General features: G+C 39.0%; 8 protein-coding genes, 1 long non-coding RNA gene, 2 other non-coding genes and 2 pseudogenes across 21 annotated transcripts; 5 read left to right on the forward strand and 8 right to left on the reverse strand.

Annotated features, from left to right (window-relative positions):
- The first annotated feature begins 184,356 nt into the window (after nucleotides 1-184,356).
- Nucleotides 184,357-184,946, forward strand: LOC132530383 (ferritin heavy chain-like; annotated as a pseudogene).
- A 439-nt stretch (nucleotides 184,947-185,385) lies between these two features.
- On the reverse strand, nucleotides 185,386-685,249 carry UTRN (utrophin). Its single transcript, XM_060168281.1, has 76 exons — nucleotides 685,082-685,249; nucleotides 684,798-684,946; nucleotides 679,774-679,938; nucleotides 589,836-589,897; nucleotides 575,026-575,118; nucleotides 573,713-573,790; nucleotides 573,277-573,369; nucleotides 570,610-570,782; nucleotides 567,895-568,010; nucleotides 567,038-567,204; nucleotides 561,631-561,834; nucleotides 560,540-560,721; nucleotides 559,418-559,568; nucleotides 558,130-558,249; nucleotides 555,888-555,989; nucleotides 552,099-552,206; nucleotides 551,640-551,819; nucleotides 548,951-549,120; nucleotides 544,296-544,419; nucleotides 532,516-532,603; nucleotides 527,618-527,859; nucleotides 527,274-527,454; nucleotides 525,179-525,324; nucleotides 524,304-524,516; nucleotides 515,012-515,125; nucleotides 513,866-514,021; nucleotides 510,020-510,190; nucleotides 508,088-508,267; nucleotides 504,113-504,247; nucleotides 502,061-502,210; nucleotides 500,759-500,920; nucleotides 500,179-500,307; nucleotides 499,336-499,509; nucleotides 497,467-497,622; nucleotides 492,649-492,819; nucleotides 488,368-488,547; nucleotides 486,054-486,182; nucleotides 483,674-483,844; nucleotides 481,209-481,370; nucleotides 480,634-480,771; nucleotides 474,648-474,836; nucleotides 473,361-473,533; nucleotides 465,333-465,483; nucleotides 463,934-464,109; nucleotides 459,915-460,050; nucleotides 457,937-458,086; nucleotides 454,584-454,659; nucleotides 448,446-448,660; nucleotides 446,317-446,434; nucleotides 442,979-443,184; nucleotides 440,104-440,258; nucleotides 424,102-424,291; nucleotides 341,229-341,401; nucleotides 328,199-328,355; nucleotides 306,108-306,237; nucleotides 291,507-291,775; nucleotides 285,047-285,193; nucleotides 282,500-282,578; nucleotides 278,840-278,900; nucleotides 263,760-263,821; nucleotides 262,023-262,097; nucleotides 253,939-254,140; nucleotides 247,802-247,887; nucleotides 243,201-243,358; nucleotides 241,237-241,403; nucleotides 240,196-240,307; nucleotides 223,677-223,813; nucleotides 214,858-214,896; nucleotides 214,567-214,632; nucleotides 213,414-213,479; nucleotides 206,571-206,729; nucleotides 205,946-206,186; nucleotides 202,674-202,782; nucleotides 201,236-201,328; nucleotides 189,732-189,754; nucleotides 185,386-187,386 (listed from the first exon to the last, which is right to left on the reverse strand). The coding sequence occupies exons 3-76, from the start codon at nucleotides 679,850-679,852 to the stop codon at nucleotides 187,378-187,380; spliced, it is 10,305 nt and encodes a 3,434-aa protein (XP_060024264.1). The 5' UTR covers nucleotides 679,853-679,938; nucleotides 684,798-684,946; nucleotides 685,082-685,249; the 3' UTR covers nucleotides 185,386-187,377.
- LOC132530950 (U6 spliceosomal RNA) lies at nucleotides 601,437-601,543 on the reverse strand. The gene has a single exon (XR_009543956.1). It is a non-coding gene; the product is annotated as a U6 spliceosomal RNA (small nuclear RNA).
- LOC132530819 (uncharacterized) lies at nucleotides 627,389-629,239 on the forward strand. Its single transcript, XR_009543901.1, has 3 exons — nucleotides 627,389-627,941; nucleotides 628,433-628,696; nucleotides 629,130-629,239. It is a non-coding gene; the product is annotated as an uncharacterized LOC132530819 (long non-coding RNA).
- A 20,627-nt stretch (nucleotides 685,250-705,876) lies between the features above and the next one.
- Nucleotides 705,877-743,066, forward strand: LOC132530913 (single-stranded DNA-binding protein, mitochondrial-like; annotated as a pseudogene).
- Nucleotides 743,067-743,248: 182 nt separating this feature from the next.
- On the reverse strand, nucleotides 743,249-743,331 carry TRNAL-UAA (transfer RNA leucine (anticodon UAA)). Its single transcript has one exon. It is a non-coding gene; the product is annotated as a tRNA-Leu (tRNA).
- Nucleotides 743,332-754,731: 11,400 nt separating this feature from the next.
- Nucleotides 754,732-776,923, reverse strand: STX11 (syntaxin 11). The gene is made up of 2 exons (XM_060167371.1): nucleotides 776,717-776,923; nucleotides 754,732-757,055 (listed from the first exon to the last, which is right to left on the reverse strand). The coding sequence occupies exon 2, from the start codon at nucleotides 757,048-757,050 to the stop codon at nucleotides 756,187-756,189; it is 864 nt and encodes a 287-aa protein (XP_060023354.1). The 5' UTR covers nucleotides 757,051-757,055; nucleotides 776,717-776,923; the 3' UTR covers nucleotides 754,732-756,186.
- Nucleotides 776,924-805,145: 28,222 nt separating this feature from the next.
- On the reverse strand, nucleotides 805,146-805,847 carry LOC132530525 (large ribosomal subunit protein uL4-like). The gene has a single exon (XM_060167713.1). It carries the CDS (start codon nucleotides 805,813-805,815, stop codon nucleotides 805,252-805,254), a length of 564 nt encoding a protein of 187 aa, XP_060023696.1. The 5' UTR covers nucleotides 805,816-805,847; the 3' UTR covers nucleotides 805,146-805,251.
- Nucleotides 805,848-814,239: 8,392 nt separating this feature from the next.
- SF3B5 (splicing factor 3b subunit 5) lies at nucleotides 814,240-815,008 on the forward strand. Its single transcript, XM_060167523.1, has 2 exons — nucleotides 814,240-814,659; nucleotides 814,771-815,008. The coding sequence occupies exon 1, from the start codon at nucleotides 814,379-814,381 to the stop codon at nucleotides 814,637-814,639; it is 261 nt and encodes an 86-aa protein (XP_060023506.1). The 5' UTR covers nucleotides 814,240-814,378; the 3' UTR covers nucleotides 814,640-814,659; nucleotides 814,771-815,008.
- Nucleotides 815,009-879,804: 64,796 nt separating this feature from the next.
- On the forward strand, nucleotides 879,805-945,504 carry PLAGL1 (PLAG1 like zinc finger 1). 10 transcript variants are annotated; one of them, XM_060167465.1, is made up of 8 exons: nucleotides 879,805-879,970; nucleotides 884,237-884,306; nucleotides 899,918-899,959; nucleotides 914,862-914,926; nucleotides 919,019-919,050; nucleotides 923,483-923,552; nucleotides 938,886-939,150; nucleotides 943,153-945,504. In XM_060167465.1, the coding sequence occupies exons 7-8, from the start codon at nucleotides 939,125-939,127 to the stop codon at nucleotides 944,390-944,392; spliced, it is 1,266 nt and encodes a 421-aa protein (XP_060023448.1). In that variant the 5' UTR covers nucleotides 879,805-879,970; nucleotides 884,237-884,306; nucleotides 899,918-899,959; nucleotides 914,862-914,926; nucleotides 919,019-919,050; nucleotides 923,483-923,552; nucleotides 938,886-939,124; the 3' UTR covers nucleotides 944,393-945,504. The 10 variants fall into 10 exon arrangements, with proteins under 10 accessions (XP_060023448.1, XP_060023449.1, XP_060023451.1 ...); XM_060167466.1 differs by having other exon boundaries at nucleotides 938,886-939,031; XM_060167460.1 differs by having other exon boundaries at nucleotides 879,806-879,970; nucleotides 938,886-939,365.
- Nucleotides 945,505-945,943: 439 nt separating this feature from the next.
- Nucleotides 945,944-980,963, reverse strand: ZC2HC1B (zinc finger C2HC-type containing 1B). Its single transcript, XM_060167472.1, has 9 exons — nucleotides 980,936-980,963; nucleotides 972,054-972,115; nucleotides 969,650-969,769; nucleotides 968,983-969,121; nucleotides 958,776-958,915; nucleotides 955,235-955,340; nucleotides 947,832-947,914; nucleotides 947,257-947,378; nucleotides 945,944-946,458 (listed from the first exon to the last, which is right to left on the reverse strand). Exons 1-8 carry the CDS (start codon nucleotides 980,961-980,963, stop codon nucleotides 947,322-947,324), a joined length of 735 nt encoding a protein of 244 aa, XP_060023455.1. The 3' UTR covers nucleotides 945,944-946,458; nucleotides 947,257-947,321.
- A 213-nt stretch (nucleotides 980,964-981,176) lies between these two features.
- Nucleotides 981,177-995,134, reverse strand: LTV1 (LTV1 ribosome biogenesis factor). Its single transcript, XM_060168101.1, has 11 exons — nucleotides 994,965-995,134; nucleotides 993,832-993,963; nucleotides 992,456-992,629; nucleotides 988,444-988,531; nucleotides 986,818-986,959; nucleotides 986,197-986,452; nucleotides 983,985-984,112; nucleotides 982,930-983,069; nucleotides 982,589-982,641; nucleotides 982,197-982,397; nucleotides 981,177-982,074 (listed from the first exon to the last, which is right to left on the reverse strand). Exons 1-11 carry the CDS (start codon nucleotides 994,965-994,967, stop codon nucleotides 981,964-981,966), a joined length of 1,428 nt encoding a protein of 475 aa, XP_060024084.1. The 5' UTR covers nucleotides 994,968-995,134; the 3' UTR covers nucleotides 981,177-981,963.
- A 4,348-nt stretch (nucleotides 995,135-999,482) lies between these two features.
- Nucleotides 999,483-1,131,306, reverse strand: PHACTR2 (phosphatase and actin regulator 2). 2 transcript variants are annotated; one of them, XM_060167708.1, is made up of 15 exons: nucleotides 1,131,081-1,131,306; nucleotides 1,094,852-1,095,019; nucleotides 1,057,246-1,057,326; nucleotides 1,052,346-1,052,504; nucleotides 1,045,961-1,046,200; nucleotides 1,045,743-1,045,857; nucleotides 1,043,356-1,043,453; nucleotides 1,041,775-1,042,300; nucleotides 1,035,912-1,036,117; nucleotides 1,034,216-1,034,372; nucleotides 1,030,488-1,030,543; nucleotides 1,024,788-1,024,849; nucleotides 1,021,969-1,022,106; nucleotides 1,014,168-1,014,244; nucleotides 999,483-1,006,259 (listed from the first exon to the last, which is right to left on the reverse strand). In XM_060167708.1, exons 1-15 carry the CDS (start codon nucleotides 1,131,124-1,131,126, stop codon nucleotides 1,006,244-1,006,246), a joined length of 2,145 nt encoding a protein of 714 aa, XP_060023691.1. In that variant the 5' UTR covers nucleotides 1,131,127-1,131,306; the 3' UTR covers nucleotides 999,483-1,006,243. The 2 variants fall into 2 exon arrangements, with proteins under 2 accessions (XP_060023691.1, XP_060023692.1); XM_060167709.1 differs by lacking the exons at nucleotides 1,043,356-1,043,453; nucleotides 1,045,743-1,045,857; nucleotides 1,045,961-1,046,200 and having other exon boundaries at nucleotides 1,131,081-1,131,304.
- Nucleotides 1,131,307-1,153,433: the final 22,127 nt, after the last annotated feature.

Genomic DNA, 1,153,433 nt, shown 5'->3' on the forward strand with positions numbered 1-1,153,433 from the left:
ACAGGACAAGTGATACTTAAAGTTATCAAAAGCCATGATGTTATTTAAGGCAGATCATCACACAGGTGAGAATATAAATAAGAATAACTCTTTACATTTCCAGAGCAGCACAGTTCTTAGCTTTTCCCAAAATGTTTTCACAAATACCATCTCAGTTGAGACACACAGCTGTTTTGTAGAGGTTGCATGCTCAGAGAAACTAGCAGCCAGGTGTTTGAATAATTACCCAACGTCATGTGACCCATAAGTGATAAAGCCCGGATAGAACACACACCTTCTGCCTCATGGTCAGCATTCTTGTGATAAGCTGAATTTGATCCCCCCACCCCACCCCCTGGAAGAAGCTTCTATTATTCCACAAACATATGTTAGTGCTGATTATGTGCCAGTCAATATTCTAAGTGTTTAGGGATATTGACACATTTTACCCTGATAATAACCCTGAGGCCCAGAGAGATTCAGTAACTTGTTCAAGCTGCCATAGCAGAGCCAGGACTTGAACCCCTGTGGTTGGATCCCAGAAACCATGAGGTTATGCTGCTTCTCTGAGCTCATATTCATAATTTTTAAACAAAGAAAATGGTTCATCTCTAACTTATTATCTACTAACTTTCTAAAGGCTGACGGACTTTTTAGAGGTTCACTCTTTTTTTTTTTAATTTATTTATTTTATCTTTGACCACATTGGGTTTTCATTCTTGTGCATGGTCTTTCTCTAGTTGCAGCGAGCGGAGGCTACTCTTTGCTGCAGTGCGTGAGCTTCTCATTGCGGTGACTTCTGGTTGTGGAGCATGGACTCTAGGCACGCGGGCTCAGTAGTTGTGGCTAGCAGGCTCAGTTGCTCCGCAGCAGGTGGGATCTCCCCAGACCAGGGCTGGAACCTGTGTCCCCTGCACTAGCAGGCGGATTCTTACAGAGCTTCACTCTTGAAAGTTCTTCAAAGTCAGTGCATTTTAATGTCTTAGATCAGGAGTCTCAAAGCCCTTTCATGGGATCTGTGAGGTTAAAGTTATTTTTATAATAATACCAAACATTATTTGCCTTTTCACTCTCATTCTGTAGACAAGTGTACAGTGGAGTGTTCCAGAGGTTACCTAATGTGTGACATTGCAGTAAGTGGCATGCAGAAGCAGATATGATAATGTAACTCTCATCTATTAAGCCAGACATTAAAGTAATCGGTAAAAATGTAAAACAATTCCACTCTTCTCACTAAATTGTCTTACTTAAGAAAACAATGATTTTTCATTAAAAAAATATATGGTAACATGTGATGGATTTATTATTTTTCAAATAAGTTTATTGAAAATTTTTCATTTTTAATTTTTAATAAGGTAAATATTAAAAGATAACTCACATAAACAAAAACTTTTTGGGGTCCTCAATGATTGAAAAAGTATAAATGGCTCCTGAGACCAAAAAGTGAGAATTCCTGTCCTAGATTATTTAAAATCTACCATCATAGAACCTAGTAATGAAGAGCTTTAAGGTAAAGTTCAAGAGGTGTTAAATACTGTAACATTTGGAAGTGACATCTTCAATGTCATATTTACTTCTACTCATTCCTTTATTAATAAGTAAGGAAACCAAGGCCCAAATTGATTAAGGGCTTGTACATTTAGTACAAAACTGGTACTACAAACCACATTTTCATCATAAACTAATTCTTTTGAAACTTTTGTTGAATAATAAGTTTGAAGGCAGAGTGGGAAATTGGAAAATAATAGTGGGTAAAATGAAGCATATGGATAGTATTTTAGAGTTTTCAAAGTGCTTCCATTCTCATACACTCCAGCATACACTCACAATGTGGTTCCTAGGCAGGACAGATAGCCCCATTTTTGGGTTGATTTTTAATTTTATTTTATTTTCCTCAGATAAAAAAAACTTATTTAGGTTTAAAAGTGAAACAGCACTATAAGACCTTCAACTATTAACAGTGGCCCCTGTCTCACCTATCCCTACCCTTCATATCTTGTTCTCTGGAAGCAAATACTTTTATCTCTTTGGGTTGTTTCTTGTCATATTTACAACCATGTGTCTAAACTCTATACTTACACTTCTATTTCTTGGCTAGTTTATACTCTGTTATTTGACTTCCAACTAGAAAACTGAGGATTTAGCCCTTGTTTGGCTCACCTACTGCTTTATTAAAATCTACCCTCAAAACATAAAACCTTAATGCAGTCATCTATTATAATCTCTTCTCACAGTTGTGCGGTTCCACTAGACTCAGGTGGGCTCGTCTAGGTGTCTCAGGGTCCTTCATGTGGCTGCAGTCAGATGGTGGCTGAGGCTGGATTCATCTTGAGGGAGTCGTCTTCTGCACTCACGTATCTAATTGTTGCTGCCGTGGCTAACATGGCTGAGGACTGCTCCAGCTGAGGCTTGTGGGCCTCTACATGGTCTCTTCAGCATTGTGATCTCAGGGTAAGCAGACTTCTTAGACGGCAGATGAAGGTTCTAAAAGCAGGAATTCCAAGAGAACAAGATCAAAGTCATGATCTTTTCTGACCTGGTTTTGGAAGTCACTCAGCATCACTTCCACTGCATTTTGATGGTAACAAATGGGTCATGAGGCCAGAGGGGAATAAGACTCCATCTCTGCATGGGAGATTGGCAAGACCACATAGTAGCAGAGCACATGGATGGGAAGCATTGACAGGGGCTTCTTTGGAAAATGCAATCGGCCACAGCACTCTCATTCCAACTTCCACATCCCTCCTTCCCTCCTCCATCTTTTCAACATTCAGTGTTTACATTATTATTTAATCCATGTAAGTATTTTCCACAGCTGAGCCACATAGTATATAATGATTATGTCACTTTTCTTTTACATGATTTTATTTTTCTGGACGTTAATAATATGTAATTTTTCCTTTTTAAAATTTTTTCTTAATTTCTGTGTTCCTATGACTAATTCTTTCCCAAATCTTCAACAGAACTAAAATTCACCACTCAGTGCAGTCATACACCTCAAGGAATCTAACACGTCCATTTTTTTTTTCCTTTTAGAGATTCTTCCTAGAGGCTTGGCCCTTCTGATCCAAGATGTGCTATGTGAGCCAGTCACTCTCTCTCTCCCTGATATGCAGTAGGCTACATGGGGACTTCCACTAATCACTAACCCCTTTCCTTTCTCCTGTGTTGAATCATCTGTTTCATGGATGATGTGTCTTCTTTGTTGATTTATCGAGTAATTGTTCTATTAACTTGACAAGAAGGGCTGTATGAGAGGTAAAATTTTTGAGAACTTGCCTATATGACAATGAATTTATGTGACATTTACACTAGTTTTTCTGGATATAAAATTCTAGGTCAGAATTTTCACTTGGTGTCTATAAAGTCATTGTTCCATTACCATCTAGCTTCAGTGTATTGTTGAAAAGTCCGGTGTCAATCTGCTGCTCAATCCTTTTTGTGAGACCTAGTTTCCTCCTTCTCTTAAGCTGTATTCAGATATTGTACGATGATGGAAGTCCTTTGTTATTCATTGTGCTGGGCGCACAGTGGGTCCTTCCAATGTGAAATCATATTCTGTATTATTTCTTTGACAATCACCCCCAACCACCACTATCATTTTATTTATGATTTATTTTTGAAATTTCTGCTAATCAGATATTGTGCCTTCTTGACAGCTCCTGTAAATTCTTTCTTTCCTTAATTTCCATCTCTATATTTTAGCTCTACTTTCTGGAAGATCTCATCAACTTTTGCATTCCATTCTTCTATGGATCTCTTTGAAATTTCTACCATCATGTTTTTATTTTCTAAAAGCGCTTTCTTGTTTCCATTTTTTTTTTAAACAGTATTCTCTTTTCAATTAATGGAAGCAATATCTTCTGTGAAGATTATCAAATACAGGTTTTTAGGTGACAGTAGTTTCCTATTCTTCTGAAATTTCTTTTTGTTTATTTTAGTTTCATTCATGTTGGAAGCTTTCCTCAAGAGTCTGGTGCACTTGGTGTTTCATTCATATTTAAGAATGGGGTACTACAGATTTAACAACTGCTTTTCTGATTGAGAAGGAATGAGGTGCTTTTCCAGGGGTGCTACCAAAGTGATCATATCTATTGGTCTTTTCTCCATAGCTAGTAAAGAAAAGCTGAAGGTCATAAGTCTGGTGGTCAGCACTTTGGGAACAGGGTAGAAAGAAGATGAGATAGAGGAATTAACATCTCTATTGTAGACTTTTATTTTTTTAATTTATTTTTTTAAAAAGGGCTTGTAAATGAACCTTTAATTTGTTAAATAATAAAAATATAATCATCAGTAACGAAACAATTATGAAATTACTATCAAAGTACAAATTCAGCAAGTAAAAAATGTGTTTTAATATCAATCAATAGTTTGATTTTCTTTTACGTTTGAATCAAGATGTATGACTAGGAGTAATCATTCTTTTTTTTTTTTTAACACTGATACAATAGAGTTTAATATAGAATCCATATTCAAATTTCCACATTTGCCCCCAAATATTTTTTTTTAACATCTTTATTGGAGTATAATCGCTTTACAATGGTGTGTTAGTTTCTGCTTTACAATAACACGAATCAGTTATATATATACATATGTTCCCATACCTCTTCCCTCTTGCATCTCCCTCCCTCCCACCCTCCCTATCCCACCCCTCCAGGCTGTCACAAAGCACCGAGCTGATCTCCCTGTGCTATGCGGCTGCTTCCCACTAGCTATCTACCTTATGTTTGGTAGTGTATATATGTCCATGCCTCTCTCTTGCTTTGTCACACCTTACCCTTCCCCCTCCCCATATCCTCAAGTCCATTCTCTAGTAGGTCTGTGTCTTTATTCTTTTCTTACCCCTAGGTTCTTCATGACCTTTTTTTTTTCTTAGATTCCATATATATGTGTTAGCATACAGTATTTGTTTTTCTCTTTCTGAATTACTTCACTCTGTATGACAGACTCTAGGTCCATCCACCTCAATACAAATAACTCAATTTCATTTCTTTTTATGGCTGAGTAATATTCCATTGTATATATGTGCCACATCTTCTTTAGCCATTCATCTGTTGGTAGACACTTAGGTTGCTTCCATGTCCTGGCTATTGTAAATAGAGCTGCAATGAACATTTTGGTACATGACTCTTTTCAAATTATGGTTTTCTCAGGGTATATGCCCAGTAGTGGGATTGCTGGCTCTTTTGGGAGTTATATTTTTAGTTTTTTAAGGAACCTCCATACTGTTCTCCATAGTGGCTGCATCAGTTTACATTCCCACCAACAGTGCAGGAGGGTTCCCTTTTCTCTACACCCTCTCCAGCCTTTACTGTTTGTAGATTTTTTGATGATGGCCATTCTGACCGGTGTGAGATGATATCTCATTGTAGTTTTGATTTGCATTTCTCTAATGATTAATGATGTTGAACATTCATGTAAAAGCATGAAATTAGAACACTCCCTAACACCATACACAAAAATAAACTCAAAATGGATTAAAGACCTAAATATAAGGCCAGACACTATCAAACTCTTAGAGGAAAACATAGGCAGAACACTCTATGACGTAAATCACAGCAAAATCCTTTTTGACCCACCACCTAGAGAAATGGAAATAAAAACAAAAATAAACAAATGGGACCTAATGAAACTTAAAAGCTTTTGCACAGCAAAGGAAACCATAAACAAGACCAAAAGACAACCCTCAGAATGGGAAAAAATATTTGCAAATGAAGCAACTGACAAAGGATTAATCTCCAAAATTTACAAGCAGCTCACGCAGCTCAATAACAAAAAAACAAACAACCCAATCCAAAGGTGGGCAGAAGACCTAAATAGACATTTCTCCAAAGAAGATATACAGATTGCCAACAAACACATGTAGACTTTTATTTAGTCCCTTGTTTTTTAACACTTTACTCCTGATTTTCAGTTTTCCAGGAGCTACATGCTATTGTTTTGTTTAGTTTGGAGCCTTTTTTCTCCTTTGTTTTTATTTGTTTGGTTTTTGGTTTTGCTTTATTTTTTAGATCAAATACATAGCTTGTTTTTTAATGCAACTGGAAAATGTTTAAAGTTATGCCAGCTCAATGCACAGTAGTTGTAGAGACAAGAATATGGTTGAATGGACAAATCCACTGATCCTGCACCTGAGTGACGCTCTCATGAATCTATGATGATATCAAATCAAACTAATAAGAAAAATATTTTTTTTGGAAAAAGGTACTTATTGTTTTTCACTATGATAAATGCCACAGAGGAGGAGGTGGATGATATAACATGAAAGGCTTCTGATGGCACTCGTTTTAAGAAATGAGAAATATAGTAGTCACAAGGGATTTTCCCAACAAAGACTTACAACAATCCAGCAGCTGAACTGTGGCTAAAGAGCCAGTTGGCCTTTGGCTCTATTTAATAATGTCTATTTGATAATGCAATTATTTCCTCACTAAGCTGAAAGTATCTAGTTGAGAAGTGGGAGAAAAAAAGAGAGGTACAATCAAATATTATTTTCTCCTCTGAATACTGACTTTATGATGAATTTTTTTTTTATTGTTTGGTTTTGTTTTTGTTTTGGCCACGCCCGGGGGCTTGTGGGAATTTATTTCCCTGACCAAGGATCGAACCGGAGCCCTCAGCAGTGAAAGCGCCAAGCCCTAACCACTGGACCAAGGAATTCCCTTTAAATTTGTTTTATTGCACTAATTAGATTAGACTTAGATTACACTAAGTGTACAACTCAACGAACTTTTCATGTGTGTATACCTGTGCAACCACTATCTAGTCAAGAGAGAGAATATTCCCAGAGCCCAGCAATTTGCCATGTGCCCCTTCCTAGTCACATCTTCACTTAGAGGTAATCACTATGCTGACTTCTAAATCTATAGCTTAGCTTTGCTTATTCTTGGACTTCATAAAAATATAATCACACAGTTTGGACTCTTTTGTTTCTGGCTTCTTTCACTCTTACATTATATCTATGAAATTTATCTATGTTATTATGTGCATCTGGAGTTTCTTCTTATTTTTTTTCTTTCTGTCTAGTGTTCCATTATATGAATATTCCACAATTTATTTCCATTCCCATTGATGGAGATTTTGGTTGTTGTTTCCAGTTAGGTTATTATGAAAAAAGCTGCTATGAACATTGTTGCACATGTGTTTTTGTGGGTACATGCATTCATTCTCTTGAGCATATCTATAAGAGTAGCATTGCTGAGTCATAGGTTAGGCATATGTTAATTTTGGTAGGTACTGCCAAATCATATTCCAAATGCAACTGCTGTGTTCTTTACTCTCATCAGCAATGTAAGAGAGTTTCAGGTACTCCACACCTTCTCTAATACCTTTAAAAAATATTTATTTATTCATATGTTCCAAAATTAGTCTATCAATTGATTTTGTTCCATCAAATTTAAATTAAGACCAGTTGACTGAAATGTCCTGCTTTTAATGATTATTATAGGACAAGTCTGCCATAATAGTACCTACCATCCACACTCTGATAGCTAGGGTTGTTTACAATACTTCCTACATGACTTCTGGGGCTTTCCTAGGTCTGGCACTTTCTGCCTCCTCCCATTTTCAATGTTACTGTTAATTCCCTGAAGTGTCCTTGAACACTTTCACTTTGTGCTTTTCATAGAAGAACCTTTTGAGACTGAATCACAATCATTAAATCTAAATCACTATTGCTCAACAAGCAGCTTATTTCTTGGCCACAAGCCAATTTTTTAAGTTGATTCGATTACTTGAAAGAATATGGAAGAAATTGTGATCTACTGACCAAATGAGAGAATGTAGTTGGAGTACAAAGAGCCTCATAACATTCAATAGGCTTTTTTTAATGTTAAAGGGGAATTATTCCTGTAAAAAGAGTTCAGCAGAGTGAGGATCTGTCCCATTATCTGGGGGAGATTATCTATTCCATGTTCAAATTGACTTCTTTCCATTGTTCCTCTTTTCCACTTTACATGTAAAACTGTAAACCTGAATTTAATTCCAATAAAGAGTCTCTTTATTTTTTTATTTAGGTTGAATGAGCTCATGAAGAGGGGGCAGCTAATTGGATCAAAGTAAATTAAAACATTATTTAGAAAAAACTCTGTTATAGGTGAGCTGCTCTATCTTTTAAAAGTATATTTTATTAATATATTTGACATGTCCAAAAAGGGTCACACAGGTTATTCTTGAACCTATATGAATAACTGTAAATATTAAAAGGAAAATCTCACAGCAATATCAAAGTGTCACCAAGAAATGTGCTTGGTTATGTCTTTACAAGAGGTCAACTAACTCAAAAATTATGTAACAATACCCAGTTTGTGATTCTAGCTTTTAAGTTTAGCAATTTGATTTTGTCAGCACAGAGAGAGTAAATTCATCTCTTAGGACTAATTCATACTAAAGCAAGCTCGCAAAAGACTTGTGCAAAAAACAGAATTATAGTTTATGAATTAAAAATGAGAAGCATAACTGTTTTAGTGCTTAGAACACATCAGCATTTTCAGTGCATTTTCTCCCAGTAGACACAAATGATAATCATGAAGCTGTCTCATGAGCAAGGGAGTTATAGTTAAACGTTTCAATGGCATCAGACTCTGGTAAGTCAATGCATACATTTCCACGGGGAGAAGAGTGAAGGATACTTTGTCCAGGGCATCCCCTACTCTAGTTGTGCAAATAAAAATATCTACTCTAGCTAGCGTAGGCAGAAAAGCTATTTATTAAAGAGCACTAGTTAGTTTATGGAATCTTGAAAGGGCCAGAGACTTGGAGGCTATGAGCCAGGGGCAATACCAATCACACCACGCAAAAGCTCTGATGATGTCATGGCTTCTGGCCTCGCTGAGCACAGACACCACTGCTCACACTGCGGATGCTGGGTGTGAGAATCTCACCCACTGATTCCCGAGAAAGCAAAACAACTCCACTGCTTCTCACACCAGAAAATGGAACCTGCTTTTAGCACCTGCTTCGTCATGTTACATTCTTCCGATGCAAGCTTTCACACAGATGCATTTAATTGGTGAAGCCAAGGTCACATGACTGCTGCAAGGAAGGCTAGGAAAGTGAAACATGGCTTATGTCTCAGGTAGATGGGGATCATAATGTGGGACGTTCCCAAAGATCAGCAGATGTTCAAAAGAAGTTGAGTAGCCATAAAGCATGACAAGTAGGGACTTCCCTGGCAGTCCAGTGGTTAAGACTCCATGCTTCCAGTGCAGGGGGCACGGGTTCAATCCCTGGTGGGGCAACTAAGATCCTGCATGCCACACAGTGAGGCCAAAAAATAAATAAAATAAAAAACCATGACAAGTGCCCTGTAGAGGACACTGCCAAAGTTTGTTTAATCCTGTGACTCCTTCCTCTGATATGCCAGAAATGCACCTACTATTGCAGTCAGGGAGGGGGTTATGGATGTGGCTGTATAAACATAAAATTTGTTGAATTTTTGGATTAAGATTGGTGCACTTTATATATGTTATAGCTCAATTTCAAATTATAAATGATAAGCAAGGAAAAATACGCTTTAATATTTAAGGACTGGATATCATTTTACCATAACCCTTTATTAATTTATTCCTTAAGCATTTAATGTTTATTTGCCCATATTTTTCTAATATTATATGAGGAAAGTAAGTTCTGGTACATCTTTGGGCACAAGGCTTATTCCATGGGAGACATTATTAGAAGTGAAATTACTGGTGAGACATAATGAACATTTTTAAATCTCTTAGTGCATATTGCTGAATTACCAGAAAAGTTGTACCGATATATATGCCCACCATCAGTACCTGGGTGTGATTTTTTCATCCCCCTCAGCAGCTTAATGAGTTACCATCTATCCTATCTTTATAAAATTGATTGACAAAAAAAGTTCTCTCCTTGTTTTAACCTGCACTTCTTTGATAACCAGTGCTGTAAACATCTGTGAATGAATATGAAATATGAATGTGAAAGTGCTTTCTTTACTGTCAATACATGCCACCCAGAGAGCAGAGCACAGCCACACTTAGGTCACTCATTCTATTCTTGTGAGATGGTTTATATAAATCTTAGTAAGAGAAAGAGAAGAATGGTATAATCTGTTCTTTAGGCTTCATTGTGTCGTAAAAATTTTCAAGTATGTGCAATTTCATATCACTGTTGGAGGACTGAGGAAACCTAACTCTAGTGCCAAAAAAACCCAACCAATGAACCAAACAAACAAAAAAAGGAAAGTTGTATTTGATGACATCGTTGTTTTTTTTGGTCCCTAAAGAGGGAAGCAGGTTCCTTTGGAAGAGAAGCTGAGACCACAGTTTCACATGAGATGCAGGAATAAATCCCTAGATTTCCTTAGACATTTAATAGAATTCCAGGAAAAAGTTGCCATCAGCAGAGGGCTCTGAAATCGATTCAGGTGATAGTTTATTTTAACTTAATATCATATTGGGGAGAAAACCAAATAGCCATCGAATAACCCTTCAAACTGATGTCTGTCTCGTAGCCCTTACACTTTCATCTACTTCCCTGTAAAAAGACTCTATTAATTAGGGGCTTGGCAAGGAAAAGAGACACTCTTTGCTATTTAAACAAAAATAAAAATTCCCAAAACAGTTATTCTCACCTATAAATTTTTCCTAAAACGTTACTTTCATTTGTCAAGTTCAAAAAAAAAAGCTATACGAATTTAAATTGTAGTAGTAATTATAACATTAATTCAAGGATTTATACCTTTAAAATAGTGAGTCCTTCCATCTAGCTAAAAAGCCAATCTTCTTTCATATCTTTCTTCAGCTTTTGTAATTTTCTTCATATGAGACCTACACATTTCTATTAGTTAATGGGTTTGGGGTGCTATAGTAAATGGAATTTTTTTTTCCATTATGTTTGCTTACCAGTTGTTGCTGGTATAGAGAAGTATTGACTTTTGTGCATTTCTCCTGGTTCAGACGCTTTCTGAACTCCCATTAATTTAAAATCTTTCAGTTGATTCACTTGGATTTTCCAAGAAATTTTCGATGTATTGATGCTGAAGGCAGGCCATTCTACTGCTATAAGATGACTTTGCCTCACCCTGTTCTGAGCCTTTCCATGCTCATTTTTACAACAGTTTCATTTCAAACTTGGTTGTCCCTCGTGCCTACTCACAATGAATGCACATGTGCGTGTACACACACACACACACACACACACACACAATCTTGCCCAAACAATACTGAAGAGATTTATAACATGACATCATCAGGAATATTCTTTATCCCCATAGGGCCCAGCTTTAGGTAAAGCTTGATCCAATAGCCCTGACACTTTCACCAAGGCCCTAGTTTCTCTGTCTCCCTGCTCTGCATAGTGTCTGGTTTACCCCCCGCACCGAGACACCCACTCCACCTTCCAAGAGCTCCAAGTTTTCTTCCTTCGGCCAAAGCCGAAAGCAAAGTGAAACAAATTAAAATTTAAAAACAAAAAAATACCAATAATAAAAGACAGACACAGTATCAGTTCTGGAACTTACTTTCTTACATTATCCAAAGGAGAGAGAAAGAGAAGGAGTTTCTTTCTTATAGAAACTTCTCCCTCATGGCTGCCTCAACAAACATCTCACATCTAATTCTGTCCACGGGTATGACATGAATACCCCTGATCCAGTCACTCTGCTGAGGGAAAGAGACACACTGGTAGATTCAAGACAGTCAAGACCCATCCCTGGAGTCAGCAGTGAGGTCAAAACCAACCCCTGATGGCTAAGAATGGGGAGTGGCGGCCAATGGAAAAATAAGAGCGAGGACGAATGCTGGGCAGCAGACAACAGATATTCACCACAGATGGTAGGTGCTAGCTACAGGTTCTTTTGGTTCCTATACCCTACAAATCTATACTTACCTAGTGCATGCTGTCTTAAGGCAGCGTCCCTCGCAAAAAATAAAGCTCCCAGTCAGTGCCCAACCAGCATTAATCCACAGCTCCTATGATTTTACCCCGAACAGAACCACAGTGTCAGGATGTGTGCGTGACTTCCCAACTCCTGTCTCCCCTCTTCTGAGGAAGTGAAGACAGGCTTTATAATCAGAGGGTCTTTGTTTTTTTTTGTTTTTGTTTTTGTTTTTGCGGTACGCGGGCCTCTCACTGTTGTGGCCTCTCCTGTTGCAGAGCACAGGCTCCGGACGCGCAGGCTCAGCGGCCATGTGGGCGCAGGCTCAGTGGGCCCAGCCACTCCGCAGCATGTGGGATACTCCTGGACCGGGGCACGAACCCGTGTCCCCTGCATGGGCAGGCGGATTCTCAACCACTGCGCAACCAGGGAAGCCCACCAGAGGGTCTTCGGATTAGCTCCCTACTAAAGCCTCAGTCTGAAGCACTATCCCTGGTTTGCCACAGTTCCCAAAGAACCCAGGAGGGAGAGCACCAATAACTCAATGAAAAGTCACCACCTGCCACTGAAAACCCAACTCACAAACAAATAATCACCCTCTTCCCTGCTCCCCATGGAATACCTTTCATTGTAAAGAATAAATTTGCTCTTAAATAAGAGTGCAGTCTTGCTCATCATACTCATGCTCAATTGCTACCTTTGCCCTGGAAGATGCCACCCATTCATTCCAGAAGGAGCTATTTCCCCTGTGATACAGGACTCCACTCCTCTAGACTCTGCACCTTGCTTTCAGATCTGATCATTTCCCACCAAGTTGCGCAGCTGATTCTAGACAGGCCTTATCTCAGGATGCTTGCCTGATTCGTCTGTCTTCTCTATAATACTTTTGACAATGCTATAAACATTCTATGCGCTCAATAAATATCTTTAATGACTTGAGAATTTTATTCCCTTGGAAGAACTATATATCCCTTGAAGTGGAACAAAGCAAGCTGAGACTGTACACATTTCCATGGAATAAAACCCATATTAGTCATTTCTCAGTAAACTTCCTCTTAGATTTTAACATGCAACCTTCATAAAACACATGTATCTTTAAATACCATGTTCTCCTGTCAATAACGATAAAGGAAAAAATGTATGTCACCAAACTTCAGTGCAACATTATTACGAACATGTCATGCAGGTAAAAGTCTTAAGTTACATACAAAATACAACATCACACAGAGTATAAAGAGTGTGGGAATATCCCAGCTGTTGCTGGTATAAGAAAGTGGATCCTAAGAGAGGATCATAGCACCAGGGGTCATGAAGATGCGATGACAAAGATTATGCTGGAACACACTGGCGATATGACAAGAATCTGGTAAAAACCTTTTTAAGAAAAAATTAAGCAAAGTTGCATGTTTTTAGTGTTTCTGCATCCTAAAGCCTCAACCAGCTCCTTGAAGACTAATCACAGTCTTCTGCTTAGGAGCCTTTAGAAAAGCCTCGGAAATGTGGCGTCCCTCTACAGTTCCTCTCATTCTGATAGTCTGCCTGAGGTTGCCCTTCTTTCACCCAGTCAACGCCAACTCCTTACAGCACCTCCTTTCATAACCCTTGACAAACAATAGCTTCAACCCTTCTCCCCAATTCCATTCTCAACTTTTTTCAACCTGCAGATGACAAAGAATTCACTACAAGAAATGAACTTTTTCTTGTAACTTTTTATTAGCTTTTTCCCTAACAACTATATTTATTGCTGTGTATCCATTTCTATGCCCTATCACAAACATAATATTTAGGACATGGAGTAAAAACTGTACATGTTACTGCATAAAAAGCATTATTAATAGTCTTACTAAGTGTTTGCTGATCAGAAAGGGATGGTTAATTTTTTACTTCCTAACATGGTAGTTACTTCTACCTAGACCTTTTACTGGGTTTTAGTTACATTTAGGAAATTGGCTGGTTGTTTTGTGTTGACATGTAACGGATTATAATTTTTCTCCTTTTAAATGATGAGCAATAGGATTTGGTTAGCGTTTTCATGCAAAATGCCTGATTTTCAGGAACAGATTCTTATAATTACCATTTTGTTATATTAGCCTGGACAAAATAATTTTTCAGCACTTTTGAAGTTTCTACTATACTCAAAGCACTGGGCTGGGTGATACAGAGAAATCAAGGCGATCACTCCATGATTCCCCCACCGTCAAACAGCCTCAGAATAGTAGGGGAGATAAACATCTATTCATCAAACTACAATACAGGTCTAATTGTGGAAAGCAACAAAACTGAAGCAGAAACAAAGCTCTGTGTGAGCAGAGAGATGCATTAATTCCAACTGGAACAAAGGATGGAGATTTGACAATGAAGCTTAAAACTATCAAGTTAAAAATGAGAGTTTACAAGCATTAACAAATGTGTTTGTGCATATTAATCACAGCATTAGGGCTCTAAAGAGAATGGCAAATACGTCAAATTCTGACTTATCCCCTCAGTAGTAGGGATGAGGTACAATTTTGCATTGTTGGTGAAAAGGAAAGTCTATTAAGAAAACAAATAGGGTAAGCAAGAATATGAACGAAACATCTACTTCCTAAGCAAATAAGTGCTTGGATTATTTTAAAATTATACATTAGTCATATGACCTTGAGCAAGAACTTAACTCTGTTGGCTTCATTTTTCTCATATGTAAAACTGGGACATGAATTAAATGATTTCTGAATGTCTCATAAAGTCAAAAATGCTATAATTATATAATTTGCATACAATTCAAATTATTCAGTGCCTGCCATGTATACGATGCCATATGCACTGGAAAGTATTAAATAAACATAATGCACAACCTCTGACTTCAGAAACATCATCTTTTTGGAGAGGTCCATCAATGTCAGGATCTGTGTGCCCAAGTGCCAAAAGGCAAGCCCCAAATAATAAGCAACTTGGGAACTGAGAGAGCAAGAGGGTCTTGGAGCCAAGGGAAGCAGCCGGCGGGGGCAGGGAAGGACTTAAAATATGCCACAAAAGAAGTTTGGATTTGAGGAGAAAATTAAGAGGAAGAAGCCACCAAACTTCTCTACCTACCTCCCACCCCTGACTAAAGGCAACCCCAAAGGGGGTGTACAGGAATCATTAGAGCTCCAGATCACTGTTTGGAAAATACTACTTTATCATTCAGCAGTTAGCTACTAAATGCAAATATCTAGGCCATGCATTAGAGCAATTGGTAACGGCTGGTTTTCAAGGCTTCTATAGTATGTTAACTTACATTTTGTTATTTCTGTGAGTACTGTTCTTAGTTTTATGTGGTCATCAATTCAAACTGTGAAAATAAATCTACAGTCTGAGCAATAGCAGTAATGATGAAAACCGTAATACCTTATTCCTAGTGTTTATTATTAATAACGGTTGGGTCTGGACCTAAATGTAAGGCCAGACACTATAAAACTCTTAGAGAAAAACATGGGCAAAACACTCTATGACATAAGTCACAGAAAAATCCTTTTTGACCCACCTCCTAGAGAAATGGAAATAAAAACAAAAATAAACAAATGGGACCTAATGAAACTTAAAAGTTTTTACACAGCAAAGGAAACCATAAACAAGATGAAAAGACAACCCTCAGAATGGGAGAAAATATTTGCAAATGAAGCAACTGACAAAGGATTAATCTCCAAAATTTACAAGCAGCTCATGCAGGTCAATATCAAAAAAACAAAAAACCCAAACCAAAAATGGGCAGAAGACCTAAATAGACATTTCTCCAAAGAAGATATACAGATTGCCAACAAACACATGAAAGGATGCTCAACATAACTAATCATTAGAGAAATGCAAATCAAAACTACAATGAAGTATCACCTCACACCAGTCAGAATGGCCATCACCAAAAAATCTACAAACAATAAATGCTGGAGAGGGTGTGGAGAGAAGAGAACCCTCTTGCACTGTTGGTGGGAATGTAAACTGATGCAGCCACTATGGAGAACAGTATGGAGGTTCCTTAAAAAACTACAAATAGAACTCCCACACGACCCAGCAATCCCACTACTGGACATATACCCTAAGAAAACCATAATTCAAAAAGAGTCATGTACCACAACGTTCATTGCAGCTCTATTTACAATAGTCAGTACATGGAAGTGTTCATCGACAGATGAATGGATAAAGATGTGGCACATATATACAACGGAGTATTACTCAGCCATAAAAAGAAACAAAATTGAGTTATTTGTATTGAGGTGGATGGACCTAGAGTCTGTCATACAGATTGAAGTAAGTCAGAAAGAGAAAAACCAATACCGTATGCTAACACATATATATGGAATCTAAAAAAAAAAAATGGTTATGAAGAACCTAGGGGCAGGACAGGAATAAAGACGTAGAGAATGGACTTGAGGACAAAGGGAGGGGGAAGGGTAAGCTGGGACAAAGTGAGAGAGTGGCATGGACATATATACACTACCAAACGTAAAATAGATAGCTAGTGGGAAGCAGCCGCATAGCACAGGGAGATCAGCTTGGTGCTTTGTGACCACCTAGAGGGGTGGGAAAGGGAGGGGGGGGAGGGAGGGAGACGCAAGAGGGAAGGGATATGGGGATATATGTATATGTATAGCTGATTCAATTTGTTATAAAGCATAAACTAACACACCATTGTAAAGCAATTATACTCCAATAAAGATGTTTAAAAAAAAGAAGGAAAATTAGGCACATAGAAAAATATAAGGTGATAATTAACTCAAGGAAAAACCAAAAGCTGTACCACAAAGTAAACTTTATTATAGTATATCTAGCTCTAAAGTGATTGGTATTTAAACAATCATAATGATATAAACACTGATTACTGATTTATCTAAGATCATGATACAACTATTTGAAAGGATGGGAAAGAGGAATCAGGTGGCGGGTGTCCATTAAATCCTTATCTATCATAAAGGGAAGGCAATTAGGACTCAAAGTCACTCATGTGGAATATAAAAAACTGATAAACAATAAATAAATGAATAAACCAAACAAAACAAACACATAGATACAGAGAACAGAGAAGTGTTTACCAGATGGGAAGGAGCTGGGGTGGAGGAGGAAGAAATGGGTAAAAGGGATCAACTGTATGGTAACAAACAGAAACTAAATCTTTGGTGGCAGCATGTTGTAGGGTATACAGAAGTAGAAATATAATGTTGTACACATGAAACTTATATAATGTTATAAATCAGTGTAACCTCAATAAAATAATTTTTAAATTAAAAAAAATAAAAAATAAAAAAATAATGGTTGCGTCTGTTCAATGATTCATACACCTTCCTCCCTGAGCGCTCAAGGCTGCTATTAGCTCATTATCACAGGTATTGTCACTGGGCATAGTATTCTATGAAGTGTAATGGTGTTCTGATTATTACATTGTGGCATGTGAATAATGCACTCCATCATTTCATAGGCTATCTTGTATAAGGGTAACTTACTTTAAGCTATCTTAGGAAATGAGAATGAAATTTTAACATCAGAGATGCTTTCAGTTAAACACAGTGACTTGTTCCCAACACAGTAATCATACACATTCATTGTACTTAACAAGTTGGGAAAACCGAAAAAAAAAAGTAAAGTACCTGCATTATTTTTTTCTGTAAAAATGCATTTTAAACCTTCACCAAAAAAAGGAAACCAAATTATACAAAGGTTTTGTAGCCTTTATACAGTTACAAAGATAGTCTATTTCATAACATACATACTCAATACTATATTTTTTTAACTAACTGCCTTCATGGCCAGACACTCTGTCAACCTTTCTCATGTACCATGTGAACTTATGACTAATTAGTTCCTGTCAGTCTGTCTTTTCTTCTAACTTCATAAATCAGCATCATGACAAACACCTCTGGACACTGTAAAATAGGGTAGGTTTTTACCCGTTTAAAAGGGGTCTGAGAGCACTCAGCTGTTCATATAAACATATCATCACGCACTGTGTAGATGCAGTGATCAAATTCTACCTTGAGGGAATATGTACCATGAGGACAGGTCTGGCTAATGGCTGGATCACACTAAATATCATGAGTTTCCCTTCGAGCTCTGAATTTAAATCAAGACTTGCTCCTGATTTTTAATCTCCAAACCATAAATCCACCTTCGAAAAGCCAAGTGGAAACGGAAGACCAAGATTTCAAGGGGAGCAACGGCTATGGTCCTATTTGTGACAAAGACATTTAAAACCTCAATACAGCAAGTCCTTGATATCATCCTTTGCCATCACATCTAAGGAATCTTTGTCTCATAATTTCTAATTTGACAGAAAGCACCAAAACCCCTTTCCCTGGACAAAGGGACAAGCTCAAGGATAGAAAGAAATTTGGGAACAAGGTACCATTTATCTGAAGAGTAGCATTGTCAATTAATGTGTAGCTCCACTGAGATGTAAGGTGGAGGGACGCCTGAAAAACAAGGGAACCGTGTGCTTTTGTACATTAAAAAGGCCAGGTTCTTTATTTCATAAAAAGTATGACTAAGATTTGTTAAAAGGAGGAATATGCATGTCTCATGAAAACTAGACTTGGGTGATTTTTGAAAGAAAACAAATTAATTCTCATGGTCACCATATTGTTTATGTCAAAAACTTGACGAGAAAATCAAATTACAGCTCTGCTATTGGGCAAAGACAGAACAAGAGTTGAAGCGTCTTCCATTCTCTCAACCCCAACTCCCTAGGACCAGGGCACCCCCTCAGCCATTAGCAGACTTTTAGAGCAGACGAAACTCCACTGACATCCAGCCAAGATAACTGAGGACACAACTGGAAAGGCACATGGTACTGAACAAGGTCTCCCAACACTTTGGTGTGTCCTGAGAGAGAATGTGGAGACCCTGAGTAGGAAAGGGTTAAAGAGAGTTGCATGGGAGGGGTTAGAACATAATAAGGACTGTCAAGGAGAAGGCTTAGCATTATGGAAGTAAGGAGCGTCTCTATGAGTCACCCTCTGATGGAAGACTTACCAAAGGAGCCCCTATGTTATACCAGGACGTAATTCCAAATACTCACACTCTGCTCTGGTTCAGGACACTTACAAAGGAATCAATGAATGGGCAACTCAAACCTCCTTTGGAAACCAGTGTGTATTCATTTGAGGAAAATAGGCAAGGAGGTAGCACCTGGAGGGCTCTGGCCAACTCCAAGATGTGTGCAAACCTGTATTCATCTACCCAGCCTGGGGGATTTTACCTATGATTTCCCAGACTCTTCACCATTCCCCTGCACAGAGGATCCCTAGGAACCATTTTCCAAATCTCAAAAGCCCTCTGCAGGAACATAAATTTCAGTCTATCTGGTGGTGCTTAAGCAAATCATGTCTTTTAGAATAAATTCACACATGGTAGGAGTTTGAACTGGATAACATCTTTGTTTGCATAACTATTCTATAACTTTACTGGTAACTATTCCATAACTCACTGGGTAAAATCAGGGTCCTCAAGATCTTATTTTCTATAGGCACAGAGAAGAAGTGGGAGGAGGGAGAGGAACAGAATGACGGGGAGGAGAGGCGAGAGGAAAACACAGCACAACCACATCAGAGTACTTTATTTAGCCTTAAAAATCCCAGTGTTCAAAGTCTATAAAAATTAGGTTGCTTTCCTTCTCTAGGCAAGATGGTACTTCGACCCTTACTTATCGCACTGGGCTTGAAAACTCAGACCACCATGAGACAGCCAAGAGGGTTCCGCTGAACATTTATATCCTAACAAATGTAGAACCAAGTAATATCCAGAGGGCTTCCCTGGTGGCGCAGTGGTTGAGAGTCCGCCTGCCGACGCAGGGGACACAGGTTCGTGCCCCAGTCCGGGAAGATCCCACATGCTACGGAGCGGCTAGGCCCGTGAGCCATGGCCGCTGAGCCTGCACGTCCGGAGCCTGTGCTCCGCAACGGGAGAGGCCACAACAGTGAGCGGCCCGCGTACCGCAAAAAAAAAAACAAAAAAAAAGTTATATCCAGAAATAACTTTCACTGCTTCCCCCTGCCTGAAGATTGAATTTTCTAATTGTCCAAACCATCTTGAACCCACATAGAGAGATTTTCCAATGAACTACTTGATTCCAGGGATAGCAAAACTGTCAGTAGTTTCTTTCCAGAAACCTTTGCTAAATCCAGCTTGTTCTCTCTCAACTGGCTTTGGTGGCTAGGAGGGGACTGTAGTGGTTCTTTTTTCTTCTCTCAGCCACCCTTCACTGAGGTCCCGGACATTAATGAGTCACTTTTGAAAGAACTGCCACATCTGGGTGCTGATAGGCTTCCAGAAAATGGGAACAATAAGATGTGGAACTGTCTACACCATTGCACCCCCGTCCCATGCATTTGGAAATAATGTCTTTCTTAAGGTAAGTAGCACTGCTACTCAGCTTCCTGTGCATCCCATTGTCTAACACTCTTACATCAATGAATTAAGTGCATGTTTTCGTACTCAAGTCTCCATGCAGTTTTCCTGTGCTGCCTCCCTTTAGGGTCATGATTCTTAACCTTGTTATGAATTTGATTAAATGATCAATCTCTCTGTATAGAAAAAAAAAACAGATGCACAAATGCACAACATTTCAGAGGGTTTCTGGGTTCCCTGAAGCCCATGAGCTGATTCCCTAGGGGCCCATGGACATTTAGTTACTAAATCCTATGCAACCACATTGCTTCTGGAAATACTTACATTAAGTTTTCTGCGGTTGAATTTTGAAAAATCAGCAGCTCTAACTCATTTTAAAAGGCTCAGTCACTTACTTTCATTCAAATGTATCTTTAAGATGAGGAGATGACGTTCTCCCAGAGGATGGAGGGAAATTGCCCTAAATGCCAGTAACCAGACTTTAAGCATTACACATAATATCACAAGAAATTGGGCAATAGGACTGCAAAAGGACAGGACACATGTCACAGATACTTGGGAATACATTTAGACAAAGTCTATTGCCTACATTTGGACTGAGACTTTCCATACACTTGACATCATTGGAATACTCAAGAATTACAAATATTTGTCATATTTTATACGCTGCAAATCTGTCTTATTATACAGCCAATGTAGATAAGATCTTGCTAGAACTTTTTCACTTTAGTACTAAATCTCACTTTATAATAAAAACATGCAGCTCAACCCCAATGGCAGAGTTTTAACTAAAATGTTGTATTAGGTTGACATGAAGCAGTGAAGTCAGTAACAATAGCTTCAGACACCAAAGAGCAAAAATACACACAGTCAGCAGGAAAAGAAAGGACAGTGAGCCCAGAAAGAGCAAAACCCTGGAGGCAGAGAAATGTGAGACTCTAATCCTTTAGACATAAACTCTAATCCTAGAAAAATACAGAAAATAAGACATGAAGGAAGATTTAATATATAGATTTACATAATATAAAAGATAGAAACATTTTAAAGGGAGCATGGACTTATTGCAAAGCTAGGAAGGTATGACATACATACAAGGACAACACCAGCTTAATCCCCTAAAACAAACCTCAAAATCATCATAAAGCACTTAGAATTTTCTTGGAGAATCAATTTAACTTGTAATTTAAGGTGAAGTTTAGAACTGAAGAAAAGCTGACAAACAAAATTCTCTCTGCATGTTGGTATCAGATTTCCTATCTTTCTAATGAAGAAGACCATCTGGCTTTCTTTATTCATGTATGCAGTCTTCTCAGATGTGGCACTATTCGCTTCTGCTTAATTTTGTAATATTCTCTTTTCTTCCTTTACAGCTTTCTTCTCAAGCATGCCTTAGAGAACAACATTCTCTAGAATTCTGCTGAACTGCATGACTTCTGAGATTCTTAGGGAAACCTTTCATTGTTTTTGCTATGGGAAAAATCTTTGAGGAAAGTTATTAGTATAGTACATTAAAAACAAGAAATATTTATTAGCCCAAGCGAGTAGGAAGCTGGACTAGATTTTTATACAAGAATATTTTATACAAGACTCTATGGCTCTATTGCATGTAGGTTACAAAAGACTGTTCCTATGCTCAGAGGGCTTGCAATCTAGCCTTCAGACAGAATAAACATATGAAATTTCAGGCACTGTGTCAAATAAGTGGTACATACAAGTGTGTAGAGAAAGCAGAGGATCATGCAGGGTTGGGGTAATCATGAAGTTTCACGGATCAGTTTCAAGGAACTGGCTGCTCTCCACATGGATGCCTGAACAAGATGGAGCTGCATGAAATATACTGATTACGATTTCAGAGACCTCGAACCTCATTTCTTACTTATTTCCCTAGTCAAACCAGCTTGTACTCTTGGTGGCAAGTTCTACGTATCTACCCAGAGAAACAAATTCTAATAAAATTCCAGGAATTGAGAAATCAAATTTAGATTCAAATCAATCTTACACTTGTTCACTCACTTGGTATAATAAACACCACATGAAAGAAGAAAAAAAATTAAGTGGGAAAAACATAAAGTAGTAAATGGTGTATATTTAACTGTATTCCATTAGCCATTTTTCCCTTCTCAGGTGAAGCTAAAAGTGGTTCTGGGAAGAGAAGATTATAGTGACTTCGGTTTTTTTAAAAGCTTAGTAAATTTGGTGATTTATTAACATGCTATCTTACTATTAGTGTACTAGTATTTTCAGACTCAATGAAAAATGGTTTCACAACTTATTTTATGATAACAGATGCTAGCATTTCAATGCCAATCTTTCTCACACAGTGTTGGATCATCATCTAATAGATGTGTAATAACTAGAAATGACTCTGGATAGAGGAATTTAAGAAAAACCAAAAATGCTCGTGAATACTTGAAGAAGATGATGAATAAAAATACACAACTTCTGTGTCCTGCTACTCCCTTTTGAATTTAAGTTCAGTTTGGCGATTTTTGTTTTTGACCCAGATTGAATGGAGCTGGTCTAATGAGTAGAAGAAAATGGATTCAGTCATCTCAGTTAGTCAGGAAGATATATGTAGACTCCTTGTACTGGGTGTATATTCTAGTTAATTTCTAATAGGAAAGTGTTTCGAAAATAAATTTGGTTAAAAGAACATGTAGTTATATACTTAAAATATTTGTCCTAGAAAGGTCTTTTACTATCATCAAGTAAAATTTACCAGGTTTCAAGGGGATGCACAGATAAACTAGAAGCAATAGTGTAAAGTTTAGAGTCTCACTCAGGTTTTCAATGCTGTTTTCTCCTTTCCTCCTTCTCATCTCCTACCATCTGGCCCTCGGGCGGTAACCCGGCAGTGTAAACCTCAGTTGCCACCATAAACTACAAACTACCTGCTGCTGAGGCATTGAGGCTCCAGTGCCCTGGAATCCACAGGCACCGAATTTATAATCTCTATTCCTAAAATCTGAGGCAAATAGTAGCTCTTCTCACAAAGCTACATCAGTCTGGGAAAAGAAAACCAAATCACCTTGGCGTCTGATATTCAAAGTCAGTGGGATTCATAGGATACTATTTTCAGCAGGTTAGGATTTAGGGCATCCCCCCAGAGTAGGGATGGGGTGGTGGGCGTTTCCAGCAAGTTCCCAGGTGATGCTACTGCTGCTGCTCCGGAGACCTCACTTTGAAAACCACCGGCCCATCCGTAGACTCCGTTCTTCCCGTCATCCCTACCCACACGGCCGTTTGTTTCCAGGCATGCTGAAATTATGCAGAATGCCAGGGCTTCATGTCTGCAGGGACAGACTCTTAACACCGTGGCACAGCACCTAAAATAACTTGCCATATTTATTTTGATAATATTACAGTATCATTCCTCAAATGTCACTAATTTTTTTCTATGAAGATTAATTTTTGAAATTAGAGGTGACAAACTAAACAGAATTATAAATTTATTCTTATTAATGATGATATTTCACTCTTGTTTTCTCTCTGCCCCTCACTCCTAATTCCGCCCCTTTGTAAAATGTCTCAGTGGGAATAATGGAGCAGCTTTTCCATTCTCATGGACTTCCCCTTGCTCCAAAGACATCTGAATAAAGAAGAGCAACGTGAATGGTAATTCTGTCCTAGCTCTACCTCATATGCTTGGCCAAGAATTCACACACCGCAATACTGGAATGTTCTCTATAGGGCACTGTCTGACTAATACAAATTTCCATTCGTTTCCATTCTGTGCATCTAAAACATTAGCTCAGATTCCTAATTTTTATATTAATTCAAGAACATATGTAAAAACAGTTTTGAAAATTAATGATATTATGTAATGGTTCTGGTCAAGACTCTTGGTTGCAAGGAGAGCAACCAACTCAAGCTAACTCAGATAGAGCCATTTGTATACATCTGGAGTTTCAGGAGAAGTGGGTCTCTGATTCAGGGGAATGTCAGGGAAGCACAGTTGGGCCCTAATTAACTACAGCTGGGAAATGGTACGGAGAGCGGCCAGGGACTCTCTCCACCCTCTTTCTCCCCGCCCCCAACATGACTTCTCTCATAAATGATGCATTTTCCCTCAATTTCTCTAACTCCACAAACTTGATTCCCTCCCCCGTCCCACCCCATTCCAGCCAAACACACACTCTACACGGCCTTTTGTCTTGACTCCCCACACCTTAACTGTTCCAGTTTCTCAAGGTCCAACCCATAACTTTACAGGAGAAAAAAATGGCCCCAGTAATTTCAGCTCCCCCCGCCCCCAGTCTGGATTTTTCTTCCTCAGCAGTGAGGGCTGGTCACCCACCCATAACAAGCCTGTTAGCCTAGGCCTACTCTTTCACAGGAAAAGTGGGAGCAAAACCAATGAAGGAGGAGAAAGGAAGCAGGATCGTGTAGAGAGATAAGTAAAACCTGACTCAAGGCTAGCAACAGCCTCGGTCAGCTCATGGCAACCATCCAGAGTTGATCCAAGCTGAGGCAAGATCCAGGGCCAATATGCCCCTTCACTGACAGTCACTGGATACGGGCTACCCCTGCAAAGAGGCGTGACCTTGGGTGAGTCACTTTACTTCAGCTGAAGCAACTCTCAAAGAGGGCTGACAGCCGAGGACTGTCTTCCAGCAGCACTCCCAGCAGCTGGAGACTGTCCTTCATTCCTGAAAGACATCTGGGCAGCACATCACACCATACACTGCAGCCTACCCTTGCACCATATGAATCCGCTTCTTTCTCTAGGTTCTGGGAGCAACTCCTCCAGGATTCTGGTAGACTTCTCTTCCTGGCAGAAGCTTAGAAGAAGACTAGTGAGAAGAACCAGATCCTCATCTGCTGGAGCTGGTCTTAGTGCCACAACTGATGTTCACTGTCTCCCTCCTCTACCACCCAGTATAGATTCCTCTCACCTGCAGCCAACACATCCTCTGGTCACCATTATTTTCCTGATGGTGTAATTCAGAGCCTCCCTGGAATCTCATCACTATGACCTTCTCTGATCGGGGTTGCTGTACTTGTCTATTTACGGTCAATGTAGGGCAAAGGAGCACCAAGACGTATCCAAGTGAATCACGCCGGTGCCAGATGTATTCCTCCGTGTTCCCACGTGTTCCAGCAGCCCTACACCCTCCTGATCGGGATCAGTGATCTCTGCCAAAAAGGAAATTCATCTTCTTGCCTCTGCTGTTCTTTGGCACAAGGAGCCCAAAGTACCTAGAGAGCAGCTTTAGCTTGTAGTTCAAGGGGAGTTTTGCTGTGTCCCCTGATGAAAGTGATTCCTCTTTGAGAAAAACACTCTCTAAACTCAGAGGAATGAGAAGCACAAATTTCCTAAGTGGGCCGATGGGAGTTATGGCTAGTGGGATCACTCCTGTTTCCCCCACACCTGGTTCCTGAACTATATGTTCCACCTATTGGAGACATAGCACCATTGAAAGGTCTTTGATTTAAGGTATTTTGCATCCTAGAGGATGGAGTCTCATCCTGGCAAAGTATTATTTTTGAGTTAGCTATTCAGCTGGGCCTTCAACAGTCTGCTCCTTTATTCTATCAAGCTGGCAACTACTGGATGATGCAGTATGCATTACACAGTGAATTCTATGGTCATTGACGCCCACCTGTACCTCCTGTTCAGGTGTCTGTGTGTCTGTTGGCCTGATGTATAGGGATCCCTGCTTAGGGACTGAACACTCTGTAAGCCCCATGAGAGTGGTGTTGGCTGAAGCCCTCCAGGCAAGAAGAGCAAACCACCCATACCTGGGATATGTGTCCTTCCTGCAAAATTGAATTACTGCTCCTTCCAGGATAGAAGGGCTCAAATGTAGTCAACATGCCTCCAAGTAGACGCTGGTCTTCCCAAGGGATGGTGCTGTATTTGTGGCTCATTCTTTGTCTCTGCCACTGGTATTGTGGACATGAATTGTCAGCTCAATTAGCCTTCTTAAGTGCTGTTGCGCTCATGTAGACCTCCATCTCTGAAATCATGGCTACTCATTTCATGCATGTATGTCAGCACTGGAGTAAATGAAGAGAGAATTTGGCTGATTTTAACAATCTATTTTGTTGTTCAGTGCCTCTTCCATGGTGGGTATTAATATGCAATAGAAAGATCTTCACACTTTGTTTTCATGCTATATGCCCACCCATGTGCCTCTCCCCCAGATCTCCATGTCCCCAGTCTTCTAATCTTACTTCCTCTAGACCAGCCAACCAAGACATTCACTACTGCCCATGTGTTTTATGTTTCATCCTTGAGCCACAAAGTAAAAGACCAGATGCACTGCCTGAAGCTCTACCCATTGGGAGGGCTTTTTTTGTGTGTTACGCGGGACTCTCACTGTTGTGGCCTCTCCCGTTGCGGAGCACAGGCTCTGGACGCACAGGCTCAGTGGCCATGGCTCACGGGCCCAGCCGCTCCGCAGCATGTGGGATATTCCCGGACCGGAGCACGAACCTCTGTCCCCTGCATCAGCAGGCAGACTCTCAACCACTGTGCCACCAGGGAAGCCCCAGGAGGGCTTTTTATCACCACCTTTTTTCAAGAATATGCCTGAATGGTACTATAGTGCAACCACTGTTCATTTTCAGCTACTCCTCTTATTAACAACGCTTAGACTTTTTCCTCTTCCACCAGCTGTTATAAAGGATGACCCATGTTACCACAGATGCACACTGAAAGGGAGCCACTAGGACAACAGTGGTAGAGAAAGTGAGTATCTGCCCTACATGCTGGTTCAGATTGCTTGTGCCCCTAGTTCTGCTTATGATCCCAGATGAATATCTTCCATCCTATGAATGGTTAGTTGATGTACCTGACCTTACCATATACTGGGTCTGATAAAATCCAGCTCATAATGGACAGTTCTGCCCAAATGAGCACTTGGTGTCCCATGGTCAGGTGTTCTGTCTCTCCTAAGGCCGGTAATATGCCAGGAGCTATCTTTTAAAAGATGTATAATTCTCTGCTTCAAATGGCATAGTCTTTCTCCAATACCCTGTGGACCTGTGTTGTGGTTTTTCCCAGTAAGGACTTACCATAAATTCCACATGATGCGTTTTTCCACCACAACTATCTATTACACCACTATATGACCTGATAGATCACATACCTCAAGTGGCAAGGCACTCGCACTGCAGCTGGGACTTGCTGAAAGACTTTCTTGCCCTGGGCCTAACTCAAAGCTGTCAGCCTTTTGTGTCACCCAATACATCGGTCAGAGTATTATTCCCAAGTGTGGAATATGCTGCGTCTAAAACTTAAAAAGGCCACCAAACATTGCATTTTCTTCTTTATGGTAGAAGTTGCAAAATAAATAATCTGTCGTTTACTTTGGAGGAGGTGCACTGATGTGGAGGATGTGAAGAGTCCCTGAATGTTTAGCCCCCATTCTCTACAGCACATGTGCCCTTACCACGTTCTCCAACATACTAGCCATTTCTTGCTTATCCATGCTGTTTCACATGATATTATCAACACAGCAGACCAGTGTAATGTTCTATAGGATGCTCATCTGGTCCATATTAGGACAGCTGAAGAGAGAGTTGACATAACACTGGAAAAAAATGGTAAATACTACTGTCCCAAGTGAATACAAACTTTGTTTCTCTTTTTGAAAAGAGATAGAAAATAATGCTAAGGAAGTATTCCTAAGGAAAACTGCTGGCTAAGGGTCATTTTCTGTTAGCCCTTCCATCATCCGGGAATAAGTACTCTAGTTCTAGAGAAGGATTCTGGGCAGGACCACAAGACATGTGTACTACACAGAAAACCAATATTCTAAGAACTAGTATTATTAAAACTAATTTTTAATAAAATAATGTGACTATAGGATACTTTACTATTCGTGAAGTATTTTGAAAAATTACATTTTTCTTTACAACAACTCTGTGAGGTTATCAGGTTGGGTATTATTATCTTTAATTTATACACTGTTAAAACCCTGAGGCTCAGAGAATTTAAATTAATTCCTTATGTTAGAAAAACTATCACTCACTTGATCTTTGATGTTTCCACAAATATCAAACATTTGATATTAGTATAATTATCAAATGATTAAAAAAAACCCACACAACCTGACATCAGATTAAGAGGCTTTCCACTCTCCCACTGAGGATTTCTGTATGATAAATAAGACCAAAGATTCAATAATAAGAGTATAACATCAAGCTTCCCCTCTAGAATAGTGAATTTTTAAAAACTTTTCATTACAGCTCTGCTCTTTTACACTAAGAAATAATTATAAGGATTGACACTCAAGAAACAGGTCAATCAGTGAATTAAAAAAAGGATTATTTTGGGGCTTCCCTGGTGGCACAGTGGTTTAGAGTCCGCCTGCCGATGCGGGGGACACGGGTTCATGCCCCGGTCTGGGAAGATCCCACATGCCGCGGAGCGGCTGGGCCCGTGAGCCACGGCCGCTGAGCCTGTGCGTCCGGAGCCTGTGCTCCGCAACAGGAGAGGCCACAACAGTGAGAGGCCCGCGTACCGCAAAAAAAAAAAAAAAAAAAAAAAAAAGGACTATTTTTTAAAGTAAGAGTGCTTGACAGTTCTCGTGGGCTGGAGGGAGGCATCTCTTCAGACTCTGAAATAAAATAAATATCTTCTCTGAGAGTTAAAAAAAGTCAATGCTTAAAGGATTAGAAAAGAATTAAGCAAATTTCATCTTTGAAAGAAAGACATAGCTAGACCCACAAATTTCAACTATAATCAGAATGAAAATACAGTTAAATCTAAAGAACTATAGTAAGCCATATTAAAGGGGCTTAGTTATCCATGGAGGGAGAAAACGAGTAGCTCCAGTGGCAATACTGGCATTATCCAGTCAACCCTATCCCAAGAACTGACGGCCCAGGCCCAGTGGGAGGCAGATTCAAAAGATGAAGATGGATGTATAAGGCCATCTTCACTTGAACTCACGAAACATCTTTATGAAAATAAACCCTATGCTGATGTTGGCAATGATGGTGTTAAAAACCAAGTGCTAGTAAAATTCCACTACTGTAATTCTACTGTCAGGGCTCCTTGTGCCCATCTTCCCCATCATCCAAAAAAAAAGGTCATCAAGCCTTCATGCCTTTCTTGCGTGGCAGCCAGAACATTTGGTGGAAACTCCCCAGCCACTGACATGTTTACTCTCCTAATTTTTCACTCAGTTTGTTCTTGGCACCTAGAGAGGACAAGCAATAACTATCATAAGACACATATGGCAGGAGAAGGCCATTGGCTTTGCACAGACTGATGGATGTGCTTATTCCAGAAAGCTTCAATTTCCAAGAGGAATGACAAGCCAAAATCTGTATGTTTTCTCTTCTGAGGCAGCCAGGATTTCTTCAGCAGTGCCCAACCATCACAAAAACACTATAGTAGCAAGATCATGTGCTCGCCATGGGACTGGACTTAGGAAGAGTACGTTCGCAGAAAAGCCTCTCCCTCAGAAGGTTCTCCTTTCATTGCAGCCCTGCCAATGACGCTCCTAAGTAGCATCATAACGGTACAACATCCTAACTACACAGTTCCTCCTCGAGCTCAGCCTCCAGTCACAGATCACGCTCTATAATCAGCCAGGGGCTGGCAAGGAGTACTCTCTCTACAAGCTACTTCAGTGTCATGTGGTGATAGACATCCTGGTGGCTATAATGTTCTTTCCTGCTTTGTAGATGTAGGCTAAAGAGTATCAGGGGCTGTGCTCCAGAAGCAGCAGCTCCATCTAATGATGATTGAACGCCATCTACATTCCTTGGTTTCCTCAGCTACAACTGAACACAAGTCTCCCAAAGAATCCTCAGGCTACTCCAACTTTCTTCACCAAAAGTGAAGCAAAGTGATACAATAAAATAAGCCACTCAAGGAAATAAAGGAAATATCTATCACTCCCTTTTTTCTGCATTAGATGGCTTTGCATATATTAGTGTATGATAATTATATGTTTAATACTGTCTCTCCCCACAAGGCTGTGAGTTCCTTGAGGAGCTGTGGAAATAAACAATTCCATCCAAATGAAAAAAAAGCAAAGGTTATACCCATTCAGAGCTCGCTAGAGCAAGGGAGTCGGCAGCCATCACTTGTATTTGGTAGAAACTCAAATGCAGGCAAGGGAAGAGGGAAAGCTTTATAATGCCAAAAATGGAAGGGTTCAGGTAGGCTCTGATTGGAGCTTGTTGGCATGAGGAAGCAGAGGTGGGCAAAACAGAAGCAGTGCATCTTATGTGATGAGCCTGGAGAACATGTTTGGCTTTCTGGTTGGTCCTGGTTTGGAAACAGAGGCAAAACATAGGGACGCTGGCACTCATAGGCTAAGTCCTGACCATTCTTGGCTGATGGTTACAGACCGTGGGCCAGAAATCTTTCGTCATATGTAGTCTGATCATTGTTCGTTTGTGTATCAGTCTCTCAGTCTCCCCATTTTATCACTGACTCTCTTGCAGAAAGTTGACCAATTTAGGAAAGGTAGATATCAAGATCTTTACCTTCACTGCCTGAGGAGTCTTCAGTTGTCTCCATGGTCAACAGTATTACAAAATCTCTTTACCTTTTTGTTGTTATATCATCATGACAATCATATGAGTAGGCTGTACAGAAGCATTTAAGACTCTGGATAAATTACAACAAACCAGCATCATAACCACTATGACAAAAACAAGAATAATGAATAGTCCCTGTAAGATGATTCAGAATCAGGAACCCTAGTTGCCTAACCAAGGTCAGGAGAATAAATCCTATACGCTATGAAGATCAGCCTTAGAGAGCCAAGATGTTTCCTTAAGGCTTTTTCCTTAAGCCTGTTCTACCTTCCTTGTACCCATTTCATTGATCCAAATATAGCAAGAAATATTAGCAGTGCCACAGATGCCACCAGAACTAGCCAACAAGAAACAGCAATAGAAACGTGCATCACTACGCATGCCAACTGATCTGTTTTCCATTTAAGGCAGAGGTGGTGGTGTTAATAACATCTGACTATTGGTCTATTTGTCTGGTTTCCACTACTGTGAATACTGCTCTGTTTGCATAAACAATGAGTCAGTAATTGTTCCAGGTAGAGTATTTGAATAATTACGAGTACCGTCATTTAGGAACTCACATCTGATTTATGGAATTGTAAATAATATAAGATTTTATTATTTATAGATTTGTAATAATAATATATCTTCTCTCCAGCCTTGGTGACTTAGAGAATTAAGTTCTCTATGTACAGAAGATTCTCAGAATACCTTTCCTGAGGTAAATGAGATGTTAATGTGAAGCAAACAGGACCAGTGTGTCGGCCACAAAGGAAGTAGTATCCTATAGGGGCACATGGCGATCCAGGGAAAAAGGAGTCATTTATGACATAAAATTGGAACCAAGCCATTACATTATCTGGTTACATATTTGGATCTCTATTATTCTTTTCCAAATAATAAGTGTTTGGTCATTGCCCTTCAAAGGTTGTTGAATTAAAATTTAGAATTATCTAGGATCTGATCAAGAGATTATAATAATTGGTCCTTTTCCTGGAAAAAAAGGACACTAGCAAAGTCACAGGTTGATTTTTTTTAAGGTCATCTGTTCATGTAGATGCAAGTGGAAATATCACCAGCTGTAATTCCCTATGGTCTCATTTGATGAGACCAGAATTGCCCAGAGGTTTTTATGATAGGGATCTGGTAATAGCTGGCATTTCTAGCAATCAGTGAGATTGAGGGGAGTGGATAGCATTTAGGATAATCTAAGAATAGCATTAGAGTATACACTGACTAACAACTATTATTATGAAGGAATAAAAAAGAAAAAGAGCTGCAGGTAGTCAGAAAACAGTGATCTTTAGAAACTGAGAAAAAGAGTGAATATACACAAGCAAATCAAAAACAAAGCAAGAATTAGGCAGGTGTTTTGGTCCAATGTCTTGGGGGAATCTATACATTATCTGAGGTCATCTGTTTGTTTTACAGTTCTTGAGCTAGTGCCTACTTCTGAAAATAGAGCTGTTCTGAAGGATTTCTGAGAATCCTCAGTCTGAGGTCCCCTATTCGAGTAGTCTTCCAATTATGTGGAATTCTGAATTGCCTCTTTAGTTGTGAAATGTGAACGCAAAGATTGACTCCCTGGAGGTTCACTGCTGTGTTTATTGTTAAAACTACCAGATAAGGTTACTTCCAGGGAGGTTCAAGGGCAGTTTTTCTTTGATATCTCTTCCAATGTATGAAACCTCCTGGTTGAATATCATACAGAGGCTCTTTGGGAAGATGTTGTAGGAAGGTGGCTTTCATCTGTTGGTGATAGGGAATGGGTATAGTACCTGAGCCCCTTGCAATATTTTGTCCTATCTGCATGCAGTCGGGAAGAGTTTAGTATTGAAGATGAAATCACTAAATGCATGAGACTTCCAGTTAACAATGTGTCCCTCAGGGAGTGGACCGTATGACCATAAGAACTAATGAGAATACTTTGGCCAAGGGAGCTCAAGTGTTTCTAAAGTTTCTCCTAATTTTAATTTAAGGAAGCCTTTTGTTCTTTTAACCTTTCCAGAAGATTATATGTGGTAAGGACAGTAAAGGTTTTGGGAAAGGGGTAACACTTTACAGAGTTCTTTTTTTTTTTTTTTCCCCACATAGTGTGTGCCTTGGCCACTGACATAAAAGTTGATATGCTACAGGCTGGAAACATAAATTCAAGCAGATTTTTAGCAACTGTAGGGGCTATAGTTTTTCAGCAAGGAAATGCTCCAACCTGTTCTGAAAATAGATGTGCAATAACTAAAACACAGTCAAATCCCATAGAGGTGGAAGCAGGATAAAGTGCATTTGAGGGTGTTCAAAAAGCCCTTGAGGCTTTGGTTTCTGGCCATGTCCTACCTTTATAATTTTTCCAGCATTATGTTGTTAACATGTGGCATATGACCCCAAAATAACCTCAGCTGTGTTTTTTAAATTTCCCCACCAATGTTGATTTAAGATAGTAACCAATCTGTCTGTACAATGACGAATAGTTTCAGGCCAATGAATAGTTTCAGCATCTGAGGGAAGCGTGCAACCAGATTTTTCCCATGCTTCCCTTTACAAACCAGGGGCTAAATGTTGGTAATTTACAATGGCCTCTTTGAATCCCTCCAGGACTTATCCTTTCAGGGATCAGACAGGAAAATAACCTGCTTGTTTGACATACTGATCTGCTAGAGCATTTCCTTTAGTTTCCATGCTATGTCTTTTTGCATAAGCCTCAACTTTTATAGTAGCCATCTCTCTAGGAAAGTAGGAGTGTGTCTGAAAGTTCCTTAACTTGCTTTTCATTTCTAATGGGGGTTCTAGCAGAAGTGAGAGTCTCCTTTTGTTTCCAAAGCACACCAAAGCCATTACTATGTCAAAAGCATATCTGCTAGATGTATATATGTATATCTGCTATATGTATATATGTTTACTCTCTGGTCTTTGGTTAATTGACAAGGTCTAGTAAGTGCAGTAAGTTCTCCATTTAGGCTTGTTTTACATACGGTAGAGGACTATATCTACCTATGAAAGAGGACTATATTCTAAAGGGGAGCTTAAATTAGTGATATCATATCCTGTTTGATAACCTTCAGCTTCTGTTTTGAGGTATGATCCATCAATAAATAATCAGGTCAGAGTTCTCAACGGGAGTCTCCAGGAAACCCGGGCAGAGTACAGTGACAATCACGAGGCTCCCCTTCCAGCAAGAATGGGGGAGTGGTAGGATTCAGGGTGTTGCAATGGAGAATAATAATGTGAGAGGGAGAGTGAAAGAATTTCATAAAAAGTTAACTGGCTGGCTGAAAAGTGTTGTGTGTTCTCCGCCAGCAGTAATATCTATACTGCATGAGAAGCCATGAGGTCAAGCAGGGAACCCAGATCTAGTTCAACAGAAGCACCGACAAGTTTTACGGCAACAGCTGTCATATCAGGAGTAAGGTTATAGTAAGCAAATAGTTTTTGGTGGTTCCCCTGAAATTGAGTTACAACGGCAAAATCTTGTCCGGATGGCACAAATAGACAGAAGGGTTTTGTGTAGTTAGTGGTGTCGAAGTAAGGTTGCTGAAGAGCCCTCTTCAGGTTATGGAAGGCCTGTTAATGCTTGGGCTCTCTGAAGAGAGAGTTTCGTACCGTAGGCTCAGCCAACTCCTAAAAAGGCATCGCGATTTCGGTAAAATTTGGCACCCATTGACTATAGTATCCAGTTAAACTTAGAGAGTCTCTTAATAGTTATTTTTTGAAGTGTCTAGGATAAGTCTAGATTGTTTTTAGTCTATCCAGAGAGAGTGCTTTTCCCTCATTTATGTAGGTCATACCCTAAATAATGAACCATATTTTACCAAAAGTTGTCTTTTGAAACTGTATGTCCCTTTTCTGCTAAGGCTGAGAGAATGTAAACTGAACACTTTTTTATGAGTTTCCTTGTTCTCTGAACAAAGCAGGAGATCATCCACATATTTTTCACAATTGAATCACAAGGGAAATTTAATCTTTAAGTATTGATGTGAGGAAAAAACCCTGTGGTGTGATTGTCCAGGTGTATTGTTGTCTTATTCAGGTAATGGCAACAAGATATTGCCTATTCTGTTCTAAAGCCACACTGAAAAAGACGGAGCAACGATCCAATACAGTAAAGCAAGTGGCTTCAGGCAGAGTTAATGACAGGATGGTATTTACATTAGGTACTATCCGGAACCAAAGGATAACAATTTTGCTGATGGCGCTAAGGTCTGAACAAATTGGTATCTTCCTCTGTCTAGTCTCTTTACTGGCAGGACAGAACTGTTACAAAGGCTATTGCGTTGTATAAGACCTCTGTATACAAAGCTCTTGACTATAGGTTTGATCCCTTCTTTTGCTTCTGGCTTCAAGAGATACTGGGGAAGTTTGGATAATGGTTCGGTAGGATCCATCTGAATTTTGCTAGGTTCTGCTTCTATTATTTTTCCTATGTCAGCTGAAATTTTAGCTCATAGTGTCAGGTATGACGTAAAGACCTTTAACTGGGCCACATATCAAATATAATGGAGAAGACAAAGGAGACACAACTTGATTACAAATAAGGGTATCCTCAGGAAATAGTCCTTCTGGTGTGTATTTCATATTACAGTCTCATTTGCAAAGTAAATCCTTCCCTATTAAGTTTGCAGGGGTGGTATCACAGAACAGGAAGGAATGTTTTTAGTTAAGGGCCCAAGGGTTACAGTTAAGGGCTGGGAGACAGGGAACATCTGTGATTATTTGAAATACCTACCATCTGAGTGCTGTGTTTACTCTTGGGAAGAGGTTGAACAAATATGGCAAAGCCTAATGTAGAAAGAGGATTGTCTATGTCTACCAGTAATTGATGAGGTTGACCAGCTATATTTATATTTAATTCACCCTGAACGTTTAAACTTAAGGAAAATATTGAGCTCTTTTTCCTTCCCTGAAGCATCCCTCATTCATCCGAACTAAAGAATTTTTCTTTGCCTTGGTTTTTCTTTGGTTAGATGGGACTGCCTTTTTTTCCAGTGTCATTTCAATTTATAAATATCTACAAGTGTCCTTGTCAATAGGTGGTTAGTTGGGAAGTGTGCCACCTATTTGATCTATAGGACCTTAAGGTTATTTGGGGTTTCATCTTGGTTTTGGTTCTAAAGCCCTTTCAAAATGTTCTGTCAGGTGTAATTCAGGTAAAGGAACTATTTACCATTCCAATTTCATCTTTGAATTAGATCTCCAATTTCATGTTTAACTCCATTGTCAAAATGAGAGGAAAGGACTGCCCCTTCTTTAACTCCCAAATAATTTTGGAAGGATTTTCTAATCTTCCTAAAAATCTCTTATTATTTTATTACTTTTCTGTTTGCATGATTAAACTATGGTTCAACCAAATTTTAAAATGTTTAAAAATTTTTTTTAATTTTAAATTGTGGTTAAGAAACACATAACATAAAACTTAATCTCCTTATCATTTTTAAGTGTTCAGTTTAGTAGTGTTACCTACATTCACATTATTATGCAACAGTTCTTCAACTGATTTTTATTGGAAATATTTTGGGTATGACTTTTAGGGGACTGCTCTATTGCAGGGGGGTACATTATTTGACTCTCAGGTTTACTGTGGAAGGAAGGATCCTTATAGTTGCCTTTCTGGGTCAGTCCAATCACCTTTTGCAACTCAGAATTTAGCAACTGAGGTTTCAACCAACATGTGTACAACTTAATACAGATCAGGTAACCATGGGTCTAATGCACCCCAAGGAATTTTAAATTTTTCTATGAATATCTGCTGGTCTCTCTGGGTTTAAGGAAATCCTAGTTATAGCTCTTGATTTAATTTGGTTCCAAAGTTTAAATTCTACAGTTGCTTACACACTGGACTCATGGGAGGGATGGATTTTAGAGGAAATTGGAGTTTGGATTCTTAAAAGAATTAGGTGATTTGGACAAGAGCAAGAAAGGGAGGAGTCAAAAGAGGTATAAAAGGAGAGATCAGAAGGGAAAAAAGAAGAACATTTGGTTAGTGGGAGGCAACTGGAGGACAAGGATGGGGAGGATTTACCTGGGAAATGAGTCTTATGTTTTGTTATATGAGTTTGTCAAATTGCTCGTTAGCATTGGCAAAAAAATCTTCTAGTAAAGAAACTGTTGATGAGAATTTTGTTTGGAGGCCTCTGCTACCAATAAAAATGCTGCCCAATGGGCCTGAAAAATATTATTCTCTTTCTTTCTAAGGTGTCTCTCAAATGAACAATTGGAGATTGGAGACAAGATGGCGGAGTAGAAGGACCTTGAGCTCACCTCTCATGAGAACACCAAAATCACAACTAACCGCCACACAACCATCTATAAAAAAGACTGGAAGCTAAGAAAAAATATATTCCACATCCAAAGACATAAAGAAGAAACCCAGCGAGAAAGCAGGAGGGGCACACTTGCGATATAATAAAATCCCAGACACCCTGGTGGGCAACCCACAAACTGAAGAATAATTATATCGCACAAGTTCTCCCACAGGAGTGAGAGTTCTGAGCCCCATGTCAGGTCCCCCAGCCTGAGGGTCTGGAGGAGGAGCCCCCAGAGCATTTGGCTCTGAAGGCCAGTGGAGCTTGATTGCAGGAGTTCCACAGGACTGGGGGAAACAGAGACTCCACTCTTGGAGGGTACATACAAGGTCTCGTGTGCACCAGGACCCAGGGCAAAAGCAATGACTTCATAGGACCTTGGGCCAGACTTACCTGCTGGTCCTGGAGGGTCTTCTGGAGAGGGATGAGGTGGGGGTGTGTGGCTGTGGCTCTCTCTGGGTCATAAAAGTTGGTGGCATAAATATCAAATGAACAATTGTGTTCAAGTCAAATGTTCCCCCAGAGTGGCCACTGAAAGCCAAATCATCTTCAGTGATTATGCCATTAGAAAAATAGGTACAAGACTTGAGAGCACCTAAAAGAAGCGGAAATGTTTCCAACAAAACGAGACGATTTAGTCTTAGGCAACCCCATAGCAATGGTCCCTAAAAAGTGATGATTGTGCACCTCATGCCTTGGGCCTCAACTAATACTTATCTGCCTCCAACCACAGACCGGACAGTCTGCACCTCCAACAGGCAGAAAACTCTCAGAACTTTCAAAGCCAAGCTCTCAAATCAGAAATTAAAGACGGAAGGAGAACCTTATCTAGTTTTGTTGCTGACACACAACAACATTTTTCCAAATGGATACTAGCTTGATAAGAAACCATAAACTCAATGGTCGGTGAAGCTGGCTTTTGAACAACAGGCTTATTATACCCGGTAACGCTCTATGACTATGATCTGTTTGGTGAGTCTCCTTCTGATTACAACACTTTTAGACGCACAACAAAAAATGGAAGCACAAAAGAGAACAAAAGAGGATGAAAAGGAATGGCTTGATTCCACCAAGGATGCCAAACAAACGGGCACCAATAACAAAACCCTGGTACCAAACTGAGAATAAATAGCCAAGTTATACAAAAAGGGCCCAGTTTAGGCCTAGTTCTGACTTACCCCAGGGGCAGGGATTCAACAAGCCTCAAGCACCAAAACACAGGGGCCTCCACTGAGTATCACACGTCTAAGTGACAGGCTGTGCAGAGTGGATCTCAGTGAAACCTCCAGGAGAACTGTGGAAATAAACAAAGACCATCCAAATGAGAACCAACAGGCCCACTTATTCAGAGCTTTCTGTAACAAGGGAGTCAGTCACCATCACTTGCGCTTGACAGAAACTCAAAGGCAGACAAGGGAGTGGAAAATTTTACAGTGCAAAGAAGGAAGCCTCTAAGTCTGCTGTGACTGGAGGTTTGTTGACACGGGGAAGCAGGAGCTAACTGGAAGCAAGATACCTTACGTGATTGGTTTAGGGAGCATATTTGGCTTTCTCTCTCTCATTGGTCCTGAGTTGGAAGCAGGGACAAAAAAATAGAGAAGCTGGCACTCATAGACCAAGTCCTGACTGTTCCTGCCTGATTGCTGCAGAAGTGTTGGTTTGACTTTCCAGGCTGGTTGCTGCAGAGACTATGGGTCAGAGTTCCACTGTTATATACAGGTAATCCATTGCCCATTTGCATATTTAGTGTCTCAAGGAAAACCCTGTGACTTGTTTAAATTTTTCTCAAGGGTTCTAGTCCCAACCCTGGTAAAGAATAGAAGCTCAATAAATATTTGAGAAGAAGAAAGAGAATGAGGGAGAGAAATAAAAGGCCCAAACAGCAGTGAACCCTAATTAAGTATGATAAGCTAAAGGAAGTGTCCATGCGATGAAGCCATTCGAGAGGTCATAGGAGGCATGCCTTCAGGTGGCATTGCTTAGCTGTGACCCACAGGAACAGCAGGACATAACCTTTCAACATGTATGCAACAGTCCAAAAAGAGGTCACTTAATCAGAGAAAAGCTATAGGACACCATGCGAAAATGAAAAGAGTCACAATGACTCGCAAAAAATATTATCCTCCCAGGCAAAAGGGACGGTCTTTGAGGTAGTGTCTTGTGGGAATACCTATTCAAGTGTCTTTTCAATCACTTGCTTCTGAGGAGTGAGCACTGTCAGAAACTTCTGAAATTTAGTAATAAATAAGAAGTGGCTGTTTACTTCCAGATGAAACTTTATATTGCTCTCATAGGTACCTGAGCTAGACAGGACATTAGTCCAATGCCTCTTCTTTGCACATACACCTGCATACGTGTACACTGCCCAGCCCCCCACCCCCTCATACACACAAGAGACAGAGAAAATTTAAATAGATTCCAACATTACCTGGAGAAAAATAGTCACGGGCTTTTTAAAAAGGAAGTAAATCAGTGCCTAAGGTGTTTGTGAGAGGCCAAGTTAAGAAGCTGGAAGTAAACCAGGGGAGGTGAGCAAAAAATGAATTGTATGTTAATTTCAAATTAGCATTTACACTGGTTCCAGGCTTCAAAGGGCAAGGATCTGAGGAAGTATTCAGAGGAGGAGAATTATTCATCCTAATTGAAAAAGGACAGTCTTGAGGGATTTACACTAGGGAGGCAGGCTCTTGGGATTATTGTAATCTGTACCCTGTTTTTAGCTGAGCTGTGTGGAGCAAAAAGCCAGCTCCCCTGGGCAAAAAACTGAAAAGCTGGGTAGCCCTTCAAAACAAGTGATGGTCAAGGGCATCAAGAGATATTAGGTTTTAACTCAGAGCTAAAAGAAAAACAAGGAAATTTTAATAGCTTGAATAGCCAAGAGCTATCTTAAGGTGTTGGAGCTATAGAGGTACATATAAAAGTCTAAAATGATACGGGGAGAAGAGGAAAAATAATTTTCCCTCTACTCTTCTAAATTCTTGGCTGAGACCCATTTAATAATAGAGGTTAGCAAGAGAAAAACAAGCAAGTTCATTCACATGTATATCTAATGTATGCATGGGAGATACCCAAGGAAAACTGAGTAACTCAAAAGTGAAGGCTTACATCTCCAGCTGATACATAGCATCTTCAACAAAGAACAATAAATTCATGGAGAAATGAAGAGAAAAGAAAGCAGTTTTTGACTTCCGAGAGTGGCAAACTGTGAGAAGGTAGTTCTATGGGAGAAAACTAGGAGTAGATGAAGGCTAGTTAGTAAAGTTTGTTATGTAGATTCCTCTGGCGCCTTCTACAGGCTGATAAGGTCTAAAGTTGTTTCTGGGGATTAACTTTTGTCCTTTCTGGTAGACAGGAGAAGAGGGACACATTTACATGCTACAAAATTTATTTAGGCAAATAGGGGGAGGGCAGGGAGCTTTCCTTGTATCTGCTTCTTCTCAGTTGCCTCAGCTCAAAACAATTCTTATGCTAAAGTGGCATATTTGAGGTGGCATATTCTACTACCCTTCTGGGGTGAAGGATTCTTTATGCCTTATACTGGGTTAAATAGTGACCCCCCAAATTCATGTCTACCCAGGACCTCTGAATGTGACCTTATTTGAAAATAGGTTCTTTGCAGATATAATCGAGTTAAGATAAAGTCATACTGAATAAGGGTGGGCCTTAATCCAATGACTGGTATCCTACCAAGAAGGAATCTGACACAGACATAGGGGAGTAGGACAGAGGCAGAGAGACTCTCGTGATGCAAGCCAAGGAATAACAAGGATTGCCAGCAAGCACCAGAAGCTAGGAACTCTCTGAGACAGTATGGCCCCCACCAACAATTTGATTTTGGACAGCTAGCCTCCAGAACTATGAGAAAATAATTTTCTGTTGTTTTAAGCCACCCAGTCTGTAGTAACTTGTTACAGCAGCCCTAGAAAACTAACATAGGCCAGAGGAAAAAATTGGATGAAAAGTTCAAAAATGGATGTTACATAAATTCAATACATATTTATTGTGCATTAACTATGCCCCAAATTGCGGCTGTAGAGAATACAAAGATACTTGTGAACAGATCCTGCACTGGAGGAGCTTAGCATCGAAACTGCCACTGATTTTCACAGGAAAAAACAAAAGCTTTTCTTTTCCTTTCAGTGACGCTGTCAGGTTAGCAACATAGTGGAAGACTGATATAAGAGAATCAAAGTTGTGAGTACTCAGCAGGTGGGCCATATTGTGAAATGGCTTGCAAACCACTACAGAGAAAAAAAATTGTAACTTCAGGACAAAAAGGTACAATGCAAATCAACTGGTTTCTTAAGCAGCTCTACAGAGAAAAGTAAACTTTCTGAACTACTTTTTCTCCCCCTTCCCCCAGGATTCCTTTCTGGAAGCAAAGTGTTGGTGGGGAGGTAATTACTAATAGCAACATTAGTGCTGACACTTGCTGGAAAAAAACCTTTGGCATTTTTACCTATAACAAACCTGTCACCAGTGAAGGCACTTAAGAAACGTGCCTTGCTAGTCTTCTGAACACTAGAAAAAGAATTATGGTAATGTAAGCCATTTAACAAACACTTCATGAGTGAAAAAGGAGTGATTCTTCTTTTGCCCAATTTCTTCCCAAATTATTAGTTCATAGGGATAGAAATTGACTTCTCTTTTCCCCCAAATGATCAAATTAGAACAATTCTATCTAGTTTTAATCCCTGCAATTAAAAAAAAATTAATTTATAAAGCCTGGAACTGACTATTCCTGGGGTTAATTCCTCATGTGACCCTCCACGTCTTATGTACATCTCTTTCCAACGTCATGTGGGTTTGGGATACATCAAAGAAAAATCACACTGCATGGAGTTAAACAGGTAAGGGGGACTTTATTCAAGACCATCTCAGTAGAGGTCAAGACTACTGCAATAGGGGATGGAGACTGAATGTAACTCTGAATACCACCAATGGCAGCTGGGTATTTGTAGCCAATGGGCAGGGTGAGGGAGTAGATAGAAAGTTATTAAGAGGAACTTGGTTTGGTATCAAGGATAGAGGGACTCCTGCTAAACTGGCTTGGCAGGATTCTTGCTGAACTAGACTGGCAGGCCAAGGGTAAGACCTAATAGAGAAGAGGGCTCAGAGCAACCTGACTAATGTTCAGTCAAAGAGCGAGAGCCCTTATCAGATGATACACCCAAGTAGCCTTTGCATTAACAGAGGTGTGTTAGTCCAAGGTCCAAGAAACAGACCAGATTTACCCACATGTTTGATTGTCTTTGTTTTATTTTCTTTTGGTTTATTGGCCAACTATTCAAATAATTTAGAAATCACCCAAGTAATTTTTACTAATTGGTATGTGTGAATTTATAGAATGGCTACAATTCAAATAACTCGTATGCTTACATCAATAAAAACAAAACTATTCAAAATTGCTTTCATGGTAAGTTTCCTTTGTTTCTTATTGTTCAATGGTTGCGACACATAAAGGAGAAAAGGAAGACAAAGAGTAGACATGAATCAGGAACAGGGCCTCACCAGATGCACAGCTACGTCCTGAGGGTCTCCCAATTCCTCCCATTAGGAGAGCTTCAGACCCATTGGCTGACTCGCTCAAAGTCAAATGGAGAAGTCAGGATTTGAAGCCAGATCTGTCTGACTCCAAGATAAGATTCTTTCCATTATACCAGCAGTTCCCAAACACCAGCTCTTGGACCTGGACCAGCTCAAAATTAAGTTATAAGCTGTCAGAGCAAAATGAAAAATGCAAGGACAATGTAGTGAGCTTTTTTTAAAACAAAATGAATTCAATTTAAAGCATTGTTCTTTTTCTGAGATTACGGCCCACTTCTGGTGTTTAAAATGTTCTTTCTCTTGTGAAACGATAGTGGTTATGATGGTAATTATTTGTTTTTGTTTTTGTTTTTCAATGTCCTTACCAGACAAAATTTAAAATTTGGCCAAGCTATAAATGACACCTGAATGTTTTTGATATTTTGGTCACTCATGGAATTCCAGAACCCAGAAATCAGAACTGCCAAAAGTTCCCATGAAACATAGAGGAAACAGGCAGCTTGGCATGTCATTCAGTGATTTCCTCACCTCCGTGTTCATTTCAACCTCTGAAATTTAGAGAAAAGTCACTCTGATTAGAAGAAAAGTTAACATCTCTAATTGTATTAGAGAACAAGGACAGACACCAAGGCACAGCTAGAGACGATGAGACTCGAGGTGATTCTAAGGAGTAGAAGAAAATCAGCCACTGGAGGGTCTAATGGCAGGAGAAGAAAACAAAAGATATTGTTCAGACTGAGAAGAAATATGCACACTATTGATGCTGCAGGCAGGACAGACAGAACCATTATCCTCTGTGGAGCCATCTTGTTTTTTTACCTCTCCAGGGTTTTACCCACTGGAGGGATGCTTGCTTTCACCAAAGAGGGTGCATCTTCCTTAGTGAACAGGCAGGAGAAGTACAGGCAGATCAGCATTCCTGTATGTGCAGGAAGGTTTCTCATTTTCAAACGTTACTATTTTTAAGTGACCATTTTTAAAGATGACCAGACATCTCTGACATAACAGGAGGTGTTCTATTTTTCACTTCTGTCCACTTGCTTACTTGAAGTAATAGGAAAAAAAAAAAAAAAGAAGAAGAAAAAGGTCTTGTTTCCTACCTAACCAAAAGAGACAGTGTGTCATGTTCAAGAGCCTTACAGTCAAGAAAAACAGGTGTGTAATGGCCCACGTTCAGTGGGTAAATCAGGATGGCTCTCTAAACTTGTGGTGCCTCTGTTTCCTTGCTAATAAAATGTGACTAATAATATTCCCCACTCAATAGAGTTGCTGTGAGAATTAAAAAATGTATGTTCAATACTACATGTACCTCCAGGTATATACAATAACGTTAGCTAACGTTATGTGGACTATATTTACTGTAAGTAGGATAGCTGAGCATGTCCCAACTCAGAATAAATAATAAGCATATACTACTAAAGAGAGCCTATTGACTAAACTTGAAGTAAAAAATTAAAAATTATTGTTCACTACATCAGCAACGTACCGAGGGCCTGACAAGCACTTCTAGCTGTTGTTCTGACTCTCCCACTGACTGGCAGCTACAGATAACTAGGAAGGATGCCCACCCCACCCCCATTCCTCCTCATTCCAGAGACTCGGCCTTTAACACAGTCCCCTAGGTTTCCGCATTGGAATGGGCAGGGTTACCTGTCTGCCTCAAGAACTCTAAGGATGTTGGTCCACTCTAGTCAGTAAAAAGCACTGTCCTAAAGTCAATAACTCTGTCCTTAGATTGACTCAGACTCTGAGAGAGGCAATACCATGACAGGGCTAGGGCACAGGTATTATCCCTGAGACTGGTTAGCTACTTCAATCCTTGTCCTAAGTTTTGGTTGGACTCTTTTGAGGGAATCCATTTTCCAAAGCTCTTTCAAATTCTGGATAGCTCTTCCAAGTTTATTTCTAAGTATCAGTGTCCTTTCTTATTACTTCTGGATTATCTCATACACAACCTTTATTTTTTTAAGAAGTCATCAGAGTTCATTTTAAGCCAAGATTTCTTTTTCTTATTAATTTTTTTTCTCTCATTGTAAAGTTGATAATCTTTGTGCTAAGAGACTTATGAAACAAAGTTGGATTACTCCTGGAGGCCATCTAAAGCCAGATTCCTGAAGTCAGGGGTCGCTAAAGTACGACCAGCTGGCCAAATGGGCCCACAGCCTGATTTTGTAAATACACTTTTATCGGAACACAGTCACACCCATTCATTTACATATTCTCTATTGCTGCTTTCACGCTACAAGGGCAGAGTTAAGTAACTGGGACAGAGATTGTACAGCCTGCAAAGCTGAAAATATTTACCATCTGGTCCTGAACAGAAAGATTTACCATTTCCCTGCCTTATGAAGTCAGAACGCTATAAGAAAAGCTGGTCAACTCTGAGAAAAGTTAGTTGGCTACCATCCTGATAATTAAGTAGCCACTTTTGCCCAAAATTTTCCAAGATCACAACATGTCATAAGGAGATCTGACACTTGAAAACATTTTCTATTTTGATGGTTCAAAATGGGACCAAAATTACCATCTTCCAATGGGAATTATCCAGGTTCCTCTATATGAAGCATCCTCTCCCAGAAACTACTTCCAATTAATTAGAGTTGAATACCTAAAAAGCCACGCTGGGGGTAATTTTGGTGGGAAGATGAGAGGATGTGACAGTCATTAGTCTAGATTACATTTAGTGAATGGGAAAAAAAACCCTCCAAATTTGAAAATCTTTGGAAGAAAATTTAAAGAACAGTTTAGTTTAAAAATTAGTAAAGTTCCTATCTCTTTTCTCCTCACAAGAAGCCAACTGTACATCACAGGGGCACCAACACCAATATTTCTGAGCCAAATCTGAAAAGAAATAACAAGCACTGGGTATTAATTTGCATTAATAAAGGAAGCATATTCTTGATGGGTGCTCCCTTTGCTGAATAAGAGACAAAGTTTGGGAAAATGAGAACATGAGATGGAAGGCCAGAGGAGCTACTTCTGGCTCCTTATGCAAAGACATGCTTTTAAACTTTAAAATAAGTAAGATATCCTTCAATTAAAGAACAAGAGACAACCATATTCTATTAAAAATGAAGCTAATACAATTTTTATTTGTTTATTTGGCCACATGTTGCACGCATTTCTCCTTTTTTGTGTGTGGGCTGTGTACAGCTGGGTCACATACATTCTGGATGATGTTTAGCTTCACTGACTTTCCTTAATTCAGTCACCAATGAAATCTGCCACCCATTTAAAATTGTCACATCCCTGGTGGAAAGCAATTTGGAAAAACATTTTAAGAGACACAGAATGTTCACAGCCTTTGACCTAGTTATCCCACTGCTTGGAATTTATCTTTAACTAAACAATTGTTTATAATGGCACACACAAAAAAACTTTTACATCCAAAAATAAGAGAATAATTGAATTAAGATACATCAACTAGAAGAACTGTTAGTTACACAGCCATTAAAATAATTATGGAAATCATGTAACAATACAGAAAGTATTTATGGAATAATGTTAAGGGAGAAAAGTAGAATGTAAAATTGTATCTGCATTATGATTACAATATGAAAAATGATGTCTGCATAAGAACTAGGACTGGAAGGAACACAAAAACGATTTTTTGATGAATTGAAATATAGGATTACTTAGGGTGGTGGTATTATTTCTTTAATAAATGTTTATTCTTATGATGCTGTTTATAAGCTTAAAAACAGAGAAGAACATCTCACTTTTCCCCCTTCTCTTTAATACTTAAAATAATTTAAGAACTATATCAGTCATGGTCCAGTTACGAAGAAAAGAAACCATTCCAACTAGATTAAGCCGGATGGCGTTTATTCCCGGATCAAGGCAATGGCTGAGGAAACAGACTCTAGGTTGAGTTTCCAGAAATAATTCTCAAGGCTCTAACTGGGCACCCCAAAGAGCTGCTTCTCCTGCCATGACCAGGAAGCAGCTTGCAAAACTAGAAAGCTCTGTTTACATCTGTTAGCTCCCAGAGAACATTGCCTCTGTAAGATCTGCACCAAGGCGACTGAGCTTCACGCTTTCTTCTCTTACTGTGTAACCCAGTTCTGAATTTAAGTTTTGGACAAGTGCAACAGATCGACAATACCTAAATCACATGCAAAATGCTTTACAGCTTCCACGGTACAGTGAGGCACTAAAAGGAGGCACTAAAAGACTAGGTGGTAAACAAGCCAGTTTCTAGTATCTGCCACAAAGAATTGCCAGATAAAATACAAGGCACCCAGTTAAATGAGAACTTCAGATAAACAACACATAATTCTCAGAATTTCCCAAATATTGCACGGGACAGACTGATACTAAAAAAGTATTCATTGCTTACCTGAAATTCAGACTTCTTTGGGCATCCTGCATTTTTATTTTTTAAATATTGCAATCCTACTGTCATGGAAACCAACAGAAATTGAAGTCATTCCCAATTCATACAAAGCTTTGGTGATATTTATTCTCAGATACGGATTCTTGCAATAGAGTAGCCACAAATTTCTAATGGAAGCATTTTCTTTTTTTAAACTAATAAACATTCTCTCGATTCTTTATAATTTCTCCAAAAGCAGGGAGCAAAGAGGTGTTTACATGTTGGTTAGACTCTCATAACCGATCAGAAGGTATCAGTGCTGCATGGCCCCCCTAGAGAGAATGTATTCCTTAGAGGTAATTTTTTCTCTACTGCTTTCTTTTAACAGACAAGAAGTTAAGTTAGAACAGAGTCAGAGTTAGCGCCCAGGACTCCCAGACTTGACTCTTTCAGTCAGGTGCCTCTGAAAAGAATAAACGTTCCTTTATCAGTTGTGATATATTCAAACATAAGTGTCTAAGACAAAAACACGGAGTCCTGATTAACCTCTCATAATCACTGAATGCCAGGGAAAGCATGAGCTGCCACTCAAGAACTGTGGTAGGAAAATCTCTGGACCAGGATGGCCTGGATTTTAGCCCTGAATATATTACCGCCCTGCTTGGTAAGTTTGAGAATGTGATAATTCTTCTGAGTCACAGTTACTTCATCCTTGAAATGAGGTCATTAATACTTTTCCTGTTTCCTTTACACGTTGTCATAAGGATCAAGTAAGTTCACATCCGTAAAATTTTATGAAATGTAGGAAGTGCCATATAAGAAACTTTACAGTCTCATGATTGAAAATTACTAAAGTTTAAAATATTCAATATCCCAAAGATTATCCATCTGTGGTGGGCTTGTTATATGCAACACTTTCAATTCTTGCTTATTTTACCCTTGAGCAAAGTAGGTTTAAGTAGTGACAGAAGTCCCAAAGTAGAAATGGTCTAAACAAGATAAACAATTATTTCTTGCTGAAGTAAATGAACTCTGAAGGTAAATGGGACTTAATTATCCTTAGGGACTCTGGTTTCTTCTATTTTGTTCTTCTGTCATTCTCATCATACAGATTCCACCTAATTGCCCAAGATGCTGATCAACTCCAGCCATCACATTTGCATTACAGCCATGAGAAGGGGAAAAGTTTTGAAGAAAGCATACACCTTCCCTTTGTGTTGAACATGCTTCCTTGAGTGTAAACACCATTTTCACTTATATTCTGTTGCCATAATTTCATCAAGTGGTCACACCTAATTATAGCAAGCTGTAATTTCAGACAGCCACATGCTCATCTATAAATCAAGACCTCTATAGCTAAGTCAGACAATATTCTTTGCCACTGCAGGTAAAAACCAAATATCTTTCCACATGAATTAGAGAGAGTCTTAGTTTGGGCTGTTATAACAAAGTACCATAGACTGGGTGGTAACAAAAATTTATTTCTCACAGTTCTGGAGGCCAAAGCCCAAGATCAGGGTGCCATCATGGTCTGGTTCTGGTAAGTGTCCTCTTTCAGGTTGCAGACTGCCTTCTTTGTGTTGTATTCTTCCACAATGGAAAGAAACTGAAAGAGTTCTCTGGGGTCCCTTTTATAAGGGCACTAATCCCATTCATGAGGGCTCCACCCTTATGACCTAATTACTTCCCAAAGGCCCCACCTCCTAATGGCACTGCACTGGGAGTTAGGATTTCAACAAATGAATTTGGGTGTTTGGGGTGGGGGTGGGGGGCAGACACTGACATTCAATTCATTGCAGAGAGGAATTCAATTAAAGATTAGAATCTTTTTTTTTTAATGCAGACATAGAGTGGAAAAGCCAAACAACAGTTGCTTTAATCATATAATTAAATTACTGTCTAAATAGATTATAAGCTCCATGTAACAACAGTACAGTGTCTGACACATATCTGATCATTTGTAAATACTTGAAGAAAAAAACAGCTCTTAGAGGCAAAGAGGAAGGAATTGCAAATTTTATCTCTGCAGAATCAAGGCTGCCAAATATGAAATTATTAAATTATTGAGAAAGTGAAACAGAACAACAACTTGCAAAACTGTCTTCTAACTCACAAAACAGGTAAACTATAACAAACTGTGACATGAAAGCAAATTATTGAAGATCAAATTTCTCACTTCATTCAGACCCATATGTTCCAAGACAAAACTACTTAACTTTGCCTGAATTCATAAAATCTCTAACTGGAACTCACCAGTTTACAAATTCTGACCAGTTCCTGAGAAGCCCAGCCATACGATCAACTCCAGCCTGCAAGTACATTTCCCTGACTCCCTCTTTTTCAAAACATTCTATAGTTACCTTGGTATGTATCAATAATAATATTAATGAATTTAACTTTGATACAGGTTGTACTTCTAATGTTCTTTGCTCAGTAGTGATAGACCACGTTTTATTAAATGTCACACTTATTGTTAATGTCTCACAGATTTTTCTTGAGCAGTAGACATGTCAGTGTATTAATATGGATAGATAACCAGTGTGAGAACTAAAGAAATTTTTTCTAACACAAATTGTATGTTATTTAAATTCTCCCTGGTAAAAGAGAGAAGAAATAAGCTGAGACATGGGACCTGTTCACATAGACAAGGTCAGGATAGGGAGCAGGTACAGGGAAGAGATATTTTGGAATCACTAAATGAGTCAACAAATATCAGTACAGAAGTAAGATAATATATCAAATATCAAACAATAAATATCAGTACAGAAGTGAGATTTATCTTTTTGAAAAGTATTGTACTCCAATGAATTTGGTCTTTTCTGCAAGCCTTAAAGTCTCATAACTTTAACACCAGGTTTACACTCAGAATAAATACATGAGCACACAATTTAACTTTGTTTCTTATAATATATGACTTGGGGCATATATTATCTGAGTTTTAATTATCTTGTTTGTAAAGTAGAGATATTATACTACATTTAACTTAGGATATTCAACCAAATGGCCCTCTTTTACATAATTAAAAACACTATAAAATTATATGTTATGTCTGCATACTTCATTATATATAATCATACTGCAGGCACTATATACTGGTGATATTCTCTTTACTATGTATTATTGTATACACAAAATCATGTTTATTATACTTTATGAGCAATTCAAACAATTTTTCTCATATAGTTTTGACTATATACAGTATTTGTCTGATGTGCTGATTCTAGAAATGAATCATCAAGTAATTTTTTATTCCACTGCAATACCTACAACACAGATGGGTTGATATGAACACATCAAAAGAAAAAGATGGTAAAACTGTCAGCATGCAGTCAGTTCTCCATTTTGTTGGCCAAATATGAATTTTTATTCCTGAAGCCTAAGACAAGCATATTTAAATGATATAAACGGTAATAGAGTAATCTCTATAGCAAAGAAAATGACTATGTTAATCACAGTCACATAACTACACTGAAGGCCACCAGAAGATGGCAGTCTTATTTCTTTAAGGAATAGGATGACTCTGAGACAAATGGCTGGGATATGAGATGACAGATAGCGTGGAAGATGAAATCGTTCAGGTCACTGCTGGCTACTGCCTGTTGGCGTAATTCCTTCCCCAGGTAAGGCCAATGAACTCTTTCTGCAGGAAGTGCCGGAAACTAAAAAGCCTGACTTTTAATGCTATGGATTACACCACGAACGATTACATAAGGAGAGAAAGAAAGAGTTCACAAGTCATGGGAAACTTTTTCACCACTGTTTTTTTCTCATCTTTCTTGGCATGCTCCTCTTTCATGCTGTGTCAGCACACGTGAATGCTGCGATAAAACCTAGGGTATTCCTCTGATGTTTTCTCTAGACTCACTGATGGAAAGAGAAAACAGATTTACTGTGGTCAGGAAGAGACACTGAGGCCGATTATCTAGTCATATCCACATCCTTCAAAGAAGGTATCCAAACCTGAAATACATCTAAATCCTATATATATATATATATAGATTAATCTCCTTCTCAGCCTCAAGGAATTAGGCATTAAGGCAGCAGATTGGGTCTTCATGCTGTGTGTCTTCAAAAACCCTCTCACTGATTTTTGTGACTTTCCGATGTACCACCATGAACAATAGGCTGAGCACAAAGAAATCAACAATTCTAAATTGAAGTTCTATAATAGTCACCCTGCTGTTTTATTTCCTGCCTTTTTGATAAGTTGCTTCTCCCCAGCCTATGCATATAGAACAGGAACAATTTGGTTTGCCCTTGAAGAATCCCTCCCCCACCAAAAAAGAACACTGGCATTATTCACATTTTCCCAATATGGATTCATGTAATGCCATTTTTTCAGTGCTGTTTTGAAGGCTTGGAGAATGGTGAAAACTCACATTAATAAGCATAACCATTTAATTTCCAAAATTAATGAGGAGAACTCAACAGATTGAGTGCATTGTATTGGAATATCTGATTTCTTTGGAATTGCTCTGAAACTCAGAGGGTATGATGACCAAATGGTGCTAGACTAATGATCTTTTCATATTATGATATGAAAAGAGAGAAACAAGTATTGTAGCATGCATAGCAATTTTGTTTCAATTTGTTGATGACAAAACACATTTCATCTCAATTAACAAGTAGACTTTGTTATGAAGCCAGATTGCTAATAATTAAAGACTTAATGTGTCTTCCGTCATTATAATAGGACAGTGATGAGAGGCTGTAAAAAGTGTTTGAATTCTGTTTGCTCTATTTATTTGGGGAAAGGGAAAAAATCCCTATCTTCACAAAGATGAATTAAGAAATAATGCATATGATTATTCTGGGTCTTTGGGAAAAGTTAAGATATCATCTCTCAGTGCTTGCCAATGATGATACCCCAGTATAGAAATGGTCCCCAGAGGATCCCAGGCCAGTTCAGATACCCTTCCCCAAACAAGTAACTCCCTGGCCCTTGTTCCAAGTTCCTGTCTCCCCCATATCTTTATAATAGACTCACTTTTTAAAAAATTAATAATTGAGAGCTTAATATTATGTATGCTTTCCCATACTTGTTATACTCTTGGATAACTGGCCTAAATGACCAGTTTTAATGTTTGTTTTGATTTGGGCAATCTAATTGTTCTAGCATCTTGTATTGAGATTACGTTAGTCACTCATTTCTTTCTTTTCCTGCAGCTTAGGCATGTGGGCATGGTTCCATGCATTCGAATTATCATCAGCATCAATTTTTTAAACCCAAATCAGTTTAAGATGTCTGTTTCCAATATATTTTATGCTGAAGCCAATTGGTAATGATCCTCAGTATTTACTGAGGACCTTCTTCCCCCTAAGATTTTTAAATGATGAGCGTTTGCCCTACAGCAATATTTGCCGCTTCAAAGTCCATGTTGTGGTGTGGCTTCTTCATATCTTCTGAATGGGCTTTTATTCACCATTATCACTGTAACAAAGAAAATGGATCGACCTACACATGTTGCCTACCATGCCCGGTGCTGTACACAAAAAGTCAAAAGAAGTGCTCTCTGGCCCTTCAGGGCTTTCTTTTAGAGATGAATTAGATCCCAAGTAGGATTATGATATGACCATTCCTGACTGAAAAATGCAGACTGAATTTTCTGGCACAGATACTCCTGAAATTTACTCTGTTTCATGCTGATCCAGAGCTCGTTCTCTGATCAAAAAAAATGCAGAGATCAGCAACGTTAAGTATACTTTTTTACCAGAGTTAGACAGCCATTGTATTTAATCTTCTTTCACATATACACACTGCGTTTCCCATTTAATCCCAAACACACAGAAAATTTGCCCACGTGTGACAAGTACGGCAAGACTGGGTTTTCTATACTCATGCTGGTATTTAATACAATTGGGTAAAGAAACTATTCAGATCATAAAATTTAAAACTATGATAATCACAGTTCAATTCATATGGAGTTTCATTTAAAGGGTCAAAAGTATATTCCTATGTTCTAGTTTATTTATTTTTTCCAATCTCCTAGAATTGTAGAAAGGAAAATGTAATTGATTTTGATTTGAGTTTTTCTCACTGGCCTTGTGTGGTGTAATTTAGTTTAGTTGACTTGCAAAGGTCATTCATTCACAACAGAGATTCGATCAATATTTATTGAGCACTTACTTCATGCCAGGGACTGTGCTACATGCTAGGGATAGAACACGAAACAGAATAGTCCCTACTCCTGAGGCGCTTTCAGATACTTTTATAGCCAACTAGAAATAAACTCTAGATATTCAATTCCTTAATTTTCTGATCATTTCTTTATCCAGTAAGATCTGATTACCCAATAGATTTAATTATTGAATATCTGATATTTCCTCAACTCTCAGTAGGGTGTTTAGGCAGAAATTTTTCAGGTATCATTAATTCAGTAGCAAAAATGCTATGAACTATGATCATGTTCTGAAAGTAGAATTCTTAATCTTAGTTACAGAGCTTTGTGATTTTTTATTGTATCTTAACAAATAAAAATGAGAATTTTTTAATTTTCTTACAGGAAAATTAAGAAACTATCTTTGGCTCAAAAACATTTTTTTAACGTGGAGATAGATGTCTTTTAAGAAGTATCTTGCACATTATAGTCAGTTAGTGAATGGCTTTTTGAATGAATGTAAGATCTTTGACAACAGAGACTTTGCCACCTTCCTTTACTTATCTGTTTCCAGCACATAAAACTGAGTGTCTACTATGTGCTGGAAATAAAGAAGTGAATTTATTTATATTTAATGAATGAATGTGGCCTCACTGATAGCAAAAGACTAATTCTTACTATTTAACTGGAAAAGGAAAAAAAAAAATCACATGAAATTCCTCAGTGAGGAAAATTGTTGTGATAGCTTTAGTCTACTAAATTTTATTATAAATACTGGTTTATTTGGATTTATTTCAACCAGTTAATTTGAGCTCTCTATTCTGTTTTTAGGTTCCAAGCATTTTTCCCACTTTTATTGTTGTTGAGAAATCTGTTGTCAGTACAAGAGTAGCTTCATTGTAAGTAATCTGTCTTATCTTTCTGGCAGCTTTTAAGGTCTTTGGTATTCTAAGTTTCATTACAATGTGTTTACGTGGGGATTTCTTTTTAAAAAAAAATGTATCCTGCTTAGGACTATCTTTATTTTGTAGATTCATATCCCTCCTCAATTCTGGAAAATTCTCACTCATTATCTCATTGAATATTGCTTCTCATTTTTTCTATTTTCTCTATCTGGATGCAAGTTAAATGTATGTGAGAGCTTCTCATTCTCTTCTCCGTCTTTTAATCTCCCTCTCAGTTTATCTTTTTATCTCTTTTTGCTGTTTCCTGATGAATTTCACTATGCCTAGCTTTTAGTTCACAAATTCTTTCTTCACTGTGTCTAATCTACTCTTCAGCCTATTAAATGATTCATCAAAACAGTTGTATTTTTCATTATCAGAAATTGTATTTTGGTTCTTTTCTAAACCTGCCTGCTTTATTCTAACAGCCTATTATCACATTTTTATTTCATCTCTTCTTTTTATAGCAATTTGCAGTACACCTTTAAAGAAAATACTATGAATCTCGATTTCCCATTATTTTAAGTTCTTGGGGGTCCTAAATTTGCTTTGTGTTACTTCCAATGACACTTGCTCTTAGCCTGTGCAGAGAGCATGGTCCTACAGAAAGGATTCACACATTAGTTGAGTGTGTCCTGGGGACTATGCTAATATGCATTATCACTGCAAGTGTTCAAGAGGTAAACGTTATCTTTTCAAAACTGAATGAAATGTGGCCAGACCTAGGTTACGAATTCTCAGTGGTGACATTTTTTTTTCCTTCTATCTACCACCAAGGCCAACACAGACACTTTTTCTCAAAGTCTACCTCTGCTGATACATATATACTTTTTCTTAACCCATTCTTTCACCCACTGTTAGGATACTGGTTTTATATGAAGTTAAAGTTAATTGATTTCCCATCTTACAGAGCACAAGTCTGTCTCCCACTCCAAGGGGCAATTAAAACCTGGTCACTAAATCCAGCAAGTGCCCCTAAGACAGCTCACCTCCTTGATTTTCACCTTCCTCTCATGGGGGTTTTCTCTTTCTATCTTTAACACTCAGCCATGCAATCAAAATGTCTTGTTAAATTTTGCCTAGCAACATTTTGGGGGTAGTGAAATACCTGGTGGGTCATACTGCTAGAAAGAAAAGTTTTACAAGTTATTTTTAACTCTCCTTTGTTATTTTACTTTTGGTCCCGACACACATTAATTGAAAGCGACCATTTTCATCTGCGTCAAGGTAAAGAGAAGATGATAGGTAAACTTTTCCCAGGTGCTGGGACATCCATACTCCTGCCAGAAAAGATGTCAACTTCCAGACTCCCCTCCTAATGGCACTGCCTGTATTGCAGGGTATGAAGGAAGCGAAGACTGTATGCACGTATTGATTAACACTGCTGATCAGTCCTTGTGAATGTTACTGAATCTTTATTTCTTCTCTTGTTAACATTTCTGTCTTCCGTTCTGGTATCCCCTTGACTTGCAATCCTCTTTGAATCGAGGACTTTTTTCTTGAGAAAAAGAATCAGATCTCATCCAATCTGAGTAGCACAGAAACACACATTACAGGACCATCCATACCCACAGACTAGGAGGACAGACTCCTAAGTCATTCAAAGAGAGATAATACGTTCCTGTTTTCAAGCACCTATTTTTCCTCCAACCAATTTCCAGTTAAAGAGCATGTTTTTGTTGTTTAAAAGGAAGCTATGTGCTTTAAAGATAGGAATAGCAGTGAAAAGTAGAAAAAACAGTCCTTAAAAACACCTTCCTCAATGGAAGGCACTGAGGAAGTCATTCAGTGATCCTGACAAGCTAAATCAGTGGCCTAATTATTTTTGCAGAGGAAAGGTGACTCAGAAAGAATATGAAGAATGCTTACAGGAATCTGCATATTTATCTTCTTAAACATACTCTTTTCAACTCCTACTCTCACATACACGGACAAAGGAAAGGGTGAAAAAATAATTTAAAAGCTCACATGATGTGCAGGCTGATTAAAAGTGAAAGCCAGATCTGCTGACAATTGACAAAAAATCAGGTAGTCATTTATTTAATTGGACACCAAGTGACAAGAAGGTGAGATGATTACCAAAGAGATGAACCCTTTGTTCCAGCCTCACGGTTTAAGTCATTTCAAATGGAAAGGGAACTTCAATTTCTCTAGGACACCAGCCTGAGGAGGTTTTTCAATATTAATCCAGGTAATCAGGATCAAGAATACTATTTGCCTCTCTCACAGAAAGAAAAGATTATGAGCCACTGAAACAGATGGGCTAGGAACGCTGCAGGTATTACCTCAGCTGCATGTCAGTGAGATACAGGGAAGTCTGTGCAGTTTGGTTCTTACAGTTTTGTTCAGTGGCATAAAAATATGGTTCAAAAGAGAAACCCCCAACTTCCTCCCTAGCTTCAGTGACCTACAGAATAATTTAATTTCCACTTTACAACTGCTAGAATTCTGACCCAGGAGCATTAAGGTTCTGATACAGAAAAACTGGATACTGGAAGCAAGAATACAAATACATTTTCATCTTCTTTGTACTGGATTTATGAGAGAGAAAAGAATTAAAACTTACTGAGTACCCACTATGTACCCAAGATGTGCCAAGTAATGTGCAACGCACATTACATATTTTATTACGTTCTCACAATAACCCTATCATAAGAAGAAAATATCCCAATACTTCATAGGGCTAAAAATACTTTGAAAACACTATTATTCATGTCTCCAATACTTCGGGGTTCAATTTAAAGGTAAAAAATAGAGTCAACTCCCACTCAGAGCGATGCAATGGTCTCTGTTTAAAGCTCAAGTACTGGTCACTCTGAGCAAAAACAGCTGCCCTCAAGAGAATGTTGAACATCTACAAGACAGACTGCATCCCCAGCAATTCTTAGCAGCTAAGGGCCACCTTCAGGAAAGGGGAAGCAGTGACCCATACTGTAATCCTCTCATGACAGATGACATGGTAGCATCCCACCATGCCAGATGAATTCATTTCCACAATACAGGGTTGGAATACATCTGGATAGGTTAGATCAGAATGGAAGCAAAAAAGATTTGGAAGAGTGTTGCTACTGTCAAATTAAATTTTAGTTATCAGTAACACATGAATACAGGCCACTCTAGAAAGCTGGGTGAGGATGTTATCGTCAGTCTTTGGGAGATAAGAGTAGCATTGCACAGGCTGAATGGAAGTGGCTGGAGCCGGGAAGGCTCCCTTCCATTCACCAGCTCTTCTGTTCCAGATAAACATAGCTCTGGGAAGATATGGGTCCCACAAGGTTAACCCAGGGGACCCATGTCACCAGGAGAGGGGAAATTACTAGATGGTGGCCACAATGAGGCAAAGGCAGGAAGGACCTCTTTTTCCTCTTCTTTATAAGTTGCCTACTGGACCATGTGCAGAAGGAGAGGGTCAGATGACCCTCACCAGAGGTCTGTATCTCTATCACTGCAGAGGGTCTTACGTTTAGACCTATAAAGTGAGATCATCCAGTGGACAGGGACATAAACTCTGAGCATGAATTGTCTAGATGGTGGGAGAACATCTTTCCCTCTTGATCTTAAAATATCTCTTGCTATGCAGTGTATTAATACAGGATTCCTGTAGGGCAGGGATAAGACCAGTAAGCTACTTTCAAGAAAAAAAAAATAGCAAGTGTGGTGTAAGGATTTTTGAGGAGATAAAATTCTCAACAGGCTGAATAGTAAAGAACACAGACAACAGCCTTAGGGGTACAGCATGGGCAACAGCTCAACAAAGATCAGGGTAGGAAGTTGACTGATCATTTCTCTATTCCCTCCCAGGGTGCAGAAGTCTTTGCTGTGACTACGAAGTAGCTTTACATAAAAGTCTACCAGTCCCGGGCTTCCCTGGTGGCGCAGTGGTTGAGAGTCCGCCTGCCGATGCAGGGGACGCGGGTTCATGCCCCGGTCCGGGAAGATCCCACATGCCGCAGAGCGGCTGGGCCCGTGAGCCATGGCCGCTGAGCCTGTGCGTCCGGAGCCTGTGCTCCGCAATGGGAGAGGCCACAACAGTGAGAGGCCCACGTACCGCAAAAAAAAAAAAAAAAAGTCTACCAGTCCCAAAAGGATGGAGGCACAACCTATCTAGTCAACTCATGTCCCCGTGTCTTCCTGAGGCCATCTTTGAATCAGACCCAGCCATGTTCACTGCTAAACTAGGTTGCAAAGCTCTGTGATCTGTCACCTAATAGGTCCCAACTCCTAACAGAGTAAGCAAGCATTTCTCAAACTATACTCCATGGAGATACAGATACAGTTATTGATATATAGATATACTGAGAATTCCAAGGGACTCAGGTTAAGTTTATTTAAGTCAATGATTGCCAAACTTATTCAATCATAGGACTCTTTAAAAAAACAACAAATAAATCTCTTGGGACTTCACTGATCATATTTAATAGACTGGTCAAGTGGGTAAGAGTATCATTTATATTCTCTAGGACAACTGGAAATTCAACCTTACCTCATTGTCTTATGAGTTTTGCTCATCCATTTTTCATTGAAAATTTATTCAGAGCAAACTCTATGTCCACATAATAATAGTTGCTACCTAATACATAGGGAAATAAAACAGACATGGGTCCTGTCATTTGGGAATAAAAAACAGGCAATAAAAAATAACAAATGATTAGTAATAGTATCTAGTGCTATGATGAAAATAATCAGGACATAAAGAAATATGGTCAGAAAAGGACTGGAATAGGCCAGATCCTTAAAGAATGAGATGGAGCCAACCATGAGAAAGCTAGGAGCAAAGGTATACAGCAAAACAACTAAAACCAGATGAGCCTGAGTGAGATGCTCTTTTTATTTTCCATACTGAAATAATACAATTATATTTCTGTATATTGCAAAGAACTTCCATCAATGAAAGCAACTTCCAAATTCTAGAAATTGCCTTCTTGTTATTCTATAATTCTGGAAGTAAAAGTTGGGATATTACCTTTAAGTTTCTTACACCATCTTGTGTTTCTTTTCAAATTAGTCATCAAATTTATTTCTTGTTCCATATCCACCTACCTTGATGGATTCTATGTTAAAGAGAGTAAAGATCATGTCTGTCTTATCACTTGCTATATCATAGATGTTCAAATATCATTTGTTAGGTGGTTAAAACAATTTATTTTTATGAATAAGTATCTTGGTCCTCAGGAGTCTGGGAAAAACACTATAGCATCTGCTACAAATATCGTCTTTTTGGTTGATGTAATCTTCATATCCAGGGTATTTGTTTTACATTGTTTTTAACTATGAACCATTTATATGTCATTGATTTGGGACACATAGGTTAAATAGATACAAACACAATTTTTAAATTATTCAATATCTAACAATATTCTTTAAAACTGAAGTAATAAAGCCCACGGGTATATTCCTTTCTTCAATTAGAAAAATATTTAAAGTGATTAATGTGCCTCAACGATCTTAAGTGTAGGATTATAGTGGCATATGTGTTATGAGCTGTGTTTTCTATAAAAATATATAATTTTTCAAAGAATGACCAATGACTGAATAAACATCACTTACATTTCAGAGTGAAAGGATGGATGACATAAAAATATCATAAGTCTGGCTGATTTAAAAATTACTATTTCAAGGGAAACTAAGAAAAAGACAAAAAAGAGCAATAGAGGAGGAAATTTAATAATGATAGATAACTTTAAGCCAGGAGAGCTCCAACTGGACTCTTTGTTCAATGGATCCCTGTTAGAATAAGTGCTCTGAGCCACGGTCAAACTATGCAGTACCATTGCTGAACAAAACATTTTTAAAGACACATTTGCTTGATCTACAGTTCATAGAGAGTAGTCCTCTCAGATCCTCTGGATGAAAGAAACCTGAGAAAGTCTTTTTGATTCCCTTAAACAGAGTGCCATCTCCCCAGAATGGTGTTCTGTAACACAACTGTCGCCTCCAAATCTTCAACAGCCTCTTGGGTGAGACAGCTTTGGGAAAACCAGGCCAACAAGCAATGCATTTAAGGATGGTTCCAACTGGACTCTTAACAGGAGAGGCTGAGGACGTTTGGTGCATTTGGTGTTTTTGTCATTGTTGCCTTCTTTTCAGATTTCCACAGAATTCACTGTAACTCACAAGGCAGGAAAGCAAACAGGGATTTGGGGCCATGAATAAAGTATATGCAAACGGCTACACCTAAGCATGAGCAGATGGCAGGATGCGACAGAGACATGGTCAAGGGAGAGGGAAACGACAGTGTTCATGTTGCCTTAAAAACTAAGCTAAGAAATTCACAGCCAATTATTGTGACATTATTTCTCAGCCAAGTAACCAAGTGAATAATAAGAGAATGAATGAACACTTAGGGGGAAAGATTTCTAATAATTAACAAGCCAATCTGCCATATCAGAAATAAACTGTATCAACTGATTAAAAATACTGTCATTTTGTAAAATCAAATAAAAGTAAAGCAAATATATTGGGGATTTTCAAAATTGCCATAAAATAAACAGAAATAATTCTGACGAATATCCTAGGTCTGGAGCTTACTTTTTTGATGATGTGTGTGTGTGCCTGCATGTGAATGTATGTATGTGTACATGAACGTACATATGTGCGTGTGTGTGTACATACATATATACAAACTATATATGTGTGTGTTTTATGTGTATGTGTGTATATATATATATTTTGTACAATCTCTCAGTTGCTGTCGTGGTATTCCATGTGGCCAAATGAACATATGATCTGTATACACTTTTGCCACCACTTTATCCCTTAATCTTATGAGATGCACAGTGTTAGTTAGAATTCAGAGGTGGAATTTCAAATGCATTTATGTCCTGGGAACACAGAAATGCCTGAGTACTTGCTTAACAGTGATGTGTCCTCCCTACATACCTCTTTAGAAGGATATATATAAGAAAGTGAATCTGACTCACAGTATGACTCATCCATTCCAGCAGTTAAGTTTAAAACTCCCAGTAGTTGAATAATATCCCCACAGCAAGCTGCCTGTTTAAAACGCTGTGTTGAGCACAAAGCTCAGGCTTGAGGACCAAGTGTGATCTTTTACTCTCTCCAAATGTGACTCTTAAAGACACCAAGTTCATTTATTTCTAGAAAGAGAGAGAATAGCCAGCCTACCCATGGTGACCCTGGCCCTGAATAGTCCTCTAACCTCTTGAAGAGAGGAAGCAGGAGGTACAGGCCCTGGAGAGAACCAGAAAACCTTCACGTATTTTTTTAACACATAATCACTCTGATTGCTAGTTAAAAGGTGGTTTAGAATGCTAGCCTTTGGCATACCTAATGCTTTTCTCCATTAGGAAAGATGGTAAAATGCATGTGCTTACACAGAAAAAGAACAGAAAAGATTTACGAATAAAATATTAAAAGTGGTTCTCTCTTGGTGGTGAGAGAACCACTCTCACCACCAAGAATTATATTTCCATTTTATATTTTTTGTGCTCTTCTGTATTTTTCCCGGTGGAACTATATCATTTCTATAATCAGGAAAAAATATTTTTAATTATGCTTTTTCATATTAGCTTTGACTTTTAGTTTATGGTCATGTTAGAATGACATTCTATGCATCTTATGAAAGGCATTATGGCTTTTTAATTGCAGGTTTTATTTTTAATGGGGCAGGGAAACAAAGACATGAATTTTTTAGTTCCATTTTGTTTTTGTTTTTTAAAGTCTCTACTGAATTTGTTATAATATTGCTTCTGTTTTTTTATGTTTTGGTTTTTTGGCTGCAAGGCATGTAGGATCTTAGCTCCCCGCCCAGGGATCGAACCCGCACCCCCTGCATTGGAAGGCAAAGTCTTAGCCACTGGACCACCAGGGAAGTCCCTAATTCCATGTTGTTAATATAAATCTTCCATAGGTGCAGGAGTTCTGATTTTTCAGTATTGTCAGCAGTCTCTGGTTACATTAACCAAAAATAGTCTATTTAAAAAAAATTTATTGGAAAGAAGGAAGAGTATTCAAAATTCATTATTTCATTTATTCCATTATTGAATTCAGTTATTGACTGCTACACACTGGGTTTATAGAAATGAACAAAATATAGCCCCCGACCTCAAGGAATTCACAATCTAGTGGGAGAGGCTAATAAATTGACAATCATAAACAATTATATACATATACATATGCTACTGAAGCAGGTTCATCTTGCCCAACACACAGCAAGCCAAAAGGCTGAGACATCGAGGTTTGTAGCAAAGAGAAGTTTTCTTCGCAATATAGCCAAGCAAGAAGACAGGAGAACAAATCTCAAATCCACCTCCCTGAAGGCAAGGGGCTCAGGATATTTATGTGATGAATAAAGAAGCAGGGCGGTCTGAGGTGTGGGAGGTGTGGGGAGCCTGGGGAAAAATGAGTGGAAAAAGGTGTGCAGGCATAACTAAACTACAGGTCTCTGCATATTGGAAAAGCCACAGAGTGGACCCTTGCACAGGCCCAGTTGAAGGGTAGGTGGCCCCACCCAGTCTTAACCAGCTCAGCTGGAACTAGAAGCTGCTGACTCCAGGTTTCTGGAAAACGACTCAGGCAAACATCTTATTGCTTAGACTGCATGCCACTTGGAGGACATGCAAGTCCTAAGACAACCTTGGTTAGTAAGGCAGGTGAAATGGATTTGACTAATTACCCATGGTTTCATATACAATACACCTATATACATATATAGATGTATATGTATGTGTGTATGTATGTACACACACACACACTATACATACACACACACACACACACACACACACACATCTATATAGTTAGGGACAAGCTAAAAGCAACTCTTTCTAGAGAAGATGATGCTTAAGCTGAGCATTAAAGAACTCTAAGAGTTAACTTGGCATTCTAGAAGGGAGTAGAGGGAAAGATCTGTGCAGCAAAAATAACAGTATTTGCAAAGCTATCAATCTATGAAATACTTTGGGGCATTCAGGAAATTTCCACAAATTCAGAATGGTTGAAACAAGGAGCATATGTGAATATGATGGAAGATGAGCCTGGAATTAGATCACAAAGATTTTATAAATCCATTTTGAAGAAATTTGATTAAGCTCTTTGGCAATGGAAGGCCATTAAACACTTTTAAACTTAGAAATCTCTATATCACTTTAAATTCAATGCACTCAAACTCAATACATCTAGTTTGCCTCCAAGACTAGCTCTCATCTGGTATTCCATTTTCCAGTGAAAGTCACCATCATCTGTGCCGTTTCATAAGCCAGAGAAATATGCAGCATCCTTCATACTAAACCTCTTCATCCCCATTTTCATCCTGTCACCAAACCACTACTAAAATGTCTCTCTAATCCATCAATTTATCTCCTCATCCACTGTTGCCACCCTAATCAAAGTTACCACTATCTCTCATCTGGACTATGGTGGTACAGAACTATCCAGTCTCCCCAGTTGATTTTCCTGCAATCTGATACTCACATCAAAGCCAGATCTGTTCAAAATGCAAATCTAATCCCATCTTTACCACGTTTAAAACCTTCATAAAGCTCTTATGATGAAAAGGGCCTATAAGAACCTGCATGGTTAAGCTCTTGCTACCTTTCCCAACTCATCTCACCTCACTCTCTCTGACCTCCAGCCATTCCGGCTTCCCTCAGTTCTTCAAACAGAGCATGTTCCCCCTCCCCCGACTCCTGCTGCAAGCGCTGTTTCCTTGCTCTAGACTAACCTCCTTTTCCTCCTCTCTGCTTCACACGTCTCTCCCTCATTTCAGGATGTCACTCACTTTCCTGACATCCCTGTGTAGGTCATATGTTCTTTAGTGTGATTACTTCATTATATGTCTTTCCCATTGAACTTTTCAGTCAGTATTGTATTTCTGGCATCTAATATAGGGTCTGACAAATAGTCGATGCTCAACAAATCTTTTTTAACAAACGAATGGATAACATTAACAATTTGTGAGTTTAAAGTTTATTCTGATAGCAATACAAAAAAATTTGCATGAATAAGATTAAAGGTAAGGATAGGGTTAAGAAATAAGTTTCATAATCAGACTAGAGATGGTAGTTGTTTGAGCCACACGCGGCAGTGAGAATGGAGATGAGAGGGCAAATTAGAGCCCTATCAGGAAGTTAGCATCATCCTATGTGGCTAAGATTTCACTTTGAAACCAGGAAATACCTGTGAGCTTCCAGGAATTGCTAGATGGCTGTCACAGAAATATTTAGATGCTTCTAGGTCTTTGGATCAGGAATATTTCCTCAAAGCAGAAAGCATGATTCACTATTAACGCATAAATTTCTTTTAACAATGACAAGAATTATCCTAAAGTAAGTTTAAGTTGGTGGTATTTGGGGAGGGATGCAGTGGGGAAAGAAGAGAGATTTCAGAGCATGTGTATTTCAAAGGGTTTCTCATGTGATATTGATATAACCCCGCCCCTACTTCCACTTCTATTTATTGGCCTCTGATAAGCAATTTGGCTTGAATCCATTGGGGGTCAGAGATGACTATTACCAGAATGCTACCTGTAGCTTCACGAACATGTCAACTCTGAGGAACTAGCGTTTTTTTTAATATTGTAAAGAGCTTATTTTAAATGAATAGAATAATATCCTGTTTAATCTATGTTTCAGATGTCTTAGGCAAGACTAAGCCACCATAGTGTAGTCTTAGGCCACAATGGATTCCTGAGAAAACCTGGGACTGTAGTCATCTATTTCAAAGGACTTAGAACAAATCTAAAGACCTGACTGTGACAGCTCCATGTTCTTGCTCTCAACTACTAAAACACAAAATTCAGCCAAGTAAATTTGAAGACAGGATTGGCTTCGTTCAGTGATTCATGAATCAGGCAGCAACCCATTTAGCAACTAGAAGGGTGCTCCCAGGGGATGTATTGATACAAATGGGAAGGTTTTTAGGAAGAAGAGTGGAGCAAGGGAGCAATTAGCAAAGAAAAAAAGGATTATTTTTAGGCCCAGACATCTTTTGGGGTGGGGGGGGTGGGAATGGCAAGGGTTATATCATGCAGATTACCTCTTCTTCCTCTGGAGGAGCGGGGAATGGAGAGGATCCACATGACATTACTTTATTGGTGCTTACCAGAAAATTCCAGACTAGTTGATTAATATTACATTTCTGGTGAAGGTCAAAACTGCAGTCAGGTCAGTTTTTACACCTAGCTTTGGTATCATGAGCTTTAGCACAAGTGACGTCATTTTGAGCCTGTGGTTTTTTTCCCTTAACACAACCAACCACAAGCATCAATTCAGCTCCTATACATACATCTCTAGGAATTTTCAGTGTGCTTTGAAACCCATGAATGTGCCTATTACGAACCATTAGCAAAAATTTCTCTTTCAGTTAGAGTGCTTCTCTGTGAATGGGCTCATCTTCTTAAACATGGAAAAAGATTAAGAGCCATTCAAAGAGATCTGCAAGATGTCTAGTAGGGATGCAAATGTGCAGGATATGGACAAAACGAGTAGCTCCACTTGTGAAACATTTGGATTACGGGAATTTAACTTAGAAAGCACTGCTACTTTCCACTTGAGAAAAGGTTTTTAATTTTCATTTCTTCATATCCTGACTCCATTTCCTCTCTTACAGATGTGGTGATGCATTTAGTTCTTGGCATTCTAATTTTCTTGTTCTACACTGTGTATCTCAGAGCTCTCAATTCACAATTCACTTTCTTAGCCTCACTCTCAACTCTTTCCTTTTGACTTCAAATTTACATCTGCTTCTCAGAGATTTAGTCCAACATCTCCAAAAGCACACTGGACATTTTCAACTCAAACTTAAGATGTCATGTATACACCAAGCACATCATTTTTCACCTACTCCCATCCAGAGAAACATATTCTATCAGTGGTAGTAAACTTGGTGTCAGCCTTCACTTAACACTTTCTATGTTGCCTCATTCAGATGGGTAATCAAGTGCTACTGACTTTCCCACCGCATCCTACTACTTCTCAAACCTACCCTACCCACCAGCATTCCCTTAACCTTGCCCACCAATCACTTTCTCTGCTGACACCCTGATCATGGATTTCTTGCTCCCTAACCTTCATCAGTCTCTCAGAAATGTTTATCAATATCCCACCTCCCTCACTCTCAACAGATGTCCAGGCTGTCTATCACAAGCTCCTTAAGTTTCTCTATTCTCCATCTCCAAATCTGTTTCTCTACCTGAGCAAAAAATAAGTATTGTACATTTTCACTAGTGTATCCACTTCCTTGTGTCCTGAACCTTGTTTTTGCTCACTTTTCTCAGCATTTAATTCTATCATTTATCTTCTGTAGTTCCTTCATTTTCATTCATTCAATGTCCATTGGTATTTTTTCCTTCATTTACAAATTTGCTTAGGTTTTAAATTTCCTAAAAAAAAAAAGAAAAACCTATTATACCCCTTCTAGCTACTGCTCTAGTTCTGTCTTTCATTTCTGAAAAAAGTTCTACAATCAAATTATCTCTATACTTTAACCTCAATTTTTTCTTCACCTAAATAACCATTTGTCAATACGTGATCAGCCATTACATTACTAATGAAACCACACCTTCAAAATCATTAATAACCTCCTAATCACCAAATTCAATAAACTTTTTCAGTCTCCCTTTTCCCTGACTACCCTGTATTATGTACCATTTAACTATTTTTTCCTTCTTTATCTCTTTTACCTGGTTTCCATGACATCACTGTCACTGCTAAGCAGATCTTTCCCTAACTTTGACTAATCTTTCTAATCCTTTATTGGTTCCCTAAAGTCTGTCTCCATAGCTACTTAAGTTTTTCTCCATGACCTTTTATTTTCCTTCATCTTCTCCATATTCTCGCTTTTTTTTTTTTTTTCCTATTGCTTCTACTTCAGGACTCATTTCTATGGAAACAGATCCCAAGTTTTATGTACCCAGTCCCAACCCTCTTCCCATACTACAGCCAATGATTCGTTACCACCACATTTTCCCAAATTCTACATGCCTAAACTCAAATTTACTCTCTTCACCAAATGTCTCCATGTTTGTAGTGGACCCAGGATGTTTCCAGTTCCTCATTACTAAGTGTATTTATTCAACAAACATTTACTAAGCTCATACTCTGTCATTTGAAGATCCAAACAGAAAACCAGAAACCACTCAAAATGTTCTATACAGAGAGAACTTAATACAGAAGATTTGTTACACAAGTGATGGAAGCCAAACAGGGGATGATGAAGTAACGCATAGATTAGCAAAAGCTAATCTTGACTAGAATAACGAGAGGAGGTTTTGGTACAAGGTTCAAGATTTAAGATCACCCAGAAGAAGCTGCATCCACGGCAGAAGCTACAGCAATAACAACAAAAAAGGTGCAGCTGTTGCCAAAGACGCTGCTCAAGCAGGAAGAGAGTGAGAAATACCCTGGATTCTCACTTTCTTGTCCTCCAGTGTCCACTAGTGCCTCTTTCTGGACAAACCAATCCAGAAGCCAGTGGTCATTATAACCTGGAAAATGCAATCCACAGAAGTTACCCCTCTCCCCATGACTCCAGGGGAGGTTACACAGAGCAGAGTCAAAGAAGAGTGAAGAATGGATCTGAGAGCAAAACAAGCCAATAGATTCAAGCCACATTGAATCTATTCTTGCCTTTCTGCCATATTGTATTCTCATATACCACCAGCAAGCTTCCACCTAATATGGTGCAACTCTTCTTTACAGAAAGTTGTTCTCATGCTCTCCTCACAGAAAGGAGACACAAAGATCCATCAGTCATTATTTTTATCTCAATAATTCATGAACTTCAGGTGATATGCAGTCATTCACATCTATTTCGGATGTGGCTTCTTATTGGTCTAGTGACTTGTGCACTAAATTGTGAAGTTTAGCACCACCAAATTCCCTTTACAAAAAGAGTATAGAAAGGAAAAGGGAAAGGGGAGAGAGGATATCCATAGCTCCTGCAGTCCCCATTTCAGTAACTGGTGCCAAGACCGTAGCTGATTTTTTTAAATAGCAGTTTTATTGAGATATAATTCACATACTATACAATTCACCCATTAGAAATGTATAATTAAATGGCTTTTAATATAGTCACAGATAACATGCAACTGTCAGCACAATCAATTTTAGAACATTTGCACCCTCCCCCCAAAAGAAACCCTATATTCATTAACAATCACTCCCTATCTCCTCCCACCCATTGTTGAAGATCCCTCCATTTCTTTGAAGATCAGTTTAAAATCCAGTCACCCCAGCTTTCAGGCCCTACTCCAGACTCTGAAATTGGAAACATTTACTGTCTGGCCTATTCATTTGGATTCCCCATAGTGCTAATCATCTTTTTTATGTATATGCTCTGTTTCCCCAATTAGATTATAAGTCTCTTAAGAACAAGACTCTTGTCTCGATGGAAGAGATGGAAAACATATTGAAATGTAGCTGCCTCACTGAATTGAATCCTCTTTTATTTGTTTTTTGATTAACTCGTATTACTGAGAACTTTTCCCCTAAGAGAGATTTTCTTCCTTAATCATTTCCCCCAAGAAAATAATTCAAAACTGATGGAATAGATTTAACCAGCAAATTTAAGGAGTGTGTTAAAACATGAAAATGGAACAGTTAAGAAAAACACATCAGAAATTATTTGTGATTCTAATCTATTGCCAATATGCATTTAAGATGTGCTGGAAATGCTGATGTTTCTTTTGTTCCAGCATTACAACAGTGTCCCTTCACTGCGGTATATAACAAAGTGTGATACTAACACAAGGCGGGGAATACAACAGTTTCATTTCCTCTAATATATGTTGAATTTACAACTTAAATATGGTGTTAGATGTAGTACACTTTTAATCAATTCTTTCAAATGTATAAATATTTATATGTGGTTTTAAATATGTAAAGACATCTTTCAGTCTGTTTCCTGAAATGAAACACTTGAATAATTAACACTTTTTTTAAATTTCTTTTTTTTAAAAAATAAATATCAGGGTATTGGATAAGTAAACTTTCCTTTCTATACTTATCTTTTCCTTTCTCTTCCTCCCCCTTCCTTCATTCTTTCCTTTTTTTTTTTTTTTTTTTTTTTTTTTTTTTTTCCACACCGCAAGGCATATGGGATCTTAGTTCCCCAACCTGGGATCAAACCCACACCCCCTGCACTGGAAGCACGGAGGCTTAACCACTGGACCACCAGAGAAGTCCCTTCTCTCGTCTGTTCTTACTTTCCTCTCACTCCTTTCATTCCCCTTAGGAAGACATTAGGACAACTTCTTATATTTGTTAGGAACAATCTTGAAAAGCTAAGAGAATTAAATTAACTGTGGAAGAAGAAGAAAGTTCATATAAAATTAGTGTCAGGTTCTCCCCATCTCTACATCTTACGGTCATCATGAAAATAATAACAGGTCATATATCCTGCTTTATATGAAGCTCTGAAATAAATCCTTACCTTGAACACTATTTTGAAGTATATAATAACTTCCAAATTAGGCAACATCAGGTAATGTTTCTATGGTACTTATTTTGTGGCTAGAATTGTGTAAATGTTGGGGATGTTTCACTGTCTGGTAGAGAAAGAAACATAAATGAAATAATGGCAACACGATGATAAAAGTGCTGTTTAAAGTACCATGGGAGCACTGAGCACAGTCATTCGTTTCACCAGTATTTCTGAATGCCATGTTTGTGCCAGGTACTATTCTAGATGCTGGGAATACAAAGTTATTTTCCCTCAAGCAAATCATGGTTAATACAAAATTACCCTACAGTGTAATAATCAATTGCCAAGTTAAAGCTGAATACAGAATGTCGTGGAAACCAGAGGATGGAACTAGAACAGAGGGGGAGATCTCGGGAATGTCACAAAAACTCTGGAGAAGAGTTCACTGCAGAGTGGAATCTTAAATGATGAGTAGGAGTAGAATGTACTTGATCTCATAAGAAAAAGGGTGTGTGGAAATAGGAAGGATAAGAAAAGACCATGCCATGCAGAAAAGATCTTTATAGAGAAGTAAACAATGTGCTGCCTTAAAGGACCAAAAATTGGCATCTCTGAATTTCAAGGGGCTCCTGAAGAATCTACAAAAGATAAGACTGCAAGCAAGACGGAGAAGCAAGGAAGGATCGGGTCATGAAAACCTTCTGTGCTGTGCTTAAGGACCATAGACTTTATCTTGAAGACAACAGGGAGGCGCTGAAGAATTAAAAGAGGAATAACATGATCAGCTTTATTTTTTAGAAGAATCAGTCTACGTCTGCAGTGACAGGCTGTATTGGTGGATTGATGGTTGTGGGAAAGGTAAGGGAGATAGAGGGAGACCCACAAAGAGTCTTTCTTGCTGCTCCCCAGGTGAGAAATGTTAAGTGCCTGAATTAAGGCAGTGACAATGGGTATCGAGAAGAAAGTAAGAAGGCTAGAGCGAATTTAGAAACAATTGTGCTTGTTTCTAATTGTGTAAAAAGGGTATAGAAGAGGGAAAACTTAAGGATAATTAGATGCCTGGCTTGTGCAACATGTAAGGAATTGGGCAGAGGAATAATTGGGGTAGGAGGGAGAGAAATGACTTAAGTTTTTATTTTATATTTTTATATCTTTGGTGGAGTGTAATTGCTTTACAATGTTGATAGTTTCTGTTGTACAACAAAGTGAATCAGCTATAAGTATACATATATCCCCATATCCCCTCCCTCTTGAGCCTCACTCCCACCCTTCCCATCCCACCCCTCTAGGTCGCCACAAAGCATTGAGCTGATCTCCCTGAGCCATGCAGCAGCTTCCCACTAGCTATCCCTTTTACATCTGGTAGTGTATATATGAGAAATGCCTTAAATTTTGCCCATACTATGCTTAACATTAAGAAAGGGTTGGTGCTGGATATGTGTGTGATAAGGTATGGATGAGACCACTAAGACCAGCAGAGAGGATCTAGAGAGTAAGAGAAGAGGAGACTTGAACCGAAACAAGAGCCCAAGATTCCTGCAGAGGAAGAAAGAACTGATAAAGGGCAGATAAGCAGTTAGACAGAAAACTAGAGAGGGTGTTAGAGCCACATGAGTAGTCTCAAGAAGAAGTAACTGAACATGGCAAATTCCGCAAGGAGATATGTATTTATTCCTTTTTACTTTTCGGTTTTCTACATTTTTTTCTACCTCCAGCTTATATTTTAATATATAAAAACTGTCATATATAACCACCAGCACTCCATCTTTATCCTATCCTGCAAATTATTTTATTAGAAAAAAATCTATTTTTAAAGCCATGTGGGATGACAAAACTTGTGCTTTAGAAGGTCAGTCTGAGAGCAGTTTGCAGGCTCTAATAATAGTCCCAGAGACGATAGAGAGAAGGGAATGGATTCAGTAAATATCATGCTTATTGAACTGATAGAATTTTATATTTAAATTAGAGGTAAATAGAGAAGGAAATGAAAGAGCCACAGATATTTAGAGACATCAGGCTTGAGTATCTGGAAAAGTGAGATCTGAGAAACAATGCAGGCATTGGGCTGGGGAGGGGAAAGGCAGACGACAGTGAAAGGCAATCCAGTCTGTTCTCCTAAGTGTATTCTATTTGCTTTTCACCCCAGACATAGTCTGGTAGTAATGGGTGCTACTCATCAACTATTCCTGGCTCTCCACCTCCATGGCATATGGTAGAAATGCGCTTCTTTCCTGTACTTATGGATGAGTGTACCTCGTGATAAGATTTACCCCATCAGTTGTGAGCAAAAGGAACCAGAGCACTTTCTTGCTTCTGTGAGACTCTCCAGAGCTCCTTTCCTTCTCTCACTACAACTGTCCACGTTTGAGTTGGCAACTATTCAGGCAGTCTGAGTACTTGAATAATAACAATGAGCTTCTAACCACAATGGACACATATCATGAATGAGAACTAAAATTTGTTGCTTAAAGCCACTAAGTCTTGGGGATACCTCAGCATAACCTAGCCTATCCTGACAGACACATACTCCTTGGGTGATTTCATAAACTCCCATATCTTCAGCTGTCACTGTGCACTGATGAAATCCGGTCCACAACTTTAGCTTTCAGTCTTGAAATCCAGACCCTTATTTCTAGCTGCCTGTAGGATGTGACAATCATTTCAAACTGACCATTCTAAAACCGAACTCATTAATAGTGACTATATTTTTTTTCCAAGCACTTACTCTGTCCCAAGTGCTTGCCATTCCTTTTACATAAATTATACCATTTCATTCATATAATAAATCCAAGGGCAACATACCATTATATCCCAGCTTTAGAATATAAATCCTAAGAAGAACAGGAAGTGGTAAAGGAGATGAAGTAGATGCTCTTAGAGCAGAAGAAGAACCAAGAGAGTCAAAAGAAAAGGGAGTGATAGCTAACGTGAAATATCACAGATAAGTCAAAGGAGATAGAAATAAAGTGATTCCAATGCTTTGCAATTAGGAACTCACTGGTAACTTTCAAAGGAACACTGACGTAAGGAGTACAGGAGATACGAGGTGGTGGAGAGTGAATACAGAAAACTCAAGAATTTTGATGATATCTAAGGGAACAGAGTAGATAAGGTATCAGCTGGAAAAGGTTGGAAGGTTTAATTTGGGGATTGTTTATAAGAGCTGCAGGCATGTTTACAGGCTAAGATGAAAATTTAAACATATAGGAGAGAGAATGAGAGAATAGTTGATGATGCAAACTTCACGAAGAACTAGACAGAAATGGTACCATGAGCACAGATGAAGAATTTAGAGTTAGGCAGAAAGAGGAATTTCTATTCTTCTGAAGTTAAGTAAGAAACGGTACAGGCAGGTTTGAGGGGAGGAGTCAGGGTTTAAAACAGTTCGTGCTGATGGTCTCCAGAATCCTTGTTAATGTGGCACGGCCAGCTGCTCAGAGATCTAGGAGGAACGAGCAGAGGGTTCACTTAAAATATTTATTTGAACTTAGAAAAATAATGAGGTTAAAAATAAAACATTAAAGATGTTTTGGAAACATCTTTAAAAAAATTGGAAAACACTTTTTTAGAAAATAGTAAACCCCATAATGAGTGAAGAGTGAGTGCTGATTCTTTGTTATAACCACCTTCTATTTAATCATTCATGAAGCTATGTATCGCAGGATGATTGGAGCTTACAAGTAATCCTGAACTTCACTGTTGCCAATAGTTTTAATTTCCTCTAGGAATAAGCTTTTTGTTAGAGCTTACTGATTTGTCCCTGATGTGTGATTTAAGTGGTTTCTCAAAGTGGGAAGAAGACCAGTCAGGTAGAAAGATCATTGAACAGAGACTTAGCAGATCTCACCTCCAAGCCTAGTTCTACCATCAGCTAGTCATCGTCTCCTGAAAACTGACTCACTTCTCCATCCACAAGACCGTTCCAGTTCTAACTACTTACTTCTACTTTACCACCTCACCTACGCATCTCCATGTATAGCAAAAGGGCTCTTGACCTTTTAAAAAATATGACTCAAGAGAGCAAAGCATTTCTGGATAAATTCCAAACTGCAACATCGGTCTTTGCTAATCAAGAACTTCTTCTCCTAACTGTAAATAAGCCCTCAATGGTCCAAAGAGGTCATGGACCCAGTGACTTTCTGGCATATGTGCTGGCATAGCACAGAAGTCAAAGAGTTTCCCAATAAAGTGTAAGAAAGTGTGTATGATCCTGTCAGAATGGCTATCATCAAAAAGAACACAAATAACAAATGTGGAGAAAAGGGAACCCTCGAACACTGTTAGTGTAAATGTAAACTGGTGCAGCCATTGTGGACAACGGTATGGAGGTTCCTCAAAAAACTAAAAACAGAGCTACCATATGACCCAGCAATTCCACTCCTGGGTATATATCTGAAAAAAACCAAAAACATTAATTCAAAGAGATACATGCACCCCAATGTTCTTAGCAGAATTATTTACAGATGCCAAGATGTGGAAGCCACCTAAGTGTCCATAAACAGATGAATGGATAAAGAAGATGTGGTCTAGGAATAAACCTACCTAAGGAGACAAAAGACCTGTATGCAGAAAATTATAAGACACTGATGAAAGAAATTAAAGATGATATAAATAGATGGAGAGATATACCATGTTCTTGGATTGGAAGAATCAACATTGTGAAAATGACTCTACTACCCAAAGCAATCTATAGATTCAATGCAATCCCTATCAAACTACCACTGGCATTTTTCACAGAACTAGAACAAAAAATTTTGCAATTTGTATGGAAACACAAAAGACCCCGAATAGCCAAAGCAATTTTGAGAACGAAAGAAGGAACTGGAGGAATCAGGCTCCCTGACTTCAGACTATACTACAAAGCTACAGTCATCAAGACGGTATGGTACTGGCACAAAAACAGAAAGATAGATCAATGGAACAGGATAGAAAGCCCAGAGATAAACCCATGCACATATGGACACCTTATCTTTGATAAAGGTGGCAGTAATGTACAATGGAGAAAGGACAGCCTCTTCAATAAGTGGTGCTGGGAAAACTGGACAGGTACATGTAAAAGTATGAGATTAGATCACTCCCTAACACCATACACAAAAATAAGCTCAAAATGGATTAAAGACCTAAATGTAAGGCCAGAAACTATCAAACTCTTAGAGGAAAACATAGGCAGAACACTCTATGACATAAATCAAAGCAAGATCCTTTCTGACCCACCTCCTAGAGTAATGGGAATAAAAACAAAAATAAACAAATGGGACCTAATGAAACTTCAAAGCTTTTGCACAGCAAAGGAAACCATAAACAAGACAAAAAGACAACCCTCAGAATGGGAGAAAATATTTGCAAATGAAGCAACCGACAAAGGATTAATCTCCAAAATTTACAAGCAGCTCATGCAGCTCAATAACAAGAAAACAAACAACCCAATCCAAAAATGGGCAGAAGACCTAAATAGACATTTCTCCAAAGAAGATATACAGACTGCCAACAAACACATGAAAGAATGCTCAACATCACTAATCATTAGAGAAATGCAAATCAAAACTACAATGAGATATCATCTCACACCAGTCAGAAAGGCCATCATCAAAAAATCTAGAAACAATAAATGCTGGAGAGGGTGTGGAGAAAAGGGAACCCTCTTACACTGTTGGTGGGAATGTAAATTGATACAGCCACTGTGGAGAACAGTATGGAGGTTCCTTAAAAAGCTACAAATAGAACTACCATATGACCCAGCAATCCCACTACTGGGCATATACCCTGAGAAAACCATAATTCAAAAAGAGACATGTACCAAAATGTTCATTGCAGCTCTATTTACAATAGCCCAGAGATGGAAACAACCTAAATGCCCGTCATCTGATGAATGGATAAAGAAGATGTGGCACATATATACAATGGAATATTACTCAGCCATAAAAAGAAATGAAATTGAGCTATTTGTAATGAGGTGGATAGACCTAGAGTCTGTCATACAGAGTGAAGTAAGTCAGAAAGAGAGAGACAAATACCGTATGCTAACACATATATATGGAATATAAGAAAAAAATGTCATGAAAAACCTAGGGGTAAAGCAGGAATAAATACGCAGACCTCTTAGAGAACGGACTTGAGGTTATGGGGAGGGGGAAGGGTGAGCTGTGACAGGGCGAGAGAGAGTCATGGGCATATACACACTAACAAACGCAGTAAGGTAGATAGCTAGTGGGAAGCAGCTGCATGGCACAGGGATATTGGCTCGGTGCTCTGTGACAGCCTGGAGGGGTGGGATGGGGAGGGTGGGAGGGAGGGAGACGCAACAGGGAAGACATATGGGAACATATGTTTATGTATGACTGATTCACTTTGTTATAAAACAGAAACTAACACACCATTGTAAAGCAATTATACCCCAATAAAGATGTAAAAAAATAAAAAAAATAAAAAAATAAAATAAAGAAGATGTGGTATATATATACAATGGAATACTACTCAGCCATAAAAAAGAATGAAATTTTGCCATTTGCAGCAACATGGATAGACTCGGAGGGCATTATGCTAAGTGAAATAAGTCAGACAGAGAAAGACAAATACTGTGATATCATACAGTGGAATGATATGTGGAATCTAAAAAATACAACAGACTAGTGAATATAGTAAAAAAGAAGTCTCATAGATATAGAGAACAAACTAGTAGTTACCAGTGGGGAGAGAGAAGGGTAGAAGGGCAATATAGGGGTAGGGGATTAGAAGTGCAAACTATTAGGTATAAAATAAGCTACAAGGATATATTGTACAACATGGGGAATATAGCCAATATTTTAATAACTATAAATGGAATATAACATTTATAATAGCTATAAAATTGTGAATCACTATATTATACACCTGTAACTTATATAAAATTGTACAGCAACTATACTTCAATAAAAGAAAAAAGGTAAGTGTGTGTGTATGCGGCTGTGAGTAGTATGTGTTTGTGCATGTGTGTATATGTGATATATACATTAGTATGATACAAAATGCTATAATAAATAAATCCTACTATATAGTAGTTTAACGTAAAAGTCATTTCTTCTCTCTCATGTAACAACCCAATGCAGGTGTTCCTGGTTGGTGAACATTCTTCCCTTGTGGAGTAGGTGGTCCAGAGACCCTCAGACCTAACATCTTGTGGCTCTACCATACCCTAAGTTCTCAGAGTTCACTGCATCCAGGAAGAAGGGGAAAGAGAGGGTAGAGAAGGCATTTCTTAAATGAGGAATGATACACATCACTTCCTTGCTGAAGTACTGATCATACAGCCTCACCTTGAAGGAAGTGAGGCTGGTAACGGTGGCTCTTAGCGAGGCACCCTTTCCCACCAACAATATGCAAGGTGAAGCATAAATATTTATGAACAGTGAGCCACCTCTGCAGAGCCAGTCCCTCTACTACACCCTTCTTCCCACACATAAAACACACTCACTGCCTCCCCAAAGAAGTCAACCCAAAGTCCCATCCAGTCACTGTATCTGGGACAACGTCCGAATCCCTTTATGGTGTATGGTGTTTTCCATCAGAGACAGGTGTGTCTCCTTGTGGGCCGTGACCCACAGTCCAATTAAGGTTTCCTTTGTGTAAAGGGGAGAATGGTGATACTTAGCAGCCATGGTCCACAGCAATAAGGAATCTTCCCAGGAAGAAATAATAAAGACCCTCTGCCTTCGCAAAGGAAGACGTTACACGCTTTGACTCTGCTTCTGCTTTTTCTGAGAAACTTCCTTGTCCATAGATCTCCACAGCCCCTGGTTCTGTTCCCTGGGAGTTTCTTTTTGTCTATTGTCCTCCATGGTCACCTTTGAACTGGGCATTGGGAAGTGTTCCCTCCTTGGAGGCTATGGATTCTTCAGCGCATATCCTGATGGTACCTTCAGGCTGACTGATAAGCACAGGACTTCTTTAGTCCAGGCTTGTAATGACTTTGACATTTCAATTCTCTTAGGCTTCTGATACAATTGTTTCTATTCAGCTCCATGTGCCAAGAGCCTGTTACATTATTACACAACATTGCTTAATTTTATGGTTTTCTTGCTCCCAAGTCTTTCATCTTAATGGTAGTTTCTTTGAGGCCACCTAAAAACTAGACTTGGGTGAGAAAGAAACATCCTTAAGTTCTTTGTTGCAAGAGGAAGGTTTCTGTTTAACTACAAAAATCCTAATATGTCTTCATTCAAACTTCTATTCATTCTTATTATTTAGTGTTTCAAGTCCAAAACCATTAGATTTTCCAATCCTGAATGTCCCAAATTTTGAGAAACTTCCCTATTATTTCTGCTCAAAGTCTCCAATTCTTGCCTATGCTCATCTTCTAGCTTTTGATGGCTGGGGCATTCCTTGGCTTGTGGCCACAGCACTCCAGTCTCAGTCTCTCTAGTCACGTTGCTTCCTCCTTTACTGTGTGTGTGTGTGTGTGTGTGTGTGTGTGTGTGTGTGTGTGTGTGTGTGTGTGTGTGTGTGTGTGTGTGTGTGTGTGTGTGTGTGTGTGTGTGTGTGTGTGTAAGAGTTCTTGTAGCCTCCCCTCAGCATTTCTTTCACTTTCATCATGACAAATATTAGACAACAAAACCCTACCCAATCCAGATTTGGTCACAACTGAAACTCACAACTTAATAAAAGGAGGAGCATATTCAGGGCTTCCAGCTATGAGGCTCTCAATCCCAGAATCCTTATTAATTAAGCACAGTTTCCTATTTTCTTAAGCTGCAGACGAGATCTTTCTACCCCTCCATGCCTCGATGTCTCCTTGAGGGCTTGGGAATTTATCAGATAAAATTGCTCAGCCTGGCTTCCTACTAAGAACTCAGAGTGAGAGGAGTTTTAAGGGCAGAACTCTGAGCCATGTCCTTGAGTGAAACAGTCAATGTCATCTCAACCCTACAGCTGCCTTATTAAGGAGGTAAACAAAGTGAAGGAGTGGGTTGGGGCTCTGAGAGGAGGAGGAATGAAGAGGACACCTGCTTCGTGCTCTGCTGTCTCTGGTAAAACAAACAAAAGCCCAAGATTTTCATAAACATGAGGTTGTCTTTGTTGCAATATGTTGTCAAATAAACTGAGTCTTTAATGTGCAGTATGTTTCCCGCCCCCTCCCAAACTTTCACTATCAAGAAGATGCAGTATCAAAGGACTGCACACACTCAATTTCACGAACCAATAAGCACAGCTTTTGCATCAGTTGCCATTTCGGCTCCCTGGAAAAGAATGACAGAAGTAATCAGGAAGATGCTCATTACTGCCAGGCTTTATCTGATGGTAATGGAAACCTGGCCAGTCACAAACTGAAGCTTCCCAAATGAGGACCAGCTCTCAACTGAGAGAACAGGACTGGCTGCTCCCGGATAGTTCCTTGCACATTTTATTAGCAAGAACAGCCACAGGTAAAATTTCTCCTTCGTGCAGCTTTCCCTCCATTGGCTTCCTGGCTCAGCAGAATGCCAGTATTTCTGGTTCTGACGCCGATACCCAGTTCAGATATCTTGTGGTCGTGACCATACTCTGTGACCTGTGCCCTGGGCCATCACTGGAAGATCCAGGCAAGGGCTCAGTCTTGCCCAGACTGAATCAGTCATTAGGCTGTCCTCTATGCCTAATAGTGAGGCCTGGGGGCTGACATTTACTGGAGCTGAGTTGAGGTGACAGCAAGAGTTGAAGATAGAAAGGACATTAATTTCTGCTTCTGAGACTCCAGAATTGCACTAAGATCTTCTCTTGCAAACTCCAGGATGTTCAACTTTTTCTTTAATTTCATAAGCTTCCCTAATATCTCTCCAATGAATTCCTTTCTTTCTTCAAGCTAGAAAGGATTGGTTTCTGTTTCTTGCAACTTAAAGGAATCAAATTAATATTTCCTTTGGGGTGTAGCTTAGAAACCACGAAGCTCATTATATTTTCAGCATATTGCTGAAAATGAGATCTAAATCCTCCTGGAGAAGGGCCTCAACATTTTCAGTATATATATTACCTTCCTTACACTCTCCTCACTTCCCCTGAATCTTAAAAACACATTTCAGGAGACTTGAAAATTTATCACTCTTCCTAAAGACTGGACCTGTTCCATATCAGAGTGCAGTTGGAGTCGGGGATACCCAGCAGAAGACAGAATATTAACTGGAGCACAGGTTTAGAGAGAATCCTGTGTTCTGGATGCTTACCCAGAAATTTCTCCTGACACCCGCACCCCACCCCCACGTACCGCCCCAGGCAGCTTCACAACAAATTCCCCTTGAACCGCAGACGGTGGATTTCCAGCAAAAGCCACAAGCACGGCACCACAGTGACTTCTATGCCATCCAGTGAGCCACAGTCATGCCCTCTCCAATGAGGTCTGGATCTCAGTTCTGGAAGGGTCCTTTTCCTGGGGCTCTCAGCCGATCCTTACCTTTACTATTCTTGTACTCTAAGGTTTACTTCCCTCCTATTAATCAATCTCTCATTATATCCATCTTCTGTTATAGTTTACAATTTTTATACTAAACTTCTCTTTTAATAATCTCTGTGTAGTTTTTGTCTCCTAGTTGGAAACTGACTGGCTGATATAGTTAATATCATATATTAATATGATGGTTAATATCATGTGTCAACTTGACTGAGCCGCAAGATTCCCAGATATTTAGTTAAACATTATTTCTGAGTGTGTCCACGAGGATGTTTCCAAAAGAGATTAGCTTTTACATTGCTAAACTGATTAAAGCAGATGGCGCTCCCCAGTGTCGGTAGGCACCACCAAATCTGTTGAGGGCTTGAACAAATCAAAAAGGCAAAGGAAGCTTGAATTTACTCTATATCTACCCTTGGCACTCCTGTCTCAGACTTTCAGACTCAAGCTGGAATCTACATCATTCGCTGGATCTCAGGCCTTCCAACTACACCATCGGATTCCTGGGACTCCAGCTTGTAGATGGCAGACCATGGGACCTATCAGCCTGCATAATCATGTGAGCCAATTCCTCATAATAAATTTCATTATATCTAGATATACATATAAACCTCTATCTTAAATAGAGAGATATATATATAATAAATATCATAATAAAAATAAATATATCTGTTGCTTTTGTATCTCGGGAGGACATTGACTAATATACCCCATTTTAGAGATGAAGAACTGAGGCTCAAATAAGGTAAATAAGACACCTATGGTCACACAACTAATAAGTGGAAGAGACAGAATTACAATACCAGTTCTGTCTGACTACCAAGGCTGTCCTCCATGACCTGGAAATTCCCACAGCCCACATAATTCTGTACACATCCAGTAGTTTAATGGAGCAACTGCAGATAATGCCTTTAGGCTTACTGTCTTCTAAACCGGTGCTCCTCAGGGTTGCTTACGGACCTATGCCAGTTTACAAACTGTTTGCTACCAATGTGCAATGAGATAAGTACAAAAATTGAGTCCAAGCATGTAGAACATTTCATACTGCTACAACATCCAAGTCCATTTGTATTGTATTTTACAAAAGTATTAGGTCCACAACAAAGTAATAATTTAAAAAAATAGCTAAGTCCTTTCCCGTAGATAGCTTTCTAAACCTTGGGCTCAATGTTAAGTCTAAATGTACTTTTGTAGTTGTTGCTGCTCTTTGAATCATATATTGAAAACCTCTTATCAGGGTGGGGATACAAGATGATTATAGCTGGTGTAACTGTTACAGAATATAGATGTGTAATAAAGCACATATGAGATTAATCATCTTTGCACAGTGTTTAAAAGTGGACAGATCTACAGAGGACTTACAGAACTTTTTTTGGACTTCACAATGTTTATCCATATTAGTATAAGCTCCAATGTATTCCCTGACTTCTCTATCAATAATCAGTTAAGGAAATTTCAAGTAAACAGTCTAGATAAAACATTAAGTAGATATATTAAGCCATATTAAATTATTTTGATTCAAGGTGTGGTATAAATATATAAATATATTCAAATATAATAATCTGAATATTATGTATGCCCCTAATTCTCAATATATTTCCTCTTAAAATTAGATTTTAATATATTAACTGGTCATCATATATTTACTGAGTGACAGCTTATATGCACGGACTGAGCTAGTCTTTGTATTGACACAGAAGTGATATGAGATAGCCTTGTGTAGTTTCTAATCTGACCCAAACTCAGAGAGTAAAATGGAAAAGCAGCAATGGAAGTTAGCAGTTAACATAGAGATTAAGTTCTGTGGAATAAATGACAAATACTCCAGAAGGTCAGAAAATAAAGGAATCAGTAAGTGCTGAGATGATGAGGCCATGGAAAAGGAGGCTTTGAGTTAGTCCCTGACCATATGCTGTGGCTAAAATGACCTGACCTGATTTGAGAAATAGCAAAAGCAGCACAAAGATGCCCAGACGTAGAAATACTGTAAACCCATACAATGTCGCAGGAATTACCATAGGGCAGCTCATGCAGAGTGCAATTTGGAAAATGAATACTAGAGTCCAGTTGATCACCACCCATAGCACAGAGATCTTACCTTTCCTTTAGATTCTAATGGATATCACCATGGAAAGGAGAATGAGTGTTCTAGGTTTTCTTCTGCAGAAAATATAAAAGGCTTATGGCTTCAGTTTGGTAACTTTTTCTCTGGCTGATTCTCCTTGACTACTAAATAGAGGCATGATTTTAAGGGGGCAGGAAAAGATTTTTTTGGAGAGAGTTGGGATAAATTCACTTGTAATTCTATCTCTCTTACAAACATGTTGCATTTAACAGAATTCCCTGGCTGAAGGAATGAACTACCCCTATAATGACAGCTTCCCCTTAAATTTCTTCTTAAACATACTTAAAAGAAAAAAAATATCTAAACACATTACATATAATCTGTCGTCTTAATTAAAAGGCATTAGGGCTTCCCTGGTGGCGCAGTGGTTGAGAGTCCGCCTGCCGATGCAGGGGACACGGGTTCGTGCCCCGGTCTGGGAAGATCCCACATGCCGCGGAGCGGCTGGGCCCGTGAGCCATGGCCGCTGGGCCTGCGCGTCCGGAGCCTGTGCTCCGCAACGGGGGAGGCCACAGCGGTGAGAGGCCCGCGTATCGCCAAAAAAAAAAAAACAAAAAAACTTTTTCATGTTTAGATTTAGAATATTTGCCATTCTTGCTGTCAAGTTCTATTTTTTTTCTTAACTTATAATTAGTGCCTTTGCTTTTGCAACTGCAAGTTCTTTGCCCTTTGTTATTTACTCCTTTTCCACTGAAACAACCTAATAAAAACAAGTAACCAAACACATTAGAATTGTGCCCAGAATAAGGGTAAACAGGTTTTGAATGAAAATTTGAATTACTCCTCAAGAAGTTTAGGTCTTTGACATACATTACTTGACTTTTTATTTGGAAAAACATACTAACACTCTCTCAGAGATTATTTAAAAAATTGTTTTTTATCACAGAAAATTGAAAACATCAAAATAGAAAGTTTAAATGGTCATAATGCCACTTCCTGGAGACAATTTCATTTCTATATCCCAAAGAAGCTGAGCTGGACTTCCGGGGTGGTATCATCATTCAGAGTCTGTCTGTTACTGCTCACCCGAGATAGGCCTTAAGAACACTCTGATTCCCAGGAAATGTGACTCTTCATTCCTGCCATCTATAATTTGATGTCTTCAAAAAAATTCTACCCCACTGATCAGTCTCCCAACCCCAGAGAGTCCGAGTTTATAAAAACAATCATAAAGTAGAAAGGTACACCCTTTCAATCTGCTGTTCCCATACTGATTTGCTGTCCTTCAAATGCTGGCACTTTTCAAAACTACAAAATCATCCTCATTTTAGATAAATGTATCACATTCTATAAAAAGAAATGTTGTTACTTTCAATCTTAAGAAATCAGGTGGATTTTAGCCACTTTTTGATCAGTGGTTCCTGTAGAAATAAAACCATTAAGAAAAAAAATTGTTCAGCCTTCGTGAAAATTAAGAGAAAATGTAGCACCCAATCGTATTTAATAAGCCTTAGGAGAAAGCACCCGGCTGACATAAGTCTATTATAGTTGTGTGTTGGAAAGATAAAGTATAAAAGTTAAAAAAAATAGTAACATTCCTTGAAAAGAGGATCATAGTGAACAAAGGGCACTGATAAAAGATGATCCTGGTGAATAAAAGGTCTCTCAATTTATACCCTTACAGGTCCTGTCTCGTTATCTCTACTGAGAGCCAGAAGAGTGCTTCTAAGATATTTAACTGTTAACCATGAAGTTTCTGCTTAAACTCTCAGTAGTATAACCTTCAACCACAAAGCATATAAATATCACAAAGCTCATAAAAAATTCTGATTTATGAAATAAAATTCATTCCCATAATTTACAGAAGAGCACTCCAAGCGTTGTTCTTATTAACGCTTTTTATTTGAATATCGTTCCCTACCTTCTGCTAATCAGATACATCTTTGCATCTAATTTTCTCTGCAGATTCTAATCTAAGTGCACAACCAGAAGGCCGTTTTCTTCCACATTCCTTAAAACTAGTCTGCAGTTTCACTGGTCTGCATATTCATTAAGCAAATAATTATCGAACACCTATTTTGTGCCAGGTAAACACAGTCAGCTCTCTTCCCCAACACTAAATTTATTTAAATTTATAGACTATCTATCCTGATATTATGTTCTTCCTCCTGTTTTGGGATTGAAATATGGTGATACAAAATTAAATTGCCTCTTTTTAACATCCTTACTCGGCAAAATAAAATGCTAACAACCCAGTGCCACTCTCCAAATTTGTATTTGCAATATTATTGCTCCATGAAATCCAAAACAGCTACACGACTGATCTCGCTGCTTCCCATCATCCCCAGACTATGTCAATTTATTGCTATATTTTCAGCATCTAAACCTGTGACTTCCAATTTATGTTTATTGAATACATGATTACTGGATGGAAGGATGGACGTATCCATCTCTTTGAGCCAGACAAATTACTGATTGAAAAGACCCAGAGTTGGACTAAACCAGGGAACCAAGATGTGCCAGATGTGTCTAAATGGACCACCATCCATTAATAATAATAATAATAGTTATCATCATTATTATTAACTGCTTAGCATATGCTGTACTGCTCTCAGTACTTTGTGTATGCTAACTCATTTAGACTCCAAAATGAATCTAAAGAAAATAGTTTTATAACCCCATTTCACAGAGAAGAAATTGAATTCAAGGAGAAGATAAGAAACATGTTTAAGTGGAGGAGTCCCAGATTCCACTCTTAATGGCTACACTATGCTGCCTCCCTTTAACAAGAAAACAGTAAGAAAATAAAACAGAAAAGAGTACAGAAAATTCACCAGCGACCTCCATCCAGTCTTCATCAAGCTCACTCTCATGTGGCATGAGCTGCAAATTCTAACTCATGGCAATGCTACTCTATATTAAGCATAACATCAAGCAGCATTTTTATTTATTTGCAAATGTTATGAGTCATAACATGAAGCAACACTTATTTCCAAATTTTCTGCTGTGTTTTTTTAGATACATCCCTCAGAATCCATTCTATCCTTCACAGGGCCTAGCATTATGTCATGTTCATAGTAGGCACTCAAAAATCCTTTTTGGATTTGACTAAATTATTTTGGAGTTGCTAAGGTTCGAATCTCACAGGTGCATTCTGCAAACCCACACAACTGAAGGAATAAGATTAAAGCACAAAGAAGCAGAGGGACAATTCCTGACATAATGGAACAACTTGAGGGATTAAAACAAACATGTACAGAAATCACCTGAGGCTCTGAAAACTTGATTAATTATTTCAGGAAAATACACCAACCCCGACAAAGCTTTGAGCAAAAGCTTCATTATGCGGTACTTGGTACATTGAAAGTACACCATTAACAGTACTTCTTAACCAACGGCTGCTCAATGTTACATAAATTATTGTCATGACAACTATTCCTTCAACAATAAAACTATGAAAACCACAAGACAGATTAACAAAGCCTTATCATTTGCTATTCACAATGAGTTTAATGTTTACCCCTCAGCAGTCATCACAGACAAGGCATCTGTGTAGCAGTGCAGATGCTCCCCAACTTAGAAACGAGGTGCTCCAAAAGAACACGGGAAGTGGGCTGTTTGAACTCCAGGAGGCTTTGTCCCCTAGAGGCAAACACATAAATGTGGGCTGGAGTTCTACACGTGTCCACAAACACCTAAATTACTCATGATTTGGTTAAAATGCACAACATTGGGAGAGGGGGGAGAAAATATCATGTCTGTATTCCTAAGTAAACAACAGGAAAGGTAGTAAGACTGAGGAAAGAAACTCAGTCTGAAAAAGAACCCGTGGACAGTGTCAAGGGTTTCAAGGCTGAACACACTGCTTTCTTACTTCACTCTGTTAATGAACTTCATTTCCAGCCCTCTCTGCTCCTGTCTCACAGACTTTTCTCTCTTCCTCAATCTTTCCAGGCTCCTCTGAGCCCAGGATCTCTGACCTGCTGCTGCTTCTGTCTCTGAAGCTCTTCTCCTCCACCCACCTTCCCCACATCACCTGACTACCCCTTACTCATCTTCAGATCTCAGACTAAGGGGCCATCCAGCTGAGATCTGACCCTTCTAAGAACACAGCATAGCATCCTGGGCTGAGAATTCATGCATTTAATCTCTATCATAATTATTAGGAATTAGTACAGTTACTTGTTCTGAGTATTTCTTTAACCCTGTCTCCCCAACTAGAGACAAGCTCCATGATATCAGGGACACTGCCTGTCCTTGTCACCTCTATGCCCACATTACTTAGCACAGGCCATGCTCAATAAATATTATTTGTTGTGTTCATGTATTTTTTAAAGCAATCCTCCCTTTTCTTGATAAAAATGTAATATTCACATGATTCTTACACCATGATATAGTGTGAGGATTTTGTCTTAGAAATGCAACACAGGAATCTTCCTTAGAGGGCTGCAAGGAAGGAAGATTAGATTTTTTTTACAGTGGAATAAACATTGGAGAAAACAGTCAAAAGAAATCAGCTAATACATCCTCTGAATGCTCTCATTTCAGAGAGAGGAAGCAATCGGTAGGGAAGAAATCGTTGCACTATACAGTTTCTAGAACTGACCAGAAGAAGTATCATGCAGATAGCCTAAGGCTGTCTGAATCAGGGAGAGCGTTTACAGGGTAGAATGAAGGCAAGACACATCTGGCAATTCTTGTGTTTAGTACAAACACAAATTAAAGGTTTGTAGCTCAGGAAATGGCTTTTCAGGGAAGTATTCTTTTGACTTGGAAAATATAGTTTCGCTTAGCTATTTTTTTTTTTAACATCTTTACTGGAGTGTAATTTCTTTACATTGTTGTGTTAGTATCTGCTGTATAACAAAGTGAATCAGCTATATGTATACCTATATCCCCATATCCCCTCCCTCTGCGTCTCCCTCCCACCCTTCTTATCCCACCCCTCTAGGTGGTCACAAAGCACCGAGCTGATCTCCCTGTGCTATGCAGCTGCTTCCCACTAGCTATCTATTTTACATTTGGTAGTGTATATATGTCAAGGCTACCCTCTCACTTCGTCCCAGCTTACCCTTCCCCCTCCCCGTTTCCTCAAGTCCATTCTCCATATCTGTGTCTTTATTCCTGCCCTGCCCCTAGGTTCATCAGAACCTTTTTTTAGATTCCATATATATGTGTTAGCATACGGTATTGGTTTTTCTCCTTCTGACTTACTTCACTCTGTATGACAGACTCTAGGTCCATCCACCTCAACACAAATAACTCAATTTCATTTCTTTTTATGGCCGAGTAATATTCCATTATATATATGTGCCACATCTTCTTTATCCATTCATCTGTCGATGGACACCTAGGTTGCTTCCATATCCTGCCTATTGTAAATAGTGCTGCAATAAACATTGTGGTACATGACTCCTTTTGAATTATGGTTTTCTCAGGGTATATGCCCAGTAGTGGGATTGCTGGGTCATATGGTAATTCTATTTTGTTTTTTAAGGAACCTCCATACTGTTCTCCATAGTGGCTGTATCAATTTACATTCCCACCAACACTGCAAGAGGGTTCCCTTTTCTCCACACCCTCTCCAGTCTTTATTGTTTGTAGATTTTTTGATGATGGCCATTCTGACCAGTGTGAGGTGATACCTCACTGTAGTTTTGATTTGCATTTGTTTAATGATTAGTGATGTTGAGCGTCCTTTCATGTGTTTGTTGGCGATCTGTAAATCTTCTTTGGAGAAAGGTCTATTTAGATCTTCTGCCAATTTTTGGATTGGTTGTTTTTTTTTTGATATTGAGCTTTAACTTATTTTTTAACTTTTCTTCATTCATTTAATAATTTTTTTTCCCGAGCACCTGCTATATTACCAAATCCTGAGTTAGGTCTCAAAGGTACAAGATTTTGGGCTTCCCTGGTGGCGCAGTGGTTGAGAGTCTGCCTGCCAATGCAGGGGACACGGGTTTGTGCCCCGGTCCGGGAAGATCCCACGTGCCGCGAAGCGGCTGGGCCCGTGAGCCATGGCCACTGAGCCTGCCCGTCCGGAGCCTGTGCTCTGCAACGGGAGAGGCCAACAGTGGGAGCCCCGCGTACCACAAAAAAAAAAAAAAAAAAAAAGGTACAAGATTTCCCTTGCCAGAAAGAAAGGGAAAATGTGAACCGGGTCAAGAGAGCTGCCACTGGGCAGAGGTGACTTTTAAGCTGAGGCTGAGTGAAAGGAGTTTGTCTCTCCAACAGAGAAGGAAAGGTGTTCCTGGATGAGGGAGAGAAGAGCGCGTGCAAGGCACGGAGAGAGCCTTTGGCATGTTTGAGAAAAGAGCAGCGGTTCTCCATGGCTGGAATAGAGAATGCATATTGTGGGGAAGCAATGAGCTTAGATAAGAAGGGCTAGATCTCGAGGAGTCTTGTAAGTCATGAGCTTAAAATTCCCTCACGACTAATGATATTCAAAATCCTTCTAAACACAGACATATTCTTTGAGAAAATCTTATACCAAAGTCCAACCTATAAAGTAGAAAAGAACATAGCTGTCCTGGGCTGCTGAGTGGCCACCTGACCCCTCACCCCCAACCTCCACACACAGCCTAAGGTCCTTCCTGGAAGACCCCAGACATCTGAACACTCCTGCTGTGGACAGTGCAGAGTTGTTTGGGCAGGGCAGGTGCTCAGTAAATAAATCAGCTAGAGTCACATGATCAAATGAGGCTTTCACTTGTCACTCTAATTTTTGCTTTTGAGATTACTCTGACTGCAGTGGGGAATGAACAGGAGATGAGAGCCTGGCACAGCAAGGGGCAGGCATGTCAATTAGCAATCCAAGTGTGGCAGGATAAGAGACGGTGGTAGAGTCTTGTTTCAGCCTCACAATATTTTCCCCACCCTCCCTGACATTACCCCTCTCTGTGGGGCTCTAGGGTTGCAAGGGAGAAATATGTGATTGCTCCTAAAGCAGAAGTTGCCTTCTGACTTCCTCAGCTAAAGTGTAAACCACAGCTGGTTCCAGGAAGAAGAGAGGTCTGAAGAGGCAGAAAGAAGAGACCTTCCCAAACTGGAAGGAAGCCTAAGATGAGTATAGACCAAAGGTTTCATGGGTCTGAAGCTTGAACAATTGGAGAGATCTTCTAAAAAAATGAAGTTATGAATACAAACTTAGATTTTAAAATAAATTAAGGAGAAATCACACAAATTACAGATTTTAAAGGCATTTAAAAACAGAAAACATCACAAATCCATTAATATAATACTTTTATTGATGAACTGCCCTACACACCCATCTGACACTGCTTTTGCTTACACTTCCCAGCTGCACACTCTTCAATGATTTCTTCATATAACAATAGTGTATTTTCTACAGAAAAGGTAGATAATTCAGCATTTCTTCTAGCATAGTCAGTTGCCTTTTGGTGTATTATTATCTTTGGTTATTTATTTAAATTTTAGAAAATTTTCTTTCCGTTTACTCTTTTTGGTAATATTATGTAAATTTTGAGAATTGTTGTCAAATTCAGGAAACCTCTATCAAGTCTTATGCGTGAGCTGGAAGACTTCAGGTCATTTCAAGGTTTCTTTTGCTGTGACAAATCTTACTCTTTTGATTGATGACACCCAGTGACCAGTTTGTCATGCTGCTGTCTTCATTGTAGTGCTGCATTATGCATTTATAATATGATCAATGAAGTCACTATTTTATGTCAAAACAGCAAGAAATTTAGATTGTTTTCCAGTGTGTTCGTATGAGTCACTCCTCTTCATTAACTGGATTATTAAGCAATCCAAAGGCATATTCATTATCTCTGTGTATCACTTCCTCTCACACAGAGAAAATTTTTGGCTGGCAAAAGAATTAAAAGTTATTCATAGGGTTTCAGTGTGAAGAGTAGCATACATAATAGCCAACCAATAACATCTGGTGAAGACATGACAATAAAGAAGTAATATTTGGCATCTGTTTTACTTACCTAACGCTTCATTTTTACACATTTTCCCATTATTTGATTCTGAGAAAATGATTTGGGATAATTGAGTCACATTTACTTTTTCATTTTGACTTTTTTCAATGTGCTCATACAAAACTGAATCAAATCTAGTGATTTGTTCAATAATTCTCATGATTTCAGAAATTATCATTATTTAAAGAACACCACTTTTCACTGTACCCTCTAAAGAGCAAATCCCATTCACTTAAACATTAATAGGCATAAGTACTCTTTTAAATGCTTAAAAATAATACTAAACATTGTCAATAAAATGGTTCTCTCTTCTCGGTTCTTCAAGGTGTTCATCTACTGCACTTGTATTTGACTGACGTGTAATTCAAGTACCTTCTTGTCTGTGGAGTCCTCCTGACTTTCAGGAAGTTAAGTCTAACTTATTGGAAACACTTCATAAATTATACAATATATTCAATGTCTTACCTTGGACTCACTAGCTGGAATCTTATAACAGTTGGAATATTGTTCTTTTTGTTGTTGTTGTTCATAATATCTACTTGAAAAATATTTCTAGTGTCTGTTGTATGTTCTGTTTAATTCTCTGTAAATATTACCGGCATCATGATTTGGGGAAAAACAACAACAACAACAACAGCTTTCTTTTATTAAACAGTGCTATCAGGACAAACATGATACATAACAAAGTCAATGAACTTTCCCAATAAAGATGCTATTGAAAACCCTGCATGCTCCGGTGATCATACAAATTTTTAGTTTCAGTTGCAATAAGAGCGTTTTTGGCGTGCCAAATTTTGTCTTTTTGTGTCAAATTATCTTTTGCCAAAACAGTCCGTTACATTTTTTGGCTTCCACTAGAATACTCTCTTCCCATAGTACCTGAATTTATGTGTAATTAATAATTCTGAGTAACAACGTATTTAATTTACCTGAAATTAAGGCATATAAAAGATTCAAATTTATCTTTAGCCTGCTGCCACACTGTAGGGACCTACGTCGTTGTATAATATTTCTCTAATATAAAATACATTAACATATCAATGAATACGTGTAGGAGCTCTGTCACTGGACCACTTGTTTCCTGAGGATGTTTGGCTATGTTGGTGGCAATTTTGCAAGCCAATTCATCTGCAACCCCCAGATGACTTCAGGGCAACATGCCTCAAATACACTAAGATGTGAGCTAATGTGTTGGGATGAAAACAACGTGATTTCACACGTAGAATACTTAATATTTAAAGTACTGCTATAGATTTATGTTCTACAAATACAGAAATTTTGACAAATAATGTTTTTTATGATTTTCATTTGAAAAAGAAAATGAATGTCACATTTATAATGGTATATAATGTATCAACAAGTATATTTCCTTATGGAGAATTCTAACTAGGCATTAGTAGGAATTGCTTCAACACCAGCATCTGATGACTGGGAGAATTTCCCATAAAATAACTGCTGGCTCCCAACTTTTCAAACCTCGTTTCTTCTCCACTGCCCACATATTTCCAGTGCCTTAGGATATATTTATATCCCAACCAACCTGTGGTCCTGCACCATTGTTTCACGAAGCTGAATGAGTCCTGGGAGGATTCCTCGAAGCCAGTCCTATACTACACCTACCGCTAGCAATAACATAATCACACACAGAAGGCCCTAAACATGATCTAAACAAATTAAACATTTCCTCCACTCAACTTCCATATAGTGTGATTTCCAAAATGCCAGTAAACACCAAAGCCACCGAACATGAGACGGAATCAGAGTGGAGACAGTAGTCCTCACTGATCATGGTTAAAATACATGATCATATGAATACACTGCCAGGGTCCTTCTGATAACCTCAGAAGGGCCCCTTGAGAGTGAGGCTCCTTGAAGCAAGTTTTAATTAGCTTTATAGTAAATCCACCTCCTGTCACAGGAATAGAACATCAGGGTCAGAAAGCAAAGGGAGCATGCCCTTGAGCACCTCCAAGGAGAAGGACTAAGAAGTGTTCCTGACGAGGCTGCATTCTTGGCATCAAAACATTCCCTTGCCAAAATGAGACATGGAAGCCACACAGTCACTGACTTTTAAGGACCTCAGAAGCTTGAAGAGCTGCATTCTTACAAAAAACCAGAGGGGACACTTCGAAGTTAGGTTTTTTGCTGTTGTTATTCTTGTCATCTCTATTGCCACTGTTGCTGTTTTCTAATAAACTGGAAACTCCCTAGTCCCCAGTAATGACCAGCTTCTCACCAGCCTAACAGGACAGGGGCTCAGAATATACTTTATTTGACAATAAAGAAATATAACACATCTTGCATGCCCAAGTTGAGATTATGGTTGCAAATCCATGCCCATTATTGTCTCATTATTTCATGTGAGATACTTATTATTTCTACCATCTCAGTAATCAGAGAGGTTAAAACAAACGTATATCATTATAGATAGAGGTATGACAGTAGCTGAGGAAAGTATTAAGGCATTATTTTCATTGACAATAATTTCAAAGGACAGTCCATGACACCCTAAAGATATTTATTCATATTCTCATTTTCAGAAGCAGTGTAAAAAGTGACTGCCTTTCAATTCCGTAGTTATATATTTTCTTGTTTAGGACAAAAATTAAGGTAAAAATATTTCACTGAAAACAAACAAACAGTGTCCTGCCTTGCACTTGGGTTTTTCCACAATCCCCTGCTGCACGGTAATCAGAGACCCTAATGTGGTCTTGCACCTCCATGAAAATTTCTGGATAGAATCGCCATGTGTACAAAGCTCCCCTGGTTTCCAATCAACATTCAGAAAACAGTGAGCACTGCATGCATGGCTTCTGCAAAGAATACTGTGAACTACTGTTACAGAAACTGATGCCTGACAAATAATCAGTTCCCTGAAAATGACCTAATTTAGTTGAGTTCCTAGCACTGAATAAAATGAGATTATGTGTTTGCTGGCCAATCTGAAATGTGAAATATGTTGAGTTATTCCAGCGTGTGACATGCAAAATCCTTTCAATCTGTGACTGGTATGATGCTGTGAATGTGTAAGATTGGGTGAGAACTCACAGAAGGAAAAAGGGGGCGACATATACACTGCCACTCCAACTTCCTGGAGGGAAAATAAATTGCAAGTGTCAGAATCAAAATAAACTGGGCATAGAACAGGACGTCAGATATGTTTATTTTGAAATATAAGTCCCAGTTCTATTCTGCCACAGGGTACAAATGTGTTGATTTTTCATTCAAATTAAAAGGAATTGAGCACCACTTCTGTGCCAAGTGCTATCCTGGGCACTGGGGATGCAGCAATGGGCAAGAAAGACACAGCCCTCGCTCTCTGTCCTGCCACGAAGAGCCAACTCAGGGCTTGTCTGAGAAGGACAAGCTCTTGACGTGGTGTGTGTTCTTTTCCTAGTCACAGAGAAATCCGCAGGGAGACCAAAACGGCAATCATCAGAAACAAAGCCTCCACCTGAAATTATTTAGAACCAAATAGAGCGAACAGCTCTATGGATTTTTTAACACTGAAACCCATAATTCAAATAAATAAATAAATTCGGCTTCTGAGGTCTTGAGACATTTCTTCAGGAGTCCGCATTACAAGGTAAGGTCCCTGTGTCCACGTACTCCTCTCCCACACACTTCAGAAGCCCCGCTAACATGCGTCAGACCAGGATGCCTTTAAACATCCCGTTCATTAAAACTCCAGATTCTGGGTCCATGCTCTTCATTGTCGCTCACTTTCCCATGAGGCTTCGCTACAGATGGAGAATTCACTCCTCACACAGACCTGAATGCAGCGGGCAGCACAAGCAAATGAAATTCTCATCGCAAATTAATAAATTACCATTTTATTTCTTAAATGTGGACATCACTCCCTCATTCAACAAATTTTACTGAGTTCCTACAATGTACCAGGTGATGCCATAGATGTTGAAGCTGTGAGAGTGAACAAAGCAGATGAATTTTAAGTCCTCTAACAGCCTACATTTTCAGCATCAGAAATAGGAGTTTCTTCACTCTTCAAGGCATTATGGGACTCAGACAATGGTATGAAAAAATCCACATTGGAACAATGAATTGTCCTATTTCATCAATTCTAAGATGCACATTTTTTCACCTGTTAACATCTCTGAAACCAAAGTGCGTCCTACAGTGAGCAGATTCTCAGTCACTGCCATTATGGTGACATAGTTTGTGAGGGAATAAAAAGATCCCTTGATTATTCTGATAAGATCAAGAAAGCACCAGTACACAAACAATAACTAATAATAATAGTAGGCAAACCTCACATTTCACTGACTAAAGATAATAAAAGATTACTTCTCTCTCAGTGCAATGCTAGCATCCCATTTTGGATAGCTCTCTTCCAAGCACTAATTTAGAAACCAGATTCACAGTGAGCGCTCTCCAGTCCAGGACTCTCAGTGTTTCCCTGTGGGTCTTTACCATCTGGCTGGGCAGAAGGGAAAGAGTATGGAAGACCACATGTGGGAGATCATGTGTGGGCCAGGAAACAGCCTGCGTCACATCTGCCAGTATTCCATTGGGCAGAACCCAATCACATGGACTCGCTAACCTGCCTTCTCACTGAGTCGCCTGGGCCCTGATAGAAAGTACAGCGACCGCGCCCAAGAGCAAAAATCAGACTCAGCCATGGGAATCTACAGATCCTGGATCTTGCTAAGCCCAGGGCAGAAGTACGAAAAACAAGAAGCTCATCAAATATGTTTCACTTGCTGGGCTTCCCTGGTGGCGCAGTGGTTGAGAGTCCGCCTGCCGATGCAGGGGACACGGGTTCGTGCCCCGGTCTGGGAGGATCCCACATGCCGCAGAGCGGCTGGGCCCGTGAGCCATGGCTGCTGAGCCTGCGCTTCCGGAGCCTGTGCTCCGCAACGGGAGAGGCCACAACAGTGAGAGGCCCGCGTACCACAAAAAAAAAAAAAAAAAAAATATGTTTCACTTGCTTAGTATATTGAGGTTGTAAAAGCTCTCTCGTGTTTTCACTCTCACTCCTCAAAATAAATTTTTGGGATTGGTATTTTTAGGCAAATGAAGGATGAAGACACAAAAGGGTTACTTATTTGCCTGATTCTACATGGTATAAGTAGAGTGAACATATCATTTATCTTTTAAACCAGGACACGTTTGAGAAGGAAAGGGAACACTCTTAATAACTGCATCGGAGAGCAGATATAAATTGGGACAATCCTGGGCAAACTGAGATGTATTGTCCTCTACTTACCAGGGGCAGAGTAAGGACTTAAGCATAGAGCTCCAGACCCTGAGTCTGATGTTCTTTCCTCTACACTCTATCTGGTCTTTCAGTCTAATTGAATCGAAGAAATTCTTATGGAAAACAGTACTTAGTCCATTCTAGGGAACTGTGTTATAATTGAGCCTTTAATGATTGCAAATAATATGTTTGCAAGATTTAAACCAAGCCTGAAAGGTGCAGTAAAAGTCACAGGTGTTTAATCCATACAAATTAAACAAACTGGGCTTTAATTGGTTTTACGGTAAAAACCAAGGGGAATATAGATTTAATGGATTCTGTTTTATGCATGATGAAAGAAATTGGACACAAGAATCCATGCTGTGGCCAGTGATTCATGTGCACAAAGGGAATCTGCCAGCAAGTGTACGTGTGTGTGGTAGAGAGATTTTCCCCTGGACTTGTGAGCAGAGTGATCATATAATTTATCATCCAAATCACAACACTTTTAAGAGTGAAATGGGATTCTAATAATAATTATGTCAGGGGAACAGACATAAATTTGGGCTGGCCAGGGCAAACCGGGATACATGGTCATCCCGTAAAAGAGGAGGGGGCTTTCTCCTCTCAGGGATTTTCTCCCTCATCCAGCCTGGACAGGCTCTAAATGGGGCTGCAGGGGAGACTAAAAGTCATGGCTACTTCACTGGTCCACCTTTCTTTTTAGAAAAAAAAAATTGTAGTTAATGAGGGTTTCCCCAGAAAATGCAATATTTCCTCTTCCTTAATTAACATACTGACCAGAAACCTCTGATTTCTGTAACCATAGGAAGAACTCTAGATGGTAAGGCAATCACAGTTCCTGAAAATGCTTTTGCTTGCAGATAGTGCTTATTTATTGTTTAATGTTTGTTTACTTGTACTATTAATAATATGTCTGCACTAAATTATAACAATGTTACATAAAAATAACTATTTCATCCAATAACGGTGCCTGAATGATTCTTAGGAAATAAGCTACCAAATATTGAGGGAAATGACCAATTGTTGGATTGAACACGTAGGCCTATTTAACCCAAAGATTAATCCAAACAACTTACTTGCATATAACAATGTCCAGATCAGTACCTACTTTCTTTGCCTTTTAGTTCTTAAATAAGTAATATTTCACCCAGAAGCCATTCAATGAAATATCAACAGGAAATTTTATGTAAAAAAGACAATTAATTTTGATATTGATACAACTGCAGAAACTGGGCATTCTTTCCACATTTTTTTTCAATGTGCAGCTCACTTGGAAGTCTGTAAATAGAAGCCCCCTACGCCCAGAACAATTTTCAGTCATAGCTTGCCTGGGTCTGATCATGCCAGGAACCAGAGCAAGGGTCCTTGGGGTCTTACCAACTGCACTCCTAGCGGCCTCTGGGGAGAAACCAGAGATGTGAGCCATTTGACCCTGTATTTGATTTGGGCCAGGGTACGATCATCACCTGTGCTTCATGCTGCCACTGGGCACACAGATGCTACAACCATTATGCACCCAAAACACTCATGGACTCAAGTGTAAATAGAATAAGATATAGAAGCAGCCCCCAAACACTATGTACCCGAAACACTCAAAGATTCTAATGCAAATAGAATAGGATATGCACTGCAGTGAAAACAGATGTCTAACATCATTATTATAGGGATTACAATAATAATAGGGACCGTCCTTATTCCTCGGTTGTGCTGATGTTTCTTCTATCAACTTTAACTTTAAATGTTAGGCCACTGCTGGTTCCTTAGAAGCTAATGAAAGGACTTGCACTCATGGAACCTCCACTTCTTCAGGAGCCAAAGACCTAGGGAACTCTTCCCTCTGAATGCACACAGCAGCGATGTGGTAGTGATTTTTGCACGTGCCAGATGCACACTAAAGTTTATGTTTATGTTTGTGGAGATGCTTCTTTGGTATGTGTTCCAGTTATCCTTGCAGTGAAACAGACGGTCATTAATTTAGTAACATAAAACAATGACCATTTTATTATGCTTACAGATTCTGTAGGTCAAGAATTAGGAAAGGGCACAGTTGGGACAGTTTTTCTCTGCCCAACAATGTCTGGGGACTCAATCTGAAAGACCTGCATGGCTGAAGGGAGGCATCACTGGGGCAAGAGGATGCTTCCAAGGTGGATTCTTCACTCACATGTTTGGTGCCTGGGCTGAGCTGACTTAAAGACTGGTTCAACTAGAACTGTTGAACAGAGCATCTACAAGTCGTTCTCCATATGGTTTGAGCTTCTGGTAGGACGGAGACTGGGTTCTGAGTGGAATTTCCTAGAAAGAGAGAGTTCTAAGCCCAGGCAGAAACTGCACCAGCCTCAGATATCACCACCAAACCTGTAACTGTTGTGATAAATGCACCCAAATTTACATGGAAAGGACCCAGACTACACCTCAGAATTTAGAGACCATGTTTTAAAACTGCAATGTATGATACAGCAAGTGTGTCCCTTTTTCCTTCATTATTATGAGACTTGCATCTGGGGCTAGCCAATAAAACCACCGCAGTAACAGCTACAAATTAAGCTTTATTTTTAAATATTAAGCAAGCTAAGAGATGACTCACGTAGTAGAAAAAATATTGTTGCCAGTAGTTTTGCCGCTTTGAAGATGGTAAGTAGAGCTGAGTATACACAGAGTCGAGAAAATACTGAATCCAAATCACCCACTCAGGACAATGATGGGGCAGACCCACGCAAGACCTGCCATGGGCCATTGGTAGACGAATGTTTTGCCCACTTTCTCCTGTCTACTCCACTAATAGCAGAAATTCAGTTGCAGCCCAGCCCAGTGAGACATGACTCCATAACCAAAGATGGATACCACCACTGCTTCTTAATTAACCCCTACCCCTATCTTCAGTCTGACAGTCTCAGCACTCATTTGCCTCTGTTCTTAGACTAGTTTTGGGGTAAAAATAACGTTCTATGATGACAAATAGTTAAGTGGTAACAGGAGCTTAAAATGAGGGAACTATTATTACAGTCTTCATTCTTGGTGTCTAGGATGCTAGTGCTTGGTGTCTAGAATTTGATAATCCTTTGGTTATTCATAGTACTTTATTATTACTGGTGGTGGTGATGGTGGTATTTGACCGGGGTTTTAATGGTGACCGAAATAACTGGGTTGGTCCCCTTTTTCATTCTGGTCATAGAAAAGTATTCCAGAGAACAGAGAACAGCACTCTTCCTCTCCTCTCCCTCGCTTTTCTATCCCATCTAACAAGTAAAACACAACCCTGTTCTTCTTGGTCCCAATCCATGGGAAACCGATGGAGAAATTCAAAGGACTGTGAACGTTCATGATTCAAAGGTTTGTGTTTTCTGTGAGTTCCAGCTCTGCCCTTTACTATCTGTATTACCTTATGCAACTATCTCAACCAGTTTCCCCGTCTGAAAAAACGATGAGAAAAGTAATATGTACTTTATATGGTTGTGGTGAGGTTATGCATGTAAAGCGCTTAGCATATCATAAATGTGCAGTAACCCAGGCAGTGTAACTGTTCTTAGCTACTATGTCTCTAGTCCCAGCTGGAGCTGATGATTCTGTTTCCTCCTCCAGTCTGCATGATCACAACTTTGAAACTTCATTTCTCTCTAAAACTTTATCATTTCCATGCTTACTCTCAGCTAATTACTTCTGAATGTACAGAGGAAATCTTCCTCCTGGGGGGACCCAGACATTCCCAAAGGCCCAGGCTGCCCTAGGGTTTAGAGTCCTGGGTGGGAGATGCAAATTCCTAACATCTCCCTTTTTCTCTGCCCCGCCTTCCCCACACACACATGTACATGACACGGAGTATGGCAAAGAGACACAGAAGTTGGCCTGGCCCTCGTCAAGAGCTGCCATTCCCCTGCCAAGCTTCCCCTTGAAAAGGGCCAGCTTATGCTAGAGATGCTTTCAGTGATTCAAACTGCCAGGAATGTGGGAACCAGATCAGAACTTACTCTGCTGATAGTTTCCTACACAAACCACAACATGTCTGAGTTCACACTTACCAGGGACAATGGACAGGCTGCATTCCAGCTCTAATTTCCCATCATTATAATGTTTTAATACTTCTGAGCTGTGGCCAGGGGTGTTTTGGAGCTCACTTATGCCAGCTCACAAGCTCTGATTAATAACTTTGCAGGAATTTTGTGAGCAGTTGTCATACATAGGCATTATTGAAAATTACTTTATGTAAACTTACATATTAAAGGAGTCATATTAAAAATAAAGACAACAAATACTCAAAATGCAACACATCCTAATTATTAAACTACATTTTTCTATTATCTATGCCTTTGAGGTTATTTATGCCTATTCTATCTGTATGTTAGGAAAAATTTATGACGCTGTGCTAGTGCATATCATTTGTAGCTTTAAATTGATCATGGTGGCTACCAATCACAGCTTGATATTTTTTGGTGTTGTTGATTGTCTTGACATGAGAAGTAATGGAGAAAATGTTAATAATGCAGATTAAACTCATAAGTGTCTGTAGCCATTACAATGTGAGTAGCACAAAAAATTGAGGACTATTGTCCCAGTATTTGGAGCAAAGAAGTTGCTCAATCACTGACACACTAATGAAGTTCTGATAAACAACTTCACTGTTTCACTTTCATTTCAGTCTTACTTATTAATATAAATAAAAATATCATTCATATCAGAACTGTACTCATTCATCAATTACAACCTTAGGTTGGCTATTTACAAATAGAGTTCAGCAAAAATCAACTACAGCACTGCTGTTAATGCTATATGGCATTAACAATAAAGAGTATTTTATATTTTATTATTATTTGTCAATTGTGTGCTACACATCCTTTATATCAGTAAAATTTATAATGTACTTACGTACATATATATGTACAAATATTTTTTTTCCAAAAGACTGTTGTTAAACATTTACTAGCACACTACTGGTGCTGTGACTGTTTCTATTAATTCCTTATAGAAGGGTCAGACAGAGCTCAGAGAATTTGAATCTGTTTTCACATGCCACATGTAGGGGTTTCCAGGATTCTCACAGTATTGATCTTTATTTCTTCAAATATTCAGGATGGCATCTTTGCCTTATTCACAGCATGAGGAACTTTCAAGATGAATGATGTTTTCACATGAGTATGTTTATTATAATTTTATGCCAATAGATTATATAAATATGTAGGCTAATATTGAAACTTTAACTTTCTTTCATAGATTTATTGCATCTGTGATCATATTTTTCCTAAGAAGTTTGCTTGCATAACAGTAACAGAAACTTGCATTTCTCTGCTTTGTATTTCTCATGATAACAAGCTCATCATGTATGATTTCACTAAGTCACTTAACTGGGAGTACAGATTACATTTCACTATAGTTGTTTGAGTTACAGAGTGTTAGGTTTTTACCTACTAACCACACAACTTAATAGGAACACCCTATTTAATGACACTCCAGGGGAATCTGAAAAGGGCATGCCTCTCTCTAAGCTTTTTTTTTGCAAATAGGTCCGTTGTTCCCAAATGGAAATGAGCAAAATGTTTGATGGTTTTTAAATAGTTGGTTATAAATAAGCCTCTTGATTTTAATTTTGAATGTCAAAGTTATCATAAAATTCTTTAGGAAAAGGAGTTCAGTTTGAAAACATTTAAACCTAGGATCTAATTTAAATTAAAGTGAAAGATTTGTCTGATGCTCTGGAATCCTACAAGTGGAAGGCAAAGTAAGAGGAGGCCAGCACTTCCCAGACATCTGTACACCCCAAATTGAAATGTTTGGTGAAATATGGGAATATGGGGAATACAGTTAAGAGTGCTGAATGGATTTCTAGAGCCCAGTCATTTTCCCTCTGTGACATATATCCCAACATCAAAATCGGGGTACTGCCTTTGCTATATAACTAGTCCAAGAGACTCCACACTCTCAGCAGTCCTTATTTAAATGTTTTATTTGGTCCAATCTAAATTTTAGGTGCTACATATATTTTATACTTAATCTTTTGGCTTTACCCATATGAGATATGAAAAGAAAGAAGACACAAATTCCCTTTCACTTACACTTTTCTTCCTATATTTGGAGATCACCAATCTAATCTCTTCTGGAGAGGAAAATCATCTAATTCTTGGCAATTGCATGGGATAAGCCTAATATTCTCAGAGTGTGCACTTCATGACATTTCCATTGGTTTTACAGAGGTCCTAAGGTTTCGCTGCTTGGGGGCTTAATTTAGCACACGTGTAAATACATTATGTCTCTATAGGCTAGAGCTATGGACCATCTGAGAACCAGTCCCCAGACAGCAAATACCAAAATTCTTTTATAACTGTAAGAAACTGAATATCCATCCCCAGGAAATTATCCAACTCATCACAGTAAAATTTTCTCTATGCCCATGTGCATTACCTACACTCGGGCACATGGCCAGGCCAAAGTTTAGCTAGATTAAGAGACCACTGCACATGATCTAAGGTAACACTTGAAATAAATAGTTCTCCTGAATTCCTGTTCAAAGGAAGATAATGAACTTCTTCATAGTTCCCAATAAGGCATAATAGTACATAAAGTACGATTCTAGCAAGGACCAAGGCCGTGAGCCAAGATCTAAATTGCTCCAAGCTATACTTCCAGTCTCAGAGAGCATTTGTATTTGAAATACTGCCTAACCAAAAGGAGCTCATGAACATCTTGAGCAAATGCTAGAAAAGCTTGTAGTGGGTTTTCAAATCTTTATTATACAACAATCCCTTCCCACCCAAGTCATTTAGAATCCCTTTTGTTCATTTTAGCTTAATGTGCTAAAGGGAGTCTGGCCACAGGGGCTTCTCATCAGAAGGGAAATAAATCGATGTCGAGTTTTGCCAAACATTTATTGATAGAACATATAACTGATCTATTGAACAAGTCGGGCACAGTAGAGTATGAAGATAAAGAAAGAAATCTTTATTTTTTCTCGTGTATACCTTTGCTTTTCTTCTCTGGGCAATTTCTTACACCTCATAGCTTTTCCAGTGCCTTTCAGATAATAATAAACGGTACCATCTTTAGGTATAAAAAAGTCTAGCCCTGTCTAATATCAAGTTTCACTCTCGCAATTGATTTAAAGTTTTTCTGACTCCTCTGACCTGAGCCTAACTCAGGCTCAAAACCCAAAGAAGGGCAGGAGCAGGCTCTGCCTGGTCCCTATTTCTTCATCTTCCTCATTCACTCTTCCTCCCTCTCACTGTTCTGCACTTGATTTGGGGAAGTGCAGTGGCAGAGGGGCTTCAGAAGGGAAAGGGTAAAACGGCTCCTGACTGAGAGTGGCAATCTGTCACCTCAGTCCTCTCTTCTAATGTTGCTTCGTTCTTTCACGGGGCAGCTCTGAAGAACCTTTCTCCCCCTTCCCCACAGAGATTACCCCCACAAACAGTCCCTTTTCTGGCCTATGAAACCTCTGGCTGGACACTGAGAACCACCCCTCGGTCTCGCCCGCAGTGCTGCTGTCTCTGTTGGGTTCTTTCTGGTGACAGGCAGCCCTCCGGAGTGGGACCCTTTTCAAGATGAAAAGCCTGGCCCTTGCTTCCTGCTTGTTCTGGCTCTCAGCAAAATACTCAGCACCTTTCCCTGCCAAACCTGGAAGTGTAGGTGGCCCTTCCTCTTTGTGTTGCCATCAGGGCAACGTCAGCCAGCTTCTTGCCTTTGGACCTTCCAGCTGAGGACCAGACGCAGTCTCTGAAACTCTAAAGCCTAGGGGGCACAGGTCAAGTTCTCCAAGAACTTTCTGTCCATCTTTGCTCCCATCCAGGGTCGTCCCTCAACGACACGGGACCACAGATTTCCTTAATGTACATGTCACGAGAACGGGATTGAAATGGCAGTCTCCTTCCTGACAGACATCCCTGCCAACTTCGGGTTCTCCTTGATATACTGGGAAGTAATCCTCTCCTCTCCCCAGCAGAAAGAGAAGGCCCCTGCACAGTCATCCATTTATTTACCTCAAGGAAACCCTCATCTTCTGGGAATGATAGAGCATCCTTTTCAGAATGTGGGGAACTTGCCACCGACTGTTCTTAGCTCTGAGGCCTCAGCTATGAGTAAAACAGCAAGAATCTTACCTAATATCCTGTTACACACATATGCTCTATTCAGGACCCATTCTATAAAGGTCTCTGTGGGCTTATCTGCCTTCCCTTGTCCAACCCATCCAGGTATCTACTCAGGGTCTGCAGTCTTGCAATGCTGCTCACCTTGCTCTACAATTACTTGGACTGAAACTAATACCTCTGAATGCCAGTCTCTCGTGGCTACTGGAAAGACCATGTGTCATACCTAGCCTGCGGCACACCCACCAATCTTTAAAAAGGAGCCCATTACGCTTAGTGTGAAAACAGGGCTTCTTTCCTTGAAAATCTGGAAATATGTCCCAGGGATGCTTAGGCTGCTAGCAGAGGTGAGAAAACAAATTCCCAGCACATAAAATGGTTGTTAAGACAAATATAATCAGCATTTACCACGGGAAAGTCCACTTTCTGCGGGTGTATATTAAATACAGGAGAGAGATATCGAGAGAGAGCACAATTTGTCGGGGGACTGCGGTGTGGCAGACTGTGTAATGGTGAAATGAGAGGAAGGGAGGTAAAGTGAGGAAGAGTTTGTTTTGGTTCGGTTTGGGTTTGGGGGTTGTTTGTTTTTGAAACTCAGTGGTCTTTAGGATTGACCAGAAAAGCTCAGCGAGGAAGGGAGATGTACATCTCCTCAGACGAGGCACTGCTTAGAAAATAATGAGCCAGAATTTTTTTCTGCCACGATTGGAACTCCTCAAAAGTAAAGAGGAAAATAGGGGTTTCCCTGGTGGTCCAGTGGTTAAGACTCCACACTTCCACTTCAGGGGGTGCGGGTTGCATCCCTGGTAACTAAGATCCCACATGCCGTACAGTGCAACCAAAAATATAAATAAAGAGAAAAATGTTTTCTAGACCTTTCCATTTTGGTAAACACATTAACTTTCACATAATTTTATTTAAAAAAATAATAATCTCAATGGCAGAGCAGAATTGGTTGGTAGAGAAGTCACCCAGCATGAATATTACTGGCAAGGGACCAGCTTCTGGGATGATGTTATTTCAACATTCTCAATAATATCATACTTAGAATTTTAACAGAGATTTTGTTGAATTCCTACTATGTGCAAGGCATAGTGTTGGTAGAAGAGATAATCATATAGAATATATATGCTATGAGCATTCACTCTGGGGGAGCTATAAAGAAGTAATTGCATAAAGAAAACTTACCCTTTACCTTAGTATCTTCAGAAATTTCCACTTTGCCAACTTAAGAGACAAAACTTTACCTCTTGATCACTCTAAATCAAGAGTTTTGAATATATTTAACACTTTTTTTTAAGAGGGTGCTGGAAAGGAAAAGAAGGAAATGTAGAAAAGGAGATCAACAAATAGATTCAATAATTTACCACCAGAAGTTTCCTCAGAGCCACCAGCAAATCTCTTACAGAGTACATGATTAATATTTATGAGTGAGACGCTGTAGGGCCTACATCTGCCATTGCTTGGTAATTCACTTAATTTCTCTAAGGTTCCATTTTCTTAGCACTGTGGTAGAATCAACTGACCCCAGTCCCTTGGGCAAGAGGGACTGGGTTTGGTGTGGAAGAAGAAAAAATTTGAAACTTTAGACAATTAATGAGAGGCGGGTCATCTTTCTTGGATGGCAAAACGCAACAGGTTTGTACCTAGTAGAAGCTCTGGTAACTTGATCCAAGTCCAGGAAAGAGTCAAAGGCCCTCACAATAAGGCCAGAGTTTATTGTTCTCAAGAGGCAGGGTGACTGTTTTTTCTGCCTCAGATATTTGACTGTATTATCGCAGAGAAAGTAATCTGGACTGTGATAACACGCGCCAGCATCCCAGGTAAACTTGTGAGGAAATTTACTTGGTTCATCTCTGGTGAGGAGACTGAAGTGATCTGAAGTTCCTATCTCCATCAGCACTGGCAGGACCACGGCCCACAGTCTTGCCTCTGAATAATTCATGACTGTGCAGACAAGAGCCTCTTGAATTAATAATTGGGCTAAGGTTTAGGAAGGTCGAAAAGGTGGTGGAGGGTAATGGAGATTCTCAAGGAAAGGTGTAGGAGACTGGAGAAAGGACTGATGTGGGGAGGCAACAGAGATGAAAGAGATCAGGAAAGACAGAGCTTTGCATGGTTCACCCTTCTTTTGAAGGCCAAGTCCTTAGACAGAGATACACTCTCCTCTGTTAGAAATCTTCAACCTCCATGAGAGCTGGGTGTGTGATGGGTTGGAGAAGACGGGTGCGGGTTGCACCAGTCAGGATGGTGGCAAGAAGGAAGGTGATGCCCAGGGGGAAATGACCACCTGCCCCCTCATTTGCAAAGGCTTGATCACAGATGGAACTGAGGAGGAACTCCTCCATCCCCACCCAATCCCACCCACATCCTGGCGTTTTCTAAACAGGGCCACCAGTGACCCACAGAGTGGAGAGTCCCACGGAACTGCAGCAGCAGAGAAGGTACGATTGGCCCACGTGGCTGCCTGCCACAGTTTAGTAAGGAGCACTATTCAAGACCAGAATAATAAATTGTTGAAGGTATACTGTGAGTATCAAGTGAGACCATTTAGGTGAAAACGCTTGTCACTCCATAAAGTGCTACACAAAGATATTATTTTCAATTATGTACTAGTCACTCAATCACATACATCTTGCTACAAAGTTACTGGTTTGACCTTCTGTCTCTAATTCCAAAGGAATCTTTTTTAATGCCTACATATTATGATTTTGAGTTGAAAGCCACCTGGATTAGGTACATATTCTTTTTCTTCTCTTCCTTTTTTCTTAGGTATATATTCTTTATTAACCAGACATCTGAAGCCCAGAGCATAAATAAGAAGGAACTGTGTTCCTTTACGGAGCTGCTTTGGAGCATCTACTTTGTCCCAGACAGCGTGAGAAGTACCAGAGACAAAAAAATAAATGAACAATTTGTACTCTCAGGAGACCTCAGTCTGGGGGAGGAGACACAACAATTCTGCTGGGCTTAGGACAGGCTGTGTTAGGACAGAGGATCACTTTTCTTAGGAACAGGCCACAGACAAACACTGTATTCCAAGGAGGTGGCCTGCTTATGTGGACAGCAGGGTCAGCATAACACCCATGCCTATGAAAAGGGAATGAAAACTGGTTGCCTAGTGATTGAGACTGGCAGGTCTGCTGTTGCCAAGAACTAGATTACATAATTAGGAACTCTGGGTTCAAGAAACAGAAACCTTGTGTAGAATACGGTGTGTGGGGAGTGAGCAGCAAAATATTAATAAACGTTGAGAATAAAGAAAACAAATCTCAACCATGCAGAGTGGTACTGTGTGGTCGATTCGAGTTTGGGCTTTAAATCAGGCCGCCGACATCTGAATTCCAAGTTCTGCTCCTACTCACTGTGTGACGTTGGGCAAGCTATTTAACCTTTCCAGCCTCGCTTTTCTCATGTTTAAAATGGGGTTAACGAAAGTACCTACTTCGAAGAATTGTTTTGTGGATTAAAGAGAAAATCCTTGAAAAAGTTTTAAAACAGTTTGGGCAAAAAGTGGGAGCTCAGTAAATGTTATCATTCATCAGTGTTATGTTTCCATGCTTCAGGGAAAGCTGAATGGTAAGAATTCTTGGGAAGGAAAATCAATCTCAGGCAAGCAGCCCTCATGCAGTTTGGAATATTATGAACCAGTAAGTCACGGAGAACCTGAGTAGTGCTAAAGACCAAGTTACTTTGTTTCCCCCCCACCTAACCCCACCTCAGCTATGGATCTATCTGTTTTCACCCGTCTTCACCACTAACATGACTCAACTTTCCTCCCTGAACCTGCAGCTACTGCTTCTTTCCTTGACTTTATGGCTCCTGCCTTACCAGCTTCTGCTTGTTTATGACGTCCCCATGCTGCTTTCTCTCTGTGTGACACTTCTGCGCCCAATACCCACTCCCAGTTCTCTCTGTATTTTACGTACAGATTTCCTAAGAGAGGGTCAAATTAGTCACTAATATCCCTGTCAGGCAAGACAGTCCTATGAGCCACTTAATAGGTGTCTGGCAAGTCAAATGGGCTCACGTGAGTTGGGCATATGCTCCTGGTGCATTCAGTAGTGGCCAGGATGAGGGCACTGGGTAGAGCAGAGTATGTTCACCTCAGTATAAGGATACACTTAGGTCTGCTTCCCACTGGACGGCTTATGCCAGAACCTCCCGGAAGTAGGCACTGGCTCCCTTAAGGAATGTGAGGCTGAACTCTAGTTCACCAGTACCTCCAACCACCGTCTGTCAGGAAAAGGTAACCAAACACTTTTTTAAGTGCATAAAACACCAGTATCTTCTGAATTTCAAACACAATAATTAATACAGTTGAAGTCATTCTTAGCCATCATATCTCCTGTATTATAGAACCTGTGTCCTCTTTTATCCAAGAACCCAAAACGCTGTTAAATTTTTGTCTAAATTTTAGTCTCTAAAGGGTGTAATTTTCCTTCTCTGTAAAATGAGATGATTGCACAATATTGATCTTGACAATGACGCTCTGACAGTCTATAGTCTATGACTCTCTGTAACATGTCCTGCGCTGCAGCCTGCATCTGACATCTGTGGGGTCCAGAGCGAGAGTACAAATGGAATTCCACATGCATAACACAGCGTAATATCATAGCACAAAGTTCTATAAATAAAGGGAAAAAAGCAGCTAAATGAAATATGTTTGATAACATACCTTTAAAAGACCTGGGAGGCTAAATTTGAATTTAGAATTCCTGGACTGCTTAGAGTCCCAGAATGTGGCAGCACTGGGAGAGCCAGCCCCTCCCTGCCCAGGCGCCCAGCTTACAGCCTGTTTCCCAGGCTCTATCCTGCATGATGAGGGGTCTGGTGCACACACGTAGACCCCATTAATCCATATATGCAGCTCCCTCACCCCATCCCCCATCCCCCAAACCACTGCTCCTTGGCCATGCCTGGGGCCTAGAGGTATACACGCTGTCAGTGGTCTGGTTAAAATGGACAGACATGGGGGCTTGGCTCTAGGCCATTTGAGCAGAGAATTTGGGGATCCTAGGGATTTCACATGTAGTATAGAAAGGAGGGCGGGGGCTCTAGGCAGGCACATCCTCTTGGCCTCCCAAACTCCTCTGGCTTAACCAGAGTAGGGCCAGAGCAGGACCCTCTAAAGGATGGCTCCCCAAGCAAGGGCCACTCTTACCTATGTCTCCGAGGGGTACTACACTGCCCACGACTCCCTGGCCCACACTTATCAAATTAAGCTACCAGGTAACTGTTTTGTCCCTAATTCATTTTTCTGACCGTGAAATTCTACACAACTAACCTAATAAAGGGATAAATAGAAACATTTTAGGGAATAATGGGTTTATTTGGTAAACTTGTTTGCATTCTACTGTGTTCAAAGCTGCCAGAAAGAAACTTCCTTTGTCTCTACAGTGATAAGGGCTCTTCCCAATTCAATTCCCCTGAAGTGTGACCTTCTAGATTTCATGAGGAATCCTGATTTTATAAATTTCTGAATTACAAATTTCAGAAATTCAGAACAATGAGACAAAAAGAGGTGACATGGTTTGACCACAGTAGTTTGGAAATGCTCACACAGGATTCAAGCCAACTCTGACCAACTCCAAAGTCCAGATCCATAACTATTCTCAATTCTCATGAGATGAAATATGTTCAAACGACCCCTGGCCACATTTCACCTTACCGGCATAAGTCAAATCATCTGAAAACATTTTGATTTTGCAAAGTAATATGTTTTATGCACAACTGAATTCCTGTGTCATGCATGAATGCAAAATGAAAAGAAGTATGTCTTTAAATTCAAATCAGTGGGTTTTCTGCAGTGACAGCAACCAAAACGAGATTATGGAGTAGACTGGACATAAGCAACACACTTCGGGTGTCACTGTCTCCTGTCACCCCCAGATGGGACCATCTAGTTTCAGGAAAACAAGCTCAGGGCTCCCCCTGATTCTGCATTATGGTGAGTTGTATAATTATTTCATTATATATTACAATGTAATAATAAGAGAAATAAAGTTCACAATAAATGTAATGTGCTTGAATCACCCTGAAACCATCCCCCCCCCACCAATTCATGGAAAAATTGTCTTCCATGAAACCAGTCCCTGGTGCCAAAAATGTTGGGGACCGCTGTTCTGAGATACTGTGGGTTAGGACTGCAACATAAGAATTTGAAGAGGTGGAAGACACAATTCAGTCTGACTCGTCTCACTCTTTCTTTCTCTCTTTTATCCTCCTTACATCTCTTCTTTCAAATCTTTTTTTTTTCTTCATTTCTCACTCCTATTTATTCTCTACTAGTTTGCAAATTATACTCTCTATACACTAGGTCTTTTAACATGACTACTCACTACTTTTAAGGTCAAGGTTTTCCAGTTTCCTGGAGAATACCAGGTTCTTTGAACACTTGAACTCTAGTCATCTCTTCCCAATTTATATGTTGTTTCTGTCCAACATTTTAGCTTCATCTTGTTTTATAACCCCAGTTAGAAGTTATTAACATTGTTTCTTGAAGTCAGAGTTTGTTAGACTCACCCTATATTTACTACTTTCATGTATAGAGTCAGACCTCCCATCTGGGATTATTTGTTTTTCTACCTAAAGTACATCCTTTAGAAATGCCCTCGGTGAAAGTCTACTGTAATTAACACTTTCAATTTTCAACTTGACTGAAAACATCTGTATTACTCCCTTGTTATTGAAAGGTAGTTTCTTTGAGTGTAGAATTCTAAGTTTACAGGGTTTGGTTTTTTTATTCTCAGCATGTTGAAGATAATATTCCTCTGTATTTTAACCTTTTTATTGCTATTGAGATATTAACCTTCTGTCTAACTGTTTTCATATGCGGTGATTGATCTTTTCTCTCTCCATGTATTTAAGAACTAGAGTATCATTGATACTCTCCACTATGATGTGTCTTTTTATTTGCCCCACTGGTAATTATGGATTTGAGGTTTGAGGTCTTTTAACAGTTCTTAAAATTCTCAGTCATCATCCCTTCAAATATTTCTTCTTCTTTATTCCTCTCTATTTATTCCTCTCTATTATCTCCTTCTGGGATTAGGTACATAATAGAAATTCTCACTGTATGTTCCAAATTCATTAACTGCTTTTGTTTTCTCTCTGGGTTGACATATGGAAAATTTCTTCAAGACCACATTCTATTTTCTTGATTCTATCTTTAGCTGTTTCTAAACTTCTAATTAACTCACCAACTCTTTAAGTTCAGTTATAATGTTTTTAATTTGTAGAAATTTGTTGTTTGACAAAACTTTTTAGTCATTTTTATAGTTTCTTGATACTTGCTGATATTTTAAGAGTATATTTTAAATCTCAAATAATGTTAAATATATTTAATTTATATTATCAGTCTGATAATTGCAATACCTGAAATTTTCATGTTTGTTCTACTGTTGGTTGTCCTTGTTCTCACTGATGGTGAATTGCTTCTTTGTATATTTTGTGATTTTTTTAAAGTTTATTTACTTATTTATTTTTGTCTAAGGGTCAAATCTAAGACTACTTTAAATAAAATTTTTGATTTGAGGTTTTCAAACACATCTATGGGCAGACTTGTGATTATGAATTCTCAGGAGGGGGTTATATTTTTTCTTCACCCTGAATCAAGATTTAGGCAGACACTTTCCCTTGCTGTTTTATGCCTGAATATACTCAAAATCTAATTATTTTTATGTGATGTGTGACGATTACCATAGGAAGATCATAAATTTGGAGTGTGAGAGATCTGATGTGAATTACCTACTAATTAGGTATGCTGTGACTAGTAACCTAACATCTGTGAATGTGGATAATAACATTTACCTCACAAGTCTACTTTCAAGACTGAATGAAGTACATGTGTGTGTAATATCAGGCATAGAGTAGATCCACAATGTTAGCTTCCTTATTTAGGGAATGCTCATGTTTCACACATGTCATTATTTTTGCAAATGTCACCTGCAAACAAATCTTCCTTTGCCAGTTGGGAAACAGGAAAAACAATCTCAGTCCCTCTTCTCTTTTTCAATCTTTATTCATGCAACTTCCCATCTGCTGACAATGCTCTAGTTACAAGCTACAATAGAACAGCTTTATCTTCCTAGAAGTACGATTCCTACATCAGGGTAGGTAGCCAATAAAATTAAAGTATTACTAAAATAAAAGTTATTCTTCCATAGGGAGCTGTTTGAGATGAGAGAATAACACACACACACACACACACACACACACACACACACACACACATCTATTTCAACTTGCCTCTCAAACTCTGTAAAAACTCTTGATTCCTAGACATCAAAAAATCAGGTGAATTTAGTTTGGGGGTTTTTGTCTCCTATCTAAGTTTACACCAAACAAACTTCATCTCTGTGGAATACTGTAGGAGACATGGTTAAAGATTTAGAAATTATTACATCTCTTAAATTTATGACAAGTATTCCAACAAATAGAACTCCTCAAATTGGATAACTTACTCAGTTGGAATTTTTTTGGCATTTAACTTTAGAGGGAAGATACAAGAGAAAATTAACTCATACTAGTAATTAAGGGTACAAAAAAACGAAATTTTCAGATAATGTCCTTGGGTTTGTAAAACTTTATTCCAGTCTTTCACAGTTTTTGTATTTGTGACTATAATTCTAGAAAATAAGAACTAATATTCATGGCATAAAGGCATGGGAAAATCCCCCAATGTTTAAAGGAAATAGGGTTAATGTTTACACAGTATTAAATTTACTAAATATGTAGAATGTATATGTTCACATTAGAAAGAGCTCACCTAACGTTGATACATTAACAAACACCAATATGTATATATTTATAAGCATATATCATAATCTGTATCATGTCTCTTCATTCAAACTCAAGTCTAAGAAGACCTATTCTTAAATATTGTAGACGTCCTGAATTCTAAGATGGTAAGAGAGTTCTCTCCCTCTTGATTAAAAGGAATCTTGAATCTCTGAGCAGTGAGATAGCCAAACATCTCTGAGACCTTCTCTTTCTGGAGTTGGAACAGTTCTGTCTTTATTGAATTTAGTAACAGATGCTCTTCTACTCAGAATTCTAAAAGGCTAGGCAACCATAGCACTAGGTATGAACCTAAACAAATTAACCTTGCCACAAGCACCCTTCAACTATCAGGAGTACTAGGCCCAAACCTTTGAGAAAGTGGTACCTCTTAGACATTTGTCTTTCATACTGTATTGTGGACACAGAACAGCCCTGCTTTGGGAATATTCTGATGCTCTGCCCTTTGTAGTGTCACTGAGCAATGTACCAGACCACATCCAAGATCATTCAGAGGAAGAAAAGTGAAATCATAAAGAAGTCTGCCAACTGCAATACTCTGATGGATAAGGCAAGAGGGAAACATCTTTCAACTTACCCTGAAATGGTGATTGGTTTACTCTCTGAAGCATGAGGACTGAATTCCTTACAATATTATTTCCGCTAGAATTCTGCTGTTGCCTTTTTACATCAAAAAAAAAAAAAGTTCCCTTTGTTAAGCTTAAAATATTTGTCTTAAAAGAGTCTTCCAGCAATGCAGGTTCATTATACAAGAATCCCAGCGTGAGGCTAAAATGATTAAGGTCATGGTTATAAATTATTCAATCTTCAGAAAGTATTTCTTGACCACTTACTTTGTGCCAGACCCTGCACAAGGAAATGAATACAGCAGTGTCTGGGGTGGAAACAGCTCCTAACGTCATGGAGTCTGCAGTCTAATAAAGAGGGAGATAGCTGAATAATTACAAGTAAAATGATGGTTATAAAAAAAGTATAAGGTACAATAATAACAAAATCTCAGGCACCCTGTCTTTGGAGATATCAGGCAAGATGTTTACTCCCAAAGTGACATTTAAGCTGAAATCTGAAGAAGGAGTGGAAACTGGTCACATGAGTATGCAGGGAGGGGTGTTTCAGGGAGAGAAATTCCAGAAAGAGGGATGACTAGCTTGTGCAATTCAAAGACCATTGAGAAGGTCACTATGCCTGGAGCACTATGAGCAAAGTGTGGTGGCAGAAAATGACCAGTGAACATAAGTCAGACTCTTTATGACCTTGGAGGCTCTTAAAATGTTGATCATTACTTTAGGGGCACTGTGAAGCTTTGGAGGTTTTAAGCAGGAGAATTAAATGACCAGATTTTAAAAGAGTGCTCTGTGTTCAGTCTGAGGTTTGTCCTCAATGTGTAGAAAGAACACACAAGTCTCTTCTCTGGGCAGAAAATGCAGGACAAATGCCAGCCTACAAGGATAGATTGGGCAAATGTGCTTATCGCAGGGCAACCCATCCTCACTATTAGGAACAACATCCAAACACGTTCTTCTATGACCGCACACAGACCCATAGCCTGCCACATCTCAGTTTCTCACAAGAACAGAAATATTACTTGCCCTTCATTGACACTGACCAGCACTATGATATAATAATATTCTCCTTGGAGGTTTTAATGGCCTGTTCTGTAACTCAGGTCATAGCCCAACTTGCAGATAACTTTCTGTCAAAAATCAGACACCAATATATCATCAAAGAGACTGTATTCCTCTGCCTCAATATTTTTGCCTGGAAATCAGTTGATCTTTGGTTTATAGCCCAATCTAGGGTTGCTGATTTCTTCCAACTTCAGAGGTTGGTATTTGGTTCCCGCATTAATTACAAAGTGTATTTGGGAAGATCATGTTGGGCTACTTAGTACACTATCTAAGGAAGGAGATGATATTCTTTTCCTTCCTTTGACCCCCAGCATCCTCTCTCACCCTTTCTTCTGGATTCAGTAGTTTAGGAAACGGTCTCAGGCTATTCCAGGTTTGGTAGCTATCCCCATGCTCAATCACAATCATCAGTCTCAAATGTGTGGCTGTCAATTTACATTGGCCACATTTGAGCATCTTGGATTCCATCTGCAACCAACCAGCACATCTTCCAAAACACCTGAGAACAAAGGGCTGTGCTGTGTCTTCAGAAGCATAAATGTCCTAAAAGAGTTGTTCACCAAGCATGAGTTCTATGTGTTCTCTTGGATCCTGAGATCAGGACGATGAGACAGAGGTTGGCTGAGCTCTGAGTTCAAGGAGTCTGCCTCTGTATTATCAAGGCCCATCAGGAGACCAAGTCTAAAGTCTTTTCTTGCTCCAGGATTCAGCTAGCCTCCTACTTAATACATTTTTATGTTATCAGATAAGAGAGAACTTTGAGTGGTTGGTTTTTGAGACATCAGAGCTTCCAAACTGATCTTCATCAGAGTTTCACATGTTTGAACAGTGAGAAGGCCAATGCATGTGAAGAGGAGTGATCATAGAGAAGAATAGTAGGATTTGAAGAGAAATTTAGTGAGAAGCCAGATTATCCAGACCTTGGAGGCCACTGTAAGGACTTCAGCTATTACTGGAAATACAATAAGGAGTCATTGCAGGCACTTGAGCAAAGGAGGGACATGATCAGGATTATGTTAAAATCTGCCACTTGTGGAGGATAGACTGAAAGGGGCAAAGGAAAGAGGTAAAAACCAATTAGAAACAATTGAAATAATCATGGCGAGAATGGATGGTGACATAGCTCAGAGAAATGGTTGTGAAGGTAATGAGAAATGGCTGATTACTTTTCAGTAATTCTGTGTCTGTGATTCCAGTGTAGCTATTACCTCATGTTAACAAATAATAAAATTATAAAATAAAATAAAACAAAATAAAATAGAATACCAAAAAATTTTCTGATAGCCCTAGGCCATGATGATGTACAAATTCTGGATAACATAGTCAAAGGCTCACTTCAGAGGGTATCTAAGATTCCAAACTCAATAGCGTGATCACATGACAGATCCTTTGACCCTCTCAGTTGGGGAAGCAAGAGTTTGGGGAGATTGGGTTTGACCTCAAACGGCAACAGAGAAAGAGAGAGACGGATATACAAACAGACAGGCAGGCACAAAGACTGTGGAAATTGTGAGACTTCAGTGCAAGTATGTATATGGCCATTTGCTTCCCACAATTTGATTGTCTTTTGGGGTCACCAGAGCTCTCTTGCTCCACAGTGATGTTATTGCTCTACATGTAAGTCAGAGACAGGGCAAAGGATAGAGACACAATGTAGGTACCATTAATTTGGACCTAGACATCCTCCACGTGGGGTCTGGAATCCTGGGAGAAAATGTAAGATTGGGAAAACCCAGCACCTTATTCTACTCCCTAGAAGAGTGCATTCTCTGGCTGCCTAGAAGAGCCAGGCACATTGTTTTTCAATTCTTTCTCCTTAGTATGACAAAGGCCTCTGCTCTCTGTGGAGTCAATTTTCTGTATGCTTCATTTTCCTGGAAAACATAATACTTTAATCATTCCCCCTTTCAAAATGTCTCTTCTAAAAGTCAAAAGGGTGTTTTTCTTGTCTAGCTCAGACACAGAGTTTACACACTGCAGCTCTGACAAGATGGGAGGACTTTCTCCCATGTGCTGGGTCACCGAACACCCTCCCTGGTGGACTTAATCTAATCCAGTCCACCGAGGCCCCTAAACTGGCCAATTGGTTGTCATCACTAATTAAAGAGAACATTTTAAAGTCATTTCATGAACGATTCACAGACATATCTCAGTGTCCTTTGTATTTGCGATGGCATTCACAGAAGTGAATGTACTTGAAAAATGTCCCACAGCTCCCAGGAACTACTTCAATCAATATTTGCTTTTTTTGCTTGTCCTTGGCCCTATCAGATCACCTTATCCTTGAATTCTGGAAGATTTTTGCTCTCATTTCTCACAATTTACTTCTAAGTTAATCCTCTCTTCACCAGTTTTTCCCTAAATCCCATGATTTCTGTTCTATTATTTTTATGTTCCTGAGCCCTATGGCACATCATTCTAAACCATTTACCTGAGGTAACCATGTCATAACTCACCATCATCAATGACTTTTACAAAATGATCTCCAAAAGTATTTTTAAATTCCCATCACCAACTCTAATGGCAATGAACCAAGCCCATGAGAAGTTATTAAGCAACTGAAGAGACATTCCTGAAAACCATTACCAACTGGGGTCCCACACATTTTTCATAGCCATAGTTCAGAAGGCAAAACATTTGGCATCACTTGGCATCAAGGTTAACATTTTATTACCGCACTTTCTCCTAAGGATTGTCTCAAGATTCCAGCTCGCTCATTTTAGATGCTGGAAGACAGTAGCTGTTAGAAAGAAGCTTGCATTGCTTGCTTAGCACGCCTCCCAATAGGCAGCTCTACAATGTGAAGAGTGCCATCAGCTCCTTTTGTGATATTTCCTCTTGACTCACCCCTGCTTGGGCTGACAGAGGGATCAGTGCCTTTTTCACTGACCTGGTTTTCCCTGCTGCTGCAAAGAAACAGCACAGGGCTTTGGTACCCCAACTGTACCTCAAATAAAGGGAAATATGTGCTTCAAGAATTAAGTCTTTCTGGTTTGCCTCTTGATGTCTGGGGTAGATGCCAAGGCCCAGTACAGAACAGTCCATGCAAGGGAAGCTCAAATACTTTGCTAAGCAGCCGTACCTTATCAGCATCATGTGTGTTGTGGTTATAGAATGTGTGTCTTGACAGTTTCAAAAGCATGGTGGGACAAGCAAGAAAGCAATGAACACGTGGAAAGGACTTTACCTTTAGAAGGCTGTTTTATTAATGTGTATTAAATACAGAAACTGTCTTGAATTGTCTGTTCTTAAACAGAGTATCTGACATCCCTACTTTAGGTTATACTTATGACAAATGTACAAAGTCAGTAAGATAGAACAGAATAATAATAAATGGCTTTTTCCCTGTGTCAGCCAGGGATTTTCTGTCCCAGAATTAGATCTTTAGAATTCTAGAGCTTTGGGCTATGGCTTTATCAACGATACCAATGAGATTTCCAGGTTCTAAAGAAGGAGCAGGTAGAAAATAAGCCTACTAATAGTTTGTGAAAAATAGGCACCAGATAAAAGGCATGGGTTACAGGAGGACAGCCACTAGAGAAAGAGGCAATGGAGGCAAACAAGTGAAGATGGGAAGAATGTAATTAAGGAAGGCAACTTCTTCTTCCACCACTGAGCCAAGAAGACACTTCAAGTTTATTTAAAAAAAAAAAAGGAAAATCAATGGATCCTTGTCCACAAATTACACATCTTTTGGCCTTGCTCACCATTCTGACCAATCCCCTTTTCCTGCACTCTACTGCATGTGGAACTGAAGTCCGGAAACTATTTCTTTATGCTGTGGCACCACTGGTCTATGGATTACAGTGCACATGTGTCCAGTTAAAGAACGAATCTTTAGGGCAAGAATCAATCATTTCTCCCCTCCAAGTGCATTCTACTGCTGAGAAACTTAAGGGGGTTTAGTAATTGGTCCAAGATCACACAGCTGCTAGGCAAAAGGGTGAGATGTAAGACCAGCTCTAGATGGTTGCAAGTCTCAAATGCAGCACCATGTCTCATGTAAAAGGTGATCAGCCAGTATCCTTTGATGGACTGCATGGTTAGAGAGTAAATAAAGTTAAAAAAAGAAAAAAAGAATTTGGGGGGACCTCCCTCGTGATGCAGTGGATACGAACCCGCCTGCCAATGCAGGGAACACGGGTTTGATCCCTGGTCTGCCAAGATCCCATATGCCACGGAGCAACTAAGCCCATGCGCCACAACTACTGAGCCTGCGCTCTAGAGCCCACGAGCCACAACTACTGAAGCCCACGTGCCTAGAGCCCATCCTCCGCAAGAAGAGAAGCCACCGCAATGAGAAGTCCGCACACGGCAACGAAGAGTAGCCCCCACTCACCACAACTAGAGAAAGCCCGCGCACAGCAACAAAGACACAATGCAGCCAAAAAAATTAAAATTGAATTTAAAAATAAAGAATTTAAATCTAAAACACTAGCAATTTGAGAAGAGTATTTCCGTAACATCCAATTTCATTTTCTAGTTTCCTTAAAAGGACATAGGAAGGGGTCCAGGACTGGATATAAGAGGAGCATTTCTTTCTAATTCATCAAAAACTTAGAAATCTCCTTTAGTAAGTCATTGAAACTCACATGCTTTTCTCTGAAAAAAATGAAGATACAATACTAAACATTAGTTTACGTTTCCCAATTAGTTTAGAACCTTAGATGATTACACTGTACCAAACATGAGAATAGTAACTAGAATTTTAGGGCATGTATTCCAAAATTCTTGACTATTTATTTTAAAAATCGACAAATAAATAGGAAAAACAACCATGGGTGTAACCCCTCCCACCTGACCTGACTGCCTTGGGATTCACTGAAGGGTCTCAGCACAAAGATCCAGAGAAAGATCTAAGAGCCCACCTACAGCCTGCTTCTCCCTCAGTTTCCTCAAGAGATGACATCAGGGCTTATTTAAGTGTGAGCTGACAATCCTGACCCCCACACAAAACCTGAAAGACTAAGGCTGGTAAAAGGAAGAAGTGTGCTCTCTGGACACCGGGCAATTTATTATCGTTAAGTCAATCATACTGAAGAAACACTGATTGATTGCCAACTATGTTCCAGGCACTCTGCTCTGTGTTGTGTATACAATCATGAAAACGATGAGGTTCTGTCCTCAAGAACCTTTCAGAAATCCTAACTGAATCCCAAGCTGACACAATGGTGTTTTTATAGAATAGAGTGAGGGCAGAAATAAGGGAGGAATCAACGCTGCTAGAGAAAAAGAGAGAGTTCTGAGACTTGAAAGGTGAGTAGCAAGTAGGAAAAAGGCATAGAAGCAGTGGGGAGAGCATGCACAAAAGAACAGTGGCATGAAACACACAGTAGATGTGAATAAGAACAAATAATTTAGGGAAGATAAAAAGAGCTGGGTAGTGCTGGAGAGGAAGGGAACATGGTAGTGTCTGGGAAGGAGGCAGAGGTTATATCATAAGAGACCTATAAACCTGATAAGAAATTTAGGTTTTAACTTGAAAGCTATGGGGATTAAAGAGAGTTAAGCAGGCAAGTGCATTTTAAAACACTTAGTCTGGTGGAGCTGTAGAAACAAAGAGAGTATAGGAATAATCCATGAGAGTTTTCAGGGCCTAGACTGAGACTTTAACAGAAGAGGTTGAAAAGTATAGGGTAGATATCACGGTGGCAAAATCTACATGATTTGAAAATCAATTCAATGTTTGTAGATAGGGACTTCCCTGGTGGTCCAGTGGTTAAGACTCTGCACTTCCAAGCAGGGATGCAGGGGACGCAGGTTTGATCCCTGGTCGGGGAATTAAATCCCATGCGGCGTGGCCAAAAAATATATCTATCTATGTGTGTGTGTGTGTGTGTGTGTGTGTGTGTGTGTGTGTGTGTGTGTGTGTGTGTGTGTGTGTGTGTGTGTGTGTGTTATGTGTGTGTGTGTAGATAGAAGTAAATTAAATAGGTGAGAATTTAACTCAGATGTCTCGTTTGGATAGCAAAATGATAGGTGATGCCATTCACCATGGTAGGCAAGACATGTGTGCTGGGATAAGGTTAATAAAATGAGTGTTCCATACGTTAAGTTTATGGTATCTGGGGAATGGAAATCTGAGCGAAGTTGTCCAAGGTCTTGAATAGATAGAGATTCAAACCAGGGATCCAGATTATCATGGGTACACAGTTAAAACTTTGAGATCAGATGTCATCATTTAGGGACAAAAGTATAAAGTAAAAGAATAAGAATCTGAGGACAGAACTCTCAGAAATAGAGAAGGAAAGGGCAGAGGGAATGAAGCATCAGCGAGGAAGGAAGATAACCATGGGAGAGTGATGTCCTAGAAGTCAAGGAAGGAGAGGGGTCTGCAGGAGGAGGGGGGGTCATCGACAGTATCAAATCTCACAGGGCAGATGAGAAAATAGCATTATATTTGTCAGACAGAAGATATAAATACCCATTTCTAGGAGCAGAGTGAATGGGTTCTGAAAAAGTGAAGATAGAAAATAGAGACTACTTTTCAGTATGCCTGGTTGTAAAGGGTGCCCTGATATAGGGCTCTAAGAAAAGGAATACAAGGGGCTGACAGCGGGGTTAATTTCTAAGTGAGAATAACTTTAGCATGTTTCCAAGTTGTTGAGAAGCTAGTGAAGAGGATAAGTTTAAAAATACAGAAGAGGGGTAAATATAGAAGAGATGAGAGAGGATGAATGAGCTTAAGATCAGCTGTAAATAGAAGCTTCTTTCCGTAAGGCTGGAGAGGAAGAAGTGAAGATACGAGTGAGCATGAAGTTTATCCCACTTCAACTTCAATTATCTTTCGGATGCAGACAGCAGCTTTACCAGCTAGAAGGGAAAAGGGCAAGTGAAGAAAAAGGGGCTTGAGAGTAGTTAAAATCTGTGATAAACATGTGGTGACTGGGAGAGGAAACTGACCAGAGGCAGACAAAAATTTTGATGAGTAGTGTAAATGGTCCATCTGAGGCTGGAGACCATTAAATGATCCTGGTACCAAGAACTCAGATGTGTGATTTTCTCTAAAGGTTAGAATGATTACAAGATTTGTATGATGGAAAAACAGAGGTAATCATTAAACACACGGGGAAGAATTTGGTTAAAGCAACAAATTGTGGGGTCTGTTCAGAATGGATAAGAATGCTAAATCATAAGAATGAACAGGGAGGAAAAAACTGAAAGGGCTGAGGGACTAGAAATCTCAGTGCTGGTAAAGAACAAGCAAGCGGGGACTTCCCTGGTGGTGCAGTGGTTAAGAATCCACCTGCCAATGCAGGGGACACGGGTTCGAGCCCTGGTCCAGGAAGATCCCACATGCCATGGAGCAACTAAGCCCGTGCGCCACAACTACTGAGCCCACGTGCCACAACTATTGAAGCCCGTGCATCTAGAGCCTGTGCTCTGCAAAAAGAGAAGCCACCACAATGAGAAGCCCGTGCACCGCAACAAAGAGTAGCCCCTGCTCTTCACAACTAGAGAAAGCCCACGTGCAGCAACGAAGACCCAAAGCAGCCAAAAATAAATAAATTTATATTAAAAAAAAAAGAACAAGCAAGTGTACTAGATATTTAACATGCAGGAAGGATGGGATGAATTCATAAAGGAATGTTACTTTTGGCCTCCACTTCTCCTTTAAACCTGTCAGGTAGGGGTATGGGGTAGAATGTCCTCTGCTCCTAGAAAAGCAGGCTCTCAACTCTACTGGCCTCTCTTAGGTAGTGAAAAGTTCTACAGATCCTTTAATTCACAAACATTCCAGTAATCAAAAATGTCCATTTCAATATCAATCCACAATTCAATTCTCATTGAAAGATGAGGCTTATCCCCTTCCTCACCTTGAATTAGGGTTAGTTATAGGTGAGCTGTCTACCACTTGGGAAGGTAAGTTTGTGGTTGGCTTCTTCTCTCTTTCTCCCCACTGGCTAAGCTATTTCAACTCTTGCCAGAATGGAAGCAGAGCCAGGCTGAGGGCGAGTAAGGGGGACTGGAAAGACCTTATTTGACTATGTCTGTTTAAAGAAAGCTTCATGCTCTCTGAATCCAGCAAGTATTTAAAGCTTATTCTTCTCCCAAGTCATGTTTGTGCCTTCACAGATGTCCCTCCTGGGCCTCCCTGACAGCAATTATCAACATGGACATAATCCTCTCCTTCAGCCAACTACTTCTGATTCCCTCTGAATTTCTGTCCTGGCTTTTTACTGCTTGATGCCTCACCTAGCAAGGCAACATCTTTATAGAAGAAGAGAGGGAGTAATAAATAAATAAATAAATAAACACACACACACACACACACACACACACACACACACACACACAATCTTATATATACTCACATATTTATTTCATTTCTTCCTGTGAATTTAAATTACTGTCTGATGTTATTTCATTTCAACCTGAAGGAGCTCCTTTAGTATTTTTAGCAGGACAGGTCTGCCAGCAACAAATTCCCCCAGTTTTTGTTTATCTGGGAATATCTTTATTTCATCTTCACTTTTGAAAGAGAAGTTCACTGTATATAAGACTCTTGATGAACAGTTATTTCTTTTTTTGTGTGCTTTCTACAAATGTAATTTTTTTAATTTATTAGTTTTTTAATACACAAAATCAGTTGGAATGGTAAATTTTCACAAACTATGTAAATTAATTATAATCGTCAATAATTAAAATAACACAAGTTCACAGACATATACATGGACACTCACACTTGTTCTAGATTGGATTCCTCAATACATAGGGTTCTCCTGAACCCAAACTTTTCTTGCCAAATTCCAGGTTGAGAGTTCACCTTTTCCAATCTCACATTTTCTCAATTCTTCTTGGAATCCTGTGGGTATTATTTTCCCCTTAGACCAGGATTGTGGGGTCTTTAAAAACTAGAAACCCTAAGAGATTTCTTACTGCTGAAGCACCAGCAGATTGTGTGGTGTGATGTGATGGACACAGAAGAAACCCAGGAGGGTTCTTGATAATGTAGACAGACTGGAAAAGTTTTTTAAAAAAGATGAGAAATAAGAGACCTGTTTCTTCTCACCTTCCTCCCTGAGTGGAAACCAAGAGCCAGGAATAAGCGCATTTGAGGAATAAGCGCATTTGAGGCTTTTTTTAAATTAATTTTTATTAGAGTATAGTTGATTTACAATGTTGTGTTAGTTTCAGGTATACAGCAAAGTGAATCAGTTATACATATATGTATATCCACTCTTTTTTAGATTGTATTCCCACATAGGTCATTACAGAGTATTGAGTAGAGTTCTCTGTGCTATACAGTAGGTTCTTATTAGTTATCTACTTTATATATAGTAGTATGTATATGTCAATCCCAATCTCCAATTTATCCCTGCTAGCCCCCCCCTTCTCCCTTGGTAACCATAAATTTTTGTTTTCTACACCTGTGACTCTATTTCTGTTTTGTAAATAGGTTCATTTGTACCATTTTTTTAAGATGATGGAGAGTTATTTCTTTCTTTCAACACTTTGAGTATATCATTCCAGTGCCTTCTGGACTCCATTGTTTTGGGTGAGAAGTCAACCATTCATTGTACTGACATTCCCCTATTGTAAATCAGTCACTTTTTTCCTGCTGCCTTCAATATTTTCTCTTTGTTTTTGGATTTCATCAGTTTCACTATGATGGCCTAGAAGGGTGTCTTTTATTTTTATCATAATTGGTGTCTATTGAGCTTCTTGGATTTGTAAATTAATGTTTTCATCAAATTTGGGAATTTTTCAGCCATTATTTTCTTAAGCATTTTTTCTGCCCTTTTTCCTCTTTCCTCTCCTTCTGGGAGTTCCATTACATGTATATTGTTACATTGATGTTATCCCACAGGACTCTGAGACTCTGCTTATTTTTCTTCTATCTTTTTTCTCTATGTTCTTAAGACTTCTCTAACTTCAAGTTCACTGATTATTTCTTTTGCCATCTCAAATCTGTTTTGAGCCCATCTATAGAATTTCTCATTACAGTTTTGGAATTTTTAATTCAAGAATTTTATTTGGTTCTTTCTTAGAGTCTATTCTCTCTTAAGTTTCCCTATTTGTTGAGTCATTGTCATAATATTTTTCTTTACTTTTTTGAACACATTTATAACAGCTACTTTAAGTCTTAGTCTACTAAAGCCTACACTTGAACCTACTCAGAGTCAGTTTCTATTAATTGGTTTCTCCCTTGAGTATAGTGTAATACTTTCCTATTTCTGTGCATGTCTCATAATTTTTAGTTGAAAAACTGACATTTTAGATAACTTATTATAGCAACTATGAATTCTGTTTTATTTTTCTGAGAGTTGCTTTCATTTGCCTGGACATAAACTGCAATGCTTATCTGCCCACAATGTGCACTGAACAGAACAGACGTCTCTGTTCCGTTTTCTTATTTTATTATTATATTATAGTCTGTCTTTTTAGGGGTCATCCTTGTGGCTACATAGCTTTGTGGTCAGTCAATAATTTGTGTTGAGACCTTCTGCCTATTGATCTGTACTTACAGGAAGTACATTCCAAGTTGCAGCAAATTCTCAAGTCTCCCTTGACTTATAATTTATGCTGCAAAAAAAACTGGGATAAATGTAGTTTCCCAGTAGGCCAAGGGTTATGGAGAGCTTATCTACGCAGCCGTTTTAGAGTTCTCTCTTTTCCAGGACCACCTCCTCATTAAATTTCTTGCTAGTCCACTGCTCACCCTAACCAGGACCACAAACTTGGGCAAGCAAAACTACAAGTTTTCCCCATTTATTTCCTACCAAGTTCTTTACTTTTATTTGACAGGGTTATAGATTTTTGCCTCCTTCCCCAAATTGATTCTGCCCACTCTGACAATAATGCTACTAAATTTTGCAGCCAGCTCTAAGCTGGTAAAACTATACTTCTTTCCAGTTGTGCTGGGGTGGGAGAGAGGCTGAGAGCAGTCTAAGCAAAAAGGTGTTAGACTCCTGCTGTTCTTACCCAAAGCACTCCAGTTTTTTAAAGAATATATGCTTCTCCAAATGTAAGGTAGATAGCTAGTGGGAAGCAGCCGCATAGCACAGGGATATCAGCTCGGTGCTTTGTGACCGTCTGGAGGAGTGGGATAGGGAGGGTGGGAGGGAGGGAGACGCAAGAGGGAAGAGATATGGGAACATATGTATATGTATAACTGATTCACTTTGTTATAAAGCAGAAACTAACACGCCATTGTAAAGCAATTATACCCCAATAAAGATGTTAAAAAAAAAAAAGAAAAGAAAAAAGTATTATAGCATTTGTGGCAATGGATGTTAGCTAGACTTATTGTGATTATCAATTCACAAATATATGCATATATCAGATTATTATTTTGTACACCTGAAAGTAATATTATATGTCAGTTGTATCTCAATTTTTAAAATAACAGAAAATAAATTAATAAATAAATTATTTTTATAATATATATAAATATTTTATTTATTTATAAATATTGTATTTATTTATAAATATTATATTTTATAAATATTATATTTATTTATAACTATTATAAATATTTTATTTATAAAATATATATAAATAACAAAATATTATAATTCAGAATCAAAAACTGCTAGTCTATGGCTAACAATAAGAAGAATAAAAGGTAAAGAACTTATGCTTTATAACATGATATTAATCAATTATGATAAATAAAGGCAATATAATGGGATGGATAATTCTATACTCTTGCCTCTCAAGAACACTGAAGATTAATGAGATGATAACACAGTGCCATTCGACACAAAAGGTGATGAAGCTTCAACGAAAATGTGTCTTTATTAATGAGGAAACATGTTTTGTTTGGACATTAAAAATTCTAAGCTTGGAATTCCCAAAAAAAAAAAAAAAGAATATATGCTTCTCAAATTGTGGTCTACACAATATGGACTCTGTGGTGCAGAGTCCTGAAATATTTTTTCATTTTAAAATTTTGCCAGTTTGTCAGAAGATTCACCAACTTCTTCATACTACCCTAATGGAAGTCACTCTAGGCTGGTCTCTTAAAATTACATCAAGCTGATATTACCTGTTTGGTTATGACATTTGTTCCCTACAGTTTATGCCCTGTGATCTGCAGCTGGAAGGGAGGCAGTACTTTTCCAGATACAGCCCACTTCCATGCCCCAAGATGCTTTAGCTTTCTCAAGCATGAATCAAGCCTCACTAATCTGTGTTCTATATCTGTAGAGATTCCATAGCAAGCTCTTAATGTGGTCTCATTGGAGTTCCTCTTATTAGACTTGGAATTAGGAAGCACTTTCCTCCTGTAAATAGACACTTCTCTCTTTTGATGGGGTGGACTCAATAGGGTAGCTTTCTCCAAAGAAATCCTCTCCTAAATTCTCTTTAGGCCCAACAACTGAATACTTTTTAGACCTTTAATGTGGTTTATGTGTGAATTAAACTATGGTGACTTGACTTAGAATTCACTTTAGAAGGAAGCCTCTACTGTATATGGCCTCAACTAAAGTTGAGATAGGAAGAGTCCCATCTTAACATCCTGTGTCAAGAATAATCTGATGAAAGATTTGCAAATTCATAGGTGAGGTTAGATGGCACAAAAAAAAATACTGTAACATGGGGGCTTGTGTGTTGAGGGCTTACTCAAAACCCCAAAAGTGATTATTTTTCTAATTTAGGAACCTTCAGTTTAGTCCATCTTTAGAAATGGATGACATTCCCTTTTTTGTGGAAGGAGGCAACTCTCTTCATGTACTGCTCATGCAGACAACTAATTAAATGAAACAAAACGGTCCACAAACACAGAAAGTCTCATCAAGAGGTCCCTGTGGATGGTTCAAGTAATTATGCCTGTCAAGGGAAGATACTGTAGGAAGGATATTATGTTCAGAGAGCACACAGTGTTTTTAGTGTTAAATTTTGGCAGCCTGAGACATGATAGCATCCCTTAATGTATCACTGCCCTTAAGAAGATCAAAGGAGAAGAAACCTCTCTGCCTGCCTTTTTCAGAAGTTAAAAGAGATTTAAGAATGGAAGAGCTCAGTTGTAATGCAGTAAGTTAACAATGGATTACAAGGATCCAATAATTCCTGTCTTACTTTTATTTTACTCAATTAAGTAGGCAAAAGGCAAGAGTCTATCTCTTAGAAAGCAGTACTTCAATACTGCTAATGTTGGTCCAGAAAGATTTGTTGAATGAATGACATCTCCAGCTTCCCTAGGGATATCTTCAATCAGAAAAGAAGACTTCAAATGAACAGTCACCTATATCGGGGGAGTAGGCGGATGTTGAGGATATGGCACGCACATTCATAATAAGCACACTTATTTTACACATATAGGAATACAGCGCTCTGCTTAGATAGTTTTGGCATCTACTAAAAACATTAAGCACACTGTTAGACTAATTTTCAGGTCTCAGTTTCTCCATCTGTATAATGAGAGGATTTAACTAAAATCACAGATAGGGAATAAAATTTGTCCACTAAAACTGAGTGGTAGTTGTTATATGATTACCATAAAGAAAAGGATTTTTGAGCTCTACAAAGACCTAGGGGAAAAGTACACTATGATGGATAAGAAATGTTTTCCACGGTCAAAGGATAGAAGAGTAGTGATTTAAGTTGCAATTCTGCCATCCTTGGAAATATATCTAAGGACTCTTACTTTAACATCCTATGATTTTATAACTGTATGATATAGTCTGTATTATACCTTCTAGAACAAGGCAGTCTGCTTTGTAAACAGAAATAGATCCATTCCACAGAGAACTGAGGATGAAACTGGTTTCATCTGTAGGTAGATCAGTTACTCATTTATCTGATGAGATTTGGGGAAGAAGAGTGGACACAAGTCCTCTTGCATCATTAATTCCAGACATGTTTTTCATGGGTCAAATTCTTCTTTTCTACAGGTTATATGTAATCACCCATAGGAAATTAACTTGCCACACTAAAACGTAACTGAATGATACCCATGAACCCATATACTTTAATTGAAATTTTAACTTTATAAAATGCTTTCACATTTATTTTTATCCTGCATCACTGTTACTTCACAGCAATCCTCTAAGACAAATATCCTTACTCTTAGTTCAGGGGAGGAGCTTGATGCCAAGGGAGGTTAAGTGCATTGGTTGCCAAGCCTCCCTGGCTAGAGATGGTAAGTGTTAGAGATGGCATATGAATGCAGTGTATTTAACACCATGCCCAGAGATTTTTATACCACAGCTAATCCTTTTCAGAAAGTAGTTTTCAGTAGGAAGATGAGAAATGGCATAAAAGCAGGAGGTACTGGAGAAGGCGGGAAGGGAGGCTGGTGGTGACGGTGGTCAGATGTTTAGGGAAGAAAAGGGAAATCAAAATCTCTGAGCCACACATTACTGACTCCCACATTTGTATCTCAACATCCTTTACTATATACCAACCACCACCTCCACATCTCCATGAAGAGAACTCTTGATTTTCAGCCCACCCTTCCACCCCATCAAATCTACTCCTTCCACAGTTCTCTATACACCATTATATGGTGTATTAGCCTGTTCAGGCTGCCATAACAGAATACCAGGCTGAGAGGCTTAAACAACAGAGATTTATATGCTTACAGTTCCGGAGGCCAGAGTCATGATCAAGGTGCCAGCAGGGCTGGTTTTGGTGAGAGTTCTCTTCTCAGTTTGCAAACGGTGGCCTCCTTGCTGTGTCTTCACATGGCCTTTCCCCTGTGGGTGCAGAAAGAGATCTCAGGTGAACACCAGTCCTATCAGATTAGGTCCCTGCTTTTATGGCCTCATTTAACTTTAATTACCACCCCAAAGGCACTGTCTCCAAATACAGTCACATTGGGAGTAAGGACTTCAACATATGAATTTTGGGGGAACACAGTTCAGACTATAGCAACAGCACACAACATTTCATCTACTGCTCAAGTCAAAAATACTAGGAGTTATTCTTGATCCCTCTTTTTCTCTCATATCCCACATCCAATCAATGTACCTTTTTTTTAACATCTTTATTGGAGTATAATTGCTTTACATTGTTGTGTTAGTTTCTGCATATAACAAAGTGAATCAGCTATACGTATACATATATCCCCATATCCCCTCCCTCTTGCGTCAATCTACCTTTAAAACATACCTCTACATCTGTGACATCTCAACACCTCCACAGCTACTACTGAAGACCAAGCCCCTCAATCTCTCACCTGGACCACTGCAATAGCTTCCTAACTAGTCTCCCTGCAAAGCTGTCCTTTAACCCTATAAATCAGATTATTCCTCTTTCGAAAATCATTAATGCTTCCCATATCACTTAGAATTCAATCCAACCCCTTCCTTAGTGTTAGGAAGGTCCTCAACAACCTGGCTCCTGACTATATCTCCAAAGTTACTTCCCCCTTGTTCACTAGGCTCCCCAGCCACCCTGGTTCTCTTGCTGGCCCTTGAACACTCAAAATTATTCCCATCCCAGGGGCTTGGCCCTTTCTCTTCCTCCTACCTGGAATGCTCTTTTGCAGAACTGCCAGTGACTCGCCCTTCATATCAGTCAGGTCTTACTCAACGGTCATCAACTAGGGAGGTCTTCCCTGACCAAACTAACTGAAATACCCCCCAGCCCTCAAACTGTTAAAACCATATAGCTCACTGTTTGCAGTAACAGGACTCCACCATCCTAGGAAACTCTTGCCCAGGAAAATTGATTTGCAGACAATAGTATTGCTTATTTCAGGAACTTCTCAATATTCATTTATCCAAACAACACTAGACTTCATTCAAGTAAATTAGCTGGGCTCATCAAACAGTTTCCTCTTAAATTCCAAATCTAAGCCTCTGGTGTGTTCAACAATCCCAATCTGGACTGACAATGAAAAGCCTGCCTTAAACTAGACTTCCCAAAACTCATCAATATCCCACCTTTTCCCTCCCTATCCAAGGCACATCTAAGACTGTCGTGGCAGTGCTCTTCCTTTCAGCACTGAAATCACAGTAGTGACTCATCTTTGCTTTATCAGCAGGTTATTTTGATGATTCGGGAGAGGAGCTGGCACTTGACTCTGCCCACCTTCCTTCTCCTTATCCTGTTTCATTTGTATTCATATCATTTATTACTAACAGGTACATATACAATCATTTATTTGTTGCTGATTTATTACCTTTTTCCTGGAATAGAACATAAGATCCATAATGGCAGGGATATTTTTTGCCTTATCCTTGGCAAAATTCCTGGAAACTAGGACACTGCCTGGCACATAGTAGGTTCTCATTAAAATTGTTAATAAATGAGTGAGCTCTGTAGGTTGGCAGAGTCAGGATTAAGAAGACAAGGCAGATACAGAAGCCTCTTCATATTCAGTGAGATGAACTGCATTTCTGGTCCCCTGGAAAGATCATAGAGGCTAGAGACTCTCCCTTTGATCCTGCACAGCACTGAATCACCAGGGCACAGATGCCATGGGTTCCACAAGGCTGGTCTCCTCGGGATTCTGTCCATTCTAGTACCCCTGCCCCACCTGAGAAAATACAATCATCACCATTGTTCTGCTCTGCTTTCCTCTATTATCTTTATTCTAACTCCTTCCTTCCATCCAAGGAAAGAGGGACATGACAAAATAGAATATCTAGAAATATTTCTGGTGCTCTTTCTCCTGAAGTTTGAGCCCTATATAAAACCTGGCCAGAGTGAGGCTGTGTAAGAAACATATTTACATATTGGGAGAAGCATATATACGAGGACTGCTGGATAAAATTCAGGATGCCAACTTGATTTTGAATTTCAGGTAAACGATGAATCACATTTTAGCATATGAAAACCAATATTGCATGGGATATACTTACACAAAAAATTAATTTGTTGGACTTCCCTGGTGGCACAGTGGTTAAGAATCCGCCCGCCAATGCAGGGCCCATGGGTTCAAGCCCTGGTCCGGGAAGATCCCACATGCCGCGGAGCAACTAAGCCCGTGCGCCACAACTACTGAGCCTGTGCTCTAGAGCTCGCGAGCCACGTCTACTGAGTCTGCATGCCACAACTACTGAGCCCGCGTGCCCAGAGCCCATGCTCCACCACAAGAGAAGCCACCGCAATGAGAAGCCTGCGCACCACAGCGAAGAGTAGCCCCTGCTTGCTGCAACTAGAGAAAGCCCACGTACAGCAAAAGACCCAATGCAGCCATAAATAAATAAATAAATAAATGTATTAGGAAAAAAATTAATTTGTTGTTTATCTGAAATTCAAATTTAACTGGCTGTCCTATGTTTTTGTTTGCTAACTCTGGCAACCCTAATCTATTCACTTATAAATGGGCACAGGTAATAAATATAAGCGGACAATTGAATGCATGTCCCCATATGCTAAGGATGATTGGGGCTTTTGTCAATTATTTTGTAAAATATAAATCCCTAGGAAACAGTGATCTCCCATTAAAATACCATGCAAGTATAGCACTAAGGAACACAGGCCAAGCCAATTAAGGCATGGTCGTCTCTAACCCTTTAGCTTTTCTTGATGTTCATACAGGAATAAATTAAGACACATATATAAATGCTATGGAGAAATAAAGACCACCAAATGAGAACAAGGAAAGCCTATATTCAGAGTTTCTATAGCACAGGAGTCAGCCACCATCACTTACATTTTGGCAGAGACTCAAACGCAGGCAGCGGAGTGGGAAAGCTTTATAGTGGAAGAAAGGGAAGGCTTCGGGTATGCCCTGATTGTAGGCTGTTGGCACAAAGAAGCTGTAGGAGGCTAACCAGAAGCCGGGCATCCTACGTTATTCGCTAGGAATATACGTTTGGCTTTCTCCGGTTGGTCCTTAGTTGGAGACAGGGACAAAGGTTAGCGAAGCTGTCAGTTATTAATCAAGTCCTGGCCATTTGAGGCTGAATGTTAGGGGTGATTGTTTGGCTTCCTAGTTGTTACCAGACATAGTAGTCTGGCTTCCTACAAATCTGAGGTATCGTAGGCTTAAAACATAAAATTTTAAATTCAGTTGCTCAGTCACATTAGCTACATTCCAAGCTTTCCATAGCATATGTGGCTGATGGACTACCAAATTGGACTGTGCAGATATAGAACGTTTCTGTCACTGCAGAAAGTTTAACAGAATAGATGACAAAACACTTTTATAACTTTGTTCATTAGACTTCCAAACCCCTCTAGGAAAATGCAAGCACCATTATCATCCTACTGGAAAATTTCCACCTTCTCCCTTCTCCCTCTGAGTCTCATTTATTCTGGCTTTCCACAATTTCACATTCTCCATTCTGTTTCTTAATTACCAGACTGTGCCTCTGCCCTCTTTTATGCTTTCCCAGTTTGCTGGGTTGATGCTTTCCTTTATTCACAAATCGTTTTAAAAGTTACTCTAGTGAGTACTTACTGAATTACCTCACTAACTCTACTTTTCTAGAAATTTACCTCCTTCTTCACTAGCCACAAGGTTATTCCAGAAGCTGACATGTTCCTACAGCATGTCACCCCACAGCCATAGCCTCTGGTCTCATTGATTGGGTACCTGACACAGCTGGGCAATCAGTCTCTTCCCTGGGAATTGGAAAGCAATTCCTTAGCCAGAGCGAGCAAGAGATCTGTTTTCTACTGGGTTATCAGTCTGCAATAAGTAACTGTTACTTGGGAGCAGGTGGTACCAGCCATTTTCTACCAGGCCATGCAGCTAATAAGAAAACAGTAAGAGACAGTAATGAAACAGATGTACACAGAGAGAGAGGCAGAAAGAAGAGATGGAGAGAGGGCTTTCTGGGTTCCCTGCAGCATGGCAATCTATTGTTCCTAAGGTTCGGCTGCTTCATTGCCCTCAAATTCAATGACATAGTCCATTATCCCTCCAACAAATTTTCTTTTTTGCTTAGAGTAGTCTGGATTGATTTTCTGTTATTTGCAAGCAAAGAGTCCTAATCAATATAAACTGTAATCAAGGGAATTTGGAACTTGCCTATTTAGAGTCTTTTTCCTTCTCAAAGCATCACACATGATCATCAAGCCCTCCTTTACTGCAAGCTGGTACAGGATGTGTATGGCTAATCTCTTGAGAAGAAATAAAGGAACACAGGCCCTAAAGTGCAAAGTAGGATAGGTTTATTTTTAGAATAAAGTAGCTCAATTAATAATGCTTACTTTACAAGTCCTACCAGTAAAAAAATGGAAAAGGGAAGGAAGAGATAGGCATTTTCTATAATTTTATTTAAATCATTAAAATTCCATAATCATTTTTTGAAAATAGAAAGAAATTAAATTCTTACCTTTTATTAATTTATTATTTATTTATTCAATAAATATTTATTGAATATCTTTTATGTAGTGGGTACTATGAATGACACTGGGATTCCTAAAGTATAATTTTCAAAAAGCTAAAGTTCTTACTTTGCATAATTATAAAATGAATGCATGTCAAAGATTTTACTCAACTCATTAATGAAGGAACTGTTGGAAGGCAATCCTTCCCCTATTACTCTGTGTTCCTACACAGGGTGTGCCGCTGGAGCACTGAAACTGACTCGCTAGGATGACAGGCAATGTCTCCTTCCCCCCCAGGACCATCTGCTCTTCACATTTAAGGGTATTCCGCATGAAGCTGCTTGCCTCCTTCATGGCAGAGGCATCTGCTCCCGTTCAATGATTAATAATATCATTCCTATCTCTCCCAGGACCAAATGTGTACTTTCCAGGGTAGAGATCTTCCCCTCCTTCCAGAGAGGATTTGTTTACATTCTGAGTAAAAAATAATCTCTCTCTCCCTGAAAGGGGGAGGGGCGGGTGTTCCAGCTCCTATGTCAGTTCTGAGATTCATAATTTGGGGTTTCTCTCCTGCGGTACAGCCTCCTATATGCACAGGTGTAACCATCTGGCTCTCATCACATCACCTAGTAAGGTGTTGGGCTTGAGGAACCAGTGCTACACTGTTATTGCCATGAATAATAAAGGTGTAACATCCTATTCAGAGTCTGGTGTTTCTGCAAGCAAAGGAATATCTCAGATACTTCACAGTTTCTGAATTAATAGGAAGTAGTAAAATGTTAAAAATGGTTCAAAGAAGAATTTGAAGAATGAATATATATTCATTAGGTATATTATTATTCATTGTATGTATACAATAAGAATCAAGAATGCTGAAATTAATTGACTAATAGATGTAAAACTGGTTAATATCCTATATGGCAATAAAACGTAATGTCTGAGGTATTATCATTTCAATAAGGCATAAGCTATCAGACAAATTCTTTGCATTCCTATAGATGAGAATCATTTGCATAACTATCAGTCATCTGTAACTTCTACGTACAGAGTTCTAAAACAACTTAGTCAATAGAAAGATGAAGATGTAGACCCTTAGAGAGTCAGATAATCTTTGGAGGGTCCATCTAGACAACAAAAGGACATCCAGCAACCTCTTTGCCCATGTTTAAGTCTTAGACAATTTTCCCGATCGTTTAAAAGAGCAAAAACAGAAATGGTCCTCACTTTCTGAAGCTTAGTCTTGTGAAAGATTGACATTAATCAACTAATGACAAAACAGTTGAATAACTGAAAATTGATGAATAAATTAAAGATATAGAGTGACATGAGAACATATCATGGGGAACCTGAGATGGTTGAGGGTCAGAAAATGGACCTTAGTAAAAAATACTGTCATGGACCAAGGTTTTATAGAAAACAATTACTTTTTAATTGTGGTTAAATTCAGGTGGCACAAATCAAATGTACTGGGGATATAAGATGAAGAATAATTCTCTCTCACTCCTAATCCCCAATCACCCTGTCTCTCTCTGGAAAGAACTAGTGTCAACAGTTTCTGGTACATTCTTCCACTGTACTCTAAACATATACATATATATAAATGTATGCAAGTATATTTACATACATTTTTACACTAAGAACTATATACCAGATGTTCTGTCTTGCTTTTTTTTACTTAACAATTAAGTTATTTTTTATCAGTACATATAGAGTGTCTTATTCTTTTTAACAACTGTAAAACTGTCCATTGAAAGGCTGCACCATCATTTGTTTAACCAATTGGACAAGTTTTTAGTTGAAGAAAAATATTTATGAGTATGATCATTTTGACTAAAATGTATGCAGTGTAACTCATTTCATATGTAAGTTTCATTTTTTGCCAGGTTTTAATTGCCCACCACGTTTGTGAAAAGATTACTGCGTTCCTTTGAATAGATATCCCCAGTCTTGGCTCTGTTAATTGCTAGGTGCAAGATCTTGGGCAAATTGCTTAAATTCATTTACCCAGAAAATGTGAATTAAAAACGCCTGCGCAAAATCTGGTTTGAAGCGTTGAGGTAACAATATGCGCCAGTGGTTCTGAAATTTGACCCTTGCAGCCCTAGAGGGCAGAAATCTTCCTACTCTGAGACACACCTTCCCTCCCACGCCCTCCACCACACATGCGTTAACCAGAGCATCTGAGCCGTTTAATCTGTTTATTTATTTTAAGCTTCTAAGTAAGATTTTATTTGAAGACAGAAGGGAAAAAAATTTTTTTTAATTTGAAAAAACCCTGGAAAATTATTAAATATAAAACAATGCATAAACATAAGGTATTATTGTTATTATCTTTTCAGGATTGAAAAGGAATCTTAAAGGAAATGGGCAATGCAATTAGGACACCAGCAAATCCACAGGTGCCGCAGGGATAGGGCAAGTGGTGCAGCAAAACCAGCTCTCCCGCAGTATCCCTCCCTGAGATTAAGTCAGCCTGTCAAAGGCAATCTTCCGAAAATGATAATTTACGGAAGAAAGCAGGAGTAGGAAACTCAATGCTGGCTTGATTACTTGAGAACAAAAGCTTGAGAGCAGAAGGCTCCAAATGAATAAGTACGCAATTCACGACCAAAGTGTTGAGGGCCTACAGAATCCTGAATGGATGTATTTTCAGTAGCTTGGGGGCCTGATGTTATTTTGAAGTACCACCCTACTCAGCCTTTTCCTGAGAAAAGCGCATTTCATCACAAACATGAACACAGTGTGCTTGGCTTAAAGCTTCTGTAGTCTCTTTCGAGCGCTATAAATTATCTTATTTTTAAGATACAATGTTATTATATGCTATAAATATTATAATATCAACCTTCCATATATGTTTCCACCACACACACACACCACTTTCAATCTTTAGTGTCAGGTGACCAAGGACATTAAAAAATTATATAAAAACATATACATGGCAAGTCTTTCTCTTCCAAGTGGCAGCCATTCAACACAGAAAGATGTGCTGTGCCCTCTCCTTCATGGCAAACACTGCATTAGGCACCAAAGATACAGAGGTGAATAAGACACAGACCTGAAGGGAGCTCAGTGTTCGGCAGAGTAACCCAGCAGATGACTAGGAAGGGCATTCCAATCAGAAGGATCTTCCGGTGAGAATTATTAGAATTAACAGGACTAAACTGCTTCAAAAGCAAGAGTCTAGAACATAGACTAACAGCTAAATAAGTAATTGAAAATATTAGTGTTTGACTCCACTCTCCTCTGGTTCCACTTTCCTCTTATGGTGAAGTTCATCTTTTTAAATGCTCAGCCTAGCCAATACTTTAGCTCCTGAAAAGGACTTACATATTTTTTATAGTTTTAAAAGTGTTACTTTTCCTCATACATTTTTCATTTATTAATGGTGTAGTGAAACGTTATTGAATTTTGTATAACGTTGAGCTCTCTTTTAGCCTAAAGAGTTTGCCCATTTAGCCTCTCAATCTGTTTAAGAGATGATAATATTCTCAAGCAATGACAGTTCTACCTTTTTCTTTCTGATCTTTATACCTTTCATTTCTTTTTCTTATTAGAAGGACCAGGACCTACACTTTGATGGTAATCAATAGTAGGAAGAGCAGGCATCCTGTTTTATTCATGAATTTAACGGGAAAACATTCTAACAGCTGATCATTAAACATCATGTCTACTTCTGATATATCCTTTACTGAGTTAAGAAAAGTCCCTTCTGCTCTTAGTTTGCTAAGAGTTTTTATTGCTAAGATTTATCATTAGTTGATGTTGAATTTTATCAAATGATTTTTTTCTGCATATGGTTCTTCTTTATTAACCTCCAAGTAATGTGGAGCTTTATATTGGTAGATATTCTAATGTTGAACTGTCATTTCATCCTGCAATAGACCAACTTGGTTATTATGGTTATTTGTAATATGCTGTTAGATTCAATTTCCTGGCCTACGATTTTATTTTCTTGTACTGTCTTTTTCCAGTTTTTATATCAAGGTAATAAAAATGAGTCAGATAGCTTTAGCTCTTTTTATATTTTCAGATATATTTTTATAAGATATTGCTTAACTACTCTTAGAAAATTTGCAAAACTTTGCCTATAAACTTGGCCTCGTGTATTTTTTGGTTGAATAGGTAAGAAAAGAATTTTTATTAGAATTTTATTTCTCTAATGGTTATTAGTTTATGCAAGTTTTTTCTTTTAAGTGTGCTAATTTCTCATTTTCCTTAAAAGATGTCCAGTCATTTCATCTGTTTTCAATTTTTTTCATAAACAACATTCTTCCTCTTGACCATAATAAATCTGATGCTTTCTTAATGTTTTGCTCTCAAGCTCTTAGCAGATATTAAACTTTGACAACTAACCTGTCCAGTTTTCTCCTTGCCTAGGCCCAATATTAATCAGTCTGTGTTTACTGCCCCCCACGGGTGCTATGACACACTGGCTCCTTCCAAGACTATCAGTGAATGTTGCATGACCCAACTGTTGTCCCGTGACTTATGACTATAAAACAGAGCTTCTTTAAGGAGATTGTTAGTGTCCCAACTACTTAAAGAAGTAATGCAGCTTCAGCCCAAAGAAAAAATTATTTCTCCCTACTTCAACGTTTTGCATTTGCAATGGCTTATTCATTCTTACGAAGCAGGTCAAAGTCACACACTTTACAAATAACAGAAACATATGCATCTAGACTATGCCATATATGCCTTATTTTGAATTTCAGTTTGAATTTTATGAAGAACAGGGAGCTCTTAACTACTTTTCAGGAGCTATTTGGGTCACAAGAAGAGCACTCCTTTGTATGACACAGTTAAAAGAATTGTGACCCTAAAGAAAATGTAATCAACAAGGAGACAGTGTAAAAGTTCTAAATGGACCCAGAGAGATGCATTTCATTTATTTATTTTTTAATTGAGGTATAGTTGTTTTACAATGTTGTGTTAGTTTCTACTCTACAGCGAAGTGGAGTACCCTGAGATGCATTTCACTTACAATGTTTAGTTCATGGAAGCATTCGACCAAGAACAAACAATAAATGTTTGTTGTCTAGATGTTTTCAGGCAACAATTTCTTTTTTCTTCTTGGAAACAAAAAACAAAATACAAAACTCCACCTGCTTCCTTGAACTGCATGTCAACTGACTTCAAAATCCTTGATTACTCCCATTTGCTTCAAATATGGTCCCTTAATCATTCTCCCTTACTCACCAATGGCTTCAGCAACTGCTTTGCTGTCTAACTGTCCACCATACGCCCTGACATAATTTATTGTGATTTCAACATCCACTTTTGACACTTCTCAGGTTCTTGATGTTTTTAGCTCCAATTATTCTTAAGCTCTCAACCCCACCTGAGCCATGCAACTGATGGCCATACCTGTCAAGATGAAAGACCGCACTGAACTACTGAAACAGGAGGGAAGGGGGCAGGACACAACTTTTTTTTTTTTTTTTGCGGTACGCAGGCCTCTCACTGCTGCGGCCTCTCCCGCTGCGGAGCACAGGCTCCAGACGCGCAGGCCCAGCGGCCACGGCTCACGGGCCCAGCCGCTCCACTGTATGTGGGATCTTCCCAGACCGGGGCACGAACCCACGTCCCCTGCATCGGCAGGCGGACTCCCAACCACTGTGCCACCAGGGAAGCCCCAGGACACAACTTTTGAAAGAATGACATAGCTTAAGGACATGACATAAACTGAGTAGAACCAAATGGGTCCAAGATGGCAGACAACTCAACTTCCACTAGACCTTGAGCTTCAGTATACGCTCACTGTAACACATCAGCAAGATAAATGACACACCCACAGGTGCCATGACAGTTCCAAGACAGACCATAAGGATCAAAAAGTGGGTGGTGGCCCAATTCCTGGAAACCCCCGCCCCTTCCCAAAATAGCTAGAATACTCCTCCCACTCATTAGCCTAGGGTATTACCCACCCCTATAAAAACTGACAACCCCCATACCCTGGGACATTTCTCACCTTCTGAGATGGCCCACACTCTGTGGAGTGTGTTACTCCTAAGGCCGTTCTTGCCTTCTGAGACAGCCCACAATCTGTGGAGTATGTTTCTCTCAAAATAAATCCACTTCTTACCTATCACTTTGTCTCTCACTGAATTCTTTCTGCGATGAGACATCAAGAACCTGAGCTTCATTAAGTCCTGAAACCAGGTATGTGATCTCAGTTGGAAGACCGTGGGTTTTGGCTGGGTTCGAGGCCCAGCTGTGTGGGTTTGAGTCCCAGCCACATGAGTTCGAGTCACAATCTGAGTTTTGGCTGGGTTCGAAAGTCCCAATCTGGGTTTAGGCTGGGTTCCAGTCCCGGCACGTGGGCTCAAGTCCAAATCTGAGGTGCATGGTTTCACTATCATTTTTTAACTTCCCTCTTTCTGATTCTCAGGTTTTGTGTTCCAGTGTACTCTAAAAACTCCATTCCAGTAATATTCTGACCCTTGCTGAGACCTCCAATAATACTACATTTTCAGTAAATAATATGACATTAATGTCCTCACTTCTCCTTGTATCTGTTTAGGATTCAATGTAGAGCAAACACTTTTAATGTCCTTTCCTCTCCCTCCCTCCATGGAATTCCTTCAGCAACACTTAACTCTGGTAGTTCGCCTTACTCCTCACCTGCACCAAATCAGCTGAATGAGCCTGGCAAAAACCACACAGCTGTGCTGAATGGACTCACCTTAATTAGGTGAGTTAATTTAATTTAAATTTAAAATAATTTTAAGTTTAATTTAATTTTGTTTATTTTACTACAATTTACAAGTGGACAATTAATTTGGCAAAATAGTGCTACTATATATCCTTAGTAAATTTTCTCTCCCCAACTTTAAAATAATTAGAAAGACCCTGTGGGGCCTTCCCAGGTACAAATCCTTTCCATGTCCCCCATTTCTTGTTCATAGGAAACAGGCTTCATTTAGCCTCCTTGACCTTCCCTGAGGTCCTAAGGACAGAGTCAAACAGCTGCTTATCAGGGAAGGGAGGGAATGCAGAAACTAAGGAGGAGCAGTCAAGAAACAGTAGTGCAGCAATGGGGCAGGGTCCGGGTTCCTCCTCGAGGAATACACAGAAGCATACTTTTGAGTTCTGTAGAAATTAAGGCCCTCACCCAGGTGGAGGATGGTAACTTCAGACTGAGCACAAGATTCCTGGAACACTTCCCTGTTACCTCACCACCAACCAGTCATAAGAAAGTCTGCACAGAGTGGAAGATAATGAAGAGTCTGCCCCCCTCTCCAAATGATTCTCCCTTTGAAGCATTTCATGGTCAAGCAGAATCTTTGCTGTTGGATTTTGGACACAATTCTGACTTCTCCCCAGGTTGCTGGCCTTCCGGCCTCTATTTTGAGAGAATTACCCCTCCTCTAGCTAACACTATCCCTCCACTTAGCGTATACACTCACACCTTCTCAGGGATGTCACTTGTCAATTTACTTTTTTCCTTTATTGTTAATATTCAGTATATTCTTCTCCACTGTATTATTCCAATTGACATATAAACACACTTTAATATCACCCAATTTAAAAAAAAAGAAAACCTCCATGACTTGAGGTCCCCCTCCAGCTACTATTTATCTCTCTGCTCCTCTTCATGGCAAAATTCTCAAAAGGGTTTCTGACCTCACTGTTTCCAACTCCTCCTTTTCACTCTTCCATCTACTCCAGCAAAGGCTTCTATCTTCATCACTCTCCTCAAGCAGCCCTTCTTAAAGTCAGCAATGACTTACCTCTTGCCAAAGCCAAGGCAAGGTCTGCACTTTGCTCCCACTGAAGTGTCATCCATCAAAACATAAATTTCTGTTTTGCATATTATTCTGTTCTGTGGCCAGTTGGGGCTTGCCATAGCAACAATGCTTCATCAATATTTACATTTGAAAAATGAAATAGAAATTAGGGAATGAATTTAATGTCCTTTATTAAGAATGGCATATGGAATATTATAAAATTTCTTGAGTGTGATAAAAGTTATGTTACGGAACTGAGGTTTGGCTGCTCACCATTCAAAAGCCAATACTTGAGAGACAAGTGTTGGTTGGAAAGGAAAGTTTGCTTTATTCAGGAGGCCAGCAATCTGGGGAAAAGGTGGACTTGTGTCCAAAATCCAACTGCAAAGATTCTGCTTCATCAAGAAAGTTTTTAAAGGGTGAATCATTTGGAGATGGGGGCAGAGTCTTCTCATCTTCCACTGTGTGCAGACCTTCTTCTGATTGGTTGGTGGTGAGGTTAACAGGGTGGTGTTCCAGGAATCCTGTGCTAAGCCTGAAGTTACCATCCTCCACTTGGGTGGGGGCCTTAGTTCCTGCAGAAGAACTCAAGACTATTGTTTGGTATATTCCTTGAGGAGGAATTAGGACCCTGCTCCACTGCTGCACTGTTGTTTCTTGACTGCTCTTTCTTAGTTTCTGTATTTTTCTCTGATAAGCAGCTGTTTGAATCTGCCCTTAGGAACTCAGGGAAGGTCAAGGAGGCTGAATGAAGCCTATTTCCTGTAAACAAGACACAGAGGACACGGAAAAGACTTGTACCTGGGAGGGCCCCATAGGCTCCTGTTCTGTTTCAGTTATATCAGAGAATATCCCTTTTTTTAGGAGATACGTGCTAAAGTATTTAGAAATTACTTTCAAATAGCTCATTAAAATACACCCTGTGTGTGTGTGTGTGTGTGTGTGTGTGTGTGTGTGTGTGTGTGTATGTAGGGGAGAGAAAAAAAATCTTTTGCCTCTTCTATGAAATAATAGAAAATAAATATATATGGGTCTCTACCCCAGTTCCTGGCACAAAGGTCCTAAACCTCTTGGAATTTTCGAAGTGATAAGAGCACCAGGAGCATCTTTTGTCTAAAATTTGGTCTTTGACCCTGGTTCCTGACACAAGCTCCTTAAGTCCCTTGGAATTTCCTGGGTAATAGAGTGTCTTTTGTTCTAATGAGGTGACTCTTGGTGGGCTCCTTGATAAAGGCTGGTCACCAGAAAGACCAAGCCATGATTAGAAGCTTGGAACTTTCAGCCCCACCCCACTCTCCTATTCTCCAGAGAAAAGAGAAGAGCTAGAAAAGGAGTTAATGGTTGATCACACCCATGTGATGAAGCCTCCATAAGAATCCCAAATACAGCATTCAGAGAGCTTCTGATAGGGATAGAATAGGATAGTTATATAGGTAGTTGTAGCAGTCCCAGTAGGGGATTATAGATAGAGATGGAAACCCAGGGAACTTTGGGAGACCACTTCAAGTTAATGATCACTCAAGAAACGTGGAATGAAACAGGCTTACTTAACTATAAAGCATGAGATATGCCCCAGGTCATTAAGTGAAAGAAAAATGTTACCACCGTTCTGTTGATTTGAATAAGCGCTATGACAGTCCTAGTTTGACCTCATTCGGTCAGACACTGTCCTGCCAGATACGAAGGAGAAGCTAGTGATGTAAGCCTGAGGTCTACTCAAAGAATGAGGTCTTTTCTCTCTCCCCCACTTTCCTTTGATTATAAAAATGTAGCCCACTTAATCCTCAGGGCAGAGCCCCCTTGCCTGCCTGCCTGCATCTCTCACAAGGGTCCTATGTTAATAAATCTACTTCTTGCCTATCACTTTGCCTCTCGCTGAATTCCTTCTGCACTGAGACACAAAGAACCTGAGCCTCAGTAAATGCAGACACAACGTGAGTGATTCTAATTAAAAGACCATGGGTTCAAGTTGCAATCTGGGTTTAGGCCGGGTTCGAGTCCAGGCACATGGGTTTAAGTCCCAATCAGAGGTGAGCGGTTTCACTTGCAGGTTGCTGAACATGGGAGATGCTGGGAGAGTGGGGCACCCACAGAGAACGCAGGAGTTCCATGCCCCTTCCCACATACCTTGCCTATACATCTCTTCCATCTGGATGTTCATCTGTACTCTCTATCATATCCTTTCATTTTTATTATTATATAAATTTCAGGTGTACAGCATTATAGTCCAACATCTGTATATATCACATCCTTTTATAATAAATTGGTTCACTGTAAGTAAACTGTTTTCCTGAGTTCTGTGAGCCACTCTAGCAAATTAATTGTATCTGAGAAAGGGGGTTGTGGAACCTCCTATTTATAACCCATTGGTCAGAAGCACAGGTAACAACCTGGACTAACAACTGGCAACTGAAGTGGGGGATTGGAGGCAGTCTTGTGGGACTGAGCCCTTAACCTCTGAGGTCAGAACTGAGTTAAATTGTAGGACATCCAGTGTTGCAGAATTACTTGCTGTTGGAAAAAAACCCTACACATCTAGTGTCAGAAGTGTTGTGACTCCTGTGAGTGTGAGAGTAAAAGAGAAACACACAGGAGAAGTGTAGGTTTTCTTTAAGGTAAGTTTTCTTTAAACCTACCCATCTTGTGTTCTCTGGCTAGGGCCTTGTGAATTAAACTAACAAACTAAAGATTAACAAGAGAAAAACAAACAGAAGTTTATTAACATGTGCATCATCAAGGCACATAGGAGCCCTCAGCAATGAGTAACTCAAAGGGGTGGTTAGAACTTGGGCTTATATAGCATCTTAACAAAAGAACAATAAATTTTTAAAAAAATGACAAGACAAAGGAAAAGGACTCTGGGCTTCTAGCAGTGGCAAATTGTAGGATGGCAAATATATGAGGAAACTAACAGTAGATAAGGGCTATGTGATATTGTGATTTATAATAAGGAATATATATTTGGTCTTTGTCCACCTTTCTGGAAAAGTGCGCCCAAAACCCTTGGAATTTCCTTAGCAATAAGAGCAATGGGAGCATTTTTTGTTATATTGTTTGGTTTCTTGTCCTCAGTTCCTGAAATCACTTCAGAGCCATAAAGGTAAAATGCGTGTCTTGTTATTCACTACAAGTCCCTTCCAAACACAACTCAGTTTATATTAATGAGGTGACTTTTGGAAATTCCCTAAAGATGGAGGTGGGGTTTGGGAAGTGCGGCGCGGTGGGGGGGGGGGGAGAGGGGGGAATGCTGGTTGCCAGGGGAGCCAACCATGTGACTAGAGGGTTGGGACTTTTAGTTTCCCCTCCCAATTCCAGGGAGGGGAAGGGGCTGGAGGTTGAATCAATCAGCAATGGCCAATGATTTAATCAATCCTGGCTATGTAATGAAGCCTCCATAAAAACCCAAAAGAAAAGGTTCAGAAAGCTTTCAGGTTGGTGAACACATGGAGATTGGGGGAGAATGGCATGCTTGAAGATGGCATGGAAGACCTATGCCCTTTCCCCATATCTTACCCTATGCATTTCTTCCATCTGACTGCTCCTGAGTTACATTCTTTTATAATAAGCCAAAGATGTAGTAAGTAAAATCTTCTCCAAGTTTTATGAACTGCTCTAACAAATTAATGGAACCCAAAGTGAAGGTGATTGGAATCTTGAATCTATAGCCAGTTGGTCAGAAGTACAGGTGATAACCTGGGCTTGCAAATGGTGTCTGAAGTTGGGGGAGGAGGGGGAGGTCAGCCTTGCAGGGTTGAATCCTTAACCTGTGGGATCTGATGCCATCTCCAGGTAGACAGTGTCAGAATTGAGTTAAATTGTAGGACACCCAGCTAGTGTCTACAGCATTGCTTTGTGGCGCTGGGAAAACCCAGCTCCCCACATGCTGGAATTGGGTACCCAGAACCCTTAGGCTAGTTTAAGAAAGGTTTGTTATGTAGATTCCTCTGGTGCTCTCTCTGGACTAATCAGAGTCTAGAATTATCTCCAGTGATTAACTTCTCTCTTTCCTAATAGACAGAGGAGAGGGAACCACCTTTAAAATTTTATGTCTTGCTTGTAGGCAAATAGGAAGAAGGGCAGAAAGCTTTTCTTGAATCTGCTTATTCTCAAATACCTTCAGCTCAAAATAATCCTGTGCTAAAGTACAGTATTTGGGGATGACATACTCTGCTACCCATCACTCGTGCATGTATGTGTCTGTGTGTCTGTGTGTGTGCACAAAGGGAAATGTACAGACATCAAATATGGCAAAAAGTTAACAAATGTGGTTGGAAGATATATGGTTGCTCACTGAACTATTTCTTTTTACTAGAAGGTTTAAAATTTTTCAGAATAAAAAGTTGGGGGAATATATCATGATCGGTTTAGATGTATCCCAGAAATAAAAATATAGTTCAACTTCAGAAAAACTGTCAACGTGAGTCCCAAAATCCAGAGATTAAAGGAGGAAAAAAAATAATGATTTTACCACATGCAGGAAGAGCAAGTAATAAATTCAAATCCATTTATGAGTAAAATCAAAAAACTCTTAAGAAATTGGTGTTAGAAGAGAACTTTCTTCATTTGATTAAAGATCTCTACCTGAAATCTATAGCCAGTATCATTCTGAATATTGAAATTACCAAGACTGAAGGTCCTGGCAAATGAAACAAGGAGAAAAAAAATACATATTCTTAAAAGGAACAAATAAAATGGTCACTTGATGCAGAATATGACTATCTACATAGAAAACCCAATAGACATATCAGTTTCTGGCAATGCAGTGTGCTACCAATAACTAGAAACACTCTCTTCTTTAAAAAAAAAAACTAGAAATTCTTGAAAATATAATAAATATCTCTCAAGACCTATAAATTCCTAAGGGTCAAAACAAAGAGGAGAATTAAAGACAAGCAACAGCAGAAGTTGATGCGGTAGCTGTATGGCGTGGAGGTGCATTTCCTGACTATCAAGCAGCTTGGGTTCTAACAGGGAAAAGATTCGAGGCCTTGAGCTCATATGAGGGAAAAGGTTAGAACTAACAACCTTCCCTTACTGAGCTATAACCTCCATAAAAGGGAGAATTAGAAAAACATCATCGATCACCCCAGGGAGACGACAGGTCTCTTGTCTTCTTAAGGCTAGCATGTAGGTGAAAAAATAATTCTCCCCAGAGAGCTCAGGTCTGTGTTCACACAAGTATGGTGTTTGAATTTACACTATCTATGTCATCTGAGAACCACTAGGGTGAGAAACCAACATAAAAATTGTCCCAAGATGGTGGCAGTCCTTACATAAAGAAATGCATATATTGTCTGGAAGAAAATACCTTCTTCAAAATACACAGGGTTCTACAAATCATGCCCCGCCAAACAGGAGCTCACCCACAGGAAAAGAATTCTTCATAAGAAGCAGCCAGCAGGCACAACCAAAATCAAACTTAATGCCCTAAAAACTTGAGATAATAGAATTATCAAATATAGGTTCAAAATTAAAATGATTCAATACTTATAGGAGGAATTTATATTGATTTATAAAATTAAAATCTCAGTTGACAAATTAACAGTAATTAGGCACCAATAAAGAGATCATTAATAAAACAGAAGATTGAGCTCAAGAAATTAACCCAAATTCATCAAAAGAATTAAGTAGTTAGAAAAGAAAGAGAAGTAATGAGACAGAAAAGATAGAACAAGAAGATGCAACATACATCTTTTTCATTTAAACATTGTTTTGAAAAGGCAGATCAGAGTGATTGGGAAGAGCTGAGAATTTTCCAGAATTGATAAAAGATATGAGTCACCAGAATATAGATCTTTGGATTCATCAATCCAAGGCAAGATAAGTAAAAAGAAATCCACAACTAGCATAATAAATATGTGGAATACCAAAAACCTTAAAAGAAAACAGAAGGAAAATACTGTGTTTTAACACAGAATTAATTAGAGTAACTACAGATATATCAATGTCAACAATTGAAAGCAGAAAAGAATTGAATAATATCTTCAGATCCAGCAAAAAATGAAGGTGAACAAAAAATCATTCAGATAGACATAATCTAAATGAGTTTACTATTAACACTCCAGGAAAAAATAAATAAAAAGCAAACCTAGGAGCAAGTCTGGAGATACACAAAAGAATTATGAGCAAAATCTCAGACAGGGCTTCCCTGGTGGCGCAGTGGTTGAGAGTCCACCTGCCGATGCAGGGGACACAGGTTCGTGCCCCGGTCCGGGAAGATCCCACATGCCGCGGAGGGGCTAGGCCCGTGAGCCTGCGCGTCCGGAGCCTGTGCTCCCCAACGGGAGAGGCCACAACAGTGAGAGGCCTGCGTACCGCAAAAAAAAAAAAAAAAAAAAAAAAAATCTCAGGCAAATGCAGACAAATCTACATAAAGATTAACTACATAAACTAATACTATTAATTTGGCAATGATGAATTTTAATGGTAGACTTAAAATTGTGAAAAATGACATGTAAGACAGAAAAGAAAATTATCAGAATTAAAAAGCTCTATCACTTATAATTCACAGGAGAGTTAATAATATTAACTTTAGACTCAGTAAATATACACATAAAATTTTTGAAGGAAACATCAAAAATAACTTCTAGTAAACCGATTTCTGAAGCACATTTTTTAATGGTTTTAGCCTAAGCCTAATGATGGTTCAACATTAGAAAAAATTATTTTTATAGCTCTCCATCTTAGCAGATTTAAGGAAAACAATGTCATTTCAATAGATGCAAAAAATATTCACTAGCCGCTCATCATTTTTTAAAAAACAGAACAAATTATACCTTTCAGTAAATTCAGAAGTTCCTCAAGCACCTAAAAGGGCATCTACCAAAAACCTGCATAAACATAATTAATGGTGAGATGACATAAGAATTCTTATTAAAGTCAAGAAAAAAATAAATAATTTCTACTATTACTGCTTCATTCAACATCGGCCTAAAAATTCTAATCAGCTCAGGAAGGCAATTTTTTAAAAAAGCAAATACAGAGTAAAAAGGACACAAAAGTATCATTATTTATAGATAATGTAAATAAATCTCAAGATAAGGATAATTAAAATACAGAAAACACAATGAAAGAAAAAGTTAATGAAATAAACACATCAAAATTTAAAACTTTTATACAGTAAAAATGTAAAAGGAAGGAAGGAAGGCAGGAAGGGAGGAAGGGGAAGGGGAAGGGGGAGGGAGGGAGGGAGGAAGGAAAGAAGGAAGAGAGAGAAAGTTAAAAGGCAAGTGGGAGAAGCTTCTTCAAACATATACATCAAATAATTAAGACTCAGAATACATAAATCCTACAACCACTCTACCAATCTAATTTTTTAAATGAGTAACAACTGTGATCAAATTACAATAGAATAATTTCAAACAGATCATAAACAAAAGAAATGATGCTGAATTTCATTAGTAATCAAAGGAATTCAGATGAAAACAACAGGATTCCGTTTCAGAGTCACCAGAATACAAAATTTCAACAGTCTGACACTTTCAAAGGTGGGAAAGACATGGAGATAAAGGAAATATTTGGAAAGCAACTTACTAGTATGTAATAAAATAGAAAATGAACATAACCTGTGATGAGCAATTCTACTTCTGGTATATAATCGGGAGAAACTTTTATGAATGTGCACAAGGATAGCTGCAAGGGTGTATAGTATAGAATTGCTTGTACAAGCCAAAATTTGAAAACAACACAAATGAGAATGGTGTTGGAACTCCATACAATGGAGAACTATAGAGACACTAATTAGATAGCAATAGACATGTGACATATTCTCACAGATAAATCTCAGAATACTATGTTGAGTAATAAAATCAACATATGGGTCAACACATACCATATTATGGCATTTATCCAAATTAAAATAAAGATTAAATGCTGTTGAAAATATCAGTGACTTGAAAACAGCAATAGAGATTGTGCAAACTAAAGCACAGAGAGAAAAAAGACAAAATAATTTTCAAAGACAGCTTCTTAGTGACTTCTGAGACAATGTCTTAGTCTGATATATTGTAATTGAGGTCCCAGAGGAAGGAAATGGCTACAGAAAAACATATGAATAAATGATGGACAAAAACTTTCCATTTATAATGGAAATTGTAAATTCACAAATTCAAGAAAATTAACAAACCTCAAGAAGAAGAAAGAGAAACTACATCAAGGCACATCATAATAAAACTGCTAAAAGTCAGTGATAAAGAAAAATTTAAAACAACCAGAGAAAAAGGAATTAGTAAAGACCTCATGTCAGAAAAAGGAAGGAAGCTAGAAAATAATGTATAAACTTTTCAATTTCGGAAAGAAAACACTGCCAATCTAGAATACTATATTCAACAAGAATATCCTTCAAAAGTGACAGTGAATTATGTGGGATTTATCTCAGAAATGCAAGAGTGGTTCCGTATACAAAATAAATCAATGTAATACATTACACATTAACAAAATGAAGGGGGATAAAACCACATGATCATCTCAAGTGATGCACAAAAAGCACTGACACATGATAAAAACACTAAACAAACTGAGAATAAAAGGGAACCTCCTCAACTTGATAAAAGACATCTGGGAAAAACCCATAGATGACATCACACCCAATGTTGAAAAACTGAAAGCTTTCTTCCTAAGATCAGGAACAGGACAAGCATGCCCACTTTCACCACTTATGTTCAACATTTTACTAGAAGTTTTATAAAACTACAAAAATTTTTGAAAGAAATTAAGGAATACCTAGGTAAATGGAAAGACGTCTGGATTGAAATACTTAATACTGTTAAGATGACAATACTCCCCAAAGCGATCTATAGATTTAATCAGTGCAATCCCCATCAAAATGCCAGTGGCTTTTTTTAGCCATTTTAAGTACAAATCAAAAATACAATGAGATACCACTTCATACCCACTAGAATGGCTATAATTTTTTTTAAAAAAGGAAACAGGTAGCAAGGCTATGGAAAAATTAGAACCCTTCTGCATTCCTAGTGGGAATATAAAATTGTGCAACCACTACGGAAAACAGTTTGGTGGTCCCTCAAAAGATTAAACATAGTAATAGCATACGATCCAGCAATTCACTCATAGGTATATATTCAAAAGAATTGAAAATAGGGACTCAGTCAAATACTTGGACATGAATGTTCACAGCAGCACTATTTACAGTAGCCAAAAGGTGGAAACAACCCAAGTTTTCATCAATGGATGCATGAATAAATAAATTCTGATATATCCATACAATAGAATAGTATTCAGCTATAAAAAAGAATGATGTACTGATGTTTGCCACAACATGATTAGCCTCAAAAATGTCATGCTAAGTGGAAGAAGTCAAATACAGAAGGTCACATATTATATGATTCCATTTATATGAAGTATCCAGAATAGGTAAGTCTGTGGACACAGACTAGTGGTTGCTAGGGGCTAGGGCAATAGGGAATGAGGAGTTACTGCTTAACGGGTACAGAGTCTCCTCTGGGGGAGATGAAAATGTTTTGGAACCAGACAGAGGAGATGGTTGGATAACACTGTGACTATACTAAATGCTACTGAACTGTATACTTTTAAACGGTTAATTTTATGTTATGTGAGTTTTACCTCAATAAAGACAAATAAATAAAACTGATTTTCTCCAATTGCAAAAAAAGGTGAGGATTTTATCAAACAAAAGCTGAGAGAATTTACATCATAAAAACTCGAAGTAACTAGTAATGGAAAACCTGCTCAACCTGATGAAGAGTGTGTGTTTGTGTGTGTGTGTGTGTGTGTGTGAAAAAACCCTACAACTAGTGTCATACTTAAGAGAAAAAGCTTAAACCCTTTCCACTTAAAATCAGAAATGAAGTAAGGCTTCTACTCTCCCCACTTTTAATTCAACATAGTTCTGAAGGGCCTACTAAGTGGAATAAGATAAAAACAATAAGTATATAAAAGAAATAAAAAGCATATGCATTGGAAAAAGAAACTGTCTTTATTTGCAGATATGTAATCATGTATGTAGAAAATCTTAAAGAAACCACAAGTTACAAAAACTAGTAAGTGAATTGAGGAAGGTCCTAGGATATAGGATAAATCAACTATATTTATAAATACTAACAAACTACAAAAAATTAATTATATTTCTAAATACTAACAAAAAACAACTGGGAAATGAAACTTTTTAAATATCAAAGTTTATTTCAGAAAAGTATCAGTAACATGAAATAGTTGTGAATAAATTTAACCAACTATGTGCAAGTCCTGTACAATAAAATATCAGAACACTGCTGAGAAAAAAATAATGAAAGAGAGATATATCATGCTTCTGAATTGGAAGACTCAATATTAAGATATCCATTCTCCCCAAATTAATCTTCAGTATATCACAACCTCATTCAAAACCCCAGCAACCTTTTTGTAGAAATTGAAAAATGTATTCTAAAGTTTTATAGAAATGTAAAAGGATTAAGCAAAATAATTCTAAAATGTAAGAACAAAGTTATAGGATTTACCCTACTTGGTTTTTAAGACATTGTAATACAAAAGTCAGCAAGACAATATTGGTGTAAGGATAGAAATATAAATCAAAGTAATTACAGAGAGCAGATTAGTTTCTTGAGGCTACTGCTGGGTATGGAGATTAATTACAAAGGCCAAGAAGAAATCTGGGAGATAACGGAAGGACTACCTAATTTTACTTTCATGAAGGTTACACAGGTCTACACATTTGTTGAAACTCATTAAACTCTTCCCTTAAAATTGTGTATTTTACCTTATGTAAAGTATGCTTCCACAAAGTTGTTTATAGAAAATAAGAAAAACAAAAGGACATACATATTTAACACTATTTATGGAGTTAGGGCCCCCAAGAATGAGTGAGTACTTAACAAAACTGTAGGGGATTTTTTTTTTCCATCCAGTTTTTGCCATTTCAGAAAATCCAGGGCACACTTCCTCCTGACAGACAATCAGGAGCAAGAGAGAGGGTGGCATTCCTTGTCATAAAACCTGACATCACCTGACTCCCAATTACCTCATGGATTAGGAGGAACTTTCAGGAAACCCCCAAGAGCAGAGATCAAAATCAAATCCAAGAGAAACTCCTAATGCATCATGAAAGAAAACCTCAAAATCGATTTGGATGTGAACAAAACAAGGTGCACAGGGCCCTACACCTTTTAATAATCAGGCATACTCAGAGTATCTTTTTTGAACATTACAAATCAAAGGCGAGGGCTGTGGCATTTCAGAAAGAAAACCTCTGAATCACCTATGGAAATAAGACTCTTACAACAAGCTTTGACTTTTACCAAGCCTCAGAAACCTCAATGACTGAACCCCAAGGGGCTTAAAGGACACCACTGGGTCAACAGAATCATAACTATATCAGGATAAAAAAAGAATTCCTCCCTTCCACTTCTTCTTGAAGGAGGTGAGGAGTTTTTGTCACCAGAAAAGTTAGAAATTATTCGGTCACCAATTGACAAATTAGTTGATTTAACAGACTTAGGGTAATGCGCCTACTTATTTAGAGTATGTTTTTTAAGGTCTGATGAAAGTTTTGAGGATTCTAAACAGAGATGCCAGTCATTTCAATTGGTTCCACTCACTGACTGGGGTCCGCATGGGGTGAAAAAGGGCAGGACTGGGCTTGGGTCAGAGGTCAGAATGATGGCTCTGTTGCTGGAGCATGACCTTGAGGGAGGCGCTTGACCTCCTGTATTTCATTTTTCTCATTTGCAAAGCAAGTCTTATTGGACCAGGATCTGTAGAAAAGGAACTAGAACCTGCAGGCCTCAGAATGCACAGCATATAGGAAGGTTGGGTGTGTGGAACCTGAGGTCATGGATGAAAGTTAGAGCTGCAGTACCCGAGGGGAGAAGTAAGGGGTGTAGCTCAGAAACAAAGTCCATTGCCAGGAAATTTCCATAGACAATCCTGTGAGTAATCTATAGATGGGTGTGGCTGGCTTAAGGATCTGACCAGGTAGACAATACAACTATTCAAGATCATGGTGGGGATTAAACAAGAGCATAAGTGCCTACCACAGTGGCTGGCACAAAAGAGCACTCAGATAAAAACCTTAGGTGTTTGTTACGGGTTGAACTGTGTCCTTCCACCCTCACTCCCAGAATTCATACGTTGAAGCCCTAACCCTCGTACCTCAGAATATGACTGCTTTTGGCGATTAGGCCTTTAAAGGGGTATTTAAGTTAAAATGAGACCATTAGGGTCTAATTAGGTCTCTAATTCTAATCTGAATGTGTCTTGATAAGAAAAGAGAATTTGGACACACAGAAACACCAAGGATTTGCATCCACAAAGGCAAGGCCACATAAGGACACCAGGAGAAGGCAGCTGTACACAAGCCAAGGAGAGAGGCTTCAGAAGAACCAAACCTGCTGAAACCTTGATCTTGGACTTCTCAGCCTCTAGAACTATGAGAAAGTTAATTTCTTTGTTTAAGCCATCCAGTTTGTGGTATTTTGTTATGAGAGCTCTAGCAAACTAATGCAGTATTCAATACGAATTGAGTCATAAAAGATGAGCTACATGTTCAAGTAATGGGGAATATGTATTTGGAAGAAATGTGAGGCACCAAAAAAGCCACCTTGTCATTGGCATTGTGGATTCTGTAACAACAACCAAAAAAAAAGAATGCTTGCTGATTTTCCTACCAATAATATGCTAAATGACACATAAAATATCATTCTTTAGAGTGTTTAAAATAATACTTTAAAGTTTGCCTTCTAGGGAGTAGTCTAAGGCACAGAAGAATAGAGGATGAAATCCAAATATTTCTTCATGAAAAACTCATGATGTTCTAGAACTCTCTAGGAGTCAGGGTGCGAGCACATCCCAAGCCAAACCCCTATGTCCCCCCACTGTGCCCCCACTGCTCTGAGCAGGTTTGTCTAGTAGCCCAAAGATACATGCTAGATGGCTTTAGGGGGTAATCTGAATGTCCTTTTCAGCTTAATCAATGGAACAATGAATACAGGCTGTTCTGCCTGACAAATCAAGAAAAAAGAAGGTGGTATCAGAAGAACACAAACCAACGAATGTCCTGCTTTTATTTAGAAGAAAAAGGTGAATTTTGGAATTCAAAAGTGGGTAGATTTCATGTTGGCAGCATCCTAAACAGAATTCTTTCTGCTTTGAATGACAGGCTTTTAAAAGGGAACAGGAAGAAAATGGGACAATTAGGCAGAGAAAGACCCCACTGAGAAAAGTGAAGATAGCCAGCTGGCAGCCTCCTTGCTCCAAGGTTGCAACTCCATCAGGTTTCTCTCCAGGGAGGGTGGGGAGTGGAAAGGACGTCACAGACTGTCCCAGTGCAGTGGCAGTCCTGGGTCGCCTGAGACGGCTCTCCTGGGGGAGGAATGTCCGCTTCTCGTGCTCCTGCTCTGACTGTGGCCCGGCTCTCTAATCATGCACATCAATAGCACAGGCGGAACAGCAAACGCATCTGGCATTTTCCAAACCAAGTGGGGCCAGTGAAGAAGCCACCTATCCATCATCCGTCCAGCCTGCGGAATAACTAATTTCTGTGAACCTGAGGGATGTTCCTTCAGAGTAACGCAGGTGACAGAAGAATACAAATGACCTGTTTACAGATGTCAGTGCCAAGCCGAGCAGCCGGCTCAGTGGACAGCAAGAAACGTTGGCGGATTTTAATATCTTGCTGTCTAGCCATGGGAGTGTGTATATTGACTCACAGACTCACCCACAACCTTGGAGGGGTATCTTCTTTGTTTCTCAGTCTTTAAACAAAATAAACTTTAGTCTAGCTATGTAGAATAGCATTTATCTATCATTTATTTTTGCATTCTTCCCTTCAATAAATGTTTGTGGAGAGGCAACCATGCCAAGCACTGGGCTAGGTGCAAAGGAGTCAATCATGAATAATTCCAGCTACTCCCCTTACTCTCCCCCTTGAGGTGGCTAAGAAACAAGGCAACATACTTGATGACCATAGGGTCTTAGAGATACAGTAGGAGCATCTTCCCTTGTCTAGGAGGAGAGTGGGGCAGGTTTAATGGACGAGACATTCTAGAAAGGGAGAAATTGTATAATCTTTAAGAATACTACAAAAGTCACATCGTCTGGGAGGAGTAATACATTTCCTTTCATTGTCTTTTCAGTGGAGCAATCCTCAGATTCAAAAACATCCTGTCATTTCTTGTACCTTGTAACGGGCACTGTATTTCCCTTACTGGTAAACCAATGCATCTTTCTTCTCACCTCATCCACCAGAATAGTCCCCGGGCAAGGAGGAGCCCAAGGGCGGGGGATCAGGCTGATATAGGGGGAGGCTCATCATTTCTAGCCCTACAGGACAGCACGGGGACAGTGGTGAAACAGAAGAATGTCCCTGCTCCAGGCTCTGTCCGAGAGAGTAGAAGTTGATACAGATAAACTGAGGGGAATGATGTGAGCCACAGGCTTTTGCATTGGTTCACATTTGGATTCTGGAACAGACCATTTTGGGGCTGCCCTCACCTCATGGACAGGTAGCAGATATTCCCCCCCCCCCCCGCTTTACTGAAGTATAATTGACAAATAAAATTGTATATATTTAAAGTGTAATACATGGTGATTTGACATATATATCTTTTATGAAATGATTGCTACAAGCTGGTTAATTAACACATCTATTACCTCACATAGTTATATCTATAGGGCAGTGAGAATGCTTAAGATCTACTCTCTTAGAAAATTTGAAGTATACAATATTATTAAATATAGTCACCATGCTGTATTAGATCCCCAGAACTTATTGCTGTCCTCAAGTGGCCTATGAAAATAGCTCAGCTGGGTATCAGTGGGCCTGCCACAGGCAGGGAGCAAGGGAGACAAACAGAGGATATGCCAGAGGCTCAGAGGGGTCCACAGTCCCAGCAGGAGCTGAGGTGAAACCAGTTAAAGCAAGGGCCCCGACCAAACCATGGAAGATGGAGCCATGAATTACATCAGCCTCCAACTTCAAACTACAAATGGCAGCAGAGACTGTGGGCAAAAAATAGTGCTATAGAGACCAGAGGAGCCAGAAATAAAGAGCCTTTCACTCTGCTGGTGGGAAGTTACAGGGAGCCTCTTACCCAGATGCCATCCTGGGAAAGAGGAGGGAAGCGAGGAGATCTGAAAGACCAAGCACTCGACCCAAAGGGACTGCTTAAATTACTGAATCAGCAAAAGGATGGTCACCAACATGTTTAGGGTTGGCAGAATTTCAAGATTTTCCCTTCCTTCTTTACTTTTATATTCTGTTTGGATTTTCTACAATGGGCTTGAATTAATTATCTAATCAGAAAAATGTGCTCTGTTTATCATCCTAAAATTACTGGGCTGGACTAATCAATTCTCTCCCCTCACACATACACACAGCTTATCTCTCCTGCTATCTCAAAATGATCAGTAACACAGGGAGAATAAAAGTTACATTTTCCTTGAAGTCTCAATTTAGGGTGAATAACTTTGCCACAACCGTCTGCATCCCAGAGCCACACCTGGAACTCCAGACCCTGTGCTGTTTCTTTATTGAGTCACCACACCCCTTGTCCCTCAGAGACAAACTAAAGAGGTGGAGCAAATTAAACAAAGAGGGTCCAATTTAACGGTCTCTCCATAGACGCAATGGCAGTAAGTCAACCCCCTAAATTGAGTGAAATCATCAGGAGAAAGGAACAAAAATTAAATAGATCAAAGAGAGTTCTCAAAGTACAAGTAACAAAAGAAGAAATGGAAGAAAAAGATGAACTTCTCCCCCGGGGAGGTGCGGTGGAGTGGGGGGATTAGCTCCTGAAAGCTAATCTTCATTCTTCAGGCAGACTTCTGAATTATATTTTTGAATTATTTGATGTCTATATCTTCCTATACTATAGAAAACACTATTGTTATCCCTTGTATACCTTCATTTAATTGTGTATTACCTTCCAAAGCAACATTTCCACTGGACTGATTCTTGCACGCTAAGACATCCAGCGAGGTGGTGTTAGCACCGTACTTTGAGCTTCAGTTCTGGAGTGACACAAATTTGGATTCAGCATTTTGCCAGTCAATCTCTTCAGTTGTGGTGATAGAAACTCAGACTATCTTAAACCTAAAAAGGGAATTGTCTGGCTTCTTTATTTGGGAAGTCCAAGATTATTACTGGCTTCAGAAATGGCTGGATCTGAGGATTCAAACAATGTCTCCGTTTATTTTCCCTTTCCCTGCTTTCTTCTGTGGACTTTGTTTAAACCAAGACACTCTCTCCATGTGGCAAAGACGACCCTCCAAACCTCTGCACCAGGCAGTCGTGGTCCATACCTGTGGCCTCTTTGTTCCAGCATCGGAAACACTAGGAAAGTCTCTATTTAGCCTCAGCTGGCAGAGGAGCTGGGTGCTCCGTCATGTCATTCGTTAGGCTTTTCACAATCACATGGAGTGGGGAAAGCGGAACTTAACCAAAGGAAGCATTCGGAAGCAGAGCAAATATTAACAATCCATCCAATTGGATAAGTTTTGACATACATGTCTCTATTTATATTTATACACACACACACACACACACACACACACATACAGTGAAACTATCACTACAATCAAGATAATGAACATATCCTTTCTCTCCAAAAAAGTTTCCTGGTGTAACTTTGTAACCTTCTGTCTCACCTCTTCCCACTTGACTTCATCCCTCTCCCCAGGCAAGAAATAATCAGATTTCTGTCACTATAGCTTAGTTCCCAATTTCTAAATTTTAAATAAATTGAATTATACAGTATGTCTTCTCTTCTGTCTGGCTTCCTTCAGCATAACTATTTTGAAATGCATCCATATCACGGTGTGCATGAATAGTTCATTCCTTTTTATAACTAAGTGGTATTCCACTGGAAGGATATCCTATGATTTGTTTATCCATTCCCTTTTGATAGAAAATTTGTCTTTGTTTTTTTTAGTTTGGGGCTGTAGTGAATTGTGTCCCCCCCAAAGGTGTGCTCAGGTCCTAAGCCCCAGTACATGTGAATGTGACCTTATTTGGAAATAGGGTCTTTGCAGATGTAATCAAGCTAAGGATTTTGGAATGTCATCTTCCTGAATTTAGAGTGGATCGTAAATCCAATGACTAGTGTCGTAAGAGAAAAGATATTTGAGATATACAGAAATACAGGGAAGAACGTCATATAAAGACAGAAGTAGAGAAGGGAGTTATGCAGCTACCAGTCAAGGAATGTCAGGAGCCACCAGAAGCTGGAAAAGGCAAGAAAGGATTCTCCTCTAGAGCCTTTAGGGGAAGTGCAGCACTGCTGACACCTTGATTTCAGACTTCTGGCCTCCAGGACTGCGAGATAATGCATTTCTGTTGTTTTTAGCCACGAAGTTTGTTGTAATTTGTTGTGGCAGCCCTAGGAAACTAATATGGGGCTATTACAAAGAAAGCTGCTAAAACTCTTGTACAATTTTTTTGTCATTACATGCTTTCATTTCTCTTGGATAAACACCTAGGAGTTGAATGCTAGGCGATATGGTAAGTCTATGTTTAATATTCTAGGAAACGGCCAAGCTCTTTTCCAAAGTGGGTACATCATTCTACATTGTCCTCAACAGCATGTAAGAGTTTCAGTTGCTCCATAGCACTAAAGATACTTGGTATGGTTAGTCTTCTTAATTTTAGTCATTTGAATAGGTTCATAATGTTACTGTGGTTTTGATTTGCATTGCCCTAATAATTAATGATATCTAGTGTCTTCTCATGGACTTTTATCCATGCCACACTTTTTTTGATGAAGCGCTGTTTCAAATCTGCCCATTTTTATTGGAAGTTTTTATGTTCTTAGGGTTCTTTATATATCTATGTACAAGTCCTTTACCAGATAGGTGACTTACAAATATTGTGTTCCACTTTGTGGCTACTCTTTTTATCCTCCACAGTGTGTTTATATGAGCAGTAGGTCCTAAATTTGATAAACTTTAAATTCCCAATATTTTCTTTTATGGATTGTGTTATTGGTGTCATGTCTAAAAGAAATTTCCCTAACTCAATGTTGCAAATATTCCTTTCTTGCATGCTTTCTTCTAGAAGTTTTCTAGTTTATGGTTTTAGATTCAGAACTATAACTCATTACGTGCTAATTTTTTAATACAGTTCAGGGTTCATTTGTTTTGCATATGTATATCCAATTTTTCCCACACCAGGTGTTGCAAAGCCTATCCTTTCACCAGTGAATTTTAAATTGACCACATATGTAGGAGTCTATTTCTAGATTCTATACAGTTTCATTGATCTATTGGTCTATCATTATGTAATATCACACTGTCTTGATTATTATACATTTTAATAAGATTTGGAGTCAAGAAGAAGCTCTCTTTCTTTTTCATAGTGAATTTTACAATAGAATCAGCTTGTCAATTTCTACAGAAAAATTGTGCTGATATTGTGATTGAGATTGCACTGAGCCTATAGATTAATTTAAGGAGGATGGCCACCTAAAATATTTGCATCTTTTGATTCACAAACATGGTATATCTCCCGATTTGTTTAGATCTTCTTTAATTTCTCTCAGTGATGTCTTGTAGTTTCCCGTGCACAGATCTTACACAACCTTAGTCAATTTGATCCCTAAGCATTTTATATTTGTTATGCAATGTTGAATGGTAATTTTTAAATTTTAATTTCCAATTTTTTGTTATTTAGTGATAGAAATACAATTGATTTCTGTAAACTGATCTTAGATTGTACAACCTTGCTAAACTCACTATTTCTAGTAGCTTTTTTGTAGATTTCATATTTTCCTTATAGAAGATCATGCCAGCTGTGAATAAAGACAGTTCTCATCTGGTGGTTCAACTGGGAAAGAATTTGTTTTCAAGCACACTCAGGCTGTTGGAAGAACTCATTTAGAGGTCACCTTCAGCTGCAAGAGATCACTTCTAATTCTTTACTTCATGGGCTCCCTCTCACTTCACCAGTCCCAAAACGAGAACATCTAGAGTGAGTCTTCTTGGAAAAGAGGCTTATATAATGTAACATAACCACAAGAGTGACATCCTGCAACCTCTGTTAAAGTCAAGTAGTTAGAAACAAGTCACAGGTCCTGCCACACTCAGGGGGAGAAGACTACACAAAAATGTAAATACTAGAAAGTGGGGATCATTGAGGATCACTTAGGGTCCATCTACCACAGATTGTGACATGGGGCAGCAGTTTCCTGGTTCTAAGTGTTTTGTGCTTAGGCATAGGAGCAGGTGTGTGTGTGTCTGTGTATATTTGTTCCTTTCTTTCTTAAGTATAGGGAGAATGATCAGGCCCTCTGGGCTATAGTCATTTCCTTTACAATTTTCCCCTCCCTGCTTCGTCAGTCAACATATGCAATGGTCAGTTTTATGGGTCAACTTGGCTAGGCTATCATACTCAGTTATTTAATCAAACACTAGTCTCAGTGATGCTGAGAAAGTACTTTGTAGATGTGGTTAACATCTACAAATCAGTTGACTTTAAATAAATGAGGTTACCCTCCATAACATGGGTGAACTTCATCCAAGCAGTAGTAGGGCTTGAGAACAAAAACATATTTCCCAAAGGAGAAACTCTGCCTCAAAACGGCAACGTCAACTCCTGCCTGATTTGCAGCCTGCTGCTCTTCTCTATAGATTTCAAACCTGCCAGACCCCACAATTACATAAACCAATCCATTAAAATAATCTCTTAATATACACATATATACGCTATTGGTTGTTTCTCTGGAGAACTCTAATACACCATACATTGGTTGACAATTTTCATCTACTGTTAGCTTCCTTTTCATTCTTTTCACTTTTGTGGGTTTGTAACTCCCCTTTAGTAAAAGGCGTTTGTAATACCCCTTTACTATTATTTTAATGGAGTCTTTCAAGGAAAACTATAATACAACTCTGTGCTCAACTTTAAAGTGGATGTCAAGGGCTTCCCTGGTGGCACAGTGATTAAGAATCCACTTGCCAATGCAGGGGACACGGGTTCGAGCCCTGGTCCAGGAAGATCCCACATGCCGTGGAGCAACTAAGCCCGTGCACCACAACTACTGAGCCTGCGCTCTAGAGACCACAAGCCACAACTACTGAAGCCCGTGTGTGCTCTGCAACAAGAGAAGCCACCACAATGAGAAACCCACATGCCGCAACAAAGAGTAACCCTCGCTCACTGCAACTAGAGAAAGTCCGCACGCAGTAACAAAGACCCAACGTAGCCAAACATAAATAAGTAAAATTAATTAATTTAAAAAATAATAATAATAAATAAAGTGGATGTCAAGATATATTTTACTTCATTAGGTAAGATTTGAACCTCTAATGCAATATTTCATAAGTCTCTTTAGAATTTTCTTAAAATAATGCTATTTATATGGAAAACGTAAAAGAAAAAGGAAAAGGAAAAGATTCATACAAGATATGGTATTCCAATTTCCAAATAAATTTCTTTAATATTTATGAAGGAAAACTGAGAGAGACACACGTAGTTCTTAGGTACCATAATTCATTCAGAGTGGTCAGCTATAATCAGGCAGAACCAGAGGGCAGCTTTGGGCTGTTCTGAAGGGATGCCCTCAGGAAATTTCATTTTCTTGGCTTTTTATACAAAAAGCCAAGAAATTTGCAGCAGTTCTTCTACATATACAATGCATTCATAAGTGAGCATAAAAGTGTTAAAAAGCAAGGCGTCAACTAGACTAGGCAATTAACCCAGCCACTGCTGCTAGTGAGCAAGCCGGGACAGGAAACCATTTGATGGTCCACATAGAAAAGTGAACATTCCTGAATAATGGCAAGATGACTTTAATATTTTACGCAGGTATGGTTTTTCTCTACCTGTTGAAACATAAAAATTAATATATATAAGCCCTTTCACTGCATTAACACAGAAAAAAGAAAGCTGGGCATCTATAACAGCTGTGACAGGCATGTTTCAGGCATAGAAGACAGTCACACATCTGTCTATTTCAGTATTACATGGATCTGGGTAGTAACCAATAGGAAAAGAAGCAGCTACCTAAGTACATGGGTATACATTCATAAAAATTTAAAGTCTGAAAATCCAGCAATTACTGAGATACTGACAATTTTGAGCAATACGGATAACACTAATATTAAGTTCTTCCAATATAGAAGGCATGGTTCTAAGTGATTTTCACATACTATCATGGCACCTTATCATCTGTAATCTCTCTTGCTGCAGACTCTTCGGAGCCACGGAGGAGAGTGCAGCAACTGGGCTGCAGAGGGCAAAGCGGAGAGACTCCTGCACAGAGGATCAGTGCCCACCAGCACTCACCAGCCCGAGAGGCTTGTCTCCTCACCCGTTGGGGTGGGTGGAGGCTGGGAGCTGAGGCTCAGGCTTCAGAGGTCAGATCCAAGGGAGAGAACTGGAGTTGGCTGCATGAACACAGCCTGAAGCGGGCTAGTGCGCCACAGCTAGCCAGGAGGGAGTCTGGGAAAAGGTCTGGACCTGCTTAAGAGGAAGAGACCATTGTTTCAGGGTGCACAAGGAGAGGGGATTCAGAGCACTACCTAAACGACCGCCAGAGATGGGCGCGAGCCGCGACTATCAGCGCAGACCCCAGAGACGGGAATGAGACGCTAAGGCTGCTGCTGCCGCCACCAAGAAGCCTGTGTGCCAAGAAGCCTGTGTGCAAGCACAGGTCACTATCCACACCTCCCCTCCTGGGAGCCTGTGCAGCCCGCCACTGCCAGGGTCCCGTGATCCAGGGACAACTTCCGTGGGAGAACACACGGCGTGCCTCAGGCTGGTGCAACGTCACACTGGCCTCTGCCGCCGCAGGCTCACCCTGCATTCCGTACCCCTCCTTCCCCCTGGCCTGAGTGAGCCAGAGCTCCCTAATCAGCTGCTATTACCCCATCCTCTCTGGGCTAAGAACCCTCAGGTGACCTACATGCAGAGGCGGGGTCAAATCAGAAGCTGAACCCCAGGAGCTGTGTGAACAAAGAAGAGAAAGGGAAATCTCTCCCTGCAGCCTCAGGAGCAGCAGATTAAATCTCCACAATCAACCTGATGTACGCTGCTTCTCTGGAATACCTGAACAGACAACAAATCATCCCAAATTTGAGGCAGTGGACTCTGGGAGCAACTGTAGACTTGGGGTTTGCTTTCTGCATCTAATTTGTTTCTGGTTTTATGTTTATCTTAGTTTAGTATTTAGAGTTTATTATCATTGGTAGATCTGTTTATTGATTTGGTTGCTCTCTTCTTTTTTTTATGTATATAGATATATTTTTTTTTTCCATTTTCTCGTTTTGTGAGTGTGTATGTGTATGCTTCTTTCTGTGATTTTGTCTGTATAGCTTTGCACTTACCATTTGTCCTAGGGTTCTACCAGTCCGTTCTTTTGTTTTTTTGTTTAGTATAGGTTTTAGCACTTGTTATCATTGGTGGATTTGTTTGTTGGTTTGGTTGCTCTCTTCTTTCTTTCTCTTTTTTATGGCTTTTTAATTTTTTCAATTTTAGTAATATTTTATTTTATTTTAATAACTTTATTTTATTGTATTTTTCTTTCTTTCTTTCTTTTCTTCCTTTTTCTTTTGAGCTGTGTGAGTGACAGGGTCTTGGTGCTCCAGCCTGTGCCTCTTAGGTGGGAGAGGCGATTTCAGGACGTTGGTCCACCAGAGATGTCCCGGCTCCATGTAGTACCAAACAGCGACAGCTCTCCCAGAGATCTCCACCTCAACGCTAAGACCCAACTCCACTCAACGAACAGCAAGTTACAGTGCTGTACACCTTATGCCAAACAACTAGCAAGACAGGAACATAACCCCACCCATTAGCAGAGAGGCTGCCTAAGATCATAATAAGGTCACAGACACACCAAAACACACCATCAGACACAGTCCTGCCCACCAGAAAGACAAGATTCAGCCTCATCAACCATAACACAGGCACCAGTCCCCTCCACCAGGAAGCCTACACAACCCACTGAACCAAACTTAGCCACTGGGGGCAGACACCAAAAATAATGGGAACTATGAACCTGCAGTCTGCAAAAAGGAGACCCAAAACACAGTAAGTTAAACAAAATGAGAAGACAAAAACCCACCAGACCAAATAAATGAAGAGGAAATAGACAGTCTACCTGAAAAAGAATTCAAAGTAATGATAGTAAAGATGATCCAAAATACTGGAAACAAAATGGAGAAAATACAAGAAATGTTTAACAAGGACCTAGAAGAACTAAAGAGCAAACAAACGATGAACAACACAATAAATGAAATTAAAAATTCTCTAGAAGGAATCAATAGGAGAATAACTGAGGCAGAAGAATGGATAAGTGACCTGGAAGATAAAATAGTGGAAACAACTACTACAAAGCAGAATAAAGAAAAAAGAATGAAAAGAATTGAGGACACTCTCAGAGACCTCTGGGACAACATTAAACGTGCCAACATTCGAATTATAGAAGTCCCAGAAGAAGAAGAGAAAAAGAAAGCGTCTGAAAAAATATTTGAAGGAATTACAGTTGAAAGCTTCCCTGATATGGGAAAGGAAATAGTCAATCAAGTCCTGAAAGCACAGAGAGTCCCATAGAGGATAAATCTAAGGAGAAAAATGCCAAGGCACATATTAATCAAACTATCAAAAATTAAATTCAAAGAAAAAAATATTAAAAGCAGCAAGGGAAAAGCAACAAATAACATACAAGGGAATCCCCATAAGGTTAACAGCTGATCTTTCAGCAGAAACTCTGCAAGCCAGAAGGGAGTGGCAGGACATATTTAAAGTGATGAAAGGGAAAAACCTACAACCAAAATTACTCTACCCAGCAAGGATCTCATTCAGATTCGATGGAGAAATTAAAATATTTACAGAGAAGCAAAAGGTGAGAATTCAGCACCACCAAACTAGCTCTACAACAAATGCTAAAGGAACTTCTCTAGGCAGGAAACACAAGAGAAGGAAAAGACCTACAATAACAAACCCAAAACAATTAAGAAAATGGTAATAGGAACATATATATTGATAATTAACTTAAATGTAAATGGATTAAATGCTCCAACCACAAGACACAGACTGGCTGAAGGGATACAAAGACAAGACCCGTACATATTCTGTCTATAAGAGACCCACTTCAGACCTAGGGACACATACAGACACAAAGTGAAGGGAAGGAAAAAGATATTCCATGCAAACAGAAATCAAAAGAAAGCTAGAGTAGCAATTCTCATATCAGACAAAATAGACTTTAAAATAAAGACTACTATAACAGACAAAGAAGGACACTACATAATGATCAAGGGATCAATCCAAGAAGATATAACAACTGTGTAAATATTTATCACCCAACATGGGAGCACCTCAATACATAAGGCGAATGCTAACAGCCATAAAAGGGAAAACTGACAGTAACACAATCATACTAAGGGACTTTAACACCCCACTTTCACCAATGGACAGATCATCCAAAATGATAATAAATAAGGAAACACAAGCTTTAAATGATACATTAAACAACAGGAACTTAATTGATATTTATAGGACATTCCATCCAAAAACAACAGAATACACTTTTTTCTCAAGTGCTCATGGAACCTTCTCCAGGATAGATCATATCATGGGTCACAAATCAAGCCTTGGTAAATTTAAGAAAACTGAAATTGTATCAAGTATTTTTTCCAACCACAATGCTATGAGACTAGATATCAATTTCAGGAAAAAAAATGTAAAAAATACAAACATATGGAGGCTACACAATACACTACTAAATAACCAAGAGATCACTGAAGAAATCAAAGAGGAAATCAAAAAATACCTAGAAACAAATGACAATGAAAACACGATGATCGAAAAACTTTTGGGACACAGCAGAAGTGGTTCTAAGAGGGAAGTTTATAGCAATACAATCCTACCTCAAGAAACAAGAAACATCTCAAATAAACAACCTGACCTTACACCTAAAGCAATTAGAGAAAGAGGAAAAAAAGACCCCCAGTTAGCAGAAGGAAAGAAATCATAAAGATTAGATCGGAAATAAATGAAAAAGAAATGAAGGAAACAATAGCAAAGATCAATAAAACTAAAAGCTGGTTCTTTGAGAAGATAAGCAAAACTGATAAACCATTAGCCAGACTCATCAAGAAAAAAAGGGAGAAGATTCAAATCAACAGAATTAGAAATGAAAAAGGAGAAGTAAGAACTGACACTGCAGAAATACAAAGGAACATGAGAGATTAGTACAAGCAACTCTATGTCAATAACATGGACAACCTGGAAGAAATGGACAAATTCTTAGAAAAGCACAACCTTCTGAGACTGAACCAGGAAGAAATAGAAAATATAAATAGACCAATCACAAGCACTGAAATTGAGACTGGGATTAAAAATCTTCCAAGAAACAAAAGCCCAGGACTAGATGGCTTCACAGGCGAATTCTATCAAACATTTAGAGAAGAGCTAATACCTATCCTTCTCAAACTCTCCCAAAATATAGCAGAGGGAGGAACACTCCCAAACTCATTCTAGGAGGCCACCATCAACCCGATACCACAACCAGATAAAGATGTCACAAAGAAAAATACAGGCCAATATCACTGATGAACACTGATGCAAAAATCCTCAACAAAATACTAGCAAACAGAACCCAACAGCACATTAAACAGATCATACACCATGATCAAGTGGGGTTTATCCCAGGAATACAAGGATTCTTCAATATACACAAATCAATCAATGTGATAAACCATATTAACAAATGGAAGGAGAAAAACCATATGATCATCTCAATAGATGCAGAAAAAGCTTTCGACAAAATTCAATGCCAATTTATGATAAAAGCCCTCCAGAAAGTAGGCATAGAGAGAACTTAACTCAACATAATAAAGGCCAAATATGACAAACCCACCGCAAACATCATTCTCAATGGTGAAAAACTGAAACCATTTCCTCTAAGATCAGGAACAAGACAAGGTTGTCCACTCTCACCACTATTATTCAACATAGTTTTGGAAGTTTTAGCCACAGCAGTCAGAGAAGAAAAAGAAATAAAAGGAATCCAAATCAGAAAAGAAGAAGTAAAGAGTCCCTGTTTGCAGATGACATGATACTATACAAAGAGAATCCTAAAAATGCTACCAAAAACTTCCAGAGCTAATCAATGAACTTGGTAAAGTAGCAGGATACAAACTTAATGCACAGAAATCTCGTGCATTCTTATACACAATGATGAAAAATCTGAACGAGAAACTAAGAAAACGCTCCCATTTACCACTGCAACAGAAAGAATAAAATACCTAGGAATAAACCTACCTAAGGAGACAAAAGACCTGTATGCAGAAAACTATAAGACACTGATGAAAGAAATTAACAGATGGAGAGATATACCATGTTCTTGGATTGGAAGAATCAACCCTGTGAAAATGACTATACTACCCAAAGCAATCTACAGATTCAATGCAATCCCTATCAAACTAACAATAGCATTTTTCACAGAACTAGAACAAAAAATTTCACAATTTGTATGGAAACACAAAAGACCCTGAATAGCCAAAGCAATCTTGAGAAAGAAAAACGGAGCTGGAGGAATCGGGCTCCCTGACTTCAGACTATACTACAAAGCTATAGTAATTAAGAAAATATGGTACTGGCACAAAAACAGAAATATAGATCAGTGGAATAGGATAGAAATCCCAGAGATAAACCCACACACATATGGTCACCTTATCTTTGACAAAGGAGGCAAGAATATACAATGGAAAAAAGACAGCCTCTTCAATAAGTGGTGTTGGGAAAACTGGACAGCTACATGTAAAAGAATGAAATTAGAACACTTCCTAACACCATACACAAAAATAAACTCAAAATGGATTAAAGACCTAAATGTAAGGCCAGACACTATAAAATTCTTATTTTGAGTTGGGTTCCTATTACCATATAAAAAAGATTTCTTAAAAATAAGCTTTCTTATTTCCTTATAAGAAAGAGAGCCAGTGGGTAGGTACTGAACAGAACAGAAATAAAATATAAAAAGACAAGCGGAGGGGCTTCCCTGGTGGCTCAGTGCTTGAGAGTCCGCCTGCTGATGCAGGGGACGTGGGTTCATGCCCCGGTCCGGAAGGATCCCACATGCCGCGGAGGGGCTGGGCCCGTGGGCCATGGCCGCTGGGCCTGCGCGTCCGGAGCCTGTACTCCACGGCAGGAGAGGCCACAGCGGTGAGGGGCCCGCGTACCGCAAAAAAAAAAAAAAAAAAAACGCGGAGACCAAAATAAGTAGCATAGTCACAGGGGTTAGCTGGGTTATGAGTGGCTGTGAATCTTCAAGCACAGCTGTTCTGTGTTCCTTGGATAGTTCAATCTCTCTTCATGCCACTGATCTCATCATAGCTCCACTGCTGGAGGTGGCTGTAATATCCTGATCAGCACAGAGCTTACACCAATACACCCGGTCTATTACCATTCATTGTGCTTGACTCTCAGTCTGATAAAAACTTAGAAGCAGAGTGCAGTGCAGTGGATATTGTTAGTCACTACTTGACATCTATTCCCACTTGCAGCCTTCTTTATTTATAGAAAACCAAAATTTGAAAGGAAATTGTCCAGGGAGGCTCCTGAGGAGTTTTCTGGTTCCTAAGAAAAAGCTAAAGGAAAATACACTCTTCTTTTCTTCTGGTTGCTGGCATGTCTGAGAATGAAGTTGACGCTGAGGGAAGTAAAGAGAGCGGGAGGACAGACTGGGTCCCTGGGGACACACCTAAGCCATTAAATCAACATGAAGCCAACTCTCCTCCTGGACTTGCCAATACTCAAGACAAGAAAGTCTTTTATGTTTAAAACCCTTTTGAGTTGGGTTCCTATTACCATATAAAACCTGTAGCTGGAGTTTGGCATTTCTCCTTTTCAGTTGAAGATTTCTTAAAAATAAGATGATGGGAAAATTGGGGGGGGCAGGGAGGGCAACACTGGAGTTTTCCTATGATGGGGGAAAATTTCCAACAGGTACCCTGGCATCCTACCTCTGGGCCTGGCACTTTATCCCCACTGTGCCAAGAAACAAAAGTCAGCTTTCTGGTCCATATCTTGTCCTTTGGCCTGAGGCTCCAGGGCAAGCACCAGAGTTGGAGGCCTAATGCACAGGGACTCCTCAGGGAGGACCAATGTACACCCACATCCCTCCTGGTACCTGGCCATCTACCTAGATCTCCAATCCTGAGACTTACGGTAGGGACCATGTTAAATTCAAATGACATGAGAGCCCAGAGAAAGGGAACATTTCAAGGTCTCTTTGTCCTTTACACTTTAGTTTGAATGATTTTGAGATGTCTTCTTTAAATTCAGCTTTCATATGGGAGAGAGAAAAATCAAAAGGGAGAAGGGGAAGGAAACAGTTTCTGATAAAGGGAATGTATTAGTCTACTAGGGCTGCCATAACAAAATACCCAGATTGAGCGGCTTAAACATCTTAAATTTAATTTCTCACAGTTCTAGAGGCCAGAAGTCCAAGATCAAGGTTCTGTCAGGGTTGGTTTCTGGTGAGCCCTCTCCTCCCAGCTTCTCTCTCTATCCTTACATGGCCTCTTCTCTGTGCATGCGTGGGGAAAGAGAGCTCTCTAGTGTCTCTTACTCTTCTTATGAGGACAGGAGTCCTAGCGGATTGAAGCCCCACCCTCATGACCTCATTTAATTTTATTATCTTCTTATAGGCCCTATCTCCAAATATAGTCACATTGGAAGTTAGGGCTTCAACATATGAATTTTGAGAGAACACAGTTCCGTTCATAACAGCTTGGAATCAGATTTCTCCTACATGAGGCAACTTCAAAAAGTGGCCTTATCAAAACAGCCACAACTTTTCATAGCACAGATGATTTCTGAGATAAAACCATACATGTGAGCTTTATAGCTTAAAAATGTCTTTAGAATCATTATTTTATTAGGTTCCTAAAACCCTGAGAAAGAGGTAAGTCAGGTAGCCTCATCCTCACTTCGAGCTGAAGGAACAGGCTCGCAGAGAAGAGCTGGCCTTGGAAATGTCTTTGGCGGGCGAGGGGCAGAGTTGGGACTGGAGTCTGCAGTCTCTGCCTTAGTGGTAGGGGGAGTAGAAAGGGGGGTGGATAACGGTGATAAAAGGGAATAATCAGAGAGATAAAAACAGGAGAGGGATCTGGCACCAAGCAGGGCAACAGTGTGACTTGAACTAGAGGCTATGATTAGCTCAGCCCTCTGCACCTGTCAAACAAAAGAAAGAAGTGGCTCAAGGCCCAGAATATCTCTGATGTAAGGGAGATGCGGACAGCACTAGAAACACCGGAGCTGGCTTATCTAAGGTATCACCTTGTAATACACATGAAGGAAAACTTGGAGTTCTACTAAAAAAAAGTTGTCATTCCCAAACCTTACTTCATGACATTCTTTTTTTTTTTTTTTTTTTGCAGTACGCGAGCCTCTCACTGCTGTGGCCCCTCCCGTTGCGGAGCACAGGCTCTGGACGCGCAGGCTCAGCAGCCATGGCTCACGGGCCCAGCTGCTCTGCAGCATGTGTGTTCCTCCCAGACTGGGGCACAAACTCGTGTCCCCTGCATCGGCAGGCAGACTCTCAACCACTGCGCCACCAGGGAAGCCCCTTCATGACATTCTTGCCTCACTGGAGGCAAGAACACCCTCTGAAACGGAGATCCCATCTTAAAGAAAAGTTATATGTCTCTGTTGCTACTCTATGCTTCATGTTATATTTCTCGTCCCCTTTTACAGTTACACTTCTTAAATGAGTTAATACAGATCATTTCCGATGATCCCCTTATTCAGTTAGTCATAATTGGATGACCCCCCTGTGATTTGCATATACCTTCAGTACCCTACTAAAAATGTACTCTTAAAGTTTCTAATGATCTCCTAATCAACTGTCACATCTTTTCTTGATCTATAAGTTCTTTAAATGTATTGGATATCTACTCTTTCATATCTATACTTTCTCCTTCAAAAAATTTGTGTACTGGGCTGCCCTGGTGGCGCAGTGGTTGAGAGTCCGCCTGCTGATGCAGGGGACACTGGTTCATGCCCCAGCCCCGGAAGATCCCACATGCCGCGGAGCGGCTGGGCCCGTGAGCCACGTCCGCTGAGCCTGCGCGTCCAGAGCCTGTGCTCCGCAACGGGAGAGGCCACAACAGTGAGAGGCCCGCGTACCACCAAAAAAAAAAAAAAAAAAAAAAAAATTTGTGTACCCACGTATTTCTCAACTACAAATCCCTAGTCTTAACCTTGTTGCTTTTGCTTCAGTTTGAAATATTCAACTGCATGGTTTTAATATCTTTGGTTCTCTTGTTGATTTGGTGAGTTACATAGAATTTTTGAAATGTTTTCATTTTATTTTTGTATGAGAGTCATGATTTTAACTTTTTAATAAAATTAAAACAATTGTTTTCTAACTCTATGGGCCCTCAGAGAGCTCTAAAAACATCTATAAACTATAACTTGTTAATATTACTATATTTGTTATAATTTGTTAATATAACTCTCACAGCCTCAGTTGACTTTACTAAAGAAGTTCCAAGGTAGTATCTGGGGCCCCAAACGTTCAGAAGAAATGTGGTGATCTGTGTTTCAGTGCAATTTGACTCTCTCCTACAGTAGGGGCTGTCAAACTGGAACCTGTATCAGAATCATTATTAGGGCTTGTTGAAACAAGGTTTCCAGGCCCAATCCCAGAGCTTTGAGTCATTAGGTCTGAAGTGGGGCCCAAGAATTTGTGTTCTAACAAGTTCCCAGGGACAGTGATGCTGACGGTCCGGGGACAACACCTGGAGACCCACTATCTGAAAGCAAGCCTAAATTTATTGATTGCATTGCTTAGAAAGAAGATCTAATATTGGTCTAAAGAGTCCACTTAATCAATAATAGCTCTTTTCTTTCCCATAAATTTGACAACCATTTTCTCCTTTAATTAAAGTTTACTGGGACTTCTCTTAAATATCCCACCTGTTTCACTAAAATTTTTTATATCCAAAAGTAAGTCAAACATATTTGTGCATTTTGTTTTTAGTTTGATTTGGTAAAATAAGACTACCCTTCCTACCCCTCACCCCACCTCTCACCCCTGGCAAAATAAATTACCTATTCTGTTCCCTTCCCTTAACATGAGGCTTTCTTGGACTCAAAATATAAAAATCACAGCGTAATTTTCAATAAATGTTTGTATGATGTGTAAGATAAAGATAGAATGAAGATGTTTACTTAAACCCGATGAACTGTATGCTTACTGGTTGATTTTAATATTGATATTGCTAAGTATGCAGTCCATTTTTATCAATAATATGACAATTGCATATGCAATTGGGGTATTGACATTTTGTGTATATGCAATATTCTGAGAAGTATGAAAATATATCTACATAATCTATGCCTGCACAGCTGTTTCTGTTAATGTTATTTTACTGTTAGGCCATCTTCACTAACATAACTTTAGCATTTCACTGTTTTTATCAACATGGTTTTGCTATTCTAAGAATCTCTTGCCCAGGAAGATAAAAGTTGCAAATAACTTCATTGTTTATTCCAGGAACTTCCCAAACACCATTTAAATGAATATCAAATTGTTCAACTCTTCAATAAATAGCATCAAACATGTTTACTCCTCACAGCTCTTTAAAACCCTTGCCTAAAAACCCTTTTCTTGCTGGGTCTACAAATCCTAAACTATTATATCATGATATTGATACTTATCCAATCCTAATCAAACACCTGTATTAAAAGATCTACCTTAAACTTGACTCCAAACGTTCATATATATCCCCATCCAAGACTCTATTAAGCAGTGCTCTCTTTCACCATAGTAAAAATAAACTCAGCTTTGTCTTATCAGTAGATTATTTTAGTGTGTGTGTGTTTGTTTTTTCCAGGGAGCCAGTGTTTGACAGTCTTGGAGTTCCTACCAACAGCCATTCTAGATCTCCTTACTGTAGTAGTCCAAGACCCTTGACTAGGGCACTGCTACTCCGAGTCCCCTTGACCTCCTGCCAGGGAAACTTGTTAGAAATGCACATTCTTAACCCTGCCCCACCCCCAAAACTACTCAGTCAAAACACTCTGGTGGTCAGCCTCCAAAATGCTGAGATTAACTTCTAGGAAAAAGGAACCCATTTTAGGAATTCTTTACTGTCTGCTCATATTTGAAAAATATATATATATTCTTGGCGCAAACTGCCTTATTACAACTACTTGTTTCTATCTGTCCTTGTAATTTTGGTTGTACATCTATAAGAGGAAAGTTCATAGAAAAAAGGAGGAACATACGGTATTTGTCTTTCTCTTTCTGACTTACTTCACTCTGTATGACAGACTCTAGGTCCATCCACCTCATTACAAATAGCTCAATTTCGTTTCTTTTTATGGCTGAGTAATATTCCATTGTATACATGTGCCACATCTTCTTTATCCATTTAAGAAAAAAAAAATGTCATGAAGAACCTAGGGGTAAGACAGGAATAAAGACACAGACCTACTAGAGAATGGACTTTAGGATATGGGGAGGGGGAAGGGTAAGCTGTGACAAAGTGAGAGAGTGGCATGGACATATATACACTACCAAACATAAAATAGATAGCTAGTGGGAAGCAGCCGCATAGCACAGGGAAATCAGCTCGGTGCTTTGTGACCACCTAGAGGGGTGGGATAGGGAGGGTGGGAGGGAGGGAGACGCAAGAGGGAAGAGATATGGGAACATATGTATATGTATAACTGATTCACTTTGTTATAAAGCAGAAACTAACACACCATTGTAAAGCAATTATACTCCAATAAAGATGTAAAAAAAAAAGGAGGAACAGAGGTCCCAATAACTCCCTTCATCAAACTGGCCCTAAGAAACTGAGAATTTCAGTGGTTTCTTACCAGAACTCATCCTTTGAACAAAGTGTCCTGGTTCCTTACCAAATCTAGGAGGACTTTCCTCAGTCTTCACTTGTTTTGCCCATGGGAGTCCAGTTTGGGAAAGATTTCTCCAAGCTCTTCCACCCTCTGTGATTAATCAGAGATGGCCTGGCCATTAGGCTGTGGGGCTAGAGTCATGAGGTTCACAAACCACCCTCTCTGACTAACCGTTCCCAGACTCTCTGGGTTTATCTCCATCCATATATATAACTGCATTCCCTCTGGGTCAGTTATCTAGTTCTCATATTTTTACCACTACAACTGCAAATCAGGAGCTTAGCTTTCTAAATGACATAATTCACCAAGGATAATTTAGAATTACAGTAATCACTCCAGAGAAACTTTCTGATATAATCGAAAGCGTTCATTTGAGAATCACCTTCGAACCAAAAAGGGAACAAAATTTCAAATATCCAATTTTTGCAAATTTTGATTAGCATAAGGAAGTGGTTAAAAGAAATTCAGATCCAAAGTTGTTTCCTTAAAAAAATTCTCCACCAGGGTTTCCCTGGTGGCGCAGTGGTTAAAGAGTCCGCCTGCCGATGCAGGGGACACGGGTTCGTGCCCCGGTCCGGGAAGATCCCACATGCCGCGGAGCGGCTGGGCCCATGAGCCATGGCCACTGAGCCTGCGCGTCTGGAGCCTGTGCTCCGCAACGGGAGAGGCCACAACAGTGCGAGGCCTGCGTACCGCAAAAAAAAAAAAAAAAAAAATTCTCCACCAAAGCAAATGTGAAAAACATAAAACTATCTCCCTTTTTGATTCCCTCAAATTACAAAATGAACCTACTAGTCTTTATCCTATGATTCTTTTCTACCATACTATACACCTTCACTTCTCTCTACTCCTGCTCGCTCTCTGGCACTCTCCCCTTCCGGCCTAGCTGGACAGAAACCCCCAAAGCTCAATTAACTCTTTAAACTGCCCTCAGAACAGGAAAAACCTCTTGTGGTTGGTTTTAAGCTAAGGTCTCACTATGAGTTGAAAACCACTGTCAAATAGTTTCCAAAGTCTATATAAGATAGAACCAAATTTGCAGAGAAATGTAGGATAACTTTAGAAACCAATAATCCAGGGCTTCCAGATATACAACAATTAATTAATACATTATGGAAACTCAGGTGCAGAAAATTAAGAGAATGAGGCAGAATGGGAAGATCACAAGGGTAACTGAATAGAGTTCTAATTAAAAAGGGATCTAGAGAGGTTTAGAAGAGCTTGAAATATTGAGCACAGTCTTTTGGTGGCTATCCCCACAGACTTTCCTATGAAAACAGAATGGACTATGATATAGTCTTGTAGCAAAGCACGGATAAGTTCATTTGATATTTCAAGGACAGGCTCTCTACTATTTAAGCAGAATTTAGGAGTAGATCCTGAGGCAGATGTGACCCCAGCTTTCTTCTCACCTTTTATCAATAGTCTTAAGCTACAAAGAGGGAATTTAATATGAAAGCAAAAACTAGAATGGGAAATAGCCTTTTACCAGGCCTCAAATACCTTGCTGAATATTTTGAAAAAGGCTTGAAACAGAAACAGAGTAAGCCTCAGGATACATTTATTCTTTTACAGAAAACAAAACAAAACAAAACCCAGCTAGATACTTCTGCCTCAGTCATTCTATATGGCAAAAGCCCATCTTCTGATGAACTCATGAGTAGTTACTGTAAACAAAAATGCATTGGAAAAAAAAGTTATCTTGTGTTAGCCAAGAAACTACAGGAACAAAATGAAGTGAAAAGTCAGTAAAGGTGCTCCAAGGGGGAACTGAGCACCCAATTTCCTGCTTTACTTCTAAACTTACAAATAGAAATTTCTCTAAATATTACCCACATTTTTTTTTTTTTAAAGGTTGGGTTTGTTTTTTTGTGGGTTTTTTTTTTTGCCGTACGTGGGCCTCTCACTGTTGTGGTCTCTCCCATTGCGGAGCACAGGCTCCGGACGCGCAGGCTCAATGGCCATGGCTCACAGGCCCAGCCACTCCGCGGCATGCGGGATCTTCCCGGACCGGGGCACGAACCTGTTTCCCCTGCATCGGCAGGCGGATTCTCAACCCCTGTGCCACCAGGGAAGCCCCTTCTCTAAATATTAAAGGGAAAACTTGCAAAATTTTTATTGATACAGGTAATGCAATATCCACCTGAAATCCTACCACTGTTATACAACCTCACTTCTGGAGTGAACTTTTAGAATATATTAAAACGCAGCACAGAACTATTAGAATACTCAGTGGTGGGTGTCTCTAACAATCCTGGCACGCCTTGTGTCCCAGCCATAACCATCACCCTCGGGTCTTTAACCGAGTAACATGTTTTCCTCCTTAATGATCACACACCTGGTAACTGATATGCAGTGGTTTACTGTGCAAATTGAATTGCCAAACTAAATATGCTAATAGTTCCTTTCTTGAAGTCCCTGAGGGCCTTCTATTCATCATAATGGCATAGCTAATTTGGACAGTGACTTGCCAATGTCAGTATACCTAAACCAAGCTCACATTGCAAATCTCAGAGGCGCCAGACTTCTCGTGGGCAACATATTCTAGTAAGCTTACCGGGGCTGGGCCCATCAAGGTTAACACTGCCCCACCTAACCGTCAATTCAAATTTTCACAACAGCCTCTGAGAGTTAAAGGCAGACTACAAACAACAGCCAAAATAGAGAAAGGACTCATCTTACCTTGCAGCACGCCGAAGAACACTCGTATCGTTCCCGTTAATGATCCACCGGAAACGATACGGGTCCCGCCTAGGCCAGTTCCGCCTAGCTCGGCTCCGCCAAGCGCGGGTTCCGCCTAGCCAAGGTTCCGCCTAGCCCTGGTCAAAAATATTTTGGGGCTTCCCTGGTGGCGCAGCGGCTGGGGGTCTGCCTGCCGATGCGGGGGACGCGGGTTCGTGCCCCGGTCTGGGAGGATCCCACGTGCCGCGGAGCGGCTGGGCCCGTGAGCCATGGCCGCTGAGCCTGAGCGTCCAGAGCCTGTGCTCCGCAGCGGGAGAGGCCGCAACGGTGGGAGGCCCGCGTACCGCAAAAAAAAAAAAAAATATATATATATATATATATATATATTTTTTTTTTTTTTTTGAAAAAAAAAGTCCATAAAGCTCCAAAATCTGAAACTTGAATTTATCACGTACTGGCAACTATTTATACAGCATTTACATTGCGTTAAGTATTGTCATAATCTAAAGATGATTTAAAGTATGCAGGAGTATAGTATTTGCAAGCACTATACCATTTTGTGTAAGACACTTGAGCATCCCTGGATTTTGGTATCCACGGGGTCCCGCAGGATTACCCAGTGACAACTGTACGTACTTGTCCAGGACACGAGGATAGCTATTCCCTGCTTCCCTGTAGTGCCAAGGCCAAATATTATTTTCTTTTTGGTGGCTCCTGAAGCTAAAATTCTACAGTAGTAAATCCGTGTTCTGCTTCTTTCAGTGGTCCTTTAGGTCAAAATAATCAATATTTGTTTACGTTCTCCTGGAAAAATCAAAAATATACTGGGACTACTATGGCCAAAAGTGTTATTGAAGTACCCTCCTATTCTTCATAAGTTTTCAACCACAACCTCAAGGATCTAAACTTCCTTGTGATTCTATTCTTATCTAGTATGTGGATGACCTTTTGTTGTGTTCTTAAGATGGGGCATACACCCTGAGAAAACCATAATTCAAAAAGAGACATGTACCATAATGTTCATTGCAGCACTATGTACAATAGCCAGGACATGGAAGCAAGCTAAATGTCCATCGACAGATGAATGGATAAAGAAGATGTGGCACATATATACAATGGAATATTACTCAGCCATAAAAAGAAATGAAACTGAGTTATTTGTGTTGAGGTGGATGGACCTAGAGTCTGTCATACAGAGTGAAGTAAGTCAGAAGGAGAAAAACCAATACCGTATGCTAACACATATATATGGAATCTAAAAAAAGGTTCTGATGAACCTAGGGGCAGGACAGGAATAAAGACACAGATATAGAGAATGGACTTGAGGACACGGGGAGGGGGAAGGGTAAGCTGGGACAAAGTGAGAGGGTAGCCTTGACATATATACACTACCAAATGTAAAATGGATAGCTAGTGGGAAACAGCAGCATAGCACAGGGAGATCAGCTCAGTGCTTTGCAAAGACCTAGAGGGGTGGGATGGGGAGGGTGGGAGGGAGGTTCAAGAGGGAGGGGATATGGGGCCATATGTATGCATATGGCTGATTCACTTTGTCATACAACAGAAACTAACAGAGTATTATGATGCAATTATATACCAATAAAGATCCATAAAAAAAAATAGATGGGGTGAGCTCTAAGATTGATTCCATCTATCTGCTTACTGTTTTAGCTCAGAGAGGGCACGAGGTCTTCAAGAAGTTACAATTTTGTCAAAGTAGCATACTAGGTTTCATGTAGATAACAAACCTAGAACATGACTTATCCCAAGGAGGTAAATTTCTTTCACTTATCAGATTTGGCTTTTCAAAACTCTATCAGGCCATTAGTTGAGAGACATATAAGAGAATTCCTGGATCTGACTAGCACTGCAGTTCCTACTTTTTCGCAGTCTCCATGTGACTGTACGACTGTGCTCTACAGCAGGTTCCCACTAGCTATCTCTTTTACACGCGGTAGTATAATGTATGTCAATCTCAATCTCCCAATTCACCCCACCTCCCCTCCCCCCACGGTGTCCACACGTCCATTCTCTACGTCTGTATCTCTATTCCTGCCCTGCAAATAGGTTCATCTGTACCATTTTTCTAGATTCCACGTATATGCGTTAATATACAATATTTGTTTTTCTCTTTCTGACTTACTTCACTCTGTATGACAGACTCTAGGTCCATCCACGTCTCTACAGATGACCCAATTTCGTTCCTTTTATGGTGGAGTAATATTTTATTATATATATGTACCACAACTTCTTTATCCATTCCTCTGTTGATGGACACTTAGGCTGCCTCCATGTCTTGGCTATTGTAAATAGTGCAGCAATGGACATTGGGGTGCATGTATCTTTTTGAATTATGGTTTTCTCTCGGTTAACTTGTTTTTTAGGGTCTCATTTAAACTTGACAGCCCCTCATGTTGCACATTCTTTGTTTTGAAAACAAAAAGTACCTCTCTGCAAGTAGACTTACCTTCTAGGAAATCCTATATTTTTCTCTCTCACATATTTCTGTACATCACTGTAATGCTTTGAATACCGCTACTCTTCTTCCGTCATCTTTAAGAAGGAGGCACTTATGACTGTCTAACCTTTGTAAACTATCGAGGCCCTTCAATAGATAGGCTAGAAACTAGTTTAGAAAATCAAGACTTAGTTTTGATTGTTGATACTACATATCTTAACACTGAAACAGGAAAATATCAGGTGGCTCAAAATAGAGCTGCCATGTAATATGGTCCTCTAAAAGGAACAGGGGCTATTTTAGAAAAAGGGTGCTGCAATTACATCTCTCTAGACCTCTCTGGTATCTAAAATATTACTGAGATCCAGTATGCAAGGAAATTATGAATTTGAAGACTTTTGCTAATAACCCCATAGCTAGTTCTGCAGGCTCTTCAAATGGGTGATTGTATTTATTCTCTCGGCTTAGTTTGGGTACTTGTGGCTCCTGAGAAGTGGAACGAACGCAAACTCTGATTTGTCTGCGTTGCGGTGTTCAGATCTGTGATCCCCAGAGTTTTGCATACTGTGTGTAGCTGCTGTCACATTTAATGATCCAACAAATGTCTCCAACAAAAAGAACAGGAAAGCCTGACACTCATGGCAGTTGAAAAACCACCCCAGAAACCTGATACTTGATTGCAATAAATTGATGTGAAGCTGTGGCTTGATCATGCTTCCAGATATTAATGGTCTATCCTTCAGCTCAGGCTGAAGAAGCTGAGAACAGAGAGCATATACACTCACTCAACTTTGTCTACAATGTCATGAATTGAGAATTCTATTGTCCTCACTAACATAGCTTTGGTATTCCTCTGTCTTCATCATCATTACTTTATTATAACTTCATTGTTCCAGAAACTTCCTGAAAAACCCATGTATATGCACATGATACTGTTCAGTTCTTTCTTCAACAGATCGTATCAGACAACTCCCATTCACATTCACAGTGCTCATTTCCAAAAATTGCTATCTACAACTCCTTTGTTTGTTATCAATAGTATGTGGGAAATGAATTTAATAATCAGTACATGTCTCAAAGCACTGAAGAAATAGATTAGACAATAAGCCAAACAGATTGTGACAATCTAGAACATTGTTTTGCTACTTAAAAAAATATGAATAGGGCTTCCCTGGTGGCGCAGTGGTTGGGAGTCCGCCTGCCGATGCAGAGGACACGGGTTCGTGCCCCGGTCCGGGAGGATCCCACGTGCCGCGGAGCGGCTGGGCCCGTGAGCCATGGACGCTGAGCCTGCGCGTCCGGAGCCTGTGCTCTGCAACGGGAGAGGCCACAGCAGTGAGAGGCCCGCGTAGCGAAAAAAAAGAAAAAGAATAGATCCGGAGGAAAATATGACAGAATTTTTACCTGCGTGCAAAAGAGCCAGATTGCAAAAGAAACGGGCTTTTGGAAGAGAGAAAATATATGGTATTTATAGCTCCATTTAACACGGCAATCATATTGTTTTGTTTTTGGTCACGTGGCATATGGGATCTTAGTTCCCCAGCCAGGGATTGAACCCGTGCCCCCTGCAATGGAATCACGGAGTCTTAACCACTGGACCACCAGGGAAGTCCCAGCAATCATATTATGATTGAGTAATGTTTGGGTCAGTTTTAGCAGACACCAGGAATTCCCATTATTAATTAAGCAAAGAAATAAACAAAAAATGGGATCTCAGGAACAATTTTTGGATACCCCAGCCATTCCTAGATCCTGTGGTTTTGTAATACATGCCTGGTTTAGTAATGCCTGCTATGCATGGCTTGTTTAGGAAGACACGGATTTTAGAAATAGAAATTACTTTCTTCTGGAAATATAAATGTTTCCTGAATGGAGAACAGAGGGCAAACTGTCTTGACTCTTACCCATGCTTTAGCATATCTCTTTAATGATAGAAATATATTGGTTGTCACATAAGATTACTTCCTGTTTTAAAATCCTGAATTAATACTGATAATTGTTTTACTTTTCACTTGTCACTTTTCTAGACTACATGGGCTCACCACCTATATATATTTGCAAGATTAAAACCAATGACTAATTCAGCACCTCAAGTGTACATTACAGAATGTTTACAGGTAAGTGGCAAAAGAGTTCTGTTGCTAAATGCTTTAGAAATGCAGAGTGATACACAGGTAGGTTTCTTTACTTCAGGATTTCTCAAAGCTTTTATTATGTTCATGTGCATTGCGCATCTCCAAAGGGCCTTAGAGCATGCACTGTTTCTCAAAACTATTTAGTCAGGGAATCCTTTTAGTGGCGAAATCCTGCTACATCCATTGCATTTTTAGTGATCATCATGATGTCTTCTTTGGATTCTGACATCACAAACAGGCACATTGAAACATCACAGTGAAATTATTGGGATATGGTTCTATAGGTGGTGGTTAATTCTCACATTTTTTTCCTTGAGCTGTATCCCTATATTTGGATACACATCCTGTGGGGATCTAGAGCGCACTACAAGTTCTTTTTTTAATAAATTTATTTATTTGTTTATTTATTTATTTTTGGCTGCATTGGGTCTTCGTTACTGCGCTTGGGCTTTTCTCTAGTTGCAGCGAGTGGCGGCTACTCTTCGTTGCGGTACACGGGCTTATTGCTGTGGCTTCTCTTGTTGCAGAGCATGGGCTCTAGGCGGACGGACTTCAGTAATTGAGGCACGTGGGCTCAGTAGTTGCGGCCTGTGGACTCTAGAGCGCAGGCTCAGTACTTGTGGCACACAGGCTTAGTTGCTCTGCAGCATGTGGGATCTTCCTGGACCAGGGCTCGAACCCGTGTCTCCTGCATTGGCAGGCAGATTCTTAACCACTGCGCCACCAGGGAAGCCCTACAAGTTCTTATAAGGACCTGCTAATCTTCCTTCCAGCTCCCATTACTATTATCATACCCTCTTGCTTATCATTGTGCTGAACCATTAGATTAGGCAGGTAGGGATTTGTTCCCTAACTAACTCTGTTTTCTGCAACTTGAACAATACCTTGCCTGCCACTTGGATATTTTGTTTCCAATTCAGTTATAGCCACTAAATTTCAAGTCAAGGCAGAATTTTGATCTGTGGTTAACATCCTCCAGTTAATCACAAGATTCCTATTTACTTTAAAAATTTTATTATTTCATTAATGACATTTTGGGGATATAGTATCCAGCATGCGTTTTCTTTTGTACTAAGCAGCCTCTTATATTGGACATTATTACCAATATTAACCTGCATGGTCGGGGTGGGAGTGGGGAGAGAACAGGATACATGAGGATTATTTGGGGAAGGGTTGAGCTTTTGAAACTGCCCTCGCAGACATCCCAAGCAGCATAAATAGTTGTCCTCAGTTTGCTAAGGGGTAAACATGGCTCATGAGATTCGTGGAGTGTAATGAACAAGACTATTCTAGATTTTGATACGCTCACTGGAGTCAGATTTATGCTAGAATGGCTAAAATCTTTCCAAAAGTTTTATAATGTCATTTTATTTTACTTTATCTAAATTAAAAGAAAAAAATTGATTCGAAGTAAAAAGTTAAAAATCAGTATTTTAATACTTTCAAAAAAATGTTTCTTAAGAAAGTATAATCAGGAACGAATTGTAATTACATCCCATGGCAGCCTGGGACCTCTTCTCATTTAATCACAAATTCAACATTTGTGGTTTCTGGACTGACAACAGAGCAAGATGTGGGCAAATTGTCAATTAACTTTTTCTAATTACTCACGTACAAAATTCAAAACAGTACCAAAAAAGTAAGCTATCTGTAAAGGAATAGCTGAACCCAAGCATACACTGCAAATATTCCCAAATTATGAAAACTATGTCACCAACTGGAATGCCTTCAAAATGCAAGATTAGTGCCAAGTCGGTAAGTTTAAACAAAGTGCAAATAAATTGCGTGTTTCTAGACAAATGCTTGCCAGGGTATGATATCATATGTATCTACTCATTTGGTCAATGTGAAGAACCTCCTGTGTATTGTGTATTCTTCCAGCTAACAATTTAAACAAAACTTCTGAGCAGTTTATAATAATATCCCTTTTATTGTATTTCTCACCTATGCTTTTTTCTTTCTTTATTCTTTGTTTTTATTTTTTCTAATTTTTATTGTTTTATTTTAATAATTGTTTTATTTTTTCTAATTTTAGTACCAGTCCTTTTCTATCAGGAGGTCTTCTGCTTCTCCTAGGATTTGGGGCAAAGACATGCTAAGTTTTCCTACTTGTGTTTCCTTCTGAAACTGGATTGATAGCCTGGGGAGGAGAGGCTGACCTTCTTGATCTTTGTTTTAAAAGAAGGCCTCGTAAAAAGGCTGCTTCCTTCCCATTCCATTGAGGCAGTGGACATCATGGCCAAGGAAATGGACATGTTAGTATTCTGGCCCATGTCCTCTGCTTTGCCTCCCTCTAAATTTATAAGGTGAAACCTGATGACTTCTCCCCTTAGCTACACCCTTTGTCCTGTGACTCCGCAGTCTGTCTCACAAAAGAGGTGGAATCTACTCCCCATTCCTAGCCTTATAACTTGCTTTGACCAACAGAATTCAGTAGAAGTGATGACGCACCAGTTCTCAGCAAAGCCCATCTGCAGTCCCACAAGTCTGTCATTGCACAAAAACACACCCAGTTAGTTGGATTGCTAGTGGATGAAAGAACCCCGCCTAGGTGCCACAGTCATCTGAGTCTAGCCATCCCAACAGCCGGTCAACTCCAGACATGTGAGCAAGTCCATCTGGGATCAGAAGAGTCCTGCCCAGATCAGCTGAACCTCACATCCCATGAGCTACATAAATGATTACGAGGTTTTATGGCTGCTGTGTCACATTATAGTGGCAATAAATAATACCACAGGTAGTGAATGTAATGTGATTGTGATTGGCTCCTGGCCTCCATCAAAGTCTCACTCTTGTTACTTAATTAACCTCACAAAAACACAAGCTGGTATCATATGTCAATGAAGTGTGGGGAGCCTACTTACAGTGTTAGGTGGTGTGGTATTAGTGGTTTCAACAAATTCTCAACGAGTGAACAAATTCTCAACAAGTTGGTCTACTGAAACAGTTGAATGGTGGCGGTCCAGAGGGGTGGGGGAATATCCAAAAGCAAACTACATTGTTTAAATATATATATATATATATATATACACATTCTCAATGATACTTAGAAGTAACAAGCTGAAGGCTTACGCTTAGTATAAAAACAAAACTTTTTCATTTGTTCTCAGCTCCATTTTCAATTACCTACTCAACAGGTTTGCTGGAAACCAACAATTGGTTCTTTAGGAATGTGTAATGTGGATATTACTTTGAGGTAGACAGGATGTTTTAAATGTATGTTTATTGAAATGGATGGATTTTAAAAAAATTTTATTTATTTACTTTGGCTGCATTGGGCCTTCGTTGCTGCGCGGGGGTCCTTCTCAAGTTGAGGCCAGAGGGGGTTACTCTTCGTTGCGGTGCACGGGCTTCTCATTGCGGTGGCTTCTTTTGCTGTGCAGCACGGGCTCTAGGCCCGCAGGCTTCAGTAGTCGTGGCGCACAAGCTCAGTAGTTGTGGCTCACGGGCTCTAGAGCACAGGTTTAATAGTTGCAGCACACAGGTTTAGTTGCTCCGCAGCATGTGGGATCCTTCCGGACCAGGGCTTGAACCCAAGTCCCCTGCATTGGCAGGCGATTCTTAACCACTGCACCACCAGGGAAGCCCGATCGATTTTCTTTAACAAATTATATGTTTGGGGTTTTTTCTGTTTCCCAGATAGCTTTGACTTTTAGAATCAAGTAACATGATTCTCAGTGCTATTTCCCCTGGGGTAGCTTCCGAAATGCACTAAATCTCCTACCAGAGTGGTAAAATCCAGTGCATATACAAAAAGTGCATTATTTAAGAGCATGAGGCTAAAAGTGGATTTGGAAGGGTAACCAACTAAATACCAATAGCACCTAAGCTATTAAAACAAAAGCTCAGACAGTCCTTGCGGAGAGTCACCGCGGTTTCCTGCTTCAACAGTGCTGGGACGGAAGCAGCGCTCACCCGCCGCTCCAGCCGCCCCAAGGTCCCCGCCGCCTCTCCTCGGCCGCCCGCCATGACGACCGTGTTCCCCTCCCAGGTGCGCCAGCACTACCACCAGGGCTCGGAGGCCGCCATCAGCCGCCAGATCGACCTGGAGGCTCCACGCCTCCTGCGTCCACCTGTCCGTGTCACACTATTTGGACCGCGATGACGTGGCTTTGAAGAACTTTGCCAAATACTTTCTTCACCAATCTCGTGAGGAGAGGGAACATGCTGAGAAACTGATGAAGCTGCAGAACCAACGGGGTGGCCGAATCTTCCTTCGGGATATCAAGAAGCCAGACCGTGATGACTGGGAGAATGGGCTGAATGCAATGGAATGTGTGCTACACTTGGAAAAAAGTGTGAATCCGTCACTACTGGAACTGCACAAACTGGCCACTGACAAAAAGGACCCCTATTTGTGTAACTTCATTGAGACTCATTACCTGAATGAGCAGGTGAAATCCACTAAAGAACTGGGTGGCCACATAAACCAACTTGCGCAAGATGGGGGCCCCCGAATCTGGCATGGCAGAGTAACTCTTTGACAAGCACACCCTGGGAAACAGTGATACTGAGAGCTAAGCCTTAGGCTGGCTTCCCGTAGCCACAGGGATGACTTCCCTGCATCAAGGCAGTGCACGCGTGTTTGCGTTACCTTTACCTTTTCTATAAGTTGTACCAAAACATCTACAAGTTCTTTCCTTAGTACCATTCCTTCAAATAAAGTAATTTGGTACCCCCCCAAAAAATGAAAAACAAAAGTTCAATAGGTTTCATGTACATGTTTTTAACATCCAACATTATTTATTCCCTATCAATAAGCCTTCTATCTGTAAAGGAAATTGAGAATTATATATATAAGAGGCAAGAGAGGAACACAGAGAAAGAGAGAGACAGTGAGAGTAAGAAAGAGAATGTATTAGTGTGTATGAGAGAAACATCAGGAACACATGTAGATTTATCAGGATATAGGCTCTCTTTATATTTTATTTTCATAAATGTACATTCGAAGTTCAAAGTCTACCAGTGAACACCGCTGAAGAATATCAAAGTCATCTTGTGTTAAAATTACTTTTATTCAGGATGAAAAATACAGATATAACCAGATTAGATGATAGTCTATGATTAGTTCTTTACCACATATTTCAAAAGAACTACATACTTATTTCCCCTTGTTGTTACTGCAATATATTTCTTTACATTTATTATTCCTTAGAAGGTTACAATGTAGTGTTTTATGTAGCTTTTCCTTAATAGCAGATAGAGAACATGTTGCACACAATTACAGGCAGAAAAAAATTAATACGTAACTTTTCAAAGTAAGGACAAGGAAGACACCAAATCTACGACTTGTAGTTCAGAGTTCAGGGAATTCTTTTTCTTTAAATAGGTGCTTTTACTGGGTATGATGTGGTCTGATAAAAGCTTTAGATTTTCCACACTGCAGTAGCATAAAGCTATTTCCAACACGATGGATGAAGACGGATCTGAGGTAGAAAGGTGGTCATGGCTTTCCTCTTATATAAAACAATTTTCTTCTTCTCAAAATATCTCTGCTGCAAATAGACACCCTTGCCCCCCAACCCACCCAACCTATTCTAAAAGAGTAGGAATTTCTAACTTTAAGCCTCCTTCTGGCCAGATCCCAGTTAAAGAGAACTCAAAGTTAAAATGTCCTGATGTTTTAAAAGCATATATGCTTGAATCAAAACACATTATTTTCACTTTTTTTGGTTTCTCTACATTTGGTAAATCACATAACATGTTTAAACTGAATCAAATACATGTTAAATCGGAAGCCGAACCAAATACCCAACTGAACGCGCTCAAAGGTATAAGCCAGGGTGCCAGCACCTAAGCATTGATTTCATTCTTCTATAGAAGCAGTGATGTAGGCTCTTGATGAACATTGTTCCCAAATGTATTGATCAAATGAAGGGTAATTAAATGGCTGTTCATTCACTCAAAAGGTTAAAATGAGACATTCATTAAACTTGTGTCTGCTTTCAGAAGGAAAATAACCGGGGGCTTCAAGAGTCATAGAGGGTTTGAGTATACATAAACAACTGTAAAACTTTCTTCAAAGGGAACCAAAGACAGCCATGTGTTTTGGTATCACAATTAGGTAAATGTCTGCTGTGTACTGAATGATGAAAACCAAGACCTGGGAACTAGGAAAAGTGGGACCAAGTTTTGTTTCTGCGTCAAAATGAAAATATGCTTAAATGGGCAACCTTTGGTAAAATGATCTTTGAGATTATTATAATCCTGTCATATAGATTGGAACATGAAATAAATAAAGAAATCAAGACCAACTGATACAGAGCAGGGAAATAAAATGCAGGAAAAAAAATCCCAATAGAAATGCCATTTAGGCCCACAGGATTTTTATTGTGGCTATCCAAGTGATCGCTAAAGAAATAAGTGTACGACGTCAAATAAAGTTAAACAGTATACACAGAGCTGTAGTCTAATCCATAAACATATAATATTTGATTGAAATATATGAACTTATTAATTTGGCCATATCATGGAAACAAATAAAGAAAATCTATTTGGTCATGTGGTTGATGAATTATAAATAACCAAAACATAATGGTAAAAGAGTCAAAGAAACAAATGAAGTTATTGTACAAGGTTAATATGAAGGAATGTAAAAATGTAAAATTGTCTTCTAATTCTTATGCAATTTTTATGGTTATTAAAAAGAAGGTATCATATTAGAAAGCTCCCACCCACTTTCCCAATACTGTATACAGTATACAAATCAGTGACAAGTGTATTACCACTTCCAAATACCACTCTGTTCATTAATTTACAGTTGCATAGAAAGGGAAGAAGAAAACAATAATATGATTATTATAAAAACAAAATATCCTTTTCTCTTTGGATAGTCAGTGTTTTACTCCTTCAGTAGAACACACAGTCAGCGCTCAACAGCATGATTCAAAGAGCCATGGAGCTTCTGATTAAATGGAACTTGAAATTGGCATTTGCTGAAAAGGGCAATACTGTAAGTTAAGAAATGTTGGTTGGCTAGATGAATACTTCACATTGCCTGTGGGAAGGGAAAACAGCACTGTCAGAACAACATTTACAGAAAACATTACAGGTAGCAGAGATGTCAACTCTTAAAAAAAAATTAAAGTGCTTTTTCTCAGAACTAGACAAGCCCTAGTTTGCTTTGTTCAATGGGGACTCTTTACTCCCATGTGACTTTTGTTCCTGGGATGAGGTCCTTTGCTCTCATCCTGAAGTTACTTAGTCTGCTTTTTTATCCACTCAGCTGATATAGGGGAAGTCTGGAAGACTTTTATTTTGCCCAGGCTGGAAACCAAGTGAAAATTGAGAAGACTTGTCTTTGTTTTTGCAGGAAGGTACCAGTGTTCAGTGAATTAGGCTGGTGTAAGCACCCTGTCTCTCCCTGAGGGTCTGTGGGAGGTCTCCTGCAGAGGCGGTACCCTTGACAAGTCCAACTGGTCTCAGTCCCCAGCTGGGGTCCAGACAACAAGAACTCAAGGCAGGAATTACAGTCCAAGGCTGTGCAGTGGTTCCAGTTAAAGGCTCAGGGCCAACGTACATAGGCAAGGGAGGACAGAAATCCAGGCCACACTCAGGGTAGTGGCATCAACCTTTTGAAGAGAAGTCAAACAGTTTGGTCCATCATCCTTAAAACCCATGTCCTCAAATTCTTCTCTGAATGCATCTTTCACTTGCTCTCATGGATATCTGGATCTGCCCTGAAGACACAGCTTCAACCCAGGACTGTTTTTCATCCCTCACACTCCTCAGATACTGGATAGGTCCATACTGTGTTCTCCACAGCACTTTCTCCCTCTCCTCCCTAAAAATACCCAGCTTTGACTCTCTTGTCATCAGACTATACCACCCACTATGCAGTCATATTCTGGTCCCTTGGTTCACGTCCCCTTACCTCTTGAAGAAAAAATGGCTCACTGTCCACTCACTATTTTTAAATGTTCATGATTTCAGTGCTCACATAGATGATGCTTCCAAAATTCTGGCCTCTTAGTTCCTTGAGCTCCTCTCCTCTGAGAATCCGTCCTCACCCTTCTCAGCCACTCATTCAAAGTTGCAAATCTGGACCATCACCAATACCTGTGTCCCCTCCAACATTTCAATTTCAATCATCCCACTTTCTGACAACCCACCTGTACCTTTCCAGCTGACTTCCACTAGGACCCCAACTTCACCCATCCTTTGGTGCTACAACCCATTGATATTTGGTCTCCCATACCTAACGCATCCTTACTTCTCTTCCTACCAAACTCAGGTGCTTGTTCAATCATTATCGTCAACCCTTTGCCTCTTCCCTTGAACTGCTGTACTCTCTTGGCCAAACCACAACTTCAACTTTGGTTAAATGCAATACTTGGCCTACTCTGGTACTGTGCTCATGAACTTGAATGTTGCTGAAGGGCCACACATAGTCCTGCAGACAGGCCTCAGGTTAAATTCATGAGCGAGAAAGTGGTGGCCATTAATGCTGCCTGGCAGTCAGTCTATTTCTCTATCCATGTGCTCTCCTGAGCTCCAAGCAGCTACTACACATCCTCCAGTCTCTCCTCACACCTCCGATGCTTCCTCGCCGTCCGCACTCTCTGCTGAAGTCCCTGCTTCTGACTCACTAAGACAACAGAAGCAGTCAGAAGGCTTTTACCCTCTGGGATGAGGTTCTTCCTTCTCACGAGCTCTCACACCGCATCCGGTAATCTACTTCATATGCCTTTGTTGTCCCTCCAGTTACTGAAGATGAACCACCTGTGCTTCTCCTTAAGCTCTCAGCCCCTCTTGCCATTAAGGCGGTAACACAATCAGAGGGTTCACTGTTTCGAAAAGATTCATAAACAAGTTCATGAGAGAAAGTGTTCTCCAAAGATTTACTGTGGTCTTGGGACACCTTGTTTCTAAGAGCACCTGGTGAAGAACATACTGACAGGCACATGGCTATAGCTGCCAATAGTTCTCAGCAGAATTTTAAATGAAAAATCAAAACCTTTTCCCCTCAAAGTAACAAAACCACCTTTGTGTACCGCTCCAGTCATTGCTTTTAAGTCTGTGATAGCTACCTTAAGTAGATACCTGGGAGAACAATGTCAGTCAAATCTCTCCAGGGTAACTTTATATAGTACACATGAGGCCTTTAAAAAGCTGTTTGAATGCAAAAGGTCAAGCACTTGGCATTTTGGGCATTTGGAAGGACTGGCTTGGGAGGGGTCCCCCTCCCTGGACTGACAAACTGTTGTATTCAATCAACGAACATGTCAAGCAAGTTTACTTATTTACATGGGGAATAAAGTAGCACTAAAATCGATGGCAGCTAATCACTTACTCTAGGTTATCATCTCTAACACCTAAACCAATCAACCCATTAACTCTTACCTGTGGCCTGCCGGGGAGATTTGCTGAAAGAGAAAACAAAAGTAATCAACTGAAGTTGGTACTGTGGTTCCCCCTGTCAGGCATGCAAAAGTGTGGACTGTACCATTCCCAGCTGTTAAGTGGATGTTAATAAGAAAAGAAGAACAGGGATTTTTTTTTCCTTTTTTTCCCTAGATGCTTTAACAGGGCTAGTTTCCCTAGTTAGCTTCTCATATCTCATGTGCTGTAAGATACAAAAATTCCACCCAAATATGCAAAAGATATGCCAGCTCTCTCAAATAAGTACACACTAAAGCATTCAGTGAGTAATTAGTTTTGCAAAAGAAATCTTAAAATTTCCTGCTGAAATCACGCCACATATTTAGTTTATGTATTAGAACAGAGCAACTTCTGTACATTCTACTGAACAGTACAGGTTCTGACCAAGAGGTCATTGGGAAAATGAAGGCGCGCAAGTCTTTAGTTTCCGCCACCCTTACCCCAAAGGCTAGGAAGATGGTGGCGATGTGTTTGCAGGAAAGGTCTGGCCTAGTCCTCAGCACTCAGAAGTCTTCTAGGAACTTGGGCTAATTGTGCCTTCCATGCGCTCAGTTAAGAGCATCAGAGAACTTAGAATATGGTGTCTAATTTGCCTTTGCATCTGAGCAGCTCAATTCCTTCTCGGTTACAGAGGCCATGGGACAGTGTAGCTGATCCGGTGGGACCTGGGAGGGCAGGCACTAGTGAGTCTCTTCTTTAACACCTCTGCTTTTTCATCTCTCCCTTTTACTGTGCCATCTCAAAATTACTGGACTGGTACTCAACCCTGGGGGACAGAGGGAGCTCCACCCCCGGTGATGGTAACATCTTTTCTGGGTCAAATAAGAATTGTCCCTAATCAAACAGCATGTTACTCCTTTCATCTCTCATTTTTCTTTGCTGAGGGAAATAAAAGACATCTGCGACCACATACTGGGTGCTCTTTGAGAAAGAAAGCAAGAAGGGCAACTTTCTTATGATGCCTGGAGCGAAAGTGTGAGTCCCAGCAGTACTGGGGGAATGATCAAGTTAAAAAAGCCTAGTCCTACCAGGTACGTAAATTATATCAGGGGAAAAAGAGTGGATCTCCTTACACATACGGGAACTACACCTGTATGGGAACCACACCATCCTGAGGGGAAGCTTAGTTGCATTAGCATGAAGTACGCCATAGGCAGAGTTACGCGTCTCTTCTAAGTAACGAATACCCAAATCCAAACAGAAATCAAATCCATTTTGCTCCAAATCAACACTTTAACCCTATAGTCTTATAAATCATACTGAAAACAATCATACAAGTATATTTTTTAAAGAAATCAGGAAAACATTGCATTGTAGTAGGTCTTCAGATTTTGATGAACATCAGTCAAGCTCAATAAATATAGACAGAAGGAGGCCTTCAAGATGGCAGAGGAGTAAGACGTGGAGATCACCTTCCTCCACACAAATACATCAGAAATACATCTACATGTGGAACAGCTCCTAGAGAACACCTACTGAATGCTGGCAGAAGACCTCAGACTTCCCAAAAGGCTTTTTTCTTTTGCCCTACTCTCCACGCACATGGGTAGGGCAAAAGAGAAGAGATAAAACAAAGACAAAAGAATAGGGACAGGACCTGCACCGCTGGGAGGGAGCTGTGAAGGAGGAAAAGTTTCAACACACTAGGAAGCCCCTTCACTGGCAGAGAACGGGGTGGGCTCGGGGGAAGCTTCGGAGCCATGGAGGAGAGCACAGCAACAGGGGTGCGGAGGGCAAAGCGGAGAGATTCCCGCACAGAGGATCAGTGCCAACCAGCACTCACCAGCCCGAGAGGCTTGTCTGCTCACCCGCCGGGGTGTGCGGGGGCTGGGAGCTGAGGCTCGGGCTTTGGAGGTCGGATCCCCCGGAGAGGACTGGGGTTGGCTGTGTGAACACAGCTTGAAGGGGGCTAGGGCGCCACAGCCAGCCGGGAGGGAGTCTGGGGAAAAGTCTGGAACTGCTGAAGAGGCAAGAGACCTTCGTTTCGGGGTGTGCGAGGAGAGGGGATTCCTTCCCAGTGTGCCCACAGAAGACAGAGCACTGCCTAAGTGAGCTCCGGAGACGGGTGCGAGCCACGGCTATCAGCTCGGAACACAGAGACGGGCATGAACGGCTAATGCTGCTGCCGCTGCCACCAAGAAGCCTGTGTGCGAGCACAGGTCACTATCCACACCTCCCCTCCCGGGAGCCGGTGCAGCCCGCCACTGCCAGGGTCCCGGGATCCAAGGACAACTTCCCCGGAAGAACACATGGTGCGCCTCAGGCTGCTGCAACGTCACACTGGCCTCTGCTGCTGCAGGCTCGCCCTGCATTCCAGTTATGACTATCATACCCCCCTCCCCCCTCCCCCCGCCCCCGCCCCGGCCTGAGTATGGAAGAGAGCCCTAATCAGCTGCTGCTTTAACCCCCTCCTGTCTGGGCAGGTAACAGACTCCTGAGGGCAGTCTACACACAGAGGCGGGGCCAAAAGCAAAGCTGAACCCTAGGAGCTGTGGGAACAAGCAAAGAAAGGAAAATTTCTCTGTGCAGTCTCAGGAGCAGCTGATTAAATCCTCACAGTCAATTTGACGTACCCTGCAACTGTGGAATACCTGAAGAGACAACAAATGTTCCCAAAATTGAGGTGGTGGACTTTGGGAGCAACTGTAGACTTGGGGTTGGTTTTCTGTGTCTGATTTGATGTTTATCTTAGTTTAGTATTTACTGCTTATTATCATTGGTGGATTTGATTATTGCTTTGGTTGCTCTCTTCCTTTTTTTTATATATATATATATATATTTTTTTTTTTTCCTTTTTCTCTTTTTGTGAGTGTGTATGTCTATGCTTCTTTGTGTGATTTTCTCTGTATAGGTTTGCTTTTACCATTTGTCCTGGGGTTCTGTCTGTTGTTTTTTTTGTTTTTGTTTTTGCTTTTCTCTCTTCCTTTTCTTCTGAGCCATGTGGCTGACAGGGTCACGGTGCTCCGGCCGGGTGTCAGGCCTGAGCCTCCGAGATGGGAGGGCCGAGGCCAGGACACTGGACTACCAGAAACCTCCCAGCCGCACTTAAGAGATCTCCCAGAGATCTTTGTCTCAACCCAGCTCCACCTAACGGCCAGCATGCTCCAGTGCAGCACACCCCATGCCAAATGACTAGCAAGACAGGAACACAACCCCACCCATTAGCAGAGAGGCTGCCTAAAGTCATACTAAGTTCACAGACACTCCAAAACACTCCACCAGACACGGCCCTGCCTACCAGAAGGACAAGATACAGCCCCACCTACCAGAATACAGGCACCAGTCCCTGCCACCAGGAGGCCTACACAAGCCACTGAAACAACTGCACCCACTGGGGGCAGACACCAAAAAACCCCGGGAACTACGAACCTGCAGCCTGCAAAAAGAAGACCCCAAACACAGTAAGTTAAACAAAATGAGAAGACAGAGAAATATGCAGCAGATGAAAGAGCAAGGTAAAAACCCACCAGACCAAACAAATGAAGAGGAAATAGGCAGTCTACCTGAAAAAGAATGCAGAGTAATGATAGTAAAGATGTTTCAAAGTCTCGGAAATAGAATGGAGAAAATACAAGAAATGTTTAACAAGGACCTAGAAGAACTAAAGAGCAAACAAACAATGATGAACAACACAATAAATGAAATTAAAAATATTCTAGAAGGAATCAATAGCAGAATAACTGAGGCAGAAGAACAGACAAGTGACCTGGAATATAAAATAGTGGAAATGACTACCACAGAGCAGAATAAAGAAAAAAGAATGAAAAGAATTGAGGACACTCTCAGAGACCTCTGGGACAGCATTAAATTCATCAACATTCAAATTATAGGGGTCCCAGAAGAAGAAGAGAAAAAGAAGAGTCTGAGAAAATATGTGAAGAGATTGTAGTTGAAAACTTCCATAACATGGGAAAGGAAATAGTTAATAAAGTCCAGGAAGCAGAGAGTCCCATACATTATTTACAGGATAAATCCAAGTAGAAACACTCCAAGACACATATTAATCAAACTATCAAAAATTAAATACAAAGAAAAAATATTAAAAGAAGCAAGGGAAAAACAACAAATAACATACAAAGGAATCCCCATGAGGTTAACAGCTGATCTTTCAGCAGAAACTCTGCAAGCCAGAAGGGACTGGCAGGACATATTTAAAGTGATGAAAGGGAAAAACCTACAACCAAAATTACTCTACCCAGCAAGGATGTCATTCAGATTCGACGGAGAAATTAAAACATTTACAGAGAAGCAAAAGGTGAGAGAATTCAGCACCACCAAACCAGCTTTACAACAAATGCTAAAGGAACTTCTCTAGGCAGGAAACACAAGAGAAGGAAAAGACCTACAATAACAAACCCAAAACAATTAATAAAATGGTAATAGGAATGTACATATGGTTAATTACCTTAAAAGTAAATGGATTAAATGCTCCAACCAAAAGACACAAACTGGCTGAAGGGATACAAAGACAAGACCCATACATATGCTGTCTACAAGAGACCCACATCAGACGTAGGGACATATACAGACACAAAGTGAGGGGATGGAAAAAGATATTCCATGCAAATGGAAATCAAAAGAAAGCTGGATTAGCAATACTCCTATCAGAAAAAATAGACTTTAAAATAAAGACTATTAGAAGAGACAAAGAATGACACTACGTAATGATCAAGGGATCAATCCAAGAAGAAGATATAACAATTGTAATTATTTATGCACCCAACATAGGAGCACCTCAATATATAAGACAAATGCTAACAGCTATAAAAGGGGAAATCAACGGTAACACAATCATAGTAGGGGGCTTTTACACCCCACTTTCACCCATGCACAGATCATCCAAAAAGAAAATAAATAAGGAAACACAAGCTTTAAAAGACACATTAGACCAGACAGACTTAATTGATATTTATAGAACATTCCATCCAAAAATAACAGAATACACTTTCTTCTCAAGTGCTCATGGAACATTCTCCAGGATAGATCATATCTTGGGTCACAAATCAAGCCTCGGTAAGTTTAAGAAAACTGAAATCATATCAAGTATCTTTTCCAACCACAATGCTATGAGACTAGATATCAATTACAGGAAAAAAAATGTAAAAAATACAAACACATGGAGGCTAAACAATATGCTACTAAATGACCAAGAGATCCCTGAAGATATCAAAGACAAAATCAAAAAATACCTAGAAACAAATGACAGTGAAAACACGATGACCCAAAACCTATGGGATGCAGCAAAAACAGTTCTAAGAGGGAAGTTTACTGCCATACAATCCTACCTCAAGAAACAAGAAACATCTCAAATAAACAACCTAACCTTGTACCTAAAGCAATTAGAGAAAGAAAAACAAAGGAACCTCCAAGGTTAGCAGAACCATAAAGATCAGATCAGAAATAAATGAAACTGAAAGAGAAATTGAGGAAGCAATCCCACTTACCATAGCAACAAAAAGAATAAAATACCTAGGAGTAAAGCTTCCTAAGGAGACAAAAGACCTGTATGCAGAAGACTATAAGACACTGATGAAAGAAATTAAAGATGACACAAACAGATGGAGAGATATAACATGTCCTTGGATTGGAAGAATCAACATTGTGAAAATGACTATACTACCCAAAGCAATCTATAGATTCAATGCAATCCCTATCAAATTATAAAGGCATTTTTTACAGAACTAGAATGAAAAATTTTACAATTTGTATGGAAACGCAAAAGACCCTGAATAGCCAAAGCAACCTTGAGAAAGAAAAACGGAGTTGGAGGAATCAGGATCCCAGACTTCAGACTATACTACAAAGCTACAGTAATCAAGACAATATGGTACTGGCACAAAAACAGAAATATAGATCAATGGAACAGGATAGAAAGCCCAGAGATAAACCCATGCACATATGGTCACCTTATCTTTGACAAAGGAGGCAAGAATATACAATGGAGAAAAGGCAGCCTCTTCAATAAGTTGTGCTGGGAAACTGGACAGCTACATGTAAAAGAACAAAAATACGGGCTTCCCTGGTGGTGCTGTGGTTGAGAGTCCACCTGCTGATGCAGGGGACACGGGTTCGTGCCCCAGTCCGGGAAGATCCCACATGCCGTGGAGCAGCTGGGCCCGTGAGCCATGGCTGCTGAGCCTGCGCGTCCGGAGCCTGTGCTCCGCAACAGGAGAGGCCACAACAGTGAGAGGCCCGCGTATCGCAAAAAAAAAAAAAAAAAAAGAACGAAATTAGAACATTTCTTAACACCATACACAAAAATAAACTCAAAATGCATTAAAGACCTAAATGTAAGGCCAGACACTATAAAACTCTTAGAGGAAAACATAGGCAGAACACTCTATGACATAAATCACAGCAAGATCCTTTTTGACCCACCTCCCAGAGGAATGGAAAAAAACCCAAAAATAAACAAATGGGACCTAATGAAGTTTAAACGCTTTTGCACAGCAAAGGAAACCATAAACAAGACGAAAAGACAACCCTCAGAATGGGAGAAAATATTTGCAAATGAAGAAACTGACAAAGCATTCATCTCCAAAACATACAAACAGCTCATGCAGCTCAATATCAAAAAAACAAACAACCCAATCCAAAAATGGGCAGAAGACTTAAATAGACATTTCTCCAAAGAAGACATACAGATGGCCAAGAGGCACATGAAAAGTTGTTCAACATCACTAATTGTTAGAGAAATGCAAATCAAAACTACAATGAGGTACCACCTCACACCAGTTAGAATGGGCATCATCAGAAAATCTACAAACAAGAAATCCTGGAGAGGGTGTGGAGAAAAGGGAACCCTCTTGCACTGTTGGTGGGAATGTAAATTGATACAGCCACTATGGAGAACAGTATGGAGGTTCCTTAAAAAACTAAAACTAGAGCTACCACATGACCCAGCAATCCCACTACTGGGTATATACTGTGCAAAAACCATAATTCAAAAAGAGTCATGTACCACAATGTTCACTGCAGCACTATTTACAATAGCCAGGACATGGAAGCAGCCTAAGTGTCCGTCAACAGTTGAATAGATAAAGAAGACGTGGCACATATATATAATGGAATATTACTCAGCCATAAAAAGAAACGAAATTGAGTTATTTGTGGTGAGGTGGATGGACCTAGAGTCTGCCATACAGAGTGAAGTAAGTCAGAAAGAGAAAAACAAATATTGTATATTAATGCATATATGTGGAATCTAAAAAAATAAATAAATGGTTATGAAGAACCTAGGCGCAGGACAGGAATAAAGATGCAGACGTAGAGAATGGACTTGAGGACACAGGGTGGGAGAAGGGTAAGCTGGGACGAAGTAAGAGAGTGGCATGGACATATATACACTACCAAATGTAAAACAGCTATTGGGAAGCAGCCACATAGCACAGGGATATCAGCTTGGTGCTTTGTGACCAGCTAGAGGGGTGGGATAGGGAGGGTGAGAGGGAGGGAGACACAAGAGGGAGGGGATATGGGGATATATGTATACATATAGCTTATTCACTTTGTTATACAGCAGAAACTAACACAACACGGTAAAGCAATTATACTCCAATAAAGATGTTAAAAATAAATAAAAATTAAAAATATAAAAACCATTAAGCACTATAAAAAAAAACATAGCTAGTGGGAAGTAGCTGCATAGCACAGGGAGATCAGCTCGGTGCTTTGTGACCACCTCAAGGGGTGGCATAGGGAGGTTGGGAGGGAGGCACAAGAGGGAGTGGATGTGGGGATATATGTATACATATAGCTGATTCACTTTGTTATACAGCAGAAACTAACACAACATGGTAAAGCAATTATACTCTAATAAAGATGTTATAAATAAATAAATAAATAAATATAGGCAATTCACAGTGAAAGTATGCTTGTAGATAAAAAAGTGAAAAAGCATTTATTGGTCTATTAGTAAAAAAAAATATTCAGCTTACTACTAGTATCATATATATTTGGATGATACAAATGAAAAAAACCAACAAAAGATTTTACACTAAAAAAATTAGTTACAGCAGTCAGTGGAAATTTTAGTATGTTGGATATAGGCAACAGATTTAAATTCCCTTCATTAACTCCTTGCCAGGAAGAGACGGAAATGCTTGCCTCTCTGCTCTGAAATTCAATGTAAATAATTAAAAGAAAATTTTAAAAGGCCATAATTCAAGGATGCTATCAGGACCAAGTGGGATATTAATCCAAGATAGAGGAATTCTAAAGTGTTATGTGCAACAATATACAGACACAGTAAGAAAGAAAAAGTCATGTTTAAGTAGGCAATTCATGCAATTAGGATTTAAGAATACAATTTCATTTTAATTCCTAGACTTCCAGGAGTGGAAATTCACTTGTGACCATGCTAATTTTTAATTCACAAAGGATCAAAAGTCAAGGTTAACATGCAGATCTCAATTCATTGTATGCTGGTGACAAGCAATTTTAAAGTTCTTGTTAGTTACAGGGGCTCAAGGGATTGGTTTGCCATTAGGAGGATGCCAATCTGATTTGCTTTCAAAAAATCCTCCAAAGGTGGTCAGTTAAGTTTCAGGAATGCGAAGGCTTATTAAAATATTTGCTAGCTTGAGCAACTTAAAAGGGGCAACAAAGCTAAGGAATCCTACAGAATCTTCTAAGTACTATCTGGGGGAAACTTCAACAACTAAACCTTCCTTCCCAGTGGGAATATGTAATCATTCATTCATTCATTCATTCACTCATTCCATTCAGAAATGTATTGAGCACCAAATCTATGGCAGGTGCTTATTTCTATTCTGCATCCATTTTCTTAAAGAGTTTAATAACTTTAGGCAGAACTTTAAAAATATATATCAATTTTACCAATAAATCAGTTACACCTTTATTTTTCTGGAAAGCTGTCCCTATCTTGGAGATTTTTATATTATCAAAGCAAAGTACAATATATAAATACCAAGAAGAGCAATCTAAACCCAAATTAATAGAAGAACCTCGGAAACAAAAAATAATAAGATCTAAATTTAAAAGGATTTCTAAAATAATACTATCGTCATTTCGTATATGGGATGTACTTGAGCTCTTCAAAATAACATATGACTAGTAATACTCATCCACAGAAAACTATAAATATTACAAATATTTGTGAATGTGCAAACTTTGACTGTAAGAACACAGAGCCACATCCTGTTAAGGAATCTTGGGTTTCTGCAACTCACCCTCACAATAGAGAATTGCACAGGTGAGAAGGCGCCAATGCAAAGTGGGAGTTTAACCTGTCATGTGGATCCCATTGAAGATATATACTGTTCTCAGGAACCCATAATAGCAATTAATGGCTAATAAGATACCAACCAATGGGAATTTTACACTTGCCTTTACGGGAAGCCAAAAAATGAAATGAATGCACCCCTCTCTTAAGATTTATTTTTGCCCTATAGTTATGTTACTATTTATTTTTAATTATATTCTCTTATAAAATATGACATAGATCAGCCTTATACAATATCTCCATATAAGAATATACTGTGAAAAAGATTTAAGAGTAACTGCTTAAAAAAAATTAAACTTTTAAAACATATCATGAATTCTTGTAGAAAAATTTTAATATGGAAATTATACATTTTATATCCACTAGAAAGAATATATTTAAATATATTTCCCATGCTAGCTCTCACTGCCAATTGACTTTTAACTTGAAAATATCCATTATGATAGTTGAATAAAAACTTCTAAACAGGTTTGACTTACAGAATTTGTTCTTAACTAATTATTAACGTATTTGGATTTAAGCTGAACTAAAAAGTAATTTAATTTTGAAACTCTGGCTTATAAAGACTATGATGAGGTTTCATGTAGCCATTAAGTAAAATATAATGTGGAACCAACATCTCTATTAAATTTAACCTTGAATTATAATTAATACAAAGATTTAATCTGTTCATCTATTATGGCTGTTATAGCAAATAAGTAACAATCTGATAGCATATGGGCTTCACCTGACCCTCTGAAGCTTCTGTGATACTCTACAGGGCCAAAAACCTCTGTGTGTGTGTGTGTGTGTGTGTGTGTGTGTGTGTGTGTGTGTGTGTGTGTGTGTGTGCGTGCGTGTGTGCGTGTGTGTGCGCGCACATGCTTTTTGGGGGGGAGCACGAAGATTGATATATGGTACATGGGATTCTGCAAACTTTGAGAAATGAAATTACAAATAATAACCTGGGAAATTATATGCTCCCAAGTATAAATATATTTATGGACTTGTGGAAACTGCCATATGTCCTTTAGGCAATTACTTCTGAAAATTCAGAGATTATATTTCAAATAGCTGTTTCCACTTCCCACTAAGGCTGGCATTTTGTAAACTGTAGAGTGGTATAAATTGAAGCATACTTTTTAAACGAAGTCAATATATCATGTTTACCTACACTCCTGATAATGTCTTTTCCCTCATTTAAAATGATATTTTCTGAGAGGATGGAAAAGGGTGCGATGAGAAGCTGTTTTATATATATATATATATATATATATATATATATATATACACACTACATATACAGGATATATAACAGTATATGTATATACTAAAATCTTAGTCTAATAGCTGACTAGATTTAATCACCCTGAAAATTATAAATGTATTTATAAATAATCATATTTATTTAAAAGATTATTTAAAATATAATTGTAGCACTATATACTATGTATATACAGTAAACTGTTTGAAACAGCAGAAATGCTTTCTGTGAGAGCTCGGCAGAAACTGCAAGGCGGCAAGGTACTGAAAACAAAATGTTTGGGAAAAAAATCAATAAATAGCAATCATTATATAATTTCCTCTGGGATTTGAACTGTTTTTATTTGGCTATTTTCTGGCTCTTAGTTTTCATATGGAAAATTCACAGGGTCATAATCTGTGATGCCTTAAATAGTTTGGCCTTTATACAGTGACTATTTTATTCCATGAGAAAAGAACTCCAAAACCAAAAAAAACCCCAAACCAAAACGAAAAAAAAAAGGAAAATTTGAAAATAATCCCTTTCTACACCTGAATTTGATGACATCAGAAGACAAGGTCTGAAGAGAAGAGAGGGAATTACATTAGAAAAAGCCATTTTCAGACCTTGCTTGGTATGTCACTAAAAGCTCTCTTTTGAAGTAATACATATTTCTTACTATAGCCTGCATTGCAGAGGATAATTTCTCCTTAAAGAGAGGCTTGTTTTATTTGCCTCATGTTATCACTCAGAAGGAAGACCAAAGAATCCCAAAGAGCAGCTCTCACTGGCCCTGCGCCCAGTGATGTGATGGTACCTAGGCTGGGCTTCATTTGCTTTGCCGACACACGGAACGTTTGATTTGTCTTCAAATAAGTTACAGTCTTGTTTCTAATATTGGTTTTTGTTATCTTACCAAAGAAGACAAAGGGCCCCACTCAGGAAAAAAGAAATGGAAGGAAAAAGCGTAGCAGTCGCGTTATGATCTTTCATACTCACAGCAGCAAGATGGAAATGTACTGTTGATCTGCTCCATAACCTCTGTGAGGTCTGTGCTGGTGTCATGAGGTGGGGCCAGCAGGTCCTCTGCCGCTGTGACAGCAGATAGAAAGAACAAGAGACACTCTGAAATTAATGTCTGGTCTTCCACCAAAACACAACTTCAGGGAGAAAATACTAGCACTGCCTCTAAATATCAAGGTGAAAGTAGTTCTTCTTATAAAGGATAATTTTAGGGGAAAATTCCAAAACCATTTTTATATTTTTTTGTGGTAACAGAATTTTACATAATTAAAACTTATTAGATGTTTCTAAAGGAAGAATCCACATGTCAGGGGAAAATTCACGAGTGACAAATAATAGTCATATTATTGCAATTTATTAGTCAGAATTCCACTACTGGGCATTACAAGTATTTTTTCATATGAGAAAGATATTCCATTAATTTCTTTTTCCTTCCTTCCTTTTGGAGACGTCACATAGGCTAGCTTATACTGCCACAAAACTACAGGTAGTTTTTTTTTTTGGCCATGCTGCGGGGCATGTGGGATCTCAGTTCCCCGACCAGGGATTGAACCCATGCCTGCTGCAGTGGAAGTGCAGAGTCCTAACCACTGGACCGCCAGGGAACTCCCACTAGAGGTATTTTATAAGATACTTTTTACTTTGATGTTTTTTAGTCTGTAATCGATAGCAAAATAGTCCTCTTATTTAAAAATTAAAATAATATTAATATTTTAGGTTTTCTACAGATTAATGCAGCAAAAGATAAACAAATTAATTTGCTTAAAGTATGTGGTCCTCAGTAGAATTTTAGAACTTAATTTCATCAGTAACAAAATGTCATTCCAGAATGCCTGGTTGACAGGGCCCTTCCTAGCAGCAGTGACAGGTCCCCATTGTGACCAGTGACAGGCTGGGTGGGACTCCAGCCTCAGATGGGGGTGGGAGGGGTGGAAATGTCTGTAGGAGCTAGGATGGAGAAAGCAGAACGCTGAGTCTCCAGCCCTAGGCAAAGAAAACTATGTTTGGTGTAATATTCTTTAGTACTTGAGTGTGTACAAGTATGAAATTTTAGAGACGGGAAATTTACTGAAAAAAAGAAAAAGAATTGTTCCTAAGGCAAAGAAAAAAAATAAATTGTGCTCATCCCAAAAGCAAGAGCAAAGAGCTCCTTTTCATCTTTCATCAGAATTCAGAATTCAGTCCACTACTACACCTTATATAAACAAGCGCATTATAGTTCACTATTCTAAAATGTTTGCTTTTTTGGTATAGTTAAAATGGCTTTGTACTCAGCTGAGACCACAGAGGATACAAATTCCTTTATGCCCTAAGGCACCCATGTGTGAGAATGTTATTTAAAATGAAAAGCAAACAAATGGCAAAGCCCAGAGTAGACCAGGGGAGGGAGTAGCCAAGTCTTGGGGACACGGACCTGCTTGATGGAACTGTGGGCCGGGGTCCGGATCCAGCGAGTAGTTCAGTGCGGATTGCTGAGGTGAAGCCCAGGGGGAGACGCCATTGATTTGGGAATCAGATTCAGGCTGGAATCACATTCAGAGGTTAGAACGGAGGAAAGATTCAAATAACGATTAAAGAAAACATTTCCGTTTCTAACTTCCCCTCCCCAATGACAGATAATTAAATCACATAACATTCTTCACCCTCAGTCATTTTCAAATACATTTTAGCATCAGTTGGTGGGCTCACCAGTATTCACCTGAGGACCAAGTGGTCCTTCCCTTTTGATTTGGGCACCTTGAAGAACTCACTTGGTTATATGGCAAGATTTACCTATCACTGTCAGTGTCATTCCTCAATTGTTCCATTATTTTTATGTCAACCAAACATGTTTCATTCATCTTTTAAAAAAATTAACACTGTTTCTCATACAGTAAATTTATCTAATTTCAAAATTAGCTCATTTTTTATTCAATCAACATTTAACAGCAATATTGGAGAGTGGTGAAGAGCACGATTTTGGATTTAGCTGCTTGGATACAAACTCAGTCACTCAGAGCTGAGTAATTCTGAGGAAATTTTTTTTTCTTTTTTTTTTTTGTGGCTGCACTGCACTGTGGCATGTGGGATCTTTGTTCCCCAACTAGGGATAGAACCCACACCCCAAGCAGTGGAAGCATGGAGTCTTCCCCACCAGGGAAGTCCCTCTGAGGAAATTTTATAATTGTCTGCTTTTTATTTATAAAAATTGGATTTTTTATTTATAAACTAGTGGTAAGAGTGCCTGTGTCAGAGGGTTTTGTGAAGGAGGTGATCAATTAGTATTTCTAAAGCGATTAGAACAGAATCTGACACCTAATAAATACTTCACAAAGGCAGAAAGTTTGAAATTGACAAGTACATGGTCAAACTAGAAAAGTGTGATCCACTGTAAAGGGAATGCAGAAGTTACAATGTTTTTGTTTTGTTTTTTGAAAATATATTTTTAATAAATTTATTTATTCATTTATTTATGGCTGCATAGGGTCTTCATCGTTGGGTCTTCATTGCTGTGTGCGGGCTCTCTCTAGCTGTGGTGAGCGGGGGCTACTCTTCGTTGCAGTGCGTGGGCTTCTCATTGCAGTGGCTTTTCTTGTTTCAGAGCTCAGGCTCTAGGCACGTAGGCTTCAGTACTTGCGGCACACGGGCTCAGTAGTTGTGGCTTGCGGGCTCTAGAGCACAAGCTCAGTAGTTGTGGCACACAGGCTTAGTTGCTCCGTGGCATGTGGGATCTTCCTGGACCAGGGCTCGAACCCATGTCCTCTGCATTGGCAGGCAGATTCTCAACCACTGAGCCACCAGGGAAGTCCCAGTTACAGGGTTTTTGATGCTGATTTTTCCATTACATCTATATAAGCTGAAGTCTGGTAGTTTCGCTAGTTTTTACTATCAGAGTTGAATTTTCCATCAACTTCTGGCATTCATGCTAAGTCATTAAGAAGGGATGAGAGCTCCACAGTCTGGAATATGCAGAGCCATTTAGATATCCGATTTCTCGAAAAGCATTACTGTGCAATTCTGAAGGCTCATGAGCCATTAGGCAGCTCTGTCTAACAGGAGGAAGCTAGTAGGGGGAGGTGAAGGTGAGCAGAAGAGCCTTCGGCTCTCTTAAGAGCATCAACAGACTATAGCAAACAAAGCTTTCAAGCACAGCTTCCTTCCACAACAATTCTACCTATGCAGTAAGTCCTTAATACTCACACTTCATATTCTAAAAGAGTTCCAGAGAAAAGTCATCCCTTACCCAGGCGCCATTCAGAAACATCAAATTCACATTACTAACAATGTAGCTTTTCCAATGTACAGGAGTGGCACCAAGATAAGCTTCAAACATCTCAAAGCACTTAGAGAACACCAGCCAGGCCTTGGGGAAGGTCTAATGATGCACAATTCCAAAGTAAACCTTCCCCCAAGCAGTCTCACAAAAAGTCTGGAACAGTGACAGACATTCAGAAAGTATAAGGGGTATTCTGTGGGCCACTGTGCAGGTAATGCAAAAATTACACTGTTTTGAATGATTCTGACATGTTAAAAGATACCGATAGCAACTGCGAAAAGATGGTTTTCTAAAACTTGAGAAAATCACTGGAGAGAGAGTTGTTTCTGCCTTTGACTCAATAAATCATTTCTGGAGAAAGTCATTCCTATTCACTGTGTAGGGGCCCCATACTGCATAGGCCAGAGAAAGAGGCAAAAGATGACATGAATTCTCATGTCAGGGATTCTTCAAGAGAGAAAAGTTCCAGGTCCATTTGCTGGGATTCTATACAACAGACACCTGCTGCAAAGACATCTTCACTACCAGTTCTGTGACATGATGCCTATGCTTTAACTGCTAGATGTAATCAGGTACTTAATTCTCTATAGTGTGTTGTGTCTTTATAGATGATACTGCCTTATATATAATACTATTTTGTTATGGTCTCTAACAAGATTGAAGGCAAAAAGGCAGAAGCTGTATCTGATGCTTCTTTTATATCCCAAAGAACAGTGTTTTTCAAAATTGCAGGCTATTACCCGTTGATGAGTTATAAAACCAGCACTAAGAAAGAAAGACAGAAGAAAAATAAGAGGGAGGGAGGGAGGAAGGAAGGAAGGAAGGGAAGAAGGAAAGAAGGAAGGAAAAAAATAGCAAGTAAGAGCATTTTTTAGTAACAGCAATTAGCATTCTGTATTCATCATACATGCATGCATTCATCATAATGCAAGTTGTATTTTTTATTGTCAAGAAAGTCTGCAAACAACCGCCATAAAACACGTTATAGCGGGAAATAGTGGCTATGTTAGGAAATAAAAACTGCAAATTAATAAACATGTTACCTAATTTCCTGAAAATAGCTCATTGAAAGGAGGTTTTACCATGAAGAGTTCCTTTCCCTTAATGCCCACAGATGTTTCTTTCCCAAATGTAATTTATGCAGATATACGTTATAGGATCTTTTGCCTTAAACTATTCAGAGCTGAGACAGATTTCAGTGTTAAAGAAGAATGGGCAATTCCATCTTAAGCTGGGAAAACGCATTTTTTGGTGCCACTGAGCCTTTAATGCTTATGTTTGAAGAGGGATTTCTAAGCCAGTCTAAATCCACTATGGAGAGGAGAAACCGGAAGTGAACCTCTCTACCAACTCTGGGACTGAGTCCCATGGGATATGGGACTGGGGCAGATGGGGTGGGGACAGGTGACATCAAGTTCCGCACACTCTACCTGCTCTAGCAGCTGCCGAAGTCGGTGGAGCTGAGACTCCAGCTGCTTGTTGTGATTTTCCAAAATTTGCATCCTAGCCTCCAGCCGACCTTTATGCTGCCTGAGGAGTTTTGCTTCTGCTATAAGTTCTGAATCCTCCGACGTGTGATGAGGAGACACAACAGAGTCTGGAGGGGAGCCAACAGGGAGGCCCCTTCTCAAGTGTTGCTCCTTCAGCTGCTCGTATTCCACTTGCAGATTTCTAGTGCAGAGAAGGGAAAATTGGCATTAGTATTGTATACCTCACCTTCTCACCAAAATCGTCTATGAGCTCGTGCCCGTGCTACTTACTTCCTCATAGGTAAAAACACGTACAACCATGATATAAGCAAGCATGAATAAAACTGTGCTTTTAAATAAACGAGTGCTCTAACAGACACCATCCCTGAACCCTGAAATGCAGCTGTAATCTGCAGCCAGCTGCCCAGTGTGTTAATGTCCTCTTAAAAGTTTGCCTCCACTGTACTTCCTTGACAATAGTCCTGAAAAAAGAATGGGTAAGGGTCATGTTGAAGTGAACATGAAAGAATTCCCCATCAGAAGTTTTCCCAGGGTGACACATCTTCTCCTCCTAGGTCTAGCACACCTTTGTTCTTCCTCAAGGTCAGCAATGATCCGCTCCAGTTCTCCGCGTTCTTCCCTCTCTACCGACTTCAGGATCTGAGCGGGACTCTGGGGCTGGCTCACAGGGGACTCCCCTCCGAGCGTCTGGCAGTACTGCTGGATGAGGGCATGCTCGTCCTCCCTATGGAGACAAAGGAGACACACACAAAGGCTCACAGCTGGACATGGATGTCTCTGGAGGTAAAGGAAGGAGAAACGACGATGGTCAGGATGGCTACTGACCCATGGCTGCCTTAAAGCTCAGTGCCCCAATGACCTCATTTTAAAACTCTGGGAAGATGTTTTACCTAATAGTGTATGTACACTATACACACACACCAACATTCCATGCTTTGCCTTTGGTCTAACATGTATATCTCACAAACCTTAGAAGAGATATTTTACTCAGCAGAGGATATAAAGTGCAACACTTAAATAGTTAATGTAAAAGACTTTACAGGGAAAATCAATAACTGAATGCCAGAAGAGTAGGTTAAAAGACTGCTAATTAAAAATAAACTGCTATAGACTGTTTCCCCTCCCCGAAATTATGTTGAAACCTAATCCCCAGTGTAAAGGTGTGTGGCGGTAGGGTCTTTGGGAGGTGATTAGGTCATGAGGGTGGGGCCTCTACGATTAGGATTAGTATCCTTATGAAAGAGACCCCAGAGAGCTCCCTTCCTGCTTCTGCCATGCGAGGGAACTACAAAATGACAGCTATGAACCAGGAAGGGGGTCCTCATCAGGTACTAAATCTGCTGGCTCCTTGATCTTGGACTTCCCCGTCTCCAGAACTATGAGAAAAAAATGTTAGTCATTTATAAGCCACCCAGTTTGTAGTCTTTTGCTGTAGCAGTCCCAATCAACTAGTTGATTTCACTGTCTTTAGCATGTGGTTAAAAGCAATTTTATAATGCTTTGTAACCCAAAGCGTGGGAGAAGCAAATCCTTATATTCTTTCATTTAAATAACTTAGCATAAATTATAATTGTAGATATTTATAAAATAGCTACAGATATCTTCCTTGATATTATCAGCATGTCACTTCTAGGATCAATCATTCTGCATTAAACAAGGAACTCCATTTAACTGACTTGGGTTCTCCCACTTTTCTAACTACTTGTCTAATGAACTAGACATATTAATAATGTGGTCAAATCTAATGATTGACAGAAACAGAAGTATAACAAAGTAGACAAAGTTGATATGTTTATGTGAAGGAAATGCTTATCAGCAAGACTGGAATCCTTCCCTTCTTTTACCAGAGATCCAGTCAGATCTCCTTGTAAATGTGCGAATGACAGACTTCCTGGCTAATACTAGCAGGAGAGTCCTGCTATAGAATACCTTTGGCAGATTGTACCTGATCTGTTTTGATGGCTTTTGGTAAACAAATCCTGGAATCTATGGATTTATAGGATAGGGCTTCAGAAAAACATCTTGCAAGTTATGTAGCTATCAGAGTATAAAATGGAGCTATTCCATGACTGAACCAGCTCCCTACTGTGTAAGTGATGTGACTGCAAATATCCCTTAAAGACCTCATCTGTTACCCTGTGGTCAGAGCACATCCTAACGCAGCCAGAAGTAACCTGGTGAGTGGCATGGGCAGTCCTGGACCTTTTGCTTATGAGTACTGCTTGATACTAGGTGAGATCTTTGATTCTGTGAGTCTAATTTGAAAATCCAACCCTGTGTTATCACACTTTACTCTGATAAAGAAGGGACATGAAATTGCATCTGAGGTAGTGAGTTCTTAGAAAAGGTATCTCCTGAGCACTGAGATCAGAGCGATATAAAGAAGGAACTGAAAATAATGACTGTTAGGCCTGCAAAACAGCCAAAGCACAGGTTCAAATGAGCCACTTGCTGATTTACTTTGCTTCCTTTATCAGTAAACCTCCCTAATCTCACCACCTTTCTACTATCAAATGAATGAAAAAGGAGTAAGGGGCTTCCCTGGTGGCGCAGTGGTTGAGAGTCCGCCTGCCGATGCGGGGGATGCGGGTTCGTGCCCCGGTCCGGGAAGATTCCACATGCCGTGGAGCGGCTGGGCCCGTGAGCCATGGCCGCTGAGCCTGCGTGTCCGGAGCCTGTGCTCCGTGACCGGAGAGGCCACAGCAGTGAGAGGCCCGCGTACCACAAAAAAAAAAAAAAAAAAGAAAAAAAAGGAGTGGGACTCTTTCAACACAGTTAGAAACTGGAAATAAGAAACATAGATGGGAAGGACTGAAATAAGCTATGGCATCGTCCTTTGATTACCTGTCCTGCGAAAACACCATGTGGCTGTGAAATAAATAAGGGAGCCTCTCAGAAGAATCTCATGCTTGCTTCTAAATTTAGAAGGGTGAGGATAAGACGAGAGAATGGGTTCTGCACCAATGCAGTGCAGCAGTGTTTGAAAGCAGACTCCAGGGACTTCCCTGGAGGTACAGTGGTTAAGACTCCGCACTTGCACTGCAGGGGCATGGGTTTGATCCCTGGTCGGGGAACTAAGATCCCACAAGCTATGCAATGAGGTCAAAAAAATAAATGAAAAAAGAAAGAAAGAAAGCAGAACCCAAAGCTCCTAGGAGGCCCATGTAGCAAAATCAAACAGAAACTTGGCAAGGAGGTATGTGCGTGTGTGTTTGGAGGTGGGGGAGGGTATTTTCCTAGAGGCAGTAAATGGGTAATTTATTATTATACCCTAAACATAACTGTATTATGAAGGAGCAGAGAAGGCTGTGAGGCTAATGTATCAACACCACAGGGATACCAATTAGCTGCTAAGGATAACAAGACTCTAAGTCAGTGATGCTTGGAGGCACTCCACTCAATTTAAGTGAAGAGAGAGGCCATAAGAGAGGATTAAAAAGTACAGATCTAATAAATGGACAGGACAAATGGACAAAGCATAAAAATACAGTGCATATAAACTAAATAATAAAATGAAATAATAAAGCAATAAAAAGGTAAGAGTAGAGGAGAACATTTGCAAATATTTCTCAGGCAAAAAAGAGTATAGAAACTAAAAAGACTGAGTATGCAAAAAAGAAATAATAACAAAAGAAAAATGATCATATATATTCCAGTGAAAATGTTATCTATTCAGGATAAAGCATCTCAAGAAATCAGCCAGAAATCAAAACAAAACAGGAAATCATTTGTAAAGAAAGAAAAATGTTTAGCTTCCAACTCTCATAATATTCAATGTCCAAAGTCAATGGACGAGGTCTAGAGTCCTAACCTAGCCATTCATATGACCAACCAGGTCAAGTAAATGTACAGCAAAGCGCTTTGTCCGCAATTTCCTTCCTTTAAAGATTTTTTCTGTTCCAGGCTTCAGAGTTGCAAACAGCAATGCCAGTGCCAATCAGGCCAGCCCCCCAATTTGATCCTTCCACATACAACAGTGTTGCTCAAGGGCAGACGGCAGATGGAGTGAGACATCCTGATGGCAATGGCCTAAGGAGATGTCCTTAAGTTCCAGCTACTCAGATTCCCCAGGACTATCCTGAGTCCTGTCTCTTTTTGAGACATGGTTGCTCAATTCCTCCTTGAAAGAAAATTAGGATCCTTAAAATTAATGCCTTTAAATTGTCCACAGTCAGACTTTCAGGAGAAAAGGGAATATTGGGAATTGGGTTTATGTGGGCCCACATAAACCACAAGATTGATTCAGGTCTAGGCTGGGGAGGTAGCAACCCATGATGCATGGAGGTACAACGACTAATTAACCAGCTTCATAGAAGATGAACATTGTTAGGAGCCAGGGAGCTGGTTTCATTGACCAGTTTGAAGGACAGAGAAAGGCTCAAACTGCAGATACAAATGACTAAAGGGCCTTGCGTAACTTAGAGAGAATTACAAGTTCAAGTCTCAAAATTCACATCTCAAAGGCATAGGGCTTTCTTTTATTGCCTATGGCTGAGATCACCCAAAACCAAATTTGGGAGATTGGGCCCAGCAGATGTTGAATTACAAATTTATTATTGTAATACTTATTCATCTTGTCAAGTCAATAGTACTGATTGGGGCTTCCCTGGTGGCGCAGCGGTTGAGAGTCCGTCTGCCGATGCAGGGGACACGGGTTCGTGCCCCGGTCCGGGAGGATCCCATGTGCTGCAGAGCGGCTGGGCCCGTGGGCCATGGCCGCTGAGCCTGCGCATCCGGAGCCTGTGCTCCGCAACGGGAGAGGCCACAACAGTGAGAGGCCCGTGTACCGCCAAAAAAAAAAAAAAGTACTGATTAAAATGAAAATATTTTAAAGGTAAATATTATACATTTAAGGGAGAAAGAATGACCATTCTATGTCAAACCACTGGATTTTAGGTCCAGAGTAGAGTTTCGAGGGTTAAGTCCTTGTTAGCGTTCTCACTTGATGGAACCCCTGCATGTTCACAGGAAAAGAACCCCAGAATACTCAGTAGTTCAAACTGTGAAGGAGCAAAGAAATTCCAGATTGGCTTTATCAAAGTAAGATTTATTAACATATTCATTAAGAAAATATTAATGTACCAGTAACTGGAAAACAATTTCTCTTTAGTGATTTATACATTCTTACACTATTAATCTCCCATAGAAGGGAGAATTTGGTTCCTTGCCTTTTCCAGCACCTCGAGGCCACCACATTCCTCCATTTTCAAAGCCAGCAGTGTAGCACCTGTAAAATCTCTGTATCTTACCTCTGCTTCTACGGTTACCTCCCCTTCCCTAACTGACTCTCCTCCATCTTTCAAAGACCCCTGCAACTACACTGGACCCACCTAGATAATCCAGGATAATCTCCCCATCTCAAGGTCCTTAATTTAATCACTTGTGCAAAGTCCCTTTTGCCATGTAAAGTGACACATTCATAGGTTTCAGGGATTAGGATGTCGACTTCTTTGGGGGCCCATTATTTTGTCTACTTCAAATGCCCTCACCATGTTCCTCCCCTGTGGGAACACTTATCCATCTCCCCTCTAGTCTGTAAGATTCCTGAAGACAGATCGACCTTTATCTATACAGTATTGGACACATGGCAGTGGTGTGCTGCTAAGCGTTTACCAGCAGGTTCTCTACAAGATAAATATATAAAAAGGCCCTGATTTGTAGCATTTTTAATTCTATGGTTTAAATACCTTCCTCACGGCCAATTTAAGCTAATGACTTCACAGAATGTAGAGCTGCGAAAAGATACACAGTTGCAGCACACCACCTGACACCCCAAGAGCACAGATAATAGTAAAGTGAAGTAAAATAATTAGGATGTGATGAGTTTTGAGTATTACTTTTGTTTTTATTTTAACCGAATCTATTGAACTGCAGGTGTATACAAATGAACTTGAATAACGGCTCTGTTTAACAAGAAGCTTACAAACTTCTTGAAAATTTAACAACCAGCTCTCACAATTGCCTCCAGCACGCTACTGCAGGGTAGGGTTACAATAAATATTTGCTGGATGGAAGAATGAGTTAAGATATCTGCTGATAGTATATTAAAATGTATTCAGCTGTTAGTCATCTGATTACTGTCTTTTCTCAGGCACTGGTGCTAAATTTAAAAATAAATAGTGCTTATTCTAATTTGAAAATAGGAGAAACTAAATTTGAGCATTGCCTTTACTCTGTTCACAAGATGCAAAAAACACATTTTAAAGAATTTAAGTTTGGTTTTAATTATTTTGGTTTTAATGATTATTTTTAAATTTTGTTTAATTCTTTAGCTATCTGTCAAACGTGGTGGAAGTCATGTGGATTTAGGATATTCAAGATACTAACTACTTTATAAGAAATACATACTAGGAGGTTAAACATGAAACAAGCATTATGAATATGCTATTATCTTGCTTTGGGAATTGTTCCAAACTCACAGTACATTAATAATAAGGTAAATCACTACTGCATTATTATATAGTATTAACTTGCTAATCTTTGAAATTTAAAATTGAACAATCTCCTGAGAGCTTTTATTTATAAGCTTAATGACAGTAAAACAATTTTTTAAAAATACTGACAAGAAGACATTCCATGTTAAGAGTGCCCTAAGGTATTTCACCTTGGCTCTCTCCATGATCTTTTTAGTATAAAACACCTAAGAACCATGTTCTACAACTTTCCTGGTTACCTTACAGCTTCCCACCAGATCCAGACCACAATGAATCTGTGCGAGTCAAGTAGACTTGACACTCTTGAAATCTTTTAGATATCACTCAGAATTTAAAATGTTAATTCCAAGGTGGTGGAGGGCGGGAAAAGTTCTAAAAGCAAGATGGCACACAACAGTGGGATAATCAGAGGGAAAATATCTGTCTAGAAAGGTTTTTGAAAAGTATTCTTAAGTTAAGGAGGCTTTTCCTAGTTGCTAATAAAATCAGATATTGGCAGAGGAGTTAACACTTTTCAATGAAGAGTGGGGAAGAGATGTCCAAGCCTGTGTGGGTTATAATTATTAAATGGCAGAGACTATGGAGAAAATGTGAGCACACAGAAGGAAGAGAATTTTGCAGAATAGCACATATTCTGTAGAATTACATTTGTTAAATTAACAAGAAATATCAGACAAATGGAATGAATATCTATACCTGTATTTATAAATCAAACAATCTGATTTTCCTGAGACAGATGAGTGGCCAAATGTAGGATTTTTTTCAGCAACTTATACGAAACTAACTAAATAAACATATCCAATTTATACTATCATGGCTTGAAAGCATAAAATCTATGTCGACATTTTTATAACCACACTTATCAATTTTGATTGGGATCAAAATTCAGGGCTGTAATCAATGAAGATTATATCCGACAGCCATAATACAAGAACTAGCTTTCCCAGGCAGCACTAATTTCATGATTTACTTACACACTTCCTGTGGTAGAGCTGCTATCAGTGAGGAAAGACCCGTTAGTCCTTTCCATCTGGGCCAGTCTGAAAAATGAAAATAAGGAGGTTAGAGAATGTGGCCATATAGGGCATAGTCGACTGGTACATCCTCAGTGTTCCTTAAACTGTCCTAATTCTCACAAAATACAGAACGGCCCAAATCCCCCAGCAAGACTTTGAAATTAAAACATCTAATGTTGAGCTATATTTCTATCACCACTGCCTTAAGGCCTGGAGACCTTTATTTTATACCATGTTACTTAGTCTCCTAATAGACCTAGTCTCAGAATTGACCTCCGAGACCCTTAGGTCAGTCTTCATTCTCACACAAATCTGATTATGTTCCTCTCGTGTTTAAAGACTCTCCATGACTCCCCTTTACCAAAGGACAGAATCCTACTCCTTAGCAGGTGGGCCCCCCATTATTGGACTTCAGCTTCTGTTCCTTCATTCCTTCTCATCCTTTCCCCTTTCTCTACCTGCAATCCTTTAAATAAACCATGTTCTTTCCTAGCTCAATGCTTTTGAGTATGTCTTTCCAATGGTCCAAGCCTGACTTTCTACCTAAATTTCTACTTGGCCTAGACTCAGTTCAAATGTTACTATTTTATGGTGCTTGAACTAACCTTTTAAGGCATAGGGAGTAACTAGCACTGCCGATGCTTAGTGTATATTTCTTTCCTGAAAGTTTGTACATACCATCAAGACCAGCCTATACTCTATATTGTTTGGGGACTCTAAAATAAACCCCTATAATAAAGCTTTAGCATACATTTAATTACATATTTTAATTCATATGTGCACCCTCTCCTGAGAACACTTTCAATCCCTACTTTCATTCACTGAAAACTGGGTTACATTATCTAAACCCTGCTTGTACGGTGTTTGGATTCTCATGAGCTCAGTAATCACATCCCATGGAGATTTAGTCCACAGAATGTATAGCACGTGTTTGGTAAAGTGCAAATTACAACATGGAGAGATGAAAGCCCAGCTTTCAAATATAATGGAATCACGACTTCTGCCAAACTACCTCCCTTAAATCAAGGCACGTTAATGATATAAGATTAATACAGAAAGAGATACATTCTGGGTGGCAGTGCAGTGGAGGGCTCCTATCAGAGTTTCTTACCGTGTAGCATACTGTTCTATTCTTGAATGGGTATCATCATGAAACAGCTGAGGAGACTGTGAAGGGCTATAAGAGAGAAAGCAGATAAACAGTTTTACACACAAATGTTGACAGATGTTACTTTAGGAATGTTAGCTTAGTTAAATGATGAATTTGACATGCAAACAAACCACTAGGATTGTTACCCAGGGGGCAGAAGTATTATTTTAGAACAAGAGCTTAGTAATCACCCCATGCTGAGAAAGCTGATCAGAACATCAGTCTTGTGCATATGGAGCTGTGAATACTCACTCATAGTGCTCTGGCCACATACTGATGAGTGTGATAGGACTGCAAAGAGGGCAGAGGGAGACAAAAGTCATAGAACAAACACTTTAGAGCAATTTAAGACAAAAGCAGTGGGCGTAGGGGTGGGGGACATTCTCAACTGTCTTCCACTCCCATGTTTGGTTGCCCTGAGGTCCACTGTGACAAAATCAAAACTAACAGAAATGACTGTTTATTCTAGAAAAGATACTGTGTATTCAAGTGCCTGCAGGGGCCTTTTCACAGATACTACAGGATATTTGTTATAGACAGCAAACACATCTTTAAGTAATCTGATTGAAAAAAGAAACAGAATGCTCTAAAATACCTCAAAGTTATATAAACAATAATGTTCCATAACACACCGAAGGGAGATGCAATCATATTTTTGTTTTTCCTGGAGAAGAAACTTGATCAGAATGGTAAAGTTAAATACCAAAGACTACATTGTATATTGATGGCAGAGTTGCGATGAGAATGTTCTGAATCTTTGCTCAATTTTAAACGTAAAAATCCAAATCCAGGTGTACACAAAGTATCTCAACCTCACAGATTCACTGAAAACAGATGCGACGCTTTCCTCTATACCCGGCCAAAATTCTCAATTATCCATAAAACTGAAAGCACCTTTTCTAGATCATGATACACTCACTGTCTTCAAACAAAATTTTATCCAGAAGTTCTATCTAAGAAACTGACAAAAGGAACATTGCTTGAATCAGGGCTTGAGACTTGGAACCTGATGATTCAGTATCCCTCCTAGCCCCGGGGGTACACTCCAACCTCCCAGCACTGCCTAGAAATCCCGAAGTCTCCATGTATCCTTTGAAAACAAATGATCCTAATTAAAAGCGAGTTCAAACCCTAACCTTTTTTACTGGAGGGGAAGGAAGAGGAGGGAATACTGATGAATGTGGAAATTTAAAATTCTAAAGAAAATTAGTTTTCTAATTAAGTAAAATCTCCTGCAAAAGCTAATGCTGATTGAAACAAAGAGGAAGGAAAGTTTAAATTATTCTAGATCTACTTGATTCTCCTATTTCTATTACAGATACATACTCAAGAAAAAGTTAATGATCTCATTATCTCCTACTGGGAAGCAAAAGTTGATGTCTGCATAGCAAAGGTTAAAAGAAGATGGAAGGTCATCTTATTGGGATGGAAAACTGAGACTCTTTGGACCTACTTTCAGAAACAGGTATTTATTCAGTCTGTGTTTGTCAGAACATCTATACTGTAAATAGACTTAATTACCCATGTATAAAATAGATACAACAACAATGAAACAAAACAGTATTATTCAATAGTCTTTTTACATCACTTTTCATTAACTCTGAAATATGTATGGTAAGTGTCAGGTAAATGATTTGCTATACACTTTCTAAAAAATAGGAACTGCTTGAGAGACCATTTCTAAAATTCAAGTGTACTACAACATTCGCTGTGAGCTTTAAATGTAAGAAACATATGTACTTTTTGATCTTAATTGAACTCAGAAAAGCTTTGTGAAACTGCTTGACTGGTTCCTGTAAGGTTAATTCAGTTAGCACAATAGTGATTCACTGAACTAAGATAAGAATGGCAGAGGCAGAAAGCTGAATTGAAGTTTCTCAAGAGAAAGTTTTTTATATATTGTGAAAATTTCTAAGAAAAGAAATAAAGATTACAAAAACCCAAAAGTTTAGGCTTTATTGACTTCAAAGTACCTTGATTTGCAGAAAAAAAATGTTAAGTGATAAGCTTTTTCATTTAATTCTAGAAGAGGAAAACTGGGCAATATTCTCCCTACATTGTTAGAATCTATGATTAAAGGGGGTTAAAAATAAGACCAATCTATGTGTTAGCCAAGACTTCATAATGCGGCCTATCCCTGCTTTCCAGAGTAGTGTTTGAACAGAGTTTGGTTAATCACACACTAATATGGAAGGAATCTGACTCTACTAATGTTATATGAAATATAACCCAGACTTTCTTTGAAGAACTTCGTGACTCCTTTGGTGCCTTAAATTCTCAGCAGACTGTTCCTCATGCTTCCAACATTTTTGCCTTCTGAAGTCCATTTCTCCCCAGGCAGAGTAAGTGCAGTCTCAGTGTGCTCTAACATACAAATCTTCAATGGCTCCCCACGGCTCTCAAGTAACCTACAAACACCGTGGCATGGCCTACAAGGTCCTTCATTATCTGGTTCTTGCTTTTCTCTCCATTTTCATTACTTCCCATCCCAGTTTCTGAAACAATCTTGTCTTCAGGCTTTTGAAAATGTTTGCCTTGGCTTGAAACTCTCCCTCTCCTCCCCAGGCACCAAACACTGAGCGCTTGGCCCTATTACTCTTTCAGTTCTCCAGGTTAGCTGTCACTTCCTGCCAGTGCAATGCCCCCACAACCATAATTCTACTTACTATGAATTGGTTCTTGCTACAGTAAGAACTTAAAAAAACATGAAACTCATCTACTCCACCTTAACCAATACCAGGGAGAGGTGTCTATTTTACTCCTTTTAATCTTCAGGGAAACCTTTTTGGCCAGTAAATCTCACTCAATTCTCAAATTTCTTTGTCACTCTTTGAGCCTGTTTCTCAGGTTTATTTTCAACGGTAACTCTTTCATCAAGCTCTACTCATTTATTTTGATTTATTTTTTGAAAAAAAAATCTTGCATAGTTATAAAATTAATCGAATAAGCCTAATCATGGATTTGTTTACCTTCTTTTACTAATTTTCCCATAAATCCCCTCCACGCACGCATGTATAATTACTGGATAGGGGATAAGACCTTACATTTTGCAGAGATGAAAGAGAAAGAAGCAAAAGAAAATTCTAATCAGCTTCATATATAACTTCAACACATTTACCACTTTGCTGGTTTTTCTCCAATGTTCTCTTCCCACAAATAGGAGAATAAATGAAATCAAATTTTTTACTACCCACTCATGTAAATTGTTACACCAGAAGATTAAGTGGCCCTGTACTGGAAAGGGCTCAGTAGAAAAATGAACTATACTGACTCCAAGAATGCGTCCTAGGAGTGAAAAAAGAAGAAAACCTGCCCAATGTATCCAGTAGCTCATAAATCTTTTGCAGAAACGATCTTGTGACATCTGACTTAATCTTACACTCCTTCTTTTCTTTCTCTTGTTTTCCTCTCACTGACAATGCTGGTAAATTTATGTTAGCTAAAATGAAGCATCTTCAGAGTTACAGCCAAAAATCATAGCACAAAATTATTTGGCACACTTTTCTTTTCTTTTTTACTTTCACTGAGTCACCCAGAATAGAATGATTGATGTCAGTGATTACTTTGACAGTGAAAGGCAAATTATCAAAATTGCTTAAAAGGAGTTTAAAAGATCTATCTATCTGTATGATTCATATGAAGGATGCAGATATCTGGGACATAAATGGTCCCAAATGGTTTATCCAAAGAGTGAAAGGCACATCACTATTTCAAACCTATCAAAGTATCCTATAAATAAAAGCACTGTGTGATAATTCTATGCTTCAGGCAACTACTCCAAAGGTTATTTAGATCTGATACCAAGATAAGTAAAATTTTGTCTTTATTAGAAGGTGTTCAGCATAGTTAAGCTATATATTGGATACTAAAACAAATAAGAATGTATTATCATACACTTTTGAAAAAAAGAAAAAAAATCTACCCACAAAACAGAGGACCAAAAATATACCTTTCCTTATGGATTTTAAGTATTTGAGTAGTGTCCTTTAAATTGAAATTGTTTCAATAAAATTTCTTCTAAAATGTACTGTGGAAAAAATGACTGGGCGGCATATATCCTAATTGTACAGAATCTGAAATCAAGCAAGGTTATCAAAAAGTTTGAATTTCTTGGTAGGCTTTAAATGAGTATGTGGTATTTTTATCTACATATACAGCTGCTTTGTATTTCTTTCTGCTGCACACCCATAATGTTACCTATAGAGGGATAAAAATACCTACTATGCTTTGGCTGTGGTCTTTCTTCTACTTCTTAGCAGTTCAACAAATTAAAAAAAAAAACCTGCACATAAATGTAGCAAAGCCCCTGGTCTATAGGGTTTTATATGGAAAAAAAAATTGGACTAAATAGTCTATCCCTCTATTTTGACATCTTTGAGACATGGACTGTCATAATACACTGGACGATTACTATTCTCTGATTATCTCTCATATACACAATAAAATGAATTATGAGTTTTGAAGGTTAAATGTCAACACATTTTTATACTTATTACAATTTTCTCTACTATATAATGTAGGAAACTCCATACTTCACACTTCGGAGCTTCTCTTCTGTAGTTATTTGAGAGGGCATATTTCTGTAACTAGAACTTCACTATTCTTTACGACTAGGCACTCTGCTATGATTAGCAATAAAAGTTAATTCCCCCCAAGATTCAAGCACAAGAAAATTGCCTTGGCAGGCATATTTATGCTGATATTTTTAAAAAGTGATTCAGCACCCAACATAGGAGCACCTCAATACATAAGGCAAATACTAACAGCCATAAAAGGGGAAATCGACAGTAACACATTCATAGTAGGGGACTTAAACACCCCACTTTCACCCATGGACAGATCATCCAAAATGAAAATAAATAAGGAAACACAAGCTTTAAATGATACATTAAACAAGATGGACTTAATTGATATTTATAGGACACTCCATCCAAAAACAACAGAATACACATTTTTCTCAAGTGCTCATGGAACATTCTCCAGGATAGATCATATCTTGGGGCACAAATCAAGCCTTGGTAAATTTAAGAAAATTGAAATTGTATCAAGTATCTTTTCTGACCACAACGCCATGAGACTAGATATCAATTACAGGAAAAGATCTGTAAAAAATACAAACACATGGAGACTAAACAATACAGTACTTAATAACGAAGTGATCACTGAAGAAATCAAAGAGGAAATCAAAAAATACCTAGAAACAAATGACAATGGAGACACAATGACCCAAAACCTGTGGGATGCAGCAAAAGCAGTTCTAAGGGGGAAGTTTATAGCAATACAAGCCCACCTTAAGAAGCAGGAAACATCTCGAATAAACAACCTAACCTTGCACCTCAAGCAATTAGAGAAAGAAGAACAAAAAAACCCCAAAGCTAGCAGAAGGAAAGAAATCATAAAAATCAGATCAGAAATAAATGAAAAAGAAATGAAGGAAACAATAGCAAAGATCAATAAAACTAAAAGCTGGTTCTTTGAGAAGATAAACAAAATAGATAAACCACTAGCCAGACTCATCAAGAAAAAAAGGGAGAAGACTCAAATCAATAGAATTAGAAATGAAAAAGGAGAGGTAACAACTGACACTGCAGAGATAAAAGAGATCATGAGAGATTACTACAAGCAACTCTATGCCAATAAAATGGACAATCTGGAAGAAATGGACAAATTCTTAGAAATGCACAACCTGCCAAGACTGAATCAGGAAGAAATAGAAAATATGAACAAACCAATCACAAGCACGGAAATTGAAACTGTGATTAAAAATCTTCCAACAAAGAAAAGCCCAGGACCAGATGGCTTCACAGGCGAATTCTATCAAACATTTAGAGAAGAGCTAACACCTATCCTTCTCAAACTCTTCCAAAATATAGCAGAGGGAGGACCACTCCCTAACTCCTTCTACGAGGCCACCATCACCTTGATACCAAAACCAGACAAGGATGTCACAAAGAAAGAAAACTACAGGCCAATATCACTGATGAACATAGATGCAAAAATCCTCAACAAAATACTAGCAAACAGAATCCAACAGCACATTAAAAGGATCATACACCATGATCAAGTGGGATTTATTCCAGGAATGCAAGGATTCTTCAATATACGCAAATCTATCAATGTGATAAACCATATTAACAAATTGAAGGAGAAAAACCATATGATCATCTCAATAGATGCAGAGAAAGCTTTTGACAAAATTCAACACCCATTTATGATAAAAACCCTGCAGAAAGTAGGCATAGAGGGAACTTTCCTCAACATAATAAAGGCCATATATGACAAGCCCACAGCAAACATCATCCTCAATGGTGAAAAACTGAAAGCATTTCCACTAAGATCAGGAACAAGACAAGGTTGCCCACTCTCACCACTATTATTCAACATTGTTTTGGAAGTTTTAGCCACAGCAATCAGAGAAGAAAAGGAAATAAAAGGAATCCAAATTGGAAAAGAAGAAGTAAAGCTGTCACTGTTTGCAGATGACATGATCCTATACATAGAGAACCCTAAAGATGCTACCAGAAAACTACTAGAGCTAATCAATGAATTTGGTAAAGTGGCAGGATACAAAATTAATGCACAGAAATCTCTGGCATTCCTATATACTAATGATGAAAAATCTGAAAGTGAAATCAAGAAAACACTCCCATTTACCATTGCAACAAAAAGAATAAAATATCTAGGAATAAACCTACCTAAGGAGACAAAAGACCTGTATGCAGAAAATTATAAGACACTGATGAAAGAAATTAAAGATGATATAAATAGATGGAGAGATATACCATGTTCTTGGATTGGAAGAATCAACATTGTGAAAATGACTCTACTACCCAAAGCAATCTATAGATTCAATGCAATCCCTATCAAACTACCACTGGCATTTTTCACAGAACTAGAACAAAAAATTTCACAATTTGTATGGAAACACAAAAGACCCCGAATAGCCAAAGCAATCTTGAGAACGAAAGAAGGAACTGGAGGAATCAGGCTCCCTGACTTCAGACTATACTACAAAGCTACAGTTATCAAGACGGTATGGTACTGGCACAAAAACAGAAAGATAGATCAATGGAACAGGATAGAAAGCCCAGAGATAAACCCATGCACATATGGACACCTTATCTTTGATAAAGGTGGCAGTAATGTACAATGGAGAAAGGACAGCCTCTTCAATAAGTGGTGCTGGGAAAACTGGACAGGTACATGTAAAAGTATGAGATTAGATCACTCCCTAACACCATACACAAAAATGAGCTCAAAATGGATTAAAGACCTAAATGTAAGGCCAGAAACTATCAAACTCTTAGAGGAAAACATAGGCAGAACACTCTATGACATAAATCAAAGCAAGATCCTTTCTGACCCACCTCCTAGAGTAATGGGAATAAAAACAAAAATAAACAAATGGGACCTAATGAAACTTCAAAGCTTTTGCACAGCAAAGGAAACCATAAACAAGACCAAAAGACAACCCTCAGAATGGGAGAAAATATTTGCAAATGAAGCAACCGACAAAGGATTAATCTCCAAAATTTACAAGCAGCTCATGCAGCTCAATAACAAGAAAACAAACAACCCAATCCAAAAATGGGCAGAAGACCTAAATAGACATTTCTCCAAAGAAGATATACAGACTGCCAACAAACACATGAAAGAATGCTCAACATCACTAATCATTAGAGAAATGCAAATCAAAACTACAATGAGATATCATCTCACACCAGTCAGAATGGCCATCATCAAAAAATCTAGAAACAATAAATGCTGGAGAGGGTGTGGAGAAAAGGGAACCCTCTTACACTGTTGGTGGGAATGTAAATTGATACAGCCACTGTGGAGAACAGTATGGAGGTTCCTTAAAAAGCTACAAATAGAACTACCATATGACCCAGCAATCCCACTACTGGGCATATACCCTGAGAAAACCATAATTCAAAAAGAGACATGTACCAAAATGTTCATTGCAGCTCTATTTACAATAGCCCGGAGATGGAAACAACCTAAGTGCCCGTCATCGGATGAATGGATAAAGAAGATGTGGCACATATATACAATGGAATATTACTCAGCCATAAAAAGAAACGAAATTGAGCTATTTGTAATGAGGTGGATAGACCTAGAGTCTGTCATACAGAGTGAAGTAAGTCAGAAAGAGAGAGACAAATACCGTATGCTAACACATATATATGGAATTTAAGAAAAAAAAATGTCATGAAAAACCTAGGGGTAAAGCAGGAATAAGACGCAGACCTCTTAGAGAACGGACTTGAGGTTATGGGGGGGGGAAGGGTGAGCTGTGACAGGGCGAGAGAGAGTCATGGGCATATACACACTAACAACGCAGTAAGGTAGATAGCTAGTGGGAAGCAGCCGCATGGCACAGGGATATTGGCTCGGTGCTTTGTGACAGCCTGGAGGGGTGGGATGGGGAGGGTGGGAGGGAGGGAGACGCAATAGGGAAGACATATGGGAACATATGTTTATGTATGACTGATTCACTTTGTTATAAAGCAGAAACTAACACACCATTGTAAAGCAATTATACCCCAATAAAGATGTAAATAAATAAATAAATAAATAAAATTAAAAAAAAAAAGTGATTCAAAGATTTAAAATCATATTTATTTTGATCTTGATGTATAATTGTTTAGTAATTTAAAATTTGCTCTTGCATTTCTTCTGGCTCACTTTAAAATTTCTTTTTCTTTTCATTTCAGGCTATAAATTGCTATTCTCTGCTTTATAATCCCAAAGTAATTTTGTTACTTGAAGCTTTGTTTCATTTATGTTTGTAAACTCAAATTATACACTTTTAAGAAATTTTGTCTATTTCATGTTTAGGAACACAGGCAAAATTAAACCTGGAAGTTTTGCTGTACCATCAAAAGCAAACAGTCAAAATTCATGTTGTGAAGACTGATTCCAAGTTTATTTTACCTCTTTTAAAATGAAACATTTTACCAAAACACAAATTCTTTTTTGGTATCAGATTTCTCTTTTGTCACTAACATAAAAGTAGCAGATATAAGAGCATATACAAATACAAGTTTTACTAGTAAAATTAAACTTACGTCTCTAAGTTGTCACCTTCAAGAACTGTCTGGACAGGCAGGTAGCCAAGCCGAGGATGTTTGGCAAAGTATTTCTTCGATCTGAACTTATTCTTCAGCACCTTTGTGAAGTCCCGTACATCTTCCCCAGATGTTGTCTATGAGGTTGAAAAAATTACACTTTTCTCATTAAAATGGAAGGAAGGAGACAACTATCTACAATCAAATTAGAGTAGATGTAAACTGATGCAATTACATGACCACAGTTTCAGTAGCTTTATGTATTTTTGGAATAGCGCACAAGGTCATAACACATGGCACTCAGGACTCATCATTAAATATATCCAGCAATTAGTTTACAATTTTAAATTTTCTGTTGAGCATAAACCATAAGTAGATAATTTCCCCAATATGTTACAAATCGGGCCTAAAAGTAAAATTAGTTTTGGCAATCTTATTGGTTGATTCCTTTCACTAAAAAAGCTGCAATATGTTACTAAACATTTGGTGATGATGAAGTATTCTGGATATTATATGGTTTTAACTAAGGTGAATAAATCAGGCTGAGCTATATATACAGCCTGTACAAGTCAACATACATTGTAATCTAGAAAAGAGAAATACACAAGAGAGAAAGTGCAGGGCCACACTGGTTCTCTGTATTGCAAGAAATAGTCAGATTCTTGTTTTTTCCAACCATACAAATATATAATTATTCGACATGGACTAAATTACTAATGGCCATATAAAATGTGACTTTTTAAAGAAGCATTTCAAGATGACTAGTTACTAATCATTTAGGGTGAGGTGGGCTGAAATCTACCCCAACTCCCAAGCCCTCATCCACTCAATGAACTGTTCTCTGAGCCCCAGCTTTCTACTCTGTATCATCAATTCTAGTTTTTTTTTGGAATATGTTAAACAGACATCAACTTTAGTCCTTCTGAAAGTGTATTTAAAATATGGATGTGTGCAGAACTGAACTGAAACCTTGGTCATCTGACTCCTAGCTGGCTATCCCTTCTACAGCTGGACAGACCTCACGCCAACCTCTTTACAAAGCAAAACCAGAGGACTTTTCTATGATAACAAACTGAGTACTAAATATATTGACTTACCTGCCACCTGCTTCCCTCCAGGCCTTGCACCCTCCCCAGTCTGTCTTTTCCCTCATGACAAGCATGCCCAAGACTCATGCAAACTTGTTTTGCAAAAAGAAGTTTAACAAACTTGTTTTGCAAATAGAAGTTTTAATTATTTTTTAAAACAACTGAATTGAGTCAACGCTTATGTGGTTTTGTTACTTTCTATTTGCTCCCATTCCACCTAAATATGTCTTCTTCTAGTAAACAGTTAAGGAAACTTTTGATTCTCTAAGCTTGCAGAGCAGAGAGAAAACATAAATCAGCCCAAGCTATTTATATGTCTATCTTTGCTTTATTTAAAAGGATATGTATAGCAAGCAAAGCCCACAGTATCAGTAGGCCTTGCTATTAGACCCACAATGTCAAATCTTTTCCTGAATAACAAAGAAAAAACTATATAATACCTGCAGTTATATAGATACAGACCCTCCCAAATATAAAGTGTAGAAAATGAGCTATTAACGGGGGAAAAAAAAAATCCAAGGCACTCTGTAGAGGAAAAAGGGTTGCTATAAGAGGATGGTTTGGGGGTATTAAAATCTAACCAGGCAGAACAGGAGAAAGAAGCAGAACACAGTTGGGAGTAAAGAAGGCAATATTTAGAGACACAATGCCTGCTACAGAGAATAAAGCCAAAAGGATATATCACTACTATAAAGGACATTTGGACTTTTAGTAATGGGTATCACAACCACAGATCATTAAGTTTATACATATGTTTATCCTGAATGTTTTGGTAAAGAGACAAAAAAAGGAAGAAGCTTTCCATGACAGAAATACAAAAAGAAGGCCCCATGCAATAATAAGCATTTATGACCCAATTTATTTCTATGTCTGTCCTTAACACACTGATAATATACAAGGAGATAAAGAAGTAACGGCCTCCAGCTTTTACTTGGTCCATTTCCATCTGGCAATAAGAAGGTTTTTATTGCTCGGGCCAGTGATTTTCAAGCCATATCCAGGTCTTTAACTCAGGCAGCCCTGAGTGGGGTGGGTGGGAGAAAAGGCCAGGTGGGCAAGGCACCCGGCCACTTCCCCAGTCTGCCTCAGCCAGGACAGCGTACAATACAGTGGCCTTTAGTATACTCATGGCGTTGTGCAACCATCACCACGATCTAATTCCAGAACATCATCATCACCTCAAAACGAAAGAAAGCCTGTACCGATTAGCAATCATTCCCACCCCTCTCCCCACCCCCATCTCCTCCCCTCAGCCTCTGGCAACCACTAATCTACTTTCTGTTTCTGTGGATTTGTCCATTCTGGACATTTCTTATAAATGGGATCAAATAACATGTGGCCTTTTGTGACTGGCTTCTTTTACTTAGTATAATGTTCTTCTAGCTTATCTCTATTTTGGTTTCAATGTGAACTCTTGCTTGGGAAAAAAATGACACATCATTAAAAGTACAAGTCCAATTCCGCATTCTTTAGCTAAATACATTCAGGACAAGGAAGAACAAAGCAAAACCAACCGACCAACAAAAAACAAACAAAAAACACCTACCTGCCTCCCAAAAAGTTATAGCAAGGGTTTCAGATAATGCTCAAATTTGATATTTAGAAAAAATGAGTGCATTCCCATATACAGTGCTAATGAGGAAAAAAAACTACCACCAGCAGTTGTAATCTAAGGGCACTAAATTCACTAATGCCATAAACTTTATGCAATATTAAAATGAAAAGTGAAAAGTAATTCATCCCACAGGAATGTGATTCTTTAGCTGGGATAGAGCCAAGAAAGTGAATTATGCCTATTTTCTCACCAAAAAAGGTTAAAATAGGATATTCCCTGGCAGTCCAGCAGTGAGGACACTGCACTTCCAATGTTGGAGGTGCAGGTTCAATTCCTGGTCAGGGAAATAAGATCCTGCATGCCGTGTGGCGTGGCCAAAAAAAATGGCTTAAATATATTTGTACATATTTGATCTAATTTCCTATCTAATAACAGTACCTAATATTTCTCTGAAGGTGCTAGAGCAACAGTTTGGTAAAAAGCTAAACAGAGGACCACCCACCTAGCATAATGAATATCATCAAACTCAACTCTGTCTCCATGCTAGTATGGAGACAGAGTTAGTCTTGTTCTTTTTAAAGCAAACAACTATTGATATTATGATATGAAGATGAAATCGAAAGGATCATTCATTACTACAGAAATTATCCAGCATGTTAAGTTATCCATGCATTTCTCAAAAGACTAGGTTTTCACTTATTGCTGTAAGAAAAGAAATAAAAAGAACAAAAGACTTTGTAGATCTCATTAGATGTAACGAGGGTAATATATTAGCACAGAAGTCTCACCTTATAAATAGCTTTCCTTCAATCTTTTTTTTTTTTACTATCAAGGGCAGTGAGAGTACCATCTCTATTTTGACCCAAAAGGAAACTGACACTAAGGCTTTCAGGGATTCAGATTGACAAGGTCAGTAAGGCAAGAGCTGCTCTTGCAAACCTGGGTCTTTTCACCATATCAGAGCTATATACCTCTCCATGAAAAACGGAACAGTCCTAAGTTTTGTAAGAAAAAGAAGCCATAGCCATTGACTAAACTATTATTATAGTCTGAATTTTGCCTTTATTTTAAATAAAGTACTACTAAGATACCCTGTGGCTGAGTTTTACAAAATTTATATTGAAATGTCATTTTATAACTTTCAAATTGCATATATAAGAAATGTTCAGTGCAAGTACAATTAGAAAAAAAAATACACATGGAAGAGAAAGAGGAGAAAAATTAAAATTGCCAGCTCTTCTGTCACCCAGAGATAACCACTCTTCAAATGGTTGTAATTGGACTGTTTTATTTTTTAATCCTTTTTATTGCAAAATAAAACACAGATATATAAAACTATATACAACAGGCACCTGGCTTAATAAAATAAATTATATGGTGAATACCATCCAGTCAGGAAATTGAACTTTTTTTTTTGTGGTACGCGGGCCTCTCACTGCTGTGGCCTCTCCCGTTGCGGAGCACAGGCTCCGGACACGCAGGCTCAGCGGCCATGGCTCATGGGTCCAGCCACTCTGCGGCATGTGGGATCTTCCCGGACCGGGGCACGAACCCATGTCCCCTGCATCGGCAGGCAGACTCCCAACCACTGTACCACCAGGGAAGCCCAGGAAATTGAACTTTGTTGGACATTTGAGAAGCCTCATTCCAGTCATAACTGCTTCCCACCTCTCTAAAACCAGCATCCTCATTTTTACAATAACTTCCTTGTGTTTTAAAAATAGTTTCATCACTCCAATGTTTGTCTCTAGATAGTATAGTTTAGTCTAGCTCATTTTTAAAAATCTGATATATTTTAAGTCACTTTTAGTCTACCAGATTTCTTCTTCATACTTGCCATTTCATTACAATTTTTCTGTTGGAAACTCAGGCAATTCAACCTGTGAAGTTTTCAAGAGTAGAATTTTGCTGGTTGCATAGTTTTGGTGCAGTTTAGCATGTTCCTTTGGATATCCTGCAAATTGGCAGCTGGATCCAGAGAATGCATGAGACTCAGTGAGACTCACGTTTGCTCTTCTGGCAAGATTATCAGTGGTGTTTGGTAGGATTATAGGAGACACATGATGTGTGGTCATCTCTCTTACATAATCCTAGTAGCTTTCATGCTAAATGCCTATATCCATCCAATGAGGGCTTTAAAATGGTGATATTCTAATTCTACCATTCATTTTTAGTTGAAAAAAATTTTTAAGGACATCCCCCTCATCCATTTAGTCACTCAATAGTAAAGTTGATTCAGGAAAGGCAGGATTACATGTTTGATTTTTCACTTTTATTGACCAATTTTCCCTGTAATGAATTGGTTTCCTACCATCTTCCAAAGAAGACCAATTTTAAATTATTTTAAAATATCATTATGAATTCATACATTAACATATTTGATGAGTTTTGATCTATTGCAATTACTGTTGACCCTTGAGCAACACGGGTTTGAATGACGCGGGTCCACTCATACACAGATTGTTTTCACTAAATATGTACTATAGCACTACACAAACCGTGGATGTGAAGGGCCCACTGTAAAGGTTACGTGGATTTTCCACTCTCCAGGAGGTTGTTGCGTTCAAGGGTCAACTATATTATCATTATTGAAGCTCAAACTGTCCCATCTTTGGCCAGTAGGAGCCTCTTCCTTGTTGTCCCATTTAGTTTAAGTTCTACTGGTAACAATATAGTTAATGCTCTCCGTCAGTCAGTCCTCCAACATCTCCAACATCAGTCCGTAGGATGTTATGCTCTCCGTCAGTCAGTCCTCCAACATCTCCAACATCAGTCCGTTGGATGTTATGTCTCTAGTTACTTTGGTCTCTAACAAATTCCCCAAGAAGTGCTCATAGGACCAATATTACCTGAGCTCTTACATGTTGATGATGCATTTCCTGTGTCCTTTGCTAGTTACTAGAAAGTTGGTTTTTCTGGACATGAAATCCTTAGCTCATATATTTTTCCCTTGAGTTTCTTAAGTATGTTCCTCCATTTTCTTTTGGTATAAAGTATTGCAGTTAAAAAGTCTGATGGTTATTTAATTTTCTTTCCTTTTTAAGTCATTTTTTCCTTTTGTTTAAATGACCAAAGGATTTTTTTAAATTTTAAAGTCCATTAATTTTACCAGAATATGTCATAGTGCTGATCATTCTGAGTTAGTGTTCTCAGGCATAATATACTCTTTCAGTATACAGATTCACTTTTTCTTGTTCTTCTGGGTTTTTTTTTTTTTTGAGGGAGGAAAGATTTTCTTCAAAAAGATTTTTTTGGAAGTAGAATTGATTAGTTTTCCTTCTTTTTAAATTTTATTTTATTGTTTTATTTTTTATCTTTGGCCCCCCCATGAGGCATGCAGGATCTTAGTTCCCCAATCAGAGATCAAACCCACGCCCCCTGCAGTGGAAGCATGGAGTCTTAGCCACTGGACCGCCAGGGAAATCCCTTTAATTTTTATTTTTAGAATTTGTTCTACCTTATCTTGGGTTTCTTCTTCAGGGACTCATATTATCCATACTTCCAGTCCTTTTTTTTTGGCCTGTCTTCAGTATTTGTCATTTTCTCTTGAATCCCTTATCTTGCTTTCTTCACTTCTTTTTAAGTTTTAAGGTTTGCCTCTTATTCACCTTCTATTTCTTTTATGGTATTTATCTGCTCTGTTTATTAAGACTAAAATTAATTAGTCTTAATTTCTGAAATTATTTTTCTTTTATTTCTAACTCTTTCCTATGTTCTGTTACCCCAAAATATGCCAAAGGGGGCATATTGATTAGTTTAAATTAATTGAGAAACAGCCAGGGCAAGAACAGTCTGACCCTACGCTTTGTCCCCCTGAAAGCAGGAAATAATCTCCCACGTAAAAGGTACCCTCCCTGCGCCACGACACAGAGAAACATCCTTATGGCTAGAAATAGGGAATTCAAGGCTGAGAAACCTGTGGGAACCACAGGCCCCAAACCTGTGGGATTCTTCTGTAATTGGCAGCCAAGCCTAAGTTTCTTTGTCTTGTCAGTTCTTCACAAAGTTATTGGGTTTTTTTGCCTAAAAGGTACAAAACTGCCTGCTTTAGTCACTTCTTTGAGTCTCTCATATGCACAAAATTAAACTTTGATTTTTCTCTTGTTAGTCTGTCTCACGTCAATTTAATTATTAGACCAGTCAGAAGAACCTAGACGGGTAGAGGTAAATTTTTTCCTCCCCAACAATATGTAGCAAATTTTGTGACTGGTGGTGGTTTGTTACCATCTAGATTTATTTGGGGGATATCCCATTACCTAGTTTTGTTGTAAATATTATCCAGAGGTTTGGTTTTGCTGTCTGGATCTCTGTCTCTTTTTATGTAACTACTTTACAAATGGGAAGAAAATGGCAAAGGCAAAAGAGATTGAAAACTCTGAAGCCACTGCTACCACCATCTCCCCCAAATCCTTCTGGACTCATTTTTAACAAGCACATAAGAACTCTCACATCCAAATGAGGACTGTCCTTCAAATTGTCATTTTTGGAAATCTAATGAAGGTGACTCACTGTGAAAAACATTTAAAAACTGAACCTACACAGACAAGTGGGTATGTGAATACTTTAAAATATACTTTCCTCTGTTATGCTGCTATTAAGAAGCAGTGAGATAATAAAGAAAACTTATCTGGATAATGCTAAGTAGTTAGTTCTTGACTGGCTCCCCACCAACTTAGTACAAATCAATCATTTAAAAAGTGTTGCTGAATTATAAAATGTAGCCTGGCGTAAGTCTGTCCATGTAACTCTCTACCCAAATCCCAAAAAATCCTGTGTAAGCTGGTATGAGATGATTTTTCACTCTTGAGTTCTATTTTGCCAACCAAAGCTGGGGGTATTTTAAATTTTCCTCTGTTTTACTCCTTGATTGGGAACAAATACAGACTTCATATAGAGCAAAATTTAGAGTTAGAGGACTACAAATAAAAAAACAAAACCATATTCATTTTAAATCTCCTCAAAATTTCTTTGGTCAATTCATGACTTGGGATGGCACTATTACCTAATTCCTTAACAAATACTCCCAACATTAGAGTTTTAACTTAACTACAAATATGCATAAATTATAGACAGAGGAAAACAAGGAAGAACAAGGAGGAAAACCAAGATTACATAAGAAACAACACAGTCTTTGGCACATGAGCAGAATAATTATTATTTGTATCATGCGCAAATGCAAAAATCACTGTTGAACAATACCCTCATTAGCAGGAATTACGTCTTACATATAGAAGTCAATAGTCCCAAATGATAGATGCATACTTCTAAAAGAACATTTCATTATCACAGGGCTTATCTTAAAGACGTTCCAATAGTTTTTTAAAAATTGCAAAACAACCTCTCAGTTTTGCTTTAAGTTTCCTAGATTTCAACAAGTTGAAATTCAGACACACTGAATTCTATAGGTAGGATGAAATTAGTAAGATAAGCTCAGAGTCTTACCAGTTCTAATGGAAAAATATGAAACTAAAAAATTAGCATTAACAGAATCATCAAAGGGTCAAGAATAAGTAGTGAGTCATCCAAAGTAAAATGGATTTTGCTCAAATGTCACCTTAAAAGCTAACAACAGGGTTTCCCTGGTGGCACAGTGGTTAAGAATCCACCTGCCAATGCCGGGGACACGGGTTCGAGCCCTGGTCTGGGAAGATCCCGCATGCCACAGAGCAACTAGGCCCGTGCACCACAACTACTGAGCCTGCACTCTAGAGTCCGTGAGCCACGACTACTGAGCCTGTGTGCCACAACTACTAAAGCCCGCGTGCCCAGAGCCCATGCTCCACAACAAGAGAAGCCACCGCAATGAGAAGCCTGCGCACCGCAATGAAGAGTAGCCCCCACTCGCCGCAACCAGAGGAAAAAGACCCCGTGCAGCATCGAAGACCCAATACAGCCAAAAATAATAAAATAAAATAAAAAGATTTTAAAAAAAGCTAACAACAATGTAAATGCACTCAACTTACTGGGAAAATAATGTAAGTGGGCAAGAACCGAAAACCCACCTTAGGATGCTGAGATCAGAGAAAGAGCAATGAGGTTGCGCTTTCAGCATACTGGCAAACATCTCAAGTCTCATCTGAAGAAGTAAGACTGCCAGAAACAAACTACACTAACTCAATGGAGAGCTTTCCAAAGAATGAATCAGCATTTTCTATATTTGATGTTTATAGTCTTATTAATACATTGATGTTGGCAGGAGTGGAGAGGGGTGGACAAAACAACTATTTCTAGTATTTTCTTTTTGTTTTTGTTTGTTTCTTGCCAACCATATACAGTTGTAAAGAAGTTATTTCACTTTTAACTTTAAAAAGAAAACTTTTTCTATTTTTCCAGTAGAAAAATGATTTTCTACATTTTCTAAAAATACTGAAAGTATTAAATCTTGGGGTTTTTCTATTTTATTTCTTTTTTTATACAGCAGGTTCTTATTCGTTATCTACTTTATACATATTAGTGGATATATACCAATCCCAATCTCCCAATTCATCCTACCACCTCCCGCCCCGGCTTTCCCCCATTGGTGTCCATATGTTTGTTCTCTACAACTGTGTCTCTCTCTCTGCATTACAAACCGGTTCATCTGTACCATTTTTCTAAATTCCACATACATGCTTTAATGTACGACATTTGTTTTTCTCTTTCCGGCTTACTTCGCTCTGTGTGACAGTCTCTAGGTCCATCCACATCTCTGCAAATGACCTAATTTCGTTCCTTTTTATGGCTGAGTAATATTCCATTGGGTATATGTATGTATGTATGTGTGTGTGTGTGTATATATATATATATATATATATATATATATATATATATATACACACAACCCACATCTTCTTTATCCATTTGTCTCTCCATGGGCATTTAGGTTGCTTCCATGACCTGGCTATTGTAAATAGTGCTGCAATGAACATTGGGGTACATGTGTCTTTGAATTATGGTTTTCTCAGGGTATACACCCAATAGTGGGATTGCTGGGTCATGCGGTAATTCTATTTTTAGTTTTTTAAGGAACCTCCATACTGTTCTCCATAGTGGCTGTATCAATTTACATTCCCACCAACAGTGCAAGAGGGTTCCCTTTTCTCCACACCCTCTCCAGGATTTCTTGTTTGTAGATTTTCTGATGATGCCCATTCTAGCCTGTGTGAGGTGATACCTCATTGTAGTTTTGATTTCTCTAATGATTAGTGATGTTGAGCAGCTTTTCAGGTGCCTCTTGGCCATCTGTAAGTCTTCTTTGCAGAAATGTCTGTTTAGGTCTTCTGCCCATTTTTTGATTGGGTTGTTTGTTTTTAAAATATTAAGCTGCATGAGTTGTTTATATATTTTGGAGATTAATCCTTTGTCCATTGATTCCTTTGCAAATATTTTCTCCCATTCTGAGGGTTGTATTTTCATCTTGTTTATAGTTTCCTCTGTTGTGCAAAAGCTTTTAAGTTTCATTAGGTCTCATTTGTTTATTTTTGTTTTTATTTCCATTACTCTAGGAGGTGGCTCAGAAAAGATCTTGCTGTGATTTATGTCACAGAGTGTTCTTCCTATGTTTTCCTCTAAGAGTTTTATAGTGTCTGGCCTTACATTTAGGTCTTTAATACATTTTGAGTTTACTTTTGTGTATGGTGTAGGGAGTGTTCTAATTTCATTCTTTTACATGTAGCTGCCCAGTTTTCCCAGCACCACTTATTGAAGAGACTGTCTTTTCTCCATATATCCTCTCCTCCTTTGTCATAGATTAGTTGACCATAGGTGTGTGCATTTATCTCTGGGCTTTCTATCCTGTTCCATTGATCTATATTTCTGTGTTTGTGCCAGTACCATATTGTCTTGATTATTGTAGCTTTGTAGTATAGTCTGAAGTCAGGGAGTTTGACTCCTCCAGCTCCATTTTTTTCCCTCAAGATTGTTTTGGCTATTTGGGGTCTTTTGTGTCTCCATACAAATTTTAAGATTTTTTGTTCTAGTTCTGTAAAAAATGCCTTTGGTAATTTGATAGGGATTGCATTGAATCTGTAGATTGCTTTGGGTAGTACAGCCATTTTCACAATATTGATTGTTCCAATCCAAGAGCATGGTATATCCCCCCATCTGTTTGTGTCGTCTTTGATTTCTTTCATCCGTGTCTTATAGTTTTCTGGTCTTTTACCTCCTTAGGTAGGTTTATTCCTAGGTATTTTATTCTTTTTGTTGCCGTGGTGAATGGGATTGTTTCCTTAATTTCTCCTTCTGATCTATCGTTGTTAGTGTAGAGGAATGCAAGAGATTTCTGTACATTAATTCTGTATCCTGCAACTTTACCAAATTCACTGATTAGCTCTAGTAGTTTTCTGGTGGCATCTTTAGGATTATCTATGTATAGTATCATGTCATCCACAAACAGTGAGTTTTACTTCTTCTTTTCCAATCTGTATTCCTTTTATCTCTTTTCCTTCTCTTATTGCTGTGGCTAGGACTTCCAAAACTATGTTGAATAATAGTGGTGAGAGTGGACACCCTTGTTGTGTTCCTGATCTTAGAGGAAATGCTTTCAGTTTTTCACCACTGAGAATGTTGTTTGCTGTGGTTTGTCATATATGGCCTTTATTATGTTGAGGTAGGTTCCCTCTATGCCCACTTTCTGGAGAGTTTTTATCATAAGTCAGTGTTGAATTTTGTCAAAAGACTTTTCTGCATCTATTGAGATGATCATATGGTTTTTATTCTTTAATTTGTTAATATGGTGTATCACATTGATTGACTTGTATATATTCAAGAATCCTTGCATCCCTGGGATAAATCCCACTTGATCATGGTGTATGATCCTTTCAATGTGTTTGCTAATATTTTCTTGAGGATTTTTGCATCTATATTCATTAGTGATATTGGTCTGTAATTTTCCTTTTTTGTAGTATCTTTGGTTCTGTATCAGGGTGATTGTAGCCTCGTAGAATGAGTTTGGGAGTGTTCCTTCCTCTGCAATTTTTGGGAAGAGTTTGAGAAGGATGGGTGTTAGCTCTTCTCTAAATGTTTGATAGAATTCAACTGTGAAGCCATCTGGTCCTGGACTCTTGTTTGTTGGAAGATATTTAATCAGTTTCAATTTCATTACTTGTGATTGGTCTGTTCATATTTTCTATTTCTTCCTGGTTCAGTCTTGGAAGGTTGTACCTTTCTAAGAGTTCGTCCATTTCTTCCAGGTTGTCCATTTTTTTGGCACAGAGTTGCTTGTAGTAGTCTCTTATGATGCTTTGTATTTCTGCGGTATCCATTGTAACTTCTCCTTTTTCATTTTTAATTTTAGTTTTATTGCTCTTTGCTATTGTTTTCTTTGTTTCTGTTTCATTTATTTCTGCTCTGATCTTTATGATTTCTTTCCTTCTACTATGGGTTTTGTTTATTCTTCTTTCTCTAGTTCCTTTAGGTGTAAGGTTAGATTGTTTGAGATTTTTCTTGCTTCTTGAGGGAGGATTGTATTGCTATAAACCTCCCTCCTAAAACTGCTTTTGCTGCATCCCATAGGTTTTGGATTATCGTGTTTCTGTTGTCATTTGTCTGTAGGTATTTTCTGATTTCCTTTTTGATTTCTTCAGTGATCTCTTGGTTATTTAGTAACGTATTGTTTAGCCTCCATGTGTTTATGTTTTTTACTTTTTTTTTCCTTGTAATTGATTTCTAATCTCATGTTGTGGTCAGAAAAGATGCTTGATATGATTTCAATTTTCTTAAATTTACTGAGGCTTGATTTGTGACCCAAGATGTGATCTATCCTGGAGAGTGTTCCATGTGCACTTGAGAAGAAAGTGTAATCTCCTGTTTTAGGATGGAATGCCCTACAAATATCAATTAAATCTATCTGGTCTATTGTGTCATTTAAAGTTTGTGTTTCCTTATTAATTTCCTGTCTGGATGATCTGTCCATTGGTGTAACTGAGGTGTTAAAGTCTCCCACTATTATTGTGTTACTGTCGATTTTCTCTTTTATAGCTGTTAGCAGTTGCCTTATGTATTGAGGTGCTCCTATGTTGGGTGCACGTATGTTTATAATCGTTATATCTCCTTCTAGAATTGATCCCTTGATCATTATGTAGTGTCCTTCCTTGTCTCTTGTAACATTCTTTATTTTAAAGTCTATTTTATCTGATATGAGTATTGCTACTCCAGCTTTCTTTTGATTTCCATTTGCATGGAATATCTTTTTCTATCCCCTCACTTTCAGTCTGTATGTGTCCCTAGGTCTGAAGTGGGGCTCTTGTAGACAGCATATATATGGGTGTTGTTTTTGTATCCATTCAGCAAGCCTGTGTCTTTTGGATGGAGCATTTAATCCATTTACATTTAAGGTAATTACCAATATGTATGTTCCTATTACCATTTTCTTAATTGTTTTGGGTTTGTTATTGTAGGTCTTTTCCTTCTCTTGTGTTTCCTGCCTAGGGAAGTTCCTTTAGCATTTGTAAAGCTGGTTTGGTGGTGCTGAATCCTCTTAGCTTTTGCTTGTCTCTAAAGGTTTTAATTTCTCCATTGAATCTCAGTGAGATCCTTGCTGGGTAGAGTAATCTTGGTTGTAGGTTTTTCCGTTTCATCATTTTAAATATGTCTTGCCACTCCCTTCCGGCTTGCAGAGTTTCTGCTGAAAGATCAGCTGTTAACCTTATGGGGATTCTCTTGTATGTTATTTGTTGTTTTTCCCTTACTGCTTTTAGTATTTTTTCTTTGTATTTAATTTTTGATAGTTTGATTAATATGTGTCTTGGCGTATTTCTCCTTGGATTTATCCTGCCTGGGACTCTCTGCGTTTCCTGGACTTGGATGGCTATTTCCTTTCCCATGTTAAGGAAGTTTTCGACTATAATCTCTTCAAGTATTTTCTTGGGTCCTTTCTCTCTCTCTTCTCCTTCTGGGACCCCTATAATGCGAATGTTTATGCATTTAATTTCCCAGAAGTTGAAATTTTGTTTTATATCCCTATATATTAACCAATATTGACAAGAAGATACTTGAACCTGATACTTTAAAAGTAACATGCGGGCTTCCCTGGTGGCGCAGTGGTTGGGGGACCGCCTGCCGATGCAGGGCGCACGGCTTCGTGCCCCGGTCCGGGAGGATCCCACATGCCGCGGAGCGGCTGGGCCCGTGAGCCATGGCCGCTGAGCCTGCGCGTCCGGAGCCTGTGCTCCACAACGGAAGAGGCCACAGCAGTGAGAGGCCCGCATACCGCAAAAAAAAAAAAAAAAAAAAGTAACATGCACTTGTTTAAAAACTGCAAAAATGCAATACAAACTGTTTTAAGTGTTGTTAACTTTTAATAAGCTTTTCCCGTCCTCCTCTCTTCTCACCAAAATCTCAACGAAACTCTGAGAACAAACTAGTCCTGTCTAAACTCAGTTCATAAGCAGAGAATTTTGCAATGATTCCATCCCTAACAATTTGAATGCTGGGAGTAGCTGACGTTGCTGACCTTTCTAGCAATAAAATTTTACAAATATCTCATCCCTTCTACATGAGCTAACATGACTCTCAAACCATCTTCTTATCTGGGCTAATGCTTCAGTTCCTGATAGCTATATTTACCAATGGGTAAGTATTCTCTCTATTGACTTTCCCCACTTCCCCACTTTTCCTACATGTATTGGGCCACTGCCCCTCAGCAGATGCATAGAGCCTCTAATTACTTTTCTTTCCTGTTAGCTGTTAGCATGACTCTGTGTCTACTTATGAACACATTCCCCTACATGTTGTTCATAACTGCAATTTCATATTGCAGTTATGCACGAGATGAGTACTGTTGCTCCCATGACAACACTATCTCCCCTACAATCCTCTCCATCATGGGCTGTAAAATCAAAGGCCAAGAATAGAGGAGGTTTACACTATTTCCCCCTTAGCCTCAGCTTTAACATCTACTAAAATCGATATGCCTATCCGTTCCCCTTTGACAGCACTTGGCCAGACGCCGCTATCATCTGTCACTTCTAAAGACAAACTGATGATCTTCTAAACACCATCTCATCTCCAAAACCTCCTATGTCCCACTTCTATCACATACTGGGGTCTGCCCACACATCAGGCTTCATCATAACTCAAAACATCTTTCAATCCCAAATCTTTAACTTGGAAAAAACTTTCACTAACTCAAACCTTCTGCCTCTTACTCCTAATTCTTGCCCCCATCATCTTGATCTCTAGCCCCTCAACCCCCTTTGGTTTCTTCAACGTGAGGATAGCCCAAATAAATCCCAGTACCATTAACACCTTTGAATCGTGAAGCCCGTGGCCTTCAATCGTACCTACCATCTTTTAATTTCAAAGCCATTGAGCAATGATGGAGTCACGGACTGCAAATCCTTGCCAACCAACCTCAGCTGCACTCTTGTGGCAATGGAGCAGTCAATTTACTCACCTCTTGGTGACTCATGCCTCCCCCCAGTAGCATTCCCTTTTCATTCATATTTAACCCTATCCAGCTCTCTCTCACTGCCAGCAATTGCATGAACTCTTATAAGTCATATGTGAAATTCATCACCCTCCCTCTCTAATTTAAAGAACTATCTACTTTATGCCCTACCATATAAAAACGCTTCTAATTTGAATTAAATTTGGTTATTTAAAACAGAGAATATAGACTTAAAAAAGATCCAATTATGGTAATTTTCACTGTGAAATTAAATGATCATAAACTCTTATTCCAATAAAAAAGAAACTTAAAATTTGAATATCTTTAATATAAAATGTAACTATTTTTAGAATAAATGTTAATCCCAGAATTCAAACATACAGTGCACAGGTAACAAGAAAAAAATTTAAATATTATCTTGCTCCATAAGCTTACTTATTCTTCAAAAAAAATATATAGTCCTGTTGAATCTGTCCACATAAAGACCTCTTTTTCTCTTTCATTATATGTTTTCTGTATCTCTAGTCCCCAGCAAAATGCCTGGTATATAACAGGTACTCAACAAATATAATATTCCAGAAGCATACAGAAAATTCCCCAAATGGAGTTAAACCGCTAAATCCAAGCCACTAACTTTGAACAAATCCTTACCTTCTCTAAGACTTAGTCTTTTTAAAAAAAAATAAGGATGAGTTAATTTCTTAGATTCTTTCCAGCTTTAATATTCTATAAATAGTATTTATAATGTCAGATATGAGCACATTATGTACCAGAATTAACTAAGCATAGTAAGAAAAGTATGAGTCATCCTTGTCCCAAGGAATTAAAAAGATAGTTGAGGAGGCAAAAACACCAACACAGAAAACAATACAAGATAACACGGAATCAAATACTAACTGGTAAAGTAGGGGCTACTGTTAGAGGCCACAGAATGATGTGTTTTGGTGAGGGGAAGCTAGAAGAATTTGGGAAGATTTCACACACAAAGTAAGAGTTAAGCTGTTTTTGTGAAAAAGTGGGATTTGGGGCTTCCCTGGTGGCGCAGTGGTTAAGCGTCCGCCTGCCGATGCAGGGGACGCGGGTTCGTGCCCCGGTCCGGGAAGATCCCACATGCCGCGGAGCGGCTGGGCCCGTGAGCCACAGCCGCTGAGCCTGCGCGTCTGGAGCCTGTGCTCCGCAACGGGAGAGGCCACGACAGTGAGAGGCCCACGTACCACAAGAGTTTGCTACCAAGAATGCTACGTTTAATATTAAAACACAGATGAAAATAAAATTTAATAAATTAATTTTTCTGAAAGAAGTATAGTTGTCTGTGCTAAGAAATTCAACATAATGTATTTGCTTAAAAGAAAACAAAGCAACAAAAAATATATGGTTAAGTGATCTTGAAAGGGATTTTTTTCCAAATAAAGTTAAGTCTAAATAAACTGAATACTTTTAGACACTAGCTAATTCAAAAGCAATATGTTAAAGCAAAACCAAATAAACAAACACTGGCTCAGTACTCACAGGTATACAATATTCCACCATTGGGTAATGTAATTTGTGACCTTTTGCTGTTCGACCCGAAAAAAAGCAACTCTGGCAGACATCATAGTTAAAATGCTTTAGGCTTCTATACCTAGAGAGAAGAAAGGAAAATTCATTGGCTTGAAAGCCTATTATATAGTCCAAAACACTCACTTGTGGTAAGGAATTTCATTCATCCAAATCACCATCAAAATAAAAGTTATATTGGCTACAAATGTGGAATTTGCTTATTTAGTATTTTAGCTCCAAATCAGAACAAAGAGAATCTTAAATTTCACAAAGGAAATTAAGGAAACCACCTCCCAAGTGAGAAAAAAAGCAAATTTTTGTAGTTGAAGTCTCTAAAACATGTTTTCATCTGTTTCAACATAATGAGAAGACAAATATCCATGTTAGAAGATTTTCTGTAATGTTTGAATATGAATGCAAAATGAAAGAAGAAAAAAGAGTTATGTTTATTAGCTTGACATCAAAATTTAAATTTTGACATCAAAATTTAAAATATCACTTATAACATCAATAAAAAATGAGTTTCAAAATTCCCTGACAAAGGCTTCTTGTGTGAAAGTCGGGTTAATGTACTTCACGCCAAACTTGGCCGAAGAAACAGGAAGTCATTTGATTACTTCTCAGTTAGTATTTAAATGCTAAACTCCTGCTTACCAAGTTTGACCCCAAAGTCTTAGAAAATCACCAAATTCCATCAGGGTCATATATGTATAATGAGTCATGCAATTATTATGCATGAACACTTCTGTAACCTATGTAAATAGAAACTCAGAAAGATCTCTGGTTCTGGAGCAAAACAGTATAAACAGCAATAATAAAATAAGCTTCACGTATTGGCTTTTTGAGGGAATGCCATTTTCAGATGGACTGAATGTGCTAAAAGCATCCCATTTCTTCAGGAGGCAAACCCCCAAATGGGTATAAGTGGGAAGGAATGATGGGCATACACTGAAACTATACAAACAGAAGAGAAAATAGCCTCCTACCACCACTGGTAGTAAATCAGCCTACCTGAATCCAACAATTGGACATTCTTTACAGATGTTGCATTTGGCCTGATGCTTTGCAGTCTCAGCTGCTGCCACTCGATGTAGAACCGGCAGCCAAACCATGGACTGTGGTTCCAGATGCATCCAGTCTACAAACTCTTTCACACTTATCTCTGGCTTGTTGTTATTCTGGCGAAGAAACAAAAATGTTAAAAGTGAAGAAAATGTCTTCATTTAAATTGCAACAGGTGTTGTTGCTTCAAAATCTTCTGAAAATCTGTATAAAAGTAAAAACAGAGTTTATATAACTCTTTCTAGGTCAGTTAACTCACTAAATATTTAAGGTTCTTCAAGGAAAAAAAAATTCTAAAAAAAGAGAAAAAGAAGAAATTGTCATTACGAAGAAGAAAAATAATCCCAATACCTTAATAGACTTAGATTTAAAAAACAAAACCAAAACCCACACAGCTCTAGGTACTCTTCACATAGATATTTTAAAACTATAAAACTCATTCATCTAAAACAGTAAACATTTGAGAAAGTAAAGACTCACTAAAAAAAAAAAAAAAAAGACTCACTGATAACTTCCTAAACTTGAAGGCCATTATAAATGCCAATAAAAACTGTTATCTCTTTGTCCTGCTCCAGTCCTGTTACATCCTAGCAGGAGCACATTACAATGAATATACTTTGCAGGATTTCCAAATGTATCAATGATAAATTGTATGAAATGTCTTGGTCTCTCTTTAAATCTTAATACTAAGTAATTTTCACTTGTGCAAAGTTAAATTCATACCAATGTCCTTCTCCTGCTGTTGTCAAGGTCATTCTATGAACCAGAACATATGAGAATCATATTTAGAATTTTCACTTGGTATTTTTGTATCTCTAAAACAAGAAAAAGGGCCATTATAAAATGTAATAAACCATAACATCAATTCTTCTTAAAGAGATGGTGTGTGTGAGCATTTTTCTCCTCAGCAATGATAAATCACTAGACATGCCTTGGCAAAATATCTGTAGGCTTGTACTTTATGCATACTTATAACATCGGTAGAAGCATTTCTAAAATGCTTTTCTATACGGTAAGCATCAAAAAAGAAACTAACGTGCTTTTCCAGTTTAATATCAGTAACTTAGATCAGTATAAAACTTGTGTACATCATTCTCCTTTTGTACATATGTTCTCAAAGAAAAGAGTACAATTTCAATAACGTCTTTAATTTACATTTAAAAAAAATCTTGCCTACAAGGAGATCAGGGCATTTTTATTCATTTATTTAGCAAACATCTATTAAGTAGCTATGATGTCCAAGGCACTGTACATAGGGATACAATAGTAAAAAGAAAGAAACAGCCCTTGTTCATGGAGCTTAGGTTTATATAAAAGAAAAAAACCACTAAACAAGTCATTATATAATTCAGTATGTTTTTATTATCAATTTTAATGAGCATGATAAGAAGGCAGAGGAGATTCAGGTGAATATAGTAGGGACACATAACCTCATCTGAAGGAGTCAGTGAAGGATTTTCAGCGGATGTGAGATTTAAGGGAAGATCTAAAGAATGAATAAGGATTAGCAATGTCAAGGGAGTTTGTGTGTGGAGGGTAAGAAAGAACATCCTAAACAGAGGGCACATGTCCAAAGGCACTAGGGCCGGAATGAAGGAACAGCACGGCTGGAAAGCTCAAGGGGACCAGTGGTACAAGATGAGGCTGCGGCAAAAGTAGGGCCAAATCATAGCAATCTAACGGCACATGTTAAAGATTTGCGGTTTTAACCCTTGAGGAACAGTAAGTCTCCTTGAGGTGGCTGCTGTTCCTTGAATCAAATGTGCCTTAAGAAATAAAATAAACTTACTGGGATGGTACCAGCGTCTTCCACCACCTGGTTCCAGCCCAAGTCCCCTGTTCCATTTCTCAGAATATCCTCAATACCATTCCCCACACATTCTATACACCAGTGAGCCTTCATGAGCGTTTACCTGTTGGAAGCAGCTGCGAACACTGGGTTCAATATTACTGCCCCCAAAAGCTGCTACTTCCCCCAGTTGCCGAGGGATCTGGATGGCATCATGAAGTAACAGGCCAAGCTGTCTCTGGTCACACATTTCTGTGGGCCCAGCCACTTCCTGAAAGAGATCTACAAGGAGGAGAGGCAAGAGGTTAACTTCCATCTGCCTATTCTGGAATTTTAAGTAAAATATACCTTTGGTTATGTGGAATGAACGACGTAGATTTAAAAAAAAACTTATGGGGACGTGAATTACATTAGTTGTCGCCTGAATTCTGACAACCTTAACATTCTGCATATTTGTAATCAGGAACTGGTTAACTACATGTTTCCTAAAACGATCTACTGCAGTATGTAAATACATATAAACAGACCAATAAATACAAATTTCATTTTTAAATGGTCCAGTGTATGCATGTGGGTTCATTCAGTGGTCTCTATAAGGTTTCCCTTCTGATTGAAAAAGACAGCTAAAAAGAAGCTTTCTTTATGACTTGTTAAAGGAATGAATGTATCTTAAGTAGCAAATTTTAAAAGATTTGTTTATCAACTTTTTGTATTCACTCCTAAATTCAATATTCATTGAACATATATATTTTAATTTCTTTTAAAGATTTCTATACTCAAATCTATTTTGCATAAGAAACATTAAACAGTATAAGGAGGTGTCTTTAATTTTAGGGGTTATTTTTTTAGGCCCAATCAGTCTCTTGTTCCTTATTAGCGATAAAAATTATTTTTTTACATCATTTCATGTAATAAAATACATTAATTCAAATGTAAAGGACTTAATGAAAACTCATGCATACTTTCACACAGTTCTTAGGCTTTTCTATTCATTAAAAAAAAGATGTTTTAAAAGTTTTTTGATTCAGTAAAATAAAAACTCTTTTCTTCCTTCTAGAATTGGCTTATCTTCTTTTCATCACTTGCAGTATTTTGAAGATGAAAATTATTACCATATTTCCAGCAACAAAGCTAATATATTCAAATAAGTTACTTTTGGAGTAGGGAGAAATTTCATGTAAAAACAATTCACTTCATTATAGAAACTAATACTTTTTGGAAAGAAATTTCCAAGTTCTAAAAATTCAAAATCACACAAATTCTAAATGGTTTTCATGTGAAGTTTTCCAAGAAAAAAAGAATGGGGAGTAAATATTTATTGGATACTAAAAACCATTTTCAAACAATACCTGATAAATGAATATCAGATCAAAAGGTATCATTCCTTTTTTTTTTTAAGGAAATAAGGCTAGATCTAACACTGTCAACTTTCAAACGACTAAACCAAGCTCAGTGATACTGACACAGTAATTATAATGAAATATGACTTTAATTATAAGCATACATTGGGAAAGCAAATTCAATAAAAATACATTTAATTTTTATTATCATTTGTTCTCTAAGATGGTTAGAGTTCTACTTGCTTCTTTTCATTTGTCAAAAATAAGACTATCATAGCCAGAAAGTATTTATCCAGGATTCTTATTATGATTCTCATTGTAAACCCGTTCCTGAGAAGAGGCCTCCTAAGTCAATACAAAGTTGATGCATATGAATAATAATAATCTGTAGAGAGAAGTGCACATATTCAGCAACATCAATCATGCCCAGCTTTCCTCTTTTGAGGAAGACAGCTATACTACTATGCCACTATTTAGGTAAAACTACACACGAAACGTAAGAGAAAAGACTCCTTAACATGCTGACATATTTCTGAATTCTTCTGAAAGTTCACATGTTGATGTTACAGTCAGATACGAAAAGGAGTATCATGATGTGTGGATGGATCAGAGGAATGTTCCAATCTAAAACCCAAGTTCCAATAAGTAATCACAGAAGAGATGCAAAAGGCCGTTCAAAAGGATCTTTGTAAATGTGTTGCTGATGAGGCAAGGAAGCCACTGAGTTACCAGCAGGAAGGCCAGCGTGTTGTTAGAACCTAATCAAGGGACATTCTCAAAAAGGCACGAAGAGAAAAGAAGGTGTCACGGGGTAAAGACACTGACGTAAGCCATTGCAAAATCAGCGTTCAGTTGGATACCAACTGACCCAGAATAGCACCTCTGCCATTGAGTTTGGAGAGCAAAGTGTCTTGAATATTAATTCCGACAAAGAAAGTAATAATGAGGAAGTGTTCTGATACCATTAGGGAAATCAAAACTGGAATCAGAGTTGCTAAGGACCTCAAAGTAAAAAGAAAAACAAAACCCCAGAATATTTCCAGAGTCTCAGTACTCTGAGGAAAGATTTAAAGATTTCAACCCAAAGATTTCTTATTTAATTAAGTTCTAAATGGCATACTTCATGGATTAAATTAAATATCAGAAATTTTCATTGCAGGGCTTCTGCTTCCCCTGCTATAATCTGAAAGTTCAATGTGGAATTATACAGAGTATTGTTTCCCGACATTTGTAGAAAGAGTGTCCACCGTAGTACGAGTGTATGAGTACATGTATGCTGAAATACCTCTTCATTTGAAAAATTATATGCTTCAGAAATACGTGTGAAGGTATGTGTGTAGATAAAAGACATTTTTTTGTATATTGCATAGAATTTGGTTTTTGCTCTAAAACTATAGCCATCATGTTGTAACTCTTTCTTCTGGCCTCAGATTACTCCAATAATCAGCTTGAAAAACACAGGCAGGAGGCATCGTTGATCTAGAAAAACAGATCACCCTTGCATTTTAATAAGATTCATGATAAACTTTGAGGCTGGATTTGCACTCTTTTCAGAGTAAGCTGAGCAGCGTAACATAATTGTTACTTTCAGAGAACCCTAAATTCTTTTAGGAACACATGAAAACCCCAAATCACAGTTGATTTTTTTTAAAGTCCTTTTCTAATTTGAAACACTGATGTTTTCATTAACATTTTTCTTTCCCACTCATTATAGAAATAACTTTTTTGCTTTGAAAATTATATCTTTTGACAATTATAATGCTGAAGACAATTTAAATTCTAGATAAAGTGCCACCAGGCAGAAGCCTGTGCAAAGCTTTTTTCTGCATATGGCTTACTAGGTTCTGACTCCATCAAGGCACCTCGCCTTCTGATCCTACAATCAGCTTTTCGTTTCATTTTCGCTGACATTCTTGTCAAACTATCTAAAAAAAACAAGCCGCCACGATCTAGCCCTGGAATTCAAAAACAAATTGCTTCACAGTCATCCCAGAAAATAAAAGTATTTTAAAATGTATGTATGTTCACAGAAGATGAAGAACCTAAAATTTATAGGACCTGGGATCAAATATTTTCCTGGTTTTGGTATCTCTCTATTCATGAAATATCCCTCTCCCTCTCCCTCAAAGGTATGGATATATCTGTACAGAATCATATGAGGCTATGCATGGCAGGATCAATTTACTCACATTTTATGGATAAAATTAAATCAAAAAAATTTACAGTGGGGCTTCCCTGGTGGCGCAGCGGTTGGGAGTCCGCCTGCGGATGCAGGGGATGCGGGTTCGTGCCCCGGTGCGGGAGGATCCCACGTGCTGCCGAGCAGCTTGGCCCGTGAGCCATGGCTGCTGAGCCTGAGCGTCTGGAGCCTGTGCTCCGCAGGGAGAGAGGCCACAGCAGTGAGGGGCCCGCGTATCGCAAAAAAAAAAAAAAAAAAAGATAAAAAAAAATTTACAGTAATTAAGAGTTTGGAGACATAGCAGCAATTGCTACCATTTATTCAACAACTGCTATCTCTAGGTATTTTTCACATATGATCTCTAGTTGCTTTCAAAGCAAGAATTAGTAGCTTCATTCTTTGTTGAAGAAAATTCACTAAACTTCAGCTCCCTGGAATGTGAAATGGGAATCTTATTACTACCTCTTAGCTGTCGGTATTTAGTGGAATCGTGTAACCTGCCCAGAGTCATCCAGCAGCCACTAAGTGGTAGAGCTGAGATTCGAAGGCAGGTCTCCCTGGCTCCCGAACCTGTCCCTTTCCAAATGTCAAGATGCCCTTCATTAACTGACAGCTAAAAGGTCACCACTGATTTATTTGGTGAATAAAAACAAATATAACGAGACTAAAAAATATATCACTTTATTTTCTTATACTATAAAATATAATTATTTGTCTCACTGCGACTGTAACAGTTCTAGTCCATGCTGATTTTCTTAAGCATTGGAAATATACGGAAATAGAAAAGGTTTGGGCTTTAGAGTCAGAAATATCTACGATCTAATTCTAGCCCCACGATTCACTGTCTCTACAGCCTTGACGAGATTTCTAACCTATCCCAAGAATTATTTTTTTCAGCTGGAAAATGGAAATCACAATGCCTACATTATGGGGCAATTATGAATTAAATGAGATACAATCTGCAGTCAGTTCTTACTCCATCAATGCACCTCACATCTTGATCCTATAATCAGCTTTCCATTTCACACAAATTCACATCACTTTGCACTGACACCCTTTGTCTAGCCTCGTACATGTATGATCGAGGTTAAAAAAAAAAAAAGGAGCTATTATTACTAGCAAATCATAGAAAGTAAGTCTCTAATAAGTTGTTATTATCATTATTATTACTAAAAACATTATTGGTATAAGAAAGGTCTTACATACATCTGTATTTTTCTTCTAAGAGACCTTTGGAGAGAGAGATCAACCCAATCTTCAGACTCTGCACTCTTATTTTTCCAGTCCGACCCCTGAAATTATAAGAATCTCAGTGTGTTAGATGCATTTAAAACTGTATACAGTATGCTAATTATTTCTGAATATCTATTTCCTTGAGGCTAAATGGAAAAAAAATTGCATCTTAAAAATGCAACTTTCTTTTCACTTTTATTAATTAATGTTAAACCCATACTGTAAGTTCATGACATATTTTAATAGTATATTTGACTTAGTCTGGAAGAATATACAGCCTGAAGTCACTTTATGTACAACATATGAACTTGGAAGAACAAAAGAACGTAAAATGAAAATGCTAACTATAAAGCTAAAATATTTCATTTTTATAAACACTATGAATTAAAATCTGTTAATAATTATAAATGCAAGATTCAAACTAATAGCTAGAGATATATATAATATGCATGTGACAATACAGCAAGAAAGGTATAATGATACATCTAAAAACAGATGTAAGAAAACTGACTGGAAAATTAACTATATGTTGAGGGCTATAACTTGTTGAATACTTAAAAACTTCTCGTCTTCATTGATTTTGATCTCTGTCAATGCAGTTTCTATAAATTACTACTGCAATTATAATAGTCAATGATCTTAAATACACAGGTGTGTGATATTTATTTGGGGAAGTATCAAATTATAATTAAATACAAAATTTATTAATTAATTAACACTAGAAAATAGCTTCATATTATGCCAATGAGAGACCATTTCAATTTCACTTATAATTTGACTGGAAGAATAATTTTATCTTTAAAAGCATAGAGTTATATTTACTCTGTCTTTTATCAAAGAATAGATGAGTTGTTTACCAAATGTCACACTGTACTAGATCCTGGGGCTGGGGAAAGGGAAATGCAGAAGCTACAAAAATTAATCCATGATCCTTGCTATGAAATAACACAGTCCAGAAAAAAGTCAAGATATAAAGATTTCTATCTTTATTATTTCATATAAACAGGATCAGTTTTCAGTTTGTTTTTACTGTTAATTTTCTTATGATATGTTTTCAATACACACAAGTACAACACATTCAAAACCTATAACTAAATGTTTACATAATTACATGAATACTTAAAATTTAGTAATTCATACTATTTAAAAGCATATAAATATTTGTACCATCTAACTTTAATTTTAAGCATCCTTATTGTCAAACTGTATTTAAGTCTGGCTCGTTGATATTTTTACTATTACTACTAATTGATATCTTTCATTCTCAAATTATAAATACTCAAGTTTCTGTAAACATACAATGACATATAAAGTATGAAATAAATAAAAAAGGAAAACATGCTTAGGGATTGGTAAAATGTATTTTCAAAATAGTCCCTCAGGGCTTCCCTGGTGGCGCAGTGGTTGACAATCCACCTGCCGATGCAGGGGAGGCGGGTTCGTGCCCCGGCCCGGGAAGATCCCACATGCCGCGGAGCGGCTGGGCCCGTGAGCCATGGCCGCTGAGCCTGCGCGTCCAGAGCCTGTGCTCCGCAACGGGAGAGGCCACAACAGTGAGAGGCCCGCGTACCGCAAAAAAAAAAAAAAAAGTCCCTCAATAGCCTAGAGTTTATAATCTATACTAAATCATACCCAACAAACATATTGAACCCTTGCTATGTATGTATACAACATTCAGAATTGACCTATAAAATAACTAATACTTAAATTTTAAAATAAATATAGCCATTATAAGCAGAAACCATTTCAGTTTCCCACAATTATAGAAATACTAGTTCCAAATTAACCTTAAACTGAGCCATGCTATGAAGTGTGTTTCTATTTCATATTTTTTAGGTGTTTCCTAATTATCACATGAAAATAGACTATGTCTGTTTTCTTCCCTCCAAAAATCGGGAAATTTTATTCTCTGTACACAATCAGACAATAGACTTGAAGAAAATAACAAAAGGCTGTGCAAATAGACTGGTACATGACTGTGGCTAAGGACAAAGTAATCCCTTAAGGGAAAAAAAGATCAAACTGGTACGTTTTGGAGGCTGATCTCCAGTCTTTGGTGACAACACCAGAAGGGAACATCATCAGGAAGACTACTGAAAATGTCAACCGTCCATTCAGGGCACCACCAACGATGATAAAGGCTTACTGTGATCCCAGCATTGTTCTATGTTCCACAGGACCAAGAGAAAAGTGTTAGGACATGATTCCTACCCATGACTAGCTGGAGAGGTGAGACAAGGAAACAACTAGAGAATCATAAGAAAATATTAGACCAATCTTACGCATGGAAATAAACGAGATAATTGTGGCTGACTAGTCATTAATGATTGGTGGTTCATCTGAGTAGTTATTAGTCTCACAACATTCGATAGAGAAGGTAAGTCTAAAATCAGACACTGAAGGCACGACACAGCTGGACTGTCCTGACGAGGAGAAAGTAGATTATCATAGGAAAAGCCCAGACAAGGGGACAGAGGAAGCGGATGTGAGCACCAGAGGCAGTATTCATCAGGTACAGCGAGAACTTGCATCAAGAGTAAACGGTTGATAAAGTTGTCCAGGTTATAGGGAGCCAGAGGATAGAGGGCTTTGACGTTAAATAAGATATCAGAATTTGAAAGGTAACAGGGAGTCAATGAAATTTACTGTGAGTGACATAACACAATATTTAAGTATTTGATTCCCTGATAGTTTTCATAAGTAACTTCTGAAATTAATTCAACCAGAAAGATAGGTACCTTATAAATAAAATTATATCTGCCTTGGAATAGTGGGAAAAATGACTTAACACTGCATCAAATGAGGTTAATATTCTCTGCAGGGACAAAAATATTTAAACCAAGAAATCCAGACTACTGATTCAAATCTTGATTTAAACAAATTTAATTTCCACTAAATTTAGAAGGAAGATTGTGGAATTAAGACTTTTTAGCCCAGGAAGATGAAGACTGAGAGAGGCTGTGAACTCATAAATGGAATCAGTTTTATCTTTATAGTTTATAAAGTCCTTTCTATATATATATTAGTTCATTTGCCCTTCACAATCACTTGTGTACGTGAAGCAGAGCAGATATTTTTATCTCAATTTTTCAGATGAGAAATTGAGATGCCAAAAGTTAAGCAGCTGTCAAGTTTTAAAGCAAACCAGAACCAAAAATTTGGATTCTTGTCCTCTACAACAGAAGAAAATAGATTCTTTTTTCAGACAATTCAGAATATTAGGAGTTGGGTACATGTTAAAAGCTGAAAGAAACAGTAAACAATATAATTTATAAAGTACTATCTTTCTTAGATATGGCAGTATGGTAGGAATAATCAAGTGATTATCAAAAAAGCTGAATATAGTTCCATATCTACTACTAATATGCAGTAGGTGGCTATGGATAAACTGTCTTATCTCACTTGGTCAGTTTCTCAATCAGTAAAATGAGGAGGGCAGAATGGAAGATCCTCAAAGTCCTTCTGCTTCTAGAATTCTAGGATCTCCTGTGTGTGCATCACTCATTATTTCAAGAGCTGGCTGAATATATTTCAAGGGCTGAAAATACCAGGTCTGGCTGCAACCAAAGCAGTGTAGTGAAAAATACTGCACAAAGCAATGCAGTAAAAAATATATGGTTAATAGATGAATGTCAGATTAACTGAATGAATGGACGGGTTAGATCATGGTACCATTTCCAAGGTTCAGAGACTTCTTAGGGGTCCATAACGTCCTGGTGCATTGGATGGAGTAGATCAAAATTCCATCAGATTCTCAAAGGAAACTAATGACTTGAAAACAGTTAATAACTCTTGTTTGGATAAAGGAATAAGTCTTAGTTGCTAGAGGAATTTAGGTAATCAACTCTGGCCATCTGAGACTACCATCATATGAGTAACTATACTTTTTCCTTAGGTTAATTCATGATATTCCTCTCCAAGGTGGAAAACTCGACTGAATGGACACTGTTCTAACCTAGCATGGTCTTTGCTATATTTCTTTGGCATGGAAGGGAGATAAATCCTAAAAGCTTTTTGTCCTTTGAAAAGGAAAATTTCAAGATACTGTCTTCCTAAAAATAAGAAACAATATCTCTGTGTTGCGTTTCTCATGTGTTCACATTTGATGGTAGAAAGTGAAAATATGCCAACATTTAACTGCCTAGAATATGACTTACGATGTTTCACATACTGCTTCCTTCCCAACTAAGTGGCACTATTCCCTTTGGGCTGTCCAGTGAAAACAGCATATATATGCGTTATGGGCTGAGTTACATCCACCTAAAATTCATGTGTTGAAGTCCTAACTCCCAGTACCTCAGGATGCAACTATATGTGGAGAAAGTCTTTAAATAGGTAATTAAGTTGAAATGAAGTCATGAGGGTGGCGACTAATCCAATATGACTGGTGTTCTTATAGAACATTAGGACACAGACACACACAGAAGAAAGACCATGTAGGAACACAGGGAGAGGACAGCCATCTATAAGCCAAGGAGAGAGGCCTCAGAAGAAACCAACCCTGCTGACATCTTCACTTTGGACTTCCAGTCTCCAGGACTATGAGAAATAAATTTCTGTTGTTTAAGCCAACTAGTCTGTGATACTTTGTTAAGGCAGCCCAAGTAGAGTGTTAGAGCCACAGATAATGCCGAAGCAGGGTGATTTAACATCTTCTCCAGTTCTTCCCTAAAACATGTCTCAAAATACACACCTCTGGCTCTACCATACTCCATAGAGCTTAATGAAGTCCTTAACTAAGTATCCCATGACTTTAGCATTCTTCCTGGGACATAAAATTAAGTTATAGGCTTTGTAGTTAAAACACCTAATTGACTAGTTATTTTAGTGAATTTACTATAGAAAATGTCTCTTAGAGGTTTAAAAAATTGAATATCAACTTAACGGTGAATTAATGTTAACAGTCATATTTTACCCTAGGAGTATAAAAATTTGCATTAAAATGAAATGTACTGAAAGATATCACACAGGGAGGTAGTAAAGCCCACATTCATCATGGTAACAGAGATCCATGCTATCTCTTCTTCAGTGAGTTTATTAAGAGCCTCAAGCACACAATGGCTATTTGATTATTTTTAAAAAAGACATTGTTATGATATTTGTCAGTACTGAAAGATAAAAGATTTTTCTAATCAAAAGAATAAATGAAATTTTAATTAACTGAAAGCTCTTGAAAGTTCTTGCATCTATCATTTACTTCTTATACAGAATCAATCAGCTGCTAAACCATACGTGCATTTATGAACTATCGTCTATCTTCTTTCTCTCTAAATCAAATAAAAAACTGATAAGCACAAATTTTCATACAGCTAATTAACAGAAAATAAAATTTAGAGTTCTAATTTTCTTATTTCATCTTTGCATACTTTAACCCCCTACCAGAAGAATGAATAATTCTTAATGTTTCAGAAATATCAGCCCACAGCAGGTCTTTCTAGAATTGATTATTTTACAAACGCATTGTCACATTTCAAAAAGCCAAATTAATGGCAAATGAGTTATGCTGGAAGCTGGGAGTGCTCTTTATGTAACAGTGAGCATCTAATTAAATTACAGATATTGGAGTGTCCTACAGTATAAATTATTTAAAACACCATATATACACATAACCACCACTGCAATAAAAAAAGCTAATACCAAAAGAGAAATTAAATCCTTTTAATTGCCAAATTGCTCTTAAGTTGTCATACAAGAAATGCAGAGTGGATTATTATGAGCCAACAAATTTTAAAATTCATAACAATAACTACAAAATTTTGTCTTTTGAAAAAAGAAATACTATAAAACATTATGGAGGAAGGAAATCGGACTTCTTTCCATTAGGTTTCCCCTAGCATGGTGACTAAAAAGACTACAAATTTGACAGCCTTTATAAATTGAAGCAAAATCTTAAAAATCATAGATGGACATTCTTTTTTGTTCTATTGTTGGTTAAGAGCTCAATTTTTGGAAAGCCGTTCCTTTTCAACAATTAACATAAATATTTCCACTGGGAAAAGGACTTTGAAAGAAAGTATTTTCTTAAAAATTCACTTAAAAAATGTAGACATTTTGCACTATCAACATATTTCACCCAATGACTGTATTTTAATGGGAAAAAATGCACTTACGTATCATATACATTGAGTAGCCAGTTGAGACACATATCCACACAGAGAGGAACGTTGACCAGATTTTTATGCATTTGTTCAAGGCCATCATAAATTGTTGTCAGACAGTTGATGACATCTGGAACACTAAGAAGCTGATCGTTTTGGTTCAGCTTGTGCTGTTTGAAAACTTCATTTGTTGTATTCAACTCTAAGAGATCCACTAATCAGGTAAGAAAAAGGAATATGCACAGTCATTACATTATAGAACAACACTGAAACAAAACCACTGCCAGTCTTGAGTTTTTAGCTTGATTCTTCAATTTAAGAATCTATCCTTTTCAGCTAATTTCAATTTTTAAAGAAATAAACAGCATTTCCATTCTTACATCTCTAAACTCTTCTTTTATCCACATCTCTTATGTTTATGCTTTTGAACCTAAACTCTGCCACTTTTCAATATGACCTCGCTTTTCACTCTTTGGAATGTAAATTTTTCCACCTTTACTTTTGTGGCTTTCCTCTCTTCAGCTTCTTTGTACTTTTAAATGTAGGAAAGCATAAATCTCTAAGTCTAATCCTAACGGTAGAACAGCTAAAATACGACACTGCTCTTTCTCCTCACTTTTGAGAACAGCCAGCTCACCTCTCATTCATCCTTTATATCACTGTGTAACTCATCATTCTTAAACAGTTTCTCCACATTCACATCATGAGATACAAAGTTCACTGAAGATATTCTGTTAATAAAACAGGTTTGGAGAAAAATAATAGTTCTCCGCCACCTACTGAATCAAGCCTGATCTGTAAGGCCCTCAAAATCTGGCTCTAACCTGGGTTGCTTCCCATGATCCTTTGGCACATAGGCAACTTGTAGCTAGGTAGGATTAGAGGAGGTTCACAGTACAGGTCCACCCATCCATGGCTCTTCGTGTATTTGCTCCCATTCCTTGCCCTTCATGGACAGAACCTCTACAATGGGCATGGCTGGTGCTAGACTATGTAGGGTGGCCACATAAGGATAAAGGGGAGCCCTGCTCTCGAAGATGGCCAGTCTGAGAAGGAGGATAAGCATACTGATAACTTCACTAAAAGGGGTGGAAATGCCCTAAAAGAAGAAGACGTAAGTTTCTATGAGAGCTATTACCACTCGGGGAGTGGAAGCAGCCTGGAAAAAGCTCCCTGGAAAGGTGGGATTTGAAATGGACCTTAAAAAATAGCTAAGATAGGGCTTCCCTGGTGGCGCAGTGGTTGAGAGTCCACCTGCCGATGCAGGGGACACGGGTTCATGCCCCAGTCCAGGAAGATCCCACATGCTGCGGAGCGGCCGGGCCCATGAGCCATGGTCGCTGAGCCTGCGCTCTGCAATGGGAGAGGCCACAGCAGTGAGAGGCCCATGTACCGCAAAAAAAAAAAAAAAAAAAAAAAAAAGCTAAGATACAAGAGATCCATATAAAGCAAGGAAAGAATTCCAGGAAGAGAGAACTGCTCGAAAAAAGACAAGAATTCAAGGAAGTCTGGGCAGCTCTGGGAACCGATGATGGCAGTGTGGATGGTGTGTGGTCACACATGGGTGGCACATAGCTACCGTGAGATAGACGCACCGAGCTCAGGGGGCAGGCCATGTTGGCCTAGGGGGCGCCCTCGAAGGCCAGGAGGAAGAGTTTAGACAAAGAGAAGAACATTACATAATCTTTCCCTTCAATCAACTTTGAGTCATTCATTAGCTAACTGAAAACAGGAAAACATACTAGATTAGCAAACTGCCATGTATCTATACATTTACTGAGTGTGGAGATGACTCTTCTAAATCTAAACACGTAGGTTTGGAAAATTACAGAACCACATGAACTTTAGGTCTGCTCATGGAAATTACTGCTTTATAAAATTCTTCCCCATCTTCATACTTAACTTTTTAACGTTAAAAAAATAAACTTGGGAAAACATTTTTTTATATATAAACAACTACTTTCTCTTTGCATGATACACAAATGTTCCCTCAAAAGCATGACATATTTTGACAGTTAAGTAAAATGAACAAACAGCTTCCTATGTATTTTTCTATTTTTAACCATTGAATAACCACTAATTTTGAATTTTTTTTTAAATAAATTTATTTATTTATTTTTGGCTGCATTGGGTCTTTGTTGTGTGCGGGCTTTCTCTAGTTGCAATGTGCGGGCTTCTCATTGCAGTGGCTTCTCTTGTTGAGGAGCATGGGCTCTAGTCATGTGTGCTTCAGTAGTTGTGGCACGCAGGCTCAGTAGTTGTGGCTCGCGGGCTCTAGAGTGCAGGCTCAGTAGTTGTGGTGCACGGGCTTAGTTGCTCCATGGCATGTGGGATATTCCCGGACCAGGGCTTGAACCTGTGTCCCTTGCATTGGCAGGCAGATTCTTAACCACTGCGCCACCAGGGAAGCCCTAATTTTGAATTTTTTAAAGACATTTATGAAATGTGTCTACTCTAGCTGCTTAAATACCATAGAATGATTTTTCCCCCCAAATTATCTACAATGGAAAAGAACTGCTTTAAAATTATGCAGATTAAAATTATTTTTAAAACAACTCAACAGAGAGGTCATTTTTTTTAAAAGAGAGAAAGACACAAATATAGAACACACACGTCTGGACAAAAGATCAGTCCGTTTCCTCTAGATGTCAAATACGTCACTGGTAAAATTTCAGCTAATTACAAAAGTAACCTGTGTATGCTTCACATGAGTTTGAGATGGTGTCAGAAAAAAAAAAAAAAAGAACCATCTGGAATTTTCATTGTCATTTTTACCTCACTTCTTGGCACTGTACACTATTTTCAATTATAAACTTCCAGAGGGCAGGAGTAAAATTCAAATTCATTCTTCACAGTACTTGCAAAGAGAAGTGCTTAATAAATGACAGTGGCCACAGAGCTATAATTCCTCACAGGTATAAAGAAACATATTCAAATACCGCCAAAGTGCTCTAAGTTTTCTGAATTTCAACACTAATTATGCCAGCAACACAGCACTGCTATTACATCCCTACATGGCCTAAAGGTGACAAAAGACCAAATTCCAAAAAGACCACTTCCTGAATCAGGCTGTCCTTGTATTTCTTCTGGAAAAGCCTCCTTTGTGATACACTTTGTAGCTGTGACAGTAATTTGCCACATCCCACAGACTATTATGTCTTCAATTTTTAGTGATTTACTCTGACACTTTGCCTTCGTGCTTAAGCCAGGAATACATCTCCCTGAAGTGTGTCACGTTTAGGTACCTTTAAAGACTGACTACATTTAAGTCACAGAAAATTATGATTATCTCTTTTCAAAGGGAGACAAATGACAGCTCAGTCATGCAGCAAATGAAACAAATAGCAGAATCACTTTCTACCAACTTTCAGGCTTTTCTTTAAGCCCCCAATGAGGCAAAGGGGGTTGAATGGAATTGGATCTTCATTCTCCTGTTCTGCAAAAACACACGCTGTTTAGCATCCGACCTTGGGCTTCTATGACTCTCCTCCTCTCTGTTTGACTGTCCCTTCTTAGCACCTTTCCTATCTCCTCTTCCCCGGACAGCTCAGAAATGTCAGTGGCACTCAAGGTCTCATGTCTGCCCTTTCCCTCTATAAACCTGATGCTCTCATTCACTTTCATTACTACAGTTATTACTTCTCTCTGGATGACTCCAGGTTCTGTTTTCTCCTCCTGATCTCCTGCTTGAATACCTGATCCACATTCCCGCTGCTTTGTTCCCAACCAGAGCTATAGTATCGTCTTCCAGGAATCTCCACCTTAATATGTACAAATAAAGGTCTTGCCTTTTTGTTATGCAGAAATCCAGTAATGCTGTTACTACACAGACCATTAGTCTGCAAATCCCAAGATATCCTACCACTCTCCTTCTTGCACACTCTGCAATCTATCAAGTACCAAATCCTCCCAATTATTAGCTCTCCTTCCTCCTTACAAATCCATGCCCTCATCTCCCCTCCTATGCTCAGCCTCCATCACCTTTCACCTGAACTCTACTTGTCCTCTCTTCCCTTGGTCCTTTGATCTTAGATATTGTCTAACTCATTACATCCACGACTGGCCCTATGTCCTAACTTACACAAAACAGAAAACTGTTCTATAGCACCCCAGTCTGTAAAGAAAATATCCAAACATTAAACACAACATTGTGAGAGCTTGAGGAACAAAAAACTAAGGGAATCAGAGAAGATTTCGTTAAAAATGACCTTGAAACTGGACCTAAACTGATGTTAAGGACATTTCAGAATACTGGACAAACTAGCTCATAAGCGACTCCATTTAGACTCCATTATTACATGATGTTCCCTGAACTCCATCCAAGCCTTTGATTCTTATGAATATAACTCCCTTCCTTCTCACCCTTGATTACAGCCATGTGCCTAAATCCTATGTGGCTTTTAGATCCTGGCTGACATACTTCCTACTCAAGGAAGCTTTGCCTTACTCTTCACAATGAAGGGAATCTCTGTCAGTATTTCCCTTTGGCTTCTCTGTTGCTGCCTAGCACATAAAGTTTTTAAATCAAAACACAAAAGAATATGTATAATACATATGTGTGGTCTAAACAAAAATAATAGAACAGGCTCCCATTAATTCATTACACAGCTCTAGAAATAGGCTATCACTGTATGTTGGAAGCTCGTTGGAAAAATCTCCTTAATTACATCCCCTCACAATCACAGGGAGAACCACTAATCATTGTATTTCACTTTAAATTTCTGAAAGTATATATGTGTCCCTAAATAACAGAGCACTTAGTTCTGCCTGGTTTTGAACTATATAAATAAATGGAATCAAACTGTACAAATTTCTTCTGCTACTTGATTTTTTTCATGCAACTTTATAATTCTAAGATTCAACCATGTTGATGCTGATTACTAGTTTATTTTTGCTGCTGTATATCATATTTATGAATATGCCAAAATGAAACAAATGTTACTATTAATAAGTGCTGCTATAAATCCTATACATATTTCCTGGAGTACTCCGATAATTTTCAAACTCAAAGCATTCACCCATGGGGACTTCCCTGGTGGCGCAGTGGTTAAGAATCCACCTGCCAATGCAGGGGACATGGGTTTGATCCCTGGTCCAGAAGGATCCCACATGCTGCAGGGCAACTAAGCCCGTGAGCCACAACTATTGAGCCTGTGCTCTAAAGGCCGCGAGCCACAACTACTGAGCCTGCGTGCCACAACTACTGAAGCCCGTGCACCTAGAGCCCATGCTCCACAACAAAGAGAAGCCACCGTAATGAGAAGCCCGTGCACTGCAACAAAGAGTAGCCCCCACTTGCTGCAACTAGAAAGAGCCCGCGCGTAGCAACGAGACCCAACGCAGCCAAAAGATAAATAATGAATCAATAAATTTATAAAAAAAAAATCATTCACTTGTGTCCTAGGAGACTGCTCTGTGCCAGAGATTGTATGAGGCCTGAAGTGGAGAAGAAAGCAGACTCACCCTTCACATAAAAGATTAGTTCATTTGGAGAGACAGACGGTAAGTAAGTAAATACATAGAATATCAAATATCATGACAAGTGCCACATAAGAAAAGAACGGAACCTATGACATGGAAAATCAGGAGTGACCTAGTTTGGAGCAGAGTAGCCAAGAAAGACTCATTAGAGACGGGTGAGTTAAACTAGGACCTAAAAAGGAAAAGAACGCACCAGCACAAAGAGCTAAGACAGGAGCTCTTCAGGCAAGAGGAACAAAATACAGAGGTCACCATTTCAATGTCCACTAGAACTGTGAGAGCCCCCCGTGGCCCGTGGTGAATGGAGAGACCGGCCAAGGCAAAGGCCGTTCTGTGCTGAGGGCAGCAGGATCTGTTGTAAGCAGGGGGGTTGTGTCCACGTGTAACGTGCTATCTCCAAATTTACGTTCCTTGAGTGTGGGAACCAAGTCTTTTTATGTTGTTTTATCTCTTGCACAGTCTTGGAGGCCGATAAATGAATGAACAATGACAGTAACAACAGTGTGCCCTCTTTGTTAGGACACTGTGCTGGGTGGAGAGTCACGTGAAGTGAGAGGCAACCGTTGACCTAAAGCAGGTGTCGACACAGATGGGGCAATTTTCCTCACATTATCTGTCACACAAAGCCACGTAAGAGGTGCTGATGGGAGAAAAAGTCATTACAGGCCATCATAAAGTTCTGGAAAAACTGGAGGCAGGTGGGATTAGCTTGTAAATGTTTCCAAAAGAAGTAAATTTTTAACAGAATTTGGAAGGACTAAAGGGTTACAGACGATTGCAGAAGAAGAAGGGTCAGGGCATTTCGAGTAAACAGAAAGGATGGGAGAGGAAGAAGCAGATTAATCATAAACAGGTAGCTGGGTCAGTGGTGCCAAGGCCCCACTAGGAGAGCACTGGGGTCAGGAGGCAGCGGGGAAAGTGGCAGCCAGGTGGTCCTAAGGACATCACCTCGAACGTTTACAATCGAACACAACCCAGCATGTTTCTAAGTGTGCGTTACTAAATGTCGTTTAGTTTAGAGGTGGGAGGCATCTCTCTTCTGCTCCTCTCTGGTTTGGAGGGATGAGCTGAAGGATGGAGTTTTTTCTTTAGGACTCAGAAGAACCCACAGAAGAAAACAGCACATGCGTTAATATGTTTATCTGCCCAGAAGTATTACTAAAAACTGGGCCCATGTTCACAGTGATACAAAGCAGTCTCCCATCAATGGAGATTTTGTGGCTGAGTCATTTGTCCTCATTTTTAGCTCATCAGGCCTGAGAAGCCCTTCCAGGTCTGTCAGCTAGATTCTGGACATGCAGCTGAGCCTCTTTCAAAACTGCTGTCACCCTGGCCCGACTGAGCTCACTGAAATCCCTTCTGAGTGCTCCTAATTCACTTCCTATTCCCTTACGGCTCAACGTACAGACCACGAGCCAGAGTGTGCTGGCTTTGTATTTTGAGACTGGTCATTCCGCCATACTTGCTGTGACCACTACAACCTGCCAATGATTTCTGGGGCTCCAAGGATTACGGGCTTCCACGCCATCTCAGCCTCTCGTCCATCGCCTCATCTGGAGGTGTTTTTCAGCCCTTCAGACAGCTCTTCCACACGTAGCTTGTTTCTCTTATTCTAAAGCTTTGCGTTCCTATATTTTCTCGGAATGATTCTACGCTTCTCTTTCCTCAGCTCTCTTCATGTAACCAGCTTAAAATGTATTTCTAATTTCTACTGACTTACAGAGCAGGTTTTTAACCTTAATATATCATTTTTCTAAGGGTATTCTGCAAAGCTTCACTGAAGAGCCTAGACGTACAACTGTTAACAAGAGGCAGCAAACAGGACTATTTGGAATTATTCAAATGATGCTGTTGTAAACGTATAGGCAAATGTTACTTTCCATATTAACTACTGACAAAGCCTAAACGTTCTTTGAGTAGACTCAATCATTAAAACTGCAAGCACAAATAGAATCCAGACAGCCGAAATCTATACTCTATTACAAGCATTCATATATATACTTAAATTTAGGTTATGGGGAAAGGAATAATCCTTTAGTAAAACTATCACAGACTATCACTCTGAACATACTCTCTACAGGTTAAAGTTCATGTTGATAACATTCAATGTCTCAAGACATGTTTAAATGAACACAGAGCCCTTTATCTAATATTCTAGGTACCAGTTCAAATTTGGGTCAGGAATGCCATTTTTCAGTGTTCCTTTATTATATGATTGCACTGAATCGAACTGTTTGGAATCCTACACTTGCAAATGAATCCAAAGTACTAAAAAGGCAACGATCTACTACTTTGATTCCTTGATTTAATCCTTTTAAATTGGGCGGCAGCATAATTTTTGAAAAAGCTTTTCATGTGACTCCTGTATTTTGGTTAATTTCGTTCTCCAACTGAGAATGGCATCTGCTCATTGGTTTTACTACTGCACCCATGCTGCTGGTGCGAATAATGAAGCATTCACAGAAACACAGCCAACTCCTTGAGCGAGGTGCACTGAAAAGCAGATTAACTCCACACACACATCACCCTCTTCATTTATCTTGGTCTTAAAACAAAACAAAGCAAGAAAGGCAATCCAAATAACAGAGTGATTAACTTTGGCAGGATAAACTCACAACATAGTGCTTTTTGTAGTCTTCGGATTTTGATGGCTGTACGGTAGGCAGAGAAACGTACATTATTCAGGTCAGCTGAAATGGGAAACAGAACACATTCAAAACATGCTTATGATTTAACTTACATTGAATGGCAAGAATATATTTGTTTACTTCAGTGATGGAAAAGTATTATGTCTGTTCACATGAAAAGGTCTATTCCTAAAATCTACAACATTGAAGAAAATAATTAAATGTTCATGAGCACCAGGGTGAGATACTTTCCAAAGCAGTGCTACACAGATTTCAAGAGAGCATTTTCAAAAAGGAAATGGAGGGAAATGAGGAAAAGGAAACACAGCCTGTTGACTTTCCATGGCCTAATAAATACATCGCACTGTAGGCCGAGGGCCCTGCCTTCTCTACTGCTAAGAGGGATCCTCCTCCAGGGCATTTTCCCCAAGGACAATCAGTTTTCTGTCAACTAGGCTGTCCATCTCACTACTCACAAAGCTAGTCTTATTTCTATGCTCCTTCTGTCCTGATTGATTTGCTTCCTCTGCCCTTTTATCAATCTGGTTAAAATTATACTATAATCAATACTCAAATCTTTAGAAACAATAGATTAACTCCAGTTAATAATATTGTATATATAAAAGTTGCTAAAAGAGTAGATCTTAAAAGTTCTCATCACAAGAAAAAAAACTATGTAACTATGTTTGATGATGGATGTTAATTAGACTTAACTGTGGTGATCATTTCACATATATACAAATATCGAATAATTACGTTGTACACCTGAAACTAATATATTGTTATATGTCAATTTTATCCTAATTTTTAAAAAATCTTAAAGATTTAGCATCAAGTTGAGAAAGAGAAGACACTGGAATTTCTTTCTCTGTCCCCTTAAAGAGAGAGTATCCGTATGAGAGCCTAGAAGAGTTAGAAGAAAACTCAGAAATCATCAACATTGGCCTCTTCGTTTTACCAACTAAACAATCCAGTGGCTTTTCTCTTGCTTGATCAACCTTTGCAGCTGTCCTCACCTACCCGAACAGAAGCTCACACAGAAGCCTGATATTTAAAGAGATAAAAAGGAGTGCCCCCTCCTTGCTGAAATGGGAGTGGGCATGAGAGCTTTGGGGTGCCACTCTCCCTCTCCAGCAGCACCTTAGCTCCCCCCAAAAGAAAACTCTTTCAAAGCCACTGAATGACCTAAGGGAAGCAGCTAAATAATCAGTTCAAAGTCACATTCTACTAGAAATCTACAAGGTCATAATTCTCATCTCACGTGTTTTCATGCATTCTTATATTAAAATGAATTTAGCTTTTAATGACAACTTAGACAAAATGAAACTAGGCAAGCTAATTTAATAATATTTACTAAATAAAAAGTGAGTGAAAAGCAAATTTAAAGCACTGGATTAGAGGCTGCTGTACTCTAATTGTTTTTGTTTTCACTCAAAGCTGAAGTTTAAGATGACTCAATATGAGAGACGTAAAACAAATTACACTCCTTTTAAAATCAACCTTCTTTGGCTCACACCATTTCAAACCCTGCATTCTCTTAAGAAGAAAGGTAAAATCTGTTTATTGCATTGTCCTTAGAAATTCAATGGCTTTCACATGCCCATGACATGATCCTTTAAACATAACATGCCATGTAAGGAAAGATGGCGACTAGTGTCCATTTAAGAATACACAACTCTCAGTTGTTTAGGTTAATTCATTACTATTAACTAAAATAACACTCACCAAGAGATTGAAAGAGTTCAGTCATTTTAGGATGATCCCAAGAGGTTGTCTGTGTTTGATGACTGGAAAAAAATAGTAATATATTTAAATAAAAGAATGTATAAAATAATAACTGTCACACAGAAAATATGCAAATAGGATTTTTATTCAAATTTTTAAGAATACATGCAAAATTATCCCCCGATGGATCACTCAGAAACCTGATGCCCAGTTATTACTTAATACATGAAACAACAGATTTTTCTTTGAGCAATTATATCATGAAACTATGCATGAAATAATTTGCTTTATCTATTTCAAACAGCATTACAACTAAAGATGAAAACCTAGACATAAAATGTGACTGTCATGGACCCTGGCGCCTCAGCCTTGATGTAGCCAGATCAGCGTAGGCTCCAGAATAATTCTACTCAAGTTCGGCAGACACAGATTCTCACTCAGAATAAATCCTGAGAGCAGAAGTGCTCTGAAGACTTGCTAAACTTTAGAAGTCCTAATCAGATTTCTAAAGAACAGAGAAATAGTTTAACCGTGAGTAACGTCTCCACCTCACAATTTACTGAGTCTTCCCCCTCTTTAACCTTGAGTCCTTCTCTCTTCAGTGTAAATGTGCCCTTTTTCCCTGTGGGGACTCACTCAGAAACCTAGAGCTGGTACAAAGCTTATCTTAAGTGAGTCAACAAATGCAGAAAGAAGCCTTGTCAGAGCTTCCTTTATCTGACTTAAAAGTAGCATCTTCTTGGAAATGAGGCTACCGTAAAAATCCCCTCAGGAGAGTTTCAGGGCTATGGAGAAGACAAAAAACCACTAGCACCTGCACAAACAAACATTATCACAAACTTTCTTATCTCATGTTTGTTCTCCTAAAGAAACACATATCTTTCCTAAAGAAACCTACTGGTTCTTCTCATAGGAGCCTTTTCTCCCCAGTTCCTTTCCCCTACTACATTGAATATATAAGCCCCAAATTCCAACCTCCTTTTTGAGTTACTCATCGCTGTATGCAGATTGCACCCATAAATAAACTCTTTTCTCTTGCTAATTTGCCTTTTGTCAGTTTAATTCAGAGGTCACCAGAAATTGAACCTAAGAGGATAGAGAAAAAAAATTGTTTCTCCTCCCTGATATGCTCTTCGTGAGTATCTGGATTCTCCACTCCCCTTATATATGTGTTTCTCTTTTGTCATTTTAACTTCACACTCCTCGCTCAGCTCTCAGACTCTCCTGGTTAACCAGTATTCTTTATAGGTATTGGAACAGTTTTCTTCACGATCCTTATTCTTCACTTTAGAAGCAAGATTTTATACTTTCTCTTTTTCTGTAAATTCCAAAACTAATTAGAAGTTTTGGGGAATAAGGTAAGGGTAATAATACAGATGAATGTGGTGCTTACATTAGGTTCCTTCTTTGTGTGTGTGTGTGTGTGTGTGTGTGTGTGTGTGTGAACAGCTCTTCAGTGGGTCAGTGGCCTTAGTTAAAAATAGTTTACTGTCCATTATCTAGGTCAGAATAGAGTAATAACACTTAATAGTACTCCAAAGACTTCTTGGATGACACTCAGTTTTTATAAAACTGTTTAGTAAGCTAAGTGAAATTGCACAGTACACAAGAGACAGTGATATTAAAATATTCATACAAGCAAATTTCAGGGAAATTAATGTTTAAAACCTATGCAATATATCAAGAAGTGGGGCATGTAACTGCGAAAAGAACATAATCGATGTTATTGTACACAGGTAACAGAACCCCCAAACAACTCATGATTTGCTTTGAAAAATACTTCAAGTTTAGATTTGAAATTAGGTATGTAAAATGTCCTGGAAATTCCAAAATCTCAAACAAAATAACATATGGTCAATGTGAAGGTCTGTCTCTGCAAGAGTTGGAAAGTTGTCTGATTCCTCTACCGGGTTCCTGACACCAATGGGAAGGCAAATATTTCCAAATATTTTGCTACCAAACACCAACCAAATCATCATTCTACGCTTTGACTAAATATCTAAATTGCTCCAAAGACCACAGAGAAAGCACCAAAGCTGTGTGCCCTGATATTTTTACTGTTCATAGTGTGGCCCAAAGCTTGACAGAAATGCAGAATCTCAGAGCCCTAACTGTATGGAACCAGAATCTTCATCTCATCAAAATCTCAAGTGATTCATATGCACATTCAAGTTTGAGAAGTACTGACGTAAAGGGCTCCTAATACATGAACGAAAGTACAAAATAAAAATAGAAAAGACATCTCCAAATTTTGCTAATAAAACAACCTCCTCCCTACTATTAATAAGAATTAAAGAAGAAAAAAAAAGAATTAAAGAAGGATTTGCTGAAAATACAGTATAATCGAAAGAAATTCATCACTGGCTCCCAGTATTCACTTGATCTCTTGTCTCTTCTCTGGAGTAATTTCAATCCCCATAGCAACACTACTGCTCAGAGATGGACATCCCATCGTGAAGGACCAAACCAGGCTCGAGGACCAAACCAAGGCTCAAGAACCAAACTAAAACTAGGAGTAATGCAGAGCCAACTTTATACTGAAACAACAAATATAAGTACACTTTCTCTAGAATCGCAAGTGTTGTGCTTTGGCAAACAACCTCTATGGTACCACAAGGGACAAACACCACGAAGCAGTCAGACAGAGGATTGAGAATTCACTGAGAACACCCGCTTGCTAATGGCTCTTTTTACTGAAACCACCACTAGGAGCTAAGGGAACACACACATTTGGCAAACAGATGGAAGGAGGGAAACGGCACCTCCCTTTGTGAATTCAATACCAGTTGATTCATTAGGCAGAACTGCCAACGCTGAAAATAAACACAGCCTCTCGTTACGAAAGTACAACTGCAGCTTACCAAACAGCAGTTAAAAAGAAAAAAAAAGTAGTAGATGCAGTTGGCAGTTGGATTTTCTTTCTTTCATTCTTTCTCTTTTGTAAGTTGCGGGGAGTGTTTTAAAGCAAAATCCACACTCAAGCCAAAGGCTCAAAGTATTTGAACAGCTGCAGATCGGTCAGCTCATCCTGCCAAAATGCTTTCACTCCTCCCAGAGGAGGCAACCAAAACAGAATAAAAGAAGCATTTTCCCCCCAAAATAACAACAGGTTAGGTTCTGGCCAATCTCAAATATACTCAAAGAGGAGTAGAACTTAATACTGTACAGCTTGATAAGCTATAAAGTAAAGTTGCAATTTTGTTCCTAAAGATCCTCTTTGTAAGAGGGAACAGACACAGGAATCTGTCCAAGAATAAAACGAAAAATTAAAAATCTAACCAAGCATCAATTAGGAGTTAAGTCCAAATCATATGAGGCAAACAACAGAGAGAATATGTAACATATAACTAACTAGGGTGCCCAGCCAGACCAGTTTTGCTTGCGTGGGGAAAAATGGTGACGCCTTTGATGTGGGCCAGAAATTAGTGAGTGATACACCTGCGTAGCTGAGATTATCTTTGGGCTATTTTAAACTCTGCAAAATGAAGAAAACTGATAGTAATGCAAATGGTATTTTGTCCACAAAAAATGCAAATTGTGTCCACTCAAATGCAACTGATTATTGTCCTGATGGATACTGACCAATTTGTCAGCTTTGCATCCATCCTTAATTAATTTTAGCATCCCTAACTTGACTATGAAGACTAGTACTTAGTATTCTCCTTGGAACCTGTTACAACTTCTTACCCATACCCTTATTAATTAGTGAGTTGAATGAAATCTTTGACACATGCTCTCTTTATATTTGTACAAGTCAAGATTTTACCTACTTTAAATTTTATTAAAATTAAAAATTTTTTAATTTTTAATTGAGATACAATTGGCATATAACATTGTGTAAGTTTAAGGCGTACAACATGTTGGTTTGATATATTTGTATATTGCAATACGATCACTACTGCAGCATTAGCTAACACCTCTATCACATCACATAATCATCATTTCCTTTTTTGTGGTAAGAACATTTAAGGTCTAGTCTCTTAGCAACTTTGAAGTTTATCATACAGCACTGGTGTCTATAAATCACTGTGCTGTGCATTAGATCTCCATTACCTAATTTTTAAAATTATCCTTCAACACCTAGGACAGTTCTGGTTTATACCTGCTGTCACATATGATTATTAAAGTGCCCCTGTACTCTTAACTGTCCCAGTTGGGATAACACATGACCCTAGAGTGTATGGACTTCGAGGAAATATTAAACCAGTAAGGTTAGTAAGTAGCATATGCTTCTACCTATTATTATTCATAATGTATTCTCACAAGCCACAGAAAGTTAAACACAAATAAGATTGTACACCAATGAATAGAACACAAAGAATGTTGTGTCACAACACTGCCCAGTATATAAGACAATGAACCAACAGCAATTTACATGTAACGTTGATAAGATACTAATGTCTGGGCAAAGACTTCTCTGGGGAAGGTACTTTTTAAACGCATTTGTTCTCATTAGAGTGGTCTCATTTTTTCCATTAAAAGATTTTGAGATGGGATCCTGGTTATCCAAAAACGGACACTTTGCCAAACACACTTACTTGTTACTTATCGATCCAATTTTATGTTTGAAACTGGATTTTGTGGGTTTCTCCATTTATCATTCCATTCCAATTTTAAAGGTGTATAAGAGAAAAAAATTGTAGGTGAGTGAGTTAATTAAAAATACAGGTGTGAGAAAAAGAATAGGTATAATGCTCTGGATAAGACAATCACAGAAAGAGAAATATTTCTTCTTTGCTGTACATAGTGAAAGAGAACACACTAGGTGAGGATGTATAACATTAATTACAGTAATAGTCTATTATTTGAGTGCTCAATTTGCACCAGGTACTCTTCTAAACTCTTTCCATGTGTAACCTCAAATCCAAACAATAATTCTGAGTTTGGTGCCAATATTATCCCCACTTTACAAATGAAGGAAACTAGGACAAACTTAGATAACCTGCTCAAGGTCACAGTTAGTAAACAGTGGAAATGGAATCTGAACACAGATGGTCTGATTTAAAGCCTGAGTTCTTAATATGGAAGTGTACTTGCACGATTGGGGTTTTAAAATATTTCTCATCAATCTGTCTAAATTTGAGTCTGAGGTCCATCATTATAATCATTACAAACAACCTCATCTCTCTTGCTTCTCTCACTCATGGCAAAACCCAAGCATGGATCAGCTCAATTACTTGCCTTCTCTGGACGGGAGCAGCTGTGCATGAATACAGCTGGAGAAAATCACTCAACAGACAGACTGATTCTACTTTAAGTATTTGACTTCAAACCTCAAATGTCCAAGTGCTGGCAAATGAACTACATTCCCTAATAAATGTGCCTCTAGAGACCAAAACAACAATCTACTACAGCCATTTCTTTCCCCAAACCTAAGTACGTTTCCCGGCCTGCCTAAGTATCATTTAACTGGATCTCACACTTCATTGTAAAAACTAAAAACCATCAGACTAGAATTCCTTCATCTTCCCACCACTAAATCAATAAACTTCCCTCCATCTGCCAGATTGTCTTTTTTCCCCCTTTTTAAAATGAGGAGTGATCCCCTCTCCTATGAAAGGTTCTTCCCCAAAATTTCTAAACAACTCTTGTGCAGTTAATCCACTAGTCTCAATAAGACTAGTCTCAGAATGTAAATGTTGAAGGGTCTGCCATCCTTAATATCTCTCTCTCTCTCCACCCCCCGACAACCACATACCCCCTGTCTTGCATCTATATTTCCTGCTAGCTAGCACCCCTTTTCTCTTCTTTGCAGACAAAATTCTCAAATGAAGAGTCCACAGCCTCATGTCCCATTTAGGACTCAACCCACTTCTATTTGATTTCTAACCTCATTCCTCCACCCAAACTGGTCCTGTCAAAATTATCAGTAAACTCCATGTTGTCAAGTGGAATGCCTGCTTTTCTGTCTTCAGCTCGCTAGACCTCTCCTCACAAGTCGGGGGGAATAAGGAAGAGACAATAAACTTCACAAGTAAATTACACAGTATAGTAGAAGCTGAGAGGTGCTGTGTAAAAAACAGAATCTCCGGAATGAAGTTGACACAGGTGAAATGTAGGCTCTTCGAACACCCTCTTTACATATACTTATACAAGTTATATATAGGAATCAAGCAGGGCTCCCAAGTAATCAAATTTGCATTCAGGTGACTAAAGCATAAAGACAGAAAACACATTCTGGCAACCTGATGTGATGTCATAATCTTTTTTTGTGAGTAATATCTTTTTAAAGATATTACTGATGTGAGTAATATCTTTTTAAAGACCTAAGAGGTAACATTTTGGAATTTTTAATCCCCCCAATCTTGGTTTCATCATGCATGAATATACGAAGAATATGGAATACTCCTATCAGTAATATCGATTCTTTCTCTGTGTGTGTGCTTGTGTGTTTGTGTGTGCTTGTGTGTGTGACTAGGGTTGAGGGGCCTCTGGGGAGGGGACAGGGGTAGCATATGAGAATGCTGTGTGAGGGTAAACGTGTATGTTCCTCAGGTTTTATGTAACTTCTTGAACCCTCACAAACACTTCCTACCATTCTCTAGTCTTTTAAAGGCAGAAAATCCAAGGTTATACTTTTGGAAACATAAGAATAAATCTAAGGGAAAACTTAAAGTTTGACTGTCAACACTTCAAGAAAAAAAAAAAAACCCTTCTGTTGAAGATCCAAATAAGATAGATGATCCCACTTGGCAACGGATATCATAAAAGCACAACGTCTTCCTTAAGAAAATGCCATTGGTTTGTCATCAAAATGAAGACACAAATCAGGAAGACTAAATTGTAAACAATGGATAATTCCAAATCTGTTGGATTCAATTATAAAACTGCTGTTAAAAAGAAACAATAAGCCCAAAATGGAGTCACTTGTGCTACACCCCACCGAGACTTAATACCTAACCTCACTGCAGTTTCAGCCTCTCCCAGGAGTGGAATAAACCAATCAGTCAGGAATGTCCTGGTCAGCACTAGTGAGGGAATCTATATAATAAGACTACTGCATTCCCTTTCCCACAAAAGAAGATGTCCTGGCCTGAACCAGTCCTTTCTTTTATTTTGCTAATAACTTTCTTGTGATCAGCCTCAGCCCCCAGTTTCTACAAGAGCCTTCCATTTTGTACAATTCCTTGAAGCTCCTTGCTCTTTACTAGATGAGCTTCTGTCCTATTCATAGATCATTGAATAAAGCCAATGAGATCTTTAAATTTACTCAGTTGAATTTTGCTTTTTAACAATGTGCTTAAAAGTATTTCCCATGTAGGATACAAAATAGAAATTGTATCTATTTCAAAGATACAATCATACAATCATATAAAGAAACACAGGCTACAGCACACCCCAAAATACAAGTGTCAATACCCCAGGCATGAATGATAGAACAAGACAAGGTTTGTTTGAGTTTGTTCTTAAGTAGAGTAGTAGGATTAACGACCAAAATGGATAAGCCTGGGTGTGAGAGGAGATTCAGGTGACACTTGTTTTGAAGGCACTGGAAGACTGTCTGGAAGAATAAACACTTAATAAATGCTGGGGAGCCTCTCATCTGGTAATATCTCTACATGGACCCAGAACTCAGAGGGAGTCCCAATCCCACCCAACTCTACCCTCCTGTCTCTTTAAACCCTCAAACTAGGGAGAATCAGACCATCAACCAACACTCCTGCAGGTCGTCTGTTGTTGCACTGGGGAGCCCTGTACACTCCTGCTTGGGGGTGTTAACCGCAGAATTATGTTCCCACCAGAGTTCAGTTTATCATTATATCCTTAGAGTTTGTTTTCAAAGCTGAATTTATATCATTTGTTTTTTAAATTTAACTACTTTATCTCTTTCACATATATTTTTAAATGAGAAATTAATTCTAATTTTTTCTATAGAGTTGTATTGAATCTTCTACTGTATCATTTCAGCTAATAATCAGTACAGAAAAAGATATTCTATTTATTTCACAATTTTCATATTATTACTTCTGTACTGTTGCTAACTGTAATGACTATTTAAAAATTTAATCAGTACAAATTCAAGTACAGATATCTTTTATTTTTCCTTCCCTTAATGACCCCTCAGTGATCTTCCCTGTACCGTATGGTAGACCTTTATTAATTGCATCCCTGACTCTAAAAATCACACTGTGTAGTAAGGCTGATGGTGCTGTTATAATTCAATGTAACTGAGTAATCTAGAAGATTCCAAGCCAAAACTCCACTTCATAGTTATAATAACTCCGGCACCAGCAACGTATGGATGAATGGCAGGAAAGATGGTATCTTCTTAAGTCCTGAACTAGTCAATGTATTTCTAAGACAGTGTCAACTCCACCTAAATTACCTCAACAAACTAGGACACTGGTAGATAATCTAGTAGTTGCCCATTTGGGGCTGCTGTGCAGCAGGCGGTCTCCTGCTTAGTTTTCTAGTTAGCCAAGGTATGCTCCTCGTTTGTCTAAAGCTGCCTCCAGCTCCAGAAGGTTGAGCGATCCTAAGGTGCTTACATTCTTTCATAAAGCAATTTTATTCTTACCTCCTCATCAGCGGAGTTGGCCCAGTGAGGTTTTTTTTTGCGGTACGCGGGCCTCTCACTGTTGTGGCCTCTCCCGTTGCGGACCACAGGCTCCGGACGCGCAGGCTCAGCGGCCACAGCTCACGGGCCCAGCCGCTCCACGGTATGTGGGATCTTCCCAGACCGGGGCACGAACCCGTGTCCCCTGCATCGACAGGCGGGCTCTCAACCACTGCGCCACCAGGCGAAGCCCAAGGCCCAGTGAGTTTTAAACATTTATTTTCAAGAAAAATAGTCACAGACCATTTCTTGGAAAAACAGACTCTCCAGTACATTCTCTTATGTTTCTATTTCATTTATTTATTTATCACTAAAACCAAAAACACAAGCCCCATTTCTGGAAAGAGACTCAAAGTGTGTCCCAAGACTTCTCCACTTAAAATTCTGGAACCGAAAAAGATGCCCTCTCCCATCATGATTAAGGAAGAGGAGAGGGATGAAGGCTGCTCTAGGAAGCCTTTCAGAGAGAACTAGCTTCCATTACTAGAAATATCTTTGTTATGGATTTATTTTGTTCTGGGATGAGTTTCCTTAACATTTAAAGATAAAATGCTTTATGTTAATTTCTCTTTTTCTGTTGTTATACCTATACATTTGTTAGCTTTGATTTTCCAGTGAGGCTGGATATTTGAATTTCCCATTGCTGCCACTCCTCTCTGCTCTTATTTAGGAAGAAATGTTTCACCTACATCATCTAAGCAGGGTTCGCAATTCCTCTAAAGAAATAAGCATTAATTCTCTCCTTTAGGCTGTGCATACGTGAGACAAGTATATGCAGTTTATGCAAATAAATTGCATGACTGCTATAAAGAACAACTACTTGCTCTCCACGATTTCATTTGTAACTATAAACTACATTTTTTTTTCTAGCAACTGATGGATTAGGGCAATAGAGGGTACCCTTGGGAGGCAAGACAGGGGTCTAAAACAGTACTGCAGGATTATCCATAATGAACACAAGGACAGAAAAGGAAATATAAAAGAGATGTAATAAATTGAGGGAAATCTTGATTTAGACCTATTCATAAGGGGGAGTTAGAACAAGGTAGAGACTGCAAGGTAGCGGTATTTGTAGATACAGATTAGTTTATTCTGGTTAATGCATTGTAATATTGAGGAATGTCAGTTGTAGAGAATGTGAGAGGTATTATCTATATAATCAGAGATGACGAAAGTGTTCATGTTAAAGCTGGGTGTGTGTGACTACATTATAAAGAATTAAGCTTTGTACTTCAGATTCTAGTGGGAAAAACAAAGCTATAGAACTGGTGAGCTGTGAGCGAGACCAGAATCATCATTTGTACCAAGACAAAGTCACGCACTTGGGGTTTAGAGGAGACGCTGTAGAGGGAGAGAGGAAAACCATATTTCCTCATTATCCTTTACTAAATTCTATGAAGCAGGATGGCTTACTAACAGGCTGAATAAGGTAGAGAGTCACCTATGCTAAAAGCCCCTATAAGGGGACCTATAAGAAAGCTTTGTTGGCCAGGCTCCTCTCAGATGGAAATCTCCCCAGTGCCAGAAAACTCCAGACCTTGTGAATGAGCAAAGGTAGAGGAGGACCAGACAGTTTGCTCTCCCACCCCAGAACGCCTGTCATGATCCCACTGGCAGGACTGTGGAGAATGACATTTGCTATCGATAGAAAAGCACCTTTGTCCATCATCAGACCACAGTGTGAACCTTCCTTAATCATATATTTGGCCTACAGGAATTAGCTTATCGTGAATCCTACAGAAAAGGCAGTGTGCAGCGTTGGAGAAAGCATGGTCTTGCTCTTAGACAGCTCTGCACTTAAGTGTTGGCACATAGCAGATGCACAGTAAATGGTAACCAGTCTAGAGTGTGAAAGAAAGGATGTCTGCTCATACTTTCTCCACCTGACTGCACTTCCCTAAATATAATCCTTTACCCCACCCAAATTTTCCATGGGACTAAAAATTTCTGTCCTCTCCCTCCTCTAACACAGAGAACAGGAGGCAGCAGGTGCATAGTGGTCAAGGGCTCAGGCACTGGAGTCGGTCCCTGGGTTTGAATGCCAGCTCTTAGATTTCCTGGCTGTGTAATCTCAAGCAAGCTGTGTGTGTTCTTATTACCTAAGCCTTGCCTATAAATGGGGGTAATATAGTACCTATACTTCACTGGGCTACTGTGAGAATTAAAAGAGATAACCCCTGCACAGGATTAGCACAGTGGCTGGCAAATGAATATTCAAAACATATAATTTATGACAATGACCATTATTATCACCCACTATGACTATTTATTAGTATTTTTTATTATTATTATTTTTGGATCAAAAAGAGAAGCAATGAGTTTTATATGACTAATATGACATGTTAAGAAAATTCAGCCCGACTTCCCTGGTGGCACAGTGGTTAAGAATCCACCTGCCAATGCAGGGGACACGGGTTCAAGCCCTGGTCCGGGAAGATCCCACATGCCGCGGAGCAACTAAGCCTGTGAGCCACAACTACTGAGCCTGTGCTCTAGAGCCCGCGTGCCACAACCACCGACCTGCGCTCTAGAGCCCGTGTGCCACAACTACTGCAGCCCACGCACCTAGAGCCTGTGCTCCGCAACAAGAGAAGCCACCGCAATGAGAAACCCACGCACCACAACAAAGAGTAGCCCCCGCTCGCCGCAACTAGAAAGCCTGCGCGCAGCAATGAAGACCCACACAGCCAAAAAATAAATGAAATTTAAAAAAAAGAAAAGAAAAGAGAAGAAAACTCAACCCAAGGCTTTTACTCATCATACCCTTTACACCTGAAACTCGCTGGATGTTAAGTTTTAGTTGAGGAAACGAACAACCTGTAGAAAGCACAACGCATGACCCAAAATGTACAGAGAAAGAGATCGTGCTTTTACGGTAGATCTTTGTACATTGTGAGGGCAGCAAGAGCCATTTCAAATTTTCTTAAATTGATGGAACAATGAGCTGTCATTAGACTATACTAGAAAAGAAAAATAATTAGATCAGCTTTGGAAAGTCTACCTTAGACGCAGCAAATATCATTTAAAGATATGAGTTTCAACTTAAGATATTAACATAGAGGGATTTACACTACATAGACCCTTAACGGTTCAGATCTATATTGTATCATTTTCTAGAAACAAATGAGTCATGGAGCCACGGCTGTACACCTCAAAATATTAATAATGAATTACCTAGAGACAAAGAAGTACATTGGGGAGCCATCCAAGTATGTCTTAACTATCCTATAAAATTAAAATACAAAATAAAAACAATTTGTCCTTCCCATTCTCTGCCATCTTTCTTGCTATATTCTGGCATTAGAGTATATAAAACTATACACTTAAATATTGAAAATATCTAATATTTCTACCTGAAGATTATTTTTTTGTTGGCCAAATTAATACATCCAAATATGCTCCAGGAAACTCCAGTTGCATGACAATCATGCGATATTTGTTTCTAACATTTTTCTTCTACTTACTTGTGCAGCCATGCAAAGGGAAGTGTATATTAAAAGCTTTTTCATTCATCATTTACTTGCTTATTATTTGGGAATTAAATTTTGTTTTCATAATGATTTTTCATCTGGAAATACTGGCCTGTATAATCTTATCTCTAGTGACTGATGTTCCTTCTTTATAAGGAAATAAACTGTTAGGTTACACAACAGAGCAAATAATGAAAGAATCTGGTTAAACAAGTTTTCTAAAAATAAGAGAATTCACTCTATATACATGGGCAGATTTCTAAATATTTGACAATCCTAAGGCACTTAACACTAAAATTTTAGAATATTTAAGAAAATCCAATCTTTCACTAATGATGCTGAAAATATTTCAGGATGCTACAATCCTATAGGTCACATTAACAATATTGGTCATCAATGTATTATATATATTTTGAAATGCTGATTATAGTGCTCTAGCCAGTAAGATGCCCGATAAACCAGCTTTCACTCTACCTGTCTGCCCCATAAGAACCTTGTAGACTGAGCAAGGATACAATTCTGCTAGATCCTCTCAAAATTATAAAAACACTGAATTAGTGAAATTCGAACTTAGACAATGTAATTCTCAGTCACGTATAACCGACCTGGACATACAGAAATTCCTTTTAATAGTAATGTTGAAATGACAAATGGATTTTTTAAAGTGCCAAATCAAATAGATAACCATTGCATTAACATAAACAAGCAACAGATATAAAATTTGTTTTTCTTTTATTTTGGCCGTACCACACAGCTTGTGGGATTTTAGTTCCCCAACCAGGGATCAAACCCACACCCTCCACAGTGATGGCAAGGAGTCCTAAGCACTGGAACGCCAGGGAATTCCCGAATTTAGTATTTTCTTTACCTAGTAAGGACAAAAATATGCCTCCTGGATCCAATTTACATTTTTTAAAAATCAGATGATACAGAAGTCTAGGTCAATTCAGTAAATTAATTAACTTGATTAATTTGCACGGACTTCTAGATTTTGTATAATACATATATCAGTTTTCTATTGCTGCTGTAACAAATTACCACAAAATAAATGTCTCCCTGAGCTAAAAACAATTTGCTCTGTTGTGTAACCTAACAGTTTATTTCCTTATAAAGAAGGAACATCAGTCACTAGATCTAAGATTATACAGGCCAGTATTTCCAGATGAAAAATCATTATGAAAACAAAATTTAATTCCCAAATAATAAGCAAGTAAATGATGAACAAGGTTTTCAAGGGCTGTGTTTCTTTCTGGAGATTCCAAGAGCACATCCCTTTTCCTTGCTTTCTCCAGCTTCTAGAGGCTGTCTGCATTCCCTGGCTCATATCCCTGCCTACGACTTCATATAACCTAACCTATCCATATCCAAGGGTCAGGATATGGGCATCTTTGTATGGCCAGATTCTGCCCATTGCAGCACATCAGATTTATACTAAAACCTGTAATATTCAAGTCAATATTCACCCAGCAAATTGAAACTCTCTAATACTATAAATATTATTATTATGTAGAATATAAAGTAGAATGTTTTAAATTTGGATCAGATGATCGCATCTTTTCTTAATAAAGACGTCAATTTGCTGAGCCTTTGACTTCTTTCCCTTCATGCCTGCACGAATTTGATACTAATCAACTGCTTTCCTACCTTATACCTAAATTTATCACAACTCAGTACATGGTAGATTATACACTGATAAAAGTATTAAATTCTCTTAAGACAATGTAACATATATTGCTTATTATATTTATTATGTATTATGGAAAAATTATTATTATTTTTTTAATCTGAGGATACATTTCAGACCACAATAAAACCTTCATAGGAAAATACTATTTCTAAACATTTTGATTTCACACACAAAGAGGGATACTGGAAGAGCAGATTATTAGTGTTGGTATGGATTTTGTAGATACCACATGCCATTTTAGGAAGGACATAAAGGAAACTTGGCCCAGAGATCTTCACTTGACTCGTGTGAGGTCACAGGACTAATCTGAAACAGCGCTGACTCCTCATAACAGCGAACATTCTTCTCATAACTAGGCCACCGTTCAACTTATACATAAAATAGATCCAACTACAACTCTTATCACCTTTATCACATTGTAAATCAATAATTTATATCTTGGGCTTCCCTGGTGGCACAGTGGTTGAGAGTCCGCCTGCCGATGCAGGGGACTCGGGTTCGTGCCCCGGTCCGGGAAGATCCCACATGCCGCGGAGCGGCTGGGCCCGTGAGCCATGGCCGCTGAGCCTGCGCGTCCGGAGCCTGTGCTCCGCAACGGGAGAGGCCACAACAGTGAGAGGCCCGCGTACCGAAAAAAAAAAAAAAAAAAAAAAAAAAATTTACATCTCAAGGGATTTCACAAGATGAATTTTATCATTCTGCCAGCGACAACACACAGACTAAGCCAAGGATCAAATCCTACGCAGACCTTATGTAAATTATACAAAATTTATAAAATGTTACATAATAGGGAGAAACTTACTATGTAAAAAAGGAGAAACTATCAAGTTGACAACAAAGATGCTGGATAATAAACCTAATGTTGCAGGTAATTTCCATAAGTCTAAAAGAAGTTGAAAATATTGAACTTTTTAATGATAAAATACTTTCTTTTTGGTGAAATAAAATGAGAAGAGTCCAAGTACTTTTTAAATGCATTTTCTGGGAGACACAAAAATGGCTTAGAATCAATACAGCTTGATAAACATCATTATGTCAAGAATATTTAGGAATTTTGTCATTTTCCCCAAATATTTTAATACCTGCTTTATAAAAATAGCAGCTAAATATACCTATAGCCTCATCTAATGAATTACAAATATCACTCCGAGTTTTAAACTAATTTCTTTCAAATATTAAATATATATTCTTTATATCTTTATAAACATAGATATATAATTTCCTTCATATAATAGGACTGAAATCCATTTTTTAAAGTTACTTCATAACTTTGATACTTAACAACTGTTGATAACTTAAAGCCTCTTAAGTTATCAACATAACTTTATTTTCTTGGTATCGTAAAGGAGAATGAAAATCAACTTACTTTATGTAATAGGGCACTTTATTTTGTGAAATGGATCTTTGCCATGGCAGCTGGACTGAAGCTGAAGAAACAAAGGGAGGTTATTGGAAACACTGCTAACCCAAAAGCCTTATGCCTTAATGCAAAACAACTGAACACTTTTTGCAGCAAATTCAATGAGAACTGCTGGATTCCTATAATTATGAAATCTGCTAGGCCAAACAAAGAGTGGCTTTAAAGATTCATTTGAAGCAAGGAAAGAAACAATACAGTCTCAATTTCTAATGTCAACTCTAATTGAACCTGTTGATACAAATATTTTTAAATATCAAGTTTTATTGTTTACAACAATCAAAAATTAAAATTTAGTGCTATCTGGAAACTGTACTCTGTATATACTTGGATTAAGCTAAAACCAAAATTAATTTTACCTGGTATACCCAGATTGTAAACTAGATTTCTTAAGACTGAATTTTCCAGATCATTAATAGCACTCTTCACTTTGCTTCATAGTCACAGGAATAACTATTTAGGACAAACAGCATTTAAAGAAACTCAATTATATGAATTTTAAAAAGGGAAAATTAAAATAAATATAGCCAAAGCACTGTAAAGAACCAAGGCAATTATCTAGATAGAAGAATTCCAAATATTTATTTTCACCTGAAATGCACAGAAAATATAGTTCCCTACTTTTACACTAGACATCACTATGATTGAGATTTTATGTTTTGTTTTATTGAGGTACTAACTTTCTACAAATCCATTTACTCCTTTTTTATAAAAATATTCTTTTCCTACATTAAACCAATTATTCTAAGACTTATTAAGAAGAATTGTACATATGTATCTAGAACTATTAAGGAATTTTGGTAAATGAAATAATAAACAAGCAAATTCAAATAAAACTTTGCAAATATCACTAGATTCCCATGTAACCAGTTGTCACCAATTTTTCTTTTCTGAATATGGTATCATTATACTATCTTACTAATGTGTAGCATTCTAAACTTTGCAAAGCATCTTCAAATACATCTATTGATAAGGAAGTCAACTATGAGGAACTAAATATTAGAGGTGAAATTACTTGCCCAATAAATGAATGGCTGAGCCAAGACATGATTTCAGGATTTCTGAGCACTAGTTCAGCAATATTTCTATTCAACAATTCTTTCTCTCTTTATAAAGTATGAGCATTCCCTTCTCCAACTATGTCCATGAAAGTATAAAAGACGGATGAAAATGGAGAACTAGGTATATTAAATTTCTCATTAGAGCCAACCTCGTTTCAGCACTGGCACCAGGCTAATAGGTCAGTTTTTATTTTGTGCCTAACTAAACAGCCTCCTTTTATAACCATGGCTAAAATCCAAGAAATATAATAAAGCCAAAGATTCTGAGCAGCAATGGATAACAATTATTAAATTTATTAATTGGGATTTTGTTTACACTTCTCCATTCATTTTAATAATTGTTTTGATTTGAATAACTTTGACCTCCTTGGACTGCCAGTGCTAGGCAATGAAAGGCAATGTGCTTGAGTTTCACAATTTTTACAACTTTCATTTCCTAATGAACAAGAGTTTGATTTTTATTATGAAAGAATGGTTGTTAGGTGAAAGTGTTCAGTTTCATCAATACTAATAAACACATATGCCTCAGAACTATAGAATCTTAATTATTTGTTAAATTTCTCTTTAATTTGGTCTTAGCATATAGCTTTACATTCTATAAACTTAAGTGTAAGCAATCTGGAGTTAATTCATACCTAATGAGTATTCTGCAGGCCAGAATACTATTCTGCAATACCAGAATACTGTTATTTCATCAACATTGATAGTATCCAAACGGAAATGCATCCTGGCACCCAGGTAGACAGTACATTCCAGGAAGGACTAAACATCACTCAAAGATAGGCTACCTAAGAGCTCAGGGTTGTGAAACAGGTGTGTGTGTGTGTGTGAGCGGGACGGGGTGGGGGGCGCGGGTGGGGTGGCAGGTGGAGTAAGGGAGGGTGGAGGGGAGAGAGAGACAGAGAGACAGAGAGAGAGAGAGAAACACTAACGGGAGCTAGTTTGAGCACTAGAGAGGCATAGGACAGAAAAGTCAGGAAATGACTGATAAGGCTTCTTGAAATTGTGAGAGTAAGAAAAGCCTGACCTTGAATTGAGGGAAAGCAGATTACCAACCATGACAAGGTTAAGAGAAAATATAAATGTAAGCAATTTAGTTAGAAGACACGATATTATTACTTCAGTTTTCTCTATGGCTATAGATACAAAGGTACCTAATTGGAAAAATAAGCTTTGCATTAAGTTTCAACCTTCACTTAAATTGAATTAAACAAAGTGCTTGCTTACATATGTTTGCCAGAGAAAAGGAAAGGAAAGGAATTAACATTTAGTGAAAGCATTTGTGCGAAGAACTGTGTTAGGTGCTTTGTGTAACTTGATCTGTTTTCTTATTTAAACCTCAAGGCAATCAGAGAAAATAAGCATTATTATAGTAATTTTAAGATAAATTAACTTTCAGGGATTCACAGGCCTGGTAAAAGGCAGAATTAATATTTTTAATCTTGGGCTTCCCTGGTGGCGCAGTGATTGAGAGTCCGCCTGCCGATGCAGGGGACACGGGTTCGTGCCCTGGTCCAGGAAGATCCCACATGCCGCGGAGAAGCTGGGCCCGTGAGCCACGGCCACTGAGCCTGCGCGTCCAGAGCCTGTGCTCCGCAACGGGAGAGGCCACAGCAGTCAGAGGCCCGCGTACCACACACACAAAAAAATCAGCAATATTTTAATCTCAATCTGGGTGACTCTGAATTTTACATTCTTTAGTTTCCTTAGCAGTGAGTGATAAACAAAGTAGGAGCTCAAATTACTTATTTAAGATCTCATGAACAGTCCAAAAAATGAAACATTTCAGCTGGAGACTACTGCCTAAAGCTCTACATATGTGGGTTTGGCTAAATCTGCAATACCTAGCCAGAAGAAAGGCCAAGTATGATTGCAGTCAGCCTAATAAACCAAAATCTTCTCAAAGATTTGTGGGAAGTAATTTTTTTTTTTAACTTTTTAAAGCTCCAGGTGCATTTTAAACAAATACGCACTTTTTGAGGAGGAAAATTAATTTTAAAATATAAAAATGATTTCTTTACTGTGAAAAAGTTCATAATCTTTGCATATGGCATAGCAATGATATGATACTATATTAGTTATTATAACAGATGGTCCAGTGAAAAACCCTAGCTAAGATGAGTTAATTTTTTTTTTTCCTTGCGGTACGCGGGCCTCTCACTGCTGTGGCCTCTCCCGTTGCGGAGCACAGGCTCCGGACGCGCAGGCTCAGTGGCCATGGCTCACGGGCCCAGCCGCTCCGCGGCATGTGGGATACTCCCGGACCAGGGCATGAACCCGCGTCCCTTGCATTGGCAGGCGGACTCCCAACCACTGCGCCACCAGGGAAGCCCAGATGAGTTAATTTTTGCTTCACTTCAAAGACTTACCACGACCAGATTATAGAAACAATAACCAATAAGCAATCTTGTCATTGATGTTGATATCTTCTTTTATATACTCATCTGATAAATATATTTATAGCAAAGAATATAGCTTCTTGAGTGAGAGTGAAATAATATGCTGATTCATTCAATTAATGAGATCAGTCAAATTTATTGGTACTTACTAGAGAGAAAATGCTGGGAGGATGGTCCAAAATCCCTATGGGCTTCCTGAAGCTGTTTAAGGCGATCGTCCACAGAAACCTGCACATACACACACAAGAAATAATTTGATTTCAAAACAATAACCTTAATAACATCATTGATTTAAGTATTATAATAAATGATGCTACTACCCAAGATACGATTGCTGGTACAGACTCCTTTGTATCTGGAATCAAAATATTGTATGAAAATAGACTCCTTCTGACATCAAGTAACAGTAAATAGTGCCAGGTACTCTTCCAAGTAGTTTAAATGAATTAATTCTTTTAACCCTCACAAAAATCATATTGGGTATTACTCATTATTATCATTGTTTTATAGATGAAGATATTGAGATAGAAAGAGGTGTCCAAGGACATAAAGTTAGTATGTGGCAATGCTAGTATTCATATCCAGCCCATCTGATGCCAGAATCTATGCCTTAGTCAAGGCATAGATTGTTATTAGTCAAGGCAAGTTAAGTTATTCTACACTTAACTCAAAAGCAGTAACATTCTAAAGTATCTAAAGTCAGGATGTGGTCATGGGGTCAGTGGCTACTCACCTCTCTTTTGTAAGGAAGGTGGTAAAAAAGGGTTATGGGGAGCAAATGAAAAAGAAGTCTAAAGTATTCCAGGGGAGAAAACAGACAGAAGAATAGATAGATGATGATGATGATGATGATGAAGATAGATAGATAGATAGATAAAGAGATAGAGATGGAAAGTGAAAGGACATATGAATATGGAATGTCTTATTTTCCTCCAAATTCATGTCCATCATCTTGATTTGGAAGTATTCAAGGAGATACCAGCTGAATAATATACTCTATATATTTTTTAACCACGTTCTTAGCTCTCTATATTTTGAAAATGCAGAGTTGGTACCCTGAGAAACTAATTGCAAATCAATAACAATTGCACACAGCCTTACTGACATTTCTGTTTCCTTTTCCTGGTCTCTGTCTAGTAATGCTAGTCAGGTGTTTCACTTAGATTGTCAATCTTATTTTCAGCTGCCTTTAAATGGAACGTGTGTCTCTGGCTCACTGGGCACCTCTAGTTTCTCCTGGTTAGCTATTTAAATTACATTAGCAGGTACTTTGTTTGTTATGGCCAAAAAGCATTCAAACACCACACTTTTACATTCCAGAGGAGAACACAAGATGCTGCTCTTGAAATTTAACACTGCTGTCTGCCAGCATAAATTGTGCTCCTCTTGTTCAATCAGCAGCTAACATCTGAGCTCGAGTGGTTACCAGGCTCAGAGATCAGGATGAAAGAATACACATCCTTTTTCATGCATAACATATTCCCTGACTTCCAATCTTTGCAGATAGTAGTAACAGAAGCAGAGTGGGAAGGGAATCAAGATGGACCACAGGAATACGTACATGAAGATAATGAATTAGAGAAAGGGAGCAGAAGAAATAAGGAGTACAAATTAAATGCTTTTGTGTTCTACTCACTAGAAAAGCATGTATGAGTTTAACAGATCCTGCTTTACTAATTCCAGATTATTAATATTCTTTTCAAAGACAGAAAAGACTGTCTAATACTATATACTCATTTATTACCTCTTCAATTTCATGAAGAAAATATATAAACCATTCAATTTCATGAAGAAAATATATAAACCATTTGAATTAATTCAGGACCTATCAGGCTATAAAATATTATACCTTTAAAATAAACTGATTTTATGTGCTACCTCAAAATTACATATTTATCTTATTATATATCACATCATTTTAGGTACAAAATATAGAGAAAGATTAGTAAGAATTATTTTTTCAATCTTCCACTTAAACTATCCCACCACTTTTCAGGGGGGAAAAATTATTATTATGACTCCTAGAAACTGGCCACTAAATGTGACAAAGCTCCACAAAGACTGAGCCAAAAACTACTGACTGGCACATGTGGTGACTTGCAAATGCTGATACTTAGTAACACTCAGGAGGACTCTTCTTGGTTTGGCTTTTTTAAAATCTGAGATGCACAAGTCAGGCCTAGTCATCAGAACAACTGCATTAGAGCAACTAAGATCTAAGGGCTAAAGGAAAATACCCCTGCAGTAAAGTATGCTAGCTGGAAAAAATGAGCGAGATACCTAAACAGCAGCCAGAGGAAGAAGAAGGATGGGGACTTCCTTAACTTTTCAAAAGAAAAAAAAAAAAAATACATGATTAAAGTAAGAAAAATGACTCCTTTATGAGCCATTATGGAAAAAATGTTTCTGTGACCTACTATAGGCTTCAATTACTGTGATTTATTTGACCTTTTGCAATTTTCTAAAAATATCATATGAAGAGAACATCATAAAATTACATTAAAGTCTATATTCATAAATAAATGAGGCCTTTGGGTTCAAGATACTGAAAGACAACTGATGTCATCACAGGCTAGAAATCCATTATCAAATACAACCCATAAAGAAAGAGAAAAGGATCACAGGTGGTAGAACAGAGAGGTAGGGCTTAAAGACCAAAGTGTAAGCCTGCATTATGAAGAGGAATCAGCTGACACCTGCAAAAGTTTCCATCTCATATTAAGGTCATCCAACTGGCGAGACATCTTTAGAGATGGGTGCAGGTCAAGTGGAGACAACTGACTGGATAAATCATTCACTGTTTTAACTTTTAAGTTGATTGGTGCAATTTCTTCTCTAAATGCCTGGAAGAAAAGGACAAGAATAATGTCATCAGAAAAGAATATAACAAAAGCTAGTATTCCATATTTCCTTAAAAAAAACACAAAAAACACCAAGACCAGCTAAGAGGCCATCAACTATAGCTGCCCACTCAATAACAGCTGACTCAACTCAGGTCTTGAGCAACCAGGACCACCAGCCAAAGAATCACTCTTTATAAGCTAGAGAATCTAAATAGATGCACGAAGAGAAAAATTATAATGCCAACTCATTTAAATGATTATGTATTTCCTTCAAATTTTTCATGATATGCAATTTAATCTGGAAAATGTACGCCACTTTTATCCATTTTACTAATTTCTAGTCTTGATTTTATCTTTAATTCTCTATTTTCCTTTTTTAATATGGATACCTTAATATTTTTTCATCTGAAGCAACAACTTGATTTGAACTCTTTCCATTTAAAATTAAGTTAGAAAGTGGCCAGTAAAACAAATCTTTCCTAACCACAAAATCTATGCACATTATATACTCATAGATTTATATATTTATATATCTCTTTCAAAGTCATTTATGACCTTGCAGTTAAAGGTAGGCCAGGAAGAGCAGGGTCTATCAGAAAAGAGGTAAATGAAGCTTACAACTGACAAATTACGGTTCTGAGCACAGTAAGAGAGCTGTTGTAAGTGGGGATTGAAGGGGTATATGTGAAGAGGGGGAAAAAAAAACAAAAAATATTTCCGGTCAATGACAGTGATATGACCTGTGAGAATGAACAACAAAATAATGAAAACACTAAGTTTTCTCCTTTCTCCACATAATTCCAACCCCCTCTATTTTCATGTATCCTTTTCCCCACAAAGTCTTTGCTTAGATCCGACCCATCCCTTAAAAAACTGACTGGAGTGCCCGACCCATTGGGAAGATTTCCCAGAGGTCTTTCCCTCCCCAGCCCTAGCTGCAGGCCCCGCCCATGTGCTCCCCAGCATTCCACCTGCCATCTCCAACCTAGCCAGGATTTCCAGGCTGCACATCTCTGGACACACAAATCAGGTTTTATAGTGGGAGACATTCTTGATTGTTTGGTGCCATATGAACCACTTGTTATAGATTTTAAACATTTCTTATCAGAGCTCTTAGTTCTTGGTATTGTAAGCATTCATATTTTAATGCCCCCCCACCCCCCATAGAATGGAAGCTTCTTGAGAATGGACAGTCTCCAGTACTAAGCACAAAGTTTGCAATACAAGAGGGGCAGAGTTCATTTCTAATGATGAAGGCTCAAAAAATGGTACTTGAGGCAAGATTAAGCCAATATGGAATTGGGAATAGAACTGGGATATTAAAAGAGAACAGCATAGTTTTAACTCTTTGGTGTGTCAAAAATTAATCATGTACCATACTTATAGGTATTAGGTGTTATCAACATACTATTAGCATCAGCTCTCAAATTTCATCATTTCTATAATCTCCACCCCTTAAGAGACTAGGCCTATGTCTATGAGCTCCCTTTCTTCTCCTCTTTCATCACTCCAAGTTTAGCTAATGAATAATAGGTATCAAAGTGATTTGAAGGCTATAAAGTTTTATTAAAACACTACAATATTAATTTGACTTCCTTCTTATGCTTATAAAAAGAACACCTCTCTAACCACTTCCCAGTTCCCCCTTTTATAACATGTAAAGGCTAGAAATAATCATTATGGTTGGTAAACATCAAAATAATATTAAGAATATGACCTTATTTTTAAAAAGAAAATTAATTTTAGGTAAATCTGAGAATACGTTTCAGCATTTCAAAATTCTTGAATATGTCCAAAAACCACAAGGAAGGTCAAGCTGGAGATCAGAAGAACAGATCTGGAGCCCAGGGACAGAGTGAAAGATACGGACTTTGAGGGTAACTGTGTAAATGACACCCAAAACAGTGAGCATGGAAGTCAATGTACAGAAAGAAATATCACTAGAACCCTGAAGACAGCAGCATTTCAAAGTCAGGCCTGGAGATGGACATTTGGGATTCAGCTGTAAATAAATGATGCCTGAGGTTGCGGGGTTAGGTAAATGACTCTGTAATATAGCATAAAGAAAAAAGAAATTAAGAATCAGGTAGAAGAAGGGAAGCCCATGAAGACGTGAAAATTGCTGCAGCATGGAAGGAATTCAGAGCTGTGATAGTTTTTCTCCATGACTGCAGATGCTGGTCTTTCATGGATGACAGAATGTGTACAAATAAACGGATTCACAAATACAGTTCAATGAGAAAAGCAGATATATGATAACAGAGACATTATAGGTCTAAAGAATTCATAATTAATATAGAAGCATGGGACAGAGAGAGGGGTGGGAAAAGAGAATTTTTCAGTCTGGACTTTGAAAAGACCTGAATGCCCTCAGATTCAGTTTGAGAACAATTACAGAACTCAAATCTTTCAAGGTTTCTTCAGTTATGACTTTACATCATACACTAATAATCAGCTTTTAAAATCAATATCTTTGTATTTTGAAGGTATTAACGATTAAAAATGAAATGCTAGCGGTTTCCCTGGTGGCGCAGTGGTTGAGAGTCCACCTGCTGATGCAGGGGACACGGGTTCGTGCCCCAGTCTGGGAAGATCCCACATGCCGCGGAGCGGCTGGGCCCATGAGCCATGGCTGCTGAGCCTACGCGTCCAGAGCCTATGCTCCGCAACGGGAGACGCCACAACAGTGAGAGGCCCGTGTACCGCAAAATTAAATAAATTTTAAAAAATGAAATGCTAGAAAATATTCTCAGATTTATATAATTTTAAATAATAACCAGTTTTATTTCAAAATATGGTGACAGTTTTTTAAAAATTGTAACTTCAAGACAGATTATTTTTTTAATCTTATAGAAGAAACTTTTTTTTCTCTCTATAAAAATAATACTTTTTCTCTTACAAGCCACAGGTAAAACCATTAAACGTCCTTAGACAGGGCTTCCCTGGTGGTTCAGTGGTTAAGAATCTGCCTGCCAATGCAGGGGACACGGGATAGAGCCCTGGTCCGGGAAGATCCCACATGCCGCGGAGCAACTAAGCCCGTGCGCCACAACTAGTGAGCCTGTGCTCTAGAGCCCAAGAGCCACAACTACTGAAGCCCGCACGCCCAGAGCCCGTGCTCCGCAACAAGAGAAGCAACCACCATGAGAAGCCCACGCACGGCAACGAAGAGCAGCCCTCGCTCATTGCAACCAGAGAAAAGGCCGTACGCAGCAACGAAGACCCAACGCAGGCAAAAATAAAATAAATAAATAAATAATAAAATAAAAGTCCTTAGACAAAAAATGCATTTTAGGTTTAATTTTGTTTTTGTGGTCCAGTGTTTTATGGTAAAAAGGAATCTTTCTATTAAGAAAGTTTATCTTTTGGTTTTTAAGAGCTCCAAATTAAGGGGCTTTCTAAAATAAAGCAAATTTTTAAATGGTTTCAGATCTGCTGTATGTTCTTGTATAAAGAACCAATTTATCATGTTTTGGCTGTACTTTCCTATAAGAGAATAAAAATATATGTGGTTTTCTTTGCTATAGAAACAGAAGCATCTGTTAGTGTTAAAGGTGCTGACTGGCAGCCCGTTGGCAGATGTGAATCCCAGCCCTTCTCCTGTCAGAGGTGTGTATTCTGCAAATAAGAATGATTAAGGATAATTTTAGGAAGTTAAAATTATTCAATTACCCTAAAAGATTTTGTTTTCCAGTTGCTTTGGCATATTTAATAATATTTGGCAATAATCAGAACTTATTTTTACCTGCCTATAGCTTCACTGGGATTGGGGTATACTTTAGAGCACATGCAAAACACCCCGGACTTTGCATCAATTTTACTTGGTTTAAAGAGACTTGGGTTTTATTTTCTTTTTTCCTAATAAGATGTTAAAATATCTTAATCCACAGTTTATCACTTTGTCTTAAATATTGGCTGTATTTTTCCTAGCTTTCCCACATAAGCAGAAATTTAAACAGAAGGATTTGGATGCAGAGACGGGTAATTTCTTCAATCAAATGGGATTAACAACTCTCAAAGTTTTAGTCCAGATATAACTTCATTTTTCCCTCAACACTAGTCATCCTGTATTAAAAACTGATGCTTTCAAATTCAAATGGGTAAATTCTTGCTCCAACCAAGAGGTTTTGCAAACCAATAGAACATACTTTTTGTAAACCATTGGCTTAAAGATTTTCAGTGTTTAAAAATCATCTTTTAAAATACAAGAAGTGTGCAACTTCCAAAGAACCTATCCAAAAAGGTTTTATTTTTAGTTTGTTATTTTAACTCAGATTCAATTATGGAAAAGTGTTTTGGATACTACAGTCGAGGACGAAGCCTACTTCATTCACAGGGTCATTGGAAACATGTATATTTGCAGTGAAAGATGGCACCCCAATACTCTTTCAGTAATAAAAATTTTGGGTTGAAAATTTAATACGTAGTTTTTAAAGATTCAACTTCAAGTAGTTGATCAAAGTTAAGCTTAATTACATTATTATGAATGAGGTCTCTACAATGAAAGAGAAGAGCAAGAAAGAAATCAAGAAAACTCCACCACTTCCTAGCTGTGTGGGCTTGAGCAATATCTGCAATGTCATCATTTGTAAAATGGACATAATAATAATACTTATCTTGTTCTCGGCACATAGTAAGCATCAGTAAATGCTACCTATTATTATTATTCCTATGTCTACACATATATTTATTTACTCATGTAATTTGCCTGAGTAGGATTCAGTTAATTTCCTAGACCTTGCTTCTCTTTCCTATTCAGCCACATGTGAAACAAAGGGATAGTATTATCCAATATCTGTGCACAAAAGATGTGTATCTTTTGCAATAAAAATTCCATTCATGATATTGTCAGTCTGATTTTTCATCCGTTTATCCTTTGATTTGATTCATGACTACCTAGTACATAGTTTACTATGCTACTAAAAACCTAATACACTCTAAATCTGTTATTCGTGTCTTTTATTGCCTAAATTCCATTAACTGCTTTTCTGGATATGTTCTACAATACGGGAGCCAAAGGGAATCTAGACCAGAGGTCTAACATCCTTAACTTTGGGCAGTACCTGATTACAAACAGAATTTAGAGCTAAACGAATTCTTCATTACATACTCAGACAATAAGATATAATTAGTAGATAAGAACTCCCAGGAAAACAGTATACTTTTGATTAAACTTCTAAATCCAACCACCGATTTAAAAAGGAGCCTGCTAGACTACACCATGTGGATGCCATTCTGTAAGATCCAGACTGTGAGAAACACTGTCAAAGAAACAATTCAGTTTCTTCAACAAATACATTGCAAAGAAAACAAACAAAAGATAAATGGGAAATCTGGAGATTAAAAGGGACTTTAAAATATTCTTACAGGGACTTCCCTGGCGGCGCAGTGATTAAGAATCTGCCTGCCAGGGCTTCCCTAGTGGCGCACTGGTTGAGAGTCCACCTGCCGATGAAGGGGACACAGGTTCATGACCCGGTCTGGGAAGATCCCACATGCCGCGGAGTGGCTGGGCCCATGAGCCATGGCCGCTGAGCCTGCACGTCCGTAGCCTGTGCTCCGCAACGGGAGAGGCCACAACGGTGAGACGCCCGCGTACCGCAAAAAAAAAATAAAAAAAAAAAAAGAAAAGAAAAGTGAAGAATCTGCCTGCCAGTGCAGGGGACACGGGTTCAAGCCCTGGTCCAGAAGATCCCACATGCCACGGAGCAACTAAGCCCCTGTGCAACAACTACTGGGCCTGCGTTCTAGAGCCCACGAGCCACAACTACTGAGCCCATGCGCCACAACTACTGAAGCCCACGCTCCCAGAGCCCGTGCTCCGCAGCAAGAGAAGCCCTTGCAACGAGAAGTGCGCGCACCACAAGGAAGAGTAGCCCCCCCCTTGCCATAACTAGAGAAAGCCCGCGAGCAGCAACAAAAAAACCAACGCAGCCAAAAAAAAAAGACCCAACCTCAGTAATATAATTAAAGGTCCTCTGCTGTATTATTAAAAAAACAAAAAATACTCAACAAAAACAGGTAAAACTAACCTATATTGTTTAGGGATGCACAGCTGGGTGAAAACGTATAAAGAAAAGTAAATTATTGTAAAAGTCACCTTAGTCGTTATTTTGGCAGGGAGGGGGGTTCTGATGGTGAGGGGCATATGGAAAACATCTATTATGTCTGGAAAAGTTCTATATTCTAATGCCAACAGTGTTGACATTATAACAATCCCTCATAACGGTTTATATATGTGGCTCTCCTTATTTGTGTTATATTTAACAATAAAGTATTTCTTAAATCCTTTATCTGAGGCAGGGATGCTGACCATGGTTTTCTCAATATGGTCTTGCAGTGAGTCGATGAGCAAGTCTCCCACAGGCTTCCAGCCATTCCGCACGGCCTCCGCCTCCTTCAGGTCAGCATCCAGGTCATCCATCGCTCCCTGCAGGTCTCTGAGCTTCTCCAACGCCTTGTCCACTTGCTTTTGCCAATTGCTAGTAACAGCGTTTAGACTTTCCCACTTCTCTTTGACTTCAGAAGACTGCTTACGCATGGCTTTGGCAATCTTTTGGGCTCTCTCCTCAGGAGTCAGTTCTGTGATTTAAAAAAAAGAAAGAATATTTGGATGCTTGATCAACTCTACATTATTAGAGCCAAGTGTGAATCACCTTCGGAAGGGTTGCTACCAGCGTACACTAGCCAGGGTAAGAAAAACTGTTTCCACACTTCCTCCACTAATCCCTAACTACTTCTCCAAAGAAGAAAAGAGCTACTCAGAGTAAAAGCAGCCCAGTGGTTTTGGTGACTTCTGAATTTTAATGTATTTGCAAACCTTGAAATGTAACAAGATAACTCAAGAAATAAAACAATTTTTCTTTAACATAAATTAATTACATAAAATCCAAAGACAGCTTTTCATTAGTTTTTCTTTGTCCTCAGAGAAATGGGAATGATAATTGGGAGAGAAATAGCTTTAAGTCGTGAGGAAAAACTCTGAAAAAGTAAGATTAATTTATCGTGTCAAAAAAAATACAACTGAAGACAAATAACATATCTTAGATACTTCATCATCGCTGAATCTTTAATACAAGGCATTCTTTGTAGCCCAGAAGTGTAGCACATCCACAAATATTTCAACAAGAAGACAGCAAGGCTTCAAAGACTACCCTAAATATTTCATAGAGCAAGATGGCTTCCAGAATGTCTGAAATAAGGTAGACTTTTCAGACAGGAAAGGGCAGGCATAATGCAAGATGCTGCCACAGCACAGGGGCAGGAAGAAAGAGTAAGAGTCTAGAAAACAAGCAAAGGGAACAGTCAGAAGTCAAAGTCAAGTTGAAAGCCAAGGGTCAGAAATATAGTGATGAGAAGCTGGCAAGTCAAGGGCAGGGGAACTTGATGGTCACAGAGCACACACTCTCAAAACAGCTTAAATGGATCCCCAGCTAAATACTCCTGGGCCTCACTACCCTCAACACCCCAGGATGCCTCCTTTCCTCTCTAGCTGGTTTGATGGTTGTCCTAAGTGTCCCCTGGACAACAGAGAGGCAAGTCAGAAACATACAATCGAGGTAAACTGTACATTAATTTAAGATAGAAGTGCATATTCTTCTTTGAGATAACATCCCATCTTTCAGTATCAATCACATTAGCAACATCCACTTCCCCTCAAAATATTCCAAACCATTCATAAAATGCACTGAAGTTCATCAAACCTCTGGTAAGATGCACCGAAGCAAGCTCTCCTAAACTGTAACTTTCCTACGCAACATAAATTTGTCTGCCTGTCTTTATTTAAATATTATTCAACAGTCAAAGGGACAGAACATTTATTTTTATCTAAGTTTCCAGAAATTTCGAGACCTCAGTATTTAGATGAAAGCAGCTATGATAAATCCCTGGGAACTACATGGATGATGGAGAGTTTAGCAACCACAGAACTCTGAGTGTGCTGCTCAAAGGCTGTGAGGCTACACAGAAACATGACCAGTCTCCTGTCAGCTGAACTGATTACAAGAAGAGACAATGTTATGATAAGTAGATAGGTTGAGCATACCAGTAAAAGATAAATAAGGAAAATAAGTGAGTTAGAGACCCAGCTTCAAGGAATGTTTAGGCTCAGATACAGTCCAGTACAACGGTGATGGGAGGCAGTTGGGAATCCTGGAAAAAAGCCCTAAAACTTATACTATGCCAGGATTTCAAGTTTAGGAAACTTAGAAAAAGCTTTGTAAGGAAAGGTACATCATCAAAAGGGCAGCTTTATTTAAATCCTTAAGCCTTCAAGGTATTTTTATAAAATGAAAAATATGTAATATTAATACGATCCATATTTTATATACATATACCATGCTCTGTGTAAGGTGAAAAAAATCATTCTTAACCTGATGAGAAAGGGAGTTGATAATTTTTATGACGGTAACACCTGTGTTTGTTAATAAGTCACTTCGGCTTTTTCAAAGATATATTTTGAGCACTCATGTTTTACTGACTTTTGTAAAAAAAAAAATACAGTGCCAATTTCAGAAGAGACAACTTAATTATGATGATTTTCCTCTGGATAAAGTAAAAATTGTTTCTAAGTCAGTCAATGAATAACCTGGCAGGGAGACATACGGCTTCTTTGTCCTGTGATAAAATACCCAACACTGGCTGTGACTTTTTGTCTTCACTTAATGTAAAATCTTTTGATTGAGCAGTCTTTTTGTACTATTTATAATATAATCCCCACTCAAGCAGCTACTCAGAAGAAAAGTTCTACGTTCAATTCGCCATCTGTTTGCCAGAAAGGAAGCATATTAACTAATCACTGAGTCAGAATAAAAGTGCTTCCTGTTGCAGCAGCAATCTCAGTTTAATGCATACTTTAAACCAAGAACAGAGCGAAGTAAAAAGGCAAACAAAAACTTTCCAGGATGTTTGTGAAACAGGTAATAAGAAGCAACATGTGAAATCCCAAGTTATGACAGTTTGGGGTAAGAAAATAGAAAAAACAAATTAAAACAGCAAGACAGCATGAAAGATGAAAATAATAAAGGGATATCCCAACATTTAAAAATCCTTAAAAATCCTTGTGTTACTTGAAAATCAAAGGACAAAGTTTGCTTCAAATTTTCTGAATGGATACTTTGCAGTAAATTTTAAGACCCTCATGCAAAAGTGGAGAATCTTCTGGACCAGTGGTTCTGAATTCTGGTGACATATTAGAAACCACCTTGACAGTTTGTCTGTTTGCTTGCTTGTTTGTTTTTAAACGCTGATCCCCAAGGACGAAGTATTAAAAGATTCTGATTTAGTTGGTCAAGGGTGAAGGGCAGCATGGATAAATTTTAAAAAGCTCCCCAGGTGACTGTAACGTGTTGCCAGAACAGAACACCGTCAGCCTACTGGCTTATAAATTGATTTCTCTGGTCACTGCTGTTGAAGCTGTACAGTGTTTCCAATCCAGTGAGCTGCTCTGTCATTCTCACGCAGAGCAGGGCACTAACTACTGAAGGTGGGAGAGCAAATGAAGCTCAGTGATAAGAGGGTAATCTAATTTGCATTTGAAAAGGCAGTAATAGAGGCTAATCAGGAAACAGCAGGATAAAACCAAGTAAATTTAGTGACAGTTCACAGACCAGAAGCACTTTTCCTAGGTCACTTTCCTACTCCGTGTGTGTGTGTGTGTGTGTGTGTGTGTGTGTGTGTGTGTGTGTGTGTGTGTCTGGGGATGTTTTTGAGAGAGAGTACTTTGTTTCACTCTTCATTCTCCCATTCTTCTCCCTTCACACCTTATCATTTATCTGGACAAAATCTGAGGATGGAATTGTATTTAATTTTTATATTTATATTTATATTACATAGTATATATAGTATAATGTGATATGATGTATTATAAATATTAACATTTACTTTATATATATATAATTAAAATAGCAATAGTTTTATTGTGTTACAAAACATTTAAGGAAGAGTAGATAATTATCTTTAGGAAGAAGGAAGAAGAGAGAGGAAAAAGGAATGACCAATCCTGAAGTTTTCTTTCTTGTCCAGTGGTTTTTATTCTTCAAATATGCAAATTAACTGCACCGCATTTACACCACTCTCTCCTTTCTACCCTGGGGAGAAAGACTCACATGCTTCACTGGAATACAGGTGGAACACGAACCTGGACCAGAAGCAGAGACTAAGACTTGCAATCCGCACTGCTCCCATCCTGCCCTTGGCTCCTAGGTGAGCTAGATGACCTGCTCATCCCAGCTTTATCAAGTGGGAACCCTATTTTCTCATCTGGGGAAACATTTTACACGAAGGGCCTCTTTTACCTCTGAAATTCAATTATATAAGAAAGGCAAAGCCGCTGTATGTCTCCAAGAAATCTTACAGTAGAGAAAAAAAAAACCCTCCTTTTGTGTGCCTATAATTTTTTTTTACATTTAAAAACGTTAAAGTATATGTTCCTCCTATGAAATAATGTACAAATCGATTGTGAATCAGCCCAGTTATTTTAAATAAAGATTTTCCATATTTATCGTATTTCCTTTATCAATTACAGAATAGACACATAATCTCCATACTGACTTCTTAGAGTCTAAAGCCTTATGTCATGCATGTTTGTTCTTTTCATCTTGGTTTTGCAGTATTCAGTCTAGAGACTAGTATGTCCTCAATATATATAATTACTGAATTGAAATTTTCAATTTTCTGAATGGAATTTCCAGCTTTAATCTTTATTGAGAATATTCAACTTCATAATTTTAAGTGGAAATTTTCCCACTTATTTTTTCTTCCTCCTTCCCAAACCCATGACAGCATTTATATTTAAAAAAAAGAAAAAAAAACAACGATTTTTTTTTTTTTACTGTGAAAGAAAAGGATAAACCTTACAAAGTCATTTCAAGTATGGTAATTCCATCTTATTTGTACTGTTTGCTTATTTTTTACATGTATCTATAATCTTATTGTATTTCACCAAGAGAGGAAGAGGAGATATTAAGACAAACAAGTATAGGAAAAAATTCTCCAGAGTAGCATTTTCACCCCATGGACAACTTGGTGCAAGGAAAGGTTTGTTCATAGGCCAATTTCAATACTAACTAATTATATAATCATAGATATATTGCTTATCTCCTTGAACTTCAGTTAATACCTATAAAGCTACCGATACATGCCTGGCACACAGAAAAGCTTCAACAGAGGTTAAGTTCTTTCATTTTTAAAATGATTTTGTTACTAAGTCTGGGAGGTTTAGATATCTCTAGAGATTTTCACATAAGCAAACCAAGTTGATTAGCCAACAAGAATTCACAGAAAAAAACAAAGCATTCCTGTAGATCTAGAGACTAGACCTGACTTACTCTCACTCTTCGTCTTCATCCCCACTCCATTTTCCTCTCTCTTCTTCATGACCAAATGATGCTCCTGATTCAGACAACGCAAAACATATTCTCCTCAAATTTTCTGATTACATGGTTAAGATCAACTTAATCTGTCTGAAATGATCAGTGTTGAAGAGGACCCTGCCCACTTCCTATACTGTAAGAAAACTGGTGACAATTCATTAGGAACCAGATTAAAAGTACAACATCAAGTGCCATCAGCTGATTACTACAATATTTCTAATTATTTTCATCTAATAAATTATAAAGATGACAATAGTAACAGGCTACCCAAAGTAGATTAACCTGATAATGTGTAGCCTAAATCTTTCAGTAGGAATATGATAAAGACAGTAAGGATCCAGCCATGCTGCCAACGAACTTGTCAAACCCTTAAGGGAAAAAAAAAGATCGTGGACAGATACATTTAGGGAAAAGCAAGAACTCCAAAGTAAAGAGATTTAGGGAACATCTTCCACAAATACCAAAATATACGGTATTAATGGGGGTTATGGGTGGAGGTGGGACGGATGGAGAGAACAGGAATATACACCACACCATGGAGAGAGATAACCAGCACTTCTGACCAGAAGTCAATCAAGGTTGAGCTAGAGTCTGAATCCTTTCATGTTTTACTCTTCCTATAAAGTGGGCCAAAGTAAAAAAACCCAGCATTGAGCTAAGGATGAAGCATGAAGAGACCATGAAGAAGGTCAACCTCCAAGGAAAAAGGGAGGAACAGCAGAAAGGCCATGGAACAGAACTAGCTAAGCCACATGAGATCCATTTTCTGTAGTGGAATATTCCCTGAATTTCCTCACACTAATGGCAGTTTTATAATTTATTCAAGTCAGTTTTGAGTGCTGGACAGCAGCAGACAGGTCACTGGTGGTTCTGAGAGGGGAGAATAGAAGTTGGGAATGTAAGTGCCAGGTGGGCAAGGGTATGTTTTGTTCACTGCTGTCTCCCCATATCTATAATACTACCTGGCACATGGTAGACATTCAATAAGTACTGGTCAAATGAATAAATAGATCTATGTTCAATATCTTTGTTTTGATAAAAAAAAATTCACCTTTAAGATCAAAGGACAGGGCTCTTCAATTAAAAGTCTCACATTTCTGGCCACACCACTGCCCATCCCTCCCCAGGCTGCTTCCCTGAGGAACATAGCCGCTAATGATCCATCAACGTACAAAAGAAGTCCTGGGGGCTTCCCTGGTGGCGCAGTGGTTGAGAGTCCGCCTGCCGATGCAGGGGACACCGGTTCGTGCCCCGGTCCAGGAAGATCCCACATGCCGCGGAGCGGCTGGGCCCGTGAGCCATGGCCACTGAGGCTGTGCGTCCGGAGCCTGTGCTCCGCAATGGGAGAGGCCACAGCGGTGAGAGGCCCGCGTACCGCAAAAAAAAAAAAAAAAAAGTCCTGGGCTTTCTATTCAAGCTTAGCCATTCTTACGAAAGAAGTTAGGCATGTCTTAGGTTTATGTACTGCCAAAATAAGTGAGAAGTTTAAAGTGGAGAATTTATGCCTTGGCTAGGATTATACTTTTTAAAAGATAGCAAACCCTCCAATTCACTTGTGAAGACTCCAGCTCTCAAGAGGAAAAGCAACAACAGGAAAAGAGGAACACATCACACTGAAAGCGTTTAGTCTCCTCCTGTGCTTTATGTTTAAATCAGAGTGACACTCCAGATGTTGATTTCAATAAAATACATACATGTAAATTATTGTCATCTTTTCTTACGAGGCACATGTGATTTATGGATGGCTGTAATGGTGATTAGAGACCATAACAGATGGTAAACAATTAATTTAAAATGCTGTGTCCATCAAACTAACTTTTATTATCATATAATTCTTCATCAAGAATGTTGATTTATTTAAATTGAATTTCACTATGATGGTATTCATTAGCATGCAAACAAGTTTTTGAAATTTTTATCCAATCAATACGCTTACTCAGCCGGCTCATTATATTTTAGGAAAGTTGAAGACTGGATTCATTACATCCATTCATACATTATGGAGCCTTAAAATGGGAAGGATCACACTGGATCTCTGTAGTTAACACTGGAAATGAAAGTAACATATTTTTCTGTGTCTTTTCATGCATTATAACTTTACTAATCTAACTTGGACTTACGAAACTAATTAAATTATTGCCTTGGTCTATAGGTCTGAAAGCAATTATTATTCCTTCAAGTATTTTTATGAAAATTTTTTAGACAAAGTCTAATATTGCCTAAACACCTTCTCCCTTGGTGCTAGGAAATCAGTGAACTGGTATGTCATTCTATTAAGCAGCCTAATATTTCAGAAGAGGAAAAGTAAGAATGAAGGGAAAAGCATATTAATTATTGCATGAAATTTTTATAAGTAGAAGAATATAGAAAGCAAAATCTTCTTTTTACTGATTATCTAGAAGTGCTTTGATTATTGGGGGAGTTAAGATAGTATGCTGTGATGGTTCAGGGCATCAAGGGTTGTGACAAGCCTGAGTTGGTGTTTCAGCTCTGTCACATGGGTGACAGTAAGCATCCAAACATCTCAAAGTCTCAGTTTCTTCATCTGTCAAATGGGTGGTAACAGTACTCATACCTCAAAGAGTTGTTATGAGAATTAAAGGAAACGGTGCCTGGAACACTGTAGGACCCTGATAAATGTTGATTTGTTGTGAACATCTATGTTGACTAACATTTCTCTCTTTTCCCTTCCTTTTTGGGCATTGATTCCTCCTCCATCTAACATGATGCTTATAAAGGCGTCTGCCAATCCCAGAAGACCCTGAGCTCCATGTTACTCAAGCTGAGTGAGTTGTTGCTCTCTTTTGGAATGTGCTGGATCTAAAGAAGGGTTTTCCCTCCCTGGTATGTGGTTGTGAGGTATAAGGTCATAGGAAAGCAAAGAAAATGAAAACTTGTGGAGAGAGGCAGAAAGGAAGACATGGAGAAAGTCTCTGACTGCCATTTAGATTCCTGTGGCCAGCTGTGTCCTTGCCCTCACTGTAATTTGGTTATGGGCGCCAATACATGCGCCCATGTGCCTACACTTACGGAAGCTGGCTGTCTGTCATTTACAATGAATGGGGTTCTAATTAATAAAGCAGTTATTAGGAAAACAAAAAATGCCCTGGGGAAAAACACCTATGAGTTTTACTACCTAATTACTTAGGTTAGGTTATGTGTAATTTGGCCTCATTTTATGAGATGCAAAGAAATAATTATTGCCATCTTTTTTATGTAACCTTACGTTATACTGAGAATCAATATAAAAGTAATTTCTAAAGTCTATGATAATTTCACCTTTTCACTCATTTAATGACCATGAAATTTTATTTGCACAAGTTTGCTAATACTGGCACAAAGGGACTGACATAGTAGACTGAAAAATGTCATTTATTACTTCTTTGTTGTATCATAAAATATATGAGATTTCACATAGATGAAAAATACTACCTGGCTTTCTAAAATATTATGGAGCATTTAATAATTAAAAGAAAACAGTATATTCTGAGTTAAAATATTAACTACCACTAAATACACACACAGCTGTCAAAGACCAAAGAGGAAGAACACTAATCCATACATACTTTTTTATCTGAAATGTTTATTATTAGCCATTAATCACAGGTGCAATCGTATACAACCATAAAAAGCTGTGTATGAATAAACAATACACATACACAACTATAGACACTACACACAACTATGAACACACTAAAGCAATAGCTGCTTTATTCTTCCTCTGTCATTTAAATGAAACAAAATAAATTAAGTAACTTCACCAGGCTGAAAAAGAAATAATGTTCAGACAGCCTGCAGTAAACTAATAGTTGTAGTAATAGTAATGCCTTGACTGGAATAAATTTTAAAGAAGACTCAAGAGGAAATTTATGAACAAAAAAAATGCAATCTTTTTTTGTCTTAAAATTAAAACCTGAGCAAAGGAAAATAGCTTTTCTATATCCACATATACAATCATTTGTATAATTTTCTAAACACTGTTAGAGGTGAAATGTCTTATTAAAGTGTTAATTTAGTAATCGATACCATAGCCTCAACTCATAAAATGTGTGTGTGCATGCACATCTGCATACACACCTGCCTGCATCTGTGTGTGTAGTAGAGAGGGGGACGTAGACATAAGGCTCTAACTCCCCCGTGCAATTTTGACTTTTAACCTAAGCTGCAGGTAACGAACATGTGAGAAGGCACATGTATTCCCTGACTACCTCAAGACGTGTTCGGGCTGTCTTGCACATCTACTTTCACTATGCAGCTGTGTGGTTTTCAAAGGAATTCAAATCTGGGACTGAGAACAGCAGGGAGGTTGGGTGAACAAGGAAGAAGCCAAGAAACATTTATGCAGGGTTAAGAGGCTCTAGACACTGAAAGTCAAGAAGGAGCTAGGAGGTCAGTGGCCAGTGAGCAGAGAGAAAGAGAGAGGAGATAAAAATGAAGGGATGAGTTGAAAGCCAGCCAAAAAACCAGGGGTTAAGGAGAGTCACCACCATAGAAGCTTAGTGCTCTGTCCCTTGATCTACCCTACATTAGCTGATAACCTTGGTCGGCACCACAATATTTTCTTAGCCTTTGTATTTTTATTTAAATTTTTTTAAAAAAGGCACACTGTATGATCTGCTCAACTCATTGAGATAGGAGAATACAAAGTGGTTTGAGAAGTACAAATACAAAGAACAACGTGAATAATGATGAGACATTTGTTGTTCCACTATTCTACTTCTTAACAGATATAAACCACGTGGTTAAAATCAAATGAGAAACAATTCAACTTCACTAAGAGGAAAATTTTTTTTTTTTGCGGTACGCGGGCCTCTCACTGTTGTGGCCTCTCCCGTTGCGGAGCACAGGCTCCGGACGCGCAGGCTCAGCGGCCATGGCTCATGGGCCCAGCCGCTCCGCGGCATGTGGGATCTTCCCGGACCGGGGCATGAACCCGTGTCCCCTGCATCGGCAGGCAGACTCTCAACAACTGCGCCACCAGGGAAGCCCAAGAGGAAATATTATACACTGACATGACACAACTGAAATCCAATTAAGTAGTTCCATATCACTCAAGATAAGGGAACTACTGACAAAGTTGTGAACTTTGTAAAATTTCTGTAATGATTCAGGTAATTTTAGTCCGATTAAAAATTATACTGACTTAATAACCATTTATAAGCTGAGTGAGTAATTCTGGGTAGCTGAGTGGTCCAGACAGCTACATTTATTCATTTAACCTGATTTTTTTTTTTATGGTTGCCATTTTGGAAGGGAATTCACTAAAATATAGTATAAACTCCTACGTCTTCTCTTAACTGAATTATATTCTGTCTTCAAAAATAAACAAACTACAATTCATAGCTTCAGCTTTTCTTTTATTGTAAAAGGCCCCAAAGACTATTCTGTTTTATTTTAGAATCTCCAAGTATCCTTTTTATAATTTTCTTTCTCCTCATTGCTGTCAGACTTCTTGAAGTCATTTCTCACTGTCATCCTTTTCCCCTGTCCTGTCATTTCCATCTTGCTACATACCCATAATTCACTGGAAAACAAGTTAAACTACTTACAACAGTATCTAAAGTAAGAGTTAATACCCCGGAGAGGGTGGTTTTTCTAAGAGCTAATAAGATCTTCACTATATTTTCTACATAATATCTATCTTGGCTGCTCAGATAATTGTTCACATTCTTTCAGATTCTCAGTAACTGAGAAAGGTCAGTAAGCAAGGGCAGGGCTGAGCTTCAGATACAGATATTAATAATATAGTCAGAGAGATGACAGGGTACCAGGGAGGCAAGGAGGAGAGCTGGGAGAGGAATCGGTCCAGGAAGAAACAAAGCCTGCAGTGAGTGGGACAGAATGAGCAAGGGCTGGGCAGGCAAAGGAGGAAGGAGTTGGAGATCAGGTAGGAGGGACCTATGGGCAGAAAAGACAACAGAATAAGGTTAAGAAGACCATTACCTGCAGAACATCACGAGAAGCTGGTGGGTGTCAAACGGACATTAGTTTGGAGCAGAGAGAAGCATGAGATGCTGCCGCACTGGAAAGCTGAGGCCAAATCACTGTGCAGCCTCGTATGACAGGTAAAGGAGCTCAGATCCCATTTCAGTGACTACCAGTGGTTTTCAGATGCCAGCTCTGTGTTTTAGATGTATCACCGTAGCATCTATTTATGTTGATGCAGGGATACCAATTAAGAAAGTACTGCGAAGCAACCTAAATACCCATCGACAGATGAATGGATAAAGAAGATGTGGCACATATATGCAATGGAATATTACTCAGCCATAACAAGGAATGAAATTGGGTCATTTGTAGAGACGTGGATGGATCTAGAGACTGTCATACAGAGTGAAGTAAGTCAGAAAGAGAAAAACAAATATCGTATATTAACGCATATATGTGGAACCTAAAAAGATGGTACAGATGAACCGGTTTGCAGGGCAGAAATAGAGACACAGATGTAGAGAACAAATGTATGGACACCAAGGGGGGAAAGTCGGGGGGATGAATTGGGAGATTGGGATTGACATGTATACATTACTATGTATAAAATGGATAACTAATAACCTGCTGTATAAAAAAATTAAATTAAATTAAATTTAAAAAGATGTACACACACACACACACAAGTACTGAGGGAATTCCCTGACGGTCCAGTGGTTAGGACTCCACACTTTCACTGCCAAGGGCGTGAGTTCAATCATTAGTCAGGGAACTAAGACCCCACAAGTCACACGGAGTGGCCAAAAAAAAAAAAAAGAAAGTACTGAAAAGTCCTAGCAAAAGATGGTAAGGGGCTGAAATAGGGCAGTTAATATTAGTAATGATTTTTAAATGTTTAAAATATACATACTTGAAAGTTGCTAGGAGAGTAGATCTTAAAAGTTCTCATCACAAGGGAAAAGAATTGTAATTATGTGAGGTGATAGATGTTAACTGGACTTACTGTGGTGATCATTTCACAATATATACAAATATCAAATTATTATGCTGTACACCTTAAACTTGTACAATGTTATGTCAATTATATCTCAATAAAACTGGGGGGAAAAAAGAAAATATCTAGCAGAGCATACCTGATAAAATTCTTTGTCAGCAACTGATCACTCGGTTGAAATAATTAGTTTGCTTGTTTTCAACAGCATTTATCAATTAAAAGATGCCTGAGAGCAACTCATCCTGTGCTATGCAGTAATAAAATAAAACTCCATAAGCTATCATAAAATGCATATATACACATATGACACTATAAGATAATTGATAACAGAAAAAAAAAGGAGCCAGGAGAAAAGGCTTTGGGAGAGAAAAATCATGGCAAGAAGTATTTTCTGGAACAGTTACTTAAAAACAAAGATGGATTCACCTTGGTGTGTCCTTTGGCACATTACGCATAGCATACTCAATAAATCCTTATTAAATAGAACCAAAAAATCATTATACAATTTCTCCCTGCTCTAGTCCCTCCAACACTGAGTACTTTGAGTAGCATCACACAAGATAACTAATGTTCAAACACTATTACTGATAGCAGTTGTTCGTAAGTCATGGTAAACAACAAAGTATAAAAGCTATTACAGATAATTTTCTTTTATTTACTTTTAACAACAGCTAAAGTCAGCCAACATTACACAAAATAATATCAGGAAAGGAGAAAGTGTGAAAATGGCTAATTGTAAAAAAACAAACAAACAAAAAACACTCCAAAACAAAAAAATCATAAAGTTAAACTGACGTGACTTTTTTTCTTGCCTCACAAATATAGTATGTGAAAATAGGTCTTAAAAATGTCCTGATGTAACAGCAAAATAAGGACTCAAAAGCCATATGTTTTTACCCCTTAAACTGACTAACCACTAAGGAAGAAAATTTATAGCAAAGTGAAACTCTAGTGATATAACACTTTTTTACTGCTATGAAATAGCTTACGTTTCCTCTATTCTCTGAAAAGCAAGGACATGAGACAAGCAGTTTAAAGTAGACTTTAAATTGGATAAGGCGAGACAAGTGAACTTATTTTTCTTCCAAGCTTAAAAGAAAAAAACCCCAGTGAAATAGCGCCTTTTTCTTGCTGTATTTAAGTCGAAATGCTCTGTCCAACTTTCCAGGGCCTTGTAATCTGCACCAGACAGCGCGTACAAGCCCCTCACTCCTACCCCCTGTCCAGGCACAGCCCCTGCCCCCACCTCCCCTGTCCCCAGCTCTGCTGACTTCCCCTGACACACTGCCGTTCTGCCCCTCTCTCTGGGCTGCTGCTTCCAGTGATCCTGTCCCAGCTAATGACCTCCTACCCACACCCGAGTGTGCTCAGCGTACAAGTCATTCAACAACTTACTATGTAGCTGTGTGCATGTTGTGTGCATACGTATGTCCGTGTGTATATATATATAATACATGTATAATTCAGGAGGCATAAGTCTCCAAAGATAGAAGTAACAATCATGAGTGATTTGCAGACTGAGAGGGGCGGAGACTCAACAATGACTTAGGTCCCCGGAAGGCTGACTGGAAAAACAGTGATACTGCCAGCAGAAAATAAAAACCAACGCTGGAAGAGATGATAAGTATGCTGTGTCTCTGTATACACACACACACACACACAAAGGGTCAAGAAAATCATGATCCTGATGGGCAATTTACTCCGATTGAAGTAGAGCTTCCCTGAGAAAGGTTGAGGAGGAAAATGGCTACTTTCCAAATGTCTGATCCAGTTCCAGCTACAGTCAAAGCATTTTCCAACCGTACTTCCCTTACAAGTAATAAATGCTCATGAATTACACTGCAGGACATAGCATGAGGCAGTCTTTCAGGTCTGGTTTTACTATGGAAAGTGAATGATGAGAAAATATTTTGAATGGCATGTTTATTTTTTAAAATGCATCAGAATGCTTTTATGCCATAAGTGAAAAATCAAAATAAAGATATATGTTGGCCCCCAAATTCATCTCTTAAATCTACCATGTGATTTATTGCTATCTGCTAGTAAGGTAGATACTGTTTCAGCTTTAAGCCAAAGTACATAAATATTATAGGTTGTTATGTTTAAATTAAAGAAATTCTGTTGTCTGCTTGTAAAAGAAAGGGGCTTTGGTGTCTTATTTAAAAAAGTAATCTTGAAAAAGAGAAGTTAAATAATCTTAGCTTCTAGATATTTAAATAATTTATGTTTACTCTTGTATTTTAAATATCATTCTTCTACTTACAATTATTTATCATGTAGTTTAAATATAAGAAATATAAATTTTTATTTCTTAAAGAAATTTTTAGTCACACTATGCTTTTTAACAAAGTATTTTTCTGCAGTTAATTCTCCTTTAAAGTAATGATACTGAAGTATACAGCCATTTTATTTTTTAATTTAAGAATCTAAATATTTGTTCAAAATGACATATTTGACTAAAGTAATACTTAGAAGAAAAATTTTAATACTAGATCCTGAAATTCTGTAAGACATTTTAAAATATCAGGTCCTGATATGCTGTAAGAAAATTCTCTTGTCGATTCTGGTGTTTTGTTCTCCTCACATGTGTTTTTATGATGTAGAAAGAAATCAGTCTCACCTGTTTTTGATTGTAGGTTTCTTCTTGGTTCTTCAGGGGCCTCAATTGGTTGATCAGCCAGGAAAACTCGAGCTTGGTCTATAGCATTCAGGACAGAATACTCTTTCTCCTTTAACTCACGTCTCAGTGCCTTTGCAAAGAGAAGCAAAAGTTGAATTTGTAACCTAATGTGTTCAAGTCATGGAACATCTTCAGTTAGACCACTTCTGATCACATTTGTCAAGGGAATGTCTCATCACCAGCATGTTAGCGAGGTTAGCAGTAAAAATGTAAATTTTACACATATGAATGATGAAACATGAATAAAAGCAAAAAGATGATTCCTGTAGAACTTATATGGAAAAAAAACATCAGAACCTCCAAAATTTACAATATTCACCTAAGGGAAATTGCTACAGTATATTTGATCTTACACAAAATGTACTTTTAGGGTTATCACTACCGTCAGACTGCTAAATCTAAGACACTTTTTTCTTATAAGACTGACCAAAAAAATTACATCCAGTGGTAGAGCTAGAGGCGATTTCACAAGTAGTAATGAGATCCTCAGAAGTGTTTTACATTCTTTGGAATATATTAAGAAAAAAATTAAGAGATAGAAACAAATTAAAGTACATGAAATCAAAACTAAACCAAAGAGAACACATAAAAGACAGTCTCCAATTATCTTAAAATATATACCATCTCTCATGCTGAGGCAATTACAGTTTTCCCCTTGTGACTTTTTCATGCAAATCTGTAAGTCTCAGAATAGTTTGTCTTTAGTACTTCTGTGGTTTTAAGTAGGGTCAAACTTTCACCTCTGCTCCTATAAAATGTTTGGTGATTAAGACTTAATTGACTAGGGTTTAAAAACAACAAAACTCGTCTAGTGACTACTGCAAGGTAAGAGTAAATGAAGACTTTCTCATGTGCTATTTTAATACTGTAGCTAAATCAAAATTGCTCTTAATATTGTTACCTCTTAAATTATGTACATAAACACCTACTGGCTCTAATATTTTGCTTTTAATACAGTTCCTCGGCAATGCATTATGAAAACTCAACTTTTCATTTTCTAAAACATTACACTCTGATAGTATTTTAGAATCAACAAAGTCCTTCTGAACATAAGTACTTTTTTAACAGCATTTGATATATGTTGGGATGACAGGGTATTTGGAGGCTATATCTCATCTTCCACAGTAAATAAAAAGCAAAAATTTTTAATTTCTAGAAATATCAGAATAATCTTACATAAAAAAACTGAAACTGAACAACAGAAAAACACTGGTAATGAAGTTGAAAGAGACCATCACAGGTGGGGAGGGATGAGAAGAGCAGGCAAGGAGTAGAGAGAAATGGCATGACAGTGACTGTGTCCTGCACACCTGAGACTTAACAAATACTGGGTGCTGTAAAGTCACCGAAGAGCTGGACAAGACGGTGGTGATGGGGGCTGTCAGACATATATTTTTGTTTGTTTATAGTATCATTGTCAGGTCTCTGATAGTCATTAAAAAACAAGTCTGGGGACTTCCCCAGCGGTCCACTGATTGGAACTCAGAGTGTCCACTGCAGGGGTCACGGGTTCAAACCCTGGCCAGGGAACTAAGATCCTGCATGCCATGTGGCATGGCCACAAAAAAAGTCTGAGTCTGAGAGAAAGCCCCACAGGTCTGGAGAACCTATTTTCCTTCCTGACCACACTGAACCCCAGCGCTTCATAAAACAATCCTCTCTGCACAGCGTGTTGGCGGGGGAATGTCTCCTAAACTCCTTGGAGACGCTGAGGTAGGGAAGTAGAGGAGGCAAGTGTGGGCAGGTGGGAACTACGCAGAGGAAGTAAAAATATGGGGCTCGAGCTCTAATGCCAACTCACCACCCAAATATCCCAGAGGACAGCATACATTTAATATCTGTTCATACTCTACTTTGCAAATTTAATTTTGTTATTCAATTTGTTCTATTTCAATTATATTTAATTGCATGTCAGAAATGGGTTTAACTTTCAACAGCACTACACATATAATCATTTCACTGTCCTTTACCTCTCAATTAGATATAAAAGAAAATCAGCATTTCCTAACCACCTGGTGAACATTAATGATAAGATAATTAGACTCCAACAGAGTTGTTTTGTACACAGAGCTATAAAGTGTCATTCAGATTTAGGTTCTAATATCACATGACTTATATTTGGGCGGTCTTAAATGAGTATAACATGATCTAATTGGAATTTTTTCTATTTTAGTGACTTTATATTTTCATTCAAAACAATTCTGTTCTCAGGCAATAACAAGTATTGGCAAGGATGTGAAGAAGTTGGAACCTTCATACACCGTTGTTGGAATGCTTAAAATGGTGCATCCACTTTGAAAAACAACTTGGAAATGCCTAAAACTGTTAAACATAGTTATCATATTACCCAGCAATACCCCTCTTAGGTATATACCTAAGAGAACTAACAGCATATGTTCACATAAAAACTTGTACATGAATGTTCATAGCAATATTATTCATAACAGCCAAAATGTGGACACAACCCAAACACATCCATCAGCTGGTCAATGGGGACTTCCCTGGTGGTCCAGTGGTTAAGACTCCACGCTTCCATTGCTGGGGGCATGGGTTCCATCCCTGATCAGGGAACTAAGATCCCGCATGCCACACGGTGCGGCCAAAAAAAAAAAAGTCACCATCAACTGGTGAATGGATAAACATAATGTTGTATATCCACACAATGGGATCTTACTCAGCAACAAAAATGAATGAAATAGTGATACATGTTACAACATGGTTGAATCTCAAAAACAGTATGCTAAGTGAAAGAAGCCACACACAAAAACCCACTACTATGAAATGTCCAAATAGGTGAGTGTCTAGAGACAGAAAGTAGATTGGTGACTGCTCAGGGATGGGAGGTTGAGGGAAGAATGGGTACGTGCTCATGGGTCAGGCTTCTCTGGGGGGTGATGAAAATGTTCCAAAACTATCATAGATAGTGATGACGGTGGTACAACTCTGAATATACTAAAAGCCACTGGACTGATCACTTTAATAGAGTGAATTTCATGTTATGTGAGTAATATCTCAATAAAGTTATTAAAATAAAATAATTCTGCTCTTTTTCCCAAAAATGTCCTCTAGGCACTCTTTATTTACTAACCTCTAGGCACTCTTTATTTACTAACCTCTATCCCCCCTCATCTGCAAGGTAAAAGCTCATCTTGTATATTTAGTATGTTCCCACCTCAGTGTTCCCAGAGCACATCCTATTTCTTTAACACAGCTCATCCTAATATATTTTGAGACCATGCCTCTGTCCCCTCCATTATACTGTCAGTTCTTCCAGGGGAGGCTCACCTCTTAATCATTCAAAATTCTCAGTGCCTGTCTAGACATATACAGAAAGTACTCAATAAACGCTTGAGGAACAGTGAATAAAAGAAGACGTGCTTTCAGAATTAAATACTATTTATGATTTTAAATTATAACCAAGCAAAATATACCAAAGTCCCCCAAATCTGATTATCCTAAAATGGAATAATTATTGGATTCCAGTTAGCTCTGGATTATTTGAACTAGTTTGAAAATTATTGGTAAATAATTTTTGATGCAAAGTTAATTTTCTCCTATCATCTAATTCAGCTAGTAAGTACTAAGTATTTCAGTTTGCTGTGGGTCATTATTTTATTAATAGCAAATATCCTTTTCTCTCCCTAAACAAGGAACTGATCTCACTGAAAGGGGTGATACTTCATCTTCCCTCGTTTTTCCATATCCTAATTCATGAGGTAACTGCACAGGGCATAGTTTCAAAATGAATGCAGTCATTAGATTGAAGGTGGTAACTGTTATTACTATTGTGTCAAATCCATCTAAAACATATTGGCTTAAAACAATGACAATTTATTTTCCATGATTCTGTGGCCTGGCAATTTGACCAGCTCTTCTGCCACTGCCATGGGGGATTACTCCTAAGGCTGTAATCATCTGTGACTTGAATGGGAATAGAAGTCCAAGATGGTCTCACTCACATGTCTGGAAATTACTGCTGGCTATTAGCTAGAGCACCTCGGTTTCCCTCTATATGGTCTCAAATTGTCCAATAGGCTGGACTGGGCTTCTTCAACATGATGATTGGTGTTCTCAGAGGGCAGAGTGAAAACTGCAAGATCTTTTAAGGCATTAGCTCTACAACAGCTCTGTCCAAAAAAAAAAACTTTCTAAGGATGGAAATGTTCTACAACTGTGCAGGTCAATATGGCAACACTAGTTGTGTGTGACTATTTGGTATGTACCTGAAATATGACTGGTACAACTAAGGAACTGAATTTTAAATTTTATCTAATTGTAACTGATTAAGTAGAAATGGTCACATGTGGCAAGGGTTCCCGTATTAGACAGCACAGCTCTAGAATCTGCACATCACTTCCATCACATTCCATCACTTGAAGCAAGTCATAAGGCCAGCACAGATTCAAGCGAATGGAAAAACATAGTTCATCTCTTGATGAAGGGAACCACAATGTCCCTTTGCATGGAGTTTTGGACATAGAGAGCAAGTTTCATTATTTTAGCAATCGGCCACACAGGATACGTGGGAAAGAGAGGGTTGGGTGGGTAATATTGCCCCATGGACTTAGTAATATTTTAGATAAGTTCTCATGAAGTATCTCAAAACAGTGCTCTTTGAAGAAAGATCTGAAGGAAGTGAGGGAGCCAGCCATAAGAGGGAGGATGGCAACAGAGCACGTCCAGGCAAAGGGAGCTACAATTGCAAAGGTCCTGACGGAAGTGTTTGCCAGGCTTAGCAGGCTGGCACTGTCAGAGCTGAATGAGTGGATGACAAGGGTAACTACTTCTGTAAAAATATTTTATATCATGAAAGTCAGAGGGGAAAAAACGCTTTATGGTTGTTAGGAGAGGTATCTGGTAACCACATACTTCTTCATACAGCAGATATCTGGCTATCTTGCTGACTCAAGTTTGGCCATCAACCTAAAAGTTCTCCGTGTGGCAACCTGTCACAAAGCTTATGCACTTTCTATTCTACTACATAGGTGGAAAGATCCTAATGCCCCTCCCAGACAAACACACATAAATGAAGCTTGGGCCTAAAAGACCCACGATCAGCTGTAACAAGAAACAGATACAGAATAATTTCAAAAAATAAAATTGAAAATTGTATTTTAAAAGTTGCGTGCTCTAAGGTGTTTAATATAAAGGGACAGAGACTCAGCTACCTCTAGAGTCAAGAATAATAAATGGAGGGAACAATGACTGTCCCATGGCCATAATATTCGACTTCCCTGCCATCCCAAGGTGGCATGAGAGTGTATAATAGAATTTTCCAACAAACGTTTCCACCAAAATGAGAATTTCAAAACTCATATTAAATTCATACAGTCTATAAAGAAATAGGCCAGGCACAAGAGAAGACAGCAATCAATAAGCCTATGATTCGAACTCTTAAGGAACTTATAAAGAGAGAGAATGGTGCTAGTGAGAACGTGGTGCCACCCGTCTTTGAGAGCCGCATAAATAGGGCACTGAGGAAACACACAGAGGAGGGAGGGAGGTGGAGGGGACAGCAAGCAACCCTCTCAAAAATGTGTAAAGTGTGTTTTGAAAAAGAACTTGGAATCAGATTAAAGGTAATTAGGGGAAGAGCAATTCAAGAAAACAGAATAACAGGTAAGGTAATTTAGTCCCTCATTGTTTTCCCTATTAGGTAGCTTCTGCATGCTCTTTTTTTTTTTTGGCGGTACGTGGGCCTCTCACTGTTGTGGCCTCTCCCGTTGCGGAGCACAGGCTCCGGACGCGCAGGCTCAGCGGCCATGGCTCACGGGCCCAGCCGCTCTGCGGCATGTGGGATCCTCCCGGACCGGGGCACGAACCCATGTCCCCCGCATCGGCAGGTGGACTCTGAACCACTGCGCCACCAGGGAAGCCCTGCATGCTCATTTAAATGAAATGAAGCCCCGAAATGTCAGACTGATGAAGACCTGATGTGCATATCAGAATTTAACTAGTAAAATCACAGAGTTCTCATTCTCAATCGTTTCTAGGAACCCAACAAGCCCTTCAGCAGAGCCCGCCTTCCCTCCACTTCTCTTCAGTGGCTCCTGATTTCCCATGAGTGCCAGGCAGCAGAGTAAACTGCTTCTTAGTCAACTTCAAATGCCTAAAGGGAGATTCTCAGTGATCCTCCTGAGGTCGGGGAACATTTCTCCCCACCCGCTATTAGTTCATGGGAAAGCAGGGGATTAAGGGATGAGGCGGTATAAAGAAGTGACCGGCATGGCTTAAGTAAGAAAGTCTTACAAGTCAATCAGCTCCCCTTCATTTGCATCATGAACGTGACATCGCTCACTGTGACGGCTGAATTGCTGCCAAGGAGACAGCAGGACTACTGGCTGCTCCTCGCAGCACTGACATGGAGACGCACAGGATCCTGCAAGCCCCTTAGCATGAACACAGGGTCTGAGAGAACCTGGAGGGAGCGGGGGAATCCCTGCCGTCCCCTCTGTCCTCAGCTGGCAACCTGTCACACTGGACTGAGGTGGGGGAGAAGAACGACCAACACGTGGGTGTGCACTAAATCCCGGTGTCATCCCCTCTTCTTTAAATCACAACTGTCCCCCCTCCTCTCTTTAATCTAAAGCCCTTATCCGCATTGTCTGTACATCAAGTGGCAAAGGTCAGTGGGATGCACTTTTCTTTAAACTTTCTAGATCATATTAAAATTATATGATCTTTTTGTTAAATTAGATCTTTTTGCTCTTCTGCTAAAAACCCTCCAATGGCTTCCTGCTGCACTTAGAAAAAATTCTCAACTTCCTACCAAGATCCAGAGCTTCCCTACTCTCTGAACCTCAACTACTAACACACCCTAATTTCCAGTCTCAAAGTCTTTATTTCTTTTCCTAGAATATGTCAAGCTTTTCCTGCCTCGTGGCCTTTGCAATCCAGAAAGCTTTTGCTTCACATCTCCAAAGACTGGCTCCTTCTCATTATTTAGTCTCCGCATTCGGTATGTCTGTTGGGTGAATGAATAAAGAAATGAGTAAACTGACATGAAAGAAAATGTGGGATTCAAGGAAGGGAAACTCCTGGGAAATGGGAGTAGCACATACAAAGTTGGTCTGCAGAAATAAAAAGCAGAGCAGTGGGGGAGGAAAGCAGTCATCTCCTTAGAGCTCTTCACAGAAAAAGTTATTTCTCAAGACATAATATCTGTGGGCTTTCTTAGCAATCTCACTGATCCTCACTGGTCAAAGTCAAAGAGATCCACAAGGGTCACCCTTCCTGACCCTTTAGGGACCCAGCTCTAATACCAAACTCACCATCAGTATAAGCATCGCCAGCCCAGCAGAGCCAGCCCACTTTCTTCTTTGCCACTACAGCGCTTGGCATCCACTTTGCTGGAGCGTTCACCATGCATTTCTGTCCTGACTTCTTTGCAGACCTGACTTCTACACCAGAATGTTCTGAAGGTTCACATCTATGTCCCAGAGGACAGAGTAGAAACTCAATGAATTTGTGTATGAAAGAATCAGGAGGCATTTTTAAAAAGTGTTTTGTGGTGTAGTAAAACCAGATAGAGATTTGCAGCCAACAGCCTTGTGTCAACAGTCCAGTGCACACCATCTAGGCACACCTTTACCCACCACAAGCCCTTGAATTTGTCCCGTAACTTCTCTGCAGGTTAATAACAAAATCATTCTACTAACTTCACAGGTGAGATACTGAATGCGAACATACCTTGAAACTATTCAGTGCTGTAGAATAACTAGTTACTACAAAAATGATGCTAATCAAAAGTCTTACCATCAGTCTCAGCTCTTCTCCGAGACCGAGTTTCTTTCCTCGGACTTTATTCACTGTTATTTGTGGGGGGAAGTTCTAGCTGTTTTATCTACAGCTTTGGATGAACAAAACCAGTACCCAAACCTCCATTAGCAGGAACAATTGAATTTAACTTTTCTAAGGGGTAAATTATTTAATTATGAGCAAAGCAGAATTATGCAGTCTTCCAAGATTAAGTCAAAATGTTTGGTAAGCATAAAACTGTGTTGTAAGACTATTAAGTCACTTCAGATTCTTAGAAGGCAAACAAATAAATGTAGTGTCTTTTCGTGAACCACTTTGTTCCAGAATAAAACGTCAATGTAAACCTCTGTGGTGGCAAAAATGGTTAGCCAGATTACATCACTCACAGTAATTTGGTATAAATATCAAATTTCTTCAACTGATCAGTCCAACAAACGGACTTTTTTCCAATCCTTCTAGGCACAACTAAATCAAACACAGCCACCCATTTTCCCTCTTTCTTCTTTTTGGGAGAGAACTTAAACTGGGCATCCTAAAACTGTTTTCTAAACTCCCATGCTGACATGGAATACTGGCATTTTAATGCTAACAATACAAGGTCCACAGGAAAAAGGGACAAAAATGAGAAATCGTAAGCAAGGTTGCAGTGAAACTTTACTTTCATGCGTTGGTGGAAGCAGAAAACTGGTTCAATCATTTGGGAAAGTAAGTTGGCAATATACCAAGAATCATTACTATGTTCATATTGTGTGAAACAAGAATTTTGCCTTTGGGATTATGTCCTAAGAAAGTGATCCAAAAAGAGCTACAAACACAAAAGTTTTCATTATAACATTACTTATGATTAAAAAAAGGAAAGCAACTTAAACATCTAACACCTGGAAAATATTTAGGTTCACTACAATACAGTTACACTAGGGATCATTAAATAACCTTGCAAAATTATTGTGAAAATGACTGCATAGCAACATGAAGAAATAGATATGACATGTATCTAAGTAGAAAAGACAGGAAAAAAACTATGTACCCTATTAAAACTGTGTGAAAGGTGAATATGCAAAAAGAAAATAACCCAAAATGAAAATGGATGTTTTAGAGTGGTAAAATTATGGCTAATATTTTGCTCTTTATTTTATAAAATCTGTAATAAATTATGTTCACAATTAAAAATTATGCTTTTAAGAAAAGAATGCCAAATGGAATCAAGTTCATTTATAATTGAACAAGTTACTACTTTTAAAGAACAGCATTATTAAGAATTACAAATGTGTTTTAGAAGCATGCTTTTTATAACAATCATAAAACTCTTGCATTATGTTTTACTTCAATGACCTCTCTGAAGTTAGATTTATTTATAAATGTAATACATGACAACGTAGTTACTAAATGAGAGGCTCCATATGTTTAAGTCACTCCCTAGGTTTGTTAGGGATCTTAACTCATCTAGCTTTTAAGGTGTCAAATTTAGACACAAGAGGGAATCTCAAACACTGGGAGAATCTGGTGATACTCAGCACAAGAGGGTAAAATAATAAGCTATATTTTAAAACCTACCTCAACAATAAAAAATATGCCAATTCTTTTCCCGCATAAAAAAATCCTTCCAACTCTAGTTTTGAATAATTTAGGCAGTATTAAGACAGGAAAAAGGTAACCTCTTGGGTAACCTCTTGGGTAACCTCTTACCTGACTACAATATTAAGGCATAAAGTATAATGGTGTTGATAAATTTTCTTACAACTTCAAGTACGTTATTTCTAGCTCTTGGGGAAAGATTGTTGCTTACATTTCTGCCAGCTATTATCTTTATTAAAGATTCAGCTATTTAAAAGTAGAAATATTTTCAAAATGTAATATGTTTTCGTACAAATAAAAAAGGATTATAGAGAGACAAAGAGGAAAAAGGAACATTCATACGAAAGGACCTGTTATTTCTGGGTATATTTCATTCACTCAATGTTCAACAAATATTAACTGAGCATCTAGAATGCCAGAAGTAGACAAAGATACGATAGAAAATAATTATCTTAGATGATGATAAATGCTATGGAAGAAAGAGAACAGCAGAAGAAAATAAGAGAGCTTAGGAGTACTGGGATGGGAATTACAATTCAAGTAGAGAAGTCTAGGTAGGCTTCACTAGGAAGGTATCACAGAGCAAACATTTGAAAGCAATGGATAGTCATTCTTGTGGATACCAGGGAAAGAGCATTCCAGGCATAGAAGACAGCATGGTACTGTGACTGAAGGCACAGTGTGGCTGAAACCAGCATATAAGAGAGAAAATAGTAAGAATAAGATGAGCAAGGTGTCAGTGGGAGGTAGGTCACATGATGTAGGTTTTGCAGACCCTTGTGAGAACTGTAACCTCTATTCTGAATTACACAGGAAGTCAGTACAAGCTTCTGATTTATCTGAATAGGAACACTCTGGCTGTTGTGCCGAGAATAACAGAGATGTAATTGTAGCTCTGAACATCTGGTAAGAGGTAGACAGATTCAAATTCTATGTTCTGAATGTAGAACCAACAAGATTTCCTAACAGACTGAATACGCGAGAAAGACAAGAGTGAAGGTGATTATCTTTTACCCAGCAATCAGAATAGGATTCTATCAGTTGAAATGAGAGAGACTGGGGAGAACAAGTTTGAGGGGCAGGTTCAGGAATTTAGTTCAGACGTATACTAAGCTGGAGATTCCCAGGTGGAGATGGTATGTAAACATATAAATTTGGGAGTGATTGACATTTAGATGACATGTAAAACTCATCAGGAGGTCAGATGAGTTCAGGAAGGAATAAGTACAATATAGAGAATTTGGCATGGCCTGACCCCTGAGGCATCCCAATTTCAGGAGGCTGAGGAAAGAAGGAGGAACTAACAAAGGAAACCGAGAAGGAGCTACCAGTGAGGTGAGAAGAAAATTGGGATGGAGCAGTATCCCAGAAGTCAGGTAAAAAGACAGAGCAGGAGTACACTTAGTGAGTCAACAGGAAAGGGAGGACAAATAATGGTCACAACTCAGCCAACATCAACAAACAGAGACATGACAAGTTACAATGAGGGACATATAACTCAGAGTGGGGACTCAGGACAGCTTACTTACTTGAGGAGAAAAGAGATGCTTGCAGTAAGTTTTAAGAGGCTTTTGCTATTGTAAAAGTGTTGCTTTATGTATGTCAAAACATATATTAATGTTTTTCTCTTTGATGCAAGCAGCTCTGGCTATATAATTTGCAGAATGCTGTGCAAAGTGAAATTGCAGGGCCCCTTGTCCAAATATTACTAAGAATTTCAAGATGGCGGCAGTAGAGCATTAAATCAAGTGCAGGGCCCTTCAAAGAACAGAACCTTGTGTGATCGTGACTGCATGGGACGCACACCCATTATGTAAGGCATCTGAACTGTAACAAATAGGTATTGCTGGTACGGCAGGATTTCTTAGCTTCTGGTTTCAAAAAGGCACTTATCTGATTATTGGAGAATGCAAGCAGAAAAAAAAATGATACAAACATAAGGGGAATATGTCAGAATGTAATTTACTTTTTTTCCCAACTTGCCTGTAAGGCTAAATCAGCATATACAGATCTGAAGTCATTACAGTATGACAGCAAAAAAGGGCAGCAGAGTCGTTAAATTTGATAGCACTAATAAAGCTACATGTAAAAAGGGAAAGAAAACAGGCTTACTTTTCATTGGTATGCAGACAAAATTTTTTAAATCTCCATAGTGTTTTAAAAGTTTTGGTTAATGCCCCTGAATGAACATTTAATATATAAATTCATTTTGGTTCCACCCCATTGACATAAAAAATGATGCCTGAATCAGAATACTAAGTATGAATGCTAAAACTAAGATAGGAATCCTCTAGCTTCTCACAGTAATAAAATGGTATTCTTCCCTACACTTTAAAAAATATGTGCACACACAAATGTATTCCTTCATCTAGCAAATATATTCAGTGTTTACTATCATCAGGCACTGTATTAGCTCCTGAACTTGTATTTTCTTTCTCTTTCAGCCTTGTTCTACATATAAACAAAGAGGGAGGGAAGAAACATCTCTTGCTCTACTGCATACTCCAAGTCACGCCATGGCTAATTTGGAGTATTTTCCCTCCAGGAGTTTTTGCGGTACACGGGCCTCTCACTGTTGTGGCCTCTCCCGTTGCGGAGCACAGGCTCCGGAGGCGAAGGCTCAGCGGCCATGGCTCACGGGCCCAGCCGCTCCGCGGCATGTGGGATCCTCCCGGACCGGGGCACGAAGCCGTGTTCCCTGCATCGGCAGGCGGGCTCTCAACCACTGCGCCACCAGGGAAGCCCCCTCCAGGAGTTTTGATAACACTCTTTAGTCAATTCTTATTCCAAGGTCTCTTCCCAGCTAGAAGGCTACATACTTGCACTATGGAGCTTTTCTAACCTTCCCAAGTACAAACAATCATGATTTATCTGTGTCTCCCTGGCTGTGTGTTCATACTCACATTACAGTGCTTTTGATATCTACTTTAGTCACTTGTTTTCGAGCCTGTCTCTGCCATTAGATGGTGAAATCTGTGACAACAAAAACAATCTTAGGAACTGATGTATGCTCAGCCCCTAGGAAAGTATGTAGCAAACATCAGGTGCAACTCAAAAGTTTCCTGAATGAATAAATGAACTGTTAGATAAATGAAACTGTCTCTGGGCTAAATATGTCCAGAGGCAGTTCATTAGCAAGGGGCTGTATTGCTTGGTTTTACAGACCTCTACTTGCCTATATCTGTTGTCTACTCTTTAATTTCACCACTAGGGACCAACAATTATTAGGATGCCTTGCCTCTCCCTCTAAACTCGGATATTCTATGACCCTTTGGGGTGAGGTTCCAGTTACCCACATCAGGCTTGGGAGACAAATGCAGTTAACTGAATGAGGTGTGGCAGGTAGGTGCAGGCTCACATAGAGAACTGCTGCTTCAGGTCTTCACACAGACTTTGCTAACAGACCTTAGGGGGCTCTGCTTTTAGTAAGAAGGCAGTCAACATAGGTGGCAGAGGCTGAAGGGGAACTTGGGAAATAATTTAATCAATTTTAGAAGAAGGCCAATTTTTCATTAGGTAATTTCATAACACAGCAAGACACTGAAATTTCAGGTTTGCAGACAGAGTGTCAGATTACTTTAGTAGGGAGAAAACACACACACACACACACACACACACACACACACACACACACACACAGAAACTAAATTTAATGGTGGAGTGTTGCTGTTTTAAAGACAATGTTATTCTAATGAGTAAGCTTGCAAATGTATCTTGGCAATTCAGTTTAAGGCCCAAATGTCCTGATTCTTATATAATGAGGTTTGAATATAGGAATTAAATTGGGTTTAATTTAAAGCAAAGGACAGAATAGCCCTGAAGGAATGGAAAAGCCCCTAAGATATTGTACCTGAATCATACACTTTCAATTATTCTTGATGATTTCCTTTTCTAAAGTCAAACATGTATTATACAGCAGAAAGGGTGTTAGAGCTCTGATAACTGCTCCTACCTAAGTTAATAGGTACATTGTTATGAAAATGAAGTGCAAATTGAATAGCAAAAACTGAATCTGCAATTTTATCCAATGTACAAGTATCTGACAAGTAAATTCATAACATTACAAATGAACGCTACATGCATTATAGGTGCTTTCTAAGTAATCGTTGATTGAATGATAATCTCACACTTTTGAAAGTGAAGCTACATATAAGTGACCTCACTTTCCAAAACACTTTTTAAATGATACTACAAATTTAAGTCATTAAGTGGGAAAATTCAACTATCAATTTATTCTAGAAGTCATTAGAAATATTATATATTTTAAAGTAGTAATTTATTTTGACATTTGACGGGATGAAATTTGTACCTATGTGAGAAAAAAAATATGATTGTGTTGTTTACCAGATACCTAAAAAGTTTGGAAGGTGATTCCTGTTTAATTTAACAGGTTGACCCTAGATTGTAATGGGGGGGCTAGTTTTGCTGGACAGTAAATAGCAGACATTAATATGGTTTTGTTTAATTAAAACAACCCATATAGCCTAGACAGTTTTAAACAAAACAAAAATGATCAAAACTTCAAGACAAATTCTCAGCAATTATGTGAGATGAGATTAGCCACCATTTACTGAGTATTTACTGTGGACCAGGTCTCACGCCAAACAACCATCAAGGCACTTTGACTTATGATTATGATTATGTTTTAACAAGTCTGCCTATGTGATGGGTTGTTAAAACATTGAACAAAGTATTCATTATGGTTGTTGCTGAAAATCTATTAATGTTCTGAGTCACTGGTTTAAACATCCAAGAAAATAGAGGTATTTAATTAAGGGTCCAAAACATATTGATGTTTCATAATATCAGTTCCTGGAACATTTACATAACAGAAGGGAAAGATGCCAATCCGTGAGTCACCCACTTCACTGTATGAGGTGGATTTTTGAGCTGAGCCTTTGCTGTGGGGCTTTCTGCGTGCTCATTGCCTAGGACTGCTACATTTTTCAAGAAGCATCAACCCTACTAACTACTTAGCTTTTCTGATTTGTTTCTGGTCTATGGAATGTTTGTTGTATTTTGGAGCCCAATTTTGCCATGCTTGATTTTCTGTTTTTTACATTTTATTTATAATTCTTAGGTGTTTGAGCAGATGAGGTGCTTTGAAGTATGACCTTACAGTACCTCTGACCTTGAAGTCTCAGAGCCATCACCTAAACATTTAAATATATAATATTCCTTCTAGATACAGTCACAAGCATAGAGCGTTTAGGTATAGGAATGACTAAAATACGTCACTGGAGTGGAGGCTGTGCCTTATTGCCCTCTGTATATTCAGCATCAATGCAACATATACGTCATTCCATGAATAGTGGGGGTGGACGGATGGATGGATGATGAAGTGACTTGCACTGCCATTATCAAAGAAAGGTTGTGAAAAGTGTCATTAAATCACTGATGTACATATAAAGGACTAGAGTATAGAAATATATGTGGGACTCAGAAAACTTTGAGAATATATGAGTTCCCATAAACCAACCCCTTTGTATCTGAGGTGACTGAACACCGATATCTGAGATACCAGAGTCTCTTAACCATCTGCAGATGGTGCAAGCAGACTGGATCCAGGGTAAAGAGATGCAAATGTAAGATAATATATACTATTTGTGTTCTTTTACTTATAAACACTCAAATATTGCCTTTCAAGGTAATTAGATTCATGGTTAAACATATATAATTTGCCTATTAGCCATTAATAAGTTAACTAAAGGCAGTGCATGCAGAAGTGTCTCATGGGTTTGGCCTTTCCATGATAAGCTGTTTTCTTTTATTAAGAACAAGAAATAAATCACCTTCCAGTCTCTAGGCTCATATCTTATCCCATATAAATTCTCAAAAATATTGTTGCTTCAATGGCTTCATCCAATTATTCGAGGAGTCTAAGTTTTTTTAAGGCACCAATAGGCTAACACAACAAGTGTATGTTATGATGTCAAAACTTATAGTGCCCAAACATAGTGAATCTAAGGAAAAATACAAAATGCAGACACAGAGCAACTAAAATTTAAAATATACTATAAAATAAGTCCTAGTTTAAAGAATAACCCCAAATAGCTATTGCTTATTGAACACTTACTATTTGTACTCTGCTAAGTGGTTTATACATAGTGATGGTCAGAAACAGGATAGCAGAGATTGGAGAATATGCCCCAACACCTAGTTTATAGGGCTAGTGTGTGGAGGCGGGGTGGGAATTGAAATCAGATCTACCTAAGCCCATGTGCTAGGTTCAATCACTCTGTACAGACAAGGCCAACATAAGGTGCCTAGAATAGAGAATAATACACCACTATCCAAGTGAGAAGAGCCAAAGAAAAGTTTTCAGTCAACTTGAAAACAAACACTGCTGAGGATATGCGTTAAGTAGTCAGATATCTACTTATAATTATTTTCTTCATATGACTCCTTGACAACAGATTTTGATATCACTGGAAGCGACTTTTGAGTCGCCTAACAGTTTTCCAGCATGTAGTAACCCCACATCCACCTAAGGTTCTGAGACATAGACTTGTTTTTTAGTTTGTATATAACAACATCACTGAAAATTTTAATGTAAAACTTAAGTGTTAATTAAGTGTAACATCAGCACAGGTGGTTTTCAGATGTATCTGGCAGATGTGTATTTGTCTTGTCCATAGCAGAAGAACATATGGTATCTCTTTCTAAATTGATCTTTACAAGACTTGTATACAACGATATTCAAGACTTGCATTTATGTGATCATATCTCCTGGAATAATTAACAAATCAGAGTTAAACTTCTTTGCCTCGTATTTAAAAAGAAATCCATCTAGTAATCTCAAGATATTCTAATTGAGCTTGGAGAGATTATGTCAAATTAATTCAACTTCCTTAAATAGTAGTGTGTGGTTCAAAATAAAGTAAGTCAGATAGCCACCTGTAAAATGAGAGAATGAGTTTGAAATCAAATACAAGGTCCCCTCTTTCTATGGGAAAATTTTAGAGAACAAAATATCTTGCCTAATATCAGTATCAAACCACTTAAGGGTTGATTTTGATTGTTCTAACTACGTATATACTTTGAAGTCGTAAGGCAAGCGTTCTTTGAAGTTAAAAAGATTTTTTAAAATTTATGACAGAGACTTAAATACCAAGAAGTCAGAAAAAAATTACAAAGTTTGTAATAAAAGAAAAAATGAAAAGAAAAAGACTAAATGCTACATTTAATGCTAAACATATCTGTGAAAAAATTAGTTTAAAATTATTTTATGTTCTGTTTAAAGCTACAACATAATGTTATAATTGAAGAGAATTCTACAATCCCTTAAGGAAAAAAGATTGGTAATAAATGTGCACACGAACTGAAAACATGCCTGAATTATAACCAAGGGACCAAAGTAGGGGATTAGAGAAATGGGTGGTTAGGCAGACAACCAGAGATTTGGGACAGCAATGTGCAGTTCACAGCTCAGCCACAAACCTTGTTGGCAATGACTCCTCATAGCACAGAGAAGACATAGGAACTGTAAGTTTGAGAGCTACAAACATAGGATCTCCCTGACTGGAAGCTCCATGCGGACAGGGACTGTGTCTGTTTTCTGTACCTGTGTCCTTCTGGTGTCTTAGAAACTGCCAGACACTAAGTAAATGATAAGTATTTGCTGGAAGTGAAGGAAGGAGGAAGGAAAACTCAGATATCATTAAATCATATGCCTCTCATTTGCTTCCACTGTAAATAAGGGGATTGGACTGAATTATTTCTTGGGTTCCTTTCAATCCTAATAATTGACAATTCTAAGTTGTACACACACACAGACACACATAAGATTTTCCCTGATAAAAAAAATCAGAAGACCAGGGGAAAAGATATCTCTAAGGACATGGGAAAGAAAAATCTTGCCTGAAACATAGAGCTACCACATGTACACCCAAATGGATTTTGATTTTAAGAAAAGATTGAGGATAAATTAGAGAATTAGGTTAGAACATAAGCAAGGTTGAGGTTCCACTACAGTTAGACTATACAACGCCTATAGCTGGCAAAGTTCAGTAAGAAAGCTAAACTACTACAGGTAGGTGTCACATCTTTAAATATTACCCTGATTGTACTAACTATAGTGATTTGCCCTCCTTGTAATAATTTATAGCAATTAGAAACATTACTTTTGGCAGTTGGGAAAGAAGGTTACTTATGATAGAATGTGACTGTATTTGGAGATAGGGTTTTTCAAGAGGTAATCAAGTTAAAAGGAGGACATTCATTAGGGTGGGCCCTAATCCGATATGACTGGGGTCCTAATAAAAAGAGGGTATTTTGAGCAGTTTTAAGACTTCACCATGTGAAGACTCAGGGAGAAGACGGCCATCTACAAGCCAAGGAGAGGGCCCTTATAGGAAACCAGCTCTGCTTACATCTTGATTTCAAACTTCTAGCCTCCAGAATTATGAGAAAATAAATTTCTGTTGTTTGAACCACCTGTTTATGAGCTTTATTATGGTGGCCTTAGGAAACTAACACACGTCTCCACAAACTTCCTCTGAACACTATTCCATAATTTATATCTCCTAGCATCTTAGCCTGCTTAGTTCTCAGAGTTAAATATGAAGCTTTTGACAAACGTTAATAATATATAATATTAAGAACACTTATAGTTCTGGATCATTGATAAATTGGAAGGCAGACTATGATAAAATATGTTCTAGAATCTAGAATCAACACAAACCTCTACAAAGGACTATTTCCAGTGAGGATATAACAGTGAGTGAGAACACATACTCAGAAAATCTGGGCTATTCATATAAATCACCTAATACATAACTCAGAAAGTTAAAGAAGTACAGACTGTTAAATGGAAACTCTTGACTTACTGATAAGAAAAATCCCTCAGCGGTAGTCTGGATCATGCACAATGTGCTAAATGATAGCTATTGTGATAAAGAAGTAACCTGAGAAAGTCTAGAACGAGGCGCCAAGAAATCTAGAAAGCAGGGATAATCTATATCCAACTTACACTACTCCCCTCCTCCATCCCCAACCAACGGGATTTTGAGTAGTTTTAAGACTCAAAGGATTAATGGAATATGAAAACATCATCTTTATATTAGAATTCTAAACTATATCACCATTACCCTTCCTTCTTTCATCATCATTTTGACATCTGGCTCTCTCTCATGGTCCTGGTGATTTTATTATCCACACAGACAATCCTTCCACTACCCAGCCTCTCAGCTCCTCAACCTGCTCTCCTCTAAGACCTTATTCTCCACCCAACTCGCACAGCTCATTTTAGCAAAAAGACACTGGATGTTGTCATAAACCATAAATGCACCCCTCCAAAAATTCGACTTTAGCGTCCCTTCTCTGACCACCACCTGTTTTCTTTATAGAACGTGCTCCCAGTTTCCCAATTTGAACAATTCTTCAGCCCCCCCGAAGCGCTGACTTTGAACACTGCTTTACTGCCCCTCACATCTCCCATATACTCACATCTCCCCTTAGCCAGCCTCAATTCCATGAGCACCCATTATACAACTCCCTTGTATTTCTGTAACTCCCTGGCCCCTCTCTTACTCCATCACATTTGCTTGTTCCAGTTCAGCTCTCCAATTAATTCCTCACCTTCACTGGAGCAACTAAACATGGATGAAGAAAAACATTCACACTGGCTGTTCTCACCTTAAGTTCATGAGCACTGACTCCAGGTCGGCCTGTTATGCTGCCCTGCGGTCTTGGAATATTTCCTAGTTTATTGATGCACCCACTTTTACACTACATTTTCTACCTCCCCTCTCCTCAGATGTCCACATCTTCTTCCCTCTTCTTATATTCAGATGTTGACCTTTCATCTTATTTCACTGAGAAAACAGAGACAATAGAAAGAGAACATCTATATGTTCCCACACCCACATGTACCAATCTACCTTCATCTGTACCCATATATTCCACATTTCTTCCTGTTAGACTGGATGAGCTCTTCTACCTAATATAAATGGTTCCACTTGTGCACTAGATCCCACCCTATCACTGTTCCTATGTGGTACCCTCCCTCCTGCGTCACTGATTTTTCCTGCTTTACAGGATCACTCCCATCGTTGTAGAAACATGCTGAATTATTCTCCATCTTTACAAAACCATTACTTGACCTCACGTTCTCCCTCCAGCTACTGTTTCATTTCTTTGTTTCCTTTGTTGTAAAAATCCTTGAAAGGGCTCTCTATACTTCTTCTGCTCATATTCTTTCTTGAATCTACACCAGTCAGGTTTCCAACTTCACCACACCATTGAAATGACTCTTGTCAAGGTCAACAAGACTGTCTACAGATGGTCACTTTTCTGTTCTCATCTTATTCTGCCTCTCAGCAATCTTTGATCCCCGTGATTACACCCTCCTTTATGAAACACTTTCTGCCTCTGGTGTCCTAGACTCTGTTCTCTCTTGACTCTTCTACCCTCTGGCTCTGCCTTCTCAGTCTCCTCATCTTCCCAACCTTTAAAGGCAGGGTGTCTCAGGGCTCATGTCTTGGAATTCTTGACTCCCTGGATCATCTCATCCATTTCCACGGCTAATATATATGCCGATAATTTTGATTTGTTGACTTTTCCCTCAATATCAGACTTGTATATCTAACTGCCTAATAAGCATCTTAAGCTTAAAATGTCAAAAAACAAACTCTTAAATTTCCTCCCCAGACTGCTCATCCAGCAGTCTCCCACATCTCTCTGAATGATACTTCCATTCTTCCATTTGCTTTGTCCAAAAATCTTTGACTCCTGACACTACATCTCTTCTCTTTTTCTCCCAGCCCATGCATCTAATCCATAAGCAAATCCTGTTGTTATTTCCAAATATATTCAGGAACCAGTTACTTCTTACTGTCTCCACCGGGATATCCTTGTCCAAGTCATTGCCATCCCCCACTTGGATTACTGAAATACGTTCCTGAACTCCTGAACTTCAGGTCTCTATTTGAAAATCACCCCACTCACGGCACTTTCCTAAGCTTCTCCACATAAAATAACACTTCTGCTGCCTATACTATCCCCTCCTGCTCTCTTTCCTTGACCTTGCTTTACTTTTTTCATGGCACTTACTACCATGGGATATATTATATATTTATTGCTTATTGGTCTGATGTCTGTATCGCTCAGAACCAGGCAAGAACTTATGTTCATTTGTTGATTCACCAGTGCCTAGAATAGTGCCTGATGCATATTAGGCACTCAGATACTTGCTGAATGAACGAACTGACACTATCATCAGCATCATTATCAATATTATCTTTATTATCTAACTGCCTGGGTCCAGAGGGCTGAAGCAGAGCAACTGCACCCTAAGACAGAACAAAACACAATCTAAAACAGGGTAACCTTGGTGGGAGCAGGAGTTAGAACATGGCCAGCACATGCTGGAAATGTCGATGTGCACTTCACTTGTTAAAGCTAGAAGTGGACGATCATTTCCTACCTCAAGATTTCAGTTTTAATCAAAATGGTAGCATATGGTCACAAGCACATTTTATTCCTTAACAAAGCACTTCTATTAGAAGAGCTTTGTATTATTCTACTTCATCACTAATACCTGAATCCTCCAAAAGGGTATATAATAATTAATAGAAGGGAAAACTGAAAAAAGTAAGGAGAAATTGATTTCCTTAAATCAGTAATTTTAAATCTTCTATCATCATTTTTTGCATATTACATACCAACAGTGTCTTCCTTTTTTATTTTAATCTTAGAGCTATTTCTCTATCATATTCTCTTTTCAAGTACAAAGAGAAAATTTATCCAAATGGTAACTTGAATAACCTGGTCACAAGCCTTAAAAATAAGATAAATTTCAAGGTCTTATCATTCTGTATTGAAGGAACTTATAATATAGAGGATGTCTTCCTTTAGAAGAAGCATGTGTTAGCATTTGTCATTTTTTAAATGAGAACAGAGTTCTAACAATACATTAAAATGTACAGATTTAGAATAAGAACTTGCGTTGCATGTGAAGAGGAAAAAATATAACAAAATAAGGTGATATATGAGAAAATGGGTATGAAGATACATTATATAAATGAATGCAAAGTTAATGAGGCAAAGAATTTAAATACTACAAGGTTATAAGAATTAACATGTCAGTTGATAACTTCAGTATATCTGCTTTTCAGAGTAAAAGTACAAATTTGCATAGAGATAGATATTTGAGCAGAATAAAAATGTGACAAAAAAGGGTCTAAGTTCAGACAAAAACCCCCCAAAACCCATAGAATGATCTTAAATACAACGGTCTTCATTTGCTTTCAGATTACTATCTATTCTATTTTCTTACTACTACAAGTCCTTATTTTTTCTACTTTCATTTAATAAAACAAGATAGTATATAATTCTTTATGACTCTATAACTTCTGAATTTAAGATTAACTTACAGTAAAATTTCCCCCAATATATTATTTTAAAATCTATTAGAAATAGATAAATTTCATGATCAGCTAAAAGCAATATAGTGCTTTAGATACCTGCAACGTTTGAAAAAACCTTCAGTTAAATATGAAGAGAAAACTTAATTTGAATAAAAAGGGAGCGATGCATGCGATTTGAATAAAATGCCTAAATACTGATAATTAGGAACAGAGGAGGAAAAAAACCTGTCATAATTGGTTCCACTCACATATTTATTTTATTTTGAGTACTTACTTCACCAAAATCAAAATGAATGAAAAAAAGGAACCCACCGTATGTGATCAACTTACTTTACAATGATCATACTGGAGTTGTAAGGCTGGGACATCCCCTCCAATAGGCATTTGTTTTCTAAGCTCTTCATCTTTCATATTCAGCCATTTGATCAGTTCTTCTAAAGACGTCAGCAACCTGTTCCACTTCTCAGCACTGGCCTCCAAATGAGCCCTGTGAAAAGATAATGCTGACCACATTTAGACATTTGAAACGGATCCAAAAAACTATGTACCTTCCTTTAGCCTAATAATCATGTACAACCAACTAATGCTCACGTCTAAGAAGGAGGCTGAAACTTTGTAAAAAGAATATATACTTCCTGTAAGAAACAGTTATTTCGAATAAGCTAGAATATTAAGGATATGTTGGTAATATCTGGCAAAAGTTAAAACATACACCTCCACACCACAAAGGCATCAATATGAGGCTCTCAAGAAGAATGTCCATGATATAATGCAAAATTATTTAAGCAAGTTTCAGTAGTTTATGTATAGTATATATGCACATTCAAATGTAACTTTTTTCTCATTTCATCTATATATACAAAGAGACGGATAGAGAAGAAATCATACGCATATAAAATTTTTAGAAAGATACACACCAGATGCAGTTACTACTGAGAACACCATAAACGCTTAATTTTCATATATTTTTGTACTAATTGAGTATATGCAACAGGCTCGTATGATTTTTCCTTCCAAAAAAGCTAATTTGAGGGGGGAAAATTACTAATGTCTTGATTTCTCTTGTATTCAAATAAATTACTGAAAGCAGAACATCACCAACATTTATCTCAAAAAGTTGAAAAACAATAAAGGATTACTTGGACAGAACACTATTTGGCTTATGGCTGACTGATGTCCAGTGACAAATGTTATGAATAGAAAACAACTGAGCAGAAATCACTGCAGTACTTTATACTCGGATTCAAAGATGAGGTCTTTGTTTCAATAATAATTTCTGTTTTTAGCACAGAAAAGTACCTTCAGGTTCTTAAATTATGAACTTCATAATTAGGGAACTATGTTTAGGAAAAATATTTTTTATGTGATGAAGCCTTCAATAAGAATAAAGCCTTTGAAAACAGAAAAGTAAATAAGAGACAAATTTGCTAGTTGCTCCTGCTAGATCCTTGGAGAAAGCCCAAAGCCATGGAGAAAGCCCTGCCTCAAGCCCACACCACATGAGTTGGATTTAAGAAGATAAGTAAGTCAAAAACAACTCGAGAGACTCAAGGAATCAGTGTTTCCTCAATCTTGCATCACCCCAGTGGACAGACCATAAATGTGGACTTACATGCTAAACTGCATGAAATGGAATTGTCTTGACTATCCATAATCTTTCAGAATGAAAGGGGCAAGGCTGATGGAGACAGACATAAGCCTTGTTACACAACAGCTTCCAAAGACTAAAGATTTATGATAGCAAAAGATGACTCATTTGGGGCAACCCCAGGTACAAGAAATCTCTGTTGACCATGTTTCACATCCTCTCATACCACAACGTTCACCTTAACATTGGCTTATGATCCCCACTTCCACAAAATTGCTCCTTTACTGAGTGATATGAAACAAATCAACCAAGCACAGCGACTACTGCCCCTCAGACCTATCAGTAATTTCCTTTTTCGACATCTGACCTACTTGAATCTTTGTCTCAAAGCTAATAGCTCTGCTATAGTTCATTCAAACAAATATTTCCCCACTGATCACATTAGGTGGTATTCCCAGCAGTGGATATTCAACAATATCATAAGTCTTGTTTAAAAGTTCATAATGTTTCCCAGAAGAACAACTATGTATCTCTGATCTTTAGTTCATCTCTAATTCCTAAAACAATGACCATAGTCTATCAGCCAATATTCCTGGCTAAAAGAAAAAAATGGGAGTTCTGCATATCAATAAAATACACCATGTGGGCTTCCCTAGTGGCGCAGTGGTTGAGAGTCCGCCTGCCGATGCAGGAGTTATGGGTTCGTGCCCTGGTTCGGGAAGATCCCACATGCCGTGGAGCGGCTAGGCCCGTGAGCCATGGCTGCTGAGCCTAAGCGTCCGGAGCCTCTGCTCCGCAACGGGAGAGGCCACAACAGTGAGAGGCCCGCGTACCGCAAATAAAAAAAGTTAGGAGTACAGGGGCTTCCCTGGTGGCGCAGTGGTTGAGAGTCCGCCTGCTGATGCAGGGGACACGGGTTCGTGCCCCGGTCCGGGAAGATCACACATGCCGCGGAGCGGCTGGGCCCGTGAGCCATGGCCGCTGAGCCTGCGCGTCCAGAGCCTGTGCTCCGCAACAGAAGAGGCCACAACAGTGAGAGGCCCGCGTACCACAAGAAAAGAAAAGAAAAAGAAAAAGGAGTACAGAAAAAAGTTTGAGGTATCATAATTATAATTTGAAATTCTATTTTATTCTCTTGTACTTACAGTCTTTTCTGTTCATTCTACAGGTGCTATGATTAACCTCACATTACAAATGCTTTAATGAGATCCTGATTCTGTTTGAGGGCCAGCTTTTCTGTGTTCATACTGATTAATTTTAGGCCAAATATGTCCCTGATAAACAATACTTTTACTTGGCAAAGAACAGAACTAAATAATTTCAAGTATATTAACTGAAAATTCTCTCTTCCAGTTACAAAGCATTTTGTCCTCAGTATAGTTGACTGAGTTGGTGCAATTTCTTTCCAGTATTTTTAAATCCAAAAAATAAATACTGGGCTTCCCAGGTGGCGCAGTGGTTAAGAATCCACCTGCCAATGCAGGGGACATGGGTTCGACCCCTGGTCTGGGAAGATCCCGCATGCCGTGCAGCAACTAAGCCTGTGCACCACAACTACTGAGCCTGCGGTCTAGAGCCCGCGAGCACAACTACTGAGCCCGTGCGCCACAACTACTGAAGCCTGCACCCCTAGAGCCTGTGCTCTGCAACAAGAGAAGCCACCACAATGAAAAGCCTGCACACCGCAATGAAGAGTAGACCCCACTCGCCGCAACTAGAGAAAAGTACACGCGCAGCAACAAAGACCCAACGCAGCCAATAAATAAATAAATAAATAAAATATTTAAAAATAATGAATATTGATAAATAAATAACAGCTAGAAATCAGAAGTCTTTAGTCAATCAAGAAGTGCTTGAGTGTCTTTGTGTGCAAAACACTTATGCACACACCCTGACCTCTTATTTCAGATTATTTGATCCTGCATCTTCAATGTCTATAGTTTAACTCTTTAATCAATAACCAAACCAGACATTACATTCCTATGACATCTATTTACACACTCATTGTATTGAAGAACATGATAATGTCTTTTCCAATGCAGTTTACTTTTTGACTCCACAGAAATAATGAAATTGATCATTGAAATCTATGGCATTCAGCATTGAAGAACTATTTATAAAGATGAAGGCAATACTCTTTTCAGCGAGATACTAAAGGGACTTCGAAATAAAAAAGATAACATTGGTCTATGTGCTTCTCTATATCTTTCTTTTTCCATAGTAAAAAGCAAACTGATGTGACAGAATCTCTGGGAAAATCTGTTCTGGTTATTCTCTGATAGATTATAAATATGTGTTTGGTGGATTACTACCATATGCCCAAATAAAAGCATGCTTCTGTAGTAGCCTTCAGTGTCCTAGTTTCAATTTAATTCTTTCATCTTTCAAGATGAAAGCCTTTTCTTGGGCACTGGGTTGAATGCTTTGCAAAAAGAAACCTTACATTTGTGTTTGGTATAGTTGTACTTTTTCAGTTTTACTTGAAACATTCTGAGGCTTATATTTCCCCAAGATTACAGTTAAGCAGTCATCAATCATGCTTTCAGAATCTTCACTTAAAACGTTTCTTTATCTAACACATATCTGTGGGCACTCACATTTTGGATAAGAGACTTTATTATCCTCTCATCTGCTTCAGTTCATTCTTTGGGTACCTGACATGTGCAAAGCAATAGATACTTTCATTGCATGTATTAGCAACTCAGGGTGATGTCTACTTCAGAAAATGCTTCACACAAGTTAATTCTTTTTAGATTGAGTCATCTATTTTACAACTCTCTAAACATTTTTAAATGACCAGTTATTTTTAAAACTATAATATGAAAACTTTTTGAACATAAACATCCATAAAAATGGCACCTCATCATTTAAATATTGTAGAAAAGCAACTACGGAGAAAACTATGTATTAATATTAATATCTATTTTAAATCACCAAAAGCCTCTACCTTTCATGTTTCTTCAAAGAAGTTTTTATCCCTTCTCCCAAAGTACAGATACAAAAAAAGAGAGCAAATAGTGTGAATGAGTAAGAGGAACACTTATTAAAATAAAATACAGTTTTTCAATAAAGTCAAACATCGATGGAGCACCCACTCTGATATCAGGCATTACACTGGTTCAGAAATAGAAGGTTCTAGGGTCAAGTTAGGGGGAAGACAAGTAAACCAAATATACTCTGAGATAGGAAACCTCACAACAACTCTCTGAGGCAACCACAGCTCAGAGAAGGAAGAACTTGCTCAGGAAGCCATGGTGAGAATCTGGAATCCACACTAAATTCTAATCTCTTTCCACTATGTTGCTCTCATCATGGACAGCACTTAAGAGGGCAGATAGAAACTGCCAGGTATATTTGTAGACAAGTAAAGATACATTTGAAAAGTGGTATGTCTGCCGAAGAATTTGATGACTCAAATTAAGAGGAGTAAAGATATACTATCCCCTATTGTGTAAGGAAGAAATGCACAGAATTAAATACCCATGTTGGCATTCTTACTACAAAGAAACTTTTATTTTTATGGTAATACCCATAGGTTACAAATTGAGTTATAGTGAAAGAAAATACCTTCATTAGTGCAAGAATAACCAGTAACATTAAAAGGGGATTATTTCTGCTCCCAGAAAAGGAATTAAGACTGACTAGGAGAAAAAAGTAGAGTCCTCAGAATTCAGTCTGTTCTGAAAAGAACACCAAAGCTGTGCTTCCAATATTGTAGCCACCAGCAATATGTGCCTATTTCAATTTAAAGCTTCAGTTAACTAAAATAAGTAAAATAGGAAATTCAGTTCACCAGTTGCACTAGCCACATTTCAACTGCTCAACATGCCACATATGGCTAGTGGTTACTGTACCGAACAGTGCAGATACGGAACATTTCCATCATTGTAGAAAGTTCTACTGAAAAGCACTGAGCCAGAGGAAAACAAGAAGGAAAGCTGCAGAATTTTCCTCTATGAGATCTGAGAAAAAAAATTTTAGAAGTTTTACAATATGGTTAGCAAAATCAACTACCTAAAGTTAAAAGTGGTGTCAATGACATTGTAAAAGTGTGATAACGTTAGATGTAATGATGATGTTAAAGGTTAATCTCCTCTAAGGGCCTCTAAAAAGGTGCTCTGAATCTTCAAGAGGCTCATAAAAGAAAGGGAAGATAGAATTTTATCTTTGAACCCTGTTTTCATTAGATTTGAGAATTTCACTGGCCTTTGAAACCGTAAGTTAATAAGGATCCATATTAAACATTAACATATTAAACATTAAGCTGATAAGTGGATATTTAATTAACATAATCCTAAATTATACAAATTTAACATATAAGTTTAAGCCATGGCCTTCACATTACTGAATTTATTAGTAATTTCCAATTCACATTTTTCCAGGGAGTAAAAAACATTGTTAAAAGTTCCTAAGAACCTATCTTCTAGCTCAGGTTTCAAATCACTATCTTTGCGTATATCGATCTAAGTGGAATACAGACTTGTATGTATTGTTTTTTGATTGCAAAAGAATAGCTGGTAAATTAGATTTCTGTATTTTAAAAGTGTGATCAAAGTTATCCAAAAAGGGACTTCCCTGGTGGTCCAGCAGTAAAGAATCGGCCTTCCAATGCAGGGGACAGAGGTTCGATCCCTGGTCAGGGAACTGGGATCCCACATGCCGCGGGGCAACTAAGCCCGTGCGCCACAGCTACTGAGCTCACGCACCTTAACGAGACAGCCTGTGTGCTCTGGAACCCTTGCGCCACAACTACAGAGCCTGCACGCCACAACTAGAGAGAAGCCCACGTGCCACAGCGAAAGATCCCACAAGCCTCAACGAAAATCCTGCGTGCTGCAACTAAGACCCAACACACACCAAAATATAGATAAATAAAAAATAAAAAAGTTAACCGAAAAGACTGGAAAATAGTACTTAAGATATTAACCCAAGGCTCTGAGTCACATGTAATTCCGTAGTTCCAATGATCATGCCGTGGTCAATGGAGGTAACATCAAGCATTTCACGTAGACACAGTGAATGTTCAGTAAATATTAGCTGTTATTATGATCTTTGACAGATAGATAGTCTCTTTTCTAAAAATGATGATAAATTGCAGCAAATATTCCCGGCCATGACAATACTGATTTTAGCACAATGAAAGCACAATTTGAAATACAGAATGCACAGAAGGGACATCTATCTGATGGCCTTATTCTCAGAAAAGAATGAAGCAAGGCTGCATGCAGAAAAGGAGATTTTGAGAGGTTTTGGGAGCCAATGAGGAATCGAAATCTTTAAAAATTAGGGATAGTGGTGATTATGATAGAAAATCATTCAGAATTGCAATAGCAATTCTAAGTAGAAACTGTCAAGTCTCAGTTGAAGAAATGTTATCATTTTTCACTTTCCAGTGCAACACTAGGAAGCCCAGAATTTAGATCAGGGGATAGGGAGGGTATGATTATCAGAGCATCAGCAATTGGAAAAGCAGACAGGAATTTCAAGGGGGAGAGGAATTTCAAGGTCCTGACATTACTGAAATGGTTTATAATGAAATCCAAGCTGGGTAGATGGGGTTGATGAAGTCTGAAAAGTGGAAGGGTTTAAGCAACTAAAGATAAGGAGAAAGGTGTGTAGGTTCGGGAAGATGAAGGAAAAATAAAAAGAAAGCTAGGAATTCCTCAGTTGAAAATATTAGAGCATGTGCATTTTTAAACAATCTAGTTAGAATATTGTAGACAAATTATATATACAGAATAAAACTGCAAAGTTAGGGGATAGTATATAGGTGGTCCTGGTACATATGAAGCTAATGAAAGAAGGTCCTCTTCATAAAATCCATAACTTTAATGTGAAGGAGAGTTGTTTTACTGATGATGTTCTAAACAATCCTGATTTGCTAAAACAGAGGGCTCTTCTTCAACTAACATGGCAAAATCAATGGCACTCAGATGTGCATGGCCAGGTGGGATGTAAAAAAATAAAATGTGTGCTCTGAAAACAATTTGCCCCTGGTCTCCTGAGATTGCTCATCCCAGAGATGCCAAGATAACATGGGATGTCAACTAAGTCCTAGGCCTGGGCAGATCTATGGGGCTTAGAAACAAAATAGGGATAAAAGCATTTAGAGATAAAGTAAGAAGAAACTGAGAAGTCAAAATATACAGAGTTATCAGTAGAAATGTCGACACCAAGGATGATAAGTGAGGAAAAGATGCAGAGTAAAAAGGAAGTCAGAAGCTCAAATCAATGAGTAAAGTAGAAGAGTGTCCTATACATCAGGAGGAAGCAGGAATAAGATGATGAGAGGGTAAAATAATAGATGTATCCACTTCTAACGACAAGCTGTTGAGAGATGGAGAAGCAATGCTTAAGAAATAGCAGTGAGGCTGCCAACTTTCCCTGTGCGCAGGGCTGCTGTTCAGCCACTGTCTGCTGGCGCCATACTGGGAGTTTATGGCTAGCATTCTACTTGGTGTCCATAGTAGTTGTTAAATATTCAGAATGTTCCTGTTGACTGCCAGGTGAGGAAAATGGGAAAACTGAACTCTATTAAAGAGTGTTTCAAGTAAAGCAGGCAATTAAGGGGACAGTCAACTTTCAATTATAAAGAAGAGTGATGGGAGAGAGTTTAAACAAATATTAAAGACATAGGAGAATTTTTTCACAATAGAAGCCAGTGCAAGTGTAGACTATACTTTAAAGGAATGAGAGGAAAGAACAGAGGAACAGGAATTCATAGTGCACTCAGCAAGCAACATTTTCAGTAAGGACTGAAGGAGGCAGCTGGCTGTGGGGGAAGTTACTTCACGTTTTTGTTAATGAGAACACCTCCACACCCCAGCTCCTTGGGAAGGGGTTTTCTCACTAAGTACATTCCTGGCCTCTTCTCCACCCTTTCACTCTCTCTGTCCCTGTAGAGGTAGAGTGAGGAATCTGATTTGTAGATTTGGGGAATAACTTGATCTACTTACCTCAGCTCACTCTTGCCTTCTGAGAACAAGTCTGCAGAGACTGAGTTCTTTTCTACTCTTCCATGCAGGGTTTCCCACATGGGAGGCCACATTGTCCAGTGACTGCTGGGAATTCTGCCTACTTCTGGAGTCCGGTTAAGAGCCCCATTTAGCTCTTACTCTAAGCACCTCCTCCAGCCTAGCCTCTGTCAGTAATTAACATGACACTGTTGTTCTCACTTGTCCTTACTTTTGTTTCCTATTTCTTCTGAATCCAGCCAAGAAAGAGGGATGCTACTTGTTGGGGACCTTCTCAGAAATTCCCAATATTAGTGACTAAGAAACAAGACGGGGCAGGGAGAATTTCTATGTCTTCTGAACTAATTAGTTCCAAACATAATGGTAATCAATGAGAGTAATAATAATAGTTAACAATTATTTAGTGCTTACCATGTGCCACTGTTTTAGGTACTTTATAAAGGCTAATTAAATCAACTATTCATGATGACTCTATGAGGAAGTTACTCCTATTATCCCTGTTTTGCACAGGAGGAAATACATATTGGCCAAGTAACCTCCCCGCAGTGTCACAGCTGCCAAGGAACAAAACTAGTGTTTAAACTTACTAGGCAGTCTAGCTCCAGAGTATTAAATGCATCCTGTACCACTTCTCTCTGAGGTGTGCTTACTATATGAGGGTCCACTACTAAGAATAATAAACCATTTTATCATTTTTTTAATTGCGATATGATTGACATATAACATTAGTGTCGGGTGTACAACATAGTAATTCAATATTTTTATTGATTACACTCCATACAGTTATTATAAAATATTGACTATATTCCCTGTTCTGTACATTGCATCCTTGAAACTTATTTGTTTTATACCTTAATTCCCTTCACCTATGTTGCCCCTCCCCCACTCCCCTCTGGTAACCGCTAGTTTGTTCTCTGTATCTGTGAGTCTGTTTCTGTTTTGTTATATTTGCTTAATTGTTTAATTTTCTAGATTCCACATGTAAGTGAAAACATACAGTATTTGTCTTTGTCTTACTTATTTCAGTAAGTATAATACCCTCCAGGTCCATCCATGCTGTCACAAATGGTAAAATGTCATTCTTTTTTTTATGGCTAATATTCCATTTTTTATATATATATATATATGTATATATATGTATATACACACACATATATATACACATATATATGCATATATATAAATATTCCATTGTATGTGTGTGTATGTATATATATATATATATATATATAAAAATCTTCTTTATGCATTCAACTGTTGATGAACAGTTGCAGACTGTTTCCATGTCATGGCTATTGTAAATAATGGTGCTATGAACACTGGGGTGCATATATCTTTTCAAAGCAGCGTTTTCATTTTCTTTGTCTCAATACCCAAAGTGACTGTAATCAAAATAGTATGGTGCTGGCACAGAAACAGAAGCATAGATGAATGGAACAGGATAGACAGCCCAGAGATAAGCCCATGCACATATGGTCAATTAAATCTACAACAAAAGAGGGAAGACTACACAATGGGGAAAAGACAGTCTCTTCAATAAGTAGTGTTGGGAAAACTGGACAGCTACAAGTGAAAAAATGAAACTAGACCATTTTCTCACACCGTATACAAAAATAAACTCAAAATGGATTAAAGACTTAAATGTAAGACCTGAAAACATAAAACTCCTAGAAGAAAACATCTATGCAGTACACTCTTTGTTGGTCTTAGCAATATATATATATATATATATATATATATATATATATATATATATATATATATATATTGCATTTGTCTCCTTAGGCAAAGGCAACAAAAGCAAAAATAAAGGAATGGGATCTAATCAAACTAAAAAATTTTTGCACAGAGAAGGAAACCATCAACAAAATGGAAAGGTAATCTACTGAATGGGAAAAGATATTTGCCTATGATATGTCCCATAAGGGGTTAATACCCCAAATATATAAAGAACTCACACAACTCAATACAAAAACAAACAATCTGATTTAAAAATAGGCAGAGAACCTGATAGGCATTTTTTGAAAGAAGACATACAGATGTCCAACAGACACATGAAAATATGCTCAACATAGAGGAAAATCATCAGGAAAATGCAAATCAAATCCACAATGAGACATCACCTCACAACTTTCAGAATAGCTATGGTCAAAAAGACAAGAAATAACAAGTGTTGGTGAGGACATGGAGAAAAGGGAACCCTTGTGCACTGTTGGTGGGAATGTAAAACGGTGCAGCGACTATGGAAAACAGTTTAACGGTACCTCAAAAAATTAAAAATAGAACTATCATACGATCCAGCAATTCCACTCTTGGGTATTTCTCTGAAAGGGTCTCTTCACAGCTCTCCTTGTCTTTAGAACTTTTCTCATCTAATAATGCACTCTCCATAATTGTGTGGGAGGGATATTTCCAAAGCTTAAGTCTAATCATGCCACCTAAAACTTTTCAAATTCCATTACCAGTGGAATGGAGCATGGTACACACAGGTGTTCCATGATTTGTGTCTTACCTCCCTCCTCACCTTTTTCTCTAGTCACAGTCTTTCCCCTCTACATCATCAGCAAATTCTATTCTCAGTCAGACTGAACTTCTTAACTGCTCCATGAACACACAGTGTTATTTCTGGCCTCCTGCTTAGATATCTTTCTCCAATCCTCATCCAGTCCATCTGGGGAAAACTATACACCTTTCAAGGCTCAGCTTAGTTATCATCTCTTTCATGAAGCCTTTGATGATCATCTGAAGTGAAAGTTACCACTTCCTCCTTTGGACCCATCTTAGCCTGAAGAGAACTGTGAACCCCCTAGGGGTAGGGGCCATATCTTATTTATGATTCACAATGCCTTAAACCTAGAAGTAAGTTCTTATTAAATGCTTGAATCTCCAGAAATGAGTAATGAGGCTAAAAATTATTTTAATTTGTTATCACATTACTAACACATTTTACTGGAATGTATGATTTGTCTTGATCCAGAAGCCCATTGGCAAAAGCTTATTCCCCCATCTTCTAAAAATAACATTATTTATTAGATAATATTCCAACTATAGCTTATGAGTTCTTTCTTTCCAGGTTAGAAAAAAAAAAATGTGACTTGACAGGCTTAGGCAATAAAGGCCAGGAAAGGTCAAAGATTTTTTTTGTCTTCATTAAATTCTCCTTCCTGAAGAACTCATCCTCCAGACTCTCAAAATTCCAGCACCATGTACACAGTCTTCACCAGGGCCAGGCCTGTGGCTTTTAGCTTGTTACACTAGTTGGGTTTGTTAGAACCTCAGTGAATGTTTTCTACTATGTTAACACTTTAAATCTTTTTATCTATTTATATTTATGGGGAACAGAAAGGTGAAACCCAATGGGGTCTGGCCAATTGAAAATTCAATTTTAAGCAATCACAAGTATATTCTCTCACTATACAATACTCCCTAATTTTCCTCTCTAACTAAAAAAGAGTAGTTGCTTGATAATGTCCAACAGGATCTTTACACAGAGGTTTCCATAGTCATGCTACATTACCCCCTTCTTTACGTGTAAAAAGAAGTGCAAATATCCCTTTATGAGCCCCAGAAGAATAAAAGCCTTTCAGGATTTCTCTTCAGAAGGAAAATTTTTTTAACATTCATTCACAGTAAATAATCCGCAAAAGATTTCTGCTCTCCATGAAGTAGTCTATAAAATGCAGAAACCAGTTGAAGCAGATCCACTGAACCCCTTTATGTAAGATAAAATAAACTAGATGCTACATTAGACAGAAATTACATAGACTAAGGAACTATCAGATTACCCCATTCAATCTTCACAGCAATCATGTGGGTTAAATATTTATATTTTGATTTTGTAAATGAGAAAACCAAGGCTCAGAGAGACTAAGTGACTTGCCCAAGTCAAATTCAAGTCAAATTCAAGACCATTTGGTTTAAGGCTGTACATTTTTCAATACATCATACTGTTTCTGAACTTTAAGATTTAAGAAACTGACCTAGGTGCAAGATCCAAGTCTTTCTACCAACATTCATGTTCTTAGTCAGTTTCCACTAAACTCATATCCATTACGTATTATCCACCATCTAGTAAACATAATTCTAAAATGTTCTTAACTCCCACTAATAATATTAATAGCTGTCACAGTAGGTCTTTTTTCAATGTCCTTTCTTAGTCAAATTCTGGTCCTCAAATTCATCCTTATTTACTTTTTACTTTCTCCAAATGGAGACATGAGTCATCAGTTATCCATTTTAGTGTCCATAAGTGATATCTAATTTCTAAAAGTACATCTTCAAATTGGACATACAAATTGCTTGACGAAGCAAAACATGTTCATTGCCAAGAGTCAGAAAGATCTAGATTCAAATCCTTGTGTGGTACTTGTTAGCTCAATATCTTGTCAAGTTCTTTATATTCATTAAGCCTCTGTCACCTCATGTAAGAAAGGATTTTACTATTCACCTCACTAGGATTTTTTGAATACTAAATAAAGAAATGTTTGTAGAGATCCTAACACAATACTTGGTTAAGGTAAACACTCAACAACTAGCAGGTATTGGTAAAATCATTAGTATTATTAGGTTTAAAATATGATATGCAAATTTGTGACTAGTCAGGAACAGTTGACAGAGGGCACTGCACATAAATGGAGCTAAAACTGTAACTTTAAAAAAAAGTATCTTTGCATTTAAATCTTAAACTATTTCTGAAGAAGTAGCATGCTGGTAAGGCTTCCTGTTCTCTTCCTGATATACAAAAATCATGAAAATCCTCCTCCCCCATTATTTTTATTTTGATACTGACAATGCTGACCTGATACTGGCAGATTTTGCTTTTAAGTCGTTCCATCTTTGGTTCATATCATCCAGTCGATGCTGAAGCATAGTAGCCTCTTCAGAATTTCCCAAAGCTTTTACCATCTTCTGCCTGTTTCCATCAAGGCTTTTAAATATGTCACTGTGGGCATCAATTTCTGCCTGGATGTCCTGAACAGAAAAAGGCAAAGAGATAACGCAAATATTAGGTATTAGTGTCAACATTACTTGGGATTGCTATACAAACTTTGCTTTTTTCATATTCCACAAATGAGTTTTTTAAAAGCAAAATAGTTAATTTTAGCTTAAATGATAACAAATTTAAGTGTTTTCACAATTTCTACATTGAAAATAATAGTTTTTAAATCTTTAATAAGACACTGATTTCCCCCATTCTTAAAAACAGAATGTATCAATATTATAATCTAAATTTCATGTATCAGCTAGTTAGATGTTCAATGAGAAATTTTTGAAATTTTGTACGACTGTGGCTGCCAGATCACTCAACTTTGCTTAATACCCAAATAAATCCTTTCTCCCCTTTCCACATAGGCAAAACTTCCCTCAAAATATGAAGTTTTACAGAGGTCACTAAGATATTACATAATTAAACTTTCTTTTTACATTTAGACAAACTTACTAATAGTTCGGCCTTTTAATCTAATAAAATTTATTTCTAAAATTTAAAAAAGCATTCTCATAAAAATGTTTATCCTCATTAACAAATAAAAAATAATGACAAAATAATATTTCTCCTGTTGAAAAGGAAAATATTTTGTTCACTTCTATAAAGTAAATTTGAGGGCTTCCCTGGCGGCACAGTGGTTGAGAGTCCGCCTGTCGATGCAGGGCACATGGGTTTGTGTCCGCTCTAGGAAGATCCCACATGGCGCGGAGCAGCTGGGCCTGTGAGCCATGGCTGCTGAGTCTGCGCGTCTGGAGCCTGTGCTCCGCAACGGGAGAGGTCACAACAGTGAGAGGCCCGTGTACCGCAAAAAAAAAAAAAAAAAAAAAAAAGTAAATTTGAGTGTAGTTTAAGTAAAATAAGAATTATTATAAATTAATAATAAAAATTGGTTCAGACTCTGAGGAAGCATTTTGGCAATTTGTATCAAAAGCCTTAAAACTGTTGAAATTACCTATCCCACGAAGATTTATGTATAAACACATTTATCACATTGATTGTTTTTAAAATAAAAAAGTAAAAACTTTCGTAATATACATTAATGTTAGCTTATTATTAGGTTTTAAAATGGAGGATAAAAAACTATATATTGTGATGTTAATTTAATTTTTAAAGTAGGTGTTTAAATTAGCCTATGTATTTGTAAATCATTGCACACACATACATTAGAAGACTATAAGAAATAAATCAAAATAGTGCGATCTCCGTATAAGAGGATTAAAGGTGATTTTAGTTTTCTTCTTTACACTTCTCTGAGTTTCCAAGTTTCTATAAAAAACAGGGTCTCTTTTTGTAATTAAACAAATACAACAAATTTAAACTTTAAAATACAGAGGGTCTTATCAATTGTTTAGTTCTCTCCTGTTATAAGGTTGTTAACACAATTTTCTATATTAATTTGGCAATCACCTTTTCTTCATGAATAAATGGGATGTGTAGCTAACTCTAGTGTGACAGCCACTATCATCCAACAACTGAGTATGAACTTACAAACAGAAAAGCAGACACCAGAAGGGGCCATGAAGGTGTCGGGTGAGTCTCCATGGCATTAATTGGTAAGGAATATTAAGGCAACATATTGCAGAAATAAAAATTATATTTCTGGTAATGAATCAGAATTAGTAAAAGAAGAGCAAACCCAAACAGTATAATTTTGTTACACTTCTCATCTTCAATTTTCCTTTATAATCATCATTCTTCTTTAGTTTCTCCAACTCTAAATGGGCAGGGTAAAAATTTAAACAGAAATTCTTCGAATACTCAGAATGCTATTATTAATTTAGAACTTACTCCTGATAAGCAATCCATGTATTCCATTAAGAACCAAGGCTTAGTGGCCAGCGTTGAAGTGACTGTTCTTCAAGTATCTACAGACCTACACAAACCACGACACATGGAAAAGCCTTGTACAACTCACTACTCCAACCAGCATGGTAAAAAGGTATCACACGAGGTTATGGGGCAGAACTGCTGTATTATAATTTCTGGGAAGATTTGTGACATCTAAGATGACATTAATAGGGTCATATTTGAGAGATGGGAGAGGTGAACACAAAGTCTGATGGACGGCTTCTGCAAAATTTATGCTCTAAATTTGCAAGCCCATTGGTCTCTGGGTTATCTAACAACAAAGCCAAATCAGGTCTCCCTGCAAAGTGTAATCTGAGTACACCCAGAATTAGGGTTAACCACTGAACAAAAACTCAACATTGTTGACTCTTCTGCACTTTACTAGCACCTCCATCTCAGAGAGTACACAGCAGACACTGATGGGGAAGCAGGGAAACACAGCCAGATACCAATTCAAGGTTCTCAGGCTGGGCAACAGTAGGCATATAAATGGCAATCTGGTTATAAATTGAACTTGCGAGGTTTCAAATAGAAATTCTCAGTAAAAAAGAAAAAGAAAAGGAAACTTTTGCTGAAAGATTCTTTGATGACATCTCCTGAACAACACAGTCCTATTCTTTAGAATAGAACTGTTTTATTTTTGTGTCCTGAGATGCATTTTAAGACCTCCAAAGACATATATCAAAAGCCCCGTTTTAAACTTTGGCTGTAAAGATGTATGATAGCCATCTTTCTCAAAAAGCTCAGTGACAGAGTAAATAAGCAAGGCCTCCCTTTGCTCTGTATTGTCAAGGAGAATTTGGCCTCTAATTTCCTGTGCAGGTTCCTAAACATCATTACCAGTGGACCACACCTAAAATCACAAGGCAACTTCAAACCACAACTTCCTGTAGCAGCCTGACGTATTTGCTTCTTTTCATATTCAAGAGACATAGAAAGACAGAAGCACATCAAGATTCATAAATAGTTTCCTCAGTTTCACAGGAGCATTCCACAGCATGAAGAAATTTGGATACCAAAAGCACGAAGCACATTTGCCTCTTCACTTCAGATCAGGTGATGCCTGTTCCAATCCGGCCACAATGACAGATGGAGTAAAACAGAACTGCATCACTGGCCCAGTCAATGATCGTAAGTACTTCCATAACATTTTGGTTAAGAGCACCACCAGAATCATATATTCATGTTGCAACATAAGTTTCAATATGTGGAAAACCCTTCCACACAGGAGCCTCATCAAAAATTAGGAAGAAAATCAACAACCAGAAAACGATCAAAGAAAAGGAAATCAGCATACGTTGTTCTTTTAATTTAACATTTGGTGGCATATTTATTTGGCCAAATATATCAAGAGCTCCTAAAGACAGAAAATCATCTTAATATTTCTTCTGTATCCTTCAGAGTCTCTGTTACACAGAGTAAGTCTAATGAAAAATAGATGTATATGGATAGACAGATACATAGATGGATGCAAAATTGCATAAATGAGTGTATGAATAAGTTCATCTTGACAGACTGGCATATTAGCCACTGTAATGCCAAGAGAAATCAGACAAATAATTAGAAGGAAATGTAGTAATCATTTTGTTTAATCTCTTCGTTCAAAAAATTTAACAGGGAGAAATTATTATTTAGAAGCCTGCACTGCAAAGCCTTGCCTAAGCTCTTTGCTGGAAATTTAGAATTACCCGCAGTTAATGAATCATGCTCCTTCATAGATCCCTGTGGAACGACGCACTGGTTTTAAAATCAAGATGCCAGCATGGAAGTCTGTCAGATCCTGACCCTGATGTAACATCAAATGCTAAAATAAATTAAAGTTCTATGAAAGAAGGTTAACTCCCATTGCCCAGCTGGGAGACTTGCCCTACTAATGCTTACCTCTGTCACCTGGAAGACTTTCTGACCATTAAATAAACATTAAAGCACAAAACGGTTATTGATAATTAGTTATGGGAATGTAATCCATCTAGAAGCACAAAGAAATGCTCTTCCAACCATTTAACATAAGGCAGTCATGTGCAAAGAGGGATCCCAGCAAAGTATTCAAGCAGCTAAACTAACATTTGAAAACAGAAGAAATACTTTAAGAATTCACTCGAAAGCCTTGCAGTGTACTTTCAAACAATGTAAGCATAATGTAGAAGGTTAAGAAAAGCTAGGGGTTAGAATAAAGAGACTACGTATTTTTCTCTAAGTAAAATACCATCAAAAGCCTAAGATGCACACTTTCAGAAGAACCTTGCAGAAGACAGCTACAAAAGCTCACAGAGGTTCACTGATCAACAATTAGTCTTTTTTTATACAACACCCACTACCCAGGTCAAAATAAACTGCAAATAAAGCAAATAAAGCAAATAAAGCAAATAAAGCAAAACATTTATTCATTTACTTATTTAATAATTGATATTTTAATACCAGTTTTGCCCTAACTGGACATTTCTTCAATGATACAACCCATAGAGATATTATATGCAAATGCTTTATAATGTAAATCACATACATTTTATTTCTTTATAATGTTCTATAATCAAGTAGTGGCTGCAGCTGTGTAAGCAAAAATAATTCCTTAGGGCTTCCCTGGTGGCGCAGTGGCTGAGAGTCCGCCTGCCGATGCAGGGGACACGGGTTCGTGCCCCGGTCCGGGAAGATCCCACATGCCGCAGAGCGGCTGGGCCCGTGAGCCATGGCCGCTGAGCCTGCACATCCGGAGCCTGTGCTCCGCAGCGGGAGAGGCCACAACAGTGAGAGGCCCGCGAACCACCCCCCCAAAAAAAATTTCCTTAGATTATTATAAACAGAACTGTTTGAACTCTCCTATAAGAAACAGAGATTTAGAATAGTACCACTAAGAAGTCTTCAACAACTAAGTTGGTATTAGAATAGATTCATCCTCTTTGGGCCTTGCTGACATCGTTTTGGTTTATTTTTGCACGGCATATTTACCTAACCCTACATGGCCACAGAAGTGTTTTCTCTGAAGGAATCCTGACCCCTTTTCTGAAGGTGAAGAAGTGAGGTTAGCAACAACTTCCCAACTATATCCCAAGGCTCAGGCTAAATCAACAAAGTTAACCATTAGGGGAAAAGAAATCCACTGTTCCTTTCAAAAGTGAAACCGGAATTCAGAGACAGTTTAGGATTGATTGTCAAGAGCTCAGTAGGATCACTGCCTGAGTTTCAGGTTTAGAAAATGAGGGATCATACCTTTTAAAAAATAGTTAGGTATCACCTAAAAAAAATACAACCTAATAATATCCTCAAAGGTCATTACGTGCTATGTAAATATGCTTTGAGACAGTTTGTGAGACTTCTGGGACAGTGAGTGATTGCAATTAACTAATCAATTATTACAATTAACTTGCTGATGTCAACAAATTATTCAATTAATTATTTATAAATTATATTTTCTTTCAACAACTAATCTCATAAATTTTAACCACTCTATTAATAATTATGGAATCACATTTTGACAGATAAAAGAGTGGTATCACCTGGTCGACAGCAGCATTTAAAAAGTAAGAAATCGGACTTCCCTGGTGGTGCAGTGGTTAAGAATCCTCCTGCCAATGCAGGGAACACGGGTTCGAGCCCTGGTCCGGGAAGATCCCACATGCTCCAGAGTAACTAAGCCCGTGCGCCACAACTACTGATTCTGCGCTCTAGAGCCCACGAGCCACAACTACTGAGCCCGCATGCCACAACTACTGAAGCTCACGTGCCTAGAGCCCGTGCTCTGCAACAAGAGAAGCCACTGCAATGAGAAGCCCGCGCACCGCAACGAAGAGTAGCTTCCGCTCGCTGCAACTAGAGAGAGCCCGTGCGCAGCAACCAAGACTCAACGCAACCAAAAAAAAAAACCAAAAACCAAAAAAAAGTAAGAAATCAATGCCAGTAATGTTCTTTTCCCATTATCTGTGATTATAAATATATGTTAGACAACAGAGTAGAAAAAAAGTTAAATTACTAAGTGGAACAAATTTACAATTAACTGCACTTTCAAGATAATTTGAACAAGCCAACTTGAAATGATAAAAAATAAAGAAACAAAGTACATTTTCAATTCCAACATAGCAAACACTGCTATTAAGAAAAATATTTTTCACAACAAAGTAAAATGTTCAAAATCCTTGACTCTATACCAGTTGTTAATAAAACATACTAACATCCTAGTGAGTTAAAATACAGTGGCTTTCCTTCTGAGGTGCACTTTATATAAGCAGGTTTGATCTGCACATGAACATGAGTTTAAGAACAGTTATTAACAAATATTTTCAAGTCATCAAACTATTGCCCCACCCTAATTCCTAAAATCAGATTGTATAAATGAAACTGAACAAGTTTGAAAACCCAGTCAAAGGTTTTTGTATTTTAAATGTTTTAAACAACAGTTCTGGGGCACCCAACTCTTCAACTTCTGACCTGTGAAAAAGCAGTTCCTATTGCCCAGAAAGCTCTCATTTTCTTCCCCAACGCACATCTCCCACATGTAAGCCCACAATCTCAGTTCCTTCCTTAATTTTAAAGTCATCTTAAGTCCCAGTTTAAATATCATTTCTCCAGGAGAAACTTCACTGCACTCAGGTTAGATTATGTCTACCTGTCGCTCTTACAGCTACCTCCTTTTGCTCAGTCACAGGCTTACAGAATACAGACTTGTTTAAGGTCTGTATCCTCCTACTAGGCTGTAAACTCAAAGAGTGGAGGTCTACCCTATTATCCACGCCATCCTTGAATTCAGCCCAGTGTCTGGTACATACTGTGTACTTCATAAATATTTACTAAATATTAAAGCAAGAGTAGACCTTGAAATTGGAAGTTGACTGTGTCTTTCCAGGATAAAATTTTTAAAAATTAGATATTGCAAATTGAGCAGCAAAATATAGCTTCAAATTATAATTTTAAATATTGGTCATCCTAAAGGATGTCAATATCATAAAGGAAATTTAGCATTGAGTGGTTTCTCTCTGTGTTGTCACTATGGGAAGCATCTTTCCCAAAGGATTCACCAAGAGAGTGGTGCTACTCAGACTCCGTCTTTCTCTCTCTCTCTGTCTCTCTGTCTCTCTGTCTCTCTCTCTCACACACACACACACACACACACACACACCCTTAGAGAACTACCATTACCATTAATCATCTAGTAGCAGAACTGCATAAATTAATAAAAGGCAACAGTCACTCAAAATGTCACTAAGCTAAAATTGTCCATTATTCTATCCTCCGTGACTACTAAATAAATGGAACAGACAGTACACGGTGCAGATGGCCAAGTATACCAATATATTAACAGCCACTGAGTCCATCAGATACTTCCACTATGAAGTACTTTCAAGGAGAAAATCAATTCATTAAAATCAAGGTGGCATTAAAACCAACTCATAGGCTGCATTTCAGAAAGGCATTTTGGTGGCAGCTTTCTGTGTCAAGTCAACTGTGAGTCTGAAGACCGCTCTCCCCTCATCACCTGGTCGGGTAACTAGGATCTGCTTGCTGCCTGGCACCTTTTGCCGTAAGGTCATCCTCTCTTGGCGAGAAGTTCCTGTTTCAATCTCCTCTTTAAGACCACTCTGGGGAACATGTGGTTCCCTTCAATCAGGGCTTCCTGATCCTTGGTGAGCTGTCACCTTGAGGAAACAGTAGAGAATGTTTCCGGCCCCCTGGATCCCCAGGAACTCTGAGTCCCAGGTGCAATTTGCCCATCCTGCTAATGCTGGAAAACCACAACTCTAGCATCACACATGTTGGGACTAGATAACCAGATTACAGACCCCAACGATATGCCAAACATCCCTGTACGAACAGATACCCAAATATAAGTCACAAACCACTAGATTTCTTTAAAATTCAAAAACTATCAACTAGATATCCCCTTTCAATTTATCTCACAAACAAACTTCTGTCTTGAAGTTATGCTGAAGGTCTGCTGTCATCTGGAAATTTCAGTTATCTGACCAGTCTTCAACTTTTCAGATTAACATTATTGGAAGACCCACGACTATCCCAACCTTGTACGCTAGTTTTCTTAAAGCCTGAAATGGTTTCAGTAATCCAGCAAAACACCTTTTGCTCTGGGAACTTAAACATCAGCTTGAACTATTATAATTACTGATAAGAAAAGTGTTAAATCACCAAGTGTTAAATCACCGTGTGATCTGCTCTAGAAGCAGATCACTAATATTGAGGAAAAGATAAGACTAAGGAAACTGAAGATAAAGGGACTATGGGAAGACCGTTAGCTTCCAAATGTATCATGTGGCTTTTGCATCGGAGCAGTAAGCCTTGGTCATTCCCTAGAACCGGCATTTTTGCTTTCAGAGTTGGGGGAAGGTAGTTGTATTTGAGGTGTGAGGTAGTGGTACCTTTCCATAATACAGTTTTCCTGGCAATGAATCATATATTTAGCATAGGCTAAATATATGAGACAGCTTTTGTGAAAATACACAAAGGATTTTTTTTTAAATTGAGTTGGAGAAAAATACATTCATGTATGACAACTTCCTACAAATGAAATATGGCAAGGAGATTAACTTTCACATTGATTTTTATAAAGGCGTCTAACACAAAAATAAACATGTATGGAGAACTTCAGACTGTGAATGGCAGCAAGATTGTTTCTCTGAATTTGCCCTTTGTCTCAAAAAAAAAAAAATCCCAAATCAAGCTTTTGACAGGACTAGGCCTGTAGGCTTCTTTTACTGTCAATTTAACTACTAAAAGAAAAAATAAGAAATATGCTGATACTAAGGTTTAGGAAATAAAGGAGGAAACTAATATGACCAGAACTGGTAACTTCGTCAAGAAAATAGCCAAAAAGCTGAGGCAGGTTACTAACCTCTGGTATCTGACCTAGGCTTTCAAGACTAATAGCAGCAATTACAATACAAAAGGCCAGATATTGACCACAATTACGGCCTCTCAGGGGGTCTAAGTAATGAATTATTCATGTAACGTATGCCCTATATACCTTTTTAGGAAGAAACAGACAAATCTATACAAACCAAGCTAACAGACCGGTCATAAAGTTTGTCACCTGCTGTTACCAGCTGCCATAAAGAAAGTTTCTCTAACCTCCTCCACCCCTTCTAAACGGTGAGCAAGTTGACCAGGAACCACCCTTTACCCTCAGGAATGTAGGTGCTTAATAACATATTAAAGGGAGAGGTCAAAGTGAACCCTGTGTTACAGTCCTTACTATGACAGTTGGGGTGCGGGGAGAGAACCGGGTAGCAGGGAGCATTCAACCAGGAGAAGCGAATTCTTCTTTCTCCACCCTCTTCCCACTGCACTGTTTCTACCATCAGGAGGCAAGCAATCACTGCAATTGTTTTGGAAAAGCTTTCAAACTTTTCAAGTGACACGGTTTACGCCTTTTTCCCCGGGGCAATTGTGGTTTTGTAAGAAAAAGCGCATTATTCTGTAAATGACTCAGTACAGTCTTGCTTATATTTATACTTGCAATGAACCACAGGGTATTCGTGGTGACAGCCACAGAGTACATCTTTAACAATAATGATAAGTAACTGATTTATGCACAGAGAGTACTTCATCCCTTTCCTTTTCTTTAAAGATGGGAAGTTGAAAGAATATAGGTGTTTGGCATCCAAAGGCTATGGAAGGCAGAAGCCCATGAGCAGCACATGGAGGTTTTGTTTTGTTTAACTGTAAATGTAAGGTAGCCTTTGGCGGGCTAGACTCAGTCCTGGAGTGTGCCAAGAACTTTCCCATGGAAAAAAGAACTAAATGCAAAAATAATGATCCAAGCATTAAAACTCCACAGTGCACACAAGCACTCTACATCTAAGACAGACAGAACCAGAAAGAAAGAGGAGAAGTCTGAGGTCAGATGTGCCATTGTCACTATGAGGCATCCTCTGCTGACTCTCAGAACTGAATCTTCAGAAAGGAGGCTGGGAGAGTCAGTGCTCGGCCACTGCAGGGAGATAAACCTGAGGGGTATGGAAAACAGAACCCAGGCCTGATGAAGTCAGACTTTGGCATGAAAACCCAGTGTTGTTGCTGGTTGTTTTTATGTTTTTTGTTTTTTTCCAAAATAACTTTCAATTAAATTACCAGCCGACTTGAGTACAAAGGATCTCTTCTGATGTGAAATTCTAAAACTGACAGGCATCATGAGAAGCCCTCCTGACCAAAGGAAAGATTGCTAACTTGATCTTTAGTTGAAACAAAATTTTTTTAAGAGGATATCAAATCAAATGCCTTAGAAGTTATATTAAATAATCAGAATCAATAGACTATCCGCCATCTAAATGCATAGTAAAAAAAAAAAAAGACAAGAAAAGGAAGAAAGAAAAAAGTACATTGATGAAGTCTGCTTTCTGCATACCTTTTCAAATTTTGTCAGCAATTCCCGTAAGCTGAAGTTCAGACCAATCATCGTCCAGTAGCCCTTGAAGCCTACATCTTTCCGGCAAACTTCCTTCAGACAACAGCGTTTAACTTCTAAAAACCGTATCTTTTCTGGCTATACTTTAAAATCCTTTGTAAAATCCTTTACAAGCCTTGCCCTTGAGCTATGGTCCATGAGCAGCAGCAGCTTGTGCTGGGACATTTTAGCCACCCCACCGTGGGTCCAGGATTTCATGGACTTCAGAGTTCGCAAGGAATAGACCTGCTTGTATGTTCTCTGGTAGCCGCGTTCCACGAGGCTGGCATGGTCTCCTTTTTCTCTGGAAAGCCCAGGATTCCCCTCTGTTCACCTCACTAATGACCTGCAGCCCACAACTGTTCTCTCCTGGGCCCCAAGCTTAGAGTTTGTTCTCAATTACACAAAGCAAAAAAGAAGCTATATCCTGGAAACTTGCATGAGAGAAGGCAAAAAAAAAAAAAAAAGAAGAAAAAAAAAGAGCCAAGTATTACCAACTTCCTCCATTCAGACTAGTTTCAAGAAGAAAAAGAAAAAAAAAATCCTGGGTAAGGAGCCAGTTTTCAAAAAGCATGACTTATGTAGAGTTCGAACAGCAAGGAGGGCACTCTTGTCTGAAGAAACACCCAAACATGGGACAAGAGACCACCGGCTTGCACTCTCCCAGACACTGGCAGCCTGCGTTGCTATGGTAACCACCAAGCTAGTTTCAATCCATTTCCCTAAATCAAGCTATGCCTAAGGGATGCTGTGTCAGTGCAACAGAGCTAAGTTATTTAAAAAGCTGTTCTAGCCACCGGGAGAAAAGTTTAAGCAGTAGGTCTCATGGTCCCCTTTGCAGAGTTTGCGGCAGGGAGGGCGCCTCATCAGCTTTGGCTCGCCGATCTGACAGGAGTGTGGTAATCCACTTCTCTTTCCAACAGTTGTTTATTATTTTAATCAGCATCCTCCCTTCCACCACCCCTCACACACAGTTTAAAGTGAAGCTCACTCCCACTTCCTGGAGGCCTCCCCGCCCCAAACTGCAGTACAGTATCTCTCAAATTATCTCAATCCTGAATGATCACAGGATCCATATTCCACTTTGGAGCCCACCCAAGAAAATAAAAAGGGCTGGGTCCACAGAACAATACAAATCATCAAACAAAACATGTGTGGTCAATTGTATTATTTCTAAAAAGGTTTTGACAGTAAAGTGGATGGGGAAAATCCTTTTGAAGGAAAGTTGCTTTTTTCTTAATCTCATTGACTGTTTTCATGTGGGGAATATACTTGTTTCCAAAATAAAACTTAATAAGAGAAACTACTCAAAATGTGAGTAATAACCAGTTATTTTTAAATGTGCCCTCCATTTTGATATTAAATTATTACTGGCACCGAGAGAAACACTATCTTCTACAAAGTGTTAAGAGCTTAAATGCTTTCAAAGAAAATGTTGAATCCACTGCTATTATGGACATTTGCACTGCTACTATGGACATCATTCCAAGGCAAAAATGTGATTTTCTTTTTGCATTATATAGTTATTTAGTATAACAATAAAAGTATGACAGATATGTTCATATGAAACATATTTCTCTAGTTGTGTGCAGAATTTCATCATAAATATGTAATGCTCATAAAAGTGACACTCTCACAAATGGAATGATGTTAATCTTAATATAACTAAGTTTGTTTTTTGCATCAGGGCATAGAGGAAAGGAAAAAATAACCCTGATATTAGAATGTGTATCTCCTAAAAGGCTATTTGAATTACTTAAATATCAAAATTGTTAGCACTCATAAGGAGAAAGAGATTCTATTAACAACAGAAAAAACCAAAATGCTATCAGGTAACAGTATACAATGTAGTTACTATTTTTTGGATTTGCAAACCATTTTTCTTTCCATGTCATTCTCAACTTATTCATATCAGTATTTAAATAGCATGTGTTTTACATATGCGGATCTGTACAAAATTTAACAAGCTTTCATAAATATTTTCATCATTTATTCATAAAAACCAAGATGTCTCCAGAGGCAAGCTGGCTTTATGAGATTTTTACCAGAATGTGTTTCACCTCTAAGTGCCCAATTCAGATTTATAGACAGACACTACTAATTTCAAAAACAAGTTTGGTAAACTGATTGTCCAGAAATTTATAAATAAAATTAATCTGTGCAGTTTGTATCCAGAAAGAAAGCACTGACATCAGCATGATGACGAATCATCAGAAACAGAGAGAAGAAACTCTACAGAAATTGACCAGGCCAGCCCAGATCTGCAAGGCTCTGGGGCCACATGCTGAGATCTTTCAGCAGCAACAAATAAACTTTTTACATAAATACAAGACAAAAGGAACCACCAGCACCAATACCACCTCCAGCACCACCATCACAACAAAATAAATAAAGGAGAGAGAGAAAAAGAACAATCTTTCTCAGCTGGGCAAACTTCCAACTACCACCCAGGGTGCTGGATGACTGTGATCAGAGACATGTGCAAACATGCCACCCCCCCATGCACATATCAGAAGAGTGAATTAAATAAAAACTCTCTGTAACAACAGAGAATACCACAGTCTTTCTCTTAAAAACAGTCTTATGTTTAGAGGGTTTTTATACCAAGACAAGAAGGGTATCATTAGAGCCCCAGATATCTTGTATCCTTAGACAAGGCGAATCTATCAGAGAAAAGAAGCAGTGTATTAGGGAATCTTCCCAAAAGACAAGAGCAGGGGAAACTTTATTAGCATGATTGGCACTTCAGTCTTAGAAGAGATCAAGACAGCATAAGGAAAGAGAGGAAAAGCATGTTCTCACATGAATTCTAGAGTGGAGTGTCCAGAAGCCAGAGCCTCTGCCAGCCACTCGCCTCCCTGCAAATGCTCGATACCCATTCTCAGAACTGACATCCTCTGCTTGGGGAGAAAAGGGAATACTTAAATAAAGCTCCCTACTCACAGTTATAAAATATCAAACACTAGGAAGATACAGATGAACCTAGCTATGATGATGCCCTTTTCAGGAGGAAAATACTCAGTGGATACACATGGAACCATTCCAAAGAAAAAATTTTTAAATGCTCACCTAATTTTAATAAGAGGGTAACTATATCCTCACTAAAACACTGGAAAGCAACTAAAAGTGTTATTTTTTAAAATTGAGGTATAACTGACATTAACAATAGACAACTTATTTATGTAAAAGTCCAAAGATATTCCATAAAATTCAAATAGCTAAACATTTAATATATTATTCAAAAGTACTGTGCTCTTTGATAACTGAGTGACACATTAGAAGAAAGACTTGTAAAATGTAAATGTGAATTGTTTTGATAACTGTGAGCACATTTTATTATGTATTTGTGTTTGCTATCTATAAATAGGAATACTTTCTCAGTTTAAACTCTGTATACAAAATAACCTCTTGGTAATATTCCTTACATCTCCATAGCCTTTTCTTTTTCTTAAACCAAGTACCTCTTCGATAAATTATCTCCTGTAATCCTGTAATCATTAAAACAAGAAATACAGGCCCCCAATGAAAGCAGTGCATCACTAGAGAGACTTAGTAAATTGGATGATGAAATTTGAAGTAGTTGACATTTTGCCAGTCTAAACTAGTGTGCAAATAAATTGTGCACTAAACCTTCGAGAAGTGGAATAAACATAATATAATACTATCAATCTGTTTGTAGCAGATCAACAAACACTGACTATCCTAAGATTCTCCAGTTAAATAAGCCATGCCTCAAACATAGACAACACAGTTCCATGAGAAAGAGGTTACCGAACCAGAGAGAAGCACAGGAAAACTCAATAAAGGAATCAGTAAAATCTAAACCTAAATTACTTAATAAAAACCACATTCCACTGCCAAAATGAAGAGACCTAAATGTACATACGGCTTTGGCAAAAACTTTCAAAGGCTAGGCTAATTTAAAATCTTTTTACACTTAAAAGCTATATTTCATTTAATTTGTTAAAAGATGACTTACTATTTAGCAATTTCATCAAGGCAAGAAGACATTCTTTAGGGTTCAGTCAAATATAAGCAAAAAGAGAAGTCTAAATGCTTTGCTGGAAAACAATGTATGCCTTACCCATATAGTGGATCCTAAAGTACCCCTCTCACTAAACATAAACTTCACATTTATAAACACTGTAACGACAAAGTATGTTTTCTATGCAAAACCTAACAGGTTTCTCTTTATATTGGTCAAGATAAAGAACAAAAAGAAAAGAAAAGAAAGTCTTCTTGGGAGCCTCTAAAACAAAGCATATGGAGGTCAATAGGTGACTACAAATAAATCAGTACATCATGGCTTTATTCAAAATGAAGAGCTTCAGGCATGGGTAGAAAAGTTTACTTATTATAAACCCATTCAGACTTAAGGAAAGATCCAGATTATAATGGCTTTGAAAGGAATATACACAATTATCTTTTTCATAACTTTCCTAACTTGGGGTTTATTTTCAAACCAACATAGACTCTACACCCCAATCATGATCTGAGATTTCAATTCATTGTCTACTGCCACTGTGGTTCTATTAAGGGGAGACTACATTACAGCTTTCTAGTTAACATCAGCCAGCAACCAAGTCTGTCAGCTGGTAGCTATTTAAAGTAATATACAGCCCTAAAGGGCAGAAGGTTCAATCTAAAATGGAGGCCTGAGCCCCCTGATGAAAGGCGGAACTCTCCTTTTATCCCAGGAAGTTCAGGCAATATGCTTTGTACCCAAGGAGTTATTTTTAATGTTCATCTCTTCAATAATGTCATCTCTTCTGATAATTATGCAGGTAGCAATTGGGAAATAAAAATTATAACTCATAAGAAAAAGATTCTATAAGTATTTCCATAACCTACAGCCAGAAGACTCTACTAGACATTTTTAAAGGCACAAAGAGCTTTTTTTTCTTAAGGGGAGTGGATGGGTGCAGTGGGGATTGAGGAAGAAAAATGCCAGCTGATCTGCTTCTGAATTAGCCAAGCAGGTGCAGGGGTCAGCCTTGAGCAACGTTCTAAATATTTAATGATTCAGACAGCACTTTATTAGGTGACTAAAAATAATGCCAAGATATGTTAATGTTTCAAAACCATATCCTTCCTAAAAATATGCAGCATCAGACAAGACTGAAACCATCTCATACAGCCGAACCTCACAATTCCAGATGTGTACTGACGGCACAAGCCTGTGGGATACGCAATCAAATTGCACAGGGCTTTGGAGAACGCCCTTAAAGATTTTCTAAGGGTTTTCCAACTTTCCTCAGCTCCCCAGATTGAGAAAATTAAAGCCAAAATTGAAATACAAATTTTATTAATAACAACGAATGTGTCAAGATAAATCAAAATTGAAGGTGCTGTTTTCACTCCTAAGTAACACATTGGTACTCTTCCCAGGAGGGAGTGTTTCTACAATCTGAATATGTATTTAAAAAACTGGACATTCAGTGAACCCCGAAGAAGTTCAGACTTACTCAGTGAGGTCAGCTATGCTTATGTGTATAATAAAAGAAGCAGGGCTTTTGTGATGCTTGCAGGCCAATCCACTCAGAGCTGAGTTACTGCTTCAACTCTGATCCATGTTCCTGCCATCTTCCCTCTTAGCATCCCATTTGGAATTCTCTGCAAAATCACACCCCAAACCTACTTCGACTCCTTAACCATGATTCACCCTCACTAGTCTCAACAATAACCAGTCAATAACACTTATCCCATGAACCATTTATACTTACAAATATGGCTCCTCTCAAAGTCATAGAGTATAATCATCCTTTGTTCCCCCCCGAGAATCTTTAATTTTATTTACTTTCTGTACCTTTATCTCCATTCCCTCATATATTTACACTAAGCAACAGAGTTCTCCATTATGTCTTTGTTTCTGTCCCAAAAAGTTTCAGAAAAGTACTCTATAGACAGTGAACCCAGACAATGCATTATGCAGCTCATAATAAAATCTGTAGGCTGACTAGAGAATGAGGAATTCCTATGTTTGATAGCATTAACTTAAGCCATTACATTTCCTGGAGATTATTAACAGCAGCAGAGTTGACTTTTAAAAATCCGCCTAACTTGGGGCTGGGGATCATTTAGCAATATTCATCAAACAGTAAAATGCATATAAACTTTGAGTCAGAAATTCTATCTCTAGGAAGTTAATTTGCAAGCATGCGTACACACATATGTACAAGGATGCTCAGTAAGTCATATCTGACGTAGCAAAAAGTTGAAAACAATCTAAATGTCCATCAGTAGGTAACCATGTAAATAAATTATGATGGAGTCCCACAAAGGAATGCTGTACAGCTATGGGAAAGAGGGTGATGGTAGTTATGTGCTGATAAGAAGTAATCTCTAATATATATGTGTGTGTGTGTGTGTGTGTGTGTGTGTGTGTGTGTATCTGTGTATACATATATATATATATATTGAGATTGATGTAGTTATGTAAAGGTACAATATATGACATACAGACAATATTTCTGGACTGAGATAAGAAAATAGCAATGACGGTTACCTCTGAGAGAAGGATTGGAAATACCAGTGCCTAGAATGGGACCCTTTCTTTTGTCTTTTCTACTGTGTGAACATTTTACCATGGGCACATGGTACGTTTTCCACACAAAAATAAGTCAAGAAATAGACGGAAAATTCCCAAGGAAAACACATTTATCTTTCTAGGTAGATAGCTATTAAAAAATGGTGGCCTCATTAGATCTGAAAGTAAACGCCACCGGAGACAATCATTTTTGTCTCTGAAAGCTTCAGAAGCTTTGAGGTGCCAGATGGTCTGACATTCTAGCAAATCAGCCCTCAATAGAAACAAGCCTTCAGCAGCAGTGGGCTGGTCAATGGTAAACTTTTCTAAAAGAGACAGAGACAAAGCCTTTTTGTTCTCATAAGTTACTCTATAACTAGTAACTCCAGCTTATTTAAGTAATAACTTTGTGTCTAAATAAGCATTATACAATTCAAGCTATTCTCTTCCTAAGGAAACCAGTACTCCTATTGTCATCTAATACTGTGATATTCTAATGGTACAAAAAATTGGGGAAGGCTTATAAAACCCATTGATATACACCCAAAAAAGATCTAGCCTGATTTGTTCAAGGCAATTGAAGTATGGCTTCATCTTTCAAACTGGGCTAAGTGATCCTACCTAGTAGGTTGGCAGAGAGATTTGAGCATCAGGGTTCACTAATGGTTTAAGAGATGCTGCAACTACAAACAGCAATTTCTTTCATGGATCTAAGTCACAGTAGTGAGAGAGAAAAGACCGTGGACCCTGCCCTGCTTATTGTGTCTGGAGAAGGCAACCTTGATGTTCTAACAAAATACTGCAGGAAATGGACCAGTACAGGTGAAGCAACATTGGGATACCAAGCTCTGGCAACTTCTTGTTTAAGGCTATATCAAATAGTTGAAGGAGGTTTATAAGCTCTAGCTCCATATTAAATACTGTCAAACCAAGGGTTTAGAGCACAATTTAAACCCAAAATTTGATCTGGCAGGTGTTTTAACTTTAAAATAAAACTACGAGACGATTGTAGTAATAGAGCCTTTGAGAGCACAACACCGAATCAAGTATTTATGTTTATAAAAGGAGTCCTGCCATCAAAATTATAACCCTGGGAGGCTAAACTAATACCCAAGCGATGTTGCTACTGCACGATGCCTTTATAATTAACAAGAAAGCCAAATAATAAGATTGATCTCATTTTTTAAAAACATACTGCCACTTTTACCAAAAGTTCTTGATACTATCGTATCAGCCCTTCTATCTTTATTTAATGGCTCTCCAAATCCCAACCCCAAAATATCTAAACTGTAATGTAGCCCTGTTCAATAGAACTTTCTGCAATGGTGGAAACATTCTCTATCTTTGATGTCCAAAAGAGTAGTATGGCTATCGAATACTTGAAATGTGGCTAGTGTGACTGAGGAACTACATTTTGATTTTGTTTAATTTTAGTTAATTTTGATTTGACTGTAAATAGTCACATGTGGCTAGTGGCCTTGCTATACATTCCAGGTGTTATTTCCTCACAATATTCTCAAGGATGTGCTTTTCTAACTTTCTCTAATACATACTTGCCTTTTTCTCTGTTGATAGGATTCTTTTCTCTTAAATAATAGCCTCCTTTTTTTCTATCTGTCCAAATTTTATTCAGCCATCAAGTTCCAATTCAATTTCCACCCTCTACTCAAAGGCCTGTACTATAGTTTTAACTCAATAACTTTCTTTCCACATTGGCTATCTCCATTATGCTGCACTATTATCCTGTATTTTACTTACACATAACTTGTTTTGTTTAGAGGTTATTTTGTGAATTTGTTTTACCTTTCCTTTCACCTCATTAGGGAGTAAGCTCTTTGAGAGAAGGAGAAAAAGTTAATTTGTGCCTCAAGTGACCTGTAGACTGCTTAACATACCGCCATTGTTCAATAAATAGTTTTTAATTGACAAGAGTAAAACAATTAGAATCTACTAAAATGATACACCCTTAATGTGATTTTATAATTGAAGAGAAAGTCATGATCTTGGTAGACTCTTATACAATTACAAAGTTACTAAAGGAGTTCATCTAATTCAACTTCCAAGTAAAAAATTCTAGGGGTTGCTTTAATCCCTCTTTCCATTTTCAGAAAGGATCCGAAGTTACTCCAAAATTTTGTACTTATCTGACTCATAAATTTCCCCAAAGAAAGAGAGGTGCTAGTCCTTCTGTAAACCACTCAAGTTTAACTTCAAGATAGAAAAAGTTAATTTGACTTTATTTCTTAAGTCATACTTTAAATTTTAAAAGAAAGTGCTGCCCTCTTGTGAAATGAGGTAGAAGATTTATCATTTTACTGACAGTTGAGTAAATACTGCAACGGGATAAAAAGTTAAATTTTAACATTAAAACAAAATAGAGCTTATCTCTAAATTGTATGTATTTGCCCCTCTGAAGTCTCTCCCTCCTGGTCTTGGTGAATTTTCCAAACAAATGAGGAATGGATCATCATAGTGAACTACTTACACTTGTACTATAACTGCAAAATAATGAATGAATGAATGACTAGTATAGTTTCACAATAATTAGAATAAAAGACTGTAGTTTTTTAATTTGTACTACTGAGGGGAGAATGGGAAGAAGAGCCAGTGAATGGTACATGAGTCAATGACAACATGGCAAGTCTAAAGTCAACTCACTGTATGACACTGGGCAACAGTTGTCTTCAAGTCCACTTATTTCCATATAAGGTGAATATTCTAATAATAACCCAACTGCATAGATTTGTGTTGAGATTAAGTGAAACAGCAGAGGTAAAATAAAGTCTAACAACTGCAATATATTTTGTCCTTTATTCAGGCAACTATCATGTGGTACTAGGTACAAGGTACCAGGTACAGGTAATAGGTACCATTAAAAAAAAAAATCCATGAAAGTATTACTTTGAAGGAGCTCACATTCAGAGCTATCCATGAAAATACATGGAAAATCCTTCTACAATTTCACGAAAAACAAATGTGAGCAGATTCACAATTCACAGAAATGACTGCTATGAATCCTATGGGCTTTAAGGATCCAATTAAATAGATCAATTTACTAAAAACTTCCTTGAGTAACAAAAATAGATTATTTCAATCTAAGGGTACTAAGAACTAGCATAGGAAGAAAAAAAAAACAAATTTAGTGTTATTTAATAGTCTCCTCTCTTTCCAGAGTATGCTTCTTAGAGTGAGATTTCACTTCCCATCCCACCCACTCCTCTGGAAGTGAGATGAAAGGATGAGAGGTTAGCTGCACAAAGAGTAAAATAGTATATAGCAGGAGTAGACTAAACCATCTTGACTATTTTTCCAACATTAGCAATTCACCAGTTTTCACTTACCCCTCACACTGGGACACACATGTAAATAGCTTCCATTTACGCATGAATATTAGGAACAGGTGTGCCCATAAAAGAACATGTTTAAAACTTGGAACGTTCTTTGATTTGATTCTCAGCACTCCAAGGGAGTTGTCTATTTAACGTAATCTTCAGGAAATTCTTTTGTAATGTAGAAGATCTTCTGTCAAATTAAAAGCCACCCCCTGATATATTTGTTTTAGCAGTTTGAATTTTTATGCATGAGTTTTTTCTTTTAACTTGGTAAAACAACTGACTTCTTGACTCGTATTATGATAGAGAATGAAGGAGTGTCTGGATAACGAGGTGAAAAAGTGCCTTAAGGAAGAGTATGGATCTTATATTTAGTAATGTAATACATTTTTGGCACAGATTCCTTTAAAAACTCCCTTTAAAAAAACCTATAAAAATGCAGGAATGACAATCATGCTGTTCTATTATTCTAATTAGTTGCCTCTCTGTTCAAATACCAGAGAGCCACAGAGGAACTTAGAAACATTTTGGTGAGCTAACTGAGAAAAAAGATCTCCAGTTAAATGTTAAGAAGAGAACATTAACATGCACATGATTTATAACATTTTAAATTAAATAATGCTTTGATTTTACTGGACTTAGGCCAAAAAAAAAATGTTGACTCATCATACACTTCAGGGAATGCTTCTAACAAATAAATGATGGTTAAGAAGGTGGGAAAATATATGCCTCAGTAACTTTTCAAGCTGAATAAATTACATTTCACTAATTTTCTTAATCTTGTAGAGGGGGTAGAAATTTGACAAAGTGAACTGTTAAGTATGTACGGTAAAACAGAAGTGGACCTAAGTCTTGTTACCATTTATTTAATCAGGTAAAACAGAATCTGTTCAATGAGCCATATTAAAGATCAACAAGAAAAGGTTTTCAAGTTCAAAGAATAAGAGAAATGTGCCCCCCTAGCGTGTGCTAAATAATGTTTTCAATAAAGGTGTGTTGATTCAATGTGATGGACCAATGAACACCAGTTTGACATACATTTTTTTAAAGAGGTGCTTTCTCCCTCCTCCCCTCTCTAGCAGTCAACCTATGGGCATCTCCCACTTGCTGCCAGTCAGGACCATGCTCCCAGCAGCTCAGAACACTGACCAACACAGCTTTCTACATGTCTCCCTCCCCCCCATTTTTTTCCCCCTTAATCCCCAACATCCCCTCTATTCAGCACGAATTTGTTAATTACCAATTTTAAGGCTGCTTTCTCTGGTTCATTTTATTTTCTTCAGATTCATACTTATTTGCTCTAACCCTTAATATTTTGTCTCCTGTTATTAATCAAAGAGCGAGGGTCAACCTACCTTGTTGACTTGTATTAACTACCTTGTTAATACTGCCAAGCACCATCTACCACGTGGATCATATTTGCGTCATGTACATAAATCCTCGTGTTTTCTCTATTTTCAAATTGAGCTAGGTGCAAGGTCTAAGTTGGAATACAAAAGTTGTCTTTGGAGCCATTAAATTTAAACACATCTTCAAACCAAATGTTTTACAATTAAACAGTATCTAAGTTCTATAACTACTTATTTAAGTTAAACTACAATTCTATTGCACTAGATGAATAAAATTATGCATAATAATTAGGACAAACAAAATGATTCTTTATAGTGCCCTCAAGAAAAAAAATTACATGAGAATAAGAATTCAGTTTAATCACTGGTATGGATATATTTCCAAGACTTCAGAGAATCTATGTCAACTAGATTTGAATTCATTATCACTATTTACTAGAAATGAGATAAAACTGTTTTGTCTGATAAACTAAGAGTTATGAAACGCTAGTTATTTTTTTAAAAAACACTATGGAAAAATATAACTAAAAAACTGCTAGGGAAAAAAATAAATTAGGCCTCTAAAAATAAATGTATGATCAAATATATAATTAAACATGTACCTAGCTATCATAATTTTCTCTTTATTTTAAAGCTCTTAGAATTATTATTAGGATATTAACAGTTTATAAAACTAAATCATATCACATGTGTTATGAATTTTCTTCTTTTAATTCTAAATCACTCAGATGAGCGGTCATTATACCCTGAATACTCTGGTATTTTATACCAAAAGCCTAATTCAGTTTAGAACATTATTGTACCTATGTATGAAACTCTGTATTTTGGATCTCTGGATCGAAAATGACATAAACATCAGCCATTGGAACTAGTCAGAGAGACTTTTTCAATACTAATTTTAGAGTTCATTTAAAACAGCATAAGAGGATGATAGAGATAATACGTATATTGGGACCCGCAAAATGGAGGCCACTCCAGTGGCCCTACCCAGGTCACAAATCTGAACCTAAGTCAGCTGCACTTACGGGAAACACCTCATGTAAAGGAAACAGCATACACCAATCACCATCAGCCACAGCTAGCTTACCTTACTCTAGAAAACGGGACCTTTTAGCCTTATAAGAAAATCCCGACCTCCTAGCTAACCATGCCCTTGTTTCCACACTGCCTCTTCTAAATGCAATACAACTCACTTTTGCCACCAATCCCTGAGGAAGAGCGCCCCATTGCTTGTGAGGCACTGTATTCCCCTAATCCATGGACTGCTTCCCTTGAATAAAGGACATCAAACTTACTACATGGTATTATTTTTGTCATTTGACAAGGATGAAGATTAGGAATTTTTTCTTAATAAACGCTGAGCTTTGTACATGGTTCTATAGGGTTTTGCTTTTCCTACATGGGACTGATTTACTTCAGCAATTATGGAGCCGTGCATTTATTCACATATATCCCTCTTATGCAAATGTAAAAGTAAATTACAGTCATATGTGACACCATATTAAAGAGAAAAGTTTCCTACTGATTTTTCTCTTTTCAGGAAGATGATGAAAATAATTAACTAAACCACAAACACGGCAAGCCATAGATACTAGAAACTCAATGGGACATGCAAAACGTAATTTTGAAAAGTATACACATGCATGTATGTATAAGTATACAGTAGTACAATTTCTGATCCAGTCTCAGGACAGCTTCAGCAAAATTAACATAAATCTTTAATAAAACCCAGTTATTTATACAATAAATGGAAACTTGTATATTTCCAAGAAAACTATCCAATTCAACCTACTCGTCACTGGACAAAGTTAAACTCATTTTCTTCCTGTTTTTCCTGCATGCAATACTTTAACTTGAACCTAGACCTTGGGTAGTTCCCTTAAAACACATTATTTTCCAGTTCTTTCTGATAAATCAAAATTTAAACTTCCACTTTTAAAGTCCCCTCCCCATTTCTTCCATGAAACTCTCTAACTCTAAAATGGTGACAACTCATTTTACTTTCTAGACCTCATCATTCTCTGAGAGAAACAAGAGTCTTTGATGACACAGTGCCTTTAACTTCTGCCTTATACTTTGCCTCCATGCATCAACAAATTTTCCAGGACAATGTGCTATGATCTTCACTAAAGCTGTATGATTATGTTGGATGGAAGAGCTACTGAAAAAGAGTGCTTTGGGTTCTGACAGACTCCATGGGGAAATCAAAAGTTAGTCTATGTAAATTGAGGAGCAAAAATTATCAAATTAGGCTCAGAGTCAAAATTTTCCTGATTATAGAACATCTATTTAAGAAGCACATCCCATAATACATCACACAGTTGTCAATGTAATTTATGCAGGGAAGTCAGTATCATAAAATCATACCAATATTTATTCCCCTAATTCTAAAGGTGACTACCCTTTATACTCAGAATAAACAACTGCCCTATTAGAAAAAGATCTCCTTCTTTATGGGTTGGGGATATTGTATCAGTATCTTTAAATTTTTCTAAAAACAAAGAAATAATTTCCAGTTAAAAGATAAGAAAATGGGAAGTTCTGGAGTTCCTTGAGAGGGTGGAAGAAATGGGTAGATTTGTGACATTTTATCTCTAAACTGACCTTCTGTCACTACTTCATAAAACAGTTGGGATTGAGCCATAAGCACTGCAACTTGTCTGAGAGGGAGGAAAGCAAACACAGAACACAGACATTTAAAACCATTCCTCCCACATACCTCAAAATATATTTTACCTCCTGGGATTAGGGTTAAAAAAACAAAAGATCGCATGAAAAAAAGAAATTGATTATGGCGAAAATGATATCAGATTAGCAGGAAGTTAAAGAGAAATGACTAGAAGGAAGCTCTAAACATGACTAGGCCAACTAAGAAAAAAAAGAACTGAAGCTTTATACAATATTTAAACCTCTGTGAACCCACACTACAAATTAAATCCACACCTGTGAAATTTCCTGTCTCCTAATACAGGGTATTTGTACAAGTAGTATAAATTTAAAGGAAAATTAGCTGTGATTAAAAAAGAAGTTCAAACCATGCTTTTGCAGGTTTTTAACTAAGTCAAAATTGGCTAACCCACACACAGACACTCATTAAGAAAATATCATCTTTTCAAAAAGGGACATACACTCTATGCCTTGTTTGAGATCTCATTAACTTGGAATAAGTTCCAGTCAAAGGCAAACAGGTTTTACATACCGTACTAGATTTTAATTACAGCTAAGTACAGTAGCTAATTTTGTATTCATGTAAACACCTGCATTGCCTGTGTCAAGATTCCTGAGCAATAAGATTTCTGTGAACCTAAAAGCATAAAATGGACCAATCACAAATTAATTACCTTATTCATGGAAATATTATTCAGATCTTGAGTATTTTTTCCTTATGAACTGAGTTCTGCTTAATGAATTTACTGAAGGCAAGACAAACTCAAACTCTAAAATTAGTATTTTGTTATATCACTTAGTATAATATCCAGAAGCTAGGACTACCTTAGGACCAAAGAATAATTTCAATAATGCGTTATTATCATTGGTGAGAATGTGTTAGGATCACTAAGATACTAACATTTAAGGATGTAATTTTTATTAATTCACCCTCCTCTGTTCCAGAAAAAAAATTCTCTTATTTTACTTTACTTACTTATTAGTCTGAAATAGAAAGTCTTTGTCCAAGAACTTTTGGTCTTTAAATAAAAAAGGGAAAAAAAAAAACTGGCAATACAAACGACTTCAACTGCATTAAATGAAAATAACTCCAGTACATTTTGGACTGCAAAAACAACAAAGATCACAGTTGAGAAGCAGCTCTTTTAAAAACATTTTGATCTATAATATAAATATTGGGACCATGTTGGCAGACTTTCATACAAACCCCTAATAATAACAGTTGTTAAAACAAGTATTCATATAGCAATTTTCATGAGACCAGAGCTTTGAACAAATAAATATAAACTGTGCTCTTGATTATATGTCTCCCTGCCTCAAATCTGGATGTTGCAAGATGCTCTTTAAGGAATATAAAAATAAAGTAAGTCATTCTTTTTCTGGCAATTTCTCAGGAAATCGTAAGCTAATCATCTTAGTTGAGAATAAATATATAAATTTCATTTATGATACCTGTTCAGAAAATAGGTGTAAAAGAAAGTTTAGACTTTGTCTATTAAGTAGTCTATTCTTGCAAATACTTTCAAGCTTAACGGTAAACCATAAAGTTTCTGAGGTTCTTTAGTAATATAGCAAAGGATGTTTGCAGGGGACTTCAGAGGGCTCTCTCATCTACGTTTATATGATTCAGTTAATACAATGATTTACCATAATTATATTATTAGTAGTGTGATCGTTATAATAATCAGTATTATGATTCCACCTAAAATAAACTTGGTAAGTATTTCCCAATTTCTATACGAACCTCTGACACAATGAAGAACTGCCTCTCAATGCGTCAGATTCCAAAATTTCTTCTTTACATTAAAGAGGGGGAAAAAAGGTGCCTTGTGATATGTCTTACCTTCCCCTTCTGCTGATATCACAGAACAGACTCACATTTTCAAAAGATGATCCTTCCTCTGTTTGAATGTAATGATCATGACTCTTTTAGTTTTCTCTTCTTTTTTTTTAACCTAAAATAGTTTCTTTGCTAAACCGCTTTTCCTAAACTCCTTTTTAGTGTTAGATTTTATAGCTTTATCTTAATGTTGCCCACATAATTTCTGGCTCATGCTGGAGTCTTTCCTGGAAATAGCCCCTCTTTCTCATTCCCCTGATAATGTCTCATGCCACTTTGGCCAGGTTAATGCCAACACATTTTTCTTTCTACAGATGGTAACTTCTAGAAAGTATGCTTTGACATCTCAAGACTTGGTTAAGTGCCCCCTCCCTCTACCTAGCAACTCCCATAGCGGCTTCCTGCAGACAGCCCTAATACAACACCTGCCACCATACCTTGCCTGTTTATATGGCTTTGTGATTCAAGAAATACTGGCAGTAAAAGCAATAAGACAAGAAAAAAAAAGTAAGAAGCAATAGGACTTGGTATTGGATTGCCTGCATGTGGCAAATGATGGAGAGGAAGTCTTCAAGAAGGATGCCTAAATTTGTCTTGGGTAACCGGGCAAGATTAAGCAAACAAAGGAATACAGTAAGAGACATGCATCTGGGTTTTTAAAGGGTCTGTGAAATTACCAACTGAAATATCTAGTAAGCAGTTAGACATAAGAATTTAGAGCTAAAGAAAGACAAATGCTGGAGATAAAGATTTGGGAGTCATCAGCAAACAGACAGTTATAGAGGCCAGGGAAGAGTGCATCAAATGAAAATGAAGTAAGTTTGAGGACAGAACTCTGAAAAATTAGCTCAATACTGAACAAAGGAAAGAAAGCCAGCAAAGATTAAAGAGAAGAGACAGCCAAATACAGTAATAAAATTAAGAATATGTGATATGGGGGCTTCCCTGGTGGCACAGGGGTTGAGAGTCCGCCTGCTGATGCAGGGGACATGGGTTCGTGCCCCGGTCTGGGAGGATCCCACATGCCGCGGAGCAGCTGAGCCCGTGAGCCATGGCCGCTGGGCCTGCACTCTGCAACGGGAGAGGCCACAGCAGTGAGAGGCCCGTGTACCGCAAAAAAAAAAAAAAGAATATGTGATACGCCAAGAGATGAGAACACTTGGTGACTACTGTCAGTATAAAATGGTACAGAAAGACAAAATTAGGTAAGACCTGGGAAGATGTAAGCAAAAAAGTCATTGATGATCCTGGCAACGGCAACACTGTGCTTGAAGTGAAAGCTAGATTGCATTATATTGAGGGCAAATGGAAATGAAGATGTCAAAACAATGTGAGTCAAAACTGTTTTAAGATGTCTGTGAAAGAAATGACGAATGAATGAATGTTACAGAACAGCTTACCCTGACGATTCATTAAACACTGAAAAACAAGGTTGGCTGAACTAACCACTAACAGATGCAAGAATGTATGAAGAGTAATAAGTCTAGTCCTAGTTCTTTTAATTAAATAACTGGAATCCTAGCACTAAAGTCACTTGATAGTGATTGTCCAGTTCATCTTGCTGCCCTCTAGAAAAGGATCACAACCAACAGCCACAGTTTAATACATGGACATTCAATCAGACAAGAAAAAGACAATAAACAACATACACACAACTTCCAAAAATAATTTTGAATACTACTGTTAATCCGAAGCATGAATTAGTAACTCCGATTAATTGAAAATCAATTATAATCTAATTTTCCAAACATATATCCTAGGCCTAACTTCCTTGCTAAGAAAATGGATACTGTGTTACTAAGAATTCTACATACAAAGGCAAACAAGGATAGACCTATGTGAAATGACTTCTCTCATTGCTAAGCAAAAATTCTAGTGATTTACCACCTGTGAATCCACGCTCAAGGGCAGCATCTAGGGTCCAGAGATAAGTAGTCCCAAAGGGTATAAAATCAATATTTACCACATTCAAAATATAACACTGCAGACTCAGAGAACAGCAAAAATCCATGAAATATATTTTCTATTTAAATATGTTGTCAAAGAATAAAAACAGTGTAACTATATCAACAAGGATGATAACAGATGCACAAGAGCTTATCTTAAGCTTTCATCTGAAGGATGAAATGGTCACTACGTTTAAAAAAAATTACCCTGCATTTCAAATTTGTTTAAAATGTTTCAACTAGAAAATCATTAGTGTTTTTAAAATAGTGCTCTCATTTGATGAAAAGCTTTCCTGAGTTTGTGAACGACATTAACCATGTGGAGTACTTCAGCACCAACATCTATATTAAAAAAGCAATTTCCTGAATGTTTTCTTGATGCTTAGAGCTTCCAAAGTCCTAAAATTATACAGAGTGGCATCTAACAATAACTGGTGCATAAGGTCAAATAGATCTCTTTTATGAATAATAATTTTCCAAATCTCCTAATTTACTAAAGTTGTTTAAATGGCTCATGTAACGAAGACATAATAACTCTCCCCCCTCAAAAAAAGATTTTAAAAAGAGAGAAGACAAATTAAACCAGAAAACTGGGGCTATAGTAGGCAACTGTACTTGAACAGAGGGCTCCTGGCAATTGTGAATCCAGAGCTCCCTGACTGCCAAGGCAAACATAAGAGCAGAGATCAGTTATATCACTCCCCAATATGAATTATAGATGGGGGGGAAGCAAGATGTTGAAACATATGTAATGTATAGAATAACACCATTTCTTTTTCAGAAAAACATGTATGTGAATATAAGTGCGTGTATGTATATTAACATTTTCTAGAAGGTCACGTACAAAACTGGTTGTTCTGGTTTTGTAGTACTTGGGAGATAAAAAATCACAGTGTGGGAGATATTTATAATTTATATGCTACTATATTCATGTTTTTCTTAAAAGAAATGCATTATTTTATAATTTCAAAATCTAATATAAATAAATGCAAAATAATAAAGAAGATAGTGGATATCAGTATAACCTAAGGACCAATGACTGCTTTAGATTCTAAACATGAGAATATGATAAAAATAAAGAAGCATGATTTCAACCACATGATTACAAAACAATTACCAATAAAAAACTCAATGTTATTCTATTACAGTGTGGAATCAAATTTAAAGATAGCTCAAAGCAGAAATCCAATCATGTTATTTCACAAAACCAGTGAGAGATGGAGTGAAAGAGAGTATGAGAGAGGAAGAGAGAGAATGAATAAATAGAAAAAAAAAAGCAAGGAAGAGTTATTCTCAGAATGACTCACAAGAAAAAAATAAAAATTTAGATACATAAAATTCTATACTGTAGAGGGCTTCCCTGGTGGCGCAGTGGTTGAGAGTCCACCTGCTCATGCAGGGGACACGGGTTCGTGCCCCGGTCCGGGAAGATCACACATGCCGCGGAGCGGCTGGGCCCGTGAGCCATGGCCGCTGAGCCTGCGTGTCCGGAGCCTGTGCTCCACAACGGAAGAGGCCACGACAGTGAGAGGCCCACATACCACAAAAAAAAAAAAAAAAAAAATTCTATACTGTAAACAATTATAATCCCAAGTTATGGTCCTGGAGTAAACTATAAAGATGACTATGAAAATGTCTGGAAAAACTGAGAAAAGAATATTTCTGTTGCTCTAGTCTATCTTTATTGTCCTCATCATTAAAGGAAAACTTTGCTCGAGAATCCAGTTAAAAATGACTAATCTCATTACAAGCATAATGAAGTCACAAATCAGATCATGAAAATTTCCATTTCAATGCAAGGGAACTATTGATTAACAACTTGCAATGTATTATATCTTAGAATTTTCTATTTTAAAAATACCATCATACATATATTATAATTTTTAAGATACTTAAAATTCATACATGTAAATTATAAGCAAGAACCCCTATATGGTGCCAAAAGTCATCACATTCTTATAACAAAGTAACAAAATAATTGTCTAAGAGATCACAAGCCAAAGAAATTGAGAATAAGCTTAAATAGTTTAAAAATGTGGATAGAAAAAAAGGGCTGGCTACTGTCAATTCAGAAAACACGATTGTACTAAAAGGAAAATATAAAAAGCTTTTTAATGGCAACCACGAATAACTGGAGGTTTTATGTTGTTGATAAAACATTTCACACTAGCTTATAATGACCCCAAATACATATAAAAAATTAAAAACATATTAAGCAGACTAGCAATTCTACTCATACATGGAATGCTCAAAATAAATTAAAACATATGTTCACACAAAAAAAATAGTGCAGGAATGTTCACAGCAGCATTGTCCATAATAACCAAAAAGAGGAAATAATGCAAATATTCATCAACTGATTAATGAATGAATAAGATGTGGTATATGCATACACTGGAATATTATTTCTCAATAAAAAGGAAAATACCGATAATAGCTACACCATGGACAATTCTTGAAAATATGATGCTTAGTGAAAAAAGCCAGTTGTAAAGTTTCACAAATTGTATGATTCCATTTGTATGAAATATGCAGAATGGCAAATCTATAGAAATGGAAAGTAGATTTGAGATTGCCAGGGGCTGGTGAAATGTGGAGATCAGAAAATACTGGCAAGGGGGTATGGGATTTCCTTTTGGAGTGATAAAAATGGTTTAAAATAGACTGTGGTGATGGGTGTGCAACTTCATGAATACACTAAATACCACTGACTTGCATAATTTAAAAGGGTTAAGTTACATTGTATGAGAATTACATCTCAATAAAGGTGTTAAAAATTTTTTTAAAAAACCTCCCCCATTGTACTCATTGATCTCAACCGTATAAACCCTATTTCTGAGACAACCCTGCCAGAGGCAGAAGGAATCTAAACCATCCCTGCCATGCATCTGTGCAGAATTACTGTAAAGCCTTCTAGTTGTCACCCACGTGGTAGCTCTAACCAAGGATGACCAGCAGACTCCTTCAACGGACACTCAGAAATTGGAAGCACCTGTTATCAGGCTCCCAACATATAACAGGACTTCTATGCCCAAATTCCTCAAACTTCCTGGTGCCCTAGCTGTCAGGATTTTTCTAAACCCTAGTTCTCATGGCCTATTTACCCTACTTAAGAGCTCTAAATTCCAGAGTTCTTGACCACTGGAAAGACAGCACATCCACAAATCCCATGCCTGGATCTGTCCTCCTTGTGCTTCACTCACCAGCTTGCACACTGGGCTACTGGAGCATGATCCTATCTGGATGTGGCTGACAGTGAGAATTCCCTTGTGCAGCCTGATCTGACTGCCAGGTTGTACAGCTGGACATCTATGGCTAACAGAATACCTATCATTGCTCATCAAACCCCAGAACCTTACACCTCCTAAGCAGGTACTATACAGACAACATGTGAGATTACAAGGAAGTCAAGGAATGATGAAACGTTTTCTGAGAAAGTGCAAAATAAGATTTTTTTCATTTATTTTCAGCTTCCTGGGGTTGAATAAAACCATTTGGAAAGAATGTATCATACTGAAGGGAAGAAAAAGAGTGAAAATTATCCTAACAGATCACTAAAAATATCGTCTATTTCTCAAACGGAACTCAATAGAATATTTGTGTAGTACAGCACATTAAATGATATGGCTTTTCCTTTTGATAATTATTCCAGTGACTATCTGAAAGAAATTGTGTGTTCACTGAGATAATGTCCTCACTACAAAACAATGGATAATTCAATACCACACTTCTGAGGAAAAAATATTTTTGTTTTCAAAATGGAGAACCAGGAGATTGTATTTCAAGTTTCTTTACTCCTTAAGAAATACATTATCTGACTGAATAGGTGAAGAATTATAAATATACACTCCCAATTCATTCTGTCAAATGCCTTTTTTTTTTTTACATCTTTATTGGAGTAAAATTGCTTTACAAGGTTGTGTTACTTTCTGCTGTATAACAAAGTGAATCAGCTATACGTATACAAATATCCCCATATTCCCTCCCTCTTGCATATCCCTCCCTCCCTCCCTATCCCACCCCTCCAGGCGGTCACAAAGCACCGAGCTGATCTCCCTGTGCTACGCGGCTGCTTCCCACTAGCTATCTATTTTATATTTGGTAGTATATATATGTCCATGCCACTCTCTCACTTTGTCCCAGCTTACCCTTCCCCTTCCCCATGTGCTCAAGTCCATTCTCTATGTCTGCGTCTTTATTCCTGCCCCTAGGTTCTTCAGAACCATTTTTTTTAACATTCCATATATATGTGTTAGCATATGGTATTTGTTTTTCCCTTTCTGACATACTTCATTCTGTATGACAGACTCTGGGTCCATCCAATTCAATACAAATAACTCAATTTCGTTTCTTTTTATGGCTGAGTAATACTGCATTGTATATATGTGCCACATCTTCTTTATTCATTCACCTGTCGATGGACACTTAGGTTGCTTCCATATACTGGCTATTGTAAATAGTGCTGCAATGAACATTGTGGTACATGACTCGTCTTGAATTATGGTTTTCTCCAGGTATATGCCCAACAGTGGGATTGCTAGGTCGTATGGTAGTTCTATTTTTAGTTTTTTAAGGAACCTCCATACTGTTCTCCATAATGGCTGTATCAATTTACATTCCCACCAACAGTGCAACAGGGTTCCCTTTTCTCCACACCCTCTCCAGCACTTATTGTATGTAGACATTTAATCATGGCCATTCTGAACAGTGTGAGGTGATAGCTCATTGTAGTTTTGATTTGCATTTCTCTAATGATCAGTGATCTTGAGTTTCCTTCCATGTGGTTGTTGGCAATCTGTATATATTCTTTGGAGAAACGTGAATTTAGGTCTTCTGCCCATGCTTGGATTGGGTTGTTTGGTTTTTTGATATTGAGCTGCATGAGCTGTTTGTATATTTTGCAGATTAATCTTCTGTCAGTTGCTTTGTTTGCAAATATCTTTTCCCATTTCAGAGCGTTGTCTTTTCATCTTGTTTATGGTTTCCTTTGCTATGCAAAAGCTTTTAAGTTTCATTAGGTCTCATTTGTTTGTTTTTGTTTTTATTTCCATTTCTCTAGGAGGTGGGTCGAAAAGGATCTTACTATGATTTATGTCATGGAGTGTTCTGCCTATGTTTTCCTCTAAGAGTTTTCTAGTGTCCGGTCTTATATTTAGGTCTTTAATGCATTTTGAGTTTACGTTTGTGTATGGTGTTAGGGAGTGTTCTAATTTCATTCTTTTACATGTAGCTGTCCAGTTTTCCCAGCACAACTTATTGAAGAGGCTGTCTTTTCTCCATTGTACATTCTTGCCTCCTTTACAGAAGATAAGGTGACTATATGTGCATGGGTTTATCTCTGGGCTTTCTAACCTGTTCCATTGATCTATATTTATGTTTTTGTGCTAGGACTATAGTCTCTTGATTACTGTAGCTTTGTAGTATAGTCTGAAGTCAGGGAGCCTGATTCCTCCAGCTCTGTTTTTCTTTCTCAAGATTGCTTTGGCTATATGGGGTCTTTTGTGTTTCTTTACAAATTGTAAAATTTTTTGTTTTAGTCTGTGAAAAATGCTATTAGTAGTTTGACAGAGCTTGCACTGAATCTGTAGATTGCTTTGGGTAGTAGAGTCATTTTCACAATGTTGATTCTTCCAATCCAAGAATATGGTATATCTCTCCAATTGTTTGTATCATCTTTAATTTCTTTCAGCAGTGTCTTATAGTTTTTTGCATACAGATCTTTTGTCTCCTTAGGTAGGCTTATTCCTAGGTATTTTATTCTTTTTATTGCAATGGTAAGTGCAAGTGTTTCCTTAATTTCTCTTTCAGATTTTTCATCATTAGTGAATAGAAATGCAAGAGATTCCTTTGCATTAATTTTGTACCCTGCTACTTTACCAAATTCACTGATTAGCTCTAGAAGTTTTCTGGTAGCATCTTTAGGATTCTCTATGTAGAGTATCATGTCATCTGCAAACAGTGACAGTTTTACTTCTTCTTTTCCAAGTTGGATTCCTTTTATTTCTTTTTCTTCTCTTATTGCTGTGGCTAAAACTTCCAAAAATATGTTGAATAATAGTGGTGAGAGGGGGAAACCTTGTCTTTTTCCTGATCTTAGTGGAAATGGTTTCAGTTTTTCATTATTGAGAATGATGTTGGCTGTGGGTTTGTCATATATGGCATAACATATATGTTATGTTGAGGTAAGTTTCCTCTATGCCTACTTTCTGGAGGGTTTTTATCATAAATGTGTGTTGAATTCTGTTAAAAGCTTTTTCTGAATGCATTGAGATGATCATATGGTCTTTCTCCTTCAATCTGTTAATATGGTGTATCACATTGATTGATTTGCGTATATTGAAGAACGCTTGCATTTTTGGGATAAACCCCACTTGATCATGGTGTGTGATGCTTTTAATGTGCTGTTGGAGTCTATTTGCTAGTATTTTGTTGAGGATTTTTGCATCTATGTTCATCAGTAATATTGGCTGGTAGCTTTCTTTTTTTGTGACATCTTTGTCTGGTTTTGGTATCATGGTGATGGTGGCCTCATAGAATGAGCTTGGGAGTGTTCTTCCCTCTGTTATATTTTGGAAGAATTTGAGGATAGGTGTTAGCTCTTCTCTAAATGTTTGATAGAATTCGCCTGTGAAGCCATCTGGTACTGGGCTTCTGTTTGTGATTTTTAATCACACTTTCAATTTCAGCGCTTGTGATTGGTCTGTTTATATTTTCTGTTTCTTCCTGGTTCAGTCTCAGAAGGTTGTGCTTTTCTAAGAATTCGTCCATTTCTTCCAGGTTGTCCATTTTATTGGCATAGAGTTGCTTGTAGTAATATCTCATGATCCTTTGTATTTCTGCAGTGTCAGTTGTTACTTTTCCTTTTGCATTTCTAATTCTACTGATTTGAGTCTTTTCCCTTTTTTTCTTGATGAGTCTGGCTAATGGTTTATCTATTTTGTTTATCTTCTCAAAGAACCAGCTTTTAGTTTTATTGATCTTTGCTATTGTGTCCTTCATTTCTTTTTCATTTACTTCTGATCTGATTTTTATGATTTCTTTCCTTCTGCTAACTTTGTGTTTTTTTTGTTCTTCTTTCTCTAATTGCTTTAGGTGCAAGGTTAGGTTGTTTATTTGAGATTTTTCTTGTTTCTTGACGTAGGATTGTATTGCTATAAACTTCCCTCTTAGAACTGTTTTTGCTGCATCCCACAGGTTTTGGGTTGTCAGGTTTTCATTGTCATTTGTTTCTAGGTATTTTTTGATTTCCTCCTTAAGTTCTTAAGTGATCTCTTGGTTATTTAGTAGTGTATTGTTTATCCTACCTGTGCTTGGATTTTTTTACAGTTTTTTTCCCTGTAATTGATATCTAGTCTCATAGCACTGTGGTCAGAAAAGATACTTGATACAATTTCAGTTTTCTTAAATTTACCAAGGCTTGATTTGTGACCCAAGATATGATCTATCCTGGAGAATGTTCCATGAGCACTTGAGAAGAAAGTGTATTCTGTTGTCTTCGGATGGAATGTCCTATAAATATAAACTAATCTATCTTGTTTAATGTGTCATTTAAAGCTTGTGTTTCCTTATTTATTTTCATTTTGGATGATCTGTCCATGGGTGAAAGTGAGGTGTTAAAATTCCCTACTATGATTTTATTACTGTCAATTTTCCCTTTTATGGCTGTTAGCATTTGCCTTATGTATTGAGGTGCTCCTATGTTGGGTGCATAAATATTTACAATTGTTATATCTTCTTCTTGGATTGATCCCTTGATCATTATGTATTGTCCTTCTGTGCCTCTTGTAATAGTCTTATTTTAAAGTCTGTTTTGTCTGATATAAGAATTGCTACTCCAGGGCTTCCCTGGTGTCACAGTGGTTGAGAGTCCGCCTGCCGATGCAGGGGACATGGGTTCGTGCCCCGGTCCTGGAAGATCCCACATGCCACGGAGAGGCTGGGCCCGTGAGCCATGGCCGCTGAGCCTGTGTGCCCAGAGCCTGTGCTCCGCAACGGGAGAGGCCACAACAGTGAGAGGCCCGTGTACTGCAAAAAAAAAAAAAAAAAGAATTGCTACTCCAGCTTTCTTTTGATTTCCATTTGCATGGAATATCTTTTTCCATCCCCTTGCTTTCAGTCTGTATGTGTCCCTAGGTCTGAAGTGGGTCTCCTGTATACAGCATATATATGGGTCTTGTTTTTGTATCCATTTAGCGAGCCTGTGTCTTTTGGTTGGAGCACTTAATCCATTTACATTTAAGGTAATTATCCATATGTCCGTTCCTATTACCATTTTCTTAATTGTTTTGGGTTTGTTATTGTAGGTCTTTTCCTTCTCTTGTGTTTCCTGCCTAGAGAAATTCCTTTAGCATTTGTTGTAAAGCTTGTTTGGTGGTTTGGAATTCTCTTAACTTTTGCTTGTCTGTAAAGGTTTTAATTTTTCTGTCAAATCTGAATGAGATTCTTGCTGGGTAGAGTAATCGTGGTTGTAGGTTCTTCCCTTTCATCACTTTAAATATGTCTTGCCACACCCTTCTGCCTTGCAGCGTTTCTGCTGAAAGATCACCTGTTAACCTTATGGGGATTCCCGTGTATGTTATTTGTTGCTTTTCCTTTGCTGCTTTTAATATTTTTTCTTTGTATTTAATTCTTGATAGTTTGATTGATATGTGTCTTGGTGTGTTTCTCCTTGGATTTATCCTGTATGCGATTCTCTGTGCTTCCTGGACTCGATTGACTATTTCCTTTCCCATATTAGGGAAGTTTTCAACTATAATCTCTTCAAATATTTCCTCAGTCCCTTTCTTTTTCTCTTCTTCTTCTGGGACCCCTATAATTTGAACGTTGGTGCGTTTAATGTTGTCCCAGAGGTCTCTGAGCCTGTCCTCAATTCTTTTCTTTCTTTTTTCTTTATTCTGCTCTGCAGTAGTTATTTCCACTATTTTATCTCCCAGGTCACTTATCCGTTCCTCTGCCTCAGTTATTCTGCTATTGATTCCTTCTAGAGAATTTTTAATTTTCTGTATTGTGTTGTTTGTCATTGTTTGTTTACTCTTTAATTCTTCTAGGTCCTTGTTAAATGTTTCTTGTATTTTCTTCAATCCATTTCCAAGATTTTGGATCATCTTTACCATCATTACTCTGAATTCTTTTTCAGGTAGACTGCCTATTTCCTCTTCATTTGTTTGGTCTGGTGGGTTTTTACCTTGCTCCTTCATCTGCTGTGTATTTCTATGTCTTCTCATTTTGCTTAACTTACTGTGTTTGGGGTCTCCTTTTCACAGGCTGCAGGTTCATAGTTCCTGTTGTTTTTGGTGTCTACCCCCAGTGGGTAAGGTCGGTTCAGTGGATTGTGTAGGCTTCCTGGTGGAGGCGACTGGTGCCTGTGTTCTGGTGGATGAGGCTGGACTTTGTCTTTCTGGTGGGCAGGACCGCGTCTGGTGGTATATTTTGGAGTGTCTGTGAACTTATGATTTTAGGCAGCCTCTCTGCTAATGGGTGGGGTTGTGTTCCTGTCTTGCTAGTTGTTTGGCATGGGGTTTCCAGCACTGGAGCTTGCTGGTTGTTGAGTGGAGCTGGGTCTTAGTGTTGAGTTGGAGATATCTGGGAAAGCTCTCACTGATTGATATTACGAGGGGCCAAAAGGTCTCAGGTGGACCAATGTCCTGGACTCGGCTCTCCCACCTCAGAGGCTCAGGCCTGACACCCGGCCGGAGCACCAAGACCCTGTCAGCCACACGGCTCTGTTAGAGGGCTTCCTTGGCAGCAGTTGGATGAGGGAGGCTCATGGTGAGAGGAGAAGCAGGAGAAGCGATAAGAAGGCACTTTCAGCAGTTCCCAGAGAAGCGACGGATGCGTGTTCTACGGTAAATGCAACGGCTCCAATGGCATAGCTGCTTAGAAATGAGCTTTAAAGGAATTCGTCTTTGAACCTCCAGGCTACCCGACGATCCAGAACTCTGAGTGCGTGGTAGCCCATTGTCATCATCATTGGGATCCGTGTTTGGCTATCTCAAATGCCCCTTTGCAAATATGCAATGAAGTATTGACAAAGTACTATATTATGCCATATATTGTTTAAAAGCACACTGTAAAACGGAAAAGTTTAGAATATAAAATGATGTATATTCTTATACAGCATCTCAAACATTTGTGAAAGCTAGTCATTGGTATGTTCTCATTATTATCATAGGGTGAAAATAAACACGTAAATCCAAATATTAGCTACCATTAGAGAAGTGCGTTTCTGTGGCTCAATACTGAAAACAATATTTTATAAAACTGCATATCCCTGCTGTTAAGAAAGACCATTTAAAGGTCTGAGGACATGGAAGCCATGTTTTCTATTATTTCAGTCCTCATATTTCTGGAATTTCCCAGGGAAAAAGTAGTTAAGATAAAAACCATACCTTAAACTGTCTATAAGTTTCTCTTACAGTCAGCCCTCCATATCCGTGGGTTCTGCATCCTCAGATTCAACCAACCTCAAATCAAAAATACTAAAAAAAAAAAAAAAAATTCCACAAAGCATTTACATGGTATTAGGTATTATAAGTAATCTAGAGTTGACTTAATGTATACAGGAGGATGTGCATAGGTCATATGCAAATACTAAGCTATTTTATATATAAGCATCCTTGGGTTTTGGTATTTACAGGAAGTCCTGGAGACAGTCCTCTGCAGACACCTAGGGACAACTGTACTTCCTGGATCTTGTATTTGGGGAGATGTCCATCTCTTACTGAGACTCTGTAACTGTATCCATAAATGTTTCTCAACTCGATTTCCCTTTCTGTTTCAGTATATTTAGAAAAGATTTCTTTAACTGATGGATACAGCTGTCATGTAGAGTACAGACAGCATGAATAACCAAAAAACCAAATTAAAAAGAAAAAAAGATTTTTCATATCCTTTAGAGAGGCTGAGACTTAAGTTTTCTGACAGGACTGAGTTAAGAGGAAATTGAATTTTCTCACTACAACTTTCTCTCTCAAGATACTCTGAAGGCTGGATGATCCTCAGGGAACTCAGAAAGCTTACAAAGATACAGGTTCTAATAAATTTATTTTCGTTTTGATGTACCCTGTAGCTTCCTCAGGTCCCTCAGAAGCCAAGGCATCTGAAAGACTTTTCCTTTAACATCTGAATGTCAGTCCTCCAGGATTACTCAGAAAAGTTCAGAATTACTTCACCATGGAAAATTTAGCTTTTGTTCCTTCTAAATTCTTTTCCTTCCTTTTCTTTTTTTTCAAAGTATTAGTATGCCATAGTGAAGCACAAGACATTATTGCCTTCCCAATGACAACTGGAATATAATTTTCAACAAAATAAATGACTTTTTTATAAAAGGAAAAAAGATAGAGCTCAAAGCTCTCACCAACAAGAAATGGGAGAGGAAGCAAACTGGAGAACTGACCCACAGTCGACAAAATGAAAGAAAATAGTCTATATTTCCTTGAAATCATTACAAGCACTGTTCTCAACTCTTTGATTACCTGCTAAATTACCATGGATTTCCAATACCTACGCCAAGCTCTCTGTTCTGCCTGCTCCTCCTTTCCATCACAAAACCTTTTTTTTCCTTAATTACTTGTTTCCACAAATTACCCTGTCATTTCTGAAACTTAAAGAATGACGAATCGTGAACCATGAATATTTTACAAGTTCTGTGAAAGGAAAGTTTTTTACAAGCTTCCTCTCTTTGCTCCAACCTTTGGAATACGAGCTGTGTGGTAAAATATCCAAGGATCAGCATAGCTGGAGTTTGCCACGTGAAATGAGTTAATTCTAGACAGGAAGTTACTCAGGAATAGTTCCTGGACATCTTAAAATGAATAGTTATAAATGCACAAATACACTTTGGTTTTTACTTCTAGTAAAGCAATCTTGAAAACGTGCCCTAGGGCTTCCCGGGTGGCGCAGTGGTTGAGAGTCCACCTGCCGATGCAGGGGACACGGGTTCGTGCCTCGGTCTGGGAAGATTCCACATGCCGCGGAGCGTCTGGGCCCGTGGGCCATGGCCGCTGAGCCTGCGCGTCTGGAGCCTGTGCTCCGCAACAGGAGAGGCCACAGCAGTGAGAGGCCCGTGTACCGCAAAAAAACCAAACCAAACCAAAACAAAAAAGTGCCCTACATTCTCATCTTGGGAGAGGGTGTTAGTTATCAGGCTCAGCAACAGACCAGGATTGAGAAGAGTCTTTTCGGTGTAGCTGATCTGACAGCCTCTGCTCCATCACAACCAGTGTCAGGGGACATCACTGCTAATACAACTACAAAGGGAAGAGAGAACCAAAGTTGAAATAATAAAAGTATCTTCTTTTCTTCTTTCTTTTCTCACTCAGATCAAAAGAAACCTGAAAATTCTCCTTAGGATGCTATTGTAAAAGATGGGGAGCTGAGTGAGGGACAAGGAAGGGTGACAACTGCAGCACAGGACAGAGTCAGGTAGATAAATACTGACCTCGAGCCATCAAACCGAGGAAAAAGTATTAGTGGAATGCAGAAAGACTTAGGAATACACACGACAAATGAACAGTTCAGGTCAGTACTATTCAATAAACATTTATTAATAAGCTGTTATGTATAAGCACCCTGAAGGTCATCAAAATGAACAAGACTCAGCTCTCTTTTTGAATGTTAATCCTTCCCACAATACAAATTTACTAATTCCCGGATGTCATTTTTGAATACTCTAAAATTTTAAAAATTATCTTCCATTTTCCAAATCTCCATTCTGCATTAGCCGGTGTGCAATATGCCTAAAATAACGTGAATATATTAAATCTTGAAGTGCTCTTATAGGTGGAATTACTTTTCAAATATCTAAATCATCATGGCTAAAGGAACAGCAGAGTTTCAGCTCAGATGAGGAACACTGTGATTACATGGAAACATCTGCAATTTAGTTTAAAAATATGATGAAGAATTCATCAGTGCTTTAAAGACTCAGTCTCTACATTTAAATGATGTATGTAACAAGGGCATTTATGATTCAGTGTCCCTGCTTCCTTGCTGGACACAGAGAATGGTTATCATGAAAGTCAGAATTATGGTTACTTCTTGAGAGAAGAGAGGAGGGTCCAACCAGGGAGGCACACAGACAGCTTTGAAGAACCAGCAACAACTTTTTCCTAAGGGCTTTTATTCTAATTCTTTATACTGTACATATATGTTTTATATACCATTCTGTATATATGCTGTATTGTACAATAAAAGGACTACATCAAGTATCCCTAGAACACACTAGAACACACAAGAAATGGGAGGAAAATGTTCACTATACATCCTTTCCACTTTTTAAAAAAACTAAATATATGCAGCACTTTTTGAAAAATTAGTAAAAGCCAACAAATAAGTAAATATGTTAAAACTTCACCTATACAGGGCTTCCCTGGTGGTGCAGTGGTTGAGAGTCCGCCTGCCGACGCAGGGGACGCGGGTTCATGCCCCGTTGGGAGCAGACCACATGCCACGGAGCGGCTGGGCCCATGAGCCATGGCCGCTGAGCCTGCACGTCCAGAGCCTGTGCTCCGCAACGGGAGAGGCCACAACAGTGAGAGGCCCGTGTACCGCAAAAAAAACAAAAAAAAACAAAACCAAAAAAACTTCACCTATACATCATAATAAAATTGAGGGTAGGTAATGAAGATTTGCCCTCACAGTTAAAGGGAAAGATCTCAAATATAGGAGTAAGTGTTCCTAGTGCCCACACTCAGCATAAAAGAAAATTTCAAAAAAAAAAAAAAAGAGCTGCAAATGTAGTAACCAATTTTCGATACACATGGTAATCATTCATCAAATTTAACAGTTGTAGAGCCTTATTTCTACAGCCCCAAAATTCATGATATATTACAGGTACAGGTTAAGTGGCCTGATTAGTTAAACCAGTCTTACCCCAGATCCTCCTGTCTCCCAGGGCAGGTTGCTCTTCTCTACAATGACAGGTGATGTACCCCAAGAAGGTAAGTGTTGTGAATTATCCAATCTATAACCCTTGGCCTCAGAGTGCTCAAAGTGGGAAATTAGATTCATAGAATTAGAAACCCTCTGTCTCAACACACCAACAAAAATAAAATCAACTGAATGTTTCCATGTCCTCTAATTAGATGACTCAATTTAGATAATGAGTAAGCTAGAAAATCCAGTTCAGACAGCAATCAATAAATGAATGAGCTTAACCTAAGGAACATCTACTAGAGAAAAAGTCAAAGAAAAGCTACAAATATTAGAAGTTCTAAAGAAGCATGGTTTCAGCAGAGCTTCCAAAGAGCAGAGCTTCAGTGCAATTCCTGTGGGATAGGAACCAATGGTTTCAGATGGAAGTTTCAAGCACTGGAGTTCTGTACACATTTCAAAGAAAGGGGCTACCACACGCCTCCCAGGAATACAATAATGAAAGAATAGTATATGCATTTAGATATCAATGGAAATATACACTGGGACAAGAACTATGAGAGATGAATAAAATGCCTGATTAAAAAGTCATGTTTATATATACCCAAAAGAATTGAAAATAGGGACTCAAGTACTGTACACCCATGTTCACAGCAGCATTACTCATAAAACCAAATGCTGGAAGCAACCCAAGTGTTGACCAGCAGAAAAATGGATAAGCAAAATGTGTTATCCAACATACAATGGAATAGGATTCACCCTTAAAGAGGAAGGAAACTCTGACACATGCTACAGCATAGATGAATCTTGAGGACATTATGCTAAGCAAAATAAGTTAGTCATCAAAATAAATATACAGTATGATTCTACTTTTATGAGGAACCCAGAATATTCAAAATCAGAGACACAAAGTAGAACAGTGGTTGCCAGGGTCTGAGGGAAAGAGGGACTGAAAGTTATTGCCTAATAGGTAGAGTTTCAGTTTTGCAAAAAGGAGAAGAGTTCTGGAGATGGATGGCAATTATGATTGCACAACAATGGAAATGTACTTAACATTGAACTGTATATTTAAAAACCGTTAAGATGGTATTACATGTATTATACCACAACTTTTAAAAAAGAAAAAAATCAGTCAATATGTTGCCAAGACAATTACTGTATAGCATACCTGTTACTAAAATTATATCTGTATATAATTTCATACATTTATATACATATAAAATCTATAATGGTTCAAAATAGGCTTATTTTCTCTGGTGGCTATGTGCAAAATAAATATTAATATATACTGTGTTTATGTAAAAAAAAGGAATGAAATTTTGATGCATGATAAAACATTGATGAGCCTTGAAAACGTTATGCTAAGTGAAATAAGTCAGACGCAGAGAGACAAGCATTGTGTAATTCCATTTATAGGAGTTGCCTAGAGAGTCAAATTCACAGAGACAAGAGTAGAACTATCAGGGTGCAGGGAATGGGGAGTTATTGATTCATGGCACAGAGATTCAGCTTGAGATAGTGCAAGGGTTCTGGAGATGGATAATGGTGATGGTTGCACGACACTGTGAATGTACTTAATGCTAGTGAGCTGTACGCTTAAAAATGGTGAAAATGGTTACCAAAAGAGGCCTGATCTGCTCAGACATAAGCTATTCACCAGAGCTGCAAACTGAAATACAGGTACCATAAATGCACGAAGTGAACTGTGTGTAAGGAAAATGATGGCACAAACTTGACGTCAGACAGGTGACAACCTCAACGTTGGAGAAAACACAGCGGCGGTAGGGCTACTGGGTAGAAACAGAGCAGGGGAACATCTGCTCACTTCCAGACAGTTGCTGTCTTGTACAAGTCCACTGCTATCACAACGACCAATTCTCCAAGAGAAATTATTTTGAACTAATGGAAATGAAGCTTCTCATAAATTATAGCTCTGGGGTTGTGTCTTGAAGGTGGAGTAGAATTGTAAAATGAGAGCCAATGACATGTTTGAAGGGAAACCATATCAGGTATTTATAAAACCTGGTCCTTAACCTAGTAGAAGATCTAGCGTTCGAAAAAAGGTACTTTAAACTCACTGTGCAATTTTTGCAACTTGTCTGTAAGTCTAAAATCATCTCAAAATAAAAAGTTTTTTTAAATTAAAAAAAAAAAGGAAAGGAAAAGAGGTACTTTGTGAACAGAAAATCTGCAGATGTTTCTGAAAGCCATGCTAAGAATTATGGACTGTTTATTACTGATGCATAAGCAAGAGTTTTTCAGATTTATTGAAATAATTTTTGTAGTAACATGGAAAACAAATGGAAAAGGCGAGAGATAATAGGAAGACTGGTTTAAAAATGTAAATCAGGGGTCTCACTAATTCTCTAAATAAACACCCATTACTTAACATATTTTTTTTCATTGAGGTATAGCTGATTTACAACATTGTATTAGTTTCAGGTGTACAGCATACTAATTTGTTTTTGGTTTTTTGCAGATTATATTCCACAGTCGGTTATTACAAGATATTGGATCTAATCCCCTGTGCTATACAGTAAATTCTTGTTGCTTATCTACATATATTTTAATCAAGATCTTTCCAAATCCGCATTTGCAGAGACAAAAGTAGAACTATCAGGGTGCAGGGAATGAATTATTTGCTGGCCACTGTCAGGCTTTAATATCTGTGAAGCAGCTACTGAAATATTGTCTCAAAAGAAAACTATTTACTTGACCCAGGGTCAACAGAAAGATTTTTAGCTGGAAATTGACTTTTTTCCCCGTTTCAGTTTCAGAATTAAGCTTTATAAGTCTCTAATTTTGTTTCTACTTTCAAAATAATTAAGCATCATTCAATGTTTCCCAATCATTTTTGTCATATATACATGCATAAAAGGAAGGTGAAATATATTCAACTGATCCAAAGAAATAATTTATGTTTTGTTCCAGGTTGCATAGAATTGATTCTAGTAAGTAACAGAAGACTAAAGGGCTCTAGGGAAAATATTCAGAGCAAATCATTTCATAAGCATTTTTATTATTACATTTCCTCATAAATTTGGTAGCTTTTGACTGAACAAAGTACACCAATTTTTTCTCTTGAATCCTCAAGCTTTTCAACCACCTCCTTTGAAAAATCTAAGTGAATTCTAATGATAGTGACTTTATGTCAGGTATTATTTACAAGCCAAAAATAGACAAAATGCTTTCATAACAAAATTCAAGTTTTTAATTCTGAAAACTAACGAAGTTGATAAGTCACAGGTATCAAATATACACAGGAATTAAATATACAAATAAACACCTTACCAACAAATGATCCTATCAAATTTCTCCATGGAAAGCAAACACCATAAAAACACAACTCAAAATGGGTAAGAACATAGTTTTTCATACTCCAGGTAGCCTGTATGGGTATCAAATATTTGATGAAAGCAGAAGAGAAATTTTGGTAAGAAATCTATCCGGTATTAATTAATTCATCGTTGACCTAGTATTATGGAAGTTCACTGTGTCTGCTCTGCATCTGAAACTCAGTCTGCTTGTGTGCTCAAGCTCAGTTATATCCACTGGCTTCTTTCCAGTAGCATCTCATCAGTTCTTCCATGTTTATCATCTAACTGCATACAAACCTCTCAGCCCCATTACTCCCTCAACCTAACTGATGGCATTTGGCTTGTTTCCACTGCCAAAAAAATAACTATACTCATTGCCTCATGAAGCATATACTTCTAACCTAAGTTCCTAGAGCTACTTACTCAAATACTTTCCTAAAGGTCTGACTTCCTACAGTAAATTAGTACTGTATGGCCAGCAGTCTGCTGGACATCTCTAGCTGGAGAGCTGAAATGTATGTCAAAATCTCAATGAATTTAGAGCCTAACTCTTCATCCCTTCCCATTGTCCCCTCTGCCCAGCCTCAATCAACCTTAGCCTCGTTTCACTCTTCCTGGTAATGGTCCTACCAACCACGCCTTCTGGTCCTCTCAGCTGAAATCTTGGGAAACATCTCCAACTCTCCTCTCCCTCTCTCATACACCCCTGATAACCAGATACTGGTGACTACTTCCTACTAATTCTTACTGCCCAAATCAACTATTGCTTGTTGATTTTCACTGACATTTCTATTCTTCAGTTGTTATTGTTTTGCTAAAGTATTAATAACATCAACATACCCGGTTCTCCCCTTTCCTTCCATCTATTACCTCTCTATGTTATACACTGTAGCCAGATTAATCTTTCTAACACACACTCATGCACTCCCTTGTTCAAAAACCTTTAATAACTTCCTTGAATCTAGAAAGCATCAAGTTCAAAATTTTTACAAGAAATCCAAATTCTCTGTAATCTGACCTAATTCTACCTTTCTCCTTTTAGTAAGTACTACTTGGTAATACTGGCTTAATCCCATTCCCAAACTGCTACTCAAACTGTCTCTTCTGCCCCCAGGGCCCTTGTCCCCTCTTCCACCACTCTCACCTTGAGAAACATTGACCAGTTTGCCAGTTTTCCCAACTAGAAGTAATGTCTCCCAAGTCTGAATTACTGTAACACTTTGTGCCTCTCTTTCAACAATAACTTCATTCTACTTGTTTTCTTTTATTGCTACAGTGATATAGTTTTATCTGCCCTCCAAAATTCCAGAGTTTTTTTTTAAAGGCATCGCTATCTTTCATCTTTATATCTTGCCTTCCCCTACCAATGTAGGTTAATTTCCCTAAGATGTGCACTGTAACCAGTTGTTGAATGAAGGGAACACATTTCATAAATATTCATTAAAAAAGAAAAAAGCCTTGAAATCTGTAAGGCACTGACATAGCAAAGAATGAATTGGGAATATTGAAGCAAATATGTTTCTATAGCTTGCAGGGCCCTAGGACCTTTTACACCAAGAATTTCAAACAGCTGACTTAGTAATCTACCCCAAAGGGGGCTATCCTTTTTCTTCACTAAATTCTGTGTGCCATAATGAAATTAAAAGAAAACTTCCCCAGTGTCCTAAACGGGATCCATTTCCATTTATGAATGAAATAAAAATACAACACTCTGTAAGGAATTTCAAAGGTGCATTTTATATCTAAGTTCCTTAAATGATTGAAATGACTTCATAGGCTCAAGCTTTACTGATGTCACTAGTGTTTCTATTAAGATTGAGAAAATGTAGTGCTAAGTCAGTTATTTCCACCTTTCTCATCTTACAGACAAAGAAACAGAAGGTCAGAGAATTTAAATGACTCAACTCATGCTGCTAATAAAGTTGCAGAGTCAGGACCCACACTGCGTTCAGACCTCAAGTCAACAGAGCTACTCCTTTGAGTGATAAAATATGACCAGTAAGAAAGTAAGTTTATATGAGAGATTCTTCTATAATTTTCTGGGGAAAAAAACCTGGTCGACTGGGAGCACTGTCATGGCATTTCTTTATAATGCCTCTCATACAGTCAGCTCTCTGCAGCCACAGTTTCCATATCCACTGATTCAACCAACCTCAGATCAAAAGTATTCAAGAAAAAGAAAATTCCAGAAAGTTCCAAAAAGCAAAACTTGAATTTTCCACACACCCAACAATTATTTACATAGCATTTACACTGTATTTACAATGACTTACATAGTATTTACATTGTATTGGGTATTATAATTCATCTAGAGATGATTTAAAGTATACTGGAGGATGTGCATCGGTTACTATATGCAAATACTAAGCCATTTTATATGGGACTTGAGCATCTTCAGATTTTGGTATCCTGGGGGGGGCGCGGGGGAGGGCAGATTTGAAACCAATCCCCCATGGATACCAGGGGACACCTCTTACTTTGTGTTCCAAACATAACTCACCAGTACTGTCTTTATACTAGTATTTATGAAGTTGCTAATAATCTCACCCTTATATTAATTAGTCTTCTCTAATTTTTAAACAGAAGTGATTCAGAATGAAATAGATATCATTTGCAACAATCATTCACCCAATATGAGAAGAAAAGGCACTTTCCAAAGCAGATGGGAGTTTCTACAATCCTTTCCTGTTTTCTAGAGTGAAATTTCCTCTTTGTGAGGAAACATATTTAAAAGATGCATTTATAAATAAAATCCTATAAATGTTCATGCTTTATTTCCCCTTGGATTAGATGATACAGCATTATAATACAGATGATTTCTAAAATAACTGTAAAGATATCAGAACAAAACACCTATTATTAATCCATTTAAGAATAATAAACCAGTATATCTCTCTTATCAGCTGATCCCACAAATTTGTATATGGCTATTGTTCTTAAATTTGGTGTCATAACTGTACTATTTTTTTTCTTAATTATAGAACACCACCTGTTGTAAGATAAAACAATTAACAGATTGGGGGTGGATATTGTGTTTATATAAATAGTTTATACACAGAAAATATTCAACTGGTTATTAATTAAAATTTCATGAAAATGTGATAAAATACTTCATAAATATGATGAAAATCTATTCATACCAAGACTAAGTAAATCTCTAAATGGATGAGCAAAAATAAACAGGAGCTTTAAATAAATTAACTGTACCCATAAAAAGAAGTAGGGGTAAAGAAGGAAGAGGAAAAAGGGGGAAAAAGAAAAGAAGATGGAAACGGAGAAAAGGAGGAGGAAGAAACAAAATGAACATTTCTTTTCCATAACCATCCAGATCAGCTTACCAGTCCCCTTGAGCATTTCCTGGGAAATGAAGCAGATGTTTATTACACTCTCAAAATGGGATCTCATATGCAGGGTAAAAGGCATGGCAATGTCTCAGGTATGAAGAGACCTTCACACAGGTATGAAGTGTTACCTGTGAACACTAGAAGACTCTTATACCTTTCCTAATCAAGTAGCAGTGACATCCACCTGTTTCATATACACAGACTGTACATGTTGATTATTAAAATTATAAGACTGCATTTTCCAGTAAGAAGGGAACACACAAATGTACGAAGATAGCCTCATTATAATAAGTGCCATATTAAAGATATTAAATTTATAGGCACTATGGGAGCCCCTGGGAGGAGGTAAACTAATTCTCCCTGAAGGCATTCAGAGAGAATTCCCTGAGAAGATGGCATCTGAGATGAGCCCTGAATGATCAGTAAATGTTTCTAGAAAGAAGGCACTGCAGACAAAAGGAGAGGCACAAAATCAGAAAAATGCATGATTCCTTTGAAGACCCATGAAAAATTTGATGTACAGTATGGTCTATCCATATTTGCAATAAAAAAACTATTTCTCTCTAAAATGGAACTCAGATTGCTATTCCCACTCCTACTACTAATAATTATTAAATAAGACTATTACAATTAAATAAACATTTTCTATGCACTTTGTCTATAATAGCTCATTTAATCCTCACAATAACCCTAAGAGGAAAACACTACTATTACTATCCCCATTTTACAGATGAAGATACTGAGGCCCAGAGAGGTTAACTAATTTGCTCAAAGCCACACAGTATGACTTCAGGATGACCTTAGAGCCATGCTCTAACCCATGTACTGAAACATCAACCCTAATTATAATGCACCACGGCAGCCCTAACTATACAAGCGTCTCGTCAGGCCAGTCTCATTTAATATACTCTGTACAAAAAGCAGGGCGATCCCAGACCTCAGACTCACCTCCTGCCTCTAGTTAGAATCCTTTTCCACTCCTCTCCTCTTCCTTCTTTCCTCTCATTGCTTCAGACCGCAAAACTGCCATTTCACTCTCTGTGAATCCCTTATTCCCTCTTCATTCTCATGGTAATGTCACCAACAGGGCAGTAGGATTAAAAGAAGAGTACAGAGTCTGTGTGAGACAGACAGGGAAATCCCCAGAGCTGTTTGTCCCCAGCTCACCAAGCCTCTACTAGAGAAGGCAGATTTTCATGAAATACAGAAACAAGGATGCACAATGGATGAAAAAAAGTAGTGAAAAAAAATAGGAAAATATTGTTTTGGATGCAATTTCTCATTCATTACAATTCAGCAGATCAACAGCAGAAATTGAATATCTCCCAAATGTTACATTTCAAAGTGTCATGGTTCTTCTTGCCCTTTACAAACTATGCTTTTTCAAGTCGATTTTTAAAATAAGAAAGGGCTATATGTCTACCAATTAAGCAGATAGTACCTTTATTAGAACAAGAACAGAAGTTAAAAGGGCAACAGCACAGACACCCAGATTAATTTACCTACAGATAAGAGTTAAAGGAACCAAAATTGGACCAAAAACATATTAGCCAATAAAATTCAAATGGAGAGTTTAGCAGCACAGGTGGGCACTTAAAAATGGTTTAAATGAACTGGCACGTACATAGTAGTGACATTTTCCATTCTGCAGTCATGGCCATCACAATGTGTTATGATCTCATTAAATTCACAAGCTAACCCCAAATAAGCCAGGCTCAAGAGAAGCAGACGGTAAGCAAAGTAAACTAATGATACAAAAGGAATATAATATATTACATTCCTTTTGCCTTCTCAGCAAAAAGGAGAAAGAAAGGGAGACAGACAGACGAGACGCATTCTTATGTGCATACAGGATATCTGGCTTGGGGTGCTGGCTCAAGAGAAGTCCACACTTAAACAATACATATTGTGAGATATTCCAGGGTTAAAGACTTTTTTTTGTTTGTTTTAAGACACCAAGTGCCCTTTCTGGGTCGTCTAGGCTTTAATCACCCACATGGTTTTAAAATACTTATTACTAACTCAATTGTAATATAAACATTAATTCACAAAAATCACACGCTCAGAATTGGGAGAGATATTAAGAGGTCACTTAAATTCTCTTCTTTCCTATGGAGTCAGTCTAACTTTGTCTTCTCCTGATTATGTGCTACAAGTCATAGAGGTAGGATACTTTATGTTTTCGGTACACTGACAAACTCAACCAAATTCCAGGGCAACTTCACACAGATTAAAGGAACTCTCCAGAAATAAATCATGTAGAACAACAAATGTATTCACCATCGTGTACTTCTTGAAAAATTTCACAAGGCACATTAACACCTTCTTCCATGCAGACACCAAAAGGTTTTAAGAGTAAACTAGACTTCTTTCATATTCGGGTTTAAGAGGTTGTAAAGCTGTATTCTGCTTCATTAGCTAATTATTCTACTTCATCCCATAATGGGTTGCATTTCTAGACTGGCCAAATTGATAGGCAGAGTTCTCAAATGATAACAGCATCATTTAAATTAGAAAGCACTGCTTAAGTGCCAAATATTCCTAATGGCTTAAAAAGCAGTTGTGCTTGACTAATGAGTATGAAATAGTGGTCATACTTCTACTTACTGATTGAAAAAATTAATAATAACTTAAAAGCCAACTAGTCTACGGGCACAATAATAAAACATGTATTGACCAATTTGATATGAATTTGCTGTGCTCATTTAGCCACACAGATAGCAAATTCATAATATGCTACTAAAACTTTGAGGGGTCATTTATGATTTTAAACTTACTATGACCACAAAGCAATTATATCTAATATAATGGGCTATTTGCTAAGTGTCACAATGAAATGGTTCCGTTTTAAAAGACTAAATAGTTTAATTTCATCAAGAATTGCACGTGGTCAATTTAATTCTCCTCTTACAAATAGTTCTTCTTGAAAAAATACAATTCTGATGGAACATGAAACTTATTAAACATTACATCCAAATATGTCCTATTACATCTTTGAGTATAAATAAAACATATTTCGTGCAGCCTGACTGTTTTCGTCTGTTATTATTGTGTTTGGTGACACAGCATCATGCAGAGCTCTAACTAATAAAGCGTGTAACCATAAAGTATCTTAACCTCCAAAAATTAATTATGACAAAGAAAAAGAAGTGAGCAAATGTTTTCATAGTGCCAGCTACATAGTAAGCACAAATAAGTATGTGTCAAACAAATGAATGAATAGCTGGACAGATAAATAAAATTGGAATGGACTTCATTTTTTAAAATTTCATGGTTAACTACTGAGTACTAAAATTATTTGAAGCAAATACATTTTGAAAATCAACTCTAACATTTTTTAGTCTGTAACTAAAATGCAGTTATCAACTTCCTATTTTGTACTTACCTAATTTATACTGAGGTATAAATTCAAATTTCAAATAGAAGATTGGCTGTGGCAGAGTATTCATATAAATTGAAGAAATATTTATTAAGGAATATCATATTCAAGAAGACATTGTGCCCAGGAGTATCAAGAATTAAAAAATAAGTGTAATTTAAAAATTAAAAAGAAATTTAACCAAATATATTTTCAAATTTTGAAGTAGTGTGACATTACAGAGAAGGGGGGAGGAGCTCAAATTTATGCCCCAACACTTCTTTTCCAACATATGACAGTGACATTAAAATTATTATCCTAATTATAACTTTCAAATAGTGACAGATGACTTCTCTGAATGGTCGCTATACCTTTTAATTTAGTTTGCAAAAAAATCCATCTTCTGAATTACAATGTAAGTGCATTAACACTCACATGTATTCTCTTTTTAAAACACCAAGGTGCAACTTAATCAAAGCAAGCTTTTAGAGAACCAACACAATACAAAGTAAGGGACTTCCCAAAGGCCTGCTAAATCTGGGGATAGATTTTGATGATCTGGAGGAATGACTGGACAGCATATTTCAGGTAATCCTTCCTAAATTCTCAGGCAAGTGCTGAATGATACTGAGTGGGTGGCAATAAATTTGAGATTATGCTCCCTGCAAGTATACTTCCCAGTAGAATAGTAACTCTATCTATGTAGCTTATTAAATGCAAAGTTATTATGCTTCAACAATCTGGCCATGTAGAGCAGGGCTGATGGACATTTATAAGGAGCCAAATAAAAAGAACACATTTCTAAAGAGAAGTCCAACTCAACTCTCCTAAGATGACCTGAAGAAATGCAGGGGGCTAAGATCACTCTAATGCAAACCCAAGGGCAATCAAACTCCTACAGTTCATCCCCAGAGAATGGTCACAGTGACTTTAAACTGGAGTATGTTCAAAGCAAATATTACTCAACACTCACAGCCTTAGCCTTCATAAACATAACTTCAGCAGGTCTAGCTTTAAAACATGTGCTCTCCTGATGCTGTTAGAAGGAATTAGTTGCCAAATACAAGCCTGGGTACCAAATTGATGCAACTTGCTTTTTCAGACTTCCAATCATACTATTTTAAATTCAGGGAGTATCAAATGAGAACACAATGATGGTTTTAGAATAATGACCTGATGGAAAGGATTAGATAGCTGAATCAATGGGTGATTTAAAATATTCTTAGTTCCTGTTACTAAACACGTTATCTGCATTCTAGAGAATGCTTCTCTTTCTATTCACCAGAGTAAGGTTGTAGTGAATCTAACTCATCCAAAACTGGTATTAAATCATTAAGAAATGTGTGGACAGATGGAAGACAAGAACACGCTCCTAATATCAATGAAAACTGCCCTCTAATTTCTCAAGAGATCATTTCTATTGACCCTGAATGTAACCAACAGCATAACAATATTATGACACTAGTTTTGCTTGAAAATCAATAATGCAGGGTCTGAACTGAATTCATGGTGCTTTATTCAATAGTGGATTTCTGCCCACAGATTCAAAGGCAAAGGAATAGTCAATAAAAGTCACAAACAGTCCCCTAATACTCCTGACAGATTTCTTCACCAGGTGGTAGAGTGCCATGGCAGGTTGCCTGTGTTGCAGCCCACCTGCGCCTGGAGCACAACCTGGCACAAGAAACGAAGGCTCGCAATTCACAAGAGAATTGGCACAGATTTCAGAGAGACCATCCAATGAACCAGTGGGTATATGATCTGGGGAGACGAAAGAATTCTTTTCAAACACTCGAAAAACATTCTGGGTCTTTTTAGAAAATACTGAGTAACTGTAGTAATATAGAAGAAAAGCAGTGTTTAAAGTCTATCAAAGATGTTCACTTTGGTCAATTTTATGTTATGCAAAATTCACCTCAATTTTTCAAATCCAAAAATAAAAAGGCTATCAAAGAAAAATCTGTTAGAGAAAATGCAAAGTTCCAAAGCAACCACTGATCCATGACTGAATAAAAACAAATAGAACTGATTCACAATTGTGATCAGTATCACAAGGCTTGCTCCTGCAAATTATTATGGCTTGTGGTTTAATCCAAAGAGATTTGCTAACAGCTATTTCCTCTCATCTGTGTGAGTCATTTTTATTATTTGAAGATAACTAATAAATTCTCTTCAAATTCCAAGCACAAGCCTCGCTTTATTAAGTAGTTCTTAAGTAACAAGGCTAATTATAGTTAACTGTGAGAATTATTTAAGTGATAGTCCAGAGTCAGTAATTTCTTAAATGGTTCAAGATTTCACCTTGATATGCTGTATGGTCCACTATTTATCTAGTTCAGAATAACTGAATAAACACAGGATTAAATGGTGTATATCCTTAGGGCCAAATGCTGCTACAAATGAGGAATTACCACATGGAGATCCATGAAAACTGTTTCAGGATAGGGGAACAGTGGTGCAAAGGTCTTGTGGTAGGAATGAGTTTGGTGTGCAAGAAAAGAGGTCAATGTGGCTCAAATGTATTGGGTTGGCCGGGGGACAGGAGTGATTTTTTAAAAAAAAATAATAAGGCCAGAAAGACAAATGGAAGCCTGATCATGCAGGACCTCGTAGGGCAGGTTAAAGGGTTTGAATTTTACTCTAAGTGTGAAGGGTAGCCTTTAGTGTTTTAAGCAGAGACCTGACATGACTTGATTTATATTGCTAAAAGATCACTGGGGCTGCTTATGTTACTGCAGGAGAGTATGACAGAAGCAGAAAGAACACTTAGATGGCCACTACATTCGTCCAGTTAAAATGGCGTGGCTTTGACTGATTAACTGCGAAGATGGAGAGAAATGGTCTGATTGAGAATAATGCTTTGGAGACAGACAAATGTGCTCCCTGATGTGGACCAGGTAGGGATGGAGCATGAGACAGGTGAAAAATGAGCAATTAAGCATTATTTACAGGGTTTTATTTTGAGCTAAAAAATTCAGAAACTAATCAGGATGAAGATAACAAGGTGGGAAAGGGTACCACATGAGTACAGAGAAACTCCTAGGCCAGGTGTCTGAAAGGGGAAGCAGTCGGATGGGCCTTCCAGAAGTAATATCTGATTCAACACCGGAAGGAATTTGATAGGAGACTCCTAAAGAGAATACGCTACATAGTCAGAAAGAATAATACTTATGAAGGCTCAGAATGAAAAGATTAGGTCCATACATTTCAGAAACTGAATAACAGACCAATAATAAAGGAAAGGACTTTTGGAAGTGAGCCGTTGAGAAGTGTGCAATTTTATATGATATACATACTGATTCTTCCCTGAAACTATAGATATACCAGTTTGGGACATTGTGTCGATAAAAGTATTTCTGAACAATCATAAGTTTTTCATACACTAAAATACTATGATCGATTTGTAACAATATTTTAAACAATGTAGTACATTTTTTCTGATCTTCAATTCTCTATCAATATTTTAACACCCTGTAAATGAACACCAGGAAAGAGGCACCTCCTATGTATACTACCCAAGGTGAAGCTTCTGATAAAGGAAATGAAGTGCTCTAATTTGGAACGCCTTTGGAATACTTAGGGTTTCTTAGAGACTCATACATTGAAAGATAGAAGTCATTTTTGTTTAATATCAGAATTGCTTCTAAACTCTTGTAATTATCATGTAAATTCTTCACTGGGAAGGAAACAATTTAGCAAAAGGTTATATTTCTAACCTTATACAGAATCCATAGCTCAAAGTATGAAAGGAATTTATCCTTCCTCACATTTCACACCACTGTGCACAACATTCAACTACTTCTTTTACAAGTTAAATGTAACTAACTAACTAACCTGCTGCTGGTAACGGAAGCACCACAGGTCAAAGGAAGCTGACAACCAGGCTCCTTTTAGTCAGTCATTTGTTCATTCTGCTTGCAGAATATGCAACTGACACAGAACTCATATTATATACCTGAGAAAATAATATAATGTTTCTTACGTAATTTGTATTTTTTCACTCATTTTTCTCCTTCAGCTGCTCTTCCTAGAATCTGCTGAATCTTTCCTCCGTGCTTTACTGTTTTTGTTTTAAGGTAACATTTGAATTTATGTTCTTGTTTACCACCAAGAATCTCACTCGACACATTTGAAAACAGCACGTTTTGGAAGCAGGCAGAAAGTATTAAACACCAGCATTGTACTGCATAATCTATTATATATATTCTATTCCATTAAAAAATTAATGATGGACAAACCAGATTGCCGAGAGCACTTCTAGTGCTAAGAATTTATTGAAAATTCGGAAAAAAGAAAAAGGCTATGGTTCCTAATAAGAGAATCCATCCATTCCTTCCTACAGTAACGAGGTGAGGGAAAGGCAGGAGAAGCTAGTAACAGTCTGATAGATGCTTTTAATAGCAGTGGTCAGAATAAAGAAAACAGTATTTTTAAAAAATATATATGTATGTATATACATACATTTTAATATGTATGTATGTATATATACTTTGTATTTTACAAAATATAGTTAAATCTTAGCACAATTTTTTAAAGTTCCTTTCTCAGTTTTCTGCCTCTTATGCTCCATCAAGGACCCCAAAGCTCATAAGTAACCCATAAACTCAAACGCACTATCATATCAACATATACAATGTTTAGGTGAAAAAACATAGCTATGTTTAACTGTGGAAAATATGTTATCCTCATTTATTCTTTAAACATTTCAAAAGTGTCACTAATGGTGGTGTTACTCTGTTATTTTTTTTAGCTTAAATTTACTCTCTATGCTTTCCATAGAGACCTTTCAATCCATTTACTGCCCACTAGGGAAAAGGATAGTATATAAAGCAGAAGGAAGTCAATCTTGGTACTATTTTGACTACGAAAATGTCATTTCTAAACATTCAAGACTGCCCTCACAACTTTAAAGGAGCTCTCATCTTATGAATTTTTTTTGTAAGGTTCCAATGATACTTTGATGAAAATTCTCTTCAAACCTACATCCTTTATTCAGTATTCATAATACATGGGAAACTGATGTGGCTGTAGCCCACATGGAGGGCAAAGATAGTTCCCAAAGCAGTTGTTGCTCTTTTTGCAAACATAGCTGAGGTTAACCAGAATGAACTAATGGTGAACAACGCAAGAATGAAAGATCTGTCCTCCCAGGACTCATGAATGGAGCTCCCCTGCCCATCACAGCCCTAACTTCCCCACTAGAATGTGAGGACCAGAAGGGCAGGTTGAATTGTCCATTGCCATATCCCCAGCCACAAAACGTTGCCTGCCCATAGCAGGTACCTGATCGATGGTTTGCGAATGAGTCTGGGAATGGATGAATAAATAATTGAAAGAAAAAATGCATCTGCCACCCTCATGTGGATCAACGCAGAGACACCTTAATAGATTAGGGCTGTTTACTAATATTAACTTTTCAAAACCATTTTTATTTTCTTTTCCTACAAATAATCCAGCCTAATTGCCCTGCAGTGTTGTTATGAAACATAAAAGAGAGTCATGTCAAGGGCCACCCTAGTAACATCATTCTCAAATTCTTCTCTCCCTCAAAAAATGTGTATATGTCTGTCTGTTTACCGACCTGTCTTTCCTAGAGGGCGAGGAAACCCAATTTTGACCTTTAGAAACACAGTAATATTCCTCTCCTTGGATGTGGGGAGGGAAGAGAAAAGGATGAGGCTCCATTGAAAAGGCAGCATCATCTTCATTTCCCCTCAATAAAGCCAAAATAGAAAAAGTTAAATATTTTCTCAAAACTTCTGTATTACAGTATGTTCTATGGTCATTTCAATTTCAAATGAAATGACCAACAATGAATGAGTTTCTACTATCCCATAATTCTGCACTTCATTTTTTTTTTTTAAAGAGTGCAGGAATTTACTTAAATCTTTGCTGACCTGAATCTCATTGGGATTGAATAAGATTTGGAATTCCAGCAGACCACTGCTATCTTTGACTGTTGTCTTCCGCATGCAATGTAATTGCCCTTTTCAGCTTCATGTCCTTCGGAACTGAAATAGCTTGGATATTTGGGCTTATTAGTTACAAAAGAAAAAGAGATCTTTAAGCAAAAAAATAATGAGTTCAATTACAAGATGGCTTGGATTCTGACAAAGAAAATATTTGAGAGTAAAACTGATTAAACACCAGGACAGGATGTCAAACAGAGCTGCAGAATCATTCTCCCTGAACATTGTTTTAAAAAAAACAAAATAAAACTTTAAAAGTTACTGTCTTCCTTCTTTGTGAGACCCTGACCTTGTAGGATGTCTCCTAAAGCTAGAGTCTATAACAACATTATTGAGTATCATGATGGATAACAATTAAACATCACAAATCCTTCTCTGTAGGCAAAATCTGGTTACTTTCACTGTTGTGGACTTTCAGTATTAAAAAACTGGTACACATTTGTGACAAAAGAGATTGTTCCCAGGAAAACTGCCCTCAAAGTAAAATTAATTAAATTGGTACCGTAATAAGAAGAAAGTGAGTTCCTGTCCTTGGGTCTGGTGGAAGTGAGGGTAGCTTAATCAAGTTTACTAATATGTCTAAGAAAACAAAATGTCTCAGGAAAAAAATGGTGGACAACATAGAAAAGCACAGAGCAGAAGAACAAAATCTCGTAATGTAACAAATCCTTAACAAGGTTCTCCAGAAAAAACAGAAATATATATATATATACACACATCGAGAGAGAGAGATGATTGAGAGGCTTAGCAAGTCAAAACTCCACAGGGTAGGGCTTCCCTGGTGGCGCAGTGGTTGGGAGTCCGCCTGCCAATGCGGGGGACGTGGGTTCGTGCCCCGGTCTGGGAGGATCCCCCATGCGGCGGAGCGGCTGGACCCGTGAGCCATGGCCGCTGGGCTTGCGCGTCTGGAGCCTGTGGTCTCAATGGGGGAGGCTGCAACAGTGAGAGGCCCGCGTACCGCAAAAAAAATAAAATAAAAAATAGATTTAAAAATCCACAGGGTAAGCCATCAGGCTGGAACCCAGGGAAGTGTTGCTGTTCAAGTCTGAAGGCAGTCTGCTGGCCTTCAACTGATTAAATGAGGCCCACCCACATTATGGAAGGTAATCTGCTTTACTAAAAGTCTACTGTTCAATGGTAATCTCATTTTAAAAAGAACACTTCATAGAAACATATAGAATAATGTTTGACCAAATATCTGGGTACTATGGCCTAGCCAAGTTGACACATAAAACTAACCATCACATCTTGTGAGAGAAGAGAAAAATGAACTGTGGGGAAAACAAGAAGCCACTGCAAATGTGTTTTGGGCTACAAATCATCCTTGTTTGTCAGGGACTGACAGGCATATCGGGCAAATGGACTTCAGTGCTAAAACTGGGAAAGTCCAAAGCAAGACCAGACAAGGTCATCCTACAGGGAAAGATATTTCATCAGCCTTTATCCTCATCTAAATCTTACCAATAATTCTTCCAGGCTCTGACCTTCTCCGTTACATTTATATAGGTTCATGGGCGCACCAGTCCTTGGAAAAGACATCCTCCAATATAAATAAATAAATTCATTGTGGTTTATACAGCTGCTTCTTGTGACTTTTGATATTGAGTATTCATCTCTAAGTGTATGGATAAAATCCAGGAGCCAATCCAGCCATGAAAATGTTATCAGAATCACAAACAGCCAGAAAGCCTGTTATAAGTCAGACAACCAGCCTTTACCTAGAAGCCCTTTCTGCAACCTTCAACAAACATGAATGGCAGTGAAACTTTGGAATGACTGAAACAGTATTTCCTAAACTGGTTTCCATGATAAGAACTGGCTCAAGGGGGGAAAAAAATGTTTGAAAAACACTGAGATGAACAAAATAAAATATGTTCTTTACTACAGGACTTTTCATTGCCTTGAATATATAATGTGCATTGCGTGGCACCAAAGGAAGACATAATTTGCAGAATTTTCCAAACTAATTGGACCACAGAAAGCATGTTCATGGTAGACATTTTAATATCTTCCAGAACAGGGTTTAACAGACAGTCAGTTTGTTAAACACAGGCCTAACAAGATATATCAATACATGGGAAACACTTCAGTACATCAAAATATTTCCAGAAACATAACTTCTGGGTCTTCTTCTGCTTATTAATGCTCATAAGTAATTACACAGACTCCAAATTTGTTTTGTATCTTAGTATATGATTCAAATGTTGATTCACTGATGAGTTTCACCTTTAAAGAGAGCATAGATTATTTTTCTTTTTTCACTTTGCCATACTCCCAAACCAGCAAACAAGTATTCAGCAAAGACTGTACAAGGAGATCAAGGACACCATGTGCTGCAGCAGAAGCCCCTCACTTTCTGCTTCCTTAAGGGGCTCACCTGAGGCTTGGTGGGCAACACATCCCTCTACCAGTCAAAATTCACAGGTCGGGAGTCAATGGGATACCTGTCAAATTAATCTGATTGACTTAATCAGCTCCACTAAATTTTTAAAGTTTATATTGACACTTAAACCTCAAAGAGGAACTGAAGGATGAAGTATCAAGGTAAGAGAAAAAGATTTGGGGGAAATTGTGTGTTGCAGGTTTGCGGGGGGGATTTCTAACTGGGGGGGGATCTAAATCGAGTAGGATCAAACACACAGAGGTCGAATTCAAGGATGCTGGATAACGTATGTTTATGACAATTTGGATCGATGCTAGTTTGACCCACTGGATATACAAGCTTTAGCACCAGATCAATTTGGAGAGAAGGTCTGAAGACTACTTTAAATATAATACAAGGTATTCATACAAACTCAAAAACACATATTTACTGAAACGAGAAAATAGAAAACTAGTAAAAATATTGAAAATGTCACTACATTGCATGGCACTTAAACTGAGCATTAGCTAATTTTAAATGATTGCTTTCTCCTCCAATGCTGCCAATATTGCCAGCAACAGATGTTGTTACTGCAAATGCTAATTATTATATGCCCTAGCCACCCTCTAGCTCTTGCGCGTGCTCTCTCTCTCTCTCTCTCTTTTGGTTTGTATTAGCAACTACATCTGTGCATGTATAAACTGCATATGATTTGAAATTGTGTTTTGTGTAGGATGATGTCACCATACCAAAATAACAAAGAGATCACTTATTTTATTCCCCAATGTTAAACACTGTTTTATAAATAGTACTGAATAAAATGAAGTTCATCTATGATCTCTGACCATTGTCACATTTCAGCTTGATGGGGTACAATCAGAATTTATTTCCGTTAGGTTCTAATAAACAAATACCCTCAAAATAAAATGTTAAGACATGGAGAAAAGTCACAGAATATATTCCATGTTAACTTTCCAAGAAAGAGTCACTGCAGTGTGAACTTAAATACTATTAAAACAGGTATACAACTTGAAAATTATTCCTTTTAGCAACTCACAAAGGTAAACATTTACAAAGAAAAGGGAGATCCAAAAGGAGAACAGAAAGCTGTCTGAAATCCTCAAAATAATTTCTTCTGATTAATTTCTAAATATCCTAGATATCAGAAAACTTACTTTACCTCCATTTATACTAATGAAATCTGAAAATAAAAATTTATTACTTCATACCTAGTATTAAGTTCAGTTGTCAGATATAGAAGATGAAGGTTAAAAAAAAATGGTGCACACATTAAAGTTAAAGAATTCTGAGATTAGTTGCAAGAAACATGCGCCTGTAGCCTTTTAAAGTAGACGTGACACAATAAATAGAATATTCATTTCTAAGTAACTTTCTACAAGTAATTGACAGGTCATCTCTTGCCGAAGTTATGCTAAGACAAAAGTTATTCAGTCATAATGAAAGAAGAGTGGGAACAGATCTGGAATTGAAGTTTAACAATGAAATTGCAGGGGAAGTTCTATTATTAATGCCCTGCCTAGCAACTGATATTCTATCCTAATTCATTTCATCAAATGCTTTTGAACATCTGTTATGTGTCAATGCTGGATATCAAGGCTGTGATTTTCATTATATAGCAAACCTTTGACAGATGTGATACAGAATTTTGACACATAGAAAAATCTATTTTTGTTACAAATTTTGTACCTTGCTGTTTTGAATATAACTGTCAGAAATAAGTGATGAATTGAGTAGGTCCTGTGAGGTGGTACAAAAGCAATACAAGCAAGTCTAAGACCCAAGAGGTAATATCAAGCTAGTGCCAGAGAGAGATCTTGTGTTCACTGGGAACCTGGAAAAACTTTTTCAGGGCAGTAGAATTTTACTCAATAGCAACAGAGCTGTAGGGGAGCCAAGGATAGACAATGATGAGTGTATCCTTCCATAAACACTATAAGAGACTAGGCTCAGATCAAATATTGGCAGACTTTTTTTTTTTTTTTTTTTTGCTGCACTGTGCGGCTTGTGGGATCTTAGTTTCCTGAGCAGCGACTGAACCTGGGCCCTCAGCAGTGAAAGCACGGAGTCCTAACCACTGGATCTCCAGGGAATTCCCCAGTTTTCATTTTTTAAAGACTTCAAACATCCTACCAGACTGCAATATTTAGAATCAAGCAACAATTACAAAATGTCCTATCCCTTATACTAAGGAGACAGATGATGGAAGAAGGACGGGTCCTTATAAAGAACCTATCTTTAGTGGAATAATAAGAAGTCACTTGTAATACAGTATGATCTCACTTATCTGTGGAATCTAAAAATACTGAGCTCTTAGAAACAGAAAGTACAGTGGTGGTTGCCAGGGGCTAAGGAGTACGGGTATGGGGAGATGTTGGTCAGAGGGTATAAGCTTTCAGTTACAAGAGGAATAAATTCCAGGATCTACGGTACAGCGCAGTGACTAAAGTTAACAATACCTTATTAATGTTATATGTCAATCATACCCGCACATCAGCCTATAATTTTATGAAGTGTTAAAATAACATTCAATTTTTAATTATTAAAACCTTAAAATCAGGTCATTGATTTCTTAAGACTAGATCATTCATAATTAGGTAGAAGTTACACCTACTTCCCAGTCTTTTTTTCTCTCATAATCCCGTTTGGCTTTTCTGAAGACCATTAGGGGAGGTACAGCTACAACATTTTTGGGAGACGTGCTACATTTGTGTGTTATGTAGGTCCTTGCCATGCAGAGTCTGCCTCATGGACAACTCTCAGAGATATGAATTACCACAACTACCACATAGATGTGGAAACAGAGTTCATACAGCTTGAAAGTGACAAAACAGTGTGATCAAAAATCAAAGGCTCTGGAATTATATGGAAACAGAACTAGAGATAAAGATGCAGGGGTAGACATAATTCATATTCTGGAAGGTCTTACATTTCAACTATATCTAAAATCATTTAATTCAAACATTTTATTTATTTAAATCTTAGGAGAATATGAATATTGATACACTACTCCTGTGTCAGGAGTGGACTAGACCCTTTTAGAATTAATTAAAAATATATGTGGGGCTTCCCTGGTGGCGCAGTGGTTGAGAGTCCGCCTGCCGATGCAGGGGACACAGGTTCGTGCCCCGGTCCGGGAAGATCCCACATGCAGCGGAGTGGCTGGGCCCGTGAGACATGGCCGCTGGGCCTGCGCGTCCAGAGCCTGTGCTCCGCAATGGGAGAGGCCACAGCGGTGAGAGGCCTGCGTACCGCAAAAAAAAAAAAAAAAAAAAAAAAAAAAAAAAATATATATATATATATATATGTGAATTCCCAAGAAAATATTAATTGTTTAAATAATGCTACCACTATGCTCACAACTTCTACTTTTATTTTGAGGACTAACAGATATATCTGTGAATCCACATCTTTTAGAAATCACTGGAATATCTGATTTTTTTCATAAGATGTCAGAACCTTTTACTGTAGGAACTGAGATTTGCTATTTTGCTCTCAAATACTTAGGAAACTATTTACTTCATAACTTCAATGATGGAACTGCTTCCTAAGAAACTTGAATTCCGTAACATCAAATAGATGTTGACCAAGGGTGGAAATATCAAACAGTTGTGAAACAACTCAAAGGAAATTGAAATTTTGTCATAGACAAAGGGCCAATAAATATAAGGAAAAATTGTTACAAGTAATCAGTGATTGCAGTGTAAAACTATTTATCAAATTGGCAAATATTTAAAAATTATAAAAGTCTTGGCTAACAACAGTATGATGAAACCAATATTCTCATACACTATAGGAGTATATTTGTGGACAGCCACCTGACAGTGTACAGCTTTTGATCCAGCAGAGCCACTTATATGAACTCATCCTAACAAAAAAATCACAATCCATTACAGTCAAAGGTTTATACAGAAAGAATCCATTGCAGCATTGTAAGGTCAAAATTAGAAAAAAGTCATTTGTCCAGTTCACATAGTACAATGGAATATCTAACACTACCATAAAAAAAATCATGATTTTTCAATATAAAGAAATATAAAAATGCTTATAAAATACTATTATGAAAGGAAAAAAATCAATATTCAAAAAGGCAAAAGCCATGATATAAATATGATTCCAAATTTGTATACATATGCTTTATACAAATACATTTATACAAAGAAAAGAAAAGTAAAATGAAATAGAGGAAGATGTTAATAACATTCCCTCCTGAGCAGCTGAATTAACTGGTAAGTTTTATTTTCTTCCTCCTTTCTTTCTGCATTTTACAAGAAGAGCACTTTCTTTTTAATATATCCAGGAGTAAAAATATAAATGCTATCTTTAAAACTAATGAAATCTTCTTCAATTTGCCAAACAAAATTAAAGGTGGTTTGCTATACGTGCACATGCATGTTTAAAAGCTGACTATCATTACTGTCTTTGACAACAGTATAATTCACAGCTTTTTCTAAAAAACAATTTTTATATCAACTTCCAGATGAAAAACCAAGGCTCAGCAAGGTAAGTGACATACCCATTTCATTCAATACAGCTTTTATGTACAGAAAGATAACTCCCTCACTCCCCCTCCAGGGTTCCCTCCACTATCCCTCACTGTTTCAGAAGTAAAGTCGTTGCTCAGTACCGGGCGGGTGATTGGTTCCAGGACCATCAGAGATAGCAAAATCCATGGATGCTCAAGTCCCTTATATAAAATAGCACAGTATTTGCATATAACCTATGCACATTCTCCCATCGTCCCGCATACTTCAAATCATCTCTAGATTACTTATAATATCTAATACCATGTAAATGCTATGTAAATACTTGTAAATACACTCTAAGTACTATGTCAATAGTTGCTGCGTGCACCACAAATTCAAGTTTTGCTTTCTGGAAATTTCTGGAATTTCTCTTTTCAAAGATTTTTGAGCTTTGGCTACATGGATACAGAACCCGTGGGTAATGAGGGTCAACTATATCTTAATTCTTTATTTAATCTCCCAAAAGATAATATAACATGGAGAAATATTTAAATGAGTCCCCTTCCTCAATTCCTTCCAGCCCTAGCCTACCACCCCATTTCCTGATACACACTTGTCCTGCATAGGTATATATCAGGAAATGGGGTGGTGGCTTCCCAGTCTTCAATTCTTGGCTTTTATTAAAGGAAACATTCTACTGTTTTACACAGTGCTTTGAGCCTCAAATGAGGTTTCTCCCAGATTGCAATAAATATTTGTTAATTTTGATTTAATTTAAAGAGCAGGGAGGTTAATCAAGAGCAATTAAGAGCACAAACATGTTATAAATAAATAAATACATTTTGAAATCTCCCAACTCTTCCAGTTATTTATAGTCTCAGAATATGCCATTCCAATTCAGACTTACAACACAGTATAAAATGTGTTCCACACAATTTTCAGTAAATAAGGAGCAACTCTAGGTTTCAAATATTACAATTTCTATCATTCTTTCACCAGATGAGAAACTTCAGTTATCTGGCAATGGGAAAAGTGTTATGTATATTGACGTATCAAACACAAAAAGCTTAAAGATAATAGCATGTGTCCTGAAAGAACCACACCACGTGTGATTAAGTCAAATTATAAAGCAGCACCTTTAAACAGCAACTCAGAAGAAATGCGAAAATTAAAACAAAAAGATGCAAATATGAATGGTCTTTGTAATAACCTGTTAGGAGTAAATCGCTTTTGTGATAAAAGTTTATGCGTCTTTCCCGAGCAGGATTAAGAAATTAAGAATTTCGTCTTCATAAACTTCTACCAACCTCGACAAATGTGAAAGTCAAAGACATTATGTCAACACCCAAAATGAAAAGGCCCCATTCATTTCAACAAAAGTTACCAGTTCCAAATAGGATTTGGAAAATCTTGTTAAGTAGGGGTGCAAACCAAACTCTCCTATTAGACTGAATTTTAAAGAATGAATGCTTTCATAGAGGACAATTTTCTTTCTAATCTCTACAGGAATTAGTAAACTGTAAAAAATGAGGGTATCAAGACTTTCCCGCCTTGTGAAGTCACAAACTTTTGCAGTAGGCATGTGCAGCTTTTGTAAAAGGAAAAATGAGAGTTTTAAAATGCCTTTCATTCAAATTGAAATGAGCTAAAAGAATGAAAAGCTACAGAGCAAATATTTATCATCAGGTAAATTAAGACACTTTTAAGCTATTTTGTATTTGTCACAGTCTTAAGTTAACAAAATGTGAAAAATGCACAGAGAGCAACTGATTTTTTTAAAAGCTCAACAGTTAAGTCTGCAGAGCTTCAAGTAATCTTTTCAACCATTATCATAGTAGAGCTGCTGCTGCTTTTGAAACATTTTATCATGATATATTAAAGCACAGATGATAGCTGAAAGAATAGTAAGTAGAATAAACACTCATATACTGACTACCAGATTTAATAACTGGTTAGATGTTACCATATATGTTTTACCTAAAGAGATATATTTTTTTTATTTATTTATTGGGAATCATCTTCAGGTAAATCATTCATACCAGCTACTTGATTCATTTGCTGTCAGTCCATCTCAAGAACCTATAAAATATACTTTTATAATATAGGCCCATAAAATCCAAAAATAGAATATACCCTTATCAAAACAATTCAACCATCGCCACTATTAATAGGTCCTAAGACAAATCACTTAACCTCTCTAAGCCTGTCTTCTCACCTTTAAAAAATGAGGGCACTCAACTTGAAAATATCCACTGTCACCACTGGTTACAAGGCTTTATCATTCAAATACCCACAAGAAAACTTCTCTCACTGGCTTATTCAATCTGCATATGAAATTCAGAGAAACATTAAAACCCCTAAAAGGTGCAAGACAACTGGTCAGAAGCAGCCCCCTACCCCAACGCTCAGTCCTATGGATGCACTTCTAGAAATCACTCCAAATTTAAAGCGAGGGTGACATTTGGCACAAGTAAATTATTGAACTATTTAATTGTCATAAAGTGTTGATCCTCAACCACATGAGACTTCCTGAGATTTGGGGTTACATTATAATTTCTCCAATCTTTCAATAGCTTCCTATCAAGATTTGCTGCTCAGCTTTTATAAATAAGCATAATAGGTCATTAGGCTTCCATTAGAAACAATTACTTCAAAAAGAGCAAATGTTGCCCTTTGTTTACCACCACACCACGTATCTCCCACAATGACAGGCTATGTAATGAAGCAACCCAAGATTTGCTTCAAATATTAATGCAAAATAGCACTCAGTCATTACAGTCATTAATTCAAGTTATTCAGTACCTATCAAAACCTCACTCTCAAAACAGAGATTAGGCAAAAATCATCTGAGAATCATCAGAAAGTTTAATTATTGAAATTCAAGAAAGATCTTCCTCAAGCCTCCCCAAATCCTCCCTGTGCCCACCAGCATCTGAGATAATGTGTAGATTATAAAAATTATGGCTGCCCTAATTCTGGATTAAATAGAAATTTCAGAATATTTCTTATGACTAGATAACTACTGCCTCAGGGGCCACTAGGCTTGCTCAGAAGACATGGTCCCTTTCATGTAGCTCCAATGTGAATCTAAGTTGTTTGGAAATTGTATGATTTTGCTGGCAGAGAATGTATCTTAATATGGAAGCTGGCTTGGTGCCCTAGAAAGGAAGAAGAATGAAACGACCCTGCAGTGCAGAAAGATATGTGGTGGTTGGTATTCAACATTCTGCCACCTGAGTTGAGACTAACGGAAGCTTTTTTTTTTTTTTTTTTACATGTTACCAAGATTTTATGTAATGCAGAAAAGTACAAAAATGAAAGTGAAAAACAATCATCAGATTCTTTCATTAAGAAATAACGCAGTAGTAAACATTACTTAAAACATTTTTCAGTTAAAATAAGGAGGAAGAGTGAAAGATAAACTTCTCTACAAGTGAGGTAATATAACCCTATTTCTAAATACAATTTTTTTTAACATCTTAATTGGAGTAAAATTGCTTTACAATGGTGTGTTAGTTTCTGCTCTATAGCAAAGCGAATCAGTTATACATATACATATGTTCCCATATCTTTTCCCTCTTGCATCTCCCTCCCTCCCACCCTCCCTATCCCACCCCTCTAGGTGGTCACAAAGCACCGAGCTGATCTCCCTGTGCTATGCGGCTGCTTCCCACTAGCTATCTATTTTACGTTTGGTAGTGTATATATGTCCACGCCACTTTCTCACTTTGTCACAGCTTACCCTTTCCCCTCCCCACATCCTTAAGTCCATTCTCTAGTAGGTCTGTGTCTTTATTCCCGTCTTACTCCTAGGTTCTTCATGACCTTTTTTTTTTCTTAGATTCCATATATATGTGTTAGCATACGGTATTTGTTTTTCTCTTTCTGACTTACTTCACTCTGTATGACAGACTCTAGGTTCATCCACCTCACTACAAATATCTCAATTTCGTTTCTTTTTATGGGTGAGTAATATTCCATTGTATATATGTGCCACATCTTCTTTATCCATTCATCCGACGATGGACACTTAGGTTGCTTCCATGTCCTTGCTATTGTAAATAGAGCTGCAATGAACATTTTGGTACATGACTCTTTTTGAATTATGGTTTTCTCAGGGTATATGCCCAGTAGTGGGATTGCTGGGTCATATGGTAGTTCTATTTGTAGTTTTTCAAGGAACCTCCATACTGTTCTCCATAGTGGCTGTATCAATTTACATTCCCACCAACAGTGCAAGAGTGTTCCCTTTTCTCCACACCCTCTCCAGCATTTATTGTTTCCAGATTTTTTGATGATGGCCATTCTGACTGGTGTGAGGTGATACCTCATTGTAGTTTTGATTTGCATTTCTCTAATGATTAGTAATGTTGAGCATCCGTTCATGTGTTTGTTGGCAATCTGTATATCTTCTTTGGAGAAATGTCTATTTAGGTCTTCGGCCCATTTTTTGATTGGGTTGTTTGTTTATTTGTTATTGAGCTGCATGAGCTGCTTGTAAATCTTGGAGATTAATCCTTTGTCAGTTGCTTCATTAGCAAATGTTTTCTCCCATTCTGAGGGTTGTCTTTTGGTCTTGTTTATGGTTTCCTTTGCTGTGCAAAAGCTTTTAAGTTTCATTAGGTCCCATTTGTTTTTATTTCCATTTCTCTAGAAGGTGGGTCAAAAAGGATCTTGCTGTGATTTATGTCATAGAATGTTCTGCCTATGTTTTCTTCTAAGAGTTTGATAGTGTCTGGCCTTACATTTAGGTCTTTAATCCATTTTGAGTTTATTTTTGTGTATGGTGTTAGGGAGTGTTCTAATTTCATTCTTTTACATGTACCTGTCCAGTTTTCCCAGCACCACTTATTGAAGAGGCTGTCTTTTCTCCACTGTATATTCTTGCCTCCCTTATCAAAGATAAGGTGACCATATGTACGTGGGTTTATCTCTGGGCTTTCTATCCTGTTGCATTGATCTATATTTCTGTTTTTGTGCCAGTACCATACTGCCTTGATTACTGTAGCTTTGTAGTATAGTCTGAAGTCAGGGAACCTGATTCCTCCAGCTCCATTTTTCGTTCTCAAGATTGCTCTGGCTATTCGGGGTCTTTTGTGTCTCCATACAAATTGTAAAATTTTTTGTTCTAGTTCTGTGAAAAATGCCAGTGGTAGTTTGATAGGGATTGCATTGAACCTGTAGATTGCTTTGGGTAGTAGAGTCATTTTCACAATGTTGATTTTTCCAATCCAAGATCTTGGTATATCTCTCCATCTATTTGTATCATCTTTAATTTCTTACATCAGTGTCTTATAATTTTCTGCATACAGGTCTTTTGTCTCCTTAGGTAGGTTTATTCCTAGATATTTTATTCTTTTTGTTGCAATCGTAAATGGGAGTGTTTTCTTAATTTCACTTTCACATTTTTCTTCATTAGTGTATAGGAATGCCAGAGATTTCTGTGCCTGAATTTTGTATCCTGCTACATTACCAAATTCATTGATTAGCTCTAGTGGTTTTCTGGCAGCATCTTTAGGATTCTCTATGTAGAGTATCATGTCATCTGCAAACAGTGACAGATTTACTTCTTCTTTTCCAAGTTGGATTCCTTTTATTTCTTTTTCTTCTCTGATTGCTGTAGCTAAAACTTGCAAAACTATGTTAAATAATAGTGGTGAGAGTGGGCAACCTTGTCTTGTTCCTGATCTTAGTGGAAATGCTTTCAGTTTTTCACCATTGAGGATGATGTTGGCTGTGGGTTTGTCATATATGGCCTTTATTATGTTGAGGAAAGTTCCCTCTTTGCCTACTTTCTGCAGGGTTTTTATCATAAATGGGTTTTGAATTTTGTCAAAAGCTTTCTCTGCACCTATAGAGATGATCATATGGTTTTTCTCCTTCAATTTGTTAATATGGTGTATCACATTGATTGATTTGCGTATATTGAAGAATCCTTGCATTCCTGGAATAAACCCCACTTGATCATGGTGTATGATCCTTTTAATGTGCTGTTGGATTCTGTTTGCTAGTATTTTGTTCAGGATTTTTGCATCTATTTTCATCAGTGATATTGGCCTGTAGTTTTCTTTCTTTGTGACATCTTTGTCTGCTTTTGGTATCAGGGTGATGGTGGCTCGTAGAATGAGTTTGCGAGTGTTCCTCCCTCTGCTATATTTTGGAAGAGTTCGAGAAGGATAGGTGTTAGCTCTTCTCTAAGTGTTTCATAGAATTCACCTGTGAAGCCATCTGGTCCTGGGCTTTTGTTTGTTGGAAGATTTTTAATCACAGTTTCAATTTCAGTGCTTGTGATTGGTCTGTTCATATTTTCTATTTCTTCCTGGTTCAGTCTCGGCAGGTTGTGCATTTCTAAGAATTTGTCCATTTCTTCCAGGTTGTCCATTTTATTGGCATAGAGTTGTTTGTAGTAATCTATCATGATCCTTTGTATTTCTGCAGTGTCAGTTGTTACTTCTTTTTCATTTCTAATTTTATTGATTTGAGTCTTCTCCCTTTTTTTCTTGATGAGTCTGGCTAATGGTTTATCTATTTTGTTTATCTTCTAAAGAACCGGCTTTTAGTTTTATTGATCTTTACTATCATTTCCTTCATTTCTTTTTCATTTATTTCTGATCTGATCTTTATAATTTCTTTCCTTCTGCTAACTTTGGGGTTTTTTGTTTTTCTTTCTCTAATTGCTTTAGGTGCAAGGTCAGGATGTTTATTTGAGATGTTTCCTGTTTCTTAAGGTCGGATTGTATTGCTATAAACTTCCCTCTTAGAACTGCTTTTGCTGCATCCCACTGGTTTTGGTTCGTCGTGTCTCCATTGCCATTTGTTTCTAGGTATTTTTTGATTTCCTCTTTGATTTCTTCAGTGAGCACTTGCTTATTAAGTAGTGTATTGTTTAGCCTCCATGTGTTTGTATATTTTACAGATCTTCTCCTGTAATTGATATCTAGTCTCATAGCATTGTGGTTGGAAAAGATACTTGATATGATTTCAATTTTCTTAAATTTACCAAGGCTTGATTTGTGACCCAAGATATGATCTATCCTGGAGAATGTTCCATCAGCACTTGAGAAAAATGTGTATTCTGTTGTTCTTGGATGGAATGTCCTATAAATATCAATTAAGTCCATCCTGTTTAATGTATCATTTAAAGCTTCTGTTTCCTTATTTATTTTCTTTTGGATGATCTGTCCATTGGTGAAAGTGGGGTGTTAAAGTCCCCTACTATGGGAGCTTCCTTGGTGGTGCAGTGGTTGAGAGTCTGCCTGCTGATGCAGGGGACACGGGTTCATGCCCTGCTCTGGGAAGATCCCACATGCCGTGGAGCGGCTGGGCCCATAAGCCATGGCCGCTGAGCCTGCGCGTCCAGAGCCTGTGCTCTGCAACGGGAGAGGCCACAACAGTGAGAGGCCCGCATACCGCAAAAAAAAGAAAAAAGAAAAAAAAAAAGCTATTTAAAATGCAATCCTGTAGAATGGTTTCAATTTTTTTTAGTTAATTGGAAAACCATTACATCATATCTGATGATACTGCTTTTAGCTAAAAGTCACTGATAGCATAAGTTTTCTGATTAACAAAATGTTAATTTGATAACTTTTAAAAAATAATTTTAAGATACACATTGACTTGGGGAGTTGTGGCAAAACAGAGATCAGGTAGTCATGTAAAGAGTGGTGCTGCTTTTGGAAGCCACAGGAAAACATCTGATGACAAGTAGGGATGTAGGTACTGTCTCTCTTGACCTGCCTCACTTTCAGCTGTAATCTCAACCCGTTGAAAAAGCACAGAACAGAGCGAAAGTAAGGGAAGTAATCTGCCCAGGTGTCCATACAGCGCTGAGGCAACATACCCAGGACATCGATGGAGGTGGATGAGATGTAGGCAAATCCTTCCACATTTGGCACTTTTTTCCCTAAATACCTCAGGCTTCACAAATGTTTTGAACTAACCAAACCGTGTTTCTCACACAACCGAGAAGAGACAGTGCTCATGTGATCAACTGGAGTTCTACCTCCAGGCGAGAGACCTCTGACCTTTCCTATGGTTCAAACAAAATGTGTGTGATTTGAGTACGGAAAGAAACTGAGGGAATCTGAGAGTTGACCTTCAAATATATATATCTCAATACTCAGAACATGACAAAGTAAAGTTCCATTGCCCTAGAACACTCGAGGATTGAATTATTCAAGGAATGCAGAATTTTCCAAGAAAAAAAAAGGGAGGGAAAGGCAGGGAGGAAGCATAAAATTTAACTATATGGGGTATAAATCATTTGAAGAACACCATTCCACTCTGTGTCTTCTTTAAAAACACATAATCATCCTTAACTACCTCTAAATAAAGGGGACCCCCACACGTAGATGAAAAGTGGTATGTAAACATACTTCTTCAGTGAATCTGAAAATCTGTTCAGAGATGATTTGCCTTTGTCATCATATACCTTTGCTTTTCGGCACCATAAGCCTCCACATAGCTCTCTGTTGTCTACATGCGAACACGAACACACACACACACACACACACACACAGCAAGACTTTTGTAGACATCACCCATCAATCAGATTGCTAGGTAGAATCTTCTGGTCTCTGTTCACAGAGTGCTCAGAGGCAGCTGCTCTGATACCACAGGAGACATGGTTTTTCGGGGATGACTTTGAGATCAGCACTGCTCTGAAAGCCTGAGTGCTCCAGAAGACTAGGTTAAGAATAGTCAGAGTTTCACTGTACGGATGAATCAGTAGCACCAAAATGTGTGTATATACCACATAGAGAGAAAAAGACTACCAACTAGGGTGCAAGAAGAGAACAGCAGAAAATAAGAACAAAATTACACTTTACTAATATTTAACGTGGAATCTTACCATGGCATATACGTATAATTTTTATATGAATATATATAATATATATATATATATATATACACACACACACATATATTTAAAGTATTTTTACTGATAGGACTACTTGATCAAAAGGTTTGGAGGTGATCAAAACCATGTAAGCTAAAGTGAGTTATGTATATATATATATATATATATATGCAGGCAAATAGAAGTTATATTACTTAAATCAAAAATTTTTAAATGCTTAAATAATGAGGAATTCAATTTATAACTCTAGTTTTATATTTTTCTTATTTTTCTATAATGGCTCATATCTCAATCTACTTTACAAAAAGCTGCTTTTACCACATCCTCAATTAATAAATATTTTATGAAAATTGGCACTAAGGAAAAGAATGGTACTTATAAAACAAATTTATTCAGCTTTTACTGCAAAGATTTAGTGATGAAATATCCCAAAATAATCAGATAACAGTGAAAACAAATTAAAAGTCAACTTTATTTTTTAATCATTTACATTCACCTTTGCTTTTACTGTGCTCTAGAAGAAAAATTATTTTTATAGAATTAATATTTTAAAGGAACTAAGCAATCAACACCATATCTGGAAAAATTAGCATCCAACATAAGGTGATTAGGGCAATTTCAATGCTGCTAATTATATCTTCAAGTAAGCAGGACTTATGTTTCAGTACCCTGTCAAATTTTATGGGATGTATGACCAGGAAGAAATAGTTTTAAACGTAAAAAATACAAGTGAAAGTGTAAATAGGTTAAGAGAAGGGGAAAAGGATATTTTAACTCCAAGAGCTATAAATTCCAAGTGTCTCTTTTCATTCCTCCTTAATCTTCAAAACGTACAGGAAAAAAACACAAAATGAGAATATTCAACACAGATTTCCAAATGTGTCATACATAAGCTATTTTCCTATAGACGAAAGATGCATGAACATAAGCAAAGAAAGATAAGGTATCACAGAGGAAAAAGTCTGATGAAAGACTGAATTTCCATATAATATGTAAAAGCAGAGATCCTATAAGAGGAATAAAAAAGGGGATAAAATATTAACAGACACTGGATTTCAAAACACAAATATGAATTTAAAATAGTCATGTCTCCTAACACTTTTCCCCATTCATTTCAGTCTGTAAATATATTTACAATAGACTGCCTCTACCTTTTTATGAAGAAACACTGAACCTTTAGCATTTCCTTTCTAAGAAACTAAATTTAGAGAATGTAGAAGGTATAAGAAGAGATAGTCATGATAGCATTTAAAATTTAAGGGGAAAAGAATTTATAGTGTCTTAAAGTAAATGAATAGCAAACTTATCTAAACTTTTAAGTATTATACATAGACTACTGATAATTAAAATACAGTTAAATACTTTCTATTGGTATACTTTACCCATGTCAGTATTTGAGATGGCAACTGTTAATATGCAATTCTGCAACTAAAACTTTTATTCATGTTATATGACCTAATATAGTTCAGTAATTAAGATCAGTTTTCAAAATATAACCAATCAAATAAAATATATTTATTTCATAGTAATTTTGTCACTTCCTATTTTAAATTTCTGGTTCTTGAGCCAAATTTCATGTATCACTGCCTTATATTGACACCTGCTGGAAAGTACTGGAATTGTAGATCTCTCATTTCGTTATCTGTATAGTTGTAAATCTTGCTTTTGAGAAAAGAAATGTGAAAGATAACATCTTAACTGAGGATAATACAAATTTTAATATTCTAAGAAAAAAAAGTAACACTTAATTCCAAACATTTAAATTTAATGGTTTCTGTAGAAAATTAGAAATCTCAAGAAGTCTGCCCAAAGAGTATTTCTGTTGGGAATTAACTTATCCAATGACTTCATTAACTTAACTTGTGCTAATTTGGGGTATGATTATGAAACTAATTAAGCAACCTTCTCCAGTATTTGAACTTCCACTTTTCACCTTAAACTATCTTAATACCTTGGTCACATGACTTGAGGAAAATACCTGATTTTGTGAAAGTATGCATACAAATGGATCAGAAAAATGATCCAGCTAATAAAACAATATTCATACCTGTAGAGTAAAAGGATAAAATAACATGCATTAGTGAATGAACTTTTCTTCTCTATTTTCAAAACTGCTTGTTCATGAACTACATAAACATTTTACCAGAATAAATTTATTCTCTGAAGTGCACCAAAACACAACATATTAAAATAAATAATTTATGAATTCTTACAAATGAATAAATTAAGTTGTATTAAGTTTTAATTAACTGCTTATGCAAATGAAAACACTTCTAAGTATCTCTGCAAAGAATGCTCACTACCTTAATCTGTCTCCTAAAACTTTTCAGAAAAAAAAAGATTCCAGACAGAAATACATTTAATTGACCAAACTGTCAGAAATAAGAATATATGATAGAGTTAATAAAATTCTGCTTTTCCCCTCTAATCCACTACCATATAATAAGCAGGACCTAGGTGCTCAGACATGTCCTATTTTATAACATCAGAAAAATAACATTGTCCTAGAGACAGTTGTTACAATTACAAATGAGTTTGGGCAGCTAATAGGGCAACAAGATACATTCTTGCGAATGGCACTAAGAACATGAAATAAAGGAAGAATATTGTACTGCAGTGCTGGATAAATTGCTTTAGCATTCCGGTTATAATTCCTCCCTTCCTTTCTTAAATCACTCCGATTTCTGACAAAGTAATGAGCTAGTATGAACCTAGTTTAAATAAAACAAAACAATGATCAAAAATATAATAGCTAACTTTTTAAAAAAATATAGGAGCTCATTCAATGTTTTATGTTTAGGATGACGTAGTATTTGAAATTTGCAACTGTCAAACAAGTTGCCTTCTGAAAGTGTACTTAATCCACCTGTCCAAATAAAATTCAGTTCTTCACGTTTAACTATAGTATATGAAGATTCAAGAATATGGGGAATAAATATTTTACCATAAGATGAAGTCCAGTAGTTCCTAAAATGTGTTTTAATTTTTTTAAATTGATAAACAATTAACTATAGAGAGAGGAACAGTTTTTAAGTAACCTACTCAAAGATTATTTTAAACTTTTTAAAAATTTACTGACATTTACTTAAGATTAATTTGCCATTTACTATTAAGACCATAAGTATCTCAGAGGTAACAGGTCTTAATGAATGTAGTTTTGCTGTATTTTCTCTAAACAGTTCACTAGCCCTTCTCAAAAAAACAAGAGTTTGTCAATTGCAAAATAAAATATGCACTAAAATAGTACTTGTTCCTGATTCTTAAACACAATTTAATTAAGCAATTCACTTTAATGGCTTTCACAGTCAGTCACTAAGAAAAGGAATCTTTCCCTGGTAAGAACCCTGAAAGATTAGATTTTAGATCCTGAGAAGCAGCAGAATTGTCTGACACCAGAGATCCTCATTTTCAATCACTCAGTTACCTTACAGAGCTTCTGATATCGAGGAGAAGAAACTGCCATCCTTTGTAAACGATGTAACAAAACCACAACTTTCTGCAGAGACGTTCTCACCACAGCCATCATTTTAAGTTTACCACACTTCTGCAGACACCTCACAATTTGCATTATAAATGAAGAGCAATGATCATTTCCTCCCGGTCACTGGACAATGATTTGCCAGTTCTCTGAGCATGCTCGTTTCCAGGAAAGCATTTGAAAAATACAGGGGACTTAGGTGCTAGGCAAATGAAGGCTGGTATTCCTTCAACTTCTTCTCAATTTAAAAAACATACACAAACGCCACCCAGAAAGCCCCCAGTAGCTGCTCACAGCCAGTACTTGCTCAGCCCGGCACGGCCAGACAATGAAGCAAGTTGTTGGGCAGCCAAAACGCTGCCTGCTGCGGGCGAGGAGTGTGCTCAGTAGCCAAAAAGGATATTAAGTGAAACATTAAAGCTGCAGATACAAAGCAGACATCCCCTGGGAGCAGAGATTCAACACATCACCAAGATGCATGCCTTGTAGCGGGCTTATATTAAGCGATCGAGTGGCATTCACTCTCTCTAAAGAGGGATGCGTTCGCTCCCCGACTAAATGCAGCTCTGGCTGTGTTCTGTGGGATGAGTGAATAGAGCCCATTACAAATCTTGAGCAGAACAGAAGGGTACTGGACTCTAATATCAGCCCAGATGCTGAGTGCTAATAAATCACCTCCACACAGGTCTCAGAACAAGATCATGTAAAACAAAACAAAAAATACCTGCAGGGGGCATGTGGCTTTACCTAAGATACCCTAAAAGCAGAGTCATCTACAGGCTCTCAGATGCTTGCTTAGGAGGAAAGCCATCAGAAATCGAATTTCCAATGTTAGGTTAAGACTCCTCTAATTAAACAGTAAGGTTAAAAAAAATCAACGAAGTCTGTAATTGACTACTAACATTCCAAATTATCACATTTCCCCTTAGACAGAATCTTCATCTCATTTTATTGGCCATAAAGCTGTTTTACTTTTATAAGTAAGAAATATAAGACAGTGTGTGTGTGTGTGTGTGTATATATATATATATATATATAGAGAGAGAGAGAGAGAGAGAGAGAGAGAGAGAAAGAGCGCGCGCGAGAGAGAGGGAGATAGATATAGATATATAGATATATATCATATAGATAGAAAAACGCAGTACAGAATTTTGGGGTTTTCTGTTTATATGTATACATTTCAGATAATATTTTCTACTTCAGCTTGAATACCATTATAAATATCAATTGGGGTAAAGCACTGTTAGGAAATAAGCAAAATAACCCAGAATGATTAAATGACTGGCCCAAAGGGCACAGCCAGAAATAGAACCCAGAGGTTTCCCATTATCAGTGTCCTGCTCAAATTAATAACCTGGGTAAGTCTGCATTTTCACCTTTCTCTACTATTGTCATGATTCTTTAAAAGAAATGCAGCATTTAAAAATATTTGTTTCTCTTCTTTACTTTTCCTGCCTTCTCAGTCCTTCAATTTTAGAATGACTTAAAGCCCTAAATTGGGTCTTACAGGGCTGTGTTTATCAAACAGTGTTTTTGTGGGCTTCTGCTTGTCTACTTTTTCCCTGCAGCTCTATACTGAGAACCTATACTGCCTCCCTCTGGATAGGCTAACGATGTCAAAATATCTACATAAAGCCAAAATCGGAAGAGGTCATCAACGAATGATGTAATTAAAAATAGCAATTTATTCGGCAAATGTATAGAAACAGGAAGTAGATCAGTGATTATTTAGGGGTTGGAGAACTGGCAATAGGGGACTGATAGCCAAGAGGTACAGGGTTTCTTTCTGAGGTGACAAAAATGTTCTAATTTGATTATGGTGATGGTTGCACTACTTTGAGAATACAGTAAAAACAACTCAATTGTACAACTTAAATGGATGGATTGTATGGTATGAGAAATTCCAATAAAGCTGTTATCAAAAAAAAAAAAAAAAAAAAAGAAGTTGTAATTCCTGTCCCTAAACCAGCAGGTGAAGTTTCCACAGTACAGGTAATATCCCCCAAACACTATGCTGGGTATGGAGCTGGGTATGGGGGAAAATCTGAAACGATCTAAATAATTAAAGTCTGCACTTATGGAAAAGAGGATAAAAATTAGGCTGAAAGAGAACACAGGAGATGAAAACACAATAATCCCAAAGCAGAGAGCAAAAACACCAACCCCAGAAAGGCAACAGGGCAACAGAATTTTACCCAGGAAAGCATCGAAGTATGTTAATTAACTGGCACTGATAAAATGTAAAGCTTGTATTTTGAAATATAATTAAAATGATAATAATATCTTAGAATATGGGCATGAAAATTCAGAATAAATGCATTTGAATTAATAGATAAACTGACCGGGAAGTCAATAATAGACTTTCATTCAAAAGCAAAAAAAAAAAAAAAAATGTTTCTGCATCTTTGGCCAAATTCTCTCATCTGAATCAGATCCACAGTGACAACTGCATAGCAGGCATCTCCTCCTGGATGTTACTCAGATGCCTCATTTCATCATAGTCAAAATGGAATTTACCATCACATCACACTCTGCACTAACTTGCACTGCTGCCCTGACTTCTTTCCCTATATTCCCAATGTCAGATTCTAACACCACCTGGCAATCTTCTTTGTTAGTACCCCTTCCCCCGCCCTTAGTCTACCCATACTGTCAAGTCATTAGGTGTATTCCCCCTGTCACTGCCTCATTTCTAGTCATTATCACCTCTGACCAGATGGCTAGAGTATCCTAACGGACTGCTCGGCTGTCAGTCTTGCCCAGTTCAAACCCAATCTCCATAAAGCCATTGGCTAGATTCCTATAAAATACAAATCCCCCTGCAACACTCCCTTGCTTAATATGCTTTAAGGACTTTTCCCCATTGCCACCAGGTTAAAATATGAAATACTTAGCAAGTCATACAAGATCCTCTATGATCTGGACCGCTCAGCTCTCCAGGAGCTTTTGTCTCCACAAGATCAGGTTTTCTCTTGCCAATAGTCCTCTGCTGAGGAGAAAACTCTAACTGCCTTGCAGCAGGGTAGTGAAACATAAATCCGTAAATCCAAGCGATCATCCGTTCTTACCAGAAATGGCATGCATCATAGCATACTCTCAGAAATTAATCTTCATCTTCCATTGTGCTTCCAAACTATGCTTTATCAAAATGTACCCAAATTCACCTTAAACCAAATACAGAATAAACTTCTTCACCTTCATGAAATATTACCACGGCCCTGCCTCCAGCTGTGTTGAGACACAAAGCAAGTACAACCAGAGAACGTGTCGTGTAAGCAGTTCTACATACACCCCTTGCACACAGAGCACATACTTGCCAGGGTCCTTATTCCATCGTTCTTATGCACACATGTCTACCACCACCGCCGTGCCACCAGAACATTTATTTTATAATTGCAGGTGCTTTTCCACATTCATTTTCTTCAACAAATATCTTTCCAGTTCCAAATAAGTTTTCATTTTAACTGTCCACTCCCACAAAAGGAGAGTCATTAATACACAAACCCAAAGGAAAATTAAAATTCTTTTGCCTCAGAAATACTCAGCAAATGGTACTAAGTCTCTAAAAATCATCTACCTATATGGTGCCCAAAACAAAGCCACGGATTTTTTTTTAACAAAGCGAAGAGAACGTTTTAAAATTAACAGCATGTAACAAAGGAGCAAGGGAGTGAAAAATCATGCGAACTACCATAATGTGAAACATCCAAAACATAAACAAATGCATGTGTTTATCTTTAGACAGATTTTAATAGGCTCTTAATAAATGTCCTCTTTAATATTTCTTATGAGACAAAATGGATTATTTTAGCAACATTAAATTAGTTCTGAGAAGCATTTATCATTCGTGTTATAATGTATTTTAGTCAGCAACCTTTCTTTCTTGATGCTGGTTGCCATAAGACAAGTAATCCTGTGCTTAGTTATTTTTATTCAGAAAGATTTTAAACATCTCTATGTACATGTATTTCTTCCACAATTTGAATATTCATTAAATATTGAGAAGAGTTTTTTGGCTATGTAAGAATATATCCCAGAATAAAATGTATTGGAAGACATTATTAAACTCTAAAACAGGTCTGTTTTAGACCTGCTAAAACAAGGCTCATTTCAAGCCTCCTTTGCTCTTTGTCTAAAACTGTTACCTTCTCGAGTGCATAGCCTGGGTATGTTTTGAGTTTAACATCATTACATAAATTGAGTATCTGTGAGCATTAATAGGTCAGGCTTATCATTGTTTAAGTCATAAAAAATAATATATTCTAGCACATACCCACATTTAGAACCCTCTATAGCCCTCTAAAAATGAGACGATAGCTAAATATTTTATCAATTAACATTTACGGTGACCTCATAAGACTCCAGAGGGTAAGAGAAAAAAGACAAAAAAGAGCAGATTTATCTTTGATACCTGCCTGCTCACTCTCATTATCAAGTCACAAGTGTATTATGCAATGAATCAATGAATAAGAAATAAGAAGTAATGTATAAGTAAACATAGATTTTTGTTAAATTAATCTTGAGAATTCAACCATAAAACACCCTAATAGTCTTTATGCATGGGAATAAATTATTAATAAGTCTATTCCAAAAGGGTCTTTCTTTAAAATTCATAACTTTTTAAGGATAATAATTTCAAACTTAAGAGAAAATTTGTAAGAATAATTCCAAGAAAGCTTCTGCACCCTTCAACCAGACCCACACACACATTTGTGAACATTCTGATGTTTCAAGGGAAAAGATTTCCTAAGAAAGGATTCAGAAAAGGTCATCATACTGAATTTCATAATGGTGAAGTTTTAGGGTCCAAGGGCAGTGGTCTGTATTTATTTAGAATTTCCACACAGAGCTCTGCGTAGGCAACAACATGCAATAATGCAATCTCTGCCCTTGAAGAACCATGTGATCAACTAGAGGAGGAGACGGGCATCAGATGACAATGGATCATGAGTTCACAAGCATATCAGAAACAATAACTGTCAAAATGCTGTGAGAATGGCACAGCATAAAGAAGTAACCAGATGTAAAACTGTGGTAAACAAGGAGTCTTCTCCATTGAAATAGGTTTAAAACCAAGTTCTAAGTGAGAAGGCCTGTGATGGGCAAGAGTAGGTTATTCTGCACAAAGAAAATGGGAAATTCAAGGGCATGGAAGCAGGTGTACTTGGGGGCAGAAAAAAGATTCAGATATGCTTCATTAGATTCCTCAAATTTTTTTTTAAAGGAACGATTTTGTGTTATCACATTTCATGTAGAAGAAAATGTGAACCTCAGACTGCATTCACAATCATAGCTATCAAGCTAAAGACACAGAAGTAACACCCTCAAGCCTAATATTCTTGGTTGTATACTAAGCCACAGAGCCTTTGCAGCTTTTATATTAAGTATTTATAATAAATGGAGAAAGAAATAACTTCCTGTTAAGAGGAAATGCCCTTATCATTCAGGCTTCAATAAGGCTAACTGTAATAGGGCTTAAAATGACAGAAAAATACAAGTTATGGGCCTGTAAGTCTAAATAAAAAACTATTACTCCCATAAAACAAGGTGTTTTTTTCCTCCATTATTAAGTGAAAGTACTTTACAGATCTTATTTCCAGAAACCAATTATTCATAGGGGAGCACGGATTTCATACCAAAATAAGGCGACAACCTCACCTTTGAACGGTAATAAATTTTGCATGTAGATGGATCAAAAGAGCACAGCAAAAATTAAAATACAAGGCGCAGTTTCCCGTGCACTTGCCTGCATCTGCTGTGTGAGTTCCCTGGCCAGGACGGTGTCCTGAAGAGCATTCTCCCGCTGAGAGGCATCTGCAAGCACATTAACTGTGGTTTCTGCTTCTTGTATCCACTTTAGGAAGTTCTCCAGATCCCTGCGAGAGGCCTGCACTGTCCTCAGCTCACCCTCCAAGGCACTCTGTCTGTCAGCAATGCTGCAAGGAACAACACGACAGGCACGTCTCCGTTACTTACAGTGTGACAGTCCACATCATGCACGCCCTAAAGAAAAATTAACAGATGGCCTCCAAGCAACCTTTATTTGTTTAAGTACCTAATGTAACTGGGAGATTTGTTTATATGTGTGTCTTGAATAATCCTTAATGGAGGGGTAATGTGAATTTTGAGAAGAAGGAGAGGGAGAGAGATATAAATATTAACAAAATCACATCCATATCATAAAATAATTATAACATTTTACAGTTCGTAATTGTATGCTGTTATTCCCCATACATTTTATTTCAGTACCTTAGTATCATTCCTGACACTCAAAAGGCAATATCAATAAATATTCATACAAGTGACTAAATGAATTCTAGGAAGAAGTAAAATCTGAAGAAGTGTTTAAGATACAATCAAATAATTTAAAGGACTTCCTTTATGTATTTTAAACACTTCAGATCAATGCAAACTGGTTCTTCAAGCTGATATAATAATATTATATTCGGAAGACACTGGACAATCAAGTTTTTATAAAGCTTTCATTAAATCTACATCAAAATTAAAGCATATAACTACCCTGGAGTTGCATGATTTAACAGACACACACACCTGTAAATCCAACCTTTAAAATTTCATATATCTCAAAGTTCCATATAAAGAAAACAAACAACTTAATTTGCGAATGGGCACCAACAATTTCACTCCTAGGTATTTAAACCCAAGAGAACTAAAAACGTATGTCCACACAAAAACTTATACAAAAATGTTTATAGCAGCATTATTTAGAAGAGCCGAACAGCAGAATCACCCCAAATATCCATCAATTGGGAGGGGAATTACTAAACAAAATGTAGTATATTCACCCACGAAATATTACTCAGCCATAAAAAGGAATGAAGTACTGATACATGCTCAGCATGGATGGACCTTGAAAACATTACGCCAAGTGAAAGAAACCAGACACAAAAGGCCACATATTGTGTGATTCCATTTATATGAACTACTTAAAAGAAGTAAATCCATAGAAGGAGAAAGTAGATTAGTTGCTGACTAGGACTGGAAGGTAGAGGGAAATGGGGACGGACTGCTAATGGGTGGTGGGTTTCTTTTCAGGGTGATAAACTGTTCTGAAATTAAGAGTGTGGTAATGGCTGCACAACAGAGAAAATATACTAAAAACCATTAAGTTGTACACTTTCAAAGGGTGAATTTCATGGTATATGAACTGTTATCACAATTTAAAAATCAACACATGTAATATGATCTTATTTACATATTTTTTCTATCTGGCCATCCACTCATCCATCCATTTATCATCATCCATCCGTCTTTCTATCTGTATATACAGATAGAGGGAGAAATGTCTGGAACACTAACCTAATATTAAAATAGTTCCAGGTGCTGGGATTTGATGTGGTTTACTTTCCTATTTGTACTTTTCTGCATTCTTTGAATTTATAATAAACAAGTATCTTTTTTACATATCAATAAATACATTCCTTTTAAAAAATGGGTAAAAGATGTAAATAGACATATCATCATAGAAGATGTACGGATAGCAAGAAGCACATGAAAAGCTACTCAACATCAGTAACTATCAGAAAAATGTAAATCCAATCCACAATGAGATATCACTACATATTAGCATGGCTTTAAGAAAATGACCAAACCAAGTGCTGATAAGAATGTAAAGTAATTGCAACTCTCATACACTGCAGGTAGGAGTGTAAAATGGTATGGCCATATTGAAAAACAGTTTGGCAGTTTTTTATAAAGTTAACCATGCACTTAAGATACAAGCCAGCAATCCTATTCCTAAGTATTTACCCAAGAGAAATGAAAACATATGTCTACACAAAACCTGTACGCAAATGATCATAGCAGCTTTATTCATAATGGTCCAAAACTCATAATAACCCAAATGTCATCAGCTAGTAAATAGATAAACTGGGGTAGATGCATATAATGGAATACTACTGAGCAATAAAAATCCAAAAACTAATGATGGATACATCAACATGAATGGAACCTCAAATGCATTTTGCTAAGTGAAAGAAGCCAGACACAAAAGCTACATACTACGATCCCATTTATACGGCATTCTGGAATGTCATCAACTTCAACTCAGCATTTACTTACTGAAAAACCGCCAACAGTGTTTGCCTGCCTACAGAACAAATTCAAATTGCTTCTGCTGGAACTCAATGTCCTCCATAATCTATCACTAACTTACTTTTCCAGCTTTACGCCCCTAGTTATTTTAAATAGTTCAGATCAAAGTGGTATGTTCATTTTTCTCTAGAATATTCTTAATACTATGTCTACATAATTTTATACCCACATAAAAAATGTCCTTCTGACAATCTTCACCTATCAAAGTCCTTCCAATCCTTTAAGGGTTAAAGCTACCTCCTTCAGAACATCTCAGCCCAATTAGGTTTCCTTGTCCTGAGTTCATAAAAGGTCAAAACTCTTCTTCATTCAGAAATTCATGATATGTGTCCTGGAAAAGCCCTTAGATTGTGATCTTTTTTCACCCTTAAATTTTACTTTATCTATATCATAGAGATTTCTTGTCTGTCTCCCTGTTCCATAAACTCACTATGGGCAGAAGCAGTCTTTTGTATCTCCATATTCCTCAGTCTTTATTATAGCATTATGATAGTCTTATAGAATAATGAAAATCTTTTTACAATATGCCTTTAAAATTACCTCCCAAACTCCACTTTTCAAGAAGCTACTGACAGAAGTCCTCTACAATACCTAGTTCGTAAATCCAGAAAGAAGACAATATAAAAAGCTGAAAAACAAGAAATCCAACAGTCTCTCATGCTAATGGTGAAAGGAGATCTCAGAAAAGAGGGCAATGCACCAAACTGGATCAGATGAGGGCTGTCTTCACCATTCCAGCTGTTATTATGTTTCTTGTTTTAATTTGACAAAATTAACAAAGGAGACACTCTGACAAAACAATAACTCAAAAGAGGACAAAAACAAACAAACTCCATGAGATCCTAGGAGGAAAGCACAGAAAATCCCCAGGATAATGGCTGTGCAGCAGGCCTGGAAAGCTGTCTCCAGAAGAAATGTCTACAAGAAAAAATCTTAGAAGTGATAGACTGCTTAATGTGATTGACCTTGTCAATCACTGACAGGCCATTGGAAAATGTGGGAAGAATTAGCAATAGGTGCAAAGAAAACTAAGCGTATAAAAACAAGGCAATTATTAATTTCAGGTAAAATAAACAGAGAAGAAGCAAAATCATAGTAAACTTTAGTGCCTGGCTATTAATGATGTTTAGACAGGCATAATAATGTCAACACTGAATATCTGCTTCTCTAAAAATTCAATGATAAGATGGTACAGTCACTATGGAAAACAATATGGCAGTTCCTCAAAAACATAAAAATAGAACTAACATGATCAAGCAAGGGGAAAAAAAAAGCTGCCGCTAGGGAGAGGGACTGTAGTGAGTAGTGAGAGTACCACTATACTCTATTATAAATCTTACAGTATTTTAAATATTTTTGTAATCATATTCATATATTTAATTTTTTATATTTACAAGTTATCCACCAGAATTTGGGTGGTTGGTGGTGATGGTGTTTTATCTTCCACCTAACCCTGCCCATATTTTCAACTATTAAAATATCAACTGAAGAAAATATTAAGAATAGCCAGGGCTTCCCTGGTGGTGCAGTGGTTGAGAGTCCACCTGCCGATGCAGGGGACAGGGCTTCGTGCCCTGGTCCGGGAAGATCCCACATGCCACAGAGCGGCTAGGCTCATGAGCCATGGCCGCTGAGCCTGCGCATCCGGAGCCTGTGCTCCGCAATGGGAGAGGCCACAACAGTGAGAGGCCCGTATACAGCAAAAAAAAAAAAAAAAAAATACCCAAATAAAGATTGTGCCAAAAAAGTACTAGAATTAAAGGAGTATACAGGCACAATTAATCAACCATGAACAGACAATTCTAATTTTAAGAACACTCATGTAAAATTTAGTAATTATAAAATTTAGTAAAGTAGACTATTCTTATTTTAAGAACACATATAACATTTAGTAATTATAAAATTTAGCAAAGTCAAACACGTTCAGCTTACATAATCAATATCCTTTATTCTTAAGAATATTCACACGTACATAACAGGTTATGTGGCAAACAGCTAATGTAGAAACACATCATTATGAATTAGCTCTATTAAACCCTAAGAATGCCCAGACTAGGGAAAAGGATGCAAATGTCTAAGAACCTCATTGGTGAAGGCAGAGATTCCCTCTATTTGAGAGACACTTACTTACAAACTTAACAAGCATGAAGGAAGGGCCAGGCTAGCAGGGGAGGTGGAAAGCCTAAAGTGATGCTTCAGAGGAAAAGGGAGCTAAGAGAATCATGAGCGCTTGACCTTAGACATTGTTGGTTCCACTGGGTTGGGTAATACCAGCAGCATATTTTGGTGACCAGTGGAACATTCTGAATCCAGAAGCTAGGGCATTTATTGTAAAACTGTCAAATCATCTACTAGTCATCAGTGGGAAAACAGATTCTCCTTTAAAAGTATTCACTTTGCAGGAAGCTGCTAAAAAATAACTTTTAGACAATGGTTAAGAGATGTCTACTTTATTGGTTACTAAAGCAAAAGAATACAAGCAAATAAAGCAAAAGGTTTCGGATCAAGGCAGACATGGCTCCACCACTGACTAGCTGTGAAACCTGGGGCAGTTGCCCACCTCCTCATGCATCATTTTCATCATCCACTTGCCACACAAGGTTCTCCATGGTCTGAGTCTTGCTTACCTTTCCAAGTACCATCTCATTGCTCCAAGCCTCATGCTACCTACAAAAACGAACCAATTACTAACCCTCAAAGTGGTCACTGTTTCACATCCAGAGCTTTACTTTTTATTTCTTTTACTTTAAATATCCTTCCTCACCCCTCCATCCCCCCACTAAACTTTTCCCTTTCCACCTGGTTAATTTCTACTTACCCTACAGAACTTGGTGCAGATACTTTCCAAACCTATAGCATCTCATTCCATAGCATCCCATAATTTCTCTTATGGTGCCTATTAGCAGGCCATTACTGCTGTAACAACAAATTACCACAAACATAGTGGCTTATAACATTTTTCCCTAACCTTGTATATGAATTTGGTGAAATACTGGGAAAGTAATTTTATTTATAGGATGCAAATGTGCAATTTAGTAATAAATGTCCTAGGGAATTTTTAAAAATTCACAAATATCTGGTGTCATAGTTTTTTTATCATGATCATAATCAACAACTAAAAATAATGAACATACTGAAAACTAAACTCTATTTACAGCAGTCTGAATTGTCTTCATGTTATTATAATAAATATACATTTTAAAATGTATCACCATAGTATTTATACTTATAATCTGATTTTTGAAATTAATATAATTTCATATGAAATCTGTAACAGAATATAGCTAAAAGGTATCAGCTCTCCACATCACTCATTTTATTCTTTTTTTAAAAGGCTAGAGTATGGTATACTGGACACGACAAGACACTACAAGAATCTTTTATTTATTTTCAAGGAATTTCACATGATTTATCATAATACCATAAGGCAAAAAAATCACTAAAATTAGATGCTCAGAAGTATGTACACACACTTTATGACACAGGCTAATAAGTTACTTTTAATGCCATTTATACGCTGCTCTCAGAAGGAAACCACCTAATTTTACCACCTCTGCCGTTTACTAGCTGTATGCCTTGCGGTAAACCACTTCAAATCTCCAATTTTCTTTTTCCATCCTTAAAATAAAGAGCTTGGACTAGCTGAGTAAAGGGCCCGTGTCAGAATCTCTAGGGGTCCTTTTAAAACTACATATTCCATCATAGAGATTATAAGACCTACTGGAAGAGTTCCTCCATTCTCACTCCATCCCTAGCTTCAAATTCAGCTTCATTAAGAATCACTGCATGTAGGGACTTGCCTCGTGGTCCAGTGGGTAAGACTCTACGCTCCCAATGCAGGGGGTCCAAGTTCAATCCCTGGCTGGGGAACTAGATCCCGCATCCATGCCGCAACTAAAGTCTGCATGCCGCAGCTAAGAAGTACACATGCCACAGTAAAGATCCTGCATGCCGCAGGATTTTAAGTTCAGGAAATTATGGCTACTAGACAAAGGCAGAGAAGATTTTTTTCTTTTAAATCTTGTAAAACCCACAAATCATAAAGAATAAAGATAGGCTGAAAACCTAAAAGAAGTTTTGAAGTTTAGAAGGATAATTTTAGCAAAAAATTTTTTTTACTTCAAACAGAAGTAGCAGACTATATAATTCTTTAATGCAAGAAATGGTGCAGACTGAAAGTATAAATAATTTCTCATAAAAGATTTAAAGAATGTATGTGTGGCAGATTTATAATAGTTTACATTAAAGGGAACTTGGATTTTTTAAATGTAAACTCAGCTTTTAAAGAGATTTCTGTTATAAAAGCAACTATGATAGGCTACAAAATAGCTTATAGTCATTTTGTAGCATTACAAAACATGGCCACCCATATAACTGAATTTTTTAAATGTTATTTTAAATGTTAAATAATGCTTCATTTTTAAGCTACAAGATATAATATTGTTTAATCAAATGTGCATGTGCATATAATTGGTCAAAAGAGTGTCTGAACACAAGTAGATATGTCTTTTTTTTTTAAGACTTCAATGGAAAAGAGTGTCTTAGCAAACCCACAGATATGTGTTGCTAAATTTCGGTATACTTTAAAGGTGACGTTTGCAGTTACATGAGATTTAAATATATTTACCTCTTCTAGAGTGGAAAATAGTAGCATCACTAGTTTGAGTGGCATGTAAAAAACTTACAATGAAACAATTCTTTAAGCTTCCCATTGAGTACCTTCACAAGGTAATTTGTCCTTTGGTGTATAAAGTATCATTTAGCTAGGAAATACATTAAAGCACACTTTAATGCAGTGGATTTAATGAAGAATTAGTCACTGGAGATATCCCCAACCATCTATGGTACTTTGTGACCAGTCTCTGTTGCATAGAGATTGGGTCATCATCAGGCACTTAAAAATTCACTCCATGGAACTCAAGGGGACTGTTCTAAGCTGCCAATACCACACCACTTGGGAAGCTTAAGAGAGGTACCCGCAACCCCGCTATTCAAGTCAGAACTTGTGTGAGGATTTATCACACCACATCCTATTTCCCTTTTAACTAAGTCACTACCAGATATTTGGTCTTAGCCAACCAATACCGGACCATAACCCCAATACTGCTCCATACCTTTCCCAATCTACCCCCAAAACCCTTCTTCCATTAAGCCTGGAAACCTATTCTACGATTGGGAGATTCCTCAGATCCTTTTACCCTGTCTTAAGTGAAATTGGTTTCCCTAGTGCCATCAATTTGTCTGCAGACTTCTAACGAAGTCTTTTTCTTTTTTCTCTCAGACCCTATATGCCTCGTGATGCACAACTGTTGGAATGAGGGTCCGCCTCCTTCGAATTGCTACTTCCAAGCCACTGTTCTCCCATCTTCCAGGCAAAATCCTACTCCTTCAAAGCAGAAGACATTTTCCATTATGCTCATATATTGACCTCCAGGTCCACGGTAACTGCACATAGGCTGCTCACTGCCTCAACAGGTAAGTGGAGTCTGAAATCCAACTCAAGATCTGCTTGCCAAGCCATAGGCTCCAGTGAGGGACTGCACCTCCCAGGGAAAGGGACATGATAGACACCATTATGCACTAGTGCATCCCGGTCTCCACTACCTTACAAATACCTTCCTCTCCCCTGCTCCCTCTCCGTCTGACTTTTCGTCTGCATTCTTTCTACTTGCCTCCGAGTAGATACACATTGCTAAAGAACACCACAACAGGGCTATCTTTCCTTTACATTATTATAATAAATCACAAATAGGCACCCATCACTGCCCAGCACTAAAGTTCCCCTAGGAAGCTCTCTGTCCCACCCACCTAGATGCTACAACTGATCCTCTTTCTTCAAACTTCTCTCAGTCACACTTCCAGCCTCACTGAGAGAATGCCTCATGGATTATAAAGAAAGCAGAAGTCATTGCACTGAGAATATGTCATCTTCCCACTACTAAGGCTCCAATCCACATGCATCTATACTCATCTTCTCACTGTCCTTCCTGTCATAATGCAAAAAGCATCCCAGCTCTTACCAAACTCAACTCTACAGATCTCACCTTATCAACAGAAGGACTTCTTTCCTCTTCCTTTGTCACCTCAGTCTGACATCACTCTACTAGATCATTCCCATGAGCATACACACATGCTTTATTTCTCATGTCCCATTTTAAAGAAAAGTCATTCACCTCTCTCTAACCTTCATTGCTTTCCAGGTACTACCTAATCTCTCTGCCTCTGTTTACAACAAACTTCTCTGGTGATCTTTCCACAAATCATTTCTATTTCCCCAACTTGATCTCATTCTCTACTTTCTACCCCATTACTCCCTTGAAATTGCTCTTTTCAAAATCACCAGAATCTCCAAAATGTGGAATTCCAGGAACGGTGTTGTGTCATCTTTTCGAATTTCTCAGCCTAATTAAACACAATGGATCATTCCCTCTTAGAAATATTATCCTCTCTCCATTCCCTCTTAAAAATATTTTCTTCCCTATATTTCTGAACAACTGGATTTTGTTTCTACTTCATTCGAAGATTTTTCTGAGCCTTTTCTGTTCTCTTTTCCTTTTTTTGCTCCATCACCAAACCCTAGACTCTATGGACTCAATCCATCTCCCTCTTCTCCATCTTTATTCTTTTCCCAGTGATCTCATCCAGTCCCACAGATTTAACCTCCACTGTAGATGCTAAGAACTTCCCAATTCCTACCTGAGCTCTGGAATGTTTGAGTTCCAGATTCACATATCCAATTATCTATTTGACCTATACACTTGGATATCTAATAGGCATCTCAAATGAGCATGTCAACATCCAGTTCTTGAATTTTTTCTCCCAGAAACTCCCACTGCCTTTTCCAGTGAACGGTACTACCACTCATCCTTTCACAAACTGCCATCTTAGATTGTTTCCACTCCCCCAAATTACATATCTAATCCATCAAACATCTTTTCCACTTCCGAAGTACATCTCAAAGCCATGACCTTCTTTCCACCATTGCTGGTACACAATATCCCAGGATACCCACCATCTCTCACCTGGACCACAATAATCACTTCTTTACTGGCTGTCCCAATTATTCTCTTACACCCCTAAAATATATTCTCCTCATAAGACTAAGCAAGATTCGATTGAATATTATAAATTAGATAGTGTCATCCCTTGCTTACTGATTCCAATAGCTTTCCATTGTACTTAATATCCAAACCCTTTCCCATGTCTTATAAAGTTCAGCATGATGTTGCCTCTGCCTCCCTCTTCTACCACTTCTTAAGCCCCCTTATTCATTTTATTTCAACCACATTCTATGCTGTTTCCTGCCTCATGACTTTTACCTTTGCTGTTGACCCTAGAATTTTTTTCAGATGGTTCTTCTTAACCTGAATCAGTTCAAATGCTGCCTTCTGCGTTATGCTTTCTAAATTTAGCCGAGCTAAATAATTCCCTCTCTTACGTAGCACCTCTTTAGTTTCTTACGTAGCACCTCTTTAGTTTCTTTTGCCTCCAAAATCATCATCTATAATTATGTATTATTTTCTTTTTACTACCTGGATCTTCCTATGAAAGGTAAGCTTCCTGGGGGGTAGGCACAAAGCACTGTTTATGGCTGAAGCTTCAGGGCTGATCACAGAGCTTGACAAAGATAAGGTTAAATAAATAAACATTTAATGAACTAACTCATGGGAAAAAAGAACAAATGAAAGCAAAGACAAAGGCTACAGGCACTGGTCCTTTAGGTTGTTTATTATGGAGTTAAATGCATTAAGAAGATAACTGCTTGCTTGAGCTTGTTATATACAAAATGAAAACATTAGTATTGTTAGGTATGTACCACAAAGACATTATTGGTAAATTTTTTTCAAAGGCAATAAAACAGTAATTGAAATATTAAAACAATATAACAAAAAAGGAAAATAAAGAAGAGTATAATTTTTACACTTTTCTTCTTTACCAGTTTCCTTCCCAGCTCAGAAGGGAAAACTAAAAACGAAATGCTAGCAATGAAAATAAAAGAAACAGGTTGGAAAATAAAGGTAACATTCAGGGAAAGAAGTAAGCTTCGGAGAGGATAAATCAAATTGACTGACCCAAATCTCATACCAGCATACAGGCTCAAAGGATATGGCTACCAGTACTTTTCACCTAAGCTCATTAATTTGGGAGTGACAGCTGCTACAACACTCATTTTAAGAGTGCAAAGGATGGGCCAGGTTGATGTCAGGCCATAGGACACAATCCCCATATGAGTATCTCCACTGACCACAGTTCAAAGAAACTGGCCAAATCAAACAATGAATAAATGCTGAAGAAGAACATTTCATTTTTATTAGTCAGCTGGGACAATAAACAATCACTGCTGAAAAAGTAATAACAGAAATAATGAAAGTTTCAAAATATACAATAAAAATAACTGGGAAAGCAATCAAAGGCAAATTCAAATTTTTGGAATGTAATGTTTTCAAAATAATCAAGGGCTTCACAAATTCAGTCTTTAGTATACACAATATTTATATAACCCCTTGTAAACGATGTGCATTCCACATGGCCAGCAGGACGTTATTAACAAGTTAATGAACATTAATTAGAAAGACAGTGTCATTTCTAAAGAAGAAAGTTCCTTCACTAGATAAATCTGTATTTGTGGCTCTCACATGAAATAAACTTTAAAAAATACTACACCCTTTCTTTCCAGGACGGTTACACTTCTGCTTAGGCAGAAAACACTTAAATGCAATGTAAAATCAGCAACTGTGATGATTTTACTAACTGCTGTGGTCTGAATGTATCTGTCCTCCTCAAATTCCTATGTTGAAATCTTAATGCCCAATGCGATGGTATTAGGAGGTCGGTCGGCCTTTGGGAGATGATTAGGTCTTGAGGGCAAAGCCACCATGAATGAGGTTAATGACCTTATAAAAGAAGCCTGAGAAAGCTCTCTTATCGCTTCTGCCACATAGGGAAAGGAGTCTGCCACCCGGAAAAGGGTCTTCACCCGACCCTGCTGGCACCCTGATCTTGGACTTCCAGCCTCCAGAAATTTGAGAAGTACATTTCTGTAGTTTCCAAGCCACCCCGTCTGTGGAGTTTGTTACAGAAGACTGAACAGACGAAGACACTAACAAGAAAATTGCATTTTCTAAAAGTTTCATCTGGTAATAAACATTTAGAATATCTATACCGCACTCAGTAAATCAGATAACCAATTATTTTCTCATTAATGTAAATCGAGACTATTCAAAATGACTACAGACAAACAACTGACGATGACTAAACCTTCCGCTAATTTAACCACAGACAGTACTATACAACAGACCAAAGGGCAACGGATTTATAAGGAACACATAATATGACAGAGCAGATGACAATAATTTGGGGTAAACTTTTGTTGAGCACATACCATGTATGAGGAACTTTTATACCTAATTCTTGACCCTAACAATAATCTTACCCATTAGATATGTTCTCTGCTTTACAACCAAGAAATTGAGATTCAGTGAGTTGAAATAACTTGGTCAAAGTTCACACAGATGGTAAGTGAATAAGCTGGGATGTTAATCAAGGATTGCCAGACACCACAGCCAGTGTGCTTTTCGTCCTGCCTGTACAAACCGAGAAATGCCTTAAAGTAGGCAGCAAAAGATGGCTTCCGGGGGATGGAGGGCAAAGAGAAAAATACATAATAATTAATGATCTATAGGATATTCTTTATAACATAAAGTTATATTGTCTCGTTTCCTTCATAATGTTTCAGCATAAATAACTATGTGTGTGTATAGGTATGTGTGCAAGTATGTGTGTATGTGTACAATGAACGTATGCACTCCAGGGTTAAAATAACATTTCAGACCCACATGAGGCATCTACACTCTGAAAGTTACTATAAGCCCATTTCAATTATCGTTATCTCAATTTGCACTACAATATTTGTTAACTGGCATTAAGAGATGTAAGGAAAAAATTTCACCAGCAAAAAGATTAGTGGTCAAGATATGTCAATTAGTTTAAAATGTTAGGGACAGACCTGTTGTTTACAGAATCCAAAATATCGGGAGCCAGTTATGTTTAAGAATTAATCATTTTTTGTACATTAGAAAACTATTATGAATGTATCTAAACAACATGTTAGCCCCAACTACGCCCTGAGGCATAGCAAACACATTAATATTTCTGCAGCTAGGAACAAGGCTATTCACACTAAGCGGGATAAATAAAGACCATAATAAATAGCCTCACGTCAATTCAAAGCTTTCTGTTATCAGTGAGCATTGGATTTCGGGTGGTAGATAAGGGATCGTGAATGGCCAAATGACTTAGTCCAATTGCAATTCAGACAAAACATTTCCTTTGAATGCTGATATTAAATTTCATATATTATACCGCAATAATAGTGTTCCATGTGCAAATAATAACCCTTCACCCCTCCAGAATTTGGCTGACTACAATGTACATTCAGAACACAGCTGGGAGATGAGAGAAAAGCCATGGTGTAAAGGGGCTCCAAGGGCCACTACAGCAGGCACAATGGCATGTACTAGAGAGAGTTACATTTATTCGTAGCAGAGGCCCCCATATCTTTAATCAGATCTGGTTTCTAAACTCAACACAGATAAGAACCAGTAAGTAGAATCACAAAGGTCTGAGAGGTGGGTACTCAGAACCGCCATCAGCAACAGCTGAAGTTCTGACAGCAAAGAAGAAAAATAAAGCGATTTTTTAAGAAAGATAAAAGCCCAACTGCACAGTCAAAAAAGGCTTGGGTTCCAATCTCAGCTCTGCCCGTAGGAGCTCTGTGATCTCCGGTATTCCTTAACTTCTCTCTACTTCAGTTTGTTCATCGATATAATGTTGATGAAAGTTTTTCCTATCTCCTATGGGTATTCAGAGGATTAAATAAAATAATGCAAGTGAAGAGCTTAGCACAGAGCCCGACAATTAGGAGATGCCCAATAAAATTTATACGCTAAAAACGAAGCACAAAATCTCACAAAGCACTGCCGCCTGAAAAAATTCACCACCAATTCTTCAGAGCGTGGAGAGCATCGTCATAATTTAATAAAGAAAAATATCATCTTGGCTCTGCCATGTACCTTTGAACGTGTCATTTAACTTGTCTGAGGGAGCATTAGAGTAAGCATTCTCGATGGAAGAAAGTATGGTTCTTGGTGGTGCAAGGTGGCGGAGGGGAGTGGGAAAGATCTACTCTTTTTACGTATAAAGCATAACTATAAAGTACAGAAACAGATACACAGGATACCCACAGTATTAAAATGTCCTGTGGGCAAGTATCTGAAAAGGCTCCTTAGGCGGGGTGGATAATGTAAAAAAGGTTGAGAAACACTTGTTTAAATGAACTGTAAGGTCAGGTACAGCTCTTATAGTTCCTTAATTCTCTCTTCATAACAATAATGCCAAGAATTCAAAGAATGTTTAATATAGGTTCATGTATTTTGCTAAAGAAGGCAAGGAAAGATTTTTATATTTCAGGAAGATCTTCAATTAAACAGTTAGAAATTGTAAATATCATTGTGTTTAAAAGAGAAAATCCTGGCAATGCATAGAAAACCCAGCTATCACTATGATGGGATCCCGTGAGCCACAATTTTGTTGTATTTCCTCTGCTTTATAGATAATAACATACCTAAACCATATCTAAATATTAACATGTTTACTTATTTCCCCTAAAACGCAGAAAGAAAATAGAATAAAGACAATGACTTGTAACTACCATAAAACTGGAACACTGTGGTTGTCTTAGCTATCATAAATGAAAGATCACCCTGGAATATAATTCATCTTTAATTGCCTCTTCCATCTAATCTAACCACTGCTGTAGGCTGTCTTAAAATATTTACAAAGTAAAAGCAAAAAAAGAACTGGAGTTGCTAAATAAAGCTGGCCACACATTCCTAAGTGATCAATTTTTCTGGTATTGTTTACAATAAAAACAAAGTCATAATTCTTACAGTAGACAGAATTTGTGGAAACACACAGATAAAGTATGCTTAAGGACGATCTCTCTTAATGTTAAGGCTGGGTTTTTTAACTGAGATATAATTGACATACAACACTGTATTAGCCTTAGGTGTACAACAATGATTTGATATATGTATATATTGCAAAATGATTAGCACAGTAAATTTAGTTAACATCCATCACTACACATGGTTACACATTTTTCTTGTGATAACTTTTAAGATTTAGTGACTTTCAAACACACAATACAGTACTGTTAACTATAATCACCATGCTGTATCTTACATCCCCAGAAATTATTTTGTAACTAGAAATGTGTACTTTAAAGCTGTTTTTAATTCCTCCTCTTCCCTGCCTTAGTTTTGGGATTCTTACTATATCCAAATTACCTGTTACAACAAGAGAAAAGCAGTTGTACTAAAATGCTAGAAAGACCAGTATTATAACTATATTCTGCTTTAAACACTTTGAAGTTTTGTATTTGCTATCCTTGTCTTTATATTCTCCAGAATCCTAGGGATATGCAGCAACATATTCATGTTCACATACTGCTCATAATTCTTTGAGTTTCCCCAAATTTACATTAGAGACTCTAACTAAAAATGACATTCTAAAAATGTACAAAATACCTCCATATCAAACCATTACTACATGCTTGTCCATACTTTATTAAAGTGTTCTGATATTATCCGTTTTATTCACTGCAAAATAAATGTGGTTTTGATATCAAGTTAGCTTTCAGGCAGTTGCATCTGAATATTCACGATGTGTGAAACCATAATTTCATTCAGACACAGGTATTCACGGTACTATGCAGGAAGCAGTGTTTTACGGATGATGAATATAAATATGCAGTCTTAAAGGATGCTAACCATTGTTTACAGTGCCTGAAACTCTAGATGCTCAAGTGAAAGGAAAATTTCTCTTATAAACACGTATGCTATTTTAGACTGTTCCAAATATACTGACAAGATAGAGTAATGAAAAGAAAAGATAATAAGTTAGTTGAAGCCCAACATACACTTAGTATACTTCAGGAGCTAGTGTGGATCCATGTGTTCTCAGACAAAACCGAGGATGACCTGCCCAAATAGCACACTGCTTTAATTACCGTTAGGGATAACATTACCCTGCTGCCTCTGTAATACCTAAGTGTTCCTTACCATCAGAGTACTACAAAATGTACTCAAGAGGCATAAGAAAATCAGAACACATAAAATGATCACGGGCAAGGTTTAGACTCATTCAAGGAAAAATTCCATTGCAGAAATTCAAGTACCCAATGTATAAATATACACTCTGTACTAAGTGTGATAATACTAACTCAGTACAGCATGAAAATTTAAAAATAATAATAAAATATGTGACCTGTTCCACACGCTTCCATGAGAAAGCCAGAGCAATCAAATTCTCAGCTTGGGCTTCCCTGGTGGCGCAGTGGTTGAGAGTCCGCCTGCCGATGCAGGGGACACTGGTTCATGCCCCGGTCTGGGAAGATGCCACATGCCGCGGAGCGGCTGGACCCGTGAGCCACGGCCGCTGGGCCTGCGCGTCCGGAGCCTGTGCTCCGCAACGGGAGAGGCTACAACAGTGAGAGGCCCACATACCGCAAAAAAAAAAAAAATTATCAACTTGACAACATACATACATACAGCTGCCAGGGCCTTAGCATTACCTTTGTTTTAGATTGATCCATGATGTTTTTAAGTACTCCGTGGTTTCTTTCACATTCCTCGTGTCATCACTGCCATATTCCTCCAGCAGTTTCTGCAGGACATTATCGAATGCCATTACGATACCAGCACCGGGAGCCAGTTCTTGAAGCAACATCTAAGGTGTAATTTCAGATGTAATTGTTAGACCGGATCACTCAATAACAAGTATGACCAAAACACTGGTCCTTCCAGTAGGTTTTAATATGTTTTAGACACAGATATCAAAAGAAGGAAGCAAATTATAAAACAAACTCTTGCATGTAAGCTCAAACAAAAATAATTCTGGAAGTGTAAGTGATCAGGTACATAGCAGATAACATTAAAAGATTACTGTCTTTTCTCCTTTGATATGTTTTACTTCCTCAAACCAGTTGTCTTCTTTCATTCCTACTGCTATATCTGATCCTTAGAAGAATATGTATCTTATAGGAATGAGCTTACTATAGAGTTAGTTCCTGTATATGTGCTTGAAGATATGGAAAGGACAACAACATGGAAGTCTTCTTGTCCCTGGATCACTGTGTATCACTGTTTACAAAGTTAACTGCTTGGCTGGATCCAGTAGCTAAGCAAGGTTTACTGAGAGTTGCTTGAATAAACTAAATTGATGCTGTATGTCCATAGGCATTCGTTCCTTGATAAATTTTTTTCCACCTCTGAGAGCTCTTGTATCAAGATACTCCCCATGAAATCTAAATGACAAATGAATGTTCTTAAAATGATTTTTGTAGCAACTAGCAGAAAAATCCACCCTAAAGTTCCAGAATAGAACTATACTGCTGATTAGAAAAGAATATTCTTTTTGAATTATGGTTTTCTCCAGGTATATGCCCAGTAATGGGATTGCTGGGTCATATGGTAGCTCTATTTTTAGTTTTTTAAGGAACCTCCATACTGTTCTCCATAGTGGTTGTTATCAATTTACATTCCCACCAACAGTGCAGGAGGGTTCCCTTTTCACCACACCCTTTCCAGCATTTGTTTCTAGATTTTTTGATAATGGCCATTCTGACCCGTGTGAGGTGATACCTCAGATGAATGGATAAAGAAAATGTGACACATATATACAATGGAATATTACTCAGCCATAGAAAGAAATGAGATTGAGTTATTTGTAGTGAGGTGGATGGACCTAGAGTCTGTCATACAGAGTGAAGTAAGTCAGAAAGAGAAAAACAAATACCGTATGCTAATGCATACATATGAAATCTAAAAAAAAAGGTACAGGGCTTCCCTGGTGGCGCAGTGGTTAAGATTCCGCCTGCCAATGCAGGAGACATGGGTTCGAGCCCTGGTCCGGGAAGATCCAACATGCCACGGAGCAACTAAGCCGGTGCGCCACAACTACTGAGCCTGCACTCTAGAGCCCTTGAGCCACAACTACTGAAGCCCGTGCGCCTAGAGCCCGTGCTCTGCAACAAGAGAAGCCACCGCAATGAGAAGCCCACACACCGCAATGAAGAGTAGCCCCCGCTCACCGCAACTAGAGAAAGCACGCGCACAGCAACGAAGACCCAACGCAGCCCAAAGTTAATTAATTAATTATTTTTAAAAAATGGTACTGATGAACCTAGTGGCAGGGCAGGAATAAAGACGCAGACATAGAGAATGGACTTGAGGACACGGAGGGGGAGGGGGAAGCTGGGGTGAAGTAAGAGTAGCATCGACATGTATACACTACCAAGTGTAAAATAGACAGCTAGTGGGAAGCAGCCGCATAGCACAGGGAGATCAGCTCGGCGCTTTGCGATGACCTAGAGGGGTGGGATAGGGGGGGTGTGAGGGAGGCTCAAGAGGGAGGGGATATGGGGATATATGTATACATATAGCTGATTCACTTTGTTATACAGCAGAAACTAACACAGTATGGGGAAGCAATTATACTCCAATTAGGATGTATTAAAAAAAAAAGAAAAGAATATTCTGAATATGATGATTGAAACACTGATATCACTTTTAACTGTATTCCTCTGGTTAAGTGTCCAGGAGCTTTGCTGATTATTACTTTTGAGTCTTTTGGTGAAGACAATTCAGCAGACAGCATAAACACAGAGAATGATCCAGGAAACCAGGATACCTGGCCACTTGCTTTTTAAGTTGTGACCATGGAAAGCCTACATGTCTGAAGAATAAAAACATACTCTCATGTTTGAGATTTTTCCCATACATCCTTTATTATATTCTTCACAAGCGTACACTTTCATTTAGGCTATCTGAAGGGTAAATAAATGTTACACAAAAGTATAACCTAACAGCCATAACCTCCAACTCAAGAATATTTTCTATGACTGTAGAGATTTAAAATAGCACTTTAAAAATACCATAAGTGTTCAATATCATCAACTCTATAATCCAACTAATCACAAAAAAGGTACCTGCTATGATGATATTGATAAAACGGTTTGGTTATAAAGGTATTAGAAGAAACTAAACTTACTTAATACTTGATTTGTTCACTACAGTAGCCCTCAAATGAAAGTCTCAGGAGATTTCATAAATAAAAAAATACCTTCAGGGTAGATATGGAAGGGAACAAAAGGAGGGTTCCTGGGATCCTGAAAATGTTTTCTTTCTAGATGCTGGCTCATGGGTAAGTTCCATTTGCAAAGAGTCAGTGAGCTATAAATCTAGGATACATGTACATTTCTATTTGTTATGCCTCCAGAAATTTTTCAAAAACCTTCCTGGTCAAATTCTTTATATAAATTTCAGTGTACATTCTAAGCACTTGGGAAAACATTATGACATGGGTCCTAAAAATTACAGTTAGCAACAGAACAAAAAAAAGCACATCCCACAAATTGATAATGCCAGAAAGTATCTAATGAGTCTTACTTGATTATCAGAAATTTGTTTGATAAGTGGATCCCTTCGAGCTTGTTGAAGAATATAGAGGCGAGCCTCATACTTTCTCATGAGCTCCTCCGTCTCTTCCCTGTGGTCATCCCACTGAAGGCTGTCAATAATCATGTCCTCCAGCTGCTGCTGTCTTAACTCCACACCATGCTGGGTGCTATCCCACTGGTTCTTGACCTTTTCCACTGGAGGAGGCATTATATATATTTTTAAAAATCCCAGAAAGTAACTATCAGGAAAGGGAAAAAATACCTGATACCAAATTCATCACAAATAAGGTTATATATAGAAAAGAGAAAGGAGGCAAAATGGTACATACATTTTAAAGGAATTTTATTATGTCTGCCACACTGTATGACTGATATATTTCTGAAACCATCCTTGAAGCAAAAATCTTGAATTAAACTCTATTTTAAATGCATTAAAATATCTCACAATAAAGATACTGAGTATTATAAACTGACAAACTAAAAATTATAAAGAAAATAAATTCCTACCTAATTTATATTTACAGAACCTGGTTTGAAGAAGGCAGATTTTAACAGTACATTATGATAGAACTTTATGACCAAAGATATAGTCATTTGTCATCCTCTAAGGAAGTATTGATTTTAAAAGAAAATAAAATACTTAAGAATACTTTTCACATTTGTTTTACTGTAGCATGAAACCTCTCTAAAAGGAAGTGTTTTTATATATTCAAGAGAAGGGCTAAAAGTAAATTAGATTCAAGTTCTAGGTACCCAGCAGTTTTTTATTATAAAAAAATCCATATTGGCTCTTTTCCTCTCTCTTTTTTATTGTTTCTATTTCTCTTTCTTTCATTCTCTCTTTCTGTCTCTTTCTCTTTTCCTTTTCTCTCCCCTACTTTCTTTCCTCTTGTATTTTTAACATGTGTCAAGGAAAAAGAAATCTAAGGAAACTTAAACTTTTGATTAATTACTTCAGGGGCAATTCACGATTTGAACTGAAGTACTAGTAAGCAATAACTTTAAATATCTTCAACAACCCATTCATAATAAGTAGGTAGAAAGTTAGAAACAAATTTCTAGAAGATGCCTTGTATGCCAGAAAGACTGAAGGGCTATAGTTAAGTACCAGGCCAAGAAGAACTTAACTAAAAAATAACATTGCAGGGCTTCCCTGGTGGCGCAGCGGTTGAGAGTCCGCCTTCCGATGCAGGGGACACGGGTTCGTGCCCCGGTCTGGGAGGATCCCACATGCCGCGGACCGGTTGAGCCCGTGAGCCATGGCCGCTGAGCCTGCGCGTCCGGAGCCTGTGCTCCGCAACGGGAGAGGCCACAGCAGTGAGAGGCCCGCGTACCGCAAAAACAGAAAAAACATTGCAGCTAAGTCATAATGAGACCTTTCGGTAAAATTCTTCAAACAATACTGGGTTATAGTAAACCATAAGAGCTATCAGTTTAAGACTGTTCAGAAAAATGTAAATTATACTTATGTATAATAATTCTAAAAAATTGTTCAGTGAGATTATTTTATGCTGTCTTATCCAACAGTTTAAATAAATTGCTTACGTTTTAACTTAGGGAGAGGGAAAATTTATTGTAATGGTTTACTTGTCAGTTACAAAGTTACATAAAGTACTATAACAGAATCCTTTAATACTGAACAAATAAAACTAAAGGTATCAAGTGACAGCAAGTATCAGAGGTTTACCATAAAAGATAAGCAAATTATCCTATTCATTGGAAATAAGTGCAAAAAGCAAGTTACTATTGGTAGTACCCTCTGGCTGAGGGTGGTTTTTCATATAATGAATAATGATATGGACCATGGAGCCTCTATACCAGAAAAAATTGAGAGAAAAAAAAGCAGGGAGTTAAATTGAAAAAGGAAGATATTCCGGAGAAGAAAACCTTAAAGCAAACTTTGGACAGAGAGGAGGGGTGGAGGAAAAAACAAAAGATGATAGAAAAAGCAAAGTGGAGAAGACTTTGTAAATAGTTTGGTGTCACCAAAGCTGAGAAGCTCCTTTGCCATGTGATTGGAAACAGGGTCACTCCAAAGTTCAATAGGCAGAAGCAATCCACCAGTTAATAAAAAAATAAAAATAAAATAAAAATTATAAAAACGGGGGAAAGAAAGAAAATGGCTTACTTAGTAAAAATAAACCAATATTGTGACACACTAAAAGTTCTCTGCTAACTCATCTCTTATAATAATAACCTTGTTGCTGCAACATTTATTTTGAAATCAAAACAGTTTTTATAGGGGGAATAGTTGACTTTCCTTCAGAAATATTAGACTAGGTAATAAAATACCTTCCAGTTTATATTCTGCCACAAATAAATATTTATTAAGGAACTAATTGGTACTGGGCCCTGGGGGAGGCCTCAAAGGGCCAAAAATGGGAGTATTTACAGTCTATGGAGGGGAGAGAGAATTAACTGTGGGATCTACAACGAAATTATGGGGGAAAAGGTCACAGCAGGAACTAAAGACAGAAAATATAGTTCACCAGAGACTAAAAGAGGGTGGGAGAGACTTCACAAAGGAGGTGATATTTTAGCTGCTCAGTAGAATTTCACCTGGGGAGAGGCCAAGAAGAAAAAAATGTGAATAAAGGTAAGGAGACTAAGAAATGTCAGGGCATTTTAAAGAATATATACAATACAGAACAGTTACAGACAGTGCTGAGGGCTAAAGAGAGAAAGGGAGTGATGAAAGCAGACAGTGATTGCCCCTATGTGTCATTCTTGAGAATTTTGACTTTGTTTGGTATGTCATACAGATTTAACGGATGCTTTTAAGCCAGAAAGCAAATGTGAAACAGGGAACTTTGTTGTTGCTGTTTTGTATTTACTTTTTGTTTTGTTTTACTTTGTATTTAACTAAAGTATTCCCAACTTCGTGCCAGGCACACAGGTGTATAGTAACTGCTCAATAAATATTTTTGGAATGACTTTTGAGAAGATGAGTTAAGAGACACAGTAAGATTTGGTTTCAGTGAATATAACAGAAGAATGGATTTGCATTCCTATGGGTTTCTCTAACTTTTGTATTTTTTGGTTTCTTTAAAAGAAACTCTAACTTAAAAGAAAAAAGCTTCAATGTATCAGTAATTACTTAAAAGTAATGATATTAATACTTTAAGGAACTCATAAAGGAATTAAGACAATGTTCACAAAAAATAAAAAACAAGGGAAAGCTATTTTATTAATAGAGTATCAAATATCAAATTATCAAATAATATTAATTTCTGGTTGAATAATCTTCAAAAATGTATGTGTGTGTGGGTATGTGTTACCATTTTCAGGGAAGGTGAATGATGATATATAATTTTTTTAAAAACCTACATTTTTCTGTGATTGCTGTTCTCACATCTGAACTGGAAGCTTTATTTTTCAAATTCTGTGCCAATGTAAAAACGTAATCAAGCTGAGGATGGCGCTGTTCTAAGTCAGCCTTTGTGATCTGTTAAGACAAAATGATTGTTAAAATAGATTAATAAGCCATATGATAAAATAGTAACAAAGCAAAATTGGTGTGTTGACATCAAACTTGTTTTCCTCCTATAAGAGATAGTGATGCATCAGTGATGTAGTGGAGAAAGTGCAGGAATTGAAGTCAGAGGTCCTAGGTTCAAGTCTCAGCTCTCCCACTTATCACCTGGATCACCAGGCAAGGCACTTTACCTCTCTGTGTTTTTATTTTCACAAAAAGAAATAATAAAATGCTTGCAGTTCAGCTATATCAACTCTGAGGAAATTAAACGAAGAAAATCTCTTTGAAAACTAAAAAGTGCTTTCAAAACATCAGTAGTGATTTCTGCAGCTGATGCTTTGCATATCTGTCCTACATCAGATATGAACATAAATTAATGGCATCTACAGGGATGGAGGTAAAGTATTAGAAAAATCCTAATTGGAATAACTGCAAATTAAATAATCTTAGACATGAAAAACTGCTGCTCTAGAAAGTTTGTGTCTCTTAGTACTAATAAATATGGGAGAAAAGTTAGCAATATCAGAAAAATGGTGTGTTTTAAGTATAGAACTAATAGCCTTAAAGATTAGAAAACACAATTTCCAAAGATTCTCTCCCAGCTCTTCCTCTGTGAATTCACTAATTTTTCAGATTTCAATTATTCCTACAGTGTCAAATATTATCTCTAAATGGCTTATTCACAACTTCTAATCCTGAATCGCAAAGAGACAGTTCAACGAATGCTGATCATTTCCTTCTAAGTGGCAAAAGGGCCTTTCAACACAACATATTTGAAACTAAATCAATCAAACCCTCATCCACATTCCATTTCTTCTGTTCCTGATTTCTGCTAATTGCAATAGCATCATCTCAGCCCCTCAGCAAAGGCTTTTCTCCTTGTTTTAAGCATCTCTTGCACAGTTCCCAGTCTTCTTACTCAAGCAGAACACTGTTATCATCCGTCTCCAGCCACAATTTAAAAAAGAAAAAGGGAAAAACAAGATGCTTGGCAACTGCTTACAGACTAAACGTCCAAAGAGCTTTGCGTGGTCTACAAGCTCCTTCACAATGGGAACGTGAGCTGCCTTTGCTCTCTTACTTCCTACTACACCTCTTTCCTGCACAATTCTTGACCCTTCATGCTCCCTACCTCATGTCTTTATTCACCCTGGTCCCTATACCAGGAATGCCATTTATTTTGTCTCTAAATGTCAAAATCCCATGTAGTCTGCCTTCGTTCACTGTGGATGTAATCCCTTTCCTCATTCTGGCTCCCCCTTACAGGTGGCGTGTACCTGTCCCGCAGCTTTTATTAGACTGTGCCTGGCCACACATGTTTTTAATATGGGATATAAAACTGATACCTACCTCACAAGATTATTAAAGTGAATGAAATAATACATGTAAAATACTCAGAAAAATACCTAGCAAACATTAAGCACTTAATAAGGGTTTAGCAAGAGCTGTTATTATTTCATGGTTCATTCCCAGTTTCTATCTGGTATATTCTTTTCAATATCCCTAGACAGCACACAGCCCAGTACCAAAAACACACTGAATGTGGAAAAAAGAACTTTACAAATTGATATTAGATGGCATATGTATAGAAATAAAACTATAGTCAGGAGATTCTCACTTAACGATGTCAGCAATTAAACAAATAAGCTCATTATGAAATATAAGTTGAAAAGGCGCTTCAACAAATTATTCTCCATGACACTAGGCATTAAATGTAACACCAGTTTACAATTACAGTGATGTGGCTGGACTTATGATACCAGTTTTAGATCATAAAAATACAATGACTCTACAGCTCACATTGTTAAACCTGTTCTTACGAAAACAGCACAAATGCAAGAAAAGCTTTACTCATCAGAGCTAGCCCAGGATGGCTGTTTGACAGGTCAAGAATTTTTTAAAGCTCATTCTCCCAGAGTTTAAGACAAACAAAAGTGATCCAAACAGATCTTGGTGACAAGCCTTTACACTAGGTACCTACTTTCATTCGGGAGATTGTCTTATTGATCTCTTCTACATCCCCGACAGTGACAATGTTGGACTTCAGCATCTGGTCGATCAACACCAGCCAGTCGGCCAGTTCTGTTATCGTTTTATCCAGATCAGCAGGAACTGAAATTTCTGAAGTACGAGGAGACTGAACAGGAATATCTGATGCAGATGATGCTAGCACCACCTTTTGGACACTGGGATGAGCTGAAATAAAAAACGTAGCAAAGTATCAATAACACAGCAGGATAATCTGACTGTGGTGATGTAATGGTGACATGTATGTGTATTTATGTAAAATTTAGTTTAAGTAAAACAATTGAAAGAGGTTTTTTTTTTTTTTTTTTTTGCGGTACGCGGGCCTCTCACCGCTGCAGCCTCTCCCGTTGTGGAGCACAGGCTCCGGACGCGCAGGCCCAGCGGCCATGGCTCATGGGCCCAGCCGCTCCGCGGCACGCGGGATCCTTCCGGACCGGGGCACGAACCCATGTCCCCTGCATCGGCAAGCGGACTCTCAACCACTGTGCCACCAGGGAAGCCCGGTTTTTATTTTTTAATACTGAAATGGCAATGGCATTTCCTGAATTATCTATATGTTTTTGGTTGCCATAATGGCAATTAAACACACCATCTCACCATATTCTAGGACAGCAATAACTCAAAAGTAACTAATGCTGATATCAAGAGAAAATAAAATAAAAATTACATCAACCATGAGAAAATTAGGAATGTTATTTTATTTTGTCAAGATGTTTTTGCTTTAATTGTAAAGCCATCTTATTTGTAATTTTCTGTTCTTTTTCACTTCCCTTTACAACATGAGCATTTGTCTCTTTTAATAAACGTCACTGTGAATACCTATGTAACAATCTATGTATATAGTCTCTAACTTTTAGTTACCTCTTTTCCTACAGCTGGATACTTAGACTACTCCTGAACTTTTTTACTTTAAAAAAGAGCTTTCATATATGGTCAACTAATATTTGACAAGAATATACAATGGAGAAAAGATAGTCTTTTCAGTAAATGGTGCTAAGATAATTGAACATGAAACAGTAAATTTGGACCCATGTCTTACACCACTCGCAAAAAACTAACTCAAAACGGATTAAAGACTTAAATGTAAGACCCGAAACCATGCAACTCCTAGAGGAAAACAGGAATAAAGCTCCTTGACCTGGGTCATGGTGTTGACTCTTTGAATACGCAACAAAATCAAAACTGAACAAGTGGGACTACATCAAACTAAAAAGCTGCTACACAGCAAAGCCATCAACACAACAAAGTGAAAAGACAACCTACACAGAATGGGGAAAAAAATATGTGTAAACCGTATATCTGATAAGGGGTTAGTATTGAAATGTATACATATAATTCAGACATAAGAAATGAGAAAATCCTATCATTTTAGACACCATGGATGGACCCTGAAGGCATTATGCTAAGTAAAGTAAGTCAGACAGAGAAAGACAAATACGTATGATCTCATATATGGTATCTAAAAAGAAAAAAATTCATAGGAAAAGAGGTCAATCAGATCTGTGGTTACCAGAGGTGAAGGGTGGGGGGAGAGGAAATTGGAGAAAGGTGGTCAAAAGGTACGAACTTCCAGTTACAAGATAAACAAGTACCAAGGATGTAATGTACAACATGAAGACTATAGTTAACACTGCTGTATGATATACAGGACAGTTGTTGAGAGTAAATCCTATGAGTTCTCATCATAAGGAGAATTTTTTTTTCCTTTTATCTTTTTTTAACTTTATCTATACGAGAAGATGATCCATTTATGGTAATCACTTCCCAATACATGTAAATCAAACCATCATGCTGTTTGCCTTAGACTTATACAGTGATGTATGTCAATTATTTCTCAATAAAACTGGAAAAAAACTGGGTGTAAAGAAGCATAGAACTTAACACAGGTGCAGCTATAGCCATCTGTCAAGGATATTTAAATTCCTATCACAACACTGCATCAGAGAACATAAAGAATATTAAGGAAATTCAACAAAAGTGTTTTTGCTCTTAGGCTTTGCCTACTTATCATCTTCTAAATGAGGTCTCTTGATATTCTTTTTAAAATTTCAATATCCTCTCAGCACACCTGATTTCCTCATGTGCTCCACGGCCAACCTCAGTGGTACAGTCTCTCTTACACTTCCTCTATTTTTCTTCCAATATAGATGTATTTCACTTATTTATTACATGTATTTACTGATGAATCCCTGACACCTAGAACTACACCTGGCACATAGTAGGTGCTCAATAAATATTTGTTGAATTAAAAAAAAAACTTGCAAAAAAAAAAAACCAACAAAAACCAGAAAAAAAAAGATCTTGCAAGAAGTATCTTTTTGTATATTCTTTACAGTTCTGATTGCCACCTTAGTAGAAATTTCCCAAAACAGAATTACTAGGTTAAAAAATATGAAAAAATTTAATGTATCTACTACTGATTGCCAAATTGTTTTCCTTAAAAGTTGGAAATTTAGACTTCCGGTAGTGTGTGGAACTTATGAACATCCTGCATCCACACAAAATTCCATCTCTACGGATAAACACACATCTTTCACCATTGCTTCATTTCATGTCCTTTTGGTTACCAGTGAGGATAAATATTCTTCATGTTTGGTAATCAAATATGGTATAATTTATAACTGTATGTGTTCTTTACCTGCTTCCTTATCAATTTGGATGAACTCCTTATGCAAGAAAGATAAACCCCGTCACATTGCTGAAAACAATCTTTCTATTTTAGGATTTAATTTGTTTTCTTTTTATCATATAGGTGTTAACGAAGTTCAGTTGAGCAAATCCATAAATCTGTCTTGGGGGACTGTTTTCTCAGAACTTACTCTTGTCTTCTCCAAAGATTTGATATATATTTTCTCTATATTTTTTGTTTGTATGTTTTTGACTTATTTTGAACAGTGGGAGACTGGTAATTGTTTTTCTTTAGTTTTTATACAAGAGGTGGTTGAATTCATTATTAGATCTATCTAGACCCACTTTAGCATAAGGTATATTAAATGAGGCTTAAATAATTTTCTAAAAAATGTAGTCAATCTGTAAATTCAGCACAATATAAAAAAAAAAAATCCCAACAGGTTTGTGTGTAACTTGACCAAATTATACATTCAAATTTTGATTTTAAAATTAACATAGGAAAGAAAAGGGCCAAGAACAGTCAAAACATTTTATTTTTGATAGAGGGTCATGCCTTACCAGATATTTAGTTGTATTACTCGGCTAATGATGAATGATTAACCTCGTGTATTACAGATCCAGACATTCAAACAGACCACTAGAAGAGAACAGCCACAGTGCGTAGGTGGCAGAGAAGCCTGACCTTGGCAGAGACTCCATTATAGATCAACGAGGAGGAATTTACTGGTCAATAAATGATGCTGGGAAAAGTGGTGACCCATGGCTGCAGCGGGAAGATGATGGGACAGATTTTGACCTCACATGCACCTTAGGAAAATTAATTTTCAGTGGAATTAAGGACCTGCATATGAAAACTAAAATTGTAAAATATAGAAGAATATCTTTATGACTTCAGAGTAATAGAGGATTTCTAAAATAAATCACAAAAAGGAAAGCTATTAATAGATTATTAATGTTTAAGAATTCTGAAAACAGTACCACAAATAAAAATTTTAAAAGCCACAGATTAAGGGAAAAGGTATTTGCAATGCACATTCCAGACAAGGAATTAGTAACAAAGTAGTTTTTTCAAACTCAAAAAAAACATCAACCAGGCTTCCCTGGTGGCGCAGTGGTTGAGAATTTGCCTGCCAATGCAGGGGACACGGGTTCGAGCCCTGGTCTGGGAAGATCCCACATGCCACGGAGCAACTAGGCCCGTGAGCCACAACTACTGAGCCTGCGCGTCTGGAGCCTGTGCCCTGCAACAAGAGAGGCCGCGACAGTGAAAGGCCCGAGCACCGTGATGAAGAGTGGCCCCCACCTGCCGCAACTAGAGAAAGTCCTTGCACAGAAACGAAGACCCATCCCTGGTGGCACAGTGATTGGGAGTCCGCCTGCCGATGCAGGGGACACGGGTTCGTGCCCCGGTCCAGGAAGATCCCACATGCCGCAGAGCAGCTGGGCCCGTGAGCCATGGCCGCTGAGCCTGCGCGTCCGGAGCCTGTGCTCCACAACGGGAGAGGCCACAACAGTGAGAGACCCGCGTACCGCAAAAAAAAGAAGACCCAACACAGCCAAAAATAAATAAATAAATAAAAAGCAGTTTCTTTAAAAAAAAAAAAAAATCAACCAACAATCCACAGAAGAGGAAATAAGAAAGACAATAAACATATTTTTAAAAGGCTCAAGCACACAGGTAATTGAGGAAACGCAAATTAAAATGAAGTGTCCTATCTCCACAGGTCACAGGTTCCAAATGTGATGTCTGGGGAGCTCTGGGTCCCTAGAGACCCTTCCAAAGGGTGTGGATGCCAAAACTACGATCGTCATCATAATAAGTTATTTGCCTCTTCCTGCTCATTCCTTCTCAAATGTAGAGTGGCGTTTTACTCAAGGCTACATGGCGTATGATATCACAATAGAGCGAATGAAGAAGCAGATACAAGAATCCAGGTGTCTTTTCTTATGGCAGAAATTTAAAGACTTTCAAAAATGTATTGTCATATCACTTTTCTAATTTTTTTTTGTTTTGGAAAATATACTTTCTTATGTTAATATCTTATAAAATATATTTTATTAACAGAATGTTTTTATTATTGTTATTTTAACAAGTTAACAAACAAATAACTTTGGAAATTTCTCGGTTTTACTTTCTAATTAGGTAAATATTGATAGACAGAACTCACACAAACAAAAGGTCTTCGGGGGTAATCAATAATTTTAAAAAGCATACAGTGGTCCTGGGAATAAAATGTTGGCGCGCTGGAAACAACGTAGAACAATGAGAAGCCTCACATTCAGCTGGTGGAAGGGTAACCTGGAACAACTAGTCTAGGCAGCAGCTAGCAAAGCAAAGTTGCCTGTATTCACCACGATCACCCCAGGGAGTCACCACCACATACCCTAGAGAACAGCTCAGACATCATTCTGCCCAATCCTCACTGTCACTTTTTGTGCTTTTAAAAAATTGAAAACAACCTAAATATTCATTCACTGTTTCATCAAATATGTATTAAGAACCTACAATGTGCAAGGCACTTGACTAGATGCTACAGGTATGGGAATGTGTAAGACAAAGGCCTTGACCTCGCAGAGTTTGCATTCTGGTGGGGGTGAATGGATATACGCCACGAAGTAAAACCAATGCAAGAAGTTGGAGAGAAACAGGATGTATCTTGGAGAGAGACAGGGTGTATCTGACATAGCGTGGTCAGGTCAAGAAAGGCCCATCTAAAAAGGGAATATTTGAGAAGAGAACAAACGAAGTGAGTGTGTGAAACATGCAATATCTGAGGGAAGGACATTTGGGTAAGAAAGAAAGAAGACACTGCAAGCACAAAGACCATAAATGGAAATGTTCTTGGCATGTTAGAAACAGCAAGAAGACCAGTGTGTTTGAGGTAGAATGAACAAAGGAAAAAGTGATAAGAAATGGGATTACAGAGACAGGGAGCAGACAGACCATACATGGTCTTCTGGACCATGGTAAGACTGTAGAACTCACTTGTGTATGATGGAAGTGATTAAAAGATTGAAATCAAAGGAGTGACATCAAACCTGTTCCTAAAGCATCACTTAGCTGCTATCAGAAGAACAGATTATCGAGGAGTGGTAAGATAAGAACAGAATCAGGACAGCGAGTTAGGAGAACTGTTCACTTCAAAATGTCCCCAGAAAACTATTTTCCAGTGTCCTCACCTTGCCTCTTCCCTTGCCTCCAGCAGCATCTGGTTCTACTCTGGTCCCAGGAAAGGCTAAAAGTCTCACCTCCCATGAGAGGGAATGCCTTGCACACACTGGGCAGTGAAATATGTCTTGTGTTTAGAGAAGATGTTCTTTTCAAATGATTGAAAGCAGAATAAGAAATCACAAGTGCATTGTGTTTTTAAATAAGTTTTTCTAATTCATATACAATGCTCGTAATCATAAAATTTTGTTATGTATAAATAATTTTGTAAAGAAATAAACTGTATCTTACCAGCAATTCTTGTCTGAGCAACAGAACAGGGTTCCTGGATACGTTCCTTCAGCGCACTAGGCACTTCTCTGCATATCTAGAGCATCAGGCCAAACAGAAAGAGAAGGATAGTATATAAATAAAGACGATTATATATTCTGAAGAGGAAGCGTTCTTCTAAATGATAATGCCGCCGCTTTCCTCCCCCTCAGTGCCTAAGCTTCTGTGTCCACTTTCACTAACCACTATCCACTGCAGTCTTGCTTGACCCCCAGCTCCACCAGCATCAAGAATGTCATCCAGTCCTTAACTGCCTTGCCCCTTTGCAACATTTAATGCTGCCACTCCCTCTCCCTTGAATTTTGTTAGTATTCTACAATCTTGATTTTACTCCCACCTCTCTGACTGATCTTCTAAGTGTCCTTCCCCAGCTCATTTTCCTCTGCCCTTCCACCAAATACCAACATTCTACACGGTAGGATTTTTGGTCTTCTAACCCTCGATACTGGCCTCTCTCCCTGGGTCCTGGTTTCTACTGGTTTCACTTATCACGCGGAGTTTTAAGAGGCTGAAGACTCCCCAAAACCTATCTTCAGTCCAGCTTTCCCTGTCAACTGTACATTCAGACGTGTCCAAATATGGATTCATCACCTGCCTCCTTGACACTCTCTTCACAAAGTTGTCTAATGACTCTAACTATTTTTCCAGATCAGTTACCCTGATCTGGATGGTGGGCTTTGCTCAGAGGAGTTACTTGATGTCCTGATGTCCTAAGCATATCCATCCTTGGGTTCGCTCCATCCATCTCTGTGGTGCAGCTATAGTGATCTTTCAAAATGTAACTTGTTTAAAACCCATCAACAGTTTCCCACTGCTTTCAAGGTGGTGAAATAGCTTCAAGACGGAACTTGAATTCCTTGTGATGCATGGTGAGGCCCCCAGGTCTCTGCAAGCATCTCTTGTCCTTCCAATTCATATTGAGCTACTTCTAGGACCCAGATTCACTCTCTGTCCCCTCTAGACCCTTTCACTTACTGCTTCTTTTCCCTGCAATGCCTTTTCCTCCATTCTCCATCTGACCAATACTCATTCATCTTTTATCATCTTAGCTTGGATATGATCTCCACAAAATCTTCCACGGTTATCACCCAAAGCCAGGTAGGTGCCCTACCTTTATGTCCCCATGGATACCTCTTTGTTATAATTGTTTATCTACTTGTCTCACCTACAATAAGCTCTTTGGGTTAGAAGCATTTTCATGCTCTTTACTGTATTCCTAGCTCTTAAAATGGTGCCTGGCATAAAATGAGAGTCTGGTAAAAACCTATTAAGTGAATGAATAAAAGCATGAATGAATGAAATATCTCAGATTAGTATTTCTTAAAATGTGTTTGTTGAAATTCTCTACAGAGTAAGCATTGCTTGGCCTTAGACATTCGTAATTCACATAATTAGTGTAAAATCTATGTGAAGTCCTGTGATAAAGGAAGGTTTGGCTCTATCTAACATCGTGCTCCCAAAGTGACCACCATACCCTATTCTACACAATCCCCATTGACATCCTCTGTGTTAAATAAATACATGTGCTCTGACTGAATATGCACACGCTGAGTCTGGCATGTTTGACACGGGGCCAACAAGTCTGGAAAGCAGCACAGGGAGAGAGAGTAGCAGATGAAGTCAGAGAGATCATAGGAAGTCAGAACATGATGAACCTAATAGTCACAGTGAGGACTTCGGCCTTTACTCTGAAAATGATGGATACCATTAGTGGGCTTTGTTCAGGGGAGTTACTTAAACTGAGTTATGGGGGGTTTTGGGTTTTTTTTTTTTGCGGTACGCGGGCCTCTCACTGTTGTGGCCTCTCCCGTTGCGGAGTACAGGCTCCAGACGCGCAGGCCCAGCAGCCATGGCTCACAGGCCCAGCCGCTCCGCGGCACATGGGATCTTCCCAGACCGGGGCACGAACCTGCGTCCCCTGCATCAGCAGGCGGACTCCCAACCACTGTGCCACCAGGGAAGCCCCTGAGTTATGTTTTAACAAATACTTTGGCTGCTTTCTTGAGAAGAGACTGACAAAGGGAAAAGGAGGAAACAGGAAGAGTAGTAGGAATCATACAACAAGAGATGACGGTGGCTTGAAACAACTTAGTGGCCACGGGGTAGTGAGAAATGGTCAAATTTTTGAAATTTCGCAAACCTAAGAAAAGCTGAAAGAATTGCCCAAGGAACACCCATGTGCCCCTCAATATGTACAATTGTTAAAATTTTGCTGTATTTGCCTTATCATGTATCTAGTCATCTAGCCATCCATTCAAACCGTCCATCAAAGAGACAGGTATTTTGAAGGAGAAGCTGATGATAGTGACTCCAAGGTTTACGTGTTTGTTTGTTTTTAATTGAGATATAATTCACATGTCATAAGACTGAGTCCAGGGTTTTTGGCATAAAACACAACAAGGATGTAATTACCAGTAACTGAGGTGGGAGGAGTATACTAAGGCACAGGAGGGAGGTGGAGATCAGGAGTTTGACTTTGTATGTTAGTCTGAGATACCTATTAGACACTGAAGTGGAGATGCTGAGCAGGCAGCTGTGATGAAGTCTAGATAATGAGAGCGTCCAGGCCAGAGATACAGATGTGCGAGTCATCAGTAACAGTAACTCATCAAGACGGTAAGTCTCAAGCAGAGAGGCTAGATCAATAAAGCACCTAAACCATTAGATATAGAATGAGTGCTATCATTTTAAAAGGATAGAGAGGGAGGAAAATGACTAATATGGGACCTAGCCAAACCAGGGCAGAAACATATCCATTCAAACACACTCTGTTATGGTATGTACCCAAGCCAAAATATATAGAAATCTATTACTTTATCTACCTCTGTTTCAACTGCAAAAAAAGTAACAGTATGAGAGAAAGGACTTTATCTTAGTCATATTTGTAGCCACATACCATTACATCCCACGTGGAACCTAGTAAATACGTGTTGAATGAATAAAATCATTAAAAATAAATCTACGTATGTGAAAAGTCACATGCAACATCACAAAGTTATTTTAATGCTTTCATTTTCAGAGTATAATTATTAGCACTTTATTGCCTAATTCTAATATATACTCATTATTTAATATAGTATATAATGTATAAATCTCCTAGGCCAAAAAAATTCCATGTAAAATAAGTATTCTTTGAGAACATATGCTTCCATCCATGACAGATGAAAAAAATATAATTATCAATATTAGTAAGCATTAATAAAATGTGCCCATATTTGGGTATACTTAAAAGTAAAACAGTTGCCTGGGTCCACTTCTTTAACAACAAAACCAGTAAACATGAGGAAGGCGTCGCAGTAATTCTTAACACACACCTTATTCCATGTCGAATTTACAGTTCTCAAGCTTTCTGAAATTTTTTCTCTTTCATGTAAACTCAGACTTTTATCTGAAAGCATTTCTAATTCAGTTCTATTCAGCCATTTGAGTTTTTCAGCTTGATCATCCATCTCTTGGATTAAGTCCTGAAGGAGTCAGAAGAGGGGGATGGTTAAAAGGTTGTCATACCAGGAAAAGATCAAGAACTGTATTAGGAATCTCTTTGGGAAATACAGCAAGTTCCCTACATATGAACCTTCAAGTTGTGAACTTTCAAAGATGCCAACATGCGTGCCAGCCCCTGTATGCCAGCTGTTGTACTGTACTACTGTACTTTTCAAGGTACTGTACTACTGTACTTTTCAAGGTACTGTACTACTGTACTTTTCAAGGTACTGTACTACTGTACTTTTCAAGGTACTGTACTACTGTACTTTTCAAGGTACTGTACTATAAAGATTAAAAATGTTTTATTTTTTGTGTTTGTTTTTTATGTACATATTATCTGTGTGAAAAATATTATAAACCTATTTCAGTACAATATTATATAGCCAATTGTGTTAGTTGGGTACCTAGGCTAACTTTGTTGGACTTACAAACAAATTGGACTTACAAATGAGCTCTCGGAACAGAACTCCTTCGTATGTCAGCAACTTATTGTACTCCTATAAATGTGGACCTTTAATTTCTTAAATGGAAATAAACTTCTAAGAGGCCTGAACTTATCTTGACAAACTGTAACTAATTTGGGAATGACCTCCCACCTTCAGTGTGCATTGTGTGTACATGAACTACTACCCCTGACCCCCTGTCTCTTAACAGGGTCATATTTACATACATATTTACATCGACATATTTACATCGACATATTTACATACATATTTACATCGACAACTTAACATTCTGTTCTTTGCTAATAAAATTATATCTATTCTAATGAAAGGCAAAAAAACCCCCAGAAACAACAGGAGCATTTTATGCATGCCTCTCTATCTTATCTCTACCTACCCCAATATACTGTCCCATCCCCTGTGACTGCCCCCAAATTGTTTACAAAAGGCATATTCCAAGAAAACTATTGAAATTTTTAGATAAGACAGGAGCAAGTTTGTTAGATATTTGTCACATTTTGAAAAGAAAACTTAATAATTGTTTGCCATGTATTTTTCATCAGTATTAAAAGTTTCTTTCCCACAATACCTCAGTCATACTCCTTTAGAAAAAAATCTCTTATCAGATTAGTGGGTATCCTTTTAGGTATACTTTGTTGCACACAGATGTGTGTATCCACACTCACACACAATTTCTTTTTGTTTAGTAAAAATGTGAGCACATTATGCTTATTGTTCTACTACAAGTACTTTAATTCTTAGCACAAAAATATAAAATTTGTGGATATAAAAATGTATGGATATTTGGGTATATTAACATATCTATATATTTTTATGTATTTCTATATGTTGTATATCTATACAACTATAAACAATTCTTGTTGGTTGCAGATCAACAAAGAAAATTTGATTAATACAACCGTGATGCTAAGTCCATAGTAAGCTGCAGTGAGTTACTCTCAACTCACTTTGAGTCTTCTTGTAGGACTCAGTTTTATAGATAGTAATCAGTAATTATCTTCTAAGTCCAAAAGCAAAAACCTATACTTCCCAGCATTATTATATTCTAAAATGATGACGTCTGTTTAAAATATTCCAAAAACCTTTGGTCCAATACTGAGACCACATGACTTATTATTTTTATGTGTGGGAAGCCTTACCACTGCAAGAATAAAATGACAGCTGCTCTTTAAAATTAAAATTAAAAAAAAAAAAGATATTCCTCTTTAAAGTTCACCACATTTACCACAAAGGACAAAGTTTCTTCCCCTTTTCTTCTTCAGTCATGCAGTATCTTATTTGCAGTGAAAATATTCATGCATCAAAAAGCACTGGCAAATATAGAGACAAATAAACCACTTACTGTTAATTCTTGCAGGTTTTCTTCCAGCTCAGTGGTTGATCTTTTTTGCACAGCATTCTCGGCCTTTGTTAACCAACAGATAATCTCATCTAGTCTTTTTCTATAATCCATCACCTGCTTACTTTCTCCTTTTAACCTAAAAGATTATATTATTGAAAAATACTGAGAAAAAATATCCAGTTAACTAGAACATTATATATTTGCATTAGATATTCTGACTAAATATGTCATACGCACAAAATAATTATTTTAATATGTATTATTTTAATATGTATTCATAAATGAGTGTTAATAGTAATACATATGTTCCGCAATACCAAAGATTATTTGCAAACATAAGAATAAGATTTCTTCCTTCATTAAATTAAAAAACATTAAAACTAAATAATGTTGTCTTCTCTCATAGTGAAAACCTATATAGAAATTTAATACAAAGGACTTCTTTTAAGCTAGATACCACTGTACAACATAATGAAGGTTTTAAAAAGAAAACATGAAAAATGTCTTTATCTAAAATAATTAAGGAAAAATACATAATTCTTTATGAGTACTCCATGGAGATAGAAAAGTATCATTATATAACATATTATTCACATTAGGTTGCAACTATTACTCTACTTTATTCATAGGAAAGAAAGAACAAGAACAAGGCAAGATACTGAGAATGGGAAATTTTTACAAATTTTCTTTTCTTTTACAAGAAAGACAAGAAAAAACAAATTTGATTAGCTCATTAAAATAAGTATTATATTTGAATAAAGCACTAAGTTCTAAAAAAAAATCTAGAAAAAACAAAGTCAAAGTTTTAAAGGCTATAAGGAAATAAATAGTCATATGACTATAAAAAAAACTGCCTCAATTACATCTTTTTAATGTTATAAGAATAACATTTATAATTATATAAACCATCTGTCAAAAGATGAGAATATGACTAGAACTCATATGACAAACAAGATTATGTATTTTTAAGAAAGAGTTTGAAAGCTATTTAGAGCTTGGTGGTGGTATCATTTTTATAGCTGCTGCTATTAGCTGCTGGTTTAAAAATAGAAAGCAATTTTTTAAATGAATTACATTATGTCATCCCCAATAAGAATTTACATTTTTTATGGCTATGACTTTTTCTTTTTAATCACAAATAAACTATTTTAATGTTTAAAAAACTGATAAGGGAAAGGGGGGAGGAATAAATTAGGAGTTTGGGATTAACATATACACAATACTATATACAAAATAGATAACCAACAAGGACCTATTGTATAGCACAGGGAACTATGCTCAATATTTTGTAATAACCTATAAGGGAAAAGAATCTATTGATAAAAAAGAATATATATATATATATATATAAACTGAATCACTTTGTGGCACACCTGAGACTCACACAATACATTATAAATAAACTATTCTTCAATTAAAAAAAAATTAATGACAATCACTACAAAAACACAAGCTTTCATTTTTAAGTATCCATCAGGAGAGAACACTGCTTCAAGATTTAAAAAAATAAATAAATAAAGCAATAGTACAAATTGCTTAGACTATCAGTACCAAAACAGGTAATTTACCCTCTGTATGGAAGAGTCTTTAAATAACAACTTTGGAAACAACTCAAATACTACTATAGACGTTGTGTTTCAAAAAAAAAAGTTGTAATTTAAATTTCCAATGTTTCATAATCATGACTAATTTAGTATTTTGAAAATATATCTATGAAGAAAACTAACATTACCAAGTAATTTCAATAAGACATATTTGAGTCACACAAAATTTTCATCTGCAAACTAGCTAAATATAATCTACATTTTAAATGTTATCACTAAGTAAAAACAAGTTATAAATTCATGTTCAAACAGTAGGTAACAATTGCTCATTAAGGAATAACACCATAAGTTGCTGAACTGTGTAAATATTTAATGACTGGCACTCAAAACAAAAATAAATTGAGCTGTGTGTTGTTTCTCAGTGACTGATAACAGTACACATAATAAGCCCATAAAATTGCAAGGTGGCCCCAATTTGAGATAAATTACAACCTGAAGTAAAGTTAAACATGAATTTATGAAAACAAATATTGTTTTAGTTAAGATGCTGGAAAAGAGATTCATTATTCTTTTCTCTTCCAAAAATTGAGCAAAACATGTATTAGCTTCACCTTGTTAGTCCCAGGAGCAATAATTACCACATTCCACAGAGAGCCATTTGAAATTGATCAGGGGAATTCCTGCAGTTATTGTTAATACTATGCCAGCAGGTACATCTTTTTCCTTAAGACCTGAGAGATAGATCATTTTCAAGCTAGAAGGGCTCTCCCTGCCGACTCACGCACATAAATCGTATGGGACCTCAGCTTCCAATCCTGCCCCGGGTCCCCTGAAGCCTCCTCACCATCCAACCTTCACAGATTTCTTACCTGGCCAGACTATTTAATGCCTCCCACCTTGTCTGTTCTGTGCCTTTTCCCTACAAGACCATCCGTAAGGGGAATTTATGGAAATTTGCTGTAAATCCTTCAAAACCAGCTTCAGGATCCCTCCCCTGCGATGCCTCAATTCCACAATCCATCACCCCTGTGTCTGTGACAACACTCTATCTTCTTAATAATGTGTCATTTAATCACATCAGATCATTTTTTCCTTTAAACATTTTCTTCATCTTAGTCTCTCTGAGTTCCTTAGTCGTTCGTGTTTACTACGAATAGTCAGAGAATAATACTTTTTACAAACACCGTCTCATTTAGTCTTCATGACACTCCTCTAAGAAGATATCCTAGTTTTCATTCACAGGGGAGGAAACTTGGCCAGCGAACTCTGAGGTCTTCCCAAGTTTTACAGGCGAAGTATTTAAGAGCATAAGTTAGCACTGTCACTAATTTTCTGTGAGACCCTAGACAAGTTACTTAACCTCTCCTCTCTGAGCCTCAGTTTCCAAAGCTGTACAATGGGTCTAAACAGTCCCCTCAGAGAGTAGTTGTGACGATTAAATGAGGCCAAATCCTGTCTCTTCCACGTGGCAACCTCTCAACCAAGACACACAAACTATGATTTGACTCCTACCAAAACACACAAAATAACAGATGATGTTATTTTATAAAAAGCAGCCATAAGCCAAATATTCAAAGTTCAGTATTTTATGTCATACTATATACTTGATAAAGTATTAGATTAGCCTTTAACATAACAATAGCTTATCACTAAAATAATACATCATCTACAGAGTTAAAATTAGCAGGAAAAAAATTACCTGGGACTTTTTAACCCAAAACTATCATTAACCCGCTCCCCCCAAAAAAGGCCATTAATGAGATGAAATGTATTAAGTAGGACTCATCCATTAAAAATTGATTGTCTCAAAACATAACTTCAAATAACTGTACAGTAATATATAAAATAATATGTGTAATGTTGAGTACTATATTCACTGGTAATCAAACGTGTTTGTAATCAGAAGACACCCTAATAAAATCTGGGGCATTGTAACATAATCTGACATAAAAATGCACAATAATACATTATATTTATTATGTCACATAAATGAGGAACTGTACTATGTACTCAGCACTGACACATAAGGATACAGGACACCCTTAGACACCAAGAACTACCGAGTGAGAGGGATTACTCATGAAGACCCGGAGGCCTAGTCAGGAAACGAGTGAGGGAGAGGCCTGACCCTGAATCCAGATCTTCAGACTGGGAGTCCACAGTGTTCCTCCACCTACTTCAAGTTTCTGCCACATAGTCGCCATGTCATAATAAACAGGAAAAAGAGAAATAAAGATTTTTTTGACATGCATGATATCTGAGTAGAAAAGTAAGACTACAGACAGCCTAAAGACACAGAAAGAGACAATGTCCTAAAAATACAGAACACGGACATTGGAGGTCTTAAATGTCAATGAAACTCCTATTGTATTAACATCAGACAATAAAAGAACCTGGAACTCATTGGGTCGTATCTCAAAAGGCTCTGCCCAAATACCTTCACCCCGTGCCCTCGAATTATCACGGCTAAATCACCTTGGCCGCCGATCCTTCACTTCTGCAGCGATCGCACCCCAGCGTTGGTTTAAACCTGCCAGCTTGTCCTTCAAGAAGCTTCCATCTGTTGGGGAGAGTTTCTGTACAATCCCATCCCCAGTTCTGTTTAGTGCTGCAAAACTGGGCTGGTGGCTGCCGATGCCCTCCTCGAGCTCCTGTGACAGAGAACAACTCAAGATTAACTCCACTTCTAAACTAAACTGTTCTGAGGTAATGAATCCACCCAGGAACCATTGGTGTGGTGTCAATTTAAGTGTTAGAGAAACAAAGGCCTGGAAGGATATTTTACATATATGAAAAAGGCATTTTTAACACTTCAATTACATTTCATTGAACACATTAAATGAAATCTATTTTGAAATCTAACCCACTCTCATGAATGTCATCAGGCAAAATAGAGTGGAAGAGGACAGCCTAATAACATAAATCACTGCTGTTTACATTGACGCATAAGCATCAATCATGTTTGATTGAAGTGAATTGCCTATCTTCTATACACGTGCTGGAAAGTGTCTCTTAAAAAAATTTTAAACCCTCTACCCCTATATATCATTACGTCCTACCATATATAAGTAACCCTCAATGTGCATTTTACTGAGACATTGCTTCACTGGTCTGTAAATTTTTAAGCAATGGATTAAGAAAGGATATTTTAAAGTCAAATTTAAGCACTTCTCTATAACTCTAAAAATAAGAAAAAATGCATTAACATATTTATGAGAAAAATAAAAGCATTTTCTAACTCCTCAGAAGCCTTCTACATAAAATATATTTTAAAAATTTAATAAAAGAGAAAATATTTTCAACAATGGTAAATTGAAATGTTGCTTGCTTTCAACCATTATTTTTAACGACCCATTATTATCAGCAGAACTGATTTAGCTATTGTGTTATATTTTCCCAAGACTGAATTAGACTTACATGAGCAGCTGTCCTGATATAGCTCAAGAATAATTTACTTTTATCACAATGATCAATGATACAAAGAAACATAAGATGCCTAAGTGTTTAAGTATAGAAAATAGAGGTGAGGTATGCAGATATCGTTCTGGCCTTCATGCAGTCTTGAGTACAAAATTTTACAAGTGTTATTCTAAACATAAAATTTTAAAAATAAAATTGTTTTTCACATATTCCACTAAAGAGTATTTTTTTATTTAAATTTCTTTAAAATCCTAATTAAAAATTGAAATAACCATTTTTCTTAAACCTTTAAAACTGGAAACTAGAACTGGAACAAAAATTACAGATTGTCTATATACTCCCGAAAAATTAATATAGTGAGCCCCTACTTTCGAAATCTGTCTTAAATGGCGTATACTAAATAAATATGCCACCTTTTTTAGCAGATCCTCATCCTCTGACAGAAAGCACTCACCTGCTGATGTATCCTGGCTTTCTCTAAGTCCAGGCCACCATCTGGAGCAAAAGTATCAGCCAGCAACTCTTCAGCTTCCGTTATCCACTGTGTGAGGTCATTGAGGTCACAATGGAACTGTCTCCATTCTTCCACAGCCCTATCAAAATAACTAGAGGACAACAAACAAAATAAAATAGGTTTCCCAACTTTCCAGGACCGTCTAGAAGCAATTTTCTAAAATGAAAATTCAAACCTCATTTAAACTGAAAGCCTCAAAATGAGTGAATTCACAGCTCACTGCTCTTTAAGACCAGTTTCCGTAGTGGATTACAGTTAATGATTCCTCTTAGAGAAACATGCATCATACCAAGAGCAAAGCAATCTGCATACACCACCCCGCCCCCATATTCATGCACACATACACATACACTAGGCAGCGTTTTAACTGAAAAGACAGCCTTCTCTGGCTTGGAAAATCAAGATAGATTAGCTGCAGGCACGTTAACCCACCCAACTTTAAACACTTAACATTTCAAACACCATGAAGTGTAAAATATGATTAATTACTCTATTCTCTTAGGAAAAAAATAGCGTGTTTTACTTCCAGAACACTTAGTTCCCAGCTAGAACAAAACCCAAAAGGCCAAAATACTTCAAAATTTCCTTGCAGTATACTGTTGGTGGGAATGTAAATTGGTACAGCCTCTATGCAGAACAGTATGGAGGGTCCTTAAAAAACTAAAAATAGAACTACCATACGACCCAGCAATCCCACTACTGGGTATATACCCTGAGAAAACCATAATTCAAAAAGAGTCATGTACCACTATGTTCATTGCAGCTCTATTTACAATAACCAGGACATGGAAGCAACCTAAGTGTCCATTGACAGGTGAATGGATAAAGAAGATGTGGCACATATATACAATGGAATATTACTCAGCCATAAAAAATTGAGTTATTTGTAGTGAGGTGGATGGACCTAGAGTCTGTCACACACAGTGAAGTAAGTCAGAAAGAGAAAAATACCACATGCTAACACATATACATGGAATCTAAAAAAAAAAAAAAAAAGTTCTGAAGAACCTAGGGGCAGGACAGGAATAAAGACACAGACGTAGAGAATGGACTTGAGGATACGGGGAGGGGGAAGGGTAAGCTGGGACGAAGTGAGAGAGTGGCACTGACATACATACACTACCAAATGTAAAATAGCTAGCTAGTGGGAAGCAGCCGCATAGCACAGGGAGATCAGCTTGGTGCTTTGTGACCACCTAGAGGGGTGGGATAGGGAGGGTGGGAGGGAGGGAGACGCAAGAGGGAAGGGATATGGGGATATATGTATATGTATAGCTGATTCACTTTGTTATAAAACAGAAACTAACACACCGTTGTAAAGCAATTTTATTCCAATAAAGATGTTAAAAAAAAATTTCCTTGCAGTCTATTATCTCTGTGTTATGGACTGAATTGCATCCCCCCTAATTCATATGTTGAAGCCCTAACCCCCAACATGACTATATTGGAGACAGGGTGTTTAGGGAGGTAATTAAGGTTAAATGAGGTCAGGTGGGTCATTAATCCCATAGGACTGCTGTCCTAATAAGAAGGAGAGACACCAGAGATATCTCTATGTCTGCCTCTTTCTCCCTCTCTGTCTCTCTCTGTCTCTCTCTCTCTTTGCAAGAGCACAGAGGAAAGGCCATGTAAGGTAAGGATACAGTGAGAAGGTGGCCATCTGCAAGCCAGTAAGAGAAGCCTCACTGAAAACTAACTCTTCTGGTACCAGCCTCCAGAACTGACAGAAAATAAACGTCTGTTGTTTAAGCCACCTTGTCTGTGGTATCTTATTATGGTTGCCCTAGCAGACTAACATACTCTGTGCAGGGACTAATCCAGTGTGACCCATTGACCTGAACACAGCACAGGATGGGAGTGTCTGCAAAGCTCAGGTTAGGCAATGAAACAAAGACTATCAAGACTTCTATTCAAACATAACTCCTTTAGAAATGAGATAAAGCCAAACTCCAGTGCTTGTCATATTTGGAACATATAAGTGTAAAAAAGAAAAGCTCTGTTGGATTGGGATCCTAAAGAATTTCCCTTTGCCTCTTTGTTTAGAGTAGTGGTACCAGGAGAAGTTTAGAAGAGATCTCTGAAATTTTAATGGTTCTACTAAAATGTTTATATAATAAAAAGGTAATATTATTATTTTAAAAAATAATAAAATGGTCCCTGACATCGCTAACTCCTAAATAATCTTTATGTTTCCTTCTTCCATGAAAATCACTGAATAAAAATTCCATTAATATTTGTTGAGTGCCCACAGGGAAGCAATGTTCTATTGGGCATAATGAAAATAAGAGCACTTCAAACAAAACACTAAGAGAATATATTAAGACAATCTTCATTAGTCGGCACTCAATAAATATTCATTAAATGAATGGTTCACGGATAGATAGGTATAGGTATACATAGGTAGGTGGATGGGTGAAGTCTTCTATGATGAAACTGAGTTTTAAACACTTTTTAAATGATGGAAAAAGAATGATTAAATTAAGAAGGAAAACTATTCCTGGTAAAAGATGGAATTCTGAGTAAGAATCAGAAAGCTAGGAAGGTAAAGAAGTAAAGGAAATTTTAATCAAGTTTATGTGAAATGAGTGAAGAAAACTTGTTTTTGAGCAGTATGTATAAGGTATTAGAAATTAGGCCAACTGGAGAACACTGTTAAAAAGCTTCTAAGGTCAAGATAAGAAGTCTGAACTTTGTCCACACAGCAGTTAGAGGCACAAAGAAGATACAGAGGATAAATATCTGGGAAGACATTCTTAGGAGAGAAGATACACAAAGATCCAAGGATCTAAGATGAGAAGGAAGAAATAACTGGCTTATTTCTCCACTGTTCCACTGTTCGTCTAAGATGGTTCTAAAATTACTTATTAAGGAAAAATATGAAAGCTTAATGCCATGAACCATTACAAAGGAGGCATAAGGGACTTCTCAAAGGAAGATACCTGTTTATTTTCATGGTATTTATCTTTTACCACAGGCCAACAATCCTTTAAAAATTTTATAAGCAAAACAGCACAGAGACCTGGCATAGACAAATGACTTGGTGGTCACCCAGGTGTCATTATGACCGATAACAGTTATGAAAGCACAAGATATTTGCCATTGCCTCGATGTTCTATGAAAAGAAAAGAATAGAAAGGAGTGCTCACTTGTTGTTTGTAAAAGTGGGCACATAGGAATGAGGAAAAATAAACATTTTAGGATAGGTTACCAAGGTTGGAAGAGAAAAACTAAATAAAAATTAGGAATAAGAATAAGAACATAATCAACTAATACATCCAAGTGCTGGGCTAAAGAAAATAAGAGAGACAACCTCCTAGCAAATGAAATCTAGTAAACACAGAAAACAAAATAATAAAATAAAAATGTGATAGAGAAGACTTTTCTAACATAAGAGAATACTGCTCTGTGCTCAATTAAAAAAAACTATGGAATAAAGTATTTTCTAAAAAGTTAAAATTTTTATAATCAAGTAAATGGCATGAATATCTGCAATCAACATTACTAATCATAACGTTCTTGAAATTCTGCCACATTAGCCAGATGCATATATGCAAATAGGATAATTGAAAAAAAGAAGAAAAGTTATCATTATATACAAATGATGTGTCAGTATACTAAGAAAGGCCAAGAAAATCAAATTTATACCCATACTCACAGGCATACACTCACACGCGCACGCGCGCACACACACACACACACACGCACAAACACATGCAGTGCAGAAAATGCAGAAATAAGCTACCAGACATCAACTCTACACTAACCAACAATAAGAAAAGCACAAAACTACCAAGTAATAGTCCTGGGGAGAAAGATGCAGACAAATCTTCAAAACCTTACTGAGGACACAGAAAAGGACCCAAATGAGTGAAAGACTACATTTCAAATTCATCATTTTTTCAAAAATTGATTGAGATGACTAAAATTTTACTGGAATAATAAATACAGAAAAAGAATATGAATTTTAATGTTAGAATAATTAGAGAAAATTTACTGTGCTGAATGAAAAAATTAATAATGCTTTAAAAATGAAAATATTATGGTATTAGACTAAAACTAATGGTGTGAGAAGGCAGAATCAGCAAAATTAAATAAATATGAAGTTGAAATGCCTTTAAGTTTATGGTAAAGAAGTATCACCAACAATAATGGAGAGTTAAATTGTTCAGCAAAAAATATAGAGAAAATTGGTTGTTTATTTAAGAAAAACACAGCAAAATAGAACAGATTAGTGTTTCTTAACTCAGGCTGCATAAAAAAGTGAGCTGGGGAGTGTTTAAAAAGTAGGGATGCATGGCCCCTACTCTTGCTACTAAAGAGTTGCTATTTACAGACATAGAGAACAGACTTGTGGTTGTCAAGGGGGAGGCGGGGACGGACAGATTGAGACTTTGGGATTAGCAGATGCAAACAATTATATATAGAATTAATAAACAACAAGGTACTACTTTATAGCACAGGGAACTATATTGCTAATGGAAAAGAATTTTTAAAAAAGAGTTGGTGTATAGACCCACCAAACTGGAGACTTAAAACAAAATACATATCAAAATAAAATTCAGATGGTTTAGTTTTTACATGTAAATTTTAAATCAAGCAAAATTGTTTTAAATATATATAAATATTTAATTACTCTCACAATGAAAAGGTAATTTAAGGTAATTTATATGCATATAAACAAAATGAAATTACAAAGGAAAAGACATGATATAATTATAGAAAATTAAAATTTCTATATGTCAAAAAACACCATTAACAAAGATAAAGGGTACATGGAAATCTGTGAGTAATTAAGCAATGAACAAAAAATATGAATGGTTAATATTCTTAATATAGAAAAAAGCTTTTGCAAATTAAGAAGTAAATAATAATACTATGATAGAAAAATAAGCACAGAACATGACCTACCCATTAACAGAAGAAATAACACTGGTGCCAATAAACATATGTAAAAATATTGAAATTTTGCTGATAATCAAAGAAACGAAAATCATATTGAGATGCAATCCATCACTATACAACTGGCAAAGGTCTAAAAAAAAATCTGTCAGTGTTAACAAGGGTTCAGTAAGAAGCAAACTTTCACATATGCTGTTGGCAGAGTTATAACGACCGATACTGTGATGCAATCTAGAGCCTTAAAATGTTATTATTTTTTAACAAATTAGTCTTCATCTAATAATCAAGCCTAATTAAAGTCAGAAGTATGCATAAAGCTGTATGAAAGAGGATATTCTCTAAATGTACAGAGAAGTTTTTAAAAATCCATACAAAGAAATACACCAAAAGATTATTAAATGTTACCTTTCCAAGGATTGTATAATCACGTGAAATATGTAAGCTAAAACAAAAAAAAGAAGATGAAGAGCACCATGCCTATTTTTGTGTGTATGTCTCTAAGGTTTTCCGGTATATTTTTCTGTGTTAACATTACTCTTACACTGTAATTTATATTGAGCTATTTCACATCATACTTGACTTTCCATACATACACAGCTATCATCAAAAGTCTTACCAATTTTTGTTTCTACCTGTTAATAGGCCTGGTCAAAAACAAGAAAGAAGGAGGCTCAAAAACATTCTATTAAACAGAAGGTTATATTTTTTAAAAAGCCTTTCGGGTTATATATGGATTCCAGTTATCTGTAGCTGTCTCTGCTCTTCACTCACATTAATCATCAAGTGTGTGGAGAAACTGAACATTACTGAAAATCCTTTTCAAGATTTTTAAAGAAAATGGACACTATTCAGATACTAAAAATTAAAGGTGCTTCCTTTTCTCCATTGTATATGTTTGCTTTCTTTGTCGTAGATTAATTGTATGTGCGTGGGTTTATTTCTGGGCTCTCTATTCCATACCATTGATCTAAATGTCTTTTTCTGCCAGTACCATACTGTAATGATTACTATAGCTTTGTAATATAGTTTGAAGTCAGAGACATGATACCTCCAGCTTTGTTCTTCTTTCACAAGACTGCTTTGGCTATTCGGGGTCTTTTGTGGTTCCATATAAATATTAGCATTATGTGTTCTAGTTCTTTGAAAAATAACATGGGTGTTTTGACAGTGATTGCACCGAATCTGTAGATTGCTATGGGTAGTATGGACATTTAACAGTATTAATTCTTCCAATCCATGAACACAGTATACCTTTCCATTTATTTGTGTTGTCTTCACTTTCTTTTATCAATGTCATATAGTTTCCAGAGTACAGGTCTTTCACCTCCTTGATTAAATTTATTCTTAGGTATTTCATTCTTTTAGATGCAAAAGGATTGCACATGGGATTTTTTTCTTAAAGTTCTCTTTCTGATAGTTTATTAGGGTATAGAAATGCAACCGATTTCTGTACATTAATTTTGTATACTGCAACTTTATTAAATTTATTTATTAGTTCTAGTAGTTTTTGGTGGAGTCTTTAGAATTTTCTATATATACTATCAATCTCTTCAATAAGCACTGTTGTGGAAACTGGACAGGTACATGTAAAAAAATGAAGCTAGACCATTTTCTCACACCGTATATGAAAGTAAATTCAAAATGGATTAAAGACTTAAGTGTAAGACCTGAAGCCATAAAACTCCTAGAAGAAAATACAAGCAGTATGCTTTTTGACATAGGTCTTAGCAATATTTTGGGGGATATATCTCCTCAGGCAAGGGCAACAAAAGCAAAAATATACAAATGGGACTACATCAAACTAAGAAGCTTTTGCACAGCAAAGGAAACCATCAATAAAATAAAAAGGCAACCTACCAAATGGGAGGAGATACTTGCAAACAATATGTCTGACAAGGGGTTAATATCAAAAAATATATAAAGAACTCACACAACTCAATATCAAAAAATCAAATAATCCAATTAAAAAATGGGCAGAGGACCTGAAAAGACATTTCTCCAAAGAACGTATACGAAAGGCCAATGGGCACATGAAAAGAGGCTCAACATCACTAGTCATTAGGGAAATGCAAATTAAAACCACAATGAAACATTACCTCGTACCTGTTACAATGACCATCATCAAAAAGACAAGAGATAACAAGTGCTGGTGTGGATGTGGAGAAAAGGGAACCCTTGTACACTGCTGGGGGGAATGTAAATTGGTATTACCACTATGGAAAACAGTATAAAAGATCCTCAAAAAATTAAAAATATAACTACCCTCTGATCCAATAATTCCACCTCTGGGAATAGATCCAAAGGAAACAAAAACACTAACTTGAAAAGATATCTGCACCCTCATTTTCACAGCAGCTTTCTTTACAATAGCCAAGATATGGAAGCAACTTAAATGTCCATTGACACATGAATGGATAAAGAAGATATATATAAGAATATTACTCAGGCATAAAAAGAATGAAACCTTGCCATTTGCAACAGCATGGATAGACCAAGAGGGTATATGCTAAGTGAAATAGGTCAGACAGAGAAAGACAAATACTGTATGTTTTCACTTATATGTAGAGCCTAAAAAACAAAAGAAACAAATATAACAAAACAGAAAAGTACTCACAGATACAGAGAACAAACTAGTGATTGCCAGAGGGGAGGCGGTAGGGGGAATGGGCGACTATGTGAAGAAGGATTAAGGGGTACAAACTATTTGTATATAATAAATATGTCACAGGGTTGTAATGTACAGCACAGGGAATATAGTCAATAATATTGTAATAACTTCGTATGGTGCATAAAATGTAAAAATATTGAATCACTATACTGTTTACCTGAAACCAATATTGTAAGTCAACTATACTTCAATAAAAACAAATAAATAAAAGTGCTTCCTTAATTGTTAAAATATTATATATTACATTGCAAATGATCATGTATATGTGAGCTGATTCTTTTTTAAGGAACTACATCACAATTTATTAAACAGGGCCTATTACAAGGATTTGAAACATATCCTCACTAATCTTGATGAACTTATAGACCTTTTGAAAAAATTAAATATTCATTTAAACATACCCTTTACGATCATTGTACATTCTATTAATTCTGTCCCATTTTGCATTCAGCTGAGTAAGTGTATCCCGGATCTGAATGGCTTCAGGTCCAGAAGCTTCGAGGATAACATCTGGTTGTTTTTCATGAATGACTGCAATCTGCTCTCCAAGTTTGTCCAGTTGGTCTTTGATAGTCTATGAATATATTGTCATTCATTAACAAAATCCAGCAAAGAGATAAAAGAATGGATTCACAGGAGGCCAAAAATTTATATTGAATAAGTTACTTAAAAATAATGAGGGCTTCCCTGGTGGCGCAGTGATTGAGAGTCTGCCTGCCGATGCAGGGGGCGCGGGTTCGTGCCCTGGTCCGGGAGGATCCCGCGTGCCGCGGAGCGGCTGGGCCTGTGAGCCATGGCCTCTGGGCCTGCGCGTCCGGAGCCTGTGCTCCGCAGCGGGAGAGGCCACAGCCGTGAGAGGCCCGCGTACCGCAAAAAAAAAAAAAAAAAAAAAAAAAAAACAAACAAAAAAAAATAATGAGACATCATAATTGTTGCTTATCAAAACTGGAAACTTTTAAAAAAAATAATACCCTGTATTGGCCAAAGCATGAGGAATGTTACATGATATCCTAATGGTGGGAAAAAAATCCTCACAGATGTTCAAAGTGGCATTTGTACAGGACATATAAAAAGCTTCAATAACATTCTGTAAAGGTAATGAAGTGTTTGAAGCTAGAAATTATTTATATTTTCAAATACCTAATAACACTAATTTAAATGACAGAAATGAGCTATCAAACCTATCAACTCTATCAGCAATTTTATTGTGACTTGATACATAAATGCAATCAAATTATATGAAAGTCTTGATATTAGTTTTGTCACTTAACTGAAAACTTTCAGATCCCTAGTTAACTTACAATCAACATGCCATTCCATACCCAACCACTAGCCAATCTTAAATCGTTATAGGTGGCAAGATAAATGTCAACATTTTACATCAAATGACAATCAAGTTTACGAGAAAGGAATATGGTTTGTGCACGTGTTTGATTTTAAAAAGTCTCTGATGTTGTAAAGCATTAATAACTGTGCACGCTTAAAAATCCATATCTACTTTTAATAAATTAAAATTTTTGACAGTATTTCATTGGTGGATACAGGAAAAAATTATTTTTCATACATATTATTAATTCCTTGGCACAAATGTAAAAGGTTATGGATAATCTAAGTAGGCACAACGACAAATTCCTTGCTTTATTTCTACATCAACTGCAGCTATTCAAATGCAGTGTCTGGATATTTACCTTCAGAGAATCTTCCTGAAAAGAGAAGTCTTCATAGACAACAGAGCTTAGTTCTGGAGTATTAAGTGATAATTCAACATCATCCATGGAAAGTAAAACTTTGTTAATTTCAACCAGATAATCTGTGGGGAGAGGTGGTGAACTAATTCCAGAAGTGAGCTGACCTGTTCTCTGTTGAATAGGGATTGCCTGTAAAGACATGAATAATAATAACACACATCTTTTAAATTATTCCCACAATGAATCGTAGCAAATTGAAAACACAAAAAACAAAGAAAAAATACTGTTTTGTGGAGAAATTCAATACCATGAGCAAAAATTTAAAAACTTGTTTTAATTTTTTAAAATTTGCCCTGCACTGCTATAGAAACCATTAACAATCTCTATTTTAATTTTCATCTGTAGCCTGTTGTTAAAAGGCTTAAATAAGCTGTTAGTGCTTGAAAGGTTTTTTTTAAGACTTAAGCCACCTAAATTCATTTAGCAAACAGGAAAACATAACGACTCCTTTCCTAAGTAACTGAAGAAATGAGAATATGCTGCAAATTATAAAATTCTGTATGAAATAAAAACTTTAATACCATTATTATTACACCTTTTTTAAAAAAAAATCTCACAATTAGATTAAACACTTCTGGGCCTCACTGGTGAAAAAGTAAATAAGTGAAACATGTATTTGTAACGTAACATAACAAATGCAGTAGGGGGTTTAATTAAAATAATATCCAGGCAATTCAGTACATAATCTTAACCTTTGAGAACAATATTACAAAACATGAATATCCTACATAAGATGATAGATTCTACCATGCTAAATTCAGGCAGATTCTAAACTGAGTGGATAACTTATTTACCCTAGCATAGTATCTCCTGTATCCTCTAATCAGAGCTTTCTGAACAATAAAGTGCTCTCTGGGATAGGCCACTCATCCCTGGGTTCACGTCCTTTACGCCTTGATGGCTACCATTTAATAATTGCTGCCTACTGCTTGCAAATGGCCAAAGTACACCCACTCATGAATTAAGTGGATTTCCTTGACACTTTCACCATATTCCTATATTGAACTTTTGAAAAATGATAATCCTCTGTAAACTCAGATGACAGTGAAAATGATCACAAGTACATGTTCACTGAGTTAGTGATCCTGAAAATGGTTACAATTCCTAAATGAAACCAATACCCAAGATTAACAACACTGAGTGAATAATATGTTGTTGAATCTTAAGGTTTGCATTTCTTTGTCTCCTAGAATTTGATAAACTATGACTTTCACCAAATGATGGGCAGTCCTGGATAGCCAGGTGAGAAGCAAGCCTATTGATTTCCTGACTTTATCCACAGGCTTGTTTATACTTGACACTAAAAATAATTATATTACCCTAATGCCACACATTCAAATTTTAGTCAGAAAACATTTTTAGGTATTTAACTATACATCTAAGAAGGCAAACTATATGCTATATTTTAAGCAAATATAAAAGGATGCTGAAATAAATAATGTGTTCACCCAGAAACCAGTTTTAATAAAAAGATATGAAGTATTCCTTAATAAAAAATTTTTTTTTATTTTTTCAGATTTTAATTTTAATTAAGTAGCCCAATTTTTTGGCAGATCACAAAGGGAAGCTCAATTGTTCCTCTTCTTAACTTTAAGGAAAAAGAAAAAGACACAAAGAAAGTATTTACAGGTTGAGAATTCATGTCAAAGGAGTAAAAGAACTGGGACCTATTCTGCTATTTGGCTTTCTCATCTATCAGCCAGGGTCTTGCTCAGACAGCCTCTGTTTTTCCAAGACCAAAAAGGACTCTAGGCCTCCAACTATTTGATATGTGCTTGTAGGACATTCAACTTTATAGCACTTTCCTCATTAGCATCACTAAACATCATACACCAGGTTTGGTATTTTTTTAATCTGCTCTGCCTGCTTACTGGTGAGAGCCACTTCTATACCATAACAACCACTACAAGGCCAGGAATTTTGTGCTGCTTCTTCAGTTACACAACAGAGTGTCATTCTGCAAGGTCACATGTATCTGAGTCTTTAGGGTGAACTGGGGAGGTCAGTAGGTATTGTAAGTAGAAAGTTCCAATGTGTTTTTTTTTAAAAATCACGTTCATTAATACTGTATTTTTCTATTAATGCTATACACATAATCTAGGCTTCCTGAGCCTCCATATTCTTGCTGAAGCAGCAAGTCCATTCAAGATTCAAATATGTGCTTTCTATATTCCCAAAATAGATTTTATCCCAAGACAGTGATCAATCAAAATGCCCTAGGAGAAAAAAAAAAAAAAAAAGTCCTCAAGATCTGACCCAGACTTTACTTCTGGATAATTTTATTTTTAAAGAATTCAGCTAGGACACAAAGATACAGATATACTACAAGGTAGCATTAAATGGTACATGGTGCACCTCATGTCGTACAGCAACCTAAATTCCAGATAGATTAAAAAATTGATTTTAAATGACACTTTACAAAAATGTTCTAAGTTTTGTTTTTATCAAACCATAGGGAAAACTTGGAACAAAACTGAGTTGAACATCGCCAACTCTCTGGAGGATGAGGACTTTTTAAGAAAATCACAAAGGAAAAACCTAGCCATATGTGGCTAAACAAAAATTTTAAATGGCTGTATATTAAAGGTAAAATAATTAGAAGATAAAAATCAATAAGATGATACTTTTTATAGCAAATATGACAAGAGGTTAATATCTTTATTTATGAAGAGCTTGCGCATATTTTAAAATAGTAATACCCTAGTAAACAAATGAGAAAGGGTCATTCAATATATATTTCAAATAAGACAGAGTCCTTTTTTTAGTTTAAATAAATTCATAATCTTTAAAAAGCCACCTATATCACTTTGTAGGAGAAACCATGTGAAAGGCAGTCAATGAAAAGGAAAATGATATGCATGAGCCCCTCTGTACCCTCAGGGGAGGCTCTGGAGGTACTTGACCTGAGGAACTATTTACATCAGCGGTCCACAACCTTTTTGGCACCAGGGACCAGTTTCATGGAAGACAATTTTTCCACAGAATCGGGGGTGGGGGGGGGGGATGGCTCAGGCGGTAACGCGAGTGATGGGGAGCGATGGGGAGCAGCAGATGAAGCTTTGCTCACTCGCCCAACGCGCACCTCCTGCCGTGTGGCCCGGTTCCTAACAGGCCAAGGACCACTACAGGTCTGCAGCCTGGAGGTTGGGGACCCCTGATTTACATGATAAATATAGGACTGAAGAGAAGGAGGCACTGAGGATGGATGTGATTTTGACTGAAACAAATTTAACGTCCCTGCCCTAACATAAACTAGGGACTTTATGATGTGCCAATGTAGGCTCATCAGTTGTAACAAATATATCTCTCTGGTGCAGGGCACTGATATCATGGAGGAGGCTATGTGTGTATTGGGGGTGAGGGGACAAGGGGTATGTGGGAACTCTTTGCTGTGAACCTAAAGCTGCTCTAAAAAATAAAGTCTGTTTTTAAAGAACAAAAACAAACAAATTTCATGTTCCTTCTCAATAGTCTTTGGTTACCCACTGCCTGTCACCACCTTCTATTTTCTCTCTCTTCACCAATCTCCACCATTTCTCCTCTCTCACTCCTTTTCTCATTTCCAACCTGAATTCGTAAGGAGGTTAATCCAAATGAAAACTAACTGAGGGGCTTGTGAAAGAATTTTTTCAGCTAAAAACCTTCTCATGCTTTTTGTCAGTGCACACACCACCCAATCCTTCCTATGCCCTTCCCCATCTCCTCCCGGACACATAAATTTTCTCAAATCATTCAACAGGGATAAAATATTGCTCATAGCATGCAGTAGCTCATTGCTCACCTAAAAGAGAAGAAAAGAAAGGGAAGGGAAGGGAAGGGAAGGGAAGGGAAGGGAAGGGAAGGGAAGGGAAGGGAAGGGAAGGGAGGGGAGGGGAGGGGAGGGGAGGGGAGGGGAGGGGAGGGGAGGGAAGGGGAGGAGTTCCATAAACTGCTGGTCCTCAATGCTGACCGCACATTAGAATCTTCTACAAAGTTTTTTTTTTTCAAGCACCCACACCTAGGCACAACCTGAGAGATTTTGATTTAACTGGTTTGAGGCTCGATTTCTTTTTAAGCTCTTCAAGGGATTCTAATGTTCACAGTTAAAAAAACAGTTTTAAAAACTACAGATTTGAAGAAGTATATGTGTTAATGAAATAAGGACAAAAAATTTTTTAATATTTTAAAATAATTTTAATTACAATAACTAATGCTAGTGAAACCCAAATGAAACAAGTCTATAATAGTATATGTTAGTACTTTTGAAAAACAAATTTGTTTATCTATTAAAAATTTAAAAATTATTTCTATTTTGGGACCATTAATGATTTCTGATTTGGGACCCAAAGATGAAGAAGTTCCAGAGAAGAAAAATACTTTTAAAAGTAACAATTAAACAAAGAACTGTAATATAATCTGAAAGATGTTAGAAAGAAAAATGGAACCCAGTCTTAAAAGACAACACATTTTTCAGGTAAAAGAAGAAGATAAAACCCACACCAGGGAATTAGCAAGATTCCAGAGGTGCTAAGGCACCAGTATGCTGGCATAAGGTAGAGAAAACCAGTATAGCTATACTGCATGGTGAATGACAGTGAATCAAAGAGGTAGCCAGAGGTCAAACCAAAGCCTCTATATACCGTAATTGTGACAAACCTCGCACTTAAAGCTTTTCCTGCATTTTGCAATCTTTTCCTAAACAAGTTCTTAGGGAAAGGAATCATATGATCAGCCATGACTTTTGGGGGAATAATGCTGGGAAAAACATGCTGAGAAGATGGGCCAGAGTTAAGAAAAACTGGACTTAAAAACCAACTTGGGGGCTTCCCTGGTGGCGCAGTCGTTGAGAGTCCGCCTGCCGATGCAGAGGACACAGGTTCGTGCCCCGGTCCGGGAAGATCCCATATGCCGCAGAGCGGCTGGGCCCGTGAGCCATGGCCGCTGAGCCTGCGCGTCCGGAGCCTGTGCTCCACAACGGGAGAGGCCACAACAGTGAGAGGCCCGTGTACCGCAAAAAAAAAAAAAAAAAAAAAAAACCAACTTGGGGAATAACTAATGGGTGAAAATCATAAGAGTCTGAATTATGGAAATGTTAGTAGACTGAGGAAGTTAAGTTACTCTCTCAGGGTCATATACAAGTAACTGGTAGAGCCGTATCTAACTTCAGGTTCAGACCTGTATCTACTTCATTCGGACCTAATGGTTCTAATCTTTCCTCAGTGTGGTGTGAGGAACAAGGTGTGAGGAACAGGAAATGACTGATAAGATTGTGAAGTTTCTACCTTGAGAACTGGGTAGTTTTTATAAGTAATAACTAAGATAGGGAATAAAGCAGGAAACAGGTTGGAGGAGGGGAACGAGGGCTAGTTCAGCTTGGGACCTGTTACAAGGCTGCAGTACAAACAGAGACAGCCAACAGGCACCAAGCAGAGAAACCTGAATCTTCTAGTAGATTCCAACATCATCAACTGAAACTGGTTCTAGAAGGATTACCTAAGTACAGACCTCTGGGGAACACCAGCATATTTACAATGCAGCTGCAAAGATGGCTATTGAAAAGGGAGCTGGTGGTGAATCTTTTCCTAGAATATAAATCATATTTTATCAACTTCACAAATTTAGTTATTTGTAAACTAGAAATTTTTTTTAATGTGGTCAACAGCTCCACACATAAAATACAGAACTGAAGGAGAAAGTCACTCCCCAAAGGTTTAAAACATTATCAGAAATCCAAAAGAGATGTCAATAATAAGGTTTTATGTTTCTATTTTCTGTGAGTCTTGCCTCATCCAAAAATATAAACATATCTAGCAATACACACGAGAAACGAGGAGATACCATTCCAACTGGTTTGTTTTGAGGTATCATTGAATGCAACATCACATTTCTCAATGGCAAGAGCTGAAAAAGTTATTTAAGTGGAACAGAGACTCCCCCATGACAATACCTTAGTTTTGTTGTATCTTGTGTGCAAAAGTAGTAACTGCAAACGGATCTTTTCTTTTTTATTATCCTCCATAGGTTGATGTAACATTTGTTCTCCTCTTTGTAGAACTTCCTCAATCTGGGCTCTCTCCTCATCCATCTGAATGTTTAAAAGATAAAAATTACTCAAAAGAAAAATGCACAGGGTCACTTACTATCAGTTCCCAAGCAGGAGAACTAACTTACAAAGTATAGTATAAGTCAACATATGTTTATCTGAATGATATACAACAAAAGTTTATGTTTTTCTTAAAATATTTCATACATGAAGTTAAAATAACTCATAAAGAATGCTAGTTTAGCAGAAGTTAAATAGAACTAAGATAACACTACCTTTGTAGTCAGAAAGTATGTCTTTTTTTTAAGCATTATGTAAATCACGTGACAAACCTTACACTGACACTCACCAGAAAGTCACATTTAAATCTGTTCTATCATGTTTGGCAGATATGTGGGTAAACATCATTAATGTAAAAATATAATTAACAGATAAGAAAAGTGAGAACACCACGGTTTTGAAAATCTGCTTGAGCCAACCTTTTCATCTTCATCACTGGATTCCAAGCGCTTTTCTGTAACTTTTAACATATTTTCTATATCATTTTCTAATTTTTCCAAGTCAGAGAAAGGCACACCAGCTTCAAACGCTTCAGTAGTGACCAGATATTGGTATGATAATGGTTCCTGGCCAATCAGCAACTGTAGAAGGAAAAATGTTCTTTGAAAAGATATTCTTGTTTGTAGATTTTTGCTGGAAAGGGTGTGGAGAAAAGGGAACCCTCTTGCACTGTTGGTGGGAATTTAAATTGATACAGCCACTGTGGAGAACAGTATGGAGGTTCCTTAAAAAACTAAAAATAGAACTACCATACGACCCAGCAATCCCACTACTGAGCATATACCCTGAGAAAACCATAACTCAAAAAGAGTCATGTAACACAATGTTCATTGCAGCACTAGTTACAATAGCCAGGACATGGAAGCAACCTACGTGTCCATCGACAGATGAATGGATAAAGAAGATGTGGCACATATATACAATGGAATATTACTCAGCCATAAAAAGAAACGAAATTGAGTTATTTGTATTGAGGTGGATGGACCTAGAGTCTGTCATACAGAGTGAAGTAAGTCAGAAAGAGAAAAACAAATACCGTATGCTAACACATATATATGGAATCCAAAAAATGGTTCTGAAGAACCTAGGGGCAGGACAGGAATAAAGACGCAGATGTACAGAATGGACTTGAGGACACAGGGAGGGGGAAGGGTAAGCTGGGACAAAGTGAGAGAGTGGCATGGACATATATATACACTACCAAATGTAAAATAGATAGCTAGTGGGAAGCAGCCACATGGCACAAGGAGATCAGCTAGGTGCTTTGTGACCACCTAGAGGGGTGGGATAGGGAGGGTGGGAGGGAGACACAAGAGGGAGGAGATACGGGGATATATGTATGCATATAGCTGATTCACTTTGTTACAAAGCAGCAACTAACACACCATTGTAAAGCAATTATACTCCAATAAAGATGTTTAAAAAAAAGAAAAGATATTCTTAACTTGACCTTTCACCATTTAATCAGTGTCAAGAAAGAACTCACATTTATTTGAATTGACTTTAATTTCATTCATTCCCACAGCAATAATTTTACCAACTTGGGCTTCTCTGATTACCCATGTTTTCCGAATTCCAGCGAGGGATGCAAACTGGTGTGCAAGTGAGCGTGGCTGCCTGGAGTGGGAGGAGGGTTCCGGGACCGCAGGCGAGCACAGCAGGAAACAGTGCCATGATCCGGAAGCCATCCCTGCCATGGCCACAGAGAGGAAGAAAGGCCACTACCCAGTATAGGGACATCCCAAAGAATGCCTCCCAGTTAACTTTCTCCAGCACAATGCCCCTTCGATTTTGATACCGAAACTTCGAAAAAGTACGTTTCTCAATGCAGTATTTTCAGACAGTATCTATATAGAAAGCCTTTACATCAATATTTATGTGCCTAAAATCAATGTAACAAATTCAATAAAACTAAAGGCAGGAAAATAACATGCAGTGTTGGCTGAGCATGGGGAAGCTAGCAATCTCACACTCTGGTTATGAATGTATAAATTGGCACAAACTTACAGTAGGAATCTTTGGAAAAATCTATTTAACAGCATTTATAGGTACAACTTTCACAACAATATCAAGGAATTCTAAGAAGTGATCCTAAGGGCATACTAAGAAATGAACAAAAAGACATGCATAAAAGAATTTTAACAATACAATATTTATAAAAGCACAATAAAAGTGGAAAATTGACTTAGAATATTGTAACAGATCATTTAATTGAATGTTAAAAACCTTGTCTGAAGAGAATATACAAAACAATATAAAATTTTTGATATTTTAATATCACATACACATGAGTAAGAGTGGATATGTATGCCAAAACATTAACAGAAATTATTTATGGGGACAACAATAATTTTCTTTGCACTTTCTCTCACTCCATCTCCTATGTTTCCTGCATTACTCTTTAACATATGTAGGAAAAATCTCCCATAGATCTATTGAAAAGAATAAGTGAGCTTAGGTCAGAAGGTAAGGAAGTAGGGTCAAGGCTAAGGAAGACAAAAGTTAAAGCAACATTTTTGTTGTTTTCTTTAAATTGCAAATAATCTAAGTATATTCGTAGGCTATGAAAGATTGTTTGGCCTATTATATCAAGTATTTCAAAACAAAGCAAAGTTAGAAAATATTTACTTCCTGCAAAAAAGATGATCCTTCCTCTCATAATTTCAATACTTTGAAACCTTTTCTCTAATGGGTTATTTTCTTTAATACTAATTTCTTATATTCTCTCCTTCATGTGCATAATCAAAATAAATAAGAACAAATGCTCCAAAGTGGTAAAATCATTTTAATTAAAAAACTCTTGATATATATACCATATAATTATCTATCACGTAGCTACATATCTATAAGAAAAACAGTTTTATATACAAACATAATTGCTTACTTTGGCACTTTTGATGTGTTGAGAAACCTTTTCAAAGTTTCTATTCAATTCAGCTAATTTTGGTTCTACAAGCTCCTTGCTTGAGCCTCCACGTGCATTCATCAAAACAACAGCTTGATCACGGACATTTTCTACTTGGAGGTTAGCATCATCCAGCTCAGACAGTAAACGCTAATTGTAAGAAAAACAAAATTAGCACGTGGGAAAAATCAAAACCAAACATGGGTGTAATGCTAACTCGAAAGTAAAGGTAGTTTAAATAAATGTCTGAGATTCCTAGTAAGAGATTTCAGCACCATCAATTTGAATAAGAGCTTTTCGTACATTAGGACTCATTCATGTTACATGGGAAGCATTTTCGATCACTACCAGATTGGATAAAACTTTATTTTATGATTGAATAGTCTATATGATTTATGGTGTCATTTCTTCAACCGTTTTATTCTAAGAGTTGCAAAGCCTCTTGAGGCTGGATAAAGGAATAAGTGGCAAGGAGTAGACTGACTTCTTTTCCCCCTAGAAATACTATTTACCATCATCCGCCTTTCCTTGGTGAAGGTGAACTCATTTGGAAATTAGTCGAATATTATCATTTAGTTTTTAACTAAAATATGCAACAACATTATGCAGTTTCCTCAAGCTAATTTCCCAACTGTCATTAAATTCCTTCTCAGGGCTAAGAAAGGAATGCACATACCTGCCTCAATTTCTACTTCATTGGTAAGTTTTTGAAGAGTGTTGGAATTCTCTCAAGAGTATGTATGGCTGTAAGTAGATTTTGAATGAAGTCTTAAAAATAAGCTAGCTAATCTGTACGCATCTATAAATTCTGCAGATGTTTTCTTGGTGATTTACGAGAATGAATGATCCAGCAATGCACACAATCAGCTAATACATGGAGCTTAACCCACTGTTGTGAAGAATTTGTGCTTACTTGTTATGGTGGCTGAGAGAAAATAAGTAGTTTGAGGAACTGTTTTTAAATCAGTGTATATAGATAGAAACAGGAGAACATCAGCTTAACTATGGAATTTTTAGAACATGTTCTCTCACATCTAAATCTGATTGTAATGAAAAAAAAAACAGCCGTTCTTGTCTCAAATTTTGCTATCTGTATAGTGATCCTTGAAATTCTCTTTAAGAAAAATCAAGTGGAAAGAAATAAACACTTTGTAAATAAGGCTTGGCTTTCATGAAAAATTGTTTAAAGGTTATGTTAAAAGGATTTAATAAGTTCACTAAAAGTGTAATCGTGGAAATGTGGGAAATGTGGAAAATGTGGTGAGTAAAGGAAACTACCTCATTCTTCGAAGGTTTTATAGAAGCACAATTAAACACTCTAAAATGGCTTTGTTACATATGAACCATCTGCTGTGAAGGAACTCTATTTGTAACGTCTAAAGGACCTGGAATAATTGTATTTTGCTGGCAACAGACACATGCTTTATTGTTTGCAGGTTCCTCATCAAATCTTTAATTATGCACTGTTTCTGTCATCAATAAACAACTTAAAGGGGAAAAAAAAGATTCATTCAAGGATGTCTGCAGAATGTTGAGAAAGTACATTTGTAACCTAGAATTCAATTGTTCATCCATGCCTGACATGACAAAGCGTTCAAAGGAAGGACTGGTGGGGCCTGAGTGGTAAAAAGAAAAGATTCTCGAAGAGGAATTCTTAAAAGCTACGTTTGACCTTCAACTTTGAAACTAAATGTAGAAACACAGGAATGAATAAGGGGTACTCTGGGCACTTTTCTGAGACTCTGGAGCCCCCGAGACAACAATTTCTTCTTTGCTTAACACCACTGAGTAAGGGTATCAAGAGGCTGAGCAAAGTGAAGAGAGAAGTCTGCCAGACTTTGTGCTTCTGAAAAAGTATACTATCTTTTTCATACAGCTGATTCCTCTGCAAAGCTGGGTCAGGGGGCAATATGCAGCAAGAAATGAAAGCCAAATACTCATTGTGAAGTCAGTTTTGCTTTGACTTTCTATACTGCCACCAAATTTTGCAAGTCATTAAAAAAATAACTAAGAATGACCTTTTGTGGTGAACGAATGACCCAGCATTCAAACTACCTTGTATGACAAAATGCAGTTTTTTTTATAGCTTATTAAATTGCAATGGAAAAATTTTATTAACAATCACATAATGTGGTATTTTTAGTGCTAATTCTTACAAGAAAGGAACGGAACAAAAAATAAGCTAAGACAAAATACAAAGAACAAACAAGAAAGACTCGGTTTATCCCACCAACATAAAAGCTAATGAATCTACCGCATGGGAAGATGTGTGCACAAGTAACTTGGAGCACTCCTCGAGAGAAAGAGAACAGCAAAACTTCCATTCCCAGAAGTGTTACTGGTCCTCTACATTTGCTACCTTCACAATTTCTTCCCGTTTACTTGCTGGCTTTTTTTCTATCTCATCCAATAGCGCTTCAGCTTGATAAAGCCAGGTGCTTATGTGAGCAACATTTCCATCAAATATTTCCAACTGGTTTTGGTGGTTCTAGAAAGGAATTAATAAAATGCTGATACAATCATATGCAATATTTAAGACAATCATCTTAGAAGACATTTAAAAGACCTTCAAAGTGCTAACTGTATGCTGAATTTCAAGAAGAATTTCCACCTTCCTACAAAGCTCTTCCCCAATGGATAAATCTCATTCCTAAAAATGCACACTGTGACTGAGCACTTTTTAATTTTAATTTAGATCTCAATACGATGAAAAGTTGAAGAAGAATAAAAGGTGAAAGTTTCTTTTTTAATTTCATTTTGTTTTAATCCCTATCTGTCATTCTTATATTACAAATAATCTCACCGGCCCCTCCTTGATCATATTTGTTAAAAACTCATTTAAGGAAGTAATAATATTAAAAAATGATTCAAATTTTGCCTGCTCAATGGACTGTAAGTACTTAGAGGCAGGGCCCCTGTTGTTTCACCTCAGTACCGACAGCACTTACCATTACACCTGGAACAGATCTCAGTGATACTTCCTGAAGCAAGGTATAACGTGATTGAGAGAATACATTTGAAAACAGTTAAGTCAGTTAAAACTAGGCAAAACTGCTGAGGCTAAGGCAAGAATGTAGAACTTGATGAAAAAGAGTGGGGGAGCCTTATGATGAAACCAAAAACTTTTAGGAATTGGATTTTATAGGATGAAGGAAACTAAGAAGAAACTTCGAAGAAAAGTGTTTAAAAACAAGGAAACAAATTATTAATCTGTAATATGGAAAAATCATTGAAAAAATAAAATGAGAACCAATAAATCATATGAGCAAAGTGTTGACAGTGGTCTGGATTCTAAGTAAGAAGAATTTATAAACACCAGATTTATTTACCTTGATAAGAGCAGATAAATCAAATGTTCTAATAGGTGTAGAAAGATATTATTTGAAAGGAGAATTTAGAAGGTACAGACTGCATAAGGCAGAAGTAAGGGCCATGAGCATCTGGAATAAAACTAGTTATAATAAAAATGAATATATAAAATATTTAATGAACATATTTTATGAGCCAAGAATTTCACATTTGTTATTCAACATTTAACAACTCTGTTAGATATGTTCTTTTAATCCCATTTTACATATAGGGAAATTAAAGCTAAGCGACATTAAGTAATTTACCCAAGGTTATGAAGGTAGTAAGTCGCAGATGAACTCTGACAGATCAAGATGTAAACCCACCAGCTTCAATGCCCTACACATTCTGGTTGATTTCAATAAATATCCAAACACACAATAATTTATTTTTCTCTGTTCATATCCATTACCCAGTAATCCTATGAATTTGGAAAGAGTCTTATCTCAGATATATCAGAACAAATAATAATTTACAGATGAGAACTTTTTTTAAGGGAAGAGAAGGTCCGGTTGCCATATATTCATTGTTATTATAAAAGGGACAGAAAAACACTATGAAATTAAATGGTCACGATTTCCATGAAATACTGGTTAACAGCGTAGTAGTGTTGTTATAACCAAAGACTAAAAACATATAGCATTTAACAATTACCATAATCATCATAACAATATCTAAAATTGGTTGTTTTAAATATAGTTTTATAAGAGCCCTACATGTTTTACGTCATAATCGCAAAAACTGTATGAGGTAGAAATTATAATAATGTCCATTTTACAAATGAGAAACCTGAGACTTAGAGAGCATTTAAGTATTGGGTTGGCCAAAAAAGTTTGTTTGGGTTTTTCCGTAAGATGTTATGGAAAAACCCAAACTAACTTTTTTGGCCAACCCATAACTTGACCAATGTCAATCAGTTTGTAGTCAAAACTTTAACTTAGGCCATCAGACACTAGAACTGGTGCCCTTAACTAGTACACCAATATTAGAACATTACAAATATTATATATATAGTTTATAATAGTATGAAAATTAAATACAATATTGTCATTAAAATATAGCAAATAAGGTGTATTTACTAAGATATTAAAGTAATTTCTATGTATATCACAAATGGTTTATTACTTAATAGAGACATGTGAACTCTTTCTAGTTATTATCTTTTCAAAGGAAAAGATAAAATGTAGTCTAATGAAATTAATTCACAAGCAAAACATTATTGTGACAAACAGAAAATAGGATTTGGAATCCTAATCAAAACAGTATTCGTTTATACATAATTAAAGGAGAGAAGATTTCACCATGAAATTCTTCCTGAAACATACCAACAAGGTGTTGCACCAATCCTCGGTCCAGGTGCGAACCCGGCTCCACCCGGCATTAAGGACACAGAGCTTCTCTTCTAAAACAGGCTCACTGCCCTCAATCAAGTTCTGCAGGGCAGCACTACTCTCTGTGATGGTATTTAAATCAGCTTTTCTCTTTTCCAGATCTTTCAGAATATTCTAGAAAATAAAAGTTCCCAGACCTACTTGATCTTTCAGAACATTATAAAAGTTTATACAACCTTCATTTTTAAAAAACTTTTTTTTCACGTATACATGACTCCCTAGATAACTTACACATGTCAAAGGTTCACAAGATTCCACAACTTACTAACATGATGAGAGTTTTAAAGTTTCAAATAAAAATTAAATATTTAATTATGCAAACACCAAAGAATGTAACAAATTTAGATGTGGAAAGGTAATTATTTCATTTATTTTAAGTATAAATTCCATTCCTTACACAACAACAATTATCTTCATCAAAACTCTAGAAATAATGAATCAGCTCCATTTTCAGTAACTACAAGTGGGCAAAGCAGGACTATCCCAGAACTCAAAATTCTAAGATAACTTAACATATTGTTTGTTTATAAGCATTACAAAAAACATTTCATCTTGTACTATACATCATAGGAGAACTAGCACGTCTAAGCTTTGGTTTTACACTTGTCTTAATATGTAAAGCTAATACTCTAGATGGTATTATGATTACTTGATTTTCACATTCATAAGTTTGACCAGGCAAGGTGTGCAGTCAGAGAATTATAAAGAGAATGTTGGGTTCCAAAATTAAAACTACAAAATTCTTTCAATCAAAAAGTAACATGCATATATCTACCCTACTTCTGTTGTACCTTTTTAGAAAAATATTTAAACGAATCATTTCAAGAAGTTCAAATCTACATTTAATCTCACATCATTAAATCACATTTTGAAAGGCATAAAAACTACAAATTCGCAAGTGAGTCAAGGTATAAGGACTCATTTGGCCACATCAATTACTGGTATTTTTATAAAGACACTGAAATATTTCTCTCAAGTGTTCTCCAGCAGGGAGGGGAAAAAACAAAAACAAAACAGAATACCCACAGCCATGCTCTCTGCAGTTAATAAGTTTCTGCATTCCTTCAGTGGCTATGCACTGATTGACTACAGTAGTCTTTAAAAACTATAATAATTAACTACAAGCAATTAAATGTAAACAGTACACACACTATGTTAATAGATTTTATTGTAAAGAAAATGGCTACGTTGAAAATAATGATTTTTAAGCTATGGAATAAAAACACTAAGTTCTAGAATGCAGATGCTATTTAAATTTTGCATTGAAAATAATTTTACATAATATTATAGTGGAAATTCATTAAAATATTTTGAAATATGCATGTTTCTTAAATCTGACAACACAACATTGAAAAAATGGGTGATTATGTTACATACTAATGTTTCATTTGGTTTACTCTAGTGAAGAGAATGTGCTATGAATTCATGATTTGTATATACCATCTTCATTATTTCAAATCTGAAATAAGATTAAATGGGAATTTAAGAGTGAATAGTTATAAGATAACTATTCACTTTCTTATAAGATAAGAAACAAACTTATCATATTTACTGTCTTTACCTTAAAAATGATGAGAATCAACTGAAAAACTAATTGAATTTATGTGAGTGCACAGATTGATGATTAAAAATTAAATATGCAAAAATTGGTATCGCTTATGTACCAACCATAAGAAATTAGTAAAAAAAAAAAAAAGAAAGAAAAGCATACTTCATACATACCAATAAAATAAATATGTAGGTATAAACTTTTTTGCATACATGATAAAGTTTACAAAGAAAAAAACCAAAGCATTATGTAGAGATGTAAGGGAATTTGGAGGGGGAAATGAGACATTCCATATTACTAAAAAGACAAATATAACAAAGATGTCAATTCCCCTCAAAACAAATTTATAAATTCAAGGCAATTCAAATCGAAATTCCTAACAATTTTTCTAAGAATTTGAGAGTAATAATTCTAAAATTCATATGAGTATATACAAAAGAAGAAGCATAAAGTTAGGAAATCCTGTCTTTAACTACATGTTAAAATATAAAGCCACGTAGTTAAACAGTTGAAGAACATTTCAGAGGGTCAGATCAGTGAAGCAGAAAACAAAGCAAAGTAACAGGTAAAAAGAATATATGAATTGAGCTTGTCAAATCAGTGGGGAAAGGATAATTACACAATAAATAGTGCTGAGATAACTGGTAAACTATTTGGAATAAAAGGTTAGAGCCTTACCTCATTATATACACCAAACTAAATTCCAGAAGGATTTAAAGCATTAAAGGTAAAAAGATGAAACTATAAAAGAGCTAGAAGAAAATATAAGTAAATAATTATATAACTTTTGAGTAGAGTTGGCCTTTCTAAGCACTAAAGGCAGAAATAATTTTTTTAAAAAGCATTGTATTATTTAAAAAATATATAATAAGTTTTAAAAAAACATACAAAACAGAAAGGAAACTACAGTGGCAAAGAACAAAATAATTTTGTACCAATACACAACACGCTAAGCATTAAGAACTGTAACAGGTAAAGAGCTCTAAATTAAAAGACCAAGCTGTGATAGAAGCTACAAATGGCCTATAAACTAATGGAAAATGTTCTAATTAAATAATCAAAACATGTTATTTGCCTACCGTTGTCAAAAGTGTAGTTAAAACAAGTAAGTAGGAATTCTCACTCATAGCTGCTGGGTACATTTCTGAAGGACAATTTCATAACAGGTATAAGATGTTAAAATGGATATATCCCTTGACCCAATATTTTTAGAGGGAATTTATCCTCAGGAAGTAATTAAGAATGTATGCTATAATTCAGCCACAAGTATTTTTATTCATCACAGCACTTTTTACAATAGTGAAAATTGGTAATAATTTAAATGGACATGAATGGAGGAATGGGACAATAAAAAATAAAATATACAATGAAATACTATTCCTATCTCCAATGTGTGACACAAAAACACTTGTAGGTAAAGGAAAATGTTAAAGATATAAGGCTTTTCAAGAAGGTCATGAAACACTAGATACAATTCTGTTTTAAATATATACTTGTGCCTGCATGTCTATATGTGCCTATAAAAAACTGAAATGATAACAGGGTATTCTTTGATTAGAGATGATTTTTGCTCCTGTCTTTTTTTTTGTACTACACTATGCAAATGTTATTCAATTTGCTTATGTGACTTATGGTGCTATAAGAAAATAATGGCTTTCAAAGTGTATTGTAGAAAGAAGATAATATTTCCTTGAAAAACTTAAATTTAACAAAAGTAAAGTTTGGTGCCTTTGGTTGGCATTCATCCACCATAACTCATGAATTCCAGTGTTTTTCACTTCCTTTATACATTTCTTTTCGTTTCACACAGCCCATGGCAATTACACTTTTCATGAGCTATTTTCTAAACTGAGAACATTCTTCCTAGTGATTAATATCTTGACTTTCTTACAACAATTATCTCCAAAGAAGCATTCAAATTAAGGAGCTGTATTATCCCACGACCTCATAGCACCTCCTCTTCACTCCCCATAAACTGACACCTGTAGAGAATGTTAAAACTGATACCTGCAGCTTTATACAAAGTTCTGTCACAGGATTAATCATTTATTTTCAGCACTTATCTCTAGTATCCGTGCTTCTTTCTTAGAAAATAAATTCAGGAAAAGAATGCTTCAGTAAAAAGAAAAACTATCAAAAGATAGAACTAGCAAATCAACTCTCTGATCTCTGTGATTTCTAAGTAACTCCAGGGCTAGAGAAAACTCTTGGATCTTTTACTGATTTTTTTGGAAAATTCCGTTCCTATGCTCTTTACACCAGTTAGTTTGCAACAGAAAGATTAGTTACTGGTACAAAAGTTACTATAGAAGAATTAATAAATGAATTCAGCACAATACTTTGTGAAGAATGAATACTCAAAAAATGTCACTGCTTTTGAAGGTGATAATTATAATATTTTCAAGTACCACCTAAGCATAGTGACTACAAAGCCCTCGGTGATGAGCCATGTGAGTTTAACGCTTTCAGAATCAAGATAAAAATATCTTCTGAAAATAGTTGTTTTTAAAATATTCTTATTCATTCTTAGGACAGAGACATGGAAAAAAGATAAGACTATATTTTATATGAAATGGAGAGAAATGACATCTACCCAGATTTCCCTGATCAAAATGCCACAAATTACATGGGCATAATATTGGTGGTTCACCTGAACTACAACTTACTTTAGCCCAGGAAATTTCTGTATCCAAGTCACCAAGCAAACTTTCTGAAGTGGATTTCTGTACCAATTCAGTTTCAGTAACAGAAAGCCATTCAGAGAGAGAAGCAGCCTCTTTCTTCATTTTCCGAGCCAACTGTGATGCTCTTTCTAGATCCTGTTTTCCCTCTGTCACCTTAGAAAAAAAAAAAAAAGAGCACAAGAGAGATCAACATAGTGGGAATGAATCAGAGCACTAACTAAAGACCCAAACAGATTCATATTTAACCCCCAAGACAGACCTAACCTTTATCTCTGGCACCTAGAATCACACTATTCTTACTTTTCTGCAGGGGGGACAATATACTGTAGTAGTTACATGTCAGGCAGCCCTGAGTTTTCACCTTAGCTCTCCACTTACTTCCTAAGAGACCTTGGTGGAGGTTCAGCCCTCAAAAGGTTGCTATGAGTTTTCAGTGAAAAAAAATACATACACGAAGGGCTTGACCCAGTCCCTGCAGCAAAGTTAAGAAATCAATGAATAGTTCCTTTTATTATTTTGAACAGAAGATGCCTTAAAATCCTCTCAATGAGGGATTCTGTTTAAAAAACACACTTAGAAACACACAGATATTCTAGCAATGTGAGGGGGAAATAGCAAGATTTTTTACAATCTTATGTTTTACAATTAACCACTTAACGTAAAATACAGTAAATGGCTATGCAACATAAACTTTTATTATTATTTTGCTCTTACTGCTGTTGACGGAAAGCAAAATGAACTGAACTGACACTTACCAGGCTCTTGATACAGCTCTCATATTGTGCTAACAAATCTACACGTTATACAATAAAACCCTGTGAAAGGCACTATGTTTTCCATTTAACAGAACAGGACAGTGAAGCTTAAAAAGGTTAAGGCCATAACCAGGGTGGCATGACCATCAGATTGAGGCTGGTCTGACCCTTTGCATTACATGATGGTACTCTCAAACTAAAGTCATTCACAACCTAACACTGAGTTGACACTTTAAAGGATGTCACAACACAATACATACAAAAAACATGTTCTTCCTTTCATGTGCACAGATGTATAGGTGATAACATTACCTAAGTAGTACAGTGATAAGTCATGTATGGGAAGAAATTTTTTTAGATGATACAAAATTTCTTAGATATAAAAACCAAATTTTCTTAATAAGTAAAATGGGATTACATTTCTTTTTTACTGGTCCCATAGGTTCAGTTTTACTCTTTGATGTCTCAAGAATTGATTATTATTAAATTCCTTCTTAAAAGTGAAATATTTTTCTATGGAGTTTAATTAAAATTCATGACTCTAAATTAATAGTACTTCAATGCAGACTTCAGGAGACAAATACTTGAATTCTTTTAAAAGATATTATGATACTTATCTGACTTTGACATGCCCAGGCAGCTACACAATTACCATAAAACAATGCTACCAAAGATTTCTGTAAACCAGGAAGAAGATAATTTAAGTTTCAACTTATAACAATTTACGCTCTTCTCAGCCTAATCAATACATTTTAAGATGTACTGCATATTGAATTAGGCCATATCAAGTTGTAAATCTTTTTTTTTCTTTTTTTTGGCCACAGGGCATGTGGGATCCTAGCTTCCTGATCAGGAATCAGGGATCAAACCCATGCCCCCTGCAGTGGAAGTGCAGTCTTAACCTCTGGACCACCACGGAAGTCCCTCAAGTTGTAAATCTTCTACATAACCATTTATCCCTTCTCCCTCTTGAATATGCAACCATTCCCTCTCAATAGGATCATTCCCACCAGGTCTGAAACATACTCAAATGTCTGTCTCTCCGTTTCTCTCTCTCTCTCTCTCTCTCTCTCTCTCTCTCTCTCTCACACACACACACACACACACACACACACACACATTTCCTACTTTGGTTCCACCTCCCCTAACGACTTCCCTCTCTCCTACCTTCCCCATACAAGTTCTCAAAACCATCTCTCACCTCCCACACATACTTCAAGCCATGACATTCTGGCTTCTATCCCCATCACTCCACAGAAATTGTCTTTCCTAAGTTCAGTAATGACCCCAATGGCAACAGATCTAATGGACATTTTTAAGTGGATGTCATATTTAACTTTCAATAATATTCAAAACAGCAGCCTACACTCATTCTCATAATGCCCTCCTTCCTTTGGCTTCCCAGACCTAGCACTTTCCTGGTGCGCTACCACTTCTTGCTGCTTACTGTGGTTCTGTATATATATAAAATATATGGTTGCACAATGTGAATTTTTAAGGTGCATAATATGATAATTTGATACACATACATTGTGAAATGAGTACCACAGTCAAGTTAATTAACACATCCGCCATCTCACAGAGTTATCTTTTTTTTTGTGGTGAGAACACTTAAGATCTACTTTCTTAGCAGATGTCAAGTTTACAATTACGGAAAACAGCATGGCGGCCCCTCAGAAAAATTAATAAAGAACTACCATATGATCCAGCAATTCTACTTCTGGATATATAACAAAGGAAATGAAATCATTATTTTAAGAGATATCTGCACTCCCATATTCGTTGCAGCATTATTCACAATAGCCATTGATAAATGAATGGATAAAGAAAATGTGGTATACATATGTATATAAATATATATGTGTGTGTGTATACACACACACACACACACACACACACATATACACACACATACATATATACTTTAGTTTCTTTTACAAGCTCATCTTCCTCAAATTCCCTTCTAAATGAGGTAATCCCTCAAGACTGAATTCAGGCCCTTTTCTTTTTTCACTACATCCTCTCCCTAAATAATTTCATCATCACTGAAAACTTAACCACCTCTATGCAGATGACTCATAAAATTTATATCTTCAGCGAGCCCAGATATATTCTCCAGACTTGAATAACTTTGTGAATATCTGACATATGCAATTAACTCTCTCAAAGGCACTTAAAATGTCAACATGTCCAGTACTTGCTTATGATTTCTCCACACGGCTGCCTTTCCTTCCAGTGCCCCGTCCCAGTGATGGCACCATGATTTTCCACATGATCAAGCCAGAAACCCATGAGTCATCCTTCATCTCTTGCTCCTGCATCCCCACATCAAATCCTTTACCAAGTCCTGCTCATTTCACTTCCTAAATATGTCTTTAAAAAATCGGCTCATACCATCTCCACTGCTCCAAACTAGTTCAAACACCATCATCTCTCACAAAGAGCGTAACAATGACTTCCAAACTGGTCTTCTCACATCCATTCTTGCCTCTCTGCAATCCACCCTCCAAACTGCAGTGGGTGATCTTTTAAAAAACATATATCTGAGCATGTTTTCTCCCTGCTAAAACCCTGCCATAATTGCTCATTGCTCTTAACACAGAGATTAAAACCTTTACCACAAATTCTAAGATACTGGTCGGATCTGGTCTCATCCCATCTCTCCAACACCATGTTCCCACACTTGCTGTCTCTGCTTTAACCACACAAAAGTACCATGCTGCCTCCTGCCACAGGGCCTTTACACATGCTGTTCCATCAGCCTCGGAAGCTTCTCCACTGGTTTCACCCAGGCTACTCCTATTCATCCTTCGGATCTCAGCTCATGCACCACTTCCTCTAACCCAGACTGGACCAAATCCCCCTTTACATATACTCCTAAAGCACTACATACATTCCTTCATTACACTTCGGGCTGATAATCTGACATTACTTTGCATGGCTACTTGATTAAAGTTTTCTTCTTTTATTTCTCTCAGTTCCATTAGGCAGAGAGATAATATGTTTTTGCTTATCACTGTATCTCTAACTGCCTGTATAACTCCTCACACACAGTAAAGTCCCAATTGTGTTGAATGAGAAAATGACTTAACTCCAAAACCATAATTACAGTTAGAGATCTGTTGTAAAACCAACCACACCAATGCCCAATTAATAAATACAATAATATTTCACAAATAACTTCAGTTGTGTAATATACAAAGAAGTTCTAACATATGTGTTTCAGATGTGCAGTGTATCAAATTGATACACAATGTATCACACCAGTAATCTAATCTTGCAGAAGTGTGGTCCAAATTGCCCAGGAAATGTAGGACTGTTCTTTCTTACTAATCTGAAAATGATCACAAAATTTCAGCTAGTATTTGCTGGGCTTATGTAGAAACTTCGTTAATATTTAATAACCAAAGAAGGGTCTAATGTATTACCTAATACAGCTTTTCAATATTGATGAGAAGGTTTCACTTCCACACATTTTTTATTTGTTTCTTTTTTTGTTTTATTTTGTTTTTGCTTCTCTGGTTTCAGGGCAGAGAGTCTCAGTAAGAGAAGATGTTAAGCCTATTGGATCCAGTTGGTCACTCACAGTAAAGGGCCTAACAACTTCCCCATGAATTCACTAAAATGCCCGAATTATAGATGTTTCTTGAAAGGATTTTAAATCCTGATAGATTAATATGAACTTCCTATCACTATTTATTAAGAGTCCTAATGTTTTTAACATTTCTCAGTAGATTATTCAATCTAGAAATCCAAGGACCAATAACTTGAGTTTATACAGAGACTATTATTTGTAGAGTTTCCTTAGAAGAACTTATGAAAAGTCAGTAGCCATTGAAAACACAGAAATTAACCCGGATTAAATATTAAAAATACATTTCTGTGTAACTATTCATCATTGTAATAGTAACACATACATTTAAAGAAATATAATAAAAATTATTGTCATAAATGAAAACATATATTATTAATGCCATAAAATTCAAATATGCTTTCTCCCAGAAGTGGAATGTTAAGAGGCGGGCAGTGCACTTGCTCTGCTCACCTGGGCACCCAGGTCATTGTAGAGAACCTTCAGAGAAGTCAGCTGCTCATCCATCCCCTTGGGGTTGTCAGTTTGCTGCTTCTGGACAATGTGCCTTCCTGTTTTGATTACAGTCTCCACTTCAAGCTTGACTTCACTCAAAATTTTATAGAGTTTCTTAAAAATAAAGATGACAAATTTTACATATTAGTGAAAACATGCCAGCTGGAACCATTTCAGAACATGGCTTACAAAGATTGACAGCTAAGAACTAACTATGGAGATCAAAGGGCTTTATCTTTCCCAGATCTGGTTCAAAGGATGAGTAAAATGAAATCAAGGCTGTAATGACTTTTTAAAATCAGATAAGAAAACACACTCACAGAGGTTATACTTGTTTTATTAAAAAAGAAAAAAACTCAAACATGTATCTTAAAGGTTTATGAAAGTACTTGATAATACGAACATATTTCCTACATAAAATGGGAAAATGTTAGGACTAAAACCTGAATGTCTAACACTTTTTTTTTAACACTTTTTAAATTACATTTTTTAAAATCCTTAATGCTATTACAAGAAAAAAGGCAACACTGGCTATTTCTGGCTGTTGGCATTTGGAAGTATTAAGATTCATTTTTTTTTCTTACAATTCTCTGAAGTACCAAGTCTACCACAATGAGTACATATTGATTATACAATGAAAAGACATATAAAAACTAAATACATCAAGATGTATATAACCACAGGAAGTCGAAGTTATGTAGGTCAAATTCAGAGCTGCCCTCATCCTTGTTACTTTAAAACTAAAAAGCTGTATTCTGGGCAGGTTCTCTTATCTCTATGCATCATAATCTTGACGTGAAACACCTCATGTGGCACTGTCACATAATAACAGACCATTGGACTAAGTTACACAAAGTCAAGGACAGTGCTTGCTCTGTTGATCTCTATATCTCAGTAAATAAATATTTACATTCATACGTGCACGTGCGCACGTATTATATATAAAAATTCATCCTATTTTTTCATTCTTCCACCCATTCAAGCTTTCAAGTAATCAAACAACCTTCCGTATGCAACAGACATGTGGAGACTGCAATTTTGAAAAGCACAAAGAACTCTTCCCAGACTTTTCTTAGCTTAACTTGTGTCATGTTCAGTTTTTTCATGATTCTTTCCAAGCAGAACACTAGTTCTACGATTGAACATGCTTGGCCACATTATTTTTAAATTTCTATGCAATTGAATTTTAAAGTTCAAGACTAAAACAGTAATAAGGCCTTTTAAATAATTTCTTCTTTTACATTCTAGGTTTAAACTTTGATTTAAAATTTTATTTTCCTAGAGAATGATTTTTTATGCTATAATATTCCTGACATCCATTCTAAGTATAATTTCTTCTTTCACACTTTAGGTTTAAACTTTATAATTTAAAATTTTACTTTCCTTGCGAACACATTTGTCGTACATTGCAATATTCCTGACATCCATTCTAAGTATGGTTCGTCTAGCTAACTCAAATCTATCCTTTAAAATTTAGCTTATTAGTCACATTCTGCCAAAGCCCTCCCTAACTTCATCCTGTGATTAAGATGTATTTTCTTCATTTTTTTGTAGCCATGTTATACACTTGTTTATTCTAGTTTCCTTATCATTACACTGTACTAATTGATTTTACTCTCTGCAGGCTATCTCTCTCCTATCTCTTCTAAATTCCTGGGAGGAAAGGACCACACTTCTAATTTTTTAACCTGTTTTTCATCATTTATTCCTATTCTTAGCACACTTTAGACTGACAATTATTGAACAAACCATGTACATAAGCGCTAGATGAAGCCATATCACTGACGGGAAAACCCACTGGACACATTAACCACCCAACGGCCTCACCATACACTTGTCCAGGTGGGTCTGTATGACATCAGGGTCCACATCCTTCACATCCAGAACATGAAGTTCTGCTTTCACACCATCCAACACACGCTTGCAGTCAAGCATGCGCTGTTCAAAGTTAGCAGGTTTCTGGAAAAGCTGGAACTTTGTGGACACCTCTCGAAGTTTCCTCTGTTTGCAGAAATGAAAATAATAAGCAATTCACATCAGAATGATAATCTTTCTCAGCAGACAATATTAGCATAACACATACTGCTAGAAGGCTGTAAAATAAAGTAACAATAAAAACATTCTTTAAAGGAACTTAGTGAGGTTGCCCAGTCACCTTGGGGGACTGCACAGCCCAGTGTCCTGAATTACTTGACACTCAGTGTCTCAGTCTGAGATAAAATGAAAGGCTAAGCTAGCCTTGCTGGAATTAAAACTGCATTAATTTTCTTATCTGTTTTTAAAACACAATTCAAGAACCTAGAACTCACAATGCCCTTCATCACAAGGTCAGAGTGAAGGTCAGTCTGCATCCCCCATTGAGGGGCTAAGTGGTACTGCATCCCATGCACTCAGCCTGCCCAGTGTACCAGCCATACCAGTACAGATGGAGGCTCTGCGTCAAGGGAAAAACCTATACAAAGCAAACATCTAAATCTAGATTGCTCTCTCTTCTCAACTCAACTAGAAAACTCAGATCCAATAGTTTCCAGTGCACCTTCAACACATCACTCCCATCCAACTCTTTACATCACAGAGAAGACCAAAGACATCCAAGTCGTCAGCTCTTTCTCATTTTCTTTTTATGCCCAACAGGCTGAAAAGTAAAAGGAAGCTGCCCTCCCCCTTCACCTGCAGCACATCCATCTGACTTCCTCCTCTGGCAGTCCGGCCTTCTGGGGAGGTCGGAGGCTGAGAACGTGTGTTTCTTCTCAGCTCCTCTAGGGTTAGCTCATGGGCTGAGATCTCCGCTTGGATTTTCTACAAAGAGATTAGAAAAGGGAGAGAATGTCTGTTTTTTTTTTTTTTAAGTTTCATAGAGTCATACAACAGATAAGAATATATTGACCCCTATCCATGCTTTAATAAGTGTGCGTATAATAATAATATGGGCCACCTGTATCGCAGGACTGCTGTGTGCTGTGCACAAAGGTCTTTGTATTTGTCACTTCAAATGTTCGTCACTTATTTATAAAGAGGGAATTTCCCCAGTTTCATAGCTAAGAAAATTATAATTTTTAAATGGTGATCATTTGCCATTATCTCACATAAAAACCCTGAGAACCCCCAAACCCACATGCTGCCCTGTAAGTAAGGCCGGCCTTTCTCACTCTCGGTTGGGATGGCAGAAGGAGCTGGTGCCCTTGCAGGTGAGGAAACGATTACATATGCTCTCTTTACGACCTTATTGCCCTCACATCCATGGCAATACCTGGGCTTCCTGAGGAACTTGGAAGGCATCTATCCTGTCGGTCAAGTACGTTGTGAGCTGCTTGTCCAACTCCCCTAAGCTCTCCTGCAAGACCTGAAGCATGTGGTTAGTTTCACGCAGGACCTGGAGTTGCTTTTCCAAAGAAATCTGCTTGCTCTCTGCCTACAGGGGGAAAAATTTACCCATTAGTCGCTCAGCACAAATATAAACAGCTGAATATAAGAAAACCCTTATGTTCTAACCACCAAGAAAAGCAACATACTATAAGAGCACTACTTTAAGACTTTGTCCTGCATTATCAAAAAATAATAATTAGCAATGATAAAAGTGAAAAGGTCCTTCTAGTATCTTACGCATCTTGCAGGAAATTACTAATTTTTACTTCTTTCTATATAAAATGACAAAATACAAAAATACCCTTAAGGGCACTATTTTAAGTGAAATAAGAGAGAAGGACAAATGCTGTATGACCTCACTTATATGTGGAATCTAAAAAAAAATCACAAAAACAAAATGTTATATTACATATAATATAATGTTATATTTCAATTATACTTCAATAAAAAGGGAAAAATGTAAAGATTTCCTATGTACCATATTAAAATAAAGGAGAGAATAAAAAAGATGCCATTTATTACAAATTTAGGGTATTTTTAGGACTCAGCAATAAACCTATAAACAAGAATATGAAATATAACAGAAACATCTATGAGTAGAGTGAACATGGAAATCTCTCTTTTTGCAAAGTTTAAAGAAGTTCTACAGATGTGCATAGTGTTGAGCCACTATTGATTGAACTTTTGGGCTAAGTTTGATGCTATTCATGATCTAAACATCAATAGTTATTTTTTAATATGTGTTTGAAAGCTTCTAATATCCACCCAACTCTCCTATAAAAACAGTCTCCTTTCTCTACTTACTGATATGGACATGCATGTTGTGATACATTCTGAGTATGTATCTAAGAGACTATGGTATTTTATAATAGCAGCTTATATCAAACTCTGATGGCTCTAATATTTACTAGGATAATATGAGTCATTATTCTTATATACACCTATAATATGTTCCTTAAAGGAAATTAAATAGTTCATAAGTAGAAACCATCTCAAAGACAAATTTTTAAATCATCGAGTTCTGCCTGCATTATAATATAAGTGTAAGGTCTGCTCTTCCCCACCTAGTATTTCAATGCCCTCAACACCCCTGTTGGTTACCAACTTTTCCCCTCGGTATAAGTTCCTGAGGTCCGCTCCATATCATAAATATCTAATCGACACTCACGCATGGCCTGGTTCTTACCAGGTGACTCAGCTCTTCATATCGACTGTTGAACACCTCCAGTTTCTCACTGATGATATCATCGAGGATCCCTCCATCGATCAGAGTCTGGCCAAGTTCCCGAATCTGGGTGCGATTGTCCGCTGGATGTCGCAAAACAGATTCTAGAGACTGAACAGGGACAGGGGCAAAAAATAATGCATTTACCAAGGCAAAGTGAATCAAGGATTCTAAAAATGTGCGTTTTATTTAAAACCAGTAATTCCATTTTCTAGAAATCTACTTAAGGAACAAGATTAAAAATGATTAATTCAGGGACTTCCCTTGGTGGCGCAGTGGTTAAGAATCCGCCTGCCAATGCAGGGGACACAGGTTCGAGTCCTGGTCCAGGAAGATCCCACATGCCGCAGAGCAACTAAGCCTGTGCGCCACAACTACTGAGCCCTCGTGCCACAACTACTGAAGCCCGCGTGCCTAGAGCCCATGCTCTGCAACAAGAGAAGCCACCACAATGAGAAGCCCACGCACTGCAACGAAGAGTAGCTCCACTCGCTGCAACTAGAGAAAGCCCGCACACAGCAACGAAGACCCAACACAGCCAATAAATAAATAAATAAAATAAAATAAATTTATTTTAAAAAAGATTATTTCACAAAAATGCCCCTCATGGTATTAATAAACACATAAAATTGAGAACTCAGCATGAATGATAATATATGAAATTCCATAAAAATAATTTCAATAATTATTAATTACATGGGAAAATGTTCATGGTATGATACAAAGTTTAAAAGCAAAAAACAATACTATACAAATAAAAGAATTTCAAACTGTTATTGATTATATTACTAAAAAGTTTCTATAGCATATATAAAATTCAAGGCACTGTTTTATATACACACTTTATATATACATAAATTTAACCATATGGCTACATATTATTCCCATATTACAGATAGGAAAACTGAAGCTCAGAGAAGGTAAGTAATTTGCCAACACACACACAGTAAAAAGAAGAGCTAAGATTCTAACTTGGCTCCAAAGACTTGGTGATTCCAAAGCCTTTGATCCAGTTACTATAAAGTACTACCTCCCAGCATATATACATAAAAATAGTAATTCGGAAGAAGAACAATAAAATGTTTTAAAGTGTTGTCTTACACTTTATACTTTTCTCCATTTTCCTTATTTCTAGAATGTACATGTATTAACTCTCATGTTAGGAAAGTATGTGTTTTTAAAATAATCTTTCAAAACATTTTTTAATACTCTGAATCTCTCACTCTGCTATTTTATTTGAGAAATGACATCTTTTCTCCAGAAGAGCATCTGGCTCCTGGAATTTAGGTACCACATTTGACTTATTTCTGACCTTTAATCTACTTAATTACTTAATTACTACATCCTATTCTTACAAGTTTTAAAAGCACAGCTACCATCTTCCTCTTCTTTTTTTTTTTTTAAGAAAATCTATTCTTTTCACACTTTAATCCACTTAAGAAACAGTTATTAAGTTATCATGTGCCACAGGCTGTGCTGGGGAACTAACTAGGGAACAACAAAAAATTCAGGCACATTTCTTGGCCTCAAGGAACTCAAGTTCAGGCTTGGGGACAGGATTCCAGGCCTCCAACACTGCCTTCTCCAGCCTGTCCTCCAATTTTCACATCTGAAGACAACAGAATAGAAGCCACTGTAAACACAGTCGTTGCCGTGTCTAATGAGCAAAAGTAACTTTATGAAGAAACAAGAGAGCACTGTCCTAAAAACATAAGGCAGAGTTTTATCCAGGGACTGGTAAAAACAATCTGGAAAATCACTAGAGCGCTTTATGAAGTCTAAAATGTACTAATTAGCAAACAACCACCTCATAAGGCTGAGTTTAGTGGGTCACCAATAACCCAAATATACATGATGTTATAAATACTTCAGGCAATGGACGAAAACACAAGTTATGCTGAAAACTACCAACGAAGCGAAAGTATTTGCTGGCATAAGGCATTATGTTCCTTGTTTGAATACTCATTCAGCCTCATTGCAACAAAAATAACCACCCAGAACGCGGGCTCCCACCTCCAGGGCTTCGCTGACAGCATCTGTCTTCTCAGGCAGGGCCTCTGTGCTCTTCATCCGCTCTTCCAAAGTGTTTAGCCAGGTAGTCTCAAGATCCAAATAGTGAAGCAGTTCAATCCAACAAGACCAGACCTCCTAAACAGGCAGGGAACAGTTAGACAAGATAAGAAGCCATTTAGAGACACAATGCATCTCTACTGCTGCACATTCTGTCTAGTCAAGAATAATTTCGTTTAGGTACAAGTATAAATGGGCTTTTAGAAACTGATGAAGCTGGTATTTCAAATACGTGAAATCAAATCGAATTCTCCGATTAACTGTATTAGACCAACTGGAGGGAGGTAGCAGACTGCTTCACCAAGATAAATTCCAAGGCTCTGTTTAAATGCCGAAAATAAAACTATATAATTAGTAGAAGAAACCAGGAGGGAAACATTATTCGTTTGTTTTTAAATAGAAAGGTTAAAAAAATACTCAGACTTGCAACGGTTTTTAACAGCTATGTACGAAATTGGTTCCCTGGGTCCACCCTATTCCAGCTCAGAGCTAATGGGTGTAACCATTTGATGCAGACTCTTTCCAACTTTTTTCTAAATTCATATGAACACGTCTATATACGAACAGAGCAACTTTTTACCCAAATTGGAATTTTACTATAATTGCTGCATTAGTTGTAGTCACTTATTTCTCATTCCTGTGGGGAGTTGGGGGGCTGGGGTATGATTCATCCTCCAATTCCTAAGAGCAAAATTACGGGAGAAACAAACCCCATGGGAGGAGCCTATTTGACGGATAAATTTAGAAGACAGAGTTCAGCATGGAGCCTACTGGGTTGGTCCTCTTTCAGATCCACTGACTCAGAGGACACATTCTAGTAGCATACACCCCATGTGAGGAATACTTACCAGGTCAGGGGTCAGCAATTTTTTCTATAAAAGGCCAGAGAGTAAATATTTTAGGTTTTACAGGCCACATCTGGTCTCTGTCACAGATTCTTCTTTATTTTTTCTGTGTGTGTGTGTGTGTGTGTTGCTTTGTTTTTAACAACTCTTTAAAAATTAAAAATATACAAACAATTTTTAGCTCCTGGGCCATACAGAAACAGGCCACAAAACAGATTTGACCCACAGGCTATAATTTGCCGACCCCTGGCTAAGACTAAAAGGGAAAAGAGGTGTCTGGTCCCCCAAATTTCTGTAGGCAGAAAGCAGAATGAGAAATCTACTCAGCTGCAAGCAGAGCTCTATTTCTTATGGGAAGGAAGGGAGGGCTTACAGAGAAGCTCTCACAAGAAGCAGGACTGGCCCCTAATCAAGCAACAGTCCCTGGCCCGAGAGTAGGAGCCCTGACTACACGTGTCTGGCTAGATTTCAGAACTACTAGCATTAGATTTCAGAGTCACTAATGCCAGTGCCTGCTCTTTTTACTTTCCACTGCCCCAACTTTTTTGAATGGGAGTGTCCACTGAGGTTTTCCTGTACCTATCTCACCACTGTGTTGGGTATATGAGGTTCAGATAACTTATCTTTTTAGTGCCCGGGTCGCCAGATGGAGAGGTGTCACACCCACACACCTGCACCTGAAGAAAACTGTTCCAAGGAACCACATTTGCATTTGCACCGGATGTAGATCGCATGATACTGGATTTTGAGCTTGATGCTGTACTGAATAAGACCTTAGGAGTCCCTGGGAGAGTGTAAGAGTATTTTGCATGTGGAAGGACTATAACTAACTTATGACCAGAGAGTAAACTATGCTGGATTAACAATAGCCACAAATTTATTACAGCTACTCCTGTGAAGTGGTGAAATTGTCTTCTCCTCCCCTGAATGTGGGCTGGCCTTGTGACTTGCTTAGAGCAAAAGGCGGCAACAGAGATGATGCTGTGTCAAAGTGCAGACCTAGCCTTTAAGAGAACTGGCAGCTTCTGCTTTCTCCCTCTTAAAAGCCAGCTGCCATGCTGTAGAGAAGCCATAAACCTGAGAGGCCACGTGGAAGGGGACCTGGTGGATGAGAGTGGACCTGAGTGGAATATCCATAAGCCACACGGAGCAGAAGAGCCATGCAGCTAAGCCAAATCAACCCACAGAATCATGAAAAATAATAAATGGTTGTTTTTGTAAGCCATTACATTTCGGCAAGGTTTGTTACACAGCAATTAATAACTGAGACATAAGTGTATATATTAAAAATATACAAACATGTTTGGGAAGATTATACATCACTTTCTAGATAATGATTACTTTAAGAGAGGGATCAAGAGATGGTATGAGATGGGGAAAAAGGGAACGGGTTCTGTAATGCCAATTAATTTTATTTGAAAAAAGAAGATCTGGAAAAATATGGTAAAATGTAACATTAGTTATAGCTGAGGGATATGTATATGGGTGTTAGTAATATCATCTGTACTCTTCTATAAGTTTTAAATATTTCATGATTTAAAACATTTTAAAGGAATCTAGAAATAATCAAGGTAATAAAGTTGGACTCTTTGGAAGAAAGGCATCCTTACTCTAATTTAGAAATTTGGACTGTTTCTACCCAAGATCTCTTGGTAATCCCTCACATAATTTTAAGAATGCTTCCATTGTGAAATCTTTTTTCTTCTTATCACTTCCCCTTTCAAAGGCATCAAGGTGTCATATTTTCTCTTTTATCTACTTTGTTTTCTTACACTTTTCCTTTTCTTCTCTCAAACTAATTCCAAAATAATTCTAAAAGTAATTCTGCAAGCAATACTAAAACCTTGAAATATTTCATTCCTCATTCTCAAACTGTCACCTCTGGGTCATAAAGACAGTGTGAAGAAATAACACAGAATTCATGGTGGTCTCTTGTTAGCTTGGGATAACCTGGGGACTCCATTATTTAAACATATTGTGAGTAGTTACTTTGGCTAATAATAGACAGGAAAATAAACAAACCAAAAAAACAGCAAAATCATGGGTGATTAAGGCAGAGAAGAAAACATGGACAAGACTGTAGTAGAATTCAATTCCAGGATCATCTACTGGGACTTAAGATTAGCCATACATAATGTTACATATTATGTTCACAGAATGTTAAATTCGCAAATGAGTAACCTCAGGTGTTTTAAGTTAGGCAATATCCTAATATTAAAGAATGAGGCTTTGTTGACTTGTAGCTTTCTTATTAACTAATCCAAATTACACTTATTTTATAGATTCAGAACAAATGAGTAATGAGTGAATTTAGTTTAAATACTGCAGTTGTGATTACCATTTTAGGATTCATCACAATGCCATCATTTGTTTTAGGTTGAACTAAATTTAAATTGCTATCAACTGAAGGGCTTTTTAAGTCTTTTCAATAAGATGTGACAAATGTCACACTAATATAAAAGCAAACAATCAAAAACTTAATTTTATTTAAAAAAAACTCATAGAATCATCTACATCTTAAATCCTATGGCCAGGGTAGGGGAAATGGTCCAGCAAAATACCAGCAAATTCAAGTTAGTCTTTCTTTCACTCTAAATAAAACCTATAATTTTAGACAGCGCTCTAAAACAGAAACCTCAATTCATCTCTGTGCACTAACCAGGCAAAAAAAAAAAAAAAAAAGGAGGTACTCACAGTATATGTCTTAGAATTTTAGGACTGGAACAGACTCTACAGATCATCTGTAATATAAAAACCCTGAAAACCTTGATTTCACGCGTAATAAATGTCTAAAGCTAAGAAACTACTTTTCCAAGAAAGTTCCACTAACTGAAGGCAGATCTTGCTCTCCAGTTTTCTTTTCTCTATTTCATTTTTATCAACCTATTACCTAAATTATTATCTAATAATTACTACTACTGTTATTATTATTATCTCAACCATGAAAGAACTACTTTTCTTTTATGATCTAGTATTTGAAAAGAAAAATGGAGGTTTTTTCCCAAGATATGGAAGCAGCCAGTACATTACAGAGTGTGAACCTCAGAAATGCATCAGTGAAAAAACACCATACCTCCAGCGTGTGGCACTTTCCGCGAATTCTATTACAGAGAAGTTGGTAATTCTCCAGCACAACATTCAGCTCAGACGTCAATTCCTGGCCACCAGAGGGCACTTTTGCAGCTAATAACTTGATGTTGTCCTTGAGAATCTTCACTCTCACCTCCTTCTGCAACACATCCTCTTTCGCCCTCTGTTCCAAGACAGAATGAACTTGAAAACTGGCTCCCTGTCTCAGGAACCAATTTCTTTCTTTTTCAAAAAATAACTGAGCCAAAATTAAAACATCCAGATGATTCTAACTACCTAATCTGGACATTATGAGGTAATCCCTATGGAGAGTGCTTGCGAAATAAGAATGCTAACTACAAAATTTCACTCATTATATATCCCAATGTACACAGTCCCCATGCAGACATTTTCATTTAATAACAGCACTGTTAACACCTGAGTTATCCCAAATTATGTTTACTGACAGGAGGTACTTTCAAAGTCTGGGTCCATAATAAGAATTAAGTGAATTAATTTTAATTGATCACTGGAAGTCAAGCAAAAATGGAAGTGCACCATGGTAGAAGTATTCTTTAAAAATAATATAAACATATTTTCTTCTGATAATTAACAGCATTTCAGAGATGACAAAGTTATACTGGGAAGATCTGATCTAAAAGTAGCTTCCTGCCTGACTCTCCTTCCGTGCTTGATGAAGTCTCATACTCAGGAAAATCAACCTCAAACAGCCTTTCACTTTCTCTTGTAGCTTTCTTTACTACTTAATGATTTTAAATTTCTCTAGGTTGGGATAAAATAATTAAGCGTAGTGGTTTTCTTAAAATCCTAATGGTTGTTTGGCAGAATAAAAATAAAATGTTGCCCAATCAAGAGTTTTAATCTCATTTTTCTTAATTCTCATTCCTAGTGACCTTAAAAAAAAAACCAAGAACAACAACAAAAAAACCCCACAGAACTACAATGTCAATAGTGCAAATAAGATGGTTCTTAACATGGTAGGCTACCTTTAAAATACCTTATATACTGAATAGTTTTAAAGTTTCAAGGAAAGCTACACTAAAACAAAGTGTTTCTGTGAAAATACTACAATAAAAGTCCTTTTTATTTATTTTGACTCATACACAATAATGTATTGGTGAAAAACAATCCTTTTAAAAAATATCTGCACAGATGTTTGCTTTTGTTATACTTGTAGGCAACTTGCAACTCTTATTTTTTTAAAAGTAGCTTTTAAGACACTATCTCCTTTGGCTTCAACACTGAAGGACACTTGAAGCAGTGTTGGAAAAGTGGGAATGATGTCCAGTTCTTTTATTATATAAAAAAAGAGAGTGTGCAAGACTACTGACACAGAAATATAAGTTTACAGCAAATACATCCTGTGGACCGAACTGATATTAAATCCCTTGACGACATTCCTAATGTTCCTCTCACCTGCTCCAACAAAATTTTGGTATTCATGTGTGCCCCATGTATTAGCTGGAAGACTACAGCTGGTGAAATAAAGATAAACCCCAACCTAATTGGGAAGTCTCTCTTGTTCTTTACAAAAAATAATTCTTCCTGAAAATTTCTGGAAGTAGATAGTGGTGATGGTTGCATAACATTGTGAATATAATTGCTGCCACAAAATTTCTGAGTCATTCACTGTGGCTCACCAAGGTCCTAATGTAAGACGTTTTCGCAGGGGCCCTCAAGACTCAACTCATGGGCCAGGTTAGCACGTGGACTCTCAGCTTCCTAGCCCTACTAAAATCATGGCAGTTGACCCTCCTTTTTTTGTTGTTGTTTTTTTTGTAACTTGAAATCTTACTGTGAGAGATTATATGTACATTATCAGGCCTTACAGCTAGGTAGATGATTGACTGATGGATTGATTTTAAAGGGAGGAGGGGAGATAGAAAGTCTCTTGACCCTGACTGTCCAGCCTCACCTTCATTTCCTCCACAGCACTCCCAAGTTCTTCTGGTGACTTGTACTCAAAATCCCTCTCCAGGTAGTCTTCTTCTGCTTGGGCCATCCATTCCTGCATCTCTGCCAAGTCTTTTTTCAGGTTCACCACTTTTTCCTGACTTTCAGACAACCTATTTTTTTGAATAGTAATCTAGGAAGGAAAAGCCATTCACTCGAATAAACAAATCCTGATATGTTAAATGTCACCTTCTAGTTTCTAATATCAAAAGACACAGTAATAACTTTCCACAAAGAGTCTTAAGGTTTAAAATTCAGATGAAACTCTGTATACATTTTGTGCTGATGCTGTGGAATATAAGCAATAATGAAAACAATAATTATAACTGGGATTTGGTATCACATTTTGGACATTAATCTGGAAATACCTATTATAATTCTGAAAATGCATAACTGTTGACAGAGTAATACTCAACTGAAGGACTCTAACCTACATCCATAAAAGCATATATTTCAAGGAAATCTACTATAACCTTATTTATGGGGGAAAAAACCCTGAAGCAACCAAAATGTCCATTTTTTCCTTTTTAACAGGATTCCCCATTAAGACTGCACTTTTTAAAAGCAGAGAAGAGTAGATTGCTATCAAAGATGTTGAATCAACACTGCCTTACAAAATTTTGGTTCTGATAATCTACTGTACTTGTATATTCCATACAGATACAAAAAAGTTACATTAGAAAATAGGTATTTGTCTGAATCTGGTTCAATAGCTTTTTTAACTATTTTAAGAAACCTAAAAATATCTTTCAGAAAGATCCCTCTAACCACACACTGACTTCTGTGGGAGAAGATATCATACCACACAGATCATCCAGGGCTCACTTCACTATTCAACCTCCCACTCAAATGAGATCTCGCAGTAGTAGTCACCCTGCCAGGGCTTGCTTGGCTGTGACACTGATGGTGACAAAAGGGCAGTTCAGGAATAGGATGGCTCTCTCGAGAGTAAGGGGGAATACTTAGTGGCCCTCCTGTTTCACTCTCCAAACAGGATCACAGTCATAAAAATAGACAGGCACTAAATAAATAGGAGCTTGGATTTCAGTGCCCCACATGGCACTCAGAGAGTCTACTGCCAGCAATATACACAGCCCTGCTTCCCAAGTCTTGTTGATCTAGTGGACTTTTTAAAAAAATACAGATTTCAGGGCCCCACTTCCCCAAAATTCTTTTTACTAGTAGTTTCCAAACACTAGTCAGTTATATAATATTCATGGATCCACAGAGAAGTGAGAAGAATAAAGACACTGTAGCAAACTTTTCAAAAAAAGAAAAGCTGAAAATTATCATTAATTATCTGAGATTATATACTTTCTACATTTTGGCATTAAGATGTTTTTCCTTTCATGATATCATGCATATAATAGACTGTTTTTATTTGTTGATTTTATATATCTATCCTTTCTTAGAAAAATAAAAATTTGGCAACACTATGTCCAAAATTTCTTCAACCTTTTACTACTCAATGATATACAATAGTCTAGAACTGCTTTAGATAATTACATAGCAGGTGGCTGCCTCCTTGCTGAAGACACTTAAAAATTCCCCATGTATTTATTCCCATACTTTGAAACAATAATAATCCAAAATTAATTCTATGTTGTCATATGTGTATGTATGTATATATGTAGATACACAGATCTAAATATCTACATGTACCTAAGCATCTATCTACCCATCTAGCTATTGTCTTTCTTGCTCTTCACTGTGACTTCCAAACCAGTTTCCTTATTTACTTCCTAAAAAAACCCCAGCTCCTTCAAGCACATGTCATCAAATTATAGCACACTTAAAAGAGTTTGAATTTGGCTAGAATATAAGATGACATTATGAAAGTATTTTCTTAAGTGTGACAATGATACTGCAGTTTTGTAGAAGATTGTCCTCATTCATGGAAGAAGCAGCTGAAGTATTTAGGAGTGAAATGTCATAATATTTTCGACTTCCTATCAAAACTACATATATAACAAAAAAAAAAGGTATGCGTGTGTGTGCCTGTGTGTGTATGTATGTATGTAAAGAGAGAAGGAGGAGAGAGAGAAAAGGCAAATGGGGCAAAACATTAACAACTGGCAAATTTAGGAATGGCTTATGGCCGTTCTCTCAACCATTATTTCAACTTTTCTTTAAATTTGAACTTGTTCAAAATAAGGAATTTGGGGGCAAACAAAATAAAATACTCGGGGATGCAAATATAAAATTTTCGTGTATCAACATTAAACAAAAAACATTGTATTAAGAGATATGTACTATCTACACAACTGTCTGTGGGGTATTCCTGCATTTCACATTTTCTCCTCTTGTTTTTTACTCCTTTCTCACTCACTTCAGCTGTAAGCAACCTCACTATTACTTCACTAACAAAACAGAAGCAACCAGAAGACAACTACGTCATATTCCCACTGTACACATAGTTGCCTTCCCTTCATTACCACAGAAGGACTACCTAATAGCAATTCTTTCACTTAGAGGGTGGACCTCATCCCCTCTTGCCTAATCACAGACTTTGCTTCAGCAATCATCTTCTCTCAATCTCTTCTGCATCATTTTCTCTTTCTAAGTGAAGTCCTTTTCGGCATGCAAACTTCCAGTAATACCCCTTATTTTTAAAAATTACAAAAACAGCTCTTTGGATCCCCATGTCCCTTCCAGCACCTACCCCATTTCTCGGCTCCCTTGAATAGAGAAATTCTCAAGGTTGGTTACACTTGCCCCAGTACTTCATTTGCTTTCCTCTCCTCAACATTCTCCAATGTGACTTTCTTTCCCACCACTCCACTGGAACCACTTTTCTCAAAGTCCATAAAAGCGATCATCTTGTCAAGTCTAAAGCTTGCTTTCCAGTTCTGATTAGTCTCAGTAGTCCTCGGCATTGAGCACTGTGAAAAGCTCTCTCCACTTGGCCACTGGGGCCTCACGCTCTCCTGGCATTTCCCCTCTGGCTGACCTTTCCTTCTTAGCATCCTTGGCCAGCGGTAAGTGCTAGAGACCCCATTTGCATGTCTCGTAATCTTGCATTTAATCCTTCCAGTATGGAAAGCATCACTTCACCTGCTCCCACAAAAGCCTCTCCTTGAGTCTTCACCATTTCAGTAAATAGCACCACAATTCACACAAAGTGGAAGCTTTGCAAAAGTCCTGAGCTGTCATTAACTATTCACTTTTCCTCATATCACATATCTAATCCATTACTAGACTCCCAGCTCCACTTTCAAAATATAGTGCAACCCAACATTTCTCATGACTTCCACCACTATCTCCCTAGTCCAAGGGGCCATCCTCTCTCTCCAAGGCTGCAATAACCTTTAAGTATTCTCCCCATTTTTATTCTTGCTTTCCCAGAGCAAATTATCCACATGGAAGCCAGGGTGATCTTAAAAGATCTATCATGTATCAATTCCTTGCTCAAATCACTCTGCCTTCTATGTAAAATCATACTTGAAATAAAAGTCAAAATCTATGCTTCAAAGGCCATATACAGTCCATCTCTACCTACCTTCTGACCTCGAATCTTCCCATTCTCCAACCTGCTAACGCCTTCCTTCATTCTATTCCAGCTACAACAACTTTCTTGTTCTTTATTGAATATGTCAAGCTCATTCCCACCCAGGGGCCAAAGGTACAAGAGCACCCTCCCTTCATTAAAAAAACATGACCCAATTCTGGCCCCAGCCTGCCACCCATGCTGTAGTTATTCTAGACCACAGTTTTTCAAACTGGATGGGCTATAACATCAGTTTACTCTGTCAAGAGAAGCCACTATCTACCTCTTGAAAACCACAGGCAGTGAAGTTTAAAAACTCACCTCTTTGCTACATTTCTCCAGTTGTGTTTGGTAGTCAGCTAGTTTTGTTTGCATCCAGGTTTTGATTCCAGCAACTGGAGAGCTTCGAAGGTTAGCTTCTATTTCTTTCATGTCTTTCAGAGATGATTCAATTGTTTCTATTTCATTAACAAATGCCTGAAAACATAACATAAGCCCTTGTTGGGTTCATGCCTATATAAGTAGATGCCATTATTACAGTTTGTCTGCCTGTATCCCTGCAAATATTTTAAGAACAGACTGCTTGGGAGTCAGGACTTTTAACTACTTAAGAAATATTGTCTTAAGAAATTCATTTCACCTGGATGTTTCATATAGCCATCTGCCAAATTAGATTGGAAATACTTGACTCTCAGCAGGGAATAGTATTTTAATTAATTTAGAGAAGCCTAATGATTTCAACAAATATAAAATGCAAGAAGTATTACTGGCAAACTTCATTTGTAAAATATGTTTTTCTTAAAGCCTCACCATGTGGCACAATAAGAGCGATATACAACTGGTAATTATGACACTAAGATTGTCACCGTACATAAAACAGCAGCTACTGGGCTTCCCTGGTGGCTCAGTGGTTGAGAGTCTGCCTGCCGATGCAGGAGACACGGGTTTGTGCCCCGGTCCGGGAAGATCCCACATGCCGCGGAGCGGCTGGGCCGTGAGCCATGGCCGCTGAGCCTGCGCATCCGGAGCCTGTGCTCCGCAACGGGAGAGGCCACAACAGTGAGAGGCCCACATGCCGCAAAAGAAAAAAAAAACAGCAGCTACTAATGAACTAAAATTGCTCTTATGTTCTACACCCAAAATTTAATCTGAAAAAGAACAGATACATGTATAACTGAATCGCTTTGATGTACACCTGAAACTAACACAATATTGTTAATCAACTATGCTCCAATATGAAATAAAAATTTTTTAAAATTCTATAACCATGGCCAAAAACAGAAATATGAAAAGTCAGTCATTTGTTGACTAGCTATAAAGTCAAAAAAAAGTTTATGATGAAAGATATTTTTATCTAGGTTTATTGTCATGTCCTATTCTTACAATTTTAATAAGAGCAGCAAATAATAAAGAAGAAGAAGAAAATGTTATTTAGTACAGCAGGTTCCCTAGATCAGCAGAACTCACAGAGCACTCGTCAAGCTGTCTTTGTAGCCCTTCGGCATCTCCTTGGACAGCCTGCTCTTTCATTAAGAAGTCTTTCACACCATCCATCCACTTCTCAATGACTTTTGAATCAGCCTAAATCAAACACAATAACAAAGGGGGATATTACTCAGTGGCATTCAACCTACTACATCTCAAGATCTATTGCTACTGGGAAAAAGGCAACTTTTCAAAACTCTGATAGCATCATTTTCATTTATTTTATTTCTTTCTTTTTTAAACTTCCAACATTGAAAATAATTATTTTCTTCATTGTTGCCTAAAATCCTCATGAGATGATATCTTGCTGATCATTCTAAAAATTTCAAAACACTCCCCAGTGAACAAAGTTATTTTGCTTAACGTGAGCAATATCTATGATTAAACATTCAAATTAAAGGTAAAAAATGCTTTTCTGGGTATAATCAGCTTAACAACGATAACAATCTTTCATTCTCATATAATTTAGAACAATTCTCTCCTTAAGTTGGCTACTCAAAGCAGGAGTAAATAAATAGCACAGTGGAGGGAATACAATAGATTTTTCTTAGTTCTGCGGTTCGATGCCTTGTTATCTAAGAACCCAGTATGGTCCACCACCCAGCTCCATTCTTTCATTCAACATTTACTAAGCACCCACTGTAATCCAGTTACTGTGCGTGGTACTGGGGGGAATGAGAAAGGGAACATTTTGCAGAAAGAATGAGACTTCAGACAGGTAGTAACACTGGAACTGGACCTTGAAGAATGCAAATAATTAGGTCCAACTTGAGCTCCAAAACTAGAGTAAAGTGATGGTCATTTCTTTCCAAGGTCCCCCATCCATCACTGGTTAGTCTGATTTGTTATTTTCCCTTGCATTGAGCTGAATTTGTTTCCTTGTACTTTCCTCAATTATTTGCTTCTCATTCCTCCCTAGGAATGGAAATAAATTAACTATCTTATTCAAAAATAACCTTCAGATTGGAAGGCAGCCACTATGTCTTCCCTTAGTCTTTTAGTGATTAAACACTCCCAATTCTTTCCATGATGCTCTAGTACATGATACCCAGATACCGCAATCAACACTGTGATCAACATGCTCTGAAAATTACATCAACTTTTTAATGTACTTAAAATATGCCACCAAGAACCAAGTACTCTTATCCTTAAAATGTTGCAATGAATGACGAAGATGGAACCTAACTGGTATTTCACATATCGATATTACATTCAGAAAACGCCATCTAAATTTTTTTCAGTTTTATTTTTCTTATTGTAGAGTTGGGTTTTGTTTCCTTCATTTTTTAAAATTTGTTTAGATATATATTATTCATAATATTATGGTTAGCTAAAACTCCAAAATTCACACAACTACCTCAAAAGTACATTTTCCCTATCCCATATTGTTTAACTGACTTCTGTAATAAATTCAGAACTTGATATTTATAAATATTAAATTTTGCCTTGTTATGTTAACGATACTAGTTAACACTACAATAAAAAGCCAACAGAATGATTTGAATTTTTAGTCTCTCCACTTTCTTATCATCTGTGCCTCCCAGCTTTCTCTTATCTGCAGATCTGACAGTGAGCTATCCTTTTTCTGTTGGGTTTTTTTGGGTTGGGTTTTGGGGTTTTTTCCAGGTGAAAAATAAGGCCAATTACAGTGCCTATCTGAGCATTCCCCCATGAGGACACCATCTCATTTATTAACCAACAAACTTTTAGCTTCGTTTTCAAAACATGGGAATCAACATAATTCTAGCATCTAAGTAGCTTTCCACTTCCTTCTGATAAGGTTATAAGAGATTTTCTCAAATACTTTGCTGATATCAAGATTTACCCAAAATGATAGTTTGTCAGCATTATTTGAACTAAATGAGCACACATGAAATGTGAGACTATGAATCTGTATTATCTAATAATCTAGTAACCCTCCTTCAAAAAATAAAAAAAAGCAAGCAGTACTTAGGAAATGAGATCGGACAAGGCTTTTGAGTGGTATCCATGCTGACTCCTGGTGACCACCACATTTTTTCCTAAGCACATGGAAGATCTCTGGTTGATCATTCATTTACAGCTTTGCCAGGAACTGACATCAAGCTTACTTCAGGTCTTTAGCTTCTAGAAAATAATGTTCCCCCTTATTTAGGACATTCACCCATCTCCATTTTTTTCTAGTAATTTCCTCACAAGTTGCATAATCGGACCTTGAGATCATGGGTAAAATCCCACGCTACTCAGGATGTAGACTTAAGCATCTGAAGGACTGCGTCGTTTTTCCATCTAACTCATAATTCAGGCTCTAATGCACCCTCAATAATGACCGTTCTCCACTTTCTAATTTGCAGGGTCATTCTCTGATGAACATGGGAAGCAAAAAGTGCTTATATAGCTGGGCCTTTCTGTCTACTCTTTTCATGTTATACCACCCTGTGCAAGCACTTCCTCGTTCCCCTTCTCCCAAGCAAGCTTTGAAAGCCCTTTCAGTCACACTGTGCACTTTCCCCAAGCTTCCTTTCCCTCTGTTCTTCAGCTTGTCTGTCACTATTCTCACACACCCACACTACTCTTATATATTTTCAACTGGTGACATATCTCTTCTTCTGGGTTTGCTCCAGCATTCTCAGATCTTATCCTAGAAGACTGCTTAGGAAGACATGATCAGGGCAGGGTGGAGTGGGGTGTGTAAAAGATAAAAGTGCAAAAAACAGAGAAAGTACGAATGTATCTGTAGAGTTCATAAAGGGCCTTTTTAACTGTCCATTTAACTTGTTACCACTTCGTGCACTGTTAATCTCCAGCCTGAACTTTTTAAGAATGCAAGGCAGCATTACTGCCGTGTAACTGGGCAATTCATTAAATCTAGTTTGGAATAAGGAAAATGGATAGTCTGCTGGGCCAAGAATTTTTGAAGTTTATATGGAAGCATTATATTCCAAGAAGGTTTTAACCACAATCAGCCTTGACTGAAGCAAGCGGCCTCACTGAGCCCCATCACTGGCACAGGAGAGGAAATTCTATGGCATCGATCCCCTTCCTCCCTCCTTCAGACACATACAGACCCTTGTGAGCACACACAATTCACACACACCTGCCCCTCCTCTTACAGTGAAACATGAGAAGAAAGAAAGAGGGAAGCAACAGACACAGACAAACCATGTAGACCAACTGATCATCTCAATAGGAACAAAGGGAACAGAGAGGAATCTGAAAAGTGTTTCCATGACTAAAAATCCTGCAGTAATCCTGACCACACTGAGTTCTAAGACAGGCAGCGTGCTCCATGAAAAGAAAGACCAAGGTCTGAATACGTAGTCCAGCACCTTACCGGCCATGAGGGCTTGAGAAACTAATTTCTCAATTTCTCTTCAGGGAGCTTCCATAGCTCACCTATAAAACGGGAATAATAACAACTGCCTCGCCTGATTGTTTTGAAAAACAGAGATGGTACAGAGCAGGTATGCAGTAAATGGTAGCTAGTATTACTCAGATCTACAAAATCAAGTGCTTTACTACCGAGATTAACCCCATGAAAGAATTACCACTTCAGGTTCTGGTGTCTATTCCCAACAGACACTTCATAGGAATGAGTAGCCAGGGTGAGTACATATTTGCATAAGCATCCGTTTAATGTGTTTAAATGCTGCCAACATTAATGCTTGTTCCATCATATAACTGTTCAAAAGTGGCTGTTTGAGAGAACTACTGCTTATGACGGTTCTGACTAGACCCGGCTAAATTCAGCTCAGCAGAAGGAAGCCAAGTACAGGAGGAAAGGCCCAAACTCTAGAAATGCCTGATAACAGAAGCTTCACAAGGCATCCCTACCCTGTGGCCACAGAGCGCGGGAAAGGTTTTTAGATCCCTAGGATCACTACTAGCAGCCATTTGTGTGCAGGTAGATGCAGGAGACAGACAGCTCTGCCCTGCCCTCTAGTATCTCCTCTTTCCCCAGAAGGAAAATATTATCTCAATCCACTTGCAGCAGATGTTTCCTGTGCTTTTTAAAAAAAACAGAATCTGGTCATTTTTAGGTCAATTGTACAGCAAGGAGGTTACAAAGAAAGTGAAGGTGCTCACATGAAGAGTGTTCCTCTGCCCATTTAAAACTCACTCAGCTGATGCACTTAGGAGGCTCCAATGCACAATAATGAGTATTTAATTTTTTCACCATCTACATCAACTTGCAGAATGAATACAGGAATAGAGATATATGGAGATATTTAAACTGGGTAATTTCTAACTTTCTATCCTCTCTGGGGAGACTTCAGTTCTTTTAGAGCAATACGAAAAACTTTAAAATACTAGTAAATTTCTAGAATAAATGTCTCTTATTATTTCACATGCAACAACAAACTGTAAGTACTAATCTAGGGTAAGCATTTCTCATTCCTATTTATACTCATAAATTCTCAAAGAAATATAAAATGACTAATATGGTAGTTTTGAAAACCAAAGTATGGAACACTCTTGTTTGGAGGGGTCAAACTGCTACATTGACCATCACTGCTCAAAAGCGCTGATTTGTAAGCACTTTGGATGAGCAACACCTGCTGCTGGGTCACAGAAAAGGAATGTGAGGTCATTAAAACAATTCCTTTAACCCCACACACCCCATCTCCTAGCCCCCAGCCCCTGAGCCAGGGATAGAGGAAATCTGAAGCCTGGTAACTCTGGATTCAATACAATAAGATTCCAAGGTACACAACTTCCTCCCAGGATTTTATTTACAGCTAAATTCTTGGCATTTTATTTTGCTCCTCCCCCATCTGTTGGAATGTCCACAGCTTTTTAAGCAGCCAATATCTAACCCAAGATATAGGCAAACGAATTAAAACAGTATTTTAAGGCAGTAGGGTTTTCTGTTTGTTTTATAATGTTCATTAACCTCAAAACACTCTAAAAAGTGTTCCCTTGCTTAGTAAGGAAGGCCAACAGTGACTTTGCTACTACATTTATTTAGCAGAAACCACCAGAGTTCTTAAATTTAAGGTTCAGAAAGCACCAATATTCCCTTTATTAAAGTAAAATGCATTCAGAATGAGAAAAAAAAACTCTTATGAGATCATTCGATCAGTTACATGTTACCTAGAAAGAATTAAATCAGCTATACTGCATATTTTTGTTAGAAAATATTTACCATTGGGTTTTTACCCTGAAATGTGTTCCAAAGTAATTTCTACACCTGGTTCTGCATGTCTCAGAGCTCCAGCATGTCCCCTTCCCCACTCTGCATGAGAACACAGAGTGTTCAGTGTGTGTCTTTGCTCAGCAACCGAAGGAAAAGGTATGACTACATGGGTGTCCTGCCAAGGACAACTGGGCATTTAGATTTTATAGGTCCAACCTCATTAGACAGGACCCGTGTGTATGATGTCTGTAGGCACCTGCAAGGCAGAGCCTTTCACATCCGCTTACCTGCAGTACACCAGACAAGGTTCCTGTGCTCAGAGCGCTCATGCCCTGGGGGAGGACAGACAGGCAGGTCTCGCCATAATAAAAGCTGGCCTGAGATGGGGTTCTTGTGAAGGTGTAAACAACGTGTAGAAGAAAAGGGAATAATTAGCTGCAGGTGTGATGGTGAGTAAGACCAAAGACTGCTTGTAGAAGCAGCTTACACTTAAAGGATGAGCCGAGGAGGCTGTGAATTCCTAGCAAGTAAATGACATTTCCGGAGAAAGGCAATTGTCCAATGTATTCTTTGTGACCCACCACACTGTCTCCCCACCCGAAGCAGTGCACAGGAGAAGATGCAGACAGGTCTCCAGGGCAAGGAAAGGGCAGGAGCTATGAGGTGTTCATGAGAGCACTTTGTACTATCATGGCAAAGACAACCAGATCCTTTCCAGAAATACAACTGGCATCAGTGTAGACAGTGAATGCAAGAGAGGAGAGGTTGCAAGCAGGAGTCAGATTTAAAGGGTAATAGGACTATCAGGGCAAGAGATGACACGAAAGTCTGCAAACAGAAGAAAGGGCTAAAGAGGCGATCCAAAGAGGAGGGAGCATTGGTAAATACCAATATAAGGGAGTTTTGTGCGGGCCTTGAGGACAGTTTCACAATTTCATGGTTATACGACCCTGCAGGGGACACTGAATACAGGAAAGGAAATAATATGAAATACCCTACCCTTGCAGCCCCTGAATTCAAAAATATTATTGCTGGTGATAAATAGCGTCTTAGGATTTTATAATATTTAATCCCCATAATTCATAAGAAAGTAATGTCAGTAAAATCAACAGTGAAAATATTACCTTTTTTGTGTATTTTTAAATACTTTGCTTCCTGGAAGGAGTGGTAGGTCTTTCCATGAGAGTTTTTAAAAGCACCAATTAACATTTTAATTCTTAAGTACAGGAAGTAAGGTCATTAATTTGGCATGGAATAGATAAAAAAAGAAGAATTTAAGAACATATTTGAGCATGACACTGTGAATAACAATGCTGGCCCAACCTCTACCTGTACAAAAGAAATCAGCCATGTAGATAAAGGAAATGCAGGCACGTAAGGAAAACACTATTTGTCAACAAATAACAGGAAACTAAAACTTGCACATAAACAGATAACAAGATAACCTGACAAATATTGTGGGATGGTAGGAAAAAAGTAACTGCATAGCTATGAAAATACTTTCAAAGTTTAAATGTGCTGTGTCAATGAAAAGCATTATTATTTTGAGTAGTGGGATTGATACTCCAATCCATACTCATGCATTTGTGTACCGTCTATTTACATATCCCTCATGGAGTTCCAGTATCATCTGGTTCTGTCAGTGTGGAAAAAATGATTCGAATTAGTAATACTCAGGAACTTTTCTTCCTGACTTTGAGTATCTTAACCTCGGCAAGGACCACTGTTAATGTTAGCTGCCTCCAGGAAAGGAAATGGTATTGGGGAAGAAAGGGAACTCTAAATGCTCACTCTCAATACTTCTCGATTATTCAATGTCTTCAGTGAGCAGTATTTATGTATTTCTTATATAATTTAAAATGTACTTTAAAAATAAACTTTGTTCCTAAGAAACATCATCATAAATTGGCACTGAATCAAAAACCTACTGTACTTCATGCCTTAAAGACAAGTAGAACTTGAATGCCTAAAAAAAAAGATACCAGGTCGTTGAAAAAGGAAAAACAATTTTAACCTGTAAATGAATATTTACTGCAATTATCTCTAGGGGAAAAAGTAAAAGTTTTTCTAAGTGAATTGTGAGTAATTAAGTAACAAGCAATTCCTTCAAAGCAAATAAAGGAGCAAAAATGTTCTTTAGAAATAACTATTTCAATAAAGAAGTTGAATTAGGGAATACTGACATCATCAACAATCTTGTAGTTAGGAAACAAAAACTAAATTAAAAATTTGTAATTTACATTCCAAATCTGTTACTGTAATAAAAGCAATCAAAAAAAAAAAACTAAATATCCAGACACAGGTGCTTAAAGTGAGATATTTTTAATGGAAATAAATGTGGCATATGCTCCAACTGGCCACTTTAAGTGCCTGGATTTGCTACATTAGTAACAACTCAGTAAAGCCTAAATCTGGATTACTATCACCACAGGACTCTATTTTGTGTTTTGGAGGAATGTTTATTCTCTTTAATTTCCATATTAAAATATTGGCATGCATTTAGCTAACCCTAAAATAAATACACTTTTAAGAGTCAAAGGAGATTAACCATTAGATTAATCTTCACCTGTAAATTTCCCGAACTACATTTCAGATTTAAATATGAAAACAAAGCAATGATCTTTGAATTTGATCAAAAAAGAACTGTGAAAAACTCATGAAAAAAGAGTAAGTATAATCCAAAAAGTCACAGCTACATGAGCTGTGTGGGAAATACTTAATCCAGCATTGCTCAACCTTGGCCCTACTGACATTTGGGCCAGAAAATTCCTTCATTGTGGCGGTTTTCCTGTGCATTCGCTGTAACCTTGGCCTCTACCCACTAAGGTGCCAATAGCACCCTCCCTTCCCCACAGGTGTGACAACCAAAAATGTCTCCAAACATTAATAAATGTCCTTCTGGGAGGAAAATGACCCCTGGTTGAGAACCACTGACAATCCAATGCTTGGATCATAACCAAAAATTTTAAATTATGAATAAGGGTAATTTGGGTTTTTAAAGTTGGAAAGAATTGCAATTGAAGACAGACAAGGGGAAGTGGATCCACTCACAAAATTAAATGAGCCAAAAATACTGAACCACAAAAAAACACCCTCCTCTTCAAAATTAATGGTTTGTTCTAATGAGATCTCACTGTAAAACTGCAGCTTAAACTTAAGAGAAAACCACTTCCTTCCACTACCACCACCACACACACACACACACACACACACACACACAGAGCTCTTGCCATCTTTATTCTCCTGGTCATGAATTGGAATTGCCCATTGACTCCTGTGTCAAAGAGCTTCCCTCAGAGTTCAGTGATCACCACACTTGCTGGTCTTTCTGGATCTCTTCACACTGATCTGTACAGTCTACCAGCTTCTACCACATGTTCTCTGATTTTGATTTTTAAAACATAATTTTCATAAATTTTGTCTCATATATATTCATAAATTTAATCTCATATATATTCTCTTGGGATCTAAATCCAAATATATATATATATGTAGCATCTTCAAATCCAAATATATAATATATACATATACACACACATATATATATCCCCAAATCTAAATCTCCTATTACTAACCTCATTTTATTCACTGAAAAATATTATTGAGTGCCTTCTCTGTGCCAGGCACTGTACGAGACGTATACCCTGGGATACATCAGTGGAGGAAAAAAACCCACAAAAGACCAAGGTAAAAGGCACTGGCGGGGTGGGGGGGGGCGGTAGGGAAGAGGGTGCGATTGGTTCATTCTTCATCCAGACCTTTTCTATTAGAAAACCAGGTGATTTGGAAACTTCACTACTTCACTTCTCCATCTTCCTCACAGGTGAAATGTTAAAATTCTGACTATCCCATCTGACGTGGACTTTGACCACTTTCTCCTACATCCTCACATTGATCCTTTCCTCTGGAACTCTCCATCCAGTTGACCTCTACCAAGAAGCCTTTTTGCAAGGCCAAAGGAGATAAATGTGTTCCACAGCACATTCAAAGTATGTCTTTGGTTGGGATTTACACATGCCAACTTAAGTACAAAATAAACTTAAGTTTATTTATAAATGGGGCCAGAAAGAATGCAAAATACTCAAATAATAGTTAGTTACTGATAGTTACTATTTTACTCTGTAATAAACTTAAACTCCTAAACACCTTTAGATTTACCTCAAAAGTTCTGAGTTTGGGGGTAATTTCTTCAAGCAAATGCAGATCTTTGGAAACCTTGACCTTTAGTCTGTTCCACTTTCCTTGAACATCATCAAATTCTTGCTTATACAGTTCTTCTACATCTGGAGAAACATTTTTCTCCAAAGCCTTTGTTTCTTCTGCAAGTTTATGCAGTATAGGTTTTTGATTCTCTAGGATTTCATCAACGGCCTGGAAAACAGTTTTCAAGATTAAAAATACACACAATAATTTGTCTGTGCAGATGTAATAATACTGGCTATAAACAGTCAAAGTCACTTTTTTAAAAGAATTTGATCAAAAAAGAATTGTGAAAAACTCATGAAAAAAGAATAAGTGTAATCAAAAAAGTCACAGCTACATGAGTTGTGTGTCGTTTAGACACAATGTATCCTCTGCACTAAAAACCAGCAGAACAACAGGCCCAGTGAGGGCCCAGTGTGCTGGGCTCCATGGTGGATCTGTTGCATCTGATGAAATAGTGCAGAGGCACATATCTTAAATGACCAGGGAAGCATTTTCATTCAATACAGTAAAAGAACAACACAATCGATTGTCTTCATTTCATTAAGGATACTTTATATGGTTGAGAATTTTAAGCTAGTCACAACAGAAGGAGAAAAGATGCTTTTATTCTATTAAAAATATTTAATAACTATCTTTTAGCTGCGGTCCTACATTAGTGATTAACCTTCAAATTATAAGAAATATAAGAAATGTTTGACTAATTTTGACCAAAACTGATATATTTTTTAAATAGCTGAAAAAATATTTCAAAATATGTGATACGAGATATTAGAAATGAGCCTAAACTTCTTAGGTCTATAGGTCTTAGGACCTATAATATATATTACCTTTTCTTCCTGCAGGGCCTTCTCCACCTTTACAAGATCATTCAAGACATTCAAAGACATCTGGGCCTTATTTTCGGAATCATTTAGCAGATCTGTCAGCGTTTTCAATGTTTCCAAATACACACGTCCAGGTCGGCTCTTCAGTTCTGTTTATGGAAAAATACTTACTTTGAGAAAATAATGGCAGGAAACTAATATTGTTATACATACTGTTAATCTTCCTATTTAATAAGTGAATTCTAATACATAAGAAGTTAAACTCTGTAATTAAGATTAAAAAGGGTCTCTGTTAGAGACACAATAAATCACTGCATTGGCATTTCTGAGAGTCATATAGTGACTTCATTCCTGCGGATGTTGATGTTTGAAATATTAAGTAACCCACCATCATTTTTCTTCATTTCATCATGATGAAATGACTCTCTGCAGATGGTACTACAATGTTCCTTTTGTCTCATATAATCTCCTTTTCCCCAGCAGCTACACAAAGAATAAAAGGAGACAAAGATCCCCTCAACCAGTCTTCCTCTAAGTTCAGGCGTGTAGACAAACTGCTACCCACAGAGGGGTGGACGTTACGCTGAACACCACAGCCAGGTCGCACAGGTACCCTGAGAAATAACGGCTGCACAAGGCAGCTGGAGTGATGTCTACTTCAGCCACTGATGTCAAATTTACAGACAAGCAACACTTGTGTGGAGAGGAAGCCAGCTCATTTGAAGCACAAAGAGGTGAAACCAAGTAGCAGCAAAAGTCACAACAGCCAAAGGGTGGAAACAACCCAAATGCCCATCTACAAATGAATGGACAAACAAAATATGGTGTATACATACAATGGAATACTACTCAGCCTTAAAAAGGAAGGAAATTCTGACACATGCAACCCACACAAAAGAACTTTGAGGATAAGTGAAAAAAGCCAGTCACAAAAAAACAAAAAATTTTATGATCCCACTTAGGTGAGGTATACAGACTAGTCAAACTCATAGAAACAGAAGGTAGAATGGTGGTTGCCAGGGGCTGGAGGGAGGAAGGAATGAAGAGCTGCTGTTTAACGGGTACAGAGTTTCGGTTTTACAAGACAAAAAAGTTCTGGGGATGGGTTGTACAACGATATGAATATATTTTCCACTACTGAACTCTACACTTTAAAATGGTTAAAATGGTAAATTTTATGTTATGTATATTTTACCACAATTAAAAACAAAAATAAATAAATTTACCAATTGTTTTAAAGTTAAGAAACTGAACATTTAAACTGCTTTGTCAAAAATGAAAGCATGTTTTGTAACAGCAAATTGAAAAGGAGGTACTCTCAAACGCTTCACAGTCTAAGTTAACTGAATTCAATAAACAAAGAGTATGGTGGCCAAATGCCTTTCCAGAAGAAAGGAAACATGATACATTTGCTTACCATGCACATACAGAGTCTTACAAGTCATTACATAACCTACGATTGCTGCAAGGAAGGGTATGGTTAAGTGTGTAGCTGTTTAGCATGTACTCCCCATAATGTTACATAATACAGCACAATTCCTGACTTAAAAGCCAAGGAGAAAAAAATATAATATATGAGGGATGAGCTTTCAAAACCTTGAACAGTTAACTTTCCCAAACCAGGCTTATTTCAGAAGTAAAAACTCTTGAAAATTTTTCAGACTTTGAAAGAGGAACACGATTTCTTTGAAAAGAGGAGATGGCATTGCTAAAACTTTAACCATTTTGAGCAAACAGAAGCAAGTGATCATTCTTTTTAGGCCTGCTAGTAATGATTATCAGCTGGCCTCCTTCAGTGAAAAGGGGAAACAACATCCCTAAAAAAACTCTTTAAAAATCATCATGTCCTATTAACCCAATTTTAACAGCACATGAAAGCTGTCTGCATTTTTACAAACAAGGGTGAATCTAGGAAATAGTCTGAGCGTACTTTAAGAACTGGAACAGGACCAGGCACAGAGGAAAACAGAGTGAGGCTGGTGCAAAACAAGCAAGTGTACTGAAGGTCTAAATATTGGGAGTAATTTTTAAGCTAAGGCAAACTGAGAAAGGAGATGGTGGACTTGTCTAATAAAAAAACGCAACAGAATGGGTCTACCGTTCTCGAGCTGTTGGTGACGCTCCTCTAAATCCTGTTGCACAGCTTGGTAACGGCCCACAAAGCTCTCAAAATCCCGCTGAACAAAATCTGGGGCAGAAGGCTGAGACTTCAGGGCTGAGCAGCTTGCACGCAGCATTTCAATTTTGGGGTGGTGGCTACGGAGGTCTGTTAATTCTTGCTATGAAGAGAAAATATGACCACGTGATTCGCTGAAGATGAGCATCCTCACAGAAAGTTAATCAGAGCAGAATTAACCTAAAGTTCATGATACAAGGAGCATCTTCTTTAAATACAGGACTGGACATAGAAATCTTTCACGTTCTGGATGGTTGTGTCTTTACCTGACAGGAATCCTTCAAGCTTGGCAAGGACTGGTGGGGAGATTCTGAAAAGGGCGTGTGTTTTCCCCACTCCTCTTTTGTCTTTATGGTCTTTTCAAGCTCATCAAGGTGCTTAAAAAAAGCATTTATATCTTCCTGTAGCCGAATCTTTCTTGCTCGATCTTCCAAATGCTGGGATATATTCTTCCATTCTGATAATATCTTCTCCAGAACGTTTTTTATTTCTTCGGTAGGAAGACCTTCTACGCAGACATGAAAAATAAGCAGACACTTCATAAATTATTACAAAAGTTGTTTTGGATTTATTACAAACATTCTAACCTATTCAAAATAATGAGGCAACGTCATACATAATGATCACTCCCCTAAGTCCCTTTTAACACAACAACATTGTAATGATGCACTTAAAAATAACTATGTTTAATTCCTTGATAAAAACGGGAGAGGGGGAGCTTAAAATAGCAGGTCAGGAGGGGGATGGCCAACACAAAAAGCACATCAGTCGAGTGTCAGCCACTGCCTTTTCTACAGAACATGTGTCTCCATCCTTGGCAACCTACTGTTCTACTAGTTTCCAGTCTGAGCACGAGAAATAAAATGAACTGTCTGGACTTGTCTGGGGCTCTGACGTCAGAAGGTAGACCCTCTGTCATCAAGAAAAACAGCTTGGCTAGAAAAAGGAGGAGGCAGCTTGAGACTTGTGATCAAACCACAGGTCATAGGAATTGCAAAACGAATGGCTGGAACTCCTAGTGCTGGGAGCAATCTGGTGAGTGCAGGAATACTACACCAGTAGCCAGGCCCAAGAAGAATCAGCAAGCCTACTGGGAATGCTACACACACACCAGTAAATGCCAAAAGATCAATGCAGTGCTAAGATTATCTACTTTAGAAACACATCAGGAAACAAAATGCCATTATGTTTATTACTGTCATCTCATAATTTTGTCTCATATTTTTGAGAGGCAGAGAATGTTCATAGAAATAAGTTACATATAATAATAGGTTTTATCATAGTCCTTCTCTTAATATAAAATACATTGAATCATTGAAAATTACTATGAAAAGGTATGGGAAATCTACAAAGGAATCGATGTCCTGAGGAAAGCATGCAGGTTGAAAAAATGGGTTTAACATCTTTATTATTAGAGCAGAAGCAATAAAACTTTGTAAATATATGTAATCAAAATCCAGGGTAACGAGAGCTCTAAAGGGAAAAAAAAGGCATGTAAAACAAAAGGTCACTTAGGATCCACAGATGATGCAAATTTTGAAAATTTCTGTAACACACCGTATCCACTGAAAATTAGAAATGCAAACGTGACATTACATAATCTGAATATATCACCCATGTCAATTGCTGAAGTAAACTGTCCACCATCACACAAGTAATAGAATATTACACCTAGACAAAACATTCACACCACAGTCCAAGTTCAATTATCCCTGTTAATGGAGGTCATAAACTAACTAAATTACCACTTTCCTTTTTTTTTTTAATTAACTAATTTATTTATTTATTTTTGGCTGCGTTGGGTCTTTGTTGCTGCGCATGGGCTTTCTCTAGTTGTGGCGGGCGGGAGCTACTCTTCGTTGCAGTGCGCAGGCTTCTCATTGCGGTGGCTTCTCTTGTTGCACAGCACGGGCTCTAGACACGTGGGCTTCAGTAGTTGTGGCACGCAGGCTCAGTAGTTGTGGTGCACGAGCTCTAGAGCACAGGCTCAGTAGTTGCGGCGCCCGGGCTTAGTTGCTCTGCAGCATGTGGGATCTTCCCGGACCAGGGCTCGAACCCGTGTCCCCTGCATTGGCAGGCAGATTCTTAACCACTGCACCACCAGGGAAGTCCTAAATTACCACTTTTCTGACAATCTGAGCAATGGTGATCTAGGCTGTGCGCCTGCCAGGTCATCTCTATTTTAAGTGGGCAAAGGAATAGTGTCAGCCACTTCATTTACATGTCAGGACAATTTATGATTAACAAGAAAGAAAATTAAGCTGGCAAATAAAATTTTGAGATGGAAAATTATCACCACTAATCCAGAAAATCGGTAAGAGGTACTCATTTCAGGTACTAGGGAAGTTGAAGAAACTTCTTCCATAGTTTTTTTTTAATTCACTGACAATATTTCAGTATCCATTTACCCTTTCAAACCAATTCTCAAAATTTAAATCTCCCTCCTCTAAGCTTGATATAGTTTGGACCAGTGTCAAGTAATAAATAAAGCACAATTTACATCTTAAAAAAGGAAAACTGTATATGGTCTTTTAAAATAATTGTTTTATTCCCAGAGATCCAAAGTTGTAGCTTTTTCTGTTTCTACAGGACATCCAACTCTTAGATGACTAATCAAAAGCCAAAACCAATATCCCATCCTTTTATTAATTTTCTAGAAGGGATAACGTATAATATATTCCTGTCACTCTCACTTGACTTTAGCTTTTCAATCTATCACTATTAAAATCAAGGGAAATGTTTACAAAACATAGGATCATCATCAAATTCCATAGGCTTATATGTTGATATACTGGGAATTCTTTTTGGAGGGAGGTGATAAAAGAAAATTTTACTTCGGCAGCATTGGGGAAATGGAGTTACATTAAGGTAAATTCATTGAGATTATTTGAATTTTTTTTTTTTTTTTTTTTTGCGGTACGTGGGCCTCTCGCTGTTGTGGCCTCTCCCGTTGCGGAGCACAGGCTCCGGACGCGCAGGCTCAGCGGCCATGGCTCACGGGCCCAGCCACTCTACGGCATGTGGGATCTTCCCGGACAGGGGCACGAACCCGTGTCCCCTGCATCGGCAGGTGGACTCTCAACCACTGCGCCACCAGGGAAGCCCGATAAGGTGTTATTTATATTTGAAATTTTTACCTGCATTAAAGAACTTTTTTTCCCCCACAGACCCAGTGGCTCAGGGGAATGTAGAGATTAATATTTTTGCCAAGCAGTTTTACATATGATTCTTTTTCTCGCCTTGCTTTGAAAGGCTTTTCTTATAAACCCTATTCCTTACACCAACAATAATTGCTTTGGAGGTCTGCTGAAACTCTCCTTGACAAAAGCCACAGACACCCACGGCAGAATTAGGAATATTAGTTTGACGAGAATCTTCTAAAATGTAGCTTTTAATCTTTATATTTTTTGACTTTTTATTATAGAAAATGGAAATATATACAAATAAATAGAACAGTAGAATGAACGTCCTGTACCAATTACCCAGCTTCAGTAATTAATGACATTCTACAATTCTTGAATTATCTATATACCCCTACTCACTCCTCACCCATTTAATCATTATTATTATTTTCACATTTCTTAAAGTAAAATTTACTTACATTGAAATACATGAACTGTGCTGTTCTGAGAAACCTACACACACTTATCAATACATAGAATATTTCCACCTCTCCAGAAAGTTTCCTAGAGTCCCTAATGGATCAATCACCCTCCTCCAACCCAGAAAACCACATTTTAAAAAAAGCTTGGATTATTTTTCCCTCTGCCTTTTGAAAAATATGTTGATTTATTTTGTATATATACTGAGGTCACACACACATACCTACACAAAAGTATGTATATGCCCAGTATATGTTCATTTATTTAGAAATTATGGAAATGTACCACTGTCATAGATCAATGTACCACTGTCATAGATCATTTGTACAGCTTAATTTCTTCCTTCCTTCCTCCCTCTCTCCCTCCTACCCTTTCTTCCCTTCCTCCTTCTTTCCTTCCAAACAGAATAGTATTTTCATTCCAACTCCATCCTAGCTAGGTGTCTTACTACTGGGTGTGGACACCCCATTTGGAGATTACTTTTTCAAGTATTTATTTGAAGGGACCTAGAGACAGAGCGAGAATATAATTTCCCTTGAGATACTTCAATAATTACAATAAATTGTGTGTTAAATTTATGTTAGTTACAATCATAGATTCTTCACTTCTACATCGACACTGTAGCTTGGAAACCAGACTTTATCTGGGTGAAGTGGGGTAATTTCATGAGTCTATGAACTGAATTAAATTCATGTCTGTGTCAGCTTTTAGTGGGTGTGGCAGAAGCAGAGTGCAGAGATTCATTTATTTTAAAAAATCTGTTATTAAAAATTTTTAGGATGGGGTGGGAAGCTTAGAATTTGGGACACTGGTCTGAATAGAGTCTGTATGTTCAGTTTAATTTTCTCATTTTTGGGGAGTGTCTGCCTTTTGTTAATGAGAGTAAAAGTGGTTTTTAACATTTCCCACGGTCATTCCACTTTATCCATTATTCTAATTTTACAGTACTGTATTTTACTTCTCTACATGTGGTTAGCAGTAATCCTACTGCTGCTTTAAAACCAGAAATGTTGAACCGAAATGAAAGCACAACTGGGTGATTCTCCCGGCCTTTCCTTCTCTTCAATACATTTGAAATAAATCCTAGGCCATGGATAATTAATGTAGAAGAAGTTTCTTTACAGAGTGTAATTTGCCCAGAGTCTGCTTATGTAAGGATGCAGATATATGATTCAGTTCAGTTAGAAAAGCACATCAAATTCTTCAGTAAAACAGATGTTTGAATAATTACATCACTGGTTTTCTCAAACTAGTTTCATCAAAAAATTCCAGCATGGTGAAGTCTGGTAGGACCTTTCTACCTAATGCATGTGAATTAAGTTCTGTGACTTCTCTTGTAGCACAGAAATGTTTATAAAAAATGAAACTATCTGTTTTCATTTGACTTTCACGACTGCTGTACCAAACCTGGTTTCCTTGGTTTAGCTTATTTTGTTCCTAAAGATCATCAACTACTATAACAGAGTAATGGGTCACTTGGATGATGTAGCTTTAAGAATTGACTCCCACATGTCTGGCAAAGTATTGATATATAAAAAAAAAAAAAAAATCAAGGTTCTCACCTTTTCCCATTTGCTCCAAAAGGATTTGTCCTGTTTGGTTTAATTCATCGAGTCTGGAACTTCTTTCCATCTGTTCCTTTTCTAATCCCTGAAAATAAAGTCCCAATATAAGAATAGTACAGACTTTCTTCTCAATATAGTATTAATGCTTACTGAAGTTTTTATATTTAATGTCCCTCCCACACTCTCTTAGGTGGGAGTTACAGTCAAAGTTTACCTAAGAAAATACCAAGATAAAGCTATGCCATTTCAAGCTACCCTCCAGAACGCTAGAGATGATTAAATTTCAAAAGGTAAATTCAAACAAACAATATAAAATTTTGGTTTCCTTAAAAATGCTCTACATCAAAACAAAAATCTTTAAAAGTCTTTACTGAATTTGTTACAATACCGCCCCTGTTTTATGTTTCGGTTTTTTGGCCGCAAGGCATGTGGGATCTTAGCTCCCCGACCAGGGATCGAACCCACACCTTCTGCATTGGAAGGCGAAGTCCTAACCACTGGACTGCCAGGGAAGTCCCTGGTTTCTTTTATAAGAAGAAAAAATTTTACACTACATACATGAGTTCCTACCAGGAGGAGGCAATTAAAATTAGTATTTTAGATCCAGAATATTTATTCACATACATGGCCTCAGTATACTCCACACCATAAAAATAACAGTTTGACTGAAATGAACTGAATGCACTATGAAGACAGAGATCACCAAACAAAAATAAATTAATTAATACGAAAGACAGAAATAATTTGAGCCCAATATCATTTGTTGGTGTTACACTAAGCATAGGGTCTAACACAAACTTCAACTACCAGCATAATTCATACATAAATTTTTAACAATAACAATATGCTTTAGGACCCAAAGCAAAGTATTTTATCCTTTATATTCAAAGAATTGCTCTTAATTTTAATATTTATGTCTCTAAGATTTTATATTCTCAATGTCCCTATATCTGAGAGACAGGGGAAGACAAGATCTTCCAGAATTAGTTAGAAAGGGCTGAGCAAAACCATGGACACACATACACACACATGTGTTGTATACACAGTCACTATTTGAAATTTCTGCATTTGATAATTATCTAGCCACTCAAATAGTGTCCAAAATAGCACAATCAAAGCATCCAGGCAACCCATATTACTTCAACCAGACAACCTAGAGAAGAATCCCACTTCTAGGGTCTACGAATGTAAGCACTATCAAATAAATTTAACTCTCCTATTCTGATCCACACTAACCTTAATGTGACCAAGTAAAACAACCATTTTTATAGTCAAAGATCAAGAAAGAACAAGAGATTCTACGAAACACCACTAATCTTTGTTAAGCTAACTATCAATGTAAAAAGTCACTGTCAAACTGGAGAAAAATTATTACCTGCTTTATACAAACTGATTTTTGGCTACTTTTTTTATGATGGTGGTCGATTAGACTAGGGATTCTCCACCCAGGTATTGCATCAGTTGGAACAAGTTATTCTTTCACTAAAATAAAATTAAGTTGATACTTCCCAAATTTGCAAGAAAAATTAACGATTAAAGCAATGGTTAAATTTTCTTTATTGTACATTTTTCTCAGATCTTTGGCATCTACTACTTCTTGTCTAAAACAACAAAATAAACGAACTTATAAATAAAGGTAAAACACAGGAACTGCCAATCATGCCTTACATAAACATACACAATTGTTACTTTTATCCCCTCAAATATTATAGTAACAATTTCTGGAAGTAAAATTGTTCCTAGATCACAGGATGGAATTTAATTTATCAGTGTTTTGTGGGACTTGTTCCATAAAGATCACTGTAGCTTCCAAATTCTCTGCCACTTTACTGCCTTTGAGAATTGGGTTGTTGAATGATCATTAATATCATCTACCAGTCTTTCAGAAGCATATGAAATGATGGAACATAGTCCTCATGCCTGGCTCTCTTGATCCCCTGTGCAGGGGGCTCTGATAACAGTGCTTCCACATTCCCCCTGTCCACAGTCATCATGGTCTCCTTCCATAAGCCAAGAACTTTATAGAGTGCTGAAAATACAGGTTTCAAGGGAAAATCGGCCACACTTTCTAAGCAGTGGCAGCAGGCATATAAACAAATAATGACATAAATGCAATAAGGGCTTTCACAGAGGTATGGCCAAAGCAATATGGAATCTACCTAATGAGGCTAAAGGAGGCTTTCTGAAGTAGGAGGCATTTCAGCCACACAGCAAAGGCTTAATAAAGGGCTATTCGGAGCCCGGAAAGCCACACATGGGGAAGGCAGGATATTGAGAAAAGCGTAGGAGTCAGGAGGGTTGGAGCTCTGACGAGTGAATGAGAGGTGCTGAGTTTCTGCTTAGAGGTAGGGAAGAGAGCTGTCTGGAAGTGCCTTGTAAGGGCACTGTGGCCTTTACATTTTATCCCCACAGCAATGGCAAGTCATTAATTAATTGCAAGCGCTGGAGCTGTATAATCAAATTTATATCTTAGAACTCATCAAGAGTGAGATGATATTATTAGTAACAATAACATTAAATAATAACAGTAATTTCATAAATGTGTGTTTTAATGAGAATTATTTTAATAGTTCACTGTTAAGTAAAATGTTGGCTGATGGTTTGAACTGGACATCTAAAAGCTATGTTAAGAAGATGTACTACTATTGAGATGATTATCTTTTAAAATTTATTTGATTTGAATTTAAACCTACTAATGCTGTATATTAATAGATTTTCTAATTTTAGACTATTTGTGGATTCCTACAAAAAACATACTGTTTGGTTATAAGTAAACGATTGCCTTTTCCTATATTATTGAGTTCTAGTTGCTAGCATTTTAAGTTTAAAACAATATCCTTTTTAAATGACATGTAAAAAGGGAAGGTAAACAGTGGCAAATGCTGCAAAGAAAGGAAGTCTGATGAGAATAGAAATCTATCCTTTGGATTTTGAAAGCAGTCGTCAATGGTGACCCCTAAATAAGAACAGTTACAGTGGAATGATAAGGCAAACATCAGTCTCAGCTTCTCACCCAAACATTCAAAGTCGGCCAGGGTCTGGTCCTAAACCACCTCTCCAGCCTTAACTCTCTACTGCTTTTACACATACGCCTAGCACAAAGCAAAACGAATTACTTGTTCCAAGCATCACAACACGCTTGCCCCCCTCTGAGCCTCTGCTCATGGGCGCCACCTGCCTGGTGTGCCCTTCTGACCAGCTCCAAGCCCCCTCCTTCAGTGTCACTTTGCCTTCTGGACTTCACCAGTGTATAGAGACAGCTGCAAGCCTGGCCTCCTCTCAATTCCCTCAGTACCTACCACTTTCTAACTCACATCATTGATATCTACACATACGTCTTATTTTTAAACATTCTCCAAACTCTTTATAAACGCCATTGCTGATGTAGATGGTGATACGGACTTGCTCTAGGTGCCTAAATAATTCATGCAAGGATGTACAGAGGCTTAATGAACCCCAAAGACATAAATCACTGCAATCTCCTGTTGCAATTTACAGTAACACACATGCGGTACAAAGTAGCAGAGCTACAATCCCATACATTTTATAGTGTTTATTTGTTTTAAATACGTCTCTCCTCTAAAAAGAATGTTTATAGAAGAAATCTTGGGATTTGAAACAGTTTCATGCATTCGGAAGGCAAAACATTTTCAGCATACACACATGTACTATTAGGTACCAGATTAAGATAGATCTAATGAAGCTAAAATTAGTAATGACAACTGGATCACCTTAGCAAGTGTCCCTTCCTGCACATCTCAATTAACCGGTTAAGGAAGGAGGAAAAAAAACTTCTCCTCGACGGACGACGGGAAGATGGCAGAAGAGTAAGACGTGGAGATCACCTTCCTCCCCACAGATACACCAGAAATACATCTACACGTGTAACAACTCCTACAGAACACCGACTGAACGCTGGCAGAAGACCTCAGACCACCCAAAAGGCAAGAAACCCCCCACGTACCTGGGTAGGGCAAAAGAAAAATAGAAAGAACAGCAACAAAAGGATAGGGACGGCACCTGCACCAGTGGGAGGGAGCTGTGAAGGAGGAAAGGCTTCCACACACTAGGAAGCCCCTTCGCGGGCGGAGACTGCGGGTGGCGGAGCGGGGGAGCTTCGGCGCCGCGGAGGAGAGCACAGCAACAGGGGTGCGGAGGGCAAAGCGGAGAGCAAAGCGGAGAGATTCCAGCACAGAGGATCAGTGCCGACCGGCACTCACCAGTCCGAGAGGCTTGTCTGCTCACCCGCCAGGGCGGGCGGGGCTGGGAGCTGAGGTTCGGGCTTCGGTCGGAGCGCAGGAAGAGGACTGGGGTTGGCGGCGTGAACACAGGCTGCAGGGGATTAGTGCACCACGGCTGGCCGGAAGGGAGTCCGGGGAAAAGTCTGGACCTGCCGAAATGGCAAGAGGCTTTTTCTTCCCTCTTTTTTTCCTGGTGCGCAAGGAGAGGGGATTAAGAGCGCCGCTTAAAGGAGCTCCAGAGACGGGCGCGACGGGCATGAGACGCTAAGGCTGCTGCTGCCGCCACCAAGAAGCCTGTGTGCGAGCACAGGTCACTCACCACACCGCCCCTCCCAGGAGGCTGTGCAGGCCACCACTGCCAGGGTCCCGGGATCCAGGGACAACTTCCCCGGGAGAACGCACGGCGCGCCTCAGGCTGGTGCCACTTCACGCCGGCCTCTGCCGCCGCAGGATCGCCCCGACTCCTTGCCCCTCCCTCCCCCCCGGCCTGAGTGAGCCAGAGCCCTCGAATCAGCGGCTCCTTTAACCCTGTCCTGTCTGAGAGAAGAACAGACACCTTTGGCAGAGGCGGGGCCAAATCCAAAGCTGAGCCCGGGGAGCTGTGAGAACAAAGAAGAGAAAGGGAAATCCCTCCCAGCAGCCTCAGAAGCAGCGGATTAAAGCTCCACAATCAACTTGATGTACCCTGCACCTGTGGAATACCTGAATAGACAACAAATTATCCCAAACTGAGGAAGTAGACTTTTGAGAGCAAGGTTTATGATTTTTTCCCCTTTTCCTCTTTTTGTGAGTGTGTATGTGTATGCTTCTGTGTGAGATTTTGTCCGTATAGCTTTGCTTCCACCATTTGTCCTAGGGTTCTGTCCGTCCGTTTTTTTTTGTTGGTTTTTTCTTTTTTAAAAAAATTTTTTTTCTTAATAATTATTTTTTATTTTAATAACTATTTTATTTTATCTTACTTTATTTTATTTTATCTTCTTTCTTCCTTTCCTTCCTTCCCTCCTTCCTTCCCCCCTCCCTCCCACCCTCCCTCCGTTCTTTCTTTCTTTCTTTCTTTTCTACTTCTTCTCCCTTTTATTCTGAGCCGTTTGGATGAAAGGCTCTTGGTGCTACAGCCAGGAGTCAGTGCTGTGCCTCTGAGGTGGGAAAGCCAACTTCAGGACACTGGTCCACAAGAGACCTCCCAGCTCCACATAATATCAAACAGCGAAAATCTCCTACAGATCTCCATTTCAACACCAGCACCCAGCTTCACTCAACGACCAGCAAGCTACAGTGTTGGACACCCTATGCCAAACAACTAGCAATACAGGAACACAACCCCACCCATTAGCACAGAGGCTACCTAAAATCATAATAAGTCCACAGATACCCCAAAACACACCACCAGACGTGGACCTGCCCACCAGAAAGACAAGATCCAGCCTCATCCACCAGAACACAGGCACCAGTCCCCTCCACCAGGAAGCCTACACAACCCACTGAACCAACTTTAGCCACTGGGGACAGACACCAAAAACAACGGGAACTACGAACCTGCAGGCTGTGAAAAGGAGACCCCAAACACAGTAAGATAAGCAAAATGAGAAGACAGAGAAACACACAGCAGATGAAGCAGCAAGATAAAAACCCACCAGACCTAACAAATGAAGAGGAAATAGGCAGTCTACCTGAAAAAGAATTCAGAATAATGAGAGTAAAGATGATCCAAAATCTTGGAAATAGAATAGACACAATGCAAGAAACATTTAACAAGGACCTAAAAGAACTAAAGATGAAACAAGCAATGATGAACAACACAATAAATGAAATTAAAAATACTCTAGATGGGATCAATAGCAGAATAACTGAGGCAGAAGAACGGATAAGTGAGCTGGAAGATAAAAATAGTGGAAATAACTACTGCAGAGCAGAGTAAAGAAAAAAGAATGAAAAGAACTGAGGACAGTCTCAGAGACCTCTGGGACAACATTAAACGCACCAACATTCCAATTATACGGGTTCCAGAAGAAGAAGAAAAAAAAAGGGACTGAGAAAATATTTGAAGAGATTATAGTTGAAAACTTCCCTAATATGAGAAAGCAGATAGTCAATCAAGTCCAGGAAGCACAGAGAGTCCCATATAGGATAAATCCAAGGAGAAATACGCCAAAACACATATTAATCAAACTGTCAAAAATGAAATACAAAGAAAACATATTAAAAGCAGCAAGGGGAAAACAACAAATAACACACAAGGGAATCCCCATAAGGTTAACAGCTGATCTTTCAGCACAAACTCTGCAAGCCAGAAGGGACTGGCAGGACATATTTAAAGTGATGAACGAGAAAAACCTGCAACCAAGATTACGCTACCCAGCAAGGATCTCATTCAGATTTGACGGAGAAATTAAAACCTTTACAGACAAGCAAAAGCTGAGAGAGTTCAGCACCACCAAACCAGATTTACATCAATGCTAAAGGAACTTCTCTAGGCAAGAAACACAAGAGAAGGAAAGGCCTACAATAACGAACCCAAAACAATTAAGAAAATGGGAATAGGAACATACATATTGATAATTACCTTAAATGTAAATGGACTAAATGCTCCCACCAAAAGACACAGATTGGCTGAATGGATACAAAGAAAAGACCCATATATACGCTGTCTACAAGAGACCCACTTCAGACCTAGAGACACATACAGATTGAAAGTAAGGGGATGGAAAAAGATATTCCATGCAAATGGAAACCAAAAGAAAGCTGGAGTAGCGATTCTCATATCAGACAAAATAGACTTTAAAATAAAGACTATTATAAGAGACAAAGAAGGACACTACATAATGATCAAGGGATCGATCCAAGAAGAAGATATAACAATTGTAAATATTTATGCACCCAACATAGGAGCACCTCAATACATAAGGCAAATACTAACAGCCATAAAAGGGGAAATCGACAGTAACACAATCATAGTAGGGGACTTTAACACCCCACTTTCACCAATGGACAGATCATCCAAAATGAAAATAAATAAGGAAACACAAGCTTTAAATGATACATTAAACAAGATGGACTAATTGATATTTATAGGACATTCCATCCAAGAACAACAGAATACACATTTTTCTCAAGTGCTGATGGAACATTCTCCAGGATAGATCATGTCTTGGGTCACAAATCAAGCCTTGGTAAATTTAAGAAAATTGAAATTGCATCAAGTATCTTTTCCGACCACAACGCTATGAGACTAGATATCAATTACAGGAAAAGATCTGTAAAAAATACAAACACATGGAGACTAAACAATACACTACTTAATAACGAAGTGATCACTGAAGAAATCAAAGAGGAAATTAAAAAATACCTAGAAACAAATGACAATGGAGACACGATGACCCAAAACCAATGGGATGCAGAAAAAGCAGTTTTAAGAGGGAAGTTTATAGCAATACAATCCTACCTTAAGAAACAGGAAACACCTCGAATAAACAACCTAACCTTGCACCTAAAGCAATTAGAGAAAGAAGAACAAAAAAAAACCCAAAGTTGGCAGAAGGAAAGAAATCATAAAAATCAGATCAGAAATAAATGAAAAAGAAATGAAGGAAACGATAGCAAAGATCAATAAAACTAAAAGCTGGTTCTTTGAGAACATAAACAAAATTGATAAACCATTAGCCAGACTCATCAAGAAAAAAAGGGAGAAGACTCAAATCAATAGAATTAGAAATGAAAAAGGAGAAGTAACAACTGACACTGCAGAAATACAAAAGATCATGAGAGATTACTACAAGCAACTCTATGCCAATAAAATAGACAACCTGGAAGAAATGCACAAATTCTTAGAAATGCACAACGTACAAAGACTGAATCAGGAAGAAATAGAAAATATGAACAGACCAATCACAAGCACTGAAATTGAAACTGTGATTAAAAATCTTCCAACAAACAAAAGCCCAGGACCAGATGGCTTCACAGGCGACTTCTATCAAACATTTAGAGAAGAGCTAACACCTATCCTTCTCAAACTCTTCCAAAATATAGCAGAGGGAGGAACACTCCCAAACGCATTCTACGAGGCCACCATCACCTTGATACCAAAACCAGACAAGGATGTCACAAAGAAAACTACAGGCCAATATCACTGATGAACACAGATGCAAAAATCCTCAACAAAATACTAGCAAACAGAATCCAACAGCACATTAAAAGGATCATACACCATGATCAAGTGGGGTTTATTCCAGGAATGCAAGGATTCTTCAATATACACAAATCAATCAACATGATACACCATATTAACAAATTGAAGGAGAAAAACCATATGATCATCTCAATAGGTGCAGAGAAAGCTTTTGACAAAATTCAACACCCATTTATGATAAAAACCCTGCAGAAAGTAGGCATAGAGGGAACTTTCCTCAACATAATAAAGGCCATATATGACAAACCCACAGCCAACGTCGTCCTCAATGGTGAAAAACCGAAAGCATTTCCACTAAGATCAGGAACAAGACAAGGTTGTCCACTCTCACCACTCTTATTCAACATAGTTTTGGAAGTTTTAGCCACAGCAATCAGAGAAGAAAAGGAAATAAAAGGAATCCAAATCGGAAAAGAAGAAGTAAAGCTGTCACTGTTTGCAGATGACATGATACTATACGTAGAGAGTCCTAAAGATGCTACCAGAAAACTACTAAAGCTAATCAATGAATTTAGTAAAGTAGCAGGATACAAAATTAATGCACAGAAATCTCTGGCATTCCTATACACTAATGATGAAACATCTGAAAGTGAAATCAAGAAAACACTCCCATTTACCATTGCAACAAAAAGAATACCTAGGAATAAACCTACCTAAGGAGACAAAAGACCTGTATGCAGAAAATTATAAGACACTGATGAAAGAAACTAAAGATGATACAAACAGATGGAAAGGAATACCATGTTCTTGTATTGGAAGAATCAACATTATGAAAATGACTCTACTACCCAAAGCAATCTACAGATTCAATGCAATCCCTATCAAACAATCACTGACATTTTTCACAGAACTAGAACAAAAAATTTCACAATTTGTATGGAAACACAAAAGACCCCGAATAGCCAAAGCAATCTTGAGAACGAAAAATGGAGCTGGAGGAATCAGGCTCCCTGACTTCAGACTATACTACAAAGCTACAGTAATCAAGACAGTATGGTACTGGCACAAAAACAGAAATATAGATCAATGCAACAGGATAGAAAGCCCAGAGATAAACCCATGCACATATGGTCACCGTATCTTTGATAAAGGAGGCAGTAATGTACAATGGAGAAAGGACAGCCTCTTCAGTAAGTGGTGCTGGGAAAACTGGACAGGCACATGTAAAAGTATGAGATTAGATCACTCCCTAACACCACACACAAAAATAAGCTCAAAATGGATTAAAGACCTAAATGTAAGGCCAGAAACTATCAAACTCTTAGAGGAAAACATAGGCAGAACACTCTACGACATAAATCACAGCAAGATACTTTTTGACCCACCTCCTAGAGAAACGGAAATAAAAACAAAAACAAATAGGACCTAATGAAACTTCAAAGCTTTTGGACAGCAAAGGAAACCATAAACAAGACCAAAAGACAACCCTCAGAATGGGAGAAAATATTTGCAAATGAAGCAACTGACAAAGGATTAATCTCCAAAATTTATAAGCAGTTCATGCAGCTCAATAACAAAAAAACAAACAACCCAATCCAAAAATGGGCAGAAGACCTAAATAGACATTTCTCCAAAGAAGATATACAGACTGCCAACAAACACATGAAAGAATGCTCAACATCACTAATCATTAGAGAAATGCAAATCAAAACTACAATGAGATATCATCTCACACCAGTCAGAATGGCCATCATCAAAAAATCTAGAAACAATAAATGCTGGAGAGGGTGTGGAGAAAAGGGAACACTCTTGCACTGCTGGTGGGAATGTGAATTGGTACAGCCACTATGGAGAACAGTATGGAGGTTCCTTAAAAAACTACAAATAGAACAACCATATGACCCAGCAATCCCACTACTGGGCATATACCTTGAGAAAACCATCATTCAAAAAGAGTCATGTACAAAATGTTCATTGCAGCTCTATTTACAATAGCCTGGAGATGGAAACAACCTAAATGTCCATCATCGGATGAATGGATAAAGAAGATGTGGCACATATACACAATGGAATATTACTCAGCCATCAAAAGAAAGGAAATTGAGCTATTTGTAATGAGGTGGATAGACCTAGAGTCTGTCATATAGAGTGAAGTAAGTCAGAAAGAGAAAGACAAATACTGTATGCTAACACATATATATGGAATTTAAGAAAAAAAAATGTCATGAAGAACCTAGGGGTAAGACAGCAATATAGACACAGACCTACTAGAGAATGGACTTGAGGATATGGTGAGGGGGAAGGGTAAGCTGTGACAAAGCGAGAGAGCGGCGTGGACATATATACACTACCAAACGTAAAATAGATAGCTAGTGGGAAGCAGCCGCATAGCACAGGGAGATCAGCTCGGTGCTTTGTGACCACCTAGAGGGGTGGGATAGGGAGGGTTGGAGGAAGGGCGACGCAAGAGGGAAGACATATGGGAACATATGTATATGTATAACTGATTCACTTTGTTATAAAGCAGAAATTAACACACCATTGTAAAGCAATTATACTCCAATAAAGATGTTAAAAAAAAAAAGCCGCATAGCACAGGGAGATCAGCTCGGTGCTTTGTGACCGCCTGGAGGGGTGGGATAGGGAGGGTGGGAGGGAGGGAGACGCAAGGGGGAAGAGATATGGGAATATATGTATATACATAACTGATTCATTTTGTTGTGAAGCTGAAACTAACATACAATTGTAAAGCAATTATACTCCAATAAAGATGTTAAAAAAAATAAATAAATAAAAATAAAGCTACAAAAAAAAAAAAAAGATTTAAGCTACAAGGATATATTGGACAGCAGAGGGAAGTATAGCCATTATTTTATAACAACTTTAAATAGAGTATAATCTATAAAAATATTGAATCACGATGCTGTACACCTGTAACTAATAAAATATTGTATATCAACTATCCTTCAAATTAAAAAAACAAAAACAAAATTCCTCCTCCACACAGGGATCTGATGCCAGCCAGCTTGCATAGATTCAAAATGTACTACGGGCTTCCCTGGTGGCGCAGTGGTCGAGAGTCCGCCTGCCGATGCATGAGACACGGGTTCATGTGCCAGTCCAGGAAGATCCCACACGCCGTGGAGCGGCTGGGCCCGTGAGCCATGGCCGCTGAGCCTGCGCGTCCGGAGCCTGTGCTCCGCAACGGGAGTGGCCACAACGGTGAGAGGCCCGTGTACCGCAAAAAAAAAAACAAAACAGAAAAATAACAAAATGTACTACAGCATTCTAAAAGGTATCTTACGGCTACATTTTGGAAGACTTTGGATCCCATCACATCTTTATGCCAACAGCAAATCCATCCTGATGAAATATTTTATTCACTGCAATATTTTTGTTTTATGTTTTACCTTCAACTTCTTTTTCATTTCTGATGTTTCTTGCATCTTCTTATACTCTTTTATCTCTGTGGCCTGAATGGCAGTCTTTGATTTCAAGATCCAGTTCAACAGCTCAGCACTTACAGCATCAAACCTGATTTGAAATTCAGATGTTACCAAATGTCAGTCATTTTCTTCTGTTGTTTCACTTGGCTCAAGAAAGAGGTATGTGTTTTTAAGCATTCATCAAAAATAAAGGCAACCGAGAAATACAGTAACCATACAAAATAAGATCATACATTTACAATTAAAAGTATGAAAAACAGGAACAAAATCGTAGTGTCAATGAATAAAGAAAATAATTAAATAAAAATTTTAAACATTATAAGAAACCACTTATACTTTCGTAAACCCTTTGTAGATCATGAAAAACAGTTTTGGTTAGATAACAGCAGAAAAGAACAAGTACAGACATTCCTAAGTTAATGCCTTGTTTAATTCAACATGTAGTTACTGAGTCTCCTATATGCCAGGCACTGGACTGGGCTCTTAATATGAAGGTAAACCAACACAATCCCAGGAATTCACAGGATGCCTCCTAAGCCAATGGGGAGGGAATGGCTTCCTGGGGAACAACAGCATTGTGCCCAGGAGTTTTCCACATAAAAGGAGAACAAAGAAAGGGAGGAACACACTTTGCACACTATAAGTAGTTAGGTGTGGCTGGAATAGCAAGCACTAGTCAGGGGGGAACAATTGACAGTGTGGCAGAGAGCCACAGGGACCAGTGACTGGAAAGCCCTGCAGGATAGATTAAGGAGTTGGACCTTACCCAAAAGACAGCTGAGAGCCAGTGAGGGGCTTAAAGCATGGGACGGACATGATTATATTTACCCTTTTGTGTTCACTGAGGAGAAAGAATAAAGAGAGGCAAGTCCAGAGAACAGGCTGTGGTAGTATCGGAAGCCGAACCAAATGACAGTGGAAAGGAGAAAAGGGGACAGACTTTAGAGGTGTTGAGACAGTCGGTCAAAACCACAGTGAGGAGGAACAAGAAGAGGAACAGTCACTGGTTGCTGGCCATATGCCAGGCCCTTCTCTAAATGATTTATGTGCATTATTAAGTCAAGGAAGCCTCACAACAACCCTGTGAGTCTACCCTGTTATTATCCTTTCTAGTGATGCAGGAACTGAGCTCGCAGAGGTTTTAAATAACTACTCCAGGCAGCAAAGCTAACAAAAGGTAGAGCTGGGATTCAAGCTGAGGAGTCTGTCTTCTTATCCAGGGCTTTGCCCCAGGGTTTCTCAAAGCAAGATCTGGGTATTTTCAGAGACTTTCAGGTAAGCACAGGTTGTCCTTGCTGACTCTTTTGGGAAACTTGGCTCAAAGTGTTTGTAGTGAATTATGAATATTTGTCTTCGCATCAAGATAAATTTTTCTGGTACTTCGAATGGGATGTTGTGACACTCTAGGTAAATAACCAGGGGTCACAGTATCACTCCAACAATGGTACACGCCTCCTGTCATCTTAAGAGCCGGTTTCTATTTAATCTTTCAGGGAAGAGGAGCAGAAACCAAAGATCATATGTTTTAAATGACCTTTTGGAGACTTACTCCACCTCTGCCCTCAATGTGAGAAGGCGCAATGTGAACGCCTTAGAGGCCCAGTGATCTCAGCTCATGTTAACAGAAATGTATCTAGATTATAGGAAATGACTGTCCCTGTGGTGACTGAAAAAGCAACAACAAAAAAAAAACCAGCCACTAGCAGCACCAGGAGAAGAGAAGGGGAAATAAACCATCATTTTTGAGGCATGTATTATAAGCTGTGCTAAGCAGTTATTCAAGGTTCACATCTGCTCGGACAGCCCATTTTAAGACAAGCTAATAGTGGTTTCTCCATCAGACTAAAAACATTAAAGGATCTGGAAACCATGTCACATTAGGATGCTTAAGAATACTTAGACTTTAGGACAATGTGAATTAGAATATGAAACCTATCCTTAAATTCTGAAGAGGTACCATATTGAAGGGGGGTGATGTAGCTCTATATCACTCCAAGATGCAAAACTAGCACACATGAATAGACTTAGAGCGGCAAACTTTGGGCAAAATTTCTAATAATGAAACTTCACTGCCGTCTATTATAATGAACTGGATGTACTCAAGCCTCCATTGGTCCAGGAATGAACTGAAGGCATTTCTGCATCAATCAAATCATGGATAAAAGACTGTGGAATTCACAACTAGTTGCCCACCCAAGAGACACCTCCCTCCCCACACTTCTTCCTTGCTGCCCCAGTACCCCAGAACACAACCACAGAGACTGAAAAGGCAGGACAGTTTCAACCTCCCAGGAACCCAGGGTGTGGGCAAGTGACTGAGTCCTGGCCACTGAGACCAGGGTGCGGGAGTTAGCTGATATCTTCCAGGAAAGGTTTTTCTCCAAATAAGGAAAAACTGCTCTACCTGCCTACAAAGCAGGTTATACAAGGATGTTACGCCCAGTGCTACAGCAGCATCTTGGGACCATGAGAAAACAAGGGAAAAGCCAACATGCTGAGGAGGGCAGAGACAAGGTGCCAGGATGCTGACCCACACCATCCCATTAAAACTGCCCCACCTCCGGACTTCTTGTAACGTGAGATAATCAGTGACCTCATCGTTTAAGTCACTTTGGGTACAGTATTCTGTGTCTTGCAGCAGAATTCACCCTATATAACATGGTCGAGTTTAAGATCTTATAGTTATGCGCTGTGATGCTGTAATTTATAGTAGGAAATGTATATTTGGTCTTTGTCCCTATTTCTGGCACAGTGTTCCCCAAACCCTTGGAATTTCCAATGATGAGAGCAACAAAGGTGTCCTTTGTTATGTTAGTGAGATGACTTTTGGATCCCACCTAAAAAGGTGGGCTGGTTGTCAGAAGACCCAACCCTGTGATTAGAGGGTTGGAACTTTCGGTCTCACCCCTCTGACTTCAGGGGAGAGGAGAGGGGATGGAGGTTGAATCAATCACCAAAGGTCAATGATTTAATCAATCATGACTATGTAATGAAGCCTCCCTAAAAACCCAAAAGGATGGGGTTCAGAGAGCTTCGGGTTGGTGAACACATGGATATTCAGAGAGAGTGGGGCACCTGGAGAGGGCATGGAGCTCCGCACCCTTTCCCTATGACTTGCCCTGTGCATCTCTTCAGTCTGGCTGTTCCTGGGTGGCATTCCTTTTATAATAAACAGATAATCTATTAAGTAAAATGCTTCTCTGAGTTCTATAAGCTGCTCTAGCAAATTAACTGAACCAGAGGAGGTGGTGTTAGAAACCTCTGAATTATAGCCAGTTGGTCAGAATATAGGTAACAACCTGGATTTGCGACTAGCATCTCAAGTCCAAGGAGGAGGCCATGGAAACCTCCAACCTGTAGCCAGTAGGTAAGAAACACAGGTAACCTGGGCTTGTAAGTGGCATCTGGTCTGGGGCAGGGGAGGAGGAAGAGAAAGCAGTCTTGTAGGACTAAACCTGTGAGTCAGAATTGGTACCAGAACCTATTTATGCGCCCTAGTCTTTTACAACCTTCCCAGCTTCCAAACGCACATAGTCAGCACTGGAGAGACACCCTGCCAGATACACTGACAGAATATAAACACTCAGGAAATGAAAGGTCTATGGTGATATCAACATCAGAAGCATCTCCCTCATCTGCTACCTTGGCTCCAGAAGTAAAAGTTCCACAGCCGCTGCTTGCAACTCAGAGGTCCAGTGGTCCTGCAAGGAGATGCTCTTAGGAGGCAGGAACACAGCCTTATTATCAAAATGAAGGTCATCAGATAAAATTACAATCCTGCTTTGTCTAACAAAAGCTAAACTGGGGAAATCATATCATTTTTATTCAGGCAAAAATAACAGCCCATTTACCCAAGCACTGGGATTCTACTGTCAAAGGGCAAGAATGATAGCACTACTCAAGGGCTGCTCTGAGACTACCTGCTCAATGCCTGTGAGGAACAGTACCTCGCCCACAGGAGAGCTCTACAGAGGATCTGACACTAGTAAAAGCTCACTATATGCCAGCCATGGTTATTCCTCCTATAAGGATCCTGAGTTTCTTTTGAGTCAGAAATGAAAAGATATTTTACCAAAGACGGATTTTAAAGCAAAACACGAAGAATCTATTAATAAATATGACAAAGGAATTAACAAAGAAAGAAGACATGAAAAAAGAAAAGAAGGGGGAAAAGAAAGAAAAGGAGACTAAAAATGAATTACTTCCCTGAAGTACGTTTTTTTAAAGGTGAGAAGAGGAAGGGGAGTCACAAAGAATAAGGAGATGGATCTAAAGCAAAACTGTAGGAACTGTGATAGAGAAAGAAAGAATAAATGAGGGATCATGGACAATCATATCCACCCAAGGTAACTGATGGGAAAGGAAGAAGGGTTCTATCACACAGTTCTCCCAATTGAACCCAAGATAAATAAAATCATCCAGATGATTTAGATGTTTAGCAGTGTAAAGTGAAATACTCAGAAGACTCAGAGGTAGTGAGTGGTTCGGTAGTTGAATTTACATTACAATAATTATGTCTAAATTTGCATATGATTAGTGATCAGTACAAAATAAGTTCTGAGTACAAAATACATTATGTGCGGGATTGGGTTTGGAAAATAGTCTCTATCTGTTCTCACCTTTTCTTAGTTTCCAGATCCACAGGGATCTGTCTCTTCTTTGGGGGAGGAGGAGGAGGCAGCTCTTGCTTAGACCTTTTTGTAGTTACTTGTTCTCTTAGGCGAACCGTCTCCAAAAGATCCTTCTGAGGAATCTGGGACATTCCCAGCTTTGCGACAGCCTGAGTCACCTGAAATAAAAATCATCCAGTTTTAATGTTTTATAACAGCTTTATTGGGATATAATTCACATGCCATAAAATTCTCCCCTTGGAAATGTACGGTCCAATGGTTATTAATATATTCAGAGTTGTGCAACCATGCCCACTTTCTAATTCCAGAATAGTTTTATCATTTCAAAACGAAACCCTAAAGTCTCTGTCACAATTACTCAACTCTGTTATTGTGACAGGAAAAAAGCCGTAGACGATATGTATTGATAAATTAATGGGCATGACTCTGTTCCAATAAAACTTTATTCACAAATACAAGGAGCTGATTAGATTTAGTCCACAAGACCTGTAGTTTGCACACCCCTGCTCCAGACCTCAGGAACGACTACTTATCAATAACGTACAGCAATGTATTCAAATGTATATACTGATCTTGTATCCTGCAAGCTTGTTGCATGTTTATCAGTCTAATGTGTGTGTGTGTGTGTGTGTGTGTGTGTGTGTGTGTGTGTGTATGGATTCCTTAGGATTTTCTATATAAAAGGTTATATCATGTGAGTACAGAGATTGTTTTATTTTTTTCCAATTCACATGAGTTTTATTTCTTTTTAATGCCTAATCATCCTGTCTAGAAACTCTAGTACAAGGACATCTTTGTCCTGTTCCTTGCATGAGGGAGAAAGTATTCAGTCTTTCATCACTGAGTGTGATGTTGGTCTTTGGTTTTTATGTAGAAGCTCTTTATTAGGTTGAGAAAGCTCCCATCTATTTCCAGTTTGGTGTGTGTTTTTATCATAAAAGGGTGTTGAATTCTGTCAAATGCCTTTTTTATATTTAGATGATCACATGTTTTTGTCTTTTATTCTATTGATATGGTGTAATGCATTGATTGATATTTCAATCTTCCCTTCTAGGGATAACTCCCACTTGGTCACTACATATTATTCTTTTTATATGTTATTGGATTTGATTTTCTAGTATTTACTTGGGAATTTTCACATCTATGTTCATAAGAGATATTTATACAAAATTTTCTTTGCTTGTGATATCTTTGTTTTGACATAGGAGAATACACATTTCCTAAAATTATTTGGGAAATGTCCTCCCCACCTTTACTTTCTGGAAAAATATGTAAAAGATGATGGTGATGATGACAATGATTTTATTCCAATAAGGTTGGTAGTGATATCATCTCATATTTCTGATTTGAGAAATTTGAGTCCTCTCTTTTGTGCTTAGTTGGTGTGGCTAAAGTTTTGTCAATTTTGTTCATTTTTCCAATGAATCAAATTTTGGTTTTATTTAATTTCTCAATTGTCTTTCCATTCTCTTCGTTAGATATTTGTACTCTAATATTTGTTATTCTCTTTCTTCTACTTGGTTTACTCTTTTTTCTAGTTCTTAATGGAGAAGTTTAGGATGTTGATATAACTTTTTTAACATAGGCATGTAAAGCTATCAATTTCATTCTGAACGCTACTTTCACTGAATTCATGAGTTTTGGTATGTTTTGTTTTTATTAATCTCAAATAATTTTCTAATTGTCCTTTTGATTTCTTCTTTTACTTCTTGGTTCTTTATAAGTGTGGTTCCTAAATCTCCTTCCTTTTTTTTTTTTTTTTTTTTGGTGGTACCCGGGCTTCTCACTGCTGTGGCCTCTCCTGTTGCGGAGCACAGGCTCCGGACGCGCAGGCTCAGCAGCCATGGCTCACAGGCCCAGCCACTCCACAGTATGTGGGATCTTCCCAGACCGGGGCACAAACCCGTGTCCCCTGCATCGGCAGGCGGACTCTCAACCACCGTGCCACCAGGGAAGCCCTCTAAATCTCCTTCCTTTATTGATATCTAAATAAATTATATTATCTTCAGAGAACAAAAAAAAAAAGAAACCCTGTGCCCAAAACAGTCACTCCCCATCTTCCTCTCCCTCTTGGCCCCTGTCTCTCTGGGTTTGCCTATTCTGGATACTTCATATAGATAGAATTATAGTGCATTAAGCTTGTGACTGGCTACTTTTACTCAGCACAGTGTTTTCAGGGTTCATCCACGCTGTATCATGTATCAGTACTTCATTTTATTATTGCCTAATAATTGCATGGATATACCACATTTTGTTCATCCATCCATCTATTGATGGATATTATCAGTTGTTTCACTTTTTGGCTATTATGAATAATGCTGCTATGAAAATTCAGGTACAAACCAAAGTGTTAATATTGTTCAATTTGTTAAAATATTCTTTAAATTAATAAGATTATTTAAGATTTAAAGATCATCTAATGGATTCATGTCTAAGTGTTATCAGTTACTAAGGGTTGAATGACTGGATATCAGTAAGTTTTTTGAAGGTCTACTAAAATTTACTTTAGAAAACTAAAGAAGACATTCACATGTCAATTTTTCAATTTTATAGTAAACCAGGTATAAAAAACCAACTTTTTAGTTTAGCTACTACTTTTATTTCACCAAAACTAAAACAAACCTGAACATATAATTTCCACTTAATGGCACAACACATTACCCAAAGCAAAAGGTACCTGGTTGGAGGAATCTTCTAGTCTCTGAACCAAGGAATCCCATCTCTGAGTCAGTTCCTCTGAGTCGCTGTTGATCTTCTTGGATGCCTTAGGATTATCAAGTAACTGACCCACATCCTGGCCAATCTCACTCAGTTGATCCAACGCTTGACGCTTCATTTCCATGTCTTCCTTCAAAATCTAGTATTTCAGATACTTATTAGATGACTCCCTTTTAACAGGACTTTATCTTCCTGTTCCCCAGTCAGGAAATGTAAACATGTATATTTTATTATAAAATTCACCTGCCTTGCAATTAATTCCCTAAAGCTAAAAGATAAGACTCCTGGTTCTAGATCATTACATGGCAGCGTTCCAGAGTTAGGTAATGAGTCATTCACTAAATTGTATTAACCGTCGATATAAAACAGTAAGATATCACAGGCTTAAAAGACAGATGCTGACGATGACATCACTTACAGCCAGTCGTCGAACGCTGACACTGAGTTCCTTTTGGTCTTTGAAGTTGCTCGTCTGGACTTTATTTAAAGCCTCTCCTTTTTCAGTTAACCATGCTTTCAACAAGCACTACAAAGAATAATAAAAGTTAGAAATATATTTAGGGCATCATTTGGTAATTCAATTCAATCAAGTTCCAGAATCTCCAATCTTTATGTTACTAGAAGCTTATCCACATCTGGGATAAGAAGGACTTCAAACACCTAAGCCTGAGGCATAAATGACCCAGGAAGGCATCTTTAAGATATTACCCTTCTCAGATTTGCAACAGATCGACCTGAAATTAGCCCCACTCCTGGATAACTACACCTAATTCTCAGGGAAGTAGGTGGGTCTAAAAGGCTAAATCCAGCTATCCAAGTCTCCAAAAGAATCACTTTATAACTCTCTAGATGCAGAGGGAAGGTCAGAGATTTTCTTGTCTCAGCCCCTCATTTTAAGGAAGAAACAGAGAGAAGCCAAATTATATGTCCAAGATCTCTTGGCTTGTTAACTGCAGAGACAGGTTCAAAGACCCACACTCCGAAGCCAATGGTTTTTTCATGCATCTTGCAGGACAACCACACTAATGCTCCAGATTTGACAGCAATTATGACTAGAGGACGAAGTTTGAGGACAGTCCAAAGTCAATATAAAGATCTTTAAACTTCATTGGCCAGTGATGCATGTCTTTTAGGCAGAAGATATTTAGTAAAGTAGGGAGATAAACATGAAGGAGGAGTAAAAACAACAAAAATGGCTGCATTGGGATAATTTTTCCCAAAATGTAGTATTTACCACAGAAACCTTTTTCTAGAGTTGAGGGGGGAAATGCTTGGTTCTGTGTTTGGAATCAACTCTTTCTCTAGTTGTTTTATTTATCAGTTTATTTAACAACCATTCTCTGCCTTTATATTCCACCAAAAAAAGGAGAAAGATTAGAAAATACAAGACAAACATGGATCCTGTCCTCAATGTAGTAAGAGTGATAAGATACGCACAAAAATAACTGTGCCACCAGTTAGAAAGTGCAGACACCACAAAGAGATTGCTTACAGTTCTGAAACAGTGGGGAGGGGGAGGGAGTTTACAGGGGACTTCATGGTCCTAGATGGATGTCACTGGCAAAGCCCACTGGGGTACTGGGAAAAATAAGGTGGAATCTAGGTGATAAGTTCTAACCTCCTCTTTTGTGCTTAGTCTAGTTTCACTTGCCTGTAGGCGGCCATGTGCAGAGTCCTTGCACCTAACAAGGTGGACTGGTTCCCAGAGGAGACCCACCATGCCCAACATCTCGGCTCGGCAGCCGGTGCCGGGCATGACACCTCAGTCCAAGATGGCGGCAGCAGGCCATGTGCAGAGAGGCTCCGCCCAACACTGTAATCTGGAGCCATGAGCAACACACCTGCACCAGACCCGCGAGACCTCCACCCCCTCCCCGCCAAGAAGAACCCTCTAAAGAAGCCCCGCCGATGACTGCTGGGGAGAGCATGGACTCTAGGGCGCAAGCTCACTCCTCTCCATTCTTTCCTCGAAGAATAAAACTTTCGGACTTCCCTGGTGGCGCAGTGGTTAAGAATCTGCCTGCCAATGCAGGGGACACGGGTTCGAGCCCTGGTCCGGGAAGACCCCACATGCCGCAGAGCAACTAAGCCCGTGCGCCACAACTACTGAGCCTGCGCTCTAGAGCCCGCGAGCCACAACTATGGAGACCACGTGCCATAACTACTGAAGCCCGCGTGCCTAGAGCCCGCACGCTGCAACAAGAGAAGCCACTGCAATGAGAAGCCTGCGCACTGCAACAAAGAGTAGCCCCCGCTTGCCGCAACTAGAGAAAGCCTGCATGCAGCAACGAAGACCCAACGCAGCCAAAAATAAATAAAATTTAAAAAAAAAAAAAAAGAATAAAACTTTCCTTTGCTTCTGAACCAAAGTAGGTTTCATTCTATTGGCTCGAGCATCACTGGGCAAGAGGGCCCTTGTAGGAGCCGGACTCGAAAGGGTTGGTAACAGGTGGGGAGAACTTAAAACTAAAGAGATGGGTAAAAAGGCATTCCGAGGAAGATGCCACACTTAAAAACACAGAGGCTAGAAAACCAGTTTGCTCTTCCAAAACCATGAAAACAATACAACACAACCCATAAGCAACCTATCATGCACCATATGCATTGGGAATAGAGAAGTGAAAAAGAACCAGCACTACTCTCGTGGCCTTGACAGTCCAGGAATGGGCTACAAACTGGGAATTCAGGATTTGAGCACTGGGTACATGGAAGGACTGAGGGAAAGTTAAGTGTGGAAAGGTAGGTTAAAGTCAATCACAGAATACCTTGCTTGCCACACTTGGCTTATGCTGCAGAAATTTTGAACTAATTCTCAGAGCCCATTTCTATCTTAAAGCCTCTGCAACTGAGTGAACAATAATCCCTTGAAAGATTTTCTAATTCAGACACAGTTGATTGGTCTCATTCTCTTTAACAGCAAATTATCAATTAAGTACCAGTGTTGGCTTCAGTTCTACATTTTAACACGATTTCTCCTTCCATATCACTAACAGAAGGCCATTCAAAGGTCATTTTTAAACCTACGGTAATAAATGGCCAAAATCCCAGCCACCCTCTATTTTTAAATACTTTTAATTACCAAATTTTGATTCTTTCCAAATTTTAAATTATTTTACTTAGATGAGTAACACAGTGGTTCCCTAGCAATCAGTGTCTCCCACAATCATTAATGAAGTAAAATTTTAATTATTCTACGTGACTCATTGGCCTGAATAAAAGGGACTAAGTAAATTTAAATCTTTGTAAAGCGAAATGTAAATATTTCAGAAATCAGAATCAGGTCCATTATGTGATTCTTAATAGGACAATTCTGGTCTTGGGGGCAGGTGGCAGTAACTTACAACTTCACTGGGACAAATTCTGCAACCTGCTTTTTAAGATGTTCTCTCTGCCACCGTATTTAGTAAATCACAAAACATCATACATCTGTTTTTATTCCGTGAAAAGAATATAGCCGCTTTTTGTGGATGGAAATGAAATGCATTTAAAAGACTCACAATGGACACTGAGAAGTGGGAACAGAGTATCTGCTTATTTTCTACACCACAATTCTTTGGCACTTTGAGGAAAAATCTTGCTTATTTGTATTCTGTTTTGACGGTTGCTTTTCTGGAAGGATGAAGATGGGCAAAGGGCCACCACTCAGACTGAAAACTTGAAGTGGCAGCTTTGCTCAAAAGGTTCATTTTATATGTTAATCCTTAGTGAAAAAAAAATTAACTAAGTGTTCGATCAATGGTGTTGCTAAATAATATTTTCTTATTAATTTCAGTAGTTATCCTGATTAAAAATCACGAAAAATTCTTGTGGTTTAAAGTTCACAAAGTATTGAATGGATTCATTTATCATTATGTACTGAGCACAAACCATATGCTAGGCTGTATGGATACAAGTTCAAATACATTACCCAACACAAATGCAGTAAAAATTATGTCAAGCAAATCCTAAAAGTAGCATATCTAAACACTAATATTCTCAGTAATGAACAAAGTCAAATTATTATTACAATGGAGCTAATATATAATGCAATCTCTATGAATAAACTGCATGATAAAATGGATACAAAGCTGACTTTTAACATAATAAATAATTATTTATAAATTTTCCTTTTGAAGAAAAATAAACAAGACTTTATTCTAATGCCATAATTAATGATGGGTTTACTTTTCATCACTTATTTTGCCCATTATGGATAACAGCTTCATACCTGTTCTTCCAGTAATTCCTGCCACAGAATGTTGATTTCCTGTAACCTGTTCCAACGTTCTTCAGTCCATCGGCACACGGCTGTCCAACGTTCACCAAGTTTCTAGAAAAGGAAGACACCATCCTTTGTCAACAAAGCCTTAAGAGATAATTAACACAATCCTTAAAGAAATTCTTGACATCCATCGTTCTCCATTACGAAGTAGCAATTTATGAAAAATATTTTTATGAAAGTTGCTTTAAGTAATACAGATGAATCCTATAAATTTATAGATGAGAAAAACTAATTTCCATAGAATTTAATTATTTCACACTACATAGCTAGAAAGTGGCACAATTAGAACTCCATCCTGTAACTTTTGACCCCAAATTCCCGCTCTTTTCCATTTTATTGTGGTTTTTATATGAGAATTTGACAGTTTCACATATACCTTCGAAATAAAGCAAACATCTATTTTCGGTGCTTCCATTTTCTTCAGGCTATAATTATCTTTAAGACAAAATTCAGTGCGTCAATTGTTTCTTAACCACCTTTTACATGCCAAGACAATTTTCATCTGTAGTACCAAATTTATGAAAAAAAAATTTAATTTATAAAAACTATGTTTTGAATGAGAGAATTTCTGTGAAAAAATAATTGATTTGTTCTGTTTACATTGCATGATCCATAGAAAATTCCACAAAACTTAGCAACAGAATATTACAAGTATTAGCAAAACTAACTAAATAAATTTGATTAGTTTAAAAAAATCGATCTTCATGATGACTTTCCCAAAAAATTATTTTATTACCGCTTTATAAATAATGATTAACAAACTGTAAATTTTATTTCTTCATTACTTACTTGGGAGCAATAATTATTTAATTAATATTATCTTATTTCAATACTTAATACCAGAGTAAGCTTTGCATAGCTCAAAGGGTAGAGAACGCTGAGCCAGAAGACAGGTCTGTTGTCTCAGCATGAAAACTCATTGCCTACTTAAACCTCTGAATTTCCTCACTATTAAATAGGCAAGACATAAATGCCTACCTCTCAGATTACTATAATAACTAAATACTACTGCACCAAAGGCTCAAAACCACTGGCTAATTTTAAATGATACAAAAGAAAAAGAACTTCATATGATAATTTATAGTCTGAAAGTTACTGAAAATCATCAGCTGGCAACATTATATCAGATAATCCAAGTATTGTTTAAGTAAAATACCCTTGAACAACAGGGGTTTGAGCTGCGGGTCCACTCATACTTGGATTGTTTTCAATAAATACACTGGAAAAAATTTTGGAGATTTGTGACAATTTGAAATAAAGACAAAGCACATAACCTAGGGATATCGAAAAAATTAAGAAAAAGTTAGGTATTCATGAATGCTTAAAACATCTGTAGATATGCATATAACACAAAATATTGGGTTGGCCGAAAAGTTCGTTCGGTTGATAAATACGTTGTTCAATAAAGTTCTTGGTGAAAATGAAAAGTGTGTCTTTTATTTTTCCTTAAAACTGAACAAACTTTTTGGCCAACCCAAATATGTCCTAATGGACTGTTTGTTACCAGTAACACCTCCAGTCAACAATAGGCTATTGGTAGTTAAGTTTTGGGGAAGTAAAAAGTTATACTTGGATTTTCAACCGCTTGAGAGGTCAGTGCCCCTAACCCCAAGTTTTCAACGGTTAACTGTCAACCAAAAACTCTCTTTATAAAGACTTGTAAAGATACACTATAGTCACTGAGCAAAAAGAAGCAAGGTTCGCAGAACTGGGTTTGACATTCACACATTGATCTACCAAAGAAACAGGGATATTAAATCCCACATGGCTGAAATTCTCAAACTTTACATTTCTTTACATATTCACTGGGCCCCACTCCCAGGGACTTAGGTCTGCGTAGAGCCCAGAATATGCATCTTAACAAGTTCGTCAAGTGATTCTGAGCAAGAAGTCTGTGGACCACTTGTTGAGATCAGTTCTTATGCTTCCACAACTTATTCATATGCCCAAGGCAGCTGTGGACCACAAGCGGCCCCAACCATTCCCCAAGGGCTGAAGTAAAGGAATGATACCTAGGTTCTCCTGTAAACCCGCATGCTGTGGAATCCCAACTGGGAAGTACAACCTAAAGAAGATTGTTCTACGATTCTAAATAAACAGTGAGACTGAACAGGAAGAACAGGGGCAATGTGCAATTGGGGCTCAGACCACAGGTCCCTTGGGACAATCCTACTTTACAGGGTCTTACCTGTAATTGATCTTCCAGAATAGCTGTAGCACTCTCGCCACTGTTTTCATCAACAATCACCACCATGTGAGTTAGGGAATTTACCTTCACCTGTTCAGCCTCAAGATCATTTTGCAAACTCTAGAGAAAAAATTAAGATAAACCATTATGTCTACTCTTTCCCATTTACCTATTTAAAATCCACTCAGTTGTCAATAGTAATTAAGGACATTTAATGAGGCATTGTGTTTAAAGCTCCAATCATTAGCCTAAGTGTTCTACTAATGAAACAAACCCATTATACATCTTTACATTTCATTATGAACCAAAGCAGTTTGAAAATGCAATGTCATAACAGATTGCAAATGGGAGGTCATCACTTTTATTATTTTTATTCCAAGTTTTGGCCAAAAGAAAAAGAAAAAAGGTGTCCCATAAACAAGTTAAGCGCCTATAGTAGGAATTAAGAATATAGAATCATTAAGTCAATAAAGTCCCAAACTTGAACACACATAGTCAGATATCATTTTATCTAGTGCAGCATGGTATAAAGTGACAGATAAGTCGAATGCTATTTGATAGTCAGAAGCTGTTCCGTTACCCAGGAAAGCAATTAAGGGTATACAGACAATTTCTCTTCCCACTTCTTCCATGGGAAGAGCATTGCAGGTCACAACACATATGTATATAGGTAATTTATTCAAACACTACCAATAGTGTCGTCAGATGCCTTGAGTTTTTGAATTTAATGTATCCCTAAAGCTTTATTTATCAGTTATCTAGATATTTCATTGAAAAATAAAATTCTTCAGTTCACAGAGAGCCTATTTCACTCTACCTTTCCTTGACTATGAAAAGTTATCTCTTAAATTTGTGACCAAATTAAATCTCCCACCAAATTTTGAATCTTCACCTAGGAGAAGAAGCAATAGCTTTCCTGAAAGGATTAGGTACAGATCCATCTGAGGGTTTCCTTATTTCCCCACACACTGCATTCATGCAACACCCTAGGGTTCTTAACCACTCATAGGTCCAAAAAAAAAAAAAACAAACCCTGAGAATCTTATGAACACTATGTACTTTCATAAGAAAACTACACATACCCACATAAAATTTTACCTGTGCTTTCATCCCTGGCTCAGAAAAGTCACATCCCTATGCACTCTACCCTACAGGCTGCTGAATAAAAGAGCACACCGAAGAAGTGTCCCGTCTCCGCACTAATGATAGAAGCCATCGGCTCCTGAGAATGCTAAGTGCTGCTTTTTCATATTTGATAAGGTATAAAAGAAATATGAGCCAGATTTACTTTATGATCTTCTAGCAGCTTTTGTAGGGATGTTAAGTCATCATCTAGGGGGCAAGTTTCCATTTTCTGAATGCGTTCTTCTGTGAGTGTTAACCAGGCGGAGAGCTGCTGTAGTTGCTTCCTCTGCAGTTCCATGAGCACATCGTGCAGCCTGTCCAAGGGGAACACAGCATTATTCCCACTCCTTCCCTTTGCAACAGCAAACACACACTCCAGGCAGCAAAGAAATGGGGCAGGGAACGCCTTCTTGTCTAACCATTAAAAGTAGCATTTGGTCTTTAAATACAGAAACCAGCAAAAAAAAAAAAAAAAAAAAAATTATTTTCTTCCTAAATGGAGTCAATTAAATGCAGCCAAAGAATGCAAGTAACAGAACCCTCTATTTGTATCAGAATCATTGTTTCTTCAATCAGGAATTCCTGCCTATTAAATAGGTGGAAATTGCCATGGAATGCAGTTCGCTCCTTAACGCACAATACACGCAACAAAACGAACCATGGGGGAAAAAATATTTAAAAAAATGTTGCATGGCACGAAGTGAGAGAGTGGCATGGACATATATACACTACCAAATGTAAAATAGATAGCTAGTGGGAAGCAGCCACATAGCACAGGGAGATCAGCTCGGTGCTTTGTGACCACCTAGAGGGGTGGGATAGGGAGGGTGGGAGGGAGACCCAAGAGGGAAGAGATATGGGGATATATGTATATGTATAACTGATTCACTTTGTTATAAAGCAGAAACTAACACACCATTGTAAAGCAATTATACTCCAATAAAGATGTTAAAAAAAAAGTTACAAAATAGAACTGGGGATAAATATAACATAGTCCTGTCTTCATATCAGAATTAATGGTTAGCCAATTTTAATACTGCAAAGTCCATATTAAATGTCTTTGCTAATTTCTGTATTGCAACTTTTACCTTTTCATTTGGTTAACATATCAAAGGGGACATAAAGATCATACAAAATTCCAGCAACACTACATGAAGAAAAGAGTCAAAATTTTACAAGGCAAGTTCTCTTGTTATCTTGTTCTCACAGACATGCAGACTTTTCCTTGTGCTAAACTGGGCAATGCAGTCTATGGAATAGGGTTTCTTTCTGAGCTTCCACTCACCGGGACTGTCTGTCCATACTTGCCACCCTTAGTGCCTCCCATCTGGCATTCAGCAGGGTCATTTGTTCCTGAATCTCAAACTCCTCTTCATCTGACAGAGTTCCTTGTGTTATCAGCTGGTGTCCTGCCTGCAGGACATTGCCCACACTGCTCTGGTGCGCCGTCAGCTCCATCATAAAAGCCTGAGAAGGTACATCATTATGATTTGGGAGCTGCTCAGTGAAGAAGAAAAATCTTAATAAATTGTTAATGTCTAAATGTTAATGCCGTGAGAAACAGCAACCATGTAGAGTGCAAACAAATAAGACTTTGATCCAATTTCTTCAGCTCTGAATATAGGGAACAAGCAGCTGCCTGAAGCAAAAAGAATAGATCAAAGAGGACAATGTTACACGTGATGACACCAGCTATTTTTAAGTAAATGCTGATTATGCTACTGTTAGGTCGTGAACATGGAATTATGAGAAGATATACTGAATAAACCACCATGCTCGCCCAAGAGAAACTGCTTAAAGAAAATGACCATTTCTGTTACTTTGAAACCAAAACAGCAAATCAGACCTGCCAACTAATATATCAACACCAAGAAACTACTTAATCAAAAGAATTCTTCACATAATCCAATCACTCCACTGCAATATATCCCTGAAATAGTAGGAAATTTTCAATATATAAAATTACACAGGAATAGTGGATATGAGTTTTCTTAATCATACAATAAATAAAAATAATCACTTCCTGGGGAACATTCAAATCTAAAGATTTGGTGTATTAATTAGCCATTTTGTGTTTTGACTATAACAATACACTTCAGAAACGAGCTGTACTAGGCACTGATTTTTTCATCAGTGGCTTCACAGAATCTACAAATTACGGTAAAATTAAAATCCGGAATCTAATTCCAGTGCACAGTTAAATCACCCACACCAATTCTGTAACAAAGCCCTATTTAAATATCACAAGTCTTAAAATATGCCATGACCTTTCTGTGGAGCAGAATTCAGTAAACAACAAGCATCAGGGTTCAGCCCCTGATTGACGCACAGGCACCATGGCACATATATCCTGCTCATCAGCTAGAGATTATTTACTTCATGGGTTGCAAACTGGTCTTTGACTTCTTCAACATCATCGGAAATGTCATCCTGCTCCTGGAAAGTGTCCTCGGCAGAAAGCAACCAGGTCAGCACTTCCTCCAGTGCTATCTGATAGCTGTCCAGATCCATGTCAACCTCGGTGACAGTGCTGGGGGTTTCAGCTCGGGGACCTTCTTGCTCCTCCTCTGGTGCTGAGCTCTATAAAAACAAAGCCAAGAAAACTCACAGACGCTGTGAAGACCAGAAGGTGTTCAACAAAGACACACTGGATGGAGAAACCGAGGTAGGCACCACTGTGTCTTAGGCATCCACCTGCTTCTCAGGAGCTGGGTGAGCAACGCCGTGACATAGAATGCATTTTTAAATGCTAGGATGGCAAAGAGTACAAAAGCTGCATCACTCATGGATTCTGTACTCGGGGACATTCTAATATAGCTGGGAAGAGACAAATAACCCACATGAATCACTTCTGAACAAAAATAAAAAGGCTATTAACAAAGTTATAAATTCCACGGGTGCAACAAGGAATGCTATTTGAATTCGCCGAGGGCTAAAATAGGAAAGTTTCATAGAGGATCTGGAACCTGCTGGGCCTTGAAGGATGGATGTCATTTAAAGAGACAGAGATTAGAATCCTGCTTTGACCCTAGTTAAATTGCTTTTACTGAATTGCATTTTAGCATTGCATTTTAGACACTGAAAGACAGACACACATACAGGTTGTCAAACTGGTGATATTTTTTTGAGGCAGCTGCCCTCTAGGTTACTAGCTGGTCTTTTTTCGAAGAGCCCGCGGAATAAGTTATTCCAAGCTCCTTCTAGGCAGTGGAGTATTTTCTTATATACTTTAGAGTCATATATCCAAACCTACCACCTCTCTCATTCATTTGTTCCCTTCCAGAGCAAAAATTCTTTAAAATTTGCCTACAGCCTGTCTCTACTTTATCACCTCTCATCCACAGTTTTTATGTACTATCTCAAACATACACAAACGTATAGAGAACAATATAAGAAATGCTCATGTATTTAACAGCTACATTTGTTAACACTCCCTTTCACGCTGATTAGGCACTGGTCCCCACCACACACCTGGAAAAGCTTTTGCCAGTGTTACCAATAACCTGCTCATTGACAAATCCACTTTTCTAGCATCATCTTTAGGATGGCCATGTAATTAACAAAAAAACAACATTTTTGATAATCAACAGTACTAGAACACCACACATAAACCAGAACTGTTCCAAGCAAACCCGGAGGTCCGGTCACCTTATGTTCCTTAAGCTTTCAGTGGCATTCCCTACCTCTGACCAGTCCCCACCCTCCTGAAGCTCTCCTTTCCCTGCTTCAATAACACCATCTTGGCTTTCCTCCTAGTTCAACAGCATTTGCCAACATGTAAGTAATGAAGCTCCTCAAAATTAAGTCCAGGGCCCTTTTTTCTTCCATGTACTCTGCCTGCATGGTTCCATCCATTCCCATTGGATTTAAAGAACCATCTACATCCTGCAAACATTTACCTTTATATTTCTGGCCCCAAACTCCAAACTCCTATGTCCTACTTCCTTAACATCTCCACTTCAATGTCTCATAGGCATATCAAACATTGTCAGTATTTAAACCCTAGTTTTTCCCCCCAAAGCTCTTCAAGCTTCCCATTTCAGTAAATGCCTCCTCCATGCACTTGACCCCTCCAGCTAAAAATCAGGGAGCCAGCCTTGGTCTCTAGCTTTTACCGCACACATTTAATACGTACGTATAAGCAATTCCTACCTTCAAAATTCATCTCAAATCCATCCAGGCCTTTCCATCTTCACAACAACCATTTGTCCCCAGCACTGCAACAGCCTGCTACCAGTGTCTCTGCTTCCCCGCTGCTCCCCAGACTGCTACGTCCACCACCCACTTCTCACAGAGCAGCCAGAATGATGTTTGGAAAATGTAACCACATCATAAGACTTCCCTGCTTAAAATCTTTCACTGCTCTCTCAATGCTCTTAAGATACAATTTAAAATTCTTAACATAGTTTACAAAAATACTGTGACAGCAAGAAACAGAGTGAGTGTGTGAGTGTGTGAGTGTGTGTGTGTGTGTGTATGTGTGTGTGTGTAGGGTTGGATTTCAATTAGGTTAATCAGGGAAGTCTTCTCTGAAAAAGTTCCATTGAAATTGAGGAAAGATGGGAAGCTTGCCATGCAAACAGTGGGTAGAGGAGCGTTTCACAGAGAGCAACGCACACGTACAAGAATCTTGGGGAAGGAGAGGAAGAAGTCCACCACGACTGGCGTGCAGTGGCCTGAGATGAGTTGGGGCGGTGGGCTGGGCCTTGTAAACCACAAGAGGAGATGAGGTGTTTAATTAGTATGAGGGCTGGAACAGAAAGAAAACACACACCAAAGATATTCTGGAGGAAGAATCCAAATGGACCCGGTAAACAACATGCAGGAGTTAAAAACAATGAATCAGTGAGCCCACGATGAAATGACGGATGATTGCGAGAGCGATGGTGCCAAAGACAAAGAAGGGAAAATGAGTTAAGTTCCGGACCTAAAACCCCAAAACTGGAAAGCCACAATAATCCTGGAGGTCATTTAGTATCAAACCTCGATATTCTAATGAGGAATTCTGAGAACTAGGAAAGTTAGTGACCAGCCAAAGGTCATTTAGACAGGGACTAGGATCTATGAGGTGGGAAGTGGAAGGATCTATGAGGATCTATGAGGCGGGATCTATGAGGTGGGAAGGATCTATGAGGTGGGAAGGATCTATGAGGTGGGAAGGATCTATGAGGTGGGAAGTGGAAGGATCTATGAGGTGGGAAGGATCTATGAGGTGGGAAGTGGATCTATGAGGTGGAATCTATGAGGTGGGAAGTGGAAGGATCTATGAGGTGGGAAGTGAAAGGCATTATCTAAATGCAGGTGTTCAGAAGGTATTCATTCACATACAAGAGGAGACCTTCAACTGAGAGATTAAAGAGAAATTCAGGAATTATTTGCTGACCACCTAATGCTCTACAGCACATGTTTGTAGAAACAGCAAGAGAGGAAGTCGGGCTATTAGTGTTCTCAGGAAAGTAGAGGATGGCAATATATGTCAAACAGTAGATGATTACAACTTGACCATGTTTCATTTCTCCAATTAACTTAATTCAACCTCTAAGGCATTAATGAAAGCATTAATGAAAAGGTTAATATTATTACACCTGCTCTTTTCTTTTTTTAATAAATGTATTTATTTATTTTTGGCTGTGTTGGGTCTTCGTTGCTGCACGCGGGTCTTCTTTAGTTGTGGTGCGCAGGCTTCTCATTACGGTGGCCTCCCTTAGTGCAGAGCACAGGCCCCAGGCACACAGGCTTCAGTAGTTGTGGCATGCGGGCTCAGCAGTTGTGGCTCGTGGGCTCCAAAGTGCAGGCTCAGTAGTGGTGGCACACAGGGCTTAGTTGCTCTGCGGCATGTGGGATCTTCCCGGACCAGGGCTCGAACTCGCATCCCCTGCATTGGCTGGCAGATTCCCACCTGCTGCGCCACCAGGCAAGTCCCAATACACTTGCTCTTAATCAAACAGCAAATGGCTTCTGCAATTGTTATCATGTCACCCCGAGCCCTAAACAGAAGTGATTATTTTATCTACACACCATGAAAGGCAAATGAAATCTCCCTTCTTTTTAAAAGAGAATATCCTTCACTATAAGAAGTAGAATATTCCATCTTTCTAACAAAAGGAACCCCGATCCAATGAAGAAATGATTCTAAAACCAAAAGGCAAACTCCGAAGATTATTTGAGCCCTGAAAAGGATGCGTCATTAATACAGCATAATAACTACACTACTAGAGACAAATGCTTCTCAGCAAACATTCAATGATAAAACATTAGGGCTCTTCCTCAATATCACTTGATCCTCAAAACTACTAAAAAGAGCCCTTGGTTCACAATCTGGCCCCACCTCTTGCCTTCTTTTCCTCTAAGCTTTTTTCTTTTTCTGTAAATCATAGTTTGTTGAAATGGAGAAAATAAAAGAAGTGGTACCTACTACCCAAAAAAACCCTGAAATAATAAGTCCTTTGAACCTTGGAGAAGAAAAAAAAAATGCTATGCCAATTCAAGACCATTATCATTATCACTAACATTTGAAAAAAAATCTTGTTGAATAAAAATGAATGATAATACCTAAACAAAATGAGAAGGAAAAATTATAAAATCTGCTGCTTGCTGAGTACTTATTAACATCATTTTAGATACTTCAAACTTATTAACTTTATAAAGTGGGTGGTTTTACCCAGATTTTGCAATAAAACTGAGGATGAGAGGGTAAGTAACCAACCCAAAACAAGAAGTAACAGGGATGAAATTTAAGCTTCAAAGCCCATGCTTTCTGCCTCTCTAAAATGTATTTCTTATCACTTTGAAATCCATGTGTATCTTTTGATTGTTTTGTTGATAAATGTTAGACCAAATACTTTTAAGGTCTCATCCCACTGTTAAGATTCTCTCATTTTATGAATTATGAGAACTGGTTAGACTAAAACAGAATAAGGTAAAATATGGATTGATTCAAGGCAGAATTATTCAGGAAGAAAATTTCATGACTTTATTTATATCTCCTGAAAAAAAAGGATCCTCATTTATATCCTGATGAATAAAAACACTGTCAGCCCTTAAGTGAAAAACTCACCAAGTAACATATTATCAATTATTCCTCCTAGGGCTTCCCTGGTGGCGCAGTGGTTGAGAGTCCGCCTACCGATGCAGAGGACACGGGTTCGTGCCCCAGTCCGGGAAGATCCCACATGCCGCCGAGTGGCTGGGCCCATGAGCCATGGCCACTGAGCCTGCGCGTCCGGAGCCTGTGCTCCGCAACGGGAGAGGCCACAACAGTGAGAGGCCCGCGTACCACAAAAAAAAAAAAAAAAAAAAATTATTCCTCCTAAAAGAAAGGGAAAAGCTTACATTTTGATGGCCCTTGTGAGAATATAATGGTACAAATCCATTTTTTAATGGCAAAAAAAGAAAAAAACTTAGTACTTAGAACAGAACTAAGCTGACATGAGAAAAACCACCTTCAGTACAGGACAAGAGTGATAAAAGATGACCAGATGATAGAAGAACATAGGTCCTTAAGCATGTTATGCAGAAGCATGATCACAATCCTAGACTCTATAACTCTAGCCTTGCTGTATGAAATAATATATTTTCCTTCTTAAAAAGTAAAATCAGTAAAGTTATGGCTCTCCATTACATGCATGTGATGTGTGACAGCATGCCAACCGATAAACTGAACTTCTGATGCTGAGAAACCAAGACATTCTCAGTCAACAAAAAAAAATGCTCTGAAAGTGTTTTTATCTAGTACCTAAGAGAAAACAAATATGGCAAGTCAAACACATTAATAAAAATTTACCTGTACCTGCATGTTAATTTCTCCTTCTTCACATTCTTTCTTATATTTCCTTGGAAGTGTCTCTACTTCACGGATGGCATCTATAGTGACTTGCTGAGGTAGCACCTCAAACAAAGATGTTAAATACATAATTATGGATTTCTTGTCAGGAAGCTGAACAGCAACATCTAAAAGTGGAAGAAAATAAGAACTAGCTTAAATTAGATGTCCAAAGTATGTGAATTGCTCAATATTGGATATAAAATAACTGTCTTAGTACCAATAAACAATGCTAGTATATTATCTTTGCAATACCACAGCTCAGTAAATTTCTATTTCATATAATATATGAGCCAAAGGTAAAGTTGATTACCTACTTTTTTTGTTCCATATCCCATTTCTTAAAAATCTTCCCTAAAAGCTTCCCCCATAAGGCTCAAAGATAAGCTATCATCTAAGATAACATCATAGATTTCATTCATAGTATGAAAATAAGTCTAGAATTCAATCCTGCAACATCTGTAACTGAAGTTTTCACATCATATACAAGCTCATACAAAAACACATTTTAATGAAATAAATAAAATACTAAGTTGTTTATCTAATAATTCTGTTTTCCTAAAACTTTAAATCTTATGCTCGTATTGATTAACTATTCTACAGTGATGTAATTAAATTTCCTCCTGAAGGATCCTAGAAACTGTTAAGCACAGAAGTATCATGTCTGTAATAAAATGGCTTGTACCACATTTCAAAAGGAAAAACACCTCCACAATTCTTTCAAAAAAGCGGGGGGGGGGGGTGGCGGGAAGCACTGCTTTTCAAGTATTCAAAACTGTAAAGAAAAATCAAGGTTGTAATTAAACACTGAACAATACCTTCAGGATCTAACAGCTTTTCAATTCCTAAGTAAGTTTGAGCCTTGCTGAAGGCATGTTCAAGTCTCTCAATTGGGGACATTTTGACAACTCTATCCCAGCTGAAGAGATCGGGTCTGAAATCAGGATGCAAATAAAATCCAGTGAAGATGAAATATGTGGAAACAAAGCTGTTATTGTTATAATCGAATACATTTCAGTTTTAGATTTTTTTAATTTGTGAATATAAATTTAAAAGTTTATCTTTTATATCCCAAAGTCTTGTCAAATATATAATATTTTAAGGTAATCTATAAATATGAAAACAGCAGGTAAGACATTCTAAGGTTTTTGTACTGGTTAAACATGCCTGTTAAAATTCTGGAGTGGCCACTGAAAGACTAGAAATGGTATATTTCCCAAATAGTGAAAGGAAAAAAAGGGAAGAAGAACCTACCAGTATAAAACAAGAAAGAAAAGAAGATATAGAAAAAAGTAAGAAAAATGAAAAGCTCAAAACAAGCGGTAAGAATGAACTTAAATACATCAATTATCGCAATAATCTTAATGGACTAAATTCTCCGATTAAAGACCAACATTAGCAGAATAGAAAATCCAGCTCTAATCTCTTCACAGGACACTCCTAAAGAAAAGACCCTGAGAGAATTTCCGTCCACCCTCTCCATATAGCTACTGTCTAGTATTTCATTTCTATCTTGATTTTCATTTAATCCCACAAACTGGACATTACTGTTGCTCTGACTTACTCAAAAGTTGATCATTTTCTCTGCGCTCTATCTGCTCTTGCATCTTGGACCCACCTACACTTCTGGGATTTGCCTCCCTCGTCCCCACCCGCCCAGTTCCCTCTCTGACTCCACCTCTTATTATTCCCCTTATTCACACCACTGCACCCAGTGGCCTCCCACATGCCAGGTACCTCCTCCCCTCTTGCCTGACATATTTTTCTTCAGCAATATTTACCATTTCTATATGCTACACAACTAACATTTTCATTTTTAAAAAACTGTCTGCCTCCCTCTATATGAACATGAATTCCAAGAAGGAGGACTGGGAATTTTGCTTGTTTTGTTCTCTGCTCTACATCCTGTGTTCAGCACATAGAAGGCACGCCACACACACTTGTTAAATCAATTAAGTAACAGATGGAAACATGTTTAAGCTAAAATTCAAGTTTTCGGGCTTCCCTGGTGGTGCAGTGGTTGAGAGTCCGCCTGCCGATGCAGGGGATACGGGTTCGTGCCCCGGTCCGGGAAGATCCCACATGCCGCGGAGCGGCTAGGCCCGTGAGCCATGCCGCTGAGCCTGCGCGTCTGGAACCTGTGCTCCGCAACGGGAGAGGCCACAACAGTGAGAGGCCCGCGTACCGCAAAAAAAAAAAAAAAAAATTCAAGTTTTATGATAGTGTCTCTTAACTGACTAGAAACAGTGGGCAACCCGCTTAAACTGATAAAGGAGAAGTAGAAGAAGATGGGGTGTGTGGGGTTTTTTTAAACCAGATAAAAGGTATATGAAAAAAAAAGCTAAAGAAAATAGCAGTCTTATGGTAAAACATTAAAACCACTCCCTTTGTTACCAAGAACAAAATATTCTGCGCACTACCACCAATGCAAACTGATATTGTATTGAAGGACAAGGCACAAATGAAGGGGAAAGGGGAGAGGAGAGGAGGGAAAGGGAGGGGAGGGGAGGGAAGGGGAGGAAAAAAACTATTATAATTCATGGTCATCTATCAAAAAAAAAAAAACTTTCAGTAACAAATTTCGGTAAGAATTTAACAAGTTTCCAGATATAAGATGTAGAAAAGTCAACTGCATTTTCATATATCAGCAAAGAACATATAGGAAATAAAACTTGAGACAATAAATAATTTACAAGAAGAATAAAACACATAACAAATTTTGCCTTTCACATTTAAACCTTTGATGCATCTGGAGTTTATTCAGGGTATGGTGAGGCAGGGATCCAATTCACTCATTTCCATTTGTTCCAACCATCTATTAATCTGCAACATCGGCTCAGTTGTAGATCAGGATGGAGCTATTTCTGAGCTCTTTATCCCATAGGTTGAACTATATGAAACTGCCATTTATATCAAAAACAGTCAAATATTGGCAATTTCATATGCTTCAGCCTATTATTATATTAGTGTTTTCTTTATAGTACTATATAGTCTCAATTAATATAGCTTCATAATTAGTTTTGGTTTCTGTTTATGAAGTACTTCAGCCTGTCTCTTCTTCAGAAGAGTAGTGGCTCTTTTTGGTCCTTTGGTATTTTATTATATAATTAGAATCTGTTCAGAAGTTTCATAAAAAGAATCATTGATCTATTTTTAATTGGGAGTTTTATAGAGTTTTCCTATAAAACTAAAGTAGGAGGCTGACAACTGTCACAATTCTTTGTGTATATTACTGGTTAGTGCTGAATGAGTTAGTTCACATTGAACTATGTGAATTATTTTACATTTTTTAACTTACAAATATGTAGAAGAAACCGTGGACACTGCACTGTGGCATTTAAGTCCTATGGAAACAAAGATGTGATGGGTAGTTTTTTTTCCATGATATTTCTATTCTTTATGTTTTCTTAGAGCATGTACAGAGGAGAGAGGCGATAGTGGGAAGGGCCTTTAGGGAGTAGTAAGTAAGGGAGGGACAGAGAGGAGGTACAAATCTGTACAAATCTGCACATCCAAGAAGAGTCACATCTCACTTATGTCGGTGGAGCACGGCATTGAAGGCAAGCCCATCTGTCCAGCTGGTGGTGAAGTTGAGGACGTTGACCTGGCTGTACGGCCTGGTGGACTGGCGCACCCAGCTCAGCAGGATCTTCTCACTGTTGGTCTGCTGCAGGTCTGACATGATATCCTTCATGACATCTTTCACCTGTTCAAAAGAAACCATGGCTGCCAATAACCTCAAGCAGTCATTGGAATCCAGTCCTTGAATAAGGAATATTATATTCATGAACCATTGGATCAGGCCACTGGTATTCATTTTATTTCAAAACTTTCCTTTAAACGCTGGAAGGATAAATACATTTTAACAGTAATGATTTCAATTTAGAAGTGATTTTAACCTCACCTTTATATATTATGGCATTTTCTATATCTTAGCAATACTTATATTACACTTGGCTACAGTGAACATTACTTTCATAGCCACAAAAAGTAATATTTTAAAACTATACTTTAAACATCTTTTAATAGGAAGAAAACTCAATTTTTATTTTCTACACAAATGTGGAAGAAGGTAAGAACTTTTGGCTGACTATAAAATCCAAGAATGAAGTGCATTTCCTGATGGCAGTAACAATTATAATCTAGAACTAATATTTTATATTATTATTCTAAATCAGTACATATATTTTAAGGAAGTGTTCAAAGAATGATGTGGACATATCAAAAAAAACCCACAAGAGCCAACTTAAGGGGGCTTGAGAAATATTTAACAATAGTGAAAGATCAGAACCTATTAAATAAGTAAAAATCCATAAAATAAGTAAAAATCCACACAGATATATAAATGAGTGGATAGATAGATAGATAGATAGATAGATAGATAGATAGATAGATAGATATAGATAGATAGATACAGAGAAACGAGACAAGGAAAAGCTCTTCCTCATAAGTGGAAAGACAATTAACAAATGTAGAAGAAATGATGAAATTAGAAAATCACTTTGCCACGCATTATATTAATAACTGATCAGGTAAGAACTATGAATGGATCTTAAAATTAACAGATAAAAGTTTAATAAGTAGCTGAATATTTATACAGTCTCAAAGTATATCTCCACAAGATACTTTTTAATAACAAAGGGCAGTCACATTACAGTGGGGACACCTGCAGATTCCACCTCACCCAAATGATGAGAGTTAATACTGCCAGAGAAAAACTAATGGACAGCATATGCTTCCTGATGTGGTGTATTAAGAAAAACTCAATATTGGGACTTCCCTGGTGGCACAGTGGTTAAGACTCCGCACTCCCAATGCAGGGGGCCCGGGTTCCATCCCTGGCCAGGGAACTAAATCCCACCTGCATGACACACTAAGAGTTCGCATGCCACAACGGAGGAGCCCTTGAGCCGTAACTAAGGAGCACACCTGCTGCAACCAAGACCCAGAGCAACCAAATAAATATTTTTTTAAAAAAAGAAAAACTCAACATCATTTTTCTGACATTCCTCCCAAAAATGAATAACCTGAATCCAATCATGAGAAAATATTAGCCAAATCCACATGGAAGAACATTGTACAAAATAACTATTCAGTACTCTTCAAAAATGACAATATCATGAAATACAAAGAAAGACTCAGAAATTATGCCAGATTAAAAGATGACTAAAAAAATAGGACAAATGAATGTAATAAATGATCTTGTATTTTCTTTTTCTATAAAGGATATTATTGGGGCAATTGACAAAATCTCCATAAGAGCTATAGATTACATAACTGTATTGTTTCAATATTATTTTCCTGATTTTAATAATTACATGCTAATTGCTAGTGCATGATATAATAATTACCATATGTATAATAATTAATACTAGCATTGTAAATATTATGTATTAGACATTTTATATTATATTAACATAATAATAATGTTGTAGTTATGTAAGAGAACTCCTTGTTTTTAGAAAAATGATTTGTTTTTACAAAATACTCACAGATCTATTTAGTCAAAGAGAACAGAAGGGGAGAGAGAGAGAGAAAACACAGAAATACAGACAGCTGTATTCTCCAAATACATTTGGAGAATCTGAGGGAAAGGTATCCAGGAATTCTTTGGGATATTTTTACAATTTTTTCATAAGTATGGTATTTTTTAAATCTAATGTTTTAAAAACAGATACTTTTTTTTCTATGCCAGGAAAATAGAGCAGTTTGTCAGGCTCTTTCACTCCAACTTATTATAAGTTGAATTGTGTCCCCTCCCCAAATTCATAGGTTGAAGTGCTAACCCCCAGCACCTCATAATATGAATATATTTAGAAATAGGGTCCTTAAAGAAGTAGTTTAGGTAAAATGAGATCATATGGGTTGGCCCTAATCCAATATGACTGGTGTCTTGGAATAAGCAAAGGAGATTAAGACACAAACACACACACACACACACACACACACACACACACACACACACACACACACAAGACCACATGAGGACACAGGAAGAAGGCAGCCATCTACAAACAAAGGAGAAGAAACCAACCTTGCTGACACCTCAATCTCAGATTTCCAGCCTCCAAAATTGTTAGAAAATAAATTTCTATTGTTGAAGCCACTCAGTTTGTGGTACTCTGTGGCAGCTCTAAGAAACTAACACACAAATGATACATTTCCAATTCCTATTAAGAAGTGATTGAAAATTTTCCCACCTGCCAGTGCAAAATGATGCTCCAAAGTAATCCTAAAGTCAGTTTGTGATTTCCATCTACAATGTCTGTTCCTCCTATATTCACTAAATCCACCTAGTAAAATGAAAAAAATAACTTTTAAGACAATTTTTCTATGGAAACCCAGGTTTTGTTTTAGCTCGTTTGGACAGCAATATAAGTAAATGACAAGAAAATTTTCATTTTAGAGAATCAGGTGAACCTAAATCTCAAAAATATATTACTTATACAATAGATCAATAAAGTAATCACAAAAAGCACAACTATTGCTTCACTCATAGAACAGGTTCAATACGTCTCATAAGAAAAATACTTCTAAAAATCAGTTGATGCCAATGTCCAGAGCAGGTGGTTGGTTTCAAAATAAATCATCCCGATGGCATCAAAGGACCCCCCCAACGTCATATTACAAACTTACATTGTTCTGATGTAAAACCTGCAGCACTCTGTTAACATTATTTAAAGCGTGTAACCTTGTGGAGCCACGTTCCTTCGGCTGGAAAACAGAACACAAAATCGAATGAGACAGAGAGTCCCTCCATGTTGCTGTCAAACACTGACATTGAGATGCACGTGGAACAGCAGTTCAGCACACAAGAGCCCCTCTGTACCAGGAGCTCTGGCTGGGTTGGTTCTCAAGCCACCATGAAGGCTGGTGTTGACAGAATGCAAATTCTCCCACTAACAGCACCTTAAGATAGTAGTTCCTCAGCTTGCCTGAACACTGGAATCTCCTAGGGAGCTTCCAAGAATACCAGTGCCTGTGTTCAACAAGGACTGTGACTTAATGAGTCTGGAGCTGGGTTTGGAATTTATAAAAGATTTCCCTGGTGATTCTAAGATGAAAACAAGTTTGGGAACCAACGCTCCACCAGGGACAAAGCTTCTCCTATCTTAGTTGGGCAGAATGAAGCAAGATTTAGAAGATATGTCCCCTCCACCCTGCACTAGTGTAGACAGAGCAGAGAGGATTCAGAGGTGCTATCCCAGGTTCCAGGTAGGATTACAAGGGCCCACTGGGAAGACTGGAATTGCCACCCAGGGAAAGGTGATCTGGGAGGCTTCTTTCTGCCTCATTGGCCAGGGAATCTTATCTGACAAAGGGATCAATCTCTCCAATAGGTGCCTACCCACCATCTGGAAGGCAAAAGGTAGACTGTAACACGGCACACTTCGGCAAGAAAGAAATTCATCTTCAGGAGTGCATCTCTCTATACCTTTTATAGTCATTCTACCTCTTGTGTTAAAGGTTGTACCCATAAAATACATCATCTTCATTGGCAGAGTTATTTCTGTGTGAGTATTGGGTACCTCGCACATAAAGCAATAGAGTTGGATTTGATGATGGAACAAACATGAAGATAATACTGAAAATCTGAATGAAAATAAATGCCATCAGTTTTCGTAACTTTTTTTTACTATTTGTTAAATAACATTTAAATGTATTTGTCTCTACTTTCTACTCTTTAAAACATTATGCCCTCTTTACATATCCGCTCTTCTTTGTAATTCTCTACTGTCTGAGAGCAATAAACACATAAAGTATTTTTTTGATAAAAATAGAGCCCTCAATAAAGCCTAAATATCGCTCAATCAAAAAATTCATTTAAACCCCTTTTTAACGTTCCTATTTCAGCCTTTACATTGTAAGGGCCCCCAAGAGGGTCTTCAAGTATCAGTAATGATGAGAGATATGCCGTTAGCCTGGTTCTTGAACATGGCATCCCTCACCAGTGAGGTTCCTGTGAGGCCTTCTAGAAGATCCAGTAGCTTCCTTCCATCTTTGAGGTCTGTGAACATATCACTGATGGGTGGTTTTCCACTCTATAAAAGAAAAAGTACAATTTCAGCAGCAGAAATTTCATACATAAGTGGAAAATAAATGAATAGTTTCATTTCTTCCAGCTAAAAGTCTGGGTGATCAGCAGACTATACAAGTTTGCCTTGTGTGGAAAGAAGTACAAAGAACTTTGAAATCTATAACAAATGTTTTGAGCTGAAATAGATAAACTGCATTATTTCTTAGAAAGGGAGCAAATAAAACTGTGATTAATGTCAATATGCCTTGTATGTACAGTTGACCCTTGAACAACATGGGTTTGAACTGTGCAGGTCCACTTACAGATGGATTTTTTTTTCAGTAGTAAACACTAGAGTATTACATGATCCGTGGTTGGTTGAAACCGCTGAGGTGGAACTGGGATAGGAGGGAGCTGACTAAATTATTCATAGATTTTCAGTTCTACAGAGTCAGCACCCCTAATCCCCCGTGTTGTTCGAGGGTCCATTGTATTCCTGAGAGAGAAGATGTGTTAAAAATATACATGAGCATACAGTACCTGGAGGCCAAAGAGGCCTCCAGAGGCCAAAGAAAAGTGTGCAGATTCTTATTCCAGCTCTGCACTTTACATTCACAGGATAAGCATGGCTTTTGGTATTTCCATTATGGAAGCAGGTCACGTCATCATCAATTTCAGCTCTCCACTTCAATTTCAGCTCTCAGGCACTAGGTCTGTATTTCTAGGTCCCAATTTCTGAATGATTAAGACACTTTTGGCTCTGTGTCTAAATCCAGTATCCATCCTGTATTTTGAATGACAAAACCTATAGAATTTCTAAACTCTTGCTTCTGACTAATAAACAGCATCAACTTCCCCTGATAAACATATTCTAGCGTCCATGCCAGAAAATCCTACCCCATTCACAGGCAGACCTTGCCTGTCTGTGTGTGATATCATGGTTGTATGCAAAGGACAATTACTGCACAGAAAATCAGGACGCCTCAGTTTCAATCTGTCTGACCGTTAACTAACTGGTGAACCTAAATCAGCTACTTACTACTGTTTACCTTTTTCTAAATCACAGGTATTGTAAAGATCAAATAAAGAATATTATGTGAAAATGTCCAGATAGCTATAAAGCACAGTGTAATAAATGTTGTACGATTATGTTGAATCAAATTATTCCCTTCTAATATGAAATGCCCAGAGATTAACAGTTTTACTTCCTGTCAATAATAAAGATATTTTATAACCAATAATTATTGTATATTCTTTATTCTTCACTTTAAAGCATATATATAAAGTCACACGAAACCAAATTTTACTCTGAGCTTGAAATGGGTGAGAGGGAGGAAGGAAGCCATCCTAAAGTTTCCTAAAACTTGGCATTTTCCCTTTTTTCCTCTCTTCCTGATTTCTTACATTTTTAATTATGTGTAATGTATAGTAAACTAGTGATTTCTATCATGTGGCTTTTCCATAGTTCATATAGTCTAAATGAGAGGAAGTATGGTAAAGTCTTCACCTTAGAATCAGTAAAGAATAAACTATGACTTATTTATATCTGAAACAAAGCTGCTTTTCTATTTCCAGCTGCCACTGTGTGAGCAGTGACGATGTCAGAGATACATGGATTATCTCCATCGATCACAATGATAAACAGATTTGAGTGACGCAGGAGACCAGATCCAGAGGCAATACTTCAAGAGGCAGAGCAGGGAAGTTTTTTGCACATTAAAGATTTCCTACCTGCTCTCAGTAAAAGCAAAGGGCAGAAGTAGCCCTGGTCATCTGCTACCTTTTACCTTCCTCCTCTCAAAACCCACCCAAGTACACTTCAGCAAACTAGCCACCAAATACCCAGATTCCCTTTCAGGAAGACGTGAACAACTCTGATCTCAGAGCAAAGAGACAACAACATAGGTAAAGTTCATGGGAGAAACAAATAGGGATATCTAGGCACAGAAAGGACCTTAGGAATTACTGATGACAAGGGCAGCTAAATAATGTCTGGGCGGCATTTAACCCTTCTCAAATCCACTACAGTATCCGTTTTCCAAAAAAGAAAGTAACACAAATCAGCATAGACTAAAATAAAGTAAATATAAATATTAGTCCATATTACAAATAGTTATGAACGCCCACTGATGACCTCATTGTAGACAAGCCTCCTACCAGCCGTGTAACTTTAGAAAAGTGGCCTTTCTACATCTATTGGCTCATCTGTTAAACACTAAGATGACAGATGTTCAGTAAATGGTTGATATTATCATTCAGTACATTATCATATCATTACAGTAGTAATGTTTCCTACTGTCATAAAAGTGCCATAAAATTTCAACAGTAGATGAAAGAATGGGTAAAACAAATAAGCACTTCATCTTAGGCAGGAACGTAAAAGCAGATTCTGAACCTGAGTACATGTAAGTGTCACTTCATAGAGAAAGTTCTTCCAAGTCCCGAATTCACTAATATGATGACCTGGAGGGATATATCCCATTTGAAACTAATGAACATGATGATACAAGAGCACACCTGTGCTTTAGGTATGCACTGTGAGACCAGCATAACTCAACAGTAAACCCAATGGATTCTTCCCTAGGCTCCACTGCTGCTCAGTGGTAAAGTGGGAGGCATTCATTTAAGAGGCAGCATTAATTTTTCCACATGAGACACTCTTTTCCTCTCTCTTGTCCAGGTCATTCATTTGTTTATTGAGGAACAAATCTTGAGAAAGACTCCTTGTGAAGCATTCTCTTGAAACAAAGGTAACTGAGACACAGTTCTGTCCTTCTAGAAGTCAATCACTTATACTAGGGAAACCAATGCCTTTATATTCTTTAAAAAAAAAAAAAAGAAACGACAGTAACAGCAATGCAATTTCTTTATTCTTTTTCCAAATTTCAGATAAATATTGATGGCGATCAGTAAGAAATAAGTTTTGTGCTGTGTGCCTATTCTCCTAACACTCCGCCACCCCACCCCCAGTGATGGCATGGTTGGCGTGTACTCCCATCTGGTACCTTCAGAAGAGCCACGTACACCTGCAGGAGGGAATATACAGCCCATGGATCTCTTCACTGGACAATGAAGGAAGGTACCAGGGCTCTTACAAATCCAAAACTGTGGTTCAAAACTTACATATAAAACACACACCCACACTCGCCACACACATAGCCAATCACTACAAAATACTACCTATTCCTGACAAATGCAATTTAGGAACGTCCCATAGGCAGATGGAAAGAACCAAACTATACCAAAGAGCCCGTTCCACCTACCACCTAGAGAGTAACACCTATAAGTATGGTGATTCAGTGCTTTGTGCCTTACAACGGAGGTCAGAAAATGTCTTTCGTCAAGTTCCAGATAGTACTTAGTTTAGGCTTTGCTGGCCAGGTGGTCTCTATCGAAACTTCTCAACCCTGTTGTCAAGATGTGAAAGCAGCCCAGACAATGTATAAACGGATGAGCCGATGGGAATGGTGACTGTGTTCCAACAAAACATGACTTGTAGACGTGGAAATCTGAATTTCATATAATGTCCACATGTCATGAAATATTCTTCTTTTTTTGACTTTTTGCAACCACCTAAAAATGTGAAAACCATTCTTAGCTCGTGGGCCATACAAAAACAGACAACGGAAACATGAAATGTCCCTAGACATAATAATAGCATGACTTACTATGTATCAGATGTGCTCTAAGAGATTTAGATGCATTCTTTGTTTCTTTATGATAGAACTTTAAGGTAAGAAAACTGAGACACAGAGGTGACATGACGAGCGAGAGGCAGAACTAGGATGTGATACCACAAGATCTGACTCCAAATCCAGGTTCTCAAAGTCCACACTAAACTGCTACTAAAATTACGAGGTCACAGGGTCATGACATATAGGGAAGGAAACAGTTAATCAGTGGTGCGGCGGAGGAGGTATATTTAATGACTTCCCAAAGAGGGCAGCAAGATATACACCACATTTAAATGAACTCAGAATGAAATTTTTTTCCAAGCTTATGGCTTTAAAGCATCTCTGCTACTTCTGAATCACAGGCTCTAAACATAGGATCCACCCTGGGAAACAGTTGGGAAATGTCAGAAGTCATCGTTTAATAAAAATAAGACCTGATTCAGCCTGACGGTTAAAGTCTTATTTAGATTTTTGATTCTTTGCGAAGACTTATTTGCAGAAACTTCTCTGACAGACAGAATACAGTTTAATAATTCAACTGGAAAAATATTTGGTGAATACCTCCTTTGTGCCTGGCCCTGCAGAAACACCAAGTTCAGGTCACCCTCCCCATTTACAAGCAAGGGTTTCCACAGTTTTCCAATAAACACAAAATAGAACAAATGAATAATCTTGAACTTGGAAGACAGATAAGCCTTGCATCGCATTTAACCTTAAAAAAAAATTTAAAAGGCCACATGATAGGAATCCAAACGACAGATGTCACAGGTGACTCGCTTTGGCTGCCTCCTCTCATCCCCTGGTCCCCTGTACTTCTTTGAACTCTCTTAACACCAGTTCTAACACCATTTTGACTCCAACACGGACCAACGTTAATACCTACAGCTGAGACACTGAAGCTCCTGAATCGAAAATGTCAGAGGACAGAAGCAAACTGTCATCACAATGCAGGAGGGATAAGCCGGGGTCTGAGGGAAGGCAAGGGCTGCAGATACAGTCATGGATACGTGATGGTTCAGTTGAATGCGGCCAGCCTGATGGGTCCATCAGACCTGGTGAATCAGCCAGCCCTAAAGGCTGAAAGAGCCAGTGCTCAGTTTCAGCCAGCAGCGGCCATTTGAGAATCCCAGCCCACTGTTGGTAGGACTTCTGGTTTCTCAAAAGAGCTGGAAATCTGAATTTATGTGTATAATCTCCTGATATTTGTAATGTCCTAAAACACTGTGCCGGATCAACAAATCTTGTCTACAGGCATACTGGATCCTAGGATGACTGGTAATCTCTCTCATAGGGCATAACTACATACAGGGAAATACAAGATCAGTCAACAGTGAGTCCTCTGAGGAACTGAGAAACTCTGTGGAAAGGACGGACACACACCACCACCACCACCACCACCACCCACAGACTAGGGAATATGATTGATTGCAAAATACCAGCAGAGTCATTATACTTGAACAGACCGAAAAAACAAAGGAGTCACACCAGATTCTTCTCCTTTCACTCATTCCTCATGTCTAATCCATACCAACCCTGTCATTTCTACCTCCGAAAACACATTCCGAAGGTGACCACTACTCCTTAGTGGCCCCACTCTCATGCACATCTCCAATACCAGGCCAACCAACCTCTTTACTTCTGCATAAGAGTCAGAATAACTCTAATTTCAAGGTGCAGATCACATCGTGTCATGTCTCTGCTTTAACCTAATGGACTCCCATCACGGGGAAATACAATTCAAACTCCAAATAAGAGATCCCATGTGATCTGCTCTCCACCCTCTCTCTAATCTAATAATCTAATACTGAATTATTCTCCCCTTTCTTCAATACTCGCAAATCATAATTATTTCCATCGTAGGTCAAGTTTTTCAGCAGCAGTAGTAGTAGTAATGGAAAAAAAAAGTCTATGAAAGATTGAATAAGAAAGCAAAATTTAGGAAGTGCAGTTCGCAGTCCTTAAAAGGGTGAAATGTTAATGCTTTGTAGAGACAACAAACAAACCAGAAGTAGAAGTGGGACTTGGATTTTGGGTTCAGAAGACGGCCTCCTTTATGTGGTGTGCCCTGCTGACACTAACCAAGTGAGGGATGACAAGCGCAGTCTGTGCCTTCGTGGCACTCAGAATCTAAACAGAGTAAACCAAATCTGTACCAACAAGCATGGGGAGCACAGCAAAAGGGATTTATGAGCTAGCTTGATTCTGCCAAATTTGCACCAAATAAGAAATATAGTACAGAGTCTATCCTGTGATTTACCTAATCCCATTATAAATAATGAAGTTATTAACTGTGTATAATATGGAGAAGAGTGAAAAGATAACAGCTTTTAGATGCTTTCACCACTACCATGTCTGATCATGGTATCTTACAAATAATAAATTTGAGCCCTTTCACACTGTTTGATTACTCTGTCATTTATTTATACTCTTCCTATTTTCAAAACAGGATTTGAGGCAGTCTATTCAATTCAGTTAATATCCCCACTGATTACAGCATGTGTGCGTATGTATGTGTCTGTGTGTGTGTCTAATTCTGTATCATACACATGGATTTATATGGCATACATATATATATATATATACACATACATAGTGTTTATACCATAATGTTTTTGCATTCTTCTCAAGTCAATCTGACACCCCAATCAATTTTAAAATGATGCTCCAGCATGTGATAACATATTGTAAGTTTTATAGTCTCTCTCTTTTTTTTTTGAGTGATTTTTTTTGCAAGGAGTTGGTTATTTTAAAAACTCAAAAAGAAGTGAATAATTTAATATTTCTTTTAATATTTTAAAAACCAGAATCTTTAATTTATGAATCCCAAATCTCAGCACTAATAAAAATGTAGCTCTTGTAATTTTTCATTTTCTTAAAAACCAATAATGTATCAGTGAGCACTAGGTACAATGTCATTTCGGTTATGTTTGTGTGTAAATGGATTTCTTTTAAGTATTTTACAACAGAAATGTACTTTTTCTCTTGATGATGGAATTACAAGTGGTTTTAAAAAGTCTCTTTGGGGCTTCCCTGGTGGCACAGTGGTCGAGAGTCTGCCTGCCAATGCAGGGGACACGGGTTCGTGCCCCGGTCCAGGAAGATCCCACATGCTGCGGAGCGGCTGGGCCTGTGAGCCATGGCCGCTGAGCCTGGGCGTCCAGAGCCTGTGCTCCGCAACAGGAGAGGCCACAACAGTGAGAGGCCCGCGTACCACCAAAAAAAAAAAAAAAAAAAAAAGTCTATTTGCATTTCTTCTATTATCTAATTTTTGTAATGTGTATTACTGTATAAAATAAATATAGATTGTTTAAAAAGTGGTATCTCTAGTTAAAATTAAGCAAACTGATGAAATTAGGTTCATCACAGTTACGACACATATAGCTTAATGGATGAAATGAAGAATGCATAATCTTCAATGTCTACTTTATGATTCAGCCCCATGGTGAAAGAGTGAAAGCAGCATTGCTTTCGACTGAAAAGCAAAATGAGTGCAATAAAATGCCCAAGGAGGTCGTTAAGCACCTTGACAAACGAAAACCAGCAAAATGTGCCACAGTCGCTTAACGAATTCGTAAGTGCATGGCTCTCAGCCATTCTCTTTATGAATTCATGGTGCTCAGCACAAGTTCTTAAGAACCGAACAAGATTCCGCTTAGAAGCTTGTTTGGAAAGAGGGGGGAAAAGAAGAAAAGGGAGAGAGAGACTGGAGAAACAGATGGCTCAGGTAATCCTACTCGTGTCATAGTAACTACACAGCAGGGATTTATGCAGTGCTTACAATGGAATCAAAGCAATGAAGGTGCATTTACCTTAGAAATTACAAAAAACTATAAAACACAAGCTAAATCAAATATCTTTCAGAGAATCAAAAGTCAAACAGCATGTAACAGAATTTTTACCTTGATTTTGGTAAGCAAAGTAACCGAGATAGTGCTGAGAAAACTGGGATGATAAGGAACCACGTGTGGGCTCCCACGCCTGGCGGCCAGGGGCAGGGCCACTTGCACACTCCATGGGCAGATAACCAGGCGAGGTCTGCAGGCTGAATAAACCCCAACTCCATATGCCCATCAGGCAAGGTCTGCAGGCCGACTCAACAAACAATACAGCTCATTCCATATATGTACAACTGGCAAAGCACTGGAAATGTTTGAAGAATGCAGCTCCTCAAAAGATAGGCTTCCATGGGACCAGGGTGTGGCATTAGTTAGGGCATTGATAATGATAATGTAAAGGAAGAGAGAACATTTCCTTTGTTTAATAAAGGAGAGGCAGCTGCCTTGTCCCTTCCTTCTCCTTAGGGTGTCTCCTTAAAAACATAATAGGCCCAATTTTTTGGTCAGGAAGTAGATAAACCCATCTCCAACTTTCCAAAACAAAATAACAAAGACCTCAAAATTAACTCAAAAGTCTCTCTGGAGGTTGACAGGAGACCAGCACGAGGACAATCCATTTGTCTCTCCAGGAGGTACACACTTGTTCTTTTTTTTTTTTTTGCGGTACGCGGGCCTCTCACTGTTGTGGCCTCTCCCGTTGCGGAGCAAAGGCTCCGGACGCGCAGGCTCAGCAGCCATGGCTCATGGGCCCAGCCGCTCCGCGGTATGTGGGATCTTCCCAGACCGGGGCACGAACCCGTGTCCCCTATATCGGCAGGTGGACTCTCAACCACTGCGCCACCAGGGAAGCCCCCTCTCGTTGTTCTTTATTCTACTTTACTGTATGTTTGTGTGAAATTCTGTCCAGACTTTCTGGTCTTCTACCAACTGCCTGCATGCACCTCATCTGATATGAGTATTCAATAACAAAGTGTTTTTTACGTTGAATAAAGATCTTTTGTGAGAGGATTTTTTTATTTTCCCAACAGATTATAAAAATAAAAATAACAGTGTCAGATACCTCCACTTCCCACCCAGTCTGGCTCCCCTCATGATTAGCCATGCTTGGAGGGTGCCTACCAGTAGCCCTTGGAGCTAAAAGCTTCCTAAGGCAAAAGTACAGTTGAAAATGGTCCCAGGGTCTCCTAGTCCTCTTTAACAGAAAGAGCTTCTTTCCCCCAAAACCACCACCTCTTCAACAATCCTCTCTTTATAACTCACTGGCCCACGGTGACCTAGACCTACTCATCCACGCACCAATAAGAGCCCACCTCTGAAGGTGGAGATGGTGGGGTCACATGGGCTGAATGCAAAAGCACAAGGTAGGTGGCTCTGCTCTCCCCTCTCTGGGTGAAGGGTGAAAAGGAATTTCTTCTCAGCAGATCAATACCAAAATTGATCATCAATTACAAAGACACAGCATATACTACCAAATTTCCAAATTTGTTTTAACGATTACAAATACTAATAGGCTCAATCAAAATCATTTATTAAGTCCTCAATATGTACAAACACAGCATGTTAAATAATATTTATGTATAGTTTCTTTAATTTAACCACAGTAACTAGGTGAAAGTCACTCTACAAGTGTAATGTTTGGAAGCAAAACAAACTGAATGAAAACAAACAACAGCAAAAAAAAAACCAAACATATTTACATAATATAGCTAAAACATGTCTGGAAGCTGTTTAGGAATATGAAATGCATTTTATTCTTTGCTTTAGGGGTACTGGTGAACAGACATAAACTGAAACTTAAGGAACCACTTGAATATTTATGGCCCCCTAAAACAATGAGCTGAGTCGTCATACACATATTCATGAAAATAAATCAATCGTAGACCCAGTGTGTAACTCCAGCTCAAATCTCTACTATAGCTGTTATTTATCATCACACAAGGAAGCCTGTACAGTCTCCTTCACGATATTAAAAAGAGGACTAAACATCTACAGACTGCTTTTGTTGCACCCACCTACACATCCTTTCCCACGTCTATTTTTGTGGCCAACCACTTCCCACATGAACAAAGTTGCAAACAACCGGACACTGAAAGCAATGTCCCACTGTCTCAAATGGAACACACTGGAATCACTCTTCACACCGAAACGTGTAAAACATGCTTCACAGATGTCCTCTTAAGTCCTATCAATTTAAAGTTCAAGTGTGGAATAGTAACTAAATGAAAACTTGGCTCATCTTTGTCTTCGAAAAAGAAAAAGCAGAAATCTGCCCGAAGTGAAGTTCAGCATTTTTAAGTTGGCCTGTTCTCTACCTAACCTTTATTTTCAAACTTCCTTTGACAACCACCTCAGCAAACTGATAAAAGTGCTTCTGCAATGTGTACGTCTCTGCTCTGACAGATGAGCAGCTCTGCAAGTCAGCCAGAGAAAATGCAGGCTCAAAGTCAGAACAAATTTCCCAACACTGGGACCGTGAGGCCTTCACTGCCTCCCTTGGGAAAACAGCTCACTAACAAATGAGGCTCTTAGACTCAGAGTGAACAGAACCCTCAACCTTTACCCACCAGACAGTGGAATAAAGTGGGCTTAATGAGCCAATGCTTTTTTCTGCTTCTGGTTTAAAATATATGAATAGCATGGATCAGGGATTACCACAAGTTTGGGAGGGGGTGGTCCCTGATAGAGTTTTAATTTAGCATTCCTAAGTAATTATAATCTCCTATAATGTTTCACAATAATGCCTCAATATTTCTTAGCAACATGAGGCAAGCTATTACGCTCAAGTGTGTTTTATAGCTAAAGGAATAAAAATCAAGTGACCTGAAAAAAATCGGCTAGTAATTTGCCCAAGGTCACAAATAAATGAGCAGCATATCCAGGAATAAGTATTTAATTTCCTAATTCTGATCTCCTTTAGATAATCATTTTCTCCCGAGCTCTTCATAACTTCTCAAAACCCAACAATCATAAGTTATTCTACACTGTGTTACTTCTCAGGATACCCAGACTCCACAGTGGTGTGTATTCTGTGACATAGTAACAAGGAAGTGTCAGCAAAAAAGAATATATATTTATAGTGAATGCTATCTTAGCTATCAAAATATTATTCAGTATTCTCAAGCTGTTTACCAAATCCCTTATCGAGAAATGAATTGAGCTGGTTTTAAATCTCACTTTTCATCACCATGAATTTAGTAGATGGATCCTATTTGAAGAATCCTATCCCATAAATAAGAGAATCATATGTATTAAATCCAAATGATGATTTAACAATCTCTCCAGCACATCTCCAAGACACCAGGTAAATGCAGAAACTTTGCATCGCTGGATTTGTTTTTGTGAATAAATGGAGCAAAAGCCCCGATGCATTCGTTTCCATGAAATAACACAATTTATGCCATTTTGCACTCAATTCCACACTCTACTCCCATCTAATTCCAATACAACCACTTCCAACCGGTCTATGGATATATACTGTATTAGGTATTTAAATGTATGTTTCTGTCACTGCCATTCATTTATTTATTAAGCCTACAAACACTCACTGGGTGCTTACTAAATGCCAGAAGCCCTGCACCCATGGAGCATACCACTGTCTAGGAAAGAAGAGACAAATATTTTGAGATGCAATTATTTAAAGGACAATTATGATAAGTGCTTCAAAAGCTAACACTTTAAGAATATAGAGCATCGGGCTTCCCTGGTAGCACAGTGGTTGACAGTCTGCCTGCCAATGCAGGGGACATGGGTTCGTGCCCTGGTCTGGGAGGATCCCACATGCCGCGGAGTGGCTGGGCCCGTGAGCCATGGCCGCTGAGCCTGCGTGTCCGGAGCCTGTGCTCCGCAACGGGAGAGGCCACAACAGTGAGAGGCCCGCGTACCGCCCAAAAAAAAAAAAAAAAACCACATGTTTGTATGCAATAAAGGAAAGTTGAAATAAATTTACAACAGATGCAAAAACAAGTCTATCCAAGGGGAAATAATCAATTGCATTCCAGCTACTTTGCATTTTTATGGATAAAGAATCATTTGCATTACTATCTTTTTCTACAACTCACTGAGTTGTACAGTAGCTCAAAGATGATGGAAAGCAGATAACCCAGATGGCTGAGCTGACAGGACTCCCACTAATTTTTCTGCTCATTGTAAAGTCTTTCGCAGTTATTCCTAACTCAGATAATAATGACTTGGCAAACGGGGCTGTCAGAAAAGATGGAGAAAAATGGGCAGTGTTAATGTTGAATGTATATGGCTCTAGATTCAACAAGATTTGGCACTTGAGACTTTGGCTGGCGGCGGGGGGTGGGGGGTGGGGTGCCTCAAGAAGGAGATGTCCAGGGGAGGAATTTAAAACAAATTCCTAAATGGCAGAAGATGCCATCAGGGGCTGTTTGGATTTCTCAGCACAGGGGCACTATTGCTCTGTAGAGGGACTCATACTGCACAGAAGCAGCGGACGCAGTCAATAATTATATTTTAAAGTCCATCAAAATATACCAAAGGCCATGGATAAAAAAGAAATGAAATAAAATCTGTTCCCCTCAATAGGATTTTTTTTTCTCTTGCTAGCCTCTGGATTACTTACTGACACCATGCCCAAATACAACCTTATCCCAACTCAGGAAGAGTCTGTGGGGAGTTTATGGAAATCTCCCAGTTTTAGAACTATTATTCCCTTTCCCAATCACCAGCATGGAAACAGCCAGACTTACGGAATTAAAACAGCCAGAGGAAAGGAAAAAAAGTGGCTGAAGTTTAGTGTGACTGCTATGAGCTCTCCTTTTTTTATATATCCAAATAGTCCTAATTCCTTTGATAAATGTGTTCTAGACCCATCCTAATTTCCTTCTAGACTTTGATTTCTTACTAGAAGTAATCTGAAAGGAAATGTTTCCAGGGTCAGCTCTACTTTGACATTTTTCTCCAAACAAAACAAGCTTTTAACAGTGGCCTTAATAAAAAATTGTTCTTGAAAAAAAATCTAATAGTGGCCTTAATAAAAACTGTTCTTGAAAAACAACAACAACAACAAGCTTTTAGCTTCCATGTCAGTTTACATAACTGGACCTGTTACTAAAAATGATAACATTACCTGGTCTTTTCATTGTCTTGGTAATAATTACAAGCTTCCTGGGGCAAAGAATTTACATGGGACTTAAAGACCTCATTTAAATATTACAAAATAACATATACATTATAAATGTATAAATTTAAATATCAAGTTCACTAAATAAACTATTCTAGTACTACTGGACTTTGTGTTCAGGTCTTTTTAAAGCTATCAATGACCCGTGACAAATATTGAGATACTTCTTGAGAGAATTCGGTTGGGTACAGGACCCAAATGGTCAACAGATACTGAGAACCGTTCGGTGGAAAAGAAGTCACAGGACAATAACTACAGTGAGGATATTTTTAAAGCTCAGAGTGAAGGAGCACCTGGGCAGCACTGAGTTCAAGGTTCTAACTTTGCATGTATCAATAATGGCTGTGGACCTGGAAATGACGTGGATCTGCTGGGCGATGCCCCAGTTCAAAAGTCTATCACGTGCTGTCAAGGTAATGTCTTGTCTGAGCCAAATTCATGGCAATAATGATAAGGTTAAACATTTTCAATTATTCTTTCTCAATTGTCTAAAATCTCAATTGTCTAAAAATCTCTATTCTCCTACTTTTCCCCTTTTTGTGTCCTATCATACTGTCTACCTCTCTCTTGTCTCACAGAACAGGAACAAAAGTAATTCACCTAGTTTCAAATGTTCCCTAAATGTAGGTCTACCAAGACTATGAAGCTTTCAAATCGGTCTTCAAAATCAGTTCTAAGGTAATTCTTCCCCAATGACTCAAATAAGCTCTAAAAACTAGGTCTGCTTAACTTGCTCTACCTAGAAAATGACCATATTATCCTCAGTAATAGTCAGGATGGATAATCTTACACAACTGAGCACTCATGAAACCCTTGGGATAAAATATCTCATGTCCAGACCCTTTTAGTTCCTAAAATTATGTTGCCCATAATCTGGTCACACGAAGATAGATACTTCAAAAGTTTTCAATAATGTTGAATCTAAAGTACCCAGATGTTACCTGTGCCTCTTGAACAAAACAAATAAAAATTTACCAAAAAACACCTATGTCTGCTTTGGAATAATCCCACACATAAAACCACCAATTAAGAGAGTAATTCTTCTTCTTGACCCTCTGTCAAAGTCAGGCAGTTTTCACATTCCTTACATTCTCAGAAGCAAGATAAAATAGCCCTCAACAAAAACTTGCAAAACCTAAAAATACATTGCAATCAGATAACCAACTGTAAATAGTGGGATGTGGAACAATTTTTAAACTGCACTGTTACTCAAAGCAATCCTAAAACATTCTCATTTTGCCTCAAAGAAATACCAATGTTTATTTTCCTGGCCTTTGCAACCTTCTCAAATAGAAAAATATGAAATGTTTGAATTTAAAGCCCCATAACGGGTCTCTCTTTATTTTATCTTGCTATAGTGTAGTTCTATAATCCATTAACCTGAAAATTCTCCTCTCGTCTCAGATTTAGAGGATAAAATTCCAACTCCAATAACCAGTGGATAATTATATTAGAACAAGTTTAAAAATAGCACTATCAATTTCTCTCTTCAGGATTCTCTGTCCCTAAAAAATATTGATCAAAACATTGATTATGTTCCAGGTGGGTTAGAAATGCTGAGATAGAACAGATTTGGGGGAAATAAGTGAGGAAGTTCACAAAAAAAGAAACACAGGGCAGATAAGCATTATGAGCCATAACCATGAGTATGACAATCCCTAAACATTTCTACATGAGGTAGAAAGGCCACCTGAATGATACCAACTTGCTTTTAACCAGGCAAAAATGAAATCATCATCTTTTTAGCTAAGTTAACACGAAATTTCCCCCATGAGATATTATTTCCTAAATGTACCAAGAATTCACAGAGTCCAAAGCAGCACACTGTCACCTTGGTATCTAGAGAATGGTAGGTAAAAATAAAGAGCTGTTTACACCATGAATGTTTGTACCATGAACTGTTTACACCAGAATTTCCATTTAAACATATTATAGAGAGAATAAAGGAAAAATAAATGTATCTGCACACTCAGAAGATTTCTGTTAGGTCAACATTTCATGGGGAAAACTCACTGCACCTCCAACCAAACTCCATCAACCAGAATGAGACATCTGAATCATCAAAGTTTTTGAAATACTCTGTTACCTTTGAAAATCGAGCATTTATCCATTTGGTAAAAGTTTTCTTCTGCACGTCATTGTGTTCATCTGTGGGAGGGAAAAGGAGAGAGAGGGAAACGTATGAGAGTTTGTACCTTTACTCAGGGTGCTAAATAAGATTATCTCCATCCTGGAGAGTTTTAAATTGTCTATTAGTAGAGTTCATGAGGCACAATGATCCACAGCTAATGAAGAAGGGATGGCTGACGAGTTCAGCATGTATGGAGCCTGCTAACGAATGCCTGTAGCAGAGGGAGACCCGGGCACCTTCCCAGGAAGCTGGCCTTCTCACTCCACACCTCAGCATATTACCACCGGCCATTAAACCCACATCCGTGAGGAAAGAATCAGGACTTTAGTTTCAAAGTATTATACGCGATACTTTCTGTTGCATTTTGTTTAAGTGCAGTTTCAGCATGATAAAAATGTTGTAGAACATTCAACACAAAAATCAAAGCTATCCTTTAGCAACTAAGAAACTCATGATTTCCCTCCTTTTCATACAAGTCCTACACCCTCCAAAACAAACACTACTATAAGGTTTATAGCCAATTCCATAACCCGTTTTCCTGTAGTAAGACTGACAGGACAAAGTTTTAACGATCTATAAAAGCAATCTACACATTTTACAAGCCGAGAAATCAGAGTAGTTTTTTTTAAAAAATGACCAACTTTGGTCTGGATTACAAATTCATTTTCCAGGCCACACAAATAAAAACTGACCTTACGAAACTAAAGCATCCTGAACTTCTTGGAGATGGGCAGAGTGACTTAGTTAGGTATAAGGAAGCCATGTAAAATGGGAATAAGTAACACTTACAAGGGCATTGCGGGGATCTGCGGATGTAAGTGGAAAACACTTGGGAAGGAGCTGGCATTGAGCTCTTTGTTGTTGTTCTAGTCATAATTATTATTATAGTATATATGTGAACAAGGCAGATAAATATCCATATTACCCTTTCTGTTACTTCTAATCATATCCTCTTCAACTGCTCCCCAATTCTCTGTTAAAACTAGCAGAGTCATTGTTGGCTTAAATCCTACAAAGCAGCATGTTAACAGTCCCTGAGTAGTTCTGAAAGCTACGTAAGGCATATTTGGAACGGCGCAGAAAGCTGTGGTTCTGTCTGTATATATACACGCTGCTTGTTCCACTACCGTGCATACTGCCAAGCTGCTTCCCACGTGATAACAGCAAAATAATAAGAGAGAAGGCTCAAGTGTGTTCTGCCCTCAACGCATCAGTTTCAAAGGGCTGCCTTCAACCCAGACCTCCTCACTCATCCCTAATAGCATAATTAGACGTTGACCCACTACTTCACTAAGTTGGTGGTACCTTTGGGCCTTACTCTGTTCGGGAAGGAGAGTTTGTAATTAAAAGGTCACTCCTGGAATAAATATAGCAGCAGCGTCAGAAAAGAGTACACTTCTACAGCTCCATAAAGGTAACTGGAGACTGACTCTGAGACACAAAGGGGGCAAGTGGATGAAAAACAAAACGGCTCTCTAAGAAAATTCATGTTACTAATTGTGCTAAGAGGTGGCCTTCCTTCCAGAAAGGACAAGACAGTCAGCATCAGCCTCGATTTCAGGCTTTCTACCATCTGATCAATGCCACATATGAGCCATTTATTAACCAACAGGATTTGTTGACACACTGAATGTCTCAGCCTCGACCATCACACCCGAGAGAGACAGAGCTGAGATTATACGTAGTATATAAAGCAGGAAGACACATCAACCTGTAGAGTGCTGTAGTAGCCCCACCAATATGAATTTAATATTAAATATCAGTCTTCAGAGTACTTGGAAAATCCAATAATTTTGCTATGAACAAAAATATATATAAAGGTCATAAATATTAAATTCTCTTAATTCTGTAAAATTCATACAATTTAATAAGTTTTACCATAAAATGGGGGAAATTTTGAAAAATAAATTTTATTTTACATTTTATATTCATTTTTCTACATTTCTGCATTTTATTTTTTCTTAACCTCTTTTCCAAGCATTTAACCTTCTTATTTTCAAAAACATATTAAAATATCTAATACTGGGTTCCTCTCTAGAGATAGTGTGAACCAAGAAATGAGTACCTGTCACCTTAGCAAATAACTAAGAACCTTCAATTGTATCACATATAGAATGAGATCAAATTTTAAAAATAGGTTCCCATCATACAGAGATGTTTATAAAACTTAAAAGGTAATGTTTCTATGATAGTCTTTATCTTAGGGTCAAAGTCTGAATATGAGTCTAAGTAAATGATATGAAATAAAGTGTTGGCTTGTAAAAGATAAATTGTCTTGCATTCAAACTTTTCAAAAGTACTCCAAAATACATAAACACTCTGCTTTATTCATTTTCCTGGTACAGTTAAAGGGGGAAAAAGGGATTTATATCTCAATAAGCCTTTAGTTCACATTTCCCTTTTCTCAGACAGACAGACAGACAGACACACACACACACACACACACACACACCTCCTATCTTCTACCAGACAGGAATTCAGTAAAAGACAGGAATTAGCCTGCAGCTTTTCAATTATGAGATTTTTAAAATGTAACAAATCTGAACACTTACTGGTATAGAACTGCCCTCCACACCACAAAAAATTATGCTAACAACCTTGGTCCAGGTCTCTGTTTCAGGGAGGCAGAAATTTGCTAGCAAAGTGATAGCAGGACTTAAAATCCTAAATCCCACTATTCTGATTGATCATTTTGCCCTCCTAGAAATTTATACCAGATTTCAAGTCTCAAATTTGTTCAACTCTCCATTATCAAATCAATTAGTTATTTTGATGTTTGCAAAATAAAAATGTGTAAGCAGACAACACAAATTTATATATAACTGGATTATTTATATATGCATTAAGTAAGTGTAATTTACATGCTAAATATATTCTTTCAGGATTCCAAACAAGTGTTTTCTTTAGATTTGGATTTTTTAAAAAAAACATTTCGTCTCTAAAAGCCTTTCTTGGCTTAGTAAATCTTACCCATAACTGACCTTTCTCTATTAGGGGGACAAACACGGGACTGAACTAGGAGAAGAAAAATGTGTTAAATCCCTTAAGGCTGATTTTCCAAATTCTTCCTCTAAATATTTTGCTCTTCTTAAAACGCTTCCGACAAGCTCACACAGATCCAAGGGCCGCTGCCCAGCTTGGAATTTTATTTCTGTGATGGGTAAGAGAAGTGAAGCAAGAAACATCAACAATACCGCCTGATAAAATCTTCAAGGAAACTAGTTTAAATTGTTTTTTCACTTCACCAGCTCAAATGCACATCAAAAATTCTTTTAGCAGAACCTAGCAACAAATGTCAATTTAAATCTTAATCTGGAAATGTGGCAGGGAAATTAGGAGTCGTTTCCCCTATGAAAACACACAAGTCTCAGGAACATGTATACCACCATTAAAACTCTACTACAGGGCTTCCCTGGTGGCACAGTGGTTGAGAGTCTGCCTGCCAATGCAGGGGACACGGGTTCGTGCCCTGGTCTGGGAAGATCCCACATGCCGCGGAACGGCTGGGCCCATAAGCCACGGCCGCTGAGCCTGCGCATCCGGAGCCTGTGCTCTGCAATGGGAGAGGCCACAACAGTGAGAGGCCCGCATACCGCAAAAAAGAAAAAAAAGATGTAACTCCCAGCACATTGTTAAGCAGCTGCAAATCTAGATCATTCGATTAATAGAAAATGTCTCCTCTATTCCCTAAATGGCAAAACTAGTCCTCACTGTCAAACTAATCAGCTAAATTAGACATAATTTCTGACATGGGAAGTCTGACTTTAGTTTTCTATTTAAAAACCGAGTTCAGATTTTAAATATTCCATAATAAAGAAACTACAATTTAAAAAATTAAAATAAAATAAAAACCATGTTCAGGGAATTCCCTGGCGGTCCAGTGGTTAGGAGGTTAGGGCTCGGCGCTTTCACTGCCAAGGCCCAGGTTCAATCCCTAGTCGGGGAACTACGATCCTGCAAGCAGCAAGGTACAGCCAAATAAATAAATAAATTAAAATTTTAAAAATTAAAACCACATTCATATGTACTCCAGGGCAAAAGCTCACTTTAGAATTCTCATTCTAAGGTAGGTGGGTGGATAGATGGTTGGATGAGTAAGGCACTGACTTTTTTTTTTTTTTTTTTTTTTTTTTTTGCGGTACGCGGGCCTCTCATTGCTGTGGCCTCTCCCATTGCGGAGCACAGGCTCCGGACGTGCAGGCTCAGCGGCCATGGCTCACGGGCCCAGCCGCTCCGCATCATATGGGATCTTCCCAGACCGGGGCACAAACCCGTGTCCCCTGCATTGGCAGGTGGACTCTCAACCACTGTGCCACCAGGGAAGCCCCGGCACTGACTATTTTAATAATTCTTAAGGAAGTGTTCTTTGCTTTACATTTTGAAACTGCCCCCTTATTTGGTGCCTCAAAGTAATGCAGCACAGTAAGATTTGGGGAGGGTGAGAGGTGTGTCTTTCTCTTGTAAACCGCAGGAGGGGAATCCTGAAAGGAAAGGTGGGAAAGCAGAAGGCCGGTACCTAAGATGCCTCCTCAAGTTGCTTAAACAACCTGGAAAAGCTGGCCACAAGGGGACACACATATTCCAGTGTGCAAACCACTCTAGGGGCTCATAGTTGTCCCAACCCAAGAAAACACTCCAGAGATGGTGAGCTGTAATTTAATTGGAAAGGCTAAACTCCAGAGGTGGCCACTAAAAAGGCATCAATTATCTGTGCCGCCATTAACACCAGAGCCTCTGCTAATTAATTTAATGAATGTGAGAAATGTGCTTTTACTGAGGCTTGAGAACTGGCATAATTAGAAGATTAGAAACAATCTCCCACTGGTGAATTTAGTGTTATTCAATGCATGTGAATTGGCCAAAATATTTTATAGACATGTCCCAGCATCGATTAAACAATAAAATCTAGCAAGTCTAGGAGGCTAGATCCCTTAAGGCCCTGTGCTCAGCCATTAGCTGGGAGGATTCTAGTTACCCGATGCTGTCTATAAGTCTAACTAAATCTTTTCTCTAAAACAGCATTGTCCAATAGAAATATACATAATTTAAAATTTTCTCGTAGCCACTTTAAAATAAGAGGTAAAAATAATTTTAGTAATACTTAACCCAATACATCAAAATATTGCCATTTCAACATATACTCAATTTACTTTAAACTACTGATATCTTACATTCTTTTTTTCTTACTGTCTTTGAAATTCAGTGTGTATTTCACACTTATAGCACATCTTAGCTTGGACTAGTCACAGCAGCCTTCACGCTGCATTGTACAGCTCTAGAATATTTCTGCATTTCCTGCAACTAAAACCTTCATGTCCTTCAAAAGGACAGAGAGCCTTGGCTTTCCAAGCTCATGAAACAGGCTGCATGAAATTTTTTTTCAGCCTGCTTGCTAATATGCACAGCAGGTTTGGTCCGAAAGTTGCCTTCATTATAACCCTGATAGTAGGACAATGGATACCCTTCACACCCCACTTTTAAGCACAGGGGGCTAATGTTACTGAGCAAAACTATAGCAAAAATTAATGGTTGTGCATAACCAAATTGGTTTTGTCCATTTTATAAGACTTTCGCCTGGAGGGGTGGGATAGGGAGGGTGGGAGGGAGGGAGACGCAAGAGGGAAGAGATATGGGAACATATGTATATGTATAACTGATTCACTTTGTTATAAAGCAGAAACTAACACACCATTGTAAAGCAATTATACCCCAATAAAGATGTTAAAAAAATTTTTTAAACTTTTAAAAAACGAATAGGAAATATTTCTAAGTCTTTCTTATATTCATCATTTAAAGTTTTATATTTCCTACTCTTTTAATGAAAATTAGTTGTTCACCTATTTTGTAGAAAACACTGTGCAAACAGATGGTGACATTTACTGAGCATCAGACCAACTATATTGGTCCCAAAAGAGATCCAAGTGCTGCCTTCAGAAAGCTATCAAGGGGAGGTGTGTGAAGAGTTTTGGGAGAAGGGTGTGAGACAAGTACATAAATAACAGATGGACAACTATAGCTAATATATTAGGTACAGCTACACTTATAAATTCAGAGGAAAAATGTTTCTTCTCGATGGAAGTGAAGAGGAGGTCAGAGAAGAATTCAAGGAATAAATTGCATTTGAATTAGGCCTTGAATTGATATGTTAAAGGCATATAAAAATTGTTAAAAAGGGGCATTTATGGAAGAGAACAGCTGAAGCAAAGTCCTAAAGGCATGAAAAGAACAGGACAGGCAGACAAAAATGTGAGTTGTTTCTCTGGCTGGATGGCTTTAGACCAGAGTTGCAATGCCACTGAATTTTGGAAATAGACTGCAGCTAGACTGTGGAGGATTTTGAATATCAAGCTGAGGGTTTAAACAAGCAAGCAATGTTGGCCACTGACTTTTACTGAGCCAAGGAGTGACACAATCAGAAGTGTCCTGTAGTTGAGTTTAACATGAAAACTAGATTTAGCAGGAAAGGAGACTGGGAGAAAGGAAGCTAGTTTGAGGTATATTATAATCTCCCATACTAGATATCTGAAAGCCTGAAGTAGTGGAGTCGCAATGAGATTAGAAAAAAAGGGATGGATGCAAGAAGTACAGAGTTTTAGAGGTAAGGTTGCCAGGACTTGACTACCAAATTAGCACAAGGGTAATGAAGGAGAGAGTCCAAAAAATTCCCAGGCTTTTAGGTTAACTTGAAGGATGACAGTGCTTCTCTACTTAAAAAAAAACAAAAAACAAAAAAAACATAAGAACAGCACAGGAAAAGAAATGGATTAGGAAAGGAAGTTCTCCTTTGCACCTAATGAATTAGAGATTAGCAGGATATTTCGGTGAAGACACCAAGCAGAACCAGAGCAAATGAGAGGTCTTCACGTGGAGGAGACCACCCCAGAAGCTCAAATTTTCAGAAGAAAGACATAGTCCACCGCGTTAAAGCAAGCTACCGGAGGATCTGGGGGAAAATGAAGCCTGAAAATAGAAAAGTGAACTTAACCCCTAAGACCCAGATGGCATGCGATGTTGTGAGGGAACAGGGAAGCTGGCTTTGGGCTGGCAGACATGTAAATTATTACAAGTTTCCTGGAACAATATAATTACACTGATATTAACATACTTTTAAATTTTATAACCATTGACCCAGAAATTCTGGAAATTTATCTTAAGGAAATCATTAGATACACAAATATTTAGATATCTTTAAAAGGATGTTCTTCAAAGCACACTTGATAATTGAAAAAAATTGTTAATCTAAATGTCCATCCTTGGGGATTATTTAGAAGCATATTTTCATACATAAATACAGCCGTCAAAAATGATACTAGAGAAGAAAATAAAGATATGGAAGGATTTTTCATAATATATTAAGGAATAAAAATGCAGGTCATCAAAGCACACGGTGCTTCATTTATACAATGTATACATATATGACTAGAAAGGTAAGAGCCAAAATATTAGCACTGTTTATTTCTCAGAAGGTCCTGAGAGATTCTTATATTCTATTTTTATTAACTATATTTGCTAATTTCTGAAATGAGTGTATAACACTCTGTACCATTCTTTTCTTTAAAGCACCCATCCTGCAAAAGTTGTAGTTTTCTCCACTTTAATGTGGACAAGTAGGAAGGTTAGAGAATTTGGCAGCTATAAAAATAAACTGAGCTGAGAGGAGGTCTGTCTGCCTGTCTTGTCTGCCTCGGAGCGGGATGGTGAGAATAGGAGACTTCCATGTAACTGTAATTACATGCAGACAGGAAGGATCTAGGAGGGAGGGAGAGATGTTAGATGCCAACACTGAGTACCCAAGAAGGGCTCCCTTATGGATCCAAACCTCAGAGGATGAGTGAGAGAAATGTATCAGGATCCATACTCCTAAATTAGATGCAGTTAAGACCACGTATTTCTAAAAATGAAACTCTCCAGGTTAAGCTGCTTTTACTTATATCTGTCTTTCCAGTGAATTTTCCACTTCAGCCTGAAGAGATAATTGGCTATATGTAAAATAACTGTGCCAAGTCGGCCGATCTCTCCCCATCTTCTAGTCCATTCACTATGGAAACACTGGTGAAGAGGGAATTGCATCACTTAAAATACACCTTTTGAAATAAAGTATTCCTAGGCAAAATGATCAGCGCACTGATCAGCTATTAAGACGAGAAGACAGAAGAGAAGATTAATGCAAAACATAAAGTTATTGACAGATTACACAAGCTACCTAGACTTTCTCAAAACCTCGTATTTTACTGACTTTCAGAAAAAGAACACATATCTGGGAGAAAAATGAGGAGTATTTGTCCTTTGTTCATATACTTTAATAACATGCCGTATAAATGCAATTTTTAAATAAGAAAAATAGAGTATTTCAGAAGTAGTTTTTTAAACTTTTTTCTCTATTTTAGAATGTTTTAACATTGAGCCACAACAAGTTAAAACCAAGACGTAAGATAATTTTTTAAAAATGAAGTCATTTTAATAAATTTTCAAAATTGCAAGTCCATTAAAATGCAATCCTTTGCCCAAGATATTTATAATAAGCAGGAAGAACATGACAGAAAGGAACACTGTTTCCCCTTAAAAACTCAGGGGTAGGACTTCCCTGGTGGCGCAGTGGTTAGGAATCTGCCTGCCAATACAGGGGACACAGGTTCAATCCCTGGTCCGGGAAGATCCCACATGCCGCGGAGCAACTGAGCCCCTGCACCACAACTACTGAGCCTGTGCTCTAGAGTCCGTGAGCCACACTACTGAGCCCGCATGCCACAACTACTGAAGCCCGGGCACCTAGAGCCCATGCTCTGCAACAAGAGAAATCACCGCAGTAAGAAGCTCACACACTGCAACAAAGACTAGCCCCCACTTGCCGCAACTAGAGAAAGCCCACGCGCAGCAACGAAGATCTAATGCAGCCAAAAATAAATAAATAAAGAGTAAATTTATAAAACAAAAAACTCAGGGGTAAAGATTTTTCCCACGAAACTCACAGTTAAGAAATCAGCCCATGGGGCTTCCCTGGTGGCATAGTGGTTAAGAATCCGCCTGCCAATTCAGGGGACACGGGTTCAAGCCCTAGTCCGGGAAGATTCCACATGCCGCGAAGCAACTAAGCCCATACACCACAACTATTGGGCCTGCGCTCTAGAGCCCGCGAGCCACAACTACTGAGCCTGCGTGCCACAACTACTGAAGCCCGCGTACCTAGAGCCTGTGCTCCACAACAAGAGAGGCCACTGCGATGAGAAGCCCAGGCACTGCAACGAAGAGTAGCCCCCACTTCCTGCAACTAGAGAAAGCCCGCGTAGCAACAAAGACTCAACACAGCCAAAAATAAATTAATTAATTAAAAAAAGAAAAGAAGAAATCAGCCCATGAAGCACAGCACTGTTTGCTTCAAAGTGTACAAACTGAAAGTTAATGAGTAAAATAATTTAAATATAGCCTTATATTGAAAAATGCATACTCCCTCATTTTCAACTTACATAACTATATAAAAAGTTCACAAGAGTTATTAATAATTTTTATTGAAAAGCTTATTCAGGTAGGGTTGGATAAGGGAGATAAAAGATGAAATCCACAGCATGAACAAAAATGCAAGAAACCACTCCCCCAGCACACTAATGTTATCCTCTATGATCATTTATCCTCTAAGTCACTTTTTTTTTTTTTAATTTTTGGCCACACAGTGCAGGATGTGGGATCTTAGTTCCCCGACCAGGGATCAAACTCGCGCCCCCTGCATTGGAAGCACAGAGACTTAACCACTGGACCGCCTGGAAAGTCCCTATATCACTGTTGAAAATTAGGATCCTGCCTCAAATCAGCACTATCTTTATTTAATAGTCTCTACTGTGGGTCTGATATTTACTTGTCTTTTTTTTGAAAATTTGTAAATTCAATCTATACCATCTCTGGGAATAGCGAAACTTGGTAATTCTTTTCTATATATAATAGATCTTCCTTTCCTTCGTCTTAAATGTACCTCATTAAAGCATCAAAAAGTCTAGATTAATTAAACTTAGTTGAAGATTAATTAATTCAGTTGAAGATTAGAAGAACAATTCTTGTTTGCTCTTCTGAAACAAATGATTTTATAGCCAGTGATTACATCTTCTCTCCACTTTCATGATTTTAGACTGTTAGTCAGTTTTATAAAAACACCAAAAGCATTTGCTCCACGACTTAGGTTTCCTTACTAGACTTCGCTCACTGTAAAATCATTTCTGAAGTAGGAGACTAGAATCTTAGAGAGTAATCCATGTGCACAGTCAACACAGCTTTGCATAGAAAGGATATGTTCTCTGTTTTGTTTCATATTTCCTTTCTAATGACACCCTATAAACTAGAGTTCTTTTACATTGCAGCAACCCAATGGCCAGTGTCTTCTGAGAAACTACAGTTGCCCCTTCTCTTCCATCATCCTAGACATAAAATATAATTCATGATGACAAAGTTTTCTTGAAGTGAGCAAGAGAGTGAATCAAACAAAAAGATTTGGACAGGGCTTCCCTGGTGGCGCAGTGGTTGAGAGTCCGCCTGCTGATGCAGGGGACATGGGTTCGTGCCCCGGTCAGGGAAGATCCCACAGGCTGCGGAGCGGCTAGGCCCATGAGCCATGGCCGCTGAGCCTGCGCGTCCGGAGCCTGTGCTCCGCAACGGGAGAGGCCACAAGAGTGAGAGGCCCGCGTACCGCAAAAAAAAAAAAAAGATTTGGACAGATAATCTTTCTTCAAAGCATTAGCACTTCCCTCAGGACAAGGGTAAACTAGCAAACCTGACTGAAACTGAGTTAAAAGCACACGCAATAATATGCCCCAAAGAATTGAAAGCAGGATCTTGAAGAAACATCTGCACACCCATATTCATAGCAGTATTATTCACAAGAGCTAAAAAGTGGAAGCAACCCCAGTGTCCACCTATGGATGAATGGACAAAATATGGCATATACTGACAATGGAATAATATTAGCCTTTTAAAACGGAAGAAAATTCTGATACACTGTACAACATGGATAAACCTTGAGGACATTTTGCCAAATGAAATAAGCCAATCACAAAAAGAGAAATACTGCATGATTCCATTTATATGAGGTGCCTACAGTAGTCAGATTTATAAAGACAGAAAGTAGAATGGTGGTTTCCAGAAACTGGGGGGAGACTGGGATTGGGAGTCATTGTTTAATAGGTACAGACTTTCCATTCTGCAAGATAAAATGAGTTATGGAGGTAGATGGTGGTCATAGCTACACAACAATGTAAATGTACTTAATACCACTGTTTACTTAGAAATGGTTACAATGGTAAATTTTATGTTATATGTATTGCACCACAAAAAAAAAAAATTTAGGGATAAAAAGCACATGCAATAAACATTTTTCGTTTCTGTTTCAACCCGGTTTTCAAAGAAGAAATATTTAGTATGTCTCAACTCATACATTCCCCAATAAGACGAATGAGGAAATTTCACTTGGTTCCAATTTCATCTTTTTTTTTTAACAACTTTATTGGAATATAAATGCTCTACAATGGTGTGTTAGTTTCTGCTTTAAAACAAAGTGAATCAGCCATACATATAAAAACTATGGAACGCTTCATGAATTTGCATGTCATCCTTGCACAGGGGCCGTGCTAGTCTTCTCTGTATCATTCCAATTTTAGTATATGTGCTGACAAAGTGAGGACCCAATTTCATCTTTTTTTTTTTTTTTTTTTTTTTTTTTTTGCGGTACGCGGGCCTCTCACTGTTGTGGCCTCTCCCGTTGAGGAGCACAGGCTCCGGACACGCAGGCTCAGCGGCCATGGCTCACGGGCCCAGCCGCTCCGCAGCATGTGGGATCTTCCCAGTCCGGGGCACAAACCCATGTCCCCTGCATCGGCAGGCGAACTCTCAACCACTGCACCACCAGGGAAGCCCTAAAACTCATATTTTTAACATATTCCTTTGGAATATAAAGTCAGATATTCTGAATTCTAGAATCAGAATTTTCACTATGACCATGCCTCTGGTTATCTCACTCCAGAGGAAAGCATTTGTTCAAACTCACTGTGGTAGATACTGCTGTTTACCTACTCAATCATCCTTTTCCCCTTTCTTGCTTACAAATCTAACCTCATTTTTTTTTCCCCCTTGAAGCAAGATAGCCAGTTATAATACTCACCTCCTCTTGAAACTAAGGATAACCATATGGCTCAGTTGGGGCCGATGGTGAGCCAAAGCCATGTGCATAACTCATTCTGGGATCAGATCCTCCAGCCTCAGTCAAGCCTGCGGCCCTGGTCAACAACTTGACTGCAGCCTCATGAGAGTCCCTTGGCCAGAATCACCTGGCAAAGCCACTCCCAAACTCCTGACCCAGAAAACCTCATGAGACAGTAAATATTTGTTGTTTTAAGCTGCTAAAGCTTGGGGTAATTTGTTATACAGCAATGGATAACTAATACAGATCTGATGCTAAGTTTCAGAGCAATTTGTTATGCAGCAAGAGATAAATAACACAGCACGTATCCAACCGTCAATCTGACACCTGCACTGAGATATCTCACAGACTCATTTCAAACTTAACACATCTGAAACTGAACTGTTGGTCTTCTCTCAAATCAATTCTGTCTCCAGTCTTTCTTAACTCAGTACACAACACCGTAAACTACCCTCTTGTTCATGCCAGGACCCTGAAACCAGTCCTTAGCATTCCACAATCTATCTACTACCACAATCTATCACCAATTTCTGTTGGTCCCAAATTCCTAAATATACTTTAACTCCGCCCACAACTCTTCATCTCCCAGTCATCCCCCAGTCTGAGCTACTGTTATCTCCTGCTTGGAATCCACTAACGTAATGCCAATAACCTGACACCATCTCCTAATGTCTGCTCTTGTTCCTTTTCAATCCACTTTCTAAATGCTGGCCAGCTTGACAATGAACTCTGGAACAATTAAATTAACACGGTTTACAAAGCTCTGAATTATCTGACCCCTACCTATGCCAAGTCTAATCTTGCAATACTCTCCCCTCCTCTCAGTAGCTCCAGCCACACTGGCCTTTGTGTTACTCAGATGCACCCAGCCCTTTCCTGCCCCAGGATATTTGCTCATGCTGCTCTGCCTGCTTATAGCCCATTGTCAACCTGCTTAACTCCTATGGCTATTTCAGATCTAATTTTAAACATCTTTTCTTCTGGACCTCCCCAGTCTCTCAAAGTACCCTGTTTTCTTTTCCTTTGCACCCTATACCTATCTCAATTTGATTACCTATTGATTTGTGTAAGTCCATGAGGGCAAGAAAAGTCTACTTTGATTGCCATAGTATATGCAGCTCCCAATACACGTTGTCGATTTTAAAAATTATTGAATGAATGTATTTAATATGTTCATTAAGTCCAAACAAACTGTATATTGACTATAATTCAATCTAGACTTATAAATTGTCCACTTCAATAAAAGAACATGATTCTATTATATCTATGGCCTTTTCATCCCTCTGCAAAATTCTAAAACCACGATCACTGAGATAACCCAGATTTTCTTTCTCATTTCCTCTTTTCCACGTGTCTAAAGATCATTTTATTATGAGCAGAGAGTGAAAATGTGACTTCTAGAAACACTGAAAAGAAGAAAAGCCATAATTAAAAGAGTGCCTAAAGGCAGACAAGAAAAGCAATTCTAAAGCTCATTAGAAAATTAAATTGACCCCTGATTCATCTAAATAAGAACATTTTATCCCCCTGTTTAGAGTTTTGATGAACAATCACTTCCCTTTCCAAAGCCTGGCTGATTTGTAAAGGCAGGAGGATCATGACTGCACAAGATTGTTTTTTGATGAAGAAATCAGAGACCTGCTGATGGGAGAACCAAGAAATACTAATAAGGGCAAGCTGGAGCACACGTAAAGCAACCATACCCACTTACTCTCTTCCAGTAAATATTATACTACGCTGACTTGCAACCGGAGAAGAAGTAGGTCTGGAAGCAGACAGCGTGGGTTCTGAGGCCAAGCCACACGCAGGGAGCAGCCCTACAATCATGTCGGCAGCAGCTAACCAGAAAAGAAACTGTGCAGGGCCCTCATGGTGGAAAGAAATAGAAACCACACACGAGTCGTTCTCCCTACATTCATACACACAGACCGTCAGCCCAGCCCCAAGACTACATTCCAAGATCACATGGGTTTACGTACAAACACATAATTGTGCCAAACTTTGATAAACGGCACATATTTTAACTTAACAGATTTATGTGAATACATACTAGTAAACTACAATCTCAATTATAAATACATGTTATAATATATTACACACATGTACACAGAAATTACGGTAAGTTTTTTACTTCACTAAAAGTGCAATTTTAATAAAAGAATTTAACCAAAGACACCTATGGCAGTTGTACACATAATTCCTTAATGTATAAATTACCAGAACTCACCGTTTATTTTTTTTCTAAATAAGAATATAAATAATATAAATATTTAGGACACAATTACTATAGAAATTTTCAAATCAAAACAGTAACCATATATAATGTATTCATATATACATAAATAAGATTTTAGTATTAATACTCATGTTAAACATACAATTTTAAAAAGGCTGCTACCCCTTGTGTGGCAAGAAAAAAAAGTCATGCCATAAAACTGCCATGCAGAAGGTGGCAACTGTCAGAGACAAGCCTGTGCTCTAGAACAGAAAAGAGGTACCGCACACAGCACCCAGGCAGGAACTAGGAAACAAGAATACCAGTTTTTTTTTCTCCTCTCCTTTTTTTTTTAACATCTTTATTGGAGTATAATTGCTTTACAATGGTGTGTTAGTTGCTGCTGTATAACAAAGTGAATCAGCTATACATATACATATATCCCCATATCTCCTCCCTCTTGCGTCTCCCTCCCACCCTCCCTATCCCAGCCCTCTAGGTGGTCACAAAACACTGAGCTGATCTCCCTGTGCTATGCGGCTGCTTCCCACTAGCTCTCTATTTTACATTTGGTAGTGTATATATGTCCATGCCACTCTCTCACTTCGTCCCAGCTTACCCTTTCCCCTCCCTGTGTCCTCAAGTCCATTCTCTATGTCTGCGTCTTTATTCCTGTCCTGCCCCTAGGTTCTTCAGAACTTTTTTTTTTTTTAAGATTCCATATATATGTGTTAGCATACAAAGAATACCAGCTTTAAGGCCATCAAGGGACACACTCCAACCAGCAAGCAAGACCAAAGCATCTAATTGGCAGGGCAACCAGGTGGGTCCCCACTAGGAAAGAGTCAGTGTAACAGCTTTATCAAAGGTCAAAGTGAAGTAGTAAAGCAACAGCCAGGCAAATCAGACTAAGTAGAGATATATAATAATCAAAGACAAGCCAAACAAGGTCACACATTCAAAGAAAGAGCCTGGCCAAAAAAAAAAGTCACCATGACACCCAGCTACAAGGAAACTGAAATGATCTTCTGTTGATATTGATAGTAACAAAATCAGAACATCCTTTAAGCTTGAGGGAGTAAATCTAGAAACACAGCTCAGATCAATTTTAGATCCTCAAATAGGCAGATAATGTGCAATTCCCTAGCCATAATCAAATATTCTAACATGTTATAAACCAGAATGTACTAAAGTTTGTATACTTGCATAAATACCATTTAATCCTGAAAACCATGAAATGCTCCCAAGTCTCATCTATTAATAGTTCTAAAAGGATCAGTGTAGAGAATACCATAGACATATTTAGCAAAGTCCAAATGTTATTCCAGATAACTGACTACGTAAAGACTCGATTTTGACATATATTTTAGATAAAATGTTGTCAAAAAACATCCAAGTGTGTTTATGTTAACATGTTGTACTACTGTAAGTCCCATACTATGTAGCTATTGCCCAGAAGGAGAAAAATTACTAGTTTAACAGTGGGAAGAAAAATATTAAAAGGAGATTTCATCAAGATTGAGGAATTCCTCTAGATTATCCTATTCTTGGTTTCTCTGCTTTCTCTTCATCATAAGAGTTGAGTGTGGCCAATCAGATAAATCAAATGAAAGAGAGTAAAAAGAAAAAAAAATCTATAAATGCCATATGACCTGCCAAGAAGTACTTTATTTTATACTAAGAAGATGCAGTGCAAGCAAATGGAAAAAACACACTCACAATAATTCAAAGGCTTTCCATCACAGAACCTGTTCACAACTGCAGATCTTGAAAAACATTTTACAAGCACCAAACTGCTAACATTTGTGTAATTTGAAGAAAAGAACTAGAAATAATATAAGCACATTACAAGAAATTATCCTTTTATAATAATAATGAAAATAATGATAGCAGTAGAAGTAGTTAATAGGTGCAGAGTTCTTACCATATGAAGGCATGGTACCACTCCCCCTGCATTATCTCATTTTTTTGTCAACTGAGATATAGTTCACATGCCACAAAATCCATACATTTGAAGTGTACAATTCAGCAGTTTTTAGTATATTTGCAAAGTTATGCAACAATCATCACTATCTAATTCCAGAACATTTTCATTATCCCCCATACCCTGTACCCATTATCAGTCATTCCCCATTCCCTCCCCTCCCCGAGCCCTAGGCAACCACTCATCTACTTTCTACGGATTTTCCTATTCTAGACATTTCACATAAATAGATTATATGATATGTGGCCTTTTGTGCCAGGCTTCCTTCACTTAGCATTATGTTTCCAAGGTTCGTGCTTGTATCAATACTACATTGCTTTTTATGGCTAAGTAATGTTCCCTTGTATGGAGAGACCACATTTTGTTGATCCATTCGTCAGCTGATGGGCATTCTGGTTGTTTCCACCTTTTGCCTATTACGAAGAATGCTGCTATGAACATCTGTGAACAAGTTTTTGCATGGACTTATGTTTTCAATTCTCTTGGGGATGTAACTTAGAGTGGAATTGCTGAGTTAGATAATGCAACATTTAACTTTTTGAGGAACCAGCAGTTTTCCAAAGATACTGTACCCATTCGACATTTCCACCAGCAGTGCATGAGGGTCCACATCCTCATCAACACTTCTTTCCCATATTTTTTATTATACTCATCCTAGTAGAATCTCATTGTGATTTTGATTTGCCTTTCCCTAAAGACTAATGATGTTGAACATATTTTTCACAAGCTTATTGGCCACTTGTATATCTTTGGAGAAATGTCTATTCAAAAATTAGCCCACTTTTCTGCTGGGCTATTTGTCTTTTTATTGTTGAGTTATAAGAATTCTTTATATATTCTGGATCCTAGATCCTTATCAGAAATACAATTTGCAAATATTTTCTCCCATTCCCTGGATTGTCTTTTCACTTGCGTTATCTTATTCAATCCTCGTAACAACCATGAGTTTGTCCTATGAGTATCCCCCATTTTATTGATGAGGAAACAGTTACTAAACTTACCCGAGGCTTCATAGCTAATAAGAGTTGAAGAAGAGATTCCAACCCAGGCAGTCTGCCTCCACTCATTAGTAGGATGTACTGTCACAAACACTGAGCTCATTAGGTGCTATAGCGTTAGGCACTAAATAAATAAGCAGGATTAAAAATAATTAAATTAAAAAGAAACAGTATTACTGATGCTTTGCATAGAAATTACCAGAGGGCCCTCCTCTTGTTTATACCAGTCTTCTTGAGAAGAAAGAGTAGCTTAAAATAAAGCACATTCAGCCTTACAAGGCAAAACTTGGCCTCTAAACAGTGCCTATTCTTTTCAATTGTAGGAAACTTTCTTATTGAGTTATGTAGTTGAAACAAAGGAATTCAGAATACAAGTGGTATTTTTGCTGAGACTGAAACACTGTAAATCATCACAGTGGGTATTGTGTTAGGGGGAGGCCTATTTCTTGGCCAACAACCTCCTCTGTTCAAAATGTATGCCTTCTCCAGCTCTACACAACCACTCTGTGAGAAGATGAACAAAGCAGAGTTTGAGCAACGACGATGTCATTCCGACCAGTCGCTCCTTCTCTCCTCTTATTTCTGCCACCAACCATGTTCAATATAAAAGTCAATCTACAAATAATTTTAGTATGTCTGTAGAATTATGCTCATGCTAAATAAAGGGTGAAGTAGTGCTTTTAAAGGAATATGCTAGATCTACCAATACTGGCATAGAAAGGGATTCAATACGTATAGCTAAAGCAGAAACAAAAAACAAAACAAAAACAGCTGTAAAACAATATGATTTTATATTTATTAAAAATAGGCATTATGACTATATATTATAATACATCTGCTAGCATATGCATACAAACCAAAAAAAAAAAAAAAATCATCTAATGATGGAGATTTCCCTCCCTGGGAGTAGGGCATAATTTTTATGTGATGAAATGGTTGACTTTTTAAACATATATACATAATATTTTGTTTTTTAAAAAAAGGGTAGCATTCTCTCCAAAAATCCTACAAACCTTAAAAGCCATGGAAATGAATGAACACATATGAATAAAATGAACAAATGAACAAAAGGTTATATTTTGTTCTATATCTGGAGAAGTTTTAGTGACTTTACAAACTTCTTAAAGTTGTGAGAAAAACTGTGTACTTGCAAATGTGATCTGGAGTGGTGGCAGAAATTCCATAGTTCCTAACAATTTTTAAATGACTCCCTGACCCAGAAAAAAGTTTAAGAACTTTATCTCAAAAGATTATTATAAGGTCTCATTTTATAAAAGGTCAAGACAGATAACAAATCTTTGTTTTATCAGATAACAAAGCAAAATCCCTTAAGCCAAATACAGTAGAGACATCTTCTAAATCATGAAAAAATAGTCACTAGGTCTCTTTTAGGTCCTCCTCTGTAATTCTTAGGATGACCCTAAGCCAATCGCATTTTTAAGCTTATAATTTACAGTTGTTTCTAAACGCTAAAAAAATGTGTCTCTTTCCTTTGGATACAACAGAAACACCTTTCCCAAAGCAAAAAGAGAGGGAGGGAGAGACAGAGAGAAAGTCCACCCTATGAAAACTAACTTTAACCACATATACAAACAAATTATCTGGTTCCTTCCTTTAAATATTGTTTATTGAGCATCTACTACAAGTCAGACCCACTATTCTCTAGTTAATGTCATTCTTATTTGTTATAGCCCAAGGTTTTTCCTTCTTTCTTCTACTTGATGCAAAATACAAAAACTGAAGGAATGAATATCCAGCACCAGGCCATCTTAAATGTCCATGTGATCATTCTCAACTGCCTGTACAAAGGCTCTTTATGGGAAATGAAAAGGAAGAGCAGTGATAAACTTACAGGACTTCAATCCTTAGACAACTAAGGATTACCAGTAATAAAAGAAACACAAACTTCCTCTTATAAGGGGGCTTAACATTCCTAGACTTCTTCTCTTGGCCTTCATCCAGCAAATAATTATCTCCTTGAAGATAAGTTTCTCCTTCTAAGTAAAGGGTAATCAAATTTATCATAGGAAAACAAAAGACTTAGGCAGTGTCTAAGCTAGTAGGTTATTAAACTGACATCGACTTGTCTACGACAAAACCCTTCTTCCATTCTAACAGTAAACTGAGTATTTCTGAAATGTATACTTTCTAAAAATTATTCTAAATATTATTATTCTAAAAGTTCTAAATATTATTCAATGACAATTGCCTTATCTATATAATGATGACTGGGATGGAGGCCAGAAAAAAATCATATGTATAAAATTATCAAGGAAAGGGCTTCCCTGGTGGCGCAGTGGTTGAGAGTCCGCCTGCCGATGCAGAGGACACGGGTTCGTGCCCCGGTCCGGGAAGATCCCACATGCCGCGGAGCGGCTGGGCCCGTGAGCCATGGCCGCTGAGCCTGCGCGTCTGGAGCCTCTGCTCCGCAACAGGAGAGGCCACAACAGTGAGAGGCCCGCATACCAAAAAAAAAAAAAAAATTATCAAGGAAGAAGTGATGTGTCTAAGTGACATCTATTATTGTCTTGGAAGTATTTTCTTAATAAATCCTTGACTCATATGTAAGTCCTTAAGACCATAAGTAGAGATTTCTTGGAAGTAATATCTCCCATAGGTATGTTCCTTAGTTCAAACTAAATTAACATAAATTTTACTACTATAGCACATCAACTTTTATATTCATATGATAATTATAATGTCCAAGTTCTTAGGCCAACAGTAGAATACAATGAACATAAAATCTCTAGCACCTGCCTTAATACTGATTGACCTAAAATAAATTTCTCCCAAAGGTCAAACTCACTGGATTTGCAAATGAACAAAGAAGAACCCTGTTAACTAACCTCTGACCTTCTTCCCTTTTCATAAAATGAGTCATTTAATTTGGCTACTCGTTTTGTTCCCAAATACACTTCAACATCATGTTTCTCCTTAGTAACATCCTGCCAAATGACACTTTGAGAGAAAACCATTAAATCACATTAACTGAAGTATATGGCTTCAGAATAAAGTGTAAAAAGTGGAGACTCATGAGTGGTTTACATGTTTTTGTCACAGCGAAGTTAAGTCTACTCTTTATGATCCATTCCAGAACTGCAATCCCATGCTGTCTTTCCAGCTGAAAGCACATGGGTCATTCCCTCCCTTTTCCCCATCATGAGATAAACATACAGATCATAATATAACACACACACACACACACACACACACACACACACTTCTTCCAGCGTTTTTAAAAATTAATTATAAGTCAGCTGCCAAAAGAAAGTGACATTTATTTCGGACAAGCAGGAATGACTGGGGAATTAACCACCACGCCAAATTCTTTGCGCAGGTCCTTTTTTTTTTTTAGGTCCTCCTCTGTAATTCTTAGGATGACCCTAAGCCAATCGTATTTTTAAGCTTATAATTTACAGTTCTTTCTAAACGCTAGAAAGAACTGTGAAAAAAAAAAAGAAAAGAAAATGCAAATCAAGAGTTATCCACCACAACGTGAGAAGGACTTGACCCACCATTGCTAGTTTTGAAGACGAAGGAGACTGTGAGCCAGGGAACATGGGCAGCCTCTTGTAGCTGGAAAAGACAAGGAAACTGATTCTCCCCTAGGGCTTCCAGGAGGAATACAGGCCTGCCAACACCCTGATTTTGGTACAGTGAGACCAGTGTCTAACTTCTGACCTCCAGAGCTGTAAGATAATAAATTTGTATTGGTTTAAGCCATCAAATTCATACTAATTTGCTACAGCAGCAATAGGAAACAAACACACCCACTCATCTGCAATATTTCTCAGTCATTCACCCTTGCCTGTGAATCACAAACTTGGAAATATAAAATCAGAAGTAGTACCACAAAGCAGGGAGAGCAAAGCTGTAGATATCCAAGCTTCTATACAGATCAGCACCTACTGACAAAGCCTACACAGGGTGTAATCCCACATGAGCTAAACCAAAAGAATGAAATTTGGCCTAAGAGCCTCCTTTTATCTTTCAAGGGAAAAATAACTAGGAAAAAAACCCACAAAACAGACAGCAAGGGAGACGCAGGTCACAATCAGAAGCAATTTCTGCAGGTATCAGCTGAGCTCCGAAACTAGAAACCGACACTGCAAATTCAACAACAGGGAAGAATCATTCACACACAGGTTCTCTCAATCACAGCTACACCCAGGGAGAAGAGTTAGCTCAGCTTTTGGCAGCAGAATCCTAAATATTGAAAAACATGAAGTGAGTTTGCCATAACTCAAGTTAATTCTTCAACAGAACCAAGATATTCCCAAGCTACCAACCCCAATGTCCAGGTCCTCAATCTTTCCCTTGATGTACTACAATAAGCTTCTATACTATCCACCCTCCTATTTGCATCCTAAAGACCTTTGAAAGATTAACGTCTTATGATCACAAAGTTCTGCATGCACAAAATCTCCAAACATCCCCCAATGCCTTCAAAATCATGTATAGCTATCTATATGATACAGTATGAAGTGACCTACTTAGAATGGCATTCAGCACGCTTTCCTATAGTCATCCCCTACTCTGTGCCCTCTGCCTGGAATTCTCTTCCAGCCCCAATACCTCCATCAGTTTCCATATCAAATGGTACCCTCTCTTTCAAGAAGTCTTTAGATAGATGTACTCCCCCGATCCAACTCTAAATACCCACTCCACCCCCAACTTTTAAATTCAATCATACTTTGTTCCTTACTTATAACAAAATATTTGGGGGATTTTTAAAGTTAATAATATTATATCAGTATGTCTCCATGCCCATGTTGATCTCCCCTCCTAATGAGATTCTTAATTCCCTGAAGGAAGAAACTGTCTTACTCCTTGGCCTCTTTCACATAGTTCCTTACACACCATAAGTATACAATAAATATTTCCTAAATTACCAAAGGAATAACCCAACATACCCTTAGGGAAAAGAGAAAAATCCTGATCCTTACGAAGAAATTAAGAGTTAGCCATGTAAGAAAACTTCTTTAACAGGGGTAACTCAACTCCAACAAAATTATAATGTTTGGGGCGGGGGGGGGGGGTGGTGTTTTGTTTTGTTTTGTTTGCTTGCTTTAAGCAGGGGGAAATTGTTACGGGAACTGTTGAGTAAGTAGTTTCTGTCTCTCCCCACCTGCAGTTATTCCTACCACACAAAATCAAATTCCTACCAGCTGACTTAGGGCCTAGAAGCTGTCCTGAAAGAGGAGATTTAAGACCCAGCTGGAAAGCAAGCAAGTAACAACAGGAGGAACAAGATGCACCCAAGTCCACTCACCTCTCAACCATTTTACATCACACCAGTCCTGGGAAAACCAGGCTCTCAGTGCATTGCTTTCTAAACGAATCTATCCTTAGAATATAAGTTATAGCTACTAGAACTTGTGGCAATTCACCATACCAATGGACATGTGTACATAAATATATAACTAGGAGCTGGGGCACTTCCATCTCCAATGGGGCAAGTAAAGATGGGCAGACTAGAAGTCAATCTTTTCCTAACTTCTGACTCAAAAGCCTAGAAAACACATAGAAAAGAACATAAGCACAAAATATAGTTCTGGAAGATACTGGGTTTCATATCATAATATTTTGTCTCTCTATTTGTCTCTCTGTTTTTAAATTTAAGTAGTAAATTATTATGTGCTACTCTTAAATCATTATGTGTTATTCTTAAATTCCTCTGAAAACATGAAATTCAAAGTGCTAAGTACTAAGAAACTTAATTCAAAAGCATATTTCAAATAGCAAACCAATACGATATCAAACTTAAAAATCAAGCTATTAACAAGTAGACATACCTATAACTAACTCTTCACCACATTTCTATTCTGGACAAAGGTCCTCAAATACACCTTTATTTGAAAGTGTTACTCACAGTGCAAACTCAGCCTCATAGGTCATCATTTATCCTGAGGATCCAATGATCATTTCACCCAATTGAACTCAACACTCACATCATATAAAGAATGACATTTAATGTTTTTTTCCTTTTTGCTCTGCCTTGCTTCAAAAACTATCCAGGTGTTAATGCAAACCTCTTCTCCATATCTTGGCAAAGTTTACTTTGAACAGGCAGTTTCTCATGACCTTCAAGTCTGTGTTCAACAATGAAATCATTTGGCCCTATATCCTATTCAGCAATTAATCACAAACAACAAAGGAAGAACTTTCACATGAAAAATATAAAACCTATGTGGGCCAGCATTCACTGTGGGTCACTCTGGGTCATGTTCACAGCTAACGTCATTGAGGCTCTTGGAATGACCTCCGCTTTTTAGAACCTACATTTAACATTGTGCTGGCGAGGAAACATCACAGCTCTGTGACTTTTAGATAAGTGCTCCTGGAGGTTTGTACTCAGAAGAGGGTATACTGACAGACAGCAGCTGGGTGATGGGGAGATGGGAGGGTGTCGGGAGGGGCAGGGATACAGGTGCCTCTGTATGTGCTGATCACCTCCCTTCCTTGGGTGGGCTCTTTCAGTGAGTGCCTCAGGGGGAAATTTCTACCCTGTCTAGGGTGACCACACCAGGACCTCAGCATTTTGACTCCACCCATTTAAAGAAATGTAGCTGTTACATTCTAGCCAAATTTTACTTTTTAAAAATCAGCTCCAATGAGTTGATTTTTTTAAGTAGCAAGGCAAATAGTTTACTCATTTTCTTTGTTTCCATTACTATTATTATAACTATTATTAATGTGGCCTTTGTTTTTATTCTTTAAATTTTAGTAAGGCAGTGGCAGCATAATGAAAAAAATCACTGGAATCAACGTGTGTCTCTAATTTAAAAGGCACTTCTTTCCTCATCAGCCATCCCTTTTAGGATCCAGAAATAAACCCATCTTGTCCCCCCCCTCAATTCCTGGATACTTTTAACTCAAACACAGCCTTCTAGACTAAGCCCAAAATTGAAATATTTTACAATATTATAAGTAGTTTATTTTGGAGGTGATCCCAGGAAACACGGGTGGGGAGTGAAACATTGAGACAGAAAAGAAAAGGTAGCCAACAAAAGGGTCATTTTCAGTTAATTTATCACTGAATCTTAATTCAACAGGGAACTTGGGAGAACCAGTGTAAAATGCTCATCTTGAAGGTATCTTACCTGAGATGCAAGAGAGCTGGGGATTTACACTATAGCAGTCACTGGCAGTGGGTTGCCGGGGGCTGGTACTTCCTGCCAAGCCTGGGTGTGAGCTTTTCCAGCCAAGCAAAAGAATGCAGGAGCCTGAATTGACAGTCTCCATGCACCGAAGAGCTCAAAGCAGGGGTTACGGTTAGGGCACCAACAGCCTTTGCTACAGCTAGGATCGGGATTATTTCCAAAAGGATAAACCAGAAGCAACCACGTTAGATGACACATATAACAAAATACAGGGTTGAGTGCTTTTCCACAAAAATATCCTTCAAAAAAAGAGGATGCCACCTTACATTTAAATCCTGAAAGGTTTAATATTATGGGGCACTGTCAATTACTGTGTCTTAATCTGAAACAGCAAAGGAGTGTTTGCGGAAAACCCAGTAATCTGAAGGGACCTCAACCATGTTCAACTTGGATGCTATTAAAGGTCAAGCAAAGAGATTTAATACAGACTTGGTTATTGAGGGTATGACTTTTCAACTTCAAGTGGTAGATGGCACAGCAGCTCAAAAAAAAAAGTGTGTGGGAGGTGGATAAGCCAGAATCCTCAGATATGACAATACAAATAAAGAAACATAGGAAATGCTTGTCTTGACTAGTAATTATGGGGAGTGAAACTAAAACAACATGTGGTACTCACAATTGGATACTGGCTGGAGCTCAGAGATATTGACATATTTATATACAACTGATGGCATTAAACTTAACACAATCCTTCTGGAGAACATTTAGTCATACATTAAAGAAACCCTAAAACTAAACCCCTTGTCCCAGAAATTCTATTTCTAGGAACATATCAGAAATAAGTAACTGAAATGAAGAATGGTAGCAAACATCAATAATAGTAATAACAAATATTTATATAGCACACATTAGAGCAGTGCCTGGCTGCTCTAAATGTTTTATATCAGGGTTCCCGACTGAGAGCGAGTCTGACTTCTAGGAGACACTTGGCGATGTCTGGAGACATTTTTGTATATCAAAACTGGTGGGCAGCGAGGGATGCTGTTAAACGCCTACAATGTATAGGACAGCGCCCCCAGCAAAGATTTATCTAGCCCAAAATGGCAACAGTGTCATGGTTGAGAAGCCCTGCTTTACATCCATTCACTTAAATAATCCTTGACAAACCTACGGTATTTTTATTATCTCCATTTTACAGATCAATAAAGATAATTTTTCCATGCACTGTTATACATAATTTTGAAAAACTAGGAATAAACTAAATACCAAAAAACAAGGAGTTAATAAATTATATAAAGCTACCCAATGGAAGCATGAAAATTACTTATTTGAGATATAATAAAACTAAAATACCAGAACAAAGAATTGTAAGTTTTATATAATTACGATTATTTTAAGATATGAATATAAAGACTAAACGGGAAAATAAGACATGAAAGTTACTATTCTGTTAAGATGACAGAAATTGTAATGGATATTTTTTCCTTTCTAACATTCATATTACTGTGATTTTTAAAAGAAAAAACACTCAACAATGGAGATAAGAAATTTGGAATTTTCCTTAAAGAATGAAAGTTCTTATGAAATAAGGAATATCTTATTTTAACAACACAAGAGTTAACAAGCTAAGAAGACAGTTAATATCAAGACATTTAGGAAGAAGGATTTCCATGGAATAAAACCAAATGTTAGTGTTTTAAATTCTGAAGTCATAGTATTCCTGTTCAGGGTAAGAAAGAATTAGCTAGATTTTATATCTACTTCTCTATCATTTACTTATTTCATGGTTCACTATCACCTAAAGATAATGGGCAAAAAGAATCAAATTTCAATTCAGTTAAGTTTGATTCACAATAGCATCTCTATTACATAAGGTAATTTAAACTGTTATTTTAAATGTATTAATAATAGTAATAATATCAGTATTAGTAACATTATTATTGTTGCTATTATTAGCAACATGTATTGAATGCTTCCTACGTGGCTACTGTGTAATCTAATCCCCACAACATCCATATGAGGTAAATGCTTTTATGGACCCCATTTTTCAGCAAAGCTCACAGACACTTAAAATTAAGGAATTTGGGGCTTCCCTGGTGGCTCAGTGGTTAAGAATCAGACTGCCAATGCAGGGGACATGGGTTCAAGTCCTGGTCCGGGATGATCCCACATGCTGTGGGGCAACTAAGCCCGTGCGCCACAACTACAGAGCCTGCGCTCTAGAGCCAGCGGGCCACAACTACTGAGCCTGCACTCTAGAACCCGTGAGCCACAACTACTGAGCCCGCGTGCCACAACTAATGAAGCCTGCGCACCTAGAGCCCGTGCTCCACAACAAGAGAAGCCACCACAATGAGAAGCCCGTGCACCGCAACAAAGAGTAGCTCCCGCTCGCCACAACTAGAGAAAGCCCGTGCATAGCAACGAAGACCCAATGCAGTCAAAAATAAATAATTTTTTAAAAAAATAAATACATAATTAAATTAAGGAATTTGCCAAGGGTGTACAGTAAATGGAGGCACCTGCGTTGAAATTCAGGCAGTCTGACTCCAAAGCCCAACTGCCCCAATCAAAATACAAGTGTGCTGGGGACAAGGTGGGGTGAGGGGAAGACAGCCTCTGTCCTTGCTCCTCTCCCTACAGCAATGAACTGACAGCATCTGATATGTAGGATGTAAAACCTGCCTTTTGAAATATGTTTCCTAATTTTTCTGAGTAGACCTAACAATGAATTAACCAACAGGATCTCGTATTTTAAATAATTTTAAATTACTAAAATTAATTTTTATTATTTCAGATTTAAATATTGTAAATAATTATTTTAATAATCAATCAATACTGACAAATAAATACTTGCCAAAAACAGCTGAGTGAATTCAAAGGAGAAAAAAAATAAGGCTGTCAGAGTTTCCACACGAAGTCCTACAATCTATGATTCTAACATGAGGGGATTTCGTCCGATCCTCATATCCTATTGGATATTCTGTTCTCATAGATCTGAGGATTAAAAAAATAAGTCTGGGCTTCCCTGGTGGCGCAGTGGTTGAGAGTCTGCCTGCCGATGCAGGGGACACGGGTTCATGCTCTGGTCCGGGAGGATCCCACATGCCACGGAGCGGCTGGGCCCGTAAGCCATGGCTGCTGAGCCTGTGCATCCGGAGCCTGTGCTCCGCAACGGGAGAGGCCACGGCAGTGAGAGGCCCGCGTACCGCAAAAAAAATTAAAATAAAAAAAAATTTAAAAATAAGTCTATCTCCTGTCAATAGGAAAATGGATACCTAAGACTAAGGAATAGGGGACTGTCTGTTTAAACAATTTAAGCATCTGTTTCTAGAATGCTGAAGATGATCGAACAGGAAGGTTAAATATAAAACACTATTTGTAGATATCATATTATCGGGCTTACATGTCTCTAGTCTAGTCTCACCTCCCCAGAGTATATATTACGAAATGAAGTCACTAAGAACAAAATGCTGTGATCTTCTGAGATCCCTGAAGCAAAGATTAACTTAACAAATAACAGGGATCAGGACACGAATAACATATCGTCATGCAGAAAGGAGGGGAATTTGGCATGAACCAAAGTACAAGCTCCTACCCAGGCTGAGCCACTATCAGCTCAAAGCAGGCTACAGGCTGGTGTGAGGGGGAAAGAGGAACAACTGGTCTCCACATTCCACACCTACAAAAACCTCCAAACTCCACACCTGTGAGCTGTCTCAGTCATGGGCTACAAGGTCAGAAAGGAAGATGGCAGGTAAGGAAACTGGAAAACCTCCTTTGTGCATGGAGCTTAGATTTCTTCCCACCATATATATGTATGTGTCCGACAAACTGTGAGTAAATCTTATCAAAAATACAGCCCTCTTTATATGTGGAGATTTCAATGTATAAAGAATCCTGGTGTGTCTTTCTTAGCTGTATGTTTTTAAACACCAGCAATAACTGAAATGAAGGAAGATACCAACAAGAACAATAGCAAATATTTATACAGCACTTACAAAAGCAGTAATAGGCTGATCGAAATGCTTTCTATCAGGGGTTTTCGACCAAGAGCAATTGTGCCCCTGAGGAGACATTTGACAATGTCAGGAGATATTTTTAGGGGATTTTAGACATTAGTAGGACTGACAGACACATTCACCACCATTATCCCTTCTGATTATTTGGACATCAATCTGATTGGTGGGGTCCCGTGCCATACCAGTTGTTAAGTATTTTTAATAGTATACCTCTGCCTGAATATACTATAAATAGTTAAAACAAATATCATACCTAACACCACCTGAGAGGTCAACAAATATTTTCAATAATATGGAGTACTTCAGATATATTAACCGAATGTCAGCCTTTGAAAATAATTTTCCCCTTTTCCAGGTCCCAGAAGGCCAATGACACCTGAAAAATCTTTTCCTTAATCTAGTTATCACAGGAATTGGCACACTTGCTTTGTGAATATACTTGCAACTGTGACTGCGTGTAAGAATTCAAATGCAAAGCCCTAACTTAAAGAAAAACTTGGTACAAGTTATAAATATTATTTCATCTGTAAATCTACAAACTTTTAACAATAACGCTTAAGGAGGTCTTTGGTTAATGTTATTAATAATAACTTAATGAATAATAATGTTATCAGTGTTGGTTCATTAATTGTGACATAGTAAATGTCACATAGTAATGTAAGACATCAACAACAGGGGGAAGGGGATGCAATAAATGTCACATAGTAACGTAAGACATCAACAACAGAGGGAAGGGGACGCAGTGAGGGGTATATGGGAACTCCCTGTACCATTTTTGCATTTAATTTCTATAAATGTATAACTATCCTAAAATAAAAGTTCCTTCACACAAGGTAAAAATACACATAATAAAATTACAGTATATTTTTCTGTACAAGAAAATAAGAAAAGCTAATTCTGGTTCATCCATATTACATTTTCAGTCTCACACACTGTTGACTTACAAAACAATAAAGAAAAATGGTCAAGAATCATCCAGGTGACTTTTGACTGTGCTGCTGGATTCCACATGCACGCCTGCTTTCCATACTTTTCTGACTGGAATTCTATCTCATTCACAGAACAAAAAAAAAGACAACTGAGCAACTAAAATGTGCCAGGAGCTGGGGTAGGTCTGAGGATTCAACAACAAGAATGGGCCCTGTCTCCAAGCTCACAGACTAGAGCTCGGTTTCTCAAACAGGCAAAATGACCACTTGGGGAGATTGTTAAAATGCAGCAATAGACCACACTTTCAAAAACACTGATCTATAACACCTATCATAAATGCTGGGACAGATGAACACTTCTAGGGACCACTGCCTTTGATCCTGGCAGGGAAGCTATGGGAGGAGCAGAGGAGAGGGCACCCAACCCCCACCTGGAAGGCAGGGAAGAATTCCTAGAAAAGGTTTACTTGACCAACCATTGGAGTGAGTTGGTTTTAATCCAATAGTAGAATGAACTTGAGGACACATCCTGCTTAGAGTGGGGAAGCCTCAGTACCAAGAACATTGACAGCTTCCGAAAGTAACTGAACACTGGGTACCAAGTACCAACCCCAGCAGCTGGAAACCAGCAGCACAGATGAGTCTAACTCGGGCCACTCCAAGACAGAGAAGGGGGCTTTGTTCATTGGAATTCAGTTACTGACGAAATATGCAAACAGGATTCTAGGCCTGATTGTATGCTGCAGGAAGCCATCCGGCCTCTGCTCACTCGCATAGTCATCTCCCTGGAAGAGCTTTTTCATGTGCTAATGGGTTTCTCAATTTTTGCCTACTTCAGTAGCAAAATATCATGTCATATTGATTCAGGTTGTTTGGCTTTGAGATTTCTTTGCTCTTTATGTTTTTGTCTCCTCTACATTCAGCCTGCCAAGAGGTGCATCTCATGATTAAGGAAACAGTCACTAAAATGAGGGCCTAAGGCACTTCACTGATGTCCCCACACTGCACACATGTGCAAACGTCCCTTGTCATCTATGTGCAGCCTGCAGACCACACAGTGGTCCTGAGCTGCTGGTGACCAGAATCATTTAGTTTAAAACCTGATTGAAAACACCCCAGCAACTACAACAGGACCCAGAAAATAGCAGGTATTCTCTGAATCATTTATTTTGGGCTCTTTTTTTTTCTTACTTCTCATTCTTAACCATGTGTGGCTGGGTTGAGGTTGACAGAAAACTGACCACTACTCCATGTAAGAAACAAAGATGAGAAATTTTAGAAAATTACAGGGAAATCAATGCCTACTTTCTTCCTAATGCAAACCCAATAGGATAAGAATGGTTCGTCGTAAAACACCAGGCAAATATTACCTACTGGGTGACTTCCAAATTATGGGAAGTAAATGTCAATCCTTTATTACAGTAATCAAGAGGGAGATTTACCTTCAGCACCATTCATTTTTATTTAGATTTTGTTACTTAGAGAAATTCTGCAGCATAAGGCCTAGCAACAAATTCAGTAAATACACAGAATGCAAATCTCAAGCACTTTTTAAAAATGGTGCTCTGTTCATTTAGCCACAGACAAATTCTCATCATAAAACATAGGATTCTTCTTGTAACAGCAAAAGAAGTGGGTAGGAAGGAGGTGGATGGATAAGGATCTAGTGAGAAAATGAGAACTGCTTCCTCAACCCATTTGCAAAATATCCGTAATTTCCCAGCTTAAAAATCCATCACTATGAAATCCACCATGATTTTTTAAATGCATAGGAGCAAAGATAGAATGTAATCATTATTTTAAAGAATTCACATGGTCAGAGATAAAACATAGTAAGAATTTCATTTCATGATTTCTTTTCTCCTCCAAACGTCCCATAAATCACGGCCCCGCAAAAACTCACAAACTATACTTTTCCTTTGCCTGCTGTAACACTAGTTATTCAGAGTTGGACAATAAATATTTGTTAACAACTAACTAAACAGTTCTCAGAGTACTGTCAGATACCAGACTGCACGGGTGGGTCGGAATTATGTAGGGAGAAAATGCATCTGCTGGGAAAAACTGTCAAATTTCTTCTGTCAAACACAGTCCAGGCACTTCTAACACCATAAAGGGAGTTCTTGCCTAAGAGTTGAAGCAGAAGGTAAACGCACAGAATCCAGGAGTCGAACAAGAAAACAGGCCAGGTCAAAAGCCTGGAGATTCATTCTGGCAGCAGGTTCCTAGCTAGGGGCGGGCTGGCTGGGACAGAAGAAAAGGGTCAGTGTTGGTATGACAGGAGGAGCTGTTTCTCAGAAGGCCAAGTACATGGCTATCAGATGAGGCATTCCCATTGACGATATGCAAGTGACCTAGAAGAATCTGTGCAAGATGCCTATCTTACAACTGCTGTGTAGCCCAGCCTCTAACAGTATCTGGATCAATGGCGTTAAACTGAAATCTACCGTGTTTCCAGACCATTATGACGGTTTTCCTCTATTTGGAGAAATAGTCCTCTCTGCAGACTAAATAAAGCTTTTTACATAAGGCACCAAAAGGCAAACAGGTCACACAGTACAGAATCATATGGGAGGCTGTGTGCCCTTTCCCTTTGCTTGCTTTGCTTGCTTGCAAACAATAAAAACCTTTCTGAACAAATGAAAGTGAACTTTGAAACCAGCAAAACATTTCAGGCACCCTGCCACAAAGATATTCTCCAAACAACTGCAGCCTGTATAGCTCTAAATTTCTTGCCACTTACAGGATGTGTGGTTAAATGAGCCCAGCAGAGAATTACAGCTTTGATGCTTTGATGTCAAAAATCACTAACAGATCTCGATCAAAGGGTGAGAAAAAACTGGCAAATTTTCGCTATGATGGTGCACGTGGGGCCTCATTCAAGCCAATGTTTTATCTTCATTTAATATCTACACTGTATTTTTTTTTCTGTTATTAACTTAAAAACTCTTCTAACAGAAACAGCCAGCATTTATTGTAATCCTTCCTGCAATCTGCCAAGCACTGCGCAAGGGATTTTACACCTTTAAAGACTTAGAACAGCCCCATTATCTCCATTTTACAAGAGAGGAAACTGAGACTCAGGACGCAGAAGAGCTGGGACTCCACCGTGTAAGTCTAAGTCCAGAGCCTTTCTGCTAACGCTAACATGTTCCACAAATTACACAGAAAATGGGTTACTCTAAAAATAATACTGGGGGGGGGAGGAGCTTTCCTGGTGGCGCGGTGGTTGAGAGTTTGCCTGCCGATGCAGGGGACATGGGTTCGTGCCCCGGTCCGGGAAGATCCCACATGCCACGGAGCGGCTGGGCCCGTGAGCCATGGCCGCTGAGCCTGCGTGTCCGGAGCTTGTGCTCCGGGAGAGGCCACAACAGTGAGAGTCCTGCGTACCACAAAAAATAATAAAAAAAATAATAATAATACTGGGGGACTTCCCTGGTGGCGCACTGGTTAAGAATCCGCCTGCCAATGCAGGCAACACAGGTTCGAGCCCTGGTCCGGGCAGATTCCACGGGAGCAACTAAGCCCGTGTGCCACATCTACTGAGCCCGCGCTCTGGACCCCGTAAGCCACAACCAGTGAGCCCACGCGCCTAGAGCCCGTGCTCCTCAACAAGAGAAGCCACCGCAATGAGAAGCCCGTGCAACGCAACGAAGAGTAGCCCCCGCTCGCGGCAACTAGAGAAGCCCGTGTGCAGAAACGAAGACCCAACGCAGCCATAAATAAATAAATATTTTAAAAACCAATACTGGGAATCACCATCCCTACGAACATAAGTTATCGGGACATGAAAATGTAATAAAACAGTGAGGGCACCTAAGTAATTACCTGTCTTGAGGGCACCTAAATAATTACCAGCCTCAGCACAGTTTGGGATGATGACAGCTTCCACAGCCAAAAGAGAAAGTGAACATATAGAGTCCAAATCCAAAGACTCAACCTTCTGTCCCAGAGATCCAGAAATCAGGCCTGTCTTTTAAGTTGGAAGTTAACCATCTTAAAACTCAAAATTCAAGTAAGTCATTCAAAATCTGCCATTTTGCATGAATTCCCTTCAGAATCAGTAGGGGTTTACAAGTCAGAGATCCAAACAACAGGGGGGAAAAGAAAAAAGGGCAATGTATGAAAAGGCAATCTATTGAAGAATTTGTCCAAAAGCCAAAAAACATATGCAGAGAAGTTCAATTTCACACACACACATACAAAAATGCAAGTTCAGACAATTATTTACTACTTTTCATCTCTCTGCCCTTTGTGGATAGCAGTTTAACAGTAAAAACATATTGGCCCCAGAAGTTACCCAAATTAACTAAAATATATGTACACAGGTCATTATTTTTAATATTTTTTAAATGGGATGCACTATGACAGGATGGTTTCATCTTTCGTTTAAAAAGAAAAACTGTGCATGTGGGAATTTAGATGTAAAGCTGTATATTTATATATTCATAGAAGAAAGTGTGGCAGGACAAACAAAACTAGTAACAATGATCATAGAGGGGGAGAGGAACTGACAATTTGCCACTTTGTATAATTTTAATTTTGCATTAACATTTTTAAGAAGGAGGCTGATTATTTAAATATATTACTCAAAATTCAGCATCAAAATGTAATGCAATAAAATGCTTCATTAACTTGAGAACAACCCCACAGAGAGGGCCCCACTAATTCCCACCTAGCTCACAATCCAAGCTTCAATACTTTGCGGTTTAGACTGAAAGTTTTTGACCTGGGTTCCTTTAGCCCTGGCCTAAAATTTCACTTTGTCACAATGGTAGGACTGGGCTATGACTCATCTTCCTCTGCCAAACAATTAAAGTTCTAGTTCAGCGGGAAAAAACGACTTGAGCTGCCAGTTCACTGAACTGTTCAAATCAAGGTCAAAATATTGGGGCAGGGGCTAAGGGAGTCACTGAGTCCAGATCCTATCTCATTCTCACACCAGTCCTTTCGGTGGCCCTCCAACCAAACCCTGAATTTGCAAATGATCAGAATAGAAAGCACCTGGTGCCCTCTAACTAGGGTCAAAGAACCCAAGTGAAACATGAAACCAGGATCCGTGTCACAATCATACCTTTCAAGTAATGCCAAGGAAAAACACAAGTAAAAAGATGACAGAGTGCACAGTTTCAGTTTAAATATATTTTAAGTACCACACAAACATAATATTTAATTACCCATTCCTACACTGCAGGTAGCAGGCAAAGCTCTTTATCAACTGACTATATTTTTATAATTTTTACAGAACTTATTATTCCTTTTATTTACCTGGAACTCTTACTATTGCTTGCAAGGTGCTTTAAAATATGTTACATCATTAATCCTGACCACAATCCCCTCAGGGGTACGGCTGGTTGGGAGACCAGTCTCAGAAGTTCAGTGTCTTACACAGTCGATAGTAGGGGGAACTGGGACCCAGGTCCCCCCCACCCAAACACTTCTTCAGTACCATGTTAATCACACTTCTCATTTCCCTCGCCCAAAATTCTTGTTTCAAACAAGTCACTCTGTCTACCCTTCGCCCAACTGAACAATTTTTTTTTTTCTCTCAAGCCTCGGCAAATTACATTCCACCTGGTCTGCCTAAGCACCAACTCATTTTCTTTATAAACATTAAGATCAGCTAAAAATTCACAAGCCCTGAGAAATTCTCCCAGACAAACCTCCCTGCACTCTGATACTCTAAATGACGTGTTCCTTTATTCTCATACAGTCAACAGGCGGGTGAGGCAGCCACTAATATCTGGCAAAGATAATCACACCCCTTCCTTTCAAACTAACTTTGGCACCAAGAACCTTTGGAGCAACCTCTCTGTAGTGTCCCCAACTGACCCCACCTCCACATTCACACACAGAGACACCTCAGTCCCTGATGAAATTCTTATTCCGACGTTCTCCACCTGCCTTGCTTCATGAAGACGCCAGCAACCAGGAGCCCTGTCTCTTCAGAGACGTCTGCTCAGCGTGCCCTGAGCCAGCCTCCTCCCCTGTGATCCCTTCCAAGAGCTTCTTCCTGATGACAGCTCATCTTCAGACGGGCCACCGTCTCATATAACGCACGCCCCTCCGGCAGCGCAAACCGGAAACGAGCAGGTCCAGCCCTCATCCAGCCTCGTGCTGCTCAGAGGAACCTGTTCGTCCAACCATTCCGCAAGCGGAGACGGAGACTCCGCTGCTAACAGGCATAGGGGTTCGGTGCGGACGTACAGCACTGCCAAAGCTTCCTTCTCGCCCCTCTTCTGGAGCTTTCGGTCACTCTCCCCTGTGCACCTCCATCTTGAATCCATGTCACAATCACTTGGATAGTTTCTTTAACAGCTACAAAGTCAAGGCCTCGGTTTATTTACGTCAGGCTTCTGAGTGTGGGGCCCCAGCACACTGGTGATGCTAACGTGGAACCAAGGTTGAGAATATTTGAACCTGTTTATCTAAAAAGGAAACGGCTGCCACAGAGTCCTGTCAGCCCGACAAGAAAGCAGGAAAGATGGCAAGAAAAGCAAGGCCTCCCAGATGTGGCTTCCTGAGCAGGGCAGTTTCTAGACCTAAATCATCTGTGCATTAGTAGATGCCTACAACTCCAAATAATTTTTTATTTCAAACTTGCAAGCCTTTTTTTTTTTTAAACTTTGTTCTCCTTCAATTCGATTATTTGTAACATTTGGTCATTTGTACACAGATATCAAGATTAAGTAAAGGAAAAGTAAATATTTTAAAATATAAAGATTCTATATCAAAGATAGATAGATACAGATACTCAGATTTCAGCTTACTCAGTTTTCCCTTGTTATATCTCAATGGATAGCTGAGAGGCAAATGTGCTAAATTAGAGTTCCACATTTTAGAAGACAGCAAAGAGCAAAAGGATGGTCAATTTCAAAAAATAACACTGAAAGGCTAATTTTGAACAAATATGTACTTTAATTTATTCCATTTTATTACTTGTTGTAGTATTCCCCTTAGGTTCTGCAACAGTCATTTGAAACATCAACCCCTGTATGGTCAAGAGTTTAATGCAAAACACTTATGGTTTCACTCTTTCCAGCTTACTTGAGGTGTATAAATAAAGGATTCACCCCAAAGTTTAATCTATTATGGAGACTGCTTTGAAGACCAAAAAAGGCCACTGTTGTAATGGAATATGCCATCCATAAATGTGTACTCTTTTTTATATCTTTATAACAAGATCACTAAAGAGAGCTACCCTGCAGATACAAGAAAATAGTAAATTAATAACAGCCAATAAGAAGAGCGTCTAGGCCCTTGTAGAATCTGAAATCATGTAATACTGATTTTTGATTTTTATTAAAATAGAATGCCCTGAAATATTTATTTTTTGAAAAAATGCTTTCTATTTTCTTAAAGACTTTGGACTGATCACAGGGCAGGAAAGAATGCTATCTGAATGAACCAGAATTCATATTTAAAGCTGCAGTCTACTCATTTAAAAGTTTGCTTAATATTTAAAGGTTTGTTTGTTTGTTTTTCTTCTAATTATCTTCTGATTTCAACCACTATAGTTACCTGAGACCCTCTGTAGCAGGACAGTAACACGCAGACTAGCAGACGAAGAAGACTATTCATGCCGGGGAAAGAAAGAGGATTGAGAGTCAAGAGATACCTTTGAAAGGCCACAGGCTGCAATGCTACTCCTGCACGTGGGGTTTTAATTCAGTTCCTGATAGGTATTTTAATTCTCTGTTGAGACCACACTGATCTTTAAATAAGAGAGAAAAGTAACAGCCAAAAAAGAGAATTATAGCACACTGATTTCCTATTACACTTGGCCAAGAAACCAGATTTGCTAAGAAAATATGGGCTGCTCCAAGCATTCTAGTTGAAATGTGCTCCAGAGAGAGGATGCCTACCAGCATTTACCACATCATTCATATGCAGTTAGGAAGGAAAACATTAAGAGGGAAAGAGTAATTCCAAAGGAAAGAAAACCATTTTTAAAAAATTCTAACCAGCCTAAAAGTTGTCCCATAGTAACAATATTCAAGCATGATACGTAAGGTGAAATATTACACATCACTTGAGTTTTTTTTTTTCTTCAGAAAACGTACGTGACCAGTACACAAATATACAGATTAAACAAGATATGGACATCTGAACCCATTAGAAAAACTAGGTCACCCTGGAAGTAAACTCCAGTGACAGTGACCAATCCAACGTGAAGTTCTGTGTCTGCACTTCTTCTGAACAAGACTGCCTTAAAGCAAAACTCCTCCATTTACAGCCCCCTCAAAAGTACAAATGTCTGATCCTCCGCTTAATCAGCTCCGAACTATTTTTAAAAGTAAAATACATTTTTAGTCAGCACAGTAAGTCAAGCATAGTAAGCTATCATCATACAACAGCATAAAGGAAACTCTCTCTACAGGACAGTAAACAGTCAATACATAATAAACTAGTTTGAAAATACATGAAGTACATTTGTCTCAACAAAGGTATGGCCCCTTGAGTGCTTTTTCCTAAGAAGCCAAGAACTGGAAAACAATCGCATGCTGAAGCGAAGGATGAAACCCACAGCGCTGGTCTCGACTATTCAGAGTCTACAACAGATGTGGCGTCAGGAAGGACAGGCCGGGCTGTTCCCATCACCGGCTGGCCGTTACTTAACACACTGGGTTCAGTAAGTGACTGAGAGAGCCCTGTCTTTGCTGATATCCTCTTTTCATAACCTCACGGGCGGGAGGGCTGGGAGTCATGCAAGTTGACAAACTTACCTGGAAAATGTTTGCTGGCCTGGCGAGCTACTTGCCATGGCAAATCAAATCTGCACTTTTTCCAACGAAATGCGGTGGCCGCCGGGCCACTCATCACCTACATTTGCTTAAGTGAGGAGGAAAAAGATGCAGAGGAAGTGGATTTTAACAAAAGCAGCCTGCGAACTGCACACTGGGATGTCCTGTTTTGGGGTGGCTTTTATTTTTCCCATGAGAGGATCTGACTAAACCTAACTGAATCTCCTCTAAATACCAGACAGGAAGTCACACTTCGCAGTTAGTGAAAATTCCTTACATCATTTTTTGTTGTTGTTTTTTTAATTGTCACAGCTAAGAGCCTTTGAATGTTTCTGATCTACTACAAAGAGATTATAACTTTGCTTCCTGTTTTTGACAGTGTCAGCTGGTAAAGGGCACCTCCACCCACCTCCTTACCCCACTATGAATATAAACAGAGGCGTTTGCCCTGAGTATACAACTGGGCTGAAGAGTTTCGTTACATATTAACTACACTTCAAAGAATAAATCAGACTTGTTATTTCACTTTAATATGCATATATACCTTGGGAAAAGTGAAACTCAAAAGGATTTCTTCTTCATTCCTTAGAGATTGCTATTATGGAAAAAATAAACTCAACCACATAGAATACTAAGATGAGAGGTAACAGTTTTGATTCATATTTTCCAGCCTATTCTATCTTGTGTATTTGCCTTGCTCTTTTGCTATATCATTTATGCAGATGTCATCCACACAGCTACATAGCACAGGGAGATCGGCTCGGTGCTTTGTGACCACCTAGAGGGGCGGGATAGGGAGGGTGGAAGGGAGATGCAAGAGGGTGGGGATATGGGGATATATGTATATGCATAGCTGATTCACTTTGTTATACAGCAGAAACTAACACACCAGTTTAAAGCAATTATACTCCAATAAAGACATTAAAAAAGAAAAATAACTTTTTCCCTTATTTTTCAATATAAGGCCTGAGGCCTTACAAGATGTATTAATAATGATCATTCATCTTCTAAGAAATTTTCCATGTCCCAAGGCTGCACTGTATAATCCATTGTTTTCGTTATTTCTTGGCATACAGCTGACTATGAAACTGACCGCTGAACCTTCCTATGTCAAAGAGAACTTTCCACTGTGGGAAATTTCTAAAACATTCATATTAAGCTAAGTGGAAATGTCATCATAGTTCAGGAGCAAATATGGTCTGTATCACCCAGTACAATTTCTAAACTAGATTCTACACAGGAAAGGCAAACCACGGAACAAAAACAAGTACCAAGCCTACAATGGAGTTTCTGAAAACACTGGACTTGAAGAAAATCAGAAGCAACAATCAGTTTATCAAAGTTATCTGAAAGTTCTTCCAAAAAGATCTAAAAGAAGCGCACTTTTAAAAACTACTCTGTAACGTCTATCCACTGACCCCTTCTTCTGCTAGATTACACGGTGGCCTCATTTCTAGTTCTTGTGAAATCAATAGACCATTTAAGTTGCAAGTATCTGTCTAGGGTATGCACTTTCTTATTCAATCTGGTGTTGACAGTAGTAATCAAATTTTGTACATACCACTAGCTCTATTATAGCTCAACAGCAACTGGCTGCCAGCCTAGGTTTACTCTCATCCAAAAGGAAAGAAAGGAGTGGACTGCAGAATTACAGAACAAATCAGCTGAAACTACAGGAGGTGGTGTGGAAGTGAGCAAGTGAAGCAGAGGCATTCAAGACTAATCCTCCTTCCACTGGGGAGACATACACCGGGCACATCAGCACGGCCAAGCCCAGGTCAGCCAACCTTGACCATTAAAGGCAGACATTTTCTTCAGTCCCTCTATTATCTGCAAACCCTCTGGGCTTTGAACATCTTATTACAACTGTCCGTCCTAACTACTGAACCTACACCTAAACCTGCAGAGCAGCAGACAAAAGCCAGAGATAAACCACACCCTCCAACACCAGAGAAACCAAATGTGAGGGAATACAAGTTACAACACTTCCCATGAACTGTCCAGACACAACTGGCTTCATGTTGTAACTCTTCTGTATGCACATAAGCTAGGATCAAGCCTTTTTCTCGGATCAAAATGTTCTCAATTCATCTTCTGTAAAAACAAGGTCGGCCTTAAAAAAAATTGGGAAGGGGGTAGAGACCTGACTTTGAAAGTCTACTCAACTTGCATTTTTAGAGTTCAAAATCTCTAAGAAAACCATATTCCTGCTAACAGATATTCTCTACTTAAAGGGAGCATGGATGATACCATTTCTTGGTTTGACAAGCAACTTTCTCCCTCATTTTTTAAAACTTGAAATAATTTTAGATTTACCCAAGAAGTTGTAAAAGTAGTACACAGAGTTTTCATATTCCCTTCACCCAGCTTCCCCAAATGTTATCATCTTACATAACCAGAAACCAAAAAATTAGCACTGATGCAGTACAATGAACTACTCTAGAGATCTTATTCAAATTTCTCCAATTGTTCCCTTTTTCTGGTTCATGATTCAGTCTCAGATCCTGCACACAAGCAACACTTCAAAAATGCATCCTTTCATTCACTATCTAATGCATGTTTCTGATCCCCCCCAAAAGACCTGTTTTCTTTCATGTTGATGAGGTAGTTTCATCATCAACCATTGAGTCTTCCAGGCGATAAATGTTTATTTCCTCCACAATGCTCTTCATACCTAATCTGTGAGTCTTATCTTGTAAGCACAGGTCAAATAGAGTTTCACAGTCCCTTGTCCAAAACCCTTAGACCAGATGTGTTGCCAAATCAGAACTTTTCCCATTTGAGAAAAGTTACACTGCACATAGGCTATACATTACATTAAAACAAAAACAGCGAGATCCAGGGCAATTTCCCCTAGTCAAACACACTAATACTTCTGCAGTAAATATGTGTATTTTATGAGGTAAGTGGGATAGGTAAAGATTTTAAAAGCATCCCAACACTTCAGGTCCAATTTTGCCACCAAATGAGCTCGGGTCAAGCTCGGGTTTTACTATCAAATGAATTACAAAGAAAATACCTTTCAGTTTTTACAGCTCTTTTTAGCTATTACAACTGCAAATGAGGGAGTGTAGACCTGTACCTATGAAATCCGTGGCCTCATGCATCTCCCACCCACCTTCACACCACATCCTCTTTCACCTCCAATGTTGCCTCTGCCTCCAGGCTCTCTTTACTCCAATTCACCCTCCCACAGAGCCTCCAGATAGATCTTTCTAAAGTACTTGCAACTCTCTAGCTTCAAAATCCTTAAAGATTTCCCATGCAAGGAAGGAGGTTGGAGTCTAATCTTCTTCATGAAGTTCACAAGGCTTCCACCAACTGAGCCAACTCCTCTGACTGTAACAGTGCTACACCCAAGAAGAATAAAAAATGAAAAAGGCATAGTCTCTGTCCTCAAGAAGCTGCCATTTAATTCAATCTCTTGAATATTTTCACCTAAGTAAAAATATAGAATATAGCTTCTCCAATCATCCAAGAACGTATTGGGATTTTTTTTTAACTCATTCTTTTCTAGCTAAGAAATTCTACCTTAGTTCTTGATCACATTAAAGATTACTAACAAAATCCAACATGTTGGCATGAAAAAGATTTTTCACATGATTCTAACAACACATGTCTAAAAATACTTGCTATGCTACTGTTGCAATTACAAAGAGCAAAAGCCAGGAAAACTTTTCTAAAAACAAGCAAACCCAAAAAAGTAACATCAAAGATGTTATTTAATGGGCTGAATGATTTCTCATGAGATTGTTTTTCCAAAGCACAAAGATATAAATAAAGTCTGAAACCATGCCTTTGTTTCCATATTAGTATACTAATGGAATCGAATGACATTATAACCAAGAAAATTATGTTAGAGAGAGCTACACAAAAATCCCCACCATCAAAGAGTTTAGAATTTATCCCAACCACACAAAGGCTGATCTCCAATGCAGACATTAAGGAACATGCCAGTGAAAGAGGAAAGAAATCATATTTTCAGTATTTTAGTTTTGTTTTCTAAGGTGCAAAGACACTTACTTGGAATGATGAATTAAAAGAAAAGTTCCTAGACATTGTATTTCAAGATAAAATTATAACCTTTCTTACAATTATCTCAGGAAAAGTGCACAAAAGCAGTGAGAGTAAGAGTTAAAGAACACCACCACCAAATCCCATAATGAGGGGGGTAGAGAGAGGTAGTAGGTATACCCGTGCTCTTCCTACACCAAGAGAGGGGAGGAGGGTTCCCTCCCAGGGTGGCTCTCCTCTCACAACAGAGTGTGTGAGTGTGTGTGTGTGTGTGTGTGTGTGTGCGCGCGTGCACACATGGCAGGTTTCTCACTGGCAGTGTTGCTTCCAAACAGAAGTGACAACTGCCTGGAACCGACAGAGATGAGGTATCCGGTGGCGGACAGCAATCGTGGTAGAACAGGCCAACACTGCACGGATGCCGAGTGATGCCACTGCTCTGTAAAGCCAGGATCCAATCTGCCGGGGGCCTGGAACCCTGCAGTGCCGACTGCTTAAGACAGGGGTCCCTGGGACAGCCACTCAGGTAGCAAACACCTCACTCTAGCAGAAGGAAGGAAGGTTATCACCATGGTTCTTCAGGGAGCAGGAATAGTTGTTTAAGGAGACATCAAAAGAGATGAATAAAATTCAGATGCTTTACAAAGAAAGAGAATTTTTAAAACATTACGAAAAAGGAAAGAGAAAGGGAGTAATTTTCCTGAATTTTCTAAATGTTCTGTTTTTATCAATCAGGTGAAAAATAAGTGTTGTCATTTCTCATTTACCTTTGTATTGTCATCCTTTAGCATGGAGCCTGGAACATTGTAAGGACTTAATGAGCATTTACTGAAAGAAGAGACACGAGCTGATGTGGAAGACATCAGAGTGAAAGTAAGAGTGGACCAGGACAGTGAGAGGAACCCTGGGCGTCTCTCACACCCAAAGAGCTTACACAAGTCCACCTGATGCAGAAAGGAGGTGCCACGGTCTACGTTACAAGCAAAATCAAAACTAGCAGCTCTGGGGACTTCCCTGGTGGCGCAGTGGTTAAGAATGCAGGGGACACGGGTTCAAGCCCTGGTCTGGGAAGGTCCCACATGCCGCGGAGCAACTAAGCCTACGTGCCACAACTACTGAGCCTGCGCTCTAGAGCCCAAGAGCCACAACTACTGAGCCCACATGCCACAACTACTGAAGCCCATGCACCTAGAGCCTGTGCTCCGCAACAAAGAGCAGCCACTGCAATGAGAAGCCCAAGCACCGCAATGAAGAGTAGCCCGTGCTCGCCGCAACTAGAGAAAGCCCACGCGCAGCAACAAAAACCCAGCGCAGCCAAAAATAAATAAATTAATTAGATTAAAAAATAGGAATTCTGGGGTAGACCGCAGCATTGCAGAAAAGGACTAGAGAGCTGTGACCAAGCGAGAAGGGTGCTTGTGGGAATGTAAAAGAAGGATTAATTTGGAAATGGAAGTGCTGTAGAAGTAGAGGCAATCTCATTGGCAAACTGCAGGGCTGTGGAGCAAAGATCAGCCAGTGAGTTTTCTTGAAGTACATCTGCTGCCATTGTGAGAGAAACTTCTCTGGTTCCTAGAAGGTTCCAGAACACTCAAGCTTCATGGGAAGGTGTGAAGAAAAGAAACATGGGGACTATTCTTTGCTGTTAGCAGTAAAAACATCTAGTGGGAGCACTGACCTAAGAGTCCCATAGGGCACAACAGCCTATGAATCCAGATGTGCCATCCATAACACTTCGTTCCTGGGTCCCCGGCAGTGACAATCTCAATTCAATGTTTCCTGTGGAGCTCTTAAGCCCTTATGCAAATTTGAAGATGTTGGCCACTCATTAGATACGGGTATTAACTTGCATGAGTCATCTGTATATTCAGCCTGCAGCTGAAACTACACAAAGATGGTCCTGCCTACTAACGGGCACACCCACCCCACTCCCATGTGTCATATCTCTGGCCATGGGAGTGAGACATAATCATCTACTTGTGACAGCTGAGGGCTGGGAATGGGGAGAAAATGAAGGATCCAGGCAATAATGAGGCAGAACCAATGCCAAGGAGATGACCTCGAGTAGTTCAGTTCCAGGATTTCTAGGATGAAACAGTTTCCAAGCAATAACCAGGTGAGGAACAGAGAATGCAAGTAAGGGTTATCGGTCAAGAATTTATGAGCCATGCAACTTAGGAACAAGATTCCTGGGCTTTGCGTCTGTGGGAGCCAGTCAGCTAACTGATCTGTTTACTGAGCACCTACTCTGTTCCATGCAGTGCAGACGAGAACCAGTTCCCAGGCCAGCAGAGTGTGGCAACACCAGTGCTGCAGAGGGTGTGTGTGGTGCTCAATGTCACTGCCTCGGGGATCAGCCCCTGAGATAGGCCGGGGCCTGCAAAAGGGGAAAGGAGGGGGCAGCGGCTACCAAACAAGGGGGGACCGAACACCGCAAAGGCAAGAAATGCACAAACAGCCTGTTATTAACATATTCTAAGAAGTGACAGAGAACAGGGAGGAAGATGGGAGGGTGGACTTGGAAACAGTACCAGAAGGTACAAAAGTGGAAACCATGGTAATCCAGAAAGAAGAGGAGAAGAAAGTCAGGCCCTTATTCCAGGGCCGTCCCCGATGGTAAGCAAGCTATTCCACAGTTCGCAGGTCGGGACCATTTATGTACCATTTCACACAAAGCTCCGCTTTCCATAAAATCTTTCTCCTCCAGAGAACGTCCATGAGTAAATCTGTCTATCTATAAAAGATTTATAAACAGAGCCAATAGAACAAACTTGGTTTTAAATTAGGAATACTGCACTAAAAATGACTTCCCAGAGGTTGCCAAGTTCCAGCAGAGGGCTGGAACTACCAGTGTTTCTATTGGAACCTCAGTCTGTAATTTGGTCAGTAAAAACTGACCAATTTTAGGGACCTCTGAACTTTAAAGTTCCTTCACATTTATTTTCATGGATGCCTGCAAAAGTCTTAAAAGTTAAGCTGTGTCAACACCTCAAGTCCTGTTTGAAACACGAGGTAACTAAGGACTCATGACACCGAGTAAAACACCATATTCATGCCGTGGGTGTTCTGAACCTCTGAACCAACTCCCTGCCCCAAAGTCTTTCCTCCCATCCCCTTGTGGGCCTTCTAGAAGCAGCTTGCTGGCTGTCAACAGCACTGCCTGAACCAACGTGAAGCCCAGAGGTTTCAAAGTTATTTTTCTGAGAGAAAACAATACTATATAATACTTCCTCTCTTCCTCAAAGTCATAGCCAAAAACCATATGAAAGCAAGAGGAAGTACATGTTCCTCAACAGCAATCAGCTTCCAGGTATCAAGTAGCCATAGCAGCTGCACCCCACCCCAGTCCCAACCTCTGGCACAAACACAAGCGTCAGGATCTTGAGGCCACTCAGATATGTCTTTCCACAACAGAATGACAAAAGGCCCTGACACTTCCACTCCCGAGGGCACTAAAACCATAGCCCCGAAGGAACAAGGTGGTTACTTTTCATATGAGTTACTAAACTGAGCCCCTCTATGCCGGAAAGAGGGGGCAGGAAAAGGAAATGAAAGCAAGTGACTCTAGGTTCTGGATTTCATATGCAAGACTAGCCAGCAACAGGTGCAGCGTTCCGGTGAAATTAAGACTCCCCAAATGCCTCTCGCCTCCGCAGCACAAAGGGCGCAAGCACAGCAAGCCAACATTAGCAGTGCTGTAAGAAGTGGAAGCCATCATCATTTCCTAGCCAGCAGCAATTCTGAAAAAAAAAAGAAATTTACCAGACAGTACACAAAATATTTCTCTGCTGACACGAGACTTCTTTCACACTGTCCTTTCCTTAAAACACTTTACTCGAAAATAATTTAAATGTTGGTCATAATAAAATATTTTTTAGGCTAGTGACTAGCATAGTGCCTCGTATGGAGTAGGTGGGCAATAAACATTTATTGGATGAATGAATGAAACAAGCAGGTAAATTAAAAGTTGCCTTCACAAATAAAGATAACCAAAATCTTACCCTCAAAAGAGTATGTAAGTGTATTTTTCCCCGTTTCTCCAAGAAGGGAACAAAAGGCTGGAATCAGAAGCCAAGAGCAAGAGATATCGCAAATAGAAACATATCAGGATTGTGAAAACGACTATACTACCCAAAGCAATCTACAGTTTCAATGCAATCCCTATCAAATTACCAGTGGCATTTTTTTACAGAACTAGAACAAAAAATCTTAAAATTTGTATGGAGACACAAAGGATCCCGAATAGCCAAAGCAGTCTTGAGGGAAAAAAACGGAGCTGGAGGAATCAGACTCCCTGACTTCAGATAATACTACAAAGCTACAGTAATCAAGACAATATGGTATTGGCACAAAAACAGAAATATAGATCAATGGAAGAGGATAGAAAGCCCAGAGATAAACCCACCCACCTATGGTCAACTAATCTATGACAAAGGAGGCAAGGATATACAATGGAGAAAAGACAGTCTCTTCAATAAGTGGTGCTGGGAAAACTGGACAGCTACAGGAAAAGGAATGAAATTAAAACACTCCCTAACACCATACACAAAAATAAACTCAAAATGGATTAAACGCCTAAATATAAGGCCAGACACTACAAAACTCTTAGAGGAAAACACAGGTAGAACTCTGTATGACATAAATCACAACAAGATTCTTTTTGACTCACCTCCTAGAGAAATGAAAATTTAAAACAAAAATTAACAAATGGGACCTAATGAAACTTAAAAGCTTTTGCACAGCAAAGGAAACTACAAACAAAACAAAAAAACAACCCTCAGAATGGGAGAAAATATTTGCAAACAAATCAACAGACAAAGGATTAATCTCCAAAATATATAAACAGTTCATGCAGCTCAATATTAAAAAAAGCAAGCAACCCAATCCAAAAATGGGCAGAAGACCTAGACGGACATTTCTCCAAAGAAGACATGCAGATGGCCAAGAAGCACATGAAAAGCTGCTCAACATCACTAATTATTAGAGAAATGCAAATCAAAACTACAATGAGGTATCACCTCACATCAGTTAGAATGGGCATCATCAGAAAATCTACAAACAACAAATGCTGGAGAGGGTGTGGAGAAAAGGGAACCCTCTTGCACTGTTGGTGGGAATGTAAACTGATACAGCCACTATGGAGAACAGTATGGAGGTCCCTTAAAAAACTAAAAATAGAATTACCATATGACCCAGCAATCCCACTACCGGGCATAACCCCAGAGAAAACCATAATTCAGAAAGACACATGCACCGCAATGTTCAGTGCAGCACTATTTACAATAGCCAGGTCATGGAAGCAATCTAAATGCCCACCGACAGATGAATGGATAAAGATGTGGTACATGTATACAGAAAGGAACGAAATTGGGTCATTTGTAGAGACACGGATGGACCGAGAGACTGTCATACAGAGTGAAGTAAGTCAGAAAGAGAAAAACAAATATCGTATATTAACGCATATATGTGGAACCTAGAAAAATGGTACAGATAAACCGGTTTGCAGGGCAGAAATAGAGACACAGATGTAGAGAACAAATGTATGGACACCAGGGGGGAAAGTGGTGGCGGGTGTTGGTGGTGGTGTGATGAACTGGGAGATTGGGATTGACATGTATATACTAATATGTATAAAACAGATAACTAATAAGAACCTGCTGTATAAAAAATAAATTTTAAAAAAAAAGAAAGAAACATATCAGGAAGTGCCAACCACCCATCCCCTGGCTAAAGCTGAGAAACCCTGTCTGCCATCCCTTGGAATTAACAGATCTATGCAGGGAATTCTCATTTGGAGAAGACCAAACGGGAAAACAATCATAATCATTTGAGCAATCAACTTTTGGATTTTCCTTTCATTGAATATGCCATTTCACCTAATAGTTTCCACCTGCCATCACTACAGAATTTACAAAATAAATTTTGTTGTATAATGTTTCAACACGATGAAAATAATCTGCTGACAATATGTTATTGAAAATATCTTGTGCTATATGTGACCTGTATAAGAAAAATATGAATGTGGGTAAGATGAACCAGAAGTGAAGCCATTTTATGAGCCATAAAAACTGACAGGGGCTTCCCTGGTGGCACAGTGGTTGAGAGTCCGCCTGCCGATGCAGGGGACACGGGTTCGTGCCCCAGTCTGGGAAGATCCCACATGCTGCGGAGTGGCTAGGCCCGTGAGCCATGGCTGCTGAGCCTGCGCGTCCAGAGCCTGTGCTCCGCAACAGGAGAGACCACAACAGTGAGAGGCCCGCGTACCGCAAAAAAAAAAACAAAAAAAAACTGACAGAAAATGTAGAGGAAAATGGCAATGAAATTGAGTCCAAGATGGAGAACATTATATGAATACTGTATTAAATATAAAGAATAATTATCAGTATAAAAACATCACTGATTTATATAAGGGGCTTAAACAATGATAATGATATTAATTATAAAAATAAGGTTTCAGAGAACAGATAAGAATAAATCATCAAAATTATCAGGACATATCAGAGAACAAAGCAATACAAATAAAAATGTAGTGTAATAAATAATTTTATAAAATGACTATAAAGTATGACTTGATTTAATGACACATTTCATTCAATTTTCTTTAAATTCAGAATTTCTCTTTTGTTTACAGCTTAAGTATTCTGAGCAGAATTTCTCTCATCCCTGTATATTCAATTTAAAGAATCCTTAGATTTTTCAAGTCACTCCTTCCAAGATCCAGAGTAAACTCCCGTTTTCTTTTACCTCAAGGTAACAAACACCCAAAGGTCTTGAATGAAATTCTTTGCTGAGATCCTAAGTGCCTAGTTAAGAATTACATCAAACTTAAGGAATAAACTGGAATAGGAAGTCCATTACAAATATCATTGGTTTTCAAGTGAGGCCTTTTCAGTCATTCATTCATCCATTCATTCATCTGCAAGGATCTATCATCCCTAGAGGTCAGGTGTTGTGCAAAGCACTATGGGCACACTGGTGAAAATCTTGGTCCCTGCTCTGAGTCTGGGGACCTCTTAGCAACAAATTAAACAAAGCAATTAGCATTGTAACAAGTGTGCTGAAGCAAGCAACAGGACGGCTGGTAGGAATAACAGGATGAATCTACTTCAAATTGGTAGTCAGGGCAGACACCTCAGAAGATGTGCAATTTAATCCGATGCCCAATTATAGTAGACGGGGCTAGCCAAGAGCTAGGGGAGGTATTCCAGGCAGAGGAAGAGTCTGTGAAGAGGTGGTCTGCGGAGCAGCACGCTGGCCACTGCCGAGGCGATGGGCAGCGATAGAGGAGGCTAATTTATAAACACGGAAGCGAAGCGGCATCTCACCAAGCAATTCGCCCAACATGCCTTTTCCCTGACACACACTTTCCCCTCGGCCTGGAATCCCTCCCTTCCACACTCTCCTCTGCCATCTGGCAGGTTCCTCCTCTGGGAAACATCCCTTGACTCTCCAGGGAAGAATAAAACTCCAGAAACGAATCCCTCCTAATCCGTGATCCCACCGCACCTAGTACTTGCCACTATTACACCCTCTAACACCCGGCACTGAATCACTTGTTCAAAAGCCGCTAAGCAGAGGTCTTGCTTTATTTGTCTCTGTTTCCCAATAGTCTATCCCGGAATTCGGCACCAGCAGACATGCAATAAATAACGAGTGAGGGAACAAACCGAGACAGAAATGGACAAATGAACGCAGAAGGGCCACCAATGCCAACTCATTACTCAGCCTAGGAGGTTTGGAACAGCACCACAGTTACAGCTGATTAACCCATTTATAGTCTGGGGGGGGAGGGCAAGATGATTTCTAGCCCCATATGATTTCCATACAACAAACGCTTTGGGACAAATCTTCTGGCATCACAGAGAAGTGATGGAATAATTTTCAGAGTGCCATTAGATATGGGCCCCAATCCATTCACAACCTACAAGCATGCGTGAAGTGCCAGGCCAGGTATTAGGCTCAAAGGCTGACAGTGGCTCTGTCCTGTTCCGGAAGACCTACAACTAGCAAGCAGAGCAGATCCTATTTCCAAAATATCGCTAATGACTCACATTGTAAGATTCTTTATACGGAACTAACTTCTTTCATAATATTTTTACAAGAAAATGTTTTGTTAAAAAATTCCAAGGTCACCCATAGGACAAAATTATTTAGAATCTGCTGCTCAGTAATTTTCACACTAATTCTTGGCTCACTGAGTCATTCCGAGGTTTCCTTTCTACGACCAATGCACAAAAGTTTAAGGAACCATAACATTCTAAGTGAGCCTTCTTTACCTGCCTGTGACCCTTTGCCGTCCCCATGTGTAGACATGGTAGTCACTTCCATTTCTTGCTGGCTCAGCACATCCTCCAAAGGTAGTTCAGGTTCACAAACCAACCGTGCATGCCTTCTGAAGTCGCAAAGATATGTGTACCCCTCGGCTGGAGAGTGTGCTTTGCTGGAGTCAGATTTTAAAACAGGGCCAAACAGTGTGGGAATCGTGGGGAGAGGAGTCCCTCCCCAACTGGCCTGACCAGAATGGTTGCATTCCTGCCCCGTAACACAGCCCAATCCCCTTCTGAGCCTCTGCCAGGCTGTGGAGCCTGTCGCCTTAAAATCCAGACGTGCGACGACACTTACCTACTTAGGAATAGCCAGGTAAGGAAGGTATATGTATTTCTACAAACACAGAAGAGCCTAGCGCTTCCTCAGTTCTCCTTAGTTTTTACTTACATTTGTGCCAAATGAAAACGTGGGTGAGGAATAATGTTTAGGAATTAAACGATAAAAAATGTTCTTAAGTGTCCAGCTCTTGCAAGAGAGCTTGTTCTCATAAATTTTACAATTTTTCAACCTATATACTCTAAACTAATCTCTAAAGCTTTTAGAGATCTAGCCATTAATACACTAAATAATACATGCTGTCAAGCTAAAAGGTAAACTCTGCCTCTTCAATCAGGAGTAAAAACACTACCAAGTGAAATACAAACTGCGTCTTTTTGCCAACCTCAACGCACAGCCCTCTGCTCATTTCATTCCCAATCACTGCCCTCATTCAGGTTTTCCGTGGGCCAAGCTCCACCCTCAGCCAACACCCGAGCGTTGACTTAAATCTGGCTTCCTTAAGGAGACCTTCCCTCACCACTCGAGCCCAGCCCAGGCCCCGTGAAGCCCCCTCATGACGCACTATCACAGCACTGCAGGACATTTATCCCCTAAGCTATGAAACAACTCTTTGTATATTCTGCAGTTTGGTATCTGTTTCTTCTACTAGTCTACACACTACAGAGGCCGGCCACCAACACTGAGTGTTCATCAGTTTTGTTGACCATGCCCAGTACAGTGCCTGGCCTGGGGGGGGCCACGCAACAAAGAGTTATTTCCACTTCATGTTGTCATCTCTGTAAAATTACTCTTAACACAAATATCATATCATATCACTTATATGTGGAATCTAAAAAAATTGTACAAATGAACTTATTTACAAAACAGAAACAGAGTCACAGATGTAGAAAACAAACTTATGGTTACCGGGGGGGAAATAGGGGACGGAATAAACTGGGAGATTGGGATTGATATATACACACTATTATATATAAAATAGATAACTAATAAGGACCTACTGTATAGCATAGGGAACTCCTCTGAATACTCTGTAATGGCCTATATGGGAAAAGAATCTAAAAAAGAGTGGATATATGTATATGTATAACTGATTTACTTTGCTGTACACCTGAAACTAACACAACATTGTAAATCAACTATATTCCAATAGGGACTTCCCTGATGGTGCAGTGGTTAAGAATCCACCTGCCAATGCAGGGGACACAGGTTCGAGCCCTGGTCCAGGAAGATCCCACATGTCGCAGAGCAACTAAGCCCAATGCACCACAACTACTGGGCCTGCACTCTAGAGCCCGCGAGCCACAACTACTGAGCCCACGTGTGGCAACTACTGAAGCCCACGGGCCTAGAGCCCGTGCTCTGCGACAAGAGAAGCCACCGCAATGAGAAGCCCGCGCACCACAAAGAGTAGCCCCTGCTCGCCGCAACTAGAGAAAGCCCACGCGTAGCAATGAAGACCCAATGCAGCCAAAAATTAATTAATTAATTAATTTTAAAAAGAAATATAACGTGAAACCCATATGTGCTTTAAAAAGGAAAAAAACTATACTCCAATAAAAAAATTCCCAAAATCAAAAAAAAAACAAAAAATAAAATTTGTCTGGATTCACCAAACTACCAAAGGGGGTTCATGGGCAAAAAAGGAAGGGATGTGATGATAAAGAATAAAAACCCTAATCTACACCCTCATCATAAGATATAAACATTTCATGAATCGAGGAACACTTATATTCTGTTTTTAATGAGTTGAACTTATCTTTACTCACTGGGAAAATAAATAAAACACTTCTAAAGGAGATATGATTTAAAATAAACAGAATTGGGCTTCCCTGGTGGCGCAGTGGTTGAGAGTCCACCTGCCGATGCAGGGAACACGGGTTCGTGCCGCGGTCCGGGAAGATCCCACATGCCGCGGAGCGGCTGGGCCCGTGAGCCATGGCCGCTGAGCCTGCGCGTCCAGAGCCTGTGCTCCGCAACGGGAGAGGCCACAACAGTGAGAGGCCCATGTACCGCAAAAAAAATAATAATAATAAAATATAAAAAACAAACAGAATTATTAAATTACAAAGTTGTTTTCTATAATAAATAAAAATATGTATTTCAGTAGTTTTAGTATAAAACAACTTTTAAAGAAGAAATTCTCAAGGGACGTTCACAAGTTTAATAGTTACTGTACAGTTCAACTAACAGATATCCTTGACATATTCTTTTTTTTGAGATATAATCGACATATAACATTACAGTAGTTTTAAGTGTACAGCACAAATAATTGATATATGTATGTACTACGAAATGATTACCACAATAAAAAGTTCAGTTACCATCCAACACCATACACACTTACAATTATTTTTCTTGTGATAAGAATTTCAAGATCTACTCTCTTATCAACTTTCAACTACACAATACAGTATTGTTAACTAGAGTCACCATGCTGTGCGTTAAATCTCCAGGATTTATTTTTGTAGCTTTTGACCACCTTCATCCATCTACCCCACCCCCAACACCCTGCCCCTATAATCACCAATCTGTTCTCTGTATCTTTGAGTTCAGGTGGGGTTTTTTTTCTTTCTTTTTTTTTTAGATTCCACATGTAAGTGAGATCACACAGTATTTGTCCCCCTCTGTCTGACTTATTTCAGTTAGCATAATGCCCTCAAGGTTTACCCATGTTGTCACAAATGGCAGGATTTCCTTCCTTTTTATGGCTGAATAATATTCATATGTATATATAAAATCTCCCATCTTCTTTCTTTATGTGTCAGTAGACATTTAGGTTGTTTCTGTGTCTTGGCTATTGTCAAAACTGCTACAGGGCTTCCCTGGTGGCACAGTGGTTGAGAGTCCGCCTGCCGATGCAGAGGACACGGGTTCGTGCCCTGGTCCGGGAAGATCCCACATGCTGCGGAGCAGCTGGGCCCATGAGCCATGGCCGTTGGGCCTGCACGTCCAGAGCCTGTGCTCCGCAACAGGAGAGGCCACAACAGTGAGAGGCCCGCGTATCGCAAAAAAAAAAAAAAATGCTACAAAGAACATGGGGGTGCAGATACCTCTTGGAGATACTGATTTCATTTCCTTTGGATGTATTCTCATGCGTGGAATTGCTAGATCATATGGCAGTTCTGTTTTTAATTGTGGGGGGAACCTCCATACTGTTTTCCATAGTGGCTGCATCAATTTACATTCCCACCAACAGTAGACAAGGGTTCTCTTTTCTCCACATCGTCACCAACAGTTATTATTTCTTGTCTTTATGATAACAGCCATTCTAACAGGTTTGAGATGATATCTTACTGTGGTTCTGATCTGCATTTCCCTGATAATTAGTGATGTTGAGCACCATTTCAACGTATTCTTGATAATGATGAAACTTCTCCAACTTTCTTCCAGAAAGACTCATCTTTGAGCCACTAAGTCCCTGGGGTTTGCAAAGTAAGGACACTAGGCAGGTAGGATTACAAAACATATCGCTCTCCAACTTCTACCAGGTATTTCCATAGTTACAACCTACCAGTTGAAGGTTCACCTCCTCTTATTTCTATAACAATTCTGTGAGAATATGCACATACCCTCCAGAAGAAGTAACAGAGTAATCATTAACAGACTTACGGTGAGTTGCTTTAATCAGCCAACCATTAATACCCACAACACTCCGATCAAAAAAGGACTTCTGGGAAAGGGCAGGCCTGGATGGAGTCAGAAGGCCCGTGAACAACATCTAAGGGCTGGGTCAGTGGAAAAAGGTTCAGAGAAGGTACAAAAGTCCAATTTTGCATGAACCTTAATGGTAGCCAGCAGGTCCCAGCTGCACTGTAAAGATTGCTCCGGAAGAATGAACACCACAGCTTTTCTTTCACACAAATTACTTCTCAGTCTCCCCCACCGAAAGGAAAATAATGGGAAAGAACCGTCCTTGCACCCCTGCTCTCTTGTTCCTTCTCCTGTTTCCCCTCTCTCTCACCCTCTCCCTGTTTAGGCTAAAACTGAAGACTTCAAGCCCAAGATCTGCCTGTTTTAATCCACAAGCACATGTCACATCTCTTTCAGGAAATTAACAAAACCCCCTAACACAGTAAATATAACCTAAAATCCTTCAGGAAGTCCACACACCCCACCCTGCCCACCAGAATATTTCCTGGAAATCTGTCTCTTTTCAGACACAAATCCATCAGACAACCATCAACAACGAAATGAGATTTGAAGGAAAGTGAGTAAGACATTTCCCTGAAGTCCAGGTAGCCCAGAGAAGCAGAAAGAACACTGAGTCTGGGGCCATTGTGTAATCCTGGGAAAGTCATTTCCCACCCCCCACTCCTTGAATGAATTTTGTCAATTATCAGGCAACAGAAGTGGACTAGATGGTCCCTCAAAGCATCTTCCAGCTCTAAAATTCTGTAAAGGTCCATGTTACCACAACAGCCATCCACGGTTATAAGGGAGAGGGAAGGGCCGAAGGAGGCCACTTACCTCTAAAAATGATTTCTAAGTCAGGACATGCTGCAAAGAGACCATTTCAGCTTGAAGGTCTGCATGCTCTTAGTGTTCATTTAAAACGTCCCGTTCCTTACATTTGTGTTCCATTACAACCACAACCTGTGCAATGTCTAACAGAAAATCTTCCCATAATCACTAGCAACATGGAAAGTATGTGGTTGTAATGTGAGGAGTTTGTCTCAAAATAATCTGGATATTTGCAACGCACGATAAATGATTTCGAAAGCCACGAAGTTTGTCAGGCCTGGCAGAAGCTATAGAAAATATTAGGATAACCATACCTAACTGCAGCAAGAAATCGGGTGCTGAGAAAAGACAGCTACTAAAAAAATTCAGGGGACCATACTACTTCTGGGATTGCCAAAGAGTAATATTGTGTCGCATCTTCTATCCTATCAAATTTTTTCAACAAAATGATTTCCAAAGTAAATCTCTCGTTACGTACTTACCAATTTTTACCAAAGTAATAAATGCACATCGTTTTTTAAATCAGATAGGACTACAACAAAATGCAGGAGTCCTGCTTCAGTCTTGCTTTCAAGAGGCTGTCCCCTTTCAACTGTTATCTATGTATTCTGACATTCATTTATACATTTCTAAATACTAAGTTTACACTGCTCTTTTCTGATTGTCAGACATTATTTACAGAATGTTTATTATAGTGAATAAGGACTTAACTCTCTTATATTCAATCTCTCAGTTTCTGATATCATACTTTTAATTTCCAAGATGATCTCTTATTCTCTGAATCTGATTTTTTATAGTATTTTCTTGTTTCAAAGATGCGATTATTTTCCCACATCTCTGATAGATATAATATTATGTATCATTTTTCTCTGTTTCCCCTAAGTTCCTTTTTCCTGTTGTTTGGGTGTGGCTTTAATGACAGAGGCTCTCCCCCAACATCTGACTCCTGGCAGCCCCTCACATTTCAAAATGAGGCAGTCAAATACTCAAGTTCTATGAGCTTGGGTATCTATCACCTGCCAACTGCTGAACTCAAAGTAGGTCATCAAATTCCGTGCTATGACTATATTATACGCCCAAGAAAAGCATCCTCTAATTGGGGCTGGGGTAAGCTTCAGGAATTCTGATGTCCCTTCATCTTCCTGCTGTCAAACCAGAACCTCACCATCCTCCCTGGGACAGGGATCCCAAGGCAGAGTTCAATTTGTCCAGAGAACGTATAAATCTCTGTTCTCCTGTGCAGGAGGGAATGAAGGGGAAAGATCTGGGAGTCAAAGTACACAGTTTACAGTTTTTAGCTCCAAACTTATTCTACTTCCCCTAACCCAACTTCAGACAGTGCTGGTGACTCTAAGTCAGGCTGCTTTCCAAGCCTGGTAGGTGCATCAGGAGGCCTCTGGCTGCCACCCCCTGCTCTGGTCCCCTCAGCAGTCACCACTCTACCATCATCCTCCAACATGTGATACCTCAACCACACACAGCTACCTTGTCTCCACTTCCCCTTGGCCACCTAAGTTTATTCATTTTTTGTCTTTTGTGGTAACTCTAGTGCTATTACTGCAGTAGCAATGATAAATACATATGTACTCTTTCACTTCTAACTACAAGTTCTGCTCTCTTCAATTTATCCTTAGGAAGACTCCTAAAATGGTCTTGTTACCATGAGCTGGGCACTGGTTGCACATGGCAGTAGGGTGCAGGAAAGACCTGTCTCTTGCAATCTCGAATTCCAAAATACAATCTTGCTGAATATTTTAAAGTCAAACCACACTTTGTACAGTAGTATCTGTAACATCAGATGTAACTGTCAGTTAATTATTCTCTTCATGACTGGGCCCAATTTGGAATTGGAATTCAATATTTACAATACAATACAGTAACTTCATATGTAATGAAATTTTATAGTTATAGTATAAAATTACTTTTTACTTAATCTTCAAATGTGAAATTTTACTTTACACATAGTAATTCAATCCAGCCAGATTACAGCTGCTATTTGGGGACCTCAGTGCAGACTGACTGTATGTATTGAAAATACTAAATTGCCTTAAAACTTCTTTTAAAATTCAAATGAGGGTTTCCCTGGTGGCGCAGTGGTTGAGAGTCCGCCTGCCGATGCAGGGGATGTGGGTTCGTGCCCCGGTCCGGGAAGATCCCACATGCCGCGGAGCGGCTGGGCCCGTGAGCCATGGCCGCTGAGCCTGCGCGTCCAGAGCCTGTGCTCTGCAACGGGAGAGGCCACAACAGTGAGAGGCCCACGTACCGCAAAAAAAAAAAAAAAGAAAAGAAAACCTCAAATGAATCTCTGAAAATGTATGCTAAAATAAACACAGAAACTCAAAGTTCATATTTATTAAAGAAAAAAATCTATAACTGTACTAAGTATATCATTAATTATGAAAGAAAAAACACCCAATGTAGATGTTCCTATAACCCAAATGCTCAGGGCCTCACAGAACTGCAAATATGCTCTAAAACACAGAAGGCAATTCCCATAATGGTAACATGCTGAAATACAGAAATAAGTACTCAGTACTTTGCTTTGGACTAGAAAGAACTTCTCAGCCGGATGTCGATATTTCCCTACAAAACCCAGTGAAACTGACTGTGGCTACCTAAGGAGGATAGAAACTTCTCAAGCTAAGAAAGGTAAGGTTTTCCAGCATATTCATAAAATTGCAAACTTTTGCCTAAAACACTTGGTTTAGAAGCTCAGGTACAGCCAGTCTGATTAAGCCACTGGAAGTCACGGAAGCTCGTAGAAAGTATTTTACGAACGTTGTGAAATATCTCTGATGTATCACAAAAAGATACTAAGTGATGAAAGAAAGCAAGAAATGTAATAACATGTTCTTTCCTTTATTTCCTTTAAACCTTTATGTTTCTGAGATAGCAGAAGTTAAAAATTAAAGTAACTGTTATTGACTTCAAACTTTAAAGCAAAGTAAGTATTAATGTTGTGCTCCATGGATTCTGATCCAGGAATATTTAATAGCCCCTAACATTCAAAACACTGTATCTCAAAAATGTATTTCCTTGTTCTTTTCTATCACATCATTAGAGTGGGAGGATCTTTCTGCTCTCGTTCAAACGATAATAATTGTGTCAATTATAATAATCAACTACTCTTGATAAGAGGAATGGAGGTGAATGATACTGAAATATTTACAAATAATATTTACAGTATTTAATCCACAATTTACCTGGTGGTTATGACAATTTAATGGCCTACCGAAGTAAGTATAATCAACCCAATCACCAAATTTAAAAATTACTAAGGTTCCTTCTTTCCATCTTTGTTCTGTAAATGTGGGAATTAGTCCTTGAGCTCCTAGGCAAGCCAAAATAGTGCCACTCTCTACATCTTAGCAGAATTTACCTTCTAAAAAAGTCAAAATCAAATACTCCCTACACATTTTCCTACAACCTAAACCTCAGGTATTCTACTTGTTAATCCTTTATACGGGTATTCAGTCCCTATGTGTCAAGCATCCTTCAAGGCAGTGACGTAAAATGGTCCATGAAATCCTGTTTCTTTTTCTCCAGCACCAAGATATCAGTCTCATTTAATGAGCTCCTGTGTGGAAAACATTTCCAAGTTAGTTTCTTTAATTTCCAATACCGAATAAGGAAAGATAAAAGCCCTACATGATGAGTCACAACCGTGAGTTTGGTGGTCGAAATAAATTCCTGGACCACAAAGTTACTTGCAGGGCCACTGTGAAAGGCCACAGTGGTGGATTAGCTGATACAGGTTCCCAGATGAGGAACAGTAAATGCAGTGGACACACTTGCTGGATGCTCACTAATGCAGGACGAAATGCAGGGAGTCACAAAGATGTTTGTCACATAAACATCCAGACAACTAAACTCTCTACTTAATAAACAGAAACGGTCAGATCCCAAACAAAGGCCCATATATGCTATGAAACACAAACCAGGCTCCATTTTTTAAAGTACAGGTGACCCCTGAACAAGGTAGGGGTTAATCCAAGTATAATTTATAGCTGCCCTGCCATGTCCGTGGTTCCTCCGCATCTGGGGAGTCAACCAACCACCAAGTCGTGTAGCATTGCAGTATTTTCTATTAGAGATATCCAAGTATAAGTAACCCCACGCAGTTCAAACCAGCACTGTCCAAATGTCAACTGTATATTGTTCTTAGATTTTCTTGTAATAAGATAATTTGGGACTTCTTTACTATGATTATCATTTGTTTGGCGTTAAGGACTAAGCACTGAGAAGTACTACGGAGTAGTGATCTAGACTGTGGCACAGCTACTTGGGTTTAGATTCTAGCTCTGCCACTTACTACCTGTGCTATGTTGGGTAAATTACTTATCCTCTCTGTGCCTTGGTTTCCTCACTGTAAAATGGGAATGATAACAGAAGTGCCACTTTCATAGTGCTGTTTTGAGAATTAAATAAATTCATGTGTGTGTGTCCATAAGTATATACACATATGTGTGTACAAACACATATACACACATATGGGTGTTTGCGTAAATAAATAATATTAAAACAGTTAAACAGTAGCTGGCATAGGAAGCAGGCAAAAACCATTACGCTACTCTCCTTGTTACTGCAATGCTTCTTACACACGAAACTTTTTCACATGGTATTTCAGATTAAAGTTAGGCAAACACTAAACATATGCAAATGTATTCAATACGACGAGACAGAGATTATTTAAAATTATCAGCTGACTCCAAACATCTGTGCCCATACAGCCGTCCATACACGGTAAGCTTATCTGAGTGCTTTCAACCAGCACCTTCCCCCGCTTCACCCGCATCAGCAGAAAAAGGCCATAAGAGAATACGGTAAACAAAGCACAAGGAGCATCTCGGAGTTGAGAAAGTACTCAACAGATTTTAAAAAGCTGACTCGGGTGAATGTTCCAAGTAGTAAATGAGGCTTATGCGAGTCCATCATCAATCTCAATGCTAATGTTTCACACCCGGACTGAAAGGAAGGGCTGAAAAACAGAGTGAGTGGCACTAATTGTTTTGATTAATGTTTTTACACTAACTCGTTTTGATTAACATTTTTGTCTCAGTAATCCTACCTATAAGAAACTGTCCTTGGCTCCAGAAAGCCCCCTCTCGCCTTAGTTTATATACTTCCTTGCCCTGCTTCTCCCCTTACTGCCTACATTGTGAAACCCAACCAGAATGTCACACTGTGTGAGCATCAGGCATGTGCCAACCAACATAGCGGCAATATAGCAGCCGGAAACTTGGGTGGGAGTCCATTCAGCCAGACCTGGTAACTTGGACCAAGAGAGGTAGCTGCTGTCTCACTCAACAGCCTGCAGCACATCAAGAGCATCGATGCAAAGGTGAAAAGGAGGATGGGAATGAAGGCAGAAAATAACAAGTATAATAATCACAACAGAAAAAGCAAGAGCCTCCAACAGTATTCACTGAACACCCTTAACCCATTTAATCCTCACGGCAACTCTACAAAACGATTAAAATTTAGTAGACTTATTCTTTCCCTTCTACTTAGTCCCCAGATTTCACATTTTTTAAATGTAAAATTTTACATAACTTGGGACAAAAATTGAAGGCAAATACAATGCCTCAAATAAATCTCATGGAAAATAAAATTCTACCGAAAAACCTACCAGACTCCCTTATTTACAGAAATGATGACGAGAAAACAGGAAGCAGAAGGGTACTAGGGACCCAAGTTACTCTTGAGAACAATCATCTTAATCTCAAGGACCAAGTGAATGTCTCATAAAACAAACAACTGAAAGCATTTTATCAACAAATCCTTAAGTATCAAGGAAGAGAACACGTAGGTACAGAAACTCTGGCATACCCAAAACCAGCACTCCCAAGGAAAAGACCTATGGACAGAAACACTACCTTGGGCCATGACATTATATGGGTGAAAGGCATGTGGCTTAATTTAGAAAACTACAAAAGAATAATGAGAAAAAAAGCCTAATTAAATATTATACAAATCCACTTTAATTCAAAAAACTATCAAGCAAGTTTGTCTTTTTTACTATTTTTTCAATAGAGGTGATACAGGAATTAAGCTGAGCCACCATGTAGTTCTTGCTATCTTCTAAATAACCCTAAAGGAGTAAGAAAGAAGGAATATACTGAAGGAAGATGATTCCTCAAAGAACTGGGAGTGCACGCCACAGAAGTCCAGGGCACAGCACCATTAGCAGAACTATCGTGCAGCCTCACGACAGTTGCCAAGCGTTTTCAGTATATATCACAGAGTAATAAAATTCTAAAAGCAGAGCACCTAAGCCAAAAATGAAACTTAGGAAAAAAGATAATAGGTCAAAAAAATGGTAAAACGTAAGGACTTGAGGTTTGGGGGAAAAAAAAAAATCCCATCTGGAAGCTATTTCCAGGAAAGGAAGAAAGAACAAAACCCAGAAAGAAAGCTTATGTTAAGAATTACTGACTTTCAGAGCAGAAATGTACACATAACTATGGGAAAAGTACCATGAGATATGATCAAATATCACAGGGCTTCTTGACAGGAAAGTCTGAGGACCACTTTTTTAAAAATTAATTTACAAAAAGAAAGGTAAGAGTAGGTGTTATCCTCATATTACAATTTGATAACTGACCAAGACAACAGGATCTTGTACATTTGTTGCTGATTTAAGGCAAATCACCAGAGGACTTCTTCCCATATGTATTTTTTTAAATGACTTTATAAATCTGTACCTGGTTTACAATAATAAAGGATGTCACAAGTCAGAGTCTATTAGTCTAGATACCACAAAAAGCTGAGGAGATAGCTTTCTCCGTATCATTCACTGTCCCATTATAAGGTACTGGGGAAAACGTTTTTGGGGGCTCAGGGCTATGGAAGAAAACTGTTTCACACTAGTAAATGTCTTCTTGAAAATGTATGGGTAATATCAACTAACCATTTCTCCTTTTGCATTGCCTAATAGACACTCAAACAAATGTGCATCCGAAGTTTAATAATGGGACAGGGCATTTTATGTAAAGCAAGTAGAATGCCTGTGTACTAACTCCTCTTGGCCTTAGCTTACTAATCAACTCATTTGTTCTCCTCTCTGCACTTTTGTTGATTTCTTTTTTTCCAAATTCTACTTCATATGTGGCTTTCTGTAGGAATCTGGAATCAGATGGGGTATAAGTCTTTTAAATATTACATAAAACTTACTGTAAGACCCAACTAATAACTCAGATGTATCCTGGTCTACAAAACAAACAATTATATCTTCCCCACAGAATCAATGCAGGGAGTAAATGAAATAATGTATGTGAAAAGTCCCAGCACATAAGCTGACCTCTCTGCCTCCTTCTCTCTTAGGAAATACTTTCTCAACTTAAAATTAATTTTCCTCATGTTCTCTGGATTTAGCAAGCAATCAATTAGGTCACACATTGCTAGCTTTTACGGTGTAACTAACCAGTTACAATTCTAAAAGGTTAATGTATATCCAGATACTTCCCATAAAAAAAAAAACTGACTTTGGCTAAGACTCCTGGACCCATACATTACATGAAGTAAAGGTTTAACAAATTGGGTGGAATTTTAAATGAGGGTCATGTAAATGAAGACACTGTAACAAAGGGATCAGTATATTAATATATTTTTGCAGACCTTCTAATTTTTGACGTTTTCTTTTAACATAACTGCATTTCCCCACTCGGTGGCACACCAATGAGCCCACTGTAACCCAACCTACAGGAGTGAGAGCTATGAGGTCGGTCAAAGCCAACAATTGACACTTTCTCCAAATAATAATCGATGTCGGTCTACCGTTTTTAATACAATAATGAAAGAGTAACGGAAGATGAAACATTGGGGAAAACAGATGCTGTAATCCCAAAGCTGCATCTTCCATTTGGGAGGAGGGAGTGGGCAGAAAATAACCCTGACCAGGATGCCAGGGAGCCAGGAGTCACAAACTCGTAAGCAGCGCCCAGGGCCACGGCACTCTCATCTGTCAAGTGGTAGTCGCATCTGTTCTCCGGATCATCATAAAACAATGGACAACGTGCTAGGATTCTAACATGGACAAAGTGCTTTTCAGGCAGATCCCTACTAATGCCAAGCTGCCACATTCAGGTATGAAGTCTGTACACTGCATGAAGACCCCGGGCCAGGGGGCAGAGAGGCTGAAACCCAGCCAGCACAGGGACTCTGAGAAGGAACACCGTTTTCTTTGCGCAAAGGCACAGCCCACTAAGTAAGTGTGTCCAGGAGACTGTGTGCATCTCTCCAGAGGGGATGCCTTTGTCCGGCTGCCCACCTAGAGAGACTGCTTTGACCTAACATTCATAAAGACAAAAACATCGCCAAGCAGCAGCGCTAACAGACCCACGGAACTCACCGCCTCTCCAATACCTCCTTCTGCAGCGCCCATGGCAACCGCTATGGGAACAGGAACAAGAGTCTGGATCTGGGCCCTGACCAAGTAGTGTCAATCTCAGCCCACTTCCCCTTCCCTGACCTCTTCTATCACACCAAACACCCAAGCCCTCCCCTCTCTGCCCTGCATTTTACCCACGTCCCGCCCACACTCCCATCAGCCCTGGAAGAGTGCCCTGACCCACTGCCCCTGCCAGGCTTGGAGAAGGAGCCATGACGATCAGCTACAGACAAGCCCAGTCCCCCGACCCTGCTCCCTGCCCTGCTGGGTGAACTAAGAGGCATTTTATCAAGAAACAATGTTATAAAGGATGATTGCCTCTAATGGCACTGTTAGTGCTGTCCTGTCTTTCAGCTACCCTTAAATGTGACATAAGATTCTGCGGGCCAACTTGTAGTTTAGAGTTTCAAACAAGCAAATCAGAAACTTTTCACAGCACAGTAAGTGCCCAGACCAGGGATCCGAGCCCCTCCTCTTGATCTCAAGCAAGTCACTCAGCCTCACTAAACCTCAGTTTCCTTATCTGTAAAAAGAAAGAAAGAATGAGAGACGGAGACAGAGGAAGGAGGGAGGGGGCAGGGGAAAGAAAGAGAGAGAGAGAGGGAGAAAGAGAAAGAAGAAAGGCTAATAAAATACCTTCCTCCCAGCTCTGTTGTGAGCACTACAAAACGCAATACATGGGAATGTCTGACACAGAGTAAGCACAGAAAATAGAGACCATCAGAGGTGCCCAATCCCTCACCCACGAGGCCAGCAGCCAAAAAGCTCTGAAAACCAAAGGTTTTCTCATAACCCATCTGGCAGCAAAACACAACCTGAACTGACCTGAGGCTATTTACAACCTTGTTTGTGTTCCATCTGTGTGAATATTCATACATGTTAATGCAGAAATATTAATTTATTTAATTACAGGGTGCTGTCCCAAACTCCCCCAGAGACGTTACATCATATATGGTATATGTCCCAGAAGCTCTCTGAAACCAAAAAAAATCATTAATTCTGAAACACATCTGGTTCCAAGGGTTTTGGATAAGGGATTGAGGGTGTATCACAACCCATCCCCAAACGGAAGGAGATGGTGCTTTGTTGAATCAACCCAAGAGCAGTTTCATATGCTGGATTTCAACTACGTTTCCCATCAGCAAGTTGTCACGCTGTCAGCACAGCAGGGGCTCAGCCCTGGGGCAGGGCAGGATCCATGTCCTGGGTCTAAGCTGGCCAGGCACAGGGTCAGAGGCTGAAAAGTTGAAGGGGTGAGCAGAGAGGGGATTTGGAAATCAAACCTGCTGCAGTACCTCACTTGCTCTCAGAGGACACAAGCCATCAAGCACATTCTTATAACTAACTTGTTTAGTCACTTTTTTTTCTAAATTTTCAAAGTGAATCTAGTTTTCATTCCCAACACTGGCTCCCTCGAGTCTGGGCAAACTGCCACGGAATCACAAGGGCCACTCAAAGGGGTTTTTTTTAAGCTGTTGAAAACATTAAGCTAAATAAGTGAATATTCTCCTGCCTCCTTCACTGGGTCCTTCCCCGCACTTACCATCCATTAAAATGACACTCCATTCATTCCAAAGATACTCCACTCTTAGTGGATTAAATATATAATATGCATACTATAAATGATAAATACGAGTAAAATGAAGCATGAAAATGAGCAGTAGACGGGGAAAGTGGAGAACTTTAAGAACGAAATCAAGTTAATGTTTCCCTTTATGGTACCGCCCTCTGACCTAGACAAGAAGGCCCTACCGTCAACACTGCCCTTTGCGGGGGCTCTATTCTGGCCTCTTCCTGCCCCATTCCTCCCCATGGGATGGAGAGAGCACAGGGCCAAGGGGACATGTGCACCCAGAGCCCATGCAACCTCTTCTGCCCAAATGAGCCCTCAGCTCACTTCCCAGGGGTGAGCCACACCACAGTTTGCAAGTGGGAGAGAGACCATGGAGGTCTGGCCAGGGTGACCACCAAGGTGTGCACAAGGCCCTTCTCAGTGCAGAATGGAACAGACATGGGAAAACAGGGGAAAAGGCTAGCTCTCCCGGCCACCACGTTCTGGCATAGAACTCTTAGGAGGTAGAGAACTCTAAATTCAAAACTAGCCCACCAAGTTGTTATAAAAGTATACTTGGGGTTTCCCTGGTGGCGCAGTGGTTGAGGGTCCGCCTCCCGATGCAGAGGACATGGGTTCGTGCCCCGGTCTGGGAGGATCCCACATGCCGTGGAGCAGCCGGGCCCGTGAGCCATGGCCGCTGAGCCTGCGCATCTGGAGCCTGTGCTCCGCAACGGGAGAGGCCACAACATTGAGAGGTCCGCGTACCGCAAAAAAAAAAGAAAGAAAGTATACTTGGCATTATCCAATTCTCCCCTTCTTCTTTTTGATATCAGACACCCAGCCCTCTCCCTGTTCTCCTGCAATTTTTAGCTCAGCACATGGCCACGCACCACAAATCACACTTTTCAACCTCCCCTACCACTGGAAGAGACCACATGACCAAGCTGCAGCCAACAGGACAGCAAAAGGAATCTTGGATGTGATCTCGGGGTCACATCCTTCAAAAAGGAAATTGCTTATTTTTTACTCCTTCTCTTTCCCCTTTCCTTGGACTAGAACTTGGACAGAGAGTTGAGGGGCAGCCACAACCAAGAAGATGAGGCAGCACTGCAGGATGACAGAACAACAAGAAAGAAGGAACCAGGATCCCTGAGAGACCAAATGGAGCAGAGCCACCAAGGCACCTACCAACTCTGACCTGTAAGGTGAGGGGGAAAAAAGCTTTGCTCTTGTTTCAGCCACTGAATTTGGGGTTTCTTTGGTTTAGCCCCTTTCTAAGTAACATATCTGCAAACGATCTAAATAAACTGGTTATAAATTAGAGACTTGTCAGTACGCTAAGGCATTCAATATAAGTCAACTATAGTGATCCCAGACAAAAGACTATAGGACCAAGCCTTAGCAAGAAAAAAAAAAAATGCAGAAAGGGAGGAGGGATTTTGTATACATGAAGAATTATTTTTTTCAAAAATCCTACCAGAAAAATGTATAAAATATAAAGTTAAACACACAAGAAAAAATAAATAAAAGAGCTCCAAATGAGAATTAATCATAGCACATCAAAAAGTCTATAGAATGACCTGAAAATGCTCAGTCTATCCTAGAATGTTTTCTTATTGAATATAAAAAAGCAAAATTTTAGATATACTTAAAAAATAAAGACACAGATTTTGCTCACGTGATATGATTAAAGCTATTGTTACATGCTTATTTAAAAAGATTGGAAAGAATACAACCACAACTATAATAAGTACTCGTATGGTAGTAATAACTAACATTTATTGAGTGCTTCTATGTACCAAAGTACTTTTACATATATTAATTTAATTTTTACAGCAAAAGGAGGAAGGATACTATGCCCACTTTTTTGATAAGGAAACTGAGGCACAGAGCAGCTAAGCAATTTGTCCAGGTTTACACAGCCAATGGGCGGCCATGTTTAGATTCAAAACCATATCTTCTGATATGGTTTTGAACCACTCCCTATAGTATCACTACAAGAGAGTGCTGATAAAATGTTTAAATAGTGTAGGATTTTCTTATTCTGCTTTTCAAATATTGTACAAAATAATATCATGCTATACTTGATCCCTAACCCAATTGAGAGATAAAATGCTTATCCCAAATCCTATCATATAATCCTTTCTATAATCCTAACAACAATATTGCTTGTACGAATCTACGTGTATAGAATATTTGGGACAGTCACAAGATCAATGCAAACAAAACTGAAATTATAGCAATGAGGAAGAAGGTAACAAAACACAACCCTTCCCTAACACAGCTTTGACAATTAAACGCTAACAATCTGGTTCTCTGGAGCTTCTAAAGCCATCAGGCTTAGATCATCTAGCCCACACTCCTTACCCTACAAACAAATCGATTAACTGCACAGAGAAACTAATCATTTCAAGGTCACAAACCTGGTTATTTGAAGAACAAAAATAGAACCTAACTCTCTGAGACTAAGGTAAGTTCTTTCTTTTTAATAGGGTGTCCAGGTTTTCTATAATTGATCAACTAAAGCAGTGATTTTAATTTAGGTTCCAAAAACCATGAAGGACCCTCAGGGGCCTGAGGTGGGCTTCCTGCCGCTCCCATCCCTTAAAACCTACCCCATTTGTCAGCCTGTGTTAAGGAGAACAGCAATGCATTGTCGCATTCCTAAAACGGGCCTCCAGCGAAGACTTGTTTTCAGAAAGACTTCTAAGGCAAAAGAAAGGAAAGAAGGAATGAAGAAAGAAAAGAAAGAAGAAGGGAGGGAGGGAAGGAGGAAGAAAAGCAGGGAGGAAGGAAAGAAAGGGAAGGAGGAAGGAAGGGAGAGAGGGAGGAAAGACAGCAAAGCAAAGTATTAGCGTCCTTACTGTCAAGAACCCTATACCTGGGTCCTTTTGGAGTGCTTCATCTAAAGATAGCTTCCTACTGCCAGAATTCATCTCATAGAAGAATTATCACCATCATTTCATTAAATGGTCATTTTTGTGCCAAATAAAAAGTTAACATAGTCTCTGAATAAAGGACAATCTTGGAAAACGAAAGGCAGTTGACAACCTTACACTGACATATATCTACATTATATTGGCCTTAGTCTTCTCATTTCATGTCTGAGTGTTTAAAAGATCAAGTGGTCTGTCAAGCAGCATTTGGGAAACGGTCATAGGCTAACACGGAGCTAATCGATCAGTACAATAAAGATGTAATAAAGATGAAACTGGTATTTGTTTCAGGGATTACACGTTTATTGAAAGCAACAAAAAACATATATTTATTGAACACATACCATGTGCCAGGTACTGTTCCAGATACTAGCAATTCAATTCATACAAAAGACCTGCCCTCATGGAGTTTACATTCCAGTGGAAAGAGGCAAATGTCAGCAACCAAAGAAGTAAACTGTAGAGTATGCTAGTGGGTGAGAAGTGTTATGGGAAAAAATTAAGCCGGGTAAAGTGGGTGGAGAGTGCTGAAGAAAGGAGGGTTTACACTTTTAATCAGGTGGTCACCCGTACGATTACCTGAGGGAAGAGTGCTCTAGGCAGGGGCCACCAGAGCAAAGGCCCTGAACTGGGAGGGAGGGCTGGCTGTGTACAAGGAGCAATAGGGCAAGGGGAGATAAAGCCAGACCACCCAGGGCCTGTGGGCCACTGTCAGGTCTTTAGTTTCTACTATAAGTAAAATGGGAAGCGGCTGCAGAATTGTGGACCTAGAATGACAAAATCTACTTCTGTTTTTAATAGGCTCACTCTGCTGCTGGTTCAGACCAGCCTTAGTGGGACAAGGCAGAAAGTGGGGAGACCAGTGAGGAGGGACTGCAGAAATTCAGGCAAGTGTATGGTGGCCTAGACCACGGCAGTGGCAGTGGAGATGGCAAAATACGGCAAGATTCTGTATAAACAGTATTTGGAAAATAGAGCCAACAGGATTTGCTGAGGGACTGGATGTGGTTATAAGAGAAAGAAAGCACTGCAAGGATGACTCCAAATTTTTCGTCCTTCAACCTGAGCAACTGGAAGAATCAGACTGCCTTTAGGAGAGATGGGCAAGACTGTGGGATCAGGTTTGGCCTGGGGGGGAGATCAGGAGTTCAGATTTTAACATACAAGTAGAGATGCCAAGCGGGCAGTTGGATATACAAGTATGCAGCTCAGGGGGAGAGGTCTGGGCCAGAGATAGAAATGTGAGTGCTGTGTTCAGATGGCACTTAAGACCGTGAAACTGGGGAGATGACAAAGAGAGCAAGTGGTGATAACTAAGAGGTCCAAGGACTATACCCTGGATCCTCCAATGTTGGGAAGAAGAATCAGCAAAGAAGAATGAGAGGGAAACTGGGAGAGTGTAGTATATCCCGGAAGCCAAGTGAAGGAAGTGTTTCATGGAGGTATGAATGATGGACTGTGTTGATACTACTGAGAGATCAAGCAAAATGAGGAGTGGGAACTGACCCCTGGATTTAACAACAGGGAAGTCTCTAGTAACTTTGCTAAGAGCAGTTTTAGTTGAATGGTAGGGGCTATGCCCTTAAGTGCCATTAAAATGGTTTCAAGAGAGAATGAAAGGAGAGGAATTTCAACTATGTATATAAAACTCTTCTGAGGAAGTCCTTCAAAAAGGGGAACAGAGAAATGAGGTGACATTTGGAAAGAGGTGGGAGAATAAAAATTAATAGTTGGTATGCTGATGGAAAAAATCCACTAGAGAAGAAAATAGTAGGGATGCAGAAGGGAGAGGGAAGATGTCCTCGAGTGAGCAAGAGAGAACGGGATACCATGACATGGTTGGGGTGGCCTTGGGTGGGTGCCGGTTAGAGGTAGATGTGGTGTCAGACCTTGTGGATTCCTCTTCAGTTGACTTCAATTTTCTTAAGACAAGAGAAGGCAAAGTCATGAGCTAAGAGTCAGAATAGGGAGGAAGCGGTGAATGTTTCAGGAAAGAGAAGATGGTATGAAATAATCATGTAGAACAGTGGGAGATGGTCACCAAGTAGCATTAAGGTCTCACATGCGATCATAAATTACACTGAGGCAAGGAAGGAAGGATGTGTTTTTCTCCAGTCATGTTCCTCTGCATGGGGGCTGGTACAGAATAGGTGTAGAGTTAGATTTAACCAGGGGTGGAGTCTGACAGAGATGTGATGAAGCAAGGACAGCAAGGGAATTGAAGGCATGAGAAAGGAGTGATTTCGATAGACCATGTAATCTCAGTAAAGGGCAGAGAGAGGACATGAAGGGATGGGGAAGAGCATAATGGTAATGGGACTGACAGATTACAGGCCCTGCTGGAGCAGAGACTGCTAAACTTATGATAACAGAGAGAGTGAGCTAGGGAATTCCCTAGTGGTCCAGTGGTTAGGACTCTGCGCTTCCACTGCAGGGGTCCTGGGTTCAATCCCTGGTCCGGGAACTAAGATGCTACAAGCCATGTGGCACAGCAAAAAAAAAAGAGGGAGTGAGCTAGAAATATAAGATGCTTTGGGCAGAAAGTGTGACACTTGAAATCCAGATTATGGAGGAGTTACAGTACTAAATGATGATATGGTTTGTCCAGGACATAGGCACTGAAGTGGACGACAAGATCACTAGAAAGAGAAGCTCAAAAACTGGGAGAGTAGAGTGTTGGAAGAATCATCTATGTTTACATTGAAATCACTAAAACAAGAGTAACTTTTTTTTAACTGAAGTATAGTTGATTTACAATATCGTGTTAGTTTCAGGGATACAGCACAGTGATTCAGTTATACGTGTGTGTGTGTGTGTCTCTGTGTGTGTCTGTGTGTGTGTATATACACACACACACATATATATATTCTTTTTCTGGTTCTTTTCCCTTACACCTTACAGGTTATTACAAAATATTGCGTATAGTTCCCTGTGCTACATAGTAGGTCCTTGTTGGTCATCTATTTTATATAAAGTAGTGTATATATGTTAATCCTAACCTTCTAATTTATCCCTCCCCCCCTCCCCCTTTGGTAACCAAAAGTTTGTGGGGTTTTTTGTTTTGTTTTTGTTTTTTTTGCGGTACGCGGGCCTCTCACTGCTGTGGTCTCTCCCGTTGCGGAGCACAGGCTCCGGACGCGCAGGCTCAGCGGCCATGGCTCACGGGCCCAGCCGCTCCGCGGCATGTGGGATCTTCCCAGACCGGGGCACGAACCCGTGTCCCCTGCATCGGCAGGCGGACTCTCAACCACTGCGCCACCAGGGAAGCCCTAAAAGTTTGTTTTAAGAGAGTAACTTTTAAAGAGAGTGACAGTGAATCAAGATCTAAAATCACCGAGAAATGAGAGGGAGTGATGGGTGCCCTCCCAACAATGAGCTTTAGTGGGTGATGCAATTCAATGACATGAGACTTAAGCTGGGAGGTCTGGTCAGGATGTGACATGGAAGCAAAGGGAACATGACCTGACCTCTCCAGGAATAAGAGAGGGTGGGAGAAAGGAGGTACCAGAAAGATCATCAGGAAGTGGGGTCCCCTGGTGAGGACCACTACTCTTACTCCATGATTGGGAGAGACTGTTTGGCTTGTTTTCAAATGACAAATGTATCAACATTTTTGAAAAATGTTTGATGTTAGAAAAAATAAAGCACTGTGATTCCACTCCACCTGAGCTTGAGTAAGCACAAGTTTCACTAATTAAAAAAAAAATTCTGAACCAGATAATTAGTCATTTATGTCTGATTATTTGCCACTTTTAGCAACAAAAGGGAAAGATTCATCAACAAATACAAATTCATTATATGCAACACTGGGTCAAACATTATCAGAAATTTTGCCCTTCCAACTTTGTGTCTACTCACCCTAATTCTGACAATCAGGTCTTTTGTTTGCATGGCTCTGAGACAACAGAAGCAACATAAGGCCCAGAATTTGAGCTGTGGCAATAGTGTGGGTCCCCAAACTCATGCCAGAATGTCAGATCACCGATTTAATTCCCATCAGAAAAGACTGAAACCCCACAAGAGGAAACTCTAATAAGATGCAACTTTTTGGTGACTCGTAGGCCTCCTTTGAGAAAAAAATGAAAACTGTGGTAATTTTTCCCTGAAAATGTGCAGAGGCACATTTGTAAAAATTTTGTACACATTACAAGCATTTCTTAATAACCCTTTCCACTCCCTCCCCAAGCTAACCAAGTCAGCTAGAATAACATCTGCAAGTCAGTTTCCTATGACTCTGGGAGATAAATGCAGTCAATTCCCAAGGGGCAAACTACCAATATCTGCTAAAAATATTAAAAATCAAAAACCACTTCTTATTCCTCAACTTCCACTGCCATAATCTACCATCTCTTGAATTTCCCTTTCTCCAGATGCTCATTCTAGGGTCAGTCAAAAATCTCAGAAAACACAGGGTTAGCCAAAAAGTTCATTTGGGTTTTTCTGTAAAAAACCGGAACGAACTTTTTGGCCAATCCAATATGAAGAGAAATAAAACAGTTCTTGATGAAATTTTGAGAAATTTTAAGGATATATTTACGAGAGTTCTACAGATACTGAAGAAAACGGTCAAGATTCCAGCTGCCAGTTTTCAAGGATGTGATCCCAGTCCAGGCCACTCTCTTGGGAGATACAGATAACAGGTAGGTAGGTAGGTAGGTAGATACATGATAGATAGACAGATAGATAGATAGATAGATAGATAGACAGATAGATAGATAGATATAAAGAAAGAATACATCCCCTTACTCATCTCCGTCCCCCCAAAACCTTAACAGAAAGACTTCACCTGCCAGGTGTTGAAGGCACACAGCAGAGTTCTTCCCTACCACTCTGTCCCATCAAGGCTCCCTCCTACCTAAAGCTTTCCAACTCTCCCCTCTTCTCCATCCCAACCACCACTCCGTAGTTCAGGCCAACAATACCCCTCCCACTTCAACTGTGATGGTCACACAGTGGTCCTCCAGGCCTCTAGCTTTGCCCCATCCACTGCCCCAACCCAAGTCATCTGTTCTCCTAAAGAGTAAATCTGATCAGATCAGCCATCTGTTTAAAACCTCTCAGAGGCAAAACCTTCTAAAACCAGGAGTGAGAGAGAGGAGGGCATCTCCAATTGCCAGAGAAAAACAAATAGTAAGTATGTGACCAGATATTTGAATTGGGGTTTATGTTATGGGGTGTGTGTGTGTGTGTGTGTGTGTGTGTGTGTGTGTGTGTGCCTGTGTGTGTGCTGGAGGAGTAGTTTGAGAAGTACCTAGAAATTGGAGGATTTTTTTTTAATGCTGAGGTTTGAAAAATTATGAAATATTTCAAACCTGCAAACAGACAATAGTAAGATGGCACAACGTATATCATTGTAAGGGATTCTACGGTGCACTACATAGAAGGCAATGCATACACTCGTTCCGCCAGCAGCTGAAAATGCTGGCAGCTGAGGGCTCATAGCTGCGCATCACTCCAGGAATGGCAATTGGCTGAAGGTAGTTGGCTTGGCCAAACTTTCACCTCATCTCCTTCCCAGGGTCAGCCTAAAGTCAGTATACAGGTCAAAACATGAGTCCCAAGACCGAACACCATGGTCTCACTTGGGGAAACCTCTGAAGAACCATCCCAGCTCCAGGGCTCCCTATGAAATCAGATGGTGACCCTGTTGTAACTGAATTGCAGTTCAGTTTATCCCTCCACCCAAAACTTCTTCCCTTGTTTCTTTTAGGAACTGTTCTCAAGGGCACACAAATCTCTGTCTCAAATTTTACTTCCAAGCAACTGAAATTAAGGCAGTCATCACTCAGCTTTACAAATTAGCATTATTGCATATTTGCTTCAGATATTATTTTTATTTTCATTGAGGAATTACAGACACAATTGAAGACCCTCCTCTCCCATTATCTCTAGAGAAGTCCACAATCTTTAATTCAGTGTTTATAATTTCCATGAACATTTTTGTATTTTTGAAAGTATTTATGAATACATAAACATTATATCATAATTTCTGAGGATATTTGGACTTTATATATGGTACCATTCAACACATTCTGCAGCTTGTTTATATTTAAAATTATTTTTAAGATTTATCAATGTTGATATAATTAGGTCTTTAACATATGCTCTAAAGCAAATGTGTCAAAATAATAGCTGACACATTTCAAATGAGGGCACACATATCTGGTATATCATTTTCTCTACGTCAATATTTACTTATATTGACTGCTTCAATATGTTTTTAAATAATGTTAAATTTTAAATTTAAAAAAATCCTTTCAGGGTTACTTTTAGAATACAATCCAAACTCCTAACCGTGGCTTACAAGACTCTTCATTAATTGGTCTTAGCTTAACTTTCCAGCCTTTATCTTTGCTTCTCACATCCCACTTCAGCCACACTGAGCGATTTGCAGTTCTTACCTCCAAACCTCTGACATGTCATTGATTCCCTCGATCTTAATAGCCCTCCTCACCTCCACCTCCCAACTTCTTCTCTCACTTGTATTCATTCTTCTGATCTTAGTTTAGATATCCATTCTCCCTAGGTGGCTCTCCTGAGGCCCACAGACATCAGCTAACCCTCCCAGCAGCTCACACAGCATCCTGTGCTGTTTCACTTTTTAAAATTCTAACTGCCTGTTCAGTCTGTTTACTTAAAAGCTTGTGCAACTGCCCTCTCTAGGTGAAAGATAACTGACCCCCGAAGTGTGTCTTAGTCACCCTGTGCCAGTCCACGTGCTTGCCATATAGTAGGAGCAAGGCAACAACATGCTATTCAGAATGTCTTTTACGGATAGGATGGATGGATGGACGGATGGATGGATGGATGGATGGATGGACGGATGGATGGACGGATGGATGGACGGATGGATAGACAGACAGATACATAGGTAGATACAGACAAATAAGTCCTTCCCTAACAATCTCCATAACATAAAATAAAGCTGAATCTTAAAGCCATATTCACAGCCTAGAGAGACAATTAAATTGGCCCAATCAAAACCTTAGGAACCACAATGCACAACCCAACAATGCAGAATCTTCAAATAAGCCCTTCTGTTTTTCCTTAAAGGTCAAGGGAACCACCATTCTGAAATACCAGCTTCTATACTGGAATTTAAAGTTAGCCCACTGAATACAGTAAGTCCCTACATACGAACAAGTTCCGTTCCGAGGGTGCATTCGTAAGTCCAATTTGTTTGTAAGTCCAACAAAGTTAGGCTAGGTACCCAACTAACACAATTGGCTACACAGTACTGTACTGTAATAGGTTTATAATACTTTTCACACAAATAGTACATAAAAAACAAACAAAAAATATAGAAAACATTTTAAATCTTACTGTACAGTCCCTTGAAAAGTACCATAGTACAGTACAACAGCTGGCATACAGGGGCTGGCATCAAGTGAATCTCCTGGGCTTGAAATAAAGATACTGTACTACTGTACTCTATACAGTACTGTACAGTAAAGTACACAAAAGCACAACCACTTGTAGAGGATGCACACATGTGACAATGTACACCAGGCACGTGAACTAACTTACATGATTGGACGTGTGAACACACATTCGCATCTTTGAAAGTTCACAACTTGAAGGTTCGTATGTAGGGGACTTACTGTATTAGGATTTGAAAGATAGAATTCAAAAGAAAAACAACATGACAATAATAACCTCTTCTTTTTTCTACTCCTCAAACCTCCACGGCAGAGCGTCACATTAAGAAAAGCATTTGTTACCTGAATAATTATGATTTCTGAGCGTCTCAGCTTTATTGACTGAACTCCAATCACCTTTCCACCACTTAATTATTCCCTAAATGGAAGGTATTTCTCAACATCTGTTCTTAATTTATTTTCAATTTGCATTTACTCTATCCTATCTGTTGAAGCTGAAATTAGTATTACAGGATGACATTATCCTCACATGAAACATCCTATTCTTCAATTAAAGTTCCTCTGAAATAGTTTTCCAGGCTCTTTTCACATGTAGATTTTCTTTTAGCTGTCCAAGATTATTATTTTCCCTTTAAGATGAGATTAATATTACCTTTCTTTGCTACCTTTTCAAAGAACTTTTATATTATACTAAATAAATATGAATAAACTTTTTTCTCATTTTAATTAACCTACTTTTTCTCTGCAGCATGACCTTGCTTTCAGAATATACATATGGAAAAAATTACAAATGCTATTGAAACAATTCAATTCAGTTACTTAAATAAACTGACCAAGAGGCAATACTTTAGGAAAACAGCAGTAGTCAATGTAACTAAGGAGTAAAAAACTACCTTTAAAATGTAGAAATTAATCAAGTCAAGAATATTAATTCTGGGGACTTCCCTAGATTTCCAGTGGTTAAGACTCCATGCTCCCAATGCAGGGGGCATAGGTTCGATCCCTAGTCAGCGAACTAAGATCCTGCATGCTGCACAGTGCGGCAAAAAAAAGAAAAGAATATTAATTCTGGAGGAAGAGCTAATACCGAAAGGGCTATAACATGACTTATAATTTTTTTTTTTTTTTACGGTAACAGTGAGGCCACAACAGTGAGACGCCCGCGTACCGCAAAAAAAAAAAAAGCTTTCAAAATCTGGTCCCATCATCTGAGACACGTGTCCCAGCCACACTCACCTACCAGCTGCAGACTTAAAATGCATTGTTCTTATCCATCAGCTTGGAATGATGCCCTTCCTCCATGAGCCACACGGCTACTTCCTATGCGTCCTTCAAGGCACACCTCAACTGCTTTCCTCTTAAGGCTGTCTCTTTCCAGCCCCACCCTCCTTCCCAACAAGGTAAGACTTTGTCCTTCCTCCTCCCATTGTTCCCACAGCCTTGTGTACATGGCGCCGGGTTTTGTGCAGGGATGTCTCTTTACGCCTCTCTTCCCAGCCAGCCTGAGAGCACCTGAAGAAGAGACACACGTCTTGCTCACCTCTGGGATCATCATCTAGCAACACGGATTGAACAACAAGCATTTGCTGAATGAATAAGGTATGTATATAAGCAAGTCTGATTCATTAAACCATTAAAATGCACAGTAAGCTTTTATTGAGCACTTACTGTGTGTGGCAACTAAGCTAAGGGCTGGCTATCAGAAGGTCAAATTAGGAAATCATGTACCCAAACAAGAAGAGCCGTAAATAGAAATAAAGAGTGAACAAGAGGGAAGGACATGGATTGTGGCTCTGTGATCCATCGAAGAATAGAATGCTTTGTGGCATTTATGCCGCTGTTTGAAGATGGGGGTTTCAAAACTAAGGGGTGGGGAGGGAAGAACAATCAACCACAGAAAACAAAGCAAGCCATGTCCCAAAGGCAAGAAAAGGACGATTGGCCTCCCTCACAGGGTATTTTGCAGGCCTTGTCGGGTTGGGGGCGGCTAGAAATATAGGTCAGCATCAGACTTCCCTAAATGTTTCATTGAAACATACATGCAAATGAGTTCCCCTCTCTGAGCAATTTGCCTTGATGCCAGGTCCCTAGAATAAGATCTGTGCTACACCAAATTCTCAGTAAGGCCAGCTCCAGACAGAGGGCAAGCATGTGTATGCATTCTCCAAATACCAACACTCTTCTAACAGGCTACATCTCTAGAAAAAGCACACGTAAGTTAAAATAATTCAAGTCACTCTGATAATTTTTTACAGACAAAGCATTAAAATGGGATTTAACATATGAGGAAGGGTCTGTTATATTATAGAACTGACCACTGATACCACATGTAAAACTACAAAAATAAATATCTTTACATCCTTCAGTATAACATTTTCTAAACACCTATGAAGGGACTATATACAGTAACAAAGTAAACTAGAGCATACGTGGCGTTTTATCTCAGAGCCCCCCTCCTCCAACGCCCAGAAGGTGGCTTTTGGATAAGGCCAGGAGCCTTCAACACCAAATTAGATGCAGATTCACTCTCCCAGCTCTGAGTCATACTTGTACTTTAAATTTTAAAAGACAGTATAATGCAAATCATATACCTGATAAGGGGTCATGTTGGTTGCAAACTTTAGAGCTCCCTGAGTAAAATCTGAAACTGGCCCCCATACACAAAGGGCAAGGAGAGATGGAAGAAAGAGGCAGACCACTCCTCATTGGTAGGTGACAGGTTTAATAAGCAAGGGAACTTACATATGAGGCTTGTCTTTGGTGACAGCAAGATGAGTAGACCTCTGCCTGGCCAAATTCTTAAGAGTTTATAGAGAGTCCTTAAGGGATTTAGTAATATATATGATCCAGATGGTCTCAATAACACATTACTCTCTCAAGGCTACATCCCTGAAGTAGCTCCTAGTGTAGGAGGAGTGAGTGGAACATATATTCCAAGGATGGGGAGGGGGTGAGGAGCCTCTGATTGCCTGGATCCTCCCTGCAGGTCAACCAGCAGCCACATCCCCTCGATGACCTCCTCCAACAGGTTAATATCCAAAATATATAAAGAACTAATACAATTCAATAGCAAAAACAAACAATCTAATTAAAAAATGGGCAAGGGGCTTCCCTGGTGGTGCAGTGGTTGAGAGTCTGCCTGCCGATGCAGGGGACATGGGTTCGTGCCCCGGTCTGGGAGGATCCCACATGCCGCGGAGCGGCTGGGCCCATGAGCCATGGCTGCTGAGCCTGCGCGTCCGGAGCCTGTGCTCCACAACGGGAGAGGCCACGACAGTGAGAGGCCCGCGGCCGCAAAAAAAAAAAGACAAAACCACAAAGAGGTATCACCAGACACCTGTTAGAATAGCTGTTATCAAAAAGACAAGAAATAACAAGTGTTGGTGAGGGTACAGAAAAAGGTAATTCTTGTGCACTGTTGGTGGGATTATAAATTGGTGTAGCCACTGTGGAAAACAGTATAGAAGTTCCCCCCAAAAATAAAAACAGAACTACCATATGATCCAGGAATTCTACTTGTGGGTATTTACACAAAGAAAATGAAAACACTAAGTCGAAAAGATTTATGCCCCCCCAGGTTCACTGCACCATTATTTACAATAGCCAAGATACGGAAGTAACCTAAGTGTCCATCAACGGATGAATAAAGAAAATGTACATTGGAATATTTTTCAACCATAACAAAGATAGAATTCTTGCCCCTTGCAACAACATGAATAAACCTTGAGGGCATTATGCTAAGTGAAATAAGTCAACAGAAAAAGACAAATAACCTCATGATCTCACTTATAGGTGGAATCTTAAAAAAAACATCTCAAAGACACAGAGAACAGATTGATGGTTACCAGAGGCAGGGGTTGGGGATGGGCATGAGTGAGGAGGGGGTCAAAAGGTACAAACCTCCAGTTATAAAATAAATAAGTCCTGGGGCTATAAAATACAGCATGGTGACTATAGTTAATAATACTGTACTGCATATTTAAAAGTTGTTAAGAGTAGATTTTAAAAGCTCTCATCACAAGAAAATAAAATGCTACAACTATGGTGCTAGAACATATGTTAACTAGACTCATTGTGGTGAGTCTGTTTCACAATATACACAAATATTGAATCATTATGTTGTATACTTGAGGCTCATATAATATTATTTGTCAATTATATCTCAATTTTAAAAAGTATAATTTTTAAACTGGCAATATAACAATTCACTTTGAGAAATGGATCATGTACGACCTAGAACCAAATTTGGTTTTTAAGTCTATCTGTTTTGGGGTGGATTTTGGTTTTATTTTGTGGTCTATTTGTTTCAAATGTATCTGAAAAGCCGTCCTCCTAAGGATGACAGGGGTCAGGGGCTGAGGGAGGGGGAAGAGGAGTTAGTATTTAATGAGGACAGAGTTTGTTTGGGAAGACGAAAAAATTCTGGAAATGGATGGTGATGATGACTGCACAACAATATGAATGTACCTTAATGCCACTGAACTGTATACTTGAGAATGTTTTAAAAGGTAAATTTTGTGTTATGTATATTTTGCCATAAAAAAAATTATCCAAAAAAAAAAATCACACACAAAAAATTTACCCACACTTTAGTCAAAAAGGACAAACTTCCAGTTACAAGATAAAGTACTAGGGATGTAATGTACAACATGATAAATGTAATTAACAGTGCTGTATGTTATATATGAGAGTTGTAAAGAGAGTGAATCCTGAGTTCTCATAATAGAAAAAAAATATTTTTCTACTTTTTAAATTTTGATTTTATATGAGATGACGTATGTTCACTAAACTTACTATGATAATCATTTCATGGTGTATGTAAGTCAAATCATTATCCCTTAGGTATATACTGGATGCTTTAAACTTACACAGTGCTGTATGTCAATTATATCTCAGTAAAACTGAAGGAAAAAATATTTATTCACACTTGCACAAAAGTCTCTGTTCAAATAGAAATCATCAATCCCACTCAGGCCTCACCAGGTAGTCTCATTGTAAGCCTCAATCTTAAAACTGCCTCAGGAATAGATCTCATCAAATTCTGAGACTGATCTCAAATTCCACACAATGACTTACAGAAGAGCAATTATGTATCTCAAACCACCCTGGAGGTTATTTAATCAATGAAGAAATGAATATTCCCTTCTGTATTTTCAAAGAGGTTAAAGATTAGAGCTCAAAGACTTTACTGCAAATAACTCAAGGACTATAAGAGATTGGGGGTTTGGTGTTTGGTTAGGTTTGGTTAAATGAATATAAGAACATCCCAAGACCTCTGGGGTGTGTTTATAGATCCTTAGGGAACTTGCTGTGGTGGTCCATACATCACATAACTCCTAATTCATCACTGACAAAAAAATCATTATTCATCTTTTAAAATTCACTCATTTTTAAATTACTTTATAGCAAAAAGAAAGTATAGTTATATTAAATGTAAGTACTAGATTTCACCTATTTAAAATTACAAAAACAAGGAGGCAAATACATATGTAACACCTTAATCTTAAAGATAAAACTAGCATGGGCTTCCCTGGTGGCACAGTGGTTGAGCGTCCACCTGCCGATGCAAGGGACACGGGTTCGTGTCCCGGTCCGGGAAGATCCCACATGCCGCGGAGCAGCTGGGCCCGTGAGCCATGGCCGCTGAGCCTGCGCGTCCAGAGCCTGTGCTCCGCAACGGGAGAGGCCACAGCAGTGAGAGGTCCGCGTACCACAAAAAAAAAAAAAAAAAAAAAAGATAAAACTAGCATCATGTTATTATGTTTTTACACTTTATATCATATCTTAGAAATCATCCCATATCAATACAGAATGTGTGATTTTTCATTGCAAATAATTCCATTGTAATGAATAAATTATAACTTAACTAAAAAGAAAAAAAACGAAAGAAAACCAACATAGAGGATGGATGTGAGGATTTTTCCTCACGAGTCAAAACCACATGTGTCTTGGAAATTTTTGTTAGAAAAGATAGACAGTAAATTTTTATGATAAGTTCAGATGACTCCACAAAAGAACTCAGGATTCGACATTAAGCTTGCAGCAGGAAGAGGTTCAATGCACCAAGTTGAAGACCAAGGTGCTCCATGAATATTTCAGGGCTGAATATTTGGGTACGATCCTCTGGTTCAACAGACCACAATAAGAAATGCACCAAGTTTCATCACTCTCCTGACTCACTTTACACAGTTTTACCTTTGCTCAACACGACCAAAACCCTTCAGAATACAAGGCAAAAGAAAAAAATGTCCAATGCCAAGAAATCCATTACCTCTTAAAATTATTTAAAAAGAAGATTTTGTAAGTAGAAATAATCTTCAACATTTGACTATAGTTCTCCCTGCTCCTTTGAAATGCACAGACCACTTTCACTTTGGTTCCAAGAGTCTTAAGCCTGCCTCCTTTGTCCATAAATCAATGGCACTAAACAGAACGAGAACCCGCCGAGCTTGTTAAAACTCCAGATGCCGGGACCCCACCCCACTAACTGAATCAGAATCCCCAGGGGTCAATCTGACATGCAGCCTGAGTTAGGAAGCGGATAGAGGCTGAACCCAAAACCGGACTTTCAAAATAAAAGCATATGTTTACATCTATGTAATTACTGAACTAATATTAAATCACAAGACTCACATAGCTGATGAGTAGCAAGAGAAGCAATCAATCAGTATTAACCCCAAAATGCTATTCTCCATCCCCAGGTCTTCTTCACGAAAATGTCCTACACCAAAATCTTAATTAGAACATGGCATGGAAGAAATGTGCAAATATTAAAACTATGGAATTAGAGAAGATGATCTAAGCAGAGATTTTTTCAACCACGGCATTTTTCAAAGTTGTGCCACTTTCGAGACATAGTCATATTTTTTGTTGGATTTCTCTGCTACATCAGAAATGCCATTATGTGCTTTCTTCTCCTCTTTGGAAAAAAAAATGTTACATAATTCAATGCTAAGATTATTGAACTGGACAGAAATCATAATTAGCCAACCACCCACCTACCAAAAAAAGTTCATTTGAAAATATTCACCTATGAAACGTTATTCTCCTGCTCTATATCACGAGCTCAATGGCTGTGCCAAAACTGATTTTTCTTTTTTTTTTTTTAAGTAAATTGAGTTTTCAAAACCAATGTGAGGTTGTACCACTCCAAACCTTAATCTTAGCTGCCAGATGAGCCCACACACAAACAGTTCCCCTTATTAGCTAGGCTAGGAGACCAAGCTTCTGACAGAGAAGGCCCACGGAATATAAAGAAATCTCAGGTGTTTGGTTGTGAAAAGGCATCAGCACCAAGGCCGGAGAGCTACGGGGGAGCCGGGCCCACCTGCCTCCCACGCTTGACAGGTGTTAATCGAGGAGCAGAGGAAAGAAAAGTGAAAGGACTAGATCTGGCTTAGATTCTTCAGTCCACAGCCATCATTTTGAAGGTAAATATACATTAAAAACTCACACTGACTCACCTTTCAAATACGAAACTGACTGTATTCATTATTAAACACTTACGGCATACAAAAAAATAGAGTAATACAGGAAACACCTCTGCCTCCACAGAAACAACTTAAGGAGAAAAAAAAATCTAACCAATACATGTGAAAGCCCCTGAGTAATCTTTCGCAATAAAATTTTAAGTAATTTTTACAACCATCAACGATATTGCATGTTCCCTTGTTCCCAGAAAATCAAAGATCTTGCATGTTCCCTTGTTCCCAGAAAATCATCCTATTGGCATCTAGCTCAAATCTGGACTCAAATAAGGCTCAATAAAACTGAGTTTTCCATTCTGTCTATATAATAAAGTACTTCCACTGTTTAGAACATTCTCCACAATTCATGTTTTTCTCTCAAGAACAGATCACCGACACAGATTTCACAGCCCTAGTAACAGGTCATGAGAATCACATGAATACAGGAATCTTTTCTATGATGGCACTACTTCAGCATAATGAGGTACCAACACAGAGAATATTTTTATGCGCATGACAAGAAGAGCTGCTCTCCTCTGCCGGAGTTGAATTTCCACCAGGGTCACTGTCCCTCAACACAAATCCCCAGGGCTCATGGAAAAAAACCAAATCTGCTCAAAGACTCCCTTCAAAGCACAGGTATTCCAGCCAAGTAACGCTTCAGAAAAAAAAAAAAAGAAGAAGAAGACCAAGAACAAGAACTATTTTTCACAGTCCCTTAAACTCTTTAGGAAAATCCCCTCACAGATATTTCTTTAAATGAAAGAGAAAGAGGTAGACCAATGGGAAATACAACGTAACCACTGTCTTTCCTAAAGAAAGGCCTCTAAAAGATAAACAAATAAGGTAACTTGCCTCATAGTTTCATAAAACCCCACCTTGTTAAGCAAGTTTACTTTATTGCAAACATAGCATCTTTTTAGGCCTGCTATAAACGTAACCTGGTATATATAATATTCCATATTAAATAATTTATTTTATTTTTATTTCACTGGCCTCTCTTTTCTTCTCTCTCCCTCCCCCTACCCCTACCAGCTCTTTCAACGCCAGATACCCATCTGGGCATCAGACCAGGACTTAAAACTGTGCCATATCGCAGTGCATCTGAAATCCACTACCTTTTTTTCACCAGTCAGTTAAAAGCCTTGAGCAGCAGGCAGGGGAAAAGAGAAAAGGGAATTCATGTCAGAAACAGATTATCAATTTTTCTACCTTCCACCCAGAGGACTGCTAACTCTTATTTTCCCCTTTGCTAACTCTTAACAGAGAACGACAGAGACAATCATCAGGGCCGGGAGCAGCACGCTGTCTCCTGCAATCGGCCCTCCTTTAGCAGGGCTGTGATGCCAGCCGGAGGCCTGGAGCGGCTCTGTCTCACAGCCCAGGGTCCCAATCTTGTAACTACGAAGGAAGAGGATATATAAATACAATTGATACTCTGCAAATTTCCTAAGAGATAGATTTAGGTACAAAATAAAAAAGAACATTCCGGCAGCAACAGAATAAACTACCTGGTAAATTAGGAAACTGGGCACTCTACAGAGGTCAAATGAGGGTTTCTAGAGTCGGATCACCTGAGTTCTCACCCCAGCCCTGGTATTTTCTAGTTCTGTAGCCTTTTTCATTGAATAGACACTCACTGCTCACCTACTGTGAGCCAGACACTGGGCTTGGTCCCAGGGATATATGGGTCCCTGCTCTTGTAGAATTAAATTTTAGTAGGAAGGACATTAACAAGCACAAAAAACAAGAAAAGTACCAGATAGTGATAGAGCATATGGGGAACTTAAATATAGTGATACAGTCAAGAATGACTGGGAGAGCTACTTTCTAAAGTCAGCAGGGAAGTTCTCTCAGAGGTGACACTGAAGCCCAGCTCTAAATGACAAGAAAGAGCCCATCAGGCAAAGGCAGGGGAAGAGGGGTGTGCAAAGGCCCTGAGGTAGGCATGACTGGGTCTTTGGAGAAATAGAAAGAAGGCCAGTGTGGCAAATTATTATACTTCTGTGTGGCTCATGTCTGTCATCTGTGAAGCAGTGGTTGTGAGGATTAAACTCTGAGCACCACATCTGCACACTGTATGTGTTCAGTAAATGTAAGTTGCTAGAATTATCATCATTATCATCATCATCATCAGTGAGATCCCATCACTGGAGGTGTGCAAGCAGAGGTTGGGTAACCACCGCACAGGCATGGCCAGGTGTTGGGCCTCTAAGGTTCCCTCGACAATTAGATCCCAGGATTACACAAGAATAGAAAAGGTGAAGAAAGAAATGATAAAACCGTTCCACTCAGGCTTCCTGCCTAAAGGCTTTGAAAGAATGCTTTCAATCATACAACGAAGTGGAGTTTACCGACTAATTCATTGAACAAATGTTCCCATCTGAGCATCTCTGCTTCTAATCCCTAAACAGTCAAAATCCCCACTTGGAGCTAGTTGGCACAGTCTTTGGCCCTGAAGTCTACCCTCTTTAGGGGGCTTTGAGCTAAAACTTACCACACCAGCACTGAGAAGAACAGAAAAGGTTGACTTATTCTATGTTACTGGCATTAGTGTCAGCTAATAAAATAGCAGAGAGGATAGTCTTTGATTTTATACATATCTCAAACCATTTTATTATTTCATGTTTAAAATGTTCCAAGCAGAAGTTTATGCATCACAGACTCCATTGACAACATATTTCACTTAAAAACAATTCTTACTCTTGGTCTACTCTCAAAATACTTAATAAATTGTTAAACTTTCTGAAGCCCACTAATTCAGGCTATCAAAGATGCACTCGACGGATGAATTTGATTTGCGTGTTTTAAGTTAGGGAAAGATCTACTTTTACCCAAGCCCAGGCCCTGAATCATTAAAGGTCATATTCTTTCAAGTTCTTTTCTAAAAGTCACTCAAATCCAAGGCAAATGTATTACAACCATAAAGAAATGTATGACTTTTATATTCATGAAACTATTTCCTCACCTACTCTTGATAGTTCAGATTTCTGCTTAGATGGTGAAAATGACTTTAAAAAAATTATTAAACCTCATACACTGCATAAAGCAAATTAATATTGAATATGGTCAATATAAACAATCCTAATACCTTAACATAAAATGGACCAATATTTTTATGATGCCAGGCTTTTAGACTGTCCAAACTCAAGGATTTGGAGAGGAAGAGGAATCGTCATAAACCAAGAGATAAATTTACCAGTATAATCTCAACATCACTTCTCTTTTCTACCCTAATCTCTATGCCCTCCCCCATAGCTAGTCCCTCAAAAGGAAGAAACATATAGGAACAGATTTGAATCAAAATTCTCCTGTAGGACAACATTCCCTTAAAAAAATGAAAAAGCAAAAATTCAGCATAGAACGCATCCAAGGAGGATCTTTAAAAATATGCATTATAGCTGAGTAATATTCCATTGTATATATGTGCCACATCTTCTTTATCCATTCATCTGTCGATGGACACTTAGGTTGCTTCCATGTCCTGGCTATTGTAAATAGTGCTGCAATGAACATTGTGGTACATGACTCTTTTTGAATTATGGGATGGACCTAGAGTCTGCCATACAGAGTGAAGTAAGTCAGAAAGAGAAAAACAAATACTGTACGCTAACATATATATATGGAATCTAAAAAAATAAAATGATGAACCTAGGCGCAGGACAGGAATAAAGACACAGATGTACAGAATGGACTTGAGGACACAGAGAGGGGGAAGGGTAAGCTGGGACGAAGTGAGAGAGTAGCATTGACACATATACACTACCAAATGTAAAACAGATAGCTAGTGGGAAGCAGCTGCATAGCACTGGGAGGTCAGCTCGGTGCTTTGCGACCACCTAGAGGGGTGGGATAAGGAGGGTGGGAGGGAGACACAAGAGGGAGGGGATATGGGGATATACGTATGCATATAGCTGATTCAATCTGTTGTACAAGAGTAACTAGTACAACACTGTAAAGCAATTATACTCCAATAAAGATGTTAAAAAAATATATGCATCATAGGTAGATGAGTCCTTTGACTTAATCTGAACTAAAGATCCCTGTTCAACATGTAAATTTTAGAGTACCATGAGAACTGACCACTGAGTTAATATTTACCTTAAAAGAATCAAAAAAGTGCCTTCCAGAAAGCAAGGTTGGAACTAATAGGCCTATTCATATCCAAATTTATCTACTGCTTTTTGCAACATAATCCAGCCAAAAGAATGTGATTCAGATCTCAGCTATGCAACTGCTAACTTTTCAATGTTTTTTGAAGTAGGAGCCATCAAGAAAAAAAAAAAAAGTAATAGTCATCACCTTGGCATTAAAGCACTCGAAGCAATTTGAGATTTTTAAGAATACTTTAAAAATACTTTAAAGATATAAGAAGTAATACAGCCTCATTGAAAAGCTTTAGAAAGTACATATGAGCAAAAAGAGAAAAATTATAATCCCCAAACGCCAAGATGACCACTATTAACATTTTAGTATACACTCTGCTAAACTTTTTTGAAAAAAAAATATTTTTCACATAAATGACTTCATATTGCACATATTTTTTATGTAACATCAAGAACATATTTCTATGGTCATATACATACACACACATTTTTATGAATGTATAATCTTCTACTTTATGAATACATGTTAATTTAATTAGCTCCACTGAGTTTCTATACGATTTATTCAAGTGCCCTACACTAAAAGGAACAGAGTAGGTTAACCATTGTTTCCTAAAATTATTTTGCCTATGACATCCTTATTTGAATTACACATTAGAACTTATGCTGCTTTTAAAATACTTTGGGAAATTATGATCTCACCAATCCTCAATATTGGATTCTTATGGTGTTTATCATTTTTTTCTGTGATCAAACTTTTACTTGTATATTTCTGTGTGTTCCCTAGGAACAAAACTCCAAAAATGGAGTTACTGGACCAACTGGTATGCATATGTTAAAAACATGTAATAGGGCTTCCCTGGTGGCGCACTGGTTGGGATTCCGCCTGCCAATGCAGGGGACATGGGTTCGAGCCCTGGTCCGGGAAGATCCCACATGCCGTGGAGCAACAAAGCCTGTGTGCCACAACTACTGAGCCTGCACTCTAGAGCCCACGAGCCACAACTACTGAAGCCCAGGCGCCTAGAGCCCGTGCTCTGCAACAAGAGAAGCCACTGCAATGAGAAGCCCACACGCCACCACAAAGAGTAGCCCCCGCTTGCCACAACTAGAGAAAACCCGTGTGCAGCAGTGAAGACCCAATGCAGCTAAAAAATTAAATAAATGAATAAATAAAATTTTTTTAAAAAAAGTAATAATTTTTGCCCAACTATCTCCCAATAGTGTATGAGAATAGTCAGTCTTTTGAAATAATCATTTTTTTGAAATAATCATTTTTAATTTAAAGAATAGTTTGAAAGTTATGGGTACTCATCATATATACCCAGTATTTTTAAACTTATATAATTACTTTTTTATGAACATGGCTAAAGTACATAGTTATAAATATCAAAGGTCTTACTGTAATGGAGGTCAGGAAACTATTTAAGACCATAACATAACTCCTCACAATTTATAGAACATGACAAGCATGGATATATTAAATTGTCTCACGTTCATTTTCCTCCTTGTTACTTTTATATATTTCTGGATATACATTCTATACTCTTTAAGAAGATATTAGTAATCCCTTATATCAACATAGTACTCTATACTACTAAAGCATTTAAATCAAAAATAATGTGGGGGCAATAAAACATTCTCAGAGCATACTTTAAAATAAGATATTAAGCTGTACCCCCCAAAATATCCTTCAAGCTACACAATAGCACCTACATATTTAGAGCCAAGACTGTAATAACCAAAATCTTTACCAATCAACCAACAATAGTGTCATAGAGGGAAATGTATCTTAAATGTATATCTCTATTAATTTGGAGCTTATTTTCAGTGCATATTTCTCCAGATTCATACAATAAGAAATAACTTCCTAACATAAATAAAGATGGTGCACACAGCAAAAACAGACTTTAGGTTCCTTTTATGGTTTTAAAGTGACACTGGATGTAAGTTTATAGCCCAAAGTAACTCTCAAAGTTACTTAAGTATAGTGTTCACACCCAGGGTGGAGTTCTGTGCAATTTTCAAAACTCAGAAAGGTCCTGCCTGCTCAAAAATATCTCCCCATAGAGTCTAGCTCAGAATTGTAGTTGAAGCTTTTTAAAAATACATAAATTTTTATTCAATAGTTCTGCAGTGGAGACAATGCATCTGCATTTTTTTTAAAAAAAAAACTCCCCAGTTGATTCATTTGTACAGCCAGAGTCAAAAAGCACTCGGTTATATAAAAAAAATTGGGGGAGGGAGTGGTATCCTTAAGTCCCCAATTTAAATGTTCACAGAAAACCATTAATCTGTCTTAGTCTAGTTTATTATATTACCTAAGTGGAAACTGCGCCTCGAGAAGGTTCATAAGAAGTTTCAAAATGGGAAGAACAGGTAGGAAGACACCTGTTGGCCTAGAAATGGTCACCAAATGGGATGGAGGAAAGGCAGTATGGAAGCAAAATTCAAGAGGCTCCGTCCCAGCAGAAACCACAGTACTTCCTACTTTAAGCATCATTTTTTTTAAGCTGCATTTTGTGTTCAAGGGGTTTCTTATAAATGAACAGCAATCAACTAACAGGTGGCAGTTTCACCAAGCAATGTCAAGCAACATACCAGGAGATCAAGTCGGGTTGAGAAATTAAGATAGGATACAGAGATATTATATTACCATTTACAATGTAATAGTCATTTGTCAGAATTATGTTTCTCAAAAGAAGTTTGTCTCACAAGAATAGTACAAAACAAGCCAATAAAAACCTGTGTCTTCTATGTAGTTTATGCATAAAAATCATTCATTTTCTTAAGCTTCCATTACTTACCAGATCTGGACTTAATGATGTCACTGAACTCGTTCTGCCCATCGTCAGCCCTGGCCTCGTGTTCTCCATACTTGGCCATCTTAGCTGAGTTTCAATATAATCCAAAGACTTTACAAGGTCCTCTTTTTAAGACTTTCAGTTTTCTATAATGATCAACATCAATACCTAAAGAGAAGTGGGAAAGTATTGATTTGAAAAATATATATATATGACTATAACATATATGTTGACATATATATTAACATATAGAACACATCACATATATTGCTATAATATACAACTATAATATGTATAATGACTATATAATATATATGACTATAAATATCAAACTATACATATACATTATATATATAGTCATACACAGTTATATATAGTAACCATTCATTCGGCAAATATTCAATCACAGACTATGTGTAAGGCACTGATCTGGGCAATGGAAATATGACAATCAAAAAGAGACACAGCCTGTACTATCTTGAAATTCATAGACACCAAGCAATTAATTATATAATGAATTATTTCATTATAATACTAACATGTTACAAATGTATAAACGAGAAGCATAGAGTAGTATGAGCATACAGAAGAAGAATCTGATTTGCTCTGGGCAATTAAAGAAGGCTTTCTTGAAGACGTGACATTTGAGCCAAGCCTTCAAGGATGAGATGAATTTAATTAGCCAAAAAGAGAGGTGGGAAGAGAATTTCCCATGTTAAGTGGCAGGAAGAATCATGGAGCATTCGTGAATCTGAGCAAAGGCCAGTGCTTTTGGAGAGAACAGCCAAGAGGAGAGAGACCTGTTGAACTAGGTGAGGTAGATAGGACCAGGGACGACAGGGCCTTAGAGACCATGTCAAGGCTTTCCTAAAGAGCAATGGGGGGACTTTCCTGGTGGCACAGTGGTTATGAATCCGCCTGCCATTGCAGGGGAACACAGGTTCGATTCCTGGTCCAGGAAGATCCCACATGCTGTGGAACAACTAAGCCTGTGCACCATAACTACTGAAGCCCACGCGCCCTAAAGCCCATGCTCCGCAACAAGAGAAGCCACTGCAATGAGAAGCCCACGCACCGCAATGAAGAGCAGAAGAGCAGACCCTGCTCTCGGCAACTAGAGAAGGCCTGCGCGCAGCAACGAAGACCCAACGCAGCCAAAAAAAAAAAAGAGCAGTGGGAATCCAGTAGATGGTTTTAAGCTGGGAAGCAACATGATTGTGGCCTAAATAAGGGTAGATGGAAAGAAGTGCGTGGACTTGTGGTATATTAGATATTAAGCAAAGGGCAATAGGATTTGGAAACTGATTGGATATGAGACGCTCAGGATACTGAGGTGCAAAATGACTGCCCAATTTTGGCTTGGGCGATTGAGTCATTCACTGAGCTGGGGAACATTGGAGGATGAGCCTCTAAAGGAAGAAATAATGAGTGTGATTTGGATTTACTGTGTTTGAGATGCCTCTGAGATATACAAGTGGAGATAACAAAAAAGTCTGATCTCAGGAATGGTCTGGATTATATATAAATCTGAACGGTTACACGTTATATCCATTGACACAGATTTTATTCTGGAAAATACATCATGAAAATTCTGCTGAGAATACATATCACTCAAAATAATTTTAATCTTTAGCAATTAATTAGTCAGAGGCACCTTTAAAATTTAAAGAATTGAGGATTCTATCCTTCAGTACCACTTTTCTTTAAGAATGTCAATAATAATAGCCCTAGTACTTTCTGGAACACAATGCCCAAACAATCCAAACAGAATCAGAATTCAAGTTTAAGTTCAGCAACTTGGCTATATCCTAACATCCCCTATGAGCACCCCAAATGCTAGTTAAATAAATTAATCATTTAATTGGGAATATAACACTCAACACATCCAAATATTAATCTACAAGCAACAGACATTAATTCACATATTACAATAGGTATCACAAGCAGAGTTTATGGCTAACTAGGATAGACAACTCAGTTCTTTATTTCAAGGATACACCATGTGGCATTATTATTTTGTAATATATTTCATTTCACATATTTATGAAATAATTAGAAGTTTTACATATTACAATGTTTTATGACATTCAAGGAAACACCATATTATTTTATAATATATAAATATATAAAATATATTATTTTTTTCCTTACCAGTTAGGAAAAAGGTGTGTTCTAATAATAAAGAGATCAAAATTACCTTAGAAAAATGTTTTAAGTGTTAAAGTGTTTGACGCACATGAAAACTGTGGTGGATTGCTAAAGCTTTAGGAACAATTTCCTCTCTAGTAGGGAGGAATACATGGATTGGATCATCAGCCTGCCAGATTCTGTGAGGGTATAAAAAACATTTTTCATTTTTTATATCGTCCACTACTGTTATACTTTATGGATTATTATGTAATTAAGTTCTTTTTGGGAGGTACATAACTGCAAAAGATTTGCTGAATTCTTAAGTGTATTTTATTATATTCAAGAACCAAAAACTTTGTTCAGAAGAATGCACATAAAATTTCATTATGGAAAATCAGTTTTGCCCCCCAAAAATTCTCTTTACTAGAAATGAACTAATTATTCCCTTTGAAAGATATTTCTAATGCTCTCCTTCATAAGTGATCTTAGCCAAGGGTCTTCTTCAACACTTTCCAAAGACTTTTCCCAGTCCCTAAAAGATAAGTAAACTGTTCACACAGAACTTTATTTCATTGGCACATTAATATTCCTTCATCATAATATTTTATTTTGCCACTACTTAAGATAAACTCTCAAATTTTCTCTTCTTTATATGCTACAAAGATACAGCAGTAAGGGGGATCAGAGGACAAGAATGGGAAGGTGGGAGAAGCACATAAGACCATTTTAACAGTAACAGATACCCACTGACTGACACTTGGTGCCACTAATGGGCAGGGGTCTCCAAGCTGAGTAACACATGGCAGCAATTCATTATTGGTTGTCAGAAGACAGATCAAACTTTCATCACCAACAATGTGCCTCCCTGTGAGCCTCCACTTCTACATCAATAGTATGGAAGCAAGGCCATTTTCCACACCAAGCTAGGCGAGAAACAGAATAAATGAATGGGATATCGCTTTACAAGCTTTAAGCCCTCTGCAGTTGTAATTTATTGTTACCTCTGCTCTAAGTTCTGTTGCCTCGTAATGATGTTCTGCACAGTTTAGCCAGCTCTTTCTCACTGAAACCAGTACACTCTGTACTCACCAGCTTTCTTCAGAACGTCTCTGGCTGTCATATGGACCAGAAGCCGTGAGTATGTGGCAATAAACCCGGGTTGAAAGTATGGGGGTTGGCCTTATGGGCAAATCTAATGTTTTAATTTTTTTTTAATTTGGAAATTACAAAATGTAAGAATACAAACATGTTTAACAATGTGCAGTTACGATGGAAATATGGTGTGGGTCCTTAGGCAAAAACTATTCATTCATTTCCACCGGGAACCAAAACCTAAGAATGCTAGAGAGAGTGGAAAAGGAAGCCCAGAGGGCCAGAGTTTGTGGCTCCGCTTGAAACTTGGTAAAAGACACCGCCCAGTGCCAAGAACTGCCATTCATTCTCGGAAGCGCTCCAAGGGAAGGTTCATACTGTTGTGGTTAATGCTGTTTACACGGGCAATCAATTTTAGGTAAACACCTTAAGGAGAGTTAAAGAGCTGTCTCCTCGGTCCCATAAATGCGGGTCCAGGGGGCGGGAATGACTCCGCGTAAACCTTGGCCCTCGCCGCCTGGCCCTCTGGAAGCCAATGCACCCAGGAGCTTCGCATTCCAGCAGCTCTCGCCTGACTCGCGGCGCAATCGGCAGGCTGCGTGCCCCGGGCCCACCAGCAACCAGCCCGGAGGGGCCCACCCGACTTCCTGAGGCCCATGCAAGTTACAAAGGAATGGATGAGGCTACTGCCGGTGGTCCCTGAGGCCGCGAGCTCCCGCCCGAACCCCGGGAATCGAGGTTTCCCCGAACTCGGTTCACGCCCGCTACGGCAACTGACCGTCCCAAGGGGAGTTCCATGAAGAACCGACCCGCGAGGCCCTGGTGACCCAGGTGATCTGGAGGTTGGTAAAGAGGAGGCTCTCCCCGGGGCATCCCTGTGAGAGAGGCTGTTAAACCCAGGTTAGACCCGGGCTCCCCAGTTAAGCGTAAAACAAAGTGAGAGCTCCCTGGCTCTTGGAAGTCGGACACGTTTTCTCCTCCCCTTGAAACAACCCTGGCACGAGCCCCTTTGGTAATCTGGGGCTTGGCGAAAAAATTCTCTTTTAACAGCGTGCCTTCTAAAAGTTGCACAGCCTAAAATTAGTGCTGTCTTGGTTTTTAAAGGGGCCTTGGGCAACCAGAGCCTCGGACCCGGAGCCACAAAGGGACATGAATTACCTTACCACTTGCAGCAAGAGATGCCAAGGGTCCGGGAAACCAGAAGAGGCGACCGCGCTGGACTACGCACCGACCGAGCGCCCCTCGTCACCTCTCCAAAGCCCCACCCTCGGGAGCAGCAACGGCCCGGAGGTCGAGCACGTTTCCTGCCAGGCGGATAGCTGGGAACCTCTCCCCTCCCTGTCCTTGCGGACACCTCTGGGGCCCCGCCTTCCCGGGGCTGGGGTATGTGTGACAGGCCCTCTAGGAAGCCACGTCCCCTCTTGGAGATCACTGGCCCGGCGCGCACGGAGGCGCGACCCTCTCACCCTAGCCGGGAGGAAGACTGGGGGAGTCAAGACGGAGTCCGGAACCAGTCGGAGGAGTTTGGGTCGTCGCTACTACACGGATTCCGAGGACCTTCTCGCCCGAACTCTCTCCACGTTTCTGGCATTCTCTGTCCCGCCGCGGGGAGCTGAACTGGGGTTCCAAGGAAAGTGCAAGCAAAAGTTGGTTACGTCTTAGGCTCAGCCTTGAGAAGGAGCTCGGAACGCTGATCCTGGGCGCGTGAGCCGCAGTAAAGTCCATCCTTCCCGCAGCCTACGCCCCGTTTCCCCGGGGCTGTGGTCACATTACCCGGCCCGAGGCTCAATAATGCATGGGCTTACCTGCTCCCGTGACCCGCGGGCCCGCCTCGCCTGCCCGCCGCCGCCGCGTCCCGAGCGGGCCGAGGGCTCCTCTGCTGTGTCTGAGGCGTAGTAATCGCGGGGGTGTGTGCGAACGTGAGCTCTGTGATGCGGTGTTTTTTCAAAAGGAACTATGGAAAACCAGACAAGATCCGAAAGAAAAAAAAATTTTTTTTTGACACCCGACTGAAAACGCCCCTAACTTGTGCAATCTTCCTGCCTCGTAGTTCCGCCAAAAACAAAAACAAAACAGTCGAAGTGCAAACCTGGAACGGGCGCGCAGGCACCAAGTTTGCCAAACACTAGAGAGTTTTCCGTCTGCTGAAATGACCCGCAAGGAGGGAGGCACCGCTCCCCGAGATTCCCCAATCGGCTTCGGGAGCCGGAGGCTCCTCCTCGCCCCTCGGCGGGAGAAAGCCCGCTGCAGGCTCCGGCTGCCCGCTCCCCTCCTCTGAGGAAAGGCGACTCCACAACTTTGTGCGCGAGCGGCTCGCTCCTCCGGCTCCGCCTCCTCCCTCCCCCCCCCACCCCCGCGGGCCTGCCCCTTTGTTGGCGAAGGGAGAGGAGCGCCGGAGGCCCAGGAGGCAGGGGAGGGCACAGGACCGCCGGGGTGCGCGTGGCCGCCCTCCTGGGAACTGGCTCTTGTCCGGTCACTCGGGGTTCGCTCTCCCGAGGAGGAGGGGGCCGAGCAGGTCCGGCCAGCCGCTCTCCTCCCCCTCGGCTCTCCAGCCCCACTGCCGCAGGGCCGGCAACTTTGTTCCGGGAGATCAGCTCCTCTCGGCTCCGGGTTCGGCCCCGGCCCGGCGCAGGCGGCCACCGCAGGCTGGGCTCCGGGAACGTGGCGCCCGGGGTCACCTGACCGCGCGCCCCGTCAATCAGCGCCCGCCGCGCGCGCCCTCCCGGGCTGCAGCAGCCGGGCTGGCGCTCGGCTGGCCTGGGGCGGCGCACCCGGAGTGGACTGTGAGTGCCGAGAGCCCAGAGCTAGCATGGATGCCTCGTGCTGACACGATCCCCTTTATTCAGATTATCCGAAAATGTGAGTCACACCCACCCCACGCAAACCTGGTCTTTGGTCAGGGTGGTTTTCTTTCTCCCATCTCAGTGTGCTGATGTTGCTGAATTTGGGGTCCTAGTTCCAAGGGTATATTTATTTTATATAGTTTTCTTGGTGTCATTTTTAATGTTAAGAAAAACTTGAAATTTTGTTTTACATTCGTTCATACGTACAAATACTGTTTGCGCTGACCTTGTTTTTCTATTTTTCCAATATACATACGCACAAACATCTATTACAGAGCCTGTTGCAAGGCTGAGGTGACGGCATAATATGAGTTTGTGCTGTGTGTGAATTTTTCTTACTTACATATGTCATTCCCAATGTGTTCCTCTGATTCTTTTACATGATCATCACACTTGGGAGGGGGAAAAAAAAAACAGCAACCTAAATTCCTAGTTGGTATAAACAATGAGGAAAGGATGATTGATAAGGGAGCTCTGGTTTATTGCTGGTTTAATATTTGAGAGTTAACAATTTACGAGGTAGTAAAGATAAACCACTAGGGGCCTTAAACAAATTTTTCAGAAAGAACTCACTAGTCTTTTATTAGTTATAAAGTACAAGTTTCCTCAGTCCATTGGGGGGTGGGGGGAGGTTCTGAAAGATAGTATTCCTTATAAAGTCTCTAGCTTAGCCTCCTTCCTTTGGGGGGATTTTCTTCACATAAGCCAAATAAAATCCAGAAGATTAATAGGAAGTGGGTATAATTTATTCATCCACTTTCATTCATTCATTCATTTTACAAACACCAGTTTGTGGCCTTCCAGTTCCACTGGCACTGTGAATAATGCAAAGATAAATCTGAGATGTTGCCTTAAAGAACTTCAAATCTAGTAAGTGCGATAAGGCAAGTAAGTAAGTAAGGAAATGCAAGATCGGCGATAAGTGCTGTAAGAAAAGGACAGATCAAGTGCTTTTTGAGTCTGGCCGTATCAAGGGAGACTGAGGTTTCTTTTAACTGATAATTCTACAGACCCTTAAAGCTGCTCATCATGCTCTGTATCCCGGTGGAGTTAATGGAAACTCAGATTGCTTCCTTTAAAATAAAACCACATTGGAGCGTCTGAGGATTTCATTACTGAAAATTATGTAAGTGAAGAGCACTTTGTAAATTGCAAAGTGGTACACAAATATTTATTTAACCCAAAATTTTGGAAAAACACAGTCGTTTGGGGACATAGAATTTCTGAGAATTTCTGAGTTTTCAAGCTCTGAGGGGATGTTTAGCTAAGCTTCCTGGAAAACCCTAAGGAAAGGGACACGTGGGACAACAGCCTCCGTCTCTATGATACTGAGTCCAGCCACGCCCAGCTTCAGGGGCTTATGGGTGCCTTACCTGGGAACCTGTGCCTTACCTGTTTCTAGCCCTTCTCCGCTCACTCAGAGACTGATATACCCTGTAGACCATGAGCAAAAGGAGCCAAAGAACTTCCTACTGGTGGGACAACCAAGCGTCCCACTCGTCCTGCTCCCTGTTTGCTTTGTAAGTAAGGAAACAACACTTAATGGGAGATTTTGACTTCAGAGGACAACGTTTCCATAGAACAGACAGTGCGACCTTCCTTCACAGCCTGAGAATGGAGCTCAGGGGAAAGTGGAGACAGGCCATGAGGATGTGGGTAGCAGTTACTGCCCCTGCGACCAACATTCCAGCTGCAGTCCATGTGCCTGTGATGAGGTTTTGTCTGCCCACCCCGAAGATGGATGTAGAACATTCAGAGAAAGTGATAGGAATGTGGCCTGGATCTGCCATTAATCCAAACTCTGAATTGCCTCACAGTCACCAGAGAACAGTGAAAATTCAAGAAAACTGAACTGATAATTTCTGGGATAAAGCCCTTGACATAGGAGAAAATATGATGATGTGAGTATAGATTTCTATATAAAGGTATAGCCATGTGTAGGTATATATAATATATAGAGACGTGATTCCACATAGATATGGTTCGTATACAGGAAACTGCATCCTAACATAAGAGCCAAAAAGAAAACTTTGCGACTAAACTTTTATGCAAAATTATAAAAACCGTTTCTCTCTAAACGATAGAAAAATGGGGAAATGCACAATGTATAAAAAGCAAGGCGCTCCTTCAGCTTTACCATTGGTGTTGACTGTGAATAAATACCCCACATGGAAGCATTTAAAAGAGGGACATAACCTGGAGAATTTACCTCATCTTTTTCAGGTCAAGAAAGTATAGCTCTGTGGCTTATATATAATAAAACTATAATATTTGCTGAATATTGTTGCTAAATTCTTCAGTCAAATGTCTAATACTTGTGCAAGTTGAAGAAACCTATAAATAAAATTCATTGATATAATTAAAGAAGCAAAGAGATAATAATATATGAAATTATTAGCACAAAGGCAGAGTTTCTTACAATTTAGTGAACTTAAGAATCACCAAGGAGCATATTTTAAATTCAGATTGCCTGCCAGCTCCAAGAAATTCTGATTTACTGGGTCTGGTGAGGCCCAGGAAGCTGCAGTTTTAACAAGCAACCCATGAGGTTAGATCAGGATGGTTGGGGAATTGCACTTTGAGCCACTGTTCCCTAAGGGGCTGGCCTCAAATAGGCCACTTTGGTTGATTGGATGGGTCTAGAAATTGCCCTAGGAGAAAAAAAAAATCTATACTGGATCCATCATACTTTCAAAATACCCATGATTAGCCTTAGCTCTTTGCATTCAAGTGTTTCATTCAGTTGTGGATCGCCCTTGAGATTACCAGAGGTCATTCACATCTCAGGAGCCTTCTGGGCAATTCAGCCTGCTAAGCTCGCCCGGATGCTCTGCAGGGAAGGTCTGATGGCAGGAGGCCAAGGAGGAGAGGACTGTGGAGGGTATGGGAGCTGAAATGCAGGGTCCAGAGAAGCTAAGGACAAAGTACAAGGACTAAGCTGTTGGGGAGAAAAGAGCAACTGATACAAAAGGATACAATAAAGGAGGCTCTGAAACAGAAGAACGAGGAGCAGAGAGTAGAGGGTGTAAACACAGAACAACTCCTTCAGGTGTGCCTGCCCACTGGCAACCAGAAAACTGGCGTTAGCGTCCGTGTTACTTTTACTTGGTTTCATTTACTTTGCATAATTTTATCATGTTGGCACTCGCAGGGATTTTACAGAGTCTCTCCTTCAACCCTCTAATTTTGTGGGTAAAGAAACAAAGTTGCAAAACTGACTAAGGAGTGCATTTAGGTAAAAAACAACCTATTGGCAGAAAATGTCCAAATTACTAAGAAGGGAAAAGAGCATCGCTGTGCTATGTAAGTTCATTCTTAACCTGAAGAAGGAGGAGGGCAGAAGATAATGTAGCTGAAAGATAACAGGCTGGATTTAAGTTACTTAAGTGCTAATTATTATATTGATGGTTCTCAGCTATATGACCTTGTGGACCTTAACCTTTAACTTCCTGTCTGTGAAACAGAAAGAATATCTCCCTCGAATGCTGTTGTGAAAATCAAATGAATTACTTAATAAAAACTATTTATCACAGAGTTTCGTACTTTTAAACTTTTATTTTGTTCCTATCTCTTTCTCTTAATTTAAGAGGATTTGGTGCCATTTGTAATCATCTTCATTTCTTATTTTTTTTGAAAACATTCCTGGAGCTCCCATTATCTGCTGAGGGGCTGGGTGTACCAATGGGAATAAGCCACAGTAGCTCTCTTCAGAAAGCTCCTGTCTAGTGAGAGAGACCAACACTTAGATGGACAACTATAAATTAATATGGGTGCACCAGTACAGCCAAGATGTAACATGAGCCTGGAGAGGAACATGTAACCCAATAGGAGGAGACAGGGACAGAGGGGTATCAAGAAGTGACACCTGAGCTGAGCCTTAAGAGATCACAGGGATCATAAAGGACATCTATTGTCTTGCCTCTGCCCAGCATCTTTTCTATTCTTTTGGAAGGAATGTTACCTCTTCCTTTAGCTAATTGCTCTTCTCCTGTGCCAATCCAATTTTGTGGGGCTGTCAATCACTTCTCCATCTGGCCTTGGGGTGGGCTTATGACTTGGAAACAGCCAATCATAGGCCTCAACCCCAGTGATAGTGATAAACCGGAAGAGAGGATGGGAGATCCAGGCTAGGCCCATCTGAGTCCTTCCAGAGGAGTTTTCACAGTGACACAGAAAGGGAAACTTCTCTTTTTTGTCTTTGGATTAGTGAACTGGAGTAGCATAAGATGGAATCCCTCCACACCCATCTCCTGCTCCTACGGCTAGCTAGAGTTCTGTACCTACAGAGGAGAAAATGAAAGCATCACACCAGGAGCTGAATAAATACGGAAAAAGAGACTTGAGGATGTAAGAGTCCCTGGAAGGCAGTGCCCTTTTTAGCTCCCTTTTTTCTGAATGTTAACCTATGTTGGAATTCTATCACTTATGACTGAACGAGCCCAGTGTAATATAAAAATTAACCAGGTAAGGCTTCCCTGGTGGCGCAGTGGTTGAGAATCTGCCTGCCAATGCAGGGGACACGGGTTCAAGCCCTGGTCTGGGAAGATCCCACATGCCGCGGAGCAACTAGGCCCGTGAGCCACAACTACTGAGCCTGCGCGTCTGGAGCCTGTGCTCCGCAACAAGAGAGGCCGCGATAGTGAGAGGCCCGCATACCGCGATGAAGAGTGGGCCCCGCTTGCCACAACTAGAGAAAGCCCTCGCACAGAAACGAAGACGCAACACAGCAAAAATTAATTAATTAATTAATAAACTCCTACCCCCAACATCTTCTTTAAAAAAAAAAAAAGGGGGCTTCCCTGGTGGCGCAGTGGTTGAGAGTCCGCCTGCTGGTTCAGGGAACACAGGTTTGTGCCCCCGTCCGGGAGGATCCCCCATGCCGCGGAACGGCTAGGCCCATGAGCCATGGCCTCTGAGCCTGCGCGTCCGGAGCCTGTGCTCCGCAACGGGAGAAGCCACAAGAGTGAGAGACCCGCGTACCACAAAAAAAAAAAAAAAAAAAAAATTTAACCAGGTAAAGAGGAGACCTAAGTGAAGGCCTGAGGGTAAGAAAGCGTAGGATGTGTGTGTGTGGTGGTAGGTTGCAGGAGGAACGCTTCCTTTTGTTGAAGTCCTGCTTAACCCCCTCAGTTGTCTGTGGACAACGCTAGACATGCCAAACCAGATACATCCACTGCCTTAGCCTGGTAAGGATGGGGATCACCATCTAGATTTCCAGACCGTGGTCATACATTTTATATGCCTACGTTGTGCATTTGTTCCCCCACCTTAAACTCCAGTTGGATATTGCAGCTGGAACGTGTCCTAAATCAGCCTGTCTGGCAAGAGCCGTAACCCTCAGCCTAGCTCTGCCTGCTTCCTTGCCCAGGGCCAGAGTTCAGGTTCCTGGATGTACCCTTGGGTCCACTTACAAATAGATACACCCCTCTGGCATTGAGAATCCAGCCTGGGCTGTGCTCCTCCGGTTCCAACGCAACAGGAAGGCTTGATGAGGTGAGGTCCGTGTTCCTGATGCCCCTCTCGGGGGCAAACGTTAAAGTGCACAGCTGACTGATTCAAAAGGGACCTGCTTTACAGCCCAAGCTGTCTCCACGGCCCTTCTTTCCAAGACTCCTCCCTCTGGCCAACGGCCTCTCTGTATTGTGGGAAGACTTAAACCCGAGCCTGACCAAGTTATGATGTTAACCAACTGGCCCTCCTTTAGTAACCATTTTTTTGCATCTTGAAAACTCTCTTAAAGTTTTCAAGCGGTTACCAAATTCTTCCGTGTTCTCACCCTGCTTTTAAAAGACATATTACTGCATCAGTTTCCCCATCCTGTGTTGTGTGTGCCCGGAAGTCAGCGGACTTCTCCCTCTGGAGAACTAGCAGGGGCCGCAGATGCACAGGTCAGTGCCTCCTTGGTGATTGTTGCGCATTTCCGGCCATGTGGACCTGAAAAAGGACTCAAAGATCCAATCACTGTAACAGGGTAAAATATTTGGGCAGTTTATTGGTAATGTGCAGACAATTTTAACTATTGATTATTTTAATAAACTATTTTACAAAATTAGGACAAACTGGTTTTTAGTGTAGTTACAGTCACCACAGATCTCAAACTAGTGGCTGCCTGCACTAGAATGAAATTATGTCACCGCATCAACTGTATCTGTCCTCCAATAAGCATCTTTATTCATGTGTCTGTTCTTTGCAAAGAAAAGCAATTCTACTCAGGTACGCGCTGTGCCCCTGCTTTGACACAGTAGTCACCTCCACCAAGGAGGCATCCCAGAGATCTAAGGACCTCAAGGGGTCATTGGTCAACTCACATGTGCAGGCAGAGCCTTCTTTAGAGAATGCTTCTAAATTAAAATAAGGGCCAAGTTTTTGTTCACATTTATGATCCACTTGGCATCATGAAGTACTATTTTATTTGTTAGAGACTAATATAAAAAGAACAGATGCAGGCTCAATAGGTCAAGGTTACATTCTTGCTAAATGATGCCTATATGATAACGAATCTTGCTATCTGAAAAAAAGGTTTCCCTGTATTTCAAATTAAGAGAAATGGGCAAATTTGTTTCTCACACAATACATGGTAGTATGTGGATGGTGGACATAGAGATAAGTACCGTATTTATATTTAGAGTTGCAATTTATTTCCACTAAAATGACCTTACATTACATTTATGTCGTTAATTTGAATTAAATATGTGACTTTCTTGTATTAAGTTAGGGGTGGTGTTTTTTGTTTGTTTGTTTTTGCTTAAATAAATGCACAAGAGCTGTAAGCATAAATTGTCTATATTTACATTTAAATACACATTTAAGTAATATTATAATTAAAATAATGTAACTCAGTGAGAGTCTATAGATTGTATTTTTCCTTAAATAGGGTTAGAACATTACTCAAGTTTGAAAAACATTGGGCTAACACATAATTGTGTTGACTGCTAAGTACAATTGTAGATTTTTTTTTTTTTTCTTTTTTTTTCTGCGGTACGCAGACCTCTCACTGTTGTGGCCTCTCCCATTGCGGAGCACAGGCTCCGGACGCGCAGGCTCAGCAGTCATGGCTCACGGGCCCAGCCGCTCCGCAGTGGCCACGAACCCACGTCCCCTCCATCAGCAGGCGGACTCTCAACCACTGCGCCACCAGGGAAGCCCTAATCATAGATCTTTATAAAGTATTATCAGAAACATCATATGTCACTGTGTTTGTATAATGCTGAATACTTCAATCTCTATATAGTCAAAAACTCAGTTTCAGTGGCTTCCAGATAAAGATGGAGATTAAAAACATCATCTAATCTTGCTTCTTCCAAAACTCCACTGAAACTAAACCTAAGAGACATATTTTAAGGCATAAGACTACAAGATAGGGCTTCGCTGGTGGCGCAGTGGTTGAAAGTCCGCCTGCCGATGCAGGGGACATGGGTTCGTGCCCCGGTCTGGGAAGATCCCACAAGCCGCGGAGCAGCTGAGCCCGTGAGCCATGGCCGCTAAGCCTGCGCGTCCGGAGCCTGTGTTCCGCAACGGGAGAGGCCACAACAGTGAGAGGCCATTGTACCACAAAAAAAAAAAAAAGACTACAAGATAAAGATGACTATGACGACAACAATTTTGAAGCAAGAAAGTAGATGGTCAAGTGGAAACTGACTTTGCAGGCCTGAAAAAGACTAATTAAGTCAGCAGTGGAGGGAGGCTGAGAATAAATCTAATTTCCACTGAAATGTCAGCCCCACACCCAGGAAGTGATGGCACCAGGAACCCTAAAAGAGGAGAGTGATGGGGGAGAAAATAAAAAGGATTGGTTGTAGGAAAAAGTTAGATCCCTCAGTTCCTCAGCCCTCCCTAAACAGCTGGGCAACTGCCTCTCCCCAACCCCAGCAGAAGATCAGAATGTAGTCTCTGGATCAGGGAAACCAAGCCAAAGGTAAGGGAACTATACTCAACGAAGGGAGGATTGAGTATGCATATTCGAAGCTTATATTTCCAGCCTCTGCTCCCAGTGCAGCTCTCAGAATACAGGCAGTGGGTCTATATTCTCCACATGGGGATATAGATAATGTAAGTACATTCAATGGGGAATCAGAACACCCAAGAAGAATCACTTAAAAGCAGACAATAGAAGTTCCAAAACAAACAGATGACCCACATCACCTACCTACAGAAAAAAATGAAAGTCATCCATGAACTGGGAGTTTCACTCAGCTTTTTTTATTAGAACACCCTTAATCATGCACTAACAAACAATTTAGAATTATCAGACATCTGAGGATAACCTCTCACATAAATATCAGAATAAAATATATAAATAGATAAAGGCAACTTGAAGTAAACAATGATTAGGCTGGCAAGGAAAAAAATTTTTTTTATTACTATTAATAGCTACAGAAGAGAGTACAAGCTTCTGAATTAACGAAACAAGAATAGGAAGCTCCAAAAAAACAGAGTTACAGGGCTTCCCTGGTGGCGCAGTGGTTGAGAGTCCGCCTGCCAATGCAGGGGACACGGGTTCGTGCCCCGGTCTGGGAGGATCCCACATGCCGCGGAGCGGCTGGGCCCGTGAGCCACGGCTGCTGAGCCTGCGCGTCCAGAGCCTGTGCTCCGCAATGGGAGAGACCAAAACAGTGAGAGGCCCGCGTACCGCAAAAAAAAAAAAAAAAAAAAACAGAGTTACAGAGAACAACAACAAAAAAATTTAAACATTGTTCTAAAAATGAAAACTCAATAGGTATATTGGAATAGAACATAGAAGAAATCTTGCAATAAGAAAACAAAAATTAAAAAAACTTGAAAAATAGGAGGGAAAACATAAGCAAATGAAAGGACAAGTCCAGAAGTTCCTCGAAGAGAGACTAGAGAAAACAATTATTTCATCAATGAAATAATTTAAGGTTTCTGAAAATTGCTGGATATATATTTCTAGTGTGAAAGGGCTTACTGAGTGTCCAGCAATGAAAATAGGCCCCCACCAAGATACATCATAGAGATATTTCAGAGCACAGAAGACAGAGAGAAGATCCTACAAGTTTCCAGAGAGAAGGGATGGGGGCAAGGTCACATACAAAGTAACAGGAACCAAAATGACTCTGAACTTCTCAACAGCAACACAGGAAGTTAGAAGAAAATGGAGCAATGCATTCCAAATTCCGAAGGGAAATGATTTTTAGCTAATATTAAATGTCTGGCCAGCTTTACAACTAAGTTGTGAGGAGAAAAATCTTTCACTGAAAAACTTTACCTTCATTCCACACACACATACTTTTTCTCAGAGAGTTACTGAAGGATATGTACAACCCAAACAATGGAGTAGATCAAGAAAAAAGAAGACATGCTTTTCAGAATAGATGAGATCCAACACAGGATGAATGCAAAGGAATTCTCATATTTACCCAGAATCATGTACCAAGCATGGGGGCAACCCATCTAGACTCATACAAGCCCAAATGCTCCAGAAGAAGCTTAAGAAAATAAAATTGATATAATACTCAACCCAAAGATATGTACTGAGAAGATATTTAAACATCTGGTAGACAAGTATACCAAGAAATGGTAAGCATGTACCTAGAAAACTAGGTAAATGAGAAAACAACAATTCTTAACTGAGGGAAAACTACAAGTTGTGCAGTAAAGGAAAAGTAATCATAGATGTTTACTAGATGACTCAATACCGAATAGCCTCCAGAGTCATAATAAGGTTAACCCTGAACATTGAGTGAATTAAAATTACAGTAAATCTCAATCAGGAAGATGAACAGCAGAGAAGTGTTTATGACTGGGTTCGGGAAGAGGGGAGGAGACAAGATATTTAAGTCTTCATCTTCATGACAGGAAGTCCATAGATAATATCTAAACCTGAAAAAAAACAAGAAGGAATATTACAAGTGTGTGACAGAGATTTGGAGGTAATATCAGAAGAGTAGCTTTAAAAGTTCAAAGTAGATGCTTCTGAGAAAGGGGATATGGAGAAAAGCAGTTGGAGACTGACATCTGTCTTTGCAAACTTTGTAGAACAAACTGATTCTTTAAATTATGGACATATTTAACTTTAATAAAAAGAAAATAACAGGCTGACAGAATTCATAAGTACGTGCAGAATAGTATGAAAAGCAATGGTTTATGGTTAGACCAGAGACCCAGATCTAAGTACGGCAGGCAGGCCACAGTATGATTTTTGTGGGCCCTAGGCACTTTTGACTTCGTGGGCCCCTTCCACTATAATATCAATATTTTAAATTATTTTCGATGTAATTTATATACTTTGACTTTTTTCTTTCTTAGACAAAATAAAATTTCATGAGCTTTTTACAAATATCATGGGCCCTAAGCACTGTGCCTACTGGTTAAGTCCACCCTGCAGAAGAAAGAAAGGAGAAAAATACAGCTTTCTGTTTACTCTGTAGTTAGCAGTGCTCTCTGTGCTAGGGATCAAAATTTCTAGGTCAGAATGATGGCAAATTAAATAATTTTATAAACAATAAAAACTTTTTTTGCTCTGATCCAAGCACTGTTAGTACAAAACTGTTTTACACAGTATTTTCTCTTGATTTTTCTAAATTTATTTCACAGCAGTAACATCATGTTGAAATGCTTGAACCTAGCTGCTTAATGTAAACCAATATTAAAGTTTTTGGATGTATTTTCAATTTTCCATAGGGTTATTCTCAACTGAATACAATATTAAAAGGCTTTTCTGTCTCCAGTTCTTTCTCAATTATTATAAAGTGAACCTGACATTTGCTGTTACAGTCTTTACACGTCTGTATGAAGATTATATCATACATTGTGATCAGCTTAATCATTCCCATTTCAGTTGGTTAAATTGAAGAGATCAAGACTTTGTGCCCAAAGATGCAGGTGAAAATTTAAAGAATTTCTTTAAAATTTGTTTGAATAATAGTACCTTGCAAGTGTGCAACTCTATACATTTGTCTCAGTACTTTCTCTTTTCTACTTGGATGTCTTTCTATTGTTTCCATTTCAGCATATCTAAAACTGAACTTCCCTTTAAGGTTATCTCCCTCTCTTGACTTAATCCATTCAATTGGTAACACAATTCTGGTCACTCTAGCTTGAACCTAGGATTCTTGCCTCTCATCCCCATGTTCAATATCTAACTGATTAACAAGCTCTGTTGATTCTTCCTTCGCAATATTTCACATATCTATGGTACCAGATCCCAACCTTACCACTCCTTCTCTTCTCTGTACTTGAACTTTTTTAATGGCCTCCTAATTGGCCTCACTCATCCAGCTCTTTCTCCTTCAGTCTGTCCTACGCTTTTCATTACATAGTGCTGTTATAATCATGTTGTTCAAGAGTCTTCAACGGCTCCCAATTGCCTCCTGGATAAAATTGGCCATTTGAGTCTGGTAGCAAACTACTCTTTTGCTATTCTCAGACCTTTTAATTCACTTTTCGTCAAAAAATCTTTTACAGCACACCCCCATACCTTTGGTCCCTCTGTTCTTTCTTCTGGAGTGTCTCCTTGTGACTTCTCCCTTTTTATTAATGTGGCTCAAGTCCATCTTCTCTTTGAAGCTTTTCTTGACTACTCATCCCATAATGATTCGGGTTCTTTGGATTCTAAACTCTTATTGTCAGTACCATTCATTTAAAATGTATCATAATGCCTTTTGGAGTTCCCTGGTGGTCTAGTGGTTAGGATTCAGCACTTTCACTGCCATGGCCTGGGTTCAATTCCTGGTCAGGAGACTGAGATCCCACAATATATGCAGCCAAAAAAAAAAAAGCATCACACTGCCTTTAATGTTTAGTTATAGCCTCTTATTTATGCATCTTGTTGCCTAAATAAATTTTAAGCTCCAGAGGACCCAGAGTGTGTCTGATACTAACATGGTATTCGTCACATAGTATGTGTCCGTTCAATAATTGATTGATAAAGGAAAAATATTTTTGACTGAGCTTTTCCATTTCCATGTAGATACCTGGCATTATAATATATATATATGAATGTGAATGTACTTAATACCATTGAACTGTACAGTTAAAAATGGTTAAGATAAAAATTTTGTTATTTATATTTTATGACAATTAAAATTATTATATATATACTATACCAAAGTCCATGTTTTATATATCTTCAAATTATATCTGACAATTTTGATGTATTGATACTATCTACCTGGTTTATCAAATACGAATGAGTTGGAAGAAAACACTGGGTTCGAGTCCTTGCTCTATCAGAGAACAACTATATGATGACCTTGGACAAATTGCTTAACATTTTGCACCTCCACTGCCCGTTCTGTAAAATGAGTGGACGGATTCACTGGATGATCTCCAAAGGCCCAGTTGTATGAGTCTGAAACTTCGCGTCTCTGGAGAGCACACATCATCTCCAGCATCATGGGAGAAAGCTCTTATCTGGCTCCCTTCCCAGATTTGCAAACCAAACCATAACGAGCATAACTATTCCACTCCCAGCCCTGTGGATTCTAAAAACTGTTTGGGAAACTGATAGCAGCTATGAATTTGGAGACCTATGCTTCTGCCCCACCCTGGCTGTGCCTCTTTTTTGGGAATTCCAGCCAGGCTTGCACTTAACCGGCATGCTGTCCCAGTAGCACTCATTGTACCCAGGCCCACTGGGAAGGGATAAACCCCTCCCTTTGGTGGCCTCTCACCAGGCCTCTTGCTCCAGCTCAGGGTGTGGGAGGGGTGGGGAAAGGCACTTCTTCTTCCCTCAACTACAACAGGAAGCGCTCGGGAAACAGGTCTCATCAGTAGTTTAGCAAGATTTCTGGAGTTTATTAACCTCACATTTTAAATTTATTTATTTATTTAGGCTGCGTTGGGTCTTTGTTGCTGCGCGCGGGCTTTCTCTAGTTGTGGCGAGCGGGGGCTACTCTTCATTGTGGTGCATGGGCTTCTCCCTGCGGTGGCTTCTCTTGTTGCGGAGCATGGGCTCTAGGTATGCAGGCTTCAGTAGTTGTGGCACACGGGCTCTAGAGCACAGGCTCAGTAGTTGTGGCGCACGGGCTTAGTTGCTCTGCAGCATCGGGTATCTTCCCAGACCAGGGCTCAAACCGGTGTCCCCTGCATTGGCAGGCGGATTCTTAATCACTGGGCCACCAGGGAAGCCCTCACCTCACATTTTAAGTGGAGGGACTTTCGTCTGTTTTGCGGTTGCAAAATCCTTTAAAATATATATTTTTTAAAATTTCCCACTTTGGGGGAAAGGATATTGTTCTGATGGTTGTCCTTTGAAAGTAATTATGGAAACTGAGTTGTTTGCTTTTTTTTTTCAAAATAATACTAGGTTTTGTTTGAATTTGCACAAATCTCTACTTCATCTTTTAGCTCAGATTAGTTACAGTAACTACAAATCCGTCAACCAAAAAGGCAGTTATATTAACAGTTTTTTAGAGTGCTGGCACGTTGTAAAATCCCAAAGGTTCAGTTCCTACATGCAAAGCGTGGGGCAAAAGAGGAGGGAGGGAGAATTGTCAATCAATAGCGCACCCCAGCTTTCCAGGAGTCCTGAACAAAGGGTAAAGCCAAATACTTTAGGTCTGAGACCACTGGACTCTCAAACAATTTTTGTTTAAAAACGAGAGGAGAGTGGGCTTCCCTGGTGGCGCAGTGGTTGAGAGTCCGCCTGCCGATGCAGGGGACACGGGTTCGTGCCCCGGTCCAGGAAGATCCCACATGCCGCGGAGCGGCTGGGCCCGTGAGCCATGGCCGCTAAGCCTGCGCGTCTGGAGCCTGTGCTCCGCAACGGGAGAGGCCACAACAGTGAGAGGCCCGCATAACGCAAGAAAAAAAAAAAAAAAGAGAAGAGAGGAGAGAGAGAGAGAGAAATTTCTTGCTGTCATTGTCTTAATAAGTATTTAATTAATTAGTGATCTGCTGATTCTCCATGGGATTTAAGGTTATTTATATAACGATTAAATAAAATTGAAACTAAATGGCCAAGGAAAGCTGGACCAAATTAAAGTTATAAATTGGAAAGATAAGATAAGGTCAGGAGCAAGGTTAAGACACAAAACCACATGGATACATTTTTGATTACTTCTTGGTGTTGTGCCACAATTATTGTGAATAACAATGCTTGTTTAATTATCACAAAATGTTAATACCAGGCCATTACTCGTGGACCCTTCTCCAAGAGCTATTCCCTTAAGTGGCTCAGTGCAGCTATGCCAGAGCCCTACATATTTTGCTTATCTCCCTTCAGATAATGAATGGTCTGTCCAATATTAACTTGAGGGGTCGTTCCATCAACAGAGCCAGGATTCCTGGGGTTAACTTCTTTAAATTCTAGAGTCTCATTGTTCATTTTTCTGTCTTTGTGATTGATTAACTGTCTTGCGCCGGCTGGATGAATAGTGTGGTTTCTCTGTGGCACCTCCTTGGACTTGACCCCCAGCCTCTCCAGTGGTTACCTTAAGTAGCCGGGTGTTTGGATTCTGTCAAATAGAAATTCAGTGGTTATATCCATTTTTCCGGTTATGTTGGAAAAGAGGCTTTTCTGTCAGTACTTTTGTTTCTAATACCAGTTGTGTGGTTTTGTGATTACAATGCAGTTTCTTCAGAAACTTTCAATACTATATATTTTTTCCCAAAACTTTCACAACCAACACATTTTAAAAATATTAAAATAATACCGCTTTCTTTTTTTAATCCAGAAAATCTTTCCTAAAAAGGAAACTCAATCCCAGTTTGTTTATCATATCCTCTGAAAACGAAGCTTTTCTATCTTTAACTGAGATGTTCAGCCTACAGGCTGGGCTGGAGGTGAAAAGGTCACAGAAGAATTATTCCAAAGGAGAGAGTATTAAATGTTTCTGCACTCCACTGGTGAATCAGAAACAGAGAACTAAGGGCTGGATGACAGCTCATACACTAAAGAATTCTAGAGCTAGAAAAGAATGTTGCCCTTAGGCTAATGATTTCAGAGCTATATTTTCTCCCTTTGAAGTTGGCCTTGGGTAATAGATGTCAAGAGTAGAGTGTGGGACAGGGGCAAAGCAGAGACTATGGCCCCCAAGTTCTTTTTTAGCCATTTTGCTCCACTGTAAGATCATGTCTCTTGATTGGGGAGGGGCAGGGGGAGGTACGATTGACACACAAAAAAGCTGTACATATTTAATGCACACATTTTTGTGAGTTTGAAATAAAGTGTATACACACGAGACTGTCGCTGTAAACAATGCCAAAACCATAACCATCACCTCTGAGCTTCCTTCCTCCCTCTTTTTTTTTTAAAGAACATTTAACATAAGATCTCCTCTCTTAACAAAGTTTTAAGTGCATAGTATATTATTATCACCTATATGCACTATACTGTGCAATAGATCTCTAGGATTTACTCATCTTGTGAAACTGAAACTGTGTATTCTTTGACCAATATCTCCCTGATTCCCCCTTCCCATGTATCCTGATTTTCAGTCTGCAAATGAGGTCATCATAAAGAAGAAAGAACTGAATTCTCTCCTTCTGAGGCTCATTGTAAACATTTCTTGTAACCTCAGAACTCTTAGGTCCTAAAAATATCCATTTAGATTTATTTCATGAAAATTTTAAATAAGGAATTTCACATATTTCTGTCTAAACAGAAGAGGCACTCAGAGCACACCCTGTGGTTACATTCCCCGCTCTGCCACTCACGAGCTGTGACTTCAGGAAAATGTTTTACCTCTCAGTTTCTTCATCTATAAAATAGTGATAATAACACTTACCTCATAAGGGTGTTATGAAGGATTCAATGAGTACAATGCATAAATGCAGTTTAGAAAACATGGTATACAGTAAATGGTAATTACTCTCTAGATTTTAGTCAACAGAGCCTGATATGTAGTCAATAAAATTTTTGAAAGTTTTACTTTGGTTTTATTATGAGAGTGAGCTATGGCCTTATAAAAGTTTTATTTCATTTTATTTTCAAACCTTACAAATAGCTGTGATATATATTTTGCAGATTAAAAAATTTGAAACTTCGTGCTATGGACTGAATGTTGTGTCTTCTCAAAGTCCTATGTTGAAGCTTTAACCCCCAATGTGATAGTATTTGAAGGGGGTACTTTTGGGAGATAATTAGGTTTGGATGAAGTCATGAGGGTGGAGCCCCCATGATGGGATTAGTGCCCATATAAGAAGAGGGAAAGACCAGAGCCCTCTCTCTCTGAGCCATGTGAGGGTACAGCAAGAAGATGGCCTTCTGCAAACCAGGAAGAGGCCTCTCAAATTGGCTGGCACCTTGATCTCAGATTTCCCAGTCTTTAGATCTGTGAGAAATAAATGTCTGTTGTTTAAGCCACCCAGCCTATGGTATTTTAGTGCCTATGGTATTTTAGTAAGGTCACTCGAGACCACACAAGCAATGAGTAATTGCACCAGAATTTGAATAAGTGCTTGACACCAAAGCCTTGGCTTTTTCCATAAAACCATGCTGCCCCCAAATGTTACAGGGAAGCTACTTGGGTTTCTTCAGACAGAAAGTTCCTCTGAGCCAGCCTGAATCCAACTGGTCCATTTTGCTATCTGTGTTACCATAAGTAAGTTACTTGACTTCTCTGTGCCTTGGCTTCTTCAGTTGTCAAATGGGGATAATAGTAATACTCTATCTCACAGGGTTGTTGAGATAATTGTATGAAGACCTATGAAGTATTTAGGACAGTGTCTGGCATGCAATAAGTTTTAATATTACTATTACTCTTATTGTTACTACTACTACTACTACTACTTATAACTTTGGGGTCAACTCAGATTAGTCTTTGTGAGATGGGAGGAAAGAGCACCAAATATTGTCTTTCAGCACAGACTGTAATACTTTACATAGTACAATACTAGTGTGTTCCTTGTGGAATATTAACTTTGTGGTTTTCTGAAATCATCCCTGAAAAATTTACAACAGAATTTGACTGGCCACCCAGCAGAATTACCAGCAGAGTTTTTAGAAAACAGATTACAATCCACACTCCCATCCCTAGCCCAACTCCTATCTCCCACCCCCATCCTCATGCCAGACCACTTATCAGAATCTGCAAGGATGGGCCAGAAATACCTACATTTAACAAGTATCCCGAGTGAGTCAGATGTGCAGGCTTCTAATCTAGCCCATTTTAAAACAAGGAGAAAATGAGACCCAGAGAGGTTACGTGATTTTCCCAAGGTTCAGGGCTCTTTCCACCATAAGGTGCTAATATTCACGCAGATGTGCTGCCTGATTATTCTAGGTCTATTGCCAGCACAGTTTTTTGTCCTTGTCAGCCAGAAGAATTATAGACTCAATCAAAATGCTGAACTAGTCTCACAGATCCACCCCTGCGCACCAGGGACGTTAGGAAGCTGAGGGCTGGGGGAAGACTTGAGTGGCAGGTGCCCAAACTCCTCTCCCCTCCTCTGTGAACTGGGATGTGGGGTGACAAACATGGAGAGAAAGCAACTCACTTAAGCAGGCCTGGACTCTGGGTCTGCATGAATACGATAGGGCTCTGCATGCAAACATGTAATTTATCTTCTATTTGGTTTAGCCCTGGTTGAAAGATAATCCTAGGTTAGCCTTTTTGAAAAGCATCTTATCTCTCTTTTGTATTTTTAACCAGGTGTGACTCTCTTTTTCTGTTGTTTCGGCTGCTGTTGACATTGGGTTGAATTTGGACCCACTGATCTTTCAGAAGATGCCTAAGTTGTTCATTTACTTACTCTCTGACAAGCTTACCTGTGCTTGTAGAGCCACCAAATGGTTTTCATAGCAAAAATATTTCTGAGCTGTTGACTTGTAAACATAGCCTTAAAGTCAATAAAGTCTTTTCTCTGAGAGCTCCCAGGTATGTCAAGAAATCTAAGACAAAAGAAAACAAAAACTCTCCTTAAGGCTCTCATGAAACCAATTTGTAGATATGGTCTAACAACTCTCTGAACTATTGTTTAAAAACATCGGAACGGGATCTTTTGTTGAGGGTGTTTCTAGGTATCTCCCAGACAGGGATAGCTTATAAAATATGGGGGACAACTGTAGCCACCAAGAGAAAACTAGGAGAATTGTTATAAATGCCTAGTCTTGCTCAGCCAGCAGCTAAGCCGGAAGAATGCCTCTTGTTAGGAAGCATGCTTCAACTTTCCTAAAAAGGAAAAAAAAAAATTAGTCATAGGGGCTTGTTTCTACTTCTTGACACGATATTCCCTATGTGGAATCTTTCCTGTGGGTTGCCAGGAGCAGGGAGTTGGAAGGAATACATGCTCATTTTTAACCTAGTGGTTTTGCCCCCTGAAGCCCAGAGGAAAAAGGAATGTTCCCATAGCAAACATTCTGTACTTCCTTTATAGTTACACTCATTAATCTTATAATTGCTTGTTCAATATCTGTCTGCCAATTAGACTATAAATTCCATGAGAGTGATTATGTTTTTCCTTATTCACTACCATGTATCTGGTATAGCGCCCTGGCATGTAGTTTGATGTTCAATAAATATCTTTTGAATAAAATGCTGAATAAATTACGTTGAAGCCATAGCCTTCAACAGGGATGATTGGAGCCAGTAGATTTAAATTGGAGATGAAACCACTAGGTGAATTTGGAGTTGCTGTAGGTGTACAAGGTGGTGGAGTATATAATGAAATCAATTAGATGAAAAAGTGGGAATTTCTAGTTTTGAAGGCAAAAACAGGGAAGAATCTTGTGATTACATTGAACCTGGTATGATTACGTTGGTAATAATTAAGAATCAAAGAGAAAAATGCCAAATTGCCCATAGGTCTGCCTGTCATAAAACACCTTTCATATATTATAGAGCACATATTAGTATTTTAGGTTCAGTTGCTTTAACAAAGAGGGGTTGTAGATTTTTCAAAGTACTAGTGTAAAAGTAGTCACATCTGTGACAAACTGTACAATTTCAGCAACACAGCATCTTAAAGCCATCTGGGGTAGTATAACATCATTGCTGGCTTTATTGTTGATAAATAAAGCTCTTGAAAAATAAATCTCCAAAGTTAAACATATGAAGTGTCTGCAATAGTGTCATAAACACTATCTGCTTTTAAAAATTAAGAGAAAAAGATCATTTCATAGATACAAGCTTCTTTGATGGAATGAATATCTATCTGAAAATATGATGATGAAAGAGTCTAATTGAAAAATGGTTGCGAGCGTGTCTCTGTTGAACTTCAGTCCCTTGTAGTGCTGCCTCTACCAAAGGAAACTGAGAGTGACGGGCTCAAAATTGAATAGCAGATCAGGATCAAAACTGGAGAACCAGGAACACACAAAGTGCAAGAGACAAATACTATCAAATATTGACTTTTAAGTGAAGGAATTTTGAATAGATTACACTTAGAAAAAACATCATTTGGAATAACGTATGCCCGCAAATTTAAATATTTGACTTGTTTTTAGAAATCTGCAACTTGATAGCTTTATTAAGGTATAATTACATACAATAAACTATACATATGTAAAATGTACAATTTGATGAGTTTTGACATATGTTTATATTTGTGAAACCATCACCACAATCAAGAAAATCGATCGATCTCCAGAAGTTTTCTCAGGACCCTTCTCCTCACTCTTGTTCCTTCCCCTAGGGAAATTCATCTCTTTTTTTAAAAATGTTTAAAATTTTAAAAATTATGATAAAAAACATAACATAAAATTACTATCTTATGGATATAACAAAGATTAGAGCAGAAATTAATGAAATTGAGAATAGAAAAAAATAGAAAAAGTCAATAAAGCTAAGGGTTGCTTTTTTTTTAAAGATCAGTAAAATTGAGAAACGCTTAAAGAAAAAATATAACTAAAGTCAGAAATGATTTCAACCAATGCTACCGAAATAAAAAGGATTATGAAAGAATAGTATGAACAATTGTATGCCAACAAATTGGGTAACCTAGAAGAAATGGAAAAATTCCTAGAAACACACAACCTGCCAAAACTAAATCACGAAGAAAAGGAAAATCTGAACAGACCAATAACCAGTAAGGAGATTGAATCAGTAAACAAAAACCTCCCAACAGATCTCCCAGCTCTCTGATGTCAGGTCTAGAGCATCAGGAAAGACTAAAGATTGTAAGAAAAAAAATAGAAGCCATGTTTCAAAAACCTGTATTACAAGTATTTCATCAGTTTAAGATGAGTCTCAAATAGCTAGCAGTTTGGTTCTCAAAAGATCTCTGAATTGTGTTCCCTTACAAGGGCAAGTGGGTCAGGACTCTGTCATGAGACAGGTGGAAAGGAAAAATCCAGCAACAGTATTTTCTCTAGCAGTAAATGAGATGTGGTGATCAGGGGAAAGTAAGGTATACCAAATGGGCAATGTCAGTCAAGACAACATGGCACAGAATATCTGTATTCTGGCCAGGTCACAGAGACTTGGCATAATAGTATGTGAAAAAAGGGTCTCGAATTTATATGGAAGGGAAAGTAGATGCAAGGAAATGCACAAGTAAAAAATAATTTGAAGAGACAAGCAACAAACACTATAGCCAATAATATATCAAAAAATCTACAAACAGTACATTCTGGAGAGGGTGTGGAGAAAAGGGAACCCTCTTGCACTGTTGGTGGGAATGTAAATTGATACAGCCACTATGGAGAACAGTATGGATGTTCCTTAAAAAACTAAAAATAAAACTACCATATGACCCAGCAATCCCACTACTGGGCATATACCCTGAGAAAACCATAATTCAAAAAGAGTCATGTACCACAATGTTCACTGCAGCTCTATTTACAATAGCCAGGACATGGAAGCAACCTAAGTGTCCATCGACAGGTGAATGGATAAAGAAGATGTGGCACATATATACAATGGAATATTACTCAGCCATAAAAAGAAATGAAATTGAGTTATTTGTAGTGAGGTGGATGGACCTAGAGTGTGTCATACAGAGTGAAGTAAGTCAGAAAGAGAAAAACAAATACCGTATGCTAACACATATATATGGAATCTAAAAAAAAAAAAGGTCATGAAGGACCTAGGGGCAAGACTGGAATAAATATGCAGAGCTACTAGAGAATGGACTTGAGGATATGGGGAGGGGGAAGGGTAAGCTAGGACGAAGTGAGAGAGTGGCATGGACATATATACACTACCAAACGTAAAATAGATAGCTAGTGGGAAGCAGCCGCATGGCACAGGGAGATCAGCTCGGTGCTTTGTGTCCACCTAGAGGTGTGGGATAGGGAGGGTGGGAGGGAGGGAGACCCAAGAGTGAAGAGATATGGGGACATATGTATATGTATAACTGATTCACTTTGTTATAAGGCAGAAACTAACACACCATTGTAAAGCAATTATACTCCAATAAAGATGTTAAAAAAATTTTTTTTAAAAAGAGAAGGCATAAAATGGATGATTCTTCTTTGGCCATTGTTTGGTACAGTCTGATTTCCAAATCATGTATATTCTTTATAGTTTCTAATGACAAGGAGATATATACAGAGAGAGATAGATGGATATATCTCTCCTAACAAAGAAAAGCTCAAGACCAGCTGATATTACTGAAGTCTACCAAACATTTAAAGAAGAATTAACTCTTATTCTTCTCAAACTCTTGCCTAAAGTTGAGCAGGAGGGAACACATCCAAATTCATTCTATGATTATAGCATTACCCTGATACCAAAGCCAAATAAAGACACTATAAGAAAACTACAGACTAATATCCCTGATGACTATTAATGCAAAAATCCTCAACAAAATGATAGCAAACTAAATTCGACAGCACATTAAAAGGATTATACATCATGACCAAGCCAGATTTATTTCTGGAAGGCAAGTATGTTTCAACATATGAAAATCAATCAATATAATAGACCAAATTCACAGACTGAAGGACAAAAAGCACATAATCATCTCAACTGATGCAGAAAAAGTATTTGACAAGATCTAACACACTTTAATGTAAAAACACTTAACCAAATAGGAACTGAAGGAAATTACCTTCATAATAAACCACCAACATAATAAAGCCAATATACAAAAAGCCTATAGCTAATACCATACTCAATGGTGAAAGGCTGAAAACTTTTCCTCTAAGATCAAGAATAAGATAAGGATGCCCACTTTCACCACTTCTATTCAACATAGTATTGTCAGTACTACCCAGTGCAATCAAGCAAGAAAAAGAAGGAATAAAAGCCATCCAAGTTGGAAGAGAAAAAGTAAAATTATCTGTTTGCAGATGACGTGATCTTTTATGTAGAAAACCCTAAAGATTACACATGCGCACACACACAAACCTGTTAGAACTAATAAATTCAGCAAAGTTGCAGGATATAAAATCCACTCACCAAAATCAGTTGCATTTCTATATACTAACAATTACCAATTGGAAAAGGAAATTAAGAAAACAATTGCATTTGCAATAACATCAAAAAGTACTTAGGAATATACTTAAGGAAATGAAATGCAAGTACACTGAAAGCTATAGAACATTGTTGAAAGAAATTTAAAAAGAAACAAATAAATGGAAATACATTTCATGTTTGTGGATTGGAAGACTTAATAATGCTAAAATGTCCATACCACCCAAAGTGATCTACAGATTCAACGCAATCCCTATCAAAATCTCAATGGAAGTTTTTGCAGAAATAGAAAAAAATCATCCTAAAATTCATATGGAATCACAAAGGACCCTGAATAGCCAAAATAATTTTGAAAAATAACAAAGTTGGAGGACTCACACTTACTGCCTTAAAAACATATTATGAAATGGTAATCAAAACAGTGTTGATAGGCCAATGAAATAGAATAAGGAGCCTGGAAATAAACCCTTGAGTATGTGCTCAAATGATCTTTGACAAGTGTGACAAGACCACTCAATGGTAAAAGGGCAGTTTCTTCAACAAATAGTGCCAGGAAACCTGGATATTCACATACAAATAATGAAGTTGGGCGCTTAATTGGCTCATAATGGAATAAAGACCTAAACATAAGACTTAAAACTGCAAAACTCCTAGGAGAAAATATAGGGGGAAATTTTTCATGCATTAAATTTGGTAATCAGTTCTTGTATATGAAACCAAAAGCACAGGCAACAAAAGCAAAAAGTAGACAAATGGGACTACATCAAACTTAAAGACATTTTTAATCAAAAGACATGATCAATAGAGTGAAAAGGCAACTTTTCAAAATGCAAGAAAATATTTGAAAATCTTATAGCTAATAAGGTATTAATATCCTGAATATATAAAGAACTCCTACAATTCAACAACAAAAAAATCAGTTAACCCAATTTTAAAAATGGACAAAGGACTTGAATAGATATTTCTCCAAAGACAACTGACCAACAAGTGTATGAAAGAATGCTCAACATCACTAATCATCAAAGAAATGCAAATTAAAACCACAATGAGATAACCTCATATTCATTGAGAAGGCTACTGTGAAATAAAGAAAGAGAGAAAGAAAGACAAAAAGAAAGAAATGAACAAGTGCTGACAGCGATGTGGAGAAGTTGATGCACTGTTGGTGGGATTTTTAAATGGTGCAAGCACCTTGGAAAACAGTTTGGCAGCTCTTCATATTATTTTTGATTGCTGCTTTAATTAATTAATTACCTTAAATTAATTACTAATTTAATTACTCATACAATTTTAATTTAAATAGAACTACTATATAATCCAGAAATCTTACTTCTGGATATATATATCCCAAAAAAATTGAAAGCATAGTCTAGGAGATGTTTGCACATCCATGTGCATAGCAGCACTATTCACAATAGCCAAAAGGTAGAAGCAACAAAAATGTCCATCAACAGATGAATGGACAAACAAAATGAATATACATACAATGGAATACTATGCCACCTTAAAAAGCAAGGAAATCTTGTCATATGCTACAACATGGATGAATCTTGAGGACATTAGGTTATGTGAAATTATCCAGTCACAAAAGGACAAATGCTGTATGAGTTCACTTATATGAGGTATCTAAAGTAGTCAAATTCATAGAGACAGAAAGTAGGATAGTTGTTGCTAAGGGCTGGGGAGAAGGGGCAAAGGGGAGTCATTTAATGGGTATAGATTTTCAGTTCGGCAAGATTAAAAGGTTCTGAAGATGTTTCACAACAATGTAAATATACTTAACACTAATGAACTGTATGCTAAAAAATAGTTAAGATGGTCAATTCATGATTTTTTACTACACACACACACAAATTCTATAAATAAATAAATAAAACTGACATACCAAGTGTTGATAAGAATGTAGAGGAATTGGAACTCTCACCCACTGCTAGTGGGAATATCAAATGGTACAACCACGTTGGAAAACACTTTGTCAATTTCATAAAAACTAAGACTATATCTCCTCTTCCACTCTAGGAATTTACCCAAGAGAAATTAAAGCATAAGTCCATACAAAGACTTGTATAAGAATGTTCCTAGTAGCTTTATTTGTAATAGTCAATAGTAACAACCCAAATACATATCAACAGTGAATAAACAAGTTGTGTAAATTCATACAATGACATATTACTCACAAAATAAGTATACTTTGTAGATATCATTTATTGAGTTTTTATTATGTACCAAGAACTGTGTTAAATGCTTCAAACAGGAAATCACAACTCTATGAGGTAGAAATAATTAGCCTTATCTTACAGATGATGAAACTGAGTTTGGAAAAGTTGGTAGCACAATATGCCAAAGCCAAAATTTGAACCTAGGTATAGAGTAATGCCAGAGGTGGAATGCATAATCCCTACAGTGTACTTCTTGAACTCAACAGGAGCAATACACTGGTAATCTGACAGCAAACCTCTCAGTTGAAGAATTCCTTAGGGAAAGGGAAGCTCTGGATCTCTGGCTATTCACCAGTGTTTTTAACTGACATACAGCACAATGCTGAGAATGTGGACTGTAATGGTTTTTGTTTTTGTTTCTTTTTTAATAAATTTATTTATTTTTGGCTGTGCTGGGTCTTCATTGCTGCACGCGGGCTTTCTCTAGTTGCGACAAGCAGAGGCTACTGTTCGTTGCGGTGTGCAGGCTTCTCATTGCGGTGGCTTCTCTTGTTGTGAAGCACGGGCTCTAGGCACTCAGGATCAGTAGTTGTGGCACACGGGCTTAGTTGCTCTGCCGCATGTGGGCTCTTCCCAGACCAGGGCTCGAACCTGTGCCTCCTGCATTGGCAGGTGGATTCTTAACCACTGAGCCACCAGGGAAGCCCTGTAATAGTTTTAAATGTAAACTCCCTAGGTGTGAATTCCCACAGTTATTATTCCCTAGTTGTGTGAGCTACTTAATCTCTCTGTTCCTTTATCTTTAGGATGGAGATAATAGAGTCTACTTCAGTCTCTGTAGTTAGAACAGTTCCTGGCAAGTAGAGTTTTACTTTTTTTACTTCTTAAATTTAACTTTGAATTCTTCCTATCTCTGTTAAGGAGATAAGCCACATTTTAAAAAACTTCATTCAATTTAATGTATCAAAATCTGTTCTGTGCAATGCCCTGAGCTAGGCATTGTTGGGGATCAAAGCTGAGTCAGATGACAGAATCTCTCTCCTCAGGAATTCTGTAGTCTATTAAGCAAAATGCCCTATTGGCCTAGTCAGTATTGTTAACATTTACATGCCCTGTGCTTTGTGATTGATTGGACTTTAAAAATTTGACTTTGCAACATTCTAACCTATTTTGCATTATGACGTACTGTGTATAGGCCATTTCCCATTTAGGGCTTCCTAAATTACCAGCAGCACTTCTTTCTTGATTAGCAATATTTCTTGATATTAATATTGTTACTGAATGCAAGTTTGTGTGCCTGACACACAGTGAGACCAAACAAACTAAAACGTCGGAGTTTGGAGCAGGGAAAGGTTTACTGCAGGGCCAAGCAAGGAAAACAGGTGGTTTGTGCTCAGAAACCCTGAACTCCCCAGTGGTTTGGGGGAAGAATTTTTATTTTTTTATTTTTTAGATATTTACTTATTTATTTATTAGCTGCATTGGATCATAGCTGCAGCACCTGGGATCCTTCATTGTAGCACGCAGGCTCTTCGTTGTGGCATGCGGACTTCTCTCTAGTGGCACGCAGGCTTCTCTCTAGTTGCAGTGTGTGGGCTTCTCTCTGGTTTTGGTGTGCAGGCTTGGTTGCCCTGTGGCACGTGAGATCTTAGTTCCCCAACCAGGGATCAAACCTGCATCCCCTGCATAGGAAGGCGGATTCTTAACCACTGGACCACCAGGGAAGTCCCCTTTGGGAGAGAAGTTTTTAATAAGCAAAATTTGGTGTGAGGGCTAAGAGTGTGTGACTTTCTTCTGATTGGTTGGTGGTGAGGTAACAGGGCTGTGTTCCAGGAATCTTGAGCTCAACCTGCAGTTACTGTCCTCTACCTGGGCAGGGGCTTTAGTTCGTGTAGAAGAACTCGAAGATAATACTATGTATATCCCTTGAGGAGGAACCAGGACCCTGCTTTATAGCTGCACTATCGTTTCTTGACAGCTCTTCTTTTGTTTCTGCATTACTTCTCCTCCCTATTTAGTAACTGTTTGAATCTGCTCTTTGGAACTTAGGGAAGGTCTAGGAGGATGAAGCTTTTTTCCTACTGACAAGAAATGAGGGACACGAAAAGGTTTATGCCCAGTTTAACTTACTAAGTTAAACCGATTTTGAAATAAAGGTTTAAGTATTTTAAGCATCGTCAAACATAACTGCTAGATATTGTAATGTTATACACAGAAATCAACACACCCCTTTAGTGAGGGGCAGAAGGAATCACAAGTTATCACAGCTTAAGGCAGACCAACTTTTTGGTGTTATGTAGGTGACCTCTTTTGCTTATGTGAAAACTCAATAACATTGGAGCTGGAGTGACTGTAGGACAACTACATCTATTAGAGATCGAAGCTAGGAATAGGTTCAATTTTGGCACAGTGAACCTTGTCTAAATTGATCATTTGACCCCTCTGCAGTGTTGGCTTTGGGAAAGGACAAATAGGAGAACTACATCAGGTTCTCTAGGTTAGGGATCAGCATTAAAGCTATGAAGTAGAAACGTGTTATGGGTTGTGTTGACCTAAAAAACTTCACAACCTAAAAGTTGAGAATTATGTTTTATTCAGCAGGCATACTGAGGACTTAAGCCTGGCAGACACCCTCTCAGATAGCTCTAAGGGGCTGTTCGGAAGAGGTAAGGGAGGAATCAGGATATATAGGAGTTTTTGCAAAAAGAAAAAAAAAAGCCCACATAGTTGGAACATCAAAAGATTACTGTTAATTAAAGAAAAAACAGACATCTCAAGTTAATGAATTTAGCACTTTTCTATGTATAGGAAGATGCAAGAGTCTGGGCTCATTGAAATCATTCCTTTGATATGCACCTTATCTATCTAGGGCCAGCGTCCAGTTTTCTTCATCCCGAATCCCTCAGTGTGCACTGCAGAGGAGTGGCTGCAGTGGCTGATGCCTTGATGACAAGGCAGGCAGTGACACTTCGTCCACAGTTGAACTGTATCCCCTAAAAGTTCATATGTGAAGTCTTAACCCATAGTAGCTCAGAATGTGACCTTATTTGGAAATGGGATTTTTACATACATAATTAGTTAAGTTAAGGTGAGGTCAGTAGGATGGGCTCCTAATCCAATGTGACTGGTGTCCTTATAAAAAGGGAGAAAAAAAAAAGGGAAATTTGGGCACAGAGATTCACACACGGGAGAACACCATGGAAGAGCAGAGTTATGCTGCCTTAAACCAAGGAACTACCAGAAACCAGGAGGGAGACCCAGAACAATACTTCCCTGCACCTTCAGAAGGAGTATGGTCCTGCTGATACCTTGATCTCAGACTTTTAGCCTCTAGGGCTGTGAGACAATAAATTTCTCTTGTTCACCCTGAGAATGAGAGAAAATACTTGCAAATGAAGCAACTGACAGAGAATTAATCTCCAAAATATACAAGCAGCTCATGCAGCTCAATATCAAAAAAACAAACAACCCAATCCAAAAATGGGCAGAAGACCTAAATAGACATTTCTCCAAAGAAGATATACAGATCGCCAACAAACACATGAAAGGATGCTCAACATCACTAATCATTAGAGAAAGGCAAATCAAAACTACAATGAGGTATCACCTCACACCAGTCAGAATGGCCATCATCAAAAAATCTACAAACAGTAAATGCTGGAGAGGGTGTGGAGAAAAGGGAACCCTCTTGCACTGTTGGTGGGAATGCAAATTGATACAGCCACTATGGAGAACAGTATGGAGGTTCCTTAAGAAACTAAAAATAGAACTCCCATACGACCCAGCAATCCCACTACTGGGCATATACCCTGAGAAAACCATAATTCAAAAAGAGTCATGTACCACAATGTTCACTGCAGCTCTATTTACAATAGCCAGGACATGGAAGCAACCTAAGTGTCCATCGACAGGTGAATGGATAAAGAAGATGTGGCACATATATACAATGGAATATTACTCAGCCATAAAAAGAAATGAAATTGAGTTATTTGTCGTGAGGTGGATGGACCCAGAGTCTGTCATACAGAGTGAAGTAAGTCAGAAAGAGAAAAACAAATACCGTATGCTAACACATATATATGGAATCTAAAAAAAAAAAAATGGTTATGAAGAACCTAGGGGCAGGACAGGAATAAAGACGCAGACGTAGAGAATGGACTTGAGGACACGGGGAGGGGGAAGGGTAAGCTAGGACGAAGTGAGAGAGTGGCATGGACATATATACACTACCAAATGTAAACTAGATAGCTAGTGGGAAGCAGCTGCACAGCACAGGGAGATCAGCTCGGTGCTTTGTGTCCACCTAGAGGGGAGGGATAGGGAGGGTGGGAGGGAGATGCAAGAGGGAGGAGATATGGAGATATATGTATATGTAAAGCTGATTCACTTTGTTATAAAGCAGAAACTAACACACCATTGTAAAGCAGTTATACTCCAATAAAGACGTTAAAAAAAAATTTCTCTTGTTCAAGCCACTCAAGATATGCACTTTGTTATAGCGCCTTAGCAAACTAATATAAGATGGAAAGGGAATTCTGTTCTCTTTTAATTTTTTTTCTCTTTAGTGTTACACTAATGTTAGGAGTCTTCTGCAACTTGATTTTTTTTTAAATTTAAAGATACAGGGAGGGACTTCCCTGGTGGTCCAGTGGTAAAGAATCCACCTTACAATGCAGGGGACGCAGGTTCAATCCCTTAGTTCCCTTAGTCAGGGAAATAAGATCCCACATGCTGCGGGGCAACTAAGCCTGCGTGCCACAACTACTGAGCTCGCATGCCTCAGCTAGAGCCCACGTGCCGCAAAGTACAGAGCCCATGCACCCTGGAGCCTGCATACCACAACTAGAGAGAGAAAAGCCGCACGCCACAACTAGATAGAAACACATGCACCACAACCAAGAGCCCACGTGCCTCAACAAAGATCCTGCATGCCACAAGTAAGACCTGAAGCAACCAAAAATAAATTAAATAAATAAATAAATAATAAATCTTTTAAAATAAATAAATAAATAAAGATACAGGGAATTCCCCGGCTCTCCAGTGGTTAGGACTTCATGTTCTCACTGCTGAGGGCCCCGAGTTATATCCCTGGTCAGGGAACTAAGATTCCCCAAGCCATGAGGCACAGCAAAAAAAAAAAAAAATACAGAGATAAAATAGTCATTTCCTTCATGGTGCTTAAGATCAACTACAGGAGATAAAACAGACCAACTGGGAGGGCATACTTTGAATCTCACCTCTGTCGCTTATTTGTTGTGTGACTTTGGGCAAATTACTTAGCTTCTCCAAGTCTCAGTTTCTTTACCTGTAATATGGAAATAACAAGATCACCCGCCAGTGCTGTTGAGTAATTTGAGATAATGTATGCAATCTAATAAAGCACCCTCACGAAATACAGCTATTATTATCTCAAAACAACTACAATTTAAGGCAGAATATGAAGACAAGATCAGAAGTATAATTGGTGCTTTAGGAGCTCAGAGGGGTGGGGGAACCTGGATGAAGGCAGTGGCATTTAGATTGCTCTTTAATTAATTGGCAGATGGGATTAGTGAGATGACACTTATGGTGAAAAAAACAGCATGAACAAAGGCAATGTGTCTGCAAAAAACAGGTACATTCAGCAAGCAGTGAGGTGTAGGCTGGAGGGTTCAATAAGAATATTAGCTTAACTGTCTTCTTTAGAGAACACCCCTGACAACTTTGGCTTAAATGGTTTCCCACCTCTGCCCCATACCTCTGCATCTCATCACCCTATTTACTTCCTTCTTAGCGTGTATCACAAATTGTAATTCTCCTGTTTATTTATCTGTTTACTTGTCTATTATCTGTAAGGGTAGAGTCTGTCTCTCTTATTCAGATATAAATCCCAAGGACATGTTAAACAAATATTTGTTGGGAAGAAGGAAGGGAGAGAAAGAGGAAAGGAAGGAAGGGTGGGAGGAAAATGAATGAATGGAGAGTAGAGGAGTATCAGTAGGTCAGGTCAAGAAGTAGTTTGGAACCAGAGCATGAAGAAGTTCTTGAAACAGGGGACTAAAGTCCCAAAGCAGACTTTAGGACTGAATCACTGTTCCCAGGGAAAGATTTGGTATTTTGTCTATACAACAGCCACTTCTGATGAGCCTTAACTTCAGGCCAATATGGGAAATACTATACACCAATGGTTCTCAAACTATGGCGCCTAGACCAGCAGCATCGGCGTCATCTAGGAATTTGTTAGAAAGACAATTTCTCAGTCCCTACTCCAGACCTACTGACTCAGAATCTGCATTTTAACAAGGTCCTCAGATGATTGAAAAGCACTGAGAATCAAAATCCTGTCTCTTGCTGTAACATCCAGTCTTAATCCATTTGGGCTACTACAACAAAAATACCATGAACTGGGTGGCTTAAACAGCAAGCATTTATTTCTTATAGTTCTGGAGGCTGGAAAGTCTAAGATCACGGCGCCAGCAAATTTGATGTCTGGTTTATAAACAGTTGTCTTTTGGCTGTGTCTTCACAGGGCAGAAGGGGAAGGGAGTTCTCTGGGGTCTTTGTTATAAGGGCACTAATCCCATTCATAAGGGCTCCACCCTCATGACCTAATTAACTCCCAATGACCCCACCTCCAAATACCATCACACTGGGGATTAGGTTTCAACATATGAATTTGGGGGGACATAAAACATTCAGTCTCTAGGTGTCCATTTATTGCTTTGCATCTTCCAGGCCTGAGAAGAGAATTGGGCTAAATGTACTTTGAAGTAGTGGGACTCTTATTGCAGAAATCAGAGGTATAAATATTCCCACTCTATTAGGTGCCTGTAGATAGATCTCAGCCTCAATCATAAGAGTTCCTTAAAACTGCAATACACAAGTAAAGTCTTTTAAACAGCAGTTATTCCGGGACATTCCAGTCTGAAGCCAAAAATGATCTCCCACCCAAGAAAGGAACTCAAAAGAAAAATACCAGTGACAGTAAACCACCACAATTAGAAAAAAAAAAGACAATGCAAAAACAAAACAAAACAAAACAAAACCCCACGCAAATATACTCAGAGAAATAATCTGTCCATTTAGGAAAATGCTGAAGTCTGTTTGTGGGGAAATATTTAGGATAAAGACAGGGGACTAAAGGAGTAGAAACAGACCAAAATCCTTTAGTGAATCATGGAATCTGTAAACTGGTATCAGATGTTCGCCAGTCATAGAGCCACAGGGAGCCTTAGCAACATTTCAAATTCTTCCAAATAAGGTAACCCCAGCCAAAAGCTATGCTCTTAAAGACAGCGATTTCCTCTTACCTGCTCATCTACTTGGTTTAGAATGAACCAATTGTTTTCAGAACTATAGTGCATTTATACATGTAAGATTAGAAGGATTGTAAAAAAGGTTTCTTTACACACTCACACCACATTTTTACTGAGTCAGACTTTCCAAGGTATCAGTTGGAGAAAAGGATTTATAATCCTATTTATAGCCCAAGAAGAGAAGCTGTCTGTGGTTTCATTTGGTGGTTAGGGAGCAAGGAGGATTTGTTTTCCCATTGTAACATAGCAACTTGATTTCACTGCTGCTCCTCTGTCATATGTGCAAAGGGAGATGCCAAATCCTCCAAGAGAGAATATTCCAGAAGGTGCAGAGATGGGCTGTAGTCAGCCTATGAGTTCACAGACATACATACAAAAAGTAACTACTTCAAGCTGAAGGTTTGAATTCCAGAAACTTAGAGAGTGAGTTGTATAGAATTATAGGCTTCTAGCAAAAACTATTAATAGAATGTTAACTGGAAGAAGTAGTTGTGTGTCAATATATCCATCTTCTCTGCCCCAGGTGGGCTGGGAGTGGGGTGCTGCCTGGGCTGGAGTCTGCTCCCTTGGGCCCATTGTCTCTGCCAAGCGATAAGCAGCCGCCTTCGTCTACCCCAGTGTGCCACACAGTAGCGTTCTCTGTGTGTGACAAGTTGTAAAAAGATTGGGAAACACTGGTCTGAATTACACCCACGCTGTAGGCTTTCCAAACGTGTGAATAGATTCATGATTTTAAGTGTCACACAGGTATGACATTAAAAACACTGAATTGCTTAGTGAGAAAAAAAAATTCCCATTCAATTTTCTTTCAGTCCTTCTAACAGGAGGAAGAGAAATGATCAGTTGGGTGTTACCATATCTCCAACCAATTAATTTTCCTTTTAACAAACAGAGACCAGATCACAGGCACAGAGCTTTTTTCTTTTGTAGTGATTTAAAGTTTCATTTAAAAATAAACGTATTTAGGGCTTCCCTGGTGGCGCAGTGGTTGAGAGTCCGCCTGTCGATGCAGGGGACACGGGTTCGTGCCCCGGTCCAGGAAGATCCCACATGCCGCGGAGCGGCTGGGCCCGTGAGCCATGGCCGCTGGGCCTGCGCGTCCAGAGCCTGTGCTCCGCAAGGGGAGAGGCCACAACAGTGAGAGACCCGCATACCGCAAAAAAAAAAAAAAAATTAATTAAAAAAATAAATGTATTTAGACAAAAAAGGAGTTGATGCAAAGAAAACATTGAGCAAAAAATGGTACAAATTGCACCTTCCCATATGGCAAAATTGTGAAGACTATATTCAAATGACTGAAGTTCAGAAAACACCATCTATTGAATTTACTCCACAATATCTCTGATAAGTGATTTAAAATGCTTCTAGACTTAGCAAGCATGTTATCAACACAATTTATTTAATTTTCAGACACATTAAATTGTTAACACTTGGCATCGAAATTTGTTTCCCAGGTTCTTCCTATCATGAATTCTAATTAAATATTTGAAGATATTTCTCTTTCTTTAGTATCCTCTCCCGTACTTTTAACATCCTTCTTTTCCTGGGACACATACACACCAGGCCATCTTTCCTCAGCCAAACTCTCTTCGGTTTCTCCCCCTTTGACTTGGTTCCGGTCACACTCACCCCCTGGCAATTCTTCTCTGGGCGTAGTCTAATTTATCAGTGTCTCTCTCTTTTTTTTTTTTTTCCCCTGCTGTACGCGGGCCTCTCACTGCTGTGGCCTCTCCCGTTGCGGAGCACAGGCTCCGGACGCGCAGGCTCAGCGGCCATGGCTCACAGGCCCACCCGCTCCGCGGCACGTGGGATCCTCCCAGACCGGGGCACGAACCCGTGTCCCTTGCATCGGCAGGCGGACTCCCAACCACTGCGCCACCAGGGAAGCCCTATCAGTATCTCTTTTAAAATGAATTAGTAAGAACTATTTTGGTTGCATATGGCAGAAAACCCAGTTTAACCTATAGCTTAGGCAAAAAGGAGATTTTACTGGCTCACATAATTTAAAACTCCAGAATAAGTTTCATTAAAGATATGGTTTGAAACAGAGGCTCATAGAAGATCCCCAGAATAAGGATTCGCTGCTTCTCTCATCTCCCAGCTCCATTTCTCCAAGAAAAAAATTCAATCAGGCTTTTCCCTCAGGATAGCAAGACGGTTAAAGAATTCCAGTCTTACCTTCTTACAATCTCACGTCTAGTAGAGAAGAGTGGGAATCTTTCAGGAATTCCAGAAAAAATCTCATTGCATATTAGTAGCTATGAATGTGTCGAATGCTTTTCCTTGAGCTAACCCCTGTCACCAAAAGAACGCAATATGCTGACTGGTCATGAGTTAGGAATAAAGACATCTTTATTGGAAATGCATGGCCTTAGGTGGGGAAACAGTTGATGTCCCAGAGGGAAAGCAAGCTGTGTTTACTAGAAGAGCTTGTGATGTCCAGATATGAACTCAGTACCCTGGGTGAGGTAAGACCAGAGAATACAGCAGGACTATCACCTCCTTTATAATGAACTTTATATATCAATATAGGAGTGATTGAAAGCATGTTCTCCATTCTGAAACTATACCAGGGGTTGTTATTTTCCAGTCCTCTCTCTATGTTGGTAACTCATGCATGATGTGAGAAATAGAAAGCATTACATCAACATAAGACAGTGTTCTTTGGTTTCCAGACCTAAGTATATGATTAAGATGAGCTGGTGGGGCTTCCCTGGTGGCGCAGTGGTTGAGAGTCCGCCTGCCGATGCAGGGGACACGGGTTCGTGCCCCGGTCCGGGAGGATCCCACATGCCGCGGAGCGGCTGGGCCTGTGAGCCATGGCCGCTGAGCCTGCGCGTCCGGAGCCTGTACTCCGCAACGGGAGAGGCCACGGCAGTGAGAGGCCCGCGTACCGCAAAAAAAAAAAAAAAAACAAAACTGGGGTGTGTAAAGTGCAGAGTCCAAGATGCAAGAACAATTGCACGGCACCTCCCAACGCAAACTCATCTGCTCTGTGCTATGTTGTTGGAATCGCGGTATGACCAACCATCTGTCTCTCAGAGTTTTCAAAAGATAACTAAATGTTTACCCTTAGCCCTCTTTGATTCTAAACCAGAAGCTGCTACTAAAAGGACTCCTTGAAACCAGGGAAATCATGCTCATTCTCCATACTCCCTATAGGGCCTGGCATTGCTCTCAGAATACAATAGGAATGCAAGGCACGTTTGTAAAGCACAACTAAGATGAGCTGGTGAAAAAAAGAAGGAAGAAGAGGAGGAGGAGGAAGAGGAGAAGAGGGAGAAGGAGAAGAAAAGAAAAAGGGGGTCCTAGTATTGGATACCCTGATAGCAACCGGGTATGGGAACTGATAGCAAGAAAGGAAATAGAAAAAACATACCAAGTGGTGACTACTGTTCAAAAAGCAGAGTAGAACTGCCGAAAAGAAAAACAAAGTTACCAGTTTCAAAACTCCATATAAAACTACAGCAATCAAGACAGCGTGGTATTGATATTCAAGAAAAAATATATATAAATCAATAGAACAGCATTTGTAGCTCAGAAGCATTTATGGTCATTAGATTTTTGAAAAGGGGGCCAAGACAATTCAATGTGACTTGTCTTTTCAACAAGTGATTTTAGAATAATTAAATACCCACATGCACAAAGATGAATTTAGATCCTTGTCTCATATTATACTCCAGAAAAATTCAAAATAGATCGTAGAGTTAAGGTATAAATCATGCTAAATTAGACTTCATCAAAATTAAAACATTTTGTGCTTCAAAGGACACCATCAAGAAAATGAAAAGATAAGTTGTAGAAAAAGAAAAAAATTTACAAATTATATGTCTGATTAATTACTAGTATCTAGAATATATAAAGAATTCTTTCAAATGAATAATAAGAAAACAACTGGATTTTAGAAATAGACAAAAGGCTTGATGCCCATGTCACCAAAGACTATATACAAGTGGCTAATAAGCACATGAAATCATGTCCAACATCACTAGTTATTAGGAAAATGCAAGTTAAAACCATAATGAGATACTGCTTCACACCCACTAGAATAACTACAACCAAAAAATCAGGCAGTACCAAGTGTTGGCAATGATATGAAAAAACTGGAAACTTCATACATGGCTGGCCAGAATTTAAAACGGTGCAACCACTTTAGAAAAGAGTTTGACAGTTTCTTAAAATGTTAAACATAAATTTACCACATAGTGCAGCAATTTCACTTCTAGGTATCTACCCAAGAGTAAGGAAAACATTAAGTCCACATCAAGACTCGCATATAAATCTTCACAGCATCATTATTTATAATAGCCCAAAAGTGGAAACCATCCAAACTTCTATCAAGTAGTGAATGGTTAAATAAAATGTGCTATAAACATAATGGAAGACTATTCTGCAATTAAAAAAAGGAACAGTACATGCTACAACATGAATGAACCTCAAAAATATTACGCTAAGTGGAAGAGGCCCGTAACAAAAGATCAAATATTATATGACCCATTGCTATGAAATGTCCAGATAGGCAAATCTATAGACAGAAGTGGATTAGTGGTTGCTGGAGCTGGAGGTATGAATGGGGCTCCAGCAATTGGGCATGAGGGATCAATTCGAGCAGATGGAAATGTTCTAAAGTTGGATCGTGATGGTGGTTGCACAGCTCCATATATTTACTAACAATCATTGAACTGTACACTTAAAATGAGTGAATTTTATATGTAAATTTTATATCAATAGAGCTGTTTTTTTAAAAAAAGAATACTCACAGTAATGCAGAAACAAACTGTAAGTAAAAAAAAAATTATGTTTCAACCAGATGGTGGAATTATGAGTTATTTTTATATATTTCTGAATTTTCCAATGAAAAGTGCATTTTTAAATCAGAAAGATAATTTTTAAAAATTATCCTCTGAGAGTCAAAATAAAATCACTACGTGATGGACCAGAGTAGAGTTAGGTAAAGTCACCTTGATAAAGAGACAGAGTGGCTCTCAGGCCCGCAAGGTTTGACAGTAACCTGACTAAAGTTAACAACACATTTAAAGAAAGAAGAATCAATCAGCAGAGAACACTGATCAATAAAGAAAGCAAAGAAAAGGGACAGTCATAGAGGCAAGTATTGCAGGGCCTTACCTGTGCCACGCAGAGAGCCTGAAGGCTGGTCACAGAGCAGGTGTGCACAGCCCCATGGTAGAGATGGATGCCGTACATCTCATAGAGCTTTGGGCCATTAGGCACTCTAAATACACTGCATGCTCACCATAAAACATTTTTCTAACCTTTTTTTCCCAAGCAGCTTTATGTATAGAGAAATCCTAGTCATATTGTTGTATTAGGAGTTAACACATATTCTGGTTTATATACTTCAGACACCTGATGTTTACACAGTGTGAGTTGGCTTGTCCAAGTTGGATCAACTCTACAGTGGTGGCAAGATGGAAATTATGCATCTGGACAGCTAAGAGAGACTGTGGAATGTGGTAAATGCATTAAGGTAAATGTCTCCCTGTGAGACCACTTGGAAGCCAGCCAGTCAGTTCACCTTTCTCAGTGACAACCCAACCTTGAAAAGAGCGTCCCATTCAGACTTCAAATATCAAGAAATCCAAGACACCAAGACATATTGAAATGATCGTATGCTCAGCATACTTTTTTTTTCTGGCCACGTGGCGCGACAGGCAGGAGCTTTGATCCCTGAAGCATACTTTTTTAAGAAGCCACTTATGGGAAGGATTTTAATTATTTAAATCGTGTACTTACTGACTCTCGATCCATCCAGCCATAGCAATGATAACTCCATCACGTGCTAGTTCAATTCCACCCTAGTCATAAAATGAGTCCTGTTTAAATGGAGAGCTTCCTTCCAGTGACTTCTGGGGGTGGTGATGTTGGAAAGAGCCTGTGGTTTTGTACCCTCTGCCTCTGGGGACGATGGAGCTCATTTTTTTGAGCACTAAGCTACAACCTATGGGCACTTTGCAACACTGACCTTTTGTCCTGGTTCATAATATCTACTCTCATTCCCATAAGGGACTTTAAGGCCAAGCCCTTGTATCTCATTCCTGCCTGCCCTCTACCTCCTTCCATACTCACACTCTCATCCTAGGTGGACCCTGATAGTGCCCCTGCCTTGCCCTGGATGGATGATTGGATTCTGGCACTCGATGCTCTGAACCGCCATTTCCTGGAAGAGTGGTTCTCAGCGTGGTTGCCGCCATACTACCGTTCAGTTCTGATGTTAAGCACCTACGGTTAGCGTGGACTCTGTAGGTTTAAGGGAAGTCCCCAACAAGCCTGCCTTTACTTCAGGCACCAGCTGCAAGTCTGGGGGTCTCCAGGCTACCTGCCCTTCTGATCAACTGGTTGCGAATTTCGGGAGTTTCTACTACCCCTTCAGGTTTGATAATTTGCTAGAATGACTTAGAGAAGTCAGGAAAGTGCTATACTTATGATTACAGTTTTATTGTAAAGGATACAAATCCTTTGTATCCAAAGACCAGCCAAATGAAGAATACATAGGGGGAGATCTGGGAGGGTCTACATGCCTTCTTGCCATGGAATCAGGACACGTCCCCCTCCCAGCACATCAATGTGTTCACCGACCAGGAAGCTCCCCCAAGCCTCGGTGTCCAGAGTTTAATTGAGGTTTCACTATATAGGCATAATTGATTGAATCACTGGCCACATGACTGAACTCAATCTCCAGCCCTCCTCCCTTCCTGGAGGTTGAAAGCATGTACTAATATCATTGTGCCTCAAAGACTCAACTCTCTGACCCCATGGTTGGCCTTTTGGGCCTGAGCAGCCCCCATTCTGAGTCATCTCCTGAGTATGAACAGAGGTGTGGGGTCTTCTCTGGCAGTCCAGTGATTAAGACTCCCCATTTCCACTGCAGGGGCCATGGGTTCGATCCCTGGTCGGGGAACTAAGATCCCGCATGCCACGCGGTACAGCCAAAAAATAAATAAATAAATAACAACCAACCGCTTCTTAAAAAACAAAAGCAAACAACAAAAAAAAAAAACACAGGTGTGATCCAAGGGCCCACCATGAATAACAAAGAAACTCCTGTCACTGGGGGAATTCCAAGAATTTAGAGTGTCCCCTCCAGGAACTAGGGACAGATGCCAGTCAAATTCTTTACTATACAACAGTTGCATATTGCAATTGCCTAATAACCTTTTTGAAAATTGTCCATTCCTGGATCCCACCAAGAGATTCTCATTTAATTGGTCTGGGGTACAACCTGGATATAAGCATTTAAAAAAATCTCTGCCAGACGGTTCTATCATATCCTACAAGTTGTGCTAATGGCCCTGCTTTATCCCCTTAGTTTGAACTTCTAGGACATGTATGCTCCTCCAAATTAGACTGGAATTGCTGGTTTGTTTCATGGAGCTCCCAACATGCCACTTGGCTGGGACCAGACCACTTAGGATCTAGCTCAGATCTGGAGTCTCCGTGTTACACAACTCTAAGTGGCCCCATTCATTTCATAGCCTATGTGAATTGTGCTCTGGATTTATGCAGTGTACACACTACACAGGGTGGCCATGTCTTGATCTAGTCACCACACATCAAGTTTTCATCAAAATTTGCCAAATGACCAACTTATCAGGTTTATTGATTTTACATATTTATCAGCTTGAATAGGACTATGTTCACATTTCTAACAGCTTTAACTTTTAATTTCAAATGTAAAACTGTCTAAAATAAATCAGAATTTATCTAAAACAAACTTGTATATTAAGAAAAAAGTAAGAGGGCTTCCCTGGTAGCGCAGTGGTTGAGAATCTGCCTGCTAATGCAGGGGACACGGGTTCAAGCCCCGGTCTGGGAGGATCCCACATGCCGCGGAGCAACTAGGCCCGTGAGCCACAACTACTGAGCCTGCGCGTCTGGAGCCTGTGCTCCGCAACAAGAGAGGCCGCGATAGTGAGAGGCCCGCGCACCGCGATGAAGAGCGGCCCCCCCTGCCACAACTAGAGAAAGTCCTCGCACAGAAACGAAGACGCAACACAGCAAAAATAAATTAATTAATTTAGAAAAAAAGAAAAAAGTAAGAGCCGAAAGATTCCCATATGAAATGCTGACATTTTGCTAAATTGAACATTCTGTAAAAGAAAATAGTGAATTTTGTAAATTCGTATAAATTTGACATGTTAGTCTACAAATTAGCTTCTAAAAAACTGACCTTCAATGAATTGGAAGCTGCATATTATTTTATTGGCTTCTGCTATGATTCGCTTTCATCATCTAAAAAATTTGCTTATATGAAAATGGGTTAAACCCATTTTCCACCAAGATTTCTTTGGGCAGCATGTGATTAAGAGATTACATTTTTAAAGTGTTTAAAATAAAAAGGCAAGAGTAGGGAAAAGGAAAACATGAACCACTTCTGACCCACCACGGTTTTTCCCAAAGGCCTGGCAAGTACTCTTCAGCAATGAACCAAGAAATTTTTGCAGCAGAAAATTATATTTTTTTAAGCAGCACTTGGCAACTGTGTTGGGATAAGAGGTTGTATTTGACATTAAGGCCCTGACACTGGTACATTTCCTGAAGAAAACAGTGATCACCTTTATGCATGTTATCCTTACAAAGCCAGTACTATGTGGGCCATTTTTCTGACCATCCATCTAAAGAAAAAATTGTCCAGAAAACTTCTCTTTCTGCCTCAGACTGGAATAGGAAATAATTTTTAATAAACTTCTTTTTCTGCCACCAGGAAGGGAAGGGGATCGGAGTTGGTGATTATTATTGCATTTTAAGTTACCTAAGAAAATGGCTAGTGAGAAAAAAAATTGCCTTCTAAAAAATAAACAAAGCAACCAAAGAAAAACTTCCCTAGTCCTAGCTTTGAAAGCTCATCCTGAATTCCAGACCTCTAGTTTTCAGTTTATTTCTGCGTTTTTGATGAATTTACCAGCCCTAACAGCTGACACTGTAGGACTCAATAAAAATCCTGATAAATATGTAGCTGCGGTTGGTAGTCTTTGAAAAATAAGTAAAACTTCCCAACTTGTTCCACAAACCTCAATTATCTCAGACTGTTAGAGCATCTGGAACTAGGGAGCCAAAAGTTAAGGGTTCAGAGCAATCGGGTTCCAGAGTTTCATTTGGGTGGGTAAAGGTGCATATTAGTTTCGCTTTTCCACCTTCTGCTCCTTTTCAAGAGAATAAATAATTACAGTGATTTATCTTTGAAATGCGCAGCTTGGAGTTGGATGTGGAGAAGTCACATATGGTGTCAGCACTTCAGCCCGAAGTAAATAACATGGTGAAATATATTTAGCACACGATAAGTCTAGGCACTGAGAAAGAGAGATAAAAAGAAGAAACTGGCTCTACATGATTAGAGAACTTTACAAAATACCAAGCTTTTGCAAAAAGAAAATAATTATAAAAAAATACAAACAGTGGGAAAAAAGACAGAAAGTCTTCCAAGTTCCAAATTTCCATCCTAATTCTAGCTCCCAAAAGGCCAGTCAGTTTCTCAGGCTCTCGGCCTGGCTTCTTCTCTTCCAGGTTTCAGCCTCCCTCCCTGTGGTAATTGCCCGATTTTGGGTACAGCGGAGCAGTGGCTCAGATCTCTAATGCCTTTCAAGGCTGATGTGAAGATTCAACCTAGTGGTGGCCCTTAGTGCTTCCCCGCCTTTCCCAGAAGCCCCAGCCAGGCACTTTGGCAGCACTATGGTGCCTGCCATAAAAAAGATCTGCCCTCCAGAAAAGCTGCCTTCCAGTTCTCTTTTTCCTCCAACAAAGGTTGAGTCTGCACACAAATTTTAATTTGCTTTCAAGTACTTGAAAAGTCCAATAAATCAACCAACTTACTGGGACTTCCCTGGTGGTCCAGCGGTTAAGACTCCACGCTCCCAATGCGGGGGGCCCAGGTTCCATCCCTGGTCAGGGAACTAGATAGATCCCACATGCTGCAACTGAAGATCCCACGTGCCGCAACTAAGACCTGGCGCAGCCAAATAAATAAATATTTTTAAAAAAAATCAAACAACTGACTTTGCCATTGAGCACAATAGTTTGTGTGTTGGATGTAGCCTTGGATATGTCTATGCACAGAATCTCATCCCCCTCCTGCCTGAACCTCTCTCCACCCCCATTCCTGCCACCTGAAACTGCTCTTTCCATCAGTCCTCACTGATGCCCTCCTAGTTGCTACATCCAAGTAACCATCTATCCATTCATATCTTATTTCCCAGATCACAAGAAGCTGACACTGTTCACCAGTTAATCAACAAAAGACATGGATAATGTCCTTTCTGCTTTGTTTGTTTTTCCTTCAGAATCTCTGACCACTTCTTCACGGTCTTCATTGTAGCGTTCCCTTTCTCTACCCATTACTTAAATGTGAACTTTCTGCAGAACTTCATCAGAGACCCTCTTTTCACTTATCTCTTTATTCTTGAATAATTGGATTCAGCCCTTTGCTTTCATTGTCACCTATATGTTGATGACTCTCATCTAATATCTCTAGCCTGCCTCTCTCCTGAGTTCTGATCTCATATGTCTGAGGGTCCTTGGGGAGGCAGAGAATGGGAGGATCCAGAGAGGAGGGACACATTAATGGGACCAGAGCTTTCACTTTCAGAGACTCTTCTACTCCTTTAGTGTCCTAAAGAAACTTAAAATATGCAAAGGATGCCGTCTGCTTTGCCTGGCACCGTAATATTAGCATATCGTAATTTTACTTAGAAGTCAAAAAAAAATTAAGCATGTATTTCTCTTCTAAGTCAATACTCAGGTAGACAAGTTGAAAATTTAACAATTCCTTTAGACTGTATGTCATTATTTCAGAACAGGATTAAGAGGAGATGTGATAAAAAGAAAAAGCTAGAGTGTTATTATGGGGAGATGGTCAGTAACGTCTTTCTTATATTTCTTATACTAATATTAATATTTATACTAATTTGTACTAATACCAGGTAGGACTAGCATTGGCTACAGATGAAAGAAACCTTCTCCAAATAACAGCTTATGTCAGTCTTCATGGGTGTCTGAAGGTTCGTCGTCCAGAGTTGGGATGGAGACTCTGCTAAGCCTTCAGGAAAAAAGCTCTAGCTGACCTCTCTTCCAATCCTGGGCTGTGACCTCCATCTTCATGGTCCAATATGATGGTTGAAGCATCAAATTAATGTTCCCAGGAGCAGGCAGAGGTCATGCTTACACAATCTTTTAAGTATGTTTTCCTGGAAGCTTTCCAGTAACACTTCTAATTGTAAGTCACTGGCCAATTATTCACATTGCTGCTTGCAGTTAAGAGAAGCTAGACAATGTGGTCTTTATTCCAGGCAGTTCTGTTTCCATCAAACACTGCGCTTCAATTACTGTGGATGATGTGAAGAATATGTGTGGGGAGGGGTACAACAAGCGGCGTCAGCGATATTGTTTTCTGAACAGTGAATAAAACCTTGAGAAAATACCTAGATTTATTAGATCATGACAGGGAATGGAAATGTTCCTTTGTATAAAGATTTTGTGTAGAAAAAAGATATTTGTATGGATAAAATCAATGAGCTCATAGGATTCTTTTCAAGGGTCCTCATGCTGGCTCAGTTTCAGGTGCAACACAGCATTGTGAGAATCCCTTGCACTAGAAGGACTTAGGGGCCCACAGGCCATTTTCCTGAGAGGCAGTAGGCAGGGACCCATTACACAGAAGCTGAGAGAGCCATAGAGCCTTAAGTGCCTCCGGTCCTGGTGGGTAGACTTGTCTGAGAAGCTGGCAGCTTGGGATGGTTCCCCACAGAAGGGTCTCTGTTATTTTGTGCAGTTCATCTCTGAGTATCCCGGTGAGGACTCCCACCATTTCTCTTGAATTTACAGCCTCCACTGTGGGGATTTTTCTCCCCGCTAGTCAAGTTAAATCTTCCTTTGTTCAGAATCCTTCCTCCTCCTCTGTTCTTACCCCTTCAACACAACCACAACCTCAAGAATGTGATCTTTGCACACAACATTCTACCATATCCAGCAAAAAGCCTCAAGAGATCACTCCTAGTACTTAAGGAGATTTTTGTTTGTTACTCTTTTCTTATTTTGTCAGGCAAAGCCACCTTCTTCAAGTACATGGGTAGGGGTATGTCTGTGGCTTTTGTGGCATTTCTAAGCTGTAGTGAGCTTTTCTAAGCTGTGAGCCTTAGATTAAAGGTGTTATAAAGGAAGTAAACAACAACCAAAAAATTCTTAACTTTCTTGAACTAAAAAGCTACATACAGACCTATATCTGAAATACTGATATTCTGAGAGAGAAAATAATGTCGAGTAAATATTTCACATGTACAAATAATTCAGTTTCACAACTGTGTTTTAGAAATTCTTGGCTTTTAATCAAAGAGACACACACCTGCTTTTCTAAGTTAGGTTTCAATCTATACATCAAATGGGAAGTTCAGTAGGACATCTTGGGAAGGGATTCAAAAAACTGTAAATAATAGCTGCCTGTATACTTACCAGGGACCTGAGACAGTGGTAACTCCTGGGTCCTACATTAACCCTTGTCTTGCCACTGGGCATGCCTATGGGCCAAGACTTGTACCCTGGCAATCTCATTAAAGTAGCATAATGTAAAAGCAGAAATAGGAAGTCCTTTCGCCATCTCCACGTAAACTGATGGAGATGATGTGAAAAGAGCAAGGCTTGAGAGATACACCAGCCTGGATTCAAATTCCAGGACTTCATTTAGTAGCAATACTTTGAGCAAGTTACTTAACCCCTCTGATAAGAAAGCAATGAGCAGTAGAAGCCAGCATGGGTTCATTAATAACATCTTACGTCAAACTAACATAATTTTTCTCTTTTATGAGGTCACTACTATGCATAGACAGAGTGCATTTTAATGTTGGCACACCATTAGAAAAAAATGTCTCAAGATATTCTTGTGGTCACAATGAATAAATGTAAACTGGATAATCATTAAAAGTAAGTTTGGAGCTGGTTGAACAATGACATACACAGATGTGTATTAATGTATCAATTCCCCCTGGAAAGGATATCTCTAATAGCAGGAAAGTCTCGCTCTGTTATGTTCAAGATTTTATCAACAACTTGAATATAAAATGTATTAAATGCTTAGGTGGCTCAAAAGTAGGAGGGACAGTGAATGCACTGGATGACAGAATCAAAATTCAATATGATCTCAATAACCTAAAAAAAATAGCTGAAATAAAGGTTATTAAAAGAGCTGTGCCAAGCTCATCATTTAGATTCATAGCTGCTTGGGAGGTGGGTATGGGCCAGGTTTGGCAAGGGTGTCAGGTCAACGTGACCAGAGCAAGCAGACTGGGTCCGCTTGGCTGGCAGGTATGGAGAGAGTCAGGGAGAAGAGACCAACAGGATGGGGCTCCCACTGGCAAAATCTTTAAAAATTTGAACAGTGAAATTTTAGTATTGATTGTATGGATTGTAAGTAATTGAATAAAATAGGAATCCATGAGCCCATACTGATAATAAATAAATAAATTAATTAATATGTGAAGGAGAAGAGAAAAGTCTATCTTATAGTAGAATGCCAACTAAGAACTATAGAAGGACTGATGGACATAGGAAAAGATCATAGTAATAGTTTTTTCAAACAAAGTCATCAATGGAGGCTAATACTAGTGGACGAAAGTATAAAATACTTAGTAATTAATTTTACAGTGAAGAACCTGTCCAAAACCATCTTATCCAAGTTGTAAAAGTGAACATCACCAGAAAGGCCTATCTTGATGACTGAGAAGGTTGAAGACTTCTGGTTCTAAATTACACCTCAATATGTAAGGGCTAGAGTGTGACTATAGAAGACAGAGCCCATTGAATCATGAGGAGTACAACAGCTACAAACACATGCTGATGCAGGTGTGTTGAATCAGTGACTCAAATACCATCAGTGCTTTTGCTGTGAGTCATGTGAGTTTTCCAAAAGGGAAACTAACTATTGAAGAAATTCTGAATAAAACAAAATACAATGTTCCCTTGATTTACATGTAATTGTGTACTTGGAAAATGCACTGTATATTGAAAGCTTGCAAAAACATTTTATGTTTAATATGAAAAATGGATTTAGGTTGTGGGTTCAGGTAAACAGGCTTTTAACCTACAGGGAGAGCCTGCTGGACATTCCAAAATCTTGCAGGATGAAGGATAATTCTTTACTGTGTGGAACACCCATACATTGCAGCATGCCCAACCCCCCGGTCCCTCCCTAATGGCAGTAGACCCCACAAAATTATTATGACAACCCACAAGTGCCCTACTTTCTTCCAGAATGTCCTCCAGGACCACTGTTATCAGTGTTAAGGACCACTGGTTTAGAGACAAGTTTACATCTGCCAAGAGTGGTCAGTGGGTTATTTCTGCCTCATTGAAGCTTTGTCTAAGTAAATCCCTTTGAACTCTAATATTCAACAAGTCCACAATTAAATCTCATGAAGCCATTACTTGTTCACCTTCTGAAATATTATAATTTTTTGCTTCTTTGATATTCAAAAAGATACTCAATTTATACCAATACTTAAAAGTTATGTTAGTCAGAAATCTTTTAGCTTCAAATAACAAGAAACCAACACAAACTTGTGTACATCCATACGCAAAAGAGGAATTTACTGTCTTAACTTGGAAACACGAGTGTGGAGCTGATTCCAAAACAACTGGATGCAAGAATTCAAGTGAGGTCTTGGGTACCTTTATCCTTCCTCCTTTCTTCCTTTCCCCTTTTCCCTTCCTTCCTTTCTCTCCGCCCCCCCCCCCCCCCCCGGTTCTTTTCCCTCGCTCTCTCCCTCTTTTCTCTCTTTCTTTTTCTCTTTCTTTCTGTGAGCTGAATCCAGGCTCTCTCCTGGTGATGGGCAGATGGCTATGGGCCATCCTCCATTCACATTTTATCTGCTCTCTGAAAGGTCTCTGCTTCTCCTCTCCTACTCTGAACTGTGCCCCACAGTTCAAGAAGGAAACTGTGACTGTGAAAAAAATCAATGTTGTAATTAGTTGTTTAATGCCTGTGTTTCCTAATAAAATGTAAGCTCTATGAGGACAGGACCTTGTCTTTCTTATTCATTGCTGTATCCCAGCAGCCAGCATAGCATTGCTCATTCTAGTCATTTAAAAAATACTTATAGAATGAATGAATTGTTCTGTTGGAACTAGAGGTTGCCCTGCTTCCAGTGCTGATATTTCTCCACAAGAATTTCCTAGACATTTTGAAAATATGGGCAAAAGGCAGCAGTAGCTGTGTATTCTATAAGCAGGCATTGGGATGGCTTATGGTACTGAGATGTAGAAGCAGAATAGAGAAATCCAATGGGAGGGATCCTCTTCACCTAAAGGGCTTCTCCATCCAGAATTATCCAAGTTCATCCCCATCTCATTTTTGTCTGAGAATTACTCACAGGAGACTAAACTCAGCATGAAAGAAATTGACTAATTGATTCAATTAGTACATTACTGAGGTAATTTCAATTCATTAGGCCACTTTAAAATTTCATTCTATGTATGCTTTTACATATTTTCTTTGTAATGCACCAATAAAATTAGGCATTACACTGAATCACTGTAAAAGAGTTCTCCTGCATAGTCATAGACTTGAATGCCAGGCTATACTGTATGAAGCACTTTTCCACACTTAAAAGCATTACATTATATATTATTTTGCATATGTTCCAAGTGACAGGGGCTTCTTATTTTTCTTATGTGGAATAAAAAAAATTTTTGTCAGGTTGCTCTTAAAATTGTAGCTGAACTGGGTGGGTCAGCATTGCTAGTGTTTAAACAATGCGAACAACATCCTTAATATAGCTATTTGTGACTAATCCAGTGGGTGTGACACTCAAGGGAAAACAATAACTTCACTTAGCATGAATTTGAAAACTTAGAGTTTAGAACTCTGTGCTATTTTTTTTTTTTTTTTTTTTTTTTTTTTTTTTTTGCGGTACGTGGGCCTCTCACCGCTGCGGCCCCTCCCATTGCGGAGCACAGACTCCGGACGCGCAGGCTCAGCGGCGACGGCTCACGGGCCCAGCCGCTCCGCGGCACGCGGGATCCTCCCGGACCAGGGCATGAACCTGCGTACCCCGCATCGGCAGGCGGACTCTCAACCACTGCGCCACCAGGGAAGCCCCCTCTGTGCTATTTTTTAACATACAAATTATTAAAGGAATTTTGGGAATTTTGTTTGTAAAGAGATGCTGATGATGGAAAATTAGGCATTTGAAGATTTTAAATGGAAAAATGAAGTTTAATGAACAAATCAGAAGAATGCAATCTAAGCCCTTCTCCAAAATTTCATGTCTTTTAAAAATTGTGTCTTTTGCTGTAATTTCTATGTCAAATACAATGTATTTCCTACAGCAGAATCAATTCCATAAACAACTTTTACCTTTTTAACAAAACTGGTCTCATAGTCAATCCATAAGTACATTTTGTAAGAATCACTGAAGTATAACAATGGATTAATCTCTTGATCATTCTACATGCCATGTACTTCCTAAGCACTTTATCAACATCACACTTAATTCTCACAACAAATCATTTGATAGGTACTTTTTGTTATCACCCCATTTTATAGGTGAGAAAACAAAGACTTGGAGATGCTAAATAACCAGTCCAAAGTCACACAGCTAATAAGGTTTGGAGCTGGGATTAATACTTGGAATGGCCATGGCCAGGCCCTGCAGCCAGTCCAGGGTCCAGCCCAGTCCATCAGCATGCCACAGCAATAGCCACACCCCAACACAACAGGAGGGTGTATGCAGCCCATATAGGGGACACCCCTTGAGCACCTGGCTCTTGTGGCCAGGTGGGATTGTGCCTCTGAGCCCCACAGAACATCTCCTAAATAAGGCTACTCCTTTGAGACTGGGAGAACTGATTTACCTAATATATAGAAACAAACACAGAAAATTAGGCAAAATAAGGACACAAAAGAATATGTTCCAATCAAAAGAACAAGACAAAAAACTCAGAAAAAGAACTAAATGAAACAGAGATAAGCAAACTACATGATAAAGAGTTCAAAGTAGTGGTCATAAAAATGCTCACTGAACTCAGGAGAAGAATGGATGAACACAGTGAGAACGTCAACAAAGAGATAAAAAAACATAAGAAAGTACCAAACAAAAGTTACAATTGAACTGAAAAATACATTAGAGGGGTTCAGTAGCAGACTGGATGAGGTAGAAGAACAAATCAATGAGCTGGAAGACAAAGCAATAGAACTCACCCAGACAGAGCAGCAAAATTTAAAAAGAATTAAGAAAAGTAAATATACTTTAAGGGACCTTTGGGACAACATGAAGAAGAATAACATTCACATTACAGGGGGTGAAAGATAAAGCTTTGGAATGTGTTCAAATTAGAGTCACTACCAACTTAAAACAGGCTACTATTTGCATAGTATGTTATATGTGAACCTCACGGTAACCACAAGGAGAAAACCTATAGTAAATAACCAAAAGAAAATGAGAAAGGAATAGAAACATAACACTAAAGAAAACCACCAAAACATAAAGGAAGAGAGAAAGAGAAGAAAGGTACAGAGAGGAACTACAAAAACAGTCAGAAAACTACTAATGAAATTAACATACATATCAATAAGAACTTTATGAAAATGGACTAAATTTGACAATCAAAAGACATAGTGGCTGAATGGATTAAAAAAAAACAAGACCCATCTATGTGCTGCATACAAGAGACTCACTTCAGAAGAAAGGACACACACAGACTGAAAGTGAAGGGATGGAGAAATATATTCATATGTATGAAAATGAAAAGAAAGCTGGAGTAGCTATAGTCATATCAGACAAAGTAAACTTTAAAACAAAGATTAATAAAAGATGAATAAGGGCATTACATAATAATAAACAGGTCAATCAAGCAAGAAGATATAACATTTATAAATGTACATGCACCCAACAGCGGAGGCCAACATATATAAAGCAAATATTAATGGACTTAAAGGGAAAAAAATGAAAGCAATACAACAAAGGTATGTAACTTTAACACTCCACTTACATCAATGGATAGTTCAACCAGACAGAAAATCAATAAGGAAAGCTCAGACTTAAATAACACATTAGATCAGAAGAACTTAATAGATATGTACAGAACATTCCATCCGAAAGCAGCAGATATACATTCTTCTCAAGTGCATGTGGAACATTCTCCAGGATAGATCATATGTTAGGTCAAAAAATAAATCTCAATAAATTCAAGAAGACTGAAATCATATCAAGCATCTTCTCCAACCACTATGGTACAAAAGTAGAAGTCAATCACAAGAAAAAAATGGGAAAAACCACAAAAACATGGATATTAAATAACATGCTACTGAACATCTAATGGGTCATTGAAGAAATCAAAGGAGAAATTTAAAAATAGCTGGAGACAAATGAAAACAGAAAAATGACATACCAAAATCTATAGGATGCAGCAAAAACAGTTCTAAAAGGGAAGTTCATAGCAATATAGGCTTACCTCAAGAAACAATAAAAACTCCAAATAAACAATCTAACTTTACACCTAAAGAAACTAGAAAAAGAAGAACAAACAAAGCCCAAAATTAGTAGAAGGAAGGAAATAGTAAAGATGAGAGCGGAAATAAATTAGAGACTAAGAAAACAACAGGAAAGATCAATGAAACTGAGAGGTAGTTCTTTGAAAAGATAAACAAAATTGACAAACCTTTAGCTAGACTTACCAAGAAAGAAAGAGAGGACTCAGATAAATAAAATCAGAAATGAAAGAGAAGTTACAATTGATACAACAGAAATACAAAGGATCATAAGAGACTGCTATGAACAACTCTACAGCAGCAAATTGAACAACCTAGAAGACGTGGATAAATTCCTAGAGATATACAATCTTCCAAGACTGAATTATGAAGAAATAGAAAATCTGAAGTGACCAATTACTAGTAAGGAGAATGAAACAGTAATAAAACATCTGGATCTGATTCCAAAGGCAAGGGAATCAAAAGCAAAAATAAACAGATGGGACTACATCAAACTAAAATGCTTCTGCACAGCAAAGGAAACCACTATCAAAATGAAAAGGCAACCTACTGAATAGGAGAAAGTATTTGCAAATCATAGATCCAGTAAGGGGTTAATATCCAAAATATATAAAGAACTCATATAACTCAACAATAACAACAACAAAAACCTTGATTTTAAAATGGGCAGAGGATCTGAATAGACATTTTTCCCAAAGAAGACATACAGATGGCCAACAGGCACATGAAAAGATGCTCAACATCACTAATTGCTAGGGAAATGAAAATCAAAACCACATTGAGAAATCACCTCACACCTGTTAGAATGGCTATAATAGAAAAGATAAGAAATAGCAAATGTTGGAGAGGATGTGGAGAAAAGAGAACCCTCGTACACTGTTGGTGGAACTGTAAATTGCTTCAGGCACTATGGAAAACAGCATGGAGATTCCTCAAAAAATTAAAAATAGAACTATCATATGACCCAACAATTCCACATCTGGGTACTTATCCAAAGAACACAAAAACACTAATTCAAAAAGATATACGCAAAAAAAAAAAGAAAAAGATATATGCAACCGTATGTTCATTGCAGCAATTTTTACAATAGCCAAGATATGGAAACAACCTAAGTTTCCAATGATGGATGAATTAAAAAGCTATGGTATCTATATCTTTATCTACATCTATATATACAATGGAATATTATTCAGCCATTAAAAAAGAACAAAATTCTACCCTTTGCAACAACATGGATGGACCTTGGAGGCATTATGCTAAATGAACTGTCAGAAGAAAGACAAATACTGTATGATTTCACATATATGTGGAATCAAAAAACAAAACAAACAAAATAAAACAAAGACAAACTCATAGATACAGAGATCAGATTAGGGTTACCAGAGAGGAAGGGGCATGGCAGGTGGTGGGCAAAACGGATGAAGGGGGTCAACTGTATGGTGATGGATGGTAACTACACATGTGGTGGGGATCACTTCATAGTGCATACATATGTCAAATTACAATGGTGTACGCCTGAAACTTATATATTAAAAAAAAACACTTGGGCCATCTGACTCCTAATCGCAGTTTTATGTTGCCACTTAGGACCTACACTGCATATTTTACAAATACACATACTCCTATGTTTATATTTAAAGGAGATTGTGGAATTGAGATGAATAGGCAACACTCTTTTGAGTAATCCATCTTTCCAATGCAATTTTAAAAGTTAACCTTATTCAGAACTGCTAGCCTCATTACACTGTAGTAATGAATAAAATGACGGAAAATACAACCTAAACCAAAAGATAAATTTGAGACTTGAATTGCACAGGTATATTATATAGTTTATCCAGATAGAAGTGATTCAAAAACTACTTAAGTGTTTGTCTCTTTGGGCTTCTGAATCTTGATTCTCCTAATGAGTAAGGTCTACCTTAGCTGAAGAAGGAGGAAGAGAAGGGAAAAAAAAGTGTGAGCATGCCTGAACCCATACCATACTAACTATACTTTCTTACTTTCTGTATTCTTGATGCTCTGACATCTGGGGCCTTGCTGACCAGGGAGGGACTGCTTCTCCCAGGGTTAGATAATTCCTAGGAATACCAGAATACTCAGGGCAGCCCTTACACTCCAGAGCCCGCTGAAATTATTCAAAGTAGCCAATCCTAAGACTGTTTACCCTGCTTTGCCCATTCCTTCCTGTGAAAACCACAATAAAAGTTCTTGCCCATGCTTTCTCCTTGCTCCCTCTGCCTCCTGACTGACCCTAATTCTTCCCTATGTGGCCCTGCATGGTGTGCCGTGGCTCTTGTTTCCAGGGAATCTGTGAGTATAAAAAAATTCTTCCTTCATGACAGTCATTTCTGTATCTGAGTGTCTTACCATACCTGATTAAAACAAATCCTGAGTACATTTTAAAACACATATCCTAAATGAAGATTAACGTGTGTACAATAAATAGAATGAACTGTGAACTATACTCAGTGGACTTCAACGTTGTTCATTTATTCAACAAGTATTTATATAGTGCGTACAATGTATAGAGACACTCTGCTAGGCAGTTTCCATCTCACTTCAGTAAGGACCCAGTGCAATCATTGCTTCTCTGCCAAGCACTCTGATAAGTTGTTCAGAGACATCAAAACCTGTGTGGATAAAAATGAAACCAGGTGGTTCACAAATGAACCGGGTGGTTCACAATGCATCTCTATCCAGTAATAGAGTGGATGCAAGGGACCTGGAATTATGTTCCTGATTCTTACATGGCATCTTTGTAACTGAACACACTCATTAAAACTTGGGGCATTATCATTTATATCATTTGAACAATTAGCAAATGTGTGACATGCAATTAATTTGTTCATTAAATAGCTGCAATTGTATTTAAAAGCAAAATGTGAAACAAAGGGAATAATTAAGATCCCCAAATTCCAACTTGCTACTAAGGACAAAGAAAGCTTCTTGTTCAAGATTTCTAAAATTGGACATGACTTCTGTAAAGCTGATGACTAATCCAAATCCCTATTTCTCTTCAACTTCATAGTGAGTTTTGGAGTTTGAATAAACTATATTATATTGAAAGAAACAAAGATGATGGCTATGAGATAAAAGCCCTATGCATACAATTAAAATAACAGCTCACGCAAGTGCTGTCAGCGATTTGAGATTCTTTTCAATGGCAGATTTATCATTAATGACTGAAAGAGAGAAAACAAAGGTCAATTTACTGGCTGGATTACACATAGCCTTAATGTGCTCCTAAACACAGTAACTGTGGAAGAGCCATCAGGATTTTACAGTCAGAATAAGGCAGACAGAATTTAGCAAACAAATTTGCCTCAATTTAACCAGTAGGTGTCACTATTTATATGTATTGGCAATACTTTTCCTACAGAGTTCGGCATGAAATCCAACAGAAAAAATCCATTTTGAATAACTTAAAATAAGCTTATAAATCCACACTCTTATTTATAGATCAATTTAGGGACTTAATTTATTATTGTTAAAATAATCATTGGAAAATCATTCTAAGCTTAGCGGTGGTATACCTACAAATGATTCAAATTTAAATTCAAAATATTTTAAGAATGAAAAAAAAAGGGTCTAATATAACAGGTCTACTTCTCAAGGAAAAGAAAAAATTCTGCTACATTTTAGGACAGGGTTTCCATTTTTAAGAACTACTGATATCCTCTAGCTCTATCTATGTAATTTTGGATGAAAGAAAACATTACTCTTTAAATTTATTAAGGAAAATTGTGCCTAATTGTATCTACCACCTAGGTACAATGGGTTTGGGTGTATGATATTGTCTGTCAAAGGAGGATACGAATGTCTAAGTGTTTTGGAAAACTGCAAAGTGGTCTATACATGCAAGGTAAGATTTCTTCCTACTTGCACAGTGTAGTTCTACTGTACTTCCCACAAACGATGGCTCCTGAAAAGGGAAGCAAACTCAGTTACGAAACACTCACCTTTGTGAGAAGAGTATTACAGCCTCACAACCACTTTGTGGAAGTAAATTTTATTTTCCTATTTGCAAATGAAGAAAGAAGGCTGATAACCTGGGAAAGTTGATAAGTCTGTCTGACCCCAAAGCCTGGGTTCTTCCTACTGAGTGACCTTGTGATATGTACTTTGTAAACTGAATCATATTTTTAAAGTTTGCAGCACTAAATTGAAATTAACTTACAGAATCCTGCTAGTCAGAGGAAATCAATGATAGAACATTTTATAGAGTAGGATATAGTAAAGCAAAAGATTCCATCTAAATTGGCATGTGAAGATTGCAGTTAAATAGTCCATACATATTGATCAATCAAAAACTTGTGATTCAGTGCCCTAGGATCCATCTGATAGATTTTCTTGTTTCCAGACCAGCAGCTTTCAGACATCATTTCACCCCTCTTTGTGGCATCTCAGTGATCTGTGTGTCAGAATTTTAACAAGCACAAGAATATTAGCTGGTCTTTTACCATGTCTGTTATAGCACAGTAGCTGGTTATTACTGACTAGAAGCGTGATTTACAATATAGTTTTAAAGGAACAAAGTAAAAATCTAACTACTCTGCCTATTCTTGGAAGTATTGTTCTGTATTTGCACTTGAACATATTAATACAAATAAATTAGCAAGAGTCCCTGCGTTCAGACTGGGAAAGCTTCAATGTTGTTGAAATCAATGTTGTTCTTGTATTGGCAATATTTTTCCTACAGAGTTCTGTATGAAGTCCAGCAGAAAAAATCCATTTTGAGTAACTTAAAACATGCTTATAAATCCACACGCTTATTTATAGATCAATTTAGGGACTTAATTTATTATTGTTAAGTCAATATTGTTCTTCCCCTTGCTCAGCTTTTAAGGAGGAAGAGAGACACAGACTGTGCTCAGTCTAACTGGCTGTTGACTGAATTAAATAATTTTCCCCTAAAAAATATTTTCTGCCAATTCAACATGCCCCCCTGTCCTGAGAATATACGGACCGACCGAGTTTCTACATCAATAGATATACTTTCAAATGTAACACTAATCATGTTGCTTCTTGTTTTGGATCCTTCAGTGGACTCCAGGCACCATACTTAGCATGGTTTCAAGATGTTTTCCCCCACCTGTATCCCTCTCCCTCTCTTCCCTGCCTCTCCCTGAACCCTACCCCTCTTCCTTCAGTTCTCAACTAAAGCTGACTCTCTGGGAAAGAGTTAGGGCTTTTGGAACTTCTCCTTTAGCACCTTGGGCATAATCTATATTTCCTCATTATAAATGTGGTTTACTAAAATCTCTGCCTCTCACCATCTAAGCTCCTTGAAGGAGAGGCTGGCTTATTTATCTGCACATCTCAAATGTCTAACAGCGACTGACGCATAGCCAGTTCTCAGTGCTGGCAGGATGCTTATTTCTAAACGGTTTAGACACTCTTTCTTTTCCTCTTCCCTTCTTCTTGAACAATTTAATTCTAAATCCATTAGATGGGCCCAAGCAAGGTAGATGTTACACTGGGGCAGGGGATGGGGGCAATTTTGAGAATTACAAATATGGATAGAAAAACTAGAACAAAATTTACAGTGTTGGATCAGAATTAGAGTATTGGTAGGAACTCCCAAATCTAAATAGATATATATATATAGATAAATATAGGTGTGGACACACACACAGACACATATACTCCCTGATTCTCTCTACTGAGAGGGCCTGGGAACAGTAACACATCAAAAGCAATGAGCACACCTAGTACTGAGATCTTGCTTCCTAACTAGCATTCTCCACTAAAGGAAACTGGGGTTCTTTTCAAAATGTCTGATTCTACATTGTCTGGGTCAGGAGGCGTACAAGGTAAGCATGGAATATCTTGGACTAGGAAGTAAGGACTGCTAAAAAATGATGAAGACATGTCAAAGGTCAGCCTTGAATAGACTCCCACTGACTGAATCTGGGACACTTTCAGCATGAAAAGTAATAATTATAAAATGGATTGTAACCATTAATTAAAATAGGACACCATGGGTGCATACTTACATGCCTTATTCCATAATAATTGAATAAAATGGAAAGTTTGATGAGTAATGGGATATTTACATAACTTCAGAGCACTTCCCCTCAAAATATGCATTAATCACAAAGGGTGAACTATAGTGGAGAAAACTGGCAGAAAAGCCTTATCAAGTGAACTAAGTTAAGATCAGTATCAGGACAGACCAAAACCATGCCACCTGAGAGACTACAATGCAAACACAGTGTCACTTCCAGGATAGCCCTGCTTTATTTATAAGCATAACCTGAATCTAATCAAGAGGAAACATTAGACAAACCCAAACTGACAAACAGATGTTCTACAAAAAGACGAGCCTGTCATCTTCAGAAGTTTCAAGATCATGAAAGTCAGGAGAGACTGAGGAATCGTGCTAGATCGCAGAAGCTTAAGGCAATGTGACAAGTCAATGCAATGCATTATTCTGAACAGGAGACTTTTACTTTAAAGGACCGCTGGTGATTAAATGGGGCCTGGGGATTAGATGGTAGTAAATTATCAACGTTAATTCCCTGATTTTAACGGTTGTACTGGAGTATCTATTTGGTACCTTACTCTCAAATGATTTGAAAAAAAATCTTTCCACTGTACTTGCAACGTCCCCCCCCCTAGATTTTAGATTATTTTCACTTTTTAAAAGTATTTAAAAAACAAAAAGCAGACCGCGCCATTCGTATTTTAAAATTCTTAGCCGATTACCAGTTAGAGTCCATTTTGTAGCTATGATGCATACTGTCTCCGCCTTCATGGATTTAACAGAAGAATTGTGTGCATACAATTAATTTTGGCGAAAAACTAGGAAAAGGTAGAGATGAACTTTTGACTTTTCTGCATAGGCACTTTTCTAACTATGATGCTGTATCACAAGCGCCCTTCCTGCCCAGCTGGCTGCCTCCCTGCAAGCGAGAGAACTGATCCCCGCGGCGCGGGCTGCCGCCGGAGTCCCAACCCCACCTGAGCCCCGCGAAGCCGTTGACCGGCAGCGACGCCCACCCCACCGCCCGTCCTGGCCCGGGTAACAGCGCCCGCGCCCCCGCTCGCTGAGTCGCCTCTGGTATGTGGGAGGCGGGGCCGCGTCTTGTCGGGCTTCCGCCTCTCTCAGCCAGGAGACAGAATTCCTGAGTACAAGACATGGTTTGCTCGGTGAAATTTACATTTTAAAAATAAATTAATTTTTTAATGAGAGAAGAGGAAAACTATCTACCAGGAGTGGGGTTCGAACCCACGCGGACATATGTCCATTGGATCTTAAGTCCAACGCCTTAACCACTCGGCCATCCTGGTGCAGACGCACAATGTTCTCTTCGCTCTTCCTACAAGTCGTACTGCACCGTCCTCCTCGCGCCCGCCCTTAAGAAGGCCGGGGGCCCTTCGCCGCCGCTCCCTTAGTTTTCCCAGCCCGAAATGGAGCTGCCTGCCAGCCGGAGCCTCCTTTTGACGCCGCCGCAGCTCACTGTTGCCCCTGGCCCGCCGCGGCCGCCAGGGCAACTGCAGCCGAGCTCGGCGCGCTTTCGGCGGCGGCGGCGGCGGCGGCGGCGGCGACCCCCCGGTCGCTTAGGCGGAACTCGGGCCCAGCCGCTCTACTTTCGGTTTCGAGGTGCGCGGGCGCGGGAAACAAACACGTTCGTAAACCTCTGGATTCCTAGCAGCACGTTTTAGGAGGCGCCCGGGAGTGGTGGCGGTGCTGGGACGGAGCCCAGAGAGTGGCGTTTAGTTTGTTTTTTCGTTTGTTTCATTCCAGGTAGAATAAACTTCAAGGAATGAGTTGCATGGGCAGCAGCAGAGTTCTTGGACGCCCGTCCCTATGGGCCGCTTTTCTTCTTAACAAGTCACACGGGCAGGGAGTGTTGTAGCGACCCGTGTCTATACTGCGGCGCCACGTGCAGGGAGCGCGGCACAATTCGCCCTCCCGACTGGCTTCGGGCACGCTTCAGACGCAGGGCCGGGGACCTCGTCTCTGTTCCCGGACCCTCCCTTGCACCTAGATGTTTATGTTCTCGTATCTTAACTGTTCTGCAGCGCCCTCCTTCCTGCCTGTGCACAAGAGATTTCAGTTCGTCCTCTCAGTTGACTTCCTTTTCCAGGGCTTTCGCTCCATTCTCCACCACACAGGACCCGGAAGCCACCACAGAGCCAAGGCTTCTGTGTTCTGGAGCGTCAGGGAGCCTGGGGACTGAGGCACCGTCCGGCAGCCACGCCCTTGTTGAGACAGTGCAGGCAGCTTTGACCGAGAATTTACGTCATCCAGGAGACTGTACGCATTCACGTCACCAACTGGCTCCTCACCCACTGGGTCACACTGTGAGAAACCCATTGCCCTGCCACCTCCTGGACGCCTGTGATCCCTGGGAATACTGCCCTGACCTGTGGAGGCCTTCGCCCAGCCTGCTGCCCTGGTTCTCTGAGTTCCAGCCAAGAACATGACCGCCCCTGAGGGAGCTCCCCCGGATAGTAGTGGATGGAATTGTCCCCTACCCGCTTTGCCACTTAACATAGTGAGGGAACAGTGGCCTGCATCTACATGCTGGCCTCAACACTATCCCTCCCGCTGAACATGAGGCCTGGCCCTCCAGGAGCATGCGGTCAAGAACAGTGATCGAGCATTTCCTCCGGCCTGGCCCTGCCCTGCTGAGAGAAGAAGGGGAACTTGGACTCTTGCCGGGGTCTAGAGACATTGGTGTGATGATGACACAGGATCACCACCCACTAACTCACCATCTCCATCTCGGAGGCTAAGTTCTGGCTTGTGCCTTAGGAAGCAGGCCTCAAAATGGAGGAAATTCCCCAAACGTCAGAAGAGTGTTCAAAAGACGCTGGCAACTGCAAGGCATGACAAATATCCACTTGAATGTTAGAACAAAATGTGAAAGGCAGGGTGCAATGACACTTGTAATAACTGACAATATTAGAGAGCAAATGACAATATTAAGATAGATTTTATAACATTGGAATTTCAGGAAATCGCATTTGACATCTTCTTATGGGGAAATGTTTCCCTCTACTTAAACTATTTTTCACTGTGTGTGTGTTTATTTAAGCCATGATATTCTTTATGCATTCTATAGTGGTTTAAAAAATAGGTCTAGGGCTTCCCTGGTGGCGCAGTGGTTGAGAGTCTGCCTGCCGATGCAGGGGACACGGGTTTGTGCCCTGGTCCGGGAAGATCCCACGTGCCACGGAGCGGCTAGGCCCGTGAGCCATGGCTGCTGAGCCTGTGTGTCCGGAGCCTGTGCTCCGCAACGGGAGAGGCCACAACAAGTGAGAGGCCCGCGTACCACAAAAAAAAAAAAAAAAAAATTCTAGAACTGCTTTGATACTCCTCCCTTCAAAACATAGAGCCTAATTCCCTTCTCCTTCAGTGTGGGCTGGATCTTGTTTCTAAGGAGTAGAATAAAACAGAAGAGACAGTATGCAACCTCGGAGAGTAGGTCATCAAAAGACACTGCTGCTATCAACTTGGTTTCTCTCTGTTGGATGATTCCCTCTGGAGGAAACCAGCTGCCATGTCCGGAGCAACCTTTTGAGAGGCCCATGTGGGGAAGAGCAGCCAGCAAGGAACTGAGGCCTCAGCCCAGTCAAGCCTTCGGATGACTATGGCCCTGGCCAATATCTTGACTACAACCTCTTGAGAGACCCTGAATCAGAACCACCTAGTGAAACCTTGATTTCCTGACCCTTAGAAACTACATAAGGTAAATATTTGTGTGTTATTTTTATGCAGCTATAGATAACTAATAGACAAACTAGCCAGAGGTGGTAACTCTAGCTTTGACAATGTATTCACAGGCATATATTTTGTTTCCATACGTGTATCTTAAAAGACCCTGCTGATGGCAACACCAATTGCCTAAGATAATGGGGGACAAACTAGATCACTTTTACATGATCGGTAGGAGTATAAAATGGTATGACCACTCTGCACAAAATTTGGCATTTCTTAAAAGAAACAAACATACAACTACCATAGGACCCAGCAATTGCACTCATGAGCATTTATCCCAGAGAAATGAAAACTTACACACACACACACACGAGATATTTGTTGCACTTTAATCAATTAATGATAGCCCAAAACAAAGACCCTGCTGACCTTTTGCTAACATTGAACTTTCCTTCTTCGATTTGTTTCCAAACTCTTGAATGGAGTTGCCCAAACTTTCCAAGTCCACTCATTTACTTTCACTTTTTCCCAGAATCCTCTGCTGTGTGGCTTCTACTTTTCTCTCTCTTTATCTTTTCACAGTGAAAATATCTTTACTAAAAGACATTCAAACTGTGAAAGTTGTATGAAGTTCAAACAATATAGAAGTGAATAAAGTAGAATGCATAACCCCTTTCCAGAACCCCTGTCATTCCAGTTATACTGAATTGGGACCCCTTGTCCCTTAGAGATGCTAAGCCATTTTCTGTCTCTCTCCTCCTGATTCTTTCTGCCCAACTCTCCTCCAAGGCCCAGCATAAACCCTACCTTCCCACCACACATAGAATTGTAAAGTGAAATGAGTATTAAGTTACACTTACCTGCAAATATGAGTGTACAAAACTTAGGAAGGGGCTTACCTGGTGGCGCAGTGGTTGAGAGTCCGCCTGACGATGCAGGGTGCGCGGGTTCGTGCCCCGATCCCACGTGCCGCAGAGCGGCTAGGCCCGTGAGCCATGGCCGCTGAGCCTGCGCATCCGGAGCCTGTGCTCCACAGCCGGAGGGGCCACGACAGTGAGAGGCCCGCGCACCGAAAAAAAAAAAAAAAAAGTCTTGGGAAGTGAAAGCTTGTGCTATTCCTTCCCTTTGTCTTCCTGCCTTCAATGAGCTGGTGTGAAATGAAGTTCCTGGAGCTGTGTTAGCATCCTGTGACTACAAGGGGACAAGCCAATGGATAAGGAGCTAACACCCAAAGATGCCAGAAGGATGGGCTTGAAGGAAACTGCCCTTACAGACCGTTATGAGCCAGAGCTAGCCAGAGACTATCTACCTCCCATCTGCCTGAGGTATGGGATAATTAACACATCTTGAAATATATACCAGTGGTTCTCAAAGCATCCGGATCACCTGGGAACTTATTGGAAATGCAAATTCTCAGGCCCTACCCCAACTTCCTGAATGTGTGTCTCAGAACTGGGTGATGGTGAGACATGCTCGGGTTTTAATGGCCCTGTTTTCACCGTAGGTTTCTGAGGAAACATTTCCTAAGGGCTCAGACGGTATGTGTAGAGTGGGTGAAGGGTTCTACAGTATTCCACAAAGGTTGCTTCCTTGACTGAGTCCCCATTACTGGCTTGATTTCTTATCATTTACCTTTTTTTCCCCTAAGTGAGCTTATCTCCTGAGGGTGCACTTGCTGTCTTTCTGTATTTAAATAAATATACAAATGATTACGTGGAACCCTGAAGCTGCCTTCTCTTCAGGTGTGTCTCGTCTTTGATAGACTCTTCACTTTCACTTTACTAGAAATCTCTCACTTGCTAATTTCATCCTAACACCCTTTTATTTCAACATCAGTTAAACTCTTCAACTTCCAGGTTACTTTTAAACCCCCTCCTTATCTCAACAGTGAAGAAATATGGCCGTATCATAGATTTTCAGAGTATCAGACAGGCTGGCACCTGGGACCTGGGACCCTTTGCTGCAGTGGTTGCACCTGGACAAACATCTCCTTGAGGAACAGGATACAAAGAAACTATAAGGGACTTAAAATAGCTGCGTACATGCGCAGCTGGGGCAAATTATGGACAACAAGATACGAAAAGACCAAAAACCCAGCTGCCACTTCTGAGGTGTCAGGAGCAAAAGCAGGGTATTGCGCACGATCCCTGCACGCAGCACCGCCAAGGGGGTGGGCAGACCACCTAAGTCACCCCTCCACCTAACCCCCGGGGCCTACCCCATCCTCCCGTATAAGGAACCAGCTTACCACGCCCCCTCAGCGAGTGGGCAAGGGAACCTGTTACTTGTTTTCTCTCCCTCCTGCTGCAGCATGAGTCCCAGGAAAGCCTTGCCTGAATTTCTTGTCTGGCCTCTGATCAATTTCTATTGATTAAAGAGTCCAAGGTCAGTAACATTATCACTAAGCAGCATCAACACTAGGACGTATTTTCTCATCTGAAGGTGAAAACGAGAAGCATCCTGTTGCTTACATTGGGGATTACGAAATACTTTCCAGGCACTTTCAGATGCCTGAGTGTGCAATTCTTCTGGGTTCCAAAGAACAGTTGATGGCTGAGCGAGTGTGAGGTCAACCAACCCTGACTCTGCTGAAATTGTGGTGAGGCTCTTTCAGACAGCTCTGGGCCGGAGATACCACAAAGGGAAGCAGGGTTGCTGGGACATGGGACAAGGGTCGGGCGACGGAGGTTTGTATTGCCTGGTGCCTTCCATCTCCCAGCAATTCAGGGCTCAACTACAGAGAAGTATAGTGGGAATTTTGCAAGGGACTCCTAGCCTGCTTTCAAAAGGGCTCTTTACTCTCTCCTCCCTTCCCCCTCATCTTTTGTTTTCCAATTTCACTAAAGACAAATTTTGTTTTATAGAGCAGTGTGTTAGCATCACTTTACTCTGAGAAGCACTTTACATGTTACCTCATTTTACCTAATTTTCCCCAGTTCTGTTTTAGTTCTTTATTCTTAATTTTTTTAAAATTGCTTTACAATGGTGTGTTAGTTTCTGCTTTATAACAGAGTGAATCAGCTAGACATATACATATATCCCCATATCTCCTCCCTCTTGCATCTCCCTCCCACCCTCCCTATCCCACCCCTCCAGGCCGTCACAAAGCACCGAGCTGATCTCCCTGTGCTATGCGGCTGCTTCCCACTAGCTATCTACCTTACATTTGGTAGTGTATATGTGTCCATGTCTCTCTCGCTTTGTCACAGCTTACCCTTCCTCCTCCCCATATCCTCAAGTCCATTCTCTAGTAGGTCTGTGTCTTTATTCCTGTCTTACCCCTATAGTTCTTTATTCTTTAAGTGTTCTGCCTCTATCTTATTTTCCTTACTTTGTCTTTATTTGCATTGCCTTTAAAAGTATTATTACATAACATCCAACTGAAGTTATATTTATTCCTTGTTAAGTTTAGATTTTTTCTTAATCTGTGTGTTTTGATTTTATTTTACATATTGTCGCTTTTAATTTTTATTTTATAATTAAATCTGGTTATTTTATCTTGTAATAGTTCACTTTTCATGACATTTCTATTTTAACCCTTATATTTAAATTTTAACCGTTTAGTTTTTCTTAATTTTCTCTCTTCCGTGCGTTATTATACTTAATTCTTTTTCAGGGATATTTATTTTACTTTGGGTTTTTTTGTTTGTTTGTTTGTTTTTTTGCGTTATGCGGGCCTCTCACTGTTGTGGCCTCTCCCATTGCAGAGCACAGGCTCCAGATGCGCAGGCTCAGCGGCCCAGCCGCTCCCCTACTGATGAGTCCCAGCATTGGAAGAACAGGCACTTTCTTTCATTTCCCAGACAGATTTACCTTCTCCTGGGTCTGTGCATGTTTTAACATCTTGCCACTCAGTAACATTTCTTGTTTGACAGGTTTCTTCCATGAACCAGGTTACCAAGTGCGATGAAGATCGTGAAGAGAGGCTGTTGCCTCATCTATGCCCTTTTGAGGGTGCTTTAGACCAGGGAAAACCACAGGGCAGGGCAAAAGAATAAACTAGTTAAACATTCCTAGCCGCAAAAGAAATTCCTGTTTCGTCACATGCAGGCTAAATAATTTCTTTTTATCTAAGGGTGACATTCCTTGTATGTCCTCTCTACCCCCTGGAGATTCTCTTCTTGATTTGGTCCAAAACCGTCTTTTGAAAGACTTGGTGCACCAGCTGCTGGCAGCTGGGAGGCACATAACAGTAGGTCTGCCAGGACGGCTTCAACAGGGAGAGAGTGAGGCCTTGCAGCCCAGCCGAGCTCAGAGCTCAAAGAAAGGGCAGTTTGGGGTCCTCCAATCTCTCCTTGATCTTCAACTCCTGCAGCAGAAAGAATGGCCTTGCCAGTTATTTCTCTGCACAGTATACCTGCAGTTGAACATTTTTTTTTTTATGCGGTACGCGGGCCTCTCACTGTTGTGGCCTCTCCCGTTGCGGGGCACAGGCTCCGGACGCGCAGGCTCAGCAGCCATGGCTCACGGGCCCAGCCGCTCCGCGACACGTGGGATCTTCCCGGACCGGGGCACGAACCCGTGTCCCCTGCATCGGCAGGCGGACTCTCAACCACTGCGCCACCAGGGAAGCCCAGTTGAACATTTTTGTATTGAGTGAGTATTATGGATCCCTAAGGAGTGTGTGTGTGTGTGTGTGTGTGTGTGTGTGTGTGTGTGTGTGTGTGTGTGATGAGGGGATGCCCCGACCTACTCAGGAAAATGGACTGAGGCATCTCAGGGGAGCCTCATAAAAAGAGACCTCAGTGATTGAGGACAGTTTAGGACTGTTGCTCAAAGCCAGCACCCTGAAACATAGCCTTTTATGACTAGAAGCAGGGAGCTAAGTATTTTGCATAAATTACCCCACTAGATGCCGCGTGAGAGAGGAATACGTACAGCTGAAACCCAAGCCAACACATTTTGTCCACAATTTTAAAAATAATCTGTTTTATTTGAATGGAAGAATAAAAAGGAAAAAAAAATCCCTTCTTAAAAAGTTTTACAACTTTCTTTGCATCCCACCTTGGTCTGTACCTTTAATAAGGTACAGAGTCTTCCTGGCCCTACCTCGGGGCAGCCAATCCTGGTCTCGATTTGCCTCCAGTTCTGCCCACTTCAGTCCCTATGACTCAGATCTTCATTCTCTCTCTGTGCAACCTTTTCAGACTGACCATTCCCTTGGATGATCTGCTTCTCTCCAAGTAGCTTTTTCTCCAATCCCAGTTCTCTTCCTCTCACCAAGACGTTACCCTGCTCCCAGGACGCTGCCCCCTACTCTGGGCCCAGCACCCAGCACAGCACTGCATTCTTAGCTTCCACTTCTTAGAAAAAATAAGATGGTAATATTACTTCACAGAATTGTCATAAAAATATGAAATCAAAGCATCTTGTAGGGGAGTTCCCTGGTGGGCTAGTGGTTAGGATTCCAGGCTTTCACTGCCAGGGCCGGGTTCGATCCCTGGTCGGGGAACTGAGATCCCACCAGCTGGTGGCGAGGCCAAAAAAAAAGAAAAGTGGTATGCCAACAGGTATTGTTATGTTGGTTGAACATGTTTGCTGTGGGAAGACTATTGAGCAAAGTGTGGTCAGATCCAGATTGGTGCCCACACAGTAAACCAACGAAGAAACAGAGGGGGCATGAATGTAGAACAGATATGAGGTATCTATCTCCAAGAAAACTTAGAAAACTGAGGCGCTGCTCAGTGTCAGCCAGTGAGCTTTGGTACGTGTGGATGTGTATTCGTTCCCTCTTTCGTTCTTTTCCTACCTTGTTCCATAATAGATTTATGGTGGCTTAGAACAAATCTCCAAGTGTGGGTACCCTACAGGTAAAGGGGCATATAATGGGGAAGTATAAAGATCCTGACATAGAAACACATTCAGTCCATGCATGTTCCTGTTAAATGGCTTTAGGTGCATCTGTTTGGGATAGCAAGACTGAGCACATGCAAATAGCTGGGCCTATCTGAAAATAGAGAGATAAGGATATATATTATTAATATATATACATATGTGTAATTTGCATGCTTTGTTCTTTTTACCCACTATAGAATGTTATGGGATGCTGGGAAACTGAGAGAGGGTTATGTCTAAAGAGTTTGCTATAGGACCATGAAAATGTATCTATGTATCTATAGATTAGGAAAAACAGAAAAGGTCCAAGAAGTGGCTAGGGATGTTGCAATTAAATTGGGGTATAAAATACTTAAAAAATAAATATCAAGAATTAAAAAATGACAGTTTTGGGGACTTGTCTCTCACTCCTCATTTTTTAGGATATCACTAGTATTAAAGCATCCTATGCAGTCCCACTCAGATCATCCGTTCGGAAAGTCTTCTTTCTCACCAGTATATATATATATATATATATAATCTTTACAACAAAGCTGCTAGTGTATGAGGACATCTTGTCCATTCTTTATAACACATGTAGATAATAAAGATGCTCAATATTTATATGAGGGTGAAGTTATTACACTCTAGATCCAGTTCATTCTCCATTTCTAATAGTCCTATTTTATTAATTCCAGTGATTTTCAATTCTGCTATCAAAAGCAAGTCAACTGTTACTCTGATTACAAATGGATGTTTCAAACTATTACAAATGAGTGACTTGCATGCATGTTTCAAACTATCACAAATGAGTGACTTGCATGCTGCAGTTCGAGATACCTTGCATATTTTGAAGAGAGGAGTCTGATGGTAGAAAACAGAATGGCAGGATTTATACCCAGAATCCAAGACTACCATTACCCTATTTTATTATTTTTAAGCTATGCATAATATTCAGTAGTTTCCTGTCAAGATAGGAAGTTTATACTTGTAGAGCCTGACAAATATTTGCATATGACATTTAATTATAAAGCATTGGTACAAGAAGGACCCTGTTCTCTTTACAAGTTGTTATCTTGAAAGGCCACAAACTTACTCTTGTGATGTCACAGTTCAAACATTTTCATATTATTGATCGGCTTTTTATTTATTTCTTTATTTATTTATGGCTGAGTTGGGTCTGTTGCTGTGCGCGGGCTTTCCCTAGTTGCAGTGAGCAGGGGCCACTCTTCGTTGTGGTGCGCGGGCTTCTCATTGCGGTGGCTTCTCTTGTTGCGGAGCACGGGCTCTAGGCGCATGGGCTTCAGTAGCTGTGGCACATGGGCTCAGTAGTTGTGGCTCGTGGGCTCTAGAGAGCAGGCTCAGTAGTTGTGGCACATGGGCATAGTTGCTCCGTGCGGCCTGTGGGATCTTCCTGGCCCAGGGCTCGAACCCAGGTCCCCTGCATTGGCAGGCGGATTCTTAACCACTGCGCCCATGGAAGTCCCCTGATCAGCTTTTTATAAATTCTAACTCTTATTATCCTGGATAACAATGCATCCTAGGTGAGTATCTTTCCTATTTTGGATATTTCTGGAGTTGTCACCACCTGTACTCTGTGGCTGTGACTGCAGGGGTTGGCATTTGGCTAGTTAGGAGTCACTGCATATGTTAAAATAGCTTTAAAAGATTTCCACCTTCAGCCCCTGAAGGATCTATTGTTCTCTGTGATTGGTTCTTTCATTTTGTACATAAGTGACATTAGTGTATGAAATTTGCACATTTGCCACAGTCTTCTTACCCAGAGTCAACTTGCAGAGTTTGCCAAATGAGCGTCACAGGATCAGGTGAACCCAACTCTACAACACCTCTTGGTGGCACTGGAGCACCCTTTCCTAAGGAAAAAGCCAGCATTTCACCCGCTTCTTGGCACCACAGTCAGAGCTAGGAAGGGCTTCTGGGAAACAGGGCAGGATATGGGAAAAGCCAACTGATCCCTTTCCTTTAGTCTATTGTGACCTGGCCTCCACAGCTGAACTTCTTCTGGGACTTTTTGACTCATAGCTTAGAAAGAATTAGGGGAAAACACTTGCCAAATTGAGCAGAACAGCTGCTTCCTGATTAACTATTTTTTGAGTGGAACATCCAATTTCATCTTCATAACATGCTTGGATATAAGGAATGAAATGCCACTGTGAAAACAATTCTTTCATTGTAAAAAAATTTTAAAACCCTAATATTCAAAGAACATAGGGTCTTGGGTTTTTAAATTCTATTTTATTAAAGACTATTAACAGAAGAATATTTACTTTTCCTCAGAAGTTAATAACTATTAATTTAATTACTAGCAGCTCTCTCAGTCTACAAGAAAGTTACGCAATAATGAACATAGCACTTAGCATGTGCCAGGCACTGTCCTAAGTGCTTTTACATATTTAGTCATTTACTTCTTCCAACAACTCTATGAGGTAGGTCCTATTATATCCATTTTACAGATGAGGAAACTGAGGCACAGGGAGGTTAAGTAACGTGCCCAAATTATATAGTTGGTATATGGCAAAGTCATGTTTTGAACCCAGAGAGTAGGGTCCTGAATCTGTGTTCTTAACCACTATGCCACACCCAGACAATTACTAAAAACCAGGAAGAACAATTCTTGCCTTTTCAATAAGCAACAGTACACTAATCTCTTAGTATACTAAAGTGAAGTTTTTACCTAATTCTCCAATGTGAAATGTGGGGAATTAAAAAATACATAGAGCCAGCAAACTCCTTGACTTTTATGAATGATTCCAAACGAAGAAACTGCTTTATGGGTTGAATTCATGAACTATTCTCTCTTATGGAAACTAGCTGGTGGCCTGTATTTCCAATATCTCTTCCCTACCATGAAAGACATAGCAATGGAGCTGTGTGAAGACTTTTTTTTTTTTAGAGAAAGTTAATTAGGTCATAGGTGAAACCTATCCCTGGAGTTAGCTGAGAAAGAATTGGGAGAAATCTGAGAAGAGCCCAGTGGGACTTGGTTTCCACGATTCTCATATTTAACCGTGAAATTAAAATTAGGAGCAGGGCTAGATGTCATGGTCATAAGCAGATTAGTCAGTGAGTTCCAAAGAGTTCACATACTCTTCTTTTTACTCCTTTTAAAAGTACACTGTCTGAAGGACGCGAGAATAATGACCACTGAATAAACTCTCTCTTTTATTAAATAAGTAGAAAGAGTTAATAGTTGACTCAAAAGAAAGACAGGAAACATGGTAAGTGCGGGTAAGGGCATTACAAAGCTTGCAAATGAAACCAGATCTCCAAAACATGATGATTTTGCTAAACTATTATAAATAACTCAGGAGAGAAAGCAACATACCCCATGTGAATTATTTTTCACCCCCCGCCATTCAGAGTTCCATCCAGTTGTTGAAGCCTCAAGCAGGTAGTAGAAAAATTTTTTAAAGAGTAATTGAAAACGCAGACTAAGATTTAAATGGTCAACACACAAATGCATAAACGGGATGTTTATAATGTAATGTATATTAAACTAATGTGACCAGAATTATTTTATTTTAAATTACTACATTGCCATGCATGAAAAGAATGGGCCACAGTAAAACAAAAGTAATTATTTCTAAGACCGTTTTTTAATATTTCTAGTTCCGTATGCATTTTCAGCATTTGACACCTGTTCTTTACCATTGTAACCAACACAGAGTTGTTCAAAATAAAGTTTTGACCCAAACTGGACTATGGAGATGCAGATCAGAGTGAGATAAACTCATAACAAGCAAACCAACACCAACAACCAGTAAAAATGTCTCATCGATGTTTATATACCATATTTACAAAAGTAAAGTTAAACCAACTGGTCATTATGTACATGCATTAGTAAATATTGGTAGTTTACATTTACATATATGTGCATTGGTAATAATCAAGTACAAAGATAACTTTTAAATTATTTTTATTTATGAAAAATATATATAATGTGACAAACATACTTCAATTTGAGTGCCTGTTCAATACTCAGTGCTTAAAAATCTTTGGAAAAAAAAAATCCCAAATTACATTCTGATGGAAGATATTAAAAGTAAGAGGTAAGGAAATAATAGTAAGTGTTAAATGTAATTTTAATAAGTAGAGGAGGTGAGCAGAAAGAAGATATACATCCAGGCGGGAATCACATAGCGTAAACCAGATGAAGAATCAGAAATGGCAGATGTGCAGTTTTTCCCAAGATCGGTTCACTCAAAAATGAACACAACAGAGGTACTTTCAGGATAGGGTAAATGAAGCCTTGATAAGGAGTTCATACTGTGAGCCGATGCAGGACTGACTTCCTCCTAGAGGTCCATGTACAAACATGCCTTGGACATCTACCGTAGAGTACGTTGCCACGTCAGTTCCTTATTTGGCTTCCTTTAAGAGGCAAGGGTGCTATGTGCCATACAATGACCTCACAAAACTTCAGTAGGCATCTGTCCTTACAGATGAAACAGCAGGTGGGATCAACTCTCTTTCCAAGTACGAGCTGGACTGGAATTCTGGGACCGAGTTTTTTCCTTCTCTAAAGACTGAGGTCCCTAGGGATTAGGGCAACTCACCCCAGTGCAGACAGCCTCAAAATCTTTCCCAGTGTGCTTCCCCTCCCATTCCTGCCGGGGATGGGGTGTGGCGGCCTGGGCCTTCTGCTAGTTGAGGCAGGGGCAGCAGAAGCAGCAGACGGTCCGGCAGGGGTTCTTCTTCTTGTACTGCACGGCCTTGCTCACCTGCACCTTGGCCTGGCCGGTGTAGTCGAGGGTCTTCTGCACGTTGAACTCGATGACGTCCAGGGTGTCAGCCTGCTGCTCCACCAGCATGGCCATCTGCAGGAAGAGGTCGTGCAGGTCGCGGATGCGGCTCTCCAGCCGCAGCATCTCGCGGTGGCGGCTCTCGATCTCGTTGAGGGCCGCCCGCGCGCCCTTCACGTCAGCCAGCAGGTTCTCTGAGAACACGTCCCACTTGCCTTGTTCGAACATGTCCTCGATCTGGTCGCCCGACACGTCCTTGCCCATGATCTCCAGCTGGCGCTGGATGCGGATCTTGCAGTTTTCGCGCTGCTTCATCTCGGCCTGGTTGTACTCGAGCATGGCGGCCTGGAACGGGAGGGTGAGAGCGCTGTACTGTGCGCGCGCGATGCGCGCCACGGCCGAGTGCGCGCCGTGCTGGGCCTCGGCGACCTCGCTCAGCGCCTTCATGGCGCTCAGCTTGCGGTGGATGCTCTCGCCCCGGGCCTTGATGTCCTTGGCAATCGAGTTGGTGTCCCGCTTGATGCTGCTGAGGCGCCTCATGGACGTGAGGAAGCGGGTGTTCTGCTTTCCCAGCCGCTTCACGTCGTAAGTTAGCTGCTGGTTTTCATCCTGAAGGTCCTGGATGTCTCTGTACAAGGATTCCAGGATGTGGTCCGTCTCGAACACGATATCCTCGGGGGGCGAGTCAAATTCATTGTCCTTGTCTGGGAACTGCTGTTCATACCGCTTGGTTAACTCCACAAGTTCTATTAGCCGGTCCTTCATTATGCCTGTAAATAGAGATACTGAGGTTAAATTCCTCAGAACTTAATTGAGAGTCAGATATTTGCATTGAGGGAATTAAAGATTGAAATAAAGAAACCTTCTGCTCACTGCTCAGCACTCCCAATTCTTTACTCCTGGGTGTAGGTAAGAAATGCACTAAAGGAGCTAAATGTTTCATAACATTTTGCTTATGAGTAAAGGACTAATATGACTGAGAGTCACGAACACACTTGTATTTTATAGCTTGTAGTATCTCAGTGCAATAGCGGAGGTGCCCGGAACTCAATCAGCAATTTCAAATTTTAGATTGCATTGGGAATCCATCTCTTTTTCTTGCTTTACAGTTCTCCAATAATCACAAATCAAAGCACACTAGAGAAAAGAAAAATAAGAAAAGACTTGCAAGGATAATGATTGTTAATTAAGGCCAGTCAAGGCTTTGGGGCCAACTCTAAGTGTTGTCTATCCTGTGTCTATTTCAGCAGTGGTGAACATCCTGTACATCATAAGACTTTTTTTTTTTTTTTTTTTTTGCGGTACGCGGGCCTCTCACTGCTATGGCCTCTCCCGTTGCGGAGCACACGCTCTGGATGCGCAGGCTCAACGGCCATGGCTCACGGGCCCAGCCGCTCCGCGGCATGTAGGATCTTCCCGGACCGGGGTGTGAACCCGTGTCCCCTGCATCGGCAGGCGGACTCTCAACCACTGTGCCACCAGGGAAGCCCTGGCAAAGTGTTTTTAATAGTTCTTTAGTTGAGGGTGAAAAGCTAACTGTCAATCTATATACTTATATGAATGCATGCTTACATTATTTGTATTAAAACAAAAAGTATAATTCTCAAAAAAAAAAAGTAGCATCAATTTCTCTACTCTTCCAATCTGGGTTTGGCCGTGAGACTTTCTTTGACCGAGAGGACAACAGAAAACATGCTGCAAGCAGAGGCTTGAATAGCACTAGCATACTGGGGCTTGTCCCCTCTTACTACTAAGAGCTCTGAAAGCTCTATGTGTGGAAGCTCAGGCTAGCCTCCTGGAGGATGATGATCATATGGAAAGAGAGGCCAGCCCCCAGGTGACCCACCGCTCCATCTGCATGACTGAGCCCAAGTGACGCCATTGGAAGAAGCACTCAGTATTTACTTTCTGCCAGCTACTGTGGTAGAAGTTTTACATAGATTATCTCATTTAACCCTCATAACCATAAGAGATAACAAATCGTGATTTGGTGATGGTTTGTTACCCTGACAAAGCTAACTGATACACCCCTCTTTAGGTTTCTCTATACCCCAAGATGTGTGTTCTTCTTAAACAGGACCTAGGAGGACGATGAGACTCATGGATCAATCATAATTTTTGGAAAGTAAATACTGTTGCATTCATTGCAATGAACAGAGTTCACTGCTACAATTAAAAAACACAAACATAATAATTGTCCTGTTGATATATGACACCTACTTGATGATCATGGCCTAAGTACACACCTGGATTTTGATTCAGTATACATTTACAATTTTCTATTCATATTGTATACAAACGTTAATGTAAAGCATACACATAAAAGGAGCATGTGTTTCTTAACACGTCTGAGGACAGTCTTCCTTTCCTTTTGAGGAATATGGTCATAAGCATGGTGAGGAGAAAAAAAAATGATGCTAAAAAAAGATTATCTCATACACAAGCAGCCTCCACAAGCAAGATTCTGCAGAAGCTGTTTGATAATGCAGTATGCTAAATCGGGGTTCTTGAGCAGTGGGGGCAGGACAGCACAGAGATACCAGGCAGTTCTAACCTTGGCTGAGTTTCAGTGTGATAAGAGGTTCTGAAAACTTGAAAAGCCAGTTTTGAAATGGAGGTAGATAGTTAAGTGTATCACAAGTCTATTGTTCAGATCACTAAAGTAAAGAACACCAGTTAGGCAAAATACAACTTCCAAACACGACTCTCCTGCCATATTCCAAACCTCCCTTTGTCATCCAAGACTGAACCAGAGACAATTCTTGCTAACAAATGAAAAAGAATAAAAATTAGTGTAATGTGTACCAGGTTCCTAAGGAACATTAGAAGTGGATTAAGACCCTACTAGTCTTTCAGAGTGTTTAAGGTAATCAGGATACTGCTTCTCAGTTGTAGAATCTGGTTAGAATTCCACATCCACTAAGGGCAGTGGAAGAGAGTGGCTAAGTGTCCAGCCTGAGAAGACAAACTCTGCCACCCCTGGGACTAACCTGGGCTCTCTCACTGGTTTCAGGGTTCCCAGCAGTAAGAGAGGGCGATTCCTAATAGATAAGTGCTTTTCAAATGTCTGCTGATGTCACATTTCCTTGCAGTCACCTTCTCTCTGCCTTATCTTCCACATGTATAAATACCAACTGCGTAAGATGAGGAAGAGAATTAAATGAGATAATCCAGGTAAAGCTCTTAGAAGAGTGCCCAGCAGACAGTAAGCACTCTGTATATGCGCCCGATTATCGTCTATTCTGTGATTTTAATTTACTCAAAAAATGAATGCAGATTCAGTAACTATTAGTATAAATAGTGCATTTGTTGATATACTGCTAACAGTTTATTACTAACAGTTTGTTACTCATCTCATAATCGTTAGTGAACACTAATACCTGTGGGTCACCAGATTGTTTAAGGTTTTCAATAACTTTTTTTTCCAACTCTTTTTTTGTAACATTTTCTTTTTTTCTGAGTATGAATGCAACCCTTGCTCTTTGAAAAGAAGAAATAATCCAATGACAGAATTGTTTTACATGGAAAGTAAACATGTCTCATCGTTTAATACCACTACATATAATGACTATAAAATAACCAATGATAAAAGGCTAATACATATTCTTCCAGACTCTTTTCTAATCTAGAAAGTTGTGAATTCTTAAGAGACAGCATCCAGAAGAACTGACCCTGATACTGTGAACTATGGAACATTTTCCTCGTAAACTGCAAGAGTTCTCTGGGTTTCCTCCTGCCAGGGAACCCCTCAGGGATGCAGGGCTATAGGGCAGGTACCACCATACTTTTCACCACCAACATTTTCGTGCAGGTGGTAGCAGGTAAAAAGGAACACCGAGGGCAACCTGGAAAGGGAAAGGAAATTCTTTAAAAAAGAGAGAGAATCCTCATGTTTTACTTTCACACTTAAGAATCCCAAAGCGGTTACTCCAATTCCACACACTTGGGAGACTGAGTCTTGAAGTGCCTAAGCCAATCTGAGGACTGCTATGTTCAGGACTCGGGGTTTGTAAAGTCAGTGGCTAGGTTTTCTTGTGGGAACAGATGAACAATTTTAATTCAGTAAACATCCTTTGAACATCTCCCTCATAAACGTCTCACAGAGGTAAGCCCCATTCCCCACCCCATGAGGTTTTGTTGCTCGTGGGGGAGCGGTGTTTGTTTTGCATTCCAGGAACATACTGGGAAGAAGTCTTGCTCATCAGCTAACTGGCTTGAGTCCTGAAAACAAATGTGGCGCGTGCGAGAAAAAGCACTCCCTTGGGTGTCAGAGGACTGCTCCCCGTTTCCTTCTCTAGCTGTATAAAGTAGAGCGAGACATTTCATATCTCTGAGTGTCAGTTTCTCCATCTGTAAATTGGCAATGACACTATCTCATAAGGGTTTCTTTTTTGATCAGTAAATGAGGTAGATAATGTATATAAAAGCACTCTGTAAATTTAAACGTCGTTTACAAACATGGTGTTAGGAGTTATTATTTTGCACAGTTGCCACTCATAATCAGTTTATTTCACCAGGTAGTTCATTTAAAATACTACAAGTACTACTCCTTAAGAAACATGTGCAGACCAAGTGATTTTAAATGATACTGAAAAACCCAACAACTATTCTAATATCAGTTTCTATATTATTCCTAACTCAAGTGACAGAATATTAATGCCCTATATTCACTCAGAACCTCAGCAAAGTATGAGTTAAATGCCTTGCATTTACTGTACACAAGATGTCCAAGGAAACAAACTCATTTATCATAATGAAATTTGAAGGGAATATCTCACATTACACTTATCAAAGAAGACAAATAACAACTTTTTGAAAACAAAACTGACAAACTAAAAAGCAGAAGCTGACCAAATTTCTTATACATTTACCCCAATATAAACTGTTGCACATAGCAGTTGTGTTGCTTATTACTAATATAGAATCAACACCAAAAATATAATCTTACAGATTTTTTAATATTAACAGAATTTTAAATTTCCCTTATATCTGAGCTTCTATTTTGTATTAAACAGATGCTGCATCTTTGCAGTGGTAATTGGTAACTTTCATAATTGGAATCAGGGGATAACCTCCTATCCGACCAAAACTGCAGAAAATTCTATAGCTAAAGAATAACTTTATTTGTTCTCTCATGAAGAAACTATCAATATCCATGTAGAATAATTACCAGCAACCATGAAACACATACAATTTTTTTTTTTTTTTTTTTTTTGCGGTACGCGGGCCTCTGTCGTGGCCTCTCCCGTTGCAGAGCACAGGCTCCGGACGCGCAGGCTCAGCAGCCAAGGCTCACAGGCCCAGCCGCTCCCCGGCATGTGGGATCCTCCCGGACTGGGGCACGAAGCCGTGTCCCCTGCATCGGCAGGTGGACTCCCAACCACTGCGCCACCAGGGAAGCCCAACACATACAATTTTAAATATCATACCTTTCACTTTTCTGTTGAGCATTCATTATACTGTAATAAGATTTTAACATTATATTTTTTTAAAATCTCAATTGTATAAACTAAAATATATTCAAGAGTGTAGAAATCATGGCATCTTGTTAGATAAACCAAGTTGGGCACTGTGTTAACTAGCTTCTAAGTAATATTCATGAAATAGACTATGTGATTTAATGTTCTTGTGCACATCTTCAGGACACATATGCCTGCACAAGCTACTGGGACAGACACTTTCATGTGTTTATTCAACAGGTATTTTGTGAGTATCTATTGTACTATGTGCCAGGAAATAAGAGGGGATGAGGTTAACTCAGTGGGCAAAAGAGTCATGGTCTCAGTCCTTTAAAAATATATATTTTAGGGCTTCCCTGGTGGCGCAGTGGTTGAGCGTCGGCCTGCCGATGCAGGGGACACGGGTTCGTGCCCTGGTCCGGGAAGATCCCACATGCCGCGGAGCGGCTGGGCCCGTGAGCCATGGCCGCTGAGCCTGCGCGTCCAGAGCCTGTGCTCCACAACGGGAGAGGCCACAACAGTGAGAGGCCCGCGTACCGCAAAAAAAAAAAAAAATATATATATATATATATATATATATTTTTTTTTTTTAGATAAGCAAAAAATGTTTATAGAAAGCTTTTTTTTTTTTAATTTATTTATTAATGGCTGTGTTGGGTCTTCGTTTCTGTGCGAGGGCTTTCTCCTGTTGTGGCAAGCGGGGGCCACTCTTCATCGCGGTGCACGGGCCTCTCACTATCGCGGCCTCTCTTGTTGCGGAGCACAGGCTCCAGACGCGCAGGCTCAGTAGTTGTGGCTCACGGGCCTAGTTGCTCCGCGGCATGTGGGATCTTCCCAGACCAGGGCTCGAACCCGTGTCCCCTGCATTGGCAAGCAGATTCTCAACCACTGCGCCACCAGGGAAGCCCAGAAAGCATTTTTAAAGACATAAATGAAAATTTCAAAAATGTGAAATAAGACTTTTGAAATATTTAAAATACAGGTATAGCTGAAACTAAACTTATGCAACTTGCTCATTCTCAACAATTTAAAGACATAACTATGAAGACAATGAAGGAAATACATCTTCAGTTGTCTGTGTAATTACAAAATTTTTCTTAATTTCAATAACTGATGTCATCTATGACTTGAAGATATAACAGCTTAGAATTTAAATCATGCTGCAAAGTCGAATAAACCTGCAGTGGATTCCCAGCTCTCAGCAAATTGGAAAAACACTATCCATCTCCAGGGGTGCTCAGTAAGGTGCCTGAGACACAGTGAGTGGGTTCTCAACAAAGGCAAGTATTTTCTCACATGATACTTATGGTTTTACTCATGTTGGTAAACATACACACTCTCCGTAACTATCAACAGGAAAATCTGTAAATGAGAGCTACTCACTTTTAACTTCACTGCCCTTAGTCTGTCCTGGCCCAAAGAAACTCCACTACGGCCACGTCATCCTGCCCTGCAACCAGAGATATCTCACCCCTCCCAATCCCTATCCAAATTCAAAACTTGCCCACTTAGGGACTTCCCTGGTGGTCCAGTGGCTCAGAATCCAAGCTCCCAATGCAGGGCACCTGGGTTCGATCCCTGGTCAGGGAACTAGATCCTGCATGCCGCAACTAAAAGATTCCGCATGCTGCAACTAAGACCCAGTGCAGCCAAATAAATAAATACATATTAAAAAAAAAAAAGACAAAAAACTTGGGACTTCCCTGGTGGCGCAGTGGTTAAGAATCCGCCTGCCAGTGCAGGGGACAAAGGCTCGAACCCTGGTCCGGGAAGATCTCACATGCTGCAGAGTAACTAAGCCCACGAGCCACAACTACTGAGCCTGGCGCTCCGCAACAAGAGAAGCCACTGTAATGAGAAGCCCACACACCACGACGAACAGTAGCCCCTGCTCGATGCAACTAGAGAAAGCCTGTGCGCAGCAATGAAGACCTAACACAGCCAAAAAATTAATTAATTAAAAAAAAAGAAAAAGCTTGCCCACTTAAACATCCCAATCCTATGTTCCATCCTCTACTTTTTTAAGGCAGTAAATAGCTATTTTGATGAATGTATCTGTTCTTATGTGCTAGTAGCTTAACATACTACTCAATCCAGAAAACACACTTGTATGTTTAAAGAAGACCTATATTCTGGGTAAAATGGCAAATTAAACATTACTTTTGTTCCCTTCCAAAATTCCACTAAAGGAACTTTTGAAAAGGCATACACCAATGAGGTAAAAAACAAGATAGAAGAGAGCAGCAACAAAATTTTGGAAGTCGTAAAGCAAATGGGCAGTGACAACTAGCCCAGCAGATACAAGAAAGTTGAATCCTAAGCAAAGAGTGGAGAAGGCCAAGAAATGATTACACCATAAATAAGTACTCAAAGGTTCAGGAACCAGAATTGAAGGCAGAGTACTTATGGAAAACGAGGTGATGGTGGCGGGGTAACAACAAATATGTTTGGTTAGAAATCTTTTTAACAAGTGAGTGTATCCACCATCCCCTGTCCTACCCTGGCAGGAGAGGAGCAAGGCTAGACTCTGAATGTAGACTGGGTTAGAGATACCCACCTGGAGAGAGGAGGATTAAGTGAATGTTTTTATAGGGAATGTTGGACCTCCAAGCCCTCTGTTCACCTACCATCCAGCACACTGACCTATGTCCTATAGGCAGAAGAATGGAAGACCATTTTCCATAAAGTAGAAAGAAAGAAAAAGAAGTAAAAAATAACAGAAAAGATGAGGAATTTAGGGGTCCAATCCTTTAAGTTCAAATTCCAAATAATAGGAATTGCAGAGAGAGGACATTATACAAGGAGAGAGAAAGAGAGAGAGAGAAACAGACCACCTACAAAACATTAAAGGTCAAAACACTTAAAACTAATGGAACATGGGACTTCCCTTGTTGCACTGTGGTTAAGAATCCGCCTGCCAATTCAGGGCACACAGGTTCGAGCCCCGGTCCGGGAGGATCCCACATGCCACGGAGCAGCTGGGCCCGTGTGCCACAACTACTGAGCCTGCACTCTAGAGCCCACAAGTCACAGCTGCTGAGCCTGCGAGCCACAACTACTGAAGCCTGCATGCCTAGAGCCTGTGCTCCGCAACAAGAGAAGCCACTGCAATAAGTCCACGCACCATGACGAAGAGTAGCCCCCGCTTGCCGCAACTAGAGAAAGCCCGCGCTCAGCAATGAAGACCCAACACAGCCAAAAATAAAAATAAATAAAAATTTATTTTAAAAAAAGCTAATGGAACAATGCCTTTTAAACTTTTGAGGAAGATGTATTTTCAACCCAGAATTCAATCAAACCATCAATCAAATGTGAGAGTAGAATAAAGACATTCTCAGATTTACAAAGTCTCAAAATTTTTTATATCCTATGTTCTCTTTCTCAGGAAATAAGGAAATGAAGCAGAAAATATACAAAATAAAGAATCCTAACGTGAGTCCTAACAGAGGAAAGAGGCAAAGGCATTCCAGGATGATGGCAAACGGAAACTCTAAGATAATAACTATGAACCTGGCTGAAAAGATATCTGTCTAGATTAGGTGAGTAGGCGGCAGGAGAGATTTCTTCAGAAAAATGAAACTGATAGAATGCCTTATGGGTCAAAATTGCTGGAGCAGAGATTTAGACAATTTGGGGTTGAGTAGGTTGTGAGTGTAAATGAAACTAACAACAACAATAAAAACCAATTAACTTCCAGAAAAAACATTATGTAGTTGCAGGAAAGTAATCATGATATAATACATGGCTCAGCTGTGACTAGCATTTTCATAATCATAAAAATAAAATCATGGAATACTGATCTAACAAGTTAGAATGGAATTGTGTTGGGAGGATGGGAGGAGGGGACAGAAAGGGTGAGTGTCTGGGGAAAAGGTGTGAAAATGAGCTAAAACACCATCTTCCATACAGAGCAGTCAATAGGTCATGCCTAAAACAAAACAAAAAACAATCAAGAAATAATAACAGAAGAGTGTTATTTAGAGACATGAATATAAATACTAAAAGAAACAGCAAAAATAGTCGAAAGTAGTTGCCTTTCGGAAGGGGGAAATTAAACAGACTTTTTGTCATTAGACTTTTATTTTTCATTAAATGTTTTATGGAACTAGTTGACTCTAATTATGTATGAGTAAGTTTGATGAAACTAAAAACTAGAGAGAGAAAGAGGAAAGAAGGAGGGCAGGAAGGGACGCAGAAAAGAAGGGTGGGAGGGAAGAAAGCAGGAAGGAAGAAAAAAGGCTTTCTAGATATCCAAAACACTAATCCAAAGGGCAATGGTGTGAATTTATGAGTTTGGCTTGGCGCTAAGCAGGAACTCTTTAGGAATCCTCCGTCTTGCCTGCTCACTTCTTTCTCTATCTCTTTCTCATGTAAACATCTCTTTACAGGTTCTGCTTTAGACTGAACACTTATACACATTTATAAGTGGAATCTGAAACTCTCCTCAAGTTAATATTTTGACTGAACTAAATCCAAAATTCCTGCCAGGGTTAAAAAAAAATCTGAAAAAGAAAGTGATCCTAAAATAAAGCTCAAATAATAAATAATTAAGTTTTTTAGAAATTGAAAAGAACACAGCACTGGTGAAGCGGGGGAAGCCCTAGCAGATATTAACACCTATTATAAGACAATAATTAAAAGCGTGATACTTTTGCCAACCTGAAAATTAGATAAATGGACACAAATAAAACATGGAGAAATATACCAATTATATATAAAATATTAGTTTATGAAGAAGCAGCCATCAAAAAATAATAGGGGAGGAAAAAATTTAAGCAACTAGATGATGTAATTGACTAGCAAGAATGTATTTCTCTCTAATCCTTACCAAAGACCCCATAATATACCTCAAGAACATCAAAGAATTAAAAATGCAAACATCAGTAACAGAAGTATTACTAGAAAATAAAGTGGAATATTTATCAGTACTCTGGGATAATAACTTTCTATGGGATTTGAGGTTGTGGAAGAACTCTCAAAGAAAAAGACAACCAAATCTGATTATATAAAATTTGAAATCTCTATGCAACAAGAAAGAATGATAAATACTAAAAATTAAAGCAAGAGATTGGAAGAAAATATTTGCACAAAACATAATAGACATTAGGTAGGTACACAAAATTATGTGAATAGACAACCTCAACTGATAAGACGATATACAGAAAGACAATCACAGGAGATAAAATATTCTCAATAAAAATATGAAATGATAGTATCTGCTCTTTAGCAAATAAATACAAATTAAAAATAAGATACTAATTTAGACTTATTAACGTAGACAAAAATGAGGGGGGGAAATCACAATACAATGTTTATCGATGCTTTAGTTACTAGATGGAAAGAATAAAATTGAAAATACTATTGTGTATTTATGCTGCTGTCAGTGGTAGGTGTAGGTATCTAGATGTCAACAGAAAGGAGAAAATGTTCGTGGCACTCTAAGTTTCAGCAAAGGGCAATTAATACCTTGAGAAGTTTTCTAATTAAACAACAACAAAATTATGCTGACTACATGGAATTTTCTTCTACAAACTGTTAAGCTTTTCAGATGAGTTGACACTACTATAGTTTTGACTCTTTAAGGGATAAGCTTCATCCTCTAAAGAGTTCTACATTTCCAAAAGGAGAAAAATATTACAGTTCACCACCATAGCTTTTTATTAAAAAATTCTCATTCTCAATGAAAACATAAAAGTTGACATAATTTACAAAAGTATTCAATTGGATTCACAGTGGTTAAACTCGTCACCCACCTACACTGCAGCAATAAACCAAGCTCGAACTATGCAAAATAGAAAGTGTAAGAACAAATGTTTAGAATTATTTCCTCACCATTCATATACTCCCTATATACAATATTTATAGTAAAAGCAAGAAAAAAACTAGAACATATATTGAGTATTACTTGCAATACCAAGGAATATGCCAAAGCATGGAAGTAAAGATGTGAGAAAACATTGCAGATGGTCATCATAGGACATCACATGTCCATTCACTTAAAAATCACACTTCCAGTCTGAGTTATATTTCACTTGCACTATAGTCTTTAATTCCAGTTTTTAGTATCAACGTTGTTTTGAGATGCTGGATGGTGTAGATATGTTTATGTTGACTTAAATGAGATACAGCAGAGCATTCTACACCTCCATCTACATCTAGTAAACGCTGCCCCATGATGACTTAATCCTCCCTTCTCTGCGATCAGCCAAATGGATGGTATCCTTTTTTTCTTTTTTTGAACCAGGGACTGAACCTGGGCTTTGGCAGTGAACGTGCCAAGTCCTAACCACTGGACTGCCAGGGAATTCCCCAATGGATGGTATTAGCATCCATTGGGGAATTAGCATGAGTTGAGCTGCTAAACCAGGTAGAGGCTACCAACTGCAATACAAGTGCTGCATCCCCTCTCAGCAGAGCTGAGAAAGTGAAGTGGAAAGATGAGAAGTCAGAGCAGACACTGACCTCTAAGCAAAGGTTCTGCAACCTTGGTCTATAATAAGACCCAAAGGCAAATCTGTCAAGCGCCCTCCTAGGCCATAATCATCAGATTCTTAAAATTAACTCTTAAAAAGCTGTAATATAATCTCATGATTTTCAGAGCTTTAAGTTTACATCATTTTACTGTATATTACATATTAAAATATTAACAAATTAGCTTCTAGCAATGGCACATTGAAAGAGACACACAGAAACTTCCTTCCCTGTTCCTCAGCATCTATTTTATTCAATAAATGAAGGAGTCATTTTCTTGTTCTCTCTTTGCCAGTGTGTGCACTCACATACTATAAACACACACCACGCACACACACACACATGCATGTGAAGGATGGGTCAGTTTTGAACTACAGAGACCAAAAGATCTTCCTTTGTTTAAAAAGAGGTCCCTTGTCTTATAACCAAAGCCAGGCTCATAGCTTCTATTTTTATATAAATTGTGTTTCATAAGAGTGGGACACTTTCTCTGACCTTAGATTAAGCTGCGTTCCTGACTCCATGATCTCACACTTTCTTATACCTCCTCTTTCCTAATATTCATCATATTCCATTGTTAATTGTTTCATTGCTTGTCTTCTTTGCTTGCCAATAAGCTCCATGGGGTCAAGGGCTGTACTTACTGTGTTTGCCATGCACCCCAAAATGTCCAGCTAATAGAAGAGGCTCAATAAATATCTGTTGAATAACTATGCTTGCTAGATTGATTATGTCTTTCAATCCTTTTTGATGAGGCTAGGTGTCCTGTACACCAAGATGAAGAAGACAGTCATTGCCCTCAAGGTGCTCACAGGCTGGTAGGGAGGATAATGATAAAAAAATGTAATAATAGGGGGACATATGGGTTTACTTTCTGAGCTCAGTAGAAAATGGTGAACTCAACTGGATAAGGGGAAGGGAAGGCTTCCTAGAGAAGGTGATGTCTGAGCTGATTCTAAACAGTTTAACAGGGGTTAGCGGGCAAGGAGAAGGGGAAGGGACCAGGCAGAGACAACCTGAGCAAAGGCATAAAGCATTGAAGGTATAGGAACTAGAGCAATTTGGTACTGCAGGAGTGAACCAAACATATCAATATGTGCTAGGAGTTTTACCAGATTATTCTTTAGGTGACTAACATTTCCGACAATGACCTGACTCAAATTCAGTGTTTTTCCTTTCGAAGAAAAATAATTATTCCCCATTTCAATGAATCAGATAATATATTTTCCTGACACAGTTAATCTGTCTCATCCTATTAGACAGTCATTTAAAGCTTTAAGACAGCACCTCAAAGTTTCATCTGGCATAAGATTTTTCTGGAAAATCTTACTCTCCTAGGAAGTTTACTGATTCTTATAAATTCACTGATTCCCCCCCCCCCCGGCTTTTTATCTACAACTATTCCAGGAATTTGGCATCTCTCCCCCAGTTATCAAGATAGTAAAAAGCCAAGCCAGAAACATCTGCCTCTCTCCAGCAATCCTGGTCAGAAGCCAGCCAAGGAATTTGGGCCAGGCTCCCCATTGGCCACACCAGGAATATGCTATGAAAGACAAGGGGTGAATATCACTATATCAAGTCTGCTGGGATTAAGGCTCAGGTGCTCCTCTGTTCCACAGTTCCCATGGCTTCTTGCTAATCTGAAAAATTCCAATAGGCTTGGTCACCCTCAAGGGCATAATGGTTCAGGGCAACGGGTCTTAAACCATAGCATGGATCAAAATCATCTGGGGAAAATGTGTTGAAAATGTCGATTCATGGGCTCCACTTTTAAAGATTCTGTTCTAGTAGATCTTGAAAGTTGGCCTGGACTTCCCTTTCTGTTTTCTTTTTGTTGTTGTTCCTTGGTTCATAGAGGATGTTTTAAAATATCTCAGGCAATTCTGATCTTATAACCTACAGGCTACATACTGAGATTCACTGGAACAGTTTGGGGCCTGTCAAAGGCTTATAAAAAAGGGAAAGGGGAGGATGGAGAGAAGAGAGAGAAAATGTAGCTTAATATCACAAAATTGTTTACCATTTAACAAGGGTAAAGCCTTGAATTGCAGCAAAGACCAGCACTTCTGTCGGTGGTCTGGACAGCCTGGGTGTTTGCTTAGCTTTCTCTACTGTGCACCCCACTCCACTCATCCTAGCCAAGCCTCACCTGGCTCTTCTGCGACTAATCTTCCCAGGATGAAGGCTACTGTCTTCTTGCTCTCTGGTTGGCTATTTGAAATCCTTAAGGGCCTTAATGCCAGCTTTCTGGGCTTCACTCATCAGGGCAATGATCTGGGTTAGAAAGAAACGGCAAGGCCCTCGCAGAGAACGCTGTCTTCCAGAGAAATGTAGTGGATGATGTGATACTCAGATCCCTTCACGACCAAGGCCCCTGTTCCCCCGGCTGCCAGGAACATTGGCTGCGGAAGGTTCACAGCTCCAGGAATTGCCCTTGACTAAAGGGAGTTGCTTTGTCCAAGATTACACTTTCTGCCTGAATGCAGGCCACGTGATGTTGGCGATACAGTGACCAGCTCCCTTGCTTCATGGTGGCAGAACGATTCTGAAGGGCCATCCCACCTCCAAAGCTCCCCACTGTTGAGACCACCATTGTACGTGCGCTGCAGTTAATTCTTCCCTCTGCGTAATCCTGCTGCCCTCCCTCCCTGCCAAGTGTTATTCCCAGGGCACCTCCTCATAAATTTCTTGTGTGCAAATCTCAGAGTTTGTTTCCAGGAAACCTGACCTAAGGTACTGGACTTGCCTCTTTTAGTCAAGTAGTGAGAGCACAGCATACTGGGCCTCTGCACCTTACTTCTTGGGTAACGTTGGGTGGTCCCCTAATCTCTCCCAGGGTCTCTTTCCTCATCTATAGAATTCGAATACAGACAACAATAGTAATAATACTTATTATATCTGTTTTGCCAGGCTTTTATGAGAATTAAAGGAGAAAATATCCATGAGAGTACTTCGTAAGTAATGAAGAACTGTACAGTCTTGTCAGCTGACATCACTATATGTTGGTTTACCATGTGATAATCAGGAAAGAGGAGAGGAAGAAGTGGGATATCTACTAATATTATACAATTCATCTTACACACTGTGCCTGACTTTATCTGAAATTAAAAGATTTGTGTCACTAGTCAATACACCCAGGCACATAATAGAAAATTTAAAAAAAAAACAACCCAGGAGGTGAGACATGCATTGCTGCAACCCTGAAACTGAAACAGAAGTGACAACAATCCTTGTTCACTCTTTTTCCATATGAAGATAGCAGGAGAGTTATTTCCACTACTCTGAAAAGTCAGAATTCACATGATTACCCAAAAGGTTATGCAATGAGCAATGAAATGTCATTTTATATCTCTGAACAGAGAAACAAGTAAAACAACTGGGTATACAAAATGGGGAACACTTTTCTAAGCAACTTGTTATTTCTGGATTACCTTGATACCGTATCCACTAAAAAGAAAAAAAAAGTACATTAACTGAAAACATTTAATTAGCTCAAGAAAGATAACTGGAAATTACCAATCCTAAAACGTCTCCCTACTAAAAATTACCAAATTATTGAGTCTTACAAAGAACTTGAATGAGATGCACAGATAATGTCTGGTATCCACAGACTCAGAAGGAGTGACCAGCAAATGACTTACCCTGACAGACGGTTTCATTATCAGCAAAAGTCACAGAATGGTTAGCACTCAGAGGCTTAGAGACCTACCAGAGCCCCTAACTCTCGCAATGCTCCGCTCTCAGGGAAACCACAGTCAAAATGAGGAGGCCAGACAAACCCACATGAAATATTAACCAAAACCCTTCCCTGTATTGTTCTCTGAGCACTGAATGAATTACAGGCAGGCACAGAGGAATTTAGACCAAGGGGTAAACATGTGGGCTGGATCACCCCGGAAGGCTTCATGTCAAGTCTCATATAATGAGAAACTATAAATATCTAGATTTCCTGGTAAAGCTAAAGAAATGCTGAATGAAACATTTTGTTTGTACGTGGAGAAAACATTTCAAAACTTCTAGTTTTAGATATTTGAACATTTTCAAACTTCCAGTGAGTTTGCTGATTCATTTAGGTACAACATTAATTCAACGTCTATAATCCTTACATGGTCCAAAGTAGAGGCCCCTGAGGAAAAAGAGAATTAGACCGTGTTTGCTGAAGAAAACTCAGAGAATTATTCAATGCCAAGGTAGGCCGAATCATGAAATGATGAGAATAGTGAAGAGTTGGGGTCAGATTTTTTTTTTTAGGGGGGGGGAGGTGGGGTTGTTAGTCAAAAATATCTTTGTCGGGACCAAAGGAATCGACCTGAAAATAGAAATGAGGGCCCGAACCAGGAAACCTGAATCATTTTGCTCAGCAAAAATCAAGAAAACAGGGGACACAGCAGGGCCAGCTTCACTTACCAAGATTCTGGAAGTTAGAAGCAGGAGGGGCTGGTAAGTACCTGCTTTGGGGTGAAACCAGAACAAAATGGTCCCAGAAGGCAGATTCTAAACCAGGAGTATAAGATCTGGAGCTGTTATGGACCTGCCTGCATCTGTTAGTAAATCTTCTACCACCAGACTCTGCTCTGTAGATTAATACCCCCTGGCCAGCCTTTCTGCTTCCCCGTGGGAGCGATACTACAGATCTTAGCAACAAAATATTGAGTGCATCTAAGAAACACGAGGTGCTAAACTGAGGCACTGGGAGGACAGTTGTGTGGAAGCTGTGGGAACCTTCGGTCACTCCATTAAAATGTTTTAAATTCCCAGGAGAAATGTTCTGATTATTCTAGGTTTATTCCTAGACCAACCAGGTATTTCTTGGGGTGAAGGTGGGGGGGAGGGAGGGGTGCCACAGCACAACAGGACCAGAGGGAGCCCCATCTCATGTATTGGTTGGGCTATTCCTGGTTGAGGGAGAATTGTCAGGATCAGGAGAGTGACTCTACTTTGAGTTCACCACAGTGTCTAAAACATCATTCATTCATTCATTCATTCATTCATTCACTCGTTCATTCATAAAGACACCGTATCAGAGCAGAGTGGTTAAGAATGCAAGGTCTGCAAAGGGGAAAGGTGAGGAGGAAGGATAAATTGGGAGTTTGGGATTAACATATACACACTACTATATATAAAATAGATAATCAACAAGGACCTACTGTATAGTACAGGGAACTCTACTCAATATTATGTAATAACCTATGTGGGAAAAGAATCTGAAAAAGAATCGATATATGTATATGTATAACTGAATCACTCTGCTGTACACCTGAAACTAACACAAAATTGTAAATCAACTCTAATATAAAATAAAAATCATATCAAAAAAAATTTTTAAAAGCAAACAAGGTCTGGAACCTGACGCTTGGGATCAATTTCCTGGCTCTGACAATTACTAACACTGCACTTCCTTCACCAGTGAGAAGTAGTTAACTATAGTACCTACCTCACAGAATTGCAATAAGGAGTAAAAGACTTGATTCACGTAATGAGCCTAGAATAGTGCCTAGAACATAATACGCACTCAATAAACTTTAGCTATTGTTAGTATTCATTCAAAAATGTTTCACGAGTACTGACTATATGCCAAACGCTGTGTGAGATCCTCATCATCCTTGAAACCAAACCAACTCTTCCATTTATGTTCCTACCTTAGTCATTAACTAGAAACGCGGGAGTCATCCTAACCTCCTCCTTTTCCCTCATTGCCCACTTCTGGGTTCTGTGGCCAGGTTCCACCTACTGAACATCTGTCAGCTCCTTCCCTCTTTTCCATTCCTCACTGTCACTACTTGACTCGAGCCTTCTTTAATTTCTCATCTTGAATATTACAACAATCTCCTCTGTGTCTCCCTAAGGCCAGTGCCACTCTCATCCAATCTATTCTCTCTCTTGATTCTAAGTTGTCTTTTTAAAACAGGTATCTGACAATATCAGTCGATTGACTAAAGTCCTTTACAGGATAAACTCTGAGCTCCTACATGACACACGGACCTTCGTGACCTGGCCCAGCCTGTCTCTCCAGGCCCCTCCCCAGCTGGTGTCCACCCCCAAACAGGCTGATCCTTCTGCTGGGTGGTCTAGTCCTCCATCCGCTGATGACTCCTCCTCTTACATTAAGGTTCATTATTTAATGAATACTTACTGCCTAACATTTATCATGACTGAAGCCTGTGCCAAGTTCAGGGAGTACAATGATGAAGATCACACTCAACCCTTTCTCAGAGAAAAAGTAATTTTGATGCTCTTGAGAGAGAAATAAAGTATGGAAATTAAGGTAAAGTTGTCTCCAATTTACCACTGTTTCCGTCACTAGTTGCATATCTTACGGAATTGGAGAAATTGAATATATTCTGGTATCAGGTCCAAAAGCACCTCAGCATGATTCCAGTCCCAACAGTGGATTTACTCATTTTGAGTCATACAGCTATAATGTGTTAGAAAAGGTTGATTTGAACTATAAAAAACAGTGATCAGAAAGTTGCTTCAATATAGAGTTATAACGTTTTTATGCCATTAATCAGTCACTTAAAAATGCCTGTGACTGTCTAGGGGTAATAACAGGCTAGACTTATTTTATTTATTTATTTTTTTGCAGTACGTGGGCCTCCCACTGTTGTAGCCTCTCCCGTTGCGGAGCACAGGCTCCGGATGCGCAGGCTCAGCGGCCATAGCTCACGGGCCCAGCTGCTCCGCAGCATGTGGGATCTTCCCGGACTGGGGCACGAACCCGTGTCCACAGCATCGGCAGGCGGACTCTCAACCACTGCGCCACCGGGGAAGCCCTAGACTTATTTTTACATGGTTATTAGACAACATGAAATATAGTCAATTCAGAATCTCTAAAAATCATGCCTTTCTAATTAATATATTTTTAAATCACTTATTGAATGAAACACTGACGAATAAGCTCAACAGGCTGCCTACAAAGACAAGGAGATGATTAAACCCAAAACCTTCCTCGTTCTTCCAGAAATGATGACGCACTTCATTGAAAATCCCAGATCTGCAAGAACTTCAGTCATATTGGGACAGAGGCTCTACTGTGGGCATAGATCTGTCATTGCACTCACCTCCTTCTATTAGATTTTGCAGTGGATTTGCCAGGCTTCTACACCAGTCTTTAGGGCTCTTGTCAGCAAGATCCTGTCTTATTCTCAACTGTATAACCAGAGCTCGGTAAAGAGACTGGCACAGAGAAGGTGCCCAATGACTGTCTGCTGGGCTGAATTCAGCTCAACTCAGCTCCAACAGTGATGCTGTCCACTTCTCTATTGTGTCCCTTCCTAAGAGCTGCTAACCTGCTGCAACAGACCTATGAGCTTCAACATTTTAATTTCTTAGCTCCAATTGGTATCCACCATCTTCACAACTTTTCATGTGGCACTAACTTACTAAAGACAAACTGTCCAAAATATCTTGATTCAGAGTGACATACAATCACCAGGTAATGTGACATACTTCTACAACACCATCCCAATGAAAGTAATAACAAACCAATTATTGAAGAGTGAAATTAATTTTCTCTTGGGCCTCTGTGGCAAAGCACATGATTTTAATGGTTATCTTACATCAGTCTAGTGACCCTAGCTGGTATGCTGTACCATCAGGTGCTCTTGGAAACAAAACTTTAAACTGTTACTTCCTATACCACCAGCCCCAGTTTAGCAACGCCTGCATTTCACATCTTAATCTTATTTTAAATACAGCCAGAGCAAACCTCACTTTTCAAAAGTTCATTAACAAAGTCTCACAATTAAGAGAGTAGCGCTATGACTCATTTTTGGATACCCGTGTGGAAATAACAACTCCTCCCTTTGCTGAGAAACGGCTTAAACAAGTGCATGAGAACCACAGGAAGTAATACAGATCTTGGCTACTGTAAGCCGAGTCTAGATAGAATTCCCTCTCGGGACGGTGTGGTGCTTCTACGCGCTGCCACTACCTGTTGTCCCCATTCTTCTAAAAAGAAAACAGTCTTATGTGGGCTTGGAAGGAACTATTTCAAGGCAGTATCAACTTCTCCGTATTTCTTGGTTCCTGAGTCATACTGCCAAGTTCAAGTCAAGAAGTCCCCATTCTGGTATTTTTGAGAAAGTGCAACCTAATAGGAAGTGAAGAGATGATCAAACCGAAGTAATGCCTCAACTAATTTTTTTTTTTAAAAAAATCAGCCTTTCGACTCAAAAACAAAAGTAGTCTTGGGTGGATACTGTATAAGGGAAGCCTACAACAGGTTACCTCTGAAATCATTTCTATGAAGCCCTAAATGCGCAGTCCCTTGTCCACTGGGAGAAAAAGCAATCACTCCGCTCGGTATTAGGAACCCAAATGCCGTGTTCCCCGACGTGCCGAGAGGCGGCAAGAGACCCGACATCCCCCCAAAGGCATCCCTCGTGTCCCCGACCAAGCGAGTCGCCCCACAGCTCTCAGCGCACAGCCTAGCGGGGCGCGTCCTCGCTCCTAGGGGCGGTGAACGAGAGAAAAAGAGACCCAAGGGGAGAAACACAAACCAGGAACGGGACCGCGCGTGCGAACCGAGAAGCCCTCTCCAGTGGGCGCCCGTGCCACGCTGGGCGCCGGGCGGGGATGGAAACCCGTGGCGCGACTCCTGACGGACGGGCTCCCGGCGCCTCCAGCAGCTCCACTGCGACCGCCCCAGCTCCGCGCCGCTGCCACCGCCGCATCTGGGCGCCAGCCCGGCACCCCGGGCGTCGGAAGTTCCCACAGTACGGGACCAGTCCCCGCCCCCAGACGGCGGCGCCGGATCCCCGCGCGCCCCGCCCCGCCCCACCCCGCCCTACCCCGCCCCGCCAGCAGCCAGGGTGCTCCGAACCACTGGGACCCCTCCCGCTCTCGCTTCCGCTTCCTCCCACTCCTGTGCGCCCCCGGATGCTCTGGGCGGAGAAGCTGAGAGCCGCGGAGTGCGCCGCCGGAGGCACGTAACCCCTTTTCCTAGCCACCTCCTCCTTGGCCGCCCCCCAGCGCCGGGGGCGTGGCCCAAAGGCGCGGGAATTTCCGCCGGGATCCCCCTACGCTGGTGCCGTTTGCTGGCCGTGCCGGTGCGTTTCCCGCGCGGTTCTGAGTGCTGGGGTGACTGAGAGGGGCTGCGGCCGGCTCTGCACCTGCCGCGCGACCCTGTCGGAGGCCGGCGAGGAGGCTGCGGGTCCCCCCGAGGCTGAGCACCGCCTTCCCAGAACCCACCCGGATTCAGCCCTTTCCAGTGAGCTTTAAACGCCAGCCCGGTTCATTCATTCATTCGTTCGTTCGATACTAACCTAGCGTCCATACAAGTGCTGAGGATACTGCGTGGCCAAAAGCACCGCCAAGACATTGCCCTCAAGGACCCGGCATTCCAGTGAGGAAACATGAACAGATAAAGTGTTTATCATGTGAGGTTAGTGGTATCTTGAAAAATACGGCTGAGGCTTAAAAAGTTAGAAAGTGCTCAAAAAGGGGGTGAAAAAAAGACCTACATTGATGGGGAATGTCAAAGAAATGCAGGAGCCAACAGAAAGAGCTCCCAAAGCCAAAGGAGGAGCAACTTGAACAACAAAATGAAGTAGTATTAGATTACAACCTGAAGTAAGAACAAACAAAAAACCCCAAAACAACCTCCCCCGCCGTGAGTCCATAGCAATAAATGGTTGGATAGGGAAGTGGTGAAGAGATAGGCCCTCCTTCAGAAGAATTCCTAGTAACTTGTGCGGATACTCCACTCTCAAGGAGTAGAAGCCTAACTTCCCACTCCTTAAGTACAAGGGGCTCATAGTGACTTTCTCCCCAGAAGTACAATATGGAAAAGGCGGGAAAAGAGTAGCTTTACAATGGGGACATCTGAAAAACACTACCTCAGCCAGGTGATCAAGGGGGACGTTAACAGTCATAAATCATATTGATAGTATGTGCTCCTGATATGATGTGATGAAAGTGGCACTTTACCTCTGTGATCTTCCTCCCAGAAACCCATAACCCCAGTTCTGTCATAAGAAAAACAGGCAAATTCCAGTAGTGGGACATCCTACAAAATACCTGACCAATATTTCTCAAAGCTGTGAATGTCATAACAAAACAAGGAAGATCTGAAAAACTGCCACAGCCTAGAGGATCCTAAGGAAACCTGACAACTAAATGTATGTGGTGTCCTGGATGGGATCCTGGGACAGAAACAGGCCTCTAAGTAAAAACTAAGGAAAGCTCAATGAAGTATGGGCTTTCGTTCGTAATTAAGTATCAAGACTGGTTCATGAGTTGTGATGATGTACCATACTAATTGTACAATGGTGATAATAGGGAAAAATGGGAATGAGGGTTATGGAAACTCCCTATATTATCTTTGTAATTTTTCTGTAAATCTAAAACCGTTTAGTTTTTAAAATCTAAAAAAGTTTAGTTTCAAAGTAAAGCAAAGTAAGAGAGATGAAGGGGTACTATAATAAACTGAAGAAAATAGGTTTATTGCAAAGGCCTCTAAGATAAAACCGTTGAGGGGGGAAGCAGTGTGGATATTTGGGTTAAGACCATTTCAAGCCAAGGGATCTGCAGATGTAAAGGCCTTGAGGCAGGAGCATGCTTGGCTTCTTGGAGTAATATCAGTGTGGGTGGAACAGAATGAATGAGGGAAGAGTGATAGGTGGTGGAACTGGGGTGGGGAATAGAGCATGGAAGGCCTTGGTGGTCATGATAGTTTTTAAATTTTACTTTTATTGAGAAGGGAAGACATTGAAAAAATTTTAACAGAGGTATGACCTGATGTGGCTTTTTTTTTTCAACCCACTGTTGTGTTGAGGATAGATTAAGGGACAAGAATGGAAGTAGGCCAGCTAGTTAGGAAGCTGTGATGGTTAATTTTACATGTCACCTTGACTAGGCCTGGGTTGCCCAGGTATTTGGTTAAACATTATTCTGGGTATGTTTGTGAGGGTGTTTCTAGATGAGATTAGCATTTGAATCCATAGACTGAGTAAAGCAGATTGTCCTCCCCTGTGTGGGTGGGCCTCATGTCATCTGTTGAAGGCCTGAATAGAACAAAAGGCAGGATAAGGGGAAATTTGTTCTCCCTAGGCCTGACTGTCTTCAAGCTAGGACATCAGTTTTCTCCTGACTTCAGACTTGACCTCAAACTGGAACTCAGGCCATTCACTTTCCTGCTTCTCAGGCCCTCAGACTCAGGCTGGACTTATACCACCACCTTTTCTGGGTCTCCAGCTTGCCACCTGCAGACACTGGGACTTCTCAGACTCCATAATTACATGAGCCAGTTCCTTATAATACAGTCCAATCTCTCAGTATAGATATAGATATATCCCCTATTTGCTCTCTTTCTCTGGGAAACCCTGACTGACACAATGCCATGGCAGTGGAGCTGGTGAGAATGGGCAGGCTCCGGATCTGTTCCCAAGGAGGGGCTGACAGGACTGGCTGACTAATTGGGTGGGGTGAGAGAGGAGTCAAGGATGAGTCCAGGTTTTTCCTTGGAGCAACGAGAAGAAAAGAGGTTCTTTATGCAGAGGTGGGGAAGACTGCCTGGGAAGTAAGTTGTGGAGGTTGAGGGAGGGGAGGGGAGGTTTGTGGGGAACTAAAGAGTTCCATTTTGGGGCTTCCCTGGTGGCGCAGTGGTTGAGAGTCTGCCTGCCGATGCGGGGGACACGGGTTCGTGCCCCGGTCCGGGAAGATCCCACATGCCGTGGAGCAGCTGGGCCCGTGAGCCATGGCCACTGAGCCTGTGCATCTGGAGCCTGTGCTCCGCAACCGGAGAGGCCACAGCAGTGAGAGGCCCGCGTACCGCAAAAAAAAAAAAAAAAAAAAAAAGAGTTCCATTTTGGACACTTGAAGTTTGGAGTTGTTAAGCTGTCAAGAAGGCAGTTGGATCGGTGATTTTGGGATGATGGGTTCAATCTGGAAGTCTTCAGCACAAACATGATGTGCAGACAGAATTTAGATGTCTGAAGTCTGAGTCCTGGGGCACTCCAAAGTTCAGAGGCCAGGAAGATGAAGAACAAGAAAGGAGAATGAGAAGGTATAATCAATGAGATAAGAGGTAAACTGACAAAGAATGTTCCGAAGCCAAATGAAAAAATGTTTCAAGAATGGTCAAGTCTATCAAATGGTGCTAAAATGCGTAAAACTAGGATCAAAAACTAAATACGGAGGTCAGTGGTGAACTTGATGAGAAGGGTTTGGTGGTGTGTGGTGACCAAAGACTCCTTGGAGCCCAGAGAAAATAAAAGGAGAGTAAGTGGAGACAGAGGAATGAGGCAGTAGCTGGAAGGAAATGTACAGTCAAGGGAGAATTTTTTTTTTAATTAGAAGATATACATACTTGTATGCTCATGGGTGTGAGCCAGAAAAGGGAAGGAAAAAGTGACAATGCAGAAGAGAAAAGAGATAATTGCCAGAGCAATGCTCTTGAGTAGATGAGCAGATGGGATCCAGTGCACAGATGGAAAGCTGGGGTTTATTGGGGAAGATAGGGTTCTTCCCTGATGGCAGAGGGAGAGGCAGAATGTATGGGCACAGAAGCTGGTAAATGTGGAGACAGGAATATGTATCATCAATGAAGAAGCAAGACCATCGGCTGAGAGTGAAGAGTAAGAGGAAGTTTGAGAAGAGAGGAGAAAGTAGGAAGTAGCATCTCGGGACAGGGAGAGAGTAAATGGACTTTGAAAATGTAGTCAGATTGTTGAATAGTACTAAGGGTTCATTTGAAGTCCGGGATCATGAATATAAAGGGAGGCCAGTTGGTATAGTTGTGTGTTTTCACGAGCCTCATTTGCCTGCTTGGGCGCATAAAACTAGACAGAGACATAACCAGATATAACCAGAGTTTGGAGCTGCCAGGTGAATATGATAGAGGAGACAGGGACAAGAGTGTTGAGTGTCTATGCAAGGGAGTGATTATAATGAAGGACCGTGGCATCTAAACCGACTGACGAGAGAAGAGAGGACATGAATGATAGTGATGAGGCCAAATAAAAAGATATTAGGTTAATGGATTGGAAGTTCCAGGGTGTCAAGAAATTGCGGCAGTTAGCAGGTTAGAGAGATTCAGTTGGAAAAAATACAAGTTGGGTTTGAGACAGTGGATTACGCAGGGGTGCAGATATGGATAATGGCGCATTCTAGGGGTTCTCTGCAATTGACCTGACCACCCCAGCCAGGCCCCCCGCTAGGTCTTCTGTGTTTCAGATATTTTTCTGGAGATGTTGGCTCTCACCTCCAGTCTAGATTTTTTGAGTCGTGAGTACTTTAGGGCAAAGCCCAGATAAAGCAGGGCCAGCGCTTGAAGAGGGACATAGCTGCCACATAAAGCCTCATCCCCTGTATACTGTGGACATCATCTTGTGTACTACTGCCATCCCTCATTTGAAGGGCTTATAAACGCATTGAATCTTGGGGTTGGAAGGTCATCTATAAATAGTCATTTTATATCCCTACACCATGTTTTCATCACCAACTGCCATTTCTCTTTTCTGTGCTAGTTTTCAAATTACTTGAGGATCTGTGTTTAACCTATCTTTTAAAAATTGTGATTAAAATACATGCGACATAAAATTTACCATTGTAGCCAATTTAAAATGTGAAGTTCAGTTGCGTTAAGTACATTCACATCGTTGTGCAACCGTCACCATCCATTTCCAGAACTATTTCATCTTCCCAACTGACAATTCTGTACCCATTAAACACTAACTCCTCATTCTCTCTCTCCCCAGCCCCTGGCAACCACCATTCTACTTTCTGTCTCTGTAAATTTGACTACTCTAGATAGCTCAAATAAGTAGAATCATACAATATTTGTCCATTTATAACTGGCTTACTTCCCTCAGCGTAATGGCTTCAAAGTTTATTCATGTTATAGCATGTGTCAGAATCTTCTTCCTTTTTAAGACCAAATAATAGTCCTATTTCAGTGTCTGCTCTCCTTTTCCTGGGGTATATACCCAGAAATGGAATTGCTGGATTGTATGGTAATTCTATTTTTTTTGTGGGATCGTTATACTATTTTTCACAGCAGCTGCGCTGCTTTACATTCATACAGCAATGCACAGGGGTTCCAAATTTTCCACTTCTTTGTTAACACTTGCTATTTTCATATAAGCTCTTTTTTATTCCCTCTCTGTTTGATACCCTGCTGGGCACATGATGCTGTATGAGTAAATAAAGAACTGTTATTAACCCTGTAGAAAAAGGAAATGAGATTAAACGAATCAACTTGTACTCAGCAAGCCCCACCTCACACACCTTGTTGTCTTACCGTACCCACATGTGGCTAATTAAATTTAAATTAATTAAAATTAAGCACATTTTTAAATTCGGCTCATCAGCTCATTAGTGACATTTCACCATAATAACTAGTGCTTATTAGTATCCAATATATTGGACAGTGCAGAATAGAACATTTCCATTATTGCAGACAGTTCTTTGGCTACTATATTGGACAACACTTCCTTTTTTTTTTTCTTTTTCGACAGCACTTTCTAGATCCTGGTAGCCACTTCTTTGTCTCACAAATCATATTTGGATAAGCTTTTCCAGAACTGGACAGCAAAATTTAAGATAAAAATCCTTCTTTTAGAAGGGAGGAAATATGCTGCCTAAAATGTCTGTGGCTCTTTGGCACATAAATGACTGCTCTGTGAATTCTCAAAAGTTTTATGTTTGAATATTAACTTGGACTTTTAGTGATCATGTGTTTCTGTTGCACTTGATAATTACCTTTATGAACACAGACTTATAAACTATTTAAATCTTTCTTTACGTCCTTTGAAACACTTACCTACTAAACCATAAGTTTTGAAAAACATTCTCAGAATCACAGTGGAGGCTGTGTCTATTCTACTTACTACTGTTTACTCAAAGCCTAGCACAATACCTCAGACATTGGAGACTCTCAATAAATATTTGTTAGATGATGAGTGAGTGAATGACCAAAGTAAGCCCCGAGCAGAACTTGGGGAAGCTCAGGGTACTGAGAGAGCATTTTTAGAGGGTGGCAGGCAGGCATAACAAAATTTAGGAATATGTCTCTAGCATTGATATAGCTTAAAAAGACTTTCTTTTTTTAAACAGAACATGGAATTTAAGTTATGTTCTTTTATCCCACTGTTGAAAAAGTAGCTTTAAAATTCCTATAAGGTTCTTGTCTATTGCATGTTTATAAAACTTCAACTCTATTTTATGAATACTTGCCACCAATGAATATAACAAGAAAAAATGAATTCTAGATTTTATAATGTCAGCATGTGTGCAGATATCTTCTGTTTGCCCCTTCAGATCCACTTTCTACTACCCTCTATCCTGCTCTCAACCCTGGGAGGTTGATCTGAAAGGATTATTCTAACAGGCTCTTGCGCTCTTTGCTTCCCTTGGGTTTGGGTAATAGGAAACTCTTGCAGGAGAGCAGAAGCAGGGGATGAGGTCAGGGAATTTATTCGAAACAGAAGGGATCTCTGTGTCCCTCAGCATAAGCTCACCGTTCCTCTAAGGTGATCTGTTCTATGTGATTCCCTCTCCCTTCGTTCCAGATACCACTCTCTACTCAGGATTCTCAGGGCTGGGTTATGACAGCCCAGAGGTCCCTACAGTTCCCACTGTGCCTACACCTTTATAATAGTACCTTTATTTATAAACCTTCCTTGAATTGCGGGCTTCTCACTGTTGTGGCCTCTTTCGTTGCGGAGCACAGGCTCCGGACGCACAGGCTCAGCGGCCATGGCTCATGGGCCCAGCCGCTCTGCGGCATGTGGGATCCTCCCGGACCGGGGCACGAACCCATGTCCCCTGCATCGGCAGGCGGACTTTCAACCTCCGCGCCACCAGGGAAGCCCCGATACAGCATTCTTAAATGGTAGCTAGAACGTAGTGTCCAAATCCCTGCTTTGTTATGTTTATACCTACAGTCTACGAAAATGTTCCCTGATGATATTTTCATCTTCTTATTTAAATCCACTGGTTAGCTTTTTGAAGAAACAATGTTGTATGTCATATGATATAAATTTTTCTCTAGTACACTCAGACTAGAAAAATATTCTCAGATTCACAGACAAATCTTTTTGCATATAGCTTCTCTACATAAAATGTAATTTATGAAAATATAGAAATAAGATTTTATAAAGTAAATAGGTAAATTTTTAACATTTCAGATATCCCAATATCTAATAAGCTCTTTAAAGGTATGTGAGGAAATCGTACCTCAGTACTTCAAACAAGCCATCATTACTCAATATACACAGCTTACCAGAGAACACAGTTTCTAACCCTTTCTATACACTGAATGTTTCCCTGAAATTCATATGTTAAAACCTAATCCCAATGTGATGGTGTTGGGAGGTGGAGCCTTGGGAGGTGATTCAGTCATGAAGATGGAGCCCCCAAGAATGGGATTCGTGCCCTCATAAAAGAGGCCCCAGAGAGCTCTCTCGCCCCTTCTGCTGTGTGAGGACATAGAAAGAAGATAGCCGTCTATGCACCAGGAAGTGGGCTCTCACCAAATACCAAATTTGTCGGTACCGTGATCTTAGACTTCCCAGCCTCCAAAACTGTGAGAAATAAATTTCTGTTGCTTTCAAGCCACCTAGTCTATTTTTGTATAGCATGTAGCCCGAACAGATTGACACCTTCTTTTTTTTTTTTTTTTCAGTACGCGGGCTTCTCACTGTTGTGGCCTCTCCCGTTGCGGAGCACAGGCTCCGGAAGCGCAGGCTCAGTGGCCATGGCTCACGGGCCCAGCCGCTCCACGGCATGTGGGATCTTCCCGGACCGGGGCACGAACCCGTGTCCCCTGCATCGGCAGGCGGAGTCTCAACCACTGAGCCACCAGGGAAGCCCCTAGATTGACACCTTTGAAGCTCGAGATTTAAATACAATTAATTATTAGCAAATAACAGATCATTAAAAATAATAAACCCCATAATGCTAATACCTATATCAAAGATAACCAACACTTATCATCTGCATCACAAATGTATGAGGTACGCACAACTCAACCCCATTTGACAGGGGAGGAAATGAGCCTTCAAATCTGCTGTCCAGGGCTTCCCTGGTGGCACAGTAGTTAAGAATTCGCCTGCCAATGCAGGGGACACGGGTTCGCGCCCTGGTCTGGGAAGATCCCACACGCCACAAAGCAACTAAGCCCGTGCGCCACAACTACTGAGCCTGCGCTCTAGAGCCCACGAGCCACAACTACTGAAGCCCACGTGCCTAGAGACTGTGCTCCGCAACAAGAGGAGCCACCGCGATAAGCCCGTGCACCACAACGAAGAGTAGACTCCGCTCGCCACAAGTAGAGAAAACCCACGCAGCAATGAAGACCCAACGCAGCCAAAAGTAAGTAAGTAAATAAATGTATATGTATGTATATATATATATATATTAAAAAAAAGGACTCTCCTGTCCACTGTCGCAGCACCAGCAAGCAAAGGACCCTAGATTCAAATCCTAGTGTCCAACACAAAAGTCTATGTTTACTGCCGCGGCCTCTCCCATTGCGGAGCACAGGCTCCGGACGCGCAGGCTCAGCGGCCATGGCTCACGGGCCCAGCCGCTCCGCGGCATGTGGGACCCTCGCGGACCGGGGCATGAACCCGTGTCCCCTGCATCCGCAGGCGGACTCTCAACCACTGCGCCACCAGGGAAGCCCAAGTCTATGTTCTTAACTACCAGTAAAGCATCCAAGAGCAACTCAAAGACCACAGAAAAAACAAAAAATAAGAACTTTCCAAAGCAAATAATTTATTTCATCGTGTCTCCTGCATTCAAAGAGCAATGTCAAAATCTAAGTAAGCTTAGAAAAATTACTAAAAAAAAAAAAAAGAAAAGAAAAGAAAAAAATGCAACAGGTAGCTCTCATAGAAAAGCAAATCTCTTGTTTAGTAAAGCTTGTTTTTCTGTGCATGGTACACAAGAGGGGATAGAAAATGAGGGTGGAAATTGTACTGTTTTGGTATTAGTTAAATTTTACAGTTCCTGAAATGACACCACTGTATTTCTATTTTAATGCAAATTAAATGAAAACTTTCCTCTGCTATATTGGCATACTTGTTGTAAGAGGCCTGACATTTAGCATGTATTGGCTACTCTATGCATACAAATAGAACATTCTCTGTGAAAGAGAACGGGCTAAACAAATCTCGACTGCAGATAGCATAATTGATCTGTTTAATAGCTCAATAATTTTTCTGCAACTGATTTTGCATAACAACTTGCAAAAGTATTTTAAGATGAGACTGTTGCTCAATACTCACTTCTGGTAAACCCTTTTTTGCACCATAGTCCTGTCTGCAGAACTGATAAAAGTGAAACAAAAAATGCGTAAGCAGAATGTAACAAACAAGCCAAGCCAGAATGTAACAAACAAGGTAATATTTAGTCATAAGCCTTTAAATACTGGTTTTGAATTTGAGTAATTAAATTAGTTCTCAAAAGTGTAGTTTTCACAGACTAAGTATTTTTACATCCATATTTTGTTCATTTAGAAGAATTTGTGCTATCCATTTAGAAACTATGTTTCTACAGCAAAAAGCCTTACTTAAGTTGTGCTATCCATTTAGAAACTACATGTTTCTACAGCAAAAATATGTGGTTTTCTTCTCTTTTTCCTCTTCATCCATTTTGTCCCCTTGCTGCAGCTCCATGTCTTTGTCTTATTTTTCCCTTTAACACACTCTTCAGATGGACTGATTCTTTCCTCAAAGATGGTTTATAATTTCTGTGAGTTCATGGACCACAACCAGCATTCTTTCATGACCCTAAAGAAAATGTAAAAATACAATATTGGTACCACAAAAAAAAAAAGTGTTTCAAAAGATGAGTATTTTTAAGATGAACTTAGTAAAAAGTGATACAGTGAAAATAGCTTGAAGTCTGAGAAGTGAACTCATAGATTCAATGCACAGTCTTTCCTTGAGGATACCTGCTCTTGGGATGATGATCTTGTTGAGAAGACTTTGGAGAAGCTGACAGATGTTCCCCTCAGGTCCACAGCTCCTTACCTTACTTACGTGTCCCAGTGTGAGCAGGAATCCTTGGTAGGAGCTGACCTGGTCCTGCATCACTAGCTCTGGGTGTTGAAAGCAGGCCACTCCATCTGACTTCTTGAAACCCTATTTTCTATAAGTTGATGGTGGCAAAGGTCAATTATGAAACAGGAACTTTTGACACAACTCAACATCCCTAGTCACAAAGAAACATTTAAAACACATGCCCCCGTGCAAATCAAAATTCGTAATTGATTACAATGCAGATATGAGTGCTGAACATAATCTATTCACGCCTTATTTCTTTCATGGTCATAGTACATCATTTCTCCAGCCTAAGTAATGAGTACACTCCTCTTCAAGGAAGAATATATGGCACCCAGTGTTGACAAATTACCCAAACATAATATAAATGCAAGGTAACATATAAACATGGTACAAATTCCTTATGACTACAGACTCTTTAAAAAAACTATAAAACCCAAACCAACCCACACATTACAAGTATAAAGTTAATAATATTAAAATAAACAGCATTGATTTAATGTACTTTTTTGTATTTTTTTAAATATTTGGCTGCGTTGGGTCTTCGTTGCTGCGCATGGGCTTTCTCTAGTTGCTGCAAGCGGGGGCTGCTCTTCATTGCGGTGCACGGGCTTCTCATTGTGGTGGCTTCTCTTGTTGCAGAGCACGGACTCTAGGCACACGGGCTTCAGTAGTTGTGGCACGTGTGCTCAGTAGTTGTGGCTCGCGGGTTCTAGAGCGCAGGCTCAGTTGTTGTGGTGTACAGGCTCAGCCACTCTGCGGCCTGAGGGATCTTCCCAGACCAGGGCTCAAACCTGTGTCCACTGCATTGGCAGGCAGATTGTTAACCACTGTGCCACCAGGGAAGCCCTTGATGTTTTTTTTTTGATGAAGCAAAACCACAAATGTTTGTTCCAAAAGTAGAAAAGGGCATTGGGGTTTTTTGTATTTCACTTATCTATATGGCTGTCTTTATTTTGAAGACAATGCTCATTTGAATGATCCTCCTTATCATGGCTATTATTTTTCCTTTTATTTCATTTTTTTAATATTTATTTATTTGGCTGTGCTGGGTCTTAGTTGCAGCACGCAGGATATTCGTTGCCGCGTTCGGGTCTTGCAGCATGTGGGCTCCTTTAGTTGCGGTATGTGCGATCTAGTTCCTGACCAGGGATGGAACCCAGGCCCCCTGCATTGGGAGTGCAGTCTTAACCACTGAACCACCAGGGAAGTCCCTGATTTTTCCTTTTAAACTATACATTCATCGTGAATCATTAAGCCAGCTTGATGATTTTTTTCAGCTTTATTGAGGTATAATTGACAAATAAAATTGTAAGCAATTTAAAGTATACATGGTGGTGATTTGATATATGTATACATTGTGAAAGGATTCCCACCATCTAGTTAATTAACACATCCATCACCTCACATATTTATCCTTTTATTTTTGGTGAGAACATTTAAGTTCTATTCTCTTAGCAAATTTCAATTATATAATGCAGTTGACCCTTGAAAAATATGGTGGCTAGGGGTGTCAACCTCCCACACAGTAGAAAATCGGAGTATAACTTTATAGTCAGGCTTCTGTAACCGCAGTTTCACATCCAAGTATTCAACAAACCACAGACCGTGTAGTATGCATTTAATTGAAAAAAAAATATGTGTGTAAGTGGAACCATGCAGTTCAAACCCATGCTGTACAAGGGTCAACTGTACAGTGTTATCGGCTATGGTCACCACGTTTTACATTAAATCCTCAGACCTTATTCATCTCATAGCTGAAAGTCTGTAACCTTTTACCAAACTTTCCTTATTTCCCCCAGCCTGCAGATTCTGACAACCACTTTTCTAATCTCTGTTTCTATGTTCGACTTTTCTTTTTTTAAATTAAAAAAAATTTATTTTGGCTGTGCTGGATCTTAGTTGCTGTGCATGGGCTTTCTCTAGTTGCAGTGAGTGGGGGCTACTCTTCGTTGCGGTGCGCAGGCTTCTCATTGCGGTGGCTTCTCCTGTTGCGGAGCACGGGCTCTAGGCGTACAGGTTTCAGTAGTTGCAGCACACGGGCTCAGTAGTTGCGGCGCGGGCTCTAGGGTACGCAGGCTGCAGTAGTTGTGGCACACAGGCTCAGTTGCTCCGCAGCATGTGGGATCTTCCCAGACCAGGGATAGAACCCGTGTCCCTTGCATTGGCAGGTGGATTCTTAACCACTGTGCCCTTGCATTGGCAGGTGGATTCTTAACCACTGTGCCACCAGGGAAGTCCCATATGTTTGATTTATTTTAAAGATTCCACATATAAGTGATATGATGAAGTAATTGCCTTTCTGTGTCTGGCTTACTTCACTTAGCATAATGCCCTCAAGGTCCATCCATGTTGTTGCAAATGGCAGGATTTCTTTCTTTCTTATGGCTAAATCATATTACATATGTACTTTATGTATTGTTTATATTTATTATATAAATATAGATAGGTAGGTAGATAGATAGGTGTTTATGTATAACATATATTCCTTACCCATTTATCTGTTGATGGGCACTTAGGTTGTTTCCATATCCTGATCATTGTGAATAATACTGCAGTGAACATGGGAGTGAAGATATATCTTTGATATCTTGTTTTCATTTCCTTTGGATTTATATCCAAAATTGGGATTGCTGGGTCATACAGTAGTTCTGTTTAATTTGAGGTGGAACTTCCATACTGTCTTCCATAGTGGCTGCACCAATTTACATTCCCACCAACAGTGCACAAAAGTACTCTTTTCTCCTCATTCTCACCAACAGTTTTTATCTCTTGTCTTTTTGATGATAGCCTTTCTAACAGGTGAGGTGATAACTCATTTTGTTTTCGATTTGCATTTCCCTGATGATTAGTGATGTTGAGCACTTTTTCATGTACTGTTGACCATTTGTATGTCTTCTTTGGAGAAATGTCTATTCAGTTCCTCTGCCCATTTAAAAATCTGATTGGTTTTTTGCTTTTGAGTTATATGAGTCCTTTACATATTTTGGACATTAACCCCTTATCAAGATATATGATTTGCAAATATATTCTCTCATTCGGTAAATTAACTTTTCATTTTGATGATGGGTTCCTTTGCTGTGCAGAAGCTTTTTATTTGATGTAGTCTCATTGGTTTATTTCTGCCTTTGTTGCCTTTGCTTTGGTGTCCAATCCAAAAAATCATTGCCAGTGTCAAGGAGTTTACCCCTATGTTTTCTTCTAGGACTCGTATGGTTTCAGGTCTTATGATCAAGTGTTTAATCCATTTTGAGTTGATTTTTGTGTATGGTGTAGGATAGAGGTCTAGTTTCATTCTTTTGCATTTGGCTGTCCAGTTTTCCTAACACCATTTATTAAGGAGACTGTCCTTTTCCCATTGTATATTCTTGGCTCCTTTGTGGAAAATTAATTGACCATATATGCATGAGTTTATTTCTGGGCTGTCTATTCTATTCCATTGATCTATGTGTCTGTATTTATGTCCAATACCATACTGTTTCTGTGAAAATGCCGTTGGAATTTTGATAGAGATTGCATTGAATACCTATCAAACTGCTTTGGGTGTATGGATATTTTAACAACATTGATTCTTCTAGTTCATGAGCACAGAATACCTTTTCATTTATTTATGTCTTCTTCAATTTCTTTCAATTTTCAATTGATTGAAAATCAATCAGTCAGAATGGGCAAAAGTGTTAGGATTGGCCGACAAGTATATTCACCTCCTTGGTTAAATTTTTTCCTAGGTATATTATTCTTTTTGATGCAATTGTAAATAGGATTATTTTCCTAATTTCTCTTTTTAATAGTTTGTTCCTAGTGTATAGGAACACAACTGATTTTTGTATATTAATTTTGTATCCTCTACCTTTACTGAATTCATTTGTTAGCTCTAACAGTTTTTTTTGATGGAGTATTTATAGTTTTCTATTTATAACGTATCATCCACAAGTAGAGAAAATTTTTCTTCTTCCTTTCTGATTTGGATGACTTTTATTTCTTTTTCTTGCCCAGTTTCTCTGGCTAGGGCTTCCAGTAGTATATCAAATAAAAGTGACAAGAGTGGGCATCTTTGTCCTGTTCCTGATCTTAGAGGAAGAGCTTTCAGCTTTTCACCATTGAGCATGATGTCAGCTGCCGGCTTGTTGTATATGGTTTTTATTATGTTGAGGTACATTTCCTCTATACCCAGTTTGTTGAGAGATTTTATCATGAATGGATGTTGAATTTTGTCAAATGCTTTTTCTGCATCTACTGAAATGATTATATGATTTTTATCCTTCATTTTGTTATTGTGATGTATCGCATTGATTGATTTACAGATGTTGAATGATCCTTGCATCCCTGGAATAAATCCCACTTGATTGTGTACGATCCTTTTACTGTATTAGTGAATTTGGTTTGCTAATATTTGTTGAGGATTTTTGCATCTATGTTTATCAGGAATATTGGCCTGTAATTTTCTTTTCTTGTAGTGCTCTTGCCTGTATTTCGTATTAGGGTAATGCTGGCCTCGTAAGGTGAGTTTGGAAGTGTTCCTTCCTCTTCTAGTTTTTGGAAGAGTTAGAGAGGATTGGTATTAATTCTTCTTTAAATATTTGGTAGAACTCACCGGTGAAGCCATCTGGGCCTGGGCTTTTGTTTGTTGGGAGGTTTTTAAATTACTGATCCAATCTCCTTATTAGTAATGGAACAGTTCAGATTTTCTATTTCTTCATGATTCAGTCTTAGTAAGTTGTATGTTTCTAGGAATTTTCCATTTCTCCTAGGTTGTCCAATTTGTTCATATATAATAGTTCCTAGTGACCTCTTATAACCTTTTGTATTTCTATGGTATCAGTTGTAATGTCTCCTCTTTCAATTCTAATTTTATTTATTTGCGTCCTCTCTCTTTTTTTTTTTTCTCGGTGGGTTTAGATAAAAGTTTGTCAGTTTTGTTTCTCTTTATTAAAAAAGAAAAAAAAACAGCTCTTAGATTCACTGATTTTTTTCTACTGTCATTATTCTCTATTTCTTTTATTTCCATTCTGATATTTCATATTTCCTTCTGGTAACTTTAGACTTATTTTATTCTTCTTTTTCTAGTTCCTTGATGTGTAGAGGAAGGTTGTTTATTTGAGTCTTTATTTATTCTTAATATAGTCATTTATTGCTGTGGACTTCCCTGTTAGAACTGCTTTGCTGTATTATATATGTTTGGGGATGTTGTGCTTCCATTTTCATTTATCTCAAGATATTTTAAATTTTCTCTTTTGACTTCTTCTTTGACCCATTAGTTGTTCAGTGGCATTGTTCAATCTCCACATATTTGTGGATTTTCCAGTTTTCTTCTTGTAGTCAATTTCTAGTTTCATACCATTGTAGTAAAAAAATATGCTTGATATGATCTCAATCTTCTTAAATTTATTAAGGGGTGTTTTGTGGCCTAATATATGATCTATCCTGGAGAAATTTCCATGTGTACTGGAGAAAGGGTTTATTTTGCTGTTGAATGGAATGTTCTATAAATATCTGTTAAGCCCATCTGGTCTAACATTGCAGACTAACTCCAATTTTTCCTTATTGATTTTCTGCCTCGGTGAATCTATTCATTGTTGAAAGTGTCAAAGGAAGCTCTGCTTTGCATTTATAGTCATCTGGAAGAGAAGAATATGTAGATTTATAACAAACACTGTATAAAGCTCCATTTTGGATTAGAAATAAATGTTTCAAGATAGTTCTGTTTGATATTACCTATTTTATTGCTGCTGCTGCCATAAAGAATCAAGATGCTTATCAGATGGAGTGGAAAAAATGTTGATAGAGACTGCCTTTACAATCTGCTTCTAGTCACACCAATTTTCATCCCCTGACAGCTCCTCATTGAAAGCCCGCCATCTTGTCTCAATCTGGGTCTTACCTCTGTCTAAATGTGACCCAAGATGTGGGGAGGAAAAAAATCCCCCCTGAGAATTTGCATAAAGTTGATAGTCATAGAAATTTGAAGTCGGAATTCACATTACCTGTGTGGGACAAAGAGCCTCAAGGAGACAGTTTAATTTATAGTGGAATTGGTTTGGTTATGCCACCAGACTGGCTGAAGCAAAGTCACACCCTCTCTGAAATTTTATGCCATTTTACCTTCCCTAGTGCAGTCTTGAGACTGTCATCCTCTCTCCTCTTCCTTCAGACTCCTCCAGCGGCTTCCAATTCTTTATGCAGCAATCCCTCCAGCCTGCCATTTAAAACATTCAACAAACTAGCCTCAACTTACCTGATCATACCTCCCCCTGCATTCCCCTCGTGCAGCCCAAGACTAAGTCGCTGCCAATTTATGCAACTTGCTGTTCTCTGAATGCATCTTCAGGCTTTCCAAGTTCTTTATGTAATTTCCAATTTCTTTATATAATTATTTATATAACTGTCCACCTAAATTCCCTTTTCTTTATCTTTGCTTATTGAAATTCAAGACTCCTTGATGTAACCTGTTCTTCTTACTCCACCTACTCTAAAAGAATCCTTCTTTTTCTGACCTTTCTGAACCCCTGTTTGTATAATCTTTCACCCTTCTTTCCTTCCTTCCTTCTGTCCTTCCTTCCTTCCTACCTTCCTTCCTTCCTGTCATTCATCAATCACTCAATAAATTTTGCCGAGCGTTTATAGTACTGAGCACTCTACTAAAACAGATGGCTCCTGTTCTGGAAGATGGTCACAGGTGGATGGGAGTACATCTAAGTGGGACCTGATGAAGGCTTGGGCTGGAGGGCACTAAGATGCAGAGTATAAGAGTCAGACCACCTGGGCTCTGCCAGTACTAGCTGGACCAAGTTACTCACATCCCTCTGCTTGCTTCTTTATTTGTAAAATCAAGATTATAAGGGCACCTACCTCACAGGATCCATATGATGATTAAGTGAGTTTACTATGTAAAGATCTGAGAAGAATGTTTGGCAAGAAGTAAGTACTCAATAAATACTGTTAGTATTATATTGTGAATGGAGAGAAAGTGGTGAATGAGAGTAGATTTTCCTGAAAATAAGTGTCTTGAGAAACCCTACCCTCTACCCTGCATTCTCCACTACTTGTTGAAGATTAAATAGACAGACTTTTGACAAGACACCTCTTTTGGGTTGATTTAGGAGCTGGTTATGTATGTTTCAGGTGCGTTTGATGACTTCTGTTCCTATAGCGAAGTTATTATCTCTTGACCTAGAGTGGCTTTTAAAGGTCACTATTCACGCTTGAATTTTTTTAAGAAAGTCACTGTAGAACTGATAAATTTACAAAGAGGTTTAAAAAAATTTTTTTAAGCTTTTCTGTGAGGCTATATTAACACAGCCCTCTAGCAAAGCAGGGCAATCATAAGAGTGAAGCTAGAAGACTGATTTTTAAGATGACAGGTCACAGAAAGTATAGGTTACAGAGTCAGCAGGCAGGTAAATGGTGTTTTAAAATATTACAAAGTATTTTAATTAAAGTAGGGAATTTTGGAAGCAGATTATCTGCTTTCAATTTTGGGTTGTACCTTCCCTAGCTAGATACAGTGGGCAAGTTATTCAAAGTTCCTGGGCTTCAGTTTTATCATCTACATTATGGGATAATACCTCTATTCGGGATTAAATAAGACAGTGTACATAAAAGTGCTTGAAAATAGAGACAGAAGGGAAGAGAGGGAAGGAGGGAAGAAAGGAGGAAGGGAGGAAGGAAGAAAGGGTGAGTGCCAATTATATTCCAAAGAAAGAGCCAGAGAGTAATGCTTGACTTTTTAAACTTATACTCAAGGTTAGAGTGTACTTGAGAGGTGTTTTGTTACGGCATTGACTTTGTGAGTTAAATCCACCACTTTTCAAACTAAGTGCATAGAGTGCTTTGACTTTATTGAGCTGCTTGCTTTCTTATGTTATTACTTGAATGATGTATTAACCCATCATACACTTTCATCTTTGTAATAGTTGAATTGCATTTCAATGCCTGACCATGAGTTACTGTGGCTCAGAACACTTAAGAAAGTTGACTGCATGGAGAAAATTTGAGTAGCCGAGTGAGAACATGGCAGATTTCCATAAATCACTTTTATTGAGAGTTGAGTCCGTCTTTCCTATGAAAATTATTTTTAGGGCAATGTTCCATTTGAGGGAAAATGAAAATTAATGGCATTTGTCAAGATGATGATGAATATGTTTCAACACCAGTGGAAAAGAACAAGTTTCACAGAAAATGTAAACTCTGTACTATATATTTACCATTATAACTATTTCAGGCTCTTTGGTAAAATGTTAGGAAGTTTGGCTGAATTAGATATCATTCGCTGTGCTAGCTATTCTCTGTGTGTCCTCCCAGGTTCATTTTCAGCCATTCTATCTGCTTCTTTGATCCCCAGGAGTTCCAAAGGCAGGATGAGACTAGACAGAATAGTTCTTCTCGACTCCCTTCCAGGTGACACCGAGGTTCTGGCAGTGTCCCTGATCACTGTGGCTCCTGTGGAGCCTGGGGCCTGCTTGCAGCTCCGGAGAAGGAAAGCCTTCCTGCCGGTTCTGGATGCCTCAAGTTTCCTTCCTGGTTCTCTTCACCTATCTTCACTTATGTAAACTTAATAGATTCTCATCTAAATCCTGCCTGGAAGGAAATTGTTTTTTGCTGGGGCCTAGCCGGATATATTCTCCATTAAACAAAGTGTTTAAAACCCTTCTGGGGTACTTGCTCTTACTCTCCCTCACTTTATGCCCATATTCCTTTCCTGTCTGCCTATCTGGACTTCAGGCTCCAGTATCAGCCTTGCAGAGTCTGCTTAACCAGCAATCCAACTGTGTAAGGTCGACCCCCTGTGTGTATATGTATACACACATATTCATATATATATTCATGAAATTAAAATATCAATAATTCCTTTTGTACCTTCTCTTTCAGCACTTTAAAGTCTATATTTAATGTACGTTTTTTCTAAGTTCCTTTTAAGGTTTTCCTCTATATCACTAACTTTCAATAGGTTGATTATTATGTGCTTTTTGTTTTTGTGTATTCTTTGGAGCAGGGCTAGCTAGGCAAGTTCTTAGACATAACACCAGAAGTATGATCATTAAGGAAGACGTTAATAAATTTCCAGAATTTAAAACTTTTGGGGCTTCCCTGGGCACAGTGGTTGAGAATCTGCCTGCCAATGCAGGGTACAAGGGTTCGATCCCTGGTCCGGGAAGATCCCACATGCCGCGGAGCAACTAAGCCCATGCGCCACAACTACTGAGCCTGTGCTTTAGAGCCTACGAGCCACAACTACTGAGCCTGCGTGCTGTGACTACTGAAGCCCGTGCGCCTAGAGCCCGTGCTTCGCGACAAGAGAAGCCACCACAGTAAGAAGCCGCACACCGCAACGAAGAGTAGCTCTGCTCGCCACAACTAGAGAAAGCCCGTGTGCAGCAACGAAGACCAAACACAGCCAAAAATAAAATAAATAAATTTTTTAAAAAAAGAAAAACTTTTGTGCTATGGAAGACCTTGCAAAGAGGATGAAAAGACCAACTGCAAACTTGGAGAGGATTTGCAAGCCATATACAGTATCTAACAAAGGCCTGATACCTAGAATATCTAAAAAACTCTCAAAACTGAATAGTAAATAATCCAGTTATAGAGCAAACAAAAGGCATGAAGAAAATATTTCACCAAAAAGAAATAAGGATGGCCGATAAGCACGTGAAAAGATGTTCAACATCATTAACCATTAAGGAAATACAAATTAAAACTACAATTAGATAACACTACACACCTATTAGAACTACTAAAATTAAAAAGAGTGTTACCACAAAAGACCACATATTGATTCCATTTATATGAAGTGTCTAGAATAGGCGAGTCTATAGAGACACAAAGTAGACTGGTGGTTGCCAGGGGCTGGGGGGAGGGGTGGGGAGTGGGTAATAACTGCTAATGGGCACAGGGGTTCTTTCAGGTATGATTAAAATGTTCTGGCATTAGATAGTGGTGATGGTGCATATGTGAAAACCCACTGAATTGTATGCTTTAAAAGGGTGATTTTTATGGTATGTGAATTGTATCACAATTTTTCAAAAAACGGAAAAAATAGTGATAATGCTAAATGCTAGCAAGGATACAGAGAAACTGACTTTCTCATACATTGCTGGTGGGAATGTAAAATGGTATAGGTACTCTGGAAAAGCATTTGGCAATGTTTTACAAAACAAAATATGCACTTACCATATAATCGAGCAGTCACACTCTTTTATCCCAGAGAAATGAAAACTTATAGTCATACAAAAATCTATATGTGGATGTTCATAGCACCTTTATTCAAAATATAACAAAATACTACAAACCACCCAAGTGTTCTTCAACGGATGAATGCTTGAACAAACTTACATCCATACAATGTAATACTACTTGGTAATAAAAAGAAATGAACTGTTGATACAGGCAGCCACCTGTATAGACCTCAAGGGCATTATGCTCAGTGGAAAATGGTACTGCTAAAAAGTTACATACGGTGTGATTCCATTTATAAGGAATCTTATCTCAAAATGATAAGATGATAGAGATGGAGACATTAGTGGTTGCCAGGGGACAGGGATGAGAATGATGGGGTGGGGGAAGGTGAGAGGTGGGTGCAAATACCAAGAGTTTGTTCATGAAATCACTCTGTATCTTGATTGTGGTGGTGGTAGCATGAATCTATATATGAAATAAAATTGCATAGAACTATAGACACACACATATCAACAGTGCCTGAAATTTTTTTAAATGGTGAAAAATCAAATAAGTATAGTTAACAGCAAGTTACCAACATCAATTTCCTGGTGTTGATGTTGTGCAGTTATGTAAGATGTCACCAAAGTGGGGAGGGTACATGGAACTCTGTGCTATCTGTGCAACTTCCTGTGAGTCTATAATTATTTCAAAACAAAAAGCTAAAAGAAAAACACAATTACAAGGTCATCCCCAGGAATAAATACTAAATTTGAGTGTGCAAAGTCCAGATAAACACACACATATATGAAATTCTTTTACGAGGAATTTTTTTAATGTGCTATTTCAGATCAGAGAGGGAAATATATACCTCAGCAAGTGGTATTAGAATAACTGACTATAGTCTATGGTAAAATAATATGAAATTAAACTGTGTTGTTTTTTATTTCCTTCACCAAAATAAACTGTAGAATATAAATTCCAAAGTAGGTACTCAGTAAATGTTGAGTCACTGGATCAGTGGGCATAGAGTTTATTTGTTGTTGAGGAATTGTAGCTAATACAGAAAGCAGAAGACAATAGGTGTTGACCACTCTGACATTCTCTTTTCTGGGAGCTTCCATCTCTAGGGACAGCCATCTCCCCAGAGGCCTCCTGAAAAGCTCCAGGGCAGAAACAACACATCCCCTTGTGTATGTAGGATAACCAGGAGAGAGAGGTTACTTTGCGGGGAATCTTGGAGTGTTCTTAGAGACAGGCTATTCTACTCATAGAGATGTACTGAGGATTCACTGAGATCATGCATATAAAGGGCTTAATACACTGCCTGGCACATAGTAAATACTCCATGATTGCTAGCTCCTGGAGAGCCTTGTCTGCAAGGCAAAGGAGTTTCAACAAGAAAGAGTTTGAAAGAGCACTATTAGCATGAACAAATAAATAAGTGGGCAAACTTTTATGGAAAAACAAAACTCTACTTGAGAATGTTGAAGACAATGTCATGGGACTAGGTCTTGAAGGTGAAGTCTTTCTAATCCGAAGGCATAGCAAGAGCAAAAATGTGGGAGCTCTGAGAGGGCTGTGGGTGTATTCAGGGAATGACATCACATTTAGCCTTTCATTCCCGCTAACCCACTGCTGTCCAGGTCCATCTCAAACCAGATTTGCTGACGTAGCCTTCCAAGGTGTGTCTCTGCCCGGAGTTTTTCATCTCTCCAGTTCTTTCAAGATATGGTGAGCAATCTTCTACAGTAGATTATATTCATAATTTCATTCCTCTGCTTAAAACTTTTTGTGGCTCTTCACAGCTCATGGATGGGGTGCTGTATTTAGGATTATGGCCAGCTATGATGACAGAAAGCCCCAATAACGATGGCTAAAACAAGACAGAAGTTTATTTCTCTCATATGAAGTTCTAGAGATAAGTATTCCAGTTCTCATATGTAGAGCCAGGATGTCAGGGACTCGGGTTCCTTCTATCTTGTTGCTCTACCATGCTTGGCTTCCATGTTTGAGCTTACCTCATGGCCCAAGAGCATGACTGCTCCAGTTCTAGTCATTATGTTCCTATGTCTTATTCTGTTCAGGCTGCTATAACAAAAGTACCATAGGGCTTCCCTGGTGGTGCAGTGGTTGAGAATCCGCCTGCCGATGCAGGGGACATGGGTTTGTGCCCCGGTCCGGGAAGATCCCACATGCCGCGGAGCGGCGAGGCCCGTGAGCCATGGCCACTGAGCCTGTGCGTCCGGAGCCTGTGCTCTGCGGCGAGAGAGGCCACAGCAAGTGAGAGGCCCGCGTACCGCAAGACAAAATTAAAAAATAAAACAAAGATTTAATTAAATTATTATCTTGTCCCATAATCTTCAGTGGGTCCCTATTACTTACATATTAGGTCCAAACGCTTTTACTGAACACAGTATTAAAATCCTTCATAATACCATTTCAACTTGTTCTCCCTCTTCTTCCCTACCCTACTTTATCCCTTTCAACTGGCCATTCTCTGAATATACCATGACCTTTCCATTCTCCATGGTTTTTCCCATGACAGACCTTCCACCAGAATGATCTCCTAAAAGCCCAACACCAACTTTTGAAATGCTGCACAGACATCCAAACCTCTTCCAAATTATATTTCTTTATAAAGTCATTTTTCACCACTTCTACTAAAAATAACCTACCAGTTCTCTGAATAGTTGCTGTTTTTATGCTGCATTCCTTTATAATAAATTGTAAAATGTTCATATTCATAGCAACAATTATATTGTAAATTACATAGTACCCACTACATGTTCCTCACCTTTGTAGTACTGGGAACACCTAATCTCTGAATTTTTACCTAAGAGCTGCATAATACATATTCATTAAATGAGATTGGTATATAAGCACTAAATTTATAGAAAGAAGGAGAAAAACCTCAAGCCAGCTCACTTTGGATGAGGCACTCATTCAAATTGGATTAAAGGCTTTATCAACAATCTAGTATTAATTCTGTCTAAGTCTATATGTGCTCATTTGGAATTGTTTTGAGTGATTTGTGTTAATAATACAAAGCTGAATATGGATTTGCATCGGGAAGAACAACTAGTAAGAGCTATTTTCAGCTCTAACAGGGAAGTGACAGTTTTTCAATTTTTAGCATAAGTGTTATAACTTATCTCAGTCAAACACTTGCTAGGTCATTTAGTAGGTCACTTATGTTACTTAACTTTCTATTTTAATCTCTGAGGCCTATTCAGAAATAGGAAGAAAAGAAAATTATAGTTTTGAGTGCTACTAATTTTTTTGTGACAGAGAGTTGAAATGAAAATAGTTTCAACGTTGAATTGTCTGTATGTTAAAATAGGACTACAAATTCTATTTCATATTAATCATTTGTCCATGTTGGCCATGTGGGCTCTTTAATAGGTTAAGACAGGAAAAATATGGCTATATTTGTTAAAATAAACAAACTCCAAATTTAAGATTAATAAATTATTTGAAAATAAACCCCACATTGGCTTTATAAGGACACCTCTTCCTAAGAAATGGGATTTCATATTAACCCTTTTGTAATTTTATGTTATTTGTCCCTCTGTCTATCCCACATCTGACTTCTTTTTGTGGCCATAGTTCTTGTTTCTGATCTGATTAAAACTATTTCATGCACTTGTATTACCTTGGTTTTAAGGGAGGACTGGGACACCCGTCAGAGCTCAGGATTACACATCACTCCAGCAGAATCCTAAGCTAGAAAAGAAGGCTTAGGTAAGTATATGGATGGAATGAAAATAAACCATAAGGCTGATATTTTTAGCTCTAATTCTATCCAATGTTGAGTCATTTTTTGATACAAGGAAAGTCAGTTATCTTTCTAGGGCAGGGGAAAACAAAAGAAAAGACAAATCATTCAGCCAGTGACTCATGGAATCATCTAGGTACAAAACAAAGCATTACAAAAACAATAAACCAGTATCTTTTTGCAAAGGTTAGTTTTGAACACTAGATACTCTAGGTTTTTGGTTCCTCTACTCACTTTGAATAAATAGTTGCCATTTTGGAATTTAATTAAAAAAAAAACAGATTTTGACAGAGAGTTTATCATTAAATGAAAGAATTTGGGAGGGTATGTCTGGGAGCTAGAGTGTTCCTTAAACTGACAGTAATTAAAATGTGTATTTAGGGTGCCTCCTTGGTGACATAGGGGCTCGAGTTTACGACACTGAATTGGGGAGGATGAATGGAATAATGGGTGGAATAATGGGAGTAAAGCTTTGCACACCCAGCTGAATGTTCTCGACAGGCTAGAGCTGTAACCAAGCTTCCCCAGGCTTCATCAACCTGAAGCTGAGGAGGGGGCCTGGAGAATTTCTGAGAGTTCCCAGAGGGTTCACACATGTACTCATGCATGTGCACACCTGTCACCTGCTGCCACAGTCCTGCAGAGTCACAGTGCTATCTATTGACAAGTCTTCCCAGCACAGCTGTCTACCATCACACTGGAGGCAGTGAAGCCCTTAAGATGACAAAGCTGTTGATGTTCTGCTGTGAAGTGGGAAGTAGCTGCCCTGATCCCCACCCCCATTCACATGCAAGACTTTGTTAGATGAGTCCCTAAGTTGTACTCCTTGTTTCCAGTATATTAGAGATTTTAGTAAAATACCCATTTGTTTTTCCTTATTGCCCCCAGTCTTTGCAGGTCTCCGACTTGGGCAGGCTCATCATGCCTGATTCATGTCCCAGGGCTTCTCAGCTCCAAGACAGAGAGGAAAGGACTTCCGATAGGTCACCTCCCCAACTTCCACACATTTAAACCAGTCAGAACATCCACAGCCTAGCAGAGTGCTGACACGTGAATGAAGAGCCCTAAATGTTTGTCAGGGAGTAAATGACCAAATGAATCTTAATAACAATCACAATTTGAATCTTCTCCCACAATGCTTTTTAATCTACATGCAAACAGGCTACTGGCAGACTTTGTCAACCCTTTTCCCCAGACATCCTGGCTTGTCCAAATTCCACTTAGATTCAAGCTGCCTATCATTTAATTTCATTTTATTTCCCAAATAAATCCGTGAACTAAGTATTGATATCCCTATTTTATAGATAAAGGAAACTAACGCGCAGAAGTTTCAGGATCTGCCCCCCCCACCAGATCACTTTTATCACATCCTTGTATCCATCCCCCAGCTGCTCTAGGCATTGGCTGCTATCAACTTTTGAAGAAGTGCTTTCTTCTCCAGGGAATTGCCCCATATTGAATAGGAGCCGCCTTGCCCTTGGTGCAGACCACAGCTAGTGACTAACACTGGGATACTAAATACTGAGCTCCTTGTCTCAAGAAGGGACCAACTCTGAGGTGCAATTAATGCTCCAGAGTTCCCACTGAATCAATGTCGTTAAGAAGTTCAGTGGTGGCTCTCTTCTGTAGGCTGGAATTGATGAAAGATTCTGTTATAGAACTAGGATCCCTAATAGCCATGGAGATGATAGGATTCCCAGAAGAGAAGAAGCCATATGGTAGCCCTTTACCACCAAAATCAACATGGGTATAATGTTCTTAATGGGCAGCAAGTTTGGAATGGAGTGGATAGGGGGCTGACCTCTAGGAATCTATGGAGATATTTAATAGAAGAAGGTGTTCTAAGGAGTGACATAGATGTGCATCCACCAAGGATATCGCTTAATATATATAATCAAAAGAGACCAGGAATAGATGAGCAGAAGCCTATGATCAGCTGCCTCAATGGAAAGTCATGATCCCTTGCCCATTTTTCAAGCCTGAGCCAATTTTCAAACCCACCAGAGAACGTCTCCATTGTCTGAAAAAGAGGCTAGATCCACATGAAGAAGGACCCTGCAACACCGTGGCAGGAGTATATAGTACTCATTCTCCCAGTTCTTCCCCAAAGGGTCTTATGGCTGTGCACTAGGGTAGCCATGCACTAGAGACAGGGGAATACATGGCTCTTTTAAGGACTATTAGATACAGAGTCTGAGTTGATGTTAATATCCAGAGACCCAAAGCACCCTCTGACACCCTTGTTAGAGTAGGAGTATGTGAGGGTCAAGGTATTAATAGAGACCTAGCCAGGTATACATGTCTACTCATCCACAGATCTACACAGAGATCATTTCCCCAGTGTTTGAAAGTATAATTGGAACAGACATTAGGATTTTACAGAACCTTCATATTAGTTCCTTGACTTGTAGAATAAGAGTTATTGTACTAGGAAAGGCAAGTAGAAGTCCCTGAAACTACACCCTCACCTCTCAGCCAAGACTGTAAATCAAAAACAATATTACATCTCAGGAGTGGAGTGGCAGAGTTTAGTGTCACCCTCAAGAATTCAAAGGATGCAGGGGGGATGGGTCTCATTATATCCTCCATTTAATTCATCATTCTGGCCGAACTAAACCAGGTGAATTGTCTTTTTTCTCTGCATATGACCTTGATTTTTAATAATAAAATAAAGGCTCTCATGTATGAATAAACTTCAAATGCTCCTACTTTACCCCCTCAATGACATTTCTGCATTCCTCCTCTAGTCTTCAACAAAGGAGCACCTCTTTTCTCCTCAAATAACACCCTCCCATTTAGATTTTATCTGACCTTCAACTTATTCCATCAAATTATTCTCCTTTCTTTTAACTTCATCTTTTCCCTTGACTTGTTCTCAATCCTCAGTATATAAAGATGCTTCAGTTAGTCCGAAGTTAAAAATGAATTTACCATTCTACTAGTAATGGACATTTGGGTTGTTTCCATTTGGGAATCTGCTATGAACTTTCCGTTTATGTGTTGTTCTGTATACATGTACAGAATAATCTCTAAGTCAGTGGTTCTCAAATTTAGTTTTCATCAGAATCATCTAGAGGACATGTTAAAACAGATTTCTGGGCCCCATTTCCCAAGTTTTTGATTCAGTAGATCTGATTAGGGCCCAAGAATTTGCATTGCTAACATGTTCCCAGGTGCTGCTGATGCTGCTTGATCCAGGGACCCTACTTTGAAAACCACTTCTATACATCCAGTAGTGGAACTGCTTGAATATAGGGTATGGATATCCTCAATTTAGATAATACCAAACTGTTTTCCAAAGTGGCTGTACAATTTACAGTACATTTCCACCAAAAATTAGAATTCCTCACCAGTATGTTGTATTATAAAACTTTTGATAGTTTGCTAATAATGGTGGGCATATAGTGGTATCTCATTGTTCTAATTAACATATCTCTGTTTACTAATTATGTTAAAAACACTTTTTAATGTTTATTATCCATTTGGATTTCCTCTATTGTGTATTGCATAATCAAATGATTTATTTTTCTATTGGATTTTCTACCTTTTTAAAAAATCAAATTGTAGGGCTTCCCTGGTGGCGCAGTGGTTGAGAGTCCACCTGCCGATGCAGGGGACACGGGTTCGTGCCCCAGTTCAGGAGGATCCCACATGCCGCGGAGCGGCTGGGCCCGTGAGCCATGGCCGCTGAGCCTGCGAATCCGGAGCCTGGGCTCCGTAACGGGAGAGGCCACAACAGTGAGAGGCCCGCATACCGCAAAAAAAAAAAAAAAAAAAAAAGATTCTGCTAAGGTCTGTATTGAGCATCTTGTGCGTGGGGAGGTTGTAGTTATTCTTGAGGGAGGCAGCTTTACCCCAAGTGCCATGCAGCTCCTCTAACTTGCGGAAAAGCACTTTCAGTCCAAATGCAGAAACGTCCCACATGCCCCCCAGGAGCAAATTTTAAAATGTTCAGTTTGCTTATATTAAGCAGAGTAATTCCAGGGATGTTTCTGAAGGCCTTGATGATACCGTTGTCCTCATTACAGATGATGCAGGGTCCCCTGCGCTGGATAAAGTGACAGTTTCTCATTTTGCCTTTGCCAGCTCTCATTCACTGCGACGCGTAGACCTTTTTGATATCATTCCAGGCCTTAAGTTTCTTCAAAAGCAAAACAGCCTCCTTGGTCTTCTTGTAGCCTTCAACTTTATCTTCAACCACCAAAGGAAGTTCAGGAACTTCCTCTATACGATGACCTTTAGACATGACCGGCGCTGGTAAAGCCGAGGCAGCCAACGCACAGCAGATGGCATATCGCTTCTGCGTTGTATTCACTCTGCGGTGCCAACATCGCCAGGTCTTGGTTGGCGCAAACATGAGGGCCCCATGACACATAATTCCAAAAGCATCCTGACCAGAACAGTGAGTGCTGCCACCTCGAACCCTGGGAATTTGAGCCACAGCTCTGCCAGTTTCCCAAGACTCAGCACTGGTTTGATGACCTGCTAATTCACTGACAGCATAGGGCTGTCTGTTGTTTTTGCTCAAGTTGGCGTGCGCAAAGTTCACAATATCTGGTCGAATGGGAGCCTTGAACACAGCAGGCAAAGTGACATTTTTGCCAGATGACTCCCCCTTTTCAGAGTACACTGATATCAGTGGACGAGCACACGCCATGGCGGGAGAGGAGAAGGCCACGCTCCCCTCAACCCGGCGGCTACCACAGGAAAAGCTACAAATAATTTAAATAACATACATAAACAGATTATTCCTAAACCTAACATGAAAGTATTAATACTAATGGTATGATTTAATTTATCACCTTTGCATTTAATTATAAATCTTCCTCTGGTTAAAAAGTCATTCATCTACTAAATGAAGCAGCAGTTTAACATTGAAGATGATCAGAGAGGTTCTGTTTCAGGAGAACTGAGGTTACCACCTGGAGCAAGTCATTGTTACTAATTATGCAATTTATAACCAGAAGATTACTTACCAGTAAGAAATTTGAGACTGGGAAGAGGACCTGGGGGAAATTTAGGTACAGGATAATCTTTTCTGAACTACAGGTGGACACGTGGGTCCTAAAAACCATCTCTAAGAGTGGCTTCCAAGCCCAAACCCCTTAAGTGGAATTTCTCAACCTGCCTCTTTGGGTTCATAAAGTAAATAACCCAGCCGATAGCCATTCCTTGAGCCCTCTGCAGGCCCAGGGGTGTGCACACCAGCAGCAAGTGAGCCTTTGGGAGGACAGGCCAGGGAAGAAGACTGCACAAGCCCCGTGATTCTTGGAATTTGTGTTTCGAAGCTTGGTCTATGTGTGTTTGAGCCAGGGGTTAAGGGAGTATCAGCAAGGATTGGGTACATCCTCTTGACCCATGGACTTTTCAGCTCATGGGAGGGTGCAGCTAGAGGGGAGCCATAGCAGGACCTTCTAAAGTGATGGGGGCCCAACACCAGGTCCTCTCTTGCCTTGATCTAGGGGCAGAACTGCACCTAAACTAGGATGAAACTTCAGGTGCTTTTCTGACTTTTTAAAGTAAAGCTATTAAGCCAAATATAAAGATTATCCTAACAAATCAAGGGACTCAAAAGTAGAGACGAAAGCCTATACCAACAGCATTTTGCTCTCTCGAGGGCCCCATAGAATAAGATGGTGACTGGACATATTTTTGTATTTCTATAGAACAAATCAGTTCCTCAGACAACTGAAACTGTTAACTCACTAAAACTTTATTATTAGAGCAGTCCTCAGGAGCTGTAATGCAAGAATTCCTTTATAAGAGAGGGTTAGAGGCAGATACCTAGTTGGAAGTGGGGAGACTTGAAACTGCATTTGCAGAGTGGTTTACATAAGCTGAAGAAAATGTGAAAGGAACAGGTGGGGAAAGGGCACCATTGGTACTTTGCCATGACTGTGTGTGCCAGTCTGCTCCATCCCCCAAATTCCTTTTTGACTTTAAGCTACCATAAATAAATTAACAGCATTAAAAGTATTGGGCTTGCTTCTGTGTCATTTTCTTTTTGGGCCACTGTACACAGCATATTAACACAGATCCTTTGGGAAATGCTAAGTTAAACACTCATAGGTGACAAATGAAGGAGAAACAATACAAATGAATAAAATCACAAAAATACACATACAGATTTTGAACTATGTTTCTGTTTTATGAAAATAAGTGGAACTTGTGAAAAGTGAAATAAACCATACGTTGATAAGCCCAACGGCTTCTCTTCTATGCCCATACTTGTTCTAAAAATTCAAGATGAAACAACTTCCCTGTGTTGAATCAAAACTACCAGGCATTAAACCTCCCCTAGGAACTAGACAAATCTTATACTTTCTCAATTCAAATCAGAAGAAAGGTATAAACTCAGCTCCTATCCTCCAGGTTAACCTGTGACTTTTACTCTATGTAGACCATAATGAATCACATGTTTAATTGGATACCTGAAATGTTGCATAGAAGGTCATTCCTATCCAATTCACTTTTTTTTAACAGTAGGTCCTTGTTGGTTATCTATATTAATATAGCAGTGTATACAGGTCAATCCCCAATTCCCAATCTATCCCTCCTCCCCAATCCATTTCACTTCTTCTTCTCAGATTCCGTATGCTAATTTTTGATTACTGATGTTCAAGGACCTCAGCTGAACTGACTCAGCTATGAAAAATTATTCCTTGCACTCTACATAGATAACCAATTGAAGCAACTCTAAAACAGTTAAAATTTAATATATTCATAATTTTGTAAAGCCTTGTCATGGGTCTTTTTTATTGACATTAACTCCATAGAAAAAGTTGTTCCCCCCAAATCCACATATTTTAGGCTTAAAGTAAAGGATGGTCATGACTTTGAGGTAGATAGTCCCAACTCCTGGGGAATGCTTTGAGATTTGGGGGCATATCCATGCTTAATCCAGTGTGTTAATCGAATTCAATGAGTATTTATTGAGTGCCGACAATGGGTAAGTCACTATGCTAATATAATGGAGAAAAGAGTTACATATTTCAAAGGAACTTATGTTCAAATGAGATATGCCAGTTTACAGCATGATTTATGTAATTATTCCTTTACTGTTGTCACCAAAATTGTTTCCAATCTTTTGTTGTCATTTAAGATGCTATCGTGAACATTCATCATTCATTCATTTTTTCACTGAATATTGATTCAGTACCTATGTCAATCATTAATCTTAGTGCTGCAAGATTTCATTTTACTGCAACAAATGGAACATGTACCTAATACTTCAAAGTTCCTTTGTGAAATTTCTCCTGTGAGAAATTTTTGTTCAGAAATTACACCAGCTTGTGATTGAATGTTATCACTAAACAGAGAAGGACCAGCCTATAAAATCTCAAGTGAAAAGTTATTGAATACATGCCCATGGCAATCATATCTGCTCTAGGAGAATTTTAAAAGTACAGAACACTTTATCCTTTTGAAGTATATGCCCAATTAGAGATAAAACCCTCCAAAAATTGAGGGTTCTTGGTCTGCTCAGATATATGAGACCCATGGTAGCTGGCAAAAGAAAAGCTGAAGCTAAAGACATTTTTGACCACAGCAAAATAGGGTCATGTCCAGCAAACTTCTTTTTAAACATTCCCTAGATTCCATATCACCTAAATTCCACATCATCACTTAATCCAGCTAAACATAAAACCCCAAAGTAAAATACGTATGATGATAAGGGAAAGATTGCTTGCTTTTCTCCTAAATTATCAGTATAGTTGCCTTTGAAAACACAGCAAACCAAAGTTTTGTCTTCAGCATTTCAGTCACAATGTAACTTTCCTGCTTACCATGGTTGAGAAGCTCAAGGTTCCTAATTATAAAATGTTCTCTGTCACTGGTCTGTTTGTTGGCCTTAAATACTGTTTTGGCGACCCCTAGTGTGAAACATGATATCAACACCTGTACGTACAGAAAATCCTTTTATAACTTTAAAACTTGCTTACAGAAAAAGGGTATCTAAAATAATTTTTCACCAAATGAGATGTGATTTTTGTTCATTTCAATTTGAACTTTGTATTTTTCTGCAATAGTAATAAAATTTAAATATAATTTCTGGATACACAAGATCTTTGACAATCAATAAGAGGGTAGTTATTTAGAGTATAATACACCCATACAGTGGAATAGTATGCAGCTTTCAAACAAGACAAAAAAACCAAAACGAATAAGGAAGATTTTTATGTACTCATATGAGATGATCACCATGATATGTCAAAGAAAATAAAACAAAAAGCAAACAAAAATGTCAAAGTAGAGAACTATGGTGAGCATTTTGCTACCATCTAAATTTTAAAAGGGGTACAATATCATATATATCTGTATATACTTAAATAAATATATCATATATAATTGTGTTTTCATTTTAAAAATCTCCGGAAGGATAAATAAGATATGCATGGCAATGGTTACTTACTGAGGATGGGCATGGGAAGTGAGCACATGTTGGGAACTGCATTCCTTTGTATATATTTTTGGTTTTGAACAATGCCTTGACCATTCAAAATATTAAGTGACTTAAAAAAAATTTTAAAGCCCGCAGCTTTAAAGATAGACCAAGAAAAGATGAAAAGAGAAGACTGTTACCTCACATTTGCAGACTTAAAAAATAGACTAGACAAAATGTAATTTTCTATCTAAAAACATATATTTTTTCTTTTCCTTATACATTCTTTTATTCTATATCCTTTCCACTGGCATCTTGTCTTGCTTATTTTCCTTACTCAGATGCCAAATTGTACGATGGCGTTTGATAGTTACATTGAAGCAACCTAACAGGCAGGATCCACTTGAGGTAGTATCTTGGGACTGGAAATAGTAACAGCTCTCCTGGCATGTCTTGCCAACAAGGCCACTGGTTCCAAACCAAAAGTCTTTATTTACAAGAAGTGTAAGAAAATGTGATATTCTTTACTAGGTGACAATTTAAGACTCATAAGGAACATCTTTGAATATATATAGCAGATACCCAGGAATAAATCTAATAGACGATGTGAAGGATCCATATGGAGAAAATTATATAAGCTTTATTTAAAGTTAAAAAAGTAGACTTACATAAATGGAAATATTTACTATGTGCATAGATGAGAAAACTCAATATAGTTAAGATGACAATTCTTCCCAAATAAATCTATAAATTCAATGTAACTACAATTAAATGTGAAGCAGGGTTTCTGTGTTATCTGTAAGCTGATCTTGATACATGGAAGGTTTTTTTTTTGATGTCTTTGAGAGTCATTTGGGGCACTAAGAGTACAAAATACTATTCAGAGATTTATTTAGATTTTAAAAGTTAATGTTCAATTTATTAAAGTTATAAATTGAAAATCTCTTTCCTTAAGCATTTAAGCTCAGCAAAAAATCCTAAACTATTTATTAGCTTAGTAAATTTTCACAATCACTTTTAAGAGGCTTTTGGATAAAATTTAGTTTCACTCCAAATTTTTACTCAAACATTTTATACCATACCTTTTAATGTAATACTTCAATTTTCCTTTCAAGTATTGCAATTGTCTGACCTAACAAATCAAACCTTCTCATGTACTTAAATTATTTTCACAAATCTAATTAATTAAATTTACAAATATGTTTTTTAAAGTTCTCATATATTCCACATCACTGTATAAAACAGTGATGAATTGTGCCCCAGCCCCGCCAAATGGTGGGGTTAAAGTCCCCAACAAACATTTAACTGCTAATCCCTAGTAACTCAGAATGTGACTGCATTTGGAGATAGGACCTTAATGTGAAATGAGGTCATATGGGTGGACTCTAATCCAATATGACTTGTGTCTTTCTAAGAAGAGGAGATTAGAACACAGACACACAGAGGGAAAACCCTGTGAAGACACAAAGAGAAGATGGCCATCTGCAAGAAAAGGAGACAGTCCTCAGAATGAAACCAAGCCTGCCAACACCTTGATCTTGGACTTCTAGCCCCCAGAACTGTGAGGAAATAATTTTTTATTATTTAAGACACTCAGTTCTTGGTACTTTGTTTTGGCAGCCCTAGGTAACTAATATACCTTGGCTCTTAATTAATACATGTAAATGTATTTCCCATCTAGCTCCAAAGGTCTTTGAATTTGAGGTTTTTCCTCTCATATCCTTAGAATCATTCTTAATGATATAGAAATAATATTAATTTTCATGACTTTATTTGATTACTCAATCACAATTTCCATGAGGATTTTACTGACAATTCTAAATTCATGTGGAAGAGCAAAGGATCAAGAATAGTTAAGACAGGGCTTCCCTGGTGGCGCAGTGGTTGAGAGTCCGCCTGCCGATGCAGGGGACATGGGTTCGTGCCCCGGTCCGGGAGGATCCCACGTGCCGCCCCCTGAGCCATGGCCGCTGGGCCTGTGCGTCCGGAGCCTGTGCTCCGCAGCGGGAGAGGCCACAACAGTGAGAGGCCCGCGTACCGCAAAAGGAAAAAAAAACAACAACAACAAAGAATAGTTAAGACATTTATGAAAGAAGGTACAGGATTTTACCCTGTCAGATATCAAGACTTACTGTAAGGCTACAATAATTAAGATCTTGTGTTACTGGTATGGGTACAGACAAAGAGCCTAATAGAATAGAATGCCCAGAAACAGACCTACACATGTACAACAGAAGCATTAAAGATGAGTAGGGAAAGAATGTATAATGAGTGATTGGTTATCACTGGGAACTAGTTAGCCATATATAGATCCGTAAAGCAAAACAAAACAAAAACTTCCAGGTGGATTAAGTTTCTAAACATGAAAAAGCAAAATTCTAAAACTTTTTAAAGAAAATGAAGGAAACTATTTTTTATGGTCCCAGAGTAGAAGAGAGTTTTGTTTATTTTCATTTTTTTAAACCCAATGCAAAAAGCACAAACCATAAAGGAAGGCTGATACATCTGATTACTTTAAACTTAACTTCAGTGTAACAAGAGATACCCTCTCTTTCCATAAAGAAAGGGTAAAGATGAGCCCCAGACTGGAAAAAAAATATTTTCATTGCAAATAACTGGCAAGCAAAGTATCCTGATTATTTAAAGATCTCCTTAAAAATTAGTAAGACAAACATCCCAATAAGAAAATGAGCAAAGGATATGAATATGCAATTCACAGAAGCAGGAATATAACAGGCCAATAAACATTTTTTAAAAAGCTAGATAAAACACATAGCTAAAGCTACATATATCAACAGGGATACTGACGAGGAAAAAAACAACTTTCATAACAATACATACATAGTGTCGTTTATATGATGCTTTTAAACATGCATAACAAAAACATCTATTGTTTATGGATATACAAACTTTCAACAATCAAAAACACAGGATCAGGATAATTAATTCTAGATTCAAGACAGGATCCTGAAGTGAATAAATTAGGGAGGGGAATACAAAGAAATTTTCAAGTTCATTTGTACAGTTTTATTTCTTTAAAAAACAAAACCAAAAAAAAAAAAAAACAAAACCAAAACAAAATAACAAAGTTGGGAACAAAAATGGCAAAATGGCAAGGTTTGGTATATCTGGATGGTAAATCCACAGGCATGCCTTATAATAGTCTCTACGTTTTAGGAACGATACATTTGTTATTACAGAGTTTAAACTGAAGGGGCAATTTTTTTTTCATTTTTGATACTAGTATTTATCTGATCCCATAAGGAATATTTTTGTAATTTAAAAAAATTAAAAAAAAAATAAAGTTGAGGGCTTCCCTGGTGGCGCAGTGGTTGAAGGTCCGCCTGCCGATGCAGGGGACACGGGTTTGTGCCCCGATCTGGGAAGATCCCACATGCCGCGGGGCATCTGGGCCCGTGATCTATGGCCACTGAGCCTGCGCGTCGGGAGCCTGTGTTCCACAACAAGAGAGGCCACAGCAGTGAGAGGCCCGTGTACCGCAAAAACAAAAAGCAAACAAAAAAATAAAGTTGAATGTATTTAAATCATCATGCTGTACATTAGATCTCTAGACTTACTGGTCCAACATAACTGCAACTTTGTACCAGAATAAAAATATTTTAAAGTTATCTTTCACCTAGTAAAGAGTTCTATTTGGCTGTCATGCAGTTGTTTATCCATTCATCAAACGTTTTTTGAGAAACAATCTCTGCCAGGCTATGAGGATATCATAAAAGAAGCTTATGATACAAGACATCATCGAAGAAAGTAAACAATTTTTCAAGTAGTTTGTATTCGCGTGAGGAAGTTCTTAAACCAAATATTGGTTATAAAGTGATAATAACAAAGAGACGTACAGGATAAAAAGAGGAAGAATTTACATCTGTCTGGAGTAGCCAAAGGCAATTTCAAGGAGATACTTTCGAGCTGACTTAAAGGGAGAAATGTTTGCCAGGGGAACAAAAGCATTCCAAGCGGTGGGAACAGTTCCTACGGAGAAATGGAGAGGCGAGCCGCCCGGAAAGATGAGAAGAAAGTATAGGCTGAGGGCGTGTAGGGTGGGGTGAGAAGTTGGAGGGAGGATATCAAAATTAGAAGCTTAAGAGGAAGGAGGGGCTTGATGTGGGCGCCGGAACGTGTCGGAACTGGTGTACTTTTGTCACCAGGCAGGAAACGGCGGCCCTGCAAGCGTTGAAATAACTTTCCACACAACTTGTAAGATACTTGGTTGGCACCAGAACTCGCGTCTCCTGACTTCAGCGTGGTCCACCCCTGGTTGTGAAGGGGCTACTGTGCCTCGTTAGCTTCGAAAGCGGAATTACAGCAAGAGTTCATTTGCCCAGGTGCTTATAGCCCTGTCCTATTAGAGTTTCTCATTTCCACTCAGCCCCAAACCGCCGGAGGATGCTTCACACCTCCCAGACACCGTGCTCCCTTAGGCCGCCCACCGTCTTTTAAACATCCCTCAGGCGTCCCAAGAAGCCTGCGCTCACCACCTCTCGGAGACCACAAGTCCCAGCATGCAAAGCTCCTGTTAGAAAAGGGCCACTAACTAGACCAGGATGCAACGCTCTGCGAAGGGGGCGGGGCTCTCTATAGGGGCGGCCCAGTGGTAGCGTCGCCTGGGCAACCCCAATTCGGTGACAGAATACACTTTCGCTTCCGCCTCTGAGCCCTGGGACCGGGAGTTTGCACTACTTCGTAGATGTGACGCCATCCGTCTGCGACAGCGCGGCTCCGGAGGTTACGCCGGGTGGCCCCTCTCCGGTTTGAAGCCCCAGAGCAGTTCCTTGTCGTCTGCGGCCTCTGACCTGGGAGCAAAGGGAAGAGCGGCGAGATGACGGACCGCTACACCATCCACAGCCAGCTAGAGCATCTGCAGTCCAAGTACATCGGCACCGGCCACGCCGACACCACCAAGTGGGAGTGGCTGGTGAACCAGCACCGCGACTCCTACTGCTCCTACATGGGCCACTTCGACCTTCTCAACTACTTCGCCATTGCCGAGAATGAGAGCAAAGCGCGAGTCCGCTTCAACTTGATGGAGAAGATGCTGCAGCCTTGCGGCCCGCCAGCCGACAAGCCGGAGGAGAACTGAGACCCCGCCGTGTCACCGCTGTACGTGAGCACCTCTCCCTGAGTTCCGCCGGTTTGCCGTCGTTCCCGCGTGTTCCTTCCCCAAGGGGACTGATTTTCCATGCCTCTGCTTCTCGTGTTTTACTTGTGCAGAGGTGCTTACTGGGGGCGTCCCGCCTGACCTGCCTTCCTGTGGACCCTGTTTTCTTGTGGAACACAGCGTTGGGAGACCGTCAGGACCCCTGAAAACTGTTACCGGACGGTGGAGAGAGTCTAAAGCCAGCAAACGTTAGAGAAGACGGCACTGGAGTGAGACGGGATTTAGAGGCTTGTTTTCGGCTAGTTGATTGTCGTTGTTGTTTTTTCCATAAAGTTTGGAAATGTTTCAGTCTCTTGGTGTGGACTACTTGTGTTTTGGTGGAGGGGTCCAGGGGCGGCTCTGGAACTGTGGTTTCAGGGGAGGCGGGAGGATGGTGGGGGGATAAATAAGGGGAGGGTTACGGAGGGGTTGGGCGGTAGTGCAGGACCAACGTTCATTGCCGGACACTTAAATGCGTCCTGCACAACCTTTAGAATGTTCCCCAACCCCGATTTTTCCCAAGAGCTTTTTTCAGGCCCATAACGCTTTCAGTATTGAGGTTTGTGATCATTGTATCCCTTCTTTTTCTTTCATTCAAAAATATCTTTGCTGGCATTGCCCTCTCTCTGTAAATTGCATCCTCTCTTTCTTTTGGGACTTTGTGGACGTGTCTCGAGAATTGACAAGCTGTCAAAACGAGTTCTTTCATTAATTCACCATTCAACAAATATCTGTTGAGCGCTTTGTGGTAGGCATTTCCCAAGCTTTAGGGGCTTGTATTACACTAGTTGGGGGAGCAGGAGGCCCCACGAACTGTAGACATAAGTAAGCAAATGTTAGAAGGTGCTGTGGAGAATGGGAGTAGCAGTAGGGTTGCAGTTTTAAACAGGACGCTCATGTTAGACTATTGAGAAGCTGACATTTGAGCAGAAACTTTAAGGAAGTGAGGGAAATAGCCATGCAAAAACTAGGGATATTACTTTCCAGGCAGAGGGAACTTCAGTGCAACGTTCCTAACACAGGGTTGTGTCTGACTTGTTGGAGGAACAGCAAAGAAACAAGTATGGCTGAAGGGAGTGAGCAAGGGAAAGAGTACAGGGATAGATTATGGAGAGGAAACAGATAAGAGTAGAGCCCGGTAGTCCAGTGTAGACTTGTGGCTTTTACCCTGAAAAGGTCGGGAGCCATTGGAAGATTATTAAATGATACGATCTGACATATTTCAGATAATTGGGTCTCAAACATTTTGCCCTTGGAACACCATTACATTCTTAAAAATTCTCGAAGACCCCACAGAGCTTTTGTTTTAGAAGGTTATAGCTGTTGCTGGTCACCAAATTAGAAATCAAAACTGAGAAAAATTTTAAATACCTGTAATTCATTTTTAAATAATAATAAAACCATTACATGTTAACAAAAACATTTTTTATGAAAAATAACTATTTTCCAAAACAAATAATTTCGTGAGAAAATGGTGCTTTTTTTTTTTTTAAACAATTTTGCAGATGTCTTCAATGTCTGGCTTAGGATAAGACAGCTGGATTCTTGTATCTGCTTCTGCATTCAAACTATTGGGATATGAAGTTTTGGTTGAAGTATTTTAAAAAAGCCACTTCACGTAAATATATAGTAAGGGAGAAATCTTTTTTTAATTTATTTATTTATTTTTGGCTGCGTTGGGTCTTTGTTGCTGCATGTGGGCTTTTCTCTAGTTGCAGAGAGCGGAGGTTACTCTTCATTGTGGCGTGCAGGCTTCTCATTGCAGTGGCTTCTCTTGTCGTGGAGCATGGGCTCTGGTGTGTGGGCTTCAGTAGTTGTGGCACGCGGGCTCAGTAGTTGTGGCAGTCTCAGTAATATCTTCGAGGGATGTGGGATCTTCCCGAATCAGGGCTCAAGCCCGGATCCCCTACACTGGCAGGCGGATTCTTAACCACTGCGCCACCAGGGAAGCCCCAGGGAGAAATATTTTAATAGCCTTTTCAAATAATTGTGGATATTCTTTGACACTCTAGCAAAACCCAACAAGTGGTAATTTCTTAGAAATTAGTTACAACATGGGGTCCGGTCAATCAACTTTTCATTCTCTATTACATTAAAATTCATTAATCTATCTTGAACTTTGTGGATCTTTTACCCATACGTGATTTTGAAATATCTTGCATTGCTCATTTGGAAAGTGTTGGCTCACTGAGTTACACAGGCCCTCTAAGTGTTGACACATGTCATTGTGTCAACATATCACAATATGTACTTCGTACATATTATTAGTATCACCACTGATCTCATCAGGAAAGTCTTATAGTATTTAAAAGCTGAAAAACTAACAGCGGTGGTATAAGTTTTCCACAATTTGGAGTTTTTGCTTGATAGCTTAAATTTGGTCACTGATAGCAAATACTGTCTGCTGTTTTCCTTGAAGTGACAGGCCCATTTGGTTCATTTTCAAGAAAATATCTGTCAAATACCCAGAGTAACTGCAGTTCATCAATCTTTCAAGTAAAACTGATGTTCCTAAAGGAAAAAAAGCCAGTTGAGTTTGTAACTCAATAGCAAGTGCTTTTTCTTGAGAAAACTGTTGTGCTTTGGTGGCAGCAGAAATGCTTTATGCATACTACCAGTTTTGTCATGAGAAATATTTAAGAAGATGTGTCCTCATGGGCTAAGAGTTCATAAAATCAGTACGTTTTATTGCTTCATCAAGGACATTCTGAAGTGAAACTGAGTTGATTTTTTTATTTTGTTTTTATTGAGAGTACATGGCAGTGGAGAATACAATGACTTCCAGTAGTTCGGTGCCACTATCTTGATGGATGCTAAGTGCTAGTAGTTTTACTCACTGTTGCTTTTGTACCATCTGTACAAATATTAACACAGTGAAAATGGCGAATAAAATCTTAGTATTATTAAGAAAATAGTGTTGACTTCACAGATCTCTGAAGTTCCTTTCCTACCATTTTCACTTGAAAATAAAACTGAGAGACTGACAGATTAAACTATAGTTATTTAGACTTGAGTATTTAGCAGATATTTTCTCCATAAATGAATGAGATGGGCCATCACTTCAAGGAAAACAACTGAACTGCTGTTTCAGAGGATCTTTCTGGCTGCTGTGTTGAGAACAGATATAGGTAATGTAATAGAGAACAGATTGTAATTGTCAGCAATTAAATAAAAGTATCGGTATAAATGCTTTTCCCCCCATAAAGAGTAGGAGAGAGTCAAACTGTAAATCCCCATCCTTACAAAATTGGCATGAGAGTGAGCCCTTGTCCCTCATTGGAGTCTGTAGCAGTAGACCAAGAGAGATGACAACCTGAAATGGAAGTAGAGAAGAAGGCACTGGATATTTAGTATGGGGTAGCTTATATAAAGAATCAAATGAGGACTTCCCTGGTGGCACAGTGGTTAAGAATCCGCCTGCCAATGCAGGGGACACGGGTTCGATCCCTGGTCCAGGAAGATCCCACATGCCATGGAGCAGCTAAGCCCGCGGGCCGCAACTACTGAGCCTGCATTCCAGAATCCACGAGCCACAACTACTGAACCCACGAGCTGCAACTACTGAAGCCTACGTGCCTAGAGCCCGCGCTCTGCAACAAGAGAAGCCGCTGCAACGAGAAGCCCGCGCACCACGAGGAGTAGCCCCTGCTCGCTGCAACTAGAGAGAGCCTGTGCACAGCAACGAAGACCCAATGCAGCCAAAAATAAATAAGAATCAAATGAGTAATGTGGAAAATAAAGAACTGCAAGAATTTAGAAGAAAGTTAGTAACCTAAAGACCACCATGAACTGGCTTGGTTTATATTGTTAGGATTCATAGGGACAAGGATTTTGGTCTGTTTTATTACCTGATATAGCTCAAGTGTGTAGAATTGTGCCGGCACATCACAAGTGTTCAATAAATGTTGAGTGTTGAATGTGGAAAGATAGGGCTTAATCTAGACAATACTCTAATTTATGTTTTAGGCAGTCTTCAAGTTCACCAGAGTAGGTCAGACCAAAGAAAAGAGATATTTGAAAACATGCTTCTTAGATAGTAATAATAGCTAACATATTGATAGCTTTTATGGTGTACTAAGTGTTCTATCTTATGTGATCTCTGGGAGGTATTATCTTTGTTTTACAGATGAAACAGCTTCAGAAAAGCTATTTGCCCAAGGTCACACAATTACTATGTGGCTAAGCCAGGATTTAAACCAAGTCTTTCTAGTTGCAAAGTACAAAGTCTTAAATATACTGTTGCCCAAGCAGGTCTAGTATATGAAAATCATATTAGAATAATTTGAAATAAGTTACTGTCTCAGATGAAAAATGGAAATATTAAAAGTTTAGTAGGTTCTAATGAAGGAATATCAGACCAGTGTGCAAGTTCTTATATAACTCTAAGTAAAAAAATGTAATTTGAAATATATTGCATAAAGGTAATTTTAATGGGTATAATAATTTATGTGGAAAAACTACATTGGAAAATTTGAAAGTAAACAAAATGCAGTTCATAAATTTACTTGAACCTGTTACTCTTTTTCTGTACTGGTATAGAATAATATTTGTATCAAACACAGGAGGGCAGCAGATGATACTCTGGTAGAAATTGCTTTTGGAAAGAGCTCTAAACTTGTAGATTTCTGCTAATGGGAGAAAATCAATTCTTTTTATATTTATTTTCAGTGATGTCATTAGAAAGCCACTTTATGAACTATAAAGTGATAAACATGTTTATCTTTGACAAATATGTAGTGAATACTACAGATCACGGTATTATACTTACAAGGATGGGACAAGGTAAGGACCCTACCCTTAAAAGGATACTAGTTAGGGAAATGAATACAGCACCACATAAATAACTCTGATCTGTAATGGCAAGAGGTAAGTGCTAAAGAAAGATATAGAAAAAAGGTGGTAGAGTTTACAAGAAGAATTTTTGAACTGCCTGTGCGGGAGTGAGTGGATGAAGACATTGTTGAGAAAGAGGCTTTTAATTTTTAAGCAGGACCTTGAGTGATAAGTAAGATTTATTTTATTTTTATTTTTTTATAAATTTATTCATTTTATTTTTGGCTGCTTTCAGTCTTTGTTGCTGCACGCAGGCTTTCTCTAGTTGTGGCGAGCGGGGGCTACTCTTCGTTGCAGTGTGCGGGCTTCTCATTGCAGTGGCTTCTCCTGTTTTGGAGCACGGACTTCAGTAGTTGGGGCACACGGGCTCAGTAGTTGTGGCTCACGAGGCTCAGTTGCTCTGTGGCATGTGGGATCCTCCTGGACCAGGGCTCGAACTCATGTCCCCTGCATTGGCAGGTGGACTCCCAACAACTGCACCACCAGGGAAGTCCCGATAAGTAGGATTTATATTTGCCAAAATAAGGGCAAGGCATGAGGAGCCTCTGGAGATATGACCAAGCTGCCCTAGCAAGGCCAGGAGAATTCAAACTGCTTATTCCTATTTAAAACCCTTCCATTACTTCCAATAACTTACGGCTTATAGGGCCCTTCACTCTTTGGTTCCCGCTCTCTTCAGAAGGCTGGAAAAGCAAGTTAAGGTCTAAATCCTAGGATAACAATGTTATCTCAATTAATCTTCACAACAACGCTGGAAAGGTTATTATCCCATGCTACAATAAGCAAACAGAAATAGGAAAAATTAAGTTGTTTGCATAATATCACTCAGTTAGTAAACAGTTGATCAGGGACTTACACCCAGGTCTGATTTTCATAGGGTAGGTCAAGGTTTTCAAACTATGTCTCACAGAATTCTAATTGCATGAAAAGTTATAGATGGTTTTTTTTTCTTGGGGGAGGGCGGGTGGATAAGGAGAAGGGAGTATTTTGGTTAAATAAGTTTCAGAATTGTTCCACACGATGGAGGTTCATGCTTCAGATTAATTTTTTAAAGTTCTGCAGTTAGAAATTTTGTTTATCATTTCCTAAAATTTGAACTTGGAGTTCCTTTTCTTAAGAAATACCAAGATAATTTTGAGCAATTTTTGGGAGGGATACTGCTTTTGTCAACGAAAGAAATTTGAATAGAGAAATGATGTATTCAACCCTGGGCTTGAGAAAAATGAATTTGCTGGCAGTGTGTGGGTGGAACTCATAACCACAGATAACTTTCCTTTCCTTCTTAGATTATTCTAATTCCTTCAGCTGAAAATAAGTACATTTGTGAGTGAAGAGTTCTTTGTTCTCAGCTCTGATGCTTTTCATGTCTCCAAAACTAGTGACTTAAAGACATTAGAAACAAAAAAGACTTAAATATATTGCACAAATTAGTTATGAAGCTATCTAGGGTCCATTCTTTTCCATGGCAAGGATGTGAAAAAAGCAATGTTATTGAGGAATTTGGACATTTTTGTTTACTCATTTTATTAGTGTCTGGAAGATGTATACTGAACAAAGCATCGGCAGTGAATGATCTGACAGCCAACAGTTGGTCTACTTCAGAGTGATGACAATTTGTTCTTATTTTTTTAATTTATTTATTTTATTATTTTTTAAATTTATTTTTGGCTGCATTGGGTCTTTGCTGTGCATAGGCTTTGTCTAGTTGCGGCGAGCAGGGACTACTCTGTTGCAGTGTGCGCGGGCTTCTTATTGCAGTGGCTTCTCTTGTTGTGGAGCACAGGCTCTAGCTGCGCAGGCTTCAGTAGTTGTGGCACGCAGGCTCAGTAGTTGTGGCTCGCGGGCTCTAGAGCGCAGGCTCAGTAGTTGTGGCGCATAGGCTTAGCTGCTCTGTGGCATGTGGGATCTTCCTGGACCAGGACTCGAACCCATGTCGCCTGCATTGGCAGGCAGATTCTTAATCACTGCACCACCAGGGAAGTCTGACAATTTGTTCTTAATTTAACTGGCTTTTTATCTCACATCCCACATTCCTTCCAGGCTCCCCATGTCCTTCATTTTCCTTACCTGCAATACACACATCACACATACCTGCCCACTCAATCACTTAGCACGGAAATAGTGATTAATTAATAGTGATTAATAGTGGGAAGGGGTAAGAGGTGCTAGGAAGAAATCAAGACATGGAAGAATCCATCTCATCTTTCACTGGGTGCAAATGGCCTGCTACAAATGGCCATTTACCTCCAGATCCTCCCTTTCCTCCACTTCCCTCATTTCCTATCCACTGTTCTCAGTTGTTATCTTGTCCCCCAGCCTTGCCTCTCATCACTCTATCCTCCTGCTTTAGTGAACCTTATCCTTTCTTCCTCCATGTTGCCTCACGAAAGCAGTAGTCTTCAAAACAGAAATATCTTCATACCATTAAAAATGGGGAACAAATGAAGTAGGCAATTTTAGGGGTTGTGGCACACAGCATTGAAGTGTGTTCACCTTCTCAGCCTCCCTTTCCAATCCAAGCCCTCTACTAAGCAGACCAGAGCACTAGTCCTGGTTCTGGTCTACCACTGTCTATTTCAGAATTCTACCCTTTATAATGAGGATAATATCATGGTCCTATCTCCTTCACCAATTTTGATATGGATCCAGTGATATTGTACTTTTTAGAAAAATTTGTCTTTTCCTAATTAATAAGAAAGGTATAAAGAACAGTATAACATGGATATACCTTCTTCCTCAAATTGACAACTGTTGATGTTCTGTCAAATTTACTTCTCTCTTTCCTATTTTTAAAATAATTTTGCAAATAATGTATGTAAATGTGGCCCTTCTAAAAAATGAAAGGAAGCACTACAGATAAAACTAATGTTTTCTTTGACCACTCCTAGCCTAGTTTTTTCTCTCTCCTCATATCAATCCCTACCACCAAAATGATCTCTATGAGTATATTTTCAGTATATCCATTAGACCAAACATATGTCTCTATCTATCTATCTGGTATAGAAGTATTTTGTGTTTTAAAAAATACACAAATGAAACTATTTGTCAGTTCCTTAAAAAAGCTAAACATATAATTACCATACAATTCAGCAACTCCATTCCTAGATACATACCCAAAGAAATTGAAAGCAAGGACTCGAACAGTTATTTGCATGCCAATGTTCAGTGCAGCATTATAGCCAAAAGTGGAAACAAGCCAAGTGCCCATCAACAGATGAATGAATAAACAAAATATGGTATATACATATAATAGAATATCATTCAGCCATAAAAAGTATTGAAGTTCTGATACAAGATTCATAGATGAATCTGGAAGACATTATATTACATGAAATAAGCAAGACACAAAAAGACAGATATTGTATGATTCTATTTATATGAGGTACATAGAATAGGTAAAGTCACAGAGACTGGAAGTTGCTTAGTGATTATTAGGGGTTGTGGGGAGGCACAGGGGTAATTATTACTTAATAGTTATAGAATTTTTGTTTAGGGAGCAAAAAAGTTTTGGAAAAGATAGTGGTGATGGGTGCACATTTTGAAAATAATTAATGGCATTGAATTTTGTAATAACCTATATGGGAAATGAATCTGAAAAGGAATGGATATATATATGTATGTGTTTAACTGAATCACTCTGCCCTACACCTGAAACTAACACAACATTGTAAATCATCTATACCCCAATATAAAATAATAAGTTAAATTAAAAATAATTAATGCCATTGAATTTTACACTTAAAAATTATTAAAATGGTAAATTTTATGTTACGTGTATTTTACCACAATTCTTTAAAATTAATAAGATAATATATCAAAACCATTAAATAGTATACTTTAAATGAATTGTATGGTGTGTGAATTGTCTCAATAAAGCTGTGTTTATATATATATTATATATAGTATATTGTACATGTAATTCTATGCTTTTTCACATATTATATATATATTATTGAATTATAATTGACATACAATATTATATTAATTTCAGGTGTTCAACATAGTGATTCCATATTTTTATACATTACGAAATGATCACACACATTATATTTTTAAGATCTATCCTGTTTGAGAGATATGGACATGTAGTTTATTTCTTTTAATGCTACACCGTGAGACTATACCACAATTTATATATCCATTCCCTAATTAAGGGCACAGAGATTGCTCCCAACATTTCACTGTTTCAAACAGCGATGTACTGAACAGCCTCGTACATGTCTCCTTAGGTGTGGGCAAGGTGTTCTATCAGGATACAGATGCGTATCGTGTTTTGAAAGGAGTAAAGCATTGTATAAATGTAGGGTTCTTACTTTCAGAACCTTTATTCTTGGCCGTTCATTTAATGAATGTTTATTGAACCTGCACCAAGGCAAACAGGGTCACGGGCTTTGTGGATCTACAGTCTGGGGGGAAGAAGACGAGTAATCAATTGATTAGAATCAGAGGTGACAAACTCGTGAACACTTCGATCTCTCCAAGGCAGTTCCTTCTGCTCTGTAGTTTTCATCTGGACCCACCTCAGCTTCTCACTCTTCCTTCCCTCCACTTGCTGCCTTTCCCTCCCACTGTTTCCATTTGTTATTTAACCCCCTAGGCAGCATTTTAATCATCCCAACCTCTTTTCCAAGAGTCCTTCCTTTATCCTTACTTACTTGCAAAACAAGTAGAAGCCTTGGAAGAAATTTTTCAGAAAATGAGTTTAAAAGGGCACAATGGACATTTTCCCATGAAATTTAGGGCTTAAACATTTCTTATCTTGTCTTTCTGCTAGGTTAACTCTAGCATTAGATGGTAAAGAATTATTAAGCAACGACAATGATTTTAGCTGATACTATTCATCATGTAGCTTAGCATTCAACACACCACAGATGCTTTAAAAATATTTATTGACCAACAACACTAGTAGATTCTGTTATCAGACCATGTAAAGCACAGTCCTAGGCACTGAAGAGATACAAAGATGATAAAAATAAGGAAATAGTTAATGGGGAAAACAGTACACAAATGCATCTCCTGATTCTAGAATAGTGGACACTCATTAACTTCATTTGTTGAATTGTGAATAAGTGAATGGACAAATGAATAAACAAATACATAAGAAGCAATGGGAATTGGGTAAAGTTGAGATGGGTCTTGAAAATGCTGAACATAGGGGCTTCCCTGGTGGCGCAGTGGTTAAGAATCTGCCTGCCAATGCAGGGGGCACAGGTTCAAGCCCTGATGCGGGAAGATCCCACATGCCACGGAGCAACTAAGCCCGTGCGCCACAACTACTGAGCCTGCGCTGTAGAGCCCGCGAGCCACAACTACTGAAGCCCACGTGCCACAACTACGGAAGTCTGCGCACCTAGAGCCCATGCTCCGCAACAAGGGAAGCCACTGCAATGAGAAGCCTGCACACTGCAACGAAGAGTAGCCCCTGCTCACTGCAACTAGAGAAAGCCTGCATGCAGTGACTAAGACCCACGCAGCCAAAAAATAAATGAGATTTTAAAAAAAAAGAAAGAAAAGAAAATACTGAACATAGATTGCCTATCACTTGGCATATGAATAAGCAATGTGAAAAATATCAAATACCCAAACAACTTGACAACTGCACATAAATGAAAACCTTAAGCTAACTAAATCTCAAAATATATTTTTGATTTAATAAGCAATTTCACAATATCCATTTTTATAGGATCACATGAGAATTCTTTTTCTTAATTTCTTGGGGAAAGGATATTTTGCTGAACACAGACATCTCCCATAGGTGGTAGAAAATAATTATCAATTTATGGAAAATAAAATCTGGGATACATACATCTCAGTAAGGACCCAATTTGGGGATGATGAGTATAATATGGCAGCACAGGACTAAATATGCACCTTGTTTTCCAGTTAATTTAAATGGACCTGTAATTATTAGAGTCTGAATTGTGAAAATATATTTATACTCGTAAGGTTGTCAGCTGATTTGGCATTCATTTTTTTCTCTGCTTTTAGTATTCCCTCTGGTTTTTGTTTTATCTCCCTCCTCACTTATCTCCTCTTGATTCTCGTTGTTCTGTCATAAGAAACTTAACAGATAATTAGTAATGGTACCAATACATCTTTAGCCTTTTCTCTCAGCCCTAAAACTTCTTTAGGATTCATATATTAAGACGTGCAGTGCTAACTAATTTCACATACTCTGAAGTTCATGTCATAGAGACATGAAATTCTAAGGTAGCAAATAAGACATATTTGTGTGAAAGATTCCATAGTTTGTTAGCACACATTTATTTTTATAAATGAGCATTGTTAATGGGAGATTGAATGCTAAATAATACTTATATATCTTTAAGAGTGGGTACAGTAGAAGGAAGTTGTCAGGGTTATTCATTTGTATTAGGAGCACTTGAGTATGCTTAATGTACTAATTATATTTGAGCTGGTTGTTCATGCTTCTGTATCAAACCTCTTTAAAAAATTTAAGGGTGATGAATTTAACAGAAGTATTTTTGAATAAGACCATAAACGTGGGTTTATTCACTATTTAAGCCAATAGTTTTGCTCACTACAAACTCTATGATGAGATAAAATCTACAACCCTACCTAGGCCAGGACTCTTGGAAATGTTTCTAGTGAGAAGATAGAGGAAGCTGCCTGGATGCTGTTACCTGAGAGCCAACCAAAGGACATGTCTTGCCCAGAGCGTCATGTGTGCTGTAAAAGGCCAGGGTTGCCTCCTAATAGTGCTCTTTAAAGAGTCAGAGTTTGGACAGTGGTTATTGATTTTGTATTCATGGAAGGATTATTTTAATTTTTAGAAAAAATATATATATATATTTCTAGATATATAGAAAGAAATAGATATAGATATATAGAAATAGATATCACCATACAGAAAATTTCTTTGATATTCAAAGCCTGTGAAATTACTCATACTTGTTCTTTGTCAGATTAGGGCTGCCTCATGCCTTTATGAAAATCATATTTGTATGTATTCAATTGACTCTTCCTCTATAAATGAGGAGTTTGCCCTACATCTAGGTAACTTTACAGATCATTAAGGTCCCTATCCATTCTAATGTATCATTACTAATTTATATGAAAGCCCACTTTTGCCTCTGACACAAGGTCCGGGCAATTAACAGGGTAAAATTTGGCTCTCACTGTGTGTGATGTCCTTTTTTTAAGTTTTAGATAATAATGTCATACATGTACAGATTTCTACTGAAACCCTGTGTTTACACTTAGCCTTTGATTTTTAAAATTCCAATTAGTATTAATAATAACTGGCTCATTTTTTTGAGTATGCATGTAATAAAACTGATTTTTATGAGCTTTATGACTAGGTCTAATTTGCTGAAATCTTTCATTGTCAGACTATTTGTGGGAATGCTAAAGTGCACTTTTATATGCCCAGCATGTTAATAGTCAGCATCAGTTGGCTTATCTGTCATATTAAGCATTGAAGTGAAGACGGCATTGATTTGTACACCACGTACTGTACCCAGGATGGCACCTCTTTTCTTTGTTCTTCTGCCTAATCTGCCGAATATTTTCTGTTCCAGATTTCCACCAAGTAACTGAACCTTAAATATCAGAAGTGCACAGCACATAAACCTAAAAAGTATTGAATTCAAGCGACCCTCTAATTTCTATGTGGTGTATTTAGTAACAGCTTCCTTGAAAGAGCACTGCTGCTTTTAAGAGATAATGTTAAATCTACGTTCTAAATTGGTGTCATGGCTTAATTTTTTGTAATGAGAGATTATGGTTTTCTAAAAGGATAGAGTTTACCACAAATATGTGGTTAATAAAAGTCCAAACTGTATCCGTTATAGTACTACTTCTAGAAATTCCTCCCAATGCAGCCACTTACATGAAGTTTGTATTTATCCCGTTCAGGGTGTACAGAGGAGTTGAGGTAGAATGCCAAACTGACCTGGGAAAATCTGGTGAAGGATTTGTCCTTTCTACCTAAAAGGAACTTGAATGGAGAGACAATTTTAATCATTTTTATATACTCATTAACTATATACAGTGCTGGGATATAGTAGGCACACAATAAATATTTGTTGAATGTGTCTTTATGCCTAGGGATTTGTCTTCTCTATTCTAAATCAGGATTATTTTAGTTGCAAAAAAGAGTATTGAGAGCCACACTGCCTGAAGTAAAAAGGGAACTTAGGGGCTCATGTTACTAACCAGTCCAAGTGCTTCTGTCCTAGTGCATCATGATGCAGGATTCAAACATATTACATGGTCAGAACTTTGTTTTTCTCTGTCTTAATTTCTTATTTCTGATTCCTCAGTGCTGCCTCCATTTCCTGAAAGTTGCCAGTAGCTCCAGGGACTATATACTTCCAGGTTCAAGCCCCAGACTTTTCCTGAACCAATCATTTTGGTCAGGGGTATTAATATATTGACTAATTTAGCCTTGGGCATGTGTTCCACCCCTGGATTCCAAGTGGAGTCAATGCCTCCAGAGGTGCCTGACCCCACAGTAGGCAAGGGTGTAGACCCATTGAGAGAAATAGGGCAACAGTTATCAGAAGAAGATTGAATGGACACTAGAAAAAAATAAACTATAGTTGTCCTCTGTAAATACTTACACTTTGTCAAATATTTAGTCAGCTACATGCTACATATTTCATTTCACTTATTTGAAAATGCATATTCCCCCCCCCATTTTTATATCTCTGAAATTGGGTTGCATCGTGTAAGCAGGGACTCTCTTCTGAAAGAAGTGGGTATTGAACTTGGCATTTTATCAATAGTAGGCATGTGACTCAGATAAACAAAAATGAAGATGAGAGAGGTGTTCTAGAAGGAATAGAACAGATGGTAAGAAAAAAGTGGAGGTACAAATATGTACCTTGGGAAGAAAGATGCCCCTGGCCAGAATGAGTGGTTCAGGGAAAGTCAGGAGTGGAAGGTTTTTAAGGAAATCTATGTTGGAGGCCAGATTGTGAAAGATCTCCAAATGCCCAATGAAGGAGAATGAAGGAGTCTGGACTCAATGTTATGAGTCTTGGGGTAATGGGGATATCCAAGCAGAAATTTACTTGTTCAAAATTATGCTGTTAGAAGATTAACCTGGAATCAATATGAAGAAAGTATTAGAGACGGAAGAGTGAAGGAGGTAGAAGGGGCAGGGTACAGAATGGAGAAGAAGAAAGTTCTGTCATCTGTCACTGAAGAATGAAGGCAGAGCAAATAATCTGAGAAAGAAATAGAAATGAAAATAATAGAAGGCGAGCAGATCCATTCTAATATGCGATTCAGGAGGGTTCCAAGCTCATGGCCTCCCACAGACACAGCAAATCTACAGCTACATATGGAACAGTTTCCTCTGGAAAAAACCCAGAAACTAGCTGAGCAACTCCTGCAGATTGGGTGAATGAGAAAAAAGCCACATTGAAGCAGGTAGGAGAGGCTGAGAATCAATTTTACCATTAACCCCAACCCCAATGCACCAACCACAATAAGAAGGAAACTCAGACCCCATGGCTTCTCTTTGAGGAGTGAAGGATTTGGCCCATATCTGGTACCCCGACTTTTAAGGCCTGCCCCAGAGAGTGAGCCCCCAAAACATCTAGCTTTGAAAGCCAATGGGGCTTGCATTCGTGAGATCCATAAGACTATAGTGAACTGATAAACAGTTCTTGAAGGGCTCTCACAGACTCACCCAGGCCGGGGCTCAGCACAGAAGCAGCGGACTGAAAAGCAGCCAGACTTTCTCTGAGAGAGGCTTATTTGCTTATCTTAAAGCACCCACCTGAGGCGGAGGCATCTAATCGAACACACATCTAGGGTTCCACTGAAATACTCTTCAAAGATGGAGGCCAGTGAGTGCCATCTTTCTCTGCCTCACTGCAACTCACTGGTATCTACTAAAAACAAGCTTATGTACTCATCTGGTACCCTGATTTTTGCAGCTGTCTCCCCGAAGATACCTCTAGCTCGCTGGGCTCTAGTGGCGGGCAGGGTTTATGCTCACAGATCCCCCAGGACTGTAAAAAAAAAACTGAGAAAGAGTTCTTAGCTACCAACCCTAGGACACAGCAGAGGCAACAGACGTAGGTACCCAGTCTTTCTGTGAAAGAAGCCCATTAACTTATCTTCATAGCTGTGGCCTGAAGGGCAGGCTTCTAATTCAGCCCACACCTAGTACTGATTACAATCCAATCCAGAGAACAGGGAGGCTGGTGGGGGCCATCATCATGCTATCTGTCTGCTGCTCCAGGTCATTGTTGTCCCAAAGAAAGAGCTTGTACATATCCAGCACCCTGAGTTTTGTGTCTGCCACCCAGAGGACACATCCCATGATATCCTGGCTCTGGTGCAAGTGGGACTTGTGATCAGTAGCAAAGAAAGAAACACTTCTTAACTGGCTGTTACCCCAGGGCTCAGTGCAGAGGGAGCAGGCAGAAACACTATTCTCCCAGTCTTCCCCTGAAAGATGAATATTCACATACTTTAAAAGCTGCTGGCTGAGGGTCCGGATTCCAGTCATCCTGAATCTACGTACTGAGTGAGATCCTCACTTTTGAAACACTGACAGTTCTTGGCATGCTCTTAACTACTGGGAACCACTAAAAAATAAAGTAGGCTGCTTCAACAATCACAAAGATTTGAAAGACAACCAAGAACTAGGGCAGGGTTAAATGAAAAGTTTCAACTCCTACATGAGGCCATTCCTTCAAGACTGTGAAAGGTGGCTGCTTTATCTAATGCATAGAAACCAAGAAATAGAGTCAAAGAAAATGAAGAAATAGAGGAACATGTTCCAAATGAAAGAACAAGATAAAACTCCAGAAAAAAACCTGATAGTTCAAATAACAGTCATAAACACGTTCACCAAGCTAAGGAGAAGAGCGGATGAACAAAGTGAGAATTTCAACAAAGAGATAGAAAATACAAGAAAGTACCAAATAGAAGTCACAGATTTGAAGAATATAATAACTGAACTGAAAAAATACGATAGAGGGAATCAACATTCTTCAAGTGGAAGAAACAATTAGTAAACTCAAAGATAGAACAGTGGAACTCACCCAATCAGAGCAGCAAAATGAAAAAAAGAATGAAAGACAGTGAAGATAGCTTAAGCAACTTATGGGATAACATCAAGCAGACCAACATTCTCATTATAGGGGTGCCAGAAAGAGAAGAAAGGGGGGCAAGCCGAAAATTTATTTAAAGAAATAATGGCTGAGAACTTCCCTAACCTGGGGAAGGAAACAGACATCCAGATCTAGGAAATCCAGAGAGTTCTAAATAAGATGAACCCAAAGAGACTCACACCAAGGCACATTATAGTTAACGTGTCAAAAGTTAAAGACAAGGAGAGAATCTCAAAAGCAGCAAGAAAAAAACAACTTGTTTTGTACAGGGGAATCCTCGTAAGACCAACAGCAGACTTTTCACCACAAATGTTGCTGGCCAGCAGGAAGTGTCATGATGCATTCAAAGTGTTGATAAGAAAAACAAAACAAAAAACAAACAAACAAAAAAAACCCTGCCAAACAAAAATAATCTATCTGGCAAAGTTGTCATTCAAACTGAAGGAGAGATAGAGAGTTTTCCAGACAAGTAAAAGCTAAAGGAGTTCATCACCACTAGATTGGCCTCACAAGAAATGTTAAAGGGACTTCTATATGCTGAAATAAAAGGACAGTGATTAATAAGAGGAAAAGATGAATTATAAATCTCACTGGTAAAAGTAAATATACAGTAAAATTCAGAATAATCTCATTTTGTAAAGGTGGTGGGCTAATCACTTATAAAGCTAGTATGAAGTTTAAAAGACAAAAATTGTTTTAAAAAAACCTATAACTGCAATAATTTGTTAAGGGATACACAAGATAAAAATATATAAATCATGACATCAGAAACATAAAACATGGGGGAGGGAATGAAAATATAAAGCTTTAGAACATATTCAAACTTAAGTTGTTATCAACTTTTTTAAAACTGTTATAAATATAAGTTGTTTTATGTAAGCTTCATGGTGACCACAAAGCAAAAGCCTGTAGTAGATATACAAAAGGGAAAGCAAAAGGAATCTAAGCAGACTACTACAGAAAATCATCAAATCACAAAGGAAGAGAGCAAGAGAGAAAAATCAACAAAGGAATTACAAACAGCCAGAAAACAATTAACAAGCTGGCAATAAGCACACACCAGTCAATAATAGCTTTATGGAAATTGACTAAATTCTCCAATTAAAAGACATAGAGTGGCTGAATGGGTAAAAAAATAAAAAGACACTCTATTTGCTGCCTACAAGAGACTCACTTCAGCTTTAAGGACACACACAGACCGAAAGTGAAGGGATGGAAAAAGATATTCCAAGCAAATGGAAGCTAAAACAAAGTTGGGGTAGTTATATCAGACAAAATAGACTTTAAAACAAAGACTGTAATAAGAGACAAATAAGGTCATTATATAATACTAATAGCATCAATCCAACAAGAGTATATAATATATGTGAATAGGAACACCTAAATATGTAAAGCAAATATTAACAGATCTAAAGAAAGAAATAGAAAGCAATACAATAGTAGTAGAGGTTCTATCAACAGACAGATCATTGAGACAGAAAATCAATAAGGAAATATTGAAAAAATAATAAGGCAACATTGGCCTTAAATGAAATATTAGACAAGATGGACTCAAGAGACATATGCAGAACATTCCAACCAAAAGCAACAGGATACTCATTTTTCTCAAGTGCGTAAGGAACATTCTCCAGGATAGATCATATGTTAAGCTACAAAACAAGTTTTAATAAATTTAAGAAGATTGAATCATATCAAGCATCTTTTCTAACCACAATGGTATGACACTAGAAATCAATTACAAGAAGAAAACTGTGAAATTCACAAATATGTGGAGATTTAAACAATGCTACTGAACAATCAGTGAGTCAAAAAATAAATCAAAAGAGAGATTTTAAAAAATATCTTGAGATAAATGAAAATGGAAGCACAACATCCCCAAATGTATGTAGTACAGCAAAAGCAGTTCTAAGAGGGAATTCCATAGCAATAAATGCCTACAGTAAGAAAAAAGAAAGACTCAAAACACAACATTACTCTACACCTCAAAGAACCAGAAAAAAAAAAAAGAGCAAATGAAGTGTAAAGTTAGTAAGAGGAAGGAAATAACAAAAATCAGAGAGAAAATGAATGTCATAGAGACTAAAAAGACAATAGAAAAGATAAGTGAAACTAAGAGCTGATTTTTTTTGGGGGGTGGGGGCTGTATCACAGCATGTGGGATCTTAGTTCACTGACCAGGGATTGAACCCATGCCCACTGCAGTGGAAGCATGGATTCCTAACCACTGAACCACCAGGGAATTCCCAGGAGCTGATTTTTTTTTTGAAAAAATAAAAATTGACAAACCTTTAGCCATACTTACCAAGAAAAAAGAGTATATGAAATCAAACATATGAAATCAAAAGTGAAAGAGGAGACATTATAACTGATACCACAGAAGTGCAAAGGACATAAGAAACTACGATGAATAATTATACACCAAAAAAGTTGAACAACCTAGAAGAAATGGAAAATTCCTAGAAACATACAACCTACCAAGACTGACTCATGAAGAAACAGAAAATCTGAACAGAGCAACTATTACTAAGGAGATTGAATCCATAATTAAAAACTTCCCAACAACAACAAAAAAGTCTAGGACCAGATGGCTTCACTGGTGGATTCTACCAAACATTTAAAGAAGAATTAATACCAGTCCTTCCCAAATTCTTCCAAAAAATAGAAGAGGAGGGAACACTTCCAAAATCATTTTATGATGCCAGCATTGCCCTCATACCAAATCCAGACAAGGATATGACAAGAAAAGAAAATTTCAGACTAATATATCTGATGAATATAGATGGCAATATCCTCAATGAAATATTAGCTGGTGGAATTCAAAAATAAATTAGAAGGATCATTTACCATGATCAAGTGGGATTTATTCCAGGGATACAAAGATGGTTCAACATCTGCAAGCTAGTCAATGTGATTCATCAACAAAATGAAGGATAAAAGTCATATGATCAACTTAATGATGCAGAAAAAGCATTTGACAAAATTCAATATTTGTTTTCGATAAACACTCTCAAAAAAGTGGGTATAGAGAGAACATGCCTCAACATAATAAAGACCATATATGAGGCTTCCCTGGTGGTGCAGTGGTTGAGAGTCCGCCTGCTGATGCAGGGGACACAGGTTCATGCCCCGGTCCGGGAAGACCCCACATGCTGCGGAGTGGCTGGGTCTGTGAGCCATGGCTGCTGAGCCTGCGCGTCCGGAGCCTGTGCTCCGCAACGGGAGAGGCCACAACAGTGAGAGGCCCGCGTACCGCCAAAAAAAAAAAAAAAAAGGCCATATATGACAATCCCACAGCTAACATCACACTCAACAGTAAAAAGCTGAAAGTTTTTTCCTCTAAGATCAGAAACAAGACAATGATCGCCACTTTTATCAACATAGTATTGGAAGTCCTACCCACAGCAATTAGGCAAGGAATAGAAAGAAAATATGTGTACAAGTTAAAAAGGAAGAAGTGAAACTGTCACTATTTGCAGATGACATGATATTTTATATCTAGAAAACCCTAAAGACTCTACCAGAAACTGTTAGAATATATGAAGTCAGTAAATTGTTGGTTACAAAATCAATATACAAAAATCTGTTGCATTTTTATACACTAATAATGAACTACCAGAATGAGAAATTAAGAAAATAATGCCATTTCCAACTGCATCAAAAAGAATAAAATACCTAGGAATAAATTTGACCAAAGAAGTGAAATACTTGTACACTGAAAACTGTACGACATTGATGAGAGAAATTGAAGACTCAAATAAATAGAAAGCTATTCCATGCTCATGGATTGGAAGAATTAATATTGTTAAAATGTCCATATTATCCAAAGCAATCTACAGATTCAATGCAGTCCCTATCAAAATCCCAGTGGCATTCTTCACAGAAATAGAACAAACAATTCTAAAATTTTTATGAACCACAATAAACCCCAAACAGCCAAAGTAATCTTGAGAAAGAAGAAAGGTGGTGCTATCACAATTCCTGATTTCCAACCACACTACAAAACTTTAGTAATCAAAACAGTATGGTATTAACATAAAAACAGACACATAGGTCAATAAACCAGAATGGAGAGCCCAGGGATAAATCCACATGGATATAGTCAGCTAATTTATGATAAAGGAGCCAAAAAAATACAATGGAAAAAGAACAGTCTCTTCAAAAAATGATGTTGGGGAAACTGAACAGCCACATGCAAAAGAATAAAACTGGACCACTATCTTATACCTTACACATGGATTAAAGACTTGAACATAAGACCTGAAACCATAAAATTCAAAATCCTAGAAGAAAACATAGGTGGTAAGCTCCTTGACATTTGTCTTTTCAAGGACTTTTTCAATTTGACACCAAGGCAAAGGCAACAAAAGCAAAAATAAACTAGTGAGACTATATCAAATAAAAAGCTTATGCACAGCAAAGTAAACCATCAACAAAAGGAAAAGGCAACCTGCAGAATGGGAGAAAAGATTTGCAAATCCTATATATGATACAGGATTAATATTCAAAATATATAAAGAACTCATAAAACTCAATAGCAAAAAACCAAGCAATCTGTTTTAAACATGGGCAGAGGGTCTAAATAGACATTTCTCCAAAGACATACAGATAGCAAGCAGGTACATGAAAAGATGGTCAACATCATTAATCATCAGGGAAATGCAAATCACAATCACAATAAGATACCTCACACCTGTTAGAACAGCTGTTATCAAGAAGACAAGAAATAAGAAGTGTTGGTAAGGATGTGGAGAAAAGAGAACGCTTGTGCCTTGTTGGTGGGAATGTAAATTTGTACAGCCGCTATGGAAAACATTATGGCAATTCTTCAAAAAATTAAGAATAGAAAAATTTTTGTTGTGTAAGCTACCCAGTTTGTGGTACTTTGTTACAGCAGCCCTAAGAAACGAATACATATAGTTTTGACAGCAATTTTCCAGGTGGTACAATTAGTTTCAGATACACAGAGGGGTTTTTACAATAAAACAAAACAAAGCCCAACCAGACCAATTGCAACCTTAACACAATGTCTTTTGATTGTAGACAGGCTTTCTTTGCAGTAGTCTTTGAAGATCTAAAGTCAAGTATTCAGCATGAAGGATAAAAAGGCATGTGTGACAAGCAACTTGTCACCAAGTCAGTTCCCTCAGAACTAACCTTCAAAACGAAAACTCCACTGTCTGTCCTCAGTGTTCTTGGAAGGCATGGTGGGTCTAGGCAATGCGGCCTTACACAGACTAGATCCACACTCCTCCAAAGGCACTTACATCCACTTCTTTCCTGACCTGCTGCAGTCTCTATAAACTAACTCTGACTAGTTCTGTCAGAAGAGACAGGAAAGGAAATAGCTAGATTCTTAGAGGTCTCTCCATGGCTGGGGCTTTCCACTGCTCCTCAGCACTATTCTCAGATCCATCCCACACTGCCTTATTTGGATGGGGATTCCCTGAATCCCCTTTGAAACTGGAGAAGTCCCCTGGAGCCACGGGGGAAGTGGGCACTGGCCTGCACAGGCTGAGAACTAATTAGTGACTTCCGCCTGCCTCCCTGCTTAGACCACTTTAATACAGGCTTTGCACAGCATAGAAATTAAGGATCTAAGGCTCAGGATCAGGCCTCTAAGGATCAGGGGGTTAAGCTGCCTAGATTCAAATCTTGTCTCTGCTACTTACCGGCTGTAAGAAAAAACGTGGAACCTAATTGGTTTGTGACTCTAATTCCTCACCCGTTAAATAGGAATAATTCTAGAACCTATTTTTAGGTATGTTACGAAGTTTAAATTCTTTATTACATATAAAGAGTGTAAACTAATACCTGCAACATTGTAGGTACCTAATAAATGTAAGTAATTATAATTGTGCCATATCCTTTATGAAATTCCCATAACATGGAGAAATTATCAAGTCTAAAGAAGATATTTAGAAACTACATCCTTATGAGAAATTTATATATATATGATAAAATATATAACTATAATATCTATATATACTTGGGAAAGACACTTCATCTTATCAAGTTCCAGTTTTTAACCTGTAAAGACAAGATTCTGCACGTACACTGCCAAGAATAGCGTGTCTGCACACACATAAGCTAAATCCCTCTAGTTATTTAAAAATAATTGCCTCTATACATCTAAAAGCTTCAAAATCCATCCCTCATAATCAAGAAAGGTAATTGGTGTGTGGGAGTATTTTATTTCTTTTTAAATGGGTAAATTTTTAAAGAGAGAATATTCTTACAGTAGAGCATACTGAATCAAAGAACATAGTCATATAAAACAATGATAATCATTTCCTGAATTTCTTCTAGAATAATTTTGACTCATGTTTATGTGTCTTCAGATCCTACACTATGTCATCATTCTACTCTTAGGGAAACCATTAGAATATGACTAATTCATTACAATTAGTACCTATTAAAAGATTAAGAACCAACTGAGATGAATTCAGGAAAAAAAAGGCATCACTGAAAGACATGTTTTTATGAGTGACCCATCAGGTAGAGGAAAAAAAAACAAAATATAAAAAAAAAAACAAGTAGCATAAGTTTACAGGAAACATGGGGCTAGAGAAACAAGTACCACAGGAATGAAGTAAACAGACAAATGCAGAATGTGGGACATTAAGACATTATGGACCTGGTTTCTTTCATAAATCAATGGCATAGAAAATAAAAAAACATTAAAAAGAACTTAGGAGACATAGCAATCAAATGCACTGGGAGGAACTAGTGTGGATCTTGATTGAAACAAAACAAAACAATACAAAAAACAGTTGTAAAAACACATTTTTAGACAATTGAGAGTTTGAATATGGACTAGGTTTTATACAATTCCAAGTTATTGTTAATTTTGTTAGTGTGATAATGGCTTTGATGTTGTATAAGAGGTACAGCGTGAAGGAGGGGTGAAATAAGCTGATGTCTGGGGTTTGCTTTAAATACTTCAGCAAAGGAAGAAAAAATATATATACATGAGGCAAAATCTTGGTATAGTTGTCCCTCAGTATCCATAGGGGGTTTGTTCTAGGACCCCTCAGATACCAAAATCCGTGGATGCTCAAAAACCTTATATGAAATGGCATAATATTTGCATATAACCTACGTATATCCTCCCATATCCTTTAAATCATCTCTAAGTTCCTTATAATACCTAATACAATGTAAATGGTATGTAAATAGTTGTGAATACAATGTAAATGGTATGTAAATAGCTGTCCACACTTGGCAAATTTCAAGTTTTGCTTTTTGGAACTTTCTGGAATTTAAAAAATGTATATTTTTTCAAACCAAGGATACAGAACCTGCAGATATGGAGGGTCGATTGTAATTATTAAATTTGAGCAGTGGTTATATAGGGGCTCATTTTACTATTTTTTCTTCTTTGTATATTTAGATTTTTCATAATGTATCAGTCTGCTAGGCTGCCATAACAAAAAAATCACAGACAGGGTCGCTTAAACAACAGAAATTTATTTTCTCACTGTTCTGGAGGCTGGCAATCTAAGATCAAGGTGTCAACAGGATGGTTTTCTGGTGAGGATCTCTTCCTGGCTTGCAGATGGTTGCTTCTTCCCTTCCCTGTGTCATCACATGGCCTTTTCTCTGTGCATGTGCATCTCTGGTATCTCTTCCTCTTCTTATAAGGACACCAGCCGTATTGGGTTAGGGACCCATCCTTATTACTTCATTTTACTTTACTTACTTTTTTAAAGGCCCTATCTCCAAATACAGTCATTTTGAGGGTTAGGGCCTCAGCATGTGAATGTGGGGGGAACGTAATTCCATTCATAACACATAATAAAATTAAATTACTTTTGCAAAATGTATAGTTTTAAAATATTACTAGTTTTTTTCTAGTAGGTAAAAATATAACTGCATGTAATTTTAGCCTATTAAAATTTAAAGGTAGAGGTTGAGTTTTACATCTCGTCCTTGCCATAAATAACATTTTTACAGAGTGAATAATAATATTAAGTATCTAAATAGAACTATTTAAATTTCCTTTACAGATTTTTTTCTCTTAACATTGTCACATATTGTAATTCAAGACAAGGTAAGACAGGTATCATTAAAAATATACATGCCAAGCATATTCCCAGCACACTTGTGATAAAATTTGGGGAGTAGTATATGGGAGAAAAGGGACAGAAAAAAAAACCCAAAAAGGCACTAAGTTTTCAAGTTGGGTGTCTAGGAGAATGGCGGAGCTGGTGGAATTATGTAAACTGAAATACGAAGCTAGTTATAGTGACAAGATACTGAGTTCAGGCTGGAATATTGAGTTAATAGGTCAGGTAGGAAGCGCAGGGGAAAATGACTCACAATCTCTCAGGGCTAGAGATTCACAATTTGTGTGCCTGCAGGTGATTCAGAATAAGCTTATTAAGGACATGAGTAGAGAGGAGAATGAGAGAAGACAGAAGAGGGAGAAGGTTTGAAGCTGGAACACTGAAGAACCACCCACATTTAGGAAAGGGGAAGAGGAAAGTATGGAAATAGAAAGCGCTTGAGTGTTGTAAGAACCAGGAGATACAGAGTCACAGAAGCTAAGTGAGGAATTGTTTGCTGCCAGAGCTGACATTATTTCCTCAATTCAGAGATAATAGCTTTGAATGGACAGATAATTTCATGTAGGATTTCCTTTAGCTTCTTGATAATTGCTTTGCCTCTGCTTAGAGATGTTAGATATTTCCTTGAGGCTCTTTCCAATCCTTTCTCCCTCTCCCCAGCAAGTGTACAGGTAGAAAATATTGAAAGACTATATAAAATGTAGGTATGTGAAACCTACATAATTTTGGATTATTGATATATGACATGGGATGCCCAGGAATCTGGCTTGTTTTGAAGTGTTCAACCTGATGGATTACCAAAGGAACTTCTAATTAGGGTACTATCAGGTAGATGTCATGTAGCCAGTTTTTAAAAATCCATTAATTTTCCTTTAAAAAAAGAAAAAGCCCTGGGAGGAGAGTGCGAAGGAGGGGCAGGTCAACCTGGTAAATGGTTCAGAGAAGTCAACGATGCTGAAGACTGAGCCCAGTGTATCAGCAATTAGGACATGACTATTGATTGCGAAGGAAGGAGGTAAACTAGAATGGTTGGGAAGCCCAGATTCCAAAGGGGTGGATTCTAAGATGCTCTGCAGAGAGTAAGGGCCAGAATTTGAGGCAATGGCGATAGATACTCACTGACAAAGTTTGATGGTAAAGGAACATTAGCTATAGGTAAATAGTTGGAGGGAATGGCAGAGCTGTTAGACAATTTTATATTAATATTAATAATTTTTTATTTAAAGAATAATAGAGGCCTTAGCTTGAAGGTAGAAACCCAAGAGCCAACAAAGGGGAGGACTTTGAAAACACAAATAAGAGGTGACAATTGATAGAGTCTAATCCTGGAGCAGTTGGAGGTTTGAGGTTTAAGGCACAAGGATTAGCTTTTGCTGGGAGGAGCAGTTTCTCAGAGAGGAGAAGGAAGAAAGATAGATAATGGGAAGATGAAAAGATATTTGTGGAAACTCCAGGGGGAAGGAAGTACTTCTACTGGAAGTAGAAGGCAGCTCCATCCATTGAGAGTGAGGAGGGGCATCAGTGGAGGTCTTGGATGGAAAAGGTTTAGAACTGTGGAGATAGAACATGCAATGGAGAGAGGATGAAAAGGATACTAAAAAGTGGTAAATGCTCTTCTGAGATTATATGAATTCACAGTGGATCCAATTAACATATTCCTCTGGTGTTCCAGCAACACGAAACAATTTGGGAAAGTAACAGTAAAAGTGGATGGGGGGAGATTCCTGACCCCGACTGGAGGGAGGTCTAGGGAATGAAGAGTTTCATGGTGGTAAGGAAATACGTGCATTAGGAAAAAAAAAAAAAAAAACCTATACTGGGTAGGGAGATAAGGGAAGTCAGAATGGAGGTAATGGACTGAGAAAATAGGAAGGAGTTCTAGGGATTAAAGGTCATAGAGGCATTTTTTTAGAATAGGAAGCAAGACAAACCAGGGCAGAACGAGAGGCTGCCGTGTGAGATGAGAATTCTATAACCTTGGAGTGATATATTCACTAAGTCAGTCCCTTACATGGGTAACTAATGAGTTCCCGGAAATGTGTTCAAAAGGCAAATGTATAAGGAAAGAAAACCCATAAATGTTATAAATGGTTCTCATTACTACAACAAAGAAATGATTACAAAATTCCTCATTATGGTTTCTGCCAGCTCTGGCTCCTTCAGGCTTGAGCCAACTGGGGAGCAAGTAAGAGTTATAGCCTCCCTGCCCCCACCCTTGAACCCCAAGCAGGAAGATAGACAGTGGCTGGCATCAAGCCACCCCTGACCCAGGCACTTAGAGAGATTAAACCTGGCTTCCAGGGTCAGGCCAGGCTGTCTAGTTGGAACAGGGGAGGGGACAGGGATTGAAGCTGTCATTAAGGGGTAGAGGCTGTCTGCCAGAACCATCATGAACTACCCCACCACCCACTGGGTGGAGCACGGTCTAGACTCTGGGACGTGACCCCCCCAGCCTCCTTCCAGATGCCATCTGTGGGGCAGCAGAGGTTGAAGAACACTGTCATTCGGTCTGGAGCACTGGGTATTGGGGCCATAAGCCACCAGCACTACTCAGGCTCCCCTAGGAGCCTGACCTGTTGGTGAGCAGCTGATAGCAGCACTCATTACTCAGCAGCTCGTGTCATCTCTCAGCAGATGATGACCCAGGTGGAATTTGGTGTATGAAAGGTAGCTGGGGTATGGGGGTGGGTATTAATGTAGAGTGTACAACTGTGCAGTCTGTTCACAACTAAGATACTGCATTTGCAAGTTGAGGTCCGCTGGATTTGCCAGTGAAATTTGGATATGAGGGTTGTCCTAACTAGATATGTAACTAAGGAGAACTGTATTCTCAATCTGGGATTGGGGGATGAATTTGCTTTATTTTATTTTTATATATGTCTGGTAGATCAAGCTTGTTATTTATGTTTTTCAAACTTCCTATATCCTTACTATTTTTGTCTGCTGAACCCAACAGTAATGTAGAGAGATTCTGTTGAAATCTCCTGCTATAGTAGTTTTGGTTCTTAAACTGGCCCCTGTACACAGAGGGCAAGGACAGACTTAAGAGGTAGACCACTCCAGATTGGTAGGTGGCAGGTTTAATAAGCAAGGGAACTTACACATGAGGCTTGTCTGGGGCGGCTAAAAGGTGAGTAGAACTCTGCACCTACCAATCTTAAAAGTTTATATAGAGGCCTTAACTGGGTTCAGTCACGTACACAGTCCAGATGGTCTCAGCAACACCTTTCTCTCTCAAGGCTATGTCCTTGAACATGGCTTGCACTGTGGGAAGGGTGGGTAGAGCAAATATTCCAAGGACGGGGGTGTGGTGGGGGGTTAAGGACCTCTGATTGCCCAGGTCCAGCTCTCGAGTCTACCAGTGGTCACGTCCTCTCGATGACCTCCTCCAACAAGTAGTGGATTTGTCAACGTTTCCTTGCATTTCCACCATTTTTTGCATTTTATATTTTGATGTAATTTTAATAGAGTTGTTCCATAGCTTTGCTGCAACAAAACAGTTATAATACTTCAGGATATACTGTCTTATTACCTTACTCTTGAAATCTGTGAGTAGAGACAAGTATCCGTTTTAATCATTGTATTTTTTTTATTGGTAATACATTTATTGTTTGGTCTTGTTAGAGAATTATACCATAAGTGATTTGCTATTCATCTATTAAAAATACAGAAGGGGGGCTTCCCTGGTGGTGCAGTGGTTGAGAGTCCGCCTTCCGATGCAGGGGATGCGGGTTCGTGCCCCGGTCCGGGAAGATCCCACGTGCTGCCGAGTGGCTGGGCCCGTGAGCCATGGCCGCTGAGCCTGCGCATCCGGAGCCTGTGCTCCGCAACGGGAGAGGCCATAACAGTGAGAGGCCCGCGTACTGCAAAAAAAAAAAAAAAAAAAAAAAAATTGAAAAAATTATATTTCATTTGCTGAGCATCAAAGCTGACCTTGTGCGCAATGAAAAAATGCAGAGTGGAAGTTATTTTCTCTCAATATGCTTAACTTTATGTTTATTCGTTCATGAGCTATATATATACATTGTGATAAAAAAATACAAGGCTAAAAATACTAAATATTTATTGAATGAAAGTTGAATGAGTAAAGTCAATTGTGTGTTCTTGTTTTTTGTAAGAGGTGACTCAGATTGCAGTTTGGCCAACATATTCATTCATTTAACACATGTGTTTTTGTTTTTGACCTTTTGATCCCCTTCACCCATTTCTTTAAACTTTGCTTTAAATTTAGGCTCAAGAACCTCACATCTTCTGCAGGTCATTTAAGAAAGCACCTAGAGTTCCTTTCCCCCTCCTTTTCTACTCTCCAGCCTGCTGTATCTACATCAGATGGTCTAACGTGCTCTACTTGGAAGTGCTTAACTGCATGGGCTAAAGAGCACGGACTCTGAGTCAGCTTGCCTGGGTAAACATTAAAATGTTCACTGTGATTCCCTTCATTAGAGCCACCATTTCATCCCCTCCTCAGAATTTCTGAAAAATCACCTATTCCTTGAAAGTTGCATGTATGCCCCCTCTCTCACTTCCTTTATTGAATTTGTTTTTGAAAGTCTTTGAAAGTTCACTTCCTGCATGAATGCTTCCCTGCCTGAGGGAGAGGTAGTGAACTTGCCTTTTTTATCTAAACCTGTACCTCCCATCCCCCAGCCCATCCAAAGCCACAAGGTGACTAACTAGTTGGGGGGGGGGAGGCACCAACGGATTGCTTAGAGGCAGGTATTTTATTTTCTGTCTTAACAAAATATTGTGGGTTTTTTTGCACAAATACAATAAAAACAAAACTATGGCTTCGACCTCACAATTTACAGGATTTGACGTCCTTTTGAATTTTTTTTTCATATTTCTTAGATATAAAATCTTTTCCCTCTGAGAAACAGGCAAGAAAAAGGATGTCCCTCCTCATTCTTCCCCCACTCTTGCTTATGGTCCTTTTATTCTTTGTTCTCTCCTTTTTCCTTTTGCTCCCTCTTAATTTGATTTGCACATTTTATTGGCCAATAGTGACTCAAGAGTGGAGACAGCGAGAAAAAATAGAGGGGAAAGAAAAAGCTCTTTGCTATGGTGTCATTTTACAAGAATCAACACCCATTGACTTAATAAGCACCACTGGGCTTCCCTGGTGGTGCAGTGGTTGAGAGTCCGCCTGCCGGTGCAGGGGACACGGGTTCGTGCCCCAGTCCGGGAAGATCCCACATGCGGCAGAGCGGCTGGGCCCGTGAGCCCTGGCCACTGAGCCTGCGCTCCGCAACGGGAGAGGTCACAACAGTGAGAAGCCCGCATACCGCAAAAAAAAAAAAAAAAAAAAACCACCACCAAGTACCACTTCATTAATTCTTTTATGAATTCATTCATTCAACAAATATACTGTTATGTGCCTGGCACTACACTAGGCACTTTTTCTCGTTCTACAAAAGCAAGTTGTGGGTCTAAGCTTTACGTTTTGTTCTTCTGCTATAGAAACTTAAGAAAATAACTACTAGAATTGATATCTTCTTTTCTCCCACTTTGCAAGACATGTGACTTTGTGTATTTTTGTTAGTTTCTTCTCTTCTCACTGAAGTGTAGGAAAAAGAGCCAAGGTTTAGAATTCAAGCAAAACTGGGTTCAAATCCCAGCTATCTGTGTGAATAGAGACATTTACACAGTTTTGAGATTTCAGCTGTTAATGGAGGGTAACTACAACTAGAAACAAAGAGATGTAGAGATTCAGAGAGATTCAAAAGTATGTAATTTTTTATACTCTAAGTGCCTTATACAAGGAGACTTCCTTTCATTATGCTATTGTTTGTCTTAGTTTATAAGCCCTTTGGGGATAGTTTATAAACCCATTAATCTGAATTGCAGTAGTATTAATAATCGATAGAAAAAGTAAACACATAATGCTAGCCGAGCAAGCAAATGTGTAACCTGAACACATTTAAGTAAAGCCATTTATTGATTTTGCAGCAGGGTACTTCACACACAGGCCGTGTAGTTTCAAGGGCAATCCATTTGCTGCTGTACTTAGCTGGGGAAATTCTGCAGTGAAAATTCAGAAATACAGGTATTTCTGAGGCACTTCGTTCCCTCATGGGGGGAATTTCTTCTTTTCTTGCTCAAACAATAAAGTTATAGTGATATATTTACACATCAACATTTGTGAGGTGGAACTGTGGAAAAACCGGGTAGTTGCAATGTGACAGAATTGGGTTGTGTGTGACCATGGGCCACGAGCAAGTTACATGGCTTCTCTACGCCTGAGATTTTTGAGCTGTAAAATTGGCGTAACGTTTGTGCATGAATTATGTGTACTTAAAACATCTGTCACATAATTGACAATCAGTGTCATTTCCTCCCCTCTCAGGTCCACCTGACCGGTTACAGGGAAATCATCCCGATAAACAACACCTGTTGAGTGTGCCAGGCCCCATTCCAGACGTTTCTCGCCGTTCGCCTCATTTAATTTTCGCAACAACCTGACGGAGAGCATTTGACACATAAAGCTAATGAGGCTTCAGCAGCAGGCCCCCTTACTTACACGAGTCCCCCCCGAAGTCCTGCATCTAATTTCCTATCTTCCCTTGAAGAACACCCCTCCCCCCATTGTTTACGTTTCAGGCCCCACAAAATCTCAATTCGTCCCGGATGGGTACTATTCTTTTCCTAATTTTGCAAAGACGGGTGAAGTAAATTGCGTAATATAACACACTTGTTAAGCAGTGGAGCAAGATTTGAACCGAAGCAGCCTGACCCCAGAGCCCGAACTCTTGGCAGCTGGAGGTGATGCCAACGGTGTCGCTGGGAGAGAGGCAGAGCGGCCAACGCCGGGGCGGAAAACCAGCGCACGAGTCCCCCGGAGCAGCTACGGCGGGCAGGCTGGGGTCGGAGGGGATCACCCCGCCGAGGCTCCCCGCCCCTTCCTCCCCTTCCCCTTCTCCTTTTCCGCGCCGCCGAGCCGGAGCCGCGCCGCTCGCCCCGCGGCCGCCCGGCCCGGCCCGCTTCCCTCCGACTGCCGGCGCCAGGCCGCGGGGTCCGGCTCTGGAACTTTGCAAGGAAGAGAAACTCGGCGGCGAGTCGGAAGGACGAGAAAGTGAGGCGCGGGGCGGGGCGGCCGCCGGAGCCGGGCGCGGGGGGCGCGGCGCTCAGGTGGGCGCGAGGGGCCGGGTGGGCGCGCAGGCGGCCGCGGGGCGGCAGGTGCCCCGTGCGCGGCGGCCGCAGGGTGCAGGCCGCCCGGCGAGGCCGCTCGGGCGTGCTGCGGGGCGTCCGGGCCGCGGGCGGCCGCCTTTGTGCGGCTCGGGGCGTGCTTCCCCTTTCTCTCCAGCCCGCGGCTGCTCGCTCCTGCGCGGGGCGGGGCGGGTGACGGTGACGAGGGAGCGGAGGCGCTGCCACCTCCCGCTCGCCCCGCCGTCTCCCGCGGGGGGCGTGTTTTGCCTGATCCAAGTTCAGGGCGCACAGAGGCTGAGGGGGCGGAGGGGGCTGGAGGTCTGCGTTACCAAAGGGTAATCATTTCTGAACCACCCCAAACGTAAGAATCTCAAGTTCAAGCGTAGCTCGTCCCCAGAGAGACTGAGTTGATGGGAAGAAAATGACAGAGTGGAGGCGAGGGAAGTCCCCATAGACTTAAGGAGAAAAGGGACCGGGGGCCGTGGCACCCCGGGCACCCTAGGCGACGCACAGCAGAATGACGGGGGCAGGGTGTCCTTGTTGGGTGAAGGTAGTCGGGGTAGCGTTTGCAGGTGCGCAGCTGTGTTGTTTTGGTATCAGCGAAGGCGCCCGTGCGTGTGTGTGTGCGTGTTGGTGGGGGAGGGTTGCCGAGGGAAAACGACCCCCGGTACTAGTTTCATTTACCAAGTGTGAAGGAGGTCCACAGGAGCCCCTTGTTCTATTGAGAAAAATGAGTCAAGTGACAACTATTGCAGCTACCTCAATATCGTAGTCTTGACCATCTTTGAAAGAAAGAAGAAATGACTCCGAAGTGTTCATGGAGTACATAATGACACACAAGATTTATGTTGTCTGGTGCGGGGCTGCCTAACCTGAGGCACCTCTCGTAAGCACCTGGAGAGTTTTTCAAATTAGCCCTATTGGGGCCACCCCAAAGGTCCTGAATCACAGGTGGTGGGGCTGAAACCCTGACCTGGGCATTTTTGTAAAAGTTTCCCTGGGGATTTTGCTGGGGGTTGCCTGGTTAGGAAGCAGGAGGTAGGAGAACTTGGATTCTACTGCGTGGCATCGAGCAAATTTTAAGCACAGTGTTTCCTCATCTGTAAAGTAGCCCCTAAGAATTTGTTCTCAAGATAAGATAGTATGGGATGTGTGGTATTGTGCTGAAAAGGGAGAAATCGGAATAATAATACAAAATTCTGGTGCAGTGGCAACAAAGGACGCATGCATTTGTTCTGCAAGTGATGTGTAGACTAAGGGGAGGGGAGAGGAAGAATCACCATGCCTGGAAAGGAAAGCAGGGGGGTTGTTTTCAGGTGATCAGATCTGTAACAGTGTTGGTGTAAACTGTAACTCAGAAAATCAGTCTCGTCCAGATGAAAAGCGGGCAAGCTCCAGCCTGCCCCATCTGCGGATGGCGGTTCAAAAAATGCACCGTGTATATTTCCTCTTCCCCAAAACCAAAGGCTTTATATTATTTTCATTTAGGCACATCAAGAGCCAGTAATCACCAATGTGTCCTGCCTTGTGATAACCCCAGTCTGTCTGAGGTTGCATGTTTTTCTACTGCATGTGAGGTTTTGTTCCATTTATTCAACAAATTTGTGCCGAGGACCTTGATTGTAAGCATGCTCAAAATACAAAGATAAGGAAAATGCTGGTTTTTGCCCTAGCCATGTCTGTCTAGTGGAGGCGACTGATGTGAAGATGCCAGTCAGAACCCGGTTATGATGATAATACAGGTAGAGGATGAACAAAGTGCCGTGTGGCCCAGAGGAAAGAGAAGCTCCATCAGCTTTGGGGGAAGGGCATCAATCAGAGGCAGCACTGGAATGGGAAAATAACGCCCTTCTGCAAAAGCTCTGAGAATTTAGGATTCTGTGTGTAGTCAAATCTGTGTTCTTATTTTTCAATCTAATGACATTCTCGTGTACTTATATGCTGACAGTCTAAAGTAGAAATGACTTTGGTTTCATGATGACTCTTTTAAAAATTTACTAGGCTTTCTGTCATTTTACCTTTGTAAAAGTCTCAGCTCTGTCTAAAGTTAATCCAAGAAAGGTGGTTAAGCAAACAGAAAGAAAAAATGTAAATGTGTCCTACATTCTTTTTTTTCCTACATTCTTCCTAAATATTTAGTTCCACTTAATATTTAGGTAAATTCTTTTAATTACATGCACTTTTAAAGGTTATACTTTTTTGGGGTGGTTCTCATAGTGTTAATTAGGAAAGCTTAAAATGATTTAATAGAGGAGAGGGACATAAAAGGAAAACTGTAAGAGGAATACAAAGGGAATAACTAGAAGAAAGAGTTCAGGAGGAGAAAGTAGTTTGACAAAATTGGTGGAAGAAAAAAAAAATTGGTGGAAGGGGCGGAAGTAAGCACTTACTGGGAAAAGAGTCAAAAAGAAATGGGTGAATCAAATATGGCTGCCAGCTTCTTTGGGGATCTGTTGTCTTACATTTTGATTGAACATGTTTATAGACTCTTAGTTTTCAATTTTATTTCAAAAACGGAGAGAGGCAGTATAATGTGGTACTTAAAGCATAGGCTAAAGAGCCCCTGAGTTTGAATAATTTACTAGCTAGTGACCTTGGGCAAGGGCCTTAACTAGCTGTGTCTGCTCATTTGTAAAATGAAGATGTTAATGTGAGCTACAGGAGGCTTGTGAGGATTAACAGCTATGATGCTGTAATTCTGGACACCTGGCTGTGATAAAGCCTCAATCAGGAGTGGCCTCTGCTCTTGTTTTTCTTCTCTAACCTAACTGGATCCCAGTGGAAGCACTGGTAAACTGGGCAGATAGCATTGTTCTTCTTTCCAGCTGAAGAAACTGGAATTGGGAGAGGCTGACTTGCTAAAGGTTAGCAGCTAAAGTCATATAAGCTAATGGGTAGATGAACTGAAGTGAGAAGCTTTGTCTTCTGCAATTTAGCCCTGTGCCTTTCTCCTGCTTCATGCTGTTGCTGATTCGACCATGGCTGAGGTTGACTCTCCCTGGAGTTTAAAGGCGCAGAGTCTGTAATCATGGGCATCTGTTACAACTGTCTACACACACTGTCACCCAGTGACTTTCCACTTATTGTTGATTTCTACATAAATTACATTTTTCTTTGAGGTTTATTAGGTGGGAGTCAGTTCCTACAGGGAGTAGGGGAAGACTGGGGGAGCCATAAGGAAGTCACACATGGAAGAGCTTTCAAAGGGGGAACCCCTCTCTCCAACTTCCAGTAATGTGTTGTAATATTACTAGAAAAAATCGTCAGCTTTATTGCTCAGCGACTTAACTGCTTTCATCTGCAGCTGGTGGTTCTGGTGCAGAAATAATATTTCCTAGCATATCCCCTTTCACATACATGTGTCTGGTCCCCGAAGAGGTGGGGGGGCGAAGGGATCATGGCTCCGTACAGAGAGCTCCTAGATGTGGGTCAGATTTTAATTAGGATGTTAATTGGTAATTTGCAGTGGAAAAGTATGACCAAGAATCTCTTTATTGTACAAGATACAGAAATGTATAAAGGAAGAATGTTTTTGAGTAGCCCCTCATCGTTGGTTCATTTTTTCTCATGAAGAAGTATACTTAATCTTCATAGATGACCTTTCTACTTTCAGGTGCAGATGGCCCCCAATTTCATATCTTTCAATTCATCATTTTTGACCTTCTCAATCAAGCAATTAAAAATGTATGTGCCCAGGATAGTGTTGGATGCTATAGGTGATACTGGAAGGTAGAAAGTCAGCATTTAGCCTAGGGTGCAATTAATGTAAATGCTAAATAGGTGTGGCACGTCTCCTGAAAAGAAGAGATCAGAGGGCTCTCAAGAAGTTTGAGAAAGCTTCCGGGAGGGGGAGAAGGGATGTGTCCTTGCTGCAGGGTTAGAATGGCCTTTCAAATCCCCATCACCTGGGGATGCAGGAACAGTGGGTGGCATTAGGGATAGAGAGATGAAAGAGTAAAGGTACAAATAACTGAGGCCTCGAGGCTGATGCCCCAGAACCACCCCAGGTATCCCCAAAGACTAAAGCACGTTTACTTGCTGGGAAGCCTTCAGGATGGAAGAATATTAGTGGCAAGACAAAGCTTCCTCTGATGGGCTCCCGGAAATTCACAAGACATGAGAGAAGATTTCTTGAGTGACTATGATAGGCAGAATCTATTTGTTGAATACATTTGCTAAATATATTAAAAATATCTGGGAAACTTAGGGTTAGAATTAGGGCTAGGTGTGTGAATAGTTTTATCAAAGTATAAGTGATTCTTCTTTATTATTGGGAACAGGGGTTAGAGATGAGGAAATCACAGGATCTCTGGGAAAGGGAACTAGAGGGGAGGTATTGGGAGAGGACATTGATTGGGACCTTCATTATTAGACACAAGGCTCTTGAGTCTTGCCCAGATGTGGGATGCACCTTAGCAGGACCTGTGGGTTTGGGTCGCACTAAGTTAACTCATAAGAATCTAACACATCCCATTTCCAGATTATTAAGTTATATCTGAAAGATGAAAGTGCCTAGCAGACCCATTTACTTCTTCTCAGCCAGGTTTAGGCATTTTCCTCACGGCAGGGGTAACCAGTTAAAGGCTGGAGGGCTACTTGCTGAGAAGAGAGAACAAAAGAGTTGACTGATTCAGTGCCAGTGTCGCAAAGCCATGGAAGCCTATGATATGCCCTTCACCTGTTCATGAACAAGGACTTCTTTACTGGCGGGCTGGCCGGCCAGCCTCCCCCTTGCACATGATTGCACGTGGTAGAGACGCCTCGCCGGATGAAACGCTCTTCTTCAAGTCTCCTTTCCTAGACTCCCAGATATCACCACCAGCCTTTACTTATATTTGTCAACCACATGTCAGATGTTTATGATTTTGATTTATTTAGTTATGATCATCTCGCCCAAATTGGAGGTCATTTCTCTTTGGAGAAAGTCTAGTACTTTTGAGTACTATTTTGGCAACTACACCAATTTTAACTTCAGTAGAGGTGTGTGAACTTGGAGTCACTCTTATCAGAGATAATCAAATATTGGCTCGGCCTCAACTTGGATCAACATCTGGCTGAAGGTCCAACTGCAATAATAATAGGTTCCTCAAGCATCAATTTGTGTGAGTCCACGAACCTGAGGACTTTGAGCTGAGGAAGAGAGAAGAAGCATCTAGAGGTAAGAGAGATGGAGGGGAGTGGTGTGTGTGGGGGGATGGGATAGGATGGTATTTGGCAACTGTCCAGCCCTAACAACCCCTTACCCCAGGAGCACAACTACCTAGCCTGGGATTTTGGGGAGAGGGGCTAAAAGCATGAGCTGATAAGGCTAATTTTTTGTGGGGTGTTTTTGGAGGAGGATCAAAGGGCATATAGTGTCTTTAGCAGTTTGAAGGTTTGGAATTTTGGGGGTGTGTGGGAGATGGCACCTGAGGCACGGAAGGGTACGGTTCTCTGAGCAGCATGCCTGAGCAGCTGGTGCTGGGGCATGCCCTCCTCCTGCCATGGATGGAGTAGTCCTTGGCCAGGGGTACATGTGGGGTGCATTTGTGATCAGAAAAAAATGGCTTTTAATATACACATTATCCAATACAGAAGAAGGTATTTATAAATAGTTCATTAATGTGTGGGGAAAATAAGAGCATGAAGTTTTTAGCCACCAGATAAATAGAACACTTTCCATTATTGTCAATTTACAGTGTTTCACACACGTCATTTACCCTGTCTTATATAGGTGTTGACATTGCTTAATAAAGGTGAATATGTGAAAATATATAAAGTAGTGGTTCTCAAACTTGTTCTCTGGAACTGTAGATTCCTCAGGAGTGCTCAAAGGTGGGTGTGGATTGGGAGAAGAGACGAGGGAAAAGTAAAGCAAATCGTCTTTTACCTTGTTGCTCCTTCAACTCATCTGTTGAATTTTTATCTGTTTTCTATGTTGAGCTTCTGATGTGATATCGTTATGAAAAAGGGTGTATCTGTTTTCAAAAGTAAGAGCGCCACTATTATGTGAGCTTTCAAAGGTTAAATTTTATCCCAAATTATAGGGCTGCCCTGTATTTGGAAAGTAAATCTCCCTGTGAATATCGTACTCACGTCAGGACATTGGCTGTGTAATTGTTTGTGGGGATCAGATTCTCTCTCCCAGGCCTGGTTATCATTAATAATAGAAATGTACCTTTGGCTTTCCTAAAGCCACCTTGACTTACGATTTATCTCTCTGACAGTTGTGGCTCCCAATCTGGAGATGAGCACATCCACATTTCCCATTTTTGAGCCTCCAGACTTTGCTAAGGATGAATGTAGGGCAGGGTTCTGGGCAGAGGGGAGATGAACCGACAGGAGGGTTGCTAATGGAAGAGAGTGGAGAATCCAGCTTGGAGCAGAGGAGAAAGAATTGCAGGCTTGGGGGTGGCTAGGGGTCCTGAGATAGAGGCATCCAGGATGCTAAGAAGTGAGATTTGGAAACAAAGGCAATTGTGTTTAAACCATACATATATTTTAAGAAAAGCCTCATCTATATAATACAATTCCTCACGTTAAAGAATGCCGAGGCAGCACGGTTTTGTACAGCAAGCACAGCAAGAGACCGTGGGTTGCGGTTCTGGTGCTGCCTCTGTTCTTGGCTTTGTGACCTTTGAGTCTGCTTCCTTATATATAAAATGAAAGTGTTAAAGTAAGCGCTCAGCAAGCTTCCTTCTCTGCTGAACAACCTGTGCTTTAGGGCAAGTGTTTTCATGAATATCTATGGATGTGCCTCTCCGTGCACATTTCTCATGTTTCACATTTCTCATATAAACACAAATTAGATATTTCTTTTTCAATCTATGTGGTACCACCATCTGTTCAGGATGTTTTTCAATTGAAAGTTCCATTTTTTTGAGCTTTAACAAGATTTGGGTGGAATCTTTCATTATGAAATATGAAACATGTATTTGGAACATCTTTCATGTTGAAAAAGCACCGGGTTAATGCATTTTTCCCGTGTTTCATTTCGACACTAAGCTGTGTTAGATATAAAATAAAATGGCATTACAATAAAATTAAATGGCTTTAAAATTTGCATTATCAGTCATCTATTATTTAAATACTGTATTTCATTTACAAATTTTAAATTTGCCAGAAATATTTTGGTAAACTAGTATAGCTCACACATGAATACACACACACACATTTTATTTTTCCTTTTGTAAATATAAAAGAAGTTTGAAGGATATATACCAAACTTAACTGTGGCCACCTCTGGGGAATGGACTATTAGAAGGGCCAGTAAACTTGGAATTTTCTATTTTACGTGCTTTTGTATTGTTTGTTACAGTGAACACATTAGTTTTTATAATTTCATTCATGTGATTTGTTATGGAATGAGCCTTTATGATAAAGTATTTTGTTGGATTTATAGATACAGTCACCATTTGACATAAGTAATTTAAGACCTAAAGTAAACTAGTATCATTTTGTTAGACCATGTAGAGAAATGAATACCTCTTCTTTGATGGATTTAGGAGTTGATGGTGTTCTTTTGGGTGTGTACTTGGACAGGGTTCATGTGTTAGATAATGTAAGCAAAGACTTTTCTCCAACCCTTACAAGGCTTGAGCCCAGAGATGAAAAATAAATTTCATCATACTTGATTGTGGCTAGAGTGGTGTGTTGAGAAAGATTCTGAGATCATATCTAAGTTCCAATAAACTGGCCTGACATGGATAGTAGAGGATGAAGAAAATGGCTAATCATTTGCCATTTTTGGCCGTCCCTGAAGTCAGGACTTTTAGGTGATAAGTTTCTTTACGAAGGTAAACATTTCTTTCTGTCCAAATCTCTTAAGGACTCTAGTATATAGATTATACTTAATCAGATAATATTTTATGTAGTTAGTGGACAGTTTCATGATAAATCATGTTAAGACTGCAAGGACTGGCATCTTTTGTATTCCTCATAGAAGCTGGCATGATACTGTACTTAAAAGAACTCAAGAATTAATGACTAATGAAATAAATGACTGATTTGTTTGGGCAATGTGAGGTTATCGATAATAAGGATAATCCAATCTGATTGAGCATCAATTAAAATAAATAATTTCATCCTCCTTTATAGAAATATTTACCAGATTGATGTTAAGTTGAAAAAGTGAGTACTGTGCCTTATAATTTCTTTCTGTGACCCTCCTCAATCATCTCAATTTTTGACACCAAGAGAGAGTTAAATGGCTTACATGCATGAAGGTGGGTAGCTCAATTTTTACATTTGTGGTTTAAAAGGGCACCAATGTTACACATATACTGGATGTAGAGAGAGGGTTACTCATACTGTTTACATTCATAAGGAGTAGCTGGTGGAGAAGGAAAAATAAAGAAAGTCCTGTCCCCCCCAACCCACCCCCACCTTTTTTTCTTGGAAAAAAAAGAAGAAAGCACTTAATCAATCACAGAGTAATGTGAAGCTGCCAGCATACTGTTTCTCCAGTTATTTCAGACTGAATTTTAGAAACAAAAATCCCATATTTGGATGACATCCTGCTTACAGCCATATGAACAAGATACTTACTCATCCATCCATTCATTTAACAATATCTATTGAGCACCTACTACCTGGCCAAGCACTGTTCTAGACTCTGGGAATAGAGTCGTGGGCACAAGACTGCATCCCTGCTCCATGTTATTCATTACAGATGAGAAAATTGAAGCTCTCCAAAGTGTCTGGCCCAACGTGGTAGAATTGGGACTCGATCCTCAGTTCAGTGTTCTAACCTCTACACCACACCATCTCACGTAATTTTGGAGGACGCTGGTTGATCAGCAGGACGGTTCTGTCTGCCTTTTCTTTACTCTCCCCTTGTTTGTGGTCCACTCTTTTCCATCCTATGCAGAATTGTATGGTTGCAGAGAGATACGCTGTCTGTGAGAGTGTCCTAGGGCAAATCATATTCAGTTTCTGAATAGTAACCTAAGATCATGCTATTAAAAATGATATGTGAGTAAAATAAAGAAATTGGAACAGTATTTTTCCAAAATCTTGAGTTTTAATTTGGTAGAAAGGAACCAGCATTTAAAAAAAAAAAGAATTTAAAAAGTCTTAGAGTGCATCAAAGCTAGTAAGGTAAATATTATGTAACACTTTTATTCCATGATTATATGTTTATATTAGGTTGCAACATGAAATTTTTTCTTTACTATTGGTCGCGGTCAAAAACATTTGAAACACATTGGTTTAAAGGGCATCAGGTAAGATAGTGTTTGTGACAAAAATAGAGGTGTATGATTATCCTTAGCTATCATTTGAGTGTGTGTGTTGTTTACCTAAAGCATTCGTAGCAATAAAGTAGAATTTGTGTAATGAATACTGGTAGAAGTTATCTGGCGTCTGAATATACGCCTGAACAGATTTTTTTTTCTTTAAACACACACGTTGCAGTTACTGGTTTCCCTGTGTCCTATACTTTTATTGCGGTTTCCTGTATTGAGTGGTTTCGTTATTTTTTGAAACATATTTATTTTGTAATTTAATTGCATGGCATATAGAGAAACTTGGGGAAATAAAGTAACTAATTGAGGCAATGTCCTATATATTATCTGATTATGATAAAGTCTACAGCTGATTATAATAGAGTTGTTAAATATTACATACTAACTTATTTTAAAACTTATTTTAAAATATTTTTCCCAGTTTCTAAATGTTAGTGGATTTTGCCTGAAGATATTTATATTAAAAAGAGTAACAGATACAGTTCCCTAAATTGGGGTTTTTCATAAATTATAGGAAAAATCACTAATTTGGAATTTGTGATAATTTGGGCAGGGATTGGACTGACTGATACTTCAGAAAGATAAGAGCTTGATGCTTAAAAAAACTGTGTAAATAGATTTTTAGAGTTTTAAATATGTGCCTAAATACATCTTTGGAAGCACATAAGGAAAAAACTCTACTTTTCTATGTTGTAATTTATTTCAGAGATATGTGTAGAGTGTCAATTATTGAGATGACCAGGACAGAGATGTATTTAAATATTATGTGCTATTCTTTGTAAGGCATGAACTTATTCCCTAGAGTAAGCCTATAATCTAATTATGGAGACAGAAACATAGAAGAAATGCTAACCTTAAAAGGGTGTAGAGATGTTTTTCTCTCCTCAGGCAGAGGACAGGAGAACAACATACAAAAGAAAATTTCCTTGAGAAGGGTCTGGGCAGGAAAGCTGACTGAGCTCTGGTTGCTGGTATCAAATACCTTCCAGTGGGATTGCATTATGGGCACATTTACTGTACTTGAGTTCAACTAGTCAAGGTCAAGAGAAAGAAAGAGAAGAACTAACTAATAATTAGTGCAGGAGGTTGTACCTAGTATTTCACACAATGGGTTTATATTCTGGAATAGTATATCATGGGGATGTGAATCTCTTCGTCCTTTAGATGGTCTTAATTCTGTTCAGCTCTTACCAGATACATAAATATTTTTAGTTCAGCACAACTGTACCCCACTTACTCTCAGCAAACAACCTGACATCCTACCTCATTTAAAAAAAAAAGAGGCTATAAATTGTGAACTGCTTCCTTCCCATTCATCCTTCCCCACCCCTGCTGTTTATTGTTCTCTTCTCCAGCCTCAGATGTATCTCTCTTAGTTAAGACCGTCTTCTCTCCTCCGGGACTTTGCTCCCTCAGTTATACCCTCTCCTTCATAATCAAAGGCTGAACATACAGAGGTTAAAAATCCTGGCTCTGGAGCCAAAGTATGCCAGGTTGGAATACGGTTTTGTACTTTCTAAATGTGTGACCATGGGCATATTGCTTAACCTCTTTGCGCGTCAATTTTTCCATTTGAAAAATGGGACTAGAAATAGTGCTTGCCTTATAGTGCTGTGAGCACACCATGAGCTAAGGCAGGCTAAGGGGCTTGGAACAGTCTCTAGCACAAGCTCTCAGTGAATTGTTTCCACCATTCCTCTTCCTCCTACCACCGTTATATAAAAACGGTGGTAATCTCTAAATCTCTATGGTTTTCACCCCTTAGCCCATGTTTGCTGAACCATTTCCTATTCTGGAAAAGAATAAGGCCAAACATTCTCTTGACCCCGGTCCCTTTTTAACTACTATATTCTCTTTCCTCTTCCTTCCCAAGCGTTTTACAGACTATTCAAGGTTAGCTGTCTCTACTTCTCCCTCTTTAATTAGATTTTATTTTCTTTGTAGAGATTGTTTTTTAAAATGGGATATTGACTAAATACAAACATTATAAACTATTTTCTGTTTTGACTACTCTGAAACCCTATGTATTTAGTACTTTTAACTTGAGTTCCCTGGGTCCCTCCCTAAATCCTTCCTTCCCCATTTCTGAGTGTTTTACTTTCTTCATAGATTTACTTAATATTTGTGCATATTTATGAATACTTTTGTATATTGTTGAACTTTATAAGTGGAGTTATACAATATAAATTATCCTGAGGCTTTTTTTTGAACAAAACTATAATTTCATCTATTTTTATTGGCATAAAGAATGTCATATGCCAAAATTTATTCATTTTCCTGTTGATGGACATTTGGACCTTTTGCTCTTCTAAATGGGTTTGCTATGAACATTCTTGTATGTGTATCCTGGCGTACATATACACAAGTTTTTCTAGGATTCATACCTAGGAATGCAATTTCTGGGACATTTAGTATATACCTCTTTGTATCATTGAATATTACAAATTGTTGGTAAAGTGGTTATGCTATTTGATAAACCCATCACAAGTGTAAACATTCTTGTTAGACTTTTAAATTGGGGGATGTGAAATGGTATCTGACATTTGATTTGATTTGATTTCTATTTATTTATTGGTGCTGCACAGCTTGTGGGACCTTAATTCCCTGACCAGGAATTGAACCTGGGCCACCACAGTGAAAGCACTGAGTCCTAATCACTGGACCACCGGGGAATTCCCAGCATCTGATATTTTAAGTTACGTTATCAGATTACTGATGAAGTCAACCATCTTTTCATTTGTTTCTTGACCATTCTGGTTTATTTCTCAGTGAAATGCCCATTTAATGTTTTGCCCAGTTTTCTTTCGGATTGTTTATCTCATTTATTTATAGTAGTCCTTTATAATTCTGAGATAATAAGCCTATCTCCAAATTTGTGGTTTGTCTTTTCACTTTCTTTATGTCCTTTCCTCCTCCTCTAGCTGCTTTTGAAACATTTTTGTCACTGATTTCCAGCAATTTGATTATGATGTGTCTTAATGTGGTTTTCTTTTTCTCTTTTTTTAAAAAAACAACTTAGATATAATTTATATGCTGTACAATTCACTCATTTAAGGTGTACATTTTTCGACTTTCAGTATTTTCATAGGGTTGTACATCTATCACCATAATCAATTCTAAAACATTTCAGTACCTAAAAAAGAAACCTCATACCCCTTAGTCATCACCTTCAACCCTTCCATCCCCGGCCCTAGGCAATTACTAATCTGCTTTCTGTCTCTCTATACTTGCCTATTCTAGGAATTTCATATAAATGGAGCCATCCAAGATGTAGGTTTTGTGACTGATTTTTTTCACACAGCATAATGTTTTCAAAGGTCATCCATGCTGTAGCATGTATCAGTACTTCATTTTTTTTTTATTGCCAAATAAAATTTCTTTGTATGGGTATATTATATTTTATTTATCCATTTGTTGAAAAGACTCATTTTTTCCCCATTGAATTGACTTGGCACTCTTGTAAAAAATCAACTGGCCGTAGACATATGGGTTTATTTTTGGACCTTCAGTTCTGTTCCGTTGATCTGTATCTAGTCTTCTGCAAGTACCACATTTTCTTGATTACTGTAGCTTTATAGTAAGTTTTGAAATTGGGAAGGGTGAGCCCTCCAACTTTGATCTTGTTTTGCAAGATTGTTTTGATAATTCTGGTTCCCTGGAATTTCCATATGAATTTTAGGAACTGCTTCTCAGTTTCTACATAGAAGTTAGCTGGGATTTTGATAGATTGCGTTGTACTTATAGATCAATTTCAGGTGTTGCTTTCTTTATTTCTAGTAACGTGTTCCTCATTTCCTTCCGAGTCCTCACTGGTAGCACCATTAATGCCCATGTTCTTACTAACAGTCTAAGGCTATCTAGGCTTTTTCTATCATGTTTCTCAAAATTCTTCCATCTTCCACCCACTGCCCGATTCCAGGGCTATTCCATATTTTTAGGTATTTGATGTAACAGCGTACCACTTCCAGGCACAAAAGTCTATATTAGTTTTCTATTGCTGCCATAACAAATTCACATAAACCTAGTGGCTTAAAACATTTATTACCTCACAGTTCTATAGGTCACAGGTCTGGGCTGACCCTTCAATAGCTCTTTAGCATTATCTCTCACCAGTCTTTGTGTATTTTAGGCTTTAGTGATAACAAGCTGCTGGTAGTTCCCTGTAGATATCATGTCATTTACATATCTCTGCACTTCTTATGGTGTTCCCTTTACCTAATGTATTAGTGTGGGCTGTTGTAACAGATTACCATAGACTGGGTGGCTTAAACAGTAAACATTTATTTTTCACAGTTCTGGAGGCTGGAGGTCCAAGGTCAAAGTGCCAGCATGGTTGTGTTTTTGATGAGGACCCTCTTGTTGGTTATGTCCTCACATAGCCTCTCCTTAGTATTTGTACCCAGAGTGTGAGTTGTGGTCTCATTATCCCCTTATAATTTTTTGATAATCCCATCATAAGTACTCTACCCTCATGACCCCATTGAAACCTAATTATCTCCCCAAAACCCCACCTCCAAATACCACATTTGGGGGTTAGGCCTTCAACATGCGAATTTTGGGAGGACACAGACATTCAGTCCATAGCATTCTGCCCCTACCCACCTCAAATTCGTATCCTTCTCACGTGCAAAATACATTTATTCAATCCCAACAGCTTCAAAAGTCTTAACCTATTTTAGCATCAACTCTAAAGTCCAGAATCTCATCTAAATATCATCTAGATCAGCTATCTCATCTAAATATCATCTAGATCAGCTAGGAGACCTGAAGTATGATTCAGCCTGAGGCAAAATTCTTGTCCAGCTATGAGCCGATGAAACCAACTAGTTATGTGCCCCCAAACTACCATGGTGGGACAGATATATACTTTCCTATCCCAAAAGGGAGAAGTAAGAAAGAAGGAAGGAATGGTGGGTCTCAAGTAAGTCCATAACCTAGCGAAGCATACGCCATTAGACCTTAAGGTTTGAGAATAATCTTCTTTGGCTGGATCTTGTTATCTTCTGGACTTACTGGGGCAATAGTCCTGACTCTGCAGCTGTGCCAGGCTGGGGTTGTGTCCCTACCACTCTGGGTGGGCCTCACCCACACAGCTCTGTTAGGCAGTGGTCCCACCCTTTGAACCCTAGGTTGGGGCAGCCTTGCCCTCTCTGGGCCCATGTACTCTGGGTCTGTGGTGGGAATGGCAGCCTGATAATCCCTGAATCTTCTTGAAGTGTCGTTCTTTCTCTTGTCTTGAAGAATAGTGTATGATCACAACCGACTAACTCTATGGTCAGGTCCCGTAGGATCTGAGAAGTCTGACAGCCTGCCTTCATCTTGTCCCATCTCTTCCCCCTTCAGTTCAAACTGGCAGTGTTCCTGCTGGGGTGGCTGATTAGGTCAGGTCCATGGTTCACACCCATACTAATCTCCTTATCAAACAGTCAGTCAGCCACAGTGTTCTCTCTAAACATATTTCTCATTTTTTTGCAATATGGATAAGCTGAGACTCTTCCCAATCTTTAAGTTCTTGGTTCCTTTTTGCTTAACAATTTTTTCTTCAATTCCTTTTTCTCTTTTCACGTTTTACTATAAGCCATCAGGAGTAACCAATCAGCTCCTTCAAAACTTTGCTTAGAAATCTTTTCAGCTAAATATCCAGTTTCATCACTTGCAAATTCTACCTTCTGCAAAACACAGAAACATGAACACAATTCAGCCAAGTTCTTTGTCACTTTATAACAAGGATTGCCTTTCTCCATGGCCCAATAGTGAGTTCTTCATCTGCATCTGAGATCTCATCAGAAAGGCTTTTACCTTCTATATTTCTACCAGCATCCGTACATGATTACTTATGTGTTTTCTAAGAAGCTAGATGCTTTCTCTACAGCTCTTCTCTTTGCTTTCTGAGTTCTCACCAGAATCTTCTTTAAAAGTCTCTTCACAGCAAGCAATGCTGGCTTTTTCTAGCATGCACCTCAGAACTTTTCCAGCCTCTGTCCATTACCCAGTTCCAAAGCCCCTTCCATATTTTTAGGTATTTGTTATAACAGCACCCCACTTCTCGGTACCAGTTTCCATCTTAGCTGATTTGGGCTGCTTTTACGGATTACTATAGACTGGGTGGCCTAAACAACAAACAGTTGTTTCTCACAGTTCTGGAGACTGGAAGTCTAAGATCAGGGTGCCAGAATGGTTGGCTTATTGGTGAGGGCCCTCTTCCTGGTTTTATCCTCACATAGCCTTTCCTTAGTGTGTGCATGCAGAGAGAGCGAGCTCTGCTCTCACCATCCTCTTATAAGAGCCCATCATTGGGAGGTCTACCTTCATGACCTCATCTAAACCTAATTCTGTCCCCAAAGCCCCACCTCCAAATACCATCATAGTGGGGGTTAGGACTTCAATGTGTGAATTTGGGGTGGGGACACAAACATTCAGTCCATAGCACCTATCATGCTCATCCCACTGTATTAGCTGATGTCTTTATTTTCTACGTTAATCTATAGAGTAATCTCTTCTAGAAAATTGGATTCTGCTGCTGAGTGGAGCTAAGTGGCTCAACCCTGTGTTCCCGTAATAGCATGAGGTTCTTCAGCTTCACTTACTATGTTGTATCAGAATTGTCTTTCACATGTTGGTCATTCATGGATGTGTGGAAATTTATATCTTGTATTATCGGACTTTTGCTATTGTAAACATTGCTTTATTGCCTAACCTTGTTCGTATGTCATATAGCACATTAGTCCAGCTGCAGGATATATTCTTAAAACTGGAATTGTGAGATCAAAGGGTACACACATTTATACTTTTGATAGATATTGTCCAGTTGCTGGGATATACCAATTTATACTCTCACCAGCAATACACGAGGAATGACAGTGCCTTTCTCCAAACCCTTGACAACACCGTATGTGTTAAAAATCTTGGAATCTTTACCAATCTGATAAGTGAAAAATCTCAGCATAGTTTTAATTTACATTTCTCTTGTGATGAGCATCTTTTAATAGATTTAAGAGCTACTCTGTATTCTTCGCTAAATGAACTGTCTGTTCATATGTTTTGCTCATTTTTCTATTGAGTTGTTGGTCTTTTCCTTACTGATCTGTAGAAGCTCTCTCTATATTAAGGAAATCAGCCCTTTGTCATGAGTCACAGAACCCTCCCTCCCCCCACACCCCGCTCCAGCTTGTTGTCTTTTAACTCTGCTTATAGTGTGTTTTGTCATGCAGAAAATTTGATTTTGTTACATGGTTGAATTTATCAATTTCTTTTTCATGGCTTTAGGAGTTTGTGTCACACTTAGGAAGGCTTTCCTTACCACAGGAAGTAATTTCAAGTATGTTGAAAGCTTACATTTATTGCATTCTTTGTAATTTAAAAAGTTGATAACAATATAGAAGTTCAATAACTGGAGAATGATTGCTTTAATTGTGATATCGCTATATAATGGATTATTATGCAACCTGTATAAATAAGGTTTAGAGGAAGTTGCTCACATGTTTACAAATGAATGTCATGGGAAGACGTTTGTGTTCAGGTTGAGACCAGAATCAAGACCGTTTCTATTCCAGATCATCTCCATGACATAAAAAAAATGGAAAGGAATAAGTGGAAGGCAAATTAATAATTGTAATTGGGTGGTGAGATTATTTTATTATTATTATTTAAAATGTCTTCTGGTTCTTTGTCAGCTTCTCAAAGAGCGTGTCTTTTTATAGTGAGGAAAAATACCACATGGATGGCCCTGCAGTTCTGTGTGCATCGTATACTGTGTGCTTTGTAGGATCCACTTGCTTCAGCTACTTGACATTCTCCACACCCTCAGCAGCCCAGCAATGGGACAAAGAAAACCGATAATTGTTTGTCCAGAATAGAGCTAGTTTATCCAGATTTTCTTCTTTTCTTTTTCTATTGTCAGATATCAGGATCTCAGGGAACATTCTCCTTTATGTATTTCACTGTAGAATAAGTGCAGCTCAAATTACAATGGTACCCTAAAGTCAGTGTGTAATAGTGATTTTTAAAAAAAATTCTCTTTGAAATTCTTAATAGTAGTCTGTCTTTTAAAATTAAGCCTTCTTTCCCCTTTTTTGCTCTCTACACCCTCATAATACTTGGTAGAGTGTTTCTTCTGGGCTCTGTTGAGTTATAATTTCCAAACAATGAAATGCAGCCAATCTCAATGCTTGAATTTTGACAAATGTGTTTATCCTTAGAGCTGCCACCACAATTAAGATAGAACATTTGCATCAGGAGACTACAGAGGCCTGACTTTAAAATATATATAATTTAAAAGATATAATTATTTTATACTAATATACTCTGGAACACCTACAAGGGTGACAGTTAGTTTTAGGTAGAGTTTTCAAAAGAGGTATAAATGTTTGAAAAGTTAATGGCTTATACAGTAACTGTATATAGTTAAATAATTAACTTCACAAAGGAACTCTGCTTTGGTTATAGCATAAAATTGTAATAAGTAAACACGATAAAGAGCCATATGAGCCATTAGTTGAATTCTTTGAGGTGCTGAGACTTCAAAGGGACAGTCATGCATTTTGGGTGTTTTGATTTCTTTACATTTCCTAGTCATCTTTTTTTCTTAATCCTGCAAGGCATTTGTTTATGCTCATATCAAAATGAATGATACTCTGAGGCAACTGGGGAGCATTAGCAAAATCCCTTCTTTAGGATCTTATATGTGAGTCTGTAAACATATTAGCAAGACTGGAGAAATTGAGATAATTAGGATAGATATATAATAGCAAGTTTGGCAAACATGATTAAGATTTCCCCACAGAGCAGAGTGTTTCCCGGTAAAGAGATTATTTTAAATATCAAACCTCATTTCAAAAGAGAAACACTTAAAGAAGCTTTCATCTGTTGGAGCAAGAGCCTATGTTTGTGTAAATCAAACCATTGCACAATCTCAGAATCTGAATGTGGAAATTTCATAGATTCTTTTCAGTGTGGTACAGTTAATGCTGGAGGTGGGTGGGAGTGGGGATCAGTGCTGTTATTTTGGCTGTTTTGGTTTTATTCCCTCACATTTGAGGGCTTGGGCACCCTCCTGTTCATTCTGCCCATCAGCTACTTCTCCCCTACTCTTCTTTTGTCCTGTTTTCTCTTCCTCCTTAGCCTCTTTTCTTGGAATTGTAGAAGAAACAAAAAGAAGGCTCTCACTTGCAATTTCACTTTTTATTCTGACTACTACAGATTTAACTTCTTAAAAACTGTGTACTTCAGATAAAACAATGTAAATACTAAGTTTTATTAATATGCTCTGCATTTAAGAACCCTCAGGTGAATTGATCCAACCTGGAAATCTAAATTGAAAGTTACTTTTTCGGTCTTTAGATACTTTCTTTCCATCTGTTTACCAGTAGTTACAATGGTTTGCAGGGCATCCAAAGGATTAAATACTAATTTATCTTAAGCATCGTTGTGTGCTTATGGAATTGATCTAGAGATTAGAAATGAATGTATATCCCAACTCAAAATAACAGCTAAATAGATTTAGTAAACAATTCAGAGGCTTGGATAATGTTATTGGAAAATCATGGCTATAAGGATTTCTATAAAAATATACTATCAGAAATTTGTTGGGCCATTTATCGAGAAAATTTGTACAGCAAATGAGTGCCGGGTCTCTAAGTTTCATAGCCTGGCTGACTATCTTAGCTAGTTAGCTGCCTTAAATTCCTTTGGGGGTATAGTAGTGTATTTGTCTGCTAGGGCTGCCCTAAGAAAATACCACAGACTGGGTGGCTTAAGCAACAGAGATTTATTTTCTCATAATTCTGGAGGCTAGACGTCCAAGATCAAGGTGCCATCAGGGTTAACGTCTGGTGAGACCCCTTTTCTTGGTTCATAGACGGTTGACTTCTCTGTCTTCACATGGCCTCTTCTCTGTGGGTGTGGAGAGAGAGATCTCCAGTGTCTCTTCCTCTTCCTATAAGGATACCAGATCTATCAGATTTGAGTCCCACCATAGGACGTCATTTAACCATAATTACCTCTCTAAAGGCCCTATTTCCAAATATAGTCATATTTAGGGTTAAGGCTTCAACATATGAATTTGGATGGGGGGGCATAATTCAGTCTTTAACAGGTAGAATAAATTATAAGTAAATAATTATAAGTATGCAGTGATACTACTTGGGCTAAGATTATGTGAACTAGTTAACGTTGTACCATTTTTTTTTGTATGAATCATAGAAAATAGTTCATTATGTTATAGTTAAATTTTTTTTTTCTTCAAGATTTACTTGGTTCTCTTCTCCTGCTAAACTTAAGCTCCTTGAGGCCAGGGACATACCTTATTGCAGTAGCTTTCAAGTTCTTTTGCCTTTAATCTAAATTAAATGCATTTTACATCATAATACAGGACAAACACACACATACTCAAAATAATTTCTCAAAGCAAAACCTTATTATGGAAATTGTGATTTTTTTTTTTATCTTTTCATTTCAATAGGGAAAAAATGCTGGTTGTGACCCACTAGATTGATTTCATGACCCACTAGTAATTTGTGACCCACTGTTTCGAAAACGGTGGCTTATTAGGTTTTGGTTGATAATACTTTACAGAACTCCTGGCACATAGTAGGCCTTCTGTAAATGTTTATCAGTATATGAATGATTGAATTGAATGAGTAATAAGGAGCTAGAGTAAAGTAGAGAAATTCTTTAGAGGCAGATTTTGTCCATTACTTGTTGTCCTTTATTACTTAGTATTCCTGTTGGCTTCTATTCGTGGCAGTGTTCCCAGACTGACTGAATTCAAATCTCTTTAGGTGGCAAGTGGTGTTTTCTTTTTTTAATACTTTTTATTTTAGAGTAGTTTTAGATTTACAACAAAAGTTGCAAATGTAGTCAAGAGAGCTCCCAGATACCCAGCACCCAGTTTCCCCCATTATTAACGTCTTTCATTTCTATGGTATATTTGTCATGATTTGTGAAGTGAGCCAATAATGAGATGCTATTATTAACTGAACTCCATACTTTATTCAGATTTCATTAGTTTTTCCCTAATGTCCTGTTTCTGTCCCAGGATTGCATCCAGGATAGCACATACATTCAGTTCTCTTATCTCCCTAGGGACCTCTTGGTGGGGACAATACCTCACATTTTCCTCTTTTGATGACTTTTCAGAAGTACTGGTCAGGAATTTTGTGCAAAGTCCCTCAATTTGGGTTTGCCTGGGTTTGTTTTCTTCACAGTTAACTGGGGTTTTGGGGAAGGAGACCATAAAGGTAAAGGAAGAGGATACGTGCTGTGAATATGACTTACTACTGTCAATGTTGACCTTGATCACCTGGCTGGGATAGTGTTTTTGTCAGGTTTCTCCACTGCAGTGTTCCCTTCTTCCCCTTTCCATACTGTACGTTTTGGAAGGGAGTCACTGTGTGCAGCTCACCCAGGCAGTGGGGGTTACACTACCTCCTCGAGGGCAGAATGGCTACACAAATTATTAGGACTTCTCCTACACAGGATTTGTCTATTCTCCCTCCCTTATTTATTTATTTATATCAGTGTGGGCTCATACTGATATAAATGGATGTTTTATTTTATACTTTGGATTGTAATTCAACTCTGCGTGAATTATTTTGTTGCTCAAATAGTTCCAGTTTTGGTCATTGGGAACTCTTTCAGGTTGGTTCCTGTGTCCCTTTGAGATACTGCCATCATCATTTTGTTTTTGAGCACTTCCCTGCTTACTGGCTTTACAAGATGCTCTAGGTTTATCTTGTGTACTCCATGTCCCAGCCGTAGAATCAGCAGTTTCTCCAAGGGGGCCAATTTCTTTTATCGGAGGATGTTATTAGAAAGAAAGATCTGAGCACTGGGTGTGCTCTTTGCTATGGTATGTCATTGCATCTGGGTCTTCTCAGACAGAGATAGGAAATATGAACCTGTGTATTACACATATCTCTAACTATTTCTATATCCATCTGTATCTTCATTAGCTAAACATGAGCTCATAATGATATCTCTGACTCTAATCCAGTATGACATGGCTTATTCTAGCCTTCCGCTCTTTATCATCTGTAACCTTCCTCTCCAACAGTGAGAGAAACTTGGCTCTCAGCATCCACCATCTATTTACTAATTTTTCATTCCAGTATGTGGTTTCAGAACTGTTAATTTGTACCCCCATGGGAAACAACTTTACCAGCTAGAGTGCAGCCCTTATGTACAGTTCCTCTTGTCTTTAGTCCTTTCCAAAGTTACGTAGGTCGTCACCCTTTTTCTTCAACCCACTTCAGTGAATTTATGCCATACATTAGCAGTGGATTCTTTTATCACAATCTGCATTTCATTCTGGGATCCCTTGACCTCCTGGTTGATTTTTCTTAAGTTTGCATACATTAAGGTTTACTTTTTATGCTGTATAATTCTGTGGGTTTTGTCAAATGCATGGTGTTATGTGTCCATTACTACATTACCATACAGAATAGCTTCACTGTCCTAAAACATCTCCTGTGCTTCACCTAGTCAGTACTCTTCCCTACCCAACCTCCTGGTGAGTTCAATCTGGTTTTCATCTTTACAGTGTTCCCTTTTCTAAAATGTTACATGAATGGAAACGTACAGTACGTGGTCTTTTGAAACTGGATCCTTTTACTTAGCAATATGATTTAAGATGCTTCCATGTCATTGCATGAATTAGTAGCTCATTCCTTTTGATTGCTGAATAATATTCTGTCGTATGGATGTGTCATAGTTTGTTGATCCATTCATCTGCTGAAGGATATCTTGCTTGCTACCAGTTTTTGGTGATTATGAATGAAGTTGCTGTAAACTTTCATGTACATGTTTTTTGGGCAGATCTAAGTTTTCCAATCAGTTGAGTAAATACCAAGGAGGGTGGTGGCTGGATGGTGTGGTATGTTTATGTTTAGCTTTGTAATAAACTGTCAAGCTGTCTTCCAGAGTGGCTCTACCATCTTGCATTCCCACCAGCATGGTGGATTGTTGCTCTGCATACTTGGCAGAATTTGGTATTGTTGGATTTTTTGATTTTAGCTGTTCTAGTAAATGTGTAGTTGTATCTTGTCTTAATTTGCATTTCCCTAATGACAAATGATGTTGAGCATCTTTTCATATGCTTTTATGTCATCTGTATATCTCCTTCAGTGAAGGGTCTATTCAGATCTTTTGCCCATCTTTTTAATTGACTCGTGCTCTTATTGTTTACTTTTAAGTACCCTTTGTATATGTGCTTATAAGTCCTTTATCAGATACGTGATTTGCAAATATTTTCTCCCAGTCTGTGTCTGGTCATGGGCATGTGGGTTTTAAAAAAGTTTTTTGGGTGATTCTGAACTTCTAGTTCAAAGTCCCAGACCTGATTGAAATAGGAGACTTGGATCACCTCTTCAGCTACCTTCTCCACTCCCTTTCCATTTCTTACTAGTTAGCCTCTCTGGGTCTTGATGGCCTCATCTGTAAAATGAGGAATATTAATTTACCTTCCAGAGAGCGGGTATCTTTCAATTTTCAGTTCTATGATTCCGTGACCACTTGACCTTTTGAAACCCTCCTGGAATGCTACCAGTATACAGTTAAATCTCCTTACCTTTCTAATTGCTTTCACAAAGGAAAAGAACTGCATGATCCCGACATCGAGAGCCTTTTATTTCTTTGTGGAATTTTATTACTCCCACTGCCTAAAACTCAACTGTTATGATGGCATGCCAGAGTGAAATAAATCTGTCAGTATCTTTAAAATGACAGTAGGACAGAAATCTACTGGATCATGTCTCAGAGGTACTGCTCATAGAAATGAACTCCATGTTTACCATGTATTATAAACTTTGTACACTTGTGGGTAGGTGAGAAAACAATTTGGCAGTTTAGAATTTCTCTCTATCCTTCCTCTATGTAGTTACTCCATCATTAAAAAGCAGATTCCATTTCTGTAAAACTTGGGGTTTTTTTCCCTGCAAAAATGTCCCCTGAAGGGCAGAACAGGAAAACTACAAGTTATTAGACTCACAGAGAGTAAGGGTAGAGTACCTTGAAGGTTATCTACAGATGGAATAATTTTAGGTATTAATTAAGCCTTAGAACAGTAACACAAAAAGTACAAAAATAATTGCTAAAATTTCCTGATGAAATTGAACTTGTGGAGGCTCTTACACCATCCCGTGGTGTTATCAAATAAATGCGGGACGTGGAGACCCTTTTCAACTTCAATTTTAGTGCAATGCATTATAAACTCAAACCTCATAGTCAGAAAGTCCTATTACCCATTTAGTTTCTGTTTCTGGCTTCTGCCATTATGCCCATGTTGTCTTATCTTAATGATTTTGTGGGAGTAGCATAGCACAGATTCTGGAATCAGAAAGAGAGAGTTTAGAACTTCATTACTTATTAGCTGAGAGATTTTTGGCAAGTTTCTTAACCTCCCTAAACTTTGTTTCCTCATGTGTACCATGTAGATAATAATAGTACCTACTTGGATTGCTGTATCAAAGAAACTAATATAACTTAAAGGGTGCTTGGTGCAGTGCCTGGCATAAATTTGTTGCTGCTGCTGCTACTACTACTGGTTTAGATGAGGTCACCTAGGTGTTGTATTTTGAGTGAGAATATCAGAGGACCAAAGACATTTCAGGAGCCTATGAAAGAGACTATTGTTGAAATTCCCTGGCAAAATCGTCCTTGTAGAAACTCTTACCCTTCCCAAGAGGCTCAGAAATAATGGTCAGAGAAGTAAGAGAAAAACCCAGAGAGAAGGGTACCATTGACACTGAGAGAGGGTTATTCCAAGCAGGAAGGAGTGGGGAATAGCACCAGAGGCTGCAGAGAGACCCCAGACAAAAGACTTTCCATTGGCTTACCGAGTACAGAAGGGCATCCATGGAGTAGTGATGGAGACAGGATAGCTGACAGCTGGGGGTTCAAGACTGAGGCATGAAGGATGCTGAAAAAGTAGAAAGCCCAAGTGGAGGTTACTCTCAAGAAGCTTGGAGGGGAAGCAGGATTATAAAATGTAGCTGGAGGTGATCTGGGATTTGGGTTTTAATTTTTTTTTTTAATTTGGGAGAAACTTTAATATGTTTGTTTATAGAGGAGGAAGAGCCAATGGAGAGTTAAAGATGGGAGTTTGAGGAGATACATGGGTGCTGACTGATGGAATAAGGCTTTTGAAGAGGTGGGAGGGCATGAGAATTTACAGGACACACGGAGGAAGGAGCTCTGGACAAAAGAAGGGGCAGGATGGGTGATATAGACAAGCTCATAGGTAGTAGGAAGGTGGTGAGAGTTTGTTCTCAATAACCTCAGCTTTCCAGGAAATAGAAAGGTGGTGAGGGTGTTGGAGATAGTTTGAAGAGAGGGATGAAAGTTTAGAAAAGCTACCCATCAAATAGGATTGAGCTGACCTGGCGATATCAGGCAATATCCGTCTTCATGAATGTCTTCATTTGTGGGAGTTTTCCCAGTGTTTCTCAACAGAATATGGGAGCATCATAATCAGATGGTTAAATCTGACCTTGTGTTTTTAATAATTTTTTGTGGTTTTGAAGCTTTTCAAGATAAAAAAAATGGAAAGAATGAGCTCCCCTGTACCCTTGGCGTGGATTCACCAATTGTTAACATTTTGCCACGTTTGCCTTATAACACTTTCATATATAATAATTATGTTGTTGAACTGTTTGAGAGTAAGTCAGACTTTATGATTGTTTAATCTTCAATACCCCAGCATTTATCTCCTAGGAACAATGACATTCTTCATAACCACATCACAATGATAATACTCAAGACATTTAACATGGTCACGATACAATTATTACATGGAGAGTCCATATTCAAGTTTCTCCAGATGCCTTTATAGCTTGAAAAACAATCCATGATTTTTAGAATCAAGCATTGCATTTCAGTGTAGTGTTTTTCATCTCATTTAATCTAGAAGAGTTTTTAAGCCTTACTTTGTCTTTCATAACACTGATGTTTTTGAAGCATACAGTCTAGTCATTTTTTGTGAAGATCCATCAGTTTCGGTTTGTCTGTTTCCTCATTGTAAAACTTGGATTTTGGGTTTTTAGCAGGACTACTACAGACGTTATGTCGTATTCTTATCAGTGTATTGCATCGAGGCGCACTCAATTTGTTCCATCATTGGCGATACTAAGTTTGATAACTTGGCTGAGGTGGTATCTGGTAGGTTTCTTTACTGTAAAGTTACTGTTTTCACCTTTGAAATTAAGAAGTAATTTGAAAAAAATAAAAAAAAAAAAGAAGTAATTTGTGGGGAGCTAGATGCTTGGGAACTATGTAGACTGTGTAAATATCCTATTCTTCCATTTTTACCCTCTAGGGTAAAGGTGTAGGAGTTTATGTGTTAAAGCAAAAGCTTAAGAGTCACTGGAGACATTTTGGGAGGAGGAGGAAAATATATCTTCTGATAATCACGTGTAATTATTGGTGAAGTTCATGGACTAAGAGTTCAAGCTATCAGCCTGCTAACTCCGAAAAGGAAAGGAAAATTTTAAATAAGATGAACAGTAAAGAATAGGATGAAGCAGTTATGTAATTAGTGCAAGGCAGTTCATTGTTGTTTTAATTTTTAAGTGTTTTTTAAAAAGTTTTAATGAAAAGTGTATGATAGATTGAAAGCAAAATAATATATGGTGCCCCCGTTCAGTCTTTAGATGTTCAGTAATTCTGCTCTTTTAATCCTCTTCCTTTATGGTTCTCGGAGTCGGCATCTTTCTCAGTTCAGTTTATCCAGATAAGAACTCTCTGGTTTCCTCTGGGGGTCGGGGTGGCATGTTTACCTGACTACAGGAGGGACCCGGTCACCCAGTTGTTCTGTATGCAAAGTAAAAACTTGCAACCAATGCTTTTCTGACAGCCTCATACCTCGACTTCTTTCTCTCTGGCACTGCTGAGTGTCCAGCCCCTGGCGAGGCGGGGGGAGGCCTCTTCTCCATTCCTAAGTCAGTTACTGCTCTTGCATTTGCTTTTCGTCTTTCAAAATTCATTGAACTCTCTCCAAGACAGCTCATGTCTCTCCTCTGATGTCCTTGTTTTGGCGGAGGTCTGGAAGAGAGATAAGATAAATAGATACAGTCAGCCTCCCATATCCTTTTACTTTAAAATGAGTGGCTAGTACTCCTAAGTTATGAACAGCCTCTACCACCTTCCCTATTTCTTGTATCATCTTGCTTATTGCAGTTGAATTTTATGATGAAATTTTAATTATAGTAGAGAGAAAACTAGAATAACTATCAATATTTGGCATTTGTGTACTGCTTTTATTTCTTTGCTCCAAAGGCCAGCCTTTGGTCAATCATTGCCAGCTTAGTTTTTTTCATGCCACATGAAACAGGAATGAAAATTGATGCCATTGATTCTATTTTAAATCACTTCTGACTGGTCCTGGTTGCTTATTAATAAAAGGTGAAAGTTTGGGGTTGTTTTTTTCACTTTTAATGTGGTATTTTCATTTCGAGCTAGACACTGAATTTTCCTACTTAAAACTTTAAAATTCATATCCACACTTTGTATAATTTGAATCACATCAGTACATTTTACTATAGAAACAGAAAACACATAGCTGCTTAAATCAGTGGGCCAGCCTTACTAACTTCTTTGAGAGCCACAAGTGGCTGTGTTCTTCCATCTCATGTACCATCCCGGTCTTTGATATATGGCTAAGCAACATGATTATCTTGTTGCACTTTCCAACATGCATGTAACAGAAAATCTTTGCCGCATAGTGTAAAAAATGTTGACATATATCAAACGTCACCTGGTGAGCTTACTGCGTTCACCAAATATCAGTCGGTTGAAGAAAGAAATGGACGTTAGTCAGTGTTGCTTTGGGAAATATAAAAAGATGTTCTCATGGAGGGCTGTTTGAGGAAGTGATGCCTGGCCGAAGAAGTCATTGCAAACAGCGACAAGAGCAGGGAATGGGGAAGAAATCCCATGAGCCGAGAGTTACAGTCTCTCAAAAAGGAGAAGTGACTTGAAGGTTGAGAGGCTAGCCTATGGCCAGTGAGAGGTAGTTTGGCCAGAAGCCATGGGCCTTAGAAGAACTGTACGTTTATATGTATTTGAAAGTGTTATGTTTTGGTTGGAGAAAATTAAATCTAGAGGCACCTATTGAATATTTATTGAGCTGAGTTTACTAGAAGATAAAGTTGTTATGGTTTAAATCTGTTAAACATAATGCACACTGTGTAATGAAAGAACACTGGATTAGGAGTCAGAGGATTTGTGTTTCATCTCTGCCGCCTAAATCCTCCAGGTGAGAAAATGAATTGATAAAGTACAAGGCAGTACTAATGAAAAAGTCAACAAAAGCAGAAGGTGTTTCTAATTCAAACTGCTGTGGATGAAGAGAAAAACAGTCTCCCGTAATTTCTTTCTCCCCATTCCATGCAAGGAAGAATAGAAAATTTTTAATAAACTTCATTGACGTTTAATGTACATAAATAACAAGAGGCACCTATTTTAAGTGTATCATTCAGGGAGGTATGACATATATATATATATGTGTATCTCCATGTAATCATCTCACTGATCAAGATATAGAACATTTCTGTTACCCTGCAAGGTTCCCTCATGCTCCCCTCCACCCACCCTGGGAAACCATTGATCTGCTTTTTGTCACTCTGTAGATTAGATTCCCCCCCCAAATTTCATATATGGAATCACATAGTACATATGTCTTCTTTTATGTGTAGCTTTTTTTACTCAGCATGTTTGTTAGATTTATCTATGAGATGATCATCAGTTTGCTCATTTCATCACTGCCCTTGGGGTTGTTTTCAGTTTGGGGCTAATAGGAATATTTATGTATAAGTCTTTTTTTTTCATACATTTATTTATTTATTTTTGGCTCTGTTGGGTCTTTGTTGCTGCGCGTGGGCTTTCTCTGGTTGCCGCGAGCTGGGGGCTTCTCTTCATTGCAGTGCACGGGCTTCTCATTGCGGTGGCTTCTCTTGGTGTGGAGCACGGGCTCTAGGCGTGCGGGTTTCAGTAGTTGTGGCACATGGGCTCAGTAGTTGTGGCTCGCAGTCTCTAGAGCGTGGGCTCCGTAGTTGTGGCGCAAGGGCTTCGTTGCTCTGCGGCATGTGGGATCTTCCCGGACCAGGGCTCGAACCCGTGTCCTCTGCATTGGCAGGTGGGTTCTCAACCACTGCCCCTCCAGAGGAGTCCATGTATAAGTCTTTGTGTAGACGTGTTATTCTCTTGGATGAATACCTAGGAGTAGAATTGCAGGGTCATGCAGTAAGTGTATGTTTAACGTTATATGAAGCTTTCAATCAGTCTTCCGGAGTGGTTGTACTGTGTTATGTTCCCACCAACAGTGTCTGAGAGTTCTCGTTTTCTCCCTTGTTGGCAACACTTGGAATTGTCAGTCTTTTAAGCTTTAGTCATTCCAGTTGGTATGGATGGTATTTCACTATAATTTTAATTTCTGTTAGTCATTGAGGAAATGATGTTGAGAGTCATTTATGTGCTTATCGGCCGTAGATATGTCTTCTTTGGTGAAGTGTCTTTTCCAGTCTTTACACATTTTCATTGCGTTGTTTATCATTGAGTTGTATGAGTTCTTCAAATACTCTAACAAGTTCTATGTTAATACTTTTTTTTAAAAGATTTTTTTTTGATGTGGACCATTTTTAAAGTCTTTATTGAATTTGTTACAATATTGCTTATGTTTTATGTTTTGGTTTTTTGGCCATGAGGCATGTGGGGTCTTAGCTCCCCGACCAGGGATCAAACCCACACCCCCTGCATTGGAAAGTGAAGTCTCAACCACTGGACCACCAGGGAAGTCCCACAAGTTCTATGTTAGAGATATCCATTGTGAATATTTTTCTCCCAGTATGTGGCTTGACTTTTCAATTCCTTAATGCTTTCTTTTGAAGAACAGAAGGTTTTATTTTTGGTAAAATCCAATTACCAATTTATTCTTTTGTGGTCATTGCTTTTTGCATCCTAACCAAACAATCTTTGCCTGTTCCTATGTTTTCTTCTGGAATGGTGCTGTCAAACAGAAATTATGTGAGCCACACATGTAACTTTTTCTAGTAGCCACATTAGAAAACTAAAAAACAATTGGAGTTAATTTAAATCATATATTCTATTGAAACCAGTACGTCCAAAATACTTTCATTTCAACATGTAATCAGTATAAAAATTATTAATGAAATAGTTTACATTCTTTTTTATCCTAAGTCTTTGAAAGCTGGAGTATAGTTTATCCTTACAGCACATTTCAGTTTGGACCAGCCACATTTCAAGTGCTCAATAATATGGCTAGTGGCTACCATATTGGACAGGGCAGTAACAGAAGCTCCTGCTTATTTTTTTTAGGTCTGTGATCTAATTTTTGTGTATGATGTTAAGTGTAAGTTTTTTTTTTTTCTCCATACAGATAACCAGTTCCCATACGATTTATCTTTTTCCCATGGAATTATGTTGTTTCTTTGCCCCAAATCAATAGATCATATTTGTGGGTCTATTTCTGGACTTAATATATGTTTCCATTTATCCTTAAGCCAGTATGATCCAGACTTGATTATTGTAGCTTTGTAGTAGGCCTTAAAATCAGTTAGTGTAAGTCTTCCAACTTTGTTTCTCTTTTTCATTTTTACTCTTCTACATTCTTTTCATCTCCATGTAAAGTTTAAAGTCAGCTTGTCAATTTCCACAACAAAGCTGACTGTGAATTTGCCTATTATAAGAGGGTTGAAAGATGGATCCCCAAGAGATACATCCAAATACTAATCCCTGAAACTGTGAATGTTACCTTATTTGGAAAAAAGGGGTCTTTGCATATGTAATTAAGTTAAAGATCTTGAGATGAAGAGAGATCATCCTGAGTTATTCAGGTGCATCCTAAATCCAATGACAAGTATCCTTATAAGACAGACGCACATGGGAGAAAACACACGACATTCATAGAGGAGAAGGCGATGTGAAAATAGAAGGCGGCAGTGTGAAAATAGAGGCAGAGATTGGAGTGATGTGGCCAGAAGCCAAGGAAGCCAAGGAAGCCAAAGAATGCCAACAGCCACCGAAAGCTGGAAGAGGCGAGGAAGGATTCACCTCTAGAGCCACTAGAGGGAGTGAAGCCTCGCTGACACCTTGATTTCGGACTTCTGGCCTCCAGGACTGTGAGAGAATACATTTCTCGTTTTAGCCACAAATTTATGGTAGTTTATTGTAGCAACCATAGGAAACAAATACATCCAGTATCAGGTTGAGGAAGTTCCATTCTTTTCCTAGGGTTTTTTTTTTTTTTTTCTCCAAGAATGGGTGTTGGATTTTGTCAAATGCCTTTTCTGTATCAACTGAAAAATCTTTTTCCTGCTATTTTGTTAACATGGTCATAATCTATATAGACTCTCTGCTTTCATTGTATTAATTTTAGTATGATCATAGCTGTTACTCCAGTGACACCTATTTGTGAAAGTGTTGGGTCCTAACACATTGTTTCAAATGGTAAATATGTCAGCATGGATCTTCTTGCTTTATATTTGCTAAAGACATTTTAGGAAGTCATTGAAGAGTCGGGAGAACAAAACTGTATCTCAGAATACTTGGAAGAGAAAAACCATGATCGTAAAATTTATCCTGAATGGTTCTCTATAACAGGGACCACGCTGGTAACTCACTGGTCCAATTTGGCCGAGAGATACTTCAGTTGGCTTCCATAGTGCTTCCAAAATTAAGGAATTTTATATTGAAACACTATATATACCATGCTTTTCCTGAAAATTATATACACTTGGCAATGCTGGCCTGAGCTGTATAGAATCTGCCCCTTACACAAAGAATGATCTTTTCACTTTACTATAATCCTGCTCTTTTTTGTTTTAAACTCCATAGAGCTTTGAGTTTACAACCTTTGCTCTAGAACCTTTGTTGGGGCACATTGTAATGCCAAGGCATGTGTCACTGAGGGAAGGCCTGGAGAAAAGGAGGGTGTCACAGTTGCCAGGTCAAAATATTCATGTTCCAAGAGAACTTTGTGGAAATAACCTAAAGGTAAAAAAGGATTTTCATATAATTCATTACCAACAGGAGAGACAGTCTGACTGATGACTTGTGGATAAAGATGGGACAAAGAAGCACTAAAAAAAAAAATCAAAATCAAAACCCTAAACCACACAGAGAAAACAGCAAAAAACTAACAAACAAAATCCTCACCTACCGCAACCAAAGAAGTACAACCTTATGATGTAAAATGTGAGAAGTGATGGCAAAGCAAAGGTGCCAAAGAGTCTGCAGGTGTGTGGTGTCTATGTTCCTCCACACCGCTGCAAGACATACTGAGGAAAAAGATGATCAGACCAAATCCTGAGAATTTTCACAGATGTCCTCCAACTGGGAAAGAAGTCAGTGACATCCTTGTGAAACATCAGGGAACCTTTACATACCACTGTTGGATCTTGACCAAAGCAGGACAGTTTGCCACCTTCTGGGGTACTGTGCTGAACTGGGCAAATGAACTGACGCTTATAGGCATGGAATATTCCCTTGGCTGGCTTGAAGGTGGACTGGTGAGGACTTAAAGGAACCTCAGAAGTGATGGCTGATTTTCCCCAGCAAGCTCTGTATTCAGCTTCAATCAGAGTTCTGCAATCCCCCATCTACCTAAAACCCTCAGGTCACAGAAAAGGTAGATAGAAACAACACTCAGCCCTAAAACTGAAGCTCTGGATAGGGAAGACAAACACATCTCAGGTGAAGAGGAAAGTGCACCGGGAATGCACTCTCAGTATGTTAGTGCAAAAACAAGGTCTGTTGTTAACGTTTAAGGATAAGCAAGATAAAAGATATGTCACAGCTGTTGTATAAACATGTTATAACATGGGAGATGGGGGTGAGAAGCAAGGAAAATAGCATGTAGAAGACAGATGAGGAACCAAGTCTGGAAGAAAACACAACAAAGGAACAGAAATCTATATTCCTTTTATGTGTTTGACTCAACAGAAAAAATAGTATGATTTCACAAAGTAGTTCAAGGACAATATGAGAATGTGATGAAAAAGGAAATTGCATAGCTGAGAAAATCGATTTTCAAAAGAACATAATTTTAATCCAATAAGCTAGAAAAACCAATGAACAGAATTTTTTAGAGAATCACAATGAATGCAAATCAAAAGAAGATGGATACGGAAAATAAAGATCAAGTATAAGAACAACTGGTGACTGTGAAGTAGAAAAGCCAACCAATGAAAGATTAATTTATTCAGATATATAATATGAATGGGATACTATACTAAGAAGAATGGAATCTGTAAGTTAAAATATCATACTGTATACTCGGGGGAAAAAAACTGATATAGAATAATTGACACTGAGACATAGCCCAGTTAAGGATATACAGGGTACTTTAATGATAAAGAATTCTTCAGGCATCCAAGCAGAAAAATCAAATCACCTCCCAGGGAAAATCACATAGGATTCAGTTCTCTCCACAGAAATCTATGATGTCAAAAATCAGTGAAGCAGCTACCTTCTTTTTCTGTTAGGTGTTGAAGGAAGGTGTGAATCCAAAATATTTGCCTTGCTCCTTTTTTTTGTTGTTGTTTTTTTAATGTGTAGAGATAAAAAGCAGATAAAACATTATAAGCGCTCCTTAAGAAAACAACTTGCAAAAGAGCAGTCCATCAAGCAATGAATAAAAATAATTCAGGAACGGATATGTTATGATGAACACTGAATTCATTTAAGTATAGAATTAAGACTGACCATCTGGGAGAATAAGGTGGTGGAGCAGTTGTAAATGTACTAAGCGCTGGTAAGCCAGAAGTAATACAAGCGATGGAAATCCGGAGATAGCGGTGAAGATTGATAGAAGTGTGAGATGTTCTTACATCATATTTCAGAGCTATGGGACTGTCTGAAACCTGTAGTGAACTCCATATTACATTAAGGCCTAGAAACATTTAAGTCTTTTTACTTAGTGTTTACAGGCCTCTTTTAGGGACGTGTATCTTGTAGGGAAGAAAGCAACCGCTGGAGATTTGCTTGTTTCTTTTTCTTAAATCCAAAGAACATTTTAAAATTACTTAAAGCATACGCAGAATGATTCCACAGCTATAAAATAATTTCCGTCTAATCTTTCTGCGCCTTAGTCTCTGCAGCTATAAGACCGGGAGGAGCAGTTTTGCTCACTAGGTGGTCGTGAGGATTACGTTTATTTACCTGTGAAGTGCTTAGCACAGTGCCTGGCTCACATTCAGTGGGCACATTTAGGCTGCCATGATTTCCACGCGGCACGAATAGGAGAATAGGAGGTAAGTTTGGCCTATTGCAGTGTTCTCCTAGCATCTGTCGTGTTTCTCATTTATGATTTGGCTCTGGGCGGTTCATCCTGGTGGTGACTTAAGTGAACAGCCCCCGATACGGTACGGGGCTTCGGGCTGGTTCGGGTCTACCTGCGCCAGCTCTGCACCTGGGCGACCTTGGCTTAGCCCACACGGATGACTCAATCGGCCAGGCGTCTGGGCGCCTGTCCTCTTCCTCCGCCCAGGCCGCCGACCCCCTGGCTCCCCAGCGGGGCCTCCTCCTGCCACGTGACGCCCCCGCCAGGGGCCCCAGCGCCCTCCTCGCGGACGCGCCGTTCCGGCTCCCGGGCTCCGCCTGTGCGCGGCCTCCTCGGCGCAGCCATCCTCGCGGCTGCCGAGGGCGGCAAAGCCCACGGCATCTGCCATTTGTCATTCAGCCCGTCGGTACCGCCCCGAGCCTTGATTTAGACACGTCTGGGGCGGATTCTGGCCTCACTCTCCTGGCGGACAGACGGACGGACGGACGGGGCGGCTCTCCTCCCAGCCCGGCGGACCGCGGGCCTTGGCGCGCGGGGCGCTTCCCCGGGTCGCCGTCATGGCCGCGGAGGCGGCGCGCCCGAGCTGCCGCGCCTGAGTTCCGGGGGGCTCTGGACCCCGCAGGGTAGGTGTAGGGGGCTCGCGGCCGCGCTCGGGGGCCGTGGGGCCGCGGCCGGCCTGGGGACGGCGGGGTGGCGGCGTTGCCGCGGAGCGAGGACCGCGCTGGGCTCCGTGCCGCGCTCGGGAGGGTGTGCCGGTGCCGACGCGCCGTGTACGTGACGGGGTCCGGGGCTCCTCGGGACGAAGTGTGAAACTCTGACGAATTGTCACCGGGCAAGCCAAGTCGGCTCGAACAACAAATTCTTTCGCCTGGTCGTTTTTAATGCCACTTTTTGAAGCGCTCGTGTATAGTTGGTATGCGGTAAATAGACCTCGGTTTTTGAAACCTGGCAATCTAACCTTGCTAAAAGGCCAGGAAAAAAGTCTGTGAAAAGTAATAATGTGACTAAACATGAAATGTTTGCGTTTACATTCATTATGGAAAATGTGACTCGCTTTATGCTTTAGTATTAGGGACCCTATCAGGTATGCTCTTAAGACTGTTTTAAAATGTGGGCTCTTAAAATTTTCCTAGGATAACTGATAATGCAACTTTGGTTATTTAGTCTCAGCATCAAACTTTAGGGGCAGTGCTGGGGTTTTTTTACTTCTTAATAAACATACTCCTGTAATTTTGACTTTTTTTTCCCCCAACAAATGTGTTACTTTTATGTTTTAGGAAACCAATAAAAATTAAAAATAGAAACACTCAGCTTAGGTCCTCCTTCTTCCAGGAATCCTTCTCTAACCCCTCCCTCCCCAGGCAGGATCGGAGGCCCCTCCTGTGAGCTTTCTGGGGCCTCACTGAGGTCCTGGTCCCTTATGTCCTCCCCCCCGCCCCCCCCCCCTGTGTATTAACCCATCAGTCTCGCTCGGAGCCCAGTGGATACTTAGCACATGGTAAGTGATTAATACTGTTTAACGACCAAAGGAAAAGATAAAACGAGCTGATGTTTCACAGTTTTTAGCTCTGAAGTTATAGAGTGGTAAATTAGATAAGAACATTTACTTAAAGTTAAGGATCTAGAAAAGTTGACAACATCCGACGTCCGTGCTGCACGTCCTAGCAGTTCCACTCCTGGGTATTTATCCTGTAGCATGATGTTTTTCAAAGCTTGAAGCCCATTTAGTGGGTCGTGAAATCAGTTAAGTGGATAAGGATCAGAATTTGTAAAACACGAACTAACAGAATAGAAAATATCAGAATGTGTCTCAGGTCATAGGGTATTTGCTTCATGAAACTTTTCTTTTTTCTTTTTTTCCCTCAGTTTTATACACACACAGATGTGTGTCATGATGTAAAACGTCATTCCTCAGTATGAGTCATGGTCAAAAAAGTTTGAAAGCCACTGCCCTAGATAAATTTTCATACATATACAAAAGCAGACGTGTACAAGGGGGTTTACTATAGTGTTATTTGTAAAACCCCAAAGCTGGAAGCGACCTTCATGTCCATCTGAAGGAGGAAGATAAATTATACTGCAGTCATAAAATGGAACCCACCCAGTTCAGTGGTGAATGAAGTAGTTTTGTGTCTTAACACAAATGCGTCTCAATAATGTTGAGCCAAAAAAAAAACCAAAAAACAAGTTGCTGAAGACTACCATCTATGTGAAATTCAGAACCTGGTGAAATAAAGCTGTTGTTAGGGGTGCATGTGTAGGCATTAAAAATAGTAAAGAAAAATTGTAAAGAAATTAATACCATAAAAATCAAGTTAGTGGTCACCTCCTGGGGATGAAGAAGGGGAATATGAATGTGAAGGGACACACTGCAAGGTTCTGGGATGCTGAAAATGCCTTTATCTCCTGACCTGGGCAGTGGTGACATGGGTGTTTGCTTTATAACTCTCTGTTAAATGCTACATATAATGTCTGTATATTAAATTTCCCCCAAAGTATATTAAAATATGGGTGTCACAAAATGAAGAACCTGAAGCTGTCCAGCTTTTCTTTAAAAAAAAGAAAAGTCATGATCAGGAAGAGGTACCTAGGGAATTTAAATAATATCAAAACTCTGTTGTGGATGCATTAGTGTTCATTAAATTTTTTTTTAAATCTTTAATAATTTTTTTAATATTTAGAAGAAAATAAAAATCACTCACAGATAATACTGTGAACATTTTACTGTGCTTGCTTTCTGAAAAGCGACTTTTACGTATTTTTTACAAAATTGAAATTGTTTCATATAGAATATAAGCTAAAGTCAAATTCTTTATAAAAAATTAATTACTGAAAAGTATATGAAAACATAACAGACCTTCACTGACCTTCATCAAGGAGTTTAAAATGCTAACCTAACATGCTGTTATATTTACTTCAACAATTTCAGTTCCTCAGTCACTCTAGGCCACATTTCAAGTGCTCAGTAGCTGCATGTGACTAGTGGCTCTTATATTTTATTATGCTGTATTATTTTATATTGTGCTATATTATATAACAATATTTGCATCATTGCAGAAATTTCTATCAGAAAACATTGTTCAAGATACAAACCCTTTGTTGGTTATATAAACTGCAGACAATATTTTCTTTGTGCTTTTGTGTCTTAAGATGTTCTTTACTATTAAGGAAATATATTTTGAAAACGTTTTCTAAAAGTTTTAAAGTTTGCATTTTTTACATTTAGTTCTTTAATTTGCCTGACATGTATATGTATATATAGGTGAACATATTTTATTTATGCAATGAGATCAAGATTAATGTGTTTGCTTTTTCCCATGTGGTAATTGTCCCAGTACCAGAGATTTGCAGTGCCACCTCTGTCATATACATATTCCCAGAAATGCTTGGGCTCATTTCTGGATTCTGTACTCTGGTCATTGATTTGTCTCTTTCTGCAAATACTACCAATTTTTATTTTCTTTTGTTTTATATGTAGTATACTTTTCAGTTCTAAGAATTAAAAAAATTTTTCATTATAATTTTTTTTCTTATCCTCTGAGATTTTTAGAAGTATTTTGTAGTTCCAAATGTGGAAAGTTTTATGAGTTATCCTTTTGTTATTGATTTTTTAACTTGCAGTGTAGTCAGCAAATGAGGGTTCTATGCTACCGATTCTTTGAAATTTAAGAATTGCTTTACGGCCTCATGGTTAGCTTTTCAACTGCTCCTTGAATGATTGAGAAGAATATATATTCACAGACTTTGGGGGCAAGGTAGGTATATGTCTTAGATCAAGCATAAATACTGTGAGGTTCAAATCTTTTTTAACCTTACCAATTTTTTGGTTTCGTTGATCTGTCAATTACTGAGATTGGTGTAATAAAAATATCACAGTAAAATAATGAATTTTCTCAATTTCTTCTTATAGTTCTGTCAACTTTGCTTTATAAAAGTTGAAACTACATACAAGTTTGGAATTGCTCTTTCTTCTCTGTGCATTGGACCTTTTGTCATTCTATAGTGACGCCTCCTCACCCAAATGCCTGTTAACCTTAAAATCCATTTTGTTTTATAATCTCCTAGTCACACCTTTCCCTTAGTTAGCATTTGCTTAGAATATTTCTTTCAAATAGGTAAAACCTCATAGTTTTTTCTAATCCACTCTGACAATTTGTCCTTTAACTGGGTCTATCAGTCCAATTAAGTTTAGTGTAATTACTGATATATTTAGGATGAAAGTTAGCATTACCTTTTAGGGTTGTTTTTATCCTGTCTTACTGGTCTTTTCCTCTTCTTTGCCACCTTTTGGTTTTTTTCTTATTCCATTTTCCTTCCTCTTGACTAGTATGAAGGTTACAAATTTATTTCTTTTAGTGGTTTCTTTCAAAATTTTAATATACTAACTTAATATAAAGTTTATTAATTCTTGTTTTTTTTTAAATTCTTGTTTTGAATAATTCAAGAAGCATGAGTTGCCTTGACACCAGTTAATCTCCCAGCTTAAATGTTGTTGTCTTCCAGAGTTTAGTTCCATTTTGATTTTTTTCCTATAAATTTGACATCACTGTTTTTTCTTTTCATGAATTCTTTGTCATTCCTCCTTGCATCTCAGATCTTTCTTTTCTTCTTCCTCAAATATATATTTTACAAGCTTGTTTATTAAGGGACTGTTGATGGCAAATGTTATCTGAAAATGTCTTTATTTTGCATTCATTCTTGAATGATGATTTTGTTAGACATATAGTTCCAGGTTGGCAGTATTTTTCTCAGCCCTTTGGAGGTGACATTCCATTGACTTCTACTTTCAGTGTTAGAATTAGTTCAAATAACTGTTATTGGTTGGTAATTTGTCTTTTTTTTTTTTTTGGCCTGGTTTTAAGATCTTCTCTTTCTTTTGTTTTCTACAGTTTTATGACAGAGCGTGTCTAGATGTGGACATTTCATTTATCCTGGATTTATTGTGTTCCTGTCTCTAAGGTTTGTTTTTCATCAGTTCTTGAAAGTTTTATCTTTTATGTCTTTCAATGTTGCTTGTCCTCCATTTTTCCGATTCTTTCCTTTAAGAACTCTGATTAGACTTCTGTTAGACTTTGTCATTCTGTCGTCCATGTCTTTTAATCTCGCTTTTATATATTATACATATTTTTGACCTTGTTGAATTGTAGATAATTTCTTCAGATCTGTATTCTGATCTTTGTCTAATTTTTGTTTTCTTCTTCACATTGAACTATAATTTAAAAACAGTGAAGACATAAGAATAAAATGTATGGCTTGATGAAATTTACATATGTATATGCCTGTGTGATCACCACCCAGATAAAGAAACAGAACATTTTCATCCCTGCAAAAGTTCCCTCCTGTCTCTATCCATAGAGCCATTCCTCTCCCCTAGTCAACTATTCTCCTCACTTCTATCACCATAGATTATTTTCACGGGTTCTTGAACTTCATATAAATGGAATCATATAGTTTATTCTTTCTATATTTCTTTTCTTTTGTTCATGCACATTGCATGTATAAGTTGCAAGGGATGACAAACTGTGGGCCAATTCCAGCCCATAACACATTTTCATATATGAAATTTTATTGTATATAGCCATGTCCATTCAGCAGAGTTGGGTAGTTATAACAGAGACCATATGGCCCATAAAGCCTGAACTATATATTATATGACCCTTTACAGAAAAAGTTTAGTGATGTATCTTCTATAGTATTGCATTATAAGGATATACCACAATTTATCCTTTTTTCTTGTTGATAAGCATGGGAGTTGTTTTCAGGTTTTGGCCATTATAAATAAAATTGCTATATATGTTCTTGAAACTGCCATTGGTGAATGTATATACTCATATCTCTTGGATATATACCAAGGAGCTGAATTGATGGTCTTTGGGTAAGTTGATTGCATTTCCATGAATATTAATAATGTTGAACATCCTTTTATATCTTTTATGGCCATTCAGATTTCTCTTACGAAGTGCCTATGTAAATCTTTTGGCCACTTTTTAAAATTACGCTATCTTTTTGTTAGTGATTTTTAGTTCCTTATGTATTTTGAATAGGAAACCTTTATCAGATACATGTTTGCAAGTATTTTCTACCTGTATGAATTTGCCTACTTAGTCTATTAATAATGCCTTTGGATGAACAGATTTGTTTTTATGAAGTCCAGTCTATCAGTGTTTTTTTTGCGGGGGGCGGGGGTGGGTGAAGGGTGGAAGGTTAGTGCTTTTTTGTACCCTGCCCACAGAATTCTCTTCCACCTTCATTGTTGCCCTCCATCAAGGTCCTGAAGACATTTGCTTATTGTTTTCCATCAGAAGCCTTATAGTTTTAGTCCTCACAGTTGGGTCTTTGATTTATCTACAGTTGATTTTGTGAGGCAGGGGTCAGTATTTATTTTCCAGGTGGTCATCTAGCTACTCTACACATTTATTGAAAAGATTTTACTTTTTCCATTGAATTGCAGTGGGACCTTTGTTAAAAATGGATGATCATATATTTGGGTCTGTTCTGGACTCTAATCTGTTCCACTTAAACTATTTATCAATTCTTTCATCAGTACTGCACTTTCTTAATTACCATAGTTTATACTAAGTCTTGACATATAGTACTGTAAACCCTCCAGTTTTGGTCTTCTTAAGGATTGTTTTAGCTATTTAAGTGCTGTGCATTTCCATGCACATTTTAGAATGAGCTTGTCAACATCTATTTAAAGAAAAAGTCTACCAGACTTTTGATTGGGATTGCATTGACTCTGTAGAACAACTTTAGGAGAATGGACATCTTAATAGAATCTTCCAATTTATGAACATGGTAAATCTCTTAATTGAATAAGTTCTTCAGTTATTCTTAGCACTGTTTTATGTTTTTCACTGTGGAGGACTTACACACTATTAAATTTATTTCTAGCCACTTGAGTTTTTGGATACTATTGTAAATGGTATCTTTTTTTCAATTTTATTTTCCAACCATCTTGCTAGTATATAGAAATGTAATTGATTTTTGTATATTGAGCTTGTATTTAGTGACTGTGCTAAATTCACTTTTCAGTTCTGGTAGTTTGTAGATCTTTCTAAAGCTACAATCATGTCATCTGTTTAAAAAAAAGATTAAATTTGTCTTTCTAATTTCTATTCATTTTTTTTCTTGCCTTATTGCACTGGCTGGAAACACTGGAACAGTATTTAACAGAAGTGTTAAAATGGACATCCTTACTTTTTCCTGATCTTAAGGGAGAATATTTCACTTTTAAGGATGATGTTTACTGTACTTTTTTGTAGATGCTCTTTACCAGATTGAGAAATTTTTCTATTTCTGGTTTACTGAGATTTGTTTTCACAAGTGTGTATCAAAATTTAAAACTTTTAATTATGAAATAATTTTAGATTTACAAAAGAGTTGCAAAGGTAGTATAGAGTGTTCCTATATATGCTTCACCTAGCTTCCTCTAATGTTAACATTTTACATAACCATGATGCATTTGTCAAAATTAAGAAATTAACATTGGCGCAATACTATTAACTATAGACTTTATTCAGATTTCCCCAGTTTTCCCACCAATGTTCTTTTTCTGTTCCAGGACATAATCCATATACCACATTACATTTCCTTGTCACGTAATCTGCTCTAATCCGTGACAGTTTTTAAGTCTTTTCTTGTTTTTCGATACCTTGCCACTTTTGAAGAGTAATGGCCATGTATTTTATACAGTGTCCCTCAATTTGGGTTTGTCTGATGTTTTCTCACAATTAGACTGAGGTTATGGACTTTGAAGGAAGAATACCACAGAGATGTTGTGTCATTGCATCATATCTGGGGGCTCATTATATCCATATCAACACATTAACCTTGATTACACAGTTTAGGTAGTGTCTGCCAGACTTATCCATTGTAACAGTTCTGTTTTTCGTTTTTCACATTCAAGGGAAGGAGAGGGAAAAATATCAAATGATTTGTGAGTATATATTAAAACCACCATAATAGTTAATAAATATTCTGAGGGATTTATTTTGAGGTTGTGCAAATGTCCTGTTTCTCCTTAAAGTTTTGCTCGTTAATTTTAGCATTCAACTGACCTTGCCTGTAGCAGTTATTATTGTGGTATTCTAGTGGTGATTTCCATTTCTTTTATTCTTTCTATGTTTATTAACTGGAATTCTGACTCGGGAACCAGCCTGCCTGAGTTCAGTTCCTAGTTCTGCCCCTTCCTTGCTACAGTGTAATATTGGGCAATTACTTAACTTCCCTATATTTCAAATTTCTCATCTATAAAATGTAGATAACAAGTGTCTACCATAGAAGGTTGCTTAGAGGATTAAAAGAACTAATATGTAGAAAGGGCTAAGAATTGTGCTTAGTGCCTAGGAAGTACTCATTGTTTTCTTTATTTCTTAATGTGGTAAGTTATTTTAATAATTATACAAGTTATCTTATTATGAAATCATTTGTACTCTTGGATAGAACTTACATATATGACCTGGATTTAATTTACTCTTTAATTTTTTTCATGTAATATTCATGAGTCATACAGCAGGTGTTCTTTTGACACAGCAAAGGACACAATGAATGATAGATTCCTAAAAATATATATATAAATTACACAAGGGCTTAGCAACTGAGGTGGCAACATTCCTAACTTTCTAGAGCAATTTCTATCTGACTCTTTTGGTAAAGCTAGAGATAGAGATAGCTTTTGCAAATGAATCTTTTTAAATATTGAGCAAATTCAAAACTTGGCATATATTGTGAAAAATGGCCACTCAGCAGGAAGGAAAAATGATTTTTAACTTTCCTATATGTTTTACCTTGAACATTGTATTATCGTAGAGGTTTCAATGTTTGGAATATTTAAAAGGATTCATTTGCCAACAGTATGTATTGAGCACTTTCAATGTGCTAGGCAATGTGTTTTTCTAGTTTGGAATATGGTTTTTGCTCTTGGGGGAGCTTATGGGACAGTCAAGATCATTTTAAAAGTTGAAATTAGGCCTACTTGAATCATTCAGGGAAACTCAATTTCTGTTACTTTTTAAGAAGTTGATAAAATTGAATTCTAATATCTTTGTTTTTTCCACTCCTCTCAGCATCTTGGATTAGGTCCTTATCATTCTATGCTATTTCCACCCATATTGAGATTTTCCTTCCCTTCCTATCATGTGTAATGACCACTGGAAAGAATCCTTCAGTGACATCCCAGGATTTGAGAAAACAGGTCCTTGACTTCTTAACCTGACAGTGGTTATTTTTCTATCTAGTCCCAAGTGGCTTTACTAGCCTTATAGTCTTACTCCTCAGAATTAGTCCAGCGGCACAAGTGGTCTTAACTACTCATTAGAACCTGAAGTCAGTGCACTGTTTTTGAGGCTATGCTTTTTCTTGCCAGGAAATGCTCTTGGCAGGCTGTGCTTGTTCATGCCATTTCCTCTGTCTTAAGTGAATGTCCCAAAAATCTTCTAGGCTCTGTTCAGAGAATACTCACTCCACAATCCTACTAGCTAGATAGGAACCCTGTAATTTGTAATCTATAGCCCTTGTTAAAATATTTCCTTCATCACCAATCTTTATATCTAAATGTCACTTCCAGTTGGTCAGGTTCTTAGAGATGGGGTTCCAGTACTTGCCATGATACTTTGCATACAAAGAGCTATTGCTAAATAGCTACCACTCTTAAATACCTGCTGTAATCGTGCTACAATTTTGCAAAGTGTTATTGTCTCTCTTTTAAGTTGTGAAGAAACTCAGTATCAAAGAGATTAAGAAACTTGCCCAACACCAGTATAGTTAGTAAGTGGCAAAACTGGTCTGTCTGATTCAAAAGCTCTTGCGATTTCTTGTATGTCATCCCACCTTGGTACTAAAAATAAATAGTTAAATAAAATTATTAAACAGATGTATTTTTGGTGAAACACATCATTGAAATTGCTTCACTTACATTACTAATATGCTACTTGGAGTCATCGTTTCAGTGACTAAGTTAGTTGCTGTGGACTAACCGATGTACTCCTATTTTCTTTGGATTTTCCTTCCAAGTTTCCATTGATACTAATGAATAAGGTTTGATAATCTAATTTTAGCTTATTTTGGGGGTAAGTGAAATAGAAACTTAAGCACAATTTGTTTTATTTTGAAGAAGAATATTTTGCATTTGCTTAATAACTTTTACTAGGTAAAAATAGTCTGCTTGTCTTTTGTGAAGTACTTTTTCTATTGAGATGTAAAATACATGGGTGTGGGGCGAGCATATAAAGTGTGCCAATCTTAAATAAACAGCTTGATGATTTTTCTAAAAACATACTACCTGTATAATTACTGCATGAAGATAGACAATATTACATCCATCTAGAAAAAGCAAATTCTCTCACGCACCTCCTAGCCAGCACCTCCCCAGAAGTAACACCCTTTTGATTCCCATCACTCTAGATTAGTTTTGTCTCTTCTTGAACTTTAAGGGTAACCAAGTAGTATGTACTTCTTCGTGTCTGACTTCTTTCATTCAGCATAGTTGTTTTGAAATTTATCCATGCTGATGCATGTATAGTTTATTCTTTCTTTCTCATATATATTTTTTCTGATTAGCATTCCATTCTATCAATATACCACAATTTGTTTATTCATTCTGTTAATAGATGTGTGGGTGTGTTCTGATTTTGGCTATTATAAATAAAGCTGCTATGAATAGTCATACACAGATGTTTTGGTGGACATTTGTAGTATTTCGCTTGGGAGCATATGTAAGACTAGAATTAAGTCACAGAACAGCCGTGTATTTAGTTTCAGTGAATTCTGCCGAACAGTTTACCAACAGTGAATGAATAAATGGACACTCCTGGTAGCAGTGAGAGTTACAACTGTAGTTCCACATTTTCGCCAGCACTTGATATTATTATTTTTCATATTAAGCCCTCTGGTGGATGTGAGATGCTGTCTCATGGTTTTCATTTGCATTTCCTTCATTATTAATAATGTTGAGCACCTTTTCACGTGTATCTTGGCTAATTTGGTAAGGTAAAAACAGATATATTTTTTGGAGCAGTACTTGTTTAAGTCTTTCACACATTTTTATTGGGTTGTTTGTCATCTTATTGATTTGTAGGAATTCTTTGTATTCTGGAAAATGTCCTTTGTTGGATGTGTATATTGCAAATAGCTTCTCAGTCTGACTTTTCTGTTTTCTCTTTTAGTGATGTTCTTTCAGGAACGGTTCTTAATCAAATCCAGTTTATCAATTTTTTAAATAGTTACTGTGTTTTGTATCCTGCTTTAGAAATCTTTGTTCCACAGTCATGAAGGTATTCATTTTCCATTCACATTTAGGTCTGTGATCCATTCTATGATCTATCTCAGATTTTTGTTTTGATGTGAGATAAGGGTCAAGGTTCGCTTTTTTCAGTATAGCTGCCCTTTTAAAATTCAGAGATTATATTACAAAGGAATAAGGGAAGAACGGATATCGGGGAGAATTGGCTGTCGTTGCCGTAGCTTCTATTTGTATGCACTTTGTAAGTGCTTGATATTTGATTAACTCTCAGCTACCTCTAATGGCAGCCTCATAATCAGACATATAGGCCTGTGATAGAAGACTTTCCCAGATCTACTTAACAGGAAGAGTACCAAGTAGTGACGGGGTTAGCTACTTCTTAGTGAGACCAATGTTCGAATCTTTAGTTAAAATTCCTCTCAAATTACCAGTGTTTCTTCTTTATATGGCACTGTTGCCATCATAGCAGTTGGGAGGTAATGAAATCCTAAATCAAGAAAATCTAAAGAAAGACGTGGCTCCCCAGGTCTTACAATAGAGTGGACTATGGTGGGAGGGAGACCAAATGAAACATCTTTTCGTCTTGGTTAGCTCCTAAACATCTCTCATCCTTTATATTTTGGAAAAGAGACTGGAGGTCTAGATTCCAGGTAATTTTTTTTTAATACATTTATTTATTTATTTATTTATTTATTTTTGGCTGTGTTGGGTCTTCGTTTCTGTGCGTTTCTCTAGTTGCGGCGAGCGGGGGCCACTCTTCATCGTGGTGCGCAGGCCTCTCACTATCGCGGCCTCTCTTGTTGCGGAGCACAGGCTCCAGACGCGCAGGCTCAGTAGTTGGGGCTCACGGACCCAGTTGCTCTGCGGCATGTGGGATCTTCCCAGACCAGGGCTCGAACCCGTATCCCCTGCATTGGCAGGCAGACTCTCAACCACTGTGCCACCAGGGAAGCCCCCTAGATTCCAGGTAATTTTACTGTTGGTTACCACTAATGCAGTTAGTAGATGCAGATTTTTCATTTCATAGGAAGTATTTAGTATTGCTAGACCTTGAAACAAAAGGTCTCTGTTTGATAATTAAGGCTTGGACCCACCCAGTGTTGAGTGTCCTTCCTTTTTTCATTCCTGGGGGAAAATACTCTGAAATATCCTAGAAGGGTAGATGTATTAGTTTGCTTGGGCTGCCATAACAAAATACTACAGGTTGGGTGGCTTAAACAACATAAATGTACTCACAGTTCTGGAGTCTGGAAGTCCAAGATCAAGGTGCTAGCAAATTTGGTTTCTGATGAGGCTCTCTTCCTGACTTGCAGGTGGCTGCCTTCTTGCTGTGTCTTCACATGGCCTTTCCTCTATGCACTGAGTGTGTGCATGGAGAGAGAGTGGTCTCTGGTGTCTCTTTGTCTTCTACTAAGGTCACCAGTGCTATTGGATTAAGGCTTCATCCTCAACCTCATTTAACCTTAATTATCTTTCTAAAGGCTCTATCTTCAAATACAGTCACATTGGGGGCTTCAACATAGGAATATTGGGGGGCACAATTCAGTCCATAACAATGGGTTTTCTAGAAATGCATGCAGCAGTAAAATATTGGGACTGAATATAAACTGCTTTAGTGTTCATGCTGCTTTCACTCTCTGCCATATATTTCATAAGAATAACCAGAGTTTTCATAATGCAATTAGTTTAGTTTAGCTCCTGCTGGAGATTTTGAGAGCTTGTGTGAAGTAGAGCTGTTGTGTTAAATCTGTCTGTACTTCTGTGAAGCGTGAAGTCAGTGTCATATGTTTTAGGGATAATACCGTGTCACATCAAAGAGATGTTTAAAACTGCAATCTAGAGAATTGTTTTTAAACATCTGGGGAAAGATGTTCATATTCTCAGAGGATGTGATGTAGAGCATCATTCACTGTGACATTTTAAACATCTATAGTATATAGGAAAATTGTTGATTTTTCTGATACCTTTCTGGGATTATTAAGATAATACAGATCCGTCTTTGGATGTTGCAGATTATAAATTTTGCCAGTACACTTTAGGAATTTTTGTTTTGTTTTGTAGTGACTTACCTGTTTCAGTTAATCCCAGTTTTTTTTTTCCCACATTATCGAAGGAGTAGATGATGGAAAGCATTCTAGTTTTAAAGCGTAAACATGTTACTCAGATTTTTAAAAATTAGAGTAGATGGTATCTTGTGTGTGTGTAAAAGAAGGAACGTTTGATTTCCTCTATTAGGTTGGCAATTCAAAATATCTTATAATCACCTAAATTCCTTGCCCCCTCTTATGCTTGCTTCAGTTAAAATAAGAAAGAGGAAGAAGAAACTTGTTGGTCCATGAGGTTGCAAGATTTTGAAGAGGAAGATTGATCAAAGGTTGTATATGTTGAAGTCCATGTTTATTCTGTGAATCTTATGTTGGAAGCTCTCAGCTGTTTAGAAGCCAGTATCCCTATTCCTGTAATTGTTTTTACAGGTAGAGAAAGTGATGTAGTCTTTTCCATATCTTGCCTGGGAAGATATGGAATTACCTGAATTACATATGTGTTGTTTTTAAATTGGAAACGTCAGACTTCACTGGCCAAATAGGACCCAAGACTACATAAAATCTTTGTGGAAGATTTAGGAACAGCTAATGTAGAGCTAATTCTAGTAAAGACAGCATCTGACCTCCCTTTTTGGCGCATGGACAGATGTATAATGGTTCCTCCTGAACTGTCACTTTCAGATCCCTGTTTTTAAGTAGGAAATGAAGTGAAATAAATAGAAAAGTTTTCCAAATGAAAAGGAGATCATAAATCTGTTAAAAGCAGGTGACTGTGGTAAAAACACAGACAGTATATAGTGGCAATAGTGAGGCATCCTAGAACTAGTAGAAAATCAACATAATAGAAGGAATTTGATATGAGCAGAAATCTAAAGCACAAGAGCACAATCTCTTTTTAGATCAGAAAGGAAGAACAGGATTTGATAGCTATAGCTTATAAATGCTATTTACATAATTAAAGAAAGAATGTATCTACTGGATATGTTTTTTTCCACAAGAGATTTGGTGGCATTTTTAACATGACCAAGTGAGAAAGATTTGATGACAGAAAAGACTGTTGGGTCCCCCAACATCTACATTGAGATGTAGAGTATGGTAAAGTTGGTTCCTCTGATTGGCAGCATTTGATACCACTGTCCATTAAAATCATTTAACTAACTTACCTTGTTTGGATTACACTAAGGAGCCTTGTGTATCACTCAGGAGAGGCTAGGTTATGCTATAGAACAAATGACTCCAAAAGCTCAATGGTTTAACACAATGAAAAGTATTAGTTTATTGTTTGCCTATGCCACATATCCAAAGTAGATTGGAAAAGGGAAACCTGGAAGACACACTGGAGTCACTGGTCCATAGCAATTTTGAAATCCCTCATGACAGGTATCATGACATGTAGGGGGACAAATATTTCTTAATTAGGGCCTGATTCTACCTTCTCGTTCATTGTTTTAAGAGGCCTGGATCTTCCCTTTGGAGGGTTCTTTCTTTTCTTTTCTCTCCCTTAGCCACATATGAAGTGGAGAGTAAAGAATTTGCTGAACTTGGGAACTGAGCAACTCTTTCTGCCCACTTCCTCCAAATAGAAGGTTGGGAACCAAAGTATCATTTTAAGACTTCAATTGATAAGCTGGTTCTTTGGCAGCATAATTCTCTCCAAAATCTAGAATTTTTCTTATCTGTTTCCAACGATTTCTATGTGCTAGTAAATACATTCCTAGTTTTTTCTTTTGTTTTGAGATATGGTTCTTAGATTTGCTGCCTTGATTTGCTTTCTCATTCCTGTAGCTCTCTTTCTTGACCCAAAGAAAGTTACTTTGGGACTGGCTTGCTTCTTTTGGAAATCTTTACCCTTAATCTCATCTTCTTCCTCAGTCTTTTTATCCATATAAATGACTTAGTGGATACATTATCTATCATTGCCCTGAGGCAATTTAATTAAAAAAAAAGATTTTCCTAGGCTTATGACCTTCAAAGTCTTTAAACTGTTAGTATGGGAGTTGAGAAGTATTTAGTTCTTTTTTGTTTGCGATATGTGGGCCTCTCACCGCCGCGGCCTCTCCTGTTGCGGAGCACAGGCTCCAGACGCACAGACTCAGTGGCCATGGCTCACGGGCCCAGCTGCTCTGCTGCATGTGGGATCCTCCCGGACCGGGGCACGAACCCGTGTCCCCAGCATAAGCAGGTGGACTCCCAACCACTGTGCCACCAGGGAAGCCCTAGTTAGTTCTTTTAATACTGCAAATCTGAAATGTCTGATCCTCTATTCCTCCACTTCTTGAAAACTGGATAGTCCTTTTTGGAGCTCATCTCTTTCTTGAATACCTTGCCAAATGCAGCCAATAACCAGTGCACTCTTCCAGTGTTTTGTTTTGTTACCTCTTCTAGGGCTGCAGTTTCATTAGGTAGGTGATCTGCCTCCCAAGGCACCAGAAGCAAATGCTTTACCAAATACACCACTGTATAAAATACGCCACTATCTTTCCAGCTCTTAAGATAATTTTTCTCACTGCTTCCTGACCACAAAACCATGGTCATGTGTTTTAGGTTTTTGCTAGAGAAGCATCCTACTTCTGGTACCGATTTCTGTATAGTCAGGATGGGCTAAAGTTATCTGTGCTAATGAGCCATCCCCAAACCTCAGTGGCTTCACAGAAGAACAGTTTATTTTCTTGTTCACACTGAACATCCATTGTGGATTTGTGGGAGGCTCTACTCCATCCACACTGTCAGACTTAGGCCTGTGAGGCATCACCGTCCTGAGCTGTATGCTTTCTGAAATACTTGGTCTTCTCGATTTACGTGGTAAGGAAAGATAATATTAAATGGTCTTGTGCCAGTAATTAACTGTTTGTTGGCAGCCCAGAGCTAGTCACATGGCCCTGCCTAACTATAAGCAGGTAGAGAAGTCCAAGCAGGAATATAAACAGAAGGACTGGTACTGTGACTCAAAACAGTTAAAAGTTTTAAGACAGTAAACTAACTACAAAAATATACTCTATCATTCCTTGACAAATTGATCTCAAATGACCTGGAAAACCAGGTTTGAATGTGGAATTCTTAGTCTTGAGATTTCTGCACCTTTAGAACATGGCAGTGTAGGGAGAGCTGGCCCATCTTCTCTTTTCTTCACATTCTTGGCCCAATTCTGCACTATGAAGGGCACACATTTGGTTATGTCCACACCCCTACAAACAGCCACCCCTTGGCCACCTCTTGAGCCTAGTGTGGCACATAGAGTGGCATGATCTGTCCTAAAAAGTAACAGGTTTAGGTGAAAGGATTGTGCAGTCCCTGGTGGCAGGCTTGAAGCTCTTTGAACAAGAATTCCGTGGTTCCAGGATCCTGGAGCATAGTCTAGGAGGGGAGTCTGGGCCTGGGTGGGTATGTCCTCTTAGACACTTGGACTTTTCACTGTGGAGGGAAGGGTTTGCTGTGAACCACTCTTGCCCATGTTTAAGGACAGTGCTGAGCAAGTGTAATATCTGTGTTGCCTAGAAAATGAGAGTAAGATATGAATGAGCACGTAAATCTATACCATTCTCGTGCTTACTAATTTAGCTTCCTAGATAGAGCTAGAGAGGGAAAATGCCCTGATCACCAAAGTTGAGTTGAATGTCTTGACAATTATTACTTTTATTATAAAGTCCTCATTATAATATATACATCAGTTTCTTATGTTTTTGTTCGTAGCAAATTTATATCAATCCTAGGTTTTCTGACCTTATGGAGGTATTGGGACTATGTCATATCTCTCTTAGTGATGCCCTTACCCTGTTACCATGTAATGGGAACAACTAAGAAACTGTGAGATCTAACCATCATGAAAGGCAGTCAGCCTGGGGAGCAGAATCTGGGTGATCAGATCAAATGTTAGCTCTACTATTTCATAACTGTCCAATATTAGGAAGGTATTTTTTCTTTCTGAGCCAAAATTTTCTTATTTGTATAAAGGGGATAAACCCACCTATTCTCAGGTTGTTGTGATCAATATAATATACACCAAGTGGCCTACACAGAAAATATTCATAGGTCAAGCAAAGGTTTTTTCTCAATTAAAATAATGAAAAGTAATGAGGTATTTTAAGAAGTAAATCTGAGATTTAGTACAGGGAGGTTGACATAAGGAAGGAAAGAGGTGGGGGTCCGTGGAAGATAAAGTCCTTAGTTTAATATCCTGAAAAGAGTGCTTTGGGGCAGCCCTAGGCTCTTGCTTATCTCCCAGGGAAGGTATGTATCTTTACTATCTCAACCTAATAATTTCTCTTGAGCTTCAGTGTCCTTATTTGTTAAATGAAGATAATAGGAATTGCTTTGATGACCTTGATAAGGATCCTTTGATAGCGTGGTGGAGATAAGAGCCAAGGGAATGGGTCGGAAAGTGAATAGGAGGTGAGGAAATGGGGATTATCTGTTTTCAATTCTTTTCTGTGAAGTTAATCTGAGAAAGTTAGTCTGTGAAACATAGTGGGAACTGGAGGGCAATGCGAGGTCAGTGAAGGTTTTGTTTATTAAAGGTTGGGAAGTACCAGAGCATGATTGTGTGTTGGGGAGAAGTACCTCTAGTAGAAAGGGAGAGGATGATAATGGAGAGAAAACTTTGGATGGCGAGGTGGGGTTGACCTTTGGTGCTAGGAAGAGAAATTTGTAGGTTTAGCATTGGGAAGATGAGATGCTCCACCCAGTAGCGCTCTCTCTCTCGCTCGCTCTCTCTCTCTCTCTCTCTCTCTGCCCCCTTCTCTCCCCCCCCTTTCTCTCTCTCTCAGTGAAGCATGAAGTAGGGATGTTAGCAAAGAGATGTATGTACAACTGTGGGGAGTGGGAGGTCATTTGGAAGATAGTAGAGAAAGTGGGAAATTAATAAGAGTGAGGGAATATTCTGGAGTTGTGCAGGCTCTGGAACCCAGCTGAGTCTGAGTTGACAGGGTTAGAGTGAAGTCACTCTCCCCAGCTGTGAGACCCCATCTCTGAACCCTTTGTCGTCATTTCTCCTGCAGTAGCCTTTCCATTCTATTGTTTTTGAGCATTTTGGATATTACCTGAGTCACTCTTCAGTTACACTGAGCTGCCTGCTGGGGCTGTCCAAGTTAAGGTCAAGGTACCCGTTATTATTTGGTTAGCTCTCTGATTACAAAATTGTATAGGTTTTGAGTAGTCTACCCAGCTTTTCCCCCAGCTCATGCTATTATTGGTGTGAGATTTTGTAGAGAGTGAGGTGGTTCAGAAATGACTATAAATTGTCTTTATCTCTATATAAGGTCATTACAATGGACTGAATGTTTATGTCCACACAAAATCTACATGTTGAAATACTAATGCCAAATGTGATGATATTTGAAGGTGGGGCTTCAGGAGGTAATTAGATCATGAGGGTGGAGCCTTCATGAATGAGATTAGTGCCCTTATGAGAAGAGGCCAGAGAACTAGCCAGCTGTTTTTCCTGACACGTGAGAGTACAATGAGAAGTCAGCAGTCTTCAACGTTGAAGAGGGTTCTTACCTGAACCCAAGCATACTGGCATTCTTCTCAAACTCACTTGGAACATTCATCAAGGTAGACCACATAAAACACATCTTAACAAAGTTAAAAGGGTAGAAATCATATGATATCTGCTCTCAGACCACAATGGAATTAGAGTCAATAATAGACAACTGGAAAATTCTCAAAATACATGGAGATTAAACAACATACTTACAAATAATACATAGGTCAGAAAAAATCTCGGGAAATTTAAAAATATTTTGAACTAAATAAAAATGAAAACACAACTTATCAAAATATGTTGGATGCAGAGAAAGCAGTGCTTAGAAGGAAATGTATAGCATTGAATGCATATGCTAGGAAGGAAGAATCAATCTGTTTTCATCTTAGGAAACTAGATAAAGAAAAGCAAACTAAATCTAAGGTATGGAGAAGAAAAGAAGTAATAAGAATTAGACCAGAAATCAATGAAATTGAGAATAGGAAATCAATAGAGAAAAGCAAGGACACAAAAATTGGTTTTATTGAAGAGATCAATAAAATTGATAAGCCTCTAATGAGGCTAACTAAGAAGAGAAGAGGGAGGATACAAATTACTCATATCAGAAATGAAGGGACATCACTTCAGATCCCTTGGACATTAAAAGGATAATAAAGGAATACAATGAACTAAGTGCCCACAAATTTGATAACCTGGATGAAATGGATCAACTCTTTAAAGGACAATCTGCTAAAACACAGAAGAAGAAATAGACAATTGAAGAGGATTTCTCAATTAAAGAATTCAGGTAAATAATTACCTTCCAAAATAGCACCAGGCCCAGATGGTTTTACTGGTGAATTCTGCCAAACATTTAAGGAAGAAATTATACCGGTTCTCTATAATCACTTTCGAAGGATAGAAGCAGAGGGAATACTTTTTAACTCATTCAATGAGGCTAGCCTTACCTCAGTAGCAAAACCAATAAGCAATTACAGCAGCATTGTAGGATACAAGTTCATTATACAAAAGTCGGTTGCTTTCCTATATATGCTTTCCTTGTTTCCAATGAACAAGTGGAATTTGAAATTAAGAACACCTTCCTGGGACTTCCCTGGTGGTCCAGTGCATAAGACTCTTGTCTCTCAGTGCAGGGGGCCTGGGTTCGATCCCTGGTCGGGGAACTAGATCCTGCATGCATGCTGCAACTAAGAAGTCCGCGTACTGCAACTAAAGATCCTGCATGCTGCAACTAAGACCCCGCGCAGCCAAAATAAATTAAAAAAAAAACAGCAACGAGAAAACCACCTTCCCATCATTTTTACTGTGAACCTAAAACTGCTCTAAAGAATAAAATATTTTAAAATAAATATTAAAAATATGAAATCTATGAGTTCGGTCACTACTTTAGCTTACCTTTTACCTTTTGATTTTTGAAGTGAGTAGTCTATGTTAAGGTAACGAGGAACAAACATCTTTTCAGAGAATTTGTTCCTTAAACTGAAACTTACTCTTTAATGCAGAAAAATAGAATTCCTTATTCATGATTTGACATTCAACTACACAGTAGACTCTTAACACACAGTGAGTAAGATACTTATTGTTCACAAATGGATGTTATTTTAGTGTTAAAAATAGATATACAAGGGGTTAGGGACAGAAGGAGGTTGTGGGGAAGGAGGTGGGTGTACTTATGAAAGGATGACATGAGGAATCTCTCTTAAAACTTCATGTGAATCTGCAATTATCTCAGTGAAGTTACAATTAAAAATGCACACACAACTACTATATAAAACTAATATATAGTTTTTATTTTTGTTTTTAGGTTTTTCCCGCCTGATTGACAACATAGTCATCATTGGCTTTTGTAAGTTGATATTTTAATTTCTTTATCCTTCACCTCCAACCTTGTATATTTTCTAATTACATGAGAATATTTTTCTAGGGAATCTGAACAAGAATTAGAGCAAAACCTTTTTTTATTTGGTTCTTATATTATTTTAAAGATAGTCTCACTTTTTCTCATACCATTAGGTGATAGTTATTTTGAGAAGGTTTGAATTACACATCTTGGGCTGGGGCCATCTGTTTCTTTGGAGTGACTTCCCATCAGGGTTATGATTAGCAGGAGCAAAGTGCCATCTGTGGAGCTGAGGTGGCACATCCATCCATCCCGTTGGACATCACAGTCTTCACCTAGAACATCCTTGTGGCAGATGGTAAGAGGGACACAACATCCTGGGAGAAAGCCACTAATGGGAATGGTTTGCCTAATGAGGTATAACAAATTCTGTTTCGTTTATCTGTGAAAATCTGGCAATGAGATGAAATGAAGGGAGAATTGCAGATTGGGAGAATTTAGCTTTATTCTCATTTTATCATTTGGAGTAGCTATATGTCTGTTCAGTAACTTTTTCTTGTAGCATATTGAAGAAAAATTTAGATCTCCTGTTTCATGGTAGTTTTTTTTAATTCAGTGAAATCTAAACATTTGAAATAGATTTGAACAAACATTTTTAACCTGGGAAATGAATTATCCCCTCTATCACTGAAAACATTTACAGTATTAAATGGCTAATCCTCTCCACTCCAACCAAACTTTCTTCTTCCTTAGTCTTCCTCATCTCAGTAAATGGCAACTACATTCCTCCAGTTGCTCAGATAGTCTCTGTGGCACCATCATCCTCTCTTCTTTCTGTCATCCCCTATACACCCAGCTGTCAGGAAATACTGTCAGCTCTGCCTTAAATATATCTAGGAGATGACTGCTTTTCACCATGTATTCCACTACCATACTGGTCAAAGCCTTCATCTTTTTATTAAAATAGCCTCCTAACTTGTTTCCCTGCTTTTACACTTTCTCCACTATAACCCATTCTCCAAATGGCAGCCAGATAAATTATTTAAAACTCTTAAGTCTGATCATGTTACTTTTCTGCTCCAGTGACTCCGGTGCCTCTCTTCACAGAGGCTTATCAACTTCTACATGATATGGGCCCCCATTACCTCTGATCTAACCTAACCTTTTACTGCTCCCCCTCACTCACTGCTTTAGCCATACCAATATTCTTGTTCCTACATTGGGGTTTTGCAATTACTGTTCCCACAAATAGCCACATGACTCACTTCCTTACCTCCTTTAAATCTTTGCAAAATTGTCATCTCCGTATCCAGGCCTTCCCTGACTACCTTATTTCAAATTACCACTGTTTCTCCCTGCCTTACACTCCCAGCACTTCCTATCACTACAGTACTTTATTTATTTATTATTATTTTTAAAATAAATTTATTTGTTTTTATTTATTTTTTGGCTGCGTTGGGTCTTCGTTGCTGCATGCGGGCTTTCTGTAGTTGCGGCAAGCAGGGGCTACTCTTCGTTGTGGTGCGCGGGCTTCTCCTTGCAGTGGCTTCTCATTGCAGAGCACAGGCTCTAGGCATGCAGGCTTCAATAATGGCACGTGGGTTCAGTAGTTGTGGCTCGCGGGCTCTAGAGCGCAGGGTCAGCAGTTGTGGCGCACGGGCTTAGTTGCTCCGCAGCATGTGGGATCTTCTCGGACCAGGGCTTGAACCCGTGTCCCCTGCATTGGCAGGCGGATTCTTAACCACTGCACCACCAGGGAAGTCCCAGTATTTTATTTTTTTAACCACCTTCTGTTATATATTTTACTTATCTGTCTCCCTTTCACTTGAAGATGAACTCTACGAGAGTAATAATTTTTGTGTGTTTTGTTTACAAAGATGGGAAAGTGGGATAGGGAAAATGGATTGTATAGCGGTTACTGACTTTGCCTAATACAACCTTCTCTTGTTGCCTCGTGACCACAGAGATAGGTAAGTGAAAAAAGCAACTAAAATCTCAATCATCTATGTATTTCTAGGATTACTGGGAGAAAAACTAGGTTTGAAATTTCTTCTAAGAATATACTTCATTTTCTTTTCAGTGCTTGTTTTATTAGAAGTTCTTTGGTAAAAATGAGTAGATACTGATATTTTTAGTAAATGATTCCTAATGCCATTTTGTTACTGAAGATTTAGAGTGTTCTATCAGAATTTAGTTCCAGAAGTGTGCTTTTTAAGAGCTATAAATTAAGAGCAGACAGAATGGTGGATAGCACAAGTTTTAGAACCAAGTGTAGCCTGGCTTGAATTCTGGCTGTGATTCCAATAAGTACACTATAAGCAAGTTAATGAGGCTTTCTTAGACACAGTTTGTCTTTTATAAAATTGAAATAATAATAGTTGTGAGGCTTATGAGGATTAATTGAGGTGATAGACTTGGCCATTAGCAACATTCAGTAACTATTAATCCTTTAATCTGATATTGCTCAGTTTTATAAGCTTGAGATACTAGTAATAAATTATTTTACAGTGTACTTTGTAGAGAAGACAGTCTTTTATAATTTATGTCATTACATATAGTAAATTTTGAAAAAATTATGTATATTTTATGGAAGAGAAAATGACTAGGAGACATGAGCTGCTCTGTAATGTGACCCCAGAAAATTTTTTGCATTTTTTGTGATCTCTACACTTTAGCAATGTGGAGAGGATGAAATGAGATAGTGTAGATTTGTCAGTACTTATTTTAAAATATAAAACATTAATGCAAATGTAAGGAATTGGAATATCATACTGAGGGGACTTCTACCATGACTTCCAGTCATGATGTAGTAACAGGAACTGGATTTATTATCCTGCCTTAGCAAAACAAACAAACAAACAAAACCCCATAAAATGTATGAAACAAAGGTTTTCAAACATTGGGTGACAAGTGGCATAAGACAGTTAACCTTGAGATAAAGGAAACAAATGATGTGCCCAAGGCCACAGTGTAAGAGGGGAACCCAGACACAGCTTAGTAGTCACCCTGAATTGAGGTGATTAAGCTGGCAATTCAGGGAGGTTGAAGCAGCTAGAATTTGCAGGACAGAGGACCAGAGAGAAGAGAGCTCTGGAGATCTTCAGAGGGTTCCCTTGGAGTCTTCAGCTGAGTGCTGATTAGTGCGTGCTTACGAGAGAACTACCCAAGGCTTGGAGAAAAACCACTGGGAAGGGAAAGTTAGCTCATGTAGGGCTGGGAAGTGTGCATCCCCACCATTCAGAGTAGAAAAACTTTGTAATACCAGTGGCATTAGATGGAGTGCTCAGAAGGGTATTGCCTCAGTGGTGAGGCAAAATTAGCTCTAGACTAAAGGCCGGCCTGATCCTACCTAAAAAATCTTAAAAGTGGGAATTCCCTTGTGGTCCAGTGACTAGGACACAGGTTTTCATTGCTGTGGACCTGGGCTCGATCCCTGATTGGGGAACTGAGATCCCACAAGCTGCACTGTGTGGCCAAAAAAAACAAAACAAAAAAAATCTTAAAAGTAAGCCATTAAAGAGGAATCACAACACTTTTTTAGTAAAGGGCCAGATGGAAAATACTTTAGGCTTTACAGGCAATATGACCTCTGCTGCAACTACTTAGCTCTGCCATTGTAATGTTAAAGCAGTCATAGACAATATGTGAATGAATGGGGGTGGCTGTATTCTAATAAAACTTTATTTACATAAATAGACTCTGGGCCAAATTTGGCTTGTGCACCATAATTTGCAGACTTCTGGTTTACAGGGTCGCACTGTGGGACTTCCTTGGCAGTCCAGTGGTTAAGACTCCACGGTTCCATTGCAGGGTGCACAGGTTAGACCCCACATGCCGCATGGCGCGGACAAAAAATTAAAATAGAAAAGAAAAGGGTCAAATTGTTTCTAGTCGCTTAACTCCAACTCAGAACAAAGCTCAAGAATATATAAAGAAACACAAAATATCCAGCACCTAACAAGGTAAAGTACACAGTGTCTAGCATTCAATCAAAATTTACCAGATATGCAAAGAAACAGGAAAATTCAGTAGTAAGAGAAAATTCAATCAATAAAAATAGACTCAGAAATGAAACAGATTTAATAAACAAAGATATTAATAAAGTTAATAAACATTTTATTTGAGTAATTTAATAAGATTTTAATAACATATTCACTAAATATATTAAAAACATTAGTATAACTAAGTTTTGTATGTTCAATAGAGGAAGCATAAATTTGTTAAGAAAAGACATGAAAGCTATAAAACGACCCAAATTGATCTTCTAGAGACAACATAAACATCTGAGATGAAAAATACACTGGATAGGATTAATAGTGGACTAGACACTGCAGAAAGAAAGATTGCATGAACTTGAAGACACAGCAATAGAAATTACACAAAATAAAACACACACACAAAAATCCTGGGGAAAAAAGCCCATCAGTGAGCTGTGGGATAACTTTAAACAGCCAAAAATATTGTGTAATTAGAGTCTCCAAAGGAGGGAGGGAACAGAAAAAAAATTTTTTTAAATAATGGCTGAAAATTTGCTAGATTTAATGAAAACCATAAGCCCACAAATCTCAGAAGCTCAATGAAAAGCTAGCAATTACAAAAAAAAAAAAAAGAGAAAAAAATGAAGAAAATTACATCAAGGCACAACATTAATCAGATAATTTAAAACCAGTAATAACGAGAAAGATTTTAAAGTAGAGAACGAAGAAACTATAAATTTAGAGGAACAAAGAACGACAGCAGACTTTTCATCAAAAGCAAAGCAAGCCAGAAGACAGTGGAGCAATGTCTTTAAAGTAATGGAAGAAAAAACTGTTAACCTAGAAATCTATAGCTAATGAAAATATTTTTCAAAAAAGGTAGTGAAATAAAGACATTTTCAGACATTCAAAACCTTAAAGAGTTAGTCACCGTTAGACCCACACTACAAGAAATGCTAAGTCCTCAGGAAGAAAGAAAATAATACCAAGTGGAAATAAAGAGCACCAGAAATGGTAAACACCTGGGTAAATGTATAAGGTTTTGCTTTTTTAAATTTAAAGCTTTTTAAAAAGGTAATCATTTAAACAAAATAGTAATAGTGGAGTTGGGGTTTATAACATATAAAAGGTGTGACAATAATTGCACAAAGATCAGGAGGGGAAAAATTGAAATATAATATTAAAGTTTTTTTTACTATATGTGAAGTACAATATCCCTTAAAGGGATATTGTAATAAGTTAAGGATATAGCCATAAACCCTAAATCAACACTAAAGCATAAAAAATAGTCATAAGACAAAGGAGATAAATCAGAAAAAGAAATAGTTCAAAAGAAGGCAGGGAAAAATGGAAAAGGGAATGGAGAACAGATGGGACAAATACAAAAAAAAAAAGCAAGGTGCTACATTTCAACCTAACCATATCAATAAGTATAACACATTAAGTATAAATGGTCTAAATACTCTCATTAAAAGGCAAAGAATATCAAATTAGGTTCAAAAAGAAAAAAACAAACAAGGATTAACTCTATGCTGCCTGCAGAAAAAGTGCACAACATATATAGAGAGATAAAAAGATTACAAGCTAAAGGATGGAAAATAATATACACTTAAGCACTAATTTTTTAAAAAGCCTGCGGACTTCCATGGTGACTCAGTGGTTAAGAATCTACCTGCCAGTGCAGGGGACACAGGTTCGATCCCTGGTCTGGGAAAATCCCACATGCCGTGGAGCAACTAAGCCCGTGCGCCACTACTACTGAGCCTGAGCTCTAGAGCCTGTGTGCTGCAACTACTGAAGCCTGCACACCTAGAGCTCGTGCTCCACAACAAGAGAAGCCACTGCAAAGAGAAGCCCATGTACTGCAATGAAGAGTAGCTCCCACTCGCTGCAACTAGAGAAAGCCTGGGCACAGCAACGAAGACCCAACACAGCCAAAAAAAAAAAAAAAAAGCCTGGAGTGGGGACTTCCTTGGTGGTCCAGTGGTAAAGAACCTGCCATGCAATGCAGGGGATGTGGGTTCAATCCCTGTTCGGGGAACTAAGATCCCACATGCCAGGGGCAACTAAGCCCATGCACCACAACTACTGAGCTCGCGTGCCTCAGTGAGAGAGTCCATGTGCTGTGGACCCTGCGTGTCACAACTACAGAGCCCATGTGCCCTGGAAGCCCGCGTGCCACAGCGAAAGATCCCTTATGCCTCAACAAAGATCCTGCATGCCACAACTAAGACCCGATGCAGCCAAAAAAAAATAGAAGAAAATAAGTTTTTTTAAAAAAAGCCTGGAGTGGCTATATTAATATCAGACAAAGTAGAAATTAGAGCAAAGAATATTGCCAGGGAGAAAGAGGGTTCTTTCATAATGATAAAGTGGTAAATTCATCAAAAAAAATCCTCTTAAATGTTTATGCACCTAATAGCAGGGTTTCAGTATATACAAGGAGAAATAGACACATCCACAAATGTAGTCAGATTTCAGTACCCTCTCTGAACAGATACATCAAGTAGATAACAAACCAATAAAGATATAGAAGGCTAAAACACCACTGTCAACCAGCTTGACCTAATTGACAGTTATAGAACACTCTACCCAACAAAAGCAGAATACACATTCTTTTCAAGCATGCCTAGAACTTTTTCAAGATAGATCATATTCTGGGTAAAAAAAACAAGACAATTAATTTAAAAGGGTTTAAATCATACAAAGATTAAATCAGAACAGAAAGGTATCTGGAAAAGTATCTTATAACCGAACAACACACTTCTAAATAACCCAGGGGCACATTCTAGGCCATACAGAATATGTTACATTTCAAAGAATGCCAGTCATACGAAATACATTCTCAGACAACAGTGGAAATGAAGTTAATAACAAAAAGTTAGTGTAAAAATTCTCAAATATTTGGAAATTAACACAGTTCTAAATAATGCCTGCTGCATCAAAGAAGTCTCACGAAATATTTAAAAATACTTTAAAATAAAGTGAAAATATAGTCTATAAAAATGTGTGGGATGCAGCTAAAATAGTGCTTGGAAGGAAATTTATAGCATTAAATGTTTATATTAGAAAAAAACCTAAAATCAATAACTGAAGTTTCCACCTTATGAAACTAGAAAAGAGCAAATTAAACTTAAAGCAAGCAGAAGAAAGTAAATAATAAAAATTAGAGAAGTCAACAAAATTGAAAATAGGAAAATGATAAAGAAAAACCAACAAAACGGAAAGCTGGTTTCTTTGAACAAGATTAATAAAATGATAAACATATAGCGAGGCTAACCAAGGATAAAAGAGAGAAGACATAAATTACCAGTATCAGGAAGGAAAGAGGAGCCACGACTAATGACCTCATGGATTTTACAGGGCTAATGAGAGAATACTACAATCTCTGCCCACAAATTTGAGAACTTAGATGAAATGGACCAAATCCTAGAAAGATACAAACTACCAAAACTCCCTCAGGGAGAAATAGATTACCTGAACAGCTCTATATCTATTAAAGACATCAAATTAATAGTATATATTAAAAACAAACAAACAATACCACCACCACCACCACCAAAAACCTTCCAAAAAAGAAACCCAGGCCCAAATGGTCACACTGGTGAATTTTACCAAATAACCCATGTGACATAAATGAAAAGGATAATTGGGAAGTATTTTCAACTGAATGGAAATGAAACATATTTCCAAATAATTAGGATGCAACTATAGCGGTACTTAGAGGGAAACTTATAGCACTAATAATCTATATTAGGAAAGAACAGTCTCAAATTAATGGCTCAGGGTAAGGGATTGTTAAAATTGCCTTCAAATATCTGAATGTCTTTTGTTAAAAAATATGTTTGTTTCATATTGTTGGAGAAGACAATTAGAGGTGGTTATAAAAAGGCAATTCTTAGCCCTTCATGAGAAAGAAATAACCATCAAACTTCCACAGCTATGGACTGAGTTTCTTTAGTGAGACATGCTTCCTTAGACATTCTTAAGGGTTCTTCCCAACTATTAATTTCTGAGATAAATGGTAGTGAAGGAAAAAAAAAATTCTCAGTGTTAATAGGCTATAGATAAACAAGCACATTTAAACTGATGTGTTATATAGTAGGTAATGCAATGTAAGAATGAGCAGTAATTTTTAAAAATCACAGAAATATAGAATTAGAAGGAGCCTTAAGTGGTGTTGAGTCAAACAACAGTGGCCTCAATTCCCTGCCTTTTTAAATATCAAAGCACTGGATAAAAAAAATTTTTAAAGGGGGAACCATTGATGTTTGCAGATCAGCAAAAGCAGTGAAGGACAACTAAATCACTGAATGACATATTCAGAATTCAGAGAAAATCCCATGAAGCTCAAGAACAACCAAGAATATTCTAGACGTGCTTGTGTACTAGGTAAAAGTTGGATAAATGCCATCTACTTTCCAAAGCCTTTTCTGGCTCTCCAAGACTTACTGGCCTGTCTCTGTCTTCCCATAGTATTTTGTACACTCTGCACTGTAGCATCTGCATACAATCATCTATCAATCAGGGGTCATGAAAAATGAGACAAGGAGTTAAAAAGTAAGGTTTGCCTTTTATCACTGGCAGTCTTGTGCTAGAAAGTTAATCCATGTTCTCCTAGTGAGTAGCATGAGGGTCAAATGAAGTAAGACATGTATTCTTTGAAAACTTTAACGCACTAGCTACATAAAACAAGTATTCCTATTAGGTATTTTTCTCTTCATGTGGCAATGGTCTGTGAATTTCTGCCTAACACCAATACATTTCTACTTAAAATGGTTAAACGGCAAGAAGTAGAACTGATTGTACAGAAAAACAACATTGCTGCTTTATAGCAACCATGAACTTGCCTCAGTTTTTTTTTTAAGACCAATTAGTGTTTCTATTTTGTATAGTAGCTTATCTTTTATGACAGTTTGATCTTGGTTTATTACTTGACCCCATAAAATCCTAGACTTGAGTGCTAAATTTTTAGTGCTAGAGGGAACCATGTAATCTAGAGGCTGAAAGTTAAATTTTGTGTCTTTTTATTGAAAAGGAAGCATTTTCCCCCTTTTAACAAGTTTTATATTGGTTTGATTTTCAACATCAATGATAATAGCTACCATTATTGAGCATCTCTTATATGCTAACACTGCTCTAGGTGCTTTACACAGGTTATCTGATTCTATCCTTTGCAAGCCCTATGAAAGAAGGTATTATTCCTCTTTTACAGATGAGGAAACCGAGGTTCTGGAAATACTGTTAAATTGCTTAATTTACAAAACTACTAAAAGGTGACACTAAAATTTGAATGTGAACCTGACACCAGAGTCCATACTCTTAAACACTGCCTCCTTGAATGAGCGGTACAATGCATTAGAAACAGATTCTTATTACTTATTTAATACAGTTACGGAGAACGTCAGTGAATAATTACACGCAGAGGTGGTAGCTAGGGGCAAAGGAAACAGCATGGGATTTAGAAACAATATTGAAAGTTGTGACTCATATACTTATTTGTTCTGTGACTTTGGCAAATCAATTGATTACCTCTCTTGAGGCTTTTTTCCTCATTCAAAAATAGAAATTCATAAAACCACCTATCTCAGATGGTTATGGTGAAGATCAAATTGATGTTTCTAAGTGCTTTGTAAATGCTTTTGAAAAGTATATAAGTGAATTGATGAGTATATGTGGTCATTTGCCATAGCCTTTCTTCGAGTAGTAAATTTTCTGACTGCTTTTAAAAAATGATTTGATTTATAGAAACGTAGCGAGTTTCCAAAGCAGCTCTATTGAATTAGAGTGATCTATTATAGAAGGAGGTTATACTCCTAAGACCAGCTTTCTTCGATGAAGTACATCGTTTTTGAGGAACGATTATTTCACAATCCTTCGTAAAGGAATTCTTCACGGATGTTTCTGTCTCCATTTTGGAAGCGGAGGGAGACACAGAGGCCAAAGTGAATCAGTGCCAGAGTCAGCTTTGAGGTTCCTAATATAACTGTCACACTGAGCCTACCAAGAATTCCACTACCTTGCCTGTGCAGTTGGGAGTTCTGTATTTTCTAAGTTTATTTCTGTCCCAGTTTGAGAAAAGTGAAAGTCTTTACCTTGCGGACTGTTCAGTACCCTATACAAAATGGCATCTTTGGCAGTCAAATGAATAATCAATGAATGGACCCCCCAGGTCAGTCCTGAAGCTCCTAAGATGGGCACGTGGGAAGGCCGTGTTGTGTGTCATGGAGTGAGTTCTCCATACCTTTCATTCCAGTATTGTTTATTTTCTTTTTGGTTTAGGAATTTTGAAACTTAACCCATCTATTCCCATGTTTACTCAGGATTAGCAGCAGAAATGGAGCGGAGCACAATAAAATGAATGCATTTTGTTACGGGCTCTTTACGGGCTCTCGTGAGCGTGGTGTCAAAGTAGCAGTTCGGAATTCAGTGGAGACTTTGGAAATCTTTAAATTCTGTGTGTTCAGTGTAGGTAACGAATCAGGATAATCCACTTTCTTCCCTAGTCCCTCTGGTTCTCCCCTCCCCCCTCGCTAACCCTCTACACACACACACACACACACACACACACACACACACACACACACACACACACACACACACACACACACACACACACACACACACACACACACACACACACACACACACACACACACACACACACACACACACACACACCCCCTCATTCACCCACAGACTGTCATTTAAGAGCTTGGATTACCAGTTTCAGTGATTACCTAGCTCACATCAAAAAGCTAACTGTTCTATCTCTGTTGTGTTTGTGTTTTGCAAACAGAATTTATGCAAACGGAGTCTCTCTTTAGGTCGCATGGCCTTCTCTGGAGATGAGGCCTGAGGGAAGCCCCAGGAGTTACAGCTCTCAGTTCATCCTACGGTAGTAGTTTACTGGGTGTGAACCAAGAAGGGCAGTGCGTGTAGCAGGCCTCCTATCATCAGCAGAACCATTAGGTTGAGAATAGAGTGTCCCAGTGGTGTAGGTATGGTGACACGAAAGAAATTGCAGATTAAGTGAGACCATCGCTTGTGGGATTGCAGGGTGGAGAAAGAAAGGGAGAGTGAGCGGGCCTAGTTTATTTATGGAATGTCGGGGGGCTGTCGTGGCTCAGCGGGCCCTAGAAGCAGAGGACTTCCCTCAGCGCTTGTTTTCTCCCTCTGACCTTGGATGAACTAGCGAGCAGTATATTATGCCGGGTGATTGTGCTGGTCTGTCATGGTTAGCATTCTGGACTGTCACTGGAATGTAGGAAACGGATGAATTTGAATTGAACCATGAGGTGGTCTGCCGGCCCTCTCCTTGTCTCGAGGAAACCTGTCGCTGTTTGTCTGGGCCTGGCCTAATGAAAGCAGTGGAGGGAAAGAGAGGTGGGCCTTTGATCTCTTTGTTGCAGCTGCTCCCTGGGAACTCACTGAAATCAATGCCCTGTTTTCCTGAAGGAATGAATGGCTCTGCCTAACTAGCTTTGTGAAGCCGTGGGGGAATTCACTGCCTCTGTTTATTGACAGCTGAAAAGGAGCACATGGGGTGGAATGGACCTTCTTGTGAAAACCAGGCACAGGGAAAATGAGACCTCAGTTTAACACAGAGGAATTTGGAAATTCACCCCAAAGGAGACGTGGTTTCTCATGCTTACATTAGAATTACTCAAGTTTGGGGCTAGTGTGTAATGGACAATGGAGGTTCTGTCACAACTGTGTTATAAGTAGGAATATGATATGCATAATAAATGATGTTAAGTAGAAGTTGATTCAATACCCTCCTTATTTTTTTTAAACACAGAAGTAGAGAAAGACAAATATTAACCGTGATATAATCAGGTGATTCTTTTATTTTTGCTTTAAGAAGAAGAGAAAAAAATTGATACTTATTTTAGGCATTGTTAATATGATATCACTAAGTCTCTAGAATGTGTCTTTCATTCATTTATGTTTCAAAACATCCCTGAACTTTGTATCTGTTTCATTCACGTAGGTGTTTGTGCTGTTCTGGATTGTGTGTTGGGTGGAAATACTACAAATCACGTTTAGTTTTGAAATGTTTATTCTTGGGATATTATAACTGGAAGTCTGTGTCAAACATAAATGAAACTGGCTTGTAGACCAATTTAGCACTTGCGATGAGAACGGTTCACAAATCCTAAAATTACTGTCTTACGTTTGACAACACAGTAAAGAAAAAGTCGAGTTTATCACAAGGAAACATCACCATACCTTCTTTTATCTCTCCCCTCACTTGCTTGATTTCCCAGAAAGAATTTATTGCTTTTTCCTTTGGCCCTCAGCCCTTTGTGCACACCTCTATTATAACACTTAACACATTGCCCTGTAGCTCTTTGTTTAGGTATATTCTTTTAGCTGGAAGTAAAGCAGCTGTGTCGTATTCATTTTTATATCTCCAAACCCAGCAAAGCTCTTGGCTCAGTGAATGTGTGCTGAATGAATGGGGATTGATAGCTCCCTGTACATTACTTTGAATGTAATTACTTATCCAGGCTTCAACTGCAAATACTACATTTAGGGAAACCTGATTGATCTATTGTTACCTGATTGGTTCCATAGCTTTTTAAAATCTTTCCTTTATGGAGGATTATTAAACAGTTTTTCAATGTGGCAATGGGCAGTCCGTCAGCCTCTGAACAGGAGGCATAGAAAGTGTATGGCATTGTCCTTTTCAAATCCAAGCTCTCTTCTTTAATATTCTTTTTAAAAAATAAGTCTCAGCACAGTGTTTAGGTATTTTCAGTAAGAAGATGAAAAAACTTTTAATTTAGAGTTTTGTAGACTTTCACCTGACCAGCTTTAGTGATTGAGATGGATAGACTTCCATTTTCAGGTTTTAATTCTATGATGTAATGTGAAATAATGCAAAACAAAACCTTTGACAGTTTCTTTAACCAGCTTCACCACCACTGTATGTTATGAACCTCTTGTCAAAGGGAGCAAGCACCTTTACTTCTAAGTGAAAAGTGTATAGGGGAAATGTTGATTCTAGAGTACTAACTCCTGTGATTTCACAGGACCCTAGGACAAGCCCAGTTCCTGAGTTATTCTCACGTTAAACCCGATTTCTTTTTAAACCAGAGCTTTAAGTGGGAAATAGTTGTCAACATTCTTTGGGAAAAATAACATCTTAAAATCACAATGGAAAACTTTAGAAAAGGTGAGGGCAGGGGAGAGGTAAGTAAGCACCCAGGTACAGAAACTGGCTAATATTTTATTCTCCATGTTATTTTTGTTTTTACCACAAAGATTACGTTAAAAGCAATCTGTTTGGTTTTCTGTCTTGATTAAAAGTAGGGATGAAGTTTAAAATACAGGTTTCCAAATTTACGAGTCGTGGTAGCCAGTCTTGTAGAGGGATAGGTGCGTGTATGGGTCGTACAAATGGGGTCAATTCGGCAGGTTGTGACTCTGCTGAGATTCTGGATTTCTTACAAAACAGGAAAATTACCACGGCCTTGATCATTGATAGACTCTCGCCCCTGTAAGTATTAACTTGTAGATAAGAAAGCTGTAAGCCTCTTACTTAGGTTTTATAACTCGGCTGCTCAATCCTCCCAGTTTCTGGAAGTAATTTCGTGTGACATCATACCAAAGTCGGGAGGGGTAGAGGGTGGAAGGAGAAGTAGGAAATCAAACGACACTTTTCCGTTTGATGTTTCAGCTTAAAAGCGGTGAGGCATATCTTGTCTACATTGATAGAACTACATACAGGCCCCAGGGAGTGACTGTAGTTAAAAGTTGTGTTCTTGCTGTGTTTATAGAACCAGATAACGTCAACTACATGATCCTCCATAAAAGAGTCCTTTTCTCGGGCCTGAAGACTGTTGTCGTATACAAGAAGAATTTCAAGTAATTTAAGAGTCAGACCCTCAAAATACGTTTGGGGATCAACATATATTAGATCTTTGTATTTATGTGTGTGTTTATCTCCATAGACAAACTTCCTAGCAGAAAGATACTTCCCTCTTAGACAGCTTCCCATCCATCCAAATGAAGCGGGCCTAATACAGGCTGATCTAGTCATTGAAAGGGAAACATCCTCCTTACAGGTTATGTTGAATTACAAGAAAGACGGGTATGCTTACTGTCAACAAGTTCTGCCCTTCAGGCCTCTCCTCTGAGTAATAAGCTTGTCTTTGAAAAAAAAAATTGCAGTTAAGCAAAGGTTCCTTTTGGTTTTGGGTTTGTTTGTTTGTTTGTTTGGTTTGGTTTTTGTTTGCCTGTTTGTTTGGTTTGGGCCTTTTAATGGTCTTTCCTTGCTCTTTGTCATCTTTTCCCCTCTCTTCCCCAGTGCACCCTCAGCCCTGCATGGGTACCTGCTTCCTTTTCCTAAAGGATAACGTTCTTAGTTGACCCTTTTACAAAAGGTTCTGATTATCATCTGATTTCTTCCTGAGGCTCTGAGAAATTTTCACGTGAATTGGGGTCTCTGGAAAAGAATTGCAAATACAGGAGTACACCTTGCTTCCCAGGTGCCGTGTTCAGCACTTCACTCACGTTAACTCATTTAATCCTCAAAAGGCTTTTAGGCTATAGGTATGGTTATCATCTCCATTTTACAGGCGAGAAGCTGAGGCAGAGAGCTGTTCAGCAAGTGGTGTGAGGTTTCTGAGTGGCTCCAGGTGACACCTGGATCTGAATGTAGGCATTCTGGTACCATGGCCCCAGCTCGTCACCACGTCACCACATTGTCTCTCTCAAACTAAAAATCCTGTAAGAACTTAGAGGTGTGTCTCTGGAAGGTTGGAATATAACACGATGGCATATTGACGGAAAGAAGTTTTTGATCCTGGCATTCCTGAACTCACATTCTGTATATAAATGTCTCCTAACGCAGTATCGGTGTGGTTTTTCTCAATGCCTTCTTTTTTTTTCTTTAACCTTTTGACATTTTTTTCCTCTTCTAGGATTGCTCTCACATCTGATGTTTCATGTCACATCTGAAACTCCTCTGTACCTCAAACTTAGAAAGGTAAGTGTGTCTCCGCTACACCCTCTGACTTCTGCCCAGGCTGCTCTCTGTGGCCAGCTGTGAGTCTGTGTTCTCATTCTCCTACGTTAGAGCACACGCCAAAGCTTCCCGCTCTCCACGGTAGAGGGGGTTATGTTCCAGAAAACACTTGCTCTCCGAGAATTTTCATTTGAGGAACTGCAGACCTTGAGGGAAAAATTACGGCTGGGGAATACGAAAGCCTATTTTTTCCTCTTTAGAAAAATCAAGAGAACATGCTAAGAACTGTCATTGATACTCATATAACTTTAGAAATAAGGGGCACTATACAGATGCCTTTTATTTATCATGACTTGTTTTCTAGAAACTTGTGATCTCCCTCCCTGACACTTAAAAAGACGTTTTCAAAGAAAAACAAATTAATGCTAGGGGAAAATTGGGGGTATTAGACTCCATTTAGAATCGTATTTAGTATGTTGCATCCATGACAATTCAGTCTCTAAATCATGCTCCTAAAGTCATAATGTGAGGTGATTCTCAATTTGCATATATTCTGTCCAAATTTCCTAAAATTATGAAATAAGTATGCCACTAAATCCAGTGGAGGTAACCTAAATTTGCCCCTAAATTTGAGGGAACTCGTGGTCGACAGGATCCCCAATATTTATCAGAAGTTTTGATTTTTATTTTTCTCCATCATACATATAGAGATGATGATTTGTTTTAAACGCCTGTTTCAAAATAGTGACACCTAGTCATTAAATTTCATATCCAGCATTTGGGTTGTTTTTCTCCTGTGACGTGTATTCGTTCTCTGTTTAAGCCCATTGCCTTCTTCACCCCAAAGGAACCCTCCCCCTACTTTGCAGCTTTAGTGCTAACAGTGTTGCTTAACCATAACTTTTGGCCTCTCTCCACATAGTTTTTTGCAAAATGTCCTTGACTGCAATATGCCATATTTTTTTATTCCAGTCTTCTTTGTAAGTTTTCTTATATCCCATTGTACACTTGAGTTTTTTTGGTTTTTTTTTTTTTCTCCTAAACTAGATGAACCACTTCCAAATTTATTTTGCTCTTGGACTGACTTCTAGAAAGGCTGTCCACAGCTGCTCCAGGTGAAGGGCCAAAGTGAAATATTAGATGTGTGTGTTTAAATTCCTGTTCTCCAAATGGTTCTAATTGAAATTAATCCACTTCCCCACTCATACATTCAAAAGAAAGATTCTAGCAACATCCAAATGTGCCGGAATCACTTCTGTATATCATTTGGGTGACTTCATGATACCTGTAAGACCAATTCATGCCAGGCCTATTTGTAATTGTTTCCTCTAGTTAAATGTGACATTGCCATTAAAAGCACAGCGAATAATATTATACTGCTTAAGAATTTAAAAATCTTTCAAATACATGACATACAAAGTTTTGAAGCAGGCAGGAAATAATTAGAAACTTCTTTTACAAGTATGTGTTAGAGAATGGAATTGTGTCATGATCCAAATTAAAGAAAGATTATTGAAGTGAACCAATAATTCATACTTTCTGTTATATGTATTGTATTCTGAAACAGGTTATGAATATTTCCTAGTTGTGAATTTACCCAGTGTATAAAATCATTCTTGATACTTACTAAACAGGCCACATCTACTTTGTACATAAACTTCAGACTCTGCCCCAGTCATTGTGCCCCCGTATGGACATACGTAATGCATAATCTTACAACAGCTCTGCCAGGTAGAGAGATGTAAGCATGAAGAGAAGTTAGGGAACTTGCTTAAGGTTACCTACCTGGCAAGTAGCAGAGCAGTGTTCCGACCTAGAGCCATGTGACTCCAAAGCCGCTGCTCTTTGCACTCCACCAGCCCATCTTTCTTGGACTTCCTCCAGCAGAATAGTATCATTTGGTTAACGTTTTTTAACTAACTGTAGGAACACAACCTAGTATTAAGTAGAGTATGCTTCTAGTAAAAGAATAAGGGAGAGTAAAACACATTATCATACCACTTTGAGGTAAGGAAAGCTACTATCCAAGAAATAGTATTAATTTTTTTTTTTTTTTTTTTTTTTTTACTTCCTTGACTCCCTGAACAAACAAAAAGTTAAAGTGAAGGCCGTTGGGGATGAAGGGCATTGGGGGGGTCATCATATAGGAGGGTGTTAACTATTGTGGGTACAATTAATAAATAAAGCACATATCTCTATCAATGTGTTTAAAATAGTGTTAGGAGTTATGCGTGTTTATACTATGACAAAGTGTACTTTATTTGGGGAGTAACTTAATTGATCCATTATGTGGCATTTACCAAGGTAATTCTTCCCTTTTTGTTTGAGCACAGGAATTAAAAGTGATTCATAAAACAGACGCACACACACACACAGTCAACGTGCAAATTAGAACCACAGTAGGGTGATCATCATTTTTTGTTGTTTCCCTAAAATGGTTCCTGTTTGCTAGTTCCGATTCAGGGGAGATTTAGAGCTCCCTGTCAACACTCAGCTTTACAGAGAAACTTCAGTGTTCAGTTACTGCTGTTAGTCTTTTTTGTGCACAGCTTTAAAAAATTGTTTTCTGTGTTTTTTCCTATGGAATTACTGATTTTAATGTATAGAATGGATAAACGCAGGAGCATTATCTGTCTGCCTGCTGTCTGAGGTCTCTTTCTATAACGCGAGCCCTTAGCATATCGCTCTTCTGATTAAAAACTTGCAGTGGATCAGTCAGGACTCTTGGTTGCAACTGACGGAAATTAATGGGACCATTGAAGAATTCCAAACAGCCAAGTGACGGGAGCGTATTTGCATGTTAGAAGAATCACTCTGACAGCGGCATTGTTAGAATGAAGGGATGAAGGGGAGCCAGTCTGAGAACAGAGAGGCTGAGGAACCAGTAGGGATCTCGGTGTCCAGTGCGTAGAAATGTCCCTTTACTGATAAGCTCTTTACTTGCCAGGCTAGTAGTAGTTTGAAGGAAGCCACGTGAAAATTGAGTTCTTGGCCAGTAGGGTGGGCCGGTCCCCATCGTCCAGCACACCCTCCACCGCCACTAAGTTTTGGGGCACCACAGGTCGGAAGGTAGCCTCCGGCACGTGGTTGCCCCTGTCGGATGGTGAGGGTTGGGGCTGAGCCCTGTGAGTGCTCATTGACTGCCCCCTCCTCTCTTCCATCTGGGCTCCCCCATCTGGTGTGAGAAGGGAAGCAAGTGTCAGCAGAGGCCAGACCCTTAGGAGAGGAGAGCGGCCCTGCACTCTGGTTTTCCGAGCCTCTGTCTGCTTGCTCAACGCACCCTAACTTCCAAGTTCCCTGTCTGGGGGTTTTCTTCTTCGGCACCGTTTAATACCAAATGCTCATTTTCCTAATAACCGAAGCAGAGAGGGGGGCACTGTCTTGGCCCGCCCTGCCTCTGTGATGGGGCACTTGCTCCCCAGATATCTCCTCCTCTCCCGGGTCTGTCTTCCCTGTGGATGTGCCCCACATGCCGGGCAGACTTAGTGGGTGCTAGTGCAGCAGGAAAATGGGGTCCCCTATTTGCTGATTCTTGTATGTCTGAAATGCTTCCAACCAGAACTCCCTGTTCCAAAAGTTCTAATCTCGGCATACTGGCTGATACATCTTGGCTTATCTAGAATCCTCTCTGGTTTTCATCAGGGCCTTCATAAGCCTCATCCGAAGTCTCAGATATTCAGCCACAGAATTTAAATGGAATTTGTTTTGCGGACATGACTGACCCCAGAGTCCAAATCCCTGTAGACATTTGGTGTCACAAGGACCTACCGTTACTGCAACATCTCTGAATCAACAAATTTGTCACATTTATATCGTTTCTCCTCCCTGACACCACCCCAGTTTCCAGCACACTCTTATTTCCATCTTCTGGAAACCAACAGTTTCCAGAACTGTTGGAAACAGTTGGTTTCCAAACTGATGGAAACTCTGTCCGGGCAGCTGGTCTGGGAGGCATGTCCAGGCTCAGAAGCGGCGGTGTCCTGGGCCTCAAGATTCTAGCAGCACTGGCCTCTCTTTTCTCTTCCTAGTAGACTTCTGTTTTTTCCTTTGGTTTTTAAGCAATTCAGAGCTTAAGATAAAGGTCTTAAACTTTCTCTGTCTCTCCCTTTCTAGGTATTTGCATAGGAATCAGAGGCGTTAATCTTGTGAGTAAACTCTCGACATCTGTACTTGTTTCCTTCCTTCCTTCCTTCTCTACCTGCCCCCGGGACTAAAGCACAGGACAGCTGCCAGGTCCCCAGCACCTTTGCAGAGTCCACACTCCTCTCTACAAGAGGAGGGGTGGTGGCATTTTTTGAAAAATAATCTGGCTCCCATTGTGGCAGTTGAAGCTAGTCTATAGCACAGATGCACACAAGTCTGTGATTCTTTGCACCTTACTCAGGCGCCCCTCACAGGTCTGAATCTCATTCCACGGTGTCAAGTATGCAGGAAGTACTCACTTTTGTATTCCCCATGCCGTCAACCTAGAGAGAAATTTCATTGCAGTCATTTTTAGGTGTCTCCCTTTCCCCCGTGGAGTGTGTGTCCTAGAATCTGGAGACTTCCCTGGCACCCGGTAGGTGAGGGCTGGTCTTTGGTATATGACAGTGGGGTAGTGGTCTCTTGAAGCCCTGCCACTCTTGCCCCAGGCCTGGCCTCCCTGAGCACACCCACAGCTGTCCTCTAGAGGGTTCTGCCCTGCCTTGGGGACAGAGCTGTGCCAGGGCCTCTTTTCCTTTCCAGCCCCGGGAGCTGGGGGTGGAGGGGACAGTGTCTTTTTCTCTCCCTCTTACCGCTCTCTCCTTCTCTCGACCCTGAAATTGGGCAGAGTCTCCTCACTGGGTTTAGATGTTAAGAAAGAAAGACTGCTTCTGCCGTCATCTGGGCTAAAATACAAGGAATTACAAAGCTGCACCTGTTTTAAATGAGCTAGAAAGGATGTTGGGAGGACAAACGAAGTAACATTCCAGAGTTGTCCTGCTGCACTGATTTGGAGGCTGTAATGAAGGCAAAACATCACCCAAACACTGGTAACTATGGAAATGAAGAGAAGGAAACAGATTTGAGAGACAATAAGCTCGAAGAATCTGTATAGCTTAGTCAGTGAGTAAAATCTCGTATGCCTCCAGAGTTTCTAACTTTGGAGCAGCTGGGAAGCAACACGGTGAAGAGACTGACTATTAATAATGTGGACTCTCAAATCCCACACTCTGGATGCAGAGCCCGGCCCAGCTGCTTGCTGACTGTGTGACCGTGGGCAAACTGGCGTCACTCCTAAGCCTCAGTTTCCCCATAAGTAAGATGAGGTTAATGCTTCCTCCGCATACGGTTGGTTGTTTGGAGCATTAAGTAAAGTGATTAAAACAACGGCCATGACCTGGTGAGCATCCAACAGACGTTAACTCTTATCCCATAGTGGTGCCAGTGGCTAAAATCGCTGGTGGCGGAGGAGCAGGCCTGGCGGGTTAGCCGTGCGGAGCCCCTGCTCTAGGGTAGGTGACCTTCAGGGGCACTGACGATATCTAAGCTGAGAGGTGCAGGAGGAAGGTAGATGGATTCGCCTGAAATATGAAAGAAGTTCAGGATTGAAGATAGAGATTTGGGAGGTCTGTGACCCCAAGGAGTAGTTGAAACCCTGGGTGGTGACTGAAGTCCCCCAGGGATTGTGTGAGAGAAGGTAGAGGGCCAGGTGCCAGGCTCACAGATCTGTTCAAACTCTGAGCGACCCTTTCACAACATGCTCCTGTCGTCTTCAAAACGACTCCATTGCTGTGAAATGAATAATGAATGTCCTGTTTACGGTCTCCACTTCAGAGGTATAATCTCAGTCGCGGTGATCCAGCTCCCCGAAGTAAGACTTAGCTGCCTGTGATCTGCCAAATCGGGTGGGCTCCTTTCCGTCTGGAATTACAGTCCTTAGAAAATAAAAAACTTATCTGGGAGGCTTTTCGAAAACAGGCCCTGCACATCCTCAACCCAGAGGAGTCTTTCGCTGGAAGCCGAGGCAGGCCTCCCTGTGTCCAGGCTCGCCCAGTTCTTTCCCACTCAAATCATTTGAAATAAAAAAGTCAGTTTGAAGAATTTACTTAAGCAAAATCAGGAGTAGCTCCAAGTGAATGAGCTGAAACTGGAGGGAAATCCCTTTGTTCAATTCGGGTTTCAGTGAGCGCTCAGCAGGCAGCTAAACCAGTTCATTAACAGAGAAAAAGACGCGTTTCTCAAAGCGGCTCAGAAGCTAATGCTTAGAAAAACAGATTGTGACAGCAGAAATGCGTTCTAGAAATCGTAACGCTCTAGATTCAGGAAACTTTAGTTTTTGTCATCACTGAATAAACAAATCACTTCCCCCTAAATACCTCCCCTTTATTTAAGACAATTCCCTCTAACTGATCTGTTTACCGTGCACCAATCCTCGTTCCTAGAAAAATGTGATTTTTCTTCCTACTCTGAAGCTCAGAAACAAGTATATCTAGAAATGTTTAATGTTATTGGGTCATTTAAAAAAAAAACGTATTCTTTACAAAAAAAATAATAGAATTGACATATTGAAACCTTTTCTCTGTGATTTCTGAAATCCAAATTCTGACCTGAAAAACCATCGTCTGCAAGTAGCATCCGTCAAATGCAGACGTGTTATTCTTCCTAACTGCCTCTGCGCTGCTTTATTAAACTGTTGTACACTGCGCATGATTTTTCCCCTGGGGCCACGCATGCTTTCAGGTTCTCTGTTGCATTGTTAACTATTTAAGCATTAAACTGGGGCTGAGATGGCAGGTGGGAAAGGCCGAGGGACTTGATCTCCTCCCTGCCAGAGTTCTCCGCTTTCACTAGTGCTGCTTACATTGAACGGCTTAAGAATAAGCTCCTGTGTGAGCCCTCAGAGGCCAAGGAGTATTGTTGAATTCAGAAAGGAATCTCTTTCTTTTAGTGATAATTTGAATATTTTGACAATGAAGCTAAGCTACTCCACTGCCTGGTTTGCGTACTTCATGTCATGTGCGCCTTTTCTAGTGAAGCAGAAGAGAGCCTCTGCCTCTCTTCATAAATTCATAAATTGGTATTGTCCATTGATGAGATGGGTAGGAGCAAAGGAGGAATCATCCAGAAGAATTGTACTCTCTTGCTTTAATGTTTTTTACAGCTCTTAAAAAAAATTAATATAGGCCTTTGGAGACCACCCAATTAAACCACCACGATAAAGGTTGAGTATTTTGAGAAGAGAGCTTGACCATGAGGATAATTTGTGAAGTGTTTATGCATCTGCAAAGCAAGGAGTACGTTTAAAACAAATACTCTGGGTGATTGAGAGAACCTACTCACCTCCAGTATTTCCCCTAAATTGTGGTGGATTATTTTAAAACTTTAGTTGTCTGAAAATGGCCTTAATTTTCCTGTTTTTAACTTAATTTTCCTGTTTAATAACTTATATTATTCAAAATAAATGGACATAGCCTTTTTGAGCAAATTAAGAGAAGAAAACAGGCGACCAAGTGAATAAATCGCTTAGGTGAGATATATTAGGCTGTTACATAATAGATTTACCTTTGCACCAGTGATGAGAATCCCGAAAAGCTTCCCCCCTAAGAGGATCGACTGGTTAGAATAGTCTTAGTTGGAAGAAGCCAACTTTTATAATTGGTGAACAGAGATACCCGTTTCCAAATGCTCACCAGGGATCAGTGGTGGGAAGCTGGCTGTAGACCTTTCTGGAGACTTGGTGAAAACATAAGTTCCCAGGGCCCCAGCGACGCTGTCAGTCAGTGTTCGTTTGTACTGTGGCCTAGGAATCTGTATTTTTAAAAGATTGCCCTGGTAATTCTAACGTATAGCCAGGTTTGGTAACCATGGAATTGTATATGCAAATTGGAGACTTCAGCCTTTTCGCCCTGCACGGTTGATAAATCTATATGAAGATACGAAGCTTTTTATGTGAGGCTTTTGTTGAAAATGAATGTCTACTGTTTATTGCTGATTTTTTTCAATTCATAATTGTTTTAGGTTCTGTTATTACATAGATTTGCATACCTGTTTTATGGTATTCTAATACTGTTGATTTTTTAAAAATGCTATTTCCTCTGAGTTCTATTTTGAATATTTTATGTAAGCAATTTCATGGTTGTTGTTTTTTTTTCTACTTGCAGAAAGCAGGGGAAAACATCAGGGTTTTTCTAATCCAGTTGCAAGTAGGACAAAGGATATAATATAAATACTTAAAGATCTTCCTGGGCAAGATTACATGAGACGTTGAAAACCTTTTAAGTTACAACATTATGAACTTCAGCACACCTTTTAAATATATCAGATGATCTAAATGTTACAGACTTTTGCCATATGGTGTATCTGAGACATTTAAAAATTAAGGGTGGTGGGTCTACTGAAGTATTATACTGTAGGATTTTAACATCTGAACTTGATCTATCATCTATTAAAATGCCTAAAAAGCAGGAGAAAATCTCCTCCACACATTAGCAGTTGTGTATGTGTTTGTGCTCTTGAAGTAAGCAAGCTCAAGTTGCCACGTAAGCGGGGGTGGGGGGCAGGGGGAGTGTTTTTCTAGCTTCGTTCACTTAAGGTGTGCAAGATCTCTTCTTACAGGTTTGAAGCCTCAAACTTCTGAGAGGTCTCCCTGACTGCCTTCGAGCTGATGTTTCCTGTCGCCGAGTAGGTACGCAAGCAATGATCGCTTTTAAAAATTACTTCTATCTGAGCATGTTTATTAGTAATTGCTTGTAAACACATAGTAAAAGAGGTCAAGGACATGCAGGAGGTTCAAGGCACTTCAAAAAGCCTCTGGTAGAGAAGAGCTACATTTCCCCCTCAAACTGTGAAATACCTTAGAACAGAATTCTTTTGACCTTCTCTTTTTAAAAAGCAAATTAGTATCCTCTGTGTTTCGGGGAATCAGATCCTGCAGTTAACAGCTTCTCATATCCTCTGCCTTCCCCACACACAGCCCCCGTAATATCTGCAGATCTCTGGAATTTTCTGCTGACAACGCCGTCAGTTCAAAAGCTTTAAAGCTGCCCTATCTTCACTCCTCACTTGTGTACATAAGAAGATGTGTAAAGGTTGCCTCCCATTTGTGTAAGATGTTGACTGATAAGCCTAAGGAAGATGCTGGTCACGTACCAGTTGCACTAGGGAGTCCAGCTACAGCTTCCAAGGCTTTGGAAATACTGCGGTAAAAGCTACTGCTGAAGTCCGCTGCTGTGTAGACAGCTTAGCCGGGGAGGATGGCAAGGTGGGAGTGGAGAGTGCTTGGTTTAGCTCAGAACATCCGGGTTTGGCCTCTGGTCACCATCGTCGTCATCAGTCATGACATTAATGGGAGTTAACACTCTTAGAAGTTAATGCTGTGCATTAGGCTTTGCGTAGTACAGTGTATTGCCTGCAGTATCTTTTTATTAGTGCCTGTGGGCAAAGGACTGAGGTGTCTGGGCCTCAGTTTCCTCATCTGTTAGATGGGGTTAAAGATGCCTTTCTAGCCCATCTCACAGGGCTGTCAGATGGGCATTAGTAGACAAAGTAGCATGAGAGGACTTTATGAGTTCAACTGAAATGTAATATTGTTTTACTGAAGGTTCTTTTGGCTCCATTTGAAATAGAATATTCTTACTAAATAATATCATGATTTCTTGGCCAGAAATTGAAATTCATCCCAACGTGGCCAGCATGTCTACTAGGAACTGAGAAAGGCACTGGCAGTTCTCATTAGGGGTGTGTGTGGGGGGGGTGGGAGTGTCTTGCCCTTGTATCTTCCGGTCACTGTATGATTGACACTGGAAGACCGTGCGTGACAACCAGTAAGATCCTGGAATGTGACTGCCAAGTATTGGGTGGTGAGTCTGTGGGCTGAAGACAGGTAGGGGGTGGCGAACACCCCAGGCCCTGTGTGTCTCTGGAGCTTAGCGGGACAAGCTCAGGCAAAATGGACAGGGCAGTCGCCAGCCAAGCCGGGAAGGAAGAACAACGTGAGGCATCGCTATAGGCTACTGGGAAGGAGCAGGAAGCATGCGGCAGCGGGAAATTGGGGCTTATTGTAAGCAAGGTGCCTGGCCTCCAGGGCGACAGGAGCACAGGACGGCACATTGAAGCCCCTGCGGATGGGCTGCGGATGGACCACACATGTGGATTGCGAGGACAGCTACTTAGAGAGGTTCACATTCCTCCCCATTGAACTGGGTATGATTGTAATGGTTTGTTAAACAAACAAAGAACCTAAAGCTGTGAATGAGGGAGAGAAAAGACTTAAGGTGAAAAGGAGAGGAGGCCCTGCTTGCTGGTGTTCCACTCTTTTTAAGCTCCCCGCCCCCTTCTTTGACATTCCTTTCTCCCTTTCAGAGAAGACAGTGCAGTAACTTGGAAAAGTTGCCTTGTCTCTCCAGTGCCATTTCCTTTTAAACTGGAAACAGGATGAAATAAAATGTCACCTTACCAAGACAAAAATGAAAAACTGGGGTCCTCTTAAAGGACTAGTGATAAATATTTTTATATTTCTAACCAAGTATTTCTGGGTGAACAGTTTGCTTGGCATCCTTTGAATTTATTGGCTGTGCCGTGGAAAGGCCAAGAGAAGAGTCTCAAGTCAAGCGCTGGATAGTAGCTTTGTCCCGTAAATAACACATGCGGCCGCAGAGGTGGGCAGACCTCTGCTTCTGGAGGAAGGGGTGTGAGCTTTGGAGTGGGCACAGCAATTTCACTTTTCTCTCTGAACTGTGTACACAGTTTATAGTCAAGTGAGTTCCGGATGTTCATCCATTGAAAAAGCTTGGGAAAAAAAAAAGTGTAAATTGTTTTTTGAAACTGCCAATTACATCTGTGTCCATTCAGTTAATCAGATTAGGTCTCAGGCCCTCCTTGTGGGAAAAAAAGGAACCATTTAGAGGTTTCAGAACAGTACTTTTAAATCTGCTGTCCCCGCGGGGTAATGAAGGTATTCACGGGGGAGGGATTAGTGATTACGTGTAACTTTTTTCTTGTGGACGGCAGTCTGTTGATACAGCGCCCTCACTTGCCCTGGCTCCCAGATCCCCCCGCCTGGCGCATCGGAGCCCTTGTGCTCAGGGCGCTGCCTTCTTTGCAGGCCCATCGCCTGCTCCCCCGCCTCTGCGCACACCTGCCTTCCAGCCAAGCTAGAGCACATGGTCCATGCTGCCCTGTGTGGCTTCATGCCTCTGCTTTTACATGGTCTCCCCTCTGCCTGAGATGGATCTACTCCCTTTCGTCCACCTGGTTGGCTCCTCAACTCAGCCCAAGTAGTCATTATAAAAATTTAGACAGTACGGGTACTCAAAGAGGAAAAACAAAGAAAGTCATCTCTAATTCAGCCCCCGGCGACCCTTTGCTGACATACTGTTATCTGCACTTCCAGCCCTTTTTCTATTTATTTAGAGAGCTGGCTTTTTTTAGGATGAAACAGTCCTCCCAAGTCTTGAGCATCCTTTCCCGATCTCATGTAGCTTTTAAGGTTCCGTCAAGAGATTTTAACTCGGGCGTCTGGCTTCCCGTCATCCATGTGACTAGTGAGCTTTTCTTATTTCTTTTCTCAGTGTGAGCCTTTGCCCTCACACACTTCCTGGGAAGGAATCAGGCTTTTCTTTTCCCTAGAATGGTAACCGTATTAGGACAATAGGCCCTGCCGATAATTAGGTAAGTTTTGGTTCCTCTGTGCCCTGCTCTTAGAGTTCCAGGAAAAGAGATCACCGCTGTCAGCTATAGAAACACATCGTAAAGGGCATAAAGGCGAGTAGCCGAGGATTTGTTGGGAGGGGGGAGGGGGATATATTTCCAGCTGTCACAAAGGAGTAGTCCCTGCCGCTGACTTTAATGACTAGGAAATCTTCTCCTCACACCAAAGGCTCTTGTCTGGATTTCGGGTCCGTGCTCCACCCCACCCCCTGCCATGCTACCTAGCGTTCATTAACAGTCTCCCTGACACATTCTGTCCCATCTCAGCTTGAGAACCAGTCCCGGGCCTCACACTTGCCTCTCCGGATGCACTTACCTATTTTGCTTGCTTGTAGACCTTTGTCTGTTTCTTCCTAAATGTTAATATTTAAGAGCACCGTGTATGAGGTGGGGCGAGGAGGAGTGGGGAGCATTTAAGAACCTGTAGAGATGTTTCCTTCCCTCCTCTCTGCCTGATGGATATTATGCCGAGCGGCCGGTCCTGTAGAGGTGCTTCAGCCCTGTCTGGGGAGTCCCGAGCTGTGTAAGGTCCCTGCTTCCACTCCGTGTGGGTGCGGGAGGGAGTGGCGTCATAACAGGATGGTTTCAGATGACGTCTCCGTGGTGATGGAGCCTGGCTCCTGGTCGGCGGTCCTCTTTTGCCCTCAGCAGTTTGGTTTCTCTCAGTCTTCTTTGGCTCATCAAGGCTCATAATCCTGGGCTTCTGCCTGTTCCAGTGCTTCCTCCCATCCCAGGCAAGACAGAGTTCTTTGGGCATCTCTATCTGCTTCTACCTCTTTCTTCTCTCCCCACCTCCATGTAGGCCTGGAGTGGCCAGTCTCGACAAAATCAGTTACATGTTATCTTTGATGTGCTAAACACAGTATAATAATAAAAGGCTCCCATCTGTAAAAAAAAAAAAAAAAAAAAAAAGCCCACCCCTTCTCGTAGAGTGGGCAACCAACCAGGATTTTTGAGCTATTAGGGTCTCGTTTTGTATTTTCACCGTCTAGAAATTATTTGGAACATCTTATCAAGTTTTTTTAAAATGCAAACTTAATTCTCATTTTGCTTATTTTTATCACCACAGACTTGTCACTACACTACCTTACCTAAGAGGAACTGAGGGAATTGAGGCAGAAGGCTTCTTCTGTCCTTGGAGCCTCCAAGAGGGACATGCCACCACACGCCCACTTCCATCTGGCTCCACAGGGCAGAGTAGGTTCCCTAAGGGAGGACCAGTCTAGCTGCGGCCTGCTGTAAAGAAAACAAATCCCTGCCCAGCCCAGGCCACCCCACTGTACCAGCCCACTTGGGGAGCGCAGACACTGGTGATCAAGGTTGATCATGCGCCCTTACTGGTGATCTGAAGCCACCCACATACACAGAGCCCAGAGTAATTTATAAAGTCACTTACAGAAGTCAGATTCAGAATGGTATCCACTTTCCTGCAGGCAAGGGTATTATCCGCTATTATTTAGTCTGGGAGACGACCTCAGGGCCTCCTCCATGTGGAAGTCTCCTGGCTGGCCTGAATGCCCGTTAGGCACCATTAAATTCAATACCTCTAAAACTGAACTCCGAACTCCTGTGTTTTGCTCGGTTTTTCTTCTGGGGCTTGACATTTCTTTCCCTCTCCACCATCACTGTCCCCTGTTTCCTCTACCATTTTCTAAGTCCTAATTTAACTACAGTAGTCCCTCCTTATCTGAGATTTCACTTTCCATGGTTTCACTTACCCACGGTCAACCTCGGTGCAAAAATATTAAATGGAAAATTCCAGAAATAATTCATAAATTTTAAATTGTGCACCATTCTGAGTGGCACGATGAAATCTCATGCCGGCCTGTGCCATCCCACTCGGGACGTGAGTCATCCCTTCATCCAGCATATCCTGCCTGCTGGCTCAGTTATCAGACCCACTGTCGGTATCACAGTGCATGTGTTCAAATAACCCTTATTTTACTTAATAAGCACAAGAGTGGTAATGCCGTCAATTTGGATGAGCCAAAGAGCAGCCGTAAAGTGCTTCCTTTAAGTGAAAAGATGAAACTTATCAACTTAATAAAGAGAAAAATCATATGTCGAGGTTGCTAAGATCTACAGTAAGAAGGAATCTTCTATCTGTGAAATTGGGCAGAAGGAAAGAGAAATTTGTGCTAGTTTTGCTGTCTCACCTCAAACCGCAAATGTTACGGCCACGGTTCGCGATAAGCGCTTAGTTGAGGCGCGGAAAAGGCATTAAATTTGTACAATAAGATATTTTGGAAAAAAAAGATATTTTGAGAGAGAAACCACATTCATGTAACCTTTGTTACAGTGTTTGTAATAATTGTTCTATTTTGTTCTTGTTGTTAATCTAATCTAATTTCTAAATTAAACTTTATCCTAAGTATGCATGTATAAGAAAAGACATAGCATATGTACAGTTTGGTCATATCTGTGGTTTCAGGCATCCACTGGGGGTCTTGGAACATATTCGCTGTGGATAAGGGGCGCCTACTGTAGTGGGTTCCTGTTGCCTGGCTCCCCTGGTCACTGGTCCTGGGATCCCTGCCCCTTGTACTTTGCCTCCTCTTGGTCTTCTGTGGCTCTTTGAGGCTTAGATTCCTGTGCTTGTTATGCCTTTTCCATCACTCAGCAGGAAGGCCGCCTACTCCTGTTGAGACAGTGTTTTGTTGGCATCTTTCTACCTGTTTCTACTTCTCTCCCCACCTCACTCTACCTCCACATAAACCCAGAGTTAGTGGCTACCCTTGACTAAATATGTTAGTCAGCCTGCTAAAATATTACAACAAAAAGGCCACCTTCTCCTAGTGCAGTAGAGCAGTACATCACTGGCGCTTTACGATTTGGTCTGTCTCTCTCCAGCCTGTTTGTCCATGGTACCCCCATGTTTACATCCATATCCAGTCATACTGAAGTACTTATTTTCTAGTACCCTGTGTTGATTCATTCCCTTGGCCTGCAGTAGACCACCTCCCCCTCGAACACCAGGTAAACTTGCTGGCTCAGCTTAAACTTTGGCTTCTCCGTGAAACTTCTCCTGATCTCCCAAGCAAGAGATAGTTATTCCTTCGACAACCATATATCTTATCCATCTTGAGTTTCAATGATTGTTTTCACTTTTTTTCATGCATAAGTCTTTATAGAGCAATTTAATTGCATCATATCTTAGTTCTTAAGGAGGAGCATCTTAGAATGTACACGTCCTGACTCCAGGCTTGTATACTACCTCTTTCCCTTCCACTGGGCATTACTTGGTTTTGCCTGACTTTCTAATTTTTGCCAATCTAGTTGGGGAGGGGGGTGTTAAGAAATAAAACAAAAAGTGTCAGATGTAAATGCATGACACAAGGAAAAAAAAAAAAAAGAGGCAGGGAATGGAGGCATAAGGAGTGCCAGGGAATAGGGGTGGGGATTAAATAAATTAACCAGGATTGAAGTTTTGCCAGTCAAGAAGGGGGAAGGCCCACAGAGTAAAATGTACATGGGAAGTGATTTTAATGGTGGACCAAGAGATCTAACCTGGATAAAACTGTACATATTTTCATTTGTTTATTGGCTACATGGGTTTCCCCTTCTGTGAAATACTTTTTAAGTTTTTCGTTCTTGCCTAAAGGTTTAAAGGTTTTAAAGGTGTAAAGTTTTGTTTTAAACATTAAGCCTGTAATCTGTCTGGAATTAATTTCCTATATGATGTATGGTAGGAATCCAGTTTCCTTATTTTCCATATGGATAGCCAATTATTAAGTAGTCCATTCTTTCCCCAATGATTGCAGTGCCAGCCCTGTCGTATATTAAGTTTCCATACAAAAGTGGGTCTGTTTCTCGGCTATTCATTCTACTCCATTTGTCCACTAGTCTAATCCTGTGCCTATATCATACTGCCGTAATTACTGTATTTTTTTTTTTTTTTTTTTGCGGTACGCGGGCCTCTCACTGTTGTGGCCTCTCCCGTTGCGGAGCACAGGCTCCGGACGCGCAGGCTCAGCGGCCATGGCTCACGGGCCCAGCCGCTCCGGGGCATGTGGGATCTTCCCGGACCGGGGCATGAACCCGTGTCCCCTGCATCGGCAGGCGGACTCTCAACCACTGCGCCACCAGGGAAGCCCTGTACCTTTTTTTTATAAAAGTTTTTATCTGTTATCTTTTGCCTTTTCTTCTTTGGTCTGTTTGTATGATGATGAGAATGAGCCAGCTGAGTGGAGAAAGTCTTGGCTATTCTTGACTTTTCCTCTTCCATATAAAATTTTAGAATGATCTTGTCAAGTTCCAACAAAGAACCTTGTTGAATTTTTATTAGAACTTCAGTGAATCAGTATATCAATATGAAGAGAACTGCCAATATTACAGTAATTCGATCTGTATTTCCCTATTCATGAACATGGTATATTTCTCCATTTATTTAGGTTTTCTTTTGTCTTTCGGTATAGTTTCATAGTTTCTCCATAAATATCTTGTTTGTCTTTGGTTAGATTTATTCCTAGCTATCTTTGCTTTGTGGCTAATTAATTTTAAATTATATTTCTGTTTGCTGGCATTTAAAAATGCAGTCGATTTTGTATTTTGATTTTTGTAACCAAATACCTTGTCAGACTTTCTAATTCTCATATTCTATGTGTGGATTCTTTGGAGTTTTCTATATAGTCATCTGTGAATGGCAAAAGATTTATTCCATTCCAATTTTAAGTCTTTTTATTGCTTTATTGTTTCGACCACAACTTCTAGTACAAATGTTTAATAAGAAAGTGATAATAGGCACCTTTTTCATATGACAAAGATAGTAAACTGTCTTATTAACTTAAAAATTAAATTAAATTAAAAAAATTTAAATTAAAAATTTAATTAAAAAAATTAAATTCCTGTTTCTTAGTCTAATGATGCACATTTTAACAATTTAACCTATGGATGGTCTACTGTTAATTAGTCTCTGGGTCATAAAAGGTTGCTTCATGGTGCTAATCACTAGTGAGCATTAGGACTAACAAAGATGTAAAAATAGCAGTACCCTCAAAAGAAGCCACATTGGCAAACATAAAGGTGCCTAAGAGTCATCAGGGGAGTTTATTAAAATTGCAGATTCTCAGATGCTCCCCCAGCAAGTTTGACTCAAATGCCTGCGCCTGGGGTCTTGCACTTGTCACTGTCCTTGTTGTAGTTTGTTGTTTTCTTTTTTAAAACTCCGGTTCCTTTGGGGATATCTCTGTTCTCTCTAGGATATTAATGACAGTTGTTTCTGAAGTTTTCTCCATAGTCTTTTTTCTTCTTCATTAGCCTAGCTGCCTTTTTCTGTTTGTTCTGTGTCGGTTTTTCCTAATAGATGCTTGCTTCTGATTTCTGGTGATCCTTGGAGGCCTGCTGACTCGTGAGTGGAGCCATAGAAAAGCTGATGGAAGCTTTGTGTACTTAGATAGGGCTTGTCAACAAGGGCTTCGTTGTAGGGGAATATGGGTAAACCCTTCAGGACTGCCATTTGTCCTTGTCGTTAGCTCTTTTCTCTTGGGCTAGTCAGCTTTCCCAGAGAAGACTCTTTCAGTCTCCTGTCCTGGAGAGTATAATAGGCCTGGTCGCCTTTGTTCTGATAGGCGAATAGGGGAAGTATGCAAACTTCTACTTAATTCACCCTGTTTCAGCATAGGACCCCCTTCTCATACCCTCTTTCGGGAGGGGGTCAGAGGGCTGAACGCACTGACAGACTTTCAACCACTCTCTCTGTTTCTATACCCACTCTTATCCCCACTTCCAGAAGTACCTAGTGCCCAACTTTGAGACTTGATGGGTTCTGCGGGGTGAATCAGGTTGCTTCATAGCTTTTCATTACTGGCTTAGAATACCGCTTTCTTAGGACGGCTAAGTCAGTTACTGCTTGTTTACCTGCTTTCCAGCTTCCAAAAGTTTGTTGCAGTTTTCTCCTTTCCTGTTATCTTAGGTTGTGTTTTTGAAAAAATCTCATTAATATTGTTTTAGTAGAGTTTCAGGAGAGACTGGGGCTACATACTTTTATTCAGTGTACCATCTTTAACTAGATATAACTCATACTGTTTGTGAAGAGAAGGTTAGCACCCCGTCCTTTTTCGTTTTTTCTAAGTCTAATGCATAGATTTGATGTTCTAAAGCTGTGGTGTAATTTTCTCTCTAGGTATTAGGTAAACAGTTCACTTCAGCTTTCTTATCTTCAGCCTTGTTTCTAAGAAAATAAGAGCTTAGTCACTGGGTTAACACAATAAAACCTCTCAAGGTGACAGTTTAAAAGAGTCAGTAGGCTGCAAACCTGACTGCTTGGCAGGCTGGGGAGGCAGGGGCTTGCTGTGCATGGCGCCCCCCAGAGCAGAACCGGGGGCGGGCAGCCGATGCTTCCCACCACTGAAAGCAAATTGTTTCAAACATATTAAAGTGGAGATGTCTACCCGGTGTTGAATAAATAGTTTTGGAGGGCACACAGAAGAACCCTTTGTGGAAGCAGTTTCTCACCAAACCAATCTTCCCTTGCTAACTGAGCCGTGGTTTTCAGTGCTCTGTTTTATCTCCACCACGACCACCTTAGCCCAAGCCCCTGCAGGCTCACCTGGACCGTTCCAGTCGCTTTCTTGGTGGGCTCCCCGTTTCACCATCTCACCAGGTGGAAAAGGAGCTCATTCCTCTGCCTGGGAGTGACAAGGAAAGTAGGAGTTGGCCAGGTAGACAAGAGGTGGCGAGATAGTCCAGGAAGGAGCATAGCATAGCGTGGAAAACACAGAAGCGTGAGAGAAGGTGGCACGTTAAGGAAATACCAAGTAGATGGATCTGCAGCTGTGGTTGCCTTTGGGCCACTGTGGGAGAGAGGTCTGCAGACAGAGTGGGGTGACAGGCTTTGGGGATCCAGCCTGAGAGTTCATCCTAGGCAAGAGCCTTTCCAAGTGGTATGTCAGCTCAGGTGTTACGGATTTTAATGATAGTATCTTAGTACTTTATTCAGGATACACACACACACACACTTTAATAAAAGATTTTTAAAGATGCTGACAAATGAATCCCTATGATTTTGAGGGCAACCTTCCCTCTAGTCAAAAGGTAGCCCTGTTTTAGATGATAGAATCTATTAATTATCATCATTACCCACGTTTGAAACGAAATTTGTAGAAGTTGTTTATTGCTTGAATTTCCAAAGAAAATTATTATAGACCCCCGCTCCCCCCCCGCCTTTTTTTTACTTTAACCTGATAAAATGCAGTGACTGAGGCACCAAATATATGGTCCATCGCTTAGGAAATACCAGTGACTTTGTGAAAAGTGAAACTGAATTGATAGCACCAAGAGGGATTTTCCCTTTTTTCATCTAAGTCAGTGTCCTTTAACCTGTTTAAATCTAGAGCTCCTTAGAAAATCTGAAGAAAGCTATGGTCCCTCTCCTCTTAAGAACTCTAATACACATGCCTCCTAATTTTGCACAGAATTTTTGAGAATTCTCAGCCATGGGCCCTGGAACCTCTGCCATGGGCCCCACTTACGAACCCCTGTTCTCAGTTAAGGTTGAAAACCCAGCCACAGCCATCTGGTAGGGTACTCGTCAAGCTTCACATCTGTAATCCTCAACCAGGTTACTAATCCAGCCCCAAGAGCTCCTCTTTCGCTGATGAGACATATAATGAGCCCCAACTCTTCTAACACCATGCTTGCTCAGATCCAACACCTAACAAGTTTTACAATGCACACGCATAATGAAAAACAAGAAGTAGCAACCACCTGGAGGTTCTGAGTAGCTTCTTCCTCCAGCTGATGTTTCTGGATGGTTTTTTCATAGATGATAGAGACTTGCTATCAGAGTCCTTCGAGTATTGAGGGGAGCGCCCTCTCTAGGAGCCTCCTGGAGCCAAATAAACAATGCATTTCCACCTGCCCTGCTCCATGATTGGCTCTTTCATATTTTGTGAGTGTAAGAAGAAACAGCTTATTAGAGGCCCTTTTAAAACTGGCCTTAATACATATATAGAAAAGCAATCCCAGATTTCAGGACTAGGAGAGAGAAAAGTCCAGAGTAGAACCTTCTTGTCCACAAGGAGTGATGAATGGAGTCAAGAAAAGAACTTAAGAGTTCCCATGTTGCGAGACTAAAAATGGAAATTCAGTTTCCTCTCAGAAATGGGCCTTGCATCGTGTCACTGGGGACAATGGAAATAGAAGCCAGAAGTCATAGTTTATTTTGAGAATGTTGTAAAACATTTGTCTCCCATTAGCTGATTGTGTTACGCAGCACTGGGGACGTCCTGGAACTACACTTGTGCCCTGACCTCTCCCTCCGCCGTCATATACCATCAGCCCTCAGGGAACACAGTCCTTCCTGGCTGTTACCATATATATATGTTCTTATTCCAATCTGATGCTCTCTCATCCCCAAAATAATCAGCATGAACAGAATGAAGCAGATGGCACAAGCCTTCTTTGGCATACTGGCAGATCTGTATCACTCACTCAGTATTTTTAGAATCAAGGGGATTGAAAATTATGTCCTGAGATGTTTTGGGGGAAGACTTACTATCTTTCCAGGGTGACAGGTGTTGAACTATTACCGTATTTAAGACTCAAATGCAATCTGCATGTCAAGTTACAGAGCGGACTATCATCAGGACCATCCCTTTGTTAGTTCTCCGTTAGGACTGTTGGAGGTTTGCCAAATAATAGAAAGTTAATCACAAGTCTGTTTGAAGGGCGTGGTGGCCAGAGGGCTCATCAGGTTTCAACCAAAGATTGGAATCAGCAGCAGCCAGCCAGTACTGGTCAAGTACATGGTGATGGGAGATGCTGTAGTATCCACACAGTTTATTTTTTAAAAATAGCTGGGCTTTGATCCTCAGCCACGATGAATTTATAATCTGTTGGGAAGACTGTGTTTATAATAGTTTGTGATTGTATCATGAAAACAGTGCAAATATTTATATTTGAAGATCCATATTAATGAAATACAGAGTTATGGTGAATGAAATGTTATAACTAGTTGTGAATTTGAGTTCATCATTAAAGAAAGCCTTCCTGAAGAAACTGAGGAATGTTTACTATTATAAATTCATTCAGTTCAACATCTGAGGACCAATTTTGCACTTAGGGTTGGACTAGGTGTATTTAACACAGAGACCAAAACTCAGAAAGATAACAGTCTTGGCAAAGGCATTAATGCAATAAGTTTAATAAGTACAAAAATGCTTAAGTGACTTAATGTTTTGTTGTTGTTCTTTGCAAGTTTAATGGGGAAAGAGTTGGAGGAAATGTCTCACATTTAAATACAGTATGGCCATGTCTAAAACGCCTTGATTATATACCCACCGTCTTTGAAGGCCCGAGAGGGAAAGGTAATGAGGTCTACAGCTTGTTGGACTTCTGAATCTAGGGAAGTGGCTGGAAAGTGCATCTGGGAAAACTTCATTCAGTGCTAAAGGCAGGTACTTTTTTCTTGAATAAATCTTATTTTTCCTTTGTATGCTTGGTGCGTTGGTGAGCAATCAAAGTTGGTATCTGTTGAGAAACAATGAGTTCGGGCCAGTTTTTACTTGCAACCTCGTATGTCCTGTGTGTGTTGAGCACGTGTATTATCCAGGCTACTGGGTCCTCCCACTGTGAAGCATACATAGGAGAGAACGTGTGTCTCTTTTCTGTTATATCCATAGCTCCGTGGTTAGAACCATGTGCCAGTTTGCAGCTGATGGTTTCTGCTTTTAATCCCAGTGTTTATAAATGCTACCGTGTATTTGTGTGGTGTTTTTAGATTACAGGGTACTTTCAGATCCATCTTGTTTCAGTTGGTTGTCCCTACCAGCTCATTTACATGCATCAGATAGATAACACAGACTGAAACTCAGGACAGCTAACAAAGGGGTGAGCTGGAATTTGAAGTAGGGAATCTTTCTACTGTATTCATAAAACAAATGACTGGATCTACATAAATACCTTTCGTGCTTCAGGGAAACGCCTGAGGGCAAATGAGCGTAGCTGTGCCTGAAGGAAAGGGCAGCCTTCCTCGTCTCTTTTGACAGTGAAGCTGAGAGTGCCTGTCTTCCAGTACAGCAGCCACTAGCCTCCTGTGGCTACTTAAATAAGAAAATTTTCACGTTCTCGGTATCACATTTTGATAGCCATCCATTTCCGTCACAGAAAGTTCTGTTGGACACTGGTCATCTCTCATAAAGCAGCAGCTGGGGAGAATGCGTTTAAAGCATACATGCAGGGGATCGGTGTAGGTGAGAAGCCAGACCAGCTCCTTCTGAGTGACTAGCGCTATTCTGAGTTCAGCTATAAAGAGAACAAGAAAAAAATGAATTTCAAACTTCATATTGTGTGTACATTTTAATCTCTTAAAATAGACCTGGAAAAAACACAGCAATTTCCAGTGAATGAGTATATTTAATGATGATGATAAATTCTATGCCTTTATAGCCGGGCCAGTATTATAGCCAGACTTAGGCTGGATGAGAAGTAGGACACACCATGAGTCCTGGCAGCAAAAACTCGGCCACACAGGGTAGAATTCCTGGAAGGAATTACTTTGTGGCCAGGGTGGTAGAGATGCCTCGAGGCCGGGCAGCGAGGTGAGCTGGCAGACGCTGCAGGAGCAAGGAGCTGGGGGAGAGGGGTTTGGACAGAGCTGGGACAGGGGCTCAGTTCAAGTCACATTTGGTCACAGAGGAATAACACACACATTTGTGTGTGTCGCCATCAGAAGGGAGGTTTGGTGCCAAGATGCTAGCTGAGAACGCCGGTGTCCCCGGCTTTGGATCAGTGCTTGAAGCTTCAGGTCAAAGTGCACACGTCAGCTCTGAAGGTTCCAAGCAGGTGGGGCAGGATGGTGAGGGGTGTCTGCCTGGTGCTGGCTCCTTGTGAACTCTGACCAGACACTAAAAACACCCGAGCTAGCTGATGAGGAACACAAGAAGTTTCCTGCACTTTTTGCCTCTTAAAAAAGGAATGTGTTTGTCTATGTTGCATGTGCTAGGTGCTGATATGTTTAAAGATGCTTGAACTATTATAATAGTAAAATTCCATCTAGCTAGACTCCAACTTTCTGATCTGAAAGTAACTACAAAGGTAAGTAAAAATTAACTTTTAACAGTAAAGAGCAGCTCTAAAGGAGTTGACAATAAATGAATGACTGCAGGGAATAGACGCCTTGAAGACCTGCTGGGATTGGTCAGGTTGCCATGAGTGCCCTGCTCACTTGACAAAGTTCGGAAAAAGCTGGCCTGGGTACAAAAGCTACTCCAGTGTGTTTAATGTAAGCATACAATATGCTATCTTTTTTTTTTTTTTTTTTAAATATTGGCACTTGAAAGGTTAATGTCCATTGCCTGAGGATTAACTCTGTCTAGAATAGCACAGGATTCTAGGTAGCCAGGCCTTTACTGTGTTGTTCATGATGCTGCTTTGGACTCTTAAGGCTTCCAAATGATGGTCTGTTGGTAGAAGAAGAGCCTGGATTTGGGTGATCTGCCTGGGTTGGAAGGGTGCTAATAACTGGGATTTGAGGCAGGTTGAGGCGGCAAGCCCACCTCCTAGGAGTGGCCTTCCAACAGGTAGCTGGTCCCCCAGGCTGGGGCTGGGGAATGAGGAAATGTCCCCATAAACGAAAGGGGAAAAGAAGAGTAGAACAGTTTCCTGGAGGATGGTGCCTGCACATCTAAATGTGCTCTGAGCTCTGCCCGAGCTGTCCCTTTGTCTCTGTGGGAATCTCTCGTCTCCCCTCTGAAGGTACCACATCAGTGAACTAAACTAGCTTTATTCCCACTTTGTTTACATCGTAGACTTGAGTCCTGCACGGTAACCTCACAAACAAATTAACTTATATGTATACAGATTATTTCGGCTCATCCCCTGGAGGTTTAAACAGGTGTGATAAACAACTTATGTTCTGCCAACAGTGAGTGAAGAGGACTGGCCCATGGTTTGAATAAGCAGGGATGATTTTTTTTTTTTTCCTGTACCAGTAAAACACTTGAACACACTGGGGAGGTTTTTTTGTTTTTTCTTTGAATTGGCAGACTGAACTTCGCAATGACCCGAAATCATGGTTTGAAGTCGATAATACCGACTCTATGGAAATAGCCGTCTCTATCACAAGGGAAAGTGCGCTTCATCTACCGTCAAAACACTGTGCGCTTGACTCCTGCCACCCAGGAGAAGCACAGACAGGTGGACTTATATGCAGAAGGACCTCTTAAAGCACACAGGAGGATGCAGAGTTGTGCTGCGTTCAAGCCATTTAAAGGAACACGTTGATTCTGGGGAGTTGATGCTGAACTGGTGGGGGAGGAGCAGCATTGTTTTCAGATGAAATGCAAGGAAACTGTTCCCCTTCTCTCCACAGACAGTTTGGTGGTCCAGGACGTGCCCCAGCTCTAGTGATGCCGATTGCCTTTCCGCTCTGGAACCTCATCCATGCCTCAGACTTGCTCCTCTCAACCTGAGACTGCGTGGAAACTGGGATGTGGGAAGCAGGAAGCAGAGATAGTGGTAACTGAGAGGCCCATGTCTGGGTAGAACCAGGTCCGGGACCACAACGCTGCCTCCCCCCTGGCCTGGCGGTCAGCTGCTGTGGCTCTGCTGATGTGCTCAGCACCGTCCTTCTATTTGTACTTAAATGGCACAGCATTTGGTCAGCGCATCTGAAAAGGAAGGTGTGAGAGACAAAGCCCATGGCCACCTACCCCTGCCAATTATGTGGCAAGACGTTCCTCACCCTGGAGAAGTTCACTATCCACAATTATTCCCACTCCAGGGAGCGACCTTACAAGTGCTTGCAGCCAGACTGTGGCAAAGCCTTCATTTCCAGATATAAATTAATGAGGTGAGAGGCTTTAGAAAAGGTATGTACTTTTACACATACCTTTAAAAGGCTTTGCTAGCCCTCAGACCAAACACTGCAGGGGAAAAGGGATGCAGAATGTGGATGCATTTTAGCCTTTATGGCTGTACCTCCAGTGATTACTATAGTTTTTGTATGACAGTTGTGCTTTGCAGTGTCCAGTTCACTTTTTCAACAAATATTTCTTGTGTTCCTGCAATAAGCCAGGCCTAAGGACAGAAAGATGAGAAGACACATGGCTGGGGAGATAGTCATGCAAACACCATTAAAATGTAATCTAAGGGCTTTGACAGAGCTATGCAGGTGGCGGAAGTTGTTCTCCACTGCTTGATGAGACCTGGGGAGGCTCCTCAGAAAGGTACAGTCTTTAGCTGTGATCTAAAGAATGAATGGGAGGCAGACAGTGAGGAAGGAGGTTCTGGGAAAGCCCTAAGCCTTGTCCTTGAAGCACACGTGCACAGAGGGTAGCGGCGGATGAGAATGGAGGTGAGGCCCAAAGTGTAGGGGAGAAGGAAGCAGCTCAAAACAGGCCTTGTCTGCTGTCCTAAAGGGTTTGTTTTCTTCTGGTAAGTCTAAGAACTGAAAAACATGATTTGGTCAGGGTGTTAGAAAGATGGCTCTGGTAGTAATCTGGAGAAGAGGGAAGAGGCCTGTAGACTGATTTGCAATCTGTTGTTAACAGTCCAGGTATGAAATACGGAGAGCTTGTCTAGGTTCTGAGAGTAAGCATGGAGGGGGGCGGGTTCCTCTCCGAGCGTTGGCTTTTGGAGCAGTTTCTCAACTTGGCTCTAAAAGCCACCCTAACAAGTGGAATTCTGTTGGGTATACAGATGTTAAGTATGTGCATTTAATCAGATTTTCAAAGGTATCCATGATATGACAGACGGTAAAAACTACTCTTTTAGGAGATAGGTCCTTTTTTAGATATAGTACATTTAGTCTGAATTATCAGTATTTCTTGAGTGCCTATTAGGTACTCACTTCCCTGAGGGAAATGAATATGAGATGTAGTTTTCTGCCTGTAAAGGATTTTTATATTATATTTGCGTATAATATATACTCAAAATCAGTAAGTCACACAGTAGGCTGATTGACAATAAATGCTGTGTGTGTTATGTATTGAATATATGGTACCTTCAGAGCTATACACACAGAACTGCCACTAATCTGTGCCTCTTGATACCTGGTTAAGGGAAATGCATCGTTTGCCTCTAATTTTCATGAAATGAACTTTCACTTTCAGACTAACATATAAATGCATAGGTAAGAGTCAGCATTTAGCAGGAGAGAGTTTCCATCTGAGTGGTATGAACACGAACCACATTATAATTAGATCTGGGAATGCCCCTGGAGGAAGGCACTTGAAAGAATTAAGAGAGATATAAATTATGGCTCTTAAGAATAACACTGTTACAGATGATGTAATATAATAAGCTGATTTGTTAAAATAAGCCTATACACGCCTAAAATTCAAATGTGTTCTATACGTCGGCTGATCTCTAGTTGCCATAAGTGTGTTGAGTGCCTACTGTATGCACCAATTTTGTTGCAAAGGCTTCCTGTTTTGCAACCCGCTTCTTATGTGTACACAGTAATTATCCTTACCCGAACACCAAAAGCAGTGTTAGCTGCAGTTAAGCCACAGTGAGGATATTATAACCATGGATAAAGACCAAAACACATATAGGAGATAAATATTTGGAAAAGACAGTGGCGCTAACAGATTACTGGAATGACAGGAATTAGGTGGGATTACTGTGGTAAACCGCACTGAAGAAGATGTCTTAAGCAATATTTAGGAGGTAGGTGGTGGTGGTGCTGAGGAAGGGAAACGACTTGTTCAGCTAAGGGTGTGAAGAGAAGCAGAAAAGGGAAGCAGTGTACTTCATGCAAGGACGGCCTTCCCTGCCGCAGTCCCCGACATTTCTTGCCTCTCTGGCCTGAAGCAGCGATCCAATAAAGGGATAGAAGAGTGGCGAGAGGGCAGGATGCTTTAGGTTTTGCTTTTTTTTTTTAAAAAAAGGGCAGCATTCCTTCCTGTGTCCCTCAGTTGTAACATAAGATCCATTTTATAAGCAGAGGTTGAAGAAGAAACTAACTGACTTGCTGAACTAGAAAAGAGAACATGGGACTTACTTAATACAGCGAAGGATGAAAGCAGTTAGATGGAGATAGCAAAGGGCAGGAACGGTGATTTGGCAAGGCAGACGAAGTCCCAGTGTAAGCAGTTAACCCCGGAGGAATTCTAAGATCATTGATGTGGTCCAGGTGACGCCCAAAGACGGTGGTACTTGGTGACTGTAGGACAGACTGAAACTGGTGGTTTCTTGGGTTGTGAGGTAAGAGGAGAAGTTAGGGAGGGAAACAAAATGTGGAAGTAATTTCAGCCATAAGATGATCATGTTCTAGATTGGAACTGTTGCATGAGCAGGTGAAGGGGGAAATTAAAGGAAGAATTGGATGCCAGGCAGAGGAAAGAGTCAAAAAAGAGGGGTGGTAGCTGGTAGAATGTGAAAAGTGTCATTGCTCAGGTAAGAGTTGTGTCCCCCCGAGCCTTTCTCATAGGTAGGACAGCAGTAAGACAGCAAAGTGTGGGTAGGAAATACCAGGTCCAGAGTTGTTAACTGGGTACTGATCTAACACAGGGGTGATAAATGAAATTTAATCAGATAAAAATCCTTCACAAAGGAAAAAGGGGAGAGGGACAAGATCCAGAACAGAGCTTTAGGGTTCCTAAACATTAGTGCTGGACCAAATAGAAAGAAAACTGTTTAAATATCAAGTTTGTTATTTGCCCTCCAGCAACCTCGAAAAATCCTTCCGACAACCTAGGAATGTATTTAAATATGCATGTGAAACTTGGAGAGACCAGCATCACTTCAGATCCCCCAAATACCTGTTGCATTGTCCCCGTTCCTCAACACTGTTTGTACCTGTCTCACAGAACCTGCCGCAGTCAGTGTATGTTTCCCTCTACTGTCTTAGTCCTTCTAGAAAAAGTCCTTTTGAACTTTGCCGAAGGAATTACCAGTGACCTTTAGGAAGTGAGCTGAAGGTGTCTAAGAGGGATCCTGAAGAAATGGAGACGGGCTGCACGCATGTGACATGATAGCCAATAGGAAAGTATTAAACGGCAGAAACTAAGACTTCAGCGTAAAGGTCTCATGGGAGGCAGGAGGCGGACGCTCCGAGAACAGGTGGTGGGGGTGGCATTCTGGGTCCAGTTAGACACTTTCTCTGAGGTTAAAGATGATAGACTTTTTAGTTTTATGTCTAAGGCCTGAACTTTTTGTCTCAATAAAGACCAAGCAGAAATTGTATTGGAAACCATAAAAATAACAACACTGGGGGGCAGGGGTATGGGGTTATGTGTAGAAGGCAAATTGGATCACTTCTGGAAATTCAGAAATTTTAAGAGTATAGAATAGTCATTTAAACCCCTTCCTGAAAAATATTTCTTCATGATCATATATCTTAAAATGCTTGTATACTTGTATTTGTTTAGAAATCTCTTTGTGTACATTAGGAAAATGTGTTCTCAAAGCATATTCTTTACACGTGTGAAAACGGCATCACGTAGTACCTGTTTTTTTTATTATAACGTTTATGTGTAGAATCTGGAAAATACAGAAAAGTATTTTAAAACTAAAACACATATGCCACCACCTAGAGAAAACTACTATCAACATTTTAATACTGTTTGTTTCTCTACGTTTCTCCAGCTCTTAAACCACTGGGTCTATTGTGAACTTCTTCCTTCTGCTCCTAGGCACATGGCTACCCACTCGCCCCAGAAATCCCACCAGTGCGCTCATTGTGAGAAGACTTTCAACCGCAAAGACCACCTGAAAAACCACCTCCAGACGCACGACCCCAACAAAATGGCCTTTGGGTGCGAGGAGTGCGGGAAGAAGTACAACACCATGCTGGGCTACAAGAGGCACCTGGCCCTGCACGCGGCCAGCAGTGGCGACCTCACCTGCGGGGTCTGTGCCCTGGAGCTAGGGAGCACGGAGGTGCTGCTGGACCACCTCAAGGCCCACGCGGAAGAGAAGCCCCCGAGTGGAGCCAAGGAGAAGAAGCACCAGTGCGACCACTGCGAAAGATGCTTCTACACCCGGAAAGACGTGCGGCGCCACCTGGTGGTCCACACAGGCTGCAAGGACTTCCTGTGTCAGTTCTGTGCCCAGAGGTTTGGGCGCAAAGACCACCTCACGCGACACACCAAGAAGACACACTCACAGGAGCTGATGAAAGAGAGTCTGCAGTCCGGAGACCTTCTGAACACCTTCCACTCCCTCTCTCCGCAGTTCCAGCTGAAGGCCGCCCCACTGCCTCCTTTCCCTTTAGGGGCTCCTGCACAGAACGGGCTTGCAAGCGGCCTGCCAGCTGAGGTACACAGCCACACCCACGGCCCCTCGGAGCAAACCTCCCAGCCTGTGCCAGCGCTGCCAGAGCTCCTGGCCCCGCTGCACCCCGTAGCATCCCCCAGCTCTCCTCCCCCACCCCTCCAGAGTCACAAGTACAACACCAGTTCTACCTCATACTCCCCACTTGCAAGCCTGCCCCTCAAAGCGGATACTAAAGGATTTTGCAATACCAATTTGCTTGAGGACTTGCCTCTGCAAGAGCCTCAGTCACCTCACAAGCTCAACCCAGGTTTTGATCTGGCCAAGGGAGGTGCTGGTAAAGTAAACCTGCCCAAGGAGCTACCTGCAGACGCTGTGAACCTAACAATACCTGCCTCTTTGGACCTTTCCCCTCTGTTGGGCTTCTGGCAGCTGCCCCCTCCTGCTACCCAAAATGCCTTTGGGAATAGCAGTCTCACCCTGGGGCCTGGGGAATCTCTGCCCCACAGGTTAAGCTGTCTGGGGCAGCAGCAACAAGACCCCTCACTCGCCATGAGCACTATGAGCCTGGGCCAGCTCCCCCTGCCCCCCATCCCCCATGTTTTCCCAGCTGGCACTGGTTCAGCTATCCTGCCTCATTTCCACCATGCATTCAGATGACTGGTTTTTAAAGCGTACCGTTCTTATTCTGGAAGATGTTTTAAGAAGCATTTTAAACATCAGTTATGATACAAGGAAAGAGTTAGAAAGCAGGACTGGAATATGGCTTATTCAGTGATGACTGGCTTGAGAGAAGAGAGTTCTCGAACTGCATGTATTGTGCCAATCTGTCCTGAGTATTCATGCTTTGTACCAAATTTAATAAGCAAGTATTCTTTAATGGAACTGCAACCATTGTCATAACCGACATCCATACGAGGGCTGCTATATATAGGTGTTTGTCAAATTGAACTTAATCGTAAGCCATGATCATAATAATGTTAACTAAATAACTTTATGTGGCACTGCCTAGTAAGGGAACTATGGAAAGGTTTGGATTTCTCCAAAATGGGAGAATTTTTAAAATAAGAAAATAACCTTTATATTGCATATTATGACTAGGCTGTGTATTTCTTTTCAGGGATTTTTCTACCTTCAGGGTTGGATGTAGTTTAGTTACTATTGCCATAGCCAACCTATAGTTTTACAGAAACAATTTCTTGTGGAATAATAGATGTCTCCATTTTAAAAAAGCATTTTAAATGTAGTTTGAATATTTTCCACAGGATGCTACAATGTGAGTTATCACTTCATTTATCTTAAAGACTAAACTGATTGTCAGTTACATCTGACAGAAAAAAAAAAAATCACTGTGTAACCAGGTTAAGCGGTAAAATAATCCAGGCGTCAGTCAAAAAAGGCATTTTACTGACTTTAATATTGATTATATTTTTAACAGGAATTTAAGAATATTACTGGAATTAAAAATATATATATATATATATTAAACAAGAATTTCCTTTGCTCTGTCTGGCTTAAAATACTACTCTGCTTAAGTATTTTTAATCACCAATAAGTAAATGCATTTTAAAATTCATCATTTAAGTCAATATTAGTTTTATTCAAAAAAGATAACGTTTTACAATGTAACTATAATCTATCTCTTGAATTTGGTATCTAATGAGTTTTTAAAATATAAAACCTAACCTTTTTTTAAAGCTCCTTTGTCTTTTGTGTTTAGAGGCTTTCTATATGAAGATATATCTTACGTATAATAAACTCTACAAATTCTGCACGTGGCTCGATTAATTTTTATATACAACCACACCGCGGAACTATCCACACTGAGATAGATAGAAAACAGTTCCAGTTCCTTGGCCGGCTCCCTCATGCCCCCTCCTGGCCATTACATCCCCTACAGAAACTACTATTCTGACCTCTAGTCAGCATCTATTAGAAACTAACCCCCCCCTTTTTTTTTGAGTAAAATAATTATGATTTAAGGTACGAGCTTATATGCTTCATTAAATTCACAGTGCTAAGAACTTATTTCTAAAAATTACTGTATAACATTCTGAATCCTTCCAGAATGCTATGTAATTTATTTCTGATATATAAGGTCAGAATACTAGCTACTAAAGTTTTGTCTAGGCTAGGCTACCATGATCCCGTTTTACAATCGTGTTTACTATTAATTTCTAGTACAAATTAGAAATTATTTCATATTGGGATTTCTTCAGAAAGTATTCCCCCATAATACTGTTTATTTTTGCTTGTTTTACCTCGAAATAGGGTGGGGGTGGGTAGAGAAAGGGAAACCTTGAGTTCGTTCGCCCATTAAAGCAGCATATTAGCCAAATGTGAGAAACTGGTTCCCAGTCCTTAAAGGTGATACTGATGACCATAAAGGGTGGGAGGCATTGTAGATAAGCTACCTGGGGCCGGGCTGTTGCATGTGTGGAACTGACATGGTGGGTCCTTAAACTACGGTTTCACTTGCGGGGAAGAAAATGAGACAGAGGGACACAGGTTACCTCGTCAGTAGGAATCTACTGCTCTGGGATGTCTCAGTTCACAAATCCACTTACCTCTCCAAGGGAAGGCAGTCTCTCAGAGCAAGCGGAGAGTGGTAGAGTGGCAGCTCCCCTCAGCTCAAGCTTCCCAAATTCCATTTACAGAAGGTTCCATAAATACTTTTATGTGGCTTACGAGTCTTCAGTCAATTCCAGAACACATACCTGATTTACCTGAGCATAAAACATAGCATTTAGTTCCCAAAATACAGATTGTAAGACTTTCAGATGTCATGTTTGCTGTACCACAGGTGGGAGTAGGTCGGTATTCTCCTAATTAGAAAAAGATGGCTTACTCCTAAATAAAATTCCCTGAGTTTAATAAAAGATAAAAAATTCTTAGATTAAAAAGCAAGAGTTAAGTATAAATGACTCTACAAAAAGAGTTTACTAACCCTTAAGATGACCAAGGGAAAAAAATAGTTGGGACACCACCTCCCAACAGAGCTACATAAACCAATGGTGAAATGAACAGTTGACTTCCAAGTTGGCCATGATAAATAAATGGCCTGAGGCCACTTAGAGCATCCTCTCCACAAGGTGGGAAGGTTACTGTAACCTGTTCCTTCCACTGTAGTGTTCCCCCAAAATCAACTGTGTACACTGGTGTGAGACAATTATACATGGTATACAGATGGACATTTAAAATAGGAATGGTTACTAATTATAGTTTAATGTTCATTAGAAGCAAATAACAAAGCTGACATTTCACAGCTATCATATAGAATAAAGTTAGGTAAAAAATGATTCTCCTAGAAAGCAATAGTGTTAGTACACCGAAGACTGTTTCACTAAAAGTTTCTAATATCAAAGCAACATTTTCTTTAAAAGCTTATTAAATGTCCACTTAAAAAAAAAAGCTTCAAATGAATCTTTAAATCAAGCATTATCATACAGGTTGATGTGTTGTTTAACGATTTGGGGGGAAAATTTTGAAGGGAGTAGATAAGAAAATTTGAAGCTAGTTTTTACTTGTTCTACATGATGTCTCAAGAGAAATCATGGGCATGTAAACAGATGCCTCCCCATCCTTCCCCTTAGGTGGCTTTCCTGGGTACACAGCCATCCAGGCTGAGGACTTTTAGGGAGCCAGTCTGAAAGCAGAAAGAAAAGGCATTTACTTTAGAACTTCGTTGTTTCCACATTGAGAATGTTAAGTAATATACGCCTCTTAAAATTTTAATTGTTTTAACAATTCACATATCAAAAAGTCTCCAACTTCATAGCAGTCCTATTCAGTGTCAATCTCAGGGAACTGTCCTTGTTTGGAAAAAGGGATAGGGCAGTAACCTTCCAGGTCAAAATGAAAAATCATTCCCCTTTCCTGTTAAATCCAAGAAGCAAAAACTGAACGTCATTTCAAACTATATGTTTAACAAAAGAGTAAATTTCAAGAACATACATTTTAGTAACACAAATCAGGATCTGCCCAAATTCCTCTCTGACTGGCCTGCTATGGATTCATTCTCTTAAAGGCTCAGTAACTGTCTTGCCCATTGGATGATCGGCAACACCTGGATTAGAGGTTAATTTTTTTTTTTTCTTACCTGGCCTCTAGGAGTTAATCTTTTTTTAGGTTTAGTAAATCCTTGTCTGAGTTTTGCTCCAGAAGCAGGGTCCACTGCTAATCCTTTGCAGACATAAACAGATTTGTTATTATGTAAAAGCAAACATTAGCAACAACAGAAAAAAAGGAATGATTACGAAATCCTCACACTGGATTCAAAAATCTCTATTCTTCTTTTGTTTTGTTTAGTTTTGTAGCTATAGACAAGTTCTCAGTCCCCCATCCTGGGCCAAATAATAAGGAAAACAGAAACTGTCTCAGGAGCCCTCTCTCCTCCACCCCTAGGCCTTCACTTGCCTATGGATGGGCCCTCTGGACCACCACCTCAGTGGGCCACCATTTATACAAGCTGACCCTTGGGCTTCCCTGGTGGCGCAGTGGTTGAGAATCTGCCTGCTAATACAGGGGACACGGGTTCGAGCCCTGGTCTGGGAGGATCCCCCATGCGGCGGAGCAGCTGGGCCCGTGAGCCACAACTATTGAGCCTGCGCGTCTGGAGCCTGTGCTCCGCAACAAGAGAGGCCGCGATAGTGAGGCTCGCGCACCGCGATGAAGAGTGGCCCCCGCTTGCCACAACTAGAGAAAGCCCTCGCACAGAAACTCAGACCCAACACAGCAAAAATAAATAAATTATACAAGCTGACCCTCAACACCTCTCCCCACTACTGCCCTGGCTTTCAAAATATATCCTGAGTATTTCATGTCTTCACAATCCTTTGCCTGCTTTCATGCTAGAAAGGGTTTGATAAGCCTTATGGAAGCATGAGATGCCTTCCCTCCCAGGCGTTATTTACACAGTGATGGACTCAATCCCCAAACAGGACTCTTTTCCTTCGTGTCCAGCAGCACTGCTACGTATGGAGATGTAGGAGTTTATGGATATAGGCATACCATACCATAGTCTGTTTTAAAGGACCACATGGTATGGGACAGGATTCTCAAGGAAATCATTTAAAAAAAAAAAAAAGAATTAGTGCTCTCTGTCCTAGAGGCCTCCTTTCTATCTAATCAGTGTTTTACAAAGGGGGAATAACCAAACAACCCAAGGAAATTGTGAATCAATATCAAAGAACATAGGATAGAAAGAACTCAGTGTTCGTATTACCCAAAGATCTCCAAGTCTTATTTTTTCCAAGGAATCAGCAACTGACCCTTCAAAACTCATTACATTTGCTATGCAATTAGGTTAGGTAAGGAGGGGAGGCTAGTGCAGGGAAGATGCTTAACCTGATCAAATCCACTGGCTCCAGAAACCAAAGCAGAACCTACACCAACAAAACTTTACAGGCAATTCACTAAATATATGAAGCAATGCAGCTCTAGAACCCAGAACTACATTTTCACAGTGATCTTAGTCTCTCTGTATAAAGGTGCTGGAGAAGCTGCTGCCCAGAGGTACCTTCCCTGTAAATCTGTCACTCTTATATCAAAACCCTTCAGAAAATAGCCATGTAGATACTTGCTGACTAGGCTATAAACTCAGTTCCCATCTGAACATCAGAATCTTCGTGAGAATGAAGGAAGAGCCACACCATTTTTCTAAAACAATTTCCTAACATATATCTACTAAATAATATATACCTACTAAGTAATATATAATAGTATATAATATGTACTAAATAATGTAATATATAATAATATATAAATGTTTATATAATTATCTCCTTAATCTTTATATTTTTTGACCCAGTTTTCCCAAAGTAGATAAAGATTTGCTTGGCTCTACCATTTCCTATTAAAAATTACTTGTGTAAGTTGCTTTTCCTCACCTGTAAACTAGGGATATGAATAATATGTCTACTCCCCTGTGTTACTTTGAGGATTAAATGAGGATTAATGAAGATTAATATATGAAGAGCTTAGAAGAGTGTACAATTAAGCACGGGCTACTGTCCATGAAGAAGGGATATTCAGTACAGCAAAAAAGTAGAAACAACCTACCTATTCAAGTCAGGAAAACAGATAAACAAGTTACATTGTATTTCTGTGATATGATACCATGTTTTTAAAGAAACTCTTTGCCATAGGAAAATGTTCAAAGTTTGTTAGTGAAAAAAAGTCAGGAAGTGTACACCAACTATGATCCCAGCTTTGATAAAAGGAAAACAAAAAAGGAGTATAAAGAGAAAAAATGAAAAGAGATATCAATGTTAACAGGGTGTGGAATTATGGACATCTTTTATTTTCTTTACACCATTTATACCATTTCTTTATACCATTTTCCAATATCTTCTACAGTAAGCATTAATTTCTTACATGGCAATGAAAAAAAATGCTCTTTCTCAAGAGACATTTTTGCAGACTAACTTAAAGTGTCTAGGACCAAGAAGTTTCTAAGTCATCATAATAGTCTAACTTACATAAATGCGCATGCCTGGGGATGTGACACCAGCATTGGTGTTAATCACATATAGTCTGGACGTCTCGCCAAGCATTTATGACCCTCCTTGCTCTAGTGTCAGCCTTCCATTCTAACTTTAACCCCAGTTCTTCTCCGTGCTTTGGCCAAATGGGCCATTTGTTTCCAGAGTATGTCCTCTGCATTCTTATTTCCATATCTTTGTTAATTGCTTCTGCAACTTTTCTCCATTGGTCAAAATCTAGCTCATCCTGGGACTTCCCTGGTGGTGAAATGGATAAGACTCCATGCTCCCATAAACGGATAAAGAAGATGTGGCACATATATACAATGGAATATTACTCAGCCATAAAAAGAAACGAAATTGTTATTTGTAGTGAGGTGGATGGACCTAGAGTCTGTCATACAGAGTGAAGTAAGTCAGAAAGAGAAAAATAAATACTGTATGCTAACACATATATATGGAATCTAAAGAAAAAAAATGGTTCTGAAGAACCTAGGGGCAGGACAGGAATAAAGATGCAGACGTAGAGAATGGACTTGAGGACACGGGGAGGGGGAAGGGTAAGCCGGGACGAAGTCAGAGAGTTGGGCAAGGACTTATATATACTACCAAATGTAAAACAGACAGCTAGTGGGAAGCAGCCGCATAGCACAGGGAGATCAGTTCAGTGCTTTGTGACCACCTAGAGGGGTGGGATAGGGAGGGTGGGAGGGAGACGCAAGAGGGAGGAGATATGGGGATATATGTATATCTATAGCTGATTCACTTTGTTATACAGCAGAAACTAACACACCATTGTAAAGCAATTATACTCCAATAAAGATGTTAAAAAAAATAGTAAGAAAAAAAAAGACTCCGTGCTCCCAATGCAGGGGGCCTGGGTTCAATCCCTGGTCAGGGAACTAGATCCCACATGCATGCCACACTGAGGAGCCCACGTGCCTCACCTAAGGAGCCGGCGAGCCGCAACTAAGGAGCCTGCCTGCTGCAACTAAGGAGCTGGCAAGCCACAACTAAGGAGCCCGCCTGCCGCAACTAAGACCCAGCACAACTAAATAAATTAAAAAAAAAACAAAACAAAGAAACTGAGGCTGAGTTAAAAAAAAAAAATGTAGCTCATCCTGAAAGCTCATCCCAAATGCCTCTACCTCTATGAAGCTTCCTCTCTCTGACTGTCACCTCCTCCATAAAGCCTCCTCAGCAAAGTTGATCTCTTGATTCCCTTAGGACTTTTATATCCCACTGTTAAATATTAGATATTAATAATTACTGACTGCCTCTCCCCCTAGACTTTTTAAAGAATCCATGGGTGTAAGAAACAACCATACACAATAACTAGGTGCTGAGTGAATGAATCCTTTTAAACATCCATGGCAGCTGTGTATCAACTTCATGTAACGTCACATGTTCTCTTGGGCAGAGATTTTCCTGTACATACAAAACTTCTTAGAAGACTCTGGGATGGATAAGGATTGTGCCTGACACACATTTCCCCTGACTGTGAATTCAGAACAAAATGTTATTAAATGAGAGATTCTAAATGCTTATTTTACTCAAGAGAGTTGAAGAATGATAGCCAGAGTTTTAGAGGGCTAACTACCAGCTAGATGAAGACAGTAAAGAATTTATGTGGAAGGCGACGGACACCAAGTAGCCTTACTATCGACTGTCAATGTAGAAATAGCAAGACCAACAACAATTTTTAAAAGGCCCTCATATTACAAATAGATTAATACTGACCAGAACAAAAACAATGGCCAGCAGATGTGAATCTGATTCACACAAGGGCCTGTTTACATCAGCGAAAGGGACTCAGTGCTTTTCTCCAAGCCTTGAAGAGTTTTGAAAATTAACCTCCCCTCAGTACACTTCTGCTTCCTCCCCAGAATGGCTCCGAATGAAATGTGCCTAATTTAAAGGCACACTAACGCTGACAATTTTAATTTTAAATGTAAACAGGTGAGGCCACAGGAAAGAATAGAAATTAAATTGAAAAAGCATCTTAAGCCTGAAATAAAACAAAAAGCTACCTCTTAAAGCTAATTAACAGGACAATTCTATCATATGCCAGTAATATAAGTGAGAAATTATGGACTCAAGATACCCACTTTTCTCCAACATATTTCATTCAAAAAGTATTTACTGAGCACTTCATAACTGCCGTGAACAATTCTAACAGTTAGGGATACAGCAGCACAATACAAAATAGACCAGACAGATCCCTGCCTTCTTGAAACTTACATCCCTTTATCTGGGGGTGGGGGGACAAGAAGGAGATAAACAAACCTGTAATGAAATCAGATGATGATAAATGCCATTTTGAAAAACTACAAAGAGAATTATGGAGGCCTCGATCACTTCTAAATACAGAGGCTGTGGGTGAGGTACAAGGGGAAGAGGACACTCAGCAGAGAACTGGAGGGAGGGAGGGAGGGAGGGAGGGAGGGAGGGAGGGAGGGAGGGAGGGAGAGAGACAGCAGTGCAGATCAGTGAGGGAGGGCTTTGGCTTTCAGCAGAGAGGGCAGCCAGTGCAAAGGCCCTGAGCCGGAAGTGAGCAGGAGCAACACAGGCCGCTGCAGCTGGACTGAGAGACAGTAGACGGCGAGGTCAGGTGGTGGTACAGAACCTAGTGAGGGCCCTGCTGGACTCTGCCTTTTACTTGGCAACATCACAGTAGTTATAACCACGGCTAACTAGTCAAGAACAAATGTAATACCGTTTTGCTTAGATCTGCTGGCCTACTCCTCTGTTTCCTAGTGTATCAAATTGGTGTCTTTGTAGCGTCCCGCTTAATGCCACATACTGGGACACGGGACTGCTAAGCCCTAATTCAGGACCGTTCCACTGATGCCTTGCTGCTGCTTTAACGAAATTATTTAGTTCACAGAAGGAAACTCTTCCCCTATTTTCAACACTACGCCTGCCTCCCCCAATTCCCAGTCTCTTTCCAGGTTTACTAGAGTGGGGAATGAAAGTCCTGGACTCCGAGGCTGTACTCAGATTTGACTTGGCACACCGTCAGAGTTGTCTAATCCCGATGAATTAAGAAATATTCCCTCTTGGCAAATAAGCTTCAACCTCAAAATCAAAAGGATGTTTTTCACTGGAAGGGAAGCATTATAATATATTCGTTGAAAAAATAAGAAAAGAAGCTATAGTAGAAAGAAATTGTCTTTTCTGAAGGACACTAATTGTTACACTTTAGAAAAAAGCTTGTTAGTGGAAGTTTTACCAGAAGAACACACATATAATTTGAATTCTTTTTTTTCTAAGTGAAAACTAAAACCTACCCCATTGTTAAGTTTCTGCAGATCAGGAAAAAACGAATGATTTAAGTTTAGATGGCTGTGGGGAAATTTTTAAAATATCAATTCAATTTTTAAGCCCATGATAAGCAACTCATGAGGAATTTAAAAACTAATGATAAAAATTTCTAGCGCTATTATTACTTTGACTGTGAAATTGGCACTTCTTATTCTGGTTCTGATAATACCTTCAAAATAAGACTTGTGACCAGATGGGCCAATATGATCATGAATTAATTCATATTGCCTTCATAGTACATGCTGATCATAAAGAAGAATGCGCATTATTACTAATGCAGCTCAATGAAGAGAGAAAGCACAGTAGATATCTAATCCAGCTCTGCTGTTTACCAGTTGTGTGCCTCAGTTTCCCTTTCCATAGATTAAAACATTTGGAGGATTATTGCGAAGATTAAATGAAATGGGTCAAGCATATAGTAAGTACTATAATGGTGGTCATACCTTTTCAGTTATTTGAAGAAATTATTTCATTCTAGGAAGGAAATTCTTCCCTTTTTTCTTTTTTTCCAGCCTTACTGAGATCTAATTGAATATAATGTATAAGTTTAAGGTGTACAATATGATGATTGATACACGTATATATTGCAAAATGATTACCACAATAAGATTAGTTAACACACCCATCACCTCACATAGTTGCTTTTGTGTGTATGTGGTGAGAACATTTAAGATCTACTCTCTTAGCAGTTTTTAAGTATATAATACAGTACTGTTAACTAGAGTCACCATGCTGTACTTTAGATCCTCAGAACTTATTCATCTTATTACTGGAAGTTTGTACCCTTTGACCAACATCTCCCCATTTCTCCCACCCTACACTCCACCCATGGCAACCACCATTCTATTCTCTGTTTTTACGAGTTTAACTTTTTAAGGTTCCACACATAAGTGAGGGCATACAGTATTTGTCCTCCTTCTCTCTGACTTATTTCACTTAGCATAATGCCCTCCAGGTTTATCCATGTTGTCGAAAATGGAAGGATTTCGTTTTCTTTCTTTTTTTTTTTTTTTTTTTTTTGTGGTACGCAGGCCTCCCACCACTGCGGCCTCTCCCATCACGGAGCACAGGCTCCAGACGTGCAGGCCCAGCGCCCATGGCCCACGGGCCCAGCCGCTCCGCGGTATGTGGGATCCTCCTGGACCGGGGCACGAACCCGCGTCCCCTGCATCGGCAGGCGGACCCCCAACCACTGCGCCACCAGGGAAGCCCTTCCTTTTCTTTTTATTGCTGAATAATATATACCCCATCTTTATCCATTCATCCATCAACGGACACGTCAGTTGTTTCTATATCTTGGCTATTTGAAAAATGCTGTAATGAACATGGGAGTATAGATATCTCTCTGAGACAGTGATTTCATTTTCTTCCCTTATTTTCAACACAAAACCTGGCACACTGCCATCTCCTAACTTTAATCTCTTTTTAATTTTACCAAACCAGAGAACATTGGTTCTAGACCCCGCTGTTGTAATCAGATCTAACTTTGTACATTTTCAGAGTTGTCTAATCCTGGTAAATTAGGAAATATCCTTTCTTGGCAAATAAGTTTTAACCTCAAACAAACCCACATATCTTTATATCCCAAAGCAACTTCAGATGTCATAGCTTTTGCTGACTGCCAGCAAATCCCAAAGCCAACAGTGGCCCCCTCTGACTCTGTCATTCGATAGTTGAGATGCTCACTCCAACTCACCTGGCCTGGTTGGGACCACACTGGCCTCCAGGGCCCTGTTCTGCAGCAGAGCTCCCACAGCACTGGTTACAGTCGTTCCTCCTTTTGGACTCATCTGAACCCTACCCTACAGAGAGAGAGAGAGAGAGACAGAAAGAGAGACAGAGAAAGAGACAGAAAAACATAGAGACAGAGAGAGAGAGACAGATAGAGACAAAGACAGAGAGAGAGGGGGCAGAGGGGAAGAGTTCTGTAACCTCAGGTAGCACACAGGATGTAAAGCTGTCTCCCCTTCACCAGCAGCAGGATGGAGTCATGTCTGGGACCTGCGACACCCAGGGGAGGGGGACACGCACACCCTGTACCTTAGTAGCCTCATCCCTGTCCTCCCTGCTGGGGCTCAAAACCATGTCTGGGGTTTTAGAGCTTTCATTCCATAATCAAGCCCTTGGTGGAGTGGTGATATGTTAATCCTGTAAAATTAGTTGTATGGAGACATAAGAAATCACTTAATGTCAATAAGGATAGTTATGGAACATTTTAGTTTTTCATTACACTTGAAGATGATTTTGTTTTTAAATACATGAACAGAGAAGAAAAACAGACACTGGCAGGCAGCAAGTGTTTTAAACATGGAATTCCAACATCTCCATGCCACTCCCCTCCCTGCTGAGCAGCAGTAGCAGAACAGTCACAGTAATACAGAAGAAGGACCAAAGGGTTCCTTGGGAGCTCCTTTGTATACTCCTTTTTACCTCGCTACTGATCCCTCAACATCTCCATGGCAACTCCAGTATAAAGATAACCTGTTCCTCCAAGTGAGAATCCTCACTTGGGCAAGGAGAGCTAGGAGGCTAGAGCAGGCAGCTCATCCCCAGCCAAACAAAGAAAGCTATTTTCAGAGGCCCACACTGGTCTCTTTTGGTTAAGGGTATAACACATTTTTATACTTGATTATGTTTAAAATAGAAACACATTTCAGCTGTGCTGTTAACAGCCCTTCAAAACTGAAACAACACCTCCCTTTTTGTTCTCCTTCTCAATAAGCTCCACTATTAGGCAGGGCCCCAGAGTGGTGAAGCTGGCATAAGGGAAACAGCGCTGCTGTTCAAATACACTCTACAGCGAGTTTACTCAGAAAGCAAGCAATTCAGAAAGCAAGCAATTTTTCTTCTGTGTTCCCAATCACCACTTAGCTCTGGAAAACAAGGAGAGGAACAGGGCCAAGTCACTGGCTGCACTCAGGACAGCCAGCTGGCCTTCTTCAGGAATAAAAAGCACTTCCGTCCGCTGCTTCCCTCTGCTCCCCTTGGGCCCACTGACGCCCACTAACTTTGTGGACTGGTTAGAAGAATCGTTCGAAGAAATATAATGCACCCTTTACTGCTTTAGGAAGTATGGAGTTGTCCTTTTTCCAAAACTAAGTTGAAGTCAAGTCCAAAGCAGTCATATTCCCCACCAAATTGTGGGGCCTATCCCACTATAGGAAAAGACCATGAGAGGGGAAGGAGGGCGGGGCAATGTGGAAAGAGGAAAAGGCCAGGGCACCCTGTGTGCAAGGCACTGTACTGGTATTACCTATAATCCTCCCAACAGCTCGGCAAGACACACGTTAAAGTGAGCCTCAAAGAATTGAAGTAACTTTTCCAAGTTTACCTGTAGATAATATAAAACTGAAAGTCAAACCCTGACTACTGACTGAAAAATCTGGGCTCTTTCTACATTGCACTGCTTCCCATGATATTTCAGGTGTAAAGATTGAATCTCTACAACTATATTTATCATAACCACCTTGCCTGCCCCACCAACACACCTATCTCCTGCCTCCTGTGTTCCTTTATCTAGATGTGTCGTATTACCTGCCAGACTCTGGAGCTAAAAACCTTTCTGCCAACACTGATCCTCTTTTACCTTATACTCGATCAGCTTCTCCGTCCCAACAATTATTTCTTAAATCTACCCGCTCCTCCACACTCACACACACACACACCCCATTAGTCTTCTTACTCTGAGCCCTCATTTTCTTTTCCTGTTGCTGTGGCTTCTAACTGGTCTCTCGCCAAACCATCTTGAACACTAACTGCAAGGGTGATCTTTCTAAAAAAGCAATTCCATGTCACTCCAATCTGCACTATGTGACCAGTTTACACTGCATATAGAATGACACATGAGGCCAGTGATGGATGGTTGGACAGAAAAGCTGAGGTGGTCAGTCTGCAGGGAGAAGAGAAAGCAGCAGCAGAGCAGGAAGAAGAGACAAGATGGAAAGATGGACAGGAGGACTTCCTGGGTTCCAGGGAACTTTCAATTCCTGCTTCCAGGCCCTCAGGCTGGTTGGCCTCAGATTTAGGGCACCTATTCACTTAATCCCCTTTTTCCTCCTCTCTGAGCCAGCCTGGCTTAAAGCCCTTGTGGCTCTGACGCTCACCTGGACTGTCCCATCCCGTCACTCAGCCACAGGCACTCTAGGCTTCGCTCCACGTGGCGGGCTCCTCAGGCCACGAGCTGGACACTTTGTGCACAGTGTCCTTCCCAACTTCAAATCTAGACTGGTAAACCCATCTGTATTTTGCAGAAAGTATCTGCTTCTCTTTGAAGCCTCTGCTGAATCACAAGTGGCCTCTGCCTCCATCTCGCTCCTGTATATGCCAACCACTACACCTTCCTACTGCACTGTTTCCAAGGCCACCTCCTCCTCCGAATCACAAATCCTTGGTCAACCAGCACTTGGCACAGTGGCTGCTTCAGCACAGATATTCAGTAACTGTCTAGTATATGCTGAGCTAGAGCTCAGGTCCATAGTCCGTGGGGTGTGCAATCGTTAGAGAGGGTCCCATCCCTATTACATATTGGATATCATGGAAATCTTTCTAAACATGCTTCATACTGTTAAGTATTGAGAACAATTTAATCTTTTCTTGGTATCTAAGCCATGTTTATGAAACTAATGGTTCTCATGGTATGCTGTAAGCTATGTCCCCGGCACCTTTGATGTGTATGGAGCTGTCTGCTCTCCCCAGTGTTGTCTTTATAAATCTATTGTCTTCCTGGTCCAGTGTTATTTTACTTATTTGTACCTATTTATAACAGCTGTTTTATCCATTTACCTTCAATTGCTGACTCTGGCTTTGAATAGGGTGAAGACCCCTCTCCACAGAGCAAACACATGACCTGTAGAACAAGGCCTCCCTTGTGACGGCTTCCCCCACTTAGGCCAGTTTCACCTCAGGTTCAAGAGTCTTTTTGAGGTGGTTAAGGCTGATAACCACCATTGGTTAGAATTTTACCGTAATACTATAGAAGCACTACTTATACATCTAAGGCTTCAACCTAAGAAGCTTCAAACACTGTAGAAAATTTTTTTCTACAACACCCAAAGGTGCTGTTAGCTGGGAAGCACCCCTCAAAAAGAAGCCAAGTCCCATGAAGATGAGTGACAGTAATTGGCTATCTCGATCCTCACACTTCTCAGGATGGGTAATTTAGGTTCCCTAGCAAATTCTACCTGCTTTCCCTAGGCATGTAAGGGCACAAGAGCCAGCACTTGGGGAGAGATATTCACCTGTGCCCTGGTTGCCAATTTGGCTGCTGTCTGGGCTGGATAAAAGACTCGGCGAGAAGACTGATCCTTGCAGAAATTAATGTGTTGAGTGGCTGCGGTTTCATTAAATCTCCTCATACAATATGGACACCGAATATAATCTGAATGTAAAGATAACAATGAAAAAGCAATTAACATTTCAAAAACAACTCTGGAAGGGACTATATGAAATGAAGTAAATAGAATATGAACTCTGCTCCAACATGAAAGAGAGGTACCAAACTCTGGTTTGAGACAGGCTATTCCAGAGGGGGAGACATGCAAGGGCTCAAATAAAGGACAAGGTTTGGTAAATTTTTTCTACCTATGCACTTATTTCAGTTAAAAGTGTTCCCTTAAAATGTTTACATGCTATGTTGCTTTCTTAGAAAATAGATTAATTATATATACTTCGGAACTTCCCAATTAAATGAATTATTTAGTGAACGATTATGTAAAGAAAGGAGTCCTAGAATCACAGAATATTGATATTGATGACTGAAGGGCACAGAAGATTCAAAAGCCCCAGCTGTGGTACTGAGTGGGACAGAAGTTTATACAAAAGTTATGGAGCTACAGAGGGAGTAAGATGTTTCAAAATGTGGGTTTGGGGGATGGCATTTGAAACCAATGTCACAGTCCTTCTGCAGTGGCCAGATTTTCCCACTGAACTCCTAAGTGAGGAGGCAATTGATATGTTCAGAAAGGGGGTTAGGAAAAGGGAGCAGGTGAGGGTTCAAAAACAGAAAAGGGAAGAGCTTCCTGTGTTAGAACCTCTCTGGCAGCCCTGAGGGCACGGGGTCCTCTGAGGTTCTGGGGAATACCCATTGGTCTCAATTTGTCTCATTTGCAATTACTAGACAGTGGGAAAAAGGAGAAGTGAGAAAGATCTAAGGTCTTCTCAGAACGTGGAGATGCTCACATGTTCCAAAACCAGGTTGGAGCCTCCTCCTCCAAAGCAAGGGGGACCATGGGGGTCGTGTTGTTTTGTTTTGCTTTAGGCGCCTGGAAGGATGACAAAGTGGACATGTGCAACGTAAGAGAATAACTACCTCTTTCCCCAGGAAGGGCCTGAGATAGCACCACCTTAAACTCTGTGTGGAAGTTTGGTTTAGCACAGAGTCAAAATTCCTACACGTGTGAATGGGTATTTAAGGCAGTGAGGTCTTCAAAGTTAAGAGTTTTTTGAAGACATCTTTTAAAGCAGTTTGGGGAGTTTTCTACTTGAACAAATCATTTCCTAAAATGAATACTCATAAAATGAAAGAATTGGAATATGTAAGGAATTGGAATGAAAGAAACGGTTAGCACTTAACCTAACAGTTTATTGCACACTCTGGAAGGCATTACTTCATCATTAATTCCATACTTACTGAACACCTATTATGCTCCAAGCAACTTGGGGATACAATGTCTCTGTAATCAAGGACTAAGCATTCTAATACAGAAACAAAATTTTCCCATAGTGACAAATTCCTTGAACAAAATAGAACAGGACAAAGTAAAATAGAACAAAATAAAATAAAATAGAAATGGTGAAGGCTATGCAGCCTGCCTGGTACTGACTGGTTCTGAGCCTGAGCTCTTCACCTATGTGTGTGAACTTGGGCATGTTTCTGAACCTCCTTAAGCTTCAATTTCCCCAGTACCTACATATCACCTGTATCATTGAGTTGTTATGAAAGTTAACTATGATAATCCACAGTAGGGCCTGGTACAGTGGGTGGGGAGAACATGCTGTAACTATAAGGAAACAGGCCCAGCCAGGTTGTGTTCCAACTATCAAACAGGAAAGAATCTGCTTATGAAAACTAAAATAGGAAGTGCCATTATCATGCAGGACTCATTTACGATGGTGCAGAAAAACATCTAGAACGGGGTTCGTGGTTCAGGGGTTATTTCTTTAGTTTTACCGGCTGAAAAGTCAAGGTTTATATCAGAAATGCTGCTACCATAAACCAGACTCAGTTTGGGCAAAGACAGTGATTATGGCAGTGACTGTGTTGCTTCCTTAATCCCACTTGTTCATTCATTCATTGTGCCCTTCTGTGTGTTTGGCACTATATGCACTGTGGAGGAAACCAAGTTGAAGCGTAGTATTTCCCTGCTGACAAAGATCTTAGAGACGACTAGAGGCCTAGGTAAAGAAGCAGACAATTACCACTCCGGGGAATAAGCTTTGAAAGGAGGAAGCACTAGGTCCTCCAGGAGTCCACAGGAGGAACACGAAGCCCAGACTTTAGGGGCAGAGGAAGAGAACATCAAATATACTGAGAATGCAAAAACTCTTTTCTTGCAACAATAATTTGAACACAGCATGGCTGAGCTACACGTTCGACCCTCGTCTCAATCTGAGTCACCTCTTCCTCTATCAATAATGATGTCATAAAAATCACTATGTGCTATCTCTTTCAATAGATAATGATTTATAACTAATTAATTAATTTATTTATTTTTTGCCACACCGTGCAGCATGCAGGATCCTAGTTCCCTGACCAGGGATAGAACCCGTGCCCCCTGAAGTGGAAGCTTGGAGTCTTAACCACTGGACCACCAGGGGATTCCTGATAATGATTTTTAATGTCTTATTCCGTATCTCATAAAAGATTAAAGTAGAAAAACAAGCATCATTTAAAAATGCAAGCACTTTGTTGAGTACCCATGTCTACATAGCCCTGTGAAACGTGGACCAAATGTCCCAGGACCACTGAAAATCCCAACTGTAAATATTCTATATCACTGCCCTCATAAACTGTCACACAATCCTGGAAAGTTGAATGATTGGCAAACTTACTTAAGTCAGTAAGAATTTGAATAAATACATGCACGTCACAAAAACTGAGCCATGAAATAAGGAATCATGCTGGAAAAAAAATGGAAATTACTTGCGAACTCATACCTACTAGGCCATATGATTAATAATACTAGTAATATCTGTATAAATTTTCTAAGTATTTAAGCTGGAGAATATATGGGCTAATATAAAATCCCTGCACAATCAAAATAATTGAATAGTAATGAAAATGTGCTATTGGAGGTAATCATTTTGCTTGGTACATAAAATTATAATAAGGGCATAGGGAAGAATTTAATTATAAAACTGTATTTTAGCATAAAAATGTAAAGGGCAGAAAAATAAACTGTACACTTGATGAGGCCTGTACACAAAGGGAATTATTTATTTTAAAGAAACAATAATCCCCACATTTTAAATCCAATGTGGAAATTAGAGAAATTCACACAGCAGACCATCTGACATGGTTTCACTATTCAACTAAAGAACTAGAAGGTAGCCATCAACCCTGCAGCTTCTGCTATTAAAATGAAGTAGTTCTCATAAAAGATGCTTTTATTATACAAAGCTTCTTGCTAAAGTATTATCAAAATCACAGCCATAGATCTTTCTATGGAACATCTTAAGACAACACATGATTTCAAGTTAATTTTCATAAGCACCTAGCAAAAATGAAGCAATTATTAAGAGTATTTTCTGGTACTGAAGTTCAGATGATTTATTTTACGGATGATTTTTATAGTATTACACTTTGGTTTTGTTTGTTTTACTTTTTATTTTATTTATTTATTTTTTGGCTGTAACACTTGGCTTGCGGGATCTCAGATCTTAGTTCCCCAACTAGGGATCGAACCCGCGCCCCCGACAGTTTAAGTGTGGAGTCCTAACCACTGGAACACCAGAGAATCCCCTTTTTATACTTTTTAGAATGAACTTTGAGGAATAAGTTATGTGCATTAAAATGCACCTATTTTAAGTGTACAGTTTGAAAAGTTTTGACAAATACATACATTTGTGTAACCACCCCAATTAAAATATGAAACAAGTCTATTACCTCCAAAAGTTCCTTCATGCCCCTTTTCAGTCAATAATTCCCCCAAACCCAGACTCAAGCAACCAAAGATCTATCTTCCTGTCACTAAAGATAAGTTTTACCTCTTCTATATCTTACTACAAGACAGCATCCATGGTGTGCTACATGTATAGTTGCACTTTCTTCTTACTGTTCAGTTGTATTCCATTTTGTAAATATTCCACAGTTTATCCATCCACTTGTTGATGGTCATGTTCAGTTTATGCTACTTAAATGGAGCTGCTATAAACATTAATATGTAAGTCTTTTTTAAGGACATGTTTTCCATTTTTTGCACAAACAGCTAGGAGTGGAATCACTGTATAGGTAAGTGTATGTTTAACTTAAGAAAATACCAAAGTGGCTGTACTATTTTAGACTCCCAGCAGCAGCAGCAGCAGCAGCAGCAGCAGCAGCAGCGTATGAGCGTTCCAGTTGTTCCATATCTTAACCATCACTTGTATTGTCAGTTTTTTATTTTAGCCATTCAAGTGGGTGTGTAGTGGTATCTCACTGTGGTTTTTTTTTTTTTTGCGGTACGCGGGCCTCTCGCTGTTGTGGCCTCTCCCGTTGCGGAGCACAGGCTCTGGACACGCAGGCTCAGCGGTCATGGCTCACGGGCCCAGCCGCTCCGCGGCATGTGGGATCTTCCCGGACCGGGGCACGAACCCATGTCCCCTGCATCGGCAGGCGGACTCTCAACCACTGTGCCACCAGGGAAGTCCTCTCACTGTGGTTTTAATTTACATTTCCCTGATGAAAATGATGCTGAGTATCTTTTCACATGCTTAATGTCCATTATTTTGTGATGTTCTGTTCAAATACATCTCTTGCCTTTTCCTTATTGGGTTGACTTACTACTGAGTTATAAGACTTCTTTATATATTCTTGATATTTGACTTTCATCAGATACATGTATTATAAATATTTTCTTATCCTGTACCTTGCCTTTGCATTTTCCTAATGGTGTCTCTCAAAACTAATGTTTTTAATTTTGGTGAAGCCCAATTTATCAACTTCCTTTTTAAAAACCTGTTGCTGCATTTTGTGTCCTGCTTAAAAAATCTTTGTTGACTCTTAGATAAAAGATGTTTGGTTTTTCTAGAAATCTTATAGTTGTTGCACTTTATAGGTCAATGATTCATTTTGAATTAATTTTTGTGTATAGTATAAGACTATCCTTTCCCATGTTGAATTACTTTTGTTAAAAATCAACTGCCCATAGATTGGGGGGAGATCTATATTTAGATTCTCTTTTCTGTTCAATTGATATATTAATACCAAATTTCCATGATTACTGTAACATTTTAGTAAGTCTTGACATCAGGTAGTGTAAGTCCTCCAATTTTATTCTTTTTTCAAAACTATCCTGGCTATTCAAGATCCTTTGAATTTCTGTGTAATTTTAGAATCAGCTGGTCAATTCCTACTTGGCAAAGAAAACTTGCAGGGATCTTCACTGGAACTACATTGAGTCCATAGATAAATCTGGGGAGAACTGACATCATAACACAATGCATGAGTCTTCCAAACCATGAAAATGGTAAATCCCTCCATCTATTTTAGTCCTCTTTAATTCCTCTAAGCAATGTGTTGTGGTTTTCATTTTAAAAGTCTTACACATATTTTGTTAAATATATGCCTAAGTATTTCATGTTTTTTACATGATTGTAATGGCATTTTTCATTTCATTTTTTCAGTTGTTTATGCCTAGTGTATAGAAATACAATTCACTTGTGTATATTGACCTTATAACCTGAAAGCTTGTTAAAGGAACTTTTAATTTCAGTAGCTTTTTTTGTAGTTTCATAAGATTTTCTACATTTACTCATTCATGATCATGTTGTCTGTGAATAAGGATAGTTTTACTTCCTCCTCTCCAATCTTTAAATTTATGTGTATGTATGTATGTGTGTATAAAATATATAATTTTTTCTTATTACACTGGGTACTATGTCCAGTATAGTGTTAACCAGAAGTGGTCAGAAAGGACATCCTTGCTTTTTTTCTTAAATTCAGTGGGAAACTGTTCAGCTTTTCACCGTTAAGTGTGATATTAGCTGTAGATTTTTCAGAGATGTCCTTTATTAAAAGGAAGTTCCCTTCTATTTCTACCTTTCTAAGAGTTTTCTTTTTTAAACATGTATGGGTTATTACATTTTCTCACAGGCTTTTTTCCTGTAGCTACTGAGATGATCACATGCTTTAAAAAATATTTTGTTAATATGATGAATTACATTTACTATTTTCTTCCTTCTACTTAATTTAGGTGTAATTTGTTCTTTTTTTTAACTTTTTTTAAAAAATAAATGTATTTATTTATTTTTGGCTGTATTGGGTCTTCGTTGCTGCGCGCGGGCTTTCTCTAGTTGTCGTGAGTGGGGGCTACTCTGTGTCGTGGTGCGCGGGCTTCTCGTTGCGGTGGCTTCTCTTGTTGTGGAGCATGGGCTCTTCAGTAGTTGCAGCACACGGGCTCTAGAGCACAGGCTCAGTAGCCGTGGCACACAGGTCCAGTTGCTCCACTGCATGTGGGATCTTCCCGGACCAGGGCTTGAACCCGTGCCCCCTGCATTGGCAGGCAGATTCTTAACCACTGCACCACCAGGGAAGCCCTTTTTCTAACTTTTTAAAGAGGAAGTTTAAGGCAATTGATTTAAACCTTTTTTCTTTTCTAATATAAGCATTTAAAGCTATAAACTTCCCTCTAAGCACTGCTTTAGCTGAATCCCACAAATTTTGGTATGTTTTCATTACCATTCAGTTCAAAATATTTTCTAATTTTTCTTGTTCTTTCTTCTTAGATCCATGGGGTATTTAGAAATGATTTATTTCCAAATATTCAGGAGTTTTCTAGATATATTTTCATCATTAATTTCTAATTTAATTCTGTTGTGGTCAAATAACATAGTCTGTATGATTTCAGTCCTTTTAGATTTATTAAGACCCACTTTGTGGTCCTGCACGTGGCCTATCTTGATTGAACGTTACATGTGTACTTGATAACAATTATACTCTGCTGTTGCTGTGTATCACACTATAGCTATAGATGTTAATTGGGTCAAAATGTTACAAGCATTTCAGACTGATAGGTCTTCTTGATGAATATATCTTTTTAATTATTATCTCTGTTAATAATACTTGCCCTGAAGTTTACTTTTCCTGATATTAGTATTAGCTACTCCAGTTTTATGATTATTATTTGAATGCATATCTATCTTTTCCTGTGCTTAACATGTCAATCTACAATTGTTCAGACACTGCTGGTATTTCTCTTTTTATCCAGAGGAAAAGCACAAATCATAAGTGTACAGCTCCATGAAATGCTCACAAACTGTGCACACCCGTGAAACCAGCCCAGATCAAGACACAGAGAGTTCCCACCAATCCCCCTTGAGTTGCCTCCTAGTTGTCCCCACCCCTCCAAGTAAAATGACCTCCTGACTTCTAATCTCAGAGACTGAAACCTGAAGCTTCTAAAAAATTGAGTTTCTGATATTTATAAATAAGGAAGTCTGCATTCCTGCCATCCTTTGAGAAATCAGACCCAGCAACCTTGGGTGTGCGTTCCTTTGAGGCAGCTGTGTGCTGAGGCAGGAGCAGCTGTCCCTTAGGGAGGGTGTAGCCTCTCTAGGCCCACCTGGCTCACCTCATTTTGTCACCTGCCTGGCTTGCTTATTTGTGTCTTTATATTTAAGGTGTGTTTCTGTGGAAAGCATATAATTGGACCTTGCTTTATTATTCAGTGTGACAATCTCTGCACTTTATCCTAAGTGTTTAGGTCATTTATATGCAATTGTCCATAGGGTTAGGTTTAAATCTATCATCTTGCTATTTGTTTTTATCCTACCAGGTCTTTGTTCCTTTTTTCCTCTTTTCCTGTCTTTTTTTAGATTGAATTTTTTTCCATTTTATCTCCAGTCTATGTATTGTCTTATTAGCTATACATCAATATTTTTGAATGTTTACTCTAGGGCTTATTAATAGGGATCTTTATGATATAATACTCTATCTTCAAACAATGCTATACCTATTCAGGTATACCATAAGAACCTTTCAACAATATACATTCATTTTCCTCACTCAACCTTATCCTATTATTTTCATACATATCACTTCCAAATGTTATAATACCCATGTTATTACTTACACTTTAAAAAGTCATTTATAACCCTCAGCTAACATTATACTCAATGGAAAGCAAGACAAGGATGTCTGCTTTCACCAGTGCTATTTAACATGATATTGGAAGTTCTAGCCAGAAGGTTTAGACACAAAAAAGAAATAAAAGGCATACAAATAGGAGAGGAATAGGTAAAATTATCTCTGTTCACAAATGACATAATCAAATATGTAGAAAACCCTAAAGATTCCACACCAGAAACCAACTGTTAGAGCTAATAAGCAAAATTCAGCAAAATTGCAGGACAAAATCAACTCACAAAAATTACCTGTACGTCTATACACTAACAATCTGAAAAGAAAGTCAACAATTCCATTTACAATAACATCAAAAGAATAAAGTACTTAGAAATAAATTTAACCAAAGAGGCAAAAGACTCATACACTGAAAACTACAAAGCACTGCTGAAAGAAATTAAAGAGGACGTAAATGAATGGAAAGACATTCCATGTTCACGGACTAGAAGACAATATTGTTAAGATGACAACTACGCCCAAAGTGATGTACAGATTTAATGCAATCCCTATCAAAACTCAATGGCATTTTCAGAAATAGAAAAATAAACCCATCCTAAAAATTCATATGGAATCTCAAAGTTTCTAAATAGCCAAAATAATCTTAAAATACTCTCTACTTCCTGATTTCAAAACATACTACAAAGCTATAGTAATCAAAACAGTGTGGTACTGGTATGAAGATAGACATATAGAAAAATGGAAGAGAATAAAGAGCCTAGAAATAAGCCTTCATATATATAGTCAATTGACTTTTGATAAGTGTGCCAAGACCTTTCAATGGGGAAGGTACAGTCTTTTCAACAAATAGTGCTGAGAAAGGTACCACATGTAAAACTAGATATCCAACTTCCAATGATCTTACTTTATACCACATTCAAAAATTACTTGGATCAAAGATCTAAATATAAGAGCTAAAACTATAAAAACTGTTAGAATAAAAAACACAGGGGAGAGACTTCAAGATACTGGAGTATTTGACATCAAAAGCTAGGCAACAAACAAAAAAATAGGTAAATTGGACTTCATCAAATTACTTTTGGGCATCAAAGGTACCATCAAGAGAGTGAAAAGACAGTCCACAGAATGAGAGAAAATATCTGAAAATCCTATACCTGATAAGGGATTCGTGTTAACATTAATCTAATCATGCCTCTGGACCTAATTTCTAATTTACAAAAAAACAGGGGATGGAGAAACAAGTTAAATGTTAATTAATATGACTTAAAAAGCAGACAAATCCAGAACATGAGACATTCTAAAAGATAAGTGGCCTGGCAGGGGTATTGTGCAGGATTAAAAGGGACTAAAGAGACAACAAAAGACAATGCATGAACCTTGACTGAATCCTGGATTGTGGCTGAGTGGTGAGGAGAGAGCTTCAAAAGACATTCTTAAGATAACTGGGAAAATATGACTTCATATATTTAGTGTGATAATAGTATTGTGGTTATGCAGAAAAATGTACTTAAGAAATGCATGGTGAAATAGTTATGGGTAAAGTGTGATGATGTTTAAAACTTACTTTTAAATATTTATGCCCCCTCACAAAAAAAAGAGAAAGAGATAAAAAATATGGCAATAATGTCCAAATTGTCAAATTTAAGTGGAAGGTATATGAGTGATCATTGTACTATTCCTTTCTCTTTTCTGTGTATTTGAAAATGTTCAAAATAAAAAGCTGAGGGTAAAAAAGCTGTGGGCCACTAACTGTACAACTTGAAATGGTTAAAATGGTGATTTTATATTTTTATCTCAAAAAATTAAAACAGCTGTGGGTATTTGATGCTATGGAGCTATTACAGAACTGCTTAAACTGCTCTGCCCAGCTCCGTTCTCATAAACCAGGATGTGAGGGGCATCCCCTGGAGTTCTGTAATGCCATGACACTGGGTACAGGGGTGCACTCATGTTGAGGTAGAGTTAGAAGGAAACACAGAATCTTTACACAGAATTGAAAAAGAATAGGATAATATAAATTTTACGATAAATTTACTTTTATATAATTTAATTACTATTGTTAATTTTAGAGTTTATAGGAGGAAGGCATAATGACTAGGCCAAAAATCAAGCATAGCCTCAATTGGTTAAGAGTAAAATGTCAAAAGCAAACCAAACTGGACACACACCTAGGTTGATGGACGGAGGGGGTGGAGGTGGGAGAGGCTGGCCTTCTTTAATGGCTAGTGTACACTGCTTTGCTGATCGAATCGCAGTAATGAAGTCTTCATGTTGTTGTCTCCAGTTAGATTTTCTCATGGATTGAGGCTATAAAAAAATAAAACGTATACTAACCTAGACTATGTATCTCACCATTATAATTTTTTTTAAAGCTAGGATTTGGACTTACAAGAAACAGAACTGTGAAATTTGGAGAAAAAAGAGAATTTGTTTTCCAAAGGTACCAAAAGAGGTTTGGAAAATACAGTAATAAAATTTGCAAGTCACAATAGTGAGGGAAAACACAAAATAACAATCAGGAAAACAAAGAAATTACAAAACTTTAAAGGAAGACTTAAATGTAAGATTAAAAATGACTGTCTTCCAAGTTAATTGCTGGATTTAATGCTACTCTAATGAAAATATAAACGAGGTTTTTTTGGCCACATCTGGAAAGTATCTGAAATACATTTGGAAATCTAAGTGAGCATGATTAAAAAGAAAACAGTAAAGGTGGATTATACTTACATGACATTACACTGCATTATCAAGCAAAAATGAAACCAGAGAGCCAGAAAAAGGCTTTAATGTACTGAAGGAGATAATCAAGAACAGCAAGGAAGATATCGATAGTACCTTGGATTGAGGAGCCTTCCACACAGTGGGAATGTCAGTGCCCTGTAATCTTTGTTTTAAGGAATTGAAAGGTTTACGCTTTTTGTTGAACAGTTTTCTACGTATTGGTCCATGCCTTTCCTAGAAAAGAAGGAGTGGGGATTAAAATTTTTAACATGTACAATCACAAAGTTCGTAATGGCTCAGTGTACTCAAGCAGCCCCTGCTGCAGTGACTGGGTTGCACCTTCAGAGCCAAGTTCATTCTCTAACTCTCAAATCACAGCAGAGCAAATCCATCTGGCTCTCTTCACCCATGTTACACATAACGAGATATTGTGTTTGGGCAAGGTCAATAAAAGGCCTCTTCAGCTAAAGAAACTTACTTAAAATTTGGTCTTACATATTTAACTCTATCACTTGGGCTCAATGAATAGTTCCAAGCATTAAATAATGTTGAAAAGGCAAACTTTCTAGTTTAAGTTGAAATAAATTATTTCTGATATTCGGCTAGGTACTCACTGAAGCCAAGGAACTTTTCTTATTTCTTCTATTCTGTTTCCTGCCTTCACTGCTCTTAAATTCCAAAAGCACGTCATCCAGGAATTGAGTCCCAATAACCTTAACGTTGTTTTCCCATCATTTTGAAGGAACTCTTTGCATACAGCAAGGGGAAACTTAGCTTCTTACCAGTGGAACCTTCTCAGAAAAGCTCTTCTTACCACTCAACATTTCAAAATTGAGTTTAACTGGGTTACTTTTCTACACACAGCAAATCAAACCACTTAACTCCTGAAAAGGAGTGGAGAGGTTTCAAAGAAATATTTGAGAACATCTGCAAGAAACAACTGGGACAACCATACCACGAATGAAAAATACACCAATTCCATTTAAGTTATGAAGACATTTTCCCTTAGTGTGTCCAAACATTTCACATTCATGAAGTCATTTATTTTAGAGCAAATCTAAGCTTATAATATTAAATTTTAAAATATTACAATACTTATAAGACAATCGGCAGAGAAAACTACTCCAGGCAGTAGACCTGTAAGTACTCAGCATTTCTGGTAAAAAAAAAAACCAGGGAGCCAGCATGCAGAGCTTTGCCTGTGTACCATTTTTATAAAGTCTGCACTGCACCACTATGGGATTATGCCAGGATCTTTGCCTTCCACTCTTAAGTCCTCTTCCTTGGTGGTCATGTAGCTCACAACAGCTATCACTTAGACAGTTGCTTTGTCCAGACCCAAAAAATACAGGCTCCATGAAAAATCACTGCACCTGGCTACGAACAAGCCATACCACTTTAAACTGAAGGAGAGAGAGAGAGAGCAGACCACTTGATCAAATGCTCTTTGTAGCCTAGAAATGGGTCAATGAAGTAAAACTCAAGAGGACCCAAGAATACTTGGCATTTAGTGATCCCTCTTCAAACGGTACCTTCTAGGTCTCAAATCCATTCTCATGGGGTGCAGTCCTGGGTTAGCAAAGGCAGCTCCCTAGTGGATTGTTGGGATACAACAGGCCCTGTGAGTTCCCCTTCTAGATCCAGCAAACTCTAGCTGCGGTTAACTAGAACAGATATTTCACTTTTAAATTCCCCACAGAAATAAAACCTACAACCTCATTTGGTAGTCTTTTGCCCCAAATGCAGTCAGGTTTATAGTCCAAATTCTTTAAGTTCAAAACAAGTCTCTTTGACCTAAATGTCCCAACAGTTCATTATCATCTTAGATTTTTGTTTTAAATCGTTTTTCTTGGGAACTCCTTCATAATATGGGGGGCCTACTACCTGTCTGTTTCCCTAATTTTGAAATAAATCAAGCTTTTATTCAACTTTATAGGCATCAATCCGGGGACCTGACATGCAGTTAGCTTGAATCTAATTAACAATTAGGTCTTGGAACAAGCCTTACATCCATTTTGTTCAAATTACATAAAACCCCTGAAACTAGAGAGTTCTGTCTTTATACGTGGCAAAGCAGGAAACAGAGGGAGGTTAAAGGACTTGTCAGAATTAGTGACAAATTTGAGGCTAAAAGCCAAGTTTCCAGATGCTCCAAATTCAATGTTCATTCCTCTTGACTAGCTAATTTCCCTGGTGCTTTGGCCTTAAAATTTGAATTTTTGATGCTTATAGAAAAGGCGAAAGAGCCAAAACCTCTCAAGAGACAATCAGCTGTGCCAAGATACTTTCATCTGGCTTCCTTTTAGTAAGAGGACCATGTTTAATAAGTTCCCTTTTGAATGGGGCAGCACTGATCTGCTTAAGTGTCCTCTGGGCCTGCCAGCCATAGGTTATGTACTTTTCTCCCCTTGCTTTCCCTCCACATCTGTCTTTAATCTTTGCCACTGTGGCCTCCTCACTGACTTGACAGTTCATTTAACTCCAATGAAACACATCTACAAAATGTCTTTATGTTTACCAGAACATCTGCTGCAAAGCGTCTTCCACAGACTTCACAGGGAAATAATTCCTGATTGCCATCTGTATAGGATCCAAGAGCACATTATGTTAATTTCACAGAATTGCCTGCCCGAGAAGAAATGATTAACTGGAGGAGACCTCAATAGCTTGATATCCTCACTCTCTTTTCCCCTCTCCAACTACTTCCTTCTATTAGGAAGGTCCTTTGTAAAACTCACCCGTTTTCCTCTCCTACCCTAGACTTCTCACTTCACTGAACAGATAAAGTCCATATGCTTCAGGCAACTAGAGTATAATTATTTAATATTTAATATATTCTTAAACTAACTGCCTGATAGCTTAGCTTTAGACATAAGTACAAAGTTGATACCCTAGTATGAAGTCATAAATAATCCAATGGTAACATCTTTTAAGACTGCTACTAGAATGTAAGGCCATGTATGTGCTAAATGAAGGCATGCCATTTTATCATGGACAGTATGAAAAGGGTTGCCTAGTCATTGAATTTACGGTAAACTTTCCTGAGAATGGCTTTCTCTCTCTTGATAAATCTCTTTGCCGGAAAAACTCCTACCTGAGAGGAAGGAAGTAGAAGAGGATGAAAGGGACCAAGTAGAATTGGTGGGCTTTGCTCCAAATCAGGAAAGACAGAGCCAATACAATGGAGAAGCACATGAGGATGATGAACACCATCCCAAGGGTGGTGCTTAGTGCAGGATCTCTTTATGGGGCCTGTGAAGAACATTCACTGCTGATGTTTTATATGCAGTAGAGAATGAGTGAAGGCCTACAATCATAATATGCTCACTACTTGCTATTGCCTTTTTTAAAATATTCAATTATTGTAGTGTTTTCCAAGTTAAATGAAGAATAAACTCAAATTAAAAAAAAAAACTGACTGTGCCCACTATATCCCAATGCCTCAAAGTACCTGACCCACAGTAAGGTTCTCAATAATTACTTGTTACATGTATGGGTCAAACAAGAATTGAGTTTCTACCATAGGACCAATCATTCAATAAATAATTAAACGCCTGCCATATGTAACTCTGTGGGAATACTGAGAGAAACCATACATGGGTCCAGCATAGAAAAGGCAAGTATGTCCATAAATTACTTTAAATGAAGTTAGAAAAGCAAATCATTGTGGAATTCTGAAAAATAAAAGTTTTGTTTCATATTACTGCCTTTCAGTCCATCTGGAGTTGAGTATATAAGATTAAAAAAGCAGTTTGATCATGCAGAAGATTTTGTATTAGACTAACCATTTGGGCTCTATTCTACAAACAAGGCGAGCAATCAAGGACACTGAGTAGGAAGAACCTGAACAGAGCTGTGGAAGATTTATGTGACGAAGCTGAGGAGGGATGAATGGATGGTGGTGAGGATGGAAAGTGGGATATTAGTTAAAAGGCAGAAGATGTAGGCCTGAAATGGAAAGGAAAGAGGAAATGGGAGAAACTGTGGTCAAAGAATCAATAAGATGACTAGATGTGGGGGGAGTTGGGAGGTGACAGAGAGAAGAATGCTGAGGGACTGAGAAGACGGTAGAACTACGGATAGAAATAAAGAATTCGAAAAGAAGGGCCATCTTGTAAGAAGAATGACCTCAGCTTTGGAAATACTGAGTTTGAGATAGAGTCATCCAGCCAGCAGGATGGAAATGAGGGAGGTCAGGGCTAGAGACACAGATGTAGGCTTTGTTTGGAGAGTGATGTAAAGGCATGATATTGCCAGGGAAGAGGTCATGGAAAGAGAAGTACAGGCATGATCCCCAGGGAACTCCATATTTAAGGGCCAAGAAGATGATGATGATAAGCCAGAAGGAGAAGCAGGAGAGAACAGGGTCATGGAAACCATGGGAAGACGGTTTGAAAAAGGAAGGCCTGATTAACAGGAATCAGATGGTAGCTCATTACAGACACTGTTGATTTAAATGATTTCTTCTCACATCTGCCAGATGGTATTATATTTGCAGCACAGGTCATCCATTACAGCATACAGAAATACCACTCTTCCTCTCTGTTCTTCTGGCCTTCTAACTTTATAAGAACTGGGTCTTAATTTTCTTTTTTTTTTTTTTCCAGCAAGGATATCCCACCTCTCCACATACTTACTCATTAATAAAAGCTACTCATCCTAATTACAAAACTGCTACTTTTTTCTAAAATACTAATGAAGGATGATTTACTTTTATGACTATTACTGTAACATTTGTAGGGTGATTTCCTGTTCCCCAAACACTTTTCCTATGTAATCTCATTTAACTCCTCACAGCAATCCTATGAAATAGGGTTGATACTTTTTTTTTTAACAGATAAGAAAATGAAGGTTCAAGGTTAGGTGACTTCTTGAGGACAACAGGTAGTAAGTAGTAACAATGAGACTCAAACTTGAGTCTCTGTCTCTACAAGTATTAAGACTATTTACTCAATGATCACCATAAATAGAAAGACACTGTATCACTACTAACCTGCAAAGCAAATGGAAGCCCCTGGAGGATCAATGACCTTTGGTTTAAATCAGTGAGTTTTTAATTCAATACGTTTGAAATAATGACAGATACAATAAGACTCAATTGAACACCTGAGATAGATGGACCACCACATTCTGAACCACATTCAACTTGGAAGCTTGACAGTGAGGAAGAAAGGGAACATGGAGAACCAAACACAGAGATCAACAGAACCTTAAAAGAATCTTTTGAAACAACCAAGATGCCCTTCAATAGGTGAATGGTTAAACAAGCTGTGCTATATCCATACCCTGGAACACAGCTCAGCAATAGAAAGGAACACTACCAATACATGCCACAAACTGACTCAATCTCATTGCTGAGTGAAAAAAGTTAATCTCAAAAAGTCACATAGTGTATGATTCCATTTGTAAAATATTCTCAAAATGACAAGTTTGAGGGGGAAAAGAGATTAGTGACTGCTAAGAGGTAGGGATGGTCAGGGAGGGAGGTGGCTGTGACTATACAGAGGTGGAATGAGGAAGACCTCTGGGTGACGGGACAGTTCTGTATCTTTACTGCGGTGGTGGTTATGCCTGTAATAACATGGTATGGAACTATAAACACTCCTTATACCAATGCAAACTTTCTGGTATTTACACTGTACTGTAGTGAAGATGTAACTTGGGGGAAACTGGATAAAGAGTGCAGGAATCTCTCTGTAATATTTTGCAACTTTTCATGAATTATGTCAAAATTAAAAGTTTACATATCTAGGGGTTGGCAAATTGTGGCCAGTGGGCCCAATCAGAGGCTGCATGATCTTGTAAATAAAGTTGTAATGGTACACCGCCAGGCCCATTTGTTTGTTTATAAAATATCTACTGTCGTTTTCGTGCTACAACAGCAGAGTTGAGTAGTTTTAACAGAGACCTTATGACCTGCAAAGCCAAAAATTATACTTTCTGGCCTTTACGAAGTAGGTTGCCAATGAGTGAATGAGAATGTAGTAATTAAAAATGATTTGTGGGAGAATAACATGGAGAATTTTATTTACAAATAAAGACTGGAAGGATATATATACATATATATGGTACACACACACTACACATTTAATATATAGTAATTACCTCTGAGTGGTAAGAAAAAAGGTGACTATTTCTTTAGTTTCCTAAATTTTCCATTTTTCTATAAAGATTATGCATTGCTGTTAAAAAATAAAAGAATGACATTAAAAAACCCTTTTGATAGAAAAGATTCTAAAACAATGTGTATTAACTTAGCTATTTCTAACTTTACTCTTTCTAATTGGAGTCTCAGTAGACTATTAAAGTGGCTATTGTTTTTATACATTGGTTCATAATCTTAAGACAATTTTTAAAATGAGGAAAGTGATCTGGAAGTGATCAACAGTTTTGTTTAGTATGTTAACAATGAAAAAATAAGCATTACAAAGATCTCAGTTCAAAAATTTTATAAGAAACCTGGAGAGGATTACGGCTGTAATGAAATTGGAAGAAATTCTACTTGAGACTAGACATTCTCTTTCTGAGCTGGAAGTTAAGAATGCTTTGTAGAGATACCTACCAATCCGTATTTCCTTATAAAGGCATTACAGAGAACGAAAAAGGAAGACATTTTCTCATTTAGCTGTCAGTGAGTCAAGAAACTCTTTTTAAGTCCTTTGCAGTCCAGGACATGCAAATATTAGCAATATTGACATCTTCCAGGGCCTTATGGCAAAGGGGGTGGCATACTAGCTGAAACTTATTATCTCAGGAACATGACTTATAAAAAAAGGAACTGAGACTAATGAGTTAGGATGGCAAAGAGAACATTCCATCTTATTTTTGCTTTCCCCCAAAACACTACAGTAAAGGGATGTAGAAACATGGAGGACCAGGACAGGGAGGAAAGAGGACAAGAATAAAAAAACTGGAATCTGGAAAGCTGATGGACCATGGTAGCCAACCTGGAGGACATAAAACTACATCAAAATCCACTTCCCAGGCTGATGGTAGAAAAAACTGAGAACCTTCCAGATTTACACTGCAGAGTCCTTCAAATTCACAGAAACCCCTGGAGCAGCACATACCTCTGACACAGGGACAGGATACGTGAAGAGGAGGAAGAAGAGACTGCTAAAATATCAGGGAGAAAGTTTTCTAAAAAGAAGTGAAGATTCCTAGAACGCCCCCCTTCATCCCACAGCCCCTGGGTGATTGTCTTTCTCCAATTCTAGCAGAAGTCTACTCTCCAGAAAGGATGAGAGGAGGTCTGTGCATGAGTCAACATGAGGCACAGCTGAAGGCATGGGTAGGCAGATACAGATGTATATACACGTATACATGGTTGAGTCTCATTATTTGTGCTAGTTACATTCCATAAATCCCTGCAAGCACTAAATGAACAAATACTGACTCATTCATTACTCTCAAATAATGCACTATACAAATGGATTTGTATATCAACACACAATCTTGTTTTATGAATTTGTTTAAAGATACCTTATTTAAATATATACATTGTTGATTCAGTAATATTGAATTCACGGCCAACCACACTATAATGCATGCTTGCATGAAGATTATCTAATAGACATATTTTCTCCATAAGGCATATCACAGCCTTCCTGCACTTAGAAGCATTAGATAGCCCTTCAACACTATGCTCGGGAGCCTTTTAAACAGTGAAATCACCAAGAAAAAGTGCAAAATTATGAAAAGCATGGCACGAAGCAGACCATAAAAAGGACACTTGTTTATAGTAGGACAGCTGAAACAAGAAGGCAGAGCATCACCTTGCTCTACCTTAGCTGGGAACATGTGTGTTGGTTGACTCAACTTTTTAACGGGTATGTGTCATATCTGTGAATGGCCATGAAAGCACCATGAATATTGATTTAGGGTTACAAATTTTAGTGAGGAGGTGAATTTGCAAATAGAGATTCCATGATTAATGAGGATTAACTGTATATGTATACACATATATACATACACACACACAAAAGTGTGTGTATATGTATATAATCTAGTGATTAATCTCATGATCAGTGATGCTGGAAGCAGAGAATATCCCACACCCACCTTCCTCTACTTGGCTCACAGAATTCTGCCTGCCAGACCCTTACTCTCAAGGCAGAATGGAAGCTTCCCTGGGAATATAATCATTCCATGGAGAAAGAGCTAAAGATACCGACATTGGGAAGATTCCCAAACAGCTCACCCAGACCACCCTACAAAAAAAAAGCTCAAAATCAACCAATGTTACCCATCCAGAGTTCCTAGTGTTCTCGTCCTCCAATCTTAATCATGAACAAACAGACAGGAATTTCCAAAGATCTGAGGAAAATCTCTAGCATGTAAGCCCAAAGTAAACAAAAGAGAAATTTAAAGGAAAATTAAAGCTCTTAGAAATTAAAAACTCAACAGATAGAATTAGGGAAATCTCCCAGAAAGTAGAGTGAAATGGCATAGAAATGGAGAGAAACATAAGCAAATTAGGAGGTCCAGGAGATCCTACTCCAAATAGGAGTTCAGAAGACAAAAGGTGAAAATGCAAGGAAGAAAATAAAAATAATTTTAAACTATTTCCAGAAGTGAAAGGACATGAGCCTCCTATTTGAGAGGACACCCACACAAATGAAAATATGTCTAGAACAATAAATATCATTGTAAAATTTCAGAACACTGAAGACAGAGATCCTACTTAGAGGAAAAAAAAGTAACATACAAAGTATAAGGAGTGAGAATGGCTTCAGATTTACAAATAGTAAAAATGGAAATAAATGGGGAAAAATTCTCTAAACTTCTGAGGGAAAATTATTTACAACCCACAGTTTTATACCCAGCCAAGCTATCAATCAAATATGGGGGTAGAACACATTTCCAGACGTGCAAGCTTTCAAAAAGTTTACATCCCATGTACTCTGTCTCAAGAATTACTGGAGGATATACTCCACAACAAGGTGAGTAAAAGATACAGCAAATAGCCATTCAGTAGAGGAGGGAGAGAAGGGGATTCCCAGGATAACAGCTGGGCACCAGAACTAGAGAAGCAACCAGTTCAGACTGGAGGAGTGGGACTAAAGACACAGACATGCTGAAGGCTGTCATAACCTAGATATTCACTGCCTTTGTAATCTGAGGATGGCATGTCCTATATGTATCTGGCTCTCATTCTGTTCTATACTTGGCTTGCTTGACGAAATCCCAGCGAAGTGCCTTCTCACCCTTCATACTCACATGTCTAGATAAGCTGAGGATACTCATTTCACTCCACAGGAAAGTTCTGCACTCATCTCTTCAGAGACAGAGAGAGGTCATAAGTATGGAAGCATAAAATATAAAATGAGCATACAATTGCTAAGCCTAGTTTGGCAGGAGATTCAGGATGCTTCAACTATGGTCACTTGTGTTCCCAGGACTCACTCATCACCTGGCTCACTGACATCACCACACATGGGGCTCTTGTAAACTCTAAGAGCTGAAGTCAGACTCAGAAACTATTCAGCTCATCTTCTCAAGGATGCCTTGATCAAACAGTAGCAATTACTTCCCTCATTGAGCTAGATTTGTGCTTCTCAGTTGCTCAAAACAAGATACTGTGTTTATAGGGATGCCATGCAGGTGATGATTAATATAGAAGTCCAGATAATTCATAAAAGTTACCCAAGGAAAGAAAAAACTGAATAAATTGAGGATTTATTCAAGCCACCTATAGGTGGCTTCTGTGTTCTATTTCTTAACTTGAATAACTTGTTCTACTTCTTAACTTGAATAGCGGGTATGTTTGTTTTATTATACATTCTCCATAAGGCCATTAGAAGTTTTACCTTCTTCTGACCTGGAACAAACAAGCTGGATAAAACATACTAATGTCAGCACACAGAAGCAACATAAAAGTACTGATAATCTAACAGTAAAGTTACAAGATAGCTAAAGTTCTGTCCTTCACCTGAGGTGATTTGATGACATCACAACAGAGATGTGGATACATCACTGGTAATAATCACAAATAGTAAGAACTTTTGATACTTAGTTTGACTTGTAAAATAAGTTCCAAAGTATCTGAAAAAGTGACTTTATACCAATCACAGACAGTGCTTAAACAAAATAGGTCCTTAAGATACAGCAGGCAAATTCTTCACGATTTTGCCAACTGTCTGGGATGCCTGAGGTCTTCCTTCTGGCTAACACTGAGGCTACGTCTTTTTGTTCCAAGTTTAAGCAATTCTTTTCTCCTCTAGCTTAAGCAATTCTTTTCTCAATTGTCTATCCCAACTATCCATTCATTTTTATATTTCTTAGTGACCATTTACCAAATGCCAGGCTCTGTTCTAGACCCTGGGGATAAAGTAGTAAACAAAAATACCCTGCCCTCAGTTTGTTCTAGTGAGATGAGACTGAAAAAGAAGATAAAATCAGATGCCAGTAGATGTTAAGGAGAATATAAAGCAGGCAAGGAGCATAAGGAATGCAGAGGAGGGATGTTTGTGCTATTTTTAAATACACGGTCAGGGAAAAGTTTATAGGGGAGGTGACAATTGAGCACCATCCTTAAGGATGATTTATTTACAGCCAGAGCACTTCAGGGGGAACAGCAAGTACCAAGATCCTCATTTCAAGTGGTACTTATCACAGTGACTTGGCATTAGTTATATTTTGCTGCACACACCCTGCCTCCTCAGACAATGCAGTCCTTGAAGGCAAAACCCCCTTATTGCTTTGGTCACCTAACATTTAACATGGAGCTTATGTTAAGTTCCCAACCACTGTTTATATAACTGACATAGTAAATATTCCAAAATGTTATGAAATAATACAAAATATCATGTAAGAACTTTTTTCCAGAATAAAATCAAGATCTTTAAATTTGGAGGATAATCAGTCTAAATCACAATATGCTTCACCAAGACTAGTGGCTTATAGGCACTTTCTCTTAATTGCAAAACATACAATGTGTTAATTTAAACCATTTGGGTCAGGTGTGGTGAAATTAAAAGCTCCGAAGATGGAATCTGAAGAGCACCAAGTCAAAGTAACATTCTAGAGTCTTGCTAGTTTTAAGAACCTTCAAATGAGATGGCTACCAAAATAAATGGTCAATCTCTTTAGGATTTAGTACATTCCTGATACTAACATAAACCATCAACTGGCCCTTTGCTTCTGCAGGTTGGCATTTAAATACACACTCTCCAGTATTCTACTTCTGTAATGACAAGCTCTTCAGCCAAGTTTTTTCTATCAGTGTTGGTAGAGTACCTAACGCTATTGTTTTTCACAACTCTTTTAAAAATTCTACAATGATTAGATTTAGAACTGATAACGTATAGAACAAGATAACACCTCCCAGCTGAGGAAAAGTCATAATCAAATTATAGACGAAGACACTTTCTAATAACTTAGATATCAAATGCAGCTCACCTGCTAAGAATGGTTCTGCCTCAGCCATTCTGTACCCAACTCAGACCAACAGTGTCCACAGATTTTTTTTCAGAACAGTCCAGATAACAACATATTAGCCATGGACACATGAACATGGGTCACTAACAACTTGTCTGTTCCAAGAAAGTCACAGTTTACCAAATAATTAACAATTGTGATGTGTCATTGCTCGAACCTTGAAAAAGTTGAGAAGTTAAAAAATCTCATCAAAAAACAGGGAAAGTTTTCAACTATGTATTTTAATCAAGTATGAATGGTTCCAAGCATTAAATAACGTTGAAAAGACAAGCTTTCTAGTTTAAACTGAAGTCAATATTTCTGATGTTGAGCCAGGTACTCACTGAAGCCAAGGAAGTTTTCTTGATTGTTTCTTCTATTCTGTTTCCTGTCTTCACTCTTCCTAAATTCCAAAAACAAGTCAGCCAGTAACTGAGTCCCAATAACCTCAATATTGTTTTACCATCCTTTTGAAATAACCCTTTGCATACAGCAAGGGGAAACTTAGATTCCTACCAGTGGAACCTTCTCAGGGAAGCTCTTCTTGCCACTCCATTTCAAATGAGTTCTTAACTGGGTTACTTTTCTACATACAGGAAATCGAACCACTTAAGTACTGAAAAGGAGTGGAGAGATTTCAAAGAAATATTTGAGAACATCTGCAAAAGGCAACTGGAACAACCACACAAACAAATGAAGAACAAATCAATTCCATTTAAGTTATGAAGACATTTTCCTTTAATTTATCCAAACATTTCATGTTCATGAAGTCATTTATTTAAGCAAATTTAAGCCTATAATATTAAATTTAAAAATATTACAATATTTACAAGACAGCTGGCAGAGAAAACTTACTGGTATAAACACAAATATTGTACTGTTTTCTTTTAAATACCTGCCAGTAAAAATTGCAGAGCAAACAGTTTTATCTCTTTGACGATCCTCGTTCATTATTGTACATAACAAAGAGCCCGTAATGGGGAATGCACCTTATCTGAAATGTTCCACTGTCATAGTTTTAGACCTTCAACATTCTTCTTCAAGTTCAGCAGCTCTCTTTCCTGCTTTCTTTTCTCCACTTTGAAGGCTAATTTGTTAGCTTTCTTCTCCACTCTCCGTTCCTGTGCAAGAATATGCTGTTATTCAGATCTTCACACTGATGCAGGCTGACTTTACAGAAGAAAATTCCCGTGACCACCCCCACCCCAGCTTTCTAAATCTCACATCTGAAAAAATACTTTACCTTGCGCTCTTCTTTTATAGCTTGCTTTCTTGCTCTTTTATCTTCTTTGCTTTCAGTTTTAGAACGTGGTTGGGTTGACACCTTAGGCAGATCACTGTCATTAATCATCTGCATTTGTTCAACTTGCTTTGCTGTGAGTCCTTTCTTAGGTAAGACATTGAGAGGTATTCCTGTTTTAGAAGATAGTCGGATTTCTTTGGGCTGGAAGAAAGATCAAATGGCATTGTGTTTTTTTCCACTCCTATTAAAAAACAGCTCACTAATGGCACATTTTTGTTGCTTTTTATAATGGTGTTGCAAGCCACAAAGGGGCTACTGTGAGAAAATAATTTGTACACTCCATTTCCTGCACTGCCTATTTCGAATAGCTCAGGACACTAGGACTTACTTACCTTTGGTTGATACTTGATAAGTTGTGGATGGTTATATAAATTTGAGTATGTACCTTAAAAAAACACACACACACAAAAATCATGTATCAATAAGTATACTTTCAGTTCAGCCAAACATTACTGAGTTCCTCCTATATTCCTGACTTTAGTGTTTTCATAGTTCAAAATAACAATGGAGTCTCTCTTATGTTTTTAAATGTTTCAATTACAACTCAATTACTGAAATATTATTTTTCAAAATCATTTTCACAAATATGTACTTTTCCAAAGAAGTTGATGTACCCAATACTTTAAAATTACTATGATACTTTTAGCAGTAAAATGGACACTAAGATACTTACTACAAATAGATTCACAATCCCACTTCTCTTTGGCTTCTTCAAGAACTACAGTAACAATCTCTTCCTCCTCAGACCCACTGAGCTCATTCACTGGCAGGTCCTGATCCTCGAAGGGTTCAAGAGTATTCAGTTTTACACAACTTTTGGTTGAGTTTTCAAAAATGAAGATAGAGGAGGGGAAAAAAATACCACCCATTATTACACTGTTACGTTACTGAAACTGCACTTAAAAGAGCTTAGGGAACTACAACATTTTTTAAAATCCACAAACTCATTTGCCCCATCTGTCACTTCCTGTCAAAATCAGCTCTATTCAGGCTTGCCTCTCCTCTACAGCAGGTTTTGGACATACATTCTGCTGATAGGAAGGAAAATTCTATCTGTGTCTTTGCAAGGTTTTAACACATTAAACAAGATGGCATCTTTCCTATATAACATGATCTTTTTTAAAGCCTTGAAAAGCATCAGCCCATCTGCCTCTTCAAAGTATTCAAATAACTCAAAGAATATAGCCCTTGTCCTGCTCTGGGATGTACATATGATAGTGATCAGGGAACATCAGACCTTTCTAGCAGATGTAAACACTTCATTAGTTTCTCTCAGAGAAATCACCTTGATGTGGATGATGATTTACCAAATATTTGGATAGGAAGTTATGCTAATCAGGCTGCAGAGACAAACTGATCTACTTCTCAGAACACCTTTTTCAGGAAGATGAAGAGTGTATATACTTAGAAGTCAGAATAATTCTTCAGCCAAAGAGGCTAGAAGCACCATCTCCTTCTCCAGGTGGAACATGACCTTGTACTCTAACCCTCAGCTATTCCATCATGACTCTCAGGTCAAAGCTATAGAGAAAGTGGTTCTCAGTATGTTTCCACCCACTGTTATATTCAGCTTCAGAACTCTTAATAGCAAAATGGGAGCCAAAGGTTAAGGAAAACATAATTTTCTAAACATGGATCTTGACTGGGTGATGTTCTAGATTCAGCTGTGCGATTACAGACTTTATTTGAAACGAAAAAAAGGAAGTAATCAAGGAAAAGTCACCGTACTTCTCCGCCTTCTCTTTATAGTAGTCATTCAAAACATCCTCTAAGCGATTGCTGTCTACTTGAATGGAACCTTCCAATTCAGCATTATCCAGAGCTCCAATTTCATCATCATCATACTGCTCATAAAACTTGAATATAAAGAAAAAGGATAAGATGAAAAATGAATGTATTCTTTAAGACTATAGCATTTAAATGGTATTTTTACATTACTTTTACTCCCGTACAATATTTAAGCCCTAGGAGGATCACAACTACCATTTAAGTGTTAGCAGGGATTTAGCACCATAACAGTACGGTATGGAAGACATTCTACTCAGCCCTCTAAGACTGACATCTAGTCTGAATATAGGCTGCCATTTAATATGAAAATGACCACTGACAAATCAAAAAGACAACCTACAGAATGGGAGAAAACTTTTGCAAATGATGTGACCAGTAAGGGATTAATATCCAACATGTATAAACAGCTCATGTAACTCAACATCAGAAACACAAAAACCAAGCAACCTAATTAAAAAATGGGTAGAAAACCTGAAGAGACATTTTTCCAAAGTGGAAAAGCAAATGGCCAACAGGCGCATAAGATGTTCAACATCGCTAATCATCAGGGTAACCCAAACCAAAACAATGAGATATCACCTCACACCTGACAGAATGGCTATCACCAAAAAGAATTCAAATAACAAATGTTGGTGAGGATGTGGAGAAAAGGGAACCTTGTACATTGTTGGTAGGAATGTAAATTGGTGCAGCCACTGTGGAAAACAGTACGGAAGCTCCTCAAAAAACTAAAAATAGAACTACCATATGACCCAGCAATTCCACACCAGAGTATATATCTGAAACAAAAACACGAACTTGAAAAGATATGTGCACCCCAGTGTTCATAGAAGCATTACTTATGATTGCCAAGATATGAAGTATCCATCAACAGATGAATGGATAAAGATGTGGTGTGTGTGTCTGTACACACACACACACACACACACACACACACACACAATGGAATACTACTCAGCCATAAAAAAGAATGGAATTTTGCCATTTACAAAAACATGGATGGACTTGGGAGGGTATTATACTAAGTGAAATAAGTTAGACAGGGAAAGACAGATACAGTATGATATCACTTATAGGTGGAATCTAAAAAATATAACTAGTGAATGTAAATAAAAAGAAACAGACTCAAAGATATAGAGAACGAACTAGTGGTTACCAGTGGAGAGGGAAGGGAGGAGGGGCAATATAGGGGCAGGGGATTAAGAGGTACAAACTATTAGGTATAAAACAAGGATATATTGTGCAAGCACAGGGAATATAGCCAATAGTTTATAATAACTATAAATGGAATATAACCTTCAAAAATTGTGAATCCCTATATTGTACACCTCTGACTTACATAATATTGTACATCAACTATACTTCAATTTTAAAAATGAAAATGAAAGGCAGTTATTCTGTTCAGCTTGGTGAACAAAATGCTAGGCAGAAATCTTTACCTCGTAGTATTTCACAGATGTTTTCAAATTCACTGATTATGCAAGCTAAAAGACCATGCAACTAAAGAGCCTCCTGTTTACGTACGAATCTCATTCTGGTTCAGATGATGCTTACTGCATTATTCCAATGCTGTTAACTCCGCTGGGCTTTGTAAAAGAATAAGCAGGGGGTGATACAACTCCTGAAGAGTGAGGTTATTACTAATAGTTTGCCTGTTGCTTGGAGAGAAGAGGGAAATGAGTACTTAGAGAAAAGGCAGCAAAGTCAGAGCCTTTACCTTAGATTCACCTTGAAGGAATTTACTCATCATTTACTTAACAGTCTGAATCCCTGCCATATGCCAGATACCACTTTAGGCCCTGGGATATTAACAGTAAGAAAATCACTCAAAAAAAAAAAAAAAAAAAAAGGAAAGCAATGGAATTTTGTTTATGCTCAGGCCAATGCTTGAGGAAGACAGCATAATCTTAGGGATTGGGGTCAGAGAGGTTCAGAATCGAAGTATCAGATTCTAAGAGGAAGTCAGGAGGTTTGATCAGTCACCTTTTGACTTATACACATTCTTTCCGGAATTAAAACTGGGGTGGTTTTATGCACTCTTTTAATAAAAGACATAGTCTGTTTCTAACGCTGAAAGTTCTAGCTTTGGGTTCCAATGTCATAAAATGTACTAGGAACTAGTATTAAAAGGCCCCTTATTTGGAGAGTTTACCTTCTCAAATCTCTCATCATGTAGGGTCAGCTGTTCATTTCTCCTCATGACCGAAGACGTCAAAGAATACTCAGTAAAGCGACTTTTCGTTTCTTCTTCCCAGAACAAGTTATTTTCTACAGCCCCAAGAGGTTTTCCAGGGTAAGACATATCCTCATCTGATGAGCCTGCAGGGTCATATTTATCATCATCACTACCTCCTTCCTTCTCATCATCCACATCTTCCCACTCACTGTCATCTTCAGCCTCAGATTTCCTAAAGTCAGAGCCATAAATTAAATGTCAAAACAACTTGAAAAACAACAGAACCAAATGACTTTGCACAAGTAAAATTTGAGGGTATTTCAGAGGCAGGATTCTTGTTTAGGCAGGAACAGCTGTGCTGCTTGACCCGTCTGGTTTGGCTGGAAAAGTAATGAACTAGCAATCAAGCAACTTCGACTTTAGCCCCATCTATCGATGGTTTGTAAAGACCTCAAGTCTCACATTTTCTGCTCTAAAATCAGAAGTCTCAGATTAAATGCCCTCGAAGGCCTCTTCCAGCTATAACACCTAATGGTTACTATCCTACAGAAGAAGCAACAGTCAGGTCATTCCTGCTTCAAAACAAACCACACATACTGTATCTCCATTCCCTCTTCCTTTTCTGTTGGCTTATTGGCCCGAAGAATAAAATCATCTTCAAGTAGATTATCCGGATTATCAAAATCAAAATCATCATCAAGAGCCGCGACAATGTCAGGATCAAAATCCAGCCGAGGTCCTAGAAGGAAAACAAAAATTGAGCAATAATTTCCAAGAAAGCATGATTCCTTCACTTAACATAATCTGAGTGGCTATTACATGCCAGATTCTGCCTATGTATTGAGGATAAAACAATGATTAAAAACTTTAAAAAGTTCAGTTCAGGAATAGACACAGAGATAGAGAACTCCAAGAAAATTTAAAAAAGAAAAAAATCCCTCTGGTTTCAATACCCACTAGTAAAAACTTTCATTATAGATCTACAACGTTAAGCTGTGTCTATTTAGCAAAATCCAAAGCTTTTACCCACAGGAAAACTGGGCTTTAAATTCACCTGTTAGAAGAAATAAATTTAGTATTTGTAGCCTGTGAAACTTTGTCTTTTCAGACTATGAGATTTTTAAAAATCCCAACCTGTTTCTTCAGCTGTTTGCTTCTATATGTATTAATAAAAATACTACAGAGTCCTAGAAAAACTTTCAAGTTCAAACCTGTAAACTGACACGGCTTCCAACACCCTTCACAAAATGGCCACTGTCTGACTCTACAGCCTCATTTCATATTAATCTTTACCCTTCATTCCAGGCATGCTAAAAGGTGTGCAGGTTCCTGTATCTGTGTTCTCTTGTTTTTGCACATAGTTTCCTCTGTCTGGAATATCCTCTCCTCCCCACCCCACTCTCCTTCATTCACCCGCCTAAGTCCTACCTGAGAAATCAACCTTGCCTCATGTCCTCTAGTACACCATGCCCAACTTCCCCAGGCTGGGTTTGGTGCCTCACCACTATTTATTCATTTGCACTATAATCGTAATTTCCCATTTACTGTCTATCTTTCCCAACTGATGGTAAATTCCTTGAGGTCAGGGATTATGCTTTTATTCTGATTTAACCCAAACATGGTCATAGTGGCAATTCAGAAATCTGTAGAATGAATTAAGGAATGAATGCCACATGGCAAATGTTAGTCAATAACTAAGGTAATTTAGCAGGAAATATCAAACACCACTTCTGTGAACTTCCGTGTTTGTTCTAAAATACAGTATTGGTACTGCAAAAAAACAAACATTATAATTTTTGGTGTATCTGGAACAGACAGTAAAATGGACTTCTATAAAATACACACTTGGGAGAAACTCTGAAAGCTAACAGATTAAGTATTTTCAAGATTGCACTATATGAATGTAAGGCTTATTGAATATCATTGTTTCCTTTGTAAGAGGTTAGGCTAGGCTAAAATTCCCCTACTAGATCACCTAAAATAATTTTCCCACTTTCCTCTCCAAATAGGAACTTTAAAGACTAAGAATTTGATGGCAATAAAAGAAAAGGATGAAGATCACAGTCATCCCTTCCTAATTTACTGATCTCTAATCTGAATTCAAACACATCTCAATTCTTTAAGCTCTTTACCAGGGACAGAAAAACCCTATATCATTACTATACGTTTCTTTTTGTAAAACACAGCTCTATCCACTTGAAAAGTTAAAGAAATTATACACACCTGAAACAGGAGCTGCTTTATTTAACAATCCAACATCTTCTTCAAACTCTGATGCAAACACTGAGGAAGGCAATTTAATTCCAGTGGTCTTGAAAAAGAAGTTACACAATGGTTAGGTTTATTTAGAAATACTTTTGAACTACGAAGAGTTGAAATGCCCCCCAAAATTCACGTCCACCCAGGAGTTCAGAACATGACGTCATTTGGAAACAGATTCCTTACAGATGTAACCAGTTAAGATGAGGTACACTGGGCGATGGGGGGGCCTAATCCACTGACCGGCGTGTCCTCGTAACGAAGCCATGTGAAGACAAGACACACGGGGAGAACGCATGTGAAGACACACAGGGAGAACGCATGTGAACGCATGGAGGCAGACTAGAGCGCTGCACCTACAAGCCACGGAAAACTAAGGACTGCTGGTAACCACCAGAAGCTAGGAGACAGGCATGAACAGATTCTGCCTGTGAGGCCCCGAGTAGAAATAACCCTGTTGAAAGCTTACTTTCAGACTTCCGGCCTCCAGAACTGTGACAGAATAAATTTCTGTTGTTTTAAGCCACCCAGTGGTAATTTGTGGTAATTTGTTACAGCAATCCTACTAATACAACTACATTCTGCATTGTCTCTCACTTGTGCTCCAGTTACATATTTTAAACATGTATATTCCATCATTATCTCAAAAGCAACCTCCCTGCCATACTTCACAAAGCTTTCTCCAGTATTTTATCCCGCTTAATCCTTACAACCCCGTGAATTATCAGCATGCTTCAGTGAAACACAAGCTAAGAAAGGTTAAGTGGCATGCCTGCCTGAGACTAGTTAAGTGGGGTTTTGAGATTCAAATCCAGGTCTCGTAACTCCACTCTCCTCAAATTTCAAAACAAAATTAACCTTTTCCTGTTTAAACCAGAGATAACGTCCTAATCTCCAGTACTGGCACAGCTTTTCTCCAAACTGGCTGCTTAAATCCTAGGGTGGTCGTAAATCATTTCTAACCACTCATCCCTTTGAACTCTCTTGTATACAGTTACTTCACACCTGTCTTCTGGGCACCATCTTACTCATGGTTAACCAGGACACAGATGACCACAGCTGCTACTTAGTCTACATCTAGTCCAATCTTCATATTACTGCCAGGTTAAGACTCCTTAAAATTTTATAATATGACCGTCCCGAACTTTTAACAGGTTTTTTCACTCCTGATTTTCAAGGCACTATAAACTCAAGGTCTACTCTATGTATCCTGTTACTCAATAATGCAACCTCCATGTAAATCAAGTCCAGTTCCTCACATCATGGAATAATTCAAAGTAACTTACGGAGCACACATGTGCTGGACATGATGACCCACAATACTACCTCATGTCCCTTCTTTCTGACTGCAACGGTCCCTCTTCTCTCTTTAGAACCCACCCATTTTTTTTCTTTTTTTCTTTTGGCTGCACCAAACAGCTTGTGGGATCTTAGTTCCCCCACCCGGGATCAAACTTGGGTCCATGGCAGTGAAAGCCCTAGTCCTAACCACTGGACCGCCAGGGAATTCCCAAAGCCACCCTTTTAGGGACCAGCTCAGTTCCCTCCTTCACCATGAAGCCCTTCTTGACTACTGTTCTGGAACCTTCCTTCAGGGGAACTCCCCTCATTCTGCAAACCACCCAATCTACTTCAACATGTACTGGCACATACTTTCTGACCGGTCCTTATGCTTTCGTTTCATCCCTACAACCACTTAGTTAATAATGTGAGCGTCACCACCAGGTGCTCTCTGTCTGTGGACCTGCCCACCATACCGTCCTCAGTCTAGCAGCAGGCAGGAAGCTGAGGCACACATTCTCACTGGCTCACAGACAGAGCCTGCTGAAATGGAAGCCTCTGAGGAGCATCAGTGTGTACCTAGTAAGCTGTTATGGCTTCCAGAGTTTTTCAGTGGCATAAACATGGACAAAGAAAGATCTGGCTTTCTGCTGTAGAATCCTATTTAAAAAAAGCTTTACTGAGATATAGTTCACATACTACACAATCCAGCCACTTAAAGTGCATAATTTAATGATTTTTGGTGCATATTATATTAATTTTTTTAAAATTGTGGTAAAATATATTTAAGATGCTCTTTGTGATTATCTATCCTTGGAAACCAGGGTTTAAAAAAAAGGGAGGATCAGCTTGCGCTTAATGAATTACCTTTGGAAATATTTTTCAAATCATGAAAAACAGTCAAAGAATCATATACATAATTAAAGTGTAGATAGTGATTACATTTTTTAAAAAAGGGAACTGTAATTTGTTTTAGTGATTGCAGTGGTTCCGAACTACAGGAGGTTTGCCCAACTGCCTTCCACTGTGGCAGCACCTGCTTTCCTTCAAGTGAAAATTAGGGGCTAATCAAGCATTACTAATTTCTCCACTGTCTTTCTGCACTGCTTCTGTTTTTAGGGCATATTCAATATTGCTGGTTTACTCAATTTTGGTGGTTTCTTACAAATTACTTTAAAGTTGAAGAAACACATGGGACTTACCCATATTTTTGCATCATGCTACAGAAAACCAATGGCACTTGTTTTCAAACATAATTCACTCGTCCTTATAAACATCACTGATGTGTCCAGTAAAGAGTCTTATTCTGGGGAATTCCCTGGTGATCCAATGGTTAGGACTCTGCACTTCCACTGCAGGGGGCATGGGTTCGATCCCTGGTCGGGGAACTAAGATCCCATATGCCATGCTGCACGCAGCATGGCAAAAAGAAAAAGAAAGAGTCTTACTCTGTTAGAAAAGCCAATTCGATAGTGGTTACTTTTACCCAAAATGAATTAAGAATTAAAAACTAATCTTTTACTGGCCAACACAATTCAGCCAGAAGAATGTTAGGACTTTATTAAAACTTTTCTTACTACATAAGATAAAGATGTTAAGTCACTACTGGACCACCTCCCCTCCCTCAGTTGGTGGTAGAAGGAAATGAGTCAATAAGATATATATCCTATTACTGATACAACAGCCTTGGGGAAGAAGGTATAGAGAAGTAGCTTCTGTTAAAGATGTGGCAGTGGGGTGTGAGGCCTCACAAGAGAGCTATGACCTAGTGAGTGAATGAACAGGTGCAGTTATTACCTCTTTTTTGGTATGATACCCTGAAACCTAACCCTTCTGACTCTCTTTAAGCAACAAGTATGGACTGGAGGGGTTATGATCACATCTTCCCCAAGGAAAAGAATGTCTAGACCATGATAGGACTGGAGAATGAGAAGCAGGGGAAACTGGTGCCCTCTGTATCTCTTCTTTTTGTCAATAAACACAGTACATTAGTATCTTCTTTTTTTTTAAGTGCCAAGTGATATAAAAGTTTCACAGGGAAATTTACTCTATACTAATACTAAATTAAAAATGAGATAACAAAGGCATGCAACATGGGCATCCTTAACATAAGCAGGGAGAAGAAAACAGAACTTAAATTAGGAGCACTAATTTCATATAAACATGTTCTCTCATATGTACTTAAAAGATAAAGTATTAAAGTTAACTGCATTTTTGTTGAGAAGAGCAACAGAAACTTCGTTACAATCTATTGCCTCCATTCTCTTACGGTTAGCCTGCAGCTTCTACAAGCGTTAAAGATCTGAACATTCTGCAAAAGTTCCACAAAAGTTAAGTCTATCTTAGAGCAGTTTACGATGCTGAAACAGTTAAGCTGTTAACATACAGAACATCAGCAGCTTTTTCTTCTACTGAAAAGTGCTACCTAGCATGACCATAATTATTAATCAAAAGTTCCAACCTTGTCAAAAACCGTTACTTTCAACAACCCGAGAACAGGAGACCTGCTCCCTCCTGATGGTATGTATGTGCATACACATATACAATTTTAAGCGAAGGCATGGCTTATCTTTGTGCTCTTCAGACTGACACCGTTTCTTGCCCCAAACAGTTATCGTGATTTAAAAAATGGTGGTTCTTCACTCATGGCTCCTCACACACTCTCTCTCACATTTGAATTGCTAAAAAGTCTTACTGAAGTTGCTAAAGGTTCTTCTTTCTCATCTTCCCTGTAAGGTACACCAAAGGTATTTGTGGGAATGAGCTCTGAGGGCCCAGACGGTTCCTTCAGGTGCTGCAGGTAGTCATAATCATCATCAAAGAATACTCCATACTTCCTCTGTTCTGCTCGCCTTTCTTCATCTTTTATCTAGGATAATAAACAAAACAGAATTAGTACCTGTTCCAAGGATAAGGCTCAGGAACCTTCCAATGAGCACAGCTTTCAGAACAGGGGACAAATGGCCCATGAACATTTTGGCTGATAGGAATGAGACAAAGAATTCTTGACAAACTCGGGAAACACAAAAATGCCACATAAAATTAAAATGGAATAAAAAAATTCCTCCTTCCACTAGACATTTCTGGGCAACAATTTAAGCCAAGAAACACACACACACACACACACACACACACACACACACACACACACACACACACACACTTTGTTTTATCATGTATGTGGAGAATTAGAAGACTAGGGGGCACTGAAACGTAACTACAGTTTCTTGTATTTATATGCAAAGAAACTTCTCAATGCACAATACCCACTGGCTTTACTAAAAAGCTACATATGCCAGTGTTCCCCAACACTTCCTTTCACATTACCCACACTTAACAAGTATACTCTGACTGATAATTACCAAATCAACTTCTTAAAGGCTCCCTGGTATTTTCTAAAGCTAATTCATGAGTTTTATATTTCATGAGATGACCAGGAGGCAAAAGGCAGTCTGTGGTTACGAAACGCCAAGATCTTATGGAAAGCAGAGACTGAGCATACTGTTGTGCCCTAAATAACACCATGCAGCCTTGTTGCCGATGGTTTAGTAAATATTTTCCACTACTCTACAAGACTGCTCATTTAAACATCTCCAATAAAGATAAATTATCCAACAAAATAAAGATGCACAATATAAAAATGAACATATTGGGTTTCTCTGGTGGCGCGGTGGTTGGGAATCCACCTGCCAACGCAGGGGACATGGGTTCGAGCCCTGGTCCAGGGAAGATCCCACATGCTGTGGAGCAACTAAGCCCGTGCGCCATAACTACTGAGGCCCGCGTGCCTAGAGCCCGTGCTCTGCAACAAAAGAGGCCACCACAATGAGAAGCCCGTGCGCTCCAACGAGGAGTAGCCCCCACTGGCCGCAACTAGAGAAAGCCTGCGTGCAGCAATGAAGACCCAACGTAGCCAAAAAAAAAAAAAGAATATTATTTACTGAAAATTAAATCAGAGATTTTGTTTTCCAGAAGATCACAGTTATCTGAAAATAGCAGTTGGCTCACATAATTTATTAAAAACTATCAACAATCTACCTACAAACTTATTAGCTATAGAACAGGACCCACTTTCTGTGTAGGCAACAGAACCCTCTGGGGTGCAGTCTCATCTGCTGCTAAAGGATCTCGTTGGCTCCGGTGGACCAGATGAAAAGACACAGCTTTCTTCTTCTCTATAAAGGGCTTTTTCTTCCTGTGAGGCTTCAAAGAAACAGAATCAGAATAATAAAGTAAATCAGAACAACAACAACGAAACAGTGAATAATATCATAGTCCACATAGGCATCTTCAATAAGTTATGTTATGATCAACAGATTTTTAAAACCTGCACTTCCAAGGCAAGAAACATCAACTATGTTCAATACAATGTATACTACCTTCCTTCAACAAACGTTTGTTGGCACCTACTATGTGCCAGACTTTGTTGTAGGCACTGGAATACAGCAATAGGTAAGTCAAAGTTCCTGTTCTCCGCAAGCAAATCATCAAAAACATGATTTCAGGTAAAGACAATAAAAACAAAACACAGCGATGTGCAAATAACTCAAGAGTTACTTTAGAATGAGTGCTCAGAGAAGATCCCTGACAGTCTGAACCAGAATGACAGGAGCCTGCCACAGGAAAATCTGAGGAAGACAGTTCCTGTATCAACTATTAAAACCATGACACAACCGCTTAAGTTTAATAAAACTCATCATCCTTCTGCGTTTTTATTTTACTACACAACCTTAATTTTCTGAACTGAGAAAGCATCATTCCAGTTGAGTAAGCCGCCTTGCTTCGGGCCCAACCTTAGACTCTCCTTCACCCCAGAGCAAACAGATGGGGCAGACACCTGCCATTCCAATGTCTGGAGAGACTAGCAACTCTCTCTCTGCTCGACCCCATGAAGCACTGGGTGGCGCGTCTGTTTCCCATGTCACAGGTTTTTAGGCCTCTCGGGATGGTGGGATGGTAAAGAGTAGGCCATTCTCTTCTCTCTACTCCCCAGGAAGGCTTGGCCGCGGGAAACCCACTCTAAACTGCAAACTATGCCCGGGGTGGTGAGGGTAACCCAAACCGGGGCACTGGGCCACAAGCCGCCTGTCTTCACCTTCGGACCAGCCCTCCAAGTTCCAGGCCGCAGTAGCCACTGGCGCCAGAGGAACCCGGTCTCTGCCAAACCAGAGCGCCCCACCCCCGAGAAAGCGAGGCTTGCTCACCATGCGTGTAGCCGCGCGGCGCTCACCCCAAAGAGGGGCGACGGCTCTCTCCTAGTCGGACGGAAGGTGACACGGTAGCTCCCGAACGCCACTGAGGACCAGCTCGTAGCCGCGTCTTCACGCCGCTCCACACGTGCCGCCCCAGGAACCGGCCGGGAAGTCACGCAGCAGGCCGTGGATACGGACCAATCGCCGAAAGGCTGAAGGGTCACGACCGGAAGTTACGCAAAGCTCACGCCGTCTCAAGGATCGCGAGAAGCTATTGGCAGGTGGGGCTGTTCTCATCCCCGGGGGGGCGGGGCTTTTCTGGCCAAAATTAAATCAGCTGCGGAAGTGAGTTGCGGGCGTCTGCGCTGCGACGAGGCGAGAAACGGGGTGTTGGTGTTTGTGGGCGAACTGCTTTTATATATAGCGCCCTCTACCGAGAACAGAAGCCACGAATCTAGCATCCCCATCGACAGTTGTATTCCCTGCCTATTCCCAACCGTAAACAAAAAAACCAACACACAAGTAAACTGTGTACACAGAAGGAAGGTGGGCACCCTCCCGGGTCACTGAGGTTTCAGGTTCCCTCTCCTTTGGGCCGGCGCGGAGCTGGTTGCCTTAGCAACGGAAGATCCTAGGGCCTTGCTATTTTAGGCTGCACCAGGCTTAATCAGGTCTTTATTTTATTTTTAACGAACTGCGTTCAAACATCCAGTTAACAAAACCCCCCTAGACTCTGTTGACAGTAGAGGAATTTGGACTAATAAAATATATTCAGAATCTCTTTGGTGTTTGCATACCTTATCTTGGAAGGTGGAAACTAATGCTTATTCTTTCTCAAGCCATTCCTCAAACGTTTGAAAGTAGTTTAAACAAATAAGCTATAAGCACACCTGCTTAAGATTTCAGGTAGGTGCTGGCGCGCTTTCATGGCTTTTCTTGGGCAAAAGAGGATAGTAATGCATTCAAAGTTCTATCAGCAGACCTTTCCTCAAATTTCTATTTCCCCTTCCCAATTTCTGGTGTCTTTCCAATGTTATCTTGAATTGTGTATTTATGTCCTACCTATTATTACTATAAAATCTATAGAATATTTATAGTTTTATTACAGTAAAACTTATAGAAACAATTTAGGACCACAGAGCTTGTGTTGGGATAATGCTTTGTAACAGGGATAATATTGATACATAACACTCCTATGTGCTACACATTCACTATAATTAAGCTTCATGAGTGCAGGTTTTGTTTTGTTTTGATCTGTTTTATTTACTACTGTTTTCAGGACCTAGAATAGTGCCTGGCATGTATACTCAATAAATATTTGTTTAAATGAAGTAACATTCTGGCACTTTACCTGAATTATCTCAGGTTTTCCTGACACTAAAACTGAAGCATAAGAAAGGTCAGAATTGGATGGGTTTGCTTGTCTAAAAAAATGCATCATTTTCCATTGAAGCACGAATTTCCCCCTACAATATTGAATGATAACAGTAGTATGCTAGGTATACTAGCTGAAATTGGTTTCTGGCCTTTGTTTCACTCTTACTGTGTAACCTGGGGCAAGTGAGCTTCAGTTTTCCGACCTGAATGTAAAACGGGAATGATAATATTATTAACATTTACCTCATAGTATTGTTGTCGGTTTAAATGAGAACCTACACGTGAAATGCTTGGACCTGTGCCTGGCTTGTGATCAGCATTCAATGAAGGTGAGCAATCGTTCTCTTTCCAGCTTAGTGTAGTTACTCACTTAATGTCATTGTTGCCTTAGAATGGCCAGCTCCTGAAACTAGGGCCTTCACCATCTGGGATCTGTCAGCAAACACGTGCTTTGGCCTCACATCACGTTCACATCATGGCTCTCTGTTAGCTTGCATCTTGACCCAACCTGTCAGCTTCCTGGAATCCTAATCCTTTTGATTTCCCTTAATTTCTGGTACCTTTTGGGTCACTTATATTACATACACAGACTCTTTTACTTGCTTCTAGTCCCTAGCAATTTTATGTTCTTTAAAATTCTTTTTAACTGCACATCCTCTTGATATTGCTTGGCTTTCTGCTGTTCTTAAGAGTCACAAGTACATACACTTCATTGGTGAATACACTTTGGAAATATTGATCCCAATTAATTTTCCTTACTGTGCTTTCTAATTATAAAATGAATTTTGAGTATTCTTTGGTATGTTTCGGTTGTGTTCAAAGCACTCAGATGATGTGTAAATGAAATGATTTTACAATCTTGGAGATAGGTGATGAAATAGTTTATTAAAATTTCATTGTAGTAATTTCTTCATAGTCTTAATTTACATTGTCTATGGGGGTATTTTTATCCTTTTCCACAGATTCTGTTATATGTGTTGAGGATTCTTAACTTCCTCTCTATAGCCCAGACCTTTTTCCTGACTTTCAGGTCATATATCCAACTGTATGTCTATCCGCATATAGCTGTAGTTGCTAACTTTTCATAATTAGATAAATACCGTAGGGAGGAGAGACCTGGCATTTTCAGTACTTGTTGACCTAAGGATGTGTTCCTGGATGAACTTTTAACCTTCGCTGGCCCAAGTCAGACAATCTGGAGTAGGGAGTACTCAACATAGGAAAGAATTTGCCCTTAATTTTTCTTGCAGGTATACTCGGCAGTTCAAATTTAAGCTATAAATCTTTTCCCACAGTCAGTTGAAGTTTGTTACCTCTTTAGCTCAGTCCCTGATTCCTGAGTCTTCGCCAACCTTTCTTAATTTTAATCTCTTTCTTAATCTTGCTACCACATTATTCTTCCTAAAAGACAACTCTCATATTATTCCTATTCAGAATTTTCCAATGAGTTCCCACTGCCTACTCAATACCTCCCAGGTGCTTTAATATAGCCCTCGATATCTTCTGTAGTTTCACCACAGACCACAGTTCCACATTACTTTCCTTTTTTTTTTTTTTTTTTTTTGCGGTACACGGGCCTCTCACCGTTGTGGCCTCTCCCATTGTGGAGCACAGGCTCCGGACGCGCAGGCTCAGCGGCCCTGGCTCACGGGCTCAGCCGCTCCGCGGCATGTGGGATCTTCTCAGACCAGGGCACGAACCCGTGTCCCCTGCATTGGCAGGCAGACTCTCAACCACTGCACCACCAGTGAAGCCCCTACTTTCCTTTTATTCCTCAAATTGAGTGAAACCAATTTTTCCCCAAATACAGTATATACTCTTCCAACATTACAACTTTGTTTACATCATTCCCTCCAACCAGAGGGAATGATGTAATTTGGTACCTAGAAATGGTACCACTTTTAGCAAAAGAGCAAGAAAACCTTTACACAAATGTTACATTCTTAACCTTTCTCTAGAGCTTTATGTGTTCTACTATTAGTGTCCACTTTTTACAGGACAGAGTTCAAAACTCACAAACCGAACAAGGACTTGGGTTGTCTGGACAGCAGTGCTGGTGGCAGCAACTCCACGCCATGTCTGAGTTGAGGTCCCACAAAGAGTTTTGTCAAATTTAATAAAGTTTAATAAATCCGATGCTATCAAACCACTGTAGAAAATGAAAAAATTGTCCATTACTTACCTCCATTAGGTTTTAGAAAGTAATGTTTCCATGTAGAACCTGGTTGAATGTGAGAAAAAGTGGAAAGTAGTTGTTGAACTACTACACCTACCTTGGAGATGTACTGCTGATTTTTAAGGGCAAACTTGGGGCCAATTTTCAAGCCTATTCTACTTTTTGGTCCCAATCTTCTCTCTTACAGGTCTTCCCTCCAGGATAAAGGTACACAAAATTGCTTTTCAACTTTCCACTCATACTTTTGCCCTTGTCCTGGAGTTGAGGGAGGCTCATGTACAATTTGTAACCACTGCTGAAAAACATGAAAAGTATATTGCAATTCCTTTTCTGGTCAAAATATGTTCCCAAGCTCTCTCCTTGTTTGTAATACATTAAATAGTAGGCATAATGAGGAAGTCTGTTTATTTTCTATATGAGAAACTCTAAAGGGACTATCTTATTTTCACACATTATAATGTGAATGAAAACAGCAATAGCAAATCTCCTCAGATATAAAAAGACAGGAAGTTTTTAAAATAAACTGTAAACTGCTGTTTAAAGCAGTAATTCTTTAGACGGATATTTTAAATTAAAAGTACAAACCGGGCTTCCCTGGTGGCACAGTGGTTGAGAGTCCGCCTGCCGATGAAGGTGACGCGGGTTCGTGCCCCGGTCCGGGAAGATCCCACAAGCTGCCGAGCAGCTGGGCCTGTGAGCCATGGCTGCTGAGCCTGCGTGTCCGGAGCCTGTGCTCCTCAACGGGAGTGGCCACAACAGTGAGAGGCCCGCGTACCGCAAAAAAAAAAAAAAAAAAAAAAAGTACAAACCACGAGGACTTAAATACAAAAAATTTTAAGTCAGGAAGAGTTGAAATTACAGGCAATTAGAAAAGCTGTCTTATTCTTGCTTTACAGGTGAGGACTCTGTGAGCTGTTAATTTAAAAATACCGAGCACTGTCTGAATACAATAGAAATTGGAACAAACTGAAGCTGGGAACTTCCCAATGATTTTATTGAGGTAACTTTTCCCAGTTTTATACATATATGCATTTATATATACTTAAGAAAGCTAAACAATGTTCTAAGGCACTTGGAATTGTGCACAGCAAAGTATCCTACAATATTATACAACTACATAGAGCATAATTTTGCTTTTTAAATAACACAAACACCAATACGGAATAAAAAAGATAATACATAGTCTTTCAGGTTACAATAGTGGAATTACATATACATATGTGTGTATACTTGTAGATATTTATACCCACATACTATAATACAGTACAGGTTTAAGAACAACAACAAAAAAGAGAAACTGTCATGTAATCAGTACACAGTTCCAGTTATTTATAGTCACAGATACTATACCTGTGTAATATGTAGGGTTAGATCACTCACTGGAAATTAGAAATCATTCAGTCTGATAACGATCACAGCTTACCAATCTTATCACTTCCACCAAAGCTTGAAATAACGAAAGAATGCATATAGTTCTTTATATAAAAATCACTGTTACACAGAAAAAAGATGACTAGTTTGAGTTTTTAGTAGGTACTAAATCTGGTGAAATTGGTGCAGAATGTTTTGAACACATTGGCACATTTCTAAGCCACAGAAGAAATATTTTAAAAAATAAAAATAAAAATTAGTGCCTATATTTTTAGTGATGAAAGTGGTTTGACCCTAGATTCATTCAGGTTGTTTTTGAATGCGAGTTAGCATTGCCATGGCGATTTCTTGTGGAAATTCTCTAAGCAATGTATACATAGTCAAACTATAACAAAACATCCAGTAAGGGAAAAGCCCCCTAAATTGGCAAGTGGCACAAATATCATTGGCATTTTAACATACCACAAAATTGACCTGAGGGTGGAGTGGCATTCTGCCTCATTTACTCCCTTCAATTTATTCTTAAAAAAAAAAAAAAAAAGTATTTCACAAGAATTCTTAAGCACCATCTAAAAATTCACAATATAATCACCTTTATTGACTGAGTCGCTCTGCTTCAGAAAAGATATTTAGAAATTTTAGTATTGAAAACAATTATAGTGGCTAACTTCATTCGATCTGTTAGCCACAATACATCCAAATAATTTCGAGACATATTTACCATTCAGTTTTGGAGATAAAAAGTTACGAAAGGAATAAGTATGTTTATGTACTGTTAGTATAGTATAATGTTTCACCTAGGTAAAACTCATTTTGTGTCTGATCATCGTCGAACTATGAACGATATGCAAGCAATCCACAGCTCACCCATGTTTCCTTCATAATTTAGTATTCACAAATCTAAGAAAAGTTGAACTGCATGGCTATATTTATGCAGGGGGGAATTCAAGCATGTGCATGTGGATTAAATGCTTCTTTAATAGGATAAAGAGGCAATTGTTTGGGAACTCATGGGATGCAGCTTACCAGGTGAAATCTAATGGTGATTTTCATAGACCAAGAGTTTTGTTTATGTGGACTGTTAGCTGTCGTGTTTGTGGTTAAGCCATGCAGTGATCCTCATGACACTGACAAGGATTATGACCAACAGTGTAGTTCTGAGGTAAAATTGTGAGGCAAAAAACAAAAACCAAAAAAGTGTACTTCATGTGAAATCTCCCCTTTAAGTACATACAGGGACTAATCAAGCGACTATGCCTGTCGGAACTGCCTAGGCTACTCAGTAACCTCCTCCCTGAAGAACTGGTAAACTAAAGCTGCATCAGAAGGCTAGAAACAAAAGGCTAGAAAGATGATGGGGGAGGAAACTACTCAGGGCCCAAAGAAATGCAAGGGAGTCAAGATGATGTTTTGAGATAGACACTTTTTCCTGTGTCCTCAAATTGCAGTAGACAGTGGCATTTAAGGGAGGAGGTACTGCCCTCCCAGGAGGGCATCTGAACATGGGGGAGCGCTTTTTACTTTTCGTATTTACAATGGCTGGGCATACAACTGGCATTTAGGCAGCAGGGGCCTGGGAGAGTAAATATCTTGCAATGTGTGGGACATTTCTGTACAAAAAGAATTGCCCAGCTCCAAATGCCAACAGTACCCCACTGAGAAACACTGATGGAGTGCTTTGCTCATATGTGCAGCTGTGCTAGCAATGTGAAAAGCTAAATGACATTTTTCTGTGCAGTAAATCCTAGCCTAGCTAAAAATGACCCTTGCCTATAGGGTTGGCTTTTGGTGGGAATAGCTGCTATAGGATTCTCGCTTTTTGCCAGAAATCTTATAGCGTGTACAATAGGATTTCTTAATTTGGGATAAACCTGTCTTTGAAAAAGCATAAGTGGGCTATTTTTTCAGTTCTTTTCTAGAAATGTTAATGGTGGTTTGCATTTCCATAAAGAGCTTAAGCTTAATGATTACAAAAAGTAAGTGGAAAGTGAAAATGAGAATGGGTTGGGAGTATTCTACCCTTGTCCTACCACGCTTTGATCACTGCCAAATTATAATAACGCCTCATGCTGCTCTTTGAAACTTGCGTGTCAACTATTTGGAGATGTGCTTTCTCTCAGAAAGATGGTCCTATTAATTTGATGATTACTTTTGCTGTTGCATTCCCGTCTAGGACATATTTCAGCTCCAAAATTTCATTCTGCTTTGGCAAGTAAAACAATGTGACATATACTCAAATGCCCAATAGTGTAAGATCAGCCAGTTCAAGTGGCCAAGGGAAAACGCTGTAAATAAATTGCATCTTAGTGGTTCCTTAGTGCTCATAACATTCTCTAACAATGTGAAGAAATTAATTATTGTCTCAAAGTATATACTTTCCCTAGTAAGATTAGGCTTAATAATATGATTGGATCTAGGAATGTTTAAGCTACCATACCGATGAAATGACATAAATTGATGTATCTTGTACTAGCTTGATTCCATCTCACCTATTCTGAGAATGATTTCTCACTCTGTGTGAAATGTGCTGCTGGGACGAATTAAAGAAATAATATGACATTTTTGAAGAGCTTTCGCTGTTTAAATGTGGACATACTACTATGTGATAGACGAGGTTGCTTTTTTCTATTGTGAATACAGTATAATTTGTGAAAGTTGTGTCTGACTCTATTAAGTATAAATACAATGCCTGTTTTTGTGTTAAAATGTGGTACACATTAGGATATGCAATGCTAATGCAGATTTTTCTCTCTTTCAAGTGTAAGTTACTGTATTTTTTTAAGTGCCAATGCAGCACTGAATTAACTGCAGGTTGTAAAACCTGAGTTATGGGTTTTAAGGACTTATCTCTCATTTTCAATATTCGATGATTATTCAAGGGTGTATTCAATTCCTCTACTTCCTTAAAAAGATTTTCACTGACATTTTAGAACTTTCTACAAACAATATATTTACTAACATAAGAGAAAGATAAGTGATTACAATCATTATGCTAATAAAGGATATGAAAATGAAACCAGAAAGTCGGTTTTTCTGGGTAAATCAGATAGACGAGTGTGCTTTTTTTCCATTTAAAACAGCTGTTCAAATACCCAAACTAGTTCTCTGAATATTATAGATTTCATCTAAATAATTTTAGGAATTATCATAAAGGTAAACTATATTGAACAAAAAGAAAATGCTAGACATTTCACACCATACGAAATTATCAGGCAGGGCTGCCAAAAATTAACACTAATCACTGGAGAACTAGTTTTGTCAGCCTAATTGGTAATGACCATGAAGATGCTGATAAAGCTAATGGCATCTTCTTACTACCTTACTGTTACTGTTCTTTTTCTCCATTTTAAAAAAGATGGAAATGGTCACTTCGGTTTTTACAGTCTGTCTAGTTTTTTCCTGCCTGTGACCTTTCTGGAGATGGATTTGTTCTCTTCCTTAATCACATCTTAGGGACCCAGGAAAACCACTCACTTCTTCTACGTCAGCCTAATGTTGCACTTTAAATAGGAAAAACCCTGGTGTTGTATTACAACAACCCAATTCACATAAACATGTATTTTTATAGAACCGTAGCTTATCGGTTGGATTGCAGAAATGCTGGCATTAGGCGGATACATAATTCTATGGAGGGTGGTCCACATCTTTGTATCCTTTTAGGGCTGCCAGGCAAGATGGGCTGCTGAGATGGATATGCAGTGTTTCTGCCTTTTAAAATTAGCTACTGGGGATATGGGGATGTATGGATACGTATAGCTGATTCATTTTGTTTGTTATACAGCAGAAACTAACACAACATGGTAAAGCAATTATAGTCCAAGAAAGACATTAAAAAAAAGTAAAATTATCTATTAAAATAGAGCTTCATTCTGCAAAATATAGCTTAGCTCATAATCCTTCCATTCTTTCCATAGCTTTTTATTTAAAGGGTCATTCTAATGAAATAATTTGTGGTTCCAATTCTTAAAAATTAAACTAGTATTGGTTAATTTTTTTGACTTTTAAACTTTTCCCTAAACATGTCAATCATTAGAAGAAAAAGTATGGGTAGTTCATAAATCTGACATATCATACAAGGAAAACAATATATTGAGGGACCAGAGTTTCATTTTTGTACCGAGTGCATTTCAGTGTAGGGAATAAAAAAACTGTATCACATGTACTGCTAGTGGGGAAAAAATGGTTCCTTTTATCAACCAAATAGAGACTTTCTATGATATGTATCTTGAGTGATAAAACAGTGATAAATGTCTTATATTTACCATTTTTATAGGGGCCTTGTGATTAGAAATTAAAATGATGTTCTAAGATTATAAGTATAGAAAATTAAAATAACACTACATTCCTTGGTATTTTTCCCAAGACACTAAAATGACAATAAAACAATATCATAAGGAAAAACATGGCTTCAGCAAAAAACTGGAACCTAGTTAATATCTGTGGCTGGATTTAAACACTATGAAATGGATAAAACTTCAGCCAGAGAAAGACACTTGGGCATACAGAAAAAGTTTTTCAAAACAAAAATACATCTTACTCTATCAAGGACATGACAATAGTGTAGAATTCTAGGTTTATTTTATTAATGCATATAGCTGAGTACAGCAAGAGGTGTCAGCACCGCTGGCTACTTTTCTTAGTTATAAAACGGTCCTGGCTTTTTGTAATAGGCTAAGCGGGACTAAATTTTTTTTTATTTTTGAAGCAAAATCATCCAATTTTAAGTGGTTCTTTAAAATGTAAATGAATGGCAGGATCCAAATTTGTCCACCAGATTAAATGTTTGCCTTTTGGTTGAAATAGAAAATTAGAGTTTTCCATATAATGCACCAGAATCATTTCAGAAAATCCTAGTCCAAACTCTGAGAATAAAATAAAGTCTATTTAGGTCTTGTCTTGTTGTTATACATCTCATGTGTTTTTAATAAAAGGGGCACAAAACAATCATGAAAGAACAATGAAATGCAAGGTGGTATTTACATATGGTCATTTGTACTTGGGAGCAGAAGCCATACTATGTCTGTGACTCCATGGAAAACAGTAAGATGACAATAGAGGACTTCTTAATGTAAACGATATTGACTGTAGGCTCATAGGGAAATCTTCCATAACTTTAATCTCACTGATTATTTTGCACTGAAAGTCAATGCTATATTTATGGATGCAATCTGCAGACTCTTAAAATATCAAATGAGGTTCTCCTCACTTACAACTTAGCAGAAATTTTCTGTTCTTTTAAGTCTTTGGGTGAGTATTTTTTTAATCCATGTGCTTTATTTTTTTAATAGCAGCAATCCGACTTAATGCAGCATGGAAAATAAGTAGTTCTTTTCATTCCTATTCAGAGCTAACTGCTGGCAGAAAACTTGCATTTCGCTTAAGTTTTAACTTTGGATTCAGACTTTTTAAAAAGGTGCCATGATTGTCGATATTATCTTCTTCAGATCAAGTATGATGGTTTCAACATTGGAGATAATCAAGCTAGGGAAAGACCAAAAGATTTATTTCTAAAGCCTGCTACAGATTTATAGGGTCGAATAATTACGTCTGACTTTATTCCCAGTCCTATAATCCTCGTGGAAGGTTGGTACATTAGATAAGGAGTATTAAAAAAAAAATGTAAAGTATGTCTAGCTATGCTACTTAAAGCATGCAACAAAATTTGGGTAAGCATGCTTATTAAGAGTCAGTAAAAGCCTCTCGCATTTAAGAAAAAGGTACATGAAAACACTCAGACTTATTTCTGGCAACTGAATTCACTGGCACAACAAAAAAATAATGGTACGACACTGTACCAATATAATGATGAAACAAGAATATTCTTCTAGGGTCAGGTCTTTAGGAAATCCACCTTGGGTGATTAAACTCCCAAATCCCTTAATAAGTTTCAACTACCAAAAGCCTACTTTGAAAATACCTTTATGCTTCCATTTCTTCTTTTCATTAACATAATGAAGTACTTCTCTTGCTTTCTGATTTTCAACCCCCCACCCCTCTCCAGTGCTCAGAAATTCCATTCCCCATTCTTCTTTAACTTGCACTCTTAAATGTGGCTTTCTGGCAACAGGGAACCAGCGATTGTCTTCTGCTCATCTTCTTTGATTAAAACTCCTGATGAAGAATAAGTGGTGTAACCATGGTATCCCCTTACCATCAATCCACATGCTGGACAGCAGAGTCGCTGCACCCTTCCCTTTGCTTGTTGGCCTATCCGGGCTGTATAGGTGGGGAGCACGTTCCACACGCTTCCTTCACCACAAGTTAAACGGAAACACACACATTCAAATCCCAGTGCAATATCAGGTTTTCAGGAAGCGAGGATTCCCCCAAAGATGATCAGTCTGTTTCCAAAGAGTCTCACACTTCATTATGGACGATGAAACCTGAAATATGAAACAGAAACTCTGTGAGACAGTAGAGAAACACAACTCTGCATTCAGTGAAATGAATAAGTTACAGCAATGTTTATGATCAAAGGCAGCTCTAGCATCCCCAACTGAATTACTGTTCTAAGTTACTGTCAGAACAGAATACCATTATAAACGTCACGTGGGAAAGCAGAGACAGCCCCTCTACAAAAGATGCTGCTTGGGCTTCCCTGGTGGCGCGGCGGTTGAGAGTCCGCCTGCCGATGCAGGGAATGCGGGTTCGTGCCCCAGTCCGGGAAGATCCCACATGCCGCAGAGCGGCTGGGCCCGTGAGCCATGGCCGCCGAGCCTGCGCGTCCAGAGCCTGTGCTCCACAACGGGAGAGGCCACAACAGTGAGTGGCCCGCCAACCGCAAAAAAAAAAAAAAAAAAAAATCAGATTGGGCAACAAAGTAGCCAATGGACCAGGAGAGATTTAGAACCTTTTAAAGCGAAGCATTTTCCTGGAAAGTGTCCTGCTTTTAATTTCCAAAAATTAGCAGGACACTACAATTTGCTACTATTTGCCCATGGATCCATTAGAGAAAGAGTTCACAGACTGGATTTTGTTGGAAGGTCAGGCCATCATCAGCACAGCTTCTACGTTGGTGAAGAAAAGAAGAGGACTAACCAATACTGTGACTGCAATAATATGCGGACAAAGCTGCAGAGGGTCAGAAGTGCTACCTCAGGACTTCCCTGGTGGTCCAGTGGGTAAGACTGCGCTCCCAATGCAGGAGGCCCAGGTTCGATCCCTGGTCAGGGAAGTAGATCCTGCTTGCTGCAACTGAGAAGCCCGCATGCCGCAACTAAGAAGTTGGCACGCTGCAACTAAATGATCCCACATGCCGCAGTGAAGATCCTGTGTGCCGCAACTAAGACAGTGCAGCCAAAATTAAAATAAATAAATAAATGTAACCTCTCTTCATATGCACTGCCCAGATCTGGTCAAAAAACCCGTATATTTTCTTGCACTATCCAATCAGAAAAGGACATTTATATCCTATTTAAATTAGGCATCTTATCTTCAAAATCAACTCTTAAATTTTATGGTTAGAGGTCCTAAAAATGCAAATTATTCTTAAGTTTGGTACTACTCAGTGGTTTGCGTTCATTTTAAGGTACATGAAGTTCAGCTTTACCTCGGGGGAAGTTTGCCTGTCTAACAGAATGACAGTTTTGGCTTTAGGCTTCAAGTTGATGAAGCAATAAATAGGTTTCCTGTGCTCTCAGGATACTTAAGCTTTTCGTCCACCCTTTCTTCAGAACTTTCCTGCAACTCAAATTTGAAGTTATCTATATTTTCTTCTTCTTGTTAAAACTGCAATAAATCTTTCTTATTTTCATACTGTTGAGAGGGAGTGAATAGGAGGAAAAAGCTAATTTTAAGTCATGGAATTCAAGTAAAGATAGTTATTTTCCATAACAGTTCCTCTACAAATTAATATATAAAAATGTCCTCACCTTCCTGTAAATTCATTCAGATAATATAAAATATGAAATTACTCAAAGTGTAAAATATTACTTTCCTATAATTTCCTAATTGATATATACAGAAATCCTGAATAATTCATTTTCCCTTTATTTAAAAGGGTTTAATGGTCACGGCACATACACTTACGTTAAACAAATGAGGAGACTCTCCTAAACCACTGTTCCTTGTTCAACCGGAGTCAGATGACATGCTGGATGGGATTTTGTTAGTCTGAATAGGCAACCATACTTGCAACTCTGGTGGTCGAAGCAGCATTTTGCAATTCTTTTTAGTTTCTGTCCAGGTATTAAATAAATGGAGCACCCAAGAGAGAAATGAGTATGCAGAAGCAGCCTTCTCATTTCTCTGTAGAGGGGCCCTGAATTAATGTTTATTGAGGTCACAGGTGTAGTTCTTGCCATGTCACATTTTGATAAACCTATCTAGAAGCTCAAAGAGTGGTTTAATTTATCTGTAAATCCACATTGGATAGTAATAACTTAAGGTGGCACAGAATGAGAAAATTTCTTTAAATACACACACACACACACACACACACCCCTCAACATAGCTACATTAGGAAATTTGAAAGGTAGAGAAAAGGAAAGAAAACACCTATAGGCTCTCTCTATTGATTTATAATATTGTTGGAGTTTCAGGTATATAGCAAAGTGATTGAGTTATATATATATATTTTTTCAGATTATTTGCCATTACAGGTTATTACAAGATATTGAATATAGTTCTGTATGTTATACAGTAAATCCTTGTTGCTTATGTATTTTATGTATAGTAGTTTGTATCTGTTAATCCCATACTCCTAATTTATCCCTCCCACCCTCCGTTTTCCCTTTGGTAACCATAAGTTTATTTCCTATGTCTGTGAGTCTGTTTCTGTTTTGTATATAGATTCAGGTGTATTATTTTTTAGATCCCATACCTAAGTGATATCGTATAATATGTGTCTTTCTCTGATTTACTTTGCTTAGTATGATATTCTGTAGGTCCATCCATGTTGCTACAAGTGGCAATATTTCATTCTTTTTTAAGCCTGAGTGTTTTAACATTGTTTCTTATTTTTCTTCTATGCATCTGAATTTTAAAATAAAACAAACCACTGCCATATATATACATACACACACACACACACACACACACACACACACACACACACACACACACACACACACACACACACACACACACACACACACACACACACCCCTTTAGTCAGCATCTGGATTTTTCCACTTAACATTATGCCAATAATCTCTTGAGGTCCGTTCTGACTCTAAGAGTTGTCAATTTAATGATCCTTTGCTTAATATAATAAGCAAACAATTTAAAAGCTAATAAAATTATATATATGAAAATGCTACTTTGCATACTCTAAAAATGTTCTTATTTACAAAATTCAAAGTCTGTTTTTAAAAGCCATATTCTCTCTTGATTATAAATCTGATACATGTTGACATTTAAAAAAATTTGGAAATCAGAAAATATCCAAAGGTTATAACTAACCATAGATCCTACCATTCAGCTGTAACCATTTTAAAGTTTAGTTTTTACATAAATTGTTTTCAAACAATTTACATGTCTTTATAATTTAGAGAATTATTTTAAATTGTAGAAATCCCATTTACTATGGAAAGGGAAGTGGGTTTTCTTTGCCATGGTGATCTGTTTCCAGAATGCAATGGCCCCATTTAATAGTACAGTGCCCTTCAAACGGTCTTCTGGGTTTTGAACAGTAGGCTGGGTGGGCAGCTGCTGAGGGGGAGAAAAAAACAGTATGTGTCTGGACAGGCAGCAAGTGTTCTAAAAAACAGAGGTTAAATCCTGGTACCTTGCAGGCCAAAGGATGAATTCTTATGGGGACCACTTATCCTCATGTTTCTCACATGACCCTAGAATGCATTCCAATTCCAAGAGCCATCTGGAGAAACTGGGGGAATTAGATGAAAGAGTGGATCACTACAATCCCTCTTCAGGTCAAACATGCAGAGAACGTACTCCAGGATGGAGTTTTCAGAGGTGTCTTCTCGGTACAGGAACAGCAGTAATACCACAGTATTACTGCCAGCACACTCTTCATGAAAAGCCACCATGATGGACTCCTCATTTACAGAAAGAGGACTTCAGAAATAGATCCTTCATTTTTTTCTCTTAAATATTTTTTTCTTGACTAGGTAATAAATTCTTATGTTTCAAAAATTCAAAAGGTTCGTAAGGGTGAATAGTGAAGTCTCTCCCACCATGCCTGCCCCAGTCATCTGATTTCCCTCCCAGAGGCAACCAATGTTACCAGTTTTTTGTGACTCTCTACAGAGATACAGAAGCAAAGGAAGCTTTGTATAGGAATGCATCCTCCCAGTGTTGACTGATACATCACTGTGTGGGAGATCATCACTGGATGAAGAGGTGCCTGGGCAGAAGAAGCAGGGCTGTCTCAACCCTTTTATGAACCACTCTAAATCACAGGCAGTTAATAGGTTTTGATTTTGAAGGGAAGGCTTACTTGATATAAGGAGATAACATCTGGCACTAATGAGAAAGGCTAATAAGTGAGCTGCTCTCTATCTGGGTTGCATTTAAATGGCCAGGTCATGATCCATGGCATGTTTATTCCTTCCAAGGGTGGCTGAGACTAAAGGCACCACCATCTCCTACATGAGCAATTTTCTAAATGTAAAACATTATCATATGTTTATATTATTTTGATAAGACTAAGCAGTATTTACCAAACCTTTCACCTTTTAAAAGAAATACTGAAAACAACTTAAAAAATCGTAAGTATTATTTTTATGTCTCAGAGCCTAAATATTTCTCTACTGGAATACAATTCTAATGATGTAATATACATTGATGGAAAAATCACAGGAGACATTTGCTTTACTGCCAAGTTTTAAAGAATACTTAAGCAAGGAATATTTGTCTTAGTGATATGAATATTTAATTTTTCCTTATCCAGAAATTTAATTTTCTAAAAAATTGAACTATAATTGACTTGTAATATTATATTTGTTTCAGAAATACAACATAGTGATTCAGTGTTTTTATACATTATGAAGTGATCACCATGATAAGTCTGTTACCATCTGTCACCATACAAAGTTATTACAATATTACTGACTATATTCCCCATGCTGTATATTACACTCTCATGGCTTATTTATTTTATAACTGGAAGTTTGTACCTCTTAATCCCCTTCACCTAATTCACCCCTTCCTCCACCAGTGTCTTTAAAAGACATTTTTAAGAGTGTTAACCAATACATTTTTGGGAAAACTTTTAAAGCTTACTTTGTATCAGCTGTTAAAAAAAAAAAAAAGCCTATGATTTTCTCTTGAAATGCAGTCATCCCTGTTTGCATCTATTAATATTTGCTTAAACAATGAAGATAACAATTGACTATTTTACGGCACACACAAACACTCCAAATTTCTATAGATGAATAAATACAGAAAAATAGCCAATAGAATTTTAAAGGTGAAAAAGACTCCATCAGATTTAAAAATATACTACAAATCTATTCTAACTAAACTGTGTGACACAGTGCCAGGACAGACAATAGCTCATTAGAACCCAATACAGAATCTGGAAATTGATCCTTAATGGTCTTCTTTTAATAAAGAAGAATTTCACATAAAGGGGGAAACAAATGGCATAGGGACAATTGATTATTGATTTAGAACAAGGAAAGTCAACAACAACAACAAAAATAGAACACAGTAAAGTTAGTTTACTCCTTTGAATCATACATACAAATAAATGCCCGATGAATGAAAGATTTAAGTATTAAAAAAACCACATATAAAAATCAAAGATGAGTTTTATAATCTTGGCCATCCTCCATAAGACACAAAATAATGAACTAAAACATAACAATATACACAAATTTGAATATGCAAAAATTTAAACAAAAGACCGTAAAAAGAGTTAAAACATTAACTACAGATTGGGGGAAAGTATTGTGACACATGTAACAAAGGGCCAATAGCCACAATATTTAAGGAAGTTGTACTAATCCATATGAAAAATACAAACAACTCCAAAGAGAACTGGTCAAAGCACAGCAAATTAGAAAAAAATCAATAAAAATACGTAAAAATGCCTAACCTTACAGAAATCAATGAAATAGGATATTGTTGTTCATTCTTTAGAACCCCCACCACCCCAAAATACTGATGAAGGTGAGTAGACCAGTCATGTTCATAAACTGGAGGTCGCAGTGAAAACTGTGTCCTTTGGAAAGACAAGAGAATAGTAATCCCTCAAAATGTTAGAAAATATATGTTTAGTGGATATAGCAAATACTCATATACTACACAAATATTGGCATGTATGCAAAAGAGTGTATTTACAAAGAAAGTCAAGGTAGCATTGTTTAAATAATGGAAAAATGAAATTTTCATAAACATCCATCAATAGAATAATTGTTCAACAACTTACAGCATACTGTATTATCTATGAAATGCCATAGAGTCATTCAAATGAATGAAATATATGCTAACATGGACAGATTTTCTAGATGCTGTCTTTGTGTATAACTGAGAGGGGTACAGAAATGCATATAAGTACGTACACATATATCACATATATATACATGTTTGTGAATGTACAGAAAACTCTCTACAAAGATCTACACCAAACTTTTACCAGTGGTTCCTGTGAGAATGGGGATGAATTTGGGGAAGGAGTGAAGGAAGGTTTCATTTTTCCTTGATAGATTTTTGTGATGTTTGAATGCTTAATTAGAATATATTATTTGTGTACATAAGAATACATAGATAAAAAAGAAATGAACTTCATTTCTCCCTACATCCTACTTTTTTTACTTGGTCACAGTGTACAACAGAAGAAGAAGGACCTATGTGAGTATAAATGTTTAATTTTCATAAAATGAGAACTTTCGTATAAGTGCATTTAAAAAATTTGATTATTTCTATGGTAATTTATTCTTCATACAATGCTATCAATGAAAATGAGTTAATCAGTTACTACAATTCCTAGGAAAACTATACAGATGTAAAACTATCCTAAATGTCAAAAACTGGGTTGCGTGCAGTCACTACATCTCAGGACTCTCAGGGTGAGGACTCAGCGACACAAACACATGGCATCTCCCCAATTTCCTGGAGGTCCCACCCAGCTCAATGTCACCATAAATATCCAGCTGCCTTATGATGATCAACTTAACCGGAGAAGTGTGACCACAGTGTCAGATATTAGCAGGAACTCTTCCTGACCCCAGAAGCGGAAGGGAGAAAAGGAGAGGACAAATAGGTCTGCTTGATATGGGAAGGTGATGGGTCCAAGAGTAGATTATCATAGGATAAAGCACTCAAATAGAGAAAAAGTCTATATATTCAGGACATCTAAAAGCCCTACATGCATTTACAAATAAATATGATACAGGAGAAAACAAAACAAATAAGGAAGAACTATCCCTAGGAGAAAGGGGAATTTCTTCTACATGCCAGACATTATTATAGGACCAATAGCTATGGAGCAAGCAGGCCCCCATAAGCCTCGGGGAAGGGATTTGCTATTAAATTATGAAGATACTTCACCGCTGCCCTTATCATGGGACACGCTCCCCAGCAGGGAACACCACCACCAACAGGAACCACTGCAGATGCTGTCGTACCACAATGTATGGCTGCCCTACAGAGGCTGTTTCTAGTCTTGGGATCAGTATCTGCTTTCCAGAAAGACCTACCATGGTATTCTTCACATAATCATCTGTCCTCGTATGTTTTTTAGCAATTCAAGCTTTCAAAGATTTGATTCGCATGCAAATTCTTTGAAAAATCTTACATAATACCTGTTACATGTAGCAAAGCACGTAAACCCACGAGAGAAATAAACAGAACACCTGTGAAGTAGGGGGATCAGACTACATGATCATTCGGGTCCCTTCTGGTTTTAGCAGCTTGTGAAACTGAAGTGTGTTGGGAGGAAAAATGGTAGGAGTATAGTGATCTTCTGGGGCAGCAGTAAACATCGAATTCCTTTCTAAGCTACGTCTTCTAAAAATTGAGTTTCTACCCTCCCTAAGTTACGTGAGTTCAAAGCAGACACATATGTGCCCAAACTGGCTCTCACCAGCATCTGTTCTGGGTATAAAACTTCAACTGAGTCTCTTCAAGAGCAGAAGAAATGACGCTGATACTTGTTTTCGGGGCCAGAAAATAAAACTAAGAAAGAAATGAAAACATAGCCCTTTGGAATGATTCAGACTTCTTTAAAAGAAAAAAAAAGACTTAATTTTAGAAATGCTCACTAGATAGTGGGTGTTGTGTTAAACTATATTTTAAAAAAATTTTTAATTGTGATGAAATACATGTAACATAAGTTTACCATCTTACTCATTTTTAATTTGCTCAACTGCATTTTGTTTACCTACCTGGTAAACTGTCGACTCTCTTCATGAACTTCCATTTCTGTACTTTTAAATTCATTTAGTTCTTTCCTTATTGCCGCCTAAATAGGAAAAATACATAAACTGAATTGTTATTTAGATCACATATTTCCTCAGTATACATAGCATCAATGAAGCAGACATTCTTTGATGAAATGTCTTGGAGAAAGGCATTTCTAATTTCTACTAGGTAAAGGTATGACAAATGAAATGTCAATACTACAGCCAAACAAAAACCAGGACAGATTTCCTTCAGGTGACATTGGCAAGGCAGAGATGAAGGAGGCCTTTGCCAAACTCACCCTGGGGCCTGATCTGTGAGTCACCCACATGCCTCATCCTCGATGACCACAAGGATAGCACAGGTCAAGAGATTTTTTGAGAAACAATATCATTTTCCTATGAAAGTTCTGCATGTCGTACCACCCACAGCAACATGGCTTTGACGAGCTACCACAGAGCTACAGAGAAGGCAACTGCTGTTTATTCTTTTATATTGAAAGTTTAGACAATTAGAATTAAAAATTTCAGCACAACACTTCAAGCCACTCAAAGAAAATATCAAGTAGAATCCTATTACTATTACTATTTACTGAACACATAATCCATGTCATGTACATGATGGGGTTGGAAGAGATGCTATGTCCTTTCAGGTTGAAAAGCTGAGATACTCATCAAAATGTTAACATTAGTTACGTATTAACAATACTGGCTGAATCATGGATGGTTTTTCGGTTTCAACTATGTGCTTATCTTTATTTCCTAATTTTTCTAGGAAGAAGTTTTTCCTCATGTAAATGAAAAAATACTAATAAAAGTATCCCCATAACCTCTGAGAAATGGACTCTTCAGCTGAAACAGAATGACATTACAAACCACAGAGAATGGCTTTACAGAGAGATAAGAAAATCTACTTTGTGGTTGGAAAATGATGTATTTTAGAAAAGGGAAAAGACAGAAGAAAGCCTTGAGGCCTCTCACTGGCTTTCTCCCATCACTAGCTATCACTCTGCAATATACAAGCTTTTCCCCAATGCTGCTTTCAATGTTATGTTTAAATCCTATAGTCGTAGATTGTTTGTCTCTCCAAATATATTCCTCAGCCCCTGTAGTTTCTATGAGGAACCTGAGGCTGGGGACTGTGGCAGTGGTTCCTGCTAATGGTTTTTTGGAAGAGGATGAATCAAGTAGAGAAATATTTCTGGGCCCACAAGTTCCCTGTGATAAGACAATATATCTTGTTTCACAAGTGAGATCAACAGTGAGGATACTTTGTTTCACTCACTGTAAAAACTGATACCCAGAACCAGTATCTGGCTGATACCCAGCTAAAATAGCAAAAACTCTCTATATTCATCACCAATTAATATCTATCAAAAAGTCTTCCTTAATCAACCCAAGTGTCCATTGACAGATGAATGGATAAAGAAGATGTGGTGCATATATACAATGGAATATTACTCAGCCATGAAAAAGAATGAAATCTTGCCATTTGCAACAACATGGATGGACCTAGAGGGTATTATGTTAAATAAGTCAGACAGAGAAAGACAAATACCATATGATTTCATTTATATGTGGAATCTAAAAAACAAAACAAATGAACAAACGTAACAAAACAGAAACAGACTTACAGATACAGAGAACAAACTGGTGGTCGCCGGGGTGGGAGGGGTGTAGCAGAGGGATGAGTAAAATAGGTGAGAGAGATTAAGAGGTATAAACTTCTAGTTACAAAATAAATAAGTCATACGAATGTAATGTATAGCACAGGGGATACAGTCAGTAATACTGTAGTGACTTCGTATGGTGCTAGACAGGCCTTCTTACTTCAAGTCCCACGCTCTTTCCAATAAAATGAGCTTCAGGGCCTAAGTCATCCAGATAATTGTCTCAGATCTCCATGTTGTGTGTGCTAGCTTGTAATTAGAAATGATGAGTCAGTTATAGGCAATGAATGTGATGTGAAATTACAGGGGCTGGTTGTTTGAATATATATATCAGGAAGATGTGACTATAGGCAGTTAAAGAAATGCAATACTCATTTTAAAAATTCACTGAAGACCGCAGTTTTATTCCAAGAGTTATTTCCTCTTACTATTTATATATTTTTATATTTATTTATTTGGCCGCACCGTGCAGCATGAGGGAACTTAGTTCCCTGACCAGGCATCGAACCTGCACCCCCTGCAGTTGGAAGTGTGGAGTCTTAACCACTGGACCGCCAGGGAAGTCCCCTTCTTACTACTTAAAGAGAAGGTTTCCTGAGAGAGTTTGGAGAGGAAAAAAGTAATTAAATACCCTTTATGTTAGGGAAATACATGTACAATAATCTTAACTCTCTTCTGTACAAACGAGACCAGAGTTTAAGTCTAATAACTTCACATAAGTGTAAATGGGACTGATATTTTTTTGAAAGATAATGGGATAGAAAGAGGTAGGCTGATGTAGTGGGATTGAAATCTGAATGGTGCTGAGTTGGGTCAACAATGGGGAGTCATTCGGCCAAGACTAGGTATTTCTGAGACTGAAACAAAACAAGTCCACAAGAGAGTACTGGCACCAAATATGTAGTGTTGTTTGGTAGCCTGAGAATTATAGAAAGGAAAATGGAAACAAAAATGACTGGAACTAAGTTTAAGATTGACTCGTGAGGACTGGTGATGGAAGGTCTGCTTATCACTCCCAGTCAGCTCAGGGGTCAGCCTGGCCAGAAGCAAGAGGTGATTTGTTGAATATATGGACTTGCTGCCTTCGCAAATAACCTGAGCTATGAGGATTAACTTGAACTCCCATCGTTTCGATGTCTTTGCTTATTTCTTTGATAAAAATCGGATGTTTAACATGGAGGGAATTTCTTGACTACTCATCAGGCTCAACGCCATGGTTAGGTAAGTGTACTCTCTGCTGCCTGGGCAACCATGAATAAGCCAAAGAACATCTCTGTATGGAATTAAAATCTCAGTCTTCCCTAGGACCTATTTAGACAGTGCATTCCTGGGAGGGTGGTACGTTCTATTCATCTTTATGTCTCCAGTATCTAAGACAATATTTAATATATTAAAAGGGTTTTAATAAATGACTACTGAGTAACTTGGACAAACCCATGTATCATCTGAAAAATTCCGGATTCTCTTTCATTGGATAAATTTAGCCTAGACTGTAAACTGAGGCTTCAATGAGTAATGAAAATGTCACCAATGGGGAACAAAGCTTAGATTATCAAGCCTGACCATGAAAGTAATACTGGTAAGAGCTATCATTTATTGATGAGCTGGAACTCTATAGATAATCTACTAAATTCTCAGGATAGATATAATTAACTCTATTTTACTAGTGAGGAAACCCAAGTTAAATGACTTGGTCAAGGTCAAACATCTACCAAGTGGCCAATTAGGAATCAAACCCAGAAGCGCCCTGCTCCATAGCCTGCCCTCTCCTCTCTACATGGAGCTTCCATGGTTTACCCCAGGGAGATGGCAACTGCTGTGGGTGCTTTGGTCTTCAAGCCAAGTTGATGGCCTTCTCTGGCTCTACTTGTCACCTTAGGGCTCATCTACTCCAGCACAGATATCTAGGCCATATATATTTATAAAGGCCACAGATATCTTACTATACGTGTATCTGTTTCTAGTGTTCTACCCAAGCACAGATATTCTAAAATTAAAAATTTTATGTTAAAGGTGATTTAAGCTCAGTCAAGTTCACAATTAATAATGCATTTTCCCCGCTACTTCTCTTTCCCATTTTGGGCAGTTTAACAAGACTACCAGGTCTATGAGATTCCCCAGAATACCCAGCACAGTGTTTTCATAGAATGGGCATTCATTGGTTATTGACTAATTGGCTACTGACCCCTTTTCTTTATATTTGAAGTTCAAAAAAATTTTTAAATGCAAAGTGGTATCTTAGTGGGGCTAAGAAAATAGTACTAAGAAAAGAGAGAGAAGGATGGCTCCTTTAGGCTGGCAGGAAGTTCAGTGTTTATTTTGAGAGCAGAGGTAGAAATATTTACTTTCAATAGTTTTTTTTTCTTTAAATGGGATATATAGTTCAAAAGTTAAAAAGTAAAATTCTTTTTTAATATAAAGGTAAATTATAGGCTTTTATTATTGATTAACTTATTGAAAAACTATATCATTATAAATCTTATCATCATATATTATGACTATTTTAAAGTAAAAAACAACAGAAATCCAGAAATGCTTGTTACGATAATAATGATTAGCATGGGTTTTCATTCTAAAATAAAATATGTACTAAGACCATTGATAGTTTTAGTATCTCTGGGCAATAACATTACATTATACAAATCTTTTAACATCTAGAGAAAACAGATTATTTTTTTCAGTGTTAGGTTGAAAACAGTATTTTTAGAAATTCTTAAAAATACCACGCATTGGGCTTCCCTGGTGGCGCAGTGGTTGAGAGTCCGCCTGCCGATTCAGGGGACACGGGTTCGTGCCCTAGTCCAGGAAGATCCCACATGCCACAGAGCGGCTGGGCCCGTGAGCCATGGCCACTGAGCCTGCGCGTCCGGACCCTGTGCTCCGCAACAGGAGAGGCCACAACAGTGAGAGGCCCGCATACCGCAAAAAAAAATAAAAATAAAAAATACCATGCATTGATGTGCACTGTAATTATTATTTCCTCTTCTTGTATTTTTGAATATTCTGATTTTTGCCAATAAACACGTCACTTGTGTATATACGAAGTACTATACGTTAAAAGCATTTCACATTGCTGCCTTTTTTCTATTTTCTATCTTTTAAAAGTATACAACATTTTTTTCTTTCTAAAAGAAGTTATTCTTAGTTTTCTTCAAGGAGAAAAAACCTACAATACAAATCCGGTTCTAAAAATGCAGTCCTTTAGACCTTCAAAGGTCTCAGGGTTAATGGAAGAGACAATGCCAAAGGGAGAAAATGAGACTCAGATGTGAGTAGGGAGGGCCTCTGGCTGTGCTCTGGGGCTCAGGGTTCCATCTCCAGGGGAGATGTGAAAGTCATGTGCCTTCAAATTACTCGTGAAGAGACATTAATCCTGTAGAAGAAAACTCGACCAAGTACATCTCCCCTGCAGCCTAGAAGTCCAGCACAAAAATCTATTTTTGTTTCAACACAAAATTAAAAAGAAAAATCCTCTCTGTTATAGCTAGAGGTGGACAAACTTTACCTTCCACCAACAGACAAGAGTTAGGAAGGACTATTTCTAGAGTATGGAAAATGTAGTTTCCATACAAGGGTGGTTGATCATTTAGACTCTCACTGCTTGTATACTTTGCACTTGCTCTGATTTTAATCATTTACCTGGCCACGCCCTACCTGCCTTTCTGAAATTCAACATTTGAGTAACGTGATAACTGGGAATGGTGGATATGGCAGACTGCATTTTCCAAAGATGGCAGCAATAATAACTCCAGCTCACATTTCTTCTGCACTATGACCTTGCCACCACTCCCCCACTGAAAGGCAGAGCTAATTCCCCTTCCCTTGAATCTGAGCTGACCTTATGACTTGCCGGGAACTAACAGAATGTGGTGGAAGCGAGGCTGTGTGCCTTCTAAAGCTGGGTCAGATAAGGCCATGCAACTTTCACCTGGTTCTCTCGGGGCACTTGCTCTGGGACAAGCCAGCCGCCATGTAAGAAGCCTGACAACTCTGAGGCCGCCATGCTGAAGAGGCCGTATGTCTGTGCTTTGGTGGACGGCCCTGGCTGAGCCCAGCTGCTAATAAGCCCAGCCTCTGAGCCACCCTCACCAAGACGCCAGATACGTAAACAAGCCGCCTCGGACCCTCCGGAGCAGCCCATTTGTCAGCGGAATAACGCTGAGTGACCTGAGTCACTCTTGCCTAAGCGCAAGAAATCACATCAAGTAGTTAACAGGCAATTACTGGTAACACATAAACTTGCTATTTCCTACAGGAAACCTGGTATTGACTGATGGTAAGCTTGCCCCACGACCTGAGTATCACAGCCTTCTTCATGCCCTCATGGCTGCCCTCGATCTGAGGGACTTCACCTGCCTGGGGGAAGCCTCCTTTTTTAGGGCACATTCCTCAGCCTGTGTTCTCCATCCCAACCTCAAGGGTTTCCTCCTTGCCTTTTCTGCATAATCCTTGACCTGCTGCGCCACTGATTATGCCCTACTCTAGCACTTACTGACTTTTTCTCCTATATAGGCAAACTTTCCCTTTCTTTTGGCTCCTTCCTCATGGCATAAGATTGCTCAGGTATTTCCCATAAATTGAAAAATCACTCCCTTCATATTCTTATTTTCCAATTCTACTCACTCAAGCTTTCAGCCTCCACAATCATTTTCCCTCAGGTGTCCACCTTATCATAACTCTTCTTCACAGCGAGACTCTTGAGGTTGTGTTTTATTCTCATGGTCCCCACCACAGTCAGTCAGCTAAAATGCCTCCTTTCACTATGTTACTAACCACTTGTGAGCTGACACTCCCCTTTCTAGGCTGCAGCTTCTCTTTCCCCACCTCACAGACATTTCTTTTCAGTATTTTTCCAATGTCTCTTCGTGTTGGGTTTCTCGGGCTCTTTTCCCAGCCTCCTTCCCTTCTGTTTTCATTCTGCACATTCTTCCTTTGTAATCTTACTCCTTTCTAGTTTTCATTTCTTCTTATGAGCTAATACTGATTCTGTATCTCCAATATGAACTTGACACATAGTAGGTGCTTTACAGAATGAAATCTCCTATTAGAGGGCATCAGCACAGAATGTACCTAAATACCTAGTTCTAGCTTTAAGACTGGGTGTGGCATGAGACTACTCAATATGGAATTTTGCTTAGAGACAAAAATTAGAAACCACTATTTGGGAGATCAGGAAAATTGTAAAGTGAAGAATTTAAAAACAAACAAATGGTTGGCAAAATTCTTTATGTAACCATGGTACTCATAAAATAATTAGTCTTTCTTCATGATGGAACCCTCTGTATATTTCAGTTATCCTGAACTGTGAGCCATGATACAGATTAAGTATTGGTAAACCATGACCCATAGGCCAAATGTGGCCCATCATCTGGTTTATTTTATTTATTTAATTAATTTATTTTTATTGGGGTATAGTTGTTTTACAATGTTGTGTTAGTTTCTACTGTGAAGTAGAGTTCCCTGTGCTATACAGCAGGTTCTCATTAGTTATCTATTTGATACATATTAGTATATATACTGTCAATCCCAATCTCCCAATTCATCCCACCACCACCACCCCCAACTGTTTTTATAAATATAGTTTTATTGGACCACATATACATCCATTCACTTACACATTGTCTATGGCTGCTTTCATGCTACAAAGGCAAAGCTGAGCCACTGCAACAAAGACTGGACGGCCCACAAAGCCTAAAATATTTACTTTCTGGCCATTTATAGAAAAAGTGCGCCAGCCTTGATTAGAGATCAATACCTTTTCCACTGTTAACGTATCCCTTTAAAAGAGTCACTTGTACAAGTTATATTTTCTACGAGTAAGGATAAATCATGGCTGTGGGAAACATGCCCCACCCCAATCCAGGTTTGAATGCAGGCAGGTTATATGGTAACAAAGAACAAGCTTTTTCTGAGACTTAATTGAAATAAATATGTTGATATTATTAAATGTATCACCTAAGTGTCTTGAATAATCAAAGGCAGAAAATTATTGGGATATTTGGTAATACCTGGTCTCCTAAGATGACTAAGTAAGCAGTAAGTAGGTATTGGAGCTTTTAGAAAAACAATAAAATCATACATAAATAAAATCAGGGCTCAAGCCCCTGAGGTCTTGCCTTGTCTGCAGGTGTTAACCTGGCCCAGGGCTTGTCTGCCCGGCGATCATAGTCAGGTGAATCGGTGACTTCCACATACTCATTAAACCGCAGGATCCTTCGAGCTTGCAGCTCTGCCACTGTGGGTCTCAGGCTGAGCTGCAGGAGGATAGGGATGAGTTCAGTAAACCATTTACAGCCTCATGGTGGCACGTTTTCTACAGAGTACTTCAAAGTTATGGTTACATAAGGTCACTTTCAGATATCAAAAAAAAAAAAAAAAAAGGCAGCAGCATCTTGGGAGTTTCTAATGAGAACTAGAAAGCAGTGTGCCCTAATTTTGCAACTATAAAAATCACCATTGTTAGATAGGTCACAGTCTTTAGCAACCATCTGCATTATGCTATTTCCCCCACCTTGCCTGGCATTGTGATAAAGGTGCCTGTCATCTCTGACACGGGGGACAGACACAATAGTAATCCAGATATAGTATGGCTGGTTTGAAGATTGAATTATCAAGACAAAAGCCCTACAACTTGTAGAAATGAGAATAAAAATCTCTGTTCCTACTATATTAAACCTGCATATTCGGAAATGCACAAAGTTACAACAAAGGAATGATCCAGTGAAGGGTGTGCCTATGGCAGTCTTCCAGGAGAGTCTAAGGACACAGGTCCAGATCTGACATTTACCCTTGGCCAGAAAAGCCGATATGCAGCAATGAGGAGGGGGGACGCACTGGAAAACTGCACTTCAGTGAGGCCAGAACTGCTTAAACCCAGCTGCAACCTTAAGACACTTCTAATAACTCGGAGTCCCCCTGTGGTTTTTGTCAAATTCAAATTTATGGTTATATTTAATCTACCCTGCCCTGTGTGTATTTGTTTTCCTCTCATGGTCCTTTCTCAAGCCCAAGAACAGACAGAGATCGTCCTGAGAGACTAAAGAAACTTGGCCCCTGGTTGAACAGGCATCATCTACTGTCCGCTATTAAGTTTCATGCTTTTGTGGCCTTTCTCAGTTGGGAGGTGTCACAGTATTGTCGGACACGTAGAGCCAGGCCTATGTTTTACCCATCGGGTCCATTTTCAGTATTTTTCTCTCTATACATACACTCTATATACAGCCAGACTATCCATGGTTTAAGTGGTCCTCTTTGGAGGCATTCCTTATTTGCATGGGTTCAATTTTTGGAAAAATTAAGCACTCCCACAAAACAAACAAACAAACAAAAACTGATGTTTTTTGTGGTCAAAACGCTCCCCTTTCCTTGGTTTCCTCTTGAGTAAAACGAGAGGCTGAACTGTCAATGCTCTAAAACTCAAGGCATTCAAGGATTCTTAGGTCTGGGTCTACACCCTGAGCCTACTTGACCTGGGATAAGGCAACGGCGGCTCCTTCTATCTTCATAAAGCCCTGGTGGGTGATGGACAAAGGGAGGAAAAATCTAAGTGGTTCTGTTATACTCTCAGTTACTGTGCTATCTATACTGCTAGCGTCTTACTGCCACTCTAGGGCAGGTAGGCTTAAGAAGGTAGAGAAACCCTTGCTTCTGGGCACTTCCCACAATGCAAGTGACCAATGGTCACAGAGGTCAGAAGTTCTCCATCTAGTCTTGCCCTTCAGGGCTGTGCCAGTTACGGGGTAGCTATTAGTGCTATGGAATATTTTGCACCTATGGCAGGGAGCTCTGTGTGGTACAGGCTAGTGGGGGTAGGGCAACTCTGTTGTCTCCCAGAAGGACCCAACTGGATTAAGAAAAGACTATATGTATGACAGAGGTGAGCTGGAGCAAGGAGGAGGGGTTACTGCTTATCTGTAGCTGGTAACTTAATGGCCATTGAATTGCTAGAAGAGCCATCTCAAGAAATTCAGTTTATAGTGTCTTTTTTAACTTGATTATTGTTTGATGTTTGGGATCTCTGAGGAAAAAAAGAGATGAATTAAGGCTATTTTTCCCTAAAAATCAAAACCAAAACCTCTCAAAATACAGTCTCCAACTTTTCCATGGGAATGGAGTGCTTCTTCTTTCTGCCTTGGAATGTTTTGGCTGTGAACTCCCCAGCCAGCCCAAATAAATGTGGGTCAGGTCACACTCTTTGCTGCAGATGTCATATTTTACTCATCCTGCCTTATCCAGCTGTGAAAGGTATATATCTGAAGAATTACTGAGCAAGGTGTTTATAATGAAATATAAACTCTGATAGTGCTTAATTTTTCCAAAGATTATTATTATTTTAACACTTACCGAAAAGAGCGAGGGCCCTGGTATCAGATTTATATTTTCATAAATGGGTAGAAACAACGGTCTGAGTTTTGGAGGTAAGCCATTTGTCAATTTGGGTAGCACTGCAGCAGGCAAGCTGGATGATCAAGTTTACTTAATAAATTACTCACCCAGCTCAGAATCTTTAGTAATAACAAAGTATTTATTCAGTGTTTCCCAAACTGCATGGAAACAGTGAGCATTTTTACAAACTACACATTGAAATGTTAATAATGGTTATCTCTGAATGGGAGACGTCTGCATGATTTTCTAGTCTTTTTTGTCCTTTTGGCATTTGAAAAAATTTCACACAGATTATATGTTATTTTCATAATTGGCAAATGTAATTTAAAACTTTTGACTGTCGACTTTTCAAAATTAGCATATTATGCATAAATATAAACATAATTCATATTGCAAACATTACATTGATTTTAATGTCTGTGATTAGTCAGTAGACTAATAGGAATAATTATTCCTAAATATCAGATTTACATGTAAAGCACTGACTTGCATTTTAAAAATGAAGTATACTCAAAATACACACGCTCGTTAACCATCACAGTTTCATCACCTTTCTGCTGAGTCTGCGTTTCAGTTCCATTTTTGCTTCTTGCTCTTCTTCTTCATTCTTTTCTGTTTATTAATTGTGGGGGGAAGGGGAGGAAAGGCATGAAGACTTAGTTAATATAAAAGATTATACAATCAGAAAAGTAGCTCAGGCCACAGTTATTTGACTTCACGGATATTGATCAAACACTCCACCAACATCTTTAAAAAGTTATCGAAAGATTCTGCAGAAGGATCAATCATTAAGTTACAGATAATATTATTTTTTTCCTTATAGGATTGGTTTATTTACTAATTGTAAAACTTTTTGCTTCCTGACTGCTTGTTCTATTCTGAAAAAACCACAAGAGTGCCCATACTCCAGTGAAAGCCTCTCACTGCTGATCATCTCATAGGCTTTTATAAGTACAATTTATCAGAATTCAGATAGAAACTTACTACTGGATCTGACCTTTGTGTGAAAATCTGAATCACATCACAAAAACAAATTAGAACCACCTGATGCATGTCTGAGTTGCTGATTTCCATTCAAATCCAAGCAAAATACATTTGTCTGCTTTGGTTTCCATAGAAGCAGAATGTAATCATTTCTTTGGACTTTGCTTTCAAACCAGAATGTTCTGAATGGGGTTATGGTGTACGGTTGATGGAGATGATTTATTTTCTTGTGATGCTAACTTTCCAAGTCTTCTCTTTCTCTAGTGCTTCACCAAGTAGTACAATTTAAAGGCCAACTCAAATGAACGCTGTCCAACAGATGGAATTAAGAAAAAATTGTCCAGAATTTTAAAAGAAATAAACACTGCTCAGGATTTTAATGGTTGCTATTTGATGAACTTCTCTCTGTTGGTTCCTGTAGCTCATACTTTGTTTGATAAGTGAGCATAGATTCTTGGATACCAATGTTTACGAAAGAATGTCTTTTAGAAAGTGCTGTTATGAATTCTACTGAAGGAAAATCACACTGTATAAAGGCTCAACCAAAAGGCTGAAAAAGAAAAGTCTCCTCTGTAACAGACAGATTTACTTTTAAAATTCAAACAGACTTCTTAGCACTAACATTGTTTTACTGTGAATACAGTATCAGTATTCAGTATTTGCAACATCTGTATTTGCTAGCTGAACATGCTAAATTCTCTATTAATTTTCCTTATCCGGACAGGGAAAAGTCTTGACGTTCTTCTGAAATACTAATTTTAGTTTGTAAGAAAGAGTATGATCAGTCTGGTTATTTAGACAAAGAATGAACATAAACTGAAATTACCCTGCAAGACAAGAAACAACTAGATAGTATGCTTTCATTAAGCGCCTGTGAGTGTCAAACAAAATCTGATTATAATTCAGATTTCTTCCTATGAAAATACTGTAGGTTCTTCTAATTGCTTCACAAAATATATGCAATATATCCTTTGATATCCTTAAAACACATCCTTAGGCTCAAATCATTACTTTACTATTATTTTTTAAAGGAAGTGGGGAGACTCAGAATGCAGGCAGACATCTGCTGCTCTCTCTTTTTTTTAAAATTAATTAATTAAGTAATTTTATTTATTTGGCTGCACTGGGTCTTCATTGCTGTGTGCAGGCTTTCTCTAGTTGCGGTGAGCGGGGGCTACTCTTGGTTGCAGTGTGCAGGCTTCTCATTGCAGTGGCTTCTCTTGTTGCAGAGCACGGGCTCTAGGCATGTGGGCTTCAGTAGTTGTGGCACGCAGGCTCACTAGTTGTGGCTCGCGGGCTCAGTAGTTGTGGCTCGCAGGCTCTAGAGCGCAGGCTCAGTAGTTGTGGCACACGGGCTTAGCTGCTCCAAGGCATGCGGAATCTTCCCGGACCAGGGCTTGAACCCGTGTCCCCTTCATTGGCAGGCAGATGCTTAACCACTGCGCCATGAGGGAAGTCCCAAATAATTACTTTATATGCGTTGGATAAGGCATGTGGATTGTAAATTATATATAATAGACAAATACCGAGCTTGTGGTTCATGTGATTCAAACTAGGGCTTTACAGGGTCAGGCCTTTGATGATATTAATAAAAAGAAAAATATAATTGTTACAACATTTCAGTTATTCTTTCTATATAATGATTATGCTACATTTTCAAAGGTACTTTCCAAAGACAAAATACTGGATATCTAGTATGACTCAAAGCTAACAAATGCTCCAATTTTCAAGAAATACACAAAACATAATTTCCTGGAAGAGAATATTAGATAATTTTGCTTTATGAAGCATACTGCACATCTAGGTGTCAGCCAGTGATATTTAAAAAAAGAAGGGCCAACTGTAAATAAACAGGATTTTACCAGTTGGGAATTCTTCTCTAACATCAGGAACTGACTTCCTTAGATTTCCCATATTTGAAATTATGCCTCTAAAGAAGTTAGAGGAAGAGGGTGAGAGGTGGAGGAAGGCCAACGTGACTGTTCCTAGGAATCTTAATAAATAGTCATCGTTAAATCTTCTACTAAGAGTCAAGGTTAAACCTTAAACTTGGTTTTAAAACATTCACCAAGGGAATTCCCTGGTGGTCCAGTGGTTAGGACTCCGTGCTTTCACTGCTGAGGGCCTGGGTTTGATTCCTGGTTGGGGAACTAAGATCCCACAAGCCGTGCAGTACGAACAAAACAAAACAAGACAAAAATTCACCGAGTTTTTGGAACTTTAAAAAAAAATTATTAGAGGGCTAATTGTAAAGTAGGATGAAAGCACGTCTGGTCACTTTGAACAGACTGGAGGGATACTCATGAAGGAAATGACTGGCTCACTGACAAATCTCGCCTTCAGTAACTCATCAGAGCAGAGAGGGGCGGGTATCAGAACAGCCACGGAAAGCGTTTGCCATAAGCATACAAACGATACACGTAGTTTAACAGCAGTGGGCGCTACAAGAAACCTGCCTGCCAAGTGCTGCCCAGAGCCTTTCATGGATGATGCGAAAAGAAGAAAGAAAAGCACCGAAGTACCAACAACTGGAGTAAGATATTCTTCAGTCACCAACTCAGATAAGATGGATTAAAAATAGCCAAACATTTTTTTGTGGGATTATTTCACTTTTTGCTGTTTTACATGTTTCCACATGGGTGTTGGTAAGAAATGAAAATATATTTATAAACCTACTTTGAAATACATCCAAAAAATAAGATGTCTCCATGGATGGACAGATATGTGATAAAGTAAGATGTTAATGGTAGAATAAAGATAGTAGATATATGAGTATTACTGTAAAATTATTTCAGCTTTTCTGTATGCTTTAAAAATTACATAACAAAACACTGGGGAAAAATACATGCAGAACTCAATGGCTTAATACATGTTTTCTCTATGACAATTTAGCTGGAATTATGGCCCTAGCTAAACAGTATTAGAGGACCTGAATATTTTATCCCTACCCTGTAGAAGATGTTCCACGAACATCTCTTTTCCTAATACGCAAAAGTTGATCCTGCAAACACCAAAACTTGCTTTCTATTTTAACAATATTAAGAAACTAGTTCCAAAATCTAACTTAATATATATGTTTTTTTAAAAACCCTAGATGCACTAAAATAGGAAAGAGATCAAATTAGGTGTGGTACTGGGAAAGATACTAAGAAATGAAATTTGTCCTGTGGTCTCCAATTACTGCTATCAGCGTTGACTGCCATTTGATTCATGTTTATTAAACTAGTGACAGGCTTGGATTTGAGCACTGCTGAATGTTTTATGCTGTGAATTAGTTTCCTAATCTGTCAAGAAAAGATGGCCTCGTTAAATAAGTGTCCTTAAAAATCACACCACATCACACACAGACTTTTCTTCAAATAGACAATCATATTGCTTTTGAACAAAAGATGGAGACAAAACAAACAAGAGTAATCTATGTGGAAGAACACAGAAACAAGAGGAACTGAATAAAGTGTTGTCAGCTCTGGCCATCCAGTTCCCTGGGGCTGCTCAGCAGAATGTTTTGGGTGTCCTCCACCAGTTCTCTTTTCTGCTTCCCTTGACCATACATTATGTCAGGAGATCACAAGCCAGTTATCAGCTTCTCCAGACTGGAAACGTGTCTTTTGTTTCCAGCATAAGCACATTTAGACAAACTAAGAAGGAAGTAAAAAAAGGCTGGAGTCAAATCTGAAGTTGACTTTGGCGTTTCACCCTTTCCCCAACCTCCAGGAAAATGGAGTATATAAAGCCAACACAGCACTTAAGATCAATGTGCGATACATTTCTAATCTATGAAACAGTTCCTCAAATAACCAAACAGCAATGTGGTTTGGCTCTGTGTGTCTCCCACGAGCAGGAAAGAATTACCCAGGATTCGCTCTTTCTTTTTTTTCTAGGTATTGCATCAGGCAGCCAATAAGATACACTCTGTGTTTTCGGAGCTTATGGACTGCATTTGAGCTTATCTACAATTTAATTCATAAATATTTTCCAGGAACCTATTATTAAAAACCATGAGCCTTTTTGGTTTGGTTTTGTTGTCAAAATGAGATGTTGCTTTCATTCTTCCTCAGAAAGCTAAACACAGTTTTTTTTTTCTTATCTAGCCATGACTTTTTCCATCTCCAAACTGGCTCTTCCACACACTGATGGTCACTTAAGTCCTTCTTCTTTGGGTTCCATGCCAGTTATGCTCAAAAAAGGCCAGAAAAAAACCTTGCAAGGAAAGAACCCCGTAGACTGGCAGTTCATCCCACTGTTCAGTCTTCACTGTCCGGTTGTCTCAGTAATAGCAACTGTAGTATAAATATGCTGTTAAAATCTTTCTTTCCTTCAGGAAAGAAAACAACTCATCTGGAGAATGGGAATCACCCAGACAGGCCAACTTGACTCTAAAAGCCTGGTTGAAAAAGATTTCCCGCACGTACTATTATAGTACTCTCTGGAGTTTTGCCCATCCCTGCTGTTTGATATTTCATACAATAAAAAGCTCTTTTGGAACTGGGTTAATAATATAGAAAACTACAGCTAGGCTCAATTTAAAAATATCCATTATTTAACTCACTGTGGTTAGTAACCACATCGATCCACTATAGCACAACAAACCACTTCTATTCATTTTATAGCTTCAACATATGAACTCCAATAACGTAAATACGACCGGACCAATGAGTAAAATGTAAAGTCCAAGAAGATAGAGGGGGAAAGAGAATGGGAAAATGAAGTAGGAAAATGAATGGAGAACTCCTTAAGTGCTGAAAAATTATAAATAACTCAAGAGGGAAACAGAGTTATCATAACAAAGGAAAATGAAATGGATTGAAAAATTCCTTTTCCCATAATTCTGTTTTAAATGGAGTCATTTGTTAAACCTGGCAACACACTATTATTAATAATAATATAGGAATGTTTGATTTATTTCCTTGTGGATTTTTTGGTCTTTTCTTTGACATTTAGTTGCAAGCAGACTAGAGCATTTTCTTCTATTTAATATTTGGGTGAAAGAATACATGGAATAAATTTCATCTTTCTTAAAAACAACTGTCACAACCACGACACTGCTCTGGGGTATCTCAGGCTTAAAGCCATAAAATGAAACACAAACGTCAAGAAATTATTTTAAAAATGATATAAATAATTATATAAAAATGTGATCTAAATGGGCCATTTCAGTCATTCGTGAATAAATATATTAAGGTTCCCTGCTGACAAATGGATTTTCTCTAGAGGGAGCTTGTTCATGGTTACACGAGGAATTCACTGTGTAGTACAGGATACTCACGCTTCAGGATATTTCTTTGCTCTAATTCTTCAGTTGTGGGCCTCTGGCTAAGTCTCCTGTGATGAAAAAACAGATATGCTGCCGGTTACAAACAAGGCCGCCTTAATGGGAGACGCAAAATAAAACAACAAGCAAAGCTGTATTTTTTTGTGTTTTGAGAAACAAAAATCCATTTTTAAGCCTCCTTTCCATTAGTTTGGAGACTAGAGATTGTGGCTGAGACTGCTAACTACCCCCCCCATACTCCCTTCTTCCTTTTAGAAACAGAACCCCCAGAGTTTTAGCTGAACACCCAGCTATAGATTTCTGCCTCCCTACAGGCAAGGTGCAGCTGTGTGACTGAGTTCTTGCAATGGGATGTGAGCAGAAGCGGTGTTTGTAATGTCTGCTTTTTACACTTAAAGTGACTGGGTGTGTATTCCCTTCTCTCTTTCCTTCTTCCACAGGGTAGAACTTAAACATGGTCATGTGAGCCAGCTCAGATCATGCAGATGAGGATATCCACGGAGATGGAAGAGCAACAAGACGGAAGGAACCTGGGCGCCTATCTGACTGCCTGGAGCTGTGCTCCCCACCCATGCTGGACAGCCCACCTACCCCTGCACTGCAATGTGAAAAAGAAGCAAACACGTGGAAGTGGCTTGTTTGGACCACTGCACTTTTTGGTCTCTGTTAGAGCAGCTTAGCCTGTACCCTAATTAACATACAGATAATTAGAATCTAAAAAAAGGCTCAAGGGTTCATACCAATTCATGAGATGATCAATTTATACTGCACAGTGCTTTCAGGAAAATACTACTTTCGGGATCTCAAACAAATTTACAATGTATATAAAGTTATCTTGAGGTATACAGGCCATTTCCATCAACCTTCAAGAAAAGCCAGGCTCATTTGGGATTAGTACCTGATCATTTGTACACAAGGGCTCAATGTCTTATTAACCCATTATAATTTTGTTCTTGGTCTTGTTTACATTATTAATTTGTTGTTAATCACAGACAAAAACTTCCTCTGGATGTACTGATAGATTGAATTTGTGCAAATTAAACTAATATACATGAAAGGCAATCTTAATGCAAGATACTATCAATTCTAAATGTTTATGGCTGTGACAGAAATGGTATGAAGAATTAAAATCAATGATATTTTGAATAGCTCATTAAAAATTTAACATTTAATCTTCATCAGCGCTACCTTGAATTCACTTAATAAGTGAGCCCACAAAAAAGGCCAGTGAACATCTATGCCAGCCAGATTTTGTGCCATTCATATATCCTATACTATATATCTGTACGATATCATCCCCCAAAGACATCATCCTTCTTTTGTTTATGGAGTTTCCTTTCTCTGGAATGCCCTCCTCTCCTTCTTCACCTACTGAAATCTTTTTTTTTTTTTGCGGTACGCGGGCCTCTCACTGTTGTGGCCTCTCCCGTTGTAGAGCACAGGCTCCGGATGCGCAGGCTCAGCGGCCATGGCCCACGGGCCCAGCCACTCTGCGGCATGTGGGATCTTCCCGGACCGGGGCACGAACGCGTGTCCCCTGCATCGGCAGGCGGACTCCCAACCACTGCGCCACCAGGGAAGCCCTGAAATCTTTTAAGTTATTAAAGGCTCCTGGTTCTTTGTCCCTCTACAGCAGTTCTACATAAATTATACATCGATTAAAGCACTTATTATTATAAAGATAATAATCACAGCTCTCATTAGTTCATCCTTTTAAGTCCCAGTCACTATGCTGGGTGCTTAGCTTACATTATCTTGAATCCTTGAAACAATTCAGCAAGGTGGCAGCCAGTTCCCATTTTACAGATAAGAAAATGAGAGATTAATTCCCTTGCCTTCCAGAAAACACTACTGAACGACAGAGCCAGGACTCCTACGTGGTTCTCTTGACCTAGATGTTTGTGCTTTTTACATGATCCCCATCACTCAGTATAAATTTTGCCTCTTTCACTAGACATGGAGTCCTCTAAGGCAGGAACTGTAAGTGGTTTATCTTTGAATGACAGGGACTAGGTGTGCTGGGTTTGTAGAAAAACAATTCTATAAAATTTATATACTTATAAAACTAAAAACCCTACCCTGATCAGATTTTTATAGATATGGACTACATGTGTGTTTCTAGAGGCTCTCAAACTTTTGGGGGTTGGAGTGGAATTTTACAAAAACAGAAGAAGTGCTGCTCTGGTTGGCTACTTAGACCTACAATGAAGGAGTCCTCTCCCGCCTCAGCCCCAAAACACACCCGCTTCCCTAGCTCTCCCCAGGAAGCCTGAGTATCCTCTCCAAGAAATCCTAATGCAGAGTTAGAAAACCACCACCCTACAGTTATTTCATGGTGTCAACTTCTCACAATGTTCTTCATCAGTTCCCTGTTTTTGAGTGTTTCGGGTTTGCTTTAATTTCTCACTGCTCTAAATACCCTTCAAATAAACATCTTTGGAAAACACAGGTTTTTTTCCCTTTTAGATTATTTCCTTCTTGTATAACCTCCCAAACGGAATTACCATGTAAAGAAATACTGTTTTAGAATTCTTTTCTTGTATTATTAAGTTGTTCTTCAGAAATATTGAACAAGGGCCAAGTATATGTGTCCTATTTTCTCATAAAGTTGCCGACATTGGGTTTAATTTATAAAAGTGTTTTGCTAATTTAAGAGGTAATACTTTAATAAAAAATATTTCATGTTCTTAAGTGCTCCCTAGGATCTAGGCACTAACATACCTTCAGTGTACCATCTCATTTAATCTGCACAAGCCCCGGCTTGGCCCCATCTACAAAACAGACAGTGGTTTCTGAACCCCTCACATGCCTACCCTGCAGATACACCACAGTCACAGAAATCTTCCACTTCCAAGCAAGGGGAGGACTTTTCTCCCACCTCCAAATCTTGTTCTGGTGTTCCAGGCTGTTCCCTTCTCCCAATTAATGCAAACGATTTTTTATGCAGAGTGAGGGAAGTTAGCAAAACAACTAATACTTAAATATGCTTAAACTGATCATAAAAAGGAGAGTTTCAGCACTTGCTTCTATTAAAACTGCCAGTTCCATGGACTTCCAATGCCACGAGTGGCAAAAGTAGAAATCCTACAATGGCGGAGGCAGGAAGTGCAGTCAGATGACCATTTATTTCAAGTGAAAAGGGGGAAGTTTCGATATGGGGGCTATGGCTACCTGACTAGGATGGAACTGGCCCTTGAAGCTACTTAACATTTCTGTAGTCTCGCAGCCCCCAGGGCAGAAGCGGATGGCAGTCATAGGAATGCTATAGGGAGTCCGTGAATCAAACCAGGAGTTGGGCAAACTATGGCCCGCAGGCCAACTCTGGCCTGCAGCCTGTTTTAGCGAAGAATGTTTTCTTGGAATGTAGCCGTGCTTATCTGTTTATGTATTGTTTATGGCTGCTTTCATGCTACAATAACACAGTCAAGTAGCTGCAATAGGGACTGTCTGGCCAACAAAGCCTAAGAGATTTACTAACTGGTCCTTTATAGAAAAAGTTTGCCCCCACTTGGATCGGGCTTTGGCGACCTCAAAGCTACTGGCTAGCTGGACCAAAAAGGAGCTTCTTTGAGCGATTCACCATCCAAGACCAACTTTAGAAGACCAGATAGGCCAGGCGTGCCCTTCCATGAGGGAGTCACAGTGATCTCAGTTAGGGAGGGAACTGTAGGAAGGAGAAAAGTAAGAATTAGTCAGTGCTGTCCCCAGATTTCAGCAATTACCTGACAAGCTCAGTTCCAATTTGCTGTCGGATTTCCTGCCTCTCTTCTTCAGAGGTACGCTGCAAGATGTTTTTGTCCTCTAATTCCTTCTTAGACGGTCTGTTGCCAAGTTTGATAGCAAGAGTATCCCTTCGTCGTATTTTACTGGCCAAAGCACCTGAGGATTAGAAAAGGCAGAAATGCAGAGAAAGGATTTTAGCCAGTGGCACTCAGGTTACACGTGGGCAGGGATTTTAAATAGAGTCCAGACCAAATTCTTTAGCAACGGTAGAATTTTAATTAACCTGAAGAAAAAATAGTTTCAAGTTGGATGTAGTTCGTTTTGAAAAACTGAAGAACTGTTTTTTTGTTTTGGTTTGGTTTTTTTAACACCTTTATTGGAGTATAATTGCTTTACAATGGTGTGAAGAACTGTTTTTTAAAATATTCCGAAAAATGTTGGGAAACCCTGAAAAAAACAGCAAGTATCACCTCATCTTTTGGACAGTGACATTTGAAGTTTATTCTGCTGAGACGGCATACCACGGAAACTACTGATTGCATAACGCCTTTTCTTTTTCGAGTCTTAAACACTTAGCCCCTTTGCTTATTCTGTAGAGTAAATCCTCGTCTTCCCTTTTCCTCCCCCCACTCAGAAAACCACTGACAAAAGTCTACCTGTGATACCTATGTTTTAATCCTAAATTACCCAGCAATCCCTGATATCTCACAGAGGATAGTAAATACCAATGAATGATAATGATTTTTGTTATTTTTGATTTGATTGTTGATGATTTTTTCATTATTCAGTACAAACTAGAAGGAATTTGACAATGCTGTTTAATCATGAATATATTAATAACTTTTTATAATCTGTAAATTCAATTCCATACTGAATCGCTCCCAAGTCATCTTTCTCAGAAGATTATTTAAAAAAATAGCATTTTTCCAGTTCCCTAAGTTATATATAAATGGTTGGCTTTATCCACTTTACTATCATTCCTTCTTAGAAGGCATACCACCTTTCTTATCATGGATGAGTGACTGTTTTTAATTCTTAAAAGGTATTAGTCATTCTTGACTCATTCCTCCTTTTAAACCACAGTATAAAAGTGAGTGAAATTCTTGGGCTTCCCTGGTGGCACAGTGGTTGAGAGTCCGCCTGCCGATGCAGGGGACACGGGTTCGTGCCCCGGTCCGGGAAGATCCCACATGCCGCGGACCGGCTGGGCCCGTGAGCCATGGCCGCTGAGCCTGCGCGTCCGGAGCCTGTGCTCCGCAACAGGAGAGGCCACAACAGTGAGAGGTCCGCGTACCGCAAAAAAAAAAAAGGAGTGAAATTCTCAAACATCCCCCATGAGTAATCCAGCAAATCCCGCACTGATGCTCTTTATTCAACAAAGGTCCCAGTGTGAAGCGCCATCTTTGATCAATCTGAGAAAGGCCTCTGTTGTTTGACTTTCTGGACAAATTCAAATATGCATACTGGCCTCATAGACTGACTCCCCCACCGCCCTGCCCTCTGGAATCATCTTCCAGAAAGGACTGTCATCTAAAGCTAGACCTCAGAAGATATACATTTCTAATCTGAGAAAGGCACATGAGGGGAAAGAAAACATCAAGTGTCGGGCTCCTGATGAGGCTTTTGCCCTTTACAGGCTGCAGCTGCTTCTGCCCACCACAGACTTCCCTCCCTACCTCTTGAAAAGAGCCTTACTTTCTCCACTGCCGTCCTCGTCTTCATCCTCTTCATCGTCATCGTCATCGGTATACAAGACAGGCCCATCAGAGTCAGAGTCATTGGCCTGGTATTCCCTTTGGCCTTCGTCCTCTGAGGCACTGAAGGATTCTGAAGATTCTCCCATCAGCCCAGGAGTCAGGAGCTGAGGCGCTGCCTTCCCCAGCTCGTCTTTGGTTGTGACACTGTGAAAGGCACAGAAACATGGGGCTGGTGTGAAGCTCAGAGCAACCCTCGGGGATGATGCCGGCACAAGAGACAGAACTCTAGTTTCATAAACATCCTTCAGGCTGGTGAGAGGAGAAAGCAGACACAAGCCAGCTAACGTCACTGAAATGGGGCAACAATACTGCACTCCTTAATTCCCAAGGCTTTAGAGTCTTCATCTGTAAAATGAAAAGGACTGACCAGGTGGTGACTGACATATTTAGTACATGAATATTGTACAACTATGTTTTGAACATTTATTTTTCCCTAGCAATAGGAGGTTCCGTGGAAAGAACGATGGGCTAGCGGTTCTTAGATATTTGATTTTGCCTCCACTTTTTCTTGGACCTGTAACTCCCACTTATCTTTCATGTCTAGCTTAAAGCCTCAGCTCCCTGAGGACTCTCTCATTGGCCATCAGACTAGCTCCTTGGCCTCTCTCCCTGCTCCCACGGTGCCCACCACACTGGAGCACTTAGTACACTGCATCTCAGTCTGCCTCCCCAGCCCGCCAAAGTTCCTTGACAAGCAGAACTCATATCATGTCGTAGCCCAGCCCAGTACCTAGAACGGTACTGACACAGAAAAGTTTATCTTCTTTAATTGGTATAGGAATTAATCCTACTTTCATCATAGTCAGTGTATTAACAGTAAAAAATTATATATCTTCTCCATTTGTAAAACTGCCTGTCATAAGATTATACTAATAACATGAGATGGAAAATGTGAAAGCTAAGGGGACTCTTTAGAAGAAAGCTGATATGTCAGGATGCAATGAGTTTCTATTATTTAGCTTGGTAAGAGTCTCTGACTTAAAGTTACTATAAATATACAAAGCTTGCCAATTTTCACAGACCAGAATTTAAAAAAATACTTTACATCAAAAACATATCATATCAAAAACAATGTAATCTTCATTTTAAGATACAGAAGTTCCCCACATTGCTTTCTGATATAAATAGAAGAATCCAAATTTGGACGCCACACTTTTGAAAGACCGTTCAGTGCAAAACATGTGCTTGCTGTTCTCACCGAAAAAAATCAAAAAACAGTTCTCTGAATGATAAAAACAGGTAAACTTTGTCAGAATCGGAGGTACTGACATTCAACTTTGTGGCTGATAAGCCTAAGCGTTCTCAAAATTCTCTATTTTTCACTTATTAGAAAAATCCAACAGCCAAACGTTCTTGTTTTCAAAGAAGGAAATACGCAATTTCTGTCTTGTGTGAAATACATAAAGCCTAAAATTGACCATTTTGACACTTTTTAAGTGTGCAGTTCAGTGGCATTAATCACATTCACATTGTTGTGCGACCATCACCACCATCCATCTGCAGAAGTTTTCGTCCTTCCAAACTGAAACTCGGTATCCATTCAACAGTAAGTCCCCATTCCTCTTCTTTCATCCCCTGGCAACCACCAGTTTACCTTCTGTCTCTACGAATTTCACTATTTTATGTGCTTCATATAAGTGAAATTTTACATTTGTCCTTTTGTGTCTGACTTACTACACTTTGGATGTCTTCAAGGTTCATCCATGTTGTAGCATGTGTCAGAATCTCCTTCCTTTTTAAGGCTGAATAGTATTCCATTGTATGTAGAGGTCACATTTTGTTTATTAATGCATCATTCCATGGATGTTTGGGTTGTTTCTACCTTTTGGTTGTTGTGAATACTGCAGCTACGGACACTGGTGTAAAAATATCTGTTTGAGTACCTGCTTTCATTTTTTTGGGCTATATACACAGAAGTAGAATTGCTGGATCATATGGTAATTTTATGTTTAATTTTTTGAGGAACCACCATATTGCTTCCAAAGTATGAAACCTCATTTTAAATAAGATTTCTTTTTTTCACAGTCTGGATTTCTAGCATACTGCCACTGGAGGCCACTGTGGGTGACTGAAGCACGTTTACAAGATACGCCAAGTAATAACACATTCTGAAGAGCGGAACAAAGATACTTCAGGGTTGAGTCCTAGTATTTGTATCACTGTTCATTAATTTATCATGATACCAATTATTAATGTAATCTCATCATTTGCATTTTATAATGTTTTGCAGTTTTCAAAGACTTCTGCATATATTTACAACTTAACAATTGTTCTATAGTATAAGGAGGGCAGGTAATTTATAGTTCATGGAACCCAAGAAGGCCATGAGTGAGTTGCCCCAACGAGGTAGCAAGGCCAGTCTACAACCCAGACTTAAAACTCTCAGTCTATCAAATGTGATGTTATATTTTAGTTTTATACTTAATATTATGTTATATTGATATTACAGATTATATGTAACTTAATATTAAATATTTTACTCCAAATTTTTATCAACCAACTCAAGACTCGGCTCTCATTTTCCCCCTACGTTTCTTGGCACATAGAACAATACAATGAGCTCTATATAATGTTTGTGGAAATGAACTAGAAGAGTCAAGTCCCATTTGGATATGGGCTCCAGATGGGGTTATTAGTTTCTGCCTAAAATTATATCAGAATTATATATTACTGATGCTACCAACAAATAGAAATCTACCAAATAGTAACTACCCTGCACTATGTGAATAGAAGCAGGTATTTTTACACATGGCCACTTGTCTTCTTTAAAGTTTTCACATTTGTATTCCAAACAGAAGCCTCTTCATAAAATGACAGGATTTTCACACATTCGTTGACTAAACATAACTGAGGGAAAGTTCTAAGTAAAGCAAGCGAATAAGAGCCAGAAATTCTAACTCACATATCCACTTAAAAAGGGAAGAAAGTATTTGGAAGGAAATTTGAGAGACTACTTATTCCAAGCTCCTTAACTCAAGAGCAAACACAAACCACCCCTGTGAGATGAACTGTAATTTAAATTTTTAATTCTGAAGAATGTACAGAGAAGAAAATCTCTATGCCCTCTTCTAGGAAAGCATTATAGTTACCCTGACTGACAGGAAAATCTATTATAAATACCTCGGTGTCCAATGATGTTCTCAGCTCATTCCCTGTGATCACTGCCTCAGTGGAAGTGGAGAACAGATGCTCACCTCTTTCATCTGACAATCCTGCAAGTACTTGGGATGAAGACAGATATCAAGCCCCCAGCATGCAGCATGGAGTTTAGCACAATAGAGTGCCCTTCCTAAAATGGTTGTGCAAGTGGGTTGGACGGAATCAGGTCACCTTTGGAAATGGGCTTTCTCAGTGCTTAAGACTAGCTGAGGAATTATTTTATATGTTACACCTTGTTCTTTAGTATATTGAAGAGTGAATCCATATACTTGATCTCCTTCCCTAAATTCGGACTTCATCTTAAACATTTATACTTCCTGGGCATGTTAGACATTATTTTGGTAAAAAGCAATCTGAACTGTAATGTTTTGTCCACTTTTGTATCTTTGGTGCTTAGTACGCCGCCTGGCACATAGAAGGTAAGCAAAAAATACATGGTGGAATGCTGAGTGACTGTTCAGTTCTAAAGGCTGGAATTGATGCCAATGCTGGCAAACACTCATAATGAAGTGAAGACACCTGCTCTGTGCTGGAAGTATTCAGGACACCATAAGCATTCATTTCAATACCTTCTTTTCCCCAATCATTTATTAAAATGTCAAATAAAATAATTTGTACTTTAACATTTATTTACCTTTCCTTGGCTTTCCTTTGAATGACGGTACTCAAAATGAGAGAAACAAACACAAAAGGAATTGCAAAAGAAGTAGAAGCAGGTGCTTTGGAAACTTATGAAATTCCTTAGAGCGGTGAGTGTGATGTGCAGCTCTGGGCTTGCGTCCTGACTCTGCCACTTACTACCTGGGTGATCTTGGGCAAACTATGTTATCTCTCTCAGCATCAGTTTTCTCATCTATTCAACACAGATATTTCAGGGGAGACTTATGTGAATTAAATAACTGACACTTCCTGACATTAAATAAGTATTTAATAAATGGAGGTTAATATCACTAGCAATTGAATAATTAAAAGTGATATTTTAGTCTCTTGATCCAAATCAATTTAATTAATGTACTAATTTTTTAAACTATAACAGGACAAGGATTTTTTTGAAAGAGGAAATATTCAATTAAATATTGTAAAGAGCGAATTTGGGTTTTATTCTTAGAAACAGAAGAGGCTGGGTTTAAGAGCTCCAAGCCTTCCCTAGACAGAATTGGTAGTGACGTCTACTACACTCTGACAGTCCTCTTTCTTACACCTATGGGACAGCAGAGCTAACATGTCTTATTTATCTTTAGGTAGAAAATCTATAGGACTTTGTGAGTGATTAGATCTGGAGGACAAGGGAGAATGGGGACCCTAGGATGAATTCCAGGTTTCTGGCTTGGGCAACTGGATGATGGCATGCCTATAGCATACCAGATTCTGTACTGGTTGGTGGGGATACAGAGGTAAGTAAGACGTGGTGGTTAGTTCTGTCCCATAGGTAGGAAAAAAGTGCTGTTAGAGTACATGCAATAATCAATTCTGTCTGGATGAATATTGAAAGGCTTCACAGAGGAGATAACACTTGAGCTGGGTAGGGAATTGAGGAAGTAAGAAAGGTAGCTGCTCTAAGTTTGGAGGAAAAGGAGTTGGAAAAGAGTTCTTTCCTGATGCTCTTTATTTTCGGAGGAGGCTAAATAACTTGTTGAAATGGAGGTGGGCAGGAATGGGTGAGCAATCTGGACATAAGTGGTAAAGATGTAAGTAACCACTATAAGGGAAGAGGAGGAAACTGTCTAGGAAAAAGAAAAAGGACTGCTAAGCAGTGATGAGGCAGACTCTAAATGTCCTTGAAAGTACAGATCTGAAGTGTATCAGTCAGTAAGGCCAATGTAATCGTCTCCAGCAGCCCGTGGCATTCCTGGGGCAGGGCTATGAAAAATCAAGACACACGCACCCCAGTGTTCATTGCAGCACTATTTACAATAGCCAAGGCATGGAATTAGCCTAAATGTCCATTGACAGATGAAAGGATAAAGAAGATGTGGTACGTATATACAATGGAATATTACTCAGCCATAAAGAAGCATGAAATAATGCTATTTGCAGCAACATGGATGGATCTAGAGACTATCATACTAAGTGAAGTAAGTCAGAGAAAGACAAATATCATATGATATCATTTATATGTGAAGTCTAAAAAAATGATACAAATGAACTTATTTACAAAACAGAAATTGACTCACAGACATAGAAAACAAACTTATGGTTACCAAAGGAGAAAGAGGGGGGAGGGAGGAATAAATTAGGAGTTTGGGATTAAAAGATACACACTACCATATATAAAATAAACAACAAAGACCTACTATATAGCACAGGGAACTATATTCAGTATCTCGTAATAACTTATAATGGAAATGAATCTGAAAAAGAATATGTATACACACACACATATACATGAATCACTTCACTGTACACCTGAAACTAACACAACATTAGAAATCAACTATACTTCAATTAAAGAAAACCAAATCAACGGTTGGATTACAGGTGTGCTTACCTAACATTACCTAACAGGTGTGCTTACCTAACTAGACTACATTACAGAAGAAACCAATGTAGGCTCCTTCATTGCCAGCAGAGTGATTTAGTGATCTTTAGTACCCAGCTTCATAGGAATACAGATAGAATATGGGGTTTTTGTGCCGACTCACCATTTTGCATTTTCTCTGCTAACACTTAAGCCAGTGCCTGAGTGGACAGTGGTGCTGTTTGTCGCCTCTTCGGTCCAGAGAAGCTGACTTGGGTCTAAGGCAGGGACGGGCAGGTCGGCTCCGTTGCTGACCAGGACGACGGGAGTGTCTGAGGCAGCAATGCTCTGCTCCCCCAGGGGGGGAGAAGGGGTGGGGGGAAGAGGTGCTGGAGCCAGAGGGACTGCGGACTTGGGTCTGCCTGTGGTCTGCTCCTCGGTGCCGGGGCCAGTCTGCTCGGGTTTGAGACTCGCCACGCTGGTCTCCGAAGGCTCTCCTTTAAGGTCAGATATGCCAGAAGTGGTTGCATCTGAGGACAGTTGAGACGTTGGCTGCTTGCCAGTTTTTTTCTTGCCCTTTGTGATTCCTACCATCCCTGTTTTGCTAGAAACTGTCTCCTTTGAAGCTTTAGGACGAGATGAAGTGGAGGAAGTAGACGGTGAAGCTGCTGCTTTGGAGCCAGTTGTTTTTCTTGAATGAGAGGAACCAGCTAAAGTAGAGAGATTTTGCATTAAGAGTCAAAGAAGAGAACATTTTTTAAATAAACTAACCGAGTTGCAATCGTCAATGACCATGTTCCCTTTAAAGTTTACAAATCTGTCTGAATAAATGCATAAAGGGAAATAGGCTAATGATAATAATGGTCTTGTTTTCTGCCCCCTCCTTGCCTCCAACGGAGGAGCAAGTGATGCTTGAGGCCAAACCCTGAGGGACAAGAGTCCTCTGTCTACTCCCTCCTCCAGTCTTTAGCTGAGCCCAGCCAAAGGGAAATCCTCACCTTCTTGCCCTATGGGTCACCTGAAAAAGTCCCTGTATGCTCCAAAGAAGGGACATTATAGCGTGTAGAGGGCACACAACAGCAGCTGTCTGGGTATAGTACAAGGTTACTCTCATCACAAACTGTACATGTTCTATGATGCCTTTCTGGGAATGGAGTGGCCCACATTCAGAAGATCCTGGAGTATATACCACCAGCTCCTGTCTGGCCAAAAGCAAATTTACTCATCTTAACTGCTAAAAGAGCAAACTCCAAACCAGGTCTCCCCAATGGCTGTACAGAGGCTTGCCACTCTGCCCCATCTCCCCAACGGCAGCGATAACGGGGCAGAGGGAAAACCCATGGCCACATATGAAGGACAAGTCTCCTTCAAAACATCAAGAGGCAGAAAAATGTCTTATTTTTTTTTTTTTACAAAAAATATGTAAATGGGTAGTGTCTGAATAATCTGAAGGGAAAGAGTATCATTTTCAGAGCTTCTAAGACTGCTTATGCTCCTAGAGGGCCTTCATCAGAGGATGGCCATGGCTATGGCAAAACAGAAAAGTTAACTCTCCTTTTCTTTTTATCATCACAGGAAATACATTTAAACTCCTATGACCTTTAGGATCGATACATTGCTCCTAATTGCTTTTTCTGTTACAATGTTGTATAGTCCCTCTTTTTCCTGAGGGGTCAAACTATCTTCCACAGAAGAACTAGAAAAATCTTGTTAGTATTGTGGAGCCAATCCACACTGCATACAGATGTTATTTATTGTAACTTACCTCTGGTTATAACTTTATTGAAGTCAGTTGGGAGGGTCAGGAGAGGAAGAACAGATAAAGGAATAGACCATGAGGTGTATGACTTCACTAGCTCTGATCTACTGAAAAAAGGCAGTCTCACTTGGTGACACAGATGCAGGCTTAAAACAAGTCTCCATGGCCTGGGGGCTTTATTCTTTTAGATATCCGTAATTATGAGAATTCCCCTCCCCCACATCAAGGCCTGTCAATGTTTCTTTGAAATAAACAATCCTCATTTGCTTATAGGACAAACGTATTAAGCGTACTCCTACAATCTAAGTCCATTCCAAATGTACCTTTCACAACCAAGATGCTAGGGACTTGCTGTCTAAACACGTTCCGTTATTTCTTGGGGAAATTGAACAGAATCGTTTCCACACATCAATTCTAATAATTTTTTCTTGTAGAAAAGTCTTTTTGTTTTTCTAACAGCAAAGTTAACTTCAGCCTTGCTTAAGGAAAAAATTTTTTATGCCTAGAGTGCAAATTCAAGCCATGTTACTATATTTCTCTTTTAAGTGTCGTCTAAAATGAGGATTTTGCTGAAATGTTGCTTAAGTTACCTTGAATTATAGCCATGACTAAAAAAGAAATGCCACCTCTCCTCAGTTAAATACTTGTGTTGTTAACACAGGGTGTAACGAGAAAGAAAAAAAATATGAGATGTTACTTCACCAGCAAATGTGCCAACCTGGTATCTGGTGATCTGGAGGTCTACACTAACTTAGTAACAGAGGAAGAATCTGAACCAATCCATTTTTTTAAGAGATTAAATGTCTGACTGAAAATCAGGAGTGACATTTGAAGTATCTTTTCCGGAAGGTCAACTTTATTCAAATAAAACAAAGTTACCATGTAGAAGGTTCTAAACGGTTACAGATGGAATGTGAGTAGGATTCTGAAGGAGTATTATCAATATTTGATAAAAAAAAAGATCCTTGCACGCTGGGCTTGTTGGTAGACTTCAAGGCAACTCCTGTTTCTCTGTGATAACCTGAGAACAGCAACCTTTTTCACGCTGAGCGCCAGTTGGGCCTCTTTTAATACAATGGATAACATGACTGTACTTTCCTCTTAGGAACATCATAAGTCTATAAAAAATCTTCCAGTAAAATATCTGGAAATAACTGCAAATCTCTCATGAAAGCTGTCACCTGCCCTGGTGTTAATCGCCAGCCTTCTTCCGAGAGAAGTAAGAGAGAGGGCAAGCCGAGTCAGCCGTGAGCTGCTGCCATGTGGGGCGTGGGGAAGCGGGTCCTCACTCCCAAGGACAGGGTGAGGGTTTGGGGCTTTACTTCAGGAAGTAAATCAGCACCTGCCTCACTTCAAGCACTGCTCCTGAGGTGTGCTAGGAAGTCTGGGAAACACACACAGACACCAACGAGAACAGACACTGATGTGTGATGGAAGCTGGTCCCTGAGAAAATGGCCTGTAGGCACTGTTGGCAAAGCATTCCGAGATTTTCATTTTAGAGCTTATTAGAAAATGAGACCCAGACACACAAGGTCAAAGGTGGTAGACAGGAACACCAGGACACAGACATCTATCTGCATTCTGAGTTCTGTCATACTGTCACCTAAGCCACTCTCTGAATCTGAGCATTATGGGTTTAAATTACAAGGGGGAAAGATTAATACCAAGGCATATCCTGGTAGCTGGTTTTGAGGAAGCTGCTGCTGATTTTAAGGAAAGTAAGGTTTGCTGTAACACAGGAGAATTTTTATGCGTGTGTTAATGGGACCAAGATGCTCAGCATGTGTATTTGGAATATATCCTTCCAAAGGCTGGACGGCAGGAGAGGCTTCTTTATTCCACTTCACTAGAATGGGGGCTCCGCTCTGCATGAAGCATATCTGATGTGAAAGGAAAGCTGGACACACATGACATGAAGTGATGTAATCACCCAAACATCCCCCGGTGATTTGCAGTCACAGCTTGTAATCGCTCCACTAGATGCTTTCCCTTGTAACACACTGAAGTCTATGAGGTTGGGAAGGGGGCACTGAGCATGTAACTTCCAACTCTGCTGCGCAGTTGTGACTCCAGTAGAGAGTGGTGGCGTGAAGCACTGAGTGATATGAACCCTTTGTCATCTGTCAGTAGAGAGATGCCTATAAGGTTTAAGACATTAAGGTCCAGCAAATATGTCAAAGAGGTAAGCATCATGTTTTCATGTGCAAACTTAAGATATTTTGAAAGAAAACTCAAGCCAAAGAGCCACCCATAAACTCAAATAGGCAGGCCAGTTGGTGTCTAAATAACGTCAGATCACATCATCGCTATTCACCAGGCAGACTACTCCCTGTTTCCTCCTACTGGGTTTTGTGCAGATAGTGGATACTCAGGATGAAAGACGTCTATTCACCCTAAACCTAATGAGGTGAATGGATCAAGTGGTTGACTTTTCTTTGGTAGAGACAGCAACAAAGGAATCTCCCGGGCATTCTCTGTGTCAAAGCTGAGTCCACTGGTGTTACATCCTAAGAGAGCAGACACCAAAAAGGCCATCATTCCTAGAAGAAGAAATGAGCCCCACCCCAGCGCCAAGCACCCTAGACTCAACCCCACAGCGGGCATACTCACCAGCCTCTCGGGTTGCATTTCGGCTTGCTGGCTTGGGTGGAGGGACGGGGGCCTGCTTACCAGGAGCCTTGGTAATTGTTTTAATAGGAGGTACTTCGTCACCCTTGGGGCCGGCCCCAGCAGCGGCCCCTTTTGGAGGCACAGGTGTTTTTTTGGGCTTAGGTTTGGGTGTAGGTTTAGGAAGAGCTGGAAGAGGTAGAGCAGGAGCTGCCGGTGTTTCAGAGTGGTTTTCAGGGTTCTCTACAAATGAGAAAGTGAACAGAAGCAGACTGATACAGACACACGCCATACACACCATGCAAATAGAAGGAACGAGACACAGGGCAACAGTGAGACAAACATGCAGCTGCTTGGCCCCTGGGAACAGTGGGCTTCTGCACCAGAGAGAGTGAAGGTTGGGGTAAAGAAGATCAAAGGCTAAAAGCCAAACTAGGGTGTGCTCTCCAGGTCCAAAAACCACTCCTGTGATAAAATAAGACTGCACGAGCGACTGTGATGAAGTTAAGTTCAGGGTGAGCGTAAATGTCCACCACCAGGGGCTGACACCAACCTCGAGTCAGTAGTTGCTGGACGATGATGTGGGCATGAGTGCTAAGTTTCTAACCAAACTGAAGAACTCCAAGAGTGGCAGATCAGCGCATTACACACACGGCCACAGGGTGAAGCTGACGGCACAGCAATGGTTGGACTCACAGTTACCCTCCACTGAGGGACTTTCTCAGGAGAACTCAAGCCCCATCAACCTGAAAGGGATCTGTGCTCTGTCTCTGTCTCATTGTGGTCAAAAATCAATTATTTTCTAAGCTAAGGGAGACTCTCTAGAATCTGGTACAGGAAGCACAATGCACTGAATAAACTATTTTCTATTATTAAAATTTTCTCAAGTTCTCCCAGTGCACTAGGGCAGCTTCCTGTTTTACAATAACTTCCTCTGACCTTTTCAAACCGTGTCACAACTGTAGGTACTGGAGGGTGCAGAAACCAAAAAAAATATCAAATTTGTTTTGTCGTGTAAACACAAGTAATGAGTTTAAAAAGATACACGTTAAAATTCATTTAAAAAATCATACCTAAGAAAAGAAGCCTCACACAAGATTTTGCGTAACTAGAGTAGTATTAGTTTCTCATTTTAAAAAGTGGGGATGCTGAACGTTCATCCACATATTCACATCCTTATCTTTTCTAATTGTGACTAGTTAAAATGAAAATACACTTTGGGGGGGCTTCCCTGGTGGCACAGTGGTTGAGAGTCCGCCTGCCGATGCAGGGGACACGGGTTCGTGCCCCGGTCCGGGAAGATCCCACATGCCGCGGACCGGCTGGGCCCGTGAGCCATGGCCGCTGAGCCTGCGCGTCCGGAGCCTGTGCTCCGCAACGGGAGAGGCCACAACAGCGAGAGGCCTGCGTACCGCAAAAAAAAAAAAAAAAAAGAAAAAAAAATACACTTTGGGTCCAAAGAGCTAAGCAGCATTTCAAAATGGAGCACAACGAAAAGTGTAAGACAGCGTTAAGACAAGACTGAGCCTTTACTGTATATGTTCTTCTATTATCAAATGACCAAGAAAGGATTTTAATATTGGAATGCATCACATTTTATTATTTCTTTTGTTTCATTTCTCATCCCAGTGAGTGTGAAGTGAGGACGCCTCCCCTTTTTTTTACATCTCCATCATTCTACATGTATAACTATCATAAAAATGATTGAAATTTCAGTATGTAATGAATAAAACTTTTCTTTTACCTTCCCTCAGTCATGCAACCCACCCGTCACTGCAGCCCTGCACGGACTCCTGCACTTAACTGTACTCGTTATCTGAGCTACTTAGTCACCATTTATCAGAGGCTACTTTGTATGTCTGCCTTTCTGTTTATATATCTTGTCTCTTCAACTAAGCTGCGTAGCACCCATAATGCAGGAGCGGCGCTCCTAACCCACCAGGCCTGAACCACAAGGCCACTGCATGGCAAGAGTCAGAGTTGAGAACAACACAAGTTGACAGTCACTGAAAACATTTTATTTTAATGTAAAACATCCAAATGTACGTTGATTTGCTAGTCTTTTGACTTAGCTTAGAGGCCTGTTCTTTAAGTCCATCTTTGTACCTTTAGCCCCTGGCATAATGGACATCCACCAATAACACCATCCATGGTGAAAGCCCGTCACAGCGATCTGCACCACTTGGAATCCTAATTCTCTCTCCTGCTACAAAGCCTCACATCTCTTATCCTCTGCCTTCATGGCATATTACTGAGGGATCTTTTTTCTGTCTGCCTAAGGTTTTTAAATTTTAAAGTTATATCCCAAAGAATCCAGCTTCTGAGTCTGGGAGGGAGATGGTTCACTCTATATGACAGCTGGAAATTTCAATTCCTACTGGGTTGAGAATGTACATACTACACGCAAACTTCCGGCTACTCCTGGAGAAGCATGGTCCACTCCTCCCTCCTCTGTAAATTCTATCAAATTATCTGTGTGTGTTTGCCATATGGCCAATGTTTATGTTTACTCTGCAGTGATTCCTAACGGGTATATGTGCGTGTGTATGTGTGCGTGAGCACACGCACGCAAACAGTATACTTTTCTGACTAAATTATAAACTGCTTTTGTCTGAAATTTTATATTCCATCAAGCAAGATGCTCTAGACATTATGTCTATTCAGTGAATGTGACTGATCAGCTGACAGTTACTAACACACACACACACACACACACACACACACACACACACACACATCCGTGGGAAGTGAACTCTTGTATCTGGGAGATAATGAATAACGTCAAGAGGTATTTTTTACTATTAGCATATGATCTGAAGAAAAGACATAAACTGATGGTGTAGAGGAGTATTACCTTTTCAAGAGGAGGTTAAGAAAGGGCTGCCTATGCACTCTGGCTTGGTGAGGATACTACATCTCTTAACAATGGTCTGGAGGTGAGCTATTGACTACACTTCAAAATTTGCCTCCTTCCACCACATGGAGAGTCGAGTCCAACAACACTTAGGGCAAATCTGAGAACTGCAGGCGGCCTTCACTTTGCCTAGAATGCACTTGCCCCCATTCCTCTCCTTCATCTGACTGCATCCTTCTTATCTCCTCCAGGTCTCAGTTTAGAAATATCTTCCTCTTGAGACCCAATTTTGGTCCCACTTGCAAGCTCCCTGGTTTGCTGTCCTCGGGCCTCCCAGAGCACTTTGCATCTTGTATTACAATTGCCTGTGTACGTGCTGGTCTCCACATAGGTCACGATCTGCTTGAAGGCAAAGGCCGTTTCTTATGCACAGTGTGCTCTTTCCCTGGCCCCCATGGCTGCCCTTCATGCTCACGTGGGGAACAAATGCAGGTAAGATACTTGTTACTTCATGGAAAGCCCTCTACAATGACTCAACAGAAATAATATCAGATACTTTGCAGATTTCTCCTATTTAATACCAAGCTATATTTAACAGATTGCAGATCAGTTTTTCTGCTTATATATAGATTTATTGATAAGGAATAATGGGAGACTAAGAGGCCCGAAGGCCTTCAGGAAAATGTTTCCAGTGTTAGGCAGAAGAGGCCCAAGACCACCGGCCTAACTCAGAATCAGGTGCCCTCAGGAGCCCCAGGAACACCACGTGACCTAGGTAGAACCTGCCCCCAGAGTAGTGGGAGACCACTTGACATTCGTTTTGTTTTCTTTGACGCTGATGTTTCAAATATTAAAGTACTGACGTGCTGTCTCAAAAAGAGATACAAGCATCTAGGATGGTATGTGATATGGCTTTGCAAATATAACCAGTTAATATATGAAATGAAGTTCTTGGGTAAGTTGACTTAATGCAAAAGGAAGGGGCACACTGTACCCCAAAATAAAGGGTAAACTGAGAACATGGGAGAGTAAATTTGCATGGCAGTAAGTTCAAATAAGAAGTGAGATCAAAAGAGGAGCAGAGGTAAGAGTAAATCTTAAGCTGTTTTTTCAGTATTAAATGCTGCCTTTCCAGAGCAATGAATGGTTTGTTTATAAGATATTTTCTATTTAACATGATACTCCATGATGTTGGTCAGGAGTGACATTCTTTTTACTGTCAGGAAGTGGTTTCCATACCAAATGCTTCCCCTCACTCAGTGTGGCTCCTGTGGGGCCACTGTCTACACAGCGAGAGGGAGGCTCCTCTGTCTTACTGGTGCTGGGGCACCATGTCCAGCCTTTCCATCTCCTTATGTACAGACCAGCCAAGCAAGATGTTATCTTGGACCTTATTTGACCAAAAAGAACTGAATGTACTAATCCAAAGTAAAAAATAAGAAAACAAAAACATCTCTCAAATATCCATGAACCTATGAAGCCTGCCATCTTTTTGGAACATCAGGCCTGCTGGTTTAATTAACATAAAACTGTCAGCAACTTTTTATTAGGCTGATAAGGGAAATACGGCCTTTGAAGTCCGTCCAGTCCACTGACTGACATTCCACACGGACCAGGCAAGCACTAGAGATGGCACTGTTACATAATGAAGGATGTGATTTTGAATGTGAAAAGGCTGTAGCAGGGACAAAGCACAGATGGATTTGAAATTTAACAACGTGGTGAGACAGGACAGTTGGACTAAAAAATAAAAAAGTAAAAAAAGAAATCACTGCATTTCAACTGAAAACTCTTAAACTCTATTCAGGTCTGTTTTCTCTTATGTTCCAGGAATATTATCATTAAAAATTTTAGTTAATTTAGTTAATTAATTTCTCATAATCAGTTATGAGAAATCAACTAATATATGATCTTAAGCATAACCTTCAATGGAAACACTAAGTAAAGCCCCATGAGTACCATACTTAATACGGAATAAAGCAAAGTAATAAATTTCCAACAGATTATTAATAGAGGCGTCTAAAATTTTTAAAGGCTAATTTATATTCAAATAATAAGAGGTTATGGACTTCCTGAGAAGATGATTTTAAGTTGTGTCTGTCAAATGTTCTTTCGTTCCCTTTGCCTTTGGAGGATTTGGGTCAAGAACAGAGGAAGAGAAGTTTCCTTCCAGCAGTTTCTAAGAGTTCTCAAAATGCCTAGAGAGCCCAAACTAGGTTTGACAAATTTATGCCATTCAGCTCAGAGGCAGGCATTATGGAAAAATAGCATGTTTTTCTGAGGATTCATTTCTATGCAGCAGGAAATCATCTAGAATCTCCCAACAAAGCATTACCTTACGGGGGTTTCAGTTCAGGTTTGCATAAGTAAGAGGCTTGGGGGTTCCTGCAACCGTGACAGGAATGGTATGGAGATGTAGTCAATCAGTGACCAGGAACTTGTGAATGTTCTGGGAGTCCTTGATAGACAAGTATTTTGCAGTTCTGCAATCTACCATAGTATTTCACTTTGGAAACCAAAGTCTCTAAAGAAGGCTTCAGGGAATGGCATAATTGCCTCTGGCATATTTTGAAATTTCCAATTGCACAGACAAATCATGGAGCAGAGGTTATGGCCAATCCAGCAACCAGAATCCCCGGCATTACTGGGAACTATTCCTGGGTCTCCCAGAAATGCCTGAACCTGGACCAGAACTTACAATGTTGGGTGTGCGGATGCCACCAGCCAAGCTCCCACTTCTAAAGAGATAATGCTGGGCTGAGCAAGCCATCTTGTTATGCTATTCCTCCAAGCTGAGCTGCTATAATTTGAAAGTAACCAGCAGAGAAAGATGTTCAGACTGCTGGCTTTTTTTTTTTTTTAAAGATACTGAGAGGCTTCCCTGGTGGCGCAGTGGTTAAGAATCCACCTGCCAATGCAGGGGACACGGGTTCGAGCCCTGGTCCAGGAAGATCCCACATGCCACAGAGCAACTAAGCCCGTGTGCCACAACTACTGAGCCTGCGCTCTAGAGCCCGCGAGCCACAACTACTGAGCCCGTGTGCCATAACTACTGAAGCCCGCGCACCTAGAGCCCAAGCTCCGCAACGAGAAGCCACTGCAGTGAGAAGTCCACGTGCCACAACCAAGAGTAGCCCCCGCTCGCCGCAACTAGAGAAAGCCCGCGTGCAGCAACAAAGACCCAATGCAGCCAAAAATAAATAAATTAAATAAATAAATTTAAAAAAAAAAGATACTGAGAAAAAGCTCCTGAGGAAAGGATAACATTCCCAGACATCTCCAATGATAGAAGAGGCCACCCCTTCCGATTCTTACTATTAATTAGCCCCCTTTAATAAAACATTAAATGATGTGCTTATAAAATGGATGTAGCTACCTGAGGAAACCATCCAATTTCTCTTTGCTAGTTATCGTTTCTCTCCTCTTTGTATTTGCAGAACTCCTCTCTACTGGTCTTAGGGTCACTGTTTGAAGCCTAAGACCTGCTTCTCAACTTTGAGCTGTAAAAGAATGTGGGGTTTCTCTTGATTTTACCTTTCTTATCTTCTGCCTTTTCCTCCAGAGGTGGTGCTTTTTCAGCTACAGAGCCATTACCTTCTTCAGATTTTACTACATTTTCCTCTCGGGTAGATTCCTCTCCGATGGGTATCATGTGCCCGTTTGAATTTTCAAAGTTAACTGTTACATCTCCATCTAAAAATGGGGAGAGAAACACCTAGATGTCTAACGTGATGGCTTTCTTAAAACCAAATTTTCCAGTTACTAGGACTGTAGGGTTCAGGTTTATGTTTCAGACCTGGGAACCAAATACATCCTGGACTATTTTCACCATGTTTCACTGAATAATTCATTCAAATGAAAGAGCTAGAAAATTCTTAGTCTTGGAGGAAAGAAGCTATGGAGGGAGTATCCAGGAGCCATCTCAAGACAGTTAGGAACGATTAACCTAATTATAAAATATCCCTAGGCAGGAGAGTCCCTCTCTTCTTGGGCTTAGTTTTGGTTGAAGTCAATACTTAGGAGTCTCTCTGTCATTCAGAAACTGACCTGTGAAAAAAGGAATCTGAAAAATGGAATAAACATTTTTAACAAGCACCAAAAACACAAGGTGAATGCAAATACACAAATAACATGAAATGCAACTACACATACAAACGATTAGTGGGAGAATATGAACATTTCCAAGCACCACTGTCTCCAGAATATTACATCTATGACATGGTAACTTTACACAGTAATATAACTGCTACTCTATTCAGGGAAAGATGGCAGTAAGGCTAACTGTATTTTCATTTTCCTATTTATGGAAATATTAAAATGTACTCAGGGAATTGTCATATATAGCTGACCAGAAAGTCTTTAAGCTGGGCTAATAATAATTTGAAAACATTAGGGAAAAAATGTAAATAAAGCAATTACAGGGGAATTTTAAAAAATAGCAACTGAAATTAAAATTTATGTTATCTAAATCACAAATAACTAATTTTAACACCCCTGAATGTTTATAAATTCCTAAGAGTTTCTAAAGTGAGGGAGATTTTGCCAAAACTCTTAATTCAGTGATGCTTGAAAATTTAACCGTAGTTCATATCAGGAAAATTTTAACAAGCTGTGCTGCCACTGTAAAAGTGAAATAAAGGATTGGACATTTTTACTTAGCAAGCTTGAAGAAATGCATGATTAGAGCTGATTTTACGCAATTTTTGATTAATCTTATTTTGGCAATCATTCTAAAACAGAGACCATCTCCCAAGTTTTCATTAAATATGACTGAATTGCTTTGGCTTGACAATAAAATCCATTGGCCTTATTGACAAAAACAAGCATGGCATTTTAATAAGTAAAATACATGTCGCAGAATTATGTCATACTTAAAATGAACAACTGTTCCTTAGTCACGTAACTTCCTATAATCCGATTCCTGTATAAAACTAAAATAGACAATAATTGAAGGCAATGCCATTGCAAGTAGATCTCAACTATTTCAATAAAATTAAGGTCATGATTTTTAAAAGACTATACAACAAACCAACAAGAAAACAAAAGATTCTTAGTTCTTATTACTGGATTCCAAGAAATTTGCTAGTTAAAAAAAAACAGGGAGGGGAGACACAATATAATATCCAGGTACTGGATTCAGAAAAACAAAAAATAATATAAGAACAGAAAATTCCAGACAAAATAGAAAACCACTTCTTTATATAAAAATCTTCAATTTTTAGGTAACCCAAATATAAATTTACCTTTGTTTTCTATGACTTTAGTTGGTAATGAAAACATGTTGAAATCATGTTAATGACAATTTAATTGTTTTAACCATTATTACATTAAAATTTCTTTAGTAGACTAAATAACTAATTTTTAAAATTCAGAACAAAAAACCTAGAGAGAAAATTAAATAATTGTGGGCACAAGAAGAAATTGGATTATCACAAGATAGAAAGAAATAATCAACAATGTAGAAAGATACTTACTCTGAGATATAAAGCCAAAGTATAGGAAATAATAGAAAAAGGAGTCATGTTTGTAATAAATATGGAATTCAAGAATAAAACAGAGGAGAACTGAAGTTATTATTAATTAATTGGTGTGTGTATTGAAAAGGTTTTCTAGTTTTGTGTATTATTTTATCAATAGAATTAAAATAAGTCAAGTCCTTGATATAGTTTATGTATGTAAGTAAAATACAAGCTCAGCAAAGGAAGGCAAGACAAGGTGCTGAGCCAGGCTGCAGGTTACAGTAAGATGTGCCCACTCCAAGTCTTACAGGAGCATTTGTGTGCAAAGGAAGGAGAAAACTCAGACAAGAGTCGTCAGCTTAAAGTAAACCAAGAGATAAAGCACACAGAAATAAGTGGTTAAATAAGAAGCATGAGAGTATTTGAGGGATTTCCCTCTTTCTGGTAAACTGGTACATGGGGGATACAGTTAACAGAGGAACAGAGACAAGAAGAAAATCATGTAAGAACAGAAGTTGGGTGACTCATTAGAAGGTTAAAGAGGACACCATGGGAGAAAAAGAAAGGAGGCTGTTATGCAGGCAAAAGCATCTACATGCCTTCATGTTAGGGAAAAGATGGAAGGTAAGAACCAGAAGATGTGACTAAACCTGGACCAGACCATGGACTTCTCAGGAGAGAAGGCCAATCACTGAATTTTTAGATTGAAGTTAGATCTTGGCATAAAAAAGGTCATCTAAAAGGAATAATAATAGCTGGGAGTGAAGGTATGGGGTGGAATGGGATGAGGTCGAATCCAGGGTAGCTGGCAGGATTTTAAAAGTCTATTTGGCTCACTGAATAAAGGGCATGATTGACAAGCACTGTCAAGAGCTACGACAAGGTCAAGAACATGAAGGCAAAGAATGAACCTTCACTGGCCGAAGAGACGAGGTTTTCACCAAGCACGGCAGCTTCCAGTCTCTGGCTAGAGCTGAAAACAGACCGAAATTCTCAAGATAATTGTTTTTGGAAAAATGACAGAAAACTATTTTCCCCAGCCCTTGGCTGAAAGTGGGGAAGGGCTCTATTTACAATAAGCCTCACTGGGAACGTCTAAGTATTTGGTAATTTCTGTAGTTCTATATAGGGACCATGCAAAAAGTGGAAAGTAAGGTTCGGTAATTGATGACTTCCCAAACATTAAACCTACTACGCTATGTTTAGGTTAAAGACTGTTTTGTTATTTTATGTTTTAAAACTTTTCACGTTCGGTCTGCAAACATTAAATAAAATAATCCAATAGAGTCAGATTTCTGGAAAGTAAGTATATGAAATCATAATCCATCTTGCAAATAGTTTAACAGATTAGCCAAAATAAAACCAAGCAATATTAAGCATTTCTTTCAGCTGACCACTGCCACTTGTCTTTAGAAAAAGTAAACGCTTTTCTAGCTATAATTTTTAATTGGGTAAAAAAGGAGGCCTTTAGTCTCTAACTTTAATACTCATTAACAGTTTCGATCAGAAATTTTTCCTTTCTTTGAAAAGGTTTCCAAGTAAAGGACACCAAAACAGTGCACTGGCCCACGCTATAAAGGTGATGGCCCAGCACTGAGCTTTCAGTGGACATGTAATTTCTCTGCCGTCTCCAGGGAGATTAGGGAGGAAGCAAACTTTGATACCAGTAGCAAGCCCACCTTCAAGTACAAAAAACGTTAAGGATGTACATTTTTTATTTCTAAAAGTCCCAGGAAGGAAATGACTAGCTTCAAGGTAAAAGAAAACTAGGGACTACTTTAAGTTCCTTCATAAAATGGAGTGAGAAAAGTACAATAAATAAAATACCTAAAATTTTGAGGGCTCAAGAAAAATGGCAGTATTCACTCCAGACGTCCCTACTTTCTCTGCAGGAGTAAAATAGTAAAGCTTCTCCTAGCTCCTTCTAGATTATTCAGATGCTGGGAAAAGCATGGCATTTGGACTTACAAATAGTGAATGCCTAAAGAGGTTAAGCTCTTTGCAAGGAATATAGATCAGGAAATGAGAAGAACTATTATTTCAATTCCAAATCAACAGCATTTTATTTGTGCCTATAAAAGCACAATAATAATATTTTACGCCAGTAAATGTTTAGGGGGGTGGGGTGAGGAAAGGCATGAGGTAAGTCAGCAATGCTGCAACAAAAATCTCCTTTAGTTTTATAGTAGTGGGAGCAATGAAAATCATTCAGTACTATTTATTTGGAGAAATAACCATCTTGGTATTTCTTTTGAGGGTCTATCTCAGTTTCTATCTAATCCTTGTCTTTTTGAGAAAGATTCCCCCTTGGGAGGATAGAGGAAAAAAGGGAAGAAGATTAGAGGTAGGGGAAAAAACACTTGGAAATAATAATTGTTAGTGATATGGTCAGACAGAGCTAGAGTCAAAGAAATGAAAAGAGAACAATGCTGGGAAAATTACTTGAGAGAACCCATAAAGCAGATTAATTTAATTTGCCCATTAATCCTTATTGACCGTACATTTGAGTGTATTACAGAGTATAAAGGACGAGAGGTCTGTTTACCATCTCTTTTCTCTCTCTTCTCTTTTCCTGGTAGACTTAAGAAACCAAAAGGCATGAGCCAAGCTAAAACTTTGCATTTACTTAAACAATTGAGTTTACTTGTATAGACAGATTGAAGCTCAAGAATAGAGAATGAATCATGTAAGCATTTGTATCTTATCTGTATCTCCTGCCACAGAGTAGCTTTGTAAAGCTTTAGGTTTAGGGTGACATATGGTGAAGGACTCACCAAAAAGATCATTGAATTTCTTCTCTAGAAAACCTTAGATTCTCTGCAGCCCACAAAGGCATTCTGAATTAAAGCAAGATTCTCAGAGTGTGGTACTTCATTTCCCAAAGACCATGATTATCTTAAATTTCAAAAGAAAATGAAAGAAAGACCAAAGCAGGAAGGATCAAATTATTTTAAATGTATGATTAATTTCCTCACCTTGATCAGGCAATTCCTTAAGAACTCCCCTTCTTATCAGCTCCTCTCTACTTTGTCTTGTAGAAATCTTCCTTTCTAATACTTTTAAAAAGAATAAGCACAAGTAAGAATCAAGTCATTGCTTAAAATAATTATGAAAAACATTTCAAGTAGAATTGAGCATATTCATTCTGTTGACTTGAGGCTCAAACCCCAGTTTTTCTGGTTGCCTAGCAAACCACGTGATTGGAATCCACATAATTAGGACAGGGCAAATAACCCTAGCCCAAGACCTGAAGCTCAGCCACTGAGCCTCGTCTCCCACATAACAGTATGTGGCCAAGAATCCGACACATTATCTCATATCAACTATGGAGCACCAAGGCTACTTCTCACTCGGAAATACCCCTTTCTTTAGTAATGATGCATTCTAAAACACAGGCATCTGTGAATGATGAATGTGCAATGTATGAATGCGCTTATATGGAAAATAAACTTTCAGTAGACACTCAGGTAACTCATCTGAACCCCAGACAGAAGGGACTACTTTTCTAGTGTTTTCTTTCTCACATCATCTGTTACGAAAGTCCAACATTTCTGTAATTCTTTTCCCTGCCATACTCACAAGTTCTAGAGTGTTCTGGTGTATCCCCTGACAAATCCCAAGTCTTGGGAGGATGGAGTTAATTCATGTTTTCATAGTATGTAAAGGAATGGGAATCTCAACACTGACTCTTCTTCTGGAAGAAAGTAAATTCCTGGTACAACTTCAGAGTTTAGGAGATTAGGAGCTCAGGGTGGGACTTCAGTAGTATTCACCTTATATGTCTATAATATTAGTTCCTAAACCCTACATGTCTATATGACCACTAGTTCCATTCCCCCCTTTCAAGGGTCATACCATCTTCTAATCCTTTGAGCCAACATTCCTCAAAGTGCGTTTGCCAATCTCTATTCCCTCTGGATGTCCTGTTCAAGAAAGCACCTTGACACCTAAAACAGGGCCAGAGAAGAGATCTACCTAGGGCTCTTTGGGGAAAAGGAAAGGTACATTGGTGGAGAGTGGGTATGCACAGTGGGACTAGATTCTGACCCCCCCCCCACTAAAATTCCTACCCTTGGCTTCATAATTTGCAAATCCTAAAGTCACCCTGGACAACATAATTTCAAGACCTAAATGAAACGCCATTGCCCCAAGCCACACCCTCACACATACTGAGAACGTGTTTTTTGGGGGGGTGCTCCAGGTGGCCCGATGCTAGGACACTGGGTGGGGGAGGGAGGGACGTGCCTTGGACCAGCAGCTGTGTATTAAGCGATGACATGAGCCCCAGAATAGCAACACTTAGTCTCTTAAAGAAATTGGATTTTTCCCCCTTTCTGATAACTAGGAATTATGTATCTTGGTTGCCAGAAAAGTCAGAGAAAAGCTTGATATTTACCATAGATTTCATATAATTCATGGATGAAATCTGTTTCCTCCTTCTTAGCAAGTGACCTGACTTCATTTATATTTTATGTATAGCATATGTGTACTCTTTGTTCTAAGTTTTGTCCAACTTTTTTTTTTTTGGTTAGACTCAGAATGTAAACAAACAAGAAAATGAATAAATGAGTAAGTGAATGAAAGGTCAAAAGAATGATACTGAACATCTCATTGGTTCACTTGGAGACACACACAGAAACCCCACGCCCCTTTAGGTCACTCACCCAGCCCCACTCTCCACCACCCCTTGCAGAAGCAAGTGACAACAGCTCACTGAAATGTTGGCGATTTCAACAAAGTTACCTGGGTATGGGGGGCCAGCAGGAGCTGTTCTTTTATGGAAGCTCTTTTATGTAAAAAGAGTACCGTTGCTTAAAGGCAGCTCCAACGTGTTCAGGTTTTGTCAAAGAGGAGAGAATCCCGGTCAGCACAGGAAGCCAAACAAGAGCACCCACAATGCCACTGGGGCACTGCGGAGATTGTGTGAGGGGTTCAGTAGGACCCATTCACACCTGACTGGGCCTCCAGCGGGAGCAGGCCTCTGAGACCTCTCACAGCGGGATCTCAGCCCCTACTCCTGAGGCTGGGCCCAGAGACCCCCAGCTGTGCTGCACTAAGCTTGAGGCTGCAGGCATCCCTGGGCACAGGACGAGCCCACATCCTGGGAAACGGAAGACACTGCCTATTCAGAACACAGTCATTGTGGCCGTCTGCCCCTGGCTCTTAGGAAACAGAGCTTCTAATTGTTTGCTCCTCCGGTAAAGTGGCCCAAAACACAAAATAGTTGTCAGAAGTCTTGGATGCTAGCTCCAGAGCTTCCACGGCCAGTTGTGTGATGTTGGGAACTCTTCAAGTTCCAAGGCCCCTGACCCATTATCTGTAAATCGAGGGATGAGATTCAATGGCCGCTAAAGGACAGGTGGTCCAGCTCAAATAGTGGGTGATCCTGGATCACTAATCAAGGCCATTCTGTAATCTCTGCTTTGGGCACCTTTTAAAAGCTTTCATATTTGAACTTAAAAAAAAAAAATCATCAGAGAGCCCGAAAATATCCCCTTGTTTCTGCCTTTCCGTTATGGATCCCAGGGGATGCTTTAGTTTAGTGTTAAGTTTTCTGTTGCTTTAATTCTAACTTAATCTCAGCTAAAAATCCCTCCTCTTTCTTCCACGTAAATACTGGAGCTAGACGTCGGCAGCTTGGCGTCCTGCCAAGAATCAAACTCCACTGCTTTGTTCTCTTGCTCTACCTCCTATAAAGGGGCCCTGATAGGAAAATGCCTTTGGCTATTTGTTTGGCCTTTGGCTGAGGGCATTTTTAACACATAATGCAGATATCTGTGTCCTGGGCCAAGGAGAACAAACTACAGGCAACTAAGCACGGAAGGTATTTTGTCAAGGCACCAAGTTCCAACCACCGTACTCCCAGAACAAGTATCTCACTCTTCATCTTTTAAAATATGTGCCTCATGTTTACAGAGTGTCTGTGTGTTTGCAGAACACATTCACTGGACACTTTTTCATGGGCTCAGAAGTGTCTTGCATTGGAATGAATCCGCGAGGTCATTCTAGTCCAACATACCACACAAAGCAGGAGCCCTTTCAGGAACATTCCTAAGATGTGCTCACCTGCCTGAAGACATTCGGGGGCAGGAGGGTCACTTTGTGGCACAGCCCCCCTCCAGTTCTCCATTGCCCTCACTTTTAGGAAGGAATACCTCACCAGGAGCCAAAATCGCACTCCCTCCCTGTAACTTTGGCCCATTCGTCAAGCCCACGCTCCCCACAGCTCTAGGCTCGAGCCAGTCGTCTGTGAGTGGAAAACAGCAAGAGTGACTCTGGGTCCACTGAGAGCAAAGTGGGTCATGGAAGCCTCCTAGAATCTGATCCCAAGTATCCACCAGCTGCTCTTCGACTCTGAAGCTCACACTCATCTGCTCAACAACAGCAGTAATGCTGGGGGGGGGGTTTCTCACTCACAGCTGTAGCATACCCAGAATCCTGCTGGGGAAGAGACTTAGCAGGACACAGATCACTGAATGTAATAGTTGGGCTTCTCCATGAAAAGTATTGTTGCCAGTTGAGTAAATGCCTCATGGTTACTCAGTTTTATCCTAATTGAAAAAGCATGTGTGATTTTTACCGCAAGGCCAAGCAAAACCATGATTTCTTTTTTTTATAGAGTTGATTTACATTATTGTATTAGTTTCAAGTGTACAACATAGTGATTCAATATTTTTATGGATTATACTCCATTTAAAGCTATTACAAAATCGGCTGTATTTCCCTGTGCTGTACAATATATTCTTATTGCTTATTTCTTTTATGTGTAGTAGTTTCTATCTCAATCCTCTACTCCTATCTTGCCCCTCCTCCCTTCCCTCTCCCTACTGGTAACCACTAGTTTGTTCTCTATTTCTGTGATCTGTTTCTGTGTTGTTATGTTCATTCGTTTTATTTTTTAGATCCCACATATAAGTGATAACATACAGTACTTGTCTTTCTCTGTCTGACTTATTCCACTAAGTATAATAACCTCTAGGTCCATCGACATTGCTGCAAATGGCAGTGTTTCCTTCTTTTTATGGCTGAGTAATGTTCCACTGTAAATATGTACCACATCTTCTTTATCCATTCACCTGCTGATGGACACTTAGGTCGCTTCCATATCTTAGCTATTGTAAGTAATGCTACTATGAACATTGGGGTGCATGTATCTTTTCGAATTAGTGTTTTGTTTTCTTTGGATATATTCCCAGGAGTGGAATTGCTGATTATACGGTAGTTCTATTTTTAGTTTTTTGAGGAATCTCCCTACTCTTTTTCACAGTGGCTGCACCAATTTACATTCCCACCAAGAGTGGAAGAGGGTTCCCTTTTCTCTACATCCTTGCCAGTATTTCTTTGTGCAGAACCATGATTTCTGTTTTACTCCCCACTTTGGGTGAATTAAAGTTCTGACAGTTCAATCCTGATTACAACAGTTCATGTTCTCTCCAAGTGAAGGAAGCACTGTGTCCCATTTTCCCGACTTCATACCTATACTCTGGTTTTTCAAGTATTTGAAAAGGACCACTCTTCCAAAAACTTCCAATGGCTGTCCATCTCACACTGAATAACATCTCAACTCCTTGGCATGGTCCCTAAGATGCCCCACCCCCTACTCCAGGATGGCCCTCCCCCAACCTGATCAGCTCCTAACCACTCCCTCCTGGCTCTCTCTGCTCCAGCCCCTCCAGCCCCTGCTGCTTCTCACCTGAGGCAAACTCCTGCCTGGTGGCCTCTGGCCTTACTGGGATGCGATTTTTCAGACCACCACATGGCTCATTCCATCACTTCCTGCTCATTCCCTCACTTCCTTCAAGTCTTTGCTCAAAGGTCACCTTATTAGAAGTCCCTTCCCTGTATACCCGATGGAGAATAGCTTGCTCCTTTTCCGATCTTTATCCTTCTTAACCTGCAAACTGTGTCCTGACCTCCGACATGGGACCTACTAACTTTGTGTAAGTGTAGTCTCCATGAGAACCAAAACTCTGTTTCATTGACTGCTGTATCCCCAACAGTGCTTTCTTTGCAGGTTGTTGGCACTCAGGAAAAAAAAAAGTGTATTTGTTGAAAACAATGGATTAAAAGAAATAGGCTAAACAAAAGAAAATAGGCTAACCATGGTCTTATTTTCTGCCCCTTCCCCACCTCCAGGGTAGGAGAGAGCAAGCGAGACCTGTGGCAAAACTGTAAGAACAAGAGTCTTCAGTCTTCTCCCAACTTGACTGCTTGGCTGGACCAGCCCTGTCCTATGGCTCATCTGAAAAAGTCCCTGTATGCTCTGAAGAAGGGAGGTCACAGTGTGTAGAGGACAGACATCAGCCAACTAGCAGGGTGTAGCACACGATTGGACTCATCATAAATTATAAGTGATTTATGATGTCCTTCTGGGCACGGAGCCTGCATTCAGGAGAGGAGGCTGGGGCATATGCCGCCAGCTCCTTTCTGTGGATGCATGGCCAAGATTTTATATTACTCTGGAAGTATCTGTGAGAGTAAATCTTGCAGTCCACAAGCCACTTGTGTTTTCTTTTGGCAGGGAAAGAGAGTCCTAATTCGCAATTCTAACACCGTTTAACGTCGGAACAAAATAGAAGAGCAAATAGGAGACCATTAAATAAGCGGACCATGTTATCTTCTTGGTTCTGAGTCCTGAATGGCCTTACTGTGAAACAGAGACAGAAACAGAGACCTGCTTGTCTTGCGTGGCAAGTGTTCTATAAGAGCCTGGCTTTGCTTTACCTCTCCCTCAGTAGTCATTACAGAAAACAGAATGTCAAGAAATGGTCTCCTTTTTAAAAGACCCTTCGCTAGGGCTTAGCTAAATCATTTAAAGAACTACAATCACCAAAATGCCACCCAACAGGACATTTGCAAAAACCTTCCAAAACATCTCAAGAATGTAAGGCAGAGAAATAAAGCCAACAGCTCCATCTCAAAACACTCAGGGGTCTGGCCATTTTCTTGTTTATCCACGCCACTCCCCCTACTCACAAATCCTACAGACTCCTGAACAAGTCCAACTCCTCACAGCAGCAGCCAACCTTTACAACTGGTCCCAAAGAACCATTCTTCCCCTCACTTCTTTTTTCACCTCACTTTTGCAAAAGCCCAATGTTAAAGTCAACCTTTACTTCTTGCCATTTCCTAAACACTTCCTGCACTTCCTCTGCTACATTCCTTTGTGTCTTGCTGCTAGAATCAAGCTGTTTCCCTCTCCCTCTACAGTGAAATCCTGCTAGAATTTTAAGTCCTCTTCAAACAGCGCCCCCTGCATGGCGATCTCACTATTCAGGCTGGTAGAATCCATAATAACTCTCTATGCTCCTAAAGCACTTTTTCTTTTTTTTTTTTTAACTGAAGTATAGTTGATTTACAATGTTGTGTTAGTTTTGGGTATACAGCAAAGTGATTCAGATATATATATTCTTTTCCAGATTCTTTTCCATTATAGGTTATTACAAAATATTGAATACTGTTCCCTGTGCTATACAGTAAGTCTTGTTGTTTATCTATTTTATATATAGTAGTATACATCTGTTAATCCCCTAATTTGTCCCCCCCCCTTCCCCTATGGTAACCATGTTTATTTTCTAACTAGAGCACTTTTATTTTTAAATTTTATTTGTTTGTTTATTTGGCTGCGCCGGATGTTTGTTGTGGCACACAGGATCTTCATTGTGGTGTGTGGGATCTTTAATTGCAGCATGTGGGATCATTCAGTTGCAGCACGTGAACTCTTAGTTGCGGCATGTGGGATCTAGCTCCCTGATCAGGGATTGAACCTGGGCCCCCTGCATTGGGAGTGCAGAGTCTTAGCCATTGGACCACCAGGGAAGTCCCTAGAGCACTTTTTTGAAAATAATTTATTTATTTTTGGCTGCATTGGGTTTTCACTGCTATGCGCAGGCTTTCTCTGGTTGCGGCGAGCAGGGGCTACTCTCTGTTGCGGTGCACAGTCTTCTCATTGTGGTGGTTTCTCTTGTTGCAAAGCATGGGCTCTAGGTGCATGGGCTTCAGTAGTTGTGGCACACAGACTCAGTAGTTGTGGCTCACAGGCTCTAGAGCACAGGCTCAGTAGTTGTGGCGCATGGGCTTAGTTGCTCCACACCATGTGGGATCTTCCTGGACCAGGGCTTGAACCCGTGTCCCCTGCATTGGCAGGCACATTCCTAACCACTGCGCCACCAGGGAAGTCCCTAGAGCACTTTTAAATAACCTCTCTGTGCCTCTACTTTCTCATTTACAAAATGAAATAACAGCTGCTACTTTCTGGTTCTTCTGGAGATTAAATGAGTTAAAACAAATAAATGTTAGACTAGCCTAGAATCTAGAAAGCACTGAATAAATGTTAGCTATTACTATTATTGCTGTTATAGTACTTACTATTTTTTTATTGCTACACGTGTACATAGTTGCACATTCACATGACTCTAGTCTAAGCTCTATGAGGTATGTCTTGTGTATCATTTCATCTCCATGATGCTAGAAATGATACACTGCAGAGTAGATACTGTGCACTTCAGTTCTGTTTCGTTTTTGCAGGGAGGTAGGGGAGGCATGTCGAGTACCCTTTTCTACCTTTTCTATTTATCTTAGAAACAGCCCTCATGATATTTAGCCTTTGAGGAACCATCTTCCGCCTCTCTGAGTCCATGTTACCTGTGTGAGGCTAACCCCAACCCTGGGCTCCAGGGCTCCCAGGCTTATCCAGTCAAAGCCCAGTACCTTCCTGGCGCTGGTGACTGGATCGGAGAGGGGCTGTGTCTGAGTTGTACCAATGAGACCCAGGCCCAAGAATTTTGGTAACAGCAGGAAAAGAAGGCGTTTTCTTTCTTCTGGATCTGTAAAACTAGCTGAAGAGGAGCCTAGGGCTAGTAATCAGTCACTTTGCCTCCATAAAAGGAAAGCCTAAATTAAAAAAAAAAAAAGCCAGTACAGAGGAATACAGACTCAAAAAGGAGGCAGATTTCTAATCTTAGCTTCTAAGGACCTGGATCAAACCATGCCTGAAGGTTGTATGCCCCTGGGCTTCTCAGTTATGTGAACCAATAAATTCCCTGTTGCTATTCATCAGCAGTGAAAAGCTCTGACTCATCAAAAAAGGCGTTAAGTAGATGCTTTTTAACACTAAATTTTCTTCCAGCAAAGCCCAAAGAGTCTCTAGGTTTTCAAGGCAGAAATACGAAAGAAGAACTACACAGGCCCTCTTTTTACCCCTCATAGCCTTAAAAAAGAGGAAGATGTCTACAATCCCTTCCTCCTCTTGGGAAATCAGTGACACAACTTCCTCCAAAAACCTGACAGTAATCATCTGTTTATCTGGTGCTTAGATAGCTTTTTTTTTGCACTACGCAGGCCTCTCACTGTTGTGGCCTCTCCCGTTGCGGAGCACAGGCTCCGGACGCACAGGCTCAGCGGCCATGGCTCATGGGCCTAGCCGCTCCGTGGCATGTGGGATCTTCCTGGACTGGGGCACAAACCCGTGTCCCCTGCATCGGCAGGCGGACTCTCAACCACTGCGCCAACAGGGAAGCCCAGAAAACCTTTTTAAAGTTAATTTTTGTCGGGCAATTTTTAGATGGTAGTACATTCTCATAGTTCAAATTATAAAAGAATACAGTAGAAAATCTCACCTTCACTCTGTCCCCCACTGGCTCTTACCCTGTACCCCACCTATTCAAATTGAAACTCACCCTTACTCCACAAGCAAATAACCATTTTTATGAGTGTCTTGTGTATCCCCCCAGACTTCCTTAGGCATATTCAAATGCTCATTTTAATTTTTCCCTTTTTTACATAAAAGGTAGGATGTTTTAAAACTGTTCAGGGGCTTCCCTGGTGGCACAGTGGTTAAGAATCCACCTGCCGGGCTTCCCTGGTGACGCAGTGGTTGAGAGTACGCCTGCCGATGCAGGGGTTATGGGTTCGTGCCCTGGTCCGGGAAGATCCCACCACATGCCACGGAGCGGCTGGGCACGTGAGCCATGGCCGCTGAGCCTGCGCGTCCGGCGCCTGTGCTCCGCAACGGGAGAGGCCACAACAGTGAGAGGCCCGCGTACCGCAAAAAAAAAAAAAAAAAAAAAAAAGAATCCACCTGCCACTTCAGGGAACACGGGTTCGAGCCCTGGTCTGGGAAGATCCTTCATGCCACGGAGCAACTAAGCCCGTGTGCCACAACTACTGAGCCTGTGCTCCAGAGCCCACAAACCACAACTACTGAGCCTGAGTGCCACAACTACTGAAGCCCGCGTGCCTAGAGCCCGTGCTCCATAACAAGAGAAGCCACCGCAATGAGAAGCCCGTGCACCGCAACGAAGAGCAGTCCCGGGTTCTCGCAAATAGAGAAACCTGTGCGCTGCAACGAAGACCCAATGCAGCCAAAAATAAATAAATTTATTAAAAACAAAAAGAGGGCTTCCCTGGTGGCGCAGTGGTTGAGAGTCCGCCTGCCGATGCAGGGGACACGGGTTCGTGCCCCGGTCCGGGAAGATCCCACATGCCGCGGAGCGGCTGGGCCCGTGAGCCATGGCCGCTGAGCCTGCGTGCCCAGAGCCTGTGCTCCGCAACGGGAGAGGCCACAACAGTGAGAGGACCGCGTACCGCAAAAAAAAAAAAAAAAGAAATCGATTAAAAAAACTGTTCAGCATCATACTTTTTCATTGAACAGTGTATGTAATACTTTTAAAATTTCAGGTGACAGAAAAAGTTGAGATGGGAGGAGAGAAGAGGTGATCGCCTTTGCCTTGTGCAAACAGCAGAGCAGCAGCTGAAGTCACTTCTGTTCCCAGAGAGGACAAGCTGGGAACAGCCATGGCAAATCCATCCAAAGGGACTCGTGGGTTTTATTGCCAAGGGATAAAGGTTCAGTATTAGAACAATGAAGTCCCCAATCCCAGATGGGCCAGGAAGTACAAGTGATCTCAGGAGAGTAATTAGAGGCCAGGAATTGTGAGCTACGTGAAACACCGCTTGTCCTTCCTCCTTCCAGGCTGACTCTCCTAAGCTCATGAGAGGCACAAAGGCACTAGACAGGTGCCCTGGGGGTTCATCCTGTTTGATGGAAAGTCTGTGTGCTTCCATTGCTTGTCTCTTCACATTCAAAGACAGTAAACCCAAAACAGGGTGAAAACCACAAAAGGCACAGATGTTTGAAATAAAGACAATGATAATCATCCTTCGAGAAATTAGCGTCTAACTTCCCACTGATAGGCAAGAGAAGTGAATCTCAGCTCTGAATGGTAAAGAGGTTTTTTTTTAAGCTAGAAGATCATAAACAATACCCATTAGAGAAAGGCTTCTAGAGAGCCTGAACTTCTTTGATACCCTTCCCCATCTACTCTAGGACAATCTTATCCATTTCAGGGACTCAGCCATGTTGATTGAAATGGGATAATATCTCGTCTTAACACTCATCAGGCAGCCAGCTGACAAGCCAAGAGTGGATATGAAAGAGACCTTAGTAATACTAAACTATCTGAAATTAAGATATTCCCCTTCATTTCAATATTAAATTCTATTGTCCAGGATTACAGGCATGTGAAATTTAGGTCAATTTTTTAAAGGGGGTTACTATAATCTTTAACAGCCTGCTTTCTTTTTAAATTAAAGTGTAATTGATGTACATTATATTAATTTCAGGTGTTTAGCACCTATTTTATTTCGTTAGCCTATGAACAATACGTATTAAAATATTACCAACTCAAACTGATAGGTGTGAGTCACCAGTCTAAGTAAGAAGACCCAGTAGGCATCCCCCCAAGTCCATGTTCACTACTTTCATATACGTATCTAATCAGACCAGGTTTCTCCAGATGATTAAATAGTTTGTGCTCTTGAGCATTTTAAACGTTCCCCTCTTCTACCTACCATCTTGCCTACACAACAGAATGTACAGTATTTATAAAGAACATTATTTCTCCGGCAACAGTTGTCCATGCCTAGACTAAACCTAGCTTCCTGCCTGAGCCTGCAGTGAGAGGACCAAGAGTAACTTCACTAAAACTTTTATTTTCCAAGGCAAAATACCAAAAAATGTTTGGTGTTTGGGAAGAAGTTCCTTTTCATCGTAACTGCAACTATAATGTTCAAAGTTTGATAGCAGTGCTAACTTTACACTTTGATATAACGCTCCCCTTCAGTACTTTCCCTTTCCATTCTGTTTCTAAATTTCTGAGTATGACGGTGATATCAGGTGATTTCAATTCTTCTTAAAGATGGAAAAAGCTAGAAAATAGAAGTATATATTCTAGCCCTTTAAAAAATACATCTTGAGTTCAAATCCAGAGCTTGCAACTTGCAGGTGATCACAGGCAAGCTCCTCAACTTCATGCCTTAGTTTCTGCATATGAAAACAGAGGTAGCAAAACATGACCTGGATGGACATTAGAACGATTAAAACGTCCTGTAAAGTGTTCGAGACAAAGTAGGCACCCCATCAATATTAGGTATTTTTCTCCCCTACTTTCCATGTCTCCTTATACATATCTATATCCCTTTGACAATATTCTACTGAGATTTTTACCTGATATGCTTATTGATCTAGAAGGCAGCACAGTACAGGGGTTAAGAATGAAGACTCAAGCCAGGCTTCTGCGGTTCAAATACAGGCTATGCTACTCACAAGCCCTGGAGCCTAGGGCAAGTTTTTTAACTTTTCTGTGCCTTAGTTTATCCATTAGTGAAACGGGGATTATAATAGCAACCGACCCCTAGAGTAACTGGGAAGACTTCAAACATTTAATATAGCATCTGGCGCACAGTAAAAACTCAACAAGAGTTAGTTATCATTATTATTAATATCTATATATCTTGCTCCTATTTTAAGTTTAATCACAAAAAAAACTTCAAATGAGAAACAGAAATAAAAATTAATTTACTTTTGTTTAAAAAAATGCTTTTCATATGCTGCACATGTAGCAAATTATACAAATTATTCAAAGGGAACTTTTTTTGGTTGTTTTTGGCCACGCTATGCAGCTGGAGGGATCTTAGTTGCCTGACCAGGGATTGAACCCGTGTCCTCAGCAATGAAAGCACAGACCTAACCACTTGACCACCAGGGAATTTCCTAAGGGAACATTTTTCATACCTCATGGGGTAGTAACTAAATTTAACTCTTTAGCACTGAACTGAGAAACAACAAGCAAGGACTACATAATGCCAGCAACATGTTAACATCAGATTTAAATAGAAGATTTTTAGTTCATGTCGCTAATGTTTTGTACATGATTCACTTAAGGTCTTTTTAAAAGACAAATTATAGGGGTTGAGGAGGAGAGGAAATGGGGAATTATTGTTTAATGGGTAGAGTTTAATTTTTGCAAGATGAAAAGTTCTGGAGATCTGTTGCACAACAATGTAAATATACTTGACACTACTGAACTGTACACTTAAAAATGGTTAAGGTGGTAAATTTTTTGTTATGTGTTTTCTACCACAGTTTTAAAAATAAATTAAATTGTAAGATACTTTTGGACTACATTAAGGCTGACAGCCATATGTCTAAGATGAAGAACAGATCAGAAGGAATTTTCAAAGAATTTTAACTACATTGATGTATTATGTGTTCACTAACTGCTTTCCAGTATCCAATCTTCTCTCCACCCATGCTTTTTATTCTCCTGTATTTCTCACATAGTCTCTCATGCCGTATCTTATAATAGGTACTAAGTAAACACTTATACTTTCAAATAAAGAAAAATTTAAGAGTATCCATTTCAAAACCGAAAGAGTCTGGATTTGGGAAAGCAGCTGAAGAAAACTCAGGACAAAAAAATATTATAAGCCTAGATGAGCAAACTCCTTTCACTTAACAAAAGAAATACGAATTAACCTATAATTTATATTCCAAGTGGGAAACGAATCAGGAAAATATATATGCCAAAAAACAGTCATTTTCCAGGACTTAGCCCTTAGTGATAAAGACCGGATTCATATCACAAGATTAAAAAAAACAAAACAAAACCACAATGGGAAATAATATGAAAAGGAAATAAAATGATGGACTTTCCTGACATGGGTTCTCTGACCCAGGCCAGAAGTTCTGTGGTACCTTTAAAAGTGTTTAAAAGTGGCACCACTCCCAAGGAAAATGAAATTAGGAACTTATCCACCCAAGTAAGGCATATAAGCAATCAGATTCTCTTTTAAAACAATACAAAGTTACTATGTCTCATCCCAATGGAAGCCTTTTTTATTAAAAAATCGATGGAATCATTGCTCCTTTCCTCCACATTTCCCTTAGGAAGTAAATGTGGCAAAGAAAAAAAGAAACATAAGTTAACAATTCTACATTTCATTCTAGTGGGTTTGATTCTTTTTAAAATGTCATTTATAATCAGAAATCAGCAAAATCTGATTATTAGGTATCATGGATGGCATCCATGACACGTTCGAGAATGTTTTCATAGAATGCTCAGTGAAAATGCCTTGCTTATCTGAGCTCACTTGTCCTATAAAAACCTAAATTCCCCCTGGGAAAGGCTAGAGGCCTCAGATCCTAGTCAGCTCTGTGGCTCAGCAAATTTAAACCTAGAGCTCAGCTTGGATTCAGCAAACACTATCACATTTTCTAGAATGTACAGGAAACAAGGGAGTCTCCTCAACTCCATTTAGAAGTAAGATTTTATGGTTTGCATTTACCTATAGAAGGTGGGTCAAGATGGTTTGGTCATTCATTGTGCAGCTGGCTATTTTAAACCCATCATGGAAGGTTTTCATATTTATGAAACCACTAATTTTAATTACCAAAAACATACAAAAAGTTAGCACTCACAGTATATTGCTCTTTCCCATAAATCGGTTTTACCTCTAAAACAGACCTATAATGAATAATAATAATAAATGCTCCATAAGTTAAAAGGTGGGGCCATAATGATTCTTCCAATCCACCTATGAGTAAAAAGACTGAACTAAGAAAAGATCCATTCTACTGGGAGAAAAAAAATGAAGAGGAACACTTAGTCTCCTTCACATTTAATGCATAGAGGAAATTTGTTTTAATACCATCATATATCTTTAGGAAAACAGAATAAAAGGATTTCAAGAAAGTATTATGGTAAGATTACTATATATCATCTCTTATTCACAGAATTTCTAACACTCATTTGGTCTGATTAGCTTCAGTTATAAAATACGTAAGTACATAAGTGGTTGAACTAAAACACAACACCTGCCCCACCTCCATTTTGTGTCCGTGATGCCCGCACATTGACCTTTAAATGGCTCGTACCACACAGAGCACACAGTTACAGTTACGTAAGTGAATGGACCCTCAACGTGTCCATTAAATTTCGTGAAATATTTATTTTGTCTATTTTGGCTTTTCAAGACTCCGTAAGGCTCTTAAGTTCTCAATGATATGAACATGAAGTCAGAACTGAAAACAGCTATAGCCTTTTCCCTCCAAAATTCTAGCATTTTCCAAATCACAAACATCTACTTCCCAATGTCCCATACTGGGATAGGATAAGGTCCATCTTATTAATTAATGAAAGAGCTTTTCATTAATTAATTCATTCAACAAACACTTACTGAATGCTTAGCATAAGCCAGACACTATTCCAGTTGCTTGGGATTTTACCAGCAAAGAAGACAAAAATCCCTATCTTCATGGAATTTATAATCTAGTGGAAAATGGGGCCAGATAACAAACAATAGAAATAATAAATGTTAGAAGATAAAATGTGCTATGGAAAACAAAACGAGTACGGCAGAAGAGTGCCAAGAGTGCCAGGGGACCTATTTTACACCCACCAGGATGGCAATAAGACAGATAGATAATAGCAAATACTGCCCAGAGTATGGAGAAATTGGAACCCTCATACACTGCTGCTGGGAATGTAAAATGATGCAGTTGCTTGGGAAAACAGTCTTGGCAGTTCCTCAAAATGTTAAACATTGAATTATCATATGACTCAGCAATTCCATGTCTAGTTATATAACCAAGAGAAGTGAAAACATGCATCCACTTAAAAACTTATACACAAACGTTCACAGCAGCATTATTCATAATAGCCAATAATAGAAACAACTCAAATGTTCATCAGCTGGTGAACAGCTAAAGTGTGGTTTATTCATACAATGGAATACTATTTGATAATAAAAAGAAATTAAGTCTTGATACATGTCACAACATGGACGAACCTTGAAAACATTATGCTAAGTCAAAGGAGCCAGTCACAAAGACCACGTATTTATTACATGATTCCATTTTCATGAACATCAGGAATAGGCAAACCTATAGAGACAGAAAATAGAGCTGGGGGTTTGGGAGGAAAATGCGGAGTGACTCCTAATGGAATGGGGTTTCTTTTTAGGATGATGACAGTGTTTAAAGTTGATTGTGGTGATGGTTGCATAGCTGTGACTATTACTTAAGGGATAACCTTTATTACTTAAAACCACTGCATTAAATGGGTGAATTGCATGGTATATGAGTTGTATCTTAACAAAGCTGTTAAAAAAAGAGTGCCGGGGCTTCCCTGGTGGCGCAGTGGTTGAGAGTCCGCCTGCCGATGCAGGTGTCACGGGTTCATACCCCGGTCCGGGAGGATCCCACATGCCGCGGAGCGGCTGGGCCTGTGAGCCATGGCCGCTGAGCCTGCGCGTCCGGAGCCTGTGCTCCGCAACGGGAGACGCCACAACGGTGAGAGGCCTGCGTACCGCAAAAAAACAACAAAAAAAAGCAAAAACAAAACAAAACAAAACAAAAAAAGAGTGCTGGGGGATAGAAAGATTCAATATAGGAAGATCAAGGTGGATCTCATTGAGAAGTTAGAATGTGAACATGGATTTCAATAAAGGAGAGGAGGTAGTTGGTTAACTATAAAGAAATTTGAAGAGCCTCACTTTGTTTTCCATTTCAAAGCACCAGAGGTCCTATCAAAACTCACCCAAGATAAAAGAGGTAACCTGAATAGTCCTATAGCTGTTAAAGAAATAAATTTGCAGTTTAAAATCTTTTTTTTTTTAAATCTTTTTTTCTCCCCGTTCACCACTCCTATTTACTATCATACTGGAAGCCTTAGCTAGTGCAAAAGGGTGAGAAATGAAATGAAAGGCAGAGATATTGGAAAGGAAAAATGAAACCATCCCTATTTACAGATGATATAATTATCTACATTAAAAAATCATAAGGAATTTTACTACAGTCAATAAGTAAGTTTAACAAGGTAGCAGGATACAATTGTATTTCTATAAACTAGCAATGAACAATTGGAAAAAATTTTTTTTAATATATGTCATTTACAGTAGTTTTTTTAAAAAAGAACAGGAAAGAAATACTTAGGAATAAACTTAATACTGTTTTCTAAAAACTTCTAAGCACAACTGAAAGAAACAGATGAGCTAACTAAATGGAGAGACATATCAGTTCATAGATTAGAAGATTCAACATAGTAAAGATATCAGTTCTACCTAAACTGCAATATAGATTTAATGTAATTCCAATAAAAATTTCAGTAGGAAATTTTGAGAATATAAACAAGCTGATTGTGAAATTTATCTGAAAAAGCAAAGAAACTAGATTAGTTAAAACAATTTTGAAAATGAAGAATAAAGTTGGAGAAATCACAGTACCTAACTTTCAGGCCTATAAAGCTACAGTCATCAAGACAGCATGATATTGGTGAAGGAATAGATACATAGATTAAGAGCACAAGTAGTCCAGAAATAGACCCACACAAATGTAGGTCTTAATTTTTGATAAAGACTATGTGGCCAATTAATTTTTGACAAAGCTGTAAAGGCAGTTCAATGGAGAAAGAATAGCTTTTTCAACAAATGCTCTTGAAAGTTTTTGTTTTTTCCTGCACATGAATGTTCATAGCAGCTTTATTTGTAATAAAAGTTCTTATACATGATACCAAAAGCATGATCCTAAAAGAAAGAAGTGATAAACTGTACCTCATCAACAGGATGACTTTTGCTCTATAAATGACACTGTTACGGAATGGAAAGGCAAGCTACAGTCTGGCAGAAAATATCTTTAATAACATATCTAACAGAGGCATCATACATATCTGGACCATATAAAGTACTCTCAAAACTCAACATTAAGGAAACAACTCAATAAAAATTGTCCAGAAGACTTGAACACACCCTTACCAAAGAAGAGTATAGGGAAGAAAATATGCTTATTGGTTTTTTAATGACGAAAAGGCAATTTAATGGAGAAAGGATGGTCTTTTCAAAAAATGGTATTGAAAAAACTGGATACTTATATGCAAGAAATGAACTTTGACCTAAACCTTATACCTTACATAAAAAATAACATAAAACTGATCAGGGGAATTCCCTAGCTGTCCAGTGGGTAGGACTCTCAGCTTTCACATCTGAGGACCTGGGTTCAATCTCTGGTGGGAGAACTAAGATCCCACAAGCCACGTGGCAGGGCCAAAAAAACCCCCCAGAAAACTAATCATAGATCTAAATGTAACACACTAAACTATAAAACTTTTAGAAGAAATTATAGGAGAAAATTTTTGTGGCCTGGGGTTAGGCAAAGACACCACCTACAGACAGGGAGAAAATATTTCAAATCACATATCTGACAAAGAACTTGTATCCAGAATATATAAAGAACCCTCAAAATGCAACAATAAGAAAACAAACAACCCAATTACAAAACAGGCAAAATACTTAAACAGAAACTTTACCAAAGAGGATATATGGACAGCAGATAAGCACATGAAAAGAAATTGATCATAATTAGCCATTAGGGAAATACAAATTAAAACCATGACAAAATTCTACTACATACCTTCTAGAATGGCTAAAATAAAAAATAATGACAGCACATCCATGTTCACAGTAGCACCACTCACAAGAGCCAAGAGGTGGAAGCAACCCAAGTGTCCACTGACTGATGAATGGATAAACAAAATGTGGTATGTATGCAATGAAATACGACGCAGTCTTAAAAAAGAGGGAAATGCTGTCACATGCTTTAGCATGAATAAACTTTGAGGATATTATGCTAAATGAAATAAAAGTCATAAAAAGACAACTTCCGTACGGTTCCACTTATATGAAGTATCTAATGTAGTCAAATTCATAGATACAGAAAGTAGAATGGTGATCACCAGGCACTGGGGAGAGGGGGTAAAGGGGGATTGTTTAATAGGTATAGAATTACAGTTCTATAAAACGAAAAAGTTCTGGAGATTTGTTTTATAACAATGTAAATGTATTTTACTACTGAACGATACACATTCTAAAAAATGGTTAAGATTGGGCTTCCCTGGTGGCGCAGTGGTTGAGAGTCCACCTGCCGATGCAGGGGACACGGGTTCGTGCTCCGGTCCGGGAAGATCCCACATGCCGCAGAGCAGCTGGGCCCGTGAGCCATGGCCGCCGAGCCTGTGCTCCGCAACGGGAGAGGTCACAACAGTGAGAGGCCCGCGTACCGCAAAAAAAAATAAATAAATAAAAAATGGTTAAGATTGTAAAATTTATGATATGTTTTCATCACAATAAAAAATTGATAATGATAATACTAAGTGCTGACAAGGATGTGGAACAACTGGAACTTTCTGACACTGCTGGTAGGAATGCACAACTCTGGAAAATAGTTTGGTAATTGCTTATAAAGTTAAAAATGCATTTAACATATAACCCAAAAATCTACTCCTACATATTTTCCCTAGAGAAATGAAAACTTTTGTTCACACAGAAACCTTTACATGAATGTCAACAGCAGCTCTACTCATAATTACTTCAAACTGGAAAAAATCCAGATGTCCTTCAACAGGTGGACAAATAAATAAACTATGGTACAGTCATACCAAAGAATACTACCTAACAATCACAAGGAATAACTGATATATGCAACAACCTGGATGAACCTCAGAGGTGCTAAGCTAAGTGAAAGGAGCCAGTCTCAAAAGATTTCATGCTGAATGATTGCAAGTTTAATGACATACTTGAAACAACAAAATGATGGTGAAGAAAAACAGAGCAGGTGCTGCCAGAGGTTAGGAGTTCAGGGGGTGGGTGGAGAGGAGGTAGGGCAGGACCATAAAAGGACAGCCCAAGCGAGATTTTGGGAGTGATGGAACTGTGATATATGCTGATTATGGTGGCAGTTACTCAAAACTATACATGTATTAAAATTCATAGAACTGTACACACATACATACATATACACACACGCACATACAATAAACAAACAGAAAAAACACAAGAGTGGTGAATGACCATGAAAATGACCTCTTTTGATAAAGTCCTGATCACAAATGCAGTGACAGAGTATGAACTAGCTGGTGGTTCCTTTGTATGTCTGCCTCTCACATAAGCCAACCACAGCCACTTCTAAGAAAATCTCGGGAGTCCACCAGCAGAGTTGTCAGGAAGAATAAGAATATCTTCCTGCTGACTATAGGCTTATTGACCCAAGACCACAGTCCAAAAGAGAGACAAGGCAGGGAGAAGTTTTGGAAAAATCAAAATCCTATTTGTGTTTTCTGAAAGGGCTATGGTTTGACATTGCAAGCCCAGACCACTGCTCAGTGAAAAGCTTCATTCCTAGGGGCCCGGTTTGCTGGGGAAAGTTTACAGGAAATGTTTCCAAGAGGAGCTGCCAAAAAACTGACTACAGGTAACCTCAAGACCCAGGGGTCTGGACTGCAGAAACCATTCCAGTGATCTCTTGGCTGTGACCTTTGCTTTTCTTCCTTGGAGAGGAGCCATCAATGGGTGAGCTATAAATACAAGCAATTTTCACATAAGGGAAAGTAAAGGACTTGGGGAACATCTCCCCTTGCTTTGGAAAAGGTGAACGCCATCTAGAAGGAAAGGAAAAATAATACAGTTAAGGAAGATACAAAGAGAAATGTTTTGAGGAAGAAAACAGGAATCAAAACAGCAGTTGAGAGGTTGAGAGGAAGAAAACGTTAACACAAAGGAGAGGGGAAAAGCTGATGAGCTGTGTGGATCTGGAGCTGGACAGCAGGTCAGAGAGACAGAGGAGAACAGTGGGACCAGACACACCAAAGCAAAGAGCCAAGGACAAAGTTCATGAGCCTGGGAATTTTCCCTTTTTGTCAGCTCTTGGACTCCCAGTGCATAGAACAGATCTGGGCTCACAGTAGGAGATCAGCGACTATTTGCTGTACAAATGAACAAGAAGGGAGACTGATGAGAGCTGGTAGGAAGAGTCCAACGGTAATCACTGAGGAGCTCACACTGATACGCATGGCCCGCCTGGCCCACCCCAAGGAAGGCTGGCTTTTTGTAATGTTTTTTAGGGACTTCCCTGGAGTACCAGTAGCTAAGATTCCACACTCCCAATGCAGGGGCCCCCGGTTTGATCCCTGGTCAGGGAACAAGATCCCACATGCTGCAACTAAGAGTTCACATGCCACAACTAAAGATCCCACACACAGCAACGAGGATCCCGCCTGCCGCAACTAAGACCTGATGCAGCTAAATAAATAAAGAAAAATTTTTTTTAAAAAGAATTGCTTTAAACAAATGTGTTTTTTAGGACATGAAGAAGGGCATGCCAAGATGTCACAAACCCTCCTCTATTGATTTTTTAAAAACAGGAATAATTGTCTTCCCTAGAAGCAATCAGAAGCCCCATCCAGTCAGAAGTTCTGAGGAAGAAACAGGAAGGTGTGGAAGGCTGGGTGTGTTTTTCTTCTCTTCTGGCTGAAGATATGATATGCAAAGACTGGACAAAGACTGCGAACAGCCATTTGAGTTGATGGTGTCAGAGACAAAGGCTGATTTTTCTGGACCATAACATCCATACAATAATGCCAGGCCTGGCAGGACTATGGAAGTGATATGCTGGGCGAAGACTGACTGAATTGGCCTACTGAAGTTGAATGAGGGAGGAAGGAAAAAAACCCAGATAATAGCATAAAATCAGGTATCACGGAGGATAGCAGAGAAGACAGAAAAAAACAGCAGTGAAGAATTCCAGTGCTTTCAGAGCAAATAGAATCCAAGAAGTGTGGGCACAATATGAATGGGTGCAGAAACAGAAGAGGAGTAATAAAAAAAAGGCACGTGGGGTGTCAGCACAAGAAAGTAACTTTTGAGACATGGTGGGACAGGATTCTGGATGACTCAAAGGAGACAGATCGGATACAAAAGGGAGGTCTAACATCAGGAGGGAGCAATACCTCGCCAGACACTATCCTATTGTTATCTGGGGTTGAAACAGATCACCCAGGATCTGGGTGATGTTTTTCTATATACAGAACATTAAATGAGCAGAAATGTAATATGGACTATTAATGGGGGATTTTCAATTCCCTAGACATTTATAAGACACTTAAGTCCTACTGAAAAATTCTTACCATTTTAATAACAAGATGAATTCTTATTCTGGACATTGATTCTAAATATTAAAAATGTGATTGGTAAAGTGCAATAATAAGAATTTGGGGGAAAGTCACTATGTTATCTTGGCATGAAAATAGCCAAGACTGAGAAGTATGGCCAGACTCACAAGCTACCTTGTGGGCTCTATGAAAGGCAGGCACCTACCGTGTTAGGCTTGTTCCTCACTGTGACCCCAGCACCTGCTGCATTAGGTCTCGTACTCAATAAAAACTAACTGAATAATCTAGACAATTTAGTATGGTGAGAAACTCTAAACTGAAAATAGATCAAGGGGATGAAAGAACTTTAAAACAAGATGGGAGGATCATCATGTACCAATGCAATTAGGAGATAGATACATAGGTAGGTAGATAGATAGACAGACAGGTAGATAGATAGATTAGTACCAGGGGATAGTTAGAAAACCTGGAGAGAATTTGTTTCAGGTCAATATAAAAGAAAACTTCCTCAATAATGAGAGCTAGGAATTAGGAGCTCAGGAAGAAGCTGAATGACTGTATCTTATCAGGCTTGCTGGAGACAAAAGGTATTCCTGCCCTGGAGACAGACCTAGATGATTGGTTAGGTCCTTTGCAACCCTGAAATTCTCAATTTCAACTGAAAACTCAGAAGGTGTTTTGCCACAGTAACAATAAACAGTGTTTGGCTGTATTTGGAGGAATGAGTCTTAACAGTACCAGGCTTCAGGTGTATCATGGATTAAACTGAATTTTGTAAATTAACATGGGAATTTACTCGTCATTCCTTGTAATCTAACCAAGCGGTATGGGGACACCATTAACATGTAAGTTAAGGACTGTCTGAACACTGAGGCAATAACGCATTGTTTCAACTTATAAAGGCGTTCTTTGTAGAACCTGAAACTTGGATCCACCAAAAAACATCAACATATGAGGTATTCTAAACTTGGACTCCATGAAGCTAGCTTTCTGATCACCTGTCAGAAGCTGGCTCTTAGATTTGAATTTAAGAAAGGAAGCCATAATGAAACATTAGTATTACAGAGTTAAATCCCTTTCCTGGATTGCTGCTCCTCTTTTAGCAGAATTGTAGAGAAAAATTACGATTTTTTTAAGAGCCATGGTGCCAACAACAGATATCAAGATTAGCAATCAGGACTTCCCCAGTGCTCCAGTGGTTAAGACTCTGTGCTCCCCATGGAGGCTAAACAATAAGTTACTAAATAACCAAGAGATCACTGAAAAAATCAAAGAGGAAATCAAAATATACCTAGACACAAATGACAACGAAACACGATGATCCAAAACCTGTGGGATGCAGCAGAAGCATTTCTAAGAGGGAAGTTTATAGCAGTACAATCCTACCTCAAGAAACAAGAATTTTTTTTTTTTTTTTGCCACCCCACATGGCTTGCGGGATCTTGGTTCATGAGCCAGGGGTCAGGCCAAAGCTCCTACGGTGGGATCTCTGAGTCCGAACCACTGGACTAACAGAGAACCTCAGACCCCAGGGAATATTCATCGGAGTGAGGTCTCATGGAGGTCCTCATCTCAGCACCAAGACCCAGCTCTATACAACTGCCTACAAACTCCAGTGTTGGAAGCCTCAGGACAAACAACCAGTAAGACAGGAAGACAATCACACTCATAAAAAACAAACAAACAAAATCTGATGGCAAAAAAATATGTCACAGATGAAGGAGCAAGGTAAAAACCTACAAGACCAAATAAATGAAGAGGAAATAGGCAATCTACCTGAAAAAGAATTCAGAGGAATGATAGTAAAGATGATCCGGAATCTTGGAAATAGAATGGAGGCACAGACTGAGAAAATACAAGAAATGTTTAACAAAGATCCAGAAGAACTAAAGAACAGAGATGAACAATACAGTAACTGAAATGAAAAATACACTAGAAGGAATCACTAACAGAATAAATGAGGCAGAAGAACGAATAAGTGAGCTGGAAGACAAAATGGTGGAAATAACTGCCAAGGAGCAGAATAAAGAAGAAGGAATGAAAAGAATTCAAGACAATCTCAGAGACCTCTGGGGCAACACTAAACGCACGAACATTCGAATTATAGGGGTCCCAGAAGAAGAAGAGAAAAAGAAAGGGTCTGGGAAAATATTTGAAGAGATTATAGTCAAAAACTTCCCTAACATGGGAAACAAAATAGTCACCCAAGTCCAGGAAGCACAGAGAGTCCAATACAGGATAAATCCCAGGAAAAACACACCACGACACATATTAATCAAACTAACAAAAATTAAATTCAAAGAAAAATATTAAAGCAGCAAGGAAAAAAACAAAATATAACATACAAAGGAATCCCCATAAGGTTATCAGCTGATTTTTCAGCAGAAACCCTGCAGGCCAGAAGGGAATGGCAGGATATACTTAAAGTGATGAAAGAGAAAAACCTACAACCAAGATTACTCTACCCAGCAAGGATCTCATTCAGATTTGACGGAGAAATCAAAAGCTTTTCAGACAATCAAAAGCTAAGAGAATTCAGCACCACCAAACCAGCTTTACAACAAGTGCTAAAGAAACTTCTCTAGGTGGGAAACACAAGAGAAGAAAAAGATCCACAAAAACAAACCCAAAACAATTAAGAAAACGGTAATAGGAACATATATGTAGATAATAACCTTGAATGTAAATGGATTAAATGCCCCAACCAAAAGACACAGACTGGCTGAATGGATACAAAAACAAGACCCATATATATGCTGTCTATAAGAGACCCACTTCAGACCTAGGGACACATACAGACTGAAAGTGAAGGGATGGAAAAAGATATTCCATGCAAATGGAAATCATAAGAAAGCTGGAGTAGCAACACTCATGTCAGATAAAATAGACTTTAAAATAAAGACTGTTATGAGAGATAAGGAGGGACACTACATAATGATCAAGGGATCAATCCAAGAAGAAGATATAACAATTGTAAATATTTATGCACCCAACATAGGAGCACCTCAATACATAAGGCAACTGCTAACAGCTATAAAAGAGGAAATCGACAGCAACACAATAATAGTAGGGGACTTTAACATGCCATTTACACCAGTGGACAGATCATCCAAACAGAAAATAAATAAGGAAACACATGCTTTAAATGACACAACAGACCGGATAGATTTATACTTATAGAACATTCCACCCAAAAGTGGTAGAATACACTTTCTTCTCCAGGGCACACAGAACATTCTCCAGGATAGATCACATCTTGGGTCACAAATCAAGCCTCAGAAAGTTGAAATCGTACCAAGCATCTTTTCTGACCACAATGCTATGAGATTGGAGATCAATTACAGGAAAAACACTGTAAAAAACACAAAAACAGGGCTTCCCTGGTGGCCCAGTGGTTGAGGGTCTGCCTGCCGATGCAGGAGACACGGGCTCGTGCCCTGGTCTGGGAAGATCCCACATGCCACGGAGTGGCTGGGCCCGTGAGCCATGGCCGCTGAGCCTGCGGGTCCGGAGCCTGTGCTCCGCAACTGGAGAGGCCACAACAGTGAGAGGCCCGCATACTGCAAAAACAACAACAACAACAACAAAAAAAACCCCACAAAAACATGGAGGCTAAACAGTGTGCAACCAAATAACCAAGAGATCACTGAAGAAATCAAACAAGAAATTTAAAAATACATAGAAAATAAATGACAACGAAAAGACGATGACCCAAAACCTATGGGATGCAGGAAAAGCAGTTCAAAGAGGGAAGTATATAGCAATTCAATCTCACCTCAAGAAACAAGAAAAATCTCAAATAAACAATCTAACCCTACACTTAAAACAACTAGAAAAAGAAGAACAAAGAAAACCCAAAGTCAGTAGAAGGAAAGATATCATAAATATCAGAGCAGAAACAAATGAAATAGAAACCAAGAAAACAATAGCAAAGATCAATAAAACTAAAAGCTGGTTCTTTGAGAAGATAAACAAAACTGATAAACCCTTGGTCAGATTCACCAGGAAAAAAAGGGAGAGGAGGCAAATCAATAAAATTAGAAATGAAAAAGGAGAAATCACAACTGACACCGCAGAAATACACAGGATTTTAAGAGACTACTACAAACAACTACATGCCAATAAAATGGACAACCACAAAGAAATGGACAAATTCTTGGAAAGGTACAATATTCCAAGACTGAACCAGGAAGAATTAGAAAATATAAACAGACCTATCACAAGTAATGAAATTGAAACCATAATTAAAAATCTTCCAACAGGGCTTCCCTGGTGGCCCAGTGGTTGAGAGTCCGCCTGCCGATGCAGGGGACACAGATTCGTGCCCTGGTCCGGGAAGATCACACATGCCGCGGAGCAGCTAGGCCTGTGAGCCATGGCCACTAAGCCTGTGCGTCCGGAGCCTGTGCTCTGCAACGGGGGAGCCCACAACAGTGAGAGGCCTGTGTACCGCAAAAAACAAACAAACAAACAAACAAAAAAACTTCCAACAAACAAAAGTCCAGGACCAGATGGCTTCACAGGTGAATTCTAGCAAACATTTAGAGAAGAGCTAACACCCATCCTTCTCAAACTCTTCCAAAAAACTTTAGAGGGGGAAACACTCCCAAATTCATTCTACGAAACCACCATCACCCTGATACCAAAACCAGAACAATGTATCACAAAAAAAGAAAATTATAGGCCAATATTACTGATGAACATAGATGCAAAGATCCTGAACAAAATACTAGCAAACAGAATCCAACAACACATTAAAAAGGATCATATACCATGATCAAGTGGGATTTATCCCAGGGATGCAAGGATTCTTCAGTAGACGCAAATCAATCAACATGATACACCACATTAACAAATTAAGGAATAAAAACCATATGATCATCTCAATAGATGCAGAAAAAGCATTTGACAAAATTCAAACCCATTTATGATAAAAATTCTACAGAAAATGGGCATAGAGAGAACCTACCTCAAGGTTCTCTCTTGAGGCCATATTGATAAACCCACAGCAAACCCACAGCAAACATCATACTCAGTTGTGAAACACTGAAAGCCTTTCCTCTAAGATCAGGAACAAGACAAGGATGTCCACTCTCGCCACTATTATTTAACATAGTTTTGGAACTCCTAGCCACAGCAATCAGAGAAGAAAAAGAAATAAAAGGAATCCAAATCAGAAAAGAAGTAAAACTGTTACTGTTTGCTGATGACATAATACTATATATAGATAATCCTAAAGATGCCACCAGAAAACTACTAGAGCTAATCAATGCATTTGGTAAAGTAGCAGGATACAAAAGTAATGCACAGAAACCTCTTGCATTCCTATACACTAACAACGAAAGATCAGAAAGAGAAATTAAGGAAAAAATCCCATTCACCACTGCAACAAAAAGAATAAAATACCGAGGAATAAACCTACCTAAGGAGATAAAAGACCTGTACTCAGAAAACTATAAGACACTGATTTAAGAAATCAAAGATGACACAAACAGATGGAGAGATATGCCATGTTCTTGAATTGGAAGAATCAACATTGTGAAAATGACTATACTACCCAAAGCAACCTACAGATTCAGTGCAATCCCTATCAAATTACCAATGGCATTTTTATACAGAACTAGAACAAAAAATCTAAAAATTTGTATGGAGACACAAAAGACCCCGAATACCAAAGCAATCTGTTTTTGTGGGGTTTTTTCTTTTTTTTTTGGCTGGGTTGGGTTTTCATTGCTGCCTGTGGGCTTTCTCTAGTTGCGGCGAGCGGGGGCTACTCTTTGTTGCAGTATGTGGGCTTCTCACTGTGGGGGCTTCTCTTGTTGTGAAGCACGGGCTCTAGGTGCACAGGCTTCAGTAGTTCTGGCACGTGGGATCAGTAGTTGTAGCTTGTGGGCTCTAGAGTGCTGGTTCAATTGTCGTGGCTCACAGGCTTAGTTGCTCCATGGCATGTGGGATCTTCCCAGAGAAGGGACCGAACCCGTATTCCCTGCATTGGCAGGTGGATTCTTAACCACTGTGCCACCAGGGGAGCCCCCAAAGCAACCTTGAGGGAATAAAATGGAGCTGGAGGAATCAGACTCCCTGACTTCAGACTACATGACAAAGCTACAGTAACCAAGACAATATGGTACTGGCACAAAAACGGAAATATAGATCAATGCAACAGGATAGAAAGCCCAGAGATAAACCCACGCACCTATGGTCAACTAATCTATGACAAAGGAGGCCAGGATATAAAATGGAGAAAAGACAGTCTCTTCAATAAGTGGTGCTGGGAAAACTGGACAGCTATATGTAAAAGAATGAAATTAGAACACTCCCTAACACCATACACAAAAATAAACTCAAAATGGATTAAAGACCTAAATGTAAGACCAGACACTATAAAACTCCTAGAGGAAAACATAGGAAGAACACTCTTTGACATAAATCACAGAAAGATCTTTTTTACCCACCTCTTAGAATTATGGAAATAAAAACAAAAATAAACAAATGGGATCTAATGAAACTTAAAAGCTTTTGCAAAGCAAAGGAAATTATAAACAAAACAAAAAGACAACCCTCAGAATGGGAGAAAATATTTGCAAACAAATCAACTGACAAAGGATTAATCTCCAAAATATATAAGCAGCTCATGCAGCTCAATATTAAAAAAGCAAGCAACCCAATCCAAAAATGGGCAGAAGGCCTAAATAGACATCTCTCCAAAGAAGATATACGGATGGCCAAGAGACATATGAAAAGCTGCTCAACATCACTAATTATTAGAGAAATGCAAATCAAAACTACAATGAGATATCACCTCACACTGGTCAGAATGGCCATCATCAGAAAACCTACAAACAACAAATGCTGGAGAGGGTGTGGAGAAAAGGGAACCGTCTTGCACTGTTGGTGGGAATATAAATTGATACAGCCACTATGGAGAACAGTATGGAGGTTCCTTAAAAAACTAAAAATAGAACTACCATATGACTCAGCAATCTCACTACTGGGCACATACCCAGAGAAAACATTAATTCAAAAAGACACATGCACCCCATTGTTCACTGCAGCACTATTTACGATAGCCAGGTCATGAAAGCAACCTAAATGCCCATCAACAGACGAATAGATAAAGAAGATGTGGTACATATATACAACGGAATATTACTCAGCCATAAAAAGGAACGAAATTCGGTCATTTGTAGAGATGTGGATGGACCTAGAGACTGTCATACAGAGTGAAGTAAGTTAGAAAAACAAATATCTTATATTATCGCATATATGTGGAATCTAGAAAAATGGTACAGATGAACTGGTTTGCAAGACAGAAATAGAGACACAGATGTAGAGAACAAACGTATGGACACCAAGAGAGGAAAGTGGGTGGGGGTGGTGGTGGGATGAATTGGGAGATTGGGATTGACATATATACGTTAATATGTATAAAATAGATAACTAATAAGAACCTGCTGTATTAAAATTAAAATAAAATAAAATTCAGAAAACAAAAAAACAAAAAGTCTTTGCTCCCAATTCAGGGGTCACGGGTTTGATCCCTGGTTGGGGAACTAAGATCTTGCATGGCACATGGCGTGGCCAAAAAATAAATTAATCAATTAAAAAATAAATAAAAGATTAGCCAGCATGAGGTTCATGAATGTGAAGCATTTTGATTGTTAAATTATTGGATAAAGTTTATACTTGATTACATTCACAGTACATTAACACCATTATTAGGCTGAAGAAAATGCATGCATCTCTAACTCATGTGATCACTTAATAGGATTTCCCCAAGTGCTTTTTCTTTTCTTCCCTCTTGTTTTTTGCTCAAATGTTGCCTTCCCGGTAAAGTTCCCCTGACCACCCAATTTGTTTGGTTTGTTTTGTTTTGGATTTTTTTTTTGGCCGCGCGGCGCACCATGCAGGATCTTAGCTCCTCAACCAGGGATCGAACCCGTGTCCCTTCAGTGGAAGTGCAGAGTCCTAACCACTGGACCACCAGGGAAGTCCCTGACCACCCCTTTTCTTTTTTTTGCGGTACGCGGGCTTCTCACTGTTGTGGCCTCTCCCGTTGCGGAGCACAGGCTCCGGACGCGCAGGCCCAGCGGCCATGGCTCATGGGCCCAGCCGCTCTGCGGCATGTGGGATCTTCCTGGACCGGGGCACAAACCCGTGTCCCCTGCATCGGCTGGTGGACTCTCAACCACTGCGCCACAAGGGAAGCCCAACCACCCCATTTTAAACTGGAACTTCCCTCCCACATTCCCTACTCCTTGCTTTATTTTTTCTCCTCTCACGTTCTAATATACTAACTTACTGGGTTTACTCTCTGTCTCCTACCCCTGCTAGAATATAAGTCCCATAAGGGAAGGCAATTTATCTCTTTTGTTCCTGCTGTATCACTAGAGTCTACAACAGTGCCTGACATATAGTAGATGTTGATGTTCAATAAACATCTGTCGAGAGGACAAAAGAGTATTATCTAACATATAAGCAAGGAGTCCTACATGGACCAGGATGTGCTGTGTGGTCTTTATGGGCTATGTAACTTCCCTCTGCTGCTGTAAATTGGGAAAAGGGAGAGATTCTCTTCCCTTCCTCTAATATGGTGTGAGAGTGAATGATACATGAAGGTACTTCCATGTTCTTAGTGGAACAGGATAGAGAAAATCAAAAGGCTGCCATTTATTAATACAACCAGATCAGTCCTGAACAATTATCACCCTGGGAAAATCCTCTAACTTTGCCCTACCTTCTAGATATAGAAAATAGTCACTATCAGCAACATCATGCCTCTATGATTACGAAGAATAGTATCTTAAATGAACCAAATATAATTTTGATCCTTTTCAACCATTTTTCTGTGGACACTGCTGAAATCAGGCTAGTCAAGTAGAATCAAAATAATTCTTCAGACCGAATCCTTCTTACAGCAAACATTCCAGTATATGAAGCAAATCCAGGTATTAGGGTCACCTTTCAATGATCACTCCTTACTGGTCTGAGTATGAAGTTATCTTCTAAAGAGGCCACACAGTGTAATGGTAAAAAATCTGGCTGTGGCACCATATTGCTTGGGTTCAAATACTGCTTTTGGCTCCTACCAGGTGTGTTTCCTTGGGCAAGTCATTTGAATTTTCTGACCTTAGTGTCCTCATCAGTAAAACTGGGATAACAGTAGCACTTAAACTTTATAACCTTTGAGAATTAAATGAGTTAACATGAATAAAGTTCTTGGAGCAGAACCTGGCACATAATAGCAATCAATAAAAACGTAGCCATTGTATTATTAGGGAGTAAGAGTACCTTCAGTAAATTAAAGCTTTTAGCAGATGACTTTCTGCAAATTACTCTGACTCCTAGAAGGCTGATAACTTGCAACAATGTTATCTAAAAATCTGGATGGGCATTCCTTCCCCATTACTAACAACACAAATAAAAGTCACAATTATAATGAAAATAAATTGTCTGGATTTTCTTTATTTAGGAGTGTAACTTCTTTTTAAATAAGGGCAAAAAGGTAAGAAAAAGAAATTTCCCCTAATTATTTTATTGGCTTTTAATAGTTGTACATGGCTGTAACTGTGAGTACATGTTTTTGGTTTGTATTTTAATTTATTGTCTTTATCTTTTCCATGATATTTTTTCAATCTTCAATTTCTTTTATAAAGTCCTAAAGCACCCAGTGCTGTATTTTTAGTTATAGTGGATATCCAATAAATAACCAATTCAAGTCATATGTTAAGAGTACATACCAGGTTCAAATGATCATGTAAAGCATCTGAAGTGGGGTGAAGATGAGGGAGATAGTCTCTGCCCTCAAATAATTTACACAGTAAATTGGTAGCAGACACATAAACTAGGAAAGAAGTCAAAGTACATATCTCCTAACAGGAGGACAAGCACAGGAGGGGAGGTTCCTACTAGATGATGCAGAATCAAGGTCAAGAACATCCTCAGGAAAGAAGAGACATGTTAGGACCCTTGCATGGCTTGCAGTATTTTCCCAGGTGCAGCTGTAGGAAGAAGGTGCTCAGAGGAAGAGGGAAGAGCGTGAAGAAAGGCCTGGGGACACAGAGGCTCCGGGCATGCTCACCGAGGGCCCCTGGGTGACAGAAGTCCAAGGCAAGTGACTAATAAAGAAAGATAAGGGCTTCCCTGGTGGCGCAGTGGTTGAGAGTCCACCTGCCGATGCAGGGGACACGGGCTCGTGCCCCGGTTCCAGGAAGATCCCACATGCCGCGGAGCGGCTGGGCCCATGAGTCATGGCCGCTGAGCCTGCGCGTCCGAAGCCTGTGCTCCGCAACGGGAGAGGCCGCAACAGTGAGAGGCCCGCGTACCGCAAAAAAAAAAAAAAAAAAAAAAGATAAGACACGAAAGGTCAGTTTGGGTTACACTGCAGAGAGCTGAGGAGTCTGGAATTCATTTAGGAAACAACGTGAAGTCAGTCACTTTTTGGGCAAGAAGCAAAGGACCAAAGTTCCACCTGAGGAAGACTTCCTGTAGTGGTATCCAGGATGATCTAGATAGAGGAGGGAGGGGAGAGATTTCCCCACCTATTTTCCCAAAACCACAATAATCCCTGCTCTCTCCAGCCACCCAGCTCTTGGGCTGTGCCCTTGTAGCGACAGGAGCTCCAGCACCTGAGGTCTGGGGTCTGAGGAGACCACTCCCGCAGACCTATCCCCTGTGTCCCACTTCAAGCAGTGAGTTTCTGTCCTGAATCCTTTGGTAACTCCCTGTCCTAGTTACCAGCTCTATTCCCCGGTTCCTTAAAAAAAAAAAAAAGATGGGGACCCAGTTTGAGTCTTTTTGGTTCCAGCACCATCTGCTATGAATACTGCCACCTAAGTAAAGAACATGCTGGCTCTCAAGGCTTGCTTGGATTTCCCAGTCTCACTCACCCGGGTGCTCCGTTATGCTACCCTACCTGGTGGAACACATGCCATTTTGTTGTGAAGGACCCACTGCTCTATTTGCTGGCCTGAGATCTGGATGTTATCTTGGTTACTCTAGTGTTCCTGACAGGCTGTGCCACCCTGAATCTTCTCTGTCAGCCTCACTAGCTGGGTCACGTTCCCTTCCTAGGCAGGCTTAATGCCAGAACCCTGTCTCTCCCTGCCTCCTCTAGCATTCCATAGCTTTCTAGAGCTCGGACAGCTAATACCTAAGTAGAGCAAAGAGGCCACCTGCAATAATTGAGACATAGAGTGATAAGGACCAGACAATGGGGACCGAGAGGAAAGGCTGATGGTAGAGGCCTGCACTAGGAGAAATAAATAAAAGGTTTAGGAACTAATAGAATGTAGAAGATGGTAAAAGGCAAGGACGAATCAAAGAACTCCGTGGTCAAAGCCTGGATGCCAAAGAAAGCCACGTCTGCAATAGCAGGGGTAGCTGGGGACGGCAGGGGTTTGGAAAGTATTTGTACATAGGACTTTCCCGCTCCCTCTCTGCTCCCTCTCTGTGCTCATTCAGAGCAGGTGTCAGTACCTTCCCTCTCTAAAACGAAAGTTTAAGTTAACGCGTGAAAGACAAGTAGGGTGAGCATAATGAGACCTTCCGGCGACTGCTATTGCTGCCACGTGAACTTTAAATTTTCTATCTTGCTTCACCAAAAATAATGTTTCTATTCCTGAAATTACATTTTAATACTATCCCCAAACACAGAAGTGTTTGTGAAAGCAGAAGTTATGAAAAAAGTAAAGATAATTGAGCTGAAGACATTTTAGATGTTAAGCCAATGTTAAGTGTTAACTGTGGGTATGTGTTGAAGAGAATAAAGAATCAAGTTGTAAGTTCTCTGTTTGGTACCATTGCCTTAAACAATGTCAAAGAGTCATTCTTGTAAAAGATCAATGTTGGTATCTCATATCCTGTTTAAAGCCTGGGATACCTTTAGGGAGGGGTGGAATTAGATGGTTGTTACTCCAGTCACCTGCCCAGTCACTCAGTGGTTTGAGGAAGAACTGAGTGTGGTCATAGGTTACAGACCCTCTCTTCTAAACCGGGGGACACACAGCACGTATTCACAGCAATTCTTCTGCTTGTAGACACTGTAACCTCTCGTTGTGAAAATTTCTCGGTCTAACTCTGCAGTCTTACAGTCCAACTTAACTGAATGCCTCCCCTCACTGTGTGAGAGCAAAATCTGATGCAAGTTTCTTAACATTCTCACTACAAAATCCTGATTTTTTAATTAAAAAATTGATACCCAGAAGCAAATTAATCAGTGCCTGGCATGTACCACCTTTTCAATGTAGATCTATGTAGACCATAAGAATGGGTTTTGCGTTAACACACAGTCCTCAGGCACTACTGCTCATGAGGTGCTCGAGGAGATGTGCCTGGGTTCGAGAGATGTGGGCACTGAGAAGAAAGAAGGGTGAGGAAGGGCACGTTCACAAAAGGAGAAGGGCTGAGACAGGTAGCGAACCTCTCTTGCACAGGTTTAGGGGAAATGGGAAGGGGAAGAGAGGGGACAAAAGAGAAAGAAAAGTCAAAGACAACCAAGATGATGACACCTTGTGTAAATCAAGTAAGAGCTATTTTGTAAAACAAGGAAGGACACAACAGCAATGGCGCATCTTGTAGAGACTGAGGTGGATGAAAATGAGAGAATAACACTAAATGTCAGGACTGGGAGGCTTGGAGTCCCCTCAGTGGAGTGCTGGATGCAGGGGCAGACTGCAGAAGGAAAGACATGAGAGTGCAGGAGGGAAGTGGAAGCAGCAGACACAGCGTAGATTTTGAAGACCTTTGGTCTTAGTTGTAACCGCCCATGTAGAAGTTAGAGGAACAGCCTGTTTGTTTGTATCGTCAACTTTGGGGAGATGAAAGCATACGTAAAGACCCAAAGGGAGGCACCTCAGCCACCACTACCTACCCACCACCACCACCACCCCCCAAAAAAGGGAAGAAATGATTATGTAGGAAAAAAAGCGTAAATGAGATTTTGAGTTCTAAAGTTAGGGAAGGGATGGAGCTTAGGTGGAACCAAAGAAGGACCCTTTCACTCAGGAGATGAAAACCGAAGAAAAGAATCACCAAGGGGAAGTAAATAGAAAAGACTACTCTGCCCTAGAACCCAATAGCCTATGGACCATTCTAAACAGAGCTGAAGATACAGGTAACTTTCTGCTTTAAAACAAGCCCAGAGAACTTGAAGTCGGGGCATAAGCCCAGCCAGCCTTATAGGACAAGACAGCCTTTCAAAATCTAGTTGACTCAAGGACCACCAAGCAGACAGAACACAGGACCTTTCTTAACTTCCACCACCATGAACATGTGAGAACAATGGCATTTATTACAGTGGCATTAATAAATCAGTGCTGCATCCTATCTACCATCAATTAAAAATTCCTACCACAGACCCCCACACTAAGAAAAGTGGTATTAATCGCTGTGTAATAGAACACAGTAAGATTCATGTCCATATGACTGTAAAGCCAAGAGCTTAGGAGAAGGACAAACGAAGAAGAGTTACTCTTCTTGAAAGAAATTCATATTCTTTCATATCCTAAAATATTATGGATCTTGCCTAAGGTGTTCTTTGATGGAGCTGGCCTTGGTCATACCCAAACCCCTAGATTTCACTGTTTGAGACGAAAACACCCTACTCTTGGTTATTTCCAAATGCATCAGTTTTCCTCTAGATGTGACATCTTTCCTCAATGTGAAAAAAATATGTTACACCACTTTGTTCCTCCGTTTATTTTAAGCTTTACTAATGCATTCCATAAAACTCAGCAGAAATGGAATTAAAAAAAATATATATATAGTGATAGTAAAGTACTTGGGACACTTGATAACATCTTACAAAATTCAAATAAAACATTAGTAATAACATGGGTTTAAAAAGAAATGATGTGGACTTCCCTGGTGGCGCAGTGGTTAAGAATCCGCCTGCCAGTGCAAGGGACATGGGTTCGAGCCCCGGTCCGGGAAGATCCCACATGCCGTGGAGCAACTAAGCCTGTGTGCCACAACTATGGAGCCTGAGCTCTAGAGCCCATGAGACACAACTACTGAGCCTGCGTGCTGCAACTACTGAAGCCCGTGTGCCTAGAGCCTGTGCCCTGCAACAAGAGGAGCCACCACAACGAGGAGCCTGCGCACCACGATGAAGAAAGCCCGAAGACCCAACACAGCCAAAAATAAATAAATATATTTAAAAAGAAATGATGCAAGTAAATGTAGCAGAAAAATTCACAATGAATTGTTAACACATCCACTTGGCTTGTCTTTATTCTGTTATGTCACAATTTTGATGCAAAGACAAAAAACAAAAAACAATCTGATGATATATCTAATAACTTTCTCAGGTTTTTAATGTGGTTCGGTAGTCTTTAGGAACTAGAAATATAGTACCCATAAATAACTTCTTGGAGCTCAACTTATATAAAATCTTGTGTGAATTTGAAAAGGAAACAGAATACAAAGATTGCTAGGCTATCCTCAATAAATATGGGATAATATAAAATAACACTTAATGCTGTCTAAAATGACTTTTCTTAAATATTCTGGGTTGGTAGAAATGTTACAGCCTCCCTACTATTAAAATAATTAAAAAGAGTGACAAGAAAAGATGAAGGGAAGTTCTTTGTAATTGTTCCTACTTTAGGGAGAGAGACGGTAGCAGCCCAGACCCAGGAAAAGGGCAAGAGAGACAAATGAAGAGACTTTCATCATCTCTTTTCAATGTCTTCTTAATGCTACTGTCCAGAGCCCTATTCCCATCTTGGTTGTCCATGGTAACTCGAAGAGCTAGACTCCCCCAATGCTTAGAGAAACCTGAGCGGGTAGTACTTAAGAAGACCAGTGTATTTCCATCTACAACTGCAGAACAAGGAAGAACAAGATGCCCAGTCAGGGGTTGGAAGGAGTCAAGGATCCACAACAGAATCTGGAACTGAAAGCACATTAGAATTCAATTCATTCAATTCTGATCTGACTTGCTCAAGGTCACACGGTACCTTGATGGCAAGGACACAACTAGAACCCAGGTGTCCTCCCTCAGCACAGCACTCTGTTCATCCCTTCCCACTGCTCCCAACCCAAGAAGCCAGTTAGGAACTAAAGAGGATTCAAAAAGCAAACCATCATTATTTGCTCCTACGCCAAGTCTTTTGTCTTTGCCTATCTTTTTATTGCAAAAACTTTCCAGTACCTACAAGTAGAGATATGAGAATAATGAACCCCATATATTACCAACTTGGGACCGATCTTCTTTCATCTATACTCCCCTCTCCTCCAGGATCATTTTGAAACAAATCCCAGAAATAGTATCATTATTTCTTTTTAAATATTAAATGCTCAAAGAAATGATACAGCTGCAAAAGCAGCAGAGACAATTTTCTTTAGGAAGCCCTGGTGTCTCTATCCTACACCCTTGTGCTATTGATGGTGTTTTCCTTTTTATGTCACAGCGCTAGAACTAAAGGCCAACTCTTAGCACAGACGGGTAAGATATGCTCTGTGATCCTGTACATACACGGACAATATTAGTTTCTGGTGCAGTGAGGAATTCTGATGAAGGGATTATTTTAGACAGCAAACGTGGAGAAAGCTAAACTTACACCAAGATATAAACTCATTTTCACCTTAAACAATACCCTGATACTGGACATTTGTTTAAATCAGGCTTAATTCTGGCCTGAGATTTAAGGCCAACTTCCTCCATAAGTCCACATGAAAGGTACTAAATAATGTAATTCTTAAGGTTTAACAAATCCACAAAATAAAATAACAATAAAAAGTTTTCACACCATTAAGGTTATGACTCCTCTAGGACACAGACCATTTATTTGTCCTAAGGACATGATGGAAATTTAAAATTAATAAATATAGCAACACTTTTCCTTCATACAGCCATTTAAATTTTGCCCACAGAACAAATACATTTAAAAGACATTTTAAAAATTTTTCATTGACAAATAGGATCGCGTTACTGGAACTAAGTAGACAGATAGATAATAGTGTTCGTATGTGTGTGTATAAATGGATACTTGCAGCTACAATAATGACAAATAACATTTCCACTTCTAATTTTCCATTTCACCTCCCTCTCCCTACACATTAATTTTTTATATGAATTTACAAGTACATATTTAAAAACAAGACTATGTTAGAAAGCCAAAGTGAGTAGAAAAAGAAGGCAGATCAGAACCCTAAGTTGTTTCACCCTTAAATGAAATAATTTCATTTCAAATGTAGATTAATTTTTTCCCTGAAAAAAAAAAAAACCCTGCAAGATATAATTTTTTACCTTTTGGAAAATTTAACAATTTATCTTCTAACAAAATTATGATGTTCCTACCTGCTGATGTCTCTCTAAATTTGTCACTGGTCTTCTTTTTCCTCCATTTCCAAGGCTTAAAGATTTTACCAATGGTGGAGAGTTTCCCCTTCCTCTTGAAGGGAGGTGTTTGGGAGCCTGCTGTTGGGCCATCTGAGTTTGCTATAGAAGCTTTGTCCAGTCCGTCAACTGTATAAAGAAAGTCAAGTCAGAGAAAAGCTGTAATAAAAGTTTGAAACAACATCATCTATGTCTTCCTGCACTGTTCAAAGTAAACATGCCCACTTTAATTGGAATCTCACATAAAGTTTATTTTGCCCCATTTCCCTGCCAGTAGAACTCCTCTAATATCAATCAATAAATCAATCATTCAGAAATTACAGTCCCCTTAGATAATCATTTTGAGGAAACAGAAAAGAAATAAGAGACCTACATAAAAGGTAAGGCCAGATAAATAAGGGTCTGCGAAACAGCTGAATCCGTCTGCAACAACTACATCAATATTTTGTGCAGAAATAGAGTATTCTAAGTGAAACAGGATGTTCCTCCAGAGACTAGTTTGGCATTCTCAGTAATGAAAATGACAGTTATGGTGTAGTTAAAACCAGGTTTTTTTCCTTCACAAAATAAAATTTAGTGCCAAGAAGCTAAATTCTAAATTTTACTATACTAAAACTATCTTTTGCTTGTTACAAAAAAGTTTCTATCTTCAAATAAACTGATAACTATCACGAATGACAAAAAATACGTGGAAAATATGGATGTCGTAGGTAATAGAACATATCTTTATGTGCCTCAATCATTTCATCAATCAGAAGAAAGGCCCCAAACCTTAAGTTGCCTTACACTATGTTCATAACAGAAAGAAGATGGTGATAACTTTTATTACCCCAAAGATTAAATTTTAATGGCAAAAAACGGGAAGCAACTAAAGAATGGATAACTATGGTATTTTTCATGCAATGAAGTAGCACTCAGCAATTTAAAGAAAAGGAGCCATTGATACCTACAAACAATGTGAATGTATCTCAAAAACATTGTGCTGGCAAAAAACAGCAACACACAGAAGAGTACATACTGTGTGGTTCTATGTATATGAAGTTCTAAAAAAGGCAGAATGAATTTATGGGAAAACAGAAAAAAGAAGAAGAAAGAAAGAAAACCAGAATAGTAGTTGCTTCTTGGAGTGAAATGGATGTGGGAATTAACTGAGAAGAGGCTTGAGGGATTTTCCTGGGGTGATGGAAATTATCTCAATCAAGGATGGATTATACAAAATGCATCAAATGGTATTTATGATATTGTGGATTTTTCTTTATGTAAAATCTACCATTAAAAAAACCATAAATAAGTAGTGAAGTCCAATCAATGGCATGCATGCTGATGTGTTTAGGGATGAAGTGTACTGATGTCCATCAAAAATAATAAATTGATGGAGAGATGGAATGGAGATGGATAAATTTACAGTATAGTAAAATATAGCAAAATGTTAAGTGTTGAACTTAGGTGGTGGGTGTGTGGTCATTAATTGCATAATTCTTCCATCTCCAAAACTTTCACAATAAAATATTGGGAAAAATAAAACAAAAATTGAATGGCAAGAACCTCTGCTTCTAGGAAAATGGAGTAAACTTACTTTTTCCTACTTCTCCTGCTACATACAACTAAAAAAAACCCTGAATGCTATATATAAAAGAAACATGAAAAGACTATATAAGGTGAAAAGAAAGTAGGCCAGCTTGGGACCTCAGGACCTAAGAAACAACATGGAGGTAAGATCCCTGGGTTTTCCTTTAGTCTCATGTATTCCAGACTTGCAGCTGAACCTGAAAACACCAATGGGCACAGACCAAAAAAAACTCACAAAAGCCTGCTCTCTCTAGCCAAAGGAGCAGGAAAGGGACAGCCTAGCAAGACAGAAAACTTTTAGACAATAACTGCTCCACTCCAGCCAAACACCACAGAAGAAACTATGACCACCCAAGCTAAGAAAGGCTGAGTGGGTAGAGTAGACTTCTACCCTCTAATGAGGAGCCCCAAAACCCCTATCAGAGTGGTGTCAGAGAGGACCAAGTAGGGAGCCAGGACCTTCCTGTGCACCAGCTCTCAATGAAGCATCCTCTACATTGTCAGTGAAGACCATGTGGGAACCTGGTCTTCCACCCATACCCAGTAATGACGTATCTCTTATTCTCCTTCCCCGCCAGTATTGGGGTCACACCAAACCACTGCTCAGTGGGAACAAGACCACCCCCACCCACTGTGGTGTCAGTAGAGACCACGTGGGGATCTGGAAATTGAACCGTGCCCAAGAGTAATGAAGACCCTTCCCCCCATATCTGCCGCCAGATATCAACAGAGGATGAAGGGAGAACCTGGGTGTTTACCTCCGCCTGGCAGTAATGAGGTGGCACCCCTCGCTTCCCTTGCTGGAGAGGTGTTAAAGCCAGTTAAAACAAAAGGTTTCCATAACATTTACAGTCTCATAATATAATACAAAAATGTTTTAAGTTTCAATCCAAAATCACTTGACAGGGCTTCCCTGGTGGCGCAGTGGTTGAGAGTCCACCTGCCGATGCAGGGGACTCGGGTTCGTGCCCCGGTCCGGGAAGATCCCACATGCCGCGAAGCGGCTGGGCGCGTGAGCCATGGCCGCTGAGCCTGCGCGTCCGGAGCCTGTGCTCTGCGGCGGGAGAGGCCACAACGGTGAGAGGCCCGCGTACCGCAAAAAAAAAAAAAAATCACTTGACATATCAAGAACCAGGATAATCTTAAATTGAATGAAAAAGGACAGTCAATACAATGCCAATACCTTAATCCTTATAAGTTCTCCTTCCAAACAAGAATGATAAATCCTGTTCTTCCCACTCATAAAGTCAACTCTAATTTCAGGCAGAAATGCAAGTTCGGCAGTGACTGATTCTTCTGTAAATGGTTCCCAACCCTACTTTACCCCAGCCACGTTGGCCACAGTGCAGCAGGCAGAGATACGGGAAGGACTAATTTGGAAGCTAAGCCAGAGTTAAAAAGTAAAATCCTTATTTACTTTACTTCCACTCCTGTCCAACTGCCTTCCTTAAACTAGGGGCAAACCCAGAGAGAAACTGACCATGTGGTATTTCTTCTCCACTGAGACTTTACGCTGAAGGCTCAATTTTGAACAATTTAAATGCTGTGAAATACAGAAGGACTGACTATTACAAACATGGGAACTAAAGTTACCATCTCAAATTCACCTCCCTGGCTACAGACACACATTTAGTTCTCATTTTCTCTCAACCCACATATCCGGTTCCCTGACACTCCATCAAAATTCTGCTTTTGATCTGAACCACTAAGGAATAGTCTATTTTTTCTCCTGAAGACAAAAACAAACGAAAACAAAAATTAAATATTCCTTAGGTGACAGAAGGTGACAGATGGGGAGACTGAATGAGGTAGTTGCAAAATGAAAGCCTTCATGTTAAATTCATAGCTACATAAGACATTAACTGTCATGCCTTTCTTTATTTGGCATTTACAGTTTTAGTCTTTATCTCTCCTCTGGAAGGGGCCTGGGCCAGTGCCAATGACCACAGCAGAACAACGCACACACATTCCTTTTTCCTGATTGAATGAATCCACCTATAATTTTGTAATTATTGGGCTATTACAGTAAACCACACTTGCAATTAGGAACCATACGTCGGCACAGTTGGCCACAGGGCCATTGTACTTCTTGTAAATCATGAACATGAAGGGGACTGCCACCTGATTTGGAGTAGTATAAACAGAATATTTACTCCCTTCTTTCCTCCAGACACCTAGGATACTGCCAGGACCACTGATAATTCTTTTATTTTTCTTTTGGACCAATTTACCATTAAAGTCACTTTGAAATTTTTGAAACATTTTTTCACAACAAATCTAGTGAATTTGGCATTTACACACAGATAAGAATTGCCAGGTAAAGCCCAGAGGAAAGTCTGATTTCCCTGTTTTATTTTTATTAAACATCCATCTTTTTATTTATTTATTATTATTATTTTTTGGCCGCGCCACTCGGCCTGCAGGATCTTAGTTCCCCAACCCAGGATCAAACCTGTGCTCCCTGAAGTGGAAGCGAGGAGTCTTAACCACTGGACCACGAGGGAAATCCCTGATTTTCCTGCTTTACATGTTTACTTTGATCCACTTACATGTTATGAAGAGTGACCTGTCATTCAGCAGGACTTTCTTTTTCACACTGGAAATCAACATTTAAAAATATTTAATTTAATTAATTAATTAATTTAAAATCTCCCTGAGGAGATTAATAAAATTTATTTACTTTTAATTATTTTTTAAAAATTTTTATTGGAGTATAGTTGATTTACAATATTGTATTAGTTTCTGCTGTACAGCAAGGTGAAGCAGTTATACATACACATATATCCACTCTTTTTTAGATTCTTTTCCCATATAGGCCATTACAGAGTATTGAGTAGAGTTCCCTGTGCTATATACAGTAGGGCCTTATTAGTTATCTATTTTATATAGTGTGTATATGTCAATCCAAATCTCCCAGTTTATCCCCCATCCTTATCTCCTGGTAACCATAAGTTTGTTTTCTACATCTGTGACTCTACTTCTGTTTTTGTAAATAAGTTCCTTTACTTTTAATTTTAATTTTATATTGGAGTATACTTGATTAACAATGATGTGTTAGTTACAGGTGGACAGCAAGGTGATTCAGTTATACCCATACAAGTATCCATTCTTTTTCATATTCTTTTCCCACTTAGGTTATCACAGAATATTGAACCAAGTAAATATTATTTAAATATTTTTAAAAACAGTCATTAGCTGTTCAAATGTAGACATTTTAAATGACACAGCTCAGTCTATCTTCCCACCAAAGTAAGCTCATTCCTAACAGGATTTCCCTGCACCACCACCCAGTAAGATCCAGAAAATACATGAAGATTTTACTTTTCATTTAAACAGAAATTTATCAATTAGACAATCCCAGTGCTACTGTGACCACAGAAGCCAAAAATAAATGAAGCTAGATAATTATCATATAAATTAAATTATACACTTGGAGAGTCTTTTCTTTGAGATCTGAGAACTGAATGACAAGGATTCCTAGAAAAATTAATCCTATTTAACACAAGTTTGTAGTATTTTTATAATGTTCAATAGTTCTCTAATAGTCTAGATATTCATTTTTGGTTTTTCTCCACACAATTATTTCAGTCACTGAGAAAGTGAGACAAATGTGGCAGAGCATTCCACCTCACAAATTTCGTAGGTGAAAGATCATTTAGAAAAGAACCTCAATAAAAGAATTCCCAGTACTCATTCTAAAGAAAGTGATAGCCACTCTGAGAAAAAACGGTGGCAAAGATGGCCTCAACTGTCCTCTAAATATCCTTACATATCTTTTTTTTTTTTTTAATTTTAAAATTTTTTTGGCTGCGTTGGGTCTTCGTTGCTGCACGCGGGCATTCTCTAGTTGCGGCGACAGGGGGCTACTCTTTGTTGCGGTGCACGGGCTTCTCGTGGCAATGGCTTCTCTTGTTACAAAGCACGGGCTCTACGTACGCGGGCTTCACTAGTTGTGGCTCGCGGGCTCTAGAACACAGGCTCAGTAGTTGTGGCGCACGGGCTTAGCTGCTCTGCGGCATGTGGGATCTTCCCGGACCAGGGCTCGAACCCGAGTTCCCTGCATTGGCAGGTGGATTCTTAACCACTGTGCCACAAGGGAATTCCCTATCCTTACATATCTGAAGGTTAATGAGAATACATTTTTGAAGCCCAGTATTAACAAAAACAAAGCGAACTCATATGTGGTTAAAAAAAAAAGTGTTGATAATACTCTGCTGTACTAAGTATATGCTTACAATACTACTCATAGTGATTTTATTGGACCAAAGAATGTACCTATTAAAAGGGCATTGTACAAAAACATCTGACATTTAAAAATCAAGAACTTAGGGACTGCCCTGGTGGCGAAGTGGTTAAGAATCCGCCTGCCAATGCAGGCGACACGGGTTCGAGCCCTGGTCTGGGAAGATCCCACATGCCGCGGAGCAACTATGCCCATGTGCCACAACTACTGAGCCTGCACTCTACAGGCCACGAGCCACAACTACTGGGCCTGCATGCCACAACTACTGAAGCCCATGCGCCTAGAGCCCATGCTTTGCAACAAGAAAAGCCACAATGAGAAGCCTGCACACCACAATGAAGAGTAGCCCCCGCTTGCTGCCACTAGAGAAAGCCCATGTGCAGCAATGAAGACGCAACGTAGCCAAAAATAAATAAATTTATTTTTTAAAAAATCAACTACTGAAAGAAGTAAGAAAACAAGCAAACCAAAGTTTATTTCCTTAATATATGGCTTCTAGGCTATTTTCTTTGTGCCTTTGTAAGTTATTATGCTTATGTAATAATATCACTATATATATATTTTATTTCTATTACAGTTTTTATGTTTCCACTATAATTCTGTCACCTTCCTCTTTAAAGGCCACAGAACACATGGCAAAGAAACATTAGGGCCGCACTTAGGGAAGATTTAACTTTATTTCCTACCCCTACATGAGGCCTCTCTCTCCCAAAACAGTGACTTAGAAAACATGCTGTCAGACAGGGGCATACATCCAGTTCTGGGCACAGAACCAAGTGGACAACAAGGTCAGAGGGAATGGATGCTATGAGCCGTCGCAGACGAGATTGGATTAGGGAAGCCAAGTGGTTATCCTTGTCTTGAGTTGTCTAAAGGAGATCCTTCCTCTCTTGCTAATCAGCATTTACACTGGGTTGGATCAAATCTCTTCCTTTTGGGGGTAGGATGAATGACCAGTGGAAGGGAAGTGAAAAGGGACAGAAGGATAAAAATGTTAGGAGTTAATTCTGAAACTGGTATACTTGTAAACTGGATGGAACAAATTGATGGTGGATGTTAGGAGCCAGATTTGTCAGTCTTGGAAAGGAAGGTTACAGATAAGCAAGGGGGAAGCTAGAGTGATCCATGTGGCACTGAATTAGAGTTGGAGGCATCAGTATGAACTCCTGTTTTGGCAAGAGAGAGAGAAAGAAGGAGATAGACAGACAGATGACAGATAGGTAATAGGTATGTGTATATACGTGGCTCAGTATACACACATGTATTTCCTATTCATTCTGAGGGGCTAGAAGCAATGACACCCCAGGGAGCACTCAGGTCTTGGTTTCTAATAGCACTCTCCAGTAAAAGGAATCAGACCTTTTTCCAGAAATGGCTGCTTCTAGGGTTGGAGCAAGGAAAATACTAGATGAGCTTGGAGCATCTTACAGTGCCAGAAAGTAAACAAGCACTCAAAAAACATTCTGGTCAGAGAATGTCAAAGTCACACAGGAGCCAATAAGAGAGCCCCACAGGCCAAAGATGGAACAACTTGAGCAATAAAATAAACAGTGCAGTATTAGATAATAATTCAAAGTATATCTGTGAGTCCATACTGAATAAATACTGAATAAATAAATAAATGTGGGATAACAGAAAAGTCTGTACAGAAGAATCGCCATTAATTTATATAGATACTCCACTCTCAAGAAGGTGGATCTCAACTCCCCACCCCTGAAATGTGGGCTATACATGGTGACTTCCTTCGAAAGACTTCGGTATGGGGAATTCCCTCGAGGTCCAGTGGTTGGGACTCCACGCTTTCACTGCCGAGGGCCTGGGTTCGATCCCTGGTCAGGGAACTAAAATCCCACAGGCCGTGCAGTGCGGCCCAAAATAAATATATATAATTAAAAAAAAAAGACTTCGGGATGGAAAGGTAGGGAAAAAGAGGGACTTCACAGTGGAGAAACCTGATAAACACTAACTCAACCAAATGATGGATGTTAACTTGATCGGTGATAAGTCATGTTGAGAGCATGAACCCTTGATATGATGGATGAGAATCAGATGTTGAAACCTATAACCCCATTGTAACCATAAGAAAAGCATTAGACAAACCAAACTGAGGGACATTTACAAAATACCTGACCAGTAAATACACCTCAAGGCCATTAAAACAAGGGAAGTCTGAGAAATTGTCCCAGACCAGAGGAGGCTAAGGAGACATTCTGAACAAATGTAAAGCGGTATCCTGGATGGAAGCCTGGAACAACAACAAAAAGGATCTTAGGGAAAAACTAGTGAAATCCTAACAAACTGTGGGGTTTAGTCAATAATAATGCACCAAAACTCCTTCCTTGGTCGTAACAAATGTATTCTACTCATTTAAGAGATGAACAGCAGGAGAGACTAAGCTGGAGGTATATGAGAACTCTCTGTACTTTCTTTGCAATTCTTCTGCACATCTAGAACTATTCTAAAATAAGGGGCTCAGTTTTTAAAATGTGGATTAACTAGCAAGGAGAGGATGAGGACTTAGGAGATTCCTAGGGGACAGGATATCAGTTGTAGAGAGACCTCGGTGGTGGTGTCATTTATCAACAGTAAAGATTTCTACTCTAAGTTTTAGGAAGTAATATGTTTTAGAATTGCCTATTTTTCTCTCCAAAATCTCCCTTTATTAATCTTTCAACTCCCAGTATTTTATCACTAAGAGAATATTTACAGGTCATCAAACTGCTGTTTCAACACTTTGTATTACATGATGGATGGATCCCAATAAGGTAAGTGGTATCTAATATCTTGCAAAAGAGTAGACAATGGGCCCAGTTACTACTGATCACAGTTACTGTGGAACCACACAGACAGAGGCAATCCCCAACGCATGCGTGTGTGCAGTACTAGTAGCATGTACTGCTAACATAGAACAACAAATCTGGGAATAAAAATGTTTTAAGTTACTTGTACTTTATTTTTAAATCACTGAAGCTCAATTATTTTCAACAATAAACTTCTATTTGGGAACCAAAAGTAAATTTAAAAGACTGAAATTTATTTCATGACAATGGAGGATAGCTTTTCTAGCTTATCCATTTTTTTCCCTGAACTCATGGGCATGGGAGAAGACTGGTATAATTCCAGAACAGAAATCCCACTGCTCACACTGGTATGAGAGGTTTGATAAGCAGACCCAACCAAGGACTAGTCACTGACCCATCCTGGGTTTCATTCTTTCCTGAAAGTGGAAATTCACAAGCACTTTATTAAGAGCAGAATTAATAATCACTATTATTTATTGAGTATTTACTGTGTGCCAGGCACTGTGTTAAGGACTTTACCTGCATTAGCTCATGCTAATTCTTACAATAGCTCTGAGGTAAGTACCATTATTGGTCCCATTTTTGAGATGAGGATACACAGAGACTAAGCATCTAATTCAGTATCTGGGACATCGTGTGTGTGTGTGTGTGTGTGTGTGTGTGTGTGTGTGTGTGTGTGTGTGTGTGTGTGTGTGTGTGTGTGTGTGTGTGTGTGTGTGTGTGTTTATATACATAATAGAGAAGGGTTAAATAAATATTTATCAACTAAATATATGACTAGATAATGAATAAATAGGTATCTTCCTCAAGTGACACACCGAGCAGGTGGCAGAGAGCTTGCATCAGAAGTCAGGTCTGTCTGCCTCCTGAGCTGGCCCTCTTAACCACCATAGCGCAAGGGCTGCTTTAAGTCGGCAAACTGTAAGACAGGATTCCTCCTCTTACAGAGTTCGCGGTAAGGTGGGGGAAGCAGACGTGATCAGTGGTCAGTGATGCCAGCCAACTGGGGAGGTGCTGAATAAAGGCAAAAGCAGAGAGAACAGTGAACTCTAGCTGGTGTGGCTTGGGACTATTTCACAGGGAATGGGGAGACCTGAACTGGGACGGCCAAGACGAGTAGCCTTTCCGGTGGAAATCAAGGAGGGAATGCCTCGAAAGTGAACAAATTAAGGACGGCTGACCTTTTAAAGTAATGCCAATAAAAATGTTCTCATTATCTCAGTGCTGTGCTCATAAGAGACACATGAGACATATTTATAGAAAAAAATAAAAACAAATTTATAAAGTCCTATCTTTGAACGTGTGAAATGGTTAAATGTGAAATTTTTAAAAAGGATCTAGAGAATTTTTGAACTTTCTATATATCAATGTATATAACACTAGATAAAAATCTGAGAAAGGGCTTCCCTGGTGGCGCGGTGGTTGAGAGTCCACCTGCCGATGCAGGGGACACGGGTTCGTGCCCCGGTCTGGGAGGATCCCACATGCCGCGGAGCGGCTGGGCCCGTGAGCCATGACTGCTGAGCCTGCACGTCCGGAGCCTGTGCTCCACAACGGGAGAGGCCGCAACAGTGAGAGGCCCGCGTAACGAAAAAAAAAAAAATCTGAGAAAAATACAATTTTAGAGTTAGATCTTAGATAACACAGAAGAAAACTGCTTTTCACCTGCTGATAGTTCCTTTTAAAAATAATCAGCATTGGGACTTCCCTGGTGGCACGGTGGATAAGACTCCGCACTCCCAATGCAGAGGGCCCAGGTTTGATCCCTGGTCAGGGAACTAGATCCCACACGTATGCTGCAACTAAGAGTTCGCATGCCACAACTAAGGAGCCCACCTGCCACAACTAAGACCCTTCACGACCAAATAAATAAATATTAAAAAAATAAATCAGCATTAAGGTAATAATCATGGCTAAAAATATATTTTAAATTGTTTAGCCACCATCTTTTGAAATGCAGCAAGAGTAAAAAGAACAGAATGTAAACAAGAAATTAAATTCAAAGAAAAATATCTCCAATTGCCCTTCTACATGCATCACCTACAGACTTTCTTGGTCACATCATACTTGTCACCAGCAGTAAATCTGTAGATATTTATGACTTTTGTTGTTGTTGTTAATTTCACAAGCATTTCCAGGTATGTGAGAAGAGCAGAGGTCAAGAGACGCATGTGAAACCTGGATTGTAACTGACTAGGTGGCCCCCTTCTGCACCTGACCTTACTTTAATCGATTGAAACCAGACCTCAAAAAACAATTTTTTTATTAGAAAAAAAAAAGAACAGAATGTGAAAAACGTTGCCGCAATAGAGTAAAATGAACGAATTTTAGTTTCTCTGGAGGAAGACTAATATTTGTTCACTAGTTAATTAACTATATACTAGACTATAATTTGCCATTAAGTTGCCAATTTCCATTCCACTGTCACTTGAAAGTGGAATGAAATGAAATCACTTGAAAGAAATGATAAAGTTAGCTAAAGGGACTTGGGATGAAATCAGTATTTCCCACTGTCACTGAGATTAATACTATGAAGATTTTTCAAAATTATGTTTGAGGTATAACATGCATACAGCAAGCAAATGATTTTGTACATGCAACCACCATCCAGATCAAGGTCTAGGTCATTTCCAAGAAAATCTGCTTGTGCTCCTTCCCAGTCAATACCATCCTCTCCATCCATGCCCCCAAATAACCACCGTTTTGACTTCCGTCGCCGCTAATTTGTTTTACCTGTTCTTGAACTTCAACTTAGCGCAATTATACAACATACTCTTTTGTGTCTGTCTTCCTTCACCGAACATTGTGTCTGAGACTCGTCTAAATACACGAGCATTTCAAAGCAAAGCTACCTGGGAACAAAATGAAAAATATGCCATCTATCTCAGCAAGACCTCAGATGGGAGAGTACTTGAACATGATGAGCTTCTTCACAGCTCTTGCTTTCACAAAGGATATCACTTCCATTTTCTTTACCTGGAACAAGTAAATAACATCTCCTTCCCCTTACTAGATTTCTGAGAAAGCTCATCTACCTTTCCACTATTTTTTGAGGTTGCCCTGAAGCCATGCTAAATTAGAAGCTCACCTCAGCAATGATGATGAAGCAGTTTATTTTCTGTAAATAATGACAGTTTTATGTTTAGTCTTACTCTGTACATTAGAGCAGGCAGCAGTCTGAGCAATGCGGTTCAGAGAAACACTGAGTATAACATTATCCATTACAGGAACAACTCTGTTTATCACAGGAGTTCTGCATTACTCTCTATATATTAAAGCCCTATATATGAGGACACTGAGACCCAAGAAGGCTATGTGGCTTTCCGAATAATTAACTAGTGGCAGAGACATAGTCTAGGTCATCTGACTCCTGATCAGAGTTTTTTCTCCCCATTCTCTCAGGCTGTCCTCATTGGAATATGATAGTTAAACTCATGGTGAACCAGCGGCACCTCCTAGTACCTCTAAAAGAGCAGTAAGACTCTGCAGAGCAAAAAGCAAAGAAGATGTCACACAATTAGGACAGGCAATAAATCTCAGTAAATGTTTTGGGTTTTGACCATCCAGTTGGGATGGTTAACTGTAAAGCCAAGAAGAGAACTGAGTCACAGACCCAACTCTGCTACTTAACTGGCCCTGTGACCTTGAGCAAGGACCCCAATATTTCACTGCGGAAATTATAAGACTAAGTTAAATGATCACTAGGCTCAATACGATTGGTATAGTTCTACATCACATTAGGACCTGTTCTAAGTGCTTCATGACTATTGCCTTGTTGTCACCACAACCCTATAAAATAGGTGCTATTAGGATTTCCATTTTTTAAGTGAGGAAGTTGAAGTCCAGAGAGACCAAGCAACTTACCCAAGGTCACACAGCTGGTCAGAGGGATTTAAACTCAGGTAGCTTGCCTCCTGAGTATCCCTTGCACAAGATGGGTCAGGGGACTGTGGGTGGGAATTGGGCTATATTTTAAGAGAAGGCGAGACATAAAGCCTAATGAATAATAATTCAATTCTATGCCCAACTGCTTCTTTGGACTAACCCAACGAGATACGGCAGATACTGTTTTACTCTCCAAGACAATGCCCACTGTCACCACAGTTAACTTCATGCTGGTTGCAGGCAGTGTGTCCTCTTCGCTTACATTGACTACAGTCATTTGATTGCACAGAATCCTTATTTCACATAGTATTAATTTTAGAAATTTCATACCATCAGTTTTTTGACTTGTTTTTCTAACAGAGGCAGCCATATTTTTAAACCCCCAAAGGGAAAAGCTACTAAAGACTTCCATCTGTCTTGCAAACACTGACAGAATTTCAGAGTTTAAACTTGTGGACGATGGACCTGCAGAAGGAGCATGTTTGTGCAGCTGTATGACATCCTGGTGCGCTGACATGAACAATATCCCCTAGACTTGCTACAGGATATTTAACAGATTAAATACTGTCACTTGTATTTAGGGTTTGAAGAAACTCTGATTGAATAGGAAAAGGGTCACTTTGCAAATGGAAAATCAATTTTAATATAAACAAAAGCATTTTAAGTTTCATATATCACTGTTATTGCTATAAGCAAAGTGTTCTAGGAAGAGATATGATGGCTGTGTTTAGGAATAGAAAGAAGTGTGCTACAGAGAAATAAGAAAGGAACAAACCAACTTCCTACCTTCCTTCCCTTCCTGAGCCAACAACCCTCAGAGTCTGGGGTGGGGAGCAGGTCATGGTGTATGGAGGGTGTGCTGTGCTTGTGGAAAGGAAGAAAAAGTTGACACGTCTCCAGTGGACAAATTACCAAGTGAGAGAGAAATGTCACCTCTATGTGAAGATGGTGACCACTCAGTTCATGCTGAGCGTGTACATGGGGAGGAAACTTTAGGAGAGAAGCTGGCAGACTTCCCTGGTGGTCCAGTGGTTAAGACTTGGCGCTTCCACTGCAGGGGGAGCGGGTTCGATCCCTGGTCCGGGTACTAAAATCTCACATGTTGCGTGGTACGGCCAAAAAATAAATAAATAAAATATATGCTAAAGTCAGTAAAAAATTTTTTAAAAATCTAATGGAATTTCACGATTTTGAAGTGAGTGGTTACATTCTGCCCCCAACAAAATTACGAAAAATTTCCCATAGAGGATGAATGTAACAGAAGTATTATTAAAATAACACATTAAATCTGGACCAATATCTTTGGGTCAAAAGATTCATGAGAGTCTACATATAACATGACTAACTCTCTTTGCAGTCCCCTGGCAGTCACACCGAGTTCTGTGAAGAGCCTGGGGGCCACATGTAAAACTCTGGACTATCCCCCCAAGGCAGAAATGAAACCTTATACAATGGAACTCAGGACACTAGGAGATACAAGCCATAGGCTCATACAATGGAAGGCAGAAAGCTGGTAGAATTTATGTCAATTAGTCATACAGAGTCCCCAAGGCACTCAGGTTTATATCCCTGTCATTCAGTTAAGAGGTGACTGTAACAACCCAGCCACCAGCCATCTGAACTTGGACAGGAAGAGAGAAAATGGACTGAAAATGATGAATGGCTGCAAGAGATACTGAGGAGGAAGTAAGGAGGCTGAGAAGCTGCCTGGAGAAGGCACAGGCGACTCATGGCCAGAACCTCTCCGAGGACGTGGTGGGATACAACGAGGAGATGGAGACTTGGAGACAAGCTCTATGGCTTGAGCTCAGGCGCTATGAACATTCAGGGGAAGATGTCAGCAGACAATCAGAAATACAGTCCTGGCACATTAGCAAGAAATCAGAGTTGAAGTTAAAGAAGTTATTTGGGGTGGTCTTTCGAACCAAAGCGCAGTTAAGTTTACCTCTTAGAGGTTGATTACATTGAGGTAGTAGCCTTTACTCGGAAAGGTAAATCATCTAAGTAAATTGGAACTAAATCCCAATTGTTTTTGCTTTATCCATTCTTTTCAAGCATTACACATGAGAATCTGAATCTCTCAGAATACTAGGAAGCCATCTAGAAAACCATAAAACCATATTTTTAACCTGAAACCAAATTCTTTCATAACAATATTAGGGATACTGAGCTCTGTGTTGCTACTTTAGACTTCTGATTCACTAAATCAGAAACTGGGAGAATTACAAGGCCCTTTGCATAGCAGCCCAGGGTCGTGACGGCAAATATCTGACTACATAATGTAACATGCCCAGTTACCAGGAATCATTCTCGAAGACTGGCAACCAGCAAGTTTTTGTTCCAATCCAAACAGAGAACATCACCTCTCCTATCTTTACTTTCAACTGAGAATCATATATCTCCTGTTATACCGGTATCCTAAGGGGGGAAAACACACATGGAGAAATGCTTGACATTTATGTTGCTCTGTAAGAAAACTTCCAGAGCAGTAAGAAAATGTTCTGTTAAATTCCAAGAACCTGGGACTTCTTTCGTACTAGGAATCAGCAGGTAAAGGGAGAAGTTTAGTTGATTTGTTTTACGTTCACGAGGTGTGCGGAGATGCTCAAGCACGTTTATGGGCTGAGATGAAAGAGCCTGGAGGGAGGGAGAAAGTGAAGATCCAAGAGAGAACGGACTAGCCTGTGGGAACTGAATGCCCTCAGGATAACCGCAGGCTTGGGTGGAGCAGCAGAGCCTGAACCTAATGTGGTGCATATGAGGAAGTGACCAGGAAATCAGGAAACGACAGCGGCAAAGAGATGGTAAGAGAAACTCAGCAGGGTGGCACGTATTTCAAATAAGAATCCATACAATACTGGAAGCAAAACAGGCAGGAATGGTGATCGGGAGTGGATCGAAGGTCAACAGCAAGGGGTGAAGGAAAACTGAGCCTCTTCCGACAGGGGAGAGCTGCCAAGGAGAGGCAGGTTTCAGACACAATGAGAAAGAGGAGGAAGGAGAAGTCCACCGAAAGATGAGGATGTGGGAAACTCTGCTTCCTGTGGAATGGAGTCATCCATCCATAATTAATTTCTTGAGTAACTATTATAGACAAGGTAATGCACTGGCGCTATGACAGTGAGCAAAAATGCAATGGATCTCTGCCCTTAAGGAGACTTATGGTCTATGATGGGGGCTGACATTATCCTGGCGACCATCCATTCCAATGTAGAAAAATGGCAGGTACCGAGCGCGCACAGGCGATGCGGTGGCTGCAGGCATAGCATGAAATGGTCTCCAAGTTCTGAGTTAAATTTCAGGATAAAACTGTTTGTGCGTTACAGAGATTTAGTCCAGTTTCATAACATTGCTTAAAAGGTAGAAACACCCTGTCTCAATTAAGCTGGAAACTATTTAAAAGTCACTGAAAAGCAAAGGATGAACATTCCTTAGTTTGTATACCTAATTCTCTAGAGATGGAGATGAGAGAGAGAGAGAGAGAGAGAGAGAGAGAGAGAGGCAGAATTCTATTAGTGGTTTTAAAAAAAATAATTTTACAGTAATGATGCCTTTAGGATTAACTTTAATTTTTTTCCCTCCAATATAGTCACTAAACATGTCCCACTTAACAAAATGTTCTATTTTGGTTTCTTTCTTGAAAATGACATGTGTGTCAAGCAAGCGTTCCAGAGAACGAGTTGTACCAGCAAGACTTGGGTATAACACCACACGGAACGCCTCTGAATCCAATTAGGGCCCCATCAAGCCAACCAGCTGATTCCAAAGTTCTTTTCTGATATAATTTTTATTAAGATTTTCAATACTGGCCTGAAGGAATGTTGAAAGTGTACTAGAATGATGAAAAAAAGCCCATAACTGACATTCAGAAGTAGCTAGTTGCAACTCACCGACTTTTCCAGAAGCCATAAAATTATTTTTAATTGTGATTCTTATTAAGTGAGTAGGGGGAAAAAACTTGCCTCTTCAAGGAGTAAGTGTATGAAGAAAAGGGGATGGTCCTCCCTGCTATGTCAGCAGTCCCATGAGGATAGGGACCAAAGGGGCTTTATTACTGGTGGTGCCCCCCACCCTGTGCATAAGCCACAGAAGGTACTTAATAAATATTTACAGAATGAATAACTAAGTCACGGACAAGTGTTTGGCAATAATTTACAAGGCCTGGCCTATCTAGGCCATGATTTATTTTAGCAGGTCTTTAGATTTTTCACACAGAGGAAATTGTTTCCAACAGTGCCTTCCTGTAGAATTCCAAATATTTTGCAAGATAATATAACAGACACTAAAGTTTGAAATTGAGAAAACATCAAAGCCAGCAGGAAGGATGATTAACCGTCAGAAGAATGGTACACACATTGTTGACAAACTTTTCAGGTGAACAAACAACTGCTGCTTACTATGTAATTTTAACTCATTTTAAAAGACAACCATCAAAGACAAATCACTGAAAAGAACAGCTGGAATCATTCTGATGTGAAATTATCTTTCAGGAACTTTCTCTTTTCACACAGTGGTGAAATTTTTTTTTTTTTTTAAAGAGGCTACCTATCCACACACACCACGCTGACATCGCCCCTTCTCTGAACACTGAGCACATCAGGCATGTCAGATTTGTCTTCAGTCCTAATAGGGGAAGTCAGAGAGGCAACTCACTTTCATGGTAAAGAAACTAGGAAAGGTAAGCTATCTAACTAAACTGGAACTAAATCCCAATTGTTTTTCTTTTTTCCATTCTTTTCAGGCATTGCACATGAGAATTTGAATCTCTCAGAAAACTAGGAAACCATCTAGAAAACCATATTTTTAACCCGAAACCAAATTCTTTCATAACAATATTAGGGATACTGAGCTCTGTGTTGCTACTTCAGACTTCTGATTCACTAACTACATCAGAAACTGGGAGAATTACAAGGCCCTTTGCATAGCAGCCCAGGGTCGTGACGGCAAATATCGGACTACATAATGTAACATGTCCGGTTACTGGGAATCATTCTCGAAGACTGGCAACCAGCAAGTTTTTGTTCCAATCCAAACAGAGAACATCACCTCTCCTATCTCTACTTTCAATTGAGAATCAAATTATCTCCTGTTATACCGGTATCTTAAGGGGGGAAAATACAAATGGAGAAATGATTGACACTTACGTTGCTCTATATGAAAACTTCCAAAGAAGAAAATGTTTTGTTTCGTTAAATTCTTTAGTTTATTTGGCACCCTGGTAACACTCTGTACACGCTTTTTAAAAAAGAAATAATTAGGGGCTTCCCTGGTGACGCTGTGGTTAAGAATCCGCCTGCCAGTTCAGGGGACATGGGTTAGAGCCCTGGCCCGGGAAGATCCCACATGCTGTGGAGCAGCTAAGCCCGTGCGCCACAACTACTGAGCCTGTGCTCTAGAGCCCACGAGCCACAACTACTGAATCCCGCGTGCCTAGAGCCCATGCTCCGCAACAAGAGAAGCCACCGCAATGAGAAGCCCGCACACCACAACGAAGAGTAGCCCCTGCTCGCCGCAACTAGAGAAAGCCCGCACACAGCAACGAAGACCCAACACAGCCAAAAATAAAATAAAATAAATTTTTTTTAAAAAGAAATAATTAGTCATTTAAGTATAAACGCAAACCTGTGAGTACTGTAGAGGAAAAACATGGGCTTTGGGGCCAGAAAGACTTGAATAAGCTCTTCCTCCACATCCTAGCTGGTAACCTTGGGCAAGTCCTTGAAACTTTCAGAGTCTCTGCCTCATCCGTAGAATGGGATAACACAATTACCATTCGGGTTGTTGCCCGGGTAACAGAGATAATATATGTGAAGGGTCATCCTGCCTCATCAATATTCAAGAGAGGTCAATGCCTCCCACTTCTCCTAGTTCCCACTCAAGCAAGTGGAGCAAGTGGAAAAGGGGCTCTTAAAAGGTTTGGAGGCGAATAAATGATAGAATTGGTGTATTTCTGATATGTAGCCATGGGGGCAATGAAATTTCTTTGAAAGCTATTTTCCTGGTCTTCCAGAGGGCTCCAGGAAAACAAAACACCCCCCCACCCCCCGCAAACAGACCCCTACATAGACCTACCCTCGTTCTCCACTGTTCTCAAGACAATTGCTGGGAGCTGCTGAGACCAACGAGCGCTCAAGGGACAGCCCCGTTATTCTCTAGCAGAAATGCCCTGGACTAAGGAAAGGCACAAAGCAAGAAGGTCAACATCACCTACAAGAATGGAAGGGAGTAGCTAGAACCGGACCCAGCTCTATTTCCCACCCGCTGGGAAGTTGTACAATTTGTTTTTACACTTAAACCTGCAGAAAATAAAAAATTACTTTAACAAAAACCTATTTTATTCAAAAGACTGCTTGCTTACTTGGTTAATAAAATACTCAGTGATTCATGTTGAAAATCCAGTTATGGAACTGTCTACATCCAGTTGGGCTACAAGTTTTTGTTCCTTTTAGTTTAGTTTTGTTTTTTGGGGTTTTTTTCTTTTTGCTATAGCTGCCAAGCATAGGAAACTACATTTTACTCCTTTTCCAAATATGCCTAATGTCAAAATCTAAAGAGGAAAAACAGTTCCGTTTTGTGACTCTTAACCTCAGATTCTTTGCAGTTAAGGCCATCTTTAAGTTCAACACAGATAGCTAAGTCCTGAAGGACTCCTGTTTACTGGGACTCATTAGCCACTGAACTGGAGAAGAAATCATTGCAAAGGAGGCCTGTGTTTATTCTACACCCTTCCCTTTTTGAGATCTAACCAGAACCTCGTGCCCTTTCTCTTCGCCCCTAGGATTAGGTCTCCAGGAATAAAAATAAGGTTGGACTGGCATTGCAAGACCACAAGCAATTATTAATTAAACCTGACCCGTTATTTCCACTTTATAATAAAGACTTCATTTTCTAAGCCTTAGGATACTGAATTTTGCATCTGAAATATCAGGGTCTTGGTCCAAGTGAAGTGTTCTCACCTGGAAGGGCACCAATGTTCTGTGACTTTTAACTTTCCTTAGATTGAGTGTTCAGATTCTAATCTGCAAAATGCCTTAAAAGACGAAAGTGACAGTCACAACCAAGGGGTGTGGAGGCTTGGCTAAGGGTTCCTGCGTGCCCCCACTGCCACCCCATCACTATTTGGATCCAGATCAAGGCCCGAAAGAACTGGGTCCTATGTGCAGCTTTTTCTGGCAATGTTTTCTATCTCAGACATCTCAAGGTCTAACTTACTTCGAGGAAACTCCTGGTCCAGAAGACGCCTTTAAAAAATGAAATAATTTCTGAGGTTACTAGAGAATTTTAAATCCTTTTCAGAGAGGATCTAGGATTGCTAGATTCAGATGCACCCAAATCTTGTGTGCCTAAATGTCTTGAGGGACCTATTCCATTTAAATTAAGGAATTTTGAACCTCAAGGAGGTGAGTGTGCTTTTGAAGAACTGTCTTCATGACTTGTGACAAAATGAGCCAGTCCACTCCAACTGTCCATCCCAGCGAAGAGTGTCCTGTGAAATTTAATAAGAGATAGGAAGGTATCAACGAAAGCCTTCTGGGTGTTTTGCAACGTGATGGGATATAACACAAATGTGTTTAGTCACACACGAGTCATCTCTGGATTACCAACCTGACTCAATGGGGCTGCTACATTTTCTGGTGAGAACATTCTTGTTCTGGTTTTACTTTGACAGGTGTTTAAACACTATCTTTCTTTAGCATCCCTATCCATTTTCCTTCTTATTTTAGCAACTCTTTGTGAGGAGACATGTCACTCTGCTGGATATCAAACACATCTAAGACAATGATAGCATACAGAGTAAGAAAAATCAAATAGAGAAAAAAAAAAGTATATATGGAATGACAACAAAACACTTCTCAAAATAGACTGCCTCCCATCCGGGGACCTCAAAGAAGATTATAAAACCAGTCAGGCAGCGCATATATAGTTGCTGACCACACTGGAATCAGAATCTTGATAAGCTCTTTTTTTTCTGTCAGCATGACTCAAATCAAGTTGGTGTTCTTATCACAAGATACTGGTAATTATTTCTTACACAATTATGGTGGAAATATAATGTTCCCATAGACTATTTATCAATTTCACCCTATATACGCTTTACATTCTATGCTTCACTTCTTGAGTGGCACTGCCTAGTGACACGGGTTGATTGCCATTGCTGAAAATCACCTTCAGTGCATCCTCTTACTCAAGTCGTATCTACTGAATAAGTGGCATTGTTGGAGTGAGCAGAGAAGAGGCTGTACTCTGTTAAGGAGTGGAACTGAAGAACCCAGAGAAAAGAACAATGGATCTGATGTGCTTATGGGCCATTCTGAATGGGTCCCAGTTTGTAAACTTGTTTTAAGGACAGTGTTACAGCCTGAATTGTGTCTCCCCAAATTCACATGCTGAAGCCAATTCCAAGAATCTCAGAATATGACTGTATTGGATATGGCCCTTAACGAGGTAATTAAGGTAAAATGAGGCCCTACGAGTGGGCCCTCATCCAGTATGACTGGTGTCTTTCTAAGAAAATAATTTTGGACATAGACATGTGAGGAAAGACCGTATGCGGACACAGGAAGAAGGAAGAAGGTGGCATCTACAAGCCCCGGAGGCCTCAGAAGAAAACAAACCTTGATCTTGGACTTCTAAGTTCCTTTTTTTTTTTTGGCTGTGTCGGGTCTCACTTGCGGCACACGGGACCTTTCATTGAGGTGCGCAGGCTTCTCTCTAGCTGTGGCATGCAGGTTTTCTATTTTCTAATTGTGGCACGCGGGCTCCAGTGCATGTGGGCTGTGTAGTTTGCAGTACGCAGGCTCTCTCATTGAGGTGCACGAGCTCAGTAGTTGCAGCACGCGGATTTAGTTGCCCGGGGCATGTGGGATCTTAGTTCCCCAACCAGGGATCGAACCTGAGTCCCCTGCATTGGAAGACGGATTCTCTACCAGTGGACCACCAGGGAAGTCCTTTGGACATCTAAGTCCTAAGTTCTTGGACTCTGAAACTGTGAGAAAATAAATTTCGGTTGCTTAAGCCACTCAGTCTGTGATAATTTGTTACAGTAGCCCTAGCAAACTAATAGAGACATTTATTATTGTCTGTAAAGCTATGTATTCATACATTGAAGGCAGTGAAAATGTCACACGGCTTTCAACCTCACCTCTACCTCTCTCCACCGCAAAGAGGGGAAAAGAAAGCGTCTCTAAAGGCTTCTGCTCTGCTGACTTTACGATGGCTTCGTAAATTAAAACATCACCATTTGAAGAATGAACAATAACGTGTTCTGACATTCTGTGGTTAGATGATTCAGGGGGGTCAGTTTTCTAAAAGTGCACAGTTCTAGATTCTTTTTAAAATCTCAAGATTGATTTTATCCTTTTCATGTTTTCTTTCAAAAAACTGGCAGCCGAGTACTTTCCAAGAGACAGAATACCAGTCGCACACATATGTATACAATTCCATTTTAGAAGACGTTAGGAAAATGAAGCTCAGCTCAGTTGGGCCCGCAGTAACATTCGACGTGAGCTCCGTTAACTCGTTCTGCCTTATTCCAAGTTTCCATCCTCAGCCGGCTCCTCCGCAGACAGCCTGGCAGGCCAGCACAAGTTAACTTTACAGATGTAGAGGAAATTTTGAAAAACACAAAAATCCCTTTAAATAGATGGAATTGGCAACAGCAATCCTGAATTGTCCGTCAGGTTGCCCCTCTCAGTCCTATTAGGCTACCCAGCTGTTGTCAGAAACATTTTTATTCTAGAAGGAAGGTCCAGGACTTCCGTGGTGGCGCAGTGGTTGAGAGTCCGCCTGCCGATGCAGGACGTGCCCCGGTCTTGGAGGATCCCACATGCCGCGGAGCGGCTGGGCCCGTGAGCCATGGCTGCTGAGCCTGCGCGTCCGGAGCCTGTGCTCCACAACGGGAGAGGCCACGGCAGTGAGAGGTCCGCATACCGCAAAAAAAAAAAAAAAAAAGAAAACAAAAGGAAGGTCCAAGGCCAGCTCAGCAGGCCTTCCTCAAAACACCTGAGGCAAACAATGGTGGCCTTCCTTGGAGAGGCTAAGAGACTCTTTAGGAAAAGCTTTTAAGAGATCCCAATTAAAACTTACTGGAATATACTTCACAGTGAGCAAGGTACTGCAAATGGGCCCACCACTGAAAGGAAAGACCCCTGAAGTACAGAGGCAAAAATAAAAAGCCACACGTTTCCAAAAAGGAACATATGAAAAGAATTTTTAAGTAAATGATTGCTTGCTTTTGGAGTTCTCAGGATTTGCTGCCCACACTTCTGAACCAGAAAAGGGCTCGGCCTCCTTTTTAGAAATATGTTTTACTCAAATCTTTCTTACAGGTCCTCACACTCATTATTAAATACCTGTTTTCATCCAACACCCTGTTCTTTGACTTTGGTTCCTCTTGAAGTAATTAGCATGCGGCTACCTCTGATGAAGTTCACAGGGGTCTTCCCGAAAAGGCAACAGAGTTGAAATTCTGTGCCTTAAAGGGTAATTGCCCTGCTGAAACCTCTTCCCCTTCTAATGTTAACTACATTTAGCTCAAACCTGACTACTGTGGGAAATGAATTATTTTGCAGCTTATAATATTAATAAAATGTACGTAAGGGCAAAATATTTTCTGGCAATGAGATTTTGCCAAAATTGTACTTGGCAATGGGAATATTTGCTCGTGAACAGGACATATTAATGACCAAATCCATCAAGGCGCCGGGTACAGAACATTAGTGTTTTGAACTGGACATTCTGTAATTTCTACCTCTTTTCAAGAGAAGATACACAGCTGGGGATAACCCCAAAAAACAAAAAAAAAAAAAGAGAGAAGACACACATTGTTGGGGAAGAGAAATTTTCATCTGAAGCCACCTTTTAAATACTGCTAATCTCCAGAGGAGGTTTCTCACCTCAAGAATCTTCTGTAACACTTGTTAAAAACCCAGATTCTGAGAACCTTCTCCAAAAGATTCTGATTTTTCTGGTCTAGAATATGGAGCCCTGAAATGAGTGTTTTTAGCAAGCACACTAGGTAATTCTCACAACTGGGCAAGTCCATGGAATACTAACCTTCACTTGTAATACCCCAGATTTCCATCCAGACCAGTATCCCACAAGGATGACACACCCTTAAAATACCAGTAAGATGCACAAAATACAGGAAAAATACAGTTATTCTATACAGACCTTAAACATGAATCTTTTTAAAAATGGTAGCAGATTATTCTCATAGTAAACATATTTTAATGAGTCTGTTCAGCTATAAAACTGTTTTTTGTTTTGTTTTGTTTTTTTGGCCATGCCGCACGGCATGCGGGATCTTAGTTCCCAGACCAGGGATAGAACCCGTGCCCCCTGCAGTGGAAGCGCAGAGTCCTAACCACTGGGCCACCAGGGAATTCCCCAAAACTTTTAAACTTTCATAAAATGTTTTTAGACCATAACAAAAGCAGGTCAAAGTTGAGTTCTTGTGGGACAATCAACCAAGAAAGTCTTCTGAAATTAATTAAAAGCTATTTGCTAAACCTCTAAAAAAACTAGTCTTCTACATAAAGGGAAAATGTTAATTGTGATGAATTATAAGTGACGGTACGTGTTTGTGCGTATACAGCAAGTTTGCTTTGCTACCTCATGACCCAACCAAGCCATCAACCAAGTAGGAAGCCAGAAAAAAAGGTATTTATACAAGGCCTCAAAAAAAAAAAAATGTCCCATGAGCTTTTCTCAAGAAGCTATCTGTGTGCTCTGCCAAAATGAGGAAATAGATGCAGAAAAAAATCAGACATGGATCCAGCTATCTAAGATTCAACATAAGAGAGAAGTGGAAGGAATTCCTGGGATGATGTGAAGAGAGATCCCAGGGCAGCAGCTGGGCAGCAGGCTTACAGGAAATGCCGTCCAAACTGGAATAGAGCAAAGACCTCAGGTAAATTTCTCAAAGAAGAACTTGAAAGAATATCAAGATTGTCTGGACATATTTGAGAAGAGATCTATGTAACTGGAGAAAGGTTTGGGGATGAGTATATAGGAACCTCAGCAAGCCAAAACACGAATAGGGAAAGCAAAAGCTATGCAGGAAGGAAAAAGGAAGTACGGTTTACCTCACGGCCTAGCTGTCAGCAGCTTTTGCGTAGTTATAAGGAATACTGATCTAATCTAAGGCACAATAGAAAAATGTTGGGAAGATGAGAACATCGGAGGATGGGAAATGTGTGACTTCGCTGGGGGTAGGGGTGAGAAGGGGTGTGAAAGAAGAAGCTGTATCTTCAATTTCCATACTGTGAGGTCAGTAATAATGTGTCAAGCTGAATAACCAATAATTAGCAATGTAAGCACACTGTTTAGAGACTGGAGGTAAATACTAAAGAATCGGTTTAAAAGGCTCTACATTTCTGGGATGCTCCTTAACTTTCTGATGGGTGCCTATCGCTCTGCTAATATACAACCTGGCCAAACACAGCTATTCATTTATTCAGCAGTTGTTGTGTCAGGCATACATGTAGGAATAAGAAGACACATTGGGGAACAAGACAGATAAGTTCCTTGCTCTTGGAGCTCAGGTCCTAGCAAAGGGAGACAAGGAACAAACAAACAAACAAGATAATCTGAGGGATAGGTGCAATGACAGAGCAGAGAAGTGTGACTGAGGGGTGGGTAGGAGAGGTCCCTGTGAAGAGGAGGATGTGGGAGCTGAAGCAAGTGTAGCCGAAAGTGGGGTCCAGCTGCTCGCCACTCAACAGCCAGTGAAGAGGCCGGGTTGGTGGAAAGGAAAGTTTGCTTCATTTTGGATGCTGGCAACTGTGTGCGGGGGGAGGGCGGACGCCTGTCCAAAGGCCGAGTCCCCACCTCTGACAACCAGGGGGCAAGAGCTTTTATAGACGGAGGGAGGGGGCTCCATGCAGAACCTGCACAGTCAGCTCTGACCGTCATCTTGACATTGGTCGTGCAGTGGTCTGATCAGTGTCATCTTGATTGTTTTAGGTACAGCTAATCTTCAGTTCCAGGGTCACTTTGTTTCCATTTCTTTGAGGCCAGTTCTCAGAATTGTGGCAGCTTATGTCATGGCTACAGTCCGGTCATCATGTAGTTAACTTCTTCCACCTGGAGGGGGTTTCAGTATCTATAACACAGCTCACAGGATACGGCTCAGAATATTATCTATAGCCCTTGAGAAGGAGCTAAAGGTCCTTGACTATGCTTAATGACTAAACTATTATTATTTGGTCTCCTTTGACTGTTTTCCTTTGCTTCTGCATTTTCTCACTTCTCTGATGAAACTGACTCTTTGGCTAAAGTTTTTCCACAGACAAAAGGCAAGCTGAGGACATGGTGGGCATAGACCACAGGGTCCTGCTCCATTTCACAAGGAACCAGCTTTGGAAAGAGCCAGAAGGAGCGTGTCCCAGATTTCCTAGAATTACAGGGAGCAGCAACGGCCAAGGTCACGGGTAAGAGTGAGCCAGGCTTGTGTGATGACTGGAAATGTGATTGAAGCTGTCGGGGGTGACGGTGAGGGGCAAAGTGGTGGAGATGAAGTCAGAGAGATGGGAGGAGATCAGGGGTCACACAGAATCATGTATGGCCTTGAGGACAGCAAGGTGAAGTCTGGATTTCATTCTAAATGCAATGGAAAGTCATGGGAAGGTTTTGTGTAAGGAAGTGACATGATTTATGTTTTTAAAAAATTACTTTAGCTGTTGTGTGGAAAATGAATTACAGAGGCTAAGAACAGAAGCAGGACACCAGCTTGAACCTACTGCAGTGGTCCATGCATAGATGGCCAGGGTGTGTATGGCAGCAGGGGAGAGAGAGAGGGAGAGAGAGGGAGAGAGAGAGGGAGAGAGAGAGGGAGAGAGAGAGGGAGAGAGAGAGGGACGGAGGGAGGGAGGGAGGGAGGGAGGGAGAGAGAGAGAGAGAGAGGGAGAGAGAGAGAGAAAGTGAATGGAGTTCAGATTTATTTTGGAAGAAAAATGGGCAGGACATACTGATGGATCAATGTGAACAGGAAAGGGAAAAACCCAAGGGTGAATCCTAGATTTTTGGCTAGAATGAGTGAGTGGTCAGAGGTATCATCTGGTGAAATGCAGAAAGTCAAGGGAAGAACCGGTTTGGAGGGCAAAATTAAGCCTTCCGTTTAGACCTGCGACCTGTGGGATGCCCATTAAGGAGTCAAGCAGATCTGGGAAACAGGCAGTTGCCTATTTGAGCCTGGAGCAAAGGAAAGAGCAGAGTTGCAGATACAAACTTGGGCATCACCCTACTCGCAGTTCTCCAGGCACCCCCAGGTCAGGTGCTCGTTGCACCTTGTTGGATTACCGCAGCTTACCTCTTGCTCCCTCCTCAGTCTCCCCCACAAAATCAGTACTGCAAGCAGCAGGCAGATTCACCCCTTTAAAGCAAAGCTCTAATCATCTCTCACTTGATAAAAAGCCTTCTGTGGTTCTCACCCCCTGTGTCTTGACCTCTTGCCTTCCAACCCTCTCCATCTCAGGGCCTGAATTCTTGTTCCCCTTCTGTACTGTTCGGCCTCCCTGATTTGTCCCCAGGGTTCTCTGGGGTCCCTTCTCTTCCAGCCCCATTTCCACACATCTTCACTAAGTGTATCCTGGGCTCAGACCTTTGTGGGCAAGGCCGGTGCGTGATTTATCTTTGGAACTTCCCCAAAGCTTAGCCCAGGTACCTGACACTTAATTACTTCAGTTCAGGAACTGTTTGTTAGATGAAGGTGCCACTCGTCTTACTATCCCCTCACAAAATGAGCGGATTTACAGGAATACACCAAAATTTTCCTAGTGTTAAGGGTTGCAATGTTATATTTGACAGAAGGTTTACATGAATGAACACATCCAGTCCCTTGAAATGAAAATACAGGAGTAGTTTACAAATATAAATGATAATGGTTAGACCCAACTTTTTAATGTAATGTTATCTGCCCATTCCCTTCTGGGAAACAAAAACTGTTGTTTTTGGTTTTGGTTCCCCTGCTTCAGATGGGGATGGGGGATGGAGCAACCAGGAAGTGTTTATTTTCCTAAGACTATTTCTATCTCCATATCACTTTTACATAAGTTGAGTCTTCACCAAATATGAATCTTTATTCCCAAGCATAGAGACTCACACTAAAGTCCCCAGAACAGGAAAACATGTTGGAACCTTTCCTCTATTCAAATTAAAGAGGCTTAATTAGAGGATCAACAATCCAGGTTTCTTATCTCCTTCCCTCCTGCATTAAGTAAGCAAAGGATGAAGTCTGACTCGCCCATTGGTTGTTATTTTTTCAAATGGCTGAAGATAAAATAAATTTAAGCTAAAAACATTTGGGATATTACTCACTGACCAGACTGATGACCAATGGACCAAAGAGAAGTAGTTGAGGTTCAAATTTTTGCTCCTTTTCTTTCTCTAAGTGACTGACATTTGCATTATGATCAAACAGACTAAGAAAAAAAAATAAACCTAAAAAGCTATCTTAGGGGCTATATTTTTGCTTTCACCATTGAATTCACAAAGAAAAAGAATAGGACTGGTTGAAAAATGGCAATTGAACTTAAAGCGGAGTCAGAGTCCATGACAGCCAGAGAAAACCTGATATAGTTGCAGGTCAGCTCATGGCTTTAATTCCAGTGGAGGGCCAGGTGGATGCTGCAGGGGGAAGCTCTGGCCTTGATCATGCCCAAAGCAGAGGAAAGCCATGACTGTCACACTATCTTTTCAGAAATGAATTTCCTCTCTCTTTCTCTGCTCATGTAGATTTTTCTTTATGCACGTATTTTAAAAATAGAATCATGTAACTTCAGAAAACTGCCATTTCATATTTTTATGCTGTTTATTATGAAAATCGCTTTTCAAAAATATTTTTATATCTTTTTTTTTGCAGTACGCGGGCCTCTCACTGTTGTGGCCTCTCCCGTTGCAGAGCACAGGCTCCGGACGCGCAGGCTCAGCGGCCATGGCTCACGGGCCCAGCCGCTCCGCGGCATGTGGGATCTTCCCGGACCGGGGCACGAACCCGCGTCCCCTGCATCGGCAGGCGGACTCTCAGCTACTGCGCCACCAGGGAAGCCCCTATATCATTTTTAAATGGCCTGTTTTATTACATGACTATATCCTTACATGACTATATCCCAATTAATTCTCTTGTTGTTTGACTATTAGGTTATTTCCAATACTTTGGCTCTGATGAATATTGCTCTGGTGAGCAAATAATTACTATCTTAACAATATACTTCTAGAAGTGGAAATGCTGGGTCTGAGTATATGCACATTTTAAGATTTTTAATATATATTACCAAACTGCTCTCCTGATAGGTTGTACCAATTTAAACTACCACAAGACAATCATCTCCTGGAAATCATTCCTTTTAATCTTTACTAAATTCATAGGTGATCGATGGCATCCATTTTTTTTCACTGAATTGCTTAAATTTTACTCATTACACCAAATGGTCACTCGCATTTCTTCTTCGATTAAGCAATGTGGGCAAGTTAACTCTTGTGCTTCAGTTTCCTCATCTGCAAAATGTGGATATTAATGGTAGTTACCCTATATGGATGTTGTGAGGATTAAAAAGTTAATTCAAGTAAAGCACTTAGAATAATTCCTGACCCATAGGGAGCTCACCATTATGGCCATTAGATATTTTGAAAAATTCCTGTTCATGTTCTTGACTCATTTTTCTATTTGAGTTTTACCATTTCTCATTGATTTCTTTTTCTCACTGATTTTTAAGGTCTTACTACATTGAGATATTTAATCATTGTTTTCTATATGCAATGCAAATATTTTGTCAACTTTATGATTTCCTTTTTCAGTATGCTGCTGATTTTTTTGCCATGCAGAAGTTTAAGGATTTAATATCATTAAATCATTCACTTTAAATCAGAAAAAATTACAGAGATTAAATAGTCAAATATGAGAAAAACAGCAAAGGAAAACACGTTTTTAATAATTCTAGTTTGTAAGAAAGAAACGGATAGATTTGACTCCATAAAAGTTTAAAGTTTTTATATTAAAAAAAATCAAACAAACAGAAGAGGTAAGAAGAACACAGAAAAATATTCACAGTATATTACAGACATAAGGCTAATCTCCTTAACATACAAATCTTTGAAAAAAGAAAACATAAAATAAGGAAAAACTATAAATAGGCAATTCAGAGAAAAAGAAATACAAATGCCCGATTTCACTTATAATCAAAATGAGATATCACTTTTTACATATAGATTTACAAGGATTTTTAAAAATTAATTATGCCCAACACTGTGGTCCTATACAGTTTTGCAGAGTGTTCACTGCACAAGGACAACTGGACGACAGGAGTGAGCTGGGACAGAATTCCTGCTACTCTACTGCCTGTTAAACCATATGCCTGCCGGGCTGCCTCACCCAGAGAGAGTGCTTTCTATTTCTCACAAAGGGCCATATGCTTTAAGAGAGTATGCAGTGGTGGTGAGAGAGTGCAGAAAAAGGAAATCTCATCTAGTGAGCAGATATACTGATACAGTCCTTAGAGATAATTCGGCAAAGTCTATCAAAATAAAACAAACAAATCTTTTGACCCAGCAATTCCATCCCTAGGATTTTACTGGTACAGGTAGCGTGAGATGTTTAGATAAGGATGTTCATTTCAGCTTTGTTCATAATAGCACACACACAAAAGAACCCAGAAACAATATAAAAATACAAACAAAATATAAAAACACAATAGAGTTCTTTTAAAGGAAATTATGAGATATCCACATATTATAATACTGTTTCTAGATTAAAAACATCAATATGAAATATTTTCAAGTTTATATCATACGAAAAACTCAAACTCGGGAGCAGCAAGCATATTACGTCTTGCTTGTATTTTGATAAAGACACATACGTGAAGACTGTAATGAAAAAAAGCTGTTCATGCCGCGTTATAATTTAAAAGGGAGGGACTAGGGGTCTGGGAGGGAATAAAATTCACTTTTATCCTGAACTGTCTTGTAAAGTTTGACTTTTGATCATATGCATGTTATTTGCATTAAGAAAAATGAACTATCCGTTTTTGTTTTACGATTTCTTTTAATACTGGCTTTACAAGGAAATGGATGAATATCCTGGGCAGGGCAGAAATAAGGCACTGACCAAAATATGGAAACCCAGAAACACAGACAGATATAGATTCTATCATGGCCTAGGTGTGATCCTGCATACTTTATTCACTTGTTCCCTTGTCTTCTAAAAATGAGAAGAGTGGCTTTGTCTGCCCTTTCAACTCAAGGGCTCATGCAAAACAGCCAAGAGCTGCTCTGTGGCACAGTGAACATGGGGTGGGGCTGAAGACTGAAAAAAATAGTCACTAGATTCAAATACCACCCGACAGACAACAGAGCCAGCGTAGCATGCAATTCTTGAAGTTAAAAAGAATGAAAATAATACAAAATTCGCATTCATATAATCATTAACTTAAAGTAGTCAGACTGCATTGAGAATATTTGTTGACTCATTCATATTCTCAACAAACTTTTTGTACCCAATCTGTCATGCCCAGTACTTGGCAATGAGAACGCCAGAAGTCTCAACCCCTCTAAGGAATGAGGTCAGAGGGTACTGAAACCCCCCTCTTTGGGGACATACCTGTTTAGCCTGTGCTTAGAAATAATAAATCTAATCCTCAATAAAATACGAGGAAATCAAAACCAGCAACATATAAAAAAGATTATATATCATATCCAAGTAATCTTTGTCGCAGGAATGCAAGGTTGGTTTAACATCTGAAATTAATGTAATATGCCATAATTAATACAATGAAGGACAAAAACCATATGATCATCTCAACAGGGGCAAAAAGAAAAAGGCTTGGACAAAATCTAACAGTTGCATGATAAAGATGCTCACAAACTAAGAATAGAAGGGAACTTTTTGATAAAGGGCATCTATGAAAAAACCACAGCTAACATGACATTTAATTCTGAAAGACTGATTGCTTTCCTCCTTAGATCAGGAACAAGACAAGAATGTTCACTCTTGCCTCTTCTCTTTAACATTATACTGCATAATAAGTGAAGGCAACTAGACAGGGAAAAGAAATAAAAGACATTCAGACGGAAAAGACGAAGTAAAAGTATCTCTGTTTGCACATGACCTTGCATATAAATCTTGTACATAATGTGATCTTGTATACAGAAATACCAAGGAATCCACTGAAAAATTATTAGGACTAAAAAAATGAGTTCACTAAATTTACAGGGTACAAGATCAATATATAAAAATCAATTTTCTATATTCTATACACTAGCAAGCCACATTCTGAAAATGAAATGAGTGCAATTTCATTTAAAATAGCATAAAAATGATAAAAATACTGATAAATTTAACAAGACATACACTGAAAACTAAAAAACATTGTGGAAAAAAATCAAAGAACATCTAAATAAATGGAAAGACATTGTACATTTCCATTTCTTGTCTTTACGGGTTGAAACACTTCATATTGTTAAGAGAGCAATATTATTCAAATTGATCTACAAGTTCAACACAATCCCTATCAACGTCTCAGCTGGATTTTTTGCAGACATTGACAAGCTGATTATAAAATTCATTCGAAAATGCAAGGGGACCAGAATAGCCAAAAGAATCTTGGAAAAGAACAAAGTGAGAAGACTCACACTTTTCTATTTCAAAACTTAGTACAAAGCTACAGTAATCTTGACAGTGTAGCATGTTAGTAGACATATACATCAATGGGATAGAACTGAGAGTTCAGGAATAAATTTGACATATATGGTCATCTGATTTTTGACAAGGGTACCGAGACAATTCAACAGGGAAAGAATCACCTTTTCGAAAAATGGTCCTGGACAATTGGATATCCACATGCAAAAGAATGAAACTGGAGCCCTACACCACACTACACATAAATATTAAAAAATGTATCACAGACCTAAATGTAAGAGCTAAAATTATAAAACTCTTAGAAGGAAACATATGTGTAAATCTTGACAGTGGTTAGTTTATGGTTTCCTAGATAGGAGACCAAAAGTGCAAACAACAACAACAAAATAGATAAACTGAACACAATAAAAAATTTCAGTTGCAAATCATAGTATCAAGAAAGTGAAAACACAACTCTGAAAATGGGAGAAAGTATTTGCAAATCATATATCTGATAAGGGACTTGTATCCAGTATACAAAGAACTCTTATAACTCAATAATAGCAGGTCAAATCACCCAATTAAAATTAAGCAAAGGATCTGAATAGACACTTCTCCAAAGAAGATATACAAATGGCCAATAAGCACACGAAAAGATGCTCAATGTCATAAGTAATCAGGGAAATGCAAATCAAAACCACAATGAAATACAACTTCACACTTACTAGATTAGCCATAATCAAAAGACAGTAACAAGTGTTGAAGAGGCTGTGGAGAAATTGGAACCTTCATATACTGCTGGAGGCAATGTAAAATGGTACAGCCGCTTTGGAAAACTGGCAGTTCCTTAAAATATAACATAACAAAGATAGAGTTACCATATGACCCAGCAATTCCACTCCTAGATATATACCCAAGAGAAATAAAAACATATGTTCACAAAAACTTTTACCTGAAGTTCATGGCAGCACCGTTCAGAGAGTCAAGAGGTAAAAATAACCCAAATGTCCATCAACTGATGGATGGATAAATAAAATGTGGTATATTAATACAGTGGGATATTATTTGGCAATAATAAGAAATGAAGTACTGATACATGCTACAACATGGATGACCCTTGAAAACATTATGCTAGGTGAAAGAGGCCAGTCACAAAAGGCGTGTTGTGTTGTATGATCCCACTTATACAAATTCTTCAGAATAAGCAAACCTACAGAAGCAGAAAGTGGATTAGTGGTTAATTAGGGCTAGGAGTCGGGGGTTGAGAAGGATGGGAACAAGGATCGATGGCTGCAGAACACAATGAATGTACTGAAAAACAACGAATTGTACACTTTCGATGGGTGAATTTTATGGTATGTTAATTATATGTCAATGAAGCTGTTTTAAAAAATAGAAATAATGGGCTTCCCTGGTGGCGCAGTGGTTGAGAGTCCGCCTGCCGATGCAGGGCACATGGGTTCGTGCCCTGGTCCAGGAAGATCCCACATGCCGCGGAGCGCCTGGGCCCGTGAGCCATGGCCGCTGAGCCTGCGCGTCCGGAGCCTGTGCTCCGCCACGGGAGAGGCCACAACAGTGAGAGGCCCACGTACCGCAAAAAAAAAAAAAAAAAGAAAGAATGACTCTAACTGCACGTTTTCAGAAATCATTATTACTTGGTCTTCTTAGAACCTAGATGCAGCCCTAAGCTGAAAGGCTCAAAAGAGCCTGAAATCAAGAAAGAAAAGCAAGCTAACTTGTGGCCTATAGTGCTGATTTTTACAAAAGCCCAAACTGAGTAACAAGTATAAACTATCAGACTCTGTGCTATTGACTCCTTAGACTCAAACAGATTTTCCCCGTTAAGCATTTACGACGGGAATCCTCTTCGCCACTGTAATTCCTAGCAGCCACTCTAGACTTAAACAACTATAGATGCCTGAGATCACACAGAACAAAGATCTTCACACCACTTGTGAAGCCTGTGGCAAACAGCTAATGAGGAGTGAACAAAATACATGGAAGGGTAGAGGGTTTGACATTCTCAGACTCAGAGAAGAACACCAACATGAACATAAAACTTAAGATATGGCAACCAAATGTTCTGTTTTTGTTGTTTTTTCATTTTCATTTGGAATCTAAAGGCAAAACTTCAGGGAAATGGAGTGATAGTAATACACTTAGAGGATATAAATGGATATCATGAGAAAACTGCTCCGCTCTTAACATTAAAAAACTTCAGTCATAGCAACTATCATCCCTTAACCAACAAAACAAAACCAAAAAACCCCTCTACTCATGATGTCTGAATTGGTCACTCCAAGATACACAAACTTTTAATCAACTAAACGGAGGACCTGTAATTTAAGTATAACACCATTCCATGAGAGATTTCTCTGAAATATCTTTCATGGTCAAGCATAACCTTTTGTTTAAATTACTTATAAATAAACTGCCCAATCTCTTGACATGATTAGTCATTGTATTAGGAATTACATACTAGGAATTACAGCAATCTGGGTATTTTTTGCTGTACTGGGTTAGGAAGGAAGGTCACATTTTAGGATTCTACTTTGCTTCTTAGGCATCATTTATGTAACATTCTTTGATTTTTATAAATGCAAAATCCACTTTTCTAATATTAACCCTAACAATACTTTGTGGCTAAAGAACTAAATTCAGGGCAGTACTTTATACCTGTTGTATTGGAGTACTGATCTAACTCTATGCTTTGCCAGCGCCGAAATTTAAAAATCTAACTCTTCCTTGAAATGAAAGAAGTCACACTGCTTTAAAGTAAGACAAAGGAAAGTAAGCCTTAATTGCACAAAATAGTTTACTAAAATTAAGATCCTAATCAACACTCCCCCTCAAATTCCCAAAAAGCTATCAACATTAAGTCTCTTCTGTTCGGCAGCAGCGCTGTACAACCTTGTCAATGACAGTAAGGGAAGGTGTGATCTTTTTTGGATTCTGATTCCTCTCCTTTGCAGACGGCTGGTTCTCCTGAGGCATTAACATAAGCCGGAGCAAAGCTTATGATATTTCAGGGAGTGAAGCTCTACAATATAAACAAACCCATGCTGGGGGAGGCTGGAATGGTAGAATGCTATCTAGTTAGAGACATCCTGGAGCTGATTAAAACAACAACAACAAAAAAAAGAACTCTTCATCTCTGCCCTGTCATTTCCTTTCAGCAAGATCCTGTTGATGTTTACACAATTTGAAGAGTGTATCAAATATCTCAAGGAATAACGTAAATGCCCCCTTTGAAGTTTTGTTTTTTAATTCTTGATGGAAAAACATATCAAAATAGTATCTTTTAAGTATGTTTCATTATCCAATCACAAGTATCGCCACCAAAAAGTTGTTTATCCCTACACTACTGGAGAAACGCCAGATGTACCTTCCTTCCTTTTTTTTTTTTTAAAGAAAATGTTAAAAAGAGACTTAAAACAGGGCAGTACAGCTCAGAAACATTACACGCGTTTCCATCAAATGATCTTTAGCCCTGAATAACCGGGTTCATGAAACGTTTCCCCAAATTTTATAGCTTGTGTCTAATAAACAAGTATCATTTGAAACAATTAAGCTTTTTTCTCTTGGTTATTAAGTATTCAGCGTTCTGCCAGGATAAAAGAAGGCAAACAGCACTTCTACTCCGAAACACAAACCATAAATCAGTTGACAAGCTTGAAAGAATTCAGTTCTAGTCTGTTCGGAAGCCAAGTGTAAATACAGAAAAACCTGTTGGCGAGTTTATCTTGCTCTTTAAGTTTCGCGTTTTTAAAACAAAGCAATACGCCAATGGCGTTTCTCGTAAATTTCAGGCTCAGAAGAGATTCAGAGAAACACGAAAGCGAGGCATCTCGGAGAGAAAATGGAGCCTGTGCCTTTAAGGTAAAATCGGCTGGATCCCAAAAGGCATTCCACTTTTCCACGACAAAGAGTCTGGGGGAGCGCTACCTCTCGGGTTTCTCGGAGGGACTTGGCGGGTTCGGGCAGAGCCCGGCTCGCCGCGGAGCCCTCGACCGCCCAGGCTGCCCCGAGCCAGCCCAGCACCCGCGGGGCGGGAGCGCATAGCGTGCGCCCCGGACTCACCGCTGCTGGGCTGCGGGGACAGCGTGGAGACCGAGGTCTGGCCCATGTCTCGGGTCGCAGGGCCAGGTCGGGCGATCACGCGGCTCTTTTGGTCCTTGGATCATGGGTCCGCTCGCAGACAGATTCCCAAGCGTTCATTTCCCGGTCCGTGCGGAGCTGCCCACCGGGTCCCCTCACCTTCTCCCCTTCGCGGGTCTCCCAGCCCGGCCGGCCGCAGCCGGCGCGGCGGATCCTGCCCAGCGGATGCCTGTCATTCCTCTATGCAGATTAGCTGGGGTCAAGGGTCACGGGGGAGGAGAGAGGGGGAGTGGGCGACGGGGGAGGTGCAATGAGGGGGGCGAGGAAGTGAGGAGGGGAGAGGCCCGGGCTGGTCCAGCGGCGCCTGCGGGGGCTGTGAGACCCGCGACCCCCCAGGGTAGCAGAGAGTACTGGTGACTCCCGTTTAATTTAAAAGGTTCCCTGTCAAATGATCCTTTAAGGCTGGAAGAAAAGGAATTAAAGTACTTAGTCACGGTACTTAATTTAAGAAAATTTGTTTCGTTAAAGCTAGTTCCTTCCTCACATTGTTTGCTGATATGTGTGTATTTTTTTTTCCTTTTAAAAATTATCTTCCTTTTAACAAGTGGAATTTTAAAAAGCAGTATCAGTGGCCTCAATCAGGTTGAACAATAAATCTGAATGATGGATCTATGTGTGAGATCAACAAAGTATACACCTTGCTCTCTACCACCTAGACTCTGGGAAATTCACCTCTCCTATATTCGGAAGAATCACTGTGAGACTATCAAACTGCGTGATAAGGTGTTTAAAATATACAAAAGGTGAAAACAACAGTAATTTATTTTAGAAGCTAACATTCCATAAAAGTTAAATTAAATCCTACTGTAATTAAATCTCAACTGCAAACTCCTTAAAAATATGAATACAAATACTGTTGATGAGAAATCTAGATGCCATATCTATCTCCATCTATCTGTCGATCACTCTATAGATAGATCGATAGATGGAGATAGATATGGCGTTAGACTGGATGGTGGTTACATAAATGTGGCTCACTTTAAGAAAATTCATTGAATTGTATACTATGATTTGTGCATTTTTCTGAATGTAAATGTTTCATTAAAAAGTTTTTTGCGGGGGCTTCCCTGGTGGCGCAGTGGTTGAGAATCTGCCTGCTAATACAGGGGACACGGGTTCGAGCCCTGGTGTGGGAGGATCCCACATGCTGCGGAGCAACTAGGCCCGTAAGCCACAACTACTGAGCCTGCGCGTCTGGAGCCTGTGCTCCGCTACAAGAGAGGCCGCGATAGTGAGAGGCCCCCGCTTGCCACAACTAGAGAAAGCCCTCGCACGGAAACAAAGACCCAACACAGCAAAAATAAATTACGAAACTCTTACCCCCAACATCTTCTTAAAAAAAAAAAAAAAAATTTTTTTTTAAGTGTATTTTTTTGTTTCTGGCCAGGCCATTAGGCTTATGGGATCGAACCCAGGGCCCCGGCAGCGAGAGCACCAAGTCCTAACCACTGGCCGCCAGGGCATTCCCAAAAAAGAGTATTTTTTAATTTTTAAATTTATTTTTATTGGAGTATAGTTGATTTACAATGTTGTGTTAGTTTTTGCTGTACAGCAAAGTGAATCAGTTATACATATGCATATATCCACTCTTTCTTAGATTCTTTTCCCATATTGGTCATTAGTATTGAGTAGAGTTTCCTGTGCTATACAGTAGGTCCCCATTTGTTATCTATTTTATATATAATAGTGTGTATGTGTCAATCCCGATCTCCCAATTTATCCGTCCCCAACAGTATATTTTTAAAAAAACTATGCTCACTTGCCACAGCTTTCACTTTTTAGGTTATCCTAGACATTCAACTCTGAACTATTAAAAATCTATATAGTATATAATCATTAGAGAAATGCAAATCAAAACTACAATGAGGTATCACCTCACACCGGTCAGAATGGCCATCATCAAAAAATCTACAAACAATAAGTGCTTGAGAGGGTGTGGAGAAAAGGAAACCCTCCTACACGGTTGATGGGAATGTAAATTGGTGCAGCCAGTAGGAGAACGGTATGGAGGTTCTTTAAAAAACTAAAAATAGAGCTACCATATGATCCTGCAATCCCAGTCCTGGGCATATATCCAGAGAAAACCATAATTCGAAAAGATACATGCACCCCAATATTCACTGCAGCACTATTTACAATAGCCAGGACATGGAAGCAACCTAAATGTCCATCAATGGAGAAATAGATAAACAAGATGTGGTACAGGGCTTCCCTGGTGGCGCAGTGGTTAAGACTCCGCCTGCCAATGCAGGATCCCTGGTCCGGGAAGATCCTACATGCCTCGGAGCAACTAAGCCCGTGCGCCACAACTACTGTGCCTGTGCTCTAGAACCCTTCAGCCACAACTACTGAGCCTGCATGCCGCAACTACTGAAGCCTGCGCACCTAGAGCCTGTGCTCCACAACAAGAGAAGCCACCGCAATGAGAGGCCCGCGCACCGCAACGAAGAGTAGCCCCTACTCGTCACAACTAGAGCAAGCCCAGGCGCAGCAACAAAGACCCAATGCAGCCAAAAATAAATAAATTAAATAAATTAATTTTTTAAAAAGATGTGGTACATATATACAATGGAATATTACTCAGCCATAAAAAGAAACGAAATTGAGTTATCTGTAGTGAGGTGGATGGACCTAGAGTCTGTCATACAGAGTGAAGTAAGTCAGAAAGAGAAAAACAAATACCGTATGCTAACACATACATATGGAATCTAAAAAAAAGAAGGTTCTGAAGAACCTAGGCGCAGGACAGGAATGAAGATGCAAATGTAGAGAATGGACTTGAGGACACGGGGAGGGGGAAGGGTAAGCTGGGACGAAGTGAGAGAGTGGCATGGACATATATACACTACCAAATGTAAAATAGATGGCTAGTGGGAAGCAGCTGCATGGCACAGGGAGATCAGCTCGGTGCTTTGTGACCACCTAGAGGGGTGGGATAGGGAGGGTGGGAGGGAGACGCAAGAGGGAGGAGATACGGGGACATATATATACGTATAGCTGATTCACTTTGTTATAAAGCAGAAACTAACACACCATTGTAAAGCACTTATACTCCAATAAAGATGTTAAAAAAAAAAAGATCACATAGAGCTTTGCTTTGTTTTTTGAAAGACATTTGCTTGTCTGTTTCATCATTTAAGTTGCCCTCTTTTTTTCACACCCAAATAGTCCACCCTCTACTGTGGGGAAAACTTTTTCCCTAGGATAGTGTGATCAACTATCTACTTCCTTTTGACTAATTCACTCTTAAGAAACACTGATTTTTTATTTTGAGTGGCTACAAAGACCTTATCAAATTATTTAAAATGTTGGTATCTATGTATTCACATGTATACATAAAACAATTACATAGAATCTTCAGATCACTGGGGTGTTAATGGGGTACACACATGAGCCTCGCAGGGACTCAAATGAGACCAGGCTTGGAGGCATAGGGCTTTGGAAAACTGGACGTCCTTCTAAGGACCTGAGAGGAGTGGGGTGACGAGGAAATGGCCACTTCAGGGGTTTGGCTTAACCCCGCTGCTCAGAGCTCCACCTCAAGCTCCTTTCCCATCTTCACAGGAAGGGAACCCATTTTCAGACTGTATCCCCACTACATACAAGCCAAGTCCCTAAAACCTTGCTGTGGCAAACACACGCAGGAATCCACCGGACCAGGTCTTTTTTTTTTATAAATTTATTTATTTATATTTATTTTTGGCTGTGTTGGGTTTCATTTCTGTGCGGGGGCTTTCTCTAGTTGCGGCGAGCAGGGGCCACTCTTCATCCCAGTGCGCAGGCCTCTCACTATGGCGGCCTCTCTTGTTGCGGAGCACAGGCTCCAGACGCGCAGGCTCAGTAGTTGTGGCTCATGGGACCAGTTGCTCCGCGGTATGTGGGATCTTCCCAGACCAGGGCTCGAACCCGTGTCCCCTGCATTGGCAAGCAGATTCTCAACCAATATGCCACCAGGGAAGCCCCTGGACCAGGTCTTTATAAATATATTTATATCAGAGAAAAGCAAGGCACTTTGGGAGCATTACGGCTCACTCTCCTACACACATCATTCTGGACACAAAGTAAAAATTGGTTAGTTTCTCAAGCAAGTTAAATGAGTAAAGTTAATACAATTACAAAATCCCTAGCCCTTCCTGAGGCACAGGTTGAGGTGCATCTCTAGGTGACACCTGGTCCCAGGTCATCTGAACCCCGGCAGAGTTCAAAAACTGATGCCCCCAGCTATCTATTTTACGTTTGGTAGTGTATATATGTCCATGCCACTCTCTCGCTTTGTCACAGCTTACCCTTCCCCCTCCCCATATCCTCAAGTCCATTCTCTAGTAGGTCTGTGTCTTTATTCCCGTCTTACCGGTAGGTTCTTCATGACATTTTTTTTTCTTAGATTCCATATATATGTGTTACCATACGGTATTTGTCTTTCTCTTTCTGACTTACTTCACTCTGTATGACAGACTCTAGGTCCATCCACCTCACTACAAATAACTCAATTTCGTTTCTTTTTATGGAACATATGTATATGTATAACTGATTCACTTTGTTAATAAAGCAGAAACTCACACACCATTGTAAAGCAATTATACTCCAATAAAGATGAAAAACAAACAAACAAACAAACAAAACTGATGCCCCCAGGAAGCCTGACATCTCTGCTGAGCAAAAGCCCCTGGCCTTGGGGCACTGCCCCCTCCCCAGGCCCTGAGGTCAGGTGATGGGGGTTGCAGTGGGAGGTATGCGGAGAGCAGAGCTGGGACAGGGTGGGAATGCTTAAGCAGGGTCACCAAAGCCACAGAGACCTCAGTCTATCCGAGCTGGTGCTGCAGAGCCGGAGGATCACCTCCACAAAGAAACCCTGATATTTTTTAACAAAAGTGAGGATTAACCAAGATATGAGTTCTAATTAGGACAATGAAATTAATCCTAACTAAATTTCCTTTTAAAGTGGAAAGCTGCTGTGTTTGGGAACACATTCCACCTGGGGGGTTCAGCAGTGAGAGTAAACAATTATAAGGGCTCTTCTATTTCTTCCTTTAAATTGTCTTAAAACAACAACCAAAAAAAAAAAAAAAGACCAAGTAGAGTGTTCTCTCAATCTAAACTGAGAGGAGGAAATTTTCACTCTTCTTTCCATTGATAGAGCCTGATGGATAAGGGAGGTCATTGATTAGAGGAAATATACCATAAATTTTGCACATCAGAATACGTAAATACAATGATTTTCTTTGAAATTAACAAAAGCTAAACTTTGACGTACAATGTCATTTTTGCTATCAATACTTCTTTTACTTGAGAAACAATAATGTGTTTCTTTTTATTTCTTCTGCAAATTCATATTTCAAACATCAAAGGGGTACTCTATAGCTCTAGTCTTTCAGGATTTACTAAATCCATCTATATTTACCTTATACAAAACCTTTCATGATTTGCTAGTTAATATAATCTTAGCCTCATCTGGGATTCTTATCATCCCCCGATCAGGTTACACACTTTCCTCTGAAATTTTTCCAGTTCCATTACATTATCCTTGAAGCATGTCAACCAAAACTGCAGGAAGTGGGCATTAAAGTTCCATTATAAGGGTGGCACAGTTTATTCTATTTTGTTTCCAGTGCTTCCGATGAGGATTGGTGTTTTAACAGCCTTTTCATCACAGCTAACAAATTATATTAATGAACATAGAAAAAGTCTACAGAAATCCCTAAATTCCATTTATAGGTCATAACATAAAGGTTAGAATTTATCATCTAACAAGCGTATGTTAAAATAATTTCCCCCCCGCCAGGGGCTTCCCTGGTGGCGCAGTGGTTGAGAGTCCGCCTGCCAATGCAGGGGACACGGGTTCAAGCCCTGGTCCGGGAAGATCCCACATGCCGCGCAGCAACTAAGCCCATGTGCCACAACTACTGAGCCCACGTGCCACAACTACTGAGCCCACGCACCACAACTACTGAAGCCCATGCGCCTAGAGCCTGTGCTCCACAGCAAGAGAAGCCACCACAATGAGAAACACGCGCACCACAATGAAAAGTAGCCCCCGCTCGCCTCAACTAAAGAAAGCCTGCACACACTGACGAATACCCAGCACAACCAAATATAAATAAACAAATTTATTTAAAAAAAAGATAATTTCCCCCCAAATTGCCCTTTTCTTGCCTCATTACAGCTCATCTGCTATTATTCAGCCAACTCACAGTTTTACTAAGAGCTCTCTGCATGTTAACCCCTCAAGTTTATAGTTTAAAGGTGGGAATGTTTAATGTCATCTGAAAAAAATGGATGTTTCTCTGTGTTACCTCTTTCCAGAGAATTTATAAAATTGCTAAAGAAGATTAGTGCCAACATCTAACTTTGAGGAAATGATCTATTTATAACTCTTCAGCATTGGTCCTGTTCTTCAGTCTGTATCTCTAGACCAATCTCTCATCCAGTGATATCCTGGTAAATGCTCAACAACTGGTTTGATCTGGGGGTGGGGACAAGACTGATGTGTGATTTGTGTTTGCTGTTTTCTATGATATAAGTACTTCTACAACGACCAATTCAATGAGTGGTCAGCTGGCTCGCAAAATTTATGTCAACTGGTTTGCCAAGTTTCTGGAAATTTAACAACGGGCCTCTATGAGCAGGCTTCAGCATAGCACCACTTTCATGTCTTTTAATATGCTGTCATCAAATCATACCATGACTGATTGTGGGAAACAGTTGATGTTAAACCTTCCTAAATATATAGACTGACAGCATCTTCTGATTTTTTCCATTACCCGGTCTAAATATTTTTGAACCCCTGAAAGACCTTCTGTGATTTATTCCTTTACTTCCGGAAAGAAATTAAATTGGGTGGATTAGTTAGAGCGAATTTCCCCTCCCGGAAACTGGTTTGCCTTTTGACAAAGAGGTTGTACTTCTTGAGGTTTTCAAGCATTTTACCCTATAACACAGGTTCCACTGGCTTGTAGGAGTTATTAAATTCATCCATCTGGGGTACCCAAAGTGACACTTGCACTTTTTATGGGTGGAAATCACTAGTTCCATTAGATAAACGTTAAAAGCAGACATAAACCTAAACTCTAGCAATCTATTTGTGGAAAGGTCCTTTCCTACCAGGTCAAAGTCCAAATTGTAGGCATACAATTTGGTGACTAGAGAGATGGTTTACAATGAGTACAGTCACCATTACCAAGTCCTGTAACTTAGATCACTGACAGTCTTTTCTAGTGGCCAAATCTCAGCTTGGAGTAGGAGAAAGAGTGAGATCTTCCTCCCTCAAAGCACGGATACCATGAACACTCATCCTAGGTGTCTGGTTTCCTGGCTGCTGCTGGCTCTGCGAGGACCGCATTTTTTTTTTTTTTTTTTTTTTTGCGGTACACGGGCCTCTTACTGTTGTGGCCTCTCCCATTGCGGAGCACAGGCTCCGGACGCGCAGGCTCAGCGGCCATGGCTCACGGGCCCAGCCGCTCCGCGGCACGTGGGATCTTCCCGGACCGGGGCACGAACCTGTGTCCCCTGCATTGGCAGGCGGACTCTCAACCACTGCGCCACCAGGGAAGCCCATAGGACCGCATTTTGAAACACCAGCATTTGGGGGTGAGGGGGTAGGAAGAGAAGGGTTAGGCAGAGTACCAGAAGATGAGATGGTTGATCAGAGCAGTGGTGGTCTAGGAAGCAACAGTGGCTGGTGGTGGCCACGTACAGGTAGATGAAGATCTCTTAACTGGCACCCTTATTCCTGGACTTGGCCGTGAAGATCTAGTGAATTACTGACATTTGCCTGAGTAATGGGAATTGCAGTCATAGAAAACCTTCTCCTAGTGGAAAGGAAATGAAACTTAGTAATTAAAACTTAGTAACTTTCCAAATAGGATTTTTTTAAGTGTATTGGTTTTCTAGATACAATGGTCAGAAGAAACAAGAGAAATTCACAGATGATCTAAAAGTATCAGTTTAATCATTTATTTTCTTCTACCTACCCTTGTCAGATTTATTAAAGAGCAGAAAACTGTCTTTTCTCCCTTTCTCTGGTGGAGGTGCTAAAGGTCAATTTTTTAAATTAGAAGGCTATTTTTAACACAAGAGGTTCTAATAATCACATACAAGAATATATAACTCAGAAACTAAAAGCTGGTGTGCAAAAGTTTTTAAGTAGGTTTTTACTAGACTATCTGCCAGTTTTTAAAATCTTTGCATTACTCCAAAACTTGGCTACATTTTGTGAAAGTCAGCATATTTAGAAACATAGAACTACTAAAAAGCAAATAGAATGTTATGATTTCAGTTGAATTCTGTATATGCAACCAGTGTTTACTTTTTAAAACGTTACTCTACAGGAATTGCCACCAAATGCTTCCTATGCCTTTTATTTTGACAAATGCTGAGAGATTTTAGCTTTAACACGATAATATAAACAGACAAAGGAGAACTTTGGTTAAGGGAAGAATTACAACTTTAGACATTCTAGTTATATTCAGCATCAGTAGGAGAGAAAACCACATTCCAGAAGTATTAGAACAGGAAACAAACCTGTAAGACAGGCTTTTCTTTCCTATTGTTCTCATATTTTTATACGATTTATTTCCTGAGTTTTTCTTCTACTGCTTGCTCAAGCTAAAAGGATTAACAAAATACCTTGCCCCTGTTTTGCCCTGAGTGAGTCTCTGCAGAGGGCGTGGTGTTTCACACGTGTGCTTACTTAGTGATTGAGCTGGATGGTTAGAAGATTTACTCTGGAAAATAAAGACCTCGAGGGGTGGTGCTGGAATTTCCTTTTCCAGAAACTTTCCCCCACCCCAGTAGAAAAAGTGTGTAATTTGCTGCACTTCGTTTTACAAGAAAAACAAATTACTCATCCACAGTATTGAAAACTCTGACAACTGCTATAAAATGAATCTTTAATTTGCTAACCGAAATCTATAGAGAACATTCCTTCAAGACATTTTTAATAATTAGTGCCCAATTTACAGAAAGTAATTGCTTAAAATAAGGTCCAAATCATTGGGGTTTTTTTGTTTTTTTTTTTTTGCAGTACATGGGCTTCTCACTGTGTGGCCTCTCCCGTTGCGGAGCACAGGTTCTGGACGCGCAAGCTCAGCGGCCATGGCTCACGGGCCCAGGCGCTCCGCGGCATGTGGAATCTTCCTGGACCGGGGCACGAACCCGCGTCCCCTGCATCGGCAGGCGGACTCTCAACCACTGCGCCACCAGGGAAGCCTCAAATCGTTGTCTTATTAACCGTCGTATCTATCCCTAGAACCTAACATAGTGTCTGGCACATAGAGGGCACTCAATACGTATTGTGTGATAAATCACATTTACATGATTTCCTTAATTATAGCAACTTGCAGCATGGATGAAAAACATCCAGCTAGGAATAAATGTATGATTTTGGTGATATAATGCGGACTGCATAGCAAGATGATATCAATTTGTGTCAGTGACTGTAAATTTCCTTTTATATGCCATTCTATTAATAATAATCATCCTCTAGTCGTTTAGCTAGAATTAACTGAGGATCTCGCCTCACACCTCTAGTGTGAGGATAAGTGAGGTACAGACCGTACCCCAGAGGACTTCACTATATATATATATATATATATATATATATATATATATGGTGGAGGGTGGCTATTCTGGCTTACAAGTAAATGACTATAACAGTGAGTACTATGATAGAGGTTTGTTCCACCAAGAGTTAAGGATGAACAGTGGGCTGCTACAGGGAAGGCTCTGAACTCTATGAATTGCTAAATCCACATCTTTCCAATACAGAGTCAGCAACTCATTCTGAAGATGACTCAAGCTTGTGAAGGGCGGGCTTCCCTGGTGGCGCAGTGGTTGAGAGTCCGATGCAGGGGACACAGGTTCGTGCCCCGGTCTGGGAAGATTCCACATGCTGCGGAGTGGCTGGGCCCATGAGCCATGGCCGCTGAGCCTGTGTGTCCGGAGCCTGTGCTCCACAATGGGAGAGGCCACAACAGTGAGAGGCCCGCGTACCGCAAAAAAAAAAAAAAAAAAAAAAAGATTGTGAAGGGCTTCCTAAATCAAAGATTAAATTCTGATAGTATGTAGTTAGTATTAACTGTATTTCTTTATTTATTGCTGACAGCTTTTTGAGGAATAATTTACAAACCCTAAATTCTACCCATTTTAAGTAAACAATTCAATGAGTTTTAGTAAATATGTAGTGCAACCACTTCTGCAGTCAGGTTTTAGAAAACTTGGAGAATCCTGAAGAGTTCCATCATGTCCTGCAGTTAATCCTGGTCCTCCTCGCTGGCATCAGGCAACTACTGACCAGCTTTCCATCTCCATAGTTTAGACTCTTCTAAAATTTCATATTAATGGAATAACAGCATATGCAGTTTTTTATATCTGGCTTTTTTCACTTAATGTTTTTGATATTCATCCATGTTGTTGTATGTATCGGTATTCTGTTCCCTTTTGTTCTGAATAGGGTTCCATTGTACGGCTATATCAAAGTTTGTTTATCTATTTACCAGTTAATGGGCATGTGGGTTGTAACTATATTGTAGTGTATTCCTATTCTGTGAAAATACATAAGATCTATCTATCTATCTATCCATCCATATGATAGTTCCATATAAATAAGAATTCATTTATTGGTTCATTAGTCATCCAACAAATATTTATTATGCATCTCCTTTGTACCAGGCTCTGTTCTAGGTATTTAAGATATAGAATTAAACAAAAAGTAAAAATATATGCATTCAGAGAACTTACATTTTAAGGAAAGGACAGAAAATAAGCAATGAACATAATAAATCTGTAAATTTTACAGCAATTTAGAAGATGAAAAGTGCTATGAAATAAATGGGGAAGGGTAATAGCGATGGATTAGCATGTGATGGTCACAGCAGTCCTCACCAAAAGGGTAATCATTGAGCACAGACTCAAAGGACATGATGGAGTTAGCCATGTGGTTATCTGGAGAAAGGGCACCCCAAGCCAGAAGACAAGAGCATGCTGTATGTTCAAGTAACACTAAGGGACCAGTGTGGTTGGAGGACAGTAAGGGACGGGGAGGTGAGAAGGGGATTGTAAGCCATATAGGACCTTGCAGTTGACCATAAAGACTTTGGCTTTTACTATAAGTGAGATGAGGAAGCAATGACAGTTTTGAGCAAAGGAATGACATGATCTGCCTTATATATTAAGATCACTACGGCTTCTGAGTAGAGGATAGAAGAGACAAGGTTGGAAGCAGAGAGACCAGGAGAGACTACAAGAATACGCCAGGCAAGAAGCGACAGGGGCTTAGACCAGGTTGGCAACAGTGGGAATGGTGAAAATGTACTTGGATTCTGGGTACATTTTTAAGGTAGAGCCAAATTTCTTCATGGATTGAATGTGGAGTATGGGAGAAAAGAGATAAAGCAAGGACAACTTCAAAACTTTGTCTGAGCAATTGGAAGGGCTGAGTTGCCATTAATTAAATCTGAGACAACAGTGAGTGAAGTGGGTTTGGGGTTAAAAAATTCGAAGTTCAAATTTGAAATGTTCAATTAGACCTCCAGTTGTAGAATGAAAACAATCCTAGGTGTCACCAAGGACAAAAATCAATCTATACCTAGATATATCCTAGGGACACTGAATATCAAAAATAAAGAGAAAATTTAAAAAGCAGTGGGTAGAAAAGAGAGATGCCACATCAAGGCATCACAATAAATCCAAGAAGACAATAAATTATATTTTCTTTGTGTTATGGAGAAATATCTTAGAATTCCATACCCCAACAAACAATCATTCACTAAATCAAACAATCACTCACTAAAAGTGGTTAATCATTGAAGGAACTTCTACAGAATATTCCTCAGCAAGAAAGAAAAAGAGCCCAGATTAAGGGTGGGATGCAAAGAACAACAGTGAGTATAGAAGTTGATAAAATTATGGTGAATTTAATAAACTATTGGCTGTGCAAAATGGAGAGGTAGTCAATGAGTTTTTAACATATGTTAAGGTCCTGATTTTGACCAGGAGGACAGACAAATTAAATACTTTTTGACTTCGTTAGAAAAATGTGTTGTTTCAAATAATAAGAAAAATATAATAATAAGCTTCCAAATCAGTAAATAAAAGAAAGGGGAATAAAAAAATGTTTCGCTAACCCAAATAATGAGAAAATAAAGTGAGAGAAAACTTTAAAAAGAGCAGGCTAAAAAAGATGGTGATCAATTAAGATGGTCAAGTTAGCCCAATATTCTGATTGCAGTAAATGTGAAAGGAATATTCATATCTAATGACAGAGAGTAAAAGATTGGAGCAGAAATACAATGCATCTCTCTATCTTCCAATTTTGGGAGATACATCCAAAAGAGCAAAACAAAAGCATGAAAAATATATACTTAAGCAAACACTTACCAAGGGAAAATTGGTGTATCAATATTAATAATAGATGAACTAAAATTGATAAAAATAATAAATAGCATAGAGGGACCGATTATATAATGATAAAAAGAATAATTTAACAAGAGAATAGATGTACAAATTTTCAGCTAGTATGCCCCTACCATCAGAATCTTGAAATACAAAAAACAAAAACTAACAGAATTAGAAGGATAGATAGACAAATTCACAATAACATGGAGAGATTTTAACATACCATGAAAAAGTAACAAGATCAAGCAGACAAAACATTTTTAAGGTTATGAATATGAACAATCCATTTGATAAGCTTGGTTTTACAGGTATATGTAGACACCGGTATTCAAGAAATACCAACTACACATTGAGTAAATACTGGATCTCAATAAGTTTTAAAGAATTCATATTCTATAATCTACAATCTCTGACTATAATGTAATGAAATGTGTTGATTTCTTAGAAATCAATAAGAAAAACAGTTAAACAGGAAAAAAAACTCGTGTTCAGACTTAATCTCTCATCAAAACAAGGTTTATTCAGGGAGAAATCATATAATCACACAATTAAGAAGTAGACATAAAAAATGGGCTTGGAATATTGCCATTTAAAATCTATATACCACTCTCCAAAGCAATGAGGCTCTTTCATTGAAGGGTTTTCATTCCCCAACTTCCTTAAGCAGAGGGCTTTCAATTATGAGAATGCACAAGGGAAATTTTTACAAGGGAGAAAGGGGCCCAATATACAATAAGAAATCAATCTTTACATGAAAGATTTCTTGTTTTACTTTAAAAGAATATTGTTGTTCTCTCTCTCTCTTTATTTATTTAGCAGGAGAAAATGATGTGGATTTTGCTTTGCTATCAATATTCCAAAACCCACATAAAGCTCCAAAGATTTCACTGTTTCTACAGATTATTTTATTTCTTCTTTTAGGTGTGTAAACCGTACTGTTTCGTGAACTAATGACACATCCAGTGATTTGTTTCTGTGAACCAATGCTGAATACAATACTCAGCTACATTTATTAATAAAATAGTCAACATTAATATACATTTCTCACTTGAGTCTGTCATTTTAGGGTGATATGTTTTGCTTTGTTTCTTAGACAAATATTACCCTATTTCATCTAGGGTAAAAAAAAATCCATTTTATCCAAAAGCATTATGAATATTTAGTTGTAGTCCATTATTTATGTCAATGTAGAAGTATCAAGTACCTTATTCTGAAAACTGTTATTACCATGTGAAGAATGAGACTCCTTATAGCTTGCCAAAACTACAGTTACTAAAAATCCATGGCTTATTTTCTTCCCACCTTCTGTCTAGGTTTACCTCAAGCTTTGGTCCTCAAACCTCTGTTCATCTCCCTCTTTTATTACTAACTAGAGGACTCATCCTTCCTCGGGTCTTACTTTCTCTGTCTACTTGGGTTGAATGATTCTCAATATCTTGCCTCCAATTCTCCTATATTTTATGTTCTAAGAGATACGTTGGCTTAGATGTTAAATCCTCTGAGACCTTAATCTATATATTTCCATAGCAACCTGCCCCATGGAATTTATCCCAAGGCTGTCTCTTCATCTGTCTCTTGCACTGGACGGAATGTCACCTGGAGGCCATGTCTGGTTTACCATTATAACACCAGCACAGAGCCAGAATGTGGGGAAGTGCTCAGGAAGTATGCATTTTATATATAAATGAATGAATGAATCTGATCTGTATCAATGCACCATTTAGATCTGTGGCTGCCAGGGGAAATAGAAAAAGGAAATTGAGGACCCATAAAAGTATTGTGGGGTTTACTCTCAGGCCCAGCAATAAGCGATAGTGTCAACAGAATACCATTTGATGATTACTTAGGTTTTTTGCTTCAGTAATTGAGAAAACATAGAATCTGAAAACTGTCATAATTACATTAATATGCATCTACTAAATACATACATTATGTTTTCAACAGCCCCAGTTAAAACTCTGTTCAATTTCTCCTCTGAGATTACTGGCCTATGTCTTATTAAAAATTGATTTGGTTGAAATACAGCAGTGCTACAACTAAACAGGAATGTTCATTAACTTACAAATCATTGTATACAGATTAACGGACTGGATGGAGAGTTCTAGCTGACTCTGCTTTTGCAGAAAGAAAACATTTGACTGAGGTAATACAAGAAATGTTTCTTAATATTGGGGTGTAACGGAAAGGCTTAAGGTGGCCCTCTGATATTCACACCATTGTACAAGTAGCTTCTCTTGAGGGCGGATGGGATCTGTGAGTTTCTTCTAACCATCAGACTATGGTGAGGATGTATGTGATTGTGTGTGTGTTTGTATGTGTGTGTGATTATGCTGTGTAGGATTGTAACATCTGGCTTGCTACAACACACCCTCTTCCTGGCTTTGAAGAAGTGTGAGCTGCCACCTGAAGGCCATGAGGCAAGGAGCAGTAGGCAACCTCTGGCTCAAAGCCAGCCAGAAACTAAGGCCCTCAGTCTGGCATTCTGCAAGGAATGGAACACTGCTAGCAGCCACATGAGCTTGGGAATATATCCTTCTCCAGTCAAGCCTTAGTGAGACCACAGCCCTGGCTGACACCTTGACTGCAGCTTTATGACATCCTGTGACTCTAAGCAGAGGACCCCACTAAGCTGTGCCCTAACTCCTGACACACGGCAACTGAGATATAACATATGTGGTTTTAAGCTGTTAAGTCTGTGGTAATATCGTTCTGCAGCAATAGATAACTAACACAGGTGGGAACACAGATTACTCGAAAGGAAGACCTACTCAGTCTAAATAGAATACTGGAGGAAGTAGGATTGACGAGAAGTTTAATTTGCACTGAGGTAAAAAAGTAGCCTGGAATAGGAAGAAGAGGCCTTAGCAGCAGAGCAAGAAAGCCAGGTGGTTAAGCTAACACTTTCTCCTCTGATGAGTTCAAAGAGGGCCAAAACCAGAAAAGTAAGACTACAGACAATATCTGAGGATAAATGTAGTTTGTATATCTAAATCTGTGGCATTTATGAACCTATATGATATTTCATTCAAAAATATTATACTGGCATATCCAAACCATCCATCCCTATCCAGCATCTCTGAATTGCAGAAGCAATTCTTAGAAGTCACTTAAATCGTTCAGAGACCAAAGTGTGAGTCCAAAGCTCCAATGACTATGACCGGTGACCCACTGTCAACCTTCAAACAATTATCTGGATTCATATCTGCAATTCTGACATACCCAGTTGTGGATGCCTGTTGTGTAGTATAATGTATAGTAGTATAATAATAGGGTGTAGTACAGGCAGTGTACATTCTAGCATTCTAATTTCTATCCCAAATAGAAAATATGGACTGAAAGCCCAAGAAAAGTAGAACTGCTCATATTATCTATCTATCTATCTATCTATCTATCTCCTACTATTGGAATGTAAGCTCCCCAAGGAAAAGATATTTTTTTTGTTGTTTAATACCTTATCTCCTTACAAGTTGGTGGCAGTCAATAAATATTTGTTGAATGAATGAAGCAGCTCTATCTTTACCTATCCTTTCCTCATTTGTAAAGTGGGGGTGATAATAATAGTACTTCCCTGAATCAAGTATAAGAATAACTGATGTAACACATATGAAATGATTAGAACATAACCTTGCATGTCGTACCCGATCAGTAAAACTTAGCTACTATTAAAGTATAATATCTAAATATACTTTGTTGAAGGAACCTGTTAGGAAAAAGAACCTGAGTGCCAATTCATTTTCCAATACAGGGGAACCTTACCACTAAGGAGGTTCAACTAGAGGTTAAGTTTTGAACTTCAAAAATTTAAAGTCATTTTGAAATAAATTTGGATATGGCAGTATACCTTCAAAATAACAAAGGACTTGAAGTCAACAGGTAAAATGTAATTTCTGCTGCAGGAATGTATATGAAATTATGCTTATTGTATATCATAAATTCAGAATCTGTCTGGTCCAAACTCTAACTCAAGCAGAGATCCCTTCTGATATTTCCATCTAAGTGATCGGGATACTTTTCAAGTCTTTTCTGTATGTGATTAAAAAGATTGGCCCTACCAAGTGTTGGCAGAATATACAGCAACTGGGACTTTCATACATTGTTGGTGGGAGCGTAAAATGACAATTTGGAATTTGGAAACTTGGCCTGGAGGTTTCTATAACCTTAAACATACACCTATCCTATGAGGCAGAAATTCTACTTCTAGGCATTTATCCAAGAGAAATGAAAACATATCCATAAAAAGATCTGTTTAAGAATGTTCATAGCAGTTTTATTCATAATAGCCCCAAACTGGAACAGGTCAAATGCCCATCAGCAGGAGAAGGGGCAAATACAGTTTGGTGTACCCGTCAGTGCAATACTACTCAGCAACAGAACCCTGTGCCGTGCTGCCCAGACCCACCCCCGCCCCCCCAGAAATGAAGGACTTATTTCCCCATCTGCTGGGGCTGCTCCTGGAAGACAGCCCTTAGCAGTCAGCCCTTTTGGGAGGGGTGGCGGCAGATTTTTCTTGGCTGAAACAAATAGCCTTACCCAAAGTACCATCTTCTTCCTGGAGAAGCAGCCCACATCCAATGCCGGATTAACAGGGGAGTGAGGACAACTTGAAATTACTCTAACAGGACATGCAGCTCCAGAGCTCCCACTGGCAGATGAGAATTCTACCACTGACCCACCCATGGCGGCTGTCACCGAGAGCTCCCCAGGGGATCAGTCCAGCCTGGGAGGGTGTTCAGGCTGCCTCACAGCTTCAATTCTCCCTCTGCTCAATCCTGCTTCTTTCCCTCCCTTCCAAAGCCTTAGATCCCAAGAGGCCTCCTTAATAAATGCCCTGCATGCTAATCTTTGTCTCTTTCTAGGGAATCGAACCTGTGAGAAACTACTGATAAACCCAGCTAAATGGATGACCCTCAAAACCATTTTACCGAGTGAAAGAAGTCAGACACAAAAGGGTATATATTGCATGATTCCACTGACAGGGCTCTAGGAATGGAAAAACTAACGGATAGAGAAAGAAATCAGAAACATGTTTGCCTCTGGGTAGGGACTGACTGGAAGGGGCCAGGAAGGATTTTTTGTGGAGTTGGGAATATTCTATATCTTGATAGGGGTGTAGGTAGCATGGATGTATGCAATTGTCAAAACTCATTGAATTGTTCTCTTAAAATCTGTGCATTTCACCGTATGTAAATTATACTTCAAGCCAAAAAAAAAAGAAAGGAAGAAAGAAAAGAAAAAAAACAACCACATCAAACTTGGTTCAAATAGAACTTGTCATCCAACATTCGAAATATTTAAAGTTTCACTATGGCCAACTGAGCCTCTGTTCATTTGGAACCTGGCAGTTAGTTTTTTAAACGTACGTTTGGAAACTGACATGTCTGTTGTGCTCATCTTTCTGTGGATTGCAAAACTAATAGACATGCTCTTTCGGTTTGAGTCATTAATTTAAAACGCTATGCTAATCAGTTATAGCTCCAGAGCCCTCAGAAAAGTCATGAGATTGCTTCTTTTATGACATTTATTCATTACTTGAAATATCTGGTACGATATTGATTCAACTGTAGATTTATCTACCTCTCTGCTCATTTAGCATCGATCTCTCAGAGAATTCTAAATCAGATTATGAAATCGTAAAATCTAGATTTTTAGAGCTAGGAAAGACTTGAGATCCCTCAGTTCGAGGACAAGGAAGCTTAGGCTCACAGGAGATAACTGATTTGCCAAGTTCAGTTGCCCACGTCTAGGCGAAAGTAGATGGACATCCCAGGGCACACCTCACCAGGCAAACCTGCCCTACGCTCTGTGCCGTGCTCCCCTCCACAGCTCGACTTAGAGAAGAAAACCTAAGAATGTATTTTATCCTGTGATTTCCTTTTCCCTCCACTGATGTTCCTTACTTTATAATAGTTCCCTAGCTTAGGATAAGAACTTCAGTTGGTGGAATAGAAGACTCTTCTTTGATCTTGACAGAGATACAACTTTTGTCATAAAGTAGGGGAAAACAGCACATCTGTTGCCTCTCTGCTTTCCTTTACCTCTCACGTGGCAATTTGTTGGAAGCAAGTTTGGTGAAAAGTAAACTATATTTGATTCTCAGTATACAGGTTTGACCAAGAAACTGAGGACATTATATTAAGAATTCCAAAGACCTTCCATCTCCATGGAGAGGGAATAGCTAGTATGTGGTAATAGGTGCAAAGTGAAGAATTAAGTCTGAAACATGAACAAAAAGTAAATCTTAAATGTAAACACTATATTGCAGTCATCTCTTTATCTAACTTTTTCTCACAAATCCTGTGGCTTCCATACAATGAGCTATAAATCTTTGCTTCGGACGGTTTCTAAGAAACAGCTGGAAAAGAAGATGAAGGCCAAGAGGAGAGAATGAAAAATAGAGAAAAACTACAATTAATGACAGAGTCCATCTTCTCTACCCATCTTTTTTTTTTTTTCCCCCCACATCCATCAGAAACATAAAAAGCTAAAATCTGGTCAATATCAAGCGTTGAGGATGTGACGGCGGCAGGACTTCTGTTCCATGCTGATTAGAGTGTCATGGGTACAAGCCACTTCGGAAAAGTCTGGCACCAGCTAATTTCTACCCATCTATTTTCTATGGTTATTTTATTAGAACATCTTAATTGAGATATAGTTCCCATAGCATACAATTCATCCATTTAAAGTGTACAACTGAATGGATTTTATTTTATTTTTTTTATTATTATTTTATTTTTTGTGGTACGCGGGCCTCTCGCTGTTGCAGCCTCTCCCGTTGCGGAGCACAGGCTCCGGACGCGCAGGCTCAGCGGCCATGGCTCACGGGCCCAGCCGCTCCGCGGCATGTGGGATCTTCCCGGACCAGGGCACGAACCCGCGTCCCCTGCATCGGCAGGCGGACTCTCAACCACTGAGCCACCAGGGAAGCCCCCTGAATGGATGTTAGTATTCATAGACTTGTGTGACCATCATTACAATCGATTTCAGAATATTTTCATTACCCCAAGAAACTCTGTACCTGTGAGCATCACTCCCAGTTTCCCCACAATTCCTCCAGCCCCAGGTAACCACAAATGCATTTTCTGTCTCTGGGAATTTGCCTATTCTGGACTTATATATATGAAATACAACATGTGGCGTTCTTTCACTATGTATGATGTTTTCAAGGGCCATCCACGTTGTAGTACATATCAGTACTTCATTTCTTTTTGTTGCCAAATAATATGCCACTGTATGTCGATACTACATTTTATTTATCCATTCATCACTTTGATGGACATTTGCATTGTTTCCACTGTGGGGCTATTATGAATAATGCTGCTATGAAATTCATGAACAAGTTTGTTGTGAAATATATTTTCTTTAAAAAAATTTTTTAATTAAAAATTTTAATTTATTTTTTATTGACGTATAGAATATATTTTCATTTCTTTTGTGCATATACCTAGGATTGAAATTGTTGGTCATATTATAACTCTATGGTTAATTATTTGAGTAACTGCCAGACATTTTCTTCAAGGTATCCTTTGAAGCACAAAAGTTTTTAGTTTGATGAGGGCCAAATTATCTGTTTTTTTCTTTTGATTCTTATGCTTCTGGTGTCATATTTAAGAAACTATTGCCTAACCCAAGACCATAAAGATTTATACCTATGTTTTCTTCTAAGAGTGTTATACTTTTAGCTCTTACATTCAGATCTTTAGTCAATTTTGAGTTAAATTTTTTGCTTATGGTGTGAGATTGAGTTCCCACTTCATTCTTTTGTATGTGGATATCCAGTTGCCCCGGCACCATTTACTGAAAAGATGGTTCCTTCCTCCATTGAATTATCTTGGCAGTCAATTTATCCTTGTTGAAAAATCAATTTTCCATAAATGTAAGGGTTTATTTCAAGACTCTCAATATTCTTCCATTTACTCCATATATCAACTACTTCTCCACAAATAAACTTGGCATGTGGAGAGCTACATTAATTCTTTCAGGCTACTAGTAAACTACTAGTCCTTGAAGCCCTATAACAACCAGTTTGGAGATTTTAGCTTCGCGTCTCCACAGTAAGGTAAGGGGTTTACAACAGCGGTGTGGAAACATCCTATTGTCTCATTCCATGCAAGAAGGTGAAGTTCACAGACAGCAGGATTCAGAGCAGCCTTCGTTATAAGGTGGAAAGACCAACTCACTTTGCAACAGCTTTTCCAAAATCCAGAGTGAAACCTCAAAGCAGCCTGGTTTCTAAGCACGAGTCAGCTTCCTGACATGCCCTGTGACTGGCCTTGTCTCCAAAGGGCCCCAGTTTAATTGCACGGGACACCTCTGAGACAGCCAGGTGCAGACGCATCCGGGACAAACGCTCCTGCAGTGAGGCGACGGTCACACCGCTTGCAACCAGGAGCACCTCTCCTGTTTTGGGAAACTTGCCAAACACAACTTTTAAGGGAGAAGAAGGAGGCTGCTGCTGGCAACACCTGGTGCTTTTCTATCGTCTGCCAGGAACTTCCTGCCTAAAGCTCGATGGAAATACCATGGATGTTCCTGAGATGGGGCCGGGGGCTGTGCCTGCACGGGCTCATGAATTCTCCTGCTTAGAGTTGTTGCCAAAAAGCAACTGAATTTCTTATGCTGTGAACTATTACACGCACACGCACGCACAGGTAGACAAACGGTCCAGGTGTGACAGCCAAGGCTTAGCTCCAGGTAGGCACTCAGCCTTATTTCAGCCCCTGGGTGTGTGCATGTCATTGCTTCTGGGAGAACCACCCTCAGCTCTGTCTACCTCACGGGTTATTCAGGAATCGTGAGGCTGCTCACTTTTGTCAACAGGAATTATTGGCACGGTTGGATTCCCGAAACTCTGAGCTTCGTAATGAGATCTGAAAACTGACCCAACTTAGCAGGAACCTATCTGATGGGGAAACAAAAGCCATGCACGTATGTATACTCACAGCATCCACACGTAATTCGCACATCCCACAGGGAAAAACATGGCCTTAGTCACTCGGAAGAGATTTTCATTTGAGAAATTCTGGCTGGAATGCCCTTCAGCTAAAATAATCCAGCAGATACAGGAAAAGAAGCAGGCGTTCAAGTACATTTGTTTAGCTCAAGGCTGTAATCTGATGCAGTTAGGTGAAGTTTCTTATTCTTGGAAGAACCTAAAACATTTTTAATTGAGGATTTCACATTTAATCACAAACCCCCCCAAACTCAGCTGTGCTTTAAAAATTCATTTCAATGATGATCATTTTGTGATACACAGAAATATCAAATCACTATGTTGTGTACCTAGCACTAACCTAGTGTTGTAAGTCAGTTATACTTCAATTTTTTTTAAATAGGAAGGGAAAAAAATACATTTCAAAGCACGAGCACATCAGGTAGTGGCTTTCACTCCTTTTTGGTCAAATGTCCTAAAATTCTCTAGTAAGTTACTGGCCACACACACACCCTTCTTTAGGTATGAATGAGAATCAACAAAGCCTACCGACATTTTAAAACCAAGACAAAAACCTCATTTGTGCATCTCTTAAATTTTCTCTGATTCAGGACCTTTTCACACCCTCCCTACCCCTTGGGCTCGAATGTCACTGTTTATAAACAAACATACAAAAATAAAGGAAAAAAGGAAGGAAATGCTGTTGACTTTGGATGGTGGTTGGCTGGGCACAGGACAGTTGGAAACCACAAGGGGAGACGAGATCTGCTGAGCTTTATTTAGCTGACACGCACACACATGTGTACATGTACAAACACACAACAGGAACGTGTTCTGGGGAGAAGAAGCAGTTGTAGGAAAGAGAGGCTCCCCTGTCCACCAGCGTCAGGAAAGTGAAGAGCTGGCTTACACCTTCCACTATGCCCGCAGGCCTCAGTTACAGTATTAGTGCC

The sequence above is a fragment of the Lagenorhynchus albirostris genome, chromosome 12, assembly GCF_949774975.1.
Source record: "Lagenorhynchus albirostris chromosome 12, mLagAlb1.1, whole genome shotgun sequence".
Classification (NCBI taxonomy): Eukaryota; Metazoa; Chordata; class Mammalia; order Artiodactyla; family Delphinidae; genus Lagenorhynchus; species Lagenorhynchus albirostris.

Coding starts and splice junctions, on each gene's coding strand:
- UTRN (XM_060168281.1), bottom strand. CDS start 679,852: ATGGCCAAGTATGGAGAACACGAGGCCAGGGCTGACGATGGGCAGAAC. Junction 424,292..440,103: donor TGGATCAATCTAAAACAAAG/GTAATGCTAAGG, acceptor TGTTCCTTGCAG/CATTGCTGACAGACAGAGTG. Junction 241,404..243,200: donor TTCGCAGCTGCTTCCAACAG/GTAAACGCTCAT, acceptor TTTCTTCGCCAG/AATAACAACAAGCCAGAGAT.
- STX11 (XM_060167371.1), bottom strand. CDS start 757,050: ATGAAGGACCGGCTAATAGAACTTGTGGAGTTAACCAAGCGGTATGAA.
- LOC132530525 (XM_060167713.1), bottom strand. CDS start 805,815: ATGGCGTGTGCTCGTCCACTGATATCAGTGTACTCTGAAAAGGGGGAG.
- SF3B5 (XM_060167523.1), top strand. CDS start 814,379: ATGACGGACCGCTACACCATCCACAGCCAGCTAGAGCATCTGCAGTCC.
- PLAGL1 (XM_060167460.1), top strand. CDS start 939,214: ATGGCCACCTACCCCTGCCAATTATGTGGCAAGACGTTCCTCACCCTG. Junction 939,366..943,152: donor TCCAGATATAAATTAATGAG/GTGAGAGGCTTT, acceptor TTCTGCTCCTAG/GCACATGGCTACCCACTCGC.
- ZC2HC1B (XM_060167472.1), bottom strand. CDS start 980,963: ATGGCTGAGGCAGAACCATTCTTAGCAG. Junction 969,770..972,053: donor GCTTTGCAGCAGATGTTCTG/GTAAACATAAAG, acceptor CTTCTTTTCTAG/GAAAGGCATGGACCAATACG. Junction 958,916..968,982: donor CCCTCCGTCCATCAACCTAG/GTGTGTGTCCAG, acceptor CTTTACATTCAG/ATTATATTCGGTGTCCATAT.
- LTV1 (XM_060168101.1), bottom strand. Junction 982,398..982,588: donor TTATCAAGTATCAACCAAAG/GTAAGTAAGTCC, acceptor TCTTTCTTCCAG/CCCAAAGAAATCCGACTATC. Junction 982,075..982,196: donor CTATAAAAGAAGAGCGCAAG/GTAAAGTATTTT, acceptor ATTCTTGCACAG/GAACGGAGAGTGGAGAAGAA.
- PHACTR2 (XM_060167708.1), bottom strand. CDS start 1,131,126: ATGGGCCAGACCTCGGTCTCCACGCTGTCCCCGCAGCCCAGCAGCG. Junction 1,046,201..1,052,345: donor AAAGGCAGAAGATAAGAAAG/GTAAAATCAAGA, acceptor TCTCATTTGTAG/AGAACCCTGAAAACCACTCT. Junction 1,043,454..1,045,742: donor TTCACCTCATTAGGTTTAGG/GTGAATAGACGT, acceptor TTTTTTCAGTAG/ATCAGAGCTAGTGAAGTCAT.